This window comes from Tympanuchus pallidicinctus, unplaced genomic scaffold (assembly GCF_026119805.1).
Source record: "Tympanuchus pallidicinctus isolate F22 unplaced genomic scaffold, pur_lepc_1.0 scaffold28, whole genome shotgun sequence".
Lineage (NCBI taxonomy): Eukaryota > Metazoa > Chordata > Aves > Galliformes > Phasianidae > Tympanuchus > Tympanuchus pallidicinctus.
In genome coordinates, this window is record NW_026294745.1 from 1,914,254 (window position 1) to 2,857,500 (window position 943,247).

General features: G+C 46.4%; 35 protein-coding genes, 1 long non-coding RNA gene and 1 other non-coding gene across 143 annotated transcripts in view; 19 read left to right on the forward strand and 18 right to left on the reverse strand.

Moving 5' to 3' along the window:
* Positions 1-1,877: 1,877 nt before the first annotated feature.
* Positions 1,878-13,937, forward strand: ANAPC5 (anaphase promoting complex subunit 5). Its single transcript, XM_052690908.1, has 17 exons — positions 1,878-2,132; positions 2,210-2,289; positions 2,716-2,825; positions 3,192-3,387; positions 4,635-4,701; positions 5,521-5,622; positions 6,031-6,221; positions 7,104-7,185; positions 7,686-7,775; positions 8,659-8,840; positions 9,319-9,454; positions 9,688-9,762; positions 10,517-10,638; positions 11,797-11,904; positions 12,413-12,560; positions 13,160-13,322; positions 13,708-13,937. Exons 1-17 carry the CDS (start codon positions 1,929-1,931, stop codon positions 13,920-13,922), a joined length of 2,271 nt encoding a protein of 756 aa, XP_052546868.1. The 5' UTR covers positions 1,878-1,928; the 3' UTR covers positions 13,923-13,937.
* A 1,733-nt stretch (positions 13,938-15,670) lies between these two features.
* CAMKK2 (calcium/calmodulin dependent protein kinase kinase 2) lies at positions 15,671-29,143 on the forward strand. Of its 8 annotated transcripts, none has more exons than XM_052690910.1 (18): positions 15,671-15,838; positions 18,976-19,102; positions 19,451-19,893; positions 20,576-20,623; positions 20,951-21,004; positions 21,124-21,175; positions 21,276-21,409; positions 21,984-22,020; positions 22,222-22,243; positions 22,332-22,420; positions 22,529-22,728; positions 22,809-22,862; positions 23,089-23,162; positions 23,405-23,492; positions 23,735-23,830; positions 24,252-24,380; positions 25,581-25,681; positions 25,990-29,143. In XM_052690910.1, exons 3-18 carry the CDS (start codon positions 19,507-19,509, stop codon positions 26,063-26,065), a joined length of 1,641 nt encoding a protein of 546 aa, XP_052546870.1. In that variant the 5' UTR covers positions 15,671-15,838; positions 18,976-19,102; positions 19,451-19,506; the 3' UTR covers positions 26,066-29,143. The 8 variants fall into 8 exon arrangements, 6 of the variants coding, with proteins under 6 accessions (XP_052546870.1, XP_052546873.1, XP_052546874.1 ...); XM_052690913.1 differs by having other exon boundaries at positions 15,673-15,838; positions 25,993-29,143; XM_052690911.1 differs by lacking the exon at positions 15,671-15,838 and adding an exon at positions 15,932-16,237.
* Positions 27,062-35,516, reverse strand: P2RX4 (purinergic receptor P2X 4). Of its 2 annotated transcripts, none has more exons than XM_052690917.1 (12): positions 35,244-35,516; positions 34,033-34,180; positions 33,707-33,778; positions 33,540-33,612; positions 33,129-33,225; positions 32,846-32,926; positions 32,586-32,727; positions 32,144-32,280; positions 31,033-31,126; positions 30,880-30,945; positions 30,703-30,798; positions 27,062-30,051 (listed from the first exon to the last, which is right to left on the reverse strand). In XM_052690917.1, exons 1-12 carry the CDS (start codon positions 35,375-35,377, stop codon positions 30,019-30,021), a joined length of 1,173 nt encoding a protein of 390 aa, XP_052546877.1. In that variant the 5' UTR covers positions 35,378-35,516; the 3' UTR covers positions 27,062-30,018. The 2 variants fall into 2 exon arrangements, with proteins under 2 accessions (XP_052546877.1, XP_052546876.1); XM_052690916.1 differs by having other exon boundaries at positions 27,062-30,054; positions 35,244-35,515.
* A 405-nt stretch (positions 35,517-35,921) lies between these two features.
* P2RX7 (purinergic receptor P2X 7) lies at positions 35,922-48,148 on the reverse strand. Its single transcript, XM_052690909.1, has 13 exons — positions 47,858-48,148; positions 46,304-46,433; positions 45,655-45,726; positions 44,878-44,950; positions 43,755-43,851; positions 42,231-42,311; positions 41,552-41,681; positions 40,488-40,618; positions 39,394-39,487; positions 38,894-38,959; positions 38,680-38,796; positions 37,856-37,951; positions 35,922-37,389 (listed from the first exon to the last, which is right to left on the reverse strand). The coding sequence occupies exons 1-13, from the start codon at positions 48,061-48,063 to the stop codon at positions 36,919-36,921; spliced, it is 1,764 nt and encodes a 587-aa protein (XP_052546869.1). The 5' UTR covers positions 48,064-48,148; the 3' UTR covers positions 35,922-36,918.
* A 5,005-nt stretch (positions 48,149-53,153) lies between these two features.
* IFT81 (intraflagellar transport 81) lies at positions 53,154-98,320 on the forward strand. Of its 6 annotated transcripts, none has more exons than XR_008208678.1 (19): positions 53,154-53,548; positions 54,320-54,423; positions 55,044-55,224; positions 58,147-58,236; positions 59,319-59,384; positions 59,703-59,813; positions 61,059-61,143; positions 68,872-69,035; positions 70,279-70,374; positions 72,304-72,450; positions 80,504-80,653; positions 81,712-81,840; positions 82,778-82,867; positions 84,246-84,332; positions 85,371-85,442; positions 85,529-85,614; positions 89,130-89,175; positions 90,139-96,170; positions 98,198-98,320. XR_008208678.1 is itself a non-coding variant. In XM_052691293.1 (18 exons), exons 1-18 carry the CDS (start codon positions 53,405-53,407, stop codon positions 90,319-90,321), a joined length of 2,031 nt encoding a protein of 676 aa, XP_052547253.1. In that variant the 5' UTR covers positions 53,154-53,404; the 3' UTR covers positions 90,322-96,644. The 6 variants fall into 6 exon arrangements, 4 of the variants coding, with proteins under 4 accessions (XP_052547253.1, XP_052547254.1, XP_052547256.1 ...); XR_008208677.1 differs by lacking the exon at positions 98,198-98,320 and having other exon boundaries at positions 90,139-95,408; positions 96,100-96,644; XM_052691293.1 differs by lacking the exon at positions 98,198-98,320 and having other exon boundaries at positions 90,139-96,644.
* Positions 98,321-121,306: 22,986 nt separating this feature from the next.
* Positions 121,307-162,039, forward strand: ATP2A2 (ATPase sarcoplasmic/endoplasmic reticulum Ca2+ transporting 2). Of its 2 annotated transcripts, none has more exons than XR_008208676.1 (21): positions 121,307-121,509; positions 122,492-122,509; positions 122,609-122,691; positions 129,964-130,068; positions 132,719-132,857; positions 142,047-142,127; positions 143,595-143,680; positions 144,544-145,008; positions 147,535-147,623; positions 149,348-149,450; positions 149,963-150,094; positions 150,182-150,304; positions 150,478-150,696; positions 152,013-152,348; positions 152,568-152,788; positions 153,562-153,764; positions 154,139-154,224; positions 154,670-154,803; positions 155,697-155,814; positions 155,932-157,492; positions 160,942-162,039. XR_008208676.1 is itself a non-coding variant. In XM_052691292.1 (21 exons), the coding sequence occupies exons 1-21, from the start codon at positions 121,392-121,394 to the stop codon at positions 160,953-160,955; spliced, it is 2,994 nt and encodes a 997-aa protein (XP_052547252.1). In that variant the 5' UTR covers positions 121,308-121,391; the 3' UTR covers positions 160,956-162,039. The 2 variants fall into 2 exon arrangements, 1 of the variants encoding a protein (XP_052547252.1); XM_052691292.1 differs by having other exon boundaries at positions 121,308-121,509; positions 155,932-156,052.
* A 10,297-nt stretch (positions 162,040-172,336) lies between these two features.
* ANAPC7 (anaphase promoting complex subunit 7) lies at positions 172,337-178,699 on the reverse strand. The gene is made up of 11 exons (XM_052691298.1): positions 178,582-178,699; positions 177,909-178,095; positions 177,221-177,340; positions 176,579-176,690; positions 176,193-176,346; positions 175,946-176,088; positions 175,493-175,610; positions 174,962-175,158; positions 174,022-174,246; positions 173,479-173,629; positions 172,337-172,657 (listed from the first exon to the last, which is right to left on the reverse strand). The coding sequence occupies exons 1-11, from the start codon at positions 178,680-178,682 to the stop codon at positions 172,468-172,470; spliced, it is 1,698 nt and encodes a 565-aa protein (XP_052547258.1). The 5' UTR covers positions 178,683-178,699; the 3' UTR covers positions 172,337-172,467.
* A 968-nt stretch (positions 178,700-179,667) lies between these two features.
* ARPC3 (actin related protein 2/3 complex subunit 3) lies at positions 179,668-183,670 on the reverse strand. Its single transcript, XM_052691303.1, has 7 exons — positions 183,543-183,670; positions 182,945-183,044; positions 181,783-181,859; positions 181,558-181,626; positions 181,190-181,316; positions 180,600-180,694; positions 179,668-179,942 (listed from the first exon to the last, which is right to left on the reverse strand). Exons 1-7 carry the CDS (start codon positions 183,546-183,548, stop codon positions 179,880-179,882), a joined length of 537 nt encoding a protein of 178 aa, XP_052547263.1. The 5' UTR covers positions 183,549-183,670; the 3' UTR covers positions 179,668-179,879.
* Positions 183,671-184,686: 1,016 nt separating this feature from the next.
* GPN3 (GPN-loop GTPase 3) lies at positions 184,687-188,473 on the reverse strand. Its single transcript, XM_052691299.1, has 8 exons — positions 188,336-188,473; positions 188,149-188,257; positions 187,871-188,038; positions 187,206-187,330; positions 186,597-186,712; positions 186,345-186,441; positions 185,712-185,840; positions 184,687-185,155 (listed from the first exon to the last, which is right to left on the reverse strand). The coding sequence occupies exons 1-8, from the start codon at positions 188,381-188,383 to the stop codon at positions 185,093-185,095; spliced, it is 855 nt and encodes a 284-aa protein (XP_052547259.1). The 5' UTR covers positions 188,384-188,473; the 3' UTR covers positions 184,687-185,092.
* A 13-nt stretch (positions 188,474-188,486) lies between these two features.
* On the forward strand, positions 188,487-194,156 carry DENR (density regulated re-initiation and release factor). Of its 3 annotated transcripts, none has more exons than XM_052691300.1 (8): positions 188,487-188,604; positions 189,106-189,220; positions 189,937-189,956; positions 190,232-190,316; positions 190,931-191,014; positions 193,032-193,148; positions 193,421-193,560; positions 193,882-194,156. In XM_052691300.1, the coding sequence occupies exons 2-8, from the start codon at positions 189,115-189,117 to the stop codon at positions 193,924-193,926; spliced, it is 597 nt and encodes a 198-aa protein (XP_052547260.1). In that variant the 5' UTR covers positions 188,487-188,604; positions 189,106-189,114; the 3' UTR covers positions 193,927-194,156. The 3 variants fall into 3 exon arrangements, with proteins under 3 accessions (XP_052547260.1, XP_052547261.1, XP_052547262.1); XM_052691301.1 differs by having other exon boundaries at positions 188,597-188,615; XM_052691302.1 differs by lacking the exon at positions 188,487-188,604 and adding an exon at positions 188,786-188,939.
* A 4,444-nt stretch (positions 194,157-198,600) lies between these two features.
* LOC128084686 (uncharacterized) lies at positions 198,601-200,560 on the reverse strand. Its single transcript, XR_008208645.1, has 3 exons — positions 200,347-200,560; positions 199,234-199,349; positions 198,601-199,097 (listed from the first exon to the last, which is right to left on the reverse strand). It is a non-coding gene; the product is annotated as an uncharacterized LOC128084686 (long non-coding RNA).
* A 135-nt stretch (positions 200,561-200,695) lies between these two features.
* On the forward strand, positions 200,696-214,969 carry HIP1R (huntingtin interacting protein 1 related). 3 transcript variants are annotated; one of them, XM_052691046.1, is made up of 32 exons: positions 200,696-200,813; positions 203,918-203,981; positions 204,107-204,249; positions 204,687-204,743; positions 205,023-205,103; positions 205,190-205,266; positions 205,411-205,472; positions 206,448-206,588; positions 206,734-206,791; positions 206,879-206,954; positions 207,086-207,223; positions 207,315-207,373; positions 207,437-207,509; positions 207,763-207,946; positions 208,054-208,142; positions 208,359-208,475; positions 208,590-208,691; positions 208,864-209,058; positions 209,141-209,288; positions 209,768-209,854; positions 210,110-210,217; positions 210,623-210,759; positions 211,162-211,272; positions 211,388-211,446; positions 211,732-211,762; positions 211,898-211,960; positions 212,528-212,628; positions 212,850-212,955; positions 213,388-213,511; positions 213,617-213,678; positions 213,818-214,021; positions 214,104-214,969. In XM_052691046.1, the coding sequence occupies exons 1-32, from the start codon at positions 200,721-200,723 to the stop codon at positions 214,149-214,151; spliced, it is 3,198 nt and encodes a 1,065-aa protein (XP_052547006.1). In that variant the 5' UTR covers positions 200,696-200,720; the 3' UTR covers positions 214,152-214,969. The 3 variants fall into 3 exon arrangements, with proteins under 3 accessions (XP_052547006.1, XP_052547005.1, XP_052547007.1); XM_052691045.1 differs by having other exon boundaries at positions 213,818-214,969; XM_052691047.1 differs by lacking the exons at positions 211,388-211,446; positions 211,732-211,762; positions 211,898-211,960; ... (4 more) ...; positions 213,818-214,021; positions 214,104-214,969 and having other exon boundaries at positions 210,110-210,221.
* Positions 214,970-217,643: 2,674 nt separating this feature from the next.
* On the reverse strand, positions 217,644-230,614 carry VPS37B (VPS37B subunit of ESCRT-I). The gene is made up of 4 exons (XM_052691048.1): positions 230,470-230,614; positions 223,655-223,826; positions 222,975-223,057; positions 217,644-221,834 (listed from the first exon to the last, which is right to left on the reverse strand). Exons 1-4 carry the CDS (start codon positions 230,572-230,574, stop codon positions 221,349-221,351), a joined length of 846 nt encoding a protein of 281 aa, XP_052547008.1. The 5' UTR covers positions 230,575-230,614; the 3' UTR covers positions 217,644-221,348.
* A 5,627-nt stretch (positions 230,615-236,241) lies between these two features.
* ABCB9 (ATP binding cassette subfamily B member 9) lies at positions 236,242-249,475 on the reverse strand. 7 transcript variants are annotated; one of them, XM_052691359.1, is made up of 12 exons: positions 249,380-249,475; positions 247,793-248,449; positions 247,355-247,469; positions 246,868-246,998; positions 245,384-245,589; positions 244,589-244,786; positions 242,971-243,099; positions 241,505-241,693; positions 240,721-240,894; positions 239,257-239,416; positions 238,676-238,812; positions 236,242-237,983 (listed from the first exon to the last, which is right to left on the reverse strand). In XM_052691359.1, the coding sequence occupies exons 2-12, from the start codon at positions 248,397-248,399 to the stop codon at positions 237,645-237,647; spliced, it is 2,385 nt and encodes a 794-aa protein (XP_052547319.1). In that variant the 5' UTR covers positions 248,400-248,449; positions 249,380-249,475; the 3' UTR covers positions 236,242-237,644. The 7 variants fall into 7 exon arrangements, 5 of the variants coding, with proteins under 5 accessions (XP_052547319.1, XP_052547321.1, XP_052547320.1 ...); XM_052691361.1 differs by lacking the exon at positions 249,380-249,475 and adding an exon at positions 249,330-249,373; XM_052691360.1 differs by lacking the exon at positions 249,380-249,475 and adding an exon at positions 249,264-249,354.
* Positions 249,476-255,566: 6,091 nt separating this feature from the next.
* OGFOD2 (2-oxoglutarate and iron dependent oxygenase domain containing 2) lies at positions 255,567-289,551 on the forward strand. Of its 3 annotated transcripts, none has more exons than XM_052691366.1 (8): positions 255,567-255,715; positions 255,786-255,842; positions 256,532-256,642; positions 257,537-257,636; positions 258,747-258,871; positions 259,359-259,616; positions 260,224-260,726; positions 289,539-289,551. In XM_052691366.1, exons 1-7 carry the CDS (start codon positions 255,593-255,595, stop codon positions 260,497-260,499), a joined length of 1,050 nt encoding a protein of 349 aa, XP_052547326.1. In that variant the 5' UTR covers positions 255,567-255,592; the 3' UTR covers positions 260,500-260,726; positions 289,539-289,551. The 3 variants fall into 3 exon arrangements, with proteins under 3 accessions (XP_052547326.1, XP_052547325.1, XP_052547327.1); XM_052691365.1 differs by lacking the exon at positions 289,539-289,551 and adding an exon at positions 260,906-261,002 and having other exon boundaries at positions 260,224-260,775; XM_052691367.1 differs by lacking the exons at positions 255,567-255,715; positions 255,786-255,842; positions 257,537-257,636; positions 289,539-289,551 and having other exon boundaries at positions 256,538-256,642; positions 260,224-260,890.
* On the forward strand, positions 261,118-266,793 carry ARL6IP4 (ADP ribosylation factor like GTPase 6 interacting protein 4). Of its 6 annotated transcripts, none has more exons than XR_008208686.1 (6): positions 261,118-261,206; positions 261,343-261,887; positions 262,374-262,491; positions 264,193-264,262; positions 264,418-264,564; positions 266,436-266,793. XR_008208686.1 is itself a non-coding variant. In XM_052691370.1 (6 exons), exons 2-6 carry the CDS (start codon positions 261,356-261,358, stop codon positions 266,439-266,441), a joined length of 645 nt encoding a protein of 214 aa, XP_052547330.1. In that variant the 5' UTR covers positions 261,118-261,206; positions 261,343-261,355; the 3' UTR covers positions 266,442-266,793. The 6 variants fall into 6 exon arrangements, 3 of the variants coding, with proteins under 3 accessions (XP_052547330.1, XP_052547329.1, XP_052547328.1); XR_008208684.1 differs by lacking the exon at positions 266,436-266,793 and adding an exon at positions 264,783-265,177 and having other exon boundaries at positions 264,418-264,596; XR_008208685.1 differs by lacking the exon at positions 266,436-266,793 and adding an exon at positions 264,783-265,177.
* On the reverse strand, positions 265,235-379,467 carry PITPNM2 (phosphatidylinositol transfer protein membrane associated 2). 16 transcript variants are annotated; one of them, XM_052691343.1, is made up of 28 exons: positions 379,212-379,466; positions 369,164-369,274; positions 332,961-333,017; positions 326,794-326,966; positions 312,671-312,885; positions 311,101-311,222; positions 309,295-309,528; positions 303,079-303,402; positions 300,182-300,277; positions 296,977-297,081; positions 296,012-296,082; positions 293,378-293,622; positions 292,708-292,897; positions 291,606-291,725; positions 291,136-291,347; positions 286,487-286,662; positions 285,970-286,140; positions 283,347-283,496; positions 278,910-279,074; positions 277,399-277,602; positions 275,485-275,633; positions 273,148-273,264; positions 272,833-272,949; positions 272,329-272,477; positions 271,488-271,637; positions 271,215-271,398; positions 270,183-270,311; positions 265,235-269,434 (listed from the first exon to the last, which is right to left on the reverse strand). In XM_052691343.1, the coding sequence occupies exons 4-28, from the start codon at positions 326,869-326,871 to the stop codon at positions 269,090-269,092; spliced, it is 4,218 nt and encodes a 1,405-aa protein (XP_052547303.1). In that variant the 5' UTR covers positions 326,872-326,966; positions 332,961-333,017; positions 369,164-369,274; positions 379,212-379,466; the 3' UTR covers positions 265,235-269,089. The 16 variants fall into 16 exon arrangements, with proteins under 16 accessions (XP_052547303.1, XP_052547301.1, XP_052547302.1 ...); XM_052691341.1 differs by lacking the exon at positions 332,961-333,017 and having other exon boundaries at positions 369,177-369,274; XM_052691342.1 differs by lacking the exons at positions 332,961-333,017; positions 379,212-379,466 and adding an exon at positions 378,262-378,695 and having other exon boundaries at positions 369,177-369,274.
* A 1,633-nt stretch (positions 379,468-381,100) lies between these two features.
* Positions 381,101-405,633, reverse strand: MPHOSPH9 (M-phase phosphoprotein 9). 10 transcript variants are annotated; one of them, XM_052691018.1, is made up of 25 exons: positions 405,512-405,620; positions 404,171-404,226; positions 403,245-403,377; positions 402,397-402,547; positions 401,355-401,444; positions 398,667-399,184; positions 397,587-397,710; positions 395,632-395,722; positions 394,676-394,782; positions 394,144-394,269; positions 392,924-393,360; positions 392,093-392,251; positions 390,948-391,035; positions 390,291-390,506; positions 389,380-389,427; positions 388,933-388,997; positions 388,356-388,457; positions 387,180-387,317; positions 386,507-386,682; positions 385,580-385,744; positions 385,128-385,248; positions 384,219-384,322; positions 383,177-383,388; positions 382,617-382,685; positions 381,101-382,023 (listed from the first exon to the last, which is right to left on the reverse strand). In XM_052691018.1, the coding sequence occupies exons 3-25, from the start codon at positions 403,349-403,351 to the stop codon at positions 381,922-381,924; spliced, it is 3,516 nt and encodes a 1,171-aa protein (XP_052546978.1). In that variant the 5' UTR covers positions 403,352-403,377; positions 404,171-404,226; positions 405,512-405,620; the 3' UTR covers positions 381,101-381,921. The 10 variants fall into 10 exon arrangements, with proteins under 10 accessions (XP_052546978.1, XP_052546975.1, XP_052546976.1 ...); XM_052691015.1 differs by having other exon boundaries at positions 404,144-404,226; XM_052691016.1 differs by having other exon boundaries at positions 404,171-404,281; positions 405,512-405,619.
* Positions 405,634-405,868: 235 nt separating this feature from the next.
* Positions 405,869-407,981, forward strand: MTRFR (mitochondrial translation release factor in rescue). Of its 3 annotated transcripts, none has more exons than XM_052691028.1 (3): positions 405,869-405,989; positions 406,072-406,467; positions 406,711-407,981. In XM_052691028.1, exons 2-3 carry the CDS (start codon positions 406,207-406,209, stop codon positions 406,921-406,923), a joined length of 474 nt encoding a protein of 157 aa, XP_052546988.1. In that variant the 5' UTR covers positions 405,869-405,989; positions 406,072-406,206; the 3' UTR covers positions 406,924-407,981. The 3 variants fall into 3 exon arrangements, with proteins under 3 accessions (XP_052546988.1, XP_052546987.1, XP_052546986.1); XM_052691027.1 differs by lacking the exon at positions 405,869-405,989 and having other exon boundaries at positions 405,996-406,467; positions 406,711-406,946; positions 407,583-407,981; XM_052691026.1 differs by lacking the exon at positions 405,869-405,989 and having other exon boundaries at positions 405,996-406,467; positions 406,711-406,946; positions 407,586-407,981.
* On the reverse strand, positions 407,865-423,421 carry CDK2AP1 (cyclin dependent kinase 2 associated protein 1). 4 transcript variants are annotated; one of them, XM_052691023.1, is made up of 4 exons: positions 423,296-423,421; positions 412,406-412,512; positions 411,456-411,582; positions 407,865-408,722 (listed from the first exon to the last, which is right to left on the reverse strand). In XM_052691023.1, exons 2-4 carry the CDS (start codon positions 412,481-412,483, stop codon positions 408,655-408,657), a joined length of 273 nt encoding a protein of 90 aa, XP_052546983.1. In that variant the 5' UTR covers positions 412,484-412,512; positions 423,296-423,421; the 3' UTR covers positions 407,865-408,654. The 4 variants fall into 4 exon arrangements, with proteins under 4 accessions (XP_052546983.1, XP_052546982.1, XP_052546985.1 ...); XM_052691022.1 differs by lacking the exon at positions 423,296-423,421 and adding an exon at positions 421,943-422,255; XM_052691025.1 differs by lacking the exon at positions 423,296-423,421 and adding an exon at positions 420,659-420,769.
* Positions 423,422-433,173: 9,752 nt separating this feature from the next.
* Positions 433,174-462,095, reverse strand: SBNO1 (strawberry notch homolog 1). 2 transcript variants are annotated; one of them, XM_052691377.1, is made up of 33 exons: positions 461,961-462,095; positions 456,425-456,552; positions 455,704-455,808; positions 454,669-454,978; positions 453,122-453,166; positions 452,648-452,748; positions 451,474-451,570; positions 450,217-450,377; positions 449,138-449,271; positions 448,902-448,992; positions 447,857-448,018; positions 447,223-447,358; positions 447,040-447,145; positions 445,670-445,823; positions 443,988-444,170; positions 443,691-443,788; positions 443,006-443,157; positions 442,334-442,531; positions 441,884-442,054; positions 441,626-441,795; positions 441,075-441,206; positions 439,764-439,899; positions 439,255-439,367; positions 439,083-439,154; positions 438,496-438,595; positions 437,980-438,054; positions 437,611-437,757; positions 437,441-437,535; positions 437,124-437,216; positions 436,542-436,679; positions 435,782-435,858; positions 435,461-435,654; positions 433,174-434,596 (listed from the first exon to the last, which is right to left on the reverse strand). In XM_052691377.1, the coding sequence occupies exons 2-33, from the start codon at positions 456,548-456,550 to the stop codon at positions 434,454-434,456; spliced, it is 4,215 nt and encodes a 1,404-aa protein (XP_052547337.1). In that variant the 5' UTR covers positions 456,551-456,552; positions 461,961-462,095; the 3' UTR covers positions 433,174-434,453. The 2 variants fall into 2 exon arrangements, with proteins under 2 accessions (XP_052547337.1, XP_052547338.1); XM_052691378.1 differs by lacking the exon at positions 453,122-453,166.
* Positions 462,096-466,713: 4,618 nt separating this feature from the next.
* Positions 466,714-475,411, forward strand: KMT5A (lysine methyltransferase 5A). 4 transcript variants are annotated; one of them, XM_052691382.1, is made up of 8 exons: positions 466,714-466,841; positions 467,177-467,271; positions 469,202-469,358; positions 470,459-470,678; positions 471,398-471,482; positions 471,789-471,848; positions 472,344-472,534; positions 473,183-475,411. In XM_052691382.1, exons 1-8 carry the CDS (start codon positions 466,832-466,834, stop codon positions 473,391-473,393), a joined length of 1,029 nt encoding a protein of 342 aa, XP_052547342.1. In that variant the 5' UTR covers positions 466,714-466,831; the 3' UTR covers positions 473,394-475,411. The 4 variants fall into 4 exon arrangements, with proteins under 4 accessions (XP_052547342.1, XP_052547341.1, XP_052547339.1 ...); XM_052691381.1 differs by having other exon boundaries at positions 466,743-466,841; positions 467,099-467,271; XM_052691379.1 differs by lacking the exon at positions 466,714-466,841 and having other exon boundaries at positions 466,863-467,271.
* A 1,277-nt stretch (positions 475,412-476,688) lies between these two features.
* RILPL2 (Rab interacting lysosomal protein like 2) lies at positions 476,689-480,201 on the reverse strand. 2 transcript variants are annotated; one of them, XM_052691393.1, is made up of 4 exons: positions 479,851-480,201; positions 479,152-479,303; positions 477,714-477,812; positions 476,689-477,261 (listed from the first exon to the last, which is right to left on the reverse strand). In XM_052691393.1, the coding sequence occupies exons 1-4, from the start codon at positions 480,076-480,078 to the stop codon at positions 477,237-477,239; spliced, it is 504 nt and encodes a 167-aa protein (XP_052547353.1). In that variant the 5' UTR covers positions 480,079-480,201; the 3' UTR covers positions 476,689-477,236. The 2 variants fall into 2 exon arrangements, with proteins under 2 accessions (XP_052547353.1, XP_052547352.1); XM_052691392.1 differs by having other exon boundaries at positions 479,743-480,201.
* On the forward strand, positions 479,257-484,904 carry SNRNP35 (small nuclear ribonucleoprotein U11/U12 subunit 35). 3 transcript variants are annotated; one of them, XM_052691389.1, is made up of 2 exons: positions 479,257-479,366; positions 480,671-484,904. In XM_052691389.1, the coding sequence occupies exons 1-2, from the start codon at positions 479,360-479,362 to the stop codon at positions 481,468-481,470; spliced, it is 807 nt and encodes a 268-aa protein (XP_052547349.1). In that variant the 5' UTR covers positions 479,257-479,359; the 3' UTR covers positions 481,471-484,904. The 3 variants fall into 3 exon arrangements, with proteins under 3 accessions (XP_052547349.1, XP_052547350.1, XP_052547351.1); XM_052691390.1 differs by lacking the exon at positions 479,257-479,366 and adding an exon at positions 480,273-480,402; XM_052691391.1 differs by lacking the exon at positions 479,257-479,366 and adding an exon at positions 480,423-480,569.
* RILPL1 (Rab interacting lysosomal protein like 1) lies at positions 482,560-503,103 on the reverse strand. 5 transcript variants are annotated; one of them, XM_052691384.1, is made up of 8 exons: positions 502,588-503,102; positions 499,348-499,498; positions 495,313-495,431; positions 494,372-494,590; positions 491,710-491,882; positions 491,072-491,164; positions 487,672-487,759; positions 485,161-485,278 (listed from the first exon to the last, which is right to left on the reverse strand). In XM_052691384.1, the coding sequence occupies exons 1-8, from the start codon at positions 502,885-502,887 to the stop codon at positions 485,273-485,275; spliced, it is 1,149 nt and encodes a 382-aa protein (XP_052547344.1). In that variant the 5' UTR covers positions 502,888-503,102; the 3' UTR covers positions 485,161-485,272. The 5 variants fall into 5 exon arrangements, with proteins under 5 accessions (XP_052547343.1, XP_052547344.1, XP_052547345.1 ...); XM_052691385.1 differs by lacking the exon at positions 487,672-487,759 and adding an exon at positions 488,589-488,664 and having other exon boundaries at positions 485,163-485,278; positions 502,588-503,103; XM_052691387.1 differs by lacking the exon at positions 485,161-485,278 and adding an exon at positions 488,589-488,664 and having other exon boundaries at positions 487,676-487,759; positions 502,588-503,103.
* Positions 503,104-504,772: 1,669 nt separating this feature from the next.
* TMED2 (transmembrane p24 trafficking protein 2) lies at positions 504,773-510,687 on the forward strand. Of its 2 annotated transcripts, XM_052690870.1 has the most exons (5): positions 504,773-505,066; positions 506,240-506,432; positions 506,846-506,866; positions 508,750-508,857; positions 509,300-510,687. In XM_052690870.1, the coding sequence occupies exons 1-5, from the start codon at positions 504,788-504,790 to the stop codon at positions 509,422-509,424; spliced, it is 726 nt and encodes a 241-aa protein (XP_052546830.1). In that variant the 5' UTR covers positions 504,773-504,787; the 3' UTR covers positions 509,425-510,687. The 2 variants fall into 2 exon arrangements, with proteins under 2 accessions (XP_052546830.1, XP_052546831.1); XM_052690871.1 differs by lacking the exon at positions 506,846-506,866.
* A 252-nt stretch (positions 510,688-510,939) lies between these two features.
* Positions 510,940-517,871, forward strand: DDX55 (DEAD-box helicase 55). 2 transcript variants are annotated; one of them, XM_052690867.1, is made up of 15 exons: positions 510,940-511,335; positions 511,525-511,575; positions 511,654-511,740; positions 512,255-512,346; positions 512,460-512,522; positions 513,223-513,372; positions 513,786-513,975; positions 514,333-514,415; positions 514,761-514,892; positions 515,015-515,107; positions 515,594-515,708; positions 516,082-516,250; positions 516,608-516,900; positions 517,373-517,484; positions 517,766-517,871. In XM_052690867.1, exons 1-15 carry the CDS (start codon positions 511,228-511,230, stop codon positions 517,771-517,773), a joined length of 1,746 nt encoding a protein of 581 aa, XP_052546827.1. In that variant the 5' UTR covers positions 510,940-511,227; the 3' UTR covers positions 517,774-517,871. The 2 variants fall into 2 exon arrangements, with proteins under 2 accessions (XP_052546827.1, XP_052546826.1); XM_052690866.1 differs by lacking the exon at positions 517,766-517,871 and having other exon boundaries at positions 510,941-511,335; positions 517,373-517,624.
* Positions 517,519-521,334, reverse strand: EIF2B1 (eukaryotic translation initiation factor 2B subunit alpha). The gene is made up of 9 exons (XM_052690869.1): positions 521,267-521,334; positions 521,095-521,196; positions 520,881-521,017; positions 520,690-520,806; positions 519,860-519,972; positions 519,599-519,667; positions 518,938-519,013; positions 518,668-518,793; positions 517,519-518,230 (listed from the first exon to the last, which is right to left on the reverse strand). The coding sequence occupies exons 1-9, from the start codon at positions 521,277-521,279 to the stop codon at positions 518,075-518,077; spliced, it is 909 nt and encodes a 302-aa protein (XP_052546829.1). The 5' UTR covers positions 521,280-521,334; the 3' UTR covers positions 517,519-518,074.
* GTF2H3 (general transcription factor IIH subunit 3) lies at positions 521,268-526,157 on the forward strand. Its single transcript, XM_052690868.1, has 13 exons — positions 521,268-521,379; positions 521,502-521,581; positions 521,851-521,957; positions 522,373-522,536; positions 522,817-522,879; positions 523,128-523,157; positions 523,580-523,608; positions 523,693-523,767; positions 524,201-524,254; positions 524,556-524,624; positions 524,742-524,877; positions 524,957-524,993; positions 525,074-526,157. Exons 1-13 carry the CDS (start codon positions 521,370-521,372, stop codon positions 525,141-525,143), a joined length of 924 nt encoding a protein of 307 aa, XP_052546828.1. The 5' UTR covers positions 521,268-521,369; the 3' UTR covers positions 525,144-526,157.
* TCTN2 (tectonic family member 2) lies at positions 526,155-534,483 on the forward strand. Of its 2 annotated transcripts, none has more exons than XM_052690863.1 (18): positions 526,155-526,393; positions 526,580-526,693; positions 527,120-527,193; positions 527,485-527,680; positions 527,841-527,941; positions 528,140-528,336; positions 528,573-528,696; positions 529,310-529,445; positions 530,070-530,135; positions 530,760-530,888; positions 531,162-531,239; positions 531,524-531,604; positions 532,019-532,130; positions 532,478-532,581; positions 532,953-533,109; positions 533,542-533,667; positions 534,005-534,093; positions 534,348-534,483. In XM_052690863.1, the coding sequence occupies exons 1-18, from the start codon at positions 526,162-526,164 to the stop codon at positions 534,461-534,463; spliced, it is 2,232 nt and encodes a 743-aa protein (XP_052546823.1). In that variant the 5' UTR covers positions 526,155-526,161; the 3' UTR covers positions 534,464-534,483. The 2 variants fall into 2 exon arrangements, with proteins under 2 accessions (XP_052546823.1, XP_052546824.1); XM_052690864.1 differs by having other exon boundaries at positions 529,313-529,445.
* Positions 534,484-534,761: 278 nt separating this feature from the next.
* On the forward strand, positions 534,762-549,034 carry ATP6V0A2 (ATPase H+ transporting V0 subunit a2). 2 transcript variants are annotated; one of them, XM_052690861.1, is made up of 20 exons: positions 534,762-534,970; positions 536,348-536,426; positions 537,681-537,778; positions 538,620-538,757; positions 539,048-539,148; positions 539,858-539,984; positions 540,737-540,819; positions 541,160-541,253; positions 541,563-541,775; positions 542,262-542,412; positions 543,067-543,206; positions 544,128-544,285; positions 544,739-544,829; positions 545,133-545,251; positions 545,683-545,893; positions 546,406-546,525; positions 546,760-546,879; positions 547,551-547,668; positions 547,917-548,088; positions 548,918-549,034. In XM_052690861.1, the coding sequence occupies exons 1-20, from the start codon at positions 534,854-534,856 to the stop codon at positions 549,018-549,020; spliced, it is 2,553 nt and encodes an 850-aa protein (XP_052546821.1). In that variant the 5' UTR covers positions 534,762-534,853; the 3' UTR covers positions 549,021-549,034. The 2 variants fall into 2 exon arrangements, with proteins under 2 accessions (XP_052546821.1, XP_052546822.1); XM_052690862.1 differs by having other exon boundaries at positions 534,762-534,937.
* A 614-nt stretch (positions 549,035-549,648) lies between these two features.
* DNAH10 (dynein axonemal heavy chain 10) lies at positions 549,649-604,163 on the forward strand. Its single transcript, XM_052691065.1, has 79 exons — positions 549,649-549,877; positions 550,189-550,296; positions 551,678-551,814; positions 552,585-552,690; positions 554,146-554,261; positions 554,641-554,773; positions 555,466-555,623; positions 556,345-556,575; positions 556,779-556,969; positions 557,427-557,625; positions 558,373-558,567; positions 559,200-559,370; positions 560,132-560,308; positions 560,653-560,826; positions 561,453-561,622; positions 562,294-562,445; positions 562,841-563,005; positions 563,920-564,124; positions 564,845-565,001; positions 565,660-566,136; positions 566,588-566,746; positions 567,286-567,402; positions 567,480-567,582; positions 567,819-567,997; positions 568,615-568,826; positions 568,926-569,082; positions 569,486-569,719; positions 569,820-569,942; positions 570,277-570,510; positions 570,980-571,203; positions 571,652-571,921; positions 572,008-572,191; positions 572,737-572,871; positions 573,264-573,416; positions 573,809-573,997; positions 574,089-574,235; positions 574,935-575,126; positions 575,294-575,412; positions 575,579-575,737; positions 576,059-576,194; positions 576,311-576,433; positions 576,794-576,928; positions 577,233-577,449; positions 577,902-578,021; positions 578,922-579,067; positions 579,462-579,614; positions 580,232-580,492; positions 580,879-581,051; positions 581,421-581,514; positions 582,011-582,178; positions 582,481-582,669; positions 583,303-583,474; positions 584,369-584,572; positions 585,373-585,453; positions 585,947-586,144; positions 586,782-586,943; positions 587,498-587,672; positions 588,362-588,543; positions 589,502-589,638; positions 590,499-590,716; positions 591,090-591,311; positions 591,885-592,032; positions 592,240-592,519; positions 592,861-593,090; positions 594,424-594,697; positions 595,154-595,258; positions 595,752-595,906; positions 596,502-596,656; positions 596,846-597,029; positions 597,786-597,986; positions 599,155-599,364; positions 599,788-599,883; positions 600,540-600,711; positions 600,833-600,964; positions 601,419-601,630; positions 601,734-601,901; positions 602,150-602,330; positions 603,326-603,471; positions 603,727-604,163. The coding sequence occupies exons 1-79, from the start codon at positions 549,649-549,651 to the stop codon at positions 603,871-603,873; spliced, it is 13,803 nt and encodes a 4,600-aa protein (XP_052547025.1). The 3' UTR covers positions 603,874-604,163.
* TRNAA-UGC (transfer RNA alanine (anticodon UGC)) lies at positions 588,574-588,645 on the forward strand. The gene has a single exon. It is a non-coding gene; the product is annotated as a tRNA-Ala (tRNA).
* A 41-nt stretch (positions 604,164-604,204) lies between the features above and the next one.
* CCDC92 (coiled-coil domain containing 92) lies at positions 604,205-711,768 on the reverse strand. Of its 14 annotated transcripts, none has more exons than XM_052691049.1 (22): positions 706,475-706,617; positions 701,788-701,960; positions 700,394-700,521; positions 692,378-692,451; positions 690,978-691,128; positions 677,488-677,648; positions 672,323-672,699; positions 671,518-671,624; positions 664,035-664,178; positions 659,409-659,598; positions 659,170-659,331; positions 657,569-657,773; positions 656,311-656,489; positions 655,111-655,233; positions 648,083-654,307; positions 647,700-647,763; positions 621,962-622,118; positions 620,312-620,407; positions 618,141-618,267; positions 608,337-608,483; positions 608,003-608,044; positions 604,205-607,023 (listed from the first exon to the last, which is right to left on the reverse strand). In XM_052691049.1, exons 20-22 carry the CDS (start codon positions 608,464-608,466, stop codon positions 606,248-606,250), a joined length of 948 nt encoding a protein of 315 aa, XP_052547009.1. In that variant the 5' UTR covers positions 608,467-608,483; positions 618,141-618,267; positions 620,312-620,407; positions 621,962-622,118; positions 647,700-647,763; positions 648,083-654,307; positions 655,111-655,233; positions 656,311-656,489; positions 657,569-657,773; positions 659,170-659,331; positions 659,409-659,598; positions 664,035-664,178; positions 671,518-671,624; positions 672,323-672,699; positions 677,488-677,648; positions 690,978-691,128; positions 692,378-692,451; positions 700,394-700,521; positions 701,788-701,960; positions 706,475-706,617; the 3' UTR covers positions 604,205-606,247. The 14 variants fall into 14 exon arrangements, 13 of the variants coding, with proteins under 13 accessions (XP_052547009.1, XP_052547015.1, XP_052547013.1 ...); XM_052691055.1 differs by having other exon boundaries at positions 648,083-651,952; positions 654,079-654,307; positions 659,170-659,598; XM_052691053.1 differs by having other exon boundaries at positions 648,083-652,063; positions 654,079-654,307; positions 659,170-659,598.
* RFLNA (refilin A) lies at positions 708,438-723,812 on the forward strand. Its single transcript, XM_052691064.1, has 3 exons — positions 708,438-708,772; positions 717,302-717,411; positions 718,958-723,812. The coding sequence occupies exons 1-3, from the start codon at positions 708,584-708,586 to the stop codon at positions 719,289-719,291; spliced, it is 633 nt and encodes a 210-aa protein (XP_052547024.1). The 5' UTR covers positions 708,438-708,583; the 3' UTR covers positions 719,292-723,812.
* Positions 723,813-732,045: 8,233 nt separating this feature from the next.
* Positions 732,046-895,992, reverse strand: NCOR2 (nuclear receptor corepressor 2). 16 transcript variants are annotated; one of them, XM_052691171.1, is made up of 47 exons: positions 895,779-895,992; positions 849,781-849,992; positions 839,240-839,367; positions 832,929-833,109; positions 819,739-819,918; positions 816,469-816,582; positions 807,553-807,609; positions 804,686-804,738; positions 797,631-797,697; positions 795,179-795,351; positions 792,978-793,071; positions 791,909-792,087; positions 790,461-790,515; positions 788,923-789,021; positions 780,730-780,854; positions 779,629-779,801; positions 777,449-777,511; positions 771,824-771,966; positions 768,154-768,301; positions 765,642-766,200; positions 762,584-762,704; positions 761,614-761,830; positions 757,812-757,967; positions 757,159-757,298; positions 756,982-757,087; positions 756,250-756,354; positions 755,594-755,697; positions 753,653-753,803; positions 750,794-750,946; positions 750,366-750,452; positions 749,680-749,957; positions 748,377-748,740; positions 746,206-746,433; positions 745,797-746,042; positions 745,540-745,689; positions 744,976-745,110; positions 744,708-744,870; positions 743,779-744,209; positions 742,306-742,449; positions 742,054-742,226; positions 741,531-741,724; positions 740,131-740,280; positions 739,190-739,335; positions 738,011-738,064; positions 735,811-736,038; positions 734,325-734,504; positions 732,046-734,242 (listed from the first exon to the last, which is right to left on the reverse strand). In XM_052691171.1, the coding sequence occupies exons 2-47, from the start codon at positions 849,883-849,885 to the stop codon at positions 734,067-734,069; spliced, it is 7,476 nt and encodes a 2,491-aa protein (XP_052547131.1). In that variant the 5' UTR covers positions 849,886-849,992; positions 895,779-895,992; the 3' UTR covers positions 732,046-734,066. The 16 variants fall into 16 exon arrangements, with proteins under 16 accessions (XP_052547131.1, XP_052547130.1, XP_052547128.1 ...); XM_052691170.1 differs by having other exon boundaries at positions 792,978-793,074; XM_052691168.1 differs by having other exon boundaries at positions 795,164-795,351.
* Positions 895,993-927,299: 31,307 nt separating this feature from the next.
* SCARB1 (scavenger receptor class B member 1) overlaps positions 927,300-943,247 on the reverse strand; it is a 16,211-nt gene continuing 263 nt past the window's right edge. The window contains exons 2-13 of one of the 4 annotated variants that reach the window (XM_052691192.1): positions 940,284-940,441; positions 938,677-938,818; positions 938,049-938,252; positions 937,650-937,745; positions 937,233-937,345; positions 935,563-935,729; positions 934,928-935,046; positions 933,318-933,391; positions 932,594-932,645; positions 932,012-932,155; positions 929,795-929,914; positions 927,618-927,713 (exon numbers count right to left, since the gene is read on the reverse strand). In XM_052691192.1, coding sequence (XP_052547152.1) covers positions 929,795-929,914; positions 932,012-932,155; positions 932,594-932,645; positions 933,318-933,391; positions 934,928-935,046; positions 935,563-935,729; positions 937,233-937,345; positions 937,650-937,745; positions 938,049-938,252; positions 938,677-938,818; positions 940,284-940,441 — 1,389 coding nt within the window. In that variant the 3' untranslated portion in view covers positions 927,618-927,713. Of the gene's footprint in view, positions 927,714-929,794; positions 929,915-932,011; positions 932,156-932,593; positions 932,646-933,317; positions 933,392-934,927; positions 935,047-935,562; positions 935,730-937,232; positions 937,346-937,649; positions 937,746-938,048; positions 938,253-938,676; positions 938,819-940,283; positions 940,442-943,247 lie in introns of all 4 variants that reach the window. The other 3 variants (XM_052691191.1, XM_052691195.1, XM_052691193.1) reach the window with 3 other exon arrangements.

The window sequence follows — 943,247 nt, forward strand, 5'->3', positions numbered from 1 at the left end:
TTACGTGAGGGCACAGAGCCAACAAACAGGGCCCAGCAAAAGTGTTTGAGAACGCATTTTGAGCCCAGGCTCTATTACTCAGGGAGAAGGTTGCAAAGCCCTGCATAACTTGGGGTGGGGAGGCTGTGTTTGCAGCAGGGCTCAGAGATGGGCGACAGAGGGGAGAAAAATGAGTTTTCCCGTGAGCTGTGCTGAGAGAAAACCTCCCAGACACCTCCCAGAGCCCATGGCCGTGCTGACAGCCCGCAGCACTCTGCCTTCATTGGGGCAGATGTCAGTGAGTCACGCTGTGACACTGATTTGAGATCTCTTTATCACTACGTCTGAGTTTTAACCGTGACTGTTGTTCTTTAACAGGGAACTTGAACCTCAGTGGCTGTGAAGTGGCATTGCTGAGCTCGGTTAATAAGCCTTGCCCTCGCTGAGCTCTCGGGGTTGTGCCAAAGAAGCATTAAAAGATTTGAATCTATTAATACAAGATGTCCCATTTACTTCTGCTGTGGAATGACAAGGAATGATGACTCACTAGAGCTCCGTGATCCCCCATGGTTTTACATGGTGAATAGAGAAATCATTCTTAGCAGGAATCACTGTTTGCTTTCAGTGTTTTCAGTTGTGAAATCACAGAATCACAAAGATTGGAAAAGACCTCTAAGCTCCTCACCCATCCCCACCACACCCAAAATTGTACATTACTTTTGAAGTAAATGTTAATCTCCAGGCTTTATTTGGGAATTTCAGAGTGGGTATTACTATGGATACAAAAAGTCCTTACAGCATTCACTCCCAGAGGCACACGGTAATTTGGGTTTACTATTTGAGCAGGTTCAAAGCAGGACTGTCAGCATGACTTGCATGTTGAGTTTGGAGAGTTACACGGAGCGTCAGGATTTGGGCCAGATGTGTCATTTCCTTGTCTCTCCAACTTCTGCAAATGCCGACTGCAGCTCTCTTCTCTGCCCCTCCCTGCAGCTCACTTTGCCATTTCAGTGCTTCCGCCCAAGCTGTCTTACTTTGTTTTCAGGAAATACCACGAAATTAACCTTTGTAACATAACAGCTGCAGCTGTTTCCTGCTTTTTATGTTCAGATACAGCTGAACAAGTATTAGCTCAATGAGATCTGGGAAGTTATCACTACTTATGCTCACAACAACTAATTACAGCATTAAGCTTCTTCAATATAAATGTATTCCAGAAAATTACTCCAAGCTCGATTTGCCTCCTCCTCCTCCTCTAACCACATCCAGGCGTGAATCAGGAGTGCCTGAGTTGTAATCCCTGGTGATGTGCAGATGTGTAAAAATGGTGACTTATGAGTTGCTCCTCCTCCTTCTCCAGTAAGAAAATAAATAAATAAATGGAAAGAAAAAAGAAAATAAGAAAAAAAAAAGAGACAAAAAAAAAAAAGAAAGTAAAAAAGAAAAAGAGAAGAGAAAAAAAGAGACAAAGGGGAAAAAAGGAAAATAAAACTAAAGAAAGAGATAAAAAGAAAAAGGAAAAAAAAAAGAAAAAAGGGGCAACGGGGAAGGGAAGAGAAGGGGAGGGAAGAGAAGGGGAGGGGAAAAGGAAAAGGAAAAGAAAAAGAAATAGGAAAAGGAAAAGGAAAAGAAAAAGAAAAAGAAAAAAGAAAAAAAGAAAAAAGAAAAAAGAAAAAAAATGGGAGAGAGAATTATTGCAGTAATCGGAGCGCTCTGCCTGGAGGCAGGGCACCATGATGAGACGTACGATGTGTTACAGATGGTGCGGTCCGGGTCCCACCGCCGCCCGGAACGCTTCCCCTCGGCTCAGTCTGCCAGCCGGTCCAGAGAGAGCAGAGCACAGATCCTCCTCTCATTGGTCACGGCTCCTCTCACGTGACGGAAGCCGTGGCGGTGATTGGCTGGCGGGCGTAGCTGGTTTCCCTGGCGCGAGGCGTCCGGGTGCCGCTATGGCGAGCGTGCACGAGAGCCTGTACTTCAACCCGATGATGACCAATGGCGTCGTGCACGCCAACGTGTTCGGCATCAAGGACTGGGTCACCCCTTACAAGATGGCGCTGCTGGTGCTCCTCAGCGAGCTGGGCCGCTCTGGCTCGCAGCTCGACCAGCTGGAGCGGCGGCGGCTCAACCGGCTGCTGCTGCCATTGCTGCAGGTGGGGAATGGGACCGGGGGGGTGGGGGGCCTGACTGGTGTTCTGTCGCGACGTGTTGCTCTCCTCATCATCCCTAGGGGCCTGACATGCCGCTGTCGCGACTGCGCAAGGCCATCGAGGAGTGCTGCCCCAACCTGGCCGGCTCCGTGCACATCAGGTGGGCGGCCTTCGTGGGGGGGGGGGGAGGACCTCGGTTGGGTCCTCAGCTCCGGTCTGCCCCCGTCAATGTGCTGTCTCTGTTCAGTGACAGGCGACACAGCCAGGACATGCACGCTCTCTGGTGTCTGTCCCCTTATCTGTGGATAAACACCTTTTCTGTTTGTTCTCATCCAGGCAGGTTGGGACCCTGGGCAGCATTAGCTGAGGGGGCAGCCAGCTCACAGCAGAGGGGGTTGCTGGGGTGGCTTTAAGGTCCCCCTCCACCCTCAAGTTAAGTCACTCTTTGATTCTGTGAATCAAACTTTTTTTTTTTTTTTTTTCTTTTATTTGAGTTCACTCATCTATACCTGAAGTAGAGGAATATTGTCTGATGCATAATATTTAAACCCTAGAAGAAGTGTTGTTTGTTTGTTTTCCTATTTAGGTTAAAACTCATAGCTGAAGGAGAACTGAAAGATATGGAACAATTTTTTGATGACCTTTCAGATTCATTCAGTGGAACTGAGCCAGAAGTTCATAAAACAAGTGTCATAGGTAACTAGCTGTCATCTCTAAGCTGCTGTTAGCAGCATTCACTCAAGATACAGCTTTGCTTTTCTTTTTATGGAGGAGTAAAGATTATAATATGATCTTTCTCTTTACTCAAATGTTTCGTATTAACCAATAATATTCTGTAGTGTGTACCTCTTGCTGACATTGTTCTGTGATCTGACAATCTGTGAGTTTTGCCACAAAATTAATTTGAGATTTATACTTGGCAGAACTAAGATTTATCAGTTGGTAGACTGAGATGAGATGCTTAACAACATTTAAGCTTCTGGCTATTATAATGATTTCTACTCTCCTCTCTGCAATAAAACTCCTACAGACCATTGTCACAGCATATGTTTTCCTTTCCAGGTCTATTTCTGCGCCATATGATCTTGGCATACAATAAACTTTCTTTTAGTCAGGTCTACAAACTTTACACTGCACTTCAGCAGTACTTTCTAAATGATGAGAAAAAATGTGGAATTGATGAGAATGATATGGAGCTGACTAATACAGAGGAACTGGATGGGAAAATGGAGAAAGAAGAACTTGATGTACCTCTAAGGTAATCTATGAATACTGAAATCTTTTCTAGTATGTCAGCAAATCGGTTATATTTCAAATTACAACTGTATGCATCAAGGTAAACTTGGGCTTCGTCCAGTTTCTACCCAAGATTTGACCCTGTTAAATGCCTTCCTGCTGCGGAGGAGGGGGAGAATGGGACAGTTATGTCACCTGTAGATTCAGAGGCTCTATTCAAAGGTTCTGTCTTTGTGTTGGTGAAATTGAAGGACTGTGAAGAGGTTGTGTCTGTTCGGATTGTTTTTCCTAGAGTCTGATGCACGCTGGCAGAGCTGGGTGGCCTTTCTGTCTCCTTGGTGCCACCGTGTGGTGGCATTTGTAAGTGGCAGCAGTTCTGCTGTTGCAGAAGATGGCGGTACTCCGTTCTCGAGCTCACCCAGGGAGCTGCAAACTGAAGGCCGATGCTGCCCACCGTTTGGTCCTGTGCAGCCCACTGCCGAATGAGTTCTTCCCATATCATGTTAGTGTGCAGTGTGCTAAAGCTGTTGGAGAAATCACTTCAGCTTCCAGTGCAGGGGAAGCAGAAAGACTCCTCTTAGGAAAAGCTAAACTTAACATTTTTGGTTTCTGTTTTTGCCCCTCCCCAAACAGATAAATACATTCATTGACATCAAATGTGAGAAGCAAACACTGAGCCATTTCACTTGCTTGCAAAGTGTTTCACCTTAAGAATAGTCCTGAAAGTGTTTTGTGTACATGTGTACTTAAAGATGTGCCTTATAAATGGTATTTAAGTAAGCTTGTGTTTATCCAAGCTCTGCTATAGCTTGTATCATTTAATGGTTTTTAGCATGTAGCTTTATGCTGTATGTCTGGTCTTTCCGTTGCAGAACATTTGTTTGCTGGAGTGATGGATGTGACCAAAATGCCAGTTCATTTCTTTCTGAACGTCTTCAGAAGGGGAAAACAGGGCAAACCATTGGAATTTGTCACCACCAATCTTATATCTGCTGCTTTTTAGTTTAGTTTTCTTGTGTATTTAGGGTAACAGTCTGACCACGGTCTCAGTGGGCCGAAGATTGCAACAGCACCATGTGAGATCTTTTGGATTGCTAACTTTGATGTGGCAGATTTTACTCTGAATTAAATTTTTTCTTTTTAATTTCCTTTTATGCCTCTGAGCTTACAGTGTCTCATAAAAAATCATAAGGCAGGAGTTCTGAAAAAATGTGTTTCCTTGCATTTTATTTCATTGCCCCTCCTTCTAACAGGAATGCTTTTTAACAGGGAAGAAGAGATATCTTGCAGCGGGCCTCTTTCCCAGAAACAAGCAGAGTATTTTCTTTCTCAGCAGGTATGTTAATTCTGAACAATTTGAGTAAATGATCTGTGACACGATTTTCACCTTCAGTTTTACCCAGTGTCAAGCAGGATGGTTTTTTAGATCTGTAAAGACTTGTTGATTATACTGCATGTAGATGCTCAGTTGAGCTTAAATGTGTTTTCTATCTAAGCATGGGCACTGTATGATGATATTTATGTGAGAAGGTCACATCCATTCTGACTCTTGCTTCATATTTGCTGTCTGCTGAATGTGTAGTTGTGTTGATTATTTCAGCAGATAAGAAAAGATAAGAAAAGAAGCAGAAATACATGAGTATAATTGTCAGTAAATGCTCTGCACACTTAGAGTAGTTTGCTAACAAAATCAAGTGTGTATCTTGTAAAATGCATGTGAAACATTACATAAGTTTAAAGTGACTTCTCAGTCCCATTAGGATCTTTACTATTAAAGATTGTTGAATCTGGCATGGATTTACTTCTGTTTAGTTTTGTTCTCACAAAATAAATAAACAGATCAGGAAGCATACATGCAATTCCAGCAAGCAATCTGTTGAACTAATTCTTGAACAAGAGAAATAGAGCTCTTTCCTTCAAACAGTCCCTCAAATATGCTTTTATTTTACCCGAACTCTCTGATCTCTGGAAAGTGGATGCTATAATGCAGCAAGGAATAAAACTGCCACTTATGTTTCAGTGTCATAACAGAGCTGTTCTGAAATCTTTTTTAATGCTCTCTTCAGGCAGATAACAGAATAACAACCCTGTATCAAAGTATGTTCATAATGCTCAAATTGGAGTTACTTAGCATTGGTTTCAATGTTGATTCTAGGCTTCTCTGCTAAAGAATGATGAAACAAAGGCACTTACTCCTGGATCTTTGCAAAAGGAATTGAACAACTTGTTAAAATTTAATCCAGACTTTGCTGAAGCAGTAAGTATCTTTTTCTTCATCCAAAATGGTTGTAAAGGGATTTCTTTGTGTTTCAAGGATGGAATTGTTGGAGAGTGTTTTTTTTGTTTTTTTTTTTTTTAATTATTGAAACTTGCAAGAAGATGATAGAAACATGAGCAAGTTGCACGTAAATATTCAGTAATTCAGACCGAAACTCCTGGAGGTACAGAAACCTTAATTAAGCAGAGTGCCTAACAACTTGTCTAGCTTTATGCATAGCTATAATCCTCTTAGTTTTGGTGGCACTGTGTCAGTGGTGAACTAAATCTAGAAAATGTCAGGCCTCGCAGTTCCACAGTCTGAAAACTGTTAGGTGGACACCCCTGCTGATTTGGATAACGTACGTTCATTTGATTCAGCTACAGCTGATTTTTCTTCAAATTTCAGCATTATTTAAGCTACTTAAACAGCCTCAGAGTGCACGACGTCTTCAGTTCAACACACAGCCTCCTGCATTATTTTGACCGTTTGATTCTCACTGGAGCAGAAAGCAAAAGCAATGGGGATGAGGGTTATGGCCGGAGTCTGAGATACGCCGCCCTGAACCTGGCTGCCCTGCACTGTCGCTTTGGCCATTAGTAAGTGGGTGTGCTGTACTGCACTGCTCAGATATGGCTTGTAGGCACTGACAGCTGGGCTTTTTGTCCAGTGTGAAAATCTGTTTGAGTGGAGAAGGGAGTTCTGTAATGTGTAATTGCCATAGTTGGGTTGGAATTTTCTAGTAATCATAATTTGTTTGGGTTTGTTTTTATTTTGGCATTTATTTGGTTTCCATAATAACTGGGCCGCTTACAGCACTGTAAAAGCTGGCATTTGTCAGAGTCCCATTGCAGCCTTTTCCTAGGAATTTGAGTTCTCAATTGCTGTATTTCCATAATCTCAGAAAAGTCAGTGGACACAAGTGCTTGTTTCCAGCTATATTCTCGAGAAACTATTGTAGTTTTTCTGTTATACACAAATCAATATACAGTTGATATGAAAAGAATAATTAAAAAAAGCCACCTAGGGATGGGTGTAACTTTATTGATAAAGCTGGCCTACCCATCTCCATGTATGGTTTGCTTTTTTCGACTGCTGCCTGGATGAATCCTGTGGAAGGCCTGGAGATGGCAGGAGATGAGGAAAAGCTAACAGCTCTTTCTGCATAGGCTGATACTTAATGTTGCTCCTTTTCAAGCACTAACCTGGCACTTTGGCATGTACACAGCTTTGAAAGCCTGCGTGAGGCTTACGGTTGCATTTTGTAGTAGCCTGCAGATGTCATCTTGCTCATTAGCCTCGAGAATAGCACATGTTGCTTGATGCTAGATGGAAACCGGAGGCTTTCTCCTTCAGTCATTTAAATCAGTTTTGTTTTTGAGTGCCATATGCATAATTTAGATCAGTACTCTGTACTGTTGTAACACTGTATTTTGAGCACTATGGGAATGCTAATATATTCTTTTTTTGTTTGCTGGTAGTCAACAAGCTGAACTTGCACTTCAGGAAGCCATCCGGATTGCACAGGAGTCTAATGATCATGTTTGTTTGCAGCACTGCCTGGTAAGATAGCCGTGCTGAAATGGAGGTTAGGTCACCTTTGTCTGTGTTATCTGAGCCTTTGCTCAGTGAACTGTTGCAGAACGACTCTTTCAGTAGCATCTCATCAGACAGATCAGTAATCTAAATATGACAGTCCCACAGTGGGGTGATGGATCAAACAGAGCAACAAATGCTGGAGAATATGGAGATTGTGGGATGGTTTTGTTGTGATTCAGGGTTACTTGTTTTGGTCAGAGAGTTGCTCAATGCTGAGGTCAAAGTTTAGTCTTGTGTGTTTGAAAGAGACAAAGTATTTCATAAACTTTCTCCTTTCTGTCTGCTGGATTTTCAGAGTCATTGGCCTTTTCGGCAAACAAAAAGGAGGAAGGAAAGAATTTGTTTACTCTGTATTTTCTTCTGTAATTAACATTAGTATTATCAGACTCTGGAGATGCTGCTTCCTACAGCTGACTTTATAATGGTGTTTCTGGGCATTACTCTGAAACCTCTTTCCTTCCTAGAGCTGGTTACACATCTCAGAGCAGAAGATATTTGATAGCTGTGTTCTGCTGGAACACTCAGTAAACAAATCCTTACACTTTGGTTTGCCAGTAAGTCCGTTTTGTTTCTCTTTAACTGTTCTAGGACAAACATTGTGTGTGGGAGGGCTTGTGGGTTGGTTTTTTTATTTTGGCTGGTCAAAGTCATTATTACAAAATAGGTGATTGGATTTAAACCAACCTGTCTTACGCTCCAAAAATCTATCTGCTTCTATTTATTTTGACTCTTTGTAGTAATAAATTGGGGTTCGTGTGCTTATTGTGAGTGCATTATTGCAAGACTTGCTGTTCTGCCTTCTCACCTGTCCTTTTTCAGGCAGGAGAACTTTGTGGCTGCTAGTTTGTTCCTGTGCACCATTTAGGACTTAGGAACATCATGCAATCTGCTCGAGGGAGGTTCTTAAGCCTCAGCCTTCCCTGAAACTCAGCACTGATGCCTCTGGCAGGGCTTTGAACACATTTTCTTATATAGCTTCATTCCAGCTGAGAAGTCTCTTATGGCAGCTTCCCCTTTGGATGGTATTGTGCCCTGTATCAGTTGGCTGCAACGTCTTTGTTGTGAGAACTGTTCTAAAAGGACCTAAACCCCTGATGTTGGGAGATGAGGGCAGGTGTGGCCAATTGATGGGAAAGGAGAGGGAAGCTCTGTTTTCACAGCTGTTTAAATGCTGGAGAAATCCAGGTACAAGTCCAGTCATCCTCTCTAAGACTGTGTGGGGGTGTTGAAGTTACCTTTGGTATCTATCAAAATAGCATTCATCTGTGTGTGGGTGTGTGTATTTAAAGAAATGCCTGAGGCAGTGCTCCTTTGTCTGTGCTGAATAACATCACATCTTTTCCTTTGGTTGTTTTTTTTTTTCTTAATTTATGATTCTTCCTCTAGTGTTCTCTATTGTCTTTCAATGATTTTGGATTATTTTTTCCCTCTTCCCAGTACCTTGCTTCCCTGGGAATACAGTCCTTGGTTCAGCAAAGAGCTTTTGCAGGAAAGGCTGCCAACAAACTAATGGATGCCTTAAAAGATTCTGATTTGTTGCACTGGAAACACAGCTTGTCAGAGCTTATTGATATTAGTATAGCACAGAAGACTGCAATTTGGAGATTATATGGCCGCAGGTACTTTGTTTCTTTTAAACTCTTGGGTTAGAGCTCTGTACTTGTTAGCACATAATGCATTTTGAGTTATTTATATAGGTGTAACAAGTAACTGTGTGTCTACAGTGCACTAAAATAAAGCAATCAGATTGTGATTTGGTACAGGCTGGATGCAATTACTTCCATTCTCTTGTTCACTTAGAAGTCATTCTGGAGAAGAGATTGAGTCTCCGTTTAGTGGTGGCAAATAGTGCCTAAGTCATTCCTGTGTCCCTGTTTTCAGCATTACTGTACTTTGGCCGAGTGCAGCTGTCAGTATGCAGTACTTGATGTGCTTGCACAGTCTGGAGTTCCCAGGCAGCAGCTGTTTTAAAGGTTCTCATTCTCCCCCAAAACCCCGGCGTACAAAGAAAACTTTTTTGTAGACCACAGTCATAACATGAACTTTAAAAAACGGTGTTTGTTGCTTGAAAGCTAAAAGATGTCTCTCTTGCTCAAGCACCATGGCGCTCCAACAAGCCCAAACACTGCTGAGCATGAACAGCCTGGAGGCCGTGAATGTGGGCGTGCAGCAGAATAACACAGAGGCCTTTGCTGTAGTACTGTGTCACCTGGCTGAGCTTCATGCAGAGCAGGTGAGCTTTATGGCTAGATGCACAAAAAGTCATTTGGGTGAGAGGATGTGTGGGCGGTATCGACAAAGTGTGAGACTTGAATCCTTTTTTGTTCTGCCTTTAATGTCTGCACTGGAGGCAAAGCAAATACAGGGCTTGTGCCTGGCAAGTTCTTGCTGTAAAGGTTGTGTTAAAATCGAGGGGAGGGGTGCTTGCCCTCCTCTATGTTTATCAGTGCTGTTTCTGTATTGCAGGGCTACTTTGCAGCTGCTTCTGAAATACTGAAACATCTAAAGGAGAGATTCCCTCCCAATAGTCAGCATGCACAGGTAGAATATATATAATTTAGCCAGTCTATTACATAACTGTTATACAATAGGATCTAAATTCCACTGCATCTGAATTCATGTCTTTTCTCCATATGCCTGGGGCCATACGTTTGCTGATTTCATTTGGCTCGTGACCCCACCAGAAGCCACGTGGCATAAACTCTCTGCAAAAACATGAAGAAGATGTGCTGGTTGTTTTAATAGCCTCCTAAGAACAAGCTGCTTACATAGAGCTGTAATTGACAGAGGAATACATATCTGCTTTATGAGCACATGTAGAAATTAAATAGTCTGCGCTGATTTCGAGCTTCAAAGTTCTGCTTAATTAGTGGTAATTATTTTAATATATTACACTTCAGAAATAACGTAGAGGTCATCTATTGTGGAACTGGAGAACACAAAAGCATATCAGTCTAAAACATACTGTTTACTTTAAACAGTTCAGGATTCTATGAAATTAGTCTGATTCTCCTTTCTTTGCTGTGGAACAAGTTACTATTTTAAAGCATTAGTCATGATTTCAGTGCTTTTTTACTTAAGGTGTGATCAAATAGGTGAACTGAAGTATTGAAACGTTACTCCAGACCTAACCATTTCTGTTGAGGACTGCAATTTAGTAAAGACAGTAATTGGACAGTGGAGTCAGTTGTGTCTAGACATAAATGTCCCCAGGGGAAAATAAAAGTTCCAACTTGTGGTTAGAAAATGAGCATGTACAACTTCTAAAACTTGTTCCTGGATGTTCTCTGTTTAGCTTTGGATGCTGTTTGATCAAAAAATACAGTTTGAAAGAGCCATGAATGATGGCAGATACCATATAGCAGATTCTCTTGTAGCAGGAATTACAGCACTTAATAGCATTGAAGGAATGTACAGGTAAGTAACCGTGAATCTGCACGTGCTTGCAGGTGTATGCCATGAAGATAATGAAAAATAAAGCAAAATGATTGCTGGCAGTCAGTTGTGTTAATGTTCTCCCCTCCCCAGAGTTAATTATTATCCTGTTGTCCAATCTGCAGTGCTTATTCCTTTAGTGTATGTCCCACAATCATCATTTTTAGTTGCTTATCTGGGCATTTTAAAATCAGAAGTAACATCGGTGAAATTCCTGTTGTTCTAGAGCTGTAGATTTAGCCTGAGAACACAAAACGCTCCTTCAAAATCTGCCATGGTAACTGTGCTCGAGCCTTAGCACAATGCACAGTTTTATATAAGATTGATCTAAGGGATGTAAGGCCAAGTCTCAATTCTGCTACAGTATGAGCTTGAGTTATGTCTTCATCTGTGTCCTAGTTTACACATCTCCAAAGTGGGGCGATACGATTTTTTTTCCTTTCACCTTAATTTGTTCTTGTTTCTAAATGAAAATGTTAGATAGGGTTAAAGCTTGCTGATTGCCAAGTATAAAGAAAATTTGCTGTTGAAAGCAATTGTTTTTAACTAAAGCAAAACACCTAAAACACAGCCAATGGCAGCGAGCCGGCAGATCGGCATTCAAGCTGTGGGACCTGATGCTTGTCCTTCTGGAATTGGACTGTCTGTTATTCCCTGATCTTTAAATATACCACACAGTACATGGGTTTGGGCTGCTTTTACACATCTCCCACAGCTCTGTGTTTGTCTCTTATTTCCCTGTTCTCACTTGTTCCCTCTCACGCTTTGTCCTTGTTGGCTTATGCCAATTTTAGCTACCCTACCTCAGATCTGTTTTTCTTCCACAAATAATCACTTGTGCTTTCCAGTTTGCATGCCCTCCCACTTCTGCTCCCTGTTTGGTCCTTGTTTTTGGCAGTCTCTGTTTTCCATCTAAAGCTGTTTCATGAGTTTGATCCTTTCTGCCTGTGAGTTGTCCAGCAAGCAGTTCTTGGGTCTTGCTTTGCTTGTGTGTATAGCGTGCATTTGTTTTGTCAGAATGCCGTTCTGCAGTCACAAGAAACAGAGGTCACAAAGTAGAGACCTGATTTACTGTATGCTAAGAGCAGATTATATCTCAAATACAAAGATATCAGTGATGTTTTCTTTCTACCACGGCAGAAAAGCCATTGTATTGAAAGCCCAGAATCAAATGTTAGAAGCACACAAGCTTTTGCAGAAATTGTTGATCCACTGCCAGGAAATCAAGAACACCGAGATAGTGATTAGGTAAGAATGCTTCACTTTCAGAGTATTAGAGCCACTTTGCAGTGATTGGAATCGGCCATTTCAATTTGTCTGTGTGCAGACTTCACTGGTGCTCAGATTACTTAAAATGATTTGGGGATTACAAAATAATTTCATATGTTACAACATGGTGTAGGGGAATCCTCAAATCATTACGGGATTGGAACCTAGTAGCCCTGTATAAACTACAAGGTAGTAAGTTTAAAGCTTCATGAAGATTTATGGAAAAGGAAAATAACGCATGCAACATAAATGGAAAGTAGAAACGTGTATGTAATTGTGCCTGTGCTACAGAGCAGTTACTGTTATTCCCTTCTGGTCAGGAGATGGCATCTCCTCTTAAGAGTGCAACTTAAGTTTATTGTATATGTAGAAATGTAATTCCTGATAAAACCAATATTGCTGTGGGTACAGTAATTGTTTGGGAAACAAGTGGACATCTTTCATGAAAAGAAAACAGTTTATAGTTCTCTCCCTCTCTTTTGGATAGTGTGCTCCTGTCAGTAGCAGAGCTCTACTGGAGATCTTCATGTCATACCATTGCTTTGCCTGTCCTGCTGCAGGCTCTTGCCTTCTCTCGAGAATATAGTCTGCAATACTTGGCTTCTGAGACCGTGCTGAACTTGGCTTTCTCCCAGGTATGTTTGATTTGTATCTTCTCAGGGTCAAAGGGCATTTTTTGCTGGGGATTTGGATGCTGTTTTTACTCCTGGGAAATTTAAGAACATAACCTTGTTGGAATTAAAGTATTGATTCTGATGAAATATGTTCTATATGTAAAATCTCACGGGGAAACTGAAAGTTGAGTTCCATGTTCATCAGTAAGATGGATATCTATTTTATGTAATTAAGCAAGCATAAATTGGCCTTGCCTTCATTTCTCCAGTTGTTATTTTTATGCTGTTTGTTTGGCTTTCTAGTAGCACAGTTTGGCATGTGCCTGAATTATAAATAATGCTTGTCATGGAGTTGGGTTACGTTGGTTTTTCTGAGCTGGCAGGGACCCAGTTGTGAGCACTGACTGGGGTGGAGAAGCCATGCCAGATCTTCTCAGATAGTAGTTCATGTCTGCTGATTGGCTCTGATTTACAAGACGATCGTGGGGTAAAAAATAACATCCTTGTCTGTAGCATTTCTGTGTTAGAAACAGATTTGGCTTACGAGTTATGGCTCTTCTGAGAAGCTGCTGCTCTCAACCATGGATTCTGGTATTAGAACAACAGCATTTCTCTTTCAGCTGATCCTTGGCATTCCTGAACAAGTCCTGAATATTTTGCACATGGCAATAGAACCTGGCTTGGCCCATGGAGCTGTGCTAGACAAAGGCTGCGCCATGTTCTTGGTGGCCAAGTGTCAGGTGGCTTCTGCAGCTTCCTACACTCAACAAAAGAAGGCTGAAGGTAATGTCAGGGGAAACTCTCCCCTCTGAAACTGAGCTCCCTTGAAAAGTGCTCCCCAGTGTATATGTTTAAGTCCAGCTGCACAGTCGCTGTTAACAAAGTTTAAACAATGTAATGGAGTGTGTTAGCTAGTAATCAATTAGGAGAATTAATTAGGAAGTGGTTGTTCAATAGATGAAGTGTTTATCATAGAACGTTGTTTATCTGCATATTCAACACCTGTACTTTGCAGCAAAGATTGAATAACAGAAACTAGCTGATGTTGCTAAGACACAAATTGTTCTGAAAAGCTGAGGAATTTGTAATTGGGCTCCTTAGAATTGAGCTGTATTGCTTGGAGTTGCTGTGATATTGTTCTCTATATGGCTGTCCCCTTTTCTCCCAGCTTTGGAATCTGCTATTCTGAATCTGAACGAAGCTAAGACTTACCTTGCCAAGGTGGACTGCAAAGAGCAGCTCAGAGATGTTCTTTACTTCCAAGCCCGGCTGTTCCACACCCTAGGCAAGACCCAGGAAAGGAACAAATGTGCCATGTTGTTCCGTCAGTTGCACCAGGAACTGCCCGCTCACGGTGTCCCCTTAATAAATGCCTTCAAGTGAAGCATTCAGAGATGAGACGTGGTTGTTTTCCTCTTCTGTACAAATGTCTTTTGACTATATTTAACCATCTGTGTTTCAAAGTAATTGCCAATAAATCATGGTGTTCTGTGGAACAAGCCTGTATGTTGCTCGCAGTGACGTAGGGGAAAGTATAGGTTTCCATCCATTTCACTCCTAGTCTGTGCTTGAAATTAAGAATAAGAATTGAACATAAAAAAAGACTCTTGACTGCAACACAAACACGCTGAGGGGAGCAGCACAGTCACGATGAAATAATACCTGCTCTTAGTGGTGACGTATTTGGAAGCATTGCTGGCTTTGTGAGCTCAGGTACAAAAAATAGTGGAAAATGTAGGCGAGGCTTGTGTGCTTGGTTTCAGTGGTACAAAATGGAGAGTCTCAATGAAAATGGTTCCTTGCATTTAACCTGTCTACAGGCACTGTTTACTTTTCAGAAACAGATGGTGCTGGCAGAAGGGAAAAACAGGATTCAGTTGGAAAGGTGTAATGGTGCAAAGTCCCAGCGCTGCTGTGTTAGATGTGTTCTTGTGCAAAGAGTGGCTGAGAAACATTAAGTGTGCTGAACAGGAGCCCTAGCTCAGCTGAAATGGGTTTGTTTGGCTCATAGGTGCTGGGTATAATTGATCTGAGCTGGCTTTGTGTATGAACAAGTGAGCACCACAGCTAACCTTGTGAGAAAGGACTGGCAGCCCTGTCCTCAGCGTGCCGAGTCCCTTCACAGTGCTACTACATAAAAGCTGCACATCATTAGTGTAAACAATTGAAATATCCTGCCAGGAAGTTCTAGATGAGCCCGTGGTATTGTTAGCCACGAGGAAGCAAGTTCAGAACTAAACCTGACTGCTGGAGCTCAGCCACGTGTGGCTGGAAGCACTGAGGTTGAAGCACGGGTGGCCCAGTGAGTCTCGTTAATGACTGCTGTGAGAGGGCTGCTGGAAGGTAATTGGTGCTTCCCCTTATTGAAGTGAGAAGTCCGCAGAGTTGCCAGGTGGGAATGCTGATTTTAGTGGCTCATATCAGTCAGTGCTTAAGAGATGGATCCATGGAGTTGGTCCATTGTTGGGACGAGAGATAATGGCCTGAAGTTGTGGCAGGGGAGGTTCAGGATGGATGTTAGGAACGATTCCCAAAGAGTGGTCAGCACTGGCACAGGCTGCTCGAAGGGGGGGAGGGGGAGGGGGGGGGTCGCCATCCCTGGAAATGCTCAAGAACTGTGGGGATGTGGCACTGAGGGATGCGGTCAGAGGGCATGGGGTGGTGGGTTGGGTTGGACTGGGTGCTCCTGGAGGTCGTCTCCAGCCTTACTGTGATTCCAAAGTGTTTGCAGCACCTACAGCTCAACAGCGCGTGCCACAACCGCCGGGCTGTCGCTGCAGCAGGGACGCGGCCACGGGTCCATCCAGAGCTGCACGAGGAGAGCGTTTGGCCCCGAGGACTGCGCGGGTGTGCTCAGCAGAAGAACGGCGCTCGGTGAGAACGGGAAAACTCCCAAATATTTGCCGGAATAGAGCCAGGAGACGATTTACAGGGGCCGTGACGCCTTGCGGGTGGGGACGGCGCCGCGTCCCGCTAGGTGGGAAAGCTCGGAAATTAATAACCTGGTAACAACAAAAATCGGGATTTTCAATCCCTCAATCGAAGCTCGCGGAGGGGGCGGGAAGGATGCGGCTGCTGGAGGGGAAACCTCCCCTTCCCCGGGGCGGAGCGGGGCCTCCCTCCCTCCCTCCATCCCTCCCTCCTCCCCTCTCCCTGTCTCTCTCCCTCCCTCCTTCTCTCTCTCTCCGCCGCCACCGGAGCGGAACCGAAAGCGAAGGCTGCTCCGTGCGGCCCCGTGGCGGCCGAGGCCGCGCCCTTCCCCTCCGGCGGAGCGGAGCCGAGCGCTGCGCTGCCCGCAGGTCGGTGCGGCGGTGGGAGCGGGGCGGGCCCGGCCGCGCGGGGAGGCGGCTGCCGAGACAAAGCCGAGCCCGGGAGGGGCCCCGCTTCCCTCCGGGGATGCCGCGCTGCGGAACGGCGCTGCTCCTCCTCGGGGCTGCCCCGCTGCCCACCTGCGGGATGCGGCGGAGCCCGGTGGGAGGCGGGATGTGCGGTGAGCGGCGGGAGCCGCTGCGCGACCCGTCTCGGCTCCGATCGGGGTCTGGAGCCCTCCGCGGTGCTTTGGGCTTGCGTGGAGTTGGGGCATCTGCGCACCTTGGCGGAACGAACGGTCGGGTTTGGGGAAAAGCAACCGGCAGAAGAGTGGAGCCCGTCACGCTCGGATTGAGCGGCGCCGTGCCGGCCGTTATCAGATCGGGGAGGTAATTTGGAGGAGGCTTTGCTTTCAGCTCAGCCCTAATGGCCTTTAAGTGGTGTTGGCAGAGCGCGGTGCCCATCTCCGGGAGCTGCTGCGTGCGGAGGGCAGAGAGCCGGGTGAGGAGCTGCTGCTGCTCCCCGCTCGTCCCAGCCCCGGGCCGGGCCCGGTAAGCAGCGCTCACTGGTGGTATTGGGGTTAAAGATGAGTTTTGCTCCCCGTCGGAGCATGCCGCTGGGTTTCTTGCTACCACTGCATTCCTGCCGGTGCTGGTGGCTTTTCCTGGCTCCATGCAGCGGGCCCAGGGTGACAGAAAGTGTTACTGCTCTGGCCCAGGGACCCGGTGTGGATGGACTTCTTTGCAGAGCCTCTTTATTTTGGGTGCCCTCTGACTTCTGGAGAAGCTGCTGGGAGATTTTTTCCATTAAAAGTCAGGCGGGGGTGCATATGGGCTTTGTATACCACAGTGACTAATATTTCTGGCAAGGGCCGATCTTGCCTGTAGGAAGGGAAACTGTGATCAGTGCCCCGTTGCTGCCATGACCCTGCACTTGGCACTGGCACTTCCACTGCTGGCAGTGACTGTGGAACGCAGGACGGTGACTGGACTCTGCCCAGAGGGAGCTGGAACCACACTGGACACTGACTTTTTTTCTAAACAGCTTTTTGGGCAGCGTGTGAGCTGATCCCCACAATGGGATGCATGGAGGTGGTGATGCTGTTGGTGCCACTGAGGTTTCATTGCTTGACGCGTGAGGGAAAATGTGTCTGTGAGGGGCAGGGAGCATCCCTTGTCCCTGTGGTTCAGGGTCTGTGGGGACCCTGTGGGGTCACAGGGCTGTGTTGATGGCCGAGGCCAATTTTGCTCTCCCATTTATTTGCACTGAGCCACGTGGCCACAGAGTGAGAGGGAAGGGATGCTGCCAGGGCTTCACAGACCTCTTCTGCTTTAATATCCCTCTCCTTGCTGAATTAGATGTGAGACTGATTGCTTCAATAATCCTGCCACAGCCGCGATGGGTTATACATGGATAGCAGCCAAAAGCCGGGCCGATAAATCATTCCTATACACCAGGCTGCTACATTTCCTGAGGATTTGGTGGGCATATGCTTTTTGCCTTTACATAAGGATCTGTTGGATTTCACACCAGAACGTGGTACTTTTCCCCATGCAATGAGCTGGGTGGGCGAGCAGAGCCCCCAGACTGTATTTCTTCCCTTTGGATTTATTCTTCCCCACTGCAGCTATTTTTCCTCTGGCCAGTTAGATGGCTGCCTTCCTCCTCCTCTGCATCCCCAGATACTTATTAAGGCAAACTGAGTGCACTATTGTTAGAGGTTATCCCACATCCCTTCAGGAGGTGGATCTCACATTTGGGTTTTGTTTGGGAATGGCATCCCAGTACTCTCTAAAAAGCCAGGTTCTGCAGCCACCCCTTTTGCATGCACACAAAGAGAGGAAAAAACCCCTCTGATTCCACCTAGCAGTTGTGAGGATGGTGCTGGAGTGACTTGTAACCTGTTTACAGAACCTCAGCAAGCCTTCTTGAATTAATTAATCCTGATGTTCTTATCCTTTCAAGCAATTAATGCCCGTGGACGGGGGCACTCAGTCACAAGCGTTATTTCATAACTCGATTTTGCTGTAGCACAGTGGGATGGGATGGGGTGGGGTGGGGATGGCCATTGGGATGGATGGGTGGAGAGGCAGGGGACAGCCACCAATGGTGCTCCAGGGCAGGATGGGGCCCCCAACACTGCCTTGTTTGGTGAATTTTCACGGGGTGACCATGGAATGTGGTGAGGGTCCAGGACACAGCGTTTGGGATCCATCATTGCTCCGACTATTTATACATGCAGCCTGGCAGGCTTCCCAACATGAATGGATCTGGATCCAGCCGTGCTGGTTCGGGGCAAAGTGGGAGCGGGTACCTAATAATTGTAACGTGCTTTTGAGAGCTCATTAAAACACATTGGTGTGGTCATAGTGGTTTAATGCATCCCAGCGTTGGGATTTGCCCTAGCAACACTGGGGGAGTTTGCAGCCATGGTTTTGTTGGGTCCCAGCTTTCTTGAATAGCAAAGCCCTGGCCAGGAATGGATTTAGCAGCGTTTCTGAAATAGTTTGTCCTTGTTGCTGCTCGCTGCCTTATTTATAGCTGTCACATCACCCGTGCTTCCCTTAAGCAGTGAGCAGCACCGTGCCGGAATGGCTGCGCTCTCACTTTAGAGCTGAGTGAGAAAACTCAAGTTTATAGACTTGCATTGGAAATGGCAATTAGGCCATTGGGAAGTCTTTGGGGGGGCTGCTTGAGGTTTTTGTACTTGTCCTATAATTGCTCCCGAGCATGGGAACTTCAGTGCAGGCGAACGGAGCTAATTTTAACCCACTGCCTCGTGCGGTGCAGAACACCCAGTGATGCTGGGTCCTCAGTGCTGCCTTTGGGATGGTTTGGGTTCTTATTGGGCTGCCCCTGTGACAACTCCTCAACCTAGGAATCAAAAGTAATGCAGGAAGGAAGGGTGATGGCTTTGCTGTGGCACAGGCACACCTGCTGGAGCCCTGCTCCTGGATCAGACTCGTGGTGTTGCTGCCATCCACCAGCATGTATGTTCAGTGTCACATATCCAGCATTGAACAGGGGTTCACTGCAATGGCTTACAACTGAACAATTTGCTTTCCTTTAAAAAAAGAGAAAATATATATATCTGCTGCTAATACTGTTGTTTTCTTTTTTATTCCAGGGTGCTGAAATTCTATTTTCGCAAAGGAGGCTATAGGGAACTCGGGGCGAGCAGGAGAAACCCTTGTGGATGCTGTGCTGTGGGTGGAGGCAGTAAGTCCCAGGGCAGATCCCACAGCTCGTGCTTGGTAAGGGCTCTGTACACCTCTTCTGGGGGCTGTTCGGCAAGATCTGCCCCCTGCATGCAGGAGAGCAGTGAACTGAACAATGTTTATACATTCATAGTGCAGACCTGAGTAAAATACATCTGCAGCCCCAGCTGTGGATTTCCTATAAGGGAGGTGGCAGGGCTCTACGTTCTGGGGTGAGCAGTATGATTGCAGTACTTGTGAGGGGGGAAGACTCTGCTCAGTGCCACCCAGTTTCCTCCGTTTTTACCTAATATTTTACTTACTATTAGCTGAAGCCATTCATTAGTTGCAAAAGCACTTTAGTGGCTTGCTTCACGCGGGATCACCCTGACACTGTGCTTGCAGGTGTTTGTATCCCTCGGAGCACCGCCAGCGGCCGGGATGAGGCTGGCAACCTCACCATGCCATCCTGCATCCCCAGCAGCTCGCCTGCTGCCCCTCAGCCCCCACACCACCACAGAGGGCCCGGGCTGCCTCTGAGTGCCAGCCGCCCCGCCATGGAGTCGCTCATCGTGGTGACCGAGTGTGAGGCGACGGCGAGCGAGGAGGAGATGAGCGTGGCTGCTGTGGAAGAAAGCCGCGAGCCCAGGGCGAAGCTGAACCTCTCTGGCCGAAAGCTGTCCCTGCAGGAGCGCTCGCATCCCGCACGCTCCCCTGGAAGTGGCGACAGCGAGCGCTTCATCTACCCGTCCCTCCCCTACTCACCAGTGACGTCCCCACACTCGTCCCCGCGCCTACCGAGGCGGCCGACAGTGGAATCCAACCGCGTCTCCATCACGGGGCTGCAGGTGAGGCCCTGCTCCTGTCTCCCTGTCTCGCTGCACTGCTTCTTGCTTGGTGCTTTGGGATGGAGTCCCATGGGTAATGGGAGGGTGCTAGGTCCTGGTTCATCCCCAGCCATGGCGACAGCCCCGCGTATGGGGACAGAGCGTCTCCCAGGGTTAATGCAGTGGTGGGAGTGCATTTTCTCTATTTCCCAAATGCTACCAGCTCTAGCAAATGTGTTTGGTGAGAGTGGAGCAGCCAGAATCCACAGCCCATCCATGCTTAATCTGTGTGTATGGATGCAGTCAGATTCACTTCTTAGCTCCATGCAGAAAATTGAGATTTTTTTGGTTTTCCCCTTAAAAAGGAAGAGACTTTGATAAAGCTTCAAGGGAAATAATTGCACTGCCCACCACAGCCTTCTCAGCACCAACAGAATGCAGGCACTGAACATCTGCAGGACAAAATAAAAACATTTGGTGCTGGGTGAGCATTAAGCCCCCAGGTGCCAGTTGCCATCGCTGCCCTTGGTGCTCTCATTTTGCATGAGCAGACAGTGCTGCCTGCCCAGTGCTCAACGCCAGTAATTAGTTGTCTATAAACAAGGCAGTGTGTAGCCACATGTAGTTTATTGCTAACAACCCTGAGCTTTTCAGCTCTGGCCCAAGGCCTGGGCTGCTGGCTGACTTGCCCTCTCTCTTGCAGGACTGCGTCCAGCTCAACCAGTACAAGCTGAAGGATGAAATTGGGAAGGTGAATATTTTCCCGCTTTGGGGTTGGAGTGGGAATTTGGGGTGGGAATGTGCTGGATTTGCTCTTGCTTTTAATCTGACATCAGTTGTGAGGTCAGCCCTTCACCATAGCATCTCCATTGGCTCCTCAGTGTGATGCCCACACTTTATTTTTTTAAATTGGCATTGTTTTTCCCCTTTCCAACCAAATAGGGTATCTGCGCCTTTTCTTTGCCAGTCCAAGGCTCTGTGCTCCCCATTGACCCCCCTGCATTGCCTGCGGTATGCAGAGGAGCCTGGCCTGGTGCTGGAGTGTTTTTTGGTTGGTCACCCACATGTCCCTCTCTAGGGCTCCTATGGAGTGGTGAAGCTGGCCTACAACGAGGACGACAACACCTACTATGTGAGTAGTGCTGCTGCCCAGAGCAGATGTTAGGAATGGGACGGGGACAGGCATGGATCTGCCTATGGCTCCCAGTATGATTTTTTTTTTCCAAACCCCACCAATTTTCCCCTCTGCAGGCAATGAAGGTTCTCTCCAAGAAGAAGCTGATGAGGCAGGCGGGCTTCCCCCGTAAGTGGCACCTGGTGGTGTGACAGCTCTGGGATAGGTGGCACCTTGGGGGCAGAAGGGACTCTGTGCCATGCCCACCCTTTTTTTGCCTTCCCTGCAGGCCGCCCTCCACCCCGTGGAGCCAAAGGTGCCTCAGAGGGCTGCCTGCAGCCCCGAGGCCCCATTGAGCAGGTTTACCAGGAGATTGCCATCCTGAAGAAGCTGGACCACCCCAACGTGGTGAAGCTCGTGGAGGTGAGCAGGGAGTGGCAGTCCTGTTGATGTTTTCCCTACTGTAGAAGGTCTTTTCTTCCCTCCTTTTACCTTCTCTTTTCTGCTTGGAAAGAGGAAAGCAGAAATATTTCACTTCCCTTGAGGATACAGATCAGTTCTGGGGAGGAAATGGTTTCCTGTGAGTTCTGCAGCCACGCTGCCCACCATCCACTCACAGCCTGAAAAGGTCCATAGGAAACAAAAATGAGGAATAAAAGATGTGCAGGCTGGAATTCATTTGCCTGATGAGTCAGATGATGCTTCCTGTGCATTTGAAATATTTATTTCCAACAATATCTTTCCTCTTATTTATCCCCCACCTTGTGGGTAGAAGCTCTGAGATTAGCAGAGCAAACCCACGCAATTTTAAATTAAAATGTCACGAGCAGGACCTGAGGGTGGCGGGCGCTCACGACCTGCCAGCACCTCCCTCCTTAACACCCTGAGCCCCCAGGGGCAAAACTGGGCAGCCTGATGAAAAATCAACAGATCACAGCATTTATTTTGTGAGGCAGCTTCTTGCATTGTTCCATTTCTTCTCCGTGTCTTTTGGCAGGTGCTGGATGACCCCAGTGAGGACCACCTGTACATGGGTAAGTGCCCACAGGTGCTGTTGGTGTGGGTTCCCACTGCATTTTGGGGCAGCTGCGTATGGGCCTGGGTCTCCACGGGTTTATTTTAATGTATTACCTTCATAAATTCATCATTAAAATAATTGCTTTTGTGCTGGGACCGTGCTTGCAGGAGCTCACGCCTGTACATAGTCAGTAATCACCATTCCTTTTCTGTTTCAGTGTTCGAACTGGTGAAACAAGGGTGAGTTTCCCCACTGTGGACGTGCTGCTGTGTTCGTGCCTGGCTCTGCTCAGCATTGTGCTGCAGCTCAGTCCTCTTACCTTTGCAGCCCCGTGATGGAAATCCCCACTCTGAAACCTCTCAGTGAGGACCAGGCTCGGTTCTACTTCCAGGATCTGATCAAGGGCATTGAATACTGTGAGTGCAAGCAGCACGGTGGGACTTGTGATTTTTCTCATTTCTAATCCCTGTGAAGTTGGCTCCTGCTTTCCTTTGCCGCATCCCTTGTTTCCCCTTGGATCACAGTGCACTACCAGAAGATAATCCACCGGGACATCAAGCCTTCCAACCTCCTTGTGGGGGAGGACGGACATGTTAAAATCGCCGACTTTGGTGTCAGCAATGAGTTCAAAGGAGCCGATGCCCTCCTGACCAACACGGTGGGCACCCCTGCCTTCATGGCCCCAGAAACGCTCTCAGAAACCAGGAAAATCTTCTCTGGAAAGGTATTTAATAGCAATTGGGTTTTGTTTTTGTAATGACCTTCTTTGTACGTGCAGGACTAAGGATGCTCTTCTCTCTGCAGGCTTTAGATGTCTGGGCAATGGGAATCACGCTGTACTGCTTTGTGTTTGGGCAGGTAATGGTATTCTTCAGCATTATCTGTGCCTGTATCCTGTGCCTGGCTGCATATTGGGGGCAGGAGCTGCTCTAGTAATTTGATCATTTTTAGTCAAATGTTTTGTTAATTGCTTAAAAAAAAAAAAAAAAAAGATGTTCTGATAATAAGAAACCTTCTGGTACATCCACATAAGCTCCTGCTCAGAGGTTGCTGCTTTTCTCACTGCGCTCTTTCTTTGTGACAGTGTCCTTTCATGGATGAAAGGATCCTGAGTTTACACAATAAAATCAAGACCCAAACATTGGAGTTTCCAGACCAGTAAGTACTCAAAACAAAAACAACAACCAACCCAAACCCAACCCCCAAACCTCCAGCCCTTTTTTTTTTAAAGCACATTCAAGCTGTCAGCCTGGGCAGATGCAGAGTCTCCTGGCCTTGTGCACCAGGAATCATACTCCTCATTGCCCAACATAGGAATATTTTGGTTCCTGGGGTGGTTTGGAGAGGAAGACAGCAGAGTGCCGAGGTCGTGTCTCATCTCTCCACTCTCTCCTCCCAAGGCCAGAAGTTACAGATTTCTTGAAGGATCTGATCATGCGGATGCTGGATAAAAATCCTGAGTCAAGGATTTCAGTCCCTGAAATCAAGGTACTGACCCGAAGCCCTGGTGGTGGCCATGGCTTTACTTCCATGGGATTCTCTTTACTTGGCTTTTTCGGGCTCAGTTTGCTTGCACCAGGTTAGGTCCTTCTGCATGCCCAGGGCTCCCGGGCAGGTGAGTCCCAGCTCTTTCCCCTGCTCCGAGACCCACTCAGCTTTGGGACCATTGGTGCCTACAGCAGTTGCAGGCAGCAGAAATCCCCTGAGCCCAGTATTTCCTCTGCTACCAGGCAAGTACCTTGCAGCAGCCTTTGGCAGGAGATTTCTGGCCCTTTGCCCCTGCGGGAACCTGGAAGGGGCGAGAAGCTGAGAAAATGGAGACGAAGGTAGGAGGAAAGGATGGTGGGGTTTTGCTGAAGCATTCCGTGCTCCTCCAGTGGCTGTCCAGGACGCCAGCTGTGCGGGCAAGGAGGAGAAGGGCTTTGTGCTCGGATTAATTCCAGTCTGAGACCAACGGTCTGGAGAAAATCCCCTCTGTAAGATGAGAGTGGAAATAGTTCTTCTGCTGTAAAACCCATGGGGACGTGGCGTTGCAGTCCTGTACATCACTGAGGTTATTAAATCGTGTGCTTTTTGCTCTGGACTGAGCCGTTCCCGGCTGTACCACAGTGTCTCTCCCCTGCTCCCTGTGTTTTGGAAGGGTACAGGCACCATAGCTTGGTTGAGGAGATGCATTTGCCAGGCCTGTGTGGTTGGAGTTACAAAAAAGAGGCAATCGTCCCTGACAGGCTGTGTTATTCATTGAAGTTGCATCCGTGGGTCACCAAGAACGGAGCGGAGTTGCTGCCCACTGAGGACGAGAACTGCACACTTGTCGAGGTGACAGAGGAGGAGGTGGAGAATTCAGTCAAGCACATCCCCAGCCTGGCCACCGTGGTGAGTGTGAGCAGAGGGAGCCTGTGGGCACACAGCCCTGGCTGCAGTGGATGAGCAGAAGCACAAGAGTAAAGCAGAAACCTCCCTGCTGTCAGGAATGGGGCCTGGCCTGTGGTGGCACAGGGTGATGGTCAGTCCCAGAAGCACCCATCAGTGGGTTGCTGGTCTCTGCTGCATTGCTATTGCTGTATTTGTACTGTATTTGCTCAGGGTGAAATCCTGGTCCAGGGTGGGGGATCTGGTCAAGAGCGTGAACAGAATGAGGAATGGGTGCAGGGACTCCTGCTGCCCTGCTCTGCCCTGCTGGCTGCAGCATTTCCTTGTGACAGGTTTTGTGGGCAGCCCCTGCCTGCAGCTATTTTGATGAATTCCTCTGGTCTCTTTTTGAGCTCACGGACTTTATTCCCTACAGCAGTGCGTTGTGATGAGTACCACAGTGTAACCACAGTGTGGAAAATTAAATCCTTTTGGGTTTTGAACCTAATGATTTCCTGCTCGCCCTTATGCTAAGAGAAACTGATGATTTGCAGCTCCCTGGTGTGGTGTTGTCTGGGGCTAAAGGCAGATATATGTTGGTATGCAACTGCAATTTTCTCTGCACAAGTGTGAAAAACAGCCTTTGCCCAAAGCAATTGCAGCAGATGAGGGTTGTTTTTTTTTCCCCATTTCACCAGTTTGTGATGACTTGCTGCAGAGAAGGGCCGCTCAACTCTGCTGTTCCCCTTTGAAATCCAGGTGGATTCAGTCCATCTCAGGGCAAATCAGGGCAGTGCATTACTGGGAACCTTTTTAAATAAAGCACCGCCTCCGGCCCAATTTGAATTTTCCTATTTGCATTTGTTCCTCTAAATTCCCCTCCAGCACACGATCTCTGTGCACTCAACCACGGGCGTTCCGCTCGAGTGCCAGATGCACGTGGCTTTGGTTCTTGCATAAATGCCTTCCCCACGGGACCCTGCTGGCACACACATCTCATGAGCCCTCAGTGCTGAGCAGATAAATCAGCCGGAAAGGGAAGAGCAGCAATGAAAATGAAACTGGGGTTTTTCATGTGTCAAGAGAAAAACAGCATTGCTTCCTTCCTTTCCCTGTCCCTTTCCAATGAATTTTCCTGCTGGGTAAATAAGGATTTGGATGCTGTTTTTGCTTTTGAATGAAAGCAAAGCAGTACCACCCTGACCAACCCTCCTGGTCTTGCAGATCTTGGTTAAAACGATGATCCGGAAGCGGTCCTTTGGGAACCCGTTTGAGGGCAGCCGGCGGGAGGAGCGTTCGCTGTCGGCCCCTGGAAACCTGCTGCCGTAAGTGAGGGGTACCTGCAGCCTGCCCTGTGTGCTGGAGAGCACGTGGGTGGGATTTGGGGCTTCAGGCTTTGAGTTTTCTTTCACGCAGGGCTATGACCCAGATATAACGTGCTCTGTCCTTTGTGGGATCTGGGGGGAGCTGGCTTTTGTATGGCTGAGCGTCCTGTCCTTCCCATGGGCTGCAAGGTGTCTCCTTCTGGTACTTCCAGTCTAATGGGGGATCTCGGTGGGGAATGTGCTCAGGTCCTGAAGCCTGGTGGTGGGGAAGGCGCTGGGATCACCTCCTGCTTTTTCCCCTCTGAAAGCAGGAAGCAAGGCAGTGAGGATAACCTGAAATGCAACGACTTGCCCAACGTGGGAGAGGAGGAAGTCCTTTCATGACCGGCGGCTTTATGGTTCTGTTGAGCTGAACTCGGTCCGGGGCACTTCATCGAGTGTGCAGCTGAGGATGAGTGGCATAACAAAGCCCCACCACCCCCAGCATGACACGGCGCTATTTCAGTGTAACGCTGGATGTAGAGTTTGCATAGCAGCATGTTTAAGATATCCGACTACCGTACCCGTCATTGACCATCTCTGATTGCTTGGACTTCTCATGGGGGGAAAAAAAAAGGTGCTGACTGATCCCAGAGTGGTGAGGGATGGTGTTGAGCAGGCAAACCAAACTGCGTTTGGAACTGCTTTTGCCTGGTTTTCATGCCAAAGGGATCTCCCACCATCCCAGGGGCAGTGTGTGCCTGCCTTGTGGGGGCATGCAGGACCGAGAAGCTTCTGCAGAGCGCAGCAGGGAAACCACACTCATGTGCTTGGAGGGTTGTTGCATCTATTTCTTGTTGTTTGGTTTCGGTTTTAATTGACGCCTTTTTAACTGCATGGGAACAAAGCAAAAACCACCTTTCCAGCTTTTTTTTTTTTTTTTTTATAAAAAGAATGCCTACCTTTGTGAGCCAAGATATATTAAACAGCATCTTCGGGACATTCAGAAAGTGAGGTGAAAGGCAGGGTTTGAGGATGCTGCCTCTCCTGAGGTCTCAGTGTTGGGTAAGTTCAGTATTCAGTTTATGAAGGGAAAAGGTTCTTAAGGGCTTCAGTTCAGTCTGAACTATTTTTGCTGCAGACACTAGAGTGAAAGGTGGTATTTAGCTGAATGTTTTGAACAGCAGAGGAAGAACTAACAAGAGTTTGTTTCTAAATCTTTTACTTGATCTAGATAGCTATATTATTAAATATAAAATTCAGGGTAAAATCCTTCACTTCCATGTACATTACATGGTTTACTACGATTAAAAACTAATAAAACGTATGCTATTTTTTAAGTATAGACTTAGGGCTTGCTTAGAACTTAAGATCTTAATGAAATACCTAGATTAGCTAGTGTTTTGGTTTTTTTTTTCCAAAGAAACCTCTGTTTTCCAAACTCTTCATTTGGACTCTGGGGCCAATGCTGTGTATTTTTTGTAAGTTCATTACCAGTAATTGTGAATGCCTGTGGGTCGGAGGCTTGCTAGTAAATTAAGTGAATGACTAATTAACAGATTGTTTCTTATGAAGAGCTCTTTCACCTGCAGTCAGATTACTCTGATCATTTTGTGGTGCTTGTTTAAAAACAAAAAGTCTCTGTTGTGATGGGAGAGCCTCTGGCTTCTGGGCTCACATTCCCAAGGTCTCAAAGCTGGAGGACGGCGTGTAGATGAGCTGTGGCATCAGAGCTGGGCTGAGCAAGGGGCTCACTAAGTACATTTGGTTTGGTGGATCATGGAGCTGGGAGGGAGATGGGTGGGCTCCTTGTCTCAGTCTCCTCATTGATGGGGTTGTGCTGGATGAGGGAGGATTCAAGCATCCCAAGTGTGTGAGGTACAGCTGAGCTCTTTGCCCTGAGGAGGAAGGCACTATAGGAAAGGGAAGTTTTTGGTTGCTGGCCGTAGCTACTGTAGGCATTTAGGAATGACTGTTCCCTTGTCTTCCGTGATCTTGGCACTGCCAACAGCACAGCACTGTGGCTCCTGGCCATGGTCATGGCCCAGTAATTCCTCCTTATCACAAGTCCTCGTTAAATTCAGGTGGTGTTAGCAAGTGCACAGGTGCCTAAAGCACTGTCCCCATAAGTCTGATCACCTGAAGCTATGCTTATCCTAGGCTGCAGTTAATTAATGAAAGATGGTGCAGCTGGCCCCTCCAAAGCCAGTGCCAGCAAGTTCGTGGCATAGGAGCAGTACTGTGGAGTTTGGAGCCATAAGACACGCACTGTTTTCCTCCCTTTTTAGTCCAAGGCTGTGCCAAAGCCCCACAGCTTCAGCTATGGGAAAACCAAGCAGGTAACTGGGGTGCCAGCACTGCTAAGGCTGCCTTCTCCCATCTCTAAAGAGGACTTCCTCTTTGTGGGAATAGTGACTGGGAGCAGGTGTGGGTGGTTTGGTTCTGTACTTTGTAAATGGGCTTGTTCTGCCAAAAAAAAATAAAAGGGAGGGGGGTGGGGAAGGGAGGGATCTGGTTACTTGTAACTGGTGCATAGTGATGTGTGTGGTGTGTTTTTGTTAAAGGTGAGTGAGCTGTAATGATGCTCTGTGCTGAGTTGGTGATGTGGCAGGTACCTAGCAGTCAGTTTAGATTTACTAAACAGCCTTGCCAGGTGCAATGCAGCTTCTGAACAGAATTACCTGTCCCAGTTTCTCTGTACCCAATCCCAGTTACTCAGATATTAGCATAGACTGGTGTCTTATGGCCAGTGCAGGCTTGGTTCATATGGATCTCAAAGGCTTGGCTCTTGGTGCTCTGGTAGGGCTGCAGCCAATTGCATGGTTTTAAAAGAAACTTAATGTACATTTTCTAGTTGATGCATTTTGTTGAAAGCATAAAGCTTGGATGTGTGAGGAAGCTATGTCTAAATGCATGACCTGTTAAAGAAGCTGTACTGTATATATAAATCTGCTTGGTTCCCTGTCTGCTGTTCTTTAGTAGTAAAGCTAGCTTCTTTCTTACAGTGAAGTAAATATTTTGCTTGTGCCTTGGAACTGGGTTACAGCTTGATTTCCCCAATTCCCCTCCTTTCAAGCAAGCCCAGTGCCAACTGTAGAGTTAATGCTGGGTACTCAGCCTTTTTGGCTCAGAAAGCACACAGGGAAATGCTAAGGGGAAACCAGGCCTCTTGTCCTGAGTGGTTTGGTTTGGTTTTTGTTTGGTTGTTTTTTTTGGTGGTCCCCTCTTACCTGTCAGGCAACTGACCTGTTTCTTTTCTAGAGCCCTGAACTATTGCAGATTTTTATACTGTTTAATGACCAAGGCTTGTGTTTCATTCCTACCCCTTTATTATGCATTTAACTTAATCAGGTGTATCAAGTTTAAATACTGTGTATTTACCACTTTTAAATTATATTATCTAAGAAGAAAACAACTAAGTGTTTTTCCACACAGCTGTTCAAGCTTCTCTGTATGAGCTAAAATAAATGATGTGCAACCAAACCCCAGTTAGTTAATCAAGGGGAACCTTTATCATGTTTGATTGGTTTTTATCAAAGCTATGAGATTTTGCTTATTGGAAGAAGAGTCTGAAAGCATCCTCCTATGCTACTACAGTGTGGTGTTTGCTGGGCTTGGATTTCACACTGAGCCAGTTCTGTGCACAGCCTGGAGAGATGACTTGGTCCTCGACTCAGTCCTCAAAGCAGCAGCAAACACATCAAGAGTGAAATAAAGCAACCCAAACCTAGCTTGCAGTACTCCAAGAGAGCTGGGAGAGAGTAACGTTTTATGAAAAATAAATTCTAGCATAGTGGCATTAGCCAGACAAAACAGAAAAGAAATCCAGTAGCCAGTAAGTTATTTACCATGGCACAATGGAACCAGACACTGCTTTGTCTCAGGCTGTAGCCACTAGAGCTTGGAGATGCAATTAAATGGCAGGTCGTCTCACCTAAGCATCGTGATCCCTGACAGCAAGAGACTGCTCTTCCAGGGTCAGGCAATGCACGTCACAGGCCCTGTTCCCTGTAAGGAAGAGTCTGTGCCTCTTCAAGGGCTTCATCACTGCTACCTGAGCTCAGGGAAAGGACTGCTGAAATGACAAGGATGGAGCAGTGCCTGTCCCAGGCCTGCTGGTGAAGATGTCTGGCATGAAGCTATGAGGCTTGGTGCAGTTAACCTGGAAAGAATGGACAAGGAGCAGATCCAGGTCTCCTTTTTGGTTCTGGCCAACACAACGTGATGAGTAATGAAGAAGGTTCCTTTCTTAGGTTCTGTTACCCCTTCGTTCTAAAGGAGGGGTAGGTCTCACAGCAGGATTACAGTAACATTCACAGCATCCCTTCACATCCAGTTGGTGCAGCAGCAGCAGGAGGTCAGGAGTCTGTTCCGTATGTCTCACTTGTGCCCTGCTAGGATCAGAAATTGCACTTCTCTGCCAGAGAACTTTGCTTTCTCCCCCCTTCTTTTACACAAAACCCTTGCAAAGGAAATCTCTACTATTGGATTCAGTAAACTGCCAGTGGCACCAGAAGTGCTCCCTCTGCAACACTGCATCCCACCAAGCACAGGGCTGCAGAGCACAGCTCTGCCCACAGCACAAGCCAAGCAACCCCACCAGGGGCAAGAGCAGGGCTAAATCCTCCTACGGGCTCAATGGGTTGTTCAGATCCTGAATGCAGGTGTAGCTGTGGCTGTCAGCACACTGGATTTGGCTGCAACAGCAGGAACTTCTAAAGGCTTTGGGGGGATTTGATGGAGGCAGAGCTAACTGTACCTTGCAGGAGGCAACTGCCAAGAACAACAACCCAAAGAGAGATGCAGTGGGAGCATAAGTTCTCAAACACACTCTTCCCTCTCCAAGAGTGGTTGCCCAGGAAACATAATATTGTTTCCAGTGCTTCTCCCAACAGCTTTGAGCTAAAAATGAGCAGCTCCAAGGAAGATAAACCTTCCTCACAGCTGTGGTACAAAGTCTACAGATATAGACTCTGTACATCCTGTTTCAGAATCAGAGGAGGAAACAACCCTGCTTCCATTCTGCCTTCACTCGTACTTACCAGTTCGTAATCCTCCACATATTTGTACTTTTTCTCCCGATAGTAGTATCTCTTTTTCATGCAGTACAGGACAACGATGTCACACAGCACTGTTGCCTAGTGGAGATGGAAAGAGTTTAAGACAATGATTATGAGAACTCAGCTGCTAACACAGTGCAAGTGCAGACTGTCACTTACCACTCCAAACAGCGCTAAGCCAGAGCCAATGTTAATCATGGTAGGAATGACATCAAATTTTCCTGCCTGGAAGAAAGATACAGGAATGATGACTGTTTTACAGCATCTCTGAAAGCTCTCAGCCCACAGTTTCCAGGAGTGAAGCTGCCCTACCTTTCCAAACACAATGATATCAAGGCGGATGCCATAAGCTTTGATAAGTGTTCGTGTTTCAATGCCGCTGCTATCCTTGTAGTATTTTGCAAACCTGGAACAATAGGGCAGGTTAGAGCTCAGCTGGAAATTCTGAGGTTTCTTACATGATTTTCATGCAACACCCAGGTGTGTTCCCCATCCCAACAGGATGGGCTAAATGTTTGCACATGCAAGCAAGCGCACGTAGGGGAAAAACCTAGAACAGGTGAGTTTAAGACAATTATTAGCAGTCAAGTAAGGAGACCTCTAAAGCATAGGGAGGGGAGCAAGTCAGGATAGTGGGAAGACAGGAAGAAATTCAGCTACGTGAGAATCATCCCCTCAGATGAGCAGGATGCTGCAGGAGTGCAGGCAGCCACGAGAGGGCAGGGAGTGAGAGAAGCAGCAGAGCTCAGCTTGGCACACGGAGGCAGTTCCTGGTCTCACACCACATGACTTGCACACAAATGATACAGAAAAGGAGCAAGAACAAATAAGTGAGATCAGACTTACTGCATCACGTGGTTTGTTACACCAGGAGGAAGCAGAAAATAGGGGAGAAGAGAAGAGGAAGGGCCTGTAAGGGGAGGCCTGGAATCTGCAAGAGCACCTAGGAGCCTGTGATACCCAGCCTGCATTGCCTGACACCCCAAAACCTACTGGCACAGTGGAGTACAGCAGAAAGATATTCTTGGTGCACATCAGATAGAGCTGCTCTCTCAAGGTCAGCTTTTCCCTTGCTTTGCACAGCAAAGGAGGACCTTCTGGCTCCCACTCTGCTACCCCTCAAATTCTGCCACACCAACACACCCCAAAGCAATCATTCCTTGCACTGACACGCCATGGGAGGTTGGCCCTAGTGGTCACCTACATGCTGAAGCAAACATGACTCAGACGCTCACAATCAATGGAATTTCCTCTTTTGCTGTGGTTTACATAGCAGCAGAGAAAACCTCAAAGTGAGCTTCACAGTAGCAGAGAAACTCCAAGGACTGCCTGCAACAGTCAGAGGAGAGGGAGCAACCTGGAATGCTGTGCCAATGGCAGGCTGAGCCATGGGGACATCAGGGTCCCTTCCTCACTACATTACCTGAAGTTGTACCCAGGTGAGACAGTGTTGGCAGAGTCCTTGTTGTCCAGGCGCCGGAAGGAATATCTGGGCACGCAGTGGGAAGCAGCTCTGTCGAGGTTGCAGTCCCAGTTGATCTGCAGCCCCATGACCCCACCCTGCAGAGCAGAGAGGAGGAGACACCGAGTGATCCAAGAGCCTGGCAGTCCAGCACGGTGCTCCCAGGCTGACCAAAACCCCGATTATTGGCCCACATCCCAGTCCTTCTTTCCCATTGCTACAGCAGGACCTTCCACATATCCCCACCCAAGGCCAATTACTTGTTCAGTAGAATTGATTCTGCTCCCTATGGCCAGAGCAGGTCTCCATTTTGCAGTTAATCCATGTCCTGTGGTTCATGCCACCAGGTGAAGAGAGGCCTATCCTACGCAGATGAACCCCAAGAAAGGATTCTGCCAAGTACCTCCACAGCCATTTCCTGGAAGTTCTGCCCTGCAGCTTCAACTATTTTCCCCAGACGAAAGATAGGGCAGAAGGGATCTGTCTGGGCATCATAGATGCAGTTCTTGAGATAAGTGGAACTGAAAGTGGGGAGGATGTTTCGCCTACAGGGGAACAGAGAGGAGATCTGCTGCATCCTCTTCCACTTCTCCAGCTCGAGCTTTACTGTCTGAGAGGCCAGGCAGTGCAAAGCGAAGTAAGTAAGCTTCACACACTGCTTACTTGCTGAAGTTGAACTTCGGATACCAAATGTTGTTCTTTACCAGAATGGTGAAGTTCTCAGCTCCTTGCAAGAATGCCGGCCTGAAAAGCAACAGAAAAAAATAAATAAGTTCCATTTATATTTCAGAAACAAGGTCTTTGATGCTGCAGGGCCTTTGATTGTAACCTCTTCAGCTTTTCCCAGTAGTACCCCATAGGAAAAAACACTGGCTGTGGCAGGCTGGCTGTGTATTGTGGGCCTCCCCTCAGGAGAGCTAACACAGGGTAGGAAGACAGCTCTCACTTGGGTATGTGATAGTCATCCTCCACAGGGCACCATGCAAAGACTTCACAGGTCTTGATGCTGCTGTTGTATGGTATGCATGCCCCAGTCTGGATACCTGGAAAGACAAGTGGATGGAGGTACTCCTAAGCAAAATAAAGGGCAGTATTTGCCTTACAGAGAAGTGTCAGTGTCCAATTCCCCCACTGTCTTCCACTGTAGCTCAGTTTCAGAGAAATGACTATTTTCTGAGTCAAATTCTCACCCAACACAGTCTCTTCTAGAAGAAAAATCTGAGCTTCCTTTTCAGTTCTCTTAGGTATGAAAGAATGAAAACAAGGAGACTCAATGAAATACTGCTTCCTTCACAAGAGATTGGCACCACGCAGTGATAGCACAGAATGCAAGGAGCTCCTGCAGCAAGCTTCCTACCATTGCTGTGGGTGCTGACGTATCCTGGAACGCAGCTGCTGTTATTGTTGCACTCTGTGTTATCATCTGGAAGCTGAACAGGAACAGTAATTAAACAAAACTCTACAAACTCTTCCTTCTACACTCCCAGCCAGGCTGGGCAAGGTTAAAGTGGATCCTTTACACACCTCTGGGCAGTGGCCTTGGCTCTGGTTCAGTGTGAATATCATGTTGGTCATGATGAACACAGCGTTCTTCTCCTGAGCATACAAAACCAAAAGGAAATTTAAGAGTGACAAACTGCAGGGCATATCCAAAGCACTGCCTCCAAATGTCTCTGCTAACAGAGCTCAAGTGGTATGAATAATAGTTAATAAAGCTCACCAATAACAAATAGTGAAGCTCACCTGCTTTATTTTGTACATTCTCTAGCATAAAGGCTATGCTGGAGCATAGACGTTGGCAGAGCAGTGACTGTTTGTTAGAAAACCCATCCACTGCATGTGATTCATACCTGGGGAGGGATGACGTAGTCAGCTACATCCCAGATCCTGGTTCCCAAGGTGGATGTGTTTGTCATTATCACTCCTTTCACCTTCGTGGTTACAGAACTGACCACAGAATCTGTTTCCTGGTAGCCCTTCTCCCACAGAAAAACCCAGCTGCAAGATAAGAGTTGTAAGAAAAGGAAAATAAAAGGCCACATACAAAACCCAGCTAAACACCACGAGCAAACACAGGCAGGGGGAATCTCTTCTTTTTTTCATGTCTCCTGCAAAGGTGAGCCCAAACAATTTTGCAGTGAAAAGCCATAGGACCAGCAGCCTCCCTCCTGGTTTTTTCAAGTGGTCTGGCAGCGTTTCATTACTGTGTGATTACACACGCATCCTCCCAGTGCCACCAGGTGAAGATGGGTTCACAAAAGGGCTGTGATGCTCTCCTACAGACCCCAGGAAAACAGTCCAGCTCAGTGCAGCCCGGATGGTCCTCACGGCTGTTGAGGTGGGTCAGGCCCTTTGGTTCTGCTTTATATCTATTTCAGGTACTAAATAAGACAAGATGAAACTTCCTTTCACCAGGTGTAGGAGGAATGAGGAGTTATAAGCGAAGCCCTGCTGGTGAGAGGAGCGGGGATGTGGGAAGCAATCCAGAGCTCCCAGTGAATGACTTTCCTCAACGATGCAGCTTAAAGTTAAATAATCATCCCAGTTTTAAGGCTATCTACTGCAAAAGCTGTGTGTGCACGTGCATGTCCATGATGGATCGATCTTTTAAAAAAAAATAAAAAATCAGGACAACTCGAAATCAGGTTAATTTTATGGCTTACATGGATATTTCATACATTATTTTTAGGATCAGAATTGTGAGGGCTGAAAAAGAACCTCTAAGACCACCAAGCTCAGCCCCAAATCATCCCCGCTGGCCAGGTCCATCAGTGCCACATCCCCACGGCTCCCGACTGCCTCCGGGGACGCTGAGCCCGTGCTCAGGGAGAAAAACCGTTCCTAATATCCAACCTTTGTGGGCTGGAGCAATCCAAACCAAGCCGGCAGCACACAGGGGCGACGTGTCAAGCACACACAGCACAACCTTTGTCCCCGTGAGCAGGAAGGGAAAGCCAATAACCCCGCTCCTAACTTCGCACACCCCTGAAGCCCTCCGTCAGTTAATAGCAGCGACTCTCCCGCTCGCACAGTCGCCCACCCGCGCTCCCCCCTCGCTCACCCGATCACGTAGGCGAGGATGGCGAGCTGCACGGCGCGGTTGATCAGCCCGACTTTGCGGCTGCGGATGAGCACGATGCGGGGGGTGTCGTACTCGAAGAGGAAGCCGCGCACAGCCCCGCAGCACGCAGCCATGGCGGCGTCCGGGGAGGGCGGGCAGAGGAGCAGCAGCACCGACCGCCGGCCCAAACACGGCGGGAGCCGGGATTCCCCAGCAGCGCTCCGCCAGTCCCGCTGCTCGTGGCGGGGCGCTCGGGCGCTGCCCCCGCTCAGTGCCCGCCCCGGCGCTGCCCTCTGCCCGGCTGGGGCGGCGGAGCAGGTTCAGCTCGGGAATCGGGGAAAAACCTCTCCTAAAGAGCGGTCAGGCGCTGGAATGGGCTGTGCCGGGACTTGGGGGGAGAGGGGGTCACCGTCCCCAGGGGTGCTAAGGAACCGTGGGAGTGTGGTGCTGAGGGACGCGGGTGGTGGGCATGGCGGGGGCTGGGCTTGGTGGGCTTATCTTGGTGATCTTTGTTGCCTTTTCCAACTTATCATTCTATAATTCTTCCCAGAGGAAGGCCAGCACGTGTGTCAGAACAGGGATGTGGTAACGCCAACTGTAATCTTTTTCCACCCCAGATATAAAAAATGATGCAACGTGAACACGGATGTAATGCTACAACTGAGGACACAATGCGGCTTGCATCATCTACAGGCAATTTATTTTAAAATACATGTGGGAAATTGAAATGGCAAACTGCTGGTGTAGCTCGGAAAGAACAAAGCTCAGTTGAAAGGGATGTGGAATATACAAATGACAACCCATCTCACCTTGTTTCACCAAAAATAGAACATGTCCAAGGGCAGCAAAAAGAAAGGACTGGAAAGGTGTTGGAGCACAGATGAAACAACCCTGAATGCGGTGCTCCTGGGCTGCGGCATCACAGCACAAAGCAACCTGTGCTGTGCTGGGTTCTGTAGGAGGAGGTGTAGGAGGCAAGGCCTGCTTGAAGCTAAGAGCAAACAGGAGGCCAAAGACTTAGCATTAAAATTCAATGCATATGAATGAAATGCCTGCAAATATTACACAAAGATGGTGTAAGTACTTTACATCGTAATTCCTGATTTAAGCGAGAGAACAGCTGGGCTTTTCAGAAAATGCTTTGTGTCACTGAAATCTAAAATAAGCCTGTTTAATCTGGATGGACTGTGAGGCCTTTAACAGTTACAAACATACAAGCACAGCAGCCTCTTATTAGTCCTGATCCAGGGCCACAGCATGGTGGTGAGGTGAGGGGATAGAAACACATAGGATGACATTTTCGAGTCGTATCTCTTGGGCTTCTCAGGGGTGATGCCTGGAGAAGATCCTTTACCTTATTTTCAGGCTGTTGGTCATCTCCTGATTCATCTGGAATTTTGGTACACGCCAAAGCAAAGGCAAAGGGCTGGAACTTCTCACTAAAATGTAGCACCAAGAATTCACCCCAGAGGCTACAATTCCAAACCAAAGGAACATTGTTTGGAACCAAAGGAACTCTAAGCCAAGCAGTAGGCAATTGTCCCTCTCCAATGACAGTACACAAGAATTCAGCTGCATAGCAGATCTTGGAAAATCGTATGCTTTTTCTTCTTCTATAGGTACATAAAAGAAATAGGTTAAAAATCCACAATATGAGCCAAGGTAAGCTGCATCCTCATTCCAAATTAAAACCAGTATAGTTGCCGTTTGCTTTGGGATAAGAATTTCTAATCAGCCTCCTGCAGCAGCTTGGGATGACAGCTCTGTCCTCCAGCTCAAAAGAGCCGAAGCGCCAGTGAATGTACTGCTTGTAAGCAATGCGACGCAGCTGGCCGTTGGAACTGTGACCTGTCAGGTCCAGAAAGGGGTCTTCATAGAGAAGGGCTTTATTCAGAGTGTCTCTGGACAACACCAGCTGTGTAAACCAATAGGTGGTTGTGATACACTGCCCCTCTTTTTTCCGGCAGCAGAGCTGCTCGTGGTACTTCTGTGTCACCTGGCATTGACCACAGCAGCACCACTCAGGGCAGTCTGCGGAAGAGATGCTTTGTTTGAGCAGCCTGAGCTCAGACTGTGCAGTGCTGTGGTTCTTGTTGGACTCATGGGTGCAGCAGGTGCGAGGATCGTAGAATTTCACGGGATGGCTCTGGAAAACAATTTCCCAAATAAATGAGAATATAACATTTGCTGCTGCTTCGCCCATCTGCGGAGAGAATTTACAGCAGTGATCCTCAACATCGGGTGTTTCATTTGACACAGCACAATAGGCATAATGATGACAGATCAGCAGATCTGGAGGAGGATTGTCTTTCTGTGTTGCCAGCACCCACCACAGCAAAATCAAATCGACACCTTAGAAGATGTTTCAACACCAACACACTCCCACTGGCACATGCCCACCACAGGAAAACAGCAGCTTTTAGCTGACTCTAAACATGGATCTTCTGATCACAGGACTTACTAACTTGAAGGGGAAATATGAATCTATTTTCAGTTCCTCAAGGTTTAATCTTGAAATATGAGGAGGGGGGAAATTCAAATCAGTTTGAAATTGCATTCCTCAGCTTTCTCCTTTGAGGAGGAAATCTCAAATGTTAAGTGTCTGCATTTACCTCGAAACTGCTGCCTTCAGCATTCTGCAAGCTTGTTTCCAGAGGCATCTTTATCAAAGTAATGTGTGGCTTATCGACATAGGACACAAACATCACCTGTGAAGCAGAAGAAATCAGCACTGTCAGCTCAAGTAGTTGCTTACAGAACTGGAGACAGAACGGAGATCTCACCATGGGTTTGGCTTCTGCGGTCTGTACTCCAGCAAAAATCCCTTGCAATTGCATGCAGCAAGGGTAGAGATTTCCAGTATCTGGGATAGCAAGGATGTGGACAGCACTGGGGACAGACAGAAATAACGACAAGAGACAGTGCAGAACTAACTGCAAGAGTGTGGCTGTGCAGAGTCTTTATGTGGAGAGTTTCTCTGTGCCCTTCTCTAAAATGCTAGGGAATTAGTACATACAGCCCAATGGAACAACCAGAGATGTCTTGAGACATAGGAAGAGCCAATGCAGAATTGGCAGGGAAGAGGCTTTGAGCAATGCCCTCTGAATGGACAACCTTTTCACAGCACCTTTCTACCATTTTGAAGGCTCACGATTCCCTACGGGTTTCCCTGGTAGGGCTGGTGGGGCTCTGCCATGCCAAGGCTCTGTGTGTAAGCACACTGCAGCAGTGCACAGCTCTTTGGAAGTTTCCTGGAGATTCTCTGGCATGAAAAAAGGAGGAAGCAGTTCTCTTTGCCCATTCCTTACTGCACTGGACCCTGCAGTCCCTCTCTCAAAACTCCCTTATCTCCTCAAACCACAGCTGCAAGCTGCTGCAGGGTGCAGGAGAACAAAGCCCAGCAGTGAAGCAAGAATGAACAATTTGCATTCCTTACCTGTTCTGGCATCAGCACAGTCTCATACTTCTTCCTGATTAAATTTTCACAGAATGGTATTTTGCAGCAGCTGGAGCAATTGTAAAAGAGAAAACACATCTCTATAGCAGTCACAGCCTGCGCATGAAAGAAAAACAAGTAGTGATTCCTCTTTCTTAATGAGACCCTATCTCCAGAACTAGTTCAAGATACACAAAAAAAATAAGTCTCTCACCAAACCAAAATAGGCGATTGTGGACCCAATGAATGTAAAGAGTTCGATCAGTTTAAATTGTCCACCCTAAAGGAAGCAGAAAATAATAATTGGAAAGCAAGATCTTTGACGTTCACTCAGCATCACGGCATTTCTGGTTTTGTCTCTTTGCAGTGATTCATTCATTCAATCTCAAGATTTCATAGACCATCTCAGGCACTTTGCAGGGAAAAATAAATAATTTGAGAAGGAAATGGTGGTGACACACAGGGTTCACAGCAGGCAAGAAACCTTGTCATGCTTTCAGTCTAAACAACAATCCTTCTTTCTTAATTCTGCTATTTCCTCTTAAACTTTGCTCATTACGCTGCTCAGCTGAGTTTAGATCTACTCATCTGACATGACTTCCATCCCAGAACGATGGACAGAAGAAAAGAAATGGGTATATGGCAGAAGCAGGACTAAAGAAATAGCAAATTTTCTTCTCTCTTCCCTTCAGAAGGAACAACAGTCGCATTTACCATGCCAAACACGAGGACATCAAACCGTATTCCATAGGCTTTGAAAAGAGTTCTCTGCTCTGTCCCATTTGCTAGCTTATAGTGCCTTGCAAACCTGCAAAAGAACAAGTGAAGATCTGTGCAGCTGATGAATGTAATGATACAAAGCTAGAGAACACAAAAGGGAATGTAGTTTCTTGTCTTCTTTCTCCTGCCTTTTCAGCCTTCCAAACTCAAGGGGCTGAAGCCAGCTTGATGAGGAGTATTTCGCCCAGCATCTGACCTGACTGTCCCACAAACTTCTAGTCATCAGGAAGGCTTTGCCTCACAGTATCATCTCAATTTTTTCTTGTGCTCTTCCCCATCTCTTGTCTATGGTTGTCAGCTCAGAGCTGACACCTATTTGTTCCTTGTTTGCACAGCTCCAGCAGGACGCAGCTTTGGAATATGTTGGCAGCTCTCAGACAGTTATGGCACTCATGTTAGCATCACAAACGTATGAAAACCCACAACAATAATCATGCCATGAGTAAAAAAAGTGCTGTTACGCAAGAGTTTTGACCTAGATCTGAGGGACAACTTCAGTCTTAAACACTGATAAGCATTTGACAAATTGTGTAACTACTCAGAATTGGAGTCGCATCAAGATTTTTCATTAAAAATTTGCATGAATCTGTTGTATGTACAAAGAACCAAAAGCTTTCATTTGCTTTGCAATTAATTTTGCTTTGGGAACTGTGGGGTTACCCAGATGGAAGCAAAATACTTTTTTATTTTATTTAATCTCCTCGGGAAACACAAATTTAGGCAGTTTCAAGCCTCAATTGCCATATGGTAGAATCTGCCCAAACTATTTTCCATGTTAGCTCCTCAAATACTTGTGGGAATTTTCTAGGCCTTTCAGCACAGAAATAAAACCTCCTGCCACATGAGCATGCTATTTTTGAGATGATCATGAGAATGTATCTATACAGCTGCAATAACTGCAGGTTAAGGACTTGACTACAAGGCCAAAGAACAGTCAAACATTTTGTTATTCCAAGCTGTCGTTCTCCACACTTTGCCTTCATTCAGAAACATCCTACTTCCTTTATGTAATGTTTTGTTTTTTTTACCTCAAGCTGAAACCAGGGTATTGGGTTCTTGTTTTGTCATCCAGGCGGCGGAAGCTGTACTCTGGACTGCAGGAGTAAGACCACCTGTCTAAGTCACAGTCCCATTTAATCTCAATGGCAATGATTCCTCCCTGGAAACAAGCACAGGGATTATTCTGATTGCTGCCTTTGCTGGATATCTGTTAAAGACAGCAGAGATTTGAGGGATGCCATTGGCTGGGATACATCTCCTTATGCATACTAACTCAGAAACAACTTTTGCTCATCAAACAGTCTTTGATGGGAGTGTCTTAATTGCGTGATCTATAAGCAAACATTCATTCTGACTCTTCCTATTTTCTGCCTATCCTTCTTCATTTTAGTAGCACAAATGTGGATGTAGCTAAAACACTGTGATGGCAATTTTATCTTGGCTCAAACCAAAAGCCAAATTGCAGATATAAATGCAGTAGACACCCAGTCCAAATTTTTCATCCTTAGTGCCCTTGTGCCATGCTAAGACTCAATAATTCTGGCTTAAATGATGACTCTTCTTGGGACACTTTGTCTCTACTTTTCATCTACCCATCCATTAATATAAACTTGCCAAAGGTGTGGCTGGATACTGTGCTATGGGCATTTAGCTTAACAGCCTAAAGAATAGAGCAAAAATACAATGTGAAAAATAAATGTCTATTTTTTTAATGCCAAATATAAGCTACCATTTGTGCCAGTCTTACTTTTCGATGATTCTCTCTCCAAACAACATGATTTAGAATGTACTTTAGTAGAATTAAAAGATGACCACGAAGGACAGCTTTCTATAAGACCTATCTAAGTGCATGTTGTTTTGCTGAAGGACCTCTACATACTACAGCAATATCAACCATATTCTATCGACGCTGTCAATGTGGGTCCCATGCTGTGAAATGTTAAGCACATTTAATCCTTTCAATTTGAGGTTACACTGCTTCTCAAACAATCAGTTTCTAAACCTAGAACAACATGGCGTACAGCAAAACATGGAGGAAGGAAGACTAGAAAATGTTTTAACAGAGAGTATAAAAAAAAGTAATATTGCAGACCTTGACTGCCACCTCAGAAAAGTTCTCTTTTGCTTCCAGAAGGATGTCTCCCAAGCGGAATATCGGACACAGTGGGTCAGTTACCTTGTTGAATTTGCAGGAAGTATTCAATTTGGGTGAAATATTTTGCCTATGAAGAACACATACAGTTGTTAAAATCTAAAAGCAAAAGTTAGAACAGCTATAAATACAACTAAGAGATTTCACAGTGGCTGGCAGCTGTGTTAAATGTGCTCAGATTTTACTTGTATGAGCTTTTGTTTTCACAGCTACCGGGTCTGTTTGTTCCTATGAGATTTGCAAATCAAGATGAATTCTCTACTCTTTGGATGTGTTACAAGCAACAGTTTACCTGTGTAAACAAAAGATTTTGACTTAGACTCTGAGTCTCACATCAGTTATGGTATAATTTAATGACTTTACCCTAACGTGAATGGAATATCTGACTGAGCAATTCTACTGTCCTTTGCCTGAAGAGAAATAGAGCTATGCTGGGAGGCTGTGTTCCCAAGGTCTTCTTATTTCTCTTGTTTCTGAAGAACCAATCTTTTAAAGGCTTGTGGTTTGTTGCTCATGCAGATAAAGCCCTGAAGATATATAAGGTGCCGATTTATACAACCTTTTCTTCAGAGCACAACCACTCACTCTTCAGAAAGCATGGAGGAATACTGGCACTTACACGGTGTAATTAAATGTGGGGAAGTGAATGTTGTTCTTTATAAGCACTGTGAAATCTTCAGAACTCCTCAGAACTGCTGGCCTAAAAAAGAAACATCAAATCAACTAACTTTTAAATACATCAATTAATCTTATGCTAATTTTTTACCTGGAAAGCTGTCAGTGGGAGGAATATTTTCCTGAGAAAGAGACTGAGAAGCAGGGAGAGAATTGGCTCAGAGGATCAAGAAAGATAAAGGTCATTTTCTTAGTTTGAGGTATAAACAGTTCTTTCCCTTTTGCACTTTCTTATGTGGGCTGAACCTAAATTGAGTCCCTACGTGCAGATGAAATATGAGCTCATGAGACTTCTCATATAAATCTTGCTACAGAATAATAATAGTGAGAGTCTGTAACATTTGGCAGCTGAGAATTTGTGCGCATGAACAGATAGTTTCCTTGCTGTCTTTACAGACAGGATGCTGTATGAACAGTCATATCCTTTCTGTCGTTGGACAAAGCCTTTTTCAGAACACAGCTCTGTCTGCAGGAGAAGGGAATGGCAATTCCTTTAAAGAGGGGAAAAGAACTCAGCAGAAGTTACTGCAGGAGGCACTGTGAGATTTGGATGGGACCTGGCTGGGGAAAAAATGCTCCGTCTGCAAAAATCTTTGACTTAGGGAAGAGATAGAATACAGGCACAGAATCATGCTTGTATCACTACTCAGAGTGATTATTGACCTGGTTTCTTACTCATGTATTTCAAAAGCCGGTGCAGAGAAGCTAAAATTGATTAGTCATTTGCTTTCTTAGAGTGCAATTTCCATCATTGCTGTTGAAATAAAGCCTTTTCTAGAATTTCTTCATGCTTTGGCTGACTCAGAAAGGAAATTGAACATTTTCATCCTAGAATAGTACACCGTCATGTGGTTACAGAAAAAGATGCCTACAGGGCCCCTCCATTCCACTCTCTGAGTCACAGCATCTTTGTTACCTACAGTTTTCTTCAGTTTTCTATTACATATAGCCAGCACTGAAGTTTTCATCACCTGCCTAGAAAGGATGAAGAGATGTTCTTCAGTCTAGACTGGACCCCTAAAAGCTACTCTGCAGCACAGACAACAACTAGTCTAGCACTACTGGTTTGAGTGGTCACTGTGGTAAAGGAACCCACACAGAGCTTCTACACCACAGCACTGAGAACCTCAAGTTAGAAAACCTGTGTTATGTTGATGCATTTTCCTTGACATTTGAATTCATCATTCAAATGCCTCGAGTGAATTCAAGATGAGCCTGTGACATCTAAAATTGTTTCTGTGGCAGCTGTGTGATGCTGAGACTGAAGGCTTCACTGCAGAATCACAGGGCAGGACAGTGTTAGAAGTAACGTATTTAGCTATAGTTATGGCTGTGATTAGATACCTGATAGATATGGCTGGTTTAGATACCTGAGATACACCTGCACCTAGGCAAAGTGATTATCCTAAAGTTGTAGGACTGTTAAACTCTCTTTTTGACAACAAATGAGAACAATTTTGTTACTTACACAGGGGGGCTTTCTTCCATTTGAACAGGGCACCACGCCTTGATCTCACAGGTTTTATAAGTTGCATTATAACGGACACATTTTCCAGTTTGAACTCCTGTAGAAGAACAAGCTCTTGCTCAGCAAACACAAACACTTTGTACCATCTAGACAGCTTCAGCATGTCAGTAGATTCATCCTCAAATGACATGGAGAGATTTTTACATTTCAGATTCTCATAGCTTTCTATGGAGAAGACTTTAAGAATTACCCAAATTATGGTCATCCATGTCTTCACCAGTCCTTATTTAGCCACTTGCTTGGGTTAACAGAGCTTGTTGTTGTTTGGATCATGGGTGAAGTAATTTCCTTCAGTTTTACATGTCCTGACATATCTAAGTCTTGATATAAATTGAGAAACCGTTTCAACTAGAAGTTTAATTCAACATGAGCAAATTAAACAAGGATATAAACAAGGATATAGAGGGTGGCATCTCTGCCAATGGCATTGGGGCTGGAACTAGGCAATCTTTAAGATCCCTTCCAACCCAAGCCATTTTATGATTCTGTGATTCTCTAAATGTATGTAGAAAACCTTGATTCTTACTGCATTCCCAGAGAGTCAGAATTTTCTGTGAACACTCAGACTTTACTAGGGAAAGATATAATTCAGCCAGCAGCCTGAATCTGGGGAATCTCAGCACTACAAGGAACTCACACAGCTGATGAAAACTGTATGATGTCTTCTGGACAACCAGTCCCCAGTGAAAGACACAAATTGTTTCTCTTATTCTGAGAACTACTATCAGATGTTACAGACACTTCAGATAGATCCTGCAGTCACCCCCCTTGCTGAGCAGCCACAGACACCAACAGGAGTGACTATGAGAGACCTCCTCTATGCCACAGTCTGTACTCTTCACATTTCCCCTTTCTCTGCTTCCTTCCACACTTTCTCCTTTTAGTAAGGGCATGCACTAGCTGGTAAAAAACTGTTTTGTGGTTTTGAAAATCTGTTCTCAGGTCTCTCTCTGTCCTGCTGCAGTTCTCCAAACTGGAACTTGCATGTTCTGCACTGGTCAATAACACAATAGAAGATAGTACTCACAAACAATATTTCAGTCTGAAAATACCATTTACATACCATTACTGTGGACATTTGCAATCCCTTTTTCACAGGACTTATCTGAAGAGCAGATAGCTTTGGCAATGGGATACTGAAAGAAAAAGACATGGAAGAGCAATATGTGTGTCTCTCCATACAATGTCTCTCCTTACAATAACATTTTCTTTTGTTATTTATGTCATTTCCTGTTTTCTATAATGCTAAGTACAATAAATCTAATACTGGACTATTTACTTTTTTTTTTTATAAACAGCCCCAAAAACTTTTGGCAGTGAAAGTCAACTTATGTTTGGGAACTGCTCTGCAAAGACCCACTTCTAGGCCAGCTGGATGAACGAGAAAGGAGAGCTGAAGCTGACTGCCAGGTTTGAGCTACGGAAAGGAGGAATGGGAAGACGTGGGAATGAGCAACAGTGAGAGCATTTCTGTAACTCCAACATCCCTTCAGGTTGTTCTCAAAAGGGCAGCAGCATAGCCAGAGAAGCTGCACTGGCTTGAGTGTCACTACTTCCTAAAAGCAATGCAGGTAGGGTTGGCAAGCTCATTGATGCAAGAGAAAATCTCAGCCAACAAACTGATTCCCCAAGAAATAGCAGAGTGAAGGAAAGAAAATGAATAATTAGGTTAGTTTGCATGTTACCTAATGAGATACAAGCATAAAGAGCAGCTGTATTTGCTTGTACAGGACTGTCCCACAGTCTGCTCTTTTACACTAACACCAACATTTTCTGTTAACTACTGGCTATTGGTATTCAATACCATCATCTTAAGTATAAATTACAAAACAATGTTTACCTCAGGGCAAGTCTGTTGAATCTGATTGTCTGTCCGAATGACATTGGTCATCACAAAAAAAGAGTCTCTTGTCTACATGGGGAAAAGAAAATGAATATGACTGAAATTTCACATACTTTGTTCAGACCTCAGCCTCTTCAGGACATCACCTGGTAGGACAACAAGGCTGTTGCTGCTCTATCTCCCCACAGCAGATGCTCAAATTCTCCCCAGCTCAAACAGGAAAAGCCAGAGACAGCATCAGGGCACAAATGAGCAGTCAAGGCAAAAAGACACTGATGTTTTTTTTTAAATACTGGCATTACAACCTAGAAAGACACAATAGCATTAACTAGCAATAACAATACTGTGTTTAGTACAGCTATACTGGAGTATAGCTGTATGGAGCTCCTAGGTTTGTTACTATAAAAATATTAAACTGATATAGTAAAAAAAAGTGTAACAAATAGCACCACAAACTTCTCATTGAAAAGAACAATCTTTTTCCTTTTTTTCCCTGTTGGGGAAAGGTAGGTTTGGCTTAAAACATTGCTGTTTCAAATGTTAAGTCTCCTTTAATATTACTGCTCATTCCAGCAGACGTACCAGGAAAGAAACCAGATGTATTGATAGAATTGGAATATTGTGCTGACATTAAATTAAGACTTGCCTGTGTTGGTAGGGTGTATTCTGCTGCATCCCAGATCCTGTCTGCATGAGCCACTCCTTTCAGGCTAATGCAAACTGAGCTGGTAAGTTCCTCTTTCTCTTGATAGCGCTTGTGAACAATGAGTTTATAACTGCACAAATTAAACAGAGGGGACAAGAAAGCTCGTAAAAATAAAATGAATTGGCTTTTTGTATCATTCTTGGACAAAATGAACTGCATTGTAAAGTCAGACAGGCATTTTCAACCCTTTTGGTGTGAGACAGATGTCATCTCAAGAGAGATTGCTTGAGCCCAAGTTCTCCTTGAATTCACCTTTGCAATGTTCGCTTTGTCAGGAATGAGTTGAAAAATGCGCAAAGAGAATTTCTGTTTTCCCATCCTAAATGCTGTGGACAACTTCAGGTCATATCCTAGTTAGAATATTTAGTCTTTAATTTTCCAGTGTTGTGACTTTTTTTTTGCCTCGTGATGATTGCTTCAAAAACTTTGGCCTAATATTTTCATTTTCTCGTGAATTGAGTGCGTTAATAGTAGAAGATCATCTCTATTTTTATACTGACAGGAAGTGATTTAGCTCATCTAATCATGCAGGCAGTGATATCTTTGAAGAACTACTGTATGTCCAGAAAGTAGTTTCCATACTACATAAAAGTCATATAAAAGGTTTGCTTTGAAAAACAATCTTGTTGCATAGCCACAGGTGTGGTTCAGCAGCAGACTCTTCTGGAATGAACAAATGTTGCTAAAGAACAGAAACAGAAAGCATTTGATCAGTGCTCCTTCATTTATACTGTTTACTGTAACAGCACTTCAGCCTTCTCTTTCTGGAGATGAGTATTTTGGGATAATCACGCTTTTGGAAACTGGCAGTAGGAACCCGGCTCTGAGCAGCAGTAGGTGCTTGCATTTCCTGCAGACTTGATTCTTAGCAAGATTGGGATCAGTGTGCTCCATGTCCTGGCTTGTTGCCCTCACATAGGAAATAAATCACTTTCTGAACTTGCAGACTTTGTTCAGCAAAGACTTATCACTGAAAACAGCCCTACTTTGGCAGCAAGGAGGAAAATTTGCCCTTTAGAGGCAATCTATTATTGTTTATTCCTAAACACCTTATTGTTCTTGAAATCTGCTTCAAGAGCTTGATTGGCTATTTCATCTGTTAGGTAGATCTAGTCCTGATGGGAGACTCTGTGGAACACACTCTAATCTCAGAAAAACTGATGTAAATGTCAGATTATTCAATGGAGTGAGTCTGGGTTTATAGACAAGAAACAAAAACAGCATAGCAGAAAATGAAACCACAAGCATTTGTTAGTGAAACCTCAGCTTAACTTCAACAACCCCACCCTGTGAGATAATTTCCCCTGCTAGAATCCCACCACAAAACTCCCACTGCCAAATCCATCTTACAAGAGTGGTCTAACACCAAATCAATGATCAGGAGTTGCTGCCACAGAACTGACAGCTCTGAAAGCCACTCTGTAACTCAGACAACCCTCAACACAACAAACACTTGTTTGTGTTTGGTGCCATTTCCCGTCACCCCACACTTACCAAATATACACAGCAATAACTCCATAAATGAACCACTTCACACAGACACATCCAACACTCGGAAAACGGATCAGTTTTGGGGAGTCATAATTGAACAGATCCTTCATCCAGCCACGTGCAACCATTGTTAATGTTTCCTGTGAGCTTATAGAAACTGCAAGTGGTTGATGCTGTCTTCTTTTATTCTTGCATCCTTTTGAGGCCATACCACTTAAAGGCACAGTCAGAAATTTGTATGAGTAGAATGGTACCACAGGCCTTCAAAAGAAAGGCAGCTGGTGGATCAGAGCTTGATATTAATAAAAAATAAAGAGTATAAGGAAGTGGGAGACAGGATATCAAATGCCTTCTTTATCTGTCCAGAGAAGAAAAAGGACAAACTAACTTCTTAGTGGAATCTGCCTTATTTTAGGGAACTGTTTATTTCCATTGACAGAAATACAAGCTCTTCACAGCCACCCACGTTTATGTGCGACAAAGGGAGTTTTCAGAGAGAGAAGATTTTTTGAATTCCCTTCAACCGAGTATCAGTAGTGCGCTTTAAATTTCTGAATTCGGACTTTTTTCAAAGAGAAAAGTCTAAATGTCAGATATATCAATGATAGTCCTCAGCTGGCCCAGCTTTTTTAAAAATAAAAAGTTTAAAGTTAAAAAGTTTAAAGTTGGAAAAAGAAAAAAAAGAATTTTCTTCTAAGTTCTCAAGTCTGACTTATGCAGTGTCTGGAGGAGAATTTCCTCTCACTGAATCTGTCCAGACCTCAAACCAGACTGAGAAAACTTTGTGAAGTAGTAAACACTTTGAAGGTGCTGCCCTGACTTGAAGGAGGATGGAATACTTTTCTATTGCTTAAAAGACGAGTCTGCAGAATGAATTCGACACATTTTTTCCAAAACACTTCAGTAGAAACAGGATTAGGTATCACATAAACATTGGAACACCTACCATTGGTCAAACCACAGGATCATTAGCTGAGGCCACTTATTTTCACACGAAAGGCCTTAAGACAGAGAAAAGAGATAAAGAAAGAAGCTCAGTAGTTTCTGCCTTGGGGTTATTGTGCAGCCCTTCTCATATCACATCCTTTCCCAATGCATCTTACTCAGTATTTCTAAAATGAGCTGATCATTTACAACCACTTCTCTAGCTGGCTGTGGGTGCATCACTAACCATGGTTCCATGACGTGCTGGATAGCTTCAGCCACCACAGAGGAATCTTGATGGTTCCCGTGTCTACATTTGCAAGGGGGAAACCAAGAGCTACAGGAACATCAGTGCAGAAAAAGCTGCTTAGATGGTGAAAGCAGCTCAGAGCAGCACTACTACACTGGGAGAGCAGCAGTGCATGAAGGTCAGGAGGCTCCTGCCCGTGTTTTTCCAGGCTCCCGTATAGCTCTTCTCAAAAACAGCATCATTGTCCATTTGCAAAAATAACCTTCCAGCTGTTCTGGTCCCACCAGAAGTTGAGTACTCCACTGCAAATTCTGCTGCTTGGCGTTCCAGGAGAAGGCACTGCTACATCACTATGTGGGCCAGTACCTCACTGGACTCTCCTTGAGGTTTGCATGTCAACCTTCTTGCAACCACCTGCTCTTGCTCTCAGCACTACACAGTGAATGACATGCAAGCGGATGCTTTGCCTGAAGCTTGGGCAAATGCAGAGATCAAGCTAAAAGGACTGAAACTAGCATGATGTTGGCCTCCCTCTGAGCCTGAGTCCCCACCACCCAACAATTTGCACTAGTGCAAAGAAGGTGCCATTCACGTCCAAATCTATACTGCAGGGGTGGCAATGCCCACGCAAGAATGGCAATGGTAAAGCAAGCTTTTGGGACACCAGTGGCCACAGGGATCTTCAGCTTTTTACTTCAGGTTGCATAGGACACTGTCCTATTTGGTCTCAGGATGGTTTTCTGCCAGGTCATGGTACTAAGAGGCAGTTCAACTGGGTAACAAAATCACAGTGCTGAGCAGAGCAAGGTATATAACCTTGTCTGTGGTTTCTCACACTGCACAGTTCCATGCACAAGCTGGTCAGTGAGCTGCAAACCAAATACTGGCAACTGGCCCATGGGGTCAAGGAGCAGGTGTGAAGCCACCATCTGATGCTATAAACAAAGGAGCTGTAAAAATGCAGAGCAGTTGAGGTGGGATCTGTAAATCTTATTCTCGAAGTCTGAAAGAAAAGAAGCTTGGATCACAATCTATCACACTTATCTTTAAAGGACTAGGCTACTCTCTCTTGCAACAGAAGACCTGCACAGAGGCACCAAATGTTCAAAGACTGCAACACAGAGGTAATGTCTTTCTTCCTTTACTGTTTTAAATCACCTAGGATGCTGCCTATTGCTGTAGCTGTGACAAAGCATGTGGAATCAGACTGGTCTTTTAGCACACAGGAACAGATCACATTCTAAGAGGCTTAATTTTTTGAGACATCAGCAGTCATTCCTTATTTGCTGACCACAATCCATATTGCTATAGTTGATATTAGAGACTGACAGACAAAATCCTGCTGTGTAATAACAACAAAAAAAGACACAATTGGTAAGAACCAGAAACAAACTTGGGATGCATTTAGGTGCTAGAACAGATACAAATATATTGATTTTTAATATATGCCAGTCAGACTTACAGTTATATACAAATATAACAATATTTATTATTAAATAAGAAAAACAAACAAATGAAAAAGAAACAAGAGGACCTGGGTTGTATAAAATAAGCTTCAGTGAGCGTTGTCTTTGCTTCCTAAACACTCTCATTTTCACATTAACATCTTCTATCTGTTTGGGATCTGACCTCAGCAGCAAGGGCAGATGCATTCATCTTCTTGTCCATGGATGTTCCCATATAAGGTGATCTCTCTTTGCCTGTGGAGCACAACTTCGATTTGCTCAGGTTTCGTTCCACTCTGATTTGCTGGCCTCTATGCTCGAGCTCTTGCAGTTTTACAAGGCAGTCATCCACACAGCTGTAGCTATAAAGGGAGGAGAAAGACAGGAGAGAGTAATGAAGATGTGCCTGCAGATCTAAATTGGTCTGGATAGTTTATTGTGCTTCATTGTTTTTCTTCTGCTCATTGCCTCTGCATGGCACCTTTTCAATAAGCAATTTCTATACGCTCTTCCCAAGCAGTATAAAGCATAAACCCTATCCAGGGAATTGAATAGGATGACAGGGATGCACTGTTCTAACAATTCTCTAGTCATCAGGAAACTTTGCTTGAAACTCTGTATGACTCTTCATGCACGCTAACTTGAGAATTTGGAAAATGCCCATGGAATTATGCAACAGATGTATATAAACAGTGGCCTTCAATTCAGTAAGATTTGATTCAGATAGCACATCAGAATTCTCAACTGCCTCCTCTGACATTTACCCAAGGCTGAACTAAAAGCTATGATATCTTTTATGTCTATGAAGATTGTCATACAGAAGTCAAGACATTCTAGAATAAGCTATTATACTGGTTTTTGTTTGTTTGTTTGGTTGGTTGGTTTTGTTTGTTTTTTTTTAAGAAGTAAGTTTCAGAAAATTCATGCACTATTACTGAGGGCAAATATCAAGTAGTGTGTAGGTAACCTGGGGTAGCAGTCTGGCTACAATGGGCTGCATGGATAAATAGCACAAAACCACTGGAAGAAGGGATCATGAAAAGATACCACAGGATCCCCCATGTTTTCCCTGACATGAGAAGTCTCAAGGAACTCTGATGTATAATTTTGCTCTGGTATTGAATCATAAGTACATTCAAACAGGCCAGCATGCTGGAGCTCACCCTGAGTTCTCATCAGAGAGGTCTTGTTTCCCTCTCAGACTCAGAATGATCCAAGTTCCTGGGTTTTCATCATGACAGAGTGATTCAATCTTGGCATCTTTTCTTGTCTGATCTTGGGGTTTTCTAATTTTCAAGCATCCTTTCTCTTCCTTGTCATCTCTATACCATTAAGGAGACATGAAACGCAGGGGACAGTCCTTTGCTTCTCGGAAGGTGTGAGGAGTGAAAGAGAAGGTCAGAGCAGCACCTCCTGGCCATATCCAGCCCAGATCCACACCCTCTCATCTCAGCACTGTGAGCACAGTCTGTTCTCTCCCTGTATTGAGGACTGAGGACGTGCATCCATGTTTGCAGAAACACTCTGTTTCTCCAGAATTAAGGAAGTAATGCCCAGGATTGATGACACCCACCACTTCCTATTACCCATCAGTGTCACCTACAGGGAGCAGAACTCATCCCCAGTGCCTCTACAGAAAATACCATTTTCATTTGCTCCCCCTGTGCATTCTATATGCTCAAAATACTAATCAGAAGAAAAGTGTAATTGATACCAGGAAAGCATGTCAAAGGAAAGTGGATCCCTTCTGGGAACTTGTAGGTAGTACGATTCCTAAAGGTCAGTGTGCAGACAGAAAGCACAAAGGAAACACGATCTGGTTTTTAAAGTTCAAATCCAGGAGTCAGGAGACTTGGATTATGTTCCTGGCTCCATTGCAGCTTTCATGTACAATCAAGAGCAGCTCATCCATCCCCTTTGTGACTTTGTTCAGCCAGTGAAAAGCAAGGACAGACATGTGATGTCACTTCTCAGGCTTTTAGAAAAAAAATGGGTAAATTAGTATTTTATGAGATATTTCCTATTCCCGGGAAAGAAGAGGGGAAGTAATCTAAGATGGAAACATTGTTTAGAATTGCAAAGTGTTACATTTATGATTGCTTCTTACCGAATAAACAACCTGTGCATTTCAATTTAACAGCACCAATGTAATGACTCACTGCGTGTTTTACTCCATCACATGTGGACTCACGTGTGTTTCTAAGACAATCCACAAAGCTAACTAAAGAGCAGAGGCTCCAAAATCCAAAACCTATATACAAGCCCTATTGCCGCCGTTCCTTGCTTCGAGAGCGTTGTTCTGTGAACGCCCCGCACAGAACATTGCGTGTACACTGCGGGGGCACAGCGACCTCCCCCAGGCTCACAGTGGGAGTGGGATGCGAAACCCAGGGCAGGCTGCGATGCTTTTAGGGCTGCTTCGGGCTGCCCCCCCATGCAGCATGATGTGAAGAAGGGAGAGGGACCCGGTCCCCACAACCCGAACGGCTCCGTTCTGTCCCAGCTCCTCCGTAGAGGTCAGAACTCCATGCGCCGCTCTGCGCATGCGCGCGCCTCTCCAGCTGAAGCCCGCGTGGCACGTCCGGAAGTGACGTCATCGCCAGGCCTGGCAACCGTTACCAGGGTAACGTGGAGGCGCGAGCCGGGGGTGAAGGCCGAGGCGGCCCCGGCTCAGTTACCTCACGGCACGGGGTGGCCCCGAGAGGGCCTGGCTGTTTCCGCCCGCGCTCTCTTGAGAGTTTTCATCACCCTCTCGGGGGTGAGGGGCTGGCTGTATCGAGCCCGGTGCAGGCTGAAGGCCGCAGTGCTGCTGAAGGCCTCGCTGAGCTGCGAGCTCAGCCGCACTCCCGGCAGCCCTCAGCTCCCTGGCCCCGCTGAGGCCTCGTGGCGTCTCGTCCGGCTCTCCTGCAGAGGTTCTTCCAGGACGCGACCATGAGTGACCAAATCCAGTTCATTGTTGAGAAGCTCAATCAGGAGCCCTTCAGGAAGAACTACAATTTAATCACGTTTGACTCCTTAGAGTCGGTGCAGCTGTTGCAGCTGCTCAGTGATGTGCTGGGGGAGATTGACCCGAAGGTAAGGAGGGCAATCAGAGGTGCTCAGACCTGGGTAACTGCCAACATCTTAAGTTGGCCTGTCACAAAAATTGCACGAAATGCTTTTACTTAAGTCTGGCGGTGTGTATCTTTGTGGCATGTTTGGTTTACCAAAATAGCTTGTATGAGTCTTCCTGCAAATAAATGTGCCTGGCAAAAATCCTTTGTGGCTGTATATCTGCAAGTTGTTGGTGAGCAAACAAATGTTTCTTGGGCCAGGATGCTGGATCCTCGTCCACCAAAGACTGATGACTTTATGTTTTAACTTGGGAATCAAGGTAGAGATCTTAAATTGGTTCAGACTGACAGCAACTCTATTCTCGAGTCAAAAGTCAGGCTAAATCTTGTTCACATATGTAGTGTAGGAGCTGACTAAGAATGGTTTCTCATTTGCAACCGGTAACTGAGTTACTGACTCCCCTTACAATGATGCTACCAAAGGTGTGAGATCTGAAGGGATCAATTCTGTACCAGTGGTATAGAGATCCATGTTCTGCTGTGGTAGAATCTCAGACTTGGAAGTAATTTCTTCCTCTGAATAGATGAGGTCCTATGAGTGGGGAGAACTTAAGACTGGAATAAAGTTACCTGAATATGCACATAGGAGGAAAATATTTTAAAGATAATAACAACTTGGTCACAAAAGGAATGTTCTATATGGAACACTCTCCACTGACACATGATAAATGAATAAAGTTGAAATGACTTGAACAAATACTGGATGTTTATTTGTATGTTTCAAACTATGTAGCATGCTGTTGACGTTAGAGAGGAGCTGCCAGAGAATACAGCTAAAAGAATGTTGACTCTCCTCGGTATCCTTAAATACAAGCCTCCAGGAAGCGTAACAGACCTGTAAGTATCTTTTAATCCACGAATCATGATAAAAGGTGTGTTACAGCTTCTATGTAGCAACCTTTAGTTCAGGGTTTCTTTTTGTATTTTTGACCCTGACCATCGCAGTGGACATGTGTAACGTGTTAAAGAGCTCCTGTTTTGTCCCACTGGTAGGGCAGCACAAGGCTCCCGCAGGTGTGGGGCAGCGCCGGGGCGCGACTGCAGCAGCTGCTATTGTGGAGTCTGCCAGGAGAGGGTGCCGCCTGCATAGCAGGGTCACTTCTGCCCCCAGTCCTTTCAGGCTGCAGTGCCACCTTCCAGTGCCAGGTGGTAACCCTGAAAACCTGCCCTCATTTTCTCTTTTCCAGAAGAATGTTGCTGGGAAGGATGAATCGTTTTTGCAGGCTTTATCATTTTTTTTTGTTATGGGGTTTCTGTGTGCCTCAAGGTAGCAGAATCAGGATTGTAAATAGCAAACTGGCACCGTGACTGCCTTCTGTATTAACTACAATAAGGAAGCCGTTAGGGAAGCGGAATGGGAAAGTCAGAACACTGCAAACTTTCCAGCCAGTGTTCTTTCGTTTGAGATTTACTGATAGTAGGTGATACTTGTTGTTGTTGTTGTTGTTTTTGAATAGGAGCGCATTTCGCCAAGGGTTGGTTACGGGGAGCAAACCTGTAATTCATCCTGTCTTACATTGGCTTCTTCAGAGAACCAGTGAACTCAAGAAAAGGGCTTACCTGGCACGCTTCTTGGTAAAACTGGACGTGCCAGTGGAGTTCCTACAGGATGATACCGTGGCTGACGTCAACAAGCAGGTAGTGTTTTTCACGTATGCCAACATTTTACAGGAATTAATTGAAGTGCCAATAGAAGAATGGATACATGAATTGAGGGGTTACTGCTGAGATTAACGTTCAAGAGAGTTATGATAAGAGCATCTTGCAATCAAGGGTTGACAACCACTCATGAAAATAAACGCATTTTAACCACCTCCAATAAGCCTTGCATTATTTAGGAAGAGGTAGCATTAAATTGAAGGACTTAGGCTCACTGATCAAATATTGTGTGCTGATTAGCCTTCATTTTTATGCTTTTTTTCTTTTTTTTTAACGCTTTTTTTTATCTTCTGTGAACTCTAACATGGATATTTTTAACTTTATAAATCAGTTCAGCAAACATTATGAACAAAAATGGCTGCCTTACAATTGTCAACTGAAGGTATAATACTTAGCCTCTAACATTTATATTAGTGTTACCCCACTTCTGCTTCAACCATTCTTCTTTCTTTTTTTTTTTTTTTTTTTTTTTTTGTGAGAAGTCAGAAGTTTTTTCCTTGGCTGATGTTCCTATTTACTATGTTTCCTCTTCTTTTCTGAGCATTAAAAGTTGATTTTTAAACAACGAGACTGGATGGGTTTAAAATGCAGAGCTACACGTGAACCAGAATTACGTTTTTACATAATTTGTCTTATCTGAGGTACATATTTACTTTATTTTGATCCAGTTTTCTCTGCCTTTTGTCCTGTGTAGTTGCTTGCAAATCACAGTGTTTGTGAGCATTCATAACAGGTAACCTTGCTTATTAGCTGTGCACCAGCAAAGCTCTGTAGCTTGACTGATTTTCTTTTCTGATGGCACTAGCAAGGTCTGATTTATAACTTTGAACAACTGAGCAGAAGTAGGAAGGAGAGGAAGGAATGCAGGTTGTAAGTTTTCTCAGTATGTCACAGTCTCAATATGTATAAATATCCATCTCCATTATTTCCATTACGTAAGATGTATTCCTTTTTGGGATTGCAGTAATAAAACCATCTCATTAAACCAATACCCTTCTGATTTAACTCAGAACAGAAGCTGGGGTTATACAGTGTCTTTATGTAACACAGCATTACCATGAAAATATTTAGATACTAATGAATTAAAGAATTTAGCCTCAACTATTTATGTAGGCAGGCATGTGATGGTGCATTTTAATAGAAACATTTCAAATGTGAAATTCTGGAGATCTTAGAACATAAGCAAGTTTCATGGGTGTGTAGAATCAAGCTCACCTGTACTGCAGATTCCCTAAACAGGGCTCTCAGAAACCTGGCGCTTCCTTGATTTTGTGATTTGGACATCAAATTGGTTGCAGTGTATAATTCTAAAAGTAATTAAATTTAGGCGGAAATCTGATTGACCAGTCTTCAATGAGATGCTGCCAGGTGCCAGGAATCACTGTGCTGCTGAAACCTGGGCTTTGTTTGGTCATTTGAGTGTGTCAGTTGTTTCAGGTGCGTGGGCTGGAATGCTGCTGGGTTTTTTTGTTTGTTTGTTTGTTTTTAGTGGAAGTGGGAAACCTCCCATTTGCTCTGGTTTGCCAAACTATGCTGTGCCTGTGTTTGGGTTTTGCCAAGTGCCTTGAAATGTTGTGTCCCCATGAGGAAGAGACTCCCTAAACTCACCTTTTGAAAGAGGTAGAGAAAGGATGCAAAGGAAGGCTTTTGGAATCAGCAATGAATACAGTTGCTCCCAGTTGGCTTGCTGTCTTCTTATTTGTTGAAGTACTTCTGTAACACCTAAGTGAGCTACAAGACAGTTGCATTTTTACTTCTGTTTTTTTTTTTTTTTTTAACTCATTTTTCATCACCCAGCCTGCGTGTACCTTCTGATCATACCTTTATTTGTCACTTAGTCAAGCCCTTTTTGATTACATCATCTTCTTCCCAGTGGCCATTTTACTGCTGTTTTTTGAATTTGCTCCAGCATGTCCTAGTGTGCCTGCTCCTAAAACAACCAGCAATAAAAGGGAGTATTCCAGCTGCTGGTTCCTCAGGATTCTATGCGATGGAATTGCTGCTTCACTTGTCACAGATTTGCCATCTTTGTTTAACCTGGCCTTTGCCATTTCGTATTCAGCAGTCATATCAATTGCTCTTTCCAGGAAGTAAAAAAATATATATATATATATTCTCTGCTTAGATTTTTCCATCTTATTGAATGGCTGTTTCTGCAGAGGTTATTCTTTCCTATCTCGCAGCTTGCATTTCTTCAAGTTGAATCTAAATTTATTTCCCATCCATATTTCTAAACTCTTTCTGTCCCCTGTTATTTCTCTACCCACACAGACTTTCACACTGCCTCTCAGTTGAAGAGTGCTGGTGGGCAATGTACTGGTATGGAGGTAGCACACTGTCTACTTCTTCCTAAAAACCAAGCTACATATATCAGCCTCTATAATACACCGAGGACACCATTATGCAATGTGGCAAAACTGTTTCTCACATGTTAAGTCAGGTGTGCTCTGGGGCTGCTTTACTGGAGAGAAAATCAGTGCTCTAACCTCCAGCTCCATTGCCTCCCTCAAGCATCTTATTAGACCCAGCTCTCCCTTTTTAGCTTGATAAGTTTACACATGTAATGTATGCAGGTTTATAGTAAGGGAGAACACTTAATGTAGCATTGTCCGTCTCAGCTTACATCTTGTTTTGAAACTATGTTGTGTGTTACAAGGGGAGAGGTTAAAATGCTAAAGAAATCATGGAAATTCTGACTATCAACTTTAAATGGGAGATAACGTCATGTTATATTTTTTTCTTCTGCTTCATAAGTTCCTAAGTTTTAGTGGTGAAAAATCCATTTAACTCTTGTTTTTACAATGTTTCTGTCTGTATTTACTGTCTTAATAGTAAAGCAACGTTGGCCTGAACACCCTCAGCCATAGAGCTCATTCTGCATAATTTTATCTCATTTTGTAGTATGAAGAACTGATGGAAGCATTTAAAAACCTACATAAGGAATGTGAGCAGCTCAAAACATCTGGTTTATCTACTGCAGAAATAAGAAGGGTAAAAATATGACAAAAATGCATTGTTTCTATGTATGCTTTTTAAAAATGTTCTAATTTTTTGGTTGTGTGAACTCACTGCAGTGTGTACATTATAGAGGTCAGAGCTGATTGGCACTCAGTTGCTGTTTTGAAACTGTTCTCTGTTGGCAAACAGAAAGTCCTTGCTCATGCTTAGAACTGGGCTTTGTGAAGCAGATGGGGAAATGAGGCTGCCAAGACTGTGTTCAGCATGATTTTCAAATATTGGAGCTCTTTTTCTGTGACCACAGACTGATATAAAACCTTGAACTTTACTGATATAGGGTAATAATTTCAGAGGTTGAATGAATTAAGAGCCTAAGTCAACAAAAATGGTGTTTCTATGTGGCTAAAGTGTCAGTAAAGATATTTGTCCTGTTTCATCAAAATGTTTGAGCATGAATCCAGCTTTCCATTAAGACATACAAACAAGTTAAGCAAATGTTGAGATAAGGCCTAACCTGATAATTTAGTTCCCTTTCTCTCATAGTTGTTAATATGTGGTTTCCTGCTGTTGTAAGGTAGGAGGAAAGAAGGATAATTGGATACTTGTTTTAGAACCATAGATTATTTCTTTTAACACAGTTTTAATGGAAAAAGTATCAGCAAGTTTAACTCCTATGCAGAGTATAACTGCAAGTTTTATGGTACAACTTCATGCAGATTGCCAGGAAGTGGGTAATGGTAAGATTTAAGAACAGATGTTTAATTGCATCATGTGTTTTATTGTGTTGATTTTTGCTCGGTTGTTTCTGCTTGTGGGATGTAGGGCTTGTTCTTCTTTTTGTTGGTTTTTTTTTTTTTTTTTTTAAATACATCTGCTTTTATTTTAAAAGCTAACATTAATACTGAAGGATGCAGAGAGTGGAAACTGAGGAAGAAGTAGGAAAGATGAGCAGGACTGGAATCCTGGACATTCTGTACACAGATTGATAAAGTTGTAACTGCTTCAGGTGTATTCAGAGATAAATTCTGCTTTTCACAGTAACTTGTGCAGAGTTTAGTTCAATCTGCACCATGTAGTAAATTCACATTTCTTTATCTGTTTTTGCTGCTGTTTAGGATATAAGTGCAATGGAAGAGGAGAAAGATCAACTCATCAAAAGAGTGGAGCGTCTTAAGAAGAGGGTAATAAGAGAAGTAACGCTGTTACATTTCAGTGTCATAATCCTTGGCTTGCAACTCTGATTTTGGAATGCAAACAAGGATTAGAATAAACATACTGCGTGTCGAGGAAGGAGTCAAATAACTAATTGACCTACAGGGAATCTCCCTAGGCGTTAGTCCAGAGCTTTTAAGCATCTTGAGTCCAGTACTTTGCTGTCATTTCTGAGTAGTAACGTGTATGGAAAGGAAGTGCTAAGTGGGTTTGTTAGACATATGATCTCTTTAATGTATTTCTCAATTATCTGACAGTAACATGCACTATTTATCCACTTGCTGTAGGTGGAGACAGTACAAAATCATCAACGAATGCTTGAAATAGCAAGACAGCTTCGCTTAGAAAAAGAGAGAGAAGAATCTTTGGCTCAACAGAAACAAGAACAAAAAAATCAGGTATTGCCATAAAAGTGTACCTCTTAAAATAAATAGTTTTTATATCTGTCTGGGGATTGTGTGTGTAAAGAAGCACATCAGGAACAAAACAGTGCAGCTTCTCCTAATAGCAGAAAATTAAATCCTATGTAAAATACAAATACCTGTGTGCATCTTAAAGTAAGAGGCTTGATGCTGCAAGTTTTGAACGTCTCATTTGAGATATTTGGCTGCCTCAGCTACTCCTGACATCATCATTTAGCAATCCTAGGAAATGTTCCATGGCTTACTGTGGGAGCACCCAGAGAGAGGTCTTTGTGTTTATGGTACTGAGCAAATGTTTCCTTAGTTTGATTGTATCTCTGTGCACTTGCACTAAGATTGTGTGGTAACACAACAAGTAGCACAGCTTTTTGCTGTGAATCAGTGCAGGGAGAATATAATTTGAATTCAGGAGCAACTTGGGGTTTTGTTCCTGAGTCTCACAAAGGTGATGTCCTAGTAAGTACTAGAAGCAGCTGGTATCTGGATGTAGGGGTGGATTTCATTCCTAAGCTGTGTTGCATGTTCCCAAGCCAGCCTGCTGTATCATCTCAGTCAATTCTGTTGATTTCAAATAGAATATGAACTTTTGCTCCTTTTAAAGCAGTGCTAAACTCAGATGCCTATTATTACAGTCAACATACTGATTTGGAATCAGTGTGAATCAGAAGGTTTTCAAGCCTTTCTTGGTCCTTTCTTGAGGGAGGTCACAAGAAAATACTGTGGTGTCCAGGTGATTCTGCTTCTTATCACACATTTCTCTAAGTAGCAGAAATACTGTTCACCTGGCTGCTGTTGTTTGGCAACAAGCTTTTCTGTGTGCTCTCTACTTGGCTCAGCAACAGAATAGTGGATTGCTGTGACAACTCAGCTGCCTTCCAAGAGATGCAGCACAAAGAGAATTTTCTACTGCAATCCTGACTAGCTTTTTTGCTGTTCTTTTAGTGTTCAAGCCACTTGAATGTTTGCTTGAAAACAGTTTAAGAAATTTGTGCTATAGAGAAAATACTACTTGGGAGTACAATGCTTTTCTTAATTAACAGTAAAGAATAAGTAAATCCAAGCCAACTGTTGAAAATTGTTTTGGCATGTTTCCTTGTGAACCACAAGCTGGTAGCTACCATTTTTTGTATTCAGGATTCTTTGTGATACTCTTTTGCTTTAGTTACTTGGAAATGCATTTCAAAGGAATGAGCTTATGCGTGTACAATTTTCTCTCCAAAGTTATTCCATGCAGAGCAGAGACTGCAAAGAGCACAGCTCCAGCTGAAAGAGATGCATCATGCAGTAGTGGATTCAAAACCTGAAAGTAAGTAGTAATGTGTAACACCTGGGGGGTTTACACTTCTGTGAGAAATGAAATTAAAACTGCATGATTCTCAGTAACATGGGAGTGCCAGAAAGCACATGTGAACTAGAGAGAAACTAATGGAAGATATAAATTCTAAAGGCTGGAGCTCCTAAAGGCAAATATGCCTTGCTATAAGAAGGCAGGGGGGTAGTCATAAGGAAGATGATGAGATACCTCAGTCTTGTTTTTTGAGGTCCCCTTTGCTTAAAACCTTAAGCCAGTTACATACTGAAAACTAATTATAATGCTCTGCAACAAAAAAACCCAAACAGCTGGAACTACAAGGACTGGAAAAAGCAGAAACCTCTTAGAAAAGGCAGAGTTTAGATACTGTGATGTTTTGTGTCTTTTGTATTTACAATTGAGGATCAGGGAAATACCTCTTCATCTCAGTGAATGTACAAATACATTGAATATTAATATTATGTTTTATTTGTTTTTTTTTTCAGTGTAGACTTGATGTTGGTTGGTTGTTTTTTTTTAATTACATTTAGTAAAACATTCATTTGGAGAGCTTTAAGGCCTGTTTCTTATTGTGGTGCAAGTTTCTGTTGTAGTTTTGCATGGTACCAAAAACAAACCCACTTCCTAATCTTTTTATAGAGAATGAATTTTGTGTGTGTGTATATATATTATATTTATAGACATACATAATATACATTTATATATTAACATATAGATGTAATATACAGACCTATTTATAATGTTTATATAAAATAGTTTGTTCTCATGATATGACTGTAGGTGATTTAGGTATGTTGATGTAGACTGCTGCTGCTCATTTTCAGTCTTATCTCGGTCTGCAAATCACACTAACAAAGTAAGTTATACTCCTTGTAGAGTAAGTTTTTGCTCATTGATCCACTATAAAAATAGTGGATAGGAGGGAATTACAGAGAGCAGATAAATGCATAACTCACTGTCTCCAAAGTCTACAATTCTACAGCATCCATGTTTCTGAAGGAAATATAACTAGAATTAATCTGAGTCTGTGTAGAGTTCGGCGTTTCTGCTGCATCTGACCTCAATTGGTTATCAGTAACGTATCACAGGATTGATAGAAGCTTTATGTGCTGTTTATGCTGTCACTGGGGATGATTTATATGGAGAACTCTACTGTACTACTAAGGTATATGACTCAAAGTCATTTTTCCCAGAGCCCTTGCGCTGGCGTGCTGAGTGGCTGTGGTTTAAAAAAAAAACAAACAAACAAACAAAAAAAAAGCATTAGAATGCTTTTTATTATCTGAATAAATAATTTTCCAAATGATAGCATCTACGTATTTAGATTTAAATTTAGTGAAGCAATTAATTGTCCTACTTTCTCAGATAGTTTAGTATTTCAGTTGCATCATGGATGCTTTGCCAGTTGTTTTGAGTGAGAGGATTTTTCTTAGCCAGCAGTGCATTGTGATGCCATTACTTTGTAACTTTGCTTTATTTTTTTACAATTGTCATCAGCATTTGAGCCACAAATGAAAACTAAAAGAGTATCTGAACTATCTTCTTTACTCTAAGGGACCTGTGGTGAGTTCTGTAACAGTTCCATTTTTGCTGTGGCTGAGAGTTTATACAGCAAAGCTACGTCGACATTTCTATTTCAGTTCGTAGGGTATTTTAAGGCCTGTGGAAACTTGGTGGTTTCAGTTCACAGAAGCAAAGGTAACATAATAAAAAGTCAGTAAATGTCATTTGATCTCTGAGATGAAAATAAAGTGATCTTATTTATTACCCTCATCTTGAGCTTTACTTGCAGGAAAAAAATAAAGTGTTTAGATGTTCTGAAGAAAAACTTGGAGTCATTATTTAAGAAAACTTCTGTTGAAATTTTGCCCAAACAAAGACTTTAGGACTTAGCTTTATAATTTAATTACTTTTCCCCTCAGTAGTTACAAGGACACTGCCTGTAGTAGCAATTACAGAATGCCAACTGTTGATTTCTTTTTTTTAATAATTAAAATTATGTGGCCACAGCGTATTGAATAGGATTTCATTTCTTTTAAAAGCTTTATTGGTCTACAGTTAACACTATTTATTTTTTAAAAATTCCCTTTGGCTCCAGTTCTGTATCTCAGCTGCCTACTCACATCAGTATGAGCTTGAACACGGATGATTCAAAGACTGTTTGGTAGCTGTGGATTTTTACTGCAAGTTCGGTGCTTTTCCTTACAATAATTTTCTTCTGTTTTTAATACTTTACCTGTTTTTACTTCCAAAGCAAGAGATACGTTGATAAAAGCTGTTGTTAATAAGTAGATTTTTATACGTGTTATGGGTACATGTTGCTTTGATTACTTCATCTGGTAATTAACTTGGGATGATGTTCTTTAAAGAAATGCAAAGTAATTCCTTAAGGAATGCAACCATCCCAAACTGATGAGTGTCGTTAACATTAGCATAAGTCTGCTTGAGCTATTCCAGAAAAATTTAACTTATGGTTAATAGTTTATTTACTTTTAGAAATACAATGTGTTACTTAGAAGACCTTTTGTTGGACCATGAAGAACAGCTGATCATTGTCTTGCAGACTACAATTGATAACACTGGTTTCCATAGTATGTGCCTTCCTTGTTTATGAACTTCAGTACTGCTCTGTACTTTGCTTAACTACAGAGAGGCAGTTGCTGCTGCTATTGATAAGAATTTCTGATTTACAAAATATCTATTTCTGTTAGCATTTTTGACACTGAGTGCTGGTTTGAACAACCTAACAGAGATTGTTATATTTTTGCCTTGAATATCTGCTGGCACAAACACAGACTGTGAATGCCAAGAAGTGATCTGAATTACTGAAATTCTTGATCTCTGTCCATTTGAATGGAACGTTATTGTTCAAATTATTGGCAGAAATAGTGAGAAATGGGTGCCTTGCTTTGATTAGTATTGATTAATGAATATTGATTAAAAGAATGGGTTAAAAGGGTTTCCAATGATAAACAGAAACATGCAATTGGTACATTCCATTAAATTAATACGTAGTAGCATTGCAGACCAATGAGAACATCCGGGATACTTATAAGGAGGAATTATTTTGTTCAGATGTTTATTTTATGGCATTCTGAACACTTAGTGAAAAATAGAAGCTATTATTAAAATATCCTATTTGAATGAAAACACAAACTTTTTCTGTTGTTGTTTGTTTAAAACTTTTTGTTTGGCCACAGAACTATCTGTCTCTGAAATTCAAAGTTTAAATAATTTCCTCCAATGCTGAGACCAGGTTACAGTTTTGGTAAAGGAAAATAACTTAGGAGGAACTCAATAATAAAAATGTTTAAGGATGGAAATACAAGGCTGGCTGGTAAGACTGATAGTATTGCTATGGTTGAGTCTTTCAAGACCTTTGACTTTTTTACTTGCACCCCATTTTGAAGAACAAACAAGGCAAAGCAAAAATTCAATGTGATCTGTATTAAATTGATTAAAAGGACTTTACTGAAGACTTTAAAAAGGCAGCTAATTGGGGAATTTTCACTGATTGGATGTCTTTCTAATGGGGGCATGCATAAATCAGCATTTGGCTCTTTTTTCAGTTTTATGTTAGTGCCATGAAAGAAAATAGCAAATGATCACTGATTAAATTGCCAGATGGAAAACAAGATTGGGGAATTGACTGGGTAATGAGGAGGACAGGCTATTGATTCAAAATAATCACTTGGCAAACCAAGACCGTGCCAACAATACATATTTGAAGGAAAAGCCAAATGTGGTGGCATGTGGGAGTTGTTCCTAAGAAGTGATTCTGATAAAGGCTTGTGAGGTATGGTGTAAAAATGGTAGAACTGGAGCTCCTGGTGTCAAAGACTTGGTGCTATCCTTGCATTTATTTATAGAAGGAATGGAACAGGAGCATTGTTGCTCCTCTTTTTTCTTTAGCTCTGATATTTCCATCATTGCAGTACCCTGACCACTGCCTGGAATTTGGGAAAGATACTGAGAAGTTAGATTTCAAAGAGCTGCAGTAATAATTATAACGTAGGAAGCATACTGTACTGTAGAACATTTGGGAAGCTGTGTAGTTTTTCAGTGAGATATTGATAGATTTAATCATCATCTATTAATGTTTGCGTGTCCTAGAACTCTGCTTAACACAGGGAAATTGAAAGTGGTACCATTGGAAGCTGCAGACTGAATCCCTTCAGTACTCATTTGTACAGCATGAATGCAAACAGGGAAGTGAGGTGTTTGATTAGCAAGCAAATGCCACGTGGAAGACCTTTCCACACCTGCCTTTGTCATAGCCTTCCTGGGTGATACTAAACAAAGTGTTCCAAGTATTGGCAGGTAGCTTTATTTAATTAATGAATTAAATCAGTATTGCAGGTGTTTTTGATATGGAATGCCTAATGGGGAGCCTGCAGAGGGAAAAGAAGTAGGAGCCTGAGCACAAAGAGATCCAAGTTTACATCTATTAGAAGAATTATGCTGGGAAACCTGCTTCTTTCCTACATGACTGAGCAAGCACTAAGAAAGTCTTTCTCCCACCTCAGTTTATGCAATAATTATAATAACAAAATTGAATGGAAAACATGAGGAATTGCTGTTAATAGCTCTTCACGTGTAAGGTTGGCAGAGCCTTGCCAAAATAGCCCTAGGGCACAGAGCCAGCCTTTCTGTGCAGCTTACGTATGTACATTTTGTAACCATAAGTGAATGCTAAAACATTAAAAACAGGGCTTATATGTGTAATGGAAAACTTAAAGTATGCTTGCTTTTCTTTCCTCTGTCCTGGGAATTTGGAAGAAAAAAAAAAAGTCACTGAGAAAAAAATCTTAAAAGTGCTGCTGTGTGTTTGTTTTTTAAGGTTCTGTAAAGCAGCAGAAATAGCTCTTAGGTAGTTACTTCTCTGTATGTTAAATCATACAGAAGAAAAAATATCTCCAGAAGTATTTAGGAAAGAACTGCATTAGTCATGAGGGATTTTGGCATCATCATGTCTTTCCCCATCAAGTTGTCAGGTTTTAACTCGCTTCATTGTGTGATGCAGAACCAGTTGGTGTTTGAAAGAAGTTGGTAATAGCTCTCAGGTTATCAGAGAAAGAAATCAAGATAGCAATCAAGTTTTTACCCAGTAAAGTCAATAGGTCCCTTCTGTTTTCGAAAGCAGTCATTCAGGCATGGATATTTCATGAGTTTAAGCTTAAATCTGTAATATTTATGCATGCTTTATAAGAAAGCTGGAGAAGGGTAAGAAATAAAGCATAAATTATACATGTGGTTGTTTTATTTTATTTTTTCCATCTCAGAGGCAGGCTAGAAAAAAAAAATAGTTGATTAGAATATTAATATTAAATATCAGGATAACTTAATCGATATCGCTTTGATTTCCACACTGAAGTTCTTGGTTATAAATATCCACTGGGGAGTTATGTTCCTAGTTCTGAGGTGATAATTCAGCTCATGGTGTATGTGGGAAGCTTTGCTGCATTTGCAGAGGTGGTAGATTTCTAGTGAGACATTAAAATGTAGTCCTTCCTGCACAGCTCGTCAGTGGGCTGAGGAAGACTGAAAGTCAGTTCTCCTGGAAGAAAGAGGTGGGTATTCCTGGGGGTTGATTGGTGTTCTCTCCTAGTAAGTTCCAGTGCATTTCTGAGTCTAGCTGTAGTGCCCAGCACGTAATGGCTATTGCACACATACAGCAAGTGCATTGCCTGTTCTGAAACCAATACTGAAGCTGTTTTGCACAAGATGAATAACCTTCCCACAAAGGGAAAAAGAGTTTATGGTAGTACTGTTTTTCATGAAATGAGATCAATGAAGTGGACAGCTGGAAAAGAGGAATTCCTTCTTGTTTTTAGTTTGGTTTGACTTTATTTTGTTAGGAGCACTGCTTTCCCTAGGGTCTATTCATTCTCATTCTTGAGGCTTTCTCAAGAGCTAAGTATGGCTCCTTTCTTCTCTGGCAGACAAACCAAGTACATTTCATTTCGACCCAAGCTGAGAGCAGAGAGTGAGGAGGATCTGTCAGTACTGTGTCTAGTCCTCTTGGTAAATAGATACAGAATAATGGAGCCTCCTTTTCTGAGACTTGTATTTAACTTTGTTCTGTCCTTCTCCTTACATCAGTCAGTGATGTGGTCAGCAGGCTCTTTAGCCTCAAAGCCTAAAGCTCTGTTTTCAACTTGCATCCTTTCCTCTCTGTTTCAGCAAGATCAGCTCTGTTCCTGTACTCAAGCTTTCCTTTCTTTCTGCAGAGAAAGACAGATTTGGAATTTCTTGTTTTGCTTTGCACTTCATGGCAAAACAACAAACCCAACAACCAAGAAAAACAAGCAAACAAAAGAACCGGAACACCAACAAACCAACAATACACCCCCAGTGAGTCATCTTAAAAAGTACCCAGGGTCCTTACCTTTTAGTCATTTTGGTCATGAAAAAATTCAGAAATACCTCTTCCCACTCCAGTCTGATGTGCAACTTCCAAATTTTACCATAGCCCTTGGTACAGGTGTCTCAGAGGAGTAATTGCACTGAAGTATCTGTTGTCAGCAGACTGCTGTGTAATGTAATTTAAATAGCAATTTGGTTTTATTCTGTCACATTTTTCTAGCTCTGTATTGTTCTTATCTGTGTTTATAAATAAATTATTTGTAATGGAGGCTAAATTACTCTACCTAGCAAAAGCAAAGTCATTATAAGCATGTATCATGCAGTGTGAATCAGGCTCAGTCATCAGATAGGTGATTGCTTTTCTCAATAGAATTTTTGACATTACACAGCAATTTCTTTTTTTAAAAAATCTGTTTGTTTTCAATATTCACAGTGTACTGAATTGAATGCCCAAGATTGAGTATTTGCTCTTAAAAGAAGAAATCATTTGTTACTTAGAGAGAGGCATTTTATAATGTAGAAGACTCTTACAGTATGCATACATTTATTTCAGCTCATTGTAAGGCCTTTTTTAGATACAAAATTAGAACAAAGAAGTTTTATTTTAAGGGAGAGTTTCCAAGGACGTAACAGACCTTACAGGAGGCTGGCCAAATTAAGATCTTTGTTCTATTTCGAGACACAGATAAAGGATTCACGCTGAGATAATTTGTCTGTAGATGATGTAATTCACATGGAACTATGACCTGTGAAATCTATGGGGTAGAATCTCTCCAATGCTCCAGCCAGGGATGTTTTAAGGGATCCAAGCTTCAGAGGAGCCCTGAGCAAGGCAGCACGGCTCTGATGTGCTGTGCTGTCCCTCACTGATCATGCATAAGATACCAAATTGTAGCCATCAACTTTTCAGTTTCAAAAGAGCATAACTCACTACAGAAAATAGTAACACGATGCAATGGCGCAGTGTCTTGATGTGCGTAAGACATGCACGATGCTAATGGTTCTCTTTGTCAATGTTGTGTGTTGAGTTTTTGTATCTGATTCATCTGGACTTTGATCTATGGAAAGATTTTACTTGTTTTATTGACTAAAAGAATACAGTGAGGAGTTAACAGATACGTGTTGGAGATACAGGTGGGTAGCAAGTGTAATGCAACTTGTTTTGTTTAACATCCAGATTAAAAAGCTAGATCAAGTAACTACTTGTTAATTAGAGTTTTGAGAGAAAGATTCAAGCATTGTGCTGTTTTTATTGTAATCCGTCGCTGAACACTTCATTGTGTTGAGAAAATTGAACTTAATTATCCTCTACATTACTTTCTTCATGGACATGCATTGATTTAATTTGTTCTTAAGGCTTAATGAAGAAACTGGAAGAGGAGATAAACTTCAATTCATACCTCGCTACTGAAAAAATACCTAAGGAGCTTGAAAGTAAGAAGAAATCAGTGTATTTCTTACAAAAGGCAATTGCAGAGCCAGCTATGGGTCAATCAGATCTCAATGTACTTGAAAGCAAGGTAAGTTGACCAAAGTGACGCTTAATTCGTGTTTCATAGCTTGCTCTAGAGTTTGTGCATATTGCTCTTCTCCTGTGCCTCCTTTGCATCCTCGAGACAAGGTTTGATTCCCAAAGGAACACCTCTTCAGTTGTAAAAGAAGACGTGTTACTCACTAAATGCAAGCTCTTAGAAAGTAAAAAAAGAAAAAAACAAAACCACAAAACCCACTGTATCCTTAAATGCTATTAAGAAAATTGAGTTAGCAATTTGCTGTTGTGTGAGCAAAGATATTAGTTCAGCATTAAAGGTTTGATTTTTCTTCTCTTCAGTTTTAGCTTGTTTTAAACTTTCACTGGCATCAAGGGAGTTTATACCAATATAAGAAGAGTGCTTATGACATGGTGAACAAAGCTTTGTTTGAAATACTCAGCTTTTTAAGTATGCAGCTGTTACTCAGAGTAACGTTGGGGTAATGTCCTGCTCTGTACCTGCACTTTGTTTTGACTTCATTAGATTTTAGCATATATTTACACTGCTTGCTTATCAGCAGTCATCTAGTTAGCAGAGAATTAAAGGAAGGTTGCTAGGGCTGTGGTTTCCATGGCTGATGAGAGTCCCAGTGTAGCATTAAGTCAGAAAAGAGGTAGCTGGAATCAGTGTGCTGGTGTAGGTGTTTGTTTCCAGATGCAGTGGGCTTTAAAGTTTCAGCTAGAGTGAAGATTGACAATCTGAACCTGTGGACAACCAGGTGCATTTTGTGGCAGCAGAAGGAGGGTACCACAGAGCTGCAGTGTGATGGCTGTGACTCTTAAAAGCATTGGTAAAACTTGGTATCACCTACTTTTCATCTGCTGCTCTTTAGAAGTCTAAGTGAAAATAAATGTTTGTTACTATGTGACAGTGTGCCTTTATCAATATATATGACAACATCAACCTTTTTCTGTCTGTATGTACCAAGTCACTGATTCTTTTATTCTTTTTTCTGTCCATGTATACCATTTTACCTCATTTTCAGGGCAAATGTCACGCTCCTGCCTTATCATTAAGGCACAGAACTGGAAATCAAAAACCCAGCCTCTTCCTGGCCAGTACTGAGTAACTCATTGAGTTTTTTGTTCTTTTCTTTCCTCTAGTTCGAAAACAGAGTTAGCAATATTTCCTCGTTAACTGGGCTGTTAGTCTGGTTTGTAAAGCATTTAGTTCTTGGAGAAGACAAAGAAATAAAGTTCTGTTTCCTCTGTTTTTCGGCTCTGTTTTGCAGATAAATGAAGTAAATGTACAAATAAATCAGCTTATTGAGAAAAGAATGATGAAGTATGAGCCTGTTGATAGTAAACTTTCCATGTATCGCCAACAGGTAGGAAAAAACAAAACAGTTTAAGAAGAATCAGTGGAGCAATTTCAGTCATTGTTGCATGTAGACTTTTTTCTTTAACTTATTAAAGCAAGAATCTGTAGAAATAGGTGATAATGTGAGATAAAAGCTAAACAAATGGCGTGCTTAAGGCTTATTCAAACAATTGCTTCCAGTCATGCCAGTGAGTTCCTCAGTTGCTGTCTGAGGTGTTGCCTGTCAGCTGCATCACAGGAACGCTGGAAGAATCACTTGGGAAGAGCTATTTTAGTAAATCTCCAGCTGTGGACAGAATCTTACAAGGCAGCACGTGTGCTGGATGCAGAGCTTGCTTTCAGTCATAGCACTTGCTTGTGTTTGACCACATGCTACTTTTCCTTTTACATCTGTTAAGAACGCATTCTCTGATTTTTCTCTCTGTATTTTTTTCATCCTGAAGCTATTAAAAAGTTTCTCTGTAAAATAAGCTGTGTGGTCTAGCCTTAATAAATTCAAAAGTTATAAAATGGGTTTCTGAAATCAGAGACTTTTACAGCTTACGCAGAAACATATGTGGTTTCTTTTCCAGCTGACCTGTATAGCTGCTGATTTTATTCAAGATTTCCATAATGATATTTATGGTGATGGCTTAAAAAATAAAAAGGCGTAGGTAAAATATATCAGCGGTAGGAAAAAATGGTGATAAAATGTATGCTGCAGTTCAATCACATATAAAATATGTGAAATATGCCTGGTACATAATGGGCTGGTACCCAAGACCAGTTGGCTGGTGATATAACTGTGCTCAGTGGAGGAGCTTGGGGAGTTCAGACTGCTGCTGTGAGTTGAAGGCATACAGTGGTCTTTGCTTTGTTTTGCTTCTTCTTTGTATATGGCACTACAGTTTATCACTGCAGATATCTCATGGAGCAAAGAGCTGAGCTGACCCCAGCTGAATTCTGTTGGATGATTTTAAAAATAACGCTGCTCCTCTAAACGTAGTGAGAGAAACCCATTCTGTTTTGCTTTATTTTTACTGAAGTTTTTCCTTTCACATTAAGTAACCAACAACGCATCTAAATTCAGGTGCATACATATACGTTCCTGTGTTATGTAAAAATATACTTTGGCAAGATAAAAATGCTTTCTTTTTCTGAACTAATGTATGTTTATGTTTCTTAGTCTCTTAACTTTAATAAATGTAGGTACTAGTAAATATTCTGCCTGGTAAAACATTTTTTTAAAATGCTTTTTCTTCTAGACTAAAAAAACCAATAGTGGAATAGGCTATAATTACAATATTTCTGTACTTTTCTGCTTTGTTCATTGTCTTTTAGCTATTTGCCAAGATTTAGAGGCTGGGTTCTGCTTAGTATAACATATTTCTGTAGGCTGGAGTAGGTTGGAGTTATAAAAATCTGTATTATGACATTTGTGAAATCTTGGATGTCTTTCCAGTTAAACCATGTTGATGTGTCTTACATAGGCACAAAAAGGAACTAAGTAGATTAAATGGAGCCCCCCAAGTGCATGCCTGTTCTTCAGTGACAATGAAAAAGGAGGTGAAGAAACACATGTGTAAAATGCATCAGCAAGGATCTGAGGAGCAAAGGGACATGACTGAAATCTCAGCCATACTGAAGGAAGCTTGGAATTGGCAATCAGCTTTAAAGAAGCTGTGGTTTAATCAACTGTGTAGTTGTGTAATCTGTCTTTTTCTTTGCAAAGATACGTGCTCACAATTCCCAGTGAAAATGAGTTTCCTACAGTTGAGATGTGATTTCAGTGGTGCCACACCTGAAGTTTTCATGTTTTTATTTTATTAATGATTAAACATTAATAAAACGTTTAAGCAATAAAATATAAATATATTATAAAAATATAGATATAATATAAAATATATTAATAAATTTTTCCTTTGCATGTCCATGTATATTTCTGATGTTCATTCAGGCATCTATAATTTCCCGGAAGAAGGAAGCCAAGGCAGAAGAACTTCAGGCTGCTAAAGAAGAGATGTCTAGCACAGAAAAGCAGATGATACAGAAGACGAATCAGGCCCATGAGTTAGATGGCTCTGAAGTTCTGAAGGGGGATGAGGTACGTCATGTAACAGTGTGTATAAGAAAGACTGATTTTTATTTTTATTTTTTTGTTGTTAACTTGGAGTTTCCTTTTACCTTCTCGTTGTAATAGCTGCTTCTGCAGTATCTTACCCATTATTATAACGTGGTGTCAAAGCACGTGGCCTCAGCATTGCAACAGGCCGAGTTCTGCTTTTCCTACCCATGCTAAATTAAAATCAATTGACCAACAATGTATTTGAAGATGTTTTTGAAGTGCAGATAGTACAATGTTGTCCAGTGCTTTTAAATGCTTTCCAGTATTTAACAGCACTTTTTAAAATATTTGGTTTGCATCTACATTCAAATTATTAATTTATTCACATCATTAAATTATTCACATTCAACCTAGTAGGTTGCAAAGCATATGAGGACTTACTGTTGGGCTGTTCTAACGTTCCAGAGCTTTGAGTCAAAATAATGTCAATATAATCTCAGTGGTATGATGATAAATAACTTCAACCAACTATAAAAGTCAACAAGACTAATGGGGGGAGCTTAGGACTTCAAGTGATAAGTCATGTCAGTGAATTTATTTTTAATCAGTGTATAAGTCTATCTGATCATAAAGCATAGGAGCAGCAGTTATCAGGAACACGCTTAATACTTCAATATTTATTACCACAAAAGGTTTTACTTCAAAAAATACTTCTTGTGGACCACCTGCAGTTCATCTATAACACAGACTTTGATTCACAGTCATCTTATCCCAGGCAAAATTTCATTTGAAGCTGCTACTTACCAAAGAAGCTTTTTCTTCTTCAGAAGTTTACACAGATTAAAGCTGTGGCAGCTGGACAATGGTTCATCAGCAAAATGAATGGGCTGTTATTAAGAGAATAATAGAAGAAGTTTAGAAGAAGTCTGCTTAGTGTGCTTATAGGCAAATTTCCTAAGGAAGACGTTAGCTGTATCGTACTCTGAATTAGTATGTATCCTAGTTTCAGCTGGGATTGAGTGAATTTTCTTCCTGGAAACTGGCAAGGTGCTGTGTTTTAGATTTTGGATGAGAATCATGTGATTAACACACTGATGTTTTAGTTGTTGCTGTCTGAATTTGCACTGCCATAAGTTTATCGAGATTAACACTCTTTGCTTTTTCTTTGTCTATTTGTGTGCTTTTTTTTTTTTTTACATACTGCTCAATGCAGTCAACGCCCTTTGTAGAAGGAACTCCCTTCCTGATCCCATAGGATGTGCCTGCTCCACAAAAATCAGCTTTCTTTTAAAGGAGTCTTACAGAGTAAATGAAGTATGGGAACGTGTGGATGCATACACTCATGCATAAGTTCTTCCTATACAATATGGAATGCATGCAGGTTTCTCTTGCCTTCTTGTCTGTTTCCCATTCTGTAAATCTAGATAAAAACCAAAGGTAGAACCAGTAACAGACTTATATCTAGAGTTATGTTTAGAACAAGGAGCATCTCTTGATGCCAGTGAAATTAACTCGTGCTGCAAGTCTTGAGTAATGATTTGAAGAATTGAGCTGCAGCTTTCTCTTACCATGGTGTACCATGGGCACTCATGGTGTTCCATTGGTAGCAGTAATAACAAGACCACTACATGAGACTTCTTTCTACCTCAGATTTTTATCCTCAGTGAGCGCTTGGCTGGAATCTTTGACAGCTTTCAAAATAAAAATAGCAAGCAGACAATCTGTGTTTCTGTGATGGGAGAGAAATGTTTAATTAATCAACAAGAATGCATTACAGAGACAGCAACATATGCTTTACATTATCTGTAAATACACTGTAAGGTAAGAAATAATAGATGTTCTGAGTGGGGACAGCATGCTCTGATCGATAGTAACTTCAGCAGAGCCGAGTAGGAGGGTAGCAGTTACTTAAGAGGCCTGATAATGAAAAATTCAAGTTAATTGTCTGCCATAAGGAAGAGGCTGAAGACAGAAAAAAGACATTACCTGTTTTGAACGTAACCTTCATTCCTTTTGTTCGAATCTGTTCTCTGTTTGATTTTTAAAATATCTTCAAGTCTTCATGTTGATGAGTGCAGAATAAACAATGGAGCACTTTGGGCAAAATATCAGCTTCCAGTTAGGAGTGTTTGCATTTTTGTAAGAACTGTTTCCTGTTTTGTGAAATGCTTTCTGTATGTTGGCCCAAGGAAGGAAGCCAGCATTATACAATCAGTGTTCTGTTCCTGTTTATTAGTTCATTAGGTGTGTTGTGTATGTGTGTGCTTATACGTATACAATAGAAATAGGTTGTTGGGGAAGAGGTGATGAAGCAGAAGTGAAGTTAGCAGGTTGTCTTTCATCAGTAGGTCTCAGTTCATTGCTCACCTAGACTGTAGATTTGTTTCTGGTATGGTATGCCTTTATATTTATGTTCTGTGCTCTATTACTCCAGCTTTGAGCCAATACTAAAGGAAGTCTTGATTAATGTAATGGTGAGTCACTACTGCAATACATATGTTCAGTGAGGACAGGAAGAGGCTGTAGGTTCAACCTTCACATTCCGCTCTTTGACAACTGAGAGCTTCTTTTATGCCTTCTTGTTGCAGTCCCACACATCTTCATTTCTTTCCTCCATTTTCAAAAGAAGAAGAGATGTGTTGTTTTTTTTTTTAACAGATAGTTTCCCTGTCTTGAGTTTGAAACAGGTTTTTAATGGTGCCGCATCTAACTTATCTAAATGCTGCAGTTAAATAATTATTTTCCCATATTCTCAGTATTTCTCATCTTTGTCTCTACCTTGGCTGTATCCTCTTACATCACAACACAAATAGTCAAAGAATTAGTGCCTTCCTAGCTTGTACTCCCACACCAGTATTCAAATCTTCAGCTGAGGTTATCTCAGCACTTCGTTCACCAAAAGGTTGATCCTGGCTTCTGTTTTTAGGTGCTAGTGTTTTACTTTTCTATTTGTAATAGAAAAAAAAGAACATCAGAGTATTCCAGTTGGTTTGAGAGGTTGTGCAGCTACACAGAAAGTGGAAGAACCAGCAGGGAATAACCAACTCATTTGCATCAAAAGCAGAAAAGGTAGGAATAAATTGCCTGCTTCAGTGATTATGAAATCTTTTTAAGCACTTCAAACAAAGCACAATGGACGTGGGGCAAAGCTGGCAGGCTCCTCACTGCAGCTGTCAGATCCTGAAAATTAGGGAATCAAATGTTGACACTTAGAAGGCTCGATGGTTCAATTACAAGTGATCCTAGGTAAAGCCATGATATTTTTAGCTCTTTACACAATGCACTGTGCTGTTCAGTACAGGGCCCTAAGAGCCTAGACTTCTCCAAGGTTTCGGAATAGAATGGTATCATAGCTGTGCTCAGCTACAGTTGTTAATGTTTTTGAGAATGTGGTATAGATGGTCTCGTCCATTTCTTAGCAAGGGCGTGTGTGTTAATTTACATAAGGAGTTCAGCTCTCATACTGATGCCTACCATGCCTAATTGCACCCCGGTAGAATGATAAAAAAGAGGTTGATGTACTTTGGAAACAGCAAAGTCTTGGACTGTGGATCTTGTCACCTTTTCTCTAAAAAGGTTGGTTCGATCTGCATCTACAACAAACAGTTACTGAGCCCTGAGCTACAGAGGCAGATTTTAAAGAAGTGATTAAGGAACTCACTGCTTGGCCGTGACGTGCTTTAAGTCGGGACCAGGAATAAGTTATCCTGTAGGTTTACGAACTCTTCATTAAGGTTCTGTGCGGTTAAATTGCTGTCTGTCAAAGGCTCCTTAAATGTGGAACTGTGAGAGTGGATGGCAGTGAAGTTGTGAGAACAAAAGTAGCAACTCTGTAGGATTCTTACAGAAGCCAGGAGCTTTCTGTTGTAAGAAGCTCACCATCGTTTAAGCCAAATCTATGCGGTGATTCAGACATAAAATATAGCTCCACAGAACTGAACGCTCTTTCAGCACCCACTGGCATGAATAAATCATCAGTTTTATTGATCTGTGCATTTTCAGTGATAACTGAAAATGGTTTTTCATTAAAAATATTCTGATTGGTCCAGCTTCTTAGTAATGGATAGTAATAACCAGAAGCAAGCGCTCCTGGGAGAGGAATCCTACTCAGTGCTAATGAAGAATTTTCCTGACTGGGCTGTCTAACGAGCAGGTTGTAGGATGCCTTCATTTCATTTGGTTGGGATGATAACAGTTGGGTCTGCGAGAAGCTTTCCCCTCTTCTATGTGAGTTATTAACCACATCCAACAGTGGTGGTACCAGCTCAGTTTTAAAGCCTCTTAAAAAGAGTTTTATTGAAAACATGTCACGATCAGGAACTTTTCTGAACTGAACGTTAATGCTTTGGACAGTCTGTATCCCATTAATTGGTCTAGTAAAAAAACCTAAAACATCTGCTCCTAAACTGAATTCTTAATAGAAACAAGAACAGTCAGCAAAGATTTTCTGCAGTTACTGTGGTTATGCAAATAATTTCATCAACGAAACTTTGAAACCTTTAGACTCTGTATTTCAGAAAGAAAACTTGTTTTTTTTTTCCAATTAATGCTTTATTTTCTGTAGTAATTTCTTGTGGAAAAGTATTTTGATTAATATAATGGAATTGATAACAGTAATCCACAAAACAGCATTTTATAATGTTGACACAGAAGTAAGCGATTAAGCTGGGATTTGTTCTTCTTGGTAGAAAAGCTTATCCATTTTCTCCTTGAATGATAATCTTACACTAAGAACCTTGTCAAAATTTCACAGGGGGAGAAATTTGGTTTTCAGGAGACTAAAGGGAGGACTTAGGAGTAAGCATGAGAGGAGCTGGGCTTTGATCCCAGTCCAGCAACGCACTGAAGCATGGGGTCGGTGTGCTCGTGTTCCTTCCCGGGGAAGGGGGTGAGCAGTCAGCCTTGGGATGGCTCTGAAGAAGAGCGATGTGCCAACACTGGTGGGTTTTTCAGTATAAATGGAACACAGCACAAGAAACCTGCCCAGGGACGCGAGCTACCTGCATGCTTTGGGACCTTATAAGAGATATTGAAGTCCTGCTTTCATTCACTCTGCTTCATGGTCTAGATTCCGTGCTTTTTATGTTACAGTCTCCCATAAAAATAGCTCAGTGGAAAAGCATAAACTTTCTTTGCTTTCATTTGGATCACTTTTATATCTCAGGGGGCTCTGGCTCGGCAAGCAAATGAGCCTACAGGCTTGTTTACTTTAACTGCTAAGTCAGTGCCAGCATTTGGTTCTTGTCCAGTCATTTAATCTTCGAAGCTTAAATAACTATTTGTGTTAGAGTGCTTGAGAAAGGAAAGCTTGCTGGTGGACATAGCCTTGAATGGTGCAGTGCTGTGAGCGCTGGCGGATCCATGGGAACTCTGTAGGTTGAGCCTGCTGTTTGTGTGCAGGGAGCAGTTGGCCTTGGCTATGGGAAAATGCTGTTGGTAAAAAATGGATTCCTTTTGGGTAGTTAACTTTAAACTGATGTGGCTAGACAGTTTTTCTTCCTTCAGTTCTTTGTAGTGTTTAAAATACCTTTTGCAGAAGTAAAATCCAAACTTACATAGCATTTTAAAGAGATTGATTTTTATTCGTCTGCATATAGATGGGAGCATGAGATGCACCAAGCTTCAGAAGCCGTGTTACAGAAGTGAAGGCACTGGGATTTTTGCAAGAGGTTTATTTATAGTTTTCGGAAATCTACAGCATGATTCTCAACTTTTAGAGTGGAGAAACCTAGTTGTGCCAGAAGATCCCGACCAGCTGCTGATTTAACTGGAGTTAAGCCTAACAGCTCCAGCTCTGAATTTGGCTCTGCATCTAAGGAAGGCTTCAGTTAGTGAGATTTTCAGGGGCTAATCTGTGCTGCGTTTGGAGAAGGTGAATTCTTTTGAAACTAGTGCCAAACTGTTGATTGATTTCTACAGATACGGTCATTTTGCTGCTGCTGTTTATACCATTCCACCTCATTTGTGGCAAAAAAATTCATGAAAACTTGTTAGCTTTTAGAAAGTCAGAGATTGTGATGAAAGATAGGCATCTATCTCCTGAAGGGAATAGATCTCACTGGACAATGTGGGCAGCTTGTTTGCTTCGGATGAGATTTTTATTATACAGTCTTCCCTAATAACGGGGCATCGGTGGAATGAGGTTTTAATCAACCAAATCCTTTGACTTCCATTGTAAAATACATTATGCTTTGAATATTGAATATGCAAATACTCTACCTCCCACTCAAGCTATTTTCAAGACCCTAAAAGCAGTTTTAGAAGTGAAGAGAATCGTAGTTTGCTTTTCATCCTGGGGTAAACTGACAGAAGCTAGTTCAGATTTGACTGGTGTGTGTGGTCACACACAATACATTTCACCCTTTACAAATGCACTTCATTGTATTCCACTGATCAGATGAAACCTCTCTGGATCTACTCCATCCAGACAGAGCACTGTGTCTCTTAAATAATTGGAGAGATGCTATTTATACTCCATGATGTCTTGAAAATCACAGAATACTTGGTGTTATCTAAGCAATACCAAAAGGAAATGAGTCTTTTCTGTTAGCTAGGTGGGTATATGTGAATTTGCTATGACAAACAATTCATTCTGGTAATATTACACTAAGTGTGCCAATAATATAACAATGACAGTACGACTGTAAGAGGGCTGCCTCTGCTGCACTGTGCTGTGGATTAGGTGACCTTGTCTGTCCTTGTCCTAGGTAGCACACACAATGTAAGATGGTATTCTAAACCACACATAGTCCGATCTGCATAGAGCACATTGAGTAATTTGTGGGTTTGTTCTTTCACCAAAAACGTTTATAGCTTTTGGCTTTAAAAATAGTTGTGGAGCATAGCAAGAGAGAAGCAGCTTTGGCCTAGATATTGCACAGGATGGCAGATGAACAGGGTTGATTTCATTTTGGGCACTTTGCCCAGGAGACTTTTTATAGAACATACAGTTACTCTGGGGGTTCTTAGGCTGTGGTCGCACTGGTTTTTTGGATCCCTTCTTTGGAAGGGAAAGTGGCATCATTTTGCAAAAAGAAAAAAAAAAATTATATTAAAATCTAAGTTCTGTTATGTTTGAGCTTTAAAGGTGAGGTGGTGGGGCTCCCATTTCTTCCTGATCCTGTCATCTGTTCACTCTGCACATGCTGAACGCTCCTGTGAGGAACACTCTGAAGCCTGTTCATGCTGCATCTACTCTAATAAATTTGGTTTTCCATCGTTGGATCTGAGTGCATTTCAGAGCTGTGACTGGCAGCTCCAGGAGCTCTGCCTGTTCGACAGATGGAAAACATTCAGACAAAGAAAAACATGACATGTTTGTTTCGGCACCTGATTTTTCATCTTGCAAATGGAGCACACGTGCATTCCGGTGTAATTTAGCTGTAAGGATGTGAATTATTTTGCTTAGTCTTTATTTATGAAGCTATACATTAGTTATTAGTTATAAAACAGTCTTTATTCATAAACTGTAAATTCCCCAATTCCTCCAGATTTGGGTGCAACATATCGCATTTCTCTGCTTCTATGCAAGGGCTCTTATTTTCCTGCTTTTGAAACTTTAGCCAGCGATATCATTTAGTCCTGAAGGAGTCAAGGAAAGAGAACATCAAATTTCAGCTATTGAGGACTAGCAGTCAAAAAGCAGGATCATCTTTTTCCATGTTGTTTTCCCTTCTGCTTTCTTACCATGTTTTTGGTGTGCTGTGCTGTTTGGGGTTAGGCTCTGCTGCTCTGCTGCTCTGCTAAACATGCAAATTCTTATCACATTAACTTTATTATCCGTGATTCTCAGAACATTAGTTCAGTAATTAGTTTTCCAGCTGTCAAACAGTGGTGAGTAGAACTGAAGGGTCTTTCTATAGCAAATGGTTGAGCTGGGATAAAGCAATGGAGATGGATTCCTTATCTCACACAGCAAACAAACGCTGCTGGAAGTAAATAGACTCTGGGAATCCTTGATTCCAGTCCTCTGTTCTTAACCTTCAGCATGCAATCCAAATAGGATAATTCTATTTTATAGAGGATCAGTCTGTGATGGGACCCTGCCCTTTTTCACTTGAACAGTAGACAGTTCTGTTCTCTCTCACTGCAGCTTAAGCACTATGTCAATAAGCTCCGGAGCAAGAACACAGTATATAAAAGGAAGCGACTGGAAGTAGCAGAAATTACAGCTGAGTGTGGCATCCTCCAGCGGACAGAAGAGCTCCTGAAGCAGCGGCACGAGGCCATCCAGCAGCAGCTGGTAATGCAGGCGCTTACTACTCCTACAGTCCACCACTCTTCCTTCCTTTCCAACTTGCTCTATAATAAGGTGGATGCTGTTTGGTTATTTTCTAATGCATACCATCCTACTGTCATTAGTAAAAGAGTCGTTAGGGAACCAAATCTGTATGACACGCTAAGCTGCTTCATGTTCAGCAACTGTTTTTTACAGGGAGTCATGAATGTTCTGCAATTTCTTTTCAGAATGAGGGACTCAGCCCTGCTTTCCAAAGTCAGTGTTAGATCTTCACTAACTCCAGTTAGAGCAGGGCTGCATTCTTATGTTAGGTTTTCCACCTGATATCAAAAGTACCCTTTTTAGCCCTGGGCATTACAGCCTGTCAGACTGTATGCTGCTGCAAACATCTGCAAAATGCTCTCATCACAGTAGCAGCAGCTCCTTGCAGACACAAATGTTTTCCTAAACATATGCTTGTAGAAGATTTTTGAGGATAACTGACTTTGGTGTTCATGGACAGATGATACTTTAAAGAATGAGTGTTTTGCAAATTGCAGATCAGCACCTAGCTTCCAGCTTACTGAAAAAATACCCTCCTTCCATACTTAATGAGCAAGCATTGCTAAGGACTATCACATCAGCACTTAATGTAAATTTTATGTAATTTAATGCAAGAATGTTGTAATCTGGCACTAACATTGCTATAATTAATACAGTATTTCTTTAGTTTAGCTTGACAGTTGTTTATAAAAAATCAGCTACTTTGCATCTTTTGATTAAGCGTTTGGATTTCGCATATTGAGCTCCTTCACAGCCTGACCTAAAGCCCATTTCACATCGTGGAAACCTCCTGTTAATTTCATTGGGCGTGAGATGACAGAACAGTGATGTATGACAGGAAGTTGTTGCTAGCTTGCTGTGCAGGCACAAGAGGAAAAGTTTGTTGTGGCAGCTACGTTACTAATCGCTTTTAAAATAAATGGATTACAGTACTTTCCACTTTCTTACAGTATTTCATCTTTATGAAGTAATTTGCGCAATTAATGGACTCACATTCAGCATTTATTTTGTGTCTGCAGCAAGCTATTGAAGACAAGAAAGGTATTTCTGGATATAGTTACACTCAGGAGGAGCTGGAAAGAGTATCTGCAGTGAAGAGCGAAGTGGATGGAATGAAAGGCCAAACATTAGACAACATGTCTGAAATGGTGATGTTTGTCTCTAGCTGTTGTCTTGCCTCAGATTCAATATCTGCTTCCTCAGAGAACCAAGTTGAATATTTTGGTTGGGTGTTTCACTTTTAATATAGGCTTATATAGAAAAATAGGTACTTTCAAACAGTATAGATAACAAGTTTTGTCTATTGTCTATTTTGACTAATTTTGTCTGTTATTTGACTAGATATTTGACTCTTTTACAGCATCATTTTCTATATTGCATGTAAATCACTGGAGTTAAGTATTCTTTTAAAAATATTTCATTTGTCTGAAGAACTAAACGTTATTTCTTCTCTTTAGCCTCATTTTCAGTTGTCCTCAGATCTGTAGTATTTTAATTTACCGCGTAGCCATAGAAGCAAAATATTATAAAGGAGCCAAAAGCCAAATAGCATTCTTTAAAATCATTAGGGCACTTTAAAAATAAAGTGGTAGAATCAAAACAGAATGAATCTCAAATGGAAAGCTGGGCAGAATGTGAGTTTTCAGTATAAATATTTTGAAGCGATTCTGTTTTAGCAAGTTCAAACTCTATTTCACCTATGCAGGGATTTTTTTGGTTGGTTCGTTTACTCCAAGATCTCTTCTGTCAGTCCAGCTCTGTGCAGCTCCTTTGTTTTCCCCTCTCCTGAAGCCATTCAGGCATCTGGCACGTGGGTCTGCTGCTCTTGTCTGTGGTGTTCTGTTAAACAATAGGAACAGAAATGGTCTGGTTTGTGGTAATGATTTCAGTGCAGCAAGGGCTCTTTCCCTTTATTAATTAGTTCTGCACTGATGTTATATATACTTCAGTCTTCTTTTGTCACACAGTTGGTTTTTTTTCCTCTCCATATTTTTGTCTTCATCCCTTTTCACCTCTTTTCACGATCCTAATAATATAAACTATTAATGCATATTATCAGTGTGTAACATTTTGTCCCTCTTTCAGGTAAAGAAACTGAACGCTATGGTGGCAGAGAAGAAGTCGAGCCTCGCTCCTGTCATCAAGGAGCTGAGACAGCTGCGTCAGAAGTGCCAGGTTGGTAGAAACACTTCAGAAGGCTTTGAGCAGTGCTTATGGATGAAATAGGGTAGGCAGCAGGCAGACGATGGGGGGCAGTCCTATGTTTTGCTCTGCACATTTCTCCATGCAGTCAAGTGCTACAGTTAGAGCAGGAGCTTACTGTCCCTATAGATTTGTATATCCATACACATTGCCACTGAGTTATTTGTACCTTTGTGGCTGAGGTGTACAAGGCAGGAACTGAGACAATGCAGAAATGCACGTTAAAATATGGTTAGTTTAAGTTTGTTTTTATTTACCAGACACCTAAATGCTTCAAATACCACAAATCTCCACGGTCTCATCAACTCTAATTGCATTTTATGTTTTGTGTTGTATTTTTTTTTTGGTCTTGAAGTAGGTTTATTTTAATGCATTAAACTTTCCTCTCGTTCTTCAAAATTAAGGTCAAATTCACAAATGAGCATAATTCACAGAGCTCTGCAGTGCTGTGTAGGGATGTAATCAACTCTGGAGGAAAGCTGGAAATAGCAGACTAAGTCAAGAATGATGTTCAACAAGCAACAAGTAAAAGACTGGAATTTCTAAAAGCTGTATCACACTGAAATTTTGTCCTTTATAGTAATTAAAAATCAAAACAAAGAAGACCTATAATAAATAATAAAGATCATGGTTCAAAATCACAGCAAAGTTAACTTCCAAATTAGTTGTGAAGCTTTTTGTGCTTCTCAGCTCTAGTGATCTCAAGTAACTCTTTTTTAAAATAGATCAGAAATAAATTTCATCCCAATGGCTGTGCACATTGATCTGAGTCCTATATTAGGCTGTTGGAATGACAGATTTATCCATCTGTTTTCAAAATTTTACAGACAGCTGAAGAAGTCATTCAGGTCCACAGCTGCTGTAAGTTGGCTCACTGACACAGAAGTAAATTGAGCTACCCCTTTATCTATCAACTAAATTTCCAGAAAACTTATTTTTAATGGTTCTATTTAAAGTGTCAGCGAGTGAAATCCAGCTAAGCCATTTGTTGCATACAACTAAAAAGCAAAGCTGTTTTTTCGTAGGTAGCAAGCGTATTAATCCCTTCTTAACCTCCATCTTTGTAATTATTTTTCATTTTTCTTGCAAGCGCTGCCCTAATGATCCACCCTGTTAAGGCTGTGGCTGTAAAGAGGAAATCTGCATGCTATGTTGTGATGTACGCAGCCTGGTCACCACTATGCAGCCTTACTGTGTGTGTGTAACAGTACCCACGTGCCTGCTGGGTTTACATAAGTCTCAGGGAGCGTGCCAGTAGCTGAGGTTGATGTGTGAGACCAAGAGCCTGCTTGAATGTCACATGTCAGTCAGAAGATTTCATTTATGTACCCTTCTGCCCTTCTCCTATAAGGAATTAACGCAAGAATGTGATGAAAAAAAGATCCAGTACGACAGTTGTGCAGCAGGGTTAGAGAGCAATCGCTCCGCACTGGAACAGGTAAGATGGTGGCTTGGTCACAAGGTTAATAAGTGCCGTGCGACGTGTTACTCATTAGGGTTCAGTACTTTCCCACCTTCCCTCTGGATATGGCAGCTCTAGGTTCACTTCAGGTGGCAGTGAGTCAGTGGTGATCCGCAGCTATGCAAACCATGCCAGAAGCTGCTGTGGACTGACTGCGGTCCCACGCGCTTCCTGTTCTGAACAGCAGCGATGAACTCAGTGCTCCATCAGACCGTCCGCTCAAGTCCAGCACTGAGTAGCAGGAGTAAAAGAGGAGGCATCTGCCAGAAACCCTGCTGACCCCAGTATTTGTTAGAAAAGAATTTCACAATAAAATGTTAAGGATTAATTTATCAAGACAAATCTCCATGTGCATTTAGCATACTCTTTAATTTAGCAAAACCAATCCAATGGCTAATTAGTGCACTAAACTGATGGCAAGGATTTTTCATTAGATGTGACTCATCGTACATTCCTGAAAATTATGGACAAAAATAAAACCTTTTTTTAAAGAAGTAATTACAGCAATGTAGATATATCTAGGAGCTTGCCTGTATGTAGCTGACATATTGCTTGAACTGCAGCACTTTTGGGAAGGGAAGTACTTACACCAGTTCAATATTCTGATGTGGGAAGAGCATTAACACATATAAAATATGAATCTGTGGATTGTCTTCTATGAACTATGAATTTTGTCTGGATTTGGTTTTTCAAGGGTTTGCCAGCATAAGGAAATTATTTCAAACTAAAAACAGAGTACACTCAAAGTGTAGGTGGACGTATAGGTACTCTTTCTCTGCACTGAATGTACCTCTGTATGGCTTAATCCAAGTGAAATAAAGAACTCCACAGACAAACCTATTAGAAGTAGACCTTCCAGAAGGACTGTTCTTCAATAGCCAAAATTCTAAAAGCACATAAGCAGTAAACAACTCAGAGTTATGCTTTTTTGTGTTACGGACTCTTATGGTTTATATGGCAGCATGAATGGATTTCAGTAAGAACATCCACTGAAATCTGATTCTTGTACTACAGGAAGTGAAGGGACTTCTCGAGGAGAGCACTCAGGAAGAAAGCAACTACCACTATGTGAACTGCATGAAGAAAGTAAGGTCACAGGAGGGACTAAATCATTCTGCAAAATGAAATAGGAATTATGTATTTCTTAAAACATTTGTTATCTTTCGTTACAGAATCTAGAAATACAGCTGCAACGTGTGAAAGAAGAAATGAAGATATATGTCTCCTCAGATCCACAGGAGAGACGGAAGGCAATTCGGTAACCACGTTAGTGTGTTCCTTTTGTGTTAAGCTGAAGGATATTCAGAATCTGAGATTGAAGTTAGGAATTTTCTCACTGGCATTTGAACTGGAGGAGTTCACCTGATATATTTAGAAACGCTATAATAATCTAAAAATAAGCATCTTGAATTCCAGTATATGCTGCTGTAAACCTATGAGTTCTCTCAGACATACCAGAAGATTTTCCCCTCCTGCTGGAGATTATAGGCCCCAGATAGTGGCTTTAACTTGCAGCTCCTGTTGGCACAAGGTCAGAGAAGCCATGCTTCAGCTAGGTCCCACGGGAAGCATGGCTCTACCATAATGCCTCTGCCAAGTTTGCCCTGAGATTCCAGCTTGTGGAAGACATTCCACCTCTCGAAGAGAGCAACCACGCACTGCCATCAGATTCTGGCAACTCCTTGCCGATCTGCTGTTCTTTCAGGTGCAGTAGCTGTTACCATCACTAGTCCAGAAATGGAGGACTGAATATACACACCCTAACTGGTTCTGCTTTGCTCCTTTTTGTGGTTTCTGTGCCATAACAGTAGTTTTCATCTTTATTCTTCATTTAATTGACAGGACAGTTGCATCAAAGTGAGAGATTTTTCAAGACCCTTTGTCTTTGTCTGGTACTACTGTATGAAGGAGTCTCTAGAGAATCCCATTTTTAGTTCATTGCAGAGGGAGAATCAGCTCTGCCCTGTACCTCTCTGTTTCACCCCCTGCATCAGTGAGCATTCCTGCGGTTGACTGTATTGCAAGGACTTCAAAATCCATAGCAGTATTGATCTTTGTGAGGCCTTTTCTTAGATTTCTGCCTTTGTATTTCAGAGATATGACAGGTTGCTACTTGAGATCTGTATAAGCTGTCACGTTAGAACTGTGGTTCATGTATATTGTTTGTTACAACGTGCCAAAATGTCTCACAAAACTGTTCCATTCAGAAAACAGTTCAAAAACATGACTGAACAGCACAGCAAAGACAAAACTTAGACTAATAATTCTGCATTTTGTTATAATGCTTCAGATCATTTGTTAAGTAGATGTCAAGAGAAGAAAGCCTAAAGTTCTCTATCATTTCTCAAAGGAGATTGTAGAAGAAGTTTATTTCCCATTGTCCTGTTAAGCCTCTGCCTTTCAGAATAATTTCTGGTCAGTTCTGTTGCAGTGGTGGCAACTAGGGAAGCAATCCTAAGTGGGCAATCAGCATAGCATCCCAAGATTGTTTGGGTTGTTTTGTTCCAACCCCTCTACTGGGGGGTCAGCCAGGTCAGGTTGCCCAGAGCCCCATCCAAATAGGCAGATATCATCCAGCATCACCTGAGGCAATTTCTTCACTGGGAAGTGGACTGAAAAAGATTTCACTAACAAAAACGGGCAACAAGGGAACAAGTAGAAGTGTCAAAAGAGAAGTAGTTGTGAGGAGAAAGCTCAGTGATGATGCGAATATTCATTAGTATGAAAGGCAGCAGGGCAAGCAGCTGAGAGGAAACAGGGGTCAGACAGCAGGCACTGTCCTTTTATGGCTCTGCGGGGAAGGGGAGGATCTCGGTTTATTCACAAATGTTCAGCAAAAAACGCTCCAGCTCAAACACTTGTGACAAGAACATCCACGCTGCCCGTGTTCACACAGACAGCCTCTGAATGCAAGTGCTGGAATTTAGGGTGAGTCCAGCTATGTCATTCCAGGTATGGTGAGGAGAATGTGAGCGAGCATTACCACTCTCTCTGCTGTCCCTGCTTTGCTTGCTAATGGTGGGCACAGAAGCTAGAGAAATTCTCCCTCTCACAGTGACTATACACATTTCTGACCTTGTGTGAGAGGTTGCAGACCAGCTGCATTTAAATGAATTGCGACAAAGCTCAGTATAGGGATCTTCACAAAAAAAAAAGATTAAAAAAACCAAACATGTTTTTAGACATCATTTTAGAACGTGAATGTATTTTTCAGCAGGCGCTGGAATGTAAACGGAGTGAAAATGAACCATAAATAGAGCAGCACTTTCCTAACAACGTATTGAACAAAAAATGTCTTAATTCCAACCCTCTTTTTTTGAACATAAACTCCCTGTTCCGTGGAGTCAGATCTTAGGAATGTGAAAAGTTAATTTTCTTCTCTAAAAATAGAATATTTTTTTTTAAATGAAGTTATCAAGTTGCATTCTTTCCAGTCATCATTATAAATAGTAAAGAAAGGCTTACTACAAAAGACATCTAATTTTATTACTTTGAAAATTCTATTATACGAAAAAATATTTTTAAGGCCAAATGTGTGTGAACATCTGCTGTGTGCCAGTGGAAATAAGAGTCGGTGTTGTTCTGTCTCTCCAGTTTGTTGAGGATTGCTAGGGATCATCTGTGTCTGCGCAGCGCTTGGAGCACTCAAGACTGCTCTGATTTGTTCTGGCTGGAATTGTCCAAGAGTGACAGATCATAAAATGATCCAGCTGCATTCCTTGCACATCCATTCTGTGGGGAGCATGGCAGGCAGGACCAGGTGGCCTGGAGCCCAAGTGCTCTGGTCAAAATTGTGGAGGGCCTTGTGGAAATGGAATATAAGAAGCGTTGGTTCTGTGCTGCCCCTCACTGCGCTCCAGCAAACTTCACGCTCTGATTTTAGGAAGGCTGATATTTCTTTTTGGGAGTTAAAATTTCTCTATGCAAAGTTCTTCTGTTCTGAGCGATTTGAAAAGTTCCTGATATGAACCGAGTTATTTTATATTCCATAATCAAACTCTGAACTTCTAACTGTGCCATTACACTCAAAATATGAGCATTTACTTTTTTTTCAAGTAAATTGGTGAAGAAAGAGATTTTTGTCCATTTTAGAAATAAGTTTTAATGCGTCCGAACTGTGCTTTGTAATTTTATATTGTCAGGTTTCAAGTATTGAGTCTGCCTGTGTCAGAAAGCGATCTGGCCACTGTTGCAGACAAAGGTGTACAGCCAAGATTTTTTGTAACGAATGTCAACAGTTAACGCTCCTACACCTATATTTAGGCACCCAAATGTGACGGCTGCTTTCTGAAAGCGAGGGACGCACGGCGGTTCCTTTGCAGACTGGATTTGAAATACTATTCTTTCTCATTCCTGTGTTTTCCCACTCATTCTAACGCTACGTTTGCAGCGTTTAAGGGCTGTGTGTTTGTAAACTTTGATGCTTGTAGAAAGTAGGCTCCTGGCGAAGTTCAGAATACGAGCATCCAAAACTTCTTGCTGTTGCCTTCAACTTTGATGCAGCAATAATTATACCTGCTTCAGAAATGCAAGAGATCTTATCCAGTATTGCCTCTGCCAACTGCACGCCTGAGAGAATCAGAGTGATCTGATCCCTGGTGTCGTGGGATGTTGTCTAACGACAGAAATGTTTCTTTGGGTTTCCTCTTCTGACTTACCTCATTTATGAGCCTCCTGATACGTTCAGAGTTTTTTTTTGCTTTAATCATTATTCTGACATACTATAAAGAAACCGACAGAATTCATAATAAAATTGTTATATATTTCCTTTAGAGAACAGTATACACGGATGATCCTTGAACAAGAAAGCCTTGGGAAGGTAAGAATGAGGTTTTTACCTTTAAAAAAGATTAAAAAATGAAAAAATTGCAGCATTCATATTTTTGTGGAGCTTACCATCGAAGGCTGTGGTCAGTCCTTTATAAAAAGCCTATTGCAGCCTACAAAGAAAATTCCATTACTGCTGGCAATGGTAATTAATACCCTGAGAAGAGATCATGCTAGCTCTTCGGGGCTTGATTTCCTGCAGAGTATAGCATGAGCCGCTTGTAAAAGATAGTCAACCAGCTCAACGTGACAGCACATTCCCAGTAAACCATTTGGATAAGAAACTGAAACACGGACATGACAAACTGTGCCAGCTCAAATTTGATGTTGTATATAAAGCAACCTGTTGATGACAATAAATTTTGGGCCTGTCAGCCTTATCGCTGTTATTAAAGGCCAAGGGATCATCATTGTACCAGCACTAAACAAAAGCAGTTGTCCACTTCTTAATCTTGCACAAAGCTCAGAGCAGCACAGAAGGGGTCGGATGAACCATTCACACTTAACATCTTTCTTTTATTGGTTTCCTTTTTATGAGTCAGTCTGAGTGATTTTTACAGGCCTGAGCTGTTGCTATTATGATCAATAGCGAGTTTCATTGTAAAACATTAATGTGGTGTTTATAAGATGATCATATGAACGCATTGCAGGCTGCTACTTGAGACTGGAAGAGCTCAGTATGGAAGTCAACTCAGATTTTAGCATAACTTCTCAAATATACGAGACGGTTTTAAAACTGTGGAGCAGTTGTTTGTCCATGCAAAGCAGACGCCTGAATTCCCACTGCTGATTCATTTATCACTTGCAAGGAGTGTTACTAACCTGAACAAAATGTAATAATAATATTTCAGTAGCTTGTAACATTCCTTACCATTCAGTAAGGATTCCATTGCCTGTGTAAGCAATTTTTGGACATAACCTGTTTCAGCAATGAATATTTTTTGTTTTTTAACAGAAATTACGAGAGAAGCAGAAGGTTGTACGGGAAAGTCATGGGCCCAATATGAAGCAAATTAAAATGTGGCAGGATTTTGAGCAGTTAATGGAATGTAAGAGAGAATGTTTTGTGAAACAACAAAATCAAACAGCTATTGGTCAAGTCATCCAGGAAGCAGGTAAAGATAGACTTGTACTATGAACTCTTCCTTCTTTATACCGACATCAAGTAAGAAGACTGTGGGTTGGCTTCTCAAAGGTAATCTCTTTGTTGCTTTCATCATTTCTACTTAAATTTGATGTACATTATCTGTTTCTGATGGATAAAGTGCACCTAAACTTGAAGTTGTTCGTCCATTGTTTAAGTGACAACAAAACATAGTCAGGAAGATCTGTTATGAGATCTGTGCTGGGGTGAACCTCATCATAAATCTTTGTTTTAGAAGGCTGGGAATGGCATGCATCTGCAGAGAGATCAAAGGAAAACAAATCCTTTTCCAGGGTCACAGAAAACTTATGTAATTGCTCTGCTCCTTATTCCGTATCACTATGGTTATATTTTTGCAAGGTCTGGTACTTGATATTGTATAATTGTAGACCTCTTGGCTCGGCCGTCTCCTTCCCCATTGTCTTTATTCATGTAGTGTGACTGGCAAGAACGGAGCCATTTTCACTCTGAGCTGCACAGAGCTTGCTTGCACACTCCTACTCATACTTTGTTTGCCTGGTTCAATTGAAGTGATTGTGCTTCCAGGAGACAGTTCATTGCACTAGCGTCAGGACTTGGTTCTGAGAACAATTACTTGGATTCTGAGATCGTTCCATTATCTCTTGTTGTTTTAACAGCTGTATGTTTCTTGCATATAGAAACATATACTTCTTTCTAATTTTTCTTAGCTGTCCATGGGAAAGTGTTAACTGTGGCCCACTAAAACCTTTCTCTACTGAAGATACATTGCTGTTCTGCCTGTGCAGTATGGTTCCAAAGTGGTTGTGCCAGCCAAAGAGCGACGTAGAGCAGGGATGGAGGGCTACTGGTGAATGTAAATAAGGCACGGTGTTTCCTGCGTATGGTAGGGTATGCAGAGCAGATATGCACGGCTCCTTTATATTCAGGCTTTGACCTGTGGGCCACAAGCAACTGTCATGGCCCTAAAAATTGCATCACGAGACCCACAGCTAACCCAGGGTAAGAGGAATGCAGATGAGGCTTGAAACTCTCCCTCACGCTTCATCATTTCTGATGAGCGCCTCTTTGTCACAATCAAAAGACCAGAAGCAGAGAGATAAGTCTGGGTGACGAGAGCTCCTGCTGTTCTTCTGGAGCCTCGTGGCTTATTGAATTTTTTTATTTTTCCTGCCTAAATAAAAATGGATTTTTTTCAGTAGTAGGTTTTTTTTGTTGTTTTTTTTTTTGTTTATTTTTTTTATCAGATGTAATTTGGACACAAGAAATGATTTAGACTTCTCTGAGAGAATTAAGAGGTCTGCTATTTTCTCTGTCAAAGAAGGGTTTGGTAACTGTATAATTCCTAGTTTGTCTTTACATTAAGTATATTTGCTAACAAAGCTTGAATAAAATCCAATGACTACATTTTGACTGAATGTTATTTTCTATATTTCATAGGTTTAAGAAGTAATAAAAGTAAATTCTTAGTGACAAGTTTCTGGCTGGGCCACAGGAGAATGGTTTGAAAAGCTTAGGGTCATTGAATTACATTTATTCCAGATGCCCCCAAAAGGTTCTGAGCCCACTGTACGCCTAAGGAGCGTGTCCAGAGATACTCAGGACATCCTCATGCAAGCCCTCCCACACTGCTGAATAGCTGAAGATAGTTTTTCTCAACAGCTGCACGTTGATCTTTCCCAGGACGAGGAGAAGCAGCACGTTCTCCACTACGCACGCTGTCAGTGAGCATGGAGGGAAGGATGTTGTGTGGGACACTGGCAGTGAAGTGTGGAGAAGGGGCTGCATTGCCACCAGCAGCCCTCTTCCCTGGGCGTTTAGGTTACGCAGTGATCAGAGCTGGAGGACTGCCTCCGGTTCAAAGGCAGCAGCACAGGGAGAAGGGGCATCTCATATACTTCAACATTTTGTAACAAATCCCTAAAAACCCTATTTGACCAGACCATTTATACAAAGATTTATTGCAGCCATTAGTCTGCTGCCCAGGGAAAAGCAATGCTTTTGAAATTCATAGCAGTGATGTCGAGTAAGACTGAGTGTAACCATTTTCCGTTCTTGTGTTCAGTTACCCTAAAAATAGTTCATCTTTCTTCCTTGTAAAAACAGTTTATTGCTGGTTACTCAATGATGACGTGATTGTTGCTCTGATCTGATTAGCTCTCTGTCATTTGTACAGCACCGAGAAAGGGCACAGAGATTATACACTACAGCAGCAGCAAAATTACTTTCTGAGATGAAGCAGAAAATCATAATGGCTGGTATGAAAAGAAAATTGGAAAAACTCAAATGCTATTTTTAACTTTTATATAAGTGGACATTTAATAAATGCCCCTTAATGGTTTCTGCTCACCGGCTTTTCCACGTGGTTTGTGAGTTGAAGGGAGCATTCAAAAATCTTCGACTGAGTTTTGCAGTTTTACTTCCTGAATTGTAAGGAAAAGCTTATTCCTAATATATATATTTATGTAATATAACTTTATTACTGTAAGCTAGCTAGTCAATAAGACTAAACATACTATATGGAAAAATAGCTGCCCTCTCTTGGCAAAGGCCCAAATAAAAAAAATGGGCATAGCTAAATGTGGGCTCTCTGCACTTAGCAAATTTCCTCCCGTTGGAACGCTGATCGGAGCGGTCCCTCACCAGCCACTGATGACTTTGCTTCACAAGGGTTCTCCTCATCTTTATCCAGAACTGGACGAGAAGGTTTTTCCAGTGGCATTGTGCAGCTTTGTGGTATTTACTCCTATTAACACCAACTGTCCCTGGAGCCACAGGAAAGCTCCACATGGGCCTAGGAGATGAAATAGTTATAGACATCAGAAATGGGCTCGAGAGAACAGTATGTCTACTGTGTTACGTGAAGAGCTATTTTATCATCTGAATATGGGATTATTTATACCACCATGTAGCTTCCATATGAACTACAGAAAGTAAGTGTTCCTATGCTTTAAGTGACCCAGATCTGGGAATACTTATTTGTACACCTTTACTCACACAGGTATTATGACTTTTGTAGTATAGTTGCTCACAAACATAGAAGTCCTGCTATTTTATTTTACTGTGTTTAAATATACAGATTTCCAGAGCTTTCTTGATAAGGCTATTTTACAGGCATAATATTGATCTCTGTTACAAAATACAATACAGCAAGAGTGTTTAACAACAGTTCAGAGCTTAGACAACGTGCTTACAATGGGCATTTTCTGATCAATAAGAATGAATGAAGTAGCCAACAAGCAACACAAGCACTGTTCTCCAAAATGACTTGCTGGTTCAGGAGCTGGAAGCAGAGAGCTTTTTCTCTTTACATCACTATTTCACGTCTGGCCCAGATCAACAGTGACTCCAAGCTCACCGTGAGCTACCTGGCCGCTGTCCTCAGCAAGAGATGGAAGCAGAGCCATTTGGCAGGAGCGCTCTGAATTCCTAAATCGCCACTCTGGCAGCGTCTGGTGAGCCTGGAGTCAGCTTCCACAAGAAGGCAGGCAGACATGACTGGAAGACAGCAGAGACTGAGTGCTGTTATCCAAAAGGTGTCACCTTGGGAGAAAGGCCGTAACACAGCGCAGTGTGGGAAACTCACTCCATCCCCTTGCTCAGGGATGAGGACCGCATGGATGCACGCAGGTCTGCTTTCTCTCGTTGGTGCTGCATTTGCTCAGATGTAAGTGAAAAAGACAAAGAGCTCATTCTCAACATTTGCTCTACGTTACCTTTTGTAGCAGTAGGTTTCTGCTGATGGGATGCTGTTAACTCTTTGGCTGCCTTTCTCTATCGTAACCTGCAATGGAAACAATTCAAATTTGCAGGGACACAACAGTGTTGCAGCGAGGAGACTCCACGTGAATCACAAGGTTATCATAAGATATCAACTTTATGGGCATCACCCAATTGATGAGTTGTTTTCTAACCATCGTAATTTGACCCATTTTCAGATTGCTTAAAGAGTTCTTTAAATTTTCAGCATGAATTTAAAATAGGTTCTTTAAATTCTCAAGTGCTTCTGTACTGTTGATTCTTCAGAGGCAGTCTCAATCCCCAAGGCAGTCTGTTTCTTTGAAGGTCACTGGGTGAAAAGGGTATTTTTCACAATTGCATTACACTGCTTTTCATGCTCCCAATTCACGGAGGGAAAGCGCTGTCAGCCGTGTGCTGTGGGAACGTCAGGCTCAGTGAGGAGCTGTGGTACTTGAGGCGGGGAGCAATCACACTCCAAGTAATCAGCAGGAACTGTGAGACAAATCCTGCAGTCCATACACTCACAAAACCCTCACTGACTTCAGTGGGAGTTTTGCCAAAATAAGGTCTGCTGGATTTAGCTCTTCCTCCTGATGGAACAAGTGGAAATTAAAGGGCCAGGATCAGATTTGTGTGACAGAGAGAATAAGAAGAACCATAATTATCTTAAAATTAACAACTTTTGCCCGAAGCAAATCAATGTTCCATTAGAAGCATTTAATTTACAACAAGAATCAAGTGTTTGTGTGAGTGCTTCTCAGCACTACCAAAATCCACTACGCTTTGATTTTTATTAGACATCAGTGAGAGGCTGCCTTGCTCAATCTCGTGTTGGAGTATTTATAACATTTAATACATCACATCACACATTACCTTGTATTTAACAACATTATTTACATTTGTTTAAAGGATAAGAAGTGTATTTTAACCTTTTTATCATATCTCCATTCCACATCATTTTCAGACAAGTACATTCTGCAAATCAGGACACACGCAGCCGGCATTTGCTAACTGCCAGGAGCTGGAGTTCTTTTCCTGCAGGTGCTTCTACAAAAGCCGACGTTACTGCTCTGCTTCAGCCCTCTCTATCATTACAGAATGACATTTCATTTTTAAGCTTCTCAATGTTATTCCAGTAGGTGCTTCATTAGGTTAACTTTTGAAACAGGAGAAAGCCAAACGCCGCACATTTTGCTAATACCAGAAAAAATGAAGTTGGTAGGAGCATGGAAAATGGGACCTTTTCAGAGGTAAATTCTTTGTCCTGCTTCTTCCTCATTCTCCTTATTCCTGCTTCTTTCCCCTGGAATGGAATAGAAAATATGCCTGGCAACTTAGGAAACAACAAGAAAAGAATGAAGGTATGTATCTTATACAAACAGTGACCACTTCAGGGAAATAATAGAGGACTTAATCTCATCGTATCTTCCTGATCAATTTTACAGCTGTTTCATACTGAAAAAAAGTCTCGGTTCAGGTTTTCTGCAATTAAAAATTTGAATGCAATTTTATAAAAGGATTCCTGTTTTTTGGAATACCAGTCAAAACTTTAAGGGCTGTACAACGTGAAGGATGCAGTTTAGTTGGTTGACACTGTTATGGTACCTTCTGGCAAATAAGCTAAAGCTTGGGCATTTCTCTGGAGTCAGCACATCAATCTCAGAGCCATTAATGACAAATTACCAAAAGCACAAAGTGATTTTTTTAATTTGGAACCCTATAAGTTGAATATCTAAAAATTATGCATCGTGTGGAAATGTTGCATTTGCATCTCAACCACCATCTCGATGATGTGTTTCTCCAAGGCAGCATCCTGTGGACTGCAACATTCAGAAACCTGGAATTCTTGTAGAGAATGTATAAAATGCTGTACCCACCTCCCTTATTCCATGTTTTGAAGCTTGCCATGTTTTCAGAGCATATTTTAAAGAAAACAGAACTGTATCAGAACACTGAAAGTCACCCACAGACAGCCTGTTTCACTGATGCTTTACATTTACACCGCATCTTTTGTCCTAAAGGATTTCTCTGCTTCATTTTCATTCTATGTAGGCTGATGAGATTGCTCAGGTATCTGCAGGAGTGAGTCAGGGAACACTGGGAGATGTGCTTCACGATCAGAGGTTAGTAAGGAACATGGAGCGTTTGTTATTTCGTGGGTGCTGACATCTCAAATCTCCTTAAGGAAAATAACTTCTGCAGCTGAAAACAAGAGCACAGTCTGCATGCTTTCGGTGAAGAGCTGGAGCATGCTGTGCTTCACCATGGGTCGTTATTGCTTGCTATTCCTTTCGTGTTTTGCATTTACCACACTGTACTTCAAACATTTGCATGTGAAATGCATCACTTTAAAATCTGTGGATACTGAAGGTTCTTCCTGATTGTTGATGTAATTGAGTGAAATGAAGGTTGATCATAAAATGTAATGAGAGGGGAAGAGAGAACTCTTAACGCTGGAAAAAGCACTATAAATATTTTCCTGAGATCATTAACACAGCCTTGTAACACTTTGCCTCGTGCAGCGGAAAGAATTATACCATCGTTTTATGAAGTTTCTAAAAAGTGTTTACAATTCCATCCTAAATATATAGGGCTTTTTTTAAAGCGTGACAAACAAACAAAAAAACCCCGACAACCCGTAATTCTGAATGCTGTATTCAAAGTTATTTCCAACCTTTGAAGGGATTCACTTCCCAGGGGCTCGGCAGCGTCAAACAAATGTTCGACTTTTATTCTGACACTTCTTGAAGAATTTGATTGAAACTATATATGTCGAGATAACACCCAACAAAGTGCCCCTCTTGCGTTTGTTTCAAGATATTTTTGGAAGCAACAGAGACGACCTTGGATGGAGCTGCTTTTCCAATTTAGGACTTCATTTGGTCTAAGAGAGTAAAATTATACTCTTCAATCCCTTTGTGTGCCCACAAACAGAACAGTGTTGTTACTTTCTGCTATTGTAAAACTGTTTTTCTGTACCTTGTTAGCAGTGTCAATCCGTTGAGGATAAGAGCTGTTTTAGGTAATCCACAGTTACGTTCAAACATACATATAAATAGTGCTCCAGTGTATCACATGTCCCTGGGAAACATTGTGCAATCTAAACGAACTGTGCTCCTTTATGTAATGCCTTTCTTTCTTTATAGTGAGTGTTAACAAATAAGCTTTGGCCTCTGTCTTTGCTTATACACATCAAGAATCTGATTTCAAGCCAGGGCTCACACAGACTTGATGTAAAGTCTAAATGAGGAGAGTGGTAATGCTGGTGAATGCACTGCGGTGGGGCTGCCACCTGTCTGGATGGCAGGAGAAATATTGTTTGTCAAGCTTCAAGTTTAAATCCAAGGTTAGGAGCCAGGTCCTCTGCACTTCTAGAGAGGGGGGATGGTTTTCTTTGGATTTAGGTTTGCCAGCTCTGCAATTGTGTCCGCAAAGTTTCATTACATCCAATCAATTGCGTTTTAAATAGTTTGCATTTAATTTTCTTTATAATCAATATATTTTAATTCATTTGTACTACTGTCTGTCACAGGCATACTGCAGTCTGTAACAAAATGAAATAGTTTGTTGTGATTGTAATGCTGTGAATAGAAACAATTGACAGAGTACAGTGTTCTTGTCCTTTATCCTGTATAGTCCTATTTTCTGTTTAATGTTTATTGTCTAATATCTTTGTCCTGTGGTATCTAATGGGCAAATGCAAAGGATGAACAGAAACTAAATCTAGACATGCCACTGTGGTCTGTTTGATAATAGTGGTATATGCAAATGCAGATGTAAGTGTACCACTTAAGAGCATATTGTTTAAATACGTTTGATTGTGCTCCAAAATCAATACTTCTAGCTGTGTTTTACACTCGGTATCCTGATGGCTCAAGTGTTAAATCTAGAACATGCAGTGCCTGATTTTATGGCATTGTCATGTAGAGTAGCTGCGGGCAGCTGAAGGGAAGCAACTGTGAATAGATCCTGGGAATCAGCATGTATGTATGACTGTGTATATTAGCACATCGTGTGCAGAAATCAAATTAAAATAAGCTATTTGGTGCAGCAATTTTCATGAGAATCTCAGTTTATAAACAATGCTTAGTAAAATGTGTTGACCACACAGACTTATAAACAAGCTGCTGCTATTATTTTTACTTTCTAGGTGAACAAACCACGGCGCAGAATGAAATGGAATGCTTGGGCCATCCCTGGGCTTTGGCCTGAGGGTGCAGCCAGGGTCCCCCACCTGATGCTGTCTGAGAGAGATGCCGAGTTTTGCCCTGACCGTTGCTGTTCAGACAGCCTAGAATTCATCCTGGATTGATGCAGCACAGTAGTCAGTGTCCCAGCTTTGGGTATCCTCATCTGATCTCTGCCATTCCCTAAAAGGTAATTCAGAAGAAAAAGAACAGTACGTTTGCAATGTGTAAAGGAAAAGTCAGAAGAGTCACAGATAAACAAATATGATACGAATGTGAAGTCATTTTTCTGAAGGAGTTTTTAATTAAATTTTAACACGGAATTTGAAAACATAACAAGTATCACACCTCCCTTTGCTGTACTTAATGGAGTCAGTCAGACTGAATAGGAGATGTTTTGTTACCCAGAGATCTTTTTACAATCACAGAGAGAAATATCACAGGAGAAACACAATGTGTGTGCGTACAACAAAGATTGCATCTCTTCATTATAAAGGATAGACATCAGTTTAGGGCAATTTATCTGTGTGGGTCCAGTTAACATTCAGCCTCTTACATGTCTCTACTTTGTACCGCAGTTGGAAGTAGATCTCAATACACAGGCAGTGGATTTAGCACTGGAGCACTACATTTTGCTTTTATAGGTGAGATCAAATCCAGGGTCACCTCAGTTAATGAATAACCCAGTCAATTGTGATAGATCCCATTTATTCTGATAAATTTGGCTTTAAAAATTGAACTTTTGTTGATACAAGTGTAAACTACAGGGGAATAGAAACATGTTTTCCCCATGAAAAATATTCAGTTGTGTCAACAACACAAAAGAAACGTTCCTATCATTCTTGAAGAGACCTGAAAATTCATAGTTTTCACAGAAGAAAAAGCTGAACGTTTACACATCCCAAATACAACTTAGACTTTCTGGAAAAAGAACGCTTCAATCAAACAAAACGGAACAGCCCACGTAGCTTTGATGGAAATGTTCTCCTTACTTCCTAGATACTCACCTTGTTACTGTGTGATTCCCTTCGAATCAGATGAAGTCTTCACAGCAGGTTCAGTGCAGCTTTATATTGTCCAAGGAAAGGCGTGGATGCTGGAGTCATTAATAATAAGGGCATATTGCTTTGATACAGCAGCTCCATCAGAGCCAAACTTTACCTGCAAATACACAGAGCTGATGCAGTTTATCTTTGGAACAATCCATACGGGTACAGAGGGTTTTGATGAAAGGCATTCAACAAATAGAGTGGGTTGCAATGTGATTGTCTCAGCGATGCATAAATATTGAATAGCCAAACACAACATTAGCTAATTAAGTTGAGGGTGACTACTGGACAGAGATAAAGCACCCAGTAAGTAAGCATGGGTTAAGCCTGCCCTCTCACTGCACACACTGCGGTTGCTCCCTGAATACTCTGAGAATGCAGGTTTCCAGGAAATTGAATCCAGCAATAATTGGCACCTGGAAACTAAAAGAAGGTCAACAAAAATCAGAGAGAGCTTCTTCAACTGCAGTGCGTTGTAAAGACAGTGCAGAGCTTAGGACAGAACTTCAACAACAGGACTCCTCCAATAAAGCAGTAGTGAGAAATTGGCTGTTTAAGGAAAGTCTTACTTGGAAAATACTATTACATGCATTACAGTTAGCTTCTACAAGGCACATAGTAAACCAAGCTTCACACGATGAGATTTCAAAAGAAGAACTGGACACACATGCACCGTGCAGACACACACCCCACCATTAGACAGAGCCAGCAGTGGTATCTCCCAGCCTTTATGTCAGAAGCAGAGATATCAGGAAGCACATTCCATTTACAAGATGTTATTTTCCAGCATGAAAAATAAGTGTTTTGGAGAACCAAACCAATCTGTAACCCTTTTTTCGAAGATTGTTTGCAGCCTCTCATCGTGGAAACAGAAGTTGGTAAAGATACCTGCAAGGTACTGTTTGCAGGCTCATGCTGTTTGTATTTTTTTAAAGATTAATTATTACTTCAGGTGTTGTCAATGAATGAGAAAGGTCTCCGTTAAGATGAGTGGGATTAGTTAAAGAACATGAGAGAAGCTGCGTCAGGGCAGAACACACTCACTGCCTTCCATTGTGCCCATGGAACAAAACAACAGTAAAGAAACCCCATCCTGCCCAAACAGAAAGCTTTGTAGTCGGGAGAATTCTGTTCCAGATGACTTTAATAGTTCTGTTTGTATATTCTTTGGTAGATTTGACCAGAACACAGCAATGCACATTACTGAATAGTTAGGAAAAAAACGACTGGTAGCCTGAAAGAGGTGGGACTGCTCTTCTGTGCAGTACTTCTGTCTAATTCAGTTTGAAGTTACTGTGAAAACATTCTCTAGCACTGTTTGTGGGAATGCACGGTCAGGCTGTACCAGTCTCATGGTAAAAGATGATTATTAACTCAGTTGTTCAGCTTGTAGCCACAAACAGCTGTAAGAGCACAGCTGAAAGAGTAGAGAGCAGCAGGCAAGGAAGTGGGAGCAAGTGGGGGGGGGCCTGGAGCTTCCCAAACTGCCTTCACTGCCAAAGAGAACATAGCACTGCACTGTGATGGCAGTTTCTGTTGTCCTCGATGTAATTCAGTGATTACCTCAAGATAGTCTGGAGACAGATATGCAAGAAATGTGGAAAATTCCAAAGCATGTGAATGCAGTTATGAGATATTCTGTAATTCAATTAGCCAGCATTTTTCAATCTCTTTAGGGACATAATTTTTCAACACGTAACAAACCCTGCCTCCTCGTGTATCAGTGACGCGGTCAGCTTAATGTATGACCAAGTGAGTGCCAGGCATTACGACGGCCTGTTCTTCATACACACCTTCACAAAGTCAACAGATGCACAGTGCAAAGGAAGCCTTTGTTAACAGCAGTTTTCTGAGTCGACGTTTTCCTTCTGAGCTTCCTTCAAAATGGATGTATCTAATACCAATGTAATAACAACTTAATTGCTGACAATTCACGTGATGTCTTTAAGATATGTTTAGTCATTTACAAAAGATGTTATAAAATCAGAACATCTGCTTATAGGAAATACTGGACTTCTATAATGAGTAACACTATAACAGTTATAATTCATTTATGCTATAACCCCTACAAAATGAATGAATTAACCTTTTTTAAGTCACCCAAGTCACACCTAGGAGAACAGAGTCTGACCCAAATAATCCGTAATTAGATCATCAGCTGTGACACTACTGATCTCCTGAGATTTGGAGTGGCCTCAGCTGCCCTCATTCTCCAGCTGCAACTCAGAGACCTGGCTTCATTCTTGAAAGAGAAATTTTAAGAAGACGTGCAATACTAAAATTATGATGTTGAATATCTGTCCTCTTGGAATTGTCCTAACCTGTGAATATGGAATCAGAAATCGTATTATGACCTTGTCAAGCAGAACAATTATATTATTGCTTACTTACCAGGGGTCTATTTGGTGCCCCCACAGCTTGCAGGTGCTGTTCAAATAGATTGAAGTCTGTAATATCAGTCTTCAATTGCCAAAATCAGTACATAAAAGTTAAGCTGCAAGAATATTATTTACATAATTCAATATTTAGAAAGACTAACAACTGGATCAATACTGGAGTTGTAAAATGATAAATGTCTGTATTATTCTCATATGTTAAGTATTTGATGTCTAACAGCTTTTAAGAAAGGCACTCTAATAATACTATGTCTAATAATACGTCTAGTACCTTTTATTTGATCCTTGGGGTCTGTTCTCCAAGGGCCATTCTAAGAACATGACAATCTTGGAATAATTCAAATCAGTACTCTGTGTTTCTAGCATTTCTTTTCCAGTGGTCAGCACATAAATGTGGTGAGTTACATATGGCTTTAAATTTTCTTAACAACATATATGAAAGCAAAAATAGGTATTTCAAATCCACTTGCTGCTGATGTAATTAAATTTAAAATGTTAAGTGCAACAGTTTGACTTTGATTTGGATTATCTGATTAACAGCACAGCTCTGATGACCATTAAATCCCCTTGAAAAATAAAGCCTTATCGATTCCAGGTACAACTAAAACTCACACCTTTCAAAACCTATCTGTGTTCAATCTGAGATGCACAGGATCCTTCAGAAGGCCCTCACGCTAACAGCAGGGTTTTTTTCCTCATTTCTGTGGCATATGTTATATCCAAAATCACAGTAAAAAGAAATTTCATGCTCAGAATTGAAATCCTTTCTCACATTTAACTCAGCCAAAATTCCTGTGATGGCAGAATTAAATTCGGGTTTGTTCTCTGTCGGTAAGGAAGCCACAATATGGAACAATTAACATTTTTTTACTCCAAACTACAAAAACTGTTACTTTCTCTGAACATTTATAATCATTTTAAAGTCATCTGTAGCTGTTCTATGTCCATTGCCTCCGCCCAGAATTCCTCAGGCATTTGTTAGGGTAACCCACATACGTGCTGATCTAGAAGAAATGAGTAATCATTTTTCTTGTGTAACGCAACAAGTTTTGCAGATGGGAAGTGACCTTCCCTTATAAACACTGACATGTTTGTAACATCTGAACTCACGCTGAGACTCCTCTTCCCATGAAAGACAAAAAAAAGCGACAGGAACCTCAGGGCCCAAGCAGGCTGCACTTCTGAAAATTAAATTCTAGGTGGCTCACAGTGCCACTGGGGAGAAGACAGTTTCAGTGACTTGTGTGTCTTTGCCTTCACCAATATTTTTGTTTTCTTACAGTCTAACTATCCCACAAGGAAAAGATCTCACTGCATATAACTCTTCTTTTTTTTTTCCTTTTTTTTTCCAGTTGAGTCATTTGGCTGGTTTATGTCTCCTGTGTAGAGGTGTAGTTTCACCAAATGCCTACTGCCTGCAGGAAGAACTCCCTCCGAACAGATTCTCTACCTGAGAATCAGAGAAGGAAATAAATCTGGAACTGGTGACATTTCGAGGACAAGGAAAACAACCGCTCGGAGAATTATCTGATTCAGTTGGTGTTTATTCTTACTTATATCCAGCAATCTGCTCCCCAACAGAAGATGCTTATTTGCAGAAAAGAAGGTTGTCTCCTGTCTGGACTGGCGCCTGATCTGGAGAAAAGGTGGCACTAAGGACAAGAGGTATGCTTTAAGCATGTATTAGCTAACGCAGTAGGCTGCTGGGTGGGAATTGGATGTGCCATGTATAATAGCTAATTAAGGATAAATCCTACATTCCTTCCCATCACGCTTCTCATCTACCACCATAAGCTAAATCTGCCTGGCACTCAGACGTGCACATTCCAAACTAAGGCATTCCACATGAGGAATTTTAGAATTGATTATTCATAAATAATGTGTGTAGAGAAGCCATAAGGTATAGCTCAGCTAATTTATTTCACACACTCTTGCTGTCAAATTAGAATTTCACAATAAGTCTCTTGGAGAAACTTCTGCAGTCTGAGGATACTGTCATGAGGGTCTGAATAACTGCAGATTGCAAACTAGAGTGAAACAGATTGCATCAGAATGGTGAGCAGGTTAAGAAGCAGAAAAGAGCTGTTACTTTTTGCTGCAACTGAATTGCTAAGAAACAAGTGAAAATGTAAAATCCATACTTCCATCTGCCCAAGGCTCAACCCTTATTTCCAGGTTATTTCTACTACGGTGATTTTGTCTTGCAAAACTTTCACGTAAGGCATTAAATAATGTTGAGTCACTGATGTGCCAGCTGTGGTATCCAGTAGTTACTGAATATAAACCTGAGTCTTTGCTTTCTCCAAGTCTTTGCCTCGGTGATATCTTAAAACATAACAGCCTCTGCCTGTTGGCAATTTTTCTCATGGGGAGAGTGACAGAACATTTTGTGTTCTCTTATCTTCAATAGCAGTGAAACAGGAGGAGCTCCACAATGCGAAACCAAATCTACTGCTATTAATACAACATCCCAGCCACAGAGAAGAGATTTGTTTATTTATCAAAGCTAGAGATGCCTCTCTCTGACCTTTCCAGAGCTTGTGTGCTTTAGCTGGGAATAGATTCCTAAGAACGGGATGCTCTTTTTAAAAATATGCACTAAAAACTTAGCCCCCACTCCTGAAACAGAGCCAAGGCTGTAAACCCAATTATGTGAAATGCCCCATAATGTTGAGTATTCAGAATAAGTCTAACTAGGGCAACGGTCCATTGCACAGAGATCAGTCAGCCCACTCACCCTTCCTCCTGCCAATCAGTGACACATTAAGTGACTATAACCATACATGGGCCCACTTTCTGAGGCCTAACATCTGCCTGCAGCCCAAGAAACCCGTCAGTAGGGCTCTTATTTTTTTTTTCTTCCAGAATTTAGAAGTGTTCCAGACTGTACTGAACTGTATTTGTTTGTATTCTTCTGGAATTCGTTTTGAAGTGAAAAAAAAATCATTACATGCACAAATCAAAATGTAAGTTTTTTTTTTTTTACCAGTTTGTTGTATTTACTGACCTGTCTGGACAGCCTAAGAGAATCTCTGCAATAGTTGAATCTTGCATATTGAAACTGACTTATTTACCTGATAGATGCATAATCCACTTATCAAGCTGGTGCACCTCTAACTCTCAGGGTGCTTCCAGTTTGGTCATCCGTGTTGGGCAATTTTAAATTAAAGTTTCCCTTGCTGTCTGCTTGCCAGAAGCAGCAAGCAGCTGTCCTGCAACACAGTTGGCAAAAATGAATGCGACTGGCTTCTCAGCCATCTAGTTCTCACTGAAACCACCACTGATTTTGGTACCTGCTCCTTAACAGGCTGTTAAGGAAATATCAAAGAGGCCTGAGCACAAGAACTGGGAGCAGGGAAAGAATTGGCCTTATGTGTACTGATTCCAAAGCAATAGTCATGTTACATAAAGGGAAAACAATACTTATGCCACCTCCTTCTCCTCCAACAGTTACAACAGAAGGCAGCATACTTTCCTTCATAGGAGGATCCAGTCTTATCTGACAGCTGTGCTCTAAGCGTGCCTGCTTAAGTGGGCCCTTCCAAGACATGCCTGTAGCTGGCTATCTGAGATCTCACAGACTGGGCTCATGGCACTGCAGTTGGTTCCCCTCTCCTGCCTGCCCTTGGTTGCATGAGCACCAGCTCTCCATGCAGCAGAATTGCAAGGCACGTCACAGAGCTGTTCACCTTAGAGTAATACCAAAAAAAGGAATCAGACTGCCTCGTTAAGCATTCAGTTCAGTGTGACTAACATGTCTGTCAGATGCACTGGTAAAATTCCTTGTGGGCCTCAGCACAGAACACTGCCTTTTTTTTGAAGCTGTTGTTTTTGCTAAGTAACTTCCAACTGCCTGTACCCATAAAATGGTGGAAAATAAAGGGACTGAAAGCAGCATGAAGGTGTGTAAGTAGGAGCACAGCTGCACCTTTTGGCAGAAGTACCAGATGTTGGGGATGAGAAAGTGCCTTGTTGAACTGTGTCTTATGTCCAAGTCTTGTTTTAATTATCATGCTACTTGCTGTTGTCTAGGTATTGCATATAGGGTCCTGTGATTTGACTAAGCCGATCACCTGTAGAATTAGAAATAAACTCCAAGAGTCCAAAATTACTATTTACTCTCTGTAAGCAACCATTGGGCAATATTATCTATAAATAAAATCTCCCAAATATTACTCTGAACCACGTAGCAGCTTGGAAGGCCAAAAAACTGTCTTTCATTACTTCTTCACACTTTTGAAGGAATTGGTTTAGCAGTGATGCATCCCCTCATGCTCTGACCAACTTCACACTTCATTTTTTATCCAAATCTAAGTAACAGGCTTTGGGGACCTTGTCTGTATTCCTTCCTACTCAAGTCTGTTCCCATCTGCCTGATCCCCTCAGTGACTTCACAATACTTCTTTTGTGTCACCAGAACTACTGTTGCCTCCCAGTCAAACTTCCCACACTGGTCTCTAAAACTGCACTCCCTGCTTTTGCGTGTTCAGTTTCTGTGTCTGCAAGCGCATGAATAAGGGCTTGTTTGAGGACACAGAATTTAGTATGGCCATTTTACAATTTGGGTTCAGGCTGAGCTCAGTGTCCACGGAAAATTGCCAAAAAGCTTCTGATCCCGGTAATTAGGGGACAGGCATGTGAGGAACCTGTGGAAAGAGGTCCCTCACCCTGCCTGACTCACAGCTGGAGTTTCTCGCTGGCAGTTGGGACGGGTGATGTGAGAGGTTAGTCAAGAGTGGGGGCAGATTCCTGTGGGGCTTCACCAGCCAAATTCCTATCTAGCAAAAGGTTGCTACAGCAACTCTGAGCCACCCGAGATACAGAAATTATTGTAATGGCTGCTGAAATGCCTCGCTACTGCTCTGAGACAGGATAAGGAAAACCCTTCCTTTGGTATGGGATGGTTACCCACTGCCACGCTTTTATGTCAGCTCTGTACAAGCGCCAGGTTTCCTGAACTTGCTTGGGAGCCAGGGTTACCTTTCAGTCCAAAGCAAGTCACCATTACTGGTGCATGTAATGCAAACATTGAAATAATAAACCTAAACACTGAACAACAAGCCAATACTTTTTTTTTTTTTTTCCCATGGAGAGAATAAAATAGTAAACAAATCATATGATAACATCCTATGGAATGGGCTGACCAGAATATAGAAACCTGCACATAGCCAAATTGTGTATTTTCCTGACTAGAGTTTCTGGTTTTCAAAATTCACATAGATACAAAAAGAAACAAACAAAACAAAAATGGGACAAAAGCCCTCACAGCTTCCCAGCGACTCTCCAGCCATTTTTTGGCTGCCTCCAGCCTGAGCATGTTTTCCTCTGGCATTTGGCCCACTCACAGGTCATTCAGTCCACTGGACTATGTCATAAATACCAGACAGAGACGATGCTTTGGACAGAATGGGAAAGCTTGTGACCTAAACAGGACCTGAATTTAGAATGGGGTGGACTGAGGATAACAGAGACGTAGCACCAGCATTATCAGCATACTCTCTATGTGAAAAAAACTTTCTCAAAGTTTCTCCCATTTACCTCCCTGTTGCTTCAGAGCAACTCAGTTTACTCTAGAAGCCAACAATGAAAACAGCAGAAACTCTGTTATCTGAAATAGTAGCTGTTTTTAGCTGAAATAACTGGCTTTTAAAATTATGGTGATAATTTCACTAAGACATCAGTTCATACCTCAGTGTTGCATTTTGGTCACAAAAAAAAAAAGACCAAGTCATTGTGGGCGCAGATACACTAAAATTGATATGGTTGCATCCTGGCTGAATTTGGCCCAGCATGCCTAGAACATCCTCTGGGATTATTCAGTTCAAAATACCACACTAATCCGATCTCCTAAAGCTGCCAAATGTTGTAATATTTGGTATCAGCATGTGGCATTTTATGGTTTTTGATACAAGCTCAGTCTCTTGTTAACAGAGAATTTCTTAGGTTTCTTACCTTTTGCCAGGTCTGCGAGCTCTTGGGCTGACCCTGAAAAGCCTGGGAACGAACTGTGCTTCCCTGTGTCCAAACACCCTGAGCAAGTCATTGTCTACTGAGAAGCTGGTTCTCAGAGCTCAAGAAAAGCATATCATTTTTAAAACAAAACATTTGTTAACTAAGGATTTCCTGGATTTTTCTGCTTTCTTATTTATACTATGATCTAGACACTGTGAAACCACTGTTTAACTTCCAGTATTATTTATGGAAGCCAGCCCATTGATGTTTCCAGATCTTAGAGAGAACTTCCAATTTGCAGATTCAGTACCAGGTGCATAATACTGACTTTAATTAATAAACTAAAAAATAACAGTGCAAGTACTTAACTCTCTCATGCTTTGTCTGACTATCCATGGGCAGGGCATCTTCTATAGGCTCCTGAATCCTGAAAGCTCTGCTTCGGTGACAATTCAGGACCTGTGGTTTCCAACCTTTTCAGTGCAGGAGGGGTAAATATTAGTTTGGGAGCACTCCTGTTGCACACAGAAAGACAAAATGCTTGAGCACATAAACAGATTTTAGGAAACAAACGTAGCACATTAACACTTCTGACTAAAATTCTTCACTTCGCAACTGAAAGAAGTAGGTAAGGAATGGTGATTTAGCAGACTGGGTCCAACTTCTGTGCTGTCAATGTGGCTACTCTGGTTTATAACTGTGGTGAAAAAAATCACTTTAAAGTATAACCCTCTCTGGATGCACCTGGGTTCGCATGCTGTTTGCATGCATTCTGTGCTACACATCACAGCTGCATAAACAAAGTGGTTTGTAAATATTAGCAAATTCGAAATGAGCATCTTAAATTTAGTTTGCTTGAGTAGAAATGACCGCGCATATAGCACAAGGCAGCACAGAATCAGGTCAGTGAAGTTCATGTGACCCCCATCTAAGCAAGATATATTGGTTGCCCAATAGGGCCATTAACAAACAGCAGGGGAGAGAGCGCAGCAGTAGTAAATAGCTTATTTAAAGCTCTGCTCAGGTGCTCCTTTACCTTACAGTCCTCCTGTCTGCCACTCATCAGAGGACTGTTTGTGCATTGTTGCACAGACTTCATCACGCCATCAGTTACAGCTGCCCCAAGGACTTCTACGATGACAGATAAAGGTTACAATGTGCTGATGACCCGTGAGGATGGTAGTGGGATGGAATATTGTGACTTTCAAATGCCTTTTTGAAAACCTGGGGAAATATATCCCTGAAGTCTTTATTTAAGAGAGAAAATATTAAGTCTACAAAACGCTTGGAACACTTGCTGAAATTAGAAAATCTTGGATTAGAAAAAGCAGCCCGGAATCACGTAATTAAGGATTGCATTGGGGCATAAACATGGAAAGGCAGCCTTTACTCTGGCATTTTCCAACTTCGGTGTGCTTGCAAGTTATTCATATTTTGGCAAAGATGCTGGATACATAAAATGTATATATTATATATAGAACTGCATTTATCTCTGCTATATTTTCTGCCTTACAAATACACTTTTCCTGGTTCCATGTCAGAACCTACAACATTAACATATTCAGATGCCAGTTGCTGGATTTAATTGTTTCTTGATAATCCAGAGGCTGAGCCTGGACTTGCTCAGCCTCTCCATACTTCAGTCTTATCTAGCACTTTTTCTAAGCCACCCAGATAAATTATCTCAGTGTCCTGAGGTAAAGTGATTCTCTTGTCCACGGGGTCTGGATTGCTCCAATTTCTTTCTTTATTTATTCTGCTTCATCTGCCAGACAGTTCTGAGCTCAAGCATTAGAAGTGATGAACAGGAAAAGCTTTCTCTTTCTCTGATGTAATTTAAAAAAATGTATCATGCTGTACCAAGAATTTCCAAATAAAAGAAGCGGTTTGAAAACATTTCTTTAGTAAGAGTGTGGACAACAATCCAAATAAATCTGAAAAGAATCCTCAGGTAGAATTAGAAAAACGGAAGAAAGAGTGGAGAAGGAGACCCACTAATTCACCTTCTTGCAAAACACATACATAAGAATGTGGCGTATTCATTTGCACTTGAACAGATTATTTAGTTCTCCAGAAGGAATCAAAAAGTTTCCCATATTTTTTTCCTGGATAATTTTTGAAGAATCCTTTGAGTTATTAAGTTATTATAGCATATTATAGAAGCAAAAGCACCATATTTAACTTTTATTGCATTCAAATTCTGAGTTATGCTGCTGATTAAAAGATTCATTTTCACTCATGTCCTCTTTCTGTAATATATCCTCCAACAGCAGCAGAACACTGCTCTTTGTTGCTCCGTTGCTGTTCATGATGTCAAAGCACTGTAAGTGGAAGTAAGTTTCACAATGTATTATGCAGAAACTTCAGTTCCATTAAATTCAGTGAAAACTGAGGCACAGAGATTCAGGAACTGTGAAATCTGAGAGAAGAGCACAGAACCTTCAGTTTTCATATACACATCCACTCCTTCTCCTTCTTCCTTCTTTCCAGCAAATGTACTCTTTCAAAAACTAAAAGCAGGCAATGTAGTAAGCAACCTCTGACATGGTGAGAGAACTAATGTGCACTCAGACCACAGCAGATTTAAATTAAAGATGCCAAGAACACCGAACACGTTAGTATCAGGAAATCCTGATTGCCTCCATTGAGAGGTCAATGAAAGATAATTGTGTACATTTGCTGTTTGTTACTCAAATGTCACTTCCTTATGACAGTGTGCATTACCTAATCTGCAAAGGTCAACGAATTACTCCTTAGTTCCTTGCAAATGACTGTGCAATGAACTTTGCCATTTTTAATGCATATTTCTGAGGAAAAAAGCTAGTGCTACAGGTTTGAGGCTCACAAAGCCTCTAAATCTGAAGCACATTTCATGACAATATATTTGTAGCACTACCCATAGAGCTTCATAACTACCAGACCTAAGCAGAGACTCCCTTAGAACTGACTCACAGTTTGCACAGGAGCTAGCACACACTCAGCATGTAAGGAGTCCAGTTGTTGATTATTGAATCCTTATGCAATATACAATTAATCAGTACATTGATCATCAAAGAGATTTGGGAAAACTGAGATAATACCAGCTAAGAGTTAATAGCGGCTTTGTGAACAACTCACTGCATTGTCAATTTGCTCACTTAAAAAAAAGAGGACCTAATGGGGGACTATTGCAGATCAACAGCTTGTCAAAACTGCATAAATGCACACAGACTGGTAGGGATGAACACTGTGCTGATCGTGTACGTAGCTGCTGACTTCTCTTTTCACCCATGCGGGGCTCCTCTGCAATCAGTTTGTATGGACACTTAGCACAGTTTACAGGTCCGAACCACTGTGGATAGTTTCCATAGTACTAGAAATCTCCATGCTGAACTGGGACAGCAGGGTTTAACTTAGCAGGTAGTGGAATGCACAAGCACAGCACAGAGACAAGACTGGGGAATTAGGCTGCTGGCAAGTAGCAGCTGAAAGCTGATTGAACACAACAGATTGGGCTTTCATACTGGACAGATAGGCAGCAGCTATTTAAATGGAGCATTAACAGTTTTGCTCTTAATTATTTCCAAACCTTCCAGCTAATGCAGACTCAGTATGACATGTATCTCAGCCTCGTTTATTTTCTGTTTCTGTGTGAGTCGAGTTAAAGCTGAATGGTTTGTTGAAAAATCCTGTCTGTTGAAAACCATTTTCTTTTAAGTGCTGGTCTTCTTTCTTCAAGCAGTTCTCATGTAAGTAACTGAATACATACCTCACAAAAATGTTTGCTTTCTCCATTCCAAGTGGAATTTCTTCTGAAATGATACTGCCTTGCAAGCCAACAAATGCTCATCATTCTGACCCAGTGGCAGGTGGAAGGCCAGTAAAGTCCAGAGTTAAAGGGGAAACATCATACCTTCAGAAAAGGGAAATTCTTATCCACGCAGTTATATACCATTCACTTTTTGGTCTGAGATGACCTAAGACTGTGGCATTGCTATGCACAGTACAGTTTTTCCGGAAGTTCTTAAAAGCACATCAGTTACAAATTTTCTCTCAGATATGCGTACAGTTAAACTAGTGAAAGCCACAATGGCTAGTTTATACCTCAAAGAATAAACTGAAATAACTTAATAAAACTTTACTAACAAAGATGTCAAACCTATCTTAAATATCTCTGAAATAAGAGAATGACCTTCCAAAATTATGTAGCTGCTTCCAAAACTGAGCATTTGAGCCCTGTTTTCGCACTTGTAATTTCTATACATCCTCCATTATATTGTATTTCAATAAAGGCTGGAAATCCTCATCAATACTGATTTGATATGGATCCAGGGTAGACATACAATAGCTCTTGTGACAAGTGGGACAGAATGTATCATTTGACATTTATTCAGCCTGAGAGAGGACAGACACATGAAGGTTACAGTAGTCTAAAGTTTAAAAGGTTCCTGTAGACAACATGAAATAGAGTGGAACAGAACGACTGGAATGGTTTGGTTGGGAAGGAACTTCAGTGATCATGGAGTCCAACTGCCTCACCTCTTCAGAGCTAACCATGATTCCATGTTTTCTTAGGGATGATGAGTAGCCACAGGTTTTGACAGGGCAGGATTTCCACGAGTTCTTGTACAGCAAATATGAGTTAGCAGCTCTGCTGATCCCTTCCTACAGCTGTCATAAACAGATCCTCCATAAATACAAGCCAGAAACTATTCACATCTGTACCATTCTCAGTTCGATTTTTATTTGTCTTTCTTCTTGGTCTTTTCTGGCATGTTTCAAATGTGAAAACTCTTAGATGTGAAAGGTAATCAAATTAACGCTAGGAAACGGTACGTGAACTCAGCATATTGCCCCAAGGCTTAGGCCTGAAGGAATTTCAGCTGTGCAGAGATCCAGTGCAATAAGAGAATACAGCAATATAAAGAACATATTGACATGGCTAACTATGAAAACAGACAGGCATTATTGAATTGATAAGTAGGAGGGGGTAGCGGTGCTTGTAAAACAACATGATTTGTAACGATAGTGATTCACACTCCTTTTGCACAGATATAAAGAGCTAAAGAAGCATTGTTCTAATTTAGTGCTGCCATAAACTCCCCAGCTGAAAGCAGCACCAACCAGTACAGGTGAGCCAATGTGGGACAGCAGCAAGGCTTGCTCTGCTCTTTCAGTGACTGCTACAGAAGTTCTCCCACACCTGCATTATTCCTGGAGTACCTTATCCTCCCCCTCCACTTTCTGCATGGATGACTGAAGCTACAGCCTGGCCCTAATTTTGCAGCTAGTCTCAACAAGTACAGTTAACAGTCCAAAGCATTCCTGGCACAGGGGAGCAGACACGAGCAAGCCTTTTAGCAATTGATATCCAAGACCATCAGACAGAATATGTTTTCCAATTATGGATTCCTTATGTAGTTATAAATTCTGATAGTTTGTACTGTACCTTCCGTTCCAGCTGTGGATGTGATGATTCTTGAATCTGCAGTCAGAACAAGGTAGGACAGTGTCTGTAACGGTTTTGCTTTCTGTCTGCAGAGTCTGGAAAAGGAAATATATTTTTTCCACAGTGGAGCAAGTTTTAATCCAAGCTTCATTTTACTACTCCATTGAAGACAACATACTGTATGTTTTTCACATTTTCTGTGCTGTAAATAAGGAAATTAGATTATTTAATTTTTAATTTCATTTAATCATCCTCTCATACCTCACATTTACCTGTTTGCATATCACTGTAGTATCTGTGGATACAGCAGCTAAATGTCATTATTTTTATTGTACAAATAGGGCACTCAGAAACAAAATGCTTATCCAAGAGGCCAGTGGCAGAGGTATAAATGTAACTGTGGGTCAATGTTCAGTAACAAAAAAACAGAATGTTCATCTACAATGCTCTTGGCTTTAAAATATTATTTTGCCTGGTTCAAAGACACTGTATTATGTCTCCACATGGCTTTTTCTTAGAGCTGTACAGCTGCAGTACTAGTGTTCTGAAATGTCCCAACTGAATTTCAAATGAATATCAGAAATAGGCAAGGATATACATGATACATGCAGAATATGTATCTAGGGAAATCACAGAAGATCTAGTTTCCACTAGTTGGTTATACATAAATTATTTAGGCAATCTTCATAAGCCTGTTGATTAGCTGGAGGCAGATATCTATTTTAGGTGTTCTTAGGGTCAGGATTAACTCAAAACTTGGATAGCATTGTCCATAAAACAGCTAGAGACATTTCAGCAATCTCATTCAGAAATGAGGCATGCTCCTTTATCACTTTTAAATATGTATTTTCTAGCTTTCCCTAATGAAGAGGATGACATTTTTTGAAATGATGTGTTAAATGTCTTACAAAGCTATATTAGAAACTATTTAGGTGACTGGAGAAAGAACAGGACTGAGAGCCAGGAGACTATTTCTATTTCTAGTTCTGCCATAGATTTTGTGACTTTGAACCTCAGCTCCCTCTTCTGTGAAATGGGGATGATAATATTTACTGTTCTCTCAGGAGGTTGTGTAACGCGGTTTTCATGATGGTCTCTGAAACATCTGAGATCTTTGATTACAATGTTCAAAGGAAAGCAATTAATAAGATAATAATAATCAGAGTATCAGCATGATTATTGATGATAAAAATAATGTTTGATAATGTTATGGGTATTAAATTATAAGCTTGATAGCATGGCTCTCAAAAAAAAAGCCCAACCTGTTCATATCAGGAAGATCGTTGTAACACACTTCTAGGAACAAGAATGCTGCCAGCATAGTTGCAACATGAGTGGAAAAGAATCTGTGAAGCTCTCTGTCTGAGCAATTGTAGGAGGCAGAAATGAATATCTTTTCAATAATGCTTTGTGACACAGGAGCAGAAGCAGCTTTAGAGCTTAACAGTATTTTTAAAATATGACTCAGGAGAGGTTTTCTTTTTCTAACTGAGCTGGGGGAAAAAAAAAAACAACATAAAAACTACCCAAGAGTCAAACAATCTTTTAGAAACCTGGAACCTTTAAATAAAACAAGTATTGTAGGTCAGGATAATTTGAATTTGCATATAACACCATTGACAAAGACAGAAGAGATCTATGCATAATGAACAGAGAAAAACAGATCTGATATGTTGGAAAACTTGAGTTCTGAGAGATTAATGAATTGCCCGTTCCACAACATACCATCCTTTTGAAATACCTATATAGATTGTATTGAATGGCAGAAATAAGAAACACGAAAGATCAACACAGCAGAAATTCCACTAAAGAAAACGTATTCAGATTTGGTTAGTCACAGTAACAGAAAATGAAAGCAGTTCTACAGCTTCTCTTTTCTTCCCACGTTAGGAAGCTGATGTAGAGACCTTAACAAAGGTAGGGGAAGGTGACAGATGCAATGCAATTGCATCCATTACTCCTACCACAGAAGCAGTGCCTTTTTAAAAACAAAGCCCACCTCCTTTCTGATGGTTTCACTGCTAATCCAAACAGGATCATCTGGTTTCAGTCTCTGATTTTGCCTTAGGTTATAGGGGACAAAAAAGATCAGCGTAAAATTTGAAGTTACCATGTAACTAATAAAAGGGCTTCTTTGACAGTATAGGAGAATGAAAATTAAAGTGTGTTACTTTGGTATTTTAGTAGTAACTTTTAATGAGTTTGGATTAAATCTTCAACACGGAACACAGAAAGGTGCTTCAGCTCGTGTCATATCAGAAAAAGTCACAAGTCTAAATAAGTCATGTGCCATTTGTCTGAAACAATGGCTGAAAATCAGGCAATCTCCATGACTATGGAAAGCTTTCCAATCTCACATTATTGCTACTCACCTACATGGAAAGCATAAGGATGTCATCCTTTCAATTTTGAAAAGCCATACGAATAATTGCTATTCAGAAAATATATGAAATGATGGCTATGCATTGCATGGGGGAGCTCTTCATGGTACAGTACTAAAAACCAAAACCAAAACCAACAACAATATATATTGTTTATACCACCATGATTATAGTTGCTGATATGGTCAATAAATACAAAAAAAAAAGTTTTAAAAATAAGTAATTCAGATCACTTCAACATAAGACTCTTATTAGACAAAGTTGGGGTAAACAAAGTGAAAAGACAAACCACTGGCATCAGTGAGCAATGTTCTGGTTGTCGTTGCTGCTCACAGACTAATACAAGCATCATTATGAACTGATAGGAACATATGAGAAGTGTTAAACTGTGTACTTTTCAGGCATCCTTGCATCCTTCTTTCCTTCATGCTTCCTATCACAGGCAGGAGCATACAAAAAAACTGTGGATGAGTAATTTCCATTCTCTTTTCCTTTCAGTGTTCAAGACTGGTTCTGTCACCATAAATATCTATGAAGCAGGAAAGGAATTTGAATTTATAGTGCCCCTAGAGTCGGATACAATGGCACTATTAATCTACAGTAATTACTGCCCTACCTTGTAGCTGGTAGTTTCTAGGACTTGTCATTTGCCTGCTGAGCACCAGACTAACTCTCCTATAGTGGTTAGTATAGAGACAGTGAGCACTACGTGTTCAGCAGAGTGCAAGGTAAGCTCTGAATGCCACAGTAATGTTTCTAATGTATTCAAGAATCACCAAAAGAAAACCATCCAAAGTAACTGTCTTAAGTATTAACACTCTGAGAACTGGGGCTGTGTGGTGCGTTTGTGTGTCCAGCTTGGGGTGCTGTTCACCTGAATGCCAGAGACTGCTGACTGCTGGCTTCAAAACCAAAGCAACCTCTTTGCTCTGGACGCATGGCCCGAGCCCTGTAGCAAAATAATGCAGCTTTTATTGCCTACAGATGATATGCAGCATGACCACAACAGTTAGCCATGAACTCACTACAGACATAAAATACAGGTCAATTTTGTAACACCTTCCTAACAACAAACTCTACCTTTTCATCAGTATTGTGGCTGACCCTGCACATCCTTACAAGCTTGGCAGTATCCTGAGCCACTTCTACAGATAGTAAAACCGAGATCCAGAAGCTCACAAGGGATATTTACAAAGGAAAAAAAAAGAAAAGAAAAAAAAGGCAGCTAGCTGCCAAATTAATCAGAATTAGACTTTAATTAGATGGAAAATTCAGGTCAGGATGAGAACATAATTCAAATCTCGTGGGCACCAACCAGTGCTTTGTTTCTAAAGTTGTTGTGCATTTTTAAGATAGCAGTGAAGCTGATTTCCCTTTAAGAGAAATGACTTGGCCATCAAATAAGGATAAAATTATTTTTTCAGATATGCATGATGGATCTTGGTTCTGATAAAAATGTTGCTCTCTCCCATACTTCTAGATCCCCTGTTGAGGTCAGTATTGGGATAGAGAGATTTTTCCAAACAGGGAAATGGAGATGATTGTGGCAAACAATCTAACAGAGTCTTCAGTGATAAACGAAATAACTATCAGTAGGACAAAGAAATAAGAGAAGAAACCTACCAAGCCAAACTGCCACCTCTTATTGTCACTGAGACCAGAATCTGGCTCACCATCTCTTTTGCACTACCAAGGCAGCGAGCAGCTGTTCTGTGCAGGAACAGGAATCCATTGGTAGAAATCTCCCAGCAGCAGCACTATCCTTTGTGTGCACGGTCTCTTGGCCTCTGTGGTGGACAAATTCTACCTGCAGCTGGTACAGGAACATATATTTCCTAAGAAGAAAAGTTGATAAAGGATGAATTCAGATTATCTTAATTACCAACGTTTGAACTCACATTTAACCACTGATTTTTCTACTGGGTTTCTGTAACTGTTTCATCCCAGTATTTTTTGCATTTTGCTGTTTAAGCTATAAGCTTCTTAAAGAGAGACATAATACCATGAAATCAAAGAGCAAGCTGACTGGGGAAAAAAAAAAAACAGTTACTATATTTAAACTGCATTATCCTATCACAGAACTGCAGTTTTTAAACCTTTCCATTTTAATGCAGCATTTTTGCAGCATTTTAATATGTTTTAGTAATTTAAAGTGGCTAAAACATTTTAACAGCCACAATTTAAGAGGAATAAAATAGTAGAGCAGGAGGAATAACGAATGCCCCCATTTTTCACTGTGTATTTGAAATCAGGTGAGGTAATGAGCACAGTGAGTTTGGTGGTCCCAACCAAAGTCTCATCAGGCACTTTGCCAGTCTGCAAAAACCATCACCTAATTTGGCACAGTTAAGCAGTATAACCTTGTCTGCGCTCACTGAAGGAGATCCAGGCCTGAAACAGGAGGGGTACTGCTGCCCATGGTCAGCACCCAGTGTATCGCCACAGCCGAGCACCACTTTGTGTGGCCTTCCATGCTGCATTTAACTCCAAAAAAAAAATTCATCTTTGAAACTTGAGCTGCAAAACAGATCTTTTGTGTACAGCGAGAGTCAATCCATGTGACGACCAGTAACTCTACAGTGCATCTGCTTTGCAGCAGTGTGGATGAGTTAATGTTACTGCAGTTTGAAGGAAGGCATCCTGCAGTCCTCTCTCAGGCCAAATTCCCATTTACTTCAATTAGTAAGCATTACAGGAACAGTTTTAATGCTGCTGCCTGATGGGTTGGCTTCTTCTTCCAATATATCACAGTGAAAAAAGATAGCAGGCCAAATGCATGAATGGTATACTTCCATTATGTGAATGGAATTTCATCAAGGCTAAAGCTAGTCCATTTTGTTGTGCCTCTTTCCAAGGTAACGCTCTGCAAACAAACTGCAACTTTCCTTCATAGCAGCAAAATAAATCAGTTTCCTTTCTCCTTAGAGATGGAGAATGTAGAGCTATGTGCACCTCCTGGAATACCAGCCTGGAAGCTTTCACGGGCTTGCACAGCTCAGGCAGAGCTGAGTTGCCTTCATTTTGATTTGGGTCAGGATAACCATCTCTTTCAAGATACAAGACAAATTGCTTAGGAAACTTTATGAATTCCTGGATAATGGTGGGAAATTACACTTTTCAATTCGCAAACCTAAGTTCCTATTATATGAAATGATGCCAGAATGATCAGGTACTGATTCCAATGCATCAGTTTTGCACAGGAAAGTGACTGTAAAGGAAATTCTGCTCTGGAGGAGAAACACCTGTAGAGCAGTCTTCAGTTCAGCCATTCTCCCAAAGTTCACTGAGCTGTAACAGCATTCAGTGGCAGAACTGTACTACTATGTTTTTTTTTCAAATTATTTGAGTCTATGTTCAAAAGGTACAAAAAAATGGGAAGAATTAAATCCTCCGTTCTCAATGGATGAGAGAGAAACAAGGAAAGAGGAGTTGTCAAGCTGTAGCAGAAACAGTGAATCCTAGAGAATGCCAAGAGTTCACCAAGATTAGGTAGAATGCAAACTCTACTTTCCTAGCAACATTTCTGCCTGTTAACCAATTGGACTACTTTTTTTTTATATACTGCCAACCTCTAATTGCACATGCCATGGTTCTGGTATGCCTAAATACTTTCCCGTAAGCCTTTTTGGAAACAAGCTCAAAAAGGAAACCAATAATGACATACAGAGTACATAACAGAAAGAAATAACTATGAAACATGACAATTTTGTTGTTGTTTTTTGTTACAGTTAGAGCATATCTATGTATGTGCAGTGTGATGCAGTGGTCCAAGAAGCAACGTGACTGTATTCAAGCAACATTTGGGCACGCAGACTAATCCTGCTGATAAAAAAGGATGAAATTAATATGGGCATGGAGTAACTAATTCTCGTACCTAAACTAGGTCATCAGATCTAACTCATGAATTTTTATTCAGAATTCAGAACTATCCTGTGAAGTGCAGACATGCTGTCAACAAATCCTTATCTGGACATTGGCTAAATTACACAGGAATCTCTTCTGGGGCAGTTGCACTTTTGCTAGAAAGGATGCAGGGCAACACAGTGCCTAGGATGCCATAATTTTATATTGCTGTCCCCTCTCCTCACTTCCTGTGCCAATACAGAGGTAAGATTCAGATCTTTTCCTTCCAGATCAGTTTCTCACAGTGTGATATTGTGGGTGGTTTTTAGCAGCGATGGATGTGCAGCTTGTATGTAGGATCTGCATTTATGTAAGCCAGCACACATGAACAGACCAGCCCTTGTATTTGCACATGCATAAGAAATGGTTGAAGCCAAGTGCTTTTAAGGGAATTTATACTGTGCTCTATACAGTTTGCTACGTGTATTGCTGGTGTCAGTGATGTCAGACGGTGCTGACCTAACAGCTCATACTGCATTCATTGAACTTTCTGTGAATCAAGGGGTAGGATGGCTAAATCAGTCAGTTTTCAGCATTCTGCATCTGTTTTCGAGTCTCCGTCACTTACAGAGATACCGCGCTGAGAGAAGCTGCTATCTCACACCACGCACGCTGCCGAAATCACACTGTGCAGTTTATACCTCCTCGCGTTATCTCCGTGCAAGGCAGGGCTGAGTGTGCGTGTCACTGTTATGCTGGCAGGGCGGCGTGCGGCGCAGCGGGAAGCGGGGAAGTCGTGTAGAAGACACGGCTCTGCCAGCACAGGGCCCGCGCAGCCCAGCGGGACCTCCGGGGAACGAACCCGTCCGGTGTCGCCGGGAGGCGCGCAGCCACGCTTCCTTCCTTCACCCCTGGCGGGTCCGTGGCTGGGTGAGGCTCCCGTACCCACAGAAGTGGCTGCAGCCCCTCACTCACCCTTTGGCTGCGTCCACCTCACCACTGAGGTGGAGGCAGCCCAACCCTCACTGGCCGTTTATGCGAGGCTCCTGTCGCGACAGAGCCGCGCAGCCCCACACGCACCCCGCGGCCGTTTATGTGAGGTTCCTGTCACGACAGAGCCGGGCAGCCCCACACGCGCGCTCCAGGCTCTCATTCCTGTCACCGAGCGCGCTCCCCTCAGCCGGGGCGGCCCCGCTTCCCTCAGCCGCTGCGCGGGTTGAGACCGGGACAGAGGGCGGCCACAGCGGTTCACTCCAGGCCAGGGGGGCGGGAAAGCGGCCACCCCACCTGCGGGCCTCTCCCACAGCGGAGCGGAAGCGCTCAGCCCGCCACACGAGGCCTGCATCACCACCCTCCTCCTCCTCCTCCTCTCCTCAGCCGAGGGCGGGCAGCCGCGCTGCGCAGGACCGCGCCTCAGCGCCGCGGGGCGTGGCCCCGATTTGCCCCGCCCCCTTCTCTCTGCCGGCCAATCAGCGGCGTCCACATGCCGCGGCGGCGAGTGGGGCCCCCGGCGGCCCAGCTCCCGTAAGTTACATTAGAGCAGCCGCCGCCGGTGCGCGACCGGAGCGAGCGGGAGACAGCGGAGGGGCTGGGTGAAAGGGGGAGGGCGGCCGGAGCCGCGACGAGCGGTCTGAGTGAGGGCGGGAGGGACGGATCGCGCGCCTTCCCCAACAGCGCCTTTTCCATTTTTCTCTAGAGGCGAACGGGGCGAGGTGTGCCGTTATCGTCCTCCGAGGGGCGACCCCTGAGGATAAGCGGCACCGGGTGCCCGCCTCTCCACTCTCTTCAGCTGCCCGCCGCGCTCGGGGTTGCGTGACTTTCCCCTCCGGAGAGGCGGCCCGGCTCCCTCAGAGGGCGTGTGGGGTGGGAGGGGGGCGGGGGCTTTTTTTTTTTTTTTTCTTTCGTCAGTGTTTTTTTTTTTTTTTTTTTTTTCTTCTATTTTTTAATTTTGTTTCCTCTGGAAAGAGTGAAGCCGGCTCTGTGTTTGGGGGGGTCTATGGTGATAGCACGGGGACGGTGGGGGAGAGAGCGAGGGGCTGAGGAGGGGGCACTCCGCGGCTGAGGAGGAAGAAGAAGCGAGGCTCCATTTGCCGCTCCCCGCCCCGACCATGGAGAACGCGCACACAAAGACTGTGGAGGAAGTTTTGGCGTATTTCGGGGTCAACGAAAGCACCGGGCTCAGCCTGGAGCAAGTGAAGAAGCTGAAGGAGAAATGGGGCTCCAACGGTAGGTGAGCGGCGCGATGCCGCCCTCGGCTCTTTCCTCTCTTCCCCCCCTCCTTCGCGCTGCTCTCCTGCCCTCCCGTCCTTCCCGGGGCCGCGCTCCGAGGCCTGACGTGTCTGTGCGAGCGGAGCCGGCATCTCTTGCAGGACCCGGAATCGGAGCGCGGCAGAGAAGATGGCTGACTGCAACTCCACCTCGTGGGTTTCTTTCAGAGCCCGGAGCGGGGCTGGCAGCTTCGCCGCCCCCCCCCCGCGGGGCTCCTGCCGTGCTGAGATGGAGCGATCGCTGCTCTTCGCTCTTCTTTTCCCTATCCTTCAATTTCCCCTGCTTCCTTATGCCTTTTTGGCCCAAATTTTTACATTCTTCTTTGGAACCGTGGCATAAAATTATGCTGATGAGGTATTTCTGTCGTATATTTTTTAATAAATCCTCTTTTCTCGGCCTCGTTCACGGTGTTGTACAAAAATAAAAAGCTGTGAGGTTACACTTTTTTCTTTTTGTTCAGCTTGAACGTCCCTTCCATGCTTCTAGCCGTGGGGAAATAAAGGGAGAACAGAAATAAAATCCTCAAGTGGAGAAAAGAACTCAAAATATTTTAAACCAAGCTTCCTTTTTTTAAAAATTATTTTTGTGAGCAATGGTGGGGAAAAAATCTTTATCAGCATTTGGAAAGCATTCTGAGCCTTTGACCCTTTGTATGCAGCAACAGCAGAAGTCACACAGCTGGCTGGAGTGATGACTTGGCTGAATCATAACCCTCAGCAGATCCCAGCTAACCTGTGTGTGCCGTAAGCACACGACTAGCAGGCCCATTCGATGCTCTGATGAACAGAGCCCCTTTAATAGCTATTTCAGTATGGTTTTCCAGCCCAGTTGAGTCTACAAACTGAGAGCAGTATCTGGTGGATGTCTTATAACGCTCTAATGATTTCTTCAATCGTTTCTTTTTTCTCACATGCTGCCTGAAAAAATCCGTGACTGATAGAGTTACCAGCTGAGGAAGGTAAGTATTTCAATAAAATTTTCTACAAATTCTTGTCAGTAATTGATTTTCTTTTTTGCATGCATGACTAAATCTTAATGTCGTCTGTACATTTTGCAGGAAAAACCTTATTCGAGCTTGTGGTTGAACAATTTGAAGACTTACTAGTTAGAATTCTGTTGCTGGCAGCTTGCATATCTTTTGTAAGTATGAATAGCTCTTATTTCATCGATCTGTGTGTAGCAGGTTCAGGACCAACCTGTGTTTAATATATAGGAATTACACACACTGCTCTTCTTCTTCCAAGAAGTAGAAGATGCTAAGTAAATTGTTCTCTTTTAAATTAATTACCTTGTGAAGAGACATTTGTGTGCTTGAAAACAGAGTTTCAGGGGATCTGTTATGGTATGAGTCAGAAGTACATAACTACACTAGACAGGTATTTTAAAGGCACTTCTCATTCAACCCAGCTTGCATGTTTGAAGTGGGATTTCCCAATGCTTTTGTTGGCTTTGAAAACTAACTTTGAGTAAGCGTTTAACTGGTCACTCTTCTTGCCTTTGAGTTAATCGTTATCAAGCTCAATGTGTAATCATTGGAAGACATTTTTGGATGCAGTGCACACTGGAAATAGAATTACATGGCGAGTATTCCAGTTGCCTTCCCTTCCTGATAATAGCAAGGTGACAGTTGTTGCTTTTGACAGTGACAAGAATGATGACGGCTGTGATGGCACCATTGTTGACCAAATTTGGTAACTGACCTTTGGATAGTCATAAAATGGACCTCTTGCTTGGCGTACAGTTTTGAAAGAACAAGAAGAGTTCAACTGAATTTCTTTGTGAGCATGTTTAGCTGGTCCTTTTATGCAATACATGAAGAGTGCATTGCTGAAAAACTGGAAAACTGGACACACTCTTTAGGTATAGAGGGAAGATGAAAGCTCTGTGTCTTAGGGAGCTGGGTGACAGAAAGAAAAGTGTGCAGAATATTAAATTGTTTAGAAGTCAAAGTTTATAGTAGACTTTACCCCGGAGTTGTAATTAACTGCTTTATAGAATAAAGCAGCAGCTCTTGGGGGTTGTGGAAATTGTGGTGACTCTTTAGCTAAGGGCAAAGTAATTACGATGGGCAGAGGAGAAACAGTTCTGTGGAGATGTGGGGGAAAGGTTGTCCTGGTGTGGTTGCTGCAGCGTATTGTGCTGCTGCTCCTTGACCAAGGCAGGTTTAGCTATCGCCATGCAGACACCTCTCCTGAAGTGCTGTGGGTTTTGGTGTGTGTACGCCGTTACCAGCTGAGCAATGCTTGGTGGTGTTGATCTTGACCATGGGGATTGATGTGCTTTACTCACTCTTCTGTCTCCTGAAGAGGAAATCAAGCTGCCCGTAGAAATGTGGATAAGCAGGTCATTTTAAAACTCTGCTTCCTCCTCTTTTCTCATTTTCTCCTCCCGGAGGACTGAAAAAAAGAGTGAGATAAATGACAGCGCAGAATACTGTTAACCTTTATTCTATTGCAAGTTACCTGTTTTTATTATAACCAGGTAAGTGAAGAAATCGCCTTCCCCAAACTTAAAAGATTTCATTGCTGGATGTGAGTACTGAGTGCATTGCCAGAGTGACAGAGGTTGTGTACTGCCAAGCACACACTGCAACCTTTTAATAAGTGGGTTCCATTTCTTTTTTCAGTATGCTTAGTTTTGTTAATTGTGGGGAGATTGAGCTCCAAAAGGGCGGAGGGAGGAGAGATCTAGGTTGTCTGCTTCTGTGCTGCTGGGATGGTGTATGACCTTGGACTGCTGCTTTGCCTTTGCTGTGTCTCCCATTTAAGAGTTCTGGCTATGCGCTGTAACACTAATTCAGAAATGGCAAGGGTTTTCTTTTCAGTGAATTATAAAGGAAAAATCCTGTTATATTTTGCTTTTCACACTTATAAAGCACTTCCACTTTGTTTCTGTCTTTTTTCCTGTTCAGAAAGGGAACATCCGTTGTCTTCTTTTCTTTTGAAGCTTCTTGATGAAAGAATATTAGAAGCTTTCATGGTAGCAGTAAGGAGCTGTTGAAAATGTTGATAGATGGACTGGATTGCTGTAAAATTGGATGCAGTTAACATTGGGTAATTTGTGTTCCTGAAGATGTTTGAGCAGTGTGTAGCTATGTTAGACTTGTGGACAGAGAACTTTAAAGCACTGCTTTGAGTACTGGAGCTGTAGGTAAAGCTGGAACTGTAAATTATGCTAAACCATTCTTATGATGGAATAACTCAATGTTAAAAGTTAACTTCCATGTGTGCATTGTGCTGTCTTTTACAAGCCTTAAGAATTCAATTTTGCCATTTGTTCTGTTCACGCAGAACTCCCTGTACCTTAGAGATCTTGAAGTGGATAATTAGGCTTAAAATGGAGTCAGCTAAACTTCTGTTGTTTTTGAATGTTGTGTAATACCATTGAGAACTGCTCTTTATTTAATAAGTCAAGACTGTGACGTCCTGGGGGCAGAGCTGGACCCCTCAGAATCATTCTCTGGAACCTGGTGAAGTGCTGATTCACACTTCAGTTCTGTGACTGCATTTTACTGTGAATTACTGTTTGATAGATCTTAAACTATAGTATTGAAGTAGAAAGTAGGACTTCATGTAGTGTAACAACAGAAGTAAGCGTGGATAATGGCTCCTCTTTGAAATAACTTGCAGCTGAAGACTTTTAGACCTGGTGCATATCCAAAGGAGGATTTCTGTCAAGATGCTTAAATGAGTAGTTTACTTTAAATGGCTGTGAATAGGGAAAAATGGCTTACCAAGCATTGGCTCCAAACTCTTGCTCAGCCTTTGAATTACTTGTGAGAGAGCAGAGTGTTAGAATCAGGAACAAGACCGTATTTTTAAGCTTTCCTGAGTGTGTCAGTGAAAACTTGCTCTAATTTGAATTTGAACGGTTATGCTTACTGAAGATCAAATAGAGAACGCGCATTGCTGTGCTATGGCACACGTTTGTAATGCGTGCTTTAGGAAGGCACAAGTGCTGCAGGGCAGTGCAAGGAGCAGAACACTTCTTCACCAGCTGTATGCTGTAAAGCTTTATGGTTCAGATGTGAGAGATGGCACATCAAGGTGTGTTAGATTACTGTTTCTTATCTTGGAAGCTTTTCTGGTGGTTGTGGCAATGAATCTTAATGTTACAGTCAATGGCATAGAAAAACAACAGTCTTGAATATCAAGGTCTTCATCCAGCTACATTTTGGTATAGAGACCTCGCCTGTTGCGCAGCGCAGCGTTCTGTTCTGAGTGCCTTTTGTGTCCTGTGTTCCCACAAGGCCTGTCAGGTATGTGTCAGTAAAAATAAATCAGGCTAGCAGCTGAATCTGTGTCACCCTAGCTGATTGTAGGGGTCATTTGCTGCCTGTTGCCTTGGCTGTAGGTATTGTGTACTGCATTCCAGGTTGGAGCTGCTGTTACAGATGTGCCAAGTTAGTAACTGCTTAAATTCTCACACTGTTATTTCTCCAATATTTTTACTGGCCTGAAGGTATGGCTTTTGAAGGGAAACTGTGTGATTTGTGATGTTGAGTAAATGGAGCTAAATGCAGACTTGGACGTTGTTTCAATATTTTCTCAGACAGCGGTGAAGCTTACGCAGAGGTCATTTGCAGAGTAGATCTCAGCAGTTCAGAGGCCTTTGTACCCTGAATTCTAGGTACAAGTAAAAGGATGCTTAATTTTCTGTGAGTTCTGGCTTTTTTAGTCTTTCTGTAACATTCTCTGAAATCTGCTGTATTTAAGTTAAAAAAAAAAAAAAAAAAAGAGCCTTGTTCTGTAAATGACTTCTAGGAGTTGCAAAATGTTACTTTTGTATCTTAATTCAGAATAATGTTTTGAAGAGCAGTGTGTGTTTCACTGCACAGTCCTGCCTTTGCATCACATCCTTATGGAACTCTTTTCTACAAAATGAAATACAGACTGGAAACTCGACCAAAAACTTGTTGAAACTTAGAGCCTATGAATTACAGCGAGTATGGCCTCATTTGTGGTAAAAGGTGAGCAAACTGCTGGTGGAGGCAGTAAGGTGTGCTGGTAGAACACAGCAGGCTTTGCCCTGGGATCACCCAGAGCTACCTGTTAAGGTCAGGAGCTGCATGTGGCACCAGAGCAGCGGCTGAGGTATTTCCCACTGGCACTCTTCTAGCTAAACTAAAGTTACTCAATAGGGCTAGAGATACCAAGTGGTGGGGTAGCATCACAGCAGTGATTCCATTTTAGTTTGTGTAAATTGAACAGGAGTGCTGTGTATCTTTTTTTTTTTCCTTGGTTTTGTTAATGCTGATCACAGGAATGTGTTTTCGTTTAAGAAATACAGAGCGGCATTTCTATCTGATGGGTGCTTAGGATCTGTTAACTCAATATAATGCTCCATTAATATTTATGGTCAAGATTATGTATGTATTCTCCTTGGGTAGCAAATAATAATCCTGTTTGAACTGGAGGAGTTCTCTTTGGTGCTTCCTGGTGTTCAGGTACCTGAAAAGTAACTGGGGCGAGTATCAAGACTACTAAAATAGTTTGCATCTGCTTCATTTTAAGCTAATTTGTATTGAAAAGGAAAAATCATTAAAGGAGGGCTTTCTGAGCAGCAGTTAGTACTCTGTCCAAAATGTACTGAATGTTAATTCAAAGTGTCCTGTGAAAAGAATGCTCACTTAAAAGTTGACTGTAGTTCTGCATCACCAGCTTTAATTAGTTGAAGGCTTTTCTTTGGTCAGGATGAGCTCCTATTCCATCTGCTTGCTTCTGAGTTCCCAAAAAACCTTTTTGTTGACATGTCAATAAACCTGTTTCCTTCTGTTGGTGGCTACAGCCTGCTGGGCAACAGAACTTTATCTTGAAACTTCTATTCTTTTAATTCAGTTGTCTGCTTAATGATAAATACACACCTGGGCCAACTTGCCATAGTAACTTAATTTGTAGAAATGCCAAAGGCTGTAAGGATGTGTCTTTCCTAGCTGTGTTGGTCAGCATTCTCCCTCATTGCTGGCTGACTGCTGCCTTGTACCTCTGATCCCCCCTTTCTTTCTTCCTGCACACTGTAACTCCAGCAACCTAAAGTCAATGTGCTGAATGAAAGTTGTCCTCTGAGCTGCCCGTCTTGCCTGTTGGCGTGGGACTGTTGGGTATTGCTGTTTATTTCCCTTACGCTTTCAGACTCCCATTTCTCCTGAGTACTTATTTTTGTTCTTTTCTTATTATTCTAAACTTCTTCAGTGATGGAGGCCATTCTGAGTAGCAGACAAGAACTTTCAGGAAAGCCTCTTGAGGGTCGGTGTGCAAGTGGAAGCTTTGTAACATAAGCTCAATACCTTGGACACGAGTTACAGATTTTAGCATAATATCTGTTGTTACTGAAATTGCCTCATTAAAAACCCCTTGCTCAACCTTTTGGATTTACTGGTTTTTGTTTTAACATCAGGCTAGTACCAAATTAAAAATCTCAATTGTTACAGCAGTGTGTGTTGCCTGTCACAAATGTCCTAAATGGAGTGTTAATGAAGCAGTAATTTGCTATAGTAGAACCAAGCGTTCACATTAATGTGTTCTGTAATATATGTGGCTATATTTAGATTCTAGAACTAGACCCCTGTTAATAACTGCATGGAAACTTTTGCAGGGAGATGGGTGTCTTGCTGCCAGGATTAATGGGTTATTTCGTTTTAATCTAGTTATAAATTGATAATTTCACCCAACAAGCAGCTGAAGATCTAAAACAGTTTAATAGATTTGTGCTACTAGAGCTTCTAATCTGTCTGCTCTTTTTGAAGTAATGGTTGATCGAAGGAAAGATCCTTTGACTAACGGATTCTGGTTCTCCTTGATGTATTTGCATTACGCCCTCCCTTGTAGCTGCTTTCCTCACCTCTCAAAGTTGCAGGGTTTCTCAGTGTTGTTTTACAGCCCATATGGTCTTCAACTTGCAACAGGTTCTGATTCAGTGCTATGTATTGACAGGGTAACTCAATTATTGAGAATTCCAGTAAAGAAAGGGAGGAAAGAAACACATGAAGCAGCTTTTTCTAATGGTTGTGTGAGTCTGTCTGTGCTGGGAAAAGTGAGATGGACTGTTAGCCCTTCGTGTAGCTTTTGTAGGGGTGGCAGAGTAAAAGCTGTCCGTGGTGTAAGGGTGATGTGATGATTGAAGACTGCCACGAAGTCTGCGTTGTTCAGCAAGTCTGATGGCAGAAGCCAGTTGGGGTTGATGGCGAGTGTGGAGAGCGTAACAGCTCCTAACTCCATCTCCTCCAGATGGATCGCTCAGACCCTCAGCATATTGCACTGCCAGTTGGGGTGCTTCATTCTTATTAATCATAACCTGCATCTTACAAGTTTATCCTTTTGTAATAAAATTTGTTGTTGCATTGAATTTGCTTGACGGTCTGTTTTCTGCTTGAGGCTTTCATGCTGCTGCTCCTTCTTCCTTTTAACATCCTGGAGTGTTTCACAATTGAGCAATAGCTCTGAGCAGCATGTTAGTGGATTTGTGGTGCTTGCTTTAGTAATGGTTTGCTCACTGCAGTCTTGTAGTGATTCAGAGCACTGTTGCCTGACTACCAGCCCTAATTATCTCAACACGTTGTTCCTATTTACTGTCACTTTCCAGGCTTCCTGTTGCTCAATACACTGACGAAAAAGCTCTTCCTCTCTGGTCACGTTAGCTTGACTTTTCTTCAGTAGCTGCAGAGCTCTGTAGGGGCCTGATGCTCACCCATTCTCCAGAAGTGAAGTGAATGGCAGAATCCTAAAACTAGAGCACAAATAGAAAGTAAATGAACTAAACATCTTGGAGCCTTTTATGCAAGTCATCCAGTTGATTTACTTAAAGGAAAAATGTGTTATAATTTATATTAGGTACTTGGCTTAGAATTCAACTTCAGATGGAATTGTACAGTTCACTTAAGTGCTTCAGTAAGACACTGCTTATATTTTAATTTATAGATGTTTCTTTCTCATATCTCACTGAAAATTTATAAAGCTATTTTCATTTATGTGTCTAATTGGATAACGAATGGTTTAGTTGAAATTCAGATTCCAGCCATCCATAAACCTTCACCATGCACAGCTCTAGTGCTGTGACTTAGAAGTTGAGCTAATCAATCTACATTTTGTTTCAGACAGCTGTGGGGAAAAAAAGAATTAGCAACTTTTCACTGCCGTAGCCTTTTCACAGTAACTTCTGCTTTCGTTTTCGAAGCAAGAGTAGCAGTGTGGTTCCCAAAAAGGAGAGCAGGCTTGGGAATGAACTCTGTGCTACTTCATTAAAGATTGTCTCCTTTTCCATTGTGTATTGCTGGCTTGTTCAAGAGCTTGGAAGATCTGAAGATACTTCGAAACTGCTCAGGTCTGGGGAGTTGAACCTCAAGCTATCTGGTCTTAGGTTTGCAATGTATCTATGTAAATCACTGAATTTAAAATTGGTGTTTCTCTCTCACAGGTGCTGGCCTGGTTTGAAGAAGGTGAAGAAACAATCACAGCATTTGTAGAGCCTTTTGTAATCTTACTTATATTAGTAGCCAATGCAATTGTGGGAGTGTGGCAGGTATGCAGATGTTTTTTGCAACACCAATCACAAGTGTCTTGGCTTTTTCTGGTTTGAGATGAAGAACTGCACATTGTACTGTCAGATGCTTCATACAATGCAAGCAATGTACGTTGCCAGCTTTAGATTTTTAAGAGTCAATGTACCGTATAAATTCAGGACAGCAGGAGTTGATTAAAGGTGAAACAAAAGCTTTGCAAGTTTTGCCAAAGAGACCTCAGTGTATTTGGCCACATGCTGATGAACAGAAGAATTAAACAGTCCAGTATGAAATCCCAAATTCAGGAACTGAATCAAACACTGCAAAGCTAAGAAGCAACCAGTTGGATCAGTTGGCAAAACAACAACAAAGAAAGTCAGATAGAACTCTTGTCTTGTTTGTCTGCTTCCTGTTGACAACAAAAACTATGCTTTAGTGCATTTATTGGTACAGCTAATTAGGTACAATTGGTACAATTAACCAGGTATTCATTCTACCTGTTCAGTTGTTGCAATTTTATTTAAACTTATGAAGACTGCATTTTCATGAGGAGGTAGGAGTTATTTCTGAAAGATATTGCATTATCAGTTGTGAGGTTAATTGGATTACTTCTTCTAAATAGTGTTGGCAGTAACGTGTTCTGAGACTTAAGATGTCAGAATTATGTGAACAGCTTTCTCTTGCCAAATTGATCATTTCAAACAAAGCACATTTTCTTAGAATTGCTTTTCTGCAGGTAAAAAGTATTGCAGGGTTTTAGAGTAATTGATGTTCTTTTTAAATTTTTTAAAGAGCTGGGATTAATGTGACATAATTACTTGCTGTCTTAGTTAGGCTCCAGGCTTTTTTTGTTTTGTGCAAACACAAGTAAGCTGGCTGAAGACACTCAGAAGACTCACTTTTTAGCAACACCCAACTTGCTGCACAACAACTAGAGCTGGTATGGTGGGAAGAGGTAATGTAGAATAAGGAGTAACAGCAGTGCACCTTTAACTGTCCCTTTGTATTCAAATCTTTGTGAAGCTGTTGCACAAGAATTAATCTTTGAGTTACAACTCTGCATGTAATAATTTGAGGCATAAGATGTAAGGTAAAGCTGTCTGTATATTTGTGAATGTTCCTGTGTGAATGTTGAAACTCGTGCAAGAAATCAGTTTTTCAGCTGTGGTAAAAGTGTGCAGAGAATCTTTGTGTGCCTCCATGTAGTGAACTGAATTGTGAAACAACTGCAGCATGGATTAAATGACTCATAACCTTTTTTGAAATGGGCATGGAAAGAGTCACAGCACGAAGTCTCCACCCATACGTGTATCTGTTGCTACAGGTACTAGATGTGAGCAAGTGAGTCATTGCCTTAGCTCTGCCCTTCTCAACCTTCTTTTTCACTTGCACTTTTCCCAAAGTGCCTCTTATTAATACTTGAAGGATTGAGAGGACCTGGTAGCTACCTTAAAATCAAGCGAACTGAGGGAGGAAAAAAAACATTGTTTCAGACACTGTGCAGTATGTTGTAGCTGGATGATATCAGTGCTACGGTGTTGTGGAACAGAGTTTATTTACCTGGTTAAACACCAGACTAGGAGTAATCCCAGCTTTTGGAACCTGTGCTGGTAGCTGTGTGCTGCCTGGCACAGAGCTGTATACAGTGTAAACAGAAGTCCTTCAGGGGAGTTTTGGTAGTGCTGTGTGAGCTGCTTTGTTGTATGGAAGTACCTCAGCCTTTGACTTTCTGGAGATTGTGTGCTGGCTGGGGTTTGTATTTGAAAAGGCTGATACGTGTTTGAAGTGCAGACGTTCTAATAACTGTATGTACCCATGCCTTTATCTGCAGTCGTCAGGCCTGTATGACGTCTGTACCTGTCAATAGGCTGGAAAATAAGGAAGAAGTTGCTCTTCCTTGAGGTAGAGCAGCAGTAATGATAATTTCTTACGTTGTCCTCTATCTGGGCAGAATCACAACATTGATAGCAGTTTCTAGCAGTGGTTCACTGAGAGAGCTGCACTTGAGATAGGAGGTAAGGAGGTCTCGTTGTGTGAGGATTCATCCAAGTTTGTTAGCTGTTAGAGATGTGAAGTTTTTCTAATTACTATGCTTAGATTTCAGTCTGGTGTTATTTGATCTGCAGAAATGATGCTGGTAATAATGTTGGGGAAACCAAGTTCTAGCTCTGTAGCTGACCCATAGTAGGCTATAACTAAATAGTTGGATTCTAGTCTTCTGTTAGTAAATGGAACTCAGTATTGCTAGCCTGCTGCAGTCTGACTGTAAGCTGCTCAAAGTGGTGAGGTACATGTGAAAACTAGACTATATCTCTGAGTTGTAATCCTATTTAGTTCTTCTTTTTTTAGTGCCAAAATGAATCCTTATGTTACATACTACTGTTTGTGGCCTGCCTATAACAAGACACACTGGGTATTCTTTATGGGAGATGCTGTTGGATTAAATAAACATCAAATGGCTTCTAAATGCCCACTAATACTTGAATTGCATTGTAACGATTTTCAGTCAGCCACGTAGTGAGGGGATGTGTCACATCATTTTCTGTATGAATAAATGTAGCTGAGCTAAGTAGTATTTGTATGATACTGCATTTGGAAGATCGGGTCTGACGTGCTTATCTTTCCATACCTTGGAGGCTTCTTAAATTACATGGTTTTGCTGTCTTTTAGGAAAGAAATGCTGAAAATGCAATTGAAGCTCTTAAAGAATATGAACCAGAAATGGGGAAAGTGTATCGACAAGATCGAAAGAGCGTTCAGAGAATCAAAGCAAGGGACATTGTGCCAGGTGATATCGTGGAAGTGGCAGGTAAGGCTCACAGATGTGGTACATATTGTGTGTGTTGTAAAAGTGTTGTGAGGGTCTTGTCTTAATGATTTGAGGCCCTGGGGGGACTTTGCAGAGAAGCCTAAGTATATGCTTCGCTTTGGAACAACCTTGCTTCTGTTCATCTGTAATTACCTTAAATGTGCATTTGCACTGAGGGGATTGTTTTTCAAATTGCCTCTTAGTTTAATTAGTAGGTCTAAGAGCAAAGCATCTTAATTGGAGTACAAGTTTTAACACTTGTCACTAGTCTATAACTATTTTCTGCAGTCTGGATTCAGACTATCTTGTCTGCTTCCTATCCCAATTATTAGAAATGTCTTTCTCTGTCCTCTCAGCTAACGTGTGCCTTGTGTGGGACATGGTTGTTTTGTGTTCATAATGCCTTGGTGCTTCTTTCTTTTGCCTATTGATGTACTGGGGACCACAGGCAGAAATGATTAAGGAAAGTTTAGCATTTGAAGCACTGTGCATTTCCTTCTTCAAAAAGAAAAATAAAGCCTTGCATTAAAAAATTGTGCTCTTACATCAAACTTAATAATTTAGATACTAAATTAGTCCTAGAAGGTATATCTTTGAAGAAATGTGAGAACATAAGTAGGAAGTAGAATATGAAATTCTTTCATTTGGTGATAGTGGCACAGCAGTCCCTTTTTTTAAACTGGTCTGGTCAGTGACTTTAATGTTTCAGGTTTCTCCCCAGATGAAAGTAGGTGGTTCTTGTTAAATGTCAGGGGTAATTGCATACTCACATCTTGTAGGTCGTTATCAGCTATTAACTTCATGGTTGTTCTTTTGGGAGCAGTGCAGGGTGTACATCAAACTTTGCTTCTGCTAGTGTCCCTCTACTTTTAGAGGTGGTAGATCTCTAAAGCAGAAGTAAATATAAACCCTTGGTCATCCTGCTGTTTTAATTAGTAGGCAGAGAGAGAGAATGCACTCAAAATGAAGTTGGCATTGGCTCTCTGCCCAGCTTTTGTTCCTTGAGATACTTTAACAATTTGTTGAGCCCTAAGGTTTAGTTTTGAGCAGAGGTTGGTACAGCTACAGCAGCCCTGACGGGGTTTACTGAGTAAGTGTGAATCTGATGAAGGCTGAAGTTAGTTTTCTCTTGGTATCTGTTGGTTGACGAGCAAGTGCAACTACAAAGTGCTGATAACTGAAATAAAGAGTGAATTATGATACCTTGTCACTTACTATGGAGTTTCATCTCAATTACTGACAGTACAGTAACGCTAAACATGATTAAGATGCCTGTAAAGCAGTGCTTGATAGTGGGATGCACGTGGAACTGATTTGAAAACAAAAAAAAAAACAGCAGACAAACGGGTATGCTCATTAGAAAAGCACAAATTACCAGCTTGTATGATTGAATTTTAACATAAGTGGTCTAGCCTGTCGACTGACTGTAGAAGCTCATGCTAGTTAAAATATTTGCTTAAACTGGTGGGCCAGATAGTTCCTGGCTACTCTTAAGTACTCAGAATACTTTGCTTGCATTGGCAAATGTAATTGGTTTCATCTTGAAGGGAAGGTGACTACACGTGTATAATAAGTGTGTCACATAGATGTTCGAGACGGGGAAATAAATGCTTTGGTGTAATGTGGCTGCTGCTATTGGAACAAATTGTAACGTGTCGTTAGAGAACGATGACATCGTAATCGCATCAAACTCAGAAGGGCTCCTAGGCAAGTAGAGAAGAGGAATAGGCTGTACCAGTGTTGGTGTCAAGACCTGGAGGTGAGAGAGAGTGTGTGCATGCCTGTGTCTCCAGCACAGGACTGTTGCGATGGCCTTTGACATGGTGTTTGCACAAAGATGACCATGTAGGGAAGTGCCGGAGCTCTTCATATGAGGATACATATCTGGGTATGGAATTCTAGGCAGTGTGCCAATGACATTTGTGTGTCCAGGCAAATCTCTCTCAACTGAGTGGCGTAAATAACCAGGTGATGGGTTTCTCTCCTGTGCTGATATCTAATTTTGAAAGACCTTTCTATAGGTCTTCCATTACAGAGTAGCTGTTAGTTAATGTTATAACATCTCTGATAATTTGAAGTTGTTACATTGGGTTCCAGTGGTGAGATGACTTTCATGTAGGAATTGGTAAATTGGTATTGTAATTTATGCAAAAAATACACATTTATTTTGCTTCTTTCTGCTACAGGAATTCTCTGAGAGTAAATAGCATTGAACTGTTTAAAAAGTCATTTGATCTTTCTGGTAGTTTTGAAACCTTTAAAGATGATGTGTGCAGCTTAACAAAAAGACAGCATGGTAATGGTTTGTACCATTACTTTTCATTTGGACTCGTTAAGGCTCCTATTTGTGGAGCTAGACTGCATTCATTACCTAGACTGCTCAGTCTGCTTTGTGGCCTTCAGAAGTAAAGTGATGAGAAGATGCCTTAATTGTTCTGCCAGCTAGTTTAACTGCAGATCTGCATTGTCACCTTGCAGTGAATGTGGAGTACCTTGAAATGGATGAGGCCATCTATCACTTGAGTGGTGGTGTATTGTACTTCTCTTGGGAGTTGGTGTGCACGTAGATACTGTGGAGCACTTGATGAGCAATTACTGGTTATTATGCTCAGTGGCCAATGTTCATTGTAAATAGCACAGTAAAAATTTGCAGGTGTACCAACAGTCAGTTGCCTATGCGTGAGTGCTTGGAGACTGTGCAGACATGAATAACTTAGCTGTGTATGTTAAGAGAACTTTATTCCATGTCCACCTAAGCAGAGTTGGTGAAAAGATGCTGTACAGTCAGCAGGAAATCTTTGGGATGGAGTTGGAGCTCAGGGGTTTGCCTTAAATTGGCTTGCAGTGCTCTGGGGGGCATAGTTCTGAGAGCTGTGGTGTGTAAAGGTTACCAGGCTACATTGTTTGTTTCTTAGAATTGATGAACTGAAAAAAATCCAGATGCTGTCCTCAAATGGCTTTTCAGTTTGCCCATCTTAAATGGATTAACCACCCTGCTCTGTAGCCTTAAGTTTATTGAAGGATGCACTCTAAATTGGTAGCTGGTGGCTGTCTTAATAGATTAAAGAGGTCCTTTGATGTTTTAATTGAATTTGCCATGGTTAAAGTAATATTTTAAAGAGAAACAAAACAGCATGGCCGTAGTTCTTAGAAGTTCTATCTGAAGCCCAGTCTGACAGGTTGGGATAAACAGTTTGCAAACTACTTAATTTTAGAAAAGTACATTTGGGAATGGAAATTAACTTTCTATGCTTCTGTTACGTTCCCCTGTCTGAAACATTCTGTTTTAGGTAGTGGATCTAAATTGCTGTATTTTAATATACAAATGTTCACTAGATGTGATCTGTAAGTGACCAAGCTGGGGTCACAGCAGTCTCTTTCCCTGAGATTCTGAGCGTTGGTTCCTGTGATTTACTGTTCAGTCTGGAAATACTCAACAGCGTAAGAACTGACCCAGAGTTCCCAGAATTTCATGCTTATTTAATTGATGGATATGCTTAAATATTTAATTTTAAGTTTATGCCCGGCATGGAGTGTGCAAGTGTGCTTGGCAAGGCTTTTAATTTTAGCTGTAGATCTCTCCAATACTTTCTAAAGCATGGATACCTCATAATTAAGGAAGGAGAGATTTTGGTGTCAGGAAAGCTGGGAGGGAACGTTCTTGAGCCAAATCTTGTCAAACTCCAAAGTGATTATAAAAGACCTACAGGCCTTATTCAGCAAACATCAGTGTTGCAGATATTTCTTCTTAGATCTTTCTCTGTGTTACTTTTCCATGAGAAAAAGTGTTTAGCTTAGGGAGCAGAAAACACAGAGTGATGGGATGGAGTGGGACTTAAATCCAAAATGTTGGCTTATCCCAAAAGCACTCTGAAAGCAGCTGCATGTTGTTCTTTCTTAGAGTGAGTTGTCAGGTCTGCTTGTAAAAATGAAGCACGTGTTTTGCTTCTTCCATAAAGTACTGCTTTTGGACCAGAGAAAACAGGGGAGTAATATCAGTGGTTAGTAAATGTATACGTGTATAGATCTGTGGGCTGCAGTGGATGCTTTGGCTGTCAGCCTCTCCTAGCACATGGGAGGCAGTTTTGAGATAACCAAATGCAGTCCAGGCTTCATTCCGTTCTCTGCTGACATCATGCCCACATTGTGGCTGTGCATGAGGTTCAAGTCAGGACACAGCCTAAACCCAGGTCACCTGCAGCACACATTTGAGACCTTAAACTTAGCACCATTTGTTTTTTGCTGATTCTCACAGCTTTTTCCTCTGAAATTGCTGAACTGTTACATAAAAATAGTGAATTGAATTCTGTTTTAATTGTGACGATTCAATGGTGTATCTGGTATTTTATACTCTGAATAGAACTGATACTGCAAGGGGGCTTATTATAAGCATAAGTAGTACTGAAAAATGCTTGAACATCAGGATAATACTGTAATCACTTTGGCAAGGGAAGTGTTTTAAGGCAAAGGAGAACTTGTGCTTTGGTGCTGTGCTGCATTTCCAGAACACTGATTCATGTATTACCCAGATGGAATCTGGGTAGGAAATGGGACTTCTGCATCAATGGGTGGATGTCACCTACTCCTTTATCTGATCTAGCAAAAGTTAAAGCTTGGTTTTTTCTTTTTCCTAGTAGGTGCTTTTATAGGCTGATCACAAGAGCTTCAAAACCAGGTGGTGGTGTTGGTGTTATAAATGAACACACTGATTGAAAGCTGAAGTGAGGCAAAGTCAGGTTAGAAATGAGTGCAGCTTTGGAGGTGAGGTATCTGGCCACTGGCACAGCTCTTTACGTTCTGGTGCCCTCTTCAGAGAGAATGACATGTAGAAGTGTTATTCCTAACCAGTAAGAATTAAGATAGGAATAATTTATTTTACATAGTGCTTAATGCAGTACGCATTTTTTGTAAGTCAAAGCATCTGTTTGGACCTCAATGCATACTAGATCCAGAAAGCTGATTCTTCAGTTTTTTACTCTAGTCTTTCTGGTTATCACTGACAACAATGCAATATGGATATCTTTATGCATTAATTACTATTGTTTTAATGTCTGCCCTTGGCAGACATTAGATTTGGATGAGTACACTTCTTCATGCACTGTTTAGTAAGTTCTGAGGACCATGTGGAAGAGAAGGCTACTCTGTGAGCATGACCTAACCTGTAGCTTGCATCATCAATGCCAAGAATTGATAGGTGGACAGTTGGACTGGATGATCTGGTAGGAATTTCCCAACCTTGGTGATTCTGTGAATGGATATAGTTAGAAAATATATTCTTCTGTCTTGGCAATTAAAGCAAACTCCATTTTGCAAGTATGGTTAAGACTGAAGAGACCATTGCTGTTTTAGTCTTCATCTTGTTGTGAAGCAATCCATCTTACAGTTCTTGAGCAAGTTGCACTTAGTGGATTTCATAGGCATTCCTCATTTTGATAACTTCACACTTGACCTTGTGTGAAAGACTGGATGGACTTAATCTTCCTGTTTTGAAGAGCTCCTGAATTTTCACAGTGTTTTTATTATGCACTATGTAGGAAGTGTTAAGTACTTTGTACTTTCATAAGGCTGGACAGGAATGCTATCAAAGTAAGAGGAAAAATGGATATAGAGGGAACGTATTGAAGAATGCGTTTTAGAAGTAAAGGGGAGGGTGAGGGTGACAGTTCTGTACTTCTTTCTCTCCGTCTGGTGTGCTGTGGGAAGTGATCAGGATGTTTTGAGTCACTTTCAAGAACGTATTGTAAAATTTGCATTAACCAAGAGGTAGCAACACTTTTAATAAGTATAAATCAGTAAACTGCTTCCTGGTGTTCAGTGTTGGAGGGATCAGAGGCAGTCAGCAGAGCTGATAGCAGTTCGAAGTACTCACCTCAAGTGGCAGTTGTGTTCTGAAGACGTTAGGATCTGCCTTTGGGGTTATGTGTTTATTCTGGAATATGGCTGATCCTGCTTTCTGAGCTTCCAGTCGCCCACGATTCAGGACATGTAGAAGAGCCCTTGAGACCTGGGAGATGCATGATCTTCTGGCTGGACTTCTGATAATGTAGCAGGGTCTGAAATGCAAATAGCTTTAGTTCTTTCCCTCCAGCTTCACAAGTCATGCTGGGCAGCCTGGGCGCTGAGCTGCCTTTTGAGGCCCTTTTTTCAGAGAGCTGCAGTCATTCCTGCAATTGGACACCTGCTTTACTTGAAGTATGCCCAACTGCCAGGTGGAGTTACAGCAGGCTTCAAGTTGAGTGTCTGTGTAAATGATTGTATGTGTGGAGTGGAAGTTGACCCGTAGTGCTGCCACAGCACTGGGAGGAGTGAGATAAGAGGTGGGGAGCTTTGAACTCCGGAGGAAAGGCCAAGGCATAAGGTGTAATCAGTTGGGATCGTGGTGAGGAAAAGTTTCATCTCCTTGTAAGCACCTAGCAGAACTCAGTGATTTCAGATGTTAAACTGGCCATGTTTTGAGTGAAGTTGTGTCAGTTGTTTCAAATAATTGACATAACTTTGTTTATATCACAACTAAACGTGACTTCAGTTTCTGTCAAGGGGTAGAAACTGTAAATTGTGTGCTTCAACATAGACTTGCACAGTTAAGTGGTTTTTTTTTTTAACACACTTCTCCTCTTGCATTTCTTTGTAAGCAGAAGCTCAGTATTAATGCTGAAGCAGTATTCTGTGCAGGAACAAAAAGGATTCTGTGAATAAAACCAGTGATTTGAAACAAACCCTGCTCCAACTCTTCCAGCAGCAGTGCTTTTTATAGCTGTAGGGGCTGTGTTCTCAGTTGCTAAGTATTTGGCTAAACCATGCTTCAACAATATGCATCCGGATGATTTTGGAAGCAGCTTGCTTGATTCTCTGGAGCTGCTGTAGAAATCAAGGGACTGTTTTGGATTCATTTTTTTTAAACAATTGATGAAATTCCTTCTGCAACTGGCTTGAGCTTTTAGACTTAATGCTGTGAGCTGGTAGTTTTGTTATACCCAGACTGTGGTAGCTCTTCATTAAACAACACAAATACATTTCTCCCGATTTCTTGTTGTCTTTCAAATTACAGCTTTGGGTAATACCTCTGACCCTGTGCTCTAAAATATAATTAAGCAACAAAACAAACAGCATGAAAACAACAGGAGATGAATTTCTGTGTTCAAGTATGTGGAAAACAGCTGCCTGCTTGTAGATGCAATCTGCAACAAACTGCTCACAAAAAACTTCCTGTGGGTTCCTATCTACTGCAGGATAATTTTCTGTATAGTTTCTCTTACACTCATAACAGTGTTCAAGTTGGTCCGTGGCTCAGAGCGGTAGCTAATATTTTGCAGAGAGCTTCTCAGAATAGTTCCATCACTGATCCTGATGTAAAGCTTTCCTGCCTATTGGAAATACCTGGAATGTTTTACTACCACCTTCTGAATGGAGATGGTAGGGGAATGTCTGCTCTTAAGCTGCTGAGGTAAACAGTGCTGGTGATCAAGGTGGCTGATGATGCTGAGGAGTAGCTTTCATTGAAATATCAGTGCTTGAATATTGGTAGGAGTGCAAAAAAATGTGTACCCCGGCTGATGGGCATTGCATCCCATTGCACTGAGGTCTCAGCCTGTTGTTCAGTGATAGCTGAAAGGCAGCTGCCATTACATGTCTGCATATAAACCTCCTCATGACATCAGGAGAGTCTATTGAATGCTTTGGCCATTTTTGGCTGAGGTCACTGTTTGTCTAATGCTATTTTCTCTTGCTGCTCAAGGGCATGGTGGCTTAAATTAGTTTTCACATGCTATAATGATACAAAAAGACAATTTGTGTCTATTTATGGGATCCCTTCATATACACATGCTCACCCAAGGACATGTCTTGCTCCTCAAGCAGAGCTATTCCATCTTTGCTGCTTTTACTGATTTGGGGACTTTTTTGACTGTAGGAAAAGTCACGTGCTGCAAGTTTACTTAATGTTCAAAGCAGCACTTAATCCTCTTTAGCATTTTGTTCCTTAGCTTTCCTGTCTGAGCAAGTGTATGCTGCAAGGCTGTAACACCACTGCTGCCTTCTCATGGCATTATTTGTTAATGTTCATTATTGCTGTCAGTTGCATAAGCAGTTCCTGCAGGAATTGCAGCTTGGTTTAATTTTACTGCAGGGACACAGAGTCTATTTACTGAGAAAATCGTCTCTTATTAGCTAGTGTGAAGTGTTCTCCCCTGTCATTGTGATTTGTTTTATAATAATAAAAATAATTTAACACTTTAATTGTGCTGGTAAATTGTTAGGGGTACGTTTGACTGTGTGTCTATTAGAACTAAATAGCAGCGCTTTAGTTCTTCCACTTCTCTTAAAAACCAGGAAAAACAAGATGAGAGAAGGTAGAAAGGTGGAAGAATCGGTTCTGGGATGCTGAAGATGTGGGAGCAGAACTCTGCCTCTGGAGGAGTGTGCTGTTACCTCCTGCACCACGTGCTGCCTTGCTGTCTCAAGTGCTGCAGGAGCTGCAGGAGGGGTCTTTTGTGCCCTTTGATTAATTGTAGGCTGTTGTGCTCTACAAAACAGAAACATCTAACGAACAAACGCAGCACAGAGTTCTGCCAAATTTTGCGGGGCTTTGGTCTGGGGTGTATTTAATACAGCTGTACTACTTAAGGTTGGTGTGTGATCTGAATTTAGCTTCTAACTCGAACAAGTCTGGCAGTATTTGAAGTATAACAGAAAAAGCAGATCTGCAGAAACAGTGTCCAAATAAACAAACATGGGTCGTGTTCTGATCTGTGGAGAATAGAAAACTGACTTTGTGTAAAGAAAACAACTTGTTAGGTCAGCCTTCCTGAGGAGGGGACTTGATTCTTACCTTAGCATTAAATCTGGTTATTATTTAAATGTATTCTGAAATTGATGTCTTGCAAGGATGTTCTCCCTCTGCTGTCATGTTATGGTCATGTGATGAGAGAACCAGTAGTGATTTATGGAATACTTTGTTGAAATTAAGTAGAGGTAGAGATTTTGAAGACAAATTTAATTTGCCAAAGTATATTGGCAACTCATAAAAGTAGGGTATTGCAAGCCTCAGAAGCAATAAGCAGCTGGTAGTAACCGTAGTCATTGGAGCAGTTACTGCAAAATCACCTTCCTGGCTGATAGAGCTAAACTACATTTGGTTAGAAATCTCTCAAATAACTGAATTGGAACTTTGCCTTACTCATTTCTTTGCAGTTGGAGACAAGGTTCCTGCTGATATAAGAATCACTTCTATCAAATCTACAACTCTAAGGGTAGATCAGTCCATTCTCACAGGTATGAGTTGTGACTTTTGTATTATTATGCATACATTGGAAGTGCCTTTTAACTGCTTTAGAATATGTTACAGACCAGTCTGTAGCTATAGCAGTACTATATTTAAGTGCAGCAAATTTCTGACGTAATTAGTTAAATCTTTGTGGTTGAATATGTTGACTTTGTCATTCGTGTTCACCTTACTGAGATGAATATTCTTCCTGAGACTTGTAGTGCTTTCTTTAGTCAAGAGATAATAGAAACCTGGGGGGTGGGGAGGGAATAATTTCTATTCAAGTTTGTGTTCTACATTGAATGCCTTGCTGCTCTTACTAAATGTCTTCTCTAACACCTGTTTTCTTGCACAAGAGAGTGTAACATTTAAAATACAGACAGTTTTTAAACTACTGTTTCTAAAGCCTTATTTGATGAAATGCTGTGCACACATGTTCATGTGTTTTCTGATGCAGGCTGAAATGCAGGAGCTATATTTAGAGCACTTTTCAGATTAGTTGAAAACAAAACAAAGTAACAGTACTACTGAATATAGGAAAGAAGCTGAGAATCAATCAGCCAGGCATGCTAGTGCAGCCTTCTCTCAGCTGGAACATGAAGATCTGTCTGCCAGTTTTGGTAACATAAATAGTAAATGTCAACTAGCCGTGAATTTTAAAGCAGTACATTATTCATCCCAAAAAAATATTCTTGATCTGTCTTGAAACAGGCTGCACATTTTCTTACTATGGATCTTGACTGGTGTAACAGTGATCAAGCTTGCTTATATTTAACATAAGTATGGAGTGCCTGCATTTTCTTACAAAAAAGTAGTGCATCAGTCACTGAGTTTCCACCCTTCTGAAATCTGATGGGTAGTAATTGGCATCTGCTTTTACTGAAAAGAAACTTTTTTTTTTTACTGTATGCCATGTGCATGAGAAATGATGCACTGAAGGCGTTAATGGAAGAGGTTTCTGAAGACTTGCATCTAAAGGAAGTGACTGAGATGCATCTGTTGTTGAAAAAATAAGAATAAAAATCTTAGTCTGGCAATGAATACATAACTACTATTGTAATTATTTAAATGAGAACATAACTCAATACATAGAGAACAGAAAAGCTTGTGGCTGTGTGAGAAGCACACAGAACAACGCTGAAGTAGAAACTTGTTTGTGAAGTAAGGATGAGAGGTCATCCTTCATGCACTGGTTCCTGCTGCTTTAAAGTGCTCAGTGAATCATCTGCTGCTGATGTCCCTTGTAAGGGATACGATATGTGCTTTGTTGAGCCTAAACATATAAAATGGTTACTTACATCCTATCTAATTTTCAATAAAATACAGTTGTTAATCATTTCCTGTTTCACTTAAGCAGTCCATATCATTAGAAGAAAGCAGTTGGACATTGTAAGAATGTTTAGATTGACTTTTGATTCCTTACAGAATTTAAATGGTATATGTGTAATCTCTTAAGACTGTTGCCTTCCCTTTAGGTGAATCTGTGTCTGTTATTAAGCACACTGATCCTGTCCCAGATCCTCGTGCTGTAAACCAAGACAAGAAGAACATGCTTTTTTCTGTAAGTTTTCTGTGCAAGTTTAAAACGTAGTAGAAGTAATACAGAAGGTGGTAAACTAAAGCAAGGAGAACTCAAGGTGTGCATCTAAAGGCTGTGGGACTTCTTGCTCTGTTCTCTGTGCACATCTGTATGCATGTCTCCATGCGCATCAAACTGAATGAAATAAAGATTAGAAGTGGCTTCTAATAAAAGCTGTCCTTAGGGAGGGTTGTTGAGGCCAGTTTATATGAGGAAAGTAACTTTTGTCCTTCACTAGAAATATACTGAAGGACATACGCTTTAAGGGACTCCTAAACTACTTTTATAAAGTACCTGTTCTTAAGAGTGATAATAATGCTCACCTAAACTGTGCTGTTGTGTAGCTGAAGTTGAGAACTAGCTTGTTATTAGGGAAAGAAACTGTTGATTGAAATTTGTTCCGAGGAAGTGGTTGAATGCCTTTCAGATATTGAAATAACAATTCTTATTGTTGATGAACTCATTGCAGAAAGCCAAACTGTTCTTACTCATCTTAAATGTTCACACACAGGGTCCCACAGAACACATGTATTACAGTAAATAACATTATTAGGATTGTGTTTTGCCAGATTAAAACAAACAAAAGCTCTTAAGATGCCAGTACTTACCAGCAGATGGATTTGTTTACACTACTTATAATAGATCAATGTTTGTTCATATCGACCCTAATTTTTTTAAATAGAAATCCTACACTGGAGTTTTCTGTTGTGTATACTGGGGGAATGTCATTCTTCCTGCTCCCCTCTTTCACAACTGAACTGAAACACAACCTCTCTAGTCTGCCCTCGTAAACATTGCTGTTTGCCATTTGACTGCAAGCTTTTCTTCTCTTTCATTTACATCAGGGTACCAACATTGCTGCTGGTAAAGCTATGGGAGTGGTAATTGCAACAGGAGTCAACACCGAGATTGGCAAAATTCGTGATGAGATGGTGGCTACTGAACAAGAGAGAACCCCACTCCAACAAAAGCTGGATGAGTTTGGAGAGCAGCTGTCTAAAGTCATCTCACTGATCTGCATCGCTGTTTGGATAATAAACATCGGTCACTTCAATGATCCGGTTCATGGTGGCTCCTGGATTCGAGGTGCTATCTATTACTTTAAGATTGCTGTTGCTCTTGCTGTTGCTGCTATTCCTGAGGGCCTGCCTGCTGTTATTACCACCTGCTTGGCTCTTGGAACCCGCAGAATGGCCAAGAAGAATGCAATTGTTAGAAGCCTTCCCTCCGTGGAAACCTTGGGTTGTACCTCAGTTATTTGTTCTGACAAGACTGGTACTCTGACCACCAATCAGATGTCAGTCTGCAGGGTACGTTGAAATGACTCGCTCGTTTTTTCTCTTCAGCTACTCTGAATAGTCAGCGTTACTTGAATTCTTCTGATGGTGAGGTCTTTGGTTCTCATATCATCAAAATCTGCCTTTATTTTCCTAAGATAAGCTTCTACGTTGATGTCAGATTTCCAGTGTAGAGGACTGAAGGCTTTTATTTCCTTCCCTTACTTAGTCATGGCCAAAAATAGCTGCACCCCCATTTAGTGTAAGGGACAGTTGTTTGCAAGCAGCTTTCCATTGGCTGGCTGTGAGCAGTTCAGCCTCCTGGTGACGATTTACTCTGGTTTGTCCTGTTTCAGAAAGATGGGGTGGGGTATGTTGTAAGCATAAAAACATGTATCTATGTACGAAGATGTCAAGAAAAAGCTAAAGCCTTGCTGGCAGAAACTTGGATAGTCTGAGGTATTTTCACTACTGAACATTCCCACCTTCCTTTGGTTACCTTCTCTAGCCACTATTGCTCTGATGTGCTTTGTTTCTCAACATGCAGTGTTGTCTGGTTAATCTTGGCACTGCAAGTGATGCCATCATCTGCATTGCCATGGCCATATTCAGTGTATGGCATGTTTTTATGTTAGCATAATGCTGGTGTGCCCACTTCCCTTTCTCCCAAGTATTCCTTCTTGTGCCGATTAGTTCAGGGTTTTTGCAGCTTTTGTAGCTTTTGTAGCTACTCACTTCATGACATGCATGTTCTGTTCCCATTTTCTGTGCATCCCACATACTTGATACTCTTAACAAGAATTTTATGGAGGAAACACTGTTCTTTTAATAATTGTGGATGTTCAGCAACATAGCAACTGGTATCAAATGTTTGGTCAGAGTTATTACATGGGGTTAGAATTCCAAATGCATAAACATTGAGCGTTACAGACTGGTGTCTTTGGCAAGTCTGAATTTATTCTCATGTGATTGTTGGCTTCTTCTTTTTAACTGGCAGATGACTTGTTCTACTTGCTTAAGTATTTTAGTATTTATACCTAGGAAACACAAAGCAGCTGCTCATCAGTATTCCAGAGGAGGTTACTTGCAGTAGAGTTGCATAACTGCCCTAGTCTTTGCGGAGGTTTTTTTATCACCAAATGAATGCTGCCAAAAAGGAAGATGCCAAAAGCAGAAGGCTTCATGGTAAACTCATCAGTTACGATCCTTCAGATGTGTTTACTTAAAAGCTGCAAATGCACTGCTCCTTACATTCGGAGGGCTGAATACTCCAGTTCTTGTGCCTTGCTACTTGTTGGATCCTCGTTATTCTGTAGCTGTCTCAAGTTGAACTTAATTGTGAAGTTTTGCAAAACATGGCCAAATCCCAGTAACCTGTAGGCAGTACGTGGATTCATGGTTTCTCTTGAAGCAGTTGGCTTGTCTAAGTTGTGAAGAAGAATTTTGACAGTAGTAACTCACTTTGCAGTTTTGTTTTTTGTGATGTTAAATAATATCCTAAATACTTCAGTCAGAAGGGAAAGGAGATTTGAGGTCTTGTTTTCATGTCCTCACCTGTCCTGTCAGGCAGGAATGCAGTTATTCTGCCTTGTGGCCTCTTAAATCATCAGCTTATTGAGTTTTTGGTTTTTAAAATGACTTGAAAGAGTGTGAGGACTCCAGACATTGATGAAGACCACGTGTGCATCAGCTAAATGTTAAGCTGTGTTTTGCAAAAATGCATCCCTAAAAAATAAGGCAAGGTAACGAGGGCAAAGCGAGGTGGTGCTCAAGTATGGTTTGGCAAAATGGCTCATACCAGAAAGCCAGTAAGAAACTGTATGGAGGTGTGTATTTTATCTCTGCTGCCACTCCAGCTAGACCTGGTAGAGTACCAGCATGTTTTTATCTTCGCTTGCCCAGGTTTGAGTCTGCCTGCAGCTCAGAGTACGGATGCATCCTTTCAGTCAGTGTATTCATTTGAAGATAACTTCTGCCTGTGCTCCTGGGCACTCGAGCTGTCTGAATGTTTCACATCTATCAGTGCACTGGGTATTAAAGGACTTAGCAAGAACCAGGATGGAAAATGTTTTCAGTGGTATTAAGGGAAACTCACTGTATTTCAGCTCTTGGCTTCTACCTCTGAAAGCTTCTGCTATCTGTAGATGCTTTGTGTTTTTGCTGTGGCAAGAATTTCCAAGCTGTCCTGCGCTGCTTTTGACTGGAACTCTTTTAAACGTATGTATAAGAATTAACTCGCAAGTTTGAGGCCTAGGAGGCATGGCCAGGATGATGAGCTTAATTATCAGTCGATACTGAGTGTACACAGCATCTGGTTTTCAACTTTTTGGTCTCCTTGTGCCTCCATTCACTTCTCAAATACGATCTGTTAGGCAGAAGTGCTGATCTCTGTGCATTAGGGATAGGGATGTTCACATACACGTAGGATCTAAGTCTGGTTTTGTCTAGTTTGCATATTGAACACAGAGTTGTTTCTTGTACCTGCTTGCTTCAGGCCTTTTTAAATCTTGTGTATTAATGACTGCTGAAAGGCAATAATGCCTCTTACTCTAATTGCAGATGTTTATCCTGGACAAAGTGGAAGGAGATAGCTGTTCCCTGAATGAATTTACTGTAACTGGTTCGACGTACGCTCCCATGGGAGAAGTGTAAGTGTTGCTGAAGTTAAATATTTGTCTGTTTATTCATTGGCTATTGCTTTAGACCTGGAAAGTTGAGGCATAGAATATTTGTTAATACATGGAAGCTCAAGCAGTGAGAATCCCTGCTGAAGGGTTGGGGAAACATAATTAGCAGTAAAATGCAGCTAAATTCTAGGAAAGTGAACCTTCATGAAACTTTTATATACTCCAATATTGCAGCTTTCCATTTCTAAGAAGGAGTTAGAGGTAGGCCGAGACAACTTTGAGGGTCCTTAGGGTTCTGCTTTTGGAAGGCAGGCCTCTCCGTTGGTTCTTACTGCTCCTTTTGTTTGGCCAGTCTGTAATGTTTTTAATTTTGTCCCCTCAGTTTAACAGAAGTCTTCTATGTGTGAAGTGGAATTGGATTCAATTATTTTTAAGCATCTCAAGCTTGTGGAATTTCAGATACAGGCCTCTGACTTGGTGCAGTCTCCACCAATCTCAGTAGCAATTATCTCTCTTTAATTTTCATAGCAGTTAAGACCATAATGTTCTCGGCAGCTGGAAATCTTAATTCCCCAAATCTTTTTTTGTTTCAAAGCTAATTGCTGTCAAAAGCTTATGCTGTCATTTCAGTAGACAGAATTAGACAAGGTGACATTCTAGATCTTGTAAGACATCTAGCTGTTGTGCTTTAACTGGTCTCTCAAAAACTGTGGGTAAGTAAAATAATACAATTCATTGAGGTGGCAGATGCTGATTACAAGAAGACATTGGTGTATGTTAATTTTCTGTTTTCAATTGCTGGGACTGGGGCTGTGGACAAGGGCGTTAAGAGCATTGCATTTGTGTACTTAAAGAACACCCTGTGAAAGGGAAATTCACCACCACAAGTTATTTTTTGGCATGGTGGGTAGCTGGGTTCTCATACCAAGTAAAAGAGTTAAGAGCTTGAAGCTACTGAATTCTCCTTGTGGCTGTAGGATTGGATGCAAAATGGGACTTTAAAGGCCAAAATGGTTTTGAAAGATGCATTTTGTTTGTAGGCTGTATTATGCAACGCTGAAATTCATTTGCAGTACTACAAGAGGCTGAACAAAAGCTTACATAATCAGATGTCATAGGCAATGTTAAGCACTCTTAGGGGGTAGTCATCCACTTTTTTCTATTATCAGACACTTTTCTTCTCCTTGAGGGTTTCAATGAGAGGTGTTGCATGAGAACTGTGGTTTGCTGGTTTTGGTAGTAGAAAAAAATAACAGCACTGGATTCTTTTGTAGAGTAAGCATAAAAGAACCATAAGTGTGCTGTTGTTTGAGAAAACAAATTCATTTATTATCCATCTCTTTCTAAATGTGAAAGCAGAGAAGTTGCTTTTTTTAATTTAATTTAATTTCCATATTCTGCTATCACCAAGCTTTTTGTGTGTCTTGTTGCTGAATGACGGCCACCAGAGGAAGTTAGGTTTTGCAGTTCAGGTTGTAATTCCATCAGTAATCATGTTCTGTGATGTCGGATCTAAAATTCAGATTTTGCAGATCAAATGTGCTTTTCTAAGGTATTTCTATTGATACCATGTTCTCCTGAAGGGTATTTGGATTCCCTGGTCAACTCTATAGTTCCGAGTCCTTAATTACTAAGCACAGTACTAAATGACAATACAGTGAGGGCTTAAAGAGGGGGAAAAAGAATGAAATGCTGCTGCTAAATAACAAACACAATTTCCTACTTTTTTTTTTTCCTTTGGAAAGGCATAAAGATGACAAACTTATTAAATGCAGTCAATATGATGGCCTTGTGGAACTGGCAACGATCTGTGCGCTCTGTAATGATTCCTCCTTGGATTACAATGAGGTAAGTACATATCCTGGGACAGGGGAGAGTGAGAATGAGGATAGGTGTTTGTTCTCATCTGTCTGTGTAATGCCTTTCAGTGGTAAATCCCCTTCTATTCAAGGAATGGTATTTAGGGCCTCTTAAGTATTAATTCAGGGAATGGCTTGTTCCTTGAACACCAGGAAAGCTTAAGCCAGGCAGTAAGCGTAATCTGGAACTTGGAGCTCCCTTATAATGTATGGTGCTCTGCCACTTTGTTGCTTTACCTCACCTCCTCAAGTTTGCTATGTAATGACTTAAATGCTTAATAAAATACTAACATCCTTCTCAGCTCATATTAAGAGGAAAATCTGGAAATATTCTACAAATTGCACTTCAGGGTTGCTTTTTAAACGTAGTTCTGCTTGTTTTGTGAGCTATAGTAAGGTTGGTTTTTTCCCAGCTGTGAAACTTAAACTTTGTCTCTGGTAGATTCTGATTGAGGCTTAAAATAATCTCCTGTATTTTTGTTTGCTCTGTGTTATCTAAAGGCTAAGGGAGTATACGAAAAAGTTGGGGAAGCCACAGAAACAGCACTTACCTGTCTGGTTGAAAAGATGAATGTATTTGACACAGACCTGAAAGGACTTTCTCGAATTGAACGTGCAAATGCTTGCAACTCGGTCAGTACCCATATCTGGAATTCACCAGGGAGTGAGTTTTGTAATATGTATTGCCTAAATGTATTGCTATGCTGCTCTTTTTACAAGGTGATAAAACAACTTATGAAGAAGGAATTCACACTGGAATTCTCAAGAGACAGAAAATCGATGTCTGTCTATTGCACACCCAACAAACCGAGCCGCACGTCCATGAGCAAGATGTTTGTTAAGGTGGGTTTGTGCTGGGCAAGTGCAGCTGGAGGGTGGCTGCAAAGGTGACGTAACACTAAACGTTGTGACAGAAATCATTTCAGCTTGAAAATGGAAAAACTTCAGTAATTTGAGCAAATGTTGTGTTGGATTTATTAAACTAAGGCTTTCTTTCCTTGTTTTGCCTCTGCAAGGGTGCTCCTGAAGGTGTAATCGATAGATGTACACACGTCCGTGTTGGGAATGCTAAGATACCATTATCCTCAGGGATCAAGCAGAAAATAATGTCTGTTATTAGAGAGTGGGGAACTGGTAGAGACACACTGCGTTGTTTGGCTCTGGCAACCCATGACAATCCTCCTAGGAAAGAAGAAATGAATCTTGAGGACTCCTCAAACTTCATTAACTATGAGGTAAGTTTTAGTAAAGGACTGTTTATAACACTTCTCCCTCTCCTAAAGTGGAGAATGGTGACTCTTTGTTTTATTGTTTCTTGAGGAAGTTATGGCTGAGATTTTTGTCTTACGAGATGTTTTTGATGCCAGAAAATGGTTAGCCACATCTGTAGAGGAAATTGTCAGTTTGAGAGAAGACTGTATGTGGCTCTGAAGAAATTCAGAGGATAAAATTCAGAAATATTCCATGGTTTATGATAATTGCCTCCACCTCCTAATTTGTTCCCCTAGCTTATTTGAGGTTTAAATGAAAAAACACTTGGTTCTTGGTTGCTGGTTGTATGTGCTGCTGCCAAGCTACAAATGTAAGAAACCAGCTATGCTGCCACCTGCAAGTTGTGCTGTTTTGCATGTACACATACAGTTCTTAAGGTCGTAGCACTGTAATTGCAGAGGCTGAGTCTTGAAAAGTCTTCTAAGAACCATGTTGTGGTTTCAGCTTTAAAGTTTCTGAGTTTGACATTGCTCAACTGCAAAAGACCCCTTTGGGGATTTTGTGGGGGAACCGAACTGCCATTTTGTGCTCTGAGGATCAGGTTTACTTCCCCTCCTCCATACTGTCAGCTGCAAAAGCTCTGTTATTACCCTGGCTACTGTAATTTTCCAATGGAACCTGCAACTGGGACTTGGAGTGGGTGGGTGGCAGGGGAATGACAGCAGTTGCATGAGTTTTGTCTTGGGCACTGTGCTCTTGAACCGATAACAAGAAAGTTGACTGTTTGCAAGTGGAATCTGCATGATTGACAATTAGATCGTGCTCTAGATAACTAAAAGAGCATATTTGAAGCAAGATTTGGAACTACAGATTGTCATTGCAGTGTGTGGTTGTACTTCAGGAATTAACTGTGTCTTTTTTTAGACCCCTCATGCAGCATTGTGATTCCAAAAACATCAACTGCTACATTACCTTCTCTTATTAATCTGCTTGTCGATGTGACCTTTCAGTTCTTCTCCCACTGTTTGGATTCATTGTCAGTGCTAAAGTGCTGTGAAAATTTAGTAGGGTGAAGCAGAACCTCTCAGAAGTGACTTGGAAGGACTTTGACTGGTTACATCACGTGTAACACACTGGCTTTTACTGAATGTCAGGATGATATAGGCTTCAGTGTGTGAATGTTCAGTGTAAAATCACAGGGTATGGTGGACTGGGAGCAAACACTGAGGTCACTGTGCTGAGATGTTACTCCCATGCTGAACAGACATGATTATTTTGGTAATGTCAGATGAAAAGTCTACAGGATTTTGTGCTGAAACTCAGTGGTGTGTTGTTTCAGACCAATCTGACCTTTGTGGGCTGCGTGGGAATGCTGGATCCCCCAAGAATTGAAGTAGCTTCCTCTATAAAGCTGTGTAAGCAAGCTGGCATTAGAGTGATTATGATAACCGGTGACAATAAAGGCACAGCAGTGGCCATTTGCCGACGCATCGGCATCTTTGTGGAAGATGAAGATGTTTCTACCAAAGCTTTCACTGGCCGTGAATTCGACGAGCTCTCACTCGCTGCCCAGAGAGATGCTTGCCACCATGCGCGCTGCTTCGCCCGCGTGGAGCCTTCTCACAAATCGAAAATTGTTGAGTTCCTTCAATCTTTTGACGAGATTACAGCTATGGTGAGTCATGGCACTTTTCACGTGGTTTGAAAGGCAGTGATGTTCTTGAACCCAGATTTCACCATGGCAAACTCGTGCCTCCTTCTGATATTCTGCTTTTTCCTGATTTCTGTCTCAGAATGGTTCTGCCCTTAAGTGATGTTTAGAGATCCAGGATACATGATGTCAAATTCCTGTCCTGTGTGCAAGTAAATATTTTCTCTGAACTTCTTGTTCTAGACTGGTGATGGTGTCAATGATGCCCCTGCGTTGAAGAAAGCAGAAATTGGAATTGCTATGGGCTCTGGTACTGCAGTGGCTAAAACTGCTTCTGAAATGGTTTTAGCAGATGATAACTTTTCGACTATTGTAGCTGCTGTGGAAGAAGGACGTGCAATTTACAACAACATGAAGCAGTTCATCCGTTACTTGATTTCTTCCAATGTTGGAGAAGTTGTTTGGTAAGTTCAGCGTGTTTTTTTTGGACTGGAGTAGTGATGATGGATTTGTCTTTCCTTACTCATTCTGGTATTTCTCACCAAAACCAGAGAAACAGGCTGTCCAGGCGGTGGCTCACTGTGACTGTACAGTGGAGTCTGCATACTTCTGAGGTCCCTAATATTTTCTGGAGAATTGTAGTATATTGAAAAAACATAAGCATAGAGTTGCATATAATGTTCTAGCTCAGTAGGTGACCAAGTGCTGTACGGTTATTTCTGTGTTTGAAGTGCATCTTTGTGAAACTTAATTTTAAAAATTGGAAAGTAATACTTCTCAAAAGAAGATTTGTTGTTTCCTATAACTTTGCCACGTGTGTAACTTAAATGTTTCCGTAACTTCAACCTCAAGTTTCAGAGGAAGGTGTCTCATGTTGGGGAGGAGTGTTGCCTCAGTGCCACAGAATACATTTCTGGTAACAGAATGCAGATATTGGTCCCCTAACAGTTTCTTATATCAAAGCCTACCTTCTCCGAGAGCCAAACACAATACAATGTTTCACTTGCCCTGTTTTTCTTGTAAGCTTTGGAGCTGTCCTTTGTGTGGCTTTTGCTGCAGGCCCTCTTTGTGTTCTTGGAGCTGTGGAAGTTAAATGCCCAGTACTTTTCTGGAGATGCTGATGGAAATCCAGCTGAATCGAGCTTAGTCATTTGAGCTGTAATAACATGATCTCTGCAGAAGCTTGTTTTGTAGGCAGTGGCTTGTAAGCTTACATAACTGCTTGGTTTTCTTGTAGCATCTTCTTGACAGCTGCCCTGGGTTTTCCTGAAGCTCTGATTCCTGTCCAGCTGTTATGGGTGAACCTTGTGACAGATGGGCTCCCTGCTACTGCTCTGGGCTTCAATCCTCCTGATCTGGATATCATGAACAAACCACCCCGCAACCCCAAGGAGCCACTGATCAGTGGGTGGCTCTTCTTCCGTTACCTGGCGATTGGATGTAAGTGGTCAGAGCTGCTTGGTTTTTCTGAAGGAAACTAAAGCATGTAGACTTTCTTTTTTTTGTGATCCTCTTTGAAAACAGCACCTTATCTTTTATGCTCAAGTCTTGAAAGCTAGCGATAGATATTCCATGGAATTGGTTTTGTTTGCAAAGCAAACGTTCATTTTTTTGTGTATTTGCATGTGGTGCTGTGATAGAATGGTGGAAGTAGTGCTTTTTCTTTCTGTTGGTAACAGCAGAGGCACAAAAAGCCATAGTTGTGTGACGTAAGCCTGACATTTACTGCTTCATCAGAACCTTTTGATTTTTTGACAAGTGAGATCTTTTAATGGGATTCGTAGCACTGAAAAAAGCACTTTGTTGTCCTTAAGGTTACGTTGGTGCTGCCACAGTGGGTGCTGCTGCTTGGTGGTTTATTGCTGCTGATGGTGGTCCAAGAGTTACCTTTTACCAGCTGGTATGCACTCTGTTTCACTTCTTGGAGGGGGTGAGGTGGGAGGGAAAGGACACTTATAATTTCTACTTGAAAGGACTGTAGAGAAACGCAGTATTGTGTAAAGAGGTTTTGTGTAATGGCTTTTTTTTCAAACTTGATTCATGTTCAGGCTTTGTTGTTGCGTTAGTCTTAATATCGAGCTGAAGGTTGGTGTGCCTAAACTTGTGAAGCATCTCAAGGGCCAAGTGATGTCCTGTGAGTAGAGACTAACAGGAACATTTCTAATGCTGTTGAACAGCATTGGGGCTTTTTTTTTTGCTTTTAGTGTCATATGAGACACTGCTCCTGTACTTCAGCGCTTGCAGGATTCGTATTAGAAAGTTTTCTTAATACTGCTGACTTCCTGAGCCTGTTCTACATTCTGAAAGTTAAGCAGTAGAAATGAGTTCCCATTGTCCTGTTTCAGAGTCACTTTCTGCAGTGCAAAGAGGACAACCCAGACTTCTCTGGTGTCGACTGTGTGGTTTTTGAGTCTCCGTATCCAATGACAATGGCTCTTTCTGTACTTGTCACCATAGAGATGTGCAATGCCCTCAACAGGTTTGTATCTCCAAATCAAGAAGGAAAGCTTTTGCATAGCTTATCTGAAGTTGTACCTTCTGTGTAGCCCAGCTCTCTTAGTTTCTGGACTGCTCAACTGGTAAATATTGAGTCATGTTTTCTTTCCAATCCTGGTAGTGCAAACAAACTGACTCTCCCAGATAACACTTGAGACCTCTTATCTTAAGGTATATTGTTAAGCCTGCCAGTTCATTCTGGCATTTTAGTAAGCATGAGCAGCTGAAATATTTTCCATTATTTTTAATCTTAAGATTAATCAATCAGATTATCCCTCCTATGTTGGTATTAAGTGATACCAAGGAGAACTAAAATAAGAATATTGAAGATATGGAAAATAACTTTTCCTGCCCTAAGGGAGTGTGGGTTTAGCCAATTAATGTTAGATTATAAATGGAAACCACTAAATAGCACAGTGTCAAGGGTATATTTCTTCAAATAGCTTAGAGGTCAGTTAATTTTAAAAACAAACTAAATACAAGCGTACTGCAGTAGTCCTACATAATAAGACACTGATCTACATTGGATGTTCTGGATCTCAGGCTCTTCTGCAGCATAGCCTAGATGCAGACTGAATCTGGAAAGCAGATTTTAAGAATAAGCATTACAAAGGTGCAAAGATCTGACCCTCAGTATGTGCAGTCTTTAACTGAGCTTTGAGGGAACAACTGGATAGGCAGGAAGGCTGTCATGTGCTGTTGTACCCAGCATTTCCAGGATCAGAGTTGTAACCTACTTAAAATCTGGTGTCCTCCTTTCCGTGGTGACTCGGATAAGCTGGACTTGCCACGCTGCTTCCTTTACAGCTGTCACTGATGGACTGAATTTCCTTTGGTGCCTTGTATGTACACACGTGAACCGTGTTTCTTTTGCAGTCTGTCAGAAAATCAGTCCCTAATGAGGATGCCCCCGTGGGAGAATATCTGGCTGGTGGGAGCCATCTGCTTGTCCATGTCACTCCACTTCCTCATCCTCTATGTGGAACCGCTGCCGGTGAGTGCTTCTGTCTTGCGTCCATCCCTGAGCTCAGAGATGGAGGGAGATCCTTGTGTGGAGCTTAAGGCAAGGGCCGAGGTGAAGCAAAGCTGTAATGCTCGGCTGTTCTTTCAGATTATCTTCCAGATCACGCCTTTAAATGTGACGCAGTGGCTGATGGTACTGAAAATTTCACTACCTGTCATTCTGCTGGATGAAACACTTAAATATGTGGCCCGTAACTACCTGGAACCTGGTAAAGATAGTGTGCGGCCTGCCACCAAACCCTGTTCTTTGTCAGCATGCACCGAAGGAGTTTCCTGGCCCTTTGTGTTCATTACCCTGCCCTTGGTTATCTGGCTTTACAGCACAGACACTAACTTTAGTGATATGTTCTGGTCTTGACTGACATGGTGACAGTTTTACATTCAAAGAAAAAGTTTAACTTAATCAATTTTTTTTATTGTTTAGAGCAACTGTCTATTTCTGCTGAATTTTCACATGAACATATTTGCCGGTGATGGAGGTTTCATATTCTAGGTTTTGGTTGTTGTTTTTTTTTTTGCTTTTTCTTCAGTGGGGGCAATATATTCCTCTTTTATACACAGTTAAAGTGTCCATTGACATGTACAGAGAACTAACACTATTTTATGCAAATATTTTTTTGTAGATGAAAAGCATGTACAGCGTTCTGTTCAATAGTTCATTCACCATGTAAAAAAAACAAATTTCTTTTGAGCCAGCGGACGCTATCAAACTAAATTGGCAGCAGATTTTAGGGAATGAATGTGTGTCGTCTAAAACTAAAAAGAAAACAAAAGCATGTAACTGTTTGTCTTCTGCATGGTCATCCAGACTTAATTTGTCATACGGTCAGATTTTATTTTATTCATAAGCCAAACTTTCTGCACTGGGTAGAGATGCTGCTGCCTTGGTCAGCATTTCTTCTTGTCTCCCCTCTTCCTGCTCCCTTGCTCTGGGTTCTTGACTGTCCTTGTTTACACCGGTTTCTGTATGAGGTATGCCTGATTTGCTCGTGCAGAAAATGCCATTCCAGGTGCAGCCTGCTGGGGTTCTTCCATACTCAACACACACAGGTTTTTGTTTTTTTAAAAAGATTATTTATTTAAGTGTCTGTTGTATTTTTATTGTGAGAGACCTTGCTTTGCCAGCGTTGCCCGTGATGCAGGGATAGGGAGGTCGACTTCAATCTAAACCAAGCCTTTTTAACCGACACAACCTGTTTTATTTCCAAAAGAGGGTTTCAGTTGATTATTATTATTTTTTTTTTAATACCTTATGTGTCAGATTGTTTCTCCCCCACCATTTTTTAAGGTCAAGATTTGTAATAAGACCTGGAAAAATAACTTGCACTGCATAGCTAGAAATGGGATTGAGTCCACTTAGGGCACTAATGATACGTCGTGGACATGGAGTTGCTCTGCTGGCCTGTTGTTAGCCTGACTTGAAGTAACAAGCTCGTGTGTGTTTTTTGTAAAATCTGTAAATAGCACATGACCAAATTGAACATATTGTATAGAACTATTTTTATTTGATGTGGCACTAACCACCTTCATTATTACGGTAAATGTTAAAGCATGTTTTCAAATTCAGTCCTGTACCAACAACGTGTAAGTCATTAACAGTCCTAACTGTGGTGTTTTTCTCCAATGCCTTCCAACTTTCATCGACTAAAGTGAGTATTTCTCTTCCATTTCACCATGCCAGTGGTGACTTGCTGTAAAATAGCGTATACTGTATTCATGTTGAAGAATAAATAGTAATTTCCTTCATTCCCATGCTGTGTTTTGTCAAATTCTGCTGTGCTACATTATTATCACCACTTTAGACTCTTGCCTTATGGTGTGCAGCTCTGCTTATTGATTCTGAAGGTAAAGGGCTTGCTTTTGTTTTGGCATATTTTAGATCTTACGCTGCAGCACTGATAAGCCTTAGCACCTCCGTGATCTTAGCTTCTGCTCTTAAGTTGGAGATAAAACTGGATAAACCTCTTACTGAAGACAGTGACAGCTGTTTATAGGAGTTTTTTAGTGTCCAGATCCCTTGTGGTCGAATGCTGGCTTATCCTTAAGCTTTTTCCTTCTCTGAAATGTGGGAATCCCCTCAGAGCAGATTGGCCCATCATTGGCCCATCTCTTCTAATTGCTAATCCCAGTGCTGGATGTGCAGGTGCTCCTCTTTGCAAAAACAGCTTGTTTCCAGAGCCTGGAAGCACTTTGAACCACAGTCACACGATCAGACAAAAGAACAGGCTTGGCTTAACAGGATAGGCTTTGAAAATTGTACTGGGGTCGCTGTGCTTTTGTGGAGTAGCAGGTGCTGTGTTATCTTGTGTTGGCTTGACTTTAATAATCCAATTCAAACAGCTTTCTTATTCCTCACAGAGGAAAATGGTAGTTAAAAGCCATGTTCTGCTGGTGCCAGCTGGAATCCAGTGAGCACAGCTAATCCTTTAGGTTTCGGCCTTCAAATATACATGCTAACCCCTACATACACAGAACCTGTTTGAAATCCCACTGCATTGTAAACACTTGCTGTTTGTAGAAATACTGACTTCCTTTCACTGATGCTGAAGTGACTTGGGGACACGGACCTGATAAAATAGGTGTTCTGCAGGACTGCAGGCACTGATCTCCCTTGAATGCTCCCTTCAGTGTGGCAGGAACCTGGATGTTGTGCTTTACCATAAGGCCAGCACCAGTCAGGTGCTGTATCACTATTGAATGAGCAGTAAGGCTTGCCTATTTCCTGAAACAGGAAACCAACAGGTCACATGCATCTATTTTGGTCTGAAGGAATCCTAAATCACAGGTGTTGTCATCATTGTTTTAAAGAACACTGGCAGGTGCTCCCAGCACGGTGCCCACGCTCCTGAGAATTCTGCTACCTAATGCCTTTCTTCCTGTCTCTGAGAAGCTGAAGGGGAAAATGGCTGGAGAAATGAAATTTGGTCTTTCAACACCTTCTGCAGGATCTCTGTCTTACACACTCAGCTGTGTGTCGAAGACAAAGCTTACTGAGAGCTCCCATAGCAATTAACTCGGGGTATCTCACTTGTATTTAGAGCCTTCTGTTGCTTGGAGTTTACCTTTGAGAGCTGGGCAGCTGGTGGGTCAACGTGGCATTTGTCCCTCTGATGGCACCTGCAGCCTCAGGAGCCCAGTTCTGTTAGAATATTCCTAGCTTGTTCGGGCTGTCTTCATCTACCTGTTCTTTTTCTTGCCTTTCTCCTGCTCCTGTCTGGATTTCCGTGTGGAGCTGGAGCAGCAGGTTTCCCAGTGATCGGCACTTAATGCATTCAGTAGCAGTGTCACTCTGCTTTCAGTACTTGTGCTTTCCCAGTGTCACTGCCATAGATGGGTGCCAGGCTGACGTGGACTTAGCATAGATTTAGTAGCCAGCATCTCAAAACTGAAGTTTTTGCTCAGTCTCCTTGTCCTGTATTTCTGGCCTCCTCACGGTACTGGGGTCACCTGGGGACAGGAGTGGAACTCCTGGTGCAGTGTGAGCCCTGTGAGCGTGATAACAGAAGCACTTATGTAGGTAGAAGAACCACAAAGGTATCTGTTTTATCTCACTCTATTTTTAGGTGACTTCCTACCTTTTGTTTCCCTGTGCTCTCATCTCACTGAGCTGCTTCATCTCTCAGTCTTCTGGATTCTGTAGCATTCTTAGTGCATTCTTTTTGTGGGGGGGTGTGAGATTAGTATCCATTGTGACTGATGGTGCACGGAGCATCAAGGCTACAGGCCTGCGCTGGGGGAGCAGTGGGTTTTACTATGACAGCAGCTCCTCCTGAATTCAATGTTCTGTGGGCTGGTCCAAATCAGAGCAAAGATGATGGTCAGGCAGCTGCAGTCATGTGTCAGCAGTGTGGAGACAAAAGCTTTTATCTTCCCCGTGCCCCGGGCTCTCTTGGCTTTCACATGTGAGTGGTTCCAAGTCCCACTTCAGAGCTCCACAACTAGCTGTGCCTTTTTGTTGCCCAGGCACTGAAATTAGTTCATGGTTTTTGCCCAAAGCATTATTGCAAAAAAAAAAAAAACAAAAAAAACAAAAAAAAACCCACCAACTCAGTATGAAAGAAGCTGCAGAAAAATACACACCAGTCTGTCAGAGTGCTGCGAAGCTTGTGGTTGTAAAGGGGCCATTCTGGAAAAAGCTAATGGTAAGAAAATGAGTTTTTAATCTGATGATAAAATGCAGTACAGCAGTCCTCTGTCACAGTTCCAAGAACACAGCTGATGCACAGAATGTATCTGGTAGCTGCTTAAAGGCTGTTGAATTCGCTGAGATGAAGGGAGGTAAAACTGATACAAACCTGTCTGTCTCTTGCACCTGTCTTGTTTACCTCTTTGCACTTCTAACCATTAACTGTTTCCCTAATCTCTGCTATTTACATCCTTAATGACATTAATATCATGCATTCTCAAATCCTAGCAGGAGAACCTAAATTTTAGTGTTGAAGCAGAGTTTTGAAGAGCCAGCATTCAGTCCCAGGCAGTCAGATACACCCTCCTTCCTGACACAAGGCCAACCTGGTGCTGTGGTGCGGGGTGCAGTACGCCCGGAGCTGGGTTGTACTTCTACCCTTTGCCTACACATTAATCTGCTTAGTTAATGACTTCTTTAAAGCTTTCCTACTGCTTCACAGAACGAGCTGCCAAGCTTGAAAGAGGGACATTGTTAGGTCACTCCTGGGCTGAATTTGCAATATAATGTCTCAATTAGGGGGAGGAAAAAAAAACAACACCTTGAAGGTATTTTTAGACTGGGGGAGAAAAAAGCTCCGACTGGGTAATGGGAGAACTTGGAAGTAAGAAGTGAAGCGAGACGGAGGCAGGGAAGCACAGGAGCTCTCCAAGCGCCCCTGACTTCCCTTTGCGGCCTTTGGCAGGGGGTGCTGCCCTGTGCTGCTGATAAAGGCGGCTCTGCTGCGTTCAGGAGAGCTGAGTCGAGCTTTCAGAACCAAGTAACCTGAGAGTGTCCCTTCAATGACAGAGCAGTTGGTTATCAGACTTAACATTCTTTCTTCTGTCACTGTAGATCTTAGTCTTGCTTTTAGAACGGTACTTAGCATTCATCCTTTCATTAACTGATACCTTTTCTTTCTTTCCTTTTCAGCAATACTGGAGTAATCGCTTCCTAAACAATTTTGCAGAAATGTGAGGTTGTTTTGTTGCGTGCATGTGTTTTTAGCAACACATCTACCAAAACTGCTGCATGTATCATGTGTAAAGATTCTTTGCTTTCCCTCAAAACAAAGCTCATTGTGTTCTCTGTGGAAGAAATGTGTGGTACCAGTAGGACTTCAGATGTACAAACGTGCAATATAGCTTACAGAATTGGAAACTCTCTCCAGAGAAGTTTGGGTTCTGTGCTGCATGGAGAAGAGCTTGTTTATCCCTGAACGAGAAGCGCTGAGCTGTCAGCCGATTTTCCATATTCCTGTATGTAAAATGTCAGTTTATACAATGTATGATTTCGGAATAATGCATGCCTTGGGTTGTGGACAAACCTGTATTGTATCATCACACATCCTGCTCTATACAGCTGATGTACAATGCGATCCTATTTATACAATTCATGGACAAGACTACAGCTGAATGTTAAACTGTGAGCCTCCAGTTCATAACTTTGGGTTTTTTATCACGCGTGCAAATCGACCTGTTTTGCACTGTAATGTAACTTATTTAAATCTAAGGCAGTGAGACAGATGTTGGTGCAATACAAAATATCGTGATGCGTTCATCTAGACAGCAGCAAACGACTCAGCCAGTTGCCACAACTGCATGTATGACCTTTAGAAGCTGTAAATAAGATCAGTTGTCTACTTCCATGCTGACAGTAAGAAGCATCACACCCAGTTTCATTTGTATCAGGTAAATAAATTTATTCTACAATACATACCTGGCGTGTTATTTGATGCACTTTGTGTTCTGCAGGTACGTGCGTGCGTCCTTCAGCTGCTCTGACATTAATGCCGGATGGCACAAACTCACACCAACAGCATTGCACTCTTTCCTTCTAGAACTATGCAGATGCCAGCTGCTCTTCCAGCACTATGACCTCCTCGCTGGTGTGATTTCCTCTGCCCAGGGGCTTGTGTGTGTGTTTAAGGGACACTGTCAAGTAGTTTGATCACTCTTTTTTTTTTTTTAAATGCTCCATTGTTTGTAAATCCCTCTGATAAACTGAAAATAAACATTTCTTTCCCAATTACACGTTCATTTTTTGTCCTTTTCTGTTTTCTAAATGCTTTCAGAGCTTCGTAGCTGCTTGGCTTTTTCTTCTTCCCAGACAAAGGAAGATGAACCACCTGTGTGCTTGCTCCATCCTGCACTGGCCAGCCTGCACTCAGCTGCACCGGGGCTCTTTCTGTTCCCAAACCCTGCTCACACCCGCAGGCTCCCAGACCTCCTTAAGCATTAAGCAAGACTAAAGCACTCAAGGGATAAAAACTACATCTGCCAAGTGTCCTCTGATGCTCTGCTCTAAATCTCATAAACTAAGTTTTGTTTGGAGTAAGAGGAGGGGAGTGAGGGTACAGGCAGAGCCTCTCTAAATAAGCAACTTCAAAAGCGAGTAATGTGTTTTAAATTAAATGTAATGCCTCTTAAACTCTGGGCTGTGGTAGCAGCACAGCGTTACCCAAATTAGGTGACGGCTGAGACCCTTCAAAAACAACAGCGTGAGGTTTAAAAATACTAAAGCTGAATTCCACTGCTCAGCTCCACTATATGATGCTGGGTGCTGCGCTGATGCATGGCGCTGAACTGCTTTCCTGGGCTGCTTCCTACTATGGTAGTGTTGCTCTAAGCGAGCTGAGCTCTGCTCCTAAGCTCTGGGCCAAAGCTGTCAGAGCCGAGAGCAGCGCTCAGTGCTTATCTGCAGCCACAGCTCTTCCCTCTGCCTTATTTATGGGCTGGCTTCAGCACGCACCGCAGCGCTGTCACCAAACAACCCAGCAAGCTGTTCTGCTCCTCACAGCACCGGAAGGCAGCGGCACGTGCCTGTTAGCTGTGCGCAGACACCTGAGTTCAACAGCTGAAATTATCTGCTCACACCACGGTGCAAGAAAGCACCTCATCTCAACACCTCTAGCTTGGCTTTAAGGAAAGCATGAGAAAAATGAGGCTCATTCCATCAGCTAAAGGCAGCTGAAGTCTAGTTTTGCAAAGACCAAACTCTTTAAACATTTTTAATCTGCAGGCTTAGCCAGTCCAAGTGGACTACAAGCAAAGAAAACTCGGAGCAGCTCAGTGCACTGCTAAGTGCTCACACATGAGAGTATGGGGGAAGAGATGCTGAGATGAACAGCTTCACCTTCCCCCTCCTCACCTCCCTGTGACACCCTGGCCCTACAGCAGTGCAGGGCTGGGCCCGCGCCCCCAGCTCCCCCAGCTCTCAGGCATCACAGACACATTGCATCAAACACAGCACACGGGGCAGAAATGGCCCCATTTTTACCCTGAGGTGAATTGAATTGTGTGAGATTAAAACCCACGCCCACCTCCGCAGCCGTGGGAGAGAACTGAGTAAAGCATTTGGTAGAGGAGAGAGCAGATTTGCTTCACAACTTCGGTGAGGAAAAAGCCTCAGGAAAACCCCCAGGCCAAGCCTGCAGAAGCAGCAGAAGAAAGCAGGCAGCCCCTCTCCTGCTCCTGCAGACCTTTTACTGGAACAATTCACCTGCAACAGTTTAAGAGCTCTACAGTAAACGCTGTTGGAGCACCATATATCCCTGACCAGACACAGCTGCCCTTTAGGCAATCCCCACCACAGGCCAACCCCTTTCCTCAGTAACCTAACCTGTGCCTGCTGCAGCTTATTTAGCCCCCCAGCAAAGCTGCACAATAAATAGGGAGCAAACCTAATGGCTATCCACGCACACCTCACTAGCAGTAAGCTGCAGCTGAGACCAGAGGTTCTGCAAAGCCCACACTGTAGGACACTGCACAAAACACAGAGAGAAGTGGGGCAGCATGAAGAGCAGCAAGCAGAGGCTGACGTGAAAGATGTAGGTTAGCTCTACTCCTGCTGAAGGAGCTCCGCAAGTTCACCTCAGGGGTGAGGGGCTGTGCTCCTCAGCAGCCTGTGGCAGAGCATAATGCCCTGAACGGCCCGACCAGCAGCAGCAGAACCAAGAGACTCCTGCTTAAAGATGCCACTTCAAACACAGCCCACTTTGCTGAGCACCAGCAGTCACCAGGCTGGGAAGGGCACGGAAGCCTTCTCGCACCTCATAGCAGGCACTGGCTATTTGATGGGTAAGGCCAAGTCCCTGCTCTTGTTCAACAGAGACTGTGGGACCTGTATTCACGTGGGTGAGTCACCCCATCAGCCTCCTGGAGCAGCTTAAGAGAAACGTGCTGTGTCACAAGAGCATCTAGAAACTTCCATTTCTATTTCTATAATCAGGTCTTGTGGAGGCAGTGCAATTTGCACTTGCACATCATCCCACCAGCGGATTGTGCTGACTCACCAGCTTCAGGAGAAGGAAAATTCCCCAGCTTTGTTCCTGAACAACGGTCAGCCTCCAGGAACTACCTGGTGTGTCAAGCTCTGCAAGACAGAGAGGCAACCATAATCACTGCAATAACGCCCCGAAACAACAACAAAAGCCACAAACTGATAAGCCTGGACTGCTATAAACCCATGCTATTTTTGCAGGTGGCAGTGTCAATTTTTCCTACAGAGGCAGGCAAAGAACACTGCTTTACCACTGGGGTAAGATAACATCGGAGGCTAACAATCAAGTTGCAACCAGCTCATGCATTCGTAACCAAGTCACACAGCTCCAGCACGCTGCGATTGCACAACACCAAGCGTGTCGGCCTTGCATTTATTCCTGCCCTCCCCTGTATTCAGCGAGGCATGACACCCCAGACAGATTTCATAACATAAAAGTTTCTCCTATCACTGCCTTCGTCCAGACACAGCCGTTGAGGTATGAGAATAACCTTCACTGGGTGAAACACGGGCACACAGGGAGCTCATCCAGGTGTGTCCTGCTGCTGGCGGATCAAACCCACTGCCCACAGCCTGGCTGATGCACGGCTGCCATGCCAAAACCAGACCCTGTTATGATGGAACTCCTCCCAAGAATTCTGTGCTGATTTTCCTCATCCCACCATACTGCAGTGGACTCTCTTTCACAGAGGATGCTGTCTGTCTCAGGAGACAAGTTACACCAAATCCTGTACCATCACAGCGCCTGAGCCTCTGTCAGCCTCTTCTCAGACATCCCACCATGCAGGCTTTGGACCTTCGGTGAGCTGATGACACAACAGCCACACACCCACAGAACAACGGGCAGGTGCTGCAGCCTCAGCCCCAGTCAGACATTACTGACTCATTACAGACTGCTTGCCAAAACCCGTGCTGTTCTTGAACACATCTCCCAAACCTTTCACAGATCAAAAAGAAAACCAGAAGGAAATTGCCATGGCATTGACTCCATCCATCAGACAGTGCACAGCCTGTAGCTGGCCTCTCAGAAAACAAGGCCGAGCTTCCAAAGCACCTTGAACCTGCTTTAACAAGTTTTCCGCCTTCCGCAATTACAGAACCACACTGCAGACATTCCTACCAATTTTGCAGCATTGAGTCAATCAGATTCCGCAATAAAAGAGCAAAAAGTTGTATGTGCCAAAACTGGCCTGGAGGATGCACGTGCATGCTGCACAGCACGAGAGCTGTAGTAGCACATGTAGCAGAGAAAGGCCAGAGCTGCAGCTGGCTGGCTACAGCAGTGGGGAACAAGATGTTCCCTTTGTCTGGATGGAAGGAAAGAGCTGAATAATTGTGCTGAAATAAAATTCAAGCACCTCAAATCCTGGAAAAGTCCTTTTTCAAGCTGATGCTGACCCTGGAGCACAGATTCCCTTCTCTTTTCTTCCTGGAATTGCTCTCACATGTGATGCTGCCTTTCTGCATATACTCAGCTCCGCGCTGGTAAGACCAGCTCAACATGCAGCTCTTCCCTGCACCTACTCAGGTTCCACACTCACATTAGTTCCCACCTTTAACCAGGAGGGCCTTTATCTGACAGTTGTTCTCTGAAACATGAACACCATCCAATCTTCCACAAAACAGAGCTGCTCTCCCATCGTTTTAAAGCATAATAGGATTAAGAGCTCCTCTCCTCCCCTGGACAACTGGCATTTGTCTTTAAAGCCCTCACAAGACACTCCATCTCAATGAAAGCCCCACTGCCAACATCCCACAGGCCACTCATTTCCCCAGGCTGACATCCCAGTGAACGGGCAGTACTCACGGCGTGGGCACTAAGATGGGCACTAAGGGCTGGACATGGGACTCACACTCATCCCTCCCCTCAGGGCAGGGGAGACCAACAGCAGTGAGCAGAGTCCAGGCAACATTTCCCTTCCTGCAGATAAAACATGCTCTTTTTATCGTGTGAAGCATCAGAATTCACGGCATGGATGGCCGATGATGGCACCAAGGCAGATGAAAGCAGTCTGTTTCCTGCTCACTCTTTTCAGGCCACGGAGGCAGCAAGAACAAAAGCTGAAAACAAAGTGCAGCAGAGGAAGAGTTAAACTTCCTTTGCAAAAACTCAGATATTTCCAAGGCTGGAGTGTCACTGGGTGGAAGGTCCTTGAAACTACTTACAGCCCAACATTGCAGTAAAGGCAGTGAACACTTGACAGAATCCTTCAGCCTCACTGAACTGGCTGGATTTCAGCACAGCATCCCCTGCAGAACAGACACAGGTTAGCAGGACTCCCCTTCCTTCCTACACACTAAAAGCTGTTCTGAGGAGCTGAGGAAAGATTACAGACTGTCTCCCCAACGTATCTCCTTTTGTAACAATCAGTAACAACACCAGAATCCAGCAGGCACCAGGTCAGCTAGAATTCAGCCAATATAAAGATTTCAGAATAATGCCAGCTCTCCACCAGACAGGCAGACAGTTCAGCAGAGGAGACAACTGAAGTAGAGGCAGGAACGTGTGTGTTCTGTGCAGGTTTGTTAGTGGCCTGCATTCTAGGTCACACAGGTCCACCAGACTGACGGGGCAGGGCAGTCCACACAACGCTGCCTCCTTCTCACCTTGACGATGGACTTAAGCAGGAAACACAAACATTGAGGCTATCTTCCAGTTCTGTCTGACTGCTAGGACCCCAAAGCTGAAAAAGCTCCTTGGTTGCAGACTGCAGCTATTTGCTGCCTTCCCGGGCTTCAAAACATTTATTTCAGGAACCATATGCACTGCAGCTTACACAGACCAGTATAAAGCAGATTCATATCTGCAGACTGCTGCTCTACTGATGTCATCATGCTTCAGTTTCCTGGAAAACTGCTTAGTATTCCAACAAGACGAAGCCAACTTACCAGCTTCAACACATCAAACTACTGCACGACAAGGAAGAACACAAAATATTATACAATAAATATTAGTCTAAAAGCAGAACAACAACAATCTGTTAAACAGCTCAGGGAAAGGGCTGGCATCTTAACGACCTTGGGGACAACGTGCCACCCCTCCAGCCAACAGAGGAGCAGGGCCTTTTGTGCCGCCAGCTCAACCCAAGCTCTCGGATCAACTGCCAGTGTAAGCATCACCCCTCTGCCAACTGCTGAACTCTCCCAGCCCGGGGAGCCCAAATGGGAGACGTTCCAAGTCGCCAAACCCCCGTGAGCTAAGCAAGGCACGCTGCTGCTGCCCGCCTGTCAGGCGACTTTGATGTAACTGGACTTTCTGTTCTCTATAAATATTTCAGAAACTTAAATCAAGTCCCAGTCTCAGGATGTGGGCTTTTTTCCCTCCTTTTTCCTCTGCACAAGCACTCTGAGGCTCACTGTGCTCTGAAACACACAGCTGACAGCTGAAAAAAACAGACAGCTGAAGTGTCCAAAGGCAGATTTCAGAATGCAAGGACGCCGTTTCCTGCCATGCCGCACACTGGTCCAGCATCGTGCAGGCAGGACGCAGAGCAGGACTGCCAGTTCAGCAGATGTCATCTGTGCTCCCTTAAGAAATGGTGCTGTCTGTGAAGGGACAGAGGTAAAAACCTGTACGTCAGGAACTAAACTGCTATTAGATCTCCAAACCGTTTGCACACATCAATACTTCAGCAGGATGGCAAAAAGAAAGAGGGAAAAGGAAACTGATCTCCAAACTTCTGAAGTCCTTTGCCTCTCCTGGGAGATGCGACCCTAGGATCCTAGCTGTAAGGAAATCTTTAGGGTTATGTCTGCTATTGCAATTCCATGTTATGCAAGAATATTCTACTAGGTATCTCTTACACAGGAACTGAATCCTGAACTTCCTTCAGCAATATTCACGCTCCTCTCTCATTCAACTTTATCTTTCTAACTGCAAAACTTTTTCCCTTTGTCTTTTCTTTGTTTCTAATGCTACTCTTTATTCTTAAAGCCCTTCTGTGTTTGCTTCGTGGCCCTGCAAAAGGCATGTTGAGCATGTCAGGGAGGAGGCTGGGAGCTGTGATGCTGTGGAACTGCTGTGTTGGAGCTGCAGCTTAAGGCTGCGGTGAAACACCTCAATGAAGAGCAAACTGTTCATGTGGGAAATTGCAGTGTAATGATTTCCTGTGTCTGTGTATCAAGTGAAGCTGTTTGGCCAGTCCACGTTCAGCACCGTTGAGGCAAAATAGAAAGAACAGTCTGTTTTCACTTACTGTCTAGAGCCGTGCGCGTGCTTTGCTAACCTTAATGCTAATGGCTGCTTAATGCTCCGCGTGGAATGTGCAGAGGAAGCTTTCACTGTGGTGGGTCACTGACAGATGTTTACATGGCAAAAGCCTCCGTTTAAAACTGCTTCCCTGCTTTGAACCATCTCCCAGGAGAGGCAAAGGGCTTCAGAAGTTTGGAGATCAGTTTCCTTTTTCTTCTTTCTCTTTGTCATCCTGTCAAAATATTGATGCGTGCAAACAGTTTGGGGATCTGAAAGTAGCAGTGTAGCTCCTGACATGCAGATTTTAAAGCAGGGTTTGCTGAATAAAAAATACTTCTTGCCTCTGTTCTGGAGGGATCCATTTCTGCATCACTGAGCACCTGGAAATGATAGAAGGATGACTACAGAAAACAGAACCCATGAGGAAAACAATCACTCAACAGAAAACAAAAGCCCTAGTTAATCCAAAATAATCTCCATCATCAGCACTAATTGAAGAAGAAAAAGCACTTGAAATAGGAACGCTATCTGTTGGCTGGTGGTCCTCAGCTCCTTCTATTATCTCTACTTCGCAATTCCAGATTCTCAAGATCTAGACATCAGAATTATAAACACTGCTGGTATTCCAAGTGCTATCAGCACATCACAGAAAGTGTGGCCAAGCCACATGCTCCAGTACTCACATGTTTGGTAGCCGCATCATCAGCGCACGATGCTTTTAGATTCTGGTAAATTAAGACTTTTAGCCCATGCACATCTATATAAAGGCCTTAGGTCTGAACAAACTTTGTCCCCTGACGTCACTTCTGTGTCTTTCTGTCCATAAAGCAGGACAGAATTCAAAACCTGCTAATGACATCTGTGATTTCAAAGTCAAAGCCAGCTGTCAGGATTTCAAGCACAGTCTCTTTATCCTTACGCAGCTCCAGAGAACAGCAGTGCTGCAGAATACAACTGGATGTCAACTGCTTTTTGGTGTCACCTAACTATTGCTTTACTTCTGGGAGCTTACATCATAGATCTAACAGATGGAACGTCTGGTTTTGGCTTTATTATCTTCTCTTCTAGGGTGCACTATGACTGATGGACAGAATGAGGCCAACTGCTTATTAGGGACTACTTGTTCTGGTCCCTAAACTAGAAAACCAGTAAATGAATTTGAGAGCACAAAATCTATGCAAATCTAGAGATTTTACTCTAAAATTAAAGCAATTAACGAAGGCTCATTGACAGACAAGAATCCCTTTGGATTACTGAAGCTGGTGTAAAGTATGTTTATCTATACAATATCAAATGCATTCAGCACATGTAACCTTGAAGCTCCTCAGTCCCATGCAGTACCATTAACAGCAAATATTATAACAAGCCATGTAACCATAATGCAAACATTTCCTCAGTACTTGTAGCAGAAATGCTGACTCACAGCCTGAAGCAGGGATGGAGCACCTGGTGGGAAGGCAGGGCCAACCCAGGGGAGCTCAGGTGCAGGCAATGGATGTGAGTGATTGGAAGGGGTGGAGCCAGGATCAGCCCTTCCCAGCCCTCATTTAAGGCAGGGGAGGTGAGGGGATCTCTCTGGAGATCTGCCTGCTGGAGGCCCTCTAAAGGTAAGCAGTTTTGCTTTGTTTCTGTGTCTGTGGCTGCTGCATTTGGGCTTGTTTTCCTTTGCTGCAGCCTAGGGTTGTGCTACCTACCTATGATTGCTGTACTTTCCATTACATTACAATACTGATCTACGTGTTATTTGGCTGAAGCTTTTGGTAAGAAGCAAAGTTCTGAGAAAAACAAAGCAGCAAGGATATAACTCTATTTTTACAGCTCTCTTAAGGTGTTCTTAGGTGTACCTGAATTTAGTTGCTGAAGTTACACGTAAGCACACTGATGTTCTGTGGTTTTGTTTAGCAGCACACTTAGCTTCACTTCATCAGATAATCAACAGAGACACTCCAGGATGATTCAGTAAAACTGTGGTTCTCAAATTTCCTGTTCTATGCAAACATCATTTCAGAGAAATGCTTAAGACCGGTGGTTCTTACCTGTAGCTTGTGGTGGATTTAAAGGAATATCAGAATGAAAAGGCTGAGCAGCTCAAACTGTGCACCATGTACCTCATTTGCTTCTCTTGTCAAATATTAGTTGCTTTAACAACATTAAGAAGCCCATTCTTTCCTTGAGTAGGAGGGTTGGAGTAACATCTAGAAAGCTGCTGACCCTATCTACCTTTCAGACATAGAATACGATCTGATGAAAGCTTGAGCCTGAGGGGAAAAAAGAGTTTCAATTTGCTTGTAAATCTGTATTTTTTTTGGTTACAAAAAAAAAAAAAAAAAGCAATGAGCTGAAAGCTGTTCACTGCATCACACAGCAAGGCCTTCAACAGTTTGATTCCTCATTTAAAAAAATGGTTCTGCTCCATCATACACCAGAATGCAATTAGCAGAATGTTCACTGTAACTGAAATGAAGCTGTTCAGTGTATTTATTTAATTACAGAGCAGTCACAGCTCATGCCAATTCAACCACCAAGATAGCAGCACATGCTTTTCTGTTCCTCCCACAGAATCTTCAATTAAGCATAACTCCATGTAATACTTTGGAAAGTCCAAAGCCCCCAGGATTCCAGAGAGAACAGATACTCAGCTCTTCTGCTCGTTTTTAAATGGATAAAATATTAAGATTCCTTTGTAAGGATGTGGCATAGCAAAATACTTCAAAAATAGTCTGTAAAAGAAGTAATCTATAGAACACGACAGAAGAGCTGTTACCCTTATTGGCATTGTACTCCTACAGTGAGGGGATGCTTGTTCTGTGTCAGGTATTTGTGCAAAATAAGTATTCCTCTGTTAGCTGCTACTCTGAACTGCTTTTTAGCCCTGTGTTAAGGTCTGTCTGCTCCAGCATAACTGTGGGAACAGAATAAATACGAAAGAAATTGAACTGGCAATATAAAAAGATAATTCAGGAAACAGAATGGTAAGAAACGTAACAGCACGAGGTAATTCCTCCTCCTACACATCAAGCCCACAGAACTGAAACAATTTCTAGATTACACAAAGATCGCCCTCAAAGAGATGATGCTGAAGTGATAACATGAATTCAAATATTATCTGACAAAAAAGTATATAAACATGACAAAAACAAGATGGTACGTATTTGTACGATTTAACATTTCTACAGCAAAGTGGAACAGGATGAATTTTTACACATCCTGTATGCAGAACGTGAAGAGCTTTGAGTCACTGCTGTAAAACCCTTACATAACACAGCAAAGTAAAAGTAAACTGCATTTAAAAGAAATGTTTATGTACAGGCAGATTACAAGGTTTAGTAAGGACTGGTTTGATTCTGTACACACAGAAATCAATCAGCTACAAGAGTGTCCTCTAGCTCAAAGCTGCCTGGGGTACCAAACTTCTTTATACCACGTGCAATGCCTTGCAAAGAGACAGTAATTAAACCAACACAGCAAGAGAAAAGTGTTGCTTTCAGCCACAGCCGAGTGACTCCTCAGAACTTCAGCAGGAGCGTGAGCCCAAATCGCAGCGTACAAACAAGGGAAGCAGGCCTTTTTCACAAGGGCATGCTGAAATACCATTTACAAACTGATAAAGCACACTTAGCCCTGAAGGCAGCTTAGACAGCTTTATCAAAAACAACAGGCTTCTAGGAACTTCAGATTCTAATGCTTCTGGATTTAGTATATTGAGGTTTTTGCAAATGAAAGATGCAAATGACTTCCATTGCAGTTAATTCCTTATGCCTAATAAATAAGAAGCATCAAGAATCTTCACGGCATTGAGATGTGTAGACTGAAACCATTTAATAGTTCTATTAAATTTAAAAAAAAAAAAAAAAAAAAAAAAAAAAAAAAAAAAAGAAAAAGATAAAAAAGGAAAAGTCTTCTGCTCCTGCAAATATCAGAGTTCAGAAAGGAATGGCCCTAGTGGTGTGTTCATGTGCCAAACTGACCACTGGGAAGAGCAGCCATCACTGCATACCAAACCACTGCTCCTGATCTGCCCACTGGGCTGCCTCGCTGTCACTGCCTTCCAAGTCCCCCTCTTCTCCACTTCCCTCCATATCATCCACGTCTTCTTCCTGGGTTGCATCTGTTGGACTTTCCTCTTTTTCCATTTTCTGCATTCCTTCTAGTGATTTCTGATCATTTGGATCCAAGCTGAGGGAAAGAGAAGAGAAGCGAGTATTGCCTTAAGACTTATTTTTCTTATATTTGTAACATTACCATAAAAACCTATCACTTTTTTCTGCACTTCCTGTTTAGCACCACCAAGAATTTCAGCCTGGTAGGCACAACTTCACCTGATGATAACACCAGTATTACACTCTCACATAAAAGCATTTTGAGCCTCAAGAATGCACTTTTCTAAACACCACACTCTCAAAGAAAAGTTGGTCAGCTCCTCCAGACCACATCAATCATAAAGCAATGAGAAAGTAATGATGTCAATGGCTATGATTAAACACATCACATACAAGGAAAAAATAGCTGACTTGTCTATGTTATGTGTGTTTGCTGCGGATATGAAGTGCTAGACTTAAGGGAAATTTAACTTTCTGAAATAAAAAAATAGTAACACAACTTCAGGAGGTAACGTTAAGGTTCTTTATTACCTGTTTAAACTTACACAGTAGCTCCTGTTTATACATCATCTTCTGCTCTAGTGCAACAGCTCCCAAGAAGCCTGCCTATATAATTACTAATTATAAATACATCCGTGCCTCAGTCGCTTCAGCAGCCAAGGAACTCCATGCCCAGCGATGTCTGCAATGAACACAATCCCTAAACTCTGCACTCCTCAGCACAAAGCCCTGTGCAAGTAATTCATTATCAGAACGCGATGCATACGTTTGTCTGCTTTGAGGAAGCGTGATGTGCAGCTACCTGCTGCATGCCCTAATCAACCAGTGGCCTGGCACTCAACTTTTTGCTTGTCAGTTATTCATTCCTATACACTACAGCTTGGCTCTCTGGCCTACCTTAGGGCGATGCTGTACTGGTCCATTGCTTCCTGGTACTCGTTGACAGCTACAAGGAAGTCCCCCAGTATTCGATGCAGAACGCAGTCACTCTGATTAGCCAACGCATTCCTCAGCAAAGCAATTCCATCTTCATACTTTTGCTCTCTACCTGTTAATTTGCAAAACCAGTTTCAATTAATAGTTTAGGTAAAGCAGTAAGCAGACTGTACGCCAAGGGCATCACAACACAAAAGCATTTCTTCCCTCAGAGCTGCTGGCAGGAAGGATGGCAGTAATACGCTTTTTGTAAGCAACGACTGCTACACAAATTAACACCTATACTTTGAAGGCAAAACATTTTGTATGCAATGGTCGAAAGTGCTGCCATAATGTCAGTTGCTAGGCACAATTAATTCCTGTGCTTCTTCCTTCCAAACAGAACTGACAAATCCCTGTGGTACAACATCCCTGTCGTGTTATTTGCACTGATGAGGCTGCAGAACACTCCTGTATATGACAGAGCATGTTATAAGAAAGTCGACGTGAAAAAAAGGAACTTACTTAGAAGTTCGGCTTTCTTTACCACAGCTTTGATGTAATCAGGTCTTTGTGTCAGTGCTTTGTCCAGTAATGTTTTTGCTTTCTCCTGTGTGACTGGGTCTTCAAGGCAGACTGTTGCTAACAGAGTGAGTGTCTGTGCATTTGCTCCCAGAGTTTTATACACGTTATTTGCCATAACCATAGCTTCCCGGATACTGTTAGATGCTAGGTAACATTCAATGAGACCTGATAATAAAGAACAGCATTTCAGTTTCATTTGGTACTGCAGTCAATCACCCCTCCTCAATTATTAGCACTGGCATTATCACCATGCAAAAACAGTGGATCAAGAGGACTGCAGTGTAGTTCTCCATTGGCAAACTACATACCATAGTGAACATCCAGATGTAACTGTTGCCAACAGTTGAAATATTCTACAAGCAATTCTTAAGACTGCCAATGAACAGTACATTGGGACCACTATCATCCATTTTTATTTAATTCTGTATATCTCCTGAGGTGTTTTATTTTGCTATGAGAATTTAATACAACTTTTAATTCTATAAGAAAATGCATATTCCCCCAAACACACGAGCATTTCTCCTTAACTGCTTACCATCTAAACTTGTTCCTACTTAGGAGACAGTGTGACAAAATGAGGCTCCTGGTACGACTAACCAGACACTGAATGTCATCATCTGCTCAAAGCACCCAAGCCTGTTTACATCCAGATTAAACCACTTAAAAGCAAACAACTTTTCTGAAAATAATTCTTATAAATACATGCATTCTCTAGTATCTCTTGTCTGACTACTTCAAACAGCACTTTGCGGGTTTTTGGGTAATAACAACTTATGTGTTAGAAAGTCAACAGGGGAAAAGAGCTCGCCTGTTCTCTTTCTTAATAATAAGAGCCATGAGTGCTGCACCAATGCAGTCTGAGCAGCTTTGTTTCACTCACCCTCATAGCAATCCAACCTGCAAGGCGCAAGCCGTATCGCTTCACGGAAGTGTATGATTGCTTCCTGCACTCGGCCCATGTTCCTGAGGGCAGCTCCCTTCAGCAACAGAGCCTGAACGCTGTTGCTATTAAGCTGGATAGCTTTGGCTCCTAAATATAAGGCACGGGAGTATCGTTTACTATAAAAACTATGACACCTATGGAAAGACAAGATGGATTGTAAACATGTACTGCCTGTGTACATTCACAGAGACTCAGAAGAGAGAGGGAAGAATCAGGTTACAAGAAACTGCTGAATCTTCTGTATTTTACGTTAGAAATAAATGTTTGTGTGAAAACGAAGAAACCCATTAACCATCACAGCTATTTAACACATCAAGGTTTAGTAATTCAAACCAGTTTAGGCTTAAAGAAAACAACCAAAATAGGTACTCATGAGTAGTTACCTCCAAACAACAAGCTGATTTCACTCTATCAGCTGTAATCAACCTCACTCAAATCAAGGGTAAGAAAGGAAAGAGAGCATCTTACCCTGACACCACCCAGGGTTCTGCATGTTGATCTGAAATATTGAAGAGACGGCAGCCCAAGTTTTCCACATCCTCCAGTCGACCTTCCCGTGCCAACAAATAGCCGTACACATCCATTCCTGCAGTGAAAACATGGAAGGTCAATCATTAAGAAACAGAAAGCTCTTTCACTACAATAAATTCAAACTTCCTAACTAAACTATTCCTAATATATACAAACTCCATAAGTGGATGTGTCACCTTCTAGCTATCTGCCATTTTAAACAACTTGCAATGCAACCACTTAGTTTAAACTGCATAACTACCAGCAACTGGTAAGTGTGCAGTTTCTGAATGTAAACTCTGCATCGAAAGACAGATACAACTATACTCAATAGTGCACTCAATATTTGTTTGCTACTCTAACTTAATTTACCAGGTCATTATTCTAGGTAAATGTTCCTTTACAACTTACCTTTTATTAGGTAAGGATCCAGCATTTGAGCTTGTTCAAATTTTAGAATAGAGTTTTTATTATCTCCAGCTCTGAAATACAGGTCTGCTAAGCTCCCCAGTAGGTCTACATTATCCCTCAGCAACGACTTTTTCTCTAAAGAGCTTTAAGAGAAATAAATTGCTATTATTTATGTGTAATGATATTAAAATAACATTAAAGAAATATTTTATGGCATTTCATTACATCATGCTCTTTCAATTCTTACCAAATTGTATTGATTGCTCTAGTGTTATCTCCAGTGTGCACAAAAGCATATGCCTTGATCCACACTGAAAGCCAGTCCAAGTTTGGAATGCTCTGAATGATATTTATTGTCATGGAGGCCACTTCTGCACCTTTTACCGACAGCGAGAGCAAACCTGTTCAGAGAGGTATTCAAAATGATAAAAAAAACATTTTCAATCATCATTACTACAAATTATCTGAAGAGTAGGAAACACAACCAAGCAATCTGCCGTGAATTTACCTTTTACATCAAACACATTTGCATTAAGTATTACGTAGAATGGCAGTCAATTACCCAGTCCCAAACATGCTTCAAATTATAATGCTTCTTAGGACTGACGTATCTAACAGTGTGGAGAAACCTACCTAGTATGGCATCAAGTGCTAATGGGCACTGCCTCAGTACTTCCTTGTAGCTCGTAACAGATGAACGTTCCTGACCTGCTTTCTTGTATAGATTTGCCAGCATCATATTGATCTGCAAGAATTAGAAAGGAGTTCCCGTTAAGATAAGGTGACAACTTTGTCCTCCCTCCAGCATGCTGTCTCCCTCCCTTCCGTTCTGAGTAGCTCTTTTGAGATCACTGTAACCTACTACCATGGATTATAGAATTAATATTGACTCTTGAGTCCAAATATAAAACTTACATTTTTTCATTTACATAGTGCATGTGGAAATCTCAGCACTGTGACATCCAAAAATGGGCGAGTGTCTTAAGCATGACAAGAAGAACCTGTACATTCGCTGCATTAACTTTCTGTCAGCTCAGTTCTTTATATCAATGGAAGCTCTCAAGAGAAGGAAGGCACGGGATGTTTCTGTTTAGCTTCTGAACAGTAACAATTGATAAAAGAACAGGAATGATTCAAGCTCTGTGCAGTCCAACTAGTTGGGTCCCGCTACAAGATTTTATTATCCTAGTGTGTATAGATTAGAAGTTTGCTTTCCTCAACCTTTTTTTCTACCTTCTGAGCAAGTGCCAGTGACAAACCTCTGCCAGAACAAACCTTTGGGGTCCTCTGTCTGGAAGGAATCCCATCCAGAATGGCAATGGCATCTTTATCTTGCTTCAGCATCGTGTAACATTCAGCCATTTTATATTTTACTTCAATTTCAGATGGTAAACACTGAAATAAAACGTAATATTAAAGGATAACTGTAGTGGAAATGTTATGTCACAGACTGAAACAGTGACTGAAGAACTGGTGGGAAGGCAGGGCCAACTCAGGGGAGCTCAGGTGCAGGCAATGGATGTGATTGGAATGGGCGGAGCCAGAACCCAGCCCTTCCCAGCCTCATTTAAGGCTTGGCAGTGGAAATGAGTGGATCTCTCTGGAGATCCTGCCTACTGGAGGTCCTCTAAAGGTAAGCAGATTTTCTTTTGTTGTTTCTGTATCCAGAGTTGCTGCATGAGAGCTTGTTTTCATTTGCTGCAGCCTAGGATTGGGTCACCCTGCTATTATTACAGTACTTTCCATCACATTAAATGTTTAGTGTAAGTTAAAACGTCTAGTGCAAGAAAGGTAAAAATGCAACCTACTGCTGGCTTATGTTGCTCATCTCTTCCAAAACCATGAATTACACATCTTAGGAAATAAAGGCAGCCCACAGTCTAATGCTACAATATTGAATCTTCAACATTAACCAAAGCAGAGGGGGATACACAATGCAGCACACTGCTCAGTTTTTAAATACCTGGCTCTGGGGAGCTGATGCAGCATTCCCAGTAGAAGGCCTTACTTTTGAGGTTTTACTCAATGCTTTCTTCTGCTGCAAAGCCATCGTATACTTGCTGACAGCATTTCTATATTCTTTATCGTGGAAAAGAGAGTCTGCGTGGTATACAAGGAGTTGGTACTTCTGAGATGGTGAAAACAGCTCCCTAGAAAAGATGCAGACAGGCTGAGATCAGCTAACAGCCTAAGAACCACGGACAGACCCGAAGTTACTCATCCAGCTTCAACTTTGAGCTGTTGCTGCCGCTTTGCTATGCAGGTAACAGCACAGCTCCTTACAGAGCTGCATCTTGCTGTGTTGAAATGTGAGGATTTCGGAATGGGACCGTGGTTCTAACCAGTACCTCACAAAAGTACCCGAAACGATGCAGGAAAGGCCTGAAAAACGACGGGAACAGCAAGAATGAGGGGAAGAGTGGTGATGTACACAGGGCACCCGTGGTAAGAAAGGAGGAAATCGCTGCATCTCCACTGGGGAAGCCCATGAAAGAGCCGCGGACCCCTGTTGCCGCCCAACCGCGGGCAGAGGCGGGCTGACAGAATACAGCTTCATCCCCTCAGGGCCCTGAGCAACGGGAGCGCAGGGGCCTTTTCCTTCCCGGTCCCGTCAGCGCGGCGGGAGGGCCACTCACGGGTTGTTGCCGCTCATCGTTAGGAGAAGCCCGCTGAGGAGCCGCACGTTCGAGTGGAGCCCGGCGGAGGCCATCTCCCGTACGTGCTCCACCACGCTCATGCCGGCGGCGGAGGAAGAACAGGACAGAAGGAAGAACGCGGCGCACAACAGGACGCCCGCCGCCACTCCAAAATGGCGCCAAGGCGGGGGCCTTGCGCCGCTGCCTCCATGCGCCTGCGCAGTGCTTGAACACCGCCCCCATGGCGGGACAGGCGCGAAGCGGGCAGCCCCAGCCGCTCCGCGAGGCCCCCGATGGTTCCGCGCACGCGCAGCGGCGCTTTTTCTCAGCGGCGCTGTGAGGTGTCGGTGTGCGGCCGCAGGGGGGCGGCGCTGCTGGCTGCGTCCGTTCCTGGCTCAGCACCGTGTATGTGCTTTTTATTTGAAGATTTAGGCATTGTGTCTGCACTGCTCTTGAGCCTGGACGCTTTTCTGCACAGATGTCACTGTCTGATGGCTGCAGCAGTGATGTGAGGTGGCAAAGCTCGTGCCTGTAAGACAGCTGAGGAGGAAGACCTGTAAACCTAGGCTGCTGCAGGGCCACAATCGCGGAAAGTACCTCACTGGCGCTGCTGTAAACTAGGAAGCACGCAGTACCTCTGTAGGAGAGTTAATCCTGTGCAGCGATAAAACAGTCGTGTCAGGATTTTTCCTTTCAGCGGAGTACCACCAGAAAGCATGTTAGTGCTGTGTGGTGATGGTGAAAGTACTGCCATGAAGGAGACAAAATGAGCTCGGACCAGCAGGTCCTCAAAACACACACAGTATTTGCCAATATCATACCATGATGGCCTCGCCATTAAAATTTCATTTTTATTTCTTTGAAAGCTAACCATAAGACATAAAGCGCTGATCACATTAACTGCAAGCTAAGTTTATTGGAGGAAAAAAAAAAAGTAAAAAATCACTGCACTCAACATGATACTGAGACTCTAGCCAGCAGAGCAATTACACACCACCCCAGGCACAAACACTTCTCTTTAAACAAAAGCCCTGCTGTAAATGCTAGCTGTAGCCACTGATAATAAAGCAGCCTGCACCTGAAACAGCATGTTAGGAATCATTTATTAAGCACCAGCTTAATAATACTCGCTTACAGTACTCAAATGATCTTTTTACTTTACATCCCTCTTCCCTCGTTGACTTTTTTCTTCATAAACACTTTTTTTTTTTTTCCTTGGTACAAAATGTATCCAAAACAAAGTCAAAATATTTCATACACCTTGCTGTTGAAATACTTCATGTTGCTGCTCTGCCTGCTCACTGCCCAGGTCCAGACAGGCTCTTGTTCATGAACTGTCTCTTCACAAAGCAGATCCACCACTGCAGGAGAAAACATAATCAGAAAACAGGCAAAAGAAGTTTCCATCTTATAAATGAAATAGAGACTTAAAAGTATATTTATTACCTATTCCAGTGTATTTATTGCAGTATAATAATGAACATATCTAGTCATAGGGACTGCATCAGAAAGCTATGTCTTTGAAACTAAAGTAGCCTGAATAATCTCATTATTAAATGCAAACATTTGCACATGAAATACGTGATCAGGATGTAGTTCATGCACTGATTGGCTACTTTTTAAAATCCAGATAAAAGGCAAAATGGTCTACTTCAAAGAAGCAATGAGATCAGAACTGCCTGGAAATATAAACAACATCTCTCATGCCTTTTCATTTCTATTTGAAAAGAGTCCCTAGCCAATTGCAAAATTGCAGTACTTTGAAGAGTTAAACTAGAACTGCCTATTACTGCCCCACTTTTTAAAGTACCTGGAATTGGAATTTGTCATCTTACCATGTTACAGCTGGAAATTTATTGACAACTGTCAGTCCTCTGTTTTGCTAGCCTGGTAAAACCAGGGAAGCCTGCTCCAGAGTTACCTATGTCTGATCCCTCACCCTCTTCTCTTCTCTCCATCTTTTGGAAAAAACAACCAAGCCTCTCATTAAATCTGTAATGATCAGGCCAAATCCTTACCTTACTAGGCTTGTCACTCTGAGGATCAAATACTTTTTCACAGAGTCGAAGACCAGTTTCTTGCCTGAGCTGCTGCAAGTATGCTCTCATCACCTCTGAAATGCAGCAGGACAAAATAGCATTAAGTCAAACTAAATTGAGCATGGAAGCAGTAGACAAACCCTACTTAAAGCAGAAAATGTGAGCTTTCTCATCTGTAGGCCCTTGCTGGCTGCCTGTTCAATTTACAGCCATACTTGGAATTTTTATGATATTTGTATCAGTGAAATGGATCATCCAAACTATTTTCTTCTTTCAGTTAAACCTCTGCCCATCACTTTGGGCTTCCTCTTTGCCAGTGTGGGAGTTGGTTCAGGCTCTGTTATAGAATCTATCTAGCAATTACACTGATGCAAAAGGCAGACTCAGACTCCTATCACTGTTCTGTTGGATCTACAGATTAAGGGGAGTCATCAGGCCCCTAAGGCCAGAAAACCTCAGAAAACAGAGCCAGAAGTTTTCAGGGTCAATTTTCTAGTCATAGTAAAAAAAAATGCAGCTAGTAAAGCATGGACTAAAAGAAGCCTTCAGAGTTCTTTATTTAGTTTTACCTTCCTCTTGCTTGTTGGTAGGTTTGGCATAAATGGCGTTAAGTGGAAAACCAGGCTCCCCAGGGATTGGGAAATTAGTGATTCCCAGTGTGTACATCTCTTTTTCTCCTTGGCCTTTGGAGTTGCACTGAAAGAACCAACCAAACAATTAAAAGTTACAAATGAAAACATTGGAGTAAAATATTTTAATGCTCACTAAAACATAAAGGCTGATCAAGAACAGCAATACAACATCTCCATGCAGATCCACACGTATTTGTGGTTCTGTCAACTGGGACTGCAGTGAACAGAGTTTGTTGTGCCTTTAGAGAATATCAGCAAATGCTCTCCTGAGTACAATCCTCAGAACAGGCTGGTTCCCTCCTTACCTTCTGCAGCTTTTTCAAGCACTCAGAAATGTAGAGAGTTATGTAGATCAGCGTTCTGTCAGCCTCATTCTGCAAAATAAGGGTAAGCACAGAGCCTAGTCTGTTAGACTATAGGGGGCTTCATGGAACTGGTAAGAGTTTGAAATAGGAATGAGTTCATGCAATTTGTGCTAACAATATCCTCATAAGAGGGGAACTATTGCAAAAAAAAAAAAAAAAAATTACCTTAATTTCATAATTTTTGAAGAAAACATTAGCTTTGAAGTAGTAGATGGCTTCATCTATAATATCTGTATCTTTAGCTAAAAAAAAACAAAACAAAACAAAATTAAGCAGTGCGTTGCTACATCACATTTGGTCATAACTTTTACACACTGAACTACACAAACAATAATTCTTGCAAAAGCAAAATTGTTTACAAAAAGCAGAGGACTACACTAAATCTTACCCATATGAAAGACTGGTGGTGAACTCTGGCCAAAATATTTAAGTTTCTTACTCTTAGTAGTTTTAACCCCCTTTTTCTTCTCTCACTATGACTTCACACAGGGCAGCAGGTTGGCAGTTCCCCAGTTTCCTACCAGTTGAGTGACTCACCAGAGTTTTAACAGTATAGAATATGCTGTTAAAACTCTTTCTGAGGACCCAAAAATATATTTGGAAGAAGTTTACACCACTATCAAACAACCTTCCTTGTTATTCTTTTAAAAAAAAAAAAAAAAAAAAAAAGAGGAAGGGTAGATTACATAGTGACAAGTTGACTCGCAGCTTTCGCTTTCTTTCACAAATAGTGAAGACTGCTTGAGTTCTGAAATATTTTCTTTTTCGAACTGGTTGCCACACTACTGGGAGATACCATGCCTGGGAAATTCAACTCCGTGTGCTAAGGGGAATTCATGGCAGACTGTCTGTCAAATTCTTCAGTACAGAGATGCTTAATGCTGAAGCTTAGATTTTTGCTGCCCTACAGCATTGCCTATCTCCTTCCTTTAGAGCAGCCAAGCATCCTCAGCCACTGCACCAAAGCTGAGTTCTGCAGCTAAACCTCCACTTCCTCTGACAGCAAAGGGTTCACGCCACCATGTCCTCCTCACAGCCTGCTGAAAAAAACACAGAGGCACAGGAGGAAGTGTGAAAATAGCATCTGTAGGCAGTGTTAATTGCTAAAGCAACTGAATTACCTGGAGCTGCTCCAGATAACAACCCTAGCAGTGTTATTTTCTGTGTTTTGCACCACTTCAGTATCTGAAAATTCTGTCTTCCTCTACAAAACATCCAATTTCTAAGCCACAACTTTTCTGCTCTGGTAGGCCTGGTCTGGAGCAAACTGTGAAAGATGATTACTAGCGAAACACAAAGGGCTTTTCACAGATTCTTGTAAACTTACTTTCTCGAGGTGCTGGGCCTTTGAACTGGCTTCTGATGGGTAACAGTGCCATGTTACCCACTAGCTTGGTATCTGAGTCCATTAAAGTTGAATGGTAAGCCTAGAGATGGGGGAAGGCTGGTTATTATTGCTGCAGAAAATTGCCCTTCCAGCATCCTGCTGGCACAGACTGATCGCAGCTCTCCCGTGTCATCAAATACAAATCAGAGTTTTGTTGGTTAGTGATGTTTCCAGCAACCTTTCCTTGCACAAACAGTAGTCATTTCTTAATGAGGCCCTCCGTAAGTCAGCACCATTCTGGTGATAACCACAAAAGCACCATCCTGGAACCATTCGTGTCAGCGGTGGTGGAAGAGGACGGGCTGAGAGGGCTCTGCTGCCCAGAGAGGAGAGGGATCAGGGCAGAGCTGAGCCAGAAGGGGAAAAAAAAGAGGAAGAAAGAGGAAGGCGGCAGCCTCTAAACACATCGATCCGCTCCTCAGTGCGACGCTCCCGCCTACAGCCCCTCTCCCACCCGCGCAGTCGCCCCAGCCCGGCCCCACAGCGCGGCCCCGGCGCTCAGCGCCCGCCCTGCCCCTTCCCTGCCCGCTCCCCTCACCGGCATGGCGAAGGGCAGGGCGCAGCTCCGTGCGAGGGCAGCGTCGCCGAGCTCGCAGCAAACCTTCCTCTCCCTTCAGGAAATGAGGCAGCGGGGCGGTGCTGCCTGCCTGTACCGCCCCGAGGAGCCGCTCCCTGACGGGGAAGCACAGAGCCGACCTCCCCCCATCCCCGCGTTGCGTCTGAGGGGAACCGTCAGCCCCTCTTGTGAGCCAGTGGGCAGTGGGCCCCTCGCTGCCTCGTCGCATGAGTCAGACCGAAAAACTGGGGAGATTTGGAGCTGAAGGGCTGGGTTTCTCCTTTCCGCGAGCAGAGGAAACCTCCGCTGTGAGGGCGGGCTGAGAGGTGGGGTGTTCAGCCTGGAGGAGAAGAAGGCTGCAAGGAGTCATTGCAGCGACACAAAGGGTGCTGCAGAACAGCTGGGAGGTGTTCTGTCGGCGGTTTTAAACCAACAAGGGTGGGTTTAAATGCGATATGAAGAAGAAATTCTTTGCCATGGGTGTGGAAAGGCACTGCTGGAGAGCTGTGGGTGCGCCATCCCTGGAGGTGCTCAAGGCAGCTCGGATGGGGCTGTGGGCAGCCTGATCTGATGGCTGGCAGTCCTGCCCATGCCAGTGGGGTTGAAACCTGGATGGTTTTGAAGGTCCCTTCCAACCCAAACCATTCTACAATTTGATGACATGTCCAAAGGATGCGCGAGGCTGGAATCAAGCCAGATCAAGCCCTGCCAGGATGTGATTAATTCAGCATAGGCATCGAACGATCTGCCACATAATGAGGTTATACTGTAACTATTAAGCATGGTCAGGATTTCTGGCTCCATGCATCAAAGTCTCCATGAGCTTTCCAACCTCTTTCTCGTTATGGCAATGACTACCCCGAGCTCTCACTAACTGTCCAGTGCTGGGATAGGTCTGGTACATCCTCAGGTTTAGATAAATGCACGGCCTCAAAGTATTCAATCACTGGTTTGGTTTACCAAGCTGTTCCTCCAAAATGACTTTAGATGCTCTTATTCTACTAAGGTATTTGGCTGACATTTTGTATGGGATAATTTCTAAAACATTAACTATATATTACATACAGAAAGATGACATGCCTATATAGGGACATTTACTGATACTAAGCTTTACATAACCGCGAGGCCCTTTATAGAAAATATTTTTATTCAATAACTCCATGAATAAAACCTCATTTCTTAGGATCAAGGAAAGATTTATAAATACGTGGGCATGACTAGCAGGAAAACATCCTCCAATTCAGCTGAAGGTAGCTAATAAATTAGACTAATAAATTTTAGAAGTAATAAAAAATATTTTGAAAACACTTGAGAATTCAGGAACATTCTGTATTTACAAAAGAACTATAAACAGTAATATAGATCACTATATTCCATCATATAAACTGTCATATAGCTCACTTTTCACTAGAAATGTTAGTTATCTTAAAGGCAAAACATCAAATAAATACGTTTGTGTGGAAGGGAATGTCTTTGTTTCCTTTAAAACACACAAGCAATGTATTTTCTTCCTCTTTTCCAACATTTACTTTTTACTCATTCACGTGATCTTGAAAATACTCATCCACAAGTGCAGATTTATCTTCTTCATGTTCCTGCCAACAAAAAAACAAAAAGCGTAAAACCTGACTTTTCTCCGGTGACTGTTGGACATCATCAGTTCTGTGATGCTTTATTTTAGTCATCACAACAATGTCCAACATTGTTCTACAAACCAAGGAGCAAAACTTTCTGAAAAGCAATTTGTTTCTAAAGCTATCCAAAATGTATACATCAAAATCTAGATGCATTTATTTTGAATATTTAGAGAGTATAAAATTGAATTTAAAAAAATGCGATAGAACTTGTGGACTTATTTCTTAGGATATATGAGCTCAATGATGAAAGTAAACAGAGCTTGGAATTGATTTTAACCCGTTGATCTTCCATCATGCATTTTACATGACAGATGTATAAAAGATTAGGCATGGTTTTACAGCACATGGACTCAATGCAGAAATTTTAGGGGAAGCTCAAGGAGACACGCAAGTAGAGATCATAGTGGTATATAATCATCTTTTCTGATCTTCAGAATTCAAAGGACATATTTCAGTTATCATTTGTATTATGGATCCTTTCTAATGCTTCATCTTATCTTCAGAAGTACCTTACCTTCGGTTCTTTAAACTCAAGATCTTCTCCATACTGGATGGTAGTGTCTATGTGCTGCAGAACTATGTTTATACTTTCCTCATCAGAGCGATCGAAAGGTAGAAATCGAACCATACCATAGTCATCAATCTGCAGCAGGGATTCAAAAGACATCAGTAGGGAAATACACTAAGTTTTCTTACTGCACCATTGCTGCAAGCTATGCTCAGCAATCTGGACAAGGAAAATCTAGGGCTGCTTAAAGCCACACTGCAAGCTAATGGCAATTCTCCACTCTGAATTCCTGGCTATCAGTCCAAACTTTTACCCAGTCAATAAAGCTGTCTCCCAAAATTGCTAATAGAATATGATTCCATTAATTTTACTGGCTACAGCATAGGAATCTTATGCTAACCTGAAACATCAAAAGCTGAGTTAGGACAGGCAAAAAGAAAAATGTTCAAGTGCCTGGTGATCTTTTAGATTCAGGCTTTGTTAATAAATCTGCAGGTAAACACATGGCCTTGGGCGGCAGGGGGAGAATGTTACAGTACATACAGTATCTAGCACAGCAGTGAAGTCAGTAACCACAAAGTATGGTTTACAAGTATGCAGCTGAATTAAAGAATACCAGTTAAAGAGCACGATACGTACCAATCCACATATGGACTTAGTCAGTTTTTTAAACATTTTGCTTTTCAATATATCAGTAGAATCTTCAATCATAGAATACATATCTGGATCTAAGTACCTGAGAGAAACAAAGCCATCATTAACAACGGAATACAGAACAAATGAGTCACTATGCTTTTACACAACTACCACAACCACCCATCATGCTGTGATTGTGAGTGAAGTTTATATCAAGATATTACACTACAGAGTAAGTAATGCTTTGGAACTTACTTTTCTATTTCCTTCTTAGCTTTCTTGCTCAGCAAATCCATTTTAGTCATGATGTTAATCTGTGGAATCTCTAACGAGATCATTGCACTGAGTGCTGCCAGAATTCCAGATATAAACTTAAGGAATATGAAAAATGTAGTTAAGTACAGAAAAGCACAAAATCTTCATGCAGGACACTACCACAGACCAAGCCTAACTTATGAATATATTGCATACGGGCATAAAGAATCATTATCTCTGCTGGAAAAGGGAGGTGCTAAGGTACCTGGCTGCAATCTATTGCCAGAGCTCTGAAGCACATTATATGCCACCAAAAAGGACATTAAGAAGACTGAAAGCCCTTCTCGGGATTCTTATTGCTCAACAGGGAAAGGGGTCATTCTCTGCCTGAGAAAGCTCTTATAGAACAACAGAACAATTTAGGTTGAAATGGACTTTAAGACATTGTCTGGTCTCTATAACTGAGGCAGCTGAAGACAGCAATCAGATCTTCCCCTGCTTTGCATTCCTTCCTTTGGACCAAACAAACCAAGTTCCCTTTCTTATTCTATACCAGCATGGACTTTTGTAAAACATTACAAGAATTTGTACAAGACTTCAAACGGATACCTTAAAAGATTCCACCATGAATTGCGAATCGACAAGAAACACTCCACAGACACGGAATTCCCACTGCTGAAGCTGTTCCACCAGCTGTTTCATCACTGGCAAATGTGTATAGAGTTCGATCTGACCTAAGACACACTTGGGATATCAGTATGCAGAAATGTAAAGCTAATAGAAACAGCTCACAGTTACTAGTTACGGAAATACTGGCATTACACTTAATATGAATAACAGCTAATAAAACACAAGTCTCTTTTCAAACAACCCTTCCTGTATTTGAATGGAATCATACAGTAAATCTGGAGAGGAAAAAAGAGCTGCATTTTCCTCTCCTGATCTCCAGTTAGCATTTGTTAGCAGTTGCCATAGACTTCACCCACTGTATGATGTTACCAAAAGTCAATGCTGTCACCCAAATTCAAATGGGGCCAAGTTCACTTCTGAAGCATCTAAAAGTGACTCTTGACAACCATTAACAAACCAAAAAATGTGTGAAAATGAGGCTGAGGGGAGACCTCACCACTCACTACAGGGACCTGAAAGGAGACTGCAGCAGGAGTTCTGCAGTGGTCCTGGCAGCATTGTGTGGTGTTGGACTTGACCAATTCGTGGCTCTTTTCCAACCTCTGCATACCAAGTATGACATCAAAACACACACATCTGTTTACCTGGGCAGTCAAACAGTATATAATCATCCTCCACGTGCCCGAGGCTCTCCTCCAGCCAGTTGAAGTTATTGGCAAAGTACTCCATGCAGAACACCAGGCCACCGTTGGGACCGAACCGCAGGGAATCATCTTCCATCACATCATCCACCTCTATGAGCTCCCGTATATCTGCAACGACAGTACGCTTACGGACGAGGGCAGCACAAGATAAGCTGCCATGATAAGCTCCTGTCCCCCCAGCTCTCTCCGGACGCCAGGTAGGCGCAGTGTGCACTCACCTGCCATGACGGGATAGCTGAAGAACTCGGCGGCCGGGTCCAGGTTAACCACCTGCACGGCGCGGCCCAGCGCCTCGCAGTGCTGCAGCATGGTGGAGCAGTACGTGCTCTGCAAGGCACGCGCACGCTGTCAGCGCCCGCTCGTCGCCATCCCTCCCACCCCCCCCGCCTCTCCGACCCTTCTCACCTTGCCGCTGCCCGCGGGGCCCATCACCAGCTGCGCGTAGCGCGGCATGCCGGCCTCCGCGCAACGCAAGACCGGCGGCGCTTGACCCCTCCGCCGCTCCGTAGCGTGAAGGTCCTGCGGGCTCCTCCCGGCTACGGAGCGGCCGAGGGCTCGAAGCGCTCAGCTCTCGCGAGATTTCGGTGGCGGCGCTGTGAGGGCGCGCGTGCTGCGCGGTGCGTGCAGCTGCAGCCGCCGCCTGAGGAGGAGCCGCGGCCTAAGGGGCCGCCCGGGTAACGCCACGGTGCTGCGGCCGCAGGGCTCCGCGCACCTCTCTGCCTCATTTCACCCCTCCCGCGCTCCTCATGGCACCCTTCCCCACCCCGCCTGCTGTCCCCCGGCCCCTCTGCACCCTCCCGGTCCCCGTCGGTGCCCAGCAGCCTGCCTACCCCTCGCTGCCCGGGGCCCATCGCCGCCTCTCGGGGGTTCCCTGCCCCTCTACGCCCCTCGGGCTCCCGGGTCCGTTCCCTCGGCTGTGTTGCGGCTCCTGCTGGCCCCGAGTCTTCACAGACACAGCCCTGGTGGTCCCGGGGCTCCCTGGTGCACTCAGCCCCACTGTTTTTGACAGGTTTTTTTTGTTTTTTTTTTAACTCCTTGACTACTTCTGCTCTTACAGTTACACCTCTTTTCTCTGGGCTTTGTAGTTTGGTCAGTCTTCTGGGAGTTTGTTATGTAGGGAATGATGTAAATAATACAAAACGTGAGCCCTGACTCTTTGATTTTGTAACCTGCAGGCTTGTGACATGGCCACAGATGTAGCTGAGCCTGTGGTCCCTGACTGTAGAGGAGACATAAGGAGTGGTGCCAGGTCAGATGCTGACTACCCCCTTCGGGTCCTCTACTGCGGAGGCAAGTGCTGAGGGGCAGACTGCCCACAGTTCTTACAGTGGGGTGTTAGTAAGGGCAGCCAGGCAGAAAAAGACGATTGGAGGTTTTCTTCTGGTCAGCTTTGAGTCAGATAGACCATGGTCAGGGTGACCTTTCTGATGGAGGTGCTGATGGCCTTCCGGATATGAAAGCTCTGTTAGAGGAGTGGTGCTCAGACATTTTGAGCAAAGATTTGTTCCCGCAGAAAGCTAGTAAAACCTTTAGTATAGAAAAGCCATCTGACTGTTGGTATGAGAACAAGGAATAAAGTTAAGGGAAGTAATTGATGCACTGTTTGGAATTATGCTTTACTCATATTTGTCATACGTCTGGATTTTTTGAAGGATATAATGTTGAGGTCTGTGCTTTAGATAAGTATATTATTTTGCATTGGGTTTGAATATTGTTGCAGGATTTATATTGTGAATGAGGCTGCATTGTTGGTTTGGGTGTGTTCTGTAGGATGAAGACTGCCCAAGAAGCTGCTGTTCTGATAGATTTATCTTAATGCACAGCATGAAAGCAAATGACTAAGAGAAAAATTACAATGGTATCATTGTCATCTTTTGAATCAGCATATGTTTATTACAAGATGTTGTGATGACAGAAAGCTTCAGAATAGCAGTTTAACTAGAACACTAAGGCTGTGCGTTGAGAACTCAATTGTAATTTCTTTTTTTTTTTCCCTCTTGCTCCAGTCTGTTCATTGCCAACAGAGGTGAGTTAGTTTTTTGTTGCTTCTTTCCAGTATGACTTCCACAATGATTCTTTCTGATTTTTTTCTTGCTTTCCGTTATGTCCATTCTGTGCTTTTATCTGCTGTCATCTTTAGGATGTCATGTGTCTTCCTGTGTGCTGGTGAAGCATTGGTATTTGGAGGGCTAAGGAGAAATGACCGAGCTAAATAAATAGCAAAAGGGTTTTGTTGTTTTTGTTTGTGATGTATCTTGTAATTACTTTGCCAACAGCATTTATGTGGCCTTTCTTCTCTAGTACTGTGAATACATGCCTGATGTGACTAAATGCAGACAATGGTTAGAGAAGAACTTTCCGGATGAGTTTGCAAAACTTACAGTAGGTGAGAATTTTCCTTTATTCCTGGTTAATATGTGTACTTGGACACACAAACAAATTCTTGAGCTTGCCCATTTCTCATCTCTTCCATCTGCATTGAGTCTGAAAATTAAATTATTTTCCCAAAAGTTCAGCCTGCTTTTGGATGCTGTGAAAACAAGTTTGATTACATCAGAAAAAAAAAAATCAGAAATGATGTTTGGTCCATACTGAGGTTTCTACAATGAGCACTGTGACAACATGCAGTTGCTTCCTGTCAAAGCTGATTTATCCAACTTTATGTCTTTGCAGTGCAGGCAGCGGGTTGCTGGGAGGCAGGTCATCAGTGCTATGGAACTTGATTTGAATTTCCAGTGCCAGTAATTTTTGTCTCTTTCTGAGACTACTGAAGGAGACTATTAAAGTTGTAACTGTATCTTTCATATGAAGGTCACAAGCCTAATTTGACCAATTTGACTTTAGGGAACACGCATCAGTCAGGGATGCTGCACTAGAGCAAGCTACTTAGGGGCCCAGTGAAATGTCAGTGTAGCTGATTTCTTGTTTCTTTAAGGGTGTGTGTTACACTGCTAATTTTGTTCTTTTGTTCTCTCACCATTCCTCTCTGATGTATTTAAGAAAATTCACCGAAACAGGAAGCTGGGGTTGGAGAAGGCCAAGGAACTGCAGGAGAAGAAGAAGAGAAGAAGAAGCAAAAGAGAGGCAAGGTCTAAATAGTTGCTTGTGGTATTGATTTATAAGCTCTTGGGGTCACCTTTTCCTGATCTATGGGCTTAGACTGTGGCACAGCTTCCTTGCATTTTGGTTGTTAGCTAAGCCAGTACCAAATAAATTCCTTTCAACTAGCAGCAGAGTTTGCATGGAGGCAGATGCTAACAAAGGAACTGTATAGTAGTAGCAGTAAGAGAAAGGTGAGCTGCTTCTACGTGCTCCTGTCATTGCTGTGGCACTTATTCAGAGAGTACTTATTCTCAACTTGCAATCCACTGGTGTACCTCCCAAAAGGTTTCTGCTTTGTTTAGCAGCAGTTCACAGGTTGCTTGCAGAGTAGAACAAAGAAGCTTTCCTCTCTTAATGCCTCAGACCACTACTTTTGCCTTTTTTTTCCTTCTGTCTCTCAGAATTCTCATAACAGAATTTGGTTTTACACTTCAGCTCTACTGCCTGTCTCCATTAACAGCTATATCTCTTCTGGCATAGATAGAGCTATGCACTATCTAAGAACAGATACTGTTTTATTGTTGGATTTCTCTGTTTAATTAACATAGTTTTCCCCCACAAATTAGAATACAGTGGTTATTAATACATATTTGCCTGTCTGATGTCAGTTGTGCCTGTAGTGCTTCATAAATGATGGTTTGTAGCCCACTGAGATTCATATTTTAAGCCACATGTCCCTGCAGATGTTTTATTTGTGTGCCTTGGGAACCAGTCATGTTTATCCTTGTCTGTGGGATATGTGTAGTGACAAAAGTAGCTTTAAATTCTCTAGCTTGGGTGCTTTTTTCCAGACACTTCAGAACATTTTCTTTAAATATAATGTCATGGTGTGGCATGCTGCTGATAGTTGTCAGCTTGGCTTTGGTCATAAAATAAGCGTTTAAAATATTTGTGGGTGAAAATGGAAATCCAGAAATGGAACCTCAAGTTTTGTGACAATTTAAAGTATAGTGTGAAGTATGATGGCACAATTCTGAAGAGAGGATGAAGAGAAAACAAACAAGCAGAAAATTACTGCAGGTATTGACTGAAGAAACTTTGAGAGAGAAATTTACTGTCTTAAGTTATTATTTGCCAATTTCTAGTAATGCAGAATTGAAAGTGCTGCATGTTAGGGGGGAAAAAAGCATTCACAAGAAGTGAGTCTGCTTGACATAGATTCTTTTAAGGTTTCTTGGTGAGAAAGCTCTGGAACAGGACTTTAGTTACCCTGGGGTAACTTGATGAGTGTGTACAAAGTTAGCCGAGATCATAATCTGATTTGAAGGACTCTAATGAGTGGGATTAATCTTCTGCATGCCTTACTCTGACTTATATCTACCTGATGTGTGAAGCATTCCCTCAAGTTGACCTAGAAACAGACAGTAAATAAGAAATGAAGTCATGTGCAAGTTTGGCAGTCAATTACTGTAGCTGCCTTCTGTTGGAGGTGTGGTGTTCTGAGGGGTTGGGTTTTTTCCTGCTAGCCTTTATATAGATTTGTTTTGTACTGCAATTCTGTGTTGATACTTAGAACTTCATGTGCTGTTTGACACAGCAGTCTAAGCAGGCAAGGTTTCTTAGCCTTAGTAAATAGACACAAGTAATTTTCTTTGCCTTACACAAAAGCCATAAAGATTTAAAAGTAACAGTTTGTTCCTAACTTAAGATGAGTACCAAAGAAAAATCCTTTAATGAGGGGTTAAATGTAGACCAAATGCAGTGGTTAGTGGAATGTGGGAAACACCCATCGAGGTTCTGATGTGCATTCTGAACTTTAATGCACATTTGACGTGCATATGTTGTTATTTCTTGTAACATTAACTTTGACCTGGGACCTTTCTTTTAAGAAATTAAACTAGAAGGTTCGGAATGGGAGATGACTAACATCCAAAATACTTTCTTGTTTACATACACAGACTGGGAGATAGGCTTCTTTGTTTACAGGACTGAAATGTAGCCTTACAGTCTTTAACTGTTATATCATTTAACTAATCATGTAATATATTCTGCTTTAAAGGTGGAAGAGGTCAGATAAAACAGAAAAAGAAGACTGTACCACAAAAAGTCACAATAGCTAAAATTCCTAGAGCAAAGAAAAAATATGTCACAAGAGTCTGTGGCCTTGCAACGTTTGGTGAGTTGACATTTGTTGGTGTGTTGTGTAGATTTTAGATGTGCTTGCCCTTAACCTCATCTTACCTACAGTCTTAGCTGCTTTAATGTGAGGAGAAAAGGTAACCTTTCAGATATTTCTTCTGATTGTATTACCTTGAGTGGTTTGCAGAATTTCAATGGAAATACTGAAGTCTGGACTTTAAACTACCACGGTTAAAACAGTTTTAATTGTGAGAAGATCTGCTGTCTGGACGATGACTGTTCTCCAACTGTCGGTTTTCCCACACACAGAAATCGATCTTAAGGAAGCACAAAGGTTTTTTGCTCAGAAATTTTCCTGCGGTGCCTCAGTAACAGGAGAAGATGAAATCATCATCCAGGGCGATTTCACAGATGACATTATCGATGTAATCCAGGAGAAGTGGCCTGAGGTAACCAGTGGCTTTCTCTGTAAGAGCTCTAATTTTCAGTAGTAGCCTGTGACGTTTCCAGTGATTTTCAGAGACAGATGTGATCTTGGGCAGCACAGGCTGGTGTGCAGAAGTAACCCACTGTTGCCCCCCTACCAACCTGTGAATCATTAGGTTAAGGAGTGATTGAAGTTGAATGCTGTTTCAACTGTCCAAAAAAAACGACCAGACTCCCAGAGCATGGAGTGCTGAAAGCTTCCCCACTTCACTGCACATACAGCAATGAGACATGCAAGAAGTAAATATATTTAATGTGGTGTTTTGGCTTTTTTTCTCCCCCAGGTGGATGATGATAGCATTGAAGATCTTGGAGAAGTCAAGAAGTGATGGTTGGAGACTACCTTTATTTAATTACATGGTTATAAATGGCATAGCCAAAGTGAGGCTTCTAAACCCATGGATTCTGCAGTGATGCTGTGGAGAGCCCACATCCTTGGCAATTTCACTGTTCTGTATAGGCTGCTTGGATTTTTTTGTTGTGATGTTTGCTGAAGTAAAATTGGGGTCTATCATGCCTACACATGAAGATTTAAATAAAATTCCTCTTCTTCACTGAAGATGGCTTCTGTTTTCTGAAGAGCTATTTTCATTCCTAATCTTATAGAGAAATAATAATTTAAGTAATTAAGAGTTTTCTGCTGAATTAAGTATTTAAAGCATACATCAAATGTACAGAAGCATGCACCTCTGACTTGCCAGCATAAAATCTGAGAAATGAGAGCGGGAGGAATGCTCCACAGGTCTGCTTGCAGGAAAATGTATTTTAAAAGATAGTGGTGTTTCTAACGAGCTCACTGGATCTCTGGTAGCTGTTCTGTTATAAAGCTTAGCAGGGCAGTCACTTCCATTCATCGACCTGCGGTTGGGTTCACACGTGTCGGCTCAGCATTCTTCATTTCCGAGCGTCTCTGCCGTCCCGCAGATCCCAAGCTGGCAGCCCGCGGTCTCCCGGCCGAGGCGGGATTCGAACCCTCGGTTTCCCCTCTGGGATGGGCGGCGCGGTGACGTCACTCGAGAGCATTAAAGCGTGCGGCGGTCGGGGCGGTGTGGTGCGGGATCTCCTCACAGATTTCAGAGGATATTTGTTCGTTTTAATCCGTTTTTGCAGCGTTTAACGCGTCGGAGGCCGTCGGCTGCCTGTTTGCTGCGTGCTCCGGTCAGAATCACTCCCCGACGTCCCCCGCAGCTTCCCCGGCACTGCCGCGCTCGGCTTCTCCTCAGGCAGCGCTGGCTGTGGGGTAACGCCGTGCTGCCCGCTGCAGGCAGCGCCCGCCAGCCCCGCACAGACCGCCCGGTGGGGGTGGGCTCTGTAATGCAAAAGCATTCGGACTTAAAGTCGCCTGGAGTTCACTGTCAGCAACGTCAGGCTCCTTGTATTCGCACGTGGTTTTAGCCATAACTGTACAATTGTATCTGCTCAGTTCTGCAACGAGCAAACATTACCTCCATAGCAAGAAAGCGAGGCACCTTGATGAGATAACAGCTGTGTGTGCAGAAAGGCTGCGAAGTCCCGTGAAAGGCAGATGGAGGTGAAGGTAGGGCTGCACGTGTGCCTGAGAGGACTTGTGCTGTCTGAAGGGACGTGGTGAACAAAAACATTACATAAAATGGTTTTCAAGAGGCTTACAAGCCTTCTGACCTGTGTTCGTTTGAGCTCTGTGAGGCATGCTCAGTTTTTCTGTTGCTAATAATTGCTGTGTTATCTTTCATGTTAGCTTTCCAAAAAAATTCTGTCGTCATTCCTTGTTCTGGAATTCTGCAAAATTTGGAAGCACATAATGACAATTTGTGCTGAGCATCATATAGAAATGAAGATTCTGTAGATTTGGTTTGGCATGGTTTGCTTTTAGAGGATCATTGCAGTTCTGCAATAGAAATGCTGTTTATTGCTATGCAGTGTTTTCCTAAATGCATGCAGAAATGGCCCTGTCGATTTGGAAGGCTTTGAGTGTGATTTGACTGCAAGTATATAAGAATGGTTTATTTAGAACAAACAAAGCAGCACTGGTAGGAAAAAACTGACTTCCTTTCTGTCTCCTCCAGGATGCCAGTTCCCACATAAGTAAACTGCAGCGTGTGTTGCCTGAATCTCAACAGGCTGGGAGCTTAGCAATCTCCTCCGCTTGAGCTCTCGCTGCAGTCCAAACAGCAGCAGCATTAACACGGTACTTACTGCTCATCTACAGCTGGATTGAGGTGGCTGGGAGGAGTGGTTGTGAACATGATGCTTGACCTGTGCAATGACACGATGATAAATAATGCTCCCCTCGTGCTTTGCTGTAGAACACGTTTCTACATGACTTAGTGCAAAACACTTGAATATTTCTGTTGGATTCTTTATGGCTGGCCAAGGTCATGACAGGATTTGACTTTTTCATGCATCCAAACAGATGGGAGGAAGAAGTCATTTTAGAGCAAGCTGTAGGAGGTCTGGAAGAAAGTGAACACAAGTGTGACTTTCACTCAGAACTAGTTTATTATCTGTCTGTATTTGTGGAAAGGAGGACAGTGTAGGAAAAGGTGGTACATAGAATAGTTTTCTGTGAACTTAAGCCTAACTCTCTGTGTGAATTACCATAGAATCTGTGTGGGTTAATAGTTCTGGTTTCGCTCATTACAGGATCAGAGAACGTGCCGAAGGGGGAAAAAACCTGTGTATAGCTGTCATGGCAGTGCACACAATCAATGTGAATTCTAATTGGGAGCTTCTGTTCTAAATATGTAAGCAATAGAAGTAATTTGAGAAAGTGGCATTAGTTTGTTTTCATACATATCCATATCAATTTCTGCCTTTTTTTTTTTTTTGTCATGATTTGCAATGATTGTACCACTAGAAATGAGTAAACTAATGTGTATGGTAAAGGTAGGATATGAGCTTTTGGTTTTAAATCAGGGTGCTAATGAAAAGGCTGCGTGCTGAATCCTCAGCTCTGCTTTCCTCTGAAAGGTATTACTTCACCTTATCGCCTTGGATGAACTTGACCAGAACAATGTAAGTACCAGACAAACAAAAGGAACTCTGATAACATTCAGAACCAGAAAACCTTAGTTGTGCTGGTACTGACTGAGAGAGTGTAAGGATTGTGCGCCAGCATTTGCATTCAACTGAAAGGGTATTTTGTTCCGAAGTTCATCAGCAGGATTTCATGCAGTGTGAAACACAGCAGCAGTGCAGTGTTTTTGCAAAGACTGTCTTGTGGGTTGGATTCCTGAAAAGCCCTCTGCAAAACAGAGGTTGCTTGTGGCTGTGGCCCATCCCCATCAGATGTCTGGCTCCTGCTGGCTGATTGGCACATCGCAGCTCAGCTCAACGCGCTGCCCGTCAGAGCACGATGCTGCTTTACAGCCTGACGCTGCAGTTGTGAGCTTGGAAATTAGCTTCTCCTTTGGAACGGTTGCTGTAGAAAATGAAGCACCGCAGTATTTACTGTCAGGGGTGGCTTCTGAACCACATCTGTAGGACTTTGATCTACTTTCAGAGCAGTTCTGGACAGGAACTTGCCAAGCGTGTTCTGGTTAATCTATGCAGGCTAACTAATCTCTGCTTACAGCCAGCTCTACCTGAGGCTGTTTTAAACTCCACTTCAAAACGCAGTCTATCAAAATTAACCCTTGAAATGCGATCAGTTAGAATTTGTGCCTGATGAATTCTGTGCCCTGTTTGGAGGAGGGAGGAGAAAAGCAACTTGAAAAGCGTGTTATTGCTGCCTGCCAGTTCAAATCTGGCAGCTCCATAATTTCGCATTGTCTGAGTTCTTTGATTTCCATGTTGTGTTTTTGCATTACAATACAGACAACCCAACTTGCAGAAACTCAAAACGGACGCAGTTATCTGCTTCAGAACAAGATGCTTAAGCTCCCATTCTTTTCTCAATGATGCTTTGTATGTTTGTTTCTTTGTTTTCACACTTGAATAATTTTTGTTTGCTCCCCTTTTTCTATAAATGCATTTGCAAAATGAATCGAAGTCAGTGGATTTCTGAGACGAGCCTTTCAGAATTCCAGGTGCCCTGCTCTCAATGCATTTCCAGTAAAACTCTTGTGTGTCCCATAGCAGCAAACAGATACAAAGGCAGCCAGTAATTCCTTCAGTCCAACAATTAAACTTTGTGTTCCTCATGCTCCCTGCCCAGAAAAAGCTCTGGCCAGTCACATCTTGGTGCTCCATTCCTGAGCTGCAGCCCTTGTACCTGCACACAGCTCTTTGTAATTAGAGTCCTTCTGCACATTACAGATAACACAGTCAAGGATATGAACATTGTTGTATAAGAGACTGGGAAGTGTTTTTCAGTGCCACGGCCAAGGGTTGTGTCAGCATATATTGTTCTGGGGCTCAGAGCTCCAAAAGTAGAATGTATTGAATAGAGCTGTTTCAAAAAGCAGCCTTGCCCGTAGCAGATTGTTTTTTATTTTGTATAAATCCCGGAAATTTCTCACTGTCTGATTATTTGTTCAACTGATGTGAATGGGATGCTTGCAACAGGCACCACGTTGTCTAGTTTTGTGGACAAAAGGTAACTGGATATGGTGAAAGTCCAGAAAGCCACATGAAATTGAATTAGAACTAGCGACAGCGAGGGAGAAATTAACAAAAAAGGAAATCTTCCAGTGCTACCAATGCAACCCAAGAGCATGTCTGCAAAGGGAGGTGGGTACACAGCGTGCTGCAGTGCCAAGCTGTGTGGCACTGTCTCCTTCCTCGTGGGCACACCAGGATGCTTTTGTGCCCCTCGGTCCAGTGGGAGCTGCTGCTGTGTTCACACTGCACGCCCTGCGCTGGCCGTCCCCAGTGGAGCTCTCCCCTTTGTGCCCCTGGGAGCAGTGTTAGCTTGCAGCCCTGCTCTGCTGCTGCTGCTGCAGGACGCAGTGCATTAAGTCTGGAGACGCTCGGTCTTCTTTCAGAAGAAGCTGGGTTTGCTTAGGACACGTTAATGGGGCTCTCAGAGGAAGTGGATGCTGAGCAGCCAGAATGCCCTCACTTTGCTTTAATACTCCTGTGTGGAGATCTCTCCTTTCCCTACAGAGATGGGCTTTAGGCCAAAAGAAGGTTTTGTAGATCGAAACCAGCGCTATGACTTGCATCCTGAAACCACTGATGTTTAAATGTTTCAGGAGCAATCCCCAAAATTGCTGAGCGCCGTGCTGATGCAGCACAGCGGTAAGCACATGCTTAGCCTACAGAAATAATCTCATTTGCTTCAAGTGAGAAAGAACTGATGGCACAGCCATACCCACAGCTCTCTGTAAATCCACAGCAAGATTTAGTGACCTGCAAGTCACTGGCTACTGAATAAGTCTCAGTATCTTCTCTTAATAAAGGGCACTGAATCAGCTGTGGTCAGTTCAATCATAGAAGGAGCAGGAAGAACGGATGTGTTTCATACAGAAAAGTGTTTTTTTATTGTTTTGAGGTCACTTGGTGGCAGGTGCTGTGACAAACACCAGGTGAATTGCCTGCTGGCAGCGATGCGGCCATTTCTAGCAGTTGATCATTTTTCCTTTAGAAAGATTGAGTCAGGGAGAGCTGATGAGCCACACAAAGGAGGACAGCAACAGGAAAACGGGCAGCAAAGCGTGTGCCACTGCTCGTGAGCTGTGAGTCAGGAGGTGGCCAAGGGCACAAAGATCACTCACTTGCAAAGCAAACCGGAAAGATTTTGATTCTGTAACACACGAGTGGTGTCCCTGAGGTCATCGTCCGACTGTGCTGTGCTTTGCTCACCTTCTTCTCTTTCTGTTTTCTGGTGAGTCTGCAGGGTGAAAATGTATAGGAAAAGGACATAGATGTGATTGCTTAATGTATCTTAGGGGAAACGTTCCTGTCTTTCCATGCAGATCTTTAACTTTCTGGAGGAAATGAAGACATTTCCACTACGGAATTAGTTTTGAACTTTCTTGAACAAGAAGGTCAAACAAGTAAAAACAGTGCTTTTGCTGCACTTTTCTTCACGTTTCCCATGCTGCCCAGCACACTGCTTTCCATGGATGGTTTCCTTTGGCTGTTCCCCCCAGAACCACAAGCTCAGGGCACCTCTGCCCCTGTGTTTTTGCTGGGGGTGCAGCTGAGCTCTCAGCCTATCTGCTGCCTTGAATTAATTGCAGTGAAATACAACACTTGCATCATGGTTTTTTCTTGTTAACTCTTTCACGTGTTTTTCCACTTCCTCTTTAATTGCCTCATTGCCAGCCTGCTTTTCATCCTCTGTGACTGGCCTCAAAATGAGTGGAACCGTTTTGATCACGGCTGCTGACAGCCTCTGAGCGTCACACTCTGCTTCTCTGTTCCTTTTTCAGGACACAAAGGCTATTTCCCACACGTTAATAACCTGCAGAGAACATTTCCAGGCTCCGTCCCCACAGTTTGATGCTGTGGGCATGGCAGAAGGTCTCCCAGGAGCAGTCCTTGGTGGTGGCACAGAGCTCACCTGCAGCCACCCCACTGCCATCACCAAGCTAAACCAGGACAGCAGAGCCTGGAGACATTCATGCGGGCTGTGCTTTCTGCTTTAAGTTGCTCGGTGGCACCCGTGACCCCCTGTGAATTCACAGTGGCGTTTGGACGGGGGTGGAAGACTGAGCTCAGGTGCTGCCCTGGGTTCACATTGCTGCATTTGGGGCCGCGTTTGTGCCCGCAGAAGGCAGAACTCCTCCTGGCTCTGCTCAGAGCTGCTTCTGGCACGTGGGGGGCTTTGCAGCTGGGAGGAGCGGATCGTCGGGGTTAATTTATTCTGTCATTAAGTGACTTACAACCCACGTGTGCGCGGAAACTCCAGCTGCGTCGAGCTGCGCCGCCTGATTTCTGGAAGCATTACAAACCCTCCAGGGAATCACTTTGCTATTGTGCCCTCCTCTTGGGTTATTGTTAAAGAAAACAAAGCTGCCGTTCAGCTCACTGCGGGGTGGGCGCGCTGCTGCCAGCGAAGGCCGACAGGAGCGGGCAGCCCACAGGAGCCGCGGGTCCCTCCGCTGCCGCGGGCGGATGCAGCCGTCCCGAACCTGCAGGGACGGGCGCTGACACCGGGGGGCGCTGCGGCGCGCGGCCGGGAGGAGCTGCGGGCGGCGCCGGAGCGCTCGGTGCCCGGTGTGCGCGGTGCGTGCTGCGCCGTGTGCGCTGCGCAGCCATGAACAGCATCAAGAGCGTTCCCGCACGGGTGCTGAGCCGGCGGGCCGGACACAGCCTGGAGGCGGAGAGGGAGCAGTTCGATAAGAACCAGGTGAGGGGGGCGGCAGGGGTGTCCCAGGGTCCCGGCGGCGGCGTTCGTCCCCTGGGAGCGGCCCGAGCCGTGGGGCAGCGCCTCCGGGAGCTCCGCGTGGGGCCTTCCCCGGGGACGGAGCGCCAGGAGGCCGTTTCCCCGCTGGCCCCACCGGTGGGAATGCTTAGGGAGAGTCGTACGGCGGTGTCAACGGGAGCGCGGCCAAAACCCCGCTGTGTGCCGCATGTCCGCCCCGGGCTGGGAGCCGTCCCGCAGCCGTCGGGGATGCCCGACGCAAAGGCGCCGTTCTCTCGAGGGACGGCCGTGCTGCCCCTCTCGCGTCCTCCGCCGCTCAGCTGCGCATTGCCGGTACTCGGCCCGGTTGTCCTGTGGCACCGCCGATCCCTCCCCGTCCCGTCGGCTGCTGCGGTCCCGCAGAGCTCCGTCCGAGGGCCGGTGACCGTTCGGGGCAGTGCGGTCGCGGTGTCGGGTGGGAAGTGGCAACGTTGGGTTTGGGGAGCAGCACGAATAAACCTGCAATTCCGGTTCCTTCGGGACGCGTCTCCTCCAGCCGTCCCGCCGGGCAGCGCCGAGAAGTTACCGCGGTGCGGAGAGCGCTGCCCCGGGCGGGAGCGTCCCGTGTCCCCTCCGTTCTTCCTTCCCTCCCTTCTGGCTTTGCCCCACTGTGCCCGAAGAGCGAGAGTTGCGTTATAGAGACACGGGGTCCTGAAAGAGGTTCGTCCTCTGCAGAACCTTCCCGGCGTTGCTGTGTGGTATCGTTCCGCCCTCCGGTGCTCGCAGGTAGCGTGAGGTTTGACCTGAGCCATCTTATGTCTGCGATGGGATTTGCTCAGGATGCTTTTTGGGGTCACACTGCATCGGTGTCAGCATTTGCCTTGGAGGTGAGACCCTGCTGTCCTCTCCGGGTGCTCGCTCTGCAGTGCCATTGGAGGCAAAACTTTTGGTTTTGGTGCCCAACTTTTGCTTTTCTTGACTACATCTGCCAGAAGGGTTAGGGTTGTGTCTGCTGGAAGGTTAAGACCCAACACGCTGGGCATCCCCCAGGAATACGGCACGTGTGAATGCTGAGCGGTCCTGTTCTGGTCCACGTGTGGAGTCCTCAGAACAGGAGAGACCCGGACTTGCTGGAGAGCGTCTGGAGCAAGGCCCCAAAAATGATGTCAGGGATGGAGCACCTCCTGGGGATGCTGGGGCCGGGGGGAACCGTGGGTGGAGAAGATCATGCTGTAATTAAAGCGGCTTGGAAAGAAGGGGTGGATGTAACCTGCACTCCTTCCTTTGGATGCTTTGATCCCTGTTTAGTCACCGGCTCGGTACGCTGGGGCTGTGAGTAAGGTGCTGAGGGCTGCACCCATGGTGGTTTTGTAACCCGCAGGTTTCAGGGTCTGACCCGCAGCCATCAGCACTGGGGTGGTGCTGGGGAAACTGCAGCTGCATGAAGGTTTCAGCTTGGCTCTTGGCGCTCGCCACCAGGGTGTTCCCATCTCTGACCCGTTTTTATGGGGGATCCTCTTGACTCAGGGCTTGGAGCCAGCCCCAGGATCCTGGCATCGCTTTGGTATCAGTGGGACTCACGTTGGATGTGATGTCTCCCATCATGGATGTAAAGTGGCTCAGATCAAACCTCACCACTTAAACACCCCTTAGGAAGGCACGCTCTGGAGCTCCCAGGCTGCATTTTGGCTGGGCAGGTTCATGGGCAATAAGCTCAGTGAAATCCCAATGGGCATCACAGGTTTTGGGGCAGGTTCCAGCCCATGATGCCGAGCAGTGAGGATGTGGAATGGGGTTTGCTTTGTCCCTGCCCCATGGGGCTCCTCCTGGTGCTTTGGGATGAGCTCTCTGTCACTCCCGTGCCCAGCAGATGGCTCAGCCCTACTGCCCTCCTGCCGGTGCCTTTTTCCAGGCACTTGAGTCTCATTAACCTTCGAGTTAAGAGGATTAAGCCAAGTCGCCGGCTTAACTCTGCTGCTGCTATACTGACCCACATGGCAGGTTAACGCCAGGGCTTCCCCGAGTGCAGAAGCAAAATCGCTGCCTGCAGCCACACAGCCTCCTTGAGGATGCACAGCCATGGGGGGCACCAGCACCTCTATTGTCACTCCTTGTGCTGAGAAGCGGGGACATGAACTGAGCCTGTACCCGATCCTGGGGCTGCTCACCCCAAAACAGTGCTGGGGATGGGGATCCTCGTGTGGGACCAGCTCTATATGGCAAGTTCCTGCTCCTGGCTGACAGTCAGTGGCACAGTGCTGCACTGGCTTCCTCCCTCCCTGGTGACACAAAGCCGGTGCCATGCATGCTGCTTGGAGCTTGGGCTCAATGAGGTTTTACAGCCTGTGTGCAGGGAGGGACCATGTTTTTCTTCCGGCACGAGCGCCGGCAGCCTGGCTGTTTCCTGCCATTCTGGCCTGCTGGTTTTTGCTGTGCAAACGGCCTCACGGCTGTGGGCACTGCCCCAGTTCTTGTGCAAAGGTGAAGTAGCGAAGGGAAGTCCTCGTGGTCTCAGCAGCTCAAATTTAGAGCTGGAGAAAGCGACTGGGGCCTATTTTTGGAATAAAACCTTCATTTGATTAGGGCGTGATTCAATGCGCTGGTATGCAGGTAATCCTCTTGATATAGCTACTCCTCTGTGAACTGCACTGCTCTGGTTTGTGGCATCATGGCTGCTGCTCCCTCCATGCTTGGGGGCCGTTTTCCCTTTCCCTGCTTGCTGTTCTCACGCAGGGCCGCCTTCAAAGCTGTGGAAAAACACCCAGTTCAAAGGCTCCTTGTGATTGCACAAACAACCCAGGAATGTGGCATCGCGCTGTGTGTTGCTGCTGGCAGGGTGCGTTGCTGAGCTCAGGCTGCAAAGTGCCACTTGTTCTGTGGGACAGTGGAAGACATCTGTGGCTTTGAGGGCAGCCTGGCCCCGGCTGCTTTGTTCTGCATCAAAAAGCCTAATACTGCAGTCTAATACTACATTTGACAAATGGAAAATTCAGAATATTTTCCAAAAGCCCCCGAACGCTTGGGTTGCTCCCAGCTGGCAGAGCTGGGATGAGGGGGAGGTGGGTCCCAAGGGTTGTAGCACTGCTGACACCGCTCTCCTCCTCCCGCAGGCCATCAGCATCAGCAAAGCCATCAACACACAGGAGGCGCCGGTGAAGGAGAAGCATGCACGCCGTATCCTTTCCCTCTGCCATCTGGGTGGTGCAGGAGCTCCATCCTCACCTACAGGGGAGATCTTGGGGTTGCAGGGCTGGGGAAAGATGGGTTTTTCCATGGGGTTGGCCTTGACTGATGGAAAGGGATCATTCTGGGGACGCACCACGAGAAGGGCGCCTTCACCTTTTGGTCCTACGCCATCGGGCTGCCCCTGCCCAGCAGCTCCATCCTCAGCTGGAAGTTCTGCCATGTCCTGCACAAAGTCCTGCGTGACGGCCACCCCAATGTGAGTGTCCCCTCCCAGAGGCTCTGCCCCTTCTGTGAGCTTGTAGATGACACCAAGTTGGTAGGAAGTATCAATGTGCCTGAGGGTAGGAAGGCCCTACAGAGGGATCTGCATAGACTGAATCAATGGGCTGAGGCCAATGGGATGAGCTTCAACAAAACCAGGGAGGTGGTGGGGTCACCGTCCCTGGAGGTGTTTAAGAACCATGGAGATGTGGGACGTGGGCACTGGGCATGGCGGGATGGCGCCGTGGTTGGACTTTCTGATCCTAGAAATCTTTTCCAATCTTCGTGATGTTGTGATTCATAAATCAGCCTGTTATCTCACTACTTCAGAACCTCCCTCTGCACAGCCCCCCCCTGGGGCTGACCAGTCCCCTCGAGCTTTGCTGTAGCGGTGCAGGGGGCTGAGTCCCTGTTGCCCTTTTGTGCCCCCAGGTCCTGCAGGACTGCCAGCGGTACCGCAGCAACATCCGTGAGGTGGGAGACCTGTGGGTAAGCAGATGGGAGGAGCAGAGGTTGGTGCCGTGCTGGAGGTGGGGCTTCCTGGGTGAAGGGCTTTGAGTTGGGTGTTGAGCCCTAAGCATCATATGCACGGGGGAAGCTTGCAACCACCTGAAATAACCCACAAGAAGGGGCAGTGGGAGAGGGGAGAGCTGCAGGGCTGGTGTAGGTTGACCAACACCCACGGGATGGATGCATCCACTGCTTGCCACCGCACCGGGCATTTTTGGCATCACTGGGTTCAATTTATTTCCCCTGTGTCTCCTGCAGGGCCACTTGCACGACCGCTACGGGCAGCTGGTGAGCATCTACACACGGCTGCTCCTCACCAAGATCTCCTTCCATGCCAAGGTGAGACCCCGTGCTGCATCTGCACCGCTGAGAGCTGTTGCAGGAGCAATTAGCAGCAGCCGCTGTTCTGTTTTCCTTTGGCACAGCACCCCGAGTTCCCCGCAGGCCTTGAGGTCTCAGATGAGGTCCTAGAAAAGACAGCAGGCACAGACGTGAATAACATGTGAGTGTCCTCATGGGATGGGGTAAAAGATCTTGACGTGGGGAAAAGCATCCAGAAGCAGCGGAGTCCCACAGGGGCACCTGCAAGCAGTGATCTGTAGCACTGATGTGTGTGCAGCTCAGTGATGGTGTTGGTTTTTGGCAGCTTCCAGCTGACAGTGGAGCTCTTCGACTACCTGGACTGTGAGCTGAAGCTGTCAGAATCAGGTGAGGAGTGGCAGCAGCTCCTTCCCAGCTGCCCCAGGGCTCTTGAGCAATAGTTTCATTCTTTGGTCAGGAAGAGAGTTTGTCTGCATCCTTCCTCCTCCTCCTCCTTGGTTAAGGCATGGAGATTTTTGCTCTGTAGAAGTGGTTGTAGGAAAATATTTAAGAAGTGTGGCTATTTATAGTGCACCTGAGCCATGCAGGGCGTGTGATGCTGCTATGAAATGCCTTTTCATTCCTTTTCAGTGCATTACCCAAATCTTTTCCACCCACTGGAGGAGAGGATGGGGGCTGTGCTACTGTATAAATATTCATTGCATCTCTGGCAGCAGCCCCTGCCCGTGTTTGCTTCTCTTGCCTCATTCTCCAAGAATTTTTCAATGGCTTAAAAATGTGCCATTCCTTCCCCTTCACCGTCAGTCAGAGCACAGAGCTGCCCAGGGGAACTGGGTGTAGGGGAGGGGCCGTGTCCCAGCTCCGTGTGCCATCCACGTCTCCTCCTGACCCAGTTGTACAGGAACTGATATTCAGAAGTACTTGAAAGCTGAGCAGGGAAGGAGTCAGCCGATGCGCTGGCTGGATGTCTGCCCGGGGAAGGGATCTGTTTCTGTGCTGGGCAGGTGAGGCTGGGGTGATTCTGTCCCAGCTCTTTGCAGGATTAATAGGACCAGAGCAAAACCTCTTGCTTTTCCTGCTTGCATCGTGTGCTGGCAGCCATGCTGCCCACGCATCATTCCAGGTTACACACCTCCTGTTTGGGGTTGGGGTGCGCATGGCAGAGCTGAGCACCCTTGCTTGCAATGCTACCAAGGTCCCTTCAGGTGTTTCGCTTGCACAGAGTGGGGTTGTTCCCAGCTCAGCACAATGGATGGTGTTTGGCAAAGCCACGTCTGTCCTGGTTAATGATCAAGCCAGTTTGACTGCGGCCAGACGGCTCTGCAAACACGTCCCTGGCATTCACTGCTCTCTCCTCTCCAGTTTTCCGGCAGCTCAACACCTCCATGGCAGTGTCACAGATGTCAGCGGTGCAGTGCCGCCTGGCACCCCTCATCCAGGTCATCCAGGACTGCAGCCACCTCTACCACTACGCCGTCAAGCTCATGTTCAAGCTGCACTCCTGTGAGTCCCCAGTCACTGCAGTACATGGGGATGCCCTGCTCCCAGCCTGGTCCTGGCTTGAGTCTGGAGGGATGTGGGTGCATGGGGATAAATTTGGGGCTGAGTTTGCAGCCTGGATCCATCCTTGCTGTCCCCATTGCCACAGGTCTACCGGCTGACACGCTGCAGGGCCACCGAGACCGCTTCCACGAGCAGTTCCGCAGGTACCCGGGGCTGATGCAGGGCAGGGAGACCCTCTCCATCTCCTCTGCCTCCTCTTTGAGCCATTTTTCTTTTCTCCCCCTCTCCAGCCTCAAAAACTTCTTTAAGAAGGCCTCTGACATGCTGTATTTCAAGCGGCTCATCCAGATCCCCCGGCTGCCTGAGGTGTGTGATGCTTTGAAAACCCGTGGCTTCGGGATGTGTGTGGGGTCTGCTCACAGCCAGGAGGTCTGGTGGTGCTGCAGAGGGGCTCCAAAACCCGTAGGGATGTCACTGTGATGCTCCTGTCCCCACAGAGCCCCCCAAACTTCTTGCGGGCTTCGGCACTGGCGGAGCATGTGAAGCCGGTGGTCGTCATCCCTGAGGAGGCCCCTGAAGACGAGGAGCCAGAGAACCTCATTGAGATCAGCACAGCCTCCACCACAGAGCCACAGGTGGGGGGGATACTGGCATGGGATGGGGACATGGTAGGGAGGAGGCCTGCAGCGGGAGCGAGAACTCATCCTGGCACCTTCCCCTCCCCAGGTCACCTCAGATATTTTTGAGCAAACCTTCGGGCCGCCCAACGGCATTCGGGATGACAGGTAAGGGGGGATGGTGGAGGGGGAAGGGATGGGCATGGTATGGTGCCAGCCTGCTGTCTGCAGGGACGCACAGATTGAGAGCCTGACAAGGGAGGTGGACACACTCCGTGCTGAGATGGAGAAGATCAAGCTGGAGGTAAGGCCGTGGTACTATGCTGTAGGGCTGTATGGTGGAAATCCTAATGGGACGCAATGGGATTGGGGCATGCAGGCCTGGTGTACCATTTTGGGCCCTTTCCCATTGCCAGCACCTAGCTTTTGAGGAAGGGTGTGGACATGTGAGACTCATCCCTTTGGGATCCAGCTGCCAAGGGGAGGCCTTTGGGGCGTCTCACAGCTGCTGTGCCCAAATCACAACCTGAGGGGGATTTTTGGGGGGTTGCCCGCAGGCACAGCGCTACATCACACAGCTCAAGGCGCAGGTGAACAGCCTGGAGGGAGAAGTGGAGGAGCAGCGCAAGCAGAAGCAGAAGGCTCTGGTGGACAACGAGCAGCTCCGGGATGAGCTGGAGAGGCTGCAGCAGGCAAAGCAGGACAGCGAGCGGTCCCTGCGGCTCTGCGCCGAGGCAGAAAGTACGTGCTTGGTGCACTGGCCACACAAAGGCCTGGTGACCATGTGAAAGTCCAGTGGCCATGGGAGTGCCCAGCGTTGGGCACTGATGTGTTCTCATCCTGTGCAGAGAAAGCCAGTGCCACTGAGATCCGCTACACGAAGCTGAAGGAGAAGCACAGTGAGCTCATCAATACTCACGCTGAGCTCCTGAGGAAGGTAGGACTTCACAGGGCACAGGTGATCTCTTCGTCCCCTCATCACTGTGCTCAACCTCGCATTGATCCATCCTCCTGCACCCCGAGCCCCTCAGCATCCTCACATCAATGTCTGTCAGTATTTTGGGTGCATCTGGGCAGGAGGAGGGAGGGTGGGGTGCCATTGTGCTGGGGGCTCAGCAGGATGGCAGAGAGGTGAGCCCGTGTCCCCGCGCAGAACGCCGACACAGCCAAGCAGCTGACGGTGACGCAGCAGAGCCAGGAGGAGGTGGCACGTGTCAAGGAGCAGCTGGCGTTTCAGGTTGAGCAGGTCAAGCGGGAAGCGGAGCTGAAGGTGAGCCCACGGGGGGAGGGGGGTGGTGGCAATCCCAACTGTGAGACCCCGAGATCCCTGCAAACCAAGTCTGGGCTCGTGCTTGCTGACCTTGGGTTGGATGATGGGTTGCAGCTGGAGGACCAGAGCGTGCAGATGGAGCAGCTGCGGCAGGAGCTGGAGGCGCGGCGGGATGAGCTGGACCAGGCCCAGCGCTCGCTTGGCCACGCCAAGCAGGTACTTGCTACAGCTGGGGGCACAAACCTGCTGAGCCCACTGCTGAGCTGCTGGGGTCCCTGCAGGCAGGTGCAGCCCATTGGTGTCAGCAGCTGAGCGTGTTCTGGGCTGGCTCTGGGTAACTGTGGGGTGGCGGTCAGTGGGTGATGGGGGTTTCTGGCCCCACTGGCAGGCAGGCACAGAGCTCAGCGCCCAGCTGGAGACCCTGCAGGCTGAGAAGGAGCAGCTGAGGCGGTCGATGAGTGAGAAGGAGTGCGAGCTGCTCTCAGTGCACAGCCTCGTTCAGGAGAAGGAGCTGCAGCTGAGCCAGGAGGCTGACAAGGCCTCCAAGGAGATCTGCGAGCTGCAGGGCAGGCTGCTGGAGAAGGTACAGGGCCGTGTCCCTTGTGTTTAGGGGGGATGCTGAGCACTCCAGCAGCGTGCCCACGCCTCCTTTTCCTGTCCCACAGTGCAATCAGGAGCAGAGCCTACAGCAGAAGCTGCTGGATGAGCAGTTCAGTATCCTGCAGGAGACAGTACAGGAAGCTGAGGGCATCCTCCGTGATGCAGTGGCCAAGCTGGATGACCCACTGCACGTCCGCTGTACCAGCTCCCCAGGTATGCCCTGCAGCCCCTCTGCCCCCAGACTGATAATGTTGTATCTCCATTTCCTGCACACATCTCCCACAAGTGATAAACTCTGGATTCAGCATTGTTTTGTTGTAACAGTACAAATTTTGGTGTTGCTCCGTGGCTGGAGCCTTGAGGACTTGAAATGCTGCCATTCGGTGGCATTTCATGGAGATAGCTCTTGTGCTTATTTGGATGCTTGTCAGCCTGACCCTGCTAATGTTGGGATATAAGGAAGAAACTCTTCCTAATGAGGGTGGGGAGGCTCTGGCACTGTCTTCCTAGAGAAGCTGTGGATGCCCCATCCCTGGAGGTGTTCAGACATTGGCTTGGATGAGGTTTAAAGCACCTTGATCTAGTGGAAGGTCTCACTACCCATTGCAGGACAGTCGAAACTAGATGATCTTTTAAGGGTCCCTTCCAACCCAAACCATTCTATGATCCTAATGAAGAGAAATTTGTTGCAGATTACTTGCTCAGCCGGGCAGAGGCAGCGCTGGAGTCCACAGACGCCCTGGAAAGCGGGCACGCGCAGTACGTGGCCTCCATGGCAGGTACCTGGGGCTTGGAACTCACAACATTGCTGGAACCTTGCTGTCATTTTCACGTATCCAGCAGCCCTCGGAGGTTCTGGGGCTGTGCAGTACCCATGGGGAGGGGGGAGCACATGGACTGGAGTTGGTGTGTCCCCATGAGTTCATGTATGGAGCCACCTGCAAGCTGGGGAGGGGTCACTACCGAGCTGTTGGGTGCCTTTGTGGGGTGGCAGTGCCCTGGGCTCTCTGTGCCTGAATGCGTCCCCCTGACAGATGCTGCAGCACTGGTGGGTGCCTTGGCCCTCTTTGCTCACCTGACAGCCGACACCATCGTGAATGGCAGTGCTACATCCCACCTGGCTCCCACTGACCACGCTGACCGTGAGTGATCACAGCAGGGACTGGAGGGGGTTGTTCTCAGTTTTGGGACTGGACATGGGCCAGGCCTTCCATTGGGTTCTCAGGCTCTGTTCCTTGTGGTACAACTTCTTGGGTTAAGAGTGTTCCTTTGCTTCTTGGGCACCATTTGGTCGTCTTCTGCAAGATATTTGTGGATGTCTCATCACTGGAGACATTCAAGGCCAGGTTGGATGGAGCCCTGGGCAGCCTGATCTGGTGGACGACAACCAGCCCATAGCAAGGGTTAGAGCTTGATGATCTTTAAGATTACCTCCAACTTACACTATTTTATGGTGTACAATAGCTCCACAGCTGGAGGAGGGTGACAGGGCTGGGACGTGGGACAGCAGAGACATGGGGCCCATTGCTGACCTGTTCTCTCTTCAGGGCTGACAGAGACGTGCCGGGACTGCGGGCAGCGCAGCCTGGACTACCTGGGCAAGCTGAAGGACAAGCAGACATTGGGATGTGCTGAGCTGGGGGATGTGCGACAGGCGCTGAGGGGCGTCCTGGGGCTGGCCCAGGTAGGGGATGGGGTTTGCTGTGCTCTGTGGGGCTGGTGGGGTGGGTGGCCTCTTAGGGATTTCCTAAGGGAAGAATCAAAGCAGGTGATTTAAGGCAGGAGGGTCTTTCCAATAACATGCTGTGAATTTGGATGCTGTCAGCTATCTGGAGCCCTGCCACGTTAGCTGTGCCAGAACTATAGCTGCTGTTGAGTTTTGGTTTGGGACATTTTCTCCCTGAGGTCCCTGTGCTGTGTTTGCTGCCGGGTGGTGACACGTATGCCTCTGCCCTTGCTGTCTTGCAACTATGTTTGTATAGGGGGAAAAAACTAGCCAAATTCCTTTTTGGGTGTTTATTCGTTATGAATACTTTCTTCTCTCCTCTGCTGAAAACCTCCTGCCTGTTGCTGCCTCCTCTGTCAGGAGCTGAGGCCGAAAAGCTTGGACATCAAGCAGGAGGAACTGGGGGACATGGTTGAGAAGGAGATGGCTTCTACCTCTGCGGCAATTGAAGACGCTGTCAGACGAATAGAGGTGAGGACAAAGCCATGGAATGGGCCCTTAGGGCAGCAAACCTCTAATTTTCCCCCAGTTCCTCCTCCCTTGCTGCAGCTTTGTGTCCCACCTCCCTTTTCCCATGTCCCAACAGGACATGATGAGCCGGGCCAGGAACGAAAGCTCCGGCATCAAACTTGAAGTGAATGAGCGGTGAGTGCTGGGGTTCCCATTTGGGTGGCCCATTGGTCCTGCAGCAAGGTGCTGCTCCAAAGCCCCACATGCACTCTGGAGCTTCATCTTCATGATGCTCGGCATTTCCTTTGGAGAGCGGGTCTTTGTAGTGTGCATTGAAGCCAAAAATTTTGGTGGCTTCTTCATGAGCTGCTTAAAAGTAACCTTCAGGCAGGCTGGGTTCTGGAAGATCCAGCTAAGTCCAAAGAGGGCTCTCTTGAGTGCTCAATGGAATGCTCAATGCTTTTTCTTGTTTCCCTACAGGATTCTGAACTCCTGCACAGACTTAATGAAGGTCAGTGCTGCAAGAGCTGAGCTTCTCCTCAGGGACCAGAAACCATGCAAAAATGTCACTTAAAACCACTGGCAAAATCAGTCCTTCTGTATAAAATCCCCATCCACCACCTAAACTTGTTCTTCTTCATTCCAGGCTATTAGGCTTCTTGTAATGACGTCAACAAACTTACAGAAGGAGATTGTGGAGAGTGGTCGGGTGAGTCCTCCCTTGCATTCATCCCTGTGCACTGATGTGAAATACAGAATTTTCCACAATTTGTAGGGAAAAAAAAAAAAAAGCTGAATTTTGCACTTTCCCATGTTGATGACATATTTGCAGTCCTGCTGCCTGGAGTGGGGGTGCTGAGCACAGTGCGCTTTGCAGACCTTGTTATTGCGTTGTCCACTGAAAGATGATGACCCAAAGGTGGCTGTTACACACAGCCTAAATTTGGAGCCCCAAACTTGTGGTGTTTGGGTTTAAGCAAGCCAGTAAGAGTATCCTGAAGGGCACAGAAGTGCTGCTAGTCCCTGGACTTACGAGTTGATGGTAGGGTATTCTGTATTGTTAGATGTGGGATTTTAAATGGATTTTTTTAATATGATGTACAGATTTTTATATGACTCCATCAAATCATGGAGTTGTTTGAGTTGGAAAGGGCCCATAAAGGTCATCTAGTCCAACTCCCCTGCAACAAACATCTACAGCTCGATTGTGGATTTATTATATGCATATATATATGGAAAGAAGTTAAAGTAAGCTATAATATTGTCATAACAACAGGGGGCAGCAACAACTCAGGAGTTTTATGCCAAGAACTCTCGCTGGACCGAAGGGCTGATCTCTGCCTCCAAGGCCGTGGGCTGGGGAGCCACACAGCTTGTGTACGTACCACAGCACTGCATGCAGACAGTGCTGGGCTGGGGATGGTTGGGGTCAGGACTGTGTGAGTGTGGAAAGTGTGGGGTTTGTTTGGCTAGATGTCCGAATGCCATTGAATGACAAATCAATGCTGATTCAGTCAGTGCTGATTTCTAAGGGTGTGGTGGGATGCACATCACCCACTTGTAGTGCATCTGTAATGCAATCTCCCTTCCAACTGCAGGGAGTCGGCAGACAGAGTTGTCTTGCAGACAGGCAAATATGAAGAGCTGATTGTCTGCTCCCATGAAATCGCTGCCAGCACGGCCCAGCTGGTGGCTGCCTCCAAGGTGAGCATCCTGTGGGTTCAGCCCTTCTGTTCCCATGGTTGATGGCTGATGAGTGATGAGCTCTGGTCCTTGCCACCTTCCCGTTTGCGGGATGCATAAGGGTTTCAGCAAGCAGAGGGATGCAGGGTTGGAGGGAGGAGGGCTGAGGCTCCTTTTGATCCAGATGATGTTAAAAGGAAAAGCATTGAAAAAAAATAATTCTGCCTGCACCCATGCTGCTTGTTCATACATCCCTGGCTCACATAAGAGCAGAGGTGGTTTGGTGTCCCCAGGCTGAAGGAGGTTGCCTTGTCCCTGATGGGCTCCACAAATCCATCCCTCCTTTTTACATCCACCTGCAGTGATGTGTCCCTGCTCTCAGGGATTGTCCACTCTGGTGGCATCAGCCAGCCTCATGTTGGGGACCTGCAGCTGTCAGAGTTCTCGTTGCAGGTGAAAGCAGAGAAGAGCAGCAGGAACTTGGGCAAGCTGCAGGAGTGCTCCCGCAACGTCAACGAGATGGCAGCCAATGTGGTGGCTTCCACCAGGTCGGGGCAGGAGCAGATTGAGGATAAAGGTCAGGTTTGGTAGAGCAGAAAGAAGTGGGGGGGGGGGGCAGGAAAAACCAAAACCCTCTATTTTCCTTAATGACTTGGCAAATGCTCCCTGCTTCTCTCCACAGACACCATGGACTTTTCAGGCATGTCCCTCATCAAGCTGAAGAAGGAAGAAATGGAGACGCAGGTAAAGAAAGCCTCATAGAATCATTAAGAGCTGTAAGATCATGGAGCCCAGCTGCAGCCCGCCCACCATCTCCCTCAGTGCCTCTTGTCCCTGAGGCAGACCAGGGACGTGGGGACCCAGGTGGGCTCTTGTGGTTCAGGTGAAGGTGCTGGAGCTGGAGAAGCGCCTGGAAGGCGAGCGGGTGCGCCTGGGCGAGCTGAGGAAACAGCACTACGCCTTGGCTGGGCCCTACGATGCCACGGAGGATGGGGAGGCACGGCCAGCACCAGCCCCCAGGAGAGGCATCCTCAAAAAGCCGGCCCTCGCCCAGAAGCCCGGCCCCATCCCAGGGCCAGGCGGGGAGGTAGGGGCTGCAGGGTGGGAGCACAGAGCTGGGGCCGCGGCTGTGCCTCAGGAGCCATGAGCCGTGTCCCCTCTCATTGCAGGCCGAGCGAGACGCCAGCCTGCACCGGGCACACGCCGTCAACTTCTAGCAGGACGGAGGGGGCCAGGCCTGCGCCATCAGAGCTCTTACGTCTGTGTTTTAAACAGATCGCCTTGCCTCTGGCGTGCCTTCATGCGTGGGGGTCTCCTCCTCACCCAGCCTGAGAAACTGGAATTATTATTTTTCTTCTTTTTTTTTTCCAGCCAAAAACTTATTTTGTTTCTTTTTTTCCCATCAGCTCCTCTCCATGGAGCAGCTGGGCTCTCAGGCCCCACGGGCTGCCAGCCCTGCACTTCGTTTGGTTTAATTTAATGTAGGACTTATTTGGGTTGATTTATTTTATTTTATCAGCACTAGACGCCTTCAGTAAATGTAGCTCTCCTGTACTGCTCAGACCCTTTTGAAGAAGTGAGGTGTTTTTGAAGTAGGAAACTGTTGGGCTTTTCTTGCACCTGTATTTTTTTTTTTTTTAACTTCCCCTTCAGGAATATTTTGACCTCGTTTTGGTGTGGGATCAGCTCTCAGCTTTAGAAGAGGGGAACGTCTCTTTTACTGGGCTTTCAGAAGGGAGAAAGCAGTTCCTGGCACACACTGGCAATAAGGATACAAGCATCTTTTTATTTCCTTTTCTATTTTTTATTACTACAGCAACACCAGAGGAGCAGTTGCATTATGTTTTATATTCAAGATAATTAGCAGAATTAAATCTAAATGTGGCCTGCAGGAGCTCAGGTCCATTACATGTGGTGAATTCTGCAGCAATAAGGAAACCAATGTGAGGAGACGTGGGGGCACAGGAAACACAGCTGGCTTATCTTCTCTTCGAACTGCTACTGGATGTAGATTATTAAAGCAGCAATATTTAAACTGTGTGCAGTGCTCTGTCAGCAGCAGGGTTGGCACTAACAGCCAGTTAACTGGGGAGAGCGGGTCGCTGCTGGGAGCCAAGGGTGAGTGGAATTGTGGCATCACAGGGGTTTGAAAAGACTGCTAGGAGCACCAACCCCCATCCCTCAGTGCCACATCCCTATGGCTCTTGAGCACCCCCAGGGATGGTGGCCCCACCAACTGGTCATCCCCACACCTGGAAATACTAACTAATACACATCTCTACACAGAAGGATGCCTGAGAGAAGATGAGCACAGTGAGCAAGGTAGGAGGAGGGTCCTTCAATAATAATAATATACAGAATCAACATTTCTATCCCGTTCTTTGCAACACTGTCTTACAATCATGATTAAGGCAAGCTAAATTAAAACCAACAAAAGCCCCTACAGCTCAGTTCATGTGATTAACAAAAGGCTGTAAAGCTGTTGGTTACAATTACGAGTTGCTCTATCTAAAGAAAGAAGCAGTTCCAAGGCATTTTGTTATTTATTTTCGGCCCTATCAGCCTCCTGGTGAGTCAGGCCTTCCCAGTTCTGCACCACAAACCACATTATGGGGTTATGAGCAGCCATTGGGTGCCACACACACAGCAGCTCAGCACTGCTTGGTTTCGTTTCTGAAACCTCTGCCCACAAGGAAATGCTTCCTGCAGCAGTTTCTTCTCTATTTATAGGTGGTGATAAAGGTGTGTTTGCTGAGAGGCTGATGTCATGCTGACCTCTCATGGTAGTACATTTCATCATGGAAATATTGATTAGCCAAGAATGCAAAGTTCTTAAAATTTCAGGCCCATCAGTCTAGCTGTAGCTCCATTTAGAGGTTAAAGAACTCAAAGTATGGTAAAAGGACTTCAAAAGTGCTGAAGGTGAGTGGGATTTTGATCAGTGCTGCTGGTTCATTCTTACTGAAAGCAATACTTAGGCTGCACTTAAAGTAACCCATGCAGGCACATAAAGCCTCAGAGAATAACAGTAAAACCAAGCCCCAAAGGTCACTTAGAGCATCACCTATGTTCTAAAGTAATTTCCTATCAAATTAAGCTTGCTGTTAGTGTTATGAATTCCTCAATTCCAACGTTTTTAGTAAAGTATTTGGTATTTGTAGCAGCCATTAAGAAAAAACAACAAACCACAGTGTGAACTGTATGCAAAGCTGTGTTCTGAGACTCCACAAGAATCCTGCTGTACAGGATCGAATTTGTTAATGACTTTTAAATGCCAGTATTGTAGCTGTGGAACAAGGGAGATACTTAGAGCTGTGTACCTGCAACAAAGACAGTGGAAAATCACCAAAAGAAAGATGTGGAATATTACATTTCCTCCCTTCTGCCAAGATTGGTTCTGTACAACAGTTTGTTGTACAGGTTTTGCCTGAAGCAGTTTTCCAGCAGCCTCATCCTAGAGCCTTCCTCCCTCTGCATGCACCACTGGGGCTGCAGCCAACCCCTCGTAACCACAAATTGCTTTGGACACGAGCACAGAGCAGCTCGAGTTCAGTGAGTTCAAAAAACACCCATCTCTGATCACTGGCAAGAAAAAGGGGCACTGAAATTAAGCACAACAATAGGAAGCAATGCTCTAGAAAGCCAGGCGAAAGGCGGCTTTGTGAAAACGTGAACAGAGGGAAACCTGTGAAAGCCCTGTGTCAGGGTTGATTAATAGGCAGGCAGGGATTGCAAGTGCTACAGAAGGGTGTGGGTGGGCTTGGACAGCACCCAAATCCATCTTTCAAAGAGAAGGGAGGACACAAGATGCAAAGTGCTGCCCGTGTACCCAACACCACACGGCGTGCACATCTGTGCCATTGCGTTCAGTTACCTGTGACACAGCCGGGTCCCTCCAGCTTCACAGCACGCTGTGTGACTTCTCCTCTGGGGAAGCAACGATCCCACCTGAAGCCCAGCCTCAGCACAGGCACTTCCTGAAGTTCAGGGTGCACCTCTGCCCCACAGCACAGGGGCTGCAGTGAATTCTTCGAAGAGCTGTGAAGGAGCTGCGGCTTTTACATAACAGCACCTCCTCCCCTTGCCCACCCGGCTGAGTCAGCACGGTTTGCTCTATCTGTTGTTTGCTATTTCGGCGTTAGCAGAAGGTTAGCGCGGCTCCGCAGCCACCACAAATGGAACATGGCAAGAAAGGCATTTTTAAAGGGATTTTCTTGCATCTATTAACATCAGTTCTTCTCCAGGAGGGCTTCTATTTTACACCGCTATTCAAGGGACAGATATTACATCATGTTCTTTCTGCCATCTGACTCATACTCCTAAATAACTTTGGTTGACTCATTTCTCCTAACTTGACTTGGCTGAATTCTTTTTCCTCCACTAACAAAAGAAAAACAGGCTTCCCCCTTTTCCCAGAGCAAGAATTTAGATGCTTCCATTCTAGGTAATGGTGGGAAACAAAAACAGATTCCAACTTTGCGATGACTGAGATGCACAGAATCTGAGTATAGCTGCCCGTTATCAGTGGCACACCAAGTGGACTCATCATAACCAGCTGATGAGAACATGAGCAATGGCTTTGTTATGAAGTTATTTTCCTGCTAATTTAAGTTCCGCATTCACCTACTACTGTTACCTTGCTAAGACACATCATTAGCATTGAAAAACACCAGTCTACATGATTAAATGAAGCCACAATGGAGCGTGGCACCAAGAGAGATACGATGTTTTATTTAAAATCAGACCACAGTAGATTACAGAAAGACATTATGCAAACAAATCCACTGTACATTTCACAACTCGCCAGGCATACAAAACTGCCCCTTTATTTGACTGTCCAGGATTACACAGAGGAACCGTTCAGGTGCAGGACAACTCTGCCTCCTCTGAGCTCAACGTTTGCCAAGTAGCTCCCAACATGTCTGTGAGCTCTACTGCATTCCAGTTTGAGGGGGCAAAGAAGTCCAAAAGAGGCAGAGGCTGAGGTTGTGGAGATGGGGGCACTCAGCCGCCCATGAGCAACGGTGCCCAGGGCCCTGCCTCCTGGAACCACACAGCTCTTATCCTAAATGGTCCCTCAGGGTCAGTGGCACAAAAACGACCCACGTGGAGCAGCTCAGTGCAACCCAGCCTCCAAGGGACCGCGTGGAAGTGCAGAGAACTCATCCTGGAGTTTGAGCCCTTCAATGCTGATCATTGTTCAAAAAAACCCCAAAACACCCCCCCCCCCCCCAAAAAAAAAAAAACCCAACACAACCATAAACCCAACAAACCAACCAACAACCCTATCTGCATATAATTGAATTAGTCATAACTTAGAAAATCTGCATACAAAAAGACTGGCAAAAGTAATGCCATCCTAACAGAGCATTTTCAATGCTACCAACACTCTAAAGCCGTGTTACACATCATGTTTAAAAGATTTTTCTCCACTCCAATTGCTTTGGGGAAGTATATGCTATTTGCAGCAGACATTAAGAATCCTCGAGACAACATAATATATATTTTGGCAAGCATACTGAGCCAGCCCCCCCCAACTCTCTGCTTGCCTATGGCATTATAATCTATCTTATCAACAGTGCAAATTAGTACAGTCCTAAACATCCTAGCCATAGCAGAATTGATTAGCTCTAACGAGAACAGAAGCTGTCAAAGGGCAACAGTTTAAACCACTGGCACACCTCTTGCCCGACTCATTCACATTAGTGTTTCTGAAAGGGTTTAAACAGCTTCCCAAGATTGCTTTTCTCCTATACCCTTAAACATCACCAGCAGTCAAGTATATATTTACAGGTTGTGCGCATCCACACGCAGTTAATGGCAAAACATTTTCTGTGAGCAGCTGGATTTCAGTTATGGGATTGCTATAACTGAAACATCACATTAGTTACATCACCTGTCTCAAACTAACCCATCAGTGAAGGCAACTATAAGCTTACAAATAGCAGATACAGTTTTTTCCTAAAGTACAAGGGTGAGAGTTTTGTAGAAGAAAGTGCTCTTGAAGAGCCCTTAAATCAGTTAAGCAATGGCTATTCAAATGATAAAGTATCCTAGTATTACAATCACAGGTAGTGATCCTAAGGCACATCAGCCACATGCATATGCAACAATGCATTGTTTTGCTCTCCACAGAAAAACTGCATTAGCTTTGTCTGTATTTAGTTAGCACAAGAGTTTGTTTTTAGATAAAGTATCCCTGAAAGGTCTCGTTATCACAAAAGTTACCAAAAGACAGAAAATTTAACAGGTAGTAAAAATACTTTCCAACTACTAACACCAATAAAGTTAGGTACACAAAATGCAGTGCAAAATCACAGTACACTTACCTATCACCTCCGTGACTTCTGAGGATCTGCAACTCTCAGAAAAAAAGTTGGCACTGGATAAGTGTAAAATATACCTGGCTGTTTTTATTAAATGCTAGCAAAACTGATTGGAGAGTGTTGTAGAGTTGGTGTAGCAGGCTCCATGTACGGATCTCTGTACTCAGTCACCACCCCAGGAGCTCCCAGCCACCTTTCTTCTTCCTAGGACACAAATCCTTTCTACAGCAGATTTATGTTTAGCGTCCAGACACAACAGTTGCCATCCAAATACCAGCACTAAAAGCACAGCAAAATTGTTTTGAAACGTGTCATAATTAACCATGCTTACACAAAGCTTCAATGATAAAATAATATCAAGAAAAGAAGATATTACACTATTGTAAAAAACACATCTTGTACCATCACTAGATTACAGAGAAAACACACTTTGCAAACAAATCCAATGCACGTTGCTTCACAAACTCCCCCATCCACAGAAACTTTCCAGATCTACACTGGGGAATGGGTTTAGATGCCAGTCACAGTGACCAGCCTTCTGCCCTTTGTCATCAGAAGGCAAAGCAAGCCAAATAACCGTATTTTCGGAACAGACAGCTTCCTGTTATGAGATTAATTTCAGATTAGTACTTGCTTGCAACCACCACACTCCAGAGGAAATGATTAAGGGACAATCTAGGGCCTTACATAAAGAAAAACAAGATCAGATGTTGTATTTTGACTGAAGCTGTTTGTAGTGCAGCCTTCCAAACTACTCAGCGTATTCCAGGACAACGATAAGACAGTGTTTGAAATAATAGAGAAGATATGTGACAAATTCTGGATGATGCCTTTCTTAAACTGCCATGAAGTAGTCGGACGTTTTTTTTTTGCAGAAGTGACAGTTAATCTGTGCTCCTATTCTGCATGAGCAACAAGTGTTGAGAGTCGCCTCCCTTGCTGCAGGATTCCATTACCGGCACGCACCTGCACCTCAGGCTTCCAGAGTCATAGTGAGAATGAAACATGCCCTGCCATAGGAAGCCGCCCCCTCTGGAGGCACAAAAAGCCAAGAGCACGTTATGTAAGAGGCAAATAGCAACCACAGAACTCAAAAACCTCCTCTGTTGTGACTTCTCGCATGGAGAAATGTTAACTGCAAATTCCAAATAGACAGGCGTGCCAAGAACTGCACAATGAAATTGTGGGCAATTACATGATAGGAAAATCCAATACTTAACTAAGAAAATACCCTGCCTAGATTCCTGGAATCACATGATGTCAAAAGCTAAGCACCAGTTTAAATTAAAAGAACAAAACAATCACTTCTGTATGCAGGGTATGGAAGAGGAAAAAAAACAAAAACAAAGTCTCAATAGGTAAAGAAATAAAAATGCCTGTTGAAGTCTCTCTAAACTCTGAACTGGCTGTACAATTTAGTTAAATTTCAAGAGACCAGGACTCTCAGGATACCAGCTATTCAGGAATGGGAAGAGCGTGTACTTTTATTTTGAAAAGTCTAAGGTAACAACTGAAATGTAGAAACAAAACTCCTGTAACTTTCAATATTTAAAAAGAACTTTATCCAACAACAGCTTCACCTCAGTGAGTTTGCTGCGCACCTGGCCAGAACTGCCACAGTCTGGGTGCACTGCAAAAGCTGCTATTGAGGTCCATTAAAACTCTTCACCCAGGATTCAGATATGGCTGTTACCACACAAACACTGGCACTGACAGAGAATTCTTTAGGGAGACAAATAGCTCCTGGTTTGCCACACGCACGTCCAGCTGCAATGGGAACACACCAGAACAGAACAGGACACCGATCTGCCATCGCTAAAGAATTCAGAAAGATTTATAAAATCAGGAAATCCACTGTGCACTCCTGCACATCTAGCCCTTACCGCCTTCCTACAAAATCCTCGTTGCCACTGATATTTGAAAACAATAACATCCACCAGACACAATTTCAGACCTCTGTGCCAGAGCTCAAATTTTATACTCCATTGTGCAAAAAATAGAGGCTTTCCACTGCCTACGTTAAGTCTCTGACAGGGGGAGAAAAAGGAACAGTAAGCACCAATACGTAAGTCAGGCGCACCGAAATATTCACTGGAGGATAAAACCAGGATGTGGTGGAAAGCGAGGCGGTCTTTGGGGAAGAGCTGGAGGATACTGTGGTACAAACTGAGATGGGCAGCCTGGCTGTGGCAACTGACTCGCGGCCTGAGCTCCAGCTCGAGGTGGGAGAGGAGGATACGGAGCACCTGGATAAGAAACGGCTGGTCCTGAACTCGCGGCCGCAGTAAACGGAGTAGGAAAGCGTCCTGCTGGGACGGAAGGAGGAGGGGGAGGTATTCGTCGGGGTGCAGCTGAAGGAGGAGGGTTTGCATCCGAAGTGTAGGAATCTTGAGGCGCTGGCGTCGCGTCGGCTGCCCGCGGCTGAGGCTGCGGAAGTCTTTGTCCCTTGAGCACCATCTCTTGGAGCTTCTCGATTTTCACCCGCCGCAGGTGAGCCAGCTTTCGCTTGCTCTGGTACTCATCAATGAAGGAATCCAGGGGGATTTCGCCATCAAGAAATTTTTCTGCCATGTTCTGTCAAATATGGGATAACCTCTTAGAAATCAGCACGCTCCAAGGCAATTCAAGAGCTCCAGCCTAAAAATAATGCTCTGCCTCTGATTCCCCATGCGCACAATGATGAGCATGCTAAGAATTGTGGGCAGGATTTTGAAGCAGTTATTACTCAGATGCACCGGGAGCTAAATACCATTTTAACTGAAATTTATACAGAAGTACCAGCAGTACGAACATCTGAATTTAGCTCTGATCATTCCCTTGATCATCAGAGACAGGACTGAATCGAGTGCAACAGCTTTCCAGATTGCCAGCAAAGCTGAATCACAGTTTAGAACTGTTTGCAATGCCAACAGAAACATGGAGAACTCAGCACAGGGAGGCAGATTATTGCTAAGGCAGGTTTAAGACTCATGCTTACTTGCAGCAAAGCAAACCTTTGGGTAAATGATGCTTTAATAATTAAAAGACGTGACCACACATATAATCATGAAATTCAACTCGTCCTGGGAACATCTTTTTGTAATCACAACTCAGGGCCAAAAAGATCTTTACCCTGATGCTATGTAGTTATAGAGAACGTCCTACAGGCAGATCTGCAAACAAAACTAACCACTTCCACTGCTCTAAAAATAAACCACCCATCAAGCACTCATATCCCAGCAAGCAGTGACCACTGGCATCTAGACATACGTTGAAATCACAATGGAATATTCCACCAGAACTGCTGCAAAGTCAGCCCTCCCATCCTACAAACCATCACAGGCACAGTCTTTCATTAGGTTAATAATTGACATTTGTAATGGATCAATACATACACCAGGCAGACACCATTAAAAAGATTTCCACGCTCATTTGTTATTAGTTTGAAGGCAGTGCCAAGGAACTAAGAGGGTTTGGCTTTCATTGCTGAAAAACAGCATCTTCTTAAACACTTCAATGGGCTCAAGAGCAAAAAATTACTCAAAGAAATCTCACTGAAATCAAATGACTGTTAATGACATTCAAAGCAAAGACCAAATCCTATTTTCAAAAACATCCCTTTAGATTATTACATGTTCAACAATATACTTCAGCTACACACACCCACCATCTTCGCTAATGGTTAAAAGGTTAGAAATGGTTAGAAAGAACTGAAATGTACTGTCCTTTCCTTACCTCTGTGTCTTCCTCAATCTTAGCCCCCTCGGTCTGAAGGAGAGCTAGCAGTGTCTCCAGTGAGGCATTACTGGATTGTCTGTCTGCAATGGCATGAAAAGAATAAATTACAGCTGTTTGTATGTGACTTCTAAATGAAGCTATAAAGTGTCAGCCAGCACAGAAATTGTCTGCAGTGCGTATGTACAAACAGTATGCTCTCATGTTTTAGATGGGGTGATCTACAGTGAGAAAATACAACATTTAAGTAGTTCAAGAATATAAGCACAGTGCTACAAAGCTGTGATTTAATTCTAATTTTATGTTCACAATAATGAAAGAAATCACCTTCAGAAGTGCAGAATCAGATGCACAATGCTTCATATACAAGAATGTTTGCTTTATGATTAATCACAGAGAATTCAAATCGTGTTTTGCTTTTAAACTAGGTGGACAAATTCAGTCGTTTAGACAACAAGAGCTAGGTAATCACAGCAGGAACAGAAAGAATCCACAGTGTGTTTCTGGGTGTAACAGATCCTTAGCAGTGATCTAGCTCCGAGCTTTGTGAGAATGACATTTCATTTCTTACCTTAACTTATAAAGCTAAAAATGAGAGCATGCAAAAATAACAAAGCGCACAACAGCTTTTAGATTCACTGATAGAACGGCCAATCATCATAATCAACTGGAAATGTTACCTAATTTTGTTTTCTTTATCTGGTATGCTTCAAAAAGGACTTGCAGCTCTTGATATTTTTGAGTCAAAGTTGCTTTCAAAGACTCCAACTTTGGCTGGTACAGAAGATTGCCTTCTGCCAGACTGCGGTTGCTGGCGAGTGTCATGTCCTTGCTGTGCTGAACATTTTGGGCCTGCAAGAAGAAAGGTCCATGAAAAGACAGTGCAAACATTAAGCAGCATTAATGGTTATGTAGACAACTGCAGAATTTCAAAACATGAACGGCAGAAAAAGGCAATTTTTGGAGTGAGCACTACTGCATCGAACCTGAAATGATGCTTTTGGACTTGTTGCAGTTTGCTCATACCTACATATGCTCACGATTTCATCAAGACAGCCTTCATGAGCTTTGGGGAAGCCAGGTTTGGAGAATTCTGGGTGTTACATTAGAGTCATTAAAAGATTCAGACAGAAAAAAAAAAACCAAACAAACCAGGGAATAAAAAGCAAGGGATCCAATTTCAGTCTGACCCAACAAGTGGGACAACTTTCCCATGGCACAACAAACAGATTCTGTTAATTCACCCTCAAAACCAATGACACGTTTGGTGCACTTTTTGTGACCTCCTACACCAATACGCCCCTTGTACAGGGCAGAAGTGGAAAACACAGTGCCTTCCTCCCTTCACGCTCACGGGCTGATACAGGAGTGCCACAGCTTTGAGAAAGAGGAAACCTGAACAAGCCATTGACAGCCCCTGAAAGTGAGGGGGTCAGAACTCAGGTATTCTTGGCACTCTGGGAGGTGCAGCAGGTGAAAATATTTCCCGAGTGTGCAACAGTATCTTCAAAAGCACTTCCTTTAGGAACATTCATACGCCACTTTAATCTGCTAACTTCACATTTGGCTCAGATACACCTTTGGCCCCAGATACTGCTCCTGAAATACCAAAGTTGCACTTTCTTTTCCCCAGTTCTTGCAAAGCAACTTTAAAAAAAAATCATGAAGGATAATGCTGAGTCCTAAAGACTGCATCAATCAGAAGAGAATCCTGTTCCCAAGTTGTACAAATGGGAGAAACTGGCTTTGTAACACAGTTTTGCCTTCTCAGGATCCTCACATCAAGCCTCAACACTTTCCAATCCTCTGCTTGTCTGTAACTTGAACACTTTCCAAGAATAAAAAGAGAACTCTCTCTTCTCACTTTCAAATCCAATGCAAACTAATATAAACTGGTTGCTTTCGTGTGTTTGTTCCCACATGATCCAACTCTGCTAGACTCGCTTTTCAAAAGCTGAAGTCCCTGTTTTACAATATTTTCCTAACTATTATGAATGGAACCTAAAAGCACACTATTTCACAGCTTAATGACAGCTTAACTGACACCCAGCTTCTTACCAACCAACCTCCCTCCACCACAGGTTTTGTTACTGAGCTGCCTTCTGCACTGCCAATGACTGCACTAAAAGATTAATGCTTTCTGACTCCACTCCTCTTTCAGCTCCTTAATGAGCAAACAACTTCCTTCAAGCAACTCAGATTTGATCTGGTGATTGCATTTTCTCAGCTCGTAAGGCTGATGCTCTCATTTCAAAGCAGCTGTGCAGTCAGCCTGGGAGGACCAGTTTTATGGGTGGACTTTGATCTTTCTTTGGGATGAAGTCGTCAGGTACATTTTTGCTAGTGGAAAAAAGGGTGGAATGAAAGATACACAAATCTACAAACGTTTCAAGCACAACTCCCAGGGAAAGGAAATCGCTCAAATCATATGTTATAAAGAAGAGAAGAAAGGCAGAATAACAGAAGAAGCTCTCATGCACCCTGACTGACGTCCTCGGTCAGATTGTGAAGGAGGAAACACCCAACTTTCTACAAGGACTTTCTGAAGGACTTTTACAGCATGATAGATCTGTAAAGATGAATAAATATCCTCATAATAGGATGTATCTTGTAAATATACAGAACAGTCAGTACTACGACAGCACTTGTAAAGACATATTTACCTGGCTTGATGGCAAACAAGCAAAGGTGAGCCAGCTAGGTGCAACAGGGAGCGATTCCCTCTGCTATCTCAACCTACTGACATCTAATCCTTGTGGCCTAATGCATGTTTAGGTGAAAGCCTAATATAGGTTAGCTTAAAGCAGAAGAAAAGTTGACATATTCTTAGTTTTCTTGAAATTACACAGGACTCAGTGACTCAAAGCTTTCCACAAGCTGCTAAGAAGGGCACACTTTTCTGCAGAAGTTGATCAAAAACAGGATTCACACGTCATGATCAGGTGTCCTCACTTCCAGCATTACACTCTGTGTCACATTTCTTTTCTAAGATATTCTGTTGAATAGATGAGACACTTGTATAGAATCTTGTTTAAAACTGTGAGAAGAAGCAAACCTTCAATCACAAGGCAAACCAAAGAACAGCTTATTTCCAAAGCAAAGGGGAAGACTCATTCGTTTGTATGGGACGTTGAACCAGGAGGTGAATGCTTCACCTCTGGCAAAAGTTTGAAGTTTGTGGAGGGATGAAATTCTGTTCATAACAAATAGAACAAATCAAAGCAACTTGAATACAATCACAATTTTAAAAAAACAGAATCATATCTGGCATGGATGAGAGTTCAGTTTAATAATCTTTCCTGCAAATGTTCCGCCACACTTAGGAGTAAATTCAAGGAATCCGAAAAGCAAATATGTAACCTAAATAGCCCTAAAGAAAAACTTCCAAAGAGTGGACCGACTCAAAAACCAACAAACAGAGTTACAAAATAACATGAGCATCAAAGGAGCAGTGCAGCACCATCAGCCCATTAAGATCACCAGCGGAGCACAACGTATGCCCTCTGCATCGCTTCACAGCTTTCACGAGACCAGGACAACAGCTGCAACCAGAGAGGCAAGGAATAAATCCAACCTGAGTTCTTCTGCTGTCAGACCTGTTGTGTGACAAAAAAAATTGATACAGAAGGGAATTGCTGCACTGCATCAAATGTTCACCTGCCCAACGGAAGCAGCATGCAAACAGCACGCAGCCAGCAGAATTGCTAATGAGTCTTTGAGGTCATGAGCACTTCAGCAAGCAGGAAACCTTGATCTTCAAACAGATGAAAAATACCAGTCAGAATTATGATACATAACGAGACAGGATGATGGTACTACTTTTTTTTTTTCTTTTTCTTTTTACTGTTGAGGTCTCCCCATGAATCCTAATTGGGGCAAACAGGGCAGATGGACCGAGTGGAGCACTGAGACCAAACTGCACGCACAGCAAGGTTAACAAAGCCTAATTCAGGCTTGTGCAGCCCTTCTAATCTTCAGATGCTTAAAAAGTGCCCAAGTCACCTACTGATACTTTCAAAAAGAAGTCTCTTAAGGAGCTACAAATAAAACAACAAAAAACACCCCAAACCCAAACAAACTATCCAACTGTTCCATTTCGATTGCTTTATATAGCAGACATCCACGCTTTCGTTTCAGGTTTCTCTGGTCTTTTTCCAGCCTTTATCATTCCCACATTCTTTCTTCCATTTTTTAGGGACAAAGCTTGCCGTCACTCTGCAGAAGTGCAACTGTGCACATTTGGAGTGACAAATTAACCCCTGAAATAGGAGCTAACAGGTGCAGGGGAGGAGAATAAAGACTTCTGGTACAAAAAACGTATGAGAGCTTTTCATCAAACGCTGGTATGCTGAATGATAATACAGCTTCTAACGGCACCAGCTTGGTAATAAACATTAATACATAATCCAAAGTAATTAGATTTGCTAAATTTAGGTCTCCCAATTATGCACGCAGTGGTTTTATAAACAAGGAAATAAAAGTTAAGAGGCGAGTTTCAATTCCTGGCTGTTTGCTTCAGAGGAAGGCGGTGCACAGAGCCGCAATCGGTGCCATTACACGCAGGCAGGTTATCATCAGATGCTTTGCTGGAACACAGAACTCCGTCATTGTCACCACGTCTAAACCCTAACTCTGCAGCTAAATTTCACGTTTGGCAAACAAGAACACAACCACTTACACCATGTGGTTTTGGGGCAGGATGAGGAATCCGGGCACGCGTTCACACAGCTTGGACTTGGACTTTTCCTTTAAACAGTTTTTGAGAACAGGATAACATTGAAAACCCCTCCTGTGCTTGCCAGCGTACTCCGAAATGCTGGAGCAAGAGGAAGGCAATACATTTTTTGATGACTCCATTTCACATAATTAAGGTCTTGAAAAGCAAACAACTTTTGGCAGCAGAACTCGAGCACACAGTAACACAATGCTGCACTGTTCCTAAAGCAACGTTCCAGCACAGGTCAAGAGAAAACCAATTCTCACCAAAGAAATTCATCGAAGCACCACCAGTATCACATCACAAACTTGCTGAGACTGACTTTTATGAACAATGTGCTTTTATTTTGTGAAGATGAATCCTGTCAATGTACAACAGAGATTAACCTCAAAGGATTATCACAAAAACTCCTCCGTTTTAAAAGCCTGGGAGTACCAGACAATTGGCTTCCTTCCTCTTTCCAATAGACAAGATGTTCCTTGTTCAGGAGCTGGAAGCCCAGAGGCTTCAAAAACAACCTTACAGACAGAAAAAGAAGCTTAGCTCTTTGATGCCCTGTTTTCACATACCTGGGGCTATGATGCACAGGTCACTGTAGAGGCATATTACCCCAGTGAAATATATACGTGTGCACAGCCAGACAGATTTTATATATATAGATAGACAGATATGTGCATACACCCCCATGATGACACATACAAATGCTGCTCAAGTGCTGCACACTCCCTTTAGGGCTGGGAAAGAGCCTATTTTTAGCTATTAGCAAGAAAGCCAAGTGATTTTCCAAATCCTCCTCTTTGTGAACAAAACATTGTTTTTTGAGCTGGGTTTCCCTTGCAACAAAGAGTACAAAGGTTTCTTCCATTATGAAATAATCAGCTTTAGCCAATTTTGCCACCGAAAATACAAGTGACCTCAAAGGAGTGACTCAGGAACCACAATTTAGTTTGTGTGCCCCATTTAATTTATCAACTGAAGGACTTTGGAACAACCCTATGACAAAGGTACACACAGACTGAAAATGAGATTTCTACACAAGCAGCAGTGAAGTCAGCACAGTTCCTCCTTAATGCTCAGGATTTCCCTCTCCCTCTTCCTGCTGCATACTTCACAGCGCAAAACTGGAACCCAGCAGCACAAAGCCAGAGAGCAAAACCTTCAACGAAGTCAAAAACAGAATGAGGACAAAGCATTCAAGAATGGCCACTTCCAAGATGTACAAACACTTTTGAGTTGGACAGGCTCTACTAAAAGCCTCCGTGCACAATAAAAGAGGATTACAGCAGACAGTAATGTCACTGTATTTCCACACAGCTCAAATACCTTCAAACCTAGCCACACTTTCCAAACACCACAAAATATTCCCTCGGGCCCAGAGAACTTTACTCTACAATTTAAAAGCCTCCTGCTGCCAACTAAAGAGGAAAGCTGGAGGGTCACATTGTGAATATGCTCTAATTCTGTAGTAAGAGAGAATCTTTGTACTGAAGTCATGAGTCTGTTGCTGCTTCTGATCTAGTCTGAAGCACGTATTAACAAGAAACAAGCAGACTGCTGAGTGAGGCCACCTACCAGTGTACCTGGACAGGGGTTACATGAAATCAGTGATACTGCACCCAGCTAAAGCCACATCTGCACTGAGCTAAAGCCCATTACAACCTGTTGACTTTCCCTAAATATTTTGTCTTTACACAGAAAGGTTCTCCTACCTCCCAGCAACCCACTAGCATCTCTAAGGTCTTTCCACGCTTTACTCTTTTACAGCAGTATCAGTATCTTCAACAGTTTCCTAAGTTTTCATATAAACCTGTTTTTTGAGAAGCTGTTACACTCAGCCTCAATGCACAAATCTATTTACACAAAGGGCAGAATGACGGATGATTTCTTGAAAGATGGACAGCACAGCAAGAACCCTGGGTCACCTTCCTGCCCCAGCCCAGCCGGGCTGCCCCACCTGTGACTCCTCAGCAGTTTGCTTGGAGGTCACCCAGAACGATTTCCTTGGAAGCACCAAATAGGTTACAGCTACAAGAATTTTTCCCTGGGACTTCTTTACATTGAAGCAAAAGGAATTAATACAAGAGCCAGAGAAGCAGAGAACATTTCTTTCAAAATCTTCACGTAAGCTGTTTCGTATTTGCTGCTGGCCAATCTTTTAGGAATGTTTGCTGGGAGAGACTCCATCAACACCATAATACAGCGTTCACTGGCACACAGAAAACCCCATAAAGGAGGAAGGCAGCAGCACGAAGCACACGGGTTATTTAACGTGAACAAGCGCAGCCCCAGACGTACGGCTCGGAGCCTGACACGCTGACAAAGACATTCCGAGAGCAGAGGAGCAGCAGCAGGCCGGGCAGCCCCGCACAGAGCCGCTCTTCTCCCGGTCCGAGGGCTGGCACAGCCAGAACGCCCTGACAGAACCCCTCCTGCTGGCCCAGGCGTGAAAAAAAAGGGCTGCATTAAACGGAGGAAGAGGGGATAAACAGGAAAAAAATAAGGGAGGAAATAAAAGAAAGGGCAAGGGGGAGTGGGGGGGGGGGGGAGACCCAACAAGGGAAAAAAACAACCGAGAACAAATAGGGAAAAAACCGGTGCCACCCTCACTCCGGCGGCGGCTCCTCAGCAGCAGGCGGGAGCTGTCAGCCCCCCCCGGCCCGGCCGCCGCACAATGGCCGGGAGGACGGAGGGGAGAAGGGGGGAACAGGCGGCCGAACCCCGGGGCGCCCCGAGGGCAAATCGCATCCCGGCGGTCCGACCGCGGAGCGCTGCGCTCACCTCTTCCATCTCGCGGGCCATGCCCTGCAGCCGCTCCTCATCGTCCAGCAGCGCGCTGAGCTCCTGCAGGCTCAGCCCCTCCAGCTGCCCCGCGTCCAGCGCCATGGCGGCGCGGCCCCGCTCCCGCCGACCGGAAGTGCCTCGGCCCCTCCGCCCCGGCCCCGCCGGGCACCGCCCTGGGCGCCCCCTGCCGGGGGGGCGGAGCGGCAGCGGGAGGGGAGGAGAAGGCCGGGCCGCGCCGCCGCAGGGGGGCGGCACCCAAAGGGCGGGAAGCGGGACGGTGTGTCCGCACAGCCGGGCCCTTGGCGCCGAGCGCGTTGTCCGCCTCGGTCTTCGACGCCCTCGCGGTGCCGGCTGCGCCCGGTGTCGTGCGGTGCCTCCGCGCGGTGCCGCAGAGACGCGCTGGCGGTCGGTGGGCGTCCGTGTGGCAGCTGTGAGTGAGGAGGGAAATCGGTGTAACTGTTGAACTCGCGCTTCCTCCCCGGGCTGGGACATGGTCACAGTGAAGCACAAAAGAGGGACTGCGTTATTGTTTGAGGCTGAATACCCATTTAGGTTAAAAATAGCTAAACATGGTATCTTGCACAGCTTTGGTGCTGCCCCTTTGTCCACCTTAAGCACTTTCTTCAAGCGTGAAGGTCAAGAAGTGATCTAACAAAGATGTGTTTCATAGAGGTGTTTTAAACAAAGAAGTATTTTGAAAGAAGTATTTTTACAGGCTGAGAGAGCTGGGGCTGCACAGCATGGAGGAGAGGGGAGAGCTGAGTGGGCTGCCTGTCTGATGGGGCTGTGAGAGAGGAAGGACGGCTCTTTAGCAGGGCCTGTTGTGAAAGGACAAGGGGAAATGGCTTCTAACTTAAAGACGGGAGATTTAGACTGGCTAAAAGGAAGACGTTTTTATAAGAAGGGTGATGAGGCACTGCACAGGATGCCCAGAGGAGTGGTGGTGCCCCATCCCTGCACACAGCCACGGTCAGGGGACGGGGCTGTGAGCACCGATGGAGCTGTGGGTGTCCCTGTGCACTGCGGGCAGTGGGACTACATGACCTTTAAAGGTTCCTTCCGACTCGAATGATTCAGTGAATCTACACCTGCAAAAGTGCATATCATCACCACTTTGCTGTGTGCTCTGTGGTAACACTTGGGAGCAGCAGCTCTCCAATTACCGCTGATGATAGCATGGCTGATGCATACAATTATGCCTGGAAATAATTAATTGTGTTAGCGTAGCTGAGATTGCATGCATTTCTGGGCACACACCACCTCCTGCACTGGTTCTGTGGCTGATTGTGGGTGTGCTGGTTCCCATATGTGTGACTGCAGAGAGAACCAGGATGAGCCAAAGGAGCCGGATAGGAAATGGCTGTGTGGCACTATCCTTGGTATTTAGCATTTTTGATCTAACTGAAAAATCATACCATAAACTGAATCAATCTCTGTTGTAATCCTATCTAGTTATAATGACATGAGTCTCATTCAGACCCAGTACCTCCTGGCAGACCTGAATGAAGACATGACAGCTGTATATTTGAGGTTTGTCCTGCCACTAAACTCAGCTGTCTGTTATCCCACAGGTCCTAGGACCAGCAATTCATCACAGTTCATCCAAGTGTGTTGCAAGTAGAGCACACCCAGAGGCAGGTAGGAAAGACCCGTGCACCTGGCAGCTATGCTTGCTGAGGGTGGGGAGAACACAATTAGAGATATGGGCATGTGTCCGTTCCTCCACGTCAGCATGCCCACGTGGTGCTGTGGTATATGCTGTGCTGTTCCTCATGTGGGTGCTTTCCTCAGGGCAAAGATTAGTAAGCAGCTGTACCCCTTGGTGGTGACATGAGTTTTCACAGCCTGACCTTGATGCTTAAACCAGGAGATAGCTGCAATGCCAACATGATGTCATACAGTGTGTTTGCACATGCCTGTCAAAAGTGCAGTCACACTCTGCTGTTATCCCATTCTGTACATCTGTGCACACATACAAATACACATATGCACACATATATAAACAGGAATTAGTTGAGGAGTTAAAAGAAAGCCCTTCTTCTCAAGGATGATTTTAGCATAACATAGCTAGATAATTGGCATGGGGGAGTGTGGTTTAGAAGAGTCTGACTCAGCTTCATGTTGTAAATCTAGTCTTGCCACTGCCTTTCTGTGTGATCCTGAATGCTGTCAGCTTCTCTTAACCATAGGCCTTTTGCCTAAAATGAAAATTAATAATAACTGCTCAGTCCCACACTGAGGGTGGAGAGGGGGAGCTCACGCTGAGTAATGCTTCCAGAGGTACTGAGGGTGAGTATCTCTGGGGAAGGGTATTGTTATCATTGTTATTACTGCATTGTCAACATGCTGTCAGGAAAGATGGTTCAGTATTGCAGTGATCTTCTAAGGGGATCTGCTCTGTTTTATTGCTCTAGTTATTATGGAATAGATTATTTGAATCTGTCAATGGTAATAAGTACTAAATTAGTTAAGAGTCTCATCGTAGAACAATGAAGTCTTGACAAAACATAGCACAAGGAAAACATAATTTATTTGTGCTCAAGTACAACAAATCTTGAAAACACACGTGTCTATGCAGGTAAGTTTGGGTGCTGGAGATGTTGGAGAGGAGTGTCAGTATTGAACATCTGGTGCTTGTCAGTACTTTGATCAGCACCTGCGAGTTTGGCCAGAAAAGCAACTGAAGTTGAGAGACAAAATAAAGGTCAGCTGCTTTGGAATATGTATTCTACTTGGGCAGGTTGGAAGCTGGCTTTCAACTCAGCAGCTTTCTTGAAAGGTTTTGTGGCAGCTCATCACTTGGGCAGAATGTGAAGAATAGAAGATAAAGCAGGATTTTTGGCCACAGGGATCGTCAAATAACAGAGTATATCTGAGATTTATCAGATTTATCCAAGCCCTGAATCCTCTTTACTTTTGCTAAAACCCTTTCAAAAGGTGACAGTATTCACAAACATTAAAAATGAAAGAAGGCAAAGTACAGAAGTTGTGATTTCTTATTAGAGGAGAAGTAGAACAAAAAACATTCAGAACACTACAGTGGAAGACATGTCATGATTAATAAGGAGTCAGGCTTCAGTCATGGGGAGAGCTGGCATCCAGCCCAGTTTAATTTAAATGTTAGATTCTTTTTTTTTTCTTTTTAAATCTGATCCTGGATTTTGTTCTGTCATCTCGTATTCTTTTACAGTCAGTAGCCCTATGTGTATGCATATTTATTATATTTAAACATATTTTGCAAGTCACCTTCACAACAACTTCTTTCCTTTTCCTGGAAAAACTGGTTGGTTATGTAGAGACTGAATTTGCAAGTCTAATCTTTGGAGTTTATTAACCCTTATTAGACTGGTTGCTCAATAGTTAGGTAAGTTCTCAGGCTTATTTGCAATTTAATTTCCTTTTATTTTGAAGTCCATGTTTCTGTCTAGATTTTATGATTTAAATTCCTTCACATATGAGAAAGACCTGCATATTCAGCATTCTGGAAGAGAAGGAGTAGTTCTGTTGGAAAGAGCAAGAATTAACTGTCAGTGCTTTTTCCGCTCTGGAATCCACAGGCATGAAAAGAGAAACAGGTTTTATACCTGCATCTGCATTCCTTGGGCTCACAGTAAAGCTAGAGCAGAAAGGGCAGACTAAGATGCAGCTCTGAACCTGAACTGGAAACACTCTGAGTATTTGCTTGTGGTATTTCCAGACCTGCCAAAGGCCTAGAAAGCCCAGCCACTGAAACACACACAACTGCATACTGAGGCAGAGTTTGGTGCACCGGGAGATGAGCTGCTGAAATAAACATGGCTGTGTTTTTTTCCATCACGCTGCGTTTCAGTTTACTGGGTCACTCAGCCACACACTTCATCTGTGCAAAGGTACAAAGGTCAACGTGTGTCTTTGGAGGATGGCTGAAACTATAGGATCTACTATTGAACTTTGTCTTGGATAAGGCTCTCCAATGTTTAAATCAAATCAGTCTCTGGCTGTATGAATTACAGGATCCTTTCTTGAACTTTATCTTGGATAAGGCTCTCTAATAATTAATAAATCTGTGGTTAGACATATTAGAGAATGGTTTAAGCTTATTAACAGTGTGGAAAACAACCTGTATGGAGCACAGAGTCAACCTTTTCAGTCATGTATGCTGTCAGGTGACTCACTGTTTCCAGCTCTGCCATGACAGTCGTCAAGGTGCACTCCACAAGCTAAGGTTTCAGATAAACCCATCTGAGTTCCCTTTGAGAAGAAACTTATCTGCATCACTGTCATCAGTAAGTGCCTGAACAGTCTTTTTCATGTTCCCATGTAAACATCAGCTCTGGGCAAACCCACAGCCATAAAATACTGCACTGCAGGCTTTCAGAGGGAACAGTGGCCTTATTTCCAGACTGTACAGATTGCCCACAGTGTGGCCCAAAGACTTGCAGCAAACAGGTTCCAGCACTAAAGGAACTGCCACTGTTGCACCAAGGTAAGCACATCCTCACTGCTGGGCTTAGTTTGGCCAACAGGCACCTCTGACCCCAGTTATCACATCACAGACATATTCTGAGGTGGTGGCAGATTTGTGAGGTAGGGGAGACCCATCATAAAAAGAAATCTGGAATGATTTTGAAAAGCAGGATTTTCAGTAGTCACAGGATTTGTACTGGTTTGGCCAGCAGAAATGCTTGCATTAGATAAGTACTGCTGGATGGAAAACCCTCATAGCTTTGGCATGCACGCAGATCCACTTGTCACATGCCAACAGAACAATAAAATAACTTGTAAAGCTCAAGGGAAAAGCAGCCTTGAGTTATCTGGATGCAAAAGACAGAATTCAGCACCCGCAGCAATGCACAAAATCAGTTCCTGTTATCAGCTTGGCCTGGAGCCACTAGCAGAGACAAGCTGCTCTTTCTGTATGTCATTTCAGTTGAAGCTTTTTGGATTTTGGAGTACAGTGCTGGGATTACTGGCACACCGGGGTTGGGAAGCAGGGATCCCTTCTCAAAATTTCCTGTAGCCTTTGCAATAAAACTAATCCCTGCATATCCTTCAACTCCCCTTCTTGCAGCACTGCCTGGTGGGGCACACATGACAGGATCTCCTCTTTTCTGCCATCTTACGTCGACACAAGCATTGTCCTAACAGCACTTCCCAGGTGCTGGCTTCCCTCATTCCCAGGTTACCTATTCCCTCCCTCCCCCCAGTTTTTTTTTCCAATTAACCAGCAATCAATTCCACTTCTGCAAACCACTGTCTGCATTCTGCTCACAGCTACTGATAAGAATGCAGATTTAATTGCTTGCCCTCTGGTGCTGGGTGGAATCTCCAAGCTCTTCATACCCACAATAAAGATTTTCATCAGGCAGAAATATACTGGCCATTTAGGGAAGCGATGAATGATGAATGACTCAAACTAGGCTTCGGATTGTGATTCCCTCCTAAATTGAGGGAGATAAGCCAAAGAGAGCTCTCTTCCTGAGGCACAGCTTTTCATCATATCACAAAAGCAAGCAGCTAAAAAGACTTCAGCTACAGAGCACTGTGCTTTGACAACAGGTTATACAGCCTGTCCTTTTGTGTGAGACTGACTATCAGATGGGATCTGGGATGAAAACGAGTTCTTGAATAGGTTATTCTTAGTGTTTCACAGCTGTTAGAAACCCAATTCTCTGTAGGTAGTTCTTTTTATTCCCCTCCAGGGTGTCTGTCTATCACCCCCAGATTAACGTTACCTTGAAGTTCCAGATATTCTGAATGCAAAAACACAGCCCCCACTGGGGCTCAGTATTTAGTGGCAGAGGTAGTATTTTATTTTTCTTTTGAGCATCCCTCCTCAAGGACACTAAAGAGTTTGTAAAACATTACTGAGCAAAAACAAAACGTTACCAACAACAAAACTGCCAAAAAGGAAAACAAAGCAGCATTCAAATATTGGAAAACATGAGAGCTAAAGTGCTTGAGATAATTTCTTAACGATGCACATTCTAAGTCAATCATTCCCATATAAAATCCAATGCTATTTTTCAATAGCATCTGCCTGCCTGCATAAGCTTCACCACTAATCTATGGCAGGATAAAACTACAAAGCCAGAGCCATTATGCACAAGGGCTAGGAGCAACAGCTTTCTTTCTTTCACTCTTACTCAAAGTTAATAAATAGTATTCAAAGAAATACATTTTCAACTTCAGGCAGAGGAAGTTTGACTTCAAGGAAAGTGACTGTATGGGTTTCCCATGCAATGAAGTCAGTAGCATTGCCTGAAGCTGAACAAAGCTTCAGTGGGATTTATAAAGTGCTGTCTTTTAGTATTTTATGCCTGTCTTTAGTAGTGTTTTTCAAACCAGCACCAGGGTTGTGAGATATAAAAAAATACTGAAATAACAGACTAAATTTGAGAGGATGCTGGAGCCAGACAGACATTGTGTAGTGCACATGGAAATATAAGAAAACAAAACCAAACCAAACCACCTCACCCTAACCCAATTAGGGTAAAACTCTTCATCCTTAAAAACAAAACCAAATACCCACCAAGCACCACGAGCAAATCTAAATGCAACACCTGCCTCCTGGTCCCCTGGCTTATTCCACAAAGGATGGTTACTACATGAAACAAGTCCAGCAGCTGTGGTTGTGAACCTGAGCCTGCAGGCACTCAGTGCAAAACTCTCCTGGCATTCAGCCCCAAGAGAGTGATCCAGTTTTCACTAAAGCCAAAGGGAGATCCCTGCAGACTTCAGACTGGCTCCACAGATCGACAGCAGGAGCAGGACCTTCTCCAGTCGCTGCTTTTCTATCTGGCTACAAGAGCCACCCCCTGAATTCCTGGAGGGGAATTTCCCCTCCGTGCATGCATTTTACATCCATTACAGTTAATATCAGTTACACATGCATATCAATGGAAGAAAAGTCCCAGTTGTGGGGAATTACTGGTAGTAAGAAAAGAAACTCGGTAGAAATGCTGGGAATTGCTAAAGACCCAACTCCCAAATGTGTTTCCCTGTTTAACCAGCAGGCATCTGCCCACTGGGCAGTAATGCAGGAAGCTCTATAGTGTGTGGTTGTGTGTGTGCAAAGGTGCGCGGCGCACGCAGGATGAGCAGACGGGCACGTTGTGCGGCGCGGCGCCGTCGGGAAGCCACCTCCTGCGCTGCGTCCCAGCATGCGTCTCCAGCCCCAGCCCTCGCTGCTCTCACTTAGGAGTTGTGTTGTTGCAGTCGTCCTGTGCTGCAGCTGGGAGGGAATGGTCTATCCTGAACTCTCCCTCCAGCCCGCCGGGCGCCTTCGCTGAATCCCCCCGGGCTGTGGGTTGGCGGCTGTCTGCGCTACCCGCCTCGAGCCCCAGGATCTGTCTCTGCACCAGCTTGGAATAAAGACCTCCTTCTTCCATGAGCTCCTTGTGTGAGCCCTGCTGCACCACGCGGCCCTTGTCCAGCACAATGATGTTGTGTGCCTTCTCGACAGTGCTCAGCCTGTGTGCTATGACAAGCACTGTGTGGTTCTGCAAGTCACCGTAAATCGCCTGCTGAATCTGTTGAGGGAAGAAAAGATGTTAGTGCATGAGCATCGCTGGCACTGTGTTGGGAGGGGAAGAGAGCAGCTTGGTGGCTCCGAGTTAAGAAATCTCTGGACAGGAGGTTTGTTCTCCTCTGGTTATGCTGGGGACACAAAGCAGGGCCCCCTGAAACCCTATGGCCATCCATCTCACTGTGCAGCCCCAAATTCTCCCTCAGTGCAGCCAGCCTTCAGATGGGGAATGCACCCCTCCAACTGCTGGTAACAGAGTAGTAAAGTGACAGGCCTGATCTTGTGTGTTGAGCTCTTGTTAGAGCTGGGGTGCAACTTTGGAGGCCATGTAGCGCTAGCCCTGCTGAAGAGCCTCACCCCATCCTGCAAGCCCACAAACTGCTCTGAGATCACACTTGTGCAGCACTCATCCTCTAGCACTGGGAGGCCTGTCCTCATGCCAGCACTTTGAACCAGCTTTTCATTGTGCCAATGAACTAACCAGACCAAAGGAGACTACTGGTAGAACTGTTTGGTCATCACATCCCAGCCAGATAAACCATGGTTCAGCATGGCTTGTTTGGTGCTTTAGTTCAGATTTTAGCTCGGGTACTCCTCCCTACTGCAAGTTTGTCTATGGGCTAGAAATTGAAGCTGTAACCTTTCCTCCAACCCCAGACTGCTTCTTCAGCCCAGACACACAAGTCCCCCACTCACCGCATGTTCACTCTCTGCATCCAGTGCACTTGTGGCTTCATCCAGGATTAGGATGGGAGGGGTTCGGATCAAGGCTCTGGCAATAGCCACTCTCTGCTTCTGGCCACCTGATAGCTGAGCTCCTTTTTCACCTGCCTCTGTTGGATCAAGAGAGAGAAGGAGCAGTCAAGATAAAAACCAAAAACTGCCATTAAATTCAGCACCCAGCCAACAACACCAGGACAGTATAATGCTCTGAAGCAAAGATGAGGCAAATGGTATTCTGTTTATTCACTTAACAAAGCAGTTTAAATGTACTAAACACCTCCAAGGCCGCAGTCCTTCCCTCCAGCAGAAAGTTCTCCGCTGTTGTCCCAGTGTGCGAGGGACTGATGCACATGGAAGGACCCACAGCAAGAAGTCACTAAGACTGAGAGATCATCCAAGCCCCGACTTCTCTCTTGTGCTGACCCTTTGGCTGTATCGCTGTAAGACGGGCTCTGGAGGCAGCACAGCTGAAGCAACAGTGAGGAGAAGCCCCTACCTTCTCATGTCTCCCTCAGAACAGAATGCTTTTGGTGCAAACAGAGGGCTGTTGGTACCTGTGTGGTAGCCATCCTGCAGCTCCGTGATGAAGGCGTGTGCGTTAGCTTTCTGGGCAGCCTGAACAACCGACTCAAAGGAGGCTGAAGCTAAGCCATAAGAAATATTATCAGCAATAGAGCGAGCAAACAGCACTGGCTCTTGACTGACCAGGGAGATCTGCAGAAAGGAAGGGAAGAGCAGTGGGTTGGGAGCAGAAGACAGATTGGCCAAACAGCATCTCAGATTATCAGCATTTGTTCCCACTAGGTAAGGACCAAGGCACAGAAATGCCTCAATGAGGGCTTCCAGCAACACTGCTAGTTGCCCAGTGGTGGTCCCAGTCCACTTTATGTTGTCTGCTGGAAGCTGCTGTGCAGAAAAGGAAATGTGTGATATGTTGGTATGTTGGCACCTGGGATGAGCTCCCCACTCCAGGTCCCTGTTGTGGTTTTGCTCCAGACCCAGAACTCCCAAAACTCCTTGCACTTCTCAGTATGGAAAACCAGTTGCAGGGAAAATGCAGGCTGGAGGGAGCTTTGCCCAGTCTTGCCAATTCTCTGCTTGAGGCAAATTAGGAAGCTAAGAGCTGTTGCAATTCCTTAATTGCTTAGCAACAGCCTCCCTGTGCTACTGTACAGACATTGCTGCTCACTCTTGAATTCAGCCTGCTTTGTTAAACAGTCTATATTGAAATAAATTGAACCCTCCAAATTATTGCTTAGAACTGGACGTGGAGAGAACCAGTAGGATACGGTCATATTTTAATTGACTTCTCCCCATGCTCCTAGCACGACACCAGGCTTGCTAAGCTGAAAGACTTGCTTGTCTTTTAATTTTCACTCAGCACTGGCAGGGAATGTCAATTAGTCACACTGACTCTGGCTTTCCAGCCTGCTTCTGATCAATTGTTTTCAGGTTTTCCTGCTGTTCCTGAGGCCATTCACTCTGGGGGCAAACAAAGTGGGCAGTTACTTGCAGGGAAGATGGAGGCTGATCTGTGCTGACACACAGACAGAGCTAGAGGCCTGGATAAAGCACTCCTCTGCTGCTTCCAGAATTCCAAGTAGTTTAACTCCTCACAATCTGAGAGTGATTTTAAGATAGGATTTTATAGATTTTATAGATAGATTTTAAGGTAGAATATTCTGTGGGAATGTAAAACACTTTTTCCAAAACCAACTGAGACTATCAATAATCAAACAACTGAAACTGTACTCCTTTTGGGTTGGCCAAAAAAGTACAAAACAAAACACATTTCTTGTTCTGTTTTCAGCAGAATTCCCCCTTCCCCTAAAACCAATCATCATCTTCTTCCTTTCTGCTCCCACCCCAAATTATCTGAATTCGTTTCCCAGACCACCTCCAGCTTTCTGGGCACTTCAGAGGTTTCCAGATCAAACCCACAGCCATATACAACGCTGCCAACATCCCCTCTGACCACAGCAAGTGATAGCTAGAATACACTTATCAGTCGCTCGTACCACTGAGTGCAGGTACTTGTGATCGTACATGTTAATGGGACGCCCATCCAGCAGCACCTGCCCATCTTGCAGAGGGTAGAAGTTCTCCAGGATGTTGACGCAGGAGCTCTTCCCACTCCCTGAGGGGCCCACCAGTGCTGTCACTTTGCCAGGGTGCAGGGTGAAGGACACGTTCTGCAACATGGATGGGAGAATGTGCTCAGGTGCTGGCCTTCATCAGGGTCCTGGAGCAGTGGCTTGAGCACTGCACAGGAGAGGTGACCAAAAGATGGCTAAGGAGATCCCCCCCAACCAACCACTCTGGTGTGCTGCTTTGGCCATCTCACCTCCAAAAGACTAACTGTTTTCTTCTCTCAGCTCCCTCTGAGGAAGCATAAAGCCTCCACATTTTGCTATGAATTTTCCTGCTTGTGCAGCAGGACCTCCAAAAACTGCAAAGCAACCAACCTCTTTGCTTGCTCACCCTGCCCCATGACCTCAGCCTCTCTCACGTGGAAGCAGCCTGCGACAGCTTGGCACAAAGCCCTGCACCATGCTGACGTGTTTAACATCTGAGCTGGGAACAAGGTTTTTATTAATAAATCTAATTCTTTGTAAGGAAAGCCAGCCCTAAACACCTGCTGATCACTGTAATCTGCTTGCCAGCATGCTGCTGAGGCTGCCTTTATGCATCTCAAAAAGGGCAAATGACCTTCCCCACAGGTTGAGGATTGGTTATGGTCATTATGGAGAAACATCACAAGTTGCCTTGTGGTAAGGAATGCTCTGCACCAGTGGGGCTCACCTGGAGGACCTGCGTTGCGGAACGAGTGCGGTAAGAGAATGTCACATTTCTGAACTCCACCTTTCCATCCACATGGTCTGGGGCCAGTGACCCATCGTTGACCATTGTTGGCTTGCGGTCAATGAACTCAAACACCTTCTCGGCTGCGCCCACCCCCTGCATCAGGCCGCTGTAGACAGAGCCCACAGACTGGAAGGGAAGAGGCAATGGTTAGACCATCTCATTATGGAAATAGCAATTGGAACTACTTATAAGGAGAACAGTTGAAGCACTCTCTGATGTTAACTATGGTTATGAGACAGAAAAAGAGAACTTTTGCCCCTGCCCAAGGTAGAGGAAACATAATCTAAAGGGGTTTTTGCATGGGTAGACATGGGAATACAAGAAGTAAATAGATGGATTGGGAAGAGGTGTGTCAAGAGATACATAACCCAAACTTCTACTGTAATCTTTTCCCATGTCTCTTTGCTCAAGACCAGCAGCTCCCCAATCCAAAGGTTGAATGCATCTGTATACGACAATGCGCTGCTGGTTTGTCCCCTAGCACACACGTTACATACACAAAGCAGCCTCAGGTTGGACCTTTCTAGACCACCATTAGGCAGCTGGTATGGCTGTTCCCCATAGGAATATGATCCCAGTGGATCTACTGTACTTCCTCCCACTAGAACTGCTGTACATTGACACTAGCTTTGCTGGAATAGCCTCCATCTTGCTGGCTAATTTCAGTGCTAAACTCAGAACCGATGAACAGCCTGTACTGTAAGTGGCTCAAACGCACCCAAACTATAGCCTGGAAACACCACCAAAGCCTGTAGCTATCAGCACAGATGGTGAGAGCTGGGTGAGCTGCCTCCAGCTCTGCTGTGCTGCTGCACCAAGGATGAAGCAGCACTGAAACCAGGCATGGCTGTGAGGAAATCTGGACTTGCTAATTTCTGCTTCAGTTGGCCAGGCTTACGCCTTTGCAGTGGGAAAGCAGCCCTGAGTGGGCTCCCATCCCACCCACAATCCTAAGTTGCTAATGCGTTGCCAATGCAGCAGCTTGCAGCCTATTCCAGGGAGAGTTAAAAAACGTAATATAATTAAGCTCTTAATGAATTCTGAAATTGAACAGGCAGCCACGTAATCTCTGCATCCTTCACACCAGAAAACATGCTTGGAAGGCAGCCAGGACTCTCCCCTTCAGCAGGGGTAGCCCAACCCTTTTAGTACTGATTGTCTTATCTGTGACGAGGTGCTTCAGATGCCTTCAAGTGTCAAGGTGTTAGCAGTGGTTGTATTCATGGGGTCACGGTAGAAACAGAGCAGGAAGCAGAGGGGAGAATCAGACTGCAGATGGGCAAAGCCACAGCAGGTGGTAGGGAAGGCAACACTGGCTCCAGTCCTGTGACTGCAGGGGTTGAGATCATCTCGAAGTCAAACACTGTGATACGGGGTTGCCTGCAATGGTCAAACAAACTCACCTCCATGCAATCTCCTAAGACAAACTCATAAATGATGAAGGATATCAGGTTTCCACTCGTCATTTGCCCAGAGATCACAAGGTGCCCTCCATAGTACAGGATGCTGACCTGGACCACCAGGAGGGTGAGCTGAAAGCAAGCAAACAGCCCAAAATCAGCAAGGACAGATAACACTCGAGTGCAATTGTAGTTACTCACACAGGAGACTGCAATTCAGCAGCTGGTATTTATTCTTTGAGCCCCAAACCCAGCATTCCTGTCAGCACATGGCTTGGGTATGAGAAGGGAAAAACAACTTGGTTAGCTGGGCTGACTGAAGGAATTCAACAAAATACAAGTCTGGAGTGGCAGCAGTGAAGGAAGACAGATTTATCTGAAATAACAGAGCATCTCATGGACGTCTCTTGGACTAGCATAACCCACACTCAAATTATCCAACACATACAGTCACCTCACCGCTAAAATAACCTCTGCGTTATATGACACATTTTAATTTAGAGCACAGAGCCAAGCCAAAAGCTAATGCACAAGTCCTCCTTGTGTATACAAGTCTCTGAAGGATAACCTCAACTCTTGCTTGAAATTAGTGTATGGGGGCACCACCTACTCAGCAAAGATATCAGACCAGCCTTGATGTGATCTTGATGTTTCACCCTCTGCAGTGCCCAGTGCTCCATGCAACACTTGGCATACAGGCTGCCTGTCACAGGGTGACATGAGTGCCCGGAGTTTGCTGGGATCACAGTCAGTGGGAAGGGCTGTTGGCTATGAGCTGACACAGACAGAAAACAGGGGAAAAAGTTCCTCTTCTTTCTCTCTGCCAAGATCTGACCTTAAGATCCTGTTTTCTCTGAGAGAGACTCCACTAGGGCTGTGCTATATCTGTCAGCTTCTTTTTACACAAGCCCCACAGGAGCAGTTTTGCCTTTTCTGACTCAGTGGGATCCATTCTGTCCCAGTTCCCACTGCTGGCTTCACCTGGATGCTCAGGAACAATGCTAACAATGCTCTGAACTTGCTGTCAGCACATAAGCCTCCTGCAGCTGTATGAAGGCATAACCCACACAATTCTCAACAGCAGCTATTTGGATCCCTAAACGCACAGGGTGAAAGCCCCACGTGAGGGTTTTGCACAGCCTTAGTTAGCAGCAGATACAAGAGGAGCCCCAAACCATCTGTTCTCAGCAAAGAAAAAAACATTTTGCAAAAAAAACCTAAATCAAACAACAAACCTGCAGCCTCCCTTCACCACCGCCCACATGTAGAAAATCTCTGCTTCTGAGCAGAATCTCAACCAACACTGTGGCTGTTTTCCCAGCCGGAACCGCCGGAGATGAGCTGGCAAAGGCACGCAATGCAGCAGCCTGACAACATGAGGTTTTCCACGACCTTGAGCAGTTATCAATTCCATTCTTATTTACAAGAGAAAACAAACTGTTCAGCACCACGATGTGATGCTCCCCTAAGGGAGGATGGAATATATTTTTGACAGAGGGCAGCAGACATCAAGGCTGGGCTCATCCCACAAAGCTCCCTGAGACCAGCACACACAACTCTCCGTGCACATTTTGACACCTGAAGCCATGTCCCCTGCCAGTCCCTGGTGCAGGCCACCTACCCCACTGGACCACACATAGTAGGTGTACGCCAGGGCCTCCCGCTTGTTGAGTCTGTACACTTGCTGCAGCTTCTGCCAGTACACATTTGCCTCTGCCTCCTCATTGGCAAAGCTGCGGACAGTCTTCATGGCAGAGATGGTCTCCTCAGCAGTGTTGTTGGCCTTGGCCAGGGCGTTCTGCACATCCTTGGAGAGCTTCTGCGGGAAGCAGAAACAAAGGGTGCTCAACACACGCCCAAGCTGCCCATGGCAGCTCTCCCACAGGCTCTGGAGAGAGCACAGTGACTTTTCCAAGTCCATGGGCACCAAGGTTGAGTGATGGGATACAGCCCTGACCTTGGGACAGTGGAAAGCAGGGCTGTGCTTACTGACAGCATTAACAACCAGCACAGAGAGCATGTGGTGTGGAACTTGCACAGTCCACAGGACACAGCATGAGCCACAAGGGACTGTCCTTGGCATAGGAAGGAAGCACTGGGCTGGGTTTAACCCCAATTTAATTTACTCCAAAGGGAGAGGAGAGGACAGATGGCATGGGAACAAGCAGGCACAGATTGGACAGTGCACAGCCAAGCTACCTCCTATGTCAGACCTGAGACACTTCAGCTTCTGAGTGTGAAGCTGACAACCAAGTTTGTGCCACCTGCCCACATAGTTGTAATGTTGCCCTCGTGCCCATACTGCAGGCAGCAAAGCACTTGAGTATCAACCTAACAAGCTCCAAAACCACCTGTAACTCCCACAGTGGGGACAGGCCAGCACCGTGGCACAGTTATGGCAGTTGCTCCTGCCTACCTTGTAGTACTTCCCGTAGATGTCAGACACCAGCATGATGATGGGGAAGCCCATGAAGGTGACAAGCGAGAGCTTCCATGAGAGGCTGAACATGAAGAAGATCACCCCTGTGGCCTTCACCATGTTGCGCAGGAAGATGTTGATGTTCTGGGAGACCAGGTCACTCACGATGGTTGTGTCCGACGTCAGGCGGGAGATGACATCCCCTAAAAGAATGAAGGGTTGGGGAAGGGGAGAGCAGGGACACGTCACTGTGGCAGGTCGTCACCTGTCTGTGTTCCGCGTCCCATCCCGCAGACTGTATAGCAGTCTCCTGGCAGATGGAGCTCCTCATCCAACCTAGCCCCTTGACGGGGTCTGCAGGGCGGCATGGAAGAGGATGGCTGCTGTTGGGGATGTGAAGCAAAGCAGAGAAGCTCAAATTGCTGCACGTGCAAAAAACATGAAACCTGTCTGAAAGCAGGAGCTACATCCTTGGGTCGCTCAGGTTGGCTGCAGGATAGCACAGGGCACTGGCTCTGCACTGTACCTGGAGGGCATCCCACCTGGGTGCACCAGTGGGTGTTTGCTGAGCTGAACACAGCTTCCAGTTCATTTTTAATTGAAGCCAGGAGCTCTCCACCAGCCTTCTGCTGGCAACTCTCCCTGCTGTCCTCAGAGGACCAGGAGTATGCCTAGCACAGCTCACCCTACAGAGTGCCAGGCAGCTTCAGAGAGGGCAGAGGAGGTTTAGCTGTGTCTGCAGCCTGGAGAAGACCCAAGTGACCTGGAGGATGTGAGTGCAGCCACTAAGGGCAAAGCTCCTGCAGTGGAGTCAAATGCCACCTTGAATTTCTAAGTACTTGGCCTGTGTTCCAGTGCAGCCAGGGCTGAAGTCCCATGCTATTGCATAACTATTAGTCGAGAGTTACCCATATTCCACTTACAATAACATATCCAGTGTCCTTAGCTAACCGGGCAACAGGAAGCAACTGCTAAATATGGCAACAGCCTCAAAACTAAAAATATTGCCAAGAAGAAATTAAGTATGGGAAAAGTTGCAGCTGACTGGGACCACATCAGAATGACAGATGGGGACAGGACTAGATGGCAAGGAGGAAAAGCCACAAGCATGCACAGCGAGGTTTACATGTCTGAGGTTTCCAGTGCCTGGAGCAGAGATGGAGGGCAGCTGGTCAGTGGGAACTGAAGGGAGGTACAGGAAGAAAAATGGAAGTATTTTGGGGATGAGATGACTGGAGTTAAAAATGCCAGCCCTGGAGCTGCTGGATATCAGGCTGTTTGGAGGCAATGTGGCATTCCCAAGGTGCTGGGCAATCCTGATCCCTGTGGCAAGAAAGCACCCAAAGGGAAGAGCTTTCTGTTGCTGTATCTAAACATGAGCATTTAGACACCACCTCTAAAAGCGCCTGAGAGAAGGTAAACTAAGGGGGAAAAATACCACGTGCTGGAATAGAGTAAACCCAGGGGAAAGAGGAACCCACCTGTGCGATTCTCATCAAAGAAACTCATCTCTTGAGACACCAGCGACCTGAAGAGGCAGTTGCGAAGGCGGATGTTCAGTCTCGCAAATATGAGCGTAAAAACGCCGCCCCGGACACCTGCGGCAAATGAGCTAATTGCAGATAAGAAACGTTATAGACCGGTGGACACGAAACCCACTCCTCAGCAACACAAACACACCAGCGCCCGTATCGAGGGCTTGGGCAATGCTGTGTTGGTATCGCTTTCCAGCCTGGGTAGTAATGATTAAATCAGCCCATGCCCCCCCGGGTGCTAACAACATAGGGACGGTGGTCCTAATCACAGTAATGACAAGCTTCAGGAAGGGACAGTGATCACCAGGGAGCCCATCCCCTGTGCCTGCTCCCCCAGCACTGGCAGAAGGACATGGAAGATCTCATGACCGTCACCATTGTAAGAGCACAGAGCAGTCATATATCCTTGCTGGGCTCTGACCCCTGCGATTACCTTCCTATGGCGAGCAGCGACATGACCAGCACCGCCGTGGAGAAGCGGTCCATGCTCTTCTGCACCACAATGCCGTCAATGGCCAACCCTGTGTAGTAGGGCAGGAAGGTCTCTCCTGATGCAGAAGCACAGGACAAAGAGTTACAGACACACCAGTTGGGTCCAGGATCCAACCACGGGTTCATATTCCCAACCATGAAAGCCCACAGTCAACCTCCATCCCAACCACAGAGTTATTTACCCATCACACAAGATGTACCGGAAAGGCATGAACCTTAGCAACTAATGGAAAAGTTTAATTTCCCGTGGCATTTTATCCTCCACTGCATTTTTTTGCCCCATTTAATTTTTCCCTCATTTTTCCAAGGAGCAACATGGCTCCTCCCCTCCCAGTGAACAGCAGAGCATCCCATGGCCCCCTCCAGCTCCTTCACTTACCCAGCGCGGCCACGAGGAGGAAGAAGGAAGCAATACCCAGGAAGATGGCATCTGGCTTGGTGTAGGACAGCAGTTTATGGATGGTGGGTCCCGCTGCCTCCTCTCGCTTGTCCCGTGGGGCGTCGCAACTCTCCTCCGCCTCGGTGCGGGACTCAGAGCCATGACCCAGCGCCTCACGGGAAGATGTGACACAGGCCAGCAGCTGCCACAGCCCAAAGGTGGCCACTAACGCCACATAGGTCCAAGCAAAGAGCCCCCAGAACCAGGGGTCCCTGATGGTCCTCCGCACCTCAGAGTAGAGCAGCAGCTTCACCATCATGTAGATGCCCATGAGGAGGCAGACGACAGCAATGAAGGTCCGCGAAGCCCTGAGGCGCCGGGGGCCATAGGCCGTGTTGGTGGCCACTCCGATGGCGGCCCCCAGCAGCACACAGCTACGGTACAGACAGCCCCCCCAGATGTCCAGCAGCGAGTTGAAGATGTTGAAGTGCCTCAGGTCCTGAAGGATGTCCCGACCACGCCGGCCGTGGGCATAGAGCAGCGTGGTGACCACCACATCGGCTCCGCTCAGCGCCAGCGTGCTGGCCACCGCCTTCCAGGCACGCATCCTCGAGGTGGGGGGGGACAGGCCTAGCGCAGTGAGGACATGGCCACAGCCTGTGCACAGGGCGAGAGGAAGGAGCGGAGTTGTTATTAGCCATGAGGAGTTAATGGGGTTGCAAGTGCCATTGGGAAGGCCACAACAGCCACCCACTGTCCTGATCTCAAACACCGCTGTCTGTTCCTTCATCCTCTGCTCTTTCTCTCTATATACGCCCACTTTGACTTAAAAGTCACAAGCACAAATGAAGACAAACTCCACCCCTTCCAAGAGGACTCCAGCTATCACAAATCTAAAACCTGCTTGTGCAGGCAGCTTGGGCTGGATGATCTCCAGAGGTCCAACATCAAGCATTCTGGGATTCTTGCATCTCATTGTGAAACCTCATTCTGGCTAGGTGACACTGAGACATGGGCACAGGACATCCATGCAGCCCTCATGCCCTGCGCTATGGGGCTGCAGAGTTTCTGGGCTCAGACGTTTGTGGTCTGAGGGTCCCTCTCTGATTTCCTGGGATGAAGCCGAAATCAAACATGCAATAAAAACCAGTGCCGAGGTGTAGCAAAACATAAGGGAGAGCAGTTCTGCTTCGTAACAGATTATCCTCTTTGAAAAACAATACAGAATATCTAAATACAATCCAGTAAATAAAAGAATGATGGCCACAGCGGCCGTATCAGCCTTCAGAATATTTATTAATTTGGAGCAAGCCACGAACGGGCAGCACTGTCAGCACGCAATAGGGTGGCACCCAATAAATATCCCAAGAGATTACAAAGCAGCTCCGAGCGGGGACTCCGCCCTTACCATCACGCGGGGGCAGCTCTTCCCCACGCAGCGCCTCTCCCCCTCCCGGCCCCCAGCACTCACCCCTTTTCTCCCTTCTATGCACAGAGGATTACGCAGCAAATCCTAAAGTCAGAAGGTAGAACCCACCCGGAACGTGCCCGCCTCCACTCACGCATCCAGACGGACCCTGCTCCTACCTGCGGCGGCTCCGGCCCGGTGCGACCGATACGGGCGAAGGTCGGTAGGGGGCGGGGCTTCCGCTGTGACCACGCCCCTCGACGCTGACCACGCCCCCACGCTGCGGAGCGGTCCCGGCAGCGCCTCCGTGCGCTGGGAACGGGGACGAGCGAAGGGGTGGATGGGGAACCGGATCCCGCTCCATCCGAACCCTCAGGCTCCCTTCCCGTCACAAAATGCTGCAGAAGGTCCAAGGATGGGAGTTTATTTTATTTCTACAGCACTGGAGCGAGTAGGAAAAATCTAAAGGTGCTCTAATGCAGCTTGATGGGGTTTTAAATTAGCCCCTAAAGCAAGGAGTGCAGTGAAGGACTTCCTTTCAAGAAATCCAGCTTACAAATACTTTTGTCTTCAAGTGTGGACAAGCGCATGCCAACTCGAGAGAGATGGCAGCACTCAACCTCCTGCCCGTTCAGCATGTGCACCCAGGTGGGCAGCATGTGTGACACCAGACCTGTGCTCTCAGGTGGGTGATGTGTGACACCAAGCTCATCTGGGTCACCACTGCAACATTCAGGGTTCCTCGGTGCTGTACTTCAGCCTCAACAACCCCTCCAGCACAGATCTACATTTCACCCCATTTCTGTAGAGTACAGAACAGCGATGTTACTAAGGCAGAAGTCATTTTTCTCTGCCTGGATAAACAGAAAATAAAAATCTCGTGTTCTATTGTTGATTTTATTTTTGCTAATGAGTGGTTGAAACCAAAAAGCTCACACTGAGCCATCCCCGTGTCCCCGGGATGCTGCCAGACCTAGCATGGCCCTTCCCATGTCACACTGAAAAGTGGGAAGAGCTGTTTTAAACCACAGGAAATGGACTGCAACTTGGTTGAGTCATGTTCCTGGTGCTTTCCTCACCTGCACCCATAGCCCTTCCCAGGCCTTGCTGCAATTACCCCCAGTGGGGCAGTTTCCAAGCTGTGTTCGAGGTGGAGCTCTTGCCAAGACAGTGTCCCTTGCTGCCCAAGCATAAATGAGGATGGTGCCACTTCACTGTGTTGCAGGGATGGTCCCAGCCTGGACTGGGATGAGATGGAACAGACCCTATTGTCTGAACCTTCCCCTTCCTTGCCCTCCCAGACCGAGCAGGTGTCTGTGCCTGGACCCCCAAACAGCTGAGACAAGAACCTTGGGAACAGTTCACACTACTGTCCCCAGCCCCATGGGACACCCAGCAAAGCCCCAGAAGCTAGCTGGTTTTCTTCACTTCAGCCATACTCTGCTCATTTGGCAGGACTGTTTCAATTTGGAAGGACACAAACTGGCCCTTCTTCAGCTTCTTCAGGGAAGAGGCACCGTTGCTCCCAAACACATTTTCTTCCATTTTGAATGTAAGAGAGGGCAGGACCCGACTTTTTCTTTTCATGGTCTTCCGCTCCCGCTTGTAGGCTGTGGTCATATTGGCGATCACCTGCAAAGCGGATAGCTTTGGTTGGGCTTAAAGGAGAGGTAGCTTAAAAATCAGCTCAACCATGCTGCAACTTTGATGGCAAAAGCTGTGCCAACGTCAGCACCACCGGCTGCACCTCAGGGCAAGGGAGGGACCAAACAGGGACCTTCCAGCCTCATTTCAACAACCCCACACTTCCAGGAGACCTTGTGTTAAGAAAGTATTATTTAATGGCTGTGCTCAGAGTTCTCCATCAGTAGAGGGCAGAATGGGATCTAGGCTGAAGCTACTGGAAGCTCACAATACCTGTTAAACCACAGCTCTCGCCCTGCTTCTCCTGCAAGCAGAACCAGTGACCCAGCCAGGGCAGAACACCTGGGCGTTGCCTAAGCAGGGCTCTGCTGCCACTGCCACAACACACCACCCGCTGTGCCTGGCAATGGGAGAAAGCCTGCAGGCAAGAGATTCCTGTGGGATGGCATCTGTGGACAGATGGGGGCTTAGCTGCAAAACCCCTTCAAGGCACTGCAAGACTTACAATTTCCTTCACCGCATTCTGCTGCTCTTGAACTGCAGCGGTGAATGGTGGGAGGCCATCTGCCTTAGCAGAGCTAACGCTCTGCTCTTTTGAGTCCTTGACAAAATCCACCTGCAAAGCATAGACACGTGGTTATTACTCCGTAGCAGTGTCAGTGGCAAACCTCACACACAACTGTGCTCTCTTGCAGAGTTACCTCAGACGACAGGCACACGTATCTGTTGAACATGAGGAAGAAAGGGGTGTACTTCGTGGCAGAGTTCACCGACGTGCGGAAGTCGAAGAGCACAGGGTCGAGGTGGGCATCCCATTCACTGGGCTTCTCATTCACCACGTTGCAGATGGAGGATTTGAGCACCTCAGCACTGCGGTGATCCAGGCCCACACAGTCCACAGGGTTTGCAGGGGTGAGAATCTGGGAGATGTTCCAGCGCTCACAGAGAAGCCGGCTGACCTGCAAAGGCAGGGGGTCATGCCCACAGGAGGACAAGGCAGGTCTGCACCGCAGCATTATGAGACTGAGTCAGCACTGCCTCACTGAGATGTAGCTACAGAGTGCAGGAAACAAAATACTGCTTATAATGAAACAGACTGAAGTAGAAATCCCCCTGGCAGCATGAGGATACTACAGAAGAGGGAGAAAAGTATTACTGAGCATGAAAAACTCACTAGAGAAGTCAGAGCTGGAGAAAACATGTTGCAACAAATATTACAGTGCTGTGGTTTTCCACAGCACTGGCAAGCTGGGTTAATCCCAGGGTAGGGCAGAGAGTGCACAGCCATCATCTCACAGGATTTTTTCCTTCTGGGCAAAGAAGCTGCAGTGTGGCTCAAGGCTTTATACCACATAACCACAGCTTCAAATCCCGACAGCATGAAAGCACTGGCAAAGCACCTATTGCTGGCAACAGGGCTGGGACAGAGAGATGGCAGCTTCAGCTCTTCATACCCTGTACATGGCATGTTGTAGCTCTGATCAAAAGCAAACACTCAAGATCATGTTGTTTCTCCCTGAAACAGCCAGCACCTGACCTACCTCCTCACAGAAGTCCCAGCTCTCACCAGCATAAATGTTCTTGGATGCTCCAAACCTGAATAAGAAGAGGACACACAACTTGCTTTACTCTGCTCACCACAGGGCAGAAGCAGAGGCATTCAATCCGCATGGGAAACAGGATACAAAAGGGAGAAAGGTCCTCCAATGGAGCGGGTGCTGAAGAAGCAAGCATCTTCCGAAGCACCTCCCAAGAGCAGAGAGAGATCTGTTGGCTGTCTCTGTTCCAAAATAGCCAACCCTGTTTGCTTTTGAATGATAAGGCACCAGAAGAAACAAGCAAAGTTTCCTGTGCAAGTCTCTGCTGGCCACATGCATTTCCCACAGTGTACAGTGGCAGCAGGTACCACATGAGTGTAAAACAAACAGTCTCTACAAAGGATCAGAGCACATTTTATAACTCTGTAGAGAACTGGGGCACCAGCTCTCTTGACCTTGGAGCCAAAAAGTGAACCACTTATGTTTCCTTCTCCTTTCCACTGCTAATAAGAGAATAACATGCTGTTCCCAAGGACTCTGTAGATAGCAAGAGAGGGGCACTGCACAGCCTGTCCTGCAGAAGAGTTCCTGCTCTTCTGGAGAACCATCTTGTGGACACATATTTTAACACAGTTTCTAGAGCATCCTTTATCTCACTGCAGAGCTGCAATTTAATCAAGACGACAAGAGCCCACCTGTAAAAAATGGTAGCTAGTGCTTTAGCCACTGACAAGGCATCTTTCTTCTGCAGGGGAACAGCCTCAATCCATTTAGTGAAGTAGTCAGTCACAATGAGGACATGTGTATTGCTCTGGCTCGTCTCAGGAAAAGGTCCTGCATAAAATTAAAAATAAATACATAAATAAATAAATGTGATGCTGTAGTATCACCCAAACAGGGAAGGTAAAAAACCAAGCCCAGAAAACAACTGCTGCCAAAAGGCAAAATACTTTTAACTCTTTTCTGCTGTCATCTAGACAGTACAGTTCTGTGACCTTTGTTAGTAACAGCACACCCATCACAGCCTCAATTCCGAGCGGTAACTCACACCCACATAACTCCCATTGTGTATGCAGTGGGAACTGTGCCAGGCATTTGGATCAGGTTGCACCCTGGTAAGCTGCTACGGCTTCCTTGGCAGTTCTTCACCACAGAGGTAGGCGGCTGTCACTCACGTGTGACCGTAAATCTGCCACACTTCCCGACAGCGGGTGCAGAAACCTTGAAGAGCTTGTGAGACAGCCACAAACACTCACCATGAACAGCTAATCCCAGCACTTCCCAGGGGGACTCCACTTTAACAGGTCTGGTTTTCCGTGATATGTTTTTGTTGTGCTCTGCATTCTGGCATGTTTCGCACATTTTGATCTGGAAAGGGAAAAACTGTATCAAAGGATTTTAAAATACGCTGCCAAGTTATGTCAGATTCTGAACAAGTTATAAGTGGGTAAGAGGGACAGTACCTCTGTGCAGCTTCCTTCTACCCAATAAAAACAGAAGGACACAAGAAAAAGAGAACAGAAGACAACAGGCTGACACAACTCATCTCTGACAAAACTCACCAGACAGCCTTCTCTGACACAATAACTGACTTTCTCAATGTGGCCTATAGCAAAGACATTTCTTACCCTGGTTTGGGGTAAATATTTATTGCATTTTTTCTAATGGCTAGAGAAATTATCATCCCTAGGATACCAGAGGGGTACTGTCTGGACCAGGTAATGTAGACACACTTCTCCAAAACGGGCTTTTGCTGCAGAGCCCTGCTTGCAGGGGAATTACAATAGGTGAGGCCAAGTAGCCCAGGAAAGCTGGTGGAAACACTGTGCTCCTCTCTTTACAGCAGTTCAGGGAGCTGAGGAGCTCTGGCAGGAATGCAGCCTGCTCAAAGCTAAACTCAGCAACGCTTTGTCTGAACCAATCTGATATTCCCACACTGGCCAAAACTGCCCTGCATGAGGATGCCTACCTGTGCAGGTTTACTGATGCTCAGGGGAAAAGACATCCAATCTATCCAGCTGCCTCAAGACGCTCCAACAGTTTCACCTGCAGCGTGGCCCAGTGCACGGCTTCAAAGCAACAGCACCACGAGCAACACCATCCCTGCACCAGGGCTCTGGCAGCTGCTCACTCCTGCCTGAACCTCCTGGGAAAGTCAAAGACGTTGCTCCAGACTTACCCAGTCCACCACATCCTTCACAATCCCCAGCCAGTAGTACCGGCTCTGAATGCGGTGCACTGTTTTCTTCTGGCCCAGGTGGTTCCCGATCTCGGTGAAGTGGCTCTCCAGGAAGACCTGCCGCCTGCGCTCGGGGTCCACGATCACCTCGCGCTTCTCCTCCTTCTTAGGCCCCACGTAGTACAGGCAGCCACCTGCGGGCGGGACGGCTTTGTTTCCCGTGATGATCGCACAGCCGTTCCCGTGAGGGTGACAAGGACATCTCCCAAAAGCAGCACAGCTTCGCGCTGAGCCCACACGCAGACCCAGGGACCTCACCTACGCACACAGCCCTCCTCCAACAGAGGGTCCCAGCACCCACACAGCGCCCCAAATCGCCACGTTCCGCCCCCAAAGCGACGCCGGGATAACGGCGCGGCACCGCCGGGTTCCCTCAGCGGATCCCCCCCGCAATCCCCCGAGGGTCCCCCGGTTCCCACCATCAACGACGAATTTCTGGGCGTAGCGCTTGAGGTTCTTCCTCTTGATGGAGCAGAAGCTGGGCGGGAAGCAGCCCTCGGCCAGCAGGCGGTAAATGTCCTCGAATTTGCTGCTGGGGACGCACGGCTCGGCCGCCACCACCACCTCCTCCTCGGCCACTTGCAGCGAGGACTCCATGGCCGCCGCGGGGGCCCGGGCCGGGCGCGTGCCCGACGAGCGCCACGCGCGTGCCCGAGCGCGTGCCCGGCCCTGAGGGACGGCAGGAGGATGGCGGGGACGCTGCCGTGCAGCGCAGGGATCGTCTGCAAAGAGCCGCCGGTCCGTGCGCGCCCCGAGCCGCGGCCAACGCCTCGCTACGGGCTGGAGATACGGGGATCGGCGGCGACGGCGTCGAGGTTGCAAAAACCGGCACGGAGAGGGAGGAGAAGAGGCGTTACGGCGCCTCCTTTTCCCCGTTTATCTTCCGGCCCGGAATTTTCCGACGCTCCCTCGCGCCCTCCGGAAGCGCTGTGGCGGCGGACCAGGGCGCGCGCTCCGCTCCGGCGGGAAACATGGCGGCGGATCGGGCGTTCCGGGCCTGCGCCTGCTTCTTCTCCGCCAACATCTTCGTCGGGCGCTGCGGGATGCACGTCTGCTACCGCGACGAGCGGCAGCTCCGGCGGGACTACGGGCGGGTAGCGGCGGGGCGGGGCGGGGCGGCAGGGTCGGCGTCGGGCTCGGCCGCTGACGGCCGTGTCGTTGCAGGCGCTGAGGGAACGGGGCTGCGGCGGCGAGGAGCAGATGGCGGCCGTGCTGCGCGAGGTGAGCGCCGAGCCGCGGGCGGGGACCGAGGGCTGGCAGCTCCTCGGTCCCTTTCCTGCTATTTATAAGAGCCCGCTTTGGTGGCGGCGCCGGAGCAGCCTCCCAGCGCCGAGCTGCCGTGTGGCGATGCTCTCGGCACAGCATCCAGTTTCTGGGGGTCCCGGCCGGCTCGGGATGCCCCGCGGGTCCGTCACACGGCGGGCGGTGTGACCTCGCGGGTGGCGCAGCAGAGCATTTGTTGCCTGAGCTGTTTGCTGTGCGGTGATGGACGAGCCTGTCCCGGCACCACTTAACGCTAATCCCTCCCAGGAAACGTCTTCGTTGTGGACAAAACAGCTCTTGTCTGGACATAAACCAGACCCAGAGCGATTCATGAGGTGTCAGAAATGCCTGAAAGGGATGAAAACTCACCGCTCCCCTGACACATCCACGGAAAGACTTCACCTATTTCTTAAGCCATCCATTGTGCAAATGCCTCTCAAATCCCTCTTAGGCATCTGGGTTTTTAAATATTTACTCATCCTGTCTTGACTACAGAAAAGCAAATGTGCAGCTCAGGCTCCCAGAGGTGCCCTGAACAAAAATAAGTGCTTTAGAACAATAAGCAGATTCCCAGAATTGTTTTAGTTATCCTCTTCTTTGTTATTCGTTCTGGTTCTCCAGCACGATGCTCTGTTGTTTATTCCTAGATTGAAGCAGAAGTGCAGAGAAGAAAACACCTGGTTCATCAGTCAGCGGAGCGCAAAGCCATCATCTCTCAGTGTTACAAACGAAAGCACTCAGAAGTGTACACTCTTCAGGTAGATCCTGTGTTTGAAATCTGCTTTGCACTCAAGGAATTGGCTGAGAGCTTATATTTGCAGTGGGAAGCCCTTTTATCATCAAGAGTTTGTGCAGTTCCAGAGCTGGACTGAATCAAAACCAAAACAGCTGTCACAGCCCAGCGTCTTCTCCAGGCAGGATTCTGCCAAGTGAGGGTCATTCTTTATGGAAGCTGCACCACCACCTGGTGCTGAATGCAGAATATAGTTAGTAATTGTGAGCTAACGTACCACTGCACCAGCAGGGTCACTGAAGAGTAAGGGACAGCCACAGAAATCAGCACAGGTAAACAACTAATTACTCTCAGCTGAAGGGTGGGAGCAGGCTGCTTGTCTATGTGTACCCCGCTGAAAATGCAGCATAGGCACCTTTGTTATGGGCTGCTCTGCTTTGAATTTCCTGATGTTTGACAGACGTGTTCCTAGATTATCAATCACACAAAAATTCTCACGGATTTACTGCTCCATAACCCTTTAGTAACATGTTTTGCCATTGACTGTCATGATCTGTGCAGGAAAGTGCTTCCAGCAGAGCTCTGTCGTGTTAAGGCCAGGAAAAGATGGTAAATCTTGTAGAAATGTCTTTGCTTTTACCCTTTAGGTGTCTGTAATGCAAGCCAGGCTCTTTCCCATTGCACTAAGAATTAATCTGGCCAGTTATACTTAGAAATACTCATGAACTACAACTACAGACATTTTACTGGTAACATTTTCTGCCACAGAAGTAAGCCAAGGGCAGCTATCAGCCTCGCTCCCTAGGCTTTATGTATTTTCCTGTGTGTATGTGAAAGTCTGTTTCCCTCTCAGGCTGTAAAAGACTCTGCAAGCTAATTGTGTTTCTGTTTACATTTGTCATCCTTCCCTTGGCACCAGGATTCATTTCTGGCCCCAGGTTTTCTAGAAATCGTTAGATACTGCACAACACCAGATGCTAATCTCCATGGCCTCCTGCGCTACACCGAGTCCTTCTCAGGTACAGAAAACAACCCATCATCAACAGAGAACACCCATGTGATGCTGCAGTTTCAGTGATGGCAGCTGTTTCCCAGCCCTGTCTTTGACAGCTCGGTTTTGATACACAGCCGGGACAAGCAGGATGTTATTTTCTGCTTGACGAGAGTCTCTGGAGAAGCAGTATTGTGCAGCAGTTGTGTTGTGGATGAGATCCTGTTTTCTGCTTTTCCAGTCCAAGTCTGCTGATGTCTCATCAGAGGCTCTCACTACAACAGGGCTGGGGTTTTGCTTGTATCATAACCTCACAAGGGGGGCTGCTGTGAAGGAACACTTAGCTTGAGGGGCTTGGTTTTCCCTCCCCAGTGCTTCCCCATTTCAGACAATTCCCTTTGGTTAGTCTGAGCTGAAATATTTTCAGTCTAGTTTTCAGCCTTTTAAAGAGATCTGTGCTTTCAGCTTCCCTGGTGGCATTTTTGAAGATCTCTACCTGCCAGAAACACTGACAAAATTTGGAAGGGAAGCTGCAAAGTCGCCTCTTTTTCTCAAGACAAAAAGAAAGAAACAAGTGTGTGTACAAGGCTGCTGTTGGTTATTTTCCCAAGAAGTAGTTTCCAGGCACATTACCTTTTCACACTGTCTTTATCACAGCTCCTATATCCTTAATACTGAGCTCCCCTTAGACCTTTAGGGCTCTACCCTGAAAAGCAGCACAGGTGGCCTGGCCTTCCCAGAAAGGGAAGATGGGCTGGACAAGTAAATTCGCCATCCTCTGAATGTCCTCGAGTCCCTTTCATCCATGAGGACTGCTGTTGATTTACTGCCCTCCCTCTGCAGCTTCTGGGCCCTCTCAGAGCATTTCCTTGGCACTTACAGCAGGCATGTAAATCAGTACCAGGTTTCACAACTGGATGGGGAGGCCTGGAAGCAAAGGGTCAACATGAAAAATAACAAATCCATCCCAGAGCTGATCCTGAGGAACAGTGCCAACTCCTTGAGCAGCCAGAGCATGAAGTGAAAAGTCTGGGTGCTGCATTCTCACCAACACCAGCATAGTCTAGGCAGAAAACACAACAGCCAAGAAGACTTTCATGTTATTTTCCCCAGCAAACAGTCTCACTTTTCTTGACAGATAAGAGGATCTTTCGACTCCCAGTGTTCACAGAGGAGTTCTGTCAAGCCTTTATTGAGGAGCTGGAGAACTTTGAGCAGTCAGACATGCCTAAAGGCCGGCCCAACAGCATGAATAACTATGGGGTAGGACTCATCAGCTCTCGTGCTTCTTTAGGGGGAGTGTTCCTGAGCACACTGTTTACCTCCTTGCTTCACAATCCTTTCCAATCCAAACTGTCTATAATTTGAGTGCAGCATAGTTTGAGTACAGACTCTGAAATGAGAGGGTTGAAGGAATGCATGTTATTTGTCCAGAGGCAAAAGGATGGACAAAAGCAGGGAGTTGGGGTGGGATCTGGTATCTCAAAGCAACGAGCACCTTGCATTTAAGCAACACATCTTTAAATCAAGGAGTATATTTTTTAAAGGACACTCAATTTTTGATCTTACTGTGTTCACTATCACTTTCTACCTTGATCCTCTTCCTTTCCCTGTACCTGGAGCTTTTTGGTCCTTTCTTTGAGCAAGCATCAGAGTTGGAAGAGTGCAAGACAGCTCAGCAGCTGCTCTGATGAAGCAGCAGATGTACCCAGCTGTTGGTCAGCTGTTCCATCTCCTCTCTTTCGTACAGGTTTTACTCAATGAGCTGGGGATGGATGAAAATTTCATCACACCCCTGCGTGAAAAATATCTGCGTCCCATCACAGCCCTGCTTTATCCTGACCTGGGGGGTGCCTGCCTGGACAGCCATAAGGCATTTGTTGTCAAGTACTCTCTGCACGAAGATCTGGATCTGAGCTCTCATTATGACAATGCAGAAGTCACCCTAAACGTTTCACTGGGAAAAGACTTCACAGAAGGCAATTTGTACTTCGGAGATTTCAGACAGGTACTGAGCACATTCCTCATCTGGACCCAGCTTCTATTCCCCTCTGTCCTCCAGTTTCAAGGCATTAACTATTTTCTAAAAAGCAGTTGCTCACTTCTAACAGTCAAATCCAGTCTGTCCCTTCCCCTTTTCTAAAATGTAGTGGTTAAGTAGGGACCTCTACTGCTCTAAGTGAATTAGCAATATTCAAGCTAATTGCAACCAGTTCAAAGAGAGGACAAACACAACTATTCTAGTAGCAGCTGGAGTGAAGCAAACCAACCTGTCTTCCCACAAGGAAAATAATGATCAAAGAGGTGCTGAGAGGGAGAGACAGAAGTTACTTCAGACGAGACTTAATTCCATATCCCCTATTTCCAGGGAATTCTAAATAAGAGAGGGATTGAAAAACCCCACACTGGTGAAACTAGTTTGTTGTTGTTGTTTTGTTTGCTTTTTTTTTTTTTTTTAATTGAAACTGCCTTTAAATTCCCTGTGGACCTGGCACTGAAAATGGCTTACTGTGACTGAAGTGGTTGAACTGTGGGTGAAGAAAATTCAACTACTTGAACACTGTTCTTTTAAGGACTTTCTGATGTAATGCCATATCTACCTCCCTTTGTTCCAGGATCCTTCCCCTGTGCCAAACTACATAGAGGTGGAACACGTGGGAACCCAGGGGCTGTTGCACCGAGGAGGGCAGATCCACGGGGCTCTTCCCATCGCCTCGGGGGAGCGCTGGAACCTCATCATTTGGATGAGATCATCAGCCATCCGCAACCAGCTGTGTCCCATGTGCAACCAGAAACCCCAGCTGGTGGAGGCAGAGGGCTTTGGAGACGGGTTCACAGAAACCTGTGAAGAAGACGTGCCTGAGACCGTGGATCTGTGCTCGGTGTGGTAGCAGGTGGGGCATGCCTTCTGCAGAACAGATTGCCTCCAGCTGCTTTCTGCCTTCTCGGACCGTGCTGACAGCCTCGGGAGGACGTTGAGTCATTTAAGAGGGAGCTGTCACCGTGCAAGGTGACACCAAACCGGTCCTGCTGGGAAGGAAGCCAGCTGCTCCCACTGCTGCTGCGAGGGCTGGCGAGGGCAGGCAGCCACATCGGAGTGCTGGAGGAGCGCGGAGACGTGCAAAGCCCCAGCACTGACTCACTGCAAGGACTGCCGATACGTTCAGGTGTGCACACAGACCCAACGCTGCTTTTCATCTGCGGAGACGTGTGTGCCGGCGGGCGGTGCGCTCCGCGTGTACGTGGGAAAGAGCAGTGCAATAAACGCCCACGTGCACCGCTTGGCGCTGTTCGCAGAAGCTCGCAGGGACGCTTCGCAACCGGCCGCGGGAGGAGGAATGGCAGCCTGAGGGCCTCCGCCCGCAGCCCAGCGGCAGAAGCGCTGCGCTCTGGCTGCCGCACTCGGTGTCCCCGCGCCGTGAGCGGCTCCGCGAACGCTTCGCTGTCGGTTTCGCCGGAACCACGGAGGGCGGCGCGGGGACCCGGGCGGCGCCTTGTGAGTGAGTGACCGGAAGTGAGCGGGGGAGACCGGAAGTGAGGTCTGGAGCTGTAACGGCGGCGCGGCGCTCGGTGCGCGCGGCGAGGCCCGGGGACTACGGTGAGCGCGTGCGCGTGGCGGCGGCGCGGAACGGCGGTCGAAGGGCCGGGGTGCGCGCACCTTTTAAAGGGACAGCGCACATCTTAGATCCCTCTGGCGTTCCCAGTCGGGGCGTAGCGCTGACCTCTCTCCGCAGGCCCCGGCGTACCATGGCCCGCGGGCGGTCCCGGAAGCGGTCTCGGAGCAGCAGCAGCCGCAGCCCCTCTGGGAGCGGACGGGAGAAGCGCGGCGTGAGGAGCGGTGCGGCCTCCCCGGGTCCCCGGCACCGGCCGAGCTCTGCGGCCGCCAGGGAAGGTAGGGAGGGCCCTGCACCCGCGTTCCCCCGCCTCCCTCCCCCCCCGTGGTGCTGTGCTGAACTCCCACTGTGTGTTGCAGGAAGGAAGAAGGAGGGTAGGAAGAAAAAGAAGAGGAAGGCAAACGCTTCATCCTCTGACAGTTCGTCGTCCTCCCGCTCCTCCTCATCCTCCTCCTCCACCTCCTCCAGTGACAGTGACACCAGAGCGAAGCGGCACGGCAAAAGGAAGAGAGGGAAACACAAAGACAAGAAGAAGAAGAAGAAAATAAAGAAGAAATTGAAGAAGTCAAAAGAAAGAGTTAAGGAGGACAGAGGCGTGAGTGAGGCACTGCCCGGCCCTTCACTGGAGCTGTGGCAGAAGGAGCCACAGGTCGACCCCGGGCCAGGTAACTCTGGGCTGAGGAATGGCTGCTGCCTCCCTGGTCGGGTTGGGGTTGGGCACAGAGGGGCACCTGGCTCTTCTCCCTCTGTGGCCCACAGCAGTGAATGTAAGGAGCCAAACTTGTGAGTTCATTGATAAATTTCATTCTGATTTGTGAATGTGAGCTGGGAACAAAGATGCTGGATGAAAGGATGCTGTCAGCAGTAACAGAAGTGACAGCCAGGTTGGATGGGGCTGTGAGCAACCTGGTCTAGTGGGGAGGTGTCCCTGCATATAGCAGGCAGTTGGAACTGCATGATCTTAAATGTCCCTTCCGACCCAAACCATTCTATGATAAAGTTGCTGCCCACATTCATCTGGGATGTGGAGCACACCCAGACTGTCCCTTGCGTGGTTTTTTGATAAACCACCGGTATCTGGTGCTGTGTTCCTGTCTGCTCCCCGCAGACTGGTTCTGCCAGCACAGCTCTGACTCATGGACACGTTCCAGTTTTGACAGATGAGCAGAAGTCCCGAATCCAGGCTATGAAGCCAATGACAAAGGAGGAATGGGACGCGAGGCAGAGTGTTATCAGAAGAGTGGTGGATCCTGAAACAGGGAGAACCAGGTATGGCTGCTTTGGGCAGAAGAGAGGTGATGGATCCATCGCCATTGCTATCCAGGTTGAATGGGATGGGATACTGGAAGATGTGCAGTACTGCCTGGAGTCAGGTCCCCCTCAGCAGCAAAATCTGCCATGCAGATCCTCTCCATCAAACCTGCTGTAGCTTACCCTGAAAGTGGCAATTTTATACCGAGTTTCAGAGCTGCAAAATGCTATTTCCAGCTACAGGTGCCCCAGCTCCAATTAGCATGCAGATGTGAGTGGGGAGGGAGTGGGTATGTTCCCCTTGGAACAGACAACAGACTGAAGTCCATATAGCTGCCAAGTGGAAATGACCCAGTTTGTAATAAGCTGCATCTTCCAGCAAACAGAAAAAATCATGGTGAGGAGAATTGGGTATGACAAGTCCAGTCTTAAAATAGAAGGCAGCCTGCGGGACTTAGGGAGGTGTGGAACAAAGGTCAGTACCATGTAAAGCACGTAATGAAGACATTTAAATTCCTATTCATGCTAGGGGTTGTGAGCTGCCTTTGATAATGCTGGAAATGTGCTTGGGTGAGATGTCCTGATCTGGCTGCCTTCCAGGCCAAAACTGGCTCGTGTTTGAATGGCCCTGCAGCTCCCTCAGGCAGTCAGGAGCAGACCTGAATTCAGTTAGGGGGAAAAAAAAAAAAAAGTTTTGCAGAAGCTGAGTCCACTGCTGCTGACAGTGAAGCTTCTGCAGATGGTGGGGTGGCAGGAGATTTTTCTATTACAGGTATTTTCTCCTGCAGTGTGCAAGGAGATGTGCAATGGCTCAGTACATAACAGATGCAGGGCCCTCAGCCTTGGACAGGGCTAGTTGGTCCTGCAGGGGGATGCTCCTTTCTCAAGGGACCACAGCTGTGCTGGCTGCAGCTTGCTGATGCTCATCACATAAGAGCAAGGGACAAACCTGCCGTGCTAAGTTTGATATGGCCAAAATGATGTGTTGTGGTTTAACCTGGCAGGTTGCTAAGGACCACACATTTGTTCACTCACTCCCCTCCTTCTCAGTGGGAAGGGGGAGAGAAACAGGAGAAAGAAAACAAGGTAGAACTCTTGGGTTGAGATAAAACTATTTACTAAGAGAAAAGGAAAAGGATAATAATTATGACAAATATATATAAAAGTATATATAACAAGTGATGCACAAGCAATTGCTCACCACCCCCTGACTGATGCCCAGCAATGAGAGAGAGAGGTGAACTCCCACCCCCTTCTGAAGTCCTTCCTCTTGATGCTATGTGGTATGCAATTACCCTTTGGCCAGTTTCAGTCAGCTGTCCTAATTCATTTCCCTCCCAGCTCGTTGTGCCCTTTGCTGAGAATGACCTTGGCTCTGTACAACACTGTTTAGCAGACACTATAAACATCAGTGTGTTATCAGCATTGTTTTTCTCCTAGAACCAAAATATATCATTATACCTGACACTCTTAAGAAAAATCCATCCATCCAGATGAAACTAAGACAAGATGGCACCTGATAGAGCTTCAAGGGTTGGGGCAGTCACTGGGCTAGCAGAAGTGCACCAGCCCAGCTCCTGGTCCTCATGTATCTGTCCCATACGTTACTGGAGCATTTTGTTCAATTTTGTTTTCCTGGCACATATTGCATGGGGCAGGGGGAACCAGCGTGACTGGCAGATAGCCCTCACACCTCGTGGTCCTGTGCTTGTCTTCCAGGCTTATTAAGGGAGATGGAGAAGTGCTGGAGGAAATCGTCAGCAAGGAGAGACACAAGGAAATTAACAAGGTACTGGGGCTGATGGTTGGGTTGTTTTGCTTCTCAGGGGGCCCCACCAGGGCAAAGAGAGTCCTGGCAGCCCCACAGAGGCCCCAGCCAGTGAGTGCTGTGGTCTACTGTCCTGGTAAAGGCTGTGCTCTGAGTGCCCATCTCTCCTCTTCCAGCAAGCCACCCGTGGGGATGGGCTGGCCTTCCAGGTGAGAACGGGGATGCTGCAGTGAGCCTGTGCTGTAGCTGTGCTGGAGACTTGTCTTGCTGTGGGCATAGCCCTGGCGCACTGATGAGCTGGACCTGCAGGCAGCACTGCATCGGTAGGCTTCCCTGGGGCAGTGTCATTCAGTCTGTAAGTTACTGCCTGGGAAGGAGAAAGACCTTAATGGTTCATCTCCCATTAAACAGCTTCTCTCCTTCCTCTCATAACTGGGGCCAGCATGGCTGTAATGCTGCTTGCCCTTGTGACCCTTTGAAGGCCTGAGGAGCTCAGCAGCACAGAGATGCTGATGCCTTATCTCTGGGCTTCTGTTGGCAGGAGCTGGCACAGGGTCTGCAGCAGGGCTGCAACACTGACAGCTGCGTCTTCCCTTCAGGGGCTGCTTTTGGTCCCTTTTGTGCTGCTCTGTCTGCCCCACGCGCTGAGAACCTGGGGACAGAGGTTTTGCTCACCCATTGTGTGGAGAGGAACCTTTGCCTTGCTCTCTTCCTGCCTTTTCCTGCAGTGTGGCAGCAATGCCGTCAGCAGCTTGGGGGCCCACACCCACAGTAACACAAATGCCTGTTGTTTTCCCCCACTGCAAAGTCCATACATCTATGAACTTTAAAATAATAAAAAGTGGTTATAGGACAAATGAGTGACGCAGGACTGTCCTGCACAAATTTCCATGCTCTGTTTGTTGCTCTAACCCCCATTAAAGTGGCGCTTGCTCACATCCTGGGCTTTGTGACTTGTGTTTCAAGAGCTTCCCAAATAAGCAGACGGAGACGAGCCTTCCCATTTCTTTAATCTGTGTAACTCACAATGATACTGTACACAAAGCACACCCAGGCATTGGGACGATGCACTAACAGCAAGGAGGAGAAGGAAGTTGTACAGAAGGTTTGTCACACACAAGCAAGTCGTCTGCACGGCGCTGTAGACGCGGCGCTGTGCCCTCTGGTGGTTCCCCACGCACCCACCTGTCGCTCCCCCAGAGCAATTTTTTATAAATAAAATAGAATTAACATCGTTGAATATAAAACCGACAGTCGAGGGTATCAACAGGCAGAGAGGGTGCTGAGGACGGGGAAGGGACTGTAAGGCTTCTAGAACTAATAGGAAATGCAGCAAAGTGGCAATACCTGAAGAAGGGGCTGCTACAGCAAGCACGGCGGCTGCTGGCGGAGCGGCGGCGGCGGTGAGCCTTTGGCTGGTTCCTGGCTCGCGGATCGGACACTGTAAACGTTTTTGGTATGAGAATTTCACCTCGTCTGACGGAGTGAGCAGCCCAGGAAAGTGACTCGGAATGAATGCGTGGGCTTTTTTTTTATTAATAAAAAAATTAAGATGTTAAAGGGACAGCGTCAGGTACAAAGTCTGGCCCAATTGTTTGGGAGTACAAAAAGCTGCTTGTTAGAAAAATCTGAGCTCCACGGTGGAGTTTGGTTCTGATGGAAGCAATGGAAAAAAGAGAGGAAAAGGAAAACAACAAAAAAAAGAGAAGCCTAAGGCAGCCTGCGCAGGGTGTGCTGTGTTGTGCAAGTGTGGGAACAACATGGGCTGAGCACTGCCCAAAAGCCAGAGGGAGGAGGCCAAGAAACTCTTCATAGTCTTTTGTTTCAAAGCAAATGAGTTATTTGTAACAAAGATAAATTAGGTCTTTAACCTGACAGTGCCCCTTTAGTAAGGATGGAATATACATTTGTGTTTCCCTCCCTGCATCCAAATGGATCCTCTTCCAGACATGTGGAAAGGCATTGAGTCACACGCATCGCTCTCCAAAACAGCTCAGAACAAACAGGTTATAAACAGAGTTAAACTATTGCTATTGTTCTTTGAGTGAGTAGCACGTTGATCTTTGAAGAGATGAGTGCCAGATGGGGGTGGCTGAAGATAGACTGATGTAGACTGTGATGGACCGAACTGGTGAAGAAAACTCATTGGCATATTTCCTGGTAACTACACCCACGTCATCTGGTATTATTGCAGCAATAAAGGTCCTGCTCTACAATTGCTTCTCCATGTCGGATTTGCACAATGGCAACAGATGGGGGGCAAGGAAAGGAGCCAGGGAATTTCAAGAAGCTGAACAAAGGGTGAGGACGGAGCGCTATGATTGTCAGTCTAACTGGTCAGCAGCTGCTGGGAACGTGAAGTGATGGAGAGGTGAGTATAATATTGCACTTCTGCATTCATTGACAGTTACATTAAAGTTGGTCCATGAAGGAATTGCTTTGTACATAATGCCTGAAACAAAAAGCTACATTTTTAAATATTAATAAACCCTGAAGGCTCCAGTCCCTCCAGCCGTTTCTTCCTCTACATAAATAAATAACTTTCAATTTTACATACCCACTTTTTATGTTGAAAATTTACATTCGCCTCTGTTTTACACTATCTACACATAAGAAAATGTGAACATCTCATCAGCATTGGAAAACGCACAGATTGTGCCTCGCCTCAGTGGTGGACTTTGAGGAAAGAGGAATTTTGCAAAGGCCATATCCAAATTTGCAGAAATTATTTTGTGACGTGGTTTGGTGACTTCAGAGGATGGATTGTGGCTTGGCTTCCTACTCGGATGGCAACTGTTCCATCGAACGTTCGACTAGCAAAAAAGCTGGGACAATTCACATTGGTTTTAAACCCAGTAAGCTCCAGGTGTACATTCAGAGGGAGCTCAGCTGAGTCCACAGAAAGGGAAGTCAGTTTTCGGTAATAAAAGTCATCAGATACATTCTGTCATTGAAGAGCTATCAAAGAGAAGTGGTTATGCGGTGTGCAGTCAGGCTGCAGGACGGGGAGCTGCACTGTGTGGGCAGCAGCCTCGGCTCAGCACTGTCCCTCAGTCGACCCAGAGCGCTGTGAGCACGAGGTCTGAGGTGCCTGATGCGAGATCTGCCTACCGCGGCCCAGGGCCAATGAGCAGAGCAGTGTTCACAGTGCTGCGTGTCTCAGCGCGGCCGTCCTGCGCTTCGTATTGAATCAGTTAATAAAATGAAGCAGCCAGTCTAAAAAATTTTGTTATAAATAAGATCATCGGAAGTAGAAAGTGATATAAATACAGGAAGGTGTGGTGGTGGTGGGGGGGGAAGCTGGGTTACACGTAGTCGGGGAGCTCAGTAGGACTATAAAATCTCCACGTGAAGAGGCCAACCGGAGCCTGTAAATGGGCCCCCCAGGTGTGTGCAAGGAGGGAGCCGGGCCTCTGGCTGGGGGCACGGGGCTGTGGGGCTCTTTGCTGAGCCCCCACACCAGGCACTGTTTCACCTGCAGCACGGCGGGCAGCTCCCTCTGCCACGCACGGCCCCGGCTCCAGCAGCGCAGCGACCGTCGGCTCAGGCACATCCACTGAGAGACACACCAGGAATTAAGATATGGCCTTTTCTTACGCTTGCCTGACTCTGTTGGCACACTTCCTTACAGTCTCCTTACTGCTGGAAAAACTTCTGCACAGGATTATTTTCTTTAAATATGTACACATAGATATATATACGTGTGTGTGTGCATACATATATGCACATCTACATACATAGATATACACACACACACACCCTGGTAGCGATATTTAATTGTCATGCACTACAAACAGTTGGGTGTAGCTACATGAGATGGTAACAGGTTTCCATTCTAAAAATCATCAGTGCAAAAAACAATGAGGTTTTACAGTTCAGTAACTACAGGTCAAAGAAGCGAGTCTGGTTCCCACTGAAGCTGCTACTGAACTTGGAGAGAACCCAGGAAGAAGAAAATGTCTCCGAGGTGGGTATTGAGAGAGTCAGACCCTGCATTTGGATGAGAAGAACTGCTTGCAAATATATGGTGGTTAGTTCTGGAAATTATATATAGCAATAATATTTGGAGATTTAACAGCAAATTAAGTGTCTGAGGCTTGCGACAGCTCAAACAGAATAGCCTGTATTCTTCTGTTCAGAGGTCAATGCATTCAATTCCATCGGCTTCGAAAATGTCTCTTTAAAAAACAATAGTAGTCTCGACCCCAGTTGCTTGGGCGTGAATCTGCTGACATTCTGCCCCTACCAAGAGCATCGACACCTTTCTGCTTTGCCACTGCACATACTCCTTGAGAACGTGGCTGAACGTGAAGCCCTCTGTACAGGTAAAGCTCTTGGTCGCTCTGCCTGGCACAGCCCATGCCAAATCCCACACCTGGGGCTGTCCGTGCTGCTCACTGACCCCAACCCCACCCCTGCACCAGCAAAGCCCCTCCGGCAGCTCCTGGGAGCCACGAGCAAATTCCCCAACCTCAGCCCCTGTTCTGTGGCTCTGAGGACAGCACTCGGTCACGCATATCGGAGCGATGGCTAAGAAGGTGAGGAGGCACGTATTTACAGTCACTATACCTGGATAAGAGAAGGAGGCAGGAAAGAGCACAATCTTGACCTGGAGACTTTCCCCTCCAATTTCCAGCTGTTCCTTGAGCTCATGCCGTACAAACCTGACGCTCCCGCTTGCAAGGCCTGCACGTTCTGTGTGGGAAACATCCCATCTCTTCCCAGAATACCACGATGTTATGAGAGTAGCACCATATTTACCCTTCCACGTTAACGCCGGCCTCATCCCTCTTTCCTTTTGTTCTCTCCTCCGGTGGCTGCAGCCGACAGTCGCTGGCTCTGGCTCGGCTACTTCTGCCCCAGGAGGCCAGACTCCAGGCGGGACGCTGCGCTGCGGCCCCAGCACCCCGTGGCGATGCTCATACTTCTTTGGCTGCGTTCCCTGTCCCTCTCCTTGTCGCCGTCGGATTGGCTCTGGGTGCGCTCAGGGCGGTGGCCGGCGCTGCCCCCGGCTGCGGAGGGCTGCGAGGAGATGGTCCGCAGCAGGTGGTTCCTTTTGCGCAGGAACTCAGTCTGGCTGGGCAGCCCGAAGCTGCCCTTCCGCAGCGCCATGCGGGTGGTGTTCTTGGCGGGGCGCGAGCGGTGGTTGTACTCCAGCTGGGCCAGGTGGGCCGCGTAGCCCTCCGTGATGAACTGCAAGACAAGAGGGATGAGGGCAGGGAAACCCATCATGGTAGGCACTATGCAGCTTTTTGGTGTGCCAGGTTTGCTGGGGGCGATGCACAAGACACCGAGCCTTTCAGACACGATAGGTCCTGGTACACAGGGTGGTTCCTGTCCTCTTAGAATCACAGAATTGCTTGAGTTGGAAGGGACCTTTAAAGGTCATGTAGTCCAATTGCCTGCAGTGCACAGGGACACCCACAGCTCCATCAGTGCTCACAGCCTCGTCCCCTCACCTTGGCTATCTGCAGGTATGGAGCACCACCACCACCTCTGGGCACCACACACATTGCTTCATCATTCTTATTATACAAACTTCTTCCTTTTACCCAGTCTAAATCTGTTTCTAAGTTTGAAACCAATTCCCCCTGTCCTATCACATAGACCCTGTTCAACTCTTTCTTAAAGACTCATCAGACACTGACAGGCCTCCCCAGAGCCTCCTCTTCTCCAAACTGCACAGCGCCAGCTTTCATCCTGTCCTTGCAGGGAGATGTTTCATCCTTCTGGTCATTTTTGAGGCCCTCCTCTGGACTCACTCTACCAGGTCCATGTTTTTCCTATACTGAAGGCTCTACATCTGGACACAGTAACCAGACAGCAAACACCAGCTCATCATCCAGTCCTAGGGTGACCGAGTTCCCATTGTGTCCCCTCCAATGGCAAGCCCATGGCTCTTTGGGCAGCACCTGCAGGGCTCAGACCAGCTGGCTCCTACCTGACACTGGCTCTGCAGCTTCTTGGTAGGTCGACCAACAATGTAGATGTGTGTGGGTGGGAGGCTGATGGAGCTGTACACAGAGATGTCCTTGGTGGATCCGTATGCCGCATGGATCCTCATGTGGAGCTGCAGAGAGAAAAAGCAGCATGCGGTTGGAACATATGGGCATTCCATGCTGCTCAACAGGCAGGGTTTGTTGTTTTTTAATAGCATTTGTGGGAATCTTAGGTCAATAACTTATGTAAGTTCCCAGCTGGATAATGCATCGCTGAGCAAAGCATTAATTAACAGAGCTGAGGATGTTTACAGGCCTGAACAAGAGGAGTTAGAGCAAAGCAGATCTGCCCTTGCTGCCTTTCCTTGGTCCACAGGGGGCAGGGATGGTGCACACTTGGCTGCCTGCTTGTCAATGGGGGAAAGAAAGCTTTGCAACCCCCTGCACAGCTAGCATTAGCACGCAGTGTTCCCCTCCAGTGGCCGTGCTGCCACATGCAATACTGCTACTCAGCGCTGCAGGACAGAGGGAGAAGAGACAGGCAGCAAAATACAGTGCCTCTGAGGGCAGAGAGCAAGGGCAGCTCCTGGACAAACTGAGCCTCTGTGCAGGGTGACATTAAGACCTCCCTGGGGTTGAATACTTGGGAGATGCTCTGCACACCTCTCCAGGTTGGGTGGTACAAGGCCATTCCCCGTTCCCTTCAAAGAGCAGCAGGTTACACCTGAGCAGACAGAGAGGCACTGAACGGGTGACTAAAGAACCCGAGGAGGAGAGGCACTGCTCCCTCTGTTTCACTTGGCATTTACTATTGGAAGAACCTGTGATGAAATGGAACAGTGCAGAGCAGAAATGACACAACTTAACAGCATGGACAGTTTGTGGAGCAATAAAAGGATGAAAATAAAATGAACAGAGATTAATCTTCTACTGCGGGCCACATTGCTTCCAAGAGTCTGGTGCTGACAAGGGCAATTGGATGAGCAGCAATCTCCACCTGTGCTACGGTCGTATTTCAGCAGATGCAGACTTACATCTGTGATGAGGGATTTCAGGAAGTTGGCCTTGTGCCGCAGCGGGTCGTGAACGAGCCCATCGCAGAATGAGACGATCCCATGGGGGAAGTTGTGCTGTGCTAACCACGCTACCACCCTCTGCTTCTGCATGTCGGGGCGGCCCGTGACGTAGATAATGAGGTAGCCAAGGTCTTGCCAGTGCCTAGAAGAAAATCCACAGACCCATGGATTTCAGACCTAGTGCAATGCTATGGTCAAAGCAAACCAACCGCCCCAGCCCCTGCTGCTCACCTGACAACGTCGACTGCTCCGGCGCGGACTTTGGGGTCGCTGCCCATGATGGATACACTGGCAGCAAAGGAGCCATCGATGCTGAACACCACAAACTCTGTCCCCTTTGGCAGAACTGTGATGTAGCTGTCTGCATACGTGTGGTCACCCCTGGAAGGGAAATGGATACTTCCAGTCCTTGATATACAGAGGTTCTTTCAGAAGGTATCACCGAGTACTGAAGTGCACCACAAGCCCTGAGCAGCACCCAAACCTGTCCAAAGCCTGTAAGAGCTATGCCACCCTCAGTTACAGCAGCGATGGACACTGCGGGAAGGACTGTGTGTTAAAGTATGGCTGAAAACTGTGCTCTGGAGACCTACATTCAGTGTACTTCAGTGACTCAAAGTGCCAGCAACCAGAGCTCAGCTGGAACCTCTTGGGCTGTAAATTACCCCGAGTACAAAGTTCTGTCCTTCAAGGACAAGTCTGTATCATTTAGAATACACTCAGTTGTGCAGTTTTGCAAGAGACAGCAGGCCATTCACCTACAGCCGCAGAAGGCCTGCTTCTGCAACTAGAGCTCAATTACCATCCTTCAGATGATGTAAGAGGCAGAATAAAACACAGACCCTCCTCTTACAGCTGCAGAGCACAGTTCTGTTCCTGTTTCTAACAAACCAGGCTCTGATCACAGTCAATAATCAGAGCTGCCACACAAGGAGGCACCATATTCTAGGTATCAAATTTCTCTTTTGTTATGGGTAAAAGCTCCATGGCTTTGTCATGCAGCCCACATGGCATGTTTCAAGTCTATTGCATCCTGTCACAGACTAAGCCATGGCCACCCAAGGTACCTCACCTGACCACCATCTTGACGGGGTACACGCCAATGCCCAGGCGCCGGTTCTCAGGGATGACATAAGAAATTCTGCCACTGCTGTTGCTGATCTCAGTGTCAAAGTAAACCCACTCTCCTGATGGCGGCTGGGTCATGATGTGAATGTCCACCTGGGAAGACAATGAGTCTGGGTCAACTGAAGCAACTGAAGACTTCGATGAGCAGTAAAATAGGCCAAGGGCGAAGACCTTCCATCCAAGCCCCTTTGGCCTGGGTCCTGCTTCCACCTGCTGTGCCTTGCTAGATCTGAGCTGAGAAGCAATGGAGAACTGTGATGCAGGGATGAAACCTGACCTTTGTGCTCAGTGCTGTTCCTGGTAGAAGGCACCACGCAAGTTGAAGCAGGGGAACCTGGCCAAGGGCAGCAAGCCCACGCAGGCAGCGAGGGAGCAATGACCAGTGCTGTCTGTCCCTGCTCCCCGTTCTTTTCAGCACACGGTGCACAACCCCCATAGCAGATGGTACCTTTTCTCCTGTGAGTGTGACCATATCTAGTGGACCGTACATAAACCTTCCAGTCAGGGTCTGGGGCCCATCTTCATTAGCAATGGTGTCATTTATCCTGTGGTTGGCTGTGACATTCTACACAAGTCAAGAAGGAAAAAAGAAAAAAGCAAAACCAAAGGGTCAGTCCCATGAGTTCACTGATGAAACACCTCACACGGAAATGCCAAACACAACCAGGCAAATCAGGGTGTGGATTTCTCCCTCCAGTTCATCCACAACTCTCAGCCCCTCTCTGTGGCAGTGCTCCCTGCTGCTGCAGAGGCAGCCCCTTACCCGCAGCTTCACGTGTGTCCTCTTGCGCAGCCACTTCTCGCGGGGCTTGGAGGGAGTGAAGACAGACACCTCCTTCCCATCCAGCTCCAACACGCTCGAGTTCTCGTGCCTCATCACCTGTGGGAGGACAGAGGCCAACAGATCAGTCACTTGCACAGTGCCCCTTCTCCTGCCTGAACTCCCTTCATCTCCCCAGCCAGCCCTGCCTAAGGATGATGCCTGGACAGAGACGGCCCAAGTTTACTGCTGGGCTTTTGGTTCATCAGCTAGCAGGTTTTGAAGTTCCTCCCATAAGTAAAGGGAAAATAGTTTTATTTTGAACTAGCAAAGCCTGTGGCCACCACTGCCTTAATCCTAGCTGGGATGCAGATAAAAAAAGAGGGAGAGACTGTCAGGAGGCACAAAGCTGAGTCAAACACAGCAGGAAGAGCGCTGTGCCAGAGCCCCGTCCTTCCTCTAGGCATTCACTAATCCCACCTACATTGCTCCTACTCTCCCCTTTCCACTCAGAGTTGACCACCACAGATCTCAAAGGCTAATTGGTATCTCAAAGGCTGCTGTAAGACTGGGAGGTGACCCTGCAAGTAAACTCCACAAGTGGCAGTAGTCCTTAGTGATCCTGACCTTCCAAAACAGTGAAGAGACTCTTATGTGCGGGCTCTTTTACACAGCCTGTGTGGCCAGGAGCTCTCCAGTTGCCCAGGCTGTGGTAGTCTGGCAAAGGACAGCTTGCTTTGCAGAGCTGAAGCTGTTTTAATTCCTGGGAAACAGAAAAAGGATGCAGGGAGGATGTGCTTGCTGGGAAGAGATTTCATAGAAATCCAAGGTAAGCAGAAAAACAAATGTTACTGAAAATTATTTAGATCAGAAACCAATTTTGAGTCTCACTGCGGCTTGTTTTAACAAGATTCAGTCTTTGGAGAATAAAACTATTCAACAGTTTTCTGCCTTGTCCAGAGATTAGAAACAAGTCCTTATTAGGGGAAGAAGTGGCTCGGCATTTTGTAAGGACAGCAAGAGGACAAAGAATGTGAAAAATTAGAGTTTCAAGGCAAAGATGAGTGAACAGAGACAGGCACCAGAAGAGGAGGGATGCCACACCACAGAGGCAGTCACCAGCAGGCTGAGAATGGATGGAGAGCAGCAGGATATGAACTGCCACACTGTGCTACAGACCCAGGTTTGGGCTAAACCCAGCGGGGCATTTTGTGTATGACACTGTGATGACTGTTCCCACTATGCACAGTTATGAGTCTCTTGCTCTCTTTGTCCCCATTCAGTTAAGTTCAATGTGGTTTCACAGCAGCTATCCAGCAAGCATAAATCTTGCTGGGTTGGATACAGCCGGAGAAGAAAGAGTCTCCCTGGATTACTGCTACAGCTCTGCTGCCTCCAGCACTGACATCTCTGCTGTTTATGGTTCCCACACAATTCTGAAAAGCACTGAAAGAAAGTTTGCCAGCAGAGTCATAAATAATTGAAGCTGCAGTGAAGGAGGCTGAGAGAGAGCGGGGACAGCTTAACAGCTGAGCTAACACAAAGCAAGCCCAAGCACCGTAGTGGCGACACTCCTGGTTTTAGTTTTCTATTCCCTATTTCCATGCTCTTAAGTACCTTTCCTTAAGGAGGATCATACTTTGTAAAGCATAAAGCTCCCCCCCATCTCCAAGGAGCTGAAGAAAAACATATCTGTTTTAGGAAAGAACATAATTTAAACAGTAAATTGAAATCTCAGCCAAATTTAGGTTGACAGAGTCCGAGGTGTGAGGCTCCAGAAACTCACATTCACCGAGCCCCAGGAAAATTGCTTTGTATTAGAGAAATGAAAACTATATCCGCCATGGTAACTTCGAAACTGAGAACCCAACTCTATCTACCAACTCATGTTAAATTCATACAAAACTTCTTCGGTTTTACTATATTTTTTATATTTACACAGCAAGAAGTTTTTTTTTTTTAAGTTTCAGACTAGAGATCAGAAGCCACACACACAGAACAGCTCACTTGCAAGAAACAAGAACCACCATCTTCTGCCACTGGGATCTGATGGGAAACAACCCCAGGCTCACTGCAAGGCTCCTTGGTCAGACTGTCTAAAATCTGCTCTGATAACAAAACCTGGGCCCAAACTGAACACATCAAACACAGCATATGTCCAGTAATTTTGCATGGCTCTGCTAGCAGTACAGGTTAAACACAAAAAGAAAGGGGAGAAGATGGACCTGCAGCAGCAAGGGTTATGGGAATTACAATGGAAAAGCAAAGAAGCCCCCTCCCCTTTTTTCCTTTCTTCCCACAGCATAAAGACGACCCAGGGGACAGCAGGGGTGGGAGGACCTGTCTCAGCAGGAAGGAGACGACGTCTGTGGACTCCCAGTAGCTGGCGTGGAAGAGATGCGGCAAGGCGACCGTAGGGAAAGCTGTCAGAGCGTCGGGACAGTAGAGAGCATAGTCGATCCTTTTGGTTCCCCACCACTTGGCAGCAACTGGAAGCAAAAGACCTGTTTAGACAGAGCAGGTTTGGCCACACGCACGGTCTCTGTCCCAGGGCTCTGGATCCTGGCACCAGGTATGGGGAGGTTGGTCCCTTGCTGGTCACACTGTTAAGAGGCAACAAACAACCCAGGGCTCAGAGCCTGCCCAGACCAAGGGAGGAACACGGGGGGGCAGCAGCACTTGAGCTCTCCTTATTTTAAGGAGATAGGAAGGCACCAGAGGGCAGGTATTAACTGGCCACTAGTCCAGACCCCAGGAGAGGGACCCAAGGCTCACATGCAGCCTGGGAATCCCCGTGCCAAACTAGAAGACAAAACATGTCTCCTCTGGAGACAGGAGAGGAAGGATGTGTGTGTATTTTGCCCACTGCAGCATGTGCCCAGATCATCTCCAACCCTGCTTCAAACTCCTTCACCAAGGAATGAAAGACTTCAGCATCCAGATCTTGGCCACACGACACAGGATCAGAATACTGGGAGTCCATGTGAGATACAGAGTCCACCACAAGGCAGGGTGCTATGGCACGTGCTGCCAGGACTGGCAACCCCCAGCAAATCCTTGTTGCCCTCCCAGGCTACCAAACTGCAGGTGGCAGATGTCCACCCTCCCTTTAGGAGCACAGGCTATGAAGAAAGCATCCAGAGGCTTTGGTACTCACTGCACAGGGGACTTAAAAACGTACTATTTGGGTGGGCAAGGTTAAAGAAAACACAGAAAAAAGTTTCTTCCCCCAGAGTCAACAGCTCAGACACAAGTGAGTGGCAGCTGCCATACTCAGGTGGGACACCATCACACTTCAGCACTGCTCTGAACTCTGCCTATGCGCACATCCTTTCCAGCTCCATAACAAGCACATTTCAGCCCAAAGCCTCCAACCCTTATGGCAGTGGAGTCCTTGACTCCTGCACATTTCAACCTGGAAAAACAGCCATGGAAAGAGAAGATGAACCTGGTCAAGACAGCAAGAGGAAGAGCTGTGTTTGCATGCAGATTGCAAGCTGGGGCTTTGACAGCCTTTCTCCTCAAATTTGGTTTTCTCTGTGACCAGTTTTTATGGACTTCCAGGAAGGCTGCCAGATATAAGGTACAATCCAACAAAACCCTCTTATTAAAGGAAAGCTAGTTGGTGATGAGCCCAGATGATGAACTTAAATAACGGACCCAGCAGCCTCTTCTGGAGACCTGCTATATCACAGCAAAGCATAGAGACTGACAGCATCAGCACATCCCTGCGCCCAGCTCTGGTGTGCCAAATGCCCACTGGGGACAACCATTGGGGTTGTCCTATCCTAATAGGCCCTGCGTTTCTGGAGAGGCTCCTTCTGAAAGAGGAGGAGGGCACTGCTGGATCAACACGGCTTTTCCAGATCACACGAGCACCTCCTCGCAGCCACTTCTGGCTCCCTGCCTTCCCAACTGGCAGCTCCTGGTCATGTCCCAGCCTTTCACTTCATGTGCAAGTCCCCAGCTTGGGTAACTTCAGAATCTTTGCACAAAGCAGAGAGTATTTTCTTCCATGCTCAAAAGACAGTATGAGGGCAGTGGAGGCAGAAGTGTTGCCCCAAAGCTTTGCCTAGAAAAGCTCCTGCCAGGTGTTAGCAGTGATATGACGGTCCTTTGGAGCAGAGTGACAGAAGTACTTGTTAAAATGCAACCAGAAATTGCAAGTGCCTCAGTGAAAGCAGAAAGATTTCTTGCAAAGTGTGGCCACTGAGTGACAGAGGAGATTGGTTGGAGCTGGTCTCTCCAGAATACCTTTTCTGATGTCCATGTCAGGTATCCGAAGAGCATAGTCTGCATCCTGACTCGATGGCCCTTTGGGTTTCCTTCCCTTTGAAGGGACTTCGTGTTTATGCTGCCTGTGTCTCTTGGATGAAGTTTGGGTGGGGGATTTGTGAGGGAGTGCAAGTAGGGAGAGAAGGCTAAACCCTCTACAATGGTTAAGGTGGTGTTTGGTTTCTAAAAAGTAAAATAAATACAAAAACAAACAAAAATCAAAACAGGAGTCACACTTAATACAGCACACATGCTGCAGGCAACACCAGCTCCATCCTCCAGAAGCTCTTGCTGAGGAACAAAACCTCCTTTATGCAAGGGCAAATGTTTTCTTCCTACAGAGGTCATCTCAAACAGGACAGAAGCCTCTGCCCAGTGCCCACAGCCTTTCAGGAGCTCACACTTCCCCTGGGGAGCATTATTAAGCTCAGTAATTAATTATGAAGTGAGTTATTCAAAGCCCTGTAATACAGCGTGTTGGGAATGGAGCATCTCTTTAAGTTTTCATCACTTTCTGGGGCAAAAGTACAGGCTGAAGTCTTTTTGGTTTTTAAGTTTGTTTGGTTTTCAGCAGTCCCTTAGGACTTGCACTGTTAAATTCACACTCCAGCTGAAATAAGAACAGGGTGAACTGTTAGCAAAGGCTGCTGTTCCTTATGGTATTTGCTAAAAAGTTATACAGGTTTTTATTAAAAATTAAAGCCATTATTTTCTCCTCCTTCTGCTCTGGCACACAGGTCAGAACTCACTGACTCTTGGAGCTGCCCTCTAGGCTACAAAAGAGCTCAATTTTCAATGCCAAGAAATAAACAACCTGATCCCTTTTCCCCCTTCCAGCATTATAGAAAGGCTGACTCGTCCCCTGCTTCTGTGGATCACATTTACTGATCAGCATCAAGCTGCACACCACCCTGCGTTATAGATCTAGAATCACAGAACTGTTTGAGTTGGAAGGGACCCCCAAAGGCCGCTGTTCCCACTGGCTGCAGTGCACAGGGACACCCACAGCTCCATCAGTGCTCACAGCCCAACCTGACCGTGGTTGCATGGAAATGGGGCACCACCACCTCTGAGTGCACCCTGTGCAGTGCCTCACTGCCTTTATTGCGCTGATCCTGACTTGTTCTGCCAGACTCAGCAACAGCAGTGCACAGCCATCCCTCTGGATCAACCCCCACCACACACAGCAGCCAAACAATGCTCACAGTTATCAATTCTTATTATTTTGAACCATTTACACCACGATCGTCAGCACAGTCCAACATGCATAAGGCAGCTCTGACCCCTGTATTACCATCCGGTTCCTCCAGGGCAGACGGTAACATGCACTGCTACGACAAAACCAGGGGAACAATTTGTTGTTATTAATGGAAAGCATACCCCAGACAGACAGACGGACAGACAGAAGCTGCGTGGCTCTGACCTGGAGCAGGCCAGCTCAGGGTGTGGTGCTGAGACAGCAGTGGTGTTGGAGGGGGTGAAACACTTACTGTTGGCTATGTTGGAAGCAGTGTAACTGTCTGCCATTCCTGAGACCTGGCTGGCAATGCTGATCTCACTGGCTCTCCGGAAGCCCCTGAACTGAGGGGCTGAAATGGGGGTGGACAGGGACGCGCTTTCCATGAAGACGGCACCATGAGACTGAACAACATCTGCTACAAAGTTGAAACAGGGAAATCAAAATATTAGACCAACAGACAGAGACGGGGCAAGATGAACTCGAGAGGAAGAAGAGGAGGAAAACAAGGCCCGTAGATGCAAAAACCTTTCAAAGCTGATCTGAATGGAAAACATTTCATCGGAGCTCTAGTTTGGAAAGAAAGCAAACACCGCAGCAAGCAGAGAGGCATGCGGCTGGAGAGTGGCCTTTGATTGAGGAAAGCAAAATAATTAGCTCAAAAAACCCAACCAAATCCAAAGTGCCAAACAAAATAATCCAGGCAGACTTACTTAAGCAGCTATAGCAGAAGCATGTGTCATACATACAGATGTGAATATATACAGCTTTGTATATATCCACAGAGACAAAATAATCAGGGGAGGGAGAACAATTAAAAACAATGTTTAAAAAGGGATATTTGTTTTCTTGCAACATTTAGACTTAAATAAACATCTCCAAGACAGAAGTGTTAATACAGAAAGTACCAAGAAAACATTTCATGCCTGGCAGGGATTAAATTTGAACTTGTGTTTTATTGCTGATTGATACAGCCAACACTCATTAAATTGAAGCAAGGGCTATTGAGAGAAAGGAGTGCTGAGCTCTTACATCTTCAGGCGGTGTTGGTGAATCGGGGAGTGCTCAGACTGTGAAAACAGAGCTTCTTCTGTACAGCTGCAAGCCTGGGTTTTAGATCCCAACCTGAGGTCTACCAAGTGTGCCTTAACCCTCCAGTACATCGATACAGAGCAGGAGGATTTCAAGTCACGCTGATGTGGACTGTATACGTGTATCAGAGGGAAACAGACCTCAAATGGCAAAACCAAGAGATGCTGGAAGTCAAAATAAAATCTCTGCATTTCAGTTTTCCCCCTCTACCAGTGGTACCAGCACCCACCCCTCTGCAGATGCGATGAGGCCAAATTCAATGCCTCTGGGATATGCCTTGATTCTGCAGGGCAGAGGATTTATGGTGCCAAGTGCACTCCACAGCAGGTAGCACAGGTGTGACAGTAACATGCATAAGCAAAGCTACTCACTCCTGTTTTAACGTTGCCCATCTCTGCTGTACCTGAGCAGCAGCATCTGAACTTTTTTCAAGACAGGGCAAAGATTGGTGTCCTCAGGGGCAGCAATGCCACAGGGAAGTAAGCACATTTCTCCCCACACCAACATCCTCCACCTATTTCAGCCACTTTAGATATCCCTGGGTTTGATCCTAGCACATGGTTCGCTCAGGGCGTTTTTGGTTTATTTTAACACAGATCTTTTTGCTTGGGGCTACTGATGTGCTTCCTCCAATCTCTCAGTTCCCAGCAGCAGTGTCTGTGCCCACACAAATCCTGCTGCAGCAGAGGGAAAGAGAGCGTTCGAAGCAGAAACCTGTACCCACGTGTTGGTGTGAGAGTTCTGTTCTCTGCAGGGAAAATCAGACCACAAGCTGCTCTGTGTAAAAGCTTTGTGGACTGGATGATCTGAGCCACAGTGGGAGCCTGCCCTGATGATGAGCTTCGCACACTGCCCACGTTGTGCCTGAAAAGCCATTACCAGCATCACTTTCTCAGCACTTTCCTCCTCTTTTCACCTTGCCTTGAGCTGCTGGCTGCCATAACCAGCGCCTCTGAGCCCATGTGCCAGCGTGCCTTTCTTACTGTGGAAAGCATCAGCACGAGCAGACAGCTCAAGGACAGGCTGTACTTGGAGAACACAAGCCAAGCCAGGGGCTGGCTACATTCACCCACATGGGGTAAAGGGTCCAGGTCCCATTGCTGGTATCTACTGGCTGCGTGAACTGGAACAACCTTCTCAGCTCTCCAGGTTACCCCCGGCCTGTACACACTGTGAGATTCTTCTGCAATTATTCTCTTCCATCACATCACATGGCTGCCCCAGCACAGCTGCAACACAGATGATGCCCATCAACTTCCTTGAACTCAGTCAGATGCAGTGAGAAGGGAGCTTGGCTTTGTCTGCACTAGGAAAAGCGCCAGGCTCTGGTTTTAGCCAGTATCGACCAGTGAAGCCTGAACTTCTTTCCTCTCCCTTAGAAATAAACATCTGTGGCCTGAATTAGGAAGCAGCTGGAAGACACACTAAAGAGCATTACAACAATGCTACTCAGGAGGAAAGGCCGGGGCAAACATGGGGCTGCCTGGGCTGATTGTGGCTCTGGCTCTGTTAGCATATCTTCACAAAAAACCAACCTTCCACAGCCCCTCCAAACCACCACAAAGTCATCACTGCAGTGATTCTCACTTGTACAAAAACCCAGTCTGTTTTAGTGTCACCGAACTGCTCAATTCAGCACTGCCTGCACTGGTGTCAGAAACCTGCTTGTCTCTAGGGGATGGTGTGCAGTTCAAACGCAGCGCTCCCGTGCCCAGCCCACCTGCGTTGCTTTCACATTTCTCCCCTTCCCCATGCTACATTCCCTCTGTCTTTGAAAGATGTCAGTTTATAAAGAAAAGGAGGGCCAGGAAACAGCAGGGCAGGAAGCAGGGGCAGAGAGCTGCCCCTCCAGCCAGGCTCCCTCAGCCCAAAGCTGCAGCAATGGCGACTTCCAGATGAAATACTGGGACACAACTCACAGGAAAACAAACAAACAAACAACAGAAACCTAACAACTTATTTCCTAAACTCTGCCTATTTCTTTTGGGGCGGCACTGTTCTTGCCTTTCAGAAACCACAGGGGCTCTCTTTAAGAATGATGTGAGCAGGATGAATTGAGATTTTACTGCACTTCCAGAAGAGGTGCTATAAGAAACAAAACGACTTTTTTTTTCCCCAGCTATAGATCTTTTAACACTCATTTCTCCGCTGTATTTTTTTTTTTTTATGGACTCATTTGTCAATGTCCTCAGTGATTGTTTTGCACTCAGTGAACGGCACCAGGCCATCCTCCTAATGTACTGCTGGCACTGAGTTAAGTCCTGGGGGTACCAGAGTGGCAGATTTCAGTATGTGCTATTTGCTCTGCCACAGAAGCGGGAAATGCTGAAAGCACTGAAAATATGTAAGGTTCAATAAAACACAAAAGCCAGCCAGCTGCTCAGCAGAGCCAGGCCTTGCCTGCATCAATCACCGGCCAGCGCTGGGCGCTCTGCAATTGCTACCCTGAGATCAAGAGCCACGCAGAGTGCTGCTGTCCTTATGTTTTCATGGTTGTGGAGCTCCTGCAGACCAAAGGCTGTACTTGTTGCAGTCAAAGCAAGCACTGCTCGGCCACATTGTGCTCTTGAAACACAGGGTAAAGAGCAGAGAATCTTCTGAAAGCACTGTCCTGACAGCAGGATGTATCAGATGACAGCTAAATGGCACTTCATCAGTGACCTCCAAAGGGATTAATGAATAGTACCAGATCCCTTGCCTCTGCTTTGTTATGGAACATCATAGCCAACGCAGCAACTGCACACCTACTAATCACCTGCACCTTCAGAAGACACAGGCAGAGCCTATCTGGAAGAGTCTGCAACGTTGCCATCCTGTATGACCACATAACATACTGCACTACTCATGGACAGTGATGATCAGCTTGTTAAACAAATAAAATGACAGCAGAACTGGGTTCTCAATTGGGAATAGGAAAAAAAAAAAGTGAGAATGGGCACAGTGACACATGGGAAAGAGAGAACTAAAAGTCTCGTTAAGATCGCAGTTGTAGCACCAGCCGCCACCAGAAGAAATGAGGCCATGCAGCATTTACCATAGTAGAACAAAGCAAAACAAATGCATTGAACTTTGCTTTTAAGGCAGAAGACCAGAAATTAACTGTAAAAAGCCAACACACAGCCACCTTGGGGTCTGAAAGCCTCATTCAGTGTACTCAGCAGAGCCACAAGGACTGTCCAAACACGGAACACTCAAATGGACAAAATCTGGTCTGACACAGCATTAATTAGACTGCTGGCCACAGCACAGTGTGGCTGAGTGCTGGGGAGCTGCACACTGCAGTCCAGTCCTGTGGGATCTGCACATGAGCAAGGCACCCAGAGACTCTGTGCTGCTGTGCCAAAGCCTCTTCCAGCAGCACTGCCACTAGAAGAGGAAGAAATGAAGTATGTGGCAGCAGTCTCCCCTTCCAAACTCAGCACCGTGGTTCTGACTCATTCTTTTCCTGCTGGGTCTCCCAGACCCCAAGCAGTAATTTCACGTGGCACAGTCTGAGACACAGCATGAAGACTTCAGCTCCAGGAGGTAACAGAATGCTCTCCAAAAAGCACCCCGAGTACCCAACACCACAGACAATACAAACGTGTAGATTACACACACTCAGCAAAACCAGCACTTTTATTGGAAACATCTTGCCAATTCAGTACGGGAACGGGGATACTTGTTTCCATGAAGCTGTCCTGGTGCTGGGCAGCACCCAGAGGGCTACTTTCCATGAGGAGGATGGGATTGTTCTGGATTGTCTCAACTAGAAGCAGATGGGGAAAAAAAAATACAGAAGGACAAAGAACAACAGACATGTGGCCACGAAGTAATAACGTACAAACAATTACAACTGAGCACTTCAACTATGAGGAAACGGTCTTCAATGAAAGGACAACCTTCAAAGAGAGCAAAAGAAACGAAACATGGGTGGGTTTCCAAACAGACCCACATTGGAGAGATTGGCTGGTAGCAGATGAGAGCAGAACGATGGTATTTCAATGCCAAAAGAAAAGGGAGCCTCTTCAGCAGCTTCTCCAAATGAGCTAAATCTACAAATAGCCAGCAGACCCAGGGAAAAATGAGAAAAAATACATGCTCCATGGGAAGATTTACTTGAATCAGACTTACAGCCTACACAGTGAGCACAGGAGTAAGCAGAGCTGTGAATTTGATTCCACTCTGCGAGTTGGTTGCAATGAAATGGGGACCCAATATCTAGTACAGATGGCACAAGGAAAAAAATAATGGAAGAAAGTCTAAGAGTCCAGGATGGGGTGAAAAACAAAGCCAGCTACCTGCGCAAGGAAATGCACACAGTGACATTATGGAACATTTTGTGCATAACTAATTGTAGTAATTGAGTTTTTGAATTCCACATGATCATCAAATCATATACCTTAATTACAGCAACAATTTACTTTTCTGGAGCATCCTACAGTGAGCACTTCTGTGTTATTAGTGGCTTTGCAAACCATGGTCAGAACAGCCCTTCTAGATAATGCCCGAATCACAGCCATTTTTGGCTCTAATGGAAAAGAAGAGCCTGTTACTTTACGATAAGCAAATGAAGAGGTGTTGTTTTATACAGTCAGAGAATTGAAAGTTGCTTTTTTTGGTCAGTTTTATTCATCATGTCAGAGCAGCATCTCTTACAATAACACAGCTCAAACTTGAAGAGGGTTTTGAAATCACCCTACCCTTCCTATAGCTGAGCTCACTGCCATTTCACTCTCTCCATTACATCACGTACAGGTTTATCCCTAAACTTACACACAGCCAACCTAAGAGAGGTGTAGGGAGGCACAGTAAATTAGTGAGATTACTGCTGTAGCACGGGATGATAACCAGAATGCAGGTTTAAGATATATATATATTTTTAAGGCTACTTGCAGCTGATACCAAGAATATACACCCCCAGAAATTTGCTTTCCAACTTGCCACAGATTCCCCAAGCTGCTGTAACTGGACTGAGTACAAATGCAGTTGTGGGTGGATCCATTTTTAAGAGGTGCTGCAACAAGATCTTTGCTATATTTGACGAGTGGGGTCTGCAGAAAGTATTTATTCGCTTTGCTAATTACAGATTTTAGTTTATGCCTGTTTAAACAAATTAGACCTCCTGATTCAGCAATTAAAACCATCTTTAAAGATACAAATACAAAGCAGACCATGTAAGTGGAAATTTACCAGAGTGTCAGAGGGGAATGAAAACAAACAAAAAACAAAACACACAATCCCAGTCTTCCTAGATGGTGGCTTTTGCATTTGACTCCAGTCTGCCAGCATGATTTCTTTTACAGTAGAAACTCCTGGCTAGTCTGCTGACTTTAAGGAGTCTTTGACTAAATGTTCTAACAAGGGGAAAAAAACAGTGAAGCCCCAAAGCCCTTACTCTGGAAGGAGCTAAAGCTTTAGGTGAAATGGAAAGGCCAAATTTAGTTTCATGCAGCAGTTAAATTCCCCGAGAACTCCTTGCAATGAAAGCTTGCATTAAAATGGCAACAGACCATGAGAGTCTAGGCACAGAAGTGAAGTGAAGATGGTAGGAAATAGAATTTATTTTATTAGATCAACTGCAGGAGCACTGATGTAATGGGAGCTGAGCCAGGGCATGATCAGGACACAATTGTTTCAGATGAAACCTAGCCAGCCAAAAGAACATGCACACAGCCATTTTAGACATTGTTACTGTGCAATTGGGGTAGAGCAAGTGAAAAGGCCTCTGATGGCAGAGGAGTCCTAGTAGACTAAGTGTCTCATGGGCAAGGTGTAAAAGGCAAGGCATTGCCAGCAGCCTGACCATTTGCAGGAGCCAGTCCTTTGGCTGGTTCCATGAAAAAACAAAGGGCACAACCCAGTGAATCATCTGATTATCTTACTGCCAACTTTGCTCCTTCCTCTCTTCACTGGCACCCTAAACACCAAGGTCCTAAAACTCAGCCAAGTTAATCATGTTCCATTCAGTCCCAACAACAAGCACCAGCTTGGATGTAAAACATGGACTTCAAAGGGAGCTCATTAGATTTTGACTCTCAGCAGCTGATGGCCTCTATGTGACAAATGACAGGCATTTGAGACACAGGGCACTGATTTTGTTGGAAAAAAGCGCCTACTTTTATGATAAATCAAGAATAAAGTTAATGTTACAGGGCCAATTCTCTTTCTTGTCATTCCCAATTGCTTTGATAACTTCATGTGAAGTTTAGACAGCTAAACAGGGATCCAAAGTGACTTACCCAGAACAGCAGAATTGCCATCACCCAGTGGGAACCTCTGGTAACGGGGAATATTAAAGGGGGGCAAAAGGTAGAACTTCCTCTCCAGAAGAGGCTCAAGGCGTGAAGCAGATGGGTCTGCAGGGTGGAACAGGTTATAGACCTGCTGACAAGCTGGTCTGAGCTGAAAGACTAAAGAGATGGAGAAAAAAGTGTTCAAGTATCACACAGTTATTTGTCTATAAAACAGATACCTGTTGAGGGTGGTTGTTTGGTTTTTTTTTTTAAATACTGAAGATTTATTACCTCCTCTTATTCCATTTTAATCAACTGAAATATTTATCAGTACATTTACAGATTCAATAATTTTCCCAGTATTCTTAACACTTGGAAGTAAAGGACAAATGAATAAATTCTCAGTATTGTCCAGATCGCAGGGTGACCTGATCCCTTGTGGCAGAATAAACATTTTCTTTACAAATATTTGGGTTTTTGACTCGATTACTCAGGGAACACAGCAGTTTACATCAGGACTTACTGTCAAGAGCTGGAATGACAGTTTTTCGCAGTGCAAGAACCAGACCCAGGGGAGAACCGAAGAGGAAGAAGTCAGTGATCTCAAATTCAAACTTTCCAATATTTCCTCCATCCAGCATAGTGGAGCTACTTGATCGCCTGGATCCCGGGTCATTTCTCAGAACACTGGAATGTAAACTAGAAGAAGTCCAGAAAACAGCGTCAAAATTTCATCCATGTTATTTTGTCATAATTGAAGGCCAGATAAGTGATTGACAGCAAGTGTAATTTCTGTCTCTCCTGTGAAGGAACTGTGCCAATCTGTACTGTAGATTTCCTATCCAGTAAGATGTGCCCCCCAAACAATGACCTCATTTCATTGGTATACTTCAGATTGTACAAATCCAAGCCTTGAGTGGGTTTGTTAACACTTTCCAGTCACCTCAAAATGTTGGTTTTTTGAGGAGTCAAAATCTGGGCTGCTGCTTGTAGAACAGCCATTTCCAAGCTAACATAACCAGCAAACCAAAGTTACTAGAGTAACAAACAGGGGGGAAAAAAGCAGATTTACAATGATTCACTCCATTACACACATCACTGCTGCACTTTCTGGCTGTCAACATTTGAGTTCCTTCCATCACCTAACTCTAAAATGTTACAGAAAACTGTGCTTACCCATTTCTTCCTCATAGAAATATTTGGACAAATGTTACAGTATTAAAAAGAGAAGAGGAAAAAAAATGGGAGGGGAAAGAGAAAAGGAAAGATCAAAATCTGCACGAGGGCTTCTAACATACTCATGTACCAGATTCACATTACAGCTTCCAAAAGTGTGCATAGCACACACTGGACATAGTAATCCAAGGTAATTAACTCAGTGGCCATGATGTAAATTGCGTTTATCATGCGACCAGGACTCTCTCACCTGTTTTTCCCTTGAGGTGGCATATGCCAAATTATTACCATTCAAATTATCCCTCAGCCTTATCCCAACAACCCCAAGTAATTGTACTTAAACAAAAAAGATACAAATGTGTCCAGCCTTCTCCTTTTATCTGTCAGATCTCCTTGAAAAATTAAACTCGTGTACAGTGCAGGCTGGCCAATGCATAAGTTTACAACAAAGGCTTGATGTCACATATCCGTTGGACACTAAGGAAAGGGAAACAGGAATTCTTAGACAACAAGCCCAGGAATCCACCCCCATGCTAGGAAGAGGTCATGGTCTGGGATAAAACAGTGAAAGAACAGATATGTAGCACTAATAACCTGGTTCAGAAAAGGTTTTCTGACATTCTTCTCTCACCAGCCTAAAGCAATACAGCTGAATTTCTCTTCCTCTCCAGATTCTACAGATTCAGACTGCAGCCTTGCTGGGCTGTCACCAGTTGCAACTGGAGAGCTAAGGACAGACTCCCAGCAGTGACTTTGCAGGGTGTTTTCAAACACTTTAAAAAGCATTTGAACGGGGCCTATAAAATATGTAGGATAAATGAATACCAAAACAGCCAGGCTGGATAATAGCCTTACAGGCCTGGAGTCAGGGATGATGTAAATGTAAGTCTCTACCCAGCCCCAACACCGAGTCCCAGGTGGCCACCAGCGCATGCCACAGCAATGGCTCCTCAGGTCATGTCTGAAGGCAGCATGTGGCTGCCCGAGTGGGCAGTGATGTCCCACAGCGTGGGGCTCATGGAAATAGGGCTGTTCATCTGTAGCTTTAGAACTTTGGCAAGCAGCACGTTACTCCAGGGACAGCATCCTGCTGGCTGTCGCCCCCTAAGGGTGCTAATAGCTTCTCCTTGTGCCCCACTGCCATGTATTCTCTGAAGGTGCACACATGCACAATCACAGTGCTGTTCTCCTGGTTACCATCCACAGGGAAATAACCAGCTTACTTATGGCAGGCATAGAGATCACAAAGTCAAAACAGCGATGTCAAAAGCAAGAGGAACAGGAGGTTACAGCAGTGACAGCTAAAATGAGTATGTTCCCATTCCTGTGATGTGAACAAACCTCCCTGAGATCACACTGCTGGGATGGGAGATGCTCAAACAGATTTAAAAACAAGCCACCTTTGGTGAAGCTACAATTATTTTAGCTGTCAGGACTGCAACACATTAAGTTTGCCGCATGTAAGGAATACAAAGTTATTCAGAATAGGTTCAGCATTGCTGAAGACAGGGCAACAACAGTGTGATCCAAAAAAACATGCAACAGAAAGGATCCTGATGGCAGATGTGTTGCAGCAGGGTAAGTACAAGGCTTTTTGCATATTCACTCATCTTCCCACAGCATCTTTTTGTGGGGAATGGAAGAGAATGAGAACAGTCATACTGCTAAGCAATTTGGACGGCTCCTCTCATTTTACTGGAATCTTGATAGTCTTTTCTGCAATCAAAAGAAATGAGAGCCAAGGGGAACTCTGAATCCATCATGCTCCAAGCAATGTACAGTGCCCTGTTCTCCCTTTAAAAAGCAGCAGATGTACTGTGTGCATTAATTAAACAAGAGCTTATGAATTTCAGAAGCAAATCAACTCATTTACAATAATACAAGTACAGCACAGCCAGAAATAATGTAGTTGTGCAGAAGGACTGAATTTAAAAATAAATGTGTGATTGTAATCTCCAGATGCTGCTCTGGCTTGCTGGGCATTATCCCAAAGAAGAGAGTTGATCTGATACATGAATAAAAAATTAGTGTCTTTGGCACAGGTTGAAATCTGCAATAGGCACAGAGAGAAAGGCCCCGATATGCCAGGCTGCCAGAATGCTGGGCCCATTAGGAAAACTTGGCTCAGTCCTGCCAGTCTCCTGCACAAAGCTGAGTAGCATCAGAGCTTGGTTTTCATATGGGAAAATCATTATTTAATGACAGAGAGACTGAAGGGGCATTCAGCCAACGACTGGGCTGGATGATCCCTGCCAAGAGGAAGGGCTGAGCCCCTGTGCCCTGGACCAGAGAGGGAGAGATGCAAACGGAGCTCATGCATTTTTCCAGGATAAATCTTGTTACTGAGCTTTGGGAGAGGCTCATTTTTTGACTCAGGTTTTAAAGGTTGATTTTGAAAGATGCAAAGCCCCAAAGAAGTAAAAGTGCCCTAATCCATCAGTACACTGAACACTGACAGCCCTTTCCAGGCTCCCCTCAAATGCATTCCAAAGGGAGCTGGCACGCTCCTTAAGAGATGGAGCATGAAAGACTGGGACAAAGCTGTTTGAAAAGACAGATGGCACTGCACAATCCCTTCACCATTCCAGGCTCACTGCCTCTGCTAAACTAGATGCAAAATGCATCAAGATGCCAGCCCACTTTCCTGTGCTCAGCCTGTGCTCCTGAGGTCAAGAACACGGAAGAGAAAGTACATTTCTGCATGGCTCCTGTACTACAGGAGGCTGTTTCAATAACGTACAAACAAGAGACTGATTGTCTTTTATTAACCTGCTAGGAACAGCTGAAAAGTTACTGTTTTGTCTTTTATAAATGCAGTTACCTTTTTGAAAACAAAAACTCTGTTCTGCTATGAATCTTTTGCAAATGGGCCCCTGACAAGGCAGGACAACGTGAGCCCCTGTGTTGGGGCAACAACTGCAAGTAACTGAGGAGAAGCAGAAGAGTGGGATGAGATTTCAGCTCAGCATGGGGCAAAAGGAACAGAACTGAACATAGTCACAATGCAGATAATGGTGTTTGACTGGGGAGACATTGCTCCCAATGCTGGGGATGTGGAGGGAAGAGGGATTAGGAGAATGATGCAGTTCCTCTGGTCCTATAGGAGACAGAGGTATGGGCTGTCCAGTTACACAGGCTGAGCGAAATGATTCAGCCAGAAAAAGCCTCTGAGCTTGCAGAAGTAATCCCCAAATGATCAGCAGCAATGGAAAGATCACTATGAAAATTTTATCAGTTATGTTAACAGATAGGGTTGTGAAAGCCCATCTGAGGAAGCTTTGCAATGTGATACTGAGAGCTTTGATAGCGAGTAACAAATTTGAAATACAAGCTAGGTACAATGGAGCAGCTCTGGCAGAGGACAAAACCCAATCCCTTGCTCCTGCTTCATGTAATGGCATGAATGATTTTGCCAAACAGTCATGCAGGACAGTAGAGATGAACCAACTAACCAGTGAGGGGCTCACGATGACTTATTCAGAGCATGCAACTGACCTACCAGAAACCTATTACTGTGACAGGAAAGGACAATGCAGTTCAATCTCACACTTGAACTAAGCTAAAATTAAAGAGCACTCTACTCGTCACAACAGGTCAGCTTTTGGAGATCCTTTAAATTAAAACAATATCAGAGTCACAATTCTGCTTCACTCTCTTCACTCACGCTGTTAACATATTTGCCATATGACCTCCATGCTGCAATTGCAGCACAGAAAAAAGCAGTTACCTGACTGGGCAGTCAGAAACAGAATAAAGAGCTGTTCCATTGTCATACTGATGCAGTAGAGCAGCTGGATTCTCTCACTGCTGCTAAGTAAGGGCACTGATAGTTTTTTTTGTATATGCAACATACTCAATGAAATCTATATTCCTCTAATCTAAAATAACATTTTCCTTCACCTTCCTTGACACAGGATAACAAAGCAACATTCGAGTTTCACAGGTGCACCATCTCAGCTCCGGAGCACTGCTGGCTCTGTTCCTTAGAAATCTTACCTTGAAAGGAAGGCCTGATGCTGCTTTATCGTGTCCAGTTCGTAGGTTGACGAATCGCTCCTTTTCCGTGGCAGCTGCTTCTTTGGATCCTCTCCGTTGCTACGGGGAATATCAATGTTGCTCCTGCTGAGGTGTCTGCTGGCTTCCAGATTAGAGCCGCTGGAGCAATAGCTGTTGTTCACTGTTATTCCAGGAGATAGCAGGTCGGTATCCTGGGATTTGAAATACATAGACTTATCACTCTGACAATTGAATCATCCACATTATATCCTCCTCCTTCCATCCTTCTCAACACATCTACATCAAAATCTCATTCAAAGCAAAGCCCACCAAGTCCTGGGATTCACGCACACTAAGACACACCTGCTGGCCATCAATTACAGAGACAGACTTTGCTGTTTTGTGCAAAGATGCTCACTAAAACCAGGGGCTGTGGCCAGCATACCTATTCCCAGCAGGCACAGCATTACCTGGACACTCACAACACTCCCTCTTCGACTGCTGTTTTGGCTCTCAGACACAGTTTGATTGCTGTAGCATAAGGCATCAAATCCCAGAATTCCTCCAACACAGTCCCCAACCAAGCAGACCTGAAAAAGGCAACAGAGACGGGGCGGGGAAGAGCCCTTGGACTTCAGTTCAGAGATGACAGTTAAAAGGAGTGCTGGATTATACTTGGAAAAGCTGCTGTAACAGGATAACCAGTGTTTTTATCAGTAAGACTATTTTGTCAGAAAACATCCGCTCATACCCTGCAGACTCTTGCTAGCCAGCACAGCTATCACATTCTGCCTTTTCCCATCTGCCAACCAGAGCAAGGTGAAAGCAACACAGAGACTATCTATGGCCCTAAGTCCAGGGTCAAAAAAGCAAGCCTGAATCCCTCCTCACCAGCTGCCCACACCACCTCAGGCAAGCTTTGCTGCGCTTCTATTCCCTGTTTGTGCTGTCAGGAGATAATGCTGTCCTGCCTCCAAGAGAATTCAGTAGATAGGCACAACACAGCACTGAGAGCCCTGAGCAGAAGGTGGCTTTCTGCAGCCCTGGGGCTGGGAAGAAGCTCAGGGTGGATAATATGCACAACATGCACAGCCTGTTCAATAGCTCAAATTCCCCTTGGGCTACAGGGTCACTCTGCTCACAGGAGTGTGATGCTCAGTGATGGTATTTTACAGGACAGAGGACTTGTGCCACCTCGAAAAAGAAACCTGTATTTGCGACAGACGACTCCAGTGAGAGCTGCTGAGGGTCCTTTAAAAAGGGGAACGCTGAAACATCCTTGGTTTGCAATGGGAGTAGCAAAAGTAGCTTTCCTGATTTGGAAAAGTGTGTCATGCTGAAAACTGATTAACTTCACAGCCTTGTAGCTTCATTTCTCAACACAAGCTCTGACTTTACTTTGAATCCCAAAGGTTCAAGACAGAGCGTAAGCAATAACCTCTCTTTCAGAAAGCAATGGAAGCACATTTATTGCAGCTCAACGCTTCTGCGCTTCCATCCATCCCGAGAAATGAATGGAAAGAGCTTCAGAAGGAAATTGCTTCACTTGCTCTTCCTTTCATTGTGGCTCACCTGGCCATTGAATGACATGCCCTCCTGGGATCTGATGAACTCGCTGTAGGCCTGGTTGGCTCTGATGATCACTGTGGCTACTGCTTCTTGGTACTGAGGTGATGATGTTGCTAGCAGAGGGAGGGCAGCAAGGGGAATATGATCCTGGCTGTTGGATAGGCAGCCTTCATCGTAACTATATGGGCTGAGGCTGGATAGAGCAAGAGAGATTGGAAATACTAAGATGCAGAGTGGGGAAAAGCATTTACAAGCAGTACAGTCAGTTGTGAGGACTGTTAAAAAAAAAAAAGCCACAAGACAGAATGGCCATTTACTCCAAAGTGAACACATAAGAAATTTAATAAGTCTTTCCCTCCCATCAAACGTAAATCTTCAAGGACGGCACCTTACATGGATAGAACAACCTTCAGACAAGGAACTAGAGCCTCAGTATTTATTGGATTAATTAGAGTAAATCAATGACAAAAGTCTTGCTGCATGATTACTGTATTCACTGCAGCTAAGTATGAAATTGAGATGGAATGCTTCTCTAGTATATTAATAAGCGCACTCTTGTAGCGTGGTCAGAACTTTCAATGTGCAGAGTATTTAATGAATGCCAGATCAAAAAAGAAAATAAAAAAACAAGCATGAAATTTTACACGTCTGAAAAAAAGTAGCATCAACTTACCTGGACACCAGTGAAAAGGCTTCGGAGCAGATGGCTGGGCAAGGGACTAGCCTGATGGCAATGTGTCCAAGAGCAGCTGGGTAGTGTACCCTCATCACCGTGTCAAAGACAGTCGTGATGGTGTTGACATCCCCTTGCTTAGAGCTCTGATCACCACTTCCCGAGTCTAGGATGTTCCCTCCATGGAGTACTAAGAGGAGGACATGGATTTTACTTGGCTGCATTAATGGCTGCACTGATTCATCCTAGGTGGGAATGAACAGAGCAAAGTAGAAAGGTTGGTTTTGCAAAGAAATTATATTTGTCCCACACGGATTTTAAGGAAATTTTATCACCTTTTTTCCCCCAAACTCATACATGGTACTTACAACACATGCACTACTTAAATAGGTTTAAGACTTCAGATTTGCTTATAATGTTGGCAAAAAGGAGCTGAAGAGAAAAAACCTCCCTATAAAAAAGTTCTCCATAACCAAAGGGCTGGCCAACAACTGGCTCGGTGGCTGCTATACAGACACACCACAGGTTTGTATAGTACTGCCCAGGTTGTTCACTTACGATGTTGAATAAACTCCTTGCCTTAAAAGACAGGTTGCAGTTTGCATCTGAACTCCAAGGAGGGTTATTGTTAAGTTTCCCAGCAGAACAGCTCTCAATCTGATCCTGATGCCCTAAGATCAGGTCCAGAACATCCATTTGTGTCGGTCACGTGTTATAACGCAATGGAACATAACCTATTTTTGGTATCTCTCCACTATCAGAGCTCTCAGTGTTAACAGCTCCTTTGCAGACTCTAATCCCCCCACCCCAAAACCTGTGACATGCAGAAGCAGGTACTGATCCTTTCTCCTGTGTCTCACCCCACATGGTAGCAGAGACAACCTCTGAGGACATCCTGGCTGCTTCCCCAGGGGAAGGCAACTCCCTGCTGAGGCACTGCAGAAGACACTAGGAGTGGGTGGGAAAGGAGGGGAGGGGAGGGCAAGCAGGATTTTCCATTGGGCAATTTTTTCTTATTTTAACATCTTTAGTCACCTGCTGTCTTTTGAGCAGTGATTGAACCCCTGACAAACACAATGGTGGGAGGGAAGCATGCCCAGGCACACATTAGCAACCTAACAGCTAGCTTGCATTTTTACCAGATAAATGCTAAAGCATGTGTTAATACGCAGCCCACCAGAAGCATTAAAATTCACATCCAAGTCTGTAATAAAGATTTTCCAGACCTCCTGCACAAGAACAGCCTTTAATTATTTAGCACCATTACATTATATTAATGTCTGCTCTTTAAACTTTCTCCGATTCCAGTTTACAGTGCTTGCAAGGTGAACTTTTCCCTGGCTGGAGGCATCAGAGGACCTCTCTGCATCTGAGCACTGCTTTCAGACAAATGTTTTAAGTGCTCATTCGGAGAACAACATGAGTCACCAAGCTCAGGTCATCCGGAGGTTTATCAGTCATTTGGAGGCGCCGTTCCCTTCCAGTTCATTAACCTCTGCTCTTAAAGGAAGTGGGGAACATGCAAGCAACTGCTGATTACTTTAGGGGTGGTGGTGGCTACTTAGAACTTTCCTGTAAGATCTGGATTCGTGTAAGACAACTGAATCTTGGGCTACCTTTTGGTGAGGGAGTTTCCAAACAGGAAATCCCTGCTGTGGTGGCTAGAAATTTCAAACTGTTTTAGTGGACTACTTGTGAACAACTACAAGGAAAAGGCTTTTTCAGCTCTCTTTCAAGTTTCTTTCCTAAAATTAAGCCAGAAACGAGAATGACTTGAGGAGACTACCTGAAGAAGACAGCAATTCCTCCGCACCAATTCAGCTTCTGCATGAAATCTTAGGGCTGTGAGCTGCAGACAGCTCACCGTGAGATGGCTAGAACCACTCCATCTCCAGCAACCCACTTTCCCCATAGCCCTCAAGCTCTCAGTCTCTACAACAAAAGCCTAGCATGTAGAATAATATCAAATCCATGCTCACAGTCTTTAACTGACCATAACATAAGTTGAGCAGTTCACAATGGACTCTGTAAGCAGCCACATCAGCGGTGCAGCACAAACAGGCACTGCCTGGGGGGCAGGATGACTACCATGACTCTAAGGGACATCTCACTAGGACATTGGCTTGCAAAAACCTGCATACTCCAAGACTGGAAAGCCAGTGGGGTAATCATTTGTTATTTTATCTGGAGCTCTGATACAGACTGTGCTATAACTGGTTTCCAAACAAGGCCCTGAGCAGTTCAAATGAGTGGGCTGCAGCTCAGCTGTGTCAGTGGGACTATTGCAGCCTGCAGTTACACAGCACTCCTGTTTCCACTAGCTCACTTGGCATTATCAGAGCAGTTCTACCAGCAGTGCCTCAGGCAGCTGTTATCCCCACAGGATCAGTGTTTTTTCCAGCTGGATACCTGACACTGCCTGCAAACGATTGAAAATTTTCTATCTGATGCTCAAAAGGCAGGTGAAATAATCCCTTAAGCCTAGCCAGGGAGTACACAGCATACCAGTGTGGCTTCAAATGATACACAAAGACAAGACACCACTCGCAGCGAAGAGAGCAGTTCACCCCATTTACCCCACATGGAGACTCTCCAGCAACAAGGGATCTTGTTATAAGAAACCAAAGTGCTTACTTCAATGATGCTGAGCCTCTCCACACTGGAGCCAACGTGGTACTCTGCTGATGTCTCATGATACAAGTCACCTGCAAGCACAGAGGTTTAAGATGTCAGCAAAGCAAGACACTTTGGCAAAGACACTCTCCCTCAGAGGCAGACTGTGCCAATGCCTCTCAGCCTCTTTGCCTCAGATTGCCTTAATTATTTCATCAAATTGCCCTCTCCTCCCCTCCCCCATCCTTCCAGCTGAGAACCTGGGCAATGCCAGGCCACTTATTTTCCAGCAATTTCTCATAACCTTAATAAGCACTTCAGGACACTGACAAGTTCTACTCTCCTTACAGCAACCCAAGCATCCTCATTTCATCAGGCACTGCATCAATGGGAAATCCCTGCACAATTCTCAGAAGTGATTCATATGTGGGAAAATAAAAGGAACCACTGCAACTGTACTGGGGGAGCAGAGATCTGAGGCACTCACACGTCTGTGTCTACAGCACTGTACTAGAAAGCCTAAGTGTCATCCTTCACTGTGTTGCTACATGAATTGAGCTAGTTGAGGAGTCCAATTCCATCCAAAGTTTCGTAAGGATGAGCAGAAAAAAAAAATTGAAAAAAAAATTGAGGTGGGTACAGATAAGAACAAAGGATGGAGCAAGAGAAAAGAAAAGTAAGGAGAAACTGAAGTAATTCAAGACAGAGGCAAAGTATTCATCATTATATGAATGAATCCTGCCTGTCACACAAAGGAACCTAACTGACATGGGAAATGAAGAGAACCAAGAGCTTCCTCCTCCCATCTCCCACCAGGCAGCACCGTTCCAGCAGTGCTAGGCAGTCATTTCTACGCTCTGCCTCAGCTTCTCCGATCATGAGATGAAGATAACAAGTTTTACATTGCTCAGAATGGGGCTGTAAAAGTGACCTGGAAAGACCGTGAAATATCACATGCGGTTTTGACTGAAGAAAAAAAAAATTACCCTGGACATCATCACATTCGGGGGTTTCAATTTTATCCATCAGATCATTGGAACTCCATTTGGTTATTTCTTTCGGGAACATTTCCTCATTGTCAGACAAGTCCTCTTTAAAAAACAGATTTTTTGAGTCACACACATACAGTTATGTATACAGACAAGAGCACAGAATAGAATTTTAATCAAAAGACCCCCATAACTATATGTAACCTTACAAACATCCTGATGGTTTAAGTCATCATAAAACACGATACTTTCTCAGCTTTCATTATGTAGGAAAAGAAGCCTATTTTGAAACAGTCAAGAACATGCAACGAAAAGGTTCTGTTTCCAAACAAAAGCCCTAAGGTGTGGAAAACATGACACAGGTTCTTAGAACAACCATTTGAAGTACAAAGTTAGACCTTTTTCCGGCTGCACTTTCTGCACAGCATGACCCTGTATGGCTGCTTGGTGATGCTGAGCAGCCAGCAGGTTCCATACAGGAGAGGACAAAGCAACATTTGCTGTTGGGATCCTCCCTGAGTTATGTGAAAACTGAGCGAGGTCTTTGGGGGAAGCAGTGATAAGAATCGCTGTTGTTAACAGGACCAAATACCTAAAAAGGCAGAAGTAACAAAGGAAACTGAACTCCGCGGGCTATCTTTAGCCTGATTTCCTCAGGAGACAGGCCACACTGCCTCCATGTCCTCCATTTCCCTTCTACCTCAAGAGTTTCTTCCCAGGCTAATTTCAGCTACAGCTGGTAAAGAATAAGGCTCCCCAGAACACTACCTTCAGAGAAATGTAACAAAAAGGAAGAGGCATAAAAGGGACAGAGCCTCTAAAACACTCCCTGGCAGCATCCAGGAAGGTGAACAGGGCTGAGCCCCTTGCAGAGCACTCCCACAACTCCCACACTCAGTGCTTCACCAGGTCAAGTTCTGGGAAGAGGAGCAGAGCCCTGGGGCTGTACCTGAACCCACAGCCAACAGCAGCAGCTGAAGGCTTACAGCGGTGCTTTTGCTATGAGTTGCTGGTTCCTTCTCTTTTTTTTTCTTTTTTTCTTTTTTTCCCCTATGTTAGGGATGTGTCTTTAACTGTTACAGAGGTTAATTGGTTTCTAATTTGTTTATTGCACTGTGCTTATTATTCCTTTCCTGAAAATTTTGGGTTCATAAATTTAATAAAGAGATATAAACATAATAATAACAGCAGCAATTACAGATGTCTTGATCTAAAATCTTTAGAGCCCCAAACGAGGGTTCTCCCTTTCTTGGTGCTGTGCAGTCACTAAGAAAATAATCAGTTGGAAGAATCCCAGGATCAGGAAACAAAGAGATTATGAAATTTATTATTCTTTTCAGTGTATCTAGCTAGGTCTGAGTGCACGGCTGAGCAAAGACCAATTATTTTTAGGAGTTTCTATTTACACGTTGACCACAGAAAGACAGCAACCTGGAAACTTCGTACTGGCATGCCATTTCCATTTTCAGCTATGGAAAAAGCTGAGTAAATCCTCTGTGCCCCACGCAAGGGAGCATGGAGTACCTGTTCCCAGCAAGGAAGCACGTGCGTGCAGAACATGTGCTGGCGGAGAATTAAGAAGATTGCACTCAAAGCTCCTTCAGCAACTTAAGCTTAATATTGAACTTATTTCCTTGAGAGGTTTAATTGCAGCCCTTATTGCTACCTAAGTGATCACTGAAAGGGATATTACTCCCGTTATTAGCATTTATTACGGGATAGGAATCAGATATCACTGTACTTGTCACCTCTTTAACCAGACTCGGTGAACGAGGATGAGTGGGAAGTCCAAGACAAGAAACCTCCCCGAGCTCAGAGTGCACCCACTGCACGGTGAGGGAACGTGTGTGTCCATGGGAATCACTGCAGAGGAGCTCTGCTGGCTGCTGACCCTGATCTGTTCCACTTCCCACAGCACTGACCCCGCATCTCCCAGCACGACGAGCCTCCTGGCTGCTGCTGGGGTTACTTCTCCCTCCTAGGGACCTTAGGAGCACTCCTGGAATTCCCCATGGGCCTGAATCCCAAACATCTATCTCAACCTATCTCCTTTTTATTACTGAGTAATTAAAAAGAGAAGAAAAAAAAAAGGGTGGATAGCAGTGATGCCATTTCAATGACTCATTCCTCTTTTCTTGTTATGTATATTGCTACAATAAATCCTCTACCGTTTCTGTAGGTGCTATGTAAGTCAATAAATTGACCTGAAGTTGGCCCTTCTCTTTCCAAACAAGATGAATTCATCACCTTGACTCACAGGCATCCTGGCCACTTTCTACCTCAGCATTTGGGATGCATGCCTAAATACTTGATGTGAGAACTCTAGAAGATACCATCAGTTTTGTGGATCTGAATTTCAGCTGAACATCACTGAAATTCTGCTTTACAAAATTGGGGTGTGATCTTCTCACAATTTCATTTCAGAGAAAGGTCACCAACTTCATCAGCACACGTTGCACATGTAACTTAGATTAGCATTACACGCTGAGAGGAGTCCATCTGTTGTCGGCAGAGACAGAGCCTCCCAGGCTTACATACATATTAAGTACAACATATAAAATGAATGCAGTGGAACAAAGCTTCTTCGTATAATTACATGGTAAAAAAGAAAGAACTCCAAAGAATTCACCAAATGTGAGCAGTCAAAATTACTTTGGAAATTCTGGAATCAACACTGATTAATTTTGGCACATGAATTACCCTGTTGCATTCATTATTGTACTTCCAGGAACAAGAGGATAAGGAGTTAATAAAAGCAAACTTCAGCCTCTTCAGGCCCAGTCAGAACAATTAATCATATCCTTTACTGATAAAAAAAATTATTAAAACATCAGTGTTACTGAATCAGAATCATTAAGACACACCCACAGAGCAGTAAGCATTAAGCACTGCTAAATTTTATCCACACATTTGCAACAAATAAAATACAGCTCCAAAAGGTTAAGATTGCTCAAGATCACATCAGACAGATCACAATAAATCTGAAATGCTGCCGTGTTAAATACAGGAATCTGCTGGGTAGTGCTGGGGAAGCTCTAAGAAGCTGCACTGATGCTGCAGACAGCTTGGTTAGAATGGAACAGACCCTAAACAAAGCACTGAAGTCTCGCTTCCTTCCCCACACACTCCCCACAGCTCACGCTTTCCGCCCTCTTATCCCACCGCTTCAGGTAATGAACAAGGTGATTTAGGTTCCACGTACCATGTGCATCAAAGAATTCATCATCTGAGCTGTCATCTGAATCCCTGGCAATGCTCTGCATCCTCCACTCTGAGATACTATGGCGTGAGGGACTTGCTGGAAAAAGCAGAAAAGCCTTATGCGAAACGCTACTTCGACAAGACAGAGAGTTCCCAACATGATCTTTGCTGGAGGAAGAGTTGTGTGTTCTCTGCAAAAATGCACTGCTGCAATATTAAAAACACAAAACCCTGATGATGCTGATGTGATGTCAGTGTACCACTTTACGGATCCTGTTTGTTTACTGTTGTTATAACCTGCCAGCAAGATGCTACATTAAAGCAAGCTGTTTGTATCACTCTTAAGCTATTTTGAATGGCAGCTATTTATAATTGTTAGTAGGACGTGCAAAATCAGCTGGGTTTTAAAGTTTGCAATTAGGAAGGAAGCAGGCTGATTGGAAGCTTTCTTCGTTCCTCTAATCAGCACACAAGCCATGCCTCTGCTTCACTAACTTTTGGGTGGGTAGCAAAGCAGAGCAGCCTGGATAGAAATAATCTCTTTTCTGGAAGGAAATTGCTTCCACACAAATTGAATTAGAGATCTATTTAAACTTTAAACTTCAATGATTTAAACAACATGCTATCCAACTACTTCGGAGGGGAGCTGTCAGAGCAGCTGTCCTGCTGCAGCGAGGAGAAAACCCAACAAACCTTTTGGTTCCTGTCCCTGTTCACCCCCCTTTCCTCACACCTAGCTGCTCCCTTTCTCTTCCCTCTCCGGAGTTCCCTACACTGTATGGAAATACATGACAGCACTATTTTTTCAGATATATTTCAGCAGTGACGGAGTCTGAGCTCATCACAGAAATGTAGTCCAGTGAAGGCTCAAAAAATTAGTTACATGGTTTTTCCCCTTTCAGATTCCTCTTGCATGTCACAGAGGGGAGTGCACACCTCACCCAACACAGCAAAAAATCAAGGAGACCGACAAATTCTCATTTAACAGTACAAAGCCTCTGAAAGGCTCCGATTCCTGCGAGAGCTGCACGAGCCGTTTCATGCTATTGCTGCAACATCGTTAAACATGTAAGCCAAAGGCTGCCAATTTCAATTCTGCTACCTGACTGTCACGTGCAGAGACGAAGGAGACCCTGCATAGTCATCTAATTGCAGCCCAGCAGGGGTTTGGCAGCCCCCAGCTCCCCACCGCCCACCCCTCTGGAGCTGGGAGGAGGTTGGCAGAGCGCAGCCCATTCACGCTGCTGTGACGTCAAAGCACTCGCATAATGGATGCTAAAAATAGAGCATATAATAACATATGGGATGGCGATGAGGGTCCTGCTATCACCAGAGGTCTCACTCACATGGTATAGAAAGGACTGAGATCTTTGGCAGAAAGGCGTTTGCTTTTTTCCCCGTTGGAGGTAGCGGTGCGTCGACACAGCCCTCCTTGCTTCCATATGTTAATGTGCCACCAGAAAGATTAAAATATCTGCATGACGTACTTCTCAGCACATCACAAGTCATTTCTTCCATTACTTTTTCCTGTAAAAGCTGAGGCAGTCTGCAGTTTCAAACAAATCCACGCTTTGCTCTTAGCGAAAACCTTCAAGTAAAATCCTAAAGGGTCTGAAACCTACAGCTGCCAATGAATACATCAGCACTGAAGGGGGGTTCATAGCAAAGAGTGTAGCGAGAGATGGGCGCATTGCCAAAACATCCTGGTGCAAGCAAAGCAGCATTTTTATCTCCACACAACGATTTATGAAGCGTCTGGTAGGTTCTTCCCTGGGGCTCACTGGTGAGTCATTGCAAGGTAAAACTGCTGCTCCTATCTCATTCACCATGTGATGAAATCAGTGATGGAGTGGTAAATAAAAATTGAGAATCAACTCCAATATTCGGTACATGTGAGAAATGGATAAGCTTCACTCACCCAGATGCCTCTTCCACCGTCCCTGGAAGAAACGCTGCCTCCTGGGGCTTCCAAAAAACCAAGATTTTTGCCCTCTTGCTGAGAGAGCTATTACCCCATCTACCAGCTGCGCCTGACTGAAAGGAGAGAGAGCTGCTGGGGATTCAAGCCCCGTCTCCCTGTAACTTGCATTGTAACTGAACCCTAAACAGGGTATCTGCTGGGGCTTTAACAGCAAAAGCCTGAAAGCTTGCTGAATGGTATTTAAAGGGGAATGTGATCATGATCCATGGTCTCAACTGGTTTCAAGTTAGCTATGAGTTTTGGTTCCCAAACAGCCAACATGCACTACCGCTGTGAAAGGCAGCGAACCCCAGCCCCTCGTCCTTTCACAGCACCTGCCTTCGTTTCTCCAGCAGCTGATGAGTCCTGCGGTGTGTCAGCTGCACTGCAGCATCATGCAGTAAGGTGTAACTGCAGGCAAGGGCACGAGGTGCCCGTTGGTAACGGTCTCCTGGATGAGCACTTAACTGCCACCTGCTGCTGGGTTCTGCACCCCGGAGCCAGGCGCAGCACAGCATGCAGGCAGGGAGCTCTGCTGAAGGATGAGGGCTTGTAAAAGCCACCGGTGGCTCTTGGGGAACAGGGCCAAAGCCTCTCTGTGCTGGTTTGTTTGTCATTTTCTGACACCCAACACTGTTACCCAGCTGCTTCCTGTTCTTCTACTGCTTCTCCTAATTTCTGTGCTTTCAAGAGTGGCTTTCTCGAAAGCACAATATGAATTCTGACATATGCCCTTCTGACAGTCACAGTTATGGGATAATGACAAACATCTCCAAACCCACAGGAGGCCACCTGAGAAGACGGAGCCTGAAATACCAGCAGAAATTTCTTATGAGAGCTGAAAGAGCCCACAAAAAGAATAAGCACTGTCCCAAAGGTTTCAGCCAGCCATAATTTCCTAAAGCTCAGCCTCAGCACAGTTCAGATAAGCATCTTACCTCCTCTCTTTGAAGACCGGGAGGACTTGGAAGAGGTGGACCACTGCTTGGTGAGCGATCTCCCAGAGGCTGTTTCACTGTTACCAGAGACATCTTCTGGGTCCACAGGTGAAACTGTGTCAGTTTCAATGTCCTTCTCACCAGGAGCATCTTTGACTCCATGCTGCTCGGGATCATTTTCACCACAGAACTGGGCCATCTTCTGAGCCAGCATCAGCTGTGCCTCTTTCTCCAGCTGCCGGATATCCTCGATGGTGAGGCCGTACCATTCGTCCTGCCAGCACCAAGCCTGCCGATGGGCACGGACCATGACCTTCCGCAAGCCTGCAAAGCCAGAATGCCCCAGTCAGCAGTGCTAGAGAGCTGCAGGAGGAAGTGTGTTCCCTTCCCCAACACCTCAAGACTCCGTGCCACTGATATTACAGAAGCATTGACAACATAACGCATCAAGCTGTAGATATGGATGTTTGTATATCGATCAAGGTTGGAAAATCAGTCATTTCTGTGCTGTACCTCCTCAGTTCTTGCTAAACAATCATCCACTGACAAATTAGCTGGTATTCTGCTTTTAGCTTGGGAAGGCATTGCATAATTCCACATCCAAGACTTTGCCTGCAATTGCCTGTTCTGCCAAGGAAGAGCCAGGCACAGGCCACAGATAGCACCCTCACGAAACTCTGGGAAGTTGCAACACGTAGATCCAGCCTTCAAGATGAGTGGGACATGTTCCCAGAAGAATGTTACAAAGCCAACAACAACAAAAAAATCACATTTAAAAATTATTATTATTTTTTTTTGTGAAGTGGTTCCTTCACAATTACCACATAACCCACAGCAATATGGGACACGACAGAAGGGCTTCCCATATTGGTTATGCTAAGAAAACCAAAAGCTCTCCTCTTCCTGGAAACCCTGCACTTGGTTTCTACACATCAGTAAAATCATCACAAATATGAGCTTCAGAGAGAATGGAATGGGAAGAAAAGGGAAGGAGGGAATAAAGCATACTTTATTTTGCAGATACAATCTCTCTTCCGTAGCACAAGAAAAATGAAGTGTGTAAAGCCAATTTAAAACTTGATTTCTATGTGTCACATAACTGAAATGAGTAACTATCTCAATATCAACACACAGTGCTCGCAAGGCAAGAGAAACTCTCCCCAAACTTGCAGCTAACGGCCACCATCACCACATCACCAAGACTTTTAGAGCAGAGTGATTGCTGTGGATTTTCAACCTATTTTACTGCTTAAAGCTCACATCAGGTCAAAGCTCCAAACTGTCATATATTACTGATGGGGACACCCAGCAGTAACAGTGCTTTTTAAAAGCTTCTACAAATACTGACAATCCTCAGGTACCAGTCAATGAATATTGTTCCCCCTTTAATTACTGGGAGGCAGTGGTGAACTGACAGACACGCCAAGGGCAGCAGCAGGGCTGTGGGCTGCAGCTCTCTGCTGGTGTGCAGCTGCTCGAGCACTCAACTCTAACAAGACCCTATTTGAGCACCACAGGTCACAGCGCCACCACTGCCTTTATACCACAGCAAGCAATCAATAGGCAACATTAAAACCATGGATAATGGTTCCAATGCACAGGGGTTCTAAGCTGTTTCCAGCAATATTTGCTTTGCTGTTGTAAAGACACCCTTAGATCTCACTACTGTCATGCCTTCTGTGATCTTATGCCTAAAGGCTATCTTTGTTTTCAGCAGTTATTTTTTTTTTCTTTTTTATCTGAAGCATATAAAAGTTTATTTTTCTATGTTTATTTCTTTCCAGGCCTGGGCACTTTGTTTTCTGCTCTGCACTTCAGTTAGTCCTCCATGTCACCAGCTAACACAAGCCACCCTATCAGGAAGAAACAAGCACAGAGATCAGCAGCTAACAGGATGGATCAGCTCAACCTGAACTTCATTTGCACAGTAAGATTAAGTCTATCAATATTTTATGCAGTTCTCTGCCTGACTTTCAGATGGGAGCTCCATTTAACAGGAGCACTCTTGAACCAGCAGACTGTGACCTTCTGGGGCTGAACAAGGGGCATCAGCCACTTAATTCTATTCAACCTTAGCTAAGATTCAGTGTTATTTCCCCCACCAGGTTACTTTTTGCAGAACTGCAGGAGAACATTTTAGCCTTTTTCACCTCCTGTTATGACTGACAATCAGCAGAGGTTAAAAAACAGAGATTAAACTCTCATCACATCCAACAGAAAGCCAAGAAAACCCTTCCTTTGCTATAGCTCACATCACAGCCGTCCTTTGGGCTCACCTGCTCCCAGCCCAATGGAATCTACGGACCTCCCCACTGGCACTGCTCATGTCAGGTTGATTAAACATCCCGCAAATCATTCTAAAGCCTTCTCTTCTGAAAACAAGATGGCATGATTCATCATTCCAGATCAGTTATGAATCAAAAAGACTGAGATTATTTTCCTAGCCTCTGGCCTTCAACTGGGACACCAGCAATGCTGCTCTTCTTTTTTTCAAGCACAGGGAGAAACCTGAAAGAGAGCAAGGCTGTCCAGGTACAGAAGAAATTGAAAAACAAATGCTGATGAGCCTCTACACAGCCATATGAATTCAAGATCCAACTACAAATGACTGACATCGTGTCTGAACAGATGCAGTGGAAAAATTTGAGTCCTACAGTTTTTCCTCAACATGTCAGAGAAAACAAGCTTATCTGGAAAGTGAAAGGGAGGGCATGGATCAGGAAACAGAGTGAAGTTGTGAAAAACTCTTCTTAACAGATCAGAGATGCCCAGCAGCGCAGTGCTGAAGTCTTCCAATCCAAACCATTCTATGATTCCTCTTCAGAACTGATGGATAACCCCACAGTCTTGGCAGGCAAGTCAGCCACTGAAGTCAGTGAGAATGACAGGAGTTTTGAAAAGATGCAGGTAGCAGCTGATTACAGTAATACGTAGTAGATAACAAGTTGTTAATTATTTCGATATCGAGTAGTTAACAAGACTTCATTATTTCTCTGAAGTGCACAAAGCTTTGGTTAAAAAAAAAAAAAAAAAAAAAAAGGAAGCCACACATGCACATCAGTACACATTCAAATTGAGTTCAGAAGTATTCATCATTTTTGTGTTGATTTAATTATAACATTTCCCACTGCGTTGTGTAGAAAGATGATCTGTGAAGAGTCTAGCAGGGTGCAAACATTTAAATCATTCACCTTTCAACTCACCACCTCACCAGCTCTGCTGAATCCTTCAGGTGCTGGCTTTTGTAAGTGACTTGTCTGTAGACTGTGGTGTTTAACTTAATTTCAAAAAAGAAAGTGTAAGTGAATATGACAAGAGTCAGGATAGCTGAACTTAAAAAGCATTTGTTTGCTGCTTGTGTTTGTTTTTCAATTTGAATTAAAAGTAGCAACTACAGCAATTAAAATAAAACAAACAAAAACCACCGCCAAATCTTGCCCAGATCTCCTTCAACCATCTACATAAAGCAACTGGTCAGATGCCCATTGATTATGCACACAGTGGCAACATCCCAGAGCTTTTATAATGCACTCTCTCAGTTTCCTGGCAGCTGATAAAGGATGTCTGATTTTCTCCACGCAACATTATTTCCTTGATGGTCACAGCAGATTTGATATCCTTGTCAGCGCAGTTCTGGCTGTCTGACTGTATCTGATCAAAGGTGACTGCAGCTGTATCTGCTGACTCCCTGCCTTCCCTTGCTCAGTCCTCTCACAAAGGGAAGCGTGTTGTCACATCTGTATCGTGCTAATCACGATCCACCTTCTCTTCAAAAGACCAAAGCCTACCTACAGGTAACAGTGGGCAGTGCTCATCTGGATAAACTTTTGTACTGGAGTGCTTAAATGAAGACAGAGTTCTACAAAACAGCTTTCTAAAACCTCTTCCACCTCATCACAGCACAACAATTTGGGCACATTTAGCCAAAGACAAACTAGCTTACTCAAAGTTCTGATTTCTGGGATGGGAACACACTTTGCCACCATATATAATCAATATACAGTCAACACTCTTGTTTAGCAACAAAAGAACTGTAGCCCACGTGCATGATTAGGAAGCAAGTGGGAGCAGAACATTATGCAGTGCCAGCCCAATTAAACTTAAATTCTATGGGTAAGGAGTAAAAAAGCACACAAATATTACAGCCAAGCAGACTAACAGCCCACAATTTTAGTTTGTGTGTCGGACTGTCAAAGCACTGAGTAACTGTCCAATTAGTCATCCAAAAAGAAAAAAAAGGTTGCTGCACTCAGTAAGACTGAGAACATTTCAACACCATCCCCCAAAGTCACTCCCTCTGCACTCAGTAGCCCTTCCACATATAACAACCCATCCAGCTCTTAACTTAGAAGTTTCCTTCCCACAGGTCATTCTCTAGTTACAGTTACAACACTGAAGGACTGCTCCCACCTCAGGGAAAGTTTCAACCCTGCTCTGGATTTCTGCCTCAGTTTTCTCCCCATTTTGATGACCCTGCATAGGGAGAGCTAATTCCCCAAGGATCAGATTTGCAGAAGCCCAGCAGCAGAGGAGCCAGCAAAGAAATGCCAAGGAAGAGTTGGCAGACAAACATTTCCAGCACCTGAGTAGCTCAGTCCATGACCCAGTATACGAACCTGGCCAGTCTGCCATAGCTCACATTCTCCCACTTTAAACACCCTCACCCAGCCATCCTTTGCACACAAATTCAGACACTTTTCCCACTCACAGAGCGCTGGTCCAGGGCTGCCCCATCCACCGGAAGGCTACACATTTGTAGACCCCCAAAGCTTTTGCTTTCACTTTTACTCACTCAGCTTTGTCTTGCCTTAAAGTCTTCTCTCATTTTATGCACCTTAACCACTTTGAAAAACAGTATTTGCCATCACTGTAACAGAGTGGAAAGGCTTTTGAAAGGCAGACAATGAGCTGGCTGGGCTCTCTGCAAAGCCTCAATCAAGAGGAAAATGGCAGGCAATCTTTCATGAAACACAAAAGAGACATTTCTAAGGGACCACGGTTTAATCTATGCCAAACACCTCTGAACAACTAGAGGAGTCACATGCTTCTTTTTCATTTAGCAGATACAAAGGAGTTGTTATTCTGCCCCCATGTTTTGCAGCACACACTAAATTAACCCATGTCTCTGAAGCACCAAGGGAGTTCGTTGCAGAGAGCCACTTGTAATGAAGCCTATAGCAGGAAAAACTTCCATCTGTGGATAAGTAAAACCAAAGGGGCTCTAAGAAAGGAAACTGTGACTGTTCAAAAATGTTGTGCAGCATTGTCCACTGCTCTATCAGTGTTTTCCACATTAGCTCTCAGGAGCAGAGTATCACTAAGAAGAGTTATAAAGTTATTTACTTCTAGCATCAGGTCCTTCAAAGAAGCTTTGCATATGGAAGGGGACAGCTGTAGAGGAAAATTCACTGTGGACGGAAAGCAGGAAGCATCCTTTACATAGTCTTCCTTGGGACAGACATTGCTCTGCACTTCTTTTGAGATAGGAATGTTTCTTTAAAACATTCTTTAAGTTACCCACCTGGCCATAGAGCCTCTCTCCCGTGGCAAGGCTCACAAAGTCTGTCACTGTTGTGTATAGATTTTCTGCAAGAACAAATTACTGCCAGTATTGCTACTACCTGCACAGTCCCCACTTAGTTTCTTCTGGAACACAAACAATAGGCTGCCTCCTTAAAAGCACTGACCTAAGAATAATGCATCAATCAAAGCAGCACATTTACTCACAACTGAGAGCTGTCAGTGCCCCATGGTGTGTTATAGCACAGTGAGGTGGGGAGTGTGGAACACAGAATGTAAGGCCACACAAAGACCCACCTGCCTCACCACAAGGCAGGCAGGATCCAGGGGTTGGTTTCCTGGGACTAATTAGGGCTCATCTTCGAAACTCATTTCCTCGAGCTGCCCTTGAGGAAATTGTCCAAAATAAAGAAAAATGCCCCGTTTTGAAAGAGATCCAAGTTTAACAGACAAATCCTTATTTTAAAAAATGAACTTGAAACCCTTTAGATGGCTGCATGTGATTCAAATTCATGCATGCCATGACTATAAGTAATAGAACTACATTTTTCCGAACTGACCAAAAGCCCTGCAAAAGAGCAATCAGATCTGACAATCCTGGGATATCACACACTGCACATACCTCAACACTGTAATTCAATTCAGAAACAGCATTAATGAGTCGACAGTGAACCTTGCAAGTCTATAAATGCTCACCAACATCATGGATAAACCGCTCGATTTTTGACTGCATCCCCCAGTATCTGAACTCGACTTTACAAAGTTTATATGCACACATGATGGGGTATTTCCCAGGGTTGTTCTTGTACTCTTGAATCCAGTCTTCTGATAGAGGGCCTCTTTTAGTCTTCATTGATTTATACAGCTTTGGATCCTCCTCAGCTTTGTATTCATGTGGAGGGATAGGATCTTTAACTATATCAATAGGATCTGTAGAAAAAACAGAAGTAGATAGACATTTCCTGAATAAAAGAAGAAACATTTTTCAGGAGTTATTTGTTTTAGCCAGTACCAGAAGCATCATAGCAATTCAGTTTCTTTTTGACTTACACTTACATGACTGATATTTAAATTGTTTACATGCTGCTGCTGGGTAGAGATCAGTTCTGCCAGAGCAACTTGTATGCACTGAACCAGCAAACCAAGGCTTTGCTCCAAATCATTCTGCCCAGTCACTACAGGTACACAGCAGATCTACTCTCTCCTTTCTTTCCAGCTCCAAAAATATTTTTTTTTTGCTATTCCATCTCTCAGTTTTTCAAACATGACTAACCGTGATACAGCTCTGCCTAATCTGAGACTGTCAAACACAGCATCTCCCCTCCTTTTTTTTTCGACTACTGTTATGGAAAAGGGGCTGCCTCTGAATGGTGTATTTTTGGAACCCATTACATGAGATTACTGTTAACTCCTCAAACCTTACTGCTACACCAGATGTAATAGGGAAGGTAGAAAGTTCAATGCAAATCCAAATTGTCCTAATTAACGATTCAACAATGGAGAAGTGGAAATCAACATATGCTTGCTCTGTTCCCATTGCAAAGATCTGAAACCCCGACCCCAGACCTCAGCAGCAGGATCTCCCTTTGCTCTTCCAACATTCTCAGCATGGCAGCATGACTCAAACCTGTGTGCTCAGACCAAAAGCCAGTGAGATAGGCTTAGGAATTGCAGACAAACAAAGTGAAGTTTAACACAAGCAGTCTAAATCAAGTAACACTCAATCTAATTGCACAATTACCCGCCACGGTCAGTTCATCAACAGAGCCTGAGGAGCCAGAGCAGCCACTAGGTGTCCTTCCCCAGGGCTCCCATTGGGCCAGCCTGAACTCGGATCCCTTCTGCAGCCTCAGGGATGCCTCGGCTCTGCAGGGCTGAACGTGCCAGCACTCTGCCGTGCAGCTGGGCTCCAGCAGATGCTGTCGGTACAGGCAGCATGGACAGCAAGACAGAAGGGTGCTCTAACACTTGCCATTTTCTGCCATTCGACAGGTTATCTTGTTTTGCCTTTTCTCTTGTTCAATCCTTACAAATGTAAGGCTCATTAACGCAATCTCCCAGACAGCTGTGAAGCTGGAGTATTAATCTGCACAAGGTAATGCTAAGAGAAGAGGAAGCAAAATGAAATGTACCTTCCATTTTCAGAAATGCAGATAGGAACGTTCTTCATATACACGAAGGAGATACTCAATCACATAGCACTATTTTCCTCTTCAGTGGTTATTTCTGTTAACCCTCAAATCTTTAGATGTGCAGCAAGGTCTCAAAGCATGAAAACCATTCACTTCCTTTTACAGACAGGAGGAGCTTTACATCAAACTTAGAAGAGAACTCAGGTGTTCTCATTCTACTCGATGTAACCCTGCCTAGCAGTCAAACCTCTGATGGGTGTGCATTTCCATGTTTGGGGGTGGATGGAACACGACAGGGAGGTGGGACATACCAAGAAAAATCCTTTACACAACACAAAGCAGAATAAAGGAAAAGAAAAGGGCTCTTCACCTAGAATGGTTTGTCTTTTTTCAGCGGGAGAAAGGTTGAAAACATTGACGTGATCTCCTGGATCAGTTTTGTAGTATGTCTCGATATCAATAGAGAACTTCTCCACAAAAGGGCACGTATACCTGGAAGTGAGAGCAACACAGTTAGAGTAAACTCTGCTCAGTCTGGCCAGCAGAGAAAATGCTTGCCTAAAATGTTCAAAATCAAATTCAAGCCAGTCTTCACTCATATTGTACTTCAGATATACTTAAATTAAGGACTGCAGAGATTAAAAAGACTTCAGTAACTTAAGACACAAGCTAGCCTTGGAGTTATGACTTCAGTGAAACCCCAAACCCGCAACACAAAGGAGTTTGCTCCCCATGAGGTGTTGCAAGGATTACAGGTGAGAGGATTCCAGTGCTCCCCACAGTTACTGATGACTGGGCACCCAAACTGAACAAGAAACATCTTCCCAGCCAACAAGAAGCAAACATTGGCAGGAGAAAGCCCTGTGAATTAGGGCCACAGTGTCTCCCTCCAGAAGATGATTATCAAAGCAGACTATATACGAAGGAGCAGTTTTCAGAAAGGAGATAACTACAGGTTTTATTATCTTCACTGAAACGATACCCTGGAAATGAAAGAAAAAAAGCAGAGTTCCTGCCTGGAATCTGCAGCAGAATAAAATATGGACTGGTTTGGCACAAGGCCATGTTTCCTGGCCAGGCGATTCACTCACAAGCATTTCAAGAGGATGGATAAAAACAGACTGAAAGTGGACTTCAATCTCTTCAAAGTCATACAGCTCCATTTCATTTAGTCATGAATGACTGCCCATACACAGATGCTGACACTTTCTCTTTCCCCAAATTCGTGTTACTTGTGTCAAGACCAGCTAAAACAAATCTATAAAACTTAAGGTTTCTGATAAATATCAAAAGATTCGGAAGCCTTTCTATTATGGAAGATAACAGGAACATCAGACTGAATAGAAGGAATGATCTAAACCAGAGTAACTGGTAAGACAGTTATTTATTCCAGGGTATCTGAAGTCTTCCCAGACAAAAACGGAGGACCCAGATGGCTCCACAGAGCCTCCGACTCTCTTTTCTTCTCAGAGAGAAAACCATAGGGTGTAAGTTTGTTATTTTCTGTCTCGATAACAGTAAAATAGCTCCCAGAAAAGGAATGCTAAATCCTGCTGTATTTGATTGTGTTCAGCAAGACAACTTTCCCATCGCTATGCACATTTATATCCTTACTGAGCTAGCAGATAACTGCAGCAGTAAGTAGAACACACAGTGCAGGAGATGAGACTAAATAAAAACTATTCAAGATTTCCCACGCTTTGATGGACAAACAGCTCACATTTTAGAGCAACCAGCCACAAACTGTCAAGTACTTATGCAGTCAGCCCTGGCAACACTTAAGCTTCTGAGATTAAGCACAGTGTAAGAATTTCAGGACTTGGCACCTCATTTTCTCTGAAGGACATTACTGGAGATGTAAGACATGCCACTGTCACAGAAAGCAATGAATCCTCTCTGTAAAGTAGGGATAGAACTCTGAACATTCTGGTCAATTTTACCTTGTCCTGGTATAAGGGTAGGCATTCCACGATTCCTCTTCGACTCGCAGAGCTGCCTTGGGCAATATTGACCGAAACCAGCTGGGTATGTGCATACCAATGTGGTACACTTTGTGAGTATACTGCCCGTTCCCTCCTGGCCCATCCATGTATGGCCTGTTCTCCAGGATCTCTACTCCACTGCCTTCCCCACATGTCTCCTCTCTGCTCTTTTTCTGAAAGGGAAAATATACCACAGAGTTAATCAATACAACATAGTGCACACAGCGAGGTCTCAAAGCACACAGAGACTGGGGATGGTTTCTAGGACTCTTGCTGACCACAGTTTCATACAGCCACCAGAACTGCAGCAGCACCATGGCAGTAGGAGTACTAAAACTAGAGATTATAAATGAAAGATTTAGATATTCATCTGGACAATAGAGGAAGCAAGACATCATTTATTAATGATCCAATACAAACCTGGATGACACCTCTAAAGCTAAGAGAGAATTTGAATGAAGACGTAACGACACAAATTCCTACACTTACAAGAAGGTACACATAAGTCTTTCTGAGAGTGCACTGTCCCTTGGCTCCAGCTCTGAATCACCCAACAGCACAGAAAACTGTCACATGCGTGGGTAACAAGGCAAAGGGGGGTTGGTCTAACTTGCCAAATCCTTGCAGTGTTGTGTCAGCACGAAGAATCATGCACATGCTCAGCACAGCACCGCAGTACTAAAAACTGTTTTATGACCCAAACCCATAGGATCTGGGGCTTTGTTGCCTGTGGTCTGGCAGAGCAAGAGCTCTCCAAGAATAGCTTGGAGACTGTGCTCTGCTAATTAAGATATTTAGAAGAAATAACCCAAATTTGCCAGAATGCACACAGCACCCCCTGGCAGCCTCCACATTTTGGCTTATTTGTAGCAGAGCCCCTCATTGAGGGACCTGGCAGAGTTTCCTTCAGTCAGAAAACCACTGATTTCACTGTTTCTAAGAAGAGCTAGAGGGAAACCAAGTAGTTGTCCATCTATAACACACTTCAGATCAGATTATGCATAACCTTCATCATTTCCAAACAACAGATTCATGGTGTTAGTGTTTCAAGTTGTTGAGTTTCTTGTTTGTATTTGAGAGGCTTTGGAAATTAAGAAAAAAACTGGAATTGTATACAAGAATCAACTGTGAAATATAACGCAATAACAAACTCTCACTTCTGGCATACAAACAATTCAAAGGAAAATGAGATTTAACAAAAAATGATGAATGAGATACAAGAGATCAGCTTCTCGTCTATTCAGGACAGGATGATAAGCCAACATAGCTATTTAAAAAGAGAACTTTTTCTTCCTAAATAACTCTCAAGTGATTTAAAAGTTAAACAGCTGCAACCAACAAATCCAAATAACTGACAATCTAAACAGTCATTTTTTCCTGCCCCACAAACTGCAAAGTACTGTGAAAGAGAAGGGCTTTTGTAAAGTTTATATCTAAAATTCAGCTGGCAGTTCATAAAAACACACATCCTCTTAAAACAAATTACTGCATTTCAGTTCTTATGTAAGCACTGACCAAGCCCTGTACAAATATTTATGACAATAACATTAAATAATCTTGATAACCCAAAAATCTGATTAATTCAGAGGTCTCGCGAAAGGCAGCAACCCAGCAGGCATAGCGAATGTGTCAGACAGCATAGTAACATGGCATCTGCTCCGAGCAGTTGATACAAATTATGGAGATCTAGAGCTCTTTTATATGGCAGAAGCGCAAGGAAATCACAAGCAGAGGAAATGCAGATTCTCTTAGTGCCAAGTTATCGCACGTGGAATCACAGATCTGCTGGGTTTAAAGCTCCTTTCTAGATTGCTTGGGTATCAACAGTGCCAAGTCAAACCTGCAGGTCCTTGGTTTGGACCAAAACACATGCAGGAGTTCTTCAACTTCAAAAGAAATCCACAGCACCGAGCAGCCTCAGTACTGCTGTGAGCATGCAAAGCCAAGAGTGCACAAGAGTGGTGTCCCCAGACTTACAACCGCTTGTATTGAAATGGAAAACCAAAACACTGAAGATGTACTTTAATAGCCATGGTTGACATTAAAACAGGCTTTCTTTCTCAGAATACTGTTTGATGCTCTTCCTTTCAGAGCTCCCTCACAGAGATGCACTGTGCCTTGCCTTCTCTGACAGCTCTTCAGCTCTAAGCCTGAACACTCAGCACCTGGTGCTGCTGATTCCATCTCCAGCTCCCACCAAACAGCAGCAGGCAGGGATGTCTTCTGCGCTGTTTCCTTTATCAAAGCACCAGGCACTCGCTTGGTCACCTCTCCAAGAAGGGATCAACCCAGCTCTTGATTAACACAACTCCATTTTTGAATCTACCCGTATTGCTGATGGAAAAAAAATAACTGACACTCTTTGGGGAAGTCAGTTTGCATTGCACTTCTGATTTTTTTCTTGCTTTATTCATTTCTCCACTCCTGCAAGAAACCCCAAATCCTATTCTGACACAGAGCTGGCGTCTTCCTCTGGTCTTTCTAGATAGCCAACTCCAGTCCACAGACCTTTTTGTCAACTGAAAATGTTCGGTGAGTCCAAGCCCAACACGTACATCCTGCTTGTCAATTTTCTATGATAGGACAGCAAGAATATTTTCTTAGATGAATGTGAAGAAAGAGCTGCACCTTTGCATGACAAAAATCAGAGCAGCAAAGTTCACACCTCAATCTATCTTTTGAGCCAGGCCAATTTCTATTCAAAGCACAACACAGCTTATCACTGGAACAGTGGTACAACCGAAGGGAAACCTCCTGTGAGCCTCACAAGGCTGCTTCCCAGCATCGTATGCTCTCCTCCTTCCCAATTTGTGTGTAGAGAAGGCTGCATGCCACAGGAAGGTTGGGAAGGACCAACGAGGCCAGGTTAGATGGCAAACAGAACAATCACCAACCAGTCACAGAGACAAAAGGAAGATACATATCTGAGAGAATAAAATAAAGACATCAGCAACACGCACTCAACAGACCAGTCTGATGCTCTGTGCCCAAGTGGCTCTGTGAAAGTACACCACTTCTGGGAGCGAAGAGCAATTTGCTTTTCAACCACAGCCTCTTCATGGCTATTGTGACTCAGCTACAGCATGGAGAGAGCTTATCACAAGGAAGTGGTCTGTAAACAACCATTTAAAAAATAACCACTGATGAGGAAAACATTTGGCTTGAGAAACACTGGGCATATACTCTCCAAAGAATACTCATCTGCTGGGATAGGCAGCTGTGCAGGCATTTGGGGTCAGTGTTGGCTTCACAGACCACGCTCCTACAAAAAGTAGAGATTTTACTTAGTAGACTGCCTGTGTTATTGCTATTTGCTACCAACTGGCAATACTATTTTCCCTCTACATGAATATCTGAGGAACAGTTTCCAACATCAAAGAGTACCTAACGGCCCCCATGCAAGATATCTAAGCTGTAATCACAGTAAACCGCCTTATATTGTATTACAACAGGAAATCTGGTCATCCCTTTTAGAAGTCCCTCTCTTCTGCTGATGACACTCGATGTTCTGCACAGCCCCATCAATAGCTTTCCAGGACAGATGGTGACACAGATCCCTTCTAGCTAAAGTAATAGCATTAAATTACTCATAACAGGGAACCCAGAGAAGCAGATGCACCATGATTAGCAAGAATTTCAGTTACTTAAAGGGTTCTATTAAAATAAATCTCTTGGCACAGCAGCATAGCATGGGACACAGCACATGACCTCACCGTAATAATCATAGCATGAATAACTCCAGTGAATGTCAGTTACACATCAGGTGAGTCTAACCCCACTATCATCTGTCCTTCACGATGGGAGACATGAGGCTGCGAACAAAGACAGGCTGACCAGCTCCCTGATCCCAGCAAATGCCATGGAGTGCATCCTGCAACACTGTGCTGCAGCCATCCTGGCCCAGCAGAGTGATATGAGATGAATGCAGTCTGTGTGGTTTTTAGCAGGGTCAGCTCAGTGAAGGAACGACAGCTGCTGGCAACAGAACTCCCCAGGTTGACGATTCATCTTGAGAAACGCGTTAAGTCAAGCTGTGGAAACAAAACTTGCTTTCTAGGCTTTTTAGTAGAATTAGTTTAATTCCACTCCTCTTAGACACTCTGAATGTCTCAGCTATTCGGGAGTGACTCAGATCCAACCTGTCCCTGCAGGCCAAGCTGAGCACATCCAGGCGGCGGCGGTGCACACAGGCTCCACGCGCAATAGAAACACCATCAGGAGGTGCTACGGGTGCTGTGCTGCATTTTGCAACTACAGAAGAACCTGGTTTCTACTGTGTGTTCCACACGTACCTGGAGATCCACCAAAAAGGTCAGCTTTTAGGAGGTGTGTGAAAGGTGAATAAGGTGAAAGTTTATTGCCGAGGAGGCTTAAAGTTGAAGAAGGCTGTATCCATTCATAGCATCCACTTCAAGAGGCCTGAGGGGAATCACACACGCTGAAAAAAGCTTGACAAACATTTACAAAAGATTTTGAATCCAGGCTTTTGTGAACTCTGCCACACAGCCTGGAAGCAGTCTCAAATCTCTGCCATCCCCTGCACAGCATTATTTCACGGAGAGAAAATCTGCCTCATTAACTCTATATTGCATTTACTTCGATATTAATGCACTCAGCATGCTCGGAGTGCTAATTGCACCACTGGAACATCACAGATCCCTTCCGCAGACTGCAGCAGCATGGTGTGATGATCAGAGCACTCAATGCTGTACAGCCTGGGGATCCCAGCACCTGGAAGGGACATAGGATTATCTGTACCATCCTCTCTTTTTTTTTTGTAGTGTTAGCTCTGATAAGTAGCATCTCAGATACTACTTTGATACTTCACAGACTTTGAACGTCTTTCTCACCAGGATGATAACAGCACAGTAACTCATGGTGCTAACACAGTAAGAAGGGTATTATCCTAAACCACCAGATCCCTGTTCATCGCATTTCACCTCCAGAGTACAGCACAGATGCAAACAAGCTCTACTCCATACACAGAATCTCTGCAAAGTCTTCAGTAGTGTTGAAAGCAGTTAAGTGGTTTCATTTCTTCTAAAGTTTTGGTTTTTTTCAGTTGTAACTTACTACTCTGAGCAACTGCAGAGAAGAGTAAAGATAGGGTGCATTGCATGGTGCTGATGGGCAGCCCAAGCATTGTTCTAGCTTCAAAAAAAATAAACTACAGCTATAATCTTACCTTGTTTACCACCAATTATTGCTTACAGTTCATTTCCTCAATCCAAATAAGTCAGACAGCGATTACAAAGAGCTGACATGCTTCAGCACCATGGCAAAGTCTCTTGGTGCTTTACAGCAATATATTTACCCTGTGCCAGTGGCTGACTTTGACGACCCTTGACAGTTTTGATTTGAGATTATTCAGACTGCAAAGACTGACACTGCTACACCAGTAGACCTACTGTCCATGAATAATGAAGACATAGGCCATTGTCTGGAAACAATAATCAGAAGATTTTTTCTCCCTCCCGGCTCCCATTACACAACAGGACACTTTTATTAATCAGACAAATTCTCCTGGGAGAATCCATTAAAATAACACTGAAGTCTCAGCATTTCTCATCCCATTTAGACACGGATGCAAGAAGCTTACTGCTGGTAGATGGTTTCAGCTGACAAGGATAGCAAACAAAGGCAGCTATGCATCCATGGAACAAGAACATGACAGCAGATTTCCCCAGAGGATCCTTCTAACAGACCTGTATGTGCTCTTGAGGCAAAAGAGGCTGAGATTAACAATGACCGATTACTGGGTTTCCTTGTTTCACATCTCAAGGCTACCAGAAGTGCCAACAAAAATCCTAAACACAGTCTGGTCCTTTGGGAAACAGAAAGCCTCAACTGCCTCACACAACTCACCAGAAAACAAAATGCCTGAAGCTGCTGAGGGTGGATGAATCCAATCTGTCTTTGCCAGCCTCTAAGACTGGTTTTTCTAATCGTGACTGTTATGGTGGGTATTTCTGCTCAGCTTAAGAAAGGAAATACAAATATTAGTAAGATGTAAAAGGTCGAGAAAACAAACAAGAGACCAAAACAAACAAAAGCCCTCAAGAGAACCCACAAGAAGATCCCATCTCTCGTGGGTTGTTTTTTTCTTTCTATTATCTTGTTGTTAGGACACAACATTCAAGTATTACACTTTGGCAGGAAATGAAATTCCCTCCCCTTCACTTCTGTGCTTAAAAATTGCCTTTTTTCCCTCCTCATCCTTGAGGCGAACAACCCTTTTCAGAATGCTGGGAGAGGTTAGAAGCAATACAGCCCATCAGTCTCAGCCACATATCTGGGCTCAGTGTGGCTATCCCAGCAATCAGCCACCAGAAATGAAAAACAGCACAACAACAGATGCACAGTTTCCGTCCTAGCTGCTGCAAGCCAGAATTAAACTGCACCTAAAACTAGCAGGCCAACAATAGAGATGCTGGAAAATACCTAAAGGTCCTAAAACTAATGCATGGTTTATTCTTAACACATTTTTCCAGAACAGGATTTCTCTACACGGGTAACACGCACATGGGTGTATCCTCTCTACCCTCAGCTGTCTCTTGCTGTGGTATGACTTAGCTCTGTGTTCTGTTAACCACTCCTTTTCGATCATCTGAACTGACATCTAATTCATTACGAGTAATCAGCTTTCACCACCACCAACCTGCTGCCTGCTGATAGACATCTGACACACCAGGCACCGTTTGGGGTCAGCATTACTGCAGGTAATCAAAATTTGGACTATGAAAACAAAATGTTGATTTATCCTGAAAATATACACTTCTCAAATTATCTTCCCCCAAAATGTGTATCATCAAAGTGTTGAAACACTCAATTTGGATGCTATCACCTGATACCCAAGGAAAAGAAAAGAAAGGAAAAGGGGAAACAGTACCTATTCTGCTCTTACAGAAGCCAGAGAGCTTCTCATCTGATCAAAACTGACATAATTGTCATCAGTGCACAGTGCAATCTAAGAGCAAATGGGAAGTGACACGAATTAAATTAAAAATAAAAATCACCTGAACTGTTATTAATGCATTAGTTTGCCAAAGTAGAACAGTACGCACAACTTTTGCAGTCAGACAAAGGGCTGCACTCCTGACAGCCAAGTGCTGTGCATCAGAGAGCAGGGACTCAGCAAGGAGCTCTCTTTTAAAGAGGGAGCAAGTAACCTGAAGAGAGAGCTGCTGGCAGGGCTACGTGCAGAACGCACATCTCCCGAGCCTCATTCGAGCAAATTAACTATGATATGGCAACGTTCAGCGGGCTTGAGCAGAAACCTTGAACCAGATACAGCACTCCACAGCCCCAAAGCAAGGAAGGCAGGTGAGCTCCTCTACTGCTGTTTTGCAGGAGCTGAGCGTAGGCTTAATGGCTATATTGGAAAGACAGTATTAAAGGAGGCAGGAGAGAGGAACCTTGTTCCCCCAGGGGTGGGTTTTAACAGTGCTTTTGAACCTGTGCTTTGTGAAATACAAATCAAAACAACCCACATGGAGCAGGACTGACAGTCCTCCAAGAACGTTGCTGGAGGACAGCACAGAACCTGAAAGTTGTGCTCTTGTTACTCACATCAAGGCTTACTGCATCTCCTCACACACGTCATTTGGCATGAGCTGAACTGCAATGGAACTTCCTATTCTCTCCAGGTACACTCTTCACATCCTTTCAGAAGACATGGACACTGCAGGACTGTGTTTTTGTTTATATCATGGGCACTGCATTACGAATGCAGGCAACTTTAAGCTGCAACATCTGTTTCCATGGCAATGGGACTGCATCAGCAATCCACTCGGTTTAGTTTAGGCCATCTTCACTTTGGCTTCAGTGCTGTGCACAAATCATTACTGTTAATAGCAAACCAAGTGATGTCACTAGTAACCATGGTGCCCATAGCTGAGGTTTCCATGTGCCCTTTGCGCTCCAACATGCATCCTTCACGCATGACAATTATTTTAATCCAATTAGTGCTTGTAAAAAAGTACACAAAGGGCCAGTGTCAATACTTATTTAGCAGAGGAAGGTTAGTTTGAGTCAACAAGACAGTGATCAGAATGTGAAGCTTCACATAGCACTCTGACCTCTTATTGCACAGCACACATAGGAATGACCCAAAAATCTTGAGGGAGGGGAAGGAAGTCTGAACCTCATCAATAGTTCTATTAATAAAGGCAAAAGAGCAACTGTTTTAACCCATTTTCCTTCTAAGCCTGATCAATAGCTGGGAAACATACAGTGCTTTGTTTCACCTGGACAGCCCCTTACCCCAGTATGAAACTTGGTCACACCACTCATTCAAAAACAAAGGCAATGCTAAAAGGAGAGAGAGCTGTAGAGAGTATGCATGCAGAAATCTGGAGACTGCCCAGACAGGCAGAAACCAGGCTATAATACCACAAAACAGCACTATCATCTCTCAGGCTGCTGCAGGAGGTCACCACATAGGACAGCTCTGTCAGTATGGGGACTTCACAAAAGATCTCAGACTGACCATCAGCCCAGACTCCTCCAGATTCACTTGCTTTACAGATTGACAGAGCACCTCTGCAGACCCATCTAACACTGCATTTGGAAGCGATGCTACTTCCTGACGGATCAGAAATCAACAGCACTGACTCTGTCTCAGCAGAATGAAGGTGGATATGCAGAAGGCCTCATCCTGAAGGCATGACCATTCTCACCCAAGCCAGCACAAGTTATCTGTACCTTCTCAGCAATACCATCACTGGGCTCCTTTTCCTGCAATGCAAAATATATTCCTAAAAAACAAAAAACCCAAAAACAAACAAACAAACAAACAAAAAAAAACAACAAAAAAACCACCACCACCAAAACCCTAAAATTAAAGTCAGGACAGGTCGTCATCAGCAGATTCCTGCAAGACAGATATATACACAGCATCATTTTGTACAACACTGTACGCACTGCGTTATTTAGAATCAGGTCTAGAAATTAATGAAGCTGTTTGCACAACACCAGGATATTTTGGGGATAATCAATTGTGCAGGACTATAAATAATTCAAGCATTAGGAGAATCGTTCTCATGGCTACTCATTAATCACTCCGCCTTACAAAGATACCCGCCACACTCCTACAGAATCAAGGCTGTATGTGCCAGAGGCACATGAATTAGGAATCACTTTATTATGGAGATACTTCAAACTTGTTTACCCCAGAAGCTTCATCTTTCAAAATGTCTGCTACACTTTCAGCACAATATTTCATCTTACCTTGAGTATTTACTCCCCTGTCTTTAAATGAATTTCTCACCATATGAACCATCCCACAGACACTGTCCATGAGGATTACTGTCCCTAGTTCCAAAGGAGGGGAAAAGAAGCTGCCCATTATCATGCTGCAAGATGAAATTTCAATTCAGTATTCTGGATCAATTCTGATCCTCTGAATGTATCCCTGAGATTTCAGGGACCTAATGAAACTAATTTGCTAATAGTCTGTATGCTAAAATACTGGAATACAAATCTGAAGTTTAAAATCCTATTTATCTTATATCCTTAGCATCACTGAGTTTTGTTAGAGAGCATGAACAGGCAAACTATCAAGGCAACACAACTCATTACTCTACAGCCAATCCTTTCTCTGCCAGGTGTGGATTAACAGCCAATTTAAGGACTCTTACAAGATAGTGTCTACAAAAGAAGAAGAAGAAAAAAAAGGCAAAATAGATGTTTGGTATTACAGTAGGTTTTTCCAAAATGCTCACCCACATGGGTGTTACTGTTGACTTCTGCAAATTAGACCAAGCGTGGTAACACTGGACAGACCCCTCTCTTGTTCCTGAAGCTGTGCAACTGTGAGCATCTCAGCCTCCTCTTTCACAGGGATGAAAGCCCTGGTGATCACAAAGAAAAGTTTATGAAAACCAGAGGAAGAGCAAAGAACCTGGGAGTCACAGGTTTTCAACGCTGCAGCATGGACATTGGAGGCAAGCCTCAAACCAGGTTTCTGCTTCTAGGAAACTATGCATCTCCCAAGGGCTCAGCAGTGTCATCTACTTCTGAAATTAAAGCATACGTGTCTGTCTATCCAGATGGCCAAGGCATCTGCAAACGAAACAAGAAATAATCAGCCATCCTGTTCTTCAGTGTCCAGAGATGAAGGGTTAGTTTGCTTTCACCCACTCAATCAATCCTTCACCATCTGCTGAGCCTGCTGGCAACTGCTAGGCATCGCTAACAGTTTAAGGGACGTGACTTTTGCACCTCAAGAACTACAAACATGCTCAGTGATGGTGTCTGTTCTCAATGGTGCTGCCTGAGAGCTACATCCAAGGAGAGCCCAGTCCATGCAGGGGTCTGAAGCAAGAGCTGGTAACAAAGTATTACTGTTATTAGCTTATGATGATGACATAGCAGCTGGAAGTAACTCTCATCCCCAAAAGGCAATCCCTGGATCCACATGAGTATCTTTCAAGCTCCCTGTCTTTGGAGGAAGGTCACAAACACTGAGAAAACTACGTGGAGCAAGAGAGGACTGAAGTTATTTATAACAGAGAAAGCCAGCTATACACATCAGTATAAAAATAAGATCTAATAACATGAGGAATTCTCTCTCTTATGCAAGAACCAGAAGGGCAATGGCCTCCCAGAATCCCATGCCATATGGAACTGTAGTAATGAACGGTATTAAGATGATAAATGGGCTGACCTTTGGCTAATAACATACTGATCTTTCCACAAACACATACAGATCTTGGAATACAAGCTTTTAGGAGATAGAGATTTAACATTAAGATGTGTGCTGTTTCTGGGATAAAGGGGAGGCACACAGAAAGTACGTTCCCTAAACAAACAAGAAAAAGAAAGCATGTGTTGGAGGAAAGCTGCTGAGTCACAAATATGCAGGACATCCAGAAGAGGAAAAAATGTAGATAAATCTTATTAAAGGGCCTATTAAGTATCACACAATAAAAACAGAATGGTCCTATCCTTCACATCCAATAGGCTTCACTGTCCTTACACAGGCAGAAATATTGCACATGCCTTTGATGTGATGTACAAGGAAGATGTCCATAGCAGAGTCCTTAGTTCAGCATTTCTGCAAGAAGAAAGAAATCCCTGCAGATGCTTCAAGCTGCCCCTTCCTTCAACGGCCTGTGCTTCATTTCAGGCCTCCGCTGCCAGTGCTTAATTCCAAGTGAGTTTCTGCTTATGGGGGGACAGGAGCTGCAGTTTGCAGAGGGCAGCTCTTCCAGTGCTGTGGGCATGTCTGCAGGTCAGGGTTGTCTACACACATCTCACCTTCAGTAGCAGGAATGGGATTTTTCACGTGTGCACAGATTTTATGAACAAAGTTAGAGTATAAAATTATTGTCCAGAAAAGAAATGCAACTAATGATTTTATTGTTTTGAAGTATTTTGCCTTTTATGCACCAAAACAGCATCTCTCAGCAGATGGAAAGATCGCTCATTCTGAGTTCAGATATAAAAATGAATATGTCTTAACTGGATAGCAAAAGAGAGAAAAGGGCAGCTACAATGAAAACAAAATAAAAATAAATTCATGCTCATGGAAGAGCTAAGACAGCTCGGTGGCTAATGCAGCAAGGGCTCCCAGTCTGAACACACAGACTACGCTGCATGGGAGGCTACCCGTGAAAGCAGTGACATTGATAGATTAAAATTTAATAGAGAAAAGCCATTCGGTTCAAACCTGCTAGGCTTCAAGCAACTCAAAAGTACATTCGGTCAGCTGCTGTAATGTAAAATTAACTCGTTTAGGGAAAGACCTAAGTGCTCCTTAAAGTACTGAAACCAGTGTCTCTGCAGATAACGTTTCAGAAGTCAGCAGGAAGCAATTCTTGAGAGACTTTTCGTTTCCCCCACCTTACCTCCCACAAGAGAAAAAAAGGAAGGAGAAACAAAGGAAAGGAAGCAGCAGGCCACTCTTCTTAGTTTGTACAGGTTTACACACCAGCCTGGGGGACTTCAAGCATAACACAACGTGTGCAGAGACACAATGATTCATTGCACGTCTCGCCTAACAAGTGGCACAGAACACCAACTACAGATCATATGCTGCACAATTTTAAAGCTCTCATCCATTAAGTACAGTAAATGTGAGTACAGCCTGTTCTGGCTTAACGGGAAGATCCTCTGCTACCTGGGCATGATGTTGCTGAAACCAAGTCTGGTGGAAATTCTGTTATGACTTCAAGCAAGATGGAGGGACTGCTCTCACATGCAAGGATATGAAAGGACTATCCATTGCAAAGGCAAAAACCTCAATGGAAACATTTAGATGGGACCATAACACTATAGCCTGAGTCTGAACGTCTCTGCCAACATGGCTTGGAGGAATCAATTCCACAGAAAGGGTACCCAGGGTAGCTGCACAAAGCCAGCTGTTTCAACCCTAAGTGAGAAAGTCCTTTTGGAAAACCTAGTTTGAAGAGTGCTGAAGTCCAAGACAACGATCTGACTGCTCTTGAAAGAGCAACCTTCTACCAACTGGTTTGGAGTTCATAGGGAGCTTCCCTTGTGGCCTTGAAATTAAACAAATGATCAAGTACATGCTTAAGATTGTATGGATATATATACATACTCATGTGTACGCATATCCTTGAGGAATACTTGTGACATCCTTTTACACTGTTGGAAAACTGCTTCTTATACAGGACTTGGCTGATTGTTGACTCCAGCACTAATCACGCTGAACTGTACACAACATACATCGCCATAATGAATTTTATGCTTTTCAGAATCACTTCTCTCCCCAGGAAATACATCAAATCTCTCTGTTCTGCATGTTTCAGACAACAATTTCTAAGGAATGCCTCTACACTGCTGTTTTACATAGATATCTCTTGTTCCCCTGAGGAAGTTCAACATACACAACTTGCTTTTCCTGTGGCCTCCCTACACATTTCAGAGGGAAAATAAAAGACAGACATGAAGCATATCCTCATCCTATGAAAAGAACACAAGTCGTGCTCCCCACTGCTCTCTCCCTGTCAGCTGCCTCAAAGACAAAACCTCCACTTTTAAATAACTGAAGAAAAAAAGATATTTGATATCACGGTGTAGGAAAAGTTCCCACTGAAGCCTGCAGGAACCTTTCCACCAGTTCCAAGAAGAGTTGAAACAGATTCTTACCAAATGCTAAAAAACACAGCAAAAACTCCATGTGCTACTATAAATGGGTTTTCTGTATTCGTTACTTTTTTTTAATTTGAGCTAAGACAAATATAAAGCTGACTTTTCCCCTCGTTCCACTTGCACACTTAGCAGTGAAGTCATTTGCTCATTACGTGTGCATTCAGCTCAGATGCAGCTTGCCCAGCCCTCAGCCTCTGTAGGTGGAAGATCAGAGACCTGACATCACCTCCCAGCACACCCTCTACTGCATCTGACCTAAGAGGAAACCTTATTTTGCTGCATATCAGTGCACTAGAAAATGAGAGCAGCTGTGCAGCAGGGCTGGATGGATGCACAGTTTCTCAAACGCTTTCCTGGGCCAATGAAGCCTTAATGGCTCATCCAGTCCTTTGACATTAAAATACAACCAAGATCACTCACATGTGAACAAAGCGAAGTTCAGTGCTGTGCATTAATTAAACAAGCAGTTTAACTGCTAAAAGCAAGCAGCAAACCCATCTCATCAACTGAGCCCTCTGCAGCCAGTCTACTCAGCAGCACACCTTCTGCATTCAGCCTTGTTAAAGCAAGTGCACTCTTTCTCCTTAATAAGATCCCTCTCCTGCACACTCTACTGCTCACTGACGTTTTACACAGCTATTACACTGCTTCCATTAGCAGTGGCTGTGCAAGCCCTACAGCCCTTCCAGTCAGGTACTCACGCCCTATGGCTCAGTGCTTTCCTCCTTTGCAATAGCCCGATCATTAGCCACTATTTTGCCAGGTAGGTCAGTCAGACTTTGTGTTTTAAGGACAAAAGAGACAGATCTTCAGGGCTGTGTAACTGGAGTTTATATTCCTTTTCTCCCCCACTTCTTTATAAGCACGCAGAAAACCTCACATTTGAAATACCTTCTTCTGCAGCAATTCTCCACTCTTCCAAATGAAGCCCAGTGCCCAAAGATCCCAAGTGAAACATGACTGACCTGTATCATGTAGAGCTGTGCAATTCGATATTCTTCCACGCTCATCGGAAGAGGAATACGATACTCCTTTATAAGCATTTTGAATACAAAATCTTTTGTCCACTTAGAAACACAATCCAGAAGCTTTTAGTAAAGGCTCCTTAAATAATGGCAAGGAAATGCATTGAGGATCCCTGAAAAAGAGTGCGAGAGAGAAGCAGCAGTTATTTTCCATTCATGTTGGAGAATATCCTGTCAGGAAAAAAAAAAAAAAGCCCAAACATTAATTTTTATAATAGCAATAAGCCTAATAGCAAAGACAAGAATCCCTGGAGTGTTACCAGACCCTTAATATCAAATTGAACAGAATCTTTCAGGGAAATTTTGATCTATTTCATAGGATGCCATCAAAGCTATTACCCTCCTGATCTTTGCCACTGTATCAATCAGACCATCCTATGCAACAGCATCTCCATAGGAGAGATGTGACAAAAGCTCAAAATGAACAGGCAGATCTTTCATTGCTAGACAATAATGTACCTCTCCAATGTCAGCAACACACCAGAGATGGATCTAATCAAAGGTATCAGTTTTACCCTCTCACGTTCATTCAGCTGCAAGAAAAGGCAGTAATTAGACGTCTTCAGCCCTCAGAAACACTGTGACTGAGAGCGTCATCTGGATCCTAACAGTGAGGATGGCCAAAATGCACTGTTCCTCCCATTTCAATTCAGAAATACCATCTTGGTAGGATCCATTCTCTTTCACTTCCAAGTAATCTACAGGCAAAATTCTCTTGTCACTGATGTCAATGCCAGACTTGTTTTTACACTGCTGCTTAAGAATACAGCCAAAGATCAAAGAGCAACAACAAAAAAAATCCTATCATACCCAGCCTTGAGGCAATAAAATTACTGCTTAAGAACATAGGGAGTAGAGCATTTACCACACCAAGGGTCAAAGCAGTAACTTTTCAAATACCCTTAAGATATCCCCATTAGATGTAGATAAAGGCAGGAAAATAACATAAGGGAGGGGAGGGAAACTAAGACTGAGGAAAAAGTGGCAATGCAGCCTCAGCAGGACTTGATGGCCACTCTGCCAGCATGTGAAGCACTCGCCTGGATCCTTTTCATCACCAGACATCACCTTTCTGCCTACTGAAAGTCTCCAGATACAGATACTGCAATACTGCAGCAGATGCAGCCCCAAACCCTGCAGTTGAGGAAAAGGTCCAACAATAAAGTGATGGATTGAAGTACAGCTTGGGAACCAGGAACTCCCACCACTATCCATGCCTTTCACTATTTGTACATCTATACACTGGCTTCTCACAAGGCTTACAGAGATGAAAACCCAATGCCTGTGTTCACAGCAACCAGGGACAACATTCACTGCTTTAGCCCCGGTCTACTGACTTGGGATTGGCTCCAACCTCTCTCTCTGCCTTACCTGGCCTGGTGCTGAGCTCACCTGGGGGCACAGACCTTGGCATCCCAGCTTTGACAGCTCTGTCAATAGCTTGCTGCTGTTTGATTGCTGTGTTCTGATTTGGCTACAAAGCCCCATCCATCCTGGACCAGAAGAGTCCAGGAAGAAGCTATCTGTCTGCTGCTGCATCATCTCAACAATTTATTTTCAAATTCAATTCTCCGTTTCATTTTATTGCTGTCAGAGTAATCTGTGTGTATGTATTGTGTGCAGGGAGGAAATAATAAAAATAATAAAAAATAATGATACATCTTTGCCATGCAAACCCTGTAGAAAGTAATTTTGGAGCGGCTGCCCTTCCTCCTGACGCTGCCATGCAGGAGGCTGCACGTCCACACCCACGTGCAGGATTTCCTCCATCAAGTTAATCCTAGAGAACAGGTGGGGATAATCTCATTAGGTGTTTTTAATTAGTGTCATGGCAAAGAACAACAATAATTACCATATGATGGATCTTAAAACACCATCCCAGATCTGCACTGGTGCAATGATGGGATACCAACTCCTGGAGCTAATGGCAGTGCAAGATAAAGCAATGTCTGCAGTGGCTTTTTAAACTTCAGAGACTTTGAAAACTGGGTTTAGAAGCTTCTCCCCCCCAACAAAAAGCTCTGAAAGCGATTCTGCTTTCCCATAAGGACATCACTCATGTCTGACTCTGCTGCTTGCTAAGAACAGGATATTTCCTATCGATTGGAAGAGATGAATAAAACAAAAATAGAACCTTAAAAGCAATAAAATGGCAGGAAACCAGTACCAAGGAGGAAAAAATGTGTTTATAATGAAGTGCCAGAGAGGTAATAATTCAGATGGCCAAGACACAACAGAGACTATTTTATTACAGACTAAAATCCCAGCAGTGTTGGCCCGAAACAGACGCAGCAGCCACCAATAGCTGAGGCTTCTTTGTAGAGTTCCCTCCACATTCCTGTTTTCCTGTGTTCAACACTCAAAGCCCAGGTTCTGCTTCAGCCTGCAGGTCCCCATAGAGCAGCAGGTCGCTGAGGAAAGGCCAAAAATGGCCCAAAACTCCTGAAAAATGATCACTGGATCTCCTGCAACCAGCACCAAACACCAGATAGAGAGAGAGCAGCCCTTGAAGCACACTGGCCAACAGCAAGAACCACATTTCATAGAGTCATAAAGGCTGGAAAAGACCACTAAGATCAAGATCAAACATTAACTCATCACCGCCAAGTGATGAGCTGCAAAACATCTGCCCTAGCTTTTACCCAAGCAGAGGAACCAGGTGGAACAAGATAAATACCCAGCACCACACTGGGTGTCCCAGAGGTCTGCCAAAGCCCCACAGGTCTGGAGGCAGCCCATGGGCTTTGCATGGTGATGCAGGACACTGCTGTGCCTGCTGCTGTTTCTGCCATGGCTAAGGGGCACACTGGTGCAGGCTGTTATTCAATTTATACGCAGAGCTGTAGTAACTGCGAGAGCCAGGCACATAACCATACACAATTGTTTTAGAATCAGGCTTTCGAAGTATAATTATGCTGCAGAGTCAATATCCTGCCGAGATGAGTCAGGTCCACCTGTGAGCTATTGTTTCAGGCTGTGGCTGAAGGCTAAGGTGTGGTGCATTGTATTTATCTCTGGTTTTAACAGCTTCTCTCATAACAATGTCCAACCTCTTAAGGAAGTGCTCTTCTTTAAGGAGGGAGCCATCAAGATCTGCAGCAGCTGAGCACGGAAATCTCTCAGCTCAGCTAAAGGCATGCAGTGTCCAGCAGTCACTGCAGGAGGTGAGGGCCAGTCTCGCCGATAGTAGATGAAGGAGCAAAGGTCTGATGATAACTGACAGCTTGTAATTAAGGAATAAGATTTAGTGTGTGAAGGGTATTTTAATAGGAGGCCAAACCCCAGCCAGACTGACAGACTGACCCTGAGGAGTACAGGAATTGAGTATTAAAGCAAACTCCTGGCTCCTTTGCACGGTCACAACATGCACTGTGCCAGGGCTGCTGGTCCCTGAGCTCCACAGGGAAGAAATAAAGTCCTAGAAGCACAGAGCCTTGCATAGGAAGCTCATTTTACATTATGATAAAGTTTAAGGACTCCCCTGAGGAAAAAAGTCACCACAGAGGGTCAGGCAGAGTCATGGCAGAGGCAGGTCGCGGCCCCAGGACTGCAGCATCAGGCTCTGCCTTGCATTCAGCAACTCTGAGAAGTGAAATACAATTAACACTGACAAAATGCAGCCAAACAAAGCGGCAAAACAAGGAGCAAAGGTATTACCTGATGATATCATCCACCTTCCTAAAGGCTTCCTTTAGGTTTTCTACATCTCTTTAACACCCCAAGCAGAAGGCTCCTTGGGCAAAGTGGCATTGGAGAGATGTCAGCACTGATTCCACCTGGGCAGCCTCAACTCCTGCAAACACCCTGATAGAGAGCCCAGCGCCCAGGGCAGGAAGCACTGCGTCCACACTGTGCTCTGATTTATTGATGCCATTAGAAGCAGCAGCAGAAACACCAGGTTCCTAGGACATAAGTCAGCATTTTTTCAAGGCAGCCTCAACTCTCACACCTTGATTAATGCGGCACCCTCCTTCTGGCCCAGAAGCAGCCTCACTCAGCAGAGTATCACTGCTACACTGACCCTTAGCTAACTTTGATCACATCACCCCTCTTTCAGGCACCTCTTTGCCTAAAGGTTAAAAAATAAAACCAACATTTCTGTTTTGGGGCTAGCATCACTTGCATAACATTCACCACTGCACTCACACACACATGCACATGTGCAATATATAAAACTGAATGAGATGGCTTTTCATAATCTGCAGTGCTCAGGCTTAGTACTCCAGTCATACCTGCTGACTGACAGCTAAGCAGATTTAAAAATTCATCAGGCCTTGAAAAAAATAAATTAAAAGTTAAAGTTCCTTCAAAGTTCACGCTATTACTGATTAAGGGATACAGTAGCAGTAAGTAATGTTCTTTCTAATCATTCATCTTAATCACACGTCTCAGCTGCCACATCTTTTTTTAAGCAGAAGTCCTTACGCAGTGCTTACACACTCAAGCTTAGAGCGTGCCTGGCAGCGAATGAGCACCTCCCCAAACGCAGCTGCAGCACAGAGCTGGGGAGCACCCACAGCCCTGGCTGCAGGCAGGATGACAGGGAAGGGGGGGGTAAATGAAATCAAATGAAGAGGAAGAAAAATGCAACATCCCTGGAAAACAGCTTTCCTCTTGTGCAAACCTCAGGGCAGGCTCACCGAGAGATCTCGAATGCAGATAGCAGGGCAAGGGGCTGGGGACATCGCTGCTCGAAAAGGAAGGCACGGAGCGAGCGAGTTGCATTTGCTGTACTTAATCTTTTTTCCATTATTAGATACAATTTGACGTCACTTATAGAATTTAAGAGCTCACTGTAAAGCAGATGTTTATTACAACAGAAGGATGGAATCAGTCCACATGCAATATAGCTACACTGGAGCTATTAAATCTTGTTATAGTTCACTGGGCAACCAAATACTAGCCTCAAGCAATGGGAGGGAAAGAGAAAAAAAAAATAATCATCACACCATATCTACACATCCCCTTTTCTCCTTACATATTCCACAGTTTTTTCCTGTATCTTCACAGTTTCTACTCCTGTTACTTCTTTAACATTTGGGGAGAAGCAATCTCAGCTTCCTTCTGCCCTCCAAGCGGTGCTGCAGTGCAATGCAGCCTGCCATGCTCACCTCTCACTCCAGGGGGATCAGGTGAAGTTCCACAGCTGAATTTGGGCTGGAAAATTAACACCTCAAGTTGTGCCATGCCAGGAGATTACGTGGCAATGAACAAATAAAGGAGTCATTAAAAGAACTAATATGCATAGTGAACTGATCGATGAGTGCGGAAGGAAACACAAACCACTCTCCAACCTTTTTGCTGATGCTGGGGATAAAGCTGAATATCAAAAAGAATGCAACAAAAAAAATTAAAGGTTGTAAGTTTCTGGGCTCTGAACAGAGTGGCCACAGAGCTGGTGGCCTCCTGTAGACCCAAGCACAAATCCTGCATGGGTACATACTGCTAACAGGCAGAGACTGCACATGCATAAATACGTATAAATAAATACAAATATAAAGAGATGTGTCATATTTTGTATTTGTATGTATATACAGACACACGTATGCATGTATACATACAGACACAAAAACAAAAATAAAGCGCTGGTAAATGCAGCATATTGGCTGAAAACAGCTTGAACATTGCTGGGGGTGGGATAAAATAGTGGAAAGGAAAATGCGTGCAATGCTGCAGGCACACAGCGATGGGAAACATTTCACTTTTATGTGGGGGAAGGCCAGCTCAGAGCACAAGTCTGTGTGCTCAATGGGCTGCAGCGGATGGGAGAGGGGACAAATGGTCAAGTTAAACAGAAAAAAAAATGAAACACTAAACATTTCTGAGAATACTGCACTTACACTGTGTGCCTGCGGGTGCTACAGACACTCTCTTCCTAAAAAAATGAGGGAAGTGAACAGTGCATGTGGTACCATCTCTGCTGGTTGCTCAAGGCTTCCCTTGGGTGGAAGAAGCAAAAAGCCAACCAAGGTGCAACATAATCATGCTCTCCATGCTCTCTGGCACAACCCTTTTACTTTGCTTACAGGAGTGCTGGCAGCAGCAGCACACAGGAATTTAACCAGCAGAAAGACAAAGGATGAACCAGAGTCAAGAGATGGCCCCACCTGTACAACTCATGACACCTCTCCATCCACTTCTCTCTCCATCAGCCAAATCTCTGTCTGTATATTATCTGCAGAAGCAAAAAACATTTGCTCTCTCACCAATATTACCCTCACCACAAGTCAAGTCTCTCTTCTTGTGCCAGTCTCAGGAGAGGTGAACAACTCTTCTGCAATTCCCATTTTTCATATCCAAAATCGTTTGCCTTTCTCCTTTGTCTCCTGCATTATAAACCCTGATTCTTTTTCTCTCTCTCTCGAGGGTCACATTTAGCAGCCCTCATTTAATCCTTGTTTCTTCATCCCTTCTTCCACTGATCCACCACCAGAGCAGTCCTGAAGATAGAGTATTACTCTGTGTCTCCCCCCACTCCATTTGTCACTGGCATAAAGCAATCCATGGCCACTCAGTGCAGACCCCACTGCAGCCCCATCTCATCTCCTGTACAACGGCACCCACACCACTCATTACTTATTTTATAGTTCATTCATTATACTCAGCACTCAACTTTACCAAATTATAGCTCCTTTCAGACTATTGCTCAAGGTTAGTTTGAATTTTTACCCTGTCCTCAAACACCCGCAGATCCACTGAAACTGTTTTTGAGACACAAGATGGGTATTTCCTATTTTGGGATTTGAGACAGCAATGGACAGACTCTGGATCGCTTCCTTGGTAGCTCTCTATAAACTGAGACATCAGCTGCTACTCCACTTTTTTAGCAGTTTCAGTCTAGATGGAAATAATATTTTATTACCTCACTTACGCAAATGTATGGAAAGGAAAGGAACATTCACAGCTGGTTTTAAAAGACTTTCATAGAGGGAAGGAACACTGTACGAGTCAAAGTCAGTGTTACAGCACCATAATATTTCACACTGGCTTCATTAGGCTGAGATTTACCTTGCCCAAAGGCAAGACAGGGATAGAGAAAAGCCCTATTCCATCAGAAGAAACTTGTAATGACAGCAGAAATTCTTGCATGGGAAGCAACACAAACGTAGCTGTGAAGGTTGATGAATAATGCTGCAATTGAGATAGAAAGTAAGAGGCCATTTTGCACAGGAGAGGTAAATGTTCAATACCTCCATTGCTTCTTTCATCCGTAACACCAACAGATTAACAACGTTTCTCCGGCTGCATTAATTCCTTTGGAATTTTGACTTAGGAAATAATTACACTAAATATTTCATAAGTGCCTTTGAAAGTTTTTTGGTTAATAAAGAAAAAGGAATTGCTAGCTGCTCTCGCACTGCAGCACAATAATGAAAGCACACAGATAATCAATAACCATTTTCAGTTCATTATTCAGCACATTTTGGGCTGGTGCTATTTCCCTCCCTCCATCATTCTGCATCCCACACACAGAGTGATGAAGCATTTTTAAACCATCAGACCTTACCACTTACCACTGCTAATGGTCCACAGTGCTAACCACTGCATGGCACCCCAGCCCCTAATTATGCCTATAGAACTCACAGCTTTCCAGGGCACTTTCAGACTGGTAGAGTTCCTCCTTTGGTGTGGATAACAAATAGCTGCACTTCTTCAGCACCCCCCACGTACACACCAGCTCAGCCTGGATCTTGCTTTAAGCTTCCTCTCAATTTGGGTAATTTCTATTGCTTGTCTCTCAAGTTGAAAGGCAAAGTTTCTGTTCTGCAGTCATTCCACTGGTGCCTATATATAGGAAATACACTCAATACTACACTGAACTTGTGTTGGCTGCTTGGGGCCATGGTGGGGCCAGATCCTTTGCCCTGCCCCAAATCCATCCACTGCTCTAGGACCACACCTGCAGCTCCAGCAAACTCTGGGCCTCTGAAGGTGTTTCCTGGACCAAGGGCAACATCTTCCAGGGAGAAGTTAGGAGGAAGTTAGGGACCTTCTGAAGAAAGTCTTGTCGGGAGGAGGCTGATCACTGCCTTCCCATCAGAGAGCACACATTAACTGAGGCTGAAGAGGTATTAAAGCCCTAAAGGAGGGCAGCTTTTCTCAAGGACTACACAACGCTGGTCACTACAAGGTCCAAGCCTTGATTGCTAACCGTAGCACTGTTATTTTCCATTACGCACCTTAGCAGCGATACACATCCAGGCAAGCTTCCCTGCAGAGCATGCATAACGGCAGAGAACAATTCCTGGTGCTAGCTCTCCCTGCCACAGCGTGGTGACTCACTGCTGGAGCTGCTGGCTGCCAGCACACTGCCTGCAGCACTGGTGGTGGCTGTTCCAGGCCCAGGGCCATCATCGTGGAGACCCCCGAGGAGATGAGAGACCACAAGGCAAGGTGAAGTCCTCTATCTCCCTTCCTACCTCTCTGCACTTGCAGCACCAAGATAAAAAAAATAAGCACTTGTTAACGCCCTCACACACTTTTTTTTTTTTTTTTTAAATAACCAGGTTTTCATGGCAGAGAAATAGAAGTGGACACTTTAATTGACATGATGCTGAACAGGTTCTTTGCTGGAGAGACAAGACAGAAACATAGGATGAGCTGCCATACAGTACTGGGAAGGGAAAATACAAGTAAAACGTCTATACTCTCAATGCAAACAAACCATAGGCATGAAATTTAAAAGCAACCCATACCCAACAGATATCCACAAAGCATTTGAGGTCCTAGTTTAAAAAACACAAACCTCACACCCATTTTCACCTACCTGCTAGGTTTTACTTTTCTAGTCACCTCCTCAATCCCTGCCCTGACCCCCACCAGCCATCTGCTCATCCACCCCAATGCTTCACCACTGCAGCCATCCACCTCCTGATCCCAGCAGCAGAAACACTCAGGAGCCTCAGGCTGAGGACACCTGCAGCAATGCTGCTCATTATGGAGCACGCAGGTGCTGAGACAGAATTGGGCCAGAGAAGGCTGATTGCACTGCAGAGTGGCACTGTCACTCCCAGGAGGGAAGCCAGCTGCACCTTTGTATATCTAACTTCTGTACAAGCTTTTCTGAGCACAAAGTACAGTGTGTTTCTACAGAATACTTATGAACTCTTCTCCAGATTGAACTCAGGGACAGCTACAGAGCCTTGTATTTGTTCGGATTTCTTGACACGCAATTCAATTATGACTCCCCACGTTTTTGCTGACTTGTGAAATAAAACATCATCTAATAGGGAAAGGAAATGCACCGTAGAAGGTACGTGAGCACCTGCAGCTTGTCATCACCTGAGCTGCCCCTCAGGATCCTCCTGTGAAGTGGAGGAAAATGGGAAAAGGGGAGAAAAGTGAGGGATTCAATGTGAGCCCAGGACAGCAAACACTGCTGTGGAGATGAATGCAGCTGTCAGGGTAAGATCCGGCAAGAAAGAAGAGGAAACAGTGCCATTCACCTGAGTCATCCAACCTGAGTGCATGCAGAATGGAGGGGCAGCTCCAACCCCAAGCAGCAGCAGTGCCTGGTGCCCAGCTGTGCCCCTTGCAGCCATCCACAGCTCGTGGGAGATGCTTGGAAGCTCTGACCTGGCCTCAGGAGACAGGGCAAGAATCATTATCCCTCATTTGCTGGGGAAACTGAGATACAGAGAGAAGTGATCTGGCCCAACATGCAAAAGAGAAAAAATGACAGCGTCAATTCAGTTTCTAGGTTTAATTTTTGCCATAAAAACTTTTTTTTTTTTTTTTTTTTTTTAAATAGAGAAGGGAGTCAGGGAGCTCAAATGCATCAAGTTTTGCTGATATCTGGCATAATTCTGCAAGAATAAAGCAATCCTCATGCATCTCCCACCAGCATCTCAGGAATAAAGCCAGCTGTCAGCTACAAAATCAAAAGAAATTTTTTTCTTATTACCAACTGCCTTCGGAGCTATCAGTAGCTGCAAAAATAAAATGAATCTTGGAAATTAGCACAGCTCATTGATTCCTCCAGGCACCTCTGCACACCCCATCTCAGCAGCACACAAACAGGTCCAGGCTGCACCTGGAAGCTGCAGGAGTCTCTCTTTTTGAAGTTTCTAGCTCAGAAGCACAACCCACCAACTTGACAAAGGCACTTGGATGCAGCCTGGCACAGCACATGGCTTTGTGGCCTTAGGATGAGCATGGCCACAACCCAATGTGTATCTCCTGTGCATCGCCTGTGCACATCTATAAAGGACAAGGAAAAAAAGCTGGGAAGAAAAGGTGGTCAGACCTTCACTCAAAGCAGCACCCTCACCAAGACTTGTGCAAATAACATTATAATGTTTCCTGACCTGGAAGACCAGCTCAAAGGAGGCGTTTTTTCCCCTCCGTTTCCCCATCAAACAACCAAATTGTGTCTGGAATGTCCTTTTTTGAAGTGTTCTTTATAATTACAAAAGCCAGTCCAGACAAAACAAAGCCCAAAACTTTCCTTTTCATTAGAAGTAGCGTGGACTGGAAACATTGCCCCTACCCAGCAACAGTTGAGCAGGCAAAGCACAGAGCAGAAGTGTCAGATCCCATCAGTTCAGATTTCGGGGTCAGCCCTGAAGGCTTTGACCCTGCTGCACAACTCTGCGATCCTTAAAAGCAGTGAGAACCATGTCTGGCCCCACTGAGGCAGCCACACTCCTCAGGTTGTCTCAGCTCCTGTCTCAGCCACACAATTCTCAGCCTGCTCTGGCTGCTGTTCTATGCCCTGAGAACTGCTCCAACGTCGCTACTGCAGCTCTGTGTGTCAGCTGCTGTCAGAGAGCAGGAGTACCACACAGCCTTTGCGAGAGCCACACATGCCCTTCATTAAAGGGCATTATAGCTGTATTTATATCTGACATAAATCTGCTTTGTAAACAGTGACCTGATTCGGGATCTGGACTTCCTTAGACTGTGGCATCAGGAGCGCATGCATGCTGGTCCCTAACGGGCAGCAGCAGCCTTGCCCGGCTGCAGGAGATGCTGCTCACCCTCCTCACTTGCTGATAATATGATGGGATCAGGATGGAGGAGCCAAAGGGCTTGAAGATTTCAGCTTTGGTCAGCTTTGGTCACAACACTGCACAAAGAAAAGGGAAAAGAGAAGACAGGATGATTACTGTACACCTGACCTACAATTTATGGGTAGTACAAGTGTCCTAGGGACAGATACTAATGGGTAGTTTAGACCAAAACACACAGCAAGCACTGCCTCAGCCAAAACCAGAAATCAGTAGCTGAACTGAAAACCATACCCAAGCTCTCACCCCAGGCAGCAGATCATTTTTTCATCACGTTTCTATTTGTTGCCAACTCAGAACGCTATGACAAAAGTGCCAGCTCATTAGATTTGTTCTTAGAAGTCTGAGGCTCTTGTATGTGAAGTTGGTGTTATCAGAGTCCATAAATGCAGCCAAGTACGTAAAGGAAGCAGGCACCATATAGCCCCAATTTAATCTGGATCAAGTTGTTACAGTCAAAGAAGTGTTTTCCAAAACGGTAATTAATTTTTAAAAATATGCATAAAAGGGGGTTCTTAATTAATAGAATACTTAAAGGAGACGAGCTAGAGAGGATTGTCTATTTTACTGATTTAATGGCTATTCAGTATCTATTAACTTCCTCATCAAACATCACCCCCACCTTTTCCTAGCAGCTTAGCTACCTATTTGTCAGACATTATAGTTCCATTAGCCTAAAAGCTCAATTTCTGCATTTCCACAGATCTGCTTTTTTTTTTTTGTCAGTAAGTTAAAATCCCGAATGACAGTGAAACCCCGAAATCAATAACATAAACCCAGCATTTGTTTTTTTATGAGTTCTGGATGGCACTTTGATGTCGTGCCCCCAGCAGTGCCAGCTGCAGCAACCGGCTGGAGCAGGAGCCAGGTTGGAAACCCCTGGGTCTACCAACACAATGCACAGGGCAAAGGCTTGTCCATGAGCTCTAGCTCACCTGGAAGAGTACATCCATCCAAGGACTACCCACTTACACCTCACAGCCTGAACCGGAAGGTTCACTTGCCATTAACTTGAATATTCAGATTAAGGATGATCACACACCTTAACACACAGGCAGACACGTTCTGGGCAGCCATGTGAAGCAGCATCGTGCCTGCACTGAGGCTCCAGGTGGGATAACTGCCACTGCTCGGAGCTCAGCACCGCACACTCACTGCCTTTACAGAAATCTGCACCTACATGTCCCACAGACAAGAAACACAGCAGCAGAGAACAGCTCCTGCCAGGGCAACCCTAAACTAAGGACAACCATGCACTGTGTCTGGCCTCGCTGCTGTGACTTAAGACCTCAGAGCAGAAAGAATTCATCTGCATGGATTTCACTGCAGGATCAGAGCTCCAGGAAGCCCCTATGAAAGGTAAGAAGCTGAAAGAGGTTACAACTAAGGCTGATACTACTCAAAAGCTAAAGAAAACAAAACCATTCCTGTCTACCAGCTTTATCTGCAAACATACTCAGCTGTGTTTAAGCCCATAACAGCCATATGCACAGGCTTCAATAAAAGGGACACCTTTCCCCCAGCTCCTGCTGTTGGAATCCTACAGAACAGATCCGGACATCAGCAGAAGGGGAAGTTCAGGATATATACAGCACTGGTTTCCAAGAGAATATTTCTTGTGTCACGTGAGAGCAACACTCTTAGCCAACTTGGCAGAAAATAGACAAGCTGCAAAGCTAACCTAAAAATACCAGTCTTGCTAATTACAAGAAAGAAAAGCAGAGCAATAAGCAATGGCAGCACTAGCAATCCATACTTTCAGTGACACCATGCTAACAATTTTTTTCCCCTAAATACGCAGCAGTTTCTGAAAGACTACCTCTGATGCTCAGGTGTGCAAATCATGCAACTGAGACAAGCTAAACTCATTTCAGACTGATGACTTATGGCTTCATCTGGATGATTTACTCATGTTTGTCCTCTTCTATCACTCTTTAGCACAGCGCTAACAAGTTTTCATGTTCTGGAAGTCAACTGCTCCCAAGAGGCAGCTTGGTAAAGCTCCCAGAAGTGAGCAGGGCACCAAGCCGTCGTGGCATGAAGAAATCTTGGAGGAAGATCAAGGAAAAAATAGAAATAAAAAAGACGCGTTGCCACTGCCTGATTGCCATTGCCAATGGATCATCAGCTCCATAATCCATCTTACCTGGTGTGGGTCTGAAAGCAGTACAGTGCAGGCTTCAAGGTATGCCAACAGCTCACACAAGCAGTCACTTTATATCAATCCCTGCCTCCTCAGGCATAGGTTAATTTTTCTTCTTCCAGCGAGGCTAAAGAGGAAAAGAGGACACTGGCAGGCTTAGAAAATGGGCAAGCTGTTCTCAAAGCCAGGTGCTTCCATCCAGGGCCGAGCGCTGCCTGGGCCCCAGCAGCATCCTGCTGACAGCAGTAACAGCAGTCAAAGGATTGCATGGAGATCAAGGCATACAGGCAAACTCATTAAGGCAACGGTCACATTTAAGACAACCAGAGCTGCTTCTCAAAGTGCTGAAGTCAGCCAGAATCTTTATTTAGGACTGAAGTGCAGTAGCTTTCCTCTGAATAGGAGATAACATGGAAACTATTCTTGTGGAGTTTATTTTGAGTTGAAAATATTTTCCAGTTTCATGTTGACAAGATTGTAGCCACACTGCGTTACAGAGCAATGCCTGAATTTGCAAGGCCTGACACAGCGAGAAGCAGAGAAAGCCACATTTTCCCCTTCAAACAGCTTGTTATTGCAAGAATCCTTACATTTTCAAAACAATGTCATGTCATTCTTCAGCACAAAAGGGCCCCAAAACCCAGACCACAGCTATGCCGTCCATCATGCCAGGCAAGCTGCAGTAATAAGATTAGCCAAACAGTCATAAACTGACAGTATCTGGAGGAGAAGGAAGTAATTTCCTCCTATTCCTCTTCCTGGCAATCACCTCCAAGATTTTCCAAACATCTGAGCAGCATCAGCCTTCCCAGCTCTTCTCAGCACTGAGCTCCTCTGGGATTTGAGGCAAATTCCTTCAGCCCCGCTGGCAGCGCTGGGTTAGCCTGTCACATTTACTGCTTGTTAAAACAATGTGGTGAAAGTGTGCACTGACGCCTCCTGTCCTGTTCACACCTCCTGTGATGCCTTCAGAGAGCACATGGGTACAGGAACCCCCGGGGAGGCTGCTCCACATCTCACCCAAAGCAACGTGCTTTGGTGCAGCTCTGACTCAATCTAAGGAGGGCTGAAAGAAATGCCGTTAGTTTTTATTTTAAAATGCAGTCAGCTCTGGTTAGAGAGATAAGAATGCTGCCCCAGCCCCCTCCAACGTTTCAGCACCAGTTCTGCAAAAGGTGGCAGAGACAAACAGTAGAAATGCCCTTCCTGCCTCTTCCACTCCCAAACCAACAGCCTCAGCCTGCACCATGCATGGTGACCACAGTGACCATCCTCAAACCTGCCCAGCAATGTTGGCTTGGGTCTCTTCAGCTTCTCAGCTCCAGCAGATTCAGCATCTGGTTTGGGTTGCAGTTTCTGGAGCTGGCACCCTGGTGCCCGTGGCTTTAGGCATTCCGAATGTCAAACACCCTCTGCCTCTTTCCCAAATGATGATTCAAGCACAAATTTAGCACGAGCTAAGCAATACAGAGTGACTGTGTTGCAGTCATGAGGGTTACAACACACCACCCAAACCCATGACATTTCCATAGAAACCACAGCATGAAAGAAAAAAGCCTAAAAAAGCTGACAAGAGAAGAAACACATGGTGAAGTAAGTCACTCTGGAGGGAAGTAATGCACGTGTGCAGGATCCTCCCTAACTACTTGGCAGGCTGGCGTTCAGAGGTAACCATTCATGTCCAACCCCATGCCAACAAAACCTCAAGACCCACCTGCCAGCACTCCACACACACCCCTAAATGAAGGGTGGTGATTAAGAGCAATGTCATGCTTTGTTCAGTATGCCAGTAATTTTCTCCAAGTTTCAGTCCTTGAGGTTATGTGATGGCAATGAGCATATTTACCCCTGGGGATATCTCTGAAGGACAACTCCTCAACTCGCTACAAGCACCATTCCCTGCTGCCTACTGAGATGTTCTTAGGTCATGTAGAGCCTTGCAGAATTAATTAAACAAATGAATACTGGAATATGCAAGAGAAGCAATTCATTCTTTTGGTCAAGCAACCTCCCTGCTCAGAGTAGGAAAACAAACACCAAAAACCACCTCATGGTAAGGGTATGCATTTTCAGCTGTAAACTAGTAAGACACTTCCAGCAAAAAAGAGCTTAAGTATGTTCCATTACACACTTGCCTGCTCCAGAGAAATGTTAAGTGACATCAAGGGAAAAAAAAAAAATGAAAAAGGAAAAGAAAATCAGTCAAGAGTGCAACGGCTGTTAAATAATTCAGGATGCTCTGCTCTTGCTCTGGAAAACCAGTCACATTCCAGTGCGTGACAGAAGCAAGCTGGCTCTATGGAGAATGACACAAATGGGCACAAAGGAGGCTGCTTGCTCCAAACTCAGTGAGGTGCCCGCTGCATCTCCAAGCCCTCTCCAGACAGAGGGATGGCAGTCACTGCTTGCTTGGTGCTGAGCTCAATCGACTGCATGTCACACAACCTTCTCAGAAAAGCCAGAAATCAAAGCTAAGCCAAATTCCATGAGGTTTGAAAGCAAATCTGGACGTGAATATTTTTCAGGTCAGAGATGTTGGCTCAGGCTCATTTGCTCAAAGAACAAGATTGTAGCATCACTGTCACTGGGACCATGCAGCAATCCTCACGACAAACCCCCTCTCCATGCAAAAGCAAGCTGGCTTACTACAAAACAACATGAGGCTGCCTGCAGCACGCAGGGAGCAGCTGTTCCATCAGCACACCTCTGCCAAGCATCCCCTGCCCCAGGCACACATGCACTCACATCCTACGCTGCTCCCAAGCCTTCCCTGCTTACCTTCCCCAAGCCAACAACGTGCAGCAGCCATCAAATGGGAGCAAGAATGTGATGCGTGCATCTCACTCTCCTGTTATGGTTGCGATGCTCCAAGCTGATTGCCCCTGAGTTTCCCTTTCGTAAGCCAAAGCTTCACCATGTAACCCTTCATAGGTAACAGCACAGGACTTTCTGCTTAGGAAAAAGCATGACTGATTTTTGAGATTTGAAAAATACTTTAGCCCGATGGATATGTATTACCTGGAATTAGATCCTAACAGTATAGTCCAGCTACCACTCCATCAGAAGCAGAGCTGGATACTAACAAGTCAATACATTAAATGCTTTATCTTGTTAGCAGTTTTACAGCTATTTAATAATGAGTTCTGGTAACTGCTGCCTGTGGATGTTTATTATTGCAAGAGAACCTTTAAAAAAAGATCTGTGTAATGGCATAACCTTTCCTTTCAGCTGCATAAAAACTCCACACTTCGATCTATATCATCATCAGCAAGAAACTAAAAAAAGCTCAGCAGAAGCTATAAAATACAGCAAATTACCTCCTGAAAACGGCTCTGCTGCCACTATATTTTACAGAAATTCTATTTTAAATTCACACACAAAGAAAAAATTAAGTATAAGGCAGCTCTAGCCAGGAGACAGCAAATACGTTGCGTTCACTGACATGCAGGATAATAAAAGCAGAACGGTAAACTACAACGTGACCTTTAAGGGTCAGTCACATTTTCCATGTGTTGTTAAATATCACTTGCGGGGGGGGAGAAAGGGGGGAAATCAACTCATAAAGAAAACATAATAAAATACGCTTTGTTTACTGGAGGTAATCACTGAGACATTGTTATGTCACAAATCAGAGCAAACCTCCCATGATTTAGCTGAGCAAGAAGAAAGGTCAGCGGCACTCTGCAGATATTTGGCGCTTAGAAGTTTTTACATAACCCAGAGTTTGCACCCCAGAAATCAGCAAGGCACTTCCCCTGCACAAATAGCATGCATTCCTCCCTCCCCGAGCACGGAGGCACTGAAGGGCACAGCAGCTGCGTTCACAGAGCACAAGAAGAGCGTAAGCACTGCTTTAGCCAATAAAAACAAAACTCAAAACAAACGCTATGAACACAAACCCAATCTGGACCACAAACCTGCTGCTCAGGGAACAAGCCAAGCCACGCGTCCTTCAGCTTTACTCATCTTCCTGAGCAAAAAGGCTTGAGAGGGTGCTGCCACCAGGCCCCCAGCCCTTCCGCATCTCACGCCGGGAGGAAGTCCAACGTTTATCAAGAACAACTGGTGATTACAATTCCACCTTAAAAACAAACAGGCCTGAAATTTAGATAAACTTACCACGGCTCCATTCAGCACCACGTGACTTGCCAAAAAACAGGAGCAAACAAAGAAAGAAGAGGCTTTGCTTTTTCTGGCTGCTCACTTCACAAAAGCCTGGAACATCTGCAGGAGTTGCCCAGCAGGGCATACCTATTTCCCATTCCCAGGCAGATTTTGGAGCTCTGCTCAGCCAGAGGGCTCCAATGCAGGCTGGGCAGGCAAGAGGGAAGGAGCCAGGCCACGGGAAGGGATTATTGGGATGCTGGAATCCTTAAACCCCCATCCCCACGTTTGGCCTGGAGTCCACTCCATTTACTCCCAGTTTGGATGGATAGCAGAGACGTTTCTAATCTAAAGATGCTCTCTGATGAAAGAGCTCAGTATTTGATACTGGGGAAAAACTTAACTTTAAACAAGCAAGCCAAAGTTTCACCTATTCTCATTTCTTTAGCTATGCCATGTGAGATTACCTCCACTGCATGTTTCCCTACACGAGTCAAAAATTCAGAAGTATCCTTTATTTAGAGCCAAAACAGAGTTTTAAGACAAAACTAAATACAGCAGCACTGCACTTCTCTGTGAACAGCTGGCTTTTTCAGGATGGCTTTTTCCAGGGATTTCTGTTTAACAGCACACTTTTTTCTTTTTACCTTTCTACCAGCTTCTCTAGAAGGAAGCAAGTCTCTGTGACTAATCCTTTGCTTTGCCAGCTGACAGAATCCATTACATTACCACATCGTAGCTGAAAAAAATAAGATCAAAATGACAATTTATTCCAGGGAGGTGCAAATGTGGGCACAGGAGGCTCCTGCCTCCCTGCTCCCATTGCTGGGGCCCATGAGCCCAGGCTGCCCTGCACTGAGGGGCACGGTGATGCACACAGAGCAGAAAGAGAGGAAAGTGCCATGGAGAAAGAGGAACTGCTGAAGTGCCCTGAGGTCCCCAGTGCCCAGATATCACAGCTAAGCCAGAGGGAATATGGAAGCAAACAGATGCAAGTGCTCCCACAAACCTGAAGCTTCCAGACAAGAAATTACCAGTAATTACTAATAATGTAATTTTCATGGAGCACTCATTGTGAACCAGCTCTGTCCTCACAACAAAGAGGAACAACAAAAGCCACAAACAGTTACCAAATTAGCTTATTACCATCCCTGGAATTTTTTAAACCTTTGTAACCATCCAAATTGGTCTGAATGCACAAACACGATTACAGTAAAGAGGCACAGCTATTTTCTGGGCAGGGCACGTACATCACAGCACCGCAGGCAGCAGGCACGGCAGCTGCTGCTCACCCTGCTGCGGCCACTCCATGAGCTCATGGGGCTGCTGCTGCAGCATCAGGTGCTTCCCCAGCAAAGCAAAGCGAGCCCCAAAGAGCAGAGAAGTGGGCTTTAATGGAAGAGCACCTCTCAAGTCAGAGGATGTCTCACGAGCAAGAAGAGCACAATGTGGGCTGACTGCACGATCCTCTGCAATTCAGCAGTGCCCTTCTGTGCAGAGGACAAGTGTCTTAAAAGCAGTCTGCCCTCAAGTTCATGCTTTGTGGCTGCAGTGTGCGTTTTGTTTTCTTTCTCCATTTACTTTAGGTAGTGATATGAATGGCAGGTTGCCCTCCTTTAACAACTGCCAGTTGTGCTGCTGAGAAAGTCCTTGCACCACAGCAATACTGATCTCAAACTAAAAGATGAAGCATGGTCACAGGTAGTGCTTGAGCAGGGAGCAGAGCTTCCAGCAGCTTCATCCTACGCTAACCAGGTCCGGTGCTGCGCAGTCACACTTGCTTAAGGCATTTATGTGCAGTGGAACAAGAGATTTTCCACGGTGACAGATACTTTGTACAGCTGTCCAACCTAAAATCCCCAGTAGATTCAGCCCATCCTCATACTTTTTCATATTCTGAAGGGTTAGTTGTTCTTTCGCATTAAGCAAAGCTGTGTTCAAATGTTTGTTTGCAATAGAGGAGGGAGACACATTGGGAGGATGCAAGCTGTGTCTGAAGAGCCAAATTTCCGACAGATGGGTCAAGAGCAGCAGCAGTGTTCACAAAAACACATGCATCTTTACATACTTAGCGTTGCCATTTGGAAAATATCACTAAAACAACAGTTTACAGCAAGGGAAAAAGGGGCCATTTTCACAACAGGTGTCAGAATGCACTTCTCTCAAATCTCTCCTGTAGATGCTATAGATGGATGGCTCCTTGGGCAGGGAAAAGGTCAGCATTACTAATGAAGCTCTACTGTACCTACTGACAGTACCAGAAATAGCATGCAGAGACAAATACCTTAATTACAGCATGACCACCACATGTATGGGCTGTAAGTGACATTTCAAAGTGGAGCTGCTGCTCTGGCCCTATGCTGTGCTCCCTGTGCACATGAGGAGTGTGTTTCTCCTCTGCCAGGGCAAGGCAGAATTTACCTACCGTGTCCACAGGGTGTGAAAGCACGGAACAAACAGCTTCCATTAAAACAAAGAAGTGACAGGGTTTGGTCTGTGTCCCTGATGGGAAGCAGGTGGGATGACCAAGGAACACTGATGTTGAGGAGCCAGTGTTCAACAAGACCACAGTGCAAGAACTTGTGTTTAATATACAGATCACCACAATTTACTGCTCTCATCACATACCACCTTCTGCAGCAAAGTCAGAAAAACAGCAGCTCTGCAGAACTCTGCAAGGCAGGCAGGCAGGAATGGTAGAAACAAAGAGCTGCTGCTGGATTTACTAAACTGTGTCACAGAAAGAGCTACAGATGCCTTATCATCACTGAAATGTTACAGAGATAACACACATGTGCGTTAGCTGCCTCCTGGAAACACAGTTAAGGGCACTTCTGTGCTTAATCTGCACTGAAACCAGTGCATCAAATCTTTTATGCTAACAAATTTGTAGGTATTTGTAGGTATCCAAAAAAAAAATATAAAAAAAAAAATAAATAGAGAGCTTCAGCATTACCAGCACCGATTTGGAAAGGTCCTGCCCTCAGCAAGCTTTCCCTAGCCCTTCCTTCAAGATGGTAAAAATACATTATTTTCCTCAAATAGGGCCAGAGCAACCCAGGAATTGTTACAAGCAGGACATAAGTAATGAGTTGGCCAAACTCCTTATGCCACTGCCACTTAAAATACTGCCCTAAACAGGCTGTCTGGTAACAGTAATTAAATAAGCAACAACACTGTACTCTGGTGACCTTTCAGTTGAAGGATTGGGAAGTGCTTAGAGATGCCTTCAATGTACAGGTGGCGCAGCTCAGTTCACACATCCATGTCCAGAGGAGCATCACACAGGTTAACAAGCACTCCTGCCTTCTCCCTTACAGCTCAGGGATACAGAGGAACATGAAGAGCAGTGCTGACAGCTGGCAGAGCAAATACTTACAGGAGGGCTGCAATAAGAGGAGGAAGGGTGCTAGAGAGAATTGTGTCAAAGACACAGCCAGTCCTACAGAACTCCAGCAACAATCCTTGGTGCGCCCACATGCAGAAGGACCAGCCTGCTGCAAAGCAGCAAGCAAGGCAACAGGGGGGTAACTCAGTCAGAAAGCTGATTACAGAGGAAAACAAATTCTATCACAGGTGCCCTAAATGTTTCTAAATGTCACACTACTAAAAGGGCCTCTCCAGCAGCAGAATTTGGGAGATCACCCCAAGCACCTGGCTGAGCTCAGTTCTGCATGGCACCCTGCAGAATCACCCCAGCCTGGGCCAGCAAGCAAAGAGCTGACAAGCAGAGAAGACGTTCTCTTCATCAAGCATTCAACAGGGTCAGCTGCTCCTGATTGTTATTCCAAGTGCTTGGTCCTTCAACTACTTGCTATTTATGCACATTGTTCATCTGAACGCGCTTCATACTTGTAAGCATTCACAAAGCTTCAGATAAGACTTGGCGTATTCATAAATGGCAGAGCTCAAACAGAGAAAGACCTCAGCATTAGTCAGAGCTATTGAGAGAAGGGAAATTACATAGCAGGTACATAGAGAAAGCCTGAGCGTGTGTTCTACGTATTAAAATGGAATTGACATCTCTTCAAAGTCTTGCTGGTTGGGTTTTTCATGGTTTGGAGGATTTCTTTGGCTTTAGTGTTTGAAAGCCATTATCCAGAAGGCTGCAGTTGTAAAGCGAAAATTCATACAAATAAATGATCAAACTGTTGTCATGGTGGGGAAGGCCCGGGGTAGGGGGGAGATGCTTCTGTTAAGATTCTTCCCTTGCAACCAGGTGGGGAAGGCAGGTGGGTTTTGTGCCAAAACCAGAACTCCCCCCCTCACCACCCCCCACCTCCCTTTAAAGAAACCCTATTCACCACCAGCCCAGACTGAAAGCAGCCTCAGCACAGCTTCTACAACCCCCCACAACACAAACTGATCTACCTAGCACACTGTTCTGCATCGTAGGCACTTTTCTTCCAAAAGTGCATACTCTCAATTTTCAACCGTTGTTTTATACGGACACAATAACCTCTCTTCAGGCTAAAAACCACATCAAGTAGTTGCAGGCTGAAGAACATGCAGGAGCAGCAAAACCAAGCTAGCGTTTCTGACACGGCTGTGCTGGTGAGTCATCAATTAACTCCCGCTTGTCAGCTCCTGCAAAGGCAGAGGGCAGCTGGGGATGGCAGACCCTGGGCTGAGGTGGCAGCCATCCTGGAGAAGGCCGAGATACAAACGCCTTTCTTCCCTCCAACAAAAGCAGGAAGCGATCAGAGGGGAACTTCAAGTGACAACATCCTTCCCTGCAGCTGCCATCTCAACCACTATTTTCACTGTGAATGCTGCATCCCAACCCCAGCAGTGCATCAACCCATCAGTTCCAACCCTCCAGGTAAGCTGTTCTTCCACCATGAGAAGTCTGGACTGCCTGCCGTCCTGGCAGAGGGTCCCCCTGTAGTGCTGATCTGTGCTCAGAGAAGCCCAGGGCCCCGCTGTGCCAAGGCAATACAAAAGGCAGCATGCTTCAAGCTGGGGCACAAGTGTTGTAAGGGACTTCTTCACTCCATTCATCCTTCACTGAAATCCTCTTGATCAGAACATAGGGGAAAATGAGGGATGTATTTGCATTTAATGGCAGGGACCGCATAGTAATTTGCAGTCTCTATACCCAGTCTCACAAGAACAGCTTGTACCGAATGCGTGTTTTAGTTTCATTGTTGCTTTGGAGTTTTTCTTTCCTAAAGCAACTCACTGAGTCCTTCCCATGCTTTTGTCCTCTCCCCCACCACGAACTCTGTTAGAGCAAAGTTCTGCAGAATAGAATAATCTGTCCCCCACTGCACCCAGCCAGAACAGACTATTTTCCCTAAAGGAAACAGCATTTAAATATAATAGTAATCTTTCACAAATAGGAGCTAAGAAAGCTGGCAATCAACAGCACAAAAACAAGAAGTCAGCAGGGTCATTTCTTTCAGCTAAAATCATGTTTCATATAGCTAAAAACAGCTTCCACACTCCCCCCTTACCTTACAAATTTAGCTCAGCCAAATGAGACCCAACACAGGGAACAGAGCTGGTTCCTTGGACAGCACAGCTTTCTAGGAGGGATCAATGCAAAGTGTTCAGGCGTCCCACTAAAAGTGTAGCAACCTTGTGATGTTTGAGTGGCTTAAAATGCCTCTGGGAAACAGCCCTGAGTTCATTGGCGATCCAGTGTGTCACTGGAAAACTCTGTTTCCAGTGCTTAGAAGCTTGTGGCTCTAGGAAAATTTAAGTTATGGGAAAGATATTTGAGCAACAAAACCTTGCATCGCGCAACCTGAGTTTTCCCATTGCTAATTATCAAAAGCCTATGTTGGCAAGGAGCACCACATGCTTATCCAAGGGATTCAATCAGAGACTGCTCATCTTGCACATTCTGAAAGGGCAATCCCTTCTGCCTCACCTGTCTTCTGTTATATTTAAATACATTAATATTTTAATCTTCTAAAAGCACCAGTAATTTATCTCTTCTTTAAAAATAAATTAGGTGGGGGATGCAATCATCAAGAAGCATTTTAATGCAGACAGACACACTTCAACACCCCTAAAGCACCGAGGGTCAGACCTGGAGTCACAGAGGATGTGCAATTCCGGATGCCCACATGGATACCCTTCAAAAGGAGCCCAGCTTTATAGGGTTAAACCAAAGCCAGTTCCTAAATTCTTGAGGAGGCAGGGGAGCAAACTTCTACCACTTCCATGAAATATTTCCTTCCATGTTTCACAATAAAAGAGATAAATAATAATAATGATGATAGAAGAGACATAAAGAGACAGACAGACATCTGGGTTATGTTCTAGAAGTAATTAGAAGCCTGACAACGGGACAGAATAATGTCAAACAAATTACGAGCAATGTGTTTTCATTCACAGGGTAACAAGTCAACAGGCAGTCGGTTAATTTTAAGACTGATTATGTACCAACTCTTTAAATAAAATAAACACACTCACATACACGGAAAGCAACAGGGAGTCCAAACACACCATCGATTTCCCTTGGGGCAAGACTGAACATCTCAGCTGTATCTGGGAAATAACGAGCGAGCGTTGTAGGGGGTTTGTTTGTTCTGAAAGCAGTTGGCTTTGCTTTCAGGGTACCCAAGCCAACGGGCTTCATGCACCAGGCCGGGAGCTGCTGAGAACCCTCAGTATTCAAACATGCACAAGCTGCTCACACAAAGGCACTGTGGCACCAACTCCTGCTCAGTCCTGTCTGCAGTAACAACTCTGCGAAGGAAAGCTGCACAACCCCTGCCCACCTGGGGGATCTGCACAGATATCTGTGTCCTTCCATTTTTATTTCCCCATTTGGTTTCACCCTCCAGCCCCTTCATTCCTCTCTCCCATCAGAGTAGGAGATGCAGCCCCTCCAGCTGGCTGAGAACTGCACACTCCTGACCAGAGTAATTGTCAAACTGGGCAAGGATGATGGAAATAATATTTCTGTCCTAAACCAGATGGCTCTGACAAATGGATGGCAGAGTAAAAGAAGCTTCAGGACTCAGAACGTTGCCTGCACAGAGCAAAGGACAGAGCAGAGGAAACGGCAGCTCCAAGAATTCCACTGCAATCCCCTCCCTGAACTGCAAGGTCCCACTGGAGTTTTGTCAGGTGTAAGAGGACCTAAAGACAGTGACAGCAGTTCAAACCCAGGGCAAACCAAGGTCTGTTATGACAGAGCAAAGACTGCAGCCCCCACTGCAGTGCAGAGCTGAGCCCAGGTCCCCGGTCCAAGGAATCCACTCTGCTTTGAGCATCAGCACCTGCAGGGAGCAATTCACACCACGCGCCAGCCCCCCACCTCCAAGGCATTTGCTCCTTTTTTAAACAAACTTAATTCACCTGATAGCAGAGGGGGAAGCTGCGTAGCCTGGGAAGGAGCACTTGCAGAAAGCATCTTTTCCTTGTCTTGCAGCAGAAAGAGTTCCCTATCTGTTTGAATGATGGTGGCTTCACGGGAACACCAGTGCAGAGCCAAAAGACGACAGCCTTGACGTAAGCAAAGGGAAAAGCAAATAGAGACAGTGCTAAGAGCAAAGGCAGCAATGGGACACGGTGGTGGAGACACCAGGCTGCACGGAGAAACAATGCAGCAAGACAGAATGACAGATGAAGAAAAGAAAGGTTACAAAAGCAGAGCAGACTAGAAAGGCACTTATAGGATAATAATCCTTGCCTCTGTTTCTAATTATATCTGTAATACTTAAAGCTGAAAGGATTTTAGAAGGCCAATTTACTTTTTGTCCTCTGTGCCTCTGTCTGTTGGCGTTTGCCCCAAATGCCTGAAGACAAATGGTTAGACCAGCATCTGCTACCATTTGAGTGCAGCTGGGCTGAAGCTTCGCAGGGAGTTCTATGAGGTAGGGGGCTGCAGCAGGGCCAGGCACGGCCCAGGCAGAGCAGCAGGAAGCAGGGCTGGGCACATGCTGCACGGGCACCACACAGGTTGGGCATCCCCAACACCTGAAACAGCCTCGAGCTTTCTTCAGGATTTCACAAAGCAAAAAGCTTTGTTAGTGGAGGGCTGGCAACAGCTTCCTCTCCAGCTCAACATTCAAGCCTGGCTTGCTCTGCACTCTCTGATCAATACAGCACACAGGAAAGGGGAAAAAAGCCCCCTGAGAGATCAGAACCCCCCGGTGAGGGGGAGCCCCCACCAGAATACCTGTCCTCAAATCTGCTCAGGAAATGCAGAGCCCACCATGCCACTGCAGCAACATTGGGGGCCTTCTGGTAAAGACCTTAAATCAGATAACTACCAAGCAATGCTAGTCAGGCATCAACTCAAAATCCTGTAAAAATATATAAACCTATGTTTTTATACTACAGATGCTGTTTTGCATAGAACACTCTGAAGTCTGGTGAGCCCAACAGCAACAACCCCACAAAACCATGCCCAGATAGAAGCAGACCATTTGCTGATCTCTCTGTGCTCTCCAAGTCGTTCTTTCCATGTCACATTGACTGACTGATGCATCTCCAAGCTTACAGCTGTAAACAACTTCATTTAATTTAGATCCCTGAAGACAGAGCTACCTCAAACTACTGAAATGTAAAACAAACAGGAAATACTAGGTATCCAATTATCCACGTAGCTCTACAATTACAGTCTGTATCTCTATCTCTAGGGTGCTCTGCTGGAATGGAAGCCATCCTCAGCCATCTCCTTGGGAGTAGGAGCGCTTGGGTTTAACCCAGAGCATTGCTGCCTTAAAGAGATGCAGCACTGGGAATTCTACTGCCATATGCTTCGAGTCGTTGACCCAAATTTCAGAACACTGAAGCCTCTACCAACATTCAATCAGAACAAACTTGATAACTGAAAGAAGCATTTAACAATTTGGAAATGCACAAACATAATGAAAAATGCAGCAGCGCTGCCAGCGCACTCTGAGAATCACCACTGCCATCTGAAGGGAAGGGGAGCATCTCTCTGCTCACTGCTGCTGCATGATTCACCTGGAGCTCTGCTCATTAGCATTCTCTGCCAGGAAATAGCAGGAAGGGAAAGACTTTTGGAAAAGAAAAATAACACCAGAGATGTTGTTATAACAGTTCTGAATATTCCCAGTAATGCTTCAGATGCTGCAGTGAGAGATCTAAAGCAACAGCTTTTGGAAACAAGGTGGTAATATTTACCGTCATACCTTCCCCAGCTCAGTATGCTAAGCTGAGCAAAAGGAAAGCAGACGGCCTTGGAACGGTTAAACGTTTGGAGTTTTGTTGTATTCCTGATAAATCCATCAAAACAGAAAAACAGGCTGAGAAGCAGTCTGTGCAACGTAGCAGACCTTGTCCCACGGTAAAGATAAACACACTTTCGCAGAAGGACAAAACTGTTTCAACAGATTGAGCAGACATTCTTGAGATTTCTAAAATTATCTTTCTGACTGCAGACTGAAAAGGCTGAATCCCATGGCCAGAACGAGCAACAGAGCTTGGGACTCACCTCCCTCCAACGCAAAGCAGGAGCCCACCATCCCCACGCATGGCTTGGTATCTGGGGAACGGAGCCGTTCTTGGAAAGCGCTTTTCCAAGTGTTCATTTCTTACCCAGGAGCTGATGAATGAAGGCCTGACCTCTCTGCCAGCAGTCGGACCCCCAGGTGGGGATGGCTGAGAGGCAGTGCCCTTACATGAAAGCAGAACAGAGAGGGGAGCCCAGAGCCACTGCTGGGAGCCGCAGTGAAAAGCTTTGGCACTACTGCGCTGCACTTGCAATTATTTCAAGCAATCAGCTTTAGAAAAACACTAATAAATAAGGCTCATTACTCCTTTCGCATAACAGTACAACTTGTACTTAACCTTCCTGTCACTAAAGAAATATTACATTTAAGAAAGCATCACAGTATCAATTTAACAACTGAGCAAACAATACCTTCAGGCTGTTTGCCTGTTGACCTTTGATTTACAGCTACATTTTTGTCAGGGTGCTTTTTTTTTTTTTTTTTTTAATTAAGATGCTTATATCCTGAAGGGTAACAAAGTTCACTCTATTAAATTAACATCTGCTATAAATAATGTACTATCAGGGAATCATTTGCAAAGCCTCAAAAAAGAGCATTACAAATGCTCATCAACACCTGAAAACTGAACTCAGAGAGACCCGAGCAGGGCACAGGCTCTGCTGTGCTGACCTCAGTGGTAACAGAGTGCTGGCACAGTGCTGAGCTGCCAAGGCCTTTTTTGATTAAAATAAAGCCTCCTGGTGCCATCTTTCCCCTTCCCTGGACCCAGAGGGAGCTCTGCACGAGGCTCCTGGAGACTAACCCTGCCCTCCCTTCCTATCCCCAAGGTGGAAGAATCAAGTTCAGCAGTTTCTTACGCTGCACTGGAGTGGACATTGGGTCCCTCAGCATTGGATGAGCAGGAGCAGCATGTGCTCTGAGAACTGCTGTGAATCTCTGTAGCTTACTGCTGCCATGTGCAAGCACCCACCATCACTTCACCATTTGAAAAAAAGCAAAGGAAACAAAAGGAGAAATTACCCTCTAAAACAAGTCCTTTTATGTTTTTTTTTTAATATATATATACTAAGGCCTTCAGTGAAGAAATATAAAACACAATTGCAGCAAAAGCCTGGATTGCTGCTTCAGACTCTAATGGCTTCATAAGTGTAATTAAGGCTTCTTTCTGACTTCATAACTCTGCCATAACGCATTTACCAAAAGCGCTTTACCACAACGGACACATTCTCTCTTCCTGCATTATTCCAAAAGCTCTCTTTGGACGTTATCAGTAAATAAAATCCAACATGGTCCAATTAAAGAAAGCACATCATTTCTCTGTGGCTATTTCATTTAAATGCACTGCTATCACTTTTTTTTTTAAATGGAAAAGTAAGTTTTGAATAACAGTAACAAAAGCCCTGCACAGAACAGCTCCAGAATGTGCAGCATTTCTGTTGCTCAGAGCCATGGGAAGGAAGGAGCAGCGTTACTCTGGAGCTTTGTTTTAGCACAGGAGGAGGAGAGGTTCTGACAGCAGAGAGACTTCTGTCAAGTGCATTTGGCCTCACGTCAAGCCTCTGCCTTTGCAAATCGGACTGGGAGCCCTCGAATGGTGGCAGTGCATGACAGAACATGCACTATTTCTCCACTCCAATGGAAAGCAGAAAGGAATTGCAGTTCTCCTCCATCCCATTGCCTCCAATGGCTGCCAGGAGCGCGGCTCACGTGCACGCAGCCTCCCAGTAGTCCCAGCCCAAGCCAACTCCATTGCCTTGTGGCAAGGAGCACACAGCGCTGCTGCCAGCGGAGCTGCAGGGAAAGCACACATGTGCAGAGCTCACACTGTGTAATGACTGCTGCCAGAAGTGCAAATGCAAGTGGGGGAGTATTGGCATGAACTGCGCTGCATGGAGCGAAAAGCAGGGCTGGCAATATGGAGAATCCATAATATCTTCTGCACCTGGGTAGCTCAGGGCACTCGAGCCTGAATGCTCTTTAACTGGAGGGAGAGGAGGATAGGGAAGATGCAAAATACATATGACCCTCCTTGCCACTGTATTTCCCCCCAGAGATTTTGCATTAGCCAGCCTGCAGACAGGACAGCTTGAGAGATTAGGGAACACGTTACCTTTCCTTAAGCAAATGTAAAGATAATTTAAACTCAGATCTAACAGCAATTCTTCATCTTTGCCATATCCTTTTGCCACATCCTTTTTGCCACACACTTCTCCCCCATCTCTTTACCTTTACCCTAGAGAAAAACATGGCAGGTTAAGTACAGAATTGTTACTACTATTAGGCAAGCACTCAGGGCAGAACAACCACCCCCTCCCCTTGCACCCCTTACCAGTTACTGTGCTACTTGCTGCTGGGTGGGGGAACGTGTGCACTGAGAGCTCTGACTGCTCCTCACTACTGGCACAGCTGTGGGCAGGATTATTCTCATCAGAAGTCTTTGCAGCATAGCTCTGCTCCTCCAATTTTAGTATCTTATGCAAAAATCACCACCAGATTTCCCTAACAGCTTCTGAGAGATGCTGCAACGCAGCTGGGCAGCATGCAGACCTGCTCTTGGGGTTCTGTCCCCAGGCTGTAGGAAGGGGTTGGACCCATCCAGCAGCCCTCTAGAGACCCTGGACAAGTGCACTAGGACTGACTGCTGCTAACTGTAAGCATAATTTAAACACAGACATGCACTTCACCCAAGCTGCTCTATCCACTACATGGGAAGAAGCAGCACCAAACTCTACGTAAATAAAAAAAATTCTACATACAGCATTACCCAGGGGCTTTTCTTGAAGCCACCATCCAGAAGCAGACTGCCAGGCTTTCATGCAATAACACACTGCTGCAACAAAACCATGTCCTGGTGCCAACGAGCTCTTAGCTACAAACAGCTTTTTTAAATAAGGTGGAAAAGTGCACTGATTTCCACCCTCCAGTCAGCACTTCCCAAAAGAAGCCAGCCTACAAATATCAGCAGCAAATCTTCCCCACCAGGGAGACAGAAGAATAAAAGAATTTGGACCATACAAACAAATCCTTCACCTTGGGAGGAAGTTGTGACGGGCCATCGTGCCGCCTGATGTCTGTACGTGCTCCATTAACCGCCTGCAGAAGCGGAAAGGAACAAATGCTGAACAGGTAAGATGCATTCAAGGCTTTTAGCCCTCATTTAGCTTTATTGATAGTAACAATTGCTTTATTTAGTTAGCTGTACTTATACTAAGTATAACAGGCCCAAAGGCTCCTGGCAAAGCATCGCTGGGGCAGCTGGCTCAGCTGCCATCATGCTGTGCCAGGTATTCCCTTCCTGAATCACCTATTCTTGGCATATCCCAGGAAAAAAAGAAAACAAAAAAAATCAGGAATAAAGATTCCTCTCACTTCCCCAAGCTCCTGACAGTTCCTACCTATTCAGGCTGCTCTCTGTCAGCACCATGTTGCTGCCAGCACAGATTTCTTGGCCAGTGCCCTGCTCAGAGCATCTCTCCAGGCAGCCAGCCCACTTTCTAGTTCAGGCAGAGTAGAAACCCAGCAGAGCCATCGGCAGCACCACGTAGGTTTCTATCCAGAGCTCAGTTCCTCTGGAGAATCCCCTGATTTGAGGCTTTCAAAGCCCAGAGCACATCAGGACAAAAGGACACACCAGCTCTCCCAGGTCAGCTCAGATGTTCCAGCTGCAGGTGGTGATGGAGCACACTGCGTACCTGGGTGCTGTGTTTGCCACACACACCAGTTTGCAAAGATTCCCATAGAGAAGATCCCATTAACAGCTTGACTGCAGCAAAGTGGCACGGCGAGACACCCAAGGAAACAAACTCAGCCCTAGCTGCCTTCCTTCTGCACAGCTGATTAACACTGTGGTCTGGAGAAGCAGCTCAGACAAAGCTGGAGGAGCTCCCTGCATCCCTGGGGGGGCAGCAGCATTGAAGTTGGGCAAAGAGCAGGTAAGGCAGTAAACACCATTTTTTCCTCAAGCAAAGCTCAGCCCCAGAAAGCCTGGTAACTATTTTTTCCCCCACTGTCCTTCAAATGCATAAGCTGATTCCTCATAAAAAGTATACCAAGAATAAAGGAACTAATTCTCCAATAAAGTTTTATCGCTTCCTACATGCAGCCCTCAGAGGAGGACCAGCACAGCTTCGCAGGCAGCTATAGAAGGGCTGACGTTATGCTGCACCTACCTGACAGCCAAACAAAATCCCTGCTGATATGCTTGCAACTGGAAGCATTAAACATAATCAAGATATGTTTAGCCCCAAACCAGAAAAGCAAAGAAAATACTTCATCTTGCTGGTAAGCCGATGAGCTTAACCCTTGAGCTCCTGAGAGCATGTAAAACCCTCAGGACTCACTTGGAAGGAAACACAGGCTGCTCTGCAGTGTGGGTTTGTACAGGATGGGAGGGAAGTCCCAATGAACAGCCATCCAGGGGTACACAGACAGCACAGCTCCATTTCAGGGCCTAGCTATGAACACAAAAGAAGAAATCAGAAGGGTTTCCGCCCCACATCCACAGGGCACTTTATGCAAAGTAAGGCACAGCGCTTTACTTACACAGAAATATTCTCTTCAGCATGCATCACTTAGCTATCCATTACCAACCCCAAAACAACAGGGCACAGGAGACTACTCTAATGAACAGCATGAGCAGGAAATACAGAGATGTGGAGCAAGATTCAAAGCACAAATGATTCAGGCACTTCTGTGTTTTACAGGAGGTCATTCCCTGGGCGTTTATACTTCATTTATCAAATTACAATTGAATTGGTGCAGTCATCCTGATTCGAGAAACCATCACGCTTCTTTTCCCTTCAAAAGGGGAAATAAACCCTTGATTTTTAAAGCAGTTAGTGCAGAGGATCCCAGAGCCTCCCCTGGCCATGCATGCAGCCAGCTGCTTGCCCACAGGCAGCCTTTCTGCCCAGCGCGGCACAAAGCCAGCACCCAGCTCTGCACCTCGCCAAGCCAATTACACCTTAATGAGGGGGATTTTATAGCCTGTATTTTTCTACTGCTCTCCCTGTCATCATAAACATCCTAGTGTTTGCTCACAAGTTGTTCCATTAGAAACAAATGTGCTGCCCTCCACGGCAGCGGAATTTCAGCAGGAAAGCATGAGAAGTGTGGTGCTGCTTTGCCAGCCACCTGCACACCTCCCCCTTTAATTCAAACCCAGAGGCACGTTACAATCACATTATTCCAACTAAATCAAATTATTTTCCCCTGTTCCAAGACATAAAACAACCGCGTTATTATAGCCATAGACACCGTGATTTAATATTTGAACAAAAAACACACGCAATGATAGGAGCATATTAAGCAGCAAGGCACTTCATTACAGCTGGAACCCGCATTTACGATCCCCCAAACCAAAGATGGTCTTGAGAATGATCCTCCCAAGTGCGTTCAAAAGAACAACTTCATCACATAACGTTCAACACGGAGCTTTAAAACACACCACTCACCTTCTGTTTTTTCCAGGGTGAAGAAAAGCTCCTCGATAATCAATCATTTAACACACCAGTGCAAGCAGCTTATTTAGGAAATGGGATTTGCAATGCAAAAAGTGAAGCCTGAAACATTACCTTCGTGCTCGGCCGTTCCCCACGCCGTGCCATGGCAGCCCCCCACCTGCCCAGCTTGCCCATGGCACTGTACCACTAGGAGCCACCAGAGCTGCAGGCCGCATGGAGCTGCTCATCAACTAAAGTGCTCTGGGCACTCAGCTACAGCCCAAACTAGTTCTTCGCCAAGGCTGAGGACAATATGTTATTAACTGGAGTTTAATTATATCCACAAACATATTTCTAGCTGAGGCACACAACCGTGGCTCTGTAGATTTGTTTGTTCTTCTAGCGGTCCCATTAAGAAATTAGTTCTGTGTTCAGTTTCACAACCCAGCACACACGTTTATCTGGTACTAACCTCACTCCTGCTTTGTTTCCACAGAAATTTTACTGGTTCCATATTAATTAAATTAAGTCAGAAACAGACAATGCTTCACAAAGGACCCTCTAATCAGTGGCTATTAAGGGCGGGCTGCAATACAGCATTTATGCAAAATGGGGAAGATTGTTTTCGAAAGACAAAGCACAGCTTCCAAGAGCAAACTACTGCCTCCCCACCTATCAAGTGCAAAATTTAAGATGATTTTCATTATTACATTTGCGATGCTTCGGATTAGGTGAGGTTGACTTCCAGCAAGTCTCATTCCCTGTAGTAAGAAGAACTGAGCTACTTCTACCATACAATGTATTCTTTTAGGAGAAAAGCTGCAGGAAGAATGAATCAGCAGCAGATGCTCAGCCATGTCCCCACCACCGGCCCTGCCCAGGAGCTGCACCCGTGGGGAAGCCTTATGGCTCTCAAAGACTCGAGCACAAGAAAAATCTCCCTGTGAGGCTGCCTGTCTTCCCCAGCACAAAGCAGAAACCCAGCCTGCCCACAAACCCGGCCACCACGAAGGCAATGCAAGTGGTTCTGAGTGCTTAGCAGCTCTGCCAGGAGCACAGGGCCGTGTGCCAGCAGAGCGTGCACCCTGTTCCCATGGAGGGGGCAGAGCCCAATTAACAACACCCATCCTTAACAGTCAGCAGACACTGCACAAACAGCCTGTTCGGGAAATTTTTCTTTCTGAGAACTTCCATACGCTCTAACAGTAACTACTGCAGGGATTCATTTATTAGTACAGAAAGATTTATATCTGAGAGATCTGCAATCAGCTTAGCCTCTGAAGTGCAGCTTGATGTAGCTTAGCCCTTGGCCGGAGTTTCTCAGCTGCTGTTACGTGGGGAAGCTGCGTCCAGCAGCTCTGTGGCTGGCTCAGAGCAGTGTGGGTGACACGCTGGCAAGGCTGGGAGCTGGACTGCAACATGGGGGCCAGAAGCACCTCATTGTAAGGCTGTTACCCACATCCCGCCCTTCTGCGAGGGAAAGGCCGCTGGGCACAGCGCAGGGCTTGCAGCTCCAGCACATCTTCAGTGCTCTGCTGGGCACAGCGCTTCCAGAGCTGCCAGCAACGGGAGGCTAGGCAGCAATAAACCGCTTTGTTCAAAGCGATGGTAATGTTAACACTTGCTCACGATGTAAGCCAGCTTACATCTAAAAGAAATGGAAAGACAGTACTTTGTCCACTGCTGTTCATAAATATAAAAAGACCAGCTAATGCTTTGCTGAACTTCTCACAGAAGTATTTATAACATCACCCCTCTATTTTTTTCTCCAGCAATAATCTAATTCATGCGCCTCTTATCTTAGCTATGAAACAGCATGTTAAATTCAAGATCACAGCTCATTTAGATAAGTGGAACTGGGCCCATCCAGCGACTCACCCCCACTGTGACACTGCTTGCTCCTGGCAGAGCTATTTCCAGGCTCGGCGTGGGCAGGGATCTGGGAGGACTCTCACACTCCAGTGCAGCCCCAGCCCCTCCGTGAGGTCACATGGGAACAGCCAAACTTTCCAAAGGAGACTGTATGTACCTGGTGCAGCCATGGGTTCATAAGCATTTTGGCAGCCTTTCCCCAAAACAACCTCCAACAGTTACCTAGAAACATAATCCTTCAAAATAAACCTCATTAAAATAAATTAGGAAAAAAAACTTAAAAGAATTTTTGTTGGTGGATTGCATTCTAGCTATAAACAATAATTAGAATACGAACAAGAACCACTGATCAAAGAAATAGCTCACATTCATTTCAAGGTTATTTTCTTTGACAGTTCTCATATAAGCACGAAGAGTGCTGTCAGAAAGTTCCCCTTCCATCATTCATTGCTGCTCTCCAGCAGCCCTCAAGAACACAGCCAGACCCCAAGGCCTACAGCAGCCAGTGGGAGCCAAGCACCCAGTCAGCAATGAGCTGAAGTCAGCCTGTTGCTCTCCAGCTTAATGCACAAATCATCCAAAATAAATTTAGAATTCCAGTCCCGTAAACAGAAAGCTCTCCTCCTGCACTGGACCATTCCCCTTCTCTGGAGCTCCTTCTCCAAGTTCACTCCTAATCCGACTAAATACAGCATTTACACCAACCCCTCCTTTTATTTTTTTAAGCAAACACAACTGCCAGGATGCTTTTCTTCAGATATACAGAGCGCTCCTGATCTGCATACTGATTTTCATTCATTCTTCATAAGCAAAAAGGGTGCATGAGAGTTTGACAGCCCATCTGCTGCTGCACCTCTCTGCCTGCCTGCAGCCAGCAGGGCCAAGTACCGAGACGAAAGCACATCCATGCTGCAGAACCCACTGCCTTCTGTTAGAAGTGACACTTAGGGCAGTTCCCACTTGTGACAGTGTCAGCTTGAAGACTTCAAGCGGTCCCCGGACAGCAAGCCCCTGACAACACTTCCAGCCCTTGGGCTCAGCTGAGGTTATCTCACTGATAACCGGCACGCAGCCCAGGGACAGCTGTGCAACGTGCACATCCATGTGCTGCTGTGTTAAAGGACGCAGCCCACAGCTTGTGTGCAACAGACAGCTTCCCAGCACTGCTCCCGAGCTGTGTGCAGTGCTCAGATGGAAGGCTGTGCACACTGTATGTGTGTATGTGCAAGCACAGCACAGCCACTGGCAGCTACCTGCTGGCACTTACACACCTTCCTGAAAATCATGTTTTTAGCCAAAAGAAATACCTGAGTGCTAAGACAACAATAGGACTCATCCCAAGCAAGTCTGCTTCCAGAACACGAACTGCTGTGAGCCAGCTGGGAAGACTGAATTTAAGGATTTTCACACCTTCCCTCACCCTTTAACCCTCTTCTCCAATAAGGAAGCACTCCTGGAGCTGCCATACATCCAAGCCCATCCATGCTGCCCAGCTGTCTGCTCAGAGGAGCTGTGGCGGCTCTACCTATCTCAGGTCCCAGGGAGGGTTTTGCTCAAACCCACTATGTTGTGCTTTTGGTCTTGGTAGGATACCACCCTAAACAGGCCCACAGGCAATAACATAAGGGAGCTTGGAATGGATGGAGGAAAGCAGTACAAGGAAAGAGATGCTCAAAGCAAGACCATCTCCACAGTCACCTTCCCCCCGCCACCCTCCCATTAGGAGCCTGCTGGCACTGTGGTCTCTGGATCCCACGAGCCGAGTGCTCCTTGTTTCTGACTCTTTCATAGCAAGAAGGACATTTATCAGGTTAAGCCCAGATTTCCCTCTCTATCTTACCAGCAGAGTTTTGGACTAATCAGAAGATCGACTATATTTTAAAGCTCTAATTCTCCCTTCACTATTTATACTAGCCAATGTCACTTTGAGACTATTCTGGCTTTCGTCTGCAAAAAACTTTCCAACTTAAAAATCCCTCACAACAAACACGCTCTTAAAGCAGACAAATGTGTTATTCTCTCCATCCCCCACAACCCAAGTTATCTTCAGCTGTCACCAAACTCACAGTAAGCATTTTCCTTCTTGGGAACTATATGTTCCTGCAGTTATATTCACTGGACCAGAAGAATCTGGCATCAGAAAAATAACTATCTGATTTCTTGGACTAGCTGCAAGAGCCCTGCCTTGGCCAGACACAGTTATTACCACCAAGAACTGAAAATTCAGCTGAGTAAGTTAAAGGTGCTCTCGGCAGCAAATATTGGCATTGCAAACAGCCATCAAGCATTCATCCATTACAGATATGGCTTCAGGGCTACAACCGTTCTTTAAAGGTTGTTTCTTCCTGCAGTTATTTATAACTGAGCAAAACACTGACTTTAAGTTAGTGCAAAGTTTTGCAGAACTGCCATCCGTGAACCGTCGCACTTATTTTCATAAAAAAAGATGCTTGAAAGCATCTGCTATCGAGTATTTTTTATATTTGTGTCTGTTCTCAGCTTGTTCAGATCTAAAGCTGCATTTCAGCTTACACAGGATCAAGCATTGTTGTTTGAATTTACTATTTTGCCACAGTTTATGCTGCCTCCTTTCATGTGCGTTCACTGTAATATCCTGTGCTATGAAGAGGGCAGGACGGCTGCAGAAGCAGCTCCACCGGAGAGCTGCTTTGGGATGCTGAGCCCAGGAGCATCCCATGCACCAGGGAAGGGAAACAGCGCATCTGTGGGTGCCAGTCCTGGGATGGGGCAGGGAATGCTACTGCTGGGCAGCAGCCAGGATAAAGAACAAACTGGCTTGTGGGAGACAAAGCTGATACAAATCACCTTCCTGAAAATCTGCTCAACGCAACGGTTTTTCCCCAGATCGTTTCAACCGCATTCGCTTTGCCCAAGAACTGCCCTTGCATGTTGGAGAGCCCAAAGACAGAACCCATCTCTGAAAACTTCCAGGCAAGTGACATCTCCACCCTGACCTGCCTATAAGTGCCTTCAACCACTTCGTTATTGGTCCCTTTCCATCCCACAGGTAAGGAATCACAAAAGCGAGTCCATGAGTCCTGCAACCCCTCCAGGAAGGGTCCTACCCCATTTCATAGGGAGGTTGCCAATGGGAATTTTATAGATGTCGCAGCACATCGCACAGCGTCTGCTCTGCACTATGCTCAGGACAACCTCTACAGAGCTTTTCCATGAGGGGTTGTTCATCAGGTCTTATTTTTAAAGAATCTGGGCCAAGTCATCCCTGCTGTAGCTTTAATGACGTCAATGAGCTTCAGCAAGGGTGAAACTGGGCCAGTATTTTTTATGGCCATATGTCACGTGCCCGTTAAAGAAAAAGCACAAAGGAGGACCAAGAAAGAAAAGTCATTGAGTCAAAAGACCATCTGCACAGAGAGTAACATCTAGAGAGAGAATGGTTCTCTTCTGATTCTGCTGTACACTTATAAATGCAATGACTTATGGAAGAAGAAATATTTCCGTAGCATCAAGGTAAACAAGGACTCTCTAGCAGCAAATATACTCACTTTTATATCCTGTTTTGATAAAGGTAAAGAAAAAAAAAATCTTTGCCAGGAAAAGGTCTCTTCAAAACTCAACAGAAATAGGTGACACAGTTGCCAGTAACTGCCTCTCCCCAGCAAGCCAACATTAATCACGTTGCATAGCACCAGTCAGTAATAAAGCCCACCAGACCTGGTTCTCAGCTCATTTCTCAGTAAATCCAAAACAGGATGTATCAAAATTAAATGCATGAAATAGAAGTTTAAACCTAAGCAGTGTTTTCTGTGAACAACCAAAACCTCAAACATCAACATGGAAAGAACCACAGCCAAGAAGAACAAGCCTGCCCAATGCAGGACACCAGCTGAGAGTAACAGCACTAACAGCCATCCCAGCACTTCTGCTCCTGCAAATCAGGGCAGAACTGTACCTGTGCACCTATGTGCAGCAGGCAAAGCGAGCACTGCCTGCTTTCCACCAACTATGGTCAACTCCGGCCCTGGAAGCTGCAACTCAGGGGCACCAAACCACAGAATGCATCACAGCCTGTGAGACCCACAGGCAGAACTTCTCAGCTCCACATTTCAAAGCTCACTTAGCTGACATTTAGGCACATGAGTAACCGTATTAACGAGGCTTGCTCATTATGAACGCAGGTGAAATTACTCACCAGTATGCTTACAGAGTCACATCAACATGCCTTTAAAGATAATTTTTCAGAACCCCTCAGGAAAAGCACCAGATCACAGGAGCATGGTGTTCAGAGCTCCCACTTTGTAGATAGCTTCTTTTTCAAATCTTAATAGTGGATTCCTGTGAAATCTTCGACTCCAATTCTCCAACTCTCAGCTTCAGTCAAAGTCTGAAGCCTTCTTTTCCCCCAGTTGTTTTCCACTTGGTATTGCTGAGTGCTGAGTTGTTTTTCTTGCAATAAACTAGATCAGTTTGGGTTTTTGTTTGTTTCTTTCCCCCCCCACCCCCCCGCTTCTTTCCTTCTCCACCCCCACCCCCCAAACCCATTCCAGTGCTGGAAACAAAATAACTTGAAATGGAAAACGTGTGACCTCCCAAGCCTTTATTTACAGTGTCACAAACCACAGGGGAAGGATCTGGCCAAGCTTTCCAGCTGCAATGGGAAGGGCAGGGAGAAACTTGCTCTGGTTTTTACAGCTGTGATATTTAACACATCACAGCAAAGCAGGATGGGGAGGGGAAGGCGAATCAGAAGCTTGCAGTCGTGGGTGAAGAGGTCTCAGTCACACAGGTAGGTTCATGCAATTACATCCCATCTCCCCTGAAATAAACAGAGCTCTACACATGCAAATGTAATTACAAAAATCAATCTGCCATGTGTTTAAAGGTTTTGCTTCTCAACCTCTACATTACACAAGATCGTAAGATTCAGAAGCCTTCTGGACTTCACCAATCCTGAATTTGTATTAGATCTGTAATGATTTCTCTTCATGCCACCATCCTCAAACTGCTACAACAAAGACTGTCAAAAATAAGCAGCCTAGAAGCAGCAGAATCTTCCTCAGCTATTTAAACAGCAGCACAGACACAACGAATGAGGTTGAGATCTATAGAAAGTTACTTGCAGCAGGAAACCGTCAGTTTGTGGTTAGCGTCACAGCTTTTTCCTCCCAGTTAAATACGTATGTCCAAACAGTTCCTCCACTACTCATCTAGTGTTTCTATTATAAAAAGGAAGAAAATGACCAAGAGAAAAAACCCATCCATCCACACACTAGCAATTTCCTAACATCAAACTGCCTGGCCCCGTAACAAGTGCCACTCGAAGCCACGCCGCTCCACACAGGTGTGGGAACATCACAGCTGTGCCGTCAGGCTGCCTAGCAGGGCTGCCCTCCTTGTTGGTACGACAGCAGCCATCACCCACCTCTCTGAAGTGTTATCACCTCAATCTAACTCACTGCACGGTGCTTTGCAGCATGCTCTGCGAAGGATCCAACACAGCAACAGATGGTGCTGAATTCAGTCACTTTCATTAAACTCAGCCCTTACAATTGTTCCTATTCTGACATCACAGGTTGCAGAGCGAGTCCCCCGATAAAAACAAAGCACAAAAAAAAGTAAAATTCAGCCCTAGACTGTGTAGAAGAACACAATGCTCTAGAAAGGGAAAGTTCATCATGTTACACAACCTAGGCAGAAACGTACCTAAGAGAGCACAGTGCTACAGGCTCATGTGCAGGTGCTGCCAGCAAGGCACAAAGGAGCCACGTGCAAAGCTGACCTGGGCTTCCATTTGACAGTACATTCACAGTTCAGAGGGGCCACCACTTCCCCAGCACACTATGGATACATCAGCCTCCTACCCAACCTCGGTCTCTGCTCCTTCTTAAAGAGAGGCAATCATTCACTCCACCCCAGCTCCTGCAGCTGTGAGGCAGAAGTCAGAGGCAGTGCAGTGTCCCTGGACAGCCAGAAGCAATGGTGCTGAGGGGGTCAGGGCAGCACGCACCTCCTTATCTGCACCACCATCATCCACCTCCCCCATCGTGCTGCTCCCACAAGCTGAGACTTCTTGCTGTGGTCCTACATCTGTGCTCGAGCATCACAGGCACTTATATATGCACCCCTCAGTGTTTGCTCTGCTTTTCTGCTTGTGCCAGGGATTCAGCACACACTCCTAGATTTCAAAACAATCCCACGCAGAATACTCCAGGTACAACTTTCAGAGGCCCCTCTTCTCCTCATTATTCCTCTGCTCAGAGGTCCTGCTGCACAGGGATGCTGATAGGACAGGAGGAAATTACTCAGTGCCTACAGCACTTCCCTGTGCTCTGGACATTGTTATTCAGCTCTTTGTTTTCATGAACGCTGCATTCCCTGACACGGTTTAAAAGCCATTTTTCTCCCTATGTTCCTTACCTGCCAATCCAGGGACATTACTTGCTCTCCAGTGACGCAAGCTGCACGGATTCATTTTGCTGCAAACACAATACCAAGGCAGTTTCCCCTCACCAGCGCAGGCTCTTAATGACCACTCAGGCACCTCTTGCAGAGAGGAATGTCAGCCCTGAAGAGTGCCAAGTCCTTCAGGCAAGCAAAAAGAGCAGTCCCACAGCCTCAAAACAAAGCAAACCCTAAACATGGCTTAGGACAGCGCTTCTTTGCTGCTACCACTAATTCAGACACTCTCTGCTTTACAACAGCCTACAGGGGAGTGAGGAGACCTGGAGTGATCTACAACAAGGGAGATGCAGCTTTTGAGACACAGTGTCCTTCCTCAGCCCAGGAGTAAATTCTTACAGCAGCATCAGCTCCTCCAGTGAAGTTGCTGACAGCAGCGACTGCTCCCACAGAGAGCTGTGCACAGCTTAGTCAGAGCTGCAGTGTGCAGGAGAGAAGCTGCTGGACTCTCAAGAGAAATGTGGGTATCTCACCAAGGGACGGGCTGCAGTGTGGCTAGCAGTCTGCCTAAGCTGGCCCTGGATCCTGCTGATGCTGAAAAGAGGCTTTGGAAAGGGTATCAGCACAGGGAATGTCAATTAATTCATTGGGAGTCAATTTGCTGACAAGAGATAATGAAGGTAGTCAAATAACCCTTAGTTTTCAAGGGCTTTTGGCTTTGCACGTCGATACAAAGCTGGTGTCACTGTGGTTTTTGCGTAACTGCTGCGACTTGAGTACCAGTCCAGAGGAACTGAAAATATATTTTAGTCTGACATGCAAACAGCTCAGACCCAAATTCATTTACCCTTTCTCTGGTCTTTGCAGCAGTCCATTGCTCTTAAACTAGAAGCCAACAATTCTGAGTTTCAGCATCGAGCAGCAAAAAATCCAAAATTGCTGTATCACCATGTCAACGCAAAACAAAATGTTTGGTGGATCTAAGAGTTAAAAACACTCCTTTTTTGACAGGGGAAAAAAACTAGGTGGCAAGGAATGCACTGGAGGAAAACAAGAAGATGCAAAACTTCCCATTCAGGTAAAGGCTGCCATTCCATCTACTGAAAATTTCCCGTTTAGCCAGTAATTGTGTACAGACCAGGAGACATATTTCTAGATCTCACATAAAAAAGAAGCTCAGTAGAGCTGGAAAGGCACCCAGCAAACCCACAAGCTACGCTCTGCAAGCTGAAGCACAAGGGTACACAAAAATCACAAAAAGCACCAAACCTCTTAAGAATTGCTTGTTAAAGAACCCACAGGGTACTCTGCTCCCATCTACACTTTTTGCTGTGGAAGTTTTGCATCTCAATTCTCTTGAAAACGTCAAGTTAGTTAGGACTTCAGAGAGGAAAATAAGAATGAGAAGCTAACACAATGTCATGACAGTACCAGGAGGTGCACACTTGTTTACTTCAGACCAGCCTCTTTTTTGGTGGGGGGAGAGGGGGGGTGGGAGGAGGGGTGAGACCCACAAAAGATTTAAACACAAAATGTATGTTAATCACACATCCTGCATGGCCGTTTCCCCTTTTGGTTTATTTGAATTCTTTCAAATAAATGAGAACGCTGACCGAGCACAAGAAGGTGTGGAGCACGAGTTTTCTTTGAAAACAGCTCTATTACCAATCCACATCTAAGCATTATGAGCCAACCACGTTCCATGACTGCCAAGCCCTTCTCTAAGGCAACCTACAGGCCATTCTTCCAGACTCCACTCTATTCATTTCACCTATCTATTCCAGGGCAACCCAAGGTAAGGTTGATCCCTTCTCTCAGCAGCAGCACACTAGTCTCCATCAGACTTCTTACCATTCTCCCTAGTAACATCTACACGCTTTCTTCTGGCACAGAAGGAACAGAACAGCCATGCAGCTGAACTGCCAGAACCTACCTTTGGCAAGAAATCTCTCTAGATGCTTCTGAATGCAGGAGGGAGTTAAGACAGCATTGCCGAAGAAGGATGTCACTGTTGGTCCACGTGTCAACAACCTAGGAAACGATAAAGCACAGCTGCTTAACTGCCTTGCCCATGGGAAATCAAGTGCAAGAATAAAGCTGCATTATTTTCACAGTTATGCCATGCTAATGGCTCCTATGCAAACAACGCACAGCTACAACGTTTTATAATTGCACATCAGAGTTTCTCTGCAGACATCCCTCCGGTATGTCAGAAATTCAATACGTGATGGTAGGCGGCAATGAGCACCTCGGGGATTTAAAGCGCATTCCAAGCTGTGAGTCATCGCCATCTCTAACTCATGGAAATTTAAAAAAAAAAAAAAAGAAAAAGGAAAAAAACAGAGGGAAGACAAACACACACATGCAGCACGCTGACCACTCTCCTGCGCTCTCGCTGTGCAACAGAACAGCTTCCCCCTAAAGCATTTCCCTTTTAAAATATTGCGCTGAAGGATTTCCGTGAAGGAGAAACCACTGCAGACCTCATTCCACATCAAAATAAATTTAAAAAATTAAAATGAAATAGCAAAAAAAAAACCCCAATTGCACAGCAGCCTTCTTCCAAAGATCCCCCAGGGACGTGCAGGGCCGCACGCTGTGGGAGCAGAGCTGCCCTCACCGCCCTGTGAGCCCCTCACCGCCTGCAGAAGGGCGCAGTCCTCCCACCAAGTACCAGAAGCTATTCTGAATGATGCTTCTGCAGTGCTTGGTGAGCATTTCAGGTCACACGTGTGCTCCCCTCCCTCGGCTCCTCCCGAGGATCCCCAGGTTCCTTCAGTCTGTTTTAATTCCTCAGCCTTTGTTTTGGGGGCAGGTGGTGTGTGGGAGCACCCCAGCCACCAAGCAGCACCTGCAGCCAAAGGGCCACAGGAAAACAGCAATAATACTCCCACATCTGCTGTTTCCTGCTCCAAAACAAAAAGACTGGAAAAAACAATGGATACCTTTAGCTGGGATACACTGCTTCAGAGAACATTTAGACCTCGCCACAAATGTTAAGGACCAGAAGAAAAGAAGTGTGATTGCTCCTTACTCTCGCTCCTTCTTGCACAAGTTGATGCATCCTGTCTTGCTAATGTTCTGGGACCATTAATCTCAGAGATCTTGCCAAGAGCAAGCAGCCAGGCAGCTTAAAAATATATTTAGTCCACAAACGCTTATTAACGTCATTTGCTGATTCACAGCTGAGCCAGTTGCACAGGGCACAAATGCCACTTCTGCTTTGCCAGCCTGGCTGAAACACTGTCACAACAGCTGGATTTCAGGTGGCTGAGCCCACCTCAGAACCACAAGCTGTGAGTGGACCTGGGCTACGATGGGAACAGCCCAACAGGCCGACACACATCTGAGCAAGCTTTGCTATGCTCAACGTCATGCAGTAATTTGTGCCAGAACTGATGAATCCAGGGTGTAATGTCCATTCCACGCTTCTTTTCACAGGGTAGATGCTAGGCAAAGAAATGTGTCTTGAAAATGGAGTCAGCACAGAGCTCCATCTGCCCGGCCTCTCACAGGGCAGGGACTCAAGGACTCAGACAAACTGTCATTCAGCTGACACATCGTGGGGCTCCCTCAAAGGTTCCACGTCAGGCACTGATATCAACATGCAAGGTACACACAAAGACTCTTTGAATAAAGCAATCTCTCTACCTGAATTTTTTGTTTCAGGGTTGGGTTTTTCTTTTTTTTTTTTTTTTTTTTTTTTTGTAGACTGGGGAAAGATGACAAACTTCCTTATTTTCAGTGACAGCGTGTCTGAAACGATTGCTCCAAACGGAAGGCCAGGTCTGTATCTGCTTGCTAGTCATACTGAAATCAAAAGCGATTAAAAGCAAAAGCTTTTATGAGCAACAGAAACTGAAAGTACTCCCTTTGGAAAAATGTAAAGACCAGCATTTTCTCTGCAGTAAGCAGCAGATAATGAATGCAGCCTGGGACACTGAGACATTTATACAACCTGTTTGCTGGAACAGTCATACAAATTCACCTTTGCTGTATGCCCAGCTCAGCACATCACTGCAGTTTGCAGAGGTCTCACCGATGCCACTGCTGCTTTTATTTATAGGTGTCAGAACAGTTTATCAATCCTAAATTTAAACTTCAGTATTACGTTCCAATCCTAAACATCAAGATAAAAATTTATCTGTTTCAGATTAATAACAATTAACCCTATGTTTCAGGTATCTTGTGGTAACTGGTAATCAAACACAGTTACTTTTGCTTGTTTTGTCATTGCACTGCTGGAACCTGAGGGCACGTCTCTCCAAAACAAACCATCAGGACAAATCAACCCAACAAAAACGTAAGTTCTGAGTTAATACCAGAGTTCCCAGAGGAGCACTTTTATAACGGGTCAGTAGCAAGTGCTGATCATTGCAAACTTTCTCCCACCCTCCCAAGGACCTGGGGCAAGCATCTCTCCAAGGAAGGTGTGGGGAGCTGGGGCAGCCCAGGACCAGACCCTTGCAGTGATCACATCAGCACTGCGGCAGCACGATGCACACTGCGAGGCAAACCAAAGCAGAGTGCAGCTGTGAGCAGACAGTATCACAGAAAAAACATTCTGGGGGAGGACGAGGTGCCACCCAGCAAGCAGCAAGCTGCTCCTGCTTAGTATAAGTGTTGAAAACACTGCACTATACTAACAGAACTAACTGGCATTTACCTTTCCGAGGAGGACGATTAATCACAAGATGCTTTCTGCTGGCTTCTGAAGGCTTGTCTGCTTAACCAGCACGCTGCACTTCAGTTATCAGCCCACCCTCCCAGAAGGACCAGTTACAGCCACCTCTAAGGCACTTCCCACCGGCAGGGCAGGCAGAGCTCCCACCTGGCTGCAGCCTGAGCACACACTATGGTAGCAGCCACAGAGCAGCACACGCTGGCCCCGTGCTCAGGAGCAGAGCCCTATGTAACCCAGACGCATCCATATGCACGGCAGGTCCTGTCTTAGCAAACATCCAGGTTCCTAGCAAGCACCACAGATGTTTCAGCTCAGCCTACTGCTTCTACTACCTGCACTAAATCACCCTGACTCACATTAGCCGTGGTTGCACACCCATCGCCCTGGTTTGTAGGCATCAGCATCAGGTAGTCACACCAGTCCTCCATCCTCAGGGAAAGTATTTTCCATTCCCACAGCAGTTACTTACCCTAAAACAATCAGGGGATATAAAGGAGCAACTAAAAAGCAATGAACCAGAGAGAAATAATATCAGAACCCTGAATAACTCTGCAATCAAATGAAAAGGCTCCAGGATGTGCCAGGCAGCAGAGAGAATTAATGAACACAAGATAAACAGAGCAGTTAACGAGAAAACCTGAGCGGCTCATGAAGGCACCTGATAAATCTGCCCCTGCCTGATGCTGCAGTATCTGCGCCTCCGGAGCACCAGGTGTAGGCCTTGCTGCAAGGAGAACACTTCCATGAGTGGAAACAGAAAGGGAGGAGGAGAAAAGGCCTCCTGGTGGGCTCAGCACCCGCTTATGTTAAAGGCACTGCTTTATGCATGAGAATGCTGTCTTCCCTGGAAAGATTGCTAAGCGAATCAGCCAGATTCAGATCTCTGCAGCCTGCTTTCAGAAGGACTTTTCCCCCAAAAAATCTATTTTAATTCAACCAATCTCATTTCTACTACTTCCCATATCAATAGAGTAATTAACAAAGCAAAGTTAGTCGGCTATGCAGCATTTCACCTTAAATAAAACAGCTCAAGAAATAACATACCACTTAATCCATACTTGACAGCCAGAAAAGAAACACTGCGTGTTAGAAACACACAAAGGGGGTTCAAAATCCATTCTGCAGACCTTGATGGAAGGCTGTCCTTGTCAAAAGCCCACAATCCATAATAATTCTCAGCATCGTGCTTTTATCCTCCGTTTTATGAGAGCTCATCTGCTGATCAATGAGGAGCCCCGTGGAATAGCACTTTGAATTTCAATGTCAACACAGCAGTACTGTGGTAATGATTGAAAATATTTACATATTGCCTCATTGATCGTGGGGAGCTCTTTTCCAACCATCTGGCTACTGGGCACTCATTTTTTTTTTTTCCCCAGGGTTTTAAATTGTTATCTGAACATCTTTGGAGCTCACATCCAGCATCACACCTGAATCAGGCTCTCCTGTCATTTTTAAGCCATAATATTAGCGATAGCATTCATCAATTCAATCTCATCTCGAGGAGGGAGGGGGGAATTCTCTTACCAAGGATGAAAGCAAAACACAACCAGCAAACTGCTGTTCCACGGTCAGCAGAGCCATGTGCCAATCCAGCTACAAGGCCTCGCATTTAATGTGACTCAAGGGTGCCACTGCTTTGACAACAGATGAGTCAAATGGAAATATGTCACTCACTCGGCGCTCTTTGCCAGCCTCAAGATAAAGAAACCCGTAAGGGCTGTTTTTTCCACCTCCAGATGGAATACCTTCTGATAGCTGCAACGCCGAGCTCCTGGGCTCTGTGCTGCGTGGCTGTGTTTATCCTGCCTTCAGTAAGGGCTCGAGGGAGGCGGGCAGCTCGGGCTAGCTGCTGCCTAACGGGCTGTGAGGATGCAGGCTGCATCATCTGCACCTCCTCAAAAGTTGAACAGCAAGTTAAATAAAACAGGCAGGAACAACCAGCACCAGCACCTATGACTCCACTGCAGGAGGCCTCCGCAGCGTACCTGCCAGGAATCTCAACGAGCTGCTTCACAAATGCTAGCTGAGCTCATTTCAAGGCTTCTTTTGATGACCCCAAGGCTCGTTATCAGGAGGTGACTCTCCAAGCTGCTGGTGCCATACGCTTCATTTAGGAAGAATAGGGGATGCAAAGACAAACGACACTCTTGCCTTTAACCCTGGAATAGAAATAGTCTCTCCAAACAGCTTAGCTGATGATTTTGGTCACGTTGTTAAAGCTAAAACGTTTTTATCTCTTTTCCATTCTATGTTGTTAAAGAGGAATAAAACACAAATTCTGCCAGCAAAAGAAAATACGGACAATGTGGGAGAGAGCAGAGCAAGGCGCGCTGACTCACCTGGCCCCGGGGCGCAGCTCTGCATCCTGCCCCTTTGCTTGTCCTGGGGGCAGTGGCACGAAGCAGCAGGACAGAAGGCTCTGCTCATACGTCCCTTCTGCACACGCAGCCCAGATGCCGTGCAGATGTGATGCAGCAGATCTGGCACTTGACCTAATGAGCTCCACTGAAGGCACAGAAGGAAACACAGGGAGCAGTTCTCCTTACAGCCCTGCATAAAGCCCTACTGCTGCAAGAAGCCAGTTTGTAGGATGCTGTAACTGAGAGGTTTTACCATCCAGAGTCTTCCCCTGCCATTTCCAATACTGATATTTCTGAGCAGAGCATCATGCAGGCATCCCAAGGTGCACAGCTCTAGCAAGGCAACCACCACTCCTCAACAAAGCGACAGACTGGAATGGGAAGTTGGAGCAACACAGGAGCTGCACTACGAAGGTTAGCGCTTCAAGTAGGCTTGCCCAAATATGCACTTCCCTCTGACAGCAATAGCGCGTGAGATGAATGTGCTTTATTGAAAAGCCTATTTATAGGAATTCAACGTAAGCAAAAGACAGCATTAAAAATGGTTCTGTAGTCCTAAAACAGATAGGGGACACATGGTGTCCATACTAAACACATTTCTGAGGATAGTCACTGAAAGATGTTTGCCATCAAAGTTAAGATGTGGAATGAGATTTTACAACCCAGATACAGGTCAGACAAATAGTGAGTCCCAAGAGCCCGGATAAACGACGCTTAAAAAAGAAGGGTGAGAAAACAAAGGAGCTATTTGCTCTTGTCCTTCTCCATCAGTTTGCTGTGCTGGACTCACAACAGGCACTGTGCTGCACTGCCCAGAAACCAGGAGCACACCTGGCCACAGCACACTGCCTCTCCCACTGAGCCCCGACCTGCAGCATCTCACACGGCCGCTGCAGGCTGTCCTTGCTTTGCACAGAAGCCATCTCCCACCTTTGTTTGTAAAAAGCCTGGAAAGTCAGCCTTGGGAGCACTGCAGGGGAGATGAGGATGGCAGATAGAAAGCAAGAGCGCAGCCTTTCTCCCCCTCTTGTTATTTTTCACAAAATATCTCCCAGTTATTCACACAGCCATGTCCTAAACTCCCCCTCCAGTTTTCCAGCTTGCTGCTAACCACGTTCTGTTAGAGATGACACGAGTCTGGCTCTCGGTGTGTCGAGGTGGGAAGGTCCCACTGGGGCGACGCTCTGGCTGTGGAGCAGAAGGCATGAAGGAGAAGCAGGAGCTCCATCCCTGCACCATGTAACAGAAGCGACCCACACAGGGGAGGGGGTGACTGAACAGCTTGGGAACGCCCACCATCGCTTCCCCACCTCGGATCCAGAAAAAAAAAAAAGATGTAAATATTTAGATTTCGATTTCAACTGATACGATAAATATAAAACGCCTATTTCCTTCTTTAAAAAAAAAAAGTATATATAGCATTCAAGTGGGTAAACCACCCACACAGAGAAAAAGATTCTGTGGCGCTTCTACCTTTAGAAGGAGGTTAGCTAAGTTACACTATGATCTCAAAAGAAACTGCAGTCATAGGTCATACCCACTGCGCAGACTGGTGCACAGAACACGTGTCTGCACACCAGCACATAAGGACTGTGCTGCAGCCCAGCTCCCTCAGCCCCTGTGCTGCCCTCCAGCCCTGGCCCAGGAGGCTCCCACGGAAGCTCCAAGCCCTGCAGCAGATCCCCACGGCCGACCTGCACAGAGCTCACCCGGCCGTGCCCTGAACGCCCCAGATCCCTCTGCAGCCTCTTAAAGCACATCATGGAATTACGGCCCCGCCACGCTGCCAGCTTAACAGTCGTGCAAACATCAAACTCAGCCGGAGCGGCAGATAACAAGGCCTCACCCCGAAACACTGATATGGCAGAGCACTCAATGTGCTGACGTGATTACACATTTCCACCTTCCAAATTAGTTACTGCAGACAAGAAACGCCTTTTCAGGTCACTGCTCGATGGGTTAAGCCAGCTCACGTGCTTGAATTAGCATCCCGTGCTCGGCTGTCCTTATGCAAGTGCCAGCAATCCAAACCCATCCCAGCTCACTGCCCTGCCCTTACCAGGAGCAGCTCCGCATTGACACAGCACAACCCCGCATGCATCCCTTTCAGGCCAGGGCTGAGTTCACTCTCTTCAGGCCCAGCACAACGCTGTGGCACTTGGATTTCTTCCAACATCCAGGAAACAAAGCTAAAAATAAAGCGTTTTATTTATCCCCTTCCTCCCACCCGTTAATTACTCCATTTGCACTCACGCTGCGCGCTTTGGGATATTTCTGCTTATATGATGCTTTCAGGCTCAGAATTACATTCAGTCACATCTCACTAATCTGGGGATGAGCAGAAATATTAGCTGTGTATCCATATCAGCCAACATCAGGGTTTAATTAGAAAATATCTTCACCGCTTAGAGAAACTGGCCAAGAAAGCCACGTTTTTCTTACATTGCTTTTTCCTCCTAAGAAAATGACAAGACTTCTGTTCAGGTGTGGGGGGGAATTAGCGCTGGTTTGGACTAATTGGAGGCACCTTCTTTACATTATCTCACCTGCAGGATGTGATGCTCTGTTTGGCCAACTGCAGGAGCAGTAACTCATTTTGAACACAAAAAACCTAAATTCAAAGCCCCTCAGCACCGCTGTCAGTTGTAAGTTTTGAGTATTTCTTTAAATAATAATAATCATCATCAGGACAAGATCTCTGCAAACCGGTTGCTGTCAACTAAGATGAGAAGTTGGATGAAACTCCCACGTGCCAGCTGGCAAATCACAATAAATGCTTGGGCTGTTAGATGCACAACAAGCAGCAAACACACAGAAATACAGCACTGACAACAGAAGGGCTATTTCAGCACAAAGTTGTCATTCTGGGAGCAGCTCCTTGGGACCAGAAGTCCTGCACTGAGGACTCCGTGCGCTCCTCATGTAACAGCCCGTGATTTGAGCAGTTCTGTCTGGCTGCTGTCAGCGTGGCCTTGGAGTTCACCGTTCACACATCATTTATGACCCTCCTGCCAAGTTACTTACAAAATATTGCTAAAGGATACCAGAGAACTGTTTACTCAAACCATTACTGTTTCCTGAACACAGATGCAAGAAAAAGTTATATTAAGAAGATAAACAGCTGCTCCTGTATGCTGTTTAAATGGTAACAAAAGCATCTAAGGGCCATAAAGGGAATAGTAAGGGAATTAAAACGCATTTTTATGCATGAAGATGGCTAACATCCGTACATTCATTAAAACGGTATCAACCATGCTTTTAATTAAAAGTTGGTGACAGAAACTTAAACATGATTAATGCAAGCTACCGGCCTGCCAGAAGCCCGCTCTGTCAGAAGCGCAGCGAGCTCCGCTTCAGGCCCTGCTCATTTCCTCCGCTTCCCTCTCACAGACGCCACAAACAGAGCACGCTGCAGGGACTACAGAGCAGCATTCCTCCGACCAACAGCAAGCCGGGACACGCCTGCAACCACGCTTTCCTGCTGGGTCATTGCTCACTTTGCGTGTCCCCGAGGCACGTTGGGGTGATGGCGCTGCTTACCTGACCCGGCCAGCGGGCACCTGGGGCACGAGGGCTGCGGGGTCAGGCAGGGCTGTCCTACAGGCAGCAGCCTCCCGCTCGGCAGTGGAGAACTGCTCCGGTGCCGTCGCTGAACTCTGCAGCACCATCAGCCCTCCTGTGTTACTCAGGAGCGCAGCGCAGTCACGGCAAAAATAAACCACGCAGCAAAAAGGCAGCAGAGCAGAGAGACGGCACGGAGAGAGGCAGGGCGGGATGAGAAGGAGTCCTGCAAACCGTGTGCGTTTATTTCAGTGCGAAGTCAAACCCTGCCCGTCTGAGCTCTCACACCTGCAAAGGTCCATCTGTTACCACGGCTCAGCCGCTCTCCGCACAGCGGTAGCGAATGACGCCGCCAAAGACTGAAGGCGTTTTTCAGCACCGTGTCACGGGATCCCACAACCATCACCCACCTTGCTGCTCCACAGCGCGCGGAAGATGGAAGTTCTCTCTTCAGAGCGGTTATTAACGAAGGGAGAAGCTTTTGTTCCTCCCAAACGCACAACCTGCAATCAACTTCACCTCAGCCGCGGCGATGCGAGACAAAAGCACGGCAGGGCCGAGCCGCGGGGCGGAGGGCAGCGCGCCAGGAGAGGGCCGGGCTGCCGGGAGGGAGCGGGGATGTGGGAGCGATGCTGCCCGCGGGGCTCGGCAGCTCCGAGAGCCCCGGGCCGGTTGGCGCACAGGGAGCCGTCCCACAGCCGCGCTCTCTCTCTCTCTCTCAATCCCTCCCGGAGCACGCAGCGCTCAGGGCTCGGCCGCCTCCCCAGCTCCTCGCTACCCGCAGCGCCGAGGCCCGAAACGACCCCGCGAGGCACAGCCGTACGGCCGCACAGCCGTACCCCGAAGGCGCTGCTCCGCTCCCGGCGCCTCCGGGCGGTTCCTCGGGCAGCGGCTGCGCGGGCGGCTCCTTCGCCCCCTCCTCGGGGCAGGGCTGGGCTCGCCGCGCCCCGACCGCTCCCCACGACGCCGCGAAAACGAAATCGAGGTCAATCCCGGCCCGAGGGATGGGGAAGCGGCGGTAGCGGGGCTCAGAACGGCCGTGCCGACCCGGCGCCGGGTCTCTCGGTCCCGGCACGAGGGAACGCGGCGCGCGGCGCCCACCTCCAGCGGCGCCCCGTTCTGCGGAGCGAAATCGCTGAGGCGCGGCGCTGCCATGGCTGCAGCGCCCGTGGACGGCGGTGCGGCGGACACATCGTTCCCGCCACGGACCGCCCCGCTCGGGAAACTTTCACCCCGCGGCCCCCGGCCCCGCCGAGGCCCCGGGAGGAGCCCGCAGAGCCCCCGCTCGGGGATCCCGCAGCACGCCGGGCCCGCGCCGCCCAAGGGTCCGCCCGCCGCCCCCCGCCTCTCCCTCACGCACCGGCTGCTCCCGGCTCCCGCCGCCGCCGCCTACGAGCCGCTGCCCGCCGACGTGCCCGCGCTCCGCTGGCATAATCCCCGGCGCAGGTGGGGCCGGGCGCGGGCAGCTCCTCGCCCGCCAGCTCTGCGCGGCTCCGCGCTGCGGGAGAGAGCGAGGAACGCGCGGAGCCTCGGCCCTGCCCCGCGGCGGCGGACGCCTTTATCCCCCGGGCCGAGCCGTGCCCCCGCTGCGGGGAGCCGCCACTTCCTTCCCCGCGCCGGGCCGGCGCTCCCGCACGGCGGCGGGCCTCGGGGTTATGGCGCCGCCTGGCGGCCGCGCGGAACAACACTACGCGGGAGGGGGCGGCCCCGGAGCGGGGGCTGCGGAGCGCGGCTACGGCCGGCGGCGGGATCGTCGGCCGGTCGTTTTACGCGTGCTTTGTATGGAAGGGCGGGAAGGACAGGAGCGCGGGGAGGTTTGTTACCGCCAAGAACTACACCTGGCAAGGGCGCTCGGTGTCGGCGACGCCGAGGTGGAGCAAAAGCTGCAGGCTCTGTGCAGGCGGTGTGCAGGCACGAGGACGGCGGTTACAACGCTGCTCAGAAGCAGCCTGTGCTGCTCTTCCTGTACAAAAAGGCAACGCGTTTGTGCTGAAGGCAACGAACTTTACAGAGGTTTATTAAAAAAATCTAATAAGCCGTCGTCCAGCTGAGCACACAGCGATTCGGCCGTGTTTTCCAAACGTGCCCCACTTTCCCTTCTTTTGATGCTTCGGGGCCGATTGTTCAGCAGCGCCGAGCATTCAGGCCTCCCACCGCTTCCAGCGGGAACTGCAGCTCCTCCGCCCCGCGGAAGGATGAGGCTGAAGGCACCGCGCAGCCACAGCTCAGCCCGCGCCTCGCAGCTATCGCTAAAAGGGGGGGGCTAAAAGTTTACTCAGGGCACCACTTAGAATCTTCCCCCCCTCTTTCAGTGTTAGAATAGAACAGAAAAAGCCTGAAGAGCTCCAACAGATGGAGGAGGGCTTTTGATTAAAAAATAAATTGTGACTCACGCTTCAGTTTTCTGGAGGTAATAAAAAAAGAGTACATGAATATGAATAGTGGTGGAGAGAATGGAATGGGAATAAAGGGAGGTTATGAGGAAAGGCAGTGAGAGCTGAATTGATTTACCTGCTCCTTTCAAATGCCTGTCAGGAAAATGGTGCCTGTTTTGCAGCAGCACTGATGAAAGAAAACAAGACCATTAAATGGACCCAAGTGAAGTTTTGTGCCTTGGAAGAACTCCTGCTGGCTCAATGATGCTTTAGAATGGTACTTTTACACTCTACCTGTTCATAATTCAAAGTGGGGGAAAGAAACTTATTCAGCTGAAGGGTAGAGTTGCATAGGAAAGTAGAGCAGCTTTTTTTTTTTCCTTCCTCCTCAAGTAAGAATATGAAATACCATCAAAATTAAGCATCTGTTAGTATGGCCTGGAAGTATATTCAAGCAAGTTGCTGCCAAGCATTCAGGCCCAATTTCAACATTTTAGAGCAGAAGGGAAAATGAGTAACTTGGAGGCCTGACTTCTCTGACGTTGCATCAGAACAACCCGCAGGGCAGGAGGAGATGCACAGAGCTCTTGATAAATAAATAAAGCTTCTTCTAAGAAAAAAGTACTGTGCATTAATGTAGGGCACTTCTTCATTAAATATCTTTAAAAAACAGCACTCTAGAATTAGAATCAGAGCTTCACGAGCTTCCTTCACCACAGCTATTCTGGCCTTTCCACTGCAAAATAATCACATCATTAGTGGCCAAACATTTGGAACAAGGACAGAACTTGAAACACACAATATGATTAAAACCTACATTATTGCTGATGTAATATCCCAGATCCTATTATTGTCCTTGGGCTGGGAGAAAGAATCTAATTAAACATTTATTTAATATCAAAATACAAACTAAAATATCAATATCGAACAGTAACTCAACAGTATGCCAACGAGCAAATCTGTATTTTTCACCACGAAAAATGCACGTCTTGCTCACAATGACAGCTCAGATTTCACTTGGAAGTGTGTGCTCCAAACTCTGGCGTGGCACAAAACCCACCCTGATGTTAAAGCAGCAACTTGAGTGAGCGAGCTGCTGTCCTGCAGTGCCAGCTGCAGCTGAGCTCGCTGCTGGGAAAGCTGGCTGCTGTCAGCTGCACGAATCCCGGCCTAATGGCATCAAAGCACTGCTGCTGCTTGTAGTTTGGTCACCGTGACAAACACCCACCAGATGTAAATGGAAAGGATTTGCTACATAACAGTAGTTGTCTAACATCACCAACTCATGTCATGTTTTGTATTAAAAGTCAAGACTTCCTATTAGCCAGTATTTACAACGTGCCACAGACATTTATAAAATGGTGACGAAAACGAGTGCAAAACGCAATCACTCTCAGAAAACAAGCTGCCTTTTAGTTTCTTATTATAAATTATCACTATTTAAAAATAATATTTCTAAAAATATTACAATACAGGATAAACATTGCTTTCTCAAGTGTAACAAAAATATGTTTGAAATATAGGTGGCTGTTTGAAGTACAAAATATTGCTGAGTGTAAAGGGTAACGTGGTTGTAAAACTACTATTGGGGGTTTATAAAAATACAAAACATTTGCATTTACCAAGTGCATCATTATATATTAGTGCAAAAAAAAAAAAAAAAAAAAAAGCATATTGGAATTCAAGAGAGAATTGTCAGAGGTTTGCAGAGGTACGCAGAACATGGAATCTTTTCAGGGTCATGCGTATCCAGCCCAGATCTCTGTTGATCCTTTCCAAGCGATCTTCCAGGGCTTCCTAAAAAGAAACAGTTCACAAAAAAGGGGAAAAAAAAGATTTAATAACAGACAACAAAATCCAATGATACTCATTTCAGAAAGAAAATGCTATCATTCCTGCAGTCAGCTGGTACCCTTCCCAACGCATTGCCTTAGCACCCAAAACCAAGAGCCAGACCTGCAGACTTCTCTGATTATTTTTGTGGGTGCATTTGTGGGCTGTTGGCTTTTTTTTTTTTTCTTTTCAGCTTTCTTTTCAAGACTCAGATCAACAAACATATGATATAAATATATATATATTTTTTTTTTTTTTTCCCCCTGAATCACTAGAAATCATCTAAACTTACACATCTTACAAAGTGATGCACACTCTCTATGATTACACTGAGGTAGTGTTAAAAGATTACAGGAAATCTATGAAGTCCAGAGCTTACTTTTCATGTAGGCTCAAACTTCAGCCATGTTCACAAAGGAACAACACTCAGTGGTGTGGTAGAATACTTGCAGTCACTGTATTTATACCCATTTCAAAACCTAAACTTTCATCTAAGCTACATAACCTCAGATTCCAGAGAAGCAGCTGAAGAGAGCAGTTGGTAGAAGCTTTTTCACCTGATTTAATCTTGCTTGCAAGGTCATTCTCCCGCCAGAACAAGGTATTCGACTCAAAGCAGCCTCAATCTAGTAACAGAAAATACTTCAGCTGTAAGCGACAGTTTCAAGTGCCAATAAACCTTTCTAACTGATCTTACAGAGCAAGAGGTGAGGGGCAAAGATAACAGATACATGCTCAACGTTGTTCTTAAACACTAACTTCTGTTACCATGATATTGTGCCACACAAACACCAAATTAATATGTATGAGCAGCCGCTCTCACAGATCCTTTTGAAGAGAACAGAAATTACTGTTGAATGATTTCAAACTTCTTAGTTTGTCCGTTTAAATTTACTCCAACCTTTCCAACCACAGTGTGCTCATGTTACAGGGATTCTCCTTTAACAACATTAGAGACAGGAATGGCTCTAGTTTCAGAGGTAGAACAGGAATGGTAATGCCACATTCCTATGTTAATACTGGAAATCAGATGTGAACTTCAGCCACGCGCTGTGCCGGCGTACAGCCACACCATGCACGTCTCATACAGTAACTTTAAAATAAACATTATTTTTGCCTGTTGCTTTTCTTGAGTCAGGTCATCGAAAAGCCTCTCTGTTTCAGCCAGAGTCTGAGTCCTTGGTGTGTATGGGAAGTCCCCCTCGCAAGGTGACAGCATTGGCTCACAGTTCTGTGCCCCGCTCCTCTCGTCCCAAGCTGCTGCTTTCTTCATTCTGGTACTGACAGATTCAGCACAAGAGCTGGGTCTGACACCTGAGCCTTGCCTTCCTATCAAAAAACAACACTGCTTTTATTTGTTTTGTAATTGCCTCTTCAGTTGTTACTTAAGACAGCAAAAGAAACAAGCAAAGCAGCACTATATGAACTGAGGACAGTGAGCAGCAAAGCCTCGTTAGCTTCCCATGAGCACATCTCCCAGCAGAATGCAGAATGCATTCCCCACTCCAATGGGTCATCTTTCAAGCCATCTTTTTAATACAGCACACTTTTTGGATAACAGCCTTGTGCAGTGTGCTCATTAAGAATCACTTCCACTGGTGCAACGTTTCTAAATACCACCTTGTAGGCTAGTTGTCATGAAAACACTAGCCTAAATAAATACATTAATAAAAGCAAAAGCAGAACATTGTGACAAGAATGACAGAAGTGAGAAAGATTTGGTTCAATCACTGTGGAAAAAAAATCTCAGACAACTGGCTTTATTATATTTACTCTTTCTATTGCTAAACGTTGCATTACAGATAGGAATTTTATTAGTTTGAGCATGCACATCTTAATATAGGCCCCTGTGAGCTATGCACTGTATAACTGAGTTAAACACAGGAGAATATATTGCCCTTCTTTCTCAATTCAATTATTTTTGTTTCCCTATTGTGTCTGTGCACACACACAAATGAAAATAAAATGTATGAATAGTATTTCTCAATTTACAGTAATAAGACAAGATACAGATGATTTTCAGAAATTGGACTCCACAGAACAATGTGCCAGCTTTCTGAATTACAGTACAAACTGTTTCATCTGGGAGATTAAAAGTACATTTTATAAACTTAAAATTACAAGGGACAGTTTTCCCCCTCCTTTGAGGGATTGATTACCTTCTGTATCATCGAGTGAAAGAAACTGGAGCCTTTTTCTTGGATTACTATGCTGTAAAGTAGATGCAGGACCACTTTCCAGGTCATCTAGAAGTATATCAAATCTACAGAACAAGCAGCACACAACAATTAATTGCCCAAAATAATTTATCAGGTTTATCATAGTATTCTCTATCTTTTCCTGTTTTGGGCTAAATAAGTTACTTAGAGAAGAATTTCTACCCCACAGGAATTCCAGGTCTTCTGAACAGTGCTACTGGCACCATCCCCTGCTGTACTCCTGTTTGTACATTCTTGTCACTTTCTCCTGGAAGAGGCCAAGCCACCCCTCCCAACCGCACTGAGAAGCCCACACAGCTGCCCTCAAGAACCAAAGTGGTGCCACACATTTCTTCTTCGTGCAAGTCACACACCTTAGTCTTGCAGTTAACTACGTTCCCTGAAACTCTGCAAGCCTTGCCAAGCAAAGTTCTCTATAGAAACCATGGTTACCTTGTTCCAGTTACCAGAAAATTAAACTGGTGCATCTTCTAACGTGCTTACAAATGCCACGACAGGTAGACACTGTTCTCAGCATTGATTTACATTCCCTAATAAGCTTCATATGAATACAGACTCACTCCACAAAACTGTTCCAACTGTTTTTGTCACTGATCAGTGTCACATCAGGATGTATAACAACAAATACATCTCCCCCTAGTAAGCTCTGAATAAAGAGAAATGATTCCAGATTCTTTCTTGCTGTGTTTTAAAAAGTAAAACTTCGCTTTATACATAGAAATCTTCAGGTGATTCACATTTCCCATGACTTTTTAGGGGACCAAGAAACAGCAGGAACAGTCTTAAACCTGCATAAACATGCTGCTGCTATTGCAATTGTCAGAACAACTGTATTTGCAAAATCCATACCTTGTCACTGTGTTTTCATTTCTGCTAAGTAAATGGCTAAATCCAGGAGAGAGGTTTTCTTTTGGAGATCGTTTGGGGCTGTATGTCACAGACACTGGAGCCAACATGATCTCTCGCCTTGCTGTGAGAGACAAAGTGTGTTTAAGTACCTGAAATTTCTCCCTTTGCAGTATCTCCCACTTATGTGATCCGATGCTTACATATTTGAAGAATGCTATCTGAAGTGTCTGCATGCTTATTTGAATTATATGAGAAGTACATTATGACACATAAGTGAGATTTTCATGCTTTCTATGATTTCAGGAGAGTTTCCCCCCCCGTATTATCTATTAGATTAAGACAGACATCATACCTCTCACTGTTTTTCTTTTAGTGCAGACTCCCATTATTTACATACCGTTATTGCATTTTCTTTTTGTGCAATGCAAACTAAACTTCAGAAAAGCACTCACTTGGAGTATTCGATTTCCTGTTTGATGGAGGAAGAGATGAAGACCTCTGGCCACAAGGGGAGCTGTAGCGTTTGGGTCTCTGTTGGTCTCTGCCTTTCTCTGGGGATCGGTTGGCAACAACAGAAGTCTCTACAAACCCAACGGTTTGACGTCGACTTGATGTTTCTAATTCAGAACGAAAGGGTTATTCTTTGATACAAGATCCCAAAAACATTCTCCTGCACCCAGCTTTCACAACAACCACACCTGAGGCTGCCCTGTGCAAACAAGTTTGTGCTGCTTTGCTGAAGACTCACTTCAGCTCATCATTTCCACAAAGCAGATCGTTTAACTAGCTTATCACTGAGGATGCTGTGCAGAACGTAAGGGACAAATGATGGTAAATAGTTGTTTAAATGAACAAACAGTGCAAAGCTGCACAGCAGCACCGTTTGGTGGAGAAGGCTGGCATACCTGCCTCAACCAAAACTAAGTGTTAACAAAAAGAACAGTTTCTAGTTACAAGGCTTCCCAAACAAGCATTATTAGAACGGTTCAGTGCAGTTCTACAACACAAACACCAGCACTCATAATAACATTCTGACACAGCACTACAAGAACAAAACAAAACAAAGGATTTACATCCAGCCTGAACTTTGTTAAGACTCCATTGACTGCTTATAAATACTGAGATATTCTTAGAAAGAGAACATCAACCTAACAGCAACCACTGCATCTCCTCTTTTTTAAACAAGTCACTTAGCTACATCACTTGGAATTTTCTTAGGAAGACTCCAGAAATCTGTATGCTAAAAAGTATGTATCTTGTTCCACCACTGAAGTCTGAGTGCCTTAATGCTTAGAACAACGAAACCAAGGTACGTGCAGAGAAAAGCCAGTAAAGACAAGTCTGGGAATATAAAAATGATTTTAAAAAAACACAATTACTAGTTGGTGTGTCATCTTTTTCTGTCTGTGTACCCCAATCTTTAAAAGCTTTCATTTCTTCAAGTTCTTTAAAGGCTTTTATAATTGGTGCTTCTGACATCTCGCTGTCCTTCTTTTCAACTGTGTTTGGTGAAGAGTCTTCTTGTGAGGAATCTTTTTCAGGAGGAGAATGATACCTTAAAGAATGAGCAGGGGGAGATATCAAGTTTATCACCTTTATTTCAGCTATCCAAGTGTAAACTGAACAGACCAAAAAAAAAACACCAAAAAGAGAAATTAATTTTGAGTTTATAGCTGCCAAAGCAAGAATTTTAGAGTTGGTCTTAATTTCAGCCAGGAACCTCAGAGGATTGTGTTACAGTGAATCCAAGAATCCTAAGTATAAGTTTGGTGACCTGACATTCAAACTAAATACAGACTGAAAGCTGTTTCTTTAGCACTGGGTTCCTTCATACTAGAAAGAATGTTGTTTAGCTTTTGAGGAATAGCATTTACAACATTGATATGTTGTGTGTGTGTGTGTGTGTGTGTATATAATTTATTTGTTTATTTATTTTTACACCTTTACTTAATGTTTTCAGAATCTGGACATGAGTCTGGTCAGTCTGAATAAAATTATGTTTTAGAAGTGTTCAGCCTTACACCACAGTGGAGACTGAAGAAACCAGCTCACCTGGAAGGAATATAGGCTTCTTCTAGTCTGTTATCTTTGGGGCTCTCTTGGACTTCCAGAGGCTGGCCAGTGAAGATTGAATACTCTGCTCCTGGTATCAACCACTTTCGCCTGCTGACATCAGGAGCAGCCAACTTGCTGTGGAAGCAATATAATTCCAAATTCTGAATGGATTTGAATTATACATATATATTTATTTTTTAATGAAATAGGAGTATTAATTATTTATTCCAAGTAGACAGAAATAAACATGCAATAAATCTGTAAATAACTACTTTTTAAAACGTTTCTGAAGCTAAAAAAAAAAAAAAATAATCAGTTTTAAGATCACTAAAATATTAATAAGCAACAAATCAACCTCCAAATACAAACTGGTTCTCATACCCTCCTCCTTGACAAACACGATCTTCCACATGTTTTTGCTTCCCTCCCCCCTTTCCCTCACTGTAGGGGAATCTCATTCATAAATACTACAACAGCTCTGAACAGAAATCTGTACTTGTCAGTGACTAATGCTGAAATTACAACAGTCAAAATGCTGCTGTTCAATATATACACATAGCATCTATGAAACACATTACTTTATCATTTTATATTTCACAGCATCAGTGCTGACTGGGAAAGACGCCCAAGAGATCATAGCTAAGTACCAAAACCAAAGGGACAAAGCTATTCAGGTTTTCAAGTCTCGCAGCCTCAAAACAGAAGAGATCAACTTCTGATTTTTGTAACATAAATTCACAATCCAAACTACATCATGCATTTTTAACTGAACTCCCAGATTACTCTCAGCATACCTGTACAAATTATATTTAGAAAAACAAACTAATAACTGGCCTTTCAAAATCAAAGACAAAGGTACAAAGAAAAACTCTTCTGTCTCATTGGACAATTTGACTTTTTTTTTTTAAGCAATTTTTGCTGAGCTCTAATCAGCTGAGCAACTGAGACCCAGCAAAGGCATGTAGAAAGACTGGAGACAGTCTCCCAAATCACACATGATCCGTTTGTTCTTATTCAAATCATTTATTGGCACATGAGGTCTCTGGATTTCATCACGTGCATTCAATTCAGTTTAGCCCATGGATGGACATCCTGAACCACGTCTGGCCACAGAACACGAAGAACACTGCAGAGCACGTGACCCATTTTCATCCTATTGGCAAATTCACTCACTTGGCACAAGAGGTTCTTAGACGACTTTCGGTAACGTGACGAAGTTTCAACATGTTCTCATGCTCCACCTGCTTGAGCTGAGCTTCGAGTTTTGAAACTGTCCTAATGCAGAAATAGCAAGGATGCAAAGGAAGAGGATTTAAAAGCCATATTACCTGGAGCTCACTCATTTTTTATTCAGATATCCTGAGTGGAGCAGAAGAACAAGAATAACTAATTTCTATGTATCCACAAATGCATACATAAATATGCATTTGAACTCTAGGCTGACTAAGTTAAGTAACCTAGCTAGAAAGAAGATGACAACTGCAGTAGCAAAAGCTTGAGCAGAAGACTGGCTGGACTAGCTGGGTGACAACAGAGGGGAAGCAACTCCCACTGGAAGAGGGCGAGATTAGGAATCTAGAAAAATAACAAGATTCATGCAGTATGTGCAAAGCAGCAGAAAGCAACATGAAATGCTTCACACCATGCGACTGAAATTGCAGATCTACAGCCTTTACAATCTAAGAGTAAACGTTTGGGCCACAGCCTGTATTGCATGTTTTTAAAGCTGCAGCAACACATTCACACTTACCTTTTCAAATCAGTAATCTGGGTGTTTGCATCAAGCAGTCTGTTTTCAGTTGCATTTAATGTATCCTACAAAGTACACAAGTGAAAAAAGGAACAAGTCTGGAAACTATTCGAATGTATACAGAAGAAAAAAAAGTAACTTCAATCTTAAAAGTAATGCACTAAACATGCCTTTCTATTTGAAATAAAGTCCCACTAAATGCCTTTAACTTCACAGCGTTTTGCCTGCCTATGACTGGAACATTACACACTTGAAACTCCCTCTTCTTCCCTTTGCAGGGGCTCTGAAGATGCAGTCAGAAGCTTTCAGCAAAATCAAGTGTAGACCATTCTGTTTGATCTTTTCCTAAATACTTAATTCAGATCATTCTATGGCATATTATGACAGACCTTTACCCACTTGCTTGTTGTTTTTTTTTTTATTTTTAAGTAGCCAGTGCAGACTCACCTTTACCCTTTCATGTTCTTTTCCAAGGGAATCATATTCTCCTAAAAGCTGCAACAACAACAAACCATAAGGAGATTAAACAGAACCAACATTTTTGTTGGGTGCTGTAAAACCATCTGAATTCCTTGTCTAATGCATGCATAACATTGCAGGGTAGACAGAGTATCTTAATATTATTTGTTACATTCTGGTATCTTCTATTCAGAATAAAGAGCAGGAACTACTAAAATATTTATAATTGTCAAATGAATTATCATTAAAGGAGCTGGTAAGCAATGAAGCTGAACAAACCAGCAGAGTTAATCACTGGCTTTGAAGCTGACTTCGTATTTTGAAGTTTTAATTGATAAAAAGAAGTGGTAAAAAGAAAAGTTGCAGATCAAATATCTTTTCCACTTAATAACCACGTTTCCCAAAACAAACCAGTTTAAACATTCCATAAAGTCATTACTAAAGAATCAGAGAAACAATTATTGTAATTCAGACTAAGATTATACATTAAATTAACAGCTTGAGCAAGTGGTGCTGCCCTATGAATTCAGTTATTAGAAAGATAAAAAATAACTTATTCTAAAAGAGATTTCCAATAGTACCTCTAAAATTAAGATAAACTAACAGAAGATAAAGTAATAAAATACCCAAGAAAGACTACAGCAAACGTTATCACATCAAGTCCATGACTGCTGCTTCAACTGTTTAAAAGTGACTGCCAAACCTGATGTTCTGTTCTGATGCTCTACCATCACCTGATGGCTGCCTAGGAAGCAGTCACCCAGGTATTTCTGTTCTCTCAGATGTGCATTCAGACTTGCCAGGCTTACATTCTGAGTAGCTTTACAGAACACCCCCGGCTGTGCTGCATTCATAGGACGCAATCTAATTGCAAATACAGGTTGTTTTTTAAAACTTACATTTTGAAACATTTTATTCTCTTCTTTTAACCTCGTATTTTTATTATCAGATAATTTGTAAGCTTTTTCAAATGCCTCCTCTAGATCTTTAAGCCTTGACTTTAGCCTACTGATGGTATTATCCTTCTCTTTATTGCTGGTGCGCATCTCTTCAATACGTTCTTGCAGCACTTTGGAGGTATTGCTAACTCCATAAAAGCGTTCTCTCCAATCTGCCTGAAGAAGAAAAGCCAGATTAATTAAAATGCTTGCCTAGCAGAGTATGATTTCTGAATCTGAAGTCATCTAAATAGAACAAAAGGGTCTATCTGCTGGTGAACTATGCAAGATATTGCTCATTTTGTTATGTAGAAAGAACTGAAATGAAGACTATGCTTCCCAAGGAGAGATTATCAGACAGTATTTTACTATTAAACTTCCTTTGGCTTCTGAAAAGGACTGCACGTAGGCAAACATGACTTGATTCAAGTGAGGAGTATGAAGAAACACAGCTAGGAGAGCCATCCATGCAACACACTGGCTGATGTGCTATGGAAAAAGGCTGAAAACAAAATATAGGAATATAGAGCAGCCTAACAACGAACAGGTGCACTTCCTTACCCTCTTAGTTAGAAAAGCAACTTGAATTAATACATGTCACCAGGAGCACATACTTACCACTTGCTTTTCTAGCATACTATTCTTATTCTCAAGGGCTTTTATGCGAGCGCTCGCTTCATTCAGAGCTGCATCTAACTGGTCACACCTATTTGGAAGATAGATTTCTGTAATCTCGAAGTTTTCAAACAATAAAGCCACATTTTAGAGTTGCCTTTCTTTCCTCAAGCATCCCCACTACTTGTAGTGCCCAGCCTGTAAGCTCCTACCACAGAATCTGGCCACTGCCACGAGCACCCAGCACCTCTGCAGAGCAGGGCTGCGGTGCTGCGCCAGGCAAGCAGCCACTGGGCACACGTGCAGAGACTCCAGATGGCTCTGAGCTCCGTAGCCAAAAGCAGCTGAGAGGCACCACTTCCACTTGAGCTAATTGATGATGCTGTGTGATAATTAGTGACTGAAATCATATCACAGGCTTCTTGTAACTCGGTAAATGACTGCTCAGAAGTCACTTTTAATAGATGGGAGCCACTAGTGCTAGAAGACGAGTACAAAGGAGTGCTGGCTACCCACACGCTTTTTCAATTATTCTGAAGGCCATAAATTCTGTGAAGTACTTTAACTGTCCAAACGTCTAACACATATTTTGGCTGGGAATAATGATTTAAAATCACATTGAACTTCTGCAGTAATCACTCAAGCTACAACAAACAGAACATACAGGTGAGGCACGCAGCCTCCACTAGCAATATCAGCTCAAGGAGCACTGCCTGCCAAACTGCCTTTATAAAGCTACCAGTGAATTTCAGACTTCCCCTGTAAGAAAGATGAAGAGTTTGATGTTCACCAGCATGACAGGCAAACACCATTTCACAACACTGATTCTTCCATTACAAATGGCTTAGGACTACCTCAGCCTGCCAGCTTTTGCCAAGCAAAACTCGTCCTGCCTTCAGCAAAAGCCAGGTCCAACAAAGCCTCTGGTCAAAACATCACACTTGCTGCCCTAACAGTAATTTTAAACTACTCTTAAACAGATGCATTAAGTAACACAAAATGTATGCTTAATAGTAAAATATCAGTATCACAGATGCACAAAACATTCAGAACTGAGGGACAACAAATGCTTAAAGACATTCTAAACAAGCATACATGGCTTTTAAGGTAGAAATAACATCCTGAAACAGAGGCAGAAGAAACAGTACCTGTCTGCAAGATTTTGATTGATTTCCTTCAGGTCTTCAGAAGCAGCAGTTTTGTGGCTTGCCTCTAGCTGCTGTTTTAAGCTGTGGATCTCAGCATCATAGTAAGCTCGTAGATCAGCTATGTGTCGAGCATGTTTTTCCCTCAAGTTCTGCCTAATCCTATATTGAAAAGTAAGAACAAAACCAAATTTCCAGCTATCAACACGGCCATGCACTGCCAGCTGTATTCATTCAGACAAACTCAGCACATAAATACATCTTACAGAGCTTTGCCACTGTCAAATTAAAGCAAAGAAACCTTAGTCATCTAAAGCAGTGGCACAGGCAGCTGAGGCTTGCACAGAAGTATTCACATGCGTAATACAAAGCTTGAGACTCCCTTCTCTCCCCTTCTACTCTCTAGAAGAATGTGCATAAAATTAAATATGCAAGTCCACAAATACCATAAATACCATACCATAGGAATTTGAAATCTCTACCTAAATTAACTCCCTCATGCAGCCTGAGGAGCAAGCATGTATTTTTACTTTTATATATAAACAGACATAATAAAAACATTAAAACAGAAAATCATTCTGCTTTTCAGTTAAGGCTGTGACATCTATGGAGCTCAAGTGCCTTAGGTGAAACACCAAGGTCTGAAAGGCATTTACAAGAAGTGGTAAATGACTGTTCTGTCTCAAAGCTAACTGCCAGTAATTCAGGGAGAAAGGAAAAGGGATGGGGGGAGGAAGGAAGGGAAGGGGGGAGAAGGGGTGGCAATGCACAGCTATTTTCTAAGCTTTGAACTCTACTTTTTAAAAAGCAAAACCAAACAAAACAAGAACTTACTTTGACATTATCACAGGATCTTCAGCAGATGTCACTGAAGGACCGGGGTCTGGTAAACTCCTGTCACCACACTGAGTAACAGAGGATGGAGTCAGAGTCAGCGTTTCTTCCTCCTCAGTGTTTACTAAAACATCACTGTCAGCATCAGCATATGCCACTGGAAAGGGAGAGCTGGCCTTGTCTTCATTTTGGATTGGATGATTTTTCCAGAAGTCCACGTGCACAGCTCTGCTGCTGGCAGGATGTTTTGGAGAATCATCAAACTGAGACAAACTGCTTGTCTGTGAAAATGAGTCAGTGTCACAATGACTTGAAAATCCAGGATCTGCCATAGAGTCTGGAGAAAAAGGAGCACTCTCTTCAGGAATATTGAAAAAACAATGTCCTGGATTCTGTTGACCTGGTTTCATATGCAGGGTTGGGTCCAATGTCAAGATCTAGGAAATAAGTTATAATGCTAAAAAAAAAAAACAAACCCCACACGTTTTAACTTCTGTTCTTGCAAATGGAGTTACTCTGAAGGCATTACTCATCCATGTAATATACTGCAGGAATTACATTGAATATTACTACAATTATTTGATATTGACAAGCAACTGCAGAGGAGATGTAACAGCTTAGAATACGGCACACACACTCAAAAGTTTGCAACTTGTTTCTGAGTTCCCAATAGCAATAAAAGACACATCTAGCATCTGTAGCTGTCCAGAAAACTTCCAAGACTTCAGTTCTAAATATAAAAGAATTAGGATGTCTGTTTGCAGGCCAAAACAACAGCTTTATACTGTTACTAAAATTGCTTCATGGATTACATAGACAAGACAGCCACACATGCAAGCAAAGACTGCAGACTGTATCCTGGAAGTGGGATAGAAATAGATTTCTAAAGAACAGTTCTACAGGCTATGCCTATTCAGTTTTATGGGTAGAAGAAACTTGTCCTGTAGGTAGCAGGAAGAAAACCCTGCTTCTGCAGCTGCAGTTCCACGTGTGCCCTTGCACCATCTTCAAGGTTGTGCTGCAAAGGAGCTTGTTCATCCACAGTGTTCTTAGAGGTTCTTTTCAGCTGGATCACTTCCCAATCTTGTTCATCACACAGCTGCAAAAAACTGCTGTTCCAGCATAACACTGGAGGTGGCAGCAGGTGCCAATTAATGGGAAAGCAGCCATAACCTATCTTATCTTCAAACTGAGATGTGAGACACAGATAATAACTTTACCTCTGGTGGGTGACTTGTCTGAGAAGGCGGCATAAAATTCATCTCTGGCAGCTGGTTGTTTTCCCTTTGTCTTTTATGGTAAATATCCTTCAGTGATGATGGCTTCATTTCGTCAGCAGAAGACAACTTAAACAGGCAAAATTTATACATCAGTCTTTCTGAACACAATCCTCCATCCCCAGTGAGGTAAGTAACCTTTGGGGGGTAGGGGCTAACGAAACAGCTCAGAATGGAGACAGGCTCTATCCACAGCACCTAATTTGAGTAAGTGTTTTTAATGAGGCAAATATGCCTTTAATATACTAGGCAGTCTCTTTGACCCTTACACCACTTCTTTTCGATGAAAGAAGGTCAGCAAACTCTAAGTGAAGGAAGCTGGGGAAAACGAATAATGAAGGAACAGAATAAGAAACAGTGGGAAAACAAAGGGGGCTTCACAGAACACTTCACTTCTGGAGGGCTGATTCCTCTGTAGAAGAGAGCAAAGATGACAAACAAATGTAAGACAACTCCTAAGACATGCAAAGTTCACCTGGTCTGGTGATACTTTAGTGGAGAAAACACCAGCGAACTCGCTTCTGAAGTTCTCTGGTAAAGAGTGATACATCTCCTTCACATCTAGTTTCCAGTATGAAAGTCCTGATGAAAAGAATCATTGGGGAAAAAAAAATCACAAATTTCAAACTCACAGATCAGGAATCCCAAAAAACTTTAGTAGGATGTTACCCTACCAGCTAACAAGAACAATGTACTCATTATTTGCATCCATTGCTTAATGATTTTATGAAGTATTCATTTGCAGAAGTTAAAAAACTTTCAAACCAAAGCAGAAGCAATATACATAATCAGTGTTATATCACACAGCATCACTAACCCAAGGTATAAATTTGTGAAAATACATGAATATACTCTTAGGTGTTCAAGTTTTATCCTCATTTACCACAAACTGCCATATTTCTAACAGTTCCTGCATAGCACTTAAACCTGACATTGCCCAAGGAATAATTCTAGGCAGAAATTTGATGTTACCAACTCTTCTGTTTGGTGCTCAGCCACACTCCACAGTATGCAAAGAGACAAACTACCAGGACTGAGAGATGTGCTTATTCACACAGCTATGGAATCACACCCTTGGCTTACAGAAATTCTGCTTCTATTATCATGCATTCCTGCGATTGCTAAAGAAATGATATTAATATCTTAAAAGGTCATTTTGTCTCCCACCACAACTTTAACAGGAGTTATGTTACAAAACCATATTAAATACAAAACTCAGCCTTGGAACACTGAGGAATTTGAAGAAATGTCCCAAATCTGCCAGCAGCAACACTGAGAGCAGCAGAGTGATGCCACACTAAAAGTTATCAGCTTCTCAGTGCTCAGACATTCCTTGGCTCCCTGTAATTATTAGAGGTACACTCCGGTGAGAGTTCAAAAAACAAAGAATTCAAGAGAAAAGGAATTTCAAGTACAAGATATTGACTGTACCTGAGGCTTCAGACACTGCAGAATTCGGGCTTTCAGATGGCTGATTGAGGTAAAAAGCATAAGGTGGCAAAGCAGCATTGGTAGAGTCTGTCTAAAATTAAATAGGAAAAAGAAGTTAATAACAAAAACTGCACAGCAAGGAAAAAAGAAGAAAGGGTATAACCATAAAAAAAGAATGGAAATATCGTTAGATCATTTTAAAAGTGAGACTACGTTTAATTATGCATCATGGCCTTAATCTATACAATTTGTATGCAGGACAGTTGCCACCAAAAGGAGCACCAAGCTGAGCCATGTAATTAAATAATGCTGACATCTTCCAATTCCCATGGCGGAGCACTTGGGAGCATTTCTGAGTTGAAGTGTTACACAAGAACACATCTAATCCTCCCTGCTCCTTAAGAGGCGCGCTGAGGAAGGGCTCATCAATACAGTGTTACTCTTTCCTCATCCTAAGACTGGAATTGCTTACAGTCAGCTGTTACGACTCCACCTACCACAGAGCAGGAAGTAAATATTGCCTATCATCATAGATAGACAAGATAACTACATCTCCCCTAAGATAGTGCATATTCTGCTTCTCTGCACTCCAAACTTTCTAAGCGATCTCCCCAGACACAGAAGCAATTCTGACAAAGTTGGGAGCGATAGGTGGAAAAAAAATTGCTACAATCCTCCTTCTCCATAGTCCAAGGAAGAAACATCGTTGCCATTATGTGCTGATATAAGAGCAACTGACTACCCCTACCTCCTTTGAAACGCTCATCTCACATTGCTCTTTTCTACCCTACCCCAGGCTTTTTGTTCCATCACAGCAGCTTAGAAGACACACAGCTTGGCAAATTCGAACAGCTCAGAGAACTAAAGCAGGACTGTAACCACTGAGCTAATAAAATTAAGTAGATTAAAAAAAAAGCCTAAAGCTTTTCATTTTCCATGAAGTAGATATTCACCTCAAGGCTATTTTGTCCCTTTTAATGTTTTTATTTAGGTATTCTCCTTTGCCTAAGGAGGGAGAAAGGAAAATGTAAGAATTCAATTGCTTTCCCTTCAAAGGAAAAGAGAGATAGAGGTTTATTCAAGATCTGAGTTTCTGGCACTAATTTCCTCAGGCACCCTCCTGAAGCTAAGAGAAGAAAGGAGACAATCCACAGCAGTAATTAGACTCGTGGTTTGAAATATCCCCTTAGAGGAACAGCATGTTTCCACTGACAGTGGAAGCAGACTCGAAAGAGCAAATCTAAACAGCTACTCTCACCCTTCCTGGATCACCCTCAAAGTGACCACAGGAACGAAAAGAGACCCTGCCTTGAGTAAATGATTCATATTTTCTAGTTCTCCTATTCTCTTGTAGGTGGAATCATTCACAGTTTTGGGAACTATTTCCTTAAAAATAGAGTAAGGAGAAAGGTTTGTGATGATTAATGCCCTCGAAGCAATCCCAGAACTTCACAGTGACATGTATGACGAATGTTTGGACAATTATGCTGTATCCTATCTTTTCAGGTCAGACACGTTTTACGTGGTTAAACCTCTAACCCAAAAATAATCAGGTTTGTGAACATGAAGAAAAAATAGAGAAGAGGCAAAGGGATACTATAAGCAGGAAGTCCTCTCATTTGAGGGGCACCATAAGTTACCACCATCTGAAGATTCAGTTGAGAATGTGACTGCTATCTGTGTAAGGAAACAACGTCTGCCACCAAGACAAGCTGAGACAAAAACAAGGCAAGGAATACAGTAAGTCAAAATGACAACGTTGGTATAGGATGACCCAGTAAGTAAATTCTGCTCACAAGAACTTCAGATGTGAATGGGAACACTGCTCCTCAAATGCTGAAATCTAAGTATGAAAGCATGTACTGAATCAGAACATACAACTCAAAAAAAATATATAAATCTGAGTGAACGAGAGTAAGATTTAAAACTAACATTAAATTAAAACAAAGACTTACATTCTCAAGCAGTGATTTCTTTGCCTGCTCGTCTCCTCGCATAGAATTCACTTGTACTTCTTCTGCGTTCAGTCTTTTTGGGTGGTTTTGTTTCAACTTTTGTGCCCACGATGTTAAAGATTTACTGGACAGCAAGCAACACACAAACATACCATAAATACATATTCCCCTCTGTAATGAAGGGATAATCCCCCCAGAAATCAATTTCCATAGAAAGCAAGAGAAAATATGCACCTCAATGGCACTGTCACCTATGTTGTATGTTGAGATAACACACCCCCAAACCCAACCCTCTAAAAGCAGCATCAGTTTCACGACATACTACCAAACCAAGTTAATCTTTACCAGCCTCCATTCTTCCAACAGCCAGGAAGTTTTCCCTCCACCAAATACCATCAAGGATTCACACACAACGTGCTGCCTGTGTGAGCTCTGGTATTGCCCATGTTTACATGAAGCCACTGTCTTTATGCTTCAGCCCAACAGAGATAGTAAGGCACACTGTTAAATTCTGCATAACCAGAGAGTGTTTGGACAGTGTTACTGACCACTACTTTGGTTCAGCTATAATCTATTCACCTACTGGACAGAGCAGAACAAATGAACCAAAAATAAATCAACCAAACAGGAAAAGACACACAGTAGGAAAAGTCACACCTTTGGGTGTTGTCTGATACAAAGTACTACCGCAATGCATGCATGTAAACTAGCAGAGAAGTCTGGACACAACAGCAAAATGCCATGTAAGGTCAGTAATCAGCACCTAAAATTCCAGTGCACAGATAGAACACTGTGCAGGCTGCAGCTCAGCTTGTATTTACAGTAAGAAGCAGAGTTTTGTAATTTTCCTCAAGCACAACAACAGATAAGCACAACACATGCAAATATGCATCACCCAGAAACGTCAAGCTAAAGAAATGCATTTGTCTACTAAGCAGAGGGCTTGGGGGATTTTCATGCAGATTTTTCTACTAATTCTTCTTACCACTGAGATGCTCAATTCAATTCTTAAGTGTCTCTTAGTTACCAACAATGGGTACTGTATAATAAATCAGCAGATTAGGAAAGTTTACTACTTACCCGTTTTTTTTCCTGCACTGATCTTCATTCACCGTATGTTCCAATTCAGCAGGAAAACCCCCAGCACGATTCCTTCCTGATGAGCAGTCCCCAATTTGTTTGGATAGAAGTTCTCTGGTACGCTGAATGCTGCCTACAGCTGCATTACTCTGCAATCCTGCTGCATCACCCTGTCCTTGTGCAGTGCTCTCCATGCAGTCTGTGCACTTGATAACATCATTAGACGTGCCAGCATTCAGCTCAGAGGCTGACAGCGTGCCGTACCCACTGTTCATGGAAGCATCGTTTGCAAGACATTCCTGATACGGATCAGAGGCACTGGGATGCAGTTCGATTTCATCAGATCTGAGCTGATTGGCAACGCATCCATTTCCTTCAGAGACTTCAGAATGCATCCCCATTTGACTTTCTAGTGACGAGAAGGCATCTGTGGACTTCCCAGGCAAACTCCTGCTCTTGCCAATGCCCCAACTGCTGGTCTGCAATTTCACTAACTGCCTTATTTCATTCTGAATCAGCTAAAGAAAAACAAAAGGGGAAATTCCCATGAGATAGTGCTCTAAGTCACATTTACATTTTGATGCAGTTTCAATTCATGTTACGAGTGAGAGAACTGGAGCATTTATTTCAAATAATTCCTGTTTTGCAATGCGCAGACACCTCATGCATGTAGTTGATAGAATGCATACTGTGCATAACAGTAAAGGTGAATGGTAACAACTCCCAGTTCCAAGCAGAGAATTACAGTTTCGAGCAGTCATTTCTCAGTGCAAAAAACAGTGCATGCAGGTATTGGCTGCATGCCTTTAGGACACCAGTTATCCACAGCCACCTAAAGAAATCCAAGTTATCTGGGTATATTATGAGAAGTGGATGAAGTCTTAGGTTAAATTTAATTCTAGAAGAATTTAGAATTTGGATTCACAATTTTAAAGATTGCAAGGATGCTTTAATGGAAGTATAAACCATTACTCTGTTACACTAATAGGAATAATGTACCTCTGTAAGATTATTTACATAAAACTTGGCTTCAAAACAACTGATTGGTTCGGCATCTGAGAGTGGAGCAAACCTACGAGGAGATCACCTGAAGAGATCTAGCAGGTGATTCAGTGTGCAGTGCCCACAGCTCTTTCAGTGTCTTAGATGGGGGGAGTGTTGCTTGTTTTACAGCTGTGCAGTGTTATACTGAAACAGCTACATTTCTGTCAAGGGCTACAAAAAGCCTCCGTGCCAGTGCCTGTGGGGGAGTCCTTTGGCCTGGAAGTTGCCAACATAATAAAAAAGGCTTAGTTTCAGGGAAACTACAGGTAATGCTTGTCTGAATGGAGCTTGGCATGTTTCACAGAGTTGCATTACAATTAATTCAATTTCAGGTCAGTCTTTCAATGAAAAAAAGAAAATGAGGGGTGACGTTTCTGCCATAATGGAGGTTTTTGGCAATTTCAGTCACAAGTGCAGCAGCCATTTGAGACTTAATTCTGTGATTTAACTCTGTTGAAAAAGGTTGAGGAGGAGAAAAAAAAGGAAGAAACAGAGTTGTCGGGGGAAAAAAAGATGATTCTCTGCTGCCACTTAATGTTTGTCATTAAGGATTACTAATTTTGTCTATTATTCTTATTAGAATGTGTTGAATTTCCTTTTTTTATTAGGTCACCTGCATGGTGGTTCGTTAGGAATAGCTCCCTCTAGTTTATCACACAACTGCAATTAAGTTACGCTCATTGCTCTTTGTATTTAGTGTGGTAATTCACACAGCTGCTAAGTCCCTTGCTGATACCAAAACCAAAACTCTTCCAGAGGTATCCTTTCCTATTAATAAAGACAAAAAACAGCACAGCCAACACAACAGATGAGTCAAGACTACCATAAGCAACGGTGAATCAAACCACTACATTCAGAGGGAAGAAATACAGGCTAAGGAAACACCGGTGGGACAAAACCAACAGAGTGGGAGAGGGAAAAGAAAAAAAGGCAGAAGGGGAGAAACAGAGGAGAGAGGATAAAAGGACAGTACCTCTTGTTAACTCACTGCAGGAACTGTTGGTTACTACTAGTGCAGAGGGCGTAAGGGGAGGGAAAAACAGCAACCAAAATGATGAAGACATTAAGCATTTGGTATTTACAGAATACTGTCTCTTATGCATACATACACATTTCTTCTGGCTTCATTGATAATTATGCTTCTGCAAAAAACATGAACCATCACGAGTGTCAATTTTCATTCCCAGAAAGGAGAATGTTGAACTAAAAGGTGAAAGAGGTGCTCAGCTACCACAGCAAGGGCTTTTTCCTATGCTTTATATTGTTTAGATGAGGAAATTATGTTTTCTTACCAGAAGAAAATTGTATTGCCTCAAATGATACAGTTACTGAAAACAGCTTGTGCCCAAAAAGTCCAGTTATCATGAGGGCATCCAAAATCGTATGCTTGTGAAGACAGATAAATAAGCCAAGACATTTCACTGCTGAAATGGCTCCTACCAGTTACATTTTTAATTAGCCACAACTACCTCAAATATTCATCCTGTAAACTGGCAATCCAGACATCCACTTCTACTACCAGCCCGAATTACAGGCCCAGCACACTCATGGGAAGGCTGGGAAGTGCCAGAGGCCATACTGTAGGGAAAGAAAGAAAAAGAAACGTTCAGCCTCACCTATCCACATGAATAAATCATTACTTACTTGGATTTGATGGTGGAACTGTTCTTGCTGGGCAGCTATTTGTTCCTGGCATTGTTTCTCTACCAGCCTCAACAGCTGTAGCCACCTTGCCTATTTAATCACAAAGTAGAACAATTAAAGCACAATCATGTTGCACCTCTCACCTTTCATTCTAGGTGCACAACAGTTTTGCAATATTACAATTCTGTGCTGGACATCATATAAACTTTTCACAACAGCACTGGGCTGTGCACCCCACAATACATGCAGCCCCCCATTGCCTCAGTCAGAGGAGACAGTAATAACACCACAGAAAGAAGCAGAAGACAGAAGAAGAAGAAGAAGAAGGAGGAAAATACAGCCCAATTTGTGTAATGCTGAAGTCTAGGACACAGAACACAGACATCTACATTCTTTCCTTGGATCTGTTAAAGAGCACCAAATTAAGCATCTGTCAGAAGACATTTTATTGGACCACAGCCAGAAAGCTCAAAAATTCTGCAAGAACAAGTCCATGGTGTGGAAACTTGATGTTCCCTACGGAGGCTAAAAATAATGATCAAACATAAAATAAAGAGGGAAAAACATTTTAAAAGGGCTTGAGCAAATGAGCTGGCTGTACATAAATTACTACCTTTGTGTTGTTCCTAATCTGAAAAACTAATAATCTACACCTGTTTACAAACTGAATGAATAAATGATAGAAGGGAAACAGTGTCATTCATAGAAGAAAAAATATCAACTCATTTCCAGGATCACTTCAGACTTGAGCATGAAGTGCTGCAGTTTTAAAGGTTTAAAGTTTTAATTAAAAAAAAACTTGGAATCCTTATCCTAACACTGAAAAAACCAGAGTACTGTTACTGTAAAACACTCGTACATAAGAAAAATCACAACAAAATCCATCTGTGTGATCAGTTCACAGCATAATAAGTGGATCTGCCCCATTAAAGAATAAACATTTATGTAATCCCTTACTGCTGCACGATTGGATCCACCTTCCAAAATGCAGAGCAGATGCACTGATCCATTTATTTCTTTTTCAATAAGCCTTAACAAGTACCTCACAGTTCTTCACAGTTTCAGAGTCAGCATTCCCGCTGTGCTGGATATCCCGCATGTAGGAGGAGAGCAGCTCAACAGAGGCAGCAACTAAGGAGGACCTGGTATTCCCTGAGTAACCAGAAACTCCACTGGGATTGGCTGAGGGGCTCCTTGTGAAACACGAGGAAAAACTTCAATTATTTACTGTGCCAGCTGTCCAGCATAGCAGCCACGATGATGCTACAGAGCCGTCAAAGAATTACATGCTTAATTTACATTGCGATCCTAATCCAGCTGAAAGATAAAAGCGCTGTGTTCAGAAGAATGAAGAAATTCTTCAAGAAAATGCCAGCATGCAGTGAAACGATGAGTTACAAAGTTCAGCTCCACAGCCTTGTTTTGAGAAGCTGTACCAGTACGCGACCTGCAGTTCTTACAGCAAGTCGAGAAGAATCTCCCCTGATCTGGCAGGTGGCAGCTACTCTGTTTTTGCCCTCCTTATTCAGTGGAAATTCCTTGGGCACAGAATGGAAAAACAATTCCCTTTTTCTAAGCCACTGTATTCCACCAGTGACTTAATGTTCTACACGGTCTTTACAAAGAATAATCCCTTCTAACTTGGCCAAGACTGTTTCCCCACTCCTCCACTCAAGGAGATGTGAGTCAACAGAAGTCAGTAAGTTTTTAAGGATGATTTAAGTCTTCTTTTAATGAGGCTTTTCTCATCAAGTATTTTATCTGCAATTGTAAAAAACCTGAAATATATTGCAGTGCCACCATGGTAACAATGCTAGCAAGCATACCATCTACACAAAGCAAAAAGACTAAAAATGTTAGGAATTCCTCCATCATTATCTGTATCGTTACCTGTCACAATTCAAGTTGCAAACAGAGCTGTGGGTATTTTTGACATCAGAGTCTGCAGAAGACGAAGAGATCTCTTGCACAGCATTCATCGAGTCATGATTTTCCATATCTTAGATCCAAGTATGATTATACCCTGCAAACAAGAATTAAGTATCACTCTCCTGTTAAAAATTATAATAATAATAACATGACTCTGTAGTTTGGTGAAATAGAATTTGATTGAAGAGGCAGTTCTTTCAGTCAAACCACCCCAGGACATGCAGCATTCCAAGAACTTCTCTCCCTTGCCCCCAGCTATGCTTATTAACAGTTGCTGTTTAGTCAGTACTGTACTTGCTGTGATTCTCACAAGTCTAGAGGAGATTCCCACCACATAAGAATGGCCTATAAGGGGGTCTGAACCCAAAACTGCAGGTAGAGCACAGCTGTGGGTTTTGTTGGTTTGTTTCAAAGCTGGGGCTCCACAGTTTTTGAGACTTCTGTAGAGCACAATTAAAAAGTAGGGACCTATTCTCAGTCCATTAGAATCCAGAGGCTCTGCACCCACCCCAGAAAACACAATCAGAACTACTGAGCTAGACTGCAGCTGCCCAATTCGAGCATAGATGGTTGTGTACTCAATATCAGGCTCATTTTTAATTTTCCCCCACACACACATTAGCTTGTTTTATTATTACTGCATAACACTAATTCAAAAAACATTACAACTGCTTGAGATTTTTTTTTTTACACCAATTAAGCACAAACCAAATTCCCACATTATAAACATATATATAAAAAATACTTGTGCATTGGTCTTGCAGCACTCAAAGCAGCAGTTTACAAGAATGGCAACATTAAGTATGCTCCCAGTTTCGATTTGTTCATCAAGAACAAAAGCACTTGAAATACATACATACATTAATCAGTTCTTCTACAGTGCTTACTTCAGCATCTGCTGTGCCCTGGTGAATCCATCCCATGCTCTACACTGCAGGAAAACCTTATGATTGTTTGGTAGAACAAAAGGAGGCATTAAGAAACGTCATCCCAGCAGCCTGTGGTCATACAGAGAATAAATCCTCGTTGCCTTGCAGCAGCCAAATACCTTCAAAGCACAGGGCTTACAAGGACATGCTGCTGACTTTCAGGGATTTAAGCTTCCATTGCTTGTAAGTACACCAGCACATCTCACACTGATAAAGTGTAAAAACTCATTTCTACCAGAAGGAAACCGCTAGACAGCTGTCCAATTAATCTCTGTCCTACCGCTAAAGTGAAGCAGCCTGTAGTAAAATGCTCTGTTGGCAGCTTGCTACTTGAACTCCTCAGAGTACAGCTTAAAATGCAAGACCTGGAAGGAAGTTATCACAGATCCACACGTCCCTTTGACAGAGCTTCCTGGGAGAAATGGAAGTGAGGGCGAAAAAGCTCATTTCTTCTTTCTGCCAGGGCCAGCAGTGCGAGGACACGAAGGTCATCATGCAGCTGAGGTGGGGAGGCCTTCAGACAGCCCAGGCTGTGCCCGCGGTGCCCCAGTTACCTCAGCAGACAGGTGGGCCTTAGCTGTGCCACAAACTCGTTTCATAACCTCGTTAGAAGTCTGCCCGCAATGAAACATACATGGAGCTCCAACAGGGCCGAGAGCAGCTCAGCTGTCACCTGCTGTTTCCATAGCGCAGCACAAGCCCTCGTTCTGCCAAACCCCCGCACGGAGGAGCGGGATTAAGTCAGCCGGGAGGTATTTAACTCATCGGCACGGCTCCGGGTGCCGGCACGGCCCCAGGCCCCGCCCTGCTCCCCATGCAGAGCGCCTGCTGCCAGGCCCTCCCCAGGACCCCCGCTTCCCCTTCACAGCGGCCCCTCTCTCTATCCTCTCAGGGTCCCGCACCCCCTCTCGCCACCCACTAATTGCCCCTCTGCCTCCAGCGCTGCCCCATTCCCTCCCCTTCCCTCGCCACAGCCCCTCAGACCCCGATCTCCCCCCCCGCCCTCACCCGCCGCGATCCCTCCGGCTCCGTCCCCTCACGGCCGACCGCCCCCCAACCCGCCACCGCTCTGCCTCTCCTCAAGCTGAAGCCCCGCCTCCGCGCTGCCATTGGCTACTGCCCCTCGCGTTCCGGGATGTTGACGGCGCCGCCGACCCTGACTGGCCGGAAGCGCTGCCACTCTGCGAGGAAGGGGCGGCGCGGTACGGGTGGCCTCGCGGCGCTGAGGTACGGCCAAGCGCTGCAGCGCTGCCGGACTCTCGCCTCACCAGCTGCCCTCGGGACTCATCCGGTGCCTACCCGCATTGCCGGGAGATTGCCGAGAGCCCTCCGGGAGCGGCTTTGCTCAGCGACCTTTCAGCGATAAACAAGCGCGGCTCCCTCCTCCTCCCCGACGATTGGCGGCCCACTTTCGAACGCGGTGGGGCGGGGGGGGCTCTGCGGCGAAGAGACCGCACGCTGATTGGATACCTTGTGCGCGCTCCAGGGCGCGCCTTCCACTTTGATTGGCTGAGAGGGAAAGGACGCACGTCGCCGCCAGGGGATTGGCTATTGCAACTACGCGCCGGACGGTTCCCAGAGCCTGATTGGTAAAGAATGTGGGGGGCATGCATCAGGACACCGTGCGCAGCGATTGGTTGTGGTGATTGCCAATCAGCGGAGTGGCATCCCCGCCTCCAAGTGCCGCGCATGTGCAGATGTGACGGAAAGTGCGCGTAGGGCCGTGTGCGCAGGGAAACGCGCATGCGCAGTATGGCGCTCGGCCCGGGGCCCTGAGGTAAGCGGCGGGGCTGTGTGGGGTTCGTGCTGCCGCCTCCGCTCGGGTCGATGCGGGACCGCGCCTCTGGGTTCTCCTGCAGATGCAGCCTCAGCGACGGAAGAAAAAAATCACCTTCTAGTGCCACCAAGCAGACACGCTTACTTGCAGATGCAAGCTTCCGCGTTGGTTTCTTCAGCTGCGCTTTAATTTCCATCGCAGAGAAGCTCCTTTCTGTATGAGCGTTCCGAACTCGTTCGCCTTCGCGTTCGTTCGGGCGGCACGCAGCGCAGCCCTATGGAGGACGCAGCGGCTGTCCCTGAGCCGGGGGCCCTCGCCGTGGGCAGCCGGGAAGAGGAGCTCCTTGCAGCTGGTGCCGCTCACCGAGGCGGAGCTGAAGGAGCAGTTTGTGAGGGGCGATGGCCCAGGAGGGCAGGCCACTAACAAGACCAGCAACTGTGTTGTCCTGAAGCACGTTCCGTCAGGGATTGTGGTGAAGGTAATTGTGTTTTCTTTCATTATGGCAAGGGCTGCGTGGTGTTCAAGTTTGCTTTTGTGGTCGGTCATAATCTCAGCATGGTTGTCGCAGAAGGGTTTATGCGTACGTGAAGTACCTCGGCAAGAAGCAGGTTTGGTTAACGGATAAATAACCTGGGGCTGTCTGGATATAAAGGTTTAGCAGGAAAACAGAAAAATGAACAGCTGAACGCTGTGATAAGGATGTCCTCCTGTATTTCTTCAGTGCCATCAAACAAGATCAGTGGAGAAGAACCGAAAGATAGCCAGAGAAATCCTGCAGGAAAAGGTTGACCTCTTCTACAAGGGTGAAGAAAGTGATGTTTATAAAGAGAAGAAGGCATCAGAGAAGAAGAAGCAGGAGAAAAAAAGAAGAGCAAAGGAAAACCTAGAAAGGAAAAAGCACTTTAAAGAGATGCTACAATTGGACAAGAAATAAACATGAAATACTGACTGGCTCTGGTAGGATAAGGGAGAAGTTTGTCATAGCTGTGCATAGTTATCTCACTGATGTATAACAATGAGCTTCGTAAGCACAACAGAAATACCGAGCAGTGACCTGACCTGCTCTTACAGTAAAGTTGAAGAGTTAAAGCACACAGTGTGTTCTTACTTCTGTTTGCCATCATCTCATTAATTGTATTTAAGAATCTTTTTTCTGCTGAGTTTCTGCCTTGTACTATTTCATAGGCGTTCCAGTACATAAGGAGAACATTCCTTACAGGTTTAAACATTCCATCCTTACTTAGACAATGCCTGCACTGATATAAATCCTGCATGAAGTGACCAGGGTTAGATGGGACCTGAAAAAGCTGCTCTGTGATACTCTGATCGAGTACACAGACTTGAGACAAAGCACCACCAGTCACTGACTGTCTCCTTCAGATCTGTTAGTTGAACTTCCTGTGTAAATGCTCCAGCTCCCTCAATTCTGAAGGAATTTTAAACATAGCTTTACAGCTTTTACCTGCAGTGATGATGAGCATTGTTGAGGAGGGAAGGCAGGCATTCCTACAAGTGAGGGCTTATCGGGCTTATCACTGTTTCAATACTGCTAATAGTTACTAATTGCTTAACTAGAACTTCTCTAATTTTCAGCAGAACCCTCACAGGCTGCTAACTGCATTCTGACCTTCGATAACAAAGGCAAACAGCTTCAAGAAGCCAAGCTGTCTGTGTATGTTGAAAGCAAGGTAGACTACTAGCAACAATACCATCCTCTGACAGAATTCGACTGCAGCAGGACTGTACCTTCAATGAAAACAGACCAACAGTTTGCAGGCCTGTTCCCTTCTTCCTGAATGTGAGCCTCCTGCATGAAGGTTAAATCTTTGCTTTTCATACCAGATGTGTAAATCTGAACAAAGTGACTGTAGATACTTTTAATACAAACTGTTAATGAAAATAAGCTTTATTACATCAAGTAATAAATACATAAAAAGATGCAAATAAGTTTTAGTAATTTATCCAGAATTTTCTTTTTTTTTTTTTTTTTTTTTTGCAAACTTAAAACTGAAATCTCCAGCCTTAATGTAGAAATTAGCTTTCCAGAATCTTGTTATTATTTAATAGGCTTCCCTATTTTCCATATAATTCATGCACTTTAAAAGGACTTCAAAGCACTATTAGTCATGCAAGTGTTTATGCAAAATGAACAAAAAAGGAAAAGTAAGAGGAGAAGGTTATTATTTTTAAGCAGGGTCTATGCTGTATGGCAAATTGTGGCATAGCAGACTACTAAGTACAGCATGCTATTCTGCATTTATTTAATAAAAAAAAAAAGTCCTTACAGCTTATGTCAAACTTTGAAAGACTGACAGTTTGGGGTTACGTTGAAACAGTAAAAAGGATTTAAAAAAACCCAACAACGGGATTGTGGCTGGATAGGAAGAGAACTGAAATAGAGCCTAGGAGAGAGCATTCCTCTGCATGCAGTTCAGTTTTCATGGTTTAGAAATGCCTTAGGGAGTTTTAGTGTCTACAAAATGCCAACCCTCAGCAAGTTGAAAAATCCTTGTTTTGTTATTCTTCACTATACATTTTTAAAGGCAAAAAGAAAGGTAAAACCTTCAAAATAAAGGAATTTGTCTGAATGTTTCAAGAGTCAGAATGAGTAGGCATTACTTTTTCTTCATTAAGAGATGGAAGATCTTGTAACTGCATTCGTGGGCTAGGATCTTGCATTTCGTTCAGTCTCAGCCAAGCATTCCCGAACTAATCCTCTAGCATGAATAATGCCTGCAAAAGAATTGAGCATATTTTAAATTATCTCATTCAGGTGACATTTGCAGTGACAGTTCACAGAAAGGTTTACGTGTTTCTGCCGAGTCTCCAAGGCTACCACAGCATAACAGAAAATGGAGAGAGCCCTCCCTGCCCTAACATCAGCCACTGCTGAAGAAGTTTGCTTTCCCAAACTGGTGTTAGGGATTGAAAATGGACCAAACAAGGAATCAGAGCATTATGAGCTTTGCAGGGCTGCAGTGACAAGTACATTGTAATGTGCAGTATCTTATTAAAATGAGAAACTTAATTAGAAAGAAAAAAAAAATCAACCTGTCAGTTATGTTGGTATTGTGGGGTGAAAAACATCTGAACTTATTTAGGGAGTCATTTTAGCAAGGCCTAAGAGCCTTAATTAATGCCTTGGAACAATTCTTCTACAAGAGGATGCATCAAAATCCAAGCCTTCATAGTACTGCCTAAGCACAAGTTGTATAAGAGAAATCTTGTAATGATGTGTGCATAAAGGTACCTCCTAACTGGCTCAGCTCCCAGTATAAATCATCACTGCTTTACATGCTGCCATATCTACTCTGATAAGCATTATGTGGAATTTTCCACAGAGTCCTTCTGTCTTGAGTTCTAGCAGTATGGACCTCGAGTCTTAATGCTGGAACTTCATGTTCACAGAGCTGCTGAAAGAACAGAGCTCAAATCAGATTTTTATGATGGGAGACAGATTTTTCTACAACTAACAAGGTTATATTTTACTATCAGGAAAAGATGGGAGGTGATTTCTCTGCTCGGTCATGCTCCTTAACAAGGTGAAGAAATGACAATAAGGCAATAGAAGAGATTTAATCTCTTGTTAGATGTAATGGATTCTGTCTCTAGAAGGCTGCTAGCCCAGATCACAGCAACAGCTTCTACATTCAAGTAGAGACTGGGGACGTGATGGGTGGATGGCTTTGCTCAGGGTTAAATTAAGGCAGACAAGTAAAGCTGCATCCTCCTACAGCTGTGGGAGGCAGAAACGCATATCAAAGCAGTATACTAGACCTGGATCTAATGGCAGGATGCCCAGTTTATGCAGAAGAACTACCCTGAATTATGTAGAACGCTGGGAATTTAGCCAGTTTTAGAGGTCAGTATCCTCTGTCCCTAGGAGCAGATGGAGCAGGGGACAGGGACTTTACTCAGCAGTAACCTCCTCGTGGCCATGGAAGCTGCCGTCACGTGGTTACCCTCACTCACTTTGCTCTCACACTTGCACATGCTCCTTCAGCCATATAGCTCCTAAAATGCAGAGATGTACCTTTGTGACCAAAAGATGGCAGCAAAAAGTACTTAATGTGGATTTTTTGCATCATTTGTGAGCCAGTCACAGTGGCAGCACTGAATCTTAAGCCTACATTAGCGAACAAATCAATGCTCAGTGCAAGAAGTAGCAAAACAACGTTTCCTCACCCAACTGATATTCTCTGAACAGTTCTGCATCTCTCCTGCTCTCTCTCAAGTTGTCCCCATTAGCCTATTGCCATTCATGATCTATTAATACTGACTCCAGCAATGCAATAAAGAGAGACTCCAGCAACATTGATTTTAGCTGGGCTAGATTCCACTTACCACTCATCAGCAGACTTTATTGCATCCTTTCCCAGAACAGCTACTAGTCATTTTATTGCACGTCACGGCAGATATATTACTCTCCCATAATGGTTGAGCCTTAAATAAAGCTTTGTAGTCTTGGGTGAGTGTAAGGGGGATCTGCAAGGTGGTGAGATGTTAGTCTGTTACAATAACACTCCCGTCCAGGTTGAAGTGAGTGAGCCAAACTCAGCACAAGGACTAAGGAAAGGGAGGAAAAGGTAACTCTGTGTATTGGCCAGGGACAGAAATGCCAGCACATCCATTGTAGGTGGCATTCAGGGTCATTTTAGGAGCAATGGAATGTCCCACTGCTCCTTCACAAATACCCCTTGCACGTCCTCTGCAGAGGACAATGTCAAGCTGATGTAAGCAGCAGGGCATGTGGGGGTTCCTTTTACACTGCAAAGGAAAGGGCATTTATGTGACCTCTTTTAGCTGACTAAGCAAAGCTGAAGAGACCTCATCAGCCAGACCTAAAAGCTTCTATGTCCCTTAGCAGCAGCCTCCTAATGACATCCACTTGAAACCCGTAATGGAGTCTAAGTGGCCCGATACCATGCAGAGGAGGAGTATGTTTGACATCTCACTCTCAACAGCCTCCACTGACAAACCCTTTCTGTTTTTCCCCAGCTGTTCTCTCCACCAGCCTCAGTGCAACTTAACACAAAGCAATATTTCCTTAAGCCTTTCAGTAAGAGCTCTTGGGTCAAGGAGGTGAGTGACGTTTATCAGAGGATGAAAACAATGTTTGGTTGTGTATTTTGGATGTGAGAGAGAAGACACAGTTAAAGGACAAGCAAGTCACCAAGAACCTAGCACAACATGTCCAGCTGACAACTTAAAGCTTCTAAAACAAGGTTTGAATTATTAACTGAAAATCTCCCTGTGCACATGAAACACATTTGGCCACTATTAAATACAGCAAGAATAGAGCATACCAGAGCTCTAGTTGCTCATTAATACACTCAGTTTAACAACAAGCTCAATACAGCTGTCTCCATTCAAGGGAGACCATTGTTATGAAGCTGCCTACAAGTAGTCAGTACACAAAGAATATGGGATACCTTCAAATATGTATTTCTCTTTCTTAAACATTACCTCGTTTTAGCCTCTCCATCGCACTTTTACTCCCAGCATATGTGGGTCTGATCTCTTTTCCTAATTCTTCGATGATAGCTAGAAGTTCTGCATATTTGCTCTGCGGTACTTGACTGCTGCTGGTACCCTGCAATTGAAAGTAGATTAATCTCAATTAAACGCTACTAAAACCAAAACAATTGGAACAAACAGCACCTGGAAATTCACTGAATACCCCAGGAAGCCACTTTTTTTTTAAAATAAGTTGTCAGGTTTGCTACATAAACATGATTTTCTTTTTGCCTTTGCTGCTATGGCTGGACACAATGCTACGTGCCCTTCAAAAAGTGGAGTCACGTAGGATGCAGCTGCACGATTGGAGCCTGAGATGAAGCAGAAGTTAGAACAGTCCTACAAAAACAGCAAACTGAGAACTAATTGTTGAACCCTCTTGCTGTCTTTATCAGTGTTCAGATGTATATTTTATATTAGAGAGAATGAAGAGCAGATAAAACAAAACTGCCCGTACAGTAGAGGAAATCCTATTAAGTGGTAAACAGATGTCACAGAAAGTTCACCAGCCCATAGGTATGTCTGTAACACGCTTCATGAGACTGTCAATCTTAAATCAGCAGTTTGTCCAAGGCAAACAGTTAAAGGTGTAGGACTATTACTTTTCTAACGATTAAAAAGCATGTAACAGCCCTTGCTACCAGAACATAACTCAAGACATGGTTCACTGACTCAGAAGGAAAGGGACTAACAGTTAATTAGTAACTAATCTCACTCAGCACTCTGCTTAGTCTAATTCGATCCCAAGATATGTGTGATGAATCAGTTTGCCATTTGGGTTTGATTTCAGACCTTAGTGAGAGGGAGGAACACCTCAGATTACAGGCCACTATCCACGATACTGTGCAGTCACAGGGTCAGTGATCTGGTGAAAGGAAAAACAAGCAGCAGAGCCATACCTGTATCCCTTGTGTGTACCCTAGCGATGGGGGCCCGTAGTCGTTTATCAGCTGCCTGTATTGCGCAGACGTTGCCATACTTGTGGAGGGAGAGTGAACGCTCCCAGCTGCAGAGAAAAAAGAGAAAATGCTTGTTATTATCTCCAGACGGATGAGTCGGTTACATGGGAACACATTTCAGGTGGCTTTCCTCTTTTCTTAAGCTGTGAATTCTCACCTTACTCTAAGCCAGCCGATGCCAGAGCCACACTACTTCCTACTAACAGACAAATTACTGCTTCCCCAATGTTTGCTGTACACTTCAAAATAGCACAGCTGCAACCTTATCAGTGCAAATTGTTTGTCTAAAAGTGAAGCAGTGTAACATGACAAGTTGTTCTGCCTGGACAAACTAAATCTTAAGGAGCCCTATTTTTGCATATATACATTCCACGTAGATGAGTCTAACGCCCTGCGCTATTTTTACTTTTTCAGTGCAAGTTATCTGAAAGCAATTTTGCAACTCAAAGTGTCATCACATGGTCAATGCAAGTTATCCTCAGTACTATTTTCAGCTGATGCCAAAACTATTCATAGAGAACAGTCAGTTGAGGTCTATCAGATCTGCTGCTCATTGTATGACATTGAGGTGAAGACTGCTAAGCATTATTCCTCTTTGTGAGATATCAAACATCTTTTGCCTGTCAAACTGTGCTACGTAAGTAAATCAAAGGCAAAAAACCATCTCTTTGGATTATGGGTCAGCTCAAAGACTCTACCAATGCAATCACTGATTAACTACTTCAGAAACAGGGAAGCAAGACACTTCACTACCCCACTATGGTAAGCATTTGTTACTGAGAAATAAGATTTCTTTTGGAGGGCTTAATTCTGCTCCCTGTTTTACAACAGCTTTAACGGGCTGGTGATGAATTGCACACTCAGGGCTGAGGCAGTGTTCGACTTAGCTGCTCTTTCACTCCTGCAGTTAAAAGCCCCCACACCCCCACTGGTGCTGCTCTCCTTGCCTGCAGGCACAGACTCAGACCTCCTGCTGCCTGCAAATCTTCCCTTTGCAGAAACCCTCACTAAAAATTCCCAACTGCCCTTCATTAGAGGAAGGGATCTTATTCACCACCTTCCACATGAACCTGAATTATACCATTGACAAGTCACTGCTGCTTAGAACCACGTAAACCACTAGCTTTGTTTAGAAGTTGCAAGAGATTTCATTCCCTGTTTCTCTTCACTAAGAAACAGAAAGCCAGTAGTTACATTGTGAAAAGCTCTGCTGAACACAGTGGAACAGACTCTACCTTGGCTGGGAACTCTTTCCATTTCAGAATGTATCACAGGTCATCACTGTGGTGGTGTCTTTGTTCTAGGAAGAGAGTATGTTCTACATCCTGCCCAGTTAACTGGATGTGAAATCCTAATGAAGGTAACACGAGGTCCATTTGAAAAAAAGGAAGGTTTATCTTTGTTTCAAACCAAGCCGCTAAGTTTTATGGCACTATTCTGCATGTGTCTACTGCTAAGGTTTCATGAGGAGTTAACAGTCGCATCCTTCTAAAGTACAGTAAAAACAAACAGCAAAAAAAATTAAAACACACCTACAGAGCACGGGTCCTGCACTGGAGAGGAACACCACAGTAGTCAACTGTGCTCCCAGTCAGCCCTTCCCTCTGTGCATGCTCAATGGCAAGGTTTCTGTACCTACAGCTCAGCCAATATTCCAAGTCCAGACGACTTGAAATTTCAACACTTATCAAACGTGACACAACAGCAAACAGCATCTTTCCTCCAGTGATTTCAAAATGCTTCAAAACACTAATGAACCCTTTGTGCTGCAAGGTAGAAAGATTTAATTACCTCAATTAAGCAAAGACAGACTCTAGCGATTTCTGCTCCCATAGAATAAAACAAAAGATGCATCCTGTAAAGACTTGTTCCCAGGCTGCTACTGCAAGCACCACGCATACGGGGCCTGGAAGCTCCAACCTGGCTCTGAGCAAGAACTTGGATGGCCAGGCTCGGGAATCCTGCTTTGGCCACTCAACAGACCTCACCAACACTTACCCCACAGCTGCAGACCACGCAAACAGGACCGTTTTCACCAGCATATCATTGGCTAATGATAAAATAGTACAGATAATTAGAGATCATTTGAGGTTATGCAAATTTAAACGATGTGTGTTTCATTTGGATGAAATAACACAGCAGGGCATGGCTACGTAAGAGAAAGCTCCACTAGAAACATGATGTGGCAAGATAGAACAGCGAAGCCGGGCCGAACCATACTTTGCACACATAAGGTACCGCAGTGGACAGCAGCAGGACTCAGCACGGGAGTTTCACAAGCAAAGAACTTTCAACAGGCAGCAATGAGGGAGAACCCACTGCCAGAGCTGGGACAGAGCTGGGACAGAGCTGGGACAGAGCTGGGACAGAGCTGGGATGTGGCTCCTGCCCGCAGCCAGCAGCCAGGGCCCTACCTGGTGCTGCTCCACAGCTGGGTGCTTATTGTCTGCTGTACCCACGCTATGCAGAGCTGTGCAGCAGACACTAGAGGCCATTGCTGAGTACGGCGTGCCCTGCCAAGTGACAGATCGTGGTAACCATGGTGAGTTTACCCGTTTCTTTGCAGTCTGCATCAAAAATGTAATAAGACATAATGCCATGCGCCGACCACTTTATCAGCAGCAGCAGGCCCTGAGAACAAAGGAAGGATTTGGCTTGGCCGTGGCACCGGCTCCACACGCCCAAGCCAGAAGTTGTGCCAGCCAAACTCTGCTGGAGGAAAGGAAGATGAAAAATCCTGGATTTCACCTCATTTTAAGATGATGCAATCATGAAAATGAAATTAATTGCGGGGATATTATTATCTCACGGGGTAATGGACCTTAGGCTTTCTGACCTATCACTTTGTATGTTAATCTCAAAGAGAAGCCCTGGGTCTCAGATGACTATTAGTCAATTAACCCGAAATACATCTGCATGCCTGAACATTCTGTACACTGCAGATTAAAAAAAATAATAACAATTAAAAAATCACCAGCTATTGCTGTTACAGTTAGGAGGAAAAATTAGGCCAACGAGTCTCAGAGCCAAGACCCAGTCAAAAATCCGTTTGATGATTAGGTATTCACTGGAGAGAGGAAAAAAAGGAGGGGGGATCTAAATTGAGGCTTGCTCTGTCATGTTAAAGTAACAATGGAGACAAGACAGTTAGGAACTGACAGAAAAGGGAGTGTGCTTGTACTGAATTCGAGTGACACTCTGCATCACCTCCCAGATTGTCTTAGTGCTTGCTGCTGCATTAAACCTAAATTAATGTACACACTTTCCTGCCTCCACTTTCCTAATTAAACGTACACAAAACCTTTTATACACTCATTTATTCTTGTGCCAACAATGTCTTTTATTTCTGTGTTCACACAGAAGACTGACAGAGGCTTTTTTTTTCCCCACAAAAAATATAGTGAGTTTCTTGCTAATCAACATAATTCGTCATTAATTAGGATAAGGTGTAATAATACAGCAAATAGAAATGAGGGGTTTTTTTTTGTTTGTTTCTCTTTTTTTTGTCAAAATCTCTCCCTTCCAGTAACATCCTGCAAGACAAAGGATAGAGAACCAACCTTTGTTTCCCTGGACTCCCTCTTACCAAGAATCTCCCCATCAATTTCCAACAGGTTTGCAGAGATCCATCCAGTTTCTTCTCTACTGTTTCCAAGCCTGAGCAGCAATGCCAGTCTCAGATCTTACCCCTACTGCTGTTGCTTGCTGGAAAGCTAACTGGAAAAGCAGCTTACCGTGCACCCCACAAGGAAGCAGCGGGGGCAGGAACGTGTGTGCCTGATCCACTGATCCACTGACCCACCTGATCCGCTCCCAGATGTCCACAGGGACACCTCTGTGGTGGCCACAGCACTCTGCTTCACCCTCACAGACACAGCAAAGCAAAATCAGAAACAGTTACTCACCTCGCCCAGTTACTCATGTAGAGCTGACTTAAGAGCTAACCCTACTGGATATGTGTTTCTCTGTAACTGCGCTTTGCAGGGTCCTATAAAATGGCATGTATAAGCTCCTGCCATTTTACAAACTCTTTGTACTCGAGAATGTAAGAGATTCCTGCAGGTATGCGGTCTGAGATATCCAGGATGGAATATTTTAACTGAGAGGATGCAACTTCTCTGCCCTGAAGTGGCCCAGTTTGCATTACAACACGTGAGAAATGCTCTGAGCTGCGCAGACAATGTACGTTGCAAGGCAAGGATCCTCCAGCACAGGATGGGAGGCAACATCCTCACCTACCACAGCCATCTCTGCAGTATTTGCACACAGCCTGAACCGCAGCAGAGTTCTGGCTGACTATGGGATTATTTGATTCCTTAGCCCTCTGCACAACTTGGCTTAAGCTCAACGAGAGCTGCCTGCCATCCATGGGACACCACACGCACGTCTATACAAGCAGACCTACTGCACAGCCAAGCAACACATGGAGCACTACGAAGATGCCAACCCACAGCAAAAAGGCTGTCAGCCCCCGTTTCCCCCAACCTCCAAAGAATTTATTTTTTTTAATTTTAAAATAATGGACCTAGTTCTCATCTGCACAAAACATTCCTTATAGGACTGGCTGTGAAAGTTTTATTTTCACCCGCTATTTCCCACCTTAAACAGCCTGTGTGGCAGAAACAGACCTTTCTTTGAATAAAACTATTTCACTTGAAAGCAAAAAAAAATTCAGCACACACACATATAAATATGTTCTCAAGAAGTAGGACATTCTTTTTCGTAACAGCCAGAGGCCTTGCTCTTTTGATCCATCACACTCAGGGCCTTTCCTCTAGTACTCTCGTTCCACTTAATCTTCCCATGTGGATAACGGTCATGTTTTATTTCTTCTCTTTCCAACTCCTCCCTTTCTTCTTTCTTTTTCTTTTTCTTTTTTTTTTTTTAAATCAGACAAACAGAAGACAGTCCCTCTGCCTCCCCACTGCTCTTCTATTCTAGCTGAAGACAGGGCATTTCTACATTAGCAAATTATTTGGCACAGTGAGAATGGATCGGAAGATCAAAGCCTTTGGTACGTGTATACCACATGTAGCTGGGGCGAGGGGCAGGATTTAAGTTTGGAATTTAGTCTGATCCCCCAGACTGGGTGTCTGCATCACAAATATGGCTCAAAGCTGTCCAGCCTTTGGTTTGGACCTCTATGTTCCCCTAAAGGATGGAGCACCAGTTGCATAACTGGAGCACAGCTTCTGGTTTACTTTTACGCAAGAGGAATGAAGCTAGCACAAACCAAAACCACCCTGCAACTCAACTGACTGGTGGGTGGGGATGACGCAGAGATGTGCTGGTTGTGAAAACCATGCCAGTCACTGCTTTGAACCTAAGAGCTCTGGTAGACAAAGCCAAAAACACCATTTTCCTAAATGTCCAAACAAGTCCACTGAAAAATTGTTCATTCTGAAACACGTTTAGCGAGTTTCTTTTCTGTTCATGGCTTCATGTGGATTTCAAGTGACCTGGGAACCTGACATTTTCAGTCTGTAACATGAGGGTTTGGGAGTGGAGCATCATCTACATTTCCTAAAAAATATCCCCTCTGCTAAGACATGAACACTTTGCTCTCCACATTGTTTGTAATCGTATTCTTTCCAGTACCCTCATTCCAAAAAAAGCAGCCCCTCACTACAGACACCGTGAAACCCAAGCTGTCTGTACAGGGCAACAAGCAAGCCATTTGCTCATGCAAGTTTGCACTGAAGTCTCAATAAGAAATAAGCTAACATGTTGAGCATCACATCTCAAGACTGAACAATATCGGTCTCCCCAGTTGCAAGCTGCAGCCCAGCCCCAGAAAGGGAAGAATCTTTCTCATTCACCTTTTCATTCACCTCTCTCTGAGAATTTGCTTTTTTTTTCTTTTCTTTCTTTTCTTTTTTTTTTTTACCACAAAGCTTCTAACAGCCCTGCTGGTCCTCAGCATGGCAGCACCATTTGCTAACCAGGAGCTGAGGCACTGTCCTTTCTCTTGCCAAAGTCTGCTGCATCTTGCTTCTCCAGCTCCTAAACACAAAAGTTTTCAAGCTTTATTACAGGAACAGGGTTTGTCTTGAAACATGGTAACATTTCTAGTTGAAATTACAAAGGAAAATCCAAGCTCTTTCTGCTGGTTTCTGGACCTTTAAACTACTGCTCTTGAACATGTGCCTGAACAAAACTGGTAGATATCCACAACAGAGCCAGGAAACACCCTGGACCAGAGAAAACCATACAAACACAGAATCACGGAATGGTTTGCTTTAAAGAGGCTGTAAGGCTCACCTAGTCACACACCATCAGACCTTTACCTCCCACCAGACCAGGCTGCCCACAGCCCCACCCAGCCCAGCCTCGAGCACCTCCAGCATCCTGACCACATCACGCAGTTTTGGGTCACTGGCAAACTCACCAGGGATGTTAAATCTGTTAAATCAACACCAGTCCCACTGCAGAGCCCTGAGGAGCACCGCTTGTCCCTGATCTCTACCTGGTCATCCAGATGGTGACTGCAACTGAACATCAACTCACTGAACACAACTGGACGTTGAGCCATTGACTGTAACTCTTTGAATGCACCCATCCGACCGATGAATGTCAGTCAAAAGACAAACTACAGACCTGGTCACAGCTGGTGCAAATCCCTCTGCTTCAAGTGAAGTTGGTAGAGACGCTCCACTTTATCTCAGTGCAATGGTTGATCCTCTCACAGAGGAACAGAATTAAACAATATGAGATACAAGGCAGGTGAGGAGGAAGCAGTACTACTTTGCAATATTCAGTACAATATGCAAGAAAATAAATAAAAACGTTATGTTAAAACAGGTAACAGAGGTGCCTGGGGACACGATTGGCTCAGGTGAGGATGTGAAGGTACAGACACAGCATCCCAGATCCCTAACAGAGCTCCTGTTTACCTCCTGTGCAGAGAAGGCATTTGTGTGGATTAAAAGGGGCTCCACCCTGCAGAGTGTGTGGGATCCACAAAGGGGATGGATAATTCAGGCAAAATGCTGCAAGACCTGGGCAGGAGGAACAGGTACCAGATTCTGCTCTGACAACACAACACCCTTCCCAGAGTCTGGTGCAACGTAACGAGCAAGCAGCCCCATTTTCCATGCCCACAGCCATCCCCAGACCTGCCACAGCCTCACAGAGGCTTTCTCCCCACATTGCCCCATCCCAAGCCAGCCCCTCTCTCAGGGCTCCAGCCCAGGTTTGCGCATCCCAAACATGCTTCTGTACAACACAGCACAGCGACCCATCCAGCTGGGCCACTCACTGAGCACGGAACAAATCTGATTTTGCAGTGGTCACTCTCAGCCCAAACTTGGGAGGACTTCTCTCTGCAGCAAGGACGCAGCTCCAGGAGCTGAGCTGACGCGGTTCCAACAGCCCTGCACCAAAACCCTGCACTGCAGGGCAGCAGCGTCACCTCCCAGAGGAAAATCCCTGCGAGATCCACTGCTGGCCAGAGCCCTCGGTCGGCTGAGACCACAACGCTTAGCATTCACACGGAGAAGCTTCTGCAGGGCTGATCTCAGGCCAAAAGGGACAGATTTCCTGTTTTCCTCTCCTCTGCAGGACGGGGGAGGGGGATTCCTTCGCCCCAGGTTCGGAAGCAAACCTCGGGTTTCTCCTCCTGGATGGGGGCATTCGATGTCAGCACAATAGAGAAGCAATCTCCTTCTACTTGGAATTAAGCTCCAGAAAGGAGGGGGCCATCTGCAGTCCTATCACTCCGAACGCAATATGTGTGACTGCAAGGACTGCTTTGTCTAACTCCCTTGGCCTTAGGCCACGGTGCTGGCAATACCACGAGCGAGAGGAAGAGCTGGTGCGTGAGGATAATGGCAGAAGGCAGGGAGGGAGGAGAGAGCCCATTTTGGATTCAGAGGAGGACATTCTTTCATTGCAAAGATTCTGGGGGTGTCGGGGGCGATCCCAACTCGGGAGAGAGGACAACTTAGAGAAGAATAGTTCCAGCATGACAGTAAACTTGCAGCTACAGGGTAGGGGGGGGAAAAAAAAGGAGGAGGAGGTAGGAAAGATAAAATGCATGAAAAATCGAAATCTGAATCGCAGCACGAGCAGCAGAAAGCACACGGGCAGAGCACCGGCAGCACAAACTTCCCCACTCAGCCCCAGTGCAGGGCATGGGGCCGGGTCCCCCCGCAGTGACACTCACACAGCCCCCCCACCGGCGCAGAACACCACCTTTGTTCCCCTGCAATTTTATGGCTGTTGCGGAGAGCAAGGCACAGGTTCTCGTGGGAGCCGGCAGCGGAATGGTTTCCCTCGCCGGGCTTTGCTTTGTTTCCCTCTTTTTTTTTTTTTTGCCCCCCCCCCTCCTCGCTCCGGTGACACTTCTGCTTTTTGTCAAAGATCCTCAGCACATCCCGTGCCCGTGGGGCGATACGGGCGCTCCGCACGGCGCTGTGCTCAGCGCAGGACCCGCACTGAGCGGACGGCGGTTGTCACCCGCTGGCGGCTGCAGGGCCGGACTGCGGCTCTCGGGGCAGCCGGGACGGAGCGCATCCTTCAATCCCACACCGATATCCCGAAAGAACAACGCTGTAAAACCACCGGGGCAGGTCTCCCTCCTTTCAAACCCAAGCGGCCAAAACTTCTCGAAAATAAAATAGATTTAAACATCAGCCCGCGGTCGGTGCGGTGCCAGCCCTGCAGCAGGGGAAGAGTCCGTCAGAACCAACTTCTCCATTTTGGTTCCGCTCGCTGCGGCCGCAGATCCCCTCCGACAGCCCACGGCGAAGCGGCTTTGTTGGGGCTGCGGACGGAGCCCCTCAGCACCTCCGGGCAGCAGCGGGGGAAAGAGGGGGTGAAAAAAAGCCAGAAAGTTATCTCATCGGAGAAACTTTTCAGAGAGGAAAGTTGGAAAAGCTCCCGTAGAGATCCACTGCGGAGGAATGGGGTTGGGGGGGAGGGGGGAAAGGAAGAATAATAATAATATTTTTTTTTAAAAAAAAAAAAAAAAAAGGTTGTTTCGGAGGGATAAAGAGCGGTTTCTACGCCTCCTCCAGAACGGGGCTGAGTGAGGAGGGCCCGGGGGCCGCCGCGGGCCGGTGGGACGGAGCCCGGCGCTGCGGGCGGAGGTCGCGGTGGTCCCGGGCGGCCGCGGATGAGGAGAGCGCCCGGCGGCCGCGAGGCGCTGCGAGCGGCACTTGCGGCGTCCCGCCAGCAGCGGTCCTCGCTGAGGCGCCGGCGGAATATTCCTGATCCAGATCAATCAGCCGCCCCGGGGAGCCGGGCATGGAGGAAAGCCGGCGGACGGAGCCCCGGCGGCGGCGCGGGGTCGGCCCGCGGGGCGCCGAGTCCCCGCCGAGGGGCGGCGCGGGGCGGGCGGACGGCGGTAATGGCGGCTCGGAGGCGCTGCCCCGCCATCGCGCAGCGGGCAGGAGCGCAGCCCGGCTCTGCCCCAGGTGCCGCGCGGCCCCGCCGCCCGCCTCCCAAACTTGTGCCCAGTTCCCGCCGCGCACTTACCCGGGGCGAGGGGAGTCCCGGGGATGTGGGCGTTCAAGTTGGGTTTGTACGACATTCCCAGCGACATGGCCAGCGGGAGGACGAGAGGCGTCCTGATGGAATTCAGCGAAGCGTCTCCGCGTCTCCCAGACACTTTGGGTTGTTTACAGCAGGAGCGGCACCGGCAAATATGGCCGTCAGTTATATTGACACCCACAATGCAATATATCATCCATACATCACGAGGAGACGCCGATCCCGAAACTTTGGCGGAGAGGAGGCGGCCGCCCGCCCGGCGCCCCGCGCACCTCGGCGCGGAGGGGGCGCGGAGGGGGCGCGGCGGAGGGGGGCACGGCCGCCATCCCCTCGGCAGACAATGGAGCGCCCCTCAGGGCCGTCGCCGCCGGAGGAGCGGGCGGGGAGGGGCGGGGGGAACTGGGCGGCGGCGGGGGGAGCGTTTCGCTCAACTTCGCGAAGTTTGGGCGCAACTTCTGCTCCGAATCGGCCCCTGCCTGCGCCTGGGCGGCGGCGGCGGGAAGGGGGGCGGCGGGCGGGAGCCCCTCCTGAGGGAACGCCTGAGGAGAAAGGCTGAGGCGAACCTCGCGGCGGCCGCGCCGTTTTCTGTGGCAAATACCTGTTGATAATTTCACGATAGCCCCCCACACACACACGCACCCCGACACCGCCCCCGGTGCCTCCAAGGAAAAAAAAATCAGCTTTTCCATCCGCCTTCCCGTTATGTGTTTTTTTTTGTTGGTTTTTTTTTTTTTTTTTTTTTTGCCTTTTGAATCGCTCTCCCTGCCCGCCTGAAGGGTGAAGGTTAACGTGCATTGCAGCTGCTGAGGGATTAACAAATAAATACGGATCCTGCTGATCACTGGCTCATTTTCTGTTTGCAAGCAGCTGTACAGCTTCCCCAACAAATATCTCTCCCCCCTCCGCAAATGTTTTGGGTAATAAAGCTTTTTACCCTGCATCTGCCACTCAGAACTCATCTCCTCCATCCCCTATCGTCCTTCAATTGATTAATTTAGACCAACACAGCTGCTCAGGATATGGATAGCCTCTCCCAAGGCGCACAGCTTCAGCTGAGACCCTCACAGAGATCCCCAAAGGACATCCCATGGAGGGACTCACAGAGAGATCCTGAAGAGAGCTCCATGGAGTGACCCCATGGAATGACCCCACGGCGAGCCTTAGGGAGAGCCTCACTGAGAGACCCCATGGAGTGACCCCATGGAATGACCCCACGGCGAGCCTTAGGGAGAGCCTCACTGAGAGACCCCACAGAGTGCCCCCATGGAATGACACCAAAGAAAGTCCCCAAGGAGGGACCCCATGGAGAGCCCCACCGAGAGCCCACATCTGCCTTACCAGGAGCGTTCTGAGACCGGTGAGGGAGGCAGCAGTTTTATTGCACAAGGCAATGTCTGCCCAACGCTATCTGCTGCTTTTAATGCCAGTGACGGCGAGGGCAGGGAGCCCAACTCTGCTCCTTGGAAGTCAGGGGTGAATTCCTTTGAGGTGACGCGGACTGGGGCCTGTAGCATCTCCGGTGGTGGAGTGCTGTGCAAAGGGAGGCAGTGAGCATCCACTGCAGGGGGTGGGCAGGGGGCACTGGGGGAGTTCTCAGCACAGGGAATGAAGGCAGAGCAGAGGCGAGCCAGCTGCTGAGCTCTTCCTCACAACTGCACGCTGCATGAAAGCGGCATCTGAAAATTAGGGCTGGTGCTGTATGAAGTACACAAATTTGCCACGGTGTTGTATTTTATCTTCAGTCCAAATGCATGACTGCAGCTATTGTGGTGGAACCCAGAATGGCACAGGCGGCTTTTACAACAACAGATCCGTGTTTTTCTGTTAGTGAAGGGACCTGAGAGCCTCAGGCACACAATTACGTGCTCAGTGACAGTATTTTCACACGGGTGCATAAGGCTTTAACTGTGTAATTCTCATTAGAGTCCTGAAAGATTGTGCAGGTAAACCCACAAACCCAGTGCGGCGGCGTTTGGAATTCCACATCCCTCAAATTTCACTGCCAGGTTTATAACTCACTGCCTTTCTGCTGGAAGAGCAGTGAAGTCCTGCAGGAGAGGTGAGAATGCCGCACTGGGATTTTCCATTGCTGTGCAGTTGTTTACAGTCACACCAAGTGAGTGCGAATGGGAGTGTTCTGATCTCACAGTGTTTTTCACGGCTTTGCATCACCGTGAAGAACAAGTTCCTCTGTGTTTCACTTGTTTTTGTAATGACGGTTTAAAATTATATGATATGCTGGGACAGGGCTGAGGTAGAATAAGGAAACAATCCTGTAAAATTATCCTTCCTTCAGCATAGGATACTGGTAGCTGTGAAGCAAACTGTAACGTGACTTAGATGGTCATGGCTTTTAGGGCCAGATTATTTGTCCTTTGAGAATCCAGCAATACTGCAGTACTGCAGTCTCTGTATTTTGTGCCTGCTGTGCCATTCTTTGGGCACAGGCAGTAGTGGCAGCATCATAGAATCATTAAGGTTGGAAAAGGCCACTAAGGTCATCAAGTGATCCAGCACACCACCCCTCAGTGCCACATCCCCATGAGTCCTGAACACCTCCTGGGGAGGTGACCTCACCACATCCCTGGGCAGCCTGTGCCAATGCATTACCACTCTTTCTGAGAATAATTTTTTCCTAATATCCATCCTGAAACACATGAGACAGAAGACCCTGGTAAATGACAACCTTACCGCTTGACTTCTGAAGCCATGCAAGCTCCAACTGACTTTGCTAGCTGCAGATACTGCTGACATTGGCTTGCACAGAAAGTACAAATGAGTTTTTCCTATCTGCCATGTGGTCTGTGGATTTACTGAAGTTATTTTGAACTAGCTGTGGCCACAAGAATAAAACCACCACTGTGCTTGTGCCCCAGGCTGGCAGTTTAGCAAGATGACCACAGATTCGAGCTGCCTTATGGGGGCTGCTAGCAGCTTTAAACTTCCTTTGCATCACAGTATGGCTTGCACTGATGAGAGCTGTGTTCTGCACATGCATGCCCTGCATTGAGTGTAACAGCTACAGTTCCAGCAGTGTGCATGCACCAAGCTGCTTACAGCAAGCTACAGGCCTGTGTTCAGCAGACTGATGGCACAGCCTCGTTTACTGACAGTAAAAGCAGCTCTTAATCACCAAGTGGCCAAGTCACAAAGAGAGAAATACAGCAGAGCCATTTTATCACACGTGACATTTTCAAGCCTTCTCCACACTGAGAGGTAATTTAAAAATAAATGCTGTTATGTTTTTCAGCAAAGGAAGATGGACAGAAAGAGGTGCCTGTCTCTGAAATCATCTGCAAGTTGTGCTCACTGCCACAAAAGCTCTTATTTTTTACAGGTACAGCTACCTCATTCACAGTGTTAAGATCTGCAGCTTTCACCTTGTCCCCTCCTCCTTTTTCTCTTTGTATTCTCTCTATTCCCTCTCCTGGTTTGACTTTCTTACCTCTGCTCCTCCCAAGCCACTGGGAGCACTCAGCAGACAGGGTTTCCGCAGTGAGCCTTCCAGCTCCTGCTAAGCCAAATTCTGACCGAGATCAAGGTTTTCCCTTCCTGAAGCTCTGCGGGGTTGGATGCTCTAGCAAGGAGGGTGTAGGGAGTGTGCATGCAAACTGTGATGTGGGAAGGCAGGGCAGATTGTCAGGGTGCCTCTGAGGCAGAACCTTGGCCTCTGCTTTGGGACAAACTCGTTTGTCCCCTTGCATCTGGAAATAAAGCTGAATAGTCATCAGCACCTGCAGCACCGTGCTGCACACAGTCAGAGACCTACAAATGGGTTGCAAGCTAGTATTGTTTCTTCTTGGATTAAGATAACAATGAGAAGAATAAAAGATGGCACAGAGAGACCCTGTTGTTTTTTCCCCCCAGCATGTCTTTGGCAAATATTACATTTGTGCATTGATTTCATAGGCTTCTGAGCTCTAATTCAATCTGCAAATCTCCAAATTGCTCTTTTGTGCTAAACTCTGTTGAAAATTCAAAACAAAGTGAAAAGCCTCTGACCTGCCCAGGCTGAAAACACAGCTTTTGAATTCTTCAGTGCGGGTGGATTTAACCTCTTTGAGAAGAGCAGAGGTGGTTGATGCACATGCCCAGGCTCCATCCAAATCAGTTGGGCTGCAGGCTGGGAATACTCAGTAAGTGTAGCAGGATTTACCCAGCCTTTGGAGGAAGATATGCAAAGCAGCTTCCTGCAGCGCTGCTTATTTTGGAAGGTACATCCCAGCACCTCCAGGGGCTCAGCACCACAGTTGACCTGAGGAAGCCCAGGCCTGTGCTGCGCTGCACTGTGCTGCACATACAGCCTGGGCTTCAGGCCTGCGCTGTGCTGTGCGTTTCTGTGTCTGCAGGATGAGCCCGGCCAGCTCACAGCAGGGAAACGTGCAGGCAAGTCCCACTTCAGACTGGTGATTACGCCGCCCGCATGGCCTTACTTTTATCTAGAAGTTCTCATCCGAACATTCGTTCTGTTTGACAGCTGAAATGATGACCAGAGTTGTTTTCTTTCAATAAAAATCTTTCAATAAAGTCTAATAAATGGGCTTTTTCCACAGACAGGGCCTTCCTGGCATGTTGCACGCCAATCAGAGGACTACTGGATCCAGGTTTTCTGCATCTGAAGGGACGTAAGATTATCTATACTATTGTCTCTTTCTTTGCAGTGTTAGCTCTAGCAAATATTATTTTAAAATGTATTTTACAAAGCCAAGCACCTTTCTTGTAGGATAACATTGAGTCACCACCTCCTGGCACAGAACTCCTGTCCCAGGCTCTGCTCCTGAGGCCGCCTGGGACTCTGGCAATTTGTGGGCAAATTGTGCATCTTATTCTTTTTGGTTCCATTGTTACTCCCTTATCAGCTCGCTACAGCTCCTCACACTGCTGTCCCTGTTCCCTACAACTGCATCCTCCTGATGGTACAAAGCTTCCTTCCTACTCGATTTGCTCCTGAGAGAAAGCTGATAGCCATCGGTGTGTCCCTCTGCTGTCATCTGTTTTCTGGCTGATGTTAGCTGCTTGCTGCCCCATCCTCATGAAAACAGACAAGGACCACTTGATCCTGAGCAGAAATCCAGATTCCTCAGTTCAACCCTGGTAACTTTGCTCCTCACACCTCCAGATACCAAATATCCAGGGTCCATATCGCTGACCCAGGGAGAAGCAGCCCTCTGAGATCCTCTGCAAAGCAGGCTGCAGTGCAATGGAGCCAAGAATGCCACCGCAGCAGCAGCAAGCCAGGCCCCAGGAAATCCTCTTTCAACACCTGGCCCACATCAGCAGACAGGCTTGCTATGATTTTGGATGCAAGTTTGGACACTCAATCCCCATTCCAGACAGACTCCATAAATTCTCACAGACAAACTTTTTCCCAGCCTTGCCCTGCTCCCCACTTTCAGATGGTTTCTCCCAAGGCCAGATGCTGTATTATCTGGAGCGACTTTCCCTCCCAGCCTTGTTTTCCTCCTACTCCTGCGTCCTTTGTCTGGCTGCCAAGAGGAGCAGCCCTGCCAGGCAGACAGCTGCTCAGCATCGCCGTGCGGGTGCTGCCCTGTGGGCCGAGGAGCCGCTTCCAGGCTCATTCCATCTTTGAGGGGGATGCTTTGCTTTGGAAATGGCGTGCACAGGAAGGAGGAAAAAAACAGCACCTGTAAAGGTGTCAGAAGGGACTGGAAACGTTTAAGAGAAGGCAGCCTTAATGCTTCTCTGGTTTTACCTTAGAGACGGCGCGAGAAGCGAGCCTGCTCTCTCCTGCTCTGGCCGGAGCTCTCCCTGGAGGACCACAGATTGGCAACAAGAAGTTTCCAAACCCTCGGCCACAAAAGCACAGGCCTGGAATCTCTGTAATGAGAGTTTCCCTCTTTGCCGTTTGCCAGGGGAACAAGGACCAGGCATCAGTATCAAAACCAACCAGATTCCAATGAAAACCAGCAAAGAAAAATAAGAACAGAAAGCAAATCGTTTTGCTGGTTACAGACAGGCAAGCAAAGCTGCAGAGGCGCAGCCAGCAGGATGGCCTGGCAGCCCTGCCATGCAGAGTCCTGCTGCCACCCACAGGGACGGGTCCCACAGTGCCTGCATCGCCCTTCCAGATGGGCGAGAGCTTCGCCCTGCCCGATGCCTTCGCTTTGTCTGCCAGGACCTCGCTGCCTTGCCCTGCAGGCTGGGCTCCTGCTTCCCTCCCACTGCTGATCCTTGAAGGCCGTGCCAAGGCGGGCAGCCCGGGGCGCACTCAGCCGGCTGCGCCGCTCTGCCTCTGTGTGGCTGCGGGCCCAGGCGGGATCACTCCGCCCTTTGGCTGGGGCAGACGGGCTCGGAGCCATGCTTTCATCCCAGCGCTGTCTGCAGAATCTCCTGAACCTGCTTTGTGTCCGGGACCGGAGGAATCCACAGCAAAGCTGCGTGCTGCCTCACTTAAAATGCTTCTCACACACTGCTGGTGTCCAACACCCACACGCCCTGATGGGAAGGTGAGCAGCAAGTGGCCCCTGCAACATATGCAGAATCGTGTCACTCTCTGCAAGGATGCTTCGGGGTTAAGCTTTTGGCTTTTCTGACCTCACAGAATGCCTTCAGAGTAGAAAATGAGTGTCATCAGACTACTGAAACAATTGGGAGGCAAAAACTCCTCTGTTCTCATAGCCTTATTACAATATATTGACCTTAAATCCTGAAGAGAGCATCCCTAATTATTTTGTTATTGGTCACTGGAGCAAAGGAAGTGGAGGAGAGAGTGGAAGCAAAGTTCAGGTCTGGAAAATGGAAATGACTGTGAGGAAAGGAATGTGGAGCTTCACAACGACTGGGGAGAGAGAGCAGAGGAGGGAGAAAGGAGAAGGAGGAAATCCAGGGGTAAATGGCTGCAGCGCTGTTGCAGGTTCTCAGAGCACCCCGATCAGGCTGCATGGCCCTCAGCAAACTTCAGACACAGATTTTGGCAGGATGTGTGACACCTCTTGTGCTCCTGCCTTGGGTAACTGCTCAATGCAGAACACAGAGCCCTGTAATGCTGCCTGATAATGCCTGCAGAACCTTTCTTCTACCCCTACAAAAGCAGGGAAGAGGTTGCAGGGTGCTTTGGAGCAGAGAATCTGTGTGCTTTCCCCACGAGCTGCTTGCCAGCCCAACAACAGGCACACACATCAGCCCAGCTGGGCTCTAGGTACACACAGAGCGGGAAGGGCAATCCTGAATGTGAGGGATTTACAACCCTGGCAGATGCTTGTCACAGGAGATAGCATCACCTGTAACTTCAGTAGTGCAGGCAAAGCTGGGAGACCAGACAGGAATCCAGTACAAAGGCAGGAGTCCAGTGCAGAGGCCTTTAAGTCTTGTCCACCATCCTGCTGCAGCTGCCTAGAGGGGCCAGGACTTCCTTCCCAGGGGTAATTAAATCACTTGCACCCTGTTTATGACTTGGCCACTTTGGCTAAGCTGATACAGATCTATGCTTCGTGCCCCACAGTTCATTGTGAATTTTGCAGGCACAGTCAACTCTCTCAGCTTATAAATGTGTAACAGGACTTCAAGGAAGGAACAAATATACCATACCTGGGCTTTCTAGGGTAAATGCCCTCAGCTCACCAGCTCTCTGGCCTTTTAAAGTGTAATTAAGCATATTTTGAAAACAAAAACACTCTGAGGACGTTTTACCAAAAGAAAACAAACAAACAAGCAAACCAAACCTCAGTACAGAATTCATCACGTTCTACAATTCATTTACATGAGTTTAAGTCTTTCTAAACATTGTCTTATTGCTGAGCAAAGTACTGCTGCTCTGTGTAGGAATGGTTGGCACACACAGGTACTGCCTGCTCAATGGAGAACAGTCTGCACAGTGCTGCGCTGCAGGGCGAAGTCTTTGAGGTTGGCATACGTTTGACTTAAGGATAAGCAATACAAAAACCCACACACGATTATCTTAAACTTTACACACCTTTGCATTTTGTCACATTGGACTTTTAAAGGTGTAGAGAAATGGTGGCAGAAGTGCCTCAGCGCCAATGAAACACGGGGAAACTGCTCCTGGGAAGTTATGCCCCGAGAACGACGACGTTCAGAAGTACTGGCCAAATCTGGATCTCAGAGGGTAAAATGCAACGTGTTGGTTCAAGTCCTGCAGCACCGCAGGACCCTTTTCAAGGTGCATCCTTTAAACCTACCCGCACTTCTGTATGGGTTAAGCTAACTGCCCCAGAGCTCCAGCCGCACTGCTTTCAGTCCACGCTCCCAGCACATCCTCCTCAAATCTTCTTATGGCCTCAAACCCCATCCATCCAAACACGATTTTGGTCTAATCAGGAAATAGAAGCAAATCTGACCACGTTCTCACTAGGTTTTAACTTATCTGTCAATTCAGCATCAGATTTCAGTGGTAATTTGCCCTCAGCTGCCGTCATTGTGGCCGAGACACCGACATTTCCAGGTTTTTATTCCCTCCTCTGTTTTTCTGCTCAAAGAAGTTGTCTCTCTCCAGCAGGGCAAACACCCTGAGCAGCAAACAGAGCTCGGCTGTCGGGAGTGTCAGCCCTGGAGGTTTCCCATGGCTCACTCTGCACTCCGCGTTCTGCGGTTGCACTGCTTTATTACTTCTGCCAGCTGTCAGTCTGTACCATGAGATTCTGACACAGAACCATACGCCACTGCTGCCAGTACACAACACAAAGCTTTTTTCTCCACCCTTACTGTTAAACCTCATACTGGCCACAGAAAACATTGGAGGTATTTTGTTGCTCGTTGCAGCTGGATGGCTCTCGCAGCGGCTCTCCTGCAGTCAATGGACTTTGCAAAACACTTCATTCTGGAAACCACTGCACAGACACGTCCCAGCATGGGAATAAGGGGAAAGGCACAGCTCCTGTGACATCAGAGAACACCTGCGATGTAGGCAGACAGCCTGTGGAAGCTCCTGATGCACTGTGTGCTGCAGAGTTCACACAACCGGTCTGGATGGCAAGTTGAGTAAAATAGAAACACAGCTTGGGAAGAGTCCAAACCCCCCCACCCTTCCCCCCCCCCCAAAAAAAAAAAACAGAAGAAAACAATTATTTACATTTATAAACTCAGTAGCCTTTAACTTCTCTATATACATAGTCCTTAGATACACGTACAGGCTGCAAAAGGATCTGAACACAACAGGAAAATACAAAAAGCCCTTGATAATTCACTCGTCAGATGCGCACAGGTTGCAGAGCTTTCATTTGTGGAGAAATGCTATACTGGGTAAGCACTGAGCTTCTTTGGGGAAACTGCAGTCCTTCTGAGGGGTGTGCTTTCCCAACAGAACACACATCAACTGGAAGAAACTGAAAGCTCATTGTGCAGGGGGTTTTCAGAGGGTTGTAACTGCATGTGCTGCATCAGACGTTTTAAATATGAACCTGGCAGTGTTAAGTATTAAGCAGTCAAGGGATGTTTGAAGAAATAGAGAAACCCCACATTTCCATCCCTTCATTTCCCCAATCAACTCAAAGCAGCACCTTTCCCTTCCTACTTCCATCACTCCGGCAGCACAGACATCACCACCAGCATTTTACGCTCAGCTCCTCCTTCTGCTATCAGAGGTATTTGTCCTTTGTAAATCTTACATCCTCTTCAGACAGCACTTTTTGTGAAGCAGATCTGTGTTCTGCAAGTAACAAATAGCAATACAATTCTAACCTTGTAGTTTATGAGACAAAACAGTCGCCTCCCTTTTTTCCCCCCTTTTGAGAATGTTTTCTTAAGGGCAGCACTGCAAGACCTTATCTCCTCATTGTCCTTCTCCCATCTAAATTGCTATTTAGAGTCCTCTTCTGCCCAAGCTTTAACAGCACCTAATGCGAGGTACAAACAACTACCAAATAAAAAGCCCCTCACAAAACCAGCCCCAGCCATCTAGCAAGAGGCTCTGACAAGTAGCAGTTCTGCAGCTTGAAGACTAACTTTCCACCTTGGATGAGGGCCTTTGAGATGTTACCACGCTCTGGAGCCGTGGATGCCGATGCGTTAATAACTCAGTGACAGCACCAAGGAACTGATGGCAAGCAGGAGGGAACAGGCAGAGAGCAGTGAGTGGAGAACACAAATTACTGCTTTATTATTATTTTTTTAATCTATGGAACTCAGCTGTGAGAGATTTAAAATGATGTGGATGAACAGTGTTAAAATCCTGAAATAACGCGCTGAGTTCTCAATACAGACAATACCCATTTAGTATCACCACAGCTGACGCAGAAGGCTGAGGAAAGCACTTAGGAGCTGAAGTGTATTGAAATAACCCTTAGTTACAAAAATTGCCCTTTCATGGAACGTTGTTTGGGTTGCAGGAGACCTTTAAAGATGTAACACAACTCCACCCTGGAGCAGGGACACCTTGGGCATCTACCAACTCATTTTACTGAGGATTAAGATAGAAGGGCTGTTTCACCATCTGAAAGGATCCAAGTTTCTGCAGAGTGAAGTCCACACACACAGCTTGCTGCTCCTAGCAATTTGGTTCACTATCTGTTACAGTATGATCTGTCAACATACTTCTTAGAAATCCCACTATCTTTCCTGGAATGGATGCCAAACACACAGAGCAGTGGGTACAAAACACGAACATCCTCCCCCACTCCCTGTCTGTGGTCTAGCTTTCCAATGCATAATCAGCTCCTACTGATATCAAAGCATTCAGGCAAGCTTCCCTCCACCAGCAGAGGATTAGCAAATACCAGCCCAGAACACACCCACCACCTGCATTACGCACAGCTCAGCAGAGCAGCAGGTGCTACAGCCATAGGGTTCGTACAACTTGTCTCAAACACCTCCTGACCACTGCAGTCAGCAGATTTGAGGAAAGCAAGCTGAGAGCTTCCCCTCCCCACACACGTGCACCATTATTGTACCAGGGCATCGGCACCAGCACTGCCAATGGAGCCCCGAGCAAAACCATCCATTTGAGGGGCTCACTTCAGCCTGCAGCTGCAGCATTTCTGGCCCCACTGCACACACACTGACACGCAGGTCTGGCTCCCTGCACACTTACAGAAGTGACACACTATGATGGACTGCTGCTCCGTCAGGAGAGATTAATTAGAATTTGCATCAACATTTACATACTGAGGCAAGAAGGAAACTGGAGCACGAGGCAGAAGTCTGGTTAAAGCAGGCTGGAACATGCCAAGTCCTGTCACATTCCAACTGTACAGCCCTGTTAGCTTTTTTGGAACACAGACATTGTCTAAACAAGACTCCACTTCTTGTTAGTACAATAACTTTTATTGACATCTACAAGATCATTATCTTGTAGTTTTTTTGGACAGGTTTATACAATCTCAATTTTTCAATAGTGCAACCTGTGCAAGCAAGAAATGACAAACATTGTCCTTCACTTTCTTATAAACATCTACTATTATAGGCAAAACAAAACTTACCCATATTATAGATAAGTGACTATTCACATTTGTACATTACAATTTCTTTTAAACAGCTCCAGATAAACTCTACAATGTCTTACAACATATTAAACAGTATTCAAGTTACTGGGTAACAGAAACAGCACATACAGCGGAACCCTTAAGTGTTTCCCATTCTCTAATTTACAGCTCAAGTAAGGTTTCATCTTACAAGTGACAAATTAAATTACATTAATGAAGTAAAAAATATAAGATTGTATGCGAGATGGAAGTGAATTTGCACTTAAGTTTCCATAACCACCTCGGATTAAGGAAATGCTTCAATTTAAGGAAAACAGGCATCTAGCCTTCTTTGCAGTACACATTAGGAATACCATTAATACATTAAAAATGAACTAATTTTAATTTAAGATGTTTTTATCACAAAAAGAACATGTTGTAGACTCAAATATATAACCCCCAGGAGAGAACCAGAAAAAATGCAACACCTGGGTATAAACACTATAAAAATGCAATAATAACCAATGCTGTACAACTAAGATTGTGTTTCTCTCTGAATTCCTGTCTTGCGTGTTTATCCTGTCCATGCCCGTTTCCAAAGACATGCACTGTCGAACAGAAACTGGGAAGGAACCTGAATGCATGATGTGCAACCTTTAGGTTTCATGCTTTTATAAACTTATAAACTGAAGAGAAAAACCTCATATATATTTTCTATATATATACTCAATACATGCATTCAAGGATATCTCCCACAGCAATGGCATTGATGCACTGCGTTAAACCCTGAGCACTGTATGACAAGATAAAAATAAAGCCTGCTTGGGGACTTTCAAGCACTTCCAAACAAATTGTGGTTTGTAGCTTAAAAGGCCAAAAGAAAGAGCAAACAGGAAGCACTACAGAGAGCATAAGGAAAGACAGATGCACCACCATAAACAACTGCTGGCTTTCAGTTCTACCAACCTTTCTAGATCTCTTTATTCCCAAAGTATTTGAGAGCACACAACTGAACTGAAAAAGTTATATTTCTTTGGAATCTGTCCCTGATTTTTATGCAAGTGATATGCTTTTACAGACTTTTCCTCAAACACCAAAGTCAACACCTGCACTTCGTCCTCTTACGCGTTGTTGAAGTTGGTGATGCTTTGTGGGTGATGCTGCTGCCATATCTGCTGCTGTTGTACTGCAAGCTGCTGAGACTGGTCTGATGTTGACAGGAGGTTGACAAGGGGCGACACGCAATTTGCAGGAATGATCAAGCCTGAAAACAGCAAGAAATCAGTTTCACAAGCCTACACAAGCCGTAGTTCGTTAAAACTTCAGGCTGAAGGCTGATTTAATGCCACCTTTTAATTTATGCAACACTCAGTGTCTGTTTTTGATGTCAAATCTAATCAAGCACAGCCACAAGTTTTGTTCTAAGAGCTTTATCTTCAGAAGCCATCAGATTCTAGAGGTCTTAAATCAGTAGAATTCAGTTGTTTTCTGTGTGATAGCCAGTAACAAAGATAAAATGACAAGTCACCTACTTCCACTTTTGTCTCAGAGAACTTACAACAGCATGGTAGTTTAGACATGAAACAGCTAGCTTCAACATCTCATCACACTGGCACTGGAGTAGGAGCTCTCATGATTTTTATGCATCACAAGAAACCCCTCTTAAAAAAAAAACACAAGGCTATTTAAATCCATTAGGGTACCTGCTCCATGAGACCTCCCCTACAGAGGCTTGGCGACAAGAAATTACATACTGATCTCAACATCACTCTGAGCAGCTGGTTTCACAAGCTCAGAAGCTCACAATCATTTTAAGGGCTGTTCTTTGCCAGAAATGGCAACAGCGGAGCCCTTACAGTTTCAAAGGCAGGTTGACAGGAAACAGTCTGAATTTTGTCCACAGTCAGAAAGAACTGAGAGAATAAACATTCCAAAGCCTACAACCTGACTCAAACTGATGTTTGTATGACAGACCCAGATTCTATAGTATCTTCTGCCCTTCCTCAACAGAGGAGCCATTTCTCCCGTAAGCATCTTTGTGAAAAGCCTCCTAAGCAACTCTTAACAGAGTTTGGTACAACTCCCTTCCACCTCAGAATGGAAATAAAGGAGCAGACGAGCCACTTACCTACGATCCTCTGCCCGTCTTCAGTTCTTAGACGAACTATCTGCATCTTCACATTTGTACCACTCACAGAGGCTAGAACGCCTTCTACTTTTGTCCACACGCTCAATACTGAACCACACAAGACATAGTAAGTTCGACAGCGGAGTCCCACTTCACAAACTAATCCCAAGCCTGCCTTCTTACAATTGCCTCTCCTAGAGGACAGAGAGAAATAAACACCTTTAAGTTCCACACAGAAAAGCTGAGTTGTAACAGCAGCGATGAGTTCAGGTAAATAATTCAAGCTGAAGAAAGCATCTCTATGTGCATGCAAATACTAACCAGTAAGCATGTGTGCAGGTGTCTGCAGAAGAGTTGTACTGCTCTAACCAGTGTGGCAGAGCATCTTCAGAAGGTACCTGGTAAAGTAATTCAGAATGGAATATTAAAGGTTAGCAAGTAGAAGACATCAAGATTTGCAGATAACAAAACCAATTTGCTCATTGCTATGTGAAAACAGGGAGTAACAACATCCTGATGGTGGAAGAAGGTAAGTTATCTGCAGTTCCAGAAGGTATTCAGTCACAATGCAGTCTCCAAGGAATAACAAAACATTTCACATAGCAAAACCTCGGGAAGAACACTGGAATCTCAGCTGTCCAGTAGTTAACATGATTTTCTTCAAAAGTGAAAGAGATCATCACCATGAAGTTGTTTTTAAATGAAGTTAGATATCATACCAGCCTCTAAACCAAATAATTCATTACAGTATTTAAAAGAACATTAGCAGCAAGCAGCTGAAGTTTCAGAACCATGCTTAAGAATATGCTGCACACAGCTGCTTACTAAGAGCATGCTGATACACCTCACATAGAAACAAGCCTTCTCCTTCCTAGCCCTGAGAAACACCTCACTTCACATCACAACACAGCTTGAATTCAGACAGCCTGGGATACAGCAATACAGAAAGCATACAGATATAACTTGCAAAGTCCCAGAACGCTCCATGCTATAGAAAAAGAGATCCATACCTGATTTGACAGTTACATACAAACAAAAAATACTTGCATTGAAATTGAAACTAGCATCATTTAATGATTACCTTCTTATATTTCTTTTTCAGGTCTGCACATGTTTCTAGTTTGAGTTGTTTCCCAGTATTTGGTCTGTATACCAAAAAAAGCTTCTTTTTAGGATTCACTTCTTTCACTAAAATAGCTGTTTTCTTGTTATTTCTTATCTGGAAAAACACAAAACCCAAGAACTCTTTAAGTGTCAACATGCTGACAGCACCTGCCTTAAGGTCATTTCCTATTGCATTTTTGCAGAATACAAGTGCATGCAGACATACAATAATAAAGCCATTAATAAGGATGCCTCTGGAAGACAGTGATCTGTACCAAATTTACATTCACCTTGTAGAGAGAGCTCACCTGCTTTTCTCAGACAGGTTTGAATAAGAGCTATTCACTTAGGCTCAAGCCTAGAAGCAGATAGCCAGGCACAACTAAAAGTGAGTGCTTCATAATTAGAGCTGGAAATAAAATCAGTATTAATCTTGAAGACTGAACATTTCTCAAATCTGAACAATGGTTGATTCAAACATTTTTCAGAGATGACAGCTTATTTGGTCACCCAAAACAAACTCTGCAGAACACACATAGGCAAGAGCAAAGAATCTTACCTGCAGCGATAAATAGAAGCCATCATCTGGACCTGTCTGCTCTGCCCAGATCTTAGTTGCTTCATCCCAAGACATTCCTCTCTCCACACTGATCTAGAAGAAAACCACACAGATATTTGAAATGAAAGAAGCTTTAGAATAATTATTGGTATGTGAAGTGAAGAACCAGAAAACCTAACAATACCCAGTGAAACGCATGGGACTTCCTTCCCCCTCCTCCTCCACTCAGTGGAAGCTTAGCAGATTTGAAGTGTTTAATGAAATTATGGGCAAGCCAGTCTTATTCAGTCATACAAATGGGGAAAAAATAAACTTACTGTGTACAGCTCTACGTGTCCAGAGGTAGAATATCCAGGAGTTAGAAACTTCTTAACATCTGCTTTCCTTACTTTCTCATCCCCAGAGCCCAAATCTTGAAAGGAAAGAACAGAGTTACTCCTCTTTTCTTTTCTTAAGCATAGGAACGGCAAGATATTGAGCAACTCACCTAAGATGCCCATATCGTATCTTCCATTCTTTTTTGCATTTTGAATAACTGCATTTAATGTGTCGGAGAAGTACTGGAACAAAGCATTCTGCTGATGTACTTCCATACCAAGAATTCTATTCAGAAATTTTCCTATGTTGTTATAATCTTAAAAAAAAGAAAAAGAAATACATCAGGTCACAGGTTACATCTGAGAATGAAGAAGATCCATTCTTTCAGAAATGAGGAAAACATTCCCAAGGTCTTTGAAGTTTTGTTTTGTTTTAAGATAATTATAACTTTGGGTTTGCTGTTAGGAATCACTCTCACAATATATGAGGACAAATAACTTCTGGTGACGTTTTGCAGATACACTGAAAGCATAAATACCTTTATCAAGAGTTAAAATCCCAGATCTGTCTTCTACGTTTATCAGCCCTACACCAATCAATCCTTGACGAACATCTAGGAAAAAGAAAAAGATCACAGTTCCTTTACCACCTAAAAATACACCAACGACATAACAGCTTATCAACCTTGCTTCAAGATCCAATTTTAACTGATAACCTCAAACACATCACTTGCAATTGCTATTTAAATACAGTGATAAGCAAGGCAGGAAGCACAGGCAGGGAAAACTAGTGGGCACTGTGTGTGAGCCCATGGGAGAACAAGATGCACTAACGGGCAGCAAACAACAAGCCTTGTACTGAGTGGGTTCACACATCCTTTCTTATTTGAACTTCAACATTCAGCACAACACGTAGAAATAAATCTGGTGAGAACCTATCTGGGCCAGCTGATCAGCTTAAATAGCAAAGTTCTCTAGCTCTAGCACTGCTAGCATTTTCTGCATGTTGGAGAATGAGGAAAGACAAGCAGTTACATCCAGCAGATTACAATTACCTTTGAAGAAGTCTCCAGGAAAATCAGGAGGTGGTGAGACCATCGGGCTGTCTAAATTCACAATGGATTTCATAACAATCTCTAAAGCATTCCTGCCATACTACATAAGAGAAAGAAAGTTGCTCTGTGATCAAGTGTTTGTGTCTCAGCTCCAAGCACGCATGGGGCAAACAACTATGTTTGATTTACGACAAAACATTCCCCTTCTGTAAAACAATACTGAGGGGAACTGCTTAAAAGCTTTAGTTCTAAGTTATACTATGTGACCAGCCCAATGTTAATTTCTAATTACAACTGCCAAATTAATTTTTTTTTTTAACAGTAACTGCAAGGACACACGTCATTTACTTAATACTTGAGTTGTGAGCAAATGCAGAGAAGTAATTTGCACACATTTGTGCTTCATACAGTTCTACAAATAGAATTAAGATTCTCTCTGGCTGTCTTGAAAAGAAGGCTCCCTCCCATCAGACAGTACTGCAGTTAGAGTAAAAACACAACAGGAGACAGAAGAGATCCTCCCTCAACACGCTGTTTGCAGAACGAGCAGCACAGTATGAGCTTCTCAAACAAAACACAACCATCACCTTATTGTCAAAATTGAATCTGCTGAGGTCTCGAGTTTCTGTAGCCCGTCGGTCACCATGAGTAAGGGCTCCCTGTTAAGACACATCTTTGTGATTAGAACAAATTAAAGAAACAATAATCTAAGTTGTGTTCTCCTTACATGAAGGATCACATTTCTTGAAACAATCTTACCAAGCTTTCCAGTCTTTTTGCAACTATAGATGCAAATCTCTGCTCTCCAGCCAACTCAGAAATTAGAAACACATACTCTGGAGCAGTCACTTGGTTGGATCTATGAGTTCTTCCTGGACAGTTAAATACAAGAACATATGTTAAAGTAAATTCCACTTCAATTAACATTTTTAATAAACTATGAATTGTGTAAAGAAAATAGCCAGAACTCAATCCTGCCGCAAATTAGCTTTTGCTGTAATCCAGCCAACAGTACACAAACCAGAGCTGTGGCAACTTCATGAAGAGACTTGATGCACACAGAGCTAAGCTGCCGTATGAACTTGTTCACTAGGGTTCTATGAAAGCTTTTGAGCCTATTAGCTGTGACTGTACATAAAAGTAATTCTGCCACAGGTAAAGGAGACTGGAAGGATCCTTCAAAGGCTGCTTCAAACTTCACAGGAACGAGCAGCAAGTTTACTCAGCATTACTGAATTCAGAGGGAAAGATACAAAGAAGTTATTTACCAAACTGCTGTATTGCTCTGTCTGCGCTCCACGGCAGCTCCAGAGTCATGTGAACTCTCCGCCTCTGATTCTTAGCTCTACGGTCTGCTTGCAGTGAGATACCAGAGCTGGCAGCCTCCGAGATTATGGCAATGTTCTTTCAAGTAAGGAAAAAATATTTAGCAAAAGAGAAATCTAATATCAAGGTTCAGTTTCTTCAGATTCTAAGAAAAATTTAATTTTGGATAATATTCCAGATATGTTAGAAACAACTGCCACTTGTTCTTAATATCTCAGGAAGAAGAGAAGGTGAGAAAACTACAGTTATCCAAGTTAGAAATGCTAGCAAGGTTTTCTATAGTTCATTTACTTAAACAAGTGTTTTTCCAGTTTATTTTTTGGCAACACCTTCCTTTGCAAATGAGGGACAGCACAGTGCAGCCTTGCCATTCCAAAGGGCACGTTTCCCTGACACTGGCCTGTATGTCACAAAGAAAGAGGGGGCAGAGGGAGACTTGTTCTGACAGCAACGTGGAAAAAGTGACAGAAAGTTGGGGCAAATACCATAAAAGGAAGCCCATGTGGCTATTCTGCTATTTCCATTTACCTTGAAAGAATGTAAATGTTTGGTCTGCATGGAAGTCACTTACAGGAACATAAATAGTTCTCCCTGAACGCAGTAACAGACCACACAGCAGCTATATTTACTTCATTTGCCCTCTTGTGGTAGCATGCTCAAATGAACCGGTCATCACGGATTTTTTCCTCTCTTTTATTAGCTCAAGTTCTAAGATTATTCCAGTCTGTATTTCAGAGAGCAAGATAAAGGCTGGAAGCTATCACCCTAAGCATTACTTCTCAACGAAGGTTAAGATAAACAGCCTCCATCCTTTCTTTGTAACCTCTCACTAAAAGCTTTTCTCCCTTGCACACCAAGCCAGTCTGTGCTTTCCTCCCCTCTCTCTCAACTCTGTTTTCTCTTGCTAGCACATGTACCCAGTAATTCAGATAAAGGAATCTGGAATACACAAAAAGCCTACTTGCTTTTTAAATACAGGCAGTTTCACAAGACTAGTTTAGGGGTGCTAACTTCCCTATTGACACATGGCCTCCACACCCACCCAACCTACAGCCTGGTCTGTGCAGAGTGCTCTACCACACACTCGGTGGCACTACTCAACACACTGGTTTGAAAAACACACAGCACAGAACAGAAATGCTTTCTAGCTAGCATTCATAGTGCTTAAAATCACTGTGAGATAACCGACAGACAAGTTGTGGCTCTTCATGGCTGACTCATCTGGCAACTTCTAAGCCGTATTTAAGAGCTACCTTATCTCCGTCCATGAACCTCTGCTTTTCCGTGATGTTCAGAATTTCAACAGGCACATCAAGTTCAGACCTTGACTCGTAAGATATGCTGCCATCGTCGTTGCTCACCACTCTTCCTTTGCGGCCTGTCATCTTTGAAAACAGAAAGTGAACAGAAGCTCATTATGGCAATACCAAAACTGCAACGTGACCAAAACCTTCAAGCACCACTGTTACTTATTCATGTACCCATCTTAAAACACTTAAAACTTACAAGTGTTATCAATTCAGAAATCTACCAAGAGAGCCTGGCTTATTTTTCAGTCAATGTCATTAACTGACATGTGGAACTCAGAGGTGGTTCAGGGAAACATTTCTGTAGAAATGCAGTATTATACTACTGTCTACATGGGATTTGTATGATTTTTATTAGTCAAATAATTCTATAGACTAATCTTGAAGTTATGTATTGAGCTGAAGAGGCTTCTGCCTTTTAGAAGAAAGAAATGACAGTAATCTACAGCTGTAGCAAAAAAACCATTACATTTCTCTGATTGTGAACATCAGCCCACCTCTGCAACATTTTCAGGACCACCCAGTTCATCTATAAGCTCATCCAGTGTATTTGGTGGAAGATCTTCAGCCAGCTTTTCCAGTTTATCAAGCAGTTCTTTCTTCATTTGTTGGGCCCTTTCAACAGCATCTTGACTTGTTACAAAGCTGCTGTTTGTGTTACTGTTTGCTGAAACACAGAAGTATTTACAACTCAGAATTTCTCTACTTATTAGCAAAAAACAAAATTAAATCAACAGCAATAAATTTATTCTTACCTGATGTGTTGGTGCTAGAAGTGGTGGTGCCAACAGTGGAAGTAAAGCAGCTAGGTCGCTTTGAGCCAAGACCAGAAGCTAATAAGGCACTTTGAATAGAATCAGGATCTATACTTTTCTTCTTTTTCTTCTCTTTAATTTTTTTATGCTCTTTTCTAATTAACCAGGGATCTAGAAATAAATGAAGTATTTTCAAAATGTTAACAAGCATTCACCTAAAATCCTTCCTTGGAAAAAACAATGTTCTCTTTACAAAAGGGGCCGTATAAAGTCCACAATTTAGTGTGTAAAATCAGCATAAAGAGATACGAGTCAACACTTGAATTCTCATCTCAGAATTAAACCAAGTCATTAGTCACTTTAGCTCAATTAAATGCTGAAGACAGACTTCACATGCTCACTTTCCCAAAGTACAGTTACTTGCTTGACCAAGCACTAAAAGCACCTCACCATCTTCATCATCCTCACTGGATTCATCTCTGAATGGGTTGAAGTCATCATCATCTCCAGAACTGAGAAACCTGGAGCTCTCATTGTCACTTTCTTCATTGTCTGAAGCATCAGACTCACTTTCACTCTCATCAGAGCTGCTACCTGCAAGGCCACCTGTTTTACGAGCCTTTTTGGCTTCTCTGCTTACTTCTTCACCTAATTCCATCACCACCACCAAAGGACAGAAAGAAGAAGTTAGTTGAGGTGAAAAAAAAAAAAAATACTGAAACAGATCTGTTTCTAGAAGCTGGAAGTTTTCCAGTAGGATCTCTCCCCCAGTACTTTTATAATCAATAGTTTTTCGGCAGAAATACCACCAGAAAGGGCACCAGACTTTTTTTTAGCCACGAGAAAAAGCAAGCCATTATTTTCTTGACTGCATCCAGTCATCTGATGCACAAGTTACCTTGGGATACAACTCCAAACTAGATCAGCCCAGATTCCGAGCAAATTGGCAACTAGAATTTACAGCATTGTTTCTTCAGTAGTTTTGTAACTACTGGCAACATGCTCTTTCATGGCAACTGCTACTGATGCTTACATCCCCATGCTTTTTCCCTGAAGTGCACTTCCAGTAGCTCTAAAGCTGCCACTTTCATTATGGTATTAGTGTAAGAAGAGAAGTATTACCTTTCCGTTTCTTTATTTTGTTCTCCTTGCAGGGGCTGTCTCTGGGTGAATTGTTGTTGCTTTGAGCAGTCAAGTCAATTCCCAACAAGCTAAAAAGCTTCTTCCTGTCAGGAGCTGGAAAGTGCTTTTCAATAAGAGACTGGAATACTCCCCTGTTTAAGGAAAAAAAGAAATCTTCAGTCAGATTTGTGCTCATTTGAAGAACCTCTAAGTGGCATTTCAGTAGCTTGTGTGACTTCTGTGAACAATTATTCCTTGTGAATGCTGTTACAGAAGCACCCTGTGTAATTATCACCCGTATCATAATATTCGTCACTCTCTAAACAGCAGTGATGTGAGACTTTAACCTGTTACATTTCATTTTGGTATATAGCATTATTTCCACTGACATTTTCTTACTGCTTAAATAATGTAATCTGACACTTAAGATCTTCAGCAAGGTGGCCTCAGAGTTGGATTTGGCTCATTGATAAAAGACTGTGTGTAACCATAGCACATACTGCACAAGCCTACTTCCCCTCCCACTTGGAGTAGAACAGGACCAGCAGTTCCACATGAAGCACCATTTAACATGGAATTAAACTAATGAACAATTCACCACAGCAATTCTGTCGACATCTTGCATACATGCAGCTTTTACCACACACTTTTTTTTTTTAAAAACACAATTCTGACCAAATCTTACTTTGCAGTAGAAACAAAGTCATTCAGTTCACCACCTCCTTCTTCCAAAGCTTCTAATGTCCTTGCTTCTCCTGTCGACTGCAGGCCGATAACAACGCACTAAAGGACAAACGAATACAAGGTGTTACCAAGATGACTAAGTTGACTTCTGCCCCAACTTCTGCTCACTGAGCAGCTTCTACACCAGAATGCACAACAGCACGCAGCTATCACGCATCTGGAAATATTTCCCATAACCAAGAAAACCAGAGCCATATGTTGTACAAAAGTATTTAAAGGTGAGCTTTGATCAACTTACTTTCCCATTCTTGATTTCTTCCCGAGCAAGCTGCACCACCCTCTTCACCTTAGATGCTATGCAAAGGTACTTGAAAAACCTCTGATGAGCAGACCAGAACTGACCCCACATGGATTTCTTCATTCGCTGCTCTGCGTCAATGAGATCCGCGGCTTGCTGGAACCTCTCTCTAGCACTGACCCACTGAAGAACAGAGTGTTAATTGCTTTACACCTGGGATTCAAGGCTACATTGTTATGTTCCTTGGTATCCAAATAAAGGCAAGCAAAGTTTAAAGTTACAATACTATGGGACTGCAAGTCAAGGAAACTCCTCATACATCAAACACAACTCAGAAGAAAATAGTTATGGCTTTGTAAATTCAAAACATAATTACTCTCATAATGAAAAGTGGGTATATTTACACTACTGCCAATGCAAATACATAGCATTTTCTAATTATCTAGTTTCTACATTAATACATTCAGGTAAGAAAGCAAAGAGAACTGTCTATAATTAAGTATAAGTGAGATCCAAAAGAAAACCGCTGCACTTTCACTTCTGCAATGTTTTCTTATAACCTTTAAAACTTGCCTAAGACAAGAATGTGAAAGTAAGACTTCTACATGCAAATAAGCAAGCTCTGGATATGAATCTAATGACTTTTGAACAACCCTCGTCAAGTAAACTGCTGTTTTGAAGTTCATGTCATACCTGTCCAAGATTAAAATTAATTACTGCAGCTATGCAATATGAATACTGAGTCATGCATAAGCACTTGTTCAGCAGGTAAAGACCCTGTTCATTTTAATCCGTGTCCAAGGGGTAATTAAGTTTTGTCAGGAAGTTCAGGCTTCATCTTAGGAAAAAGCTCTTCAGTGTGATGGAAAAACAGTGGAACAAACATCCAGGGAGGCCATCATAGGCCTAAGCCTGTGTTCAAAATACATTCTGACAGTGCTCTCGGATAGGTGGCTTAACTCACAGGTAGAGTTAGGAACTGGACTTGACTATACCAAAAATGAGAAATAGCCTGGGGCATCTGCCTTGTAAGGAAAGGCTGAGTAACCTGGGTCTGCTCAGCCTGGGGAAAGAGAGCACTGAGGGAGGATCTGATAAATGTTTATACGCATCTAAAGGGACGTGGGAGGCAAATCAATAGAGGCCAGGACAAGAGAAAGGACAAGGAGCAAGGGTCTGAAGCCTGAACACAGAAAGTTTCACACAAACCATGCAGAACTTCTTTACAGTAAGGGTGACAGAGCACTGGGACAGGCTGCCCAGACAGATTGCCAAGGGTCCTTCTACAGAAACACTAAAGACCCACCTGGACACCCACCTGTGTAACTATCATAGGGAACCTGATTAACAGCGGGGTTGGACTTGATCTCCTGAGGTCCCCTCCAATCCCTGTGATTCTATGACACCCATGTATCATTTACAACTCAGGATATCCCATCATTCTAATTAATTTTCTCCTAGTACCATAGTGATATTGGAAGATACACCCAAAACTACAGCTTTTATAACTCCAAACAAGAATTAGCAGCATCTGCTGAAGTCTGAAATGGAGAAATCTTGACAGGCAGATGCCATTCCTGTATTTCAACAGCACTACATTTTATTTCAGGAGCATTAAGATTTAATTCAAGTAGCTCAGAACTCCGAAGTCAAGGCATGAAGCAGGTTTAAGTCATTCTTACCAGTTTCACAGATTTATTGTACATTTTAACGTATTCCTGTGAGAGCAGAACTTCATCAATTTTGAAGGTTACACCTGAAAAGCTCAACTGTCTTGCTATGTACATTCCTCTCAGTTTCATATCCATAGCAACTATCTCCATGGCACCAACACCTCTAAAATAAAAACAGATGAAGTCCATATTAAAAGTCCACTTTCAAGAGCAATGATTGTTAAAAAACAAAAACACTTTACTGCTGAAGAAGCAAAACAGCTGCTTAGGGATATGGAGGAATGTTTGCAAAAAGTCAACAGTTGTGTTTAACTAAACAGTGCTAATTAGAGGGTCGTGAAATTTGTCCTCTGGGTAAAGTGAGATCCCTAACTCTTGAGTACTGTATGACTCCAATAAGCACAAACATTCACTTGCTTCCCCCCCATGCACTAGGAGATATCAAATATTAAGTTGTATGTGGATAACAAGGTTGGCCAAATATGCAACAAAATATTGCATTGCAGTTTTATACACACCAAAAAGGATTTAAAATACATACAAAACCACGTTAAGTTACTGAGATTTATGCTGGTAGGAAAATAATTCTGTTCTTTATAAGAGCAAAGCACCTTTAGCAATATCACCTTGAGAGCACAGATGTCAACTGCAAAGCTCACCTGTTCACAAGCTTGGATCTCCAATTTCTTTAACACTCATTTAATGCTTACTCTAATAAACATGGAGACACAATTTGCAGTCTAGAAAAATCACACATCAGGTAGATGGTGTGCAAGAAGATGCACACAAAACCCTACTGTAACATTCCCAGGTGTGTGAAATCCTTGTCAAAGAGGCAGAAACAGAATATATTACATGTTCACCTAACAAGGAATACAGCAGTGGCATTATTTCCCAACCTCTCTCACATTTATTTATTTTGAAGAAGTTGTGAAATCCGTAGTAGCTTTCAACAGCATACATAATTTCTCTGGTTTCTTCTGCCAGAAAGCAAATCAACAAGACTAGTCCTTGCCTAAGCTGAGCACTCAGACACTGGAGGGCTTTAGCACACAGTGAGACTCTGACTATACTGCACTTACTCAGTACACACTGAGTTTTAATCATCAGTAGCAAAACGTTCTCTCCTCCACTCCAATGACATTTTTAGAGGAGCACTTTCGTAACCAATTTCTGAAGTCTCAAAATCTTCAGCAAGTGAGGGGAAACGTCCTTCTTTCACCACATCAGTGGCATTTTTGCTGGATTTAGAATCCAGAGGCAGAAAGACCTTCGTGTGTGACAGGATGAGTTTGTAGAGGATTACGTGAGTGACAACAAAGGAACTGGAAAGCACACTCAATGACAAACATTCTTGCTATAGCTCTGCAAAATATTACCTTCTTTCAACAGCCTGAATGAAGTCACTGAATTCCCTAAATGGAGTCCCTTCACCCCATATTCCAAGACGGTTCATATACGCCATATTCCTTGGCTCAGACGCACCTAGGAGAACAACATAAGTTGTAACAGCACCTGTGAAAGCACACAGAGACATTTAATACACACCAGACAGTACGTACCTGTGGCACTGGCATAAACAACCCGAGCTTTTGGAAGCTTATTTTGAAGTTCCAATACAGCCAGACCAGTTTTCGTTGGCTTTGATGAACCAACTGGACAGAGATTCTTGGCTTTATGACACTCATCAAATACTATCTGAACCATGGTTAAGGAAAAGCTTTTTGTAGTTGTTTTGAATGAAGCATTAAAAGGAGATAGCAAGAAAAGCCACAAGTTAAAGATAGGTTACAATAATAAATTTTAAAGATACCAGTCACATTTTTCAATTAAAACTCAGGAAAAAAACATTTCACTGTTATTTAATAAGACAATTACACATGCTTTTCACAACTGAATTCGTTAAAGTATCAGCAACACTCCTAGAAAGAACTGAACATCCTGGAGAGAGGCACAGTGTAAACTTGAGCACTGTTACACCTATTCTGTAGAAAAAGCAGAAGTTAATCTCTGGTACAACAGCTGCATCATAATGATGCAATGGTAATAGATTTGCCACATGAGTCTACTCTCCAAGGACATAAATTCATTACTATCACAACAAAAGAGCAATACCTAGAAGCATCAGCAAATAAAAATACAGGACTGTTTTTCAAAGATGTACACTAATAACAGCTAACTCCAAATAAAGGATACAACGCCATCAAAATCTTCACCACACCAGTGAAGAAGCTGCTTTAATCTGGTCTTGTATTTACCACCAGACTGACTTTCACCAATAAGAGAAGAGTATGTGGCAAAGATGACCCCCTTCTTCACACTTCCGTTATGTTTAGAAGAAATTTTCCCATACTTGAACTGCAACAGAAATAGATTTAAGGAATTCCTTCTCAGAGCCATCTACCTCATCACACAGGCGTGCTGGTGAGCTCAACATCTGTGTACGCAGAACTCCTGGACCCCCACCTCACGCTTAGGGCACATCTGCCTAAGGGAAATTCTGTTAAGAGGTCATACAGCATTCTGCTTAAACGTGTGCCTGAGGACTAGATTTGAGGCCTCAAAGATCAACGTCTGGGTTCTCCAACTTCACGGCTTCCTTAAATACAGTTAACTTTTGTTGTTGTTCAGATGCATTCCTTATAGCTATTTAGTGTATCGTGGCCACGACTGTAAATGACAGTTTCCAGAAGCTTCACTGCATTTTTAGAAATTAAGACTTCACAAAGCAAAAACAGTAACTCAAAAGGAATCTTAAGTTCAGCAAACTCAGATAGTAATCACATTTCACATTTTATCTAAGCAGACAGCATAGAAAATAACTTTATATTCTACTGCTGCCTTAATACGTTACTGAGAAGTTCTATTATTCAGCCATCATACACAAAGTGTATTACACATAAAATGCATGCTGGGGAGTAAAAAAAAAGAAAGTAGTGGAGTCTGGAAGATTTAAGGATGATCTCAACTACTGGAAAATACTCTCCTACCAGTGTCAGTAGTGGTTTGAAGAACAGTGCTTAACAAATATCACATGCTAAGACTTAATCCTACAAGGGGCCTATTTACATGATTAACTTGAACTACTGCATGGATCTTCGTAAGAAGGCGGCCTGTCAAACAAGACCCAGGCAGTAATTTTAATAAAATTAGTATATTCTTGCAACAGTTAACACACAACTTGTCACACAGGCATACCTACAGTTTTGCCTCAACTGTACATAGAAAAAAGTTTCCACACCTTGTTTAGTGAATGAACCAAAATGTTTTTTGCTCCAATATCTCTCAAATCTCTTTCAGCATCGTATTTCAGATCATTTGACACGCTAAACCTGAAAATATAAGAAAAGCATTTACTTTAAGTTACTTTAGAAGTTCAAAGATCAGTTGGCAAACTGTTCCTCAGAAGACAGCTTACACTGAATTGAAGTACACAGACACTGCAGTGTCTGCTCTAAGGAATTCACATACACTTACCAGACTGCTCTTTTTCTGCCTAACAAGTAATTTTCATAGATGATCCCAGCTATGGTCCTTCCTTTTCCTACACCAGCACCATCACCTATCAAGAATCCAGCTCTGTCTCCATTGGGAAGGAATGTTTCATGTTGCTGTAGGACAAAGAACAAAAATTTGTATTCATTCTCCAGAATACATCACTGCAAAATGTCATCAACAAACAAGCCTAAGAAGCATCCTACTGGATGAGACCAGCAAGCCTCCCAGCCAAACAGTCCCTGACAGCATGAAGAGGCATTCCTATTTAGGGGATGAGTTTGGCTGCTTCATGTGCTCCTGATCCCCATCTCCTTCCCTCAGTGTCAGGAATTGGTGGATATGAATGCAGCAGCCACTAACAGATTTATATTTATTGTTTTAAAACTCTCCACAGCCTTTCGCAGCAACAAGACCAAGATGATCACTGCCCTGTGTAAAGAAGCATTCTTTTGTCAGTCTCACCTAGCTCCTATTACTGCCACTTCTGTGAGATCTGAAGAACAATTCTATTGTCTTCTTGACTACGCAAACCTCGGCTGTATCCCCTTTTATTTTTCTCTTCACCAGCCTGAGAAATCTCAGGCAAAAAAAGACTAAGAGGCAACTTATTCCTATGATCTTCCCATGTCTGCTAACCTCCACTTCCTCCCTGAGTATGCAGCTCACTGCATGTCAACATAATCATGTTGGTCTACTGAGATTTTAATTCAGTAGTAAAATAATACCTAGTCTTCTTAATACCTTTCCCAATGATATCAAACATCACTGGCTTTCTTAATTAGGGCTGCTGCAGCCCATTCAGTTATTTCACAGTAATAAATAACTGAAATGTCTTTGTGAATTGTAAGACAGTTTGAGATCTGCTTTGTGGAAGTCGACTGGACGGTGTTTCCCTAGGTGTAGCACCTCGCATTCATCTGCAGTGAAGCTCACCTACAACCTCTTAATGCACCTTACAGCTCTGAGCTTCTGCTATCTCCTCACTATAAAACTGACATGGCTGCACTTGTCAGATAGTCCATGTTAGTTTTTAAGCTGTACCTATCTATCCAGCATACCTGGGCTGCATAAGTGATTGCTTCAAGCTGCAAAGCTGACAACCATCCGTTATCAATGGTCTCTTCTGATATCGACGTCTGGTACCACACATCAGGAGGGGTCACACTGGACAACGAACTGGTTTCCACTACTGGGTCAGGATGACGCAGACCAATTTTCACTGGTTGGAAAGGTAATGGGAGGAAGGGAAAGAGGGAAAGATGAGAGCACAACAAACAGCTTTGTTGCTGCAACACAGGTTACTGTATTTGTTAAAATAAACTGCAGTTGTCCACCGCAAAGGTTGAACTTGACAAACATTTCATTGCACAAAATTACTCAAAATTGAGTTAAACTTCCACATGCAAAGCAATACATAAATCTGAGCATATAACTGCAATTCTGAACTTTGTTTCTTTTCTCACCATCTTACCCTTCTTTAAAAAAAAGACAGAAGCTCATGTCATAACAAATTAAAAACATATGCATTTGATATTTGAGAGAAACTGCCCTGAACCTTGCCTCCCCCCCCAAAGAGGCAGACTCAAGATGCCAGAATCACAAAAGCAACATTCTTCTATTTATGTAGTGCTGTTTGTAAGTGGAATGAAAGGAGAAGAAATTTAGAACAGGCATAGTTTAATTGCTGGCAGATCTAATCTGGGACTAAAAACATTTAACCATTTAACTACAAACCCCATGCAATGTTTTCTTTTTGCTTTGCTTTCACAGCACAAAGCAATTAGGAAGTAAGATCACACCTTTCTGTCACTAATGACAATAAAGAGGAAAAAAGGAAGAAACTGCAATTAACGTCTGTAAAAAATATCTCTCTTTTAAAGAAAAAAAGTCAGTTCTGGAAAATAAGCAAGGAACAACATAGGCAGAAAATGCATAGGGTAAGTTTCACTCCTAAAGACTCAAAATGAATTTTTAAGCGTAGCAGTGAACACTTAATCCTTTTACAAGGTTATTTTCTCTGCTGAAGAAAGCTTCACACAGGTTAAAAACAAATCAAAACATTTTGGTTCAACTGCACTTCTGAAACAGGCACTTCTGGAAAGAATTCTCTTCCTATTAAAAAACAATACTGTGTACTTCCAAAACTGAGTGCTATGGAAGAAAAAAATACCTAGAGAAAAACACCCCCTAAATCACAAGCCTGTTTTACTCAATCCAGTTAAAATCCTATGGGAATTTTAGCATATGCTATTTACTCTGCCATAGTTACATTATAGCTATCAACAGTTCAGCTTTTTGTCACAGCCAAGACATACATTTTATTGGCATATACTCTGCATAAGTTTCTGCATGGCCCATTTCTTCCTCGTCTTCCTCCTCAGGTTCCTCCTCCTCTTTTACAGCTGGAACTTTCTAGAATAGAGAAATACCTGCATTAGAGTATTAATGTGATATTTAACTGTGTCCTGGAAATTGAACTGAGAAATGCAATCAAGTTGCACTTGAATGTCCTCCCATCATAAGTACAAGATGAACCAGTGAGCTGCCAGGCAAACTACAAAGGGAAATCTGCATTTCTTAGGCTCTAGCAAACCTGGACAATGTGCGGGAGCTTCCCCTCTTTTGCAGAGAGAACAATTGTTCTTACAATACATTAAAGTCAAACTTGGAGCACAGAACTGCCTTTAACAAACAACAATTAGTTAGTAGTAAGAAAATCTAACTTCCCAGTACTCCCATAACATCACCCTACTTACAGATTTATTACACAATTTCACAACTCCAGGGAGCAGTTACCATAGTTATCACAGTTAGATTCTACATTCCCAAAATTTGAATTCTGTTTTTAATGTCATCTTGATCTACGAAAATTCTAAAAGTACACTCAACCACAATTCAAAGTCCTTCACTATTATTACTCTAATGTTTAACATTACAAAATTCACCTGAACAGCCTTCTGTAGGCCAGTCGCTGTGAGCTGCTATCACAAACCAGCCTGATTCTAGTTTCAGCATCTTCACTGGTTACTCAAGAGTTCACAGCACCTGAATTCTACCTACAGCTTGTGAATATTGAATGATATTCAGTTTACTGTCCTAGATCGAACCACCCAAACAATCAGCCATGCTGGAGTCTTTTAGCTTCCCCATTGCTAGTTACACAGATGGGGATATTTTAAATCAAACTGTCTTAAAACAGAGCAACTCAGTTTATCAACTTTAACCAGAACACACTTTCCTGCTTGTAAAAAGCAGTGACTCGAAGCTATCATTTCGTACACAAGTTGTCAGCTCTGCACAGCTGTTAGCTTTAGTCACCCAATCAAGTACTCATCCAGCAGAGGAACGGAGCTTCTGAAGCAACAGATGCACTCCTTACTGTTCTACTGCACAAAAGGCATGTATGAGTAACCACCAGAACTAGTCACACTTGGCTGTGGCCAATAAAATACACACTCATTTGGTGAATTAACTATTTGTACTACTTACCATAGTAGGTGAAAAACTTCTCATTTTAACATCATTTATCCATATTCTCGCTACCTCTTTTGTAGAAGCCTCCTTCTTCACCGCACCATTGCTTAGATCAGCTACCAAACAAGAACAGAAACAGCTGTGGTCAATCAGAATCCCCTTCAGATGTTCTGAGTCAGACTGCACAACCTCTCCTCTCGCTCATTAAGTGAAGGATGCTACCATCCTGTAGGACACAGATGCCTTAAAATACAAGTAGCGTTTTTGTCAGAACCAAAAATGCCCCTGAGCACACAAGGAGAGTTAAATCCCACTGCTACTAACAGGAACTTCCCATGCAATACCACATCTGCCAGGTGTGTATTAGTTTCAAAATGAAGATACCTTCACCAAATCTAGGCATAACACTGAGAAATACTCCACATTGTCAATCTTTGGAGTTTAAACAACAAACCAGAAAGTCCGATGTTTCAACAGAAAGGAACTTACCTGCTCTGGTGGCATTTACCACCTTAGGCGGAACTACAATTATTTCTGAAAAAAAGAAAATCAACTTTGGTCTCAGTTGTTCAGTTCACAAAATAAAGCCTCCATCTTGAAGGGTTCTGTTAACTTGCCTGTCCTCACCCACACTTGAGAGCAACCAGAAACAGGACTTCGTGCTGAATTAAATTCATACAAGGATAGATGTGAATTATTTGGAGGAGCTGTCAAGCTTCCATTAGGTTGCTAAGTCAATGTGTTTAGTGCAAATGATCCCAGAACACAATTAAGACAACTGCACAAATAAAGCGTTTGCCTTACAGAAGCTGCGTAATTTGTTTGCTTTCAGTCCAGAACTTCAGTTACCTGAACTACACAGAGACTGCATTTCCTTCCACACAATTCTCTGCCACTGAATTTTCTAAAGGTATTTGTCTAGTTCTATTTGAATAAGCACAAAAAAGAATCTGAAACACAACCACACACACAGGATTAGAAATGCAGTTGTAGAAGTTGCATGTTTCCTTTTCACTTAAAGAACCATACTGAACTATTTCCTACAGCTGTGCTGCAGAAACACCTACTGGGTCTTGCTAATTACTTATTACTTAGATGCTGCTTGGAGCTTTCACTTAGCAGAGGGCTCCATCAGAAATCCTATAAAGCATTTCTCCTATGAAAGAACATGTTACTTCCAATTCTGCCTATAAAAAAAGCAGTAAACCTTATTTGAAAGACAATGAGGATATAGCAAGAAGCCTGTGCACCTCACACAAAGCAGCAGAGATCTTTTCAAGCAAATTCAAGTAGTCTGATCTCATCTCATATTAAAATAAAAATAATGTGAAAAAAACCAAGTCAGTTTCATGCAAGTTTAACATCAAATTGCAACTTAAGAATACACATGCAGTTTTCTGTATTTAAGATGACTATGTATGCAATCCACATGTTAGAAACAACACACAAGAAAAGACTATCAAAAGTTACCAAATCAGTAACATCTTAAAGCAGTGACATGAAAAGCAAGCAGCAAGTTTTCAGTACATCAAGGTTTTATACACAACAGGTTTGATGCTTCCCATGAAATATACATGGATAAAGACTTCCCTCTGATGGGAGATATCTTAGAGAAACACCCTGTGATAAGAATATCAGCATATACCATGAATTCTTTCATGAGATGCAAGATGTACTCTTTTGCCACAGTTCCGCATTGAGCATTTAAAACAGCAAGAACTCATGCAGGCTCAAGATGCTAAATTATCAACTTCAGTGCAGTTCATGAATTAATTTTACCAACATGCCAGCTGCATTCTAAAATGTCATTTTTTCATTCCTTATGGTAAACTACAGGCTTGATTTTCCAAAGCCTGATATCTTCCACTCCTTTCACCCTGAATTCTATCAATTGTAGACTTAGAATAGCATTTACAAGGTTTCCTGGACACTTCATTTTATTCTGATACTTTAAATGTGAATGAAAATAGGTGTGCAAGTATCTTCACGTTTCACCATTCATCTGCAATTTTGTTACAAAAAAAAAGAACACTCACTTGCTGCTGTTGCTACTGGTTGGGCAATATTAGGAGGTGGCTTCAATTTCATCAGTTCATTAAGACTGTTATTCTTCAGCAAATCTTTCAGCTGAATCTGGTCCTTTGAAGGTGCAGTGGTCAAGGCATTCCGTACTGCTGGTGCTGCAACCGAGGGTCGAGTAGTTGTGCTGGTCTGAATGATTTTTGCTACAGTAATAGTCTGCCTCGTCGTTGTAACTGGCGTCGTTTTTGTCATCACTATTGTAGTCCCCAACGTTGGAAGCTGATTTATTTGATTCAGCACAAAGGTTGTGGTGGATGGTGGTTGCTACCAACAGAGAACCAAGGAGATTTTAGATGACCATGAAAAAACAAACTCTGCAAGCCTTTCAAATAGAGCCCAGGAGACATCACTGCTTTGAGAACTCTTTGTAAGAGCTGCTCTGTGGTACAGCAGCCTGAGCAAAGTGCCTTTAAGTACAGCATTGTGTTGGTAAGTGTTCCAGATTTTGCATTTTTTCAAATTAAAGTGATGAAAATTAATCATCTGAGCAGAAACATTTACTACTAAGGGCACAGAAACTCTGAAGAGAATGTACACCACGTAAACCAGCTCTGCAACTGTTGGAGTGAATAACTTGAATTACTTCTAAGATTTGTGCAGCCTTTCAGGCACACTGAACTCCATCCACCTCACCACAGATCTGCCCTTTACATTCTCAGTTCAGCTGCAACCACCACAACTGTGGTGCTGAGAATTACCTGCAGTTATAAAAGGCAATACACAGTTCAGGGATCAAGTTTACACAACCTCCATACTCCCAGAATACACATACAGGGGAACTAAAGCCACAGTGGACACCCCAATGGACACCCCAGAATGTTTTTTTTTGTATGCTGCTTGTCCTCATTGACAGAAATAAAGTTAGCAACTCACAGGTATTTTAGCTTTCAGTCTCAACACACAGGGTGATAAAAATGCCATTATCTCAGTACTGCCTTTTTTGTTACACTTCATGAGGTTATATACACACACATATTTCATGTTCTTACCCGAACATTTAATAAGGCTGGAGTTGATACAGTCTCTGGTTCTTGTTTCACAGCAGCTGAGGCCTCAGTTTCCAACCCTAGATCTAATGCACTAAGTGGCACTGACTGCAGAGGAATGAAAGGAAGCATCAGTAGGCACTTCTATCAGCAAATGTCTATTATGAAAACTTCAGCCTTAATATCTACCCGAAACACAAGTTAATGAGTTAAGGAATTCCCCATTAACAAGAGCTGCACTGAAAATAAAGATGAGAGCAGCTGATTCCCCTACAAAGTGTTGAACACCATGTTAGTTAACTACAAAGAAAATGTAATTAGTTTTGTGATGTCACTGTTTGACAGTGCTGCTCCCAGAACACATCTAAAACATGCTCTCACAGATTTAATGCTGTCCTGAGGTTTAAATCCCGGGCTGAACTCCTGCACATTTGGTAGGAAGCAGCAAGACTCAATCAACACAAAGAGCTCTCCAAGAATGCATGACCCCCATTCAGTGCAGTAAAGCCAGATAAGACAAAAATATTACACTGACAGAAACAGTTCATTTCGGACTGCTTTACATTAAACTTTTAGACGAATTAAAAAGTCATTTTCTAACCCCAGCACTGCCAAGCAACAACACCTATAGAAATCCCACACTCTTAAACCCTTTGCTACACATCCCCCCGCTATATGAAGCACAAACTCTTCTGCCCTCTGACAAACTGGGTTTTGTTGTAACCTGCTGGACAGCTGGAGTCGGAGTTGCAAGAACCACGTCCGGAGAGTCGATATCAAACAGGTCATTGGGACTGATTCCACTCTCACTCAAAGCAGCAAGCAACAGATCTTGTCCTGGCTCCACCATCTCTAAAAAATTAAGATCACAAATACAAGTTACATTTAATTTTAATTTATTTTATTTATTTTAAATCACTTTTCCTAGATTCTATGAGTACAATGACCTGCATACACAGCTTCAAGTTCTGTATTTGCTCACTTGCATATTTTTTGAAATCTTTTCATTGTGTCAATCAAATTCAGATGTAGGAAAAAAGAACTGTTTGCTACACAAAATGCTGTCACACCCATAAACTTACAGAAAAAAGATAGCTTTCCTAGGCTTTATCATACTTGATTTTCAAGCATCACAAGAAATATCAAGCAGCAGAAGTGGCAAAGACTATTATGCTAATACACGTCTGTCAGTGAAGCATACTGCACAAGGGAAGCACAATTAAAATTCATTTAGTTTATCTTGTAACAACAACTTAGCAATAAAAAGCTTGTAAGGAAAGCATTTGTTTCTCGCGTGCCATTTCATTAGGTAGCAATTCATTCATGGGAGAAATTCTGTTTTGGAAAGATCAAATGTTCCAACATTATTATAGCTTGTCAACTACACATTAAATAGGACACCAGCATCAGGTCACGAGCTCCTTTACGCGTAGGACAAGCAAAATTAATTTCAAAAGCCTACTCTAGGTAGTATAAAAACCTTACATAAAAAGCCAAATATAGTTTTAAGACAGATGTATTTCTGCTCTTCTAAATGCTCTCCCCAGGGCATTCTGCCCTAGTAGTAAGAGAACCATATATTCTGAAGTACAACTCAAGCTGAAATTCATTTCACTTGCTTTCCACGCCCTCACTACCACCATTGGTAACAAAGCTGATCATATATACCACAGCAGGTAAGAGCACAACATTTGTCATTTTAGACACACATTCACAGACTGAAACAGCACTCATTTGCATACATGCCCTTCTCTCTGCACGCAGCTCAGCCCCATCCATCTGGCTGCTCACACGTTACCTTGCACGTTTGGCAGAACAGGTAATTGCAGTAAATAAAACCTCAGGCAATTGATTCTCATTCTCCCTAGTTTTAGTAACAGCAGGGAAAGACCCCCTTCTGGTGGAGGAGTACTCATGTGGCAGCAGCACAACTGAGGAGTGGAGGTGAGGTTTGGGGAGAAGGAAAGATGCATTTCCACACATCAAAGCCTGCACTGCCCAGAGAAATACCAAAGCAACAAGCGGCGACTGGCAGAAGTGCCACTGCCCTAGCACCATCCCAAAGGCCACTCCGTAGGTCTGAACTAGACTTTGCTGGGTTTATTTTCCTTTAAGGCACTTGAGGTGATCATCTAGATCAGCAGAATTGCCTAGTTTGAAGTTTACTGGTCCAGAAGATAAGACATCTAGCAGAAAATTCCCACGTCAGCTCCTTCAGAGGACATCCCCTCCCACCAGCCCATTTCCTACAGCCTCCAGTGGCTCAATAAGAGTGAGTAAACCCAGCTGCTAACTTCACCTTTCAGAAGGATTAAGCCCCATCTCAAGAAAGGGGCTTATATTTATACATACACACAAACACTTAAATGGGGACGATAAATTCTTTATTTTCAGACTCAAACACTGACAGCAACCATCTCATCTAGTTTAGAAGCTTACACCAGTTACTCCCTCAAACTGAAGATTCTGATACACTTTGCAAGCACAACATCACAGTATTAATTTGGGAGACAGCTGACACTTCTGCACGGCACCAACATCTTTGCTCAACGCTGTCAGAAAAAACAACTAAACATACAAATGAAAAAACACTGCCAGCTGCATCATTATTGAGTCTGCATGTAGCTCTGCTCAAGCTATCTCTGGAAGGAGGCACGGCTGGGACGTGGCTGAGGGATAAATACCTCCCTCCATACAGAACTCAGACGTGGGAAATCACAAGCTAGGGGCTGTTTACTTAAAGAAAAAAGACAAAGGAACACTTGCAACAACTTCTAGTCTGCTCTTGCAACACAAGGAAAGGGCTTGCTGTGAGTCCCAATTTCAGAGCAAAGCCAGCACAAGAAAAAAAGCCATAAATTCATCTTCACCAACTGCCCTAAAATGGTGCCACAACCTATTGAGTCCATTTGAAGTTAAGCTGAACATTACCTCAATCACATTTCATGTTTAAATCTTAAAACAATGCTACAGTACTGCAAACAAACGAGTTCCAAAAAAATCACTCACTGAAGCAAGTGATCCAAGCACTACTTCTAAACTTATGCTAAATGAGCACCAGTAAAAGCTGGGACAGTAACTCCTGGAATTCCAAAGCATATCTGACTAGTTTAGGGACACCACTTCTCTATCACAGCCATCTGCACATAAAAAACCCCCAGCTACATTTCCACCATCCTAACCTCTCTTTTAACAGCCTTAAAAATTGGCCTTTGCTGGATTGTTAGCAACCACTGGGAGAAACAGCAGCAATTGTTCGCTCATCTGTCAGACAGCCCAGACAATGAAAGTTGGACAAACTCGTTTCATTTATTTTGTTTCTGTATGCCACGAACAAAGTGACATTGTTTCAAACTAGAACAAAAGGAATTTGGAACTTGTAGAATTTTTACATTAAAAGCACTGAATTCGTGGCACCCATTTTAGATTTGGTGAAAGTTGTGCGTGCCACCACACCGCCATGCCTTTCCCTACTGCCTTCCATAGACCTTCAGGTCAGTAAAGACATGATGAAGTTACAGGAGCAGCAGTATCTCCATAGCTTATTTTCTGCGACATGCACTAATGGAGCCTGAACCGTTATCAAGCTGAAACAGCCCCATAATCTTGCAAGGTAGGAGGCTTCTTAGTTAACATAAGTGAAAACAACTTTATCAAGCTCTGCAGCTCAGCTTTGGCAATACTATATAAAGGACCTGTTTGCCACATTTCAAAAAACCCCAGAAGAAAATATTTATAAAAAAAAGTTGTGAATATTACAAGCTGTTCCCTGAACATTTCACCAGTCCAAGAACTGCTCTGAGCAAGCAGGAGCTCACAGGCAAGGCTGGCTGTGTTTCCTCAGGCTGCCCAGTGTCACAAAGAAAGAATCAACCTGTTTGATAAACCAAAAAACACACCTTTGTAACGTTTGGACAGCAGTTGTATCCCAGCTTTTTTCTTCGCATTAAAAGAAAAACACTGCTGCCTTTTCAAGGAGGACTATCAGAATAAACCTGATGTTTTGTAAGGCCCTACACTGCTCAAGCACACTGCCTGAAACCCTGATAAAATGACAGTTTCATTACCACTGTGTATTATGTAAATAACTCCTGATTTAAAGAAACAAAACCAGAACGCCACGCTTAATATTATGACACGTATCCATGCCAACCTGGCTCTCCCCCTCCCTCCATTTTAGCTTTAGGAGAAAGAAGGAAAACAAAAGACATTCAGCAGCTCATGTCAAACAACCTGTTCTCCACTTCCTCCAAGGAAAAAAAACATATCAGAATCTCAAGCTATGAAAATGCTTTCAAGTCCTCAGTCTGCCATTCATACTTCACAACACTGTGTAGCTAAAGAACTCAGCTATAAATCTTAAGGAACTACAGTGCCACAGCTTGCACAAACGGAACTTCACCATCACCATAGCATGGCCATAGCCAAACCCTTCAGACAAGCACTTGACTGGGACACAGACATTGTTAAATCAACTCTTGTTCTCTTTTTATTAGCTTTCTGAGGAACAGAGGTCTCAAAATACTCTGGAAGCCATTTGAGATACCACGCAAATGCTGATGCAGTACTAAAAACAACAGAGAAGTCCCCTGGCTCTCTGGACTGCATGCTACTCGCACAACTTCACAGTTTAAGGATGCTAGCTTCCAACCTCACAGAACAGAGTTTTCTGAATACCCAGATAGATTCTGCTCATCTCACAGCTTTTGGCCCCAGAGCTGAATACTGACAAGAGAAATTTAAGAAGTAAAAGCCCAGAAGAGAAAATAACAGAACTGGAACACTAGAACCATTTCTCACATGGAGTCAGTCGCAGGCATAGCCCAAGGCCCAGCCTTCAAGCAGCCAGTTCTGACTCCCAAGAACCGGCTCAGCAGAAAGACAAACCCCCCACATTTTGTTTCTAAGCTTGCATCAATGTATTGCATTATAATATTGCATTAATGTAAGGTGCCAGTAAGGAACAAACAGAAAAATGAGCTGAATATGATCCTGTTTGCAAGATTTCCACCATAGTAAATTCTTTGCTTTACACAATGAGCTCAAGGCTTACAATTTAGGAAAACAAAAACAAGATTGTAAAACATTCACGTATTTTTACCTGTCATTTTAATCCAGACAACTCAGGTATTTCAAAGTTTATCACTAAGTTAATTCTTAACTAGAGGGGTTTTTTTTTCCTTAAAAAGGTAGCACAGGCAGTTGAAATGATGTGCTAGATTGTGTCAACTGCTCTTTAAGCCTTTCAATTACCACGCAAGTTTCAGCAGCTATCAAACACCAAGAGCAAGGCTACCAATATATAAACTGCAAGAGCTCTATTTCACACCCTGAAAACACAGAACGACATCAACTGAAACTAAGAACGAAACAGCGGTGAAATAAAAGAGAAACCAACGCGGCCCCTCTTCCCACTTTCAGACCATCGGGGCGTTCTGACGCGGCGCACGACTCACCCCGCCGAGCTCCGTGTGCGGCGGCTCGCGGCGCTGCGGCTGCCCCAGGGCGGGGGCCGCTCCGCGCGGCGGGGCTCGAGCCGCAGCCGCTCCCAACGGCCGCCCCGGTGCTCTACCGTGCCCGAGCCGCCGCAGCCGGAGGGTCGCAGCCCGCAGCCTCGCCAACACGTGTTCCGGACATAAACTTCCGGGTTGGGATCAGAATTGGCTGCGTAATCGTGTCCCGTGCGCTACTTTTGTTTTCGGCCCTTCCTCGCTTTTCGGATCCCCTTCGCGGCATCAGGACCGCGGGGAAAGGCAAAGAGTCTCCAGGCACAGCAGCGCCTAACGGCGCCGAACCCGTTCGGCCCCTTCCCCCTCCCGCCCCCGGCTCCGCTCCGGCGGCGTTCCGCCCTGCAGCCCCGAAACGGGCGCACAAAGGCGGACGGCCGAGCCCGGCCCGGAGCGGCAGTTCCGAGCACGGAAGCCGCCCCCGCGCAGCCCGATCCCCGCAGCCCCGGCCGCCCTCCCGCCCCCGAAGTTCGCGCGGCACCCGAGGGGCGGCGGCCTCCCCCGCGCCCGGCCCCGGCCCGGCGGGGACCCCAAGGCGAGGGCGGCGGCGCGGGCCCGCCTGGCACCGGGAGGCCAAGAGGCGCCGCGGGAACGCCGCTCCGCCTCGGCGCGGCCCCTGCCGCCTAGGAGCGCCCCACGGGCCGCGTCGCGCCGAGACGAGCGGACCCCCGGGGGCACCGCGGCCGCCCCCGCCGCATCTCGAAGCGAAGCCAAGGAACCAACAAACAGGCGGAACGGCGGAGGCAGACTTACTCTCTCTCGTCCCCGATCCTCCGGCGACCGGTCCCGAAAGTCTCCGCCGCCAGCCCCGCCGCTCGCCGCTTTCTAACTCCCGGCCGCCATCTTGGCCCTCCCTCCCCTCTCGCAGGGGAGGGGGAAGAGAGGGGGCTGGGGCCGCCCGCCGCGACGCACCACGTGACGGCGCCGCGCGCCGCTCCCACGTGACGCCTAGCCCGCCGCTGGCGCGCGCTCCGTACCACGTGATCCCCGACCCCCCTACGTTCCGGGATCTAGCCGGTCACGTGGTCGCCGCCGCTCTCTCGCGCGCCCATCCCCCACCCTCTCCGCCGCTGCCGGGTCTTGGCGCGTTCGCCCTGCGCTCTGCCATCACGTGACGTGCCGCTCCTCTTCTCGTCCCGCCTCTGAGGCGCCTCGTTCCGGAAAAAAAAGTAAAAATAAAAATAAAACCAGCGAGCTTTTCTGGCATCCTCAAAAAGCGACGTCTGAGCGAGCGGTCACGGCCCCAGGGCGGCGGCGGCAGTTGAGAAGGGCGATTCGGGCCCGGTTCCCGCTGGGTGGGGGAGGGGAAGGCGGAGGCGAACGGCTGCACGCGGTCACGTGATCGTCCTTCTTCAAGATGGCGGCTGCCGCGAGAACGCAGCTCTCTCGCGAGAGCCGGCTCCTTGCGAGGCATGATGGAAAAAAAAAAAGAAGGGGCATGAGGGGGAGCTGACGTGAGGGCGCGTAGTGCACAAGCGCAGGCCGCGGCCGCGCTGCTGGAGCGCGCGATGTTCACACGCACGCGCACTGTGAGGCGGCGGGCGGCGTCCCGCGGCGGGGCGCGTATCGCGTCTCTGGGCTGGTGGTCGTCAGGCGCCTCGCTCGCTCCTGTCCCGCCGCCGCTGACGTTTCTGGGAGCGTTGCTGTGAGAGCCGGCTCTCGTGCCCAGCCCTAAGATGGAAGCTCCGAGCGTTTCGGTGTGGTGGGAGTGCCTCCGGCCCCGCTGTGCCCTCACAGCTCCCTGGCTCTCTGGCTTTCACCTCACAGCAGCTCCTGAGGAGAAGGAAGGGGACAGCGGAGCTGTGCGGGGAAGAGACGGCCGGGGGATGTGCTGGCCCACGGCTTTTCCCTGCCGATGTTCTACGGGCTGCTGATGTGAGCGTTGCTGCTGCAAAGAGCTGAATGCAGGTCCTGGTTGGCTGCTCGGGCTAATTGTACGTCTGGAGAGAGCTTTTTACCATTACACCACTCAGATGTTTCTGTTAAACAGTCCTGAAGTATTTTCCTGCTTTTGTAAGGACAATTTCAAAGAGTTTTAGCATAAAATTTAAGGAAATTGTGGGAAGCCCTGAAATCTGCTTAAAACATTAAGTACTGCTCATTCAGCTTTATCCAAGTTGGCTTTTTTCATTGCACAGGAGGATCAAAATAACCAATGAGAGTTAGACTAAGCTGTCCAAAGGCAAAGCAACGTCAATCGAACTGATTCAGATTCATCAGTGATGCTTCAGACAATAAATAGAGGAAAAGATGAGAGCTGTGGGCAGCGATGAGAACGATTTAAATAGAGCTCATGTCTCAGCTGCTGCCCTCTGTATTCTTCAGATAAAGGCACAAAGAAGTGCAGTCATGTGCAGCACATGTAGCACTGAAAGCATCTGTACAGCTTCATACTGTTGTGGCCAGAAAGTAGCAGTGTATGGTTATTCTCAGCTGGGAGAGGTGAGTTGTGGCAGATACTTGCTATTACAGGTAACTACCAGAGAAGCAATTAATGCGGGGCTTCGTTTCCCTGTAACTGTGTCTCTGACAAGTACCTCTCTGAGTGCACTTTTTTGCTTAGATATGCTCCTTTTTTTTACGAATACTAGGAGCTGCTCTGAATGTTCTTTTATAGTTAACACCTACTGACATTTTCCTGTGTTGGTATAAAATAATGTTGCTTAATGTGAAGCTCAGCAGTTATCATCAAGGCGTTTGTTTTAATTGCTATCTGATGTAGTGGTACAATGCCTAAAACACAAAAATGCCAGCATTTCATCTTGTAAGTACGACAGGAGCTGGTTAAGTGAGAACTACAGCAACGAGCTCTCAGAAATACTTAGCAAGTGTCTGTGGTGGATGTGAAAGAAATGAAGCTTTCACATTCGGTGATACTCAAATTCAAAATGAGACAGTTCTAAAAATAGATGTGTAAAGAAAAAAAAGAAACAAATTGGGTAAGCATTGATCAAGATTGAATTAATTTACAGTTAATGTTTTTCTTTCCAAGCAAATCCAATGCTTTCCTAATTAATTTGCCTTCCACCCCCCACTGCACGATGCACACTGCAGCACCAGGCCGTAGCACAGCGAGGAGCTGCTCTCAGTCCTACGGAGACGGATGTAGGTCACTGGGTTGTCAAGCCCAGAGCGTGCGAGCAGGCCGTGCTTTGCCTGTCCTTGAGTCACTGTGCCCGGCAGCTGCGGGCGGACACATCCTGCTGGGGCTGCAGGCTGCGTGTTTAGCCTCGGCTTTCCCGTCGGTGCCCCTTTTTGGCCTTAGCTCCGGGTAAGCCCGTTTTGGTGATTCACATCGTGCTATGGCAGAGGCCTCCTAGAGTGACATCGTTTTCTTTGTCGCTCTAGGGATGATGATTGTTTAGCTTGCTTTGCCCTCTAGCGGCGGCCTGCGCAGCTTCAGCGCTTTGTTTAATATACGCTGGTCGCTCCGAAAGTAATGCCTCCTATTTATTTCCATGGAAAAGACAACAGATGCAAAGAAGAAAATAACTGTTTCATAGAGCAAATGCTACAAAGCATTATTTGTAACCATACTTTCCACCACTAGCTATGCACTTGCACCACGAAGGAACAAGAGCCTGCACGCTGCGCTTGGAAATACCTGCACCAGGTGACACTGCCACTGTCACCACTGCTGAAATCCACACCCACCGCCTCACTGTGCTCACATTCATCCACTGCTTGGTGTCCATCAGTGCTCAGCAAGCATCAGTGAATGTCAGTGGGGGCCATTTTTTTCCGCATGGAGAAAGTCAGTGACACACCTTTGCTCCATACTCACTTCCATGTCAAATGCCATTGTGTCACACCTCCCCTCTGCTGCCATCTGTCACATAGCAACAAAACGTGATGGGATATTGGCAGGAAGGGTCAACTCTTCTGCCATCCCACCAATATCCACCTTTGGTGCCTCTGGTGTCAACATCATAAAATAGAAGGTATTACTTTTGGAGCAGCTCTTGTATACTGAGCAACAAAAGACAACCACAAGCCAGGATGCCATTGGGTTTTCTGGTTGCCTGGGTGCACTGCTGGTTTATGTTCAGACTTTCTTATCAGCATTAGCTCTTTGAAGACCTATCTAACAACATTTACTGGTGCACTCGGGTTACAGGGCAGTACTGGTGTGCTGCCAGCAGGAGCAGTGGACACCCACTGCCAGCTTATCAGCAGCCACAGGCCACTCACTGTCCCTCGGGCACCCATTTGTGACATTATCAACCAGAGCCAGGAACACAACGTGACTGCAGAGGACACAGATACGGGAGGGCATCGATAGGCCATCACATTGGTGAGCTGCTTCTCTACTCCTGGAACTCTTGGCAGACTCTGGTCTGATTTTTCCATCTGAATTAATACTGTTGTTTTGACATAACTAGGATGTCACTAAAGAAAATACTGCATAAATTATTAATGATGATTTCCTCCCTGCAGTAACTTAGGAATGCTTTTCACAGCCCCCTGAGAAAGCTCTGGAAATACATTTCTTGTGGTTTTGCTCAGCTTTTTTTTTAATGTATGTATATTTTTCATAATGTTTTATATATGTGCAAGGGCTGCTCCAAAAGTAATACCTTCTATTTTATGATATTGACACCAGAGGCACCAAAGGTGGATATTGGTGGGATGGCAGAAGAGTTGACCCTTCCTGCCAATATCCCATCACGTTTTGTTGCTATGTGACAGATGGCAGCAGAGGGGAGGTGTGACACAATGGCATTTGACATGGAAGTGAGTATGGAGCAAAGGTGTGTCACTGACTTTCTCCATGTGGAAAAAAATGGCCCCCACTGACATTCACTGATGCTTGCTGAGCACTGATGGACACCAAGCAGTGGATGAATGTGAGCACAGTGAGGCGGTGGGTGTGGATTTCAGCAGTGGTGACAGTGGAGGTGTGTCACCTGGTGCAGGTATTTCCGAGCACAGCGTGCAGGCTCTTATTCCTTCGTGGTGAAAGTGCATAGCTAGTGGTGGAAAGTATGGTTACTTTTGGAGCAACCTCCATAACTGTACTATTTAAAGAGGTGACGTGTGAGATATTGCAAATCTCCACGATGACAGCCACTGCCCCGCGGTCCTTTGATGCATGCCATGTTGACTCGTTGACACTTTAATCATTGCAACGGTCATTTACTTGTTCTGCAGCACGTACCCCAGGCCTGCCCTTGGGTGCTGAGCCATCTGCTGATGCTGCGGGTCCCTCGAGCTTTGCTGCTGATTTTCTCACGTTTAATATATATAAAAAAAGTCGAACAATTTCGCAGCGTTGCTATCCACGTGGCGAGGCACAGCCGCGGAAGGGTGTTACTCCCAGGACCGCCAATCAGCGCGCCGGTTGCCCTTCGCACAGGCCAATCAGCGCCCAGGGGACGCACATTTAAACACCGGTCCCGGGAGCTCGTACCCTCTTCAGTCTGACAGCCGGGGGGGCGGGGCGCAGCTCTGCGAGCCAATCGGCGGCGCGGAAGCTGTTATCCGACACCCGATTCAGCCAATGGGGGTGCGGCAGGCGGCGCGGCGTCTCCCCGCGGGGCGGTTGGCGGCGGCGGGGGAGCTCCCGGGGTCGGTGCCGGGGGAGCCGCGCCGCGGGGGCTCCTGGGCGCCGCGCCGCCGCCGCCATGGCTAAAGGTGCGCGGGCGAGGGGGGAGCGCTGGGTGCCGCTATGGGGGGCCGGCGGCGCGCGGCGCGTACATATGGATCGGAGATGGGCGCGGGCGCGGGGTCGGGTGTCGCGGAGCCGCTGGCGGCGCGGAGACCACTACCGGGAGGCGCGGAGCGCCGGGGCCGGCGGGACTCCTCCCCCGCGCGGTGTGCGCAGCTCGCCGGGAAGGGGCTGGGCCGCCGCGGCTCGCCCTGCTGCAGTAAGCCCTTTAAACATGGCGCAGGCCGCAGGGGCCGGGAGATGACCGCGAGCGGCGGCGCGGGACACGGCTCAGATGCTGCTCTTCCTTCCTCGTTCCTAGGCAGGAATATGCCCAAGGCCAGGGCGGGCGGCGCGGAGAAGGCGAGCCCCGAGAACGCCGAGAGGAAGAGCCCCGGCCGCTCCCGGGCCGGTGGGGTAAGTGCTGTCTGGGTCCGGGGCGGGCGGCTCCCGGTGTCTGCTGCGGGTGCGCCCTGTGGGGTGGGGCGGACGGCGGCCCCGGGAGCCACCGGTACGGGGCTCTCCGTCGGAGTCGGAAGCGGGGGGTCTTCGGCGCAGCCGGGGTGTGCCGTGTCCTCCCTGCCCTGCGAGCGGCGGGAGCTGCTGTCAGCGAGCGGCCCTGCTCCTCTGCTATCCGCGCTGTCCTCTATCTCCCCTAGAGGCTGCGGGCCCGGGCTTGGTAATGGCTTTGCGTTTAAACCTCGCTAGGACGAATCTTGGCTATCGCGTCGAGACCCCGGGATCCTTAGTAGCCCTTAACGTGTGCTGCTGTGCTGAGAAAATCCGTGCCGCGGAGGCTCTGAAGCTCGGCACAGACAAAGACGTGGCAGCCGGGAGCGCCTTGCTGCAGGCGGGGGCTGGGGGGGAAGGGAGCGGCCCGGGGACGTGCTGGCGTGGCCCCGTCAGTGTGTGCACGGAGCTCCGTGGGCAGGTGGGCTGCTGCTGGCCTTCCAGGAGACGGCCAGCTGTGGAGCTCCTGCCAAATGTCAGGAGTCTCTCAGTGTGGGTTTCACTACCTGTATTTGTTAAAATCCAGTGTTGTTGTACGTCATCCTTAAAGCCCTGCTTCCGTAAATAAGTGAGTCTCGTTTCTGGTGGACTTCTCCCATTGTGAAGGTGGAAAGCTCTGACTGGCTTCTCAGGGTGTTCTGCTGTGATCTTAATTCTTACTGAAGCTTTTGACTGATCTTATTTTGAGTGTAGCTGTGTACTCTGTTACTTGTTTTCGTTAAGTACAATTTTCTTATGTGCTGCGTGCTTTGTTTACTTCATTAGTTCTTATGTGATGAGATATATTAGAGCATCTATTTAGTGAAATGACTGTATTTGAGCTATTTTACTCTCAAATGGGAGCCTTTGAATGTTTTAAAAGAAAATGCATGCAGAACTTGATTGTTTTTTATTTCAACTGAGTTGCAGTATCTGTAAGTGCTTTCACTTGAGTCAAAATACAGCCAAGACAAACTTGTTCTGGCCAACTCACAGCTGTTTGTCCCGACACTGGGGCTTCACAGCTAAAATCCCTGTGCCTGACATACCTGCACAGTCAAGCTTGGCCTGCTTGCAGAGAACCATAAAAGCAAAGATGTCACAACTCCTGTTAGCTTTGCTAAGTCTATACTCCTCCCTACTGGGGTCTTCAGCCTGAACCAGCTTTTGAGCTTCAGCTTTGTGTTGTTTGACCGTACCAGAGGGTTTTACCATTTTGCTGGCAGGGACCAAGTGCTTTGCCTAGAGTATTGCATGTTTCTTATGCCATCAGCAGTCTTAACACTCCATTTCATACAATATAATGGATAAACAGATAGCACTGCTCATCTCCCAAACCTCAATGAGAGGTGTCACTCAAGGTGGACTTTCAAAAACTGTCTTCTATGCTGCTCTGTAGAGCATATCATTAATTGCAATACCATTTGACACACAGTGAGCATTTGGGTAAGCTCATGCTTCCTTGGCTATGTGAGGTATGTGCTAGGCTTGGGCAGTTTCTGCTGTGTTATTGGTGTCTTCTTTGGCTTGTGCTCTCTGAGCAGCTCAGAGTTCATATCTTGAAGCAGAGGGTGGAAACTGGTGTTCATTATGGCTCTCCTATCCTACCACATTGGACATGAAAATCCTCTTGAACTAAGAGGTTTGCATTAGTAAAGTTCTGAGTGCTTACCCTGGTAATGTTTTCACATTATTGAGGTAGTAGTGGTAGCAAGGATGATGCATTAAAGCAGTGCAACTTGCATTAGCACAGTCAGCTGCCAGCCCTGCTCTTTGCAGCACGGTGTGGATACCAACTGGAGGCTCCCAGCATCTCTGTGATACACTTTTTTTGTTTGTATGTGTGAATCTGTTTTAGGAGAATGTGTTTACTGGTCAATCCAAAATCTACAGCTACCTGAATCCCAACAAGTCTCCTGGTGCTCGCTCCCCACTTCAGGAAGAAAACTCTGTCATGTATCACGAAGTGAAATGCCAGGGCAAAGCGCTAACTGAAACCAACAGGAAAGGAGATGGTAAGCTTGATCTTTGGATTGCCTGCTTTGTGAGGTGTGCTTTCCTTCCCACCCCCCAGTTTTAGATCTGTAGGAGGTGGGCAGCTCCCCTGCTCCAGTTGCTTTCCCAAATCCTATGGCTCTGTCAGCAAAGAAACTCTACAAGGATGGCAGTGTCCTTATCCTTTTCAGAACTGAAGTCACAGATTTACTAGGTGATTGTGGAAAACAAACAAAAACCCCACAGCTGGTTTGTGCTTAAAGGTGTGATTGTTAAGTGTGGTAACTTGTTGAAATGTTTTGATTCAAATGTTATTTGCAAGTAGATGTTTTAAGCCCCACTGAGCACAGGAAAACTTACAGGCTGTAACTCCCAGGTTTCACCAAGAAAGTGAAGATGGCTTTAGTCTTCCCCACAGTGGATCAGTGGCCTTTCAGCAGTACTTCATTTCTCCAATGAGATTGAAGCATCTGTCTTGGCCCAAGGAAATTAAACCTGGTAATTGGTTTTAAATGAAAACTTTAGTCAGCTTTAAGACATGTCTCAGTTACCCTGAATCAGTCAGCTGAGGAGGATGTGGTCGCCTCAAGGTGGGATAGGCTCAACCAAGAAAATGTAACAGAACTTTTTCTTGTAAGCACCTGCCCTTTGGCTCCTGTGGATTTGGTCTGAGTGGTATTGGCCCCTTAGCACCAGCTCCTGCGATGACTGATTGCAGCAGTGTGGGGTGCAGGCACTTCTGCTCCTTCAGGGCAGGTTGCTGATTCCTTTATTGCAATTTGAGAACTCAGTATGCCAAGTGCACTGGCTGGCAGGCTGTTTGTACCATGGACTGTGATTTGGGTTAGGTTCACTGCTCAGTTCTACACCCATGACAAAGAACTTGCTCTTGTTTTTACCTGTTCCTTTTCTTATGCTTCCTTCTATACCATAGCAATGACTACTTGAAAGTCCAGTGACAGTCTGCCTGGGTTCTAGCAGAAAGAGATTGTATCATTTATTTCCTACCTCTTTCTCCTATTTGACGGAACCAGAAATAGAAACTATTGGAATTCATATAGAAGCACTCTGGTATAGATGATCTTCAATTCAGAGCCATTCTTTATTTCTTTCTCACTAGAAAAAAAGAATGGTGGCAATATAATTGAAGGTGCTACGAAACCAGAAGACCAGAAAGATAAAGAAAGTGGGTGCAATACTTCAGTGCTGTCTTCTGATCCAAAAACCCAAGGATCTGTAGAAGCTGAGAAGACGCTTCTGCCCTCAGACTGTGCTGGCGAGGCCAGTGCAAAGCCAGCTCAGAAGAAGACAGTTAAAGCAAAGCGTGGACCAAGAAGGAAGTAAGTGACTTCTGGAACTGTAAAAGCTTTTCTGCTTTAGGCCATTTTGCACCAGGGGGCCTTTATCTACATTTTGCCTTGATAGGCAAATAGAGAGGCTATTGATAAGCCAGACCTGGAATTAATGTTTCCCTTGCTTTGCTCTTTTTTGGGGACACATTTTAAAGAAGATTCCTTTTCTTCAAAAATGGCATATTTGAAAATGCTAAATAGCACCCAAAGCATTGCAGTCTTGCAGATGACTATTTCACTAGCAAGCAAGGCAGAAATTAATTTAGGAACCACTAAGACTTACTGTTCTGTGGACAAATGGAGTCTGTCTTGCCAGATTCACAATGTTAGATTATTGTAGCTGGGGGAGTGCTGGCTGAGTTGATAACTTTACTCATGTTAATGAAATAATGTATCCTAACATTAATGAATTCATGGCCAAGCTGCTTTAATGACCTACATTTTTGGGAAGGCACGTGGTGGGGACTTCAGAGTTTAATGTGATTTTTCAGTTGATTTCCAGTGGCATCTCAATCTTGTGGTTAAAGGATTAGTAATATGGTATGTAGCTTCTGGCTTGGAATGCAGAATACTGGTAAGAACATGGATTCATGCTGATCAACATTTAACATAAGCTTAAAAATATGTATATATTTTTAGTTACCTGTTTCAGAGGTGTAACTTCAGAAGTAGTTTGAAATGTGTTTCCTGCTTTTCTTATTCCTTAGAACACAAGGAAGAGCACCGAATCGAAAGGTGACAGATTATTACCCAGTGAGAAGAAGCTCCAGGAAGAGCAAATCTGAACTGGAGGTAGTGCTTCCTAATGAAATACCAGTACTTAATGCAGTAGCAAATGTTCACTGGAATTATTGTTAGGAATGTTTCTAAATACAGAATTATTGGTCCAGTTATTTTTAGGATGGAATTTAAATGATAATGCATTCTTGGGGGATGTCTCTTTATTCTGTCTCTGTACAACTTAGTTTTGCTGGAAAGAGGGATGGCTTGGAAAAACTGAATGCCATTGGCCAATCATTTCCTGTTAGCTATGGAATAAAATACAAAAGCTACCAACAAATAACTTGGTCTTGTTTTTTTGTCTTGTTACTTCCTCAGACTGAGGAAAGGAGGAAAATCGATGCACTAATTACAAGTGGGAAAGAAGAAGGAATGAAGGTAACAGCAATGCTAACCTGAGTACTGTGTATTGTTCATGCAGTAAGCTCTTAAAAGCACAGTGGTTCTCAAAAAGCAGCAGTGTGCAGTTCACACTGTGGCTTCTAGGACAGTGACATCCTTGTAGGAGTTGTACAGCTCACAGGTAGAGGCAGGAAGAATGAAGTGTTCTAGTGGGTAACTAATTCAATTTGTGTGATTGACCTTTCTATACTCCTGTCATCTCTTCTTCCTGTGCATGCTAATGGTAACATTGAAATGGAAAAGCTTAGGCATTCTAATGCAAAATGCATGGTAGCTGTGTTGCATCCTGAAGTCGCTCTATTTCTCTAATACAGTAAATTGTGCTTCCACAGCTTTGTCTGTGACATTCAGATGCTGTGCCATGTCACTTTAATGACAAATGTCATGCACTCCTTTCCTAGTAAACAGCTTACTGGCAGTCATGAGTACCTTCTCATTTCCCATGTGATTTGTTTCTTTTCAACTCAACAGATTGATTACATTGATGGCAAAGGCAGAGGAGTAATTGCTACTAAACATTTTAATCGTGGAGAATTTGTAGTTGAATATCATGGAGATCTCATAGAGATCACTGATGCTAAAAAGCGGGAGGCTGTGTATGCTCAAGATCCATCCACAGGCTGCTATATGTACTATTTTCAGTACCTCAGCAAAACATACTGGTAAGCTGCTTTTGCTTTGTGTGTTACAGATGAGCAGTAGAAACTTTTGAATGCTGTTTTTTGTTGTTGTTTGTGTGTTTGTTTATTGTTTTCATACAGTTTTGTTGGTCTTTTTTGGTTGGGTACCACGAGTTAGGGAATCCTCTTGGAGCGCTGTTTGCTGGCCAAGAGCTCTCTGTACCTCTGGGTTAAAGGGATTGATGAGCAACTCTCAGCCCTATTCCCTGAAGCACAGCACCATCTGTATGGAGAGATGTATCTACTTTGGATGAGACTTCCAGCGTTGCCATGGATTTCTTCCTACACTTACTGTCTTGTGAAATTAGCCACTTTTCCTGAGTTATGATCATTTTCTTTTAGAAAAGCAGTAGAAACAGATAGGAAGAGAAAAACACTTCCTTCAGGTGTCTCTGGGTGCTTCTTCCTTCAGTACTTGTCACCAACTACACATGCATGCTTCATCACTCCAGTGTGGTTTTTCTTTTTTATTTTTTCACCCTAAACTTCAGTTCTTCCAAAGCCATTGCACAGACAACTTCTCTATTTTAATTTCCAAGCCTTGTATGTATTCCAAATTCTTTATCTAGTTTGCACTTTGTTTCTTGTCCTTTAATATGATTTGTGCATGAAATGTTCTTGTTCTTCCAGTGTTGATGCTACAAAAGAAACTAATCGTCTGGGAAGACTGATTAATCACAGCAAATGTGGCAATTGTCAAACAAAGCTTCATGACATTGATGGTGTGCCTCATCTCATATTGATAGCTTCCAGAGACATTAAAGCAGGTGAAGAACTGTTGTATGACTATGGAGACAGAAGCAAGGCTTCCATTGAAGCTCATCCATGGCTAAAACACTAATTCTTCATCTTCTGGGTGTGGCTTTAGGTTGTTTTTTGGGGGAGGTGGTGGAGACTGAGTGCTCTGCAAGGAGTCAGTGGATTTTTTTTCTTCCATCCTCGCTTCCCTCAGCTTTCTTAGTGAACTGCTTATGGTTCTGAGCTCTTTGAAAACTACGTTTTTACTTTGCAGTATTTAAATTCCTATTACAGATTTCCAAGCAGGCTCAAGTTTTCTCTTAGATTGCCAAAACTTCTGTATTGTAAAAGGAAGCCCTCCCTAGAAATCAGAACCCTCCTGCATAGTGACCACTGCCACCTGAGCATGTGAAGACTTGCACAGATTGGAACTTAATCATTTGGATTGTGCTTCTGCATCTGCAGTGAAGTCTTATACTCCAATTTTTGGGGTGGTGAACTTGACATTAGCTTTATGACAGCAAATGTGCTTTTTTTATGCTGACTCCTATGTCAGTGGCTTGACTACTTGTTAGACTTCTTGCAAAGATTTTTTTTTTTAATGGATGCTATTGTTTCTATCATTCTCAAATAACTTGTGGTGGGGTTCTTTTTTCTTTCCCCCACTGTGGTGTCTCATTAGTGATTAACTTCAGATGCACTTGTGCTGAGGGAAATGGATGGGCATACTGGCTTTTTTTTCAGAGAAATGACTCCAAGACAAAGATGGATTTTGATAGGCTGGGTTGATACTGATTAAAAATGTAGGAATTTAACTTTCTGAGAGAATCAACGTTGGAGACAACTTTCTAAAATTTGGGATGGTATCTTTTTATAGTTGATGACTGATTCTTGGCGGTGATTCCTAGAGGGTTTTAAAGAAGCAAAACAAACAAAAAAAACTCTCTGAAAATTTTATTACCTTCCTATGCTATTTATAGCTCCATCAGAAGTTATTTATTTACTGTGAATGCTTGAAGTAGAGCATAGTGGTTCTGTAAGTCATCTTTTATATGCAGCTTCAAATGGTAATGATGGTGTTTGTGCAATGAAGAAAGGTATATTCCTTATTGCCTGGTCCTGTAGGTCTGTCCAGCATGGTCTGGGCCCACTGTCTTAAATGGGAGCTGTGTGCTTAGCATCTTGCAGATGTTTTTAACATCACCAAATCTGTCATGTGGGCGGGCAATATACAATGCAGGTCCTTTATGTTAAAGATGAGTTCTTACCAATTAGAATTTTTGCCAAGGAAGGCTTGGCATGTGTGTAGATGAAGATGGCTGTGAGCCATTTGTTGTGCTTGCTGCTGGAAGATGTCAGCAAGGGATCTGTGGCTCTGCTTGTCTTCTTTTCCCTCCATGTCTTGAAGGCTGCAGCTGCTCCAGCTAATGCCCTCTAGGACAACCTTGCACGCTTGCCTGTGTGATAGGTCAGATAGCGACATCGTGGTTGTATGCTCCAGCAGCAAGAGAGGTGGCAAAGTGATGTATTTTTTAAATGAAAAACTTGAAGACAACGTCTCTGTAAAATAAAGAATATATTTATTATTTATGAAGTGGCTGTTATAGTACCTGTGTCTCCATTGCAGATCATTAGCATTTTGAAAGAAAGCTGTGAAAATCATTAGCCATTAACTGCTTGATGTTATTTAGCATTTAGCACCAGGCCAGCTCAGCAGAGAGAGCCTTTGTATTTTCACAATTTCTGAATTAACTGGAGATCTGTTACCTTGTTAGGAGTTCCAGGTAAGCTTCTTTCACTGTCTTGTTTTAGTTGGCAGTGATTTCTCTCTGGTATCAAGAACAAGATACTACTGTACATTGCTGTAGCATCTGTTGTACTAGAGTGCTTCCCTTCAGTCAAAATTGGAAATCAAATGCTTCCTCTTGTTCTTTGTTTAAGAATTTGCTTGTTCTCTATCAGATTAAATAGCTTAACATCTCTGTGCTTTGGCGTCACTTCTGTAAATAACAAGGAGGGAGAATCTCCCTATTTTTACATAAAAATTGTCTTCTGAAATGCTTAACTGGTAATCAAGTAGCACTGCATCAGAAGATAGTAATAAAGCTGATGTTGCACTGAGGGTGTCTTTTGCTTTGGTAGGAGCAGTGTGTGTGTGTATGTATATGCTTGTGTCTATAATACTTCTCAGAGGAACATGAAGCTATGATTTTTATCCTCGTGCCTTACAGGAGATTCATCTTCTAACGAGATGTAAAGCACTTAACAGGGAAAGGTGCCCTGGGCTTGGGAGTTAAACTTCTTTGCTTGCCTTTGCTGAAGGCAGCATAGTTGCTCTAACAAGACCCTAGGCTCTTCTATTGTGGTCATAGTTTGCTTCCCTTCTGTGAGAAGAGATGCACAGCTTCTCTCCATACCCGATTGCATGCAACTTTAGTGCCAGAAAAAGAATAGCCCCAAAAGGTTGTGGTTGTCTCCTGTCTACATTAACTGGTGAACTCCTGCTTCTTGTTTTCACTAAAGAACGTAGCCAGTGGTAACTTGAAAAGAACAATTGCAGCATTCGCTGTTTCCTCTCCTACCTGCCAATGAGGAGTGGTCCTGGGCTGTGCTACAGTCTCTGTACCTCCTTGGCAAGCTGGTACACTTACATGCATCTACTTGATCTGTGTGCTTTGTTGTTACTTGAAGCTGTTTCCTTAAGGTATGGTAGAACTGAGAACTGTGGTTTTAGGTGTAGTTTGCCTCTCCTCTGTGAGACTGTAAAATACGTCTTAGGATGAACCACACAGGAAGAGGCCGTTCAGAGCACGTGGAAACATCTTTCAGTCTTTCAGAGATGTGTCCTGGCTGTTGCAGATGCAGTTTTTTTTTCCCCCCTCTAAACATAAACTCTCTCCAGAAGATGCATTGAATTCCTTCCTTCGTACTGTGTTCTAGAAAATGAATCAAAAGAATCAAAAGACTTCAGATCTTCCTTTCACTTCTAAGGAGTGTCAGATCATAGCTTGATTCCTGTCACTGCTCTTTTTATGTTTGCTCACACTCTACTGCTCTTGAAATTCTGCTTTTCTAAATGTGAAATTGTAACTGGTATTTTGAAGCTTTTCTTCTATTGTTTGCCCTCTGTGATTCTACTAGTGACAAATATGTATTAACTTAAGCAACAACAGCTTGTATCTGCTAATTAGAGGGGAAAAAAGCTTGTGAAAAAGACAACTGTCTAACCCAGAAAACCCTTTGTTGAAAGTAAAATGTTTGATGCATCTATTCCAGTTGAAGCTTGTTTGCACCTCTGAAATAATATCAGTCCTTGATGTGATCAGAGTGTGATGCAACAGCTTTTCTTCCTTTGCTGTGCTAGTTTCTTCCATCCCAATCCTAAAAGTCCACTCCTGTGAATGCCCAGTTAATGCAAAGAAAGAGCACAAGCACTGTGGGGGCTTTTTTCAAGCACTTGGTTAATAATAAGATGGGGAATTACTTTTCATGTCATATCAGTGAGGGGTCAGCTGGAATTCTTTCCCAGCTGTGACGGCACGTGGAAGTCACATATCTTTAAAAAAAATAACACATCTTAATCTTATAAAATCACTTTGAGCTGATTACTCCAGTATGTACACAAGGTCAGTGTACAGGAGTACACTTGCATCATAGGTTCTCTTAATAAGAACAAACAAAACCTTTATATATAAACATTTATTTTTTTTCCACAAGTAACATCTGAAAGGAATCCAACAATGCAAAAAGTGTACATATGTTAAAAGGTTGCTAAAAAAGCAAAGTAAAGCCTATTCTGAAAGAATATTGTACAACAATTGTTCTGAGACTGCTTATTCTCTACCACTAAGAGTGATGCTTTGTTCTCCAGTTCTTGACTCCTTGCTCCTTCAGATGCTTTTGCTGGGGCCATTTCTGAACAGAAGTGGCAAGTTTTCAAGAATGTTCATTTTCCGTGTTTAAAAGAGAACCTGCAAAAGAAAAATACAAATGGAGAAGAAGGATCGTGCTGTGTGATTGCCACCTCGGTGTGTTCTGCTATTTTGGGGATCTTTAAGGACGTGACCTGAGCTTGTGGATGCTGCATGCAGCTGCTTGCACGCAGTGTAAACAAACCCCCAGGGACAGCAATCATGAGTCTTAATGTGCTGACAGGTCCCAGGTTGCATAGTTTTGTTCTGAAATGCTGACTCTGTGTAGAAAAGTGTCACACTGCTTCCCTAGGTGGAGCTTGCCTCCCTGTCGATTGCTTTTTGAAAGGATTTCTCTATCACGTTTGAATTTTATAGAGAGGAGAAGGAAAAAAATATCCAGCCAAGTAGGCTGAAGTTCAGAATTCCCCCCTGGATTCACTGTGTGTGCAGTGTGTCCTCATCTCATGCTTTGCTGAAACAACATCAAAAAAAAAAGTAGACAAACTTACAGCCGTTTGACGATTGTCTTCTCACTGCTGTCCTTTCTGCTGCCGTGGGGTCCCTTCTCCAGTTCTTTAGTCTCATCCTTTCTCTGTGAGATGATCCCACTGATAAGAGAAGTGGATTTTGTTTGGTTTTGCTATTTTTGTCACTAGCTTAGTGTAGTATTGCTGTCCAGTGCACAGTCTGGGACGTGAGAGAAGGTGGCTTTTGGCTTATCCTGTAATTCTGTATAAAATTTCCTGAACCCCAAAGCAGCATTTACATTCAGTCTTGGAACAAAGCTCTGGGTCATTAACAGCATATTTTAAACTTTCCTACCAATTTTTAACTTGGCCTGTAGTAAGCTATGTGTCACACATGAGAAATCAAAGACAAGAAGCTATTCCAGTGGTTGCACAGTGAAGGTAGTTGGCCAAGATGGGGAAGCTGCTGCCTCACTGCAGCAGTGCAATGGGAGAACTGCAGCTGTGCAGTTTGTAAACTGACTTCTTGGATTTAACTTTAACTTTGACTTAACTTGTTACAAACAAGGCAAAGGGCAGCCTTGTTGAGTCTAAGAGCTTGTTGCTTTGTTATCTCAGATGAAATCCCTACTTCTCAAACTTTGTGAGTCTAGATTAAAAAATAATTTATTGCTCCAAGGACCATATAATACAGCCAGAAGCATGAGGGGCAGAGGTGGGAGAGGAAAACAGCCTTGGAGGTGAAGCAGTTTGTAGCACAAAAGGAAGACCCTTCCTGATTCTCGTCTTCTCCCACGCTGCTCCCTTCCAGAAAGACTGAGATTCTGCTCTGAAGAAACTTAGTCAGCACAGAGTTGTGCAAGGAACTGTAGCTGTTGGCATTCTTAAAAAACAAAAAAACACAAACAAACAACAACAACACAAAACAAAAAATGCTTCTCTTCAATGACAGCAGAAGGGCTCAACAGGCTGCGTTCTACATTAATGCTGTACACATGCTGGGAGCAGAGGAACAGTAGATATGCTAGCGGAACCCCATCTGCACTCACAGCAAGTTGGAGGAGGAAGTAAATTTCTACTACAACAAAATGGAAACCCCCATGATGTTCCGGCAAGTGGCATGGCTTTAGGCAGGAGCAGTGTGTGCAACTGCTCTATGCAGGTTTTCTCTGCGTGAGAACTCAGCTTGTATACAGAGATGTAAAAACCACATGTAGGTTTTCAGGGGCACAGTTATTACAAAAGGCTGCTAACTGCACGAAGTCAGAGGCAGTTCAGTCTTAAAATTTTGCATAGAAGCTTCATCGTTCCCACACTTTTCTTTGCTCATTTGTAGGTTCTTGGGAGCAGAGATGTCTTTTCTTCTAGGGTTGGACAGTACCCAACTCAATTTAGGTGCTCAAACCTGCAATGCCATCATCTGATAAGCTCCCTAGAAAGAAGTAAATGTTGCTTGTTCTTTGCTGACCACGCCATATACCTTTTGTAGCACTGCAGCTCCTCTTGCACCACGAGAAGTTGAGCTTTCAACTGGTTACGTTCCTGCAACACTTCTCGCAGCTCCTGTAATGTGAACCGAGGCCGATTTGGATCTGTGAGGTCTATCACCATTTTATCTGGTCCCAAGTTGGGCTGCAAAATAAGAGATGTAAAGTAGGGGATGTGATCTTGTAACCGGTCACAGCAGGATGGGAGGTAAGTTGCACCAGAGGAGATTTGGCTGGGCATTCGGAGAATCTTCTCCCACAGGGCGGTCAGTGCTGGCACAGCTGCCCTGGGAGGTGCTGGGGTCACCATCCCTGTAGGAGCTCAGAAGCTGTGGGGATGTGATGCTGTTGGTGGGCAAGGTGTGATGTGTTGGTGATCTTCGTGATCTTCACCAACCTTAACGATCCTATATTACAAACACACTGCGATTGTTACAACGAGCATCCCTTCCTCACCACCCCGATCTGTTTCCCCAGCAGTCAGTTGCTATTGTTCACGCTCTGTTTGTATCCCTATCGCAGCAGCGCCCACCGGGCAGCGAAGTCTCGTTTCAAAGCGTCGAAGCGCCGCTCTCCCCACCCACCTGCTGGCCGCTCCCCGCCGCCCCGCGCCCCCGCAGCGCCTCCAGCTCGTCCCGCAGGCTGTCCCGCTCCATCCTCAGCTGCTCCTCGTTCAGGCTGCTTTCGCTCACCAGCGCCTCCAGCATCTCCAGCACCCGCACGATGCTGAACTGCAGCCGTGCGGCGGCGGCGGGCGCCTCGGTGCCGGCGCTGAGCTGCAGGAGGTCCCGGCCCACCGCGGAGGAGATGTCGTAGACATCCTCAGCCGTCAGCTGGAAGGGGCTCTTCTGCAGCGCGCTCTCGGGGCCGCCGTCCTCCTCCCCGTCCTCCTCCTCCTCCCCCTCCCCGCCGCGCCGCATGTCCGCGGCCCGTTACCAACTTCCTTCCCCAGGGCCGGACCCCGCGGGCGGAGCGAACCCCGCGGCTTTCCATCGAGGGGCCGCGGCCCGGCGCCGCCCCGCCCTGGGGCTCCCGACGGGCTGAGCCGCGTTGTGCCCGCCCCGGAACCGCCTCCGAAGCGGGGCGGAGCGGGACGTGAGCGCGTCCGGCGCTGTGTTGCTCTGCTCCGCGGCTGCCGAAAGCAGTGTGGGAGCCGGGAGGGTCGGGGGGAGCGGCTGAAGTGAACGCGGCGTCCCTCGGTTCGGTGTCAGCTGGCGGCGCCAGGGGCCGCGCCGTGAGGAGAGGTGAGGGGTGGGGAGGGAGCCGTGAGGGCGGGAACGGGGCGGTTCCGATGGCGGCTCCGCTGTCCGTGTGAGGCCCGAGATCCCGAAGGGCTGCGGAGCCTCGCGGGGAGCGGCTGCTGAGGCGGGGCCGGCGGGGCCGCGCCCGGTTCTCGCTCCGGAGTCTTTCTGTGAGGATCGCTGCGCTCCGGGAAGCGCTTCCCCCACGCCTGTTTACCTTTCTAAAATGTCAGCAGCGAGCTGTGTCTAATTTGATTTCTTTTCCCGCCAGCGATGAACGATTGGGCGCCCATAGCAAAGGAGTACGACCCCCTGAAAGCGGGGAGCATCGACGGCACGGATGAGGAGCCCCACGACCGTGCCGTGTGGAGGGCCATGCTGGCGCGTTACGTCCCCAACAAGGGCGTCACCGGAGATCCTCACCTCACCCTGTTCGTAGCGAGGCTCAATCTGCAGACGACGGAGGAGAAATTAAAGGAGGTCTTTTCCCGATACGGAGACATCAGAAAGATCCGTCTGGTTCGAGATCTGGTCACGGGATTTTCCAAGGGTTATGCGTTTATCGAGTACAAGGAGGAACGTGCTCTGCTGAAGGCCCATAGAGATGCCAACAGGCTTGTTGTCGATCAGCACGAGGTCTTCGTAGACTTCGAACTGGAAAGAACTCTCAAAGGATGGATTCCTCGGAGGCTTGGAGGAGGTTTTGGAGGCAAAAAAGAATCCGGGCAGCTGCGGTTCGGAGGACGGGACAGACCTTTCCGGAAACCCATTAATTTGCCAAATGTGAAAAATGATTTCTATGGAGAAGGCTCAGCAGAGAAAAGAAACTGGTCTCGAGAGGGAGCAAGGGACTGGAGAACAAGAGACCGAGAGCATGAAAGGAGCAGAGAGAAGAGAGGGCCAGAAAGAGAGCGGTCGTGGGGTTGGGCTGACAGCGAGAGAGAAAGAGACTCAAAAGAGGAGAGGAGCAGAGGGAGAGAGAGGAAGGATAGAGACAGAAAGGACAGAGAGAGAGACCGGAGCAGGGAAAGAGATGCCAAGAAGCAAAGAGATGATGATAAGTATCGATAGCTGGCAGCACCTTGTCTTAAGGGAACGATGGGGAGCTTGAGTATGGTGACTACTCTTTTCTGTAGTGTGAGACACGCAGTACTGCCCTTAATGCTGCCTGGGGGCATGCCTCTGCTGTCATGGTGAATGAACTGCTACGGAGGAGATGATGCAGGAAAACGCTGTGCCTTCTGGAGGATGTGGACACGACTCTGTTGTAGGTGTCACCTTCAGCATGGGGCTGAGAGCTGCGTTACCCAAACGAGCAGTTTCATGTTATTGTCTTGTGCCTTTGACTTTTATCTGCTAGAAGCTCTCTATAGTGTGTTCCTAGTGCAGTTGTTCTTCAGAGAAATTAAACATTTCTATTAATATTTTAAAGTGGTGAGTAAGAAATGCACGTTACCATCCCATCAAAATTGAGTGCTCACCTCATTTTGCTGCTGGGATCACTGTTCGTTAGAGAGCTCCATATTTCATTCTTAATGTGCCAGATGCCCCCTCTCATTTTGTGAGATAGATGCCCTTTATGAATTCGCTTTATGAAGAAATAGGAATGAAACGATAGCAACAAACTGAACTTCTGAAATATGTGACCCAAAACAGAAGCTGAAAGGAAGTGACTTTATTTTCTTGAGGACACTGGGACAGGTGAGATCTGTAGTAATATTATGTCCTTAAGTAGTTCTGTGAGGTGTGAGAGAAGCATGTAGTAAGAAATCAATTTTTTATGTATTGGGAATTGTTATTACCTCTTATTAGAGGAATGCAGACTACAGACTAGTAAGGAGGAAAAAAACCACATTCCTGATCAATAGATAAGCAATCATTGAAGGACAATGTCATGGTTAAATGTGGTCACAGCTGCATCCATTGTCCTTTCCTCCTCACTGCAGGTAAAATCCTGTCTGCATTTTAACTTGTACTTCTGTCAGCCTTTGAATAGCTGCACCCTCAACTTGGCCCAGCTCGAGGCTGTATATCCATGAGCAGTGGCATCACCCTTTTTCAGGGGAAAGAAGCCAGATCTGCGCAGTGCGACCCAAAGCAGGTGGTGTTAGCATTCCACACAAAGGAAAAAAAAAAAAGATGCAAGTCTTGAAGAAATGCTCATTTCTCAGAAATATTTATTAAACTGTTAAAATGATTTACTGCCCAACCGAAACAGAACAAAAAAACACACAAAAAAAACCCAAAACAACTTCAGTGATCCTGCGCTTTGGAGACAGGATTGTTACGCCCTTTACCTGGCAACATCCTGCCTTCCTTTTTACAAGCAGATTTTAGCTAAATATTGAGAATCTACATGATAGGTCTTCAACCCTTTACGTACTCATCCCTATTTGCCATCCTTTCTGATGGCACCTTAATGTGTATTAACTTGGTGTTTCTAACATGAGGACGAGGAGCGGAGTGGTTAATGCTAGCAGGAGTAACTAATTAGATTTTTGAGGTAATGGGCTCAGAGATAAATAGGGGAAGGTTGTACTGCTTAGTGTCATTGTTTGAAATTGGCTGCGGATTTGACCCAACAATAGTGCGCAGGGCTCTAGTGTGTGGGACCAGCTTTACATGCACTAGGCCAGGACAGCTGGTTTTTAATATATGAGCTTAGATGCTGGGGGAAAACAGCTCAGCCTGTCTTTCTGTTGTCTCAGTTCGTTGCTCTTAGCTTAATTTGAAAAGTGATGTGCTTATTCAGGCTGTGAATCTGCTGCATCTTTCTTTTGTTTCTGTTCACTGCATCTCTAAATCTCTCAATGTGTCAAATGACTGTAAACTATGCTAGAGATGGGAATCATTCACAATTTATTTGAACTGCCTACAACTATAGTGTGCTTTTTTATATTCCCCACTCAATCTGAAAGTGAAATCAGGATCTTCACAACTAAAGTATTACAGCAAGTCTTCCCTCTGTTTGAGAATGGCCTTTCATGCAAGGGAGGGAAGTGATGTTTTAATGAAAAGTTTTCTGTAAGCATAAAAACTTAAGAAGTGTTACCAAAACGTAACCAGGCAAAATTCTCTCTGCCTAATACTAGCATCAAATGCTACTGTTGCTACATCAAATGGAAATGCCTTTAATATAAGGCCACGTTTCTCCCTCCTGCCCCAGGCAATGTCAGTGACAACTGGCAGGCACAGTAAATGCTCACCCTACGATGTGCTGAAGGTCTGTGTTCAACATGAGCAGTTACACACAGGAGCAGAGCAGCATTCAGCCCACTGTTGTGAAAACTGATTTTCTCGCACAGCTTCACATCAGATGAGCTAAGAGCCTGGATCTGCTGCCTGTATGCATTAACAAACCCGTTGCTGGATCATCCTGGACTGAGTACAACTGGCCTGCACTAAACCTTCTGGTTTGCTCTTATCTAAGTATTCTTCAGGACATCCTCAGCCACCTGCATCCAGCTCTGCCTGCACAAGTTGCCCACAGGTGCAAAGCTGGGTTGTGCACTGCCACAGACCGTGCACACGTAGTAATTATGCTGCATGGAGCTTTAGTGTTCTGGTTTAGGCAAGCATGACCTTGGTCAGCCCCAAGGGTCTTGCATGATTAATTGCAAAGCAGATGTAGACCCCACCTCCTGCCAGTTCAGATGCATTCATGTGCTGGGCTTTTGATGGTGAGTTAGGAGTTAAGCTCCTCCGCTTGCTGGCTGCCCACACAGTCAATGCCAGCGGAGCAACCTGCACATACAGAACACGTCTCTGCCAGCCTAAGTAATGTTTAGGGTAGTCAGAAAAAAGAAAACATTTTGAGCTGGGGTCATCTCAGAGTCAGTTAAGATAGCTCATGTCAGCTGAGGATGTCTTTTACTCTGAAGTTAGGCATTCTTACCTAGACAGAAAAGTGGAGTGTGACTTAAATCAAAACCTGCCTATGGGAAGGGGACCTAACTCCTTTATGGCAGCTGTCTGCTACTCTAGGGGAAAGTCTCTGGTAAGAAAGAAAAAATTCAAGTGTTAGAATTCTTCCTTGTAAGCAATTCTTTCTCCATTACTACTGCAGAACTCATGGCAAAAAGCAAGGCACGCTCACCTCACACGTGGGTTTCTTCAGGCTTTAGGCACTGTAAGCATCAAGGGAAATGTACACTCCTTATCCCTCTTGAGGCTACTCCAGTTTGTCACTTTCTATCAGGTGGATTTCCAAGGGGTTACTCTGCAAAATTCAGGAGTGAACTTGACAGGACACAGCAGTGCTACAATCTGCAGGGAGAGCGGCCAGCTGTGGTATCCCTCTTGAAAAAATTCTTACCAAGTTACAAAAAAGCAAACAACCAAAAGTTTTAACAAATAAGGTGACAGAGTCTTTGCCAATAGATATTGTACACCGCAAACAAACTTCTAATAATGGCACAGGTCTTTTTTTTTTGGTTTAGATAAGCTTGTGTTACTGTAGTTAATGCACAAACAAGACCATAGACTTGTTATTCAGCACAAAACAAGTCATCTAGAAGCTTCAATGTCCCCGGGTATCAACTGCTCCTACAAAGCTTGGATTCCTTTTTCAGCAGTCACCAAGTAAACAGTGAGTGATCCCTTCTGAGGAGTTCATCTGGAACACAACCACTGCAGCGTGCAAGGCAAATAAAGACCATGAACTGCCAGATCTGTTCACAGAAGCTTCTTGTTACTACACTGTTGAGATGTTCTGCAGGAAGCTCAGGCTTTTAGTCACAGGTGTTGCAGGGCTTCTTGTCCTTGCTCTGTGTAGGTGTCATCTTTATTTGAATTTGACCATTCACGAAAAGTATCCTGGAAATGGACGTTTTTCTGCGATGCCTGCATACGTTTCTTATCACGAGAGAAGAAACTAAACCTTCCGAGTAGGAAGGAGGAGATGAGGGAGAGGAGGGAAAAGAAAGAATACTGTTTACCATCTTGAAAATACCTCCACGCCCGCCACAGCACACAGCACAAACACAGAGCAAAAAAATCTGTTGGCATCCACAAAAACCAAGGCGGTGAAGCCTGATGGGAGTGCATGTCAAAATGTTATTAGAGATGAAGTCATTGCAAAATCTCAAGCAGTTTTGCTATGGAAGCTTCAGATAAGCTCTAAATGCTGTTGACTCTACAAGTGCAGTTATCAGTTTAGATGTATGTTCCTCCTCCCCCAGCCCCAAAATACAGAAGCCACAAAATAGAGGTTAGTTTCTTAGCATAAGTAAAGTGGTATCTTTAGTGTTACATCTGTATAATTTATTATAAAGCAGAAATAGAGGATGTTCTTAGTGGTGCCAGCAGAGAAATTCATAAGATAAGAAGATAAGCCTCCACAATTTTTTCCAGGTGAGCGCATTTTGTTGCATAGACTCAACTGCTGCAAATGTAAATGAATAACTGCACTCAGGTGCACAAGAGTGTGCAGGATGGAGGCTCTAAGCAAACGCACACGAGTGTGCACATCATTTCCTGTCACATGGCTTGGGTGCTGTAAGATAATGACACACGTGAACCAACAGCCATTTAATACAACAACAAATTGCCAGCTTACAACACAGCTAAACGGTACAGTTGGAGAAACTCCTTAGTATCATTTTTGTATAGCATGGAGTTACTTGATTAAGCAAATTCAAATCTTGTAACGAGTTCAGTAGAAGAGCTGTTAGCACTGTGCTTAGGTCTGCTGAGAAATGCAAAAGTTTCGGTTCCACACACCAAAGGTTTGAATTGGCCTCACACCCTTTTGGTTTTAATGCTGCACACTCTGTGGTAAATACTGTTTTGCTTGCACAGTGCCAAGAGAACTGCTGAATGCTTCTATGTAAATATAAACTCAGCTTTGACAGAAGGTGGGATATTCGTCAGGGCATAAACCTGACCCTCTGTCCAAACTTCTCTACCCACACACCCTTCAGTCTCCTCTCAGTACCAGGATCCCAACCTTCCACACTGCCTTGTGCAGAGCAGGGAGTTCTGCCTTCAGTGTCCCCAGGCACACAGGGGGCTGTATGTGAGTGTCAGACAACGTTTAAGGCAGCTTTCATGAAGTAAAAAAACCCAACAGCATCCCATTGTATACACAGCTAAGCATATTGGTAATTACTAATATTACTAACATGGTAACTTGACCTGAAAGCTGTAAAAGGCTGCACGAGGGCAATGCAAGGTAACTAGCAGGACCTGAACTTTTGCATTTCCTGGCTTCAAGTGTGCAGACTTCATAGGGAAATAAGTCTTTCTGCACTTAATTAGTCTCTTTTTTTTTTTCAGGGCCAGAGTCAATTCAGCTGAGAAGTGTCCAGTCACTGAGGCTTTCTGCTGGGCACAATCAGGCTTAGTACCTTAGTACCTCTACTTATGTAGTAAGTTTCCAATGAAACTGTTCAGTATTTTTTTTTCTCCACTTTTTATCATGAAATTAAGTAAGAGAAAACAGCGTTTGTAAAATCTTGACACCACAGAATCACAGAATCACAGAATCACCTGGGTTGGAAGGGACCTCAAGGATCATGTAGTTCCAGGATTGGCCTATTTTTAATTCCTTCTGAAACAGTGAAAACTGTTCTTACGCCTAGAATTTTTTATGGAGAATGTTTCAAAAAAGCATATTTATGGAGAAGAAAGAAATGTAAATACTGTGTTGCTGCTGTAGATGTAAAGACCTCCAAAGCAGCAGTTCCGATGCAAAGAGAATTTGCTTTAACAGTTACCAGCATCTCCTCCAGCAAGAGTCAAGAACAGGGCATCAGAATTGGTTACTGAGAGTGCACACTCTATTCCCAAAATACATAATTAGAGACAAAATCTACAGCACATAGATAGAAAGACATGGAAGCAAGAGTCTATTATTAACACTGGAAATTAATGTAGAGATTCAACCATTATGTTCTGTGAATCTGACTCGTAACAAGTAATTAGAATGATTTGGGTTCTTTCAAAAGCACTGGTGTGGATTATCAATAGGCTGTCTTAGTAAGCTAAGTAAAATTCAGAGGTTCGGGTTAAAACTGCATGTTGTAACGGTTTTCTGGTGAGTAATGATTGGCTGAGCATGGTAACAGTAAGGCAAAAGGTGAGAAAATGTCAGTACTCGAGGATGAGCACGGAGGACTATGGCAGGTGGTGCACTGACTGGTCATTCTGATGGGCACTTTGTGCTTCTGTGATCCCACAGGCAGCCGATGAGAATGCAACCAGCAGTCCATGTTAACAGGGCCATGCAGAAGGAAAACACGGTACCAAACATGAACAAAAAATAAATCCTACAAGGGACACAAGTCTTCTTATTGGCTGCAATGTGGGATCATCTGGAATCAATCCAGCTGCTACCATGGGCATTATGGCTGTAAAGATCCTGGTCAGGAAAGTACAGACACAGAAGAGGTAAGACTGGAGCAAGGGAAAGAAAAAGCATTCCATTAAAAAGAAAAGACACAAACATAATACACGGGGTTACTCTGAATTATCACACACGACGTATTACAGGGAGAGGTGGATCTGCATCACCCAAGACAGCTCTCCTCAGTGAAAACCTCTTATTTAGAAAATGAAGTCATTGAAACAGATTTAATTGCTTTTGAATTTCTAAAAGATACCACTTTTCTGTTGTGAAACATCTGGGTTGGATTTCTCAAGGTATTACCACCTCTAGCAATGCAGAGCAGAGTGCACGTTTTTCTTCCCAAGAAACAAACAGGCACATACATAATGAAATGAAGGATGAAGGTGTAAGTTAAATACAAAGCAGGACAGTGCTGTGACCACTGGCTACTTGCACAGAAAACAGGGTTAGACAGGACCAGCACTGCACGTAAAGACTCTACAAATGTTATGGCTGATAGTTTTAAGTTAAAAACCAACATCACATTTGAAATCTTAAAATAACCTCCTAAGCAAGCTACTTGGTTAAAGGGCCTGCATATCTGCTCCAGAAGAACCTGCTTTGCTTCACATGCAAAAAGATGCTAACTGCAGGCAGCTCAATATTTGTCTGAAACCTTGCAACTACTCTAGCAGAAGTATTTCCTAGCTGGCCAGCAGCAAGACCACTTCTTTGTAACAGTTCAGCACTTCTAATAGGCATTGTACAATTCATGCAATTTAGAGCCTGAGAGAGCAAGATGGCTGGGAGCTCAGTGCCCAGCCAGCCCCACACAAGCCTGCCAACAAACCTTCATTCATACCTGGAACACCCTCTGTTTTTCTAAGGATTCTCCTCAGAGGTTCTCCCTTGTGCCAAATATTTTTTTGAACTGTGGACTAATGTCAGTTAAAGATTAAGTAGAAATCACGAAAGGCATTTCACGTGTGACCAAATGCAGCTCTCCCCAACACAGCCACTCTTAACCGCTAATTTTAAATTCAAAATGAAAACATACAAGTAAACATTGTTCTATCATTTGCAGTAGCTAGAACGTCTGCTTTGAAGCACTGTGACACACTCAGCTGCAGCAACCAGACAGACACATCAGCTTTTGTAGACTGCAAGAATAGCAAGGGAACTTATGGCTGCTTCGGGCATTACGTCAGCGACAAACAAGCCCGTATCCTTGAAGTAAAAACAATAGGGCATTTTCTGCTCAAAACACAGGGCACATTTCTAATCCTTGTACTCTTCCTCCTCAGTAAACCTGGTTACGTTATTTCAACGAAACTCTGACACATAATGTGGCAGACAGATGTAGAAACAAATGAATGCAAGATCAGAAGGCAGTCAGAGTTTGTGCCAAACCTCAGATACCAGGAACAAAAAAATACTGAGTACTCTAACTTCTGTTTTCTTTATGTGAGTGCTGCACAGAAACATCTTAGATGGCATGGGACACATCTCATTCCTTGAGATGGGAGAGAAAAAAAGGGGCACATCATACAAGCAAGAGTGAAACTTCTCTTGGGACTGCAGTATCAGTCTCAAAATGTTTTCGTACTCAGCTTTTTGTTTGGTCAGGAGGAAAAGCCTGAAACAGAAGGCAAAGCAACCCTACTTTCATTCATAAAAGTACTCCGAACACAGATAGCAGAGGTACAAGTTTTCCTCATGTCATTAAGTATGTAGACTTTGTGTGTCAGTGTGTTACCTACACAGTCACAGGTGAGGTGCAGCATTCTGCCTGTGACAAGGAGAAGGCCAGAAGAGTATGTGGAGGTGTTGTGATAGAACAGAGCAGATGCCACATATGGGTTCCTTGCTCTTCCCAGCAGTGAAATCTCCTCTCTTTTCAAAGGTCACGGCTGCCCCTTGTCAGCCACTCTGAGAACTGTCTGGGTTGTGGAAGTAACCCATCCACAAGCACAGTGTTGATGACAAACACAGGGAAGATGGGGCAAAGAAAATAAACCTGACAGATCCCATCCAGACAGGCTGTAAGAATGAGACAAATCTGAACACAATTACCACCGTTTGGATTAGTTAAGTAGCTCAGTGGCTTTATCTTCCCTTATTTAACGTGAGAGCTAAGTGAAGAGAGAGCAGAAAGAACAGGATTGTTGCCTTTTCTGACAAGGGCCAACACAACAAGCTTTTACTTTTTATTGTGTGAGTTTTCATTTAAATATATTTAAACACAGAATCTGAGCAACTGGAAGATAAGGGTCTGAAAATGTGCATTGATTGAATGATTAGTATGATGCTCAGCAGGTATTCACTGATAAACTAACTGAGGAGAAGAAATCATCACAATAACTTGGTGAAAACACTTCTATGCCTCCTGTCATGGCTCCCTGCATTGCTGTGTATGCATGTAGAAGGTAGAGTCAAGGCTAACACCTGGACAGCACGTGCTCTGACTTACAAAACCTCCTAAAAAAGCACTAAAAGTATTTAAAGGAAAGGAGAAGAATTACAACGGAGACAGATCCTGCAAGATGAAGTATTACTGCAGGTGCAGAATGAAAACTTAAGTCCCAATTCAGTGTATTTTCCAGCCATCTGAGAGGAAGGGTTCTTCAGCAAACAAAGCAGAGCTTTTTATGGGCAAACAAATAAAATAATGTATGCAGTTAAAAAAGTTAAGCTTCCAGTATTGTAACAACTCCAAAGGCTTAGTTTGGAAAAAAAAAACATGGAAGGAAAGAATTTTGACAGACAAATGGTTTGGCTCACACTGACTTTATAACCAAGTTGTAACTCGTACAACTGACAGTAAACTTAGCTTTTGGACAGCACCATTAAATACTTCATCACAAGAGGGTGTGATTCCTCATAGCCAAAAAAGCTGGCACCCTCTCTCACCAGGCAGTTCAGCAAACAAAAAGTTTTTGTGCTATATAAGTGCTTGTCAGAATCTAAAGGCTTAGATTAACAGGGAAACAGGCACAGCAAGGTCACGGGGAAAGCTGACTCTCCACACCCAAATGCTGAAGGTCTGCAGTTGGTTTTACTTGTGAACAATGCTTTCCACATGTCTTCCAAACACGAGCTGGGGCCCAGTGATTTGCCTGTGACATTCCACCACCTTAGGGACTGTGCATTAAGGAACTGGGACTTGAACTTAAACAAAGCTCCAACATTCCTTTCTGGAGAAAACACAGCCACTCAACATCTGTCCCATATACAATAGGGATGTGGTCACCTTAATTTTGAATTTCTTCAAAAACTGCCCTACCCAAAAGAAATGTTTTGCTTTTGCATACTATTTCCAGGATCCTTAGAAAATATGCTACTTACAGTCGTTTGATTCCAGACTCAGGCTGAGTTGAGGGTTTTGACTGAATTATGGGTGTAGGTTGAGGGGGTCTAGTTTCTTCTTCTGTTTCCTCACTTGAAAGAATGAAAAGATAATTAATGTTGTCCTCTCAAGTCATGGAAGCTGTAAGTTCTAACAGTCAATCTAAAGCAGTACTATTTATGAAGAAAGGTAAAAGATCTGTTCCAAGCTTATTATATTAAATGGGGGAAATTTCTATCAACTAAGAAACAGCACTTAAAACTGGGCCTCCTTTCAGTACTTTCTTTCCATTGTGACAAGAAAAAGCATAAGAAGACAATGAATAAAAATTCTACAATCTCAATTTTAGTCCCAGTCTTATCCTTATTTTTTTCAGCTAACATTTATTAGATGCTTGTAATTCTTCCAAAACTGGGGGAGAATCTGGGAGTTAAGAAGGACATAGTTTTTCCCAGCGTTGAGAAAACAGTTATAAACTAAACAGTTATAAACTAAAGTAACTAAAGCCCTTATGCTTTCAGTATCTACTTTCAGCCTTTGTCTGCTGAGAGCATTCAGGAGCACATCTGCTGTCTCCTAGAGCTGCTCTACAGCTCCTCTGTGTGTAGCATGCAACGAGAGAGGAAATCTAACTTACCTTTTGTAATATAAAAGCTCTTCTTGAAGTAAAAACACTTTAGATTTCAATTCATTCCTCTCATGAAGGACGTCTCGGAGCTCCTGCAAGGTGAATCTTGGACGATTCGGGTCTTTTAAGTCCATTGCCATCTTTTCTGACTCCGAGAGGCAGTCATCATTGTTTGGCTCTGTCTGGGAAGTGTAAGACAGGCTTTGAATTCATTGTGTGAACACATTTCTGAGAAGTTGAAAGTATTTATCAGTCTATTACCCTTCTTTCTTTTTAGCACTATTAAATACACTTTCAAGAGGAGCAGCAGTTTTAAGAGGAAGAAAATGTAGGAGGAATTCATGCTGAAGACTGTCAGCAGGAACAGCTCAGTGATCGCTTTGTTCTTTCCTGTGCTCAGACGGACCGACGACACACAGTGGGAGCACAAAAACACATGCCCTGATTGCTTCTACCAGCCTAAACACTGGGTCCAACCTGAGCCACCACACAGGAGGTAAGATTTCTTATGGAGAAATTCCCGTGGAATGCAGACTGCTAGGAAGCCCTCTGAAAACGCATGGTCTAATTTCTGATAAACATTTAAGGAATTAATACTTTTAACAAATAAGGTGTATCAAACACCAGCCTTTATGTAAACACTGAAAAAATAGCATAGCAAAAATCCTGACAGCTCCTTCCAGTTTTTCCCACAAAGAGAAAATGTCTCTGGATGTGAGTATATGAAGCAGAGATTTAAGTTTCTGTCACCCTAATGCCTTTGTTTAAAAAAACAGGATTGATATTAGCACCAGGATTTCCAAGTTTGAAGAAACACAGAGACAAAACAGCAGAGTAATGCTCATTTTTCCATTTGTTTTATTCCCCCCTTAATCCAAATGCATTTATTTACACAGACTGTACTAGATAAAGATAGATGCACCCTAATGACAGTTTGAGGAGCTTACCCAAAGTATTCACTTCTTCACACTTCTAGATTAGAATCTGAGTTGATGCCTCTTCTTTTGATTGTATATTTGTCCCACACCTTTCCCTAAATAATCTTTTTTTTTTTTTTTGCTGTATTTTGCTAAAATCAAAGACTGAGCAGCCTGTGGCCAATGCAAATGTACTTGACCAAAGCCAAGAAGCAACATCCATTCCAGAGCATGCAGCTATTCTAACTTTCTGCTTACCACTACAATTCCTATCTAACTATCATCCTGGCAGAGAAAGTGGACAACGACTCTAATTAGAAGTGGCACCAATGCCATGGAACAGAGAGAGGTAAAGAATGCATCCTTTCTCTCCAAAGACTGAAGACACTTTCACACATTCTGGCTTTAGGCCTATGCTCTGCAGCCCTGTTTACAAAGCTGGGTGTCCTGGCTGAATTAAAAGCAATGAAGTCATCCTTGTCATTATTAATACAGTGCTTGCCCAATTCAGCAGTGACATGTTGAGTCGCTGTTGCCTTCGTGAGGTACCAGGTTACCCCATCAGCTTCTGCCTCTGCTTTCTGATGCACATTCTCTCCCATTACAAGTGAATTAAATGTTATGCTCTCAGCTGCAGTCTCTCAGGCACATACAGTGCTGCTGTGCTTCTTACATGGCTCAGTACTGGAGCTCTTATCAACACAGAGAGCCAAACAGCACTATGCCTCAGTGCTCCTCCAAATTCTTTCATATCATAAGACTCCTTATCCTACTTTGTGCTCTTCTAAAGGTAGCATTAGGAAAAGGAAACACAGCACTTTCACTTGAGAAAGACAGAAGTAGTGTCACATGCACAAAAGCCTGAAGATGGTAGGTAGTACTTCAAGAATGTGAAATAAAGCAGGGATTTCAGGCAAAGTAGGCACATTGCACTGCATGCTGGCATTCTGCCCTCAGGTACGATCTGACTGCAGAGCTCTGCTCTCCCTCTGGGACTTCTGCTACAATTCCCTTTCTACTGTGGTTCATACTGTGGTACAGAGGTACTGTGCCTCTGCTATCGTAGTGCATTGCACCTTCAGGACCCACTAGGACTTGCAGATTTGCATGCATACTCAACAAGGCTTAAGCTACCTGTCAGCTGTTCATCTTTTCAAAAATCCAGACTGCTAGAAGATCAGTTTGTTTTCCTTTAGGGGAAGGGGCTGATCTGAGCAAATAAAATAAACCCAAATGTACTGACACAGCATTACCAACACAGTCTGCTTTGAATACAAACTAACAGCTGGTACTCCAGAGATTTTGGACTCCCTTACGATGCTTTTAGTAGAATGCCATAGTAAGCAATGATTTGTTCTGCTATCTGGAGAGTTCTGCAGTCTAGTGCATGACCAAAAAATTGCTCTCCCTAGAAAGTGCAATGTGACACCAAGTCTCAGGGGAGAGCTGTCCTCTAATGCAGACATCCTAGTGCTAACTTGTCCTGCCACTCTGCCTTTTGCACAACTGGTTCTGTGCATTAGAAAGGAGGGTTCTGCTCCATTGGGTTGTCATCCACTCAGGGCCTTTCCTGTGACAGCGCAGTGAGTGACGCTGACCTCTGTGCCATACCTGAATAAAACCATGCTGTCCTTGAGCCCCACCTCTGCCTCTGATTCATGTCAATCTCACTTCCCCAAACAAGAGGTGCTTGGTATGGAGACTGAGGTTCTGTAAAAGATTGTTCTTAAAAAGTTATTTAAAATTCCTCTTACCTGTATTTCCTCCCCATTTTGGCTGTCCTCACCCTGCAGTTTTTCCCTCAGTTTCCCCAGCTCTGCTCGCAGGGTGCCCATCTCCTGCTCCTTGGTTTGCAGATATGCTTCCAACTCCACCTTCTGCTCAATCAGTGCCTTTCCCTGAGCCTCGACAACTGTGATGCGGTGCCGCAGGTCATGGTTAATTTTCATTAACCTGTTCTGTTGCTGCTGAAGCTGTAAGACATTGATGCAGTTTGTCAACATCCATTCAGCCATCGCCCATGCTGACCAAATCCCAAACACTACATTAAAGAACAAGTAGCGGGTTCCTATTAAATTTAATCTGGAAAACTCTCCTCACTCCCCAGGCAGTTTTTTTAATATCTAATTTCCTACCACAGTTGCAGTCTAAAAATTAGACTAAAAATTCTTTAATTGGCTTCCAGAGTAAAATCAGGTACTTTCCCCCAAGCACAGGGAATTCTCCAGCTAAAAACAAATTCATCTTTTCCAATATTTTACTTTGTAAAAGCAAAGTTCAAGGACAGGGTGGTTTCCAGGATTCTGAATAATATCTTAACCCAGAGCAGAGGAGAGGAAGATAAGACAGAGAAGTTCTTATTCTTCAATACTTTGCTTCGATCCCTTGGGTGAGGATGGGAAGCAAAATACATGTGAGGTGGCTGTAACACAGACGGATGTAAGTCATCAACTGATTCCCAAGGTCACAGTGGAGTTTGTGACTTGCTTAAGACTAAATGCAACTGAATCCAAATGCAGCAGGGGCCGCATGCCCGCCTGACTGCCTGACCATTTTGGACGCTCCAGTTACGCTGCACTCTTCAGTTACCAGACTGATATCTGGCACTGCTTACAAATGTGATATTATATGTGAAAGAAGGATATAGAAACATGGGTGAGAAAGAAGGGAAACAGGAAGAGCAAGAGCCACTTACAGCCTCTACATCCTCATTTTTAAGTCCGAGTTCCCGGTCCTTTGCTCTGATTTCATCCCTCTGTTTATCTACAACTTCCTTCAGCTTCTTCATGACTTGCCGTTCTCTCTCTGACATTCCTGGTTAAAAAAAGAACACAGAAAACAAACTAAGGACAAGTAGGAGCTGCTGAGACCAAGAACGCTAACAGGGCCATGATACTTCTAATTCCTCACTGTGATAATGGCTCACACCCACTAGCGACACTGATACGCACTGCTACTTGCTCTTCTAAAAGATCTGTGATCTCTCAAAACCAAGGTCTGGAGTGCAGGCAGCCTGTGCCCTGCTTTGACACATCTCTGATCTTGGACAGATCCCCAAACCTCTGATTTATTCCCCTATTCACAGCGACACCAGACAAGATAGTAGAAACTTGCTAACAGCTGGATGGAGCTGTGCTGAAGCCAAAAAACCAGCGCCAGACAAGGACCCTCACACCAGCCAGTGCAATTGAGCACTGGTTCCTTCCCACAGCTTGCTCTCGTTTACTTGCAGTTCTTGAACCACTGCATCTACAAAAAGGTTCCTGAATCCACTCTTCTGCAGGCAGTCTCAGGGCTGAGTCTAAAAAATCAGCTGTATTTACAAACAAACACAAAACTCCTAAACTGCCATGAGGTACAGAGGGGCTGCAACAAGACTTCAGACCAGCAGTTTTATCCCAGTAAGAGCCAGGAACAGTGAGTGCAGCTATATCCATTAGTATTTGTGTAATGCTTTGAGATCTTTAGATAGCAGGTGCTATTTAAAGGATAAAGAACCATTTTGGTGCTAACTGCTTTTCCTCCCACTATGCTCACTTTTCTCTCTAACATCTGGTGAGCATCAAAGACTTAATTGTGTGCACTGCTTACTACATTATCCTTTTTATTTCAGGAGGAGGGGAAAGGACAGGTGGGAAGTGTTTGTGAAACATCACATTGCCTTCCATTTTCTCCAGCACTGGGGAAGCAGGGAGGGAAATCACTAAGTGCCCTGAACGTAATTATCTCTAAATGACTCAAAGTCTAATATCTGCAAGATCTTAAATGGCACACCCAGCTGGCTTCCCTAGACACATCCTATGAATTCACAGCTTCCTGTTAATTGCTGTGATCACAGCATTGTTCCAGGGAATAAAGAAAGAAAAACATTAAGGAAAAAAAAAGAGAAAAGGCAAAAAAGAACATCCTTCATGTTTATACTTCGGAAACTGTTTACTGATGTATTTATACAACATCCATTATAGCAGACCAAAACACTGATCAGAGGTCGTGGCCCTACTACTTCCTAAAGACTCACAATAAAAATTTGCCTTCACTTTGGAAAGGGAATGGTAGGCTCCTCTGCAGCCAAGCACAGAGGTGTACATGACTCTTGGCATCCTGCTGCTTGTCTGTATTATCATGGCCAGTCTGAGAGAGCACCTCCTCTCCCAGCAGAGAAACAGCAGCCTGCTTGTCCAGTTTGACACATGGGTCAAGTTTGCTTGTGGCATTTTGCTAGGAGAGTGTGATCAGCCAGCATGTTCACATAAGTGCTCTGTTTGAGTTCAGGGAGGAGTAGCATTAATGGATGCTGCAAATTTATCTCTAACCCCTCCTGTTTATTTTGTATTCTGCCACATGTGCCCCTTTCTATGAATGCTGCTCTGCTCTAATTTTCAGAGCACGTGCACGTTCTGTTCAGAGACCTTAGGTGCGATGGTGCTGATCTCCCTCATAAACATCTTCATTAAGCTGAAGTGAGGCTCTGTGCACTACAATGTGACTATTAATTGGCAAGGATTGAATCTCAAAGCCTTAGCACACCTAAATCACTGGCTTCTGCTGCCTGAGCTAAGAACAATTCCTTTTACCAACTGCGTGGTGAGTAAGCAGACAATTGCTAATCCTGGGAGAGTTAGCAGCTAAGGGGAGACATGATCACAGCACCAAATCATGCTGAGATATGAAGATTGGAGCCTGGTCAAAGTTAATCTAGCTAACAAAGCATTTCACTTGAAAACCAGCCTCTGTAGAGCCTATATGCATCAGATCAAATGACAGAGAGGAGAAAAAAAGCAACATGACTGCTTTCTGACACTGTCCAAACAAGTAATTTGAGACAAACCTGCTCATTAATGACATAATTTCCTAAATGGAAAGCAATTGAGTTTGATATAACAGGTCCCAATAACAAGCTCAGTTTGCTGTAAATTAATGTGACTTCACTTATTGACCATTTCAGCCAATAAATATCAGTGACACCAGAATGTCATCTCTGGAATGGATTTGTTTGTTATTATACTTGCGTAGACACAGTAAAAATAACATGAAAAGCATGTGTGGCATTTGCTTGGCTAGCTGAATGTAAAGAGTATGGCTATATTTAAATACAAGCACATGAGCTCCAGTGAGCTAGATACCCAGTGGAAAAAAAGGTGAGAAGACAAAGGGGAAGAAAGATGGTTCTTTATAGCAACGTCAGCCTTCACGGCCTGTGACTCATAACTGCCTTTCTGACACGTTACATGGAGTTTGTGGGCTGACATGGAGCTACTTTTAGGAGATAAACTGACTAAGCTGAAAGAGCTGCATTTGTTTTAGAAAGATAATAATTTTTATTGAAAAAGTAAAATAAAATTAAATTAATTAATTTCCAGGTTTTATAATTTAAATTTAATTCTTTGTAGTCAGCTCCTGAGTGGGAAACAGGGGTAACTTAGCAGTGTCAGACAGTTTCACCCATCAACAGTGAGCTGCAATTTAAACCCAACCCTCCAGTGTCTGAAAAGGATATCCAGCTGTTCCTCGTGCTTTATTGGACCACATGGCTCAGCTGGGTGGTCTGGTTTTCAGGCTGGCCAGTGACTTTGCATGCTAGATGTGACACGAGCCTTCTGAGGGAGCTACAACTTCACTGACAGTCAGAACCCAATGTGAAAGTGAAGCTGTGGCTTGAAGCAGCGTGCCAGAGTCCTGCTCATGCACAAATAGTTCAGAGAGCCATCCCTTCCCAGACTAACTCATCTAATCACAGCCAGGTTTTGCTGCTGTCACCATTCTCAGCTGCCCACCTCAAGGCTGCTTCATCCTCAAAGCTAGGCAGTCAGTTTTTTCAGCTCCTCAGCTTAAACTCCTAGCAAAGTATCATGAAATGGACTTCATAGCCAGCAGGCTCAAATCACATGCTATGAATTGGGAAAGCAAACAGACATCTGCTCCTTTGCCCTCACTCTTAGCAAAGTGCTGCTTGTTCGGCTGGGTAAGAGCTGAGGATGGCAATTGTTTCAGCTACTGCAGTGGAATCTACCTGCAGTTGCCAGTCAGAATTGTTGTCTCAAAATTCATTCAGCCTCAAGAAAGAAGTTGCTCATGAATTAATCAGTTGTTTCAGCTCCTTAGGATTCACCCACTCCCTGGTTCTTCCATCTCTTCACCTACTCTAAACTGTCTGGAAGAATCTTGAATGGGTGAAGGAATCCTAAAGGGAAATAAACCAAATAAAATCTCTCAATTTAGTCTTTTAGAATATCTCTGTATGATGAATTGATGTAATTGAGACAAATCTTGATTTTCTGCTTTACAAACAAACATCCTGAATAGATTGCCAGCTGCACTTCTTTTTGTGCACAATGGTGTGAAATAAACATTGCTGAATGGATCATTGTTTGTGCTAGCAAACATAAGGAGGGATGAAGAATTCTGTTTGCAAAACGCTACCTAAAGATAAAAAAGCAACAGACCAAAAAATGATGCTAGACTTTACTTTCAGACATACTTCCAGCCAAACAAAGCTGCTCAGGCTTCTCTCTCCCTCCTGCTCCTGCCTCCTAAGTCTCCAGTGAAATCACTTGTTCAGAAATTTTCTATTTAGGTTAAAAGGAAAAAAAAAAAAAAAAAAAAAAGCTACAAGCCTGCTGTGTTATGGGGAAAAAAAAAGCCAGAAAGCCAGAATGTTTAGTCAAAATATTTTGATAAAGTATTGCTTTTATAACAAAAGCAGGTGCTGAATTTGAAATATCAAACTTACCTTCATGCTTCTGAAATTCCTCTTCTGTGAAATTAATGTCTTTGTGAGACAAATTTGTCATCAACTGTTTGTTCTCTTCCTGCAGCTGTGCAATTTGGGTAAGAAGGTCCTGTGCTTCACCTCTCCAGACATCTTCCACCAGTTCTAATTCCTAAAGGATACACCAGGACAACACGTTGAGCATACTAAGAGTCTTTGAACGATTTACAGATCAAACCACTATAATTCTTCTATGATTCTCACAGAAAACAATCACATGAGACTACTTGAATACCTTCTATCTACTTTTCCAAAGCCAGCATGAAGAACCCCAGTCTTTGTGCTGCTCCAATATGAGCTATACATGCACATATGTAATACACTTGGTGCAAACATTTTTGACACGCGATTTACCCAAAGGGAAATTCTTCTCATTTTACTGTGAGGACCTGATGAAAGGGATTGCTGTGTTGGTCAAGACAGCCAAACGTGAGCAAGAGCAGCCTTCCACATCTCAGGAAGCAGCTGCAAAGGCTGTTATAAATGCCCCAGAAACATCACAGCGTGGGCAATGGGGGGTCAGTGCTGGGCACAGCCTTTTGGAAGGAGTAACATCTCTCAGTTAAATTTTTGTTACGAGCACAAGTGTAAAACCAGCACGTGACGCTGTGCAGCAAACCCAGAGCTGCCAATCCAAATGATAAACAAGGCAAAACTGTGCTGCTTCTTACAGAACTTGTTCTATATGAAAGGCTGCAGTGGCATCTCTGTTAGTGGCAGCGAGACTGGCCAAAACAACAGCTCCCATTTGTCAGAACGCTGTGTGTCAACAGCAGCTGTCACCAATCCCAGTAAAGGTCAAATTAGGACAAAAAGTGTAAGTGCTTAAGAAGAAACTGTTCCATTTAGAGCTTGTTCAAAACATATCTGCCATAAGCAATGCTTCTGCAGTGAGGGACATTCTCTGCTCCACTTCATGTATGTGCTGCAAACAAAAAAACCTGCACGCAAATCACTGGAGCCAGCTGAGTCACTCGCTGGCTTCTGCATTCATCCAGCACGTCCCTCTCCTACCTAACAACAAAACACTCACAACAACCCTGCCAAGCACAGCTCCAGGCTAAAATAAGCTCTGCTGGGAGATTAAAGGACAGCTTTCTGCTTTGAAAGTATGCTTCAATAATGGGAAATCATATTCCTATTGACTTCCAGCTCCAAATACTATGCTATTCCAGCATTTATTGTGGCATTGCTGTCATTTTACAATATCTCCTTGCATGCTGTTTTGCAGAAAACAGAACATGACAAATAATATGATAAACAACAGATTGTCTATCATGATTGATAGACTTCATTAAGAATATTTCATAAATCACTGCTAATTTTACTCGAAACTCTTTATCTTGAGAAATACAATCTGCAACGAAACTTAATATTGCCAAATACCTAGACTATTTACAATGATGCTGCATATAACTCTGCAGCTAGAACAACGTGCTGACCTAGTTTGAAAAATGAAACAGCAGATTTCAGTTAGAAGCATACTGATTTAAAACAAAACAAAAAAAACCCCACCAGACTCTCTGAACTTACACAGTTCATATGTGGCTGCACTGTAAAGGCTATACTAAGGATTAACTCAGCAAACTTTCTTATTTATTGCTATTGAAGAGCCCAGTGAATTGGAGCAGAAATGAGCTTCTGAGCCCTCATTAGCAGAAGTATCAGACAGAGAAGGCAGGAGGTTGATGGACCAGTGGGTGCCAGTCAGCTTAAGAAACTGCAGGCATGCTCAGCCAGGTTTGGAGGCAAAATGCATTCCCACGTGAAAGCTGAGTGCTAAAGGACCACTAAAAACATGTCTGGATTGGCTTTTGGATGCTTCTCGTGTACAAACATTTCTCAATCTCTGGCCTTTTCTGCTTACCAGTATCTGAGACATAAGTCTTCTTATGGTGGGAATAAACTGGATGTGACACTACAGGTCTGCAGTGATGCAGTGTGCTGGCAATCAACGTGATTTAAAAAACATATCTGTATGCATTGCATATTTTGTTTTCCTTGTTCAATGAGTTCCCAGCAAAGTTCCATTTGGACTGTCTGAACACACCCAGAGGCATCTCATGACTACTACAGACGCTGGCAGAGCAGAGATGTGAGTTGGCAGGGATCAGAAGACATCTGGCAAGGGCAGCCTTTGGCAGCTGACACTTTCAGGAAACTTTTTAACACATACATGGACTTCAGAAGCCTCTGTGCAGGCTGTCAACTTGTGCAAGATACTGGGTGCGTTGCTACCTGGCCCAGTTCTGTATTCATTTCACCAGGCAGCACTTTTAATATCTGAGATAAAGAATGTCAGCCTGCTGGCTGACAATGCAGGGGTCTCAGAAGTAAGTGGGGACATCTGACTACATAGACAGCATTGGACCAGCATAACAACCCACCCACTCACCTCCACATGCCATGTGCAAGAAGGGCAAAAGCATGGCTGTATGCTGTGAGTGTCTATTCTCTAGAGCAGTAGACTTCATACCCTGAAGTCTTACCAGGGCTTTAGGCAGTACAGATCCTCTACCAGTCCATTCAGAGACCCTATTCCTACAATTCCTTCTGCAAAATAATGCAAGAATTACCTTGGATTTTTCATGAGCTAAGCAAAAGTTCCCCAGAGGACTATTTGAAAAGATATAAACCGAGCCCAACTCTTGAAACTTGAGGTCTCTCCTCCAGAAATCCTATTTCCTCCCTATTCCTCCCCGTATGAGCAGGAATGGAATGAGGCAGCAGTGACTGAGCACGGTCAGTTGCTGGAAGAACCAATTCTTTTGCTCTGTTATCTGAACGATGTGAAGATCGGATCTGCCACCTCCACCGCAGTGAGCCGAGCAGCTCGTGATGTCCCGGGACAGAAACAGGATAGGAGGAACGTCCTCAGTGGGAGCGGGCTACGGAGCGCGGTCTGGGTGAGCGCTCCGACACCGACCTGAGATCGCACCGAACAGCCGCGAAAGCGCCAGGAAGCCTGGGTTCAACATCACCCCCAGCTCTACACAAGAAAGGGGGACTACCGCAGCGACCCGGCGGGAAGCAGCGCTGCTTCCTCGTCCCGGAGCGGGGAAAAGCAAGGGGACGGAAATGCGGCAAGCAGGGAAGGGGTGGAGAAAAGGAGGGAGGAAGGAAACTTCCAGGAGGGAAGGAAGAAAACAAACAACAAACAGCCTCACAGCGGCACGGCCATCCCTCGCGCCGTCCCCCCACCTTCTGGTGCTTGCGCTCCTTCTCGATGCGGTCCATCCTCTCCAGGCGGAGCCGATCGAGCTCCAGGCGCAGCTCCTCCATCTCGGGGTTGATGTGGTTGCGGCTCACCAACACCTCCAGGATCTCCAGCACCCGCACCACCTTGGGCATCAGGCGGGCGATGGCCTCGCAGCCGTGCTGGTCGATCACCCGCTCAAACTCCTGCCCCACGGCCGAGGCGATGTCGTACACGTCCATCACCGTCAGCTCCGCCGCGTTCTTCTCCAGGGCGGTGGGCAGCCCTCCGCCGCCGCCGTCCATGGCTCTCCCGACCCCGCGGCGCCCTCATAGGCGGCGGCGGCGGAGCGCCCGGCTTCCCTCGGCGAGCCGCTCTCCGGGCCGGGCCTCGCGATACGGCGCTGCGCTGCCCGGCGGGGCCGCGGCTCCGCGTGACTCGGCCAACTGGCGGGGCGAGGGTTTCAACTTGACCGGGCGGCGGGAAGGGAGCGGCGGCGGCAGCGGAGGCAGGAAAGGAGGGCGCGGCCGCCCCGCTTCGCCTCCCGCCCTCGCTACGCCGCTCGGGGCCAATGGCACGCACCGGGCGGGCCGGAGGAGGTGCCGCGCATGCGCACTGCCGCCGGGCGCTTTGTGCCGCCGTGCCGTGCTGTGCCGTGCCGCGCCCGGGGAGGGATGCTCGGCTCCGGGTCTCGCTGTAGTGGGATGCGGTTTGGTGTTTAAGATTTTCAAGATTTTTACCTTCGGGGGTGAATGTGCACTTTTGGATGTTTTTAGTGTGCTTAGAGGTGCTTGGAGCTTTAATGTGCCCTGAGGATTGTAGGTTGTAATTCCACATCTTGCTGTGCGTGCTGCAAGAATAACTAACGCCTCGTCGGTGAGCTGAGAGCTGGGGCTGTGCAGCCTGGAGAGGAGAAGGCTCCGGAGTGAGCAGAACGGCCCTTCGGTATCTAAAAGGGCTGTAATAAAGGAGATGGAGATGGGACAAAGAGAAACGGTTTCAAACCAAGAGGGAAGGATTTAAACTGGGTATAATGAAAAAGTTTTTATGCTGAGGGCATTGAGGCACTGCACAGGGTGCACAGAGAGGTGGTGGTGCCCCATCCCTGCAGACAGCCACGGTCAGGGGATGGGGCTGTGAGCACTGATGGAGTTGTGGGTGTCCCTGTGCACTGCGAGCAGTGGGAGCAGACTGCCTTTCAGGTCCCCTTTCAACTCAAATGATTCTATTCTAATTGTTTTCTATCCTAGTGCCAGCAGGCACTCATCTGCATTGATCTGGGTCGTAAGCGTCCAGACATCTGAGCTTGATATTCAGCTGCCTAACTTATAACAACAGTGCTGTCCTATGATGTCTGCTTGTTGTTCATGAAGCTTCTTGCCAAAGGAACACCACAGATACTGCCCAAAGTTCCACAGCATGGGGATGAGTCACAACACAGTCATCCATTCCTGGCCAACGCCACTTAGGAAAGCACGAAAAGAGGCAGCAGAAATGAGCACAGTATTTGGAGAGTGCTCTGTGGTACCTCTGGGGAGCAGACAGGCTGCAAAGTGAGAACTGTGTCAGAGGTACAGGCGGTGTTCTTACCACCATCAGGATACAGCAGCAAATAACTTCCCCCCATTATGTATGAATGCTACTGGCAAGACTGAAATCACTTGGAGACCAATGGAAACCCAAGGCAGCGGCTCAGGCCATGGAGGCAGTGGGCTCAGTCCATGATGAAGGTTTGCTGTGGCTGTGGGCGTGACAGCCACGTCAGCACTGCAGCTCCCACCTTGCGGGGCGAAGGTGCTTTACCCACACAAATCGAGTACTTGGATTACAGCTGTCGTACAGCTGAGGGCAAAAAGGCACAACGCCTGAGCAGCACCACGCGCACAACTCGCCCAGCAAAGACAAGAACTGTTCAGAAGTGCGCAGCCCGCGCTGCGCAGTTGCCAGGCAACGCCTCCTCCGCTGCTCATCCAATACCGCTCCGCCCTCCGCTCTTCTCCATTTTGATAGGCCCGCGCTCCCCTCCTCGTGCTGATTGGCTTCTCGCCGCAACTTGCTCCTCGCTCATTGGTTGCTCTCGAGCACAGGCTCTGCCTCCTACTTCGCGCCTCTCTCTCTTCAGGGTTCGGGCCGTCCCTTCCTCATCAGTCCTTTCACGGCCACCGTAGCGCAGGGCCGTACGTGGCAGTGGAACCGCGCCGGCCTATGAGCGGCGGCCCCGTGCCCCGGAAGGGGCGTGGCGAGAGCCGGAAGTCCCCCTCCCCTTTTCCTGCTGCCCGCCGCTCGGTGCCCCTGGGCTCCGCCATGTCGCCGGTGCGGGCGGTGCTGGCGCTGCTGGCCGCACTGGCGGCCCCGGCCGCCGCCTACTTCGTCAGCATCGATGCGCACGCGGAGGAGTGCTTCCTGGAGCGGGTGCCGTCCGGCACGAAGATGGGGCTCATCTTTGAGGTGGCTGAAGGGGGCTTCCTGGACATCGACGTAGAGGTGAGGCGGGACCGCCTGACCTTGGGCCTCGTGCTGAGTGGGGGCCCAGCCCTGGGACCGGGCCCTGCGCGCCGGGAGCGGTGCGGAAAGGCGAAGCGGTGCGTGGAGGCCCGGGCGGCGGCGGGGCCTGAGGGGGGTGGGCCGCGTTTGGCCGCCCCCGGCTCTGGGGCCGTGGGATCGCTGTGAGCTCCATCTCCTTGGGGTGCCGGGGCAGCTGGTGCTCCCGCTGGAGGAGAGCCCTTCTGCTGCTGCTGGAGCCTCTCTCCGGGTTTATGGGGTGTCCTGCTCCGTGCGGTCTTGGCGTAGTGCAGCGTTTGTTGGCGGGAAGAATGAAGTGGTTTGTTGCTCGTTCTGGGAGCGTTCTTCCTCCGCTTATGAACGCTGACTTTATCGAGACTGATTGCTGGCTTTAATCAGGTTGATTGCCAGCTCAGGCTGTGGGTGAGTGCTTTTCTTCAGTAAAGCGTTGAGTCGATAGGAGAATAACAAATGAGCATTCTTTTCATCTTAGCGAGGCGCAGGTAGTTTGGTGATAGTTTCCACATGAGAGCTGTTGGTGAAATCAGGTGTAATTGTTGAAAGTTACGCAGTTCTGATACAGGAAATAAAAGCAGGAGGCTGCTGCCAGATTCCATGTGCATGTCGGTAATGGAAGCTTAGCGGCTGGGTTTGGTGTCCTGGAAGATGTAAGGTCACCATGACTCTTATGGCTTAGCACTGAGCCCTGCTTCTGTCTGAGCTGGCAGCTGCGGCACTGCACAACTGTGCATCGTTGTACTGTGAGAATGTCCTTTATTTCCTTTTGTTTCCCTCTACACAACAGAGATAAGGTTTCCCCTGCAGTTGTGAATTTGGGGAACAGCCAGGCTTGTACGCAGCTTATGTCTCTTGTTATGGAGTGCTTCTTATCTTGAGGACAGGCGGTCAATAAGCAAAGCTTTTATATGGCTTTCTTTACAGAGAGGGCGCTTTAAAGATTCCTGTGCAGGAAAACACAGAACTGCTTTTTGAGTTGTGGCGAGGAAAATAGAAATATCACCAAAGCAGTCAGATTAAAGGTGCTGTGGGTAAATCTGACTGGATGACTTCAAAATATGTGCCCAACTGGTATTGATGCATTTTAAAACGCTGTATTTTGAATAAAATGAGTGATATCTTGTTTTCATTGTCCAGATTACAGGGCCTGATAATAAAGGAATTTATAAAGGCGATCGAGAGTCCAGTGGAAAATACACATTTGCTGCCCACATGGATGGAACTTACAAGTTTTGTTTTAGTAACAGAATGTCCACCATGACTCCCAAGATAGTGATGTTCACAATTGATATTGGGGAAGCTCCAAAGGGGCAAGATATGGAGACAGAAGGTGAGAAAGACTCCTAAGAAGAAGGCTCTCTTTCGGGAGCTCTTACCTACATGCATGACTTGTGAATGTGACTAGGATTCTCAGAGTTCCTGTTTCTTCAGGCGGTCTAGTTGGCTGTTGCACAGCTAAAATGGATATGGATGTTTTTAGACCTCGTGGCACAACTTAATGCAAAATCACCAGGGCATCACTTGGCCGTCTGCAGAAACGAGTGCTTTCATCTTTTAGTCTTTTCATCAGTTTCTTTCTCTGATTTCTAGTTTGCTCAGCAGTATGTAGATTGCCATATGCATTAGTTGAGCTCTTTGGTAAATGTGCTAATGAAACAATATTTTCTCGTGGCCATGTAAGTTACTGTTTTATCTGCAGCCTTTTGTCCTGTACTTGTGTTCATCTCTTACACTTTTCTCTAGGTGGTGGAGATACCTGGGATGGTATGTGTACTGCTTTTTGAAAGCTCATTAGCATCTTGTCTTTGCATATGTTTATTCACTAACAGCTAACGTTTGCTTTTTCTCTGTAATGTTTGTTTGTAGCATGAGAATGTCTTTAATAAACTACATCAAAGGTCTGATTCTGAGCAATGCTGAGCACTGCAAGCTTCCATCGAGAGGTTGAAATACTTAGCAGCTCTTGGGATCAGGTCCTCAAACTGGCCTTGACACTTTGTCTTCAGGTCATGATTTGTGGCTAACAGAAGGCTTGATTAGATGTTTTAGGTGGAATTGAACTAAAACAATGGGCATCCAGGAGCATTAAACTATATTTACTTACTAAAGTGAATGTTGGATAATCGAGGGCTTTTGGAAACAACAAATTCCACCTAGGATATGAATTAGCAAACATGTTGCAAGAGGAGAAAACTGGGAAGTTGCCATTTGCTGCAAATTAAGTGTTTGGGTAACAAGTTGTAAAGTTTTCTTTAGAAATCACTAACTGAAGCTAGAAAGAAAGTTGTTTTTGGTTTTTGTTTTTGTTTTTTTTTTTTAATGTGAGTAAATAACTGTGTGAATTGAGTGCTTGGTTGTTACCTCTTGGTGAAATTTAACAAATTCTTAACTTGATTTTTTTTTTTTTTAAATCTCAGTTAAATCTTCTTATTGAATGTGAAAAGACATCGTAAGCATCAATGCTAAGGGATGTTAATAGAGCTTTAAATTTTAAGATAAACACTTTTCCCTGTGTTTTTTTTTTTAATGAGCTTAAGCAATACCTGAGGCTAATTTCTTCTCCAATAAACTGTACGTATGGCAGTGACCAGCTGTGAAATGAGAGATTTATGTTAGCAAAGTGAGTGTAGTTTTGACATCTACTTAAACTCCAGTTAGGACTTGTATGAGTGTTATTCTCTGGCCATCTTTTTGTCTGTTACCCAAATGTGTATATTTTTAATAGATTTGCTTTCAGAACGTGAATTTATAAAGAAATAATATAGGTAGCTTCAAAATCCAATATATCCCTTCAAGAGATGTTTGCCTGGAGTGTGTCTGTGGAATGATTGCTCAAACTTCTCTTGGTGCTAGAAAACTCTGAAAATTACTTGCATAATTCATAACTTTTGTTAGTGGGCAGTTCTTTGAGCATGAAGGTATTGAAAGGATCCTGTGATTGACAAATCACTAAATCTTGGATCTCTGTTCCTTCCATGTGCTGAATTGTCTCAAGCTAATTTGCTGTTATTGTTAGTTCATTTTCTTACTCTTCTGCTTTCATGACATACCAGAACCTGAGGCCAGTTCCTGCCATTTGCTGTTCCCCTTTGGCACTGTTTCTGCTGAACGCTGTGCTACAGCTAAGCAGGGAGGCACAAGATGTGATACGTTGCTTCACACAGTCATCTCGTTTTGCCAGCATCATGATCTTAAGCTAAATTCTCAGTTGTTCTCTTTTTGCAAACTTAACAACTAGAAAAAATAGCTGTTATGTTAAGATAATTTGCTTGGAGGATATTGGAAAGTACTTGCAAAGTGGGTAACAGTGTGGTAATGATCTCATGTATTGTTACGTTCTGTTTTTCTGGAGTCGTGTGCCCATCTTGGATAGAAGTGGTCTGCACTGACTCAATTGGGTGCCAGCTGTCATCCAGTTGGATGTGGTGAGAGGTGTTTTCCCCCTCAGTAAATGCCAGTGACGTGCTATGAAAAGTGGCAACGAGACAACAAAACTATTTTGCTGTAAGGATAGAAAGTTTTCATTGTCCAGACTGCATTTTTCAGAACTCCCTCTGTGATGGGAAGTTGATTACAACTGTTCATATGTTTAACAAAATGTTTTTTTGAGTAAATAACTTTCTGATGCTTCTGAAATTATTCTGCAGCTCATCAGAACAAGCTAGAAGAGATGATTAACGAGTTAGCAGTGGCCATGACAGCTGTAAAGCATGAACAGGAGTACATGGAAGTTCGTGAGAGAATACATAGAGCAAGTAGGTGTCTTTTGACTTAAATGCCTTTTTTTTTTTTTTTTTTTTAAGATTTATTTCTAAGTCCATAGAGCTGTTTCAAATTACTAAAAAGAATTCAGAACAAATCCTGACCCAGTCAGACCCAGTATGATCGACACTTGCAGTCTCTACATTTTCTTGTCTCTCATGTAATGAAGATTGTTATGCAAAATACAGAAAAAGCACAGCAGGACGTTGCAGTGTGTGTGCAGAGGTGAGATGAACATCTGCTTGCACAGCTTGGTTCAGGCTGTGCAGGTTCTCAGTTCAGTGCCTGGAAGCCTTGTACAGCCGTGATACAAATACCAGTGATGTCATTGTAAGGCTTATATGCAATTCTTTGGATCCTGTGACAAAATATCTCATGATGGAGATATAATTTGTTTTAAATTCTTTGTTCCTTTTTTTTTTTTTCCCTCAACAGTTAATGACAACACAAACAGCAGAGTGGTCCTTTGGTCATTCTTTGAAGCTCTTGTACTAGTTGCCATGACACTGGGACAAATCTACTATCTGAAGAGGTTTTTTGAAGTCCGAAGAGTTGTTTAAGAGTACTGTACCTGGTCCTGGATTTCAGTTCACTGTCTACCAAACATCCTGGTCACAAAAAAAAAGTCACTAAGTTTCGAAACCCTCTTTACTGAACTGTAAAACTTATTTGCTTACGTTCCTTCCTAGTTAAAAATGAATTGTTTTTATATATCTTCTGTAGCAAAAGCTATGCTGAAATCTCATCACTTAATTGGCCTGTTCTTTTTTCCTTTTCACTTAAACCTGCCTAGTCTGTATGCTAAGCAAGATCCAAGCAAGCTGCAAATGCTGTAATTCAGCTGTAGTAACAAGCAATGTCTGTGTCTTTTCTAACGTTCTGTTTCCATAAGTACTTGCAGTTCTATCTAGGGAAGCGGTACAAGGCCCTGATGTGACTGTTGCATTTCTCACATCATGAACCCTGCAGGAAGTGTTACGAAATTGAAGGAATCCCTTCTTCACTTCTGCAAACTGCCAAGGAGGAGTGATTGGAACTTTGATAATGAGTAGATCTGACAACTTCTGATCTAGTATACGTACCTGATTAAAATTTAAAAGCAAGTGTTCAGTAACTCTCCTAATTGTACCAACTTATCCATGGAGGTTTTTAACGAAATAACCAGTATCAAAATAGATCCTCTACCAAATGTTCATCACGCGGTTTTTAGTCTCTTTCAGGTTTTAAATTGGAGCCCATTGTGTGCAGTGTCTTGGCAAACAGCAGTTAACCCTTCGGTTCGTGCAGCTCCAAAGCTGAGGCTGTTGCTGCTCCTGCAGAGTGCAGCGGTGTTCAGGACATGTGGATTCCTGATGCCAAAGGGTTAACAGTTCTGGGGTTTATTGCAATGCTATGCAGCCCTTGTATTTAAGTTAAGTGGCAGTCTCTGCCATTTTCTGGTCACAGTTAGCATAATGCTAAGTACTGGTGTGTTTTCTTTTTCAGGCACGTGTAGATTTGTTTTTGTATAAAGTTACTTTCCTTGGTATCTGATGATTGGTTTAAAAATTAAAGATGCGTCTGGTGTGGGTGCTGAGCCAGGATTCTGTTGTGACTGATGTACATTAGTTGTAATCATTTTTGGGGTGGGGTGGGACCTTTTCCAGGGGGGAGCCTCTACAAGTTACACACAGCAGTTTTGTACAATTAATTTAAAATTTGTTACAGGTTTTCATGTTCCAGGTAAAGATTTTGCAACCTTGGGCAAACACTGGCAGCAGTTCCTTAGCAAGGTGGTGTTACACCTTATGGCAACTGTTGTGTGCCAATATTTTTGTGTAAAACACTTAAATTGAATTATAAGATGTACATTTAAAATTGCTTGTGAATCTAAATATGACCCAGGTTCAATAAATAAACAAATTCTTAAAAAAAAAAAAGAAAAAGATAACCAAACACCACGCTGTATTTATTTTTTTCTGACGCTTTGCAGGAGGTTCTTGAGGTGCTGCTTTGCACTCTAAAGGTTTTGTTTTTTTTTTTAAATGCTTTTATCAACATCCCTGGGTATCCAGAATTCATCCGACCGTGACCCGGTGTTGTGGGCAGGTAGAAGAAGTTATGGTTCTTCTGTGCTGTTGCTGCTGGCTGTGCCGTTGGGTGTACAGTGCTTCCGTAGGGCTCACAGAAGCGGTCTGACGGTTCCCGTGCTATAAAACTCGGATTGTTGGCGCTCTGCGGGTCGGTGCTCGCGGTGGAGGCTCCCGGGGAGGCGGCGGAACTTCCCTTCTGGCGGAACCAAAGCGCTGCAGTGCGTGTTTCCGGCCGCCACCGCCGCAGCCGGAAGTGGGGACGAGTTCCGGCGGTGCGCTCGGCTCGCCGAGATGGAGGCGGTGACCGAGGGCGGTTGGTCCGCGCTGCCCGTGGCGCTGAGCCCGGCCGTGCTGCGGGCGCTGCAAGAGCTCGGCTTCGACCGCATGACTCCGGTGCAGGTGAGGGGGCGGCTGTGCGGCGGGGAGCCCGAGGAAGGAGAATCCGGGCGGGGCTGGCGCTGCGCTGGGTTTTTCTAGCAGAGCTGCTGCTCGGGTAACGCGGGGCAGCTCTGTGCTCCTGGGGAACCGAGCCTCTGCCACGTAACGATTAATTTGTTCGTGCGCTGCTTTTCTGTTTTCTTTCCTCAGTCTGCGACCATCCCGCTCTTCATGAGTAACAAAGACGTCGCTGCGGAAGCGGTGGGTGTCATCCGCTCGGGTCGGTTTTCTTGCTCTGTTTGTGGAGCTGGGGGAGCTGACTCTGTTTCCCTCTCCCAGGTAACGGGCAGTGGCAAAACCTTGGCGTTTGTGATTCCCATACTGGAAATTCTTCTCAGACGGGAAGAAAAGCTAAAGAAAATGCAGGTAAGGTGAAGTTGTGCAGCTTGAATGTGTTTTTGTGATATACCAGTAAGATTGAGGACCTTGGTAGGAGCACCACTAAGTCAAATTGAATACATGAAGTGACCCTTTGGTGTAGTGGTAACAACAAGAATAAATACTGGGGAGCTTTCTGTGCACTTACAGGTTTTTATTTGAATGATCAAACTTGTTCTGAGCTATTAGAAAAGTATCTCAGAATATCAAATAAGAGAATGTATGGCAAGCAAGAGTCTTTGAGTGCTTTCTGCATCTGTTGTCTTTGAATAGATGGTAAGTTACTTGTGCCACTTTCCTTGATTAAATATTGATATCAGCTGCTACTTCTTGACCATTTTACATATTGGCATAGCAGTTCTTTCAGAAGTCTTTTAAAAGATTGTGCTGGGAATGTTTTGCCTAAAGCCAGGGTCATAAACATGCCTCACATTCCCTTACCAGTGACAGTTTTGCAACAATCTTCCCTCTGCTATTTTGCATAAGTTCCTTTTGCTTGCAGGTTGGAGCTATAATCATCACACCAACGAGAGAATTAGCAATTCAAATTGATGAGGTGCTGACACACTTCACAAAACATTTCCCCAAGTTTAGGTGAGTGAACCTCAAGCTTTTCATGACCACCGTTCCTTTTTCTTTGGACTTCTGTCATTCATAAGGTCACAGAATTTAAAGATGTCCTGAACCTTTCTGTTCTGTTGTTTTAGTCAGATTCTTTTAATTGGTGGTAGGAATCCCATGGAAGATGTTGAAAAGTTTAAAGAACATGGGTAAGTTGGTTGTAACTGTTCCAGTGCCTTGCTGTTGTGTTTTTTTCCTTGTCATTAGAATACACAAATTATGGCTCTGGTTTTGCTGGTGCTGCTGTTTGATGATACTACATAAATATGTTGGGTACACACTAAAGAAGCTGTGGTTTAATTCACTGTAGTAAAATGCACCATAACCAGATTGCAGTGAGATAAGAAGCGAGGATGGCGTGTGAAATCAACCCCATTTCCATGCTGTGCGGGTAGAGAGCCGTGCACTGCATGGAGAGTTGAAAGCTGAATAATTCAGTTCCTTCATGTAAGTTTCTGCCAGCAGTGGACTCTGGTGTGGTTGAGTCTGTGCTGAATAATTGGAACGATTTGGTGCTGATACTCATGGGGAAACTTTGAAGCCATTTTCTTTGGCTTTTTGCACAGGAGTATGAAATATTTCTTCTAGCCGATAGTTGCTTTCAATAGTCATTAATTATCTTCTAAACTGTTATTACCACAAGTGGTGAGCTTGCACACAAGGGCTTTTTCCTCCCATCAGCATGACTGAAAGGCCCTGAAATATAAATACACTTGAAAGCAGCATGCTGAAATTCTTCTATTGACGAATGCATTCATTTTGAGTGCAGGTTTGTGCTGTGGTCGTTGTTAACAGCTCCACCAAAGGCATTACCTTTGTGGTTACAAAACTGCTGTGTGTTGCAAACAGGGGGAACATCATTGTAGCTACACCAGGTCGACTGGAGGATCTGTTCAGAAGAAAAGCAGATGGGCTGGATCTAGCAAGCTGTGTGAAGTCTCTCGACGTGTTGGTACTGGATGAAGCTGACAGGCTTCTCGATATGGGCTTTGAATCAAGGTATTTAATATTTAAATAAGAAGCTTTCATTATGCATCTGAAGTTTTAAATGAATTCATCATTAAATGAACGCTGTATTGTTCTTTGGCCTCTCTTTGCTCTGTAGCCTGTATAAAGCAATTGCTGTAAAGGGAAAGGAATCAGGGAACAGTGCTTGCCTGATGAACGCAAAGTTTAAGATTCTTTTTTCTGATGCATATTAGCATGTCATCATTTAAATATCAGCATTGGCTTAAGATGCTGTAACAATTAAGCACAGATGTCTTACTTGCAATGCTCTGACAAATTCTCGAACAGAAGATGCTTGACATTTAGTGATTAAAAACTTGTCTACAAGCTCATGCTTTCAGTGATTAAACTCATTTCTGAGGGAAATCTTGGCACATTTATGTCTTGCATGTTTTCACTTGCAGTTTAAATGCCATTCTGGCCTTTTTACCCAAGCAGAGGCGGACGGGTCTGTTCTCAGCCACTCAGACTCAGGAAGTGGAGAACCTGGTGAGAGCAGGGCTCCGGAATCCTGTCCGCATCTCGGTGAAAGAGAAGGGAGTGGCAGCAACCAACACACAGAAAACTCCGACGCGCCTGGAGAACTATTACATGGTGGGAGCCCTGTGCTTTGTGCTAGTGGGCATTCTTTCTCTCTTTGCCCCGATTCCGTCAGCAAGTTTTTAAGTCAGGGCCACTTACAGTCAGTTTAACAGACGAACCAGAAGATTCTAAGATGTGAAGCTCTTGTAGGTTATCTGAAGATTGGCAACCACGTGGAGGAGAAATGCCCTTAATTCTTAATGCTGTAGTTGTCTGCTGTATGAGTTCAGCTTTGTTTTGTTTGGCTGGCCAGGACCCAAACTGCTGCACTGTTGTGTCTCCCTGACCAAACATCAGTGTGTAATGAAAGGAGGCAGATCAGTTTGTATCGAGTCCATTTTCTTACTGATTTTCTTTTGCATTGTGTAGATATGCAAAGCGGATGAAAAATTTAATCAGTTGGTGCATTTCCTTCGACAGCACAAGCAGGAAAAACATCTGGTCTTTTTCAGGTAACTCTGTGTTGGTGTTTCATTGTGAAAACAAGGAGTTTTATTGCTGAAATTCCAAAGCTGCCCTGTGTTGATAAGGACGTGGCTATTTTAAATGTGGTTCATTTTAATAGCTGTCTTATGGAAAGAGGATAGAAGGAGATAGAATCGTGACATGAAGCAATGATCAGTGAACTTTACAAGATTATAAAAGTGAAGATTGTAGATGATGTGTTAATCATAAAAGTGATGTCCATATTTTAAATAAAAATAGACAAGTGGGTGTTTTTGAAAGGGCTCAAACTGTTCTGACTTGGCTGCAGATTAAATATACAGCATAATCTTTTTCTGTCTTCGTCACAACAGCACGTGTGCCTGCGTGGAATACTATGGGAAGGCTTTGGAATCCTTAATTAAACAAGTGAAAATAATGTGCATTCATGGGAAAATGAAACACAAGCGTAACAAGATTTTTACTGAGTTTCGAAGGCTCCCTGGGTAAGAACCAAGCAGTTACTCTAGGCAGAAGCAGAAACACTAAGAGATGCAATGGTGTCTGACAGTGTGCTTTTCTTAAATGACAGGTAGTGAAAAAGTGTTTTTTTCCTTCTTCTTCCTAGTGGGATTTTAGTTTGCACTGACGTGATGGCCCGTGGCATAGACATCCCAGAAGTACACTGGGTTTTACAGTATGACCCACCCAGCAGTGCGAGGTACAGCTTCAGATCTTACCAGCTTGCGCTCGTGCTGCTGTACTGTTGAGGTATAAATTGAGAACACACAGCTGTGGAAAAGGATTTCCTTGTTGCCTGGAAGTCTGAGCGACCTGCCAACAAGAAGGTGGCAACTTTTATCGTAACTGATGTGAGAGAAGTGGATTGGCTTTGTGGGCATAACGTATAGAAGTGAAATGGGTGGCTGTCACTTGCACTTGTGCAAAGAGGCTTTCTGTTCTAAGGGTTGTGTGAGAGTAGAGATGTCACACGCTGAGGTGTGAATGAGTGCAGAGAGCAGAGCTGTTTAAGGGTGGTACATTGAGAGTTCACGTGAGGGGAGCTCTTCCATGTATTTTTACTTCTATTGTTGTAATTTTCCTGTAGCTCAAGTTATTGGTTTAGTTCCAGATTTACCCTTTTGCTCACTAATGCTTTAAAGTCAGACCAAGCATCTCTCCTTGAATTATCCCTGCTTTGTTTCAGTGCCTTTGTGCATCGCTGTGGTCGAACAGCACGGATTGGAAATGTTGGCAGTGCACTTGTATTTTTGCTTCCCATGGAAGAATCTTATATTAACTTTCTTTCAATCAACCAAAAGGTCAGTAGAGTTTTATTATAACCTCTGCAGAAAAGGGCAATGGAGCAGACACCCATCAGACATTTAATGACAGGCATTTTGAAGTCAGAATTCATTGGGCTTAAGATCATATGCACTGATAAAGTTTTAGCAGAGGTGCATAATTAAAAAAAGAGAAGAGCTGCTTATTAATCACCAAATTCAGTTGTTAGAATGTGATTGCTCCCTGTGTCATTTACTGAGTGCATAGAACAGCCTGGTGAAAGGCAGGGAAAGGTGCTCAAAAAGTACTGAAGATCAACTGGAGAGGAAATGAGTTTGAAGCTTCATAGCACATTTCAAGTCATTCAGCTCAACTTTGCATTTCTTTTTGCATTTCTTTCTTTGTTTTCAGTGTCCCATGCAGGAAATGAAACCACAGAGAAATGTGTTAGATCTTCTTCCAAAACTGAAGTCTATGGCTCTCGCTGACAGGGCAGTGTTTGAGAAAGGGATGAAAGCCTTTGTCTCTTACATCCAGGCTTACGCCAAGCATGAATGCAATCTGATCTTCCGAATGAAAGGTAACTCCCAGCAGGAGCTGGGGATCTTTTGCTGTTCTCCAGCCAGAAGGCAATATTTGGTTTGGCAAAAAAAGCCATGATTATTATCCAGAAGCTACAACCACCCATTTCTGTTCTCAGAGGTACTTCCTGCAGTATCCAGTTGTGACAGAATTCTTATTTGCTTAAGCAATTTCTCATCGTTTTCAGAGAAAATGTTTAATTAGCAAGTCTGACTGAAACGAACCTGAGCATAAATGTGACCTAAGGTTGTTACTGCTATTAAATACAAATTTCAGGATAATCTTTTTTCCTGTGACTCTGTAAGTTAACTTTTTATCCAGCAGAAAACTGACTTTATAATCCTTATCTTAACAGATCTGGACTTTGCTAGTCTTGCTAAAGGTTTTGCCTTGTTAAAGATGCCAAAGATGCCTGAGCTAAGAGGAAAATGTTTTCCAGACTTTACTCCAGTCACTGTTAATACAGACTCCATTCCATTTAAGGATAAAAATAGAGAAAAACAGAGGCAAAAGCAACTTGAAAAACAAAGAAAGGAAAGACAGGAAAGTGGAGGAAAAAAGAAATTCATAAAAAACAAATCCTGGTCAAAGCAGAAAGCCAAAAGGGAGAAGAAGAGGAAAATAACAGCTAAAAGGAAGCGTGAAGAGGTAAACAGTGCCCATCTTATTAAAGTGCACGTCATTGCTTTAGCATAGGTGTGAACTGCCACAAGGCAGAGCAGTGGGATTTCAGTGTGACAGGAGTGAGGTGCACTGCAGAATTACTTACTGAAAAGAAACCTTCCAGGTCCTTGACAGGCAAAGCATAAAAAAAAAAGCTTTTTAAAGCCAAATGTTGTAGCAATTTCTCATCACTCATAGTGAATTGCTGGCAGCATAGGCTCATAGGCTGCACGGATTGTAAGGGATACAGCAGTCACTTCAGTGGACAGTTCTTATTTGTTGTTGCTTTTATTTTTGTATCTTACTAAGGTTATTTGATAGATTGGTTGTAGAAATTGAGTGTAATTTCCTGCTTGGATGCTGCTGGCAAAAAAACGTAAAATTCTGTTGTGTTCAGCTACATAGAAATGAAGCCTTTTGGTGTCGTGTGTAATCTGTTGTACTTAATGGCTAACAGGGCTCTGATGTGGAAGATGAGGACATGGAAGAGCTGCTGAATGACACGAGACTCTTGAAGAGATTAAAAAAGGGGAAAATAAGTGAAGAAGAATTTGAGAAGAGGCTAACAGGTAGCCAGAGTAAATTCAAAGAAGAAGCTGCTGCTGAGACTGAAGGTTGATGTTTATTCCAACTGGACTTTTACATTAAGATACTCCTTGTTCCAATAAAACTGTATTTTTATAACAAAATAATGATGCAGAGAACAGAACAGATTTAATTTCTTCGTAAAGAAACCTGGTTTCCATAAGCACAGTTAAGAACAAAGCTAAAAGCACTGCCCTTGTATGATTTGGCTGGAGCTACAGCTTTCTTTTGGAGCATTTATTTCAGGGCTTATTTTTGTTCACAGATCAGTGAGTGACAGCACAGCTCCGAATGAGGCCGCAAACACCATAAGTTACTTTATTTTTCAGCACTGCAGTACTTGGCCCATCTTTCAGATAATTCATTGAAGGTATTCAGAAGCTGTAGCAACTTGGATTTTTCGTTTCTAAACAGCGATCCACCCCCAGGTAATGCCTTAAGCTGAAGAAGGCCAGTAATGACATGAATCCTTGTAATGCTGTCTCCTTACCACGTCCAGCCCACTTCATCACCTGCCAGGCTCTTATAGCTGTGAAGTCATCGAAGATGGTACATTGCACAGCATGTCCTCATGTTACAGATAGAGCTTAATGAGTTCATCACTGACAGCTGATGGAGTTAACACACCGAGGTCTGTAAACAGTAATGTAATGAGTGACGGTGATGTGTAGTCAATCCAGGGATGTTCCTCTGTTAGATTCTGACTTGTTTTCAGAGTGTCTGCTTTGTACTAGAAGGAAATGAGACCATTAATTACTACACAGTTGTGAGCTGAAACCTCTCTTGGGCAGGGGCAGTACTGTAATCCTGAGCAGATATTTGTGGTAAAATGGAAGGAAGTCAGCTGCTTTAAATGAGGCATACACTGCCACCTTGGTCTCGGGTGTTTTACCTTCTATCCACCATACAACTTATAGTGCTGAAGTGTCTTGATGTAGCTGTTTCTTGCCTGCAGCTTTGTGCCCCAAAGGAACTGCTTTTAGTAACTCAGTGAGAGTGTTAGGACAAACTGTGGACGTTTGAGCTGAATGTGGAGCAGCTCTGTACTGTGTCAAGTTAACTACAGTAGAGAGAGCCAAATAAACGAAGACGTGCTTAGAAGGAGAATTACTCACAGGCACGTAAGTGGATCTCAGTTTGCCAGGAAGCAACCTGTATTTCTCTTACCTTAAACTTATCTGGGACATCCTGCTGGTTGAGAGGGAAAAGTCTTACAAACTTGAAACTTTCTGCTACCACATAAAATGGCTTATTCTGAGCTTTGGCACACACAGCAATCTGATTGGTGCCAATCTGTGGAGACACAAAAAATAACATGCAGATTCAGTGCTAGTTTGACTTATCATTGGAAATGTGGCAATATTAACACTTTCACTGATTGATATCCAAGAAAATTTTAATAGAGTTCACAGACTGATGTAATGCATTCTCTTTTACCTTGTTAATAATGCCTCCACTTTCAACTACACCTTCAGCACCAACTAAGACCAGGTCCACTTTCTCCATAATATAGCTGTTGAAGGAGGGGAAAAAATCCAAGTCTTAGTAAATAATATGACTCGTGGAACAGAACAGAGATAAAGAACTCAAACAGTCTCTCACTTTTCTAAAGTAGTTTTAGCTGCTGTTAGCTAAGTAGGGCTGTGTTGTTAGACATCCTTGGAACGAGTCTTCACTCACCTGCTTGCTCAGCAAGAATGGCACAAGCCATGTCTGACATTGACAATTGTGTAAGTGCTGGGAGAAATTCATCAGTTGTAGTCAGTACATGACAAAATATGCTATAATTTAGCTTAAAAACAAACACAACATTTATAAAGTGGAAAAATCAAAGTAGCTTTCTTTAGTACAGCAGCTCCTTCTCCACGTATCCCCAAGTTCTACACTTGGGTTGATGGAGTCAGACCTAATAGGCAAACATCAAAGTACAGGCTTTGCAGCAGGCATATTTGCTTAATTATGCACTTAAAGGCATAACTTGCTTAGCTTGTTTGATGACTATGACAACTATTTAGAACAATCTTCTATGGAACTTAAATGTAACAATGTTAAAATAAAGTTGGGATGAACAACATTAAGATTTAATGATCAGGCTTACCCAACTGCAGCATCCAATATCACAGTCACAGGAATGTTCAGTTTCCTCAGGGCCTTTGCCATTTTTTGCCTATCAAAAATCAAATATGAAGCTTAGAAGTCTTTCTTCGAAGATGGTGCTAGAAAAATAATGTCTGGAAGAATGAAATCCATGACGTCCTGTGTTCCTACAAGGCTAGCAGCTTTTAAGTTATGACAGATTTGATGCTAGCTATAGCTTATCCTCTAAACCGAGATCAAGCACAAGTTAATGAGTACTTGCCCTGCTTGGTCTGGCTGTGATTCAGTAACATAAACGCTGAATCGCTTCTTTGACTCAACAGCTGCTTCTAGCACTCTGAGGACCACTCTTGAGTAGGCATGTGTCAAAATCCTCTGTCAAAACAGACAAAATATTACTTCTTGCTGAGCTCTGAAACATTTATTGCAGTTAGGAGTGTCAGGGTTTTTACTTTGCTTGTGTCGATGTTAATTAATATCTAACATATGATGCTATGGTCTTAAACTAAAAGAGGGACAGTTTAGACTGGATATAAGAAAAAAGTTACGATAAGGGTAGGGAAGCACTGGCACCAGGTGTCCAGAGGGGTGCTGGTGCCCCATCCCTGCAGCCAGCCATGGTCAGGGGACGGGGCTGTGAGCACTGATGGAGCTGTGGGTGTCCCTGTGCACTGCGGGCAGTTGGACTATATGAGATTTAAGAATCTCTTCCAACTGAAATGATTCTATAATTCTATGATGTTGCTTGTATTCTAGAGATTGTAGGAAAGGAAACCACTCTGAGAGATGGGCTTGATATGGCAGTCCTGCTACTAAAGGGCAACAATTCAGTACATTAAATGGTAACTGCGTGTTGCGATGTCTCAGCACAGGTGGAGCACAGGACAATGCATTGCATGGAAACAGAAGGAGGGGAGAAGACGAGCCCTTACAAAATAAAGCCAAGGCTTCTGTGAGTGCACAGGGATAATAACGTTGTCCCCTCCTCCACTGCTTCTATGGATGTTGGTGAGCTTCACCCCCTCCTCCTCTGCCTTCCCAGCAGCGCAGGCAGCACAGCCTGGACACAAGCAGCTGCCCTGGCCCACTTACGGCTCCATCTCTGATGAAGGGATGGCACAGCTTGGCGATTTTGTTCCTCGAGAGAGACACCTTCCTGAGGAAGATCTCCCCGCGCTCGATCATGATTTCTTTGCATTTGGAGTAGTCCTGGAAAGGACGGCGAGTGTTGAAGCAGCCGGCCGGCCCCATAGCACGGAGCTGGGCGGGAGCCCGCGCCTTACCGAGTACTCCAGCGAGGTGAGGCTGATGAAGCGCAGGAAGAGCTCCCCGCCGGAGTTGACGGCCACCGAAGAGTCCACCCGCGACAGCGTATCGATGGCATCGCGCAGGCTGCTCCGCAGGCCCTGGATGGTTTCTCCTGGGGGGCGGACAGAGCGGCGCTGTCAGGGTCGGGCCTCCCCGGTTCGGGTTCGGCCGCGGGGGATCGGCGCCCACCTCGGTCCCGCCGCAGGAAGCCCAGCAGCGCGCGGATGGCGGCCACCGCCGAGGCGACGTCGGGGTCGTCCCTCAGCTGCGCCCTGAAGGTCTCGATCAGGTCTGAAAAGCAAAGGGCCGCCTCAGCCTCGGCTCGACCAGGCCCCCCGCCTCCCTCCTAGCGCCCCGTTACCGTCCGTGCTCATGGCCGCCCACGCCCTGCCCGGCTCCGCGCGGCGCCCTGAGATGACGTAGTGCTCCGCGTGACGTCACCGGTGCGCGCCGCCGCCGGCGGGATGGGCGCGGGTGAGCGGCGGCGGCCGGGGGATCCGGGAGTGGGGGTGGGCCGGGCGGAGCCGAGCCCCGCGCAGCGCAGCCCCGGGGCTCCGGGCGCGGCCTTCTGCAGTGACCCCCTGTCTGTTTTGCAGACGAGGAGCTGAGCCTGCTGGTCATCGTCATCGACACCAACCCCATCTGGTGGGGGAAGCGGGCGCAGGGGGAGGCTGAGGTGCGTCCAGGGACGGCGCTGCGGCGGGGCCGCTTCTCAGGGAAGTCCTCGGGGAAACCGTGGTGGGAAATACGAAAGATATTCACAAACAGGGTGCGAGACTGAAGAGTCTCTTCCAACTGAAATCGTTCCATGGTTCTACAGCTGCCAAAGCTTTCCTTAAAAGCTTCCTGTTAGAAAGGGAACTACGCCTTCAAGTTCTAACTGCAGTTACATGGATTAGTTAACTGTGGATGCTGACTTGCTGAATTGTTCTTTTTTTTGGGCAGTTCACCCTGTCAAAATGTATCGACGCAGCAATGGTGCTGGGAAATTCACACCTGTTCATGAGTCGCACCAACAAACTTGCTGTGATAGCCAGTCACACGCAGGAAAGGTACAGCAGCTTCTCACCACTATAAAAGCCTGAAGTGTTTTTCTATGTCTCCTGATAGCATAGGAGAGAAATGATCTGTTTTAGTGCCTTTTGCAAAGCAAGGAAGAGTCAATGAAAGTGACAAAAGTTTCCCGTTTGGTTGATGTCTTCTAAAGAAATTCACGTCTCGGAATCTACGTACAAATGTGTGCTACCTGTTTGCCAGTTTGCTTAAAATGTGTCTTGAAAGGAGGGCAGTGAACCATTTGGGGCATGAAGATTTCTTGCCTAATGTATCCAAAATAATGTCTAAAATTTTAAAATCATTTGAAATTTTACTTCAAAATATTGCTGTTTATGAGTGGTCAGCTTACGTCTTTTTTTTTTCTTACAGGCTTAAAGCAAACCACAGTACTTTGTTCTTCCTCTCTTTCAGCCGTTTCTTGTACCCTGGGAAGCGTTGGGCTTCTGCAGATCTCCTTGGAGATGGTGGCAATTCTGTGGAATCGAATTGTTCTGGCAGCAAGGATGGAAAATATGAATTGTTAACAGCGATAAACGATGCAATTGCAGAAGAGATTAAAGACCTCATGACAAAAAGTAAGGAAAAGAAAATTCTGGGTTTCATAATGTGGAATTGCAAAACGTTCTCTAGGACTTGTAGGAATTTCATTTCTTTTCTCATCATTTCAAATGATTCAAAATCATTTGAGTTTTAATATGTTTACAGTAGGTGAGTTTTTGTGGCTCTGCACTAATCCAGTATGGCAAAGATAAAACTGTAGCACTTGGTGAGATCAGGCTTAGTGAATGTAAAAGTATAAAAATATAAAAAAAAAGCATAAAAATATAAAAGTAATTTCTGTAATTTGCATTGCAGCTGACATGATGGGCCAGCAAACAGAGACTCTACTAGCAGGGTCTCTTGCTAAAGCACTTTGTTGTATCCTTTTGATGATGGATGTTTTAGAAGGTTTTGTCTGTTTCTTTAAGGCTGTTTCTCGTTAGGTTAATTATGCTTCCACACAGTCTCACCATCAGTGCATTCTGTAATAATTTTCAAAAGTGAAACGTTGTCCTGATAACTGTGGACTGAACAATGTGTATTGTTTGAGGTAATGAATTCATTGCATGGATACTGGTGTTGCTTCCATGAAAAGAATGTGGATTCCTTAATGCCATCTAATGTAGATATTAACAAGATGAGCAAAGAGGTGAAAGGTAATGCCTTGTGAGTGCTTCCACAAGTATTTGAATTGCAATAGCAGAAAAAAATGCATATTTGCATACAAGCAAGTATGTGTATATACCTTCTAACTCAAGATAGCTGATTGAACTGATGAGTAGGTAATGAACAGCCTTCAGTATTTCTTTTCTGACCAATACCTAATTGCTTTTGGACAATAAATGGAATAGGCCTACTTTCATAACAAGTTCTACAGATACAGATTATTTCTGGTGTTTTCTGTACCAGCAGGACTATTAGATGTTTCATTGACACCAACCGAGATGGTAGATCTATCATTTTGGATGTTAGATTAATTGGATTTAGATTAGTTGGAATGTTAGGTACTATAGCATTGTAAGGACAATTACAGGGAATGGATGTACTCATGTGCTTTTATTTTCTTTTTGATAATCAGCCAATCAGGAAATGAAATCAAGAATTTTGGTAAGAGCTTTGTTGTTAGTCTACTATTAGTCTTAAAATGCATCAACACTATATGGGCTAACAAGTCTCAATTGTTTTATTTAGGTCATAAAAGCTGCAGAAGACAGTGCATTACAATATATGAATTTCATGAACGTGATCTTTGCAGCGCAGAAACAGGTGAAGCTGTTTGGTGTATATATAATCTTTTATTAGTGTGTAAAGAGTGAAAGAAAATTCATTTATGCTATTGCTGTGATCTGATTAAAGTGTCCTTGAAGTGAAGAGTGTCATGCCCAGAGTGAAAGGTAACCAAGTTTAAAAGTCTGATCCTACTGCTTAACATGAAGGGTTTGCTGGACTAATTAGAGATTGCTATGAAAGAATAGATGGTAGCTTCTGTACTATGGGTATTGTGTACAGGATGCCTTTGCTGATGGTTCTTTTATCGCCGTGTGTGAGAAGGGAGGTGTTAGAAATGTGGGTGTTTGTTCTGACCAAGGGAAGGAGTTTTCTTATTGCTGTGGTGGTCCTGCAGCTGTAAAAGGTGTATGAGATGGACAAGGTTACATTGTTCCTAGCTGAATTCCTTTTTTTTGTGGGTCTCTTGCAGAGTATTTTGATTGATGCTTGTGTCTTGGACTCTGATTCAGGCCTTCTACAACAGGTACAGGCTTCCTATTCTTATTTGCTATTTACTTTAATTCATGGATACTTGATGACAGATAGTTTGGTATTTTAAAGCACTCAACTTTTTTTAAACCAGAGAAAGAGACAGTATTACACCCTTCTACGTGACAACGTCTGGGTATTTTATGATGGTAAAATGCTGTCTCTTTTTTCACAGTCTTTTTGTGCCCTCCTATTTTGTAACAATTTGTTATTGTTTTGTTCTTTTTCCTTGACTAGTAGAAACTGTTGCCTTCCTTTTAGGACTGAACTATCTGATCATTCTCTCTGCGTTCCAGGCTTGTGACATTACAGGTGGTATATACTTGAAAGTGCCTCACCTGCCATCCCTCCTGCAGTATTTGTTGGTATGTCTTCACAAGCTTTTTCCTATGTCAGATGTGAAATCTTTCTGACTTCAATGGCACGGTAATACAGCAATTTCCACACTTTTTTTTTTCTTTTTTTTTTTCCTGTTTATATAGTGGGTTTTTCTCCCTGATCAAGAGCAAAGATCACAGCTTGTGCTTCCACCTCCTGTTCATGTTGATTACAGAGCTGCATGTTTCTGTCATCGAAATCTCATTGAAATTGGTTATGTATGCTCTGTGTGCTTGTCAAGTAAGTTAATAAATATGAGTTTAACTTCCTACATTCCAAATGAACGATTTTAGTGACAGCTAATTCTTTTATTTTCCAGTATTCTGCAACTTCAGTCCTATTTGCAGTACATGCGAGTAAGTATTTCTTCTTATTTCAGGAATGGGTGTGAAAATATGTTTGTTGTAATTGACAGTTCCTTTTTATATTATTTCAGGACTGCTTTCAAAATATCACTGCCACCTGTCATGAAAGCTAAGAAGAAGAAATTAAAGTTAGCTGTTTAATGCGACTTAAACACACCATTACCTCCTCCTGTAATTCCGTGACGTGGAACATACTTGAGAAATTGATGACACTTTTTACGGGATACGAAATAGACCTGTGTGTGGTCTTACAGCTTATTTTGTTAAAGCATTTAAGTCATGTTTTCTGTGTAGTAACAAATCACTGTATTCACTGGTAATCTGTGCTGTTTTAAATACTGATTATTCGTTGTAATTAGAACCAGAAGTTACAGGTTGTTAAGATACAGATCTTGCAAAGTTAGAAGTATTCTTGTTGCTGCAGTTTCTAACCTCCAAATTATTTTCAAAGACAAGAAAGCTTTGATTTTAATCACATGTTGGTGTAGAGGGGAGTTATGACCACTGCCAATGTCTGAATCTCAGCACTGCTATTCAAGGACTTCAGTGTTCTGTGAGCTCTCCGTGGCTGTCTGGGCACTGAAATGGGGGCAGCTTCTGAAGAAGAAAGCCAAATGTTTCAAGATGGCTTAGAACACACCTTCCTGTTCAGGGTGTGAATTCTGTGGTTACATACATGCTCACGTTGTCATAAACTTTTATTTCCTTTGTGCTTTTGGTTCTCTTGAATAGCTGCTCCTCAGCAGATGAATATCACTGGAACAGTAATATGGAGTTACCCTTTCCAGGGGAGTTTAAGACCTCGTTTATGTGTGAAAAGGGGCTTACTTTTGTAAAATGACATTGATAAATGTCCGTTAGGAGGTTAGTCTGCAGTGCTGTGCTTTGAAACTGGAAAGGTTTTCGATCAATGTGTTTTGTATCCGAGTATGAGGGTGTATGGTGTGCTTCATGTGCTGCTTTGGTTAAAAAAGCACAAAATGATCTGCCTGTGTGCAGCCGTGTCTGCGCATCCAGCTGTGCACCTGGCTTCGGTCAGTGCGGCTGTTCTCAACAGTGCCATCCTTGTAGCCGGGAGCCATTTTGTTAGAAGGCTGTATCTAGAATTCGCTTTCTACATAAACCTTTTGAAATAAAGGCAGCTCTTTTTACTAACGCTATGCCGTTCGGCCTCCTGGGTGTTTGTAAGGCGGGGCGGCATGCTGTGACACGGCGCTACCTCAGCGCTTCCCGCCCTCCCCGTCGCCATGGCAGCGGCATCGCCGCCTCAAGATGGCGGCCCGGCGGCGCGGTGCTTGCTGACGCCATGGCGGCCGCCGGGCTCAGAGCGCTGCTGCTGCTGCTGCTTCTTCTGGCAGCTCCGTGCGCGGGGCAGCGCCATGGGGAGCCTGGTGGGTGGGAGGGGGCAAGGGAAAGGGAAGGGAGGGAGGGAGGAAGGGCCGCAGCATCCTACGCGTGCTGAGCGGGCACGGCCTGGCGTGCCTCACATGTGTGGTGCTTTGTGGGTTTCTGTGCGTGTTACAATGTCATTCTTTCTTTTCTTTTTTTTTTTTTCCCTTCTCCTCCCCACCCCCCAGTTTTTCAGCCTTCCTTTATCCACATGTCTGGGCTAAGAGTGAATTCATTTTTTCTTGGAGATTCTTCAGGAGTTAATTTTTCCATTATTGTAGATGCTATAGATAAAGAGACAGGTAAGAACACTTTATTTATATGCTATGTCGAAAAAAAAATATATATATATATATATATATATATATTCTTAACTTTTTTTTTTCCTGCCAATAAAACTACCCAAGTAACTGCAGTGCAGTTCGTAGAACCATCACTGTGCTGTGATGATTTGATTTGGGAGGGTCCTTCTGATGGACCTCCCCGTTCCCACCGCCTGCAGTGCTCAGGGGCAGCAGCTCCCCAGGCTCAGAGCCCGTCCTGCCCTGCCGGTGTGTCCAGTGCTTTAAGAGTCACTGGAATCCAAACTCTGAAGGGTTCTGTACTCAGGCTGTTACTCCTGTGCTGACTCCGTGTTGTCTGGGCTGAGAGATGTGCTTGCTTGAAGCCACGTGAGAAATTTGAATTAACAGTAACATAGATACATTTTAATTTTTATTTTGGTATAGGGAATGTGCAAGTTCCAAGCTGCAGTGGAAGTGAAAGAGTTGGTGATTGGGATTTGAGTGTAACACCTGGTGTGGTATGTGAACACTGATTCTTCCCTAAGATAGGAAAGCTTGAGCAATTGTATATTAAAGGCTGATGAGGTGCTAACGTAATACTAGTTTACTCAGTTAGAGTGCTTTGCCTTTTTGCCTTTGTCACGTCCCATCATCTGGATACCCACATTGTCAAAGTCACTAAGGTGCAGCTTTGAAACTGGCTTCTTGTCTTCCTCCTCTCCAGAACTGCCTATGCTTCCTGGCAGATAGTGGTACAAAGAACAGTAATTTGATACAAGCTGTTGAATCTGTCATTTTGTGTTTTGCAGGGTGCATCCAAAGTGACTGTAACCTTCACTAGAAGTCTGCAATTATGTTTGCCCAATGCCACTGACTGCTGCACAGCACCTCTCTGTGTGGTGGAAACTCTTCAGGTTGCAGCTTGCAGTGGTTCAGTGGTGCTGGCACATCTCCTAATTCAAGCTGAAATATATGCTAACTCTTCCTTTATGGGAAATGTGTCAGGTAAGTGTTTGGATATGCTGAAGAAGAAATGATATTTACTTTCCGTTTACATACCAAATAAATAAATAAATAAATAGGGATTTGGGCAGCAATGAGAGATTAAATTTCATCAGCGTTTAAGGATAATTTTTTTTCTTCTTTTCTTGTAATTCTTTTACAGAAAATGCATCTGTCATCCCTAACCAGGCGTTTCAGCCCTTGGGCTCCTGTCCTTGTGACTTGACAGATGGAGCTTGTGATGTTCGTTGTTGCTGTGATCCGGTACTTGTTTCATATTAAACTTTAATGAAATGTTTTCAGAATTTCTACACTCCTCAAGGAAGGTTTGCTTGTTTTTTTTCTGGTATTTCTAATAGTAAATATGACATCTATCTACAGAACTGCTTGGTTACCTGCACATACAGCACTAATGGCTGTGGTAGTGCAATCAGTGTTCTAAGACGTTCTTTTCCCTTCCAGGAGTGTACAGCAGACCTGAAGCAGTTATTCAATAGATCATGTTTCACTGGAGTGTTTGGTGGGGATGTAAACCCACCTTTTGATCAGCTGTGCTCTACAAAGACAACAGAATATACTCCTGATTGGTTTCCCCTCCTTTGTGTACAGTCTTCTCTTAGCAATACACCATTTCTTGGCTATTTTTATGATGGCTCTACGTAAGTCTTAAAAGATATCTTTCCTTAACACACATTTTAGACATAATGTTGAAACTGTAGCATGTTTTTTACAGTGAAGGTTATTTTGAAATTATAATTTTAAACTGGGAACTTTAAATGCAAATGGAGAAATATAATTGGTACTTTATGAGAGGATGGGGCTTGAAGGCAGATGTTTAATTACCTGTGTATTGTAAAGGAGTAAAGAATTGTTTCGTTTTTGAACTTATCTGCAGTTCTGCACCCAAAGTTCCTCCATTTAGGATCCCTGTACAAGCTTCTCCTGGGAAACTCTTCACTGGTTACAGACCAGGAGATCCAATTATGACAGAGGATGATGAGTATTTTACCATCCCTCAGGTAATCGCTTTGTATTTAGGAGCTTCTGACTCCTCTTGGCTAGTTTGAAATTCTCCATTTATCACATTCTTTTGTATTTGTAGCCAAATTCTGTAACTTGCTCTTGTGAACTGGTGGAACATATTTTTCACCAAGCACAAAATCATTGTTAAAAACAATCATTAACAAAATCATTGTTAAAAACAATCATTATCTTTCCTACTCCCCTGCCCACTCCTCCAGGTAGTAAAGTTTTAATTATTGCAAGAGATAAAAACAAGATTTGCATCCCAATTAGTGGTTTGTGGCTTCTTTATTTTTTCCTCTCTGCCTGCTGCACTGCTGACCACTTGTTGCCTTCTCTTTGTTTTGTCTGGCTGTATTCTTTTATTTTCAGTCCTTCTACATGTTACAGATTTGCCAGTTAGAATTGGTTTATCAAATTTTGATGACTCCAGCCTGCTTTAAAACTGATAGCTTTCAAAATAGTTACAACCTCTCTTTTATGCAGATTACTTGTTTGTCAGTCACATGTGGCAGTAGTGCATATTTGGGGCATTTCACTGACAAATGTGCTATTTCCTAGCTTTTCATTTTAAGGCTAACCCACGTGTTTCTGTTCAACTACCTGCAGCAGTCCCTGGCAGGGCTGTGTGTTGGGAATGCCCCTGTAGCCTATCTGCAGGAGTTTGATGTGAAGTGCCTTTCTGAGGCAGAATCTTACAAGGAAGGACTGCCCCATGATGTGAGAATCAACAGTGGAACAGGAGGTATGTTGCATAGTCCTAACAGAAATGGGTTTATGTTCCTCAGAGACAGAATAAGCGAGAGGACTGTTGACACGGCAGCTATGTGGCTATAGTTCAGAGTTTAGGGATGCTATATTTCCATTTCTGATCACCTACCAAGCTCCCCCAAATTATTTAGGACAGGAGAAATAGTGGGATTAGTCTTTGTTTCTCATTCACCGGTTTCTGGTGACTCACGCCGCTGCACGTGGCCCAAGGAAGCATCTCTCTTGCTGCTTTTGTATTCTTGTAGCCTCCTTTTTCTGTCAAGAGGGTGCAGTGTTGTCACTTTAGAAGTGCTTATATTTATGCTTTTGTAATGCAGAAAGTAAGAAGTGTCACTCTGCAGTTTGAGATGATGCAGTTACCAGCATGAAGAGAATTTTTTTTTTTTGTGCTGCTTAATGAAGTTGTCTAATTTTGTTTATTTATGCTACCTTAGTAGGATCATAAGACAATACATTACCTGCCTGGTTCATTACCAAAACTAGCTTTCTAAATACTTTTCTGCACAATTTCCATAACGAAAAGGAACGTACCTTGGATGTGAATATCTTACATGCCTCTTTTATCAGGATTGCTGCAGTGTTTGTTTTTTATTCTCAGATTTCATCCAACAAAATGTGATCTACAGAACCATCACTGACACGGGCAAATTCGTCACTAGAAGTGGTATGTTTCTGCTCTTCTGTAATTAGTGTGTTTCTTACTTAACCTGGATGACTCAAGTGACTTGGGTGCCTAAAATCTGTCGTGATTCCTAGGAAGGATCTTGTAAGTTTTCTAATATTTGAAATAAAACAGGCAGGGCAGGCAGCCTGTAAGCAGTACTGGATTTGTTTTGAACACTCTTGTTTCTTCTTAAGGATCTTGAGCCAATGAAGCAGCTTTTATTCTAGAATAGTGGCTCCCAGTCAATGGGGGAGGGTAATGCAGGATTGTGTTAAATCCATACTAGCATGTTTTTCTGTGAGATGATGGCTCTCTCAGTGCGTTGGGATGAAAGGAGAGGAACTCCTGAGTCCAGATTGCCCCAGCAGCTGATGGAGTAAAGCCTTGTGCTGTGTTCATAAGGGGAAGTTTTACTACAACAGGAACAGGAAGTGCAGGTGTTAGAATATTGAGAAACCAAGGTGCTCTACGAAGGCAGCACACCGTCCTTGTATAATGTAACATTAAAATAAATGCCAAAAATATTTTCCAGAACTTTGTTAGAGATTTTTAAGTTATTTCTCAGTTACAGCTCTCTAATTGGCAATGCTTTTGATTAGAGTGAGTTTTTTCTTTCTTCTGCAGAAGGCCTTCCTACAGCGGGGGTTCCATGTCAAAATGTAACCTTTGCAGAACATTATGTATTCATGTGGGAAGATGACAACATAGAGGGAGTCAATGTCACAGTCTTCCTTGGAAGTTTATGTGATGGAGGTATTGGGACATTTCTTTTACAGATTTTCTGTTGACTTTTTTATTTCTTTAGCATGCAAATTCTTTGATAGGATAGCTTAATTAGTAATATCAATTGAAAAGAATTTTCTTTGGATTCTGTCAAGAAAATGTATGGGACAAATTTCTGCCAGTTTGCATTATCCTGAATCTTCTGGTGCTAACGAAGGACAGAAATTTGTACCCTATGTAAGCAGCATGCTTTCTGCTAATTTACATATTTGAAAATAAATTCATTCCTTTTTCTTTTACCAGAAACACTGACACAGAGATTCACAGCTGAATTTGTGAGCTTAAAGAGTGCTAATGCATTAGAAGTGTCTGATACTCCAGGTAGTAATACCTCATTTTGCTTCTTAAAAGAACAGATTTTTGTACTGGATTGGTCATTATCAGTGCCCATGTTTATACCTCATTCATACTTGTTCGCTTGGTGCCCCTCTTTCCCTCTTATTGTTGTCAGCTGTAATAACAGCGATTGGCTTTTAGACTCAGTATTGATAGACTCAGTATTTAAAATGAGGCTACTGTAATGGAAAAGTCTGTCTGTTTGCTTTTAGACTCATTGTGTGCATTATTAAATCAATGTTAATGTTCACAATTCCTTCTGCGTTTAGGTTATCGAGTTGGAAATGCAGTGAGAGCTGCAAATCTGAATGCTTCTGATACTGCTGGCAGCTTAAGAATTTGGCAGCCAGGTACCGACTCATAAGGTTGCATCCTCAACTTTAGTTAATGCTAAAATGCTTTCTTTGTATACGTATTTTACTTCTGAATCTATTCTATGCCAAACTGTGCTTTTCTACATTATTCTCTAGCCTTTATTCCAGCTTAATTGAAGAATCTACATCTAATGAATGTAGAGTAGCTTAGGTACCCTGAAATGTTTGAGCATTTAGTATAAAATTAAGGTTTAAAATGTTGAGCAGTTGCTAAGTTCACAAGATTCTTGAGTGTTTGGGTTGGAAAATGGAATTTGAGTAGACTTGATTCTGTATTTGAATTACACTGCTTGGTATTTTGCATCCTAATGTGTGCAATTTTTGCACAAAATTGAGAGGTGGAGATTGAAAGGTCAGTGTGAGAATCCTCAAATCAGGTCTTTTCAATAGCTGACAGAGGTCTGTGTTCGTCAGCTGCTCACGCACCAGTTCTGTTTGGGGTAGATTCCTTCTCTGGATGTGTGCTGGAAGTTGGCATCAATGAAAACTGCAGCCTTTTAAGGTGAGCCACATAGATTTATTGTTCATTTGCTGCAAGTTTCTACCGTCAGCACTGTTGCACTCTTTTCAAAAGCTCATGTGTACATTGCAGGTTTCTGTGGTCGAACCTTTTATTCTTTTTAAAGGGAAATTTACTATAATGGTTTCATTCAGATTTCCTTGGAATTGGGCGAGGGTTACGTTGCAGTGGAATGCTTCCCTTTGGCAGACAAGTCAGTAGCTGAGGTTTGTTTTCACTGAGTGATAGCATCTGTCAGAGGAGAAACTGATTTTATGGCATAGTGATACTGTAACCCAGTTCACGGTGTGGATTTGCTTTTTGTGTGAACTGATGTTTTTATTTGGCAGAGGAAATGTAACTGAGAAACTGAATTCGTTAATACAAGCTACTCATGTTGGAAAGAGACACAATTCCAATGACAGTGATCTCAATGACTGGGTGGAAATTATACGTAAGTGATACTTGTGTTTTTATCCATAGTCCACGTCGTTATAAAAATATGCACTTAGGATTGGAACATCTCCAAATAAAACCAACCAATGTAATTTCAGCTGCCTGAAGATATCTGGGTGCATCCATCCAGATATGTACAGATGTGTGTAACTTCATGAACACTGCAGAACGATGTGTATAACTCAGTCTGTGGATGTAATGATGTGGTATTTTACTGCTCTGTTGATGAACTACATCTTCATGTATATTTCATACAGAGAAAACATTTTTGTGTGACAGTTACCAACGTTTCACTGCAATGTGACAGAAATATAAATATGGAAGAGATCATTTTCCATAGTATTCCTGTTTACCTTTGTTCCTCCACAGGCCTCGATCCATCTAATGCGAACATCAGTGCAAGCCCTGCAGATGTGACAGGCATTTGCCCAGATGTTCCTGCCAGTCTGAACATCCGCATCATTTTTGCAGCTGTGGGTGCAGTGCAGGGGATTCCCAGGGAAGAGATACTCGCCGTGCAGATCAGGTGGAGCAGTGCTGTGTCTTTGATAAAGAAATGTTTCATTTTTGAGACTTGCATCTGATGAACAGAGATGTTCGTCTTCTAGTTTGTATGTGCCTCTTGCACTTGGAACCCAAATTCCTTTGATTGCAACGAGAAACTGAAATTTAGATTTGCATCTTTCCTGAGATTAGAAAACCGCAAAAAAGCTGTGGTAAATATTCATTCTTTTCTGAACTGGGGAGGTTTCATGCAGCAAACACTTTTTTCCTTTTTTCTTTTTTTCCCAAGTCAATCCAAAGCAAATAAATAGGATTGTGTTCAATCTGCCCCATCTCCACGGTGGTGAAGATCCAGAGATCATCAGCCTCCTTCTAAATATTCCTTTCATGGCTCTGTTTAAGCTTTACATTTCTGCATACGGCCCTCTAGTAACACTTACACATGTGCTTCCAGTTACTCAACAGTCACATGGCAGTTCCAGTGTGGCCTCACCTGTGAAAACACTGCCAGCCTGCTTCCCATCACTGCTGCTGTTCAGTTCATCCGAGTGCCGGCTCGGCCACCAGTTCCCATGACCAGGTAACTTGTGTGAGATCTTTGACCCCTGACGTTGAGTTAAGCAGATAAAATGTAATTCACACTGATCGAAGGGTTATCGTGATTTGCTGGAGTGCAGAGCAAGAAGGCTTGGGCCTCATACGCACTGAGTCACAGTTCTGCTGGAGGGGATTCCCTCAGAAGCAGGCGGTTCGTCAAGGCCTGTGAATTACCTTGCAAAGGTAAAAAGGCTTCTGCACTCATCAAAGTGTATAGGAGAACAGTTTTTATTTTTCTCCCTCTAAGCCGGTCACCTTTCTACCTTTTCTTCTACTTGTTCTGGTAGTGCTGTAGTTTAACAAGTGCTTCTTTTCCTCAGGATTCAGATTAATTACACAGAATTTGACTGTGATCGAAATGACGTGTGCTGGCCGCAGCTGTTCTACCCACTGACACGGTTCTACACAGGTAAAAACAGCAGCACGGAGCACCTCTAACTGCCTGTATTGCTTTGTAACATCACGAAATGTGGCCAATTTCTGTGGAATGGTGATTTGTAGTAAGAAATCGCATCTCAGAAATGTGGTCCAGAAGTGGGCTTTGCTTTCTTGGTAATGCGTTCATTTCTTAGTTAGCAGAAGAAACTTCTCTCTTTCGGGTTGATGTCAAGACTGAAATGTAGCTCTCGTGCTCATGCTCGTTTTTGTCCTTTTCCCTTGCAGGAGAGCCATATTCACGCCGCCTGGCTGCAGGCCTGGCGCTGGCCTTCCTGGCTGTCCTGGCAGCAGTGTTGGGGAGCCCGTGCTTTTCTCAAGTGTGGGAGAATTTCACCATTTAAAAACCTTGATGTCGAAAGAACCACTTTGTAAATATTTCAAGTATTTTTATTTTTTTCGGAAAAAAAAAAAATACAGAAAGATTTTTATTTCACAACGAGCAAAGGCGCACGGATTGATATTCTTAAAAAGCGAGGAAAAACAACTCAGCACGTCGGCTGCTCGACTGCAGGCGGTAGGGGCGGGCCGGGGGCGGGGTAACGCTGGGCTCGGGGCTGGGCTTAGAGCTGGGCTCACAGCTGGGCGCTCTCCCGGCGCCGGTTGGCCGCCCCGCCCCCCGGAAGCCGCAGCCGGCGGGCGGGGCGCTGCGCTATGGCGGCCGGGCCGGGAGCTGCCGCCGTGCCCGCTGCGCGCCGGCCGCGCTGAGCCGAGCCGCTCCGTCCTGGGCCGCCATGGGCGCGTTGTTCCGCGGGGAGCCGATGTGCCTGGCGCAGCTCTTCCTGCAGAGCGGCTCGGCGTACGAGTGCCTGAGCGAGGTTGGGGAGCGCGGCCTGGCCGAGTTCCGAGATGTGAGTAGGGGCGGCGGGGCGGGGGGCTGCGGGCTGAGCCGCGCGTCGCCGTCGTGTGGCAGCGGGCTGAGCTCCGGGCCCGAGCTGGAAGGGGCCCGCCGGGTTGTTCTTCAGCCCTCGCCTTCCTGCGCCGCCCGTGCCGGTGCCCGACCGCTGTCTGGGAGAAGAGCTTCCCCTCGTACCCGCCCGCACCTGCCCTGCCGCTGCGTGAGGCCGTCACCTCTCGGCCCGCCGCCGTTATCTGCGTGCAAAGCCGGCAGCCTCCTGTCGGGAGTTGTACGGAGCCGGCCGCTTCCCCCAGCTGCCCCCCGTAGTGCTGTGCTCCTCACCCTTCGCGGCTCCGCTGCCCTTCTCTGGACTCGCTCCCCGGCCGCGATGTCTTTCTGTTAGCGAGGGGCCCGGCACTGAGCGCAGCACTCGAGGTGCGGCCTCGCCAGCCCCAGACACAGCAGAAAGGCCCCTTCCTGCTCCTGGCTGCGTGGTTGCTGATGCAAGTCTGGTTGCTGCTGGCCTTCTTGCCCACCTGCTGCCCTAGAGTAGATGTGCCTATCCCCAGTAGGTTGATAGAAGCACCCAAGTGCTCTGTAAGCTTATTTCTGCCTTCTCACTGACTGTCAGGATGTGCTGTGTCTGCTCCCACAGGGCAACTTGCCTTGGAGGAAGCCAACTGCATGGCTTAGAAAATGGGTTGGGTAATACTTAACTTCATTTTTGAGCTGTCTCATCATAATTATGTGATGCTTACTTGGTGACAGAGTTTGGAATTTCTTTCCAGAAATGCAGGTGACAGTCTTTGCAAGGAAAACTTAAATGAACAGCTAGTTAGCAAATATGGCAGTAGGAGGATGTGCATTCGTCAGTATATCGTTGTAGAGATGTCTAGAGATGCTATTCCATCTAGTCCTGATTTGAAAGTTGATTATGCAGCCAGAGGTATTGCATACTCATGGGGAGGTGCATGCAAATATCTATGAGTGCTTAACATTCCATGTAGATTCTGTGAAACTCCATAGCAAAAAATCTGAACAAACCGAAAAACAACAACAAAAAAGCTGTTTCTAGCAAGGTTCATGCTGGTTAATTTGAAATCTTTAAGTAGTGTTTTAAATTGGTAGGAATAAGGTTGGGAATGGTTTCTCTGGTAGATCTAGTTATTTGGTTCTTTGAGTAAAAAAAAAGGAAGGATGTTGATTCAATTCCAGTAAAGCTTTGCTGTTGAAAGCCAAATCTTTTTCTCCTTTAGTAGCTTCCCAGATGAAAAGCGCTTTTTAGAAAGAGTGCATGTGCAGCATTGGCTCCATGAAGTCTCACAGACAGCTGTGTTTTGTAGGGGTGGTTGTTTTCATGTTACCTAACGAGTATTTCATCCTTCCTCAGCTGAACCCAAATGTAAGCGTGTTTCAAAGAAAATTTGTGAATGAAGTGAAGAAATGTGAAGAAATGGAAAGAATTCTTGGTGAGCTTTGTTTTCCTACCTGCCCTTTTTCACCTGAGGCGTTATTCAAGCTTACTTTGCTGGAGTGGAACCGAGGTGTTGATTTCAGCTGCAGTTTTTCTTTTTGATTTTTCCCAGTTCTGTACTGTATGAATTTTGCAGAATCTTATAAAATTCTTGTATCTGTGACAAAGGCCTGTGTGCACTCATGTGCACTTTAGAGCCAGAGATGGCTTATTTGACTCCTGTACTGAAATGGGTCAGAACATACAACTCGAGTACATCTACAGCTGAAGACTGCACAGCCAGTGGGCAATTCCAGTGTTCTAGTGCTGTCTGTCTCTTAATTTTCTCAGCTTTAAGTTTTACTTGCTGTACAACTTGTATGTGTTATTGCTGTTCTGTTTCTTCTCTCTTTTTTGGTTAAGCTCAGAAGTGAAGAAGAGTTGCTGATGAATAGTTGAGACTGTTTCTGTACTGAATGGTTAAAATGCTGCTGGGAAAAAAGAAGCTTTGCTCTGGATATTCTCTTGATTATAAGATAAATCTTTTTTTTTTTTTGGTCACATTACACAATTCAGCACTGTCCAACTGCCAAGCACTCTCCAGATCATCTCAAGCTAATAGTAATTGCTTTCACATGGCAATCAATGCATAGAAGAAAGGCTGCAAAGCTTCACCAAGATGCATTTCACTGCAGTGTATCCTGAGGAAAGGTTACTGTTGAAGGATCCTTTTATTGGAGTGTGTTGCTGGAATCATGTGCTGGTCATGCCATACATCCCAGCAGCTATCGTGGCAATCGCACTGCCCAGCATGAGCTGCATGTGTTGTTGGGTTACTTAAGCCTCTTTGTTGAAACACTGTATATTCCAAACATGAGTCGTGGAGCAGGATGTCAGTTTTTTTTGCAGATGGCATTAGAAAGCTGTTCTCACAACAACAAAAACATACTGCGAAATGTTAAAAGCTTCTTTAAAAAATGGGGGTGGTGGGAAGGCTTCAGTCAGACGTCTCTGAGGATGGGTTCCTTCTGCGAGCTTCCAAGGGAAGTCTTGTGTTCCAAGCCCATTGTCAGTGCCTTTCCAATGCACAGGGCTCACCCTTTCCTTGTGTTCTTTTTGAAGATTCTGTGTATGGTTGCAGAAATAAAGGAATGAAGTAGTTAAGGCCCGATGCTGCAGTGTGATTGGCACCCTCACAATGGCTCTTAGTGTTCTTGCAAGCGTAAGTGATATGCTTATATTTCTGATTCTGTTTCTCTTCTCGCTCCAGGCTATTTAGTACAAGAAATTAAAAAGGCGGATATTCCTCTTCCTGAGGGAGATGTTGCTCCTCCTGCCCCCTTGCTGAAACACATTTTAGAAATCCAGGTAACTTGTTCAAGCACCAGTTGCCAAAACTGTAGTACTGGATCTCAGAACTTTATTTCAAATTGGATCACTTTCTGTTTCACCACTTACGACCTAATTTACACAGGGATCTGTCAGGGGCAGACTTTACTTCTCTTCATCCAGATGTCATGTTCTGCCAGTGTTACTTCAAAGTCTGCTTTGAGGATGTTATATTGTCACAAAATTCCTGTGAAAGGCAGAAAGCTAACTTAGAGGTTTGTAGTCACATCTGTTTTGATGGATTGGTGCGTTGCACTGTTCAGATAAATTGCTGTATGTAGGTGTAGTCCTTCAGCCTCATTTATTGCATTGGGATTTATTCAGGACTTTTCCTGCATCCTTATTTTTCAGGGTGTGTGGGAGTTCTTAGTTCTTAGCCCAAGGCTCTGCTGTTTCCCATGTTGGTTTCCTAGTGAGTACAGAGTGCTCTTTTCTCTGAATGCTTTTCCTGGTATTGTGTTGGAAGGAGAAGCTTGTAAAATGCAAATATACTTTTGAATGATGTTCCTTTTTAGTGTAAGTCTGTCAATAGAATAATAGGTAAATAGGTAAATGTCTCACACTCTGTGCTATTCCAGGTTCTAATTCCAAGTGTGCCTTAGCTCAGAAGTAAATTAGAGTCATAACAGCAGACTTAATGGATTCTGGTGGTGAATCAGGCATACTCAGTATGAAGCAATCTTTGGTAGACTGAGTAATAGCATTTATTGCACTTAAGAATTTGGAAAACTAATAATTCAGCCAAATTAACATGTACTTCAAATGAATCCTCCCCCAATTTCCAAACCCGATTCTGTGTCACTTTTATTTTGTGTAACAGGAACAGTTGCAGAAGCTGGAGACAGAATTGAGAGAAGTAAATAAAAACAAAGAGAAGCTGAGGAAAAACTTGATTGAACTCACGGAGTACACGTGCATGTTGGATGTCACACAAACGTTTGTCAGGAGAACAGCTGAGGTAATCCTGCAGCATCTGAGTGTGTTGTGTGACAATCCTGTTTACACATCCTGTCGATGTATAAATTGGTCTGAGAACATTTAGGTCACTTTTGCAAAAGTATCTGTTAGCTGCTGAGTGATTTGGTTGGGATTCCAAGATCTTCCCGTTGCCTGAATTGAACGCAGGAAATAATTTTGTATTTTCACTGAAATAATTTAACTAACTTTTCTTCTTGAGAATAATAAATTAGTTTTTTGTTTTTTTTTTTTTCCTGAGAGCTACAGCTGATCTTTCTTTTTCTTATCTAGTATGAGTCCCACTTACATATAAATTACGAAGAATTTCCATCTGTGGAAAATGAGCCATTTGCAGATTACAACTGTATGCACAGACTGGGTGCCAAGCTGGGGTAGGTATGGTTCAGTCCATATCTGCCAGATTGCCGTGATGTGCTGCTTCAGAACTGCTTCAAGAGCTGCTGTAAATAATAGGCTGCTTTCTCAAAAGATGGGGTGTTGTGTGAGTCCAGTGATTTCAGATAAGCCAAACTATTTTAGGCAGGGTGAGTGGCCCAATTGTACCTCTGAATCGAAACTGGATTCTTTGAAGAGATGTGTTAAAGAAAACTGTCACAAAGCTCCCATAAAACTAAGTATGTGTGCTAAGGAAAAGTCTGAAATTGCCCTGAATTGGTGGTACTTCTATTCAAACATTTTTCAGGATTAAGCACGCTGAGTCAGTAGTAATGTAACATTATTATTAATGGTATTGCCTACTTGCTTTTAAAGTGATGTATGGATACAAATCCCTGCAATGTCTTTATGAAAGTAAAAAATGAGTGAAAAATCAAGAACCTTACTGCTAAAAGCGGAGGTGATGTCAAATATTCTATTTGTTTCCTATGGTCTATAGTCAATTTGTTTTCTAAATAGAAATTGCCTTCATTTTATAGACCAGGTAGTTCCTATAGAGAGTGGTTTCCTTCTTTAGAGGTGATGTGTTAAATTATTGTGGCTGCTATTTTGTGATGTGATTTACTCCTGAGATTTTAGCTTTTCTTGGTTTTGCCTTATCCAACTTGATGTTGACCTATTTACCAAAGCTCTCTTTTTCTGTAGCTTTATATCTGGGTTGGTTCACCGAGCAAAAGTTGAAGCATTTGAAAAAATGCTGTGGAGAGCTTGTAAAGGATACACTATTCTGACATATGCGGAGCTGGATGAATGTCTGGAAGATCCAGATACTGTGAGTAAGAAATACTATGAAGGAGTTTATTGTGTTTGTACTTTTCAAAAGACTTAAAATAATTGCTGCTCAGCTCTGCACTAAATGGAAATGATTTCTCAGTGCCTTTGGAGGCCTCATGGCTGCCTCCTCTCTGCATCCTCTGCTCTGGGCTGGGCAAACCCAGTGACCCCAGCCACCCCTCATACATCTTACCTTTTGCTGTGCAGTAGCTGTGACTTTGATTGGCTGCTGTGACCAAAAGAAAAAAAAAAAAGCACAAATGAATGCTTGGATATTTATTAACTAGGTCTGTACACAGTATTACCTCTTAATGTCCCTTTTATTTGTTCATTCAGTAGTTAAGGAAAAAAAAAAAGTCTGGGATATTGTCTGTCTTCTATTAAAAAATATCTCTGAATTTATAAAATGCACTTTGTCCATCACCAGTAAAAGTTGGCTAAGTTGAATGAAATTTTGCTTTCATTCTGATTTGTAGCTCTTCAATTTTCCAGAGCTTTTTTCTGACTTATAATTCAGAGGTGATGAAATAAAGTCTGTTTTTTCTTCCCTGAAAATTGTGGTTTTTTTAATGATCTACGAAAAGAAACTCCTTTGAGTTTCATTTTTGATCTTAATTAAAACATGGATTGCTAATGTTGCTGCTGACACTTTTTTCTGATTATACTGTAAAAGAACAAATTTGAATAATGACAGTGCACTTGAGTTCTTGGTTGAAAACAAGTTTCATTAACTATTTTCTTTTCTTTCAGGGTGAAACCACAAAATGGTTTGTGTTTTTAGTGTCCTATTGGGGTGAACAAATTGGCCAGAAAGTTAAGAAGATTTGCGACTGGTAAAAATGAATATATGTTGTTTCTTTACATCCGAGTTCTTTTCTTGTTTATTTTTCCTCTCCTCCACATCCTTAGAAACGTTGATTTTATGCAAGGCTTTGAATTTGATTTTTTTTTCCATCCCCTCAGCTGCATCTAGCTTTAAAAATTCACGGTGTACAAATAAACGCGTGCATCGCCTTATCTGCAGTCCTTACTAAGTGTGGGCCAAGCACTGAGTGAGACTCGGCAGAATCTTGCCTATAGTTATTAGATGGCATGCTGCAGATTTGGCTGGGACCTGATGTCGGCTGCCTTTTGCTTTGGTTTGGCTCTTCACACACATCTGTGTCTCTGCAGTTACCGCTGTCACGTGTACCCCTACCCCAGCACTGTGGATGAGCGCCTGGCGGTTGTTGAAGGGCTGAGCGTTCGTATTCAGGATCTTCGTACAGTGAGTAAATTACAGTGGTGTTGTCCATTTGCCCAGGAGGCAATAACTTCATGTATTGCAGTATTAAATATATTAATGTTTCTGAAATGCAGACAGCTTTGGATCTGAACATGATCATACATAATGTTTGTGGCCTTGTGTTGCCTGTATTTATTAAACTTCAGAGTAATTCCACTGCCTAGAACAGGAGGCAGTGCTCACTGGGGCCTCCTGCAAACGTGGTTCATCTTTGGACAAACAGTCTGTGCTTTTACTGTAGTTAACATAACTGTTTCAATGAAATCTTCTCATTTTTCTGCTTGGACAAAGGTTCTGCATAAAACTGAGGATTACTTACGCCAAGTTCTTTGTAAAGCATCTGAATCCATCTATACTTGGGTTATCCAAGTAAAGAAGATGAAAGCCATTTATCACGTACTCAACCTGTGCAGCTTTGATGTCACAAACAAATGTTTGATTGCTGAGGTTTGGTGTCCAGTGGCTGATCTGCAGAACTTGCGCCATGCGTTGGAGGAAGGTTCTGTAAGTCAGCTGAATGCTCTGTGCTGCTAAAGCTTCTGTCTTCTGACTGTTCAGATAGGGAAAGAAAATGCTTATTTAAAACAGGATAAAAGTTGGGTGCGGGCAGGATATACTCAACATACTCAATAAATGTTAAACAATTTCTTTATAAACACAATCTTTATTTAGTGCTTTGAATAAGAACTACTTTACTATTAAATAAGAACTTCTATGTTGGATCCAAGTTTCTTATCTGAACCACATCTGGTATTCCTTATAAAGTACAGACCAGAGCACTGTGCATTAATTCATATTTTTAGATCAACAGATGTTTATTTATTTATTTATTTATTTTAAGATGATGCAAAGAGATGAATGCTAAATTTGGGCTTTATTTTAGTGATGTTTCAAGGCTGGTGAAACTACTGATAGAGAAAATGATTTCACTTCCATTAGATTAAGCATCAACTGAGTTTTCGTGCTTCTTTTCTTTCTCTCTGTAAATAGAGGAAGAGCGGAGCCACGATTTCTTCCTTCATGAATACCATTCCAACAACTCAACCTCCTCCAACTCTGATACGTACCAATAAATTCACCTCAGGGTTCCAGAATATTGTTGATGCTTATGGAGTTGGAAACTATGGGGAAGTGAATCCAGGTTGGTTCTCTGAAATCTGAACTGTATTGTCGTTATTGCTCACCTGGTTTGTAAAATTGTGCGTTTAAATGCCTTGCTAAGTGGGACACCAAATGGGGCAAAGTGGGGACAACCGTACTACTTAGTTATTAGGTGTTGTAAATCTTCAGTAGCTCATCCAAAGTGCAGGTGGTTGCCATGTGGTAAGTTGGGATTTGATTTTGAGGTGTTCTTTCAGCATTATAAATAGTGAGAACGACTGTATGTTTATATGCTTTACCTTGGATAAGAGCATATATTTAGGGAAAAGAGGAAAACTGGGAATGGCTGTTGCTCTTGCTGAGGTGGGAAGCTCATCACCTGGATAAAAGACAACAACCTAGCTTATACAGCCCAGTAGTGTAATATCTTTCTGTGTTTTGTAGCTACCTTGACTCTGATAGCATCATGTGATGCTGTACGGAAGAATACTTATGTATAAATTAAAGCAGGCTTTAAATCGAGTTAAATTCCTATGGTGTGGGAGATCTGTTAGCAGGGGGTGAAATGTCCTTCAAACTTAAGACTAAACAAATTGTTTGGGAGGCTAAAAATAGTTGATTGCTTATGCATAATTCAGATACCACCATCATCTGTTGTGCTGTATGTCTGAAATGTATCACGTTGCCATTGCAGCTCTCTATACCATCATCACTTTTCCCTTCTTGTTTGCTGTTATGTTTGGAGACTTTGGGCATGGTCTGCTAATGTTCATCTTTGCACTCCTGACGATACTGTATGAAAACCATCCTAGATTACGAAGATCACAGGACGAGGTAAAAGGAGTTATAAACTTAAACTCCACCAGCAGGATAATTCCAATTAAATAGCTGCTATGTTCCTGTTAAGTGCTATTTTTTATGCGTGTATTAGGCTTTTTTGTCTTAAGATTTTATGTGTTCAGTATTACTGTACTCCTCAAGATTAATGCAGTGCCTTGAGCTCTTCTTCTCCTGAAAGGTCGGAAATTGCCAAGCTGGAAGAAGAACTGGCAGCAAATAATGTTGGTGGGCTTGTCTTTGGTTTTGCTAAAGCTACTTAGTGGCATATGTTGTTTACAGAATGTGGTTACAGCCTCTAACAGGAGGAGAAAATGTCTCTTCAAGTTTCATCTTTTGTTGTTTCTGAATAACAGTTGCAGTTCGAAATTCACAAGACTTAGTTTTATTTAATCTTTTAATTATAGGGGCTTAGAAAGTAGGAACTCTTGCATATCTTATTAGAATTATATTTAATTAAGATTGATTGCAGGTGGCTTAACTTCCTGAGTTAAGTCTAAGAGAAGAAATGTGGCTTTAGACAACCATTAGTTACTGTAGTGATGCCAGTGAGAGAAGTGTCAGTTTGTGTCGCTGGAGCTCCTATGGGGACTCCAGATCTCTTCATTCCCTTTAAACCAAAGTTGTCTCTCTGAATTTGCTGAGAGCAAGTACTGTTTCCTAAATCATTTGGCATAAAGCTATAATGTGCAAAGCTGAATCTGCCATTAAGTGATTGTCCCTTGTAGATTGCATATTTACATGCTTAAAGATTGTTTTCCATTTTGATTGGCCTCAGGTTTCTTCGTTTTATTTGATGACTGTTTGTAGTATTGTTTAGCTTTCTGAAGTTTTTACGTGGCCTGCAATGTGTTTCTCTTTGAAATGCATGGGTAACATGACTCCTCTTTTTTTTTTTTTTATAATATATATTTGCAGATAATAAAAATGCTATTTGATGGCCGATACGTCATTCTATTGATGAGTTTGTTTTCTATATACACTGGTCTGATTTACAATGATTGTTTTTCGAAGTCATTAAATATATTTGGTTCCGGGTGGAATGTTTCAGCAATGTTTGAACAGAACGTTTGGCGGTGAGTGGTTTACCTCTGTTTGCTGTGCCATTAAAGCAAGAGTATTTCCTGCAGCAGGTTCAGCCCTTGGCCCTTCAACTGTTCTCTTATTTGAGGTTGCTCTCAAATGGAATGTAATGAAATGTAGCAAGACCTGGCTAGTGGGCTGTGGGCTCCATCTCTTCCACACTTCAAATGAAAAATGCAGTAATAGTTATTTAAAAACAAAAAAATACAAGAAAGTAAAAGAGAGGTTATAGGTAATCCTTTGGGGGGATGTTAGTGCATTTTATCTAAAAGCAGATTGTGAGCTTTCAAAACAAAACTTTGTTCCAGGGAAATGGGGAATAAAATCTAAAAATGTGTCTTTCAAAGACGGTGTGAATTGAACCCAAATAAAAGGTGCCCAGGTTGTGTTTTTTTTAACTAGCCAGACCGTTTTTACTTAGAAATTGTTTTATTCTTTCACTGCAGTCTTGAGGATCTGAAGTCTCATCAGCTTTTAATGCTGGATCCAAATGTTACTGGTGTGTACAATGGAGCTTATCCCTTTGGAATTGATCCGGTTAGTTTTACTGTTCTCTGTTATCTGCTGTGATGATCAGTCATCTTTAAATTAGATTTTGATTTGTGTATTAGAGAGAGAAAGACACTCTGGGGGAAAAGAAAAAGCATTTCTGTTTTCCTTCTCCAGTAGAAAAGAGATTCCCTCTAATGAATCAAAGACTGAACTATTTTCACACACTTCAGACTGAGTTTGTGATCTCAGCTTGACGTAGAATGCTGATCTTGTAATAGAGAAAGGATATTGCTGTATTCCTTCCATTGCATTGCTCTGAAGGTTTGCATTTTGTCGTTTCTTCCTCAGATTTGGAATTTGGCAAGCAACCGTCTCAGTTTTTTAAATTCTTTCAAGATGAAAATGTCTGTGATTCTTGGAGTGGTTCACATGACATTTGGAGTTGTATTGGGAGTTTTTAACCACTTGTAAGTACAAGAAGTCATGATAACCATAATGCTTTTTGCCAAGGCTGTAATTATGCCAGTTAACCTGGCAAGAGAAATGGGGACAGGTGTGTGTTTTCTTTAACAAAACCCAGCATAATAGTAATTATCTTAAAAAAAAAAAGAAAAAAAAAAGGCAGTAACAGAGGTTCTCTTTCACAAAAATTAGATAATGGGTCAGTATTATTCCAAGAAGTATTTCACTTCTTGCTAAATGCAAGCACGTGCTTCACATGGTATTGATTTCCACTAAAATACCATGTTAAAATGTCACTGAGTATGAAGAAATCACTTTAAGTCCTGAATTCAGTACTGCTCTTTAAAATGACATTGTGACCACGTTTGGTCCCAAGTTTACCTTGATTTTACTTTGTAGAAGTTATTTATCCCTTTTTCTCTTTGTTTTCTTTTAGACATTTCAAGAAGAAGTACAATATTTATTTGGTTTTTCTTCCTGAACTTTTGTTCATGATGTGCATCTTTGGCTACCTTGTGTTCATGATTTTCTTTAAGTGGTTAGCATACTCTGCAGAGGACTCCACAACTGCTCCAAGCATTCTGATTCAATTTATTAACATGTTCCTGTTCCCTGGTGGTGAAGCAGATGCCTTTTATACTGGACAGGTTAGTAGTTTTCTTACAAGCTTCTAAGGATCCTTTGCTCTCTGTGCAGTTATTATTGTACCAGTTGTAAAGGCTGATAGCTGGGTGTGCTCTGCCTTCCCCTGGGGAGGGGAATGTCTCAGACTAAGGGGAAATTGAAGAAACATGATCATTAAAAATTATTTTTATTCTTCTTGGGGACTTGTGGAAGTAGTTTTCTCAAACAAAAATTCCCAGTTTAGAATTGAGGTGAGAGAATAGTTGTATTTTTATAGTTTTGCTGCTTGCTTATGTACTGTAAATAATCCTAGTGCAGCGAGCTTCAGTAATGCCTTCATCTGGAACTCAGTTTTGAAGATGCTGGGTGTCTGTAATTCCATTTAAGAGGAGGATTAAGTGAATATTTAGGTACATTTTCAATTTGGGTTGCATATGCACTGAAATCAGTAGTATTTTTTTAGACTTATTAAAGGAAGGCTTAATTTTGATTTTGTGATCTGGTCTAATGTTGTTTCTTTCCCACCTATGAACAGGTTGGTCTACAGAGATTTTTACTGTGTGTTGCTTTTCTTTCTGTTCCTGTAATGCTTTTTGGAAAACCACTTTATTTATATTGGTTGCACAGTGGAAGTCGAGGCATCAGAACATACAGGGTAAGTATTGATATGTGCTCATACAGTTCTTCAGGATAGAAAATTCAGCTGGTATATTGCTTATAGATAATGTCCATAATTAGGTGCTTCTACAGAACTTTCATAGTTCTTTGTTCCTCTAATTCTCTGGTCATTTTTGCCTTGGAGAATGTTATTTTCTGTGACTACTTTAAACAAATCTAAAAATTGACACCAAGAGTCCACCAGCAAACATAATGCATTTCAATTTTGCAGCGTGGCTACAAGCTAATTCGGAAAGAAAGTGAAGAAGAGCTTTCTCTGCTGCAGCCTCATGATGTGGAGGAAGGAAGCAGTCATTCAGATAGTGGGCACGTAGAAGAGGATGGAGAGGAGGTAATTAATTAATTTCTGATTAGTTAGGTCTTGAAAGGAAATTACAAGTAGAAAATCAAGGAGCTAATCATGGAAACTTCCAAGAAAATCAGCAGAGCCTTTACAAAGACCTTAATGCCAGTATTGCTGTATCTAAAAAAATACAATTGTTTGCTTAAATAATTTCTTGGAAGTAAACATTGAAACTTGTGGTGGTGAATTTCATCTTGGTATCTTTGTTGGCAGCAAACATGCATATTTAGAGTTAACTCTATTAATACGGTTATTTCTCTGTGACTGGCATTACTGATGATTAACCCTAATTGTAAAGATTCAAAATCGACATTGTAAATTTGTGACATTGGTGGAACAGGAATTTGAATGGTGTTTGTTTTTTACTGCCTTCATTTTTCAAGAATTAGATCATATTATTTTGGAAAACAAATTTGCATACATTTTTATCTATCCACAAAGTAACTGGGGAAACTAACTGGACCAATAGACTGGTTGTTGTCGCTTCTCTCTGTAATGAATCTTAAACATAAGCTTTTTTTTCCCCTTGATATGAAATCAGTGTATGACCCTGTGATGGATTTTTTTTTTTTTTGTATACCAAGATTGGCAGATGAATGTTTTTGTTTCCCTTTGCACTGCATTGTTTAAATGGATACAGATGTGTTTTTGTCTTTCAGTTTAATTTTGCAGATGTTTTTATGAATCAAGCCATTCATACCATTGAGTACTGTCTAGGATGTATTTCTAATACAGCCTCGTATCTGAGACTCTGGGCATTAAGTCTTGCACATGCACGTAAGTATTTCGTGTTGGTTTTGGTTGCTTTTTCATCTGTCCTGATCTTTAACCCTCAGCTGGCCTGCTGAAATGATGCTGCTATGAAAAAAAAAATGTGGGATGGGGTGGAGAGTTTCCTGTAGTTCCCATGTTCAGCAGATTCTGTAATCCTGGTTAAACCAGAATACAGGTTAGCTAGAGTAGCTCACTTGATGAATGTATGCTGTACCAATGTGAATTATGAAAGCTTTTTTTTTTCCCAATAGAACTGTCAGAAGTTCTGTGGCAAATGGTGATGAGAGTGGGTCTTCGTGTGGACACAACCTATGGTGTCTTACTGCTGGTCCCTGTTCTAGCCTTTTTTGCTGCACTAACAGTTTTTATTCTTTTGGTCATGGAGGGGCTTTCTGCTTTTCTCCATGCTATACGACTTCACTGGTAAGTTTTAACTGCTCATTTTTTAATTACTTCACTCCAGTGTATACTGGCTGCTCTAAAAGGATTTGGGGTCAAAATACTAGGGACCCTTAAGTGAAAATTTTAATGGCCCAATCCTCTTTAATTTATCTAATCTTGTTGAATACATGGCTTATTAGTTTGAGTATTCTTCTTGGATATTTTCAGTGAACTCATATTTCATTGGCTTATGATTTATACTGACCTCTGCCACATTGAATTAATTATCATGCAAATTATGAATTAATACATTTGATTTACACTATGTTAGCTTTTCATACTGTAGAATATTAGTAGCTGTGATAAATATTAATTTCAGTCTAATTGTGTCACTAAATGGCTGCAGTCTGTTTTGCTCAACAGAACATTTATATCTGTGAGAAGAACTTTCATTCAAGTGAGACTGCCAGCCTTTAAATATTTGAATCCTTCCTAGTCTTCACATCATGAGCTTTGCACTTTTGTATGCAGAAACTTGATAATGTTTGCAGTGTAGGGGAAAAGGCAGATGTATATACACATAATGTAGTCAGAGTTCTATTAGTGAAGAGTTTTGTCATCGTGAGACTTTAGATTTGCAAAACTAATGCCAAAACAAATGAGTGAGACAGAAATGAGAAATAAACTGTGACAGCAGAATTTTTAGTCTCTGGAGAAAAACCAAATCTCCTGTATCTGCAGATGGAACAGCTGCACTGGAAGTCTGAGTGCTGGGATTCGGATTGGTGGTGTTTGGCTTCTTGCGTTGCAGGCTTCTCTCCTTTGACAATTTTGGATTAATATTGGCCTTGTACCTTTTATCTTGTTTCAGGGTGGAATTTCAGTACAAATTCTATACCGGTGGAGGCTACAAGTTTACGCCTTTCTCTTTTCAGCACATTTCTTTACATTTTAATAAAGATGATATAGCATAGCTCGGTTGCTCTCAGCGAAGTGTTTGGGATTCTCTGTTCTTGTAGGACAAAGTGTTTCTTACCCACTGCCTTATACCACAGCCAAAAATTGTCAGATATATACCTCCCACGGAAATACACAGCAGACTTGGAGCCTAGAAACTATACATTTTCCTTAATAAACTAATATTGTAAATTAACTTTCTCACAAATTGTTACCACATGTTGTAAAATCACGACGTTTCCTTTTGTTAAAGCTGTTTATTTTCTGGAACGATTAAGATCACACTGAACGTTAATTACTCCTCTATCCTCTACTTCAGCAAGCCCCCATCTCGTGTACTTTGGAACTCAGAAGCAGGCTCAGTTTTCAGTATTTATCCCGGCGGCATCACAGAACACGAACTCGTACACAGCACTGCATCGCACCCATTCCCAATAAAGCCCCTTTGGCGCTGTTCCCCTCGCTTCCTGCGGAGCCCCTTAACGCCCCGCGCCACGCAGCCGCTCCTCCCGCCGCCCGCTCGAGGCGCTGCGCGTGGCGACCGTTAGGCGGCGCTGCGAGGCGGCGGTCGGCCGGGCGGCGGCCGTCGCTCCTCCGGGAGCTGTTGCTGTGGCGACCGGGCGGCGTCTGTCGGTGGCTGCCGCCATGAGCCTGGGCGACGTGCGGGTGCGGTGGTTGCGGGATCGAGCGCTCGCTGCTTTAGGGTTGACCGACGCGAAGCCTTTCGAGGAGCTGCTAAGCCGCGACGACGGCGAGGCCGAGAGGGCCGTGCTGCGCTTCTTCAACGGCGATGCTGAGAACGATGAGGATGTGACGGCCGTGCTGCTGCTGCTGCGGGCCGAGCGGCGCCCCCACGAGGGCGGGGAGGCAGCGGGTGAGGCCGCCCTGCAGCCTGCGGGGCCCTCGATCCCCGCAAGCGCTTCCTGTGGTCCTCTCGCCACGTTCCCGTTTTCTCCTCTCACGGGCTGCTCTGTGTCCCATCTCCCAGCCCTGTTACTTCTCTCTTTACCCCTTTCTGCGTCCCCCTCTCCCTTGAGCTGCATCCCATCCCCTTGTGCCCTGCTCACCTCTTCTGTTTGCAGACCCTTTCTCCTTCTCTCCAGCAGTCTTGGAGTGATTTGCACCATCACCATTACGGGGTGGTTCTGTCTTGCTTTCCTGATTTGTGTGTGTGTGTGTGTGCAGATGCAGGCAGTACACGTGAGTTTGGAGATGAGGAGGAGGAAGAAGGCTCTGATAATTCATTTTCTGAGCAGCTGGCTGAGGTGGCCTCCTCTGTGGCATTGGAAGGAAGTAGGTGATTTTAGGAGGAAGTTTTTCACCCAGAGGGTGGTGACTCACTGTACCAGGTTGCCCAAAAAGGTTGTGGATGCCCCATCCCTGGAGGCATTCATGAGCAGGCTGGATGTGGCTCTGGGCAGCCTGATCTGGTGGTTGGCAACCCTGGACATAGCAGGGGGTTGAAACTGGGTTATCACTGTGGTCCTTTTCAATCTAAGCCGTTTTATGATACTATTATTTGAACAGCCAAAGCATGCAGGTTTCAGGTCTTTCTGCTGCAGGGGTTTGGTGTGACTCTTCCATGTGGCCCTCAGAGCAGATCCAGCAAAGCACTTGTAACATCAGCAGCTTCTAATGCCTGGAAAGCAGATCTGATTTTGTGAGTGGGGTCATGGTTAGAGGATCGCAGAAGCAAAGAGTCATGATCTGCTTTTTTATACCATTTTATACTATGTTTTATTGAGGCAATAGGATAAGGCAACAGAGAAACTCCAGGGGAATTAAGGAATTACACTTGGGAGATGATGACAAGGCAGGGTCCCCAGCTGAAGTGCTTTTACGCCAATGCAGACAGCTTGGGAAACAAATGGTAGGAGCTAGAAGCCATCATGCTACTTGAAAATCACCATGTAGTTGCAGTCAGAAACCTGGTGGGTTAATTCCCATGACTGGAATCCGGCTGTTGATGGCTACAAGTTGTGCAGAAGACACAGGCAAGGAAGGGTGGAATTAGGTGTTGCCCTCTACATCAAGGAAGGAATAGAGGGTGAAGAACTTTCCCTGAAGAATGGCTTTCAGTGAGCAAACTGAAAGCACGTGGGTGAGAGTTAAAGACCGAGGCAATGAAGGGAACCTTGTAGTTGGTGTCTACTGCAGGCTGCCTGATCAAGTGGAGTCTCTTGAAGAAGTCTTCTTCAGCTATTGGAGGCATTGTGATTGCAGGCTGTTGTCCTGCTGGGGGACTTCAACCACCCTGACATCTGCTGAAAAGGTAGCACAGCGAGCTGTAGGTGATCCAGGAGACATTTTTAGCCAAGTAATAGAAAGCCCTAGCAACAGAGAGGCAGTATTGGACCTGTTGCCCACCAGCACAAGCAAACTGATTGGTGACATCAGGATTGAAGGCTGCCTGGGCTGTAGCCCAGAGTGTTCTAATTGAAACCCAGTTATATGTAGGATGTAATATGGTTTCTTCTTTTATTAGGATTCAGTCCTAATATGGGCAATAGTGCTGTCCTATAGGGGAAACGTACAGATGGTTGGTTGTTGAAATGTGGTGATGAAGAAGGAAGAAAATGCTCAATTCAGTAGATTCAGAAGGAAATTGGAAGGATCTATCTTGTGTGCTTAGAATACCTGTACTTTAAGAGTACTTTGTGTTATTTTTTCTTAGACATGATTCAGAAAAGCAAAACATCCGATCTGGAATCTTCAGATGATAGAAGTGTTTCAGGTCATGGTTCAGCTCTCCCTGCTGAGTCTGCATTGGGTGAAGCGGAGCAAAGATTTGCAATGGAACACACTGTGCAGGTGTGCTGCATTTCATTCTGATCCTTTGGGGTATGAAGATACAAGCTTTCTGATGCAAATGTTCCAGTAAAGTTATGGAGTGCAGTGCAAACCAAGTATTTAGAGCAGAACAGAACATTTTACTATAAAACAATTTTCATTTGAAAGCACTGTTCTGAGATATCTGCCACAGCCTCTGAAATTGACAAGACATTACAAAGATAATCTACTGGGTAAAACAAGATGTTTTTAGTGAGGAAATAAAGTAGTGAGTTACCAGGTACCATATTAGCTATTCCCAGAGTTGCTTCTAATAGAAAAGTTGCAGTTACAGTAACTGCAAAATAAAGACGTTGTGGGAGGAGCATGCAGGGGACAAATGCTTTTGTACCTCAAGGCTTTTACCTCACTAGGCAGCTGAAATGGAGTCTTGGGTATCTACTAAACTTAGTTTATGATTGAATAGCAGTAGAAGGAGATGAAATGCTTGCACATTCCCAGACAGGCGATATGGGGGGCATTTAAGTGTGTTCCAGTTTCTTGTATTTCAGGCCCAAATGCTCTTGGTTTGGAAATTAACATTTAGAAAGCTGATTATTTTTACTGTTAGCCAAGCTATTTATTTTAACATTTTATTTTTTGTACCAGTCATTTACCTGGACAGCAATATGGAGGGCTGTCGTTAAACTAATCATTCTATCCCTTTGCTCACAGAAGGCAAAAATTTTGTTGCTGTTAAGAAACATGTCAGCAAATAGCAAATCATTCTTTCTTTATATTCTCTATTTCAGATAACAGAACAGAAAGCTGACGAGGTGTATTTCTATGTGGCTCTTGATGAAATTCCTGAAGAATTTGTATCAGATGCTACTGTATATTTTTTAAGAGACCCCAAAGGTATTTGTCCTGAATAACTGAAGTTCAGCATTTCCAGTCTTTGCATTAATCACAGAACCACTCAGGTCAGAAAAGGTCTTCAGGATTATCAGATCCAACCATTCATCTGACCTGCTGAGTGCTGTCACTAAACCATGTCTTTTAGTCCATGTCCACCTGTATCTTAAACATCTCTGGGGATGGAGATTCCACCACTTTGCTCGGCCACCTCTCCCAATGCTTGACCACCTTCTTTGAGAAAAAATTCTTCCTCTTCTTTGAACTAAATCTCCCCTGGTGCAATTTAAGACTATTTCCTTGTATCCTATCACTTGTCACCCGAGAAAAAGAGACCAATACCCTCCTTGCAGCAATTCCTTTCAGGGAGTTGTAGAGAGCAGTGAGGTCTCCTCTCAGCCTCCTTTTCTCCAGAGTGAACAACCCCAGGTCTCTTGGCTGCTCGTTGTAAATCTTGTTTTCTATGAACCACTTGAGCAATGGTTCATACTGAGGAAAGCTGACAGTGATTGGGACTCAGGTTATGCCTATCCAGCCTGATTAACTGGCATGAATGCTCTCAGACTAGAGCCAGGATTCAGGAACACTATTCATATTAAATTTATGGAAAACATGTTTTCCACATTTTACCAACAGGGATGAAGCTTTCGTGCTGTTTTCAGGGGAGCACAGGAGGTTTAGTTATAGCAGCTGCTAGAGCTCTGTGAAGTGTGTTGACAGTGAGGAGCTGAATGTGAAAATTAGACCACAGGGTGGTGATAAACACAACTTGGGTATCAAACTTCCTGACCTGACTTAAATTCTGATACACGACAGGAACATCCGAAATAGAAGTTCTATTTTGATAGTTCAATCATTTAACATAAAACTGATGACTGGTACTGGTCACAGTCAGACCTTGGGATCTAGCTCCATGCCGACGGGAAACAGCAAACAGGTATTCCCATATTTCTGGGAGCAATCAGCTGCCTGTTATCTGAGCCTTAGTGCCAGCCACTCACCCCAGCATAAACATGGATTCGCTGAGCAGCAGCATGCACAGTTTGAAGCTGCAAAGTTTTTGTTATGTGACTATTTCCTATAGAAATAGGAAATGTGAGAAGAAAAAAAAAAAGTAAACTATGATAATGTTATCTAGCTGTTTTATGTCAATTCTGTAGAATGTTTTCCTGGTCTGCCTACAGAACTTTAAATCATGGCCACTTTTTGGTTTGAACAGAAAACTGCTCGCTGTCAGGCTGGGTTATAAAGAGTCACTTTTCTACCCTTTTTGAAAAGCCATCTACAATATTAAACACAGCAGTAGTTTTGAAAGTGGCTTGCACAAAACCTAGTTTATTACAAAGACAGTTTGGTGTTGTTGGAGTTTAATATGGGTAAGAATTTATGCAATTGTTTTAATAATTACTTTTTGTACCAAATAATTAGATCTGTGCTGATTCTTTGTATGCTGTTTAGAAGCAGTTACTGAACCTAATGACCTGACTGAAGCTGATGTGGTTCTTCCTAAAGTGATTGAGTTTGGTTTACTGACTGATGATGCTCTTTTGATGCTAAAAAATATCTTCTCAAAGGTAAATGCTACAGCTTTTATATATGGAGTGTTCAGTGTTTCTGTGAGTGATTTGCCTGCTTAGTATTCTGCTGACTACACGGACTAAGTGTATGAAATGCTAATATTTCGTGACTGACCTTCATATGCCAAAATGAAGTTTGTGCTAATACTTAGAAGATTTTGGGAAACAAAATATCACACAAGAGATGGTCATTATTTAACTGAATTGTCTGGGCCTATCTAAGAAACATTTAAGAATGTGATATTAAGTATTTTTTATTTTTGTGCTGATAGACTTTTGTAAAAGCATACCAGCTTCATCCCCCCTCCACCCCAAATGTAGGCCATCTAATTTATGGTACATGTCTGAATTTTTGCCTGCTATCTCCTCTGATCAGCAGGCTGGAGAAGTTTCCTTTGCAGAAAAGGAAGTGCAGCCTGTGGAATACCATGATATTCAGATAAGGAATGATCATGTCAACATGCAGAGATTCTTAAGCACTTCTCATCCAACTCTACAGCAAACTGAAGGTGAGTATTTTACCTATGCTAGTGCTGTGTTGTTCAGACTGCAAGACAATAAAAATAGGTTCACCTAGGAATGGCTCTGCTTGGAATAACAAATACATACAGTTTCTGAGGAAGATGCAGATCTGACCAAAGTTTCTCTTGCTGGTAACAGCAGTATTTTACTGCTCTGAAGCATAGCAGTCAGTATGGGGAAACGGACTAATTCCGTGACATTCTGTCAGCCTGGAGTAAGAATAGGAGAGAAAGTCAGCATGCCTCATTTCTTCCCACTGCTCAGAAGACTCTGTCCATTGCTGGATACAGAAGGTGGAAGACCAAATGAGGCTTTCACATGTGGTTTAGCATCTCCTCTCTGACATGGGTTAGCGTACCTGACACTGAGGAAAATTGAATGGCGTATACTAGGAAGACGAATAATTTTATTCAGCAAAGCCCTAATCCTGATTCTTAATGGTTAATGAATGGATCGAGGGGTGAAAAGTCAGAGCTTTAAGTTATTTCTAAGAATGCATCTCAGTATTGTGTTAACTACAGAGCAACTGATGCCTTTTGCCATATTGTCAGGGAGCAGGCAGTAAGCTGCCTACACTCAAGTAGCTGATAAAATGGAAGGTGTGAGCCATTTAGTGATGTTACTTTAATGATGCTGGTGGAACAAGACAGTTAATTTTAAGTGCCTTTGCTCCTGACAGAAGAGATTAAACTGGACATGCCAACTGTAAATCTAGATGGAGAAGTGAGTGTTCTCGCTGCAGTTCCAGAAATGGTTGAAGCTCTTGAAAGTTGTGCAATGACCTGGCAAAAACTAATATCCACAACTCTAGAGGAACAACTGAAAAAGGTTCCACAGGTAATGTCTCCATTAAGCCCAAGCTTCTTTACTCCCAGAAATTCCACAAGAGTCTCTCTGAATGATTTGTGCTCTGTTTTAATGTCTTTGTGTTTGATTGTTGGAAAGACTATTTACTAATTGAAGAAAAGTAGGATAAAGGTAGTGAGGAATGTGATTCTGGGAAGCAGAAAATAAAGCAATTCTGTGTAGGTCCTGTCCACCTAGGAAACTGTGGAAAGCTAAGGCACTTTTGTTAGTTGCATTCTTACTTCTAAAATCAGTGAGATAGCCATGAAATATTAAAAAATACAAAGATTAAAGTGTATATATACATATATATGAAACTATATTTTCCCTTGAGAAGTCATCTTTCAAACAAAATGAAATCCATTTGCAATGTTCTCATTCTGCAAACACACATACAGTTATACAATTAAATATGAGATGTTACATGTCTATGAAGTTATTTGTGCGTATATCTCTGCAAGCATGGCATCCTCAAATCCAGGGTACACTCCCCATGCTTTCCTCTCTGCTTTTTTCCTCTCTGCAGAGTTCCTCTCTGCTTGTGTAAAACTTATGAATTCAGAGTTTATTCTGTCTTCTTTTCATGGTTGAATGACATCTGAGTTTTCTCGGTTTACTTATTGAAAAAAAGAACAAATGTAAAGCTGTTAATAGGAGCTCACCCTTGCATAATGGTAATTTGGAATTCTTATTTTACTCCACCTACTTGTAGGGTAATGGTCCACTTGCAGAAATTGACCTCTGGTGTGTAAGAAATGCTGTTTTAAGTCATCTTAATGAACAGACAAAGCTTCCAGAAGTGGAAAGAGTCTTGGTAATACTGCAGGAAGCTGAGTCTGAGTGTGTCAGAGATTTACATGTAATCTTCAATGACCTCAGAGAACACTGTGTGGAAGCTCTCGATAATGTTAGATTTCTTTCAACTCTGGAACACCATTTGAAGGTATGTGATCTTAAGAAAACTCTTTGCAGATCTGCACATCTTTAGCCATCTCTGTAGTTTAGTCATCAGGATGTTTCCTTGACTGAGTTATTCATTTACTAACGTGATGGATTTTCTTCTTAACTGTAGAATAAATATTAGTTTATAAAATGTGTATCTGTATTTTCATGACAGCTTACTCACAGTACTTATATATTTAACAGAATCTAACACATGGCACTGGGTTTAATGTTGTCTTGGACACAATTCCTTCGCTGATGAATGCTCTGAGAATGGTGTGGATTATGTCACGGCATTACAACACGGATGAAAGGATGGTGCCCCTGATGGAAAGAATTGCATGGGAAATTTCAAATCGAGTGTGCAAAGTTGTGGATTTACATACACTATTTAAGTAAGTACTGGATTCCTACTTTCCTGGTCTGCATTTTTTTAAAGCTTTACTTGTTTTATGGAAAGTGTAGTAGATATAGCATCAAATATGCTTCAGTGTTTATCTCAAGTTCTATTAGAAGGCCAATTAAAAGTCAATTTATGTTGTAGTTTTCACAAATTGCCAAACCGGTCCTGATGAAACAGGTGTTTGTCCTCTTTTCTCTTGGGAGGATGAAAATCAATAAACACCCTGCAATTACCGCGGTACAGAGGTGGCAAAAATATAATTAATCAGTCTAGAAATAATACCTCCTTTCAAAATTGGTCCCACTGAAAATTAAGATATAGCAGTTGAAAGTTTAATTTAGATCTAATTAGAAGCTGCTAAACCAGGGTATATTAATCAGCTGAGATATCATTTAATATCTATAATCTTTTTATCTGTACTATATTAATTCTTTTGATTTAATTAATAGAGAAGATAGAGCTGCTGCGAAAAAGAAAATAGCAGAGGCCAAAAGTACTCTTGAACAGTGGAAGAAATCTTATTTGGCTGTTCGTGCCCAGATTGAAGCATCAGGAAGAGAGCAATACTGGGAATTTGACCGAAAACTTTTATTTGGAAAAACAGATTATATGACTTCAGTCTGTCAAGATCTGTATGATATTTTGCAGGTAGTTGTATAGAGAATAACTATATAGGATGATTGTGCCATCAGTGTTTTCTTATGTAGAGGAGATTGTTTTGTTGAGATGCTAATAGCCTTTAGCTGTTAGTTTTTTCCTGTGTGTGTTTAAGCTCAGGACCTGAGCAATGACTTTGATTTTAACAATGATGCTCTTAACGCTGGAGATGAAATAACTCTTTTCAAGTATTTGTTAAGGAAAGGCATTGCTGTGTACAGTACTGCTGTTAGCATACAGACTTGTAATAATTGTTTGACAGATTTGCAATTTTCATGGCTTGTGGTGTTATTTTGGATGGACTAGTCATTTAAGTACGCCATAGTATAAAATTTGACTGTAAAAATTGACATAAATCAGTGTAACAATTGCAAGATAACATACATGAACAGATGCTCTGTTTATCCTCCTTAAGAGCATAACTAGAACTATTTGTTGTCCATCAGTGGTCAGGTGCCATGTAGCCTGTGTATGTAAAAACGCTTGTGAAATAAAAATTAATAATAGCTGAGTATTTTTTGTTTTGACAGCTGCAGTTTTGGGCCTCTAGGGCTGTTTTTCTTAAAGGTACTCAGTGTATTGTATAGAAGTATACAAAATGTAAATCCTAAACAAGAATGGATCGTTCTCTGGTGTATATTTAAAAGGAAATAATAACAGAGAAGTGTTAAATGTCAGTAAAGAATCCAACAACCCATTAAAAATAAAGTTTTTTTATTTGTTCTTCTGACTTAACAGGTCACTGAAGAGTTTTACAATGTATTTTGTTCTGAACTGAAAGCTGTCACAGGTGATCCAAAGTACATTGATCATCTTCTGAGAAGAGTAGATGAACTAACTAGTCCAATGGAAGAACTGGCTTTTGATCCTTTTAGCCTTGAAAGTGCACATGATTGGAAATTAATTATGGAGGAATTTAAAGCGGAAGTTTCAGTAGGTATCACGTATGGTGATTTGTTTCCCCCTTATCCTTTCTATATAAAAATTCCTTCTAGAATGTCAATATTTTCATTTAAAGAAAATGTTTGATACACACACATATATATATATATGAACAAATATGTAAATGAAAACAGGAGGTATTCAACCATTTTTTTTAGTCAGTACTTTATTTGCAAGTTCTTTTTGTTTATAGTTTCACTTTATCTTGCAAACTGATAAAACATGCTTTGTGTTCCTTGGCAAAAATCATGACAGCATGACTAGAGTGCTGATGTGACCTCCCTGTGCCCATACACTGCATATCTTAATCAAGTTCCACAAAGAAGTCAAACTCTTTCTGGATGCATTTATCCCTTTGTCCCTCAGATAATGAAAGGTCTTTCACAAATGAAAGATGTTACAGTGTTTTTGTGACTCCTATACCTGCCCAGCAACATAGGTTTAATATTAGTTTTCTGTTTCTTACTGGAAAGCCATCAGTTTGCAGGCCATTTATAAGTCAAAAGAATAGTAAAAATATGCCTTACAACTGTTACAAAAAGGTATTTTTATTATGCCTTCCTTACATGGTTTCATAAGATAGAGGTCTAAGGGACAGGATTTCTTGGCTTGTTTCCATTTAGATTATTGAAGAAGATGCCAAAAACTTTATTGATAAATCTTTTAAGAGTCTTCGATCAGCAGAAGCTGCATTTGACATGCTGTTGAACTTCAAAAACACTCGCTGTCGTGAAACAATTAATAGGCAGCTGATGATGAAGTTCAATGACATATTGGACCAATACTGTAAAGAGGTATTTAATTTAGGATTTATTTATTTATGTATGAAGTTCTTTATTGAAAATAATAAATCTGTATATCTCTCTATGTATCTCAACAGAAGCATAGTGTCATTTGCCATCTGAAAGACTGACAGGTTTTAAAGAAGTAAGAATTGTTCCTGTTTTTGAACCTGCATGCAAGATAGTATAGTTTATTTGCTGAAATGATGTACATATCAGAATATGTGTAGCACAGTATGGGAAGTGAAGGATGTTTGTCTGTACTGTGAGGCTTGTGGCTGTTCCTTTACCTTGTGAGCAGCAGTACAACAGTAGTCCTTCCTGAAAAAAGCTATCTTTTAGCTTACTGGTGCTGGACACAACTATGTGGCATGACCAAAATGTGCCTGACATTAATAGTGAAGGCAGAAATAATTTCTCAGTTCTGTGCAAACAACTTCTGAGAGGCGTATACATTGGAAAGCCTTTGCTATCACAGCATTTATCTTGATGTTTTCAATAAATGTACAAGGACACCAAGTTTCACAATAAAATGTAGTCTCACAAAGAACACAAAGACAACATAGCAGTTCCACGAGATACAGAAAGGAAAACGTTCTCTGTAATGCAATTGATACAACAGCAAAGAGATTAATGAGGAATAAAAAATCATTGGTTTTGTCCTGTTGCTGGAATGAGCTTCAGAGCTTGTGTTTTGTACCAAGCTGGATCCCGACCATGGAGCAGCAAATAGAGAAATTATTCTTAACAGTGATTCTTTTATTCTCCTCTAGGTTGAAAATGTTAGACAAATCTTTGTTCAAAACCTCAAGGATCCACCCTTGTTCAAGAATCATCCTCCACTGGCTGGAGCAATATACTGGGCCCGATCGCTCTTCTACCGCATCAAACACACTATTGTTCGATTTCGGGAAGTAGAGGGGCTGCTTGCTAGTGAACGTGGGAAAGAAGTATGTTGGTTTCTTTGCTGTTTAATGAAGGAAGAAATACTTTCCTCACACCTTTCTCCTAGGGATGAGAAAATGCTCTTACGTGAACGAAGTTCGAAGAACGTATTTGCCTGTAGTGATCCATGTTATGCATGAAAATTTGATTGGAAACCTTTCCACTGTTTCTCAGAGAGATCATGACAGAATCAATGACAGAACTCAAAAACCTAAATTCTTCATTGTCTGCATTAATGACAAGGCATTACTTGCCCTCTCATTTAATAAAGATTGGAAACAAATCTTAATAAGTCAGGATAGTGAAACATTTTTCTTGATCTTTAAGATGATAGAGTTTTCCTTTCTAGGTAAAGCAAATGTATCTTAAAGTGGCCAGGAGGATGAAAGAGTATGAAGATCAGAAATATAATCAGTGGAGAGATGAGACAGAAAAGATGCTCCCATTGTTATTGGAAAAAACTCTGCTGATAGTCGTTACTGGTGGGTCAGCAACCCATGTTAGTCTAGAGACTTTTGATCAGGTAAGAGATAGAAAGATAATATACTAGGCTTCTCTGCGAGAAAGAATTGAAATCTATCTGATGGTCAGTGGGATTTGTCTGAGAGTGATGTTTTGAAGAGGAATGCTGTTTTTTAAAGGAAAATTTTAAAAGGTCTGAACTCAATGTTTTTTGAGATCCTTCATAGGACCTCAGTTGCTGAATGTCCTGGCTGGTGGATGCATGAATGCTGTTTCTGTCTATTTTCTCCTGTACTGTATTTCCTATTAATCCAAGGTATTTGGTGCAATATTCTAGGGACATTACAACAAAACTTGGGACTGAAGTTAGGGAGTGGTTGATTCCCAGCAGAGACTATTCAGAACCCTATTTAATAAATCTTTCATTTGGCTGTGAGCTTCTACTTGGATTTCTGGATAACTGATTGCAGCACTACACAGAAAGGTTTTTGAAAAGAAAGGTTTTTGAAAACAGAATGCTGAGATGGCTATCAAATATTAAAGGCATTTTCACCAGCTCTGAATGTCAGCCATACTGTCTGACTTTTACCTACCATCTTATCAAATGTCCCCAAAAGTTAACATTTTCCTTGCATTGGAACTGTCTGGTCGTGTTTTTCTGATTTCTGCTGCTTTCTTGTGTTGTAGACCTCAGTAACATTGGAGCCTGTCACCACAGAGAAAAGTGTCCAATTCCTAGTGAATTTTTCTCCCAGACTCCAAGAGATTATCATTGAAACAAAGTACATGGAGCAACTGGGGTTTCCAGTCCCAGAAGTAGCAAGAAATGTGGCACTGCAGGAAGACAGATATCTTAGGTAAGGCTTTAACTGCTTGCCATACACACTTGCATCAACATTTCAAGTGATTTCACTGCAGAGTGTGCCCTGAGTCCTCACATTTTGGGAATAGGAGACCTCTTACTTCTTTGAAATACAAAATTGCTAATGGCAATGGCACATTAACAGTCCGTCGTCTGGTGCTATCTACATCCTTCACCCTGTAAGACTGTTTTACAAATGACTACGAGAAGAAAATCTGAAGGAAAAACAAAGCAAGAAAGTAGGTTGTTTTTGTTTGTTTTTGCCATGAATTGTTAATCTAATGTAAATTTCAGTTGACGTTTGAACTTGCTGCTGCTTTCTTGTGGCACTGAATAAGTCACTTTTGCCCAAATTATCACAGGCTTTTAGGCACAGAAAAATGCCAAGAAGAGCCCTAACTGGACTTTAAAATTCATTTACTTTATTCCTTTGTGTGCTTCAGGCTGAGGCTGTCTTAAACACTTTGTTGTTTACCAGGAGAGTTTGGTCTAGCTGCTACTGGAATCATGTGGGACTTTTCTTTTGTTTTTGATAGGAAGTGAACTGCATACATGATCAATACATATTCTATAGTTGTTCCTGCAGATTTTTATGTTCAAAATGATGTTTCCAGTGTGCAATTTTTATATATTTTTGTTGCTGTTAATGTGTTTTACACTTACTAGGTATGCAGATGAATTAAAACACATGCTGGATGACTATCACAATCTAGTAGGAACATTGAATGAAGCAGAAACCAAACTTCTTGATGACCATATTCAGGAACTCTGGAAAGTGTTCAAAGTAGGGCAAAGAAGACTCAACTGGAACTCCTTAGGTAACAGTGAACCTATTTAAAAATGGCCTTAGATACTGATTTTCAGTTTAAAAAGTCTCTTCAATTCTACACTCCATTTGATATGCCAGATGAAATCAATATATTCCTAAATAGTACATGCTATTGCCATGGTCCAATAATACATTAGGCAGGGTCTGATCCAGAAGGATATTTCTTATGTTTTCATTAAATATAAAATGTTAAGTGGAAATGGATGTAGATTCTTAAGTCTGGAAGGGAACTGGATGAAGGATTAGATGTGAAAACATTTATTCTATCTGCAGAGTATTTTTTTTTTATTTCTGACACATCTGGTTGTGATAATTTTGATTGTTGAAACACTGATGAAAGTTTTGGTAAAAGAAAGAAAGCAAATGATTATGATTTCTTTCAAGGTATTGCTGACTTTATAGTCCGATGTAAACAAGCCATCAGGAAGTTTGAATTCCTCGTCCATCAGATTCATGCGAATTCTGGAGACATAAACAACAACCTTCTGCAAATAGCATCAACAAATCTTTTCAAATTTCCACTTTCAAAAAGTGCTGATGTGCTTCCCAGTAAGTCTACATACTCTCATTTCTGAGAGATGCTCTGTGATGTTTTACTTTGTTCTATCTGCATTTTTTGGATGCTAAGATAAAACCATCTAACAGTTCCAGGAGTACTTACAGTGGTATTTCATGCTGCAACACAGGATGCATAAGCAGAGCGTCAGTAGCCTAAAGCTGACAGTGTTGATGAGAAGAGCTTAGGGATAATTATACAAATAGATCAGTATCTACTTGCATTTGATGACTTTCCTCATAGCTTCCCCTTTATTGTCCTCTTCCTTGTATGCAGTAATGTAATCTTAGAGCTGCAAACTGCTTTGAGTGCCAGCTCAACTGAGATCTTTTCTTCAAGGGGAAATTGCACTGAGGTGATTGTCTTCCATGCATCCCTCTCACTCCAGTGACAAAGTATGAATGATGAACTAAGACTCTTCAGCAGGATCTGTTGTGACAGGACAAGGAGAAATGGTTTCAAACTAAAAAGCTGAGATTTAGATGAGGTAAAAGGAAAAAGTTGGTTATGATAAGGGTTGTGAAGCCCTGGAAGAGGTTTCCCAGAGATGTGGTGGATGCCCTGGAGATGTTCAGGCTCTGAGCACCTGGCTGAGCTGTAGATGTTCCTGTACGTTGCAGAGGAGCCAGACTGGGTGACATCTAAAGGTCCTTTCCAACTCAGATGATTCTGTGATTTCTGACTCTTATGGAGGTTACTTTCACATCTATTAATTGCTGTTGAATAACTGAACCCATATAAAATAGGAGACTGAAAAATTAATAAATTAGTGTTATTAAATGAAGAAATTTTATTGGTATACAAGACCAATTTCATGTTCACAAATAAAGCCCAGCAAATTATTCCAGTGTTGAAGGCTGTTAAGTCTTTTGCAATTCTTAACATTATTTTCTGTAATATTTTGCAGATGTGAAAGAATTTTTTGAGTATGTTAAATGTGAAAGAACAAAAGATACAGATCACATGGTTAGAATGTATACTGCCATTCCACAACTGTTAGCACAGCTGGAAGGACTTGTCAATATGAAGAGTGGCAAATCTTCAAAATTGGCTTCCTATTATGCATATTGGGAAAATAGGATTTATCAGATGTTGATACAGTTAATTCTGAAGTAAGTTAATTCAATTTTTAGTCTTTCCTCCTTAGATTTTTCTCAATCTGTTATTGTAAACTCGTGTAATGATACTCTGTTTGAACACCTTGTATTTGTTGTATTTGTACTGCTTTTGTGCAAAGAGTGCAGAACTGCTAACAAGGTAGAAGAGAGACCTGAATTCTGACAAAATGGGTATTGGTTTTGTCAGCAGGAGACAGAAATAATGTACATTTTCTGCAGGGTGTGGAGCTGCATATCTCTGCTTTATTTCTAAAATCAAAACCTTGTGTTACTGAAGAATGCAGTTTTGTAAATTTGCTGTCTGGCTGCCCAGTGCATCCCTGTAAAACAGGGACCAGCAGTATGAGAACAATGGTTTGTTGGATTATGCTTTACCTGGAGCAAAGGAGGTTCCTCTAGCAGAATATTATAAGGGCTTTTTACAGCATCTCTCCCTCTCGTGGTCCACATCTTTAAACTGTAATCTTAGGATCCTTTTGCACTGAGATATCCCCATTCATTCCTTTCAGTTACTTATTTTAGTTAGCCAAGGTTTTGCATTACATCAGTCTTAGTGGGACAGTTTTGCTCAGATACACGTCAGTGTTTCCAGCTGAAATAACTGTTAGCTGACTTCGGACAGATACGCTCACATATCTGAATGCATACCTCATAACTGCAGTCTCTCTTGAGCTGCTTATTGCTATCTTTGACACGATTTTTTTCCTTTCCCAGGAATTTGCAAGCTTTTAATGCAGCTGTTCTTGCAAATGCGCCACTGTTCCAAATAGAAGCTGTTTTGTCTCCTCCAAAAATAATCTTGCAACCCAATGCCAGTGAAATCGACAAAATGACAGCGCAGTGTATCCAAGACTGTGTTGAGGTCACAAAGGTGATATTCCATTAAGATTTACTTGTTGCCATATTTTGCTTGTGATTGTACCAAATTAATCTCACTTTACTTTTGGGCAAGAGTTAATGTCAAAGGGAAGATTCATAATGATTTAGTGTGAAATAAAAATACCCAGTACACTGTTCTAATTTTACAGACCATCCTAATTTTGCAAACTGATAACACAGGAAAGAAATCACGTGATTTTCTATCCCTGTGGTCTTCCCAGTGGAGATCTAAAAAAATAGACTAAATAGTGCATGGAAAGATTTTATTAGGATGAAATTAACTCTTCCCTCAACTGTTTGGGAAAATATAACCCGGGGGTATATAATCTTTGGGCTTGGCATGGCTGCTCTGAGCAAAGAGGAATTGTCTTGGGCCACATAAAAAATGTATGACGTGGTTAATGTGTATAAGTAACAAAATTTCTCCTATTTTTTAATATTCTTTATTAAAGCATAGAAAAAGAGGGCAACAAAAACATAAAACTAGAAGGTTGAACGTGTATGAAATAACTTCATGCTGTCAGCATAACAGTTGATTCAAGAAATCATTCGCATTACTTTGTACACAGTGTCCTAAATAATGATGACTTATTTGGCTGATGTGACTCTTTACAAGGTAATTACTTTTCAACTTGTCTTGGAAACTCTAGCATTTTGTGCGGTGGATGCATGGCACGTGCATTGAATGCCCTCCTCAGCGTATTACAGATGATGAAATGATCACATTCAGCTTTTACAGTGACATCTCCCAGAACCCTCTGATAACTGAGCAGGCTGCTCTCATCACTCAGAATGTCCACAGAGTCCTGACTTCTCTCAGCACGTATTTGAACCATTGGGAGAGATACTGTTTTCTGTGGACTGTGGACAAAGACATGGCCATAAAGAAGTTAGCTGCTGAAAAGCCTTCCTATGTCACCTTTGATGAAAAGCTGCAGTTCTATATGAAGATAGCTCAAGAAGTCACTCAACAACCCTTAATAAAAGATGAACAATTTATCAGGCTTTATCTGAGTACTTTAGTTTCTGCAGTGGAGGATAAAGCTAAAGACTGGATGATTTCCCTTGGAAAGTTGCTTAATGAGTTTGCAAGAAAAGAACTCTTCAGTCTTCAGGAGGAGATGGAGGTAGGTGTTTCCTGTTCTTGTTGTCAGATGCAGCTTTCACTGGTTAGTAGGTGACCATTTGAACCACTCTGAATTAGTTTGAGTGATGTGTGTAATATGCCATATGTATAGAGATGAACTGTCACTGCGTAGCTAGCAGACAAAAGAGAACAGAAATGTGCAAAAAAAGAGGCTTTCTCAGTCCTGTGTTTGTGAATGCTTCATGTAAGTAATTCTGAAATTCCTTTTAAACCACCTTTCACAACTTCTTTTTTGGTGTAACAAAAACATTTATGTTTTTACGGTATTTACTTTTTGTTGATTTATAAATTTTTTTGGGTATTATGTTTATCATCACATAAACTAAAAATGAAAGAGTCAGATGTCATTTGCTTGTGTTTTGGGTCTCAGTAAGAAGTGGCTAATTACTGTCCCAGTGTTGCCTCTGGAAATTATTATTTTATTCTTACAGACATTATCAGAGAATCTTAAGACACCTCCTGATTCCTTGGAAGAGCTGAAAATTGTCCTCAGTACAATTACAGCTATCAGAGGCATGTCGCTTACTGTGGAACTGAAATATTTGGACATCTGGGAGAGATACCGAACTCTTGCATTGTATGATATTCAAGTAGGTGAATGTTGTGTCTTGTCTCATAAAACATTTCAGATTTGAGCTATGCTCACAAAGCTTCCCATTGTTTTCCTGTTAAGACATTTCACAGAATCACAGCACTGTTGAGGTTAGAAGTGACGTCTGGAGATTGTCTAATGCAACCTCCGTTCTCAAAGTGGTAGCTCCATTTTAAATGGACATACTGCATGTGTTTAAATCTGATTAATGGAATCATCTAGCTTGGCTTTCAAGGTTGTCAAGTCTGATCGCTGACCTAACACTAAGGCCTTTCTGATGTCTGTTAGTGCCACCTCCACACATCTGTTAATTACCTCGGGAGATGGGAACTCCATCACTTCCCTGGGCAAGCAGTTCCAATGCCTAAGCACTCTCTATGTGAAATAATTTTCCTAATGTCCAATCTAAACCGCTCTTGGTGCAACTTGAGACTAACTTCAGTGCTGTTTCCATCTTTTGCATATTTATAATGCACACCTTTCTCACTTTCCTGTGTGTATTTATTGCTTGTGAGAGATATTACTGTTTTGTTTTAGGTGGCTAAAGAAGAGCAAGAGATGGCTGACAAGATTAAGGAAAAGTGGGAGACTCTGTTCTTTGAAGCATCGGAAGTTGATCACAACCTTGGAGGCATAAAAAGAATGTTCACAGAGGTAGTATTTGTAATTAAATTGACACAAAAAAAAAAAAGAAATGGAAAGGAAAACAATTTAAACTCTGTTCTCTTTAGATTACAAAGCAACAGATCGAGGACTACACTACAAAGGTAGCAGATTTCTTCTGTAAATTCATGGCTGAGGGGCCTGGTGCTGTTGGAGAAGATCTTGATAAAGGTAAATTAAGCGTGTAAAGTGATGTCTTAACAATATTTTTTTTTTGAAAATTCATCAAATTTTATGTAAAACAAGAAAATTGTGAAAGAAAATTTTCCTTAACATACAAACTGATCAACTGATCAATATGACACTTTTAGTACTGTAATTTCTACTGACTATGTGCAAATGCTGTCTTATTTATTCCCCAAAATGCATTAGATTGTTTATCTAGAAAAACATCCGTCCTTTTCCAGGGCTGGAACTCATGGCCATTTTTGAAAAAGAAATGGAAAAACTGGAAGAAATTCATCAGGAACTGGGCAGTGTTGAGAAACTCTTTGACTTGCCAGCTAAAGTGTATCCTGACTTAATGAAAATGCAGAATGATATGAAAGGTCTAAAGCAAGTCTATGAAATTTATGAATTACAGAAGGTCAGTGTGTGCAAGCTCAGGTTCAAGCACATACCACATGCAAAGGTGCAAAATAGAAGAGCTTGCATTGTCTTTTAGTTACTATGAACTCTGTTCCTTTGCACGAAGTAAACTGACCTGTAATTTACCATCATGATGTCAGTTTAATGATGTTAATAGAGGAGAACAGAATGTCTCCATAGTAAACCAAATGCATACATTTATGAGATAGGTACAGCCACTCATTCCTCAGAAATTATTGGATGGTCTTATGTTGTACATATCTGCTGATTATTTCTGTGGGACAACTTTTGGATGCACAGGTGACAGTAGATATCTCAGGCTTGGTCTTAGAATTTTTAAGAAGTTCTATTTTTTCAAGATTAAAATGCCCTGGTCAGCCAGCAGCCAGACTGGTTGTAAAGTATGCTCTTAAAAATGATTTTCCTCTTCTCCTTGTTTACTTTTGATTTATTCATTATTTGTTTTGGTTATGAATCTGCCTTGAATGTTAACCTGCCTTTTCTCTGTTTATAAAACGTTAATGCGATCACATCCTGACTGTGGTCTCTAGATCCTGCTGTACTGGAAAACAAAGAGAAATATGTTTTTTTTCCTCCTGATAACCTTGTTCCCAGGCAGCTAAAGAGGAATGGTCTCGGACACTCTGGATAAACCTCAATGTGCAGGTTCTTCAGGAAGGAATTGAAGGATTTCTTAAAGCTTTTCGAAAGCTGCCCAAACAAGTCCGCAGTATGCCAGCAGCCTGTCACTTGGAAACAAAACTGAAGGCATTCAGAGACTCCATTCCTTTGTTGCTTGATTTGAAAAATGAAGCTCTAAGAGAAAGGTTTGCTTTTATTTATTTAAATGATGCAAACAAATGGAAAACATTTGTTTTCATTATCCTGTGTCGTGGTACAGTTATTGATGCATCAATTTTATACAGGCATTGGCAAGACCTTATGGAGAGAACAGGCACAAGGTTTGAAATGACAACTGAAACGTTTACTTTGGAGAATATGTTTGCTATGGAACTTCACAGGCACACAGATATTATCAATGACATAGTTGGAACAGCTGTTAAGGAGCTTAGTGTTGAGAAGGTAATTTAAAAATCATAATAAAACTAAACACACATCGGTGACAACAGTTTTTTTAATGTGAGATCTTGAGTGGCATGACAGTAAGTTCCTCTGTCTTCAGGGAGGTGCTGTAATGTAAATAAATCAATAGCTCTGCTAATAAGCTACAAAACAGCACAAAATCCTACCTGTCGTGGCTTTCACAGCAGTGTATGGATTTTGCTGTCACAATAAGCAAGCTTGGTCTATGAAAAATGGAATTCATTTGGTCTTAATCATGATGTTTTGAAATAAACCTTTTTATAAACCAGTGCTGGAAATCTGTGCAAAAGTTTTGTGGAGTTAATTGATTTCATTTCTGTGCTACAATTATAGTTCTCTAGGTTTTGAAGACTGAAACACATCTTTTTCTGTGCACATGCAGAGTATGAAGGACATAGCAGAAACATGGGAACAGCTGAAATTTACTGTGCAAATATATTTCAAAGGCACTGAGAAGCGTGGCTTTATTCTGGGATCTGTAGATGAAATTTTAGAGATTCTTGATGACAACAGTGTCAATCTTCAGAGTATCTTGGGCAGTCGTTTCGTGGGTCCTTTCCTTTCAACTGTTCACCATTTGGAAAAATCTCTGTCATTGATTGGTGAAGTAATTGAGGTAGGGAAGAAAGTGTTGGGCTAAATTATTAACATTTATTTATAATCAGGATTTTCCTTCCTTTTTTTTTAAATCTTTGTTGGTAACATTTAACTCTTAGATCTGGATGGTGGTTCAGAGAAAATGGATGTACCTGGAGAGCATCTTTGTTGGCGGAGATATAAGATCACAGCTTTCAGAAGAAGCTGAAATATTTGACAGTGTAGACAGTATGTTCAAAAAGGCAAGTAATTGAATTGTACTGTGATTCCACAGTGCTATACATGCTCTTGAAGTACTGCTGTACACAGGAGCAAAGTCAGGTATGTGATTATGCTTGCATGGCGTGGGATACAGTCTTCTCTTTCACTTGCTTTTACAGTATCTTCATGCTCTCAGCTTTAAGAATGTGCATACTTACCTCTGTGCTCGTACAGTACTGCAGTATAGGAAACCATATTTAAAATTAATTCATTGTTGAAAGAACCTGTACTGCTTGTGCAGTCTGTTTTGTCACTAGATGTAATTTAGTGTAATTCACTGCTGTTTGTTATTTTCTAATTTTATTTCCCACGTAGATAATGGATGAAACTGCAGAAGAACCAATAATTAAAAAATCCTGTGAGGCCCCAAATCGTCTATCAGACCTCCACCATATCAATAATGTGCTGGAGAAATGTCAGAAAAGCTTGAATGATTACTTGGATTCAAAGCGAAATGCCTTCCCAAGGTTTTTCTTTATATCTGATGAAGAGCTGCTCAGTATCCTTGGCAGCAGTAACCCACTTTGTGTCCAGGAACACATGATAAAGGTACAGTGTCTGGTTTTCCAAAGTGCCCTTCACTTTTAAGTGCTTTTAAGAGCTGAATAGACTATTCTGTACATGCTGCTAAGTGTGTGCTAATATTTCCTGCGTACAAAGAACATCTTGGCAGCTTCTTCAAGAAACTTCTAAACAAACAAATCAACCAGTTATGTAAGGAGGGTTTGAGATACAACATAATGACCTATCACTAAATAACCTTCCTGTAGCTCCTGAGAGGTCTTTACTTTCGAGGAAAAAAAAAAAGTCACTTGAACCTGATCATTTGCTTTGTTTACTGTGCAGTGGGGCTGCTGGGCTGTATGCCTCAGTGTGTGTATTTGATTACTTACAGTCAGATCCATTTCTCTCTGGAGATGGTGAAAACTTCCTTTCAACATTAAAATGAGGGCTAGGTACACTTGAATCTTTCACGCTTGATTTCTCTTATGTCAATTTCTCTGTTGGTGCATTTCAGATGTACGATAACATAGCTTCCCTGAGGTTTCAGGATGGTGATGGTGATAAGAAAATCGCCACGGCCATGATTTCAGCTGAGGGGGAGGTGATGGATTTCCGGCAGGCTGTAGCTGCAGAGGGCAGAGTGGAGAACTGGATGACAGCAGTGCTGGGAGAAATGAGACGAACAAACAGACTTCTTACTAAGGAGGCTATTTTTCGATACTGTGAAGACAGAAGCAGGTGAAACCATCAGTGTCAAAGATAATACAAGTACTTATATGTTACTATGAACCCGTAGTGATACAGAAAAACAGAAACTTCATTTTCTAATTTAGACGCAGCTTAGCCTGTATTTCTATAATGCAGAGGAGTATGGATACCTGCATATGTAGTATTTTAACCAGAAAAAATGTTTTATTTACTCTCAGTGGTTGAATTTTCATTTTTAGTAACGTGTGCACAATTTTTCTTATTATAAATTCTGTCTTGTCATTGTTACGCATGGCATAGGTTGTTTTTCATGAGAGTATTTCGTAGGCTTTAGAAATAATACCTCACACCTTGATTTTATTCGTCTTTATAAAGTTTTGGTCATGTTGTCGTTGTAGAAATAGGAGGGACTTCCTGTTTTTTGTTGTGATCATTTACTAAAACAGTAACTCAGACTCCCATACTGTATTTCCCATAGAGTTGATTGGATGTTACTCTACCAAGGCATGATGGTGCTGGCTGCCAATCAGGTGTGGTGGACGTGGGAGGTTGAGGATGTCTTTCGGAAAGTGGAGAAAGGAGAAAAACAGGCAATGAAACTGTATGCTAAAAAAATGCACCAACAAATTGATGAGCTGGTTACTCGCATTACTGCACCTTTGAGCAAAAACGACAGGAAAAAATACAACACTGTTCTCATCATTGATGTTCATGCCAGAGACATTGTCGATACGTTTGTCAGAGACAGGTAAATCCTCAACCTCCTGAGAAAATACCAGAGCCATAAGCTCTATATCTGTCCCTTCACCTCGTGTGTGCACGTCTCTTGTGTAGCATTCTGCAGGCTCAGGAATTTGAATGGGAAAGCCAGCTGCGCTTTTATTGGGACCGAGAACCAGATGAGCTGAGTGTGCGGCAGTGCACAGGGACATTTTCATATGGTTATGAGTACATGGGTTTGAACGGGCGCCTCGTGATCACCCCGCTTACTGATCGTATCTATCTCACATTCACACAGGTATGTGTTAAAGGAGTTCTTTTTAGCTGACGTGCACTTGTAAAACATGCTTCCATGCTGTCGCATAGTTGGCAACTGGGACATAAACGAAAGTAGAAGAAATACAGTGTGAACACAAATGTATAATTAGTAGGTTGCAATAGTCTTCTAAACTAGTTGCTTTGAAGATAAAATAGAATGCATGCAGAAATGAGATTTAAGGCTTGTTGTACCCATGGATTTGTTTGTGAATTTGCTACCGGCTTAATAAAATCCTTTTTGTAGTGGAAATGCTAAGTCATGGCTTGAACCGGTGATTGATCACCTGGTAGGAAGTCAGGGCCAAGCTAGGGTCTGTTCAAATGAGGTCTGTTCAAGTGCAGATCTCACTGGAGATTCCTGCATACCCAAGGCCTGAAGGTAAGCAGCTTCTTTTCTTCATTTCTGTGCCCACAGCTTTTGTATTTCTGCAAATCCTCACTCCTGGTAGCCAGGTTCTTGCTGCTCTGCTGCTATTGCTGCACTTTCCATTGTGTTACACTTTGTTCTTTGGTCTGTCTTCAAAGGCTTTATCAATGTTTTTGGGAGGAGCACCAGCGGGGCCAGCAGGTACAGGGAAAACAGAAACAACCAAGGATCTGGCCAAAGCACTGGGCTTGCTGTGTGTGGTGACAAACTGTGGAGAAGGCATGGATTTCAAAGTAAGTTTTTAAGATCTGCATTCTATGGAAAGAGCCATTTACTGTTCTTTTCCAGCACACAGAATAAGCACAGGTTTTGAACTTCAGAACGTGTGCCTCCTTTAGAGTGACCATGCCAATGAAATAGAGTAAAAAATAACTATTTTGAATAAATGTTAAAGGGAATTTGAAGATTCTATCTGTTCTTTCAAACAGGGAAACATTGGCTAAGTGTGTCTAAGCTCATTATGGGCTATCTGCACTTAGCAAATAGTTACCTAGGGTGGATTGCTAGCTCCTGCATGTATCCAGAGATTTTTACCCAGACATTAAGAGTTTTAGCATACTCCAGTTTGCTGGTGGTGGATTCTTTAACGTACTCATTGCTGAGATGTTTTTCTTCTTCTTGTTAGGCAGTTGGTAAAATCTTCTCTGGTCTTGCCCAGTGTGGAGCATGGGGATGCTTTGATGAATTCAATCGTATCGATGCTTCTGTGCTTTCAGTCATTTCTTCTCAGATTCAAGTTATTCGAAATGCTTTAATGAATCATCAGAAAACATTTCAGGTAAACACTGAAAAAGAAGAGTAATTGTGAAGGCTGATCTTGTGCTAGAGGCGAAGATCCAGGACTGGGCCCAACTGGGAGATTGAAGGGCTATTTCTGTGGTAATTGCTTTGTGCTGGGTGTTTCGGACTCCAGAATATGTACTCTCAGATTCAAAGATATTTAAGCTTTGCTTATTTTCTAATCCTTTGCTAGATTCTCCCCTTGTGAGGTAGGAGAAAAGTAAGCTAAATAGAAAATAGTAATTAAATGTACCTACATTCATATCTAAAGCTGCATTTTTAACACTTTGTCCCAAGTGGGTGTCCCAGTATCGCTGGTTTTCTCTTTCAGCAAATGGTAATGTTTCAGTTACAAACACACATTGTTCTAAAGTTTTCATGTGCTTTTAGTTTGAAGGACAAGAAATAAACCTTGATAGCCGAATGGGCATTTTTATTACAATGAATCCTGGTTATGCTGGCCGGACTGAGCTCCCTGAGTCTGTAAAAGCTTTGTTCAGGCCTGTGGTTGTTATTGTACCAGATCTTCAGCAAATCTGCGAAATCATGCTCTTTTCTGAAGGATTCCTTACGGCAAAGGTAAGAAAACTGTATTGCTCTCCATACCCTTGTATGCGTGCTCTGTGTTTTGTTGTAACTTCACATCTGTGATTATTTAACTCTCAAACAGGTCCTTGCCAAAAAGATGACAGTGCTGTACAAGCTGGCAAAAGAACAACTTTCTAAACAACATCATTATGATTTTGGGCTGCGGGCCCTTAAGTCAGTGTTGGTGATGGCTGGGGAATTGAAAAGGGGATCACCAGACCTCAGTGAGGTAGGCTTGCTACTTATTTACCCTTTGCAGCTCATACTTTTCATTGGGAATAGTATGTGTTTACACATTCGCTGTAGTTTGTCTGCATTTGAAATGGAAGCATTGGTGTTCTTTGTCTTATTATTTTACTGTGTTCTTACAGAGCTTCATGATGCCCTCTACCAGCAAGGTAGCATCAGAACTTGGTAGGGAAACCTATAAAAAATGAGGTGTTTTACTTCATGTGCAGTCTTGATATTAAGTCCAGGATGCACTATTTATCCCGGATAAATAGTGAAAACTACTTTCTGAAGATAATACCCAAAGTGGGTGCTCCATTCATATTGTTGTTCATTTGGTAGCTCAAGTGGTGCATCGTACTTACAAACAAAAGCTTTTTGATGCTGCAATAACTGCAGAATTTGGGAACATTTATAAAACAATTGTTTATTTTAGCATCAAATCAGGGAAATTGTAGTATGATCACTCTAGCCACACAGCATTTTGTTAATATAGTTGAAAAAGGCAGCATTCTTAACTATTGGTCAACTTAATCCTTTCAAGATGGCCTCTTTTCCACTAGTAGCTGAAGCCAAGAAAGCATTCTCAAAGCTGTACTAAAGTAATTGTGCAATGGTTTTTGGTGATGTTTGAAATTACTACGTATTAGGTAATTGGTTACCTGTTTGGTAGAGAGTGATTCTGCTGTGCTTTGTCTAGGAGGTTGTACTGATGAGAGCTCTACGAGATATGAATCTTCCTAAATTTGTGTTTGAAGACGTACCTCTCTTCCTTGGCCTAATCTCTGACCTGTTTCCTGGCCTGGACTGCCCTCGAGTCCGCTACCCTGACTTTAATGATGCTGTAGAACAAGTGCTGGAAGAAGGAGGTTATGTTGTTTTACCAGTTCAGGTATAAAAAATGTTAATTGCCTGAGTTTTTGTTGTAAACATGAGGCTGGATATGCATTGCTGCACTCCAGAATGGCTCCAGGAAAGCTTAGTAGGTATAGACCAGCTGCTGATCTTGTCCATAGACCTATGGATAGCAGTCTGTTGAATTAATATGTATTTTTTCAGGTGGATAAAGTTGTTCAGATGTATGAGACAATGATAACTAGACACACTACAATGGTGGTTGGGCCGACTGGAGGTGGCAAATCGGTTGTCATTAATGCTTTGTGCCAAGCCCAGAACAAGTAAGTGTACAATTTGATACATGGAAAGGTGGCTGTAAAATGACTTGTGTAGTCATATCAAAATCATTAATTGCTAGCCATAACGTATGCTTGGGTTATCATGAGGTGGTATTCTCATAATATAAATGTATACATAAATAATATTGCTTTCCTTTTGTATTTCTAGGCTGGGATTATTGACAAAGCTTTACACACTGAATCCTAAAGCTATGTCTGTGATTGAACTATATGGGATCCTTGACCCTACCACACGAGACTGGACAGATGGAGTCCTGTCGAACATTTTTCGGGATATCAACAGGCCTACTGACAAGAAAGAACGAAGGTAGACAGCTAGAAATTACTGTGATAATTTTAGGTACTGAATTTTATGTCAACTTTTATTTTTTTAATATAATACAAAATATTTGATACTATGCTAGTTCAGAAACAAATGATAAGTGAATGCAAAGTGTCTAAGGGTATCTTTCTATTTCTTGTGAGTTGTGTGCCTCAGTGAGATGAATAGAAACTATGCAGTTATCAAAAATGCAGGGGAGACTTCAAAACACCTGAGCTGACATTGATGCCTTTGATGGAATGTCTGAGTTCTGAAATATGTGACTGAAGTCAGAGATTATATATCCCTTGGCTCCTGTGTCCACAGGTACATTCTGTTTGATGGAGATGTAGATGCTCTATGGGTTGAAAACATGAATTCTGTCATGGATGACAATAAGTTATTGACCCTGGCAAACGGGGAGAGGATTAGACTCCAGTCGCACTGCGCACTGTTGTTTGAGGTAGGAGATGGCTGTACGTGGGAGGGGTTAGATGAGGCTAGATCTACACAGCCTGTAAAAGTGGTTACTCTGTCTATTCTTTGAAGGCATGATTATGTGGTATGATTATTTTACAGGTTGGTGACTTACAGTATGCATCTCCTGCCACAGTATCCCGCTGTGGAATGGTCTTCGTGGATCCTAAAAATCTGAAATACAAGCCTTACTGGCAGAAGTGGATGCAAGGAAGAGAAAATGAGGTGGGAATTTCTGCATTTGGTCATAGAGTGTTTTTTATTAAATACTGAACTGTAGAAAGAAGAGGGAAAAAAAACACAGAACATCTTTGTAAAGTCAGTCTCATCTTCTGAATTGGTTTATGGTTCATCTGTCATTAAGTTCTGAAGTAAGAAAACTTAGTTACTGTCACCTGATGAATGCAGATCCTCAGCTGCCAAAAAAACAGTCCGTATAACTGTTAAATTTCTTAATTTGCCTGTATTCTGTCACTCCTGTAAAAGCAATTATACTTGGTCAGCCAGGTGTTGATGGGAAACTGCTTTCACAGTCACCCTTCCACTTTTCTGTGTATTTAATTATTGTCCCTTTTTTTCCCTCAGCAAGAGAGAATTGAATTGAATCGTCTCTTTGAAAAATACGTGCCCTGCCTTATTGATATGATTACAGAGGGAGTTGTGGATGGCAAACAAGAAGAAAGGCTGAAGACCATTGTTCCTCAAACAGATTTAAACATGGTGAGGAATAGAAAATAAAGGTTGAAAGAGTTTATCTTAGAAGTGGAGCTGACTAATGAAGGCATAAATCTCCCAAGGAAATCACAAGAGTAGAGTTCACAGTGAAATCTCAGTTTGCTACCAAGAAACAATAGAAACAGTCAGTTCCTTACCAGTGCTATCCTGCTATGATTAATTCTTGTATCAGTAGATACATCTGTAAGGACCAAAGATCAGCAAACACTCAAACAGCTGAAAACATAGTAAGAGTTTTTACCTATCTAAATAGTGATTCTGTTTACACTTTTGACCTTTTTTACAACAGGTGGTTCAGCTGACTGTGATGCTGGAAGCTCTTCTTGTAGAAAAACCTGATGATCCTGATGTTCTAGAGTGCTTTTTCTTGGAAGCTTTATATTTTTCTTTAGGTGCTTCTCTTCTTGATGCTGGAAGAGTTAAATTTGATAAATACATTAAACATATTTCTTGTATGTCAACTGTTCATGATGAGAACATCCTGGCTAAGCCAGGGGAGCTGCCAGGTAGGATTTTATTGTAACATACTCCAAATCACGTTGATTATGTTGGAAAAGTCTTGGTTTCCTTGAAGTGAGAACATTGTTGTTCCTTACAGCTATCTGCCATGAAAATGTTTGATGTTCTCCGAAGGACTGTCACTGAAAATGTGTAGAGATACTATTGCTGGCTGACTCTTAGTTACTGGCTTACCTTCACAGAACTGTGCCAGCCAGAAAATGTAAAAAGTGAAAGGAAAAACAAAAAGGGAAATGAAAACCATTGGAAAAGTGCTTATTAATTGATAATATGACTCAAATACTGGACTAGGAGAATTTTGTTAGGTGTTTTTCTAGGTTAAATGACAAGTGGAACAGTGTTGCTCTACTTGACCCAGAATCACATCCTTTACTTTCATTTCAGTCTTAGGAAATGTTGACGTGTCCTAGGAACTTTTCAGCTGTTTAATGGTTTTCAGGTCAGCTGCCAACTTTGTATGACTTTCATTTTGATGGATTTCAAAAGAAGTGGGTACCTTGGATGCAACTTGTTCCTGAATATATTCATAATCCTCAAAAGAAGTTTCTTGACATCCTAGGTGAGTGTAAGATAAAAAAAAGTGGCAGTGTGCTTTTACTTTATAATATGTGAGTGTACTTAACGTAAGTGTCCTCACTGTGTGCTGAAGGGCATCCACTCTTTTTCAGTTTCTTGTGATGACAGAAACCAATTTATTTAATGTTCTTGTTAGAGTAGATTAGCAGGAATAGAGTTGATATTTACAGCACTGTGTAATAATGAAATGAGGAAGAACTTTTTTCAGTGCCTACAGCATTTTGAAAGAGTCAGAAGAGCAGAAGATTGATTTTTTTTTTTTTTGTGTGTGTGTACTTGGCCAGAAACTGAAAAAATCTCACATCACCGGTTCAAGTGCTCAGTAGATAAAAAATTCATTTTTAAGGCCATTATTGGTTGTTACTTGAAATGCTATATAATGATGACAAGCGCTTTTCATAGTTAAGAGTAAATTGGTGCAGGTTATTTTATAGTAAGATTCAGCAAGCATAGATTAATTTCACTGACACAATAGGTAATGATGTGGTCTATAATACTGTTCCTGATGGCAGGCTATTCACATAGAACAAAATTCATCTCTGTATGTTTCAGGGAAAAATAAGTCCTGATCCAAATATATCCTGATTATGTCCTTGGAATAGGGATTACATGGAATTTCACCAGTCTGTGGTGCTGCTGTGTGGAGAACTAATTTTCTTACATGTCAATAGGAAAAAAGAGCCCAGTGATAAAAATTGAGTAGCTGTGGTTAAGCAATTAAAGTTTTTCTTCAGCATTGTTAGTAAGTCGATATTTCAGGTTACGTCTTTGTGCAACTGCATGTTAATTGTGAATCTGATCCAGCTGTGTTCTATAAATATAAATTGCCTGGGCTGCACTGCCTTCAATTTTAACCTGCTGTTCTATTCATGATCTTTTTCAGTGCCTACAGTGGATACAACACGCACTACTTGGTTGCTAGAACAAATGGTAAAAATAAAACACCCAGTTGTTCTTGTAGGTGAATCAGGTACTTCTAAAACAGCAACAACGCAGAACTTCTTAAGCAGTCTGAACGAAGACCTTAATGTACGTATGAGGCATTTTGCCTTGTTTATAAAGCTGCATTTTCATTTTGTGACCCTGTGTTAAATTTCTGATCTGAAGCCTGAGCCTGTGAGTAGCAGTATTGACTTTGAGGCCTCATGTAGGTTCAGAGGTCTAACTGCAAGCTCAGGCCCAAATTGTAATGATGATTTGAGAATTCTTAAAGAAAAGAAATATTTTGTTCTCTTACTTTATCAAAGATTTAAGAAGAATTTTACTTCTTTGTTGTCTGTAATTCAAATGAGTAACTGAACCAGAGGAGTGTTTTTGATATGTCTGACAACTTAATATAAAGAATATTTTGTAGAATACTCTAGTTTGGAGGGGAACAAAAAAAGGTAAAAATCCATTCTTATCAATTTCCTCCTCTTTGCAGCTTCTCCTAGTGATGAACTTCTCTTCCCGTACAACATCAATGGACGTTCAGAGAAATCTAGAAACAAACGTAGAGAAACGAACTAAAGACACTTATGGCCCTCCTATGGGAAAACGTCTCATTATTTTCATGGATGATATGAATATGCCAAGGGTAAGCTGCCACTGGTTAGCAAGGTATTTTGGAAACATTTATGGTGGCACTGATGTCATGCCTTCATATACAGATTCAACTGTGTGAAAGGACTAGGTCTTATATCACAAGTCAAGGGGATTCGTGGAAGTACATAACTGCTTTTTAGTTTGGGAACTTCAGAACTGTGGGACTTGTCTGCAGTATGGAGTATTTCTGTCTATTGCAGTATTTGACCTCTAGATAAGAAATATTTCCTTTCGAATCACATCTTATAGAATCATAGAATTGCTTGGAAAAGACCTTCAAGATCATTAAATCCAACTGTAAATGGCATTAAAATCATTTGCCTGTGGCCTAATATTGTTTGCAGGATGTTTCTTGTAGAAACCTCCCTTTCTCTTTAGAATGGGAGCAGGAAAGGATGTGCATTTTTAGTTTATCGTGGAGAAGAGGCACTTTTATTGTATGAGACATCAGAATGAATGTTCACAGTCAGTGCCAGAGCTCTAACAAGTGTCATGTAGTCTGTGTAACGCTGTCCCAAGTAGGGAGCACAATATTTTCATGTTTATAGCAGTATTTGGCATGTTGATATACTGTGCTCTAAATATCTTGCTGCTTTTTGTGTTACAAAGGTTGATGAGTATGGCACACAGCAGCCCATTGCCTTGTTGAAGCTGCTGCTAGAAAAAGGTTTCTTGTATGACCGCAGTAAGGAGATGAACTGTAAAATGCTCCGAGATCTGGGTTTTGTCGCTGCCATGGGGAAAGCTGGAGGAGGTCGAAATGAAGTCGACCCTCGATTCATCTCACTCTTCAGTGTTTTTAACATACCTTTTCCTTCTGAGCAATCACTGAATTTGATCTACGCCTCCATCCTGAAAGGCCACACTGCGGTAATTTCACTCTTGTTGAAGGATTGCTTAACGGGTTTATTTTGAAATATGCACTCATTTTTGTGTTGTCACAGGATCTAAAAACATTTGTTATCAAGTTTCCTTCTCATTTAGAGAAGTAGTAGTTTTAGACCAATTTATTTTTTCTCTTGAGAAAACACTGTAGAAATTCCAGTAATTGAGTGTGATGTTATTTTCAGTGAAGATGCACCGTACCCAAAAACATTTAATTTCTGTATATGTGCAGGAATGCTGCACAGGAATACAAATTTCTAAAAATGTTTGCTCTAAGTTATTTGAAAAGCTGGAAAGCAGAATATTTGATAGTATTCAATTTTCTATGGGCAGTTGCATGAAAACATCTCTATTTGCTCTCATGTTTGCAGACGTTTAATGAGTCTATATCAGCTATCTCTGAGACCATAACAGTATGCACCTTGGAGCTTTATAAAAGGATTGTGTGTGACCTACCCCCTACTCCTTCCAAATTCCATTACATTTTTAACCTGCGGGACCTTTCCAGGGTCTATAATGGACTTATTCTTACAACCCCAGAGAGGTAAGAATATAAAAATTGTCTTCAGTAGTCCTTTACCTGTTTGTTTGGATGAAACTGGGGTAAAATGAGGAAGCTTGGTGCATGAAATCAATCACATCTCATTGCTTTTCATTAAACCTTCACCAGAGTGAGAAGATGTGCGGGAACATCCTTAATTGCAATACTACTTTTGATGACAAATGCTATTGCATTAATTTTCCTTAAATAAGATACCTGAAGGTAGTGATGCAATTTTTTTTATCTTTATGAAGAGGGAAAAAAAAAACAAAACCCAAAAACCAACAGTAGAAGAGTTTTAGAAAAAATCAGTCCAGACTTTTGATCAAATCAGTTTGCTTGGGTCACTCTGATATTTTGATATTAATGCAGGTTTCAAACGGTCACCCAGATGGTGAGAGTTTGGAGAAATGAGTGCCTGAGGGTTTTCCATGACAGGCTGATTAATGAAGCAGATAAAGCTTTGGTGAGTAGTTTCTTTCAACTTTCATTAGTTACTGAATATTACAGTGGCAACTAATTTGCCACAGCAGTGTTATCAACTATTGCATTCAGGTCTTGCAGTCATACTGCAGACTTGTCTAACTGCTGTGTTGTTACTACATTATCTTAAAATGTAATCTGTGGAGCTCTCTAAAATAAAGTAACCATGGCAGACTAAGTGAGCAGATCTGTTGAAGGAACAGATTTTTTTTTTTTAATAAGGTGTATTGCTTTCTATCTTAAATTTCTGCAGTCTGTTGACTTGAATGGTTCCTGAACTTCCTATTAGGCCATTTTGTATCATAGAACATAAAGGACATTGTGGTCTGGTTCTTCTGGTAACCTCACTAGCTTTCACTCTTGGAAATAAGTCAATATTTTAGCAAGAATGTGCATTATTAATATCACTCTTTTAAGTATCCCTGGACTCAAAAATACCTGCTTTGTTCTGTTGCCTAACTTATTTCTTACACACAAAGGTACAAGGACATATCAAAAACCTGATTGAAGAGAATTTCAGAGATGAATTGGAGCAGGCTATGAGGGATCCTATTCTTTTTGGGGATTTCAGGATGGCACTGAATGAGGGAGAGCCTCGTATTTATGAAGATATACAAGCCTATGATGTGGCAAAAAATCTCTTTCAGGTAGTGTGCTTCAGTTTGGAACCGTGTGTGATTTTTGTGTCTTTGCATGAGGAATGGGCAGGAAATTGCACCAAACAAGGTGAAATCAGTTTGTATGTGCACACATACAACAGTGTGCACAGAAGACTCTCATTTGGCATCTGGAATTATGAAAATTGAGGGTCAGCTATGGCAGTGCTTTCTAATTATTTATTTTCCTTGATGATCTTTACTAGCAATAACGCGGCTAAATGGGTTGTTATTTTATTAATGTTATTGTTTTCTTGGTCTCCTAGTAACGTTCTGACCACCTTTCTCTGCAGGAGATTTTGGAGGAATATAATGAGGCTAATGTTAAAATGAATCTAGTTCTTTTTGATGATGCTTTGGAACATTTAATCCACGTATATCGCATCATACGGATGGATCGTGGCCATGCCCTACTCATAGGAGTTGGAGGCTCAGGAAAGCAGTCTCTTACAAGATTGGCTGCCTTTACAGCTGGATGTGAGGTTAGTGTCTGTGCATCTTTGCAGTGAATGAAGACAAGGAAAGCAACAGTGGGATGAGGATTAAATTGGATGGGGATGAGAGGAGGAGGGGAAAGGCAGTCAAGATAAGATTAGGCTGGCATCTCTTCCATGTGAAGAGAAGAAAACAGTTTGCTAGGAGGCTGTGGGTGATCTGGGCAGGACGTTCTTGTTGCTTGAATCTAGATTTTGGCACTTGGGGACAGAAAACAAGGATGGGTTTTAGGGTCAAATCTAATAGTACCTAATTATTGCTTTTGTTGCTTATCTGTACTACAGCATCACTCTGGTGCTTCTCAAGGAACCCTAATGTGATTGATATTGTAATATTTTAGATAGGAAATGTTCCTCCTTCAAGAGTTTCTTAAGGAAACTGTTGATTTGGAGGGGAAGAATGAAAAGGGAGGGTGAATACAAAGGGCAGTCAAATTTTAAAATTGCAATCCTGTAGGTTTGTACAAATGTAATTGTTTGGAAAGAGTGCAGTGCATAAATTTACTGATGGATGGAGGCCAAACCAAAACCTTTCATCCAATCTAGTTCAAATTGAGTTTCAAAGTTACCATTATGTCTTGGGTTCATCTGTCTCTTCTTAATATTTGTTTGCATCCCTAGGTATTTGAAATCATCTTGACTCGGGGATATAGAGAAAATAACTTCCGAGAAGACCTGAAAAGCCTGTACCAGAAGCTTGGTATTGAGAACAAGTCAATAGTCTTCTTGTTTACAGATGGCCATGTAGCAGATGAGAGTTTCTTGGAGCTCATCAATAACATGTTAACTTCAGGTGACACACACAGCCTGAATTACTGCCAGTATAGTATTTGCTTGTGACTCAAATGCACCCTTGGTCCAGCTTTTACTATTTCACCCTATATTCTCTGCTGCTGTAGTTAGTTACACCTTTCAATACTACCTGAAATTATCTTGGCCTTACTGATGGCTTTTTGACATTGTATTGTCATTTATATGCATCTGGGGAGCCTAAAAGTGCACACTGATCATAGTTTTGCAGGAACCTCATGCTTTTTCCAAGACCAGAGTACAACTTCAGTTGTGTTTAATCACAAGCTCGCTTTTCTCTCATTTGCTTTTAAATAGCATTCACCTGAGCAGCAACAGCTGCTTGTATATAAATCTTAAGCTATAGTTTACTGTCTTTTATTGTATGCAGCTGGCGAAGATTAGCAGCTCTGTATGACCATCCTCTCTATAGAAGTTCATACAGAATCTGATTTTTTATCCCTTTTCTTGGTATGGTTCTCTCTGTTGTGTTCTGCTTAAGTCAGTCATTAGGTAACTTGTGCAATACGACCATTTGATGGAGAGACTGAAAATGTGATTGGTGGTTTCGAGACACAAATGAATGTTTTCCTTACATGAGTAAAAGCATTTTGTGTTCTTGTGACATTTTGTATATGTTGCTGAAGCCCAAACAAAACCAAAGCAATTATTCTTCTAAATCCCCTTGCATCATCTAAAGTATTTCCTGTATGTTGTCCATTATGGGTCATATGAGGAGGAGAAGCATAGAGAGATTAATAGGTTCATTTAGAACTGCCCAGAATCATTTTTGCTGAATTAGGTTTAATACTTGTCACTCTAGTTTCCCATTTGCTCTGTCCCCAGCCATATGGTTATAAGTTGTTCTCAGTAGCATTCTTCTGTCCATATGTTACAGGAATGGTGCCAGCCCTTTTTGCAGATGATGAAAAAGACACCATACTAAGTCAGATTGGAGACGAAGCTATTAAAGCTGGTATGAACCCAGCTAAACAGAGCGTCTGGCAATATTTTGTAAACAAATGTACAAGCAACCTTCATATTGTCCTGGGAATGTCCCCAGTTGGGGACAGTCTGAGAACGTGGTGCAGAAATTTCCCAGGTATCAATTATATACACTGCTTCATCCCTTCCCTGTCAAACACAGGTTTGTAGGCAAGACAAAATCTCCAGCAGACTGCCACAGCTAAAGCGAAGTGGAGGAGGTTTAATGATTACACATTTGCATGATGTTTTCCAGTTAAGTGCCATGTATCAGTGGATATTATTGACTAACGTTTAGCAGATCAGTTCATTTTCCAGCTGAACTGCTAGGAATCAATTAGTCATCCTCACTGAAGCGGAAGTATGCAGACTGCCTATGTGTGCAGCCTCTCCTCTATAGATTACAGAAGAATGTGACATATTAAATCATTATGAAACTAGGATATGGTGGTAAAAGAAACATTTTTATATCCAAAGCTAAAAGAACAGTGGGTTAAAAAGGACACAGCTAAGAGAAAAACCACCTGGGCTTGGTGGATGCTACTGCAGAACAGGTGGCTGAAAGATGTCCTAAAAGGACTGAGGAGACTCACAAATTGAGATGTACTGATGGGAATCCCAGTGTGGGCTTTAAAGTATCTAGTTGTTGCTCTTGAGTGCATCCTATGGAATGGTATAGCCTAAAGAATAGTGCAACAGGTCTAGCTGGACACAGATGCAATGCTGATTATTTACTATCAAGAAGGAAGTACTGGCTTTGTGCTAATTATTGTTCCTAAGTAGGAGCCAAATAAGACCGAACCTGAAAATTCTTGATGCAAACAAAGTTAAACTTGGGGCTGTCTGGCAAATTAAGATGTAGCTTTTCAAAGAAACTTTTCAGGCAACACTAAGGCAACACTATGCTTTTATTTTAAGGTCTTGTCAACAATACTGGTATTGACTGGTTCTTACCCTGGCCCCCCCAAGCTTTGTATGCAGTTGCAAAATCCTTTGTTGGTAAGTAAGATGTCAGTATTTTAACCCATTAATCCTTGGATAAGCCTAAGAAATGTATTCTTTACTTTGACTTTACTGTAGATGTTATCTTGCTTTCCTGTTGTGGATACTACCATAGATCTACAAGGATGATGCAATATCCCAGTAAACAAAAATGTTTTTGTTTGCCAGTTTCTTACTCAAAAAGGTTTAGAAGAAATGGCTAAGATTCAAGCCCGTAACTCTGTAGATGATATTACCTGGCTATCAGGATGCCTTTGTTCTCTTCTGAGCTCTATCTTGGCCTTGCTTTTTGTCCCAGGAAGCAGATTTTTAAGCCTGGCTTCAATGTACATTAGAGAAAGAAGATGGTGATTGGTCTACTATTAAAAAAATAAATAAGTATATTAAGAATATGCCAATTATAAAATAAATAAATAAAATATAAAAAATTATATATAGATAGATAATACATATATTTGTTTTATTTTATTTTAATTCTGACTAATTTTAGGAAGTAACACACGCATTCCAGCAGAGAGCTCCAAGATGGTGGTTGAGCACATGGTCATGGTGCATGAATCCGTAGGCATTTTCAGCAAGAGGTTTCTGCAGAAATTAAGACGTAGTAACCATGTCACACCAAAGAATTACCTTGACTTTCTCCATACGTATCCAAAATTGCTTGAGGAGAAAAATGAGTTCATTTTAGGTAAGACTGTGGATGTTTTCTCCTTTTTATTAAGTGATTTAAATACTTAGGGGAAACAAAAGGGGAAAAAAGAAAAAGTATAATGTGATGACAATGGGTGTAGATCCCTAATGTTACCCACATTATCCAAAAATGATGCTATCGATACCCAGTTTCGATGTTGGCTAACATCCTGGCCACATGTGATTGTTTGGATTCTGTCTAGTGCAGTGTTTACCCCAGATTCTTCTGTGAATGAATCTGAGCCAGGATTTCCAAACCAGACACTCTTCTGCTTGAGGAAGGGTGATTAGATCTGATGATAGTTCAGCCTAAGCCAAGGTTTGACGTTCTTCCTCAAACAGCAGTTGTTAATCATACTTCTGTGAGTACTGAGGTATGCAAAGAGCATCAGATATCAACAGTGCAGTAGTGAAAGCAAGTAGAGGTGCAGGGCCACTTATTGGCAACGCGGGTGACTTTAATGCTGGGGGAGACTTATGAAATAAAAAATCTTTCACAGCGATTTTCCTGTCATAACTGAGGTTGTTCTGTTGCAAAGTGCACCTATAAGCATGTCTACCTTCTGTGACATTATCTACTGCTGTGCAATAATACCAAGGGGTCACTAATATTTCTCACTTTTTTTCCTTTCCAGTACAATGCAAACGGCTGGAGAGGGGCCTGGATAAACTGAAGGATGCGAGTTTGCAGTTGGTTGAGCTGAACAAGAAACTCGCAGAGCAAAAGATCGTGCTAGCAGAAAAATCAGCTGCTTGTGAGGCTTTGTTAAAAGAGATTTCAGCAAACAAAGAAGTAGGTAAGTAGTTTACAACTGCTGAAGTGTCCCTCAGGCTAAGCAAGGCTTACATAGTCTGTGTTGGGTTGGAAGCTACTTTAAGAGCTTCAGATGCTTTTAGAGATGACCCTCTTGTTCTGCCTGTGCTGATGTAGGATGCTTCTAGAAGAGTAGGTCCTGCATTCTAACCAGATTCACATATTTCCTATATGTTTGGTCTACTTTACTTTGTGTACCTCAATACTATGCTCTCCAGCCCTTGTCTTCCCTTCGTAAGGTATAAGGAGTAAAGTGGGAAAGAGGCATTAGCAAGAAAGGGATCTTCTGTTTCAGAAATGCTTTCAGAAGGAAATCAGAGGGAAGCACAGTGTGAAGAGAGATTATCTATGCTTTGTGTGGAATGCTAATGGTATTCCCATCCTGGTGATGGATGGAGGCCTGTAAACACTGGCAAGCTAGAAATAAGAGGGTACTGACTTGGTAGTAATTCCTGATTTTGAGCTAAAAGCACGTAGTACATGTTCTGCAAGCAAATTTGAATAATCTACTTAGTGTCTTGCTTTTACAATTTGTAGCTGAAGTGAAGAAAAAACTGGCTGAAGAAAAAGCTGCAGAGATACAGGAACAGAATAAGATTATTGCTGTGGAGAAAAAGGCTGCTGAGACGGCTCTGGCTGAAGTCATGCCTATTTTAGAAGCTGCCAAACTGGAGCTGCAGAAGCTTGACAAGTCTGATGTTACTGAGATCAGGTAGTTCATTTAGATGTACAATAGCATAAATGCTTGGAAATTCATGGAGAGACCATTTTAGAGTCAGCCTTATTTCCTCATGGGCACAGCGTGGGTTATGATCAGGACAGCAGCTTCCCAGGTGCAGATGTCACAACAGAATCCACTGATTCCTAGCCCAGAACATCTCCTTGAGCCTGTTCTTTCTATTTTCGGTGCTGCTTTGATAGCATGAAAATGTTCTTTTCTGCTGAATTGCTTCTATTACTGTTTTTATAATACATTTTGTATTTGGGGACAGGTGTGAAATTGCATGCAGTCCTTGGCTCTCCCCAAAATAGTAAGAGCTTTTCATTCCCTGTCACACTTGTCTGGTTTCTTTTCTCTGGTAGATCTCTGGATTCTTTTGGTTCTATGCCTCCCAGTGAACAGCTGCTTGATTGCCCGAGGGAGAAATATGGATCATTGTTTTAGGCCTTTCACTGCTGAAATTCCTTAGTCTCTTACTGATCAAATTGTTTGAATGCAACAACCAGTTTTGAGCTCTCATCTAGCTAATTATTTCTTGTTTTGGCTGGATTATATTTTTCATTTTGTTTAAAATGTCTTATTTAATAGCTGTTGTTATGTTTCATTAGCAGTCTTGATGGGAAGCACAGATCTAGCATTGTGTTTTGTTTCCTCCATTGTCTTCTTCACTTGTTTCCTAGATCCTTTGCAAAACCCCCTAAACAGGTGCAAGCTGTTTTGGAATGTGTTCTTATAATGAGGGGGTACAAAGAATTAAGCTGGAAGACAGCCAAAGGAATGATGTCAGAAGCCAATTTCCTGCGATCCCTGATGGAATTAGATTTTGATGGCATTACTTACAGCCAAGTGAAATCTGTTCGAGGTAAAGTATTGACCAGCATGGATCATCAACGGGGATGTAGCTCAGTGGTAGAGCGCATGCTTTGCATGTATGAGGCCCCGGGTTCAATCCCCGGCATCTCCATTTTTGGAGCTTAGTCTTAAATATCTGTCAGTGACACCGACAGTGCAGGTTTGGCACCAAGCTGTGGGGCGGCGCTTCCAGCTCTGAGGGCGCTGCGTTTCTATGTGCTGTGATTCCATCAGCTGTAGCTGGAATGAAGGCAGCCCTGGTTCACATTGCAAGCTGTGTGCATGGCGATGCTCCCGGCCGTGTGCATGGCAGCGCTGCCAGGGCTGTGCCGGAGGGTGAGATTTCCCTTGTGCCACGGGACAGCACTGTCTGTGCTGCTGCCGATGTCGCTCTTTTGGGGAATTGGATTTTTCAGATGTGTTACAGCCGGTCCTCGTACACTTCAGTTTGGAGCAGGCAAGAAGCAAGCAGGACAGTGGAGCAGGCCTGCTGTTCTGCCTTTGGATATTCAGAAAGCAGCACTATGATCTTGATCATCATGCAGCAATTGAGATGTGATTTGTACACAGTGAGAAGAAGATAAGCTGTATATAAAACTGATGAGTCAAGCTTTGCAGATGATCACAAGGATGTGATCTGGAGTGTTCCCATTAAGAGCTGAACTTTGCACTTTTAACAAAATGGACGGCTGTAGAGAAAGCAAACCATGACCATGAGGCATGCTGGAAAACTGAATGTGCTACTTTTTTTTTTTTTTTTTTTGAGTAGGAACTTGAGAAATCACTAGCAGTATTGATGTATGGTTACAGCCCAGTGCCTTCATCGTAAGTTCGGAATCTTTTCTATTCTGACAAACGATTCATATGATCTGTTACAGTACTGCTCAGTATTGCTGTACGGAAGCCTTATTTCTCTAAAGATTGCTGCACTATAACTTGGCTCACTTGCAATATCTTTGTCCTTTTAGCTGTGTTGAAGAGTCTTAATACCACCTTCACTGAGATGGAACTTGTTAGCAGAGCTGGCCTGGGAATGCTGAAGTTTGTTGAAGCGGTGATGAGCTACTGTGATGTAGTTAGAGAAGTCAAGCCAAAGAGAGAGAAGGTACAGTGTGTGAATTCAGACTCTGAGGAGGATGAAACATGAATCATCAGAAAAATAACACTTGGCGATTTCATAGCGTGAAGTCTCTGAAGTGCTTCAGAAGAGGTGTTTAGAAATATTGCAGCATGGGTGAGGAATGTGCAGTTATTATGTGCTGTGTCTGTTGTGCTGTCATGCTGTGGTATGGGTTCCCATCCTAGTGCTGGGAGGAGGTGAGAGAAATGGGGCCAGGTGGAATTTGATAGTCTATGCTCAAAAAAGCAGTTTTTAGCTGTCTACTGAAAACATGCTTGAAAGCACGTGGCATTTGGACAGAGCAGAGCTCTGTTACACATCCATGCCACTTGATTGCAGACCTTTTAATTAAAATTTTTTAGAAAGACTGGGACCTTAGCTGTGTTATGAAAGGAAATCTGAGGACACTGGGAAAATTTCTAACAGAAAATCTGTTTACGTGCAGCTGACTCCTGATAAAGTATATTCACTAGGTGGTGGGCCTGACTATTTTTAAGGTCTTAAGGTCACTGTTATTAAGCAGACAAACCTCCTTTTTTGTCTGGGATGGTAGTCCTGCTCACCTCCGATGTTGGCAGGACTGCTTCCATGCTTATTATAGCTTATGTGGTGAGAACTCTGCTTTAGGAAGTTTATCTGCTTTGTAACTGCAGTTTCAGACCATGAGGTAAATGCTTAGGATGGGGAGAGGCGGATGAGGAATGATGGCAGTTATTTTGGTTTACACCATTTATTACCATGATGCTTTAAAATACACAGGATAGCCAGAAGGAAGAACTTGAGATTTCTCTCCAAAACCCCTCTTTTCTCTGATAATACTCTTTATATTTTCCTTCATAATATAGGTGGCAAGGCTAGAACGGAACTATTACTTAAGTAAGAGGGAACTGAAAAAGATAAACGCAGAGCTATCTACAATTCAAGCTGAGCTTAAAGCTTTGGGGGACAGATATCAAGAGGCAATAAAAGAAAAGCAACAGTTACAAGAAGAAGCAGAGATTATGCAGAGAAGACTGGAAGCTGCTGACAAGCTCATCTTTGGCTTGAGATCTGAGAACGAGAGGTAAGCGTAGATTCAAAGAAGAATGTTCTTGACTTCAGAGGATCATATGCCAGGAATAAAATCTTTCAAACTGAGATATTTTTGGAAATGTCTTTCTCTGATTATTTTTTTTTCCCTGCTGCTAGGGGTTAATATGCATTCTAAATAATATTCATTAGATCTTGAAAAGTAGTAATAATGATTTTTAATGCAGGACAAAAAGGTTTACTAAGGTTAAAAGGAAGATGGTTCAATCCTACTCAGTGTCATCACAACGACTGACAGTAAATGTTGTGGTTGTCTCTCTCAATCAGTAGACAAAGTAGCAGCAGTTGGAAAAGAATCCCCACCCCCTGTTACAGATTCACCCAGGATCCCCTTATTTTTCTGTCAGGTGGGCAAAGGAACTAGAGGACCTCAAAATGCGAAAGGTGAAGTTGCTTGGAGATTGTCTGCTCTGCGCTGCCTTTCTGAGCTATGAAGGAGCATTCAGCTGGGACTTTCGTAATGAGATGATTTATCAAGTGTGGCAAGAAGACATTCTTTCACGAGAGATTCCTGTCAGCCAGCCTTTTAGGTTAGAAAGCCTCCTGACTAATGAGGTGGAGGTTAGCAGGTATGTCCAGTCAAGAAGTTAGTGACTACTGTATGTGAAATCATGAAGTGGGAGTCTGAATCTGTAGCACAGAATTGGCATTGTGCATTGAAGTGTAGGTGGAAAGACCATTTTACTTCATGCCACAAAGGTGGCAAGGAGACAGTGATTTTCCTGGTAGACAGAGGCTATTTGTTATAACAAACCATTGCTCTTTATAATACAAGGGCATTCACTGGACCTATATGCATACCTTTTTATTAATTATCTATAGTATGTATTCCACCCAAGGTTTAACAGCAGTCTTTTCATTCACTTCAGTAAATTTGCAATTAAACCTATAACCAAGTAACCCAAATTTCAGCTGCTGTGTGAGTCCTCAAATGCAAATGCAGCAGTCTGAGTTTTGAGTAGTGTAGTTAAAATGTCTCAATGAGTCAGTCTGAGTTTTGGCACTGCTCTTGCAATCACATACGCTGTATGTTTGCCTTGTGTTTCTAATAGTATGCACAAAGGATTGCATGGTTTTAAGGACTACTGAAGTTATCTGCTCTCCCATCAAGTTTTTGTTCCAGTTTGGTCTTTGCTTCCTAGGTGGGTTTCCCAAGGATTGCCTCCGGATGAGCTCTCCATCCAGAATGGCATTCTGACAACATATGCAAGCCGTTTCCCACTCTGTATTGACCCACAACAACAGGCTTTAAATTGGATTAAGAAGAAAGAAGAAAAAAATAACCTGAGGGTAAAGATAAACAATGATTTCACCTTTTGGGGACTGATGGTTTTTTGGGATGTTGGCCAGCCTCAGTACAAGCAAAGTAGTGTAACCAAAAGGCTGTGTTGCTTGTGTTTTTCTCAGCTCCAGGATGGAATTTCATGTAGGACAATGTCACAGTCAGAAGCATAGTCGGAAGTTCTGTTTTCATATCTTTCCATTATTCTCTTGCAGATGGCTTCCTTCAATGACCCAGATTTCCTTAAACAACTAGAACTTGCCATAAAGTATGGAAGTCCTTTCTTGCTGCATGGTGTTGATGAATACATTGATCCTGTGATAGACAATGTCTTAGAGAAGAATATCAAAGTTGCACAGGGGCGAAGATTCATTGTGCTGGGTGACAAAGAGGTTGACTATGACAGTAATTTTAGGTTGTACCTGAACACCAAATTAGCAAACCCAAAGTATTCTCCTGCTGTATTTGGGAAAGCTATGGTTATCAATTATACAGGTAAGCAGTGTGTGTCCATTAACAAAATAGTCATTATGCTGTTTGGGGCCTGGATGGTTATCTGAAAAAACAAACTTTAACATTTAAGAGTCTCCCTAATACTTATCATCTGATTTAATATAAAATTCTTCTCACTTCTCTCTCTTAATCTGAAACACAAGCGAAGATCTAGTCTTATACCTGTCAGGCTGGGATGCATTGGTACAATTCATATACAGTTATTATCCAAGCCGCTTCGTTGCCTTGCTGTGGTTTTATGAGATGATCAAGGTGAAATGAGTTGTCTTAAAAAGCTATCCTTGTTCTTTTAAGAAAGGCTGTGTTCTGTGTTTTATCTCTAGTTACGCTGAAGGGCCTCGAGGATCAATTGCTCAGTGTTATTACGGGTTTTGAAAGAAGGGAATTGGAAGAACAGAGAGAACAACTCATCCAGGAGACGAGTGACAATAAGAACTTGCTGAAAGATCTGGAAGACTCTCTCCTTCGGGAACTGACATCTTCCACAGGAAACATGTTGGACAACATAGACTTGGTGCAAACCATGGAGGAGACAAAATCCAAAGCTACTGAGGTACCAGCTGGTTGTTAGTTTCAATTTTTTTGTTTTTGTAGGATATGTACTTATGGAATCTCTTCTTTTTTTCTCATTGTGTTTCATTTTCTCTCGTGAGAACTCTTCATTCCTTTCAACCTAGTTCTTAGCTTCCAGAATGAATGTGTTGTATCTTTCAGTTTTGAGCACTATTTGTTTTGCATCAGAGAACATAGTCCAATTTTCAGGAAAGTCATTATTAGGACCAAAGTAGTAGTTGTTCACAGTTTTAAAACAAAGAGTAGGTGATGTATTTCTTTCAGCTCTGAAACAATCTTTGTCTTGTATCATATTGGATCTGAAATGGAATTTCAAGTTATTTGTTGCTCAGGGAAGGTGTAAGGTATCTGTCCTTGGAGGCTTACAGGCCTTAGCTGGGCAAAGCCACAGATGACATGACCTAGTGGTGGCAGTAGTCCTGTTTTGGACAAAAAGTTGAAGTAAATAACTCCAGAGGGTCTTTCCCATACTGTTTCTATGATCCTGTGCTAATCTCTGCCCTTAATTTCCATAAATACACGGAGTGGGACTCATTTATTCTAACCTGTGATTTTTGAAATTTGTCCTTCTTTAGGTTTTCTCGCCCAGATTCCCTATATAGTCAACAGTGAGAGGCAGGCAGTGGGAGGGCATAGAATCATAGAATCATAGAATCACCAAGGTTGGAAAAGACCTAAAAGATCACCCAGTCCAACCGTTCACCTATTCCCAATAGCTCCTACTAAACCATGTCCCTCAACACAACATCCAGCCTTTCCTTGAACACCCCCAGGGTCGGTGATTCCACCACCTCCCTTGGCATCCATTCCAGTGCCTGACCACCCTTTCTGAAAAGTAATACTTCCTCATGTCCAGCCTGAATCTCCCTTACCGTAGCTTGAATTCTTTTGACTTTTCTTTTGACTTTTTCCCCTGCTGCACAACTCTTTTGACTTAATTCAGGTGTCTCCAATTGAACGGGGACTGTGCTTCAGCACTCAGCAGTGTCTTTTCTTCTCCACAAGCTATAGAGCCTTATCTTTGTACAGAGTCCTAAGAGAAATTTAATGTATTTAAAGCATTTAAAGATGAGTGACTTGCATTTTTACACAAATACGGTCTTCTTAAAAGGAGGCTAATATGTGAACATTACTCGTCTTCAGTATCTTGCCTCCTCGTGTTTGTGTGCTTGTAACACACGCTGTTAATTGCAGTATTTTTACATCCTATATGTTCATCACTGTTGCTTCAAAATAGCTTAGTACACTGATTATATTTGTATATTAATATGTCAGTGCATTAATTAGACCTGTATAAAATCAATGACTGGCAGGTGATCGAGAAACTTCATCTGGCTGCGACAACGGCGGCGGATATTGATCAGCTTCGAGACGGCTACAGACCAGCTGCCAGGAGGGGGGCCATTTTGTTCTCCGTTTTGTCTGAAATGGCAGTGGTCAACATCATGTACCAGTACTCCCTGGTCTCCTTCTTAGAGGTTTTTGGACTCTCTCTTCGGAAATCCATGCCCAGTCCTATTCTTCCCAAGAGGTTAAAAAACATCGTGGACACGTTGACTTTCAACACCTATAACTATGGCTGCACAGGTGAGTGCAGTTTAATGACAGGTGAGTGCAGTTTAATGACAGGTGAGTGCAGTTTAATGACAAGCTGATGCTCTGCTGTTCACCAGCTTTCAGCTGGTTTGCAGTAGAGAGGCAAATTATCAAACAATAACAAATTCACTGATGCTGAGTTTTCAGCATAGTTCCTGGCTTACAATCACTCCCTTCTATCTGAAGTATGCATATTACAACTGAATTAAAGAAAACCTTTCTTAATCCAATTGCAAACAGCTAATTGCAGATACGGATCTTACGTTCCTGGGTGTTTCTCACAGATGCCATTTTGACAAACTTGTACTCAGTCTGTAGTTCTGTAAGCCTGATCCAAACCCCTGTCTTCAGTCACCTTGATCTTCGTGGGGTGACCAGGTGCAGGATGTAGATTTAAAACACGTGGGGCTGGAGCAGATTTTTGAAAATGTTGTCCTTTTTACATAGGCTTGTTTGAGAAGCACAAGTTATTGTTCTCCTTTAATATGACTGTGAAGATAGAGCAAGCTGATGGCAGAGTTCCCCATGAAGAACTTGACTTCTTTTTAAAAGGTAATGTGAATATATTTGTATAGAAATATATATGTGGTGATAGCTAGAAGATCCTTCCAAGATAGATTTTGACTGAAGATGATTCGTGATAAATGCTAGCACATGAAGTCAGCTGAAATATGTTGTTTTACATGAGTTGTGGATTTTGCTATTGGTATTTTTTCACTTTGTTAAACAGCGAAGAGGTGAATCTCTTTTCACTATAAATGCTGACAAATCTTGTGTTAGCTACAGATAATGAGAATGTTGCCTGAGAAAGTAATCTCTAGTTATTTTCTAACTACTTATAAGTAGAAATGCGTGCAAAGATACAACGTTGGCTTTTGCAAGCACTTGTAAAATGCTATGTTTACTTCAGCAGACCAGTTTAATCTCACAGTGCTTCCAGAAACAAATTTCCAAACGGTTTCTCTGTGTGGTGGGACTGTATGTGTGGTCATGTACCAGAGAATTTATGACATGGACATTCACTTCAGTTTCTCATTGTGACTAGGCAATATGTCCCTGGAGAAGAGTGCACGAAAGAAACCGTATGCTTGGCTTCCAGATCAAGGCTGGGAAGATCTAATTCGCTTGTCTGAACTATTTCCTGAGCAATTTGAATCTCTTCCAGATGATGTGGAAAACAATCCAGATGTATGGAAAAATGTACGTGCTTTTCTGCAATGCTATTCTCTTTCCTTGTTTTTCTTCTGGTATTAAATGTTCAAGTATGATGCAGTGTGCCATAGAACTCTGTAGGAGGCATGTCACCACTGGTGCTTTCTGTCAAGGCGTTGCTTTTCTTCTTGAACTGAGTGATTGGCTTATTTGCAGAAGAATTAAGGTTCTTGTTATGAAATAACCACCCCCCCAAATCTTCTGTGCTGTACTGTACGTGTTTTATTTTCCAGTCATATGCCTTGATGAGTTCTTTGCCCTGTTCGAGTCAGTGGAATTTTTGCTGTTGATTTCAACAGTCAGTGTTTCGCTGTCGTTATTGTACTGCTACATCACACGAGGGCTGCTCTGACAGCAGTGCCTCCTCCCACAACACCGAGGTGGACAGTGGTGGTGTGGCAGTAGAGGCTGAACCTTCCAACCAATGCTTTGTACTCAGAAAGCTGAAACTTTTTAAATTTCTTGACAGTGAATTGAGTTTCTTCTTTGTTTCTCTTGTGCCGAATTGTTTTTGCTTTTCCTAGTAATTTCATTGATAGATCCACTTGATCGATCTGCATTGTCTGCCACCTTTTCTTGCCAGTGGTATGATACAGATGCCCTGGAGCAGATGCCATTCCCCATGCACTACCAAGACAGCCTCACAAACTTTCAGAAACTCCTCCTCCTGCGGTGTTTCCGAGTGGACCGAGTGTATCGGGCAGTGACAGACTTTGTGATGCTGACCATGAGTGAGAAGTGAGTCGCTCTTGTTTCAAATGTAAATGGCTTGTGTATTTCTCCTACACAGTGCAGCATCTTTTTTCTCTGTATTATTTCCATGTGCAATCTGAAATGAATGTTGGTGTCTGTATTAAAGCCGTCTTTTACACAACAAAATTGATACTTTTTTTGTAGAGCAGCTCACTGTGCTTCTTTTCCTACCAGATACGTGCAGCCCCCCGTGATCAGCTTTGAAGCTGTCTTTGAGCAGAGCAGTCCTTACTCACCAGTTGTCTTTATCTTAAGTCCTGGCTGTGATCCCATTAGTGACCTCATGAAACTGGCTGAGAGGACAGGCTTTGGAGGGGACAGACTCAAATTCCTAGCCATGGGACAAGGCCAAGAACAGGTAACTTCAGTGGGAGGGTCAGGACGTTCTGTGGGCACTGAGTTGGCATGTGAATTGCAAATCATGCTTTTACTGTCATGGGCTTGTCCAAATTTCCTTTCTGAAGGCCATTGAAAATGAAGTTAATTTGTGCTTTGGAAATAGAATACAATTTGCCAAACTAGAAATAATGCTTTTATGTAATGTGCATTTGGTTGCTAGGTTGCTTTTATGGCTTTTATGTTCAGCTGTTAAAAAGTAGTTGAGCTGAAAAGATGTTGCTCTGTAGCCTTTCAAAGTAAGGACAGGGGTTGATGTGAAGTCACAGTGTTAGAAAAACATGTTCTGCTGCTTTTTCTGTCTTTCCTGTAGGTTTTTTTTTTGTTTTATTATGGACCCTTAGGCTGAAACATCCACAGCTTAGCAACTGCTGAATTTGCTGTGATTTTGGACAGTGGAAGAACTCTGAGAAGCTTCATTTAGATCTCCCCTTGTTAGACTCTCATCACCATCCTTTTCTGGGCCATGTACACTACTTCAGTGTCTTGAAGTGTTTCAGCAATCTACATGACTTTAATTTCAAAAGGGATTAATGAAAAAACAGCAACTGTTTGTGATATTGGTGCAATTCCATTTGCAGGGAAGAGTATTCTATTATAACTAAAAGACTGGGTGTGTTTGCTGGCAAGAAGAAATCTCCTGCACTGACCCTGAGAGTTGGTTTGCTTTCATGGTAAGGGGAGTGTTCCTCACAGACCGTTCTTTTTGTCTCTTAAGATTGCCCTGCAGATGCTGGAGAACGTGGTGGTGAGAGGAGAGTGGCTGATGCTGCAGAACTGTCACCTTTTGGTGAGGTGGCTTATCACTCTGGAAAAGGCCCTGGAGAAAATCACAAATCCTCACCCAGACTTTCGCCTCTGGCTGACGACAGACCCAACCGAGGGCTTCCCCATTGGGATTCTGCAGAAGTCACTGAAGGTGCTGTGTGGAAGCCCAGGGGCAGGGCATGTCCTGTGTGCTCAGCAAAACAGGCTGATCTGGGGAGGAGTGGGACCTGAATGCAGCATGTTGACTTGGGCTGTGTACAAGCTTTTTGTTTTCGTTGTCCAGATAGGTTTTTCATCGTCTTGTTTATTTTCTGGTGATTATTTTTTCCTTTGGATAACGGCTGTTAAGCAATTTCTTTTTCTGGGGCTGTTATTTTAGCATAGAGCTTTGTGAGTAAACCTGGAGATGTGACAAATACTCTTTACATTCATTCAAATGCTGTCACAGATACAGTATATCCGAGAGCCAGAAATAGTCCTGTCACTCCTGGTGCAGAGCTGAGGTCTGTCTAGCCTGGCTGTAGTGTCAGTGGAGCAGACACTGTAATAGGATAACGATTTCCAGTTGCTACTTCAGGCTGCAGCATTTATCACAAGCAAGCTGAGCTGATTATTTTGAAGGCACAAGCCATGATGCAGTTCTAGTTTTCTATTGTGTGGCTGCTTTACTTCTGCTGTGGTGAACCAGTCCGTAAATGTAATAACTTTATTTCATAGAGTAGATGGCGGTGGTGTATCAGATCCACCCACTACAGTGGATCCACCCAGTGCTCTGCTTTATCACTGATAGCTCTGCAGTGTTCACCTCAGCACTGCTTCTTGCCTCAGTGGGGAGAAGTGAGCACAAACACATTTCTGATTTCAGATTGCACACATGCACTTTCTAGGTCAAACCATAGGCAGCATGGTTTTACAGCACTTTGACAATGCTGCCAGGAAGCTGACCCTGCTTTCATTTGATAATTAGTAATGTCACGTTAAAGACTTAAGCCATCTTAATGTTGTGGTATGTAGGACACAGCAAAATATATAAATTACTATTACTATTTCAGTAGATTAAATCAAAAAGTATGATAAGCCATTAATCTTTCCAATAAATAACTATTTCTAAAATAATACCAGATTTCTTTTCACATCTCTGCTAACCTTGATAAAAGGTCAGGTGCATATCTTTACATACAAAAAAGTCCCATATTGGCATGAATTTAGAAGGCTGATCAGTTTTTTAGGCTTGCATTGTATAATTTTGCATGATACACTTACTGCTTGTTTTCCTGATGCTATTCAGTAACTGATGGTGTCCCTGATTATTGTGACAGGTTGTAACAGAACCACCAAATGGTCTGAAACTGAATATGCGAGCCACCTACTTCAGAATTCCCAAAGAGGCCTTGGATCAGTGCCCACATCCTGCCTTCAAATCCTTGGTCTATGTGCTGGCATTTTTCCATGCCGTGGTTCAGGAGAGGAGGAAGTTTGGGAAGGTTGGCTGGAACGTACCGTATGATTTTAATGAATCTGATTTCCAGGTAAGAAAATAATGACAACGACTCTTATGTTCTTGAGTTGCTCAAATTACTTTTGAAAACACATAATCTATCCAGCTTCAATCCTTTCTTGCAATATAATTTATATTAACTCTGTTTTGTTGTTGCTGTGGTCTCATGTAGATTCACGATCTTCTATAATGTCAATTGTGATCACATTAAGGCCACAGAACTTATTGAGATTCTCAGTCATTTATGTTTGTATTTATATATGTTGTTTACATAAATGCATTTATTTAATAGCCCTCCCGTAGGGGTTTCTTTCCTTAACAAGATGTATGCTTTCTGTTTCACTTTGTTGAGGAAGAAACTATTGTTAGTTTTCAAACAAGAACTGTGTTAAGTAAAATCATGGATGTGTGTAGCTGATTTTTGAATCTTGTCTTGTTTTAACGTCTTTATTAGGTCTGCATGGAAATTCTTCACACATACTTGACAAAAGCTTTCCAGCAAAATGATGATAAAATCCCCTGGAGCAGCCTCAAGTATCTTATTGGTGAGGTGAGCACCTACACTGTCACTAAATAATCCCTGAGCCGTGTCATAACATAGAGATGGTTCAGAATCTCTTCTGGGCAGTCCTGAAACTCCTGAGCAAGTCACTTGTCACTGCCTCAATAAACAGGGGCCACTGTGTTTAACTGTATAAGAGGGGAGTGATGATGCTTAATTCTGAGAGAACCTTTGGGATCCTCTGAGGAAAGGCACTGAACAGCACAACTTTACAGTACTGTTAGTGCAGTGGACCGTGACTGATGTGAGAGCTGTACAAACAGGTATTTCCAAAGCATGCTGTCCTTGCTGTGTGCTGTGCAGCAGCTGGCCGGTTCAAAGTAGCTGCTGCCACACAAAATCTTACAGGAAGTTGTTATTATTTGGCAGCATTGAATCACAGCTGATCCTGAGCTGCTACTGAGGAAGTTGCTGTTGCATGTATGTAAATACTTCACCAGGACTGGCTATCAGGAGTTGCCCAGAACAGCTTCCCTTGAGAAGGAGCTAGAGGAAGCCTTTAAGAGAGACAGCCTTATACTCACACTACGCAGCCACTGCAATAGCAAAATGCTTTGGACCTTTCAGTGTTTGTTCTTTTTTTTGTTAAACTCTGTTTGCTGCCTCAAAAGCCAGTGGTATGTAATTAGTGTAATTATGTCTAGGTCATGTATGGCGGCCGTGCCATTGACAGCTTTGATCGTCGCATTCTGACTGTCTATATGGATGAGTACCTTGGTGATTTCATATTTGACACATTCCAAACATTTCATTTCTATAAAAATGATGAGGTTGATTATAGGATTCCACAAGGGACGGTAAAAGATGACTTTGTTGGTAAGCAATGCTTTCTCTTAGGTAAATTAGCAATAAATAAAATAACTCTACTTGCTCTATGTGTGCTCTGGTGGCTGTAGCATAATGTATGCATCACTATGAGGTGTGTTTTGTGTTGCAGTGGCAATAGAATGTCTGCCCCTCACCAACACTCCAGAAGTATTTGGTCTTCATGCCAATGCTGAGATCGGGTATTACACACAGGCAGTTCGTGGTATATGGTCTCATCTTCTTGAACTGCAGCCTCAAACAGGTACATCCACCACCACTTTGGACTGCAAATAGGAACTAACGAGGTGATGAACTGCACTGCAGGGATTGTGGTACCAAGTATGCTGCAGCCCCACAGCAGTCTGGGTCCTTTGGATTCCCACAGGCTGGCACTGAGGAGCTGCTGCTGCAGCACGGCTGGGCTCTGCCTGCCAGCACATGTAATGGCCTCACGGAGCAGAGGCAGCAAAGAACAGGGACTGAGAGGGAAGGAAAGCAGCTGAGCTGCTGAGCCCTGGCAGCAGGGAGTAGTTCAGCACGTGCTCAGAGGAAGTGCTGGGCATGCAGGGAGTCTGCTGGTGCAAAGGTCAGTGCTGCACAGGGTGGGTAAAGAAGTGGGCGCCAGGCAGAGTCAGCCTTCAAAGTTCTCTCGTTAAAAATTAATAATAGAGGTGATACTTGTTCAGATTAGTCTCACTAAGGTGTTTTTGTTTCAGGTGAATCTGGTACAGGAGTTAGTCGAGATGAATATATTGCTCATGTTGCTAAGGATATAGAAAACAAAATACCAGAAGTATTTGATCTCAGCAAGATACGAAAAAATTTTGGACTGGAGTTGCCCCCAACAACTGTGGTGCTGTTGCAGGAACTGGAACGTTTTAATAAACTCATCATTTGCATGGCAAAGTCATTGGCTGAACTGCAGCGCGTACGTAGGAGCACCGCTACTGCGGCTCACAGCAAGCAGCTGCAATCAGCTCAGGCTTTAATTGCCTCAGCTCTGGCACTCAGGACTGTCGCTGTTGTTCCAGGCCTTGGCTGGGGAAGTTGGAATGAGCAGTGAACTGGACGATGTGGCTCGGGCCCTCTTCAATGGACAGATTCCTGGCATCTGGAGGCGGCTGGCCCCCGACACGCTAAAAACCCTTGGAAATTGGATTATTTTCTTCACAGATAGGTACAACCAGTACAGCACCTGGGTAAGTAAATGGGGGACCCCAGAAAGCTCTTTCTGTGTCTGTTTTATACGCAGTGCAAATTAGTGATGGGGTATGGAAGTCATTGAAATTTCAATGCTTTACTTAATTTGAACTTATGCCAACCAGTCACCACCTAGAATGAGAATGAAGCCACTGGCTAACCTTTAAGATTGGTCTCTGAGCTGAGGAGGAGGTTTGGTGGGAGAACAGAGCAAGCACTGCAGGCTGTCTTCTGTTCCTGATTGCAGGTTAATGACTGTGAACCAAAGGTGATGTGGCTCTCAGGCCTGCACATTCCAGAATCTTACCTGACAGCTCTTGTTCAAGCCACCTGCAGGAAAAACAGGTGGCCCCTGGATCACTCCACCCTGTACACCGAGGTGACCAAATACAGGACTGCAGAAGACATCACTGAAGGGCCTACACAAGGTAGGTGACTTTATGATTATTTGAGGGGAAAAAAAAAAGTTAATTGAGGCCGGAGGGGAGAAAGAGAAACTGCTTGGCCTGCTGAGTGGAATTAATTTGATTATACCTCTGCAGACAACGCATGCAGTCATGCCATTTAACAGTCCACGTGGTTATGAGCTGGGAATGGGCCAGGTTCAGGTTCCTGCTTTGCTGCTGAGCTGCTGTAAACTGAACGCTTCATTCTTTCTCCAGCTTTTTCACACACACGTTCAAGTATTTCTTCAACTTACTTTGCTCTTTTCTCCATATGCATTTTCTTAATAAGGAAAATACTACTTCATCCTAGCAAATTTTTAAAGATACACCTACAGTGCAAATAATCTATGTAAACAAAAAGCTATGTATGTAAACATACAGCTATGTGTTACTTACTATGTAAAGATATCCTTGAAGTTTTGATGGCTCACAATGTTCTAATGACTAAATACAACACACACAGGATATAGGGCCAGATTAGCATCTCTGAGTGTTAGACCTGACTGATGAAAACAGAGATGCTTTCCCCCTCCGTTTCCAAACACAGCTTTCAATTAATAACAAATCCCTTTCTTTTCTGTATTTGCTAACATTCAAACCTCCACCTTTTGTTGGCATGATGTCACCATCAGAGTGACAAAGCTTGCTCAGAACTGGGCTGTTACACAAGCAAATGACTGGAAGAACAGCATCCACTGTAGGAAAGAAAGCTGCAAGAAAATCAGTATTTAGTCCTAATGCTGTTTATCATACATAATGCAGCTAAGCCAATTTCAATTGGAAATTTGTCTTAAAGGCAGAGCTTGCAGCTAAGAACAAACACCACAGGTCAGTGACATGCCTCCCTGCAGGTGCAGTTTGTGAGTTCTGTCCTTACTGTGTAGGTGCTGAGGACAGGACAGCTGCTGCAGGAACAGTTGCCTTACGCTGCCGTAGCAGCTTGATTTACACAAGATGTTACATTTCTGCCTTTGCAGGCTGCTTTGTTTCTGGCCTGTTTCTGGAAGGGGCAGACTGGGACACGGAGAACAGCTGCCTAACAAAAAGCAAGCCCGGGGTGCTGGTGGTGGAGTTACCCATCCTGAAGATAATACCCACTGAAGCACACAGGCTCAAACTCCAGGTACCTTTCCACTGGGGACAGGGATAGATTTGCTGATCAACTTCCTCCTGTTTTAAATCTCAGTAGCTGCTGGTCCTTTTGCTCTTAGCACAAGCAGCGCCACTATTGCCTTCAGCGTGTAAAACGTGCAGCATAAAGTTTCTCCTCAGTCCTCAGAGCGAATTTCTGAAGACAACCATCTCTTATAGACACCCCTCTGGCTTCCACTTTCACGCAGTGCTTGGAGCACCACTCAGTGCCTCTTTTCCTCTTTAGAACACCCTCCGGACACCGGTGTACACCACCTCCCAGAGAAGGAACGCCATGGGTGTTGGCCTTGTTTTTGAAGCTGATCTTTATACCACAAAGCACATTTCCCACTGGGTGCTTCAAGGCGTTTGTCTCACTTTGAATGCAGACTGACAGTTTGCAGTTAGGCACTGCGTTATCCTCACAGCATCCCCCGTGTGAGAGAGGGGAAGAAAGAAAAAGAGGCCAAGACTGAGCCCCAAGGTGGGGTCCCATTAGGCACACCTGACTTCCAGTAGTACAACTGTGAGCTAATGGTATCAATAAACACTTCTAAAAATGAAGAGTTTTATCATTTGTATTTCCTGTTAGAAACACTTCAAACTGGTATGTGTGTATATATATATATATATATATACGTGTACGTATATGTGTGTATATATATGGGAAAAATACATACATATATGGGAACGATGTAGTAAGGTAGCCTCGCAGACACAAAGACTAAGGTTTGGCTGTATGGTTGTAAGAAATGTTTTTAATTGCCCAAAGCATCACTTCTGCTGGGTTTGGAAGCGATGCCTTCCATCAGCCTTGAACAAGTGGCAGGGTAGCTCACTCATACAACAGCCATAAAAATATGGCAACAACCACCAAAAAAATCCCCAAACCGAAAACACTGCTGGTAAATACAATACACTGAGCACTCCAGGATAACAAACTTTCTTTAGCCAATTTTGCAGGAACAGAGCTTTTGCCTGTCCCTCCCCACAGTTCATGAAACAAATCCTAGCACACGGCTGGCAAGGCACAACGCTGACAAGCATTTCTTGGGCTTCTCAAACTAGCAAGTGCCTGAGCTGTGAGGGTGCACAGGGACAGGGCACAGGAAGCCTTCAGGTCAGTGGACATTCCAATCCTCTCTGACTGGGACCAACCCTGCTGTAAGTTTGCATGCTGCACAAGGAAGTTAGCAGTACCACAGGTAGGAAGAACAGCTTTTTTCATCCTGTCAGTGCCTTTTTTGGGGGGGAGGAGGGAGAAAGCTGACAGATAGTTACCCAAGGCTCCAGAGGGAAACACACCAACACACAGCTGCAGAAAAAAAGCTGGAGGGGCAAATTACAGCTGGCAAGGGGAAGGAAAGAGGGCAGGCAGGGATCCTTCATCAGCTTTTACAAAGGTTACGTGTTCCAAATTTTTGAAGGCACATCATAAGCTTAGCAGCATTTGGGAGCCGTTTTTTCTTGCTGGTCCTACTCAGAGGCTGCAGACAAGAGTGAAGCAGAGGCAAGCTGGAGGTGCTGATCAGAATTTAAGAAAAACTCCTTTCCAAAAATTACATACACAGCTCTCAGTATGCCTTTCTTTCCTAGAAAAAAGAACAAAAAGAAGAAACAAAAATCAAGTAGTCTAACAACAGATGCAGGGTCTACCTGTTGCTAACTAGACAGGGGAACCAGGACAAGTACAAGGCAGGTGCATCCCAAGTGACTTGGATAGAAGTCAAGGATGCCAGGTTCTCCTCTTGTAAGAAGTGGGTAAGTCAGTTACATTTAAAACTGAGTACACACATGTTAGAGGCACAGCTCAGGCTTCTAAGCTATTAGAAGTCAGAACTGACCATTGATACCCTGAATAAGTCTAAACTTTTCAAGAAAAAAACAAAACAAAACACAAAAAGCAATCTTTATAAAAAAAGTGCAGGTTAGAGCATAAAGAACCATTCTCATACAGGACAGTCGGGTACATTTTCTCCCTGAAAAAAAGGAGCTCTGAGCCAGTATGGAAGGTGCCACAAGTGCAGTGTACTCACTGACTAGTGTAAAATGTGCATTGAGGGCGTTCAGTTTAAAAAAACAAACAAAAACATGTTCATACTCCTTCTGAGAGGACCATTAACCATTGAAGACAGTGATTTTTCCATGTTTCTTCCTCATTTTTTACTTAAAGCCACAAACCAAGTTATTTAGGACTAAACAATGCTTACTGGGACTCTCAGGACTTTGAGAAACTATGAACACAGTTCACAACTGAGAGCATTTGAAGGAAAAAAGTCCTTAGTTTGTTTTGAAGTGTATGTACAGCCCATGGATTTTCAATGCTACCGTGAGGAAGGCTTTGTCATGAAAGTTAATGTTTGTGTATGAAGTGCTACATACACAGTGAAGACAAAAGAACCATTGCTATTTCAAATGCTAACAGCCAATACCTATTGCTGCAGGTTAATAGGCTTGTTTTCACTAATATTAATAACACAGCCTGCAGCATGTGCCTTTGTCCACACGTGTAGATACAATAAATGGAGCAGTGCTCAGAAGCAAGCAGTCAGGTACCCCTGATTTGGCCACAGCATTTAGTAGTTATATACCTTGCCATATGAACACAGTCCTAGTAGGTATCAATAGAGGAGGATAATCTATTAATGATGTATCTGGAAGAAGTTTGGCATGCATGGGGCATCGAAAGAAACTTTACTGCAGGTGCTATTTATCCTATGGGATCACAGTGCATAAACAGCGACAGAACAGGGCAGCAGTGATTTGACTCAAACAGTTCTGTCCGTCCCTGAGTGCTTTCTGACCACCTTGCTTCCGTTGACCTGATCCACCGCCAGCGTTTCAACCTCTGCCTGAGGCTGGGGGGGCGCAGCGTGGTGGATGCGATGCGCCACTCCGACGTGCGCCTTGTGCGGCTTCTCTCGCGCTGGGCTGTGCGATTCGCCGGCTGCTCGATCCGAAGCGATGGGTGGAATAACCAGCGGCCTCTCCTTAACGAGGTGGACCTCCGACGTTTCTCTGGCCAACAGAAACGGAGTGGGATCAGGCATGGCATCCACGTGCTCCCTTAGCAGCAGCTTCCGACTATCCGACCCTATTCTGTAGGCCTCTTCGAACTCCGGGTTGAGCGGTGTTGACAAACTCTTCTTCATTCTGCGCCGTGGAGTCTCGGGCAGTTTGTCTTTGGGAGGGGCTGGCTTATAGCTGGACAACACTGGACTGCCTGAAGGGGTCCCCTCCGAAGTCCCGCTTGAACTCAGCAGCTTCTTCTTAGTAGCGTGCAGTTGAGAAGTTAGATAAGCGATCGTGCTTGCTCTCTGCTCTAGTTCACTGGACAGCATATTGAGCTTATGGCTTTTCATTTTCAACTCTTCCAAATACTTCTTTTCTCTTTCTTTAATGGTGTTTTCCAGCACCATTATCATTGCATTCTTTTGTTCAAGTTCTTTCAATAATTCATTGTTTTCAGCCTCTTTGGCTTTCAGCTGAGCTTCAAGATCTTCGCACTTTCTTTTGAGTTCATCACTTCTTGAACTAATGCTTCCTAGAAGAACAGGAAAAGCAGAAGCATTTCCAGGTTAACGATAGCCACTAAGAAAAATGCTGCAGCAGGGTTCTTTTTGGCATTCCAAAGCCATAGAAGAGCCCAAAGACCAACCTCTGCCAATACTGTAGCAACTGCTTCATCTTCAGAAGCAGCAGGATGGCTTTTACTGGAAAAGGTGAGGAGTTAGTGCCACTCACTATAGTTTAAAAGATGCTTCATGCATTGAGAACAGGGATTACAGAAATTACTCTAGCAGAACTTGCTCCAGATTGGAGCTATCTTGCAAATTTTCTGGTCATTAAGAAGAACTTCTCCCCCAGTTAATGCCAGGTGGCTGGTAAGCATGATGGAACAGCTGTCTCAGCTTACCAAGAGAGGCTGAAGCTTTAGCTTTGGCCATTCACAGATGGCTGAAGCCTGTGACTCTGGAGGCAGAGTGGGTTCTCCTTGCTGCTGTAGAAGTCACTCTGGGGCTCAGGTGTCTGAGCCTGCCTGCCTTCTCTTCACAAGAACGCTATGCATCACTCAAGCTAGGGGATCCTGCACTGGTGAGGACATGCCCTCAGGGACAGGCTGACCCCACCATAGGATGATGTCTTTAGTTATTACAGCTGGACACTTTCCCAGCTGCTCAGAAGAGATGTGCAGCCTGAATTTCTCCAATAAGAAGCCCATCTCCATCTTTTTAGGCCCATCTCCCTACCCTTTCCCCTCTGGGTTGTGGGGCCCCCCCCCCCCCCATTAGCCTTGGAACCAGGCCTAACCAGCCTGTAAATATTTGACACTTATGACATTTACTTCATCAATAACAATGATTCTGAAAAGGAGAAAGCTACTCTTACACCATTGGAATTTATAGCCAACAATATCCCATATGCAAAGTATTCTCACCTACTTGTAACAGACAAAATAAAACATTAAAAAACATGAGGCAATTTAATGTGAACATCAAAGAAAAATGCTATGTATTCCTTACCTGACAAGTCTGAACTCTTCACAGTCAGCTCATAGGTTAGGTCTGAGGGAAATAAATAGTTACTTTTTTTAGGACAGCAACATATAAGCCACTCAGTAAGCACCTTTAAAATAACAGGAGATGCACTGCCAGTTATCAAATCTTAAGCAACCAGAACAAGAAGGTAACAGGCTTTTATTTTTTAAAAATAATAATAATAAAATCACTGCTTAACGATCACACTTGTCATGCCCTGAGATACATAAACCCAAAAGATACACTGTGATGGGCTCTACAGCAGTTCCCCCATCCTTGTGAGAAGAGGCAAGCAGCCACCCAGCACCCTGCCAGCTACCTGTGCAGTGCTGCTGCAGGCGCCGGATCTCGGCATGCAGGCCCTTCAGGGTGCTGGCGTGTTCTCTCTGGAGAAACAAGAGGTTCTTCTGGGCACTGTGCAGCTGATTCTCCAGGTTTGAAGTTGCCATCCTGGCATGCAGTTACTCTGCCAGTGAACAAGAGGTAGAATTGTATCAATGACTTCACTTGCAGATAGATAGAAAGATTCTCACTCTGCAACCTGGTTCAAGACAAACAGCTGAATTATACTGTTAATGAATTAATATGTAACCAAGCAAGTGCCTCAAAAGTGAAAGGTTTTCCTGTTTCATGCTATTTCAATTGGAAGTACTCTCATTTCAGACAGCCTAATTTAACTCTAGGCCAGAGCAGCATAGGGAACTCATTTTCTTGGAGTTAACACATTTAAAGGATTAACTTCAGACAAAGTCACTAATCCTGTTATAAGATAAAAGTAGAGTTCTGAGAAACGGGCCATAATGCCTGTGTCTAGCTGGGGGTTTTCCATTTACCTCCGGGGATACAGGAATTAGAAACATCCCTGGACAATAACACAGGAGAAAGGACTAAATTGCACCGTCACTACAGAGAAATACAAAACAAGGGATCCTTAATGCAGCTGAGTGCAGCCACGCACACTGCACTGGGAGGAGAGCTCTCTGGCTGCTGCTGCCTGCTATTGCATTTCCTCACTGTGCTCCAGCCAGCACTAGTGCAGTCCCCACGCCACCAGAGCCTGGCACACAGGCCGCAGTGACACAGTGAGTAAGATGGGGGCCAAGCAGAACATGTCATTTAAATAGTAAACTTGCAGAACGGGCAAGTTCTGGAGAGCCAGAGCGATGGGCAGCAGCACATAATGGATGGGAATCTCACAGCCATCGGGGGGAGAAATGCCATCCTCCCCAGGGCAGCACGCAGCACAGCAGCAGCAAGGACAGGTCTGTGGGAGCAGCCGGTGATACTGAGTGCTGCCGGGAGCCACGGCATCCAGCAAGGAGACAGGAGACAATGCTGGGTTCAGCACAGCTGATGCTTTGCTTTGCCATGTCACTACTAAGGCCCTATTCGGTTATTTAAGTTATCTAAGTTCTGTAAAAGCAGTTGTATAATTTAGATTACAGAGATTCTCACTGCCTGGACAACCGTGTACAGCTGTGGAACCCCATGCTGTGCAAGAGACATATCTTAATTCTGTTCCCTGGCAGGAGACACAGACAACCTTAATTGGTTCATATTGGTACGTAAAATGTTTTCCATTGTGCTCTTTGTGGTGTGTAGTTGTAAGACACAAATTTCATTCTACACATTTAAAATAAGTAGAACACACACCCTGAGAAAGCAACACGCTTCTGTCATTTATAAAGATAACACAGCCCTGCTTTAACTGTACATCTTCCATTACAAAAGGAACTTTTGATGTTTTATCAGGGCTGTAAGTCTTGACACAAACATATCTGCACGCAGCCTTCCCAATCCCATGGAAATGAGTGTGACAGCAGGACAGAACCAGCTTCAGAGCGCGTGCCATCAGCAGGGCAGGAGCTGAGAGTGCACAGAACACCAAGGCTCAAAGGGATGTTTATCAAATGTATTTCCTGACAAACACTGAGCAGCAGCAGCGATAAGTAACCAAGCAGCCTATATGTGGCACTCTGAAACCTTCACTACCAGTGGTTACTCAGCATTGCCAGGTTTGGTGTCTCTGTCACCTCAACAGACAACAAATTCATCCCTAGCAACAAACAAAAATGAGAAGTATTTACAACTCGACTCCTCAAAAATACACTTATTTTTAACCTTTTAACTTCCAATGTGAGAAAAAGCAAAACAGACTGTCACTGTTAATCTCTTCATCTATTTTTCCATTTTCAGTTTGGTTTCTTGCATTTTAAAGACCACACCAGGATTACCTAGTCCGAAGGAAAATAATCAGAGGCAGGCTAGCTTTACTGGCGAAGGCAGAAGATAAAAACGATCAGCACCAGAGCATCATTTCCCCTGCAGCACTGGTAAGTTAATCAGTGAGTGCAATTAAACCAATCCGCTCTGATGAGTTTCAGCTGCAGCCCCTCTGTAAGCAGTCCCTCCATCCCTCCTGATGGAGATCACAGGGCTGGCATTCCCCCAGGCCGCCCGCAGCCATGGCAGAGGTGATGTGGAAGGGAAGTGCCCCGTGGTGCAGCCACAGCACAGCATTCATGAACAGCAGCTCCAGTGCTTTTCCTCCCTCATTCGTGCACTAGCAATTTCCTTCTAAGCTGCAGAAGCACTCACACCACAGTCTGCACAGTTCTCACACACCAGTGCATCACATGCGTTTTCCCCACCTCTTATTTTTCCCCCATAGGAACTTTGTAGCCAGTACCTAACTAGAGAGCAGGCCAAACTAACAAAGCAGAAGCCAGCTACTGAGAAAATACTCCTCTTCCTAGAATGGCATCATGTGCCCTACAAATAATACAGCCAAATTGGACACAGGATGACTGGAGACAGAGGCAGGATGCACAGTGAAACAGGCCAGCAGCCCGGCTGACCTAGGAGGGAATGGTCCTCAGCATGGCCATACCCAGCACACCCAGAGCAGGAGCTCCACAGATGGAACACTGCTGGTGTCCCCTCCATGAAACACCGTGCTAACAGGGACTGCTATAATGCAGTTTCAGGATTGCAATAAACTCCTGCTCTTCCAAATCGTAGTGAATGTGCACTGGCTACAATCAAGAAGTGAATTTAAGGAGTAAAAATGCAGGTGTCAGCCAAGTCCTTAGCAGCCCAGATGAGCAATCTTCACCCTCACCATGGAAATCAGTGGGACAGATTTCAAAGCAACCAACTCCTGGCTGGATTTCATCACACAGATTAAGCCAATGCTGGAAAGAAAGCTGTGACTGCATACACCACAGAACAGCTCTGTCACCATGGTTTTTCCTCCTTCCTCTTCAGTGCTTTTTCATTTATTTTATGATGTTCTTATACAGAAAGTATCACATGGTGCAGAACTACCACATTGAGCCACCAACCCTACCTGGCAAACAGCAGCCAGGGATGCATGTGTCATTGGATAAAGATGACAAAGCATTAAAAGGGGCAGAGCGCTGTCTGACACCACAACAGTAACACAGCCCTCTCCTTACAAAGTGAGGCCAGCACCAAAGCCCGCTTCCCAAGCTTTATTTGTATGGTATGCTGCATTCCATCCTTGCACATGCACTATTTCTCATTTCCCAGCATTGCAACCATCACAAAACATCTCTAGCTATAGCTGCAGATGTAGATCTGGAGGCAGCTCAGATTAAGCCTGTGAACAAGAGACTCCAAGGCCCAACTTCATCACACGCTCATCACAAACAACTGCTAGCTTTTCAACAGACAAATCTTGCCTTGCAGAAGCCAAGCAGGCTGTGGGCCTTTTCTGATCGTAGGCACATGGATGGAGTTCCAAGTACATCAGTGAAGTGAGTGTTATTTTAGGGCTGTGGTCGGTGCTGGGCACAAGGTCAGAGCACACCTACGCCCCACTGCAAGGGAAGGGCCAGAAGATGCTCATCTATGGTTTTAGACACAGCCTAAAGGAAACCACCGGAACGAAGCCCAAGTGACTGTAGTTATTAAAGCCACCCGCTTGGTATCCACTGCACAAACCAGACGGGGTGACTGTCACCTGGAAGCCACCTCAGCTCCCTGCCAGCAGATACGGGCAGGCTGTGATCTTCCTCTCCACTGCTACCCAGCCATCGCTCCCTTGGAACGTGACAAAAGCTGCCAGAACGCTTTCTGTACGCAGCACAAAACACAACCTCCAGAACCAATTAAGGACATAAGTTCTCTTGGAAGAACCTTATATTGAACTGACCAAACATTCCTAAATGTATCCCTAACAACAAAACGCCAACCAACAGACACTTAGCTGTTCTTTGCTTAGATCAGCTCTCCCATCTCCACACACTTATGCCATCCCAATAGTGTTTGTTCAGCTTATTTCAAAGGACGTCCTGAAGGAAACCACGCAGTCTCTCTCTCCACAGTCAGCTCAAGCTCTGCTATCCTGCACAGGCATTTGCTTTGCCCCCTACAGCCAGCCCTATGCCACAATTTTCCTACTGATGCAGCCCCAGCAGTAGCACAGCCCCATTCCCTCCTATTGCACAAGTTCAGATTTACAGTCACCCCTCAGTGCTCTGTGCACTGGATGGAGCCCCTCTCACCAGGCACTACTTCCCACAGCCAGGCTCTCAGACCCGCACACGGCCCTGCCCTCAGCATGCCATGCACTGCACAGCCACGGCCTTAGAACAACAACGGAACGTGAAAATGGGCTGCAGCAAAGGTTTGAGAGCTGCTGCAGGGAATGCAGTGGCAGTGATTACTTGTGTGTGCACCCACCTGTAAGCAAGGATACCAAGTCTGACTGCACACACAGAACACCGAGACAGTTACAGATGTGGGCACCTGATGCCCTCACAAGGATCCAGGAGAATAAAAAACCATACAGAGCTCCACTGCACCTTCAAGAGGAGCAAGGAGCAATCAAACACGTGAGAAGCATGCACACCTCCATCATCAAGGAGCCCTGCCACTGCTGACACAATTCATGTATTCTTCCCACACAGATGGACGCTTCTAGCAGCAAACCAAGGTACTGCTCCCATTTCTATTATCACCCCTTTTAACACCCCCAGGAGAAATGAGCTGGGAAAGCATCACCAAAGTTATTCACTGATCACACAGATCCTGACCAACACCCATTGTAGCACTGCTGGATGCCCTCACTTACAGCAAGACAACACTTCCCAGGTTCTGGAATAACAGCACTGGGGAGTTTTTGTTCTGCTGTTAGAGAACCAAATCATTAAAAAATGAACACAGAGACAAACGAGGCACCCGTTCACTGTAGACAACACAAATGTATCAGGGAGGCTGGCTCCTACCAACAAGCGAAGCAACCATAGTGAAGCACAGCCTCCAGCACCCATACAGGAGCACGTCCCACATCGCTGCCGGCTTGGCAGTGCAGCACCGTGCACTCAGGGCAGGCTGTGGCCAACAGCACTGCAGCTCCGGGCAGCGCAGCTCAGCCAGCACAGCTCACTGCAGCACCCCGCCACGGCTGGCAGCACTGCAGAAGGCACACAGGCACACAACCTGCTCTCCATGCTGCTCTGTTTCGCAGCAGCTCCGTGCACACAGCGGTTCGCTGCGTTCTGCAGCAAAGCACCGTGAACCAGGCCGCACAGAGCCCAGCCTCGTGCCACTGCCTTTTTCAGCACCAAAGTCCTTCAGCCTTCCCTTTCTGTTTGTTTTTCAAACCACGGCAGCAACAAACCGACAATCAGTGCTGTGTCCGGCCAGAGCACAACCATCTCCTTCAGACACAGATCCCATACGCTGGTCTTTCAGTGAACTGAGGCTCATAAAAGCCCCTCGGTGTTAGCTGCTGTCACCTGCGAGCCATTGGTAAGCATTGGAACGCTGCAGACAAATGAAGCTATCAGTTCTCTGTGCCAAGCCAGCGCCACTGGTTACATTCCTTTCTCTCCTTACTGTGAGAAATGAGGTGAGACGGGAACTTGACCAAAGGGGTGAATTACGTAAACGTTCCCTTTACCCAAGGAGCATCGCAAGGCACTGCCGAACTCAAGGATACAAAAGCAATCCTTGAATATTTTGCTGCTTAGCACTGGAGCCCAATAGTACTGGAAGTAAAGCTTCAAACTCGATCACTGCAACTGTGTATCTTCTATACACTGCTTGTAACGCTCAGGACATATTTTGGTGTGCATTACGCCCCAGGTTCTGGAATAACAGCGCCGGGGAGTTTTTGTTCTGCTGTTAGAAAACCCAATAACGCAGCAGACCCGAATGAACACATTGCCCTCAATACCTGCAGCCTTCGAGCACACACCGCAGGTTGATTTTTGTCCGTGAAATGATAAAACGCATTAAAAAAAATTGGTCTGAAAGCCCTAAAAGCGTGCAGTTCTACCTGGGATCTGAAATAAAGGGCGCAGCTTTAAGGAACGCAATTAAACTCAGCGACAAAGACCTCAGCAAGGAAGGGGCTGAGGACTGCACGCAGCTCCGGGCCGCTCGGGAGACCTCCGTCTTTTTGGAAGGGAACGGGGAGGAACCGCGCAGACACAGCGAGCGGAGCGCGGGGAGGGCGGAAAGCAAAGGGCGCGGAGCTGCGCCGAATCCACATTCGCTCCGTCGGCAGCCGGCACCGCGCCGGGACTCGAATCCCCCGCACGCAGCCACGGGCGCGCCCCAAAGGGTTCGCCAAGCGTGAAGCGGCCCGAGCGCCGGGATCCGGAGCGCCGAGCCTCGCTCCCAACAATTACCTTCGCCTACGGGCGAGCTACACGGCAGACCGGCGCCGCGTTCGCAGCCGCATCCTATCCGTCCGCACCGCCCCGGCCCGGCCCTGCTCGGCGCGGCCACCCGGCGCGCCCCAACCCCGCAATGCAGATCGCCCCCGCCCCGGCCCTCCGCCGCCCGGCCCCGCCCCGCCCCCGTCGGTTCCCCGTGCGCCGCGGCATCGAGGGGCCGCCACCCCTGCGGGCGTCGCCGGGGCGACCCGCTGCCCCTCGGCCGGGCGGGGACGCGCGCCGCGCCGCGTCTCCTCGTCCGCGGCCCCTCACCTGCTCTCGGCTTTCCGAGGAGTCCTCGGACCGCCGCTACCCGCTCATCGCCTCGCCGAGCCCCGCGGGGCCGCCGCTCGCCCACCGGCCTCGGGGGGGGGTGAGAGGTACGGGGGCGGCGGCGCAGGCGCAGGTGCGGTTGCGGCAGCCCGACCCGTCGCTATGGCGACGCGGGTCAGCGCCGCCGGCGGCCGTTGCCGTGGCCACGCCCGCGCCGGGAGGGCGCGCGCCCGCTCCGCGCGCCGGGAGCGAGCTGCGCGTGCACCGCGCGCACCGTTTGGTGCGGGGGGGGGGGGCGGCACGTGCACTTACGCGTGCACGTACAAGCCGTCTGCGCTTTCGGAGCGGCTCCCGACAGCTCACGTGCGCACGCGTTCCCGCAAGTCCTCCGCGTGAAGCGCGGCTGAGCGGCGCGACCGAGAGCGAGGCTGGGATCCGCGCCCTGCGCGCGCGCCGTGTGTCTGCGCTGTTTGCTGCAGGACCACGTGCGGCGGCCTGAGCTGGGCGGGCCCCGCCTCGTGCGTGGCGCGTTCGGGAGCTGCTCCGTGAGGTTTAGAGATCCCTTCCTACCGCACCGGTTCTGCGACGGGACGGAGCGGCCCCCGCGCAGCGGTGCGGTAGGGACGGCCGGCACGCGGTCCCGCAGCTCAGCGCTGCTGGCACAGCGGTGCTGTGCTCTCTAACGGGGCGCTGTGAGCATCGGTGTTTGCTTTCAGTTTTTAGCAGCGGCTCCAATAGATCTGCCTGGCCTTGCACTGGAAGGAGCAAACTGCTCCCTGCAGCAGCGGATGGCCGGAAGGGCTTTGCATGCTTGACATGCGTTGACCAGAACGCCGAGTGCGCGCTGCCCTTATCCATTCAATGTGCGCGTGAACTGACTTGCTGCCCGGCTGCAAAGCGTTGCTGTGGCTGCGAGGAGGCAGCAGCCCTTTGCTGGGTCGGCTCCTTATCTCCACCCACCAACCACGCGTTTGAACAATCCATTATTTTTCAGCACTAACTCAGCAGGTGGATGTAAGCCAGGACGGTGACTGCACATTTCCTAACAATGTGAAGCAATTCCCACCTTTCAGTTATATCATGGGCCTTTCGCAGGAGCCAGGGCTCCTGTTTCAATCAGAAGATGTGTCATCAGGGTCCAAATCTGCTTTCCAAAAGCTCTTCAGTCGACCAGCTGAGCTCATTCAGTCCACAAGACACAGAGCCCAAACCTCGGGTCACTAACAGAAGACCAAGTGGATTTTTTTCTGGGGCAAAAGAAGACCTGTGACATCTGCATGTCATGTTTAAAGCTTTTGCAAAAACAACAACAGCAAAATCTATCAGCAGTCACTGACTGACAGATGCGTGTGTGCATGCCCAGGCTCTGCCCATTGCATTCTATTGGAGATCAGCAGGGTAAAGGGCAGTGACCCCTGTGTTCAGGGAGCACAGTATGGACACACAACCACCTGCATTCTGTCCGATCTGCTGGATGTGCTGTAGCTGTTACCATGCAGTAAGTCTCACTGCATACATTCACACACAAATCTGTGATTGCTTCCTTTCCGGTCAGAGATGGAGTGGCTCTGGAGGAACAGATTCTCAGTGGGAGATGCACCCTTGGGCCAGAGAATTGTTAAATCATCAGCATCAAGAAACCTCCTGCAATGGGACCTGACAGCTGTACGGTACTAGGCTGAGGCTGTGTTTATTCTGGAGTATTTGCCTGGCTAACACAGAGCTTTTTTTTCTCTCTGAGTAATTTCCCATCACTGCTACCGCATGGGTTCATTTCCATGGCAGAGGAAGAGAGGAGGCACTGGAGCTGTCAATAGCTGAATCAGTACCATCATCCCAGCAAGAGCTGGAGCTGATGCTCTCTTCCCCACAGGGTACAAGCAGGCAGACAGCACAAAATCCTGCCTGCACCTCAGTGAATTCAAGTGCAGAAGAACTGCAAAACTACAGCAGGGGGTCCAGAAAACCCTCCCCCAACCACTGTGTTGTAACCCTGCTGAGTGTTCAGCACCCCACTGAGTCACCATGGCTCTGTGCACAGTCCCACCACCAGCTCAGGTCATGGAATCATAGCATCATCAAGGCTGGAAAAGACGTTTACGATCCCCCAGCCCACCCTCACCGTGCACACTGAGCACGTCCCTCAGTGCCACATCCCCATGGTTCCTGACCACCTCTGGGGATGGTGATCCCCCACCTCCCTGGGCAGCCAGTGCCTGTGCTCAGCCAGCAGAGCTTTATACCTTGTTGGACAGAGGGAGGGAGGAACACAGCACTCATTTTGCAGACGAGAGATTCAAGGCATGGAAATATTAAATAACCTGCCAGAGCACACTGGGAAGCTGAGCTACACTGCTGGAGGGCTTGCCTCACATTTTGAAAGAAACGATCTCTATTCCCATGGAACAGAACAGACTTACTGCTAGCTAGGGAAGTACAGATGCCTGTAATCTGCTTTGCAAAGAAAATGGGTTTAAACAATCAGAAAACAGCACAGGATCTGAGCGTGCACTGTGAATTGAAAACACACTCTAGCCTAGAGGTGCAGCATTCTGCCTCTACACAACTCAGTGCTCTGTTGCCTCCAGGTGAGAAAAAACAAACAGGTTTTGTTTCCACTTCCCTGATAGTGGCTGGTACTGACCTGCAAATTGGTGTCATGTGTGGCTTTTTTTTCTTTTTTCTTTTCCTTTTTCCTAGGCTGTAAAATAATTAGGCCTGTTCCCCAGTTAGTTTTGTTCCTTGCTTCTGGGAGGGTTTGTGCTTGCTGCTGAGGAGCACTGCATGTCTGGGAGCTGTAAAGATGTCTGTGGTTTTATTGCTAGACTTTTACAAACCTCAGGTTTGTGCTTTTATGATGATGACTGCTGTGAGGACATTTAAAAATACTGTGTTTCACTGTGCTGATCTTCCTCTTGAAGTTTCAGGGAGTTGGGAGTCACTGGCAGAATGCACCAGGTTGGCTGAGGAGAACTCCTTCACCCCAAGTCCTGCTTTGCCAAGCTGGAGAAGCACAGGCTGTGTTCACTGATTAAACTGACATAGGTCCAAGGGAGTGCAGAGCTGCGTCAGAACAAAGCAGGGCATGCTGTGGTGTTCACAGCCCCCTCTTACCTTAGACTTGCAGTAATACTGAGACACAGGGATGCACTGGCACTTGCCTGCTGTTAAGCTGTATCAACTCTCTCATTACCAGTCAGGGGAATTCTAAAACCTCATCGTTCTGCCTTGAAGTTACAGGATTGTTTCCATTAGCTTGCTGAGAAGACCAGAAAGGCACATGGGAACCTGCAGACACAAAACTTGTGGTCAGTTTTGGCTCTCATCTTTTTATCGTGTTCGATTTCAAAGGAGCCCAGAGAACCTGGCAACCATTAAGGAGCTGGTAATACAGCTGTAAATTACATTGAAGCGTCCTGAAAAGAGCCAGTTTTCAGCATTTGGAAAGAAGAAAGTTAAACTGCATTTACTGTATAAGCTGTGGCAAACACTCAGCCCTTCCAATTGATGGGATGAGGATGGGAACAGCTTAGGTTAGGATATTTTTAGATGCTGGGAGTAATCCTGTATTATTTATTATGGTTTGGTCCAGCCACTGATAATGACAGTGCTGCAGTCACTGAGTCTCTGCCTTAAATAAAGTATTCATGGATGCCATTAAAATGCTGTTGCTCATGTCCTCAGCAGATTTTGCAGTGATGAACTCTGAAGTAAAGGTAGGAGGAAAGGATGCATGAGCAAAAGGCAGGAGTCACCGGGGGCCCAGCGTGCTGCTTTGCCTTGGCCCTACTGCTGGTCTGTGCCCTTTTGTGAGGCAGATCCCTTCTGTCGGCACATCTCCTGGCTGGGACTGATGCTGTGCAAGCCTCTGGTGCTTGGAATAATAGGGCTGAGATGTCGGTGGAGGATTCTTGGCATCAGAGGGGTGTCAGCAGAAGAGAATCACCAGCCTGAAGTCACTGGGTTGCATAAACACAAAGCTGCTCCATCAGACACAAACCCCTTCTCTGGGCTTGCTGAAGGCAGAGCTGTTCCTGCTGCAGGCTCTTCCATGGGTCTCCATGCATGGCTGGGGTGTGGGCAGAGCTGGGCTTCAGAGAATGGTTCAGAATAAAACTAGGAGAGATAGAAGGCTTTGTGTTTTGTTTTGTGTTTTCCCATACAGGGTATGGTGGTTTGGCATCTGCCAAGTGAACAGATTAAGAACAGATGGGAAAAGATGTGAAACCCCATTGATCTCTGAGGGATTATTTCAGAAACACAGAGCACAAGCACACGCTGGCCCCTTCTCTCATGTCCTTTTTGCAAAGACTGCCCCAAATGTGCTTCATGCTGGTGGAGAACTCCTCTGCCCCTGCCTCTCGGGCAGCTCCAATCTCTTGCCCCTCTCTGCTCTGCCCCTACCAGCCCCCACCATCTTATGCCTCATTCAGGCTGTACTGGGGAACTGCTTATGGAGAAGGGCTGCACTCTGCCCAGTACACGCAGCCTAAAGGCACCTGACAACCCTCCTTTGTCTGCACTGCAAGTGACCAGCTTAGCTCCAATTCGTGGTTGGATTACTGTCCATCTCTAAAACAAGTCAGAATGCAAACTCCACACAACACATCCTTACCCAGTGCTATCCCTAGGCAGAGCATCGCCACATGCATTTTTTATTTGCAGCCAGCAGAGGACACTTGTTTTCTTTGCAAAAAGCTTGCCCTGTGCTTCGATGGGAGAAGGCAAAGAAGAGAAGATTCAGAACTTGGCCACATGTGGGCACTGGAATAGCAAGAGATGGGCCTGGCCTTCTGGCCCCAGGGTCTGGTGGCACCTTTTTCCTTGGCCTTTCACAAGGAGCTTGAGATGTGCCTGCAGCACGCTGTAAATGTGGGGGTGGGCTGTGCTGTGTTCCCTGGGCCATGTGATGGCTGTCCTCTCCTGTCTGCAGCCCCCAGCTGTGGTGTCACCACAATTCATTCCTTGGGTGGCAGGAGGCCATGTGGGTGGACTTGGCATCAAGGATGCTGGTAGCAGAGCAGATCTCAGTGCAACATGCAAAGCCTCGGCAAGTGCTGCTGCTGAGCTTGAGTAAAGCTTTCTATTGCATGGCTGGTGATTTGTGGGAAGGTACCCAAAAAAAAAGAGGAACCTCAGTGGAAAGCCCTAAAGGTGCAGGGAACCTTTGAAGTACACTGCACCCACTGTGCTATGTAAAACTATCGGTCCTATCTGACCACTAAGCATGCCTCTTTAAACCATTTCCTCTAGGGATTCAATGTACCATATGCAGAAAATACAGCCTGAATAATTTTGCACCATGTTTGTGCTCCCAGAAATAAATACATACCTCAGGTCCCGAATGATGCAGTAGGAGATGCCCAAGGAGCCCAAATGAGTCTGGATTTTGGTTAACCATGCTACATCTTCCCATTCCAACTGTCCTCTGGAAGGAAATAATTAGTCTTGAATCACAAGAAATCTTGCTTTTAACCGAGCCACCTGGATCAATCAGTATTCAACTAATCTGTACCACAAACCAGCCTTAATATATTTCTCTGAGGAGTATGTGAAAATGGCGGAGCCTTCCAAGCATGGGAACAGCACTTTGCAGGCTGTGTGGTGCTGGAGCTGAGCATGCTCTGTGGTCTTTGCACCCTACCTGGAGCTCCTATGTCCACCCTGGCTCTTGCTGATCTGATGCTGCAAGGATAGACGGAGCTACAAGCCACCAGCCCCCTCACCTTCCAGCGATCCCACCTGCCTGTAACTGGGACCAGCTTAGGAGAGGAGCTGGAAAGACCCACCCGGCTCCACGATACAAGCTGTCTCCAGCCAAAGCTAGCACAAGCCAAACCTCTGGCACAATTTGAAGGACAAAATTCCAGCCTGCTGAAGCACGATCTGTATCAGGAGACAGATAGGCAGAACTTGGATCCATATCAGCAGACCAAAAGTCTTTGTTCAGTGACCCTACTCTGGCCATGAAAGTCCCACACTGGACTTTAAAGATTTGTCAGCTGGAATCAAACAGCTTTCTGGTTCCTTTCAGGCCACATGAGTGAGAGGTACCAAGACTTCCTATTCCATTAACAAAGACTGCTGGCAGGCCTACATTTGATGACTGTCTAAACAATATGAAGAGGTGGTGATTTGCTGGCGACGTGTGAAAACAGGCAACAAATCAGCTGGCAACATGCATGGGATTGAACTTAAAGCAAAGCAAAAGGAAGATGCCTTTGAATGGGCTCCAAAGGTCATGGGGAAACAAGCAAAAATTGATACAGTTCACTGGAAAACAGAGCAAGCAGAAGGAGCACTGAATCTTCTTGGCACTGAGAGCTGCTGGCATCTATTTGCAACAAATGTATTTCTGTGTTAAAAAAGAAATGGATGCGAAGGAAGGCTGCTGGTGTAAAAAAGATGAACGGGTACACAGAGACCTGTCTGTAACAGCCCTGAGGATGCAGAAAGCGTGGTGCTGGGAAGGGCTGAGTGCACCAGAGTCAGTGGGAGAATCACCCTCAGGCCGATACAGGGAGCTTGGGAGCCAAGGAATGGTTCAGCCTAACTGTGGTGGGATGTCTGAGCAGAAGGAGAAAGTTGGGTAGTTTAGAGGCTATTCAGCTATGTTAAGGTGTGCTCTCTGAAACAATACTGACACACGAGTCAAAAGTTTTCACCATTTGGCAGTTTGGTTGGCACAACATAAAATTATCCCTGCAGCTTGGGGCTGACCGCAAATGCTTTTCAGACATAGCTAGATGTTCTAGAAAGGATAAAGCAAGCAGGAAAATCACACATATCCCCTTCTCTCTTGGCTGTTAGCAAGGGCAGAATCTAGCCATCAGAAATACCACAGCACACACCAAACCAAGAGGGTATCACTGCCCCCAGCCAAAGGCACTGGGCACTGGGGACACAAGGGAGAGCTCCTCTTGAAGGTCCCAGTCTCAGGTCTGTTAGAAATGGCTTGGTTTTGTACTGACAAAAATTGTACCTGCTCCAAGCCCCTGCATGTCCTCTGCCATGGGTTGTGAGTGACACATGAGCTTCATCTGAGGGAGAGACATCTTGGTGGGTTCTGGTCTGGGTGGAGGCGTGGGTGTTGCTCGATGCCAATTCCAATTCCTAGCAGGAGTCTGGATAAGTCTGTGCTGGAAAATTGCAACATAGTACATTGTGTTAATTAATGCCAAACAGGAAGGCTTTCAATGCACATCATCAAGAAAACCTTTAGCAAACACTAGATTCCTTCTGTCCACGGGTATCTCATAAAGAACATTTATATTTATGACGTGGCAATGGAAATACATCTCGAGAGAACACTGCCCAGCACACCCGTAACGCTGAGTGAGGCTCAAATTGTCTGACGTGCGCAGAAGGGAACACCATTCCGTTCATTCATGCTCTGGAGTGCTATTTTCACCACTGGCAGCCCCTGCTGCACTAACTAAAATACTTCTGATTCAGTCCAACAAGTTTTTTTTTCCAGGTTTGCTTCTCCACAGTGAAACCACAGATCGTGCTATAAGGAGAGCTCCGAGGCTTGACAAGTCTAGAGTTACTGTAGGTTGCAGCGGTTGGATCCGATCCTAAAACAATGAAACCGAATGTGAAAAAGACACAGATGGCTGTCGCCTCTGTGCCATTTGGAGTGGTTTTTGGTTTCCAGCCAGCCATCCCCATGCCACAGTTATGCAAATAGAAGCAACAGCGTTTGATGCGGCGGTATACACAACTCTAACAGACTGTGGCATGAGGGATAAAATAGCCGGGTGTTTCTGAAGAGGGTGAAATGATCACCGTGTCAGCTTCAAGGACAGAGGATTTGAGGACACGGGGTGAGGCCTTTGCCGTGGCTTTGCTGTGGCTCTGATGCTCCTGGACACCTGCACGCCCATGGACGTGCCATTCTGCAGAAGTGCAAATGGTGGTGGAGCCTCAAAGTCCTCTTCCATCATCCTTGGCCCTGAAGAACGGCTTGCTTGTCCTCTCTGTGCAACAGCAGCTCCTTAGAACAGGGCACGCTTGAGGTTCTGAGCCCTGCTACCGCACAGCTAATGGCAGTGAGATCTGATGAGAAGAGGAATGAGAAGAAGCCATGGGAAAACAGCTCAAATTGCCATGACCGAGCATGCACCGCCGAGGTCTGGACGCTGAATTTCAAGAAGAAACAAACAGAATTGGAGTCTCCCATTAAAAATGCCGTTCTCCACTGAGACCTCAGCAACAGAATGGGTTTTTATATCTGATAATTAAACTCCTAATCAACTCCTTTCTAAAAATGCCTTCTCAATCTCCTGCGAGGATTGGGAAGGCTTAGAAATTTAATACAACTCTCTGGTTGGGTTAAACATCAGGCAGGTTTCAGACTATGTTTTACTAGAACCAGATGAATTTCTGAGCTTGAAATCCAGCATACAGAATTGAGTTGGATCTGGTGGCCACCTGTCCTTGTGTTTGTGGTATGAGTAGCTAAATGAAATTCTGGAAAAAAGGGTTATCTTAAATACACACAGGACAGAGCAAATTGAAGAAAGCCCCACTCACTGTTGTTATGTGCATCTTCCCAGCAAGAGGGGAAGATCAGGTTTGTCTCTGAAGTTACATGTGCTCAAGCTCACCTTTTTGACTCTCAGAAGCTGAAACATCAGTCTGTAAGTTCTGCTTTAATTGCATCTTGTGAATTTTCCCTTAACTGCACACTAAATCCAAGCAGACAGTATGCTGAGTTCAGGTAATTAGAAATGTTTTACTGCCAGGGCAAGTCAGTATCTCAGAAGGTGTAAATTGGTGCAGCTCAGTGCAATTCCTCACCCTTTCTGACTTGATTTGGGTCAGTAATCACCACGAATTGCTCCTTCTCTCTCATTCTCTTTTCATTCTCGTATCTGCCTGTGTGTTTATCCACCTTTGTATTTAGGTATAGGGAGGGAAGACAGTTGTGAGTAATAGCTAAATAACCATGATGGATGCGATTTTTTCTCAATCATAATGAAAATTTGCCAGATAAGAGAACAGCACAAGAAGTGATGGCATAATATAATGCCCTCCTTGGAGGTGAGCCAGCACGGAGCTGGGCCCATCAGCAGTCTGAATTGAGGGGAGACAGTATTAGGAAAGACAGAAAAACAGCACTGTGGGATCCCAAATGCAGAAACACAGAATCACAGAACAATCCAAGTTGGGACACATAAGGATCATTGAGTGCAACTCTTGTATCCGCTGATGATCCAACAGAGACAGCACTTGTAAGGCTTGCTAACGGAAATGATTTCTAACATGCAAAGGCACCAAGTTCTGGTCCCCAAGCCCCATCTCGTGCTGCAGGGCTCTCCTCCCTTTGTGCGAGGAACCACAGGGAGCACAAAGCGAAAACAAATTCAGCTTGTGTCCTCTGCCAGTTTTCCCCAGCTGCAGACTTTGCTCTTTGAAATGGAGGGTATCTGTTCTTTCAAAGGAGTTGTTTGTGTGCCAGTGAGTCGGTCCGTGCACCAAAGGAGCGATGCTGAGGATGGCTGCAGGGTTGGGCAGGGTGTGGGACAGCTGTGCAGGAGGAAGCGGCTCAGCAAACCACAACAAAAGGGACCCGTGGAGATTGGGGAGAGCTTTGAGTGTGGGAAGCTCTGCTGCTAAGGGAGCTGACTGTTCCAGGCTCTCCCACTGCTCACCCTGAGCCCGACTGCTTCATCTCCCACTAAAAGGGAAATGTCTGCGACTGTGGTGCTTTGCTGAGGAAAGAGTCACAAGAAATCCCTGGCGGTGGCTGGCTGGGTTGGCAAGGAGAGCCATGTGGGTGCCTTTGAAACTCCAGTGTGTTGGGCTGTCTGCTCTGCTGACCTCTGCTTCCACAGCACATGCTCCTGCCGTGTTAGCACTCTGCCTAGGAGGGCCCAGCTCACTGCAAATGGCAGGAGGGAGGTGATACAGGCAGTACCTGTGCAAGAGCACCTGGCTTTGGTAAAGCTCTGCTATTAGTGTTCAAAGTCTCTGGCTGATACAAGAAAATCCAACCATTAGGCTGCTTTCTACCTCAAACAATTTAAGGAAAAGATTGCACTGGTTGGACATTATTGGGCTAAATCTGTGTTTTACATGGCCATTTTCTTAGACTTTTTTTTTTTTTTTTTCTCTCAGCAGTTTAAAGAGACGGTTGTTTTTCTTGCTAATTCTTTCCTCCCAGGTGCTGATAGGGATCTCTGTAACATGAGGCCAGCTGGAAGAAATTCAAGCTGCTTTCTGAATGTTGTTTTGATAGAGTGCAGGGGATGTGTCTTTGAAGCTGCTGGGCTTGAGAGATGTCCCTGATTCAAGAGACATGCAAGAGGTGATTAAGCTCTTTTCCTAGAGCAGCCTTGGAGCCCATACTTGTGAAAGCACAGCCACTTGCTGCTGTCACTTCACACTGATCAACCGAGGAAAAAGAACTGAGGAAGGTGTTATTTCTGCAAGCTGGGAGGTGAAGGGTGTTTGGCAGAGCCATCTCCATGTACAAGGCGAAGCTGCAGCCTGGCTGCTGTGGCTGAATGGCCCAGGTCAAGTGGAGGTGTGAAGATACCCTGCTTTGTGCTTTGCGTCTCAGCCCTCTGTTGAACCCGGAGTAGAAAAGGGAACAAGGCAGTTCCCATCTTTCTGCCTTCCCACTTGAAATGGTGGCATATTTCAAAGTCACTTGTTGAAAGCAGAAACTGCTGCTGGCAAATGCGTGAGATGAGTCGAGGCAATAACCCTGCAGCAGGACACTGAATTGTGAAGATTTTCACGGGGGAGATAGTTATTGTGTTTTCTGTTTCTTTGCTTTTTTTTTTTGACTTTTTTTTCCCCTGTAGTTCCTTTGCTTCTATTTGTCCTTTCCTGCTGTACCCACCATGGGAATGGCCCCATGACACTGTGCTGCAGTCAGTCAAGCAGCAGCTGTCCCTGGACCAACAGCTGTCCCTGTGTGGGGCAGAAAGGAGGTGATGGCCAGTGTGCCCCTATCTGGCCCATCTCCTACCCTGTCTGCTCCTGTCCTGATCCCTCTCTGGTGGGTGCTCCTCAGACATCACTGTTCTTTCCTTCCCTGTACCCTTTCAGCCCAGGCTGAAAATCCCCATGCAGTGAGCTCCGGTGGTGTGAGGGAGACAGTGCCATGAGGCACTCTCACTTCATCAGCTTCTCGGGAGCAATAGGGGAGATGAAGAGACAAGGCCTCTAAGGAAAGAGATTCAGCTTAATGCTTATATTGCTGATTCAGTCCTAGTTCAACTCAGAAACCTAGGGCTCTCCTCTGAGGCAGGCTTTCAGAACAGCCCAGTGGTTTCCTGAGCTCCGGCTCTGTTTGGCTTAAGCCACGGCTGCAGGTTTCTGCTTCGGAGGAGAAGAGCCATGACAAGGCTCCAGTGTGGTGGAAAGCTGACAAACCCTCATTAAGGACATTTGTAACGTGTGGGGCCTAGGAAGCAAAACAAAGACAACCAACAGAAGTTGAAGGGAAGCTGCACACGGACTGGGAGAAGAACCCAGGTCTGCCCGGCTTCACTCCCTCCCCCAGCTTCCCTTTGTAGGTATTTCCTGCGCAGACGGTTTCTATACACATTTCCTGCATAGGTTGCACAGCCAAAGTTGCATTTTTAAAATTTTTGTTTTAAACCACACTTTGCAAAGCTGAAGAGTGTGTGTCAGGGGAGCGCAGAGGTATCACACCAAGGCAACTTTATCTGCACAGAGTCTAAGCACATTACCAGCCAAGTTTAACAGACTCTACATCAAATCTCTTAAAGCGTGCAATGGCAAAAGTGCTCTGAGCACTGCCATGTCTACATCTGCAGCTATATTACAATCCCCCGGCTTGGGAAAGGGCAGCACAAGGACGGTTTTTGTCCGGTCAGAGTGCAGGGAGGCAATGTCCCCAAATCTGGATGTATTTGATTTGCCATGGGTGCTCCCTTTCTTGTATGATTTCAGTGTTGAGGCACAGCTCAGAGGAATCATGTGCACATCTGTGGTCCTGCCTCACAAAGTGGGGAGGGCCTGGGCCACCATCACCAAGGACACCTAATTTCTGCAAATAATGGCAGTGGGGAAATCAAACAGACAGCTCAGGCTCTGCCTTATTTCTCTTGGCTCCACAGCTGAACTGGAACAACTTTTGACAAGTCTAGTGCCAAGGCAAGGCAAAAATGTTTGTAAAAGATGAGGACCCCTACAGATGATCCTGTCTCCCATATACATGCAAATTTACGAGTATCAAACACATACGAGGAGCTTCAGAAGGTTTCTGGAAAAGACCACTGGGATCACTGAGTCCATCCATCCATCCATCCCCACCATGCCCACTAACCATGATCCTCAGAGCCACTTCTTCACAATTCTTGAAAGCTTCCAGGGACACTGATTCCATCAAAGTCCATAGAAGACCCCATAGGAGTGGATGCTAGACTGGCCCAAAGGATGTGAGTAAGATCTGCCATCTAATTATTGCATCAGTTGTTTAAAGAAACTGACACAGGCAGGGACGATCCCACCCAGATGTGGCACATGTAATTAACACAATGCACAGAACAGGATAAATATCCCCAGATAAGATCCAGGAGCAGCGCTTGTACTGCTCTCTTTGCTTGAGCATCTTGAGACATGTAAAAACATAAAGCAGCACGGAAACCAAATAGAGGGAGCGTCTTGGCAAGAACATCAGCAGACGAACACGTCCTAAGAACACCTCAAAACCACTGGGGACAGGAACCACCCTGTTTGGAGCTGTGCTCAGCATTCATCTGCCCCAAAATTCACAGCATGTGCAGTGATTCTCAGCCCCACATGGCTGTAGCACAGCAGCTCAACCTTTTCTCCCTGGCCTGGAGCAAAGTGCCCAGTGAGTCTCACTCCTCTGACCAGCAAACCTTGACACCTGAAGGATAAAGCTGTCTCCTGAGTTGCCACCCTTGAAACCCAAAGTACAAAATGTGTTTCAAAATAAAGGCAGCTTGAGTGGTGTCAGTTCTGCTTGTGTTTTTTTATATGGAAAATTGTTACTTTAATGTGAGTCATGGGAGTAATTAAGGGATAAATAGCAGCACTGCAGTTCGTCAACACCCTGGTGCCATTGCAAAAGCAAAGGGAAGTGTACACATTCCTACAGAGACACAAATCCAGCCAGGGCACTGGCAAAAAAAAACATTTCAATCCTTTGGGCTTTGACAATTTGCTCTGGTCTCAGTCAGGCTGGTGTCAATCCGGAACAGCCCTGCTTATACCATTGAGCAGAGAATCAGCGAGGTCAGGATTGTGACTGTTCAAATTTATGTCAGGAGGTACAGGACAGAGGAACCAGAGAAGGAAGACAACATACATGGTGGAAGCCCAGATGGATGTTGTTATCAAGACTGCCCCCCTAGAGCAGGGAGAGAGGAGTGAGAAGCAGAGCTGTGCCTGAACTGAACATCTGCGGTCTGAGAGTCAAGTGATGCTGAAGGAGAGAAGAGGGATGCATTCGTGAAGGGATCACTGATAATTCTGAACCATTCTGCTATAGATTCACACAAAGTTCCTTTGAAAACAAAGAAAACAATGCAGTGAGGCACAAAACAGTACAAGGAGATGAGCTGGGAACTGAGCAGTGATGACAGTACCGTGTTGCTGCACAACAGGTCAGTGCAGATGGAGTTTGAAAGCAAGATGGCTCTTGGATGGGCCACTGACACTTGCCAGATACAAGAGGGAGCCTCTATCCCAGACATATGGCTGAAGCAGTGACTTTCCTGGCTGGCTGGGAGGCTGTAGCAAGTGGGTTTGTGTGTTCCAAGTCATACTCCCCCCTAGAATTAATCAGCAGTTTGGAAAATATTTATTACAACCCCCTTGGTGTTTCTGCACACATCTCCCTGGCACAATGAAGCACTATTTGGATGTGGCCAATTTACCTGACACCAGGGCTGGCTCATTCAGTGCTCTGCAAGAGATGCTTGCAGCCTTCCTCCCTTCTGCTCAGCAGATACACAGATACACCCTATGGACCCCTTGGTGCTGCTGGGGGGCACTGACAGCTGCTGTGGAGGGCGATCTGAGAAGCAGTGTGTGCTGCAACTGCTCTATATTTGCACCTGTCCAGGCAGAAAGGCTGTTTCTCATCTGAGATCTATACTGTGGCCCCTAGCTTTATACTCCCCATTCTCTTTGCAAATGACTTCAAGCAACTTGCTTTTCCACTTTCTAATAAGCAATTTAAATGCTAAAGGGAAGCTCCTCTACTGAAGGCAACCGAAGCCAAGAGAGCTGTGACAGTTTATGCCAGCTGAAGATTTGCCTTTAAGTAAATCCTTTAAACTTTCCACTAAGAAGACTAAAATAAGCCGTAGCATGAAACATTAAGAGCAAAGAATGAACTCTGGAGACCAGAGGGATTTGGGAAATGAAATGAGATCCATCTTACTGGCATATTTCCCCCTCTGTCTATTTTTGGAATTTAAAAAATTCCCCCAGATTTGTCTTCTACAGACCAGCTTTTTGTTCACAGACCAGCACTGAGCAGCCCCCTCTTTCACACAGGGCAGGTGAGTTTTGGCAAGCCAACTTACGAAATACAGACCTGGAAACTATTAATATCTTTTACTGCTGGTATATGGCAGGGTTGGTGCAGGTGCCATTTGTTTTCTTTAACGTGCTTTTCAGCTATGCAGCTTGCAACCAAATATGAGATGAACAAGAAGATTTGTAGTTGGTGAGCAAGTTGCGATCAACCCAACTCCTATCCAGAATGCTGTGACGCCGACCATGACTGGGGGGGTTATTAAGCACGGGTTTGAGCATGTGGCTGTGCTAGTGTGTCCATATGATGGAGTGGAAGGCAGCCTGGTTCTGCTCATTATGCTCTGGAAACCTGGGCTCCAACTCCTGACTGTGTGTTAACTCTCAGTGGGACCTCAGCGTGTCACTTGAAGCTCAATTCTCCAGCTGGCTTGCAACCCACATTTTCCATAGACTTTAAATGGAGCAGGGGATCTTTGTTGCCTATGAAAACTGAGACTCCAAACACCTCAGCCTCCCCATGTTTAAAAGAAGGAGGAGAATGTTTTGAGATCAATGGATAAGAACACCTGCAAGCACTAATACCTATGTATCCTGCCAAGATACTGGGAGATTAAGCAAATATTTTGAAGGGCTGTAAGATCTTACGAGGCAGGTATGGGGCTGTTTAGTTTGTCCAGGATATATTTTTCCCTCCTTTTATATGTTTTCCACAAATAGGAGAAGTCAGGCAGAGAACTAAGAGATGCATCCTTTCTTGGTTTGGTTTCAGGCATACTGATATGCTTTGTGAAAACTAAACTAGGAACACCTGCAGAGCCCCCTGATGAGCTCCAGTGGAGGGTTTCTGAACTGAAGAGGAACACATCTAATGGTGCCCTGACGTTTGGTCTGAGTATCTCCAAATGGAGCATAGCTGGAAAAACAAACCGTTTGGGGAATGCCTTGTCTGGCTGCACAGGCCACAGCTCCAAACAGGATGTAATGAAGCTAGTAAGAGATTTACTCTGAGGTGAGAGATTTAATCCCTACAGTGTTAAATCTAGGTCCAGTTTGGGGTAGTGCATTTTAAGGAAGATAATAGACTAACTGGAATGTGTGCAGAGAATGAAGTGAATGATAAAAATGTTTTGAAAGCATGACCTGTAATGATAGGTGGAAGGAAGTGAGTTTGTTTAGTCTAGAAGGGAGAAGAATGAGGGGAACACGATAATGGTTTTCCAATATTTGCAAGGAGGACAGTCACTGTTCTCCACAGTTTGGGAGGGCCAAGAAGATATCAGTTCAATTTATAGCAACAAAGTTCAAGGCAGGACTGCAGGAAAAGCCGCATCAATACAAAACCCTCAGATAGAATGGGAAATGTACATCTTGGGAAGCTTTTAGGAAATGGACTGTAACAATTCATATGCAAACCCAGGTATCTTACAAATCAAACAATGGTGTTTGCAGATGCAGAGATATCAGACTGTGCTGAGTATGGGCAGATTGTTGTTCACACAAAGCGGTGTTGAAAGTCACCCATGTGTGACAGCACTGAATATAAGTTGAATCATTCCGAACGAAATAAACGTAACTGGTGTGGAGATAGAGAACAGCATTAATGTCACCAAAATTGCTTTCAGACCTCATCTCTGTAGCATAATGCATTCCTTTAAAATTACTGATGACAAAGGAAATTAGAAAGAAAGGTGACTGCTGTACTGACCTCAACAGCAGAGTGCTACAGCACCTGGAAGGCTTTCAAATCTGGCAGAGCACAAATAACCTACTCCATTATCTGACTCAGGTAATGCAGCCTTCAGAGTTGCACATTTCTCTTTATCTCTGTCTGCTCTCCCTCTCATCTTCTGTGCCCGAAGAGTAAAAATAGCAACTTCATATGTATTTTTACACTCCTGATCACTGGCTCAAGTCACTGTTCTCACAGCCTTGTCTCCTTGCAGCACGGGAAACTGATCCAGCTGTGCTGCAAGATGGAGAAGGTTCAAGTGTGTCAGCTCCTGGTCAGAATGCGGAAACACTGTGCCAGCAGAAACACGGTGTGTAGGAGGCTCACATGGCCACTGAATGTGTCTGCAGATACGTGGGCAATACCAGCAACAGAGGCTACTTGCTTACCAGCCCATGCAGAAATCTGTTCCACGCTCCGCATGGGAAGAAGCAGCAGCACCTTGGATGAGTGAAGGCTGCAGGGTGCTGATATTTGGGTGAAAATCCACACCCCACTGTGTTACTCATCCCTCATCAGTCCTCCAAAATCTCCCCCTCCAGGATAGTTTTTTGGACAGACAGCACTGGGATAAATTCTGCTGGAGGATGGCAGAACGGGCCAAGGAGTGAGTCAAAAATACCCACTCAATTGAGGGAATTAAGTAGTGGGGAAGGACTGGGTGCTATTGGTAAGTTGAAAGCTGTTTGTGTAGCACGGCTGCATAACAAACAACCCTTTCAAAATGTCTGAATAAGAATGATGATACTTACTCCAATCTTGTAGACACAGCCTTGCTCTCTTCCCAAAGCGAGGGCAAGGTCTGTGCACAGCCTGCTTCTCTGTGGGAAAGATCTGTTCAATGGCAACACGAATGATGCCAGAATGGGGTTCACAGTTGCATGATAGGAACATAGCAGTACTGGGCTGGGGGGATTTGATGCAAGCACTAACCTACTTAATCCACTGGAGATTGCCTGGCTGTTCTTGTCTGCTTGGCAGAAGGTCTCTCATGTCTGTGCCTCACTGCAGGGATGCCCTGTGTTAGTTCCTCTTCCATTTTTCACTTCTTTTTTTCACCTAGGAAACCTTCTAAGGCAGGACCGAATGTCCTTGAAAGCGTCAGTTATAACAAACAACCAGGGGCAGATCTCAGGCGAACGCTGCACGAGTCAGAGGTCACAGCTGGAACTGCTTTTAGGGGAAATTCAAAATTACTGTCAAAAGCAGTTCTCTCTCATTTTAATTGTAATTGGTTAATCTCATTTTATTTGCCTTGTGGCTATGGCTGTGAAGCTTAGGAAACTCTCGGAGGCCCTGCTCTGCTCCCTGGGAGCAATTCTGAAGACTTCAGCAAAGTTGCACTGGATTTATTCCTTGTGCCACTGAGACCGCAGGCAATTGCTTGGAGGAGTCTGCAGAAAGGGAGGAAATGAATGTGGCAGATGGCTGTTCTTTTTTCAGCAATGAAGACAGACAAATGGCTTAACCCTCACTGATTTAACCCTCCTTATTGCCCCTCTGCAGTGAGCTGCCAATGGCCCGTGCAGGGAACGAGGGGACAGGATGAGTATGAGCATATCACTCCCCTCATCCTTGCTTCTGGAGGTAGCCAGGGCTACAGCTGGTACAACTGTTCTGGGAAGGCATGAGTAGGGTGCCAGGATAGCATCAGCTAGGATTTACCTCATTACATTTGGGGAAGTCAATGGGAGCAGACTGCTCCAGCAACTATGTCATGTACCATGCACAGTGCCAATAGGTTAAACGGATCTCTGCAGCATACCCACACTGTCGGGCAGTGTTTGTCCAGGGCTACCTCACCAAAACACAGAGTGCACAGTGAACAAACCACAGCCAGGCAACGCACCAACAACCTGTGCTGTGCCTGCTGAGAGTCTGGCAAAGACCTGACTGAACGTGTCCAGCAGCTCATCCATGGCCACTGTCTCCATGCCTGCTCCTCGGCACACGTGTGCAGTCATGTGGAATTTGCTGCTCTGACTTGCAGGCAAGTCAAAAAGCTGTCGAACAGTGATCACATCTAACACCACTCATCATCACCATCAATTGTTCTCCAAACGAAACAGCCCATGTCGCCAAGCAAAATGCTTTGGAAGATACTTTTCCACTGGACATGCATCCAAAATAAATACAGGAAAACCTCCTTCTCCAAGCACTGCTCCTGACTACTTTTCATTTGAATCATTAGTAAAACCAAGATATACACACGCAATAGCACAAGGCTGATGAAAACCCACTTCAACATAGTGCCCCAGATTTTTTCAGAGATTAATAACCTTTGCTGCTCTCAGCCTGCAAGAAAAACATCCTTCCAGCCGATCCAAAGCCAAGATGATGTGCATATTTTCACACAGGCTGCCCACGAACATCCCTCTCTAAATGGATGCATTTTGCAGCTGGCCGTTTGAGCCCTGAAGAATGCTCTGGTGGGATCTTGCCATGGTTTGTATAATCCAGCATTACTGTCAAGTCTTTGTCTGCCCTAACATACTAGTTCTGATGAAACCCTGTTGCTGCAGCTTCAGGATTTTGCTTCCAGACAATGCCATGTTCCATCCCTCTGACTAAATCCCATCTCATACAGAAGCCCAGGTGCTCTGCATTGGTGTAGAATGAACAGCCAGCCAACTTCCCACACCACCTCTCCTTCGGCTGTACCGCTGGACTCAGAAAGGCTCCTCCAGGCCCACGGAGCAAGCTGTGCTCCTCAAGACTGCAGCTTAGTTTTACCAGGACCTGAATCCAAACCACACACAGCCTGCTAGCTTCAGTGGGTCCCACCCAGATGGCCCAGGTTCACTCAAAACTCAACCCAGGACCTGGCCCAGGCACTGCAAACAGCAGCAACTCTCTTTTTCTCCTTGCCTGCAGCGGATGTCCTGGAGAACCTGGCTCACAGTTCCAGACCTTAATGAAACTTATGGAACATTCTCTCAAGTGCAGTAGCACAGAGATGGCAAAGCAAATCACAGGCCTCTAGTTCTTGGCTTTTGTATGTTGGCATTGCCTTTGAATGTGCTAAATGCCGTGGTGAGGAGAAATTCTGTTTTGCAGGAAAGCAAGCTTTCAGACAATTGCTATCCTCAATGGATTTTCTAATAATTCAGTACCTGTCTCTACACTCGTCCCCATTTCAGTGTGACAAGGCAAATCATACGACCTGGATGCACTGAGCTACAGTGCAAACAGGTGGGGCTCCAGTGATCTCAGCAGGCTCCCTTCCAGATCTGGCACACCAGATGCGAGCCTGTTTATCTCTGTCTGTGCCAAGAACAAGGCAGCCCAGGTCCCTTCCAACCCTGGCCATTCTGTGATTCTGAGATTCTCTTCTGCAGGTGACTGCATTTAAATGGACGACACCTCCTTCAATCTACCCCGACCTGGTTATGAGGTAAAGACCTGCTGCTGTTTGCAGCTAGACTGGGAGAGTTTAGCTGTTAAATGTGCCAGAAGCTGAAGCTAGGGTTGTACCACTGCTTGGAGAATCAGTATTTCCAGCATCTCCGGTCTTAATGTAATTAACTTTCTCCTGCCTTGGATTGCTTCCTTTTCAAGAATACTTGCCCTGTTTCTTACAGGCCCTCTGTCTAGCAGTAGAAACAGCTCCGGCTCAGGGCCCTCCCTCAGCTCTCAGATGTGCTGTGCTTGCCCCTGGGATGCTCCCTGAACGTGGCATGCAGCTGATGGCCAGAGCCTGTGTCAAGAGTTCTGCCATCTGCAGCTGGGGGTTAGAACTGGATGATCTTAAAGGTTCCTTCCAACCCAAACCATTCTACGATTCTCTGTATGTGCCGGAAATGCCTAGGGCAAATGCGGTTTGTCCCCTGTTAAAGTAGTCATGAGTGCTGCCTGGAAAAAAAAGCCCTTTCTTTTCAAAATCTGATGCCTGTCCTGATGAGCAGAACTTGGAGGTGAGGAGCCTGGCAGAGCAATGCTTCACTCAACACGCCTGGTTCTGGAATGGGTCACAAAGCTGTGGCAGCCCCTGGGCCAGCTCAGCACTGCCCTGGGCTGCTCCCAGCGGGAGGCCTCGGTGTCCATGAGACAAGATGGTGAGGACCTGGGGGAGATGCTTTCACCAAAAGCCTACATGTCAGCACGCCTCCCAGCCCTGAGACTTCCTTCTGTGCAAATCTCTGACATTTACTAGCGCTGCCTGAATTTTGGGCAAGGATTTCTTTTTTCCCCTCTTCTTGCTCCATAGCTCACTGCTGACATTTTAAGATCAGCGAGTCTGATCTCAACGATAAGCTAAATCCAAACCTCCTGAGGCTGCAGCCCAAACAGCTCTGTCTTTCACCACTTGGAACCCAGGGGCTGGAAGCAGCCTTCTGGGTGCACGAGGGCTGTGCCAAACAACACAACATCTCCAGCATCACCAGGAGCCTTCCCATGACCAGCAGCCACCAGCCCGACTGAACACATTGTTCAGACTGCTGTCTCATGAGCGGGGCTCACAGTGATGGATTGTGTTTCTGCAAAAAGCGGAGGGAGGAGGTAGCAACCATGACAGTGACTGTGGTTGGTAGGAACTGGTCGTAGCTGCAAAGCAGAACGTGCAGGGAGGAGGGAGCCGGAGCAGCACTGTGCTGCTTCCTTAGTGCTGACACCACTACAAACCAGAGCTTGGAAGAAATCTGACTTTGTGTTTTCTCCCCCTTCCCACCCCCAGCCCACCACATTTCTCATGGAACAAAAATCCTGCCTTTTGCCCAGCACTACCACTGGAGCACTAATCCTTTGGCTGTGGCCGTGGATTAGATCTCAGGCCCTGAGAAAGCTCTTCCAAGGCACAGTTAGGATTCTGTTTGTCGGGGTCTAACCCATGTGGCAGCTCACAGCTGCCATGGTTGTGAAATTGTGCTTTTTCTTTCTGTTTTAGCAGCCCATATGAAGCAAGGAAAGCAGGGCTATTCAGAAAGACCATTCTTAATGGTCTGAAAATAAACCTAATATTTTTCTTGGCTTATAGAGGAAAATGGTTACCTTGATTGAAACTTTGTTCTAGCTCACAGACAGCAGTAGTGAAGACTGCAGATACAAAACTTGTGCGGACTCTGTTACACAAATCTTCATGGAGGCACAGCGTTTTCTTCTACCCTTCTCTCCATTCTCTACTCAAAGTGCTGCCTGCTACAGTTAAGAATCTTCAACAACTTGCTGGGAAAAGAAGCTCAGGTGCAGACATCATGAGCCACCTTTTGTCCTTTGCCATGCTGACGAAGGTTAATGAAACAGCTGGCATTTCATCAAGGCCAGCGCTGAAAATTAGGGACAGAGCTGCCATTAAAAATAACCAGATGCATGCATTTCTATCCCTGACACACCGGTCTTGAAATATCTCCCTCTTGGGCTGTACAGCTTCCAAGGAATAGCAGGAAATTACAATTGTTACCCTGGCCAGAGAATGGATTTAATTTGTACTGTTTTATCCTCCCTATTGGAAACTATCCTCTGTTGTTTTTCTTTTTCTCCCACCCAAGCTAAAAAGAAAAGGAAAAAAAATCCAAAAAAACCAACACAATTATCTGTAAAGCCTTCCATGCAGATGAGGCATGGCCTACCACAAGGCATGCATGTTTCCTCTGCTAGAGATATGGATTGCTTGCATTCTGCAGGGCTTCCTGCAACCTATCTATACAGGTTGTTCTACACGCAGTACTGCAGCAGCTTAATGAAAGTTAGTTTGAAAGCCACTGGTTACTTATTTCAACCAGTACACAAAGTTGATGCCAGTGGTACAAGTATATATTTGCTAAAGAAAGGGCAGCTGATGAAAATGAGCTGGTTAAAGGAATTAAATGAATGCTGTCTGAAGATTACAGTTAAAAGAGTCCTGCAGGAGAGGAATTAATTAAAGTGACTTTTGGACAGAGAGGAAGAAAGAAGCAGCAGCACAAGTAACACGCCAGCAGCAATTGCCCAAGCAGAGGCTCAGGAGCCCTAGCTGGTTTAGATTAGTTCAGCAGGCATCAGCATGCATGCAGTGGTGATGTTGCTTCAGTTGAAAGGCAGTTATTTGTTGAGCAACCATAATTTAATTGCATTTGATCACAAGCCTGTACAAGAAGGAGACACACATTCATGTAAGTCACCTGTTTTCCTTAAGCACATCCTGCTCTGGCTACACAGGTGGAACCAGCCTGAGGAAACATGCTGGGTAGGCAAGAGTGCTGGAGGTTTATCAGGGCTAAGCAACACCAGACATACTTTTTCTTAAAGAGGAATTTTGTACTCTTGTGACATCACAGTGGGAATATATTTGGCCCCGTTAAGATTAGAAAGATGATTGCAGTGATTGAGTTACAGAGGCTTAATGAATTACTGCTCATCAGCTGAGCTGCGGTAACTGACTCTGCCTGTTGAAGGTACAAAGTACAGTGCATTAGCTCAAGGCTGATTTCAAGCAGCGAGGCATAATGTGATTACCCAGAGCAGAAGCTGGCCTGAACTCGTAGGCTAAACCCTGGTTGCTTTTGGAAAAGTACCAAGTAATGTTAATTGGCTCCAGCACAGTGGGTCTAACAACTAATCTGGCTCCAGAAGCACAGATCCCCAAGCTCATGAGGAGCAAGGCCGGCTGCTGACCTAGAGATGTGCGGTCCTGTTTCAGCCAAGCTCTGAACCCGTATCGACGGCACAGCCCCTAGGTTGGCACCAGAAGCAATTCATCACTGACTCAGGAAGGAGGAATTGTAAAAAAAGTGGTGAATCATTAACGGCCTGAACCTGGGAGGTCTAAAGAAGGTCACTGAGATGGACGGCAGCTCCCCAGCACGGCCATGAGGAAGCACCAGCGCTACTCTGCTGCAGCAACCCACCCTGAGGCCACCTGGCTGGAGGCAGGTTAAAGAAGGCTGGGAGGCACGGTGCTTCACTGCTGCTGGGAGCCATTACCTGTTTCAACAGCGACCACAGCCAAGAGCTGAAGCGATCCCTGATAGGCTGCTGGTGGGAAACAGACAGGGGATGGCACATCCCTCATCCTGTCTGTCAGAAGGCCAAGCCATGTCAGGGCTGATAGCATCTTGGGACAGGGGAACTGCTGGGGCTTCCATTGCCAATGTTGTTGGCTCATTACTTAGACAGTCTTCCTCATTATCTCGTCTGCCTCCCGAAGTTTCATTCTTCCCTCCCTAGAGAGGAACAGGAGCTTCATGATAACCAGGTCATGCAAAAAATCCCAGAAAATGCCCAGAACTCTCAGGCTCCTGTGTAATGGTATGAACAAAATTTCCAGCAAGAATAAAAGGCCCAGAAAAACCTGCATGGAGTCCCTGCACAGAGAAGAGTTAATCCTGGGCTTTGCTACTTGTGACAGTGCATTACACCTCCCCACAGCTGACCTCCACCATGGAGCACAGCTCCTTTGCCCAGTTCCAGGACTTCAGGCAACAGATCTGTGTTTGTGCTCAAGAGGCTCCTACCAAATGAGGAGCTCTGGGAGGGTGATGGAGAGTAGGCAACCAGCAAACCCTTTTGCAGCAGGTCCCTGAGGATTCTGTTTTCCTGCTATTTTTAAGTTGAACAGGATTGAGTTTCACTGAAGGAAATAGTTCTCCTCCTTCCCACCCCACTCATTTCTACAGCACATTGGAAGAGCAGTCTGCTGTCTGCTGGAGGTTTCCAAGAACCAGACGGCCAAACTGGAAACAAGGCACTTTGCTATCTGCAGCCAGAGGAGAACAGGGAGAGAGGATGGAGAAGAAATACCCCTGGTATGCAAATGCTCAAAACAACAGGGCGCCTGTGCTTGTGAGATTCACCCTTCCCTATTCCTTATGATTGAGTGGAGAAAGTGGCTGGGGTCTCAGATGAGGTTTCTGCGAAGCCCCCAGAGGTAGGATGTTTACATCTATGGAAGTTTCCCTGCCTTCTCTAGTACAACAATGTCACAGACAGATCTCAGGGAGCAAGCACAGTCATCTGCCCTCCATCTCTGCGTTACACTGCTTGTAGATCTGGACACTTGCAACTGCACTCAGTTGTAGATCTAATTCATGCTAGAAATACATACGTTCATCATTGCTCCTAAAATCTCCACGTGTGGGTTGTGGTAACACCATAACACAGATTCCAGCACACCAATAAATCTGCACGTTGTCACAGATGTAAAACGGGTAGTCAGCAGCCATGCTCTGTGGCTCTTCACAAGATGTGCAGAAGCCATCAGACCCAAGGCTAGAGCACAATTCCCAGTACATCCCCTAGGACTCAGAGAGGGGCCTGGCTGATTAGCAGCATCCTGCTGGACATCTACAGTCCATCCCAGAGTTCACAGCCCAGCAACAGCTCGTCTGCTCCTTTTCCAGTCTGCTGAAACTGATCAATTTTGCAGACACAAATTCACCCTTCCTGCACTGGGCTGGGGCAAGGCACAACTCATTTCTCCCACTTCCCTTGCAGCTACAGTGGAGACAAAGCCACTGGTGTAGGTGATTCTACATGCCTCGTGGAAAACCTACTGGAGACTAGCAGTTATATCAATAATCTCCTGTTTAGTATTCCTTCTGGCACGGGGTTTGCCGTTAACTTTCTAGCACAGGCAATGTTTCCCATTCATCTTTTCTCAGCCAGGTGTTTGCTCATTTGCAGCAGGATGCTTCAAAAGAAACAAAGCTACAATTGACAGGAAACAGAAGGCCAGTTTGCTGCCAAGACGGGTTCTCCTTGGGGGCATCCACAGTTGTAGAAACAGTTATTACAGATCTTTCAGCAGTGGTTCTACACACCTGCTAAAAAAGCCTTGAATTTGCTTTCATTGGACCTGTCTTTCTGATGCCCTTTATTAGGCACCTGTTAGTCAAACACTGCTCACGTTCACATCCTTCCAACACAGCCAGTTTGGGTTAACTAAGTCCTTCCACTCCATTCCAGCCCTCTGGGGCTTACAGGAAGATTGAGACTGGGGCAGGACAACCCCCTCAAATCACAAGGCCTGATATTCTGTTTCTGGCCTACAGTGGGATGCCAGTGTGGTTTCAGGCAGATTTAAGCATGGCTTGAAGTGCAATACTCCCCTTTTCAGATGCAGAAGGATAGGATGGTTTGGTGGAAAGGTTACATGGTGGAAAGATGGAGAAAATTGAGCAAGACATTCAGGACAAACTAAGGAGATCAGATTTGAATTTGCAAAACAAATCCAGCTGGTGGAGAGAAGATGTGGATTAGAGCAGACAGAGCAAGAGTGCAGCTGGGAAACAGACCACAGCTATCTTGGAGGAAGAAAGAACTTTTCCAGCCCTTCTTTCCCTGCATTTTCACTGCAAAGGCTCACACATTTTGAACTACAACTGCCCTCTTCCTCTTCCTCCACTCCCACATGGACTGTCTGTCTGGGACATTAGCTCAGCTCTGCTCAGGTCCCACCAGGTTCCCTCCACATGCAGCTCCCAGGCTGCAGTAACAGATAGCTCTGAGGCATCAGATGGACCCATCACACTGCGGTTATTTCAGTTTTTTCCCCTTTTGTCTGCTTTCTGGAGCCAATAGGACATAGATCGCACAGCTTGGCTGGAGTCCTCAGCAGGGAAAGACCAAAGTCATTGCTGTTCAGACTCTACAAGTTCTGAACTCCCATTAGTAGTGCAACATTACTGCTTCAGTCATAGGGATTCACTCTGGTAATGCCATGCACAATCAAGAGCTACTCAGCAGGATTCACACAATGAGCACAAGGACTCCATAAGCCCTCTGAAAAAGCTGTAGATAAGCTGCAGCCAAGCCCCTGGTGTTCCAGCAGGGTCTGCCTCTCAGCTAAAAGGGCACAGAATCAGGGCTGCTGGTACAGCCCAGCCAGTGGCAACGGTATTCCCACATCAGTGACTCAGGAAAGACATGCACACGTGGCCCTGGGAAGAAAGAGAACTCTGCAGGATAAAGAAGAAAAAGGACTGGAAATGCTGATGCTGGCTAAATATCTTCATTCAGAAGTGAATACTTTGTAAATACAACTCTCTGCTGCTGTGTTTTTGCCCCTTGGCATCACAGAGGAGCTATAAATACAGGTATGGATGATGCCAAAATCTGGGGAAAGTGCTACGGCCTGCCTCAGAATGTGGGCTGGCACCCATGATGCACAGAACAAGTACATGCTGTTTTTCTCTGCAGGTCTTAACATTTCAAGGCAGACAGAGGGAACAAATGCCCACAGACCACTTAACCATCAGCAGACGTTAGCAGGACCTCATCTACATGCTTGCAGCTCCAGAATGTCTTTCCATGAATATTTCCAGCATGCACAGTGCTAAAGAACATTTCTGTTCTTTAAACAGCACTGTGGCAGGAGACTCTCACCCCAGGAGGGATGTCCAGCTTTGGCTCACAGTGCTCTCCCACCCTGAGCACTCTTCGTTTTTCCTCTGGGTGCAGAAGGCAGGCAGAGAGGGGCTAGATCCTTCTCTTCAGCCTTCAGAGTACCTTCACAGCTCAATGCTGCTTAAATGAAATGCCAGCTCTGGTGTGGGACTGTGATCCCAAGAGGTTTATACAGACGCTTTGGAGCAAATCCAAATTTTACCATTTGGCATCCCATCAGTAACAGCATACCTGAAAGTACCATGGGCAGAAAAATGGGCTTTTGTGTGCATGTGTGTGTGTGCAGTAAGCTCGTAGTGATAGTGCTCTGTCTGGATTTGCAACTGTCTAGACAATGGAAAAATTAGCATCATGAAACTGGATAGTTTTATGAGATGCCCAGCCAAATATCTGGGAAATATTTTTGTAATGGTTCTCCTCAGAGGGAGATATGAGTCTGAGCCATTCATTAGAGATGCAGTTCTTTTGTCTTGTGTTCTGGTGAGGGACACAGAGGTTTTACTGAGCCTGCTGAGCCTCATCTGCCATGCTTTTCAGCCAGATGCTGGATGCTACTGTGGAGGAAAATAAGCCCTCAGCGCAAGCATGGCAAATGAGCTTCCCGTAGTTTGGAGATGCTGGTTTTCTGGTGTGGAAAAGAAATCTAATCCCAAAAACTGGAGGTTAGGACCTCATGAAGACTATTTTATGTCTGGAGACAAACAATCAAAGGCCTGTTTTTACTGACTACAACAAAGCCCAAAGGATTTCTAGATTGCAAGATTTAGCTACTGCTCCCTATGGAGTAAAAGCTCACAGAGAGCAAGAAAGACTCATTCTAAGCCTCCAGCCTGGAGCCCTGACAGCTATTTCCTTAAATGATTTACAGGGATCTCTCTTCCTCTAAGCTAGCAGAAGATGCAGCAACCAGGACTGCACTTATGGCTGAGGCTAAGTGATTTGTCTCCACAATATCTGTAAATTTCCTCCTCAGCACCTCCATCCTCTGAAGAAATTAGAACAAACTCAGAGCTCCTGGGAGTTCCAAAACATAGATAACAGGCCTGCTGCAGCCAGCCCTTCTCAGAAAAGCACCAATGTCCAGAGGGAGAGAACAACAGATACACACCCGGAGCTTCAGTTTTGGTGGTTACTTCCTCGTCCTAATGCAAAATAAACATGGAAGGAATAGGAGAATACATCAACATCTTCCATTGCTTCTATGAAAACCTTCAAACATGGTAGACCAAGCAACAGGCATCTCATTTAAAAGCAAGGATGTTGTCTTCCCTTGGAAGGAATGGGCTGTCAATTCATCTAAGGACAGCAGAGTTTAAGTAGAGGCTCATTACTGATGATAATTAGGCAGTGAACCTTTGGCTTGGCTGAGGTTGTGGGAAGCCTTGAAAAACTGCTCTGAGCTTTCAGTGGATGTGTAAGAGAAATAAACAGAAGTGACATTTGCAAGACCTGTGTAGAGGAACGTGTGGTGCTCAGACTGGGGCTTCTTCCCACGAATAGCAGTGAAAGCTTGCTGTCAGCAATGACAGCCAAAGGTCTGGATGCAAAATACAAAGACTTCTAATGGAGAAGCTGAAGCTGTCATTGGTCACTTTCATAGAGAACTCACATTTTCTTCTGTGAGGGACAGTACGATGTTCCTGGATGCTGTTCAGCAGCAGCTAAAAGAGTCCACTGGAAGGACAGTGTTTCAGCATGGGGTTTTGAAAGCAAAGACCTGACTAACCTGAGGAAGGAGATGTCCAATGATGGATAATTTGCTGTGGGAAGTGGTTCTAGAATGTGGTCAGATTCACACTGATGATAACAAGGAAATGCCAGGAGAACCAGTGCTTGTTTGGATATGGGCAGCTTGGCTGGCTAGGGCAGATAGCACTGAAAGAATTTCCTATCCACGGCAAAATAACGGGACCAGAAAGTTAACATTTTTGAGCTGCAGATGCAGTTGTTGTTTGACGGTTCTGAGCTATTTCCTTGCTCCCATCCATCACACCGTTGACTGGCTCATTTTTTCCCCCTTCCAGTTTTTGTAGGACTAATCTGTTAAGTTCTGTGGAGTTGATCTTGGCTCATGGCTCACACCCCACATCTGTTTTTCTAGGCCTTACCATCTGACTCAGAATGATTGCATTTTAACTTCTTCCCCCCTGCTACTGTCAAGCTTAAAAACGAAACAAAGCACTCCCACCACCATCAAGACATACCTGATGTCTGTCAAGGCACATGTCCCCTCACCTCCTGGTACTGAACAGTGAAAGGTTACCATAAGAATTTCAACTGCTTATTCATTCTTCTTTAAGATGACACAGTGAGAACTGACAAGATAAATACAATTATTCTGTACGAGTGAATTTTCAAAGCTCTCCTCTTGGTTCTTATCCAAGATCCTTTGAAAGCACATCATCAAAGATAAGCACACATACTGACCAGTGGGACTTGCCATATTCTTAAACAGGGCATGACATTTATTCTACCTTTTGAAAGCAAGGCCTACTGTGTGTCTGAGTGACCAGCGACTTGCCAGAACCAGCCCCATGCACTGCAAGAAAGAGCAAACGTCCAGACAGAATGCACTTTGTCTCTAAAGGTTCGGGCTTCCCCCCCAGCCTGAAACTTCTCAAACTATTAATCCCCTTTGAAAACTTAAGCTCTTAGATTCTTAACACCTTTCTGAATTTCAGTTAGGGTAATTGGAAGGGAAAAATAATGATTTCAGTGGGATAACTCCCACATTAGAGGTAACACGCTTAAGCAAGAGCACGTCTCTCGAGCACGTAGTCAGAGAAGCTCTGCTGAAACTGCAGATTCATGGCCTTCTGTTAAATTTGCTTTGATAGATCTGCAGTGGATATGCTTTCTGCCGCTCCGCATCTGGTAAGACAGTTAATAAATACTTCTTTCAGCATCATCTTTCCCATGGTATTCTGCCCATTCTAATTCTGCTGCTAGGCAGAGCTCAGAAACGCAGGAATGTGAAAGTTAGAGGGAAGGTTTTGCCCCAAGTGCAAAACAGTCTGGACTCCAGTACACACTGCCTTGGTGTGGGAGTTAAACCCTGGAGGCCAAGAGAGAAGGACGAAGGCCATGGGTTAAGGCAGCTTCCTGGCAGGTCAACCTCCTTTTCCTAACCTAATTCTGAGCATTGCAGAATCGTGGCCACCTCTGCTGGATTAGCACCAAAGTAGGATGGCTACAGAACTGAAATGGTGGCAGGTGGAAAAAAAAAAGAAGAATAAAAAGAAAAAAAGGAAATGACAGTTTGAAGATTGCTATTTGGTAACTTACACCAAAGAACAGAGAGGGAAATAGCTTTTCATAGAGGCAAACTAATAGGATTTGGAAAACAAGGTAAAGCCTTTAAACTGTTACACAGAGTAAGATCTCTGGTTGCAATTAGGAAATGTAGCTCAGTCAGGCATGGAGGCTTTTCCTTGCCAATGTCCGAGTCTTGTTTTGTCTGTGATAATTCCACATTCTACTTTTAAGAGACAGCTCATGCTTGTTGTTAGGTTCAGTACATTAGGCTGTGCAGGCATATTGTGAGCCCTTAAAGAAACTGCTGGGGGGGTGGGATGGGATTTTTTTTTACTGATGAACTTACTGAAGGTAACATGTAAGCACTACGACTGATGATTAATTTTCAAACCTCTAGACAAGTTAATTTTCTTGCTTAAGGAGAAAAAAAGCATCTCTAAAATACTTTGGCTGTGTTTGATATGCAAAAACCTGAAGGATCTCCAAAACAACCATCCTTTGCTATGAATGATGCCAAAATACAGCCTGTGTCAGCACCCAGGGCCAAAGTGGTGCTTGCAAGAAACACTGGCACTGATTTCAGCAGAAGCAGTCTCCAGGCTTGCTCTCTCTTGGTTTGCTATGGCATACATGTTTCTGTTGCAGAAACTCAGTGTCTGCACTCACTCCATTCAGGTTTCCCTGTTCTATTCCCCATTCGTAGCCCTTGCCAATAGTTAGCCCAAGAATCATTCGTGAGAATTAGAACAACAGTGTCAGCAAGTGCAACAATACAAACAATACAAACAATTAATTTCCTGCAACAGCATCTTTACATATATCAACAATAAATGCCACAAAACGAGGAATTAATCCTCCCTGCCCTTAAACTCTGCTGACTCTAATCCTTACTGATGCAAATTCCCCACTCCTCCAAAGCAAAAAGCCCACAGATTTCCTTTGTTGAGACTCTAGAATGAACACAAGACACCGTGTGCATGAGCTACCATAGAATCACATTGTGCCCAGTTCAACACAAGTAAGAAATGGAGGCAGAGGACATCCCCTCTACCAGGGTTTGGTTTGCACCCTTTGAGCCGTGTGACTTTTGCCACCGTATTTCAAAGAGGTGCTCCCAGAACACTGCACTGAAAAGAAAGTTTGAGAGCTGGAAAAGGAGCAAGGGTCTGTCATTCTTGCTTCTAGCCTGGCATCCCTTATCCGAGCTGCTGGGCTTGCTCCCAGCTCCAGTCCATTACGAGGTGTAATTGCAGCGTAAGGAACTGCAGTTGTTCCTTATAGCTCCTTGTTGTATAAGCCTAGGTTAAAGAACAATCCATTCTTTACAGCTATTCCTGCAAAAGGCTGTGTCAAAACCAGAAAAACTGTCAGGCAGTACAGCTGCATTTGAACACCTCCCTCTTCCTTGGCTGCTGCAAGACTGAATTTGGAGAGACGACTGTTGTACAGACACTTGGATGCATTTTAGTGCAGTATAACACAGCAGGCCTCCTTGGAAGTGTGCATTCCTCACTTCAGTTGATCCAGAATTCCTTGTGTCTCCTTGCAGCAGGTGGCCCTTGAAGTCCAGAGAGCTCCAAGCCACCCTGCTGCTTGTAGTATGGACTTCTCTACTCCACCTTTCTTATTCTCCTTAAGCCCCTTATAGTCACTCCTCTCTCACACGGCCAAAATAAAAGTCCTTGAGACAATAGGTGTATCTTGGAAAAACTAAGAAACTCCAAAGCTCCGAACGTGGGGGAAAGCAGGTGGAAAGCAAGAGGAACGTATTTATAGTGTTAACCCAAGTGCAGCACTACACAAAATACCAAGAGGAAGACTTGAACATCATTTTTTTTTAACTGCAGATGGGCTGCATTAACCACAAAGGAAACACAAGAAGAGCTTATATCTGGAAGTAATAAAAAACATTTGCATAATGTACATGGTGCATTCGGTGCTAGCAGGAGGTGCTGCACGAACAACCCAACAGACTGGAAACTTCATTTGTCAGTGGGAGTGCAAAACCAGAGATCTCCTTCCAAAAGCCTGAAAGTTCTTACAGAGGGAAGAAGCTGCCTCCATCTTCCAAACAGACTCTGTTCCACCTTTCAGAGGGTATCCACAGCTTCCCTGCAATCTCTGCAATACGCAGCAACTCTTCTCAAGATTCCAGAAATACATACACAGAGAAAATTCATATGATTCAAACAGTCAGGTTTTACGTCCTAAACCTGTGCTGAAAGTACAGCACACAAGTGCTGAAGTGATGGTGCAACAATCTGTCATGCAACAACTCCATAGGCTGGGTCTGAAAGCTTTGTCATTGCACTGATAGAAATCTGCTGGTGTAGCAATACCAGCCCTCCTGTTTGGACTAGCACAGAGAATGCCAGCACAATTTCACTCCACTTTGTCTCCACCGTTCTATGCTGTACCTCTCACAATGGTTGAGGCTGTAATAAATCCCAACTGTTATCTCCTACAGGCAGTCAGCTGTGGATGGCCTTATCTACTGTCTTACCCCTCTTTTCTTCAGAGGATGACATGAGTAAGAATGGCTCCAACAATCCAGTGAAATGCAGGATGACCCAAAGCTACTTCCTCACAAGCTGTTGCCATGTGTAACATCAGGGCACAAACCTTCTTTAATATAAGTAATAAGGACATGTGTATTTTGGAGCAAGGGGAGCACGGCTGAAATTCTTCCCTTGCTAACATGCCGCACTGCTAAGCTGCTATGGCAGGCACCAGAAGCAATAAATGTAAAGTCAAAGGCCTTGTAATGTAAGGAAAGGCTAGAGAAACCCAAACTGAGTTGTCATAATAACATAATCCAGAATTCATCATTTTTGCAATCAAAAAGGAACTACTGATATGCCAATTTCCACCCACAAATAGCTGCAGTTGAGGCTCCGAGTTTAAAAAAGGTTGAATGACTTACCATATGTTGCACTGGATGGTTTTGGTCAGAGGTCCACAAAGGATCAGTTAGACAGCAATTTCTCCTGTTGATACAAAAACGAAAAGGTAAAAATCGCCTTGCCAAGCCCAGAAGATAAGCACAAAGACACATTGTTTTAAATCACAGGAGAGCAGGTTGTGCTGGAACACATAAGGAACAAAGCAAATACAGACTCTTGGGGTGTTCAGACTACTGCCTGTCTGCCTTTTTCCAAGTTGGGTTGAATGAAAAAACAGTGTACAGAACGTTCAGGAATAATGCAGACATGCCAGAGCACAGTGAGCTGTTTAGCCCAGGGAGACAGCCCACCTACAGGTAAGGGTCCAGGTGGTCAAAAGGCAATGAAGAGACATAGCTCAGACAGTGTGGCAGAGCTGAGCCAGTTCACAGCTTCACAACAGCTAGCCCTTGTTCTGCTTTTCTCCACATCTCATGGGATGATGCCCAAGCCTCTTGGCAAATGGATCCATTGCAGTTTTCTATCTTTATCCTGGAGAGCTTCGCTCCTGGAGATGTGCTGGGAAAGACACGATCAGCAGCAGATGCCCCAGGTTTTCCCTGGATCCTTTTTGTTTGATTTTCTCCTGTGCCCTGAGCACCTCGTTTGCCACCAGAAGTAGGCCTCAGACTCTCAATAACTTCAACACTCACATTTCTTCCCCTTTGCCTGAATAGATTGCAGGTTGCCTTATGCACGGCTTACATTTATCTTTTGCAACAGCAACACTTACACCACGGATCCTGATATCAGTCAGCAGAGAGATAAGGGGAGACTTCCCTTGTAGCAGTTACTTCCAATTTATCCAATTCTGGGACATATCCCAAGTATATTTGCCAAGCTGTGCTATAAGCACACATGAGGAGGCTCCACGAGGCAGGTCCCAGCTTCCCATCTCTTGGGCCGCTTTGCCTCAGCAGCTCCCGAAGGTCCCAACCCAGTGGTTAAAAGGCAGGAGGGGAGCAAACAGCATTTGCTTTGTGTGACACGGAGGGCTGAGAAAATTTGAAAGACAAATTATTCAGAATAAAAAGCGGTGCAAAAACAGATTAGAAAACTACTGTGCTGTGACTATTAATGAAGCGATAGAAAATATCAATCACTCCCCGGCCTCTGAAGCTTGCTGCGAGAGAAGAATTAGGAGATTTTATGTTCCAAGTACCAGGAAACCGCAGGGCCCTGGTGCCTAGTTCTCAAAAGAACACTGTTTGAAACGCGGGGAGGAAGGCAGCGCTGCAAAGACAGCCAAAGGGAAGGTTTAAAAATAGCAGCTTTCAGTTTTGCTTCTTTTTTTCCTCTTCTAAAGAGTCTGGATATAGGATCATGTCAGAGAGCGGATGAAGAGAGCAGAGCAGCCCCTGAGGAGAGAGAAGTCCTCCCAAACACTGCACTGCTGGATGGAGGGCTGTGCCCCGCTCATGTTACCTTCCAGTCCAGGGCCCCTCAGAGAGGCAGGCTCCCTGCACCCCTGTTCCCCCAGCCCAAGAGAAGGGCACTTGTGGGGTGACATCTGGGCAGCTCAGCAAGCTCATCCTCTGAGACAGCTCCAGTGAGCAAAGCTAAGAGCTAAATGGGTGACTAAGCCTGCAGCATCCCCTTTTGAACAGATACAAAACCAAATGCCCTTAACACTAAGGATATTATTGAAATGCTGTGCAAAGAAAGGTTTACTAAAATGTCTGATTGTCTGTGTGTGTGAGTGCAGGAAGGGATCGTGTCTGGCTGCTGTACGCTGGCAAATGTGCTAAACCAAGGGAATAGGCACCTAAGCTCTGATGCTGATCAAACTTGTCCATGATCTTAATTCAGACTCTGTGCTATATGCCATTTAAAAGGCATATACCATATACCATTTACCAGGCTGGATCCAAAGCACCTATGGGAGCAACCAAAAGTAGAAGCTGGATGTTGGTGCCTTAGACAGGCAAAGTAGACAGGAAAGTATCTCTTGAAATGGACAGCAATGTCAGGCAAGGTCTGCAAAAAGAAATCCAGTCAGAACAGACAAAAGGTCAAAGCTCCTTTCTTACAGGGATGCAGGATGCCCCATAGGTCTTTGTGGAGAGAGAAGAAAGACACAGCTGATGCTCTAGGTGGTTTTTCCTATTGGAAGAATATACACCATGGAGCATTAAAAACGTGTCCAATGTGTAACCAATACATTTGACACTAAAGTTACTAAAAGAAAAGGCAACACAAAGCAGTGCTTTTTCACACTCGGGGCTGAGAAGACAATTTTCCATCAAGACTCTTCTGGAAAATAGTAGGGAAGGGCTTAAAGCAATTTGCTGTTGCACATTCATCTCTTATTGCACCCTCCTAGCACAGATCCCAGGACTTTCATTTGCTTTTTAGCCCTTAACAGTTGCAAAGTATCCACAAATGCTCAAGCCTGGGGACCTTGCTATTTTTCAGCTGGAAGACTTCAAAAGGTTTCCAAAGGCCAAAATGAAAAGGTGTTTTTATGTTTCCTAGAGAAAATCTTGTGCTGATGCAGGAAGTGCTGATGTTTGAAAGATAAACAACCAACCACACTCACTGAGAAATGGCACAAAACATCTTCAAGTTTGCCTCAGCCAATGTTTTGACCTCAGCAAAGCGACCAGCCAGAACTAGCTGGAAAACTCTCAATATTTGGGAAAAATGTGGCACCATCCTACCATCTCCAATCCAAAGAAATACATGAACACATTGTACTTCTGGAACAATTCTGGCCCTGACTGCATTTTGGGGCTAGAAATGCAGACAGCAGAGGAAAGGGGGACATAAGAGGGACTGTAGTGGAAAACTGGCAGCAATGAGGGATGCTGTTTTTTCCAGAGTCCAATCTAGGAACAAGCCACGCACAAAGAACGTTGCATCATGCTTATGCTTCCCAGGTATGCCCTGGGTTGAAATTCGGATGGATTTCTGTATTACCGGTGGCCACATCCCTCAAATCCTCTTTCTCTGCATGAAGAATCTTGCCTAGGACATTTAAAATACACTTGTCAAAGCATGAAGTTCTGGCAGATCCATGTTAAGAACAATATTTGCCTTGACAGCAGACATGGGCGTCCAGCAGAGATAAGCAATGCAGTCATGTTTAGACACGAGAGTTCATGTCACAGCCTCATCCCAGGATAACCAGTGGCAAAATCCTTTTCTGCAAGAGGCCCAGTGGTTTGGACCCCACTTATGCCAGCGCACACTGGACCTGGCTGCCTTGCCAGCTGCTAGCTCCCTGCCTTCCTCTGTTTGTCAGATATTTGAGGCAACAATATGCCATTCACCTCCCTTAAAAAATAATAATAATCCCCATGAGAATCTGTCAGATGCTGTTCTCTTCCCACTTAATGCCTCCAGCTGTTCTCTCCTTTGTGCTGTTTTGTGCAAATCCAGGTCAACCCTGAAAATAACTTCCTGGCAAATTTAAAAACCTTTCACTCTGTGATTTTAGGTAGAATTTCAAACCTTTCCAATAAGATACTGCTTATTGGCCAGGAAGATCCCGTAAATCATCCTGCTTCGATCCCTGGATTGGATGAGAAGTTCCAGCACAAACTTGCCAGGTGCAGTAAACTGTTTCCACAGATATTTGTATTCAGATTAGGTCTCTGCTAATAGCAACTCACCAGCAGCATTGGCTACAAAACTCCATCATCAGGTGCTTCATCAGCCAAATCACTGAAACCTTACACAAGATGACCTCTTGTTGCCCAGACCTACAGAGCAATACAAAACTGCTGCAAAGAGCTCTTTTTTTTATTATCTCTGCACTGAATGGGCTGGATCAACATTAAGGCCACAGCAACAGGCACTGCAAGGCAGCCCCTGCCCTCAGGAGTTTAAGATCTAAACCAGACAAAGCAGAGAATAGTCCTTAATTGCTTTTTCTTATGCTGGAATATTTTAGACGAATAAAGCTGAAGGCTTTGAAACACAGTAGCTGGCTCTGAACTATTTGCTTTGTATTCAGCCTGCTTAAAAGGTACCAGGGTGAATTCATCCCATTGGTTTTCATTTGGGCAGAATCCCAGGTCTCTGACTTAGCTCCACATCTTGACTGCACCTTACCACTATGTCAGACAAAGATCCATGCAAAGCAACAGCATTACCTCTAGCTGATCCTCTGGGAGTTTACATTTATGTCAGTGGCATTCAGGCACCTTCTGCCCCTGTTCCTCTGCTCAGGACCGTGCTGCCAGGGTAAACCAAATGAGCAACAACACTTCTCATGCAGTCAGGAGAGAGCCTGAGTTATCACAGTTAGGGCATGAGTCAGCAAGGCAAAAAAAGCCACCCAAACAAACCCAACACCTACACCTGTGCTCCTGATGTGGTCTGGAGCCCTGGAAGCCTCCACCTGGGAAAGCAAAACAGTTTCTAATATCTCAGCTTTAGTGGGGAATTTCCTTTCTGTAGTTCAGGTGGAACAATGCTTCAAACAAAGCTATCGCAGCCTGATGGCTGAAGAGGCAATTTAAGGGAAGGCATCCAGTAGCTGGAAATAAGGCTCCATTGCATTGTATTAACTATTAAGCTTAGTGTAGTAAGCCAGACAACTGCATACTGAATTAATAATGTTATTTGTTCCATTTGGTGGAGTATGGAGGACTCTCAATCGTCACAGCTTTTTAGATCAGAGCTGGCACCAGCAGCCCAGCTTTGAGAGTATTTTATGGAAAACATAGAGGTGGATTGAGTAGCTGAAAGAGAAGAGAGTGTGAATGTGTGAAACACAGCAGATTTGGTAATAATAAAGTTATATGGCCTTGATTCTTCACTTGGCTTCTAATGCTCCAGAAACACTTTGTCTTAGGAAAGCATAACCGAGTCCCCAAAGATAAGTTTAGGTTGGATCTTGTGTAGGATCTGGAGGCACTTAACTTCTTTTATTCTTGTCAAAACATTTATTATTTTGAAAGCAGAAAGTATCTGCTCAACTCAAACAAAAAAGTGTCATGGAGAAATCTGAAGCATTATTTTTTTATTGGGGAAAAGGAAAAAAATAATAATAAAAAGCTACAAAGATGAAAAGAGTGCTGATACACTTGTCCAAAAGCAGGTGTTCTCCCCCAGCCCCTTTTAAATTTGGAATCATCAACTACTAAAGAAATACTTGCATGAAGTTTCACGCAGTAGAAGCTTTACCTTTTGAAATGGGAATTAAAATATTACAAAGGTACAACAGGACATCCAAGATACCTTCCCTGTTATTATTCTTTCATTTTTTCTGCTTCCTAATGCTGGGCTTTCTGATTGCCATCTGAAAGCCATGTGAAGAAGTCGCTCCCCTTGAAGGAATTAACATTTTCCCCATCACTCAGAGGTACACCCTATCACTACTCCAGTGTATTTTTCAACCCTAACCACTTTCCATTTGCTGTGGGTTCTAAAATTCAGTCTACTTGAGAAAGAAAGAACTGATCTGCTATTTCCTGTAACTCCAATTTCCATGCCTTTCATGGAGCAATTTCACTGACTTCACGGGAGCCTATCTAGATTTACACCTGCACAAAACTGAGGCAAAAAACCCTGACCTTTGGCACAGAATATCAAGTTCATAAATGTGTTCTGTATCTCTGTGAATCTCCCCATCTACAAAGGTGAACAGCTGTTGCTATAAATCAGACAGTCTGAACTGGCCATTAGAACTTCATCCAGATGCTCCGTTTAAAATATACAAAGGCAACGTTTTGGAAATCAAATCTACCCTGGTGTCCTCAGGGACACCTTCTGTTGGAGAAAATCTCATAATTCAAAGTTAAAATTAGCTCACTTTAATGCTTTTACAGGAGAACCAAGATACTCAAGAGTAACATTGCCTTGAGAAGGCCTGTTAGATGACTTAAGGGATCCTAAACATCTGGCACTTTGGTACATAGTGCATTGGAGACATCCAGCATCTTTTCCAACTTTGCTGTGGTTGTAACTTTGGACCATTCGACAGAATGGCTGTATCTAGTCCAGTTCCCATCAACCATTCTCTCCATTTGAGTAGGAAACACTTGCTAAAGTCTGGAAACAGCTGGTAGAATTGACTGTAGCTTGTATTAGCAAAAAAAAGTTCTTGTTTCTGACCACAGACTGCCCTTTAGATTCTGGCTGCAATTGCCAAGGGCTCCTCATAGCTTTTAGGATGAGGTTGTGTCATCCAAGATGTAGCTGGCTGTTTTAAGGGTTGACCTTTGGAGCATAACACTTGCTGTCAGAACAAATATAGCTTCATGCAAAAGCAGAGGGGAGCAAGATGAGCAGACCCATTCTTCCAATAAGACAGAGGGAGAATAAACTGATTTCCAATTGAGAGAAAGAGAGCTGTATCTTTCATTCTCAGGGACATGACATAATTCAGGCAGGCCAACATGTAAGTCTTACCTACATGCCATTCATCAGAAGTTTAATTCCAATTAGGGCAGGGCTTTCTGGACTGAACTTGCTGCTGCTTCAGTACATAGCACACATTTTTGCTCTTATTCATATGAAGAACTTAAATGAAGCTCAAAGGCACGAAATGGTTCCTCGGTCACATCAACCACTGCACGGTCACTTGTTTTGTTCCCAAGGTTGCAGTCTCCTCTGCCTGCATCAAAGTCACTGCTTCATCCTGAGAAGTAAGACCAAATAAAGAGACCTGTTCTGTCAGGTTTTGCCATTCATCTTTCTAACAGCACTGGAGTGTCAGACACAACACGAACATGGAAAAATCGATCAAATACAGACAGAGCTCCACTTTGAGCCTCCAGACAGTCACACAGAGTAACAAGCTGAGCTCCTTTCACTCAACTCCACGTGTTATTCTGAGGCTATGAAAAGGAACTTTATGATACGCTGGAAGGGGTGAAGTATCAAACACTAGACTGAAGAAACCGAGAGCTTGGATTCTTTTTCCTTTGATACATGCTTATGTAAATTCAAATAAATATGCCTAAATGCCACCTTTCTTTAATACTAGCAGAGCTTATTAAATCTATTTAAGTTAGACAAGCTAGGCTTCATGTAACGCCAGGAACTCCCCAGACAGTTTTCTTTCCTACTTAATATGATACTCTACAATTACACATACCAGAGACTTCCACTCTAGCATTTTAATTTACAAATACTTTTTACATTTTTTAATGTCTCTGTGGGCAAGTAGGCATTAAGAGTCCACTTTGTTCAAGTGTGATCTATCGAAGTGTGGAGAGGCAGCCTGTTTTGCTCCAGATCACACACTGCACTAAAATACTACCAGAGTTTGGAAGCCTCCTTCCTTGCCCCTCCTTAGTATGCAGGCAGAAATAGAATTTCTAATTTAATTCATCATTTAAAAGCAGATATATTATCTGAATGCTGAGCCAAATGCTCCAAACAGAGACACAGAGTACAAATTCAGTAGCAAAAGGCCATATGAAGCAAGTGGAGACTAACCTTAACCAGAACTGGCCACAGTGAGGACGTCCATCACTCCTTCCTCACCAAGGGAGCGCTGCTCTCTGTCACAAAAATCTGTCAGACATTTCCTCCACGTCTCTTCCCAGAGCCAAGTATTTTCTAGGGGAGAAATAGGTATTACTAAACTATACCAACTCATTTTTGTGTTTTCTCAGATATCATACAGCAAGTGGGCTTTATGGGCAGTGCAGCAAGGGCAGAAGATAAACCCCAAGGTGCATGGGGAGGTTGGATTTGTAGGAAGGTATCTGAGCTGCAGGAGGGAAAGCTGGGAGATGAACAGCCCTGGGGATGGCTTGGAGTAAATCTTGCACTAGCATTTCTGCTTGCAGATCTATTCCTGAAACACTCAGTGCACAATGTTTCAAGGGGATAAACTGAAAACTGCCATCCCTGCACATAAGTAAAGGGAATTGTCATAAAGCTAACAGATCCTTCTCTTAAGTAGCTCCCAAGAATATGAAGTGAGAATGAGGTGCCTAAGAAAATAACTTTCCTGCTGCTTGGGAAAAACACTCCTAGGACAATAACTTTATAGCTGTGATTGATACAGGCTTTGAAAGAAAGCAGGGGTCTGAAAGACTCTGTGTATTGTCTGAACATGAAGAATAAAGACATCAAAATAAAACAGGCATTTTTTTTTAAGTTCTGTTCCTTACTTTCAATTATCAGCTCAAGGGTAAGTTGCTGGAATGATTACAGGCTGCCAGTTGCTTTGTGGAATCTGATACACACCTGGCAAGCACAGGGAGCAGTGAGCTGTTGCTTGTAGTGTTCTGCCCACCCAAGGGACCATCCTTGCATGTCAAGTTCTTTGTGGGTTTCCAGAAACAGATCAGTTGCCACTCTCTGGCTGCCCTATCGCTGCCAGAGGTGATGTGGACTTTTTTTAAATGTCTCCACAGAGAATTTTTACAGCCACATTGTGCTCCAAAGGTTGGAGCAGAGAAACATGAACCCATGACCTCTGCAGCTGAAAACCTGGGACTCCACAGGAGCTCTGCAGTTTGTTTAATCTGAGGCAGGATTTGCTGCCAGGTTTGAACCCCCAAGACTTCTTACTGCTACACCTTGATGGCCTTCCTGTGGGACACACCACTTTCTATTCTATTTGACAACTGCTCCATGCAGAATAATTAAGTGTGATCGTGGAGTGCAGCAGTGGAAATCATTTACCTGTTGGGTAATGGTCCCACTTTTCTGCAGAATCCAGACCACTGGCTTTGCTGAAGTTGTGATGGACAGAGAGCACGGAAGCTTGCCTTGTGAAGAAATCTATTGGCCGCTCTTCCTTCTTTATGTCACTTCACTGACTTCTGGGCAACTGCAGCAGCACTGAGGGTGGGTTTGTCCATCTGGGGGATCACAAAGCTTCCTTCAAATCCTTTCTTATTTACTCCAGTCAGCTGTGTTGAGCGTATCGATTCAATCAGCTATTTTCCTCACCGTAAAACCAGATGGGTGCCATCACGGCCCATCTACAGGGACTGAATCAATGCCATTTAGAAAATGCACAATAAAAATAAAAAATCCCAAGAAAGATGAGATATGCTGATGTTTGGAGCTCTCAGACTTTCCTAGGTAAATTGCTTTTCTTTTGAGTCCCATTTGTTTTTGTTACCTCCAAAGAAATGCTGTTGTAGCCGCATTTCTTGGAAACAGCGTTGCGATCTAATGGGTCTGATCTGAATTCTCAGGGGAGACACTGGAGAATAAAGGGAATGTGGTATTATCTTTGCTTCTGGGCATCAGCAACTTCTGCAAGCAGTGTGTGCAGTACATGTCATTCTTTGCTGAGGCAATTAATTACCTTGGTCCCCAGTGAGATGAACTATTCAGCTTAAAAAAACACTGCAGCTCCTCGAGCTTCTGGCTATTTGGGTAGATGTGTGAATTAGGGGGGCTGTGGTGCTCAGGTTTTGTTTTTTCTCAGAACATGTTCTATTCTTTTCCGATGTACTTCTTATAAACACTGCCACCTGAAGCAGTTCCTCTTCAGAGGAGTCACATAGGAAATGTGGCCTGGCTTCTTCTCAGCTTTGAGTACTGGCTACCAGGTCTCCAGGTCACCTCCTTCCTAAGCAAGTCTGGGGAACAGAGGAAGGGAAGGATCCCTGTGCCCCATCTATACCTGCAGCTACAAAGAGGACTCTGTACAGGAACAGAGTGGAATTTGCTGGCTGCTTTAAGCAGCGCAGCTGTAATATGCTGCATGCCAGATTGTAGACATTCCTGGCACAGATTTCCAGAATATGAATAAACTTGGGATGTATGTATAAAACAGCACACAACATGGCCCTCAGAGGCCGGGAGAGTGCATGGCAATGCCTTTGTACATACATACAGCCTGAAAGGCCAGGTGTCACTTTCAACTCCAGTATCCACATATGCCAGTCCATTACTTCAGTGTATTGGAGGAGTTATAATGTCATACCTCTCCAATGCACAGCCCCATTTCCAATTGCAGTGTCCCCTGATGACTGCCACAAGATGTAGCAATGAAATACCACAAATATCATGAGTAGGGAGGCAAAGAGAACTTGAGAATGTGTTAATTAGGAAGGCTTAGGTGGGCTGCAAAGTCTCTAAGGTCGTCCATCCTGAGATCCAGCAACAGGGGTAGAGTCACAAGTGATTCACTGCAAAGGGAAGCATTATTTTAGAAAATGAATAATTAAAATTCAGGAACTGAGGAGCACTTAAGCAAGCCAAATCCTAATGTCTGTGTAAGTAGCATGCCCAGTGTGTGTCTAGTCCTGTGCCATTGTAACACTTCTTTGGAAAAAAAACACAGAGAGAATGGGACTCCACAGGCAGCAATTAAATAGTCAAGAAAGATACAGCGACCCCACATCTAACAGCTGAGTACTCTCAGTCTCTGGGGAAAGACTGCTGCCATATCGATGTGAGGTGGTTTTCTCTGATGCAAGCTGGTGCATCAGACCTTGCAAGAGGCAGTGGGGGTCCTTCTGATGACACAGTGATAATGACTTTGCATCACTGAGTGCTGTTAATTAAAACCAAAAGCAAGAGAATGCTTTCCAAAGATTACTTGCTATTTTTCCTCCCCGAGTTGTTTGACAATTTAAAGAGTGGAGCTCTGTGTGGGCACAAGTCCAAACACTTAAATTAGGCCAGAGGTAACTTGTGTCCCTGGCAAAAGTGCCATAGCTGCAGAGAGAAACAGGTCAGCAACAACAAATTCTGCAAACATACACACCCAGATGGAGGGTTTAAAAGCATGAACATGGCATATGCTCCTGAGCTGTTCTTTACACTGCACTATGTTGCACAGTGTTCCTTCTCCTCTCCAGAGCAGAGAGAAACAAATCTTTAAACATTCACGGTGAACTTTCAAATCAATAACATATGAAACTTTTTCTAAAAGGTGAAGATGTTGTAAAAATCAATGTCAGCGAGAACACTTTGCCAACTCAATTATGCTTGTTCCTCTCAAACTGAAAACAAACGAGAAAAAGAGACAAGAAACAAAAGAAAAAGGAAAAAGAAGTGGGCTTATTTCAAGCCCAATAAGCGTTCCTTGGGCTAACGTCCCAGTTCGGTAAATATTCTGAGGGCTTCTTATGCCAAGTCCCCTCAAGGGGTCATAATTAACTTAACATAACATAATTAACCCTAAATAGGGCTACCTTGTTTCAGAATCGGTCTCATTTTAAGCAATATTTCTGTCCATGTCCACAGTTTTAAAATAACGTTGTGTCTATTAGATGGCATGAAAGTGCCCCAGAAATGGAAATCAGCCATCAGAACTTAGACCCAAATAAGTGTGATTAGACATGGCAGCTGTCTAGAAAACATTCAGCTATTTCACTGAGTCTTGGACAAAATATGAATGATTGTACCCTTTCCAGTAAGTGCAGAACCAGAAAGGCTCCCACATCACCCTCTGCTTCTCAAGGCAAATTTTGTTTCAAAGGTTGACCCCAAAGAAAAAGAAAACAACAGATATAAGTACAAACAGCTGTGCTCCTGTGGGGTTAGCTGGAGACTGCAAGGAGCAAGTGAATCACTCACCCAAAGACATGCTGTACATAGCACCCAACCAGACTGCAGAATGCAGGCCGCCACGGGTAGGGCTGAACGGCGCAGCAAAATCCTCGTCCAGCAATCATAACCCAGCCTCCGAGCAGGACTTGCACTTTTGGTCTTAACATGGACGTGCCACCTCCATACTCTCTGGAAAGGAAATAAATGTCTGCCCAGCAGGCTGCTGTGGGAGTCTTTTCACAGTGCTGAGCAGGGAGATCCTTTACCTCTAAGTGGGTAAGCACCAGCACACGAGACTGAATGCTGTCCTAAATGCTGTCCTGTGCCCTGCTGTGTGATACATGCAGTTCAATTCCAGACTCCTCGCTTCACCAGAACAAAGCTATCAGAATGTCCTTGTATGCAGGTCACCATATCCCAGTTCTTGTCAATCGGCAGTCAGTAATCTTCCCATAGCTGAAAGAGAATGGCTAGGAAATAAATACCAACACCAGTGATTTCAGAATGACCTTGGGCACTCTCCTATGACAAAAATCTCATAAACAGACACCAAATACAAAATCAATTACAGAATACCCTGGAAATCTGTACTTGGTTATCTTGAAACTAAACCATGTCAGGAATTTGGGTGAGTTTTTACTTAAAGACTCACATTATTGGCGCTTGATCAGATACAGATAAGTTAGATTTCCAGCTTGTAAAGAGAATAATGCAAAAGGAATTGGAATAGATTAATTTCACATGTTTCATTTCAGGACAGGTAGTTTTCTGAAGCACTAAGACAACATTTGTATAAAACTAGATTATAATGGAGCTGTAATTTATGGGAAAAGTTTTAAAGGTTTAAAGCCCAACAGATTTTGCAGCACTTAAAAAGTTTTTCTCAATATGGTGCCAAACCAATAAGATTCACAAGCTGTTCAACATGTGATTATTACTATTTTTACCAAATACTTGATTACATTACTTGGTTTGCCCCTTACCAGGGGGACAGAGTTCTAAAGTACAGTTTGTGGTTTTCTAAGAGTCAGAATTATCACATTTTCCTGATATTTTAGTGCAATACCAATCACAAACACAGCTGGGGCTTGTCCACGTCCTGCCTCTGCCCTCCACAGAGTACCTGCACTACAGAGATTACTGCTGCAACAGGCAGAAAGATCACAGCCTGAAGCACTTTTTGCAATGCACCTGGGCTGTGACAAGGATGTTCAGTGCTAAAATGCATCCCACTGAAATACTGAAGGCAAGTTGTGCTGCCATAGAACTTTGGAATCTGCATTTCTAGAGAATGGGGTTGTATCATCAAGGTTCACGATGAAAACTTCACGGAGCAGAGCACGTCACAGGACACAGACCTCAAAATACTCAAAATATCCTCATCAAGCCTTCTTTTCTCCAAAGATCTCTGCTAACGCTATGGAAGCAATAAAATACTTCAAACATACTGCACAGATCAGCTGGAAATACTCCAAAAATATCAGTGTTTTTAAGCTATTCCCTTCTCTGCTAAAAAGGTATCATATCTTGTTCTTTACCTAAAGCATTGCTAAACAGGAGGGAACAAATACTAAAACATTTCCAGGCATGAAATTAATAGAATACTTTGTAGTTTTACTGGGGAAGAAATACAGAATGGACAGAAAATATCCCTGTAGTATCTTTTCACAAATTAACTGGCAGACCTGAAAGCCATTTCTCTCCAAAAGCCTGGACTGAAGTTACACTGGATCTCATGAAAATAGCCATGAAGTCTGGTTTACCAAAATGACTCCAATAGCATTAAGTAGTGCTAGACTCTATAATAATCTAAACAAAGTTTGATAGAAATATGATTTTGCAAGTTAAAATGAAAATACTGAATTTTCCCATGAGGGAAACACAGATAATAAACCAGCTAGGGAAAATGTGTTCAACGACCATGTGGATATCAGTATGAAAGGCAAGCTTTTTTTATAGTATCACTTCATTCTTATTGGTTGTTAGAAAACTGAAAAGCTCCCTGCACAAGGTGATGGAGAAATCCTGCTGGGACCTGGCTGTGGATACTGAATTGCTTTACTCTTCTGAGTTGTTTTAGCTGAACTGCTCCAGTGTGGTGGTTATGTTTCTCCCCCCAGACACTTCCATGAGCCAATCTGTGCTGCCATGTCTACCCTACAGGTGGGGAGCAAAGGCAGACAGCAGTAATGGGCCAGATTTCCAACTGCCCTTGCTCATGGAAATTAAAGTATTTGTTGAGACACAGCTCTCACATGCTCATGCAGGGTGCTTGATTTCCTTCCAGCCCAACTCCAATGGGAGCCTTCTAAATAGTGTAAAATACAACACCTGAACGTTATGATGGAAGATCAGAATGACCTGTTGCAGAATATGCTGGCTACTGCGGTCCCAATGGCTTTCCTGTGCTCATCCTCACTCTGACTGGCTGGAAGTGACAGCAAACCACGTGGAATGGCTGCGAATGACTTCTGTCCTCAAGACTGTGAGCAATGCAGCTTGTAAAATGCAACAATAAGGACACCATTGGTATCTGTTCCAGCTCGTCCTTACGTCAATAACCACACCACGCAGAAGGTGTTCTGAATGCCTAGCAAATGGTTCCCATATAGTTTTGGGGAGAAATGTGGCTTTTCAGGTTAGTTCCTGAAAATTTTGAAGACAACTTAATAGGTCAGGGAGTTTCTGCCACAGGAACTCCACTCTGCTTTATATGAAACTTGCTGAAACTTTTAGATATTCTCCTGAAGATTTTCTGAACTGCTTCTTTAAAACAAACCAGTGCCCAGTGACAAACCAGCGTCACTTTCCTGGTGGTAATGGTACTTCAGAGTTATTAAGAGAGACTATCCAGCAGGGAATTTCTGAAGGCAAATCTGGACTGTTTCTTAGTTGCACATTTCTCTTTTACTTTATGTTTGAACACAGACTTGGGATAAGTCCAAGAGCTCCTTCAATCCTCCCAAGCTGCAGTCTTGCCCACAAACTTAAGAGCATCCACACAATAGCTGTATTCCTACGTGTCAGACCTCTCAGCAGGCTCCCAGAAAATGGAGGCTTGTAGGTGTGCATTCTGCCAACAAAGCAAGCAATCTTAAAAAATACAGGCTTTCAATTATGATTAAAAGGCCAGGTAGCCTCCAAGCCAGAAGAGAATAATCTCTCTGTCTCTGTGAAGTCCCTTCCTTTCCAGCGGCTGTACTGGTGGTTGCAGCCAAGCCAGAATGAAAGATGCTTTGCATGACTTTCAGTGTTTACTCTCACAGGAAGCACAGTATCCTGTCTGGCTGTTGGTATGCTCACCACCTGATTCCAGCACACTCCAAACAGCAGCCTTTTTACACAAGCAGAATGTGCTGCAGTTTAAATGCTGGGAAAAAAAATAAGCAAGAAGGGCTGCTCTATTAATTGGTGGGTCAGAGCACTATTTGCTTAAGTGTTAGCACCGAATCAAGCTCTTCCTTTTGCAGCCCAGCAGAGAGGCTCGGTGCTGCACGTCTGTGCCCTTCATGACTAACAAAATGAGGACTCATAGACACCACAGTCCTCTGAGTTCTCCATTCTACAGCCTTCAGCCATCTGTGAGGGCGGCAGGAGCCAGGGCAGGACTGTGAAAGGAACTTAAGTCTACCTTACCCTGCAGGACAACCAATGGTTATAACATGTGTTCAAAAATGGTCCCTCCAGACAACAGTTCTGTGACTCTACAGTGGGATTTCATCAGTAACACTGAGTGGTTTCACCTTTTGCATTTGGAGGTGTGCAACTCTGAGCCCACCGTTCAGAGCATGTTGATAGACTGGAAAAGCTTCAAAGGACCACGAGATTACTTACAAGGTTGCAAAATAGCTTTCAGGCAGAAGTAACCAGGACTGCAACTTACTCTTCCTGTTATAGAATGTTCTTATATCCTCTCGAAGCAGAAATACTGGGAATAAAACTGATCTTAGGATTTTCATTCTGGCAGACAAGAGATACAAACGAGATCTGGTGGCTGTGGCCTGATGTGAAGATTTCCAACAACTGGAGCAATGCATTAAGGTAATCTGCTCTTCACTGCTGACTACCTCTGAAGCGAGACCAGACTCCTTTCCCAGACACACATTCAATTCAAAATGCATTGATCTGGAATCGATTTTTACTGCTAGGCTCTGCGTTACATGGAGGAGTAGAAGTGATGGCCTGTTAGATTCTCTCTTTAGGTTTCTAAGAAATGAGGAATCGCCCTAGAAATTTGGGAAACCTCTGATTCTCCTTTATGCAACTATTTGTTGACTTTAAGACACATTTTACCAGCTCTGCCCAACTGATGTGAAACTTACAGCTCCACCACAAGTTGTGTCTCCCAGGTAGGGGCTCATTGCTGAAGCCTTGCAATTTTTTTCCTTGGAATTGAACAAACATAGGGAAAATTCACAGGTAACATATGATCTGTAATTTCATACAATAGCTCGCTGTAAACTCTCTGCTTGTGTTGATTCAGTAACCAAGGAACCCCCAAGATACATTTCTTAAAAATCAACTAAAAACCCTCTCCAAACAGCACAGAAATGAATAATCTCAGGTTGCACACAAAACCACCCTGGCCTTTTATCTTTCTAATAAATGTAGCAATATAAACACAACTATAGACATTGTTTTCTAATTAGGAGAATGTGCCATGGGATGTTTACAGACCCCTATGGAAATGTATGGACATTTGGTTGCTTAGCAAACGACAGAACCTGAAAGATGCCTCAGCTAAGACATTTACAATTAGTTTGGCAGGAGTGGAAATAAAAACTCTGGAAGCAAACATAAAGAACATTGACCCAAGAAAGGCCAAGACAGTGCTAAGGAAGCTTATGCAGAGGTATGCCTTACCAACAATTTTTATTTGAATGTTAGCTTACCACAACTTTGTGTTTGTGAACAGCTGAATTCAGACTGCCATTGAGAAGGACTTGCAGGGAGCACCCACACATGGAAGCTGCTGTGTGGCCTGGTCTGCCACTGGGAACTTCAATCCTTCAGGGCTGGATATAGCTGGGCAGACACTGTTTATGAGAGAACAGAGTGAAAAAAAATCAGTGAGAGACTCATTTGCCATGTGGAGGTGAGACCAAAGGGAGATGCATGTGGCATGGCTCCTACAGAACATGTTGCCTGATGGATGGGTGGCAGAAGGCTGTGACCATCTGGATTTATGGGTCTGCACCATTTGTGACCGTGGCCTCCGTCTCTGAAAGGAAAACCTCCTGGAGTCTTCGAGGTGCAGCTGTGTATGAGAACCAGTTCGTACCAACCCCTCAACCTTGTCTTTGCTGTGAGCCATGGAAAGCAAGTTCCTGTGCTGCTGGCTTTTGTGTTCTAATAAACAAAGGAATCTAAATGGACAATTTAATTCTTACAGCCATTGTGGTTAGCTCCAAACTACATGGTTGTGTGAATGTCACAAGGGAACTCTTCCCTTCTTGTACACGGTTAGCAGTTCTACTTCCAAATTTTCTCACCTTCATGGTGACATTGGTTTTATCCTCCTGGAATCTGGAAATAACAAAGTCTGGTACAAAGAAACAACGTGCTGTCTTTCAGGTTAAGTAGTTGAATAGACATGAGAAAACATTGTGTACTTGCCTGCGAAAAGAACTTTCCTACAACATCATCTCCCATAGTAATATTACCACAGAACAAACCTTTTCTACCCCAAGTACAACATACATCATGCAAAATTACTTCCAAACTATGCTGTCTTCACACAACATTCCTTTACCTTGGAAAAGCAGGAGGAAACCTGCCTGCACAGTAAGTCAATCAGATGGCAATACTGCAAGCATTTACTGCTTTACTGTTTGCCCCCTCCTCACTCCCACAGCCCAAGGGTTTCACCTCCTAGTGCCTGAGATTGAAAGGGTGAAGTGCTGGGATTTAAAGGTTGCTCTGATTAACAGGAGCTATTAGTGCTCTGTTACTCTGTTGTGAATTAAGTTACATAAGTTCTAGATACAACTTGAGAAGAATTTGTTTTTAATTTGAAACTCTGAATTTTGTGTAAGAAAAAAAAAAAAAGCATGGTAAGGTTGGTTTTTATGATGAGGTGGTGAAAAGCTAGGTGAAATTAACTCCATAATCATTAGCTTGCTTTGCTTTTGGTCAAACAATTTGCACACCTAAAAGGTGGAGTTTGCAGCAGCTCTAATCCCACTTAAAGAGATACTTTAGACCAGCAGCTTTCAATCCTGTCAGGGATTTTTTCCCCAGTACAAATGCATAGCTTTAAATCGTGAACTTGAACTTGCTGGTACTACCTCTCTTACCCACCACAGGCCTTCAGCAATAGTCCACCCCCTTTGTGTTTCTATGGAGCACTGGGTCACAGCTGCTGCTCGCATAACCAGCCCTATTTGCGTCACTCAGCAGCAGCATTTCTGCGCAACGAGAAAATCTGCCGGCCTTCATTTTACTGCTCAGGAATACAAGGTGTGGTGGAGCAGGGGGAAGGAATGTTTGCAATGGCTCTAATCTGCAAAGATGGGTTCCAGCTGCATTTCGCATATGATTTGGGGTTTGGATGAAGTTTTGACAGAATTTCTCCATGAATTATGCAAGAGGCTGCTGGAATGCTGCAAGTACACAGAGAGACTTGCTCAGGCAGCACTCAGACAACACACTGCCATCCAACACATGAACCAAATCAAAGCCCACTCTGAAAGGCACAGCGGGGAAGGAAAGAAAGAAGTGGACCCCCAGTGCTTTGGGGTGCCAAGGTGGGGACAGGCAGGCTGCCTGCAATGAGGTGCTGCAATGCAGCACTAGATGGTGCTGTATTTTAGAAATATCTTTGCCTTGTGGGTCCTTTTATATTTGATGAGGGCTCAGAGATGTGGCAGACACACACAAATACTTCTTTTGAGACGCACTGCTCTCTCTCAAAGGAAGTATGGATTTTGTTTGCTATTTTATAGCATAGGATTTAACATGGATTGATTTCACAACTGCTGAGTGGACAGTTAAAATCTCCAGGTGTTTTTGGTTTCCTTTGAGTGGGTGAAAGGAACTTCAGGGCACCGTGGAAAGTGTGTCAGGACATATGCTGTGTGCCCATGTCTGCTCTTCTCTGACTTAGCCTCTAGCTACCTCCAGGGTTTACTCCTACTGCTGTTTCTAACTGAACTTGAGCTGGGTCTACTTGATGTATTTCTAAAGATGCTGGGCACTCATTCAAAGCTGGCCAATTACCCTCACTCTCAGCCACTCCAGCTGGCACTGCTGGGATGCAGCAGTTGGCCTGATCCATACAAGGCTGCAACAGGCAAAGAAGCTCTCTTCTCTGGGACAGGAAGGACTCTGAGACACCTGCTTGTTCCAGTCAGCTGTCCAAGGAGTGCATCTATGCACACTCTCTTCCCTCTAACTCCAGAGGTTTCTTTGATCCCAGGTTCAAGTGAGTTCAGTATCTTGGCCACAGACAGGGCAATCCAAGACAGGAAAGGGTATGTCAGAAAAGATCAGGGATGCAGTGCAGCAATGCTCACTTGGCAAGAACATGAAGAAGGGAGAAGGAGATGTCTTTTAGAGAATTGCAAGATGCCAAACCAGCTGGGACAGGTTATTAGCCTAGGAGCCAGTTCCATCAAAGAATCATTCAATTTTCTCTATCGGCCAACAGCAATCCAGATGCAGCTTCTTAGAAGGAAAGGATGAAAGGAAAGGATGAAGCAAACACTTTTTTTTTTTTTTTAAAGGAAAAGGTGGTTCTACATTGAGGCAGTTCTAGAAGGTCTGTATGGAAGGCTGTGTAAGATGCATATTGGCATAACCAGGGTATCTGCTGCAATGCCTCATTGCTGAGTGAGAAGAGGTTCATCACTGGTTGGGTGCTGAGCAGCCTATCCCATCATAAAGCATAGCAAGGTTTTGTTTGGCAACAGAGATTGATATCTGGCTGCCTGGGTCTGAGAGGGGAGCGGTGAGCCAAGAAAGTGCTGCTCCAATCTACTGAAGTACTTGTGCTTGGGGCTGGCATTACTCAGAGTCAGCATTTAAATGAAGATGAAAGGCTTGTGATCATGTTTGCTTTATAGTCTGCAAAAATTCAACCAAGGATTGGAAATGATGAGGTTTCCCACTGCAGATAAAAGTCAGCTATGGGATGTGTTGTGCTCTAATGTCAATAAAAGCTTGGTAGCTATGTGAAATGATGAGCCTAGGAGCCCTCTAAGATACATCCTAGTGCTATGGGAATTAGCACTGCATAGCAGATGCCAGAGCCCTTAGCAAGACTTTCTCCTCTTACCTGAAGTCCCTGTGGCATCTCTAACAGGACAAAACATGCCAGTCCCAATGGCTCTGTATAAATTGGAGAGGTCTAAGGAGAAAGAAAGAGGAGATTGCCTGCAGCAGACAGCCCGGCAACAGAATATGTCATGTCATACCTGAGGATGCTATTCTGAGAGCTCAAGACAGGTTGAAAGAAGATTTATTCCACTCACTGGGGAGAAGCATTGGAAGGGGTTGGCATCTCTCCCAGACAAGAGTGAGTGGTGTTGCAAAAAACAGCCCAGGAAAAACAAAACATGCTTCCCCTTTGTAAGGAAGACCAGCCAAACTGGGTCTTACAGCCTTGGCTCAGAGTCCATCTGCAAAGTGTCTGCTACAGTCTGCTCTCACCGCGACAGATTGCGTGGGCAGGAGGACACTGTGGGTCAGAGCTTAGGGCAACAGGACCAAATCTTTGCAACCTCTCCCTATCCTGTTTACGACTAGTTCTGACAGGTAGTAGGGATCAGAGCCCTACAGCACTCCAATCTTTGTCCTCCCCTCGCTCATCCGTCAAATAAATGGGCAAGCAGAGATACCCAAGCTCACACTGTTCTGCTTAGTTCCCCCAGCTCTCAGCTCAACTTTTAACTCGTTATACTTCTTCCAGTTTTATCAGACATAATGTTTTTTACATGGGTTACTTTGAGGAAAAATTATTTAAGGTTTCTACTATAAGATTCAAGGATGGGGGAAAAAAAAGTCCTGAAGTATCTGCAGTATCCCACAACTGAGAGGGCTGTGGAACTGAAGGACAACTTGGATTAAACCATTAAAGGTGTTTCAATCAGTTCAGTTGTCAGGGGAAGATCCAAGAGCAGAGAATCCAGCCAGGAATGGCAAAGAGGGCAGTGGGAGAAACATGGGGAAGGCTGTGAGGGGAGATATCTCCTCACATACACCTGTGCTGCAGAAAATTGTGGGTTCACATCCATCTGGACGTTGCCACTGCTGGGGATGTGGGGAGTTTAAAACCTGTTGTGTACGAATAAGGGAGACATTGCAGTGTGCTCTATTACTTGCTGACCTGCCAGGAGATCCCTCAGCAAAAGAAATACAGTCGTGCCCTGCTACCCTCGTACACCCGATTTGTGTGTGGCCCAGTTTCTGACTACTCATAAAGTAGCCTCTGTTTTAGAGGATCCAACTTCTCAGTCTCTCCATGGGCAAAGCCAGGATTTTTTTGGGCTTGCGCCTGCTGCTGTCTTTGGGATCTGCCTTACTGCTCCTTCTTGAATTAGAAAGTATGCACTACTGGCAGCTAGAAGCACAGTCTCCTCTCCCCACATAAGGCCAAAGACTCATTTCTTCTCTTCAAGTTTAAATAAAGCTCTACTGTTTTGAAGTGTGATAGAGGGCTGGCTTTTGTTCTTTAACTACTGATCAGTGCCTTGCAGCTCTAGGCCATCAGGCCACCACTCAGCTCCTCTGCACCACGTTGCCAGGCCAGCTGCCTCTGGCTGGACAGAGGAAGCATCTGTCTCATTCCCACCTGCATGCCCAGATAACCAGACTAAGTGATTCACTGGATCTCCCGTTGGAAATCAGCCTAGAAGTGGGGGGTGAGGCAAATGCTTTTTCTGCCCCCAGCTCAAGTTCCCCTAGACACTGCATAAATACCTGACTCTGGCTGTGATACAGCAGCTTTTTTTCAGCAGAAACATGGAGAATAAAGACTCAGGGGGTTGCTCCAGTAGTGTTCTCAGGACTTAAAGCAGCCATCTTGTGCAGAGAAGACAAAGGCAGATGAGCAGAGATGAAAAATACGGGTCTGAAGAAACAAAGCTAGTTTGTTCATGGTATATAATCACATGAGTAGCCCAGTCTATGCTATATTCTGAGCTATGGCTAGGGGCAATTAGAACAAATCTATCTGAGTTTAATTTACTAAAATAACATCCCTCTAGAAGTAGTTGGAAATCCTCCGTATTTGCATTTCAGTTGTGTCATTTCTCTGCCTTTAAAAGTCAATGAATGCCAGATGTTTCTGATTTCTCTTTCCAGCAAACAGGTATCTTGCCCAAACCATTCCATTTATATTAGACACAATTTGCTGCAAAGTTAGTTTTGTAGAAGTGAGAAGGGAGCAAAGGGGAAGGGACAAGCAAAACCCAAGAGCTGCCAGCATCTATCATGCAAAATGACTCTGAAGGAAATGGGGGACATGCAGCTGTCATGGCAAACAGCCACAGATTGAGGGCATGAAGCACTAATGAACAGGAAGAGCAAAGCCAGAGCCACAATTTTATCCCCTGTTGATATCCTACAAGAAAAATGATCACAGAGAACATTTATTGCCCCCTAACAAGATCAAGCTTAATAGCAAAGCTACACATGTTATTTACTTCCATGTTTGCCTATTGCATAAAGCAGAAATGTCTGCTGCCTGGATCCTCCCTGCCTGTTGAGGTCCTTTCTCTCGGGCTGGCTGTATACAAGGGAGGTAGGTTGAAAAGATCCCAGAAGGGGTTCTAATGCTGGGGAAGATGATGAATTGCACTGGGCCCTAGTTTAATTACAGTATGGAGAACATGTAATGCAAAACCCTGTCCATCATGCCTCTTGCCCGGCTTGTACAACCTATGGGACACAAGCAATTAACATTCTAAAAACTGTAATGTAGAATAAAACAAAGTGTGCTATCACACCCAGCAGGTTCAGTTTCATATTGGAGTGGCTGTCTAACATGTCCTCTTAAAGTGCCCTAATTTCATGAGGCCTTTTGTATAGAGGATGAATCCCACCTATGCATGTAGTAAGCCTTGGGTAGAAGAACATGTGCTCATAATGCAGGGAAATAGAGGATATTGAAAGTGAAAAAAGATGTGAGAAGCAAGTCAGAATGTCAGAGAGGACTTGGAGTATCTGGGCTGGACAGTGAGAACTGCAGAGAGCAGTGGCATGAAATCTTTTAGTCAGACAGAAGAGAGACACAAACAGGCAAATCAGTGCTCCTGTACTTGGCAGTTCCATGCCCCAGCACTCACAGCTGCAGCACGTGCTCTTGCTATATGAGTTTTCCAGAGTGTTCCCCTTCAGCACGCTCACTGGAAGCAGTACCTGCTCAGCAGTCTCTACAGAGAACAACAGGCTGGTTACTGCCCACCTGTTCACACTGTGCCCCATGAACTGAACCATCTGAGATTATGCTCTGCTAGACCAAGTGTATTGTAAACCATCTCTGTCCCAACTTTATTCCATGTTTATGAGCATCTGTCAACCTTGTCTACCTCCTTGCTCCAAAGAGGAACAGTAGGGAAAAAGAAGATCTTAATGTTTAATTTTCAAAAGATGCACCGTTATCTGCTTTTCTCATATCCAATAGGATATGCCTGGTTGTCAGGGAGGGGAAACTAGCCCTGGCACAACAGAAGCAGCAGTTCTAAAAATATCCTAAACACAGCACAGAAGAAAAGGAAGAGACATCTTCATCTGTCAGGCACCGTTTTACAGTTACACCCTGTGGATGCACATGATTGATTGTCTGAGTATGCCTGCCACATGTGAAAGCATCCCAGGAGCAGTCAAACAGGAATACAAAACTACTATTCTTATATTGATATAATTGTTTTTCTTTTGTTGTGTTTTGTTTTTTAACCTCCAAAAGACATTAAAAATGTGCAAGGAAACAAGACGCAGGGTACCTGAGCGGAGTGACAGAAGACAAACAGGAGAGACCTCAGCATCAGCATGAAGCAGCAGAAAGCAGAGCTTGGGGGGCACCAGGGGACATGTAAACTCTTAATGTGCCTCGGAGGGAAAAACAGTGGCTGACAATGCATCTGCTTGTGAAGGAATACCAGCACGTGCTCTCTCCTCCAGAGGTGAGAAAGAAAGCAACAGACATGAAAAGAAAAACAGAGAAGGCGAAAGGGGAGTGTAGTCTGAAAGGATGAGCTGTGAAGGAGCTATGGAACAGAGGCTCAAGATTTTCTAGGAAACATCGAGTCCTTTCAAAACTGGTGGGGTGCATAGAAAAGGGAGACAAAAGCTGAGCAATCTCCGTGCCATTGGCAGCAATCTGCAATCAGTCCTTTCTGCTCCTCCACCATTACAAAGCACTCTGCTGCCTCTTACCTGGCTTGTGGTGCTGGCTGAGCTGGGAGACTTGCTGCTTGGGCAGTTTGGGTCCAGATGCTGCAGGGTCCAGCTCCAGCAGAAGACAAGCAGAAGACAAGTCTGCACTACAAAAATAAAGCATCAAAGCTCACTGAGCAGTTGATAAGAGGGAAAAACAAAATGGGAGAAAGGGCTTCTCTTCAACTTAAAAACACTGCATAAGCAACTTTGTCGTACTGTTTCAGGTCACGTTGCTGCCATGTGGCATCAGGCAACATAAATTGCAACACTGTTAATGCAATGCAGAAGGAAGTACCAATTCCCCAGCTAAAGTCTTGGAGCATCAAACAGGCTGTCAGTAGCTGTTTCACAGGGAGTAATGCTTGCATGGTGATTAGTTCAGCTCCTGAACTTCTGCTGAATCACAGTTTCAATGTCTTTCCAATGTTGGAGCCACAAGGAAAAGGCAGACATGTAATGCCACAGAGCCAGCTAGCTCTTACCTGCTTTTGTTATCAATTGGCTCAGGTTTTGGTGTTAACTCTCTGCCCCCGTGTGAAATATAGCAGGAGTAGCATCTGGCTGGGAGGTCTTTAGAACAAATGCATTCAAATCATCAAACACTGTACTGACAGTTCTAGCTGCTTTTAAGTTCAGCAGGATGGATTCCCAGCCCTATCAGAGTGAATCTGAGCCCTGAATTCATTTCCTTCACTTCTAGAATTTGAGCCTGGTCAGACACTGTGCAGTCCCCATCAAAAAAGCCCACGGTATTTCCACAAGGTACAACTGCTGCTATACACTACATGTAGTGATGACTCACATTTGCAGATAAAATTGTTCTGATAATGATGAAGTTAGTCCGTGAATCTTCTTGTAGGCTGCAGACCTGCAACCATTTCCTTCCTCTTGATTTAAACAAGCTGGTAGGAATGCTTTACTCTCATCTGAAACTGAGTTTATCAACTCACAGTGCACCTGAAATTCCATTGAAAAGAGACACTTCTGTCTCAGGACATCCACCCACAACATCCCTGCCAAGGCAGAGAATTCACTGACAACACATGGTGCTGCTTCACAGAAGTGAGGAAGAATCTTCCCAGGCTCTAAAATCACAATTTCCCTACTTGCAGAGACCAAAAAGGCAGAACTGATCTTTCATGTAGGAGTCATCCCCTTCAACTTTCCTCCAGGCCACCACTGCAAGGCAAAAGCAAATGAGAGACTCTAGTTTCCTCCCCAAGGAAAGAAATAAAATAAATAAAAAGACATGACAGAAATAATTTGTCAAATGCAACACTAGAGAGCAAGTCCTGCTCCTCACTGACCCATGTGTAACCTCCTTACAGCTAGCTGGGACACACACATGAAAATAAGGAAAGAATTTGGCATTTGGACTTTGAAAAACATCTGAGAAAGCTCCACCCTACTAGCATTATTTTTTAAATCCATTCTGTCTTCCATGATGCAGAAAGTTCCATTGTGTTAATTTAACTGATGGAAGGACAGAGAGCTGCAATGTAACCTCATTTCACTGGCGAAATCACAATTAGAAAAGCTTTTATCATCGAACTGTTTTGTTTCAGCTGACATCACAAATGCTTTCTCTACTGTCCCTTACCTCCTTTCACTTCTATTTACTTCTCCAGCAAGCAGAGCTGTGAGCGTACCAGCCACAGCATCTCCATTTCAAATGGTTTGGCTTTCCTTTCCACAACACTATTTCCTGACTCTTTTTCCAATCTGTTGCTTGCTGAGCAGAGGATTAGGAGAAACTGAATCAGGCAGAAAAAGGTTTTCTCTAGGCTGGCCTACAAATAATACCTTTTCCCTCTAAGCTCAGGTACCCAAGCAGCTCCTGCTTTGTACTGGATACACAGAAATCTCCCTAAATTATCTGCATGTGCGCAAAGGGATTGTTTTGAAATTGAACCTTATGAAGTGTATCTTGAGCCTAGCTCAAGTTTGGACACACTGTTGAAATTTGGATTTAATTAATTCCACTTGAGTTTTGAAATGGTGCGATACATTTTTCAGAGGTTTCCCCCCCCCCCCCTCCATTTCCTGGATCAGAGCCTCGACCACATTCATGGAAACACTGAAGGGAAAAAAAATCCGTAGCAATAATTCACCAAGTGGGAACTGAAAACATTTGCTGAAGAAGAAGGAACCTCTTGGTCTTTGGATGCTGGGAATAATTCAACCTCTCCTCCTAATTCCCTGAGGCTCAAGCAGCCCTTTTTCCGGCAGAGCTGTGGTTATTTGAGCAAGCTGCCCCGGGGACAAGTGCATGTTACTTGTAGGATTTGGGCTGGGAAGATCAAGCACACAGATTTGTAGGCAAGAAAGGGTTTTGTGTTTTAATAACTGCCAGCAGCACCACAGAAGAGCCCAAGCTTTCAGGATGAAAAGTCCTGTGCGGCAGGATTCAGCTCAGATATCTTCAAAGCATGCAGGGAAGTGAAGACATGATCATCATCTCCTTCAGTACAACATTCTGCATGCAACAAATGTACAAATCCAGGACTCATACAGCTTTCACTTCATGCTTCTCTCCTACGTTACTCTTTTTTTTGGAGATGTTTCCCAGTGTATCGTGTGCCAATCAATAAAATTAATGTTGCTCTATAAGCAGCAAGCCATCTGCTCTGTATGTGCCATTTGCAGCTGTGCAAACAGCGCCGTGGAACATGGTATTAGAGAATTTCTCCCTCCAGGGTCTGGCATTGTATGAGATTTCCAGGACAGTGAGGTGCCTGAATCTTTATGAAGGAGTGCCAAGACAAAAAACAAACAAGGATGCTGCCATGATGTTCCCCCAGTCTCCTGCAGGTAAAGGATTCTTAGAGACCTACCCTGATTGCAATGAAAACCCCATGTTTGGCCACTGGAGGGTCCTAGGATTACCCTTCAACTTCTCCTCCTTAAAAAACAAACAACAAAACAGCCGTCAGGTTCCCAGAAACAACAATATTTGCAATCCCAGAACAGTCCCACCAGCAGCATGGGGGCTTAGAGGGAGGATGAAGAGGGCAGGAGATCTCTGCATGGCAAAAGGAAAAAAAAAAGTGCCATCTTGGACTATCTGGTCCTGATCAGCAGTGAGCTGTTTGCAGGGTGTGCAGAGTGAGAATGGGTGACACAAACTGATCCGAACTAGAAGTTAGATTCCTGATGTCCTGACTACTAGGAGAGCAGATTTTGAAGCAACTGCTCCCTTCTTGAAAAGCACAGTCAGATCAGCAGAACGTGTTATGTCTGGTCATCACCCAGCCTCCACTCTTTAAGACTAGCAGGTAAAAGTACAGCCAACCTGCCTGGTTCCAATCTGTCATGTTTACTCAAATCCACTACACATAAAACTAGAATGCACACGGGGCAATGTATATACCACTGGTCCAAATTCCCCTTCAAAAATACACCGCATGACCAAAGACAAACCACAATCCCACAACCAAGCATACATGTCAGGAGAGATGCACTACATAACTATGGTTTCCTTTCTAACTATCCTTTCCTTTCTTCTTATTTCTAAGAAGAAATAATTTCATCAGTTTTGCACTTCTATGTTTAGTGATAGCTAACTGGATCTCATTCAAGATTCTCATCACCTTTAATGACTGCTGAATCCAAAGAAAATCAGTGAGAAAAACTAAACTGAATTCAAATTTACTGAACTGCAGAGCAGCAGTTTCCACTTTACAGACTACAGCATCTGTAGATTTTAGCTCTCTGAGTGATGCAGACAGGAGACAGCAGTGGAATCAGACACATTTCTTGAATGGTCTCTCCAACACCACCAGCCCAGGCACTGGGTCGCAGGGAGGAGTCTTTCTTCCTCAGCAATTGCACCTCATAGTTAAAGATGAAGAGTTTTTCCAAGGTAGAACTTCTTTAACAAAACATTCTGATATCAGTAAAACGCTTGTTTATTGACAGAAAATATTTGGATGCATTTAGCACCTTAAAATCTAAGTAGAAGACAAAGCACTTTGTTTTGATGAACTGGAAACAGAAATGATCTATTTTGATTTGAAGTGACTAACTCAACAGTGAAAAAAAATAAAGATGGAAATGAGTTGAGGCTTTTACTTGAATCAAGATGCCTCTTAAACATCTTGGCATGAACGCTGGCTTTTCCAAATCTCTTTACACTGTTTATTTCTAAATACTGGATGTCTGGTTTGCTCAGTGCACGTGCACATGTGTGCATATGAAATATTTGCCTGGCTTTTCTGCCCCAGCATCACAATCATAGCACACAGACTTGAACTACTGGCACTGAGAGGGAAAATGCAGCAGACAAAGAAGGGGCAGGAAATAGTACAGATTATGTTTGGTTTAGGTTTCTTCAGAAACTGTTCCCGTATTTCTGGGGAGCAGAGAGCCTTTGTAATTCAGAATAAAAACTTTCCTTGCCCAGCATGCTCCCTAGCAGGGCAAGGCCTGTAATAATTACTGCTGTAACCACGTGCGGTGTCACAAGGCATGTTATTCCATCTTGGTCCTTCCAGCACCCTGACTGGAGAATCTCTACTAATTACTGGTAATCAAATACAGATTGCCTTTCTAAGGATCTAAATCTTCAGCTTCACAGCAAAAACACAGCTTGGAAAAGATGCTGGTCATCTGCCATCCAAAAGGCAAGAGCTGGCTGGGCAGGGAACACCAAGACTTTGTCTCCTTTCACATTTAAGAGAAAAGCAGCTTTCTTGCTCTTGGGCTGCTGCCAGAGCTATTTCTATCAAATGAACCCACCGTGGACAGCAGACTGTGCAGTCAAGGATTTAATAAGCCAAAATGTTTCCCATGATATTTGGGCTACTAAAGACACACAGCCCAGCACAGCAGGTTTCTTCCAGCAGCTAAACTGTCAGCCATGGGCGTCCCTTGCTGTCTGTGAACACAGGCTGGGAGCACAAAGGGCCAGGCACGCTCTTTGACTTAACGAACCACAGAAAGACCAAGCCAGCATGACAGCAGACGCAAACAAGAATGTAATTAGAGGTGGATTATAAATCTTTGGCTAGGTACCTGGAAACACTTGCATTGTGAGAGAAAGTCTTGCTGATGGCATTTGGGCTTAATTTAGGTCACGATTACAGACAGGGTGCTCTGAACTGGCAGGGGTCAGATGACAAATCAAAAACAGGCTCCTATTTGTCTTGACTCCTGTTGCTGGCCTCACCTTTCCAGCCCCAAAGCCCAGACAGAAGCAAGCACTGTTTTCCCCTGGCCAGCTGGTGAGCAGCAAGTGTGGTGCAATTCATGCTCGCTCTGCTTGCACTGTGTCTGTCCACAGAGCAGGAAAAAAAACAACACAGTTAAGTTCTTTTGCTCTAAAGAACATTTTTATATCCAGAAAGCAGAAGAGCTCCAAACCCAGCAAGGGGAGTGTACAAGTCAGTTGTTGTGTGGGGAGCCCCAGAAAACATAGGTGTGCATGCTGTGATATACAGAGAACCCAGAGCCTTTTGGAAAGGTCTCTGTACCACTCTGCATGGAGAACATTTCTTGTCAGTCAGGGCAGTTCCTCAGATCATGGCAGTTCTAAGACCTTCACTGGCTTGTTTCTTTCTCTCTATAAAGGAGGAGAGTGGCACAAACTGGTGGGGAGACCCTCAGCCAGGAGTGAACCAGTACAATAGATATCTAATCTCAAAAGCACTATTTCTCTAGGTAGATCTTTGCCAAGTTTGGGCTATCACTTGAGAGTGTCCTGCTCTTGATGTTGAGATTTGAAAGTATCTGCTCGAAACTGTGTCTCTTTCATTGTGTCATGCTACCTGGATAAGTCTGGCATGAAGTTTAGACCCATAGGCACTGCTCCAGGCATGTGCCTGTATATGGCACTCAGCAGTAGAGCACTGAGCTTTAAAACTCTTTGCTCTTCCCAGAACTATACCACGCCAGAGGCATCTGCAGCCAACCTGGGGCCTCAGAGCAATGACTCAACCTGAAAGTAGAGTGGAAGGAACCATGACTTACCCAAACCTGAAGAGCACATGCTTGACAGACAAAGGAAGACTTCAGACCTTTGCATCCCATCACCAGATCGTGCTGTCTCTTCTAAAGTATCTCAGGGCTACTCTTTACCCTTGCCCACGCAGGATAGAGCAGCCGCATTTTGACCAGTCCAGGATGCAAACCTGAAGAGAATATGATGGGACATTAATAGGAACGTTAATAAATGAGCTGAGTTTTCAAAGAGTTGGATGGTGTTTGAAGTGTTAATGGTCAAAGGCTACGATGTGATTTAAAAACTAGCTGGTGTGGACACTGGCTGGCTTTGTTTGAGGCTGTTTGCATTTCAAGCCCACCGGCTCTCATTCATCTCCAGAGAGGCATATTTAGCTGTCACTTGAACTGAACCCTGACTGACACTTCATGCAGATTTTCTTACATTGGGTGGCTGGTCAGCGAGTCCTGGCAGGAAAGCAGTATAAAAGTAGCTGCAAAGGTTGAGGTCTGATCTGAAATCCTTCTGAGTTTCTGCAAAGCATTCCTCTGATATCAGTAGGCTTTGGATGGGAGCCATCACAAACAAGGCACATGCTACAGTACATCACAGTTATTTCTATCCAGGAGAACAAGACAAGTTTCTAGGGGATAACCAGCAGCTGGTGAAGGCAGTAGGCATCCAGTCTCCTGAGTTTTGCCCCAAGCAACCTCTTGAGCCCCAACAAATTCTTTTCTGGGAACCCTACCCATTCTATTGCTGTGGGACCCTTATAACCATCAGTTTTATTAGTAAAGCTTTACATGTTTTTTTCCCAACCTCTCTCCCTGCTATCAGGGCACAGTGTAGCACGGTTGCTTGGACCAAATGCACATGATCATTGCTACTAATCATAGCCATTCTGTCCTTGGCAGACATAGCTTTCCTGCAGAGCCCCACAAGGGCCATTTGATGCCTTTCAGTTCACAGTTCTCTAAATAACTCACTGGTGCCAGAGGGCACATCTGCTCTTCATGTGTTCACCAGCAGACAGGTGAGATTTGGTATCATCTGCCTAATCTGAAGACATTTTTGTTTGCATTTTGGGGGTTTTCTTTCAACAGCTCCATTTTCTGTGTTTGCCTGAAAGATACCAGGGCAGTGTGAGGAAGTGCAGAGCCTCCGAATAGGAAGGGGGAAAAAGATGATCTGTGAAAAGGGTTGGGAATACGGAGAAGCAAAAGGAGAAAAATAAAAGGAATGGAATTTACTGTATTGTGTGGTGAACCTGCTTGCAGTCACCCAATTGTTGTTTATTCCTTCCCAAATTCAAACCAGACCTGCTGTCTTGCTAGTTGGTGCCTACACAAACAAGTGACTCTGTCCCTCCTCAAGGGATCCATTTTCCCCACACAGTGGCCATATTTTTGCTGCAGCCATGTTGACTGAGGAGGACAATGGTCCCAGCCTTTGCTATCCTTGTTGATGCTGAAGTTAACTCCTGTTGAGTGCAGCATCAGACAATTACAGAAGAGCAAAAGGCCTTACTAGAAGTACATGCATGTCCTTTTAGCAACCGGTAGCAGGAGGTGAAAGTTCTTTGTGCACAAAGGTCATAGGAGATGACTCGTGTTTCACAGTGCTGCTCTCCAGGGCCCTGTCCCCCATGGCTCTGCGCTCAGCCAACTTGAAAAAGATGCTTTTTAAACCCAGTTACATCAGTACTTCTGTGTGACAGCCAATTATTTCTCTGTCAAATAGTGCTCATTATGGGCAATCATTTATTTCAGCAGAAGCGTTCTTGCTTGGCAAGGTGGGAGGCACACTTTGCATCAGGACTCTCAGTGCTGTCTGTGCCCAAGCAATGTGGAGTTGCTGGGACGTGTCACAGACAAGACACTGGAGTCACACGGGATGGTTTAAGCTTAACAGCAGCCCAAGAAGCACAAGCAGACAATTCACCAAACATGGTCTATGAGACCAGCAGCATGTGAATACGCCCTCCAGTGTACCCTGGCTTCCAAAGCAGTGTGATTTAATCCAGATAGGCCTATGACAATACCAAGGCCAGCGTGCTATCTTGAGTTGGACTAAGAATATCCCATTTTTCTGCCATTTACTGCCATCTCAGAGGTGTGGAATAACAACTCCAAAGGCAGGAATATGACCCACTGGTTAGCTGTCAACAGAACACAAGCGTGCAGCCTTCCTGTGTGCATCAACTTAGACACTGTGGCAGCAGGCATGTTTTCAGCAAACGTAGCTGAAATTATAATTTTAAGTTATTTAAAAGCTGATTAGCTTCAGTTTTAATCTGCCAGCATATTTTTAATAACAAGCTCAGGATGATCCTAAATTTTCTTCACCCAATGCCGCTGAATTTGGATATTCAAGACCCAGGTGCTTTGCTGTTGGCATGTGAGAACATCAGTTGGGATTCTGAGAGAGACTTTATGCTGTGATGACTTGCAAACCCACCCAAGATATACAGAAAAAGTACTATTTTAGCTAATCTAGAAATGCACTAAGAATGCACTCAGTTATAGGAAAGAACAGGGCAGATGCCAAGCCTGTTAGGGGAACAGGAAGAAAGAGGAGATAAAGGCAACTTATGTATTTTGAAAATAAATCAATAAATACAACCCTTGTTTTACTGTTTTTCCCCCCACTCGCTAAAACACGCAATTAGCTCACTTACAAATCAATCACCGATGGCTTATAGGCAAATTGCTTCAGGTTCTTGTTTGCTTTCCATAACTTCTGAAGGCTGAAATGAATGCTCCCATGGAAAAATTACTAACAAGTTTCTAGTTCGGTGCGTCTTCCAAAGTTACGTGGATTTCAGTAAAACCAAAACACTTTCTGAGAAATTTTCAATTCCCTCCAAGCCTTCAGCTCCCCACACCTCCCAGACAAATCAGGGCAAAGGGATATTCGTGGTAAAATTTCCATTTGGATAAAGAACGTTTCATTAAGGAACAGAACACGATGCTGAATAAAGAGCTCAGTCCAATTCTAGCCCAAACACTGGCTAGATGCATTTTCCCAAACTGCTTTTCTTCATCTCCTTTCATACCATTTTCCTGTATTTTTTTTTTAAATGGAAAAAGGTATTCCAATAAAAAGGACTCAGAGGGTCCCAGTTTGAACTGTGCAGAGCTTTTATAGCTCCTGGGTGCTTAGCAGATCGGGGCTTTGTTTGTTTTAAATATGCATTACATTTATTCCAAATAAACTCTATAAATCAATCTTAGTAATAGAAACCAGAAAAGTTTATGCAAAACAAATATAGAAAGTCATAAATACTGTGTTTAAGATGTCATTTTTGTGGCTGGTATATTTCTATGGTATGTTTTTACTGTTCGTGGGATAAATTTTTCAGAAACATAAAAATCTTTCCTCCTCTCCATTCTCTATAGGTTTATCCCAAAGAAATAATGAGGCTAGCTCCATAAACCAGCATTTATTAAATCCAAATGGGCACTCCATCCTACAGTAGCTTTCAATATAATCTATTTGATCTTTCAGAGTTGCTGGAAAATGATTTCAAGGGGAACTTTCACAGAACAAATTAACTTGAAAGAAGAGAACGTTTTATACCCCAAGGAGGGAGGAAAGCCATTTCCCCAGTTTGTTTCTGCTTTCCCCTCAGCCTGACTGCAGACATGGCTGTTGGAAGAGGCGCTCTGGCTGATCTTAGCAGTGATGCCAGCAGCCCACAGAAAGCAGAGTGAAGACCCCAAAGATGGGGTTATAGGCCCATAGGAGTATAACAAGACAAGTTTGGTGACATTTCAGATTGCAGAAGAAACAGAAAGGAACAGACTCGTATGGAAACCAAAATCTGTTTGTTCAAGTCTCAATACAAATCTACCTCTTAGAAGTTATCTTTCTGTATTTTTGGAGAGACTTTATTTCCAGCCTGCAACATCTCTTTAGAGAAGTAAAGCCATCACTGAGGCTGTAACGTGGTCAGCAAATCGGGGCATTCTCTGATTCTAAGAATTCAAAACTCAAGGCATTGCAGGCACACAGTGCTAGAGGTGAAAGCCCTGCAACACGTGGGGTGCCAGCAGTTGCTTCTAGGAGGGAAAACTTAAGTTTTGCACAATCTAAGCCAATACCTATCAAGTTTTTCTTCAGTAGCTGTAGGGAAGGAGTCATTCTTATTTTAGAGGTGAGGAAATGGGGATACTTTGTAAAGATAAATGTGATTTGGCCAAGGCAGAAAATATCCAGTGGCAGGCCCCAAAAGCCTAGTTTTGCTGTCCTAGCCGTAACTACCGCTCCTGCTTCTCTAATGATAGGGTGAACTTTGAGATCTTTGCCCTTACAGCGCTGGAGGCTGAATTTGCAGGTAAGTCTGTCTTGGCTCCTAATGAAAGGTTTGTATCCCACTCAGGAATACAGAAACCCTTCTGGCGGACAAGCATGCTGGGCAGATTGCCTGCTGCCAACAGCACAAACATCATCAGCTCTCACTGGACACCTACCTCCTCCAGCACCCAACAGCCTGCCCAGAGCCAACAACAACCAGACTCCAGACAAGGGTTACCTACTGGCTTGGGGCTGTGAGAAACCTCAGTTCACCTATAATCACCTTTCTCAGCACAAGCAATCTTTGTCTGAGCTAAGAGCCATGGCCAGGCACTTCCCTCTGGGCCAGCTACAGACTGCTTCCCCATACTCTCTGTAACTTCCAAGAGGAACAAAATCATTTGCTGCTCTGCCCTTAAAACCAGACAGGTGGTTTTATCACATGCTGCTCAGTGGATACCATGTTCCAGCCCTAGGGTGACTGCATATCACTGATTTAAAGCAGGACTAGGAGATGGAGGCCAAGAAGAGAGGCATACCCTCATGTGTTTCCTGAAGGGGTTTTGTGCAGCTGAACTCACACTGGAAAATCTCCTGTTCCTATTCTGCAATTAAAAATAATTTTCCCCTTATTTTTTTCCTAGGTCAAGGAGAAAGAAATTGCAGAAGTAGGATACTAGAAAATCAATTCAAGCAGAAGAGCACCACCGAACAGGGTACAGACTGTGCTATTAAAGAACACAACTAAAACTGGATGGTTGGAGCAGGTATGGCTTTTCAGGAGCCCAGACATCTCTGCGCCACTGAGGGAGCTGCAGTCGTGGTGGATCAGGTGCTCTGGGCGAGCTGTGTGCATCCCAGAGCTTTTGCTATAGCCAACTTTGAGAAAGGCTGTTGACAAGGAAGGGAACTATAACAAATGCATAACTCATGACAAGGCAGAAAGTATTTATAGCAACCTTGAACTTCATGGTAGGGTAAACCTACTGTGTTACTCCGCACATGCAGAGAAACAAAACAAGACAATGTCCCCATTCAGCTGGCTAGATAATCAAGCAGTGCATGGAAGCATGCAGAGGGAGGCTGACACTCAACGCTGCGTGTTGACTCAGAAAAGGAATAGTACAGCATCAAGTCCAGCAGAAAGCAGCTCCTGAGAGCACCTCTAAAAATCCCATATCTTATTCTAAAGAGAAGAAACAAGTGAGAGAACCATCATTTGGAGAGTTTTAGGTGGATCAGAATTCCCACAAAATGACTGTATGCTGGCCAAGGCTTTGCAAAAAAAGGCTGATAATGCTTCAGAGTGGGAGTGCAGAGAGAGCTGAGGGTATATGTAATATACTGGAGGTGTGGGACTTGAGGAACTGGCCAGCAGGCTGGGTGTCGCTGTGCAGCAGGTCTGCTGGGCCTTTCAGCAAGTTGCCATGGAAGCAGAATTGCCATGTAATAAAGTAAAGGCAAGACGTGTAGGAGCAGGGGATTCCTTATGCAGCCTTTGGCAAGCTGCTGGAGGGAGGAAGCATGCTCCTGCAGATGCAGGGGAGCTGTCAGGGGACAACACGCTCCTCCCAGTTTGGCAGACACTTTGCAGATGTTTTAGCCAAGTCACGTTTTAACAGCCTCATGCCTCAGTTTCCCCAGCTGTAAGCTATTACAGGGATGTTTTGTGGCTGAATACAACCCCATACCCACAAAGCAAGCAGAGCTCTTTGGACAGATGATCCCAAGGAGTATAAAGCATTTACTTGAGAGTTTTTCTTGTGCTTCTCTCTGATCTTGATGCTGTCACCTAAATAATTTACAACGTGAAGAAGGAAAGAAAAGACCAGAAGCAATCACACCAAAGCATTCGGCCTCCTCCAGGCACGGCCCAGGAGTTTTGAGTTCTGGGGAAGAAAGGAATGTGCTTTCCCCCTCCATCCTCTGTCAGACCTTCTGCTCGATGACATTGTTGATCCTTTTATGGATCTGGGAACTGATAGACTTTGAAGTCTGAGCTTGGCACCCCCATTTATATGCTAGGACTTGAAATGATCAAAGTTACCAGCATTTCTGAAGCCTCATGAATGAACTGGTTTGGTAATGGGAGCTCAGAATTCAAGGTTGGCTCCTAATCACCACAACAGTGCCACAAGCACACTGCAGGCAATCTGGTGGCCATTCCTTGTCATGTTAGACATGCCATGAGCTTCAGACTGAGGGCAGGCTACAGCATGGTGAAACATCCTGCTACTTATCTGTTTCCCAGCATGAAGGATACATTCTGCAAGTAATTATAGCACAGGATTTCCCACGTGAAATCCAGACCTTCAACAAAGGCACTAGTGACAACAGAAATCTTAGTTTAGCTTTCTAGATCCCAGCTAGAGCTTATAAATGTGGCAGAAAAGCAAAAAAAGTTTGAGCGTGACTTTGATTTAGGAACTGCAGTCTGTTCTGGGTGTAACATGGTCTGATCCTATAGAGGTCTCTTTCATGTGTTGTAAAGTGAACAGATTTGGGCTGGAGGGGACAGAAAGAAGACGTGGAGTGGCTGAGTTCACAACTGCCTATTAACAGGCTGAGAGCAACTCTCAAGTGAGGCATGTGGGACACAGATACGAGCTGCTTCCAGCCTGGTGTGTCTGGAAGGGGTGGAGGGCAAGAACTCTGTGAGGGGTTTTATAACCTGGTGTCAAACCACCAGCCTGTATGATCGGCATCAGGTGCTCAGGTATAAATCAAACTCCCAAATATGAGACTTCTTTGATTAACGTGCCCATTCACTCTCACATTCCTTGCAATGCTCTTTGAAATTTGAACAAGCAAGGCTCTGTCCCAGCATCCCCATTAACTGCTGTACAAGCAAGTTCCCTGATGGAGAGAGGAGCAGAAGGACACAGGCTGGTCAAACAGCCTTTTGATAGACCAGGCTTGCTCAGCATAGAAATGTTGGCCGAGTATGAATTCCAGCCATGAACTCTTGCTGCCCTCAATACTGAGGTCCTCTTTAGGAAAACTGCTCAGAGTGACAGCAGACCAGCCCCTGCCCCTTCACTGCTTAGACAGCTGTCCTTCAGATTCCAGCCTTGCAGTTCCACAGCATTTCACTACGCAGAGCACCCAAGATTCACTGCCACAAAGATACTTGCATGTTATGCCACTACAGTCTGTGTCACCCTCACGACCAAAACCCTGTGTTTTTTTCCCCTGTGTTTGTACACATTAACCAAAAGCCATGAATTCCCAGACTCTCCAGGCACTAATAGATTGCAAATGAGCCAAGTGATATTCATTGCATTTCAAAGGGACCACAGAGACGTTACCAAAAATGTCTCTGGAGTTTACCGTGCACTCATGGATATAGTTTATCAGTATCTGTCCTAACTGGGAAGCAGTTATAGGCTGTAAAATTCAGATCACATATCCTCTTACTGAGATATTGTTCTTGGCCCAGAGTTTCAGTTCAAAGACACCCAAACCTCATGCCTGAAATTCAAGACCACCTCTCTGCTTCCCATTCACCCCACGGTAAGGAGATTAATTTCACCCTTTGCTGTGATTTCTTTTTTTTACTTTTAACTGGAAAACCATTAAGAACCAGCATGCTGTTCACAGACATGTCACAGCTCTGAACTCAGTCTGGTCTTGTTGAAAAGCAGCTCCATATTTACATTGTCCAGTACAAGTCCAAAGTGGACTGCTGGATTAAAAACACCAACAATTTTAGTAAGTCGGACAATAAACTTACTTAAGTTACTTACAATAAACTTAAAACTGGGAAGACTGCATTAGTCCAAGAAAAAACATCTCCTGAGCACTGAAAGACCACGTTGAGAATGAGAGCAGAGCATATAATGAAAACAATCTACAGTGTTAGAAGGCTTTGTACCTGGACACAGCAAATGAGAGACTAAGCTACCTCTTCGAGCAGACCCTCAGTTTGCTCCTGATATTGTGGGAACTGTGGATGACAGTTTCCATTAGGCTGTTATTACCATGTCCTGCAACACACCCAAGGAGAATTCAGATGCCTTTACGTTTTCCCAGCTCAGTAGCAAGAGCCTCCAGTAGCAGCCAGTCAACAAGACTGTGTTCCTACTGCCTCCCTTCTTCCCCATCTCACTGCTGCTCTGGCTCCACACTAACTGTTCTGTTTTTAGCATTCCAAAGCTCATCTTTGCTTGGCATTACACTTTCAAAGACACAGTCAAATTCCAGGAGCAGCTGCCCAGACCATCATGATTAACTTCTTTTCTCTGAAACACCATTTCTTGAAAGCCATCTGAAGAACTTTTCAGAAGATGTCTACAACTAGAAAGGAATCAATGCTTACATTAAGAAACTCGCCTTCTCCATTCTGCTCTTTAGCTGCTTTGCACATCCATTCTGCTTTGAGTGCTAATTTTGTAAATTAAGAATTCAAGGAGGCATCAGTAGTCCAACAGTTACACACCCCACACAGTCAGCTCTGGGGACATAAGAACTCACACTGATGTGCAGCCACCCAATTCCTCTCCCTTTGATTCGAAAGCTCCCTTAAGTATAAACTTTGACTGATTAGTCTTGAAGAATATCAGATCATTGAGTAAGAACTGAAATCATTATTGTTTTTATCAAGCACCATCAAATGAAAAAGGTCATTCAGAAGTCCTGTGTGATTTCATAAAGACATACATAATTTAGCTGCTTGAATTTCTTGTTAGTGAACGTAATTGCAGTATTTTAGTTTGCTTGCCACTTCTTAACTGAAAGCATTTTCATTCTTTATGAGGCACTCAGCAGGTGTACACATAAATTTGTGTCAACATCTGAATACAACTTACTGCTCATTTAACTCAAAAATTAAAAAAAAATGGGACCACGTCTCAAAAAATAAATAAATAAAATGAGAAGGCAGAGGAGTTGGAGCAGTGGCTTTCAAAGGAAAAAACCAGAAACAAAACAGGGAGGCTTTCTGAAATACTTTTTCCAAGCACTGTTGTTATAGGTGTTTCCTGAGGAAGTGACAGGCTTTTCCCTCTCCATCCCCCTCAAGTCTCACACCCTTCGGTTTTTGTTTTTTCTCTTTAAGCACAGAGTCTGAGAGGCACAAGCAAAGAACAGCAAGCAAGCACAGTGGACAGTTATTTAGATTTGTGCAATCAACCATGGGAAGAGAACCAGACTTTTTTAGTGCCAATTCGGTAAAGAAAAGCAGGGATTAAAGGTAGTCTTGTGCTTAATTTCAGGCAGGTGCTTCACTGAGCTACGGCCTCTAACCCACACAAAAGCATCAGTGCAATTAAATGCCATCTAGTTTCTTTATGACTGTGCTTCAGTGCAGCGCTCTTGCAACTGGAAGCCATCTGGCTGGGGATGGTTTTATGTTCTCTGATTTTAGAGCTCAGCGCACAGTGAGGACTCCAAGCCCTCCATTCCTCCAGCAGCTTGGTCCTCCCAGGGCAGTGCTGAATGAACACAAAATCCCAGTTATGAGCAGTCCTCACAGAAGGGGATACATGAGCCTTCATGTAAGGATAACTTTATAAATAGGCCACTGCCTATTGCCACTAACAGATCTAATTCTTGCTTCTCCACTCAAATTTGGAGATCTCAAAAACTGAAGACCTAAATAGAGAAGGTGACAAGCTCTACACCTGATCCTCAAATCCTGCAGTTCAGAGTAGAGAGATCTGGATTCCAAAGCCTCATGTAGATGTGCTGGTGCTGCTACAGGGATTTTATTGCTAAAAGACAAACAGAAGACACCCATCCTTGGTGCATACATGGATTCAGCCCTACAGTACAGCACCTTCCCACTGCAGCACGTCAGCTCAAAGACTATCGCATCTTACGCACTCAGACAACAGTTGCTTCTGTAGCACACACTGATCCAAGGCACAAGCAAAATGGTCCCTTAGGACTCTGGTGCTATTGCATTCTCAGCAGTCACTGCAAATCATTCACTCCTTTCCCCTTGTCTTCTTTCTCTTCAAAAACCAGTGTGGCCAATTACCTCCCTGCTTTTACAAACACCTCTCCTAGCCATTTGAAGTGGAATGCTCAGCAACGAGGCGTTACTTCTGTGACTAACAAGTTTCCAGGCTGCTAATCTAGAATTGCTGTTGGAAGGCAATATTTTACTCCCATTGGATTAACGTTCTTACACTCAACTATGCAAAGAGATTGAAACCAAATCTCGGATACCCTGAATGTCAAGAGCCCTGAGGAAAGCTACTGCAAGGTCCAGACTCTGGTCTTCATGCAGAGAAGATTTCAGCTAAACTCAGTCCAATTTATGCTCAGGTTGGATCCTACAGGATACAGGCCTTGGTGACAGCCTCGTGCATCATTCGAGGGCAGCTGCCCATGTAATTGATCAGATGAAAGCACCAACAGCATGCAGAAGTGCTAAACTGTAAATGGAGGCAGACGGCAAAGCTCTGCTCTCAGCGCAGACACACAAGCAGCTGGTGAAGTTGTCCTCTGGTTTTACATCCACACGCCTCCTTTCAGTTCAGCACAGCGACTCCTGATCAGTGCCAGCACCACTGAAAAAGCCAAGCCAGCAACCCCTACCTCAGCTGAGGTTGCCAGTTAATGAGAATAGGGGCAGCACATTTTGAGCAACAGACTTTCATGGGCTTTTCCCATTGTTCCTTAGCCAGCATTGATCAGAGAACTAAAAAGGGTTGCGCCAAGTTCTCAAAAGATTTTAGTGTGAGAATGCAGACCACATGTGCTGAATGGTAAACAGCTCTTGAGAATCAGAATAAAAAGATCTTTACAGTCCATGCAAACAAAAGTAAATGCCAGAATCTAAATGAAATGGAGCTTTCCAAAAGCCTGAGGCTACTAAGATGTCAGGGCTGAAAACGTAGCCTTGTTTCTTAGAAAGTCATAAAGAACATCCCATTATCTAGAGGTGGCCCTGTCCTGTTCCCAGCAAAGCACCAACGTCCTTTGATTCTCTTCACATTTCATCCCGTCTGAGACATGCCTGCTCCTATCAGATTTCTTGAACCTCCTATTAAGTGTCATTGATTACTTTGTAAGAGGGTAGCCAGCAAAGAAGGGAATACTGCCAGTGAAGTAAACACCATTTATTAACGAACAGAATAACATGGAATACAGCAAACCAGTTTAAGCCACACCATCCAAACAGTCCTAACACAGAGAAAGCTTTGAAATACTTTGTTTTCCTGTTTTAAAGATGCGCATGCAAATGAGAGCTGAATGAGAGGGAGAGTTATTGCACTGGGGGATCACAAGTCCCCAGAGACCCAAGTAAAAACACATGAGTTAGAAAGGACTGCAATTTAGCTGCTATAAAAAGACTGGTACTGCTGTATCCATGCTGGGTATTCAGAATAAAGACCCTCGGTCCTGCTTCAAATAGCCTCAGAAGCAGATCCTTTGAGGTCTGTGAAGCTTTGTGCAGGAGACTGCCTGGAGATTTAACCCACTTGGGAACCAAAGGCTCCTGCCGGGATAAATCCTCAAGAAAAAGTCCTAGTTGGCCCCAGGACACATTGCCTCTGTGGAGGCTGATGAATGCCTGCAGCTTTGAGGTTAGACAGCTTTTCGTTTGTTTAAACTAAGTTTTGGCTGCTGCAGCATAAACCTACTACTGCTCATGCAGTCCTCACAGGCTGTGCAGGACTGCTTCCTCCACTTCAGCACAACTGCTGGTGCAGCTGCCAGCAGCTGCTGCTCTGATTCTTCCAAGTGCACTTACTCCTTGCAGCTCTGCCAAGGGTTCCAGAGCACCACTGGCACGGAGCAGAATGAAACACACGGTTTCCCAGGCACCTCTCATCTCAACTCCTTTCTTCCCACCACTGCTCCCACTTTTTCCCTATCTCTGTTTTCCCCCAAGGCACAAACCAGTACCGCATCACTGATTTAAGTGAGGTTGCTCTGTTCATCCACAATGAGAAGGTCCAACCTGTGCAGCAAGGCTCTATCGCCATGGCAAAACAGGCTGTGAAAATTCCCTGAGGAAGTACGCAGTACCTCCACCAGAAGATCTGCTTTATGAGAGCAAGGACAGTTCAAATCAAAGGCAAGAGAGGGGCAAAGGATACTGAAAAATGTAATTTCACTAATAAGCCTTTAAAAGATAAGGTTGCTCGCAGGAGAGAGATTCCAGGTCCTCCAGCAGGGCTGGAGATGTTTTGAGATTAGAAGTGCTTTGACACTTGAAACTCGTCTCATCCCACCCCTCACAATCTATGCTGATACCATTTTGAGAATACAGAAAGACAGCCTGCATCACAGCCTCTGCCCCTTCTCTTTCACTCTCAATCTGTACCCAGACCAACTATGTTAGAGTTGACAAGTTAAGAAAGCTTGTTAAAGCAGCACCAAACCTTGAGTTCTTTAGTTAGCTCTTTTATGGCCCTACAGGTGAACAGGGAAAAAAAATAATATATATATATATACATGGTTCACATTGGGTCTCTTTTTTCCAAAGAAATTCTTTCCAGTGCTATTTTACAGGTTTACACATTCCTTCAATGAACAGAAACCTCATAGCAAAACAGGCGTTTAAAAAACATGCTAAGCTACCATGAAGTAAATTACTGACTTAACAGCCAGGCACCTACAGGCATAATTGGGTTTCATTTGAAGAACAAATTAAAGCAATATGCACATTAGCCTACAAGTTTGCAAGGGGCAGAAGGAGTCTGGAAACTTTCCAAAATGCAGAAGATTAGTAAAGCTCTAACAAAAAGTCCCACAGGAATCACACTAAAGAAGGACCATCTTCCAGGGATGGCCAGACCCACACATAACTGCATCTAGACCCACAGACCCATGCCTAACTACCTTGGCACTCAGGCTTCCACAAGACAGGCAGCACAAAGGCTGCATTTGAAATACAAACTGCAATGAGGGGGAAGAGATGGGTCAACAGGCACATGAATGGGACCTGATGGAGGCAGAGAAGGAAGCAGGGGATGAGTACTTAAGTGGATACTGCAGTGATTGGCTTCGAATTCCAAAGCACTTCACTGAAAAGTGCCTTTTGCTCTGAGTCCAGAGGCAGCCATAGTGGTTTCCCTCTCTTCCTCCAGTGTCAAGTCCAGCACTTCAGCACCTCGTAGGCCTTACTGCTGCCTGTATTACTAACAAATCCCAGTTAATGTGCCACCAAGATGAGGGTGGGATAACATCCCTGAACAATGGAAAAACATCCTGCCCCCCAAAAACAACAACCCACTCTCCAAAATACTCCATTGCAGTGACAGCATACCACAAGCCTCCTCAGATCCACAGCACTTACCGTTGGAGGAATGTTTGACTACAGCAAGTGACTTCAGGATGTCTCTTCATAAAAGAATGGAACCGGCTTCCTTGCTGGTTTGTCTCCTTCATCCAGACTTTCTCATGCCTGTCACCTCCTTCTGCCAAAGAGGAAAGAAAAGGATGAAAACAATTAAGTAGCTGAAAGAGAAAATAACTAACAGACACCAAGGGCTTGAAACTTAAAGCAAGGAAGTAATCTGTGGAAAGAAGAAGGCATTGAGAAAAGGCAAAATGGTAAAACAAACAAACAACAAAAAAAACCCACGTCCCCCACCAAAAAAAACCAAACCAACACAAAGCAAAACAAAAACAAACCAACAAACAGATGAAAGAAGTAGAGAGAAATAACGAAAGATAACGAGCAGTCTGTTATCAGCTGGTCTTGAATGTTCTCCTCCAGTTATTCCTAGGTTTTTCCTTCTCTCAAGCCTGTCTCTGGAAAAGCAGCTTCCCTTTAATCCTATTTCATTTTCGAACTCTCTACTTCTTCCCATTCACAAACAGGGCCAGAATTCATTGCTGTTTTCTCTCTTTCATCTGAGAAGGTAACTCAAAATCTTAGCACCCACCTCACTCAGACAAAGCACCTGGATTTTGGCTGTGCAGCCCAGACCTAGATAGGGCAGAGTGGCTGCAAGGCAATGCTTTTTTCTTGACAGTACAGTTCAGAGGCTCTATGGAGTCAAGGGACTCCTGCGACTTTGCTGAAGGGCACAGTCAGACCTTTGAAGAAGGGGAACAACTTGACATTAAATTCTGCTAGAGCAGTGTAGAAGGGTGGGTTGGCTGGTGTCAATTCAGAATATGAGACTGTAAAAATATTTGCCCTTGGTTCAACCTCATATACTTCATACAAAAGACTCTGTTTGAATAAAGGAATAGCCAGAGAGACATGAACTGAGAAGAGCCAAAAAACTCAAAGCAAAGCTCCAATTCTCTTTGTCCGGAAATCCAACTGTTTTTGGAAAGAAACAAAAACACAGTGGATGTAGACAAAGAAAGGGCAGGACAGATTTTTTGCTAAGGTTTCTCAGTTTTCCTTGATATTATTTAAGAAAGAGTGAGCAAATATTTTATACATAAAGAGTTCACAAGATGTGTTTTTTCCTCCTCAGTGAGGGAAGCAGTTTGACTCTCTGAGATCAGCCTTAGTTTCCTGGATGGATACAGTTGCAGTTTTTCACTAAAGTGCAGGGTAGAAAGAACCAGGAATTGGGCAATCTAGGTCTCACCCTGCCCCCAGGACAAACTTCTTCCTTTTGTGGCTCACAGTCAGTCAGGAGGGAACACGTCTTTGTTTCTGTAGCTGTTTGAGCTAGAATACCCTCAGCATCTTCCCTGACCTACCTTTGCCTCAAATGCTTTGAGGTGCACAGCACACTGAATGCCCGGGCCTTTAATCATATCTGATCCTGGAATGTCTGAAAATAAAGAAAGAGTTGATGGTTGAGAAGGGTGAACATGGTGCAAAGTTATCAGGATGAAGTCCCTCATTTAGGCTACATTACTTCCAGCACAGCACTCAGATAACCGCCTTGGCAGACGTCGCTTTTGGAGCTAGTGACCCAAACTGATCCTCTGAGAGACCTTTGAGCCAAAACACAACAATAAATACACCAGGTGATCAGTTTGGTGACAAAGTTTTCAGGGCAAGAGAAACCAGTACAGCAGCACTAAAGCACCAGTATGTAGGATATTCCACTTGACTGTTTTTTTCCAAACATACAAGAGAAGGTCCAGGCAGGCTTACCTGTGCCATACACTACCTCTTTCTCTTTAGGTATATTTAGCCAGATGGCAGGTATTTTATATTTAGAAAAACATTCATTCAGTAGGAAAACATTTCTGCAGGCAGGTTGACGTCAAGGGACTTGTTTTCTTTCTCCCTCTTCTGTGGGAGGAGAGTGCCTTGCACCAGACCCTGGAGCTGCTTGCAAGTAAGACCACATGAGAGGTGAGACTTGTGCTGCACAGCCACGGTGCTGATGGAGGATAGCAGCACAGCCAGCTCCCAAGAGACACCAATGCTTGGTACCAGCAGTCTGAGGAGGGAGGGTGAGACCTGCAGATACCATGCCTGGCGATGCAGATGGAACTTGGCTATGCACACAAGAAGCAGTTTCAAATTGTTGTAGCCATTTGTATATTTGTTTAAAAAGAAATAAACATCACTGAGAGGCGACGCTGGTTGTCAGCCTTCTAGCCTCCTAATGGGCTGAGAAAGGCAGTTAGACTGCTGCATTTAACACAGGTTTAACAAACTGAGAAGCATATTGCTAAGAGTCCTCTGAAGCACCAGCTCTACCAGACAACCTCAAACACTTCCTGCTCCATTCAGAAAGCAACAAAATGCTTGCAATTTGCTTTGGTTTGAACTGGGCTTTGAAACTAGTGACTAGGATAGGATGCACCACTCTTCTGCACAGTATCTATAGGAAGCAGCAGGGTAATTTATGAGAGAAGTGATTGGTCTTCAAAGAACATCTTTTCAGCAGAAATCCTTTTTTCTTCAAAGGAAAAATTGCCTTTGCAATTTGTGAACTTGCATTTATATATATAAAAAAATAAAACTACTGTTTATTTCACTCTCACCATGTCTACAGCATGAGATGTGTATGTATAAAGGCCAAACAAAAGCCCTCAACATTTTGGAAGAGATACTGTCTGAAGAGAACAGCTCTCAACCTCCCCACAACCTAAAGAGGGGTTGTAACAAGCTCTATGGAAGCAACCAGCAGGGGCTGGCCTCTCCTGGTCCAGGAAAGCAGGAGCAAACAGCATGCTGGCATCTGGAACAGAAATGAAACCTGTGGGGAACTCTGGCAGCAAGGAGTCCTCAGGGAAAACAAGCACAAGCAATTAGAAAAGCAGGACTGCAGTGCTGTCCCTGGAAGTTAGGGCCTTGCCCTGCTGGACTCACTATCCAGGCTCACGTCTCCCCTCTTCCTATAGCAACATTTCTGGGGCACCAAACTGCCTTGGAAGCAGTGGCTGATATTGTCCTGACCCAACACACTCTGAACGCTGTCACTACCAATAAACTGGGCACAACTCTGAGAAATGGGAGCAAATGATGCAGTCGATATGAGGCAAATGGTGCCTGTAGCCGGCAAGATCATGAATGCATCTGCTGTGGCCTCAGCATGCTGAAGAACACGAGCAGCTTGGGAGGTGTAATGCAGTGCTCCTGACACCATCTTCCCTTCCCTGTGTTCCCTGGAACGCTTCCCTCTTTACTTAAGGAAAGCTGCATCCTTACACAAAGTGCTTTCTGCTGAGTGCTAGGACAGTGAAAATGGATCACAAGCCTTGCTGGAATTAGTCCTAAGATGGGGACTGAACCATCCTGGAACACAGATGGGGTCAGGTCGGGTTTTTCCCTACAAACAGGAGAAGCCATGTGGTTTTTGTATAATTTGGAACATTTTCTTACAGAATGAAGATTGATTAGATGTCTGGAGTTCCCCAGAAACAATGTTGATAGTGTTAGCAGCCTGCACGCTACAAGAACCCATTCATAAAAATAAATAAATAAATTAAAATCCTCATTTATTATTATTTTTTTTTAACTTTATGTTCTTGGAAAAAGAAGCTTATTGGGTAACTATCAGAATTCCTCTTTCATCACCTTGTCATAAACCCCACAGGCTCTGAATTCCTTTAGCAATCTCTCAGTAAAATTGTGACCTGCCTATTCTAATAAATATACCTTTTTTACCCTAAAAACCTGGAAACAACCATGAAGTTGCACTCCTGGCCTTGCTCCTAGTTCTGCTAATTGAGACATCAAAGGAGATGAATAACTGAGGTTGTGACTGCACAACCCCTGCACATTATCCTCTTTCTCTAGACCATTTTCAAACAGGACAACTAACTTCTGTCAACGTAGATGTCCCTCTGAATTTTCAGCCATATAATTATCATTACTTCTATGAATGGTGAATCAGCTGCTGTGTGTCTCTCTGAGGCAGCTGTACCTCGGGGGCATGTGGTTGGTTCCTGGTTATATCTCATGCAAACTCTGACAGTCAGGTGAAATCTGCCATCCTAACTCGGTTCCACATCAAAGCCACGCTGTAGTTATAAGGAGCAAACTCCCCTCAGTCCCTCTGCACACAAAGGCTTTTCCACCTTCACAAGAGCACTGACAGGTAAGTCTGACACTTCAAACTGCAAAAGCATTCTAGAACCAAGATGGATGTAGATTAATGAAGAAACTGCCTCAAATTCATACACCATAAGATGCACTTAGAAATGGCCCCTGGCTGCTTGGGAAGCAGTGTCTCCTTAACTGCACTGGATTGGCATTTTGCTCTCTAACAGACAACGCCTTTGGGGTGAAACACTTACAGGACAGCTGCGGGCAAAAACATAAAGATACTCTTGCAGGCCACCAGCTTTTCCATGCTCTGGTACCTCTTTGTGTTTGAGCTGCCAGTCCTCCACAGCTTCTGCTCACATCATTTTTTGTAGCTGTTTGGAGCATCACGTGTATGCATGTAAAACAGAGCAAACAAGACGCATGAATTTGGTAGCTGCTGGGGAAGAACAAATCAATTTTTTGCTGGCATCAATTTCCTGCTGGTGAATAACCCCAGAGAAATTCCCTGGTACTCTGTCGCTCACATTCAGCCCAGCCTCTGAACAATGAAAATTCAGGAGAGATTGAAATGGGACCAGGTTTTCAATGAAAAGATGGCACCTAAAAGATACATTTCAATCCTCTATGCACTGGACACATTATTATGTTTAGGATATTATGCTGATCCTAAAAAGAGTTTTCAGATTTGCTCGCAAAGGGGACAGGTCCAGTGACCCAGTGCCATCCTCAGCCTCCAGTGATGCACACCTACTGTGGAGACAGCAAGTTTGCTGGGGGTCCACGTCCTGAAGCAAGAGCTCAGACATCTGTAGTTAGCTTGGAGCACCACAGCTTCTCTCCACAGCTTCCTGGCAGGCTCTAACTTGGAGGACAGGGAGGGAAAGAGGAAATTTGAAAACACCCTTTCCTCTTTCAGAGGAGTGTGCTGCAAACAGCTCTGCCTGCCAGCTCTTGTGGCGTAGTTGCCAGGCAGTAGTACTGCTCTGCAGTCCAGGATCAACAAACTACACGTTTGCATTCTCACTAGAGCCAGCATTATTACTGCCACAACTTAACACCCTTAAACAGAGACTGCCACAGCTGCGAGAGCTGCCTTGGGAATGGGGACAACTGCAGCAACAAGCTGATGGAGGAAACAGAAGAATGGCTGCTGTGAAACTTGTGGATGAAGCAAGCGCTTCCTTTCCTGTTAGGTGTGAAGAACAAAATACCCAGCAGTCGGATGGACCAACCTCGCTGGTTGGTGACCTGACCACAGCCAACAACTGCTGTGACTGCACCCTGCTCCAGCAGGATCCTGCCACCTGCACTGTGCCCATCCACCAGGCTGTCAGTGCTAGCAAGCCCACTGCCCTTCTGACTAACGGCCTCTACTTTTCTCCATCTCTCGTCAACATCTTGTTTTTCACTGCCTTCATGTGCTGATATTGTATATCCACCTGTTCTTCACTCTGCGCTCCCTAATTTCACATGTCAAACAAGCTCCTTCTCCTTAGCAATTGCCATTTTGAGAAGAACTGCCTCACAGAGACCTACTGATCCTGGGGAGGGTCCATAGAGCCAAAATGTCTGTAATTTTCTCCACATCCAGTTTTCCAACTGAGCTAAAGATGCATTAGACCATGACGATTTGCATAAATGTAAATCCATTACAATTAGACTACTAAATATACATCATGTAAATAAGGACTGGTGTTCGTTTTGAGTCCCAGAAATGCTGCAGAAAATGTGGCCATACAAATAAGTAGGCAGTTACTTGAGCTCAGCTTCAGGGATTCATCAGCAAGCAAGAAGTGACAGCCTATTAAGCACTTGTGGCAGGAGAAATTAATTGAAATGCTGGAAACATTTTGCTTTTTCTGCTCAAAGGTTGGACTCAGGCTGTTACAGACAGCTGGAACAGGCTTTAGATGGGGTTTAAGCGTAATAATTGCAAGATAAGACTCACTATCAGTATTTGTAGAGCAATCCCTTTATGGTGTGTAGCAAGAGGAATGGGTAGAGTGAATGAGATGATAACGATTCATCGCAGCCAAGGTTTTTTTTTTTCCTCATTCTGACTCCTGCCAACCTCTCAGACCATGGGCAGGATAAAATAACGAAAAGCGCTGCTCTGAGCAGTTCTTCTCTCGTGGGACAATACCTTTCACTGGTCTGCAGAACTACTATTGCAGTCAAACTGCACCATGAAGGGACTTCTCCTTTTCCTATACCTCAGGATGACAATGTTACATATTTCAGGAGCTATTACTGCTGAAAAAACTTTCTGAACAAAAACCAGATAATCTCCTGAGACATTTTCAGTCTGTAGTTGATGATTCAAAGGGAAATAATGAATAAAGAACTCTAAACTTTTAGGCTGTAGAATGCTCTCTGCCTCCTTGTTTATTACAGAGAAAAGAAAAAGATAACCAGCCAGAGAGATGGCCAAATCCCTTCATCACCCTCTCTCTGACAAGCTCATACCTTCGGACCATCATGGTGGCTGAAAAGCTGTGGATGGCTTGAAATCAGGATTTATTTTTAGGTTTCCAGACTGTGCATGTTCCTGCCAAAAAGAGCCTGGTCCAAAGTTTATTCAAGTCCGTGATAAAAATGTCTAATGGCGTGAATGACCTTTGGATCAGCTCCAAAGAGCGTGCACTGATATTAGCAGTGGGGCTGGCTGGGGATTCCCTTTGGGAAGGCTGCCCAGTAAAGAGGTGGTTTTCACAAAACTGAAATTTTCGAGGAGAAAAACATCCTGATTTTGAACTCCATTTCCTTTTCAGAATAAAGAAATAAAAATACACTTCTTCTTTTCTTTCAATTAAGGAAAGTCAAGAAGCAGTATTTTCTTCAGGACCACTTGGAACAAAATCAGAAAACTATGTTTTAGTCTGAATGTGTTCAATAAACCATTAAAACCTCATTTCCCTGTAAGTATCCCCAGTGCCGCCTCACAGGGGTTGTGGTTTAGATGTCTCATATTTCCTTGAGGACTTCTTCCTCCATAATGCAAAGTGGACTCTGTCAAGTCTGTGCGAAATGATAGCAACTGCATACTGTCCCCTGAGAAATACAGTCAACAAATTCCTGGAAGAGAGTGGCCCAGTTTTGAGTAGCCACTTCCCTGGATGGAACACATCTCTAGGGCTTTGAAAGCTCTCTAGAAGCTAATTTGACCTTCATTGAACAACTGTCTTCCCTGGAGTTATCTGTACTTCAGATAAGGGAGGCCAGAATCATATATAGTCACCGCCCAGTTGACAGGCAGTAAATGGTATGTGGAGCAAGCACTGGGAAAATCACCTTTTGATCTCATTGAAGGTGGTCCTCAAACCAGGTCATGCTTGAGAGAACTGGCAAGGAGACCGAGGAGAGGCTGGGCTGCAGCTGTCTACGCAGGGACAGTCTGCTGTTTAACAGAATATTTGTCTTTTCTTGCTGCCAATTTCGGAGCCTTTATAAATACCACACCTACATAAAATGGAATCAAATAAACGATTCTCTTTAGGAACCCCACACCCTTCCTTCACCCTCCCTAAGAACTTCTCAACATCCAAGGGCTGCAGAGAGATGCAAAGGGAATTGCTGTTAAAAATTACCCATCTGGGCAGGAGAACAATTTATGCTGGACCTGAGGCAAGGCTGAAGTTCCATTTCCTACTGAGAGTCAAGTGAAAAATGTTATCCCAGGGCCTGCTGTGCAGTCATGGCAACTTCCGCAGCGTAGCTCGAAACCTGCACAGATGCAGTCAGGACATGGGACACAGCCTCTCTTCAGCCCCTCCTCCATATCTTGCCCTGCAGTGAATTCTTCACAAGCATCCCATCACATCCTCCCCACCAAGTCTGTCTCCTGTTGCACAAGGCTGTTTTGCCATGAAGTGCAAAGCTTCATTTGTTGATTATTTGGCAAGATGCCTTCGTGCTTGTGAATGGATCTGGGGCTCAGCACAGGACTATTCCATGGAAGTCTTATACTCAAAGACCCATATTCACCAAATCCAGCAGGTCAAAAGAACTCTTCATATCTAGCCACCTGGTTTGCTCGGACAGAGATGGGATTGAACGTACAAGCAACGCTAATTAGCTCTGAATCAAATGTTCAGAACACAACTCCTGGGAGAGGATAATGCCACACACCTTCAAACCGGACCGCGCAATTTATAAAAGTCAGCTCTGGAATACACACTACAGTGTGGGATTTACAGCACCCTTTTATTATTATTATTGTTATTATTTTCCTTCTTACCTGGGGACTGAATGTTTGGGGACCGTGGAAGGAGAGGGCTTTACATCTGGAAAGCGTCAGATTTAACGCCCAAAGTCACCAGCCCAGGTCAGCTAAAAGTACATGTTTGCTTCCAGCAGCAGCTGTGCAAACTCCTGTTGCCTCGGTTGTGCAGGGTTTATGTAAAGACTCCTCAAAGACAGTGCCCTCTTTGTGAGCCTGGAGCTCTGCTGATCCCTGGCAATTCCAACCCTACTTTCAAAAGAAATGGGCCTAAAATGGCATTCCCACCGCAAACAGATGTGTTTCAGCCTCTGTCTAAGGCAGCATTCATTTCATCATGTAAATGAAAACATCATAATTTAGGGTCACACGTCTCCTGCCTGTCAGGCAGGCACTGCCAGCTATTTTTACAGCATCCCAGGGTGTTGTGGCAGTTTAGAGAACAAGTGACACTCCTTTCCAAAGGCCGTTCAGAATGACACCACTCAGTGAGAAGCTCTGAGCTCTAAGCCTTCATTTTGTCCTTGACTTTTTTTCTGACCAGAAAATATCTGTGTGTATTGCATATTGTACCATGAGAGCAAGCTCTCTTCACACTAGAAGCGAACAGCTCAACATACATACTCTGTAAGATAAGCCAAGTTTAATTCACTGACTTCAGTAGCTTTTGATTGCTTCTGTTTTACACTGAGATCGAATCTGGCCAATTTATTTAACCTAATCAACAAAATTCTAATTATAAACAGTGCAGTAAAAATACTGAGCATCAGAAAGAGGCACAAAAACCACTACAGAAAACAATCTGAAGCATCCTTGCCTTGTAGCCAAATATTATATCTGCAATGCAAACAAAACACCTCCATATTTACAGCTTAGTGGGCGTTTTGATCACATAATAGCTTTAGGGTTCAAACCACCGTTCATTAAAGTCAACAAGAATCTTTGCACTGACTTTAATGAGCTCTGAGTCAATACTGGAACATACAGCATTTTACTAAGAATTCAAAGTGGAAAAAAGCCCCACCTCTGGTAAAACCCTCACCTTGGTCTTTCTGAAAGCTGAATGCTGGGAAGGACCACGCTCCTCTTGCTGTGCGGTTTCGGCCTCCACGGGTAAAATGCCCTGCTGAGCCCCTCCTGGTGGTGCCAGAACTCCTCGTGCTGAAAAGTCTGCTGGCAGATTTCATTACAATAATTGCCCCAGAGTTAATATTGCATTGTAGAAAAAGAGGGGAGGAAAATGCAAGGGAACAAAGTCCAGATGATCAATCATCCTTTTTTTACTGACACTGCCTGTATGTGGGTTGTTTTCACTGGAAATATACACCTAATAATTGGTCAGGTTCCTTGTTTTTTCAACATCATTTCTATGGTAAATGCCATTAGTTACCGTGCCACAGTGATTTAAAGCTGAAAACCTACTGTGACCCAAACCAAAAGATAGATTAACTTATCTGCTTTTACAAGGAGTTGCTTGAAGCCTCACAGGAAATATTGTATGAACTTAAATTTCACATGGCCAGTAATTACTTCTCCTGTTATTTTTCTATTAAAGAAATACAAAAGGAAATGGGGACTGGGTACATCGTGGGGGCTGAGTTGTAGTGCTTTTATTCTACAGGTCATCAATTCAGGGTAATTTAGCTGATGACTCCAGAGATCTCAGCCCAGCTGCTGGTGGACAGGTGACTACACTTCCTCATCAACCTTTGCTAAATTCTTGAAAGCAATTAAGTAAACTTAGAGGACTTTGGCTAACCAGTGTAGCCCAAGCTTGTGTCATGTATGGGGCTGTTGTTTCAGACTGCTAAGCAGCTGGATACATGGTCAGACACTGACTAGTAGTGCTAAAGTCAGCCCCTCTGAGCACCACAGAGGGTTTGTGTTTGGTTATTACAGAAATCAAAGGAGGCTGAATAGAACCCCAGTGGCACAGGGTTATTCCCGGATTGCCATGAAGGAGGTACGTGTGTGAGATATATGCTAAGAGCCTGCTGATAAGGATAAAAAAGAGGGAAAATAGATTTTCAGCTCAATGACTGGTAAGAATGATTCTGGAGATTGCTGAGTTCCAGGATCTATGGACTGATATCTCCAAGAAGGTTCAATTAATAGCTTCTATTTTTTTATTAGGATAGATGCTGAGATCCTGAAACAACTGGCTGTTGGTAGTATTTTAGCTAAGACATGGGAACCAAAGACTTTTAACTTGAAAAGTTCCCTAGGACAGTGAATTCTGACTTTTTTTTTTCTTTCCATTTGTGGACTCTCAGCAATGATGCAGCTTCTGTACAGTGAATTTAACTTGACTATAGATTTGCTTTTCTTGGTTTCCTTCCACAAGTGACAAGTTGACAGCTACTGGTCTTGGAAGAAGATGGCCTTCCAATCCTCAGGCCACCATATGGTGCACAAATCATTTCTTTTATGTCATACCTTATTTAGAGCTGCAGGAAATAGAGGTAATAGATGAATGGGGCCATCTCTCCTACTGTCCATCACATGTCACTGTGCAACGACCTGTTTTCAACATGCCATGTCTCAACAGGCAACTTGAGAGCTGTGGCTGTCCTTCCAAGCTTTATAAACGTGCCAGATGGGGTGGATACCTGGAGAAGAAATGAGCCACTGACTGTGAGACATTAGAAGAGGGATAACATGTCATAAATCAAAGAGACACAACACTACTCCAATAGACTAGCCAAAAATGTGAACTACAGGAATTCTTACAGTAACTTCTGTTGAGTCAAGAATTTAATCTGTAAGCTGCTCAGTGAGGATTTACATTTCCCCTCTGGTCCTGCACTCTTTAAAAAAATCTGAGGAAGATGTTTTTTCTTGGGCTGTGTTATCCTCACTGTTATCCAGGCTTCACTAAAAAAATAAAAATAAAAAAAAAGCCACCAGAAAATCAAAACCAACATTTGGTTTTTGACTTTTCTTTTAAATTCATAAATTCACTAGGGTACTTATCTGATGATGCTCTGAATAAAAGTGTCCTACCTAGAACTATATTTTTCCCTTCCTAGTCACAAAATTAAGTAGGACAGGGACACAGGGTACATCTATAAATCAGGGGGTGTAAACATAGCAGCAGAGTGCCACCCCAGTTCCCACTGTGAATGGAAGAGTAACTGAAGGAAAACACATTAGACCTCTTAACAGCTTATGCTTCTCCACGTGACCTTTCCTCTCTGACTTTCTTATTAGGTCTCCTATTCTGCTCCATGGATGGAAAAGGAGACAGCTAGATCACACACTACACCCAAAAGAGGCAGAGAACAGTACAGAGGCTTTTCCCTTCCCTTTCTTCCTCTGCAAAGTGGTTTCTTCAAATGAACAGAACAAGATAATTTGGATCAGAGACTGGCACCTCTCTGCTAGCTGAGGTGTCAGTTGAGCCCTGCATTCACTTTTTGGCTACAGATTTCACCATACCCAGCACCAAGTGCAGACAAAATCTGAATGCTCCACTTTGCACCATGAAATGACACAGTCTCACTCCTATTCTGCAATCAGTACTGGAGCCAAGAGGCATCTGGTTCTATGGGACATCCTGCCATAGCCTCCCAAACAGCCTTTTTGTCCTCTACTGGCTCCTAGCAAAGCTTCAGTTCTTTGCTTTTGATGCTTCACTTGCTCAAATCCCACCGCAGTCCGGTGCTAGAACAGGCCCACTGGGCCTCAGAGTGCTCCCTGCAGGCGGGCAGAAGGGCCACGTAAAAATCAAATCCACATGACTGTATTTATAGGCAACCAAAGAGAGGGCTGCTATTCCAAGAAAAACTTTTCCATGTAAAGGAATTCCTAATCTCCCTTTTGACTGTCACTGTTGAAATGACGGCTTCTCAGGCTTGAAATTTAAGACGCTATCAGCATCTATTCTGTTAGCTGTGATTTAGGAATGGTTTTGCTGTTGATTATCTCCCAAGATTACAGCATAGCAGCCCTGACAGACAAGCAGAGGAAATTTTACAGGATAACGGGCAGGTCCTTTGCCAGGGCAGTGAGGCAGGGAAGTGTTTTGACTCAAGTGTGTAGCAGCATCAGCAAATGCTGACTGGAGTCAACAGGCAATTGAGCAGATTACAGGTAGTGCCCTTCTCAAAGGTCAGCAGGGTCAGCAGAAGCTTTTATGGTGACTTTTTCACAGCTTTGGACCCTTTGCTCATTCTGTAATACAACCTTCAGTTACTTTGTTTGCCTTGGTTGTGGCAATGACTGCACTTTGTGCAGTAACAAACGAAAAGTTCCATTTGCTGCGTGTTACTCTGTGCATGTCCTTTAGAGATCATCCTTCCTGACCGCAGTAGCAAAGTCTACTGCTGGGAGATAAACTACCTTTATGTCAAGCCCAAAATATTCAAAGAAAATTTTCTACCTTTGATTTACTGCCAAGAACAGCCATTCCTGAACCCAAAAAAACAGTTTTTGTGGCTTTGGCATTCATTTCTTGCTAGACAGTTTCTTCCAGGTCACTGCTATGAGGGAGTGTTTAACTGGTAAGGGTAACAGGGCCATGGCAGGTGCAGCCAAGACCTGAAAGAACTGCACAGCATTCTGGTTTCTCCCACAGTGCAATATTGACACAGCAGTGTACTAAAGGGAGACAGGAACAAGTTACAAGAACCTGCGGTGGCTTGGCAAAGCTGTACCTGAGGATGCTCCAAGGAGACCTTTCCTGAGAGAGCTCTCAGAAGCTGTGATCCCTGTGTCAGACTGGCTCCTTCTGGGCTGTGGTCTTCACTTGACCAAACAGCCAAGACTCAGAGTCCAGGTTGCAAGAATTTCTGATGTGAGGACTGCCCGACAAAGAAAGAGCAGGACTTTTCAGGAGAGAGGTGGTTTTATCTCCTGACAAAAGGTTTCTGCTTGTTCAGGCAAAAGGCTCCTTTGATTTGAACTTATCCAAGCCGTTCTGCAAAAATTGGCATGTGGCTTCCAGGTACAGCACTATGGATGTGCTTCCTGTAGCTTGTAACAACATCTGTATCCGTGCAGTGCATTGCAGTATGGCATCCTCATGCTGTGGATCCTTTTTTTGCTGAGGGAAAAAACCCTCCAGGAGGTGCCAGGCAAGGGGGGTCTGGTCTGGGTTTGATATATGTGGGTCCTGCACTGTGATTACCCTCCCCTTGCCTGGAGCGATGCTGCTGCTTTGGTGTCCTTCAGTACCATTCTCACAAGGAGAGGAAAGGCTGAAAGGCTGAACCTCTTTGGAAGGAACCAGAGAGCATAGTTGCTTCCAATTGTGGCCTGAGCCATTCTTACTGGGGCTAGTTATGCTGTGGGTGTTCTGAAAGATCAAGTTTGACAGTGAACCAGAATGGACATTCCTAGCATTCTTCCAATTTTGCCACCCAGCCTGTTTCAGAAAAAGTCCTGATGGAGGTGTTTGTATCCTGTCTATTTCTTCTCTCACAGTATTTGTCTTTCAAGCCTGGCAGCAGTGGAAGGAAACTTAGCACGTGATGCTGACATTCTGCCATGTCTGTGGGATGGCAGATTATTAAAGTGCTTAAATCTAGCTAAGAGAATAGCTAGGGAAACAGGAGGCAGTGGACCTACCCAAGAATGCAGAAATTCAAACTCCAGTGGATTCAAGGAAGGGCATAGGATTTTGTTCAGAAGCTGAGCTGCTCATATCAGGAAGGTCTCTGCATCCCTCCCTCAGGACTTCCCACCTGTGCTACATCATTTTGTGCTAGTGACACCAAGCTGAGTGGTGCAGTCAACACACCTGAGGGCCAGGATGCCATTCAGAAAGACCTGTACAGGCTCAAGAGGTGGACCCAGGCGAACCTCACGAGGTTCAACAATGTCAAGTGCAAGGTATGCACGTGGTTCGTGGCAACCTTCACTATCAGCACAAACTGTTGGAAGAAAAGGATAGAGCACAGCCTTGCTGAGAAGGACTTGAGGGTACTGGCGGATGGCAAGCTGGACATGAGCCAGAAATGTGCCCTTGCAGCCTAAGAGACCAATTGTATCCTGAGCTGCATCCAAAGCAGCATGGCCAGCAGGTCAGGGAGGTGATCCTGTCAGCTGGAGTACTGCATCCAGAGGGGGGGTCCTCATTACAGGAGAGACAGGAGCCTGTTGGAGTGTATCCAGAGGAGGCCCACCAGAAAGTTCCAAGGGACAGAACACTTCCTCTACAAGGACAGGCTGAGAGAGCTGGGGCTGTGCAGCCTGGAGAAGGAGGGCTCCAGGGAGACCTGAGAGCAACCTTTCAGTATGAAAAGGGGGACTGGAAGAAAGAAGGGGATGGACTCTTTAGCAGGGTCTGTGTCATAAGACAGAGGGAATGGTTTCAAACTAAAGAGGGAAGATTTAGACTGGATAGAAGGAAGAAGTTTTTTACAATAAGGGTGGTGAAGCATTGGCACAGGGTACCCAGAGAGGTGGCATAAGTCCTGGCCTTGCAGACACTGAGGGTCAGGCTGGACAGGGCTCTGAGCACTTGATTAAGCTGTAGATGTCCCTGTTCACTGCACAGGAGTTGGACTAGATGACCTTTGGGGGTCCCTTCCAACTCTAACAACTCTATGATATATATACCTGTGTCTGCAAACTTCACCCGCAATGAATTTCTACTCAGCCGGATTTTCACTTGCCAAGAACCAGATCCTGTTGCTTCAGAAGGACTTCTGAGCAACAAACAACCCATTTCCATCATACCTGTCAGGACAGGAGGCATTTTTTACTATCTGCCACCCTGTGATTTACATGAGAGCACCCCATCTTGGTTGAGCTGCACAGTACTAACTTTAAACAGATTAATAATAATAATACCACCATAATACGTGCCTACACATGCCCTGCAGAAGCCAGCAGCAGTTTAGCCAGTTATAAGCGAAGTCTGTACCTCTGTGTATGCTTGGGGCTGCACAACATTGCCTAGCACTTCAACAACATGGGACTTGGAAAACTAAACTATGAACATCCACTACTGTGCTGAAAATATGCTTTATGCTCAAATTTAATTTAAAAAATATATGTTACTTAGATCCAGGAAATACTGGATTATAGGTTCTCAAAACAAGTAGAAAAAGAAGTCCCTCCTCCCATTGCTATCCAAACTACAATGTATCTGTACAGAAGTAAAGAATAGGGTACTCACTCCTGCCAGTTGCTGAGTCCTTTTCCTTCTTTCTCCTGGGGGAAAGCAGTTTTGAAGATACTCCTTCTCCTTACACGTACAGTCACTGCAGTTCAGGAGAGGGGCAGGGGAACAGGGCTGCAGGGGAACTGCTGTGCTGAATGTCTGTAGTGTAGCCAGCATTAACTGGCTAGAGAATCCTATTACATGATAGGTAGCAAGCCAGGGCCTAATTGATGGAAATTTTGACCTTTGGTCCCCTTTGACATTTTCAGATCAGCCATAGCCTGTGTGAGATATTAAAGCTCTTACAGTAAGGGGCCCTAAATCAGCCTGTGTGGCTGCTGGAGCCAACGAGTGGGTCAGAGGTAAGAATTCACTGAGGTTCGTGTGTGGGCTGCTCAGAGCCTGTTTGACATTTATAAATCAGTGACATTCCTCTGCACAGCTCAGTACATACAAATCACTTCAGTCTCTGTGGGGAGGGCCCCTCATCTCAGTCAAGGGTGGATTTGGGCATCCATGGCCTTTCCTTTTGAGTTGAGCAGAACACGCCTTAACAAACCCAGCTTTATCAGCTGGCAAGGTCACCTACCACCCCAAGCGTGGCTTGTTGTTGGAGATGGAGTGAGGACTCTTTTAGCATCAAAACTGTCTCTGAGGACTCCGTGCCATCTTCAGGGCTTGGTCACAAAAGTCATCATCACTAGATGCCATACCAGACACCCCACACTCTTGTCAGCTGCCATAACAAATGTTGTGCTCATGGACTCTGTTACTAGAGCAGCACAAACAGCCATGATCCTGTTCTGCTCAATGCTGGGCTTGTTAGATGTCAGCAGCTTCCCAGGAAAACCTACATGCTGCAAATAATGCTCCAGGCTGAGAACTATGAGTGGGCCTGCCTGAAATTTCTCACAGTCTGGACTCTGGAGAGAAAACATGATGAGAAAAACGTAACCAGGACTGTGGACAAGGTACCGTTAACATCAGCCAGTTATTGTGCAACAGACATCCATCTTGGCTTCTGTGAACTCGAGCTGTTTAACCACTGCTACTTCTCCAAACTGTGAGGGTTTATATGGCCACCCATCCACCTCAGTGCTGGCACCTTGCTCCTCCTGGGTAACGGTGTGCTGGGCTTTGGGATGCTCTTCTGTCACACTTGCAGTGGCCCAAGCACATGGCAGCCAGGATGGCGAGGCTACTGCCTCTGTGGTTGTGAACCTGCAGCTGTGGAGATGGTCAAAGAAAGAGATGCTCACGTTTTAGGCTGTGCGATACCTAAAGGGCTGCCATGAGGGCACGGCCACCAGAGAGGGGGCTACGGCAGCTGTGTATGCCCTGACACAGCCACTCAGTGCTTGGCCAAAGCCGCCCCGAAATGAAGAGGAATGAAGAGGAACGGCGGCTGTTGGGAAGAGCTCCTCCCTCGTGCCCGCGGGCCTTCACGCTGAGGGAAAAAGCTGCCGGGGTTGCTGATGGGTGGGGGTGAAATTAGTGAGGTAAAAACCTGACAGGAGGGAGGTAACCGTCTGACAGAAGTGAAGGAAAACCCAGGCGTGAGGGATAACTCAGGGTGAGGTCGAATCGCAGCTCCGCGACGGCTGGCGGGCGCCTGGGAACCCTCGCGTCTCTCCGGGGGACGAAGCCCGGCGGGCGAGGACGGCAGGGCGCCGGCAGAGACGCTCTCAGCTTCGGAAGAGCCTGAAAACGTACAGCCGGGCAGAGCCGGGGGCCGAGGAAAGGGGAGGGCGCTCCCCGGCTCCCTCCCACCCTCTCCGGATAAATGTGCCGCCGGGAGGCGGCGGGCGGCCGGCAGCAGCGCGTGGAGCGGCGCGTGGAGCGGCTCGGGGCTCGCGCTCCCGCTCCCCGCCCAGCGCTCTCTGCCGGCGGGGCCGCCGGGTTTTCTCCGCTTCCCGTCCCTTCTGACGGACGCGGGGCCGGGTGAGGGGCGGGCAGCCCAGCGCGGCCGATGCCGGCTCTCCCCGCCTCGCTCGGCTCGGCGCGGGCTGCGGCAGGCCGGTGGCGGCCGTCGGGATTCGGAGCCCCCCCGGGCGCCCTTCCCGTCCCGTCCCTCCGCGGCCGGAGGGTTTTCTCCCGCTGCGGCCGCCTCGCTGCCCCCCAGACATGGTAGGGCACCTCCAGCTGCAAGGGATGGACGAGAGCCTGAAGGAGAAGAGCCGGGAAGGCTTGCTGGACAGCCCGGACTCTGGGCTGCCCCCCAGCCCCAGCCCCCCTTTCTACTCCCTCTCGCCCGGGGGCGGCGCGGACCCCCCGGCCCCGGGGCAGCGGCGAGAGGCCAAGGACGGCAGAGGGGTAAGAGCAGAAGCGATGGTGGGAGAGGGGGGAGAGGGATTTAAAGGACGGTGGAACTTCACCCCAGGGGCCTTTCGGGTTTCTTTGACGTATCAAAGACGTTTGGAAGTGTATTGCACACAGCTAATTGGCTTCCATGCAGAATAAAAGCTGTCAGCAGCACTGAGATTGCCGTGGAGAAAGTTCATCTACCTGTGCGATGGTGGCTGTTCACGCTTCTTCCCAGCAGAGACGCTTTGCAATGACTTACCCCGCCCTCATTTTCTTTCTCAAGTTCTAAGGCTATTTTTGCGTATTAATCACAACTGCCTTCTGCTGTCAGGTAATGCCAGATCCATCCCCAAGAGCAACATCTCAGCGCAGTACGGTGGGGAGGGTGTGAGATGTTAAATAGGGAAATCAAATCCGAAGCCCACTAACAACCTCTCACCACTACACAGCCCTACCTGCAGGCGTGCCGTCTGATGGACCGTGTGCTCAGTTGCCCACGTTGCTCTGGTTTGGTGGGGTCAGGCTCTTGCTACATGTCTGTAAAATAAAATGTGGGAGGAAAATGAATGAACGCTTGCTGGGTCAGAAAGCAGCTGGAGTGGAGGTGTCTGCAGAGGTCAGCAATGGGGTGTGATGGCCTCCATTGCAGCCATCGTGACAGCCAGCCACCACTGCTCTCAAGAAAGCCCTTAGGTATTGGAGATGAAAGAGGGTAAGAAAAAACTGTTCTAGCTCTTGGTCTGGTCTGATAGGACTGAGAGTTTTAGTGCTCCTGCAGGGGGAAAAAGTTATTCCAACCATCTAAATAAAGCAAAATTGCATTTACAAATTATTTTTCTTTCTTTGAACACAAATGAACATTTCAAACATCTCCGAGGAACAGCTTAGATTTTTTTTTTCTGATTTTTATACCCTACTTCAGCAGTATGGGCAGCCCCGTGCTCCTGCTGTTGGCAGATGGGTGCCATGTACTGCAGATGTTTCTGTACATTTAGTAGGTACAGAAGACTAAAAGATACTGATACAAAAACTAATTAGACTGCTTTAATTGGAGTGGTGCAGGACTGTACTCTCTAACTCTGCTTGTTTGGTATATGGAACTGGCAGGAATTTTCACTTGACTGCACAGAGTTTCACATCTAATTTCCAACATTCTACTTGCAGCTGTTAAGAAAATGGGAGAAATACGGGGAGCATTTCAGTGTCTAATTAGCTTTAACCTTACCATTTAACAAGGACTTCCAGATCTATAAGCAATTACACAATCCATGAATGTGTTTAACTCCGCTACTCTGCTGTTCATCAGAGCATGCAGAATTGGCAAATCAATAATTGCAGCTATTTGCACACCGACGCACGGGTTTTTTCAGTCGCTTATTACATTAGTCTTCGTTTTGCTTACAGATGCGACAGAACCAGGAATGCAGTCTGCATTCTTTGTGGTATAATACTATAAAACCACATATAAGCTCAGTTACTAATGGCCAACGTTTTAGTATGTACAGTTACAATAAATTGCTGTCAGGTGAAGAAAACAGCATTCCAGATCTGTGGGAAGGATTTCATACTGCTCCTTGCTGCAGACCTATCAAAACCACCAGGCTGAACCCAGTTGCGTTCTTTTGCAGTCGGCTGTTTTGCTCTAACTCCACAAATATGTTGAAGGATTTTTCTGAGAGCTCTTCTCTTGCAGACTGAAGGAGACTGCATGCTCGTATCGAAGACTTCCTTGTGTGTAAAATCCATGCTCTCCCTGCTTTGTGTCATTAACTGTGACTCTGAAAAAGTAAACTCCTTTCTCTTTAATAAGTGTGACTTTGTTTCAAAGACAATGCACCATTTATTCCCATTTAACCAGCCAATTTGGCTACAGCTTTAGGATCCAAGAAAATATGAAAGGCAATTGGGGCCAGAGTCATAAATACCACAAGTTCAACACCATTTAGGGACCTTTTTTTTTTCTTTTTCTTCTCCTTGCATTTTACTTGCAGTGCAGGAGAAATTAGCTTTTACTTATTCAAATAAAACTCACATAGGGAATTTGTTAATTGCTTTCTGCTGAAATGCAAATATCCTAAAGAAAATAGAAGGTGACTCTTACCTAGTTCTGCCCTTTAAATCTGAAACATGATTAAATTTCTTCTTAAGACTGAATTCCCTAGGCTTTGCTTGTAATGCTGGGCCAAAAGGAACATACATACAATGAAATAAATCTCTAATAATGCACACAAAGAAGCAATTGCTGGAAGGGCAGGGAATGAAATCACATCAAGGTAGCCAGATCTGCTTAGAGTTTTCCCTGTTGTTGCCCGTGTGCATAGTTTTAGGCCAGAAGGAGTGAATGTGAGCTCTTGCAAACACTGCACTGAAATAGTGCTTAGCATCCACTAGTATTGCTCCTCGAGGGTCTGAGGGGAGATCAGGACCACGTTCTTCTGCAGACCCATCCATCACGACTTCTTGAGGCAGCATACTTCTTGTCTTCTCCCACTGCTGTTGCCTCTGCAACAAGTTCAGTTTTATTTGAAAAACTAAACATTTATGAATTCAACTTGCCTCGCTGAGCGCTGATCCCAGTGGATGGGCTGTCAGATGGGAATTCTGATTTACACTGTTGACAGCAGTGCAGAATTGGGGTCGGTCCTATGGGAGGAGATTCTAGCTTCATCTTTAGCACTGTGCAGGAGTGTTCTTTGCCCTTTAGTGTAGACTTGATGGGTACAGTTCCATCAATGGAGTCCAGGTTAGCTTGCATGCCTTCTTCCTGAACTGCCACATATTGAAGAACTCTTGGGGCCAAAGAGCCTGCATTTTGTTCTACACTGAAAGCTTCAGGAAAGGGGGCTGTCTTCTGGGAACTGGGTGGGGAATGTAGCCATCAAGATGTTTCCATGCAATACGTGACTTGCAGACCTGCTGACACCTCCAGTGAAAGCACATGTGAGAAACACCCCAACCTGAGCCAGCTCGCAGCCTGCAAGCAAAGCAGGCGACGTCTCTCTAAGTCTACACGGCTTCCAGCAACCAAAGAAAGCTCCAGGCTTGTATGGAGAGCAAGGCACCCATCTGACACAGCAACATGGCTTGCCTCAGAGCTTGGTGTTTGCTGCCTGGCATCCTGGCCCACTTCTGAACTACACCCACAGGGTGGGATCCTGCAGAAATTCCCCTTGCAGATGTTGGCAGTGGTTTCAGTTCTTGCCTGCTGGTCACCATGTCTGCAGCCTGGAAGAATGTAACCACAGCTGGCTTTTCTCTGCACCTTGGCCCATCTGGTTCTGAATGTGCTCCCACTTCCCCTCTTTCTTGGGTCAACACCAGCAGCGAAGGAGAGGGAAGAGAGGAATGGCAGTGGGCCTCACCTAATCTGCAGGCTGTGACAGATGTTCCTTCCAGGCAGGTCAAGGTCTGGTTCCTCTAAGACCCACCTGATCCTGGCTCCAGTCTGTTCCAACAGAGCTGCTGCTGTGCAATGGTTAAGGGCTCAGTCCTCCCAGATGGAGGAAGGAGTGTCAGCAGGGTGCAGCATGCATTGCTAGCACCAAGCAGAAGGCTTTCTCCAGGGACTGGTGTGCAAATATGTGTAACTGCACTGAAAATGCACTGTTGGCACAGTGCCTTCTGCCGCAAAGTGACTCTGAATGCTGTGGAAATGAGATGGGACTCGGCAAATATTTCAGCAGGCATCAGTCTTTTGTCAGTGGAATCAGCAGAGAAAAGGTTGTGTAGCACACACAAGTTAGTGTGCTCACTTCTATGACAGTCACGGGGATGGGCAGGCATGTGGTCTTGATTCAGGCAGTTTGTGATTAAAGCAAGCAGGGAAAAAGTCATAGGAATCTCCTCATCTATCCTAAAAAAAAGTGGCTGTATCTAGGGTGGTGTCTTGTAGCTGTTTAATTTCAGTTGCATTTGTATGTAACACTTGGCAATAAGCAAAGTAGTAAATTTCCCACTTGAAATAGAAGAGGAAACAGGCAGGAAGGATTAATTCTTTTAAGTAATAAAGCCGTGCTTTAGACCTGAGGTTTGCATTTACTGTTATCACTTCCAAATAAAATCTCATCCGGCTCTAGTATAAATTACTTGTAATATGCAATACATGCAGATACTGGGAAAATAAATGGTCTGTTAAACAAATACTGCTTATCAGTTAGAGCGGAGAATGTAGATGTGTGTCAAATAATTCAGCTGGATCTTTCATTACAGCTGTAAATAACAGCTGAGTAAAGTGACATTTTCATGGACCTGACATGTTGCCATAGTGGGAAAACGTGGTGAGAGATTTGCTTATGCCCTAGCTAAGTTAGGAGCTGGGAATTTGGAAAGCTGTATCCTGTTTATAGCCTTGGTGCTTGGAAAACTGTTTCCCCTTACAGTCCCTAGGGAGCTAATGCCAAATCCTAGTGCCTTCCACATAATGACCATAGCTAAAGAAGTCAGTCTGTTCTGATCTGTCTTGCTTTCTGGGGAACAGTTTTTTGGAGAGTTTATATTTTTCAAGTCACATTAATTTCCTTCCTTCCTTGTTGCTTTGCTGCCTGAAGTCTGGAAGCTACAGGAACGGTCAGGGCCAATTTCATGGCGCTTTATTTACCGTAACTCTGCTTCTATTCCTTTAAGACACCCAAGTGAAAAGCATCTTAAACAGAACCCACTAACTCAAATTAATTATTAGGTGTAAAATAAGATTATTCTGCCCACTGTATTCTTTTTGCTCTTTAGGGACTCTGAGGTCTAAATGCCCCCAGGATCCAGGCACTGATATGTCACTTCTGGCAGGTATGAAGCACTGACACGGAACTGAAGGACATGCATCAGTTCAAAAGCAAGAAGTCCCCCACAATACTTATGTTAGCATAAAAGAAGCACGCTTGATCAGTAGCAGATTGAATTCCCTTCAGTAAATTATTTTTGGGGGTGTATTTATTTATGTACTGCTTGAATAAAGAACGTAGCTGCCCAGGCCTTTACATGCCTGAAAGGCATCAGAGGTAAAGGCAGAGGGAAAAATGCAGCCAAACGAGAAATCACTTCAGCATTTTAATACTACTTTAACTCTTTGCTGTTTAAGACAGATTAATTAGGTCCTATCTGTAGTTCCAGCTAAGTAACACTAGGGTTTCTTTGGATAGATAGACCTTGACTTGTGGATCAGTTTGGGCAGCCTGCTCTAAAGACATGGGGTTTTCCTTTCCATCATCAACCAACTCTGCTCAATTCAGCCCATCTGCAGTGCGGGGCTGGAAGGAAACTCACCTTATTTCTGAAGTGTCTTGAGATTGCTGAGTGATTGATAGAAATGAACCGTAGGTCATCATTTTTGCTGGGGAGGTCAGAAGTCCAGTGTTTCTGTTCTTTCAATAACTCCTGTGCAGAAGGAGGAATAACTGAGTAGGGGATTTTTTGGGACAGGCAGGAAGTTTTTGCTTTGTTTCTCCCTTAAAATAGATTGGAAGGAGAGGGTGTCAAACTGTTGCCAAAAAGCCAGCTTTTGGCACGTGTCAAGCATGTAACATTTCAGGCCCAAAGACAAATCTTTTGGAAAGCTTGGGTGCCCTGTTACTTGCTTCCAAACTCCACGTGAGATTCAGGAGCAGGTATTTCAGAACATCACCAGAGGCTGAACAAGAAGTCACCTGAAGCTCCTTTCACTTGCTGCTCTATAAAATCTGTGCTCCCTGTTTAGTGACCCTTAAATTCTGTGCAAGCAGTGCAGTTGCTTAGTGAGCAGACTGCAGGCTCTTACAGATGATCTCTATTTTTAGAGCATGCTTTTTAAATTATTTAAGTCTTCCGTGTGCAGAATTCTGGGTGACTTTCAAGGTTTCCCACCTGCAGCATCTCGTGGCACTGCTTGTGCAGATAAGTGAGAATTTGCTATGGTCTCTGGTGGGTGGCAGAAATCTCCGGTCTGCAGTTGTCCCAGATTTCTGAACTAATCAAGCCTCATCTGCAGATCTGAAGTTAATGCTAGTTAGATAAAGTGCAATTATTCCCTTTTTAAGCCTTCCCTGCCTAGGGCTAGGTGAGCTAACCTACAGTGCAAATAGTCTCGTCGCCACTCCATTCAGAGCTGACTTGGAGGGAAGTTAATCCAACTGTCACCAAACTCAGTGGCAACTTTTGGACTCTGGTTTCAGTCATGCATGACCCATCTCCTCCATGCAGATGGGTCTTGTTTCTGCAGCATATTCTTGTTTCCTGTTCCCTGCTGCGGGACTTGGGATTTCAATGGACAGCGTTGGCCTCTGTGCCCTGTGACTGAGCAGCAAAACTGGGGGCCACAGGCTCTGGGAATATTCCCACTAAACCACAGGAAGGACATTGCCTCCTGCACCCTTGTCTCCAGGGACACTCAGAGCATGCTTAGTGTCAGCAGTGTTAGCAAGAGGTGTGAAGGTTTGTTTCCCTGGGAACACTGGAATTGTTTCTTTCAAGTTATTTCTTTAGTCCAGCACTTGGCAGAACTCTTTAATACCGCGATTTCTCTTGTGCTAATCTAGCAAAAAAAGCTCCTTTTCTTTTTTTCCCCACACCCATTCAGTCATTGTCCTTTTTTGACAGTAGAATAGAAACAGTATTAACGAAGGGTGAGCCATTTAATGTTGCAGTTTAACACCCTAGTAGAGTGCAGGGATGTTTCAGTATGGAAAGAGTAAATAGCTTTGTGGCTTTGGGATGCAGAATTGAAGAGCTTGGAGAAAATTCAGATGAAGCAATGACATTTTCTGCTTTAGCCTCAGGCAGAAAACCCAAGCCACCAGAGAAAACCAGACCTCAGACAGTGTGATCTGATGCTATTGAACAGGCTCAGGGGAGTTTTGCCAGTTGACACCAGCTGAGGGATGAGCTGGGGAACACTGTGGGGATCTGCATGGGGTACAGGACAGGGCACAAGTTGGAGTACCTTGCCCAGCACTGGAAGCAGGGACTGGGCCACAGCTTCAGTGTTGCTCCTGTACCTGCCATCCAGAAGGTGCTGGAGAGGGCAGAGGGAAGTGACGTGGGAAGAGAAGCCAGTTTCTCTGTATCCTCAGCTACCTTCAGTGGTACCGTGAGTCCTGAGATCACCTGACTGACCAAGAGACTGATGAAAAATGCCTGATTCCGGCACACGTGGCTTGTACGTGGTGAAAAGTGGAAAAACTGTGAGCTTTTAAGTCACCTAGAAACCTTTCAAACCTCATGGCTGACAGCCATGGCCTTTAAAGAGACCCTGTGTCCCTGTGTGTCATGAAGTGCTGTTGTCAGAGAAGTGGCAGGGACCAAAAACCACAATGACATTTTCACAGGATTAGGCTTAATTAGCTGATGGGCTGGGTGTAGACACAGGATCTCTACAGATCTCTGTATCTCTGATATCAGAACTGATATCTGAGTGGATGCTCCACTATTGAGAAGTAGGATTATTCATTTTTGAAATTAGTCTTAACAATCCATGACTTGAAGAAGCTCTATTTATTACAAAGTCCTGGCTTGAAGCTTGTTTCCTGCATCACAGACGCCACAGGATGCCTCAGTATCTCACCCCACGCTTACTTGTGTGTGGTTAACTAGAACATCCCCCAGAGCAAGCCAGCTGCTCTTGGCATGAGACTTCAGCAGCTGCTAACCTACCAAGGGGTTGTTCTAAGGGTTACATTATTTGCAGCACATACGTATTTATGTGCATGTAAAAGAATATACACACACTACTCAAGTAACACCACATCCTTTAAATTGGCAGATCTGGGCCATATCTCTGTGTTACATCAGAGCCCTCCTTCGTGCTTTGAGTCTTTGTAAGAGCTTGCAGCTAGAGAAGCTGTTTGATTGATTTTGTTGGTCAGTTAGAACTGACCACTTGTTAAAGAAAAGTGCTAAAAAATTGCAATTCTTACAAGAAACAAGAAAGGAAGAAGGTAAGGAGGGGTTCACATTCAAAGACCAGATACCACAGCATAGAGTGCCAGAGATCTGGGCAGTTCCATACCTGGGGTGGTGAGCTGGGAGGAGCGAGGTGGGGACCCGGAGGGCAGCCTGCTGCATCACATCAGTCCTGAGAGTTGGAAGGAAGCTGTAAATAGAGGCAGCACAGGTGGCATGTCAGAATCAAGGTAACTTAAATGCAAGGCCTGCACGAGACTTGTCAATGCAGGGCTCGCCTTTGCCAACCATCTTCAGGTTGTTTTTTTTTCCAACTTGAGAGCGGCCCTCCCCTTTGAGCTTCTGTGTGGAGTGGAGTGCCTTCCTACAAACCTAGAGAAAGGGATGAGGGGGAAACTCAATGATGCTGAACACCAGCAGGGTGAGCTTAGCTTGTGTGCAGTGAAATTGGTCCTATGCTGTTGCAGACACCTGTTCTCATTGCTAAAGAGCTGTCACCTGCATTATCTCCCATGGGACTCTGAAAAGACCAAGTTCAGCAAGGCTGTAAGAATTGCTGTCTCTGTGAATGCTGTTGATGTCTGTTCAGCTCCCAGCCACAGCATGTTGTGAACTGTGCCAGCCTCATCTCGTGTGTCCCATCACTCACAGCACTGTTCCTCCCTGCAGATGCCTTACCTGCTCCTGAACCCGTCCATGTCGGAGATAAGACCTCGAATGTACCCCGTGTTTTTTGGAGAAAGCATTGAGGTCAACCCTGAGCCTGTGCAGGAAATTAGGTACAGATGGTATCGGGTTGGGGGAGTGGGGATGTCTGTCCTTTTCTTGGTGCTTTTTCTTCTCCAAAAAATTTAAATGTGATTACAAATGGGAGTCATGTTTATTTGGATAGGAAAGGAGAGAGAGACAGGTAGGAGGGTAATGTCTGAATTAAAAAGACACTGACAGCAGCAGAGGTGGAGGGGGAGGTTGTAAGAGAAGACTTTCCTTCCAAGGCCAGCTAATTTCCAAGGCAATGAGAGAAATTTATGACCTTTAGGTTTGCTGATCTACGCTGTGCCCTGCTGACTTGTATCCTCAGCTACACCATTATAATTGGTACCTGTTTTTGATAGCCCTTGCAGCAGAGAGTCCAACACTAGATGAGTTCACAGATACAGAACCATCTCCTCCTCATGACAAGGTGATCCTTCCAGCCAGTGATTGAGGTATTCTGGCCTCCCGTGGAACTGGAGTCAATGGCCTGTAGATAAACATTGTTCTGCTCTTCTTTTGCCGGTGTGGAATGTGCTCTGCAAACAGCATGGAGCACAGTTACACACAGCTTAGGGCAGGGATGGTGGGAGGATTAAACCCAATTCCCACCCCCCCTCAACCAATGCAAACGTCTCTCTGGAAATGTACCCCAGTAAATCTCTGCGTGCTGAGGAACTGCTGGCGGGCATGTTTTTATGTGATTACATCGGAGTCTTGTTTTATGTGCGCTGAATGACTTGCTTACACCCTAGCTGTGCAAAATACATTACAGCAGCTCGGATTACATACAGTGCACAATCAGTCAACCCCCCTCCGGGTAGAGGTAATGACAAGCACACACCCAGCTCACCCAGCTTTTAATCTTTTCCTTTTTTCCTTTTTTACGTGGAGCTGCACATTCCTTGGCTGCTGAATGCCAGAGGAGCATTTGGGGAGTGGGGAAAACAACTGAAACTCCTACAGCTCACAGTGGCCAAAGATTCTAGGGAAAGCACTCTGCGTGGCCCAGTTTCCATCCATCCCTTCTGGAGATGCAGCACAGTGACATCCTGCGTTTCGTGGGTTCTTCATTTAAGAGCTCTTAACATGACCACTTCCTTTGTGCCCAGCCATAGTCCATAGCATCCCTTTGCTTTACCAGCTTGGCCCTTGCTTGTATTTTTCTGTAGGCCCCAATGAGCAGCTTCACTCATCTCCCAGCATAAAGCTGATTTTAGCTACCTTTGTGCTCTGATGGCTCAGTATAAATTACAAAGAAGAAGATAGAGGAAGAAGCAGGTTGCTTGGAGCCAGCGCAGCAAGGTCCTTTCTGTCCTGGCACAAACAGGCCGGCTAAATTGACTGCAGAAATGCTGAGGTGGCTTCACAAGGTGGGATTCCGCCAAGATGCACCCAGCAGGAGGGAGTCCTCTTGGCCCTCTGCTTTGGGTTGTAGGGTTTACATCTGTTCTAATGTCTGTGCACTAAGAGAGCACAGATGTTCCCAGCTCCAAAGAGTTGAGAAGAGTTCTGTTTATCTTCTTTCCTTTGCTGCCTGGGCTGTTTCTGATACCTCGTTGTCTTCTCTAGGTGTAATTCTGAGGTGAAGTACGACTCTGAGAAGCATTACAGGGATGACATCATCTACGGTCCCATCCCCACCGTCACCACCTACAGTGAGACAGTCATTGCTGCGCCCAATTGCACCTGGCGGAACTACAAGTCCCAGCTGATCTTTGAGCCCCGCCAGAAGCCACTGAGGTTTCAGAGCACGACCATCATTTTTCCTAAGCGTGCCAAGAACATTTACCGGACCACCCTCAACTACAGCTTGGGCTGTGCCAAGCGCTGGTTTTCTTCCAGCGTGCAGCTGGAACTCTGTGAGGAAACCAGCCCATGCGTCATCTGCAGCGAGACCCTCTGATCCGCCCCGCCGTGGGCAACCTTGTGACCTCAAGGAGGCTGTGGCCTTTACTGGGCCTCTGGCCGGGCCCTCATTGATGACGACTGAATATTAATGGCTGGAGGAAATGTCGTCTTGGGTGAGGCTGAACTGGCTGGGAGGAGGCTTGCAGGGCATGGGATGGTTTTGATCAGCAAAGGCTGGCTTAAATTTTTTGCCGTTCCTGACGTTCGTGATCTGGATTTTATTTTATTCCTTTTTTTTTTTCCAAGCACATCTACTTTTGACTTATGTTTTAGATGAAAGCAAGATGATGGAGAACCCCATTACCCATAGCAGAGTGCTGTTTTGTGTGCTCTGTACATCTTGTCTAGCACATAGGTGAGACTAACTGTAGCCTTCAGAAATATTTTGGTCTCTGCAAAGAGAAGACCACCTGCAAAGTGGTGAAGACCAGCCTGCCCAGCACACACCAAGCCAAGTTTCCTGGAGTTCAAATGCAGATGATGTTAATCGTGTCAATACTTCACGACCTGCCTCCAACAACTCACCTGGGAGATAGCTGCAATATTATACCACTGCAGTACCATCAGGCCTAACTTGCTTGAGGGAGTGAGGACTGTCGCTGAGAAAAAGGAGGAAAGCAGGTGCACAGTGCTCTTGCCAGCAGCTAGATGCTTATGTACTATGACAGGGGATGCCAGAAGCAGGTGGTTGGAGAAAGGCCTGCCCTGACCCACAGCCAGCTCTTCTGAGAGCCCAGCCTAAGCAAGAGGGTGCAGAGGAGACTGAGGAGAGGGAAAAGCTGTGGGGCTATTTTCTAAAAGTGTCCAAAGATTTTAGGAGCCCAGCGCCCTTCTTATGAAATAACTGGTAGCTGAAGTGCGCCACGCTGTTTGTTGCATCTGATATCCGGTTTGCAGGGATCTTTACGTGCTTAACAACCCTTTTGAGTTTCAGGGTACTGCAGAGAGGAATGTAGCACAGCAAGATGTTACCTGGCTTTAAAGAAGCTGGTACAGGGTTAACTGCAGAGCGAGGTTGCTCGTCCTCTCAGGAGTTTCCATACCTGTGGTAGACAGCTTGGCTGATTGTGGAGGAGCATCCAGACTGTCTTAAGTATGGCCTGAAGTATTGAAGAGCCAAAATCCATGCAGGATTTTCTTAATCAGCCAGGTTACAGCAGTTCACAGGTACTTCAGCTGAGCTGTCTCTGCAACAGGACCAAGTAGCATAGAGGAAACAGTAGTCACTTCAACCATTCTAAGGTGAACCATTCCCGCTGATGAATCACATCTCCCAGTGTTTTTTTTTATTTTGGTAGCTTACTGAAAAACAGCAAGAGCCTACTAATAACCTTTGAAAATGATACAGAATTGTCTCCAGAAATCTTACCAAGAATTTTTGTATGCTGCTCAGAAGAGACCAGGCTTAGAAGATAACCATATAGTTCTGGAAATCAATTTCCAGCTTTCGTTCTTCTAAACTTTCCACGTCGTTTCTGACTTGATGCAAGTCTGATCAAGTTATTGCAGAACACAGCCAAGCAGCCAAGTCAGAAACCTATTAACAATGTCAACAAGACATAGCTGATTGCCCAGAACTGTTGACGCACAAACCCACAGTGATTTATAAAAAAAAAAACAACCACCACCACCACACAGTCTGGCAAACTTGAAGAAGAATTAAATAGTAACCTGCAAGGATACTTTTTCCATCAGTTTCAAAAGGCAATTGGTAGGTGTGACCAGAACTGTGACCTTTATGAAACAGAGTTTTCTTGTTTAAAATGAAGCTGAATTTGTCTACCGGAGGTGAATAAAAGATTTTTATACACAAACATAAATCCTGACGACATCACTAGTACTGAGAGACGTAAGCTGTGGCAGTGGGGAACTCTGTCATCTGGGAGTTGGGCCTTGGTAGAGAGCGACGTCTCACTGGATTTCCAAGGCCCAGCTTCTTGGTTCATGGATAGAGAGCTGTGCAGCCATGTGGGCCTTCCCGAGCAGATGAGTCCATCGCAGACTCCCTGTTTTTCCAGGAATCCTGCCATGTATTTATTTTGCATGACAGACCTGGCTTCAACTTTTCAGCAAGTTCTCTCCATCGTGCGCATGACAGAACCAGCGTACCAGGTTAATCTCATGGGCTTTTTTATCTTGGCTAACTGCAAGCTTCTGAGTGCTTTGTCTCTGCTCTGCTTTCTCAATGTTGGCTACAACTGAAAAACAACTCAAAAACCAAGTGTGCAAATAGACCTAAACCACAGCTTGGTCTTGGATCACATGGGGACAGGGGTCACTAAGGCAAAGTCTCACAGGTGCAGGGTCCCCACCCTCCCTGACCAGACTGTTTTGAATCGTTATGCTTTGTTTTCTCTGCAAATAGACTAGAAATGACCCAACGTACTCCTGCTCCTTTGAGCATAGGCAGCTTTTTTCATCTTGCCACGTCAGGAAAAAAAGCCAGCAGGCAGCTTGGCTTCCCAGGCTGCCAACACACAGAGCTGTATAACCACGGACAGACCGTGGTGGGCTACCAACCTGGGCCACATCCAAAACTGTGATATTGCCAAGTAAGCGCCTGAGAGCTGTAGAAACTTCTGAAAAATACCTTCTTAGATGGTGACTCCATTGGCTGCTTTTCTTGTCAGTAAAAGCTGGCGTTAGAAGGAGACTGCGTTCTTCCTGTGCAAAACCACAGCAGGTCAGTCCTCACCCTGCCACGGATCCCACCTCCCTGCCCACTCTCTGTCCCTCTTGCTGCCAGCCCCATGGCTGGGGGAGGCAGTGGGAAGAGTCCAAAGTCACCTTGCTCGCAATTCGAAAGTGCTGAGTTTTTTTGTTGTCGTTTTGCTCCAAGAGCAAAATTTGAATTTTGTGTGCATGTTGCCAATTAAGAATTGCTCCCAGGAGCCAAGAAGTGCCTTATTTGTAGTATGTTTTGTGCATCTAAAAGGAACAATTAGTTCCACTAGAAAGATGCTTTTCTTTTAAATGGAACGCTATTTATCTCAACCAACTGATCTTTGTTCGTGAGTTTTCTCAAAGATACAAGTGATAAACCCAGGCCATAGAAAATGCTGCTCAGAAAGGGGAGTTCCCTTGAGCAGCTGTGACTACGCGATTTCTCCCAAGGATCCTAATTTGCTGGTTGCCCACCGTCCTGCACACCTGATGGGTTAAGTCAGACTGCCTGTAGGAATTCCTTTCCATCAGTAGTTATTTTGGGATCAGAAGCTTTCACAAAAGGCTTCTGCTTTTATGTTGTCTTTTTTTTGTACGTTGTTTGCTGTTTTTCTGGGGGGGGAGGAGGGTGCACAAAGGGGAGGGGCTGCCTTCACCCCTTCTTTCCTGTGATTGCTTTACCCCTAAAAAGCAACAGAGAATGCATGCATCTGGTGTGCCTGCATTGCTGTGATTGCATTAGGGGCCAAAGAGGGGAACCCTAGCTTATTAATGCCTTTTCAGAATTTACAAAATACTTTGCACAAAACGCAGAGGAAAACTTTGACCAAAAGCATTTACTGCTTCTTTCTTTCCTTTTCTCAATGTGAAATAGAGACAGATTTGCACCCCTAGGTGCAGACTTTTGGGAATGATGAAATGAGGTCTGAGTGTTGATAGCAGTGTTTGAGTGAGCTGCTGGTCAGAGAAGTGAGTGCTATTTACTATTTATGTTGAGTGAGTCAAACAAAAAAAAAAAGGGAATGGTTAAAGGGTTGATGAAGAGAGACTTTGCAGAGCAAACTGGGGACTGAAGGCAGCATGAGTCTGACACAGAGGTGAATGGTTGAGTGTGCGAGCACTGTGAGCTAGGATATTTAGGCACTGAGGTTTTAACGTGCCTTTTTTTTCCCTGCACAGAAAGGCACCTTTGCCTTCTTCAGAGCTGAAACAAAGTCAAATCCCTTCTCTACCACAGTCATTCAGTTCTGCTGAAGTCTGTGGATCTCACTGTTCCCTGAGCTTGTAGGGGCCTCTGTGCACTACGCAGACTGAGCTACGCCTCCGTGAAGGCAGGGGAACTCTTCATAGGAAATGATGGACCTTGGTGTGGCAGATTCATATTCCTACTGGCAGATAGAGTGCTCTCAGAGGATTACCCCTTTTCTCACAGATCGCTCCGTTTCAAACGTCTCCCCTGCAGCTCACCAATAACCATTGTATTTATGCCTTGGGAGGCACACGTCCCTTTTCAGATACTGTGATAGCCATCAAAATGAGCAAAGTATCCTGCCACGTGAGCCCGTGTGACCTGGAGAGGAGGTTGAAAGATGTTTGAAGGTTAGAGAAGGGAGAAGAGAACATATTGCTGGTGGAAATGCATAAGGATGTGTCATATTTTTATTTTTGTAATTCTGATTCTTGCAGTGCTTGTAAAGTACTTTACTGTTGTATATGTGGTGATGCAGTAGTTTTCAATATCCTTTTATTTTTGTATATTCCCCCTTCCATAATAATCCCTTCCTGTTCAACTCATAGAAAGTAATTTAAGACGACAAAATTTATATCTCGTAATAAAATGCCCAAACTGTCAGGCTTGTGTCTGAGTTTCTTTCCCTTTACTCACCCATTGCCTGTGCCTCACGTTCCTTTCCCATCCACAGGGAATGTTCTGGTGTCTGCCCCCCATTGCCAGTGGGATTTGGCCCAGCTGCCAGCTCTTAGGGCAGTGCCCTGATTAGTAAGAATCAGTTGTCAGGTGGGCTCAGTGAAATTTAAATACTCAAGCAGAGGGCACTGAACTCTTGCTTTGTGCAGAGGCACTTTTGCCATTCTGGATTTGAGTCATTTTACCATTTCCTCACTCTAAATTTCTTCCTCCCAATCTTTTTTCTACCCAGCTTTGAAACGCTGGTGTTCAGGCTAGATAATCCCTCCCCCTGCTTTTCCATGCCTTAAAGGGCAGGCAGAACCAACATAATGCTGATTTAACGTCCAGGTATCCACATCCTAGCAGGCTGTCAGGACCCCTGCTACTTCCTGGCTTTCCAAATCATGGAGGCAGATGGGTTGCATCAAGGCTAAAACCCTGCCTAGCCATGAAGTACATTCATTTTAAAGCCATTGCTGTAAATGCCTCAGGCTCACCAGCCAGCTATTAGTAGAGCTCTCAGCTGTATTCCAAGACCTAAGATGTCTGCAGGGAGAATCTGACACTAATCCTTATGGAAAAAGCATATTGGATTTATAGGGATGAAGTCAATAGGCTTGGATGAAAACAGCTGTTAAGCGCCGAGGAATGGAAAGGAGAAGGAAAGCCATGTTATGCAAGAGGCTTGCTTCAGGTGCACGGGAAGTGCTCTTGTCCTCATCCTAAGTTTTTTGATACAAATTATGGCTGAACCACTCATAAGTGAAGGATGGGAGACACAAGCTCAAGCTCCTTAGGAATGTCAACAACACGGAGAAGGCAGGGGATGAATGGCCTGGGTGAGTCTGATGGTCGAAACCCAAGTGCTAGATGGAGGACATGTGCATCCACTCCTGTTATTTAAATGAAACCGTAAAACGTGAATGCTGTCCAATGAAGATTCCTGAGGTGGCAGCTAAATCTCAGAAGCAAAAGCAGCATTAGATGCAGGATATGTGTTTTGGCAAGCACACTCAGATGAGCTAACTCCTAAGCTAGCAGCTTTTACTGTGCCATTTGGAGGCTGTAAATTTAAGCAGATGAAGCTTGGTATTAGTTTTGCTCCTGGGATATTTCAGAGTGCAATTGCACACATCTCTGAGGGATTACAAGCTGCTGAAGTTGTAATGGATGGACTTTGAATTTGGACTAGACACCTTTATGAACACAAGGAAAGGTTTAGGATGGTTTTACAGACAGCACGAATGATGCATGTGAAATGCCAAAAGCCTCACCTAAAAAGAAGTTACTGATAATGGGCAAATACAAATTAAATAAGAACAGCAAAACCCCCATATTGGGAATCCCAGTTCTGCTCAACAAAGCAGAGCAAAACAGATGCCTGTATCAAATTCAATTCCACAGCTACGTACGGTCAGCAAACAATAGAGCTATTTGCCAGAAAGCCAAAAACCTGATCCTGGAGTAATAGAAGCTCCTCCCCACTGCCAATCCACCAGCTCCCCAGCGCTGTGTGCGTGACCATCTCAGCTCCTCATGCTCAGCAGATGGCAATGTCGCAGCCTGGCCCCGAGATACTCCAGCCACAGCTCTGTGACCTCCTCGTGTCCTGTGATGCAGACCTGCAGGGCCACACTCCAGGGGAAGCCCCGGCTGATAAGAGCAGGCGCCCAGCTGTGCTCCTGTTCCTAACTGCCCTGCAGTCATTACACAGGAGAGGAGCAAGGACCCCCCCCAGCTCTGCAAAGCCCCCGCCAAGCCCCACATCTCCTTCCCTTGCCAGTGCCCTCAGCCACAGGGGGAAATCAATGCAGGAATAGTTTGTTCTCAGGTAGGTTTCCTTGTATTACTTTTTGGAGCATAAGAAAGGAGTTTTATGAACTCTATTTTCTGCTTCTAATAATGATGCTGGATCCAAACGGTTCCACCCTCAGACAGATGGAGAGTTCACATCCACAAGGATGAACACTCTCATCCTGCCAAGCTTTTGGTGCTCACTGCATCCTTCCTTCTCCGCAAACAGGCGGACAGCATATTTCTGGTGTAAAAATACTCTCCTCTCAGTTAACCACCTCCAGATTCCCTTCCCGAGCCCATTCTCAGCCCAGTGATCAGACATTTCTATATACAAAAACATTCAAACAGTCTTCCAGGGGCTCCTCTCTCACATCAGACCCTAAGCTCAGTGGCTATTTGCAGCTCCTTGAAACATGAAGGAGACTGAGTGCAACGCAACACAGCACAAGCATGCATGCACACATGTGAGTGCAAGCTGCATTCCCTTTGATGGAGGATTGTAGAAACATTACCCTCCCCTGGGGCGCTCCAGCAAAATGACCTGATTATTCATACACCACCTAGAATCATCAATCCCTCATTTATCATTTTCAACATAAATAATAAGGGCAAGAGGTGCACACCAGCAATAAACCAGTTCTAGATGTAGTGCTGAAATCTGTCACTTCCTTCCAATACGCTCCGCTTACTGATAATAAACAGTGATCCAAACAATTCTTCATCTGAGGCCACGAGCGTTGGGTCACCAAGGACAAATGCCACCAGCCCGCTTCATGCTGTGCGAGCCTGTTTGGAGCTTGTGTGGGAGGCCAGCTAGGAAAAGGCAGCACATTTCAGAAAACACATTTGTCTTACTGACAAATGCCTCAGGAAATAAAAGCCTTTGTATTCTTCCCCTTCCACTCACTTCTGACAGGGATTCTTTTTTAGCACCTGCCCTTCCAGGCCATTGGCTATGGCTGCTCAGTGAGCACAGCTCAGCTGCCTCCTGTGGGGCATCGCAGGGACGTCCCAGTGCCCAGCCACGCTGTGCTATGGAGCTCCTGACTGCAACGTGTGGGGCCGCACAAGGTGGGGATTGGCTTCAGGTCCAGCTTCCAGTGGGGCACTATGATTTTTGAGGTCCCTTCCAACACAAATCATTCCATGATTATGGGATGGTAGCAGTATCTTAGAGCACCCTTTGCCACATAGATTTATCAGTATAGACGGAACCAGAGGCTACAGGAGCAGGGCAGCACTCCAGGCTCGAGGCCCTTGGTTTAGCACAGAACTGCTCTTGCATTGAACTTTGCAGCCCTGGCCTTTTGCAAGTCCCCCAGCCCTTATAAGCATCTGGCAGCACCAGCCCTCAGCACAAGCCCCAGCCGTGGCTGGAGCATGCTGTTAACAAGCCATGTGTTTCAGAAGCCCCCAGGCTTGGCACTGCATCCTGTGTGAGCCCAGCTGAATCTGCTCCACCAGTGCTGTACTGCAATGCTGCTTGCAGAGGGTACCAGATGGCTCTGGGGAGTGGGTGGCAAAAACCACACTTGCTGTTGGAAGATCTTTGGTCACCGAAAGGAATGGGGCTGCTCACATCAACCCCATTTCTGGTGCCTGTGCCTCCTGTGCTGGCTCTATCTCACAATTGCACTCTGAAAGTGGGGATGCAGGAGAAACCCCACTTCCTTCAAGCGTGTTTCCAGCAAGGCTCTCCCAGCCAACATTAACATGTTGCTTTACTTCCCAGCACGGCCCGGGGCAAAAAGGAACATCTGGACCTAATAAAAAGACTGTTCACCTCCACAAAGGAGGAACCTCTGCTGCTTGGTTTCTCCTTCCCCAGTGGGTGCAGGAGGCAGCTCCAGTCTGACAGGCAGCAGGATGCTCTGACAGCCTGGAGGGGCTAAGTGAATCCTGGTAGGTTAAAAATGGGGTAAGTGCAGGGAAGTTGGATATGTTTCTCATCTAAGGAGCCAGCACCTCTTGAAATGGCTGTGCCTTGTTATCTGGGTACAGAGACAAGGCATGAGGGTTTGTTGAACAGAATGGAGCTCTTTTCTGTTCCAAAACCACAAAAGCTGGAGATGGCCCTCACCCAAGGCCCAGGATTAACACCCCACAGGGAAAAGACCTGATTGGGTCCAGCTGGTGCCCAGCTCCAGGCACCGGCCAGCCTCCTTGCTCTGACCTCTGGCAGACACTCTGCCTTCTGTGCAGCTCAGGACAAAGTAGCAGCAAACACTGGCTGGATGTCGGACAAAGCTGGGCCAAGTCTCATGCATCTATCCACTGCTTCCACAGAGCAGCACATGACAGCTGGAAATAAGTTATCATTAGCACAGCTGCAGCGAGTGCAGTCAATGCTTCCTATTCCCCAGCATCTCCTTAGTAAATACCACAGGAGGGTTTGCTCTGAACTGAGCATGTGTACAGTCCTCAGAGAGATGGCAAATGACTAATAAATGCAAGAAGTTGGAAAGCATCAGCAGAAATGTCTGGCCAAAGATTGATCTTCACTGATAGCTTCTGCTTCCTCTAAGTGAAAGCGCCCTGCCAAGCTCAGCATGGTGCTGACACAAAAGCAGGGCATTCTCCAGATGGAGCTCCCTCCCAATCCAGCACCCTGCAACTCCACAGGTTGTGCACTTACAGCCAAGGACATCGGCAGCATTGCTGACAAAGGGGAGCACTGGGTGGGAGGGACACCAACCCCTCAATTGTAACTCAACATCGATTCATCATCAGGAGAAAGTCACAACACTGCTGCGCCTCCTCACAGCCCTGTCCAGGGCAAAGCCACCAGGGACTATCCTTCTATCTTCTCTCCCCCCTCCACAATCCCTATCTGCCACCAAAGCAAAATCCAAGTCTGGATTTCTGACTTTTATTGCTGGTTTTCAAAGCCATCTGCTTTCATCCCGTTTCATTTTCCTCTCTGTACGTGAGAGCTTTTTAAGTAGGTCTAACGTTTTCCATCATTAAATCATAAGCTTTTGGCCTTGGAAATTTCTCACCTTCTGTTTTGTCGACATCAGTGTGAGTTATCAATGAAAGCAATGGTTGTCAGACCTCATCACTGCCAAAATCCTGATGTAAGAAGCTAAGCATTGCCACTTCAATTGGTGCTGTTTATTGACTTACTCCAAGTGTCTTCAGAGCAGCAAACCTTTCTCCCAACCTCAATAAAACACCATTACTGGTGTCAGGAGTCCAAAAGCCCAAGAAGCCAGCAGATCTCTACCACAGACATTGCTTGGTTGGCTGAAGGACGTGCATGGGGCTGGAGGAAATGGCTCAGGGCATGGCCTGGGATTTTGGATGCCCGAGTGCCCTTCCCCAACCACAGGGCCAGGAGCCTTCAGCACACCACACAGCCCCAGGCACACATATAAAGCAACGAGGGCTATGCACAGCCTCAGAGCACCCTCCACAACCTGGAGAAGCCTAACAGTCCCTTTGGGTTTGTAACTCAATAGAAAGTACAGCAATAGCAGCAGAATAGCAAAGGCCCCAGGCTGCAGCAGATGACAACTTGCTCAAATGTAACAGCTGTGGGCATAGAAACAAAGGAAAAAAAAAAAATCTACTTACCTTCAGAACACCTCAAGTATGCAGGGATCTCCAACAAGATCCTTCTTCCTCCACTGCCAACACTTAAATGAGGTCTGGGAAGGGCTGGATCCTGGCTCCACCCCTCCTGGACAATCAGGCACATTGCCTCCACCTGCGCTCCCTTGGGTTGGCCCTGCCTTCCCACCAGGTGCTCCATCACTGCTTCAGGCGGTGACTCAGCATTTTCACTACAGACTTCGAGCACCCAAAATGCTGTGCCTTATGCCTGTAAGCAGGGGTGTTTGTTGCTCCTTTCAGGAGGAAAACTGGAGTATCGTTACTTTTTATAAAACAATTTGTGGGCCCCCAGAAAAGGCAGCTGAAGGCCCCAGGTGCACAACCAAGTAATATTCTTCCAATGAGAAAAATTCCGTATAATCACACATGGACATACCATTCTGCCCCGCCATCACAGCCCATTTGCTACGAAATAAAACCTCCTCCAGGCCCCTTTGCTCCTTGAGCCATTTCTGAGATATAAATGCAAACTACTCATGCCACAAAACAAACCCATAGCGAAAGACATGGAAAGGGTTGCTGATGGCTGCACCCCAGTCGAAGTCAGCCAAAACCCATGGAGTTGGTATCAGGGGTAAAGCAAAACAGACCAGCAAGCAGCTACCAGTGCTTCTGTTGCAGTTGTTAATTAGGTAGCAGCTAATTAGCTTCCCCAATAATTCCCTGCGGGGCTTGTGAGGATTTATCCATCACCAGAACGTCTATTTTCTTTCATTTAATTTGGGACAATATTTTCCTTGGCTGCTATTCAAAGACCATCAAAGCCAAGGTGTCCATTTTGTGGCATTTATTTCAGTGGTTCCAGAGTCATCCTGGCCCCCTCCCCACTCCCAAAGCTCCAGGGGGCTGTTTTGGGCTGGTTTTCCATTTCCCCTGCAAAAAACTAACAGAAACAGTCTGGGGGGTACAAGGAGCGGGGAAGAAGCCTCTGTGTTTCTGGGGAGCTGCAGACAGTAGCTTATTAAAATAAAATGAAAGTAGAGCGAGAGGAGAACCCCTTCTTAGAGCTGTGCAAGATATTTCAGGCTGACTGATGGGGAGAGAGAGGCACATGTGTCCCAAGGGGGCAGACGGGACTGCTACCAGGCCTTGGTTGGGGCTGGGGATGCTGCACAGTCACCAATATCTTTTTCCCCCCTTTTCAGCCCATTTTTCTGTCGGCACCTCCAGATGCACCCCATCGCTGCAGGCTCCCCCCCACTGCCACCCACACTGTGCCACCAACTTGCTCTCCCTGGCTTTATGCATGCAAAAGAAGCAGGAGAGTTGTATTTTGCTGGCAAATAAGCTTTTTTTTTTTTTTTTTTTTTGGTTTGTTTGTTTGCTTTTTTATTATTTCAACAGTCAGGCAGTGTTCAGCCACTGCTGCCCACACCGCTTGCTGGTGGGCGTGCTGAGCAAAGTAACAGTGAACAAGCCCTTCACCTTCAGCAGCAGAACATCTCCCCTTCAGAGTAAGCTGGGTAAATATTTACACCTCATGGTTTCTATGTACAGCCCTGTCTATCATACAGCTCACTTCAAAACAGCTATGCACAGTTCAGTCGCACAAAAAATAGATATCCTTCCCCTCTTCCCTCCCCCTCCCCCCGGTACAGTTCAAATAATAAATTGCCCAATAATTTGTTTGTACAAATTACAAAGTGGGTTAATGTTACCTTTAAACTTGGGTTGTTTGGGGTTTTTTTGATGGTTCAACACACCTTCCTCCTCCTTGACTGCTGGATGGGGATGCACGGTGGTTGGCAGCACGAGGACGCATCGGCAAGGACCTGCCATGGGATTTGGGGGTATATGGGGTGCTGGGGGCTGCAGCCACAGCAGGTGGGTGATTTGGGGGAAAAGAGCGACAGCAGAGCCTGCGACCAGCAGGGCAAGGAAGGGCAGCTGTGCTCACAGCCTGGAGGAGCAGCAGCTCCCCGCTTCCCAAAAACACAGCCTCACGGCCCGTCCCTCTGCACGGCCATGCACCTCCTTCCCAGCGTGTGGTAAACTCATGGATTTTACCCAAGTTAATCAACTTCCAGCTGGAGGGTGCTTTCTGCTCCACCAAAAGCAGCTCAGAGCTGCTGCCTCCTTGTTTGTCCCCCTGTGCTGCCGGATTGGGCCTGCGGAGGGACAGCAGGGACAGAACAGGACAGAGAGCAGCAGGCAGGGAGGAGAGCTTCCCCGGGCGAAGCCAACCCCACACACACAGCCAAAGGCAGCTCCTCCTGTCCCCTGCCTGCAGCCAGGGACACTCCCAGCCCAGCCAACCAACGGCCCCAAAATGGCGGACGTCACCTCACCAAAACCTCACAGCTTTCCACAGCACCGCAGCCCCTCACTGTGGGCTCAGGGAGCCCTGACAGCGCCTTTGCTTTGGGCACACGAAGGGATAACGAGAAGAAAACAACCAGGCTGTGAGGCCTCCTCGGGGGAGGCGGGGTGACGTGACAGGGCTCAGGCAGCGTGCCTCAGGCCGGGCGGCACGGGATGTCACACAGCCAAGCCCTGGTGGCAGCGCGGTTGGCTACAGCCAGAGCTTGGGGGAAAAGGCAGGAGGAGACGTGACAGGATGCAGCGCCATGACAGCAACCCAAAGGCTGCCCGCTGCCGCCCTCACAAATGCCGAGGTGAGGAGCGCCTCGGCCCCAGGCTGCGTCCCTCAGTGCCAACACCGGCATGGCCAGCGCTGCCAGGGCTGCCCCCCATCCAGCAGCTCCACGAAACCTGCAGCGACCTGCGCCTCTCTCGGCCTCTCTTCAAGACACCAAAGCAGCACTACTGTGCCAAGTGGTAACTTTATTCTTTGCTGTGGTTTTTTTGTTGTTTTTTTTTTTTTTTTTTTTCTTTTTCTCTCTGAAAAGGTTGAAGAGGCGGTTTGGAAGATGGGTCGAACCTGGACTTTTCCCAGAAAAATCTGTGACACTTTTAATAGCGTTATGCCCAGACATCAGCTCTGTCAGCTCTGTGTCTCAGAGCCGGGGAGATACCAGCAGCAATAACCTGGGAATGGAAACGCTTCCACGTCGTTGTGCATTGTCTTGTTTGTCTTTTTAAAAAAAAAAAAAAAAAAAAAGCACAACAGAAAAGACACAAACATCGATGAACGTTAAAAACCTGTACATTGTAAAAAACAAAAAAACAAAAAAAAACAAAAAAAAACCAAACCAAAAAACCCATACCCCAAACAAACAACAAACACCATCGTTCTCTTGCTTTGAAATCAGAATCATTGCAGGGGGAAAAGAAAGAACCATGGAGAGGTGACCGGGCGATGCTCACTGCCTGGCAGGTCAGAGCTGCTGCGGGCTGCGGGAAGTCTGTGCCGTGCTCTTGTTTCCTCTAGCGTATAGAATGCAAAGCATTTAATACTTTTTTTTTTTTTTTTTTTTTTTTTTTTGCCATTTTTTTTTTCCCCCGGAGCGAGAAAGCAGAAGTGAATGAAAAAAAAAAAGTCTAATATTTTTGTTCTTTAACCATGTAACTGCAGATATGATCCAACATCATGGAATGAAAAAAATAATGTAAAGTAGAGCATTCATGTGTATCACAAAAATACAATAAAAACTTTTTTTTTTTTCCTTTTCTTTTTCTTTTTTTTTTTTCTCTTTTTAAATTCTCCTGTGAGCTCCCTGCCCTGCTGGCTCCCTGCCGTGCTGCCCCACACCCGGCAGCTCCGGAGGGCTCTGGAGAACCAATGCCTGCAACCAGCAAAGGCTTTCTGCTCAGTCAGCAGCGGTGTACGTCATGGGGGCCCTGCAACCATGGCAAGATTATTTTTTAAACTAAGTTTATACATTCTCCTGACTTACAGATGACTTTGATGGATCACTGTTACCATCTCTTTTTTTTCTTTTTTTTTTTTTTTTTAAACATTTCCATACAATGGACAAACACATCAAAGCCTGCGTGTAAGAACAGAACCTCTTTTACAGCATGTAATACTGTGTTTTGTTTAAGTCCTTCCTTGCGTAAAATATCGACATAATTCACCGAAGGTATCAAAAATATACCCTGTAGACCAATACAATTTACAATTGCCTTTTCTCACCATTCAGAAAACAATGCACTTAAAGCAACCGAGCCCGTCTGTGGGCAGCACGGGGAATCTCCTCCCACACCGATGGAGCCCAGGCCCTCTGCCACCGAAGGGACAAGCAATATTCTCAGAAGTGGCTCTTCACGCCCTCCCTGCTCCCCCAGCTGCGTGCAAAGCGCATCGAGCTGACGCGTCCTGCGCGGCGGGGATGGCAGCTCCCACCCTGCCGAGGGAAACCAAATCGGGTTCGATCCTATGAAGCATTTTAAATCTTTTGTTTTTGTTGTTGTTAAACCGTTTCAAGGTTTTGTGTTTCCGTGGCACGGCCCCACGGAGCCCGGCGCCATGGAGCAGAGCGTCTGTGTGCGCGCAGCCCTGGGACATGGTGTGCAGGGTCACTGCCCAGCAATGCTGGCAAGGACAAAGATGGGATCCTTGGGTTTTGTCTCGTTAAGGCTTCTTTTTTCTTTCTTAGACTGAAGAGGATGCAGACGTTTCCAGATGTTGAGAACAACAAGAACAACAAGAACAACAACAGAAAAAAAAACAGGAAAAACAAAAAAACAAAAAAACAAAAATAATCCCCACAATCCCCACCAAACTGGCAGGTTGGGAGAGGAAGGAAAAGAAAGAAAAATTAAAAACCGAAAAAAAAGCTCTGCTCCTGCATCTTTGCTCATGAGAGCCAGCGGGGCCAGGCCCCGGGCACCTCGCTCCCCGCGCCTTCGTTTTGGTCGCCGTCTCCCTGCCCCTGGCTCGCCTCATTCACTGTCCGAAAGGGTCTCGTACTGGGAGCAGAGCAGGGGCTTGGGCTCCTCATCCCAGGCATGGTGCTGCCCGCCAGGCGTTCCTTGTGGCAGTGGCACAGCCGGGGCCGCTGTCACCACCCCGCTGGGGAGCCGCATGGTGAGCGGGTTGTAGGGGAACGGCGTCGAGCCTGTGTGGAGCAGAGAGCAGAGGGTCAGTGCTGTGGGACCAGTGGGAGACCTCAGGGACACGTCCCCCTCCCCATGCTATACCTGCGGATGACGGCCGGTCCTCCCAGACACGGTTGGTGAGGGGCGTCCTCCGGTTGCAGTCCCCCTCTGAGTGCACCGAGGAGACGGATGGCGGCCGCTCACCAGAGGACAGGCCGGGCGCCGGCGACTTGGCCTTGCGGCTGTTGGGTCTGGCGGCGATCTTTGGCTTCCCCCCTCCTGCTGCAAAGAGAAGCGCCTGCTCATCAGCCGGCCCTGCTAGGATGGAGCCGTGACTGACTTTGGGGGGAAACTGGGCACAGAGTGCGTGCACCCCTCTGCGCTTCCCCAGCCCCGTGTGCTGTTTGAAGCCTGCAAGGTGCTGGTGGCAGGAGGCGAGCTTGCCCTGCACGGGGCGATGGGAGCTCCAGGGACCCCATAGCTACACAGGGCTGTAGTCCCTCATTTCTGTGGTTGTTAATCCATCCTTACAGCACAATCTCTGGCCATGTTTCAGCCAGATTTTTAAGGTTTAGGAGACAGAACGTTCTGTGCTGGGAACATTAGCCCAGCTAAGCAGGACAGAGCTCCCAAAAGGGGACGGATGGGCTCTTGTCCCACCCCACCTACCCTAGGCAGACCTCAGCGGGCACAGGGAAGCATGGGTGGCAGAAGCTGCTGGGCTCATGCAGCAGCCGAAGAGCATGCCTGCAGCAAGCTGTGGAGCGCTGGCTGCCAGCTGGGCAGGGCTCAGCACCACGTGCCCCCACACATCGCTGGGCTGGAGACTGCCCCAGCACCCATCAAGCCCTCTGTGTGGGGCACAAATGCACACCTCAAACAAACTGGGGCTCCCTTCCCAAGCTGAGGGTGTGCAGAACCGACACTGAGCAAACCCCCCGAGGCACTAAAAGCTTGGTGTGCCCCAGTCCTGTTCTCAGATGGCATCCCCATCTAACCCTCCTGGCTCTGTATGTGAGTCCTCTCTCTTCCTCCAGGCACTGCCCATCTCAGCACTGACACCCTGAGCCTGGGGAGAGAATCATGGCACTCCCCTGTGTCCCCTGCACCTGCTCATGGCTTGGAGCAGCTCAGGAGCCCAGCTCTGGGAAGGCAGTGCTGGATCTGAACACTCCCTCCTGCTGTGTGGGCATGGGATGGGGTTTTATAAACAGTTTGGGGTGGCTCTAAATAAAGGCTTATTGCTTTAGTCTTTTGGGTGTTGGCTTCCCCATCCCATAAACCTCCTTTACGTGATTAAAACAAAAAAAAAGAAAAAAGGAGGTATTAAAAAAACACAGTGGGGAATGGGGAAAGGAGCACGGTCAGTGGTTTAGAGAAAGCATCAGCACCTTCTGAGACTATTAAATGAACATCAAACAAGACTGGGATTAATCAGCGGATTCACAAAGCTTGAAGCTGGGGTGGGGAGAAAAGAAAACCAAAATGAACAAAAATGGGGGGAAAAACAAATCCACCCACAAAAGGGGAAACAGAAATGCTGAGAATTAATAATACAGAGAGAGTGAAGGTGGAGAGGGCTGCAGACCTGGCAAGGAGCGCACGTCCTCGTTTCGTCCATCAGCAGGAGTTATGGGCATAGCAGCGGGCAGGCTTGCACTGGCATTCAGAGAGTTAAAAGCATTGGCACTGAGAGGTGAGCGCTCTTCCCACTGCTCGTCATATTTACCCATTAGGGCTTTCCTAATTATTGCCTCCAACCCCATGTTGGTACTGGAATTCTCTTGGACCGACTGGCTCCTACAACTGATTAGCCCTGGGAGATACGGGAAGGGGAGGAAAGAGGGGACGGGAGGTGGGGGGGAGCCAAATGAGAAGAAAGATGGGGGGACGGGGAAAGGGGAGAAAGGAGACAAGGGAGGAGGGAAGAAACAAACAGTCAGCACATTCTCGCAAAGCAACAAATGTTGTCATCTTGTTCTGTAAAGCTCTGCAACGCATGTTGGCCCCCCTCCTCCTCCTCCTCCTCCTCTTCCTCCTCCCCACTCCATCCCGCCCCAGGGCCTGGCAGGGGAAGGGGCTGAGATGGGGCCGAGGGCTCAGAGGAAGTGGGGAAGGGTCTATGCTGAGCCCTGGGGTGCAGCAGGAGGGGGCTGCGCTCCCACCTGGCTCAGTGCCTGGCTGTGGGGAGTCCGCACAGATGCACGTACGGATGCAATATGTTTGTGTGGAGAAACTGGAGGCTGGGGCTTCCCAAGGAGGGAGAGACAGGGGAGGAAGAGGGGGCACTTAGAAAAAAAAACGTAAAAACTGGATTGGAAAGAACTGCCCAGATTTGGCATCAGCATAGGAGGTGGGAGAGGGGCACGCAGCCTGCAGGGCAGGGTGGGTCCTTCAGTCCCTCCTCGCCCCAACCCCCCCATGGGGTCCCCCTGGGCTTGGCCGCAGCTGCGGGACAGGCTGCAGAGGCAAGGTGTACGTCCGAGTGGCAGTGAGTGTCAGAAGCCATGCAGTTATAGTGCAGCGCAGGGACCAGAGGGCACTAGGCTCAGCCACGCGACCGTCATTCCCAACGCGGTGGTTACAGGGAACAAGCAAGGGCAAAATACAGACACAAGAACAGCAGGCCGGCATTGGAATCCCCTGACAGCCCCCAGCTCGCCCCGTCCCAGGGGGTTCATATCCCTGGAAAGGAGCAGGCTGCCCCCATTGCCCCCTCCAAACCCCCTGCTCCCTGTGCTTATGAGCAGCTGGAACCAGGCGACGCTCTTGGGACATTGGGCTTCACCCCACAAATTCTGCCTGCCACAGATGTGCCACAATGCACTGCCCTCCTGCACCACAATCCGTGCCCACAGCCCTGGGCTCGGGACCTGTGCTGAGGCAGAGCAGCACAGAAGTGTGCATGGCACTCCCTGCTCCTTCCCTTGGCGGGGGAAATTTGGTCATTCCTCCTCATAATTGAACAGTACAACCCAGAGGCATCCTCCACTGGAGGAGGTGTTAATCATTTATTAAGTATTATTTAATACTTGTCAGTGGGGATTTCCTTTGAGAAAGCTGCTCTGCTGGCAGGGCTGGATCTCCATGGGGATGGGGGCAGGTACACAGCACCTATGGGATGTGCCTCCTATCCAGCAGTACGTCACAGCTCTGGGAGAGCACGGCTATGCCACAGCACTGCAGCAAGGGGCCCTATCTCCTCGAGGTGCTGCTGGGGGAGTGCATCCACCTCTGCCTTTGGGCAGGTGAGACAGTGAGGGACGAGTGCTGCCAACCAAAGGACTCTCCTGTTGGCATTCTGTCCCCACACAGACCTCTCTGCAGCTATGCCAGAAGCTGGTGGCGGAGGTTTCATGCCATCTTCCTCCCTCAGGTTGACCTGCCCCACGTCTGAGAAGCCCCCACTGCCCAACCCTGTAGGACTACTTCCAATACCTCTTTGCTCTCTCTCTTCCTTTCCTAGCTGGGCTAAAAGTCACAGGTGCAGATCTGGGGAGGATGCTGAGCCCACGGGAAGCTCCAGACCTCCAGTTTAGCTCCTGCACTGCCCTTCAGCTCTGCACAGCTCTGACTCTTTCTCATCCTCTGTGAAGCTCTCAGAGGAGTCACACTGCACGCAACAGCAGGGAGCGACAGAGGGCAGTGAGGCTGCAGCCTCAGCAATGCCACTCTTGGCATTATTGCAGAAGGAAAAACGGAGATGCTCCCATCACCCTATCTTCCTGCTCTGGATAGCTGTGAACTTGGTATGGAATGAGGCACAATACAGACATAGTATGAGTTACCTGCTCCAGTAATCGCTGGCATATTGAAAATCTCTGTCCCAGGCTGCCCAACATCTGGGGAGAAACAAAGAAGCTCTTGAGTACAGAGCAGTGCTGTTCTGGAGCCATGGAGCTGGGAGAGCTCGTGTTCCACAGCAGCGCCCAGGCTGACAGCAGCCCCCAGCCCCGGGGCAGCTCTGCCTAAAGGCCAGCAGTCACATCTTGGGAAATGGCAGAGAAGCAGATCCCAGGGCGATGCCTTCACACCTGGCACTGCAATCCCTCCCTCCAGCCCTTTGGATTGAGAGCTCTATGAAGTTAAACCCTCTCCCGCCTATGGGATTCCCACAGGCTCCAGTCCTCCATACCCAAGGAGCAGGTCTGGGCAGTGGGGAGGGCGAGGAGGAGGAGAAGAAACGTTACATCAATATTTTCCCTCTTAGCTGAGCTATTTGACTTGGATAATGCTTTCCTTAGAATAACAGAAATTCTCATCAAATAAAAGGTGTTTCCTATTTCTGTATATTTTCCCTTGATAAGGAAAAGTGTGGAAGGTCATGGGGTTCAGCTGCACGTCCCCAAAGGGACATAACAATACTGTTGGCTCATGGTAACATCATCCAGGAGACGAGACAGCTCAGTTGCTTTTATCCAATGCAGCTGTTGTAAGATGGATTCAAATTGAATTAGTACTGACTGTATAATGCAGGGCTAAATTAAATTATGATCCTATCTACTCTATTAGTGGTTAATGAATGAATGGGCTGGATTTTTAATATAAGCCAGCCTGGTTAGTTTTACAGAGTTATACCAATATTGACGTAAGGATTAAAGTAACGTTTGGGAGAGATGCACCTCAAGGAGGAAGGATTCAGTTTGGCTGGCCATTCATTAAAATATCAATTGCTTGCAAGTCTCCTCCATGCTCAGCTCTTTATTTCCTTCCTTTTGAGGTTATCTGGCGCTGCCACAGGGTGGGACTGACAGCCCCACACCATGGAGATGCTCCCATCGCCTCCCCAGATGCAATGAAAAGCATTTGGCGCTTGCACTTCCCAAGAAACCATGGCATGATGCAGAGAGCTGGCTGGGAGCTCGCAGCCTGCAACACAACAGCACTCTTCCCCAAACCTCCTTCGCTTCATGTGTCCTCAAGGCTTTTCCCCTTGCGCCCCAAAGTAAAGATCCCCATGTCCTTACTGTACTCCGTCTCATTTTTGTTGGTCGTACTGAGCTTCTTGATGATCTCCTGTTTCTTGGACTTCACCATGGCAGAGTTGCTCTCTGTCAGCTTACTGAAGAAAGCTGGGGGCTGAGTGTTGTTTCCTGGGGACTTGGACCCCATCCTGCAAAGCAAAAAGCCATCAGAAACCTCTGTAACGTCCAGGTCATGATGTCCTATCTAGAGCTGCACTTTTCTCTTAGTGCAACTCCTCATCATCAGTACAGGGCTCCTGAGATATCTGGGATATCCAATCCATCACAGAACCATTACAGTTGGAAAGGACCGCTGAAGGTTGTCTGGTCCCACTCCTGCAGTGCACAGGGACACTCACAGCTCCATCAGTGCTCACAGACCTCAGGGATGGAGCACCGCCATCTCTCTGGGCACTCTGTGCAGTGCCTCACTGCCGTTATTGTAAAAAACTTCCTCCTCATATCTGAAAATCCCTTCTTCCTTATATCCTTCCATGATGACCTGGGATGTGACATTGCTTCCGTCTGCAAGAAAAAATCTATGCCCTAATTCTTCCCACCTTTCAATAAATGAGCCCATTCAACTCCTTCAGACCTAAAAATCAGTTCCCCAAGAGCAGATCTGTTGCTCAGCCAAACATTCAGGGAGTCAGTTTCTACAGAAAGATGCCTCAGATGGGACTGAAGAGGGCCCCTTGGGACGCAGCAGCAGAAGGGATGGGAACACAACCAGGCTGCAGTGCTGAGCAGCACGCAGCAGCGTGGCCATGTCCTAGGAGGCGCAGTGCAGAGGCCAGCTCCACGGATGGCTTGTGGGAGCCAGCTGGCCCCGCTGTATGATTATCAAAGCCGCCAACAGCGGAGCTTCCAGCTCAGCAGGGATGGGGCCCAGGGATGGGGTCGTGCTCTGGGTGGAGGTGAGCGTGGGGATGGCTGCGCAGTACCTCTGGTCCAGCTGCTCGCCCTCACGGTACAGGATCGGGTACGTGGCGCTCTTGGCGTGCTCCGCTTCTCCCACGCCGTCTGGTGGAGACACGGGCTCGATACAGTTGTCCGACCCGCCGCCAGCTGAGGCTTTGCTCTGCTCCGGGGACCTGAGGACGGCGATGGGGAGATGCGATCGGTGCACTGCGACACGCTCAGTCTCCGTGTGGGGTGATGGGGAAGGACTGAAATAGCTTGCAGTACAGCAGGAATGAAGCCAAGCTCCCCACCCTCGTGGGCTCAAGGCACCGTTTAACACAAGCCCTCAGAGCAGTGCAGTTTGGGTGCTTTTCTGAACTGCAGGCGTTTGCTGAGCAGCGCTGAGCGGAGATGTGGCCCAGATTTCCAGGCAGCAAGCCAGGCAGTGATGCCCCCAACGTCCCAGGGGGGGATGCCACGAGGGAGCAGAGCTGGAGCTCAGCCCCAGCATCTGTCCACTCCTGCGTTTGCAGGGACGCAATTCCTCACGAGGGTGGACATCAATGCTCTGGGGACACAGCTTGTGATTCTCCACTGTATTTGCTAATGCACAGGAGGGCAGCACCCACCATCTCCATCCACTTCACTGCAGGGCCATGGTGGGCCCGTGTGGGACGGCCGGGGGGACGCAGCCCTCCAACTGCAGCCTGGGAGGCAGCCGGGGTTGAGCCCACAAGGAATTCCTCATAGGCGGTTCTGGGAATTTACATTTTTGTTCTTCCTATGTTTTTTTTTCTCAGTTTTGTTTTCATCTCTGGCTGGCCAGGGCTGGGCTCTCTCCCCTGACTTTGCAAATCCAACCCTAAGACCATGCAGAGCTGAGGGAAATAATGGCATTTACTGACAAGGAACTGTAAGTTTCGAGACCTTCTGCTTCCTGGACATACCTGGATTTCACTGAACTCTGATGCTGGGGTGGGAGGACAGACACCATCCCCACATTTCCCACTTTTTCCAACTCAATCATACTTTCTAGTGCCATCTGCATGATTTGGCAAAAATAACAAAAGAAATAACAGTGCTGCCTGAAGCAACAAAAATCACTAGGAACGAAGAAGGTAAAATTTACTCTGAACCAGTGGAAAGTATGTTTCTTTGTGGGCTTTTCTGGAACCATTTGTGGTCTGAAAGGTCACTGCACAGTGCCAGAGACTGAGGACTGAGACAGCAAAAGAAGCAGTGGGCACAAACCAAAATGAGTGAAACTCTACCTGAACACAAAACACTTTTTTGACTGTGAGGGTGCTTGAACACTGGGACAGTATGTCCAGGGAGGTTCTGAAGTCTCCATCAATGGAGATACTCAAAACCCAACCAACCATGGCCATGGCTACTGCTTGGCAGAACCTGTGTCTGTTGTGACTCAACTCTCTGAGCTCACCTTTTGCCTCCTTCGTTCTGTGGGGAGATCCTGGAAGCCACTGCATGCTCTTGCTGCTGTAGGTATGCCTCGCTGGGGGTGCGGCGCAGGTCCAGAACGGGGCACGCAGCCCCAGGGAAGGAGTACACCGGGGTCTGGATGTGGGAATTGAGCTGCTGGGGGTGATGGCGCGTGTAGTCCTGGGTGATGACCTCCTAGAAGAAGAAATCCTTGGGTCAGAAGAAGAGTTGGGTTTTATTTCTTACTTCTTACAGGAGTCAGCTAAAGACTAGCAGGAGGAAATTAGGCTGGTAAGGCCTTGCAGGGATGTAACTTCTGTGTCCTGTCAGCAATAGCTCTTGCGACGAGCTAGGTTGGGACACAAGGACCTGCGATGAACGCATCCAATGCACTTTGCTCTCTCTGGCTCTACACCAAGTCTCTAGCATCACTCCTGGGCCCTCCCCACCAGATATATTTCATATAAGCTCTAAACATGGCCCTTCCCTCCTCCCTCCAGAGGAAAGAAAACCAGGTTAATTACACTGATGTGCTGGGCCAGTGTGACCACCCGCTGGTTCATGCCCTTGACGCTCTGGCTGGACTGCAGGGGCTGGCACTGGGGCTGCGGGCCGTCAGGCTGCCGGAGGTGCTGCAGGTGGGCTGCTTCAGGGCCTGAGGCCTTCAGAGAGGCTGGAGAAGGTACAAAGAGCAGAGCTGAAGTAAGGTGACACTCGTGTCCCGTTTCCTGATGGCTGAACGCCATCTCAGCATGGCACCGGGCCCCTGCTCTCACCTTGCTGTTTCTGTCTTGGGTCATGCTCCCCGTGCCCCTTCTCCATGTCCTGCAGCAGCTTGGCCCCTTTCTCATGGGATAGGCTGGGCGAGCTGACAGGACTCACGGCTTCGATCCGGTCAGGGCTGTATCCGCCGTGAAAGCCTGGATAAAGGTGAGAAGGGCATTAAAATTGGGAGTTACTTAGCTGTTCCCTAGCACTGCATGGTCGCTGGTGGGCAGCTGTGCTTTCAGCAAAGAGGGAAGAAAGAAGTGGACGGGGTCTGGCTGAACCCTAGGGTTCAGTGGGATCTGCACCGCATTCCCGCAGATCTGGGGAATCCCGCAGATGGAGGGAACACGCAGCTCACAGTGACAGCAAGAGTCAGGACCCAGACTCAACCCCTGCAGGTTTGCCTCATGCTCTTCCCCTCCTCAAACACACAGATGTTCTTTTTGTCCTCTGTCTGCCTTTTAAATACTTTGCACAGACTCAAGGTTCAAAATGTGCTGATTTGCAATGGATCAACGTTACTTTTTAAGAGTGACGAAACTGAGGCAAGATGGGTCAGAATTCCATGGAGTGGGGCTAAGGATCAGGAGAAGGTTCTTGTTTTCCTGTCAGCTCAGCCAGGGTTGGGCAACACTCACAACTTCTGCCCTACAGACCCTCACCCTCCTTGTAATCCATTCTTAGAAACCGCCCCTTCCAGGCAGAGCTGGCAATGCTGAGCGGTGCCCAGATGCACCCTGCCCCACTGACACACTGCCCCGGCCCCAGTAGGATGCCTTGGGCTGTCCTCTGGAAAGGCAACGTGTGGTGAGCCACCCTCACTGGAACAGCCCTCCTTACGACTTCTATGAGCAAGGGCGTGCTGGCAGCTCCCACCTCTCAGGCCCAAGGCTGTAGCAAGGGGACCCGGTCAGAGCCACGCTGAGCTGCAGCCTGAGGATACCCCAACGGCATGACATGAGTGAGGACGTGTGTGCTGAGTGGCCAATGGCCACATCATCCTCATATGCTTGCTTTGCCTCTTTGATCCTTCAATTTATTGCCCACAACTGTTTGTTACAGACTGCCTGGGAATTTCTAATGGTGGGGAAATCAGAATTAGCAAATTGCTGTTGTCTGTAAGAGCAATACCAGGAACTGCATGACATTTGCAAAACAGAGCTTGGCTGGAAAGTGTGGGAGAAGAGAAGATCCCTAAAACCCACACAAATAATGACTGCAATAACGTAACAATCGGGGAGGAGAGGGACAAACACACTTTGGGAGCTGACAAAGCCAATAACCAAAATGTACAACTGAAAATAAGAAGTAATGAAATAAAATTGGTGCCAGGCCACAGCTCTCTTCCCCCCCCTCCAGTGGCTTACCATCACTAGTGGAGCTGGTACTCAGCGAGCCTCTTTCTCGCTGCCCCTTATCACAAGACATTTGGCACATGATAATCACACCTTTGAAGTTGGCCGCTGTCGCGGCGGTCTTACCAAGTGCTCGGAGCTCCTGTTCCTGCATGGAAAAGGGTTTACTTTGACTCTTTTCTCTACTGTGCTCGGGGCCCGAGGCTGAGTGCTGCTGGTCCAGAGGGTGGTGGTGCTGCTGGCTTTTCCCCTGTCCTCTGCTATAGTGATGAGAAGAACCGGGTCCGGAGGAAGGTAAAGGCCTCGACTCCATGGCTTTAATAGGTGAAGGCGACTGTTCGAGGCTAGCCCCGCTGGGCAGCTTTGAGGTGAAGACGTTGCTGTCGGTCTGGGCTCGCTCTGCCTTTGATTCCCGTGCCCTTGAGGCCTCTTTCTGCAGGACGGCCGGGTCCAGCATGGCCGCGTAGCCGTCTGCCACGCTGATGGAGGAGCGCAGCGTGGAGGCTGAGGGGAAGGCTGCGGAGCGGATGGGCGACGTGGTAGTGGTGGAGGAGGTTCTGCAAGGCAAAAGATGATGGAGAAAAGGTCAGAGAAAAGCATGCGGCAAAGGGGAGTGCTTGGCCAAAGACTGGCACTGTCTGGCTGTGATCCTCAGTGGGCTTTGAGCACAGAATCACAGAATGGTTTTAGGTTGGAACCTTAAAGATCATTGAGCTCCAACCGCCTGCCGTGGGTCACAGAGGTGGCACATACTGGAGCACGTGAGGGAGCTCAGATGAAGCCTCTGCCAACCAGGTGCCTGCCAGAATAGCTGGCTGTGGGATACCTGATGTGGCCTGGATGGATTCACCAGAGAGAACAAAGCCCATGGGACAAGCCCAGAGACATTCATAACCCCCTCTCCCCATCGCAACTTTCCTATGAGTCCCAGCCGTGCTCCTGCTGGGACAAGGCCAAAACAACCCTTCTGCATCTCCAAGGTGCCCGGGAAACGCTTCATGATGAGCAACCTATCCATCCCAAGGCCAGAGGCAGGACGGTGTGTGGGAACGTACCGCAGGACGGAAGGAGTGGGGGTCTCCGAGGAGATGATCTTCATGCTCGTGTTGTGGAGCACGCTGGGGCGCTGCTGGATGGTCTCATGGGTGCGGGGCGAGACGGGAGAGTGCTGGTGGCTGTGAGAGTGCGAGGAGGAACGGCTACTGGACTGCTCTGTACCTGGGGGCAGACAGCCAAGGATTCAGCCCTTCATTCTGGAGTTCCGACTCCACCTCCACCCAGCAAGGCCCCAGGGCGTGGTGCCAGCTCTGCCCCCCAGCCTACCAGGTCTCCAGATGGGCGCGTGCTCCACCGTGGTGGAAACGAGGATGGATTTTTCACGCTCCCTCTCGCGCTCACGCTCCCGATCTCGTTCCCGCTCTGACGATCCTGACTGTTTGGTCAAGTGTGTGGGACCTCCTGAAACACAACAGAAAGGCAATGGAAGGGCTGCAAACAAAGTCACTCTCCACAGGGAATGCTGCCTGTCCTTCACGTTGCTGAGTCTGCAGAGCAGATAAGAAATGGCTCCATCCAAGGTCACCTGGAGCAGGACGGACTAGAGTGACCTGAGTGACAAAGCCCAGGAAAATCACACAGTAGTAGTCCTGGTGACATCTCCTGGGTCTGACCTCTCACAAAGCTGTTTGCTAGCTCCCACTTTGGGAAAGAAGGAGGAAAAGCAAAGAACCTCCCCACAGCAGAACGGGAGGAGCTGTTGTGAGGAAGTCCTGATCACTGGGTAGGAAAGTTTTGTGATCCCCAGTGTTTCCCAGCACGCTGAGCTCATAGCCATGAATGAGTCCTGCCCAATCGGTTTCCCCTGAGAAAAGAAACCTGCAGCATTACCTGGGGAGAGCGGGGAGCTGCTGTGCCGGCTGCTGAAGGTCTGGGGGGGGCCGGGAATGTAGGTGATGCGGTCCATGGAGGTGGCAGAGGTGCCAGGGGTGGGGGGCACGAGGACAGGCAGGTGTGGCACTTGGGACAGGTCAATGATTCCTGGAGAGAGAAGCGAGAGGACTGTCAGGGTGACAGCGAGGCACTGTTACTTGGCCCCGGTTCCCAAAATGTGGGAACAGCCCCAACCCCTCCTGGATGGGGAGGACCTGCTGCATAGTTGAGGGCGAGCGAGGGCTCACGGGGCGACAAGCCGCGCAGCATGTCTGCCCGCTGCGCCATGGCCGTGGCTGCGGCGTTGTGGTGCATCTGCTGCGACGTGATGTAGTCGTTGATGATGGTCTGTCGGTTCTCCATGGCGGCCGTGTCCGTGTACCCCCGGATGAGGTACGGGGGGTAGAGGTGGGGGTACGTGGGGCTCGGAGCCAGATGTCTCGGCAGGTAGTAAGCAGCGGCTGGGAGAGAAACGGATGGAGAAGCGATGCGGTGCTTCCCAAGGAATGGTTTCTGGGAGGTATCACATCTACCATAACTAAACCTACAGCGGTGTTTTTTCTTGGCATAATCTTAGATTTTGGAGCACAATCCCAAGACAACCAGCCCCCCTGCTAATGGTACCTGCTTCCAGTTGGATTCCCCTCGGGATGGCAGCAGGGTCAAAAGCCAGCGGGATGTGTCCTCGGTACAAATCAACCCCGCTCACACCACGCAGCAGGTGCTCGTAGGGGGAGATGGGGTGGTGGTGGTCGGGCACAGGGGCATGTGGAGACTTGGAGTTGGTGAGCTCTCTCGATGTGGGGGTGATTTTTCTGTCCTGGGACACTGGCTTCCCAGCAGTGATGCTCCCTGCAGCGAGCAGAAGGAAATGAGTCAGAGACCAAGCACTGCAGCCAAGCCATGTCTCTGAGGGGTGCCTTGAGCCAAGTGTGTCCTCAGGGGACGCCCACAGCTCTCCCTGAACTCGAGGGACCTCTCCTCTTTGCTGTGCTGCCATGCCACATTACACCACCAACACCAAGGCAGCCAAGCCCTGGTTGCATGCAGGAGAAGCGTGTCCCAGCCCATCTGTGCCCCATGAGACATGGAGAGGGGCTCCCACCCTTCACTGCCTGCGTCACACGCAGCCTGGACCTCTCCCTTTGGCATCCCACTCTCTCCATGTAGCATTCAAACTGTCCCACAAGCACAGGACTGGGACAGGGCACAGGCACCAGGTGCAGCACGCTGGGCTTTGCTATGACAGCACTGCATATGGTCCTGAAGGACCCATGCCAGTCCTATGCATGGTTCAGTGCAGCATCTGCACAGGGAGGGACAGACAGATGGCCTCGTTTTCCATCCCCAAAGGGAGGCCATGCACAGGCAGTTCTTCCAAGTGGGGAGTGGAGCCACAGATGCAAGGAGCAGTAGGACAGGACTTTCCCATTCCTCCACCTCGTGCAACCTGCAAGTTGCAGGCAGCGTTTTGGGGATGTTTGCACCCAGCGATGGAAGTCAGCAGTCCCAGAAACTCCCGGCCACAGTGACGAAACACAGTTCAGAGGGTTCAGGCACCAGCTGCCCTGTCAGCTCTTGCCCAATGCTCACAGTGAGGTTGGAGGAATGTCAGGGCCTTTTCTTGGCTCTCCCAACCTGTGCTGGACATTGGTGGCACTTCTCACCCCACCCGGGACAATGATCACCAGATCTTGGCTGTAACAACACTGTGGACAGCAACTGACAGCCACCCCAAAGCAGCGTGAACACACTTCTCTTGCACTAAACTGCACAGCTATGAGCCCAAAACCATTCAGAAAAAGAGCCAGCCCATGCCTTCCCATGAGCCCAACGATGAAGGAACCCGCTTCCCTGCTGGTGTTTTGCAGGAGCACTTATTTTCCCCTTGGGATCCCTCCCCACAGCCTGGGTGCTGCCTCCCTCATGCCATCCTCACCATATGTGCAAATCTCATCAGCCGCAAAGCAGCTGAAGGCTTTCCCAGAGTGATGGACCTCACTGGAAAAACAGCAGAGCAAAGGGATGAGCTGACCATGGAGACCCCAAATGTGCCCAAAGCCTCATCATTTGGCCATGAGTGATGCTGGAAGATTTTTGGAGAGCTCTGCTACGTGCAGCTCAAATTTATGGTCCTTCAGGAAAGCTGCATCCTGGCGTTGGTTTTTGGCAGATGGCAGTGTCTTGTGCAGCACACCCCCAAATCATAAGACTGTTGGTGTAGGACAAGGATTTGCAGGTGGGAGATGCAAACATCCCCCAAACACTGCCACAGAGCTGGAGGAAAACAGTGCTCCCAGGCTGCTGCAGTTACCCACAGCTAGCAGGCCTGATAGGCGGTGTCCTATGGAATGGGATCTGCACTGCCTCTCGCCATGCTGGAATGCCAGGGACCTTCTGTGCTCTGGTTCTGAATGCATCCCAGCAGATCACTGCTTGGCTCTGTGGGCACAGAGGCCCACTTGGGAGAGGTGAGGTGCAGAGGTGACGGATAAACACACCGCATTTCCATTTCATTTTACCAGATTGGTGAAAAAGGTGGAAATCCTCTCCACCAGAGCACTGCTCTCCTGACCACCTTCAGAAAGAGGAGTGCCATGGCCAAGTCTGGCACAAGGATGACACTCAGGAGGGCAGCAGCCCTCACTCCCATGAGTCAGCCTTGGCTGCAGGCAGGAGTGGGTGCTGGAACAGAACAGGTCAGACAAGCACTTGCTGGGAACAGGTGAGATCAGCAGCGACTTCCCACGTGCCCTGCTGTAAATCCCAGCACCAAACACAAAGTTGGCAGTTACCTTCATGCTGCCGTGGCGTGGATTCCCTTGTGGAGACCGGAGACCCTCTGTGCAAGTGGCTGCTGAATGCCGTGCTGTGCCCAGCCTGGTGGTCCTCATAGGCGAGGGCACTCTGGTGGGGCTTTCCTGGCTCAGGTACAATCACAGGAGCTCCTCTGGCAATTGAGCCACCCGAGTTGGTCACTGGGCTCGGCCTGCTTTTCAGGCTTTCTTCGTAAGCTCTCTCCAGATTCCTTGGGTCTTGTATGACATCCATTGAGTGCACAGAGTGAAAAGTCCTCCCAGGGCTACCTATGATGGACCGCACATCGTGCTTTTTGGTACTCGATGAGGAAGAGCCGCTATCGTACTTCAGTGGGGTACCCTGGGGACACAAGGAACATGGGGGGTCAAAGAGGCATAAAGCAGAGTTACAGAATCACTGAGGTTGGAAAAGATCACTAAGAGCCCTCAGTCCAACCCCAGCCCTTCCCCTCCATGCCCACTAGCCACGTGCCTCAGTGCCACGTCCCCAAGGTTCTCGACCACCTCCAAGCACGGTGACCCCAGCACTTCCCTGGGCAGCCCGTGCCAGAGCCTGACTGCTCTTTCTGAGAAAAAGAAATTCCTAATTCCTATTCAACAGCCCACCAGACTTCAGTGGAACTCACGCTTCCCGCGCCAGTAGGTCAGTACACCAGACATCACTTTAGTTGGTCAAATGACGAGAGCCATCCGCAAAGCAGAGATAGCAGCACCGCATGGAAACGGGCAGGGTGGAGCGCCCGTTCTGCATGTCTTGTTGTGCTCCAACAAGATGGAGATGAGTCACCACTGAAGGCTGGCTGTGCCCATCACGCCTCTCCTACACATGCCGTGAAATGAGGTAGGACTGCGAGGTGCCATGGGAACCTCGCAAATATTTGCAGCCCAACAGGAGACAGCATGCCACACTTCATCCTAAATACTGGCCTTGCTGAATTGACGCTTGCCCATACAGGGAGGAGACCGAGGCTGTGCACAAACAGAGTCACAGCTGCTGAGGGCACCATGTTGACTTTGGCCTTGGACATGGGCCAAATGTGTCTGCTCCAGTGTGTGTGGACAGGGCATCGCCTTCTCAGCACGCCAGGGAGCTCTGAGGTACTGCATTTATCCACTGGAGGATGGGAAAGCGGAACCTATACCCAGGCAGAGCCTACCTACTGATTGCTGACCGAGTCCTAGAGCCCCCTCTTCTCCCCTTTTGCTTTGGAAGCAGTTCCCTACAAGCACAGCGGGGTTAGTAGGTCTGAGCCCACCTGCTGCTCGTCCACGTGCTCACCTGTGTGATGGAGCCTTCCTTCAGAGGCCTCGTCAGAGAGATGTCTGGTGTCCGCCTCAGCTCCTCTCGGGGGATCTCATGGATTGACCTCCCTGCTTCCTTCACTGTGGCCACCAGGCCTTCGTGGGCTGGCTTCATTTTCAGGGGAGTAAGGCCCTCGTGAGACCTGACCTTGTACGCATCGGATAAGTCCCGTGGTGGAGTGTTTTCCCTCTTGAGCTGTTTGGCTTCTCTTCTGAGGTAGTCCTCATGGGCCTCCACGTAGGACCGAGGTATTCCTGCAGCCCCAAGCAGACAAACTGAGGGTGATTCCCAGACACACACCGTCCCCATGGGAATGCTCAGTCCAAGGGGCTTCCAGTTAACACATGTAACTCAAGGACTGCTGCTCAACCAAACACACGTGCATCTGCATTGCTGCTGCAACAGGACTGTCCACCACCACTTTCTGGGCTCATTTCGTACCACCTGCAGCCTGCCTTTGTGCCAGTCAATGGGAATGCTACTCCTGACTGTAGACTGGTAGAAACTGAGCACAACTGAAAATCTCTCACACCTGCAGCTGGACCCCAAGATACGCACTGTGGGTTCCTCCTGCCCTAACCTGACCACAGGAACAAGGGGCTGTGTCTGTAAGACTTCCCCATCTTACTGTTGGCCATGGCCCTGCCCTGCTGCAGCCTCACCTTGTGTGATGGAGCCCCGGATGTGGTGCTGCTCCTTCAGGTTATGGGGACTGTGTCGGTCTGGAGGGATGGCTCGACCCATGAGACCTAGGATAGATCACAGTGGGAAACTTGGGCTGTGGCACAGAAGTTCATATAAAACCAACGTATAATGACAGCATTGCCAGGACGCTGGGGAGTTTCTAAATGACTTGATTTCTCTTTTTATATGTGCTTCCGTTTTTGTAGTCCTGAAATTGGTACACCAGGACAGAAGCCAAAGGCACACAGGCTGGTCTATGCCCCCGTTCTGCCACACTGCCCTGCTGGGATGTGCAACAGGGACCCAGCAAACCACAGCCAGGCATGGGAAGGTGTGATATGTAGGCAAGAGACAAGATGGGGTCTCTGCAGACGCAACAGGGGTGAAAGGCTTTCCCCACACCTACCTTCAATGCTGGCAGACAGCGGATCCCGGGACGACAAGCCACGGCTGATCCTCCCCTCCATCATATCGTAGGTCCGCTTGGTTCCCGTGGGCTCATGTGAAGCTCCTGAGCTCCTGCTGTCTTCTTTGGGACACTGAGAAGCAGCAACTCCACCTGGAATGGGAACACCGAGAATCAACATCAGACCCCACCCGAACAACAGCCACCGCTTGGCAACGCAAGAAACGCTGCATGAGATTGGCTTCCAAGAAATCCAGCTGCTGGCTCTGCCCTCCCTGCCTGCTCTGATTCCAGATCTGTGCCTCCTGTGTGGGTAGAGCATCCTCCCCACTGCGTTCTGCTCCCTCCCTGATGCAGACAGGGGACAGCTTGGGGCCAGCCCCTGTGTCGGCAGCTGCACTTCCACTGAGCTCAACCCTGTAGTTCCGGGAAGTTTTGCTGTTTGTTTTCATTTTTATTAGACACCTACTGTTTGGGATCCTCTCCAGTCTTAACATTTGCTGAGACACTCCCTGGGTGAGAAAAACAAGAGAGGGGAGAGGCAAAGCAGAGAGTTCCTTTGAAACAGCAATGAGTGCACATGAGGACTGGGACAGACAGTGAAAATCCCACACGTCAGCGCCGTGATGGGGCAGCACTGCAGTGACCACAGAGCACAGGCTGTGCGCTCACACAAACATGGAGCCAATTCTTCTGCAAACTGGAGCTGGGATGCAGACAGGGTTTGGGGCTGTGTACATGGGGACAAAAGGTAGTTCAGCCCTAAGCCTTCAATCCAGCTTCATTCAAGGGCAAAGATCTGGGGGTGCTCGGAAAGCAGCAAGCACTGCACGCAGCCACTCCCCAACACAGCACATCTGTGCCCTGCAGAGGGGATGCGGCCCCTTTTGTACTGGGGAAAGAGAGAGACTGAACAGAAAGAAAACCACTCCAAAGCCACGTCCCTGCCTCGCAGCAGCCATCCGCAATCATATGCAGCATGAGAATAACCAATCTAGCACAATTCAGCCTGCACATGCTGCAGGATCTCGCCTCATTACAGCTCTTTTATTTTAAGCACCCTCATGACACTAAAGAATTTGCAATTTTTTTTCGGCTTGCCAAAATTCATCATCAACAACAATTTCATTTTTCTTTTTTTTTGTTGTTGTTTGTTTGTTCATTTTTTTTTAACTCTTTGGCTGCAGGAAGGAGCCAGGCAGTGGGGCTGGGCTGCAGGGCAGGGATGGCTTAAGGTCAGATCGATGCTATTGAGCGTGTAGTGGGCTGTTTGGAGGGAAGGCATTAATTCCTCCACACCCCGAAGGGCAGGGAGAGAGGAGATGGCTGCAGCTGGGGACGCCAAGCCCCTGTGAAGGAGATGGAAATAGCTGCTTGCACAACAAGTCCCAGAGCGCTTCCTGTGCCCTGCCTGGCACCAGCACTGCCAACTGTCCCAAAGGGTGCACAGATACACGCCTGCGTGGTGACACCTCTCATCTGGGACAGAGTTGACAGCAAGCATGGCAGGCCGTGGCATGAGGCGGCTTCCACATGGCGCAGCCCTGTCCTCAGAGGCCCTGCAGCCGCCTGCAGGGAGGTGGCACAGCAGGAGCCCAGCAGCCTCCCCCATGGGCTGGGTTGACCCAGCAGGGTGGAAGCAGCTCCTGCCCTCTTAGGGCTGCAGGCGTGCGAGCGCAGCACTGAGGTGACTGAGAGCAGGATCTGGTCCTTACTCATCTCTGTAAATCTGACTCAGAAGAGAAGTGATGCAGCCCTGTGAGATGGCCACGCCATGCCAAAGCCAGAGCGCAGTTCCAGCTGCTTTTATCCTGGCCCAAGAAGAGCACAGCAGGCATTCCTGGCTTCACTGGAGATGAACATCTGCTTATTTCCCATGGAGGCCACCACAGCCTGAGGACGAGCCCTTATGGGCAACGCTGCTGTCTGCTGAGCAGGCACAAAGGCACAGAGCAGCTGCTGGTTGCATGCTGATGCTGCTAACACAGCTCCGGCACCTCCCATGGCAATGTTCCTGCGCAGGGGGTCTGAGTGCAGCATCTGCAGGGCGTGCTGAGCCCTCCCAACAGCAGCACCATCCTCAGTGAAGCCACTGGCCAACATTTGTTTTGTCAGTTCTGCATCTCACTGCTCTCTGAGCAGCCAGGGGTCAGCCTACTAACAAGTAGCACCTCCATCCTGCCCTGGAGCCAGGGGAGCTGGGGGCTCACTTGTTGCCAATCCCTAACGCAGTTCAATTTGTGTCACACTGTCCCAGTGCTGTCCTTCCCAACACACGGGACTGGGCACCAGCAGTTGGAGGCACAGGAGCCCCAGCATGGCACACAGACAGCTCTGTGAGCGAGGCAGCATCTGTCTGTGCTGCTCAGTGTGCTGTGCTGCTCTGCTGCTGGCTGTCACACAGGCCATGTGGGAAGGACACAGGGCCAAGCTCTTGATGGACAGTGAGCCACCAGCTCCCATGTGCCACAGGGAAACAGAGCCACGGTGCTGCTGTGCCCAAGACATCCCAAGGAGGAAGCCTGATGTCCCAATGTCTCTATGCCAAGCTACCTGACTTGCCTCCATCTCACAGGTTCGTTAGGCTCCGCTTTGGCCTAAGACCTTGAGGATCCTCTTTTGGCACAGTACACCAGGATGGGGTCAGTAACACCGTGACCAAGGCAAGAGGACAGCATGAGACAGAGGGAAACCCAGCTGTAGGGAGGTGAGGTGAAGCAGAGAGAAACCACACTGGAAGTGAACCCATGAGGTCATCCCACCTCACTTTGTGGCCTTTCCCCACACAGCTCCCGACTCCCAGCACCGCTGCACAGCCCTCCAGCACCTGCCCCCAAAAGGCCGAGGGTTGCGACTTACCATCGTAGGACAGCACGTGGCCTTTCTTCCCCTCGTAAATGACATGTCCTTTTGGCATGGCATCCTCTCTCACTTTCTCCGCTCTGCTGGGGCTGTCTTCTCCGATTATCCTGGTAATGGTTCCTTTGTACAGCACTTCTGCTGGGGTGCCCTTGGAAAGCCACCAAGATCCATATTTAACAGTGTCACAAGCAATTAAGCAAGCAGTGCGCTCGCACACAGGAACACTCTGTTCCACCGGGGAAGCTGAGCGGAGGAGAGCTCACCCGGCCTCCGCTTCCTGACAGCCATCAGCGAGAAACCTGCGGCTTAATTATTGATGAGGACAATAACGAGGAGCGGTAAGGAGGTACGTGAGCTGCAGAAGGCTGCTGGGAAGAGGCAGGGGTGAGGACAGTGTGGGGATGGCAGGCACTGTGCTCCAGGGGGCTCCCCTTCACAATACCCAGAGCTGGGTGTCCTTGGCGATGTCGCAGCCCCATAACACCCCTCTGCCACCCTCTGCCATCACAACCTGCTCAGTGCCAAGTGGGAACAGGCACCGTGGGAGCAGCAGTCCCCCTGCTCCATGCCAGGGAACACCTCTGCTGACCTGCACCCATTCTGAGCCTAACTGGCCCATTCTGCCCTAACTGGCAAGTTAAAAATACCAGCTTTGTCGGCGTTTTGAGATTCTGCAGACTGTTCCCCTACCCCAACGTGGAGATACTCGTGCTCTGCACAAAGCCATCTGAGCCACACCAGTCCACAAAACCCCACTGCAGCATCCAGGCTCAGTGCTCTGACTGCTGGCGTGCAGGGTACACCCGGTGCTGGTGTTCCAAGCCCCAGGTAAAGTCATCTTCCTTCCGTGGACGTGCTCAGAGGGGATTTGAGAGCAAATGATGACAGATGGCTTCAGAGCAGAGACCGTCTATTCAAGACCTGCCTCCTGCAAACTGGATGAGTAATGCAAGATCAAATATCAACGACAGCGCTGGGGGCTGCTGCAGGGCTGGGTGCTCCATCTGCACACACACTGGGGATGGCAGTGCCCTCTCGCTCTGGGTTTGGTACCTTCAATCCCAAGTGAAAGGAACGTAGGTGGATCAAATAGCTGGATGTAACACAGCATCTTAAACTCTGCTCACTATCTGAACCAGTGCTCCAGGCACTCCATGCCTGCCCATTGCTGCTGCAGGGGCACACAGGGGGATGCACTGCTCTGCTGTGTCACTTGCAGCCCTGGCAGCTGCTGGATGTGGGGCACCGGGCAGGAGAAGCTTTTGCTCTGAGCCAGGATTTAGGTGAAGGTCCCCAGGGCCAAAAGGGACACAGTCACCCTGCTTGAAAGAAGCATGCAAAAATCTGAGCACGAGTGGCTTTAAATAGCTGAATGATGGCCAGATCAAATCCCTAAGGGAAACAGATGACTTTTTTTTTTATGCTCTCCGCTCCGTAACCAGATGAGCAATAACTCACGCTGCAAAAACTATTGCCCGCTTGCCAGCTGCTCTTCTAAAGATGGATGGTGGAGATTAAGGCCAAAGCATCATTCTGCTCAAGAGAGCCCTTGGGCAGGACCCACAGACAGCACAGCGCTGGCAGCAGAGCTTGTTACCTGACATGCACCCCGCAGCCTCCCCCTCCCTCTGCCTGGGCAGAGCCTTCCACCCATCTCCTCCTCCTCACCACTTCTTGCCCTGGCAGGATTACTTTCTCAGAGCCATTTAAAGCTGCATTTGCCTGTGCTCTTGACAGCTACTAAATTCAATGGGGGAGCTCAGACGTGCATTGCTGCTTGCTAAGCTCTGCCCTTCTCACAGCACGGGGCTGGGGCCACGCCAGGCTGAGGCTGTCTGCAAGGGATCTGTGATGCTTCCCTGTGTTGCTCAGCCCCATGCCATGTGCCCAATGAGCAGCACCCAGGTAAGCAAAGCCCGACAGAGACGAGGGACCTACATGTGTGATGGAGCCTCGGTACGTAATGGGCGACTCTGGAGGGGGTCTGGATGTGGGTGTCCCCTTGGTGATGCTCCCTCCTGAGGCAGAGCTGAGGGATGTACCTGCAGGACACAAAGGTGGCGAACTGTGATTTGTGGTCAGCCAAACAAGTGGGGGAAGCCCTCCAGGAGATGTCACCTTGCAGAGCCCTCCCCACCCTGCCCCCTAAGGGATGCAGCCATGGGGCTGGGCAGTGCAAGGAGCCGTTATTTTGAAGCTCCCAACTCCATGGTGCATTCACAGCAGAGCTGGGCAGATTGATGGGCCTGGGAGAAAGCACAGCATGTCTCAGCTCCTCCTGATGCGATCAGAGATCTCCAGAGAGATGCAGCTCAGGGTGGTTTGAGTTCATTTGTGTGTTATTTGTGCTGGGCTGGAGCCAAGGCACTGTGCACTCTGCATATGGCTGCACAAACCTGGGAGAGCTTACGAACCAGAATTACTTAGATTGTGTAAAAGCAACACCTTTGTATTTATTTTCCCCTGCACTGCTATGGGGGAAGAAAAAAGGGAAACCCAGAAATCCCCCCAGAAGCCCCCCCATGGCAGCCATGGGCAGTGTGGCAGTGGAGCATCCCCCTCCCTCCCACACCAGGACGCAGCTGCATGCTCACCCCGCAGGACGGAGCCCTCTGGGGCTGGCTGCATCACCAGGCTTTCAGGCTGGCTGGCCTGGCTTCTGGGAGAGAGTTGTTCCTGCTTTACTCCAGGAAAAGGCACTGGAAAACACAAAGCACAGGTCAGTGTGGCTTTCATCTTCCTCAGCCTCCTGCTGGCACCTCCTGTGCTCATAGCCATCAATGTCCCTTCAGGGGTTGCAGTGTGGGGCTGGCATGCGTGTGCCCCTCCAGACGTGGCCCCATGCCCATCTCCTTCTGCTGTAAAGAAATGCTTCCAAATATGCAAACTAAGCACTTTCTTTGTTCACTTGAGGCCATTCACTCTTTATCCTACCAGCCTGAGGAGTGGCAACAGATTTCCTTCCTTCAATCCCAGTGTGAGCCAGGTGGTATTTATAGCCTGGGAAGTGTTCCTGACCAAATTTCCTACACTGCACATACAGAATCACAGAATCTTTAAGGTTGGAAAAGACAACTAAGGTCATCTAGTGCACTGACCAACCCCCACCCCCACCATGCCCACTGACCACGTTTCTCAGAGTCACAACCCTACAGTTCCTAAACACTCCAGGGACAGCGACTCCACCACCTCCCTGGGCAGCCTGCACCAAGGCCTGGCTTTGCTCTCCCAAAACATTACTCCTTCCATCTTTGGACCAGGTCTGTTCCTTCTGCACTTCATTGCCACGTCCTGCAAGACAGCATTCGCCACCCCTCGTTCCTTACCCAGTTTCTTGGGATCCATTGTCAGGGGCAGGCCCATGGTGATGGAGCCGACGGGAACTTTTGCGTGCTCGGAGCTGTAGGGTGTGTGGAGCTGGATGGGCATTCCCTGCAGTGTGAGAGGGGAGGTCAGGGGGCGGCCCAGTGATGTGTCCCCACTGCCCACACCCAAGCCCGTACCTGGGAGATGGAGCCGACAGGTCTCTCCAGCACAGAGGGATGCTTGGTGGAGGAGATGAGAGGAGGAGGGTTGGAGATGCCCGCCAGCCTCTGCAGCCCCGAGCGGGAGCTCTCGTGCAGGTTGAGCGGGATAGGGTGACCTGCGTGGGAAACACGAGTGTTAGCACGACCAAGGGAAAACAATGGGCAAGTGAGAGAGCAGGGCATGAACAGGCTGACCCTGCTCCAGGATCCAAGCAGCACAATCGCTTCGAAAGCCTCTGTTATTGTTTGAATTATTGCCTCTTTCCCTTTGGTTTTGTATCCAAGCTGTGTGCTCTCCAGCCAGAAAGGCACAGCAGAGCGAGGGCTGAAACCCCCACGATGGTGCCAAGGGTGTCTTAGAGAACACTCATGGTATCCTGGGACAAATAACATCCCTAACCCACCCTGGTGGGATTCAGGAGCCCTGCCTGCTGCCTTCAGCTTGCCCCAGCAGCAGCTGGGAGGCTGCTCCGTGCTGGAGCAAAGCAAGAGGTGGCAGCTTTCTGCCAAGACCTGTCCTACCCAAAAAGAAAAGAGCTGCACTGACTTCAGAGAGCAGCACATGATGCCAGCTGCGATCACAGCTCTGCCCCCAGCCCTGGGTCAGGGCACCACGGGATCTCACGTGCCTGGTGGGTTATACTGGAACAGGTGAGGCTCTGCCTGGGGAGAGGTTTTTATCACATCTCGGGAGTAGGACAGGACGGGGGGCCAGCACGAGGTGGGCGGCGGCTCCGTGCCCAGCTTCTGAGCCTCTGCGAGGGATGGGAAATGCACGGATTTTTCTGCAGAGAAAACAGAAACAAACACTTTGCTCAGTGGCAACCCTCAGGCTGATGGATGGAGATTCAGCAAGCAGGTGAAGCCACAGCCATCCGTGTGGAGGTGAAACAGCCTTCCCTGGGCTCACACTCCTAACAGGTACCACCAGGGGCTGGCTCGCCAGTGACAACCCATTTGCAGCCTGCTGGAGGGGCCAGAAAGAAAGGCATCAGCTTGTTGGATGAAGAGGAAATAATGTGCAGATGTTCTCCCTGCACCTGGACAAGCATGCTTTACGGGACTGTCAAAGGCAAATGAAGATCAGGACGGGCTCTGTGGGATGACTGCATGCCTCCTTGCTGCCTAGCAGCTGGGCTGGAGGCAGGGCAGCTTCCTCAAGTTCCCTGGGTCAGGTGTACTGGATGCCAGGCTGGGTTCACCCCAACTATAAGAAAGCTGATCCAAGGCCAAGAGGTGCCTGGTGGTGGAGGAGCTGTTCCCTCTTGACCTGAGCACCCTGCGGGGTGCAAGAAAAGAGCTTTATCTGTGCCAGCTTCATCCCAGGTGCATCCTCACTGAGGATACTGAGCTGAGCAGACAGATGAGGCAGTCTTTTTGGAACAGATCCCAGGCAGGTTCGGTAGGATTTGCTTTTAATCAATAAACGCTTAATTCTGCACTGCCCTTCTTTGCCAGACCCACCGGCGTAACGTCTGCATCGACCAGAAATTAGAAACTGGGCAGTAAACAATGGCAGTCACAAGCGCACCCAGCCTTTACCCATCAATTTCTGATAAAAATAGATGCCTGAATTCTGCTAAGCCTAATAATAGGGCAAGTAGATTATCAGAGGCCCAATTTAATGAGGCTTTACTGCATTATCATTATTAATGCTCAGTGTACTCAGAAGCTGGGAGATTATTCTTGTCCTCTTCAGTGAGGCAAGAAATCCATTCTCAGTACACAGAGGTGTCTGAGCATCTTCCCTCCTCAAGATCCCACGCTGGGTCCCTGAGCATTCCCTGTTCTCCCAGCTCCCGGGGGCCGATCTGAGGGCTGGAAGGCACTGGGACATGGGGGCTGGCAGTGCTCTCCCAGCCACGGCCCCACACATCCCGCCCGAGCCACGTCCTCCCCAGCCCCACGGTGCTGCTCCCTCCCCTCTGCGCCTCTGGGGCTGTGAAATGCGGCCAGTTCCTAATTGCCCCCGCATTAGAGGGCGGCTATAACTCAGCCGGCTTTGATAAAATAGCACTTACACAGGGAAGAGAGAGTTCCTATAACCGTTTATCAAACCCCTGGAATCGAAGCGAAGGAGTCAGAGTTTATACGATCCGTCATCCAAATTAATGCTCTTGGCTCCCCATCTCCTACAAAGGCCGACTGAAACCCAACTAAATCAACACCAAACAAACCGCCCGCTTTCCAACCGCCGGGCGATAACCAAAGATACGCCTGAAGGCAACGGGGGGAGAGATCCGTCTGCGAGAGCCGGCGGGGCTGCGTGGCGCGTCCTGCCTGGGGTCGGGGAGGCACGGCGAGGGCCTGGCTGCCCTCCAAGGCGATACTGTCCCAGCCAGGGGCCGCGAGGCAGCCAACGCCTCAGCCAGGATGTGTGCAAGACTTTGCTTTGAAGCGGAGCCAAAACAGTGCGAAGGACGCTGATCCCCGGAGCGGCGGCGAGAGTTGAAGCTCTTATCGATGGGGCCTCGGCAGGCCGGGGGCAGCGGGAGGAGCTGCTGCTGCTCCTCGCTATGGCTGCCCTGGTGCAGGCCTGCGGGGCTGGAGCCTCCTGTGCAGTACCGCCATAAAACCACAGAATAGCCTGAGTTGGAAGGGATTCATAAAGGAGCATCGAGTCCAACTCCAGCGTGATGTGACGGCACAATGGGCCAAGTGTGGAGGCTTGGAGCTCCATCCGGATGCAGGGGAAGGAAGGGGCTCCCTTGGTACGCACATCTCTCAATGCTATCTGCATCTCTCACCAGCAGCCCTGGATCCCGCAGGCAGGGACAGCACTGAGCCACCATCTAACTCCATACCCTTACTGAAACTGGGCTCTGGGCTCTTGGCTTCTCCCCTCAAGGTGATTCTCAGCACAAAGCTCATTTTCTCGTGGACATGCATTTACACCCCAAACAAAGAAGGTTCCCAAGGGTCCTCATGCAACCCAGACTCATGGTGGTACCAGCACACAAACAAGGATGAGAGGCAATGGCCTTAAATCGAACCAGGAGAAGTTCAGACTGGTTATGAGGAAAAATTTCTGAGAGTGGTGAGGCTCTGGCACAGGCTGCCCAGGGAGGTGGTCAAGAACAATGGGGATGTGGCACTGAGGGATGTGATCAGGGCTGGGTTGGGGATCTTAGTGGTCTTTTCCAGACTTAAAGACTCTGATTCATGGGTATGAAGGGTTTGGAAACAGAACAGAGCATTGCTCCTGTGCCACACAGCCCACAGGGAAGCTGAGCTTTGCAAGATCTGCACAGGACTGCAGTGCAGGAAGAGATGAAACCCAGCTGAGGGAGGTGCTCTGCCCGGGCAGCAGGCACAGCAGGATGGGATCAGCTGGAGATGGCACTTCATGGGTGGCAACACCGTGACTCATAGGGAACTCCCTGCTTTCAAGGTGAGCAGTCCCCTTCCTGGCTTCTATGCAAAACATTCTGGAGGGCAGAATGCACACAGTGCTATTTGTTGTTTAAGGAAACAAGGAAAAATTGGCAAAGACCCAGAAACCAACTCCTTCTGCAAGCACACCCTTCTGCCCGATGGGACGCGGCTGCTGGAAGAACCCTCAGGCCAAGACACACAGCAGGGCGCTGAGATCCCAGCTGCCAGAGCTGAATTTGGGCACCCATTTTCCAGCACAGACCACAGCCCAGGGCCAGGGCCAGTCTCCTCCAGCCCCATCTCCCTGCACTTCCATCCCAGGACGGGGGGCAGTACCCAGAGCCCAGCTCCCTGCTCCCTGACAGCATTGCTGGTGACAACATCCCCATGGCACATCTGCAGCGCAGGCTACGAGGGGCAGGGACGCAGATGTTGGACTGAGCAGACTGACACTGAGATTAAAAACACATTCAGAGGATGGGCTCATCAGGACTTCCTGACTCTCCTTAACCTCCATCCCCAGGTGCTCAAGCTAATAACACTTGAGATGCTCAATGGTGGGAAACTCTGAATTGCTCATTAGGCAGCCAAATCGTATCAGAGCTGTTCCAGGGAAAAAGCACTGGGAATCTTTACAGGAACCTTCGGACTCAGAGTCACAGTATTAGCATTGATTTTAAATGAAATAATGGTCCCTGCTGAGCGTTAAAAGCATTCTTTATAAAAAGCCAGCAAGGTAGAAAAGAGCCATTGTGCCCAAAGCCCTGGCATGCCTCCAGGCCCCTTTGCTCTCAAGTGAATGGCAGAAAGGGTAATAAAGGCAATCTTCACCTCCTCAGTGCTCGACACCAGCGCGGTGTTTGCCGTAGGCTCAGTGAGACATGATGTACTGTCTAACGAACACGGCAGATCAGCCGTGCCTCCCAGCTCCCGCTTCAAGGTGCTGTTAAAGAGCTTTCAGGGGCCGAAGCAGACGTTGAGCTAAGAGAAGAGCTGCAGGCCAAGCCCAGCACGTTTCCTCACAGATAAACACACACCGCCAGCACGCTGCCCTACCTTCCTTGTCCCCGGCAGTGGGGCTCCTGCTCTTCCCCCTCGGGCTGCTGCTTGGCTGCTGCTGCTCCTTCTCCTGCTGCTTGCTTGGGGGCACATCCTCACGGGAGGACTCGTGGGCCTTTGTGATCTGCTGCTGGTAGAGAGCCAAGGCGTGGGGAGGCACCGGGGGCTTCACGCTTCCGCTCTGCAGTATCCCCTCTGAGAACCCTTCGGAAATCTGCAACGGGAGAGGAAGAATTGATGCCTGCTGTGTGCTGTCAGCATCCCCAACAGCCGCAGGGACAGCAAGAGGCAGCCGCCCCATGGTCATGGCAAAGCACACTGCAGAGCCCACCAAGCACAGGAGACTGAAATGTCCCATGGTGAAGAGCATCAGCTCTGTTCTGGGCCACAGGCTGCCCTTGTTTAAAACCTGCAATCTGTAGATAAGTGCCTGTGGCTTTTGCAAGAAATTCTACTACAACAGCCACATCTATGCTGTAACTGAGAGAGTAGCAGGAATGGGTCCTCCCCGAGGACTCAAACCCAGCATATGAGAGCAGGGATTTCCTCTCCCCACCCTGCAAACGCTGCTGCTCTGCTGCTGACCCTGGAGGACTCTGGAGAAACATCAGTGTGTTCAGCACACGGCTGCTGGACAGCCAAAAAGGGAACATGGAAGAGCTTTCACATGAAGAAGAGCATCAACGCTTTTCACACGGTATCTTCAAGCACACGAGACCAAGGGAAGCACAGCCTGGGAGGGTGCTTGGTTGCTTTTTAAAGCAAAGGAGGCAGCAGTCACATGGCAATGAGCAGCTTGTTCTGTCCAGACCTCCCACTACTTTCTGATACAAGATCTTGAGGGACACTCAAACACTGCTGGCGGCCTCCAGCAGCTGGGAACGCGCTGTGCACAGAGCACTTTGCCTGCACAGGGCTCCCACCACCCAACACAGGAGCTCAGCCTGCTGCCAGTCCCAGCACTTACGATGGGAGGGATGGCAGCAGCGCGCTGCTTCAGCTGCTTCAGGTCCAGCGGTTTCTGTGGCGAGGAGTTCAGCCTGGCCTCGCTGGCGGCATTGAGCAGGCTGGGCCGGGGGGACAGCAACCTGAACACAAAACATGGGTTACAGGAGGAACATCGTGGACGAACTACATGTCTGGGTGCTCCCCCACCCCCTCTGTCCCTCTGCTGAGCCTGGAGGAAATGCCTGCCATCACTAGGGCCAGCTAGGCAACTGTGGGACTTGTGAGCACAGCTGGGCTGCTGGCCCTGCGAGCTGCTGCCTGCTCCCAAACCCACCTCAGATGAGTTCTTCTGCAAGACATGCAGGTATATCCAAGGTCCCACCCGAGGGGATGGGGATGGAGACAGGCAAAACCCATGGGCTGAGAGGTGCTCAGCTCCCAGGCCCTTACTCAGACCCTGGGGCCATGTCACTCCAGGACATCTCCACTTTCTCTCCCTCCTGACTCTGCTTTGTTGAAGCCAGTACATCGTTTCTAAGTTTTACAGCTTGATTTGTTTATTTTAGCCGTTATTTCACTGCTCTTTTCAGCCTATAAATTTCAAGGTCATTCCACGCTCACCCTTGGATGAATAAACAAGCGTGGCTGGGCCATGTGTGGGGAATAAATACATGGCTGTGCTGGGACTGCCCCAGACCCACAGTGTGCAGTGCCTGGACCAGAGGGGGAATGGGTTCCCCAAAGATGGGAGCTCCTGCAGGACTGGGTTTAGGCGCCCAATGCTGGAGATACCAACTGCTCTCTCGGAGCCTGACCTCTCACCAGCAGCAGGAGAGGAGCGAGCTCTCTGCAGCACAGCAGCACAGGATGGATGCTCTGCCCTAAGATGCACTGGAAATTTTGGGATGAAGCTTTGGGATGAACAGGGCACTGCATCCTCCAAACTCCTTCAGCTTCCATGAGGGGTTGGCTGAACTGCAAGATGACCCAACATCACACCATCCCACGGCCCTTCCCAGGTGGCCCAAACTCTATTTCTTTCATGCGTAACCACTGCGCAAAGGTAACACAGCCTCGGTACAGCGAGCATCTCCTTGCCTCCCGACACCACAGATCTGCACTGGGGAGATGTGCGTGGCCTCACACACGCGTTCCCATCTGGCGTGACCTCCCACTGAACTGCAGTACTGGCAGTGCTAGAGGCAGCCCTCCTACAGCACATGCTGCATGTAACCACAGACAACCCGCTGCCTCCTCCAGCCCTGACGAGCTCAGGCTGTGACTCCATCCCAGCACAAACCTCAGGAGGACCCAAGGTAGTCAGCGACCGCTACATCCTTCGGCCACCCTCCATCCCTTGCTGTCCCCAGCACAGGTTGGCCACCCAGCCCAGCACCACGGGTGGGTGGGTGAGCACTGCCCACGTGCCCAGCGCCGTCCCAGACGGGGTGGCCCACGTGGCACCCCCATCCCGTTCCTCGCCTCTGCCTGTGTGCTCGTGAGTCACGCGGCGCTGCGGTAACCGCCTGCGAGGATCCATGGCAGCTGAAGCTTTGTGTCTCGCTGGGCGCTGCAGGCACAGCACACCAGCAGCCCTGACATCACCTGCACCTTACCGGCAGAGTGCTATCAGGAGTGCCCGAGCAGCAGACGGATTCCTGTTATGCTTAATATTCCTAGAAACTGGTAACTGTTTGATGAGCTGATAGGCACTGACTCATGAAAGAGCCTGGAATGGAAAAGTTGTTCCCAAGAAGATGTGGCTCTTTCACAGCTGGGAGCTGGCAAATGTGCTGCTGTCCCTTTTGGGCTGGGTTAATGCTGGATGAGAGGCGTGGAGCCTTGCTGCTGGCCTCGCTCCCTCTCGTAGGGAGGCTTCTCCTGTCTGGGAAGGAGGAGAGGGCGGGGAGGGGTGGTGCTGGCCTCCTTCCACTGCTGGAGAGTAGCACCCAGCCAAGAGGCCCTGGCCTCACCGCAGGGCCATGGCCAGCTGCATCCACAGCATCCCTATCCCTGCCTGCATTACTGCCAGCAAGGGGCTGCTCCCATGGGCATGTGACAGATGGATGCTCCTGCATCAGAGCCAGCACCCTCCTGGGTTACAGGTGGTACAGATGCATGACAGCTTCCTATCATCTCATGCCACTGCTACACCTGATTGCGCTGTAAATAGCCCCATGCATAGTGCAGCGTTACAGCCTGACTGGCCTTGGGGCATCCATCTCAGGAGGGACACAGAACACCAGACACAGAACACTGGATGCAGGACACCAGCTTTGGTCCCAGTCCAGCACCGGGACAAGAGCAAAGAGGGGCTTCCGTCCCTCCGTGTCATGCAGGGGAGAATTCAGGAGGTCCATCTTGACCCAAGAGCCATGTGGATGGAAGTAGGAGCTACCAGAGAAAACAACACTACAAGACACATGTATTTATGTCTATTCTTAAAAAAAAAAACAAAAACAAAACACAACAAGAAACCTTGTCCCATTTGTGAGGCTCTTGGCTGGGGAAAGCTCCGTGGCCATGTTGGAAAGGGACGGGAGGGGAACAGGACATTCATCCTCTGAAGAGCGCAGTGCTTCCCCTCCCTGTCCCAGGAGCAATGCAGGATGGTCAGATGCTGGGGGGCTGTGGGACTCAGCCCCATTGCTGTTCCTGCAGTTCCTCGCACAGCCCTCACCACTCTGCCTTGCAACCAGGACTTCTACAGATCCCAGCAGCATCCCCGCAGGGGCAGCAGCTCTCCCCTCTTGGCGCTGGGAACACGACCGCTCCCCTGCCAGCATCGACTCAGACAGAAAATCTGTTCCCAGCCCTGATCACAGGCGGCCCAGTCTACGCCTCCGCATAACTCAGCTGTCCCCAAGGGCACATCCCGCTCTGTTGCGTCACCCACATGGGCTGTGAGCAGCAGATGCAGCGGTTCTGCGCTCAGCACCTGCCTGCAGCCACTGTCCAGGGACACTGCCATGGGCCCTGTGTACGCAATTGCCAAAGGGCCACTGCCGTGTGAGGACAGTCCGGAACGTCCCTGAGCCCGGGGAAGCGATCTTTCACACACCTCTCCCCACTCCTACCTGCTCTTGTCCACGGCATCCTGCTCGTCCATCTCATCGGCGCTGCAGGTCGCGCTCGAGTCGCTGTCGGGGTTCACCCCTTGGCCTTTGCTGCCTTTATGGCCCTCCTTCTTCTCGGCCTTGGGCGTCCCCTCAGCCTCCGCCGTCCCCACGCTGCCGACGCCACTTTCTGCCTTATTGTCATTCCCCTTGTCCTTCTCCTGGCTGTCCTCGCCCTCCTCCTTCACCTCGCTCTTGCAGGGCTCCTCGCTCGCCTTCTCCTCCGGCTCCTCCGTTTTCACCACGTCTACCACCAGCTCCTCCTGCGCCTTCTCCTCGCTGCCGGGCGCTTTGGGGGCCTCCGGAGGAGGGCTGGCGGTGGGAGCGGGGTTGGTGGCGGGGGCAGCGGGGGCCGCAGCGGTGTCGGGGGGTGTGGGAGCCTCTTCCAACTTGAGCGCCGGTTCCGTGCCGGAGTCACCTCCCGGCCCGGGCGGTGCCTTGGCCCCGCTTTCGCCTCCCTCTTTGGCTTCGGGCCTTGGCGAGGGAATGCTCTCGGTGTCGGAGCTGTTATTTACTGCAGCTGAGAAAAGGGAAGAAATAAAAATAAGGATCGGGCTGAGATTCTCACTTCCCATACCGCTGCCTCCGCCCCCTCCCAAGGGAGGAGAACGCCTGCGCTCCGAAGAGGAGACGATCCCGAAGCTCGGAGCGTGCTGCTGGGATCCCTGGCAGGGGGATGAACCCGGGGTCTCACCCCTCAAAACCCACTAAACCCATCCAACCCAGAGACCAAGCGACTGGGACGCGGGGTGCAGATGGAACACTTGGCCCCGCTCCCTGGTGGCCTCTCTCACCCATTGCCCCACAGCTCGGCCCCACTCCCAGGGCTGCTGTTGGCACGGCATGTGACTTATGGTGCCCATGGCCCCAGCTCTGCCAGCCCCGGGGCAGCTGGGGCCGGCCCAAAACACCGCGCCTGTTTGTTGCTGCTTAAGCTGCCAGTGGCAAAAGAAAGGAGGTCAGGGTCGGAGAAAGCAAAGCTCTGCCAGTGCTGCAGGACAGGTTAATCATTAAAACACAGAATCATAGAACGATTGGGTTGGAACGGTTGGAAGGGACCTTAAAGATCATCCAGCCCCAACCCCTGCCTCCCATCCATCAGGCTGCCCAGGGCCCATCCAAATTTGGCTCGTGCATTTCCAGGGATGGGGCACCCACAGTCTTTCTGGGCAGCCTGTGCCACCGTAAATGTGAAGGATCATCTGCAAATCTAACGGCTCGAAATGAGTTGGAAATGCAAGTGCCCACACACCGTGGCAGATGAAGAAACTGCTGAGAGGTTGGGTCTGTGACCAATATTCACCTATAAAGGGCCAGGAGACCACACAGCTCTCGGACACAACTCTTAGGCTCATCTCCAAATGGACACAGGGGCTTTCCCACAGCTTTCCCTTTTGTCTCTCTACAGCAGCATGTTTTGCAGGGAAACAAGTGACATGGATACACGATGTGTCCTGAGAGTCGTACATCTGTGCACATCCAAAGTCTTCTGCTTGGCAGCAAAATGTGCCAGGAGCACATTGGGATTCTCACCATTCTCCAACATTTATTTCTTAGCGTTAAAGAATGAAATGAATGAGTGAAATGCAGTTGCTCAGGAACAACAGGAATGGGATTCGCAGTGAGTGGGGTCAGACCCTCCTGCTCAGTGCTGCTCTGCACACAGGGGCTGCAGAGATCCCGAGGGCTCAGCCATGTGAGCACAGTGTGCTGCTCCAGCACCAGTCCCCTCTGTCCAACAGGAGGAATGGGAACTGGGGACCGGGAAGGGAAAGCCTCTGAGCATGTCAGATCTGTCTTTAAGCTCAAAACGACATTGTTTCCTCTCAACTGCTCTTACAAAGAGCAATAACCACCTTCTGCTCTGCGCCTCTGAGTCACGTATCACCTCGCACAAAGATTTACCTGGAATCTGCCTCGTAATGAGTCACTTTCAACAATGACTTGAAAAGATTTCCCATTTCAAGTCCCATTAGCCTGGGTGCTAAGGCCAGGAAGCAGCAGGGTGCCAGCACTGCTGGTTAAGTTATTAAATTACTTTGACAAAAGTCAAATGGGGCTATTGTTGGAAAATTATGCACATTTTCTCCAAACTCACTGCCATGCTTTCTAAGCGATAAATAGCTGAAAATTGTCACTTTCAAGTTGTTTCCTTTCTTTGGTAGGGCTGAGAGAGAGGTAAATGCTCCCTTAAAAGGGGAACAAGGAGGAAATAATCGGCTGAGCCCTCCAGCCTCGCTGCTCCAAACCTGCGGCAGCCCCCAGAGCTCACCCACCCAACGGGATGGGGATGGCCATGTTTGAAGCTCTTCCTTTGCATGACCTCTCCAAAACAACCATCCCCCAGACAGACGCAGCAGGAGGGCAATGACCCAGTGCAGTTTGAAACCCTCGAGGCCTGAAACCCAAAAATGTTGGAACTGCCCTCCAAGTGCTGGCATTGCGCCCCCCCTGCAGTCCCTGGGCACCTCACCTTCGGCCTCCTCGGCCATCTCCTCCTCATTGCCACTCGTTCCCGACACCTCCATCTCCTCATCCTCAGCCACAGGAGGGAAGGCAGCTTCCTCGTTCTGAGTGGCGGTGCCTTTTTTCTTCTTTCTCTTAGCATTTCTTTCTTTCTCCTGGGGAAGAGGAAAAGGAAGGTAAGACGGAAAGCAGAGGAGGACAGCAGATGCACGGCACGGACAACAGGGCCACCACCACCACGGTGACCCCAGCCCTGAGCCTTAATGAGACAGACCCTCCAAAAAGGAGGAGGAGCACACTCACCATCCAGAAGCCCCATGGCACAGTCTCACCCAAGGGCAGAGAAGGACCTGGTACACAAATGTGCTCGGAGTTGCCCCTTCCTGGGGAGCACAACACTGGGGGAGCCCTGGGGATGCTGCACCCCACGCATGGGGCAGACAGTGGGTGCAGGATTCTGCCTTCCACTCAGTGGTGTCTGAATGCTGTGCACCCCAGGGGCCACGTGCCACAGCCGCAAGGGCTCACATGCTGCTGCCTGCTGCCCACCCCAAGGAAAAGTCTCGCTTTTGCTATTGTTTCCTGCTCTTGTTGCTTAAGTAAATATTACCAGTAGGAACAGGCCCATCATCTCCGGCTCTCCCTGCAAGCCCCACACGGATGACGTGTGTAGGACGTTTATTTACATGGATGAGAAGATAAAGCCATGGCGGAAACGTTAACTCTGCTGCTGGATCTGTGCGCTGGGAAGAGCTGGGCCCTGCCCTCCCCCCGACTTTTCAATCCTTTAAAAAACTTCCAGATAAAACAAACAAATACAGCTTTTTGCTTAGAAACGCTGCTTGCTCAAAGGCTATTTTTATCAAACCGGGCAGGAGAGAGGAAAAAAAGGCACTTGAGAAAGTACTGTGTGCTGCAAGCTCCCCATCCCACCCCATCCCCCCTGTGCCAGGTCGCTGTGCCCTGCGCTCGCACCTTGGCCGAGCAGCACTTTGCTAACAGCAGGTTTTGCTCTGAAGCAGCAGTTCCCCATCATGCTAATGAGATGACAAAGCCCTACGTTACTATGGCAAAGGCTTCTCTCTGCCTCTCACTCACGGGTCTGTGACTCAGTGCAAGCCTCCAGCGGGCTCCTCACTGGGGAATGAGCAGAGCACGAGCGGCCCTGGGGCAGCGGCATCCAGATCCCTGCTGCACCCAGGGATCCTCTACACCTCCAGCAATCCAGAGGCTCCGTGGACCGAGCCTGCAGCCAGGCATCCCCGCCATCACCACGTGCTCCACTTAATCTGAGCGACCACCAGTGAGCCTGCAAGGAGGTGCCATGGCCATTTGCCCAGTTCCTTTTGTGTTATTCCAGCCTCTACTCTCTGCCTACCAGGTGTTTCTTGGCACTCTGGGAGGTGGTGCCACTGGAACAGGCTCGCAGCAACAAAATGGGAGATATCCCATTCAACTGCAGCTTCAAAAATGCCACAGTTAGGGACAGCACAGATGGGTGAGATGCAGACTGGGGTGGCAGGACAGAGCAGTGATCCCAGCACCTCTCTGCCCACCACGGCGGGGACAGCCTCAGCCTCCCACCCCAAACCCTGGCACGCTGCACAAACCATGCTGGATTTGCCCAAGAGGCCGCCAGGCTGTCCTGCACCCCGTGAAGAGCAGGGAATCACAGAAACACTGCTGGCAGCAACCAAGCAGCACTGGCAGCAGCCTGGGGATCCCTCACCCATCGCAGCTGTACGCACCACAACAAGCCCAGGCAGTGTCTAGAATCACAGAACATCCAGAGTTGGAAGGGACCCACAAGGATCATCAAGTCCTGGACCAAAGCAAGCACTCAGCAAGGAGGTGGCAGTGAAGACAGCACCTTATCTCCAATTGCTGATGAGAAGGGTGTGAGGACACCACGTATCCATGTGCCCCCCTTTCCCCTGAGATTAGCATGGCACGCAGAAGGTCAAGGCAACGAGACGGCGATGCTGGGACACATCTGAGCTACCCGACAGCAAGCCTGAGCCAAAACATGCTGTGCAGACAAAGCGAGGCCTTGAGGCTCTGCAGGACTCTGTGACGTGTTCTGGGGCACGAGGACACTTCCAGGCTCCATTCACCCATCCTCAGCTGGTGATGGCCACTGCTCAACCCCATAGCTCCCCAATCCCAGCGAGCCCTGCAGCCCCACCTCACACCTACAGGACGAGGGGCTACACTATTAGCAAGCCCCATTTGGGAAACTAACGAGAGCTGCTAATTGCGTTTACTCTCATTAAGCAAAAGGAAGAAAGGCAGTGCCAAGTGATTTCCTCGCACACGATCAGCGATAGCTGCTGTGAGGGCAGGGGGCAATCTGGGCATTTCACACAAACCCACACAACGACACCACGGCCACATGCGTGCTGTGCGCAGGCCAAGGCCCAGTGCTGGCTACAGGAGGGGATTAGGAGGCTCGGTCTGCTCGTGAATATATTTAGGAGTCAGGAAGGAAGGTCTATGGCAATTTAATCTCGGTTGTTCTTTCATTTTACTCAGCTTTCTGGCATCTGCTGTTGCCACAAAACAATAGAGAACAATAAATAACAGCTGAACGCTCATTGTTCTTTGACAAAACCAAATCCCATTGCCTCAAATGCTCAGAAAATAAAATGATGATGCTGATATCAACTGCAAGTGAGAGTGAGCAATTAGACGGGAGCAGCGCAGCGCTGCCTTGGAGGGACGGAGGCAGGGAGAAATGTGGCTCTGCAGAAAAACCCTTCTGTGATATAATTTCTGAGACATTAGGAAGCGGAGTAAATTAATAAACACCGAGTCCACTGCCAGCTAAGCAGCATGATCTTATTTCAGATGCTCCCCCGTAATGAACAAAGATATCTTTATAACATTTTACATTCAGAGGGCTTTATGCACATTTCATTGCAGTCTTTATATTTTTTGCCTTTTGTATCGTTTGCTCTGCTTCTAAAAACAATTTGGTGAAATACAGGAACACAGGAGAGTCTCTGTGCATAGAGAATTAATAAGAAAAGAATCGCCAATGTCTTCTCTCTCTCATTCCTATAGACTGACTAGGATATTAAATTCCTGGGTGAGTCATTGAATGTTTTCCTGTCTTTCTTTTTACTCTTGCTGTAATAGCTTGCTTGGAGAGATTCCTGCATTGAACATTGTCCTTTGCATTTTCAAAGCACCCCTTGGGGGTTTGGCCATGTGAATTCTATTAGCCAGAAACCGGGAACCCCAGGATACTCTACAGATGAAATAATTATAATCCTCGGCTGCTCTTAGTGGTCTGTGCTATCTCCAGAACACTCAATGAGCCCCACTTCATTCATACTCTGGACCGTACGGCAGAAAAGCAGCGTCAGCCATTCTCACTGGGAAACCAAGGCGCAGAGAGATGCACGCATGCCACAAAGATAACCACCAAGATCAGCCCTCCCTGCACAACACCTGTCCTACCACCACAGCTTTGGGCTCAGCGCCTCCTTTCCATGCATTGTCCCAATCTCCTGAATCCCTTTGGCAGCTGCCCTCCCACAGAGCTCCTAGGATCTGCTGGGCAGCCCCATCTGCACCATTCGTGCTCCCAGGTCTCCACCCCAAACCGTTCTCCAAAACACCTTGGTGCCCCAGTAGCTGCAGGACTGGGCAGGTTCCTGGGACGAGGCGCTCACCATTTTCAGTTTGTGCTGCTGTAGGATCTCATCCAGGTTCTGCCTCTTCTTGTAGTTGAAGTAGAAGTTCTTGCACTGTGACACGGTCTTGGAGCCCACCATCCTGGCAATGGCCGACCAGTTCCGCCCATGCTCAAGGAGACCTGTGGTAGCAGGAGGGAAGGAGAAGGGTTTAGGGCCAGATGGGCTAGCACGAGGACAGCATTATCCGCACAGGATGGGAAACACCCGCAGCGCACGCCAAGCTCTGCAGGAACAGTATGATCACAGCACCCGTCTGCAGGGCTTCCCAGGATGACTTGGGATGGCCTGTTTGTCTTTCCATGGGGAAAAAAGGCCCTGAGCTGAGTGCCTCAGGAACAGAACATCCCGCAGCCACAGCACAGAGGCAGGTGTTCCCCTCCCCTTAGGACAGCACTGCCACGTCCAGAACCCTGCCAGCATGAGATAGGACAGGGCAGGGTGGATGAGGAAGCATCCCTGCGTGGGCACCCACAGGTGCCATCCCCCTCCTGCAGGCCTGGGACTGTGCAGGTCATGCAGATATGGTGTGTTGGAGCAGTGAGCAACGTGGGGCATGGGCACAAGGATGGATGCCCTGGGTCCGCTCAGTGTGATGCTGCAGGCACTGCTTCCCAGCTCCTGCCCAGCACCACCTGTATGGGACAGGCAGCCTGAGCACGGTGCTGCTGCAAATGGTGACTGCAAGAGCTGAAAACCTGCAGGGAATGAACCTGCAAAAACCACTTTCCTCTTTTATAAGGGGTTTTCCAGAACAGAGGCCACAATGCATACAGCATGGGAGCAGGGACTGCCCGCACGTCTCCGCAATCTTTCTCCAGGCTGCTACCAGCTCTGGTGCTGCAGAGTTCAGCATGTCCCAGGTTAAGGCTCCCGTGGTGGCCATGCATGCACCTGGGAGCTGTGCCTCACTGACAGCCCAACAGCCACTCCTGCGACCCGGCACAGCAAGGGTTAAGCCGCAGCTGTGCTGTATCCTGCCCTGTCCCAGCACCGGGGCTTATCGAATTGCACGCAGCACGCAGGCATCACACAGCGCTGAGCACCACAAAAGGCCGGGGCAAGCCAAGAAGCAAGTTGGAGCTTTAACTCTGCAGTTCCCAGCCTGCAAAACTTGCAACCTCCATCACCATGCTGCTTAAAAAGGGAAAAGGGAAAAAAAAAAAAAAAAAAAGGGGATGTCCGGTAACCAACTGCTCAGGGCAGCCCTCCCCCCGGGCCACAAGCCAGGCTGCTGCCCCAAAGCAAACAAGCCACCGGCCCCTTGCTCATCGTCCCCTTGGCTCAGTGCCCCTGGGCTCAGCACAGCACCAAGCGCAATGCTGGGGGCCAGGGTGGTTTGCTGTGCCCAGGGCAAAGGTTTACCAGCAGCCGGGCTCTGCTGGGATCTGCAGCGGGACCCAGCCTGGCAAACGGGAGCAGATGGAGCCCACGGTCCCCACCGGAGAGCAACCTTTGCCGCCACGCACAAAACCCTGACACAAAACCCCCAACACCTGCTGCCTCTGCACGGGGAGGGACAGGGGACACGCCACGCACACAGGCACGCCGCACACCCGGCTCGGCAGCCTCACCAAAGCCCCATCCAACGGAGTTACGGGTGCGGCAGAGGCTCGGCACGGCGCTGCCCCAATCCTCCCCCCGCGCTGACCCCACTGCCGTACTTACGTGCCGCAGGTCGCGCTGCGCCGGGCAGGGAGCACAGCCGCAGCATGCAGCGGGCCGGGCGGTGGGCGCTCCTCAAAGCCCCCCCGGGCACGGCTGCCCGCTGCCAAGCGCTGCGAGAGCTGCGCTCGCGCCCTCCCCGCTCATTTTGCTTTCGTTCCCTCGCAGCGGGCGGAGAAAGAGAAGAAAGCAAAGCCGGTTCCTTAAATCCTGGGGGCGAGAGGATCGCAGAGCCATGGGCGGCTGGAGCGGCTGCTGGGGCTGGAAAGCGGGTCAGGGGCGGGAGGGGGCTGCTGACCCCGCCGCCCGGAGCCGGGGGGGACGCATGGCCCGGCCACGCAACGCTCCGCGGGCGTCGGAAGCACGAGCGGTGTGAGCTCCCCGGCTCCTCGCTCCGCAGCCCCGAGCTCCGGGAGGGGGCTGTGCAGTTTTCAGGAGATGCCCGACGTTGCCAAGAAATAATAATAAATAAAAAAAGAAAGAAAAAGCAGCAGAAAGGCAAAGGGGAGGGAGCAGCCGCAGCCCCGCTCCTGGCAGCCCGTGGACGGAGCCGGTGCCGCGCCGTGTGCGGAGCAGCGAGCTCTAATCTGTTCCTCTGGCTGACCCAGGGCTCATTGCATCTGAATGTGACCTCTAGACAGAGCATTAATAACGAACGTGGCGCTGACCCAAGCTGACAAGGGGTGCGGCCGCTTGGCACCGGCTCCCTCCCTCCCTCTCTCACTTTCTGTCTCCCTCGCTCTCATCTGAATGTCGGCGCAGGGGGAGGGATCCAGGGAAACAAAGCTGGGCTCATAGTTTCCTCCGCTCCGAAGTGAATCAAAGGCGCGTTTCTTTGGGGAGGCGCGAGCCCGGCGCGGTGCCCCGCTGGAGAGGTTGAGGACGAGCACAGGGAGCGCGGGGCATCGACGGCACGGCGCAGGGCGGGCACAGCTCCTGCCCCGAAGGAGGGATGGAGGAGCACGGCGCAGCGGGAGGCTGGGAGCCGCGGCGGCGGGATTGGGTGCGATGCTTCGGTTTCCAGAACGACACCCGGCCTCTCTCGCACCCGGAGTACAGGGATGGAGCCGCTTTTGGCACAGCCGAGACGTGCCATAACCCGGCCCTGGAGAACCGCCTGCACCGCGCAGCCCGCGGTGCTGCGAACGCGGGGTCGGCAGCGCTGACAGCAGCTCCGCGCATCGCCCTCCCCTGCTGCCACGCGTGGGAGACCGCGGCACGAAGAGGTGAGTGATGCGCACAGCCAGCAGCCGGCAGCGCGCACACGGCCCCACGGGGCGGGCAGGGCGCACAGCCCGCCCTTGGGAAGCCACCGGCCCCAGCACGCTCACCTGGCCCGCGGGCGTCCATCCCCGCAGCGCCGCGGCCTCCCCAGCCCCTCTCCTACCTCCCCTCTTCCTGCCCCGGCCCGCAGCCCGGCGCCATCCTCGCGCTCTCTCTCTTCACCCCGTTCGGATATTACTCCCGCTCCCTCATTGTTGAAAAAATAATGCTCAAAATTAAAATGTGGGCTGTAAATTATAGTAATTACCCAGCGTTTCCCCCTGACAGGCCTTTTGTGTGCCATTCGCTGACACTCACTGAGCAAATCCTCGCAGCTCTCCTACACGAGGCAGAAGCATTCCTCCCAGATGCACCGGGGGGGCACAGTGGCAGCGCTATGCGGGGCCGTGCTTGATGTGGTTTGGCAGTGCCAGAATGGGAAGAGATGAATGTTTTGTAAAGAAAATACCACTTTTTAAAAAAAATTTTTCTTTTTTTTTAGTTTCATGGGCAGAATGGGGACTGGGAAAAAAAAAGAAAAAAAAAAAAAAAAGGTTCAGCCTGGTCCAAAATTCATCTTACATTCTGTGCTGCTTTGGAAATCAGCCCTTAAAAAAAAAAAAGAACACAACAAAAAAAACCCACCTCCTGTATCCAAGGAAATATCGTGCATCTGCCCAAAATGAACTATTGAGGAGTTTTCACGGGTTATTTAGCTCTCTGACATTGGCTTCTCACGTTCTGAATTAAACACCGAAAGGCTCACATGAGAGCACTCACACAGCCAGCACACCGGGCCCCACGTCACCACAAGCCTCAGCTCTTCCAAAAGCCCTTTCCTCTGCTGTTCCACGTTCACAGTGATGGAAAGCAAACTCACAGCACTCCCACAGTGCCCTGCCTGCACGGGATGTGCCCACACGGTGCTGCAGGCAGCACCAGGCTGCCCAGTCCTGCCCTTCCGTCCCAGCAGAGGAGGAACAGCACAGGGAGCACCGTATTGCCTCTGTCCTTCGTGCCAGGAGCACACAGCCTTGGCACGGCCTGGGAGGAGCTCCGATGAGCAAGAAGCTGCCATTGGCACGTGACAGCTTTTGGGAGTGCAAAACTGCAAAACCACTTGTTAGAGGCTGGCAGTGGGGGAAAACCCAGAGCTGGGGAGAGAACAGATAGCAGGCTTAAAGAGTAACCAAGGTCATGTGGAAACCTCCTGGTTCATCGAGTTCAACTCCACTGCTGCTGTGTGGCACAGCCCTGGTGGGGCATGGGGCAATCCTCCCCAGCCCGCCTCCGGCTCCTGCGTGCTTGGGATCCCCCAGATGCCCAGACATTGCCTTGCACAGAGCAGTACCCAGCTCGGCCAGACCCAAAATGCAACGGGGATCAGTGCTGAGCAGCCTGGTTAGCCAAAACCTCCCGCTTTTACCTGTAATCACAGCCCCTGTTCAGCAAGACAGCACCAGAAAAACACGCTACCCCGTAATTATACCCATCTCAGCACATTTTGACAGATGAGTGAATCAAAGTTTATTGCATAATAAAAGTGTCATTAAGCAAGAACTTTCCTCTCGCTAGGTTTTCGTTCCCCCGGTTAACTTTAATAACACAGTACTCCCCTTTATTGTCTCTCCCTACAGACACACTCCTGCCCTCTCCTACTTGGAAGCGCTCTGTGCAGCTCTGCTCTTTCCCCATGAGGCTGCTGGCCCTGCTGCCAGCTCCCCAGCACGGGGCGGGTGCCGGAACACCACCAGCCATCAGCACGCAGCAAACCCCTACCCTATCCAGGTCCCCAGGCCCAGCTTACAGGAGCAGAAACGTGCTCACACACTTCATCTTTCACTGCTTTTAGGAATCCTTCAGTGCACATCCAGCATCAAACAGCGAGAGGCACTTCTCTTGCAACCAGATGCAATCTCCAAAACAAAGGTCCCCGCGGCAGCGCTCCCCTCCCGGCACCTGCTCACCCCACGCCTGGCACCGTGCCACGCTGCCTGATTAACGTCTATCCATTAAGTCTGCATCTATGGAGAGCAGCGTGCAGCAACACACAGGATTGGCACTGGGCTGCAAAGAGGGCTGGAATGGTTTAAGGCAAGTGAGCCAAGCGCTTTGGGACATTCAGAGGCAAAGGAATCCAACTGCGCAGCTCCACCAGCACCTGGGAGCTCTGGAACGTGCCACCAGCATCCCTGGAGCAGGTGCACTTCCCAAACAGCACTCATTTCCATTTCAATTTTGCGCTTACAGCCCTCCTGGACAAGGAGGAGCAGCAGTGAGGCAGGCAGGACGCACAGCTGGCAACTCGGCAGCAGAGCAACAGGACGGGATTTGGGCCAAGAGAATGGCGAGCACCGTTACTGCAAGAAGTGCAGGCAGGGAGGTGTCATGCACAGCACTTCTAGAGATGGCCTCAGCAAAGGTTTGAATCGGCTCAGGAATGCTGAGTGCCTGCGCCAGGGCTCATCACCACAAGGATGGAGCTTTGGAGAGGTGCGGAACTGAGCCTGGCACCATGCACACCTGGAACATCCAGCGAGGCGTCCTCCTTGCGCCCATGCTGCCATCCCAGGGATCCAAACAGCTCCTCGGGCCCACACGGCACCACCTGACACCCCTCTCGCTTCCCCCCAACCCGTCAGCACCATGCAAGGAAGAAAGAAAGTGGCTTCTTACCCTTCTTTGCCGTTTCCATCTCCTCTTCAGTCCAGCGAGAGCTTTCATTCATCTCCAGAGAGGCTGGAAGAGGAAGGAGAGCAGTCAGCGGGATGGGCTGAGCGAGCCCATGGGCACCACATCCCAAATCCACCCCACACAACCCGTTCCAAACCAAACCACACAGACATCTCAAACTGATGCGGTGGGCACCGCATCCCAAACCCACCCGCAGACGCCGTGTCCCCGGCCCTGCCGCAGGAGGGGCACGGCAGCCCATGTGCAGCACCCTCCCGGGATGCAGCGCAGTGACGCACGGCTCCGCTTTGGTTTCTCTGGGGCTGGAAGCACGGCCAGATGGCTCGAAGGAGGCACCATATTTCCTGCTGAACGGGTGCCACGCTCTCTGGCCCGCCAACAACAGGTACCTAAGCTGGAGCCGACACCGGCTGCGTGCTTTGGAGGTGGCAGACGTGGGGTGGGACCATCACCCTCAGCAGAGACGGAGAAACAGCGTCACCTTGGCGACTCGGGCACACCAACTGCATCTGCCAAGGGAGCCCTGCTGACAGTGGCTGCTAGGGACAGCAACCCTGTCACTGCGCTTTGGGACATCCCAGAGCCTCATCTGGGGGGGACCGACCGAGGGCTGTGCAGTAGTAGAGGGCACCAGGGAGAGCAGGGGATGGCTGTCACCACCCCACACCCGGTGTGGGGACCCTGGGGTCCTGTGTGCAGCACTGCACACCCGTCCCACTGGCAGCCTGGCACGAGAGCAAACCCTACAATAACAAGCCAGGCTGTGAGTCAGAGGCAAAAAAAACAACGCGGTAAGGAAACAGATTTCCGGTTTGGGCTGCCAATGCAGCCAAACAACAGGCGAAGCATTATTTCAACAGTGATGAGAGATGTTTTGACAGTGTCCTTTTAGAATGGAAAACAGGCCGGTAGGTTAGGCTGGAGGATATGGACAAGGAAGGGAGCACCTTCCAGGGCCTGAACCTGGCAGGAGGATGCATCAGTGCCTGAGATGGAGGGATTCTCTCCCCAGGCTGTGGGGCACAGCTGCAGGTGCCACCCGAGCAGGGCACTTCCTCCAGCTCCATAGCTCAGGGAAATGGAGACCTCCCAGCTATGCCCTCCCTGGGACCAGGCAGGGCTGCATCTCTCACTTCCTTGAAGCTGAGTGTCCCCAGTGCTCTCTCATTTACCTGAAGCCGTGTGTCACAAGGCTCAGCTCTGAGATGACTGTGACTGCACGGCAAGGAGCCGTCAGAGCGATGGCCCGCTTGCTTTGATTAACGATATTTACTGAGGTTGTGCAGTTATGTAACAGATGCCTACTGGGAGCTCCGGCACGCTGCAGTTAAACCACAGTATGGTTTTGTGTTGTTTTTTAATGTTCAATCAGTATTTAGAATGCAATAACTTCCTTCGCCAACCTAAATTAAAGCACGATTGGAGACAAAAAGGGTAACCAATTGCTGAGATCTGCCATTGAAATCCATCCATTTCCTTTTCTCAATCAAACATGGTCTGAAGCCTTTCCTCCCCACACACTCAGCTCTGGGATACCAGGATGAAAAATCCCATCTGAGTTACTGGCGTTATCTGCTGCTTCTCTGCAGCACTGCTGAACAAGTTTGAGACGGAGCACAGGGCTCCACTGTGCACAGCACTATTTATATCAGCGGTACGAGAGCAGCGCCCGCCATCAGGCTTCAGCCAGTTGTCAGCAGAGAACAGGGAGCGAAACACCTCCGGGTGATTTATAGCACATGGAACAGAGCGAGCAAGGAACCGCGGGGAAAGGAAACCGAGAGGAGTCACCCTGCTTTATTTTCACTTGCCTTAGGTGGTGCGGTCATAATTTTGTACTTGACGGAGTACAAAACATTGGAAAATCAGCCAAATTCCTTCATTTATTTGCTGCTCTAAGTCAGTTTCCACGGGTAACCACTATCAGGGCTGCAAATGCCAGAGGCAGATGCACACGAATGGGGCTACGGACGCTACAATTCCTGCCTACCCCGAGCGGCCGTCGGATGGGGCAGAAGAGCACTGGGGACAAACACGGGGAGATCGGGGAACCGAGCAGGGAAACGCTGCTCTGAGCGCACAGCCAGGGCGCTGGCTCCTGGCACACACCGCTGCTGGTCAGCACAGCACACCACGTGCCCCCCGCGCTCCCCGCTACGCACCCAGCTCAGCGCTCTGCTGCGGCGTGGCCGCCTCCTCGCTGTTGGCTTCGTTGGCCATGGAGCGGGTGATGCGGCCCTTGCGCCGGCCCTGGCTGTTGGCGGTTTTGCGGCCTTTGGAGGTGACGGCTTCCTTCTCATCGTTGTCTTCCCCGGATGTGTCGTCGTTCTTGTCCCTGCAAAACCAGGGAGAGAAGAAATCACCGTTGGGCTGCCATCGGTTTTAGGTCACACAACCGTCTCCCTGCACGTGCTAGGGGAGCTTTTGGAGGGGCGGGTCAGCATTCTTTGCACACGCAGACCCTCTTCCTGCCTAATTTGGGGTTGCTGGTGGGGGGGTCGTTCTGCAGCTGGCTGCAGCTCCACCACCGCCTGCACGCAGGGACCTGACAGAGACAGGTTTAATACCAGGCCATTCAAATTCATCACTGCCTCCTCCTCATTTATCTTCCTGAAAAGGACCTGCTGGTAAATGTCTCAGCAGCCTGGATATAATGAAGCCAGATGTTCCTTTAAAGCAAGCATTAAGCCCATTACAGAGCGCTAGCAGCCCGCGTGCCAGCCTCTCCCCGCCGCAGCTCCGGCGCTCCCTGTTAGTTATGACTGTGTCAGACAGCGGGGCGGGTGCAGCCATAAAACCGCTCCCATCCCTCACTCTGGAAGCTCTCACGTTGACATCAATAACACTAAAGGTGAAGCGCCGCGCTCGGCTGCGCTCAGCCAGCTCCAGCGGCGCGGGGAGGCTCTCACAACAGCAAAACAAGCCCGAGGAACAGGGCGGCTGTGCGGGTTGAGCAGGTTTAAAAATGAAAGTACATCAGAGAGATGTTTGGGAGCAGCAGGGATGAGAACGAACAGGAGGGCAGGCGCTCCCCTTCCTTCCCTCCCTGCAGAGGAGGAGGTGAGCACACGCAGTCCCATATGGCGTCAGGCAGCCCTGGACCGCATCCCGTCCTGCATCCTACTGCTGCATCCCACCCCGTGTCCCACCTCACGTCCCACCGCTGCATCCCATCCCACATCCCAGCACTGCTGGGAAGGAGCTGGGAGCTCCCACACCCTGGGATCTGCAGGCAGCGGGGACCTTGGGAAGGCTTCACTTACTTTGTCAGCTCTTCTTTGTCATTTTCTGTTTCCTGTTTGTCTTCCTCCTTGTCTCCCTCCTTTTCCTTTTCTTTCTCTTTTTCATCTTTCTCTTCTTGGCTGCTCCGGGGCATTTGCTGCTGCTGCTGCAAAACAAGGCACATAAAACAAAACAAACTCTCAGTGCAGGGCCAGACACACGGCAGCACCTGGGCCAACCCAAACAACTGTGGCCAAACTACACCAGGGGGCAGTGGCCAGGAGGAAAACGTGCTGTGGGGTGTCCATCCGCAGCAGGGCTGAAAGCATTATGGGGGCATAAGGGGCTGTGGGGTCAGCTGTGGCCATGCCATGCTCTGGCTCCCATGGCAGACAGTGCAGCAGCCCTTCTATGCCCTTTGGGGGGCAGAGCAAAGCACAGAGGCTGAGCACATGGTGACACCAGGGAGGGACGCGGTGGTTGTGGTGTTCCCAGATTTTGTTTCTACAGCTGCAGGAAGGAGGATGCTGGGGAGGCCCGGTTCCCCTGACCTCCCTTCCCCTTGGTGACCAGCAAACGAGAGGAATTTCAGAGAAAAAGAAAATTAGAGGCGGAAATGATTTATTCAGCTATCCTGCTCCTACTTTATGCAGCCAGCAACACCAGGATTAGGTTGGGATTGAGGCCTTAAAGGATCAAACCCAGCAGGTGGTCCAGCATCAGTGTCAGAACCAGTAAGCCAGTCCCAAACTCCGCAGAGAAGCAGTGGGCACCTGGTGGGAGCCTGGCTGTGAGTTGGAGTCCGGCTGCAGAGGAGCAAGAGGCATGGCCCAGCACGCACTGCCCTGAACTCCTTGACCCCTTGAGTCACACTGCAGGCAGCAGTGAACCCCACATGGGTTCAGCCCCAGGAGGAGCTGCCGGTGATGGCAGGGACCTGCCCAGAGCCAGGCTGCGTGGGAGCGTGAGGAGGAGGCTGTGTCCCAGCCATCGCCTCCCATGCTTCTGCCCTTCCCCATGTGCTGCAGCAGGGGAGCGGTGTCCAGGTTAGTTCTGTAGTGCTTCCACCCCTTCTTCAAGAGTGTTTTGTTTTGGAGAGGAGGGCCAGCAGACTCCAGGCTTGTTCTGCGGAGGTCTTAAGCCAAGGTGGTGGGACACCAACCAGCGCTTCTCCCACTGCAGAGAGCATCTTAATCCAAGGATGCCCTCTAGTGCTTGCCCTGCTCCAGCTGGGGCATGGTGCTCAATGCCAGGACTGCGTGGGGACAGAAACACCAGAGGCCACCCAGCCCCAGTGCTGCATGCCCAAAACTCAGCCCCGAAGCCACTGGGACCGACACTGGGCACAGGGAGGTGACAGCTGGGAGCCAGCCCCTTGCCCCAACGCGGCCGTCCTCAGGCTGCCCATGGTGCACAGCGCCTATTCTTAGCCCTGGCTGTGGCCCAGCTCGGGATGATTCAAGGGATGGGACGCCATCCCAAAGCGTGACGGGCCAGGAAATGCTTCCCCAATTACCAGCCCATGCTGCCTTCTGATTCACGCTGCCCCACTTTGAGGCGGGCCGGCAGGTGGGTTGGCTGTGGGATGAGCTGCGGGCCAGCAACAAAACTGCTCGATGGAGCCTCCCTTCAAGCACAGTCCATGGCCCCAGGCAGAGGCACCCAGGGGGCAAAGGGACACGCTCAAGGCCAAGGAAGAGGCCAGTGGCAGCGAGCAGGGCCATCCCTTCCATCCCTCCCTCCCAGGCCAAGCGTTCTTGTTGCCGCCTGCCCTTCCTCCCCAGCATTGCGTTGTTTGGTTTTGCTGCCAACACATCCTGTTTATTTAAAAAGGCCCCGGGACAAATCGCATGCTGTACGTGCAAACGAGAGCCCAGTCCCACTCCGAACCCGCAGAGACACGCGGCCTCCTTCACTGCTGCTCCATAATGCCAAACATCTGCTCACCTCCGACCCCACAGCAGTGGGAGGAGCAGAGCGGTGCCAGCCCCGCTGGGAGCCCCCACGCAGCCCCACCGATCCGTCCCACGCAACGACACGAGGACGGCTGCCCACATTGTCTCGCCCTGCCTGCCTGGCACATCGCATCCAGGGGACACCTGCTTCCAGGTAGGTCCGAAGACACCGAAGCTGAGAACGGACCAACTCGCAGCACTGCTCACCGCCCCCCAGGTTGCAGCGCCCTGGGTCTGGCTGGGAACAAGCAGCAGCGAGGAAGAGGTGCGGCTCCTCCCATTCTGCTTCCTCCCTCGGTGGGAGGATGTGGGACGCCGCTCCGCACCTTCACCCTCCCCAGCCCCACAGCACTGTGACGGAGCCATACGGATCCAGCCAGGGCCGCCGTGCTGCCGTCAGCCCCATCGCGCCCCAGCCCCCAGCACTCACCTCCCCAGCACCCGGCTCACGCTCACCGCTGCTCCCCGCCAGCCCCACCACCGGCCGCGGGCCCCCGCTCAGCGCCCAGCCATCCGGGCTCGCTGTGCCTTACGTTCTCCGGCTCCGAAGGCTTCCTGACGATTTGCATAGTTAAGCCGTAAACTAACCACAACATTCCTCTTATGATTTTGCAATCTGCTGGAATAACGTGGTCGCTCTAAGTCGAGTCGATGAATCATCATCTATAAACCACAGCTCTCGTCACCAGGGCTCTCAGCGCTGGCTGCAGCCGGCGTGATTAATCCGTGAGGATGCCAAGCTTTAACCTACAGCGCAGGGCTATTTATTTTCCAAACTCCCAAACCTCCAGAGAACCACTGCTCCTGCCTTTCCCGTCCCCTCCATGGTGACACACACACACCGGGCTGCAGCAGGCGAGCGGAGCCACGCGGACACCTCACTGCCCACAGCACAGCCCAGAACTCTCCACTGGGCCCAGCCCCGTGCCCAGGGTGCCGCTCTCCTCTGACGCCGTGGGGGTCCTTGGGGATGTCCACCCTGAGCCAGTCCCCAGCTCCATCCTGCTGGGATGGGGCAGGGATGGGAGAGTTTTCAGAGGAACTCTTGCCCCAGCACTGGATTTCCTGCTCATGGGATGCCACTTGGCAGCTGGATCACATCCCCTCCATCACCACCATCACCACACCCTGGGCTCCTACTGAAGGCCACAGGCTGCCCAGGGAGGTTGGGGAGGTTCGCCATCCCTTGGGGTGTCCCAGAACCAGGTAGATGTGGCACTAAGGGATGTGCTGAGCGGGCACGCTGGGGGTGGGCTGGAGATGGACTTGGGGATCTTTTCCAACCTCAATGATTCTATGAAAAACCACCTCCCATCTGCTCCTCCAGCTGAAAGGAGCGAGCCCCCACCCTGCACTGCCCGGCACACCGAGAGCTGGACACACCAGTCCCTTACCCACAAGCATACCCCAGCATCACAGCCACGAGCTCTGCACTCAACATGTTCCCAACGGTGACTACGTCACTACAGACGCTTTGGGCAGAGCTGCCCCCAGTCCCCTCCCCTCTGCAGACCCCTGGCTGTGCCTCTGCCATGCTTGGGGCACCGCTGACTCCCTTCTCCCATGGGTGACTTCAGATTCGTGGCGTTTACAACGTTCTCCAGGGGAGCTGGGGCCGAGGTCACCACACACAATCAGTGAGCTGCAAATTGAAACCAGCTCAAGATAAGGCGAAGGCCTGGGGCTGGCTTACCACGTGCCTCCTTCCACCCGCTTTCACACTGGATGCAGAGCACAGGCAGGAGGGGTTATGAATATACATATATGTATCACAAATACGTATATATGTATCATGCAAGCAGCTCCCAGAGCCCGAAGCCTCTGATGTGTCGGTCTGGAACGCCTCAGCCCCTGCTGCCACCCACTGCCACAGAGCCAGGCTTCTCATGGTCACATTTAGCACCCTCTGCTCCTGGGAGAAACCACAAATCCAAACAAGCTGCTGCCAAAACAAGGAGGGCAAGAGGAATGTCTGCTGGCTGCACCGCTTTGATCGCTCACGGCCCAGCGTTGGGTTGGATGTTGTTGGCTGGGGAAGTGAACAAGAAATGGGAGGACAGGCTCACATCTGATAAGGGAAATGTTAGGGAGCTCAGCAGGGAGCACAGGGCTGCCCCATGGCCGTGCTGCTTCTCCACTGGGTAACCACAGGACAGCACTGGGGCACAGTGACAATGGAGGAGTGCAGCTGGTAGGCCCTTGGCACCATGGTGATGGACTGAGGCCTGGACACGATGACCTCAGAGGTCTTTTCCAACCATAAGCATTCCATGGTTCTATGGCTGGGAGCCTCTTGGCACAGCCAAGCCCAGTGGGCACTGATACGTGGGGCCTGGTGGACGCCCTCCTATGGCACAGTGATCTCACCCAAGCACGGAAGCAATTGTACAGGATCCTGCTCACGCAATCCCTCCTTAACATCACCGAGGGCTTTTCCATAAGTGGAAATGTTTCTTTTCTGGGTCACTGCTGAGTTTTTTGAGAAGTGATTTGACTGCTTGCAAAGGGAAAATGACCCGAGGGGATGAATGCACAGCATTTGGAAGTGGTGGAGAGGAGCCCCACTTGCTCCCAGGCAGGGAACACGTGTTTCCTCCTCTCTGTGGTCTGCATGCCATGCTCTGCCCCACTGCCAGGCTCCGCTTCCTGGCTGCGCAGTGACCCCCCCCACTTGGCTCCCTAAAAGAGGGGATGGGCTCACAGCTCTCAGTCAAAAACTGTCATTAAAACAGCTCATCCCAAATCTGTTCCTACCGAAGCCCCACCAGGAGGATGCCATCCCCACGCAGAGCAGTGGCCCTGACCCCATCACTACTCACATGAGCATGGGACACTCGCCTCAGGGCTGCACCAACCTGCTGCTGCAGGAACACTGGTCTGAGTGTGGGGTGAGCCGGGGGGGTCACCTCACTGTTACATGACATAAATTACCACCAAGATGTAATTAAGATCAGCAGCTGGCATTCCATGCTGGTGCCACCACAAAGGAGAGTGGCCACATCCCACCCGCTGGTGCCAATCCCAAATTCTCACTGCTGTCCTTGTGTGGCAGCTGTGGGGACCTGAGCAGCAATCTTCCCACAGCAATGCATCCTTCGGTTTTCCCAAATATGGCCAACAGAGTTCTCATGTAATCACCCCCAAAACTGCAGCTGGGATTTCAGGAATGTAAGTTTCCACTGTGTTCGCCCATTGAGCTGCCTGGAGGGTGGCAGGGCTAAAGGAAAGCTGTGATGGGGCTGCACCGGGCGTACAGTGCACCTCATGGGGCATCACCAGGAATGGGGTTCAGGAGCAAAGGGAACACGGACAGGAAGAGCCTCTACTGCCACTCCTGAGACAGCCCAGCAGCAGACTGGCTGCAGTGCATGCGCTGGGGGGGGGGAAGGGGGGCAGGTTGAATATCAAGAAAAGTTAATTTTCAGAAAGAGCAATAATACACTGGCATAGGCTGCCCAGGGAGCTGGTGGGATCAGTGTCCCCAGAACTGTTCAGGAACCACAGGGATGTGGCACTGAGGGACGTGGTTGGTGGGCACAGTGGGGGCGGGCTGGAGTTTTACTTGGTGATCTTAGAGGTCTTTTGCAACTTCAGTGATTCTGTGACATCCCCAAGAGGACACAGCAGGGCTCCAGCCACCTCCAAACCTGCACATCCAGGACCAGAATGTGGTGCCCACAACAGGTTCAGTGTTTCATAGGTCCTTCCTCAGCAGCCCCTGGGGACTCCTCCAGCTGTCATCGCCACCAGTGGTGCTGTCTGACTGCAAACCTGCATGGAAAACTGAGCCAGACCCATCCCCTCCAAAAACCCCAAATCGAGAAGATCTGGGGAGTTGTTTCAGGACAGATGTCATTCCTGCAGAGTTTTGAGAGCTCAGCACGGCCCAGTGCTTTGCAGAGCCCCCTAGGAAACACACCTGCACAGGCACAGCTTTAGTGACAGCACCACCAAAATGTGTGCTTTTTATCATACACCGAGCACGGGATCAGAGCATCATACCACAATTCAAACCTTTTTTTTCCCCACTGCGAAATTACGCACTTGGAAGTTATTCCTTTTAGCAACGATTCCCTCCTTTCAGGGTTAAATAAGGATTATTTTTGGAAGCATTTGCATCTCAGGAAGCCGAACGTTGAGCACAATGATGCCTTGGATGTGTGCCCCTTCCATTCAGTGCCTGCAGGGCCGTGCCTCGCACCGGCAGCCCGTGTGTTTGGTGACAAACTGGAAGCAGAGCTGTGTGAAGTCCCCACTCTTGGCAGGAGGTTTTTAGCAGCAAGGAGCAGCTTTATGAGGAGTAGCCTTTGCCAGGGGACCAGCAGCCAGGGAACGAAGAGATTCTTGGTTTTTTTTTAATGTTTTAATAAGTAGGCCACAATGATCATCTTGACACTAGAGGAACGTTATTTCTACTGGTAATTCTCTCTCCTTTTCTCGCAAGCCCCCCGCAGCCTCCAGAAGCAAATAACACCACTGACCTCTCCATGAGAAATGGCATAAAGCAACAGTGCAGGGCCACTGGAAGCACAACTGTATCTGACCTCACTGCTCCTCTCATCTGATGAAATGCCCATCTCCCCTCCCCAGCAATAAATCAATTACATCTCACCTCTGGCATTAACCACTTCAGCCCTCACAGAACCACGGAATCGCTAAGGTTGCAAAAGACCTCTAAGATCACACAGAGGTGGTGACGCACTGGAACAGGTTGCCCAAGGAGGCTGTGGATGCCCCATCCCCTGGAGGCATTCAAGGCCAGGCTGGACGTGGCTCTGAGCAGCCTGGTCTGGTGGCTGGCGACCTGTACATAGCAGGGGATTGAAATTAGATGGTCTTTGTGGTCCTTTTCAACCCAGGCCATTCTATGATTCTATGATCACCAAGTCAGCTCACCCCCACCGTGCCCACTGACCACGTGCCTCAGTGCCACATCCCACGGTTCATGAACACCTTTAGGGATGGTCACCCCACCGCCTTCCAGGGCAGACTGCACCAATATTTCTCCACTCTTTCAGAGAAGAAATTTTCCCTAATTTTCCACATGTCCTCAGCAGCAGGAGTGACCACGAAGCACACATGGCACTGGGAACACAGAGCAACCTCTCCTGAAGGCACAGGAGGACGGTCAGAAACCCCAGTGCCCTTCCTGCTGACAGCCTGCCCCCAGCTGTCCCCCCACGCTCATGCTCCCAAGCCGTCCTGACTTCTCTGGCCCCAACAGCCCAACATTCTCATTCCCCGTGCTGGATCACACTTGTGACAAAGGGCAATCACCCCTGCAGCCAGGGACACCTTGGGATGGTTTCAAATACCAAAGCACGAACAGTACCTGCTGGTGTAGCAGCGGCCACGGGACACAGACCCTGCAGGCCGCCTCTCCCCCTTCACACTTGTTCCTTGCTCAGCTTAACATTGAAAGCAGAAGGAGCTGTGCTAAACGTCTCCACTGCTAACAAGAAACAAATGTGGCCTCATGTTCTAGTTGCTGTGATCTAACAAAACAGACCCTGGTAAACACTATAAAAATGTACTGGAGGGAACCACCCTGGGTTTGCTGGGAGAGGGAGTGGATAATCTAATAGGGTTTTATCCATCACTAATGTCTCTGAAAAAAAAGAAGGGAAAATTGGGCCCCATCCATGACATTCGTCATGTGCTAACTATTCTGATGTCTTAATGCTGCAGAAATCAAACTGGAGCAAGGCTACCTATCTGTCTCCCAATCAGGATCTAGATCCAAGTGCTGCTTTTTATGGCCATGCAGCACGAGGAGCTGTTTATGTCATGGTGATATGGGACAGGACAGTTTTTCCATTCCTATTCCCACGTTATCCAGGGAGATGCCCCGTGCCACCCCCTCAGTAGGTGGGCAGTGTCTCACTTCACCCAACTGGGGTAGCACAGCTGTGCTGAGTTTCACACCTAGGCCGTGGGACCCACAGGTTCATCCAGTCAGCCCCACACAACTCCTGACGCATGGTCACCATTTGCTCCAACCCCTTTTTCCAGCATCTTGGGTTTGCTTTTTCAAGCCACTGTGACCTTGGCACGAGGACAGACAAACATCAACTGCCAGAGCACAAACAACTGCCAGAAAACAGCACGTTCTGAAAGGCTACGCAGAGCAAACAATCACAGCCCACTGCAGCTCACAACCGTGATCTCCATTTGCAGGTGGAAGGAGAGCTGGGGATGCTCAGCCCCAGGCTGGCACTAAGAACACGTGTCACCACACCTCCTGAGGGACAAGGTTTCCGTGCACTCCTCTGCCCTTACCTGGCTTTTCCCACGCCGCCGGTAATTCCTCCTCACGAGATTCTTGTAGTTCTCATTCTTCTTGGTCAGGTAGTAGTACAGGACGCAGTCTGCCACCGTCTGCAACGACACGGGCAGGTCAGGGAGCGGAAGGCTTTCAGCAGCAGCATTCAGCCCCTGCCATCGCCAGATCCAGTGCTTCTGAAGGGCCGCGGCCAGAGCAGCTTCCCTGCGTCACAGCAGCGCTCTGCCCGCCGGCCGAGGGGGATGAGGGACATCGCCCCGCGCTTCCAAGGGACAAAACGGGGCCTTTCCCACAGCAGTGCCGAGGCGGAGACGGGGATGCAGAACAACGGGAGCCTTGTGCTTGGAGCAGAGCGCGGGGCCAGCCCGGGGCAGGGGGCAGGGCTGACCCCAGATGACTGTGGCAACTAAAAGCACAACAAGGAGAGCTGCCTGTCACCCTCTGTTGCGGTGGTGCTGCGCACAACCTGCCACGCGGCTGTCAGCAGCCGTTACTTCCAGCTGCTGAGCTGAGCCCCGCTGCCTGAGTGCCTCCGAGCCCCATCAAGCTGCAGCTCCCGTGGCTCTGAGTGCAGGGCTGGGCGCACTGGGGAACCGCTATGGCTGGGATGCAACTCTGCTCCTGCCCACGAATCCCTCCCCTCACAGCGTGGGCACCTGAACTACATCCCCACGGAGGGGCTCGGCGGCTGTGTGAACAGGACCAACCTGCAGACCCCCACATCCCTCTGTGCCCGGGCACAGGGCTGCGCTCTCCCCACCCTTATGCAGAGCAGAACCATTTGCAGCAACAGATTGTAACTTTTAAAGTGTTAATTGGATGCCTTTCTAATCTAGCCCTGATTATACACACACACACGAACACAAAAACTTACAGTCATCTGTTCCAAGGGCTAAGATCACTTTTTTTTTTTTTTTTTAATGCAATTTAAAAATCTATTAATTCATTGCATTGAGCCATACTTTGCATCTCTCTCCAACTGGATAATAGATGTGTTCTGTATCATAATTACAGCCTGATTTACAAACGAGTACAAATAAAATTAGAAGACATTTTACAGCTTGGAACACAGGCTGGATTGTGAGCATCATCCAAGTCCCAACACTTTCAGCGTTAACAAGTGAGAAAGGCTGAAATGAGCCTGGTGCCTCACAGCATGCCCAGCACCACGAGGCTGCTGCCGCAGTGCTGCTTTGGACAGGAAAGTTGAGCTCTTACAAACCATCTCCCCAGGCAGAGATGTGCACGGTCAGAGTGATTTAAGCTGGAAGGGACCTCTGAGCCCAATGCCCTGAAAGCAAAGGGCTTCCTTGCCTGAACAGACACTGCGTGGATGAAATGTGGCACGAGATGGGCAAAGGAGGTGACTACAAGGACTAGAGAATCTACGGCTGTTTCTACCACCTGGTTCGCCTCCACCCTTCCAGGTTGGGTCCACCCAGGACTTACCCATATGGCCTGTCCCACAGAAGGCACATGGCCTTGCTCAGAACAGGACCAGAATGTACAATCAAGGAGAGAGCAGAAAGCTTACCTTCCTGTCCAGAAAGGAGGCAATCAGGCCAAAGTTCTTAGGGTGCTGCATGAACCTGCGGGAGCAGAAGGACAGGGTGAGTGCAAGCACCAACTCTGACTCAGCTGCTGGCTGGGTGGGAGGCCAGCTCCTGAAGGACCTGTTGATTTGGGAACATACTTGGTGCTGCTCAGCATCCCAGGAAGATGGAAAACTGATATTCAGCCTAACAGTGGAGCTGGGATTCTGATGGGCTCATGTTCACCACAGGATGGCAGAGAGCAGGGGGATCATAAGTGCCCCAAAACTGTCTCTGCTCGACCCCACGGCCTCCAAAACATGCCCTGAGGACAGGATGGGCCCTGAGCGGGAGGAGTGGAATGGAATGTGGGCAGGACACAGTGAGCAGCTCAACCAGAGTCACTGCTGGGGCACCAAGCTGGACTGATTCTAGCACGGAATGGGGTCGTGGGTGATGGTGTGAGGTTGGGGGCACAAGGGGAAGTGGAGGACAGCAACGAGAGCACGATGCTCGGGCACTTAACAGAGGACAGTCACTACCCCAAAAAATGCTGCAGCCTTTCTTCCTTCAAGCGTTCTGAAGGGCAAAACTTATCCAAATATAACACAGACACCCAAGGGAGATCTCCCAAGACATGTGAGTGAATAAATAAGAGGATAACAAAGGAGACATCGGTAATGCTAAGCACAAAGATTGTAATAATGTTTTTTTGTTTTTTTGTTTTTTCAAGCAGCTGGGCTGTGGAATCACATCAGAGATCTTATGTGCTGTGCTGTACATGGCAAGAACCAGGGGGCTGATCAAAGCAGGGGGTTTTCAAGACCATGTTATCAATTGCTCTGAGCTACCTGAGAGCTGCGATCCTTTGGCCTTGTTTATAGCTCCTGAGTGCCCATCTCCCTCATTTAGTTCTGTGAGAAATTCTTCTCTATTTATGCCTTGAGCTCCCATCACCCACAGTAATGACAGAGAAACCACCGTGCACAGCAGGATGCACGAGCTGGGTGTGGGTTCTCCCAGCTCCATTAGCCAGGCATGGCCCCTGCATTAAAGACCAAGTAATTAGCCTTTGCGTCATTTGTGTGCAAGCCTGGGCTGTTTGGAGTGGTGCACTTTAAGGTTAATTAGCAGTGAGGGCTCTCCTCTACAATAGGCTTGGAATTGGTTTGCTTATTTGCTCTTTTTTGGTCCATCTCGGCAATTCTTTACTTCAGCTGCGAGCAGGAGCTGCTGCGAGCAGGAGAGGGAAGGGAGGTCCTGGCACTGAGTGTGAGCACCTCCCTTGTTCACACAGAGGGATCCCTGGGCTCCTCTGGGAACTACACACCATCTCTGAGACCTTGTGATTCTGCAACCATCACGCAGCAGCTCAGCTCAGCAGGCTGTGCTGCACAGGTCACATCTCACCGCTCCCAGGGGCTCTGCTGCGAGATGTTGCTGCACTCACTTTTCCCGGAAGGTCTCCTTCTCCTGCTCGCTCCACATGTTCATCACCTGCCGGTCCTTGTAGACCTTCATGGGGTCGTCCATGAGGCCGTTCATGTTGATGAATTTAATGCGCTGCTGGTCAGCATCGTAGAGCATGGGTGGGATGACGGCAAGCTGGCGCATCTGCTTCTCCAGGTTCTGCAGGGAAAGCAGAGAGAACGGTTGGTCAGCAGCACGGGCCCGAGGGAACCCACAGGGACAGATGTTCGAGAGGAAAGGACAGGTGGAGGAACAGGAGAATTGAAAAGCAAGCACTAGGCAGCTTTATTGCTAGGGTAATTGTAAATGAAATGCTGAAAGAGGCTATCGCCATCAGCTAGCAAGCAATTAATCTTACATTCTGAAATAAAAGGCTTTAAGATACCACGTGGAAATGCCTGACTTAAGGAAAATAGCTCCTGCCCACAGTGGGAGAGGAATCAAAGCAACAGAGGCACGGGGAGCAGCAGCCCTCCTACCCAGGGCCATGTGGAGGCCCGGTCCCCTCTAACTGCCAGCATCATGCTGAAAGCTTTCTGGAAGGGGGCAAGGACACTGCCCATGTGGCACCTGGCTGCTCTGAACACCCTGGGGGGTGTTATCCCATCATGGGAGGACAGAGGCACAGCTCAGGGCCAAAACACTGACTCTGATGAATGCAGAAAGCCCTGGCTGAAAGCTGATGTTCTCGGCCATGGCTGGGAGACGGAGACTCTCCCCTCCCAAGTGAAACCATTCACTGCAGCTCGCCTCCGTGCCAAGAGAGTGGAACCCTTGTGAAACCAGATCCAACTGAAGCCAAGGTCATGGGGATGTTTCAAGATGAATGGAGCACTCCCAGAAGACGTGGGCCAACTGGCTCATGTACAAACCATTCATTCCATAGGATTCCCCAGTGTCAGGCTGCACAGCCCATTCAAAACAAAGTGAAACAGAAAAACCTCTCCACACGCCAGCCAGGGCACCAGCCCTCTTCTCTTCCTGTTCTCTTGGCTTCCTTGGAGCGGAACTAGGGGTGAAGGGGGGGAGGAAGGAGAACCTGGTCTCACCTCTTGCTCTGAGAGCCCATCGATGATCTCCGACACCTCGTGCTCACTGCGTGCAGCCGACATGGAGAGCCCTCCACTGCCCCTCTGTCCTACCCTGCTGGGAAAGGGCAATGGGACACTCAGGAACTGATGCTCCACGCTCCATGACACAAAGCACAGCTCTCACTGTCCCTTGCTCGTTACCTGTGCCGGCAGCCACCTCTGCATCACTACAACACAAGGACCCAACCATACCCTCCCACACTTTCTCATGCTCACTTCATCACACAATGGTGATAGCATGAACGTATCTGTGCTAACAGGGAGCAATCAGTGCCATGCCATCACATCTGGTATGCAAATGCTGCAGGAACATTTAAATAAAAATCACCCATTGGCATCTATCCCCCCTCCAGCATCACCACATATCACAGCCACACAAATTCAAGCTTTCCTTACTGAGCAGGTGCAAGTTTAAAACATTTGTCAGTTCCATTTCTCCCCTTTTCTTCATGATAAAATAAAGCCTCCAAAGAGGAACATTTCACACATCCAGCTGCTTGCAGGACACTGGTCAGGGATGGTGGACACAAGACAAGACAGACACTGCTGCGGAGTCTGCTCCCTTCTTTATAGCCCCCCTATAGGAAAGAAGGGGACAGACTCTTCAGCAGAGTTGGTTGTGACAGGACAAGGGGAAATGGCTTCAAATTAAAGAGGGGAGATTTAGATTGAGAATAGGGAAGAAGTTTTCACGCTGAGGGCGGTGAGGCACTGCACGGGGTGCCCAAAGAGGTGGTGATGGAGCCCCTGAGCACTGCAGGCAGTGAGACCAGATGCTCTTTGGGGGTCCCTTCCAACTCTAATGGCTCTATGACTCTGCACACAACAGGTGTCTCTGGGCTCAGATGGAAAGGATGGTGAGTTTTCAGCAAGAAGGGTGGGAACTGTCATCCAAAATCCAGGAAGAAAGCTCTCTAACCCCACTGTGGTGTTAGAAAGCAGCATTCCTTCATTCCTCACAATACATACCAGGTGACTTGACAATCAAGCGTGTGCTCTCAGAGTCTAAATTCTACATTTAAGCAGTTAAGACATACATATGCAATACACGAGCATATTCATTTTTTCTCCATTTCCATGTTAATGAGATTCCCAAGATCTCATTAACATATTAAAATATCCTTCTGGGCATGTGCAGTAGAAGCCTATGGCAGTCTTAGACTACTTAACTTTCTCCTCATTTTTCCACCATCAGCTTCATCACAGTGACTTTTGGCCAACCTTTAGCTGTTTTTCCCCAGTTTGGCACATTTCCATCACTTGTTACGCCATAAAGAATAACTTTCTTTCTGATTGCACTGTGACCCCAAACAATACATGTGAAATCCGAGGAAAAAGCCCGAAGTTATCTTTGCACCTGGTGGATGCAAAGATAAAAGCAGTCTATTGTGATTCCAGTGCTTCTGTGAAGTAGGATTGTTGAGAAAAAACAAGGCTGTTCACACATTAAGGCAAAGCTAAACCCAAAAGTTTTAGCACAAGTGCTCATTGATTCCTTTTGGAAACTAATATACTGGCCCTTGAACTAAAACACTGCTCCCTGTTGCTAAAGCAGCCTCTATCAGGATCGCAATATGACATCTCCTCTTGGCAGGAAACGATGTGACCTCAGATGTGCTTTAAATGTGAGGCAGAAAACAGACGGGGGTGGCAGATAGGAGACAGCTCTGTCAGTGAGCCGCTGCTCCTTTCGGTGCCTGCAGCCAGTCCTACAACCTGCAGACATCCCTTCCCTCTGCCCATGCTCCATCAGGGCACGGGTGCGTTTTAAGCCGCTGACATGATGAAACCCATCCGCACACCGTGTTGGTCTCCACTTGAGCCAGCAATGAGGAACCAATTAGCGCCGTCCCACTCAGGTGGCCAGGAGGGAGCTGCCCCAGGAATTCAGCAGCAGCAGAGGAGCGGGCAGCCGCATTCCTGACATTTTTCCTCCTCTGATGGAGCTGAGCCGGGCCGCCCAGGGCAGAAAGCAGCCAGCGACTCTGCTGGCTCCTGCGCTCAGTGCAACTGCTGGTTATCCACCTCGAAGGGGAGAGATGGGACTGACGGCCATCCAGGCCCGTTCCTCCCACAGACCAACCCCACACCCATCAACAGACAAAAAAGAAAGGCTGTCCGCTACCGGCTCAGCCCCGTCCTACCGCTTCTCCTCTAACCTCTGCATGCGCTCTTGCAGTTCCCGCTGCTTCCGGATCTCAGGGAATTGCTTCTCATAGTATTCCCGCACTTTGCTCTCCTTGGCACGGCGCCGGGGGTTGTTTTCAATGCGCTCCACTTTCTTTTCCCAGGCCTCCATCAGCTGGTCATAGCGCTGGCAGAACTTCTGTTCCTGGAAGGGCAGAGCAAGAGGGAGCTCAGTGCTGTGCCTGGGCAGGGCAGCTCCCCAAAGTCCTTCCTGACGGCTGGCTGTGCCGAGCGTGAGTCACGGCGCTTCCAGAACCGCGGTTTGTTAGGGCACAGAATGCTGCGGGGTCTGGGACCAACCCAAGAGTAAATACTCAGTACAACCCATTGGGTGCCCTTGGGCTTTTCTCTCCCAGCCCAACAGCTCTGGTACAAGGACTGCCGCCCAGCGTGGCAGTGCCCTCCCACCGCCCTTCTGCCATCTTCCAACACCCAAAGGACCGGAGGAACTCCTCTCCAGCTACAACCACAGGTCGCTGCTCCGGTAACAGGAGCAGAGCTGTCAGCACACCTCATCAGATGCACAGGGAGCTCAGACACACCGCAGCCTGCTGTTACCAAAGCCCTGAGTGCAGCCATCCAGCCATTCGCAGGGATTTGCTCCCAGGGATGCTGTGCTCAGGCTCACCTCCACAGGCTGGAGTTTTAGGAAGGAAAAGCTTTCAAATGTGTGCAGAACCCAACCTGCTGCAGTCAGGGACACAATGAGATTCCACGGCCCTGAAGGATTAGCTCTCAGATGCTAATGTGGGGTTTCATGCTATTACCAACAGCGTTGCTGGGATGCAGCACGTGCTCCGCAGGGCCCTATCATTACTGCCATTATCAGAGCTCATAGGATGCTTTCCACGTTAGCATCGCTTCCGAACACTTAAAACAAAACACTGCAGGTGGGTTGGAACCCTGAAAACATCCGAGGTGCTGCAGTGCAGGGCAAGGAGCAGCAAGGAGGGACAGATCCCACCTACATGGGACCCTCAGTTCTTCAGGGGATGATGTTGGGGGAAGTAATTAAGCGCTTTCAAAACTAATTAATGCTAAAGCCCTCGTGCTGCTGCATGCAGGGACACAGCACAGCTCAGCGACACAAGAGATCCTGCTCAGCCCTCACACGAACACAGCCAGCGAACAGTGGGGATTTTAAGGTTTCATTCTGAGTGAAGCCAATGCCTTCCAGGCCCCAAAGCCGGAACTGAAAGCAGATGGCGCTCTGCAAAACAATCAATGGCAAACCCCGGCTGCTCTGCTCACCCCGCAGTGCTGCTCTGAGGCTGGGCTGGTTTCAGCAGCGGGCAACGCTCTGCTGGTATGTCAGCCACTGCAGCAGGACAGTGAGCTCCCAGCTCGGCTCCTTGTGCCACCAGCCCCTCCATCACCCCAGAACTTATGGAAAGCCAAACGGGAGCCGACGCGCGCAGCTAAAAGCAGCAGAGTAGTAACACCGCCGTAGCACTGAAGCAGCTTGCAGGCGGTGCTGAGCCCCATCCCTCCTGCAGCCCACGCTCCCACAGCTCTGGGAACAGAGAGGCAGCTTGGTGAGGAGGAGAAGGCAACAGAAGGAGCCAGTCTAACCCCTGTGCAACCCGCACTGTTCTGTTCCCCTGCTTGATGGAGAGAAACACTTCATGGCCAGAACCGCTCCCTCGCTACCCTTCCCTCCCTGCAGCATCACCCCTTTGATGGCAATTATAAACTGCTGCCAGGCAGGCTGGTGCAGCAGGAGGGATTCCTGCAGGCTCTTCATGGGGAATGGAACCCGTGGGGCTGCCCCAGCCCTGCCCGGGGCACCCCAGCACACAGAGGGCAGGAGCCAGGAAGAAGGGCTGGCACAGAGACAGGCTCTGCTAAAAATAGGGGCTGCTACAAAACAGGCAGAAAAATAGCTAAGTAGACCCATTTTACAAACAGAATCAGCAAATGCATTCACTTTGCAAAATCAGCAACCTTCTGTTGCCTACTCTGTAGAACAGGCAAAATGCTTCCCTAAACTGAAAAATCCCCTTTCAAGGGCACTGAATCAACTGGCTGGCAGAAATTCACCTATTTTGCATGACAGACGACTTTACTGTGAGCCATATTTTAGGACCTGTGCCCTTGCAGCCCAGTTAAACCTTTTCCCCCAGCTCCTCGATATGCACAACAGAGCAGCTCACTCTGAGTTTAGCACAGTGACCGGTCGTTTCCATCAGAAGACAGCTCTTGTTTGGTTCCCTTCTAGCCCCCACAAACCACAGGACGCTGATCTCAGTGCATGCAGCAGGACTGGGGACCTCTGCTTTGTGTCCAGGGGAGATATGGCAAAGGAAATGCAGTGCACCAGGCAAGGCAATGGGCAGATCTCTGCTGGAAAATTTTCTTTTCTCTCTGACATAATGAATTAAGCTTCTTTATACTTTCAGAATAAGCTATAGGGGAATCACTTACCCACTGTTTGCGAGCATGATTTCTCCTCTTAAAGTACAAAATTAACTTCTTCCGCATTGCCTGGTTTCTGTAAAAGAAAAAAAGATGAGATCCCATTACGGAGCCAGCTAAAACTCAGCACTTGGCTGCCCTGGAGCACAGAGGGGCTCACAGAGCAGTTTCCACCTTAACCTGGAGCCACAGCAACCCCAGCACCTGGGCTGCGGCAGGGCTCCATCTCCTGACCTCTGTGCCTAACACAGCTGCAAGGGAAGCAGCTGGGAAAGCCCAGCTGTGTGCAGAAGTGTCCTGAGGAGAGAAACCAGCCCCAGAACCACAGCCAGCCCAGCTCTGCCCAGCACTCAGCTGCTTCTTCTTTTGACTTTTTCAAGAAAGCACGAAATAACCTTTCAGAAGAGAAAGCAGCAGGATGCTGGGAAGGCTGCGCAGCTCTGTGTGAGCCTGACAGCTGCGGGTGTTCCTGTTACAGCAAGCAAGTTTCTAGGTGAAAGGTAGAGGCCAGGGACGAGGGAGTTTCCTTAAGCCCTTCATCCTGATTAGCGCCTGAGCCACAGCATGCAATTACCAACCAGCTCAGCGGTGTCGTGCAGGCACCTTCTGTGGGATTTAGCAAAAGGGAAGCATTCCCTCACCGCTTCCTCAGATCCGCTGCTTCGCACCCTTGGAAATACACGCTGCTCCCCCACTGACCCCCAGCCCCACGCAGCCCCAAACAGGGCAGTGGGTGCAGCTCCCCTGGCACAGCGGCAGCCCTGGCTTCATGAGGGAGCTCGGAATGTCACAGGAAGCATTCAATCTTTACACTTCAATTCTCAGTCCTGGTAACACCGTTCAGACCTGGAAACCTTCTGCTTTCCCCTTAGCTATCAGAGATACCAATCACACGTGGAGTCTCTGCAGACCGTGCTGCACCTTCATTCCCTTTGACACTGCTGTGCAAGCAGACCTTGCCTGCCAGGTGGGGCTGTAGTAAGTGGGCTCGGGTCTCCTCCTGCCATGGAGAACTCCCACTTGTGGCTGAAACAGGCCCTGCGCTGCCCAGCTCAAGAGTGTGGATACGCAGCCCCCCAAGCTCTCCCAGTTACCAGCAGTAACTGCAGACCCCACAGGTGCGCTCCTGGGCCCTGCAGGTCACACCGGGATTCACACACAACGAAGTTCCGAGCAGGGGCTTGAAGATCAGACCTTGACTTTTGATTCCATTTCAGAAATCAAAGGGGCACTGATCAGCACAGGGAGGTGAAGGGAACGAACAAATCGGTGCATGGGGCACATGCAGCTTTTGCTCTTTTTTTTTTTTTTTGATGGTGTGTTTACAAAGGACCCACTGTTGTTCTGGGCTGCACCGCAAAGATCAGAAGCTGTTTCATTAGATGCATTAACAAGTATCACTGCCAAAGGCTTCTCTCTGCTGGATCACACAATGCTGCTCTCTTTCGTCTCTGTCCATGTGGCACATCCACCGAGGAGCCACAGAGCAGCTTGGCAGGCTGAACTAATTTCACCACTCAGCTCTGAGCAAACTGCCCATGACAACAGGCACACCGATGCAGGCAGAGCCCAGCACTCCGCCAGCACCCACAGGCAGCCCAACAGCACCCACTGCCCACTCCTGAGCCCACCTGAGGGCTCTGCACCCAGCTGAGTCTTGGGTCCCTGTGTCCTGTTCTGCCAGTGAGAGCTCTCCATCTCCAGCGCTGTGGGGTGCTGCAGCAGGCAGCCCTCCTTCCATCCCACAGATTGCGTTCCAGGGCTTCGGTTCTGTGCAAGTGAGCTCCAACAGGAGGCTGTGCCCAAAAGACACATTCCCATTGTTTGCTTGTTTACCCCAGTTCAGATGGAAACTCTGCTGGAATGATGCTAATGGTGGTAACTTCAGCACAGCTCAGACGGGTGCACTTTGGCTGACACGGTTCAGCTGAAATCCATCAGTGGGAGTGCTCCTGGGGAAGGATTTGGCCTTGGAAGGGGCAGCTTAGCTCAATCAATACCTGTCCACACAGGAGCACTGTGGAGCTTTGGCACAAAACTCATCAGCAGAGGGGAGAGCAAGGGAAGAAAATGAGAAGCTTTTACACAGCTGATGCATTGCCTTGAGTTCTGCATCACGGCTGACCTTGAAAGTGCAAATACAGGCAAAGATTTAATGGCTCTGCAGCTGCAAGTATCAGGAATACCTTGAAAGCCTCCGTGTGTTTACCACTATGAAGGCTGAAGTAATCAAAAAGTGAAAGGATTACAAACAACAACAACCCCCTGCTAAGAACCCTAAATGTTTTTCCCCACTATCTTGATGGTTTTTTTTGCATAAGGTCCTTTCAAAGGTTAATAAAATCCTGGTAAATATAAATAGGCTTCACAGTTTATCTTGCTACACGTGCTGCTGTTACTTAGAAACCATTTGCAGCGAGGTTAACTCGGGCCACTTGTCTCAGAAGCGCACGCTGTGCTCCCCGGGCACATCAAGCAGCAACATGGAATTCTTGCAGCACCAGGAAGGCAGGGCTGCCTGCTGCTGTCCTGCACAGGCACACAGAGCAGAGCAGCAGGACGGAACGCTCACTCTGCGAAGTGCCAGCTGTCCTCCAGCAGCCCATCCGGAGCTGATCCAGCTGCCTGCATCCTTCATCTCCCCACCTGGGCACACAGTAAAGCGTCCCATCTGAAGACCTGGCTGGCTTGGAGAAGCCAAGTCGCCTGCAGGCAGAAGAAGGAGGCTCCTTACATAAAGCAACAGTGACTCTCGGGGGCAGCTTCAAGTACTGCTGTGCTGCAGGAGATGCTCACGTCACACACGGGTCGGGCTGTAACATCAGGTCCTGGTTATTGGCGGTGCCACACACGGGATGAGCAGAGCTGGGATGGATGGACACGAGGCTGCTGGAAGCTGGGGGTGACGGGGGATTCTTTATCCTGCAGCCCGTTTCGTTGGGCACCCAGGGTGGCAGCAGCTCTTACGAGGCACATCGCCCACTTTGGGTCTGGGTGGATGAGCACAGCTGGTCTCCAGCACCCTGACCTGAACAGGGTGAGCCCAATCTCCAGGGGGACCAAAGAGGTTCCTGGGACAGCCTCCCCAGCGCTGCCCCACGAGCAGCAGCAGGCAGAAGCAAGCAGAGGCTCAACAAGTCAAACAAGCCAGAGGCCCAGGAGTCACCTGCCAACAGGAAGCAGGATCCAAGTATCTGTAATTCGGGGTGTGACTGCGAGGACTGCACGTCCTCACATACCTCATCCTCACCCCACTGACCTTGCTCATAGGTCACACACCTGAGCACTGCTCTCAGCACCCAAGCAAAACCATCTCCCACCCAGAGCAAAGCAAAGGGCCGCCACTGCTTCCACCTTAATCGCCTCGGCGCAAGGCTGCCGCTGGTTTTTGGCTTTCACGATGCAGGCAGCCAAGGAGAGAAGCTGTAACTTTGACTTTCGAGATACTTGGCTGGGCTCCACGTGAATTGCTTGGCTGTGGTCCTCCTGCAGTAAGGACGCACGCATGCGTGCCGGTGCGGTGCGTATGAAGGTGCGGGCGCTGCCAGGGGCTGGGATAAGGCTCCCGAGGACACAAGGGCCGATGCACTGCGGCACACCTGGCCCTGATCGCCTGCAGAGACCTCGGGCCGGAGCAGGATGAGATGAAAGGAAGTTTGCTGTTTGATCACAACTAATCACGGGTATTTAATTACACAGGAACGTCTTTCATCGAACAGCCAGAGCAAACAAAGCAGGGACCAAGCCTGCAGAGAGCTGTGGGGAGGAGGCCACCAGCAGCTGGCAAAGCCATTGTAGGGCGAGATTTATCGCGTAGGAAAGGAACGGGAACGGAGGAGCCTCCTGGCAGCTGCAACCAAACAGTGCTGCCAGCGGGGCTGTGAGCACAGCACGCCCATCCACCTGCCACCAAGGTGCTCCCCGCCCCCCGGCAGCAGTTACAGCCGCAACCAGGCTTCATAGCATAGGTTGGGCATTGGTTCCCATCCTCTTCAGCACCTATAAGCTCAGGAGCACTACAAGACAAATGCTCACGGCCCCTGCGTCCCCTGGGAGCTGCGCTGATGCTGTCAGCCCAAGCTCCTCACCACAGCCCCAGCAAAACCAGCCTGTGGTCTTGGTTAGAGAAACGAGCAGAAGGTTGCAGCGTGTCTCCATCGTTTAGAAATTCATCACAAGGCATTACTTCTGCCCTAGCGTGTGCAAATAGAGAATAAAAGAGATGAGGAACCTTGAATGGGATGAGCAGGGAGCTGCTAGGTGAATTTCTAATGAGGAAAATGTCTACAAGCTGTAATAAAAAGACCTGAAAGAGAATGCATTAGTAATGACAGGGTTTGGAGGAGCATTTGTGCGACATGTCAGGCTTCTACTATGAATTCAGAGGCAATCCAATGCTACTAAACCCCCTAAACAGTCAGTAATGAAAAGATGACTTAAATTTGCCGAAGTGACAAGTGATTTGGAAAGCTGTAGTTAGCAGCAGATTTTCAGAAGAAAGCTGCTCTGCTCTTTTGGGAAAACGGGGAGAGGCAATTCAAAACAAAAATGGGTTCAGAAACCCCTAAACCTCTCTGAAAACCCAAAGATTTAGGCTCTGCATAAGCAGGCTTTCCCTCCCCAGAAAAGCGTGCTTTTTCAAGGTTGAGAAGCTCCTGTTTTGCTTTCAAACTCAAATCTCACAGACCAATTTCAACATGACTGCTTTATGAAGGGGAGGAGAGCCCTCTGGGGCTGTTTTTCACGGCTGACCGGTCAGGAATCTGCTGCAGCCAAATGAAGGCCCCCTCTGAGAATCCCTCCCCAGGTAGGCAGCAGGTAATGGATGCTGCTCTGTGAGCAGCACCGTGTCTCTCTGCAAAGTGTTTGGGCAGTGATGGTCAATGCCTTTGGTGGCAGGAGAACACGCAGGATCCCTGCTGAGGTGGGGAGCACAACTCTCACCTGGCACAGCACCTCAGAGACGGAACAGGTTCTGCTAGGGCAGGATTTGGTGTCCTCTGCGTTGCTGCATGTCAAACAATCACAGGATGGCGTAGGTTGGAAGGGACCTTAAAGATCACCCAGCCGCACCGCCTGCTGGCTGCCCACCCATCCCCATCAGTATAAGCTCCCTAAGTGCTGCCTGGTGCTGATGGAGCAGCAGAGCCCTGCCCAGCAGCACACACAGGACACCAGCCCGGCCCAGGGAGGTCAGCGCCTTGCCGCAACCCGCTCGGCTGTGCCTTCCATCCCACAGCAGCTGCACCATACAACATTAACCACGTCTGCCTGGAGCCCGCGCTCCTGCGTGAACCGAGGGGACCCGAGCAGCCGGGCAGCAGAGCACAGCGAGGCCGTTAAAAGGGACTTAAAAGCCTTTGGAAACTACAGACACTGGAATGAACTGGGGCATGAAATTAATTCTAAGTGTACTGAATAGGAGACAAGCCATAAAGCTCCATGAAAATAAGAGAGGGAACATTTTTGGAAGAGCAGGAAATCTTTCCGTAAGTCCCCAGTCAGCTCCATCAGCACAAGTGACTCATTCCAGCTGAAGGCAAAGCAAACAAGCAGGAGGGATTAAAGCAGTGTTGCAACGTGGAGTGTCACTGCAGAGAAATCGAGGAATCCTGGCGCTGTGATATTCAAATGCCCTCCCACTGACGTGCAAACTGAGAAAAAAAATCCTACAAAGGAGAAGTTGGGGAAAAATAAAAAGAAAAAAGGCATCTGTGAACAGAATAAGCCCAACTGCCCTTCTGTGCCCAGGTACAAGGCTCATACCCAGCACGGACACGAGGCAGAACAGGATGCTCTGTAGCTACGCATCCCAGCAGGTGGCACAGTGGACCCGGGACCCCTGGGATGGGCTCTCGGGCAGAAGCAGCAGCATCTGGAGCCCAGAGAGCTGCAGGGCCTTTCCCTGACCTACATCAGTAAATGCACCCAGCTGGCATCGATAATGAGCTGAGCACAGCTAATTGCAGGGCTTCTGCTAGGAGGAGATGGCGGCTTTTCACTAAAATGTGTTTTCCTTCCCATACTTTGCAGCATTAATCAGCAGAAGTACCTGCTGCCTCTCCTTGGGTTACCTCTGGGGGCTCAGGGCAGCCCCACTCCTTGAGGCTCCTTCCCAGTGACCACCTTCCATGCAGGAAATAAAGCTGAACTGATTCAAATTGCAGGAAAACATGATCACAAAACTACAAATATCAGCAGGGGAAGAGGGAGCAGGTGAAGTACCAGGAGCTCCTTTAACTCCTTCTCTCAAGGACAAAGCTCCCATCTGCTTGGAATGCCCCCCAGGCCCAGCCCACCAGCAGCACACAGAGGGGCACAGGGGACCCCTCAGCCCCTGCACACAGCCCTGGCAGCACACAGAACAGCAGGAGCCTGTTAACTCTTCCCCTCTAATTTCCCCAGCATCAATTAACAGACCAAAGATTATTAACTTTGGTTAATAGATTCTTAAAGATGATTATCAGTAGCTGACTGAGCCCATATCAAAACAGACTAGAGCCACCACTGTCTCCCTCCGGCCAGACAGGAGTTCCAGACCAGGTCTGACTATTCCCTTTTCCAACAACGATCACAATTACCACTGTTCTCACTGCCTATTTTATTTCTCCTCTATTCAGGAAGTCACTGTGGTTATTAAATGCAAGTTGATGATTAAATCGTGGATCGAGGTGATAAGCCATAAATTAGATGATTAATGAGACTCATAAGTATCTCTGAAACAACCAATTGCTGTCAGACATTCAAGAGGTGCTTCGCAAAAATCGAATGGTAATTGCAACTTTCCACTTCCCTCCTGCTCCCTGCATGCAAACACACACACACACACACAGGCGATCGATTTCATATGTGTGAAACACACCCAGCAAAGCCCCACACAGCCCTGGATGCTGGCAGCCCCCAGGGAAGCAGAGCAGCCCTGCAGCACCACACAGAGCTGCACTCCCTGCAGCTCCAATGGAGAATCACGGTAGGAAATGGGAACCAGGAGCAAGCGAGCATCCCCTGCCGCAGCCTAACGCACAACCTGACATTTCAAATAGCCTTTATTGCCACGTACTTACATTTTAATGTTTTCATGGTATTGCCTGGTGTCTGAAGGCTGGTTGTATAACGGCTGAAATAAATAAGAAAAATGAAGGCATAAATGGGTACGGTCTGACATTTAGAAACTTCAACCTGTCAGCAGCGCCGCCGCGGGCTCCCATCCCCTCCAGCAATGCTCCCGCAGCAGCACCCAGCCCCGTCCCCACACGTACTGCAGGGCTGGCTGCCGGCGCCGTGCAGCCCGGGGGAGGCAGGCACTGAGCTGCTCACAGCGATTCCTTCGCTCCGCAGTGCCCACAAACGCAGCTCGGTACGTGGTTGTTATGCGCTCCTTGCAAAGGCAGCGCGCTTTGGAACATACGACACGGGGGAGGCGAGGGGAGAGGGAAGAGGCAGCCTGCGCTGCAAATTGTTATGGCTACGCTACGAAAGCTGCCGCAGCTCTGCGAGGCGCTGAGCGCAGGGTGAGCCTTCGCCCCGGCGGTGCCCAGCAGTGCAAAGGGAGCTGCCCCTGGGCACGGGGACCCGACGGGCTGGGGCACGGCAGGGTTTGTACGCTAGCTGGTGCCCATCCCAGCTGAAGATCAAGAGAAGGTAAGCTGGGAACGCTCACAGCATCCAGTAGGCTGCCCTGACCAGCGGCTGCCTCTTGGGAAAGGATTGCAGGAATTGGAAATGCTGGTAAATAAAAGCGCCTTCCTTCCCTCTGCGCTCACAAAAACCAAAGCAAACAAGCTGGCACGTGATGAGGCACAAGTGTCTTCCTCTCAGAGCAGGGGGCGGGAGGAACATTTTGTGCCTAGGTTAGAGGCTTCTCGTTGTCACGGATGCCCTGCTGCTGCTCAGCTCACCAAGGGCTGCTGATTCATTTCCACCATCACTGATCTGTGATAGAAGTGGCCACTTACTTGGTTAGCAAACCTAAGTGCTAACAGACAAGTGCTGCAAGCATTGCTGACAGAGAAAAGCCCGAGTGTTCCCTACTACAAAACTCAGGGACCAAACACAAAACCACAACAGAGCATCTAGAGGGGACTCCGCAGAGAGCCCTGTCACTCAGCTCAGCCCAGGAGGGCTGCTCACCTACCCCACAGCCAAACACTTCCTTCTCAAAAGGGCAGGGCCTGAGAACCACTGCCCTTCCTACGAGCCATCCGCAGCCTGCACAGACAGCAACTCACTGAGTAAACCTGACCGGTCAGATGGCCGGGGATGTGCTGGCAGCATTCACAGCATCTCTCCTCATAAGGGACGTGTAATGCATTTCTCTGGGGGATGACACTTAAGAAAAACAAAACTGCAACGCGAGCTGTTACTGGAAAAATCTTGGATTTACTGAAAGGTCTTTAAAAATTAAACACAACAAAAGCCATCAACTGCTTTCTGGTCACTGCAACGCTCAGAGCACAAATCTCCATGAAATTTCTCCCTGGGGAATGCAGGGGTCAGTTTAATGGGTCCCAAGTACGTTGCAGGGATAACCCAGTGAACAGCAAACTTCTCTTTGCAGCAGAACAAGAGAACTCCTGCCAAAGGCACAGCTGGGCTTTAACACAAGGCAAAGGACACACACATCAGAGCCGCCCCCAGGCAGGTCAGAGAGACAGCGGTAACAGGCTGAGGGACCGGGTCGTGTGAGATCAAAGCTGCAAGAAGCTGGAAACAGAGGAGGAGCTGCTTCCTTGAGATGCTCAGCTCCCAGAGCGTGGTGCTGGTGAGCACAGAGGCTGCTGAGAAGACTGAAGCCAGGAGTCTGAGCTTCCTACCAGAGCTGGGCCATCACCCAGCAGTTTCCAGCTTGAGGGGAAACCCATGACACAGACCCAAACTGCTGGGTAAGCCCCCACTCGAACTACAGCAGATCCCTGTCAAAACTTCCTCCATCCGACGCTGCAGGCAGCCTCCACGAGCAAGCAGGTGTGCTGGAAGATTTCCTTCTCCACCACACAAGGCTGGCTCTGGAGCAATAGCACCCGAAGGCAAAGCTTCCAGAAATCAAAATAAAAGTGTAGGGGAAAAGAAAGGCAACACAGCGTGTTTTAGGTGAGGAAGCATCAATGCATTGTTTGACCCCAGTGACTCAAAGGAGTATAATGTGCCCTACCTCCTTGGGCAAGGAAGTGGCTGCAGCTTGCTGACCACTAATTCCTCTATGACCTCTCCCTTCCGCCCTCGGGGAGGACGGTGATTAGTGCCACCTCCACAAGACCAGTCCTAATTACAGCTGATGAGCACAGTTGTGCTGTGTGCTCACCCAGCAGCCAGGGCTCCCTCTGCTGCACCCCACAGCCAATGCAAGAGGTGCTGCCAGACCCAAATACGGCCCGCTCTGACCTTTCCAGCTGCTTCCCTCCTGCAGCGTTACTCCCAATGCCTATTTTTCCAGCACCTTTCTTCAGTTCACAGCCCTTCAGGTGCTAAATTCAGCCACCCTCCAGCATCCAGCTGCTTAACTTACAGCTGTAATTTGCTGAATGAGGGAGTAGCCCCACAACGACAATTTAGTAAATGTGTTTTTCTAAACTTCTCTGTGCACAGAATCACAGAAATAGGATCCATGCAGATCCTGATACCTGCAGACTATGGTTGGTGCGTGCTCCCCGAGCCCCTTCCCCAGCACCTCCTGCATTTGCCTCAGACGCAGCATCCCACTGCAGGCTGTGCAGGAGCATCACTCTGCCCTACTGCAGCGCAAGACAGAGGAGCGAAGGGTTAATGCTCTCCAGAGAGGCTGTGTGTGCTCAATGCTCAGCTCAGCCACTTTGCTTCCTGTCCTGGTGCCATGACAGCTAGATGGCCTGGCCCACAGCGTTTCCTCCTCGTGGCTCAGCCCCACACCTCCCGGGGAATCTCCACAATGCCCACGGCCATGGGGAACACTCACCAGCTCCACCTGCGGACCCAGCCCTTCCAGGATGCGGTGGGCAGCTTCTGCCTTCTTCTGCACAGAGGAAAGGGAAGAAGAAGAAAGAAAAGAAGTTATTTCTACCACTGACTACAGCAGCACTACTACCCAGCACCCAAACCCCTTCCCAACCAAACCCACCTGCACCTGAAAGAGGACAGCAGGAAAGCCCTGCGGGCAGCAAGGTATCACACATCCAACGCACAGCTCCTGAGCTCCTCCTGGCACTGCAGAGAGCCACCCCAACTACAAAACCCTCAGGAGCAGCAGAAGCCTCTGTCCTCTCCCAGCCCAGCCCTGGAGTTGCAGCACCGTGCAGGTTACCTTGACACAGCCTCAGCATGAGCAAGTCAGCATGAACACAGAGATGCCCTTTCTAGGATCCATCCATCGGTGAGCATGTGATCATTAGGTTGGAGCTGCCCTAGGCTCCTCATCTCCACCACTCCCCCCCCCTCACAGCCCTGCTCTGCCCCTTCCATGCCCCCCATCCCTCACACAGGTTAGAGAAAACAGCAACCCACAGGGGGCTGCGCGGCGCTTCCTAATCAAACAGGCCTGAAAAGAGACATGGGTTCATTGCAGCAGGACATTAAATAAAAGGTGACGTTCTCAGTAAACAGCACTTCCCTGCAAAGCCGGGCTTTTCAATTGCTCTTACTAACAGTCCAATAAATCCACATCGCTTTGGGACCGACGCGGTACAGCCGGATACCTGGCGGCGAGGGGCCACGGAGATGGATTTTCAAAGGCATTTGTTCCATCACATAGGTCCTTTTTCACAAGGGGTAGGGAGAGAGGAAATCCAGGCTGCCTCCAAGAGGCTGCAGGAGCAGTGTGGGCAGCTGAGCTTCACAGGATTCACCCGTGCGGAGGGGAGAGGATAAAAAAAAAACCAACCTTTTTTGAAGCGCATTCAGAGCTTTAACCCAGCAAGCACTACAGCTCTGCAGGATCTGAGAGCTGGGATTTCAGCTGGCAGGAGATGCAGCCGGGCTCCTGGCAGGAGCTGCAGCAAGCAGGGGAGGGGCTGTCACTCATGCTGCTTTCTGGCATATCAGCCCCAGCTCACGGCCGCTGCATGGTGCCAGGAGGTGCCCGCCAACCCCGCACAGCGTGAGCTCCTCGCTGGGGCTTCGCACACCCACACAGTCTGAGCTGTGAGCGTGCACTTTTGCAAACCTGGCCAGGGGACCAGAGGGATGAGTCACTGTGCCCACAGCCAACTGCAGGTCCCCAGTGGCTGCAGAACCCAGGTGGTGCTGAGATGAGCTGCCAGCTCCTCCCTTACTGCACACCCGGCAGGATGCAGTGCTTTCCGCAATTCAGAAGTGACTTCAAGGATGCTACAAGAGATGTAACCACGAGTTTGGCACGTTCCCCATGCAGCACAGCAGCACCGCTACCAATGCTCTACACCCTGCTGCGGGGTTCCTATGCAGCCCACGGAGACTCCTGGATGTCACTTGTGCCGTGAGCAGCCCTTGGGGCCACGCACACACACGGCAGCAGACCAGAAGCACGGCTCAGCCCCACGCTCTGCCCTCTTTGCTGCTGACCTCCCAGCGGCGAGCAGCTTTGGGCTGCACTCCGGAGCAGCCTGCCCAGGGCGCGCTGTGCAGCGCAGAGCCCCGCAGCCCAGGCTGCAACGCGGTGCGGCCACCCAGCGGCCTCACCGCGTGCATGCAGCCCTGTGCTGGCTGCTGGGCCGTGCGCCTGGCGGCAGAAAGCAGGGAGAACATGGGGCATCCCCAAACAAAACCAGGAGCCGGGCTGTGAAAATGAGTGATGAGCATCGGAAAACATATGGCTCAGGGGCTGGCTTTCCCTGCAGCCCTGGATTTACAGCCGTTGCATTTTCCAAGGGGTAATAAACTACCTCAAACTCCTTTGAGCACACAGGGCACAAACAGGTCTCAACTCCTACAGGTTCCAACTCTGCTGTCACCAAGGGAGCTCCAAGCAGTGAGGGGTTCATGTATAGCTCCAGCTCTGACCCTGAATTCTCCTCTTGGGGCATCAAATTGGGCAGACTTGTGCACAGGCCTCAACACTCAGGTGTGCCTCAGCTATTCAGTGAACTGCTCTGCTTGACTTCACGTGAAAAAATTAAGGGAAATAAAAAGTTTCAGTGCTGTCAAACCCAGCTTAGTTAAGAAACCCAAAGAGCCCGTCCAAAGCTCCCCAGAAGGCACTGCAGAGCACTGAATGTTTCCACTGCAGAACTTCAGACTTCATCAGCAGGAAGAAGCAAAGTCTGCCCTGGGAGCTGCCAGACTGAAATATTCGCAGCTCCATAGAATCATTAAGGTCAGAAAAGACCACTAAGATCACCGAGTCCAACCATCAACCCAATCATCCCGCCGCAGGGTGCTCGCAGCCAGTGCTCAACATTTTGGTCTCTGAGAGCAATAAAACCTGCCAACCTCAGAGCACCTGCACAGAGCACCGGGAAGCTTCATATCGTTACAATTGGGATAAAATTTGGTGCAGGGAAGGATGAGGGCATTAGAACTGCAGCCATGAGTTGATGACACCAGAGGTCTGTGTGTGCAACGTGATTAACTCCACGAAAAACCTGCACATACTCAGCTGCTATGTTTGCCACGTTTAGACAATTGAATGAGACAAGCCAGAGGCAAAACACCAAAGGCAGAATATGTGGCGAATCAAGAAGAATGACATAATTTGTCTTGCATTAACTGACTGTAAGTACACATCTCCAGAACGAACGATCAGGAGGGAAAGCTATTCTGAGCACGGGGCGTCTCTGTATGCACACAAAGAAACGCCTCTGCCACGAAGGCTGCCCAATTAGCATTTGACACACAAGCTAATCGCCGATGCTCCTCGCTGCCTTTACCAGATCACAGGAGAACCACCCAGAGCTGAGCGGCAGGTGTCACCTGCAGGAGGGAACCCCGTGCCCGAGGACACACAGATGGAGAACACACTGCCCCGTGGCCAGGCTGGGGGCACTCAGCCCAACCTGACAGCAGGCAGCGCCAGCACAGCTCCTCGTGCACCGTGAGCCCTGCCGGACCCTTCTCCACAGGCATGGCCAGCATGGCTCAGCTCTGCTGCTGTGCCGTGAGGAGCACGCTTAGTGGGTGACCTGCAGAAGGGTACTGGAGGGTTCACCCTACAGCAGCTGAACAACGTGGCCGGCCAGCTGTGCCTGCAACCCCTGTTATTTAACAGAAGGGAAAGGATCAGGAAGCAAACACAGACATTTTTCTGGTGAGATGCAAGAAGATCCCCACTGGTTTTATAGCCCCTCTGCTGCTCCCCAGCAAGCAGCTAATGACCCCTTTTCCAGATCTGGTATGGAGTCCTGAAATACTGCTACAGCAAGCAGCACAGAGTGTTTGCAGCACAACCAAAGCCGTGGGCTGAATTTTGCTCCCATTTACATCGGAGTGGCTCTGCTCCAGCAGCACAGCAGTGGCACACATACATCTCAGGTACAGGCACAGCCTCTGGGGCACAAACACACACAGGTGAAGCCCCTGGCACCGCAGTTCTGCACTTGTGTTTGGAAGGATGGAGATGTCAGCAGAACCACAGCTGAAGCACAAAGGTCAATCAGCCTAAAAAGCATTTGGCTTCCTTTTAAGGAAACATCAGGTCTGCTCCAGCGGAACGTAACAAGGAGGGAGAGAGCAGCATCTCAGCCCATAACATATCACAGCACCCAGAGCCAGGGAGCGGCCGGGATCTCACGGGGGCTCTTCTTAAAGCGAAGTTTAAAAATGGAAGTGAAGGAAACACGGGGTTATTTTGAGAAAGCAGATCTGAAATTAGGAGGCGGCACTTTCTTGGAATGGCTCCAGCCATCATTCCATCCCGCTCTGCGCCGCTGAACTGTGCTCCCAGCATTATTTATAGCACCCCGTGGGACGCAGGCAGCCGGCGTGCTGGGGGACAGGAGCGCTCCTATTGGGGATCCCACGGCGATACGGCACAGCCAGCAGTGCAGGGAGCAGCACTGAGTGGGCCAGCAGCTCTGCACCACAGCCTGGGGAGCGGCCGGGCCGGCGTGCCAAGCAAGCAGGCTGAAATGGAGCTTGTTTGGGATGGAATTCAGAAGTGGTGTCACTGAAAACAGCAGAAAAACCTCAGGCGAGACACCACACCCCCAGTGCTCTGCAGGGTGCAGAAAGACAAACAGTTTGGAGGATTTAAAAGGAAAATTCATGCGCTGACCCGCTGGGAGCAAAGAGCGACCTCACAGTGCTGGCTTCATGGGCAAGAGGTGATGGCCACAGGGTCAGGCACTCAGAAAGAGTGGTGAGCACTGTCATGGGCTGCTCAGGGAGCTGGGGGGGTCACCCAGAGGTGCTCTAGAGCCGTGGCACTGAGGGACAGTCAGTGGGTATGAGGCGGGGAGCCAACAGTTGGACTAGATGCTCTTAGTGGTCTTTTCCAACTTTAATGGTCCTTGAGGAAAGATTTCCCTCCCAGGACCAGGGGTAACAACCTCTTCTCCCTCTCACCCCCCAGAGCCAATCCCCAGCAGCGTGCTGCCTTGCATGCGACAACCCCCCTTCCAAGCTCTCTCCTCACGCCCTGTCCACCCTGCTGCAGAGCACTGGCAGTGCAGATTCCAGGGACTCCCCGCCATGGCTGCGTGCCACAAAGGTGGCAAATGACTCACTGTAACGAACACGAAAACTGAGGGAAGGGTCCGTGTGCTACCAGCAGGGCCGGCACCCTGTGAGAGCGTGACGAGCCCGGCAGCTCTGCCCCCATCCCTCCTGGGGCTGCTGCCGTGTTCTGTGGGCGCTGCTCCCACACTGAGCCCACCGCTGAGGGCAGAGCCTGCAGGCACCATGGCACACAGCACAGCGCCACGCTGCTGCAGTGCCACACTGAGGCAGGAGAGGTTCAGAGGGACTGAGGCTGTGCTGGGAGGAGTCTGCTCACCCCATCCGAGGAGCAGGCACTGTGCCACGGGGCTTATGCTTCTCTCTCATGCTGTACCCAAGTTCCGTGTGCTGCTGGGCTTTATTTTCAGGACTCGAAGATGCAGGACACTGCAGTATCTGGTCTGGATCTGGCTATTTTCTCTGATATCTGAGGAGAAGTGAAAGGATTCTGAACAGCTCCAGGCTGAAGGTTCAAATCTCATCTCTTTTGCAACCTTGCTGTTACAGAGCAGCGTTAACAGCACCTGACCTCTGACCTCTCTGTTTTCCCCTGGACTTTTGGGAAGCTCCTCATGCACCACCGAGCTGCACTGAGGCAATCCCAGGGTAAATACGAGCAGGATCAAAAGCAAAACAAACGGGGCTCTTTCAGCAGTCAAACACAGACTGTCCCGTCCTACCTGCCCACATCAACCAGGGCTGGAAGAAAAACCTGCCCATTTAATGTTCAAAAGGCATTTCACTGATAAGGTTCCGTGCACCGCAGCTCTGCGCTGACGATGCAGGCCCAACTCTTCCCTTTCTCATGTAAATCAGGAGTTCATAGAAAATCAGTTATACAGACACAAAATCGCCATGGGATCTGAGTCACGCTCCGTGGCTCCGAGCAGCCAGCAGCTAGATTGTACTTTGCAATGCTAAAAGCGCTCATTTATTTATTCCCTTATTTATGGATGGGGCATTAATGCTTTATGAGCGCGCAGATGAGGGTAAGCGGATAGCCAGGAATACGCTCCGCACAGACACAACAGCAGCAGGGGGTGGAAAAAGTTCAAACCAACCCTTTGAATTCCGATTTTACAGCATAATGCTGAATTTATAGATAGATAGCTGTGCCCTTTTGAAGGAACATGCACCGAGACAGAAAACGAATTAAAATTTAATCTTATTGATTTCCACCAACTCAATCCCCAGAGCGAGACAGACGGTGCTGCCTGCTTCCCCTGCCTGCACTGCATCAAACCTGGTATTTCACAGAGCTGACAACAAAGCAGGAAAGGGCAGCACGGCCCCACGGCACGCAGGGTGCAGCGCTGCTGTGGGTCCCAGCACCCGGCGGCCCCATGCTGACGTGGGACAAGTCACACCATGTCCTCAGGTGACCTCTCCTTCTGTGAGGGAACAGAGAGCGGCAGAAAGCGCTGTGTGCACTGGAGCTGATGGGGAGCCAGGGTACGAAGGGGCCCTTAGGGAGGATTAACACAAAGGCTGCTCCAGGCACACTGGTGCAGTTCAGAGCAGCACTGCCCTCCTGCCTAATGAGGGACCTGCTAATTGGACACAGGAATGTCTTCAAGGCCAGGTATGCTAAATCAATTCCAAGGGAAGAGGGATGCGAGGAAGCCCATCAACAACTCAGCAGGATAAAACCACAGCTAAAAATACAGACAGAGGACGTGCCCTGGTCACGGGGCTTCGACATGGAAGGAAGATAAATTCTCTCAATATCATAATGCATCCCAGAGGAGCAAATTAAAGCCCACGAAGAGCCTGTATCATAGCTACCAGCACAGAGGTGGCAGACCCTGCAGGAATCAGCTTCTCTCCCGCAGGGATGGCTCTAAAGGTCACCAGCATAGTTTCATTTCAGAGATGCCCGCTGTGCACAGCTCCAGCCCCAGGCAGCACGTGGGATGCCCGGCACAATCCGGCGTCTGCAGGAGCTCAGCACCATCCTCACATCCCCTGACAACGCAGCACTCCATCGTGGTCACCGGAGCTTTTCCCTCCGCCCCCAGCACAATCTGTACAACCAACTGATTTCTTTCTGGAAATCAATTACTTGCCCAGCAGAGCGCAGCAGGAGGGGCTGCAGGTCAGGCTCTCACAGTGACGCTCTCTGATGCTGAGGAACTTTTCCAGTGGCACACAGTAAGAGGGCTGGAGGTGGGACAGGCAGCTCGATGAGGTTCTGAGACCAGCAGCACCAGCACTGCCAGCCCACGGCCCGGCGCTCAGCCGTCCCAGCACGGTGGAGAGGAAGCGGGCAGACCTCCCTGATGAAGCAGGGCTAAAATTAGAAACCATTCACCCCTGAAAAGCCACAGCTATCGCCAAAAGGAAAGTAGGTCACAGAACGGCTGGCTAACTCGATTTTCCGGCGTTTCTAGCTGCTCTGTCCTCACATAACCTCCTCTCCCCACTGCAGGGCTCTCGCTCCCTCTGTGCTGCACTCAGCACAGGGCTGGGAACAGGTCGGCACCGCGTGCCGGGCAGCAGCTCAGCTCCAAAGGTGTGGAAGCGGGGCCCTGCAGCTGCTCCGACCAAGAGAGCTGCCCAGCTGAGAGCTGAGGCTGCCGTTCAGGGGACAGCAATTCCCAGGTCCCACACGTGCTCCTGCAGCGATGCCACGAACTGCGCCGCCTGCACTGCTCCACACAGCCACCCACCAGCCCACACTGCGAGCTGCAGGCAGGACGAGGACACAGCAGGGCCTCTGCTTGCTCTGCAGCCATGAACGGATCGTGCCTTCCCCAAAGGAGGAACTCTGCCACCACCCGCTGTGGTTTCTGCCAGGCAGAAGGGAAGGGCTGCTCGGCCTGAGCCCCGCTGCCCGCAGACAGCTTGCTGACACGCTGCTCTCAGTGGGAGGAATCTTCACTCATTCAGAGACCACACAGAGAGGCGGAGGGGATTCGGAGAGACAAGAGGGCAAGCATGGCCCTGCTGCTGGGCAGGACGGAGCAGAGGAAGCACAGTAAGACGGGCCCAGCAGGATTGTGCTCTGAGCCAGCTCCTGCTAACAGCAACTGCTGCAAAGCAGCTTGTCACAGATGCAGCCTCTGAAGATCACCTTTCCTTCCCTGCCTCACCAACACCTGCTTCTTCCCCACACCATGTGGACCAAGTCCAAAACAGCATCCAGGGAGGATGAGGTCAATGGAATAAGAATGAAAATATCTGAGGTCTCCTTTTGTGAACCCAACCCTTGCATGGCAGTCAGAAGCTGCCTAGCCCAAGGCTCCTGGGCAGGATGCCTGGCCATGCTGTGGAGCAGAAGGGCTCCAAGGCCCAGCTCTGCAGGGCCAGCCCAGCTCTGCTGTGCGCTCACACCTCAGTCGTGCTGCCCTCGGCTTGCTTCCTACTGCTAATGGAGAGAGGCAGATGGGAAAGTACAACCAGGGAAACGGCGCTGCCTGTGAGCACAGAGTATGTGATTTATTTTTCTTTTCTTTTAGCATCAGGCACCTGGATTTCTGCAGCTCCCAGTAAAATCTCAGGCTTCACAATTCAAAATAATTAGCGACTGGTAGTTTTCCTTTTATGCAAAATCATCCTTTTTATCCAACACCTAAATGAAAATGAATGTGCTTGATTATCTTCCAAAGGGCCCAATTTTCCAGCATCCCTCCAAAGCACACAGCAAAATTCACATCTCGTCAGGCTGCTATTGCAGGCGATGGCTGAGCACAACAAACGAGCGGTCAAGGCAGAGATCCAAACACAGCGACGCCAGCATGACCTTTGCTAATGCCATTTCCAGCATCAAAGACCCACAATGCACGTTCTTCTGCACCAGCCCCACGGCCCAGGGGCAGCCAGGAGGGCTCGTAGCTGGCTGCCAGTATTGGAGCAGCATGGATGTCCCCCTCCACCTGTGCAGCCCACCAAGCCAAAGCCCATCATTAAAGACAATTTTCTACCATGTTCACTCCAGGGGAGAAGATAAAGCAAGCTGTTTAACAGGCAGGATTCCAATGCTTCCGATCTAACACATACAGCAGGAAACCCTACAAAAGCAGGTTCTCACGTGGCACTTAATCCACAGAGCAGAGAGTGCGCCCCAGGGCTCAGCCCTCCATCGTCACGGCTCTGGACAGAGCTCCATCCATCACATCTGCCCACAGCCTTCACCAAGGAACTCGCCCGGGGCAATCCCCATCTGCCCCACACAAAACCCTCCCAGCCCAGGCCAGGATGACACAGCACAACCACACATTTGAATTTCCATCTTTTCCAGACTTACCCTGTTCTCGTCGTAGATGATCTGCACCAAGCTGCGATGTTTGGATTCGATAGGAGGGGGGGAGATGGGTTTTTCAGGCTCTGGTGGTTTGGCTGCTTCTTCCTCCAACTGTTGCTGTGGAAGGAAAGGGGGGAGGAGAGTGAGTCACAGCGAGAAACGCTGCCATCCCCGTCCACACGAGACTCTCTGCGGTACCATGACCAATACAGAAAGCTTACTGGGAGCCACCACGGGCAGCTTTACAGATAGGGAGAGGGAGGAGAGCTGCCGACAGATGCACGATGCTGTCCTAGCTTAGGCAGCCTGTCCTCAACCGTGGACAACAGGACCAGCCTTGAGCAGGCCTCCTGGAGAGCCTTGAGGCTGGGAATAACGGCTTTATTAGAAATCCTCGAGGGGAACCACAGCTCCATCCTGCCTTTGGAGCTGCTGCCTGCAAGGAGAGCAGCGAAGAACAAGAGATGGAGCAAGGCTGCTCCCCATCACAGGTTTTATCTTCTGGTGCTGTGCCTGGAGGATATGCCCTGGGATGATCGGTCTCTATAGAATACTCATCCAGAGCTTCGCTCTAGCTGAGAGCAACACTTGGGCTGTAGGATACAGTCCAAGAAAACACTTAAGCAACAGCTCAAAGCTGCCAGCAACCACCAGCCCCCCGGCACCCCCTGCGCCTTCATTCTGCCGCACCACAGTGCTCTCAGGTTGCTGAGGGCACTCCATCACACCCTGCTCCTGAACCACGAGCTCCGAGCACTCAGAAGGGATTCCCACAGAGGCATCCGTCAATCCTCCCCTCCTCTGGGAGAAAATATTTGGGTAAAAATGCCCAAAACTTGGCTGCATTGTTCTGGAAACCCACAAAAATCCTGCAAAGTGGTCGGGTCTGCTGTAATTGATTTCAGACAAGAGGATTTGATGGCATATCAGGAAATGAAAGTTTGCCAGTAAGTGGAGGCTCATTAAAAGCAGCTCGTTAAGAGAAAAAAATACAAATCTAATTATAGTTGAAATACAGTAGAGAATTAGACTGCTCTCTGTGGTGTAACATGGTACAGTCATTAAAGGGCCAGATGCTGGAGGCTAGGGATGCGGGCACTCTGTGGGCACCAGCACCCAGTGGAACAGCAAACCTGACCTCAGCAGGTCCAGCACACTACAGCTACCCCTGGGAGCTGTGGGAAATGGCAAAGCGAAATAGGTCAAGGTTCTCAGACACGAACAAAATGGATTTCTTAAAGGTCTGTCACAAAAGCTAGGCTGGAACTGTGACCTTTACAGGGAGAGAAGAGGGATGGGAAATGAGACCTGACAGCTCCACACTCCCTCCCTCCCTCAGTGGTAACCTGAAGTCCCCTCCTCTCCCCAAGACCCAGAGCAGCAATAACAAAGGGACACAAAACGTCATCATTAGCTGTGCACAAACACACACCCAGCGTGGCAAGCCAGAGTGGGCACTGCAATGCTTCCCTAACCCAGCAGGGAGGAGAGGGCTTCCAGCCACCACGTGTTACATAAGCTATCTCCAAAGAGCCTGTGGAGAGCTGGGGGGAGCCCTGCAGGACACCGAAGCCCCTCAGCTCCCCAACCCAGCAGGGCTGCAGGGCTCAGCTGCACCTCCATCACCAGGTGGGAGTGTTGTACTCCAGCAGCCCTCAGCAGAGCTCAGCTCCACGGAGCCGCAGGCAGCGCTGCGAAGAAAAGCCCGGCGGTTTATTTCTTGTTAAGATCCCCAGAACTGCTGCCAGGAATAAATGCATAGAGATTGTCTTTCCCTGTCAGAAAGAGGGGGAGAACAAACTCAATGAAAGACTGAAGCACATATGGCACATGAATGAGCAGGGGATGGCTGATCAGAGCAGCCTTCTGCCAGGGGTGCGCAGGATTTGGGGACGGTTTCTCAGCTCGCTCGAGCCTCGTCCTTCTCCAAACCCCTCCTGTTAGCAACGCCGGGCAGAGCCTTCACTGCCATTTTTGGAACAACTGAGCAGAGAGGGATGGTGGGGTGTTGTATTTTTTTTCTGCGCTGCCTTTCCTTACAAGTGCATTTAATTACCCTGAGAAGGCCTCCCAAAGACAGAGGGGAAACGCATTAGGAAATTACAGCTGTGCACAATCTCTCCCCTGCTCTGGGAGGAGTGGGATCAGTTACAGGCTGATCACTTCCCCTCCCTCGCTTTCCTCCAGCACTGACAGCTCAGACGTGCAGACGGACAAAGCGATCCTGCAGAACCTCAGGCAGGACCCCCTGCCTGGCACCGTGCTCTCCTGGGGAGCAGACAGCAGCCACACTGTGCAGGCATTTGCACTGGGTGTACCAAATGGGTTTGCTACCACGTGCCAAAATAAAAAAGTGGAGGGGACGACTGCCAGCAACCACTTTCACCTTCTTCCCCACTCATCAGAGCGTTTTTGTGGAGAGGAAGAATTGTAAAACTTGTTCAGAGGGAAGAAATCAACCAAGCAAGCAGCCAACAATAAAAATCTATTTCCTTATGGAAAGACAGTTTGATTTTAATGGCGAGGAGCATATGCTGCTCCCGTCAGCTTCAACAGCAGCTCATCAGCATCTCTGAAATAAGCCTGAGGACCTGCAGGTACCAGGCCACGGGCTGCTGCCACACCAAGCATGCTGCCCTCCCTGGAAGCCCCTCACATCACCAGCAATGGGAAATCATTGATTAGCATGTCCTTTCTCAACATGAGTTGAAAGCATAGACCATGGTCCCCGCTGCTCCCGCTGCCCCAGTACATCCCCAAGGAGCTGCATTCATCCCCATTTCCCACACAGTGTGACAGCCCGAGCACACATTCACCCTATTCAGAAATTCTTTACACTAGCATCTCCGGGGAGGCAGTTTGGGATTAGCAGCCATCAGGAGACCAGAAATTTGCCATAAGCAAAGGGAAAAACCACTGGCAAGAGAGACACAGAAGTGATTTGCTTTAGGAAGTAAAAGTCTGTGGGTTTTTCACAGGCATCCCCCAAGGTTTTGTCACATTAATCTCTTAATGGGTTTATGGTAATTGTATACGTGGCTACAATAAGGCAGGTGATCCTTCAGCTGGGGCATGCTCTCACACAGGGGAAGGCAGACCACACAAGGCTGTCAGCACAGCAGCCGTGCCCCATGACAAGAACATGGCTGCAGCCCAGCCTGGTGGCAAAGGCACGGCCACTTCCCCCCTGTGGGCATACATGGGAAGGGACAGGGCATCAGCCAGAGAGCAGAAGCACAGACACGAGCTGCCCCGCAGAGCCCAGCCTCCTACCTGCTTCTTCTTCAGCTTGGAGATCTGCTGCTCCACCATGGTGATCTCGCGGTCCACGCGGTCCATGTTCTGGATGAGCTCCTCCTTGGACAGCCGGGCCGGCAGCAGGTCCAGCTCAGCCTCGGGGTGCGCGGGGCTGACGGGAGACACGGGCTCCAGCTTGCCAGGCAGGCCACGGTCCTGGGGAGCACAAAAGCTACAGGTCAGCAGTGCTGGGAGGCTCAGGATCGTCCTCTCAGCCTCTGCTGCGAGCTCCCTGGCCCGCTCCCAGCCCTTTAAGACACACACATCCCTCAGAGAACCTGCATGGCTAAGCAGTACCAGCCACCAGCACCCTGTGCTGTGACTTTCAGCATTCCAAGAGAGCAGTGGGTTACTCTCCTGGATGCCCTGCAGCAGCACGTCCCACTCCTGGCACCTTCAATGAGCCCACATCCCCATGGAACCAAACCCACACACAAAAAGGATCCTTTCAACCCCATTAAAAACTTGGCAGAGCGAGGGGAACCTGAGTGGCAGGTGACAAACACATCCTTCCAGAGATGAAGACCATGGGGATAGGTGAGATCAGCTTAGATAAACAGAACTGATGGAAAATGGATTTTTGCAGATTCCAGGTGAAGAAGCTCTCAGATGAACAGGAGCAGATGGAATGGCAAAACCTCTGTGGTCACTGCAGAGGGCAGCTCTCATTTCCCTTTGCTCCCAGCTCATAGCAAACACAGGAGCACTCAGCCCCTGCTCCAGCAAAGTGACACTCCTGCTGATAGCACCATGCCAGTACTCCACGAGCATCCCAGAGCCACAGCACCTCCTCTGCTCATCACCCTTCATCCCACAAACTCTCAACTATCCAGAAGCCCAACTCCCACAAACACGAGTTGCGTGCTCAGGTGGGTTCACATAGCACTGATAAACACAAAGCTCAAGGGGAGCCAGCACAACCCGCCCCATGGCACCATGCTCCAAGCTGGCAGCCACCCATTACCTCAATTAGAGGTTTACCTGTTCATTTGCTCATAGTGAGTGGATGGATTATTTTTCCCCTGGGGGGCAGGAGGTGGGGAAGAGGAGCTGCAGTTGGGTCCATAACCACAATCAGGCTGCACACAGCACCCTGCAGCTGCTCCGAGGGGAGGGACAGGGAAAGCAAACAAGCGAAGAAGTTTGCGCAGCCTCTCTACCTCAGTCCCAGCACAGGGACAAAGCCCACATTGTTCTGCACCTCCTGACCACGGCTGCAAGCTGCACACCCAGCCCAGCTTGGCTGGCCCCTGTGCAGGAGGATGACACGATGCCCTCGGTGACACCAAGATGGCAGAGAACCCTGTTTGCTCTCCAGCTGGAGCCCTACAGAGCAGATTCTGTCTTGCTTTACTTCCCCAGGTTCAGATAGCAAACCTGGTTGCTCTGCTGCAGCAGGAAGGTGAAGCTCAGTGTCTTCCACAGGTGGGCTGTCGGCTCTTCTGTTCCATTTTAAGTCAATACCAGCAGGGCAGCCACAAGAAGCAAAAGACAAATGAGCTGCTTGTATAATCTAGTTCAAATTAGGGAATAGGAACAGAAAGCAGCCGTGGCTTGGAGCTGGGTGCATTTTTCTAAAGGACAGAAGGCTGCCTGCCAAAAACAGAGAGAAAGGCTTCTCACTGGGCACAGCAAACAAAAGGTGCTCTCTCATCCCTGCCAGTGCGCAAGAGTGGGTATCTTTACACTGCTGCTTGGCATAACCCCTTTAGAAACCTGCCTTCTGATAAATAGGTATCATTTTACACTGCAGAGCCTGTAGCAAAGCTGAGTAAGGCAAACAATTGCAAGTTACAGCACAGAACCCATCATCATCACTCATTATGAGACAATGACAGCAATAAATAAAGGACACGTCCCCAGACCTCAAGTAACTGGTTGCTGTCACTTCACGAGCACCTCTCCAAATAAAGGAAGGGAGAAGGAGCATAGAAAAGAAAAGACAAAACTGAAGGCAAAAAAATCTCAGCCATGCAATTGCGGAGCCCAAAGCGCAGAGCTGGGACTCACACAAGGCAAGGAGAAACCCTTCTTCCACAACACAGAGCTGTCAGAGGAGAGGCCTGTGAGGAGCTTGGCTCACCCCAGCCCTGCAGTGGGCTCTGGGAGCAGGTTGGGTCCCACTGTGGGGCTCCCTGTGAGGAGGGAACCTCTCCCTCCCAGGGCACAGTGACACAGATTCTGGGACAAGGCAGGAAAGAGCAGCAGTTTGAGCCCATCATGCAGGGCTCGCTGCCTGCCACAAAGCCTCTGCTGCTCAGGGCGGCAGGAGGAAAGCTGGGGAACCCAGCTTCAGCACAGCTGGCTGGCACAGTGCAAACCAGAGCTGTGCAAGGAGTGACCCAGGGTATCCCATGGGCAGGGCCAGATGTGCTCGCACTGCTGCTGGTTCCCTGCTCCAAACGTCCCTCAGCAATGGCAGCACTGCAGCCAGCATCGCACCCACGCTCTAAACATGCGCAGTGTGAAACGTAAAATTCTTCTTATTAACGTGAAGTCACAAGACTCTGAAACCAGCACGAGCCAGGAGAGCTGGAATAGATCTGCTGGAGGAAAGAAAGCAATTACTGCATTACTCAAGTTGATATTTTCTCAGTAATTATACCGTTTCCATGCGATTTGTTTTTATACATGGCTAACAGCTACTGTAGTTCCTGTTTATCCCCGGCCTTATTATGATGTGATTTGTATGATAACAAGGGTGGGCGAGGGGGGGGCAGGCACTGCTGCAGGAAGAGAGCTGGCGCTGAAGAAAACAGTGGGGCAGAGACCCAAAGGAACGGCCTCCCCTGGCAGCAGCCCAGCACGTGCTCAGGGAATTCAGGGCACTGTGGAGGAGGAGCTGCCTGCAGACAAAGTCTTTTTTTTCTTTTTTTTTTTTTAATGTTTTGTTGTTTTTTCTTCTCTTTAAATAAATATGACTTTATGAGAAGGCGTACAAAATTCCTTTCCCCTGTAACTCAGCTGAATTCCACCGAGCCAGGGCAGAAAATATCCCAACGATTCTGAAGCTCTCACGAAAGTAGGTCAAAAAACTTCCCCAGTGTTTCAACAGCTTGAAGCAATTGAGTTGCAAAAGCAAGAACAAATGCTGGCCCTCCCTCCCCACCCCTCCAGCAGATTTTGGAGGGTGTAAAACCTCTCCAGTTGGCGTTACAGTTACACGCACTAACCAAAGCACAGTATCTGCTCTTGCAAAACTTGTCTGAGCTCAAAAAAAGCCATTCTGCAGCACGACACATAGCAGATACTGCCTGCGGGCTGCAGGATCACAGGACATTACAGCAGTGTGCCTGTGCATGGAGAGGCTGCGAGGAGCAGGGCAGACCTGGAAAGCCTTGCTCTGCCAGGGCTGATCAAAGCGCGAGGCGCTGCACCGACAGATGGATGCCGTGCCTTCCATTGCTGCCTGGCATCTCCATGCCAGTGGATAATAATTGGGCTGAACTCGGACGTTCCCCATCACCTCCTCGTTACAAAGAGGAGCTCATCCACCTCTCGTTAAGGAATGCCCAATGCCTCCCTTTCTCCGAGCAGCTCCACCAGCACAGCACCACGGCACTGCCCAGCTGCAGGCTGTGCCAGCTGTACCTCTACCTCTCACTGCCTCCGAGGGAAGGATGAAGTAAAGCAGCCAATACCTGCAGCTGAGGGGCTGAGCCGGGCACCCAGCAGGGAGTGGAATACAAAGCGTGAGTCGAGGAATGCCAAGAAGAAATGCAGGGGATGATTTCAAGAAGCCGAGCTCACCCACTCACGGGGGACAAGGTGGGGTTTGGCTCCTTGCTTTCCAAAATACAGCACCAATACAAACTCACACACAGGAAAAGTCCCGTGGATGAAGCCTTGCGGCAATAGGAAACTCCCATGGAAACCCAGAGCCACCCCACCTCCTGCATACATAGAGCCCGGCCCCGATGAGCACACATCAGGTTGTGAGGGCGAAGGAGCGGCCGCCCAGCGCATCACGGCACGGCAGGGAACGGAAGCACGAGGGGACGTGTGAGCCCTGGGCTGCTCCTGCAGCACCGCGGGCTGTGAAACCGCCTCCACTCACACCCAGCACCCACAGCCAGGCTCACTGCCACCCTGCTTCCACAGAACCGGCTTCACAGGAACCGCTCAGCAACGCCTGCCACAGACTTCCTTGGAAGCGGGAGGCGGTGACACAGCCCTGTGTGGCTGCCACCAGGAGGACAAGGCAGGGGAAGATGCACCTCCAGCTTCTTTTTGCAGCAGCAGCCACCCTCACCGCACCACCACACAGCGCAGCGCACACAGCACGCAGCCCTCGGGGTCAGCTTCATTCCCTGCAAGCGCATTCCTTCTGATGCAGTTTTGGGGTGCTGGCACCCTGCAAACCTGCTGTGTCCTCACCAGTCCTCAGGATGCTAAGAGAAACCCTCGAGCCCTGTACGCCACACCAGATCTCAGCTCTTCTAAGAAGGGCTTTGCCAAACTCCCTGCTACTACAATCCTCCACTCACCACGGGTGCGCACTGCTGTGCATCGCTCCTGCCAGGCAACTGCGTCCTCTTAAAACCGCCCTCCAGCAGGCACTGAACAAAACACATACTGCTCACACCACCGGGCACAGCAGCTCCAGCCACAAAGCACACAGGCAACACGCTGGAAGCCCGTGCCTGCAGCATGGGGCCGGATGGTGGGCCAGGCTCGGCGTGCCCGTGCTGCCTACAGGAGCTGGGGTGCAAAGCACCGTGGCGATGGCTCTGCTCGGTGTGCTCCCGGATCAGAGGGCGGCGAGCCCACCAGGTGCAGCCTCCAGCCCGGGGATGGCAAACCCACGGTGCCAGCTTCTGAAAACAGCGCTTATTGAAAAGTAAAAAACCGAGGGGAAATGAGAAGACAAAAGCCCTTCTCAGCCCGGTGTTATCAAGCAGAGGAAATGAGACTTCTAAAGCTCCCATTCAGAGAGGAGTGGGGGGGAGAGAAATCCCACTCCAGACGCACTTGAGCGAACAGCTTTTGAAATGGAAATGTCGCTCTTCAGAAACATTTAAATTTCCTCCTATTGCCGGGGAGGAGGAAGGACGCAGGAGAGCGAGCAGGGACTCCTCAGCCATGCAAATTCCTGCGGGGTCCATTCAGGCAGCAGAGCAGGGATTTGTCGGGGAGTTAATCAGGGCGGCACACGGCGCTGCCGTCGGGAAGCTGCCTTGACGGGCATCCGATTTAGAGAGACGGCAATGAATGAATGAAGACAGCTCTATTTAATCACCGCAAGTGAGATATACTCCAAGGCTGCCCGGCTCGTGCTCCTTTCCTCCGTTCTCCCCAGTGCAACGACCGCCCAAGCCGCCTTACTCCAGATGCAGGAGACCGGGCTGCTGAGGAGACAGAAACGTCGTCCAGAGGAGCTGCGGAGCCGCCCCTGGGGCTGCCCGAGGCCACGGATGGGCCGCCTGAGCTGGGGGGCACCCGGCCACCGCAGGGCTTGGGGCTGGGTCAGCTTTAAGATCCTCTCCAACCCAACCACTCTACGTAAGACGGAAAAGGACTCTCAAGAGAGACCTCTGATGGTAACTGCAGCACCTGAGGCGTGCTGCAGGACCGGCCTGTTTGCTGGAGCCATAGCACCCAGCCAGGCAGCCAGTGCCCCTGGAGGCATGCAGGAATGGGCTGCTCTGGTGGGCGCAGCTGCTCCTCAAACCATGCGGACTCCCTGAAGAACACCAGCAGCTGCTGCTCCCACTGCTGCCCCGAGCTCCACTCACCACCACGCGCTGCCTTTCCTTGCAGGGAAAGGGATTGTTTAATGGATACTCTCCCACCACACGCCAGGGATTTCTGATCTACCACTCATCACCAAGTGGCAAGCGGAGCCTGCACCCCTGATCTGTAAAAATCAGCAGTTCCAACACTGCAAGAAAATTTGACTTAATGGCAATACTCCAAGACTCTGTTTCCCCCTAAATCTGGTTCCATCTCAAAAGCAAGACCTTGTCACTCCCATGAGAACAGTGTGGAGCACACACACGCATGCATGCTTTTAAGACTCAAACACACACAAACTCAACAGCCTGGGCACAGATATGGGTCACTGTGCGGACATGACCTGCAACCTTCCCCAGCTGAGATAACAAGTGAAAAAACAAGGAACTTTCTGATCAGGAATCCAGGCTGGGCCGGCTTCCATTCAGAGGTGGCTGTGCTGGGAAACTTGTGTAGGTGTGAAACGAACTCACAGTCACTTGGATGCTTTTGGAACAGAAAAAGAAGTAACTATCGTGAAAATAGCCTGGGGGAGAGAAAAAGCCCTTCCCTTCACACAGCTTCTCAGGGCCATTTAATGGAGCTTTGAGTGTCCTCACGGCTCCCCAGTGCTGCATTTGGAGCTGCAGCACTGCCAGCCCGGCTCCGCACCTCCCCAGCAGCTGCCCTCTCCATCACGGCCGCTCGCTGGCTGCGCCCAGTGCCAGATTGCTCTAATAATTGTGCTGACACGTGGAAGGGCTGCCTCGACACCGCCTGCTTGTCTGAGCAGCCATTTCCTGCCTGCTTTCCATCGGCAGGCTGCAGCTGAGCCCGACTGGGGCTGCAGAACCGTGGCCCCCCCCAGGATGACACCGGCAGCGGGGCAGCAAGGCTGGGGAAGAGTGCTTGGGTGCTGTGCCAGCCCCACGAGCTCGATGTGCCCAGAAAAATGTGCAAAGAAAACCTGTCAAAGATGCTTCTGGACGTATTTGGAGGAATTTTTTTTCTGCAGGTAGAGATGGTCTCAGGGTTTAACAACCACCAAGTCTCGAGCATCAGAAGACTGTGATCACAGAAAGACCAACCAGAAGAAGAACAAAAGTGGGACCAAACCGCCCTGGAGGAGGTGGGAGCAGAACCTTTTCCAGCTGCAGCTGCTGCACAAGCTGCCCAAACTGCAAGCCCCAGCCTAGGCCCAGTCTGCAGAACAGCACGAAGCACCTCTGCCCTTCCAGGCCAGGACGTTAAAGAAAAAAACCAATATCTCAGCTCCCATAGCAAGAATGAGCCCACAGTGAATTTGTTATTATCTGTTAGCAAAGCACCAGCTTCCCACCAAGGCTGGAATTTCCATCTTGGTTTGGCAGGCACAGGCCTATGAAATGATTACTGTGTTTACTTTTCCTTTGCTAACTATAAAATCCCATTCCACCGCCCTGCCAAGAATGACTGAAGCTAATAAAATTCAGGCATTTGGAAGAAAGCAATAACAAACCTCCCTTTTGGGGCTTCATGATGAAATTTCCCCACTCCAATCAGAGATTATGCTGTATTCATGCACATTGGTGGTGTCTCCAAGTGCACCCAGATCAGCTCAAATCAATATTTAGCTTAGCTCGAGACTGTGAGCCTTTCTTTGCCTGGATCACTGATAGCACAGCTGTAAGAAGCCTTTGAAAACACAGCTTACAAGTGTATGGTGGCATATATGTGTGTATGCATATATTATATACATAAAAATGCAGGTCTTTCAATTAAACTGTGGAAAGCATATATGCACAAAACATTTATGAATGTATAATCTATATACCCCCTTCCAAATATACTGAAAGCCATTATCAGAATACACAATATATTTACATACACAAACCTGCACAGTCTCCTGTAGCTTTTGGTGTCAGAAAGGCTCAGAGCCCTGCACGCACCTCTGCTGGCCGTGCTGCTGGGGGCTGTGTGCCCCACGTCACACCCGGATGGCTGGCAGGAGATAAAACAGCACAGACCTGAAAAACAGGCTGAAATCAAAGCCTGTGCTCGCCCTGCTCCGTAACCCTGTGGCACGGCTGCTCTGCCCAGGCTCTTTCTCGGGCTGTGCTGGGAATGCCACCCCAGGAAGCCCAGACAGCAGCTGGCAGCCCCCACCAGCATGCAGGCTCACAGAAGTGGGGCTGCATGCTCACGTAGGCAGAGGATGCTCAGGCAACACTGACCAGAGAAGATACTACTGCAATAAAGGAGATGCCCTGGGGCATTTCCCGTGTTAATTTCTGCCATACCCTCACCAGATCCCGAAGGAGGATGGAGCACAGTGTCCTGCCCCACACCAGCTCACTGTGGGTAACAGCATGCTTCCAAGGGCAGAGAGAACAGACTCCACTGCATTCCCACTCTTTATCCTCTAGGAGGAAGGTGCCAAGAATTAGAATTACATTTTTTGAGAGCGGCAGAACAAGCCAAGGGCCTGTCAGCTTGTCCTAGAACAACCCCTCTGCGTGCAGCCAGCATTCCTGCTGCACGCAAGTGTCCATCAGCACGGAGCTGCAGCCCACTTTGTCATGCAGTGAGCCAGAAACCTCTGATGTGCTCTGCCTCAAACACAGCCAAGGAAATGTTGCATTTAAACAGCGGGTTTGGGTAGAGAAAGAGGGGAGGTTTTCAGAGAGTGACTGCAACAGGGCCCCTTGGCACCCACTTGATGCTGAGGATGCTGTTGGGAGATGAGGCTCTGCAATGCAAGGAGGTAAAGCTCCCCGAGTTCCAGGGATGGCTGCTGCCACGTTCGGTGCTATGACAGCTCCCACACCACAGCTGAAAGCAGCAGCTTCCCTGCCAAACCCAGCCCCAGAGTCACTCCCACACCCCCAGCCCCATCGACAACACTGCGCAGTGCCGGCACGGCGCGAGGATGAGCGTGCCCTCCTCCTCACACACAGCACTCAGCTGATCGGTGTCACAACTCGTGGCTTTTGGTGCATGAGTCACTGCTGTGGATTTACAGCATTTCCTAACGATGGAAAAGTACAGCAGCACAGATGTGCTGTATTGTACATTCATGGAGGCTGCCCTGGGCACCTTTCGAACCCATCGCCCCATGCTGGACCCCCAGTGAGGGGGACAGAGGGAGCCCGGGATGTTCTGCAATAGCTGCAGTGCTGGTGAGCTGGCAGTAAGCTTCTGTCACCTTGCTGTCTGCACACACTGGGCAGAACACACAGAAATGGGAAGCACTGCACATCCCATCCTGCAGCATTGCTCCAGGTCTAACAGCACCCAACTCCCTGCCAGTGGGCCACAAGTGAAGAATCCCAAATCAGAGCTGGGCAGCACAGAAACCCTGCCTCTCCTTTCCAGGAAATAACAGCAGTGCACATAGCAATCCGTGCTGTTCAAGAAAGAATGGGCTTCAAAAGCATTTCACTCTGTAACAGATGTACAAACACTTCAAAGGCAGAAAAGGATAACCGCCGTGGAGCTGTGCAGCACTGCCCTGCTGCAAGCACACTGCTGGCTTTGGTTCTCCAGCCATCAGAACTGGAAAATCAAACACTGTCAGCTGCAGGGTCAGAGCTCCCTGCCTGCAGCACCCTGCCCTGCGGCCTGGCAGCTCTGCCCTTCAAAGCAGAGCAGCACCAGGCTATGCAGGAGGCAGCACAGCGAGCAGGGGCTGCCACGTGCTGCCCTGGTGGAAAATGGTGAGATGGAGCGAGGGGAAAGCAGGGCAGAAAGGAACCCAGCCAGAAACATTTGCAGAGTGACAGTGGGAACAATGCAAATATTTCAGGATTTAAATATGTTTGGAATAACAGAGAATGCCAACATCTCCCTCATCTTCCCAGAAATAGCCTTGAATCACTGCTGTCCTAACGCAGTCCTCCCCCACTCCATGGGATCCTTCCCACAGTTGGATTTGTATCAGTTGACAGCGTGAGCAACAGCGTGGTGGGGGTGAGGGGGGGGACAAACTGAACGCATTGCAGTGGGATCCTTTGCTGCTCCACGTGCTGCTGCTGGCTGTCCATCCACCAGCCCTGGAAGCACACAGCAGGGGACAAGTGCTTGGAGCTCACGGCATCACTCTGTCACCCAGACACTCGGTAAATGGCCGTAAGTGCGGGGAGGCAATGGCACCCAGCACAGCTCCCTCCCAGGGGGCCCCGTGCCACTCCTGGCCACGCTCAGCAGGTTTGGGAGCTGCTCCCACACATCCTGCCGGAGTGCTGCGGCTCTCCGAGTTCAAAGCACTGCTGCTTCCACCCCCTCGCTCCCTTCCCCCTGTGCTGGATTACTCAATTAGAGATTATGCGTTTGCCAGTTCCCTCGTAGCCAACTGGGGCCTCTGCCAAGGTCAACACGAGTTCCAGCCAGTTTCATTAATAACTGTGAGACCAGCCCACTGGAAACTCTGAGAGGTTAATCCCAGCAACAGATCAATGTTCCCATAACAAAGCCATGCAGAAAACCACGGAGCTGAGAGAGCAGGCTGGTGATTTACCAGCTCTGCACTGGGATTGGGGCGCTTCCCTTGCTCACAAATAGGATCCCAGCCGATGACTCCCCCTCCCAGGGCTACTCCTCACCGGCAGGGAGCGGGGACAGGGCTCCCCAAGGCCCCTCCAGCTCTTTGGGGTGCTGCCAGGCTGCTCAGGGCTGCCCAGGAGCCCTCTCACCTCCCTGCCTGTTCTCCAGGAGTTTGGTGTACATCGGGCTCTGGAACAGGCAGCTGGTGTGAAATTTGGCATGCGTGGCGCTGGCTTCAATGCATCATTAAAAATGCATTTTAAACGTGTTAATTCATCCTTTTTCAATTAATGGCTTTTAAAGCTGCATTAACGTGCATCAAAGCATAGTGCCCTTTGCCCTAATTTCTGCTTTGCTGCATATATTTCCTGGCCTTCGCGCTGCCTTTCCCCAGAGTCCCACCTTCTCCTTTCAGATCCCAGCTTTTCGTTCACAGCACAAAAACATTCAGGCAGAAAGGGAAGAAATTAAAACCCTTCAACAATGCAAAGCAGAGTCCAAGCACTCACGCTGTTAACTCCTTTACAAAAGAGGGAAGTGGCATTGTCCCTGTTACCGACGGGGAAATCTCAGACACAGAAAGGGGAAGAGACTTACCGGTGGCCAGCGGTTTGCTGGGGCAGATGGCAGTGAGGTTCAGGTTTCCTGAGCCTGCCCCGGCCCCACAGCAGGGTTGTGGGGCTCCTGCAGCACCATCCCACTGGAGCAATGGGCTGGACTGCAGCAGCCAGCCCCTGCAACGGGACTAAATGCAGATCACGACTGACTCACATCCTATAGGGAGAGTAGCAAACCACATATGTGGTGGAAAAGCAGTTCTCAGAAGTGGGAAGACCAAGTGGAAGCACAAGGGGAATAAGAAGAGCTGGAAGGGAAGGGGGGGTGGCAGGACCGAGGTCCAGCTCTGCAGCAGGTGCTGGATGGCCAGGGATCACACAGACACATGGCAGGCCTGCTGTGCTGCTCTGATCTGCTGAAGGACCACGGCTTTCCCCATCCGACACCAAACCCACCAAGGGCCCTGGGAAGGAGCTCCAGCACTACAAGCATGCTTGGCAAATCCCCATCACGGCCACTCCTCCAGCGGGTCCCACACACACATCACAATGACAGGGAAAGCAGGCCCAATTCAGTTCTGCCTGCTGTTCTTGGCCAGCTCACGGGAGCACCTTCTCAGAGGCACTGTCAGCCTGGATGGAGGGCACCAGGATGTTTTGTCCCCTGAGCTCTCCTGAGCCCAGCCAGCAGTAGGAGCTGCACACTCTGTGCCCTGCAGCAACGTGACAGCCACGCTGCGTGGGGGAGAGATGCTTGAGTGGAGAAAACAGGTAGGAAAACAGCCTTCTGTTTCCCAGCCTGAAGAGAATTGATCGAGGGTATGAGCAATATGAGGTTCATATAAAAAGGTAATCTTTTGCTGGCAGACATGGCTGTAAAGCTGCTGCTTTTGTAAGAAACGCTTCCCCAACACATCTGCTTTCTGTAGCCACAAAGAGCTGAGCTACTAAGAGCTGCTGCCTTTGCATTGCTTACTAATCTTCACTTGAAGTGAGGCTGCTGTGATCCAGAACGGGGCACAGGGGCCCCAGCTCAATCCCCTGCTTGAGAAAAATGGATAAAAACCATACAAGATCCACTTCTTTCCTGGGAGTGTTAATGGGAAAAGCTCCACAGTCTGTTACCAGGACTTGCCACAATCTGTAAAGCCATCAGGAAGAGCAGCACACACAGTACCTCAGCCAGCCCTGCCCAGGAACAACCCAGCCAACCCAGACCACTCAGGTGCTCCCCAGCCATTTTTCTCTCCTTCCAGACTGCGACATTACAAATGGCTCCACTAAAAGCATAATCTTGTCCTGCTGAATGGTATACATCTCAGCTTTCTCTCTCTCTCTTTCATTAACAAATGTTTTAAGCCCCATAAAACGCGATGTAATTCTTGGAAATGTGTCACAGCCCAAGAAGCAAATGCAGCCCCTAACTCAGCGACTAATGCCTCAAGAGTGGCTTTGCCTATTAGAAACAAATAGCTGAGACAATGCGTGGTTTTCCGGCGAGAAGCAGAACAGAACTGCTGATGGAAACAACGTGCAGACAGAAAAGCTGTCCTGGTTTCCTCATGCCTTTGGAGAGAAAACATCTTTGGTTTCATAGCTAACAGTTTCTTTTCCCCACACACACCTGGGCCAGCACCCACAGGGATCACTCTGTGTCCAGAGCCCCCACACTGCAGGGTCCCTGCTGCTCCTCACAACCTCACAACTTCCAGCTCTGGCCAGGCCTCTCCTGGAACCCCATCCACCCAAACTGCCCTCATTTGCCCCATTTCAAGTTAAATGTTCCTCTCCCCCATGACAGTCAGCGGGATCTCATGCAAGCTCCACCAGGAATAAACCCAAGCTCACGCTGAAGTCAAGCACTATCCATCCCAGTAGAGCACGCAGCTCAATCCGAGCAGGCACACAAGCAAGGGGCTGTTCTTTGTAATATTTATCACGCAGCAGAGGAGGTAATTGCAAGTAAACAATCTGCTCTGTTCCAGGAGACTAAGGCAAGGGAGGCTTTCCTGGGGAAGATTATATTAGGAACCACCAGCGGCCAATTCCAGCCCTTCAAACACCAGTATTAAATAAGGAGATGTGATAAATAAGAAAGGTCAAGTAAAAATCAAATTAAGGCACAGTATCCACAAAAGCCAGACACAACCAACCCTAGCCCAGCCCACAGGAACTTCCCAAACGCTCTTGCGCAGCAAACAGCCAGTAAATACAAGTCCATAAAGACGAGCCCACGAGATGAACAGTTTAGGAGAAAACCCTACACCCTTTTCTTTCTCTGAAGAAGTCGCCCCATCTCAGCGCGTGCCACCCAACAGCGCCACGCACCGTGTGACAGGCAGCTCTGCACAAAGGGGCGCCGGGCGCAGCGCTCACCTTGGGCAGCTCCTCGCCGCCCGCCTGCTGGCCCTGGCTCAGGAGGGGCGAGTGCCGCAGCAGCGGGTCCTGCAGCAGGTCCAGGCGCGGCCGCTTCGTTTCGATGAACTCCAAATCCGATGGCTTGGTCAGGTCAGAGAGATAGGAATGAGCCTCGGTCCTCAGGTGCAGCTCCTGAGATCTGCGGACAAGGAAAGGAGACCTTAGGGAACAAGCCGGCTCTGCTCCCCCTGCTCCGAGACTGCGGGCAGGACGCTGGGCTCCTATGGAGAAAGCACAGCTCCAGCTCGCACATCTCAGCCTGCAGGGACCCAGGGCACTCTGCCTCTCTTGTACACCAGCCTGAGATCTCTTCACCTGTTACATACGTAGCAGTTGGTAATACCTGGAAATTGGCTTTGCTTTCTTTAAGCAAGTATAAAAATTTTTGCAGCTCTATTTTTCCTAGCAGGAATCTACTCTGGGAATTGTAAAAGGTTCCCACAAAAACACACTCAATCTTTTACTATGCCCAAAGATCAGCTTTGTTGCAGCAGCTCCAAAGGTGTTTTTAACACTTCAGGCAGATGTGTCTCTTAGAAATTACAACAAAACACAAGAGATTCAAAACTAGGAAAAAACACGGCTTTTTTTTTTTTTTTTTTTTTTTTTTTCCTTTAAGCAAGATTGTTTGAGTTCTCTTGAGCTACGCAGCACAGTGCAGCACACCTTCAGCAGCGACAAAGGGAGCAGGCTGGAAGCTGCTCACGGGGATGGGGGAAAGCAAACACATCACAGGCATGCCAAGAGCAGGCACCAAGGGCTGTGCGGTGTGCCCCTCCAACCTGGGGCTGCTGATGGCCATGCTCACCTTGCTAACTCAGCTTCTGCAAGCACAGCAGGAAGGGACGGGCCCAGAGCCCTCTGAAGGCAACGGGAGCCCTTCCAGCAGCTCTAACAGCCCTGGACTGCATCCAAGGGAGGGAAGTGCTGGGTGGAAATCACCTTCCCCGCAGCGTGACCCAAGCCCAGCTCTGTGCAAGTGAGCCACAGCTTCTCCCTCACCCTCCTCCCCCTTTTTTCTTTTTTTTTTTTTCCCCTTCTGTATTTTCATGTTTTTGATTTAAACCTCAGCACCAGACCCAAAACACACAGGCCAGGGCAGCGAGCCGTTGGAGCAGGACGGCCCTTTGGTGCGGCCCCGTAAGCGCAGCTCACCCGCACACACTTTGCACTGAGCCATGCCCAGCAGCCCAGGCACTGCGTGCACTTCCCAGCAGCCTGTCCAGAAACCCAGCCACAATCGGCAACTGTTGAGCTGGGCAGGTGTTAAAATATTCCAACACCCAAGGCTTTCCGTAGCACAGCAATTAAAAATCCGATGTGTTTATTCTCACTTCTTCCTTGTTTTTTTTTAAAGGCTGCGTTACCCAGAAGCTGCTAATTGCTGCAGAGTGCTGCGGTTGTGAGGACCACGCTCAGAAAGCGCCGTGTGGAACGTAAGAGCGGCACGCAGCTCTGCTGAGGCAGTTCCTTACGGAGAGGCAGGGGCCACGCTGGGGAAAGCAGCTGCGATGCTACAGGCTGCTATTCTATTTCCATTTCCACATCCACGGGAACTGCCATTGACTCCGTGCCCTGGAATTTCCAGCCGCTCCCGGGATGACTCTGCCCAGCACCGCCCCACGCCAACAGCAGCGCTCTGCTCACAGCCCTCACACCTCCCCCCTGCACCCACACCTGCACTCAGCTCCTCACAACAGCCTTTTATATTGCCACGACTTGCTATCGGCGCGGGAGGAGCAGTGTCTGCAAACCCTCCGTTACACCGAGCGTGGGCTTTCGCTGCACTTTCCAAGCAGTTCCCATCTGGCTGCTTTATTCCAGAGATTCCTACTTTGCTGAAGGGTAAAGGTGTTACTCAATGACATGGGAAACTCCCTGGAGTCCCTGTCATGAGCACAGCACTGCACACAGCCGGAGGGGGGAGGGGGAGCAGGTCTGAGGCCAGAAGACCGAGATGACCCAAGATGGGATCTTTGGTTTACTGCTGAGCTACACCATTAATTGCACACTGCCAGCTGCATTCCTCACACACCACAGCCCTTTCCCCAGCGGTACACATGGCTGGAAGCTCCTGCACTTGCTGAGCATTGAGACCTGGTACAACCTTGCCTGCTACATCGTACCCAAATCTGAAGCACCTGAGCACAAATAGGGCTAAAAAGAGCTGGCTGGTCGCTGGGTACAAGGGAAGCTGAGAGCATTCATCTCCTAGGAGGGAGGCACCAACCAGATGCCCCGAACTGCCCTCAAGGAGTTTGCAGGAGCAGCCTTGATGAGATCTACCTGGATCTTACCTTTATCTTCCTAACTCTGCAGAAGCAAAATCAGAGAGAAATGGTCAAGTACAAACTCCACCTGAGGTCAAAAAGGAACCTCCCAGCCCAACTGAGGATCACTCCTGTCCTCAAACAAGGAGGGCACCTGCCCAGCAAGAAGACACTTGGAGCTTTGCTTCTGCTCACAAATACTGCTCCCCATACCATGGGGACAAACACGGGCAGGTGGGGAGCTGGCCCGTGCCGACTGCTGGAACGAGAAGCGAGGTAAGTGATAGCCTTACTGCAGCTGTTTATTTCCTCTGGCTGAGATGCTGGCCATGCATGTTAACATGGATATTCTGCCTTTATCCAGAACGAGATGAGTAGGAAATGGTCTCCAAACATAAGTAAATATATATACATCTCCAGCCCTCACAGGTATAGACAGACAAGAAAATGAGTGAGTATCACAGAAAACCACCAGTGCTGATGTGAATTTTTTATAGTCAGTGCTAAGATTTGCAATAGGTTTCAGCAACCTCTTTACGGCCAATGTTATTCAGAGCAGGAGACTGGGCAAATTGAGACCTGTTAAAGAGAGAATCCAGAGGGCTTGTGGGAGCAAACTGCCACCAGGGCAGCTAAAAAACACAGGCTGGGCCAGCCCATACATTCCCTCTTCACACAGTTGGAGAGGGAGTGAGCAGCCCGTCTGTCTGGGTGGAGCAGCTGGGTGCCCTCATCCTCCAGCAGCAGGGCTGTGCCAGCAGGTCCCAGCATCTGCACAAGCTCCTGACACACAGCTTGCTCTCCAAACCCAGAGCCTCGCTGGAGAATCCTCCTGGCAGCACTGGGTTGCTGGAGTACTCCCTGGCTCAATGTCTCCAGGGACAGCCCGTGCTGGCCAGGCTGCTGCATGCATCATGAGATCACCTGCCCTCCTAATGGAACTCCAGTCCAGAATCAGGCGTGGGAAAGTTGCTCCATTCGCTGTTATCCCTCCATCAGCAGCAACGCAGCGCCCAGGTGCTCCACAGGGCACACTGACCTGTTCCACCTGCTGCCTCCACATCTCCTCGCTCATCCACGGAGCAGCGGGTGCTCAGGCCACCGACTGTGTGCCTACACACCAGAGCTGCCCTCTGCAGCCCATATTTTCCCACGTTCATTTAAGGAGGACAAAAAACAAATAATCCACCTCCTGCATCGCCATTTCGAGTGGGAAAAGACACGAAGCTCTGCAGTCGCAGGGGATTTCAGCCTCACTGCTGAGAAAAGGGTCACCTTTAAGGAGGGAAACTTTAATTAAAGACCATAAATAGGAGGCGCTCGGTCGCACAGCTCGCTCTGGAACAGTTGGTGCCATTTGGCCCGACACAGATGAGGGCTGAGAAGTGCCCATTATTTCCAGCGGCCCCGCGCTGGGCTCTCACAGCTCCCTGTGCTCCACAGCCAGAGGATTAATCACGTCCAACGAGCGCAGTAATTAGGCCTGCTCTCATGCTGTACTGCACACGGCTATCTCGGATGGCTGCAGAGACATGGCAGCTGCTCAGCATATCCAAAATACCACACTTCAGAGGAACGCTGGGAAACTCTGCAAAGTGCTTACGACTGCTAAGCAGCACGGCTCCGAATAAAGGGCACGGTCTCATGAACTGGTAAGGCAATCTCCTCTGAAAACAGTGACTCATCTCGTTCTGGATAAAGGCAGAATATCTGTGTTAATATGCATATCGCTTATTTACAGTCACATCTGCTGGTGAAGCCATCATCCACCCCAGCATTCCTGCTTTAATATGGAATTTTGCTCCAGAGGAGTCTGGTTCTTGGATTTGTCAGCTCCCTCACCCACAGGCACCTGCCATTTAGTGCTCACCTCAGTTCTTCTCATTTCCTTTGCAGATACAAGTAGAAGAGAAAAACCCTACTCCTTGTCATCCTGCCAGCACATTCCCTGCAGGCGTTGCCAGTACGATGTGTACCAACAGCAGACCCTGAAGCACTTCTCCTCACTCCTGCAGCCCTGCTGGCAGCGCCTGCTGAACAAGCTGAGGGGAAGTCCGCGGGTCCTTCCAAGAAAAAGCCTGCTACCAAAGAGCCATCAAAGCAAGCAGCACGTCCCTGCAGGGAAACGTGGGGCCAACTTTCCCTATAGCAACATGTTCGGAATGCTTCAAGTTTTCCTTCCTTCTCTCAAGCCAGAATTGCTACAGATGGAGTTCTGCCCATCCACTGCGGGGTGGTGATGGCTCAAAGCCGATCCGCTTGGGATACACCCAAACCTGGGACCACCTCAGCCCCATTTCTTCCAGCAGGTTGGAAGGGTTCCCCCGGGTTCACACTTGCTTCAAAGAGGGAAGCAGAAAAGCAGTCTGGAAATCCATAACCTGACACCCACCAGCTGGTGCCAGGCAGGGACTGCAGCGCTGGGGTGGGATGAGACTCCTGCTTGCAGACAGCACGCCCCAGGCCCCTCTGCAGACATTATTTGTTTGCCATTGCTCCCTCCTCCAGCCCTTGTGCTGAGAGCCAGCTGCCTCAGCTCAAACCCAGCAGCTCCAGTGCAGGAACAGAGCCAAAGTGCTTACAGATGCTCCTGGCATCAGTCTGTCAAGGGGACTCAGCTGCTTCCACTCTCTCCCTGGGCCAGAATCAGCACTGGGTTTGGGGGTTGAATTCCCAACCTGACCTGCTCCGGGAGCTGCAGGGCCTTGTAGCTCTCGAGTGAGCAACTACACCCCCAAAGAGCCCATTTACAGCACAGCAGGCTCTGGTTTGGGGCAGGTCCTCATGCCACAATGACAGAAAAGCAAAGTCTGTGGGAGACCTTTTAACATGGAGCACTTAAAGATAAAGAGAAACAGGAGCTGGGATGAGCACCTCCCCGACCCCAGCTCCACTTAGTTTGAGTCCTGGAGTTCTATTCATTTACTCTCATTCACTTGATTGTCCGCTCAAAAGTAAGTTCGAAGATTCAGGCTGGGCAAAGCAGAGCTCATCCAGGAGGGCAGAGCTTTAGAGGTTGTGCTTTGTCCCCAGGTTGCCACAGGGCTGCTTTTTTTTTTTTTTCTTTCTGCTGAGCACCAAGCTGAATCCACCCAACCAGACACAGAGTGCTGGCTGCATTTCTAACCAAATACCCAGGGCTCCAGTTGCTCTGCGCCCTTCAGCAACCACCACCTTGAGCTCTTTCTCCTCTCCCCTAACAATTACAGTTTCAGAGAAGCAGACTCATTTCTGGCTGGCCACAAGCAGCGGCTCAGTGACTCTGCACTACTTGTATTCTTAGCCTAAGGAACAAGCATCAAAAAGACCCACTTTGCATACATCTACTGCTGCAAGGTTATTTCACTTCCAGGCAATTTTCTTTTTTTTTTTTTTCAGAACCACTAAAGCATCAAATGCAGAAGAGAAACTGTGAGAGAGCAGCATTTTGTGATGAAACAGAGCCACAGCGACGGCCTTTACAACAGAGCAGCTCTTGCGGGTCATGCAGCTGCAGCCCCACAGCACCCATCTGAGCGGCACCCGAACACGGCAGCCTCAGGCAAGAGGCAACTGAAATCATCACTAGTGACACCAGGAGAGCCACAAGGGCAGAGAGAGAAAGCACAGCACCTCGGGGAAAGTCATGAGAGGAGCACAGAAAGAGAAACAATAACAGAGAGAGTGGAGAGGAAGAGCAACCCGAGAGGAAGTGGGGAAGAATAGTGGTAGTGAGCTATTTGCACTCCTCCCATCAGCACAGGCAGTCACTCGCCTAAACCAGCAACGCAGCTTCACAAATAGAGGGGTGTGCTTGATTTTTAGCACATCTGTGAAACGTGTGACAGCACAAGAGAAGAAACCAGAAGGTGTTGCTTGCATTAGCTAAGGTACAATCGGTAGCAATACCCAACATCGCGCAGCGCAGGTTGTGCAGAGCTCCACCGCACACCCCAGCGCTGTGCGAACACTCGCTGCCGTAGCTGGGAGCCCCCCAGCCCCAGGAGCAGCCCGAGGTACCTTTCATTGCCCGGCTGGAACTCGGAGAGCAGGGACGGCCTCCTCCGCTGCGGCTGCATGATGGACCCGGGCGGGAGGTGCGAAGCGAAGTCCCTGGAATGGTGCTGGTACTCCAGCAGTGCGACGTCCTGTGGAAACACACACAGCTCGTTAGGCTGATGGCAGCTTTCAGGAACGCAGTGAGCCCGACAGCTCAGAGCAGACCGTGCCAACGCTCTTCCTCTGGAGCTGAGTGCTGTCCCCCAGCCCTGCAGGAGCACAGCCCCCTGGCCCAGGCTGCTCGTGGGGCACACGGGCTTCTGGCACCCACGCTGGACTGGTGATGGCTTTAGAGCCAGGTGAGAGAACATGAAACGTCACAGGATGCTTTCAGCTTCAGTAACCCACGCTGTGGCATAGAGAGAGAAATGAAGAAGAGAGGAAGGATCAAAAACGTTGTTCCTTTAAACACAGCTCCCCTGGGCACAGCTGAAGGGGCTCAGAAGGATAGTATGCTACTTATTATGTGCACGTCCCTTTTGTTCCTTGACCCTTGGAGAGTACAGAACAGTATGTTCCCGATTTTAATTAAATAAGAAGCCCTCCTGCTCTGTGCCACAGACCGATTCCAGCAACAGCATTTCAGCACCTATGTTTCAATCGCTCATTTTTTATTTGCAGATAGATACTTGACCAGAAAAGAAGACTAATCATCTAATTAACTGAGACCTTCAGCAGTGGCACACAAAGCCCTGCCACAGAATATCGTGGTAACACCGACGCTTATTTACATTAGAACCAGTCCCACCTGGGAGTCTATTTCAAACAGCCCTCACTCAGAACAACACCAAACAAAAGCTCGGACTGCTCACAAAGAAAAAGAAATGTCAGGGTCAAAAACAACAGCAACAAAAAAAACCAAAGCCAACCACCACCCACCAAATATAACGCCAAGTACTTGCAGTTGGGAGGGGAAAACCTCTCAGCCTGAACAGCTGCACGGGTGTTATTTGATCAGATGTAACCAGGGCTGATAAACCCCAGTGCGCAGCAAAGAGCCTCAGCACGGGGAGGGGCAGGCACAGAGCAGATTTTGGAGCTGATGCTGCACCAACCTGCACCTTCCCTTTGTGGAAATCCAGGGAGAAAAACCAGTTCTCAGCACTCAGTCCAGGGAAGCCAACAAAACCAGACCTCTGCCCCAGTCCTGCCCCTCTCTCACAGGAGCTGCAAAGGTCAAACACACATGGAGGAGGAAGGGGAATGGTGGTTCTGTAAGGCGCATCAGGAGATGAAAGCTGGCGATCAGGTTCATCTTCTCCCAACGTGTAGCAGCTGTGTGCTGCCGCTGCCCTTCTGCTCTGATAGATCACGGGAAAGGGCAGGAAGCAAGGAAAGCAAACTCAGGAGCCTAGGGCCCCTGCAGCCCCTGGCACCTCTGGGGCAGCTTTGGGGAAGGCTCCATCTACTCACCTAGCAGGGACGTTCTAGCCCTGCCGTACACGCAGGCCTTAGGAGAAGAAGGCCCCACACGTGGAGCCCTGTGGGACCGAGGGTCAGAGCATACCATGATGCCACACCAGCAGGAGAAGCACAGGCACCAAGGGAATGCGACCTCATGACCTGGCCAGGCAGAGCCGCTGCCTACAACATGCTTCTCCTATTCACACTCGTCCTGTCTTTTTAAACAAAACCAAACCTTGAGCAATACAGCGCCTGCCATCGGTGTACAAAATGCACTCGTGCCAGCTGGGAAGGCACACCAGCAGGCCTACAGCCAGGGCACTCACCTGCTGTGGGTGTACAAACAAGAATTACCTGTCCGGGAGACTGGAAGGCTGTGCCCTTGGGAGGAAAAAAGGAAAAAAGGGCTCCTGCGTGTCCCAACAGCCCTGTCTTCCCTCTCCCCTTGCCCATACAAGCCTTGCCTTCTCCTCCAACACCCTCCAGAAAACAGCTCCTGGAGCTCACTGTTTCCTGGCACAGCCAGAAGCAGCAGGTGAGGCTCGACCTTGGGGCCAGGACTGCATCCCCACTCAGGGCACCGCTGTCTGACTGCTCTGCTTTGCTCACATCAGCACATCCCCACTCAGGGCACCGCTGTCTGACTGCTCCGCTCATATCGCCGCTCAGTTTTAGTTGAAGAAAACATAACCTGAAAAATGAGTGACAGGAATCAAAACTGACAGGTTTCTGTGTCCTGTGATGAACCGTCAAAGGAACCAGGGGACACCTGGCAGGACATAGGTGGATGAATTGCTCAGAAGGTTACTGCAGTATGCTCCATTGTGAGCTAGGGGCGTGTTTTTCAGACACAAACACCAGAAAGGTTTACAGGCTGCCTCCAGAAAAGACCTCGGTGTTGCTCAGTGGTGTTTTGAAGACCTGCTGGGACACAGGAGCAGACCTGGAAATCTACAGGAGCCACCAGGCAGGAGGGGAAGGTTGGATCCCTGCTGGGAGCAGCGTGACACTGAAATGCAGCAAAAAGGTCGAGCTGTCTGTGCCTCCAGGCCCAGAAACACACTGCTCTTCGTCCTTCACACAGCACCTGGCACTGTGCCGTGCTGGAGCGCTGCCCTGGCCCAGGCCAATCCATCTTGTGTGCAAGGAACAGACGCATGAAAAGCAGTAAGCCGTATCTCCAAAGCTTCGGGTGAAGCCAGCTACGTAAAACTAGAAAAAAGACAAGGAAAATCTACATTATCCACTTTCAAACCGTGCACCTGCAGCAGTACTGGAACAAATCACCTTGAAGAAACCCAGGAGAGAGCTGCTCAGGGCTCAGCTCACGATGCAGAGGGGCAGCACCTTTCCCTAAGGACACAGAGCAGCACGGGGCTGTGCGGCACAGAACACAGGGACAGCACGGCGACCAGCACCAGCAGCACCTCACAGTGAGTCTGAGCCCACAGCATAGCCCACACAGCCATTTAGCATCCAGCTGGAGCCAAGGGCAGCCTACATCATCCCAGGCAATGTCAGAAGAAGCTGCTGCAACCCCCTGGCCTCTACAGTGCGGCTGGATTCACCCCCTTACAGGCAGAAACCTGCCCAGGGCACGCTCACTGCAGCAGGCCCCTCTGTGCAGCTCCCAGCCCTGCAGCACATGGAGCAGCTGGCTGGGCTGAGCCTGCAAGAACAGCAGCATCACCTGGACCGGACAGACACAGAGTGCTATGGTGCCATAAATCACCACGACAGAGCAATACAGCACAAGGCCAACGTTTAGATAAATAAAATGCTAACAAGCCAAAAGCAGCCTCATTAAAATACACTTCTTCATGCGGCAGACAGAGAAGGTGCCCCAGCAGGCTCCCAGCAAGCCGTCCTGCGCTGCCAGTGGGAAGTGTGATGTGCTGCACCTCCCCTGCCTGGGGCTGCTGGGCAGGGACCGGAGTGCACTCAGTCTCAAGGACTCTCTGCGTTCTTCCTCAATGCCACAGCGCTCAGAGCGCCGTCTCTCTCCTCCCCCGGTAGATTCTATCACCCCACATAACCCAGCTCTATTGGGCTCATTTAAATACAGTAATCAAACTCTCTAAAGCCAGGAGACCGAACGCAGCGCTGCAGAAAAGCTTTCAGTGGCACAGAAATACAGAAAGCCTCACGAAAAAAGAAAGCTGCTCTGTGAGAGCTCTCAGTGAGCTGCCTTACCTACTGCAGCATCTCCAGCAAATTCCTCCCTGTGCCCTCTGACCTCAGGATAACCCAGGCGCCAAACCAATGGCTGTGCACAGCTCACAGGCCGCCTGCCTCTCTCCCTTTCTGTTTTGAACGCGTGCACTCACCAGCATACTTTGCTCTTCCCCCACTCACAGCTGCCTGAGCTGATCCAGGAGAGCGCATGGAGGCTGGGAGCAAAGCTGGGCTCTGCCTGCAGCACAAGGACTGGGCAGTGCTGCAGCCCCACTGAGTGCAGCCACGGTACCACTGCCTGCTCCATCCATCCCCATCGGGCCCCAGGAAGAGGAGCCTGCAGAAGAGAAGCCTGGAGCTGCTCTTGCAGTAAAATAAGCAAGCTGCTGTTCCTCTCTTCCTCCTACCAGCAGAAGAACAAGTGTAAACACCCAGGGCTTTTAGCTGGAAAGAGCCCACAGGATGTCCAGCACAGCCAGGCGAGCACTGCAGCACAGCTCGAGCTGCCTGCACGAGGCCTGGCCCTGCTGCTCACCACATCTCCACTTGAGAAAGTAACTAGGAGCTCCCCACTGACTTTCAGTGCAAAATAAGACCAATTCACTTAAAACCACCACTCCCCTTTTGCACTGACACCCAGCAGGAGCAGCACAGGTCCACCATGCCATCTGCAAGCTGGGCCGGCTGCTCACAGAATGACAGAACGTCCCAGATCAGAAGAGACCCACAAGGACCATCGGATCCAACTCCTGGCTCCACAGTAGAACCACCCAAGCCCCACGTCTGAAAGCATGGTCCAAAAGCATGGTCCAGACACCCCTTGAGCTCCAGCAGCTCTGTGTTTTGCCCACTGCCCCAGGGCAGCCAGTTCCATTTCCTAATACCCATCCTCCAGCACCTCCCCAATGAATGAGAGCCATCTCCACTCCACTCTGTACACCTTGAACTTAGCTAGAAAAAAAAAAAGAAAAAAAAAAAGTTGCTTTAAATCTCAGTCTGCCAGCAATGAGCGTGACCTATTTTAGCAATAAAAGGAAAAGCTCTCTGGTGCCTGGATACCCCTTGGTGCTGGCAGCAGTTGCTCATCAGACCGAGAAATGCACTTTTGAGCCATTGCCTGAAGAAAATTCTTGCCCAAAGACGGCTGAGGTAGGAGGAGGTTTGGGAGGAAGCTGCATGGGGACAGAGCCCCAGCACAAAGGAGCAGCATCCACCCAGGAAGCAAGAGAAAACCTTACAGAGCATCATCGCTCTTACTGATCAAAGCAGGCTGTCCCCAGGCACTTTGCTGTCTGCCCCACATCCTTCCCAAAAGCCTGGGTCAAGCTCATTGCAGATTCAAAAAAAATAAAAACAAATACCAACTGCTTCACAATTAGCTATACTGTTGGAGATAAGGTCGGTCATAAAAACCTGGCTGAATGCACGCATTTTTATCTTGCCTACGGGGATGCAACATGTGCTGAAAAGACAAACGCCCTCATTGTTCTGACACAGCCTCTTTGCCATCCACCTCGCAGGGCTGCTGAGTCGGCCTTTTGTTTTAGGAGGTGACCACAGTGCGCCTGGCCCCTTCCTGGAAGGCATCGATCGCTGCTGCTGTCCCCGCACAGAGGCCGTGCTGCTGCCGGCACCATCAGCGTCTGTAGCAGCTGCACAGCAATGCATCCTGCCTGACGCCTTCTCCCCCTCCCTCTGCACACACCAGGGCTGTCAGCGATGTGTGCCTGTCCCAACTGAATGTGCCATTCACGGACAAGAAGTGACGGCGTGCTGGGGGCAGCCCCCAGCTCCCCTGGCTTCCCAGTCATCTGACCGGAGCCTGGTGCCAGGCCAGCAGCCAGCCTGCCCCCGCAGCCAGGGCCGCACGCAGAACAGCAGCACATTCATCGCAGGGCTGCATCTGAATTTCTCTCCATCACAAGACTTTTGGCTTCTTCTTTTGCCCCAGTCACGTCCCGGCACCGCTGAGCCAGCACTGAGCCCTTCCCCCCATCCCCATGCTGGGCACTCTGCTTCCTGCAGCCATTCTCAGCCACGAGCCTTGCTGTGGGGTGAGCAACGTGCCAAACCCCAAACATCCAACCCAAGCAATTCTATGATCCACATTGAAAGTGTCAGGTCACTTTGCTCATCATCACTTCTCTCCCACAGCAGTCCCCCACCACACATCACCGACCTGCTGCCTTCCCACATCCCCCATTCAGCTCCCAACTACACTTCCTTACAACTGCACAACAAATTCATCAGGTTAAGGGACCTGACCCACTCACAGTTGTGTGTAAATGACAAGCAGCAGATCCCCCAGTCCTGCAAAAGGCATTTCCACCACAGGGGTTGGTGGAGCAACATGGACAGAGTCAGGCTGGCAGTGCTTTATGTCTCCAAAAGCAGCATTTCTGGAGCTCTACCTTTGCCAAACCACATATGCAGCAAGTTTTTTCTTCCCCTGTGGATTTACAACTCTGAAATCAACGAAAAGCAAAGTATCCTCTACATCAACTCATGTCCAAGAAGTAGATTAGGAAACTGCCATAAAACTGTACTTGAAGAAAAAAAGTTGTTTTGTGTAAGTGAGAATTTTCCTAGGGAAAATGAGCCCTGCTCACAGCAGCTACTGTAAGCCAGCTCCTTGTTCCTGGCACAGAGAGACAGACCCCAGGGCAGGGAATTAGGTGTTCTGTTCCTTCCCTTGCATCCCTCCTGATCCTAAATCACAAAGCCAATTCTCCCAAAACCACCACTCAGCCAAACCAACCTCATGCAATACTGCACTGCAAATCTCAGGTTAATTCAGGAGTAATTATTCTGTGCTCTTATGGCAGAACTGATCATAGTGGGTAAGTTCCAAGGCAGGTTTTTGCTGCTCAAGCCTTTCCCTGGGCTGTTTGCTGGAGGCTGCAGAGCTGGCAGCGATGCCCCCCGCCCGGCTGCACAGCTGGGAGCAGGCAGCTTTTTCTCACTCCTGGAGATGGTTGGAGGAGGCTCTTTGCAGGCTGGGGGATTTTAGCATTTGGCACCATAAACCCTTCCGTTCTGCAAGTTCCTAGAGCACCAACACAGACTGGCATTTTGCTTGCTGGAGATAAAAGTGTGAATAATCATTCTGAAAAAAAAAGAAAAAAAAAAAAGAAAAAAAAAGCCCACCACAGCAGCAGAGACCTGTAATGCCCTCCCTGTGCTTACCCACCATCGTGCTGCCACTCCCTGCCTTGTGGACACACGCCAGCTCCTGCCATCCCAGAGACATGCAGCTCTGTGCACAACAGCCTGCTGCTACCTGGCACTACCTGGCCGAGGCATCAGCACACCAGTTTGCATCAACCTCGTGCCTCTGGTTCAGAGGGATGAGAAAGCGCCTGGCCAAGTGAGCAATCGCTCCGGCACAGGAGGTGCTTTGCAAGATGTCAGCAGAGGAACTACAGTGGCTTACCGAGAGCTGCTCCCAGACAGGAGGGGAGGCCGGGCAGAAAGCACAAAGGCCTGTGGAAGCTGGAGCTCAGGGGTTAAGCAGGGAAGCTCACGTTTCCATCCTGCTGGGTGGGGAACAGGGCTTTGTTGGAAGGGGATGCCACACCACCACAACTCAAATGCCAATGGAGCACGTGCATACACCCCAACTGTTCTCCAACCCTGATTAATACCTCCAGTAAGTAACAAAATACTACGAGCACGTCCGAAACAGAGGCTGCTCTGGGGTGGGGACAGCCAGCTCCTGGCAATGGCAGCATGCACCCAGACAGCAGCACAGCAAGGGACTGGGCACCCAGCGAGGAACCAGGGGCACCCTGCTGCCCCAGGGAGCAGTGACCACGGAGGGGCTCCAGGGGACGTGGCCATGCAGGGACATCAACCTGGTTACAGAAAATATCTGCAGGTTGCCTGAAAAGGAATATCCATCATGCCAAGGTTTGCTTTGAGAGAGCATGAACTTCGGACACATTAGAAGGTTAACAGCGTAAGTAATGTGTTTTTTCACCTTTAGCTAAAGGTCACAAAGCATTCAAACAATTCTTCTGTTCCCAAGCAGAACATGATAGAATCAGCTGAACATCCCAACACTGCAGCTAATTAATACAGAAAACTAACATGTTTCACCTGCAGTTTTGGCTAACAACGCTACAATCCTCTTAAGGAAAAACAAAACAAAACTGTTCATTGGTGATTTTTAACAGAATCCTTCTATCTAAACTTCTGTTTGAGAGCATGCACACTTGGCAAAGTTGCTTTGTAAGCAATTTTTTAATACGTTGGAATTAAATCTCAGGTCATAAGATCCCACACTTGGTCTGCCTCCTGAGCAGCAGCTGGCCCCAAACCAGAAAGGAAGAGGCAGAGAAGCAGGAGGAGACCCCAGGGCAGTGGAGCAGCCCTCCCCACAGCTGGCACCTGCAGGCCACAGCAGCACGCAAAGCCCTGCTCACCCTGTGCTGGATCTCCTCCAGCAGCCCCTGGCTAAGCAGCAGCTCCTGGCTCTGGCTGCTGGGCGCCGGTACCCATACACAACAAGTGCATTTCTGTGAGTTTGTTTGAAACGCCTCTTTTTTCATCCATTTTGTTGGATATTCCCTCAGGTTTGGTGAGCAGCGAGCAGAAAAACACCCAGCCTGCTTCCCCTGCCTAATGCCCCTTCACAACGCCCAATCCCGCTTGCCTCATCTGTGAAATCCAACAGCTGAAATCCTTTAAATCACTTTTCATAAAGCGTCTCCAAGCCTAAAATAATGTCACGGCTCATTTCGGAGCTCAGTCTTCTGCTGCACCACGTTTCCCTGGGTGCGCCCGTCACAGCTGGACTGCAATTATTTATTTCTGTTCTCATGGCATTCGCAGCCCCGCTGTGCTCAGCCCCACGTGCCCAGGAGGTGACCGGGCCGCTTCCGCGGCTGGGGAAGGAACCCAGGGCCAACAAGTTCCCAGCTCGCATGAAAGGATGTCGTGGAATGCAGCAACCCAGCACTGAGACCTAATGAGATGCGAGGCACGCCAGCGCTGGGTTGGTTTTGGCCTTTCTTACTTTCTTCCAAACAAGCTCCCACTGTGCAAACACACCCCATGACAAAACCGACCTGGCCAAGACATGCAAGCAAATACCACTGACTTCAATGGTAAAGCAGCACAGCAGCTTCCAAGCAACGGAGCTCTCCCAAGTAACCCCACCAGAGAGCAGCCCCATCCTCAAAGCCACAGCACAGCCAGCTCCCAGCAAGGTGTGCTCAGGGTGCGTGGGGCTGGCACGCTTCCACCCAGAGGCAAGAGGATCTGCTTGGCCTTCCAGCTGAAAGCCTCAAGCTTTCCTGCACCCAGACACCTACAGGGTATCGCGTAACTTCGGAAGATTACACATGGCAGTAAAAATAGCTGCTAGAAGCAAAAGCCAGCAACTTCTTCCAACATTAATAGCATAGAATAAAAACAGCATTCACTCCAGCCAGAGAGCAGGACAGGTTGCAGAAACCCAGAGCTCAGCCTCCCTTGCAAACAATTGCCCCATTCGGGTCAATCTGCTGACGTGACACTAAGGGAGAGCTGTGGGTTGGCAAGGGATGAGGATTCAATCCCAAAACCAGAAGCCACCTGCCCTCTTCTAAAATCCCCCTCCAACCTGAGCTTTGAGGTTTAGCGAGTTGTTTTTCAGTCACGGCTTTACAACAACAGCAGACCTTGCTCACCTGGTCACATCCTCCTGCTCAAATTTCTGATAAAAACAGAACAGGGATTTTCTTGTTGAGACAAACGTTCTCATTCCACCCACCGCCCAAATAAACACGCTCATACCAGTGGAAGCAAAACTCCTCTAGATCAAACCAGGTCAGCCTGTCTCATAGCCTGCATGAAAAGCCTCTTTGTGCTGAAGCAGGCAGACCCCAAGCAATCTAGACGAGCCAGTTAACTCAGCCAAAAGCTCGTCCTGCACCCTCTGTATGTTCCTATTTCAAAGCCATTCCAAACTCCAGCTCTGCTCTACATGCCGCTCTGCTGAAGCCCAACAAAGAGGGCAGACAGGAAAATTTCACCTCTTCGTTGACATTTCTTGCATTTCCAGGCTTTCAAGTCAAACCCTAAATTCATCACGGCAGGAGTTTCACAGTTCAATAGCCTTCACCATCAGCAAAGTAACCCTGAGACAAGGTCACCTCGCTAACTCCTATTACATGCACCGTACCGGCTGCGGTCACCGTGCTGCAGCTCACCGAGGAGAGGGCACACCACACTCCAGCACCTAATAAGATTCATTTAAGCAGCCTGAGCTGACTAAAGCTGTTCCACTAAGGAGAGGTTTTTTTCTGTTAAGAGCTTAAACCTAAAGCAGTCAAACATCCAAGATGAGAAAGCAGGGATGTGAGTGACAGGGCGCAGGGAGAGGCTGGATCTGGGTGAGTTAACCCAGTGCATTCAGCAAAACACAGCCAGCCCTCATCTCAATGCATGGCTTAGTCCTACAGGAGACAAGACTACACATCAAAAAGGAGGGAAGGGAAAAGCATGAGAAAAGGCAAAATGTTAAGAAAATCAGCAGAGTTCCTCCTTGCCTCACAGTACTACCACCAGACACACAGAGCAGGGCTGTTCTCCTGACCCAAAGCAGCAGCAGGTTCACCCCTGCCTTGAGGACATCACCACGCTGTGCTCTGGTTCCCAGTGGGGCTGAACCACATTCCCCTCTCTCCACCAAACCAGCTGAGCTCTCCAGAGGACCAATAGTCCTCAGCACTCACAGGTGGTGAGCCGGTGCGCAAGGACAGCACCGCAGTAAGGGGTACAAAGGGAAGAGCTGAAAGCACTAAGCAGAAGACACAGGGGAAAAGAAAGGTGAAATCCCACATCACGGGCATTTCTGTTTAACTGCCACATCTGAGACCAGCACAGAGGAACTGCTGCCCAGCACCAAGGGCGGCACGGGGAGGCAGCTCCTGTCTTACCGCGTGCGGCCGGGCGATCTGCACCGGGTAGGACATGGCGTGCGGGGGGTAGCGCGGCTCGGTGGCACGCCAGGTCTGTGCCACGGGCTGAGTAGATCCAGACATGTCGAAAGAGCAGACGTGGCGGTGGCTGCTTCCAAATCACCAACAGAAGATTAGGAGAGCCAAGAGCTCCTCTTCATCATGAGCGTGCTTTCCTCGTCGCGCAACAACTGCAAGCAAAGAGGAAAGCGGTAGGTTAAAACTCAGTCGACCACAAGACAGCCAACACTGAGGCTTACGCGATCCCCAAAACCTGACCGCTCTCACGGTTCTCCACCAGCCCTGCTTCCTGCACGCTCCCCCTACACTGCATCCCGAGGTTCCTCCTCCAGCACCCCGTGCTGCTCGCACCTCCACGCGCCCATAACACGGTGCCCTCCTTCCAACCCCAGCAATTCCTGCACCCACACGAGGCAGGAGCCTCTGTCAGCAGGAGCCGGGCACCGCGCTGCCCACAGCTCAGGACTGAAGTGTGTCACACAGCTCCAGTGCCACATCAATACTGAATCGGCCCTTCTGATGAGAGCCAGTGCCACAGACGACACCACGGCCCAGAGGGCATTTTCACAAACTGGTCGCCCACACACACAGAGGCTTATCGTGTGTTGCAATTCCTTCTGCAGCTGCAGCACGGTTGGGAAACTAGTGGGAGAACTCCCCTTGGCCCAGAGGGAGCTGCAGGGAGCCAACGGGGCTGCAAGCTGCCCAGCTCTGCTCCACAGGGAGAGCAGCGAGCCCAAGCCAGCACAGTTCAACCGAAGCAGCAGTTGGCATGTGCAAAAACCAACAATGGGTGAGAAGAGGAAAAAAAGAGGAAGAGTTTCTTTCCCTGCAAGACCACAATCAGCCCACACTGATGGAGCGCTCACTATCTGTGCCGGGCAGGCACCTTGCTGGTTCACCCACGTCCACACAGCCAGAAACCAAACCACAAAACACAGCAACGGCTCCGGCGGCGACACGCAGCAAAGGAGATCACTGACAGAGGGGCCAAGCTTGAAAATACATCAATACATCCATCAAGGCTACAGAGGGCAGAAATGCAGAGGTATCTCAATGCTGCCACTGAAGGAGCCCAGCCCAGCACAGCCCTGCTGGTGCCACTGCGCTCATCCCCTGGGCACGCTGGTGTCTGTGGGCACGGGGCACACCAGGACCTTGGCATGCGGCCGCTCCAGGAGCGCTGCTGCGCTGGGGACGCATTGTTAACTGATTGTTTGAAGGAGAGGAATGCAAACAATAGGAACAGATTAATAGGAAATAAAACAGAAATAGCACAGCCAGGCTCTTTAAATCTGGACTGGTTGGTTACTACTTTTCTCAACTGATTTTGATGAGGAACAGACATTGTCTCACCGGAAAAGTATTTCTCCCCCCTGGTTGGAGTCTTGATCAGGGAATGTTTTATCCACAGACCTGCATTAGCCATTACAGTGCTAGGTATGAGATTTACAATCTAATTAGAAACAGGAGAAACCAAGAGGTTGCTGGCAAGCCTGCCCCAGGATGGCAACGAAGAGCTGCGGAAACTGAGGGGGGGGTTTCCAAGCTCATTTCTGCTTCCATCCAGCAAGGAGATTCCCAGATCCATACCCAACACCTCTGTGCCTTTCCCTGCCCAGGAACATCCCAAGAACCCGCTCCAAAGCAAGGCAGGATTCCTGGCCCTGATCCTTGGCTTACACACAGTGTAACAAGGGTCAAGGACTGCCTCGATTCCCCTGCCTGAAGGTGAGGGCAAGGCACTGCCAGCTCACAGAAAGTACCCACTTACCCATCCTTACAGAAGCTGTAAGGGTCCCAGTCAGAGCAGACTTCGTGAATTTAAAACATTAAAAAAAAAAAAAAAAGACACGCTGAAATAAGCTTAACAGAATATTCTATTTCTTAACCCAAATTAATGTTACTCAACTTGTGGTCTATGGATCACGGATGGCCTGCAGAAGACGTTAAAACGCAGCCCACAACATGATGGCACAAAGCCCCATCACAAGGCTGCACCACACAAGCATCCCCAGCCCAGGCATGGGCACAGCACTCAGAAGCTGACCCACGAGTTCTTTAAAGAATGGGCAGAAGCAGAAAATCATTAAGATGTAATGAAAACGATTTGAAGGACGTTCCTAAGAAACACACCAGCCCGCAATGATAATGGGTTTGTCTCACCCACACGTGCATGAAATTTTCTTGGACGACAGCTGACATTGGACACAAATATTTGTATGTACTGTATCTGTTAAGTCCTTTCAATAGGCGAGCCGGCCGCCTGCCATATATTTAAGGCTCTATTCAGAATAACAAAGCAAACAACGTCGGCGTCTGCAGCCCAGAAATCCACAGTAGCATTCAATCGCAGCAGGGTACAGAGGCTCTAAATTAAAATAGCAGCACAGGGTCAACAGGAAAGATCAGGCACATCCTGAGCTGCACGGTGTGGATGAGAGGTCACTCCAGCCCTGGGCTCAAAGCCTTTACCTGCACGGGATGCGCTGCCTTTGCAGAAGCACACACGCAGGGCTGGCTGCTCAGGGAGCGCAAGGGCCCAGCACTGCCCTGCTCCCGGATCCTTCCTGCAGTTGCTGCAGGTCGGGCTGCTCACAGCAAACCACCTCTCTCCTGTCTTTGCAGCTGTGGGCACAACACAACAGGTCTTCCTTGCTGGGAGCCGCAGTGGGAACGGCAGCCCCAGCACCAACCCCAGCACCAGGGGACTCCATTCTGCCCCTGCTGGCACCAAGAGCCATAAAGCAGGATTCAGGACTTGTGTTCCCAATCTTTCCAAGCTATTTTGGGCCTGGGATGGCGTTCCGCTCTGCCCTGAGCTGCCCTCTGCCAGTTTTCACAAGTGGAGCTGATACACAGGGCTCACGGCTCTGCAGGGCAGGGCTGGGCAAGCTGCCCTGATGGGATTTTCCCAGGAAAGGTCCTGACAGCCGACAGCGAGGAGAAAGAAACCCCCAGAGAAAGAGGGATCTGGATCCAGGCACAGACCATTCATGAAACAAAGGAGTTATTTTTAAGCGTAGGCTGGAAATAGAAGACAAACAGACCACGTGAGGCCTTTGTTGAAGATGATCCACAAAGACGAATGGAAATGCCCGAAGAGGAAACTAAAACAAAAAAAAGAGCAAACCAAACAAACGCAACCACTGGGGCACTGGGAGCTGAATGGGAAATGGGGCTGGAGGAGGAGAGGGAGAAAGGCAGTAGTGAAGGCTGAGCGGCCAGCAAGGAGGGAAGCGTAGGGTAACACAGCACAGCAGCACAGCAGGATGGACACAGCTCTGCTGCCCCCAGCAACAAGTGCTCACAGCACAGCAGGTCCATGCTGCAGGTTGCAGCTTCACAGACACACACAACTTAAAATCAAGAGGGGACAAAAAAAAGAGGCAGTTCCTCACCATCGTGCGATAACGATGACTACTTCAGCCATGCTCCCAAGCACACTAAACAGCACATTAACAGCCGTGCTGTAACAACACACAGAGCCCAGGCTGCGGCACGGGGGGAGCGCGGAGCACCTGCAAACCTTCTGCATTTATGGCACAGCACACACTGCTCATTTGGGTTTCAAACACTTTGCTTCTACCGCTGCCAAGATGGGTCCTCTGATGTCTGGGGCGCGCCGTGAGCGTTCAGTCATCTCCTCCACATCCTTTTGTTGAACAAATTACTCGGCTCAGGAGTGACACTTTTGATTATTTACATCCTGCATAAAGAGGGGAAATTCATTTTCTGGATTCCCTAAGATAAGTTCTTTGAGGCGGATCGCGCTGCTAAACATTTTCTCCTTTCACACGTTCCCAATTTCAAAGATGACAAAACATCTCCGTGTTCTAAATTATTCTTTTTCTTTCATGATCCTCTAATGATTCAGGAGTCTCGACTTCACACGAGCATCTTTGAAGAGCTCTGGCTGCCAGCATAAAAGCTGAACTGTTGTGACAAACTGCACTATTTAATGCTGCCATAGGAAGATGTGCAAAGGAGCAAAATTACCCTGGGGAACTGAAACAAAGCCTGCAAATAAATTAAATGACCTGTAAACCAAGGTACTCAGAACTGTACGACGATGCCACGCGGCTGTGCCATGAATCAGTAAATGGCAGAGCCACAGGGGCTCCCAGACCAACCCTCACCCAGCACATCCCACATCATCCTCGTGCCAACCCAACAGCTCAGGCCAGTTCTGAACCCTGCACGGGGCGCTCCTAACATCCTGAGGTGATTACAGGGCCATGAGTCAATCCTCACGTTGGTGAGGCTGGAATGACCGTTTGCTCCTGCACACATCTGCTGCTTTCATTCCTCCCTCAAAACCAAGTTCCGGCTGCCACGGCCCAGAGAAAGGAGCAGCTCATTAAGTTCATGGCAGAGCCAGGGCTGAGGTGGGAGCCATTAATTGGGCACGTTCTGCTTCCCTGTTCTGGCTAATTAACAGCTTCTGAACAGAAGGTCAAAGCCTCTGCAGAGGCACCAGAACACTTTCAACATTTGCACCAACACGCAGCAGCTCGCGGGGCAGGCAGTGTGGATCAGCATCATCAACCCATCCCCACCACGCTGCTGAGCCACGTCCCTCAGCTGCACACCTACCCTTTCCTTAAACACCTCCAGGGACAGGGGCTCCACTACCTCACAGGGCACGTTCTATCAGCCCACCCTGTTTCATGATCACTAAACTGAGATCTCTTTGTTATTAACAATTATTGCTAGCAAAAAAAAGCCCAGCTCCATGGGTGCTGCACACAGAGCTGACCTGACCTCATGGGAAGCTGTGACTTACTGTGCAGGATGGGAGCTCCTCCATCCTCCCACAGCTCTGCTTTCAGGGGTGTGGAATGGCTTAATTATGCCCCTCGAGGTAGGAAGAAGTCACTTGTCTTTAAACACTCAGGCTTTTATTGAGTTAACATGTTTTAACAAGGTCACAGCTCCACTGGTAAACTCTTACCCAACGGGGAATTTGCTGCTTCCCCCCCCCCTCACAATTAATCAGCATCTCCCATGACTTCACTCTGAGGCCGGGCTTACATGCTCTGCAGGCAAAAAGTCAAGAAAATAATACTCAAGCAGTCAGAAATGGCAAATCAACCTTCGCTTCCTTCATCACATCAAACAAGCAAACCCACCCTGCCTCCTGCAGCCCGAGTGCATCCCAGGAGCACAGGCAGCCCCAGGGGCAGCCACCAGCTGCACTTGGCAGCTTTTGCTCTTTGCCCACTTGAGCATCCCTCGGCAGCAGCTCCCAACCTCAGCATCCATCAGACAGAGTAATTTTAATTTCTCCTTGTGCAGATCTGCACAGCTTTGGCCGAATGTGCTTTCAAATCAGGACTGCTTGAGCCGGAGCGGGTTCTTCCTCCAGCTCAGATATCCCATTACACAGCTCATCCCCACGGCCAGCTCCGTGCAGCTCAGGCAGATGGAAAGCTGAACAGCTCGTGGAAAAAATGCTTCTAATACACAGACAACGGTAGAAAATACAGTTTCCATCAACCTAAAAGCCATTTCAGACCCTTGGTCTGTTTTATGAGCTACCATACGTCCGGTCACAATTTAAAAGTTACAAATAGTTTATATGTGCTCAACCAATCATTAGATGGGTGTTCTAATAAAAGGCTCCATCAGTTGTTGTGGGCTGCAGCTCTAAGGCAGCTACCAGCTTCTCAGTCACCTGCAGCACCTCCGGCCGGGTCCTTCCTCTGCTGCAGGACACCCCAGCACTCAGCCCTGCAGAACACGGCGTGCTGTCTGCCAGCTGTCCACCACTCATATGCAGACTTTCACGTCAGTACAGGCTATTCACGGTCACATTTCCTGCAGGTGATGTTCAAAATACAAATGAAACACCGACAAGCACTAAGAAGCAGTCCTTTGGGACGGCGCTGGAGAATATTTAATAAAGCCAAAAGCTGCAGGCTAATTTCCCCCGAGAGTTCCCACTTAGAGCCTGTCGCAGTGAGGATCCATCACAGACAGCTCCGATTCACCCACGGCAGAGAGGAAAAGAGCCCATCTGTGGGAGCAGCTGGGGCCGCGGGCAGCCCCCAGGCCTGGGGGAGCTGCAGGGCAGCAGGGATTGCACCGTGCGGCCCCATGGGGAGAAGGGAACAGCATCTCCCATCCGCAGCCCTAAGAAGTGGAGTTCAGGTCACTGTGCCTTATGCAACCGCAGCCACTCCGGGGGGGATAAGATCAGCTGCTAAGCAGGATTACAAATTTATCTTCCCACAGTAGTGCGATCTTCTGCAAATAATCGTATCATGGAAATTAATGCAGAAGGTTTTTAAGAACCGGACTTCAAATTCCCAGTACAATCACAGAAATCAGAATCTCTTCAATGTGAGGGCAACACATGCCCGTGCGCTCCTCCCCATCAGTTATGGTGTGGGGATCACAGGTGCAAAAAGCAAACAGACCCAGCAGAGTGGCAACAGGAGGTGTGAGGGCAGACTGGGTGCCACCGGGTGCTGGGTGAGGCCCAGCAGGGAGCTGGGACAGGCTGTGCTCGGGCTCCTGGCTGCACCTTCAGAACTGACACGGCCATAGCATAAGGCATCCGGCACCTTATGAGAAGAGAAGGGATTTTTGCGCTCCTGTTCTCTACCGGCATCCAGCAGGAGTGGCCCACAGAGTTAAGCTGGCAGAACACGACCCTATGAGCTCACAGTACAGGTACAAAGCTTTAAACCAACATGGAACTTGCAAATAACCTTCCAGAGACCACAGCCGAAATCCACAAGCCTCCATGCCTGGACTCCAACCTCGTGGGTTTGCGGTTGGATCAGAAGTGTTTCCCAAAACTGGAAATCTTGCTGGAAATCAAGAGCAGTACATGCAAATAACACAGTTCAGAGATGCAGGACTCCTGGTTTCCCATGCACACAGACTGCATCGCATCCTGATGGCCCCAGCAGACAGCGGCCGACTGCTTCGTCAGTGACATCACTGGAGACTGGATGGGGAGAAGCCCCACAGGCACCCCGCTGCTCTTTGCAGCAGTACAGCAGCCATCAAGCAGATGCTTAAAAAATGCAGAATGACGTTCAAATGACATCTATCCATAAATCAGCCCAAACCACAAACATCTGAAGAAGATTTTCACTTCATCCAATTTACTGTAATCTCTCTCTGGTTAAAATGACAGAAACGTCAAAATGGGACTTTACTCCTCTGTCAAAGCATCTCACGGTGAAAAGGAAAATAAGCAGGCGCACACACGCAGCACCGCTTATTAGGTTAGAAATGTCCAAACCGCGCTTTGATTCTCAGTTCTGACAGTCACACCCACACGCTGCGCCCTTCTGTTCCCCGCCGCTTCCCCCAGGAGCCGGCACTGAGCACATGTTTGATGCTGAGCACCATCAAGGCCAGGAAAAGTCACCCATGTTCTGCTCCCGGTGACCCAGCGCTCACCTCCGCCCCGCACCACACAGAGTGCAGCCTTATGACCATCAGGTACCAGGAAGAGGGCGTTCTGCTTCCACGCCAAAACCGATAATCCAACCAACCAACCTTTAATTGCTTCCCTCCTTTCTCCACGTTAATTAGCAAACGGGATAATTGACTGTGCCTGGGAGTTCAGCACGTGTGTGCCCACAACCCTACTGCTCTCTGTGAGCCTGTGTGTATTTTTCCTGAGCGGTCACAAAAATTAAGCCATTACCCAAGAGACTGAGAAGGCAAAAGAAAAATATCCACTGTCAGAAGCAGGGTCTTCGTGCATTATTTAACGGGAACTCCGTTGGCAAAACCGGTGTTGTTTTCATATAAAAGCTAATAGAAATTGTACCTCCAGGTGTCAAAACACTGATGGTAATTCCTGCTGCCTCAGACATCTTGATGTTTCAATTTTAGCAGTGTGAGGAGCCTGCAGGGAATCCAAGAGGGTAAAGTGCTCGTGCTCAAAGAGAAGCGGAGAGAAGGAGAGCCTTTTATTTCTTCTTAAAGGGCTCAAGGGAACAGTTCCACTCGCTGGAATTATCAGATCTGGTTCTCCTGCTCCTTCCCTTCCTTGAAAGAGGAAAGAGCACGGCGGGCTAACAAGGAGCGACTGTGTTGTGTGGACAGGAAAAAAAATCAACCAGGCTGCAAAGCAGCAGCACAGAGACAAAGAGCAACTGCACAGGGATGGTGCTGGGGTGCAGCAGCGGTTGCCATTAGTGGGATGCTGATATGGCTTCCAGAGCAGCTGTGATGGAACATGTTTTCCCTGCCTAGAAGCACAGTAGTGTGCTGGACCCCTGTGCTACCTCCCACCAGCACTCTGCTGTGGATGAGCAGCACTGCACCTCTGCTACACACTGCCAGTATATGGAGCCCACAGCTGCCACCCGCAACCTGCGCCCCTGCTGTAGTCACAGAATGGCTTGGGCTGGAAGGGACCTAAAGACCACTCAGCTCCAGCCCCAGTCATGTTCAGGGCAGCTACCTACTGTTTGCCTTTCAAAAGCAGCTTTATTTCCCAGTGTCAGCTAACGAAAGCATCTCCCAGGCCTTCCTTCCAGGCCTTCCCAAAGCAGCTCTACTTCTCACTCTTTCAATTACCTGCACACCTCCCATCATCTGCTGTTCCTCTTTCTGACACAGCAAAGCTTTGATTTCTGGGCAGCAGCAGAGCCAGTGGGATCACACAGAACTGATGCAGCCCACTGTACTGCCAAGAGCAGCAGCAGGACAGTAGGAGCCAGAGGTGCACCCAGGATCCTCGCGCTGTGCACTGTATTACAAACCAGCCTAAGTGAGACAGTAAATATGCTCTGAGAGAAGAGCCATTCATACAGCATATACAAAACTGTGCTTTCATACCTATGCTGAATTATCCATGTCCCTACTCCACACAGCAGCTCCACACACAGCCCAGCACCGAGCAGCAGGTCCCCAAACCTGCAGCCAGGGAGTCCCCATGGGTTGCAGCACTCATACCACCAAGCCAAGAACTCAGGGCAGTGGGGAAGAAAACAACAGCTCAGGAATTTGCAAGCAGCTCTGCACCGTGCTCAAGAAAATAAACAATTTTTCCCTGCAGCCGCTCGGTCGGGGACACAAAGGTCCCAGAGAGATCCTCGGTGAGGTCATGAACTCTCACACCCTGCTGAGCAGCCTGCTTCAGAAACAGCACTGAGGAAATTCCCAAAGAAAAGTACATGGACACAAGAGCGAGTTCAGCCCAGCAGTGCCAGAACTGTGCCAGCCACCTCCGGCCGTGCTCAGCCCCGCACACTGCTCCTCCCTGCTCCCCCTCCTCGCAGCTGCACCCCAAGCGGTCCCCAGCCCACGGAGCCCCTCACTCAGGTGCTGCTTACAGCCCAGCTGTGCCCCAGGGCTCCTGGCACGGCGCAGGGACGCCGGCCGCCTTCTCGCCCCTCCTGCCATGGCTCACAATGCACGGCACAAACTTTAAGAGGCAATGACCTCATCGGGGCTGGGAAGAGGAAGGAGGGGGAGCTGGCGACGTGCCACCTTCTCATTTTTTCAAATTAAGAAAATAATAATAATAATAATTAACCAGAGAAAGCTCATTTCACCAGGATAACAAAGATGCAATAAAGAAATCCCATTGGACCAGGCAGCACCCGGAGCGCTGCACCCTGCAGCCACAACCCGCAGCCAGCGCCGTGCCGAGCGCAGCTCCAGGCGGTCCAACAGCTCTGCCCGGGCGTGCGATGCTCCGCCATGCCGAACACACACGGAGCATGTGTGCAGACATGGGACACATGAATTCTGCACACTCACACATTTTATATCCTCGTATTACTGATGTTACAGATTCACGCATACATTACTCATAACTGTTAAGAACAGAACATGCAGTTCATCCTGGCACGAAGCCCGGAGGAAGAAAAAAAAAAAAACAAAAAACACACAAAAACCTTGCAGTAACAAATTAACTCAAATCGAGTCCAATAGTATCTGCAGTAGGAGTTAAATAGTATTAAGGTTATTGAATAATTTGGTCCAGCACCGTGCATCCCCACCAACATGAGCTGTGCCTGCTCCTGAAAGGGGCATTCATTGCCCCGCGGCGCTGCCCCACACTCCGGAGCTTCTGCCTGTCCTGAACATGCACAGCAGCCACAGGAAACACGTGAAGCACCATTTATCTCTGTAGAATGCATCAGATAAACCCTCACCTACACCAGCCCTACATCTTCTGTGCGTTTCAAGCTGGGGCCAAGCACGGGAGCACGGGCCGGGATTGCACCGAAACAGCACAGCACTGTATGTTGCTGCACAGAGGTGTCCCACTGTCACACTGCACTCCGATAGCAATGTCAGCCCTGCAGGCACGGGCTGAGAGTGCAACTCTGCAGCAGGTCCCCCATGCAGTGAAGGAAGATGCCAGAATCACAGCAATCTACAGCTTTGATACGCTTTTTAACTGCTACAGCAAGTTTGTGGCGCATCAAAGCATTCTTTTCCATAGCCCTCCACAAACAGGCTTCCTAGTTTTACACCCAGCGCCAGTGGGATTTAACAAGACACGGTTGGAATGTGATTCTGAAGGAGACATGAGTGGAAGGACACGAGGAACAGCTCAGCCCACACCTCCCCACCACCCCACACCAAGCCGCAGCTCTCCAGCACGGCCCCGCAATCCCCACAGGACAGGGCAGGAGACTCCAGCACCAGGAGCACCTCCCCATTGCCCCCACCCACAGGGAGAGTTCTGCGAGCAGTTTGCCAGCAATCACTGCCTTTATGCAACAGCCAGCACAAAAACAGCAGCTGCAAACTCCCACTGGCCTGACCGAAGTCAAAACACACCGTGCGCTGCTTTTCAGGCAAACCCAAATTACAGCGTCGTCTGCTGACTGTTCCAGGGACGAACAAACCCACATTAATTACAGGCTAACTTTGCAATTCACCTCTCCGGAGCACCGAACATCAGCAAAACTGCTCTGATTGCGCTGACAAATCTGTCTCCAGCCAGCATGGCAATGCGTGAGACCAGTAGGTTGAGAGGAGAGAAAGCAAGAAAAGAAAGCACATGAAAACTTTCCCCCTCTCCCACCACCTTCCCAAAAAACCACATGCTGTCCACCAGTGACGGACAGGATCTGCACAGGAAGCAGCACGGCACGGGGACACACAGCTCATCCCCTCCAGCAAGAGGCTGCTCCCGGCCTCCAGCCCCAGCAGCGCTCCGGTGTCGTGGGGCCAAGTCCCAGTTTCTCAAAGGAACTTCTTTCTGCCGTGGCCTATTTCCTATTTCGGCCCGCCGCAGACAGAACGCCTCCGAAAGGAGAGCGGTGCGGGGCACTCACCCGGCAGCATCCCGCAGCCCTCCCGCATCCTGCGCGGCCAGCGTCGCGGCTGCAAAATAAATAAATAAGAGAGGCCACACAGCCTTAGAATCGAGCTGGAAATGAAATGGAAAGCCTGTAATTATTTCTCAATGCTCCTGCCAGTCTCAGCCTATAAACACAGTGGATTACATAAGTCCACCCCTCCTGTTTTGAAGCCAAAAGTATGAGCTTTTCCTCCAGCTCTGGCAGCCAGTAATAATTCCTCGTAGCCATGGTGACGCTGGCTGGCTTCCAGCAGACAATGGGGGAGCTGAAATACTGCGAGGCCTTTTTATAGCTTTGCTCTGAAACCCTCTAAAATATTAGCTATCTCCTGGCCAACCCGGCCCGACGGCCCCACGTTAACCATCTCCTCCCCACGGCGCGGATGCGGGCGGTGCGAAGGGGCCGCTTCCCCCCGGCCACGGCGCTGCTTTCACACATCGGCAACGTTTCCGATTTAATGGGTTTGTTGACTTCTCACCACGCGCCGAAATCCCAGCCAGGAGGGACTGCAGCACAGCATCTGCAGTCAGCGCCGCGGGCTGAGCGAGGGCTGCGTCTGCTCCTGCAGCTCAGCAGGTACGTTCCTGCTGCTGCGCGAGCTGCGCACGAGGCATCCGGCGAGTTTGGAGAGAGAGCAGCCAGACAGCAAAACAACAGTGGTGCGTGCCGTGCTGTCTCATGGGAGCGGGGCTGAGGCTCGCGGGCTGCAGGGAAGCACGGCGCTTCCCACGTCCCAAGGAGCTCCTCCACCTTCCTGGAGCTGTGGGAAGTGCTGCAGAACCTCCCTGTGCCTTATGGCAGAGGCACGGCAATGTCTGCCTGCAAAAACAGCCCCAGACCGCAGCCGCTGTGAGGACAGCACAGACCCACCTGAGCAGAAGCTGCTCGCTGCACCTCCCTGTAATGCTCACCCCAGGGCTGGGAGATCCTGTGATCCTGTGCTGAATTTTGCAAGTTAGCAAATAAGTGAGGAAAACAATAGAAATTAAAGAGAAAATTAAAAAATAGCAGAGCCAAAGCCACCACAAAAATACAGCGAGCTCACTTGGGAGCGCTCAGAACGGTGCTGCAGTGCTCCCAGCATGGCCATAGAAGCCCCAGGAGTGCTGGGGGTGGTGGCAGTGGCACAGGCAGGCCCAACAAGCCTGCAGTGTTCACATGGGGAAGGCTGAGTGCATGGCCTTCGGGAGCCGTCAGCATCCAGAGACCAGAAGGCAAACAAAAAGCAACACAGCTTTCTAAATCTTGTTCAACTGGAGAGCACAATTATCTTTTTCTTTTTTTTAATGCGCCAAGGTGATAATATTGCTCAGAGCTTTGGTTGCATTGATTATTTGACAGGGACAAATACGGCACCACGCTAATGCAGACCACAAAGGTTCCTCAGTACCTGAGTCTGGCAGGCTCACTCCTTGCTACAAAGCTGCATTTCCCTATGCCAAAGAAAAGCAGTTTGCACAGAAACTATCTCAAGGAGTAAAAAAAAAACCAAAAAGTCAAGCAGTCCTCTTCCAGCTCAGCACAGATCAGGATGTGGCAAACCCCCACAGAAGTCGGTTCTCACAACAAACCCCCAGGGCCAGGAGCAGCGGTCACTGCTCCAATAACGGGATGCACGGAGAGCTGCCGCCGTGCCAGGGAAGCCACACGTGGGGAAACGGTGCTGTGCTGTGTGCTGGGCTGAGCTGAAGCTGAAAAACAAAGGCGATGTTTCCTCCTGGCTCTGACGTATCCCACACACGCGCCTGCAGCTGCAACGGGCCGCAGGAAAGGGATAGAAGTGAGCTCAGAGCTAACAAGGAATAACTCAGGATAAACCTTGCTGCCCTCCCACAGCCCAGCCCTGCTGCTCTGGGCAGGGAGCATCCCCGCATCGATCCCAGGCACTCAGATGTGTGATCCAAAATGGGGAACAACAACTGCAAACCCTGCTTCAACTTCAAAATGGCAGCCCAGCGCACGCCGCTCCGCTCAGACCCTAATTAAAGAGGCTATTCTTTACAGCTGGAGCCACTCCAACTCCCATTGTTAAATTTAAAATAAAATCCTGCAAGCCCACTGCATCTGTAAGACATTAAAACATTCAGTACTGACTTCTTTATTCAGCTTTAAGACATCATTTAATGATTTCTTCCTCTCAAACCCTAAATCTAAGGATTTAAGGAAAACGACCAACAGCACCTTTCAAAGGATACGTTTTTTTCCTCCAAAGGAACTGCCATAATATTCATGACCCATAACAATATAAAACTAATTGAAAATGCTCATCGTGTACAGTTTCTAGACCTGCAAGACCAGGATGCACCCAACTGCAGGTTGGATGCATCAGGACAAAGCAGGCCCCATAACACAGAGGCCAGCTCCAGATACAATCTATTCATGCCTAGGGAGAAAACAAGAAACAAGCAGCTCTGACCACAGAAAATCACCACAAGCACAAGAAAAATGTATCAGGAAGCCAATTCTGGTCATTGCTAACAGCACTATGGAACCACAAGGCAGAACCTTGCTACGGTTAGCACCGTCAAAGCAAGGTAGCTCGCTGTTTCTCCAGGTCCCTTTGGGCCAGGACCACATGCAATCCCAGCACCCAGGCTCTGGAAGAGACACTGGGCCACAGCAAGGAGTCCCAGCACGAGGACCTGGAGAAGAACCAGCCAACCCTTGCAAAGTCAACTGGAGTCCCCATCCCCGCACCAGGAGCAGGACTCCAATGCTGGTCTCCAGCACATTACCTGTCAGCAGCTTCTAACATGTGCTGGCAGGCCCTGCCAAGCTTCACTTTTCCATGAAGCCCAAACAGCTTTAATGGCACTGCTGTTATTCCTCCTGTCAGCAGTTCCACACCCCAGAGACACCTTGGGGCAGCAGAAGGAAGAAGAGAAGACCCAAAGCTTAACAAACCAGAGTGCAGTTTCGGAAGCAGAGGATGCCCATGGCAACTGCTGTGCTGAAAACATGGAAAGGCAGCGAGGATTGCAGAAAGCCCCAGGAAGTTATTTCAAACAGTTCCCACAGCTAATTAAACTGTTCAGTCATGCACGCTCTAAAGTTCATAAAATTATTAAAAGAAAATAATCACAAAAACAAATACAAAAGCTTGACAGTTAGTGGAAGCAGCTCTGGTCGATCTCCTCTCCCCACCTGCCAAGTCATTCTATGGCACAGAAGCAAACCCTTTGGCAACCAGTCCAAAGACATGGCCACGGCTGTGGGGAAGAGTTAGCCAGCCTTCACTCCATGAGCCAAAGCCTTCAGAGCACACCCAGCCTGGCAGACCTGCCCCTGCTAGCAGGGAGAAAGCTCGGCATGGGCCAAGATGCGTCTCCAGGAACCCATCCTGACGTCAGGAAGCACTGCCTGCACGTGCAAAACAAGGAAGCACGTGGCACGTACGTATGAACTGAAAGACACTGGATGGGGAACACAAAGAGGAGAGGAGATGGAAAGACAATTCATCCAAGCATCTATGTGAGAGCTGGCAATCCCAGGCAGCCTTCCTCTTGATGGATCAAGAGACTCTACAGAAAAATGTGCACTTAATGAGTCCATGTCAGCGGAGCAGAACTGAGTGTACACACACCCAGAGCTGGCACAATGGCAAAGGGCCACAGAGGGAGAAAATCCACATTGGTGAGATAGCTTAAAAGGAGAAGGAAAAAGCAGAGGGGAGCAGGGGAAGCATTTCATCATGCCTTTTTAGAGCAATGAATTAGAAGGAAAGAAAAACAGAACTAAGGACATGATCCAGAGCTGTGCTACAACACTAACTCCTCTCAATTGTTTCAGCAAGCTCTGGGTTGTGCCCTTGCCAAAGGCACTGCCCAAGCTATTTAAAAAAAAAAACATTGAAAAGGCACCAAGAACTACACCCCTGAATGGCACACCACTACAGACCCTTACGTACTTCCTAAGAGCTGGGACACAGCAGCAGAAGATGCAGGAGGCCACTTAAACCAAGCATGACCTAATAGTTACTGCAAGCAAAGCAAGAACACAGTTGTATGGTCAACAGCCAGTTACAAAATACATCAAATCCCAGAAAAAAAACAAACCCCAAAACAAACCAACCACCCCCACCAGGCTCAGGCCGAATGTGGAAACGGGAGGCAAGTGACATCAGAGGAAGTACGAACATGGCTCTTGTGCAAGCCATAAGGCTTGGTACAGATTGGAGGACACAGGCCTGGCTGCCAGCCAGCAGATGTGGTCGTCACAAGGGTTTTGAAACAAGGCTGAAATCCATAGAAACATTCCAACTGATTTCTTAATTCAGGAAATGGTGAGCCTGTAGCCCACAGCCTCTTTCAGAGGCCTTATTTGCAGTCTGAAATGGAAATATCCCACCAACAACAAAGACAACATCAAAGCAAGGACAGGGCTGTCCACGGCCATGCCATTCGGGTGCCTTCCAAGCGCACCACTACTTTCTGTTACCTCTGGTTACCTCTGCCTCCTTCCACTCACACACCCATGGGCCATTCTCCTCTGCTCACTCTGCCCTCTTCATCTTCAGTGTTTACAATAAGAAAGCTGTGACAAAGGCAGGCTCAATCCGGTCACTGCGAATACTCCAAACGCAGGACGGCTGAGGGGTAGTGCAGACCAGTCATATGCTTCCATATTTTGTCCCCAGGAGCTCGGCCAACCCATTTAGCAACAGAGCAGGACTCTAATAATAGACACCAGGATACAGAGGAGGTGAATGTACACAAGACAAAAATAAACCCCAGCCTTGCTATAATTTTAATACAGGAGCTAAACTGGGAAGCGATAAATGAAGCCAGTTTCCACTGTTGAGTCAAGATGAAAATCTAACTCCCAATGTCCCAAGAGCAAACACGCTGAAAACTGGATGGGAAACTTGCAGAAAGCCAGACGATTGGACGAGTGTGTAAATACGTTTCTCATTATTGGAACTGACACAAAAAAAAAACCCACTCCAGTTTTCCAGGACAACAAGGAGCAGACATTAAGCAACTGTGCATGTTCCCAAGCACCCCGTGCCCGCAGATGTGGGGCTCACATCTCTTACATAAGCTGCTTCCAGCTCCCTGAAAGCTGTGTAGCTGCATGGAGGCTCAGTTTGATCTCAGTAAATGATCTCCAATTAAAGCTTTAATGCGCTCATACGCAGCCATAAACTCCTACATACATTTTTCCTTTATGAGCTTATGCCCGTCTCCAGCCTGCACGGTTAACCACACTCCCCCCACAGCCCTGACTATGCTTTAGAGAACCAACCCTGGTGTTTAATGAGATGAACAATTTCCACACAGAAGCCATACGAGCGATACCTCTTCCCACAGGAAGGCCCTGTGGAGGGAAGAGGAGCCTCAAAGAGCTCACAACCTGGAGCCACGTGCCAGGCTGGACACCAGCATCTCCTGCATGACCCGGTGGGCCCAGCACAGCGTGCTGCAGCCGGGCCAAGCACCGGATCCCTTCTCTGCTGACAGACTGCTCAGCCCTCTCCTTCCATAAAAAACAGCCCTGCCCACTGCTTTGAAGTCCATGAGAAGGCACAACCAGTGGTTAACCATGATCGCCCTTCTTCAGGTGACGTTTGATTGAAAGAAAGTCCTCAGCAGGTGGCTAACAGAATGATGCGGGCACGAGGAGCTGCTCAGAAACCGCGGCCCTCACACTGAAGTCCAAGCAGGATGGCCCTCAAGCCAGCAGCTACGTTCAGACTCTATTCAGGGAAGTGGAACTGGACCAGGCTAAGTTTCATTACCTCTGCTCATCCTCTACAAGGAGAAATCAGCCACGTGCAGGATGGAGGAGCCCATATACACCAACCCACTGCGATCCAGCACGCTTTGCTGAAGGTCCTTCGTCACGCACACAAGGTGCACTGCTATCTAGTAATCTGAGGAGACATCCACAGGTTCTTCAGCCTCCTCTAGAAACTGAGATTCAACAGGAAACCACAAATACATCAGGCAATTAATTTTTCTTTACCAAATGTTTTCAGTCATGTCGCAATTGTAACAGCAAGCAAACTACTTGGGTTCCTTCCAGTCCTTGTGCAACCGCGTTCCTCATTTTTCTTTTTATTAAATAATCTGACTGAGATTTTAAAGAAGAATTTAAAACAAGTAAGGAAGTCCGTACCAACAGAGCATACCCCACTAAATATTTACCCCCCAAGAGGTTTTTGTATCGCACAGCAGAGGTTTTCCACAAACAACAAATAAAGTCTTTTCCCAGCTAAAAATGCTGTGAATAGCCTAAGAAAAAAGAGCACAAAAACACATCTACCGACACAGGCAACACCAAGCTCTCTGAACCACATAAATAAAAGTCTCATTCAAACGTCCCCCCCTTCCCTCCCAGCACCGCTTCAGGAGAACAAAGAAACATTAAGTCTTACTTTCCCGGTGTACATTTGATCAGACCTTCTGTTAACACAATATGACAACGGCAATGAAGGGAGGAATATCACAGCTAAACAAGCGTCTACCATTCCCCTTCCTTCTGCCGAGCCCTCGCTGACGCAAGGATGGAGCAGCTGCTGTCTGTTTTTAAACAGCTCCATATTTCATAAGAAGCTGCTGATTTCTGAGAGGACAGAAAACCCAGCCAATGCCTTACAAAACAAGAACCAAATGAAAGCAATTCAGGACACGGTATCTAAACATGGTGTCCATTTGCTCAGCTTCCTTCCGAGGCACCACCACAGCTAAAACGTGTGAGACGACTTCAGCCTCTACCTGAGCTGATCCGCATTATCACATCAGCACAACTCTTCAGTAATCAATTTAAACCGAGCAAAAGACACTGGAAAAGCCATCCCATGACCCTACAGAATGAAAGTCCTGAAGTATGGGAGAATGGAAATTGATGCCTCCAACGTGATGCAGCCACAGACTGCGATGGCACCAAATCAACGTTAAGTTCCCAAGTTCTGCCTGCTGCTGCTTAGGGCTGCTGTACTGACATTAGAAGTTTATGTGGGATGGAAAGACTCTCCTTGCAGGACCAGCCCTAAACTCTGAGTATGTGAACACTCACCAGCAAAAGACATATTTATCTGTACGGGGGGGTATCAGACATTTAGAAAGATTCATTGCTACAAAATATCCATGCTTTGGTCTTAAAAATCTACATCATAGGATACATATCAAAAGAAAGGTTAAATCTTTTCTGTTCTGACTCTACAGCTCTCTTCAGCTGTTAAAAATAACGTATTATACCAGGCAAGTCCATCCTGAGAGGCTCCAGATGCCTGCTGTCTGCTTCCCCATTAATAGCTGTTACAACAATACTGCTTTTTAGGCTGTTTGTATTGTGTTGATTAACTTAGATAAAGGCTTAGGAAAGGAGGAGGGAGAAGGGAACATGCAGTAGGAGGAGGATTTACAGGGGGAAAAAAAAAAAGTCTTTCATCTGCTCTAATAATTAGCAGGTCATGCTGAAAGCGATCAGCATCCCTTTAAAGCAACTGTGCATGAAATGTGCAGAGCTCGCTCCGGTCACTGCACCCACGCAAGCCCCTCAGTGCTGTCAGTCACCTTCTGCCTTTCTGACCTCCTCCAGCTCCGGCCACGACCTCCTGCTGCCACATCCCCGCTCCAGAGCTGCGGGGTAACCAGGCTCACCAGCCTTGCCCCCCGCATCACAGCGCAGCAGACACCGAGGTGCCAAGGCAAATCAAAGACTAATTAAAGGTTTGCAAAGGGCCTTCAGATCCTCTGATAAAGAGGCACAGAGCAACTCGCTACACAGCATTGCTTTTCCTGGAGAAAATCAACCATGTGTAAGAGCCTCGTGCTCATCATCTGGAGGCCCCTTTCCCCAGGGAGATGATCAGAGTCAGACTGCCCAAACATGACGAGCTCTCTCATTATTCATCGCTGGAGCTGCAGTCCCAGACGCCTCTCTGCAACCAACATGTTGAATCACCCCAACAGCCCCCCTTCCCCAACGTGTTCTGTCAGATGGGGATCCTCAGGTCCAGACAAGCTTGGACGAAAGCTGAAGACCATGTCTCAGATTTTATACACAAGTCCTGTTGCAAAATTAACAGCAGAGCAGGAGAAAAATTGTTAAGAAGCCAACAGCAAAGCTCTGCAGCTATTTGGATTCCCTCTGCTCCTGCACGTCTACTCTCACCTCCATCTGCCAGAGGAGTAGAACCAGGTCAGCCAGAGCACAGGTGCTTTAACAGAATTGTCCTCTTCCAAAGAGGTGAAAAGATGGCTCTGACTATGGTAATTCCCTCTCTCCCCATGTACTCACATCCTTCTATTAAGGACACATTACCTCAAAGGTCAGTAATTGCGAGCCACAGACAGCTCTGGCCTTGACAGCCCATCTCTGCGACGCACTGAGAGCCTGACCGCACGGCTGTGCCCAGGATAGCAGGAGAGCCTGCTGTTAATGTGCTGCTTGGCAAGGGGAGAATTTCCTTTGGCAGCTGTGATGGCTGTGTCTTCTCAAGTGTCTTTAATTTCAGCGGCTTTCTTTCGCTTCAAAATAGTCCTTCCGCCTCAGCTTAATGCTTGCACCGAGACAGACTGACACGCACCCTCTCAGTGCTGCTGCTTGAAAGAAGCTTGGTAACATGAAAGCAGAGATTACTTTCAAGTAATGGGTTAAGTCATCCTGCCCAGTCACATCCCCACGCCTGACCCCCGCCATCAGCAGGGCTGCCATGTACTCTCCCAGGTGCCTTAGAACCCAGAAGTGTGTCTTGGGAAGAGGGGTTGGAAGGACAGGCACTATCTGTGAGACATCAGTGTGGCACAGAGACCCAGAGAAGCACCAGCTTGTCTCTAAAGAAGCTGCCTGAATCCTGACCGTCCCAGGGCTGGTCTGGGAGAGCACAAACCCTTTACAGAAAGGGAAAAGCACCTTTAAGCAGCAGAGGCCGAAACCACACAAACCCCTCCACACAACTCAGTAACGCAGAACAACACTGCTATATATTCACAAGGGAACGAGGAAAGAGCCAAACCAAACTGAAGCATAAGATACATCCCCCTGGGGTACGGACGTGTGTTTATCTTTGAAAGGGGGAACTTCTTCCAAGAGGGCAGCGTGGAGTACCTCAATGACAAACCTACAGCAATTATTAGAAATGCATCATCCATACATAATTTTGAATTTAATTTAATTAGGCACCCTGCTAACTTCATTACTTATTTAACCGGACTGCTCATTCAATTTATGTTCCTACAACCTCAGCTCACCGCTCCAGGCCCACCTCGGTGGGAAGCGCAGTTGAGAAGCTGAGCCCCATCCGCACGCTCACCTCCCCTGGGACTGAGCCATGGACGGAGCCATTTACCACTTCTCGGGTCGTAGGTTTTATGTCTTTGTTGTTCTACAGGAGGGGGGGGACAAAAAAGCCAAATAGATTTATCACTCACCAGGCAGGTCAGTGGTGATCCAGCCCACTCCAGCAGCCTTAGAGGAGAACCGAAGTCAGAAGCTTCAGTTCCTTCCTGACCAGAAGGGAAACAGCACCACGGCAGAGAGGAGGCACGCACCTCCAGCAGAGCCCCAGAATAGCCTGCAGTAGGTAGTCAGATCCCTCAGGCTTCACAGCAAGGTCTGTCTCAGCAAATTCATGCGTATAAAAAGAGGCATGACGGACAGGGGAAAGCGTGAAATGCTATAGACACTAGCTTGAAATTAGGTAATCCTCTGCTCAGAGTTTTTTTTATTCAGTCTTCTTTAAATCAAACTGCTGCAAGCACTGTGAGCACCCTCCAAAACCAAGAACAAAGAGCCGGATGGCCTGAAGCTCAGAACTGAGAGGAGCAGCCCTACGAACAGACCATTCCCCACCCGTGTGCACTGATCTCCCATGTCAGCAGAAACACACAGAGCTGCAGGCAGTGCCCTTTATTTGGAGGTTTCCTGGTAAACAGGACTGCAGGCACTGCCACAGGGGCTGACAACCATTCAACACCAACACAGAACCACCAGAAAGACCGGCCTTGGCCACCCGGCCAGGAAAGGGGCTGCATGGCAACGCCAGGATTATTCCAGTCGCCAAAAGGTGAAGAGATCAGAGACTCCATAGGAAGGAGAGGATCTTGGCAATTCCCATTTCCTTCAGCAAACAGTTCCCAGGGGTCTCTTCCAACCTCCTCCAGCAGGAAGAGGAGGCTGCTTGCACCTAATCACTCACACTGACACATGTGAAGCCCCAGCCACTAAGCTGACACTGCAGCAGGGAATGAAGCTAACAGGTATACAGCTGCATGCTCCCCAGGGTTTGGATTTCAAATTACAGTTTAAAAGGGAGAGGAAACAAACCTACAAAAACAAGCAACTTTATCTGGGATGTGTTTATCCATACACAGCATGAGTCTGTGCCATAATATAAACACCTCTGGGGGTTACGCATTTCTCCCCCACCAGCAGTGTCTAAAGAATGACCACATCAGGAATCCTTTAAGTTTTAGAGCCATTTTTACCTTTCCTGTGGTGCCAGAACACACTGAGGGAGCAGTGAATGCACACACACACACACAGGGGTGCAGAGGACAAGGGGACAGCCAGCACAGCACTGAGGTGCACAGGGATGGATGAGATGAGAACAGGATTGAGGGGCAGATGCCCATCTGTGAGCTCTATGTGCAGAGACAGTGGGAGATGCCGTGGAGGTCACACTGGGTGAAAAGTACTGTGGGCAGCTTACGATAAAAAGCAAACTCACATTACTCCCAAGTAAATCCAATGTTTGTTACTTCTCGTTCTTTCTTTCCTACATTGAGCTTCAGAGCTGAGCAGCATTGTCTTGTGTCCAGCTACGCTGTTGTGTTCACACAGCTCCCACCTGGATCTTCCTTTATCCAGGAGTTGCAATGAGTCCCACAGACTGCAGCACTGAGGGGCACGCAGTCCTGCTGATGCTGTGCCTGGCAAAGTGCTCTAGCAGCCAGAGCTTCCTAATGTGTTTGCTTGCTGCTGGGCAGGCAGCATTACAACACAAAGGCACACAGCTCTCTAACGCTGATGTTTCCATCTGCTTTGGAGCTGCTTTTATTTAAGAACAAAACAAGCCAAGCGTGCCCTGCTGCAGCAATGACCCTGTGCACAGCCGGCTGGGTGCCTCCTGCCTTTGAGGCAATCCAGAGCATGTAAAAGTGCCCGAGGGACACACAGACAAACAAACCAGTACAGAGAGATGAGCACTGCGAGGCCCATCAGCAGCCCAAAGCAGAGGGCAGTGCACAACTCTGTGCCTCTGCTCCCACCTGGGTGACCTCCCTGCAGCCTGCCCCGGGTCCCTGCCCCAGCCACCAAGGCAGCCATGACCCCACCTGCCCTTCAGCTCTGCGCTTTCAGTGCCCGGCCCTCAAAGAAACCCGACCCACAGCCCAGCCAGGGTAACAGACAGGCACACATGGGCGGCAGCGAGGGCCCACCGTCGCACCACTGCAGGGTCTGCCTGAGCTTGGGAGCCCAGACACCAAGTGAAGAGTGAGCAGTGCTGTCAATCACAGGGTTTGCTGTCTGGGTCTGGCAGAGGACTTACCCACCTCCTGCACACAAACCTGGTGGGGCTCATGTGAGAAAGGACCGACTTTGGAAGCTTTTCCTGTACCATCCATCACAGCTTGTTCCACATCAAGCAGCCAAAACTCTAGGGCTGGGCCCTGAAGCTAGGAAACTGGGCTCTGCAAAGACCTCCACATAAAATGCAACAAGCATAGGCAAACACGCTCTTTGGGCAGCATTTCCTCCCAGTGTCCAAATGTTGGGCACCAGAAAATTCCTGCTCTCCACATTTCCAAGGCCCACGGCTCACCCCCAGCATCCCACCCAAGCAGCACGCATGGCCTTGGGGTGCAGCATTAGGACCTGACAAGCACCAGACAAGCCCGTGGCAAAGCCAACAGGTTTGAGAGCAGCAGGTTTGTCCTTTACTTCCAGAGATTAACACTAAGGAAATGAGTGGGCTACATTCCAGAGGCATTTACCACCTGGACCAGCCTGTCCAGCCACAGACACACCAATCCCTTGGCAGAAACAAGCAGAATAAAGAACTACTAACCCAACTCTTTGATAGAAACTCCCTGGAGATCCTCGCTGCCATCAGAAACAGGAGCTCTGAGATAAGTATTCCTCTTCTCCTGTTCCAGAACACCTGTTTATTTGGATGCCAAATTCCAGTTGCTTCAAAAACCCCTAGATATACAGAGCATCCCTCTCCCCACTTCTTCTGAAGATGCAAGATGCGTGCTGCGGGAAGCAGGGCAGCAGTATGCCTTTCTAACAGCCCCAGGAGAACAGGGCCGAGATGTTTCAGGCCCAGCTCCCCCACCTCACACCAACAGCTCCCAAAGCAGAGCCCGAGGAACAGCCCCACAGTGCCACATCCTGAAGGCACAAGGAGGGAGCCCTGGGGAAGGCAGCGCATACCTCATCCTTGGGAAGGCAGCAGGAATGCGGCACAAAGGTGGATGCTGCAGCCCGGGGCTGTCAGCTGAGAGCAGGATCAATACTCCACTATGCTGCCTAACCCGTTTATCAGGGGGAGGGGAGATAAGGGAGCACTCGCATTGCCAGAGGGCACACTTTCACCCCAATCTGAGTCAGCCAGACAGAATCTGAGTTCTTGCCCAGCAACACCATCCCCACCAAATGATTTCAGCCTTACAGTTCACTTAACCACAGCGCACAAAGAGCCACTAACCCAGCAGTCAATAATGGAATAAACTATAGGTCAGTGACCAGGGGAAAACACCATTTAAAATTATTCCAATATTGACACGCGCAGGAAACACAGGCCGGTATTGTTATTTATTTATTTTAACAAGCCTATCAGCTCAGAGGCAGAGCTGAGCCAGCTGCTAAAATCACAAGGTTAGATTTTCAAAGCCTGCAGGTAAGCTGCACAGTGCCAGCACACACTCCAACCCAGCACAGTGCAGCCAAGCAGTGCTGCCAGGGCCTGGGCCAGGGGCACGGAGCAACGCCAGGCTGCCTGGGGAGCACAGCCCAGCACCAGCAGTGCCAGCACTGCCTGCACCTGCACAGCTGGCAGCCAGGCTCACGTAGAGCTCCATTTCCTCTCTGGGCTGCTTTTCCCCAGGAAAATGCTGCACTGACAGCCTGCACCTTGAGATTAAAGATCTCTACGGCTCTCTAGCAGCGATGACGTTCAGCAAAGCCCCTGTTCCCTCCTGGGTACAAGGGACATTTTTTGCACGGTGAGCAGACAGGCCCCACACTGAGAGCATCCCCATGAGGTCTGTGGGGTCCTTGCTCCACAAAGCACCACCCGCACCTCAAAGCAAAATACTACTGGGTGAGTTAGGCAGGGCTCTTCACACGAGGGGGAGACACAATGGGGCCAACCTCCACATGTCACACGCTAAAGCAAAAGCAATTGTACCACGTGCACTAAATCACAGCTCTGCAGAACTGCTGCAAAGGGCCTCTGGAGATCACAGAATCATAGAATCACAGAATGGCTTCAGTTAGAAGGGACCTGTGCATCTACTTCCAAGTTCTGGCCACAGGCTGCTCCCCCCCCCCCCCCAATCAGGGCCCGGGACCTGATCCAACTTGGCCATGAGCACCTGCAGGGATGGGCATCTACAATGGCCTCACAGAGCCATAGACCACAACTTCATCGGGCAACATGTGCCAGGGCCTCACTGCTCTCTGAGATCCCCCAGTCCAACACCACTATCAAAGCACGTTCCCATGCACAGGAAAGGATCCAGGAGGGTTATGAATATCTGCAGAGAAGGAGACTCCACAAATGGGGTTTCAACAGAAGCACTGAGAGGGCTCAGCTGCTTGTGCACCCCACACAATAACAGCTACAATCCAATGCACTCAGGCAGCAGGATCTCAATGCCAGCCCACGCTACCTGCAGATCCAGCAGCACCCGTGACCACAGCAGAGGGAGCGCAAAGCAGAGATGAAGAACTTCTCCAACAGAGCACCGAGTAAATAAATCATGCTGCTCCCAAAATTCATTTTTCTCTACAATACCCATTAGCCAGAGGGAAAAGCCTTCAAGGCGGAATTTACTGTTCAGCAAAAAGAGCAGATTAGGAGCCCCAGGGGCCACTGCTTCTGTTCTTCCTCCAGCAGCAGTGAAATGGAGTGGCTGGGGAGCAGCGGGCACACAGGGCTGGGAGCTGAGCCCAGCTGCCGCCTGGCACCCTGCGGCAGCGCAAGGCAGCCGGCCGCCGTTCCCAGCAGCAGGAGGCACCTGCCCACCGAGCACTGGAGCACTGCCATGCGGCACAGCAGGGCCGGGGAAGGGGGCTTTGCTCAGCACCCCGTCCTGCTCCATCCTGGACTCTCACCTACCTGCTGGTCAGTCCCAAAGCGAACAGCTAGTGATCTGCGAGGCAAAACCTTGAAGCGCTTTCCCCCCCACACACCTCCCCACTTCCCTCCAGTAACAAAGCCTTAACCCAGACTCAATAAAGCACTGCAGAGCCTGGCTCACTTTCACTACAAGCAAATCAATAGCTTTCTTATATCTCTCTGCTCGGGAGGGAGAAGGGGCCATTTCTTCTCTCCCAGCCAAGACATCTGCACAAGGCATCTAATGTGCTGTGAGCCAGGACCCCTAATGGGGAGAGCTGACAGAAGATGAAAGAGCGCTTTGGCACAGCACAGCCGCCTCCTCCTGCCCTCATCTCTGCTGGCACAGCCACGGCATTTCATGTGGGAAAGTTGTCAGCACCGGCCTGGCCTCCCTGGTTAGGAACACCCCAGTGCAAATCCTGACTGAGGGTCGAGGAGCCGGGGCAGCTATGAACACAACAGTGCCCAGCTTACAGCACTTAGCAGAGCCAACTGACGGCACAACAGAGCCATTCCAAACATCCCCATGCAGCCCAGTGGGAGGGAGATCAGAGAATCACAGAACGGCTGGGTTGGAAGGAACCAAAAGCCCACCCAGCCTCACCTCCTGCCACAGGCTGTCTCCCCCAGCTCAGGCTGCCCAGGGCACCCACAGCAGCTTCAGAAGCCCAGCCACCAGCATCCCCAGCACCACTAAGTGCCACGACTTGAAAATCAGGCTTCACACAAGCCTGCATTACAACATCAACAGAGCTGTGTCAATTAGATTAGGCTCTGCCTCGTTATCCATCATGTTTACAGTACATGTGAATGCTTTCTAAAGAGCAGATGCTTTTCAAGTTTAATAATTCAACCATTTAGAATTGAGCAGTGAAAACCCTGCACACAAAGAAATAAATGCATGCAAAATAGAAGTCTTTCTGTTGGTTTTCAACTCTTCTTTAAACAAGCTACCAAGAATGCCAAATTTTTTTTGTTTCTGGAGAAGGACAGGCACTTAAAGGCTGGAAGCATGCACAGAAGGAACAACAAAAACAAGGCGACCCTCAAACATATTCTCGTGGGACAACTTCTAAAAGCCACATGAATAAGTCATGCAGGCTTCCCTAGGAACAACAGCAGCAAAGGCATCAATGGGCTGTGTCACCAGGGCTTGATCTCTGCTGCAGATCAAATGCCATACAAGCAGGAAACAGCTGACACAGCTCAGCCCAATTACACACGGTGCCCTTTTCAGCAAGAAGGGGCTCCTCTGCAGCAAGAAACCTCCTGTCCACAGCCGGGCCCAGCCTGGGCAGCCAGCGCTTTTGTCCCCTGCACGAGAGCTGGTGCTTGTGCTGCAGCACGAGCACAAGTGGAAATCCACCCAGCACCAGCACTGCTGGCTCTGATCCTGCCTGCCTGCACGCGCTGCAACACGTCACTCGCATCTCCAAATCTCTATTTCTCCAGCTATGAAAAAAAAAAACCAAAAACCCAGCAAACAGGACTTTGCCACTGCAAGGGCCGAGTGGAAAACACCTGTAAGAAAGATTTCCCATGAGTAACATTGTGCTCATTACCATGGGGCTCAGGCCATGAACTGCTCAGGGCAGGAGCTCTGCAGTGCACACTGCTGTTCGACTCACACGGAGCCACATCAGCACTGTGTTCTGAGCACTGCATTATCACTACAGAGAAACTATCTTAGGGGACAAATTACATACGCAAAGCAATCTAAGGGCAGTCAGCCATGTACTGCACCACTGAAACATTAAACAGAGCCTCAGACACAACTTCCCTCACGCAGATGATTACAGATGGTGCCATGAAGGATGCAGGTGTCCCTGGTTGTCTTCATTCTATTTAAAAGAGAGCAGACTTTCCTGAAGGCCCGACAGGAACGTGCCTTACAGAATGAATGCAAACCAACACACGTATCAGCAGCAGGCTTGAAGGAGGCAGAGATCCCTCCTGCTGCCTGCATATTCTAAGACACTTCTAATTACATTACTGACCACCATTAGTTAATGAAATATTCGGGTCCATCCTTACATGAGCCTCCTGCTGCTGCTCGCAGGCCCACAGGCTCTGAACCCACACCAGTATGCCAAAGGCACGACCAGAAGCAGAGACCCCCAGCAGACCCCTGTGCACCACTGCAGGCAGAAACCATCACAAACAGCCTGGGTTCAGCCATGCTGCGCTGGCTGGAGGATGCTGCCAGGTTCTGGAGCGTCAGCATTAAATCCTGTGAGCAGCCAAGAAAGAAATGGATCCCAAGGCAGACGAATGTGTCTCAGCATTTTTCCCTGCCTCATCCTCTCCGTTAGCCACTGCATGTTTCCTTCTGTTTTTCAAATTCACTCCTCTGCACAAACCATCTGCTGCAGGAGATGTGTGCTCAGCCCACAAATTTTCTGCATTTTTACTCAAGCTCCAGGGCCTGAGAGCCAGGCAATCCCAAGATGCCCCCAGCTCCACCCTGCCAGCAGCCCCAACACAACCTGGAACCAGGAGAGGACGTTGCACCACCATCAGCACCGGCACCCGAGGATGGGCACAGCCATGGGTGTGAGCCCAGAGGGACCCCGGGCTCCGCGTTCAGGCACAGAGCCCAGGCACTGCCTTGAAAGACATGCCTTGGAAGCAGCCGACAGCTGTGGAGCCACAGCCCAGCTCTCAGAGCTTCCTCATCAGCCAAGGAGACTCTGCCCCTGGACATGCTTTGTAGAGAGGCCAGCTCTGAAACCTGGCCCGTTTAAAGTCAGCCTTCATATAATCATCTTTATTCTGCATGAGAGGTTTCCACCACGCCCAGCACCAGGCTCCCTGGGTCTGTGTGCTCAGCATATTAAACGGGGCCATCCATCCTCTTCCAAGGCTGCAGCTGTACAGCACACCATGCCTCGAAAAGCCCACATCGTACCAAAGCACCAACAGCTCCTGCTCAGAGCAACACCATGCGTAGTCAGCCCTCAGCAGGCTCTAGATTCAGCCACAACACAACGAGGAATGCTCCAGTTCAGCAGAAGCCCAAGGGACACAAACAGGATCTCCAGCTGAGCAGGATTTGGTGGATGGAGATTATTAGCACATTACAAATAGAACAGAAATTCAGGAAGCAGTTATCTCCAGAACAGAAAGATTCATTTCCGTGTGATGCTTGCAAATCACACCGCTAACTTCAGATCGGAAGAGCTGGTGCTCAGTAGAATGAAATTAAGCATGTTGGATCACACAGGACACCTGAGTGGATAATAACAGAAAATTAATGGAAGCATATGTGCCTCAGGCAGAGGACTGGAAGACCAGCAAAGAGCCGCGCGCAGCTAAGCTTCACCATGATAAATGATGCCCGCTGAACATACTGCAAAGGCAGAAATACTGTGATTAGATGTACACCGGAGGTTCAACGTCTTCACCGTTAATTTGTATTCTCCAAGAGCATTTCTCCCAGCCAACACAAGCAGATGTACAGTCTCCTTCCAGAGACAAAAGGACAAGGAGGGGGGGGGGAACCAACAAAAAAACCAGTCATGCACTTTTGGAAATCATTTGCTTCACACAGGGAATTTATCCCTGGATCACCTCCAAAGCAAGCCTTCCAGAACAGCAAATGAAACGGGACTGCGAGATGAAGCAGGCAGCCCCTAGCTGCTGTGCTGGCCATCAGGAGCCTGGCATTGCCATGGGCTGGTGACATTCAAAGCCTTCCCCAGAGACAGAAACCGTGGGCAGCTCTTTCCTGCCCTGCCCCAGCACAGGGCTGACCATGGGCAGCACCAGGCACTATCAGGGCACTGGCTGCAGCCAGCCCTCCACAGGGGTTGATAGAAAATGGTGTCCTAGCAGCACGTACCTGTTCCCAGCACCCAGCGTGCCACCTTCCCTCCTCCACCACGGCACAAAGTGCTTTGCTCACACATTTCCAGCAAGCTGTTGTTTTCACCAACGCAAAGTCCTTCCTTGCAGAACTAAATCCTGGAGTCTCCCCACGACTTGCCTTCACAAGAATGTTAATTAGGTCTTTACTGTCCCCAGGCTTTCTGAAAGCAAACAGGCATCTGCCACGTGCACTCCCACTCCCGCTATGTTTTCCCACTCCAAATCAACCAAACAAGTGTGTCACTCGGTCAGTGACACGCAGAGGACACAGCCAGCTCTGAGAGGCACCGTGCTGGGAGAGGGGCAGTGGCACCCATTGTGTTGTGCAGGCATGCACCTCCTGCTCCACTGCTGATCTGTACTGCGCCAGGAAAGCAAGATGAAACATAAGGGAATATGCTCAAAGCAAAACACCACACAAGTGGCATTACGAAAGCATTTCAGGGCTGGAGAGATGCTTTAAACGCAGGATAAACCCTAGGCCATGCTGCAAGGCTGGGCTGCGTGCAGCTCTTTCTTCCTGGAGGAAAGACAAGTTCCCTGCAGAAGTAGTCCTTTATGCTTCCGAATGCTAGCTGCATGAATAGGACTTCTATGGACAATACACAAAGATACCCTCAAGATTTCAGACTACTCAGCAAGCCCACATGTTAGTTCCCTTCACTAGACCGCTCAGACACCAGAGCGAGAGCCAACGCTCTTCCTCCAGGAAGCTCATCCCACCTGGGACATTCTGCTGCCTACAAGAAATCCTCACTTGGGAAGTTTGGTTAAGTCCAACAACGTTGCTGCTTCCGTTCCCAGACCCCATTCCACCCCTCTCCTTCCCAACCACCACACAGGGCTCCTTTGTCCGCAGTGTGCCTTCACACATGGGCACAAAAGCAGCAGAGATGAGCGTGTAATCAATAGGCCTCACCCTCGCTGCTCTCCTGCTGCCGCTGCCATTTTTCAAAGGGCACTTCTCCTTCCTCAGCCCCTCCTGTATCACCCCATTGGCAGCTGAGCCAACAGCTGCGGCCGTGCTAAGCTGGATCTGGCAGGCTGCTGCACAGAGCTGCATGCTGTGCTCTGGGACAGCAACCCACCCGAGCTCATGCATCTCCCCAGGCTCCTCGCACTGTCTGAGCAGGGCTCACTGCAGCTGGGAAGCTGCTGCCAAGTCAGCATCCCACCCCATCCCAGTGAGTGTAATGGGGAAGCGCATCTATGAGGTCCCATCTCTGTCCCCCCACAGCAGCAGCACAGCCCTTATGGAACAGGCTGCAGCCATAGGACCACGTGCACTCAGAGCACGGAGATGCTCCTGCAGGGATATGGAGCCAGTGGTCTGCCCAGAACAGTCAGGAGGCACAATATCCAAATCGCACCCGAGACACAGTCCAAAGGGAACAAGAAGGGCTGACCTCCACAAGGACAGTGCAATCCCACTGAAACTCCTCCAGGGACTGATGGGAAGAGACTAGTGAAGGAAATAAAACCTGCATTTCCCCAGTGTGCCAGCATGGCTGAGAGACATCAGGAACAAGCTGTACTGTGTTTTCAGGAAATCCTCTCCTTTCCATATTTATGCTGTTCCAAAATACTCCTACATGACATCCCCTCCAGATCAGCAAAAGCTACTGCAGAGCTTGGGAATCACAGAGGGAATCTTGCAGACACTCACAGCACTCTGGATGAGCCTGCTGGTTTATCCATGTGACTCATCTCCTCCACTTATCTTCAGCAGCTCCCAATGGCTCCCAGACCTCCTGGGACCTCCTCCCAAGCGCAGTGCCCGCTGTGTGACAGCACAAACCCGATCTCAAGACCGAAACTCATGGGCTAGGGCATGAAAACACACAAGAGAGCAAAGCTACCATCAGCCCAACACCTTTGGGCAGCCCCTGAGGTGGCAGGTGAGACGTGCACACAATGCAGAAAGGCCACGCAGCGCTGGGCCCAGCGTGCACCTGTCCCACAGACAAAGCCTGCTGCCGTGCCCCGCGGTGCACAAAGACGGGTCTCAATCTGCCTGTAATGGAGCTTTTCAGGCTGACTGAGCTGTAATGTTCACAAGCTGCTCCCCTCAAGGGAATACTGTATCCTCCTCACCGCATTACCCCAATCAGAAAGATCAGTGAACAGCTCAAAGGCATCAGTGGAAGAGGCACTGCTGATGCAATTTCATTTAGAATCTATCAGAATATTTTATTCTTCCCTTTGAAAGTGACAGATGAGGTATTTCCACATCTCTTTGAAGTCTGGCAGAACAATTCACACCAGTGGATGGAACATCCCTTGCACACCCCATTCCTCTAAATGGGTACTGGAGGAGAAAGCCTCTTTGAAAAGGCCCGGGGTCACCCAAGGCATAGCCACCTCTGAACTCCCACTTCTTCAACACAGCAAGCTTTATTTCCATCCCAGCTTCTTTGCTTTCAGAAAACCTCCTGAAAAACCAAAGCATGGTGCACCTCTCTTCCAAAAAAATCTTTCCTTGGCAATTGCTAGGACCCCCTTTCTGGAGGACACTGAGATCAAATACAGCCTGCCTGCTGATTTCCTTCTTGCTGAGGACATGCAGGTCCTTGCTGAGCTCTGAGATGGTCTGAGAGCTTCAATAAAAAAAAAAATAAAAAAATAGCATCTTTCCTCATTTCATGTGCAAAAGGGGAAAATAAGCAACTCAGCCACTGCTTCCTCCAGCCCAAAGCACACGTCGATAGGATGTGCTGACCTGATCCAGAGGGCATTCCCCAGCAGACTGTAACAGTATTAAAGTAGGTCAGGTTTGGGCCTGAATTTCTCAGCAACCCAACTCTGACGTATTTCTAGAGCGTGTGTAGGTGCATGTGTGTTTTCTCCTTTCCCTGTAGTACCTCACCGCACCAACACTCATAACCAGAAACCCAAATGACTTCAGTCACAGAGAGGAGGGAGATCTATGGGCTGAACTTCTGCTTGAAACAGCAAGAGTAAATTATTCCAGCCCAGGGACCCTACTCTGTCACACACGGTGGCTGGGCCTGGCAGCGTCTCATCAGAAAGGGCATCCCTCCCATCTGGGGCTGGCAGGGATTAGAGCTGAAACACCAACCAGCCCATGCAAGAGAGGAAGGAAGCACCAGATTTTTACAAAACAAGCAATAATTTTTGATTTGTCAGTCCGTGAAACAGCACATCCCTGTTCTCCTTTCACTACCCTGGGACTGCTACAAAACAAACAAGAAAACCACACAGAGCCGTTCCTGCAGCCGCACACCCAGAGCCCTCCCCGTTCTTTCATTTCAGACTCTCACAGCTGTCACAGTGCCCGCACGGCCTCAGAGGACCACAGGCACAGGGGCCGGGGCTGCTGATGTGCAGAGCGAGGAGGAGCATCGCATTTGCTGGGCTCTGAATGATTTATCACTGCACCGGCTGTGGGAGAAGCGGGCTCCCAGGGTTCTCCACACGGCCGGAACAGCGCAGGCGGGCTGCGTCTGCAGGGATGTTTGTGTGCACTCTTCACATCATCATTAACCATCAGGACCCTCCAGAGGAGCATTTATTTCCTCGGGATCATAAGGGAGACGGCTGCTGAGAAAACAGCTGGGCAGGATTTAGCCCCATTATCTCCATCTGTCTTGTTCTGCTCTCCCTCCCCTCCACCTCCGCTATTTAATTGGGGACAGAAATAGAGGAAATAACGAGAACACCAAAAAGGGGAAGGGGTGCAGCACAGAGCAGTGGTGGGTCACGGCTGTCCCAGCGCAGCGCCTGCCCCGTGCAGCTGTGTATTTCCACACCCCCCCCAGCTCGGCTGTAGCAGCTCATCCCATCCCCAGCAGCACTCTTAGTGCAGGTGTTACAAACTAAGCCATGCCCACCATGGCACACAGCTGCCAGCAAGGAAGATGGGCATGGAGTATTTGCAATGAAACACGTCCACACTTCCCAGCAGTTCTTCTCTCTGGGGACAGGGCCATCAAGCATGCACAGCAAGGGCCTGGCCTTGACTCATCTGCAGAGTTGTGCCTCACACTGAGCAAGGCAGGAATGTCATCATACAGCCCACCACTACACACACTGCAACTGAATGCTGTGCTGCCCTGTGTGCGATAGCAGGGGACAGCTGGGCACAGAGCAGCAATCTGCGCCTGGGGATCAAGCAGGATGGAGCCGGACATGAATCACACTGCATCTCTTTCCTTGTGGGAACCTCACTGCTAGGAAATATTTACAGTTCTTTAGTTCTAGATGCTGCAGACTTTTTATAGTTGCAATATTCCTGTGTTTTCATGCACAAAATTCTCAACTCCACTTATGAAAAACATAATACTTCCTTGAACAACAGTCCTCAAATCACTCACAACCCAACTGTTCTGCATCCCCCTAATTACCAATTAGATGGAAACCTGAGCAATGAGGACAGCAGAGCAAGCAGGGAGCAGGCAGCCCCGCAGCAGCCCTCCTCTTCTCACTACCTGCACACATACTTGAATCATTTCCTCCTTCCTCCCCAGGCAACCTGTAGATTACAAGCATGGAAGTACAGCAATTACCCTCTTCAATTACCCTAAAGACTCCAGCGGAATAATTGTTTGCAATGGAGAGCCCTCTCGCCTGCTCATTCCTCCACTCCCTCCCATACAACCCACAGATCACAAGGCACAAGGGAAGGGAGCAGGGAAATCTCTCTAACACAATCCGTGCTCTCCCAGCTTGTGGATGGGGCGTAGAGGCTGGAAAGAAATCCTGGATGCCCCCAGCCCTGTGCTTCCAGGACCGGCTGGAGACGTGGCACCAGACATCAGCTGACACCTGCAATTACATCCAAATCACAGATACAAGGTCTGTTATCGATCTGTTCCTGGAAGGAAGGACAAGCTATCCAGTGAGAAGGGGTGTCACGTTATTAAATTCTGAAGGGATAATAACCCAACACAAAGGGCACAGCTGTTACTGCTACGTTTCAGGCTTCATCTCCGAGTCTGACAGGGAGCAAAGATCATCGGAGCACTTCAGCGTTCGGAGACAGGCCCAGAAATTGCAGGCATAAATTAACATATCCATTTCCAATGACTGGGCTGCAGGGGCTGCGCATCTGCTGGCAGGAGCTGGCCTCCTGCTACTGCCACTCACTCCCATCAGCTCTTCCAGTGCTGGAATGGCACAGCAGCATGCTCCCAGCCCTACCTCGGAGAAGGAGCTTTACCAGTCCCAGCCCAGAGACCAGAAAGCACAGGGCACACACAAGATCTTTGGGAAGGACAGAGAGGCTGCTTCTTGCAAGCAGAAATCTGAGCCGGGGTCCTGGGGAGGGGCAGTGAGCTCCATGTAAAACCCTGGATCAATTTCGCTGCAAAAGCACAGCTGAGATCAGTACTGCACAAGTCAAAGTCTCCCAACACCAGCAGAATACAAGAGTTTAACCAAGCTGCCATTGAAAATAAAAAACAAGGGAAGTTATTGATTGGTACGAGCTCGGAGTCAAGAGACACATAAATTATTCCACAAGACAGCAGAGATAGCAGATTTCTTGGGCATTTCAGCACTGTGCAGCACCACGGGCTCAGAGCACTTGGCTGGGCTGCCCTCCAGCAGAGCCACGATGCACAGCAGCCGTCCCTCTGCCGGGTGCCAGGATGGTTTACGGGCCACCAGGCCATTAACAGGGCAGCTGGGGGCTGCAGGAGGGGCTGGACAGCCTGAGCCACAACAGACAAATGAGTTCACAGCATGCTGCAGGGACTTTCCACCCTGCTGGAGACAGCGGGTCTCTGCATCAACAAAATTACAAACATAGCACTGCAAACGAGAAACAAAGTGCGCCCACACCTCTGACCAAACAGCTCGGCTGCAGAATCCATGCCCCTCCAACCATCCTGGAAGGCATTTGGAAATCAAGGCGAGAAAAACCCCACAGATACCAGCCTTCATTCTACATCCTGGGCAGAAAGCTTGCAGCTCTGTAGCGTATGTGCAGCTCCATCACAAGCCTCAGGTGCTGCCCCTGGCAACCCATCTCTGCAGGCCCCCTCATAGAGCAAATAGCCCCAGCTTCCCTTCACCTACAAAGGGAGCACAATGATGCATCCAGACATGAGAACAAGAGTCCAGGTGGCACTCCAGATCCTGAACTTCATTCACAGCACACAAAGCAAGCAGCCTCGTAGATCCATATTGCACAGTGCAGGGATTATCCCAAGCACAGCCAAGAGAGCAGAGTCCTGGGGTGCTGTGGGCTGCACCCCAAGCCAGCTGATGCTCCAGGGCTGGTACAAGAGCTCACCACTGGTGAGACTCACGGGCGAGAGCAGTGGGTTGCAAGCTTCCTACCAAGGTCAGTTTTTATGAAATCTAGTGAAGGAAGATCAATATTTTCCTTTTGTTAAGTAAATCTGGCCACTGCAAAAACATCAGAGGAACAGCTCAGAAGACACGTTCTGTTTATTCACACCAGCAGAAGCGAGAACAAAGGCAGCTGCCCTTACCCACTGCCTCAGCCTGAGAACTAAAGAACAGGAAGCACAAACCTCTGCATGTCCTCACAGAAGGAGCTTAACCTGGGACTGCACCAGGGCCAGGATGCCAAAAGAAATGGCCTCAGCACAGGGTGAGCAGAGCCCAGCAGGGTGCTGCTGCAGGAACCCGGCCCACCTCAGGCGCCAGAGCACGAGGACGTGGGCAGGTGGCAGAGCAGAGGCAGCTGCAGGCTGAGAGCCTGGAGGAAAGCTCAAGCAATGTGGTGTAAATATCGTACACACCCGGAGCCAGGGAGCTCAGCGAGGGCTGCATGTGGCATTTCCTGAAGGTTACCTCTAATAAGGGCTGTCAGCCTGCCAGCCTCAGGCTGCGAGTCCTGCTGTGGGAAGCACGGCACTGCCCAGTGCCACTGTCACCATCTGCAACAGCAAGAGCTCCAAAATTAAACTCCTCCCACACACTGCAGATGAGGCAGGAGTCGGACACTCAGGCCATCAAATCCAGCAAAGAGGGAGAGGAGGCTGAGCTCCCATAGCACGAGCCACAGCACTGGGGTTGGGCTGTACCAGGGGTGAACATGCAGAAGTGAGGCACAACCTGCGCTGGTCCCCAGCACCTGGGAAGTACGTGCCAGACAGCACTGCGACTGCTAGCAGGGAAGGAGCTCGGCAGATCTGTCATTCCAGGAGGGAAAAAATAAGCCATGTTCAAGGCCTCCTCAGTTACGTAAACTTCATTTCCATGTCTTTTATCACTGATAAGATAAGCCATTGCTCAAGTTCAAGTTCTGTATCAAGTAAACCATGATAATCCTCTTAGGAATTCCCCATGCCCCAGCTTGAACAGACCTGCAGAAAAGAGCTTAAGGGGTTGCCTTCAGCTTAAAAAAGAAACACACACAAGCATGCAGCCACAGACTTATTTATAACATAGGCAAATTGGGGCCCAGGATAGAATATGAAAGGCTTATGTGAGTCTGCCTGAATAGAGGCATCTACTTCTGTCCTAGTTCATGAACGCTACGAGCTGCTGCTCAGTCATGCACTGCACAGCCAGACACAGCCCAAAGAAAACCACCCTTCTGAGCAGGATTTCTTGCAACAATAAGGACCCAGAGGATCAGATTCAAAGCAGCAATCGAAGCCATTCACAACCAGACCCACACATTTTCTTCTGGACGACACCAACAAGTGTTTTCCAGGTTTCTATATTTTAATTTTTCTTTTTATTACAGCACAGGGTAATTTTAGCTCGTCTAATGCTGGCAGCAGAATTATGATGGCTTCAAACAGTTACTCCCCTGCTTTACGTAGAAGATTCAAAACTCCCCAGGCCCACCCCTGCTGTGCCATACTGCACTGCCAGGACAGCGAGTGGGCATGGAACGACGAGCTGACGGCTGGACTTGAGCTCAGAGGTCTTTTCCAACCTTAATGACTCCATGATCCCCCCATCCTCACTGCAGATGCTGCATAACCCGACTCAAGGATGCAGCACAAACACAATGCCTCCCCTTCCACCAGCACTTTCAGGACCCTCCGATGCGGGCTGACAGAACACGATATTGTGAAAAAGGTGCCTTTTAAATCAGCTGCTGGGAAGATCCTTTCCAAGATAGCAGCTGAATTCAAATCACATCACAATTAGCTTAGGGGGATTTCTAGGTTTTTCTTTCAGGAAGCCTATTTGAAGACAAAACAAAAAAGAACTGTTTTAAATCTCATTCAAAGGTTTCAGAACAGGTCGCAAGCACACGATGTTTTCCACCAAAGCAAAGAAGAGCACACCTAAGCAGCCTCACCCCGCCAGCAGGGTTTGGGCCCTTCAAACCCTTGCTGTGCCCCCACATCCCACCCAGCCCCGTCCCACGCCTCCCCATGGGATGGCATTTCTGCATCCCCCTCCTGGAGCTCTCACCCCTCGCCTCAAGGCCGTGAGCAGATGACCCCGCTTTTTCTGAAGCCGGTGCCAATGAGGCCACTGCATTCGTTATCCCTGAGGATAATGACAGAGTGCAATTCAGTCAACAGCAACCTCTCCCCGGGGAGATGCCCCCTGACCCCTCCCGAGCTGGGGGATGAAAGCGGGCAGCCAGACCTCAGACAGGCGGCGGAGCTGAGTGAATAATTCCTAATGAACCCTTTCATCTGCCCTTTTGTTTTGGGGCGGGGGGACGGGGAAGCTATCTACCAGCAGAAAATGATTTGAGAGCTGCCCCAAAGCGCTGCTGTCTGAGCAACACGCTAATTGCCAGGGCCAATGCGTGCAAGCCGAAGAGGGCGAATTCAAATAGCCATTCACACCACATTTTTTTCAATAAAATTCAGTTCCAGTGGCACAACAGCAAACATTCGAGGGACAAACAAGTTCACTGCACAAGGCACACAGACAGGGCCTCGCTTCTCCACATACCTCTCAGCCCTCCCTGGCAGCTTCTCCCATTCACCAAGCCATGAGCTGAAAAGATGGCCATATTTGAAACGAGATGTGGTTCCCCAAGGAAAAGAAGTGATTCCCACTTCTTCCGCATGAGTTCAGCTGCACCGAGCTCTGTAGCATCTCCTGAGCACGTGGGGTCACACGGAGGTATTAAGGGAAGTATGGATGGAAAACAGAATGATGAGACCTCAGAGCCAGTGGCATCGTGAGCCCTACATCTCTATTCAGCTGCTGCCACGCTGAGATGCTCCCTCATCAGCATCAACTTCCATCCTACAGACAGAAGGCCCTGAGATGCTCCATGCCCCATTCCAAGGCAAACTAACTGATGAACCCACCCCCTGAAATAGAGCTTGGCCAGTGTACTCCTACAGACGTCAGAGCCCAGGGATATCGATGACAATCTCCTCCCCAGTCAAACTGATTGCAGCTCTCCTACAATCCTGTGCTATCTCACACATCACGCAGGGCTAGCAGCCCCAGTACCCTCACAGTGATGAGCAGAGCTTCAAATGAAAGCAAACAAGGGTCCTGGTCAATGAGTGACCAGCGCAGGGCTCACATGCTCCTCTCTCAGCACATTTGTTTGCAGGGTCAGAGGCACAGAGCAAAAGGGTCATCAGCTGGGGGGTAACTTCAGCTCTGCTGGAACAAACACAGAAGGCTGAAACTGTGAGCGAGGAAGTTCCAAGCCCTTACAATTAAAGCTAAAGAGAAGTGGGCATGCAAATTCTTTAAGTTCAAACATGCCAGAGGCAGCATAAAAAAATAATAATGAAAACCTTGTGATTTCTGAGGATAAGAGATTAACAGTATTTAGTAACCCACTTAAAGTTCTGCCCAGCCTGGAGGCGTCAGTGGCTGTGGAAAGCAGAAGTGGGCTGACACAGCCAGCACTGGGGGATCAGACAGCATCAGTCCTGTCCTGAGACCCAGCAGGAGAGACTCAGCCTGGAACCTGCTCTTCATTAGGTTAATTAGTGGAGTTTGATGTAAGCAAGCTGGTTACCATGAGCACAGCACCAGGCAGTAGGACTTACACAGCTCTCTGTGCCCTGGATGGGGAGCACTCCTTGTCACAGGTCATAATGGAGCAGCACAGGGAAGCAAACAGCTTCACAGCACAGCCAGACGATACACTCACACACAGCCACAAACAGAACGAGTGTGAGATCTGCCTCCAGGCCTGTGCACGTGGGAAACAAACAGAAAGATGCTGTGCGCTCTCAGAAATGCAGAACCCGCTGTCAGAAGCAGCACAAAGCTGCCTGCCTCCCTGCACATCAGCACACTGCTCCAGCGTCTGCAGAAAGACCACTGAGATACAGCACTTCCCAAACAAGCAAATGCTTTGAGTGTCATCAGTGACACTCTGCCCAGTTATGATCAACATTTCAGCTGCTCGTAACTCTCCTCTGCTGCACACTTCTATCCACGTACTGAGCGCGAGCAACACCAACTTCCACTTCTCTCAGAAGAGTGGAATAGCAGATTAGGAGAAGTGGGAGAGAATAGGCAATTTGCAATTCGACACGGCTTCTCTAGAAGTAAACTCCTTCAGCCAGCACTGCAGCTCAGTCTGCCACATCCCAGGTACAGCCTGGAGTCAGCTGCAGGCAGCAAAAGGCCCCAGAGCTCAACCCTGTTCGAGAGACAGCCCCAGACTTGTTAAGAGTACCACTCAGTGCCACCTTTCTCAGCAGGTTCATGTTAAGCTGCTCCTTTTTTTTTTCTCCACCTTTTGCAGATGCCTTAATTGGCTGCTTAATGCAGGTCTCACTGCTATGCTAATCACAGCCTGTGTGATGGAGCATGGAGCGCAGAGGACCCGTTTGTCTCCGTAAGTAATTGTCCTGACTACCCAATGTACACACGGCACCGAGTTGGCAAGGCTGCAAGGTGAGGCTGCTGTATTTATTTGGAAATTTCTTCTGTGGGTTGAGAAGCTCCATGGGGCAGGCTGTGATCCAGTCCTCCAGGCAGCACAGGCATTTTCACTGCATCTATGCGAAAACTGAAGCGACTGAGGAATGGATCAGGCCTCAGGTTAGCAACATTCCTGGGCCAAGCACGTCCCACGCCTGGAGAGCCAACAGTGCCTCATGCACAGGCATGTTGCTCCCGAGCAGCCCTGCCAGGCTGAGGGCGCTTCCGCATACAGCGGGGAACCAGGGCCAGGAGAGCACTGCCCTGGGTGCCCAGGAAGGTGGGGGTACCCCATCCCTGGAGACACCCATAGTCAGAGGACGGGGCTCCTGGTGGAGCTGTGGGTGTCCCCACACACTGCACACAGTGGGACCAGATGGCCTTCAGAGGTCCCTTCCAGCTCTAATGGTCCTATGACTCCTCAGCCTTTGCCTGTTGCTGGCAGAGCTTCAGGATGTGCACAGCAGTATTTGGGACTGCATGAACACTGGTCTCAACGGAGAAGATGCAAGCCTTGCCTTTCCACAGAGAGAGCTATAACAGAAATACAAGCCTTAAGATATGCACTTACATTTCTCTTCTTGATTTCATAGCAATGGAAAAAAAACCCAAATCCTGCAGCGTTTCACCCAGCAGCACACAGCCCTGAAGGCTGCAGACAGCTGGCTGGGTGCTGCACCACCACACCTCTCAGCGCAGCACCCTGAGTCACAGAGACAGCAAAACTCCAACAACACAACACAAATTTTCAGCAGTTACCCTGTCAAAACAAAGCTGAGACGAAAACCCATAAATGAAGGAAAAAGGAGGGAGAGCTCAGGGCTGGCTGACACCTCCTCGACATGCCGTCAGCAGTGGATTCTCAGTGAAAACCCAACCACTGATACCTGCTCAGAGCTAACAACAAATGCTGCGTGACAGCATCTGCAGCTCACAATGACTGAGCCCCAACACAGCCAGCCCTGCCCAGCCTGGGTACACTCACACTGCCTCCTCAGCATCTTCCCAAGTGAGTTATTTAAGATTAAAAAGCTTTCAAGTACACTGAAGGCTTTTTTTTTTTCCACTGTCAGTTCAGAGAGTTTTCCCAGAATACTGGACACACAGACTATAATGCAGACTTTGCTGCGTTTTATTCCTTTGACAGCTTTTAATCACCGCTGGTCCAGCATTTGGAAATTATTATTCATGCACACAACAGGAACAAGGCTGCAGGGAACACGAATTCCGCTGCCCGCCTGTTTGTGTCTGCGGACACCACCTCGCCTCTCACCAAATCAAAACAAGGCGGCCAGCTCCAGCACGAGGGGAAATGAAAGGGCAGATGGGTGACCTAGAAACCAAGCTGAGACTCTGGCACGAGCCTGAAACTCTGCAGCAAAAGGCAAGCGGCAGCATAGCTGCTTTCAAGATGGAGCTGGAAAACGCTCACAAATGGAACTGTAGGGCATGGGACCTAAAACAAAACAGGGGCAATGCTTAATCAAGGAGATCTTTCCATAGGAAAATCACCCCCTGCAAGCAGAAGGAAGCCTTGTGCCAAAGAGGGGATGCTGTTATTTAAGGCCTCAGTGCAGGAGAAATACCTCCAGCAAACCAGAGAAACTTCCCAAGCACACAGCTCTGATAGTAAACTCCAGCACTGCTACACACCCAGGATTTACATACCACATGAGATCATGAAACACATGACGGTGATGGCAAGGGCTTGACGAGTCAGTAGACAAAGCTTTAGGGCTGCAAGCAGTGGAGCAGGAACGCTGCACTCACCCAGCACAGATCCTACACAAACTCACCCTGCCAGTTACAATCAGCTTAAGGAGGTGTTAACAGTGACCTCTGTTCCAGCAAGTTGCAGTCTTGAGCAGGCAGCGCCTGCACCAGCAGCATGGAGCTGACATGTGCTGCTCCAGCAGGGCTGGTGGAGAGGGCAGCACACACCAACTTCCAGCCCAGAAACCCCCCCCCCCAGCTCCCTGTGCCATGCTCTCCCAGCACAGCAATGCACTCTGAAGAGGACACAGCCCAGGGGAAAACCCGGCCTTGGGACTGATGGCAGGAGATGGGATGATCTGTACCAGCAGCCCAAGCACTGCTGTCATCTCCCACCCACAGACTGACACATTTCTTTCATTTTGCCTTCTTTAATGTAAAGACACAGCAAAACGAATGATCACAACACTCTTTTGCCCAAACATGCACAGAACAAACCCTAGCTGCCTTGCTTCGGGAGCCAGGGAAAGGCATGCAGATTGCAGAGCACCCAGGGCCTGCAGAAAGCAGGGCTTAGAAACCACCAAGGTTCCCAGAAGTGCACAGCAGAAGGACACACCGCTCAGCGCTCCTCCAGCTGCACCGGACCTCACACACGTAGAGCCCAGAGCGTTCCCAGGCGTAAGGGTTAACTTCATTTGGGCTGAAATGGTGCTTCTGGGCACCGCCGCTGCCGGTGTCACACAGAGCAACAATGCTAAATAAAGGCTACGCCGAGTGCTATTATGTAAACAACTCCCTTCCACAATGAAAGGACAAACCTCGGCTGCCCGGTTAGCCATTAACCCGGGAGCCAGCGCTGCCGAGAGGAAATCCTGCCGGCTCTCCTCCCTCGCCATACGCACTGTGATGCTGCACACGGGCCACCTCCTTGCAGGGCTGGGCCCATCCGCAGCCCCGTGCAGCACAGCCTGGATCCAGAGCTCCCCTCCTCCTCCTCCCAGGACACGCAGGGCTCGCTGCCCGGACAGCACGCACTCCTCCCCGCGTCCCATCCCCTGAACGCAGGCCTCCCCTTCCCCTGCAGCCCGACCTGCGGGGCTCTGCACTGCCGCCCACAACTCTCTCAACCCTCCTGCGTCCGCCTCCCCTGCAGCCTCCCTCCCTCCCTCCAGCCTTGGCCTCCAGACTGAGCACTTGATGTTCGTCATGCGATTTTAAATCTGTCAGCAATTCATCCATCTGCCGCCTCCTGGGCTTTCAATGTGGAGAACGGTTCTGGGACACAGCCTTGCATAAAGCCCTCCACGGAAAATGAAGCTGTATCTCATTCAGAAATTGAAGCAAGCTTTGAGATCACTTCTTCCTGAGGTGTTGGGCCGTGTCACAGCCGGCTCTTCCCCGCAGCCAGCAGAAACACAGCAATGCTATCCACTCTAAAATAAACATTATGGGAGCGGCGATAAGGGGAAATATTTCAGCTGACTCAGAGTAATGTGGGTTCAAATCCAAGCGTAAGCTGATATTGCTTGTAATTTGTTCCCAAGCCAAAAGCACAGACTGAGAATGGAAAAAAAATGGAAGGCATTAAACAACAAGCAGCGCGCTCAGTGACTCTGGGAAACTTCAGCATTTTCATTTGCGTTATTATTTTTTTAAATAACCTTCAGTTTCACGGATCATAAAGCTAATTTGGAGTTAACTTCCCTTCTCCGTAAGCAGATAGTGCTGCTATCCTTTGCACTCATTAACGTTCGCTCAGTGCTCTGCTGAGCGCTGCTACCAGCACCGTGCTGCCCAGCAGACCCAGAACCGCATCCCTCACAACACCCAAACCACAGAAGCAGCAGCCAGTGGCTGTGGATGCTGCTGCATTCACTGCTCCATCAGTGCCGATTCTGCTTCTGTTGAAGTCTCTCAAAAACTAGCTGCAGCTCACATGACAACAGCAGTCCTTCAGGCACACGCTGCCCTGGATTTGGGGTTTCTATCACCATGCACCCACGCACAGCCCAAGGTCTGCAATTGCACGAGGCTGCTGGCAGGCACCGAGCCCAAGAGGGAATCAGCACTGTGCAGTTCTAAGGAACTCGTGGGGAAGTGACTCTTCTCCCCAGCCTCCCAGCTGTGACACTCCAACACACAGCACTTCATATCACCCCTCTGCCCCTGATGTTCGGGTGTTTTTGGAGATGTGGTCGAAGTGAGGCATCGTGTCAGGAAACAGCTCTTCTCAGACCCCTCTGCCACCCCTTTGCCGTCAGCCAGCTGCCCAAAACTTACTTCTAAAAAGCTACCATTAATTCGTCCTTCCCTCCCCACTCACTCAAATCCGGGGAGACAACAGCTCTCCTCCTTGCCCAAGAGCTGCAAGATGACAGCCAACACCAAGCCATGGCCAGCTCTGGACAGGACCCTCCCAGAACACGTGTCAGCACGTGGGTCTGCAACAGCCAGCCCATCAGCAGGAGGTGTCAGGGGGACAAACAACCCACAGGTACATCACAAATCACAGAGGTATCTTCTTGGGACACACTACATATTGGGCTACAGCCTGATACATCCTCACTAGATAAAGAGGAGGGAAAGGGGGGCTAGTGGCTGCTCCCAATTTCTCACACACAGCTATCAGCACAGCTGCACACACAGCAATCACAGCACAACCGCCTTCCCAGCCTGCAGCTTGCAACTTCAGGAGCTGAGCACAGCTGAACCAAACCCACTTTGGATCTGGCACAGGATGGCTGCAGGGTTGGGCACAACTCCCACACTGGGCAACTTGGGTCTGATCCAACCGCAGCCGTTGGCAAATGGGAGACACCACCAAGCAGCAGCGCTGGGTGGCTTGCAGGGAGCAAGCTCATGATTTCAATCCAAAGCCTCCTGGGGGGGAAGCCTGCACCAGGAGAGGAGGGCACAGCACTGTCCCTGCCCAGCACAGGGCCGGCGGCGGCATTCAGCACTGTTCTGGCAGAGGCAGGTACGCCATGCAGCCTGGCAGCGCGCAGCTACAAACAGAAACCACCACCCACAGACAGCCCGAAGAACAAAGTACCACTGTTTTCCTGCCCCAGACACATGCATGCCCCATCTCCTCTCTCACACCAAAAATAGCTTCTACTTTTTCTTCCCTTTTGGCAACAACAAACCAGAGCTGGAGCACTTTCAATACACCGAACGCGTTTTACAAGAGTTATCTTTCATACCGAAACTCAGTCCCATCTATCGCTCCCGTTACAGACCCCCACCGCGCAGCGACTCCCCCTGCCCCGCCATGGCGGCCGGGCTCGGCTCCCAGCACGAGGCGCAGCCCCGCACAGCCCGGCGCTGCCCCGGGGTGAGTCAGCAGCGCAGCCCGGAGCTCCGGGACGGCCTCCCCGCAGCCGTCCTCTTTCGTCGCCGCTTTCAAACCAAACGGAAGCGCCGACCCCGACCCGAGGATCGTCCCGTCCCCAAACCCGGCCCGAAGCCCCGCGCTCAACACAACCGCGACGTTTTCGAGCGCGCCACGCACTTCTGTTCGCGAGGATCCACGCTCCGCGCGAAGAGCCCGAACCGCGGACGGCGGCGGAGGAAACTGCCCGCGGGAGGGGCCGCGGGGCTCCGAGCCGCCCCGACGCGCAGCTTCAGAACGGGGGACCCGGCTCAGTGCCCGGCGAGCGTGCAGGGCACGGCGCGGCACGGCGCACACTTGTTGCCGTGCGCGCGCGGAGCCGCACGGAGGCAGAGCACGACCCCAGGCCGGCCCGCAGCCGGTGCTCCCGCCGGGGTCACGGGGCCGCGCGCGGGCACGGCGCGGAGGTAAGGCCCGCAGCCCCACACGGCGCGGCGGCCCCGGGGCGCTCCGAGAGCTGCGGGACGGACGGGCCCCGCTCCGCCTTACGTAACCGCGGCCCCCCCGCCTCCCGCGCCCGCTCGCCCCGCGCGGGGCCGGCCCTCCCTCCATCCATCCATTCCTCCATCCCTACCTACGCCTTCCGCCGACCGCCGCCCCCCATGGCCGCCGACCGCCGCGCTCCTCCTCCCGTCGCGGGGCCGCCTCAGCGCCCGGCCGGGCAGCGAGAGACGCGGGGGCTCGGCCCCTCCATCCGCGCCGCGGTTATAAATCCGGAGCCATGGGGCCGCGCCGCTCTCCGAGCCGAGGCCGCCGCGCCGCGCTGACCCGGCCCTGCCCGAACCCGGCGGGAGGCGGGGGGGGGGGGCGGGCGCCGCTCCTCACTGCCGCGCCACAGCGGCCCGGGGCCGGGCGGGGCGGGGCGGGGCGGGGCCGTGCCGCCCGCGCGCCTTAAAGGGGCCGCAGCCCTCCTGCGGTGCTGCCGCGCGCCAGGCCGTGCGGATGGGGGGGAGCGGCGCGGAGCCCCTGAACCGGTTCGCTTGTCTCGGGGAGTTTTCGCGCTTGGGCTGCCCGGCACTCGTTTCTCTGCAGCCGGGGGTTTCGGTTCCAGGGGCCTTAGGGCGACGCTGTAAGCAAATGTATTCAAATTCAGGGTTGAACACGCCGTGCAGCAAAACCGTGTGCCCCACGGATGGGTTTCCTGCCCTTATTTCTATGATCCGGAGGGCTGCAGAGCCGAAGGCAGCAGGTCAGCACTGCAGCGGCACTGCCGGGCTGTCCGGAGCTCCACAGCCCTGCCCTCGTTTCAGCGAACCGCCCTCACTCAGACCCTCCCCGAACGGCGTTTCCAAACTTCCCACGGATGGCTGGAAGCCGAGAGCTTTTTTTTTTTTTTCTCCCACGGAAATCCCACGGGTGTTCGCGGCCCAGAGCCGCTCGGCAGGGAACACGGGGCCGGGTCTCGGCGCTCACGGGGCCAGGGCTCTGTGCCACAACAGCCGGGCCGTCCCGGAGCCGTCCGTCCCCGCACGCCCGGGGATTTCAGAGCTCGGCGGAGAGCCGGAGCCGCACCGCATGCTGCCGAGGTAACCCGATGGCTGGAACCCAGCCCGCTCCCCGACCAGTGCAGAATTCGGGGCGTTTTCTCGCTCGGGTTCACCTGAACTCCTCCAGGAAAAGCAGCGGGATGCAAAGCAGCACCGCCCGCGCCCTGAAACCGCCCTCCCATGGAAAGCTTCGGGGAAAGTAATTAAATCTGCTGCGAGCCGCGGCCTGGAAGCAAAGTCAGCCTGTAATTGCCTTTACTGGAGCGTCGGCCCGCAGGGAGCGATGTGTGTGAAAAGCACACCGAGGAGGCTCCCCACCGTGTGACCCACGGATCCCAAACAAACCCCAGGTCCCACCTGGGGGCTGCCCTGCTCGGGTGAATGCTGCCACTGCTAAGTGTTGTGTGGGGACAGCGGGCAGGTGGGCACAGTGGGGTCTGCAGGGCCGTTGGGTGGGCAGGAGGGTGAGCAGCTCAGGGCATCCTGCACAGCAAGGACCCCCAGCAGGGGATCACCTCTGTATGGTGACATCGATATCAATTCCTAAGCTTCAGTGCCCAATTGCGGTTATCGCGCACGCAAAATTCCCCACCTCTTCAAATCTCTGATCTGACAGGGTTATAATTAGCTTATTACTGGCCATACATCTGCTAATAACTTTTCCCTCAGCCCCGTGAAGTGAATTAAGGAGCGCTAATAAACCGTGGCTGTTAATCCATTTATGTGCCTTATGCTTTTCTTTGGGTACTGTCGCCGAAGCTTCATCACAGGGTCCTGTGCCCCCCACCCTGCCTGTCTCTGGCCACCAGCGCTGGCTGAAGGCACACTGTGCAGTCCTCAGCAGGGTGGGATGTCAGGAGAAACGTGAGAAAGCATTTTACAAGTTGAGGAACCTCATAAGATAGAAACGCAGCTCCATTTTCTCCATGCTCCTCTAAGGTCCGTGACAATGCTGGGACCTCAAAAACATCACATCTTAGGGACAACAAGGAAGAATGGAGGAAAACAGGCAGTAGGGTGTCAGACATGGGATTGCTTTCAGCTCTGACTGCTGCCCTTCGTGCCAGAGCATCGCTGGTGTCAGTCATTAGCAATAGCAAAGTGGGATAAGACATGGCTGGGGGGGGTCGGAGCGAAAATGTTGATCTAAAGCGATGGCCGGTCATAAAGGGCAGCAGGGATGCACTGTGCGATGTGACGAGATAAAAGCAGATGGCTGGCTGCTGCTTCTAATTATAGGGCCCTGCTAACGAGGAGTGCGCTGATTAGGCTGACATTGTCCTAGGACACGTGGTGCTGGAGGAGCTGGCACCGCATTGGTGGCCCCAAACCTGGGTCCATCCCCCACCTTACCCTGGGATATGGCCCCAGCACTGCAGGGGCAGTGGGTATGGCTGGCAGTGCCATCCCTGCATCAGGCAGGGGCCGGGGACACACCAGCCACCTCCAGACCACCATCAGGGCCCTGCCCTGCCCCAGGTCCGGCGTCTGGAGACAAAAGGAAGCTCCTTTAAAGTAAGAAATGTGGTTGAGTCTCATGGCTGAATAATTTATGATGCTTACTGTAATGAAACGGAAAGAAAAAACACATTCAGTTCTGGTTTCATCATATTTCTGGCTATGAGTAAAACAGCAGAAAATGATGAGGGCTTCCCACAGCAAAGCCAAGTGCCTGAGACTGAAACTGGTAGCCAGGCCGCTTCTAACCAGAGAGCAGATCTGCATATTTTCAGTCGTGCTGGCTCTACCCCTCCTCCTCCAGGGAAGAGCTCTGGTATCTGAGCAGAACCAGGCAGGCATTGCCCAGTGCACACCCACACAGGGCAGTGGCCCAGAGTTACCACTGCTGGGAAAAAAGTGCTTCAGCTCCAGCAAGAGCCCCACTTGGGGACAGAGGTGCAAAACGTCTTCACCGAAGGTCCTATGGACGAGCTGTGGAAGTGAGGCAGAACCATTGCGGAGCTGCAGATGCTCCACACGGTGACCATTGCAGCCCTGCTCCATGCTGCGCACCCGACTTCTGACATCTCCACAGGCAGAGCTCAGCAGGAGCCTCGCCAGGATTATTTCCCCCTCTCTTCTCAGAGAATACCACTTCTCTTCTCCTTCCTTCCGAGCACAAGCTGTGGGATAGTGGAGGAGCTTGAGTCTCCCTTCTCCTGGTGCTGCGAGCTGGCAGGAAGCGCTGAAGAGGAGCCGTAATTAGGTGCAATTCAGGAACAGCTCATCAGCTATATTTAACAGAAGAGCCAACTTCAGCAAGCAGAAATCCACATGGGAAAGGCAGCAGTGACAGAGCCGTGTGCCCTGCACTGTACCACCGCTCTGCTGTAGGGGCACCGAGCCCGTAATTAACACAGCTCATTAATTTTAAAAAAATTAAATAAATTAATTAATTAGGTGGATGCCAAATTGCAGCCAGGTTTGGTGCCCGGCCCTCAAGTCGGAACCAGTGGACATCAGCTGATTGGTGCGAGGAGCAAACCTGCAAGCATTGCCCAGCAGAATGCCCGTTCTGCAGCAACCCCGAGTTCAAGGAGCTGCTGCTAAGCAGCAAAGCTCACAGCACAGAGCGTGCTTCAGGCAGTTGAACCAGGGTGCACACACAGCTCCACTCCGTGAGCGGAGGGTGAGGAGCTCCGTATGCCAGGACACGAGCGCAGCAGTGCTATAAGTAGGGCATATAAACTTCCAGCTGACAAGGCTCTGATTCTGTTATTGTAAAAAGAGAGGGAGAAAAAGTGCCTGGATAGAGCTGACAAAGAGGGAAATACATGCAGAACTCAGGTTTGTTCCCAGTAACGCGCTTATTAGAAGTCAGATGTAGTTAGAGCTATTACTTTAGCTTCAAATGAATGGAAGGAAGGAGAATAAATCTACCTCTGGGCCAGGCTGCCTGCAAATAGCATCTCCCTCCAGCAAACCTGCAATTGTGTTTGCATGAGACATTTGTTAGAATAAATGCAATTTAGGAAGAAAAACAGTTCCCACCTACAGCAAGGGAAGGCTGCGTGAATGGCAGCCGGCAGAGGAGGAGGGCTGGGGGGCTCTGCTCTGTGTGTGGGATGCCATCACCCCATCACCCCAAACCCCCCAAGGATGGCACCTGCAGGAGTGTCACCCATGGGGGTGGCACCTCCAGGGATAGCAGCTGCAGGGCCAGCATCTCCTAGCCCACAGTGAACCCACACAGTGGCCGTGCCACCACCAGGCTGTAGCTCCTGGCCTACGCCCTGCTGCATCCCCTCACCCGCTGCCTTCTCCCAGGCTGGATTCTCTCTTATTTCGGGTGGGAAACCCCACGTCCTGTCCAAGGGAAGGTCCTATGAAGAGGGCAGAAACCATCTGCAAAGTGCCCTCCTGCCTTTTCCAGTTAGTATTATTTTTAATATGATTCCCATTGAATTTATAGGAGCGACTGCCTGGGAAAATGGCTTTACCTCTGGTTTCCTTCATAAATTTTTAATAGGGCAGAAATGGAGCCAAAAGGGATTTAAAAAAAAAATATATGCGTTAGCGTCAAATTCTGGCTCTATTCATAATTAATTATACTTTCAGGGGGAGGGGGAAAAAAAAAAGAGGAAACATAATTACAAGGTTCTAGTGAGAACATTCATTATCATGCTAATGCAGAAATCAGCACTGCTGTGTGTGTGCCTTCGCTCTAATTACTCTGCAGCCATGTGTGGGTCTCCCACCTACCTGGGGGTGAAGCTGGGGTTGGGATGGGTAACAGCACAGCCCGGGTGGCTGTGGGGTGGGATGGGTGGGTGGTGCTGTGCCTGGGGTGTGTTCACCTTGCAATGGAGAAGACATCGGGTTCAGCCAGGGTGCCAAACTGATCTGGCACAGCCACGTCCCATGGTGCTGCACTGGGAGCTCCAGTTTGTGGCTGGAGGGGGAGCACTGCTCTGCCACCGCCGGCTGTCCCAGACATGTTTATAGACGTGAGTTGTCTTAATTATATTAAACCTACGTTCAGCATCTGCACAATCTGAGTCTTTCTGTAGAATAATTAAACCAATCTCCCATTATTTCTAGAGCTGCCAAGCAGATGCCCTACTTTCCTAAGCACGAGCGCAGCATTGCTCCAGCAACAAATCCCCCTGCAGCCACATCCCAGCCTTGGGCGATGGGGGGAACAGTCCTAGAGTGCAGAGAGGGCTGGGAGAGAGGCTGGAGCTGAGTGCTGAGACAGGCAATGAGGTGCTGTCAGCTATCCCTGATGAAGCTGCCTCTTTAGAGCTAATGGAGCAACAGCTGTGTTTCCATGCATGTTCCCAAAAAGCAAAGCAGCTCCAAGACCTGGCATGGGGCAGGGTGGCACCCAAGTGCTGCCTTATGCCATCTTCCCGCTGGGAGCTGCACAGGACACAGAAGCCTGCTTCAAATTCAGATCCTGACCTTGTTAGACAGAGCCACTCGCTGGTCGCTAGGATAAGGGGGTGGGGATTCACTCAGCCCGGTGCAATAGGGACCATCGCCCCAGGATCACGCTGTGGCACTGCCCACATCACCGCCTGCGCTGCCCCCCGTCTGCCTGCACCGCACAGCGGAGCTATGAATATTCAAGAGAAGAAAAAAAAGAAGAAGAAAAAAAAAAAAAAGGTGTTAAAAATCGGTGACATTTCCAGGATCCGCTCGCGCTCTCCAGCAAACATCACTCACGGTAATTACGAATCAAATCCACAGCCCTTCACGGATGACAACAAACCCAAACGGCCTTTTGGCACAGTGAAAATATTACCCTTCACACGTTGCTTTCACAGCTCTCCCAACCAGTTGCTGCTTTCACAGCCGCTCCGAGCGGGCGGGTTTTGGAGCAGCGCTCCCCCCGGTGCTCTGCGCTGAGACCAGTGGCACAAACAGCCATTTCTCCCTGCTGCCTTCTCTGCAGGGACGAGGCAGGGAACAGAAGGCCGCCTCAACAGAATTACTAACCCGGAGAAACCACCCAAGGAACTTGATTAATTTGCCGAGGAACAGAGCCCGCTCTGTTCTTTTAGGCGATGTGTCTTAAAGTAATTGAATCACCCCCTGAAAAAAGCCAGCAGTGACTGAGCCCTGAGGTAGGCTCCTCCGCTGTCCTTCATAAATCTCTCCTTATGAAGGAGGCAGTGTGCTTTTCTCATCAGAAAGCTGCTAATTTTTTTTCTCTTTTAAGTAATTGAACGCGAAGTTCGGGATCTATCTGCAGCATCCTTCGAGAAAAAGAAATCAAAGGTTTATCCTGTGTTTCATCTCAGCAAGTTAATTATGCTCTCATCATTGAGTTAAACCTGCAGGTTATTAAAAATGCCGCTTCTGTGTTTGGCTGTGATGCAGCACCGCGTCGCGCCTCCAACCTCAGTGTGTTCCTAACCAGAATTTTGCTTCAGATTTCCCCCATTCAACTAATTCCACTAATTCTAGGGAATTACAGAAATAATTGCTATTTTCCAATAGATATGGGCCTGCCTCTCGAGACAGAAAAAAAAAATAAGGCAAAGAAAAATCAATGAAGCACTGTTTAAGGAAAGTCAAAATAAGCTATTTCCATCTCCTCATTTGCAATTAACTTCAGAGCGTAACACAGTGGGAGGTGGTTCATGGGAAAACTACGGCTTCATGGTAATCCTCTGCCTCTTAAGTGGGAAGATCGCAGGAGATGGGTGCACCAGGCAGGCACTGCTCTGCCAGGTCGTGGCCCCTTGCTTCCCCTGGGCTGCCTGCCCAATGCCCATCCCCGCCGCTGTCTCCATCCCCATCCCCGTTTTCATCATCCCTATTCCCATCATCGTCCTCATCCCTACTCTCATCTCCATTCTCATCCCATTTCTGTCAGTATTCCGTCTTCATCCCTATTCCCATTCCCACCCCAGCATCCATTCCCATCTCTATCCTCAGCCCCATTCCCACCTCAGTTTCAGTAGGACTTTTGCACCACTCCGACACCTCTCTACCTCCCTCCCCACACTCCATACAAACGTTCCTTTGGCACAGATCTAGTGCTGGAAGCCTCCTTCCAGCCTCAACCTGAAGGCAGAAAATGGAGAACGTGACACCTCTTTGGCTTTTGGGTTGTATGTTGGCACTTCCCAACAAGCAAGAGCAGAAGAAGGGCTCGAGTTGGAAGGAAAACTTCTAAAGGCCATCTGGTCCAACTCCTGCAGTGCACAGGGACACCCACAGCTCCATCAGTGCTCACAGCCCCGTCCCCTGACAGTGGCTGTCTGCAGGGATGGGGCACCACCACCTCCCTGTGCACCCTGTGCAGTGCCTCATCACCCTTAGCAAAGAAAACTTCTACCTTGTATCCAATCTAAATCCTCCTGATCCTGCTGCACGCTCCATTCTCAGATCCATCCTGCAGCTGCCCTCAGTCCTGCAGCTCACACCTCCCCACAAGGCCCTACAATTCCACCACTACCAACACACTGACCCACTGCGGTGCGTTCTGTGCTCACCTACACCGTGCTTCCTTTGAAGGCTTTCCCTTTTAACTGTTCTATTTTCATCCCTGTCCTCATCTCTCCCTAACGCTCCATCTTCTGCTGAAGTGTCATCTCGAAGATTTTGTTCCCAACTAATATTTCTATGGCAACTGTGTTTAATTTTGGAGACACAGAGCTCGCTCTGCGGTGGGACCAGACCTTCCCCATGTCTCTGTGCCTGGTGAGGACACTGAAGCTGTATGTGTATCCAAAAGACAAAGCTCTGCTGCCTTTCCCATGGGTCGGGCCAGGCTCACCTCGTTACTTACCACCAATTAGTGAGTGCATTTATTGGCTGCAGCATGGAGTAAAGCACAAATACCTGAGAAATGCAGTCAGTAGAATTATAGGGTGGGAAAGACCTCTAAGATGATGATCTAGTGCAACTACCTACCCATCGATGCAGGCTTTGGGAGCAACACGCACAGACTGGGGGAGTGAAAGTGCTGTGAAACAAGGAGAGATTGGGACACCAGGAGGCAGCAGGAAACCCCACAGAGCCCTGAGCCAGCTGCTAATGGCACAGAGGATGCTCCCCAGGGATGTGCCTGCTGCTCCATGTCATCGAGCAGAACCCAGGACCTCCTTGGAGCTCTAGGAAGGGAGAGGGAGGAAAACAGGTGTGGAATGCTTAAAAGAAACCTGGCTGGGTTAGCATCTGGAATGAGAAGTATTTGTGTGTGCTGCCTTCCCTGCCAGGGCTCCCTTTTGGCCAACCCAAACCCTTGCAGGCATCTGAGGAATGCCAGTAGGGCTGGAGCTCCCTTGACTGGGTTGCACCGGGGGGGGGGGGGGGGGCTGCTGGGTGCAGGCTGGGTCCTTTGGGCACAGCACAATGCAGAGAGGGGGCATAATCCCAAGCAGGGGCTGCGCAAGGACTACGTGCACATCAGCAGCCGTTATCGCACCTTTTGGTGCTTCCCCTTGCGTAATTGGGGGACGTTGTGGTGGGCTCAGATCGGTGCCCCATGGGCAGCCCCATGCACCAGCTGCAGGCTGGGTGCTCCCTCCCAGCCCCGCTCACAATTCCTGCATTATTCCACATTCAAATGAGGGAACCGCAGAAAAATGTGGATTTGGAAGCTGAGTAACTCAACTCCGCGCAGCTGTGGCTTCGGCTGAGCTCCAGCTGCTCCCCCGCCGCCAGGGCTCCGCCGCTCCCCCACCAGCCCTGGATTCCTCCTGAATCTCACTTTCCATGATGAGCTCTGGCTGTGAACACAACACCAGCAGAGCAGGAAACCCAGCCCAGCGCTTTGCTGCTCACATCGTTCTGCTGCGTCCCCAGCAGTGCTGCCCAAATCACCCAAAGAAGATGCAAACTGCTGAGATCCCCTCTCACTGTGCTGCCTCAGCTGGTTTCTCCCTGCTCACCACACAACTGGAGCCCAGCCCACGTCAGGCCATCAGCTGTGGACCTGGCTCTCCTGCAAAATATTTATTCCTATAGCAATAACACACGTCCCACCCCAAATCAGCCCCCTGTGACTCTGGTTCCATCCTTTCCTGCCATTGCCCCGTGACCCAGGGCATGTCCCACGCAGGCGATGGCTTCTCAGGGAGGATATTCAGAATGTCTGGAATGTTTTGGATATCTGTCCTTTTCTAAGAGCTTATGATTGAGATGGAGAAGGCTGTGGTGCCAGGACGTGCTGCACATCTGCCACTGGCACACGCAGGGGCACCCCATGGCAGTGGGTACCATGGCACCCGGTGCTGCTCACACACCAAACCCTCCCTGCCAAGAGGCACAGCCCTTCTGCCCTGCCAGTAACAGCAGGCACCAGCTCTCTGCTCGACCTGAGAGCCCGAAGATCGGCAGATCCGAGGGGCCAATTAAGGCAAATCATCACTTCATTAGCTTCCTGAAATGCAGCCACCACTGAAATGAAAGACAGCAGTGCCTGCAGTGCTCGGCACGGTGCTGAGCTTCAGTGAGATGCAGGGAGAGGGGGAAACTGCTGCAGCCATGGGCGACTGCAGGGAGCGAAACGTGCCTCGAGGAGATGCTGTGTGAGTGCCACCAGGGCCACCAGCAAACCCTGACCCGGAGTCCTGGCAGCCCAGCAAGCCACCTCTCCTTCCCGCATCCCACTCCCCGTTTGTGACAATGCTTTGTTTTTAAGACATCCCTGCAAAAATGTCATGAAAATTTAATGGCCCAATGTTCCGAGGTTGGCTGCCAGCCTCTGTGGTGGGAAAACTTGGTGGGAACTGACCGTGAGCAGCAAGAGATGCTCGGTGCTGCAGGCAAAGGGCTTTGGCTCCTGCTTGCTGCTCTTTAACCTTCTCCTGGACTCATACCCAAGGAACACCATGGCATTTATCATGAGAATATTCTCCGGTTAAAACCAGAGTCTCTGGTTATATTTACCATTTTGTAATTAATTAATGAAATTTTCCAGTGGAAAAGAGATTGTGAAACTCTCCCAGGAGCTCCCGAATGGACCCCAGCAGTGTGTCACCAGCCAATGGCAGCTGTCTGGCCTGGCATCCCTGAGCTCAGGGCAGCCCAGTGAGCAGTAAATAACCGACCAGACATGGCTGATCTGCAGTTTGGAAGTTTGCACCGAATCATTAAGCTACAAACCATACTCTAATTGAGGTGCCCTGAGCAAGAATGATAATCCGAAGAGCATAACATTATAATTGCTTTCTTGGTGTAATTAGAGCCAGCAAGACAAATGGCCAAAACAGAGCTGCAGCTCCTGGAGGAGGAGCTCTGCTGGGGCTCTGGGTGCGGTGCCATGCCCGTCTGCCCCATGGTTAGAGCCCCACCGGTCCCACACACACCAGGCACACACTTGCTCTTATTTCCCTTGCAGCTCTGGAAGCCTCAGCTCCCCGTAGGACCCCCAGCACAACATCTTCCATTGGGCATCACTTTGTAGTTAGAGCTCAGCCTGCGTGTCCCGCACCCACAGCAGACCCCCGTGAGCGCAATGGATCGCTCTTCCTTTAAATCCAGTCAATAACTTTTCCTTTCTTCCTCCTTTGCAAAGAAGGGCGCTGTGCGGTGTGTGCAGGCACAAAAGGAGATTTAGCAGGCACCGCTGTGACTAAGGCAAGATGTAATTAGGAGAGGGGAGGGACATTTGTCACTTGCCGGAGCGAATTAGGTATCTCGACTTCTCAAAAGGACTGAAAGCAGAGAGTGATTTTGTTTCCAATTTCTCTCACATCTCCGATATTATTAAGTTCAGCTAGAAAACACTCAAGACAAATTGACTCATCTGAACCCATCTCTTTATAATTGTTACACATTTTAAATTGGCTTAGTTAAGGGAAGCTTCGCATGGCGTTTGACAGGCTGCGTTGTCTGGATGCGATATTAAAAATATCAAAATCAACATGGGGGCGAGGGCAGAGCGCAGGGCTGCCGCCCTTCTGGGCCCCGCACATGGCTCCTCCTGACACAGCACGTATACACGGCTTCGAGCGCGGCTGCAGACGGAGATGAAGAGGTTACTCCTATTAAGAGTGAGGCACTTTTTCCTTGCCGCTTAGGTTTAAAGCTGAACCCCAGGGCTGAGCGGTGCCCTGAGCAGAGCACACTGCAGAGGGAAGCAAAGAGGAACGGGGGCCTGCAGTTCACCAGCGCAATCTCAGATTACGTTCTCAGGGCTCAAGAGCTTTGTGAAAACCCAGAGCCAGGCAAAATAGTTGCTGATACGGGAACATTTGAGCAGGTCAGGCATGCAGTAGATAAGGGATCGTGTTTCTTCTCACCCTCCCCATGGCTTTCATGCTTCCTTTCTGCGTTGTTTTATCATGAACAGAAAATAACCAGAGAGAGGCAGAAGGAGCGAGCTGCCAGCTGCCAGAATTGGTGCTTTGCAGCCCGGTGCATTGCTCCAGAGCATGGAGAACACTTTGGGCAAGGTTTTTGCAGAAATGGGAATAAGCAGGTTACCAGTCTTCCTCCATAGAATGACAGAACCATGAAGATTGGCAAAGACCTCTGAGGTCATCCAGTCCGACCAGCAAGCCGTGCCCAGCCACCCACCAACTGCATCCCCCTACCTGCATCCCCAGACCAGCAGAGAGTCACAGAATCACTGAGGTTGGGAATGACAGCCTCTGCAGACAGTGCCTTCACCACTGCCACCAGCCATTCTCATGTCCCTTCACACAGGATGGGGGAAGGCTTTGGCAGAGGAGCACCTCAGAATGAATTTAATTGGGAATGGATTTTACATCCGCGTTTGAGGAATTAAAAGCAAGTGTGGTTTCACAACTATGTAATGGGTTATATATATGATCTGTTAAACAGGTGTTTGAGGTTTGGCAATTATCTAATAAGAGACTCATACATATTACAGTAGATAAACTTCAATAAATATGTTCTTAATCAACCGGAGAGCACTCAACATACAATTACCATCCCTGCCACGCCATGCTGAAGCGAGCAGCTGACTGGAGCAGGATGGGGCTGACGTGTTGCTGGAAGCAGCCCATGCCTTCCACTCACAGCGCCGGTGCCGGGGGTCCCTGCAGGCAGCAGTGTGGCACAGCAGCAGCACTGGAGGCACTGGGAAGGGAGTGATGCTTTGCACCATGCTGAACCCTACCTGGTGGCTCAGTGGGATCACATGCAGTGGGTCCAGGGCTGCACAAAGTGGACCCCGCTGTGGGATTAAGTGCGATGCTCGGGCTAATTTGCCTCTTTCCTAGCTCGGGTGTTAAAGCCAATTAGCACGTTAGCACTGGCTTTCCCAGCCATAAAGCTGCAGGGGGAGTGCTGGATTCCATGGTATGCTGCTTCAGCAGCTTTCCTGTGCCCCAGAAAACCAAATTTCACCCCAAAGCCATTCATCTCCACAAAGAGCCATGGAGCTCCCCATCGAGCCTGCACCGCTCTGAGGGATTCCTAGAGGAGGGCAGTGACCCCTCGCCCCAGGGAGTTTTCCTTTTACCTTTCACCCACACAGATGAGCTCATGTTTAAATACAGCACTGGTTCTGCTCCAGCACAGAAATGCAGTCCATTCCCCCTGATCCTACAAAGCACCGACCCACAGCAACACAGCCCTCCGGCACCGCCACCCCGCAGCAGATCCTTCGGGCAGTGCTTTTTCCATCATTACCAGTGCAATGCTATCGATCGCTGCCTCGCTGGCTATTTAATTATTCCCTTTTATTCCCTTCAAGCAGACGAGACACAGAGCCAGGCCATTAGCGGCTCCGGATCGAGCTGCTCCGGCCACGGCCACACCGTGCCCTAAATAGAGACCTCAAAGGGAGAAAAGCAAACGGATGACATGAAAGGGTCCTGAGGGTGCCCCCCCCCGAGCAAAAAGAGCGCACTGCAGAAAGTGCTGAGCATCCCCACTGGGTCCCAGCGGACCCTGCAGCCCCACAGCCCCCCCGGCTCTGCTCCGTGTGAAAGGAGAATAAAAGACACTCGCTGCTTTTTTTAGACCCGAGTGGAGAAGTTGTACGATCTCAGCTTATAAATAATGGAGGGGCTGATGTGAGCTCAAACCCAGCGCTTATTAAATGGAAACGTCCCTGTTGACAGATGGATTCCTGTAAATTTTCTCTGGTGGAGCTCAGATGCCCGTTCTCTGCTTTGAAGCAGATGAGGTCACCCTCGCTGCAGAGAGCGCTGCAGTGAGAAGGACGGGGCTTATCCAAAATAAAAAGAAAACAGCAGTGAGACAGAGCTGAGACCTTACGGGAGCCAATGCGGGTGACACACACGTCCCTGTCTCCTCCTCACCAATAGAGAATCCCTGCAGTGTCCCCAGCAGAGCCCACAGGGCGCTGCAGTCCCAGCACAGCAGCAGGGCCGGGGCCGTGGGGACGCCCCGCAGTGCCCCCGCTTCCCCCCGCGCTGCGCTGTGTGTTTACGTTCTGCCTTCCTTCAATTATAATTAATAGCAGCTCATTATCAGGAGGGAACCATTTATAAGATTCAATTAGAAGCCATTTATTTTAATGCTTTTGAACACAAAATGAGTTTGATCTCAGGAAACATTTCATTAGCATAATCTTCCTGTAACGAGATCATCTCCTGAGCCCGACGCACGCACCGGTGGGCACCAGGTGGGCAGAGCAGCAGAGGGGCCGGGCACGAAGTCGCTGTGTCACCAGCATGGAACGTGTCCCACTGTGCAGGGACACACAGCCATGGCCAAGGTTGTGGCCCCAGGTTTGTGCCCGCAGCCACGTCCCCTTTACACCATCCTATGACCTCCCAGAGATGGGTCTTTGCCATCGAGGAGTGCAATGCTCTCACTGCTCTCCCCATAGCTGCTGGAGCAGAGCAGGAGCCTTCCAGCAGACCTGCAGCACGGCTCAGGGAGAGAGTGAGCTCATTCCATTCGACGGCTCGGCTTAGGAAATTTGGTCATGGAGCAGGAATGAAAACTTGCGTCAACTCCAAGTTGAAACGCTCAGTGCAGCACAGCCGTTCTGTTCCCCAAGGAGAGTAATCTCTGATTTGTTGCTCATATGGAAGATGTATTGCTTTTCCATATACCGGATGAGTTATGTATTTCATAAGCTAAACTGTCCATATATTCAAAACAATCATTCACCTGAGCTGTACAATGCCTTGCCGTGTCGTTCGGGTACAAAATTGTGCCACGAACGTATTTTTAAATGCTTGGCATGTGTCGGAGCTCTGCCTGGAGCTATTGCCTTGCAGAGAATGGTGCTCACGATGCTCTGCGACCTCCCCTGCACAAAATCTGGCAGAACTCCCCTCACAGCTGGGCAGGGCAGGGTGGGGTGGGCTGCTCCGTGCTATTTGCTGTTGGAGGAGGGAAATACTTTAAATGGATGGATCATACATTCTGGGAAATGTAACACATGGTGTAAAGCCATTGCTTCCCCAGACGGGCTCAGCAGAGGCAGCGAGTGCAGCGCTCAGGGCCGGATGGCCAGGAGCTCAACACAGCTGAACTGCGGCCCCTGGGCCAATTCATCCCCATCTGCACAGGAACAGCACCCAGCCCTGAGATAGGAGGCACATGAGTCCAAGAGTTGGACTCCGTGATACCTCTGTGTTCCTTCACACTTGAAATATTCTACAGTTTGATGAAATACCTCATGGATAGGCATTGTCCCAGCATGAGGGGTCCAGATGCACCAACACAGGCTAAGAGCAGGACAGTTCTGGTTATCTTGGTTAACAGTTCTGGTTAACATTTAACTCTGGTTAACTACCAACAGCTTCAGAAACACACTGTTGTACCAAACGTTCTCATACTGGACATAGGATTACCAGCTGTCTGCCAGAGGTACCACTGCGCCCAATGGAGCCACGGTGCAGGATGATGCTCATGGCAGTCAGGAGGATGCTCAGGGGCTGCTGGGCCAAAGGGGAAATCACTGTTTCTGCCCAGAACACTGCCATGCATGGGGAACGGAGGGCCTGGAGCAAGCCCACGAGATTTGGGCTGCCATTCCCCAGCTCAGCATCACCCTGCAGCCCCAGCCCCCCCGCCTGCAGGCAGAGCTCCCTGCTGTGCTCACTGCCTCCAGCAAGAAAATCCATACATGGTAGAAAAGTTTTGAAAAGGCGCAATCGTTTCGATCTCAGATAGCGCCAGCATGCTATGGAAAGAATTTCACCATTGGCAGAGCAGGGGAATCAATTTAAGGTGTTTACACAACGCAAAGCTCCCAGTGTATAATTATCATTTTATAGCCAGTCAATTGTAATTGTGATCCAGGAGCGCTGCACATGAAAATTAGCATTCACGAGCACCTCCGATAAATTAGTGGGGATTATTGAGGCGGTGTTTGCGGAGGTTTTGGTCTGGCGCTGGGGGAGGAATTAAAAATGGCAACGGTTTTGCTTCTGCATCTGAATACGGCAGGGGCTGAAGAATTTAAAGCCGTTTAGTTCTGGAGGAGAAGTGGGATTAAAGCTATGGAGAGGGCAGGGATCTACGCTGTATTTGATTAGGAGTTTTATGATGCAAAGAAGCTTTGGGGAACTCTTCAGCTCTCCCTGCGTGGGATTATAGACACCACTGTATTAATTAGCTGCGTTAGGATAACACCCAGCAGCCCCGTGGGGAGATGGGGCTGCTCCCTCCCGGAGACTTCAACATATCCTGGAGGGACTCAAACCCACAGCACCCAACGCGTGTCCCTGTGTTGGGTCCACGTCAAGCAGAGAGCAGCGAGCAGCATTCCTGCCCAGCACAGCCCCGTCCTGCAGGGTCCTCGCAGGACACCATGCTGCTGGTACACAAATAGGGGAGCCTGCGCTGGGGAGCGGTGCTGAGCGGGGCTGCTGTGCCTTTCTCATGGTAATGCCCAGAGCCCGGTCTGGCGGCGATAATCTGCCCTTTCTCTGCCGTTTCCTCAAGGGGGTAAAGATCATGGAGCATGAAGGGGGCGGATGTGCACTCTGAACCAGAAGCTGTTCCCCAGGCCATCAATCAGAGCCTCGCGGTGCCCAAAGGAATGACCCCACACGGCCCTGCAGCTCTGCCCTCCGCACCACTGCTGCTCTGCGGGGCTCCTGTCTGAGAACCGCAGCCCCTCCTGCAGCCAGCAATGTCGCATTGAGCACAGAGCTGGGTTTCCATCTCGAACAGACTGTCCGGGGGCTGTCTGCAATATTTATTCTTGTTTTTTGTTTTTTAACATCTCAAGAACTGGTGCAGCAGAAGCATACGTTGTCCTTGTCTCGCATGAAATGGAAGAGGGAAGCGTGGGGTGGTGCCTCGGGGGCCCCCAGCACAGCTCCTGCCCCATTCATTCCGAGTGCCATCACCTCCTCCTCCCCATGGCAGTCCTGGTGGGAAGGGGCAGCACTTCTGCATGGCAAACTCCATGTGAAAATGAGACTTGAACACGTCGGGGCTAATGGAAGGAAGAGGGTGGGAAGCGTGAATACAAACACAACCCAAGCAGAGCGCAGTAGAACGGCGGCACCCATCAGTGCTGAGCTGGCTGCTCACAACGTGTGGGCTCAGGCTGTTACTGCTGCAAATGGTGAGAAGGGAAAGGGGACATTGCCGTGTTCTTCCCACCCGGCTTTCTCCCATCTGTGCCACGCAACCCCTCCCTCTCCATCCCAAAAAGATGTAAAAGGATGGAGAAAGAAGATGGCTAAAGCATAAGCCACAGTGAATTCCATTTATTTAGGAGACACTTAAATTTAAGGAAGGACAACTGCACCCACCCCAGCCCAAAGGGAAATGAAGTTGGGAAAGACGTGATGGAACACATCACAGCAACGCCCTAAGGTTCCCAGGGCAGTTTCCATAGGAAAAACTCTTTGCCTTATGCTTGCGACTGAGGCACTAATTCTTTCCATTCTGTAACAGGGGTGGAATCGGAAGTGCTCTATGCATTGGCTCCTGCAGGAGAATTTCTGACAGCCACCAATGACTGATGAGCAAAATCCAAGATCTTGGCAGCACGAGGACATCCAATGGCAGCTCCACACCCAGTGCTGGGAGCATCCTCTGGGGGAGAGCTCTCCTTCCATTCAAACACTCTCCTCTGCTCCATCACAGTCATGTATCTGCTGGCGATAAGAGCCAACGTGGAGCACTTTGTTCCTGCAAGGGGAAACCCTATCGCCCAAAAGGAGGGGTTCTGGAGGGGTCCCTGGACGGACCATCCAGGCTGCAGTGCCACCCTGTTACATGGTGTGCCTTGAGATAACCTCCCGAGGCACAGAGCAGGAAAAACACATCTTTAATTAAGTGCTTTCAGCTCAAGTTTTTATAACCGTGAGGTCCCGAAATGAGAACAAAAGCTTCCTTTCAGGCAAAGCAAACGTTTGATGAGGATTTTAATCAAAACCAGCACAAGTTCAGGAGGGGAAAGTGCTGTGCCAGCCACCCCATAATACTACTCCACGGGATCAGCCCCAGAACCCAGAGGGATGGTCCTGTGGGTGGGGACCCATGGCTGGTTCCCATGGGATGCTGAGGTCCCTACTTTTCTGCAGCATCACATCACATCAATGGAGCCCTGCAAAACCTGCACCAAAGGCCTGCTGGGGATGCAACACACACACACAGAGATGTTTCCTTCTAATAATAAAACATTTAGTTCTAGGTCACTGAGCAAAGGAGATGGAAGAGGAGAGGGAGAGCTGTCCTGATCTCTTCTGCAGCTTTTTATAGGGAACTGCTCTGCTCAGCTGCCTGCTAACCTGGGCCTGGGGAAGCAGGGCTGCACGGCGCTGCTCTGCCCAGCCGACATCCCCAGCAGCAGCCGGGTGCCCGCAGGACACATCAGTGGCTCTATGAATTTAAACTCCTGAAAGCTCACACACTCAGTGCTCTGTGCTGATTTCTACAACGACCGGTTTGCTCGTTTCTCATCCCGCACTGCGAACCAGTCAGCAAAGCAAGACCTGTGTCCTTACCGAGAGGCACGAGCTCACGTCAGCCTTACAGAAAGTGTCTGCCTCGTGGCTCGATAGCCATAACAGCAGTGATTAATAATCCGCTGCAGACACTTATAATTGCGAGAGCTTCCTCTCGTGAATTTAAATAGCTTTCTCGAATTACTGCCTTTGACACAATCGATAGAGCTGAGCCATCGCTCCGGCGGGCGGCGCTGGGCAGAGCAGCCCAGTCCTGTGCAGCATGAGGTGCCTGGTGGGGGCTGGAACCAGCAGGGCGGCAGCCTGGGGTTCTTCAGGCAGGAGTTCCACCCTCTGCTTCGCATCGCACGGGGCATGCAGCGCTCTGCACCCACGGCCCAGAGCTGCAGGAGAAGCAGCAGCCAGTGGGATTTCAGCAAACATCTCCCACCGGCAGCAGGGAGGAACATTTTATTTTCTCATTTCAGATTAAAACCAGAAAGGTATAGATTAACCACCCCTCTCTGCAGAAAACAACAATATTTCTTCCTAATAGGTAGGCCAAGATTGCATTTCAGGCTTTCAGCAAGGTGCACCGATTTGGCAAATCCCCGCTTTCATTCAATGCCCTTTCACAGAAGCTTCATAAATTAAAGAGAAATGCTCCAGGCCCACCCTGCAGGGAGCTAAGAGCCCCGAGCAGCTGCTGGGAGAGGCAGGGCACCCAGCACCAGGATGGCTCATCCCAGCAGTGGGGACAGACCCCATTCCCGGCCCCATCCCTCTCTGCTGGGAGGGAGCCCCAGATCAGATAAAAGTAATCCCTGCGAGGTCAGCAGCAGTTTCACAGAAGAAAGAGGTTTCAATTCTCTAAGCCAAACCAAATATTGACTTTTTATTAGTGGGTTTTTCTTTTCTGCCTTATCTCATTCCCTGACCGGGACGGAAAGAACCACCCCGATGAGAACTCCTTTTCAAAGCCGGCTACCCATGGCAAATGGATAATGCATTGACAAGATTTTATGGTCAGATAAAGTCACTTTTTGTTTCTAAATCTGCATATTTGATAGATCCTTTGAAGTGCAAAATATTTCCTTTTAATAAAAGCTGTGCTGTATTAGCATTAAGCTATTTTTTTTTTCCAGGAGAACCCTCAGCTACATCTCCCCAAAGGTAGGAAAAGAACTCTCGTGGGGTTACTAGGAGTTTCCCATGACTCCCTACAGCTCTCCATCTTAATGGAGATGGCTGAGCCACAGGTGGAGCCCGGCAAACCAAAGGGCATTTCTCATTCTGCTAGCACAGTGTAGCAGGAGCCAGTGCTGTCCCCTTGGAGCAGAGCAGGCACTGCTGGGATCACTTGTTTTTAAAGAGTTAAATGAGCAAAATCACAGCATAAAGCCAGGTTCTCCCACCTTGGAAGGAAATGCTCCTTCCCCTGTGTGCACCGTGCCTTCATCCCGCAGGCTGAGTGCTGAGCAAAGCCCCTCACTGCGGGAGCACCGCCGCTAACATCTCCGCGGTGGGAAGAAGGGATTAATGCTCAGAATCACCGCTTGGGTTTAATGGAAAACATTCTTTAATTTAATCAGCATCAAGAGTATTACACACAGTGTGTTGGGCTAATAGATGGGGATGCTGCTGCTAAAGAATTAAAACGATTGGAAAGCAGAGGTGACACCAGGGAGGCTGGGCGGCTCAGCACCAACCTCACCCCGAGCAGTCAGTCCTGCAGTGTGATGAGAGGGCTGATAAGGCTCCTTTTGGGAGTGCTGCTCTGGGAGAAGCTGGTTATTTTTCTCTGCTGGAGGTTAAGCATTGACACAAAACTGGGGCACCGAAGAGCAGCTCTGTGCCACCACATTGGCTCATCTGGAGGAGCGGATGGCCTCAGCTGTGCCCCAAAGTGCACTGGCAGCAAAAGGCAACTCTCCAACCTCAGCACTGCAATAGTTACTGCTCTCCAAGGACAAGAACAAAGAAGAGAACCACTGAATGAGTTCAAGGGAAGGCAGAGTTCTGGGGAAAAAGCCAACAGAAAACAGGTGGGAACAGGAGATGCCCACCTGGGAGCACTGCACAGAGCAGCACCTTCTGCAGTATCTCCATTCTCTCCACAGTGTTCTCATTTATGGGACTGCAACATATCCTAGCACCAAGCAGGAATGATTCCAGAGCTCCTGGCACCTTGGTGCAATTGCAGAATCACAGAATGGGTGGGTTGGGAAGGAGCTCAGAGATCACCCAGCACCCACCCACAGCTGTCCCTTCCTGCAGGGATGTGTCCTCTGTGTCAGAGCTCCGGTGCTTCCCCAACAGAGGGCTGTGTTGGTTCCCCAGCACCAGCACGTCTCCCTTGACAAGAACCAGTTCCTCTATTTCTTGGCTCTTGTCCTGAACGTGGGGGGAGGTTGAAGCTATCACCTGCTATATTAAGCATGATATGCAGCTTAATGGCCAAAAAGCTCAGCTCTGGCCTCCTGCCGCCTCTCCCACCCGTGCTCCCAGCTCTTAAATAATTTGCTCCCTTTAATGTTTTTATTCCAGAAGGTTTTGAGGCATGGCAGAAATCCACCGTCAGCATTTATGGAAAGAGAAGGAAGCAGGGAGGCACAGGCGAGTTATCTATACCCAGGGAAGCTTTGCTTGCAGCTCGGGGCACACAGGCACTGCATAAAGACATGGTGGACCCTCACATCTCCAAAACCCACACCAATTTCTGGGAATGCCCCAAACCTCTGCAGAAATACAGCCTTGTTTTGACAGATCCTAAGTCAGGTGCCCCAAAATAAAGGCATACCGAGCTCTGGGATTTCTCCATTCAGCTCTTGGATGGAGACTGCAAAACCACCATGCGCACATGCAGTGCCTCAACGTGGCAACAGCGAAAGATGGGGCAGTGCTGCAGGCACCCATCAGAGCAGGTGGAAGGGGCAGAAAGAAGGACCAGAGTGGCTGAGAGCAATTCCCAGAGAACACAGAGAGCCCTTTCCTCTATAAGCACATTGACAGCGTTTGTTGCCAAACTAAACATTATTCTAACTGCGAAACTGAGACCATAATACGTGTCACAGTTGGAGACCAGCAGGTTTTTATAACCAAATGTGGGAAACAACAGCCACACGCTTACTGCTAACGCATGGCTGCTGCCTGCCTCCCGCGGGTAAGAGGAGGAACCCCCCGGGAGCTGCTCGCAGGTGGTCCCCGAGCACAGCCTCTGCTGGTGGATGGGACGGCCCAATGACTGCCAGGACCTCAGGGAGGCTTTGCCTGCCTCAGTGGGACCGGCAGCACGCACTTTCAGCAGCTATTGACTGCACTTCTTTTATGTTTCCCCAAGGCTAGAGCAAACCTTGCTTTAAGCTCATTTGCAAGAAAACTCTCCAAAGACCATCATTTACCCAATACCAGTGCCGTGAATCTTCAAAATCAGCGAGCTGACTGTTTGCTAATGACTCTAAATGCGTTTGCTAACATAGTCACTTTGTAATTAGTTGGTGGGAATAGCTGTGGGTGGAGCTGCTGGAGCTCAGGATGGAAGTGAAAGTGCCATACAAGGACTTGGTGCAACACGAGGGAAGGGCCTGGCACCCCATCATGGCCAGCAGTGTCCAGTGATGCACCGTGGGGTCATAACCTCGTGCTCTGGGGACTGGTTCAGCCCCAAATCCTGCATTTATCCTTAATTACTTCACCAAGAAGGCTGATATATTCACCACCATGTCCTGTCTGCATAGCTCATGCCCCAGGAGAGGTGATTTCCAAAAGCTGCCCATGTTGCATCCTTCCAGGGGGTGGGACGCAGCTGTGGGTGTCTCACCGGAGATGGAGCCATGCCTGCAGCACAGGGGCAGCTGCTCTCCATCACCATCACAACACACGGGGCTGCAAACATCACTGCTCAAAGGCATTTTGCTAAGAAGACATTTTAATTTAAATCAATGAGTTATTGATTCCTTTTTCATGCTAGAAAGAGAGAGCGCAGTGTTTATTTCTGCCACTCGATCTGTACTTCTGATGACCTCAGGCACACAGTATAAACCTGATGTAAAATATTTCTTTTCCTAATGGGGGAGCTTTTATGGCCTTGGACCTGAGCGAGCAAAAAGTCAGCTGATAAAGGATGCTTGGATTGAAAAGTATGGCAAGGATGGTAATTAATGCTCAGTGCACACTCCCAAATTAGTCTAGTCCTGAAGAAGAAGGAAGTGATTCACAGGCTGAGCTTTTATGCAGCCTCGGGGTCTTCCCAGACACTGAGAGAGTTTCCCGGCGTGGAGGAGCTGGGGCAGGGCTGGGGCAGGGCACAGACCCTGAGCCCAGCATCGCTTTGGCAATCAGAGGGTGTGGGCACTCAGACCCGGGGGGTCGGGTTGGTGCCCCCAGGCTGTGCTGCTCTGCAGGGCCAACAGCGTGCTCTGTGATGGAGTGGGGATGTGGCTACAGCAATGCTTCACAGCAGGACAGGCTCTACAAGGAAGGGATTTTCCACGCTTCTCCATGAGATACGAGCAGATCTTTGCCCGGCACGCAGAATTGCATCCTTTGAAGCCTGGCTCGTAAAACAGCAACAGCAACCAAATGGCTTTGATATCTCTAACAGAGTGGAGCTATAAAACCTTGAGCAAGCTTCCAAGAAGAGCTCTGCTTCCCGTGAGCCAGGGCTGTGCTGGGCGCAGGGAGCAGCCAGGAGCTGCAGGGAGTGCTGAGCCCTAAACCTTGGCACAGCCCATGGGCAGAGGGATGCTCAGAGGGAACTGGGGAGAAAACCCACTGCTGCACGTAGCCCCCATCCTGCACCTCTGATTGTCTCATTGCAGGAGTAAGTGCAAAGGCATTTTTGGGATGCTCCTTTTGAGAAATATTGCATTTTAACCCCAAAAGCTGCCTCTGTGTTCCACCTCTGCTGCCTGTTGGGGCGAGCTGTGTACAAGATGCTGCCTCCCTGCACACCAGGCACAGACCTCACTGCTCCTGTGGTATCCCCAACATCGAGGGGGGACTGTGGGGATCAGCCCATTTGTGGGACAGACACCCCATCCTTCCCACTCCCTGCATTACAGGGATGCACAGAGGGAATGCACTGAAGCAGGCAGGGCACCGAGCGTGCCAAGAGAAATGTCTGCAGGTAGAGGGAAGAACAACCCAACATAATCTGGATAGTAATCTGGAGGCTGTTTGTAGAAAAAAACCCTTGTGATAATACGAAAAGATAAACGATGTGCCAATAACTCCCCCAGCGCCGGTCAGAAGGCATTTCAGAGACGAGCAGGAGACGGGGCCAGGCGCGACAGTGACAAATTGGAAGTGCTGCAGACACGCAGCCCTGCCAGCCAGACGCCGGGAAACGCCGTGTGTCAGCATTCACCAGTCAAACCCACAGGGGCTGCTGTGAGACGGCCACCCCGTGCCCAGCCACCCCCCTGAGCCCCGTGGTTGGGAATTGGGGTGGTTGCACCTGCCAGCAGGGCAGGAGGGCCCAGCACACGCACAGAGCTCTGCAGAGGTCCCCTGCCAAAAGGAGGATTCCCGAGCGAACAATAGGTCTTTGTGTTGCTAGAAGGCTGATGTGGGGATGATCTAATTTTATGAGATGCTCTCATCTGCTCTCAATGAGGAACAGGGATAAGGAGCATGGCAGAGCACTTAGCCAGGGCTCGGGGTGTGTAGCTGCAAGGAGGATGGCGCAGATGTGGTGCAAAGCTCTCCTCTGGATCTGCCAAGGGCTACAGAGGCACTCAAAGCCAGTGAGCAAAGGGACCTGAGCAGAGATGGGAGGGTTATGGGACCCCTGAAGGAAATGCAGCTGCTGGGGAACGCTAGAGCATAAAGTGGGCAAAGCAGAAGGAGCAGCAAAGCAGAAGCAGCAGCAAAGGTTCATCCCCATCATGCTGCAGAGAGAATCTCTCACTGAGGCATGCTCCACACACAGTACCCTGCAATGCTCACAGCAAGATAGCATCAGCAGACCAAAGCAGGGGAAAAAGCACCGAGAAGGGAGTCAGGGAAAGAGATTTTGCCTATAGATTGTAGAAACACAACATAGAGCATTTAAGATGGAGGTCAGCCACCAAATGAGGTAGCACATGGTGAGCTGTGGGATGGCAGCTGTGCAGCAGGACAAGCAGGGGGAGCTGGCAGAGGAGCTCTGCTTAGAGCAAGGCAAGGCAGTCAGAACACCAGAGCCAAGCCAAAAACTGGCATTCTGCAGTGCTGCTGTCATAACCTCAGTGGGCACCATATACTGCAGAACAGCAGAGGAAAGACACAGGCAGTTATTTTGGAGTAGTAGAAAACCAACAACAATTTCAGCTGAACCCAATTGAATTCCAGAGCTGAATGACTCTAAATCCAAAGCATTTGATTTCTGCAGAGGGAAAATCAGACCTGGGATACAGGATTACCGGGACCCAGAAGGGCCAGAGCACTGTGGCAGATGGCAGAGTGGGGACGAGACAATGGTTGGATGGTCTTTTCCAACATCAATGATTTTACGATCATTCAGAACATGGGTGCTGCGGCAGGGAGCAGCAGCAAGGAACAGCCTGCGCTGCCACACTGCAGCACCAACCTGGGAAAATGTGTGTGAGCAGCCATGGATCCCTGGCCAACACCTGGGGCTGGCAGAGATGGAGGAGAAGCCAGCCCCACTGTTCCCACCCAGCAATAGAACCAAGATACTGATGGAGCCATGTGAGCAGCTATGTCTTGTTCCTGCCTCAAAAAGATCTGAGACAAAACTGGAAAGGACAAACACCAAGGTTGGTGCTTCCATCAGGACTCCACGAAAAGCACTGGGTTTGCTCTCTCTGAAGCCAGGCAGGGGTTACCTGGGATTCATGAGACTGAGCTACCATTTGATGGGAATGGCAAATGCCCTCAGAGACGAGTGCAGGCACATGCCCAGATGAGGGCAGGGGCTGCCCAGGGCCATGCTGGAGTCACACTGTACTGGTAATGGGCCGTGCTGGAGCCATGCATCACTGCAGAGCGCGTCCCCAGGCAGCAGCTTGGGCAGCTGCCAGCGTGAGGCTGTGTTTCCACTCTCTCATACCTGGCACGGGGCTGAGCCCTCCCTGAGCAGCCTGGAAAAGGAGTTGAGCGCTTGGCTGAGCTGCCAACAGCCATGCACAGCTTTGTCACCCTGCAGACTCGAGCACCACATGCCTGCCCACCCTGTGGGGCTGCTGCGTCCCCCGAGCTTTGGAACAAAGCCTTTCAGCAATGGTTTCCCATGGATTTGCCATGCGGAGGGAGAAAAGTCCCAGTGATTTATTCCTCAGACCTAAGCCGTCCCTCTAGGAGGAGGTCTCCCACGCCAAGTCTTAGCTGCAATGAGAAATAAATAAAATCACATTCATTAGTCAGCTCACTTGGCCAGGTCCATCACAAGAACGCAATAAACTTTCCATATGTCTCTGATAAACCAGACAAGCTTAAGTTACGAGCAGAAAAAAAGGCATCCACTTCCAAAATGTCAAAGTTTGCCCTGCAGCTGTGGCCAAGCACTTGTTGTCATCCAGGCTGTGCAGGCAGCAGGCTCCAAGCTGCAGGCAGAGCAGAGGAGGTGCAGTGCCGGCCCACTGCTTGCTGCTAGCAGCCCAACACAGAGCTGGACTTCACCTGGGCTGAACCCGGGATGAGCAGCCCTGAAGAGTGATGGTCCTTCAGTGCTCTAATTACAGAGCAGCAGGCGAGAGCAGGGAGTCTGATGTTCAGCAGGAAATTGAACTGCATAAGCAAGTCAGGCACAGTCCTACATGGCTCCCTGAGCAACACTGGGAAGGCTTCCAAATTCCTGCACCATTAACATTTAAGGAATCATCTCTGAACTCTGGTAGTTAAACAGTGAGGGGAAACAGGACACTGTAAATGGATTTGTTCGGTGTAGGTCAGTCATAGGAGGGGCTGTTTAAATCAAGGCTTGCTGTTTCACAGTGACAGCAAAGGGTTGGCTCCCAGCACTCCATCACACTGCTTACCACCTCATCTTTTTGTTCTGTGACCACTGTTAGGCAATGGCAATCCCTGCAGCAAGGATAAAGAGCACCCACCCCGAGGCCATGGTGCTGGGCAGCCCCGCAGTGAGTGCCCACATACCCCAAACAAGCTGGAAGCCTCTGGTCTGAGCTGAACAGCAGCCCAGAGCAAGGCTTCTCACCTCCCCATTTGCAATGAATGTGCCTAATGCTATGTGAAAGTCTAATTGCTCTTACAAGCTCCTGACCCTCAATCCCAGCTGGACAACCAGCTCACCATCTCCCCCATCCACTCACAAAGGTGCCAGCTCCATGGTTTGGGTGTCTAAGTCCATGAATCTAATTTTTAATGATTACTCTTTAAGCCAGACATACACAAAGTGCATCAGTATTAGGGAACCACTCAGCACCATGCAACAAAGCCAACCCATCCCCAGTCTGTTCTCAAGGTGTAAAACAAAGTGGGTTGTGCTCCAGCCCAGTCAACACGCACATTGCAGAAGGGGCACAACACGGGCACACAGAAATTCAACATGCTCTGTGCTCCAGGTTCTGGAAGCTGCTTTGGGGAAACACGTGCCACTCAGAGACAGCACAAAACGCTGCTGCTCCTCTGCAGCCCCAGTGTCTGCAAAGTGAGCAGTTCTCCCTGCTAACAAACCCAGGGGAAAAATACCTGGCAGGGTTTTTGCACGCCCTGCCAGCACCCAGTTCCAGTTGTGACACCATGCCGTGCCCCTCTGCTGCCGGCTGCTGCCAACAGGTCCGAGCGCAGGCGGCCCACAGCAGTGCAGGCAGAGCCCATCGCTCAGCACCGCAGGCATCCATCACCAGGTGCAGAGGAAGAGCTGCCCCAGGATTAATGCCTCGTGCTGCAAAAACAAATGGCCCGGGCTCGCCTCGATGTTCAGTTTTGATGAATGGTTTGACTTCGCCTTGACACCTCCGCAGCAGCGGGAGACCATTATCCTGAGACAATGTTTTATTCTATTGACATTATCTCTTAATTATAGCGTGAGCGATATCAAAGAGAGCCAGGGCCCACCGATTCCTCAGGCAGAGCCTCTGCAGCTCCTCCTGTCAGGGGATCCAGGAGAGGCTTTGCCTGGGGGCTGCAGCAGAAAGGGGTTTTGTACTGAAATTTGCAGAAGCAAGGAGGACTTCGGGAAGGCAGAAAGGTTTTCTGTGTATCTTTAAATGAGATTTTTGCAAATTTCAGAAGGAATTTGGCATTTGTTACACCTCAGAATACAATGAGCATTTGGATGAAATTTGTCTGAGGGATTCAAGACCTCCCGCTTCAGGGATCCAGGAGAGGCCCCGAGGTGAGTTACACGTTCACCTTCAGTTCTGGTGTCAGCTCCCACTGGTTGCACCCTGAGGGGCAGAGCCCAGCACTGCTGTCAGCAGCTCCCATTGGCACCAGTTGTTTGCAATACCATTTTGTGCATAGGGAACAACCCATCAGAAAGGGAACCATGGCACTCTCATCCTTGAATTCCCCGAGTCAGAGGCAGCAGCACTGCAGAGCTGCCACCCCAGAAGGGGGAAAACAACAGAGAAGAGCATTTTTAATATTTAATCTGTGCCAACTTAATTAACTTGCAAGAAAAAAAAAATGCACAGCACCACACACGCAGGGATGCAGGCTCTCCAAAGCATCACACGAGTCCCCGGTGAGACAGGAGAAGAGAATGCATGGCAGGCAATGGGAAAACCAATCAGTGACACATGAAACTTGTAATGCTGAAAGCTTTCCTGGAAAGCCAACCAACAGCCACCAGTGCCCGCTCTGAGTCTGCAGTTAAAGGGGAGAAATCTTTGATTTACAGCAGAGGACAGAGCCCGTGGGCTGGGTGCACACAGGCCTCACAGAGTGTTTCTGATTGCCCAGGGGTGGTTTCTTCCTGAGGCAGAGGATGGTTCATGTCAGATGGAGTCAGACAGCCCCCACTGTGCCCTGGTGATTTACAGGCACGCAGAGGGGCTACACCAACCACAGCATTCAAGGATTACCTAACGTAGGATGAAGTAGAGCAAATGCAAATGGCTGGATGGTATGCAAACAGCACGGCTGCTAAACTCTCTGGTTTCTTTCACAAGGCTGTGAAATGGGGAAAATGTACTTTTGGATAAGCTAGGGGCACTGGGGTGTTTATGAGCCAAAGAAAATCCAGAAGGTAGGGCAAGGGGTGGCAAGAAGCTCCCTGCAGTGGTCACAGCACCAAACAGCAACTTGTGGAGGAAGAGGAGTGAGCATGGGGCTGTTCAGTGGCTCTGTGGGTGGCAATCAGGGATGCAGTGAGATGGACCTCACCAGTGCTCCCTGCACTGCTCCAGGGTGCATCTGGACCCAGAACTAAACCAATTTGGAAGGTTAAAACCAGGGGACTGAGTTTGCAACAGCACCAGGAACTGCAATTTGCTAGAAAACAAAAAATCCTAATCCTTTATTTTCACTGGCACCAAATGTCCCTTAAAGAAGGTCCCTGCTCTTTGTGACATTCAGCACACTGGAAAAGCAGTGCTCACAAGGGATGCAGAGCAGCTCAGTGCCTGGGCTCAGAGCACTTAGTGCAGATAGGAGCTGTGAACCTGCCAGCACCAGCTCCAGCCCCTGCATTCCCATGGATCTTCTCTGCTCCAGTTTCCACACACGTGGCTGCAAGCCAAAGGCTTACTTGGAAAAGCAGAGGAAGTCTCCAGCAAGACGGGGGGAGAGAAGGAGGGAAATTCCTTGAAATGCTGTCTTTGGGGAACAGGTTTGCAGTTGCTGGAAATTCCTTCCCTGGAAACTCAGCTGCAAGGCTCAGCTGCCCACCACCACTCAATATCTCATGCTCCATGCTGTGAGCAGCAGGATGCTGTGACCCACAGCTCCAACTGAGATCTGCAGGCACGAGGTGAAGCATCAGCTGCAGCGCAGCCTTTTTCCTCCATCAGAACTCATCCAGAAGTTAATCTGGATGGAAAAGGCAGAAAGCAGCAGGGCCGTGTATGTGTTCTGGCTCTTTAACAGAGCAGCGCAGGCACAAGCATCACATTCTGCTCCGTACTCAGCCTGGCAGCTCAGAAGCGGCGCTCAGCAGCAGTCACAGAGCCCCATAGCGGAGACGGGAAGGATCGCCAGCTTGGCCAACCAATGCCAGCAGCTGGGGGCAGCGCCTGGCACCGCAGAACCTCGAAGCGGCAGCAGCCGGGCCGGGCACAGACACCGCACACCCCAAAGCACGGTCCTTGCCACCAGCAGCACGCCTGCAGCCTCTGGGAAAGTGATGAACTTACCAAAGGAAAACAGTACACTTTTTTTTTTTTTTTTTTTAATTCCTCCAAAATAGCGCTGTGTGCTTAACCCCCAGGAGCCACAGGCTGAGAGATCAAACCTTCTCCCTCAGGGGACTGCTATCGCCATTTGGTATCCATTTTCGATCTGACTGCTCCTTTTCAGGAATTGTTACTCTTATTCCAGAAAAGCAGCGCTCCCCAGGAGCCACTGAGCACTAGGGGGGAAACAGGGGGGCCTGGCTCTGTGTCACCACACATCACCACCCCAGGGACCCCTCCATGGTATCACCCACTGTAGAGAGTAACACTGCCATCCAGCACACACTTGGGAGCAGACTTCTTTGCCAAAGCCCTGCAGCCTGCGCTTGCTTTGGGCAACTCAGCGCACATGTGAGCACAGAGAACGGAGCACAGAGTACAGCACAACTCACACTGGTGCTGCAGGAGGCTGCAGAGGGATGCTGGCATGGCACAGAAGGCAGCTGAGGAGCAGCACTGCCGGGCACTACAATTACTAACGTTGTGATGTGGAGCTGCAAGCAGCTTTCTGCTTGGTGTCAGCCTGAGAAAGGGCTCAGTGCAGGGTCAACGCCACGCACAGCCTAGAACTGTGAACCCCCAGCTACCAGCAGGAAGGATGCTGGTTTCAGCTGCACGCACCTGACTCAAGTTTTGCACCAATACGATGCAGCAGAGCCCTGCTCAGAGCAGGATTAAAGACCACCAGCATGGAAGCACAGGCAAACCTGCAGTGCCCAGGCAAGAAGTTTCTCATGCTCTCTCCTAAACCTCCTGTGAGCAAACCGTCCTCCCTCTAGCTACTTCCCACCTGGACAGGTTTGCTGCAGCCAAACACAAGGGAAACCAGCTTCTGGCATTACTCAGCCCCCTTCTAGCACCTATTGCCTGGGGTTCTAGGCTTCTCCGTGCCACACTGCAGTAAGGGCATCTCATGGACACGCCGGTGCGCAGGGGGACCCCGAGGCCCTTCCCAGCCCTGCTGATTCCAAGGCTGCCTCCGGCACGGCGCCTCCACGGCACCACAGCGCCCCCTGACGGCCGCACTGCAGAGCAGCAGCCCCAGCCCGCACGACTCAGCAGCGCAAGGTGCAAAGCTGCGTTTAAAAAAAGAACTCTCACAACGCGTTTTTCCCAGCAGCTGATTTGCCTTACCGGCTGCAAGACGATGGAAAGTATAGTAACAATAGCAGAATGGCACTATCCTAGGCTGCAATAAATGAGAGCAAGTGCAAACACAGCAACCACGGACAATAAAAACAAAGAAAATCTACTTACCTTTAGAAGGCTTCCAGCAGAGATCGCCAGCAAGACCCCCTCACCTCCACTGCCAAGCCTTAAATGAAGTCTGGGAAGGGCTGTATCCTGGCTCTACTCCTTCCAATCACTAACGTCCAGTGTCTGCACCTGAGCTTCCCTGCGTTGGCCCTGCCCTCCCACCAGGTGCTCCATCACTGCTTCAGGCTACAGCTCAGCATTTCTGCTACACCTGTGCAGTAGCAATTAGCATTTGTGCCACAGAAATACTCCAGGCAAGTTCTGTTTGTGGGTCAGGTTCTGGGTTGCTGTGACCATCCCATTCCATTACCTGGTCTACATTACAGCTGTCCTGTGATACATCAGCCCAAGCTCTGCTGCAGGATGTGGCCAGCGGGGACACGGCTGGTTAGGAATGTACCAGCAAACAGCATACAGTGTTTGTTTCAACTCCTGTTCTCTTCCCACCTAGTAAGTGGGGTAGAGGTGAGAGAGGAAGAGCATTGCTCACCCAGCTGAAAGGTCAGCAGACGCTGGACAGCTGCAGTGGTTTCCATTCCCAACAGCATCCATACCTCGTGATGTGCAAGTGCTCTGCTACACAGGGGAGAGCAGGGCCTGCCCCGCCATGTTTGCATAGGCACCAGCGTGGGTCCCTTGGGCATCCCTGATTCCTGGCTTGGAGCAGTGAAGGCTGATGTAGCAGATTCCTTCCCACCACAGAGTGGCCCCAGCCCTCACGCTGCAGTTAACACCCAGCTCTACGTACCACAAGGCCCCATTTCAGAAATATGGAGTAACTTCTCCAAATCCTACCAAAGCCATCGTGACTGCCATTATTCCACACTGCTTCCTCCATCTGAAGGCACAAGTATCTTCATCAGCACTCTCTAACTGAGTGCTGATGGGAGGAGGGGGGCAGAGCAGGGCAGACACCTGCTCCAGCAGGATTTATGTGGAAAGCTGGATACACCAAAAAGGTTTTTGGTATGGCCTGTGTGTCAGTCACCAAAAGCAAGGAGGGATCTGGCAGGTTGGAGTGAAAAGGCTCCGGAAGGGAATCACCGGAGCTCAATGTTACAGCACAGAATAAGACATGAAAAGGCCGGAGTAACCCTGGGCAGGCTCCAGGTGCCCTGAAGAGCCTCTAGGAGAAACATCACTGCCGTGACAGCACTCAGAATTGATTTGTGGCATAGTCTGGTCACATCGAGTGGCAATAAAACCCTTAAGTGGCTTTGGGATAGCAAGCCCTGGTCATGCGAGATGAACAGTGGCTTTAAAAAAGATCACTAAATCCCACCAGTGCTACTTATACAAACCTTATTTATTCTAAGGGCTCCTATTAAAGTGCCTTTTATTCCTGGCAGTAGGCAGTTTTACATTGCAAAACAACAGATGAGCCAGCAGCTGCTTTCAGCCCTGCCTGCCCACGGGGGGAGAGGGCTGTGATGAGCACAGTCTGGCCAAGGCCCCTCACACACTGTGTTTTGGGTTCCTGGACAAGGCCTTTCCGGCCGTGCACTCCCTGTGCCTCCGTGGGGCTGCCCAGGACTCGTCCCCTTCTGGAGAATGGTGGTGATCTGAAGCAGTTCCCATCCCAAGCTCAGGCCTCGGCGGTGTCGTGGCTCTGTATGCAGGTGTCCTGGAGGAGCGGTGTGGTCTCAGAGGGCTGGGGACTCTGCGTGGTGGGGTCGTGTGGGTGCTTCTCCTTGGCAGACTTCTGGAGAGAAGAGGGCAGAGGTTACAACCCCACAGCACAGACCGTACAGCACGCATCACGCACAAGAATTGTGCCCCAGCGCCTTGGATTTCTGCATGGCGCAATCCTTCCCTGACAGATTTCAAATTGAATGCTTTTACATCTCCTGCCCCAACAGAACATTATCTCTGGTCCTGCCCACCAGTCCTTGTAACAACCCAGGAACAGCCAGCCTGTAGAGCTGTGTCATCAGGCAGAGGATTGTCTGTAAGCGAGCTGCACAGCCCCAGACATCTACTAGCTGTACAAGTCCCTGTTCATAGCTATAGTGTCCCTATTCATTGCAGGGGAGTTGGAATAGATGACCTTTAAGGGTCCCTTCCAACTCAAACAGTTCTATGAAACACACAGGGTCTTATCATGGACAAAGACCAGGAGGCCTGCATGGATGAATGAGCTGCTTCTGGCCAAGTAAACACGCAAAAAAGAAGCACCTATCTTTAAGAGAAGGGAACTACAAGCCAGGCAGCCTCCCCTCAATCCCTGGGAAGCACTGGGAACTATTTCCAGGCAACTAAGGACAAAGTCATCAGGGGCAGTCAGCATGGATCCACTAAGGAAAAGTCACCTTTGACCAGCACGATAACTTTGTGTGATTATTAGCAGCTCAGTAGGTGAGGGCAGAGCTGTGGATATTGCCAACTTTGGCTGCAGTAAGGCTTTCAATGCCATTTCCTGTGTGATTCTCATAAAGGGTACTGCCAATGGCCCACACTTACTGGAAAGCAGATACGAGTAGTGTACCTCAGGCATCTGCCCTGGGTCCAGCTCTGTTTAACACCTAACATCTTTATTAATGATCTAGATGGTGGGGGTGGAGTGCAACCTCAGCTACTAGCAGGTGACACGAAGCTGGGAGGAGTGGCTGATGCACCAGAGGGTCACACTGCCATCCCACAGGACCTTGATAGGCTGGAGAAATGGACAACAGGAGCCTCACCAGCTGCAGCAAGGGGAACTGCAAAGTCTGCATGTGGGAAGGGGCAGCCCCAGGCTGCATTAGATGAAGCACGGCCAGCAGCTCAAGGTGGTCCTTCCCCCCTGCTCAGCACTGATGTAGTCCTGAAGTACCGTTTCCAGTTGTTCTGGGCTCCCCAGAGCCACAGAGACGTGGATCTACTGAGAGGCCAAAGCAGGACTATTGAGATGATTAAAGGACTGTAGCATCTCATACGAGGGCCAAGAAAGTTGAAGCTGTACAGCCTGGAGAAGAGAAGGCTCAGGGGGATCTTAATTTATTTCAGGAGCTCAATGAAGACTGTAAAACCCCCAAAGAGTGAGGCTCTTCCCAGTGGTTGTCAGAGACAGGACGAGGTGATGGGCACAAACTAAAACACAGCTGTGATCTGAGCATCAGAAAATGCTTGCTTTTTTTTTTTTTTTTTTAATTTTTTCTTTTAAAAAAAAACCCCTGTGCCCAAGCACTGGGTAAGGTTGCACATAGAAGTGGGGGAATCTCCATCCTTGGGGATTCAAGAGGCACCTGGACATGGACCTGAGCAAGCAGGCCTAGGTGGCCCTGCTTGAACAGAGGGGTTGCAGGAGATGACCTCCACAGCTCCCTTCCAACTCCATTGATTCTGTGATTTTGTGTTTCTGTAATACAAACCCAGATATTTGAAAAATCAAATTCCCCATTGAAAGCCCTTGCAGGGCACCAGCAGGGTGCCTCTGTCACCCCCACCGCTGGGCCCTCTGAAGAACTTACCTCCAGCTCTCAAACTCTCATAGGGGAGGGAGGTGAGGAAAGCAGCTCCTCACACCACACTTATGTTTTATCCCAATCCTTGCTGATACCATTAGACCAAGTACACAGGGAGCAGAAACAAGAGTGTGTTCTTGCAGCCTGGTTAAGTGCTAGTACTAACACAGCTAAATCGTCCCAAACAAAGGCAGGAGATAACAGGGCTGCATCAAAGACTGCCAAGAAGACACATCTTCTGGTACACATGGACAGCAAACATTTCCATTTGATTGGTTTTTAGCAAAGTTCAATCAACTCTGGATGAGAGAAGAGCGTGTTACCTTGGCTGGGTACCCACCTATAGTCTGGCTTCCCGCAACACCTTAACCGGAGGCAGCTTTCTGGCATGGGGGGCCTGGGTGGCCTTATTACTGTCTGACTTCTTTCTATTGCTACTCCAAAATAAAGAGCATTTTTCCTAGAAGATAATCAGGCTCGTTTATGGTGCACTTTGACATGAATTCCACGAGGGTCTGATTTCAGGAGGCGATTTTAAAGAAGTTTTAATCACTGTTTAACTATAATTCAGCTATTGAGGAAGATTTCAAGATTTAGGTTAAACTAAGCCCTATTTAAGATTTTGATCAGCACCAAGCCAGTTTTAAAATGGTCTGTTTGCATATTAAATGTCTTCTTGCATAAGCTTTGGGTCGCATTAGCAGAGAGCTTTAATGCTGCATGTGGGCACATGTTGTGCCCATACAGGAGACACGCACATTTTTGGAACAACAGATGCATTTTAAACTGGCTCCTATGCAAACTAGACTAAGATTTAAGTGTTTCACAGTACCTCATCTGGACTGGTTTGATGGCCCACTGCTCTCTCTGGAAGCCAGAGAGATGTGAGACACACCAGGAAGGCACAGGTTAAGCAAGAGCTTCACGCTGGCAGACACGTGAAGATGGGGACAATGCCCCTCAGACATCACCTGTGGCCTCCAGAGAGAGGAACGGGGGTGATTAGCAATCATCACTAGATCAGCAGCACTTTGATTGAGGAACACAGCTTGGCTGCAAGTTGCTGTCTTCCAGTTTACAAGCTCTTATCTGTTCATTAGGCACAGAATTTAATGTGCTGTTGCATGGCTTCCTCCAAGATTTATAAAGCCATTAGGGCTACTGATTTATTTTTCAGGTAGTCAGATGCTTCTTCTGGTTTATTTTAGTTCTAGCACTTTGTGAGGCTCTGGCTGAGCACCCAGATGCAGCTGTCTCATGCCCAGGTTTGGGATGTTTCAAAAGCAGCTGTTCAGACAATTCAAGTGAATAGAGAAGGCAGCTTTTCTCCTACCCCCTTCCAGCATAGTGGGTAAGGCTCTTTGATGCAGGGAAACCTGCACAAAGCAGGGTGAGGAAATGGCAGCCCAGGCTGTCAGACACAGCAGCCCAGGAAACACCAGCAGGTGCTGAGATACAGTGGTGCTGCAGAGCAGGATGAAGCCTGCGGCCACCTGCAGCTGCTGGAACAAAGAGGGAGGCACACTCAGAGCTCAGCTGCTCTGGGAACAGCACAAGGGTCAGCACTGAGCCCCAGCCCCTCACACTGCTCCCCCACTGCCAGGTAGCGCAGGGAGGAACAAGGGGATTTGGAATCATGTGTTTAAGTCAATTAAGCAGTTGTAGGCTTGGTAGAAATCCAATTATGTGATACTCGGAGAACTCTAGAGCTATTTAAAGTGGGCTGATATTAGCATTTCAGTAAGGGTAGCTAAAGGTTGAGCAGAAGCAGCCTCTCGCCCATGCTCTCACCTCAACCCACTCATCCTCTTCACTGCCTTTTCATCCCCTCAAGCAGCTTCTTCTTATCTGCAGCTTTAGAGCCAGCTCAAGCTGTCTGGCTGTAACTCCAAGCTCAATAAGCTTGCTTTGATATAGGTTAGGGAGCTAGATCTCTACTTCAATGCTAAGCTCTCTAAAAGCTTTAGCTCTTATCAGATGAGTGTTTTGCAGCTGGAGACAGATCACCACCAAGTGCCTGAGCTGTTTTATATTCTGTCCCCACAGCATTACACTCAGACGGATGGGGCAGCCAGGCCCTGCGCTGCTCCTACCCACCCAAAGCTCCCTGCAGCCCTCAGAGGTCAGGACTTCTCACCCACAGATCCCTGCAGGCCTGACTCCCACAGATATTTAGAACAGCTGCACTTGCAGAGAAATAAATGAGCTTCTGGGTGAGGGTACAGACCTGATGCTTTACATGGAAATGAGATTGATGAGCCAGGGTTGTGCATTAGTTGGGTGAGCTGAGAAATGTTTCCTCCCATGAGAACCTGCTTTGGTCACTGCTGCGCACTGAGATGACCAGAATTGCTTTTAAAACATTTGCAGCCCAATTTCTTGATAGCTGAGGAAGTCCTGTGGTTACCTACTGGTGTCATTAGGACACAGTTGTAACAGAATCACGGTATCAGCCAATGCTCCATCAGGAGTGTTAGATTGTCAACTCAGTCTTTGCCATCCGATTAAATCTGGTTTGGCTAACAGCACTTCCCACCTGATATCTGCACGTTCTTACCTGACTCATCATCATGAGTGCAGCTGAGATGATGAGCGGGACACTGAGCCCGAGGAAGATGTACTGCAGGTAGTCTAGGATGGATGGGATCAGCACCAGGTTGGTGTAAAACTGCGATAGGACTGAGCCATCAATGTATCCACTCTGCCCAAGAAAGCAAAGTTGTGATAGGCATCTCTCTTTCATCCAGAGCAGTGACAGACCATTTGTGCAATGCCTCTCCTACCACGGATTGAGGAATTTAGGTCAGAGGCAGGCCAGAAGCTTGTACCAAACAGCTGGACATGCACACAGCTGTAGGACTGCACTCCCTAGCACACATTAGCATGCAGATGCTGGCAGTGCTGTTCTGGGTTCTATTTAACCCCGCATCCAGGACAGAGCCAGAGGTTTGCCAAGTACAGTGCAGGGTTTGTTTGACTTAGAAGGATTAATCATGCAGCCAAGCAGTACAAAGCCTTCCGTTGGCTGCTCAGTCTGGCTGGCTTAAAGCCTTATTCAGAGTGGAGTTTCCCCAGCACCACGGTTTCCCCCTTCCTGCACGAGACACTCTTCAGAATTTGGTCAAGGAAGGCTGCTCACCTCTGCAAACCACAGCAGCGGCATCACCACTGGCTGAATCTTCCCTGTTTGACTGTGGGGGTGGAAAAGAAACAAGCATTTAGATTCCTGGTTCATCAGACCACAGCAACTGTTGCAATTCTTCCTAATGGGAAGAGTCTGGCAGACCAGCAGTGGCCAGGACACTGATGCAAGAAGGTAGCAACTCCTGCTGCTTCAGGGAGCTCCCTGCCCTCCAGGGACCAGGTTCATCTTGGGCCTTCTGTGCAAAAGCAGTGCCAACACTTCCATTTGAATTTAGTTGTCCAATGACAGCAAGAAGTGCCATCCCAAACCTGGGCTCTGGGTACACTGATTCAGTGAACTGGAATGTTGAGCTTACGCAGATCTGAGATGTCCCAGTCATCTGCATGGCACTGCAGGGCAGTACTGCCAAGTTCAGAGCACAGAGATCGTCCGCCAGCATGCACAACAGGGCCAGCATTTGTATTTCAACTGTTCAGTCAGGTGCATGAAGCACTGCAAGAGCTGAGCCAACAGGCAGGCACACAGCACTGCCAGGGGACAGCAGCTGGAGGTCACTGGAACAGCTGACCCCACACATCAGCCAGCTGGCTGCTGCAGTGGTGACACTGCTAACATCAAAGCTCTCTCCTCTGTCAGGGTGAGTTCTGCAGGGACCCCAGAGCCAGCAGCACTCCCTGCTGGATGAAGAGATAGCCACTTTTAACAGCGAATCACTTACAGGATACCAGACACCTGCTTCATGTACTGGTTCAGCTGGAGCTTGATGGAGCAATTCATGGGGATGCCTGTCATCTGCATAGGAAGAGACCAACCATTTCATCAGTACAACTCACACATATTGTGAGAGCTCTGCAGAAAACTGGCTCTCCACTTTCCTCCCCAGCTGCTCCAGGTGCCAACTTCCCAATGAAGCAGTGAATTGGATCACTCAGAGATCCACCACACATGGCCAGCAGCAAGGCTGAGTTTCCAGTGTACCAGTGCTGGTCAGCCCCACGCTGCTCCCCAGGCTCTGAGGATGACTGCTCACATGTGTAGTGCACGTGTTTAACAGGCAGACTGCATGAACATGGGGAGGTGCTTTACAGGACATAGGGCTCGTGGGACCAAACCCAATCAAGTTTAAAGTTACCACGTAGAACTCACAACCTGCAATTGATTCCTTGGGCAGGGTGTTTTAACAGAAGCTTCTATTCCTGAGCCTGATGAGCCTCTTCTGTTGTTGAACCTATCTGCACTTGTTTTGAGAATACATCAGCACACAACATCACACTTCTAAGATGGTCCTTTGGCATTGGCTCCTCATGACACTGCAGTTCTCTGACATACTAAGGGGAGGGTATTTTGCCTGGATTGCCCATATTTGTACTCAGCAGGCTGGGCTAGATAACAGTGAATTGTACTGTTATCAGAAGAGCTTTGATACTGTAATAAACTTAATTAGATTTCCGTAAATGTGATAAGAAAAGGAGCGAACCCAATGCCTGGGTAAGAAGTTTATCTTGCCTTACTTCAAGAGGGGATTGGTTTCTTGCTCAAGTTAGCACCACTGAACACTTGGAAACATTCCACTCATGGCCACATGCAGAGTGGGCCACAAGGGGAAGAGCCCCATGTCTTCTCCCCTTCAACTGGGGAGACAAAGATGACTTGAGATGGCACTGGTGAGCAGCTTCATCCTTCTGTTCAGTATGCACGAGGTGCAGCAGCAAGGCTGACAGAGCAGAAGCAGCCAGTCAGATGGGCTAGTCAGGATGGAGGAATAAGCCAGCCCCAAAACAGCAGCAACAGGTGCCCTACAAAGTGGTGTTCAGACTTTGCCAGTCATCTCTCATGGTCATACATGTTTACAGACCTGGGCTGCTGCCAGATACACCTCCTGGTGTCACGGGCCTTCCTGAGTCAGTGGAAAGAAAAGGACTGCGCTTATCAAAACAATTATGATTCCAATTAGTCCTGCAATTCCCTAGAAGCTAAGCTAGTTATTCAATTAGTTTATGACTTTGGTGTTTTTTATCTGCACACGTCCTTACCACTTTGCACTCTGGAACCTGCTCCAGTCAGCACCAGGAGAGCAGCATGGGGCTGACAGGCAGGGTAGCATGCTCCCATCTCCACCACACAGCCTAGGCCAGCCCTCCCGGCCCCTCATCAGGTGTTGCCCAGCCCAGGTCCAGACCCAGCAGAGCAGGATCCCACCAGTCCCCACCACAGGGTGTTTACCAGCCCCACTGCACAGCCTAGGCCCAGCCTAAGGGCAGCCATTCCCCCCAGCCCCACTGAACAGCTTTGGCCTTGCCCTGGGGCAGCCACCTCCCAGCCCCTCACCGGGTGCACGTCAAGGAAGAGCGCGTGCTCCTCCTTGCTGGGATGCAGGCCTTCCACAGCATCCACCAGGCTTGGGTCAGCATTGTAGAAGTGAGGGTGGGAGATGAACATCGGTGCATCTGGGTGAGAACAGAGACAACTTAAGCTCGTCCATCTGAGAGCACGTTGATATTTCTAAACCATTGCAGAATTTTTTTCTGCTTTTTCATGCTTTTCTATTCTTTTCCCCCAGCAGCTTGTCGCACCAGAAAGGTTCAGATCCCACCTCTAAGCCACCTTCACCCCACACACCACCAAACACTCATCAGCCACAAATGTGGGACAGAACACTGAAGACTGAATTCTCACTCCTGAGTGATCTCTACTCACTGTCCAAAGTCAAAGTTTAGCTTGGCAGTTACACAGCCAGCTTTCAGCCTGGGGGAGGTGATGCTCCATCCTACCCTCAGCCATTTCATGAACAAGCAGAGGGCTCTTTCAGCAGCTTTCTCACTCTCCCCTTGCTCAGATGAATGCACACATACCCCAGAGATACCTTCCAGCCCTCTGCCAGGCAGCAAAGCAAGTTTTTGGACAGGTAATCCCATCCCACCTGCCCCAGACATCAGTATGGAAAGGGGAATTGCAGGACTCACTTAGCCTGCAGGAGCTGACGTTCTGGATGCCAGACTGCCTGCAGGGACAGAAGCCTTCGTTGGGGGGATAATCTGTGCCATTGGCAAAGAGCGTTTTCGGTGCCACGAAGCGATAGGTGGGCACCCCCTTGAACTGTCCCGACTGCTCGTACACCAGTTTCATGGATCTGGAAGGGTTTTGGTGAAGAAGGATCAGGATTAGCCAGCAGGTTCTTAGCACAGAAACAGGCTCTTATCTTCACCGGATAAGATGCAGTTGCAATGTAACTTAGACTTTGAGATCAAGATAAACACTCCGAGCAGAGCTTTGGATTGGGAATGAGTATCTAAGCCATTTGCTTTCCATGTTTTAAGCACAAATACAAGGCTGGTCAGGACTAGTTGTGGAGGGAACCACACAAGCTTATAAATCTGTTTGCAGAATCCAGAATGGATTTGTTTAAGGGCATGGAGTAATCCCCATGGCCGCTCTCCCAGAGATAATGCTTTCTTTGTGCTGGCACTGGCCCCCGAGATAGAAGAGCTCTGTCACAGCAGATGGACACTGGCTAAATCTGTTTTCTAGCACACAGCCATCAGGAGAGTGGAAAATTTCATCTTTTGAACTACACTGTACAGCAAGATTTTAATCCAGGTAAAAGAGCAGCGACTTTATGCTGCATGCATCAGTAGATGCATGTTTCCAGGAAGGCAGTTCACTCCTTTGCACTCAAGCAAGACCCGTGGGGATGCAGCCAGCCCAGCCAAGAAGGATGCCCATCACTACAGCTGCCTTCTGCACAGCACTGATGTGCACGCTTCTGTGCTGTGCTCACCCTCCAGCAAGAATCACAGGAAACCAAGCCTCCTGCTCGATTTTACACCTTGCCAAAAACACTTTACATTCTCTACAAGACCTCCACAGTTCTACAAAAACAGGTATGTTTAAATAAACTTTGACTACCAGTAAACATCCCTGCAAGTCCTTGGCTCTGAGTCATTTTGGTATTTGTTGATGACTCTTGTGTAGAGGAATTCCTGCACTAATACTGGGCTCAGCTGACTTTGCTTGTTGGCTGAGGTCACTGATCTCTATTCAGCAGGAGCACTTTGCTTGTTTTGCAGCAACTGCATAGCCGAAATCACCATTATCTTTCCCTGGCTGGGGACAGAGCTTTGTATCTGGCCACCTCACTTCCCCTCCTTCCAGTCTCAGGGTGTTTCCACAGGAGCAGGGCAGGCTCCAGAGGTACTTTAACCTCTGCACACTCAGCTGAGACCAGGGCATCACACAGGCACAGCTATGCAAGAGCAAAAATGAAGCAGCGTAGGAGCAGTGGCACAGCCCCCAGCATTACTTCTGCAGTAGTTCTGTGGCCAAACAGCATTTCCTTCTGACAACCTTCATTTCCAGCCTTCCTCTTCCCAAATTTTGTCTAGACTGGTTTTCAATTCAGTTAGGTTAGGCTTCCCCAGCAATCCAGAAGGTATTTATGAACATCACAAGACGTAGGCAGACAGCTCTACGCTCTTTGCAATGCTCTGACACTACAACACTGAACTGCAGCAGAACATTCAACTACAGGAACTCTGCCCAAGTCCTCTGCATCACCACACAGCGCTCCGCAAGCACCAGAGCATCTCCCACCATCAGCACAGGGACTGCAGCTCTGCGCCTGCTGCAGCCTCACCTGCAGGCATCGGGGCTGTAGAACTCCAGTGATGTTGGGGACATGTATGGTGGCCACATCTCCCCTGCAGTCCCGTTGATCATGTTGCACTGATTGCTTCGCCAGTAGTTCACCTGTTGGATGGGTGCAGAGAGAGGAGCTCAGTCCTATCAGCTCAATGTTGACTTCCATCCCTGCCATGCCATCCAGAGTAGCTGGGGACAGCAATGCTGGAGAGCTTTCAGGATGGGTCCAACTGAATGCTTCTTGCACTGGGCTGCCTTCTGGTCATTCTGCCTTTACTTTGACATTCAAGTTCCATAGGAACTCGCTTCCAAACTTGTGACCCACTGATACAACAGCACCAAAAGCTTTCAGTTAGCCTTGCTCTACATCAGGCACTGCCCCTGTACCTGAGTTTTGCTGCCCGATGCTTACCTTTTTCAAGCCATTCCATGAATCCACCATATGAACTTGACTGATGTTCTTCATGCCTGTATTCACTGTGAACAATCCAGAATTGGTGTTGTTAAACTGCAGAGAGAAGAAATTAACCTGTAATCCATCACATGCAGAAAGCCTGCAGGGTGCTAACACCTTTGCATACTTCATCATTAGGAGCACTTCACATACTGTAAGCTTCTGAAGTTTCACGTTGGTTGCCAGAGACAGCTTCCAACACAATTTTCCCCTCCAGCAGAAATGTAAGGCGCCTTACACAACCGCCATCAATTACACATGGCTGCTCCAAGCAGTTTGTGAAGGAGACAGCCTGCATATTCAGTAACAAGAGCAATATGTCTGGGACTTCAGGGTTCCCAGCAGGAGTTTACTCACCTCCACAAATATGCCAAATTTTCCCTTGAATGGGATCAGGCCAGGGACAAGGGCATTTATTGTGTCTAAAAGAGGGTCTTCATAGCCCCACAAGATCTCCCCCACTGTCCGGTTAATGAAGGCCTCCTGCTTCAGGCCAGCCAGGGCCCCACTCAGCAAGAACTTCACAAAACTGGGTAGGTTTTCCATCATGACAGCTGCTCCCTGTGAAGGAAAGCAATCCTTGAGATCAGAGCCCTGCCTTTGGCAGAGAGGATGCAGTGCATCTTCAGCACGCAGCACAGCGCTCTATGGAAGCCCTTCTGACAGCCTGCGGGGCACCATTCAGCCCACAGCTGGGAAAAAAGCAGTTTGTGGCAGCAGCCACAGAGAGCTCACAGGTTTCATTTCCCCAGATAAAGGTTGAAGACAGATGAGGTTGAAGACTTGAGCCCAGCCCCTCTAATCACTCTGATTTTGGAAAGGTAGCAGCCCAACGTGACAACCGATAGACAAAGAACTGTACTCTGTAAGCTTAATCTTGTGGCTTGATTGAATTCAAGTCTGACAAGAAAAGAAGCCTCAGGTTAACACAGAGCATCACCACCCTGCCCGCCAGCCAGCACGTCTCTGGGAAGCAAGTCCTTACCAACATCAAGATGTTGGGCATCACTATGTACTCATCTTCGGTGCCGTTGGACAAGTCGGGCCGGAAGAAGAGCTGCCGGTACTCCAGGTAGGAGACTGTGTCGTTGTCATGGAAAGTGATGTTTGTTTTATACTTGAACTCTCTGCAAAGAGAAAAGAGACCTTGGGAACCTGGCCCCATGTGGTGCCAATTGCACTGTGTGTGAAGCAAGGGCAGGCCTTGGCTTGTTGCTGAAGAGCAGAAGAAGGAGAGCAAGCCCCAGTCAGGAGCACCAAGCTGCAGGAGAGGCAGTAGAACAGCTACTGAGAAGCCTATATCTATGACAGAGATGCTCAGATAAGTCAATCAACACCATCCCACACACTGAAACAACCTCTGAAACAGGAGAGCCAAATAAGATGGCACAAGCTCCACAGTCAAATCCGTGTGAATTTGTCCCAGAGCTCCCTACTGGCTCCTGGGCAGCCGCACATGAAGCTCAGCCCCCACAGAGCATTCTGGCTCTGCTTCTTCTCTTTGGGTCACTCTCCTGTGCACCACCCAGCTCCTGCTTGCTGCATGCTGTTAGGGAGCCCAGCTGCAGCAGCCCAAGGTTGTCCCCAGCATCCCAAGCCAGTTACAGCTCCATGGGGAGCTGCAGCTCAACGCACAAGCAGAAACAAAGTCCTTTATTGTGGAGCCTATTTTATGGTCCATAATAGGGAAAGGCACTAATCTTGCTCAACAGGAACATAAGAACATTAATAAGCTTTACCCCTTTGTTCATTCTTACTCAGTGTAAGTGAAGCCTTTTCCCCAAGCCAAGTGACTGATCCAATCACAACGTACAGAACCTACACGGTTCTGTGGTGTGACCAGCAGACCAGGGGAAATGAGGGCATATACATAGTGCCAGGTTTCCCCCAACGCTACTCAAACAGCTTTGGGATTAGACCTGTAATCTTCCCACATGAGCTTGCTTAGGCTGCTGACCTGACCTTGCCTACATGTATAGGCACTAACATGTCAAACATTGTTACTTACAGGTAGGATTATGTGCTCAGTTCAATCTCTCTCATCACCTCACACAGCAGGTCTAGAGAGGGACTCCAGCCACCATTCTTAGCCATGGCAAATAGATCAAGCCCTGTTGTTGTTGAACCTAGCCAAGATACGGTGCTCTGCACTGGTTCTCATGTTGGGCAAATTCTGCATCCCGTCATAGATGATGGGTCTTAGATCAGTGCAGGAAGTCTGAAGCTTCATATCAAGGAGATTCCAGCTCTGGAGCTAGATTCCTAAATGCACAGTGAAGATTAAACTGAAGCCCAAGCTGAAGATGGGGCTCACCCATCACCATACTAACAGCTAGCAGGTCCCAGCAGAGGACCAAGCTCCACAGCTCACACTGAAGCACCAAGCAGCCTCACAGCCCTGCCAGCCAGCGGTCCTACTGATGGTTTTAGCAAGATCAGAGCAATTACTTCACATTTGGATTGCTTTAAAACCCTGTGCTATCACTCAGGCTGGCTGCACTATTGCCATTCTGTCCTCCTGGAGGAGCCAGCCAAGAGTCTGGTGGGCAGCACAGCAGCTCACACACAGCTGGACCACAAGCAGTACCTGACCTGTAAACATACGGTCCACGCTGGGCCACCTTTGGCTTTGCTCCCTGGAGGACCTCTTGAGGGTTCTGCACTTCAAAGAGGTTCACCGTCAGATAAAAAGGAACAGGGATGTCCCTCCACATGTTGAAGGCGATGCTGCTGGGATCAATCCTCACATTCTGCAAAGAAAGAGAAAGAAGATGGGCTGCTTGGCCTTGGAGGCTGAGTACACCCACTGCTATTTCCCACGCCAGGCCTAGCTGAAGGCAGAAGTTTCAGCAGTGGATCTCTAGAGGACACAGCACGTTATGCAAACTGAAACAGAGCCAGTTCTAAACTCCAGACTTATGCGTGCAGAAGCATCAAGTATGTGCCACAGGATGTCTGCAGGCTTATTTATTGAAGCTCCGCTTGCCAGACTCCTACCCACAAGGTTTCAAAGCTGCTTTGAAGTGCTGGAGGCTTTCACCGTGCTAGACAAGCCAGCACTGAATTATTCACAGCTCTGGTGGTTTGACTTGCCTGGCACAAACAAGCCCATCCTAAAATCTTCCACTTGCTTGCCAGGTATGGCAACTCCATAGCTACAACTACAAACCACGCAGCTCTTGGGTTATCCCAGAATAGATGAAGAGAATGGTGATGCCAACCAAACTGCATCCAAGTTGCTTTTGCTTCCTCTCAGATGTAATCCTGCAGAGATTCATGTTCATCTTAATGCCGTTTGAAGGCAGTGCACAACTGAAGCACAGGCATTACCCAAGCCCTCACCTCCTCTGCAGGCACTCTGCTGGCAGCTGGCTTCCTGCCTCCGGTCCTTCCCAGTCTCCTGGGAGCTGCCTTACGGACCAGCAAACCAAAAGCTCGTTTCATCTTAATCACCTATTTTGGGGCACTCCACTATTACCTCTGCTTCCTCTGCAAGTACAAACTCTCGCTGCAGTTAAGTAACACGGCTCAGAACTGCGTTTGATCCACTAATCATCAAAGGCACGCGGGCACTCCAGCTCCAGCTCAGCCCCACAGCTGCTTGCTTTGACCCCATGGCAGGAACGAGGAAAAAGCTGCCAGCAGCGTCACTGGCAGAGAAGCAACCATGGGACAAGAGCAACCCAGACTTCATCTAGATTGTCTTATAACCCTTTCCCTGTGCACCCAGCAGAGTCTGAACACGGACATCTGCTTTTCTTTACTTTTTTTGTTCTGCTTTGCATTCCCTGGGCTTCCCGTTGCATATGCATGCATTTATGTAACACACACAGGTTGCATCCCGACCGCCTGCTGCCCTTCTCAGCCTCCTCTCATGGGAGCCCAGCAGCTCCAGGCCCTGCACAGAACCACAGGGTTGCTGAGGTTGGAAAAGAGCACTAAGCTCATTAAGTCCAACTGTAACAACTACCACTAAATAAGATACGCTGATCAGAGCAGCCTTGGAGTCAAGCTACATGAAGATCAACATAGATGTGGCACATGTCTGGAATAAAAATAGAATTATTTTTCACGCAGATGGGTTACAAAGGGTCACTGGGTGGTCTGAGATATCCTGACCATGCTAAGTTCCTGAAGAACTGAAAGCAACGGGTTACCATGCGTCTCCTCCAGACAAAGACAGCAGCGTAAGCACTGAGGACAACAGTTCCTACGTGGAGTTATGTGATAAGTGCCTGCCAAAGGCCAACCAGCCTCCAGCCCTGCCCAAGCCTTGCCACCAGCAACTCCTCACACCCACCACTCCAAACACTGCCCCAGGAATCTCAGCTAGGCCCTGCACGCTTCTCACCACCCTGCATGTCACTCCATTGTTTGTTTTCCATTTGACTTTAAGCTGTGTAAGAATTTGGGATCCTTCAAATCACGTGGAAGATGAGGAGACTGCATACTTGAGATGAAGTGAGCCCTGAGGAAAAAGAAGGGTCAGGCTTCTCCTCGCTGAGATTCACTAGAAAGTAGCTGAATCGGGTAGTTCCCCAAAAGAGGGGAAGTCTGGTTGCACTGATCATGCCATATGTTTACAGGTGCCAGCACCAGCTCTGCACAGCCAACAGACCGGACAAAGACCAACTCTGGCTTATGGCAAAGGTCTGCCTGGCTCTGCACAGCCAGTGGCACTACCAGAGCATCCATTCCAGCAGAAGCTTGTTCCTGACAAAGACGCAGGGACACACACAGCTACAGCCACTCGCTAATTATCTCCTGTGCCAGGGGAGTGTTTCTAGCTGTTGATGTGGGTAGATGTGAGCTTGAAGGAACTCCAAGGGAGAGGGACCCTCCGTTGTGGGCGGTGGGAAAGGTTTGGGTGAATTTGGGGACGAAGCCACGTATTGGGCTGATGCAGTAAGGGTTTGCTAGTGGGGGGCTGCAGAGGGGACTCTGTGAGGAAAGCTCAGCAGCTGCCCCAAGTTAGAACTCTTTTGCTCGCAACAGTAATTGGTGAGCAACTTCCCTGTTCTCATCTCAGTCCTTGAGCCCTTTCCATTGTATTTTCTCCCTTTCTGTCTTTGAGCACTGGTCCTGGGGCTCTGTGCAGCACTCACTGTGCAGACTCACAAGGGCCCAGCCCGCATCCCTGTGCCATAACCAGCAGCAGGGCCCCCTCAGCAGCCAGGAACCCCAAAGAGAGGCAACTCTTGAGCTTCACTCTCAGACACCACACCACGCACAAGGCAAGGACTCCATCCGAGCACTGCAGCGCATCACCCACGCTGTTCTGGACAATACAGAGCAATCCACCAGCACAAGCTTTCCCATGCAGTTAGCAAAGAGCATCCAGCGCTTCTCCCAGCAGCAATCACCCGTCAGCGTCAGCAGAGCGCAGCCCCCGCTAAGGAGGATCGCGGTCCCAGGCAGCCCCAGCCCTCCTGCAACAGAGCACAGAACAGCCGAGCCTAGATTTATTCGCGCTGAGATTTTAAGGATGCCGCAAACTGGAAGAGCAGCACCGAAGCAGCCGTTTCGGTGCGCGGCTCTCATCGCCCCCGGAGAGCT

Coding starts and splice junctions, on each gene's coding strand:
- ANAPC5 (XM_052690908.1), top strand. CDS start 1,929: ATGGCGAGCGTGCACGAGAGCCTGTACTTCAACCCGATGATGACCAAT. Junction 4,702..5,520: donor AGTATTTTCTTTCTCAGCAG/GTATGTTAATTC, acceptor TGTTGATTCTAG/GCTTCTCTGCTAAAGAATGA. Junction 10,639..11,796: donor AGCATTGAAGGAATGTACAG/GTAAGTAACCGT, acceptor CTACCACGGCAG/AAAAGCCATTGTATTGAAAG.
- CAMKK2 (XM_052690910.1), top strand. CDS start 19,507: ATGCCATCCTGCATCCCCAGCAGCTCGCCTGCTGCCCCTCAGCCCCCA. Junction 22,729..22,808: donor GGAAAATCTTCTCTGGAAAG/GTATTTAATAGC, acceptor TTCTCTCTGCAG/GCTTTAGATGTCTGGGCAAT. Junction 23,831..24,251: donor CTGAGAAAATGGAGACGAAG/GTAGGAGGAAAG, acceptor TATTCATTGAAG/TTGCATCCGTGGGTCACCAA.
- P2RX4 (XM_052690916.1), bottom strand. CDS start 35,377: ATGGCTGCGTGCTGCGGGGCTGTGCGCGGCTTCCTCTTCGAGTACGAC. Junction 32,281..32,585: donor TCCAGGAAATGGCTGTGGAG/GTACTTGGCAGA, acceptor TCTGCTCTGCAG/GGTGGGGTCATGGGGCTGCA. Junction 30,055..30,702: donor ATGTGGAGGATTACGAACTG/GTAAGTACGAGT, acceptor TTCTGATCCTAG/CAGGGCACAAGTGAGACATA.
- P2RX7 (XM_052690909.1), bottom strand. CDS start 48,063: ATGGCCTCAAAAGGATGCAAGAATAAAAGAAGACAGCATCAACCACTT. Junction 38,960..39,393: donor ATGTCCTCGTGTTTGGCATG/GTAAATGCGACT, acceptor TGCTTCCTTTAG/GGTGGACAATTTAAACTGAT. Junction 37,952..38,679: donor CTGTGCTGATGCCAGAACAG/GTAAGGAATGCA, acceptor TCTGCTTCACAG/GTGATGTTTGTGTCCTATGT.
- IFT81 (XM_052691293.1), top strand. CDS start 53,405: ATGAGTGACCAAATCCAGTTCATTGTTGAGAAGCTCAATCAGGAGCCC. Junction 59,385..59,702: donor TGGAGCGTCTTAAGAAGAGG/GTAATAAGAGAA, acceptor CACTTGCTGTAG/GTGGAGACAGTACAAAATCA. Junction 59,814..61,058: donor AACAAGAACAAAAAAATCAG/GTATTGCCATAA, acceptor TTCTCTCCAAAG/TTATTCCATGCAGAGCAGAG.
- ATP2A2 (XM_052691292.1), top strand. CDS start 121,392: ATGGAGAACGCGCACACAAAGACTGTGGAGGAAGTTTTGGCGTATTTC. Junction 147,624..149,347: donor TACGCTCCCATGGGAGAAGT/GTAAGTGTTGCT, acceptor TCCTTTGGAAAG/GCATAAAGATGACAAACTTA. Junction 155,815..155,931: donor TCTATGTGGAACCGCTGCCG/GTGAGTGCTTCT, acceptor CTGTTCTTTCAG/ATTATCTTCCAGATCACGCC.
- ANAPC7 (XM_052691298.1), bottom strand. CDS start 178,682: ATGAGCGTGGTGGAGCACGTACGGGAGATGGCCTCCGCCGGGCTCCAC. Junction 178,096..178,581: donor ACGATGAGCGGCAACAACCC/GTGAGTGGCCCT, acceptor CATCTTTTCTAG/GGAGCTGTTTTCACCATCTC. Junction 175,611..175,945: donor GGATCCTTACCTAATAAAAG/GTAAGTTGTAAA, acceptor TTTTCACTGCAG/GAATGGATGTGTACGGCTAT.
- ARPC3 (XM_052691303.1), bottom strand. Junction 181,317..181,557: donor GCTTGAAAAAGCTGCAGAAG/GTAAGGAGGGAA, acceptor TGGTTCTTTCAG/TGCAACTCCAAAGGCCAAGG. Junction 180,695..181,189: donor TACCAACAAGCAAGAGGAAG/GTAAAACTAAAT, acceptor GCTGCATTTCAG/AGGTGATGAGAGCATACTTG.
- GPN3 (XM_052691299.1), bottom strand. CDS start 188,383: ATGCCGCGCTACGCGCAGCTGGTGATGGGCCCCGCGGGCAGCGGCAAG. Junction 186,713..187,205: donor TCATGGTGGAATCTTTTAAG/GTATCCGTTTGA, acceptor ATATTCCTTAAG/TTTATATCTGGAATTCTGGC. Junction 185,156..185,711: donor TTGAGTTTAAAGAACCGAAG/GTAAGGTACTTC, acceptor TTTTGTTGGCAG/GAACATGAAGAAGATAAATC.
- DENR (XM_052691300.1), top strand. CDS start 189,115: ATGGCCACAGATGTAGCTGAGCCTGTGGTCCCTGACTGTAGAGGAGAC. Junction 189,957..190,231: donor TCTGTTCATTGCCAACAGAG/GTGAGTTAGTTT, acceptor TTTCTTCTCTAG/TACTGTGAATACATGCCTGA. Junction 190,317..190,930: donor GTTTGCAAAACTTACAGTAG/GTGAGAATTTTC, acceptor GATGTATTTAAG/AAAATTCACCGAAACAGGAA.
- HIP1R (XM_052691045.1), top strand. CDS start 200,721: ATGAACAGCATCAAGAGCGTTCCCGCACGGGTGCTGAGCCGGCGGGCC. Junction 212,629..212,849: donor TGGGGAGCCACACAGCTTGT/GTACGTACCACA, acceptor TTCCAACTGCAG/GGAGTCGGCAGACAGAGTTG. Junction 212,956..213,387: donor AGCTGGTGGCTGCCTCCAAG/GTGAGCATCCTG, acceptor TTCTCGTTGCAG/GTGAAAGCAGAGAAGAGCAG.
- VPS37B (XM_052691048.1), bottom strand. CDS start 230,574: ATGGCGCTGGACGCGGGGCAGCTGGAGGGGCTGAGCCTGCAGGAGCTC. Junction 223,058..223,654: donor GATAAAGAAAACAAAATTAG/GTAACATTTCCA, acceptor ATGCCATTGCAG/ACAGACAATCCAGTAATGCC. Junction 221,835..222,974: donor AGATTGAGGAAGACACAGAG/GTAAGGAAAGGA, acceptor CATATTTGACAG/AACATGGCAGAAAAATTTCT.
- ABCB9 (XM_052691362.1), bottom strand. CDS start 248,582: ATGAAGGAACAGACAGCGGTGTTTGAGATCAGGACAGTGGGTGGCTGT. Junction 244,335..244,588: donor ACTATGTGTGGTCCAGTGGG/GTAGGTGGCCTG, acceptor TCATGTTGTCAG/GCTGCTGCATTGCGTGCCTT. Junction 241,694..242,970: donor TCTTAGGAGATTGCATGGAG/GTGAGTTTGTTT, acceptor CTTCCCTTCCAG/TCTGTGGGCTCTGTCTACAG.
- OGFOD2 (XM_052691366.1), top strand. CDS start 255,593: ATGGCGGCGGATCGGGCGTTCCGGGCCTGCGCCTGCTTCTTCTCCGCC. Junction 255,716..255,785: donor TCCGGCGGGACTACGGGCGG/GTAGCGGCGGGG, acceptor GTGTCGTTGCAG/GCGCTGAGGGAACGGGGCTG. Junction 257,637..258,746: donor CTACACCGAGTCCTTCTCAG/GTACAGAAAACA, acceptor TTTTCTTGACAG/ATAAGAGGATCTTTCGACTC.
- ARL6IP4 (XM_052691368.1), top strand. CDS start 261,356: ATGGCCCGCGGGCGGTCCCGGAAGCGGTCTCGGAGCAGCAGCAGCCGC. Junction 261,888..262,373: donor ACAGGTCGACCCCGGGCCAG/GTAACTCTGGGC, acceptor GACACGTTCCAG/TTTTGACAGATGAGCAGAAG. Junction 264,263..264,417: donor GACACAAGGAAATTAACAAG/GTACTGGGGCTG, acceptor CTCCTCTTCCAG/CAAGCCACCCGTGGGGATGG.
- PITPNM2 (XM_052691347.1), bottom strand. CDS start 326,871: ATGCTTATAAAGGAGTATCGTATTCCTCTTCCGATGAGCGTGGAAGAA. Junction 297,082..300,181: donor TGAATTCTTTGATGCACATG/GTACGTGGAACC, acceptor TGTTTTTTAAAG/AGGACTTGTCTGACAATGAG. Junction 272,478..272,832: donor TCACACTCACAGGAGAAAAG/GTACCATCTGCT, acceptor TTGTCTTCCCAG/GTGGACATTCACATCATGAC.
- MPHOSPH9 (XM_052691012.1), bottom strand. CDS start 403,351: ATGGAAAATCATGACTCGATGAATGCTGTGCAAGAGATCTCTTCGTCT. Junction 395,723..397,586: donor AGAAATCACTGCTTGAGAAT/GTAAGTCTTTGT, acceptor ATTTAATTTTAG/ACAGACTCTACCAATGCTGC. Junction 389,428..390,290: donor AGAATAAAATGTTTCAAAAT/GTAAGTTTTAAA, acceptor TTGTTGTTGCAG/CTTTTAGGAGAATATGATTC.
- MTRFR (XM_052691028.1), top strand. CDS start 406,207: ATGAGCGTTCCGAACTCGTTCGCCTTCGCGTTCGTTCGGGCGGCACGC. Junction 406,468..406,710: donor CGTCAGGGATTGTGGTGAAG/GTAATTGTGTTT, acceptor GTATTTCTTCAG/TGCCATCAAACAAGATCAGT.
- CDK2AP1 (XM_052691022.1), bottom strand. CDS start 422,153: ATGATATATTGCATTGTGGGTGTCAATATAACTGACGGCCATATTTGC. Junction 411,583..412,405: donor GGTACACACAAGGGATACAG/GTATGGCTCTGC, acceptor TTTCAATTGCAG/GGTACCAGCAGCAGTCAAGT. Junction 408,723..411,455: donor GATGGAGAGGCTAAAACGAG/GTAATGTTTAAG, acceptor ATTCTTTTGCAG/GCATTATTCATGCTAGAGGA.
- SBNO1 (XM_052691377.1), bottom strand. CDS start 456,550: ATGGTGGAGCCAGGACAAGATCTGTTGCTTGCTGCTTTGAGTGAGAGT. Junction 443,789..443,987: donor AAGAAATCAAGAATGGGAAA/GTAAGTTGATCA, acceptor TTTGTCCTTTAG/TGCGTTGTTATCGGCCTGCA. Junction 436,680..437,123: donor GCTTCTATTTATCGCTGCAG/GTAAGATTCTTT, acceptor GTGTTTTTCCAG/ATAAGAAATAACAAGAAAAC.
- KMT5A (XM_052691379.1), top strand. CDS start 466,876: ATGGGGGGCCGGCGGCGCGCGGCGCGTACATATGGATCGGAGATGGGC. Junction 469,359..470,458: donor AACCAACAGGAAAGGAGATG/GTAAGCTTGATC, acceptor CTTTCTCACTAG/AAAAAAAGAATGGTGGCAAT. Junction 472,535..473,182: donor TACCTCAGCAAAACATACTG/GTAAGCTGCTTT, acceptor TTGTTCTTCCAG/TGTTGATGCTACAAAAGAAA.
- RILPL2 (XM_052691392.1), bottom strand. CDS start 480,078: ATGCGGCGCGGCGGGGAGGGGGAGGAGGAGGAGGACGGGGAGGAGGAC. Junction 479,304..479,742: donor CGGCGGGGAGCGGCCAGCAG/GTGGGTGGGGAG, acceptor CTTATTTTGCAG/CCCAACTTGGGACCAGATAA. Junction 477,262..477,713: donor AAGACAATCGTCAAACGGCT/GTAAGTTTGTCT, acceptor TTTCTTTTGCAG/GTTCTCTTTTAAACACGGAA.
- RILPL1 (XM_052691383.1), bottom strand. CDS start 502,887: ATGGACGGCGGCGGCGGAGGGCTGCCCACCGCCCTGGAGAAGAACGCG. Junction 491,883..494,371: donor AAAATGGGGAGGAAATACAG/GTAAGAGGAATT, acceptor TACACTTCCCAG/ACAGAGCCAAACAATGATGA. Junction 491,165..491,709: donor GAGCTTTTATATTACAAAAG/GTAAGTTAGATT, acceptor CATTCTTTCAAG/TGAGGAAACAGAAGAAGAAA.
- TMED2 (XM_052690870.1), top strand. CDS start 504,788: ATGAGCGGCGGCCCCGTGCCCCGGAAGGGGCGTGGCGAGAGCCGGAAG. Junction 505,067..506,239: donor TCCTGGACATCGACGTAGAG/GTGAGGCGGGAC, acceptor TTCATTGTCCAG/ATTACAGGGCCTGATAATAA. Junction 506,867..508,749: donor TGGTGGAGATACCTGGGATG/GTATGTGTACTG, acceptor ATTATTCTGCAG/CTCATCAGAACAAGCTAGAA.
- DDX55 (XM_052690866.1), top strand. CDS start 511,228: ATGGAGGCGGTGACCGAGGGCGGTTGGTCCGCGCTGCCCGTGGCGCTG. Junction 512,523..513,222: donor GAAAAGTTTAAAGAACATGG/GTAAGTTGGTTG, acceptor TGTTGCAAACAG/GGGGAACATCATTGTAGCTA. Junction 516,901..517,372: donor CTAAAAGGAAGCGTGAAGAG/GTAAACAGTGCC, acceptor AATGGCTAACAG/GGCTCTGATGTGGAAGATGA.
- EIF2B1 (XM_052690869.1), bottom strand. Junction 521,018..521,094: donor CTTCCTGCGGCGGGACCGAG/GTGGGCGCCGAT, acceptor TCCGCCCCCCAG/GAGAAACCATCCAGGGCCTG. Junction 518,231..518,667: donor ATGTCCCAGATAAGTTTAAG/GTAAGAGAAATA, acceptor ATTTCCTTCTAG/TACAAAGCAGACACTCTGAA.
- GTF2H3 (XM_052690868.1), top strand. Junction 524,625..524,741: donor CCCTCCTGCAGTATTTGTTG/GTATGTCTTCAC, acceptor CTGTTTATATAG/TGGGTTTTTCTCCCTGATCA. Junction 524,994..525,073: donor CCTATTTGCAGTACATGCGA/GTAAGTATTTCT, acceptor ATATTATTTCAG/GACTGCTTTCAAAATATCAC.
- TCTN2 (XM_052690863.1), top strand. CDS start 526,162: ATGCCGTTCGGCCTCCTGGGTGTTTGTAAGGCGGGGCGGCATGCTGTG. Junction 527,681..527,840: donor CTTTATGGGAAATGTGTCAG/GTAAGTGTTTGG, acceptor ATTCTTTTACAG/AAAATGCATCTGTCATCCCT. Junction 528,337..528,572: donor TATTTTTATGATGGCTCTAC/GTAAGTCTTAAA, acceptor ACTTATCTGCAG/TTCTGCACCCAAAGTTCCTC.
- ATP6V0A2 (XM_052690861.1), top strand. CDS start 534,854: ATGGGCGCGTTGTTCCGCGGGGAGCCGATGTGCCTGGCGCAGCTCTTC. Junction 541,254..541,562: donor GTATTCAGGATCTTCGTACA/GTGAGTAAATTA, acceptor GCTTGGACAAAG/GTTCTGCATAAAACTGAGGA. Junction 548,089..548,917: donor CATGCTATACGACTTCACTG/GTAAGTTTTAAC, acceptor ATCTTGTTTCAG/GGTGGAATTTCAGTACAAAT.
- DNAH10 (XM_052691065.1), top strand. CDS start 549,649: ATGAGCCTGGGCGACGTGCGGGTGCGGTGGTTGCGGGATCGAGCGCTC. Junction 549,878..550,188: donor CGAGGGCGGGGAGGCAGCGG/GTGAGGCCGCCC, acceptor GTGTGTGTGCAG/ATGCAGGCAGTACACGTGAG. Junction 562,446..562,840: donor ACTCAACTGGAACTCCTTAG/GTAACAGTGAAC, acceptor ATTTCTTTCAAG/GTATTGCTGACTTTATAGTC.
- CCDC92 (XM_052691059.1), bottom strand. CDS start 608,466: ATGGCAACTTCAAACCTGGAGAATCAGCTGCACAGTGCCCAGAAGAAC. Junction 608,045..608,336: donor CCTGCAGCAGCACTGCACAG/GTAGCTGGCAGG, acceptor TATTTCCCTCAG/ACCTAACCTATGAGCTGACT. Junction 607,024..608,002: donor GAAGAGTTCAGACTTGTCAG/GTAAGGAATACA, acceptor CTGTTCTTCTAG/GAAGCATTAGTTCAAGAAGT.
- RFLNA (XM_052691064.1), top strand. CDS start 708,584: ATGGTAGGGCACCTCCAGCTGCAAGGGATGGACGAGAGCCTGAAGGAG. Junction 708,773..717,301: donor AGGCCAAGGACGGCAGAGGG/GTAAGAGCAGAA, acceptor TCCTCCCTGCAG/ATGCCTTACCTGCTCCTGAA. Junction 717,412..718,957: donor GAGCCTGTGCAGGAAATTAG/GTACAGATGGTA, acceptor TGTCTTCTCTAG/GTGTAATTCTGAGGTGAAGT.
- NCOR2 (XM_052691165.1), bottom strand. CDS start 849,885: ATGTCTGGATCTACTCAGCCCGTGGCACAGACCTGGCGTGCCACCGAG. Junction 742,227..742,305: donor CCCAAGACAGAAACAGCAAG/GTGAGAGCAGGG, acceptor ACCTTACTTCAG/CTCTGCTCTTTGTACCTTCT. Junction 741,725..742,053: donor CACTGGCCCAGCACATCAGT/GTAATTAACCTG, acceptor TTCTTCTTCTAG/GAGGTCATCACCCAGGACTA.